This window comes from Bombus bifarius, unplaced genomic scaffold (genome assembly GCF_011952205.1).
Source record: "Bombus bifarius isolate JDL3187 unplaced genomic scaffold, Bbif_JDL3187 scf7180000007970, whole genome shotgun sequence".
NCBI classification, from domain to species: domain Eukaryota; kingdom Metazoa; phylum Arthropoda; class Insecta; order Hymenoptera; family Apidae; genus Bombus; species Bombus bifarius.
The window spans coordinates 3192907-4276953 of NW_022884356.1; the positions used below are offsets into that span (position 1 = coordinate 3192907).

Sequence of the window (1084047 nt, forward strand, 5' to 3'; positions counted from 1 at the left end):
AATTTGGTCAATAAAATCTTTCTTTTCCCTTTCTGCTTTCGTTCTTTTACTTTCTTCCGTTCTGCCGTGTGCGCGATACATCGACATTATCGCGGCGGACACCCAGTATAGTTGCGGGCGTCCTAAAACAACAATGGAGGCATTAAGATGATCTACGGCCAAGTCGCTTGACCCTCTGATTCAAAAAAGGTGTTCGAATCCACTCGGTGAACGAGGAAGGAAATAGAAAGAACGGTGGATAAAACGAAAGAAGAAGAAACGAGTGGACGAGCAAAAGAAACAGAGGGAAATAGGGAGAGAGAAGAAAAGAGAGGGTTCTCCCTGGCTCGTTCGTGTGGGTGTCAGCTTAATGTTCCTGGTCAGCTGTGTTCGTGGCCATCGAACGTCTCAAGTGTGAGTCCAGCCTTTAACTCCCTGTGCATGAGCGCGCGAGCGCGCGCCAGCGTACTTTTGGGCCTGATTAAATATATATTAGGAGTGAGAGAAGAGCTGGGAGAGGGGACTCGCTCACGGCGGGGGGTGTGGTATTTTTTCAAGAGGGCAAGCAAGTGGGCCCCCATGGCCAAAGGGTGCGGTCCAACGGTGATACCAAATTCGTGAACCAACATTTGCCCCGACGATGCTTTTCCCCCGATAGGATTCATAAGCTGTATTATTTTCGTTAAGAATTCCTTGTAATCCCGCACTGATCAAGATTTATGTAGTTAATGTAATTGAACGCGTACAAGGACACACATTATCAAACATGATATTCGATCGTTCGAAATTCTCTTCTCAGAAGAAATTATCACTTAAATCCAAAGAGTTTCTTTAAACACTTTCTTGTTAAAACCCAATGATTTTTCGTTTCTTTTTTCTCGATATAAAGGTCCGTCGAAGATCATAATATTTCGACCTTACTTTACTCGGTTATTTCGTGATAGGAATATAAGACATACCACGACGAAATTCTATTCTCTTCGCGAGGTTTGCTCAACGCATAAACTAAACAAGATTTATGAAAAGCAAGCTTTTGGTTTCGCCTCGTACGAAGTGCCGGCTGCTGCGCTCTGTGGCTTTGTTTATTCGCCAAGCGTCAGAACTGTTTCTGATTTGCATAATGTAAGAAAAATGAATACTCGATCGACGTAATGGAAAGATTATGAAGAGGAAAGGAAGAACGAGGAAAGGGGTAAAATATGATTCACGTGAAGTGGGAGACCATAGTGACAGAGACAAGTATCGAATTAATCATCAGGTTTTACGCTGTCATTAAACGGCAAAAGAGTATCTTTAGTCGAGACGATGTGGATCACCCTCTATCACGATTTCGTCTCTCTTCGTTTAGAAATATGAGGAAGGCGCCCTCCCAAGTAGCCACGACCGTGTCGTGTCTCCGAATTTATCTTCGGCTCATTAATAAGAGACGACAAGCATCGATAAGGAAGTAGTAAGGGCTCGGCTAGAACGGGCTAAAATGAAAGGAACGACAAACGACTGTCGGTGAAAACCGTACAGCAGGTAGTTTCATTTACGAACAGCCTATCCTAGTCGCGTTCGTTGGCCATCAGTCATTAATGTGCTACCGGATGCCTTTCAAAGTACTTCGTCGTGCAATCGGGTATAAGTATCAAAATTCAATTCCTACGTATTAAATATAGCCAACGTTTTTGCGCAACTATTCTGTACATTTATAATTGCAAAAAAAAAAATATATTAGATCACCGCATAAATAACACGATTTTGCCGAAGGCCAAGTTTAAAATAATGGACTTGGTTACTTTTTAAAGAACTCATTTTAGAAATTTATATCTACATATGCAAATTAAAATATGCGTATTCCACGTTTATATTCCTATACCGTACTAAACGTAGAATGTTACCGAACGATGTTGTTAAAGATAGTAAGGGAGAAAAGAGGGTGAAACCGGGGGTGGTATTGTATTCTGGTCCCTGGTCAGATAAGTCATAATAGTGGCTCGGTCGACGTTGTTAATAGTCAACAGAGGATCACGCCGAGATAGCGCGCTAATGCACGCATTTATTTGAAATATTAAACCTCGAAGAAAAGAGAAGGAAGAGGCAGGTTCTCTTCTTGTTCTTCCCCTTCTGCGAGGACCAGCTTTGCTGGGAGGAAAGGCACGGGAAGAGACAATTATAAATGACGATAATTAACGAAGATCTTAACTGGTCAGTCCGCGACTTTACGGTTGTGATTCTACGTTCGAAGCCCAAGGCGTATTTGTTTAATTTGTTGACTTTGCAAATAGTCTAATCAGGTTCTTATTTATTCTTTCAATTATCATAAAAATCATTGTTAGAAAGAGAAATGCTTCCGTCTGTTATAAAATGATTTTCGTTGTTACTTTTAATTCCCGCATTCGTGTATAGAAATTTTAATTCTGGCCAGGTGAGAAACGTTTAAAGAATTGTGAAAAATTTCTTTCTAGTGGACAGAAGAATGGCAGGGATCGCAATAAAAATCGTATTAATTTAACGAACAAGAAAACATTTCTTTTCGAACTACCTTAATAATTGTTTCTTCTTCGTTCGCGTCGTATTCCATGGAGCAGACGAAGAATCCCAGACAGAATGATCAAATCAACACTGAGCAACAGTGATACAACTAACTCTCTTGCTTTTTCACTCCTTCGTTCTCTGCCTAATTATTAATGTGCTCGAACGAACAGATAATCCTCACGATCATCGTCGATGCATTCAAAGCCTTCTCGCTCTATCTCTCGTTATTGAATATGAGTGATTAATTAAGAACACCTCACGACCTGCTGACTCGCCGTTCACTCTTCCCCCAGCCGAAAACAAACTTTGAATATCACATCCAAGGAATTGGTTTACACCGAACGCGTGCAATGGAATTGTTTTTGAGGATCAGGCACCGTTCGATCTACGAAACGAGTGATCGACGACGAATCACAAACAACGGAATACCTAGCGGTCGAAACGATATAAAAATCTCGATCGTACGGAATTCTACGAGCACTCCGTTTGTCAGCGTTCACTGTGAACAATCGTAAAGACCCTTTGTTTCATTCTTGCACCCCAACAGAGTTCAGGCTACGTAGAGAGACCTTGCTACAATGACTCGGAAAAAAAGAGGCGACGACGAAGACAACTGATACAATATTCATTTACTGCTACGTGTGCCTATGTTTCATAATGTCACGCTGGAAAGAGAAAAGGGAGGAAGAGCAAAAAGAGACAGATGAAGGAGAGTTGCATTCAAATGAAGGAATGCCGGGGGCGGTGGGATGGGGGGAGGATAGGTGGGACCCCAGGATGACACTTCTCTTAGGTGATTTATACCCGTTGGTCGAATGACCATCATCTCGTGGAAAGATCTACAGGATCTCAGAGTCACTTAGTTAGTCTTTGGACGAAGGATAGTTAGTCCCTAGGATGCTACACAGAGTAGGAAGAGGGGGAGGAGGGTGGATACAACGAAGACTTAACGCATAATGGGGGGCCTTATGTAACGTGAAACATATAATTCCGTGGCACTCTCGTTACTCTCAGGTAACACTATCATTTATTTAAGCATCGACGTTCATTGCGTCGTTTGCAAACCTTAAGCTTACATTTCTCTCTGGCGCAGGCGGATCCGTATCGATAATATATCACGCTAAAAAACCATATTTGTAGTGCGAGCTAATAACGTTCTTGATTTACATAAAAAATTCGCTTGGTGTAACGCCACTTTGAGATAAATGGCAAAATACCTATAACCTCGGTTTTTATTCTGGACAACTAGGAAAATATAAAATAGTTACCTAGTGAAAGTATTTTTACTCGAATTTTAATAATTTGGCATAAACAAACAACTTGTTGCCAGTAGCAATGGACGTAACACGGTGATAAGCGAATAGAATAAAGCTTAGGGAAATAAAACTTGTTAAAAATATTCACTCGTCTTGTTTGAAGTAATACACTTAAGAAAATGTACGTGCTCGTGCATGCGTCAGAAGAAAAGCTTGTACGTATGCTTCATCGTGATGAAAGAATTAGTGCAGCAATTTGTACATAAATTTAACGACTAGTATGAAGATAATATTAAGTGCATATTCATCGAGGTAAATATGGTTAAAATAGCCCAGGGATCAGACCAACGCAAAGTTAAAACTCCTCTCCTGAATTTTACTTCGGGCTAGGTACACGCACAAGTACTTGCATTAACTGTGTAAATAGCTACTTCAGTTTTAAGTGGTTGGATAAGAATTAGTGTTTTAACGCTAGAAAGAGGCAAAGAGAAAGAAACGAAAGTGGTATCTCGAGTGACACCAACTGGATTTTCGCTACTTTTTTCAAGTATTTGATGAATCTCTTTTTCTCTTCATAGTTCCGATAAATGAAAAGATATAACCGGTTTTAGAATAATCAAGTCTCGTGGGTAAGCAAAAGGAACAAACGCGTGTACTAAATTAAATTTAAATCTACCAATTATTACGATTGGGAAGCAATAAAGTTACGCTACCTGCAAATGACCAAATTATAGAATAATTTGAAAATTGTAGAAAGCGATGGTTTATTGAGCAATAAGCAAAATTTATGTAGATCACAAAAATGACAATATCTCGGATTATATGAAAGTTATAAACCATAAATCTTTACGCTCGATTTGTGACCATTTTTCGCCAGCGACATGCTTCCGTGATAATTCGTGAAAGTCTCGAGAAAGTTACGAGAAATTAGAGGAAAATCGTTTTGCGGCCAGAATCTTTCGTTCGACTACACGCATCACTGATTATTAATTTCAAGCCTCTCACGACTTACGTTGCTTCCAGATAAGGCTATCGGGCCTTTGTAACTGTTTAATGTATACGATGATTAAATAGAATTATGAACCAATAGAGAATAATCAAATTCTTGATGCGCAGCCCACGCATAGTTATTTTCGATTTAGCTTCGTGCCACGTAATTTGAATCGCTAATTCAATAAAATACCCAGATTACGTCAGATTTTGGTAACTACCGGAAACGACGAGGATGGTGAACAGGACTTTCAAATAATATTATTAGTAGCCCTGTAAGTATTTATGATAATGAGACATGCCAAAATATGCAAAATGGATATTGTATTTTAAATTGCACTAAAGTATCGTTATTATTTCTAAATGAAATGTTAAATGAAACACGTAATTACAGCATCTGACTTGCGAGAAACTGTAGGTAAATCTTAACAATTGATCTCGGAATACTAAACATTAAGCAAAAAATTAAGCAAACTGGAGGATTTGCATTGAGAAGATTTCATTTGGCCAACTTTCACCTTTAATTTGCATTTTTATGACTTTATATGAATTTTTTATGATAAAAGAGATATCGTCCATTGTGGCCAGATACGCAACAGACAACGTTAATTATATAAAAATATTACGAATTTTTCAAACAGCTCAACGATAATGGATTATTCTTACGAACAACCGAATATACTTTAGCAATTCACTTTCGAGTAAGTAATCGAAGCTCGGATTCGTCAAACCAAGTTATATAGCATGACGAAGAGAACCACGAACTGACGATATGGTGTAATATCGAAACCATAAAGATTCGCGCGATTTGATCAGCGGTATAGAAATTGTGGAGTACGGGCCGAAAGGAGCGTTTCACGTGGCAAAAAGAAGAGACCTGATTTGACAGTCATCGGTGTGGGAAACACGTCGACTTTGAGGCTAACGAAGCTGCAGGCGTGTGTACACATAAAGTCGATGTCGAGAGTTCACGAACCATGAAGTAGAGGAGGAAGAAAAGAAGACGAGGACGAGAAAAGGTGGTGGTGGCGGAGAGGAGGCGATGGAGGACACAACGTAGACGAAGAAGAAACCGGGGAGGCAGAGGACGTTCCGAAGGTAAGAGGAAAAGAGAAGAACCGGCGCCACTCTTCGAAACGGAGCCTTGTCCTCGTCTTCATGGTGTGCAGGCTCGCGCGCCAACTCGCGGGGGTAAACAGACGAAATTATATCGAAGAAAAATTACCCCGAGATAATAGTGATTAATGATCTGCTGCCACGCGCGTGTGCGTGGACAGGATTGTGTGCGTGCTTGTCGGTACGTTGATGCCCGGTAAAATATGATACTTGGTAAACTCTGCACCGTTCGCCTTCCTTCTCTATTGCTCTTCCTGTCTTTCCCATTGGCAAACTGGCTTGCCATCTACCGTCCAGTTTGGCGACAGCGTACGAAGGCCGTGGAACGAACAAGAAGAAGAGGGAGTGGAGGAATTGGCAGAGAGCAATCTTCTCTAATTAACACATTAAGACTAATCAGAGCCAGTTGGGTTATTCCTGTTCGAGGGCCCACTCGCCTAGATTTAACGTTCCACCTAAATTAATTCTAATTATTACCATGCCCGTTGCGAGCCGTATATTGGGATCGACGTCGTCGTTTCGCTGGTCGAAAACGCCGCAACTGGCCTGACATTAATCTTCTTTGTCTGTGAACATTTTGTTTCGAAAACAACCCGGTTCTCTCTTCGATCTTAAACGCTTCGCCTCTGTATATTTTTCATCTTATCTCACACAAGAATTACTCAATTTTGCTTCAAAATGACTGTTTTAATCTATATCTCTTTTGTCTTTTCTGATTTTTTTTTTTTTTTTACGTTTTAATCCGTACTATTGGATCTATATGGATTATATTATAAGAGTGTAAAAATCAAAGCAATGAAAGAAATAAACTTTTGAACACAGATCTAGCTTGATTTCGTACGCGAAAGCTAAGTACTCGTGATAATTAATAATCGTCGGAAGATCCTTTCTACACACGAACGAGTTTCCGAGAGACCCTCGTGGACGAGCATAATAGCGACCATACGAAAAAATGAGAGCTGAAGATCACCGTCGAGATCTGACCCGAGATAGCTGGACGGGCCTTATACATTCGAGCGTGCCAGAGGAGCGAGTATATCTCTACCTATGTAAAACACGTGCCCAGAAAATATTTAAACCAGTTCCCTCCACATGTCCCCTCTCTTAAACCTTTTTTCTTCCGTCACAATGTACGTACGATGGATCAGTCATTGTCATTGACAATTCAGCCGCGGAACGTTTGTTTTTATCACACCAAACCACATCTCTCTTTCCTTTTGCGGCTACCTATCTTTTATCGCGGAATTGTCTTGTCAATACTAGCAAGATATAAACAAAATAAAAAATAATAAATTGCTTCGTATAAATTAGAGATACTTACACACACACACACACACAAAATACTATTTGTGATTATTTTCTAAAGCTTATAGATATTCTTAACCATTGAATTTGTCTTTCATATTTAACTTTAAGTCAGGTCAAATAATTCTATTTTAAATAAATTATCATTTAAATAGTGGTAAAACTAAATAATGAAATTACGTTTAAGTACGCGAAAAACAAGATTGATACAGAGGGATATTATTCTTTACATTATCTGATTTTCACTAATATTTATATAGACGGTATTTTCCTAAATAAAATAATAGTATTCTTCATCTATCAAATTATAAAATAATTATATAATATTTTAAACTTTATCGAATAATACTGTGCAAAAGTAACATAAAAAATTTGAGAAATATTTTTGACTCACCAAAATCTCCGACACACCACCATTGATACAAATATCTTTCGCCAAGTTTTTCAAATCGATCTTCTTCTTTACAACAGCAAAGGCAGCTCACACCACACACTAGCAATATAATATAAAAGTTAATTAGGTTAAATATACGATTGTCACTCGAGTACTGATTAAATTTAATCATGAATGATCTCATTAATATTCCGCAGGTGATTGATACAATTCGTATGATTATGCAGCAACCTACGTGTCATTTACAATAGATATCTTTCATAATTAACGGTGTCAGTCTGACGAAAGAGATTCTTTTTGTGATCACAATCTACGGGTGGTATAATGGAAGACTGATTATCCGAGCATCTTTCAAGTGTACGTTCAATGACCCAATAGCTAATAATCAATGTATAAGAAAAACATTCTTTTTGTAAATAAATTATATCGTTAATGCATTACTTTCAATGCATATATTCAATATTTATCTTGAGATATCGATAAGCCGATTCGATTTACCGTCTCAATAATTCGAATAAAAGTTTAGAATTGATATTGATAATGAAAATGATGTAAGAGAATATTGAAACTCAGAATTGGTAATATAAAAGATAAAATATAAAATAATAATGAAAATTGAGGAGAATAATAGAAGAAAACGTATTATTGCAAAACATAAAAAAAATTAATATAGCGAATATTAGAACACATAAATTATCCTATTAATATTAATAGGACATAGTAATTAGTAGATTTAATAAATAATCATAAAAGGATTAATAATAATATGAAATTACAATATAGTAGAAATGTAAAAGAAGAATACAAAACATAATTGCAGTGACAAGTTAGCTTGAATTTCAGAAACATTATTGTTAAGAATTTGGCGAAAAGTACAAATTACATTTGGCTGCATTCTTTTTATCTCTAAATACCTCTTAGCTTGTTTCTGGCGCACCTGACATTGATCATTTCGTGGAAAGAGCAGATGTTTGCTCACTGAAATCATTGACCTGTTTGTTTACGTGTACGATCGTTCGTGTGCAACTATATCGAATAACAAAACATTTACACACGGGCAGCTTATCGGTATTACGCCAAAATTGTGTGATCGCGAAGCTGTTCTAAAAATTTTATGTATTATTTTTTACGAAATTCATACATTCGAATATGTTTCTAAACCAGTTAGTATAATTAGATATTTATGCAAATGTGAACAACTCTACATACGGTTAGAACAAGCAATATTTGATACCTTATAAGAAATATATTAGTTTTGTTTCATGTAATTATGTTTGCTATCCAAAAGGCATGCAACGATCTAATACGTATCTTTTGATGCACTGCATATTGTTGTACAACCTGACAATACGTATATATAAATATATATATATAACTCATATTTTATAAAATTACGTTTATTCGACCACAAATGATAACTCTTTATTACATATACCCATTGATACTTAAGTGACTACTGTCTTATTTATTATTTATTCATTCTTTATAATGTTATTTATTATTTTCTGCTTTTCCGCATAAAGTTTTAATAACAAATGTAACAAACATTAAACAAGAATTACTTAGTAATCGGTTACATATATTTCGTGCTATACTATTTCATTCGTTTCCCGCTATTTTCTGTCTTTCGTCTATTCACCATTGCATACTTTTTCAGTACAAACAGTAACAAAGTTTACTTATATTTGGAACGCTTCGTTTTTATTGACATGGATACGTACTCACTTGCTTCGATGATTGTGTCTGATCACTTTGACATTCACTGGCAATTAATATTTTAACTTCGTTCGATATCAGTAACGATAAAACCGAAAGCACGTACCGAACACTATTACACGATTCAAATCGATCTATGAACGTCGTACATGGTATAATTTTCTGTACCCAACTTAACAATTATTGGGTCGCTACCTGCGATAGTGTATCGCGCGCCATCTACCGGAAACATTATCAACTAGTTTCATGCATAGAAGCCTGTATGCACTTTCGTATTTACCACATGCGCAATTTATGGTTAAGAACAAAAAATGTCGTTTTACAATTAGTGAATTTAAAAGTTTAAACGATCGATATTTGTTGCTTTATAGTGTTAGAAGTTCAAGTATTAAGGTGTTTATGCAATGTGAAGCCTGGAGAGTATCTTATACCTTAAAATATATTTATCTATACGTATTAACTTTTTGTTATGATTATTCATACGTATGCATATTTTTATGCAAGAGAATATCGTTTGTAATTTAAAATTCGAACAACACGTACCTTTTCTAGATTTAACGTCACGTTGCAGAGTACAGAAAAATAGAATTTGGAATTTGGAAGGATATCACAACGAAATGTGAGTAAAAACTTTACACAATAATCGAATGTCAAAGAAAAGAGGTGCGTGTGGTATATATGTATATGTGTGTGTGCGTTATATGTACAGAATGTCTATAACAAATGTTTGGTTATGATTTATCTTTTACAATACATCTTTCTCTGTTTAAAGTATCGAAGTCCCCAAAATATGAATTATTATAAGATTTATTACATAATTTTTTAACAAATAAGCTTCTAAGAATAATATCTACCATATTAATACACTATTTAATCAAGTGAAAAAGCAATAATTGTTTAATAGGCAAAGATACTTGATCTGCTCATTCAGATATTAAAAACGATTCTTTCCTCCAATGTTATATTTCATTATTTATATTCATTCTTGCTTGTACCTTACTTAATTGACATCCAAATTTTTTCAAATACAAAAAGTATGTCACATTCTGTCTCAAAAGCTTTCTCAGATTCATTGTTTATTATAAAACACCGGAGTTTGATGTAGATTATGAACATTGAACTTCATTTTTTCTCTAAAAATAATATAATTTTTTCAAATTTAACATAAACAATAATTACCCTGAAACTTCTAAACGACAGGGTGTATATACCTGATTTTTTGTGCATGTCTAGAAAGTGCATAAATAGCGTACACTAAATAAACATAGAAAAATATTAAAAACCTTTCTGAAAGCTATTTCTTTCAATAACAGCTATTCGTTTCCGGCTTTCTAAAGCTCTCGGATATAACAAGAACCGGTGACATTTCTGAATAATTCCTTGAAACTGCACGGAATGGTAGCCAGCCATTAAGAGCTAGGACGCGAAAGACGTTTTACCCGGATAAATATTTGAAACGTTCTCTGACAGTCTTGAGAGGTTCATTACGGGGGATTACACAACTCATATCGAGGACTTAGAATTCTCCTTTCGCGCGAGAAGACATGATCACAGTCTTTGCAAACTGATTCGAGCGTAGGAAATTAGTTCGCTGAGCTTTCATTCTTGAATTCTCAATACTCTTCTCGTAGGTAATTATTCCTTCGTGAAATGGCCTTTTTCGAAAATGAATGCTCTGTGTTCATTTCGTTTTATTGCTGCCTTTCTGATATGCTTATGAAATATTCTACCATTGGATATTATATCATTAATGAATGTGAATCAAGATTCCTGCATCGTTTTCTCAATTTAAAATGGCGACTTTTTATTATATATATATAGTATACAACTAATTGCTCTGCTACATATTTTATTTTTCTCTCAGTAAGTTCTCAAACTATTAAATATTAATATGAATGGTGTGTTTGAGTGTCTTTCTATAAAAAATGAATTAACGAAATCATCAGTTTTATGTGTCTGATTGGAAGGCAGATTTAAAATCATGTCAACTCAGTGAAAGCAAAATTAATTCTGTCATTCATGTAATGTGTGTAATTTCACTGAATACGCTAAATTTTTATACTATTACACACGTCCATAATTCACATAAGCATTAAAGTAATATCACAAGAAGGAAACGACAGTAAACAAAACAAATGATACCGTACAAGTGACTAAAACAATACGTATTTCCCATTTTAAAGAAGTCACCAGAAATTCTACTCTGTTCTCCATATTACAAAGTATGTTTTCAATTTAAACAACCCTGCAAGCATGTTAACGTAATATCGTCCAGTAGAGACGTCCAAAAGTCTCATCATTACGCGATTCTCGATGCGCAGTGAATATTCAATGGCCAACTAAAAAATATCCATTGCCTCGGCGCACGTTGCCGTGCATGGCGTACAATTTTTCATTTCTCAAGACGTTGATATGCATACTGATTACTTGTGTACACGAAAAACCTTTGAGAGTATGCGAATGTACGTCTATATATGTGTGTAACGTGGATTTCGAATTCGGCTCAGCTAATATTAGCATCGACGAACGCTATAGAACAACACTATTCTTCGGATAATAGGCATTTAAGGCTTAATGTATGCATTGAAAACTATTAGGTATTCAAATACTCGGATTGCGTTACGTTATACTATAATATCCGACTTCCTCCAATACATCTACCAAATTGCCACCATTATCGTTATTATATCTTATTTATTAGCCACGATGGCCTTAATCCATCCTAAATGGTATCGGTACAGACATTCGTGAACTACGATCTTTCCGACTGAGCAGAAGCTAGTCGTTTTCAAGTACATACATATGTTATTTTCAGTACAAGAAATTTACGTTAAAATTCGAAGAATGAAATTTTAATTGACATCTTCTACTTCTCAATCTTATTCCAACCTAATGTTTTATTCATATAGTAAATTAGGTATATAAGATATACCTTATCAAAAGTAATAATTTTAAACGAAATAAGTGGGTACCCGCTTGAAAATAATTTAAATAAAATATTTTGACGCTTTTTTCAAAAATATTCAACAATAAATTTAAAAATCTCGAAATCGCTACCATGTTTCTGCTATGATGTACGGGTGATGCTTCGAAAATATACCTCGGTAAGTTTTATAAACTATCCAAAAATACTACAGACAAATAATAGCTATCATTTACAATTTTGAACATAATTTTCTTTAAATTTTTCTGAATCTTCAAAGATGAATAATGTCTAAAACAATATATATATATATATATAGTTTAACATTTCATTCAGCATCAGAGACAAGTTACATACTATGAACCTTCACAGATTCTAAACTTCGGTCGGAGAGAAGAAAATAAAACATCGATTTTTATCATCGAATTTTTATCTAATACGTAACACAGCGATGATTTTAATTAACACACACAGGCCAGAAAAAGAACTATACGAAACTCTAATACGAAGGTCGTTGATTGTTGCGAAGGCCTTCGGTTCGGAGAGGTCCGATTCGATTCGCTGTTACAAAACTCGTTACACGACGGCCGGTGTACCGAGGCTTCTTACAAGACAGTGGCCGTGCTCGACGCTGAAGAAGGCGTCTCGCTTCATTAGCGATAAGCCCTTTTTCCTCTTCATTGCCGTACCGACGAGTTTTTCTACTCTACTCGTTTTTGACTTCACCCGCCTCGCGACTTTATGGACCTATGCGCATTCCTTGTTGATCGTTTCAAACCAGATGCGGTACTGTCATTAAGGATAAATCATATCTGAAGGATGTACGCTCGAATGTTTGCAATGACTGTAATGCACTTACACGATCTCGTTACTTAAAACCTTCCATAATTCCGTGCTACGTTTCAACCTTTCAGATTACTTCGTGGTTCATTTACGAACCGCTGCAAATTCGAAACACTCTTCCGCAACACTTAATGTTTTTTTCCTTCTTCCTTTGAGCAAAATCTTCAGCGTAGGAAACTCAGAGTAGTTTAAAAAAATCTAGAAAAAAGGAAAATTTGATAGCTAATGGCAGTTAACATCTATTTCAGTATAAAGAAAATTATTTGTCTAGCAAGTATATAATTCTTTGAAATTAGAGATCGAAAGTTAAAGTACAAGTTTTAATACACATTCACAATTATAAATATCTTTTCTTTACAAAAAATTTCGTACATATATTTTAATAATAATAACAATAATAATAACAATAATTCGTGTAACTCTCATATATTTATTTATTTTCATGTTACGATAGTCCTAAACTAGTCTTTTCAATAATATACACACGTATACACGAGACATCAGATATCTTATATAACCAAGGGGGAAAAAGAAAGGTCGTCTTAAATCGTGGAGTCACATCAGGCAGATCTCGAGCAACAAAGAAATTGTGGCTCTCGGTAAGTGTGTCGAGTGGTGTCGGGGCAGTCAAACGGAGCCTCCGGGCTGTCCGGCAATTAATTTCGCGGGGTTTCGGCGAACGGGCCAGAAGAATCGTCCGAGGGATTCCTGAAACCGAGAACCGATATCGGATCTGGCCCTTTTCTCGAAGCCGCTCTTTTCCGCCCGATGCCGATCTAATTAATAACGGATCGGCGCCTGATCCCTTGCCCCCTGTCCAACTCCTTCCATCGTTCTTTCTCTCTCTTTCTGTTTCGCCAGCCCCTTCTGGCTACAACTGGCTCACACAGAGCTCCGAAGCTGAGTCCCGTTCACCGGTCGGCCGCCGGTTCGATTTAAATTGAAACGTTCGAAACAAAGGAACGGAGTGGAGAGCGCGCGAAATTAAACAACCTGCAATATCTCGGGGCTGACTATGCCACCCTACAAAGGCGCGTTCACACCCGATTAGGCACAAGGTCCACATGCTATGGCTACGGAGTGGCAGGATGGGGCGTTTGCTCGGATCTATCTATCGGTAACGCAGGAATGTCTAATAACGAACGTATCTCTCGCTCCGACGAACCACTTCGTGCATCGGGACTCGAATTCGCTAAAGGAGATAGGGATTGTACCAACCTTTCCAGAGGCAAAAATGTGGGTTTCCGAATTTCACGATTGTTCATGGTATACGTATACTTCGATAAGTATAGCAAAGTAAGGTTTTGATTATTTGAGTCACCAGAGCTTCGATATCGACATTAAAATTCAACGTTGTATTTTGCATAGAATAATCAAACTTGTTCCTTATGCAACTTATGTATCAATCTCTGATATAATAACGAAATTATATAATAGAATGTAACAACGAATGAAAAAATATTGGTGTAATTTATGGCTGGGAAGGAAAGGTATCAAAAAACGAAAAAATAAGAGTGAGAGGAGGGTTATTTGCAATGGAGATTAGTTTTCCACATGTCGTTGGTATAATAGAATAGGTTGCTCTGATAAAGTTATAGACAGGATGTTGCCAATTACATTGTTTAATGGTTGTACTATAATGATGAAACAAACATCTGTCGAGGTCGGTTTCGGTAATTACTGGCCAATTTCGTCCATTATTCGGCGTAGCAGGACTAAGTGGGCAACGAAGCGTGCACCGGTTTCTACAGATTTGAATGTAATTAGTGCCTCGAACTGTTCGCGATACCATCTTCGGAACTAACACGATCTTTTTCATTTATAGATTCTATAGTCTATAATACCCTGAGCGTTATTACGGCCTTTCGCGAAGCGGAAACAAATTGCACACCTCTCGACGATTAATTGTATCAACCGGAGCAATGCCGAGTTCGGGGAAATTAAAGTTAACTTTGCAATCAATCTGGAAAAACGCGTCCTTCGTTGGCCGTAACTTTGTATAAAGAAAGTCGTTCTGTGAGGCAGTGGTGGTAAGAGAAACCGAGGGTCGGAGAATGAAAGGAAGCCGTGGGGTGGGTTAGATTCCGGGGGTTGAGTTTTTAATCCGGCAAGCCGCCCCCGTGTAATCGTTCCGTTTTTAAATTAAAGAAATAAAGGAAAAGATCCTCGCGCTGAAAAGCTCGAGGCGACGGCGGAACTCATTTGCACTTAAAAAAATGACGAGCCATAAAACTAACACCTGGAGAACGCAGAGAATTAACGACGAGGAGAGAGAGAGAGAGAGAGAGGCTGAAGAGGAGACAGAGGCAAGTAGGCTGACGAAGGAATTTTAAGAGGGGCAAGCGTTAATAAATGAACGCTTGCTTTATCGGCCGGAAACGATTCTGATCCTAACCATTTTCTCGTTTAAATCTTTAACGCTGTACCCGTCAGATTCTTTAATCGGATTTTTAATTGGTGCTATTTGCGCTACATTAAACCACCCCTCGACTTCTAAATACTTTCCATCTCGCTCTATATTTATTTTTATTATTGTATCCGACAATTTTCGACCATCTCCTTCATTCTTTGTATAAATTTCTTCGTTCCTCGACACCTGTATTCAACCAAGACTTATTGTGAAATCTTCGATCAATTGTGTAGCGATATATCGTTTAAACAGTAACACAAAACTTTGCAAATAGCTAGAATTTTATAAAACATTACAAAATGTTACAATACAAGTTAATCGTCGTATAATTGCACGAGTCGTGAAAACGTCGTCAGGATCGTTTTATCATGGAAGCAGCGGAAGAGAAAGAGACTCGATAGAACGCGGATTAGGAGCACGTTGAAAATCGGTAGCATGTAACCCCAACTCCCGTTCGTCGGTGACGAAACATCGCCGGAACATTGACGGTAGTAATAATCGCAATAATCACAATCGCACCAGGGCGCGAGCCAATTTGAATATGAATCCAAGTGCGAACAATGTCATCGCGAGGGTGGGTGGGGGATTGCAGGGGTTTATACGTGCCGTATCTCCCCCACAGATCGGCTCCTGCCCGGTACTTGCTAACTGTCCGGGACTGTTAGTTAGTTAACTGGCCCGCCACGATGACAGTCACGTACTAGAGAGAGCATTCGAATCCGGAACTCTCATCAGAATCAGCGCTCGCTACGTTTAACCCGATAATTAAACTCGCCGCCACCCTCTGGCTCGTTTCATCGGCAGAGAGAGAGATGGAAAGAGAGATTTCTCTTCAACCGTGACCCCCCTTCCCACTGGATTGTTCAACCCCGGACCGTTTCGACGAGGGAAATCGTGCGGTCCGGAATTTGCATTCGCAGATTTCGTTTTCATCGGCGAGCGAACGTGTTCGCGCCTCTAATCCGGATTATTTCTACGGTAGTCACTTCGCGTCACTTGTGATTCATTATTCCAGCGACCGACTCCACCGGGGATGACGGTTACACGGTGTCGATTATTCTCTGATTACGGCTGCATTAAGCCCGAAGTACGCGATCGTGTAAAATTGCCTCGGTACGTGGAACGGGAGATTAAAAGTTTTCGTATCATGAATCGCATTATCGATGAAATTTTACTTTTACTCCCTGTTGCCTGATGCAATTTTTATTCTTTTTTTTTTTTTTTTTTTTGGTTTTCTACTAATTAAACGAACAATGGAAATCATATCTGAATATTTGCAGTGTAAAATATGTATTATCTTTGAGTAGAGAACAGTTTCTTTTTACCAATTTTAAATGTTATATTTTTATCTATAGTGGGAGGTATAAAAAATTACGATCGACACAGGATATAAGTAGTATATAATTTTCAATCTTCGAAACAGCAAAATCTAACTTTGTCGTTTGAGATTAGTTTCGGAATAAAGTGCACCACTTGAACGGGGTAAAGGACGAACAAAGTTATTTAAAACAGTTTACACTTGTTCCGCCGATAGAAGCATTCGTGGTAGTTTTAATAGGAAGTTGGAGAGGGTATCTTCCTCGAGTCGCGGAACAAAAAGCAGGTAGTCTATACGAGAAGCAAGCCCGTGGATCTATACCATAAAAGGGTCGCGTGGCTGAGAAACATTCGCGAATTGGATGGTTAGACATCGCTAGGCAGTGGCGATAGTGGTGACTGGCCCCAACAATTACATCCGAATAAAAGCAAATAAAATCCTCCCCGAGGGGGAAGTCAGGGTGGAAGTCGTCTGAGTGGGATGGATGATTCGTCTAGTAGGAGGGAAGTCGGGGGTTAAAAACAAGGCTAGACCAAAATAATGGTTAGATCCGTCGTAGGAGATAGTTGCCAAGGGTAATGGAAAAGAAACCATTTAAAAATAGGACTTTAGGCAGCTGATTCGGCCGCGATTTCGTGACTGCCACCGTTATGCTAGCATTCACATGCTTTATGTGTTGTTCTTACGTGTTCTTACTCGCGTCAAGCAGACTTAATCCGTCGTATTCTTCGCTGGATTTTCGCTCGGTCGATCAAGGTAATTGTCCTCGAGATTTGTATCATTTTCGACACGTGAATACGAAAACTGTTTTCGAATCGGTGTTATAATCGAATAATTAATTTTGATGCAAACGTTCATTGATAAAGGAAAAGTCAAGATATATATTATTTTCTATAGACCGGTAGATATTTGGTAGATTTACGAAACTGATAGATTAATATTATATCTGCAAAAGGGTTGACTAAATCGCACCATGTTTCTAAAATTCTATTGGTTATTGGAATCCAATCTTTATTAAAATTACGTTTTACGCTACCATGTGTTGGGTGAGTTCTAAGATAGAAGAGTAACGTGAAAGCAGTCAGGTCAACAGGTTTCCATTTTCTGAAAGTTAAGGTAACGAATCTCGGGAAGAGGAATACAGGCAGCTTAATCAAATTCTCAAAGGCAGTCATGGATCGTAAAAACAAGTCATGGGCATCGAGTCGAGTAATGATAAGCGAGAGTAGATAAAGAACAGCTGACTACATCTGTCGGTGAGTGTACGAACTACCCAGTGGCCGGCACCCTTCCGTCCAGCGATTCAAGGGGTTGCTCGCCCTGGACCGTTCCTTCGGAGCTATCGTTTTTCCCTTTTCTTCCCGAGAAAACCGGCTGAATATAGGAGCTGGAGGAAACGAGAAAGGAGAAGGAAGGATCAGGGAGAAGGTTTAAACGTGCAAGAGAGAAAGATACGAAATATAGCTAACGTAGCGAAGGCTAGTTAGTATGCATAGTGCGGGAGTTGGCTGGGAATGAAACGTCAACCCGAGACTCGTCATGCTGGCCTCGTGCTTTCGTCCTTTCCAACGACTTTCGTCTCTACGGTTCCTCCGTTTCTATCCCTGCTCGATCAAGCTACCCTTTGCATGCGCTTTATCCGCAATGACATCAACACCGTCACGATTATTCCAATTGCCTGGTTTATTTTTAAATCCGCAAAAATGGAAACTGCGATGCTACATAGCATTTTAATATAAAACATTTTTTAAGTAACAAATAGAAGAACGTTGTCTACGTGTCTTTAGTCTATAATTTTGAATTGTCTATAACTTTTTTTTATTAATAATTGATATAGTAACATACGCGCTTTTTCATAATCGCTTTCATCATTTTCAATGGATTCAAGTACACTATTAAACAGTTGTGTCTCAGACAGTATCTACTTTCGCAGATCTATAAATATATTCGGAAATAATTAAAAATACTTGTACTTTTCTTTTGTTGCTCCTACAGCTTTTTACTCTGTTACAATTTAAATTATCTCTCTAACAATTAAGAATTCAGATATCTTTTATTCTTAGAGGATAGATGGAATTTAATCTCCGAATAATAATTTTTATCGTAAATGATTTTCGATATCCCAGTGATTGATTGAAACGTTCACGCAAGAAATATTCTATGCATAGTAAGCGTCAAGATCTTCAAGGGTGTAATCGGCTTTTCGAAACACAGTGGCAGCAATTGCAAGAGATCCTCATCAATTGCGAAAGGGTTGGAAGGTCCCACGAAGACAAGGGTTCTGTGATCACTTGGCAGGATCAGCATTACGTTAGTACGCCAATTAGGGGTGAACGGGGGGTGAGAATAGCCCGCGGCTCCGGAAAGGGGTAAAGAACATCGCGATCCAGGCTGCAGGGCACTAGCTCACGCATCAGAGGGCAGTATCGCTCAAGTTAGTCGGTTAACAATGCTAATAATAACTAAGAGAGGTGGCGGGATACAAGCGTACCCTTTGCTTCCATTTGCAATGCTAGCAGAAAGCTTGTTCACTTTGTCGAAACATAAGAAAGTATCATAGTTTACTCTAACTAAATATACCTTTCTAACTGCATAAATAATCTGTTTGTTAAATAGTTTGATCAATTTAGATGTTATTTTACGTGTACTTACAAATTAACAAGTACGGATCAGCAATAACAACTTAATATTACGCTGAAACAGGAAGGACATGGAAACATTAAGGATTTAGCAATTCTCTCTGAATTGAAAGTCAGAAAATCAAAATGGACTTATCATACCTCTCTCTGTCGTTTTTCAAATAATTTACGGAGCATAATAAACTTATTCATATGACAAAATATCATTTATCATGACGAGCACGAAGCACAAAGCGTAATAACCCAGAAGCCATCCCATGACTCGTTTCCACTTTGTCTTTGAAGATGAAAAGATCCGTCTGGCTTCTGCGGAAGCTTCCGGCTGGAGTCTGCGAAAGGGGTTGATTCTTGGTCCCAATTAAACCTCATTCATACAAGGCTAATTATTATCCCCGCGGGTTATGCACGGGTACATACACGCGTATCGCGCCTAATTCGGCCAATCGGCACCCAGCGGCGGGTCGTTAGTCGCTTGTTTCGGGTATAATGGCGAGCTCGCGCTGCGAAGCGCATTACGATCGTGCATGATTTTACATAGTTCGGCTCTATTGTACCGCCATAATCACGTGATTTCGTTAGCGATCCTCGTTGTTCATTCTGCGCGCCACGTTTCTACGTACGCGCCAAAATTTCGAGTAATTTGCCATTATGTAAAGCGTTTTCATAGAATTATATAATTAGAATAATGAGGCAATTAAGCTGTAAAAATGGAGAAAATTTAGTACTATGAGAGAGCAATCATATTTCTTTTAAAGTAGAAAGAGAAGTGGTTCAATTATATAATTATGTAGTTGAAATTCTCTATAACTGATATATAAAAACATACAATTGTAAGGAGAAAAGACGAATCACGCTGATTAATAACATTTAAATCAACCTGACCTCAAAATATAATTGCAAATATTTTTAATGATTACATAAGAAGCAAATAAGTCTAGAAAGAAAGCAAAGTAAAAATTGATAGAAGTGCTCTGAAGAAATAAACTTTAATTTATTCTTTACGAAATGTTGTAATAGACGCGGCGAATATTTTCGAGTATCTATATTCGCCTTTTTAAGGCAAAAGAAAGAGAAAAGTGTCATAATTTTCACAGAAAGGGAGCGTTTTGCACACAAACGGTAATCCTTTCGGTGTTCTTCTTATGAATCACCTTTTAAGCCGGCAAAAGTGTGCGCGCACACCTAAGGAAGATCTCGTAGTACATCCGACTGTCCTCTTGGACACCCAAGGACTGATCTAGATGGGTGTTAGCGAGGGGAACATCGAATCGAAGTAGCAGGTGAAGGAACAGGAGAAAGGGACGAGATAAATTCAAATCCAGGACTCAGAAGTCCCGAACCGCAAATCACGTTCCGCTCCTATATACATCGAGGATCATCTCTCTTCGACGCTGACCAACCCCTTACACCGTTACACCCATAGCTGTCATCCCCTTACTTATCCAATGTCGACCAGAAGACGACCAAGACGCGTTCGAGACTCGATTTCAAAAGACACGCGAGATCTATCGCCCCCATCCGCATTCAAATCTACAATGACGTATCGTGAATAAAATGTTCTCCAACCATGAACGAAAATTTCGTTTCAAAGTCGTGGAATTAGTTTTATTTCTAATTCAATATGATAAACGAAGTATCGTCCAAATACCGTCCAAAAGGTGTTAATCAAACTCGAATATAGAAGGTGTTGACAAAAATGACTTGTTAAGCTGCATATTCGTACCCAAAGGTGACTTACCTTAACTATACCTACGCGTCATATATCATTCCTTGGTGTTAAATTGTTCTGAACCACGCAAACACAGCCAACATGCTCCAAAATAGCATTTTTATCGTACGCACTACGTTTTCCTCCGAATGATTTAAATGGTCATCTGCATTTCCATCTTCTCTACACGTACGCGCGATTACACGCACTCGCGCAAGCACGCGTGTCGAAAGGACAAACACAGGCAAAGAACATCGCACGGCGCGTACGTCATGACAAATTCGGAATAAACAAATGTGACAAGCCAGAATGGAAAATAACTCGGCTGACACAGATGGTCGTTGCTCGAGCAGGCAAGATACGTACGTGTATATGCATCGTATGCACGCGAATATGAAAGTAAGCAACGAACGACTGCAGTAACAGGTGCATCTGGCCTTTGCTTTTGACCGCGCAGAAGGATAAGGATGTCTGAAAAGAGTTTCCTTGGCGCGACCGCAGAATTTCTCTCACCGGAAGCGATATGAAATTATTCGGTATACCGTTACACGGTGACACGCAAACTTCCTTCTTTTCGATAAGAAAAAAGGAGTCAAAAGAGCGGAACAAGAAGAGGAAGAAGCTAAACTCGATGAAACAGGTTTCACGTGCGACTCGAACAATTCATTTGAAAATGCGCCCTCGGCTAGCAAGGAAATGGGAAGAGTCTCGCATAAGAATAAAACCGCGGAATAAATATTGGATGTTTCTGCTACTTTAAACGGTAACGGAGCACCCCGTGTATAAACAGAAGTAGGCATGCACATGCAGAAATCCATATACCATGGAGGGGGCGCAATATTTAGAGAGCACGGGAATCGAACGCTCGCACCGTCTGCTGTGCCATCAATATACATGATCTATGTATATACCGCTATACGTGTGTGCTGTCTTTCTGCGCGTGTCTGCGTACACGCATACGTATGTCTAAGGATACACGTATGGGCGCACATGCGCGCGCGATATCCGCGGTTACCAAAGTTACGCGAAGCTCCAGACGGAAACTGCCCCTCTCACCCCTGCCACTCTATTTCCAGAGGGCCGAATTTGCATACATACGACGTCACACACGACCCGCTTTAATATCTCCGGCCATGGCTGGAAATTAAGTCCCGAAACCCAAGCCGATGCATGCGGAACAATTGGACTAGCAAACGCCGCCATATTCGCGATTGCACTCGCTTCCGGTGTTTCGTGTCGTAAACGGGACTGCTAGAACGATCGGCGGTGGATGATAACGACACGGGAAATATCGTGGTTATCAATCGACCTTTGGTCCGATAAACGATTATTTGATAACGGGTTCTTCGTAATTTCGCGTTTCAAAGAGATCATTGAAGTTTCGAAGAAAATATATGTACGTAACTACGTGCGTGTGGTATAAAAGTTCTTTGCAGAAAACATGGAATCGAATTTACAATTTTGCTCACGATACGATTCATTATTTTCAGAAGCGAATTTTTTATTCATCAGCGATGAAAACATACCTATGTCTTTACGAGATACATACTTGGAAGATCCTTTAAGTTAAGAGCGTCGTATCGAGCGACGTTCCTTTTGCGCAATCGTACCGGTTCGATGGAAAAACGCAATCGTCCGCGTTCGCGGCAATTGTTAATGGACTCCCGCGGTACGAACGACCGATCTAGATTCTGGAATGTTCTCTCATGACCGTGACATTCTTTGCCGATGCGTATCTGCGTCACGATCTCGAAGCGCTCGCTGATCTCATCGAGGATACCGATCGTTTCTGTCCCTTGATGAACGATTTAGATATCAACATCGGCTCTCGGTGCGCGGGAAGATTGATTATCGCCACGGCTAATAATCCTACGGTCAAAGAGAAGATGTCAGTAGGAACCTGATTGAGCGTTTAGTCGTATAACGCACGTGGCTCCGTGCGGTTATTAAGTCGCTACGTGGCATTGGAAACAAAGACCGCGTTAATACATCATCCAATCAAACGATTGATCAAAAATTCAGTGAGCGATAGGCTAAGACCGCGGAGGCCGTGCGGTTGGGGACGATCAACAATGAGATTTCTAGACCAGTGACCAATATTTCTTGGTATTTCTTCTACGTACTACCAGCGAGTCCGTAAATCCTGTCGCCACTCACTGCGTCCTCGGTTCCACTCGGCGAGATCCTAAATACCAGGACAACGAAGAGAGGACCGCGGATCTCCAGCTGGGCCCCCGAAGGATCCCTTCGACCTGTGCGGCACACATGCGTAAATATAGTGGAACGTGTGTTCGTTGGTATAAGTGTGTGCACGCGTAGGAGACGTAGTCGACGTATAAAAGGCACATGGGGCCCCAATGGCTACCATCACTCGCTTTATAATTCGCATATTCCTTTCCCCTCGCGCCCTCTTTCCCTTATCTCTCGTCGGGATCTACCGAGGGCCAAGGAGAATCCTCCTTCCAACCTCCTTCCCTTCCACGAACGGTTCCTCTATCTTCCACCTCGGCCTCCTCTTTCACCTTTCGGCCTCCCTCTCCCTATCGACGTGTACACATCGTCGCGCTGCCCGTTGTTTCTAATAGACGATTTGAATTTTTGAATATATTTCGGCTCCCGGCTCCGCTTTGTCCCTACGATCCGTTCCCGTGTTCTACCTCCCGTTCGCTTCCCTTTCGGCTCCCTAACCCTCTCTCGCTCCACGTTTCACGTTATTATCTACTGTGCCGCTGCCGATAGAGAAACTGTCATCGTCTTTTCGGTGCTCGGGCGAACGAGAAAAGGAGTCAGAGCCTACGAAAGGAATGATTTTGAAATATTTGTCGCCAGGCATAAATTTGGTGGCGGCGGTCTTGCATACTTAAATATGGACCGGACCTTCCGTCTTTCTCCTTCCTACCTTTCTTCTTCTTCTTCTTCTTTCGCTGCTTCTATTTCTTTTTCATCTCCTTCTTTTTCTTCCACATGCTCAGCTCGTGCTCCAAGTTGCTGCTGACTCTTACCTCACCGCTTCTCTCCTTCCTCGTTTTTCCTCTTCTTCTTTTCGGGTCCCGACCTCCATTGTCTTCAGAGCGCTAATAAACTATCCCGGGGCCACCCCGTGCAGATACCCATTGTCGTTATTATTGTTCCTGCTCGCGAGTACGAGGAACGAATCGAGCAAGATTCGTCCCGCGCTCGTGCATTATGGAGTTTGAAATTTTCGATTGGTTGACAATCGGTTTGATCGATTTCCGTACCTTTGCTTCCTCCAGTATTCTACGTAACAACGCGTGCCGATAGAGATATCGATAGGAAGATAACAATTATTATTTAAGTTTCTTCTCGATCGAGATAATTAATCCTGAAACTTGATTCTTCTTGCGATATCGTTGTATAATTGAATTGCTGCGACGCAAGTTAAATAATAGAGAAGTAAGTTCTTCAACAAGAATCTCTCTCATCCTAATTCATCGATCATCATTCAATTAACGTTGTTATACCGGAAAGCCTGATCACCTCGGTCTCATTCCACTTCCAAGTAGTATCATCTCTATCAGCGCACACCGCTGTTATTTAATGAGTGACACAGCCGCGTACGCTACGCGGTCGGGGTTTCGCTATCGAGTCGTTGAAAGATTGCCGCAGATAGACAGAACATAAACGTCTTTCCAGTCGTGTAACTCCATTACATTATTTCAACGGGCGTATTGTGGAGATCGGCGGGTATCTGTAACCAGAGGTGTACGCCCGTGGTCGTTCTCGATCCCGACAATCTCATCGTGCACCTTAAGTATCCGGATAAGATTAAATCCCTAGACGACGTGGCCCCGACGCGACGTAACAGGCGTTTGCAATCCAGTCACACTTAAAAAGGACGCGCCGCTAACGTTATATCCAGCCGCGTCAGAGCCTTCGAGGGAATCCGGAAAATTAAGATTACCAGATAAGGTCGGCTTAAATCCAGCCCTGTTGCCGCTACGACTTCATTTCGAATATACGCTGGCTGCCGACCGCACGCAACGTCGTAATGATAATCGTGTAACGCTCGCAACGCTGATAACGGGCCACAGTATCAGGGAAAAGCGGTATCCGTGATGCTGAGGATCGCGGTTAGAGGGAATGAACAGGAGCGAAAGCGAAGGAACGACATGGGAGTAAAACGGGAGCCGAGTGTAGCAGCACGCAAACTTCTCTCTACATTGGCCTCAAAATAAAAAGGATGCCGGGTGTAATATGAGAATCTCGTATAGTAGTGGCTAAGATCTAATCTGCTGTGTCTGTCCACGGGGGGAAACACTAGACACAGAGGGAACACCAGCGGACAGGCGGATGGGCCCCTACCAAACAAGAATCTCGAGCTACCTTCTTGGAACAAGGAGTCTCGCGGATCTTTCGAGGTCAGCATCCTCGAAATATTACAAAATTTCGCCTGTCCGTGTCGATACGTTCGACCGTGACTCTCTCTACTTTTTAACGACTTTGTTTCACGCGGTTTGACGCATGAAAAAGGGTTGGATTTAACGCGAATGCGAATTGTCATCGGCATTGAACAAGAGTTCCTTTCTAGCAATGCGATATTTGTTAATCGTTCTTCGCGATATTTTTGATATTTTACGATCTAATGCGTAACCGTATTTAATTCAGAAGCAACGTTATATTTTATTTGCGATCTTTCACATTCAATTTATTTTAGCGAATTCCACGTTATTTTGCTGCTCGATATAGACGACTCGAAGAACGACACGTGTAAGCAATGATCGTTGATCTTTATCCCAAAATTTCATGAATATACAAAAAAGATAGTAATTGATTTATCTGGCCATAAAACAGACGAATTCCACACAATTTAATTTACGTAGGAATTACTGGAATTATCTACTCGACTGAGACAGCAAATTTATTCATGAACCAGGTCGTTCGCTTCCCAAATGTCGCATTGCTTCCTCCGCTACAAATAAATTCTTAAACTGGCGTCTTCCGTTCGTGGACAATTAGGCAACCGATGACAAACCTCGAACAGCAGGCAAGCGTTTCTTCAACTTTCACTGGAATCCGTTCTTACGAAACGTATTTCCTCGTTCTAACAATTCATTCCAATATCACAATATATTGTCTAATAAATTTTTACGAAAACTAATTTAAACAATGACTTGACGAGTATACTTGGAATCTTTATTAAAAGAAAGAGTCGTAGTCTCGATGGAACGACGATATTATTTTTAGAAAAGAGTGTTTAGAATTTCGTCAGGGTCCTTGAAGGAGAGCTAGAAATAGTAAAAGAAAAGGTGGCAGCGTCGGCGGGCGATTAAGCAAATAAGAATCGTTTCGATTAGCATATTTGGTTGGCCGGCTGGCCATCGAGGCGCAACGGATCGTAAAGGAGACGAGTTGGCTGACATTGCGCGGGGTGTGCTTGTAAGGTGCCAAGGGGGATGAATGGAAACAAAAGACCGATCGGTATCAACGCACACGCGGTTCTCGTCACGGTTTCTGGCTGACCCTTTCCGAACAACGACGAAGCAGCCTGCGTGGCGGTCCTTCGATCTTTATCTGCCATGTGGATTGCGACGAAATTTCATGAAAGCACGATCAGCTCCTTTATCACTGACAAAATTCATTAAATCGATCGATTTTCTACCATCGTTTCTACTCTAAAGCAATTTATTCACTCTCTTCGATCATTTTATTCCTATGAAAATAAAATCTTATCAAAATTTACGTATTTTTCTAATTAATTAAATTATTCAATTGGACAAGCTTTCGCAGACATATTCGCAAATCGCAATGCCTTGCGCATTTCTCAATCTAGTCGTTAATAAATCGCAGATTGCACAATATCGTATTCGAATGCGTAAAATCAATTTCCCGTAGTTAATTCTTAATAGTTATTGAAACTCCGTACGTATGCAGCGCGATACTCGAGCACTCCCATCGGAATCGACTTCTATGAATATGAACTGACTAATGTCAGCTATAATGTCGCGCAATTACTAAGACACAGCGTATATCTGCAATTACCGTATCTCGTATATCCCTACGTACGAACGATGGCGCGAATACGGATAGAGAAAACAGAAAGACGCATTGGGATATGCACGCGCGGTGGTTCTACGTGTGCCGAAGAAATTGTACATGCACTCGCGATATTGCACATGCAGGTACAACGTTGCACGTGCACGCACCTTGAAGTACATCATCACACCAACGTGAATGTACGGATGCACCCGCCGGCAGGTCGCCACGCTATGCAAGTGGGAGTTGAATGGAATGCTGGTAGGAATGCAGGGCTCCTCCCTGCAGGGCGCATGGTGCATTATAGAGTTACGAACTCTTCGTTGCAACGGGTGGGCCTGGCGATTTCGAAACTCTCTCCACCCTTTCTTTTTACATTCGCGCGGCTTTCTGCACGTGATCGTCGAACGACGACGACGGCACGGGTTCCATCCAACCGTCTTTTTTACCGAGCATTTCGCTAAGCCACGCCGTGCCACCTTGATTCGTTCATTGAGTTGTTCGTTCATCGTCTAAGATGTCCTAAGATGGACTCAAAATATAATTCAATGGCTCAGAAACTACGCTAATTAATTCCTCGAATCTATTTCTTACAATTTGTCTTGGGATTTGCGATTATTCGTGTTATCCCGTGATAAATGAATTTATGTAAATAAATGAAAATATAACGAATAAAGCTTGAAAGAATTCGCTATTGAAAAGAAGATAGATTCTTCGCAAGAGGAATTGTGAAATTGTTCGTAAAATGCAAAATTAGAGCATATGTATAAGCACCAAAACAGACTGGCTTTGAATTTTTCTTACAATCAGCTACGAACATTCGGAGGAAACCGATATATTATATACGATTCCGTATCGTTGCAAATTCCTTTTCGAAAGACACCCGTTGTGTACCGGTGAGAACAGTCGAAACGGAATGAGTATCCGACCCGTAACATCGCCGGACTTCGGAGCATTTAAAATTAATTTGACCGAAACAAAACGCGATCGATCAATAAGTATTGTTGGCATAGTCCGACGGGACGATCGACGAACGTCACGTTGCGAAGAGGGTCGGAGGGGAAGAAGGTAGGTGTGGGGCGCCCCACGGGGTTTCAATTTTTGAATTTTCGAGTCATTAATCTCGTACGTCACCGACAGCGCCGAAGTGTGCGTGCATCAGGAACAAACCATTGTTCTAATTCAAATCAGCTCGATCCGATCTCTAACGTTAGCTCCTCTTCGTCGATCGACCGTCTGTTTCTCTTCCTCTAACATCGTGCTCTCTATGTGTCTAACATCTACCCATCCGTACGTCCGGTTGGACGTTCATTCGTCCCGTGATATATTATAATAGATTCGTTGCCTCGGAATCATGCATTTCGTTTCGAACTCCATTACGCAAGTTGCACGTATTACTAACCGAACTCGCGTTCTCTTGCTCCTTCGATCTTTTTGTTTCTTTCCTAGATTCGTTCGAATTTCAACAGACGTCTATGGAAATTGACGAAGAACCTTGACATTCGAGCGACTGACGCACGGAGATCATTGAAAATCGAGATCGGTTGGTTAATACCGTGCGATACGGCTAGAGGCTGCGACGAAACCTCGATTTGACGATTATTTCTGGGACGATTCTTCCCGGCCTGCCTTTTTAATCGCTTTCAAACAATTTTTAAGGGTTGGAATTTCTGTCAATTTGCACGTGCACCTCAAAATCTACCCAGTGCATTTTACCATCAGACAACAGAGATACGTGTGACTAATTCAATAATTCTGCCTGCCAAAATATGTACCTATTCTTGTTAAAATTTTGTCCAAGCGCATTGTTGACGAGCTCGAGATTGATCTGGCCAACTTAACAAAGAGCCAACTCGCCGGTGACTCGCAGAGGAAATATGAAACGAGTTAACGACTTTTTGGCCAGCTACGTCCACACGTCCTTATCGAAATTCTTCCTGGAAAAAGTGCTTGACACGGAGTGGCACTTGGTCGTGAAGCAGCCGAGTGATCTCGCGAGACAAGAGAGTGGTCCTCTGGCCCTGGTTGATGCGTCCAGGTACTCGAAATTAACCGGTCGGCTACCCGTCATAACAGCCACTGATACGCGCCAAAAATTCGCGTTTGTCGTCCGGAAGCACAGGGACAAGGTGCGCGTTCCTCGAGCACGGAACGACCGGGCCGTGCTCCAACGTTTTAATTCAAGAATTTTTTGAATGGAACCGCTTCTGACTCGCCGCGAAGCAAGTTGAACTGGCCTGTTAACGGGCATTTCGGGGCCTACCACGCACCGCTCTGGCCCCTGCTTTTATCCATAATTTCATCTTAATTTCAGACCGGTGTGTGTCTGTCCGCGGTGCCGCGTCGCATTCTGGTTTATGAAATTCCCCGCGGCATGACAGATGGTTCCGGCGTGGTTTCGTACGTGATTCTCTCCTTTTACATATTCCCCATCTCGCCTAGCCTCTTTTCCTCCTGCTTCTCTGCTTCCTTCGTCGCCGTGTATCCGCGCGCGGTCGCGCGATACGGTCGGTTTTCTTTTCTCGCTCCCGCCTTTTTTCTGATCGTACCGGTCGATTGCGCGCCTGGACCAGCTCCTCCAGTTCGGTCTTTCCTCTCCACCTCCTAAGTTGACCGCCTTCTAACGCGGCGCCGCCATGAATGAGACCGAGCACGACTCTTGTAATTCAAATATTTGAATTCATTAGGCGAACCACGCTCGTACCCTCGTTCCCCTTCGTCGAACCGTCTTGCCGTCCACGTTGTCGTGCCGCCTCCTTCAGCTTTCTCTCCCCTTTTCCAACCCGATATCTCGCCTCTTTCTTCCTCTCGTGGACTTTGCGCGAATGTAACAGGCCCCTGCTATTAATGGCCCCCTGTTGTCCTCTCGTAAGCACGTCCGTTACATGCGTGCCCGATTTCACGTTTCGTACAGATGGGGGAATAACAAGTACGCACTTTTATGGTAACGCCGTGCCTCGGTAGGTACATTCCGTGGGGCTCGATTCGCGTGCTCCGAGACTACACAGATTCCGTATCCGGGAATCTTTCGTTTAAAACTCTACCTCCTTCGATGTTCGAAGAAATCATTCGTAACGCCTTGTTTCGCCTCGTTTCTTGTTCCTTCGACAATTTATATTTGCTTCTCGATCTATATTTATGCCGATGCTAGTTGATTAGTTATTTCAATTGGAGTAGATTTTCAAAAGATCTTAAAATTGCTGGCTTATTTATTAATATCTCCGTTACATTCTACAATCGTTTATTAAGTCAAGTGTTTGAATCTTTCAGTAAAGGTAGAAATCCAGAGATAAGAAATTAAAAGATAGAATTTCCTCCGTTTTACTTTGCTTACGGTTAATTTAAATAGTATCATCGATAATCATAAATATTTTACGATGATGTTGAACTTTAATAAAGACCAACGAAGTAGTATGTACATGTATAGAAATGTTCATTCCTCTTAACAGTTAGCAGAGATTGTAAAAAAAATGCGAAATCTCTCCTTGCTGACTCGCAGTGGTATTCATACAATAAGGAAGAGATCCGCGGTTAAACCTTTAGAACGTTCGTGTAGACTAGTGTAGAGCAATATAACGCAGATATTCCGCGTGAAAGTATCCCATGCATCTCGTCACCGTGTTTCTCGGTTTAGCCCCTTGTACGTGTGTCGAAGAGGTACGTGCGAATGCAAGTGTACCGTTTTTTATGGTAACCAACGCATTCCGAGCGTATATGTACAATTCTGGGAGGGCGAACGTCCCGTGTTTTTCCAGCAATCGGTCCCGGAACGTGCTTAACGAACTAACGCGCTCGTTAGAAAATTCTATTGGCCGGCGATCGATTCGCATTAGCAATCGGCCGATCGCCGCGATAGCGAAACGCTTATCGCTTCGAAACGACTGACTAGCATGGCTGCCAACCGACCACCGGCCGAGCCGTGGCATCGACAACTAGAGCATCTAGCCTGGAGAAACCTCGCGAGAATCCCGATGTCCTTTTCTTTATTCGAAAGCGAAGGAACGTTTAGCACCAGGTGCGATATAATTCTGAGCTGGTGAACTACCGCGAACATCGCGCTCCTCCATGTTGATTCCTGTCACGCGCACTGAAATCGTGCCACCGACTCGACAAAAACCTTTGCGTAAGAAAGATGATGTTTCAATTCGTCCAGGCGTGGCTCGTGTTTAAGAATTTCATTTTAGTACTACGTTTCATATTATGGTCGATGCATGTAGGCTCTTTGAGTAATTGTGTAATCTTTTGTAATAGAAATATAAGATGGAGAGTGGATCGTTGCGACAAAATAGTTAGAAGACAAAGAGAATTAAATTGTTCTAGGGTTCTTGGATCTTTAATGTACAGTAGAACTCCGCTTATATCAATATGTTGAGAGACAAGTGGTTTACAAAATTGGAAGTCGTACAATATTGTTTTAAAATATGTCCTAAGATCGCAAACATATCATTTCATCAAAGTTTGTTATGTAGGTATCACATTTTATGAAAACAAAGTTATTTAAATAAGTAAAATGAAATGAATATTTTCAATTCGTATTTACATATTTATTGGACTTAATACTTATCTATACTCGAAACAACAATACAATTATTTTAGCTACATAAAAAATTTACTAAAGACTAGTGATTACTAAACTCATATGGCCTACTATAAATACATTCCTTTATTAAATACAAATAATATGCTGGTTCAATTTTTCTTAATACCGAAAATATCATTCGTACATAACCATGCTCTACTATAAAATTACCAAATTCTCCGTGATATTCCATATTAATAAAAGAATAGATGCAGCGATCTGATAAAACGTTATTGTGCAGGACGAAAGACAAAATTCGGCCGTACGAAATTGGATTCACTGACTTGCAATTTAAGATTCACCGGTTCCTATCGAGATATCGGTTTTCATATCGTGTCGATTCTGATTCCGAGGCATTTGCAATTGTTTAAAGTAAACGTTTGTCCGGAATATATGTTCGCATGAATATTTTGGCCATTGTCGGTCTGACTGCTTCAGAAAACAGATCGTGTGTCGTTCTTCCACCCTGTCGCTATTCTGTCGACATCGATCCTCTCGATCCACCTGCGTTTTGTGACAGACTTCGTACCATGGTGTAGGACCATGATGAATGTTCGACCTGAAAGTAGGCTCTTCATGAAGATGTTAATGCCGATTGACGGATACTCCCCGATGCTATAGCCGGACGCAAAGATGAATCGAATTTTCATTGAATATTCCATAACTTATACGCTACAAACACCAGCGGGCCAGCATACCCGCATACGTCTATAACTATGCTCTTACAGATTATAATTTACGTAGTTTCCCTGTTATTTTGAAATGTATGGGCACGCTTGCACACGATAGGTGAAAAGCTGTCATATAGAAGTTGTCCAATCCATTATCTCGATTACATCAAAGCGCAGCTCAGTGCTGTTTCCGAAGGAAATCGAAAACATTGTTTTGGTGACACAAGATTCGTTGAATCTTCTTTAGAGTTTCTTAAACATGTGTTAAAGATTTAAATTAAAGATACATTACAACGACGAATGAATCTCTCGACATTGCCTGGAATCTTTAGAATTTTTACCATCTGAGTATACCAACGAAACTCCATTCTTTTAAAAATCATCAATCAAAATCCTAAAATAACAAAACACTATCCATATATCGCTAAAATCAATTAGCTTTAACCTCCTTCGTGACCATCTTTAAACCGACGTTCAACTATTTTCCCGACAAGCCAAGGTATCATTATTTTCAATACAATTCAATAGGGGATAATCGATAACAGTTTGAAAAAGGAGTAATAGGAGATGGTGTTTTCTTGAAGGCCTTCTCGTCAGCCGAGCCGCTACTCTCGGGGAGATCTTACGTCTCGTTACACACGTGTGCCGTGTAACTACCGTGCGCGGCTATGGGGAGTCCTCCACGTGCAACAATCTCCAACACGTATCGGTGGGGTATGCATAATAAATGAGACTGGTACGCGTCGGTTAGCGGTGGTACCCGTTAAGCACCATGTTTCGTTTTCTATCGACGCGGTCATCTCTAATTCGGCGTGGGCGATACACTTTTCTTCGTACGATGGTACCTTTGTCGTACATGGTCACGTAAGAAGCACGATTGGAAATAAGTCACCGATAGAGTGCTTCTAAGTTCGAACGTCAATAATGAGAATCATCTACAAACATTTTTATACTCTTTCTCTCTCTTTTTTTTTCGAGATGTATTTGGCATGTTGTATACGCTCATTCGAACCTACCTTTCATTTCTCAAATGATATCTGCATATTGACGTGCATCAATTTATATCTTTACGTATTGTCAGTTTATTACAGTTGATCGCGACTTTCACCAGAGTAGAAAGGTACACAATTACTGTTCTAATAAGTCTTACCGATTTATTGCAATTGGAATAAAATTCAAGTCAATATATAATCTTACTTCATATTTATCTTTCCTTACGCAACAACATGCCATTATATATATCCCGCTATATAATCATTTATTTCCTTGGCCGAGTTGCGCAAGAATTAAATTCGTCTGCGTTGGTAAGCCTTTTAGACAGGCAGGTGAGACATTATTTAAGCAAAAATGTTAATCACCATGTTGGGAACACATCTCTTATTATCGGGCAGCATTGGTTAAATGAACAGTGATACCCTGCGGTGCCGATGCATGCTAATGATCGCTCGATGTGACACCAGCGTTAAGAAAAGGGTGGTACACGTTTATCGAGAGCGATGATCGACACCGACGATATCCTGAATCCGGTACTGGCCGAAAAGGAGAGGAGCGAACGCCTTACGCTAATAACACACCTTGCCTGTAACATTCTCGCCCCCGTAATAATTGGTTGCCATGGTCGGTCGTCGTCCGAGCAGCGATGAAGATCTCGCTCCGTTTCTCTTCTCTCGTGCATTAATAACACAACTGGCACACTGCCACACCAACGATGCGTTTTGTTTAACTCGCCTGCTACTCGAGAATGTCGATTTACTTTACTTTTGTCTCGATTATTCTCATTATTATCATAACGAAACATGTGTATGAAAGCCTTAAAAAGAGAATTTTAAGAATTATATCTTTGGAGAAGATGTTCAAAATCATCTTTGATACGGTAATGAAAGATAGATCAATTTGCTAAAGTTAGAGGCAGATGTATCCCGAACTATTAAAGTATAGTTTGCAGTCAAGATATTAGGTTTCTAGGTGATTCTAGAAGGTTCTCCCTTATCCAATGCGTTTTAAGTGGAAATCTAAGCTATTTTCATATTTATTCGTTCTTCCAAATAAAAGTTACTTAAATGAAGAATATCTTTTATATAACTGTTACAATTACACAACATGTTCGAAAATGAAATACAAATAAAAAAAAAAGCGCTTTAAACACCTTAAACAAGAATCTAATTTCGTTCAAACGTTGTTGTTATTTTCATATTTATTTGTTCTTCAGAGAAAAAATACCCCAAACGAAGAATACATTTTATATCACAAACAAAATTCTTTAAGTGGAAACAAACGATGATTACCAGACTATCGACTCTACCTCCTAAACATCCTCCCAAATAATAAATACTTTCAACAGACCTTCGCGTCCTATACCATCGTCAGAATTGAAATAAAAAATATCATGAGAATTTCCCCGTAAAGCGAAACCCTATCCTGCTTTTACAGACCAGGTGAATCCGATGCGAGGGACGAAATGACGCGACATCACGAAAGTGGCATGCGAGATGACGAGGTGTAACATTCGCGCGACGATAGACGCTACGGGTTAGTCGCGAACTAATTTACAAAGATCTTATTAATGCGCGGAAACGCATGTGTCCAAGCCGGCGGAATGCCGAGTAAGGTGGACGCCGCGTGAATTTAAATTGTCCTGTTAAGCGCGGGCGCCGGTTGTCTAGCGGGAGGATCTCGCTCACGTACTCGGACACGTTTCTCTCGAGGAACTTGTGGACTCGGCTGTTGGTATGGTTACGTGTACAGAAACGACGGCGGCACCAGCAGCCAGCAGCCAGCACCACCGGCACTCTGGGCTAAAAGCGACCCAAAACGGTTTCCCTCGTAGAACGAACGAAGACGCGATTGCCTGAGTGTCATTCACGAGGACGGGCTCGTTTACGATAAATATGTCGTTTGAATGACGCCGGTCTCGCGTCGTTATTATCTTTCGTGAATTCGTACGTTTGTACGAGGCTTTCCTGTTTACCGCCGCTACTCTCATAAATTAGCGGTTACCGTTGCGAAAGCGATTTGCTCGAAGAATTGGTAATTAGCAGTTTATATGGCTTTGCGTGTCGTCGAGTATGGAAACGGAGTTATCCTACAATAACGTGTATACAAATCGTTGGTTTGCTAGAGGAATAACGCAACTAGGAAAAATACATTTTTTTGAAAATTTCAGAAGTAGAAGAATTTAAGGTAGAAATGATTAGTACGTGATATGATCAATAGTACATGATTATTCAAAGAAGATATTTTTTTTTTTTACAATTTACGTAATTGTTTTCGAGTTTGTCTTTATAGAGTAAAATACCTTATGCGACACACTTCGATTTCGCAACGGTAAAACTGCATTATTATCATTGATATTTAATATTAAAGTGGTTTTTACTTTAAAATAAGCAGAAACTCACGGTACAGCGTCTGATAACTTATTCTCCCATGCGACATATGTATGTACATCCGTATCAGCTTTCGCAGCGCGCGTTTTATGTAGCTTCCCCCACCCCGTTCAGCTTCAGAGAAAATATTGAAGAATTCTACTCGATCTCGCACTACCTCGCCGACAAAAATGGATTCGCATGCATACCCTAAAGAGATAAGAGTTATCATCTACTGTTACATGCATTATACTTATCTCTTTTTATGAGACAACAACATTTTATATTGTTCGAACATCGCGGGTCTACATTGTTATTGGCATTCTTGCTGCATTCGTCTCAAACAGAGTCAACCCTTTCAGCAGTACTGCGCTACACTGTACGCGTCTGCGTCATTATGGCTGCCTGCAGCCAGGCGCTGGTGTTGTAGTATCTTACCAACAGAAAATATACAGTTAAATTTAATCTTAAGAAACTTATTTATTAAGATAATAAGAATAAAATTGTCAAATTTACGTTGGATTTAAACTTTTAATTTCACGATTTAAGTTTTAAAACGAAAACATTTCTCACTTAACTAAGGTTACATCCATTCTTTCTTACGACACTATTCCCGTTATTATACAGCATCTAATGAATCAAACGTTCTCCATTGACCCATTGGCGTAGTTTCCTTGGAACGTATTTCAAACAGTTAAAGATGTAAAATTCTAAAAGACAGCTCTACAATCTATGATCAATATATCGACAAATTGATTAGATGCTCTCGCGTTCCAATTCGCGCCGAGCGCTGCGACCGATTACTAATCCGTGGAATCGGCGAAAGAGATACCGCTTGGTTCTATGGTCTTGGTTGTGGGCTTCGTCGGTCGCAACATCCGAAGAAGGACACGACTACGAAGAAGAAGGAAAGGAAACCAAGTCTGCCGCGTACCGGAGAAGCCGGGAGGCTGCTTAGCACACAAAGAAAGTTCGAAAAGTCCCTTCTTGCCAACCTTTTTGCCCTCCCCCCGTTCAGCTTGCTCCTCGAGTTGGCTGCTCTCGAAGGAGCGAAGGTTTGTCCTCCGTCCCGTTTCCTCCCTCTTTCCACATCCTTTCGTCTCTGCCTCTTTCGCTCTTACACTCTTTTTCACTGCCCTCCAGCATGCTAATGCACGCACGAAGCGCAACTGTTCTCGCGGCCCTCCGTTCTCTCTTGCGTTCCTCCCGGTTTCCCCTTCGTCTCTTCGTTTATTTGGCCAAATTTGATTCACCAACGAGATCCGATCTGACATCCCGATCGCTTCTTGTCCTCCAGCTCCTCTTTCTCTCTTTCGCCGGCTCGTCTCGCTCGTCTAGCTCCCTCTCTGCCTCTTCTTTTCGCCCTTTTATATCATGTCTCGCTTCATCCGGATCCTCTTCGTCCTCGCTGTCGTCGTCGCCGTCGCCATCGTCGTCGTCGTCGCTCCATCGTCGTCGAGTTTTTCTCTCGACACCGTTCCAACTTGCCGCTCCAACGTCACCGACTGCCTTCGATTCGGTCCACCGAATTAGGAGCTCGCTTTTTGGTGGTCGGCTGGCTCAATTTTTTTCTCTCCTGCCGCCTTCTATCGCTACCGTGTACCGCCTCGTAATAAGCCGGAATTTTCCAGGCTGTACGCATACGTCGATCCTCCTGCCGCGGAAAGCTTCTTTAAGGGTCCTGGCTTTAACGCCGATCGATCATCGCCTGGTTGTTATGAACGAAAGACTCTGTAGAAAGTAGGAATCTTTTAGAGAAGAAAATATATAATAAAATAACATCTCGTGAATCTATCGTACAAAATATTATAAACGGCAAAATATAAATCTTAATGGTATTAAATTCAATCCGTAATACCGATCGACAAATTAGACTTGGTTGCTATTTTCTTCTCCTCCTAATTCACCATTCGTCAGGTTTTTTTTCCGAACTATCGACTTTCTGATTTCGCCTCGTGGCCAATAAATACCGTACGATTTCAGTGTGACATCGTTGATTATCATTAGAAGATAGGGCGGGTCGAGTATGCTTCGATGAATTATTATCGATGCCATTATCGACGACGCGCTACATTCGTTTCGCGAACAGCGCAGACACTCGTGGAAGCTTTACACCTAACGAAGCCATAAATACCAGGATCGAGATATACAAGCGATCGTGCACGTGGTGCAAGTTCGAGGTAAAGACGGAGAATGCCACAAATGCGTGCTCTTTGGGGCCCATTGTCCGCTGCGTTTAAATTTGAATCGCGGGGAATCTGATCGTTTATTGTTTAAATTTGTAGACCCACTCTTAATTTGAATTTAAGATTATTCGCTGGCGCGATGCGAGACGATTTGACTTGGTGATGGTCGCCAGCTCGCCTTCCTATACCTATCCCCTCAGTCTCTCCTCTCGAAAGACTGCTTTCCTCCCTTGGACCTTCTCTTTTTCGCTCTCCGCTCTTCTCTTTCCTCCATTCGTCTATGCTTATGTGCACATTTGCCCCGTATATACAGACATATGTACATCGACGTATACTTTTGATTCGTTATACTTCGGATTCGACGTGTCTGCTCATGAACGCGCGCTCTAACTTTTTACGCTTTATGTCCTCTTTCGTCGTAAATCGAAAAATGCGTTGATACGTGTTAAGGAAAGACTCGATAAGAATTGGAATATGGTAAATTAATAGATAACACCGTTCTGAATATTTTCCGAGAGGACCGTTCGATAAGACACGCGAAGAAAAAAAAGAGAGCTGAATAGTAATATCGATTCTTTGATAAGAATTCCATCTTTATTTAGAGGGGATAGTACACGATTCTTCGTTTTAAGAGTCCAGTTCCTCTAGTTCCTCTAGTGTATCTTTAGTCATTAGATATCTTTTGTTACTCTTAGAATCTATAGACTTATATATGTGTTAAATTTATAAAATATTGGATTTGCTCAAAAAATTCCTGGCATTCCCAATATTTCGTTATTTCACATAGAACGAAACAGAATTTTATACAACGTATCTTTACCGAGTAACGAAATGCCGAACAACTCGTTAAAAGACGTCACGAAGAGGCAATAACCAGTAATTACGTTACAAATCGTATGATGTCGTAGCGACTAACGCGTCCGTGTGCGTACATCGCGACTTTTTCGACTCGCATCGAATTTTCACGTGCGCGCGAGTCGTTCGATAAATAATGGATAAAATGCGTTACAAAATCCTTTTCTCACTCGAGCCGTCGAACAGGAATACTGCGCGCTCGTTGTCTGGTCGAGAGAAAAAAAAATCAGGTCCAAGAAAGGAATAGAACGAAGTCGGGGCCAGTACAGTCCGCTCGTTCGTCACGCCAGTGGTCTTGGTTTCCGCGCGATGACCAGCCCTCCTGCATCGCGAGGGCTTCTCGCCGGACTGTACTTATCTACATGGCATACCAAATGGGGATTCACCATGGCGAGTCGCAAGATCTCGCTGACTGACGTTAGTCAATCAAACCGGAGAAAAAATGCTCACCTTGGCGGATGCTCCGGTGAATTCCTGCCAGCGGTGCTCCAGTCACGGCACCCTCGTCAGAATCGATACTTTGTATTCTGTGGCGGTCGCACACGGCCTCCTCCAAGGATTAACATTAAAATTCGAGCGTCATTAAGACATGCCGCAGAAACTCGATATCCGCGCGAATCTCACTCGTTCTCGTCTCGTGCGAGGCTCGCAGATGCAGAGAGAGATCAGTCGGACGACGGTACGTCGGCTGAAACCTCGACTTATGATAATTTTATTACGGTAATTACTAGATAAGAACCTGATGAGATGCAAAACGGATGTGGCGGGGGTGAAGGAGTATCCGGGGCCTGGAATCTCGTTGAGGCAATTTTTCAGGAGATCTCGCTTTTATCTACTTACCATGTAGAAAGAAAAGAAACAGAAGAGCGGCATGACGAGCCGCTGCTTCGGTTCTTCCTAATTGAATTAAAGTTTGATCGCTCGTCGGCCGTCCAACCGGGCTTTATACCGGCGTCCACCCCGGAATAATGGAATAATGGCGGAATGGCGAAAGGTGGAGATCGAGATCGGCAGAATCTTGGTGGCACGGGTAGCAGGTGACGCTGTCTGCCTAGCCCGTCCCTTCCTCTTTTCCTTTTCGCCCCCGTCTCTCTTTTCCCCGTTCCATTCGAATAAATTTAAATTCAAGCGCACGCATCTGTTACATCTCCATCGGGTGGTTAATTAGGAACGCTTAAACGAACCTGATTCCATGCATATCCATTACCATCACCCGTTTATTACGTTCGATAGAATACTTTGCGTGTAGCAATAGGACGTTTGAAGGTATAGGTACTGTTAATTATTTTGCGATTATAGGGATTCAACTAGTTTCGATTGTGGATCACGTATTAAAACACTTAGACGATCGGGATGAATTTCGCATTGTCGAAGCGTAACAACTATTTATGTAAAAAATTTGGCAAAAATATGTAATCGTATGCTTAATTACTTTCTATCGTACTGTCTGTAGGTTGTAAATCGGTAGCAAAAATAAGATCTTGCGATCGTTAGTAACTACAATCTTCACGCATTTCGTCGTAACGCGAGAAAGATAAAAGACCGAGGGAATATCTAGCGACTGTTGGCAGTTTCTGCTTGCGCGTTTGACCGCGTGGAACCTCTTTTGATTCGGCCGGAGAAATTAAGCGAATTTGTGTTCCGAATTATTCATAATTGGAGCCGGCACTTTGTGCGGTGTTCTACGCTCGATGGGACGGATCAAACGGCTCTTTTGCCGGCTAATTCGATTGCAGGGAAATTTGAATTTGAAATCCCATTGCGAGGTCACGATGCGTCGATTGGACGAATGATTTTTCACCGCGGCCGTTCGCAGAGTCAATATTTTTTGAAATGTGAAAAGGCCAATTTGGTAGTAAAATTTCAACGAACGCTTCGGATTCCCACCAAAGTGGGAGGGGATGGGTGGAAAAAAGGATGCGATTTTGTAACTGTGCACCATGGCGACGAACGATGTTAGCATTTCCATGAAAAGTGAGCGTTCCATAAATTCGAAAATTATACTACGTATTTCGGCTGGAAAAACTGTTTCTCCCTATGTCGTTGTTGCTCTCTCTCTCTCTCTCTCTCTCGTTCTCGATTCGTATGATTTCTCTCAAAAATCCAAAATAACCGTGTTCCGTTAAATTACTATTCAAATGACCAAAATATCGTTATTATTCATTGACAGAAAATACATTATTAAACACGTCGGAAAAGTTTCATCATTCGGCAAATAGGAATAATCATTGAGAGAAAAAAGAAAACTATTCAAAATCCAACTCCCTTTTCCCATCATCAAATATTCCAAAGTAAAATAGTATGTTGCTTTTAATATTCGGCCGAAACTCTATTAACTTTTGCATAAAATATCCATATGTTAATCCAAACATTGGTCATTCTTCAAACGTAAACTTTCCCAAGTGCGGGCATAAAAATGTCAACTCTCGACACTGGAATAAATCTATCTAATTCGTGGATATTACAAAAACAGAAGGAAACGAACAATTTATCGCGTTTACTTACCCTCAACGAGCCCATTCATCTATTCCCATTAAGCGTGGCCGTTTCTTCCATACATTACGTTTCTCTCGGTTCGTTCGTTGCTGTGCTGGCCTATAGAACGGCGACACACGGCTAGTTATTCACCTGTATAAATATGCAGAGGTAAGTGGTGCGTGGCGTGAAATACGATGTAATAAAAAGGTGGCGTAAGCATTTTCAGTGGGGCTGTTCCGGGGTTGGCCGACAGAAACCGGAGGGCCGCGCGTACTTATAAATGAACCCACGGTAACTTTATAACTTTTTAGAGGATTACGTCATTAGCCCGACAGCAGCCAGACGTGGCCCACCCTAGCTTTTAATAATTTAAACAAAATTACCTTCGCGCGCCGCGGTTGGATAAATTAAGCCGGGAAGGAACGAGGCTGTTCCTTTTCTCCGCTCGCTTGCGCACCGCGGACGCATGAATCTCCACCTAATTTTCGAATCAGGGCGATTGTCCGTGATATTATACCGGGAATCCGTTCCCCTCCAGGACAGTTACACGGGACAGATTTTATGATATCGCTGCGTATCTGTCGTTCCAACGTTTTAACGAATCCCTGCTTCGCTGGGAATAATTAGATTTGGCATTGGGCCCTTTTAGAATCGAAGAATCGACTTTTAAAATGATTTTTTGGAACAGCTTATAACAGTCGAGGCGGGAAAGGGTAGTCTGTTGTAAAGAACGATGCGTGTATCTTCGTTATGTATTGGCTAGGTAATTAGAAACCAGTTATTTTTCGTTTTAAACTATCCTTAAACCACTAACAATTTCTTTGTCTATTAAAACAAAACTAAAGCAAAATTTAAAAATTTCATATGTCGTGGTAGATAAACGATCGCGATAATTATACACAAATGTAAATTTTTGTAGGTACACGTAATATATTAAGTACACTATACCAGTACACTATGAGACTCATTGTTTCAATTTTTACTAATTTTTATTAATTATTCCATATTTAAATGCATAAAGCCTTAATAAAAAAAAAAAAAGTATTCAACGATTAAACCACTCGACTAAGTCAAAGAGATGAATATTCCACGAGCCACCGAAAATTCCACTTGCAGTGGCTGTCACGCGAGCAGTCTGTTCAAAACTCTCTTTTTTCACTGGGTGTCGTGTCCGACTGCACCAGGCGGCGTAGTTCAGAAATTAATCTTCCCTAGTGTTTCGTGGAGCGCGTCTATCTGCCGGGAAAAGAGGAAATAAAAAAGATACCAGTTCGTAGGTGTTCGAAATGTGAAATATAGTGGCAACGGCGACGAGGGGTTTCGTTCTTTTCGTTTTATTCCGTCGGTGGAAAGGGCGAACGTCAACAAGGTCGTTCGTCAACTGTGAGAGAACTGCTAGTCTGACAAGGGAGAAACGGATTATATTGGTTATTAGAGAAAAAAACACAACAGCATTACGGGACAGATGTGATACTTTGTCAAATGAGCTTCACTTTTCCATGATTGAAAAATATTTCGTCGTATAAGTTATCTTGTATCGAAAATGTTCAATGAATCGCGATAACTTTTATCTTTTTCCGATAGAGTTATTTTTATAAAAATGTTTATACCTATAAGAATTTACGACGATAGCAATTAGTTATAATAAAATTTGATCTTTAATCGTTAATCGTTGGTCTCAAAGCTGAACGATTTCGAAATAGTATTTTCACCGGATGTTCAACCAAGCGAAAGTTTCCATCCTACATTTTATTGGAGAAATTAATAGGCGTAATGAAATTCAGCTAACCCACTTTATCGGCCAGTTTATCGTCCCTCGGATGATTCTTTTTAAAATTTCAATCTTCAGCGACCTGGAAAACACGTACACGTTTATTACGCGAGATTGGATTTAATTAAGGATAAAATTAAAGCCCGCCAGAGTAATTGCGTGATTAGCTGTAGAGAGCGGCAATCCAATCTAGAGATCCGCCGTATGGCCAATCGAGGCCTCCACTCGAAGACGCATTCGAGCAATTTGCATGGAATCTACATGTCCATTCGTTTGCATCAAAGGAGATACCACTGAGATATTATCAGTGGCGAGATTTTCATGCCGAACAACTTACACGTGTACAGAGAATTTTAAAACTTTTAATGAACATACTTTCGTGATTTGTATCTTTTATCACTCAATCGTTATCTGTATCTCTGTTGAAAATACTTGAGAACTTATTTCACTTAGTTCTGATGTTAATAATTACTGATATCTTCTAAGGATAAATTTTAGAGTTGCTGGTATAACGAAAATTATTTCAAATCTTTATCTAATTTGACGTTATCTGATAAACATGATGATATGTAATTTATTAAAGATCGTACGATAAGTAATACTATTTAAATACGTATTTTGATTTTCATGTAAAGCATTATTTGCAAAATTGATCCAATTACTTCTTATAACACGATGATGCAATCCGATAATGCAATGATTCAAAGATATCAAATGACTTTCTTATCGCGTACAGATCGGTGCCCAATTGTGACCATTGACGCCAATAAACGTATTATATCCTTTTTCCATCTATCTTTCACTTCGTTTCGATGCTCTATACCATGATTTGTTACATAAAACAGAAGAAGTAAATTTCTGTTTTTAGTCTCGATCCCAATAAAATCTTCGATTTGGAACATTCTCCTGTGAATCACTCGATGTAAGTTCAAAGTTATTTTGGAATACAACTAACAGAGATACTTTAAATTCGGCTTCATAACAGTAGCCATATGTACTACTTTAAAAATTACGCATCAAATATAGATCAAAATATTCAGCGTAACGATCTAATAGAATTTCTATACTCTAACCCTAATATCAGTGCAAGACGCAGCGACGAGTACTACCTCCACCCTTCGATACTACCCTAATCCGACGAGATACGCCCAAGATCGTTCAAATTTCCTAATCAACCAAAAACCTGAACGAAAATATCAAAAATCGAACGCATTCCTTAAGCAAGGGTTGAACGGTCGAAAAAGAACCAATCTACATCGTTGCCGGAAGTCTCGGAGCGGAGGCAACGATGGAGGAAACCCCAACGGAGCCTCCAATCAGACGGTTCGCCCTTAGTTCTTCTAATTAATATCTTGGTCGTCGGTACAGGGGTGAAGTGAGTCCGAGGAAACGGCGTGATATCATTTGTTGGTGGGCGTCTTAATTAATCCCCGAGTATCCGCCTTTGGTGGCTCGGCGCGAAAGGGGCAGGGCGTGGCTCTCCAGTAGAAACAACTGAGCGAGTGCAGTGCTGCCTTCTCTGCCCCACTGACCCCCCTGTCCGCGCTCCGCGGCCGGCCTGGTCCCCTTTCTCCCCCCGTAAGCCGACGAACCAACACCCCCCTTTCGCGTCCTCCTACCCTTCGGTGGCGTTCGTTCGTTCCATCGGCGTGGATGTCACGTGACCGGCCGACAGCCAATCGACGCCCACTAATGAGCAACGCTGCGCCGACGTTTAATTAATTGCACGCGCTGCTGCATCGGTAGGCTCGATCCGCAGTTGCGCAAAGTGCATCCCATACCGGCAGAGGGGCAGCGCGCTCAAACCTATGGCTTTTCCATGGGACTCGCTCGGGTCTGTTACGAAATTTCGAAACGTCTATCGATACTTGATGAATGGTAATGGGTCGATTATTTGTGGCAAAGATATAAAGGCAATTGAGGTGGGTGGTTGTTAGATGTTAAACAGGAGCAAATGCGGTTTGATTGTGAATTAAGTATGGAGTTTGCTTTTTTAACAGATTTATGGATTAATCAGGATTGTCAAGCTTTTTAGAAAAATGTTGAACTTAGGGTAATGCGTAAATAAGCGTAGACTATGTCGCGCTTTTTAAATTACGTATCTTGCAACTGAGCTGTTCATAAATCACATTGCTCAACCCCGTAGATTGAAAAATGCAGGAATATGATGATTGCGCGAATACGTTAGAACTTTCTTACTATTATTTATGCCATCTTTTTCCAATAAATGATTTTACGCGAGTCATTCGTCTCTTGAGTGTTAAACATTAACTGTTGAGAAATTAGCAAAAAGTAGAGTTGTTCGGTTTGGCATCTGAGGCTCATTATAAAAGTAAATAGAAAAACGAAGAGCCTTTCTGTATTTTGAACAACGTAGATATCAAAATATCATATACATCTACTAATTCCAGACGATCTATTTTCACAAATATCGCATACCATATTTTCAATACATTTAACACTCTTCTAAAAACACCCCCCTCCAATCTCGTAACAAAGTTCTCCACTCGAACTTATTGATCATTCGCCAAGATTTATCCGCGCTGCAACTGCGAGTCGTTTTACTCTACACGAACCGCTGTGCAGCTAATATTCGGAAGTGTCATCGCATTCATTTAACCGGCACTAGCCGACGCATGTATGTGTGCGCGCATAAGCTCATGCAACCTGACACCTACGTCTTGTATGTCGTGGGCGTCGCGTGATTCTCGCAAAAGAATTCTATCCGCGGCGAGAAATTCCAATTCGCCGAGCAAAGAGGAACGAGTATAGGTACCTACGACTACAAGTACAGGTACCTGCATCCCTCTATTCCCGATGAAACGCGAGCACACGCGAACCAACGATAGCCTGTGTATGTACGTGTGTGTCCACACGAGTGTATCCGAGTTTGTGTCGACTTGACGTGTATAAAGATACACAGGACCGGTAGAATCTACTTTCCTGTCTCGGGCAAACTGAAAATTGATCCAACGACACCCCCATATTTGCGATACACCAGTAACCCTTATAAAACTCGATGCCTGAAATTGCATTCCACGATAAAATAAATTAATATCCGCTCGGTAATGCTCGCGCATTCCCAGGAGCCCCGTCGATGACTCCGCCGGTTTACGACTCTACGACGCCTCGAGTTTGCGATCGTCCTCCAGTCGTATATCGAATCGGGTTGCCTTACGCACGAACACCGTTTACCAAGAGACGAATCTTAGATCAACATGACTGATTGGCGAAATTTTTGCATTTAAGACCCGTCTGTAAACCAATTGCGCATACAGATTTTTCCGAGGAACGATACAAACCCTCTGGCTGCCAAGCTAAAGAGGATTCTGTCACCTCGAAACATTTCGAGCCGGTATTGCCGGCCCTGTAACACGTACACCTATACGTACGTTAACGGACACGCATACTAACACCGGCGCATTACTACATACCGATGGTATGCATCGAGTGTCCTTCTATTTCCTTAAAATTCCGATGGATCGTATGCCCCCGGCCTCCACCGAGTGTACTCTGCTCGCACACGTATAGGTGTACACACTCGCGAGAGCAGGGACGTACATGCGATCACACGAATCCCCATCCACGCGTTCAGCTCGTTAAGCGTGTGTGGGTGGCGCACACAAGGGAAAAAAGAAAGAGAGGAGGTCTCTCGCGAGGAGAGTACGAAGAGGAGGAAAGCCACGGGAGGAGGAGAACGAACCTCGGGGAAGAGCAAGAAGAAGCGGACGAAGAGGAAGAAGACGAAGAAGAAGAGGAAGAAGAAAGAGGGTTGAGGAGACGAGAGTAACGTAGGACGACGCCGGCGGCGGTGGTAATGGTGATGGCGAATGGCGATGGTGGTGGCAGGACGCTTTCCTCTGTCGCTGTATACGTAGCCTTGCACGTGTATACGTGTACGTGCACACGCTGCCCGTGTGTGTATAGGGATTCCAGTTTAAAAATACAAATGGAGTATCGAGCTTTCGAGGAACGTTCCGCGAGGGGTGGCGGTGTTCGGTGGCGGCTGGAGGCGGGTGGCGCGCTCAGGCAAGGGCGAGGACGTCGATGGGCCGAGGGGTGGGGAAGATATTTCAAAAATCGAATATTGATCAGAGCTGCCAATCCTACCCTCTGTAATCCGTACGTGTGTGTCGGTCTTACATATCCCTTAGGTGCAGCCAGTGTCTGCGCTCTCTCCCGTTCTCGTTCCTTCAACTTATGCGAGCCTGTGTCATCTTCTTGCGCTGGTGTGCGTACCGGGGATACGATCTCAAAACTGAATGTCGCGGCTATGTATACTGCCCCTCCGTCAGGTGGCTTTCATTGCGATTTTAACTAACGCCCGTTACCCTCGGCAAGCATAATTGGACAGATGCGGGACGTAAATCATATTTTTTGGAAAATTAAACCCGCTGCATGGGGAGATGCAGGAACTTGTTGAAAATATTTTATTGGCAATAACGTCGAGTACAGTTTTACTATGCTCTCAAAATGTTTGGTTCGTGCCAGAAGCTCGTAAAAATATAGATACACGTAGATAAGTAAATGTATCATGTAGATACACGTAGACGAAAATCGGTCGAGTAATTATCGTTTGGCAATGTTCTTTTAAACATGTTTGTTAACGAACGTTAAAGAACGATATGTTTCATTAGTTGTACGTTAAACAGTTTCTAAACTGCTGCGAAACCAGCAAAAGTGACAATTAACACGATTCTCTGTCGAAATATGTGTAAAATGTAAATAAATATCCATTCCACGCGAAAATCTCGTGACACCAACTCTGAAACTCTAACGGTATTAACGATTATTGGAAAAGAAGTTCACCCCATGAGCGAGCTTCGTTACGTATCCTTCTTCTAAAATCAGACCTCGCATAAAGAAATAATACAAGTTGCGCGCGAAAACATGAAAATAGAAGCTATGCACAGTTTCTCACAATTTACACCCGGCCCTCTATTCTAACTCTTATATACAGCGAAGCCGGTGCTTTTCTGCGAGTGGTCGACCGTGTTCCGTGTATTCGTGAACGTACACCACGAGGACCAGTCGCGGGCTCGTAGGGGAAGGAGGAGAGTGAGAAAAAGAAGGAAGGAAAATAAGAAAGGAGGGGTGGCTCTCAGATTACTCACCCTTATATATGGGTGCCGCGGGCGAGAGAGGGAAGGGATGAAATCTTTTAATGGCAGCCATCCAACCGCTCCCCCTCCTTCTTCTCCTCCGTCGGCCACCTCTTTCCCACCCCCGGCTTTCCTTCGCCATTTCCGTATTAGCTATTCTTATGTCCACCAACGAATGCTACCCCTACGAAGGACACCCTTCGAGTAATCGCATTTTAAATTACCCGCGTAGGTATACGAGCTTTACATGGTTCTATATACTTCGGCTCTATGTAAGATGGAAATAGTCGACGGAAGATCGAATGTCAGTGTACGCAGGGGTCGATGTACATGTCGGGATGTACCTCGGATATAACCGGCTCGGCTATCACGAGCCGCGAATACGTCGAGCTTCGTTAAAGCTTCGCTGGAGGTCCCTTCCTATTTCAATGAAAGCTAATTTCGTATGTAAATTGACGGATACGCAGAGAGGAAACTTCATAGTCATTGTCGTTTAATAACGATTATAAATAAGTGCGATTAAAGTAAAACGTTGTTTCTGAGCATGTTCGTGAGGAAATCTTTCCCTTCCAACGATGGTAGATTCCGTGTCGCGATGATACGATTTATCCCGCGACCTGTCGCGAGTAGCGAATCGAGAAAACCGTCGATGGGTGCAAGAAGAGACGCGCAGTCCGGATTCGCTCTTAACCAAAGCATTGCCTCCGACTGGTTTCAACTTCACCCTTTCCACGAGCTTCCTGTTAACGGTGCAACTTCTTTCCTCGTAGGAAGACAAAACACTGGCGTCTCGTGTGACAGTGCAAAGAAAACAGTAACAAAACACCCCCTGGATTTCCAAGCCCCGTCTAACAAACGAGTCCTGGCACCCTCTCCACTCACCGTCGTTTTCTTCCTTCGCTAGCTCGCATAATGGGGCTGATAGCGGTGCGTGTGACGTCACACGAGCCCAGAAACACACACACACACACACACACACACACACACACACACACTCGTACATACGTATTTACACATATAAGAAGTGTATGTAAACGCATACAGAGAGGCGAACATTCGCGTTCGCGAACATAGAGCCCGAAGGAAAAGCCTCGGCCCTGGAGGAGAAGTAAATCCATATTTTACACCACCACCACCGGGTAGCTTCATCTCAGCCCCACCATCAGCACCACCACTACGGACATCAGCAGTGCCACCAACACCGTCACGACGCCTTCGCTTGTTTCGCTAGCCCGCCGACCTCTCTTCTGCTCCCTCACCGACACCTCCACCCGCCCACAACTTACATACATCCCCTTAAAGATCACGCGCCCGCTCGAAACTCGGGGTGGGGTTTAGAGTCCACTCGTTCAAAAGGGGTTCGGGCCGTGTCTTCGACCGGACACGCTCGTCACCGAACCATTTTTTTTTCTCCTCTCTCCTCCCTCCATTCGTGTTCCTTTCTTCCCCTCTCTCCTCGTCGCAGGCAATAATGACGGGAAGCGTTGTAATATCGAGGCGAGCATCAAGAAGATCAGCGGCGGGGGATGGCGTGTAATTTATGGAATTTCATGCGGCCGATATTGCCGACGAAGTTTGGAAATGTGCCTTCGGAGACGTTGGAAAACGTGACTGCGAGTAATTGAGATCACCGTGTCTCTCTGATGCTGATGTTATATAGTCAGCCTTCTATAGACCCAGCTATAACTTTGGATACCCGGGCCAATGTAGTGTAAAATGTTACGCAGTCGCTCTATTTACAGAGGCTACCGATGGAGTCCCTTACAAAGGAATCGTCGTCAGAGAATTATCATTTCGAGACGCGTAAAATACGCCAACGTGACAGTGGTTTGAAGGGAATAGAAGTTACTAGTAAAAACGAGCTTTCGTTAGATGAAGGAAACTAGGAGGATGCGAAGGATAAGAACTGAAAGAATGAAGTTGGAATCGTACTATTATAGACGGTATATACCTTGTTCTATAATTATTCAGATGACCTCGAAGTCTAATATAGATATCGTTTTAGCGATGTAGGTTTAAAGTATATACAACAATCATAATCAATTTATGATAAAGACAGAGTTCGATATTCTAATATAGAATCTCTGGTGTAACTCGGCTATGGTTTTCCTTATTTTTAAATTGTTTGGAAATGCCACTAGATGTATGACACTCACGGAATCGTTGAAAAGGAGCCAAATAAGAGATGGAAGTCGGAAAAGAATAGTAATAACAGCAAGTATCTTGATCTCCATTTCTAGTATTGTACATTAAAGGTACACAATTAAAAGTGTACATGAAAAATATAATTATTGGAACAGAGAGGAATAGCTGTTTCCGCTTATTTAATTAACGCACGCGTTTACATCGAATAAACACGTAAATCTGAAAAAGCAACTAAGATATCGAGGAATTTCGCTTTAAAGGATAAAACATTTTCCCAAAATAATCGAATTATCCTACGCGGCAAATGTCAGAACAGTTACTTGCAAACCGGACTACAAACGTCACCTATTCCAAACAAGAACATTAATTGTTAATGCTTTCTGTCAACAAACGCGCCCGTCGTAGCTAGTTAGGCTAGGTTTGCCTTAATCCGCAGTTAAAACAGAACTGGACACTGACCGATCGTTGGTAGACGGTCGAGGCATCTGGTAGCTCGGACTCAACGAGATCTCTAGATCCAGATTAATTACTCGGTGTTCGCGTGTCCCTAGGACAGAAGGTAGATAAATCGCGACTGACTACCGAAACCGTTACAGCAGTCAGGACCTCGTAAAAAAAGAGAGGAGAGGCAAGAAAAAAAGGAGCAGCGGCTGCGGGGTCGGTGATCGTTAAAACCGTAAAATCGACACATGGGATTCGTAGCAATCGGTCGTCGTTGGCAAAGATCAATAATTCGATCTCGATATAAATTCGACGATGGGGGAGGGGATCGTTTCTCATGCGCTGGGGTCGCAAACACGCTTCATGGATGGGGTTGAAACCGATCGCCCTTTTTTTTTTTTCATCGATCACTCTTCCCGCTCGATGCATCGCTTGCCACTCGCGTCTCTGGAATCTAATTTTAGCGGCGGCACGTTGAAAGTATATCGAGAAAATGTGACGTAACGTCGATACTTCGCGCTTAATAATTTCTGTTTCACCCTCTGTGCGAGCCTTGTCCGTTATTATTGCTTAGCTGGATGACTTTGGAATCGGCCGTGTTAAGAAACCGAGGCTATGTGCTGCGTTTTCAACGTCATTGTATTTTAAGGTCGAGTCGCAAGTCGTATGCACGTGGAATAAATCGTTTTATCAACATTTTTGGTATATACATAAGTTATGTTCGATCACAAGTTTTAATAAGAATAAGTAACAGTGAACAATCACGAGCTTTTTACAGTTGCTAGGCACCTCACACTTTTAAGCCTCTACTAATTCGATCATTAAATTTCTATTTATCGTTCCATTTGCAATTTCGTAATTGATTAGTGGAAACGATTTTTCACGTTTAATTTACACACGGGCACAGAGATTTCCCAGGAAACATGTTTCGGACTGATTCTGCGTGATTCATTCGACCAGAGTGTAACGGCTGCTACACTTCTGCAGCCGATTCAGCGATTTCAGCGAGTCTTTTATAGTTTGGCGCGCTAAAACCTGTAGTTTTTTCCACGCACGTCCACGGTTCGTGGCATTTCGAAAGTTTTCATCGAGCTGTCGCGAGGCATCGCGACAAGAATACTAGAAATCGCATGAACTCCGAATACCGGGAATCCAATAGTCGTGAGCAGAACAATGGTTGAGCAGAACATCACGATGCTCGATAAAAATTGCCATGGTTTTATTATGCAGTCCAAGGGCTCGAGCCACTCTGCGAGATCGTCTGATGAGGCGAGCCAAGGATCCTCCTCTGGGAAATACTCATCTTCACCCCCGCGTTTCCCCATACTGTTATGTTACTTGTCTCTCCCATGATAGACTGGCCCTTTTTTTAGTGCTATGATTGACTTATCTTCACGTGCCTGTTTGCACATAGCAATTTTTAACGCTTACAATTTTACGAAATACGCACGATTTGATTCAGTAGGTAATAGATTACTTTTATAAAATTATTTTTAGCTGTTATATAAAAAATTCGATTTTGTGGCTTTATGTGGAATTATTTTTCGAGGTGTATTAGAAAATAAAAGTCACAGTTGCCATTTCTACGAATAGTACGTGATCTTTCTAAAAGAGTCTAAATATAATAACGTATTATTCTTTTCCTCTGATATTAAGAAGCCTACCCTTTTTATTTCCGTAGTTAACATTCTCCTAAATTTTGCGCATGCATGCAACATCATTTACGAGCACGGTAACTTTCGATTCGGAGAACTGCGTTAGCTGCTCCATTCAAGCACACGACGCTACATTGCAGAGTCATTCGTTTCGAACAAGAAGGAAAAAGGGGGTAGTTTTCGCGAGGGTTAGAAAGATGGAGAGCAAAGCAAAGTGAGTCCCCCGTAAGAGGAATGAAACGAAGCAGGCAAAAGTAGAGAGGTTTATGAAAGCAAAATGAAAGCAAAAATATAGAGACGTGCGTTGCCTATATTACCCCGAGTGAACTCACGGTATCCCTTTGTTTCGAATTTAACGTCTGTCACTCCTAACATCATCTTCTAAAATTATTCCTATATTATTTCTTTCTAAATATTTTGGACAACATGATATAAAAGAGGAACTAATTATTTCTGTGTTAAGAACAACTTTTACTGTAGCTTTTCTTACAGAAATTTTGTAGATACACAACGATGTGTCGTTCGGAATTTGGTAAAAGTCAATTACCAACTTACCAAAGTCAATTTGGTAAAGTAGTTGTATAGATAAAAGCTTGTTTTGCGTAGAAAAGTTTTTCCCACAAAGAAAGTTAGCGCAGGAAGTACAAAATGGCAACACATAGTAGGAATTAGCGAGGAGAGGGATGGAGAAACGGTTTTCGAGAAACTTCCCGTGTCGAGACACGTAGGGGACCACGGTCATCCATAAAACCCGAAGGGTACGAGCGACAGCCACTCCTTCGCCGTGCAGTTTCGTAGCCTGAATAAACTCCCGGCACGAAGCTAATCATATTTTCTAATCCAGCGCTGAAAGTGGAGAGAATGGCGGACGAAGGCGGAAAAAGCTCGCGTTCCCAGCTATCATATAATTTTTCTGACAAAAAGCACTTACGCTTCCTCGTCCCTTGCTATAACCTATACACCCTCTTGGAAACACGTTGCAAGCTGGACGAGGACAGAAAGTCTCGAAGAAAGGAAGGGAATTTATATCGAATTCCGTGTAAAATTTTGCGAGCTTCGTGACATGTTCGCTGCTTAAGTTTGGCGAATCGTTGTTTCCTTCGCAGGAAAACAGTTTTAAGCTCGTATTGCTCTCGAAAGCGTGTTCACCGAGCAGTGCCTCTGACAATTGGTTTTACAAATTTTTCTCCTCGTTCGAGAAAAATGGTTTTAAAATCGAGTAAAATATCGAAAATGCGGATAGAACGAATGAATCGAATTCGATTAGAAAATTTGAAACCTTTCCATTTTGATGAAATTTTTATTCAATTTTAGATATTGATGTTATCTGTTTAGAGATTAACATTAGCATAAGCTTTAATGACGGACACGTTTGATAATAAGTTTCAATTAAATACAAAGAGAGTTTACTGTATTTTACGAAACAGATACAAATTCGTGATAATCGAGGAGAAATAATATCGAAGGAACCTGAAGGAATACAAGTGTCGCCATCTATGAACAAGAACGTCGCGTAGGTTTCTCCCAGTTTCTTCAAGTACGACGACCGTTCTCCACCGTTGATTGCCGCCACGGTCAGTTTTCAACACTCGATATCATCCACGAGTTAATAAACCCCGACCCACTGATCAATACCAAAAACCTACCCTTCGAACAAACTCGGACCAGCCATCTGGATTCCATGAAACCCAACGAGGTAGCAACCGAAGAACATTATACATAATTCTGCCGGTTAAAGTACAAGGCATTCTCCTAAGAGAATCATCCTTTTCTAACAATATTCTCTGAAACGATTCTCTTCGCCCGCCTCTCGAGAAATTAACGGGAGAAATAATCAGCAAACTCTTGAGTCCTTTGAATCCCTTTCAAAGAGCTCTACCAAGAAGAAGTTACCCCGTACCGGGCGAGGAACGTGTAACGAGCGGGCCCGAGGGTACGGGAGGCGGCGACGTGGGGACACAAGGGGGTGGAGAGGGGTGGAAGAGAGTGGTGACGGTGGAAGGTGACTGAGGAGGGAAATGTGTCGGAGGGGGTGGCAGAAATTAAGTCGGTTCCCCACCCTCGACGTTCCTCGAAACGACACCTCTTTTTCCTCCTCTTCTTCTTCCACTACTTCTTCTTCCTCTTCTCCTCCTCGTGCGTTGGATTCTGAAATAAGCTCGTCTTTCCCCTTCCCGCCCGTCCCTCGCCTATACGAACCTTCCACCTTCCACCTCCTCGATCTCCCTTCCAGCTTCCAACGCGACTTCGAGCACCTTTCCACGCGAGAGCGCGCGCACACGCGTGCGTTCACAGACACAATCGAGCCCTCGTGCTGCCTAGCCCGCGACATTCTCGTTCGTGTGTATACGTGTGCCGTCGTACGTGTATCAAATCCCCTAGAAGGGTGGAGGACCTGCGCGTGAGGGGTAGGTGGTACCAAAATGGCCGAGGCCGCACCCACAACCCGCGGGTGGGGGCGATTCAGGGGAATCAGACCTGGTGGGGGATTACACACGACGGACACACGTGCACCGGCTGGCTGATGCGGGTGAACCAAAGTGTGTGCGGACGATGAACCATGTGTACGCGCGCGCATGTGTACGTGAGAAAGGGAGACAGCGAGAGAGAAGAAAAGAGACATCGGTGCGCGATACACTTCGGTCACGATGTAACCCCGGGGATACCGGGTGGGAGGATACAGACCTGGGCATACCTATGCGCCACTCGAAAGGTGTGGCTCGGTTACCGGGCCAATTAAGCCGGTTAATTAGGTTGCTTAATTAATTACGCGTTAATTGAAGCTGGAATAATTTTCATAAATGTCATCGGTGTTCTAAAATGGCTTTCCCATTTGTTTCACGGTGTTTTGCGTAAAATTCTTCGATTTGGAATTGGTATTTCGTTTATTTTATCGCAGTTGTAGGATGAATAGGAATACGATTGATAGGAGGGCGTTAATTACAAAGAGACACGATAGCTTACTTGTATTTTGGATAATTCAAAAATAGCCAACGTTCTCAGTCCCTTTCGTTTTCGCATATGCCTACTAACGAATGCTTAACCTGTACCTGGTTTTTCCATGCCAAAAGAATATATCATATCGCACGATCATTAACGAAACGAAAAGGAAACGAGAAATGAACCGATTCATCGGTTTACATAATGAAAATCCTTTCCAGACGTACTTGGCGGACTGTCAGTAACAAACAGCGCGGCCAAACTTAAATCGCGTTTTCCTCGAACTCGATGGATGCGAAAGAAGTTTCGTTTCGGACGACACGAGGAGCAGGGAGCTGGGAAAGAGAAGGAGAGAACGAAGGTATGGGGATTGGCGAGGTCTCGTCGAACCCCTGAACAATTGCCGCTTCAGCAATAGTACGAAGGCAATATCGTTTTCCCCGAGGAAGAAAAACATGCAGATTCGATCGATCGCGCGGGAGGTCGAAATTCCAGCGTGTTCCGGGGGCTTCCTGCGGCAGACAGAGTGTCCTTTTTTGTCACCCTAAATGTCCACCCTCTTCGCCGGCAAAAAAAGGACACGGGAGACACGCACGGCTCCTCGACGCTCGTGGGGGATGCACACGAAAACGAGAGCGAACGAAACACGCGTATGTGTGTGTGCGTGTGTTATTTTTTCCGAGGCATTAAGCTTGCTTTCCTGAGGGTAGGGATGCTTGTTCTCCGATAGGGATGAGGTATAGTTTAGTTTAGGGATTCCACGCGAAACACAGTCAAGGACTCTGCTTCTGTAATACGCTTCGCGACGCTCTCCAACGTCGACAGATTTGTCATGGGATTCGGTCGCGTTAAACGACCGAGCTTGTCCTCGTTAAAATATCGAACGATGCCCCGAAGCTTTGACGTCGATTCTGATCCTGTCCTTGCTTGCTTAGTGTATATTACTATGCTCTATAAGTAACGTAATATCTTTGCTCTCTCCCAAATCGAAAACACTCCGTAATCGGGAACGATGGTTGTTGGTAAAAATGCTATTTAGCTTGGATACTCTATACGGAACGGAAGATGAATAATCTTGATCGAATTAATTAGACCAGCAAGAATTATTAAGTGAAGTTAGAGAATCTGGTAATAGCTCCTTAGTAGCATGTTTAAATAAAGATAGTTAAATCAGTCTATCTCGTATTATAAGGTCAAGTCGTGACCCTTGCAAGGATTATGACCTGTTTCAACGAAAGCAGATTGCGCTACTGATCTTTTGCGTTTGAGAGTGTTGCACCAATGAACATTTAACTTTTGCTTGAGTAGTTTCTATAATTAGAGTGAGATCATTCCAAAATAATATAAATAAAAATTCAAGGAATGCCATCGTTTAACACCTACTCTATTTAAAGTATTCGAACCATTAACGTAATATTAGGTGAAGTAAAAAGTTCTGAGCGCTTTTTCGCTTTATTTCGACGATGAAATTAACATAGTCAAGATTATTCGATTTAGATTAAATATGCGCCGTTTTGTTCGATTACTTTTGTCCATTTTGAAGGCAATTTCATAATTCCGCGGTTGAAGAAGTCCTCGTCCCTATTGGTAAAAAACTTGACCAGCTCATTTTCACAAGCCTCTCTTGAGGCCAGTTTTGTACCATCAAGAAAATTTTGCAAAAACTTAAAAAGGTGATAATCGCTTGGTGCCAGGTCTGGACTGTACGGCGGATGCGATAGAACCTCCCAGCCAAGCTCTCGGAGCTTCTGACGCGTCGTTAAAGATGTGTGCGGCCTGGCGTTGTCTTGATGGAACACAACACCTTTCCTATTGGCCAATTCTGGCCGCTTCTGGTCGATCGCCTGCTTCAGTCTGGTCAGTTGTTGACAATAGAGGTCCGAATTAAGTGTTTGCCCCGATGGGAGCAGCTCATAATGGATGATTCCCTTCCAATCCCACCAAACACACAATAAAACCTTCTTGGCCGTTAATCCACGCTTGGCGATCGTTTGGGCCGGCCCACCGCGATTGGACCACGATCTTTTTCGGCTGTTGTTCTCGTATGTGACCCATTTTTCATCGCCAGTCACCATCCGCTTCAAAAATGGGTCGATTTCGTTACGTCTCAACAAAGAATCGCAGGCATCAATTCGGTCCAAAAGGTTCTTTTGCGTCAATTCATGTGGCACCCATACGTCGAGCTTCTTCTTGAGACCAGCCTTATGCAAATGGTTCCAAACGGTTTTCTGGCTAATCTTCAGTTCCTGGGCAATGGAATAAGTGCTCACATGCCGGTCCGACTCGACGATTTCCATGATTTTATCCACATTTTCGACGATTGGCCTACCAGAGCGTGCCTCATCTTCGACGTCCATATTACCAGAACGGAATCGTTGGAACCACCGCTTTGCTGTTGCATTCGATACTGTACTGGGTCCATAAACAGCACAAATTTTTTTGGCCGCCTGCTCCGCCTTTTCACCTTGGTCGTAGTGGTACTGAAGAATGTATCGAATTTTCTCTTTTTTTATCTCCATTTTCGAACGCTGTAACACACAACTGGCTTCACCGAACACAAAACTGACAAAGAACCTTTTTGATGCGTAATATCACCTTGAAATCGGTGTATACTATGACTCGATGCGATGTGCACATCGTGAGATATGGCTCACTAAAGACATCTAGCGAAAAACGCTCAGAACTTTTTACTTAACCTAATATACCATTTTCGCGTATTTTTACCTCTTACCACTTAGCTTTATCTGCAAAAGAAATAGGAAAATATGACAGTCTAATTTTTCTATCGTCTTCACCCGGCGCCGAATACATACTTCGTTCGCCAGCCGCTTATCCCAAGCCAGAAGGACGATTCCGTGGCTTTTCAATCATCGCTCGGCGACGAATTCGCGTCGCGGCGAAGGAGCCGTCCCGAGTGGAACAGGATTTGCGAGATGGGCTTCTTACAATCACAAATGTAGCCCGAGTTAACTCGGCGATTCGTTCTTATTGTTCGAGCAAGCAGACCGACTCGGGTTCGTCGACTGCGCTGGCGTGGCCGGTGCCACACGGTTTGTCCTTGCTCCTGTACGCCAGAGAAAGATAGACTCGATTTCCATTCATTTATTTTCACCGCCATTTCACTGATTGCCACACCATCGCTCCTCCTTCGCTCGCCTCTCCGTTCCACCGGAGTTTCCTTCGCTCTAATTCCCGGCTTTACTTTAATCACCAGGAGTGCGGGCCCTCTCTCGTCTTCTCTAGTCCATCCTCGTTCGGGTCAAGTGCTCGGTAACCCATCCGACGTTATTTTGTCCCCGGGAACTCACCCCTGTCGCGCGAATTCTTCTCGAGACAAAAAAAGAAAATATAAAGAAAAGAAGGAAGTGCGCCACTCGGTCCTCCGTTACTCAATATGCCGTTTACTCCTTCGGGGAAATATGAAAGTGCCTTGAGCTTGAGACGGTTTCGTGCACCTTTGTCTCTGTAAGATGCCATCCGCGTCTTCATTTGTCGATGGAGATCCTTAGAATGCACAACCACCGCCGCGGGTCAATTATTCCGCGAGCCTCTTTGACTCGTTAAGTTCACTCTACTCGTGGATGCTTTCTGACGGATTATTCCGACTCTGCCATCTTCAGCGATTTTGTGCGTTTTGTTTCTTTAGAATCGCTCGAGAAGATTGTACCGGTTTTTAGACGAGCTCGGACAATGGACTTAATTTCAGCGTTGGCAAAGGTACTGAGCATTTGTTGATGGCGATGTTTACATTAAATCTAGCAATGTAGCTTAAATTACGATTTGAAAGATACCTGAAAATTTCATAGAATATTTATTGTATTTTTATCGAAGATATAAAAGTATTTGTTGAAATAAGCGCGATAGTTAGCGACGATCGTACAAGTTTGACCATATGGTCTTGTGAAAGCAGATGCTACAAATGACTTTCTTCTAAATTTAATATTCTTCCAACGTACTTAGATATCATATGAAATTATTAAGCTTATGTATCATATGGAATTATGAAGCTTATGTATCATATCGAGTTGATAAAATTTGTTTAAGAATTCTTAGGAAAAGAAGAAGTATCGGTGAGAAGAACATAGAATATATTTAAAAAAAAATTCCGGATAAAATACATGAAAAGAAATCAGAATGCTGTCGTTCGCTTTAAACTACGATTATATCAATATTACCAATAATTATTAAATCACTGTGACACAATCCCATGTAACAAAAAATCGAACTATACTTCCTATCACTTTTCACCATGTTTTCCATCGGAAACATCCTCGAACGCAATTTTCCTCAATAGCGCCCATACATCTGTCGCTTTCCGCCTCTCTACATGAATCAATCTCCGAATCGATCTCTCGTCCTCGTAACGACCAATCGACGCATTTTGCTTGATCCTGATAACTCCCTCGTTCCTGAAACAACGAAAAAAAAGAAAGCAGAGCATCGAGGTAGAAGAAGGGAATCCTGCAGGGTCCGCGTTCATTAATAACTGGCCAGGGCGAAATGTGTTTTTGGCAAGAAAAGTCACGTATAGCGAATAAATGGTCAGGAAGAGGTGGGCAGGTGAAGGGGAGGGATCGGAGGCTATGACATTAATGGCAGAAGTGGGACGCATAAAGCACGGGAAATCTACGGAAAAAGGCAATTTATGAGGTGGGGCAAAAAAATAACGGTATGATAATGAAAAAAATGTAGTCCGGCGTGCGTGCACGTGCGCGCGCGTTAACTCGCTTCCTCCGAAACAAGCGGGCCACAGGAAAAGTAGAAAAAGAGCGGGAAGCGGGATAAAGGAGAAAGAGGAAAGAAGAAGGTAGATAGCGGCAACCTTCCCCTTTTTCTGCCAACTCGACGTGGGGAGTTGACTTCAGGGGTGGTCGAGCGTGGTCCACGGAATGAGTAGAGGCTCGCTACAAGGGAGAAACGAAGAGGGAAGACGGCAGGGATAAGGGCAAATCCACGCTTATGAGGCACGCCAAGACAAAAGCCTCCATTTCGGCAGAGCCAATATACGAGCGTGCTGCAATTCGATATAAATGCATCTGCGCTGATCGTAACCTTCACAAATCGTACGAAGAGACGAGAGAACGAAGGCGGAGAAACGATAGAGAGATACACGAACGGGAATTAGAGAGAGATCGGAGGACGTCTCTTCGATCAAGGGTCCATCTATCCGCTGTACGGATTAATTAGGGGGTTTAGGGATTACGGGTCTTATCATCCACAGAAACAACAATTCCATTTACTCGGCGGATAGGCTGGGAACTAATATAGAAAGATCATGTGAAAGCTCGTTATTTTGAATATCGTCTGATTGGGATTAAGGAAAGCGTTTTTCCTTTTCTAAATAATTATGCATAGTTAGCTCTAAAAATAAAGTCTCAGCGACCGACAACCACGCTTTACTTTCCACTTTAGTAAATTAATATTAATGGAGAAGGTCGCACACTTCGAAGAAGACATTCTTCATCGGAATATTTCTGATAAATTTTGATAAATTCGGGCCGATATCGGCGTAGAAGGTATCGTTTATTTCCACGGCGAGAAGCAATTCCGCGCATAAATCAATATACGTTTCGACAATACGTAAGTTCCAAGGCGATACAGGCGGCCACGCTGGAAAGCAATCCGAGTCCAAAGATTCAACAATCACCGTCGCTTTCGCACTCTGATCCCCGGTATAAATCTCTAACGTCGCGACACCCGCTCGCGGGATACAACCATGCCCTGGCACGGTCAACGCCGTGAAAACGTGAAAAATTCCTCGCGATTTTCCTCGCAGTTTTTCGGCGGAAGAACCATTTTTGTTTGCCGCTTATTCCTCCCGTGGATATAAGCCTTTGCAGCGAAGCCAGTGGAAGCTAATCTAATCCTCGAGTGTATAGTCGGCTCAGCGTAGACACAGAACGTCGTGCATCGAGACACACGAACGCGTCGTGCACTCGAACGCGCATCAACCTCTGTGTAGGTGCGTATGTGTGTGTATACACGGAGGAGACACGGAAAGTGGAGAAGGATGAGAAGTAAGAAGGAGGAGGAGGAGGAGACGTTTGTGTAATACCTGAGAGAGGTTTACTCGTGCTCACACGTGTGAGGCTAAGAGTACGTTATACGCGTGTGTATGTGCGCGTGATGAGGGTGGCATGAGAAGGAGGGATGGGAGGAAGATGTGGATAGGGAGAGGGTGGCAGAGCCAGCAATGGCGCCCCGCACGGGCGTTTATTATTATGATTATACTTGATATCCCCTGCCCAAAGCAGGGCCAGCCAGCCAGCCAGCCAGCCAGCCAGCCAGCCTGCGAAACTTTCCCTCCTTTCCTTTCCGATATTAATATTATTTTTGCCCGGGCGTAGCGGCCGCCATATATCTCGCTCTGGGCATAAAATCCATTCCCCGTTCCCCAAACCACCTATCCACCTCGACTGCCTCTCACCCCCTTCTACAGCTGGAAAGAGCGGAACAGAGAAAAGGAGAAAGAGAAAGAGGAATAGAACGGGGATCGTGGAAGAGAGAACAACCCTCGTTTCCGTCTCCCTTTCACCCTCGTTCCCCCGTTTCTGTCCTCTTTCTCGGTTTGCCAGTCCGCGGCTACGCGCTCGGTTCTATTATTAATTAATGGCGGGCCGGCCATTTTCTTTTCTCCGACCGTCCGGTCCTTCGTCCGACTCTCCTCGACGTTCCTCGAGAATTCCTCTCGGCTGATTAACGTGTCTGTTGCACGCCCACTTGCGCCGCCACGCGCGCTGCACGGTGCGGTCCAGGTGAGCGCGCCGGCCAATGAGCGAGAATCGCGAAAAACAGATCGTTAAATATGTATGAATAAGTTCCACCGGTGCGATAGTTTAAAATAGTCCGCGTTTGAATAATGTATGCGCGATAGAAGGTGGATCAGTCGCCCCGTCGAGTTCTCCAATTCATACCTAACCAGAGGTCAACGACCATCTTTCGATTTCTTCGCTTTCCAATTTATCCGATAGCTTTCTCTCCATTTCAAAAATTTGCCATTTTCCTCCTTCTTCTTTCATCTGCCTTGTCCTTATCTTACTCGTGAGTTCCTAGCTTCTTAAAAATCGTCATTGCAAGATGTAGCGATGATGTGCGAATCTGGACGCGTGACGAGTAACGAGATAGCGTCGTTTGTAGACGTCGTCGCGACCACTAGCGTGCGCCCGCTCTAGCAAGGTTCGCGAAAAATAATTCGTCAGCGCAACGTTGACAGGGCGCGAGTCACCTTAGAGCCCACGGGGTCGGGTGGATTGGCGGATGAGCCGGTTGTCTTGGATGAAAAGGGCGCGGGTGGTTTCCGGGCTTCGTGTGAGAAATTTTAAACTACGATCACCTCGAGGGTAACCCGATGGCGGTACATAGGAAAGAGGTAGGAGGTCGAAAGGAGTTTGTATGGCTCGAGATCGACCCAGAAGACGCCCATCGCCAGGTTCTACGTGCAGGACATCATAGGACACGGGGGTTGAGAGAATTGCTCATTTGTTCGCCATAGTGACGGGGCCGGAGGATGCCCTGTAATGTCCTACAGCCTCCTTCTACCTTCTACTCCTCCTACTGCTCCCATCTCCCCCTTCTTCCTCTTTCTCCTCCTCCTCCACCTTCTTGCCTCCTCCCGTTCTCATTTTCTCTCCTGCTCTCTCCGCTTCTGCTCTATTCACCCCTCTCGTTCCTCTGCCGTGGCGGTGTTCGATCGAAATTCAATTTCCACCGAGCCACCCCTCTCACCTACCACCCCCTGTTTCTCTTCATCCGCCACCCCCCTCCGTTCCCTTCTTCTTTCGTGCTTTCCTCTCTCTCTCCATTCGGGAAACCCTGAGGACTCGGGAAAGGAAGCCACCGGCTGCATTCCTTGCGATAAATTACGCGGCTCAATTATTCACGGGAATCTCCTGCGCCTCTGTTTAAGACGTGGATGTTCTTTTCTCGCATCCCCGACCTCGTGCGATCTTCACCGTGAGAGAACAATGTGCGAAGTCGTGCTTCGTGCTAAATATTGGAAACATGTTACACCGAGAAAATGTTCGAATAGCGATTCCAGTTTTTCTTCGTCCTGATAGCTCAGAGAAGTCATATCGTTGCGAGCGATTTTCGGATTATTCCTATTTCTTTTGACATTTCGTTGTTGTTTTTTTCTCTTATTTGTTTCAACGCAAGCTGGCGGTACGTAAATTAACGTTGATGCGTTTCTTGGCGAAGGTCAAAATGCAATAAAAAATGTGATTTCCAAAATATTCCTGCAGTAGATCATGCATATCATCGTTCAGTATATATCGCGAGCAATTAACATAAATTGGAACTTACGTATAGATGAATATTAACTTCAAATAATTCTCTTCTTATTTGGAAAATAAGATACGAGAGATGTACAAAAATTAAGCTATGATTTTCTATAGAAATAGGTTTATTTTCTGATTAATTAATATTTATATCGATCGGTATAATAATCTGAAATAAACGTTAGAGCGGGATTAACTATTTCATAATAAAACACTTAAAAATCTAAAGCTAATCAGTGATTATTGTCCAATCGAAACAAACTTAATCCTTCAATATTTATTATTTAACGGAAAATGATTCGTTCCTTGAATAAAACATATAGCATTAATGAAACCTTCTATGGTACTCATTCGTATGGCCGATTGCTGCACATTGAGATGAAGCCATGGAGAACCGACCCGCCATCAAAGCAACCCCACCCACCGTTGGATCGTACCTATTTAAATAGCTTTTTTTCTGAGGGGAGTTCGAATGAACCCCACCCTCTTGGCTTCCTCCATTTCGGAGCAATGCACTAGTTACTACGAATTCCGAGACCCTTCTTAAGGCTGAATTATGCATTTAATCGAAGTACCGCCATTTTCTTTGCACAATGTCTGTTAAATGAAAATCTGTAGGTTGATCTACCTGTAACAAATAACGAAATATAGTTACATTTTAATTTAATAGTAGGAATAAAAATTCTACGTGCGAATTCATTTTCCTTGTTTTGAAATATTAATAAATTCTATAAAAAGGTGATAGAAATTCGTAGCGCTGAAATCTTTCGCAAAGATTTATTGCAGCATACTGTAATTACGAAATGTACGAATTAAATTATGGAAACGAAAAGAGTAAGAAGGCATGTAACATTTTCGATAAAAGCAAAATGTATCTGAAAGTTCATTCAATTCATTTCACCGGTATATTCAGCACTTGTAACTTCTACGTTAATGGTTCTTCGTACAATCACAAATAATGTAAAATGATCGATAATAGCCGTCCTAGAAACGCCAAATGTTACACATTAGATTTGTTAATATCCAAAGTCTACCGTGGTTCACTTTGAGAATCTATCGCGAAAAGTAATTTATAAAAATATCCATAAAACCACTAGTTTCTTAATATCGTTTCCATTAAGAATTTATTGACGTAACTTCGGAAGATCTCGTAATTCATGTTCGTATATATCGTAATCCAAGCGTCCGACTAAAATCTACTAAATTACTAAATTGAAAATGTGTACAAACCTGAAGTAACGAAAGAAAAAAGATTAATTGACATATAATATAAATTACGGTAGACAGAAGATCCATCAACTACGTGTGACAGACCGTGAAAACGCAAAAAAGTGGGAAAAGGGAAGAAGTTAGAAGGAAATGCAGAGACACTAAATTTTATGCGTCATCCAGGGCGATCTATAACGAAACACACGGAAACAGGACACGGAGGTGTGCGCGGCTCAAAGAGGCATCAAGAAACACAGGAAGGCGGCAACGGGGGTAGAAGAGAGACGGGCCTTTGCACACAAAAGCAATAACGGGCTGATATTCTACGCGGGATTCGAGCTCGGTCGTCTCGGCCATCCGCCTCGCCATCAGACCTTTTCGCGAGACCGAGTCTTTACCGGGGGCATACGAGGGTGGCCGCAGAACAAATACATTAATTTCACTCCCCACCCTCTGTTCGTCCCTCCGCGCCCCACATAAGCGCAGGCTCTCTCGCATACTCTCGCACAGTTCTCGTTCCTGGTCTCTTCTGCGAATCGTATCTACGTATACGCATACGAAAGATTCGACTATGTGCGTATGTATGTGTACGCGTGGTGATAACACACGCTCTCTTGTACGCATACAGACACAGACAGGGAGGTCGAGCTACCACCTCCATCAACGGGTACACACACAGACGAGCGCATACGTGCACATGTGCCAACGCGCGTCCTCCGGCATATAAGTAAACGGGGTGCAGAGTGTATGAGGTGGGAGGGGGGACGGGTAGAGGGTGGTGTGTGGTTTCCATGGAAACGCCCAGTCCCTCTCTTATAATTATATGGGGAAAAATGGCTCGCGGACTTTTACCCCGCGTTACACCCCCGCCCCATTCGCTCCACTCTTTCCCCGCTCGTTCTGTCTCTCTTTCTCGCCCCTTTTCCACCCTCGTCTCTTTCGCGCGCCATCTCCGTACTTTCTTTCGCCTCTGCCTTTTCTTCCGCCTCTCGTTCGTCTCCTTGCTCTCTCCTCTGTTCCATTTCACTCTTTTTTTTTTTTTGCTCTCCGTATCCTTCATCCGGTCTCACCTCCGTCGTCTCATCGTACCGCGGCACCTACTTTCCCCGCCTCGGGAATATTATGCTTGCACCTCGCCGGGGTGACTGTGTAACCGTCCTTAACTCGCTTTAGGGCTGACTGCTCGACGTCTCTTGGATTTCGCGTTACTTTCCCGGAAACGCTACGCGGGCCAAAGCTGCAAGGTTCGTTTCGATATTCCACAGCGAGACCGATCCTTCCTGAAGAATTTACGCGGAAAATCAGAGCGACGTGTTGTAAGTAATCGATCTGTGTGGTTATTGTTAAACAAGGAACTGACGGATAAACGTGTCGAAGAAAGGTTTGACGCAAGCTTGGTACTGTCGATCTTTAGCATTTCTAGAAATTTTAATTAGGTTTACGAGATAATATTACGAATCAAATGATAACCAGATCGAAAGATTTGCGGCATTAAATAAACAATGCCAATATTTGAATTATATTTATTGCAGTGGTGTTTTAGATTAGATATTCTTTGTATTATCCTTCTTTTTCGTAATTAATTATTTCCACCCTATCGATCAAAGATTGGAAATTTGCATAGAAAATATAAATTACTCGGATAAAATGCGAGGAAGAAATTGATCGACTTGAAATACTTTCTTCTATTTCGAAACTCAATGAAAAGTTAATCCTTTTATCAAATCGGTTCATTCATCGATGTTCGGGATTGAGGTGACATTTTCTTACTAACACGACTAAATCCGATTAACTTTTAGCGTTAAAGTCAATATAGAAGGCATTACTACAAATCGAAAAGGAAATTAAGAGGAGAGGACACTTGAGCGGTCGCCAAAGAAAGAAAATTGAAGGAAGAAAAGGCGGAAAGGCAAGAGAGGGTAAAAACTAGGAGGGAGGAAGATCCTCTCGCAGATAGCTAATGTCTTTGGTCAGCATTTAGTGGCATAGTGTATCGAGCAAAGAATTGGCATCGCCGATACAGCTAGAAAATTCTCATTTCGAGCTGACTTCTCAGATAACAACCGCATCTGCGTCATTACTTTTCCAAGCACATTAAGGTTTCCTTTTACGTTTCTGACCAAAATCTTCGCTCATTTAAGACGCGATTTAAAAACTTGTTGCAATTATAAATAAAAAATAATTAAGAAGAATTTTGTATATTCGCTCTTTTTCTTTCTTATTCCAATATTTATTTAATTATACCTGTTTTCAATTCACATGGCCATTTATTTATAATTGGCAGGACATAATTAATCTTCTCAAAGATCGACAGGAGAACCATATATTTGGCTAGTTTGTATAGGAATGACTTGCGGATTTCTGATTAATCCGTATAAAAACATAATTCTAATAATATCTATCAAAAATTATTGTTCTCCCAATAATAATCGATCCACCTACAAAATTAATCAGAAACGAGTCTTATGAATTACAAATGATCTTTTATTGAACAACGATAAAGCCATCGTTGGTTTTGAATTTATTAAACATCAGTACTCATCAATCGAATATGATCATTTCCTCCGCAATAATCGATCCACCAAATTACCAAACGTAATCAGAAACAAACAAAATCATTTCATTAACATCCACACAAAATTCCCACATCGTCAGAAGTAAATTAAAAGAAATATCGATCGACGATGATAAGAGGATTCAAGACATAAAACGAAGCACACTCTGAATGGAGCTCGTCCATCGGCGGCTAATACCATACGTTGAACGTTTAACGACGAAACGCAACGATAGGTTGAGTAGGAACACCAGGCAAACTCTCGTTGCTTCTCGAGATAACGGGCATCGGCCGAGAGATAGAAGATTGCTTGTGTATATTCCGCGTGTGTTGGCCACACGTGTGTCCACTCGGGGGTGGTGTCTTCGGGAACGAAGCAAGAGGGTGAAGCAAAGAAAAAGAGAGAGGGAGCATATTGCTTCGGAGTAATCCTACTTGATCGCGGTTTTCGGTTTCTCCTGCGCGCGCGCGCGTGCACTCGTAGCCAAACACCCGTGTCTCCAGCGTGTACACGTATAGAATCGCAGCTCCAGTTCGATGTGTTCATCTTATAGACGGGACTAATACTCGTGCGTGAGAGCCCGGAGGATTACTGCCTTTAGGAGCCGCCCTGGCCCGTCTCTCCGCCCCTGCGCGCTGCCTCGCGAACGATGAACGAAGGACGAGGAGTCTTTAAATACCCTCGGGATGCGAGCGTCCAGGACGCCGAGAACGTGTCTTGACGACAAAAAATATAATTTCGTCCGAACAGCCCCTGCCTCTGACCTCGCCGTCATCCTCTTCACCCTTTTCCTCCGGCTCGCTGGATCGAGGATTAGACCAGTTCGACTAAAGCTCGATCCTCGTGTACATGTAGCTATTGTAGACTCACAGAAACTTCAAACACGATAAGGCAGATTTCTCTGTTTTATCAATTATTCTTGTAGAAGTCATTACGTACGTTATAAATGGTGGTGAAATTGGTTCAGATGTATTGACCGTTTCAAGGAGCTGATTTCAATTGGAGCAGGGTCTATGACGAATCGAAGTAAAGATTTATTAGAATTTATGCGCGAAGTACTCGATGAAATTGTGAATTACGAGATCCAAAAAGGAGTTTTTTACTCTTGGCGTGCATTTTTCAGCACAGTATCTTGTATTATAAACATACACGAATATAATCCGTGTCATTGTAATCAACCATAATTAATAATCATAATTTTCTTACTTAAAAGTAATTATCGTGATTTCATTATTGACGACCCTAACAGTCGTTTAAATCCCAATACCTTGGAAAATGTATATATATATACTATTTGCTAGTATTAGCTATACCTTTGCCTTGATCTAACGAGTAATTATAATTAAAGGCACATAACAAAGAGTAAGTTACAACTAAAAAAAGGATATAATTGTATAAAATGTTTCATATGTGTCTTCTATATGTTTTATACCGTTTCGGCGTATAACGAATCGAGTTTAAATTCGATGGTGGCGTATTTAGGATCGATCTTCGGCTTTTAAGTGCTCGTCCGTGCCTGTTCATCGAGAATCCTCTGTTCCGGTAGGCCATGCGAATGATTAGTCGATTTAATGAAATAATCCCCTTTGATCGACCTCCTTCTCTGACCTTCCCACCCCCCTTTGGCCTTCCTTCGGGATGCCCTGGCATCCTCAAAGGGAAACACTTGAACCAGAACGTTTTAATTGCGAGGCCCGCAGCGATCTCATTGTTTCCGCTTGGCCTGTGAGTGCTGCACCGCGATAGAGGATAGGGAAATACGAGGAAAATACTTCTTAAAAACTTAGCGAAGAATCAAGAGGGGCGATAGCTCCTTTGATTGCACAAGAGTAGAAAGGTGTACATATATATCCGTCCTCTTGTACTTCTCCCCTTACTTGGTCTACTTTTTAATCATTTAACTTTCTCTCGTTCGAAAGACTCCCGTTTCCCTCCTCACCACGAGGTTCATTTTTAATCGATAAATTTAATGTAGGTCGCTTGACATTTTTGCCCGATGGAAATTCTGCTCATAAATATGTAAATTAAGAAACCGTAAATTTGGAAATAAGGCTGGTTAGTGGGGAAGTTACGCAGTGTAGATAACATCATTGGCAAGCGTGAAGCACTTTGTCATCGTTGAAAAGATATTACTGGTGCTGTATAATGTTACGAAATTAACACTTTTAAGAAACTAAACACAATTTTGTAAACGTTCCAACGAGGGATAATCGAGGCAAGAGACATTTAACGTTATTGTTCCAAGAGGCCATTATTTTATGAATGCTACGTTCGTAGCTAAAATTATATAGTAGTGGTCTCCCAACCACTAAAGAGGAAGAGCAAGGAAAATGTAAATGTAAAGCTAACGTAAAAGCTGATCGAAGGATGAAACGAAAGAGGCAAAACAATATTCTGTAGAAGTTTGACGTGTAACAATGGATCCGTTTAAACGTAAAAGATCGAAGATTGTTAAGAAAATACGAGTATCATTGTAACAAAAAACAAATGAAAAATTACAATATCACTGCCATATTGAATAATCAGAGCAAAATACTTCATACTCTAATTACAGATATGAAAAGAAAGAAAGTCGATATTCCTTCGATCGTACATCGTCCAATAAAGTACGATTGCTCTAAAAATTTCAACGGATGACGATGGCACATTAAAAAATACGCACAAGGTACATGGAAAAAGAGAATACGTGAATAGGAGAAATATTAATAATTATGTTAATGTGGTGATGCAGGGTTCAAGCGAAAGACGTCGAAGGGAAGGGGTGGCCCTCGACGTCAGAATATCTCCTTAGTTCCCTCCGATGGGGCTGGCTTCACGGGGGTGTGTGGGGGTGGGGATGGACCTTCGCGTATTTTTATCAATATCTCGCGAGTTGCGCCTGCGCACCATCCAGCATCCCTTCCGACGAACCCTCGAGGTCCACACGTAGAAACAGTTGGAGAAAGGGAGAAAGCCAAATGCGACTGCCAGAAGAGAGGAGAAAGATGAAAAGAGGAAAAAGGGAGGAGAAAAAGGGAGAAGAAAAATGTACGATGGTGTGTGCCACGGCAGCGTGCATGCGTGACCGTTCCTAATGAATGTGTGCACCATGAGAACGTCGGTGTGTTGGTTGTGTAGCGTGGAGGCGCCTAAGGACCCCCAGGACAAAATGGAACCCGCTTATACTCCGTTGCTGCTGCAAAGTGCATCCTTTTCCAGAATTCCCTTTCTTTCTTCCCTTCTGTCCCGTTTCTTTTCTTACCAGTCCTCCTCTTCGTCTTCTTTCTCTTGTTTCTCCCTCGTTTCTACTCTCTGTTTCTTCTCTGAAATCCGTCTCAGGGGTCAGATATTCCCTCATGCGGATGCAAAATCAACGGAGCTTCTTGAGATAATTGCTATGGTGAATACTCGGTCGTACCTCAACCAGGTCGTTTTCCAGACGGAACAGTGTTCCTTTAGAATTTCTTCGAGTTTTTGTAATTTCAAGCTTCGTAATTAATTTTGAATGAATATCTTGTACAGCGACGAATGGATGTTTACACCATCATGTGAACTTCACTGTGAATTTAAATTACGATTTTTCCTGTCTTCTTCCACTTATCCTTTCGCTTGCCCAGCAGGTATTTCCTCATGCGAATGCAAAGTCGCTGAAGCTTTCCAGGATAATTGCTGCTACGGGACTCGATGCCAAACATGAATATATTTCGACTACTTGAAGAAAGGTTTTTCTCCTAGCCAAGAGGCTATACGTAGTAATCTTTCCTTTTGAATCGTTCCTTAGAATAGATCTTGTTCGTTACCGTTCATGAATATACTTTCACGGTAAGGAAATTGAAATATTCGAGAAATATTTGCAAAAATAATAATTCTATATTTAGCGTGTTACAGGGATTTGATAAAATTTTTGTAAGGAATAAATAAATTAGATTCATCGAACTTATTGTTAGTATAAAAATGATCAAATCATTCGATGTTTATCAAACGTTCGAAATGAATATTTCACACGATAGACGGTGAAAGGTTCTCGATTTAAGAGTAGTTTTCATTAGACGAATATTATTTAAGATCAGTCCGAATTGTTTATTCAACGTTTAAAACAATAATATAGAACGTATGCTTTTTTATCCATCATTGGTTACCTTGTTTTATTCACCCCACACGGGATGGGCTGTTCGACTCCTTAATTATGAATCACTGACGTTATTTACTTTTATTTATCGTGATACAATTCCGCTTGATTTATCTGTTCGAAAGTTACGTCTATTATTCCAGTTTTTGTGCTCCGCTTGAGATCTATTATTTGCCCGTGACAATCTGCTTTCTCTTCTCTTTTTTCGAGCGTTTCAGACTTTTTCCGACCGCGAGACATATGTGCTTAGGACTTTCAGTGAAATAATTCACGAGTCCTTCTTCCAAATCAATAGCCCATAAATATTCGCGTAACTGCGACCACGTTGCATTCATGGATTCATCGAATTATGGACACGAGTTGCAAATAAATTCCTCTTATGTACGATCCTACGATAGATTATTTTTAGAGAATTCTAAATACATTCTAGAAAATCCATTATTTTAATAAGTCTTGTCATCCCGTTACGAACGACAAACAAGTACTATATCGTAGTTTAATAGTTATCAATCTTCGATAAAATTTGTCGCTAAGTAATCTTTAAGTAAATTTTCTTTCGCCTTTATCTTTATCAATATCTTGTTTTAATCCCATTAAATTCGACAACCTTATATATCTCTTTAATGATTGAGAACATAATGAATTTCCATATTTTTAGTTGTATTTAACACACCTATCTTCTAATCCTGTCAAATAATACACAGACTTTTCTCTTTTCGCGAAATGACAGGGAATTATTTGAGTATATTTCGTACAAGATCTCGGTTGCTTTCTCCGCGAATCTTCAAGTTCTCTTACATTCTCCGTCAATGACTTTCGATTCTTCTCTTTTCCTTCAATTCGTTTTACGTTCTTTTCTCCGCGACCGAGTCTTTCTTGTCCAGTCATGCGTTTACTCGTACGAACGCAAGCCTCCTCTTTCTCCGGAATCATCATTTCTATCAATGGCTTCGCTCGCATTCGTCCCGTCGCCCGTAATGGCCATTCGCATAAGCAAAACTCCTCAACTGCGTGCGTTTCGTTCGAACAAAAACCATCAGCTGCGGCAAGAGCCCCACGTTATTAACTCCATTATCCACATGGAAAAAACTCCGATTCGCCGTACCTGTCCGCGGCAAACCAGCCATAAACACCTCCCCTAATTACCATTAACCCAATGAAATTGTTTTGATTCCCTACAGCACGGGTAGATCCCGTGGAAATTGCGTTTCCTCTCGGATAATATAACGCGGCTATCATCAAGCATGTACTTATACATCGTGCTCTTCCTCGCCTCTCCCCCCTTCCATTTCTTCGTTCTCTCTCTCTCTCTCTCTCTCTCTATTTTTCAACTAGATCTTCTTCGGCGTTGCCACTCGTCGCTCGCAGAGAGATAGATATTATTTCCAACATCGTGGCATGGCCAGGGATGAGCAGCGAGAAGGAGAGGGTTGCCAAGAGGGTGGCTTGGGTGTTTTGCAGCGCGAAATACCCTCCATTACACCGTGGGCGTCGTATATAAGAGATTATTTTTCTTTTCTCTCGCCTGACGCTACCCACCATCCCCCTCTACTCTTTTCTTCTTCGTGTTTACCTTTCCTTCTTTCTCTTTTCCATCTTTTTCTTCTGGAGGCCACGTCGACGTGCCAGCAAGTCTCTGAGAGCGTATCGAGGGGGATGAGTGTTGCAGGGGGTAATGTCCAGAAAAGCTCCGACTTACTCCGCGCTCCTTCTTCTTCTTCTTCTTCCCCTTTCTACTTTCCTCCTTTCTACACCCGTCCGTGTCTTCTGTATTCTTCGACCTCCTTTTTCTTTTTGAGAAATTACAGAAAATTAGTTCCATGACGAGGTCGCTTCGTTATCCGACTCATCTTGTCGCAAGCGGTTGAGAGACAGAGAGAGAAAGAGAGAGAGATAGAGGAGGGTGGTGGAAAGGAAGATAGACGTGGGGTGAGAGTATAAACGACAAACGAGTTCACGACTCGTTCGCGAATGTTTTAATCTCGGGGGAACCCGGACCAAGGAAAAAAGCATTTTCTTTTTAATGGAAGACCAGAAAGACAGAAAGTAAGGGAGCAGAGACAGCGAATCTCTCTAACTTTCGACGACCGAATTTTTCGCTTCGTTTCAGCCTTTCTGACGTGTATAGAAATTAGACGTTCCTTGAATATATTTGTTGTAATTAACGTTACTAGAAGGTGATTGAATATTTGGCGTATCTCTGAGAAAGAACGATTTTGGCGGAAATTTTAACTACGTAAGAGAGACAGACCTCGAGGAAAGGACAAAAGATTTATTTAAGAGAAACGTCGACTATGCGAATTGTCATCAAACGATGATCTTCTTTGAGCGACATTAGAAGTCGTAGAAAACCATGAATTCGTTAAACTTTCTAGATGATATACTACAAAAGCAAGAAAGTCAAATCCTTATATTATATTCTTGGTATATTAGATCCTTACATCCGTATAAAACTTTTGTAGTTACAATTTTACCTATACTTACACGATAGTACTTTTAAACTCGTTTCAAACTTTAGCGTATCCTTCCACATAAATTAATAAGAGTAAAAAAGATATTAAACATACCAACCATTGTACCAGTGTCATTTGTCAAACTGCGATCGATGTAACTTTCCACGCACTATTCGCACTTATTCTACCGATCATTCGATGAACACTACCTGTTACCTAGTAACATTTATATTACAAACTGGCAAGATCTCTCACGACTAACGCAAGAAGCGTACAGTTTGATACGAACCGAATCGAGAACAAGTTTTCCAAAGGCTCACCGTACCGAAGTGAGCCAGGTGAGTGACTGGCTGACTGAAAAATTTTGCTTTCCTAGCCACGGGGGTACAGATGCTGGTCTATAAAAAACGATCTCCACCCCAGGCACGGGTACCCTCGGAATAAAAAAAAATGCTCCCCCCTCAGGAAAACCCTTGTATAAAAACCGAAGGGGGTCACTCACCTACCCAACCTGGGTAGCGAGGGGACTGAGATGTTCACGAAATTTTTCGAGCTGCGCATATCGTCCTGGCATCTACTAAAATAATTTAATAACACTATAAATTCGATTCTGCAAATTTTTTATGACGGGACAATAATTTGTACGATTTCGTTATAATATAGATTACTATCGCTAGTTTAAGGAAACTTCTTCGATGCATACATGTTAATATTTCGCTTCGAAGTCTTGTTCCTAGGCAAAAGGTCTGGTAAAGTGAAAGTAATTTATTTCGTATTTCTTTTTAAGAGGTTAGAAGATATCGAAAGGTTAGAAGATCGTACAATAATATAATAAATGCCTCGTATTTTTGTTAATAATATTTCCTTTTTAAAACTATTGCGCATATATATTGTTATTATTATTAATTTCTTCGCGAAAATTTGTATATTATAGAAATAATAACTTTTGAAAAACTTATTGCTACCCCATACACGATGTATACACTAAAAGTAGTTCAGATTGCGATTCCTTTATAAGTCTTTGTCTCTATCGAATCCAAATTTATAAACAGAGAAAGCTTATAAAGTTATTTAACACTTTAAAAGCACGAAACAAGCGTGAATATGAATTTTTTAAGAGCGTAAATAATCGTTAATTTAGACAGTAATAAATAATATTTACGTGGCATTAACCCAGAAACGCTTTGTCTTCGAACGCAATGGACACGATAAAAAGTTTTTTCAATCGTGGGGCCTGCTTCCTGTCCCATTCTACGATCGTGGGGACATAAAAATTTCGGGGGTACTCAGAGAAGCGCGTGCCCCAGGTTTTTTTTTCATTCTCACGTCGCTACTACCCCCACAGAATTTACGGAGCCCTATGCTGTCCGTCATCAAACACTCGTTATTCCTGTCCATCCGGGATTACGGGATTTCCAGGATATTTTTTTCCACGAAAAAGTCTTATATCCAAGTGTATCACGATAGGATTACACGAGCGGCGCACCAGAAAATGACCACCATCCGTATAATCTTCCAAAGAAAAAATTAGTGACCGTGGTAATCGCACTCGAGATCGTCCATTTACCTATCGGTCATCGTCATCTCTCGTACTACGAACAAAAGCTGGAAAAGCGGTTACATTCGTTGGTTTCTTCGATTTATCGCCCGTTCGTAGTTTCAACTTTTGTCTATTCCGTCTATCCAACTACTAGATTCTTTTTTTGTTTCAATTCTACGTGAGTAAGGAACGAATAAGGTAGGAGATGAATTTATGCGAAACAGTTTGTGTTATTGGAATAATCGTTATCGCGTTAATTCATATCAGGATAGAAATTTTTATCTCTACTATCTACACTGTTGTAAAAGGAAAAAATTTCTCTTTCGTCTGTTATCGGGATATGCAGGAGTCACATTTCCACCGTTTGTAAAAGAGGAGACCCTTTGAAAGAAAACGACCGATTCGATGAGGTGTTCGTGAATGGCACGGTTCCTGATCGTGTACGCGCAGCCGATCAATTTCGGGAAATTTTTTTGCGAAAATAACGGTGTTCCATCGACAGAGGAAAGAGTATGAAAAAAATGAGAAACATCTGTCGATCCTCGATGTCTATCGAACGGTTCGTCCTATTTCGTTGAATACCAATATTCTTGCCTACATACGAAGGAATCGGGGGACAATGATAGAACCATGTTGTTGCTTGAAATATTATTTAAATTTGTTAAGTTAATCATATTCGTAAATTGTTGGTAAGAACGGAAATCTATCAATGATTAGTGTAAACGAAGAGATTTTAATTCATTTTGTAGGTTCAATTTATCGTAAGTAAGAATAACGGGAATAAAGGAAAATTGTTTAATTATTTCAAAGAAATATACGTTCCAAAAATATTTCTATTTCTATTTCTACTAAGATTAAAATCGTTTTGATCAATAATAATTCAACGTCTAACCAGTTAGTATTTGCAGTTAACGGTACAGAATAGTTTCAAAATAATTCATAAATCGTTTCTGTAAAAATACTGATATCAAAATTGGTACAACTAATTTTGATTACGTACGAAGAATATTCGTTATTTATTGACGCAATGTAACTTCATGCACTGAAAAACCAAACACGCAGCCAACTGCATAATTTGCTCTAGAAAAAGCAACATCCCCACATACATACTTGAAATATTAGTTACGCGTACAATAAAGCATTTCCATAAATGACTATCACAGCAAAGACGATAATACTCGTATCGTATATCGTGAACGATACTATCTGGTGGAAACGAACAATTTTCATGATCGAAACGAGGCGATCCGGTCGGGGCAGCGTGTGAAAAAAAAGAAGAAAAAACTATTAGTTCCGGGCTGTGAGGGGGAGTGCATGGGGTGCTTTTTTATACGCGAGAGTGAAGAGTTTCGAAGGAGAGAGGGAGAGAGTGGACCTCCCTCGTAAGGCTTCACCCTCGAAGGACCTCGCGTTGCCTTCCACGCTCATTTCATAAATTCTAATTTATCGTCCGCAGAAAATTGGATCCGACTAATCCCGACGATCGATGCTCGACTACGTCCACGTATCCAGAACGAACCACGTCGATGCGAATGATGCACGGTTCTATCGAACCACCTGAATGGGAGGAGACGTTCGATTGTTTCCCGTCACGATTAATTTCAAATAGAATTAGAAAGGATTCTAGCGTTCTGCGGATGAAGATTATTCGAAAGGTGAGTCGACTGTTGTGTAATTTCTTTAAAAGTATGTGAGAGACTTGTGCGTATATTATACGTAGTCATGCTTCAAATGTGCGTGTTCTCTTCTGCAACACTGTGGCTAATGATCTTTAATATCTACCTAAATATATTATACATAAAGCAAAATAATTAATGCGATACGATAAAAGCAAAGAAATATATGCAATCGTGTTTCTGTCTTAGTAAAGGTAAGCATTATTATTGCCAGAAACATACGCTTGCAAGTTATCAGTAATAGCAAAATCAACAAATTTGATATCAGTCGGTTTGATATTGTAGTTACAGTATTAAGATAAAATGTTCCTATTAGAAATCAATAAGTATCGGTAGCTCGTTACGAGTTCTCAGAAACAAAACGTGCCTTATTCGAATCAAATGGCACTGTAAGAGAGTTGTAAGTCGCTGATCAAATTTTTCAATCTATTAGAAGCTCTAAAGCAGACGAAGAAATTTATCTATTAAACCAACATTAGCTAGTAAATAAGTGAAAATAACATGTGAATAACGAAGCGAATAGTTTAGAGTAAAATTTCCGAAAAATCCCTTTCGATCCTGTCAATAGATTTTTCTTCAGTATCAACAACGAACGCAGACAATATCGGACGCATAAAGCTGCGTCGGTTCATTAATTTTTCCCAGTTTACAACCACTGAGACGTGTATCTATAAAATCACAAACGACGTCTGAAGTTAATAAATTACAAAACTAATAGGTTTAAAACTACCATCTCGCCAAATATCATAATTCATAACGCCCTAATTATCTCTTTCGAATTCGAGAAACCCTTTCGAACTCGTACCAGCGTGACGATGTTGAAGATATTTAACGCGTGTCCTTCGATTAGTCGCTCTCCCTTTCTTCTAACATCTAGCAACGTTTTTTCTTTCTCTATTTTTTTTTTTTTTTTTTTAATCATCTCATGCCGAGAGACAACCGCGTGTTTTTCTGCGCCGGCCAATTTTCGGGTGTGCAAACACGGTCCATTGTCATGGCGCACGCGCCCTTACCTCGATCTCTTCCTCTCTCTTCTCTCTGAACGGATAACACCGGCAACCCCTTTCTCCCCCTCTCTTTCTCGCTTCAGCCACCCCGTTTTCAGCTCCCTCGATCCTGCTCGCATTCTACGACGGATTTAAATATGCAAAACGACTTTTTTCTTCGCCACCGCGGCTCCTTCCCTTGTTTGGTCCACCGCGCCCACATAATTACCGGGTGGCAGGAAAATAACGCGCAAAAAACGATAGACGAGAAGACAGACCGGGCGAGGTACGAGCCTAAAGGAAAAAAAACAACGAGCGAAAAAAAGGCGATATCGCAATTAGACTGGTTACAAGGGTGCATGGTATCCCACAGCGTGGCGAAAGGGGTGGTATGCCGCTATTGTAAACTTCGCATTATGCTCGTGCGTCACTATGCTCCCGGAGGTTAATGGATGTAGACACTCGATGCGCTACTTTCTCCTTTTTATTTCGTTTTTTTTTCTTTTTCCTCAGTGAAGGAACGTGACAGAGTTCTCGTTAAATATTAGGTCATTTTGCAAGTTCTCATAGTTCGAGGCTGTTCGTTTTAAAGGAACGGAGGAACTTTATATCCTTATCGAAATTAAACATTTTTATTTAATATAATTTCTATTATGTTCGATTTTTATCGATGTATTACGAGAACATTGATACGTTTACTGCTGATTGAATTTTTGCTATTCATATTCTATGCTAGCAAAGTCTTTACCCAGTAAGATTTTAACAAATCCTCAAATTTCTTCAATTTTTAATAAAAATTTTTAACGTAAGATTTCGCTCATACCTCGTACTTCGTCGTATGGTCGTCGTCGAGTAGTTCGTTCTATGATGCACTATATCAGATATGTATGACGTTTTCTCCAAGCTAATAGAAAATAAATATTACCACATAGCAGAGCTCCCCATCGTCAATATTATTCTCAGTTAGCAATAAGCTTCGAAAAAAAATGAAGATCTAAACGCGTTACCTCTAACCAGTAATACGATATTTAAGATTTATATTCATTCGTGCAAAGTGAATGCCAGGTATGTTAAAGACAGCCTGAGTGATCCATATCCGCCAGATCGAGCCTCGCGAAATCATAAACACAGTCGAACTGGATGTTTTTATTGGTCCATTAATGCGTGGCCCTTGTCGCGCGATTACTCTCGAGGAAACGCAATTCGTATCGGTAAGACTTTCGAGTGGTCGGCTGGAGGAGCGGACCGTGCAAGGAATTAATGTACAGGGTGTGTCGGACGGATTAGTCTCATTATTATTCCCGAGCAGCCACGGTACCGTGGTGAGGAAAAAAGAAAGAGGAAGAACAAAACCGTCGGAAGATTAACGAGCGACGAACCCTTATGAGCCAGCTCGACGCCTCGAAAATCACAGAGAGACAGAAGTGAAAAGCCACGATACGACAGACAGGGACAGACTGAGAGAAAACGAAACCGCTGGAAAAAATAAGATGAATCGCGAAAAGGTACTGGATATCGCAATTAAACAGGCCGCCAACCCTACAAATTGGGGGTTGAATTTTTTTAGGACCTTCGCCAGGGGTTGCTCGAGCCCTTAAAACATCGTGGACCGATCGTGACAAGGGATGGCGGGGTAAGCACCGACAGGGGGGCGAACTCGCGGTACGGAAAAAATCCATAGGGGTCCCTGCCTCCTCTTTCCATCTCTCTCGCGTTGTCGACTTTCGAGCTGAAAAAAAAAGAGAAACGATCACCGGTACGGGTAGTGTGAAAGTTGAGGGGTGGTGGGGTTTACAGCTCGACGGGGAAAGAAAATTCTGTAAGGGTGGTACTGATGGCGGTGGCGGTCGCGCTAAAGGCAAAACAACAGCCAAGCGACATTCTTGGACGCCTTCGAAAACATGGCCGTGCTGGCGAGTGCTGGAGAGCCCAGTCAGAAACGATTTCATCGTTCCAAGCTCAAATTCCATGTATTTAACGCGATGAAAGAGGAAATGAGATGTTACGATTGTTAAAATTTCTCAAACACGATGTGAATCCGTCTATCTTTTTATTGGATTATTGGAAGTCGTTTATCGTGTACAATGATTCGTGCAGATCGATTGATATCGATTTGCAATTGCCGAATAATATTTACAACAGTATATAGTAAATAGTAACATCTTGATATTGATTTCTTGCAACTAAATAGTCGAATTATTTATTCGTATTGAAAATGAAAAGTTTCTACAAGATAGTTCCAAAATATCGAATATACTCGATTATTTAAATTCACTGTGAAACGTATAATACAGTTAAGGAAAAGGAATTTCGATCGCGAGCGTATTACGGAATACATAATACGATCGCCTCGTATGATAATCTTTTCTCCTTCGAGTATTTGAATGCATATACTGTCCGAGAAATATATGTTAAATATTCTACAATGATTGATGGAAAAATCAACGATGCGATCCTTTAAACCTTTTTTTTTTCATCCAACGTGCGCGAAATAAGAATTCAAAGCTCGGATCGAAGTTACCCCACAAAATTCAACGATAAACACGCTCAAAAAATGTTCGATACCACGATACGAATGATAAACGAACGCGTGATCCTTCGTTAAACATTTAAACGAGCCGATAATTAAAAATTTATCTGTGAAATAGGCCGCATTTATAATGGGAGAAAAAATCCATAGAGACCGGCCGCGCCCATCATATATAATAGACGATCTTCCCTTCCCATCTACCTTCTCATCTCATCTCGTCCGTTCGTCTAACCTCCACCTCTTCCTCCCCTCCCTCCGTCCACCTTGAGCTTCCGCCCACCGACTCCAACCCACTTTCAATCAATATTTAAAGAATTGCGCCTTAATAACCGCCGTGGCGTCGCGTAATGGCGGGCTTTGACCTTTTTTCAACCACCTGCAGACGGATCTATGTACTAAGTTTTTTAGAGAGATTTTTGTCGTTAACTCAGAAAACAATCTTATCGACGAACGTTAAGAATAAATACGAACATTTTCTATATTATGAACTGTAGATAACGTGTTGATAGTATCGACTGTGATCAAACAAATTTTGTCACATGCGACATTACCGATACAGTATAGAATAAGAGCGTTGCATATCTAGTGGATGGAATTAGAACTAAATTTTCCTGTGAAATTGTGAATAAGCTATAGGATATGTCTTGTAATCGCATACAAGATATGGAATTTTGGACTTTAGAATATGTGCTGTTCACTTTTATATTATTAAAACACGAGGTATTTATATAATGTATTTTATTAACTTTCGGGATTCTACAATTTCATTTTCAAGTAACAATGTTTGTAAATAGATAATATAGCGCAATAATCTTAAGGTATTGATCATGAATGTCACTTAAACATAAATACACTGAGAAACCGAAATTCTGTGCACAACGTATCTATTGAATAAACATAAGCTTAATTCAAATTATTGTATCAGAATAGATTTGACGACGTTTCTAGAAATATCGTCACGTTCTACTTAAAATAAAGATACGTTTACATGAAAACGCGCGTACAATAGAATTATAAATTTCGTTTCTTCTCAGACAGTCATGATTAAATTAACATTCGTAGCAAATTCACCGACAGGCAAATGCAAATATTTGTATTTATAAAAAAATGTGTTCGTACGTTTGTATTTTTCAGTCGCACACAGGTATCTTTATCTTGTACGTAGAATTTAGCTTTCTTTACGCTCTGAAAGTAGTATTCCACGAGATATTCGTATTATTATATTAAATTTCTTTTATGTAACCTTCGTGCTCCCTCGTTGATCCTTTTTGTACAAACGATGCAGCTAAACTTTCGGATCGAGGAAAGCGTAACAAACCTTTGAGTATCGATCATTAACGCGATTGTAAAAATCAATATATTTCTATAACTACGTTAGTAACATTTCCTTTATTTTGCGATAAACGTCGGAATCTTGCAACCGTCTTTTTTTCCGTTCGTGCTGTGATTAAGAAAATGGAACATCGATTGATCATTTTTAAGAAAATCGCTGGAAGATAAACGCGACACTCATACGAGTACAAGTATAATCTGCATATTTAGAAGGAGGAAGTATAATATTTGCTATTACGTTTTTACTTTCTTTATACAGCGACGTATATAAAGGAAAGTTTATTTTTTGTACTAGACACGTTTAATCATTTGGTTAACAGTCATCTATTGTATTTACCAAATACAATGGACAATTCATCGCTTTCGTAAATATAATTCCATTTATTAAATTAATGTAATTTGTCGTACTCTATCGCTTCTAAACTTTCTTTTACCTGACACTGTGCATAAAAACAGCGCAAATTGAATAATTTTACATAGAGTATTCTTTCTATTTCAATTATAATTCTCAACTAATATCGTTGAATATTAGAAAAGTGATCGAAACAGCAGTTTAGGTTAAATTATTTCATTTTAAAGCGCTTGATTTCGTACTCTGTGTTTTAATTGATAAAGATCATCGATGACACGTGCAATCGTGTAAGATATAAAATACGAATTGCAATTAAGTAATCTGAATATAATCTAAACCGAACTAAATCTAACCCAAACTGTTGTGGCCATTCAGTAATATCAGTTAAAAATTAAGTTAAAGAATTTTTACTTATAATTTATTCTAAAATATTTTAAATTTCGATGCAAAACTAGATTCACAAGTCTAATTATTGCTCTTATTTGTTATTATAGTTAAAAAATTTGTCTACATAGGAAGAAGTATATGTACTACACACTATAAAGTTATATAAATTACATTCATTAAATGGTAGACAAACAAGGGAATACTGTTAATTAAAAACGATCAATCGATTTTTTGATAATCAAGCTTACAACAAGCAATTTATAAGTTACATGAAATGCTATACGGAAAATAGTTTGTCATCAGTCTGTCTTGCAAAACGGTATCAAAAGATGTAAAAGACGAAATTATGTAGTAAAAGTAAAAAAATGTATCCGTAATTAGATTCGTATGAAAGCAACAATCGCAAGATTATAATAAATATCACTGAAAAAGTTCAAACTATAACTAATTCCGTTTTTAAAAGCCGTCTCGTGTCCACCTGTTTTTTAAATTTAGAATCCAAAATGGAATGTGCAATCATAGGTATTTGTAAGAACCTTGTTTTAAATTTAAGTTCGAATTATTAAATAGCTTGGACAAATGCAAAAGACAAGAAATTCATCGATTCACTTGGAAAATAGAAAAATTTTGTACTTCTTAATCATTTTTCGTACTAGTTTTAATTAATAGTAACTTTACTATAATTTCACAAAGCGCGCCAGACAGCTTTTAAGAACGGATAGCGTACTAAATAATATAATTTCATAACATCGGATATCTAAATAGTAAAATTCTTGATGCAAGAAAACCTACACTGTAGATCGGTCACGTACGTTTAGAATTCTTAAATGTGCACTTAGAAAAAGAGTGTGCGACGCGATGCCGGCGCCAACAACAATGTCGTTCACATATGAATTTGTTTGTCGCGAGAACATTGACAATTTTTCCCCATGGCAAAGTATATATATTCGCGTTAACCGATAACTTTTTTCACTGGCGGTATAAATAACGTGTTTCTCGGAAATACTGCAATAACAAATTTATAATAAAATCAATGATAGGTATATAAACGTTAGCATAACAACATCTTTGGTTCTTAATTCTCTATTATATAAAAACAAACAAAAAGCTGAAAAAAATGAGAGGAAATACAGCAACATAAATTCTATTTAAAAGAAGAAAGTACATTTGTCTCAACTATTAATAAAGAGATAAAACAAATCTATAATAAATATATTGACATTAAGAAGACAAGATAATGAGTCATTCCCGATTTTCGATTCCAATGATCGATATCCAGTCCCAGTATTTATAACAATTTCTCTTTGATCGTCTCTTCGCCCGGATGACAACCATTCAACAACGAAAACAATTGGTAAAGATCTGTGTAATATCTTACAACGTTCTTAAACCTCTCATTGTAACACTGCGAATCGTTTGCAATCATTGAAAATTATCCTATATATGTTATTGATATGCTCTAATTAACTCGATCCCTTCCTCCCTGATCCGGGAAGACAAATACAATGTTAATACACGTGGTGACAAGTTAGTCAGGGCAATAATACTTCGGATGACAATAATAACTGGAATAAACGTCAAAAATCGCAATAATAATAATGATCGATAATAATCAAGGTATCATGTGTGTCTGTGTGTCTGTATGTGAGAGATAGAGAGGGAGATAGTAATATTATAATAATAATTCCTAAATGTTTTCGCACTCGTAACGGCGATAAAGGCATCGCTTAAGAACGAGTTTAGCAATTCCTCCAATGTTCAGTCGTTTCGATATTTTTTTTTTTTTCTTCTTTTTGCCTTTCTACGATTTCCCTACCTGTCTTTTTTACTTTTTTATTTTTTTTTTATTTTTATCTTTTTTTTTTTGTTAGAAGGTATGTAGAATTCGGCAGTTTTAGGGCAGCTATAGACTCGGTTACGAAAGACACGTTTTTAGTGGTCCACCACCCAGCCACGATCGGAAACAGGAGATTGCTCTTGGATCATGTGGAGTCGCCGAGGATATCATCTTCGATATCCTCGTGACGCTACACAAAATAAATGGCATCGCTCGTTTAGCTTCTGACATATCAGCAGCCAACTGTCTCAGCTTCTGATGCAGCAGCCACGTTGCTTCGGTAATCATGCTGCTAGCAGGTTCTTGATGTTTTTTGGTGTGTTCTCCTCGTTCAGGTGCTTGGTAGTATAACGGAGAGCGTTTAGAAGACCCTCGCTTTTGCAGGGTGGTTGATCCTTCAACAGCTTCACACAGCCTTTAACCTGAAAGAATAATATACTTTTAGTGGAAACCATACAAGTATGTGTCCAAGAATCTCGTGTTTAAATTCAATATAAAGCTTTAAATGATATGTATAATAATATCATAAATAATATAATTATAGATATACTAGGATTCTTATTCCTATAAATATAATCTAACCCGACGTTATTTCTGTTCGGCTATAAATATCTAGAATATTTTGTCCTTTCATCACGTATTTGCTACATATATTTTTAAAGTATTTCTTAAAATAGGTCGATCCATCAACTGACGTCAGGGAAATATTAAATATATCCATTTTTCAATACACGTAGCAATAAACGTTAATACTTACATCGACATTCGAACCCTTAACAAAGGCACCTTGGGGATGAACGTGATCATATAGGATCACTAACCCTACCATCACTCTCAGAACAAAGAGTTGAGTTTCCTCCCGTTGGAATTGCGCCAGTAGATTCCTAAGAACAATAACATATCTCATCTGGAACTGTTGTTGTTTCTTTATTTTTCTTTAGAAATCTTTTCCTCTAAACTAAGTGAATGTTCTTTCGACTCGACTGCCAGTTCAATGCATTACTTACGGATTTTCTAACATGCGCAGGCAAACCTTGGCCATGGTACCAAGCGTTTCGGTGATGTTTTCGCGTGCTACATCTTCGTTCTGAAACAAATACGAAATATTTGAAATTTAATATAGTACAAATTTTCTACAAATTACAATAAAATATAAATATTACGGCAATAGTATATCATACTGCTCTATTCTCGATACTTCTGTCATTCTTTCTTACAGCTGCCACCAGCTATTGTAACGATAATCGTCTAAGGTGAACAAGGAATTGTAATATTATCAATACGAATGCGGATACGAATCGTATCGATCTATCGTACGTCGATTATTCTAAACTTCTATCGTGTGTTTTGTACCTATTGTCTGGCTTATTGTATCGACATAACGTAGAATTGTTTGGAACAGTCTTGTTAAGCATACACATACGAAACTTGCACTATCCTTTTATGCTTGCATTAATTATTTAATTTCGTAGCAAAAGGAATATCTGAGTCAACAAATTACGCACGATAATATACTACACAGTATGAAAAATGCTTCTTCGTAAGCTGAAGGCTTACACAGTATTTAATAGTACTTACTATATCGTAAAACGAATAACCACTTCCTCTGTGGTACCAATTAAAATACACATCTACAGATTTATTGCGAATGAATCTGTTATCCATTATGCGGGTAAATGTTCCGAGAACTGTTTTACCCTGAATCACTTGGAATAATAGCTTTTAATTTTCTGCTTCAGTGCCTGTCATTATTTATATCGACCTATTTTCTTCGTACACTGTCCCTCCGCGCGTTTCGTGCCGTTAACGAAGCTACCCCGTTTTAATATTTAGACGAGGAAACGCAACGTTCTTTTGTCCTCCTCCAAAATGAAGACGGGATGAAAAATGGAAAGTTAATTATTAATTACGAGGCAAGATATAAAGCAGAGTGTCTAGTATTGCGTAGAGTAGAAAGCCAACTATATATATAAACACACATATACTCTATGCGTACACACGTGTGCTTGAAGAATGGATTTTGCGACAATACCGCCTATTCAGTGTTGCCGAAGCAGGTAAATTTATTTTCAAGATTCTACAGACCTTTCGCGTTTCTCTTCTCTCTATTGTAAGTTACCTTTTTGCTCGTTTACTCCCGGAAACAAAGTCGATTTTAAAGCACGTTAAATGATTCAAAGGCGATAAAGCTCGCGAAAATTGTCAGAATTTTACTTGTTGCTTGAAACAACGTTCCACAGAATGTGCACTTTTCCTTTGCCCATTATAATTTGCCAAGTCCTTTTCAGGAAACATTTACGTGACATAATGTATAAAAGAGCTATTTAAATAACTTTTATTACGTCTGAAAAATTCTACGCATAAAAGGTATGAAACTTGATTACCTCTACTTTTACAAAATTGTTTTCTTCGTTTGTGTCGTTTCTATTTATTTGACTATCGTAGTGTCAAAAATATGCAACGAAACATACTGTAATTATATTATGAAACAGACATTCAGGTAGAAAAATGTTTATTCTAGTCAAACCACAAAATCCTAGTAGTCATCCAAACTGGAAAGAAAGAATGACAAGTCGGAAAACGTGTATCTTCTTAGGAAATATAAGCAAAAGGATTTTTTCACAAACGAGAAACGATATTTTTCGTTTCTATTACAAAGTACTAGTTTCTATTAATTCCATTCAATCGGAATTCTTGGCAATCAATATCGATTGGCGTCCGGATGGGTCGATAATTGTCGAGAAACGGTGCATAGATAGGGGAGAGTTCAAAAAGGAGAAACAATACCACTTACGTCCATCAAGAAAGTAATGGTCGCGTGACTCAGAACACGAAGCATGGGTGTCGCGTGGGCGTAGAACAAGGACATTCGGTTGGCGAGTTCATTTCCAACCACGAGGTCCTTCTCGGCGTTTTCCTGCCGCGCCAGGGATGCTCTGGTCAATGTTCTTCGATAATAACTGAAGTCGTTCTGAATAGCGGGAGTCTTCATCTTGTGTTCATCGAACTTCAAAACAAACTCCAGAATTTCTGCCAGCTGTTTCACCAAAGCCTGCTGAGTCTCGAGATGTTGGGTCGGCGAGAGGTTGCCAGAGCATAGTTCACCCAGGATCTTTGGTACTACCTTTTCTGGAAAATATCAAACCAGTTGCAAGATGAACCTTACGGTTCCTAAACTCGAACAATTTGTTCCTTCTCTTCCTTTTTTTGCTACTTCGTCGGATGGTTAAGAATTCTTTTCTGTTTACTACACGTGTGCAGAATTATCTATGAATCGGTTGCCATGGTGTTTCAACTGATTTTATTAGTTAAATAAAAAAAAGTATTACAAAGATAAATTCGCTGACATCGTTCGTAGACACGGTTCGTTGGAATAAAATTAAGAATTTATTAATGCATAAGGAAACTTCCTTTCCATAAAAAACTGAGATCACCTTGCCTCTTTCTTAAATGATATTCGAAATAAAAGAGGGACACTTAGATAAACAAAATTTTTATTCCAAGCTGTAGATTTATTTTTTCACGTGAAATCACTTTTTCGCTGATCGCAAGTTACATGATTGCCTTGTCGTTTCAGCACGAAGCATTCGTCTTTTTACTATTAGCTCTTAATTTACCTGACTAAAATCTTACGTAATAATAAGTTATGCAAAATACTAGTTTCAAACTGCACAAGAAGAAATATTCAAATTTCAAGGAATATAAAGGTCAGTAAGCAAAAAATGTCGAAGAAGTTCGTTTTAACTCTTTACCTTATCCTTTTTATTACCGAGTTTCCAGATTTGTTTATGAAAGAAAGATTCTGTCCAGATGATATGCTTCTGGTATTAATAGTTCACGACGTGGCGAACATTTTCACTTCCACTTGAATAACTATTACTACGTTATGCAAAATAAAGGCAATAAATGCCCCTAAAGTTTATAAGCGGTTGCGAGTTTCGCTGGTGCCGATGCAACGATATTGGATTTCCAATCACCGTGTGAACCGGAATATTCAGGCTACATTGAGGCTAAACAACAATCCCTGGCGATTCGTTGCTGAACCAGTATCGACATTTAGGTTCTTACGTTCTTATTTAATTTCAGCGAATGACATCGTAATTGAAACTATACAAAAAATAAATGAACTGATAGTTTTTGCTTCAGAAAGAATAATGGTCAGTCTTCGAGAGGAAAATTAATCGTGTCATAGGAGAATTTATTTGAATAAACTTGCGTTAAGGTACCCTCGCACAGCCAGTAGCCTTGTGGATCCGCAATTTTTCAATTACCCACGATAACATATACATATATACGGAAATAATTTACCTTTATGCTTACGTAATCTTCTACTTGTTTATCGTATAAGATACGACATAAGACACCTCTGGCGTTTTACTATTAAATATTTATTGACTATTACATATATATATATATATATATATATATATATATATATATATATATATATCGTGCTACTTTAAACAATCAATTTTGATAATATCGATAAACGTTCCGCTTAATGAAACGAGGTTTTATAAAATGGTCTAAGACGTTTCAAAATATAGGAAATGATTAAAGGAATATGTATATGAGAGATTAACACTCACCAAGTTCCAATGAAAATTCATAGAATCTTTTGAGCTTCGCAACCAGAGGGGCGACAGTCAGATAGGCTTTTCGTTGACATTCCTCCGTGGGCGCCGAAATCGCCTCTCTGATTTCTTTCCCTGCCCCTTTGTAGCACTGAATCTCCTCTAAGATAGATTCTGAATTTTTCAGAACTCTTTGCACCGCTTCAAAGGTCTCCCGCTCTATCTCAGAAGGTTGTGCATCTAAAAAAATTTGATAAGAGCCAACTATTAGTCTTTGAAAACAAGCTTTCTTCACAAACGTCAAACAGTACGATATTGCGCAACGTTCTGCGTTGTCAAATAAAAGTTGGAAAGCATTGTAAACGACAAATTCAACGTGCAAGAACTACGATCGAAAGGAACGTTTCCGCTCGAGTGTGCTTGTCGAACTTACTTTCGAAATCCAAAAAGACATCGTACTTTTGAGGCGTGCAACAGGTAGACTCGTCTCGAGCCAAAAGACTCAAAAGCTTGCCCATCTTCAGTCTGATACTTCTTTTCATTCAGTATTATTTACAAAATGAAAGACATCTGTAACAGATGAAAACACACATATTAAAGTCTCCTTAAATTTAACAGCTCGTTAAAACGAAATATCACAACCTGCTACTCGCTTTTATCTACCCAACAAATTATTTAGTCTCCTTTTAAACAACTTATCGCGTTTATCCTTACAAAAAAGTTACACGTAGAACTGGAAAAAAATGGTAGAGCTTTGAAATCGGTCTCTAATCAAAGTTTAATCAAACTCTAGCGAGAGTTTCTCCATGATACGAAGTTTATCTAAAGTTGGAATATCACGAAAATCGAGAACACTCTTGGGAAAACTGGTTGATGGGTATATCACGAGGGTAGAAGGACGGTCGAACGAGTGCCAAAACCTATCAAAAACAGTCTGAGTGGAAGAGAGTGTGAGACAGTTGGCCTGGCGTTCGGAGTTTGCGTCGTTACTGCACGGAGTCACAGCGGAATTTGAATTTCTGACTCGATCACTGCGCTGATCCGCGCGTACATGTCGAAGTGTTAATTCCAGACAAACTACGCGTGCTTGTACGTACATATATACGTACGTGTAAGTGCACATTAGGCAAGCCGCGTGTCCGTATCGGGAACGCAGAACGAATGAGTTCTGCGAACTCGTCAACGAGGGATGAACCTTCTGTTAATTTCAACTAATAGAGTTAATCTGTATTGACCTTACCTGGAACGGCTAAAGATTTCAAGGACTAACGCCTCTCGTGCGTATCAAGGCCAACTTACCACCGTAAGCTTTGATTGATTTTCACCCTCAACTTTTACCCTCGTTGGGTCATAGGTAATATCATGAGATTTCGGAATAAATACTGGTTACCTTATTTAATCTTAAAACTTTTAAAATTTAGCGTCTCATACCAAACGTTTGCTTGATACTGTAGACAGTAATAGAATTAAAAATTAGACACATATATATGGAATAGAATAAACAATGTGAAATGAGTAAAAGATTGTGTGAAAAATGATATGGAAATCAAAAGGTTGCATTTTTTTGGGAGAATAAAATAAAATTCGTACAATATAGAAGCTAATAAATATCTGCTTTCCGTTAAAATATTTATAATCTTTATTGACTACCACCTATCGTGCGAGTATTCGTTAAAAATCTCTAATTTTCATTTCTCTTATAGAATCTTCTCTGCTCGTTATTCAGGCATTCGGAATTAAGATACGTATTATGTATTTAAACGCCGTTTATGTCCTTTATCGCGTGAAACACAGAATACTAATTAAAACGTAATGCTCTGATATTAAATAAATTAATCGAAACTCTCTGGCGATGATGCTACTTGAGGTTAAAAGTATTTACTTTAGAAGCATTTATTTCAAAGGATTCGTTGGTATAGCAGAAAATTTTGCGTTTGTATTCAATTCCTGGACTGAAGATGTTTCAACGTAGAGAAATTAACACCAGTAGAGGCGGAGAAATTTGTTCCGGTGGTAGAAGAGAAACTCGAGTTTTGGATGAAAAGCAATTAGAAACGAAGAGCTAGATAAAGATAAGTTTAAATTACCAGCGAAACTGGTTTGTTAGTTCTCCGTGACATAACAAGAGAACCTTATCAACTTTCCTTGCAAAAGGCAATTAAGTTTCACTCGCGGAATGCAATCGTACTTGAATGATGGAATGAGAAGTTCCTTTATCGTGCAACGTGTAATCAATGATACATGGTAACGATAAAGTCCCTGACAAATGCTGGAAACGCTCGACGAATGCTTGTCACACACGTGAGGGGACAACGATCGAGTTTGCTAGATCTAAAATTGGGCACGGAGAGATTCCAACGTACCGGCGAATGTCTCCGTTATTTTTAGCAGAAAACGGTGTGTCTCGTTAACGAACTTCTCTTGTCACGTTGAGCCGCTTAGATCTACCTAATTAGCCAGCGATCCTTCGCAAGATCAGTTCCCATTCGTTCCTATTAAAACTATTTACATAGAAACAATCTATCGTAAAGCTATGTATTATCCGTTTCTTCCAACACGGTGCTGGCTCGATCGCGTATCGGATGCAATCCAGGATAACTGCCATAAATGCGATAAATGTTTACGTTGAAAATTCCACCGATGATTCGACGCAGAAGCGTATCCGGGATCGCAAAATGTTATCACAGTAGGGATACGATAATCTCCGTTTTCGTACCATCGTAGGCTAACGAAACGATTCTTGGCCGAACGGAGCGATTCCCTCACGATCAATCGTACAAACAAACCATTCGAACCATCTGACATCGCGTTAACTGAATCACCTCGTGGCACGCGTTCTGGTTAGAATTAAAGCACAAAGAAAAATCTATCCTCGAAGAAATAAAAATATCTATACACACAAATGTACGAACAGACAAAAAATAATAAAATAGTCGGAAGAACCGGCAGATTCTCCTGTTCGAAAGCCGAAAAGAGGATGACAACGATTTAGTGACACGAAAGATGATTTTGTTAATATGTGAAAAAGTTTCCTTCAGAAACTCACCGTGAAGAAGAGTCGGCGTGATCGCGCTCGAAAACGCGAATACATGACGCTGACAGGTGCACGTCGAAACCTGGGGATGGTCAACAAGTACGCGTACCGAGTGCAACAACTGTCATTCAACGGACGGCCATGTTGCTGTTCGTAAGGGGTTGCGTTGTGTAGTGGCGCGGTTCGAGCCCTCTCCTTATTTGGTAAACGACAGTGGCGGCGGCACGTTCGCGCGAAAAATCAATGAGGTTAGTTCACCGGTTCATCCTCACGGTGACGCTGCTTACCACTTATTTAGAATCGCAAAGGATTTCGAAATTTTCTGTTGTTCGAATAATCGACAAAATTTGTAGAACTTTAGAAAAATGTTAAATGAAAGAATGATCTTTTAATGGTACATAATCGGTTCGCTGAGAATTTGCGAAGAATTATGTCTTTAGATACAAGTAATTTACAGTAACGGATAGTTTAACATCGACAAAAGCTATTATCGAAGTTCATATATAATCATGGAATTTTTTATCGATATTACGCCAGACTTTTCGTGCTCAGCACATTTGGTAAATAGTTTAAAAGCTGTTATAAATCGGAGCGAATTAATTTAGTTTCAAAATATAGAAAGTTTAAAATTATCGAACATTTCCTGTCTTTTTTCTACCGCGTGTAATTTTACGTCAATATTGTGGAAACTTTAAAAGTTATCTACTACATCTTTTATCTTTCATTGCTTAATTTGGCGGAACTTACTTAAGCCAGCTTTAATTTTTGATGCGTTTAAAATTACATTAGATTCTAGAGTGCAAGCGTATGCGCAAATATGTAGAATTCAGATACGACCTGTGCACGAATAAGCGAAAGAATGCAAAGAGGGTTTACCTAATAAATAAAAGAATATGACGATGAATAAATAAAATTTAGAAGTAATTAAGGCATCGAACATCCTTGTTTTAATCTCCAAAATTATCTCCAAAGCACACGTTTATTTAATCTTTTTAATATTTTTGAATCTTTTCCGACGTTTGTCTAAAGTATCACCACATTTTTCAAATATACATCGATCGATATATCTTTTCTAGCATTCGATTCTTCCCATTAAAATTGTAAATTGCAAACATGTCGAAATTCCCTGTGCCTTTACTGTCGGATTATCGACGCCGGTACGGTAACAGCTCGCATTACAAAATACATTTATAAATTTAGAAGTCCTCTAGAAGTCGTGCTCAACTCATCTGTGAGGGAGTACGATCCTCATCTTTTTTCATCGTAGACTGTAGACCAACGGATTGCTAGTGACGGTCAAGATGAGACTCAAAAGGGTGAACAATATCTACGTCTCGTCTGACTGACAATGAATATAGCCTGACCGATTTACCAGGAATCAATCGCGTTAATGTTTATACAGCTTTGCCTAGAATTCTCGGGTCAGTACCTTTATGGGTTAACGCTCGTGGGGTAAACGAATGACATTGAGATGGCAAGCCATTTATGGACTACAAGAATATTCGTCTCACTTGTTACTAAACTTCTTTCAGAGAGTTTCCTTGAAAGTTTTGCATTTCTAAGAAATGATTTGTCGATTCGATGATCGTAGAAAAGTTTTAAAAATGTTCCTTTTCACTACTATATCGAACTATATCTTTAAAATGAAAGAATAATAATAAAATATAAACATATTTTTATAGAAAAAGTAGGAATATTACTATCTTTTCTCTTTAACAACGATATAAACGGGAACTCGTATTTAAACAACTACATATCACCCAATCTTATAGATCGTTATACATCGTGACACGTTCAAACAAGATGTGGAAAGATCGTTATTTGCTTCAAGGAAATTCTGTGTCAAGAGAGAATTAGTTCGTATGATCTATCGGATACTGAAAGAACCAATGACGTGGATAACCGTCGCGATTTCACTACCATTTTTTCGATAAAGCAGTAATCGTTGCTGACATTACACAAACCACCCCACGCTTCGCAAACCTCACGTGCATTTACTACTTGAAATGCGTGTGATAGGGCGAGTCTTATCTGCAAATGTTTTCTCTCACTGTATCGCAAAAGTACGACCGCGTTCCACAATAATGTATGCACCACAAAGTGTTTCTTTCCATTTGTCCATGCACAACACAAACCGTGAAAGAAATTAAGGTGCCTTTGACCAGATATTTAAAAAATTTATTTTACACGAGATGGATTTTTTCAAGCAGCCTTTGACAAAAATAAATTTTGATCAAATTATTATAAAATATTCGTTTAAGTTGTTCATTCGGGTCAAAGATGTAGATAGAATTATTAATTTCTATCAAAGTCTGAAACGAATTTCGGGAAATATCTTTATTATTCGGTTAAAAATCAATTTACTCATAGCAACCGATGTTATCGTTATAATCCCAAGACTAACTACTAAGTCTTCGAGTTTTTAAAAATATTGATAAAATCGATATTATATGCATAGCGTATTTTAAATTAATGCCCTCGCGTATTTTAACGACGTCAATCAGCATATGCATACGATGCGTTAAGATTCATCAAGATGTAAGTCAAGCTTTTGAGAATCCAAGTTCAATCATATATTTCAACTTCTAAAATTATCATTCGTTTAGTTTCATAGTTAACTAAAAATTAGAATTTCACTCTTCGCCATGCTATTATATCGTAATTACAAAAAATATATCGAACTTTTTATTATAATAAATTATAGAGAGTAGAAAAATCTTACACCTTATCTCTGGTGTTTGGTCTTTCTCTCTCTCTCTCTCTCTCTCTCTCTCTCTTTCTCTAAGTTATTTATTATAAAACAGGAAACAATGGTTATTTAACATGAACTTAATGCAGTGATGTGCTTTAACTGACAATAACAATTAACAACTTACGACACTTTCAAAAAGAAAAAGTCTTACAACACTTCTCGATTCCGCACTGTCAACACTGTTCTCTTCGACTCTTCTTACAACTCTACTCTCCTCGACTCTTCTTACAACTCTATTCTCTTCGACTCTTCTTACAACTCTACTCTCTTCGACTGTCGTTACAACTCTCTGTACAACTCTCTAGCGACTACCTTTTATACTACGTTTTGGTATTCACACAGGTGTGGGTGACTATGGTCAAGTACACCTTCCTTAATTAAGAACTACGGGTGTATGGCCCATCCGTTAGCATTTATATTGCTTTTTACTTGGGGTTCGTTGGATACTACAAAATTCCAAATACTATTTTATGGATATTACCAACAAACTGACTTATATCACTCTAATTCTCAACAGAATACGTAATTATGTAGTAAATAACAAGCATCCTAATTTACGTGACAAAATTTCTGCCGAAACGATCGAATCACGTTGTTATTCCACGTACATATTCTTCTTTGTTCGCTTGTCCCTAAAGTGCAAGACATTTAGTGTTTGTTTAGACCATCGTCAGTTTCCGCGATGCATCGTTCCAATATTGTCGCGGTGTCGTGATTTTTGCACCTCTTTCAAGTACACGATTGGATAATCGTCGGAAACCGTGGGCGAAGATAATCGACGTCTATTAAAGGCCTTTTTGTGCATCAATTCCAGCAAATCAATTGAGACCCTCACCACCTCCCACCATGACCCTCCATACGGTCCTCTCGAGCTCCCCTTTCCTTCGGTCAACCTTAATTTTCGTCGCTGCGACGATAGGCAAACCGACAACCATGATCACGATGACTCTGCTACCAGTTACTTATGTGCTCACGTACTTACGTATGTACATGTATAGACACTTGTAACCCGCCAGATATTTTATGCGTCAAATGTTACCACGACTTATGACTGGTACTGTCTTTTTCTTCCACTCCTAGTTCGCCTTTATTAAAAGAAATTGCTCACCAGAACGGCTTTTGTCCGTTTCACGCGTAATGTTCTCTGGATAAACTGTATGACGCAGAGTTGTCTAATAAGCAGGTTTATCGAATGGAAGAAAGTGAAAGAAGCTAGGGTATAAATTGGTTCGATTTTTCTAGCAGGTCTGTAGGAGTACATATCCAACGCTTTTTCGTGCTACCGGTTGCACATTATACTAATTGTTTTTTCGACCAATCGCGGGGAGACGTAATCGCAAGGTGAGACGTCAACGGTGTTCGTAAATCCCCGTTACGATTATAACAATCGACACCACGAATTGATCGATCCCCCGATTTCCGTTGAGATAATAGGGGTGATTGAGGTTGTATAACACTGTGATTCACAGAGTTATAAATTATATGTTTCCAGCACTTAGATTACACTGACGTAGAGAAATAAATAATTAACAACTTGTCGCACGAAGCTAAGATAGATATGTGCGTTAGAGCAGGTCTCTTATAAGTGGATTCAATGTATTAGTGGACGTAGCACTATGAGATATTTAGGAGAGGAAATGTATGCTCGACAATACCGAGACCGACTCTCGCGTTATGCTTAGACTGCCCCGCTGGGCATTAGCGTATACTTAGTAGTTGACTTTTCCAACGATGTAGAAGAAGTGAAGTTGAGTGACGATGCTGTGTCGGAGGAAAGCTAAGGATGGGTGTGTCTAGCGCGCGGGACCATCGGATTTGTTGGTGCCGATGTTAGTTAAGAGAGTGAGGGAAACAGGTTTCGCTGTTAATTGGTTAACCGAAGGGTCTTAACCGCCCTCGAGAGAAAGTGGTTAGTGGGAGGAAAGTTGCAGCGCGCGTGAGAAAACTAACTTTCCCTTGTCCCGCCGTGGTAGACAATAGTCTTTAGAAATTCTTCGGACACAGATGTTTGTTTGTTTTGAAGGACCTTAGCAGGCAAGTGACTCGGGTTTATGACGGGTGCTTAAGGATATTGAGGGTACGCCGTACGGAAAAGCGGACATCTGGTGTCCGTCTGGCCCGCGGTGTGTGACCTGGGCCAGGCAGAGAGGTCCGGCGTAACACTAATGGCATAATCGGATGAACGTATAATCTAAATGCATAATTCAGGATTTTCAGTCGATAAAACGATTTGGAAACATTTTTAGTTTAAGGTATTTCGTATAAAGATCGATTAAACTTCGTTCAAAATGATGTTCGGTTGACATTTTATGAAAACGACATTCTGTCGCCACATATTTCTATATTATCTCTCAAAGCGAAAGTGTTAAATACTATGACAACCGATGGTGCTACGCTGGGGTCATATGAGTATTAACTATTAACGTTAATATTATTTTTTTATATCAGCTTCGAAGCAATGCTGGTGTGTGTACGAGCGGCCATTAATATATAATTACTGTTGTTAAATTTTCTAAACACCTCTTAGAATCCCTGTAGACTTAAACAAACGTTGTACAATCTATCAAATGAAAATAAAATATTTGAAGTTATTCAACTTCTCTATAAACCTAACTCAAACTATACTTTATTAAGTTGACGGAAATAGTCGGTCTCTAATTTGCTCGAAACTATCCAGTCGTCGTATTAACGACGCTTCTTAATCGAAGCGTAGCATAACTAATCGTAAGACCGCGAAGAAATAGCTTGGTAGTGTATGTTAAGCGCGTAGGTAAGCACGCCACTCATTCCCGAGTGGCTGATGAGTCGGGATACGCAGCGGCGTGCGTGCTTAATAAGGGAAACGTGTGCGCAAGTACGTACGCGGCTTAAATACCAGGCGAGTAGCGCACGTACCAACGACGCATCGCCGCGACATGACACGTCGCGATATGGTAACGCACGCTTGGTCTCCTCGACTCCTGGCCAATCACTAAACCAGGCTAACCATATCGTGCATAGCTCGGTGGCCTCCTTAACAACCTGAGCAAATTAATCGCGGAACACAGCAAGGATCAGGGCCACCGGGGACGAGCACGTCGCTTTAAAAAGTTATGCGACTATTAAGTCGAAACTGGCACTGAAAGTGGCGCGCATGGAATACAAGAAAGAAGTCTCCCTGTCTGCTCGGAAGAAAGATGTTCAGTGCTACTTTTGCTTGTGGAAGCTCCTTGAGCTTGCGGGTTGTAGAGTGGAATCGAAACAGTTGCTTTCTTTTAACGAGGTATAATTTGTTCGTTAAAGTGACGTTAATGGAATCGTTAATTAGCAATTTAATCCCCTCTGATACCATTCAACGTGTACGATGCAATAACGTCTTCTATCTATTCAATAGTATAAAAGTATTAAATATATGTTCAACGAAATTGTTTCGACACATCTAGTAGAAATATTGTGCTGGCAGGCAATCTATTTATATTGATTATTAGTTCCATATCCCCTATCGGAATATAAGTAACTGCAATCGTATTGCATGAAGCGAGCATGTAATCATATTATTTAATTTCGTTCGATATTAGTTGGATTTGAATTGTAGGAGCGTGTTCCGTAAGTAGATACCTTCTTCTCATTTAAGAATTATGAGGAGGTATGCATCATATTTTTGTCGAACGTGTCGCTGTTTATTTCAATTTGTTTTTCCAAGTTTCTTAAAAAAAATTATCTGTAAAAGTGTGTCTCTGCAACATTACGAGTTGACGCTATCGTGTTAAAAGAAAATAATTAATTGACCTATGATACTGATCACTCTGCTGCTGCTTACATACGAGTAGAGTTAAGGTCTGTTTGACTCATTCGTACCAAGACACTGAAACGTTAAACCAACTAATATCGTTGGAAATTTTTTTAGGCCATAGATATGTCATAACCAGTACGTCGTATCGTGCAAGTATGTGGTCTGTGATATCTGGAAGGATATAACGTACTAATAATTTGTACGTTGCAAAATTCTTATCCCAAAAGTTCGTACAAAATACAAATACGAATTACGAACGTAACGAAGAATGTTCTTATATTAAACTACAGAATTGCTTTTTCTCATTCAAATTAGATAAATAATTTCTAGAAACTCTTATCGATTAATTTTCTCCCTTTGTTTTGTTCTCTAAAATTTCAACTTAAATAGAAGCTTAATATTATAATAAGAAACTTAAACATTAAAGTAATGGAGGACATTTTATAACAATAAAAAGTTCAAACGATTTAGAAACCATTCGCACCCGCACGCACCATACGAAATCTTTGAGCACGCGAGGCTATTATTGTTCAGTGGCCCTGTCCTCCTTAAGAACGAGGCAAATTAATTAAAAGCGGCAACGGTGGAAAGAGGAAATGACCGAACCTCGGATTATACCGCAATTCCTATGTGAGCATTAATAACGTGTCAAATTAGATGTCGCTAAATCATGCATATACCATCATTAATTTAACTTTGTTTTCCCATACGAAAGAAAAGGAAGAGAATTAAAAGCTACATTGAACAAATTCATCTAAAATAACATTCCGACTTTACCAATAAATATCATATAGCAGTTTATCGATCAACCATGATCAATTAATCAATTATCGTGCGTCAGTTAATCAAATTAATTCCATCATCCTATTTGCCCTATAAAGCATCAAACCGCTTCAGAATCTCTAAATTGAATTTGTTTGGCGGCCTGATCGAACATCCTGTCATAAACCAAGCAATTTTATACACGTAGTTTATGGATTTCCAATCTTATCCGAAAGTATCCAATCTGACAATGTTTCGGAGTACTCGAAGGGGTGTACTTTATTTACCGATTTGATATAATGCGATTGTCCGCTGCTCTTAGTATCAATGGGAAGTTGAGACCGACAGTTCCATCAAATCCATCGCTCCATTAAAATTAGAAGTTTCACGGACGAATTACCGATATGGAACAGGGATCCTGCTTTTCCCAAAACGAGAACATCGCGTACGAGACGGTCTAAAAGAGCCAGACTTTCTATTTCGTCTATTCCAATATAGTATTGTACTCTATACATTATACATATGGTGCAGGTTCTCAGATAGTTATAGATATACATATAATAGAATATCACATAGTTGTTAAACAAGATTTACTTCTTGAGAGTAGTTTAAAATGACTCAACTTTAACAAAAGACTAATTATCTGACACCTCATTCTTTCGACGAGAAACTAAAGCCCAACGTTCGACCATGAAACCATGAATCTAGTCGTGAGTCAGATAGCTTTCAGCACGGACAAGATGCTCCATTTTTTGGAACAGATTCCTGTAATCACGATTCAGATCCTAAAGGATGGAGTGATAAAGAATGAGTCGGTGGTTTTGTCACAACAGAGAATTAGCGAGAGAGCTGTCATTGGGTACTCCTATTTCTACTATACATATATCTCTATGAATAACGTACGTGTGATAGTGCACGTGTTCGTATAGCGAGAGAAGGGACGAAGAGAAGAAAGGGCTGTCGTGCTCGTAGATGCATAGATCATTTCAAGATTCAATGGTTAATCTATCCTTTTTTCTCTTCTTGCATTCTACTCTTCTTTCTTTTCTTTTTCTTTTTTCGTTCCTTCATAAGTGGATGCATGTAATCGATTCAACGAGGTTTAAGTTTCTGTTTCGTATCTCGGTACTTGGGTTACGTGATGCAGAAGCAAAATACGATAGACGTGAAAGTCTCTCACGCTGTACGTTAATTTTCCGTAAGCTATCACATGACAATCATGCGAACGTGAAACATATCTGAAAGGGCGATACCCTGGTAAGAGCGTTTTAATTATTCAGATTCGGAGCAGAGCGTTTCTCCTCTCGATGGAGGATGGGTTGAACATTCAGGAAGAAAGTATGAATCGTTTAGATAGAAAGTAAGCAGTGAAGTATCAGTTACGTACCGATTACGGTATTACACGAGTATTTGAGGCTGAATAATTTTTAAATAATTACAATCACGATTCACCTTTAACAACTATTTTAATAGACGAATCGAAAGACGTTAGAAATTTTATAGGTAACCAGCAAAAATTTATATAATACAATTAAAATTCGAAATCTATAACTTTTTAGTTTAGGAACAAATTGCAATACGAAACTTTCCTAAATGGTAAAATTGTTTAATCGAATGATGTGGTGGACCCAAAAAAAAAAAAAAATTAAACATTTAATATATCGCAGAAATATTTTATATCTGAAATATTTTAAAGGAAGCAAATTTCTTTAAAAAAATTTCAATGGTTACATAATCTGTCATTGAATAGTATGGCTTTTATCAGAAATCGCACGTACCACGGATATTTTTATGGTTGCTTACGCCACTGGCCAAGCAGGGGGGATATCGTCATATCCCGGACGAAGACAGGAAACCTCCGAGCAAAATTCCCCTCTGCTCGTATGCACGTTTGCTTTGACAAACCTCTCTACATACATACGTATATGTGCACTTGATTACAAATGAAGCAAACAGAGAAAAGGAGTGAACCGTTATAGAACGATCGCGATTAGTTGACAGCGATCGATCGACATCTGTCGTCTGGGCAGAAAATATTCAAATTCGTAGCATATATCGCCAAGTCAGTGGAAAATATTTATAGCACCTATACAGAAAATTAATCGCACCAGTTATGTATCGGAAAATTATTGACATAGACAGAAATATTATATTTACATTCTATGGTACTTATTACCTGTTTATAAAATAATCGATAGTATACACTCTAAGGGCAAAATACTTTTTTATACAACATGAAAGCGTGTGTCGAGTTAAATTCAATCATGTACGATGCAATGATTTTTCAAGGTAAAAGATCTGATAAAAATAATCTCTTAGTACAAAATGCGTATCATAAAATACATATGTACGTATTGGTTTCTTTCATTGCGAAAATTACTATTTTATTTTGAGCGTTTTTGTTTCAGCGTTGATTGGTGATAATTGGTATATGCATATATATTATGCATACAACGTACGCAATGAATTCTTTTTTTGTACTTTAACTTCGATCCAGTGACTTAGTCGTATCTCTTTACTCCTGACATCCCGTGTTTTTATATGTTCATTTTCTTACGATAAACAGAATTACGTCACGGTGTACGAAGCACACACGTGCGATAGCATGTAAGTAAATACTTTCCACACACGTGATCACGCCACATCCGCCTATACGCGATACCCCATAGAAGGATGTTAATGCTTGTTTCTATGGTTACCCATATTGAAGAGTCTACGGTATTTAAACAAAGTAGTACCACCTCTATCAACACGATACGAATTTCATTACGTTCCACCATGCGAATTCCGATGTTTCGATCGTTTTTATTTCAGCTACGAATCCAATTATTTAAATGAAATATCTACCTTGCACGAATACGAAATATCCTCCTTTACAATTATAATCGAAGCGTCTGATACACGACGTTACAGATTACTCGCGAGCTACGTGTCTCAACGAATTACCATATAGAAAAATTGTAGCAAAAGCTGACAATATCTTGCTGTGTTATCTTTCTGTTTCTAACTTAGGTACTAAAGCGAGTTGATAAGTTGATTGCTTCCGGTCAGACTTCATAAATAATTCAATTAAAATAATAAGTTAAACATGCAGGATATCCTACGAGCATCCGTAGAAATTAAACATAAAAATAGACCCACAAATGATCTATTAAAAGATCTTGATAAAAATGTGAAATTGAGGGAAATAATAATTTGCTGCTAATGTCAGTACATGTCATATTCTACTGAAACTACACACTTCTCTATCATTTTCAACTATAGAATATAATAGTTAAATTTATATGGAAATCTATGGAACACACTGTATATTTATACATTCAGACAGTCTTTATTAGATGAACGTTACATTCGATTAAAGTTCATTAAAGTTGCATTTCTATCATCTTAATAATATTCCCCTCGTTATTATACACGTAGAGGTACCAAGATTTTAATATTACTTTCAAACAAACACAGCTGCACAAAATCAATCTTTAGATCAAAAAATCAAATCGAAGGAATAGTTGATAGAAATTTCCACAAATTTTTTACATTTTTAATTTTTACCGTATGAAGATCTATGTAGATGTAAGATTTATGTAGATGATCTATCGTTCAATTTTAGATAGCATTTAGCGACCCCAAAATCGCCAAATTCCCCATTGGGTCAAGGGTATTGACCAGGAATGCATCGACATGCGGTACCGTTCGGCGAATCAATTTCTACCTGGAACAGCAACAGCCCGATGGAATTCGATCGATGAAATTCTCCGTAGTTAGCCAGAAAATGAGTACACTGCCGTGTGGCTCTATTATATAGTCGGAATCAATACCAATTTCTAGCATGCACTGCTTGGGTCTCGATGTAACTACAAATTGAGGAAGACTCGACCAACTACGTATACACACCAAACAAGCTCCAAAGTTTTGCCACTTCTGGAAATTTGTATTCACGACCGTTCGCCTGCGAGACAATTCCATTCGAACGAGATTCATCTCTCCGGGCAACAAAATTGTTGCTTTTCCCCCAGTACCTACCTGTTGTTCCTTTGTTCTAGTTTTATTATAAAATATTACGATCCTTTCAACCCGAAAAGACACATAGTGATCTCTTCGTAGCATTTTAATTTTATGATCTACGTCTGTTTTTATTGTAATATAGTAATTTGATATTAACGCACAAATACCTGTATTACCGTAAATGTCAGGGTTTAGGTTATTTGTTTTATAGATTTTTTGTAAAATGTATTCGAAGAAATGACGAAAGGTTTTTATAATCAGAATGATTACGACGAATGAATTATCGCTCATTAAATACCACTGGCACAAGATCAAGTTTCTTCAAGATTAAAACATATCCACATAAACTAATTATCAGTGACTTTAAAGAAAAGAATTTGATTAGCTCGTACGTATTCGTAGAAAACAATGGAATAACGGCGATTTCTACAATGTTGCGCTAATTAATCTTCAATTTCGTACGTACATAATTTGCAACCTTTAATTAATAAGAAATATCTTGATTTTATACAGGGAAAAGATCTCATTCGGTCTTGATCATGAAGCTATTGTGTGCTAACATTCGTCATTAACCAAATTTCTCCTGTGTTCGATTCTTCTGAATCCTCGTTAATCGTTAATAGAAATTCTTTCGGTTCCTTTGCACTCCGTGCGGTTTACTGTTCCTCCGGTTCCGTTACTCGACCGATAAACATTTCAGGAATATTCCATTTATAGCGATGTATATACAATTAAACTTACAAGTACTGCTTGTTTCCACAAAGGATTCAACGTTTTTAATCAGCATACTGAATCACAAGATTTAATTAGAATCGAGACGCAACGAACAAGATTTATTGGCAACAAATGAAGAATACAGTTCTTTGTAAGGAACTCGTGCTTGAAAGTTAAACTATAAATATGATTAACGTAACGATTGAGTGGAAAAAATGTAGTATGATCTGTGCGACGATGTATCATCATGCCTTGCTCAATTTTTTCAAGAGTTTAGATTCAATACCTTTCTTCTTATACTCGTATCTAATTGGTAGAGATCGGTGAGAAAATAATACTATTTTTAACAGCATAGGAACATTTAGATCGTGCATGTTTGTGCAAATTCATATTTTTATAAATAGAACACGAAAGAATTGAACCTAAGCAGATTTACATGTTATTTACGAGTAACCTTCCTCTCATTGACTCAAATAACTATTATAAAATTATTCGAGTCATTTTTCCGTTCTAGCAGACACTTTTTCCTGCTCAACTTAAAATACACAATATTTCCACATTCTTCCGTTACTGTATTAAGGTGTATCATAATATGAAACAAGGTTGAATTTTTTAAGGCGTAGAAGCTTAGCTGAGGACAATAACCCTACCTTACCCTATAACGGGTAGTATACTTTATCATATACATTTTTGTAATTTTAAGTATCGCAGCCACTCTAGATTAAACTATCGTCCAGTTGAATAATATGTGGAAAACGCTAGAATCGTTCGGTTTTTTTGTGAATGGTTACGGTTTACCATTTTACGGTTTCCCACTTTCGGTTCCCATTTTCGGTTCCCATTTTCGGTACCCGCAAAAGAGCGGATGACCTACTTGTTAATTGGTCGACAGATAGGACAGATAGGAGCGTCCTGATTACGAGTAACGTGCCTCGATAATCTAATAACGTATCACCGGTCATGGATCCATAAAGAACATGATGAAAATGAAACGAAGACCCTCTCAGGGTTCGATACTCGTTTGATGTTCGTCGTTGAAAAAAGTATCCTATAGAAGTTCGTATTTTATCGCGCACGATTCTGCACCAAACGCAACCTTGCTTTCATCGCCCTTTTTTCTCTTGTTACTTTCTTTCCTGACGCCTTTTTGCAGTGTATCGAGTACCGTAATTATGGCCGTGTTAAGCACTCTGTTGATATAAAAATTCGTCGTATAAAAACAGTTGATTGCAATCATTTTTATCGAAGTTACTCAAAACGCTCGTAAACTCTACTTTTTCTTCTTTAGAAAATTCAATCACGTATTTCATTTGGTAAGACTAAACATGTTATTTAAACATTATTACGAAACATTAGTTAACTAAGTGAAATCTTATACCCGGAAAAGATACGTATGTTGTAATGATTTTCATTTGCGTGACTTTAAGAATGTTTGCTTTATTTTTTTTTTTTTTTATTTTCGTGATAGATAATATAAATAACGTGGTGACTGCTGGTACAAACGCAAGCTGTTACATAACATTATCATATTTATCGTATATAGATAGGTTAATAAAAATAGTGTAGCATAGGTCAATAAAAATACATTTGTCTCTTATTCATTGGTAAATCAAACCTTGTTGTTTAGGTACTAGGAAATATAATTTTCATTTATCTATGTATTCTATCTATGTATCGTTTATCTATCTAAATAGTAATTTGTGAACTTACGCGCCTTTCTCTTCCTTTTTCGTGGTTAATAACCCGTGCAAGCGCTCGATCGATTACAAATTTAATGATGATTGCACTAAGAAAATATGGGATAAAGCAAAACACGGATAGGAAAACACGATAGTACATCGTCGACAAAATTCAACACGATAGGTAGAGAGTGCGTGAACGAATTTTCAATTAAAAGGAATTAACGATAACGAGTTCGGCGAAGAAGAAAATAAAAAGTTCCGTAGAGGGTTCGAAATAATAACGCATAGGCAATCTTCGATGCACGCTTCCTTCTTCCGGCGTTCGAACCAAAACAGAATTTCAAGACAGCGCGCACAAGGAAATAGAAAGAGAACGAGAGAAAGGGAAGCGAAAGAGAAGGACAGAGGGCAAAGTAAATGCGTTTAACGTTTTAAATGATCCGGAAAAAGCAGAAATTAAGCGAGTCTACTCGCAATTAAGAATAATTAACGATAATCCGTTCGGGAGAACACGGGTTCCTCGCGGTTGTACGCGCGAGCGCGCTATTTCAAATTCTCCAGGTTCTGTCTTGAAATCGTCTTGAACGACGATTTGTCGTCTGGCAAATCGACATCGTAGAGGACGTTAGTATGAAATTGAGCCGTCTGCAGCCTCGTGCGAATTTATTACGCTCGCCTCGAGTTTCGCGGTTTCGTTTGTCCGGCTGATAAAAAATTTTTCAACGTGAAAACAGCGCTCGCGCGTGCATCTGGCGTAGAGATTCCCTTCTCTCTCTCTCTCTCTCTCTCTCTCTCTCTCTTTCTTTTACCCTCTCGATTCATCTTTGTCTCTCTCGCTCGGTTCTCCATCGAGCATTAATGACTCTGTCCTTGTCTCTTCGAGAGGCCTGATACGCACTTGACTTCCACGCGGAAACGAATCGTACACGTGATACAAGAGCACTTCCGACGACAGAATAATTCATATATACATAATTTAGCTGAAAAACAAACAAATCATCGTCCCGTTTTCACCGTGTCTCGCGCCGGAAAATCGATTGTTAATGCTTTCGCGCCTCTTCAATGGCCTGAATCGCGTGATCCAACAGCGTTTGCAAAATATACGTGTGGGTATTAAGCGTGTATTAGTAAATTGATCTGTCTTGGTGTAGAAGGGAAATTCGATTTTAAACATTAGTTAAGCGGTAGCTTTTATCTCTATCTTACGTTAGTTTTGGTTACTAGACAGCAGCTATAATATGTATTTGTATAAAGTTGAAAAAAAATTGGTGTTTAGCGTGTAAGAAAAGATATTTCTCAGAATCAACGATATTGCTCGTATCTGTTCGAGTATTTATGCTTCTCAATGCGCGACGTGTAGGTATTCCATATACAAAAGCATAAAACAATGGACAAGAGATGACGAAATAATTTGCATCGTGGGCAAGATGACGAGACCTTGCATCTGTCAATCATTTCCGAAACGGCAAACATACTGCGTTGATTTGCAGTCGATGATTAACTGAGCGTGTTAGCGTTAATAAAACAATTTTTGTATTTGCTAGAAATATAAGTTAAGAAAACACCAGCGCGATGATATATGTAATATTCCATTTTCAGTATGTTAATTGAATTCAGGCGAAATTTCTGAGAATTAGGTGATTTGCATAGCTCTTCTAGTGTTACTTTAACGTACTTAAGATCAAGTTTATAATTTAATTGAGCCACGTTTTGTTAGTAGTTATGTTCAATCGTATTACGTTTATCTCCCTTTACTCTTGTACATTAGACATAATATGTGGTAATATGTATAAAGTGCACACTGTTACATACAATTACTCGTAATTTCTTCTAGACATGATACAATAGCAATGATAAAATTATCAATCAGTATTGTTGATCTAAGTTACAGTATCGAAAGAATATGATGTATATTGATACAATTTCTAGATAAATGATATTTTTAAACTTGACAGATACTTAGAATGTACCTGTAAACAAGTTTATCTGAATTTATTTAAAAAAATAAAATATTTTATCTTAAAATTAGTCGGTGCTGTAACAAATATGACTTATATTTGAAAAAGTCTGAGCTGCGTTCATCAAAATATTCAATTGCATTGTCATATATTTGATTCGACGCACCATCACACGTTAAACCTTCGTACAATAATTTTATACCATTTTTCCCTGTACGGTATTTCTCATTAATTTTTAATTGCCTCGATCCTCCTGTTTCGCCGAAAATTCCAACGAAAAAATTATATTTTATTTTCCTTCTATCTTTTATCAATATGAGTAATATCATTTATCAATACTACCGTATTAATTGATAAAATTCACTTGGGTAAAAGAATTAAGTGTCTCATCCGTTTTCTAAAAGTCTTATCGTAAAGTCTGACAAAATTAATTAAAAGAATCGTTACTTTTGCAATTATTATTTTCCAATTTTTGCAATATTTTCCAACCAGTCTTCTACCGTATCAACTGCAAAATTTATCCCTATTTCTAGCCCAACCACGCAAGGACAATACGATAGTACAAATACGACAATAGGTATAAAAATACTCGTCACGCTCTGAAAACGGTTTCTTTGACGAATCCCCGGTATTATCCGCGGCGATTATCGCAATTTGCAGCAATTTCTTCAATCCGCACATAATGACCGTTGGCGAGGTGCGCGTCTTGCAACGAGGAATCCTCGCGAAAACTGCACGACCCTATATTCAGATGCGTAACGAACCAAAAGGAAAGAATAGAGAGGAAAGTTTATTTACCTTTCGTTGAAGCGCAAGAAGGCAAAGCATGACTCAACGGGCCCGAATTATTATCTTGAAGAACGTGCGTGCGTGCGGGTGTGTGTGTATGTGTGTGTGTGTGTGTGTGTGTGTGAGAGAGAGAGAGAGAGAGAGAGAGAGAGAGAGAGAAAGAGAGAGAGAGAAAGGGAGAGAGAATAGCGGCTTCAAGGGAAGATGTTCTCGAGTGTCGACATTGTTCTACCTTCGTCTGGTTAATAGCCACTTCCGGTTATCCAGGAAGAAGTAACCCTCTTCAGGCTTGGGCGGGAGAGAAGAGCCTTTTTCAAAAAGGAAAACGATCCGCCTCTTTCGCGCTGACCCAAAAGGTCTCCGGTTGCCGCGCGACGATAAGCTTTTATCACTCACAAAACACGCAGCACAAATTCGTAGAATGTCTCAATACAGATTTCCTTGTGTCTGGTACTAGATGTTTGTTTTATCTTGTTTACCGATGCGTCTTGGGAGTTTCTAACAAGTTCGCGAAAAAAGAAAAACGAAGGAAACTAAAAAATGGTACGAACTAACGTTCCTCTCGTTCTTCCCTTATTTCCCTCTACCCCTTTCCCTTATTCGCTCGATCGTTTTTCCTATTTATCTTTCAAAACTGTTGCAGACTGTCGTAAAGAGTCCCCCACACGAATGTCTCTATATGCGAATCACAGTTCGTCGGAAAATTCTCGATGGAAGTTTCTCTTTCTTTTGAGTTCCAGAAGTGAGATTTATGAAAGAAGAGAACACACCGACTGCGCTCGGCCGGAGGTTGATATAACACTGTCAAAGCAACGGCGTGCGGCAAACGACGAGACAGTTTCACCGAGAGGCCAGTCAGCTGGTGCTCCCCACTCTTGATACGTCACTGTGTACACTCCTCCGTCGTTCTTTACGGATTTTCAATTCCACGGGTCGTTCTCTCCTGTGATTTCGCTTATATAGAACCGTGATGGAGCTCATTGTCCATCGGGGGATTGGAAAACGTGTCTCTCGTGTCTCTCGCGACCCGATGTAAAAATTTTGTTTCTACCAGTGGCCCCGTGAAAGTCTCCACAACCAATAAATACGTTGATTAACGCACGCTTTTACCTATTCGAACGGTGGATTAGATTTTCACCGCAACGATATTAGAAACGATCGTTCGGTTTGATTTATGCGCCATACTCGTTAATTTGTTTCATCGGCTGCAGCATGAAAGTCTACACAAGTAATGAGAATTTTGATTAATACACTGTAACTGTATAATGCATATAATTCAGTCGGTGATATAGAAAGAGGAAAGATCGTCAATCTTATTGCTTTTAATGCTACTACAATTTTCCAATAAATATTTATTTAATCGTAAAATTATATTGATATTCGAAATAATAGATTACATGAAAATTTATAAAAATAATGGGATTCGAACAAATACGCGATTATGCAACGAAGATTAGTCTGTATTTGTCATTTTTCTATCGGCTTGATAATATTAAAAAACGTATATTCGAAACGATTTTATATTTTCACAATCGATAAAATACCGTGGCACAGGTACAAAAGAATCAAATTTTTTATTAAATTTCCAAAAGTTCACGACGCAATGTTAATTCTTGCAGAATATTTCCACCGTGCATTTGCACTATGTACGTGCAACATTTCGTAACTCGTGATTCATTGCTTCTTGATCGATGAACTTGTTTCTACGAATGCTCGAAGGGAAAAAACCGTAATAGCGTGATTTACTGAGCAGCTTTGTACCTTGTTACACTGCTTCTGTTTCTATCGACATCCGTTCAATATTATTCTATTATACTTATAAACATTCGTCTTCGATAATGTACTACTCGCGAAACTTATAGCGTAGGGACATGTAGTACACGCTTTCACGAGTTCTACTTTACGACATAACTTTAATATACTTTCTCAAATAATTGTTCCATTATCGAATTTAAATCGACCATGGTTCGGTCACTATTAATTTCAAAACAAAGACAAATTATGTTCCAAAGAAGCAGAGCTTAAGATAAATGATCAAACTGAAGATGACATGCATGACCGCCCACGTTAATTACGTGAGCATATTATATACATAATCCTATGGTAAGGTCCATTTAATTAAGTTTTAATGAAGTACGTGCATGCTTCGCGTGCTTTCCAAATTGATTTTTTAGAAGACAAAAACTACAACAGTATTCTACTAGGTGTACCTTTGCTTAGAGACACATCTACGTACCCTTGCTCCCTAGCAATTTACCTAAATTACCTTCGAGAAGGTAGCATCACACAAAGTAGAGCTTCTTAATTTGAAAATAACATGCACCCACTTTTACAAAGTAAAGTATAGCCCAACTACATGGAAATTACGTTTTTTTCTATTCGATAAAAAAAATATGTAAGTTTAACTATTCGCCTTTCCGTCGTACCGATTTTGCGCTATTTATATCAGGCGACACAGCAGATTATGCAAATGAAGTTAAAGTCAGTCGAGAGTTGTCACAATCTCATTATCAACATTCAAATTATAACTAACAAAAATGATGTTTCAATACATCGTTTGGAATAATGGAAAAATTATAATAACATGAAAACGATGTTAATTTAAGACTATCTAGACTTAGAACGTGCTTGCAATCACCAGTCTGTTCACGTCGACAGCAAGAAGAAAAATCCGCCAAAGAAAAGCAGGTATGAACAGATCTATAAATATTAATATCCACATATCATGTTCACTCGGATTGAAACTCGTTACCAAGTTGAATTCGTTGGGTAATCGCTGGTAATAACGCGCCGTGATACTGAAGCAACGAACGTAAAAAGCGAGTGCAGGTAGCGCGAGATGCAAAATTACACAGTACCACGGTGAAAATTAACTCGTTTCAAGTCTTCAAAAGGCAACCATATGGTGTAGCCTGAATATCGTTGAAAGAGCAAGGCCGAGCAAGGAGTCATCTTCTAATTCAGTCGAGGGAATAATGACATGTTGTAGCGTAGATCATGAATAAATTCGAACGAAGCCAGAAAAAGTTTAAAATTTTTATATTTCTTTCTACAGAAGCTTCTCAGTATGTATTTCGTTACTAAAGAATTACGAGAATAATATCAGAACACGAAGGCCGCAGATGAAAAGCACGATAGCAGAGCAATTTTAAAATTCGATGTGTCGTCAACCAATCTCATATCGAAACTATCTTTCCGCTTGATTTTGGGGTTAAATATGCGTTGTTGAACATTTAAAAAATATTAGGAACGTTAATTGCACAGAAAAATTGCATTAATTAAAATTAATTAAGATTAACACAGTGATTAATCCAACGTCGTTCATCTCTTATAAAAAATTGTAGATTTATGGCTTATTTAAAAAAAAAATAATAGTCATATATTCTTGTCATATAAGAATTAACATGGTTATTTTTGTTTTATTTTCCTTTTTTATTTGGACATAAATATTCTAAACTGAGAGAATTATTGTACGGTGCATTCCTTCGCCATGAAATGTAAATTTCGAACATTTCTGCAACTATCATTAAGTGGCAATCGTTCGACATATTCCTTTTTCACGACGTGAAGAGTGAAACGCGAGGGAAAAACTGGAACAAAATCGAAATGGTTCGAAGCTGTCCCCGAAAAGGATGAAATTAACCGGTGATTTGTATTCATCGAACGGCGAATAATTCCTGCGTATAAATTATTTAAATGATCGACAATAAAAAAGAAAACGGAGGGTTGGCGAGCAATTTTAACGATCGAGTTACCCGACGCAAATAGCGGCGCGATCGATGGTTCCTTTTTGTTCCTCAAGTAAGTCACGTGGTGAAACCTTTCTTCGAAGGACGGCGAACAATCGCACGTGCGACCGCTACTCGCACGTAAATCTAGTGCTCTCGACCAAAGATCCGCAATTTTTCATGCTTATCTGTTTATTTTCATCCAAAGAACAACGATTTCTTTAATCAATACGTTTGCAAAATAAAAGCTAATATCCAGAGGAAAGGTATAATTAAAAATTGACTTTGTGATATGCAAGCATCCAATTAAACTTGCTATGATCCTGAAATTTGTTGTGTCTCGGAAAAAGGACTTGTAATATTTAAGAAAGATATTTAACACAAAATTAATACGTTCAATGTTCAAATATCGATAACATTACTCGCTCAATTAGGAAACTGTATTAAAACGACAAAGATTCGAAATAATTTATGAGTCATTCTTATCTATCTTCTGCCTAATCCTAACGCATTATAACGTTCATATATCAAAAATCAACGAGATTCGTCAGAAAGAAACCTAGCCACGGTGAATGTACCGATCTGTTACGATCACATGTTCGGAAATTATAATAAATGGTATTTCATAGATTTCTACCAGAAGGTGAAAGCGCGTTATTAAGTGAAATATCTCTTTGCTTAGAAAATTATTTAAAATGAAACGTAGAAAGCAGCGTGGCGGGATTCGGTCAAGTCATAGAGCAATCATATTAATAACCACGTTCGTCGACGTTCCGCACGAGAATCGACGATTTGAGAAAGATGAAAGATTTCGCTTTTGACGAACCATCGTGGAACCAGTGAAATCGGCAGGGAGTTGATTCCTGTGCGAAAGTGCTTCCTTGACGTGCATCAGCGACCTGCCTTAATGCAATGCGCATATGTAATAATGATCAGCGCATGCCGGGTACAATGACTTGGTAAACGCCAAGCTGCACGCAAACGGCGCAACTGTCTTGCCCACGGATGCATATCCTTTTGTACTAGCGGAATGGCACACGTAATATTTTCAGTGGATTTAATTAAAAGGCAATGCTGTCGTTGTGTTGTCTCTTCAACTTTTCTCGATCCTATCGTATAGAGTCGAGTATCTTTTTAAAATGTCTGATTCTCTGATCAATTTAATTTTTGTATTAATTTTTCAGAATATTTATTAGTTTGTAGAAATTTCTTTACATTCGTTTTTAAAATTATTAATAATTATGCTAGGAATAAGGAATTTTATATTACTAGAAATATTATGAAAAAAAATATTTATTAATATATGAATTTTTTTAATTCACCACAATAATGTGCAATGTGTAAAAAAGATAACGGATATTTATCTTAGATTGCATTTTCGTGGTATATATGTGAGAATGCGAAAGATAAGTGGACGAAGAATTTAATAATGCATAAAATTAGTCTTGTAAATAAATTAGGGAGAACAATTAGAATGAAATTACAGTATTATGAAAACTGAATGGAAATGTTGAATATAGTATGAGCACGTGGGTTATGTAATTATTACACCAGATATGACCATATCGCTATGCATGAAATCGGAGCATGCAACACTTAGCAAATAAGTATAATATTATCATAATTATTCCATTCAACCGCGGTCGACAAATGTTTATTAAACAACAGCCATTACTAATATAATTATCTTTTTACCATTAAGGTTAATTTTTAACTTTAATATTTGATCACGTTAGTTTCATTAAATAATAGATAAAATAATTCGTTTGTAATGTGAACAACAGTTTACCTGTCTCTTTCTGAAATCAATCAATCCAAAGTATCAACTTCTGCTAATAGAATAGAAAATGTCCATTAATTGAAACGACATTAACCAATGTGATCGATTAATTGATGGCAAGTAAAAGACGTTCTTTTGGAGTTCATAGCTGGAACATACGTATAATACTTGGCTGGCTAAAGAGCTTTGTTTCTGCAACTCATTGTGGAACGACTTCTCCCATAAGTACTTACGTAGCACGCATTGTGTGCTACACGTACACAAGCAAAATCGACACAGAATGTATGCAACTCTTGTTTAATTTACATTATGCAAGACTAATGCCATTTCCACGCCTATTTAAGTCGACGTGTTCAGCTTAATCAAAGCATGCCCTAAATTACTACGCTGAAGTTAAAAGCGATAGCGAAGGCTATTAGCTGTAATATCTGGCGTGTCGTTCGGTATACCGTTAAGAAGTACGAGGATTAATTACTAAATTGTTTTAATTACTAAAAAATTGGTAACAATATTTCAGCTTAAATTTATCCAAATCAAAAATTATCCAAACATCATTCGCATTAGATACGTTGCATCAGCACGTTTTCATAAATATATATTTAGATATACAAATTTTATATTTAAAAAAATTATCACAATTTTTAAAGCTTCCGTTTATCCTTTATCTTTTATTTCTCTTTAGATCTATGTTTCATAAATTTTGAATTATTACCAAAGCCAGAAACAATTCAACGTTGAAGTAATTATGTTAAAAGTACGTCAAAAGTACGTTTTTTTTTCTCTCTTTTTACAGACAAGATTTTAAAGCACAGGGAATCGAGTGATACGATGATATATAAAATGTAAATTCTATTGTCCTTTCTTTATCGGATTAAAAATTTTCCCAGTAATCTGTTAAATTCGTTTCAACGTCATTTTTATAAAATTTTCTGTTATTTATGAAACTTTATATCCTGAAGTTTGCAGATTTTTCTCTATAAAGCTTCTTTTGTCGTAGAAATCAACATATTTGAAATCACGATTCATTTTCTACCATCTTTGTCGCGTGCTTCATTCATACATCTTTCTTTGCACTTGAAAAGACGCAGCTCTACAGAAAATGATCTTATATCTACGTCTGCCTTTCCATTTTCAACGATACGCTTTCAGGCAAGCAGACAAAAGTACGTACATAAACAGCATTTAGACTGTAACAACGTCACAGTCAGGACTTGTTGCCCTTATGAGAATTTATCGAAATTCTCTCTTCGCGCTTGTCAGTTTTCGCAAATAATTTCGTTCTTTGAAAAACTATTCGACGTCCTATCGGTCGTAGTTTAATTTCTAACTGTGTAAGACACGATATTGCTAGAATTAATTCCTTCCCTTGGTATAAAAAATTTAATTGTACATCTCTGAATATTTTTTTTATGTATGCTTCTGCATGATGCCTTAAACGTTGCAATTTATTAAAGAGGAAAAATTAAACAAACATTTTTAATTAATGAATATCGGCTTTTAGATGTTCTACGCTTCATATACTTCCATGAAGAGAATGAACTACATATTGGTAATATATAAAAGACAAATACTCGACGATCGTTGAGTGAATTTTGTAAAAATTTCAGTTTGCAATTGAAAGCGCTATCGACCTGTATTGATTGAGTGCAGTGCTTATCGTTCGTCGTTAGTGGAAATTATCTATTTTCAGCGTGCGTATGATACACACGAACGTATACAGAGTGTCCGCCCAGTCAGCTATTCAAACTTCGCACGCGTGATTAACGAATTATTCTGACAAAAGATGTCACGTATACTATAAGTTTGTTTCAATATTCAGATGAACATTGTTTATGAATTAATTATGAAGCTTCCTAATAATAAAATAAAGCTTGTGTATGACATTTCGTCTTTCAAGCTTCATTTAATCATTTCAATAGAATTTATGGTGCTCGATATTTTTTAAAGTACGCAACATGTGAATTGATATACATATAGGTTATTATTGCCAATCAATCCAATGAAAAGCCGTGTAATATTATAAAATATGGTCTACGATATTGATTCGTGGTAAGTGTATATAGTAATTCGAAATAGTAAACGGGTACTTCGTTAGGCTATATATCATAGGGACACAACTAAGAGCGAATTATACATTAGGAAGTTTGATGGAAAATTAGAAGGAAAATCGGAATAAAATTAGAAAAATAGTTTGAATGCGACGAAATGGTATAGTATTTCGTATTAAAACAGAAGTAATAGTCACGTAATAGTTATTAGATCAGTGTATCACTTTTGTTTTTTTTTTTTTTTTAATGTTTTGTTGAACGAGTACAAAGTTTATTGAATATCTCATGTAAACATCTCAGGTATAAAGTGCAAATAAATTGTACGTCTATGTGAGTAGTTCTTTGGAAAAATGGAACAGATAAAATTCTTATATTTACTCTTGAGTAAGGAAGGAAACGTATGATTAAATGTAAAGGCGTTACGAAAGTTATATTTTTGAATAAATTTATAGAAATATTTTTTATATCCATGATAGAAATTATAGGAGTCTCTATGGTGTTTCGCCTACATACTGCATTGCTGAACAGCAATGATGCAGCATTGATGAATGCAGGATGACTTCGTCGTCATCGACGTATTCTTAAGATTCAACTATCATCGGTGAATTGTATTTTCCATGACTGAATCACAAAATAGATATTATATGTATGCATGTGTACGAGACTACTGTCCCATGTTCTGTAATACCGACTTCCTACATATTCAACTCAATCAACAAAGGCGATAAATATATCATGTAACGAAATGACATTCGCTTCGAACACTCGCATTTCAATACAGAATACAATGAAAGAAAGCGATAATGCTACCTGCATTGATTGAATGTCAAGTTTATCGTGCATTTAATCGAGGTGTCAAGTGTATTTTACCTCTAGTCAATAATAAAATCTGTTATCAATACTTGGCAAATTAAGGAAGGTAATTAAAGGACAGCAAGTACTATCGAATGATAAAACAGTAACAGTTATGAATATCTACTTTATCAACACTGCTGATAACTACATACTGTATTACCAACATAACCGTACGTCGGTAACTGTAGATTGCCCCTATTGAACGTCGCGTGCGACACGAAAATAATATGGGGAGTTACGTGAGCATCACCCGAAATAGTAGGACGTGAAAATTTATCGAATATCACACTTATTGTGTATCCCATTGGTGTTCCATACATGCATATTAACACAAGTAAAGTACAGAATAGGCATGACATTTCTCTATTTAGTTAATGCTATTAAAATATTTCTTAACTATTTGAAAGAAATTACTAATAACTTGGGAACTTTTCAATTAATTTTCATGGTAGTGAGCTTTTTATTAGAACCCAATGCAAAATATATATACGTATATGCATATCTAATAGAATTTATAAAGCGTTGTTGAGTCGGTAAACGTAAGCCATGTATCATGTAGTTGACGCGTGCTCTGCTAGGTGGCACAACATGTTCGATCGAATGATAAAATTTAAACCTTATTGCGCGAATGAAATATTAAAAGTTAAAAAATTTTATTACACGATAATTTTAAAAATCTGTGACACTATCTTAGATATATAAAAATACGTTTAACACAAATTCGATACACTGAATCTTAACGCGAAGGTCTTTCACAATTTTTTATTTATTCCAAAGTACATACAAAGAATCGTCTGGCCTAAAACTTTTATAGTCGATTAACCGCTTCCGATGTTTCACCTAAAACTATTTCTTGTGAATACATTTTGACATTCTATTCTAATCAACTCTAAAACCTGTTTCCGACTAGTTAGTTTGAAGTTCTAATTCAGGCCCTTGCTCAAACTTATCTATTCATTCATAGTTCCTAAGTAGGTCAAAAATGTTTACCGTCGTATCGTCTATTACTTTTCATATACCCAATGCTTCATTTAGAAATAAAATTTGCATTTGTAATTCCACGACATCGTAATCCGTAACTTCGCCGCAAGTTAACAAATTAACTTTCTCGCGCATTCGCAAACCAGTGAGATATCATTCCCCACTTCCAGGTTAGTCGATCGATTACAAAATCGCGTCATTCCCTAATATCAATTTCCCACAATTTTGGTTCGCTTTGTCGAGCAATCGTAGCTTCCTTTGCACCTGGTTAGTTCCATGTAAATAAGGAATATTAACGAAGCCGTTAATCCAATAAGATTTAGAAAGCGTTTAATTTTAATTGCCTGCGTGATTACTTCTATCGCATATTTAAATCGACAGCGATACGATCGAACTTTTTCGGTAACTAAAAGCCGACTACAAAATCTCCATGACACACTGGCGAAACAGAAAAATCAAAATCAGAATGTGATTGTCCCTTGGTAACCTGTATTCGAGGACTCGATGAGAAATTAGCGATTCTAAGCAGTTTCTTTTCTGTGCACACGCACTGCGTTTACACACGTGTTCGACATAGCCAACGCTCGTTAATTACTTGGCGCCAATGATACCTATTTGAATTTCCTATTTCTTGCGTCTTATCGATCGTCGTGACATGTTCTTTATGGCAGCTTCGTGTCTGTTCTGTTCGAAGAATAACGTTTCCTTATTCGTTTCTAGAATAATTAAATAGTACGTCCGAGTCTTAGCACAACCCTCAGACTCGAACTTTATTTTTCTTCGGTTGAACGAGGGTACGTGTGAAATACACGGGTAGAAAATGAGTTTGTTGTTTTACGATATATTATATACATTGTTAAATTCGTTCGCGTTATCGATAAAAGGTATAAATACTCTATGAAATTTTCTACAACGTATTTTGTACCTTCGAATCGTTATTACAGAGGATATGCGCCAACTATGCACAAAATTTGAAGCAAACCGATGACCCGAATGTTACGCGTTCCCTCTGTCAAAGCAACGGCATACGCTACGAGCCATTAGATAACAACCGTTTCCTTTACTATCAGACATTCAAACGCGTTATATTATCGGAATATTTTATTTTATATTTTAAATTGTCCGCGATATTTTAAATGTCTGGGGATAAAGTTACATTAAATTAAAAATTCCATAATTAATCTCACCGATACCAATTTAGGAGTAACTCGTAAACACAAATTTTTCTGAAAACCTTGTGAAAGAATGAAAGAGAATTCTAAACCTTCGAACATAACAATCTTCGTACATCACTGTATAAAATTCTACGCCAAATGTACGATCTTACCATCGCGACCTTAAGATACCTACAGTTAAAGAAGAAATATGCAAATTCGGTAATAGATATAACATAAGAATTAACGACCACCAAAACCCACTAGTTACCCAATTATTTGACACGACGGATCAGATCCGCAGGATAAAGAGACATTACCCTCTAGGTTTAAACATTAGATTCAGCTAGAATCGAACATAATCGATAATCATTTACTATTCGCAATTATTATTCTCAATGAGAATACATTGTAAACTACTTTCAAATAAAACAAAAAAAAAAAAAAGAAAATGTACGGTCTATACTGAAACGCCCTATATAGAGTCACAAAAAGTCCAAAAATCACGACACTGGCGTTCAAATTTTTCCTCGGAAGAATGACACATCCTGTTCTCTCTTTCGACCAAACGAAAAGAGAAAAGAACGCTTGGAGTGTACCGATAAAAAATGCTCGATAAGCTCATTATCGCAAACGCAAGTTCATCGCTAGTTGGAGCGTCGCGTCTTCTCCGTTGTGGCGGAGGCGAGCAGCCAGCAAAGCGATGGTGCGTGCGCGATCGAGCACGCGAACGGATCCTAAAGTCATGGAGGCGCGAGCAGGTGGTACCCGCATTCGAATCAAACGAAAAAATCCCGGGAAGAAATAAACGGCTAGGCGGACCGAGTCTGCCACACCGGGGCAAATTTAATTGGCCGTTCGTTTTATTTGAACGTTAGTATGGAATTAAATGGCGATACTCACCGGACGAGGTTGCGCGTCGACGACGAGGACAAAAATGGCGTTCTCGTTGTCGTCGTCGTCGTCATCGTCGTCGTCGTGGTTCGATGATAAGATCGCGCGATTAAAGGCTTCAGCGTCTCTAACAACGCCGGTGAATCAGGTGTTCAAGTTCTAGGAGACGAGAACACGTGCCACGAGCAATACGAATTAATTAGATAGAAAATGATGGAAACTCGAACTGGTTAACAACCGCTTCGATATGATAATTCCTGTATTTAGAAGTTTTCATTTTTATTACTTACCATGTGACGATATTTTATTTATTCGCGTGGAGGGCAAATTACGTAACTTGTGGAATTAAATGTGCAAAGAAATGTAATTAGCAATTATTCTGTTCTGCTCGGATTTGTTTATGGATAGAGGAATAAAATTTGTACGAATAAAGTATGTGAAAATTTTGGGAAGAAAATATGTTTAGCGATGCAATTGTGAAGAATAAATGCGAAGAGATCGGGAAGATCGATATTATTAACGTTGAAAACAATTTAAATGTACGATGATAACGATAAAAGGAGATATTATCGCAGTTTGTAAAAGAAAGAATAAAAGTCAGAAATAAAAAAAAAAAAGATTAATTCTCGTGTAAGGATAAAGGAAAAAGGAAAGACGCAAAGGGAAAGAAACTGGCTGGAACTCGTAAAAAAACACAATTTGCTTGAAATGTGGACCACAGCCAGTTTCGGCGTGAAGCTTTCATCGGGGCCCGCGTTTTACGTTTCAATCATGCTAACGATACATTTTCTGAAACATTATGCGGAGTACATTGCAACGAAATTGCAGTGCGGCAGCTCGTACTGGAGCAAGTTCGTGTGTTGCACCTGCAAAACGAGGCAGAACTAATGCAGCCATCTTGTTCGATCGATGTTGCGCACGAAAGAAAAAGTTTATAACGGATAACGTAAAAGACTCGAGTTTTGCAATATTCCGTCTATAGTATAAAGATGGATAAACAATATCCGCGCAGTTTTTTTTCATTTTCTTCGAAATTCTACCCTAGCTGAGACCGTCGTTCGTTCATAATTTGTAAAACACAATTTTTTAAAAAATCTGCGTGTATCTACAAATATGATTTTCGAGACATTTTTCAAATAATAGATATTTTTAATCGTCAAATCAGGTTGACAATTCTATCTTTAAATTTTATATTTATCAATTATAGGGCATTGTTAATTAGGAAACCATTTCCTTACGGTCAAGACTGTTAAAGAAGATTGACAACCCGCATAGACTTTGTATGCCTTCCATCTAGTTGTATTTAATCGCGGTCACTATAAAAAATTTCCAGTTAAATTATTACGTATGACTCGTACGTAGTCGGATATAACATATATTTTCATAATATAAAAGATTTGTCTGATAATATATTTATCGATTTTACGTAGAGTAATATAACAACAGATATTATAATATGATTAACGATTATTTTCTTCGTGGATCGCGTACAATTATTTTATACGTTTAATCGTGCAGCTGAAATATTAATTGTAAAATTTTCGAAAGTACTTTTCACTTTCGTAATTAACGATCTTACAAAGAATTTAATGAAAGTATAAAATTGCTATGCATATTCGCAATAACAGTCAAATGCGCCTTTCCCGAGTGTTTTCTTTTTTTTTTTTTTTTTTAAGAAACGGATAGCGAACGAGTAACTCATTCGAAGAAATGTTAATTGAAGTGTAATAACTTTTGATCAACGAAACAATCTTGATAAAGAACTGAAGTATACTGATTTCTATAATTTAGTTTCAATTATTCGAATAGAAAGTACATGGATAATTAAAAAACAAGAGTGCTCGAAGGCGTGTAATCACAAACGTAAGCGATTTATAGTGATTATAAACAGAGCTGCTCCAGACCTCAAAAATAGCTGCTTAGAAGATACTGTTATAGAAACTCGAATCTATTCTTAACCTGAGCCCAAAATGATGTTCCGAATCCTGAGCCCAAAAATACTGTTAACTAATCTTCTTTTCACGTAAGAAACCCCTCGTCGTTGAACATCTTCGTGTAAAATCACACAAAGATCACGTGATAAGTCCACTTCCGTTGATTTTCTGATTTTCACCGATGGCTAAAAAATAGTACGTGAACCTAAACCAAACGCAAGTAATATTTTTGAAATATACAAACTTATGACAAATATATTTGATTTCAAAATCGCTTAGAAAGACTCCATCGCTGATATAAAATGTTAAAATAATTGCGATATAAAAATTAAAAAGTCCGATCTATGATGTTTCTGCTCCTTCTACGATCTTCGTATACGTATACATATTTTACAATGTACAATGCGCCATTGAGTTTCTGCTTGAGAATCTTTTAACATCCACGATCGTTATTCCGATCTTTGCGACATAATTTACATATACCTGCTGCTACGAAGCAACATAATCGTATTTTTAATTGTCTGTGCGCCAAAAAGAGACGAACGGAAAATCACGAGGAGATCGTGGAACGTCATCGCGACAACCCTTTGCAGCAAGAAGCGTTCAGGCTAACTACGATCGCGTAATGGTTCCTCGGGCGGTTGTTTTGCGCGTCGCGGCGCGTATTTTAATGCAACAAAATTGCCGGTCTGCAGGCCGGGCAAGGGTGAATTTCATACACCTGCATGATTTTATATACACCTGCGGAAGAGTTGTACGGTTAAAGAGCGCGAGACGGCAGCCATGTCGCGCGTAAAGTGGCAAGGTTAAACCGTACATACGCGACTTCTCGTCAAAATGGAAAGGAGGAGGCAACGAGACGAGGACGGTAAAAGCGAAAAAGGGCGGAGAGAAAATAAATGCTCGCCTCTTATAAATACTTTTTCCATCGAATGGCAGAACTCGTCGTACCTCCGGAAATATTTGTTCTGCTACATAAGTTTCAGATATACATCCGTGCAACCGGCGTCGCATTCGAATAGATACGCATCCGTTTCGACGTTGTTGGGGAGGATGAATTAACGAGAGAGGTAGAGATGAAGGCCGACGTATATGAGCAGCATGATTGTACAGGATTTATGAAATGCTTCGACTCCCCGTTTTTAATCCATTAAGCATCAACGTCGCGTTTAACATTTCATTTGCAATTTTTTCTTTTCTTCCTTTTTCTTTTTCAAACATCGACTTCTTGCTCGTTTTTCGAACATCGTTACGATAAGAGGGAATTTCGACAATTTCTTTACTGTTTTGTTCGCCGATCGCTGTTCTTACGCCAACGTTCTATAATTTTACGAAATTTCAAGAAATCTAAGTTTTCTTATTCGTGATTGGTACAGTAGGTTTCCGTGGTATCCAGTAATGATTATTATATTTAGATACGTTTTCGAATAGGTATTGACGCGTCTACACAATTTTTATTTCACTGTTTGGCTTAACGAATCGCGTGACTTCTTTGTGCAATTCGCCGTTCACAGCGCGATGTGTACGATGGTAGTGTTTGGTTTGAAATTAAGTTTAATTAATGGTCGTCAGATGGGAATGGAACGTGAGTACACGACACGTAACACGTAAGTTGGAAAATTTGGATCCAAGTGAGATCGATTAAGTAAGGTCCGAACGAGGCATTATTGATTTAGCAATTTTCTAGGAGAAATCGTAGTAATTTACGTGCAGACGCTACTTTTAAAAAATATACAGATATTTGCAATTCTAACTTTGATAATTTGATGTTTTAAACGCTTCGTATTGTCGTTGTATTCGTAAAATCTTGCACCAACGGCGTAAACAAAATTAATTATACACCTCTTTTAAGAAATTTAATCAAAAAATTCATTTACATATTCTAAAGCATGTATGAAAATAGGGAAAGTCAAGAAATATCGTGTTCCAAAAGTTCGCTAAAGTAATTATACCAATCTGAAAGAGATGGCTAATTTAGAAGTACACAAAGTAATCTTGCAACAAAATTGTTCGAAATTACGCTTACCCAACCACATTGCTAAAGAATATACGGAGATCGAATCATACTTTTGCGTGCGTGGAAATGTACGGCGAATTCAGCACCGTATGCAATTAAGGAAGCCATAATTAGAATGATATCCCTGCAGGGAGCAACAATTTCCGAAAAGATAACGGCTCGAAGACAGAAAAATCGAGCTCGTATCATTTTAGATGCGATATACATGAGACTCGTTAAAAAAGATCGTGCAACCTTCTTTAATCCTTGATCCTCGTCCCTTTGCTGTCCGTATTAAACATCGCTTTACAAGCCAAGCGTACAGTTTGAGCAATCGAGCTTTGTCAATCAGCTAATCAATTGAATGGAGAAAGACGATTGATGTTAAAGAAGGATCAAAGAGGAAAGATGGATCATTGTACTGTTAATATCCTTCAATCTTCAGGATTAACCGGCAACAGCCTTGAGCGGTTAGTATTAGAGAAGCACAGTGTAATCAGGATAACGGAATTTACTGCAACGTCGTAACTGTGAGCGGTTGAAGATTATTTTATACTATAAAAAAGACTATAAGAATGAATTGCTCTCCCTCTGCCTCTCTCTTTTATTGTTGATCAGGTGATTATAGAATAATACGTGGCAAATATTTCAAGTATAATAAATCTAGTATAATAGTAGTATAATAATTCTATTCTAGTGATTTATGCGTATATTCATGCCGACACGAAGAATTTATTTTACGATTATGAATTTTATTTATGGAGCTTCTTCCGTGGCCACTTTATTTCTCGTTTCTCCCCTGTAATCCCTTCCCAAGTATATTAGATTTCGTATCATTTAGCAGCACTTTCGTATAATTATAAATAAATTTGATATTACGAAAATGAAGTGTAGAAGCTGATAAAAAAACGATTCATTGAGAAATAGGGCTATGTGCAAATACGTTTTGTAGCCACTGAATGTAGAGGGTGCAAACTCTTAAAAAAGTCCATTCGAGATGTGTGTGTGTGTGTGTGTAATCAAATATAGAAAAAAGAAACAGTAATCGCAAGAAGAATAAAGAAAACAGGTTTTCTCGTATTTTTGAAAACGTTTCGATTTAATAACAAAATAATAATAAAATATAATTACTAGCGAAGTTAACATACTTGCCCCCTTTATACGAAGCATAATGAATATACAGCTGAGATAGCTGTAGATAGCTATAAAAGTTTATGTCAATTTGTGACAAATTGGTTCAACAGACACTGGCTTTCTCCATATCCAAACTGGTTTATCACGTAACCAGCAAAAATGGGTTCGTGGAACTGTACACGAAGCCAGATAATATCGCAAAGTTCCACCAACCATGGTTCGAACTTTGCGAGCTGATGGTGGCTGGTTTTTTGTCGAATCATCTCCGGACATCGAAAGCTGTTTCGCTCGTTTCCGTACGCGTCTGCAACAATGTTGCACATCGAAGACGCCAATGAGTCGGCGAATTTTGGACAAAAGAGGGTAGAACCAATCTAAGAAATCTGAAATGAAGCGAAGAGAGAGAGCTCTGTGTGCGGATAAACCGGCTACGATCGTTGAACGAGCTTATCGTCGAGCAAAAAATCAAAGTGAAATGTTTCATTAATTTCACGCGCGCGTATTCGCAACACGAAGTTTGAAGGCTGATGGAAGGTCGATCTTCGTTCTTCTTGTTGCGATTTCGAGCTTGAGCATCATTATTGAGCTGTACCTATCGTTTTATACATTCGCGATAATCGAGGTTCACGAACAAGGTCGTCGGGTTGTTCGTGTAATCTATTCATCACATAACTGTAAAATAAACTACGTCAAATCATAAATTAATTTAAATTAAATTGATTATAGTAAAGCACGATATGGAAAGCCTGCGTTGATGTAGCAACAAAGTTGAATGATACAGATCCAAATGTAAAGAGAATAGAATCAAAGTAATATCGTCTACGATTGAAAAATGTTACTTTTCTTTTTCTCTTACTGCAACACTAGAATTCTATAATTGAGTGAATTAACAGTATCGATCGAAGGTGCTGCTACAATAAGAAAACACTTTTCAGTAGTATGAGTAAATCAACAAAAGTCAACTAAATATCGTTGAAAACCAAATCGCTATTTCAAACATGCCAAAGATTAATAATCAACTAATATTTGTAATAAAAAACTTTTGCAGTTTTGAAAATGAGAACACGTGCCACGATCTTGATATTACGTTTGGTAGAGATAAACGGCGACTTTCTATCAAAACGACGACCTGGCTATAACACAACTCATCTGTCTTTCCACACGCGGCGCCAAAACCGACATGAAAAAAATCATTTAGTGATTACACCTGCGTTCGATGGTGTTGGTTTGCACCTGGAATTCGATGGCCCAGTTTGGTAAGGGGAATCCGGGCCACTTATCTGCTTCGCTTTTCCACGATGACATCGCTTCGTGTTCCAAACGTAGGAAGTAAAAGTAAACGTCGTACAATCCAGGTGAAACTTTTCGTAGTCGTGATGGACGAGAGGCGAGCGAAAAATTCCGGGAAGGCCGGCTTTTCTGTTGTGTGTTATTCGTGCAAAAGGCGGAGGGTTCGAGCTCCTATGGAGTTTCGACTAATCCAGCTGGCGAAAGAAGAAAAGAGATCACCGGATCTCCCTCTTGTTCCTCTTCCTTTTCTTCTTTTCATCGAGCAAACTTGCCACCCTGCCCCTTCTTACATTTGCACGCAGTTGTCTTCTCTTCCCTTTTTTCATCTGGTCTGCATTTTTCACGTGGCCTTCCACGAAAATCCCGCCGACAAGTATGATTTATCGAACCAAATCCAGAGTACTTCCGACTGGTTGTCGGATTTTAGGGAAATCGAGAGACAAATTTGGTCCCAGCGGACTTGAAAAATGCGTGTCATCCGAGGTATAGCCGAATCATGGCGGAAAAACCTGACCTGAGAAAATGTTGTGAGCTGGTTAAGAAGTTCGGAAGTTATTTTCTCAGGTGGTTTCGAAATAATAATATTTCTTTGGCTTTTTTTTTGTACTTTAGTGTTATTCTGTTTTCTTCTCTAATTTTTCATTTTGTTTATGATTATTCTTTACCTTTGTTAGAGTCGTACTCGAAGGAAATAGTATAACATAGACGTATTGCCTACTTGGTAAAATATCGTTGGCTAGAATGTTCTATAATGTATGCAATGTTCAATTCACCCTTAGCAAAGGCCACGTGTGTATGATTGATGACCCTATCAAACTTGCTTGAAAATGATCCTGCTTGATCTTACTTTGAATAGTTTTTCCATCGAGAACCAAAGCCTTCCCTTCCATTTTAATGCGTAAGATGTGATTTTTCAAATTTCAAACCTTAGATCTCATACTTTGACTACATACTTTAAGTTTGTGCATACATGTCGCTGCTTGACATTGATAGTGGCGCGAAAACTTAAACTTTAAAACTTTTAAACTACGTGGCTTTTTAAAATGTACAGTTTTGAGAATACTAAATAATTGCCCTCTGACGGGAAACTGATAGAACCATAAATACGTAGTTTTATACGATAAGAATAGAAATATAGGCCTTGTATGCAATAAAAGTCAATTTGAAATTTTTTTACTTGTGCCACTATATGCTGTTATTAGCGTTACTCTTAATTAAACAGCGAAGTGTACAGTACAATATTTGTACCGGAAGCGAAACGAAAAATATTAAAAACACAGTTTCTTACTTCGTCATTTCCGACTGCTCCGCTTCCTGTATTGTGATAAAAAGACGGTCGAACCCTACCCTCGATTATTTACACAGCATTCGCGGTCACTTGTTCGCCAACTGTTCTGGACCTGTTTACTCGACGTGTATGGGACGTTTATCGTCACGTGTTGCGAGAAAGTTGGTTGCAAAACAGAGCGTAAGAAAAAAGAGAAATAAAGCCGAATGAAAGGAAATAAAACACGGACGTAACACGTGCGAACGAATATTCATACAAAGTACAGTGTGAAATACAACTTTTGCTAATTGATCCATAAAGGCTGAATCAAAAAAGGAGGCAAAATTTTGCCCTCTTTACGTTTTCTTTTTACCATAATTGCTCGTAATTTGTACTCAAAATTGAACTCAGAATTAATGCTTGACTTTTTGTCGTACGGAAGTTGCCTGACAGCTAACAATAAGAAATTACATATACGGGGTGTCCCGTAGTATCGGGGATCCACCTCGGCGATGGATTTTGCATATGAAAATAGAGGAAAAGAGTTCATATAAATATATACCCTATTTCATCTTGTTTTCGAGTCATAGCGAGTTCCTTTTCCAACAAACTGTATCTGCGCACATCTTCACAAGAGCTGTCCAACATGACCTCCTTGCATCCGAGCACATGCCTGGAGATGTTTTACCACTGACTGCCTTAACCTTTCCATTTCTCCAGATAGTGTTCTGATCTTCTAAATATACTGTACATTTTTCGACTTTTAAATTCCACATAAATCCATAGAAATCCGCAATCTACTCATAAAAAATTCGAATTAAATTTCCCTCGAGCACTATAACTCAGCTTCTACGGAGTCGCTTGTCCAATCGTTCGTTACTCGCAATAGAATCGTTAATAACGATAAAAAGCTACATATAAACGTCACGAGGAGATTCCAAGTCCGCGAAGAAGAATAGAAATTACATGGTGAAACGACGAGTTCCTCCGTTTAATAAACTACCCCCGATACAGCAGAAGCGTGCTGCTCCGCGTCGATAGGATTCGTCACGAGGATCCTATTCCCCTGGCGGATCGATGAATATTTATCTTCCGTATGGAAGCGACAGATACGTTCTCCCTTCTTTTCGTCCCCCTTCCTTCTTTCTCTTCGATATTCATTGGACGTTTGCGTCACAAGGTAGAAGAACCTCTACAAACCATGGCCCATTAGGACGAGAAGGAATGGGTTAAAGGCTCTCTCGGTTCCTTCGGTATATAAAGGAAGATCGCGAAATTCGCAGCTGTCGCTCTCTCAGCACCTGCCTCTCCTGCGATCGATCTTCTCTCTTACTCGCGGTGTGGTACGCGCGTGTGTGTGCAGGTTTGTCCGTGTTACACATGTGTATTGGTGCGTAAGATTTTATGTGTTGTTTACCTGCAGGCTGGTCTCTGCTACACGCGTATATCGATACGATTTACCGACACGTCGTAGGAAGGGGTTAAAGAGAGAAAGAGGGAGGAAACTGGGTACATATGGCGATGACGAGGGTAGGAAAGGATACATGTATCTGATCTATAGCATACTACGGGTCCTTCTTTCTTCGATGCCACGTTGTTAAGTAATACAAGCTACTTCTTGATACTTAGCGACGCTCCTGAGACTTTTACGGTGTGTGAAAAATTGCCAGAAAGCGGCCTCCTTCCAAAGTACCGCGCGGTTTTGCTTGCTTCTGTTGCTTTTCTCTTTATGTTGTATTATTATTGTTTCTTCCGTTATTATTTGTTTAGAGGTGTGTATAGAGGTTGCAAATAAGCTCGTTAAAATTCAATGAATATCCGCGAAGTAACAGCCGTACATTAAGAGGAACAAGTTTGACAGAACGTAAAGATCGGAAGTTTTGACTGACCGCTTGTGACAATGGGGTGGAACCACTTCCATGGCATCAGGGATTCTATTTATATTCTTGCGCCGATCTCTGTCGTTTCCCTTCTTTCATTATACAGATACGTGACGCACATAATACTCGTCTATCATTACCAAAATCGACTATAAAAGGTGTGCACAAAACACATTTATAGAAAACTATTGCAACTACATAAAATAATAAATTTACGGATAACTATTTTCTAACTATTCTTATTTTCATATCGGCTATTAGATATTAGAGCGATCGGCTATTACAGTAATATTCTTTTAATTTCGATACCTCTTTAACCAATTTTACGACTTCGATCGTCGTCAATGTATTTTACTTGAGAGACACCCGTTACGTGGTACGAGCAACCCTCCAAATGCCATTTACACGAGTCTCGAGACTTTACAACTGTCGTTTGCCTTTGTACGCGATATTGGATCGATTTGCATTTACATTTAAATTCATCAAGCCATCGAAAGTTAAGCGAACGAATGAAAGATGAATAGCCTGATGGAGAATGCGAAATGTTACGCCAGTAGGACAAAGCCACGCTTAAAAGTCGCCGATACTTCAAGTTCCGACTGCGTTTTCTACTCACACCATCATGTTATGATTCACGATGCATTGTTGCGGGATGCTTTGAAGCGATCTATACCTCAGAAAACTGAAAGAAAGTTTTCGTTGCAATGAAATGTTTCGCATTGCAGTCGGATTCCAAGAGTTTTCGACTCGATTTCACGAAAACTGAATTACGATGTAGAAGTTTAACGACAGTTATATCAAACAATTTTCACGTCGACTTTTAATTGTGATTTGCATCGTAGATTAATAACATTTTCTTGTAAAACCTACGATCATCTGCATTGCAAGAAGTAGGATTTTATCTTTGTGAGTCTAAAGCGTAAGGAGTACAATTCTATCTTCGTAACTCCAGTTTTAAACGAAACGAAGATAGAGACATTCCTATTTCCGATTTAATCGCTTAACCTTTGCACGAGGATTTATATCAGTGAACGCTCGCTTCCCAAATGTAACTGTGTCAAAATCTTTAACGCAATTATACATAAATCCATTTATATATCTTGTAACGTCAAAGGCATCAAATGGCGTTCATATCGAGTTCTTTCTGACTTTTAGCCTACTCAGCTATATACGCTATATATATGAAAAATATTTCTCTTTCGTTAGCGAACGCATATTTTACGTAAAACTATTTTTCAAATTAGCAATTTATACTAAAATGTCACAGAAAAATAAATTATAGGACACTTCGTTTAGATACTTTCTTTACTTTGCTAGTAAGCAACATTATCCATTTAATCTCCCATTGCTATCGTCCGATCGTTAATGAGATTGGAAATTCACAATAATTTCAATTGACATAACTTTAGTTTACTTAAAATTCTACTCTATATTTTCACCGATGAAGGCTATTAATTAGAAAACCTAAACTGACAATAAATGATCGTCCACTACGTATTATACAATCAAAAATTAGCTCTAGAACGCCAGAAATACGACAAGAAGATCCCAGAAGTATACAAAATGACGAAGAGAGTATAAGAGGAAAAATACTTTCGCGGTAAGGCGTCCAATGCATATCATCGCCCGGACGCATAAAAATAACGGAATGCGATGAATATTCCGCGCGATATCGCTGATAGACACCAATACCGTTGTAAGTATGTATACACGGGCGTCGAAGCCGAAGAAAAAGCAGCGCGTAAGTACTTACAGGCGCACGCGCGCCACGCCGATGGAAGGGGACGTCGTTCACCTTTTTTCCCTTTTCTGCTGGTCACGTGAATCGGCCTTAAGAAGCGAAGTAAGGTGGCGGAGCCATCTGCCCTCAGATTGCGTGGCCAGGAGGGTCGAGGGAGGGACGAATAAAAATCAGGCCCGAAAGCATTACCCAGCTGGCACGCGTCTACCTCGCAGCCATTATCTTTAAACAGGATCACATCGCGAGGACTCCACGGGAGGATTTCTTCTTCTTTCTCCACCTTCCCGGCCCCCTCTACGGAGAGTGTCTTTTCTCCTTCGGCCTACCTCTCCTTTTCCTCTCTCTCTTCTTCTCTTTTCTTCTCTTCTCTTTCATCCATCGAAGCTCGTGCTCGTTTTGTTGTCCAGAAGCACCTGCTGCCACCACCATACCGGTGTTTTCATCCTGAAAGCCCTTCGACACGATAAATATTCCTCGTTCCATCGAGGATTGGCTCAGACCTCTGCCTAGGATATCGCTTTCGGCGGTTTCGATTTCGAAAATCACCGGGATTATGAGACATCGACGACAAACCTGCGGCGACTCGACGTATCCTCCGATGTGACTGGCGGAAGTTGAATAGGTCAACGAACGAGAAAGTTCGCAGTAATCGAACCCCAGCGTTAGGGGGTTGAGAATCACGCGAGGATCATTGGGGTGCTTTTTTCGGATGCATTTAAATCTGGCCAGCTTTCTCCAAAGTTACAGTTTTGTGAACGACGGTGACGAGGTCGTTGACGCATAATACACAATTTTATTTTTATTTCATTTAGAAGATTAGTGTTATATGTGTGATATGTTATAGTGTTATATATATGTATATGTGTGTATGATCAGTTTTATATGATATACATATGTCGGGTTAAGGTTGGAATTTTGCGCGTTTGACGAACCTTCACTCAAATTTACTTCAATCAAATTTATAGCTGATATTTATTGGTACAAATGTGGTCACTACAAGAGGCTATAAGTAATAGCGGCGATCGAATGGTCGAGATGTTGATGACAACGAATTCAGGTTCGATAACGAATCCACGGCCAACGGGATGACGAATGCGATGTGATACACGTATGACTCCACGTACAAGTAAAACTTATCTGAATGAACTCACACCCGCAGTGCAAGTGGAACTGTCCTTATATATTCTTCTCCCCACCTCTCTTTGTTTTTAAGGAGATTTATATAATTATTCCATACCTCTGTCAGGTACACGTCCCTTCCGTGACCGTGGCTACGTTCAGTGACCCGCAATGTCCCAAGCCCGATAAAATCGGATTATTCGGATTATAAATATCGGATTATAAATATCGGAAAAACATTAAAACTATTTCTTATTTTTATTACTTAAGTGTAGCTATAGTAAAAGTCTGGACTAGGATATTGGGGGTTTTCCAGCATTCCAAAAGGGAAGCCCCGATGTCCTTTCATCTCCGACATATACAAGAATCTTGTAAGAAGAATCTTGCGTTTAGTTTTCGTTTGGATGAGAAAATGTTATAATTATAAATTTTATAAGGAATATATTTTATAATTTATATTTGTGATTGTTATGTCGCAGCTTTATTACAAAACGAAGGCTATGAAACTAGGATTAGTATAAAATTACGAAGAAACAAAGAAACTTATAACATAAAAATATTAAAGTAGGAATGAATATCGTATAAAAAAATTTAATCATTGCAAAACTACCGGCGTTACATTAAACGTGTCACGATCTCTTCGCCTAATAATAAGTTCTCTGGTTCCTATCATAAAAAGAATTACCCATATTCCATCTTACTCTGTGGTATATGAAATGAAAGTTTAAAGGGTCAAATCGATCGCTCGCGAATTGGGTTACCACGAGGTCAGAGACACTTAAAAATCGTGTTTTTTAATCTTCGGGATAGTAATATCGATGTACGTACGAGCTCTGTCTTCTCTTAATCTCTTTTTTTCTCTATGCTCGCAGGTACGAAATTGTTCGAGTTTTTTTGTGCTCGTTGCTCGTGATTCTGGACAGCTGAGTAACGGGGAGAGAAGAAGCAGATCGGGAAGAAGAAACAGATGTTAAGTGTAAACGCTTGCGCTAATTTCAACGGCAAATACGTAGACGATTGGACTTCCTCGCTATAGACTCGCTGCTTGATTACTGTGTAGTTGAAAATGGCCCGTCTAATTGAAACTGAATAGACGAAGCGGGAGAAACGGAGGTAGAACTTCGAGAGGAAATGTTTAACAGTTGAATCTTTTTGCCGCGTTCCAAGTAAGTAGCTTGTGTTAATATATGGATTGCGTTACGATTTTCGTACGAAGGAATAATTACATTAGTCTTAGATTTTCCCTTAGAGAGTAAATAAAACCAACTTTTGTGCTATATTTGGTATTTGAACGGCCCATTTTTTATAATCTTTGATTTTCATTGATACTAAGATAGCACATATGAAATAGTTCCCTCAAATAAAACTTTTATTATATGCAGCTTTTTCAGAGGGTCAAATTAATACTCTAATTAATATCAAAAGAAGTTTTCCTGGGGGAAAAGATAAATTCCATGATAAATGTCAGAGCTTTAGAATAATGTACTTTAATTATTTACATAGCTAAAGTTAAGTATTAAAAAAAGAGATGAAATCCTTTTTTTTCATTATGCTAAAAATCATTAATTCTGGCAATTACATCATTTTGCTTCCTCACTTATCTAATCTGTTTTTATACGTACAATTCTGCAAATCACTAGTCTGCTGTTTTTCGTGAATCACTAGAATGTTCTGATAATTTCAATCCAACGCTTATATTTCATAGTATTACCCAACATAGCATTGTGTTGTGTATTTTAGAATTTGTTTTAATATCAAATTTCACTTATACATTAACACCATATCGCATCGATAGGTCTCGTTTCATGTTGCAAACACCGAATTAGCATAGCATTCGAAAATGTACAAAGTATCCTGTAAAATTTGAAGTACTCATAACTAGTAACATTTAGCCAATGAAACGAAGTTAAGTTTCATAGCTTCGTTCTTTGTCGTGAAAATATAAATTTGCATAGATATCCTCGGTTTGCGTGTAACATTACAATCACTGTTCCTGAAGTGGTCAACGGTGCAGAAACTCCATATGTATCCTCAAATAGCACTACACAGTCTTAGAAAGGTTAACGGCGTATTAAATTTTAAGCCTGCTTCCTTTCATTACATTAACCCCAATTGGGTATTTAAATGAATCGAACTGACATATCCCTCAACTATTTAACTTTTCACAACACGACAAGAAATCATTACCGCGATATAGCCGCGTCGTCGCATCCGGATTCCTAGATTAATAATAACCGAACGTAAACCGGGTAGAATCGGCAAAAAGCGAGGCAGACTTGGAACAGAAGAGACGGTACTTACGTTTCAACCTTAACTCGACCGGTTTGCTAGCCGGTATCCCGTAGCAAACAAATCGAGTTGAAGAGCGCGCAGGGCTGGCCAGCATGGCGCGCAAAATGAATTATTCGAAGCACAAAACGCGACACGGTGTTCGTGAGAAGAGAAACACGGATTCGAGACATTAAACGGCAGGGAAGAAAAGCGGGAAGAAACGGCAAATAGGTCGATCTGCATCGCGCCAAGGAAAAACAAAGAGAAAGAGAGAACAAAAGAAAGAGAAAAAAAAACAAGAAGAACCAAGAGACAGAAAGAAAAAGGAAGAAAGAGAAAGAGAATTTAACATGCGTTTTCCCATGCTTCCTCGAGCGTGCCCGACGTGTAACAACGAAACTCTAATTGGAATATCGTTAACCTTGCTCGGTAGCAGCGGCTGGTTCACAGAGACCGGCGACGTAACAAAGAAAAATTTTTGAAGACGCTAGGCGAACGTTTTCGAATTCAAGCCCTTTGTTGCGCGACCGTGGAATGTAATCCTTTTCTTTTTCTTGGCCTAAATCCTTCCTAATGATCTTGCGGCCGGCCCAAAAGGAAACTGTTTGCCCGTGCCGCTAATGACCGGGTCAGGCCATTTTTTTTTCTTTTTGCGCGCGAGCAAGGACCTCTTCGCTCGTCTCGAAAATCGGCCGACTTCGCAGAAGAACAGGCTCGTGCGATCTGCAATTAACCGGCAGGCATTTCTCCGTGGCAGGTGAGCTTGAAACCAGCAGGGGAAAAGAAGTACAACTCGGGACTGTCTCGGATACCACGATGCGCAGATGACGCATGGAAATCGCGTGTCGCGATCAACAATTCGATATTCTGTTTCTGCTGCGTACCGCAATTGCGTAAACCGACTTTGCAATTACGTGGCACGACGAATCGCAATACAACCAGGTTTATCTGTCGACTCGTTTTGTGATTATACTCTTTCCGAGCCCACCAACTTCTCTTCCTATGCATACCAACGATACCGAATGGAAATGGTTGTTTAGTAGCTTGATTTAGGTGTTTGTATCCTGTTTGTAGATTAAGAGTGTGTGGATGGTGAGACAGAGGAGTCGACGGGGTTGAGAGAGGATGGTGATGTTGATTGATTGGCGCTTAATAGAGTTTGGAAAGTGATGTGTAAATTATAGAGACGAGAGGTGGTTATATTGTGATATATATGTCGTCGGTTTGATGGGAGAAAGACGAGCAAAACGATAATATGTTATACAACAATCGCGGTCTTTGTGATACTAGAAGGAACGGTTTAGATTTCTTATTTGAATACATTCTCATAAGGAAACGCATAAACTCGTTGTTGTCCCAACAATAGAAAATTCAAATAAAGTCCATCGGCATTTCAAGAGGAAGAAAATTTTTACTCTCGTACCGAACCACTCTTATTTGATACATTGTCTTAATGATATCGAGCGTTTTATCTACTTGATTACTTTATAATTACGGGTCCGACGGTTCCATATCATTAGTGTCCATTTTTTTCACCTTGCCATGTCGGATTCGCGTTAATTTGGCAAACAGAAAAAAAATATTTTTCACCCCGAACATTATTTTAGTTGTACTGTATCTGCAACTCTTGAGCCGCGTACCTCGGAAATTCCAGGAAACGAGAAAAGGACGAAGGTCGTAAATTTAAGCAACCGAACAGCTGGAATACGAATGCACGCACTATTCGTGACTTGTTGGTGCGTCTGTGTTGCCTTGGTATCCACGAACCCACCAGGCCCACGAAGAAAAGAGGGACACGAAAAATCTGGAGAACAGGCAACATCGTGTCCGATCGCGGTCGAAAAGAATTCTTTCTCCCGATTTACGGTCGGTGATGCCCAGTTTCTTTATTAAATTAGCTACTTTCTTAACCTGTTAATCGTAGAAATTAACTCGTCACTCGAATTCCCAGTCTTTTAGATAACAATTTCTTTATTTGCATTCACATATCTTATTTTTTATTTTGTCGTAATCAGTTCTGTGTATTTATATTTTTAAGAATTAAAATCGACTTACCTGGAATTAATTTATCTTAATCAACTGTTAATTCTGTAATTGTGGAAATGTTTTGTCAAAGAATAACTTCGTTATCAGGTTAAGTAAATAACAAAAGGGTTAGATGAACGTAAAGTCGTTACTCGTTACCAATAGAGAAAAGAAGAGAGTTTTAAAATAAGAAAATATTTAATAAAATAAAATATATACACAAGCAGAAAATGAAAAGTTCTATCGTATTACGATACGATACTTGGTGTTATAAATAGCTTTATCGTGTAACTTAATGAGTGGATGGAGCAACTACGAAATAATGAATTAATATTTTATCAATGTCCATAATTTATTCTAAACGGAAACGTTTGATATTTTATAGCAATTTTCATCTATTAAAACGCAATTCTTAATACGCCAAGGCAATTTTGATACCTACGTATTACATAAATACTTTCTAAAGAATTTACAGGTGTCATCCCGAAGATAACCTTAATTAATTGCTTTCTCTTTTACGATACATAAATTTATGTGTAATAATGTTAAGATAAACGAATAATTGCCACGTGACATTTATCTACTACTTCGATATTATAATATCGGAAAAAATTGCTTTTTCTTCAGCATCATTACCAGGGTATAACATGTTTCTAAATAACGTTAATTCTTCGTTATAATTATATTTCTTTTATGCTACATACAAATATAATAATCAAATTAAACATTGTTAAAATATACGATATGAATGTGATCTTTTTCAGCAATCAAAAACTGATAAAATTTTATGTACTTTACAATCTAAACAAAGTTATAAGAATGTAATTCATATTATTTCACAGTAGCACGAATACACGCGTCTCTGTTCTTCGTCGTAATGAATCTGCATCCCTTAATTCTTCATCTTACTCTGGCAACTCTACTAATAATAAGTTGTATTTTGCATCTCACTCGAATTAGAACAGGAAACTTACATAACATTTATTTCACTTATTTAACGACATTTTTACGTAATCTTGATTTAAACACTGATACTTCTCAGCGATCTTGCAAAGAGATTGCGGCCCTGTGTAAGTTTATTAAGTGAAAAATCAGTTTGGGCATAACTTCAATTTATTCTGAGACAGCTGAACAAGACTTTCTGTCAGAATTGAGACAGGCATAAATACTACGAGTGAAAGATATTCGAAAACAATCATTTCGATAAATTGCCGCAACAAAATTGCGTCCTTAAAGACGAAAGCATTATCGAATAACCTGTTACCGTACCAAGTGGTGCAGCTGCTTCTGATTTCGTTCAACACGTTTTTCCCGAAGTTAACGAAATGTTGTACGCCTTCAATTAGTATAAACAATGATGTAGCAAACATATAATTTATATAGTTATATTTTTGTAATAATTATATATTATTCTACAATCAAGCAATAATACTCGTAAATAATTGAGATAAGTTTCAATTTAACTCTTTGGCGTACGGTTAAATCAGAAGAAATTTTCCATATAATCCGCCTCAACAAATACAATCAAATTTTCTATATAAAATATGCAAAAATTCCATACGAAGAAATTTACAATTTACGTAAGAGACTTTTCAAAATTAAATTTCTGTAAATTTACTTAAACAACCGTTTAGAAAGAAGAAAGGTTTAAGGTAATTCCAACTTCTTAATTAAAGATCTTCTCACTTTTCATTTGAGATCGCAATCGTCTGAGAAGAAACTAGTCGTAACTTCTCTTCTTTGCTTTATGAACGACGAGTTCTCACGTGAAATGATGACTGGTAAGAACCACGTGGTGGCCTTGCCAATGATTTCGCGCCTCGAATTGCGTTCATTGTCTGCTTCGTAATTTCCACGTGCTGCGTTCATTCATTCTGACGATTCTCGCTTCTCTAATTATCCGCGTGTATTAGCGAGTTGGTCGTAACACGCGGAAGGTGTAATTTCCGACACGTATTTCCAGCGGAAGCGCGGCTCGGAATTATAAGTAGCGTCGAGCTGTCAAGATAATCGATTGATCCCCCCCTCTCTTTCCATTATCGTTCCACGATTTTCAGTTCCGTTCGATTTCTAGTCGCGGAATCAATGAATCGTGTTTTCCATTCTCGACGAGAGTTCGACACTGATACTTCCTTCGTTGAGGTAAACAAATCCCAGACGAAGATTAGTTCCACGAGTATGTACATTGAAATAAACTTTCTAATTTTTAAAATACGAACAACATTCGCTGTTCGGTAAGGTTCTAAGAAGAGGAATAAAAATAAACATATATATCTTAAATAATTGTGTCAAACAAGATGTGCTTAATTTAACGTAAAAATCTTTGTTAATGTTCATTCAGTTCGATTTTGTATTTGTTTCTTAAATCAGATTTTTTTTTTATTATTTAATTTGTACTGTACAATTTGTCCAGCTGGACATAAATTTTTCTAGCTTAATTGCTAAATAACATGTGAATGGCTACACCGAGCGGAATACCATCTTGGAGTTTGACTATTTTATTTCTTTCGTGAGGTCACTGGCGTGTTTTCTTTTTAGTCTTTTTTCTATGAGAATTTTGCTCGCTTCAGCAGCCAGCTGGTTTGGATGTGTTGCCGTTCTTTCCTTGTATTTTTCTGCGTATCTGCCGACTTTACTTGAATCAGATACGTCTTAAAACTCTGTCTTAGTCTGTTTTCGGACGTTACAAACCTTTATTAGATCTTCTTCCCAAAATTTGAACTTGATTTTTTAACTCAATCTACAACATAGGAAAGAATGTGTAATATTCCCTGGTAAAGAAAAAGAACGTTATTTCACGAGAGTTAATAAAAGTGAAACAAACGATTAACCATGGGAAACTAATTATCAGACAAATTCTTTAATCAATCGATTCACAAATTCTCATTAGTAAACTCCACGATTATGATGTGTACAGTTTGAAAGTATTATTAAAGCCGGCAACAACGTAATTTACATTCTACAGATAGTATCGTACAGTTGGTTCCCTGTCAGCTTTACTATTTTCTCGGACGTGTGACTGATCGCGGTCTATCATGGAACGGTAAAATTAGTAACTGAACTTTGCTTTTCGATATGCATACAGAGACCTCTTTATAATCGTGTTACTTTGCAATCGTAACCAGACAGGCCGTGAATTTTTCCACGGTACGACATGTGTTCATGACGTGTTCTCAAGAAAGACGATACCTCTACCTATCGTGTGTTTGGTTTGTAAGAAAAAAAAAGAAGTCCTTTGACACTCTATAGTCGGTCATCCGGTTAGATAGCCATTATCTCGTTGCAACTTACAACGTGTACGATCGCACCATGTTGTAGAAAAATCGATACCGTGCAGACATTTGGTAGTATAAAGTACAGTGGGTTAGGTTAGGATAGAAAGTAAACTGGTATGTAATTGGTCTACAAACCTCGTTCGTATCGCTCGTTCCTTTTAACTTACACTAAAATATTTGCAATGATAGATACAAAAATCCTAATAGATAAGTAATAAGTGAAAAATACTGTGATTATCATAAATATAATCCTGTCTGATAAAAAATATAGAGGATAAACCGAAGGAATTTGTTATCGAAAATAACTTGTTGTTGTTATCAGTTGTATAAGAAAATGTCTTCGCACATCAGGTGTACAGCAATCGTTTGCATAAAAGCAAAGATAGATTACAGGAACTTTATGTCTCAAATTATAATAAATTAGGAAAGCAGCGAAGTAAATATCGGTTAATTATATACAGTCTGCTTGCTATTTAATATATATTAAAATTTATTTTATCGAATATCTTATTTTACTTTGCCACCCCTCGGAAATTTCACCCCAATAGCGAAACAGGTGCGCTAATTAGCGATTACCCAAAGACCAACTTATCCTCAGTTTATCCAAGTAATCGATGTTCTACCATGTTTGCGTATCCAATTTATAAAATATAGGTCACAATATACATACTTTCCAATAATTAAAGGTATATTTCATTAAAACGACTGGAAATGTAAGATGTCTTCTGAGATCCGATAAGACAAACAAGTTTGAATTTCCGAAATTCATTATCGCAAAACTATCACAAACCAATTAAATTAATCAAATTAATTAGCAAATTAATCTATCACTATTCAGATCATATCTTTAATATCAAAAATTAGATCTACGAAAATACGATACAAAAGAAAAATCTTTGCTCTTAAAAGAAAAATGACTCGATCGAATTTCCATTATTCCAATAATTCAACTGGGGACTATTACCGGAAATCGGTCGACAAATTTCACAACCGTTAAATGCTCTACTTCGAATGGACGCTCGTAAACGTCATGGCGTGCAAAGTATGATTCGAAAACGCTGAAAAAATTGACCAAGAACAAACCATCCCGAATGCAATGACGATTCGATAAACGGAAAACCGGCCGTCCATTTTCACTACACAGCGGAGTTGCTGTTACATTATTCAACAGCTATTTTTCCTCCTGGAATTCTGACAAAAGCGACAGGCTCAAGTGGCTATTGTTATTCGACCAGGAATAGAAAGAGAAAGAGAAAAGACGTTCTTCGTTCACCTCATAAGCTGTACGAGATTTATACAGATGCTGTCGATTTCGCTTCACACAAGGGTATTTTGCTTGCACGAGGCGAACGAAAGAAAAGGAAAGTTATGGACGAAATACTGGAACGTAACAAAAGCTAGTATTTACTTCGTGAATGTTAATGCTTCGACTAAATTGGTGTCCTAATTTAAATTCATTTTGTATTGCAACTGGGTCCAATGTAATTAGAATTCGGTAACACTGGTTATAACTAGTAACAAGTTTGAAGAAATTTGAAAGGAAAACTGGTTAGTTAGGGAGCATCTGGCTAAATGTAATAGATTTACATAATTATCCTAAATATGCTTGTGCATATAAAATATGTTAAATGTGAAATTATAAGATACGTATATATGTAAAATGTAAAAATCTTTTATATACGTATTTTCAAAAAATCATTGAAATTATTTATAAATCCGTCAAATTCCTATGAAAAATTGGAGATTCGTAAGAACGAACTAGGATGGTCATTTTGGTATAAAATATCCTCAAAACCTAACCCCAATCGATCTCACTACTGTATACTCTCACACTCCTTATTTCTCAAATATTCTAATGCATTATGTATCAGTTTAACACATTTATCTTCACGCACGCTAACCACGATGTATCGAATATTCAACGGCGTGTCCTATTACCAAAAAAAGAGAGGAGAACGCTCTAGATTATCTATAATTTCCCAAAGCTCCGACACTCCATGGGTCTTGTATTAACGGAGAAAGGGAGAGAAAGCTGAGGAAAAAAGAAGTTTAACAAAGTTCTCCGTAACCGAAGAATAGATGCCACGGCCAGGTCCTCCCTTGGACCACATGGAACGAAGTAATGCGTGTGTTCTTCCATTAGTCACGGGAATTTCTTTACTCCCGTGGCGTATCAACCCCATGCTTCGATCTCCACGTATCGATAAAACCCACGATGCAAGGTGAACGAATGCGATAAGTCGCGCTTGCTTGACTAACGATCTTGTATTTTTGGGATGATACGTACCGATATTGGCAGTGGAATAATCATGAGCGAGCTCTACGAGAGATAACAAATTGAATTATTATTGCCGCTTGGCCCATGTAAGCGACGATAATGCGAGGTTGTAATTTGCACTTTTTTTCCTCAACAGTTTCCGTTCCATCCCTATAAAAGATTATATGGTTAGATTGTCGTAAATTATGATAAATAGACGCCTTTAAATAGCGTTCGTATAATCTTTAATTATTTGGAGGCTATAAGGAAACGTGAGCAATGTGAAGAATATATTATGGATATCGTAAAATTTCCTGTTTAATATGTAATTTGTAAAATTAATGGAGTGAAGAAGATTTTGCAGATATTATGTTCTTTAGTTGCAAATTATAGACTCGAAAGATATTTCGCCACTACAAAGAGTGTATATGTTTTTTTTTTTTTTTTATTTAGTTGTTTACATTCACAATTTGTCCGATTTGGACATTTGGTAGAATTTTTTGGCTGTTTGAGAGTGTATATGTGATCAGAAATTTTCCAGTTTCCCGTAACATAAAAAATTTCAAGCATTGAAATACCCAATTAGATACTATACTATAATCAAAAGCAAAGAATGACGTAAAGATAAAGTTATTTAAAACCACACGAGCTGTCTATTCCATATTCAACAACAGATAATCAGAAACGACTAATATTTCTCATATGAATCACTATAAACTTTAATCGAATCTAATTTTTATTCTCCTACTCGTTCTGTCTTCTAAAGTTCCTTGCGAAAGATCAAACTATTTTCAAATTAAAAATTACAAATTACACCAATAGTTTCAACTACTATCAATTCCCTGGATTACCAAATCTACCGACAATACTTATTCCTAAACGCGTAGACCAACCAGAGGTATCCGATTATCATCAACTTGTCATAGGATCGTTTAATTATCAATCTCTAAACACGTACACACACGTTTAAACCCAAAACGTCTCCAATAGGTATTTATCGTTATTTACACGGCTGTGTCCTTCGGATTGATCCAGGTCGATGCACCCAAAACTACTGGCGATCGAAGATTAAAAATCTCCGGTTCGTCTGTTTTATCTTCCTCTCTTTCCTACCTTTTCCTCTAAACGAAAGAGTTCGAGACGCAATGAATTACGAATCACGACCCTGGTGGAGGCGTGCAACGATCCGCAAATGCGAACGACAGCATTTCCCCTTGAATCTCCGCAACTGGTGCAACGTGGCGCAAAGCGTGGCGCAACGTGGTGCAACACCCTCGTGACCGCGACCTGACTCAACTCGAGGCCCCTCGGTCGCGATCGATGTGGTTATTTCGAGACGAGAGAATCGCTGGAAAGATCGTAATAGCCAGCTACGATAAATAATATACGTGTCCGGAAGATCGCGGGGAGGGCGAGAATGACGCACACCTATCTATTTCATGATTGCGCGATCCTGCGTAAGAAGGAAACGCGAAGAACGAGGACTGCGGAGGAACTAGAGAACTAGGTTGACCGATATGCTTAGTTAAGAGTAATATCTACTGGGTTAAGGCATAAAGCGACGATTTTTAACCAATGTACCACAGAATAATAATTAGTAGTTTGTGTGTCATGAGATGAAAGTCGTTGGCTTAAAGTAGGGTTTCTTAAACTATGGGTCACAACGCCATATACACTTGTGTAACAGAATTATTTGGCAGTGAAAATTTTTGTAATTGCCACACACCAATGACACGAAAAATATCGATCGTCTGCCATTAAAGGATCAAGGAGAATTGATCGAGTTATTGTTCGAAATAAGTGTAAAACAGCGACTTCTTAAAAAATCATTTAAATGGATTTTTAATGGATAGACTTATAACTTATAACAAAAAATTGTTTAAAATGAAACTTCTTTGATTTATTATCGATTAATATTTCATTTGCATATTTATTTTATGTACTCTCTTATGTACATAACTGGATTTGCGTAAAATTCTGTCGAGTAAAATGGGGTCGCGAATGAAAAAAGTTTAAGAAGCGCTAGCTTAAAGGATTGCCATTGAAGAGATGGTAGACGATTCTATCTTCAGTTAAAGTGTCCTATCTAGCATAAGTAAAACTTTGTTTGATTCTTTCTTTAAGATTTCTTCAGATTTCTATCTTGAATTATCGTTGGCATACGAAAGGAACAGGGAACTTCGATTTAAGTGTATTACTACATCGATAGACCCAATAATAATAAGAGATAGTAGTTTAGGAAGTATTTTAAGTTCATATAACAACGCTTATCCGATGTTGAAATCAATATAAATGTTGACAATCGTCGTTATTATAGTTAACAGATAAAGCAACTATTGTACATACTGGGTTTCAAACCAAGCTCCTATTACTTAATATTAATATTCGTGCATGTATGAAATGCATCAAATAATTGAAAAAAATATATTTTACAACATTCGTATATAATATTTAAGATATTTTAATTTCATTTGAACTAAAGTTATTACGTAAAATAATTATATCTTTACAGGAATAATTATTATAGAAAACGAGATTGCGAAGAACAAAGTAAGAAAGAATATTAAATTAAAGTGAAATTTATTCAGGAAACGAAGTCATCAAGTGAATTGACATTGTAATTCTATCGGGAAGTAATGTTTGGCAACTTAATTTGAACATGGTACACATTCTACGAGAGAAATTACATGACAATTATTAATGCAATTCGCGCGTATTGTCTAAAATATACATACTAAGTTAGCCTAAAATCAGATTAAATCAAATGTACTACAAGAAGAGGGCGGATCCAGTCCTTCAAACTGCAAATTCGGGTGGAGTCCCTTTCATGGTTACCAACTGCTGCGCCGCGCATGCGATTTCCCCTGTATCACAGTCAAACTTTGCTATACTATCAAATACAGTCGTCACAAGTTAATTTCAAGATATCGAGAGAGAAAAAAACGATTGTTTCTTAACAATCAATTACAAATATTTTGTTCAAACATTCAACACAACAAATAAGTCGTTCTAAAGTAATTTGGTTCAACGGTATCGAAATATAATTTTTGAATCGCTAAAATTTTTAAAGACAGGAATGCTTTTAATTCTCAACGCGAGAATTGATTGTAATTTCAACAAATAAATAAAAAAAAAAAAAGGAATGCTTTCATCAAAATTCAATTTTAGAAATCTTTTTCTTCTGAAAATATGCAATCCTCCAAAATTCTTAAAAGATGGCATGAAAAGGAAGTATCTAGAATATTCGTAAAATACTTGAATACATTAACTCGATAATATCTACTAAAATTTTAATTTGCAAGTAATGTAATAATTCATTTTTCAATTATTCTTGACAAAAATAACTTTTCTCGACGTGCAGTCATATCACAGTCTATTTCGAATACATATAGCAACATTCTCGTTATAAATTCCTATTATAATTTGACAAATTTCTTCATTACAAAGAAAACTTCTCTCAGAAATCTCTCGAAGAAAAACTCTAGCCATTGTCTAAATTCTAGCCTGCTTTTTTTATGTTAACTCTATACCTTTTGTGCTTCATATGTTATTAAAATATTTTGTAATTAATTTAAAATTATCACCTAAGTCAAGCGATCTTTCTTCCAAATTTTAGGTATAGTATTTATTCATGTAGAATTTAGGAAGTACGCTGAAAGTCGGAAGGCGCAAACAAAGAAAAGGCAGGGTCGTTTCCCGACGCTTTCGCGCGTCCCGTCGCCCGAAAATCAGCGTCGGCTCCTTCGGCGATCTTCGGGGGTAAATGCGACCTAGCTCAATCCGACGACCTTCGGGGCCAGGGTGGAACGAACGGTCGGGTATACGTATACGAAAGTTGGGTATGAGGCTTGCGGGACAGAGACGAAGGAGCGGCGTTGCTTCATGGGGAAACATCTCGGGGAATAAAGGTATGGGGACGTCTGTCTCCATGGTGATCCCATCGAGCGGTTCCGAGCGAGCCGAGAGCCGGAGAGCGGGAAAACGCCCTTCGCGTTCCGTTCCCTTGCCTCGTCGTCGACGACAAGAGGGTCAAGAAACCTCTTGTGCCGTTTTCCTGATCGGCAAACAGATATACGAGCCGCTGGATGAAACCTCCGAGATATTGCACGGCAGACAAAGACATTTTTCAACTCCGTTAATTTCGTCGAAAGATCTACCCCGCGACAGAACTGGGAACTTACGATGAACGGGTCTTTTTCTTCATACACGTCTTGGAGCTACTCGAAGAATACGTTTGGCAAGGTTCGTCGAGAAACGAAGGGAAAGTCGAGAAAACGAGGCCTCGTGACGAGTCGTTCGTCTCGCCCGGACTGAATTTCACCCTCGGACGTCGCTGCGTTGCACGCTCAAGATAATTGGAATCGACTAGTTCGAACAGGAAGGGAGATTTCTTTGATGGAAGCTGTGTGAGGTAAGGGTGAAAAGTTTGGGATAGGAGGAAATTTTGGATGCTGCCAGTAAAATATTTGTGTAAGGTGGAAAATGTTGGTGACAGAATAGAGAATGGAATAACGTGATCGAACTAATGCGGAAATCGTCGCGAACGAAATTCTCAAATCAATTCTCTTAATCAAGGCGGCAAATTAAGATCGTACTATGACTATTCGTAATCGTACTATGACTCAAAACAAATTGACATGCTCAAAGCTGCTCGATTAAGGCGAATTAAATGTCGTACGGCTTCCAACAACGATGGCACAAACTTCGCCGGCTAATCTCGACGTCGTTTTAGCAAATACGAGACTCGCCGTTCAATCAAATAAATTCAAGGTCCTTAGACGCAATTATTGGCCCTCTTGATTAGACGTGACTCATGTACTCCGCCAAATCTAACTACGCGACCAGTCCATCGCTCTCTGAATGGATCTCTGTACTCGTTGCTTCTGTGGATGATTAATTACTATACGGGATGTTCAATGAATGTGCGTGGGAAAGTACTATTCACTAGCACGTGTACCGTTTTAACGCATTAAGCTTCGACTATTTCGGAAACGGTGGTACAATTTTTCACAATTATGGAATACTTGTAGAAAACACTTTAAATTCCAAAATTGAAAAATTTTGTCTTTATGAGAGAATTTTTTACATACCAGTGAGAATATTGTAGTATAGAATTTAAGTACAATTTCTCCTCCTAAAAAAGCTACCAATAGTGCTAGAAGATGGTGGGCTTCGCCTCGATTTAAATGAACATTGAGCTTTTGTGACAGCTAAGAGGTGGCATGTAAAGGCTTTTCGACAGATACGTTCTCCTTTTTCGTGAATTTGGACTATATTGATGAATAAGTTTTCTTTCCCACTTGTAAAACTAGTTTCTTTGCCCTTACTGGGTTTTATAGAAGTACTCTTCAATCATTATACGATGATACAGTATAAATATAGATATTTCTGTAAAGAACATGGTAGATTTATTTTCCTTAAATGTTAAAAATGTAAACTACAGGACACAAGAAAGAAGAAGCAGGTTTAATCGATTGTTGTATCAATAATGGTAAAAGTTTCTCTTTTTCTCTATATCTGAAAGAGTAAACCGACTTTAAAGAAGCTTTAAGTCGTACGTATATCTCATCCGCTTTAATGATTTTTTGTCTCTTACAGAAGATGAATTTCATCAATTTAATGAACATAGAAAATGCATGCGTAAATAATTTTCATAAGTATTCGTATTATCAACATTTTTGTGCGGTTAATTAATTTTTCTGTTATTCAAGAATTCTTTTACGTTCCCAACGTGACATTCATAGATAATTGTACTTTTTTGAAAAAAATTATAATTCATGCAGACTATGAATATCCGTGAAATACGATTCGTTCCTTAATTATCTACGGACGTAAGAAAAGTGAATTACGATGAGGGTAATGGACTGTCTCTTTCAAGGTGCGCACTCGTTTCTTTTCTTCCTCCCTTTAATTAATTGCTTCTCCCTTATATTAAATTTTCGTAGAATAATTTATACGGTATCGATAATTTCCGAATTAGATCAGTATTTTTGCGAGCTCCTCCCATTTCACTTCAAGAGAGTGATAATAAAATTAATGAAAACGAACTTGCGTTGATTAAACACTATTTAAAAAGGTTGATACTTGTATTATTTGCACAAGATCTTATTTAATAAAAATAATCAACTGATATTCATAGCATATCAGTATAACGTCCAACCAATTATAACAATGCCTGCTACGTTATATTTATCACAAACCACCTTTTTTTTACTACAAACTAACTTTTTTTTTAATTTCATAATTTTGTTTTTTCATAATTCATGTTACATACGTAAACTCGTTACATCTTCCTCTAAACTATTTACATCTAGTACGATAGAGAATCAATACCACCTCGCATCCTCACGCCTATCCCCCACTCTCACATAAGTGACAAAGATTACCTGCACGTCTGCAATCCTGAACGATTCTTTATCACGACTGTAATTCAAAGAACCTATTTCAATTAATCAAACGATCAATTTATTTCTAAGAATCATCGCTCACCATTCATCGATCGTCTCCTTTGCGATACACGAAGCCTTCTCCTTTCTTTGCCGATCTTCTTCCTTTCTTTGTTCTTCCGCTCTTTCCTTTCAGGCATCGATAGATCCATCGTTGCGTTTAATTTCTTTTGCACGCGCGTCGTAACAATCGAACAATCCTTCGACCCCTCGTTCACGTGCATCTACGTGTACAGAAACATTGTTGTTCGCGATTGAGATTACTTAACAAGATTAAATTTTATAGTCTATACAAAGTTGTCGGGCTGTGCTAATGCCATACCGCAGCGTATCGGGTCTACGATCGTAGTACCGTTTAATAAACGTCCTGAGCACGCGCACGTAAAAATATTGGCCTCGATAATAAACCGTGGTACGTACATACTATATTCTGTACCATCCACTTATTCTGCTGAGTGAATGCGAAGAGGTCATCCTCTTCGTCGACCAAAATGTGAAATTGCACGGTTTCAGGTGATTCTCTTTAATGAAACTACTTCACCTGTGGCTTCGTTACCTTCGTTTCCTTTCGGTCAGCTATTCCCTGGAGAGCTGCGGCTTTGTATTTGTATAAATTGATTATAGTTATAAAGACACTTTTTCCAAACTTACTTTTAACGCTAAAAACCTGATATTTGTCCGCGCAATTATAATTTTATTTCAAGCAAAACGATTAATGTAATTGGAGTTCATATAATAGTTCGCTAATCCACCTCGTAACCTGTGATTTTTATAAGAATCTCTACTAATAAATCAAGTTTTAATAAATAATGAGATAATCGTCTTAAAAATATTTTTACTGCATATCATTTATTAAATTTCTAAGAGTCCTTGACTTCTGTTCGCTTGATCGATATGATACGATCATTCATGGTAGCGATCGTTTTGTACAGTGTATAGTAGAACTCCGTTTATTGAACTCCTATTAAGTAAATGAAAAAGTACAGATAATGGGAAGGATCAGTATATTATTAAATAAAGTCCACTTTAAACGTTACATATTGTTCGCCAATGTTCCATGCAACTCACCCCAACTTCTCGGAATAGCTATACATATACATACACATCTTGCCTAGAGGTAACGCGGCACTTCCGTGTTCGAAAAACTCCCCTAAAGGATCAGTAAGATCATTTAACCCGAAGTCTGCCTAAAAATTCGACAGAGAATACCTTCAGCAAACCCCCATTTGAGATATAGTAGTCATCTTGTAATTACATAGCGGGACATATCAAGCGTATTCGCTCGGTTACATTGTATTATACATACGGGGAAGAAGTTTTCGGGCGTTTCGCATGCAAAGCCGGCTGACACGACGTGAACCACCCTTCAATCAGGAACGTCATTATAACGGTTGTAAAACTGACCTTAAAACTAAAATACCGTCGTCGTTGGCCGTTAGGATCGTGCGAAGAATTACGCTTCACGGTCGCGCATCGTACGAACAAGCCAACGAACGATGCTTCCGCGAAACGAGCGTCAAGCTCGGAAAGTACGAACGCTGTCTTATTAACGTTAAAGGGAGGTGATCATGTATCGTGCACGTGGCGAACACCTGTCATGCAGTTTCGTTAAAGGAAATGCGGCGTAATGAAAGAGCTGAAGCAGAAGCGCGCGAAAACGGAGCCAAAGACGAAGAAACGCGCTCGCTACGCGTAACGGAAGAACTCACCCCCCTCCCCCTTAAGTAGAACGTATCTACCCCATAAATATTCGTAATCGGTCGTTTTTAAGTATAATAGCGTCGTTCGTTCTATCCTGTCACTTCTATTCGTATTTCCTGAAAAATCTCGAAACTTGAATTTCCATTCAGGTCAAAACCATTACATTCGGAACATTCGGATCGATTATCAATCTATGCATCACCATTTTGGTTCATTAGCGAATATGATACATTTTAAATCAAAATTGCAGAAAAATTTCGCAAATGAGACTGTATGATGCATTCAGCATATTCTACACAAATTCAAATAACACTCTTTCTAGCTAATTAGCATTAGACTCTTGCAAAATTTTTCCCGTACATTTTAATTGTAGGTATATATAACATAAACGATTCTGCCACGTTATCTGTGAATGATGATTTTGTTTGAACTGTATCTGTTAAATTAATCAAGAGACTGTGATAAAAATTTGTGGATATTCCAAGAGCACATAGCCAAGCTTCTTCCTTCTATTTGATATAGAACGAAGTTTGTTTTCGTTTCGACCTCCTGGTTCATAAGAAATATGTACAAGTACATACCACATCTCGTTCTCAGCAGTCAGCCAAATGGAATTCTCGACCGACAAAGTTTGCCGGGTTATGGTCTATTGTGCTGCCGTGCTACCCTCCTTTTGTTTCGTTCAAGACTTGCCCGCGACTCGATTAACTCCTACGTGAACGCCTCTAACGCGTGTGTATCTTCCTCTGAAATCTAATTACCTTCTTGAAAGGTGCTCATGACGATACACTGTATTGGAAGGTCCGTCACGGTGTTTTGTGTTGATCTCCAGAGGGTGGAGTTTCTTTCTCCGGGAGCTTCCTGAACTGTGTGTAGCACGTGTGGGATTTAATTTGCGTAGGAAGTCAGGAAAGAGAACTTTTGTTACTAAATTGTTTTGTTAATTTTGTTGATAAATGCTATATGTACTTAATTTTAGTTAAAATAATTCCTTTATCCATAAAGAAATTATTTTACAGTACATTAAACAGTCAAAATTTTCAAGAAACGATCGAATAAATAAAATAAAATAAAAGTTACATATCGTTATGATAAATTTGTGGAATAAAACACTAATAATATTACTTGGTTCTTTTTTCTCAACTTTATTCAGATGTGTAATTTATATTTTACATTATTTCTAATTGTTTCTATCAAAAATTGTTTATTATTATCTCTTATGTACCTCTCGGCTCGCGATCTCCTTCGTTCTTCTTGCACGACAAGTGTGGCTTTGTCACGAAAAAACAAGGCTTTCGTTGTAGTTCCACGAAGTCCTCGACATTTTCGAAGTTTCTTCTTTGCAGAAAAAAAGTATTGGATTGGCCGCAGAAGAAGATGATGTTCCCACGAAGCATGTCCACGGAATGTGGTGGGTGTGGTAAAAGTTCCCACCCGAATACGTGTAATTTTTTTGCGCTTGCCTTGCAATATTCCGACAAGCGTTGCCTTGCCAGAATACAATGCTACTACCGATTGATAAATCGCATCATTTATCAATTGTGGCCGACTCGAATTCTTCCGATCTAGCACGGTGTTTTTCGAGATTCATGGTTTCATTTGTGCTACTTTTTTAACTAATTTGTCAGTGTTCATCTTATTCCCTCTACTAACTTCGTTTATACTTCATTCGCCTTGGACTATCATACAAACTTTGCTGTTTACTTTTAGTTTCTAATTAGTACATTGAAATTAGCTCATAATTTTTATGCAATGATAATTTTTTCCACGCTTCTTGCATTTCAATATTTGCGTCGATCAAAAAGCTTACATCACTCCAGTACATTTCTTAATATTAAAAATGCAATGATTCTTCAAGTACCTCAACCAATTTTATATGAATTATATTCAGCTATTCAGTAATTTTATGATTCTTTTTCATTACAGTCTTAGAGATGCACAATCTTTTCCTACATATCTCAGAGAGTCGTTGTTTAATCAATGATAAAAAATAGATAGATATGCAAACATTTTATCTTTTTCTTAAAATAACTCGTACAAGAAGAAAGAGAAATATTTCCTGTAAACTAATTTTTCTCTTCTGTCATTCAATATTCGTGAACTTTAATATTCGTCAAACTTATTTTTCTTGAGTCTAATAAATCTCAAATAATTATTCGATCACTTATATATAATCTGTCTAATTTTTTGCGTTAATATTTTTTCTGTAAACATTAAATTACACAACAAATTCTACAACTAACTTATACAGTCGTATGGATGAATATTTTTACTCGAGTGTTTAATATTTGCTTCCACGATGGAAAGCAAAATAAAAAACGGACAAACAGGTATACATTCGGATTCTAAAGATATTCAGAAACAGAAGAATTTCGGAGAAAAGATAACCATTTACGTTGTATTTAAAGAAGAACATCATGCTACTAATTTACGATTACTAATACGAACAATCGTAGAGCATTCTAGTATCATTTGCCAGTTAAAAATCGTTGGCCATGATAAGACACGAACTTTTCTTCTTCCTAGAAAGCACTTTATGTATATGCAGGTATATTGCAGTACACATGCAGTGCACAATTGTACTGAAAATACGAATTTTTGTGAATTTTAAACCCTTACGAAGAGAAATATAAAGTTCCATGCGCTGTCCAAATAAGAATTAAAAAATATATTATGTAAATGTATCGCGTGTAAAAAGTTATATTGTAACTTTTATCTTTTTTTATCTTTTTACCTTTATCTTACATGCGTATTTCGTTTCTTCAAAATGAAGTTCTTCTTAAAATGTTGTTGAAGAGTTTTTTGTATTCGAGATAACAATATATTTTAAAGTATATATATCAGCATCACTTTTTAACATTTCACTATGAATATCACGTATTCCAGATCATTGGTACGTGACGAAATCTGACCCGTTTTGATCTTCGAAATAAAATATGGTATTTTGCTTGCCACGTATGACCTTTAAAACGGCATCTTTTTTTTATAGATATGTGGATTATTATTTCAAGAAAAAGTTGGAAGATAAAAATATCCAACTTACATATAAACACTATTCCATAACTAGTTTGCCTACTAAATATTATAATGAATAATTTACCGAAGATATATTTTAAACATTTTAACATATCACTCACATAGATTCCGTATATTTTTGCATCTTTGAGTTCATTACAATTTTTCGCATAGCTAAAAAGAACCAATCCAAACCCCGAGATTGTATCTTTCTATGCAAACAGCAACCACGATGTACTTCACTTACCATCCAAGAACAGTTCACCAAATTCACTCAAACATATCTCAACATTAAACGAACAAATAGCCATTTCACGACGTCAAAGCACATCAACATCGAACGAACGAAGAAGAAGCGTCTTGCATATCCAAAAAAAAAATATCTCTCATACAGGCAAATTATTTCTTCGAGAGGCCACCGTTCGAGACATTGTACGCGTCGTCGACCGCTTAATAAGAAATAATCGAAGAGACTCGGTCGGAATCGTGGAGACGGCGAAGAAGCAACCGTGTAGATGACGCGGACAGGACAGAATTTAAGGACGCCACGAGGTTACGACACTTTCAAGGATCGGTTGTTCGGGTCCTGAAACAAAGGGAGGCGCCTGTAGCACGAGGCCGGCTCGTAACGAGAAGAAGAGCAACGATCGCGTTGTATCTGGACGAAGGGAGACAGGCGGTGCCGAAAATTGCTGCTGCAGGCCAACCTGTCTGCGAAAAATAGAGAAGTTGACGGTGGCAAGGAGAAAGAGAGACGACGAGGATTGGTCGCTGATCGAGGAGAAGGAGAGTCAGAGAATTCTACCTGTTCGAAGAGGCATGATCACACGGGGAGCCCGTACCGATCTTTCCGAGCCATGCAGTCTCTCTCTTGAAAAAGAGCGATTTCATTCAGCGAACAGTCATTGACAACGTCAGCGTGTCTGGTTCATTAGGCCAACTAACTGTGCTGTGCACCCGGAGCTATTTTCTAGCCAAATTTCCTGCAACCTTGTGGCTCTCGAATTTCGTTTATAATCCAATAAAACGAACGTGTACGGGGTTTCGCGAGAGGTAGAATCGTTTATGGAATTTCTACGCGAAGCTGGGTAGCTTGGCAATCGAGGCGTGTCGTTGGTAGACAACGTTGATAGATTTTTTATTGCCAGAGTTAAACGCGATTATCGTCTCGTTCGAGAGACGTTACTGGAATACAACTGACTTTTGTCCGACTGCAGTTCATTCGATGTTGGGGTCCACTAATTTCGTTAATTGGTTTAGGCTCGGTATTATGTTACCATTGGTCCGTGGTAATTAAGATTTTGAAGAGAGATAAAGAAATTGATAGAGAGTTTAGCGTCTCGCGTGGATTGCTGTAGTTAATGATTTGTATAATCTTTTTGAGACTCGGTGTGCTAACGACTTTTACAATTTCAAAAGGTGTATATTATCTCTGGCAATAAAAGCTTTCTATTTTTTCGTTTCGTTTGCTAGAAATAAACGAAGATAACATTAATCATGGTACCAGATACCCAAGTTCTACGAATGTTCGTAATTGCAAAGAAAACAGTACGCGAGTCATTATAACTTTGGATGATATAACGTAATGAATCATACATAGAGGAATTACTATTTGCTCGAGTGTATGCGCACTATGAAGCACGCCACTTCGATGAAAGTATTTTTGTTCCAACTGGAATATAATTAATTTAACGAAATAAATTCAATTAAATATAACGCGTTAATGAGTTGCAATGAAAATTAAAATTGTGAATTTCATAAGAAGAATTGTGTATAAAATTGACATTTGAAAGTGAAATTTAGAAAGCGTAAGAGAAACTCTGTTAAAAACAACGTAAATATAATTTAAGATCATTAAAAGAATGTAATAGCACAAAATATTAAACTATAAATAATAGACCAAACACAGAAGAAATTTTTTATAATCATTAAACTTTAATTTACCAGTTGAACTTGCAATTCATAATAGGTATCATTATATAACATAGTCTTTAAAGAACCGACCAATTTTTTTACACAAACTTTATATTAACCAGACGCATAAAAAAGACAAAGCGCATCAAACAGAAAATTAATCATCTCTCGAAACTGACAACTAATCCGTACCTAAAAGAAACATTTCAAATAAAGTCTATAGTCCCCAAATAACCAAAATTAAGTAACACACTTAACCTCGATCAAAATCAAATTCCCTATCAAAACACCTACTTATCTTTCGCAATCCGCGTCTCACCAAATATACCTGTCCTCTCAAAAACTTCATTTTCAAGTCGACCAAATCTCCACAATCAAACAATAAACTCTCATCTAATTGCTACAATGACGATGCACAAAGGCTGCCAGTACATAAGCCTATCTTCCAACGAAGCGTTTTTTTATGAAGTTTTACATTTCATTTTGGTAATATCAAATTGCTATAGTTATACGGAAATACTATCGAATGATACAAAATTTAATATACTTGAATCTAATTAACAGAATGCAAAAAATGTAACATGTAAAAATGCATAAAACATCCAGGATGTAGTACCGGTTATAACACTTAGCATGTAAAACAATTCTCTACCTAGATTTCACATTTCTAATTATCTTCATAAAAATATAAATTTGCATAAATATTCGCAGTCTACTAACTAATTTACTCCGCAATTAATTAGTATGTAAATGTTATAATGAATACAATGGAGCGTCAATACTTTTTGTAATCACTGTACATGTATATCACCTCTATTCTAGGAGTCGAAAAGATCTAAGCTCTATCTTGGTGTACCATTTTCCCCTCGGCTGATCCCGAAATAGAAATACCCACTCGCGTATCGATTCAACGAGTACGAGTGAATTCCCGCGGTGTGTTCGCAATCCTGGTAAACTGGGTCCCTTTATTTGCAGAAGGATAAGGCCGGATGCGGTTATCAGGCGGACCGATAAACAGCCCCTAGGGCCCCGAGAGCCCGCGTCAAGACTTCTTGTATTTATAATATTTGATCTGCACGAGCTGTGTTGCTTTGGATAGTGTCAAGCCATTGAGCCTTCCTCTGCCTCTCTGTGGGGCCTGGTCATGGTCCTTGAAGGATCCCCAGGCTCAGGTAGACAGGACAGCCATTCATGGTCTCTTAAAGAAGGCTAAGCCTCGAACCGGAAACGCTGGGACCGAGTGGATGCTATTTAGAAGTGTTTTTTCAAAAAAAACTCCTAGCTGCTTGGTAGAAGGATGGCACTTTACCCAACCCCGTTTCCACGACCCGGCTCCGCTTGTTTGTTTTATCCAAGCGTGCGCCTTGACTCGGAATCATCCTGAAGGGATCAAGGTTACCTGATGATCCCTGCTTTGGATACTGCTTTGGATACGCCGACATGCTGGATCCTCTCGGCCAGTCGATATACTAAGGATCGACTACGGATTTTGATACCTTGGTAATGGAGTTATATGAGAGGATGAAAGAAGTGTACGCTTCTGTTCCCCCTTTCACCAGTGAATCAGCCTGGTTCCTTTGGATTTGATACGATATTGTTGAGCTGTCTAGCGTGTCAAGATGTTCTGCTTGTATTTTTGGTGTATATGAACTGTTTTTTTCTTTTTCTGTAGAGAATGAGTTTCGATGGCTCCTTTAAAAATTAGAGAATTATGAGAATGATATTGAGTTGAAAAGTGCGTTCGAGAAGTTGAATGAGTAGAAATTAATAGTAGCGTGTTGGGAAAGGAATTGAAGTATGTATTTAATTTGTACTTTGCTAGAATCCAGTCATCTGAACGTGAATACCTATTATATGAATGAAAAATCATAGGCGGTGGGAAGTATGAGGCGGTCACCTATTATACTTGAATTATATAAACTGTTTCCCGACAAATTCACATGATCGAGGATCTACTGTATTTTAAAGCTGATGTACGTACGCATAATACATTTTAAAGCGAGAGATATATGTACAGTCTGCATCACAATTTGGAAAACATAACCACGTTTCTTTTTTAATTCTTTCGCCATTTCTATTTTTCTTAGAATTTGCGCGTGACATGAATAAGTCACGTAGTGGTCACGTAAGTGGCTGTCGCAATTTACGTCTTTCTAAATCATTCACCGTACCTATCGCGTAAAAAATTCGAAGTGTCTTGATATTTATAAATTTTTCGTATCTTCACAGTCAAAAAAAGAAATCCCAGAATAGCTCAAGTTACGTCATTCACTATCGTAAATGATACAAAGTTCCCGCGATGATTACAAATTTATTGCCACTCGACGTACATTTGGTCCAAGCATAGTTGATCTATTTTCGGAGTCTCATTTGTCAAAGGAGCTGACTCTGGTTTCGAAATCGTCTACGCAATGGTCGGTGCAGATAAAAGAACTGTGAGATCGCGTGTGCTTTTTAATTTGGACATGCATTTCGGCACGCATTTAATATCCCGCATTGTGGATCCGGTCGAGATCTCTCGATTAGGCGATTTAAGATGTTCCCCGGTTGACGTACGATCGCGATTCCCCTATTCCCGTAATTGCCCTATTCCCTTATTCTAAATTGCACAAAGAATGGAAGTGCCAACGTGTGTCATGGAACAATTATTTTATCTGATAATTAATCTTTAACTTAACAGAACTCGTTTGTAACAGGAATGTAAACTTTTTATTTCATTGCGATAATTTTATAGAGAATTTTTTAAACTTCGGCAATTGAACTTTATTAGCTATAAAATTTTAGAAAAGAAATCGGAACGACCCATTTAACGTTATTAAAGTAGAATTAGAAGAAGGTGAATGAAATTCAAGTACACTAATAACATAAAATATAATAAGTTACATTGCGATAAAAAATAATCATAAAAGAACAGATAGATGTCGTGAGAAAAAATTCAAGAATAAACGCAAATTCCAAGCAAATTGTATCAACATTGTTTAGTGATTTAATCTCTCGTCGTTAAAAAATAATTGCTAATGTCCTACATTGAGTCATAGGAGCTCGTAGCTTTTTTAATGTCCTTTGTCACGCATAACGTCTTACTACGAATTATGTTGTAGCTTATAAAATTCGTAAATTACTGCTATCTGTTCCTACTTCTTTCGAATAATTGTCATAATTGTTCTTATCAATAGAAATCACTAATATAATACACAATTGATCAATTATTTCTTCCGGAAAATAATTCTAACGATTTTATCTTGACAGTAAAGAGATAACTAAAAATACTTGTTCCTATCTAATTTCTTGTGTGCAATTTAGAATAATTTGTTCTAACTTATTTTTGTTCAAGAAAAATATATTTTCTAAGACAGCGAGGAACAAAATTTATATACTTGAAATTCAGAAATAAAAAAATATTTTTTTACTAATCAGTTTTTAGTAGAACCTGATTTCTAACTTCTAATCCATTAAGGAAGTAGCTGATTCGTCACACAGAAATAAATCAAAAATATGAAACAAAATTTTATTATACGAGGAAAGATCGATAATTTAGAAAGCGTAATTAACGTTCGATTGAACAACCCTTATCACCATTTTTATCAATATTGACAATTCCAAAATATTTCTTATGTATGCTTCGCGGCAGAACCGTACGATATTGACTCAATACAATTTCCTCTAATTTTCAAAGAAACACTTGTATCGATAACGATAACCACGTACAAATTGTTTCAGATTGATTTTTTTATTAGTGCAACATCGTATTCACTATATAATAATGCAAAGTGAAATGATTAGGGGAAAGTATAATACACGGAACAGAACTCGAGCTATGTCGATAGAAATCGTATTCCTCTTTTCCAGCAAATTGCTGTAAAAAATTATAATATTTATGTAACAATAATTGATTGATATATATACCACGTGATAACACATCAGAATGTGAATCTACATTAAACAAATCTTTTTATATAAAATATAATATTGCAATAGTTTCTCAAAAATCTAATAATCGATTCCAAAGGCCAACTAAACTTTTTTTTATTATTTAATTTGTACTTTACAATTTATCCAGCTGGACATTCGGTAAATTTTTTAAATTGCTAAATAACATGTAGATAGCTACCCCCAGCGGGATACCATGAGGCCAACCAAATAGCCATCAGTCATTGCATCATATCACTGATATCACACAGATACACGCAGAATTATTATTAAAATTTACAGCCAAAGTAAAATTGTATAAGCAACCAATATATATCACATATTAAATTCTTCCAATAGATTTCGAAGAACGGTTACTGAAGAGAGCTGTATGTAAATACCCACATTATCGGTGCGGGTATAAAATGTGGGAAACAGTTATAGTATCTATGCTAAAAGCCCGATACATATGCATACCAAAGATACAATAAGTTCTTGCAATGTCAGTGTATTCATTTCAGTCGCCGTTCAGACGGTGACAAATCTACATAAATAATTTTTCACTGCCTTTCCTTCGTCGAAATTCATAACTAAAATGTGGATCTTTATGTATTTACATGTTTCTGAAAAACTTAACACTTAATTGATATCTTCGAATTATTGGTAGTAAAAGTTTAGAATATTTCATTTTCATTTAAGCAATGACTTTGACGATCATTTAGTTCGTCTCTGCAAATAGTTATTGAGGAACTATAATCTTCTAAATGGGAAAAGAAGGTGAAATCGGTTTACTATAGATTTTATATTTTGTACTTTATATTATCAATGGTGTTTCTCCTGTATAGCGTAAAATGTAAACTAAAATTGAGCAGCCTGTCTAAAACTCAACTGTAGCGATCAACTGTAATTCATCGATACATGTTGACGATCAAATATACAAAAATACATAAAATGCATATAATACACAAAAATATGTAAAATATACAAAGTAAGATATCCATATATTATAATATTCAAAAATAAATTTGCGAAATAAATTTCTTCAATTGTGCCCATAATAATATGAATTTACAGAATGCATATTTGCATTCGTAGTCTACTTGCGTCGAAGAGACAGTGTTCCGAATAAGATGGTTTTCCATATGGACGCTTCCATGATTCCGTAAGACTGGACGTATAATTACAGGCAATATCATTAAAAATAACCTCTAATTCAAGGTAACCAAGAGGGTATCACGATCTCGTGTCCGGATATAGTTGGACAGGACTGATCAGAAAGTTGCACAATTTACATAATTAGGAATAATCACGCGAGATGAACCGTCAAGATTATCAGTTCGCTACGTATCTTCGTTAGCATATCTATTGCACGGTAAAGCTCGATATTCCCGACATTCTCCTTCCGATTTTTATTACGATTGTTGCGGTATTATCGGTGAATTTCATAAGAAATGCAAATTCTAGCACTTTATCAAAAGGAGGAAATTCGTGACGGTGTCGGATTTGAAATTTTTATGCCACCTTCGTCCACCGTGAAATTAATTAAATATCTGATATACGTCACATTACTTGTTTCGTTTTTCAAGTATAAATGAGTGTGGTTTCGTGCGCAACTAAAAGAACAGATCCTCCTCTCGTGATCACGAGATTAAAACAAAAAGAAATACGAGTGGCTCTGTTTCTTCCTGAAGGTTTGTAATCAGGCTTAAGTTATTCCTTACGTCTTAATATTTTATCTATATTATACCTCATATTAAAGAACTAAAAATGTACTAATTAAATGATTAAAATAACAAAGAATAACAAATGTTCTGATTTGATACTCTCTGAATCTTATCAATGAATAAGATCGTTTCTACAAATCTGTTTCTTGCTTTTACGAATTTCAACCGTGTCAATTACTCCGGAAACCTTATCGCCAATCCATTCCAAAACACCAATTTCAAAACCCCAATTTCAATCCACCCAATCTTACCTCAAAAGTCCCTCGACCGATCATCCATTCATTCATCCCTCGAAAACCACATATTCCATCAACACCCCAAATGAGCAACAAATATCCGTCTCCTATAACCACATGGATTCGAGCAAAGCAAATAAAGCGAAACTAACGCGGCACCCTGTGTCCATGATCGACCGACGAGCAGGAAAATCTGACGTCACATTTTTCATCCCGATGAAAGGAAAGGGAGAGCGAAGCAGTGTCAGAAAATAGTGGCGCCGATTTCTACCCGCCCTTGACGCGAACGTGAACGTGAATGCTCTCTCAACTAGGCGGAACATTATCGTTTAAGCTAATCGGCGATTAATTTTTGTATTTTGGTGCGGCAGCGGCGGCGGCGGCGGCGGCGGCGGCGTGGCCGTGGAAGAAATTCAAGATCCGATCGAAGGTCTCTGTGGCTTGTAAAGGAGAACGAACCGGCGGGCCAGGTGCTGCTGGCCCGGATCCACGAGGGGAAAGAAAGAACCAGTTTTTTTAGGGTCTCCTTTCTTTCAATTCGTCGCGACGAAGGGCACCGTATTCGCGCGTCTGCCCTAAGCCATACGTCGCCTCGTTCTCCTCGCGCCTGAACAGTGGGAAAGTTACACGGTGCACACCGTTTTCGAATTTGCCGGGGGTTAGGGTTGCTCTTCATCTTGCTCCTTTTTTTCTCTCCCTCTCTTTCTCTTTTCTTCCTTCCTCTTTTATTCCACCGTTGAGCACGACGCGTACCTGTCGGCGAAGAGTCCAACATCGACGACTATTTATGGGATCGTCCTGCGATTGCGTGCCTACTTTCCACGTCCGGCGTCGTTTGCGCGTTTCCTGTGATGTTTGTTAAAGGGTGGAGTGCGTACGGCTCAAATGGCACGTGGGTTTTCTTGACGTGTTACGCTAACGAGAAACGGGCGGGAATCTATTTACGTTCCAACTTTGGTATTGTTCGATGGTTAGGGACTTAATTCGGGGATGGTCCTGGATGGAACAAGGGAAGATGAGGAGTTTGTGATACGTGTGTTTATAGTGATTCTCTCGTATTTTTATATCTGTTACCGTTTCGATAGTTTGTGAAATTAGATTTTTAATAATTTATTAAATTAAACAGAAATAGATAGAATTGTATAATCGTAATTGAATCGTAAGACATGACAGAAATTGGAGTGGTTAAAAAATCTATATTACGTTAATATTACGAGGAAATAATAATTTATAAAATTAAAGAGACTCCTTTGTTCAGTGCATATAATTTAGTGACGAGAAAGAATTACATATAAGAGAAGTAAATGGTCTGTGTAAAGCATTTCTATGTAATTATATTGTTCGAATAGCAGTTGATACTTAATTAAACTTGTGTTTTATACACCGATGTTCACCTACATAGTGCCTTATGTTATCCTGCACCATATATATAATTGAATTTTATCGATCAGTGTACCCATCTCATAATATCATCTGTTACCCCTTTCTCTCCTTCCCTACCTCTAGAAGCAATAAAACGACACGCTTGGTGTATTCTAAGTCAGTATAATGAAATTATCCTCTAACCTTACTTCCAAATGACTTATGGACTGCAAGAAGATTCGAAGTATAAAAATTAATTTTTGGAAAATAAAAACTAATTTACTCAGATAATAATATTAAATAATCAAATGATTATAATTTAAATTACATATACCAAAGAATAACGTAACAATCTTTTCGATTATTATTACCACATTCTCATAATACTCCCTCTCGATAAAAATTGACACAGCCATTCCTATCCATTCATCAATTAACGTAAAAAGAGAAATGTTAAGCTCAGGTCGCAAACTTGGCTTCTTTTCTTCAAAAAGAGTCCTGAAGTGGTTGAACTCGAGGTCCAAAGGAGAGATCGATTAAAGAGGGCGGCGAGTTAAATGGTATTAAGCTCGAAAGCTGTTTCTCCCTCAAAGGGTTTCCAAGGTGCCAAAGTCGATGGCTTTCGAGTGTTTCACGCCATTCTCTCTCGCCTATTCCTCCCTCCCCCCTCTTTGGCTCTCAGCGAGCCAAAACTCTTGCTAATATTTTTATTGCGGCAGACCTCTACGAAAGTGAGAACGTTCGTGTGAAACGAGAGGGAATAAACGATCTTACCCTTCATCCTCTTAATTCGTACACTCTCTTAAGCACAGGAGTGGTAAAAACCGTTTTTCCGAGTTTCATGCATGTTTCATGCGTATAAATGTGCGTAAAATGCTTTAAAAGCATGAAATAATTATTAGTAGATAACAATGTTACAATGTTATTGTAACAATGTTACAGTTACAAATCAGAAATATTAAATATTATAATTAATGTTCAATGTAATCAATGTATCTTAACTTATGAAACATTTTTATTTGCGTGATTACGCAGAATCTTTAGCAATAATTACTTTGGAAAGTAATTATTCATATGTTATATCGTTCCTTAGGATTTTTTAATCTTATCGGTTACTATTATAAATCGTTTAACTCACGGAGCAATTCAATGACCTATGATATAAAAGATGACCTTTTACATACACGCTCAAATCTAGTCTATATGAGATGTATTGTAAGATGTGTCCGTATACAACCGATATAAACTAACTGACGGGTGATAAAAAAAAAACGAGTATCGTTGCTAAGTTAATATCTTATATGAAAATTAATAACAAAAATATTACCTTCGCGAAACACGCACGACGCTCACAACAACATCATTAAAAGTCAGGCGTTACCACAAGAACGAATCACGTTTACCTGTAAAATAATTAATCAACTCGTCTCATTCTATAACCTCTCATATCAAATATACCAAACAAACAAAAAAACAACCATATCATTAACATATCACAAAAGAGTTTCTCGCTAGAAACGTCAATTAAAAACCCGGAATCCTTTCTGCTCCTTCCCCTCTCAGCAGTCCATTCCCCTTCTAAATTTCACCGCGAGAACATTTCAATGTCCCGTGATCGTACAAGGATGTCCGCTGGTATCTACACAGCTGGCAAAAAAGCTAACAAGCCAGCGTGCAGGCAGGCTGCGGCGAACGCAGACGATCGTGCAACGCGCGGAGCCCGCAAAGTCGCAGTGGAAGGTTAAGGGTCAAGAACCCCGCAGCCTTTTTGCCACTCGATTAGCGACTCGTCGGTGCGAGTCGTCCGAAACTTCCGGAGGACGCGGTCGCCTCTCGCTTAATCCACACGACGATCGTTCCTCCTACTCCTCATCTTCCTTCCTGCTCTTCATCGTCGATTTTCTTCGTCGCCTTCGTCTTCTTCTGTTTCACGCGCCTCTGTTCCTCTTGCCCCTCCATGGCAATTTTCGGACAGGCGATGCGACGCAACGCGACGCGACGTATCCCCATCGTACGATCGCGAAGCTGCATACGAAAGCGCAGGGGCAGACACAGGAGGCCAGACGCGTCGCGAACAAGTAGCCACGCATCGCTGAATAAACCGATGCGTCGTGTCGCGTACGAACGCTACGTGCAACGTATTTTTGCAGGACACGCGGCTTTCGTTTCGATGAACTTTCCCTTTCTGTTCTTTGAGTTCGTCCGTCTTTGTTCCTCTTTCACCCCCCCCCCCCCTCGCCTCCTTGAGCCGTCTTTATCCTCGGACGAACCGCGTTGCCTCCTCTTTTTTTTTATTATTCTCGATCCTTTTATTCGTGATTCTTTATTCGCCGTTGCGCGCTAGGCGAACGGACGTCTGCGAGCATGCGCAAACCCGCGTATTATTTCGCTCGTAATATGCATTTGAAACTGGTTTTTCTTTCGGACACGGTACAGTAAACGAAGCCGTCGACAGATCGCTCGAAAATGAGACTGGGAGTAACATTGTCGGAACAATCGTTCTCCCATATATGTTAGAGCTGTTTGGAAAAAGATTATACGATAATGGTGAAGTGTTTCTTTTTTGAGGGGGTAAGGGCGGGATTCTAGGCGCATGCGCCTCCTTTAAAATAGCGACGTTTGTTGACGTTCGTTTTAAAGGCCCTGCTTTAAATCGTGGTAGATATGTTTCGAGTTTCGGCTTCCTCGTATTTCAAAGAAGCTTTTAACGTTACTTTTTCAAATGCAGCATATAGAATAACAGCATACTTTAATAACGTACAATATCGTAAAAGGAATCGTGCATTCACGAGTAATGAAAAAGTTGTAAAGGTAAGATGGACAAGAATAACATCAAACAAAGATGTATCGACATTAAAAAATAGTATCTGATCAGAAAGAAACAGCCAACAAGTCGAAACGAACAACTCCGTTCATCATCGAACTATGAAACAGGACAAAATGAATCGTCAAACGCGTCATCCATCATCGTGCAACACCGATTCGCGGCGTCATAATATTCGAACCCTCGAACAACGCTAAGTTCGCAAGACGATTCCATACATTCGGCGTAGGATCGCAAAGGATAACCTCGTTACGCGGCTTCCTCTGGCCCTCTAACCTTCCTCTATCTTGGCCGAGGACTGCCCTCTTCTTTTCACTCTTTATCCCTGACGCTTTATTCTCGATGGCCCGGTTGCAAACGTGGCATAGACAGCAGAAGAGTATGCGCGCTCGCGCGCAGCCCCCGAATAGCATAATGCATTTCGAACTGGTTTTATTCTGGCGAACGTAGCGCGTCTCATTTTTCCCATTGGCCTGAATCGTACGCTACTCTTTCCCTCCTCCTTCTTCTCCTGCTACTCCTTTCTTCTACCTTTTTTCGTTCCTCCATTCTTGTTTTCCATCCTCCCCCTAACCCCTCCCCCTTCTTTCTCTATTTCTTCGCTTCTCTTTCTTGCTCATTGTTAACGCAACAGGGAGTATAAAGAGTCTAGACCGACACCTGTGTACCCCCGGACAACTGCCTCTCCTCTCCTCTTCACCCCTTTCTCTCTTTTTTTTTCTCTCTTTCTCGCTCGTTTTCATATTTCTCTCGTGCGCGTCCTTTTTTCGCCACCCCATAGCCGAGTCACCCTTGTTGCATCCCGTTTATACAATTTTCCCTGCCGCGCCTCACCCCGGAACTGCATTTTGCATAGGGGAGGAAGATACACGCGCAGGGAGGGAACGATACGTTGGGGATGTCCGTCGACCTTTTTTCGAAGAACGTTTTCACGCTGACCGCGTATCCGACATTAAATGGGGCCGGGGCGAATGGAACGAGAGGAAAGCGAAGGCCCTGAAGAGGATGGTCAACGATAGGGTAGCGGAGGCTACGGGGCACGCATTATTGCCGATTAATACACGAATGAACGATTGAATCACTATGATAATTGAGAATCCGTTTTCTATGGCTCGTTCTTGTTCTTTAAGCATTTTAGCCTCGAATGTTTTCTCGATTGTAGGACAATTGTTTTATCGATTATTAGTAATGGAAATACATTTTTTCCGATGTTTCTGTAGAGAATACGTCGTGTACCAAAATTAGGACCAGTTTTACCAAAAACAAACATATTTATTGTTTATTAGCAATTCGTTAAAGTACGACTTTAACGAATTATGTTTATCCCAATATTTTAAAAATTAGTATTACAATTATCGATGTTAACTCAGACTATCTTTTTGCGGTTAAAGATTTTCTTTATTTCCTCTTAACGTTATTCGATGATAAGAGTTCTCGATCCGCAGTACGGGACCGTACACGTTTTCCAACGACTAACTGTGAATCGGCGTGCGCCCGCGCCTGTCCGAACAGTAACAGAAAACAAGTTTCATAGCCCGGTAATTCCGCCCGAAATGATTCATCATAATTTAAGTTTCACGCGCGTGCACCCAAATTGACGGTTATCGGACAGGAAGAGAGATAGCGAGAGACACGCCGTACCGATTCGGGTTGACATTCGATCGATGCGCGAACATTTTTTTTCAGTGTGCATCGTTTCGCTCTGAAACGAACGTGATGCCTCTTAAACGCGTAATCATTCTCCTTCACGGGATGTCCCGCGAGGAATCGAAAAGACGAGCAAACTAAAACGGCAAGAAAAAAAAAGGAAAAGTAAAGAGAAGGTGAGAACGAACTACGAAGGAAGAAGCGGCCGACGAGGCCAGATATAAATGGCCCGATTTAAATCCATCCGTGAATAAGAAAAAGGGGCAGGAAGCAGCACGGGAGAACGTGTAATTTTTTCTTCGATGCCCGTCGAATGTGGCGCGTAATTAAATTCGAGCGCGATAAAGGCACGCAACCGACTGTGCAGAGAGAAGAGAGGCAAGCCCGGTATCGATTCTTATTACCGACGAAATTGCATTCGCGAGAACGCATTGACGTGAATTTATCGACCCTCGGATCCACCCTGGACCGATGGTTGGACCGTTAATTAATGGTTGGAAATAAATAAAAATGTTTCGCGTGGCCCAAACGTCGATCGCGATGCCAGCGCACGTGACAAGAGGAACGAAGAAGGACGAACGATGGTAGAACAGATGAGAGAAAAAAAGAAGAGGAGGTGAACGGTAGATCGAGTTTTAATATTCAATCGATGCGTCGCCGATTCTCTGTAAACCTGCCACTTCCGGCGGGTGTGCACCGCCGCGAGTTCCGGTGCTGATAGTAAACGTTATACATTAACTTCTCCGCGAGTTCCAGCTCGTATAGCTTCACCCTCGTTTTTTCCAGCCACCGTGTCCTTACGTTCGGTTTCGCTGGCGCGCATCACGACCTTTAACGAAGCGCGGCAGGATGCGTCGGGGATCAAGATTGCTAGCAACTTAATTGGCTAATTAATAAAGACGCCTAATTACCGCGTAGCCAAAGCCTTTTTAAGCTTTCCCCTGTTCCTGGACAAAGAGAGAATCTAACCGAATGTTCGTTGCGTTCTCTTCGATTGACTGATAAATCTCACTTTCGATCAAGTTTCGTTTCACTTCTGTCTACTATAATCTCGGATGATGCGTATTACGCTCGTAGTTACACTTGACGGTAGCATAGATCGTGTTGTTTTTACAATTTCGTAGTACAAGTGCTCCCTATTTTTTTCTCGTTACAACTTGAGATTTCAAGCCATTAATAAACAAATATAATCGACGCCGATTAAAAGACGCGTGTAAAATCATCCAATAGTTTCAATGAGATTAATTTGCGATTTAACGATTATAGGTTCTTGCTTTGTTTCCATAGACATAGTGTATCAAATATGAATTCATCTGAGAAAGAATTAAATTAAAATTAAAACAGGCCAAACCCGCCATCGTCATTATATTTTTGTTTTCTTATGTCTAATTTAAGCTGTCAAGAAAATTGCCATAACACAATGGTGGTGATAAAATTGAATGAAACGAACAAGATAATTTGCAATTTCACGGTAGCTACATTTTGTTCATACCTGAACATGTTATGTATCAACTTGTGAACTGTTTGAAATTCTTTTAAATCAACATTAGACATAAGTCACATAGTATTTAAAATGAAATTAAGATATAATCTTTCCCTATATAGGTACAATAATCTTTTTGTTTTTTCTTATGGCAAGAAGATATTTTTGCGCAAGTTATATTCAACAATGTTCATGCATCAAATTAAAAGCGTCAGCACGCTATTAACCTTAATACATGGTGAAACCATGGTGGAACCGACATTATTATTAATTTACTTCCGACCTAATTAACGTATCCTGTAATTTTTACAGTTTTTACCGCTTGACTCTCGCTTATGGCGAGTAAATGTACGATTTGATGCATTAAATTCTCCAGTACACCGCATTCTTCCATCGTGATAACTCTTATATCCTAACTTTTAATTTCCTTCTGGTTTGTACACGTTCCTTTTTTTATGGCAAACATTGAAATGCGACATATTATACGTTTTCATTACATCGAAATAATTGTATGAATTATATAATTGTGTGAATTGTATAATTGTGTGTATGAACAATTACCATTCATAGCTTGCGATTTCATTTACAATTTAGTTTATTATTCTACACTAAATACTATAATTACAACTAACGATCGCATTTAAAGACCATAAAAAACATGTTGTACACTTAGACGTAATTACAGATCCTCTTTTTAGTTATAAATTTCCTTGGATTTCTTATTTTCAAACTTCTATTTTCTAAGGATAGTACGAATCTATTTGATAAATAGAATTTACTCATATTTAGAATCCAAATTCAATTAGACTGAAGATCAATTCGAACGAGTTAAGATTACATTGCTTTCAAATTCTACGCTAAATTTGAAGTCCTTAATTTGAAGAAAAAGTCCTTAGGTTTATCTTTGTAAAATGCGCTGTTTCAAGATATGATAACGCAAACTAAATACGATATTTTATTAGATAAAAGGTACTTGTCTTAAATCGATAACGCGTTTCTTGTTAATTGAAAAAATTACCACAAGGCAACGGGACACATTCTCAATTTCCTTAATATTCGACAATTTCTACTATAGTAAAAACTAAGCTAGTCTAAACTAACTGTCAATTTCATCAAGCGGACATTGCGAAATTGTAATTAAATATCAAAATTCCAGAGCTAATGCCGCCCTCCTATCTCTTAAGAGAAAGTAAGAAATTTCTCATAAGAAGAAAAAAATCTGCCCGAGGAATGCCAGTCTGGCAGCTAAAGAACGTTCAGAACGTGAAAGGGTTAATAAATAGCCCCTTCTACGATGTTATTCGCGTCTATCATCTTTATTCGTTGATCAAAGTAGTACGAGGCCGTTTAACGCTGTTCTTCTCTACCTTCTAAACCAGGTAATCCCCCGATTTTCTGTTCTGTGCTGAAATTCCGCCACAGGTAGGTAGAAGCAGAGAAGAGAGAAAGGGAAAATAGCGGAGAAATAAAGAGGCAAGGATTCCTTTGTACACGAAATTCCCGACGCGGCGTCCTTATTCGGAGTAGCGAAACCAACTGGAATCGTGCTCGCTGTTGGGTTCATTTATTTTCACTCGCGGCTAGGACGCGGTTCGAACGGGTAATTAAGGTATAAATTTTAACAAGGCGACCTGGCAACTAATTAGACTTTCGATCGGGGACTGCCTGACTGGACGAACAATAAAAGAGAACGGAAGACTTGACAGATTCGATAATTGAGAAATAGGCGAGTCCTCTCTCTGTCCACCGATTCTTCCGAGGGCCGTGCCTTTAAGTAACTTCTCAAGATTTCCATTCTTCTCAACGCGAGAATTGCTTGTAATTTTAATAAATAAATAAAAAAAAAAAAGATTTCCATTCGTGTCGATGGTGGTCACTTCGTTGTTTTATACAAACTTTAACTACCTGCAGTAGGCCAGTAGTAGTAGTGTCATCAACAGTCTAAAGTATATTCCTTTCCTAAATTTCTTCTCTCCGAATCTTTACTTCGGCTGAAAAATGTCCAAATAGATTTTCTTTTTTTAATATTTATTAAAATTGATGTTCGACCTAATTCGCTGAAAATTATCAGCTCACAGAAGAAGGAAACTTGAAGATTTTTGATACACTTATCGAAATTAAGCCTTCTGTAGCTAGTCTACTGGAGTGGTTATCTGAGCGCGTGCATCTTATCATCGCGTAAAAGTACTTTTAAAAAATATTCCTATTACTTCGATATAAAGATATATACCGTAAACTTGTTTTACGAATTATGAAATTGAAGTCTTCAAGAATTGTTTTCAATTCATACTTCTGATGGTATTCCGCCGGAGGTAGCCATTCACATGTTATTTAGCAATTAAGTTAGAGAAATCTACCAAATGTCCAGCTAGCCAAATTGTAAAGCACAAATTAAATAATAAAAAAATTCATACTTCTATTTAGTTTCTCACTCGTTGAAGAAATCAGCAATCTTATTTGTAGAAGAATTTAAAAAGAAATTGGAAAAGGTTATTATCGAATTTCATCTACTGTTAATCGTAGATAATTATTATTTGACATTGCGACAAAACAATCAATTATCGTACTCTTCAGAAATCCGGAGTCAATTTTTTAGCAACTTACCGATTGCGCTTGAAGTCAAGGTCTCGAGTTTATCGATAACCTCGAGATGCCATATAATCGAAACAGATAATTGATAATTTCGACTTTTACGCAGCCAGATAAAATTATACTTGATATCGAGACATGTATTAACATATTGAAATAGGTACGCTATGAAGAGTTTTAAAAAACGAGTCTTTTACATGGTTGATCGAGCAGAAGATACGTCATCATTTCAAAAATGAATTACAACGTAAAAATAATATTTAGTCACTTTTGTATACTACACTACATTGATTTAATTTAGTTAATTCTATAGTAAATATACATAAAATCTAAGTAATATTTTCAGATGATGAAAATTAGTATCTTTTCAGATAGTCGCTTCGTTCTAGAGACGAATTAACTGTTACATATTACAAGATAAATTGCAGAGAGGTACGAGATGATACTTGTAACGATATTTTATATGTTTCGCATTTGTAGAATGTTCGTCTCTCGAAAAATATTCGTCTCTTTGAGCCGGGAAAATATGACATTCGTTACCATCATTTTTAATCCTGAACTCACGAACACACAGAAAAATTTTATCTCGGTGAGCAGATGCTGCACACGTGGCTGTAAAAAAGGGTACATATCATATATCATAAAATCATGTAGCAAGTTCCTTATTTGTAGGAAACATTAAATAAAACAATATGAGATCTCGTTATTCCTCTTTCCCAAATATTTTACCACATTCTGAATTCGTACGTATCCTTTTATCGAGTCTTGTATCAATCTTTGAACAAGTCCTACGTAAATTTAAAAATCATAAATTATTATTAAATGAAATATTTCTTCGATTCTCTCTGTACAATAAAATAAACGTTTCAATCGTAGAATAATCGAGATACGAATAAAATATTCCTTACACACGTCACTATCGTAGCAGGATGTCTCATCAGTTGCACCATACATCGTCTCAACTCACCCGAGCTTTCATTTCATTACGTTATACACTATCACTTCACTATCATCCAACTCAGTGTAAGATCGCACACTTTAGATAAAGCGGCGATTAAGAATCCAAAATACTTCATCGAATGCACGATATGTACCTCTCGCATCCCCACTACTACAACAAAATGGAAATACTCGAACCTGCTAGAAGTTAGTCCGCGAAACTAGGTTACCCACTATGTTATCGTTATTCGATGTATCTCAGTGTACACCAGACACTCGTAGCTTAAATTATTGCTTTTTGAAGATTACGCGAATCAAGAAGGTCGTCGATTATCACACCGAACGAACGCCACTTTCGTTTCGACGATCCATCACATCCACCTCCTGCTTTTTTGCCTTCGTTTTCTAACTTTTATATTCGAAATCTTCAAACAGTCGAGGTTACACATCTACCCTATCGTGACGACGACCGATCCCGTGATCGTACTATATGTTGCCTCTTGTGCAACGACTCGTGGTGTCGTGGCTCGTCGTCGATCCAGGATCATGCGAATCAATTCTGACTTTACGATTGGCCGAGACAGGCGCGAGCGACACCGCGGCACGAGATTATGCATCTGCAAGATAATAAAGCCTGTGACTACTTAATTGGAAGAATCAGAAAACAGGTCGAGATAGTGGCCGATGGGTCGTTATCTCTTGGCAATTTCTGAACTTTTCCACGATCCGCCACTTCTTTTCTCTCTTTTGGTCTCATTCAACGACGTTGATCCCGCGCGATGAATTCGTCACAGAACGTTTTATACTCTATCCATCTTTCGATTTTTGTTGATAGATAAACCGCGAAGGTTTTCGTTCGCATTTATATTTCTACATTTTTAATAAATCGATTAAAAAATCTGACTCCAATTAATCGACTCACCCCTAATCGATAGAAATTGTTTTTCACGAAAGAAATGAATGGATCAACGCGAGAAGCATGAAATTATCATTCTCGATATTGAATGTAAAATGGCTTTCTTACAATTGGCGATCTTCTCGTTCGAAAAGGAGAAGAAAAAGGAAGAAAAAAACGCAACAAGCTCTTAAGTTGCACTTCGTTCGGCGATCGTGCAACAAGCATCGTCAAAGGTCCAAGACATTGAGCATTGACAGAATGGCGCCGGTTACGTAAAATCGGACCTGGTTCAATGCCAAAAAACCAGCGGAGGCACTTTCTCGACTAGCCGTCACACCAGGGTGCTTCCGAGAAAGCTGGAAAGCGGGATGAAAGTCGTTTAGACTTTACCACCACTCAGCTCGAGGGTAATAAATGATGTCAAGACTGGGTATGTTTATTCTCCGCGGTTCTCTGCGATATTTATGGGAACATAGTAAAACGACAATTTCTCGTCGAGTTTAGGATGCTGCGCTCTCAACCATCCCTATTCTGGTACACTAGGTTTTTTCTTGCGGTGTCATGTATCTGCTTTCTCCAAAAAGTAGCCTATACAACCGGAGAAAAAGGATAGGTTGCATTGCCGGTGGACGAAATGCCAGAAAACCTTACCCACGCTGGACTTTAAAGCAATTTAGTCTTTAATAGAACGAAGGTCAGATCGAAGAATAAAGTGGTACCATCTCGTTTCTTAGTGTGCACGTGTACGATGTGTGTGAGCATGTTTGAGCGTATTCTGTAATAAAATAAGTGGTTCCCAGAGATCCTTATTAGTTGCAAGGGTGGAGAAGGAAGAGAAAGAGAGGGAAATAAAATGGAGATGATCATAATCGATATCACAAGTGCAGCGGAAGGAACGAGATGTTCCTTTGATCTGATTCGGCGTGAATGATGCTTTATTAGTGTCGGTCATTATCGGGCCAATTGCTGTTATATAGGGTGTTTTATTTTACAGTGTTATTCAAAGTAAGCGTCTTAGTTGGAATAAAATGTCATTTCTGATTGTTTCTTTATAGAAGTTAGTAGATTTATCGAAGCCAGCGTTCGTTTCTACATTATTGCGAAAATAATAATTGATGGAAGATCGCATGTACTTGAAATAATTCATTTTTATGTGATATTCTTCGCGGATTTATTGTCTAATTGCGTAAGGAAAAATTTCCATTATGCGACAAAGTAACGAAGAAACTCGTCAACGCGGAACGTATGATTTGTGAATCATATGTATTCGTAGCGATAAGAAGATTTAGGGATTAACTTTGAAGACTCTCTTGTTAAGGAATTTCATCTGAAATTATCACGAATACAATCGACGATACTGAAAGAAGTAAAGATTAATATTGAACTTAATTGAATGAATTGTCGTCCTTGAATTAGTTTATATCTGATCGTATGCCTTGCACGACGTACCGATATTACTGATCGATTAGACTATTCAAATGACATTTAACGAAATTCGTGTCAAACATCACATCTAACAGCCAAAAAATTCTACCAAATGTCCAAATCGGACAAATTGTGAATGTAAACAACTAAATAAAAAAAAAATCACATCATATGCTGTTTGATTGGGTAAATGTATTAAGAGTTTACATTCTGGAACATCCCTCAAAGTAAGTTAAAATTGTAATCTAAAATTGTTGACTATGCAGAAAGTATTTTATATCAATCGATTAACTTCTATCATCTTGCTTCGTGATTACCTAAATATTCTCTTTGTATCTGTGTATTCGAATTTCTTTGATTATTTATTATACCAAGATAATCATCTCCAGTAATTAAAGTCGCCAATTCTACATTGTTCCATTAATTATTCCATTTGTAATTCTATTTAAAATTCATTTGTATCCATTTGTACGCAGAAATAATAAATTACTACTCTTAACAAACAAGAGAAAAAGATAAAATAACGATAAAAAAAAATGGTAACGAGAAAGTTAACAAGATCTGAAAATTGAACTCGAGGTAGCCATTGTTCTATATATAACGTTATCAACCGTTTGCAGACTTCACGGATTTATTGTTCTACGAGCATGGACGAATCTCTAGTAAAGTAATCTACAATGTTCACTGGGAGCCTCGACTAGCGAGCTCGGATGAGTGTCGAGCACTCACGAAATTCTTTCGGAATGTTTAATTACCTTATCGTCGACTGCTTGGCCTACCACGTATCGCGTATTACCTGGCGTCTACCGATAGAAAGCGGCCAAAATAAATAGTGGAGGAAAACGGAGAAAGGTATCTCTGGGATCACGGCTACGAGATCCCTTTTCACCGGACCGATTCAACATGGAATTTTGCAACCCTGTTTCTTGGAACATGCCATTCGACACAACGAACGAGACGTAATTCCATACAATGTTATCTCGCGCCAACAAAACAGATGTAATCCTAATCGTTTTATTAATATCTACTTCGTCTCACGTAATTCGTACTGTCTATTATCAATTAAGTAATTGATAAGTGATTAGTTATCATACGATTGTTGTGTATCGATCAATCAAATATCGTGTATGTCCGTGATATGAATAGGTTTATGAGAAATAAGATATTCAGAGAAGAAAAGATTCTCAACGAGAATTGATTGTAGCATACTCCCAAATAAAAAACAAAAAAAGAGAAGAAGAGCTATAGTTTAGTAAGAAAGGTTAGAAAGTGGGATCTGTTTCTTTAAGATACATACACGATCACATACCATATAAATCGTTTCACTTTATCTTGAAAGTTTTATTAATGCATCATAGCAATTTCGAAATTACTATACTTATGATCGTATATCAGTATAGAGTCAATACGGTGCGTCAATAGATAATTCTACGTTAATCAGAATTAAATAGCAATGATATTACAATGATTTATAGATAAGTTGAAAATAAGAGTCTAAAGAAATACAAATTAAATATTAATAAATAGTTAAAAAAAATAAAAACAATCTCTCATCTCCGACTTATTGCTAGATTCGATTAGTTATTTAAATTAAGTAATATTTACTTACTTATAAATTATACTTATCTATAACAAGTATTAACTTATTATAAATAAACAGCCATGTCACTGCGCCACGCCAGAAAAATTACTGAAAATTCTCAACGCGAGAATTGATTGTAATTTCAACAAATAAATAAAAAAAAAAAAAGTTTCCACTCATACCTGTTAACTAATCACCCAAATCTCTACGAAATGCAAAATTCCATCGAACCCATACCGTCCCAAGTTCATCGATAACACCCAAAAAATCGATCGTATTACATCGACGCAATGAATCAACCGATATCACGAGAAAGGTTAATTATCGACTATCGTTACGAAAACGAAAAGGAGCCACGAATACCTGATTCCAGACTTTTACGTACAATCCTGTCACACTGGGTTCGGTCCAAAAGCGGCACTTATTCGCCATAGAGGGACCATTACTTTTCGGTTCCCCCGTGAACCTCTTTTCCGGGGCCAGATCGTTGTGAAATTCGGGAACCCTTTTTCTCGGTATTCCCTGGGTATTACCTTGGACGGCAGCCTTGCGGCCAGGGCCAACAACCATCTGATTCCAAGATACTCTGGGAAAGACACAGAAGAAGAGTGGAGCGTTGCCGATTCTCAATGGACCCAGGAACGCTTATTTCACAATTTACGACTCTGCACGTGAAAAGTTTCGGGGAAAAAAAGAAAAAGGAAAGGAAGAAAAATCACTTTCAACTGTGTTGTCTTTTATGCTTCGGTTGCCCCTGTCCGTTTTGACCTTCCCGTTAAGCTCAAATGGTTGGCGTGTTCTAAAGTGACACCTCAGGGCGTAGCTCGATACTTTTAAGGTGGCCCATGCCGACGTGCTTGCCTTTATTTCGTTTTTTTTTTCCCTTTTCTTTTATTTTTTCAGGGCTGAGCTCTTAAGTGAGAACACTTGTAGAATCTACATGGTGTCGACGATGAAGCCACCTCTCGCGTAGAAGCGCGACATGGCGTTTTGCTCGCGTCTTCTGAGCTTGATTTAAGCGCGCGAATGCTTCAGTGTGTCCAGTTCTCTTCCCAGAGCAAGTCCAGGGACGAGTTTCGGAAAAAACTTTTCTGCGCCAGCTTGTCTCGAAGCCTTCGCTTCGATTACGCTCTCTCGATCCCGTGGCGTTTGAATATCGCGAAGTAAATATCTTTCGAAGCGAAGTGTTCCGCTTAAGAACTGTTTCTCGTTGGCTACGCCCCTTTGCTTCTTGAGGTGGTTGTTATCCACAGCTTATCTCGTGAAATTATACATAGGATGGATGGTCTTGTTTGTATACTAAGATCTTTTGGAGAAAGCTTTTTTTTTTTATTTATTTGTTAAAATTACAATCAATTCTCGCGTTGAAAATTTTCAGTAATTGGAGAAAGCTATGAAAGACATTTTAACGCTACATCTGCGTTTTTATCAATTTTTAAGGTATTTTTTCCGTTTCATTTGTACTGTGCAGCATTTTAATTATTCCCATGTATATATGGTTCTCAACTTTTAAAGTAATCGCGTTTCGCACTTAAAGTACTCTATGTGTTATTTATTCGTATTGAGGTAATCGCAGATATTAGATAATCTGATTTTTCGATTCGCATAGTGACAGAGGATTTCAATTTTAAAAGATTGTCGCGGTGATATAATTTCGCGGAAAGATAGGGTTCAAGTGAACCGGTAGTGTGTTGCCGTTTTTAATACGATTAGATTCGAAATAAAAACACATAAATCTATCAGTGGCGCCAAACGAGACAAATGTTCGTCTGCATCTAGATCAAACATAAATACTTGTATAACTTATTAAATAAATCGACAGTTACCGAAAGATACGAATGATAGATTCCCAGTTAAGATATACGCCGAACAGTCCTTGCTTCATTTTAAAGTTTAAATAGAAGACGTTAGCGTTGTTATCGCGCTAACCATTAAAGTCCAATACTAATACTCTCCTATCGAGATTAACGCTTGACCGTTACTTTATCACTCGAGTCCCTTTTTCTGATACTGCTTGCATCGATTCGCGTAAACAGTTTCCACAAATACTATTTCACACTAAGTAAACGTTATATCTTGAGTAAGGTAAGGTAAGGTAACCTATCTCCAATCGAAATTCAGTTTAACCCTAGATTAAAATATTTCTCTCATATTTATGATATTATAGATACAAAAGAAGTTTGCTTAACGAAATTAAATTAAAATTACCTTGAAACTTTGTTTTTGGATAAGCAGTTGTCGTATCGCGAAGATAAGCGTCATGATCGACAGTGATTTCTTTCTTACGAGGAATTCCACGGCACGTGAATTTTTTAAACTGCTATGGGCGTGTCTACGAGATCAAACAAATAGTGCACAAAAAGTTTGTTTATATTCTTACATTCTTGAGCATCTTTTCTGCGATTATTTGGCATACAAATTCCTGAAAGTAAATGAAAAATGTAAACATACGTTTGTTCGGCAAACTTCTTTCTGCCAGCAAGCAACAGAAGCTCAGAGGAAAATAAGTAACGTATTTAAAAATACTTTATATAATTTATATTTAAAAATGAGAATTTTAATATATAAACTCCTTTTTTTTCCTCCATTAGTAGGCCGATATAGGGGATTTATTCACATAGGAAAACAATTTTTATATCGTTATGCAATGCAATCGAAATGTAACGCACTGGATACAAAATATTTCATAAACAGAAAGAAGTGAAAGTATGAGACCTCCAGGAATCGTACGGATATAATGAAAAATGTGGAACAACTATTATGTATAAAAAAAAAAATGGCTGAACATTGGAACCATATATATACAATATTGTATATATATATAACACGTGTTAATACGTAGTTCGAAAATCAGGTTATTGTAACATCAATCACCTGTTGAGGAAAAAATTATTCCCCATGACACGGCTTTATTCTTTTCATAAAGGATTTCATACTGAACGTGTCGATCCTTTTCCTTCGTTACGCCCCGCCTTTAACTGTTTTTCTTTTTGATGCTCTTAATGGCAAAATACTTTGTTGCTGATACCCATCTCGATCCCTCGCAATATTGCAAATCACCAAGATCAATCATCCGCATTATATTCGACATCTGAGGACGAGCAAAAAATTCGATTTCGTAAAAAAAAGATTTTAGTGTCTTGTAGCCCGCCTTGATTTCATGTTTACCATTTCTGCCAATTTCGTATTATCCATGCAAGAAAGCTATTGGTTTGTTACTCAATTATGCAAAAAATGTCTTCAGTTAGCTTAATCTCATTAACTTTTGCTAATTCATTAATTTTAAATTGATTATTTTAATAGACTTTAATAGAGTTCGATGTTTCTTCGTATATACCTTCGAAAATATCAATTTTCAATTGATATTGCTTTTACATATTTTTCCATAAGATTTTGTATATCTATGATCCTTCAAAAAAACTTTACAATTTTTTCGTCCTTTTTAACTTTAACTTCGCCAAATTAAGAAACAAGTAAATTACAAAACACTACGATATATCTTCCAGAAAACAAAGATATATGAGATTATTCTTTTTATTATTTTTTTTAATATATAAGATAAAGACATTTCCTACAAAATTTCTCGTTTACAAAACATAAATAAATTGCCCATAACATTCAAGAAATGAAATATATGTTCGTCAGATAATCCAATAATACTGAAATATACCCTTTAAAATGTTTTATTGCCTCGTCGCCTATTCCATAAAATTCAAAATGTGGAAATTGAAAGACAAGCCTCGATTCGAAACACAAATACCTGATCTCTCATTTTCAGTAAATTATTTCTATGAGTAATAGACAATAATGTAATAGAAAATTGTACATGGGACGTTATATTAGTGCCTCTCTGCCGACAATACCAACACCTACCACTACTTAATCCCCAAGCAGTAAAAGGATTTATTGCGTATACTTCTTAGTACCTAGTACCGTTAGGTCGAAGGAAAATACCTCCAACGGCCACTAAGTTACCGAAAAATATTCTCGATCCCTTAGGTACGGATTTTTGTACTTCGTCTGACGCGACTAAAGCACTCCGCTGACAAAGCCGTAATGTTACTACGATTTAATTAAGTATTTTCAAAACTGTTATTAACGTTGGGGGTAGACTACTACGTACTATGCTTTTATAGGGTGAAACGTATAAAATTCATAATCGTAATTAGCTTAGGATGGTGTTCTTCGACTTATTTTGTACGATGTAGGTGTATAATTGCTTTTTATTGACGGTTAGTTGACCCAATCTTTATTTTATATTATCCTATGATAGTGAAATGAAAAAAGAAAGTTTTCAAAAGAAGGTATCGATACATGTAGTACGAAAAATTTTTATTAAAGAGATATTGATACTACATGAATTTTTGACCTATTCTTTTGCAGAAACAGATCGAAACTTACTGTTAACAAAAATAATTAATAATCTAACAAGTTCGACTTTCGTATTAGCCTTCTCTTTGCAGATACTCTACGTTTATGTTTAAACAAGGAAACACCCAACAGATCTCACAAAGGACATAACCTAACAAACAAACACTCGCCACACTAAAGAAATAAATCAATCAAATTCGAAGATGGTATCCCACTGGGGGTATTATTATACCACTAAGCTATATTTTACCAAATGTCCTACTGAACAAATTGTAAAATGTAAATAAACAAATAAAAAAAAATCGTACTATCAATTTATTCTTCTAAATGTTCTATCGTTCAAAGCCAGGAATTCATGGAAATTCCGAAATTAAACATTTAATTAAATAGATGTACGATATAATTTTACGATATTATTCACGGGATGAAATTAAATTCGGGTATAATTTTCGCAATAAGTAAAGAAGCATCTATAGAAAAGATTAGTTAAAGGCTTCGTCAAGAGACGTGGAATTCATTTCTCACAAGCAGAGCATTTACACGAGTTAAGGGTGGTCCCGACGTATTTTGGCTGCTCGTTAGCGGAACAATTGAAAAGCCACTCGAACGGGAAGGAAGCGTATTCCTCCTGCTCGGCGCTAACAATTAACATGCGACCCAAGGAAAGTATATATGTATATACTATAGGTATACCAACGGAGTTTCGTCGTGACCAAGTGGTATGGCGTTAATTTTCCCTTAGAACCTGCCTTGAAATTTCAATCGGCTCTTGAAGTTAAACTTTCTTTCACTTAACATTTTCATCGTGAATTCGTAATCGTGATACCACTTATATAACATTACAGGATATCCCTGATAAATATAAAACGCTTTTCTTCGATATACGAATCTTAAACCATGCAAAATAGTAAAAAGACTATTACTACCTAAAAGAAATAGAATAAATGTCTACGATACATCATGTAGGCTCAAGAAAAATTCAAACACGCGTACACATCTTTTATAAATATATGCAAAATTGTAGAAAATATGCACAGTAAATCGGTAATTACGACAATTAGCGTGTTCTCTGTTTATGTTCCATTTCTTTACTTGCATCGACGACGATCGAAAATTGCATAACCTTCGGTGGTCTATCGATCAGAAAAACTTCAAAATACAGAACGTTACACGATCGAAGGAAAAATAAAAGAAATCTCAGGACGATCGCCTACGCGCGTTGCAAGTCAGCCGGAACGAAGGGTGAGCGTTAGTTCGCATGCATTCCGCGGTCACGGCGGCTTCCGTCGATCGTGGAGGGGCCAGACGGTGAATCAAAGGTTACGCGATTGCACAAATTCGCATAAGATCCACGCTCGAAGGATCGACGTATCCGATGACGTCACTGCTGGCAAATCTCACCTTCTGGGTGGAGGCAGACGCCGGTTGACCTTGCTTGCGCGCGGTCATCTGCCAGTCGGTTATTCACACGAGATGGCGGAAAGGAGAAGAGGTGCGAAGGAAGGAGAGGAGAAAGAGGCCGCCAGTGGAAAAAGCGAAGAGAGAAGGTGGTATCGGCGAAGAAACACCGAGATAGGTATAGTGAAAAAGAGAGACAGAGGAGGGTGTGGAGACGCGCATGCGGTCAACCAGCTCAGCCTCCCACTATACTCGCAATACCTCCTTCTCATCCACCTCAACCTTTCACTATCTTCCGTCCGCCGTGGCCGAGGATACTACGATACTACTTATTGCTGTCAGTCAGTGCACTCGTAGCGTGGTTTAATGAATGAAAGGAATCGGAAACGTTCCCTACACGGATGGTACTTCGATTTCGAGCTCGTGCAATTGATACTATTGATCGACGAGTAGACGAGTTAACAACGATAGAAATAGACAGACAAGAAACGGTTCTGGATAGGGTTGACTGAGTTTCGGTAATGGACGCCTTTCGATTGACCATGGAGCATTTTAATTTTGAATCCCAGGATTCTACATATATGCAAATGTTTTCCGCAAAGTTCCTCGAAGAATGAATATACTAAATTCACAATAAAAATGTGGATATTAAGAAGACAGCATTTAAATCTTCGTGTTAAGGAGAATTCTTTGTACGATGATTCACTCAGTATGAGACTATACTAGTTTCATAATTGATGGATCACCACAAAGCTGCGAATTGATTCTAGAATCGTACAAGAAGGTATGCAAAAAACCTATCAACGCGTATAACGATTTAACGAGACATAAGATAATTTTTCCTCCAGCGTTTCACTCCTACTATCGCTCGACATTTATTAATCAATAAGTTCTCTTTGGCGTCATATCGCCTAACAATTCGTTCCAATATCGTAGTCACAAGTATTTTAACACCCACATACATTTTCACACAAAACTGCATCCAACTATCAGATCTCTCTTCGACCCACGCCTTTCTCAAACAACGTCACAAATAGACACAAGTGAAATCGCGCAAATCCGTTCATCACGATCGACCGTGCAAAAGAAAATCAAATTCTATGATACTTTCAGAAGCTAAACGCTTATAATCTTGGAAAAAGCGGAGATTCGTCGTATTTGCGAAATATCACCTAGCGCGAGATGTATCCGTCGATTAACCCCAATTAACCCAGTTAAAACGATTCGTCTCGTAAATTGGAATCGGGAAACATCGAACTTTCCTGCTGGCGTATGCTCCGCATAGGGCAAAAGGAAGGAAAAACTTGTGGAATGTCGTTACGGTACTGTCAAACACGCGTTCCCAATAATCCATCAGTTTGCCCTCTCGAAGCCTCTCTCTTTGCCTACGCCATTTTGAGATTCATAGATAGACAGTTACCTGGAAAGAGGGAGACGACCCCGAGAGATTTGTCGGCATGGTCAAGCTCTTTCAATATCCTTTCGAACAGTCAAAAGATCGATCCTCTATTGACCGTTCACGGTTATCAGTCGAGTGGCAGAATCATTGATCGATCAGCGACACCGTCATACCGGAGTTGGAGATCTTTGATTGTGTTTTCAGGTCGCTCTCCGACGCGAAATCGTACCAATGGAACAGCCAAAAGCGATAGGACGAATTTGTTTTTTGAGAGTAATTGAAAAGTTGAAAGGATGCCAGATATAAAGGGAATCTTTTTTTTCCTTTTTCGTTTTTGCTGCTCGGTTAAACGAGAGTAGTGTTTCTACAGATTTTTTTATCCTTTTTAGTTATCGTATTGTGATAGCTTTATGGTAGCGCAAAAAAAGTTTAAACATATTGTTGACAAAGTTGACCAGATTCCTAGAAATGTTATTATTAAACAGTTATATGGAAACAAAGATTTACGAAGATGAAGAAAGTAAGTATGTACGTTTTGTGTATACTTCTCGGCAAGAAATGGAAAAAAACGTTTCGGCTGTTTACACTGGGGATGAATGAAAAACATGGTCGAATGACAAATATCACGACGACAATTCCTGTTGCCCATAGTTTTTCTTAAAATATTTGAAGCTATCGTGGAGAGCATTCACTATTCCTCAATTCCACATTGATAGTTTTCAAAACCCAAGGACGTTTGGAAAACGACATAACGGTTCATGTCATTCTTTTATGATAATTAGGGTCTATCTTTGGTTGTCATTCCCTAGCAATTTGCTGAAAGCATTCTATTCAGTTCACCGTATAAGGTTATAACAATATTAATCATTCAATACACACTTTTTATTTTTCAATTTCTCCAGGATATTTCACGTTTGTAAATATTTAAGAATTATATATGAATCATCAGACGTACTAAAAATTTGAAAAGATTATCAAAGGTACTAAATTATCGTAGAGAAATTTCTATTAAGACAATAGATAACCGATCGAACAATAAATCTTAAACAAATTTCAGTCATCAAACTGTATTGACAAAGAAATAAAATCGAACCAACGAGTGTTCTCGACACGAATTTGTTCGCGCAAACGAATTCGTAAGTCGATTTGACGCAGAAGTCAGATTTCTGCGAGATTAGCTGTTCATTGGTTCTGGAGGGCGGATGATTTCGCAACCTCCGAAACTGGATCGATTTTCAAAGTTATCGAATTTCACAGCGACTTTAGAGGCCGAATACTACGTTGCTTCCGTACGAACCAGTCGAGTGTGAACTGTCAAGGATGATCTGACTCTCTGCCGCGTCCTTATTGACGGTTCCAGTCTAAACAAAGTGCTGCTTTAAGAACTACGTCTCGACCACGGAATTCGAAATACGAACCAACGTTTGACCACTTCGGCTACGCGTCAATATTTACAAATTTTCATCATCGCTATCGCGACATCGTATTTCGAACCGCTTCCTTTGTTTTTTCAAAACATCTACGAATATCATCCGAACAAAAGTGAGCTTTTGCGGTGTTATACGACGAGAAAAAAGACCCGAGAATGCGACCTGGCGAACGAATCGAGGTAGAAATCTCTAAATTTGTTATCTAACTTCCAACTGCTTATCGGTCTTTGCTTTGGTTCCATTTTTTTCTTACCCAAGATCTCGTAACGAAACACAGATAGTATGCTTTTTTGCCCGGCAATAACTATATGCATAAATAACTCGCGTGAAATACGAGTATTTAAACATCAATAAAGAAAAAATTTTTCGACCTACTGAGTTCCCTTCGATGCTTATAAAATTTAGTAACAAAATCCGAGATATGGTATTGCTTTTTTTGCCTCGTTATTTTGGTATTCTTGTTTTTGATAAAAAAATATTAATCAGTTTAGCTGTTGAAAATTACAATATCTAAGTAAACCTAACCCAACGACGCTTCGATAGAAAGAAAGTTGATCAATTATAAGACTGAAAAAGAACTGAAAAAGGTTATTGAATTCTACACAGAATAATAAGGTAATACTTAACAACACGATGCTTAGGTAAAGTTTGTTAAAAGCACACATAATATATAGCTAGCTATATATATACATATATAGATAGCTAGCGAAATTCTAGATAGAACATAACACACGAGGTTCTAGCATTAACACTCAAAATAAAAAGGAATGGAATCAAAATGGTGTTACTAGAACGTTATTCTTAAAATAAATAGAAAGAATTTTCACAACCTACTGCAACTTACTCGTATAAGAGTTTGTACATATTTGATAATGTTTACTCGCGAGCTGCTCGAATCTGTTACTAAGGCGTCTATGCCGCAGCGCTCAATACTACGCGACGAGAAGTAGTCCGCAAAGCCGCTATTCCACGCCAAAAATCTCTCGAAGTACATCACGACAGACACTCAAACTTGTTGAGTAGCTTCGATTAACGTCGTGGACAACTACGATCGAGCTTTCTGCAAACAAAACGACGTAATTTCTGTAATATATGCAACATTATGGCAACGAGAATCGGGCGGGCGCGGCCCCCTATACGGACTCGTCCAGTAGCGTCGCGCGCGATTCTAGCACCCAATCGATAGATTCGAATAGAGTGACTCGAATTTGAAAATTTTCAATCAAAATTTATCAAAATAGTATAAAAATGAATAACGTAGTCTATGCGATAGTATGAATATCGTAACATGTATGGATATAGTATTTGTTCATTTTCGTAATAAATAATTTCACGTATCAGATGGCACAGTATACGTAATACATATGTATTTAATTGCTACTTTAAATGTATAAAAATCGACGTGAATTTTATTACAGTCCGATATTGCATACAAACAGATATTTATCAAGCTCGTATAACGTATATTTTGAGCCCGACTCTCAAGAGATTAGATCGAATTAGAAGCCGCGAGTTGAGAAAAATGTTTACGGTATATTACTCCCGTATACAGTCTTTTAGCGAATCGTTTTCAAAGAATACACAGAGTTTACCTATATTGATAGTCGAGTTCAGGGTTAAATAAGGTTCAACAAGTTCATGTTTTCATGAACTCTATGAATAATTACGATAAAGGGTGGGCGGATGCGAACAAATTAAAGTTTTAACACGTTTACGAATGGAGATTGTTATCCTTTCGTTATCCTTTACTCGACTCACTTGCAGACGATAATGAAAACTTTGATAGAAAGGGAGATCTATCTATAATCAATAATCTCGGTTCGTTGAAACCTGTCATAAATTTAACCCTTTACTGCTGAAGGTGATGTAACGTTAAGACGCTATCAACTGCCGGTTTCCGTGCTGCTTCGAATTGCACAACATTGTGTGTCAAGGGCTACAAACGTTAGAAGCAGCCTTCTCGGGCATGGCCAACGTGAAACTTCTCTTAAGTCTTAAGTTAATAAGTACCTCGAGAAGATACGTTGCCACATGCTCGCTAATTACATTGTTCCTTAGGACAGAACTGAAAGAGAAAGCGGGTTCCGTGAAATCAATAATAAATGCAAAAGAATTGAATTCTTTGAGACGAAAGATGTTCGAATTTATTCTCAAGTTTTTGTACTGAAATAACTCTATGCATATCCCCTCAAGTTTCAAGAAAAATTGCCACTGTTTCAATTATGTTTACTCTTACCGATACTGGCTCCATAAACGAATCTATTCTAGGTATACTTTATTTTAGATATTCTTTCAACTACTCGTTGAGTTGAAAGGAACAATAATTGCTAGATAACATAATATTATTTATAGTTTAACGTTTGCGAATATCGCCTACATCGATTTCAGGTATTCGCGATTTTAGCCATTCTAGTTGCTTGATTTGAAGTAACTTGACTAACACGAACGAATCTCTAAGCGACAATGTTGACTTGAAATATTATCGAGTCAGTTTTTCTCCGTTATTTTTTCAATCAGTTCCTCGCTATTATGTAAGCCCGATTTAAAAACGAGGCAATCGCATCGTAACGCGTAATAACAGGAATATGATTGTTTCAGTTGCCTTGGAAACGAACGTGCCGAAAGGAAGTTGTTACGGGATTACGTATAAAAACCAGGAAGCGTGAATCTCTCAGATTTATTTACGAATTTGCCGTTTGATGTTTGGCGATAAGGAAAACCCGATTAAATTGCAGAAACGACAAGCAAGAAAAGGAGAAAGATCGGTTCTTGAACGAAAGGAGCGTTCGACGTTGGATTCGCCTAGAGCAGAGCGGTTGTTACGAAGAATAATAACTGTGGGAGAGTCGCCAATATAATATCTTTTATACTACACGACTGGTTGTAGTATTAAATCCGCACAGGTTCCGACAGGTTGCCAACCACAAGCTTACTCCACATGTGGCCTCCACATTTCTCCCATGACAAATTCATGCGAGATGGCGTACATCAAACCATAACATATTCTCTCAACTACACAGGTCGAGCAGCTGCGACGTGATACAAAAGAACGCTATACTACCTGTCTAACGTGAGCGTGGGGTAAACTGTGATCGGTATTCGAGTCGTCAGAAACAATGATCGCTCTATCTTGGAATCGACTGCAGATGGCTTCGTTTGTACAATGTGTCAATGAACTTGCGTGTATACGGGCTATAAATTTTAGTTAGCAAGTTACGAAGATATTGTTGATTATGCATATGCAAGTTAGTTAGCGCTGGAAGGATTGTAAATGCTTTGTATTCAACAAGTCAAAAATAGATGATATATCGCGATTGTAAGTCAGGACGAACAATACCAATTAATAAATATATCTCTCGGTTGTATATTTTCATAGAACGAAATTATACGGTAAAGTTATGTCTGATCTTACGGATATTATGTACAATACATCTTATTTATAAAAAGTGAGGTATTTCGTTGCAATTTTGTATTCCTTCTTATAATAATTTTTATTCGAGGCTCGTTAAACATCTTCCAAATAATAAATCACGTATTTCTGTAAGATCCGATCTTCAGTTCTAATCATTAATCCATGATTGGAAACAATGATTAGAGCTAAAAGGAAAACGTTGCAAAAACAAGCAAACGCGGAAAATTCTCTGAGTCATAAACGCATAAACAATTTATCGTTAATTGCTGGTTTGATACTGGAAAACTGGTAAAAAAACAAAAAATTCTTTTTTTTGTTCAACTTCATCACTTATCGTATCATGAAACATCAATTATAGCCGTACGTACTCGATGATAAGGTAATTATTTACGAATAGCAGTTAGTAGTATGTAGACAGATACTTGTATACGATTGGTCGTATATGATAGAATGGGAGCGCTTTGACTAGACTGTGTCCTTAAGTAGCAACGCGATTATCGAGCGATACGACACTAGGGGGCGAAATACTCGAACCAGAAGTATAGTATGCGTAGGGTGGTGGTAGAATGGGGCGCGACGATTGGTGGCACAGCCCTGACGCCGGGTCCCGTAGCGGTGGGCATGCCTGCGGAAGATGGAAGGCGCACGAGCCGAGTAGTTTAGTCGCCTTTAACCGGCCTTAAAGTGAAGATCGGATCGCCGCCGATTACCGTGCGCGTGCACAAGAAAGAGAGAGTTAGAGCCACCGGCTTACCGTACGGATCGCGCCGAGAATGAAATTCTTTCTTTGCTTGGTAAAATACAGCAGCAGCAGTTGTAGTAGCAGCAGTCTTTCGTTGTACAACAGTCTCGATAATACAAGAAAACGAGTGGAACGTTTACGGCCAAACGACAGTAGTACCAGTGGCTGCATCGCCTGAACGAATTTTTCTCGTCGATAAACACAACACTACCATTTTTCACGCGTTCCGTCTGCTACGGGCATAACGAAGGAAATCGACGCCGTTTTTTCTTTCATTCTTTTTCGTCCTTTTTGTTTACGTATAGTTTGTTGCTCAGTGCCGCGTAATAGTTCGGTTTCGCGAGGCTCATCCATCATTCGAGACCGGGCCAAACAGAATCTATAGACAACGCCATATAGAAGAAAAAGAGGCGGGACGCGCCTAAGTTTGTTTTATTGGTTTAGTTTCTAGCGCGAGACTCGAACTCGCGCCAAAGTGTGTTCCACAGTGGAGGATACTATCTCTCTTTTGGGTTACAACGATAGGTGGCCGACAGGTTAGTACAGTGCAACTTATACATTTTTTTCCATTTTCGTCTATCCTTTTCTTTTTTCATTCGCTCGATTTTAATGGCGAATTCGAAATGAATGACGCTCGTAATCGCGGTTAAAGCATGTATCGACAATAGACCTCGCGCTTGTGTGCATTTCTTTTCCCATTTTGACAGTTCCACGCGAACGCCGCCACTCGCGACCGGTTCGAGCTGGAATTTCAATGAGAAACGGGATCGTTCGCGTCTCAATCGTTCCCGAGACATATTAACGTTAATATACTAGTAAACTTTATAGACAGATCCATCTCGTCAAGTGATACTTACAACGTATTAAAATTCTGCCAAATAGTCCGGCGTGCTTTCGAAGATTCATCTATAGCCTTTTGACTCGAATCCATGGTTTCGCGTATAAATATCGATGAGAGCTTATTTCGCGAAAAGTGAAATTCCTCGAACACTTTGTAGTAAGTTAGGAATTTCTTCTTTGGCAACTGGCCGGTCTACTCGAATTTATACTGTCTCTTATAAATAGAATTAAATATATTCGATTCACCACGTCTATTCGGTATGATTTTTGGTTATTAGTAAGTTTACCGCCAAAATTTGTGGTGTTTGATTTTTCGCGCGTAATTTCCGATTTCGGTAATTAATTTTAAATAACCGACGAATTTTGATCTATAAATACAAGAATAATCTTAAAATTTGATATTTTCGATTTTTTTTCGTATATATCGTTCTGATCTATTGAAATTCGGTTTTGGAATGTATATTTTAACGCATCATCTTTATTGTACGGAATTACTATTTTTATTGTTCGATAACTTTTTTAAATATTTGTCGATATTTTATTTTTCATTCTTCGATACGTTTTTCAAACGATAGACGAATTGATTTTTGATGTGTGATATTTCGATAACTGTTTTACTTCCAAATTCAAGTTTCCTGTGTTATTCAAAATAATTTCAAGATTTAACTATGACTTTCTTTGCGTGTATATTATTCTTGTTGGAATTTTGTTATATGTTTGACATTTCGGAAATCGTTTTACCATCGGCCATAGCCATACACGGGTTGTCGTTCATGTGACCAAATAACACGCGTCGCGTCTCATCGAGATCGATATACGTGAAAATATGTCAAGTGGAGATAGGCACGCTAACCGATATGTTGCACTTTCTGTTGCAACATTATGCAGTATGTCGATCTAGCCCGCGCTTTCGCGCGTCTCCTACGGTTTCACAAATTGGTGTAACTACGCCTCTGTATAGGAACTTTAGTAAGACAACGAATGGGAGGAGAGCGTCTTTTTTCATTTCGCTTTTGCCGGTGTGTCCTGCGTCCTTTCGTCTCACGAAGAAAGCCACCGTTAATTAGAGTGCGGTAGGAAAGCTGTCAGCTCGTTACACGCTCGAACGATAATGTTCGACGGAAGTTAGCGAGACACACGCAACACATGCACACGGCGCTACCTATATCTAAAGCTGTTGCCCGTGGACCGGTTTGTCTGTTTCTCTCAGCGCGTGTAGGCAGAAAAGTTCGATCCATCGATCGACGCTCTCGTGGCCATGGAATGTGCTTTAATACACTTACAAGTATGATCGTACGTGTGGTACATGTATATATAGATTTTCGAAAGTCCTGTCTAAACGAAAGCGGTCAGCCGGTGTCTTTATCGGGTCGGTAAATAATTTCTTTCTCTTTTTTCCTCTTACCCTCGCTCCCGCCTTTGTCGATATTCAATTTACCATCATGCACACGACTGTAGTAAACTTCGAAATCGTGTCTCTCTTTTACGAGCATATGCATATAGTGTGACATTAGCCTGTCGTGTATCGTGAAATTGAGTTTTTAAAGCCGATGAAGTGTCGCCACGCAATTTTCGTGAAAGTGTTATCCATTACCAACGAGATCGCGATACACGTGATTGTGTCTGTTACGTAACCGGGGAGAAAGAAGACTTATCGATTGGTAACAAGGTTCGGTAGAAACACGACGAGCGTTCGGTGAAATTCGCACCAGATATTATTACCGACGTTTCTTCCCAAAACACTTAGCGCGAGCTCTGTTGCCCCTGTCTGTTTATTATTCGACGAGAAACACTTTTTTCCCGCGTGTTTGGTCGACGCTTCGAGAACGGTTTCACGAAAGTTTATCTCGTTTCTTTTCTACTCTCCTTTTTCTCCTCCGTTTTTCTCTCTCACGAAGAGAGTAAACGCGAGGTATACACTGATGCTTTCTTTCGCTTCCAAGGCCGTTCTAGGAAGGTGATTTCCCCTATCGACCGTCTTTTGTTCGATTCAGAGGTAAAGCAGGGGCAAGTAGGAACGGATAATGTGTCTTTGTTTTTCAACGGTGTGCGTTTTTCACGGGTGACCGAGTCATAAAGGCCATGGTTTTTCTTTCTGTCTCTCTCCTTCTTTCACCTCTGTCGCCTTTCTGTCCCTTTCACTTTTTTTCATTCTTGTTGCTTATTTTTCTGGCCCTCATGCCAGTTTTCGATAAGAATCTCACGTAAAACGTGAAACAGACTCATTTACCATCAAACGTCTTTGTCGGGGAATGCTTGTCAAAATATTAACACCGATATGTAGTTTAGTTTTTCGGCGAAATCGTTCTCGAACCTTGTTTGTTCTTCTCGTAAATTCCGCGCAGGATTGTCTTTCTTGTCGATCGAAAAGAAACAGATGTGTATACCAGTTTTGGCGCGCGTATATTTTTTTGCGTTTTAATTCCACTGCTTTACTATCGTTACAATGTTTGGTCACATGGTACGAGATTGTAAAGAGATACGTAGTCGGGTTGTAAAATTTTGAGTAAAGACAAAATTTAATTGCTTAAATATATTTCCAATGACAAATAACTGTGTGGTAATAAATAATTCTATCGTTTAACTCTTTAATTGCTTAACACTTTGACTGCGAATGTATCCTGTAGGTCATGTGTTTTTTTTTCGTACAAAAAATGATAAAAATCTGTTCATTTTTATTTTTTTCATAATTCCAAAATTGTCCAAAAAAATGCTAAATGCTTGAAAACACCCACAGCACTTGAAGATGTTAAATAGAATCTATATTTCCTAATGTGCGGAATTTTTAATTATTTCCCAACGATATCTATTTATATTTTTCTCACTCTTGTTTTCTTTAAGCGCACTTTGTCTCAATAATTTTGTTTTTTTCAATGATACATGCAACGGCGTATGCGCATGTTTATCGCGAAAGTGACAGTTTCCGCAATAATCGGCGTTATGCAACGATTAATTGGCTCGCGGAGGGTGGTCGGCGCGGGAACGAAAAAGATAACCGGCGACCGCACGCGCGCTTTCGATTGTCACCGTCGAGGTGGGCCTAATCGAGCGAATGTAATGTTTGAGTTAGGCCGCCGACAATAAAAAGCAGAGCTTCTCTTCTGGTGTTGTAGATCCGCGAAACCGATACAGCCGACGAATTTCGTTGTAAGTCTCATGAGTCACTCGAGCCGCCCATATCGAGTCATTCCATTTGACTTTTCGATGCATCTCCATCCGAGCTCCCTCCACCTCTATCTTGTGTGTTCTTCTTTCTCGATGAACGTTCCCAACGATCACATTGGCTACGAGTGATCGCCAAGATCGAATCTCGTTGCCAGTGTGTCAATGTGCAACGTGTTAACGTATGCAAAGCGATGCGTCATCCCGCTAAAGAATTAGTTTCTCTTCGTATCGTAGATGCGGCAGGGTTATTCCTAAGTATATATCACTGATGTCCACTACTGTCCTCTTTGCATTCAGATGGTTATTTCGGAATACATAGTTGAACCGTAGACTTAGACAATCTGTTCTTTGCTTATGTGAGATTACACGAGATTCTAAGGATCTTACTGCAACACCTAGTGGACAAAACGTACTGTGAACCGTTGTCGGTTTGCCGTTCGGTGCAGAGAAAGATGCGTAACGGTTCCCTCACGCAAGGAGGGAAAAAGTTGCGTTCTCTAGGGATGTTTCGTGAAGCGGGCCGTGATTTATTCGAAGGCACCTCGTCCGAGCGAATTCGATTCGTACCGGTTCCTTTTTATTTTCTGTTCCCATGTGCAGAGGATTATCGACCGCTGTAAGTGTTTTGCACCAAGAACCCAAGTATGAAGTGTGAAGATGTTTCTTCCCAGTAAATTTATCTAAGTTGATTTTATTATTGTAACGAACAATTTATAAGTTACAAATTACGATCATCACATCAGCCGTATCGTTTATCGGAGGAAGCAGAATAGCATTTCTCATTTGGTATTATAATTTTCAATAGGCTTGCAAGCAGAAAATCGTAAAGAATGTGTCACGTGTCACTGATTTATGACCTTAGTTACTTATCGATAAATAGCGTAAATAACACATCTGTGAATGTAGGAGACATAAATATGTGTATAAATGCATGTATTTTTTCCCTAGTATAGTTGAAGATAGTCTTTTGTTAACTTGTAAAGATTCATATAAGAATACATAGTATAGAAAATACTTGAAGCGAACAATAGACCTGAGTCAATGTAAGAGACAACATGTCTATGGTGATGGCAAAAATGCATGAATTTTTAATTTCGTTAGAAATTTTTGTCGTTTTGAGCCTTTGATTACAAGAAATCTTTTCTCTAATAAACAAACAAAGTTGTAGTTATAGACATTCTGCATTTTCTGTTTCGTTAATCGTCGATATTTTATCCCATGTTTAACTGGCGCTTTTTACCAAGACGCAGCAAAAAAGCGTGCAAAGTGGATATGTCGGCAACGAAGGACGTCTATTTTTATTGCGTACACGCGAGCCAGTTCCGACCTCTGTTCGTATTTTCATAGCATTAACTGTACATATTCGTTTCGCTGATTTCTGTGATAATGCGTTGATGTTACGACACGCGGCGCAGTACCGAACAGTGCTGTACGGTAATGCAACATGCTGTAACTGTAAAGGAACCGGGCTGCTTTCTATGGATGATCGATTAGATAATCGACGAGTTTCATTTCCAATTGAAATTTATACAGATAGTGATAACACATATAAGAACTTTTGATTTTCTCTCTTAGAATGCCTTCCTTATTTTCCCTCTTAAAATTAACAGTGATTGGGGTTAGGTCTTCTTTTGTCGTATGTACTTTGTCTTTGGGTATTACACTATCTGTATAACATGCATAGTGCGAAAAACGTTGAAAGTTAAAATTCGGAAGGAAAATATTTAACCCTTACAGTGCTATGCATATATGCGTCTGGCGAAAGCTTTCGGTGTGGACTAAGGACGCATATATGCGTTTGTCAATTTTTCCGAACACCTACGCAGATGTAATACCATTACGTTTGTGGGAGATAAATAATGAATAATAAATAATTAATACTAAAAAAATAACGCTCTTGAATCTTTTAATCTCGTTCAAAAGAATTACTATAACTTATTACGGTTTGCGCTTTGAATAGTCAATCAACAGAGTTCAGTCTAGCGAAAAAGTACTCCGTCCACAGCGATCGTCAGCGCTGGTCCGCACGGACCGTATAGGCCGCGAGTATTCAGCACTCTAAGGGTTAAAGGCAAAAACTTCTTTTTTTTTTAACTTTCAGCGTTTCGCATTATGCATGTTATTCAAATAGTGGTGTAATACTCAATGACAAAGTTTTTAGCAATTTTATCAAAGGCTTGAACATAAAACGACTTAATTTCCTACGAGGATTTAACCGAAATGATTGTTGATGAATGGTATGGTTGATTCCTCTAGGCAAAATGCCGGTGCCGGTTTGGGACTCCTCTGACCTGGGCCTGTTAGGCGAGCCCCTGGACACTGCGACAGTGGTGTCCGACGACATATGGAAGAAGTTCGATCTTCCGGACTTCCTCTCTATAGATCACAGAGCGGACGTCAACACGGAAATGTATTGCGATCGCACCTTGGACGATGGCATATTGTCGGATCCACAGTACGACAAGACCTGCCTGTCTCGAGAGATACGTCATCACGACTGTATGTGGGCAGGGTTATGCATCAGTAAAGAACACAACAGAACGTTGCCTGCGAAGAAGGAGTCGCTAATACAGAAGAAGGTGCCGGCTGGTCGAAGCCTTTTGATATCACGAGCAAATACCGCTTTTATAGGGACTTCGTTGGCAGTCAATCAGCAACAGGCTCAGCAACTGTGCCGTGCAAGAAATCTGGAGAGCGACGGCGAATCCACTAGGCCGGATACACCACAAAGCTCCAGTTCCGATACAGAAACAGAGGACGAAGGTCCGTTCTTTAGACACGACCAGATCAACATACACGAGAAATTATCCGAGTGTATATCAGCACCAACTACCAAAACTGCACGAGTAAGCCAGAATAAGCGAAAGACCGGTCGACGTGGCAGAAGGAAAGAGCAGGATCAGTGTCAAGTGCATAGAGAGACGAATATCAGAAATACTCTCAGCGACCATTGCTATCACTTGAATCAGTCGTTCAGCAAGAATTTAGAACACCTTGGAGTGCAGACACCTTCCGATTCCGGTGAGTCACGATTCTGTTTTCCTTCTTCACGTTGTTCTTTAAGATGTTGTTTTATATTTCCGTTGTCCGTCGCGTCATCATACTCATATCTCTGACTATATATATTATATTATTATATTATACTATTGTATATAATATATTATATATAAGTATATAGATATGTATAGATACTATACATATAATAAAAGAAATAAGTGAAATACTATATATATGTACGTTTTCATAATTATAGGAAATGAGTAAGGAAGAAGTTGACCAATTTTCATTTCATTTTTTGCTCGTTGAATAGTTTAACCTATGCGTTGCGACATTGACTTCACTCCACGTGTCGTTTATACTTCTTCGTCTCTTTTTAATCACTATTTTTCCAAGTCCAGTTGAAATGAAATAATTACACTTAAAAAGAATACGTTCATTAAATTTTCATATTCCTCTAATATAAATATTCCAGATTTTTCATTTTTCTTATAGAATGTTGTATATTTTATCTTTGGTTAATAAGTGAACATGTTATCTAGTTTCGTAATTGCTAACAAAATAGCATGGTTAATTAGCGTGAAGGTTAACCAGACTATAATTCACAGGAAATATTAACATCGTTTCATTTTCATATGTCAATATGTATGCGGTTTGCCGTGAAATTTAAGTAGCAGAAATATACCTCTTGTTCTGGGTCGGGATACGTTTTATCTGATGCATCCGCCAAAGGATCAACCAGTTTATTCATCTGGTTCTTTTGTACCCTCCTAAACGGAGGCAGCAAGGTCGGACTAAGAATCCTCTTAATCGAGTGCAATTGAAGGCACGGCGCTCCGCACCCGGGAGAGAGTGCAGTTCGCCGAATTCGGGTACCCGCATGAGTATGCTAATCACGCGTTTGGTTATTCGTCATTCGTCGCGGCAGTACCGTGAATGCGACACAATCGAGAAAAGAAACTCGTTTCGGGCGAGTTCGGAGGTCGTTACGCTAACGTCCTCGGCTCGACAAAACGGCGTTCTTTCTTCGTGGCTCTATTCTTTGGTAGGGAACGGAAAAAGCGAAAAAAGGACGGAAAGAGATAGAGAAAGAAACCCGTGAGAATTTTGTGTTTGCTACACACGCTTGCCTTTCGAAAACCTGAACGCACGTGGGTCGCACGACGTCCTGTTTCGTGTTTGTGCAAACAATTTGATCCGCGTTAGTGTGCAGGATGGAGGACGAATTTTTCGCCATTTCTTGTTTTATTTCTCTTTTCATTTTCATTTACCGTGCAGGTTCCAAGGACAAAGAAAAGGCGCGCGCCTTTTGTCGTTTCCGCGGCGTGAACAATTTTCACATCTCGCAGGTAATCTTGCCGAACAGAGACGTTTTTGTTCCGTAAGGGTGTGATTTTTCAGCCATCCACGGGTGTCACCGTTTCATACAATGTATGAAGTGGTTCAACAGTCGATAGAGATATACAGAGTCGAGAAGGCCCTCCTTTCACGTGCCCGCGATCTCGTTGTCGGCATATACGTTCCTATATACGTTACCGACCCTCTTGTATATTTTACAACGGTATCTTAGATGCTCTAGCACCGTCTGCCTTCAGGACGAGATATTCCGCTCGTTTTAGTTTAATAGCGGCGAAGGTTATGCATTGGGTATACACTCGCCACGGAACATAAGTATAATTTAATTGCTGTATACGCAACGTTCATTTGCTTTCAATGACGAGGATGATTGCTATCGGTGAAGAAGGGAGTCGATGTTTATCTCGTTGCGTCAGTATCATTGGAAAATCTTTTACAGTAAATATATGATAAGGATGATTTTTTCTTTTAAGTAGCAATAAATAGGTAGAGTAAGAAAAGGGCGAAAAATATTTTAATGTGTTCGATATTTGACAAATGAAATATTAACGAGGGGTCTGTCCATTATACAGTGTATTAAAGTAATCGCATTAGCTGATAATAGTTCACTACATACGTAATCTAAATAAAGATCGTATTCGGCTGTTGGTTAAATATGTACTTGGCTGAAATATTAACATATTAAATACACATATAGCTCATTTTTGGACCTACATAATTTCACAAAGAAACGCAATTCTCTAGGTTGTCCAACATTAATTACTTTTGCTGATTTACCTGGACACATTATGCCAACTTCGTGCATGTGATGTTTGCATACGACATTCAATATTCGCATTAAAATACACTTGTACGTTTACAACATTCGTAGATACTAGTAGACATTTAATACTCGTTCCAAACAGTGAACATTATTTTTATCCGTGTCGGTAACTTCACGCATATTTAAGCGCACGGGCACACTTGCTTGTCTCGTGCCACATATAACGTAGAAAATTAGAATATCTAAGTCAGGAACATCGGAGAAGCAGACGTTTGATTATGTACGATGAATAGTATAGTTTAGGCCAATGTGTATTACATTTTACAGAAAAACAGGCTTATTGAATTGCAATAAACTGCTAAAAAGAATACAATTATGTTACAAGAGGACAAAGTTACTATAGAAAAATTCAGGGTGCAGCTCGAGTTTCTTAAACTGATTCATTCAATATGGAACGATGTATATTAGGTTGTTATTTATTACGATTGCAGGCCTGACCTCCTATCTATATGTAATATATACAAGTACGTAAGTCATTTGAAAAGTTCTCGGAACAGAGTGGTATTTTTAGTTAATTGTCAATAGCTTTTTCAACTCTTTCTTCTAACAAACATTTCATACACAGAGTTCGTTTCAGACTCTGTAACATGGAAATTCGTTTATATTTGCATCTCGAATTATGTCCACTTCATTTTTAAACCTCCAGATATTTAGAGGAAACATACTTCTCTCGGTTTTTTTTTAAATTCTACGACAGTATAACTCTTTCAGTCTTAAGACGCGCTTGGAGTCAGCACTGCGCAGACGGGTCCGCAACGACGATACCGGTGTGCGCGCGCAGAAATATGCAGGCGCGTCGCACGAATTTCTCCAGTGGTCATTTGGGTTGTTCGGTCTGGCAGCTCGCGATTAGGTTAACCAGCGGTCGGTTTTCAGGGCTCGTCATGTATAGCTAGCTTCCTCGTAGCCCAGTGGAGACGTCGTTCCATGTCTGCTTGATCTAACTATAGCTATAACGATTCCGGGAGAGAGTAAGAGAGACAGCCCTCGGAAGAGAAACAGAGAGGGGAGCTGTGCACAGTTTGGCGCGACTCACATAATTCGCTCGGACTGTGCACAGTGCCGTCTCTTCGACCTAGGGGAATGGTGTTGTTTGCCACCTGAAAATATGTTGCACCACATGGTGACATCTTAACGTCGTTTTATAGATACCGAGAATGCACGCACACGAAGATAGCCGATGTTATTCAGATGCTGCAGTTGCGCATGTGTGCGGGGTTCGTATGATAGGAGAACATGACGAGGAAAGAGTCGCGCAATGACCGCGTCGCTCTGCCTGCACACGCGTGTATACCGGTTGCAGTTGCGTGCACGTGTGCGGCGTCACTTAACGCGCGCGCACGTGACCCGACGCTTAGCCGGTGCGCACGGCCTTTCCTTCCGATTACTCGTCAAATCGAACCTCGGTGCACTGGGCCGTGTAGTTACGTCGTTGCCCTCTAATTCTTCTGCGTCATGCTTGCGACGCGCTCGGTACAATGTGACATTTCGAGCACGCTTACGAATAGCTGTCTTAACCTTCGTGTTCCTGCCAGCATCTCGCGGTCTTCGTTTTGGCTGATTATTGAATGTTGGATGTGATCGAGCAACGAAACTTGTAACATATCCTTGCGCATATTTCATATAACGAAGTACTTATATTCTTTGTATAAACAGTTTCTCATATACTTGCATAAAAACCTTCTTACAAGATACATACTTAACACAGGCAAAAAGCTCTGTAAAAAAAAGGGGAACACGATTGAGATCAAAGCTCAGGCAATCTATCTTATTCTTTTCTTTTTAGATTTTTATTCAATATTTACTTCAAGCTATGCGCGTCTACTATTCAAAATACGTATCCAGTAAATATTTTTTACGTTTTATCGTAGAAAGCAGCAAGCTAATCGATTTGGTGCGATACGTGTTGCGTTTACTCGTGACACATTAGCGATTGTATACATGATTCAACGAAAAATCGATAGAACCCGGAGACCGAGTAATTGTCTGTAACGTTTGATCGGCGTAGTTGAATTTTCTGAGTGGGTGAGGAATGGGAGAACGCGCTGGCTGTAAAACGGTGAGAGAATTCTTGAGCATAGTACGTCGACCGCGCAGCCGACCTCTTATAAAAGCTATCCGCCGTTTCCTGATCGGTCTCTTAATGGATCAAGAAGACGGCACCGTGTGACCGGACACCATCGCAGTTTCGGCCTTCGTGTTATCGTGTCACCGTTCGTAATTGGTAATTGCCAGGGCCACGACTTGCAAATGGCTACTTTTGACCGCGGTCAGACAGGTCAGTGAAACAACGAGAAACCGGTGCACAGGGACGAACAACGGCGTAACCTCGTTAAATGTATTAATGATTACATAATGTTGTTTCATTCGGAAGCCGTTAACGAGCATCAGTTTTTGTTTGATCGATGGAATAAGAAAGAAAAAGATGGAAAGAAGATGGAAAAAGATAAGATAGCAGGAATAGAGAAATAAATGTATGGATAACATTAGTCGATCCACGAAAAGTTTCAATATCGATGAGTCATTTCAATTCGAAGAGCATATATATATATATATATATATATATATATATATATATATATATATATATATACACGCACAATCAGCTCTCACTCTTACGTAATTTGTGATTATGAGATCTGGCCTCGTTTCTGGTGAGAAAGCACCCGTTCTTGATATCTGGCAAGACCTCTGTACCGTTGCCCTCTCGTGTAATCTGATTTGTTCGAGAGTCCACGGGATGATTTTTTTACCCTCCATTTTACCCGTTTGCGTTGATATGAGGCAATGTCCCGATAACGAACCAAACTTTTTTCTCTTCCTCTTTCCATTGCTTCTACTTACAGACTCTAGATAGTACGAAGGTTTTATCATCCTGTTCAGTCGATAATTCAATCCTCTCGATAATCGAGGAGAAAATTCCACCTCGGAAAAAATAAACACTGTTACATAGGATTCTATTCGATCGTGGAACACGGAGCTTTAAATTGAACAATTCCCTGCAAGAGATAAGGTAAAGTCAGGGTTGCTGCACCGGAGAGGCATGACGGCGAACGCATGCGCATCTTTTTCATGCGAGCAATGCACCGCGAACTAGGGGGCTGCGCCACGCTGCGTGACGTCTGCGGTACCTGACCGGTCATTTACTGCCGACCAGCTTACGTCAAGTATTACCTTCTCTGCTCAATATACCAAAGTCATCCAATCACCTCAAACTTCTACTTTTTCCGTTTATTTTGTTAAAACATAAATTTCAAAAATAATCCACAGTGATAAAGAAAATTTTAACGAGCACGCTTGATAAGGAAAAGAACGTAATTTTCAAGCGTTATCGCGTTGCATTTTACCTGCTGCGTTCACGGATGCGCGAGCATGTGTGCAGGTGCACACTCGGTTGAAGCAGGATCGTCGGAGCATGCGCAGTTAATCGCGCGGGAACTCGAAGGTCACGCGGTACCAAGTGACGTCAATCGATAGCCGGCCGGCCGGTCGGTCGCTGCTTGCGGTCAAGCGTGGGACCCCGCCGCGGCGGTTTAAATGGTCGCCGGAATGCGGTTAAGCCTTTTTGCCATTCGCGCCGTAGTCGCGTTCGCCGCGGCGAGGGATACTACAGTGGCGTGTTACGCGGGCACCGTGCCCCCTTGGCATCTCTGTTTTCACTTCAATATCTTTGAAATATTTTCAACTTTGTACAATTACATTTCATATAATGATAACGATGATAACGATACGTAATACGTGTGTTATCGTATCATAGGAATACAAGGATACAGATAAGCTCTGTTATTTTTAAGCTGTAATGCTAACGGTGATAGGTTAGGCTCGTGATGCAAAAAATAGCCATTTCGAATGGAAGGTCGAATAGAACGATGATTATCGCATTTTTTAGAATGTTTCAAGTTAGATCTTGTTGTCGAAGGTCCTGTCAGAAACACTAATGTGAGAATCTTTTTTATTATCTATTATCAAAGTTACTTATCTGCTATGTATTCAAAATTCAGTTTCGTTATCTCTTACATGAATAATCAGAAACGATTGAAAGATTTTCGCTATTCGTATGCTTTAAATCTAATCTATATTCCGATTAGAAGATTTGGTTTTAGTAGGTACTACCAAGAAATAGCGCTAATCGAGAAATCCATACCGGGGAATTATCTTCCACTTGCCCCGCCGTTAGCGGGAATTTCGCATCATAAAGTATCGCATTGAAAATATCAATATTTGCATAATACATACGTAGGATAGTTTAGTCTAGTTGTAATTTCCTCGTCAAAGTCGAAGAAAGACCGACGATTTCTATGCACGTGTGTCATCCACGTGACAGCAATAAGGAACTTATACATTGTACTCTATTTTTGCCCGGTAACACGTTTCACTCTTTGATCGAACGACGTTTATCTGCATTCGTGTGTGTATACGTGTGTTACGTGTAGCGCCAATTGCAGCTGCCTAGCGCCATTAATTACGTAAACCCCGGTAAGTACCGCGTAAACTTGGACGTCGCGGAGGATAGGAGGAAAGGGATTCTCGTTACGGAAAGAATGATCATTGAATTCTACGAAGTTATTTCTATTTTCTGAATCTCGGTGGTTTATGGTTTAACAGATTAATCATCCCGGTGAAAAATCAATTTTCTCAACGGAACACACGGTCAACTGATTCTTGGAAACGAGTGCCGCCTCAACGTCGAGGCATGTATTTTAGCGCGGAAACGCGTCGTGCTTAGAAATCGTTAGACTGGTCTGTCAGGCCTATTAAGAATCTTCATCGACTCTGTAATATCACGGCGCACGAAGGTCGTGCCAAGTCCTACTTTTATGCGCCGCAAACGTTGGAAAGTAAAATACGCGGTTGCAATATTTCTCTTTCCGTCCGTCGATGACAAGTTGAATTCGTAATTAACTCGAGCCATAGGAATTTTTCTATGATCGTTAATATTCAACGGAATATCAGATGCTAAGAAATTTTTTGTGCAAACACGATACCACATATTCGTCGTTAAGTATTATGAAAATCAGTATCTGCTAATCTATATATTATAACTTAATGGTAATACGATAAATACATTTTTTTTAATGATCTGTATACTTCTGAACATATTGCCTGTGCGACAAAATGATCATCATGCTGATTACGGGTTAAATTTCTGTACTATATTTCAAATATAAAAATGAAAAAGTTTTTATTCCGTTTGAATATAGAAGGAGAGTTTTGAAAGATCTGGATATTCCGTGTATGACGAAGTTTTTTTAATTCGAGGCGCGAGATGCATCGAGTATCGTCAACCTGGTGTGACTTTCCTCTTTGTAGAATGGGTTACCGGGTTGTCAGTACCGATCCTCTCGAGTTTCTTCATTGTAACGAGGTGTCAGGGTATATTGGTACGATCCTGCGATCCCCGGGACACATTCAACGAAGACGCCGGTTCGTCTTACGTCTGGACCTTCCTTTTTCGTGGTATTCGCACGCAACCCCGCCTAGCCTCTCCTTTACCATCGACCAGGACTTCATTCCGTTGCTCATGCAAATTCTCCAGTTGAAGGTTCCTGGAAAATCGCGCGGCACGCTGGAACGCGAGCGGAGAACGGGTCGCGCTCATAAAAATGTACGCGTTGTCGTCTGTATCGTCACCTCCAATGTGCTCGCCCGATTCTGGAATTCAGTGGGTGCAGCGTGCATGCACTTTAGATAGACGCACATATATACGCGATAAGCCATAGCCTAAGTTTCGATTTCAGCGAATCGGCGAAAGCAACGTTCGAAGAAAGTCGATGGCGCGCAGCCACCACGAAATTCGCGGTATCATTTTCACTTTGATCATTTTCCTTCACGGTCTGAATCGGTTTGTGCCAGTTACGAACGGCTGGTCCGCTACAAAAGGAAATAAACGTCGTGTTCGATATAGTAAGAGCATTGATTTGATATCGAGAGCTGTTCAACACGTTTTATCTACCTCGCGCCGATTTTAGCCGCGTAACGAAACGAAAGTGGAAATACGGCGCTCGACCGCCCTGATTTACTATTATTAAAATAAGTCTCTATCTCGGGTTCTCTCTCTCTCTCTCTCTCTCTCTCTCTGACATACACACACACACACACACATTCCTCCTTCTGACTGACGTGGGTACTGCATTCTGATAATACTGAAATGTGGTTTTACCGAGAGCGCGTAACGGTCCTTGCGGTTATTGCAAAACAATTCAGCCTGGCGGTATCGGTTTTATACGCAGGTGGGTTTGGCATCTCTCGAAGGTATTAGTTAATATTCTACATAAGTATAAGCTGTAAGCAATTATTTTCCCGCTCTCTTTCTCTTTTTCCTCGTTAAGACGTTACATCGTGTTACTCCCACCACGAATATTCGCGGTGGTGGTTGGTTACTCTCGGTTCTTTCACCAAGATATCTATAATTATGCCTTTCCCTCGGGAGAGCAAGTGGGTGCCTATTTTTGTGCAGGAACTCCTCCGACGTTGTACGTATAAGTGCATCTCCGGCTCTGACGTAATTCATTCATTCATTCATTCATTAAGTTCGGCCGCGTGGGAGAGGCTGCTGCTCTGATAAGTATCGTAGTAAAAACGTTAGGTCACTCTTAGGACTTTTAGTTTTATCGCTTCTAATTTTCATTCCGCGTTCTTAAAATCGATATTCCGTTTCTTGCTTGATATAAAACTTGAATTTTACTCCTCTTTATTTGCCAAATTTGTAGAAGAATTGAAGTTGAATATATAAGTTTACACGTAGAATTTTTGTTACTAATGCAATTTATTGGTTAGACTGTATATATTTGGAGTCGAAACATTTATTCCTCTTCGAATTTTAATTTCATAGAAGAATTTCGTTGTACTGAATTTTTGTAATTGATATTAATTACTGGTCATTTTATGCCGTTTCCGATACAAGAAAAAGAAGTACACATTAATAACCGATCATTTTTCTTCTGTATCAAATGTCTGGTCGACGAACCAGGATGCCTGCACCACCTCTGTAACAAGAATTAGGAGGTTGATCGCCGAAATGTCAGACAAGTAAAACTTGATTCGGGAATGCCGACCGGCATCAGCGGCGGCCAGAGAACCTTTTTCTTTTTGCCATTTTTTTCTCCCTCCTTCTCCGTAATACACTCCATACCACAATTCCCCTCTCTACAATACAAAAATAGCAAATTATCAATTTTAATTTCCGTCGCGAGTTTTATCAAACGTACATTCTGATAACGAACCATTCAATTTTTTCATGGATAAGAACCTGCATAGAAAATGATCGAAGTTTTTACCCGATACTCCAAGCAAAATAAAAAGACAGGAGAAAGAAAAACCTCGTAGGAGTAAATACCGCGTTGGCCAATTAAAAATTCGAAATTGATTAGATCGTAAGTAAGAGAGGACGTAACGAAAGGAGAGAGAGAATGTTGGCGGTTCGCAAGTTCTCTCGCACGTTCCTCCCGCGCACCTACTCCCCGATACGGCACTCCTTCCTCTTTACTCGATCGCAACGGCATGGCATGGCGGCAGCACGGCGGTTGTCCTCTTCTTATTGCATTTCTCGTTCTTCCGAGGCGGCATGCCAGACTCGCTCCTCTCTGCCTCTCTTTCTCTCCTGTTCTCTCGACTCGATCGAATGAGAAACAGAGAAGAATATGTATAGCCAAAGACAGTCTTCTAGAGCGAACAGAGGATGGAAAGAGAGGAGGAGTGGAATTGAAGAGGGGAGAAAAGGGAGGGAAGAGAAAGGAAAGAAAAGGTGGAAAGAAGGAGACAGACGTAAGAACGGCGAGTAACTGGCAATTTCTGTGAGTCAATCGAGCAAGGAAAAAGACGATGGAGGAGAGATGTCTTTCCCCACGTCTGTATTCCATAGATACAAAAGTGGTATCGATGACGATGCGTCAGTAGCGCGGAAGTCGTCGTCAACGTTCGTCTAGCGCGATATATGTGACGGTTCACGCGAACGTCGATGACGCGATGTGCATCCCGTTTCGTGGGCGGATCTCGTCTCGTGGGCAGAGCTTAATGGTGTCTGGTCACCGGGTCGTTTCCTGGCTACTATCCCCCAGATACGTCTGCCGTATTTCGTATCTCGCGTAGGTTGTTATCCATGGTAGTATCTCGCGGCATGCTTTCCAAGTGCATCCGTGTACTCACGCGAATACACGGGGCGGATACACAGTGGAGCCCGGAGACTCCTCGTAATTGGACTTGGCCGTCGGATAGTAACGCGTTATGGTCTGTGATTTTTTTGAACGAGCTTTACCTGTTCGCTACGTACTTCGCTACCTTCCTCCGGTTACTCTTGCTCCGATTCGAACAAAGTAGAACAGAAAACGCCAGCGGGTCTTCATGAATTTGCCGATAGCGAAGTAAATTGGCAGATGTGTGTGGGTGGTGGCTCGTCGTGTTGAGTCGTTAATGTTACCTTTAAATCAAAGGGGTTGTCTAAGTTGGTATTTAGAGTAGAGAGTTGTTAGTCGGAAGAATTTAACGAGCTCGCTCGCGAGGCAATTAGAAAATTCGTCTCGGAGGTATGTCTCGGCGCCGTTGGCTGGCGAACATCGTGTGTATCATCGTGCACAAGGAGAAAATCCATGGATCGTTCGGCTTCTTGCACGCAACGCGCCGATTTCTGTGTCCCCCGCGAACCGTTTCTCGCGTGGAACGCGATGCCGCCGCGGTGTTCCGTGACTTTCGAGCCGTCGACCGGTACCTGGCGAGAGAGAAAGAAAGCATTTTGCACGTCGTGCGCGCGCGCGCGCTCACTTTCGTAACTGGAGTGGATGAGTCGCCTGGTAGTACGAGGCATTAGCCGCGAGCGCGCCAGAGACTTGGGCACGACGAGATTTATGGCTTCGCCTCGTATACGGATGTGTACATCCAGTGACCAGGAAGAGAAACGTGCCGTCACGTTCGCATATGTGGCTCCGCTTAAAGGGATTGTCATCTCGGGATAGTTCGAATCGTGGGATTCGTTTTTGGGGACAGAATTCCACGAAAAGTAATTTCATGCCGTGCTCGTCACCGAATGCTTTTTGCTTTGATATCGCTGGAATTCAGTCTGCCCAAGGTTAGAGAACGATCGAGCAAATCGTCCAACTGGCACAGGAAAAGAAAATGATAGAAGAAGTCGCTTGTCGAATTTGTTTTACATATTTAAATGTCGACACAACGTTCGGGTGTAATCTGTGCACGTTTTAAATGGTCTTTGCTGTTATCATCTTGTCCGTCGAAGCTCTCGTTGGAAATGTTACGCGATTTCGAGAAAGTTAATGATCCATAAATGACGAATTAGCGCAACACTCTGCTCAGAGTTCGCGCGGGTCACTATGGATGCAGAGCGCTCGTACAGATTTCTAGCGGAGTTCACATAGATTTCTCTTATCTGACGGCTATCTGTTGTGCGAAGTAACGGATCATCGGACATTGGCAGACCTACATATCGTGTGACGGGTCTGCGAAACTCGAGCGCGAAACGCTGCGATCTTTTTCTATACGAGTTAGTGTCAATGGGAGTAGCGAATCGGTATTTGACTGCTGTACAGACTGAATCACGTGCCACGTAATATACGCTGAGTTGATTCTCTAGCTACAGTACCGATGGTACGTTATCTGCTTACTTTCCCCTTGGACTATAGGTTGTAATGGAATTTTCACGCCCTTCTCGCTGCATACGGACAGATTAGCAAGCGCGTTTATGCACGTGTATCTCGAAAGAGCGCATGCTCTCCTCCGCATTGTGCTATAATTTTTTCAATTCTAGCTCGTCGGCGATAGCGATCGTTGCCTCGCGTAACGGAACCACCTAACGCCGAGCCTGGCTAAATTCCATAATTTATATACAGACTTCTCGCGAGTCCAGTTCGCGAGCCTCCCGGACACTTGTCTCAGTTATCTGCGAACGGGATCAAAGAAATTTATATACGCTACGTTCACTTCCAAAGCGAGCGTGCCGCACGCGTGTTACACGCAGGGTTACCGCGTTCTGCGCATTGTGTTTTCTCCCGGGCGAGAGGTGTACCTCTCGCTGCCTCCCCTCGGAAAATATTCGGCCAGCCAGACGGGTGTGCCGCGCCCTGTGCGAAACATACAAATCAAAACGCGTAATCAGCCAAAAGGGATTTGTCGGGGAAAAATTGCGGGACTTTCATCCGGATACCCGACGTTCGAGGGTGTGCGGAGCAGAGAGATAGGAAAATAAAGAGACGAGAGAGACAGCTTTATACAGTTCAGCCTAAAGAAGAGAAAGAAGAGAAAGGAAATTCATCCCTTCTCCTGGTTTTTTGAAGCTCGCTCCGCAGGCAGACAGCCGAAGCGACCGTTCGATATCACGAAAACCTCTCCCCTCTCTTCGTGTCTCTCTTGTCTCGCGGTCGCCTATCCCAACGAGAGAGGAGAGCCGATCGATTCGCGTCGACGTACTACTATGGCCTGCTTACACGGAGAGCACTGACCCCCAAGGTCGCTCTTACACGGCTGCACGTGCTGCCGCGAATTGACGTTACCACCCTTTCCTCTTCCGTCTCCCGCCAATCTCCCCCTTCCCCCGGCGAACATCGCAACGTGGTCGACTCGCGGTTCACACCGTACACCGTCATCGCTACCCCTCCCCTCTTTTTCGCCAAGCAAAATTGCTCCTCAAAGTTTCCTCTCGTCGCAACGTCACGTCGCGTCGCGCCTCTTTCTGGGCCGCCGACCTCTTCCGCAGCCTCCTCGCGCGCGCCCTCTTTTGCAGACGCGGCCATGCGTTGTCACATACGTGTACACTGTACACGTAGTACGTACGTTCCTCGCCATGTCGTGTTTCTTCCATTCTTGTCCTCGTCTCTTTTGCGCGCGATTTGCGCCTCTTCCTGACTCGGTTTCTGCTTCTGCTAATTTTGGACGAGTTTCAGTCCAAGCCGAGTGGGATAGGTTGGGAGAAGATGACGACGTTCTCTTTGACGTTCGTGATTCCGTTTGTAGTTATGTTTGGTAGGTGTATTGGGTGTGTGGATGTTTGCAAGAATCTTGAAGATTTTTGTAGATAATTTGGTTAATTTGGTTTGGGTTGAATAGACGATGATGTGTGATGAATTTTCAATGTTAATTTGTTAATTTTCTTAATCCTTAGAGTGCTATGGACGCATATATGCGTCTGGCGAAAGCTATCGGTGTGGACTAAGGACACATGTATGCGTTTTCTGTAAGTGTCCGGCATGGACTAAAGACGCATATATGCGTTTGTCAATTTTTCCGAACACCTACGCAGAAGTAGTACTGTTACGTTTGTGTGAGATAAATATAAATGCATTCCTTATATATAATGCATATATTTTATATCAAAAATCTACTGCTTCGAAACAAAAATTTAATGAATTTCATTTAGCGTTGATACGAGACATTTTACGAAAATATTTCCAACGTAGAAGCATGTTAGAAGAAGGAAAAAGAAAGTCTGAGGATTTACCAATTTGTTTAATCGATAGGCTTTTTTCGTCAAAATGCCCTAATCGTGCCGGCACAACACAATTATCAAGAAGAAAATGTGTTGTTTGTGTGAAAAATACGAGAAGGAGCGACACGCGATACGAATGCAGAAAATGCGATGTCGCATTATGTATCGATAATTGTTTTGAAATTTTTCACACACAACTGAATTATTAACTCTCTCGTGCAAAAGAATTACTATAACTTATTACGATTTGCGCTTTGAATAGTCAATCGACAGAGTTCAGTCTAGCGAAAAAGTACTCCGTCCACGGCGACCGTCAGCGCTGGCCGCGTGCCGTCCGTGCGGACCGCATAGGCTGCGAATGTTCAGCACTCTAAGGGTTCACTGATAGACGATATTTCATAAATCTTTAAATAGTCGGTTCTGTTTTAAGAATATTTTTTTTTACTGATAAATGTCATTATTTTTGAAGCTTGATCGTAGTTTCACTTGCTATTCAAATATGCTAAATAGTCAAGCTGGGAGTCTTTCATAGTGCGTCACATGTACATATTTCATGTTAATGTGTGATGCAAAATTGGCGCATCAGACATGTAACGTGTGGTAACTGGATAGCTCTATGATCTATATTTAATTCTTTTCAATATTAAATTAAAGTCAATCACAGAAGTTGATCTAGCAAGACGCAACTCTTATAATGCATTTAACCATTTATTTTGTCACAGCAATTAACTATTCATGAACTGTCGAATGAAAATGACTAGTTCGATAAAGAAAACGTAACCAAACACAATTCGAGCGAACGTTAAAATTCTCGTTCTCCATTAAAGACTCGTATTAATGCAATATTAACATAATTCCTGTATTCTGGCTACGATTCACGGTCTTTTTCGTAAAATATATCGATCAACCTTGTTCAATTAGCGATTCGATGGTCTCGACTTTTCGACTGCTGGGTCATGCGACAGAAGAACGAAATACGAGGCACTTCCTTCCTCGCTGAGAAACATTAACGCCTTGATTTGCGCACGAATTTCGTATAAATTATCTGTACAATGGAAGTGGCGTTTATTTCGGCGCGATATATTGTAACGTATGAGTCACTCACAGAAATAAAACTAATCGATCTCACTTTCTAAAAAATTTTTTAATTATAGTCTTTCATTATAGTGACTTTACCATTTTCAAGTTACATGCAAATTATTAATAAATTTATGTAATTATCGTCGCTATTATTAGATGCAAACTATAAATGTTCTTCGATAAGAATGGAGAAAATAGAGAAGAGCGGGTAAAAGGAATGTAAATCAAAGTGAAACAGAAATAGGTGGCACGTGGGTCGACGAGTATGATGTCGGGTGCTATTCCAGTGGAAAAGAGACGAGACCAAAGGGGAAGTGGTTCTCTCGACTCGCGACCCTCGGTGTTCCTTCTATAGTTAGTTTAGAGTTTAGGTGGCTCCTCCTGGTTATTTTTAGAAATTTCGCGCCTTTTCACAGTTGCTCACCGTCGACCTGGCGGCACGCCAGTTTCGGGAAGATTCGTGCGTCTGGCCTAACCGGCACGATGATACACGTGCAAGCGGCGTGTATGTCTGTGAAACGAAGGCGGAGGATTGCTGCGTTCGTTGCCTTGCACACGGACATACGCGCCACGTATGCGGCGTCTCTCCTCTCCTTTGGCTTCTTCCTCGTTCTTCGAGAGACTCTTTCCTCTTGGCCCCGTTCGAGACTTTAAATGGATTCAACTCCAGCCTCCGATTAATATTTCATCCAGCGATGATTTTCAATTTGGGTCAGTTATTCGAGTTCTTAGTAGAATTGACGTTCAAATAAAATCGATAGATTCGTTATTTATTTGCATTTGTTAGAATCAATCGACCCTGGATGATAGATAGTATTGGAACGGTTGATAGGCGTGTGATCTAAAGGAGAAAAGTAGAAGGTGCTTTTTTTCTCGGTTTGCCGGGCATTAATTAAAAATTCACGCTGCGATTGCAGCGGCCAGGTAAAGTGAAACCGGAAGACGCGGCTGGATGTTTTGCAGGCCGAGCGTAACGTGTTCCAAGATATTCTACATATAGCTAGGAATTTTTGTAATTTAAATCGATAACTGACCGTCTGTATTTTGTGTAACGAGACACAGTCTCATGGAAGCGGGTGGTAAAAATCGACAAGGTTTAGTGAATCCAGTGCGGGTGATTGAACTCAACGAAACGAAACAAGAGAAGAAAATAGAAGAAAAGGAGAAAAATAAACAGAAAAATAGTAGAATTAACGAGCTCTTCCTCTGTCACATCGGAGAGGAACTTGGGATTTTATATTTCAGGCCAAGTACGTTTCACGTCCGATCTCGGGACATCTATATATTTCGCATCTTCGTTTCTCTCATTGCAGATAAAATACCGAAATCGTAAAATAACTACTATGTGTAACTACATATAAGTTGGTTCACATTAACAGAATGATGTATGAAAGTGCAGCGATCGTAAAGTGAGCGGATCGGATTCAGGTAAGAGAAACGTACTTCCTCACCGTGAATCGACTTTACGCTTCGAATCGACGATGTACTTTTCATCGTTAGATTCCTTTATCAAACCATCCCTTCCCCGCCATTTGTTACACTAACCTCGCCACTAATACATGTTTATTCGGCATCGAACGATACACACCGGGAATTTATCAAATGTCGCAAAATACGGTTTACCACGCCGATGTTGTCCGGAATTCAATTATAAATGTATTTACGAGCATTGCCCGGTTAATGGTTCGTTTTATGAACGAGCTGTTGCGGAACGAAATTTATCCGTAAATCGACCGCACGTAATCGAACCGCTATACAGACAGACAGATAGAGAGAGACCGATATACGAAGAGAAAGGCTTCCTGTCGTGAAACGCGCGTCGACATTGAGCGATTGTATCCCGAACGTTGTCCTTGAGGAAAGAGTTACGATCCGTATCCGCGGTAGAGAGGAATCTGGACCAACCGGATTTCCACCGATTGTGCCAGACGCTATGGATGACACAGTTTGCAGAAACGCCCACGGTGTCGTATGTCCCTTCGAACGCCTCCGCAACTGTGGCCACGTGCTTTCAAAGGATAACCGTTACCATATTGATCTTCCTTTTTTTCTCCTCTAGTAGGGTAGGATCGTTAGAACCCTCACCAAAGCTTCGATATCTTAAGATTCCTTCTTGTACTTTGCACAGAATAATGAAACTTATACGTACATTACGAGACTCCGTTAGTTAGACAACGAAAAAACGAGAGAATATCGTGTACTTGAGACATAGCAAGAAAAGATATCTAAACGAGAAGATAATTCGAATCGCTATCACGCTACTGATTTATGATAATTACAACTGAGGATATTAACATCAATGGAATTTTTCTTTTAATGGGAAGTTATATCTTCGTAGAATGGTCGTCGAGCTGTTTGTCGCGCCACTAATAACGATGTAAATATCTTTATACGCAGATTGCTTAAAAACTGTTCCTAACAAAATTTGGCAAATAACAAAATAAATTACATAGCTCGGCTCGAATATTTTTCTGACCCACATAATCCTATTTTACTCCGTTCTCTGACGGCTCGTACGCAACGTCTTCTATCGTGGCAAAGATAGACCATAGTCTATTTAGTCTGGCTCGTAACCGGCAGGGAATCTCTCGAGATAAACGATATCGATGGCATCCGGTTTGGGTTCAGGGTCGATTCGAAGTTAGCTCACTCTCACGTGACACGATCTCTTTCCGTTGTCCGCAGTCAGCCTTCACCCTGAATATAGGATTGCCGAGGTGAAAACAGAGCCGAGCTTGTTCCGTCCCGACTAATTAGCGACGTTTCACGGCTGTCCGCGAACGCTAACTGCTTCTCTAAAGAAAAAATACTATCGGCGTATCTCGCAGCATCTTTGCAACTCGTACGGGTGACACTGTCCTTCGGTAAATCGCCTTGATCCCTGATTGCACTCAGGCTTAATTCGAATAGGGAGAAATGGGATTGTCTCTTTTTATACTGCATTCTAAGTAGAAGATTTCTTGCGAATAGTATATGTATTTATTTATTATTGTTATTTATTTAAATTTTACAATTTGTCCAGTAGGACATTTGGTAAAATATTATAGCTTAGTGGTATAATAATATAACATGTGGGTGGCTACCTCCAGCGGGGTACCATCTTCGTGTTTGTTAGGTTATATCCTTTGTGGTATATGTATTTGACTAGTAACCTATTAATTGTTAACATAAGTCTATTAATCTATTATCGTATTAGGTATTAGGTTGTCTGAAATGTTTCTTTCGTTTTATAAGGAATTAATACAAGCACAATGTTTTCTGTTTTATATTAGTTTATTGAATCAATAGAAATAATAATAATAGAAATAGAACGAAATCGATCATATGTAATTCAATAAAATAATATAAAACAAATTATTGTTCATCTATTATCACCTTATGAAACGAAAGAACCTAATAATAACAGACTTCGCAGTTAGAACGTCGAAGCAGTCAATAGTAGCTATGTGGACTTTGATTTTATGAGGAAATGATGGAAAAGACCAATTGTAACAATTTATGTTTTAGTGTCTACATCTAAATAGTTTATCGTATGAAGCTACAATATGACTACAATAGACTAGAATACGAATAGATTTTAGATGAGAAATATTCGTTCGTCCCAACAGTTTGAATCGTCAGTTTCAACGTATCTGATATACTTAATCTAAATATCTCGTTTCGATTATTTGGACAAGTTACGTTCGTCTGAATAACCATAAAATTTCTTTTTCTTCTGCCTGTTACAGAGGAGGAAGAGATCGATGTGGTAAGCTTCGACAAACCGTGCAGACCAGCGGTTTTACCAACGAATCCAAGTTTGGCCGACCAGCAACACTTTCAATTAACAGTTAACACCGCGTTCAAAGAGAAACCACCAGGTTCGAGACCTCGTGGTCGACCTCCCTCGAATCCAGCACGGAAAAGAGCTGCCCAGATCGAGCAAAAGCCAGCTGGCTGAAGCTCGTCACAGGACCTGTCAGAGGAGAAAACAAGGTGGGACGCACCATGTCGTCTACGTCCGTATCGTCTTCGTCCGTATCATCTTCACGCTTCGATGAGATCAACCACATCAGAAGTTCACTCCGACGATGAATTAGACACTGAGAAGAGGAGAGAGAGCATAACAACATGGAACGATAAAGGCGGATGGGGAGTTACGAAATGCGTTCGGGGAGCTACGCATTCTCGTGCCAGCTGTTGAGAGAGGCACCGAAAGTCGCGATTCTCCGGGCGAAGCGTCTGCATCATGGGCAATGCAGCCAAGGTGGCGGATTTGAGGCGGCAACAGGAGAAGCTTCGTGCGTCGCTCAGTTATCTAAGGAGGAGTCTCGCCATGACGCGCTAAAGGGAGAGACTCTGACCGTGTCGAGATTTACTCCAGCACGACAAAGATAATACCTTGCTCGGAACGTTGTAGAGTCGAACTTGCATTTACCCTGGTGGATCGGTGACAAATCTTCACTCGGCGATTTCGAGATCGAACGCTATTATCGAAAATAAATGCCTTTACGCGAATGACAAAGACCGCCCGCCTTGTCTGTTTTGATCTGGGTATCCACTTTCGGTCGCGCGACGGACGGGGAAGAAGCACTTCAAACAACGTGTTTTCGGAGAGTCAGAGTGCGCTGTTTGAAGAACATAGAAGAGCCTGGTCTGGTCATCGACAAAGAAAAATACTGTGTTGTGGTTCTGTGATTCACTTGGGCGGATATGGGAAAACCGAATCTTTTTAAAATCTGTTTTACCATAGAAGAAACTTTAAGTATATTTGTGTATAGACACTTGCGTAAGAACAAAGAAAGTTAGGCCGAAGGGAGAATCGAAGGGGTGGATGAAGGGGTGAATGCGTATCGAGAACGAAGAAGGAATACCGTTCGCGTCGAATCGGCATCAAGTGCTGGAAGAAATCGAAGAACCGACGCAAACAGCTTCGAAAGAATATTTATACGTATAGGTATGTTTATAGAAAAGATACTTCGAATGGCAAGTTACTAAAGAGGCGGAGAATTGATCGTAGATTGCTTTGGCCAAATTCACGAGTTATCTATAGAGAACGCAAAATTGAGTTTAGCTAGTTTAGAGAAAAACGTTATCGACAATAGATCTTCAGTTTTTGTTTTTCTCTCTTTTTTTGTTAATAACACATACATGTTACATTAAGAAAAATTCACGATTTACGAGGCTGAATCGTCGCGAATAGCGTCAATTCCATTTTTAATCCTTCGAATTCTCGATCAGTGTCATCTTAACGCGTTATAGACTAAGACCGGTTTCCGAGCTGGGGAATGTTATATATATTTTAGAGAAAATGTTTTAAGTTCATGAAGATGTTCGAAACGTTCGACGAGATCGAACGACACCGCAGTCCGCTATTTATGCGCATTTTGCAGCGTTTCTGCACGTTTTGTATAATACGCTCGTATACACGAGCTTTTCTTTCACGTAAAACATGCATTTGGGCGAGTCGAGATAATCAACGAGGCCAAAAAATGAACAGAACTACGATTGTTGATAATAACTAAGTCTCGACGTATTGGTTGGAATCGGCCTCGAATCAGTTTCGATATCTCGTCGTTGTTTGGAATTTCGTTCTGCGATGCGAAATCATGCGACGGAGGAGAAAACGAGGCTTATTATCGAACGTTATCCGACGTTAGTTGCACCGGTTCGAAACTAACGCCGGACGCATTTCAAACTGAACCTGAAGGTTTCTGGAAGTTATATCTTTCATTTTGGGAAATGAATGAAAACAATATAAATGCGACTTCTTTTTGAAAACTCATATCGATAAATTGCAATAAAGATACGAAAGAAATAGCTGCTCGTGATGCTGCTTGCTTTTATCCAGCGATTTTGTATGAAATAGTCGAGAGATAAACCTGCTTAGTTTGACAGATTTGCCATTTAAACAATACAAAGATGATACGCCTTATAATTACAGTACTGGTATTGTCATTCACGATCGAAACGAAATTCATTACAGACTGCGCATTATCGAGCAGGGTTTGGTAATCGAACAGTGCAAAGGCACAATTACGCGTGTGACTTCAGAACTGTTATATTCCCTCGCAATCCTCTATAATTTGAAGATTTTCTGAAATTATAGCAAGTCTCATTAATATTATCTCATATGATCGAGAGCAAAACCGTCGAATCAAATCGATGAACGTTAAAGCTTGCGTGTTCGACAATGCCATTCAACATGGAAAAAGAAAAACCATAGATGACTGGTCTGTTAACAATACCTATTCACAAATATCTTCCTTATCGAATTCCATTGTTTTCTCCATTGCAATCTCGCGTTGTTTTTTTTTTAACAGCGTCGCTAATCGTAGTTACTTACCGATCGATTGATGATCGCTGTGCGATCTTTACGTTTTTCGACGTTTCACGCCTTCGCTAGCATGAATCTAAACGCGTTCTATAGTAGAGTGATTGTATTCTGGTAATCTTGCAAGTAGGTGAAAGATCGTATGAGTCACAAAACGATGGTAGGTAGAGACGGTTTTGCACCTAAGTACATACGCGTTATGTATGTGCCGTGGGCTGAAGAGAAGTCCTCTTGTAGACATACACGCATACTACAAGAGATAATGTTCCAAATTTGGTCGGGTACCTTACACACACACACATATTTCGTTTTTTGTTACGAATACATCAGATGCATCTTCATTTCGGATCATTTCGGTACGCGTAACGATATTAGCGAAATTCGGGTTTAAGGTCGAAGTCCTGTCATCTTTTGTCTACCCTTCTTCCTCGTTCTTCTAATCCGGTTATGAAAGCAAAACGGATACAAACGACAAAATCTCGTAAATGAAAGGTAGTTTTCATCCTTTTCTTCGCGCCACTGTTTCCTTCTTTCCATGATATTTCGCGCAGATAAATACGCCACGAAGATCGACGAAGCACCGATCTTCGTGGATGAGAGCGCCTATTCACGGTAATGTTCAGTTTTTATATGCGAGGTGTGGCCGAGGCTGCTAAACTGGTGCAATAAGGGCTGAAAAGAATATTACCTTCGTGGTAGATCGTTATTTTGTTGTTAAACGATCATCGGTATCTAGCTTATCCGAGAAAGAAGTAGACAGGGCGCTGAAAACTCGACACTAAGGATCGAATTGTTCACTTTCTTATTTTCTATCATTTCTCGTTTTTATAATACAAACGATCGATCCGATATCTGTGCTCGGTTTCGAAGCTTTTCTACGGCTGAGAAACGTCAGGAGTTGGAAAAAGGAAGAGACGTCGGATCTCGCGCTACCAAGAGATTGTAAAGGTTGAAGAGAAAACTAACCTCGATTAGCATGTTTTCATTTTTTTTTGTATTTAGGACTTTTTGTTTTCCTTCGTACACGGTACACGTTCGTTAAGGTGGATGCTGAACGGCAACACACGGTTTTATAACAAGAAGGAAATCTTTTTTATCTGATTAAGATCCGTGCGGAATACGCTTTTTAAACGCGTGTAAATAATGTACATACATATATAGGACAATATATAAACATGCATAAATAATACATAGCCATGTATGCATGTACATTGCAAATTATAGACGCTGAAGCGTGTAAGTACGTAAGGGTAGAGAGAAAGAAAAATAGATCGAGAGGGAGGGACAAACTTGGGTGGGAGAAGAATAATACTACTACCAATTATTATTATTATTATTATTATTATTATTATTATTATTATTATTACCATTATTATTACTACTACTACCACTACTACTACTACTACTACTACTACTACTACTACTGCTACCACAAAACTAATACTATTGCTACTACTACTACTACTACTACTACTACTACTACTACTACTACTACTACTACTACTATATACTACTACTACGCTACTACTACTACTACTACTACTACTACTACTACTACTACTACTACTACTACTACCACTACTACTACTACTACTACTACTACTACTACTACTACTACTATAATTATAATTACGAGTTTACAGATTAACAAGATTTCTGAAATTCTACTACGATATAAATATATATAATATATCAGATGATGATGATAATAATAACGACGGAGTTTTAGAGAGGAAGAAAAAGGAAAGATGGATATTTTATCACACGGACGATGAGAAACTGGATCGTTCGTGTAATGTTCAATTGATTGCGGACGCGCGATCTATATAATTAGATTACGTTGTTTGGTGACGATTTAGATTTAGATGATCGGCAACAGAGATGAGAAAAAAATATATTATGGTAGGGATTATATTATTGCTGTTATATATTACGATGAAAAAAATATATATAAATATATGTCTATGTATGCTGTAATTAACAGAAGAAAAAGAAAATCGAAAAGAAATCAGGAGGATTAAATATTAGTAATATATGGACGCGCGCTTTCAGAGAAAGAAAGAAAAAAAATACGTCGTTGTCGCGGCCGATCGCGAAATATACCGGAAGACGTGTTTATAGAAGGAGCGAGTGCGAATTGCCCTCGCGAGGGGAGAATAAAAGAAAATATAGAAAAGGCAAAATAATGTGTTCATTACAATTGTAGGTAACAGTATTCGTTTATATACATACTTTTTACGGGCTATATTGAAAGAAATAGAAAATGATAAAAAAAAGAAAAAAATATAAAGAAATAAGAAACGGTAAACGGAGAAGTTATAGCAACGACCGGAAGAAACAATCTTTCGATAGATAAAAGCTTTTTCACATATACGTACATACATACGTACCTTTATGTACACACGATATACACACGCGTACCATATATACATATACTCCCTCTCCCCATACATATTACAAACATACACAATTTTGTATTACACGCAAATATTCTAATGACCACACCTTCGCGTACGTATTGCCATTACGCGTGGCCACCTTGCGACTACGAACACGAGTTAATATCGTGAACGGATATACTCGGAGAGGAGAGAGGGCTACCAGTGAGAAGAACGCACGCTCTACAATGTCGGACGAAATTAAAGAGGATTAAAAAGTCGCGATGACAGCGTGGTCGGGAGGACTCGAGCAGTTCTAACTGATTGACCGATACAGGACGGACGCGTACGAAATGCAAAGACGTAAAGAGAGATCGGCCTCTCTGGGAATCTACGTCCGAAAGCGTGTGCACGTGCATCCGGAAATAATGTTTCGACGTATTCGTCATTCCTCACTCGGCGTTGTAATATACGATCGCTAAAACGCGTGTATACGCACGCATATACACATATACATTTTATACACCACACCTAATAATACCGTGCAAATAGCGCATATACATGTACGGACAGATCGCATACGAGACACGCGGCAATCATCTATACACGCATACGAATACAGGTTAATTAAAGAGACTAATCGACGATACGACCTGAAACCTGAATCGCAACCCAAATTAGCTTCAAATTTATATGGTACGCATATTAATCGCAGTAATAATGCAACAGTTCAGGAACCACGGGTGTAACATTTTCGGCTGGCGTATATTAAAGTAGAGGAGGGTGAGATTGTGGATTCAACGTCGAGGAGTTCGTTTCAAAGGGTAGTCGAAGGGACTTGACTGGAAATCCCTTGTTTCTTTTTCGTTCTCGAGGCAGCGGTTCAATCGTGTTCTTTTTAATTGTTGCTCCCGAGTATGAAAGACGCCACGGAATCTCATTCGCGTGTCTTTCAGAAAGTTTCTCGAAATGAGTATCGGAACGAGTACGATAAACGTTGAAATCTAGTTTTATGAAAATCTATCTGTAAAGATAGTTGAAGAAAAAACATTTTACCATACGCTTTACATACATAATGACCGACGACGTGGCTTCCTCGTCGAAAAATAAAGATAAAGAAAAAAGAAAAGTTTTATGCTTGGGGAAATATGACTAGCGACTCATCGTAGGAAAACGAGATAATATTTGAATACCGAACGAAATATGCACAAAGGCCTTACAAATCGAATCCCACAGTTTCGGGCAGCTACTTACACCCGCGACGCATTTTTCTACGGCGTAGCTCCCCGTTCTATTTGCGACAGATTTTTATACGTTTAACCTGCGATCGCAATGACGATAATTATTAAAAGAAAAAGATTTACGCGATTACAGGAACTATTATTATATTATATTATTACCGGGTAGAAACACAATAACAAAACAAAAGACAACAAACATTAGAATCAGGGAGAAAGAAGAAAATAAAACATGGAGGAAATGTTTTTTATAAACGAACGAAGTGGATTAATTAACGAAAACAACGTTGTTCGCATACTCAGGATAATAATAAGAGGCGCCTTAATTTTTAACCGTATTAAGAAAAGTAAAAAGCAAATTTGGTCTCTGGGAATCTTTTCGCACGACAACATGTATTTTACGTGTACATAAGAGAGAATCAGGGAATGGAGTAAAGAAGAAAATATAACGTTCCTCTTCCTCTGCGCGTCAAAATTTCGTCGAAGGGGGCTCGCGTTTTGAATTGGGCTCGCGTTTTGAATTGGGCTCGCGTTTTGAATTGAGCGCGCGTTTTAAATTGGGCGCGCGTTTTGAATTGGACACGCGTAAGCATTGCGTATGCGCGAATTGCCACTGATCGAATAACGAAATAGGACGACAGACAAAAAAGAGAAAAAGAATAGTGTAGCATTATATCGGCCACGATTTTGAAGTTCTTCCGCTTTTAACGAAGATGAGAAATTCATTAGTTTGATGCGACGAAATGAAACTCAACTATATATATATATCTATCTATACATATATATATATATATATATATATATATAGCATTATGTATAATATACATACCTCGCAATAGATTTCGCCTTCACAAGACGGTAGCCTTCTCGTCACGCTAAATAATAAAATAGCGAATCCCCGTTTTATAGCAGCTCTCTGCTTTCTTTTTTCTCGACTTTTGCTCGTGTGTCCGACCTGTGAGTTCTTTATATTGTGCCAAATTATGAGAGAAGGGAAGGTGGATCGAGAGAAAGGAAAAGGAAGAAAGAGGAATCATAGTTGCAGATTTAACCGAGCGTTATTTTAGCCGAATTTAGTCCGATGCGTTTAGACTGTCCATTAGTTAGAAAAGAACGACTAACTTTCCTGTTTTTTCTTTCTTTCTTAATATTTATCCGAACATGTAGCTCAAAATACAAGGGACGCCTTTTACTAGGGTTGGTTCTCCTTGTACTACACGCTTTTTCCTTCCTTTCCCTTTTTCCTGTTCTTTTATTTAGTTTTATTTTCCCGTATCTTTTTCGTTTTTCACCATAGATATACATATATATATATATATACATATATGTATATTTTTTTCGTTTCTCCCTTCGATCGACTAGAAAATATCTCTAGGCCTTCTCTCGACAAAGACATTTCTTCGAAAATTGCTCAGAGAGTGACCCTTGCTGTTGGATCGTGGAAACGTGCTTTTTTTCTCGTTTTCGATCTCTCTTTTTCCCTGCTTCACGATTTTCCCCCCTGGTTAGTCCATGCGACGCTTTTTATCCTACGAATTGTCGTTCGGGACGATAGCCGACCGGGTACACGCGTTGATTGAGGCTTCGAGGAACGGAGAGCTATTTTCCTCCGTTTCTTTTCTTATATATAAGATATAAATATGTATGTATATTAAAAGGAAATATTAATATTATATACGCCTTCGTGATTTTACATAAAGATATTTGCGCGTTTATCCGCGGGGTTCAGGTTCCATCGTTTCGAATGTCGGTGTGAATTTTTACGCGCGTTTATCGATCATGCGTCAGGACGAGCCGGGGTTGAAAACTTTAGAGATCAAGGCACGTTGTTCGAAATTTTCGAAAATTTTATGCAATCCCCGCGACATATCGCAAATCGTGTCTGTTAACAGTCAGCGGAAGCCTGAGAGTGAAATGACAGATGTCGCGAGAACGATATTTTCGGTGAATTTGAAACAAACGTATCGGGAGAGGGGCCGAGAACTAGTAATAGAATTTATTTAGCATTTTTAAAGATTATGAACTAATATAATATAAGAGAAGGAATAATGTTGCGAGAAAAAAGAACACGTTCCCCGATCTTTTACGGCGATTTTGAAGAGTGCAAACGTACCTGCTAGCCACATAGACACTAAAATAATAATAATAGTTAATTGTGTAAAGGAAAGGTGTCGTGTACGAAACATTATGCGTTGTAAGCGACGCGCATCGACGTAGCTGTAGCTTAAGAAAGGATAAGGCAATTATATACTATTATAATACTGTTATCATTGTATAATAACGACTCGACGTGGCGCATGAGATTCGCCTCCGACATAGAGTTCTGCGTTCTGCACCAGGAACACAAATATGTTGTATTTTCTTTTTTCGTTTTTCTCCTTTTATTCTTTCATTTTGTTTTAACAATTCGAGATACACACTCATGAGAATAATTAGAATAATTGAATTTGCGCGTTCCCTCGGATCCAGCGAATCTTGCGTCCACGGTGTTTCCTTTTTGTAAATTTTTTTACATATACACGCGTGCAGTGCAGTCGTTAATTATAAAATACGTGCATACATGCAGAGAACGTCCCCTCCTCCAAATGCAACAATATCGTGCTTAAACGATTACGCATTATATCTTTTCTCCCGTGTTCTCTTTGTTTAGTTTTTCCCTCGTTTTATATCATTTTTTGTTTCGTTTGATTTATGACGTGCGGTAAACGTCACGTTCGCTCATTCTTTTTGCAATGCACGCATAAACAATGCCACAAGAACGACTTTACCGCTGTGCGCAAGTATGTCGATACGAATGTGTAGAAAACAAGAAAAAAACAATTAGAAAAAATTGAATAGTAAAAGCAAATGAGTGAATGAGTGAGTGAATGAGTGATCGAATGAGTGTGTCTGTGTATGTGTATGTGTGAAAGAGGACGAATGGTAAAATACGAGAGTGAGACTGAACGATTCTGAGATGGAGCATTTTATGTATGTGTATTAGTAAAGTACATATAGTTTGCTATTAAGAAACCGTGTATCACGTTGTATCGGACCTTTAATATTTTTAAAGGTAAGAACGTGTATCAGAGAGAACGAAAGAGAGGGATGAAGAGAAAATTCTGGTTGCGCGTGACGAATCCATTTTTTCAGGGGAGGGGGAGGGGATGGGTTCTCGACGAGAATACTTAAAATGTAACATTAGGTTTTTTATTCAAAGCAAAACAATATTTTTTATTTATCCCTTTATTTTTATATGACGTTGCTACTGGAAACCGTCTCACGAGCGAAAAGAAGGGGTGAATGGGAAAGAATGACAGAAATCGAACGAGAAGATGGAGCGAATGAGACAGAAACGTTTAATTATGTCGACGAGCGGATGGTAACCAGAGCTAGACAACGAAATGACCCCTTGTATAGGGTGGGGAAACGAGAGGGGATCGTATATATAATCCGGGATGAAATAGGAGTAAAGGAAACATAAAGGAAAATAAATTGGGAACCCCCATATACAGATTTTTGAACTGCGATATTCATGTTATATTATATTATATTATATATATAATATATATATATATATATTATATACAGATATAGACCGATAGAATCTCTTATTTTTGCAAGAAAACCAGATTCCCGAAAAATAGAAAAAAAAAGTAAAAGCGAAAAAAAAATACTGAAAACTACGTTCGTCGTTGCGCGACGAAGAAGACGAAGGACGTTTCTCGAAATCATTTTTCCCTTAATATAGACAAATTTTCTTTTCATATTTCAGTCTTTTGACGCCTTGTATCTTTTCTATTCTATTTTATTTTATTTTATTACACCTTTTCTTTCTTCGGTACTGAGGCAATAAATTTCAACGTTATTTTATTCGTTGTTTTTACTCGACGAATCTGTTCCGTATTCTATGGAAACCGAAAAGGGCGCGTCCTTCGTCTTGTTTGGTCGCGTTTAATTCGACGGACGCGCACCACAGAGACTTAGCCGCTTTAAACCGGGGGTGGCGTACGTTGGAATTTCGTCTCGATTCTCGCGACATTCGACGACACAAGCTTTCTACGTAATCATGATATTTTAAAGAAACAAACAAAAAAAAGGGACAAAACGACAAAAAAAAATGATGACGATAATGATGATGATAAGAAACAGCGTAATGTGTAAATCGAGGGACCCTACGTTCCGACCGTATGAGATAAAGATCTCGCTTTTTAAAGGAAACGCTTATGAATAAAAAGAACGTGGAAATTTTGTTCTCCCTTTGAGAGGGTGGAAGAGCGCGAGTTTTATATTACAGAAGATTTGGTCCTGCTAGAGGACAGGTGGAAAGTTCGTGACAGACAGTAGGTAGATATAATCGTATAGGATTTTCGCTTACTAACTATCTAACTACACTATTATCGATTATCGAGCAATACTGTTAATAATTATTTAAAAACTATTAACGGTAAATAACGATTATACTACTCTCTTGTAATTGTATTATATGATAATAATATTTAATATATAATATTATATAATATATTATATTATACATTTTATATAATAATCATATACGCATATAGAACAGCATATACTGTATAACCTTTTATCTAATAATATAATATATTATCGATAATATTAATATTAATTATTAACGATAATAATATTCGATAAGGTATCTGCGTGTAATGGATGCTTCTCGAGTTTCGTTTCCACCGAGACGCTTTCCTGGATTTCTTTTTACGTTTATCATACGTACGTTTTAAGGATTCGTGATCGGCCGATCTCGCGGATAATAGACGAAGTTAACCGGACCCACCTCGTTTATTAAAAATGAATAAATAAATAAATTAAAAAAAAAAAGAGTTCACTTGTACCTATACCTCGAGCGATTTGTTGAATGTAAGTAGTAAGCGGAAGGGAACGTCACGATTTTTACGATTTTACCGAGAACGATCGTGATTGTCGTTCCCCGACAACATTCGTATTCCCATTACCGCCCCGGTCTCTTTTCTTTTTTTCACTTTTTTCTTCCTCCGGTTGTGTACTGTGAGATCGGAAGTTGTCGGGGAATCGTCGAAACGTAAAAGTCACCCCCGTACAATTACGTAACATTGACCTTATATAATACATAGATATATATACGCATACATACACATACACATACGCATGTTGACTGGGAGAAAAGGAAAAAGAAAATGAAGATGGAACTATTAACGATAAGCGAAGCGCATCGCGAAGAATTAAGACATGTTTATACGACAGCACTATGACAAGATTAGTGGTGTACACGTACATGTGTATACGCATCCCGCATATTTGATATTCCGTGTGCTCGATGCACGTGTACGTGTATACGGTATATGCTATATTACTAGATAGAAGATAATAAATGAAAAAAGAATATTTATTCCACAAGTTAAATAGTAATATTAGAAGTAATATTTATATCTCTTTATTTACTATTTGCATATTATATAACGACGTAACCCTCACCATTTCGGTAGGATGGACGGGTGGATTTTGTACAGCAAGAATGATACAAAACAAAAGAAACAAAAAAAAAACAAAAAAAAAGGAGAAAGAAACAGAAAGAAAAGCAAAAGAGAGAGAAAGATAGACAGACAGACAGAGTGAGAGAGAGAGAGAGAGAGACAGAGAGAGAGTAGGAAACAAGATTGAAAAAGGGAAACAAGAAAAATATGCTTATTTGTACTAAGAAATAGTAGAGTGTGAGTGATGGAAAAAGTGTTACAGAGAGAATGTGATAGCGAAAGAAAAAACTAAGAATGGACGGAAAGAATAGGTTTTGTACTTAAATTTAAAAGAAAAGGAGATAAAAAAGGTCATTCGCGTACCTAACACGCTTCGTTTTCGTTTCTTATTTTGGTTCCGTTTTCGTCCACATAGAAATATATTATCGTACGCGAGCGAAATTGTTCCTTTCTCAGCGGCATTGCGTCCGTTTTCCAGGCGTTGTTGGTGGTCGACGATCGTTTTTGGTTAAGTCGAAATGGACAACAAAATGATAAAGATCGTGCTCGATGGTTATCGTTTAGTAATCAAGTTGTACGACGGCAATATAAGTTTGAGTGATGTGCATATTAGGAATTTTTGGTTTTTTGTTACATTAGTGGTCAACTGCGATAAATTAGGCAAAAAGAAAGTCTTCGATGTTTCTTTTTTTCAGAAAAAAGAATGAAACAGTTCCTCAACATTTATATTTCGAACTATCTTATTATATCAATAAAAATATTATCATTTATTCGAAACTGCTACTTTTTTCTTATACCCTTCGATCCTATATCCAAATTCCTATCTTTAGTTCGTAAGATCGAAGATCGTTAGTATCGAGTTACGTACAATATTTTGATCATCTTTACGTTAGTCGCTCTGAAAACTCGGATGTGTAGCCATTGAGCAAATAATAAGGCAAGGGCTTAAAGATTACAAGTTGCTGCGGGGTGAAAAAAAAGTTTGTTTCATATGTTTCTGATAGTTCGCTAATCACTAGCTTTCATAACCAGTGACTTATCGCAAGCAATAGAAGAATGTTCGAAAGCATCCTTATCGTACGAAATAATGAACCAGATAAAGCTATGTCTTCAAGGGGACATTTTCCTTTCGTAAGATCGAGTAATAGTAACGTGTCTGTCAAGATACATGCGTTGGCATGCTATCAACGAGGGTAGCTGAAGGGGTCGAAAGAGGCACGAAACCAAAAATCGGAGAAGGAAAAAAAGAATGGCAAAAGAAAAGGGAAAAAAGGAGAATATAATCGAATTCCAGTCATCCGGTTCATTTCACTCATACCGTATATCACGTTATGGCGATTAACGGTACGATCGACGACCGGCACCGGTTTTACGAGCCTTTATTTCGCTCGTTGAATTAATTCGACGTCATAAAGAGCAAGATAATGGCCGGCTGGGATGCATCCGAAACAGCGAGCCGGGGAGAAGGTAAGCCAGAGCAGAAATTTAACGAGAAAGCCACCGTAGTCGCGGCGTTATACGCCCCGGACGAACCAAAACTAACCATTCTACCGATCAGATACGCGTTTTCTCTTTTTTTCTTAGCCTTTTTGCAATGTTCCTTCCCTTATATCCAACTCCCGCCTCTTTATTTTCTCCTCTTCTGCCATTTTCTTTCTACTTTGCTTTTTGTTTCACCCCGTCTACTCCCTTTCACTTTGTTCCTCTTTCCCTTGTTTTCTTCTTTCAATTTTTTCCCCGTGCTTCTTTCTGTTCCATCCGCGTATTTCGCAACCCCTTGTTCCCATTTAATCTTTTTATCGCTGGATAGCTTTATCTCTTTTTATTTCTCTCATAATTTCGCGTATTTCCTGTCTGTCTATTTTTCTTCTCCAATTTTCCTATTCCTCCTGTTTCTTTTCCTTTATAACGCTTGCTCCCCGCCTCGCTCTCTTTCCTTCAGCTCTTTCTCTCCCCTTTTAATCCGTTTTTTTCTCGTTATCCTTTCAGTTATTCCCTGCCGATCGTTCTCTTTTCCGTAAGTCTTCCTTCTTCCTGTCTTATTTCCTTTACGTCGTGTGTCTCGTGCCCTCGATCGTTGATTTCGATTAGCATTCTTTCTTTCTACCTTCACAACGTTCGCGCTTCCTGTGGAAAGTTCCCGTGCAGTTGCGTCAATAGAATATTTCGAACAGGCCAGCCGCGATTAGGCGGCTAAATGCGAGAATTATGGAAAGCAGAGGCAACGTGCACGCATCCGCGGGGCTAATAAAGCGAATGATATATAACGGGTCTCCGAAATACCACGCGTAATCCAGGATTCCACAAAAGACGACTGAACGCGAAATCGTCGGGAAACCTTTATCGGGTGTAAAATTCATTATAAATCAAATTGCCCGCCTCGACGATTCGTGATTCCGCTACGAGGAAACTTTGTTCCATCATTTCCCCCTGATTCTTAAAATTTTAGATTCCAGCTTCCGAGGAATTTGAATCTATTGCCTTTCGTCTTACATACATACGTATACTTCGTGCAATTAACTCGTATTTAATGTACCTATGTTTTATATAATAAGAGGATATCAGATAGTTAAAGCTAGTGTGAATAGCGGATAATAGAATCTGCATAATAATAATGTTGTTATTTCTATACTCGGAGGTAAGATCAGAATAGTTATTATTTTATTTAATGGTAAAATCTATAACACCGTTCTGTGCCAAAAAACCTTTATTGCACGCGCTTACAAAAAACTAAGGATAAAAGCAAAAAAGCATCTTAAGCCTATAGATTAAATCTATCGATTGCAACTAGGATCATCCTCTAGTTACTATTTCTTGTAACTAACGCATCTGCATATGGATGACGAGCACGAACTCACGTCATTTTCAACAAATAAACAAAATCGTAAGTCAGTATCACGTATCTTTGCTCTATATAATCATAGTTTAGCGTGATTTATTATAGCTTATAAATGAATTACTTAATTATCGAAGTTTCAAGTATTCAAATTTTCCAGTTATCCAATTTTTCGCTTTCGTATAAGAACAGCATTCAAATACGAACCGTCCTCGAAATTTCTACAATCTTGATTCGACTTGGAAGGATTTTCTAATAATCCTGATAATAATAAGTATCATCATTTTGCTTTCTATCTCGTTCATTTGAATTCTCTAAAGCAAAATTTAACTTCACATCTAAATTTAGAGCCAAGAAAGATCATAATTTGAGGTATGTATTTCAAACAGTGGATTCTATAGAATTTATACGTTGTTAAGATACACAAGCCTCCACTTAGTTCATGCAAATCACAAAGAGTGTCTGTGTAGATATAAGAACGTCATTCTAAAAGCGTATCTTTTTCAAAATATAAGCATTCGATGATATTTGGTAAAAGAACAGAACGGAACAAGAGATTACGTAATCTCGAAAGATGTTAAGTCTACGGCCGATAGATTAAAGGCTATCGAGCCTCTCCAAGTTGGTCTACTAAACGTCCGTCTAGATTGACAAAACTGTGAAGAAATCGCCAGTCAGCAGGGCCACTTTTGAATATAAAATTTTCCATTGCTTATTTATAGCTATTTTTTGCATATCATAATAATTTTTTATGCATATTTATGAGAACACGTGTGCTAATGTTAACACATGAGTTTTGCGGATTACGACAACTTCCGTTCAATACTTTTATCGCATTAATTGATGGTATATTTTAATTGTAATTTGCTAAAGTTTTCCTTGAAACTGAAATAAGATTAGCATAATACGTAGTTAATGCTTCTTTTTATATGAATTATTCTTTAACTATGATCACATGGTAACAGCAATGAATATTTCACTCTTTCGAAAGAGACATATGGGAAAAATCAATTGCAACAATCTCAGTTTCTTTCCTAAGTTAAACAGAAAAGATATAAAACTAGATTAAATCCTAAACAAAAAAAGAAAAAGATTCCAGATGCGTGTAGCAGTATTAATTCTCTCAACACATATCCAGGAAGATAATATTTTGAACTTCTCTTTAAAATGATGTTCTACATTATCAACAAGGATGCAGATATTGATGAGACTACGATAATTAGTAGCAGAAGCAACGTTTAACCACGAAATAAGCGTATCTTGGTGGTATCAGTGGCTGGTCCCTTCCTATTATAGGATAAAATCCAACATATCTTAATGGCCGAATTATCTGAGTTCATGTAGATAGAAATTATCTGAGATCTCCCACGACCAGGTAAGGTTACTTTTTTTTTACAATACCGTGTTATCTTATCAACGCTCTTGAAGGCAGAGCAAAATCAGAAACTACTTTTTCTTTTCTCATAAATAAATGGCGACACGTAATTAACCGTACTACATAGACGGTAGGTTGGTAAATAGTGTCTATAAATGCTAATAGAGAATATTATGCAATAGAAACGTAAAGAACGATGTAACCTACCAGATAATAATTTGTAAACAGTGTCTATTTCGAGCGAGTAGAAATTGACCTTAAATAAAAGGAAACAAATATTTAAATATTTTAGTGGACGATAACTAATTCAAATGGTCTGCAATTTAATTAAATAATTTTATTTTCTTCCATTTTTGCATGCACTTTATTAATATACACTTAAAATAATATGTACATATATATCCAGAAGAATATAGTTAGATAATACATTATTACACGTACAGTAAATTTTGGCAGTGATGCTTAATCGCTAAGTTTGTCTTTCACGTGATACAAAGTATGCACTGAACGAATATCATAGGCATAATTGTATATTGCGATCTTTTTATATATTATCGTATCAATGGTAAATATCGGTGCGATGTTTATGTGACGAATCTTTATTTCTTATCTATTCTCTAGAAACAGAAATAGTGAAGGTCTCCGAACTATTGAATTTAGAAATCTTTGGGATATATATAAATATAATAACTTAATCAGCAGTTATCAATCGTCGATAGGTGGATCTAGCCAGTCGATGAGCCTTCCAGTCAGCTGTATAAACTATAATATGTACATCTTACACTCCTTATCTCGAAAGTATAACCTGTGATATAACAAGTGCCCAAACGCTATCTCTTGTGGATTGAAATAACGAATGATTTTTGGGATGTGTTTAATTGGATCGTTCGAAATATGGATTAGAATTAGCTATGATACATATGACGCCACATATGTAATACGTTGCTGCCGTCTGATCGAATTAATGATAACAGAATATCACTGGTAAGTATAGGTTGCATGTAACACGCGTTTTTTTAGACATCTTATCAGCGAATAAAATTATACGAAGTACGAGAGCGCGTGTTGGAGATTAAACTGCTAATGAAATCATTTACAATGTCGTCGAAGTTCAATTATTGCTACATAACGGTTAGTACATTATATAAGTTACCATGCAGTGTGGTAAGTTTATAATGTAAAATGGCAAAGGATTCACTGAAAATGTTTGTTTATACAAAGACATGATTAATGATGCTTTGCAATGTGGTGACAACAAACAGATCTATGCTCCGGTTCATCTATATCGTATGCGTAATCAGCTAAATATATATGAAAGAGCCGAGTGTGATTTTATACATGGATAGTCGTCAATTGCGTATTTGATTGCGTCTAAAATTGTAAAAGTTATACTATTTCCATTGTAATATGCTTTGTAATATTATACAACAATTTACTATACATATGGAAATTATCTTTTTTGAAGAGTAACATCATATCAGAAAATAACAACTCCAAAATACACGTACAATAATATAAAACAATTACATAATTAGTTGACTATTGTTGTATCAAATCATCTAAGGGACCAGAATAGTAGTATTAATATTATAATACAACTCTGAAAATAGTATTATAGATATAAATATAATATAAATACATTATTAATAAGTGTAATGGTTATAAGTAGAATAACATTAGCCAAATATTTAAATGGTACTATATTTAAAATATCAGATAACGCTCTGATATAACTTTCAATAAAAAATGAATGAGACCTCAATCGTAACGTAGTTTCCAAGGATACAATGATATTACGAAATATTTTCTTATTAATAATAACGAATTATATCTGTGCAGTAAATACAGTAATCATAACTGACACGAAATGAGTAAGAAAGTGTAACTCGTCGTAAGTGTCCGTTCAAAATCTACCGCCTTTGGCTTTCATGGCTGGGTGAGCGGAACAAGAAGCACACGCAGACCGTGGCTGCGCATGCGCAGTTTCAAGTAACTATAAGTGATCGTAGAGAGCTCGACATGTCGCGTGTGCCAGTTTTAACAATTTTGGGATCTACAGGATGCGGAAAATCACGTTTGGGTATCGAATTGGCTCGCAGATTTTCTGGAGAAATTATTTCGGCCGACAGCATGCAAGTAAGTGAAAAAACAATCGCTTATTGCCTTGTTCTTTCCATCGTGGTCCTTGTAGGTTAGGTGCTTATTTAAAAGTTGTTTATTACCAGTGAACTTTCGAAATAGAATACTTTAATTCCAATTCCTACAAAAATCCTAAACATACTACTTTATTAGCCAATCGAGAGACGATATATTAATCGTGGGAAATAGTTTGTTTATTGAAGCGATCGAATAGGTTGAAACCTATACTGTATATGCATCGTGCTATTTGACTTGCTCTTTCGCGTCCGAGTCTGTTTACGTTTTAATATGGAAACATAGAAACGGTTATTCTAATACGTCATATTTTATAAGGACAGAACATACTGAATGGCGTTTTGAAAAGCATTAATGTATAGGAATGTTGTTGTATACGTGTTATTACGCTCTCTTACAATTGCCTGCCAACTTTTATGCTCACTTGCATTTTAATTATATATTATTAACAGTAAATTTCTTTTTGTCTCATTTACGTGTATGATATAGTGCATGCTTTTTCCACAAGCGTATGTGTATACGACAGTACATCGTAGATCGTCATTAGTAATTACAATTATTATACCAATTTATTGTGTTGGAACAAGAGAAAATGATTAACGTATTGTTGACCCAGAACTTAAAATTAATTATTTATAGAAATTAAAATACGAATCTGTATTATTTAATTTTTTGTTATTGCTATCACTTTTGTTCAATATAAATATTATATTCAACGTAAATAACATATAATAACTAATTTTTAACGAAAAAAAATATTTTCAATTGACGTATCAATGATAATAAATATTGCATATGTTATAATGTAGTACAATACTCTACATAACAGTATTGCGTTATTCCGAAACACATTTGTATTCGAAGACTATCACTATAATCACGTTTCCAGCGTTGAATGAAAATTATCGAATCACATGAGAGAACAGATTATGTACAGCGTTAAATGAGAGCGTACTTGCGGAACTAATCCATCTTGCTCTTTCTCTGCGACCCGTTTCCTATTATCTTTCGCATAGTCTAGATTCAGCTGCGTTACAAGAGCTAGTTTTCTCGACAGCTGCGGTCATAGATTTCAGCTTGGTAACTTTCGGAGAGGATTCGGAGTTAATCGTTCTAATTATCCAACACTTTCACATGTGTAAGGTAACCACGACGAGCGTTTAATTACAACGTCTGTGACATAGGGATGGCCCTTTCGTCGAAAATGTCGCGTTCGTAATTATCTTTTGACTGTTTTGTCGTTGGTCTTCAGACACGTATCAAGTTAGCGTTACGCGTTCCGTGCACGAACATTTAAATTCCACGATGGAGTCTTTGTATACTTGTCTTTATTGTTTCACGAAAGGAGACAACTTTTCAAATTTAATCCTGCTGTTCTCCTCGGGACACTATTAAATAGCACAATGAGATAAATAGATATTACCATAGTATAGGTAGTGGTTAAATATTTGATTTTAGTATTTAATATATTTATATTTACATTTTTTATACTTTCTGTATATTTCATACTTCTTGTTAATAAAGTTTCGTAAATATGAAGAGAATATATCTAAAGGGATATAGAAATGAAGAAAAAACGAGAAGAAAAACAGGATTAATGTGTTATTTTAATTAATTGTTTTATATTATTACAGACAAGGTTTTCTTTTTGAGGTAGTTGAATAGGGAAATAATTTTTACATGTATTATTATAATTCAATGAATCATAGTTGTGTGTCTTAATTGTTTTGTAAATTGTGTTTATGAAAAAATATGAACTCTTTGGGTTCTTGAATATAAATGTTCAGTTTAATGTTTTGGAATATCAAATGTTTTTTGTATGCCAAAAGATTCATGAATGATTGCTGTTTCTTAACCCTGAATACTGGATTACTGAATGAATCTATGCGTGATTTATCGGGTAGTAAAACTCTTATCAATTTCAAAGAAATCGAGAAAAAGAGTCCTCGTCTAAAGAGCATATCATTTGATAATGAAGATGTTTTTAAAACCCCTACTTTCGCATTAGTTTCGTCAGCATTCAGAAGTTTTGCGATTTGATTTTATTGCATTAAGAGTATTGCAACACCGGAAGTTTGAATATTTTAGTTCTCTATTTGCCATACCATGATTTCAAAAGTGTTACTGTATCATTTCTATTTTTACATAATTTTGGAGATATTTAATATTGCTAATACCATTACGTTCGTTTTAATAAACAAGATCTACGAAACAATTGAAAATATGTCTATGATTCATAAAACTATTACAGTAATATAAACATTCAAATTGGATCTCAAATATCTATTTAACAATGATTGACCGTCCCTTAAAGAATATTAGAATAAAAGGAATTTGTTTGTTCGCCCCATCCTTCTTAAATCAGAGTATCGTTTTCAAAGAATTGCTTAAACGATTCTCAGAATCCCTTTGTACAAAGAACTTATCAAACAGATAAATGTAGTTACGTAAAGTGTTTCTCCAATTGACGCGTTATTTTTTCACTTTGCATATATGTATCTTCCGCATTAATGGATGGTCTTTATATCGCGCTTTATTAATATATCCGAGTGTGTTTTATTATCTCGTGGCCCGCAAAGCAAACTGTATAAATGCAAAGTAGTAAAGCTCGCATGATAGTCGTTATAAAGTAAGTGGATCGAATTAAACTTTGTCCTCTTGATGTGTGCATTACCCTGGAGGATCGTGGGACTTCCGGCCCTTTTTTGGCCGTTGAATTAGTATAGCCACTGTTTCCTTCACCCCGCTACTCGAAGAAAGTGAAAGCTACACGAACATCCTTCGTTAAAAAGTTTTCTGAGAATTCTTTTCCTCTCGGACCTTTTCTTCCTTGAATAACCGTTCTTTGACCAAACATATTATTATATTGATTCCGTGAATATATTCTTATTTCTTTCCTAACGTTTTCAGTTCACCTTCTTTTTTGTTTAGAATTTCAAATGTTATCTTCGTATTTTCATGTTTGTTCTTTATTAGACTGTATAGAAAAAATGGATTACTAAGTTGTTGTTTTTGTGATAATTAAATCAGACATGTTAAATACATGTAAGGAAAAGTCGGGTTATTAGTTTTTTTTGTAGAAAAAATAGGAAGTTGTTAGATTTTTTGTAGGAAGAAATAACAAGTTAGTAAATTAGATATCTATATAGAATTTTTGTTCAAGGTGATATTAAATATTGTGTGCACTAGAGATTTAATACTAACTTTTTAATATTAAATATTTCATTCAAGAAGAACTCATTTGAATGAACTATTCTGTATTTATTTTAACTGTTGTATATCGAATTACATTAATTAATGTTAATGAAATTGTTGTAAAATATATGTCCTTAAAATCATGTTTAGTTAAAGAAAGCAAATGTATATCAACGGAGTAAATAGAAAGAAAGTAAGAAAAATAAAGATAAAATCATCGAGTAGCGTAGCTTTTCCTTTCGTACAATTTTTCCACACATATTCCACACATATTTCCGAGGAACGTAAATTTTTCAGTGCACGAAGAATGTCGGACATAAATCACTACTTTACAACTTCACAGTTTTTCTATATCCTCGTCTACTTTCGCATTGACTCGTTTTAACTCGTCACTCGTCAATTTCGTTTTTAAGAGGCCGCTTTCGCACGTGACAACTCTTCACTCACTTATAAATCACGTGTTCTTCGTCATTGAGATATTTTCGAATCTGTCCTCAGACGATTTCCATTACTCTCATTTGTTACGCGTAACTACGATTAATCACCCCGAGCACTGATCTCTTTTTCCTACTCGCTGCCTACACGTTTTCAAAATCATGTTATTCGTCTTTCCACACGGAGTTCCCTCGACATTTTATCTTCTCCCACGTTCCTTTGTCTCTGTATCATCGCCCGTAATTGACGGAGGATTTCCCTTCTAATTTGCGCAATCAAAATAAGCTTGAGATTCTGATCGTTAGAGCTGCATCATATTTCTTAATCGTCTCGCATGTTCGTTGCTAATGTCTGCGATTATTCAACGGAATTTTGTTCTATTGCGTTTTTTGTTTAGTCAGAATCTGAATAATTGTTGAAATCTTACGCGGATTTTTAATTTGATATCCATGTCGGTTACTAATTTAGATACATCATTATATATTATCCTTTATTGATTTATTGATCCATTGTGAAGAAGAACCATTAATCCATTTAAGGCTAAAAGTCATTATTTAAAACAATCGTAAAATATTACATTTTTCTATGACTTTTGGTTCTTTGCCAAAGCGATTACGTTATCTCTTTAAAAAAATGGTGTAGTTTCGAAGAAATTGTCCTTAGTATTGGTATTTTCTCTCTCATCCTTTGATATGATGCAAAGAATAGGAAGATGCGTGTGAGCGTTATAAAGCTACATGTACGCATCAACACTCGAAAATTACATACGTTGCCTATCTCTATTACCACATGCTTACCGAGAAATCTACTTACATATATCTGTCGCTAGTTTCTATTTTTCCTCATGAGAATAAAAAACTAATCAATACTAATTTCCTTTCTCATTTCAAAGGTTAGTAATAGAACTATAATCTGCTAATGTGCAGCGAAGTATATTGTATGCACGTAGATGAATATATTTGCATGGTGTGGTGAAGTGAATTAGCAATGAAGTACAAATTCGCAGTATAGAAATAAAAATGTCTGCTAACGTTTTCAAATTAACATATCTCCTAAGCTTTTTACACATAAGTAGGTTAATATTATTCTTATAAAAAATGATTCAATAGAAATAGATGTTCATACGGTCATGCTATTGAAAGGGGTTAAAAGATTAGCATATCATTGCATACAACGCCTTTAGGTTATATAGTTTACTATACAACAGCGACTTGAATTTCGAACGTGAACTATTTAATTAGGCGATTAAAGGTTCATTTAGAATTAAACAAATTTCCCATACGATTGAAAACACCAACCAGTTGGTAACTAAGCGATTGGAGGTTCAACTGTGGGATTCAAAAATCTGTCAAATAAGCGAAAGTAACACGTAGTCGATTGTTTAACCGATTAAATGTTCATTTTACAACTGTAAGAATATCGCAAACGATTGAGAATACCATCCAGTTGACGATGAAACGGTTAAAGGTTCATTTATGCAATTCAGAAATTTCTCAAACAACTGAAATTACTATGTAGTTGATATCTAACTGATTAAAGGTTCGTTTTAGAATTCAAAAATCTTCCAAACGATTGAAAGTATTATTTAGTCGAGTCACACGCGTGTAACAATACGAATGGTCATAAAACGTGGTGACCGAAACGTCAAAACGACATTTGGTTGTGTGCATAAATTACGGTGGCTTGACCGTATGTGCCGGGGAAACCCGGACAGAATCGGACACGTGTCTGCCCACACGCAAGACGAAAAAAGATATCTGCAAATTTTGTGGCGACGGGAACCGCCTCTGAGATTCTTCCTACACTCTACAACTCTGCACGATCGAGGATCGAGGACCAAGTGGTGGTCCTCTCCGTGGAATTATAGATCGCGTTCGTCGAGGGAATTGTTTTTCCACTGGTTTTGGTGACGAATACTCCAGGGACAGTGACACGACAGTCGTTCCTCGTCGATGCTCTAAAGCGGAGTGATTTTCGAGCTGCCGATGAACAGAGGAACCTTCTGGTTGGCTGGTTCTCAGGGACGAATCGATGGGACGTTACGCGATGCGGAGAAGTCGATGAACCGAGTGCTGTACGAGTTCTGCTCCAAAGTCCCACCGGTGTGTCTTTGGCCGAGCATTTGGCCCATTGAATCTTAATATCGCGTCGTGTCAGGTCACGTAGGAATTCGAATGAGCGCACGAGTTCTTTGAAATTATTCGTTTTAGGCGACACGATCGGATTATAGGTGTGGAATTTTGGAAAGTTTAGATTTACGTGGAAGTTTGCGAACTGTTTAGGAATTGCTAATATTTATTTAGACTTGCAGATTTTTATGCATTTTTTAGAAATTTTGTGCAGAAGTGCATAGAATGCACAGAGTGTTAAAAACGTGGCGGTAAGTGCATTATATGGCGATCGTTATAATGATTGAAATATACGAATGCACGAAGAGCAGTTGATTTTATTGTTTAAAGGATCAGCTGGTTAATTACGTCTCAGGAGCAAAATGTTAAAAGGAATGATAAATTAGTATACGTATCTACACGTCGCGTTTGTCAGAGTAGTTATTGTTACACTGGAAACCTTGTATTCCATTTCCTACTGTGTCCGCCGGTGTATACTGCTTCTCACCGTGACTTCGTTAAAACTTTCACACGCGAGCTGCTTCATTGAGATTTTCTCGTTGATAGAGAGTCTGACGTTCCATTGATTTAAAGCGCTCATAGGAAGGAAATGAAGGAAATAATGGTGGCACAAAGTAGGACATTATTCGTACAATGCTGTTCACGTAATATTCTAACATTTATACGTAACATCGTTTCACTAATTTTTGATTACATGAATATTCTTATTAATTTTTCATTAACTCATATACGTTTTAATTATTTATTGCTATGTATATCATTGTTATTAAATTAACATAGCTTCGCGAAGAAATGTAAATTGGATATTTACAGAAAAATCGTTTCGCATTTCTACAGTGCTACCCATCGTAACTAAGGAATGACGTAATGCAAGTGTAATGAAATACGCTTCTCTTACGAAATTCCGCGTAACGACTCCAACCTCACGGATTTAATACATTATTTTACATATTCTAGGGCAGGCGTACTTGAGTTAAATCTGTGATTCAAACTTTGCTTCCTACATTAACGCGAGTGCACATGTACCGAGCGAGCATTCAACTCTATCATTTTGGGAATAAAAGTTGCTTAAAGGAGCATGCTTTTACAAAAAAATTCATTTGATTAATTAGATCGATAGCTCACTCTCCCTTACATCGATCGTTACGAAAAATCGGTGCACTATTTGCTCCATGGAAATAAGAGTGTTTCCATTCTTTCCTCAAGACTTCAGAACTTTAGTTCGTTATTCAACAAAGGCCACGATGTAATTTGCGATCTATTAGACTCGTGGGATAGATTAAGCCAGCGAATCATGAACAATGCGGGCTCGAATCACTCTATTCGAAGTTCAATGGATTCATGTAAGATGTCGATGTGAAGCAAATAATTTTTCTGCCTCTTGTATGTATGTACAAAAAAGAAAAAAAAGAAGGAATGGCAGAGAAAAAAGCGTTTTATCTTAACGAAATCAAACTGTTATTACATATTAGCCATCGCCATTTTCCGTACACTCAAACTGTGTAAAACTCTGTGCGTTGTTAACAACTTATTTTATATTTTTAGCAAACTTCAAAAATTCTGTCACGCTAAAAGGAAAATTAGATTTTACCTTTGATCATTCAGAAGATAGAAAATAACAATAATAAAATTAATAGAAACGATACTCGAAAATATTCAACTCTCACATTTTCCATTGCAAATAATGAACTGCCGTGAATGTCGAAATTAGTGACCTATCTTGACCTAGTCCCATTTAGGTCTTTTCACTGTGAAGAAAGTGAACGTTTCCACGGAACTCTCTTTTCTTACCGGCGCACGCTGCAACAATCTTTTTCGTTGTTCAAGCAAAGCGATATGCACGCAACGAGTGGTTTGCAATTTCTGTAATAGCGTAAACGGCCGGTTATTTAATTGTTAACGGTTATAGCATTCGTTTAGGAATTTAATAGTACCTCAGTTACAAATTGCGAAACGTTGCATTGCCACGGGTTCCCTTTCTTTTCTTTTTTCTCTTACAAACCATGGGGACATTTAACGATTGCCGCGCGTTCGCCCGGATTTCTTGTCTCTCGGTTGAGAAATTGGTTTGTGCAATCTGTCGTCCGATCGATATCGATAGAGGTCGCGTCTGCGATTGCAGTTAGCGTTCAATGCTAACCACTTACACTTTTAACATCTCTCGTACATTTTGCCTTTGTTTCATCATTTGGAAAAAAAGTATTTACTAATTATAATTTTCAGGTATTTACGCTCGTTGTACTTTGTGTTCTTTCTCTCGTCTTTGTGAGATGTGTTTATTAATGGACAAGGGGTCGCCGTTGATCGTTTTGAAGGGTTTAATTGGGATTAATGTGCATTTGGTTGTAATGGAGTGTTTCTGTTATTGTGCTAATGAAGTGTTTGACGACACGGTGGTAAATGAAGTCAATGGCTTGTTTGAATTGCGCGAGGTAGTTGTCTTAAATTATATTAAAACAGACAAATTTTCATGGTCAAATTTTATTATGATTTATACTAATGTATCAATACTATATTTCTATGTACATACATAATATTATAAATTGTTTAACTATATCTACAGGTTTTTTTTACAAAGTTACTGACGTAATTAACGTACAATCGCACTTCATTTGCCATTGCCTAATTAAAAATTCAAGATATCTGGCTTATCTGTGTGACAGTTTATCCGTTGAAAGAATTGCATAGCTTCAAATTTTCGTGGAATACGTGATCAAAAGAATCATTCTTAAGCATATGATCTAAAAATGATTCAAACAGCTGAGTCTGTATAATTATTTTGTTCTAAATAATAATCAACAATCACAGGCTGCCACTGTTGCGTCTCGCCCGGAGAAATTTCATTAATTAGAACCGGATAGAATCTCTACTCCAAAAAGATCGTGTCGATGGTCAAGGAATTTCAAACTGGTTCTCTGTTCTCTCTTTTCCTACTTCCTCTTTTTTTTTAGACCACCGATGCTCTACGACGTTTGTTGATAGTTTATCACGACAGTGACCCGTGGAAGGCAACGGACCGCGGTCCTTGAATTCAAAATAGTTTTCGTCGTTTCGGCTGGAGAAACGGCTGCGTGCTGAGCATGAAAAACTTCCGTTCTTGTCCGTGAGAATGGCGCCTCAAATTACGGAAAGCAGAATTTGTCGAACATGAAAGCGTTAATCGAATTTTCTATCTTTAGTTCAAGGGCTCGGGAACTTTTCGTTACAATCGATTCTACATGCTTTTCAACTCGATTTTTGTTTCACTCGATATTCGTTGAATTTTCGTGCACTGAAACGTGATGAAAAGTCGAAACATAGCCACCAACGTTGTTGTATCAGATTATTTCAAGATTTCCTGGTGAAATTTTAGGAAAATTTATCCTTAGATGTATAATATCGTCATTAACTTGGCAATAGCAATACAGAAAAAATAGCATGGATTATTCGACTATCTTTTTGTAGTTTCGTGACACGTAAGTTAGTATCTAGGTCTTAATGACAATATTATTATAGATCTATGTTTGTTTCTTTCAAAATCAATTTCTTAAGACTGCTACGTAATTGGTAATTTATGACTTGTAAAATTTGCGATAACAGCGTTGGTTTAATCGTGTATGAAGATCCTGAAGATATAATTATTTCGCTAGAATAATAATAATGATAAGTATAGATTCGAGGTGAACGATCGTTACGAGTCAGACTCTCGACTCTTTAGAAGAGCAGAATGACGCATTTTCACTCGACCTTTTCTAAAATTATGAAAATGTTCCTAACTACTACTAACTCGTACTAATTCTTCCTATTTACATCGAAATCTCATTAATCGTGCCACATTAGTGCTATGCAGCGTGCTACTTTACCTACATAAAATATACGAAATCGATAAAAGTGATTTAGCACATAATGTTTCAATAGTAAGCGCGATAATAGATTCTCTAAGTTGAAACTGTACAAATACGATGATATTTGATGTCTTCTTTCATGTATAATGTTTTATATCGATGCTCGAGTTGCATTCGATACGGTATTTAATAAATAATTTACGCTTAAGGGGGGATTCATCGTGTTCACGGCTTATAGCGATAATCGCGTCTGGTTTATTATGAACGATACGAAAATTGCGGTAAAAATCGTGAGTTACAGCTGGTCACGTACGTACAAGGCACTTGAACAACCGGTTTTAAATCCACGAGGTGATGACGCGAAATTTACGGGGCTCCTTTTGTCGACGTAGCCCTTGAGCAGGCTCACGACCGATGTTTCATTAGATTGCCGCGCTATATTCGCTGTTATCCTCGAGAAAATTATATTTTTTCGTTTCTGTATCTCTATCGTTATTGACAGAAATCGATTGGATATAAATTTTCCAATCGTTCTTTTATATTCAGGTCTTTTCGCAACCAGAATTACAATTTTACGACATAAAACGTTATCCTGTATTAAAATTGTGAAACGAGATCTTCTTTATATCAATTTATTTATTTCTGGAAGGATCTGATTTAATAAAGTAATAAAAAGTATATAAAATATATGAAATAAGATTTAGTTTCCACTATTTTATTGCGAATTAATATTATTGCGATGTATCGTCTTTATGAAACGAATCGAAATCGTTGAATAAATTTTTTGTTGATTCTGAGAAAGGAAGCTTTGCGAACAATCAAATTTCTATCATATTTGCATATAATATATAGAAATTGTAATTTCTGATCGCTATTTCTGTGGCGAAAATATCGATGTGTTTGAGTGTCTGAAAGGAAACGCTACTACGGCATTTAATTTTTTGATTAAAGTGGGACTAAGAGTTTCAAAGTTTTATTATCGAGGGGGACAGAGACGAAGAATTACTAAATAAATTATTCATCTTGCTCTTTGAATATTAACTATATTACTTCCGCCTTATGTTCAAATTTATCTCATAATTTACAAATAAACTAACAAATTCTGTTTCACTCTTCGAAATATTTCTCGTCGAAAACAACGATTCTGCTGGGAACAATAGAAGCTGCATTTTGAGGCTTGTGTTAAATTTAATCTAAGAATAGTCTAGCCGATTCAAAATGACCCGCAGCTCGTCAATTGAAGGGCTGAGTCAGAAAAGGGGGCTTACAGACCCCATAACTTTGCGGCCCATGGCTCCCTTCTAATTTCCAACCCTGCAGTTTTCTTCTTGCTAGTGGTTAGTAATTTTCCTCCCCATTGCGATCCATTCGTTTTCATTTGCTATTTTTCTTTCGTCGTCGAACACTTTTTACTAGTCATTCTTCATCTCTGCCAATTTAATGCGTTCTTGTAACGAATATTTTTATAAAATTAATAATTCGAAAATTAAAGGTTAACGTAGATTAAAGTAACGCGGGTTGTAAATAAATCTTGTAAATTATCAAACAGTTCAATTAATACCAGTGCTTTGTTCTATATTTTTGAAGGACAAATTTTTTGACGAAATAATTCAGAAAATGATTATAATTTAATTTTCGAATTAATTTTTAAGGAGGAGTGTAAATCGATTAGGAATGTCCACGAAATAATTATAAAAGAATTATAAGATTATCAAGTGTTCGTAAGGCGAATGGAAATTTTGCGATCGTCCAAAAATATCGAGAGACACGGAACGGAATATTTAACTTAATTTTCTTTGGGTTTGTTGAATCAAGATATTGCGTAAGCTCGGTCTGACATTATTATTGCCTGTTTGCAGTATACGTTGATTTAACGAAGTATTGTTTATTCTTTGTTGTGTCTGCATGTCTTAATTTCAGCGTAAAAGCGTCGTACCGTTTGTACAGCTGATTCAATGAATTTTGTAATACTTTCTTTCGTACACGTTGACCTCGATATTTCGTTGATCTTTCTGGTTTCTGAGATACCAATAGATCATCGTCGTTCGCGTCTCTATGTAAAAAAGTTTATTTTTCTGGATCTTTAACCAGACAACTGGCCATTATATTGTGCCGACGATAAACGTAAGTCGTTCTGTTTAAGTAATATCTCAGGAAACGTAGATTTACCGCTAGTTTCTGCGATTTATCATTTTTTCTGACGATATATAAAATTGCCCTTAGAAATCTAGTTAACATTTTTCCATAGCCTCCTGTAATTAATTTAATACATCGAGTACAATTACAAAGGCTAATTATCAATAATTTTGAAAAAAGGAGAATTCTTCAAATTTATTTGTGTCAGTTATAATAGATAATATATGAAGCATGATTACCGTTGCTTTTTAATTATAGAAATTTATCCTGGAAGATGATTTTAGAATTTTCATAAAATTACTACCTTTTTTTTCGCGAGGAGGGGAAAATAATCTGCTATAAAATAAACACACACACACACGCGTGCGCATATATTTATATATATATATATAAATAAATTAAAGAGTAATTTAAAAAAAATAAGTAATAAATTACTGCCAAATTATACATGCGGTTCTAGATAGAGGCATCAAATTACCATATATTTCAAGCTTTTATGATCTAAATGAAAAGGTAGACGCAAAGGCATTCATTTAGGATTCGTCATGGAAATGGTAACAATGTCGTTGGAAATTAGTTGTTAGACAAAAGTTTTACTGACAAAAACGAATGACTTTCTCAGAAGTTTTTTCTATCAATCGTTAATCAGATTCGCCGATAACACAGCCCATTCAATGACGGTTTAGATCAGAAGAAACGGATGTGTCATACATTTCTTGATTATGGTCCTCAGAACGAGTTTATTATATCCTTATGATTAATGCACTCGACTCTGTACTTATTACTAAGAATCGTATAAGTAGTACTTCATCGTGGTCGTGTGGTGCTGTTGTATAATCAGCGGCTGATTATGTCGTTACATAATGTTACAATTATTCATAAGCAATCAGAAAAACAATACTCTTTTATTCCATTCCATTCCCGTTAGAAAATAATAAAGCGATTTATGAACAGTTCGCCGCCATTCTTCGTCATTTTCTTCACGATTGCCGTGTCATCGTTAAATCGTGGTCATGGTCGTGAAATAACTAGCGAAGGTATCAATTCGTTATGGACTTTTCTAATTATTTAGATTGACAAATCGTAGGTAAAAGAGTATTTGAACCTTTTTGTTCCTTCCTTTTAAGTATTTGAATCTTTTTACGTTTAATAATTATTTTTTAAAGCGATCGTTTTATTTGTACAATTGCTTTTTAAATGAAATTCGTATCGCGTAAGAAGAGGAACATGCATTTTAACGATATGAAATCTGATATTGTTACCAAAAAATTTACTACAGTTCGACTAATGTGTGGCTACAAATCAAACGATGTAAATGTCACGAAAGTCGATAAAACAAGCAGGAAAGAAAAAGAAATTAAGGGAAGATAGTTCGTAGAACGAGACGAGCGGTATTTAATGAAAGTTTTTCTGGTCCAACTACGTGGGCGAGCGTGGTTTGACAGAGTAATAACAGAAATACGCACCGGTTTCGCAGGTCGTCGACCTTAAAGCACCACAGGTTTTTCGCCTTAATATACTTAAATTCGTGACTAACGCATCTGGAGAGACACTCGATGGAATTTGCAATAATACCAGCGAATTAATGTACATTACTTTGACCTTTTACATTTTCTCGTCTTATTTTAGCGCGAAGGTATGCTTACAGGAAAATTGCAACATCTTTGATTCGATAATTGATATTTCAATGTCTTATTTCGCGATTAAAACGTGAGATCAATTGTTGATACGCCTTCTCCTATTTAGGGTGCATTCTTTCGTATTATTTTTCCTTGTAGTCTTTATGAACGTTAGAAAATGATCTAGAAGAGTATTTTCATGATTTACGAATATATCGGTGAGAAACGTTATAAAATTTGGATATCGTAAGTGATAAAAAAATAATCTTGCGATCTTATAGAAAAAATTCTCAATTCAGAGCCTCGGTTCCGCAATGATTTAGACGTTTAAAGTTATCAAATCACTTGTTTTACTTTATCTACTAAGCGCCAAGTATGAAAAAAAATGCGTAAAAGGATGTGCTTGGAGATATTAGATAAAAAATGAAACTGAAACTGCAACTTTAATCTGAAATGCTAGACGTGACATTTAAACGAACAAAAAATAAGAAATAAGATTAAGATAATGTTCGATACAAATCATCATTAATCTATTTCATGCTCTTTCACAATATGTATCGCTTATAAACATAATCCATCGACATCGTTCAACAATGTCTATCTTATCTGTAACAACCGCTGATATCATAATACCAGAACCGTGAGTTCCGTAACGAGATTAGAACGTTTAATTGAATCGACCATCGAGGATTCTTGAAACAATGTTCAAGTGTCTTCGTTTCTACGAACTTTTTGCTTTTTACCTTGTAATAAATTCCAACAAATTCAGCGCTTGTAATATCTCCATGATTTTATGATTTATTGATTTTTCATAAATATCATTTTTCCACAGGAGAAATTTAAATACAGAATATGTAATCAGAAAAGGAAAATCGTTGAAGTTTGTGTAAAACCAAATATTTAGATTTCTCTTAAGACTTCAGGCTAGAAATGGATTCATATAATTTTTAGAAAAATGTTATATACTCTTTATAGGAATTTCGATAGAAGCTAGACATAGTATTCAAATGTTATACAGCTGTCCATACAAATTTAATCATGCATACCTTTCGAAAGTTTTTACAGTTTCATTGCTAGTAGCCTATAAGGAACATTCTACATATTTTTCGCATAAATAATTTTATAAGGATGTGGAATAAGCAGTAAAATTTAAATCTATCTAATTATGTAGCTACGTGTTTTGCACGTGTAATTTGAAATGATTTACATAACTCTTGACTAATCAAAAACTTGTGAACTCTGTTCCCCCATCAACTGAAAACATCCGTACGAAGACACCATAACGTGATCAAAAGTGGACCTTGCGAACCACGAGATCCTAAAAAAATCACGTTATCGTTAATTAGAGCTTTCTCGATAGCACAAAAATAGCTGACCAAGATAAACAGAGTAACACGATGAACTCGCGTCGTACGATGCAATGGGATGTCGGTTTGCGCGCACGCCCGATAATGTCCAGGTTAATTAAATGCGGTAACCAGGTGCTAAACCAGAAACCAGATCTCACGGCGAGGTAGGCCAGGACGTCGCCTCGAGAATTCCACGATCACGAACGGCCGCGAAAGATCTAGCGACACGACGGAGTCTCGTCGATCGCACGTGAATGGGATTTAGAATGCCTCGTGATCGACGATCGTACGTAGCCGATGACCTCTTCGAGGAATGGTTGCGCAATTGCTACATCAAGGTCGTGCTTCCAGTTCTCCAAGGTTGGAACGGTGAACCATTCGAATCGTTTCTCTTCGATCTTTGCTATTCCTGTCTACGCGTACGTACCTCTTCCATGACCGATCGTCTTATTTCGATCTGTCGATGCGAATTATTTTTGTCACTTTGTTACTGGTTACTGGTAGCGATGTGCTGTGAAAAAGTTCGAATCTCATCGAATACGTAGAGTATCGGTCATTTTGTAAACTACGGATGTTTATGCAAATTCATATTCTTACGAACACAAATAAAAAGATAGAACGTTAACAGAAATTTGTTTCATCCGAATAAATTGTATAATGTGTACTATTACTTTGGTTACTTTATATATTTTTGCATATTCCAGTTCGAGCACGATCGGATATTAAAAACTTTTAAAAGTCTCGATAAAACTTGAATCTCGAGTCTTGATAGGTCTTGGTCCTTAATGTTTTGATATGTCTTACGATAAGCTCGGAGAAATTCATTTTATGCGATATATATATCGCTGTGCATCGTAATAACAAGCGGGTTTTCCGTTTCGTAAGTTGCTTAGCCGCTTGCTTTCATGTCAATTCTTATTCCGCGAAATATCGATGAATGTTAATTCGCTGACGACGATATGTAACGCGTCATTTTTCCTGCGCGATCCGCAAATATTACGGCATTCCCCGTTTTATCTCGCCCAGTGAGTCAATGAGTCAATTACCGTAAAACATTGAGATCTACAGAGGTGATATTACCCAGAGGTCATTAGCGTTCTGAATTCTTCCTCGTCTTCGCCATTCAACGACGTCCTACTTCGTTAATATGCGTTCTGCGACTAAAATTTCAGGCGTGTTTCTTTAAATTGCATCTCGGTTTAATCACAGTATATAGAAATTCCTTCCGACTACAATTTTTCGAACGCACAAGTTCATCTGCGAAGTTCATGAAAGTTTACGAAAGATTTCCGGATATAAGTATAATTATTCATAAAAATTGCAGAGAAAAATATAACATTTGGAGGAAATTTTATAGATGCTGGAAGAGCTCGATTTTGTTTCGTCGAATTTATAAAATTTGTAGATTTGTATCAGAAAATAGACCAAGAATTATTGTTTTGAAAGTTTAAAAATAAAAGAACAAAGGAAGCCAGTTCTTTAAAGTGTCAGGAAAATTATGATTGAAAGCAAGAAAAATTATTTGGATATATGAATTTTTCAAGAAATTATTCGACAAGGTAAGAGATTATTCGAAAAGAAATGTAGCTGTTGAGTAATCAAAAGAGGGTCACCGAATGTTAATTATGTTAGGGTTCTAAATTAATTGGTAAGATATAACGGTAATGAGAATAATACAATGTATCCTAAGATTCATTCATAAGAACAAAACATTTCCGTTTGGTAGATCGTATAAGACCTTTTCACACTATTGTGTTTCAAAAGATAATCTCCTATTTTCATGATTAGATCGCATTTAAGGTTCCTTAGCTGCGATGATACTTGGCATTTTTAAATTATGCGTGGTTTTTTAATAGGCCATAAGGTGGAAAATTGATTATATGCGTCATGTCGCATGGATATTAAACTAAAAAAGTTGCTAATGATCGATCGTTTTCTCGGTGTTTCAACGCGATACATAACGACTTGTTTAATTAAACGAGAAATTAATTACACTTAGTAGTTTCCGCTGTTATAGAAGCTGCGATTTCTTTCGCGATACATTAATTACGAATTTTAGTTATCTCAAATATTTGTTACATATAACGCTAAAAATAATAAATCCATTGCTGTACGATTGAATTACCCAAATGTATTACAAAAGTCGAGCATAAAAGGTAAAATACAAATAAAACCATCGGGCAAGAACCCAACTCCGGTTGTGCAAAAACAGAATCGTTGAACGTGTAATCTCGTTAGTATTGGAAGTAGCGATGGATTCAAGTATGTCGCAAGCATATTGGCCAACTAAATACGAATCCTGTATAAATATTTCGAGAAAAAAAAGGAAGGTACTCTGGTACTCTTAAATATAATCAACCATTGGTCGAATAGATTGAAAACTTCACGAGCATCTCGACAGAAATTCTCTATTCCACTATAGTAATTTCCTGTACAATCTAGTTATACTATACTTGGTTAATAATTGATCATATTCGCCTTGCAGAGGCATATATAATACTTCTTTGACTCTCGTGATTCGACTAGGGCTTGTAAGAATATCGATTCATTCTAATATCGAAATAAATAAATAGACGTAGATAGATTTTCGAAACATTCAGGTACAAAGAACAAACTATTATGTGTTACGAGTAAGTGTACGAACCCTATGAAGTGAACCTTGGGTATCGGATTTGATTCGGATTTATCACACGTTGAATTTGATCCCATCGCTAGTTGGAAGGCGCGGAGATGCTAATAAGCGGCCGAGAAGAGCACGCGCTGGCTAGCGAACGCAAAATTTCGCGGGGATAGTGTTAATCGCAGACAGAGTTACGAGACGAGAGCGTATCTCGTCGCGGGATAGACGTATCACGAAAGAAATCGTGAAACTGGTCCCATTAGAGTTCCGAATGTGTGTCGTAGATTTCCACGCGGTCCGCATTCGGCCGTATCAAACGCCTAAGATCCACTTAACATTTACGATAATTAGTAGGATTCCACGATGCTAATGGCCGGTCGTCTCGTAAGACGGTCGTCTACGTGCGTGTACGCGTGTTGGTGGAACGGCTAACGTAAGGGGGAACTGGACAAGTTCACTTTGTATCTCTTTCGTTTTACGTTCGGTTCACACTGGCTGCCTGGAAACAACTTGGTGTTACTCGTCCAGCGTGCCATCGTTCGCCAGGAATTATCTTAATCTTCCGTGAGCTGGCGTGGTATGCAAGGGTTTCGTTTTTCGCCGGTCGCATCGGTTTGTCCCTCTTTCACCCTCGTGCTATTTTGCTTCATCTTCCTTTAGCTTCCTCCTCCGCGTTACCTCTGAATGAGATTATTAATTGACTTTCTTTCGGACACCCTGTTCGATGCTATCTCCGAAGGTTGTCGGATGTAGAGGAACGAGGGCTTCGAGGGATTGGCCTCGTTGATCGCCTGAATGAAAAGGAGAGCTACGATTCTGATTCCTACAGCTTTTTTGTTTGTGGTTGTGGTTGGATTTACCGTCACATATGGGGGAGTCTTTGTACGTCTATTTTAAGAATTATTTTTATTTAAGTAAATGATATATGAGACACCTGGAACCAAAGGGATGCTGTGACATTTTTCTGATATCGAGCAAATTGATCTTGAAATTCAGACGTTAAAACAATCCCAAAGGGTAGAGTCTCTGCGAAAATTAAGTTATATACTCGGTGCTTGACTATAGTAAGGACTTGGCAGTCAATTTTTTTAGCCTTTAAACGGTACTTTTACGCAACGTTGGATTGCTTGAATTATTTACAACATGACGCTTAACGATTAAATTAACCATTTCTGTTGTTGATTCAAAAATTTCACAAATGTCACTTGCATTCCTTTGGTTCTATGTGCTTCGTGTAATATCGTTTAATAATATATTTGTTTATCAGTTTGTTTATATATTTGTTTAATATAAAACTATCGTAAAAGAGCTTTTATCGTTAATGTTTTCGGTACAAGACGCAGTAATTTTGCGGGAAAATTTTCCAACATTTGATTTTCATGAAAATAACCTTTTTCTACAGAGTATCTGTATTTATTGCAATTACAAAGAATGTCAATAAAGTATTCTTATAAAAGATTTTTGACGGAGGATATAATGTAGTATAAAGAAAGAAAATCAAGTTCATTTATTAAGATAGACACACATTTTGATTGATAATACGACATCGTTTGTAACGAATTGAATGATGCGCTAACGAGCCATTTATCTTATTATTTTCAATTATTGTCGTTACATTACAATGTACAGTTTTTTTTTCATACAAATTACCTACTATTCTAGCCGATAATTGCAAGATATAATCATTATTGAGCCTTTCAGTTAAAGCACTTTACAAGACATTGAATGGACCCGGTAATGTATATATGCATTTACCTTTCCAGGAATGCGAAGAAATATTCAAGAGTATTCAATAACACGGGATAGAGTTACCTCATTATGCAAATGCTTATGCGAACTGTTAAAAAATTCATTCCAATTTAATACAAATTGAAAGTAATCGCGTGTTTGGCACTTTTCAGTTATCAGGGAGATCTGTTTTAATAAACATTACGAAGTAAATATTCGTAATATTTGAATAAAAGACAGATCGAAGCGCTCAAGCGAAAGTTACAAATATAGAAATCTTACGTTCATTCGAAATCTATTTAATTCTATCAAATCTTTTTAATTTTAACTTTTTTTTTTGGCCTTTGAGAAAATTATTTTCTATTAATTGTTAAGAGTAAAGAGTTAATCTATAACAAACATATTCTGTTTTCAAAATAACTACAAGAAAATCCACTAACGATACGAACTTAGTCATAAAAAATACCGAAAATTCGCAAAAACTAAAACTCCACTGAAAACCAACTTCATTGAAAAATATCTCCTCTACGCGACGTCTGCGTACTTATTCGTAGTAAGAGACAAAGCAACAAAGATTTGAAACGTCATCCTGTCGCGTAGTCGAACGTTACAGTTAGATACATAACGTTTAGAAAAAGCAGAAACACCAACAGTACGTGGCTTTCGGCTTGTTGTTATCAGGATTTCATTGAAACGTCCCCTACCCCTGTGAATTCTTGCGCAGATACCTTTAACCTTTGCAAATTGGATGCTCTTTGGTTAGTCGGCTCTTGACAGCGAATCACTTAGTACCATTAATCGCGTTATTTTCTTCTTCTTTTTTTTTCTTTTTTTTTTTTGTTCACGTATGCACATGTATCGTGTGATCTTTCGACTTTCGTTGTGCCAGTGTCGCAATGTTTGCCCACATTGAGTAAAAGTAAATTTCAGTGTACGTGAGAATGGATTTCAAATTGCTTCGCGACGATCTCTCAAGGTAAATTTATTTATTACGTTGCTTTTATTATTATTCCTCAAACAGGAGGTAATACGTGTATTAAAATCTCAATTCAGCGTAGATTCGTCGCATAAACAATTAATTATTTATGACCTAGATGCCTTGCCAGATAAAAATTCTTCGATAGTTTCGCAATATTTGATTCTCATCTTCGCTATCATTTTCGTTTAACGAAATTCGTGTCGCGGCTTTCCTCTGTATTCGAATTTCTTATCTTTCGGAAAGTATGGGATTCCAGCAACGGCAGAAGTTGTTGGCTGGCTTCGTATAAAGGAGCATCGTAAGATACAAGGTTTAGGAGGCACGAAATTAGCAAGCCCCGAAGTTTTGACACTTCGAGGTTCCAATAATTTAAGGCCTTTAAACTTGGCTGTCTCAGGATCTTCGGCCTTTGACGCTTCGAAACTTCGAACCACTCGCCAGCTTACCCTTCTTATTAACATTCTGCCAGCTTTACAGTTTATAAAACGTTCTCTTTTTTTTTCCTTTAATGGACGCTTCCATTCTTTCGATATTACGTTGTATTTCAATTTTTTTTTGCAGTAATTTACGTACGACTGCGTTAATTACTACTCTTTATACTTGAATTATTTCTATGCAAACTGAAATTTTGTTAAAAGGAGATTCTCGTGAGAGTTACGTTTTGCGTTAAAATGTATTAAATTCATGAAGGTGTAAACATAAATACATCACTGATATTTAATTCTTTGTTCGTTTCGTGCAATTGAATAAATAAATAATTGTAATTTAATGTACTTTCGCATAAATATACAATACGATCAATAAAGTAGGAGAAACAGAAATCTGTACTCTAATTCATTCATTTTACACCAAAATGTTAATTTATAATTTCTAGAACCATAAAAATTGTTTCGGTAAGAAAATCCTTCGAACTGCAACACGCACCTTATAAATCCTCAAGTATTATCACTTCAGTAGCCTATTATACGTATCGAAGAGTTGTGGTAACGAATTGTACATCAAAATCTAACGATGCTCATCCAGGAAAATACACGAACAACATTATCGCTTTGTGACAGTATCCATTTCTCTATTTAGATGCTTCCGTGTCACCGACATCGAAAACTATTAGCACCGACATGATGTTCCCAAATATTTACGACTTGGACTCGACGATACCGAGTGAACATTCACCTTTACAACCATGACGTTCTATTATATCCAGAAATTAATCATCGAAACGAAGGAAAAATACGCGGTTTCCTATTGAAGCTCGTTCGAGAAGCTCGTGGAACGATATGACAGTTCGTCTGACCACGTCTAAGATTCAGTGAACGTTCAACGATGATTAGTAGGAATCCGCGATGCCTAATGATCGGTCGGCGTGTACCTACTACTACATGACTCGTTGTACAGTGCACAAAATGAAGCATAGAAGCTGCCTGCTCTTCTGTTGCCCGATTATTAAGCGGATATTAACAGTGGGTGCGTGATCTTTCTTATCTTTGCGATCCGTTCCTAATCGAACTGCTTTTCTCAATTAAAATGTCCCATTTAACGTTGTTTTTAGTTTACAAGATATATCAAAATATTCGAAGTTTTCTACGTTTCTTATCGTTTAAGTAGAAATATGAAGCTGTACGCGCCTTTTAGATAAGTTTCGGATAAGTTCTTAGTCATCTTTAAATCGGTTTTAAAGGTGCAGATCGTTTCTGGAAATTTGAATTGGCGTCAGAGCCGACGCATCTGTTGCGTTAAGTCTTTCTTGCGCACTTGCAGGAAGTGATTAGTATTCGTTAACGTTCGTTGTTAGATACGCTTGCATCGGTCTAGACCGGTTTTGGCTATGATGGAAGAGGTTCTTACTTGGAATTGCTCTCGAATGGGTTTGAAGGATGTTCAATTTTGTCTACAACTTGTGTTGCTGGTTACCCATGTGGTATCCAGCTGGTTTAAGTATTTAGTACATTTTAAATGGAATTACATATTACCAGAGAGAAGAGAAAATGACCGGAAGTTTGTTTTTAAGGAATATTTACTTTGCATCTCGTTTTCCAGTGATAGTCTAATTTAGAAATGATCGGATGTACAGTAAGGAATTGTATAGTGCGTTAATAGTTGAAAATTGGTAGGATTGTACGTTATTGAATTTGATGGGCAAAACTTTCCTCCGATCGTATAATATTTTTCACAAAATTTGATTTACTGCCACTATAATCAGGAACAGGTTTCTTCGTTAGAATACATTTCTAACGTCGAAAGAATTCTGTTTACTTCGGCCCTGTACTAAATGAGTATCGCTTAATTCCTCTTGTCATAAAGGGAATTAGTGGAAATCAATACAAATATATCCTCTGGGAAGATTGACGTTACGGAATGTTAATGATTCCTTCGGGGTTTAATTACGTATCTTCTAAAATCATCTGCAAGTATCACAGCCATAGAATCTTCAAAATATATTTGTTTGTCACTAACATATTTTATAAAGCAACACACGTTACGCACATATTTAAAACGAATCTGAAGGATATACGATGAATTTTTCCAATAAATTGTCTTAGATGAGGTATATATATTCGAAGAATTACTATTCGAAGAGATTATTCTTCTCCATTAGAAAACTTTCAAAGAAACGTTTCATAAATTACCATCCACCATCAAACAGCGTAAAACCACCTTGAACTCGCGGAGCAACTCGAGAAGCAAACCTCGGATCAGACCGCAGTTTCATGTCGCGTTACATGTTACAATCATTCGTTCCCTAGCCAGCTGCGTGAATATAATGGTTTTCACGTTATCCTCAAAATTCCGTTTATTCCGCCAAGATTTATCGTTACTTTCTCCAACTAATGACCTCTTTCTGTCTCGAATTAATATATTAGCGATCAACAAATTGGCGTTTGTCTATAAGATCGTCATTCTACAGTTTTAGTAAATCATGTGTAACAGGTAATATAAAGCGTTTTATGAAATTTATTTCATTGCCTTAGTGAAATTTCGCGATTTCTTTGACCCTGATGCGCATTTCTCTCCGCACGGGATATGTATTCACGGATGATCAGCGAGCTGTACATGGATTCAGGGAGGACCGGTTTTTTTCAAACTTGATAAGAGGATGACGTGAGAAACTCTAATGCCCGATATGCGGCCGTACGATTTCGTTCGGGCCAGGCAAAGGAAGACAGGTGATTGGCGAAAGGAAGAGGTAGGATAATGGTCGGGGCCAGGATGGAACAAGAGAGAAGGCCAGCCGATTGTGCGGACCGCCTCGAGGATAGAGCGGAGACGAGATCGTTTGTATGCGCCATTCCTCTTCCCTGGACCAGTTTTCGTGCAGGTACCCTAAAGCTATACGACCCTGGCGGAATACTTCAAGGGTTTGGATCTGCTTCCTACAAGATCGGACTTGTTCTTCGTTGTCATACCGTAGCCGCAGATTAATCTGCCGCGTTCTTTCTCGCGAGATAGAGGTGCTTCGATGAATTTTTAGTTTCGTTAAAGTTTCGTTCCTTCGAATACTCTTTGTTTCAAAAACAAAATTCCTTATCCTCGTTAATTTGTAACATATGTAGGAACGATCGAAGAAAATATTGATTATAATATGTATTATCGATTATATAATTGGGGTTATAACTGACCATGATATAATATCAGGTCTATTCGAAAAATTCGTAGCGGAATTTAACTGGAGTTAAACTTTACGTAATCTACAACTTCACAAGTCTTTTCTTGAAAAATTGAAAGTCTTGCCTGTTACTTGGCTCGCATCATACAGTGACTACAGAAATATTCATTTTTTAACAAAGCGCTATTTATCAGCTTCTATTTCGTTTACATAATACTTACCGAACTTTCTTCTAGTCGCATGATCGCAGTACTAGCTGATACGAAGTTTAACATATTAGGTTGTCCGAAAAGTATCTTTCTTTCGTAAACGTGTTTTTTACAACGGTGCACCTTCGTACAAACGTGAAACCAAGTCTGTGAAATGTCGCAGTGTTTATCTCAACAGAACAAAATGGATCGTACGTAATTCGACAAAATAATATAAAACAAAAAACGTTGTGCGTCTGTTATTTCCTCATAAAACGAAAGAAACTTTTCGGACAATCTAATACATACTTGCAGTCAATTAATTAGCATATAAGTGCTATAATAAATACAATGGTGTACAAATCCTTTTGCAACCATTATGCGTGTCTTATAATGTAAAACGTTAAATAAAGTAAAAGTTTTTAGAATTTTCCAATAAATATAACGAATAGGTGTCCTAATGCTTTGGCTGGTAGTATACGCGTACACATTGGGTTAAGTAACGAACATTGGCCATAATTTAAATATTTTTGCGCTCCCTGGAAAGAATATCGCGTTAAATGCAACTATCTTAGAACGTGCCTCTATACTGGCGCACCCTCGTAACAGATATTTCTTGAAATTTATTGTCAATTATTCCGCTGATACGTAGCCGCGTGTGTGGTAGCTTAACTCGCAAAGATAAACGTTGGTACATTCACTTTTGTGATTCAGTATTGTCGTTATTCGCCCCTTTCTAACAGGAGAATGACTCGTGGTCGAGATCGGTTCGTTGGCAGGTGAAACGTTTTAAATACAGAGAAAAAAATGTAAGCCGACAAAGAGACACCGCATCTTGGAAAGTTTTTACGGCATTTCGAAAGGACCTGGACGAATACTCGAGTGCACTCTGCTTGTTTGATCGCTATGAACGTCGCTTAAAAGTCTGTGTGTGCACGCGGGCAACATTTACCCTCGGTTTCATGCGAAATAAATGTTTCATACCCTCGTTATATCGTGAGAGGTACGCGTGAAACATCTATTTATCTTGGTAAAATTATTACTCATATTCGTTCATGGAAATATTAATTTTTTGTAAACAAACATCCTTCACACGGGCAAACTACGTATCATTCACGTTCAAATCCAATTTGTTTACGGTTACAGGCCTTCAGAAAATCTAGAAAATATTTCGGACTATCTATTATCGCATTGATTACATCGTACGATCGTTCAAAATGTATTTTAGAGATCCAGTGAAATAGGAATCGATTACTGAACAAAATAATAAATTGTAACGTACCAGCGTATTTTTAACAATTGGATTTCTGCAAATAACGTCTTGTTAAATCAAATTGCTGTAATGATGAGAAAAGAAGAAACGAAAATGTATCTACGGTAAGAGATAAAATTGGGTAAAGCTTGACCGTTCGCTTCCGATAGAAACAGGATCGAGTTGCTAAATAAAGGAATCCGTTAGAGGCAAGAGACAAAGAGGGTCTCATAAAAGTTCCATCCAATTGGAAACGAACTTTCAGAATTCGTTGGTGCCTAGAAATAGTATCTAACCGATCGGTACGGCGTCTTTGAAGTCAGGCTAGTTGTGTTGGATGAATATTAAAATTTCCAAAGGGGTATATCTTAACGGTATAGCGTTTGACCTAGTCATTCTAGGAAGTTGCGAATTATATCGCAACATCCTTTTACTCTACGAGGCACATCCTTTCGGATGTCCTGAATATTTCGTGATCTACATGATCAAGCATATTCCACCGACTCTCTGAGTACGCCTAAATAATTCTAACGTCGCCGCAATTGAAGTCAATCGACGTGCCGCTATGCGGCCTGCGTTTTCTACTGATTAAGTATTCCACGTGGACCCTTTCCTTTGCTGATTTATTGACCCTTCACGATCGAACTTTGGCAAGTGGCACGCCACCTTTATAAAGGATTCCCCGCCTCTTTCACAACGATCCGCACCGGGAACTTGCTTTGTTTTATGCATATTTCGCCAATGATTATATACTCGAGCATCGAATGCCCGGAAGGGTTTGAACAGGTCGCAAAAGACTCTAATTGCTCGTCAATTTCGATGTTAATGAAGGCATAAAAAATGTGAAGGTTTGAATTTGAAACTGAGAATCTGCGATTTCAAATTTAGAGTTTTTAATCTGAAATTGAAATTAAAAGATTCAAAGATTAAAAAATAAAAAAATTTGAAATCTGTGTATTTGGAAAGTTTGGAATTCAAAATTTGCAACTCGCGAAGTTTAATGTTGATAGAAGTCGGGGTATGCGTAAATTCCATTAAAATATTTCCAATGAAATGAAATTAAAATTATAGATCTACATTGATAATAATTTATTTTGCAATATCGCAGAATGTCCAAGATAGATTCAATGAACGTAAGAATTTTTGAAAAATATATTCATTACTTTCTCTTAAATTCTCGTTTATTCGAGTATTATTAAAAACCCTTCTTTATTTAATTTCCATAAGGGACGAAACTTTTGAAAGGTTCTACTTGTAAGCTGAAAGTGCTATTAAAACGAGGTCGCTATTTATGTTGCGAGGTATTGAAATTTTAAGCAAACGAGTTTTTCCCTTCGAATCGACGATTTACATTAAGAGCTTCTATTGACACGAGTGTCTTCGAGAGATAATGCAAATTAGTGAATACAATGTGCACGATCCGGATGTAGTACTCATGAATAATAATCTACCCTGTATTACAAACTTCCAGAACCGTGTATTTCGATTCGTTTCATCAACGAAATGTAACACTTGCATATATGATATTCTCGTCCATGGTTTCTAAATCTATCTTTCATTTGGTCATTAAGTGGGCCAATTAAAATTAATTAAAGGCACGGTTAAATGAAACTTAAGAGTCAGAGATTAGATCTATTTTATCGTTAACCTTCGTTTGATGTCGTGAAGGCTCGTGATTACTTTTAATCGCGAATAGAAAACTTCTATCTAATTCTAAATCACATCTTGTATTTTTAGTTTCGACGTATGGAAATTTTTTATCGCGAACTCAGTTTCATTTTTCTCCACTATAAATTTGGAGATATCGACACAAATTATTTTTATATACAGCGCGTTAACAAACTAAAAACTATATTTTAGAATCTTCGATAAGTGCGATAAAGCGAAAAATGAGAATGCAAATATAAAAGCAAATAGTAATAAGGAACTTTATGACATAAAAATGGATAGTCGAAATCGAGTGCAGAGTATAAGGAAAAGGTATCGAAGCCGTAGTTATTTTTACTGTACACGAGATATTGATCCCTTTCTCCGAATATAACTTACCTTAAGAGGAGGTAATATTTTTCTTACGAATCGGATCCAATAAAAATCAAAGTGTTCGCTGTCAGATACAATTCATTCCAAAGTGCTAAAGCAGAAAAAGGTGTAGCACCAGTGTGCGCTTATCTCGTTCGTGGTCCCACGAGTGAAAGCGAAATTTGCGTTCACCGAGCTTTCTTTCGTAATTTATTCGGCCCGTGACTGATGAAAATATTAACACCCGCTTACAGAAAGATACTTTCGAAACACTTTACGTGTCTTTGAAATATCGTAAAAGAATATATTCTGAACATTTTTCCTATAAATGTTCGATAAAAGAATTAAGCTAACTAGGCTGTATTTAAAACAAAGTTCTTCATGTCCTATCGTTAATCGACCAAGCTTTATCATCAAACCGTTAGACAGACTCCAAAGCATTTCACCCTCGGATCCACTCGTAATTCATTCTAATTTCACTCAAAGAGTCGAGAGCCTAGCTGAATTACGATCACCATTACCAGACGGTGCTTGAAGGCACCTCGATCTATTCGCACGCGCGCGATAGGATTCCGATCGATTACGCATCGGGTGTAATTGACCCGCGATTCGCTGGCTACTCGGATAATTGCGGCCTCGGTAACTCTCGGAGGTCTGCATAGCGATACCGGTAAATCACGCAACGGCGCGAATTTCCTCCATCGACCGCCGAGTTACATCGTCACGTTGGATTTCACTGTTTCGCTCCTAATTTGTCGATCGTTTCCTTCGCTCTTGCGTTCGTTTTCTTTCCTCTGTTTTTGCGTTTCTATCGTTCCTTTCCCCCGCTTCTGTATTCCTCCTGCTCCTTTCCTCCGCTTCTTTTCCCTCCTTCTGCATCTGTTCCACTTCTTTCCTCCACCTCTATATTCGAAGCTGTCTCTTTCCGGCGTTAGGCTCGCGACCTTGAGTCTGGGAAACAATCAAAGCGTTCCCGGTCAACGTCTATTTGCGGTGGCTCGAGTCGAGCTCGTCTGCAGCCGACCGTCTGGATGCGTCGTGAACTCTTCCCGAGAAGGGAATTTCCTCTCTTCACCTTCTAGGATTCCTCGGTGGGACCGATCGGGAATGATGAATGACCGAGGGCTGAATGACGTTTCGAGTCGAGACGGATTTCGACATTGGGCGTACGGTTAATTAATCATGCAGCTTCGATGGTTTTTCGCGTTATGTAACACGACCAGACCGGCAAGACACGCGAGTCTAGCAAATACGTACGCAGATCGGCTTGACTGGCTGGAATTAGGTTGCCGGTAACCTCTCCTCGTCGACGAAGACCAGTTGAGCAGCCGCTTGAAGTTTCTCATCTTTTGCATTGCTTATTTATTGGTCGGGAAAGTATTTGATTTTATTAAATACGGTTAACATGGTTGGTATTCTAGTTAGGGGTAGGATGAATTGACGCGTATACGTAATATATATTAATATGTTATTACATTGTAGACAGATTTATTTACGTATTTACGTATATGTATATGTTGTTGTTAACTGTTAGTGATTGTTTTCTGATTGATTTCCCGTCGGAACTGAGGAGTGAATAATTTGGTTTTAAGGTAATGAGAATTAAACGAGGTGGTTATATATTGAAGATTATTAATTTAGTTTGTTCGAGAAATTGAGGATTACGTAAGAGGCCAATGTTCTTTCGTGTACGTTAAATATTTATATTTATTAATTTTGCAATGCAACTACTTTGCAGGGTTTTTATTCGTGTTTGCGTTTATATTAGTATACTGTGGATAATTTGTTTGAGGAAATATTCTTTCTCGTTAAGAAGTGAATTGCTAATTTAGAAATACTGTTACCGATGTTGCTGTTTGTTCAAATCTGGCATTATACATCGATGGTCTAAATGAAAAGGCAATAACGAGTTCATGGATTATTGAATGTTGTTGAGTAATTCGTGACATAAATTCGTTTATTATATTATTATATATTTCTATGTGCAAAAGAAATCTTTTATTTCATTACCATTTTTTATTAAATTTCTGTAAATCTCAATACAAATATTTTATTTTACACTCCAAAGTTATCGATTATTTTTAATAATTTATTAAACGATATTAAGAATTATCGACGAGTACACCACATTACCATTACCAACGACATATATTTTATTAAGTATAGCTGAATAACCAATAAGATTCGAAGAAACAAAGAGTAAAGAATCATTTAAAACGTCGAGATACTACAATATTGATTAGTATGAAACAGATACTAATTCCGTTAATAAAAGGGAGCGGTCGTTGCTCGATTTCTCTCCTTGAACCGTGCCGGTATCTCGTCCACGTGTTACTCCGCATCCTCTACTTTTTTTTCCGTTTGTTTTATCATTACGCCTTCCGACGAAGCAGCACGTAAGTATAAACAAACTTCCGACAGGAACATTTGCTTGTCTACGCATCAATCGGTTCTTTTTTTGAATATCAAACCGTTCCTATTATCGCTAAGAATCTCGTTCCGTATGTTTCATTTTTCTTTGCCTTCGACAAAGCTTCTTTCGTCTTTCATAATATTTTCTAGTTTACCGCTCTAAAGAATTGTTTTTCTGTTATTCCCATCAGTATAGAAAAATTCAATGTAATATTTGGTGTAAAAAAGCGTATTAAAAATTGTAGAATCAGAGAAATGTCGATCGATTAATGTATCTATCACGTTCGCTATAAAATTTCGAGAAACCGTGTGGAATTTTTACAGTAATACAACATTTCGTTTTCAGAAAGTAACAGTTTCCTCGAACTTCATTTTTCATTCTTATCCTGTCCCACGAAATACGTTTTTTCCTTCAATCACGAAGTTTTATTACTCGTAATGATCCACGCAACACGCTTATCTCGTGATCGCTGATTCTCGATGACGATGGAAAATAGCTCTCTCCAAGACATTTACATGTTGGATAAATATTTGAAATGATTACATGTCATCGTTACTTGCGTTTACGCCTGCAATAAATTTGATTTATGCGTGTAGTTGTCGTCGCATATAGTTACGGAAATTGTCGTTTTTCTTCTTGGCAACGCGGCGTGATCTTCAAATGGAACTTCCGTTTGCGTTACTTGCTTTGAAGAATTCTGCAGCAAGATTCGGTCCAATAAGACGTTGATGAAAAAGGTTAATGAAGGTTGAAGACATGGTTACTCAAGTTACCCAGGCACAAACCGTAACGTCGAAAACCTGTTTGTTCGGTCAGTGATAGCGTAACTTAACGGAACATCGTGGACATAAAGTATAAAATTTTTGCGTTGCAAAAATATTCAGACCATCCAACAGTATCGAAGATGTCCTTTGTGAAATCGCGTAGAAAAATTTCTTTAAGTTTTTTTACTATCAGGTCGTGGTGCATGCGACATATTTTTTCCAAGAAAACTTTAATCACACGTATGTTTTATCCAAACATAAATTCATATATACGTTTTTATATATTTTCGTATATTTATTGAGACTTTTAAAAAGAAGCACTTCCGCAATTCCAAAATACTTGGAATGAAATTATCGCAGTTTCGTCGTCTCCACTTCTTTTTGAAACAGCTTGCCTTTTAACTTCACTTTTGAAATATTATCTAGGTAGGATACAAGATGTCTTTCAGATTCTCTAAATGCTAAATTCATGTTTCCACCAACTTTCATGCAGCATTTTACAAAGTTATATACCTTTATCGTAAATCTTCTTATCACTAAACACAATATAAATGATTTATAGCAAATCTCTTCATTCACGGTAGAATTGAAAGAATTTTTATTTGAATAGCAGACTGTTCTGCTGTTCGAGGTCTGCTGGTCGAGGAATGCAAGAAAATTTCGGAACCATTAAAGAAGAGGATAATCTCGCTATTATGCGCGTTTATTCTATCATGCTGTAATCATTGTAGCCTCAAGTCTCCGTGAACTTTGTACACGTTAGAGCTGGCTCTTAATAGTTAACTTTGAATGAAATAGAATTATCTACGTAGTAGTGCCAAGGCTACAAATACCGTTTGTGTGCTTCCTTCGAGCGACGAACCTGCTTTTCATTCTCATTGCTTTCGCGTACTTCGTGGTGGGGAAAGGTAAAAAGGAAGGAACAGGGCGAGTCGTTTCATGTGCCGAATGAGTTGGTCAATCATCATCGAAACGCGACGAAAATGCTTCGAGTTCTCTCTAATTTCAGGTATGGCAGAGGTGTTTTTAGCGGCACGAAAGGTTGCGCGCTTTAATGGCGCGGATGGAATTTATTTCAACAGTTTCGTTAATTAACGAACGCGTCGAAACGAGCAGCGAACGCGAGTATTGTATCGTATTTTACACGGCCGTGATCGCGCGCAGAATTAAAATATCACAAACGTCCGGTATGATAAAAATCGATAATGAACCAGCACGATTGTTTCGGTACGAAAAAAAATCGCGATGGAGTACGATGAAAGCGGTGAGATTTTTTTTTGTGCGTTCACCGATGCAGGCTCGACGTAATTAACGGGGAAAAAGATTTCGCCGAAGCCTATGTTTTTAGTTGCTTTCCGTTTAATTGATACTTCATTGCTTTTTGGTTGGACAACGAGGCGAAACTCGCGTATAATCGGCCTTCCAGTTGACAAACGAATGCGATTGTAAGGGGTCGATTTCGCTTGCCGGCAATTTAAATAAACGAGAAAAACTATGAAAATGTTGGAACTTTAACCGATTAACCGGATCATTTCTTAACCAGAATCTTTTATAATCATGAAATTGAATGCTAATAAAGATAAATTAATTTTTTTTTAATCGGTAATATCGGTTCTAAGGGATTTTATCGAAATCATAAATTTCTATCCTATCTATCAAAAACCGAAAGCCTTGTATTTCAATCTTCTAATCGTACAAATGTAATTCTTTCCTTAATCTTTGTTTCTTCTAGCTTCCTTAATCTTTGTTTCGATTCAAGATAAATTATGTAAACATGCAGCCATCCAAAACGTGTAAATCCATGCAGCATAAAATGTCACCGCCGTCATTAACTCATCCGAACGCTTAAAACGTTTAAACAAAAACAGATGTTGTTTTAATTGCTATAAATTCTGTGCTCATTTCAGCTTCGATTTTCTTTTTCTTGCACGGTGACGTCGAACCGTTTTCTTTTTTTTTTTTTTTTTTCGAAAACGTGAAGTCTGTAGTCGCTGAAAGATAAGAAATAATCCGTGTGTTATCCGTTTCTCACAATTTCCTTTTTATTTTAACTTCCTTGTCCAACAGTGACACTTACGTATCGTAAGAAAGAACGAAATAACCTGACAGCAGCCGGGTTTGGTAACGTTGATAACTAGCATGACACGGGCTTTGACATTTCCTGATTCGGCTTTCTACATTTCACTTATCTTCAACTTCGTTCCACGGCTGATGAAACCGAGCGTCAAGATACGATCTCCACGGTTTCGACGTTTCGATTCGCGTGACACGTTCAATACGATCGAACCACGAGTTCCAGGAATTTTAAGGATCTTTATTCAACATCGATGCGAACAATTTTCGGAGAATTTGATGAATAGATTGGTTCGATTCTGTACAGGAAATTTACTGTGGCATGTTCGAGTTAAATATTTCTAAAATTCTAAAATTAAATCCAGCGAAGATAGTACTATGATAGGTTGTATTCTATCGTTTCGTCCTTTAGCTGCCGAAATTACGTATGCACGTTGCTTCCTTAACTGTCGACTATTTTAATCGGTATTTAGTTTTTGATAATATTTCTTATTCGAGAAAATTATTACTAAATTTGCTATTACTAGATATTCAAGAAAGATAATTTGTAAGTATAAATGAATTCTTTCAGAGAAATATCCAAAGTATAGGATCTCTATTATTTCCATGAAATTTCTACTGATACAAGGTCTCTGTATTAATTTACAGGTGTACAAAGGTCTCAACATTATCACCGCGAAAGTAACAGAAGAGGAAAAGAAAATGGTGCCGCATCACATGCTGGATATTCTAGATCCCCTGAAACATAACTACACGGTGGTACAATTCAGGGATATGGCTATACCCATTGTAATTTTTCCTTTTTTCCATCGCGTTCGTTTTTTCTCTATCAATCGCGATATCTATTACAAATTTCCCAAAACTACATGCAGTGTCAGTGATCCATATATCAAATAGCATATCCACGAAAACTCGTTGCACGGAAATTTAACGTTTCCAACATTCGCTAAAACACAAACGATCTGCCGAACTGCGACAGCTTAGCAACTTTCGAAATACGCGTCGTTCCTCAAAAACAAGAAACTAAGAATAAAAAAAAAAAAAGCGAGAGGAGGAAAAAAAACCGTCTGTGGAATGCGATATCGCTCGAATACCATCGTCGTCTGGCGATCGTGCGTAATAATTAATAAGCAGCGCTTAAAAATGTCGACGCCGCGTTACGAATCTCTCGAACTATGTTCCTGTATTTACATTTACACTTTCCGCGGGATTAATATTCCCGCCAGCATTTTCACACGCCTCTTGGTAGTTTCGCGAAATCGGTTCGCTCCCCCTTTGTCTCCAACCCTCTTCAACACCTAGTCCATCCAACGTTGAAACGTGCATCACGTTTTTTTTTTTCAAAACGAGAACGCTTCGAAAAATGGAAATATTTGGACGAAGCCGAACGATATCACGAGGAGGGCCATGATATAGCTGTAATATGCCACGGTCCCTCTGGTACCGATATTCGATCCATGTTGCACACCAGCTTTTAGCCTTCTTCGAACATTACTCTTCTTCTTTGGCCGATCTAGATCAACGATCTGCACGCGAGACAGAAGCTACCGATCATCGTCGGTGGGACCAACTATTACATAGAGTCTATACTTTGGGAAGTTCTAATAGATAAGATAGAGATCGAGAAAGATGATCAATTGGGCGAAAAGAATGTGTCATGTTCGAAGAAGATGAAGATAGAATTGGATCGGTCGACCACGAAAAGCAACGAGGAACTCTACGAGGAGCTGGTCCAAGTTGATCCGGAAATGGCCAAGCGATTTCACTCGAACAATAGGAGAAAGATCATTCGGTGAGTAGTTTAATACATTTACTACAGTGTGTAAAATTATTAGATCTAGTTAGTACTAAAGTGTTAATTTATTGTATCGATCGAATAGATAAAAGCGTAATGTAAGCTGTTCGGAAGCTACGTTGATCAATTTCATAAATTGAAAAGTAGGGGAAAGTGATGATGTTATAAAAACTGTTTTCTAAATGAACTGTTTGATCGTAAGAATCAACAGATTATCGTGTTAGGAATTTCAATTTTTCAGTATTTAACCACGTTTCATTCACTTTTATTTATGTAATTAACTTTCCGCCGTTATCATACATTTAAGAAATATTTCTGTCGAAAACTAGCGTCGTGTGTTCGAATCGTCTTCATCGTCCTACTTTATGAACCTGTTAAAATTTCACGTTTATCGAGTAATCGGTTAAACGTTTATCAAAATAATCTCCCTTTCCGATATCTGCTAGAGAAACTAATTCACAAAATTTGTTTCATCTTGCAAATATATCACGTTCGACCAAAACAGTTTACTTTTTGTTAACTATTTTACATGTAATTTTGTGTCCGAATTTTGTTACCACGATCTAATGGAACAAATTTCAGTTCAATATAAATGTCTTTAAATTCTACTTCACACCTGAATTAACTTCAAATTTCAATCATCTTCGCTTCAGTACTCTTTACAGAATTATAAAGAACGAAAAAGAAAGAAGAAACACGTCGGTTCGGTTCTTTAGTACGTTACAGCCTTACGAAACGTGTCCTCGTCCGCATAATCTCTCGCTAAAGAGATATTTATTTTTTCTCGTGTTGAAATGGCCTTTGTCGGTCTTGATACATGTCACATTCCATATCTAATAGAGTACTTTAATTTCATCGATTGAATTCCTGCCTGATAATCATTCGAAATCCACAAGACTTTAAATATCTCGCAAATAATTTAACCAAATATTTGGCCTATTGACATCAATTAGCTTATCGAATCATATTGATTTTCGTATAATTAATTAATCATCGTATTAAACTGTGTCAAGATTTTCATGAAATTAAAGGAAATTATTTTCATTTAAAGAGTGTACAAATCGTTCAATGTGGAATGTAACCAATCTTGTTATTTTCCAAAAATTATATCTTTTTACCGATCTCCCACTCGTAATTTAACTTTTATTAAATGCTGGCGTTTTATCATACAGGAATCTTGATTGCAAACACGTTATCTAGCCAGATTAGAATTGAATTTTCTCTACAATGTTTTTTCGAAACACGGTCGATAGAATTCTCATTTATGTAGTCCCGATTTTTAACTCACTCGTCGATTGTTCCAGAATGAACCGGTTGCGCTAGCCTTGATAAAGATAAGCAAGGTCTGTGAACGGATTAATTTCGAGCACTATTATCCCTCCAATTGAATAACCGATCGTTCTGACCATGTAACATCGTGTGCTCTTAGTTAACCCTCATACTACGGAATCAATAGTTTATTAAATGTACTTTTCCATGTAATTCATAGAGTTGGCACTTTGATATATTTTGTTGGCGATAAGTGGTATTTGTCATCGTTTAGATAACAGATGTTTAAGTAAAAAGGAATAGAGATCTGTATATAGAATTCGTTGATAGATAACCGTAATAGAAAAATATACCTACCGTATCAACTAATAAATAAACTACGGGTGTTTGTATATTTCCAGAAAATTTAAAAGTGCAGAAATGAAAATAATATATCTGAAACGAAGTACTGATTATAATACTTTTATAATATTATCACGTGAACTTCTATTAATAACAGAAGAAATATAAAATTAATTAATAATAACAGAAGAAAATATAGATCAACAAGGTAACAAAGCAATCGACTTGTGTCACTGTTAGATAACCTAGTTGCACGATAAACGGTATCACGAAATCGTCTTACGGTGCTACGATTTCGATCGAACAGATTTTATACCTTATCGAGTCCACGTGTGGTATCCAAACGGTCGGTCGATAAATCGATGTCCCGCTAAATGCTGGAATCGTAAATAAAAGTCGCTACTTAACCAGGCCGAGAGAATCAGTGGGTAACGAGCGTGGATCTAAAGCTGCATCCTCACTGAAACAACAGCGGGAAACTTTCTATCGTTAGTTATCGCGATACAATATGCTCTGTACTGTAATATACTATAACTCTGATTACGTCGCTTCGCTACGAACAAAATATTCATTTTAAAAATTGATATTTGTCGAGTACTGCTTGAAATATGCAGCATCGAACAAGAAGCATAAAGTTGCTGGCAGTTGTTTCAGTGAGGACGCAGCTTAAAGGCTTCACGCGATCGGATAACGATTCGTGACATCTGATAACGATCGCCGGCTACGAGGATGTTCGGTCGTATATAAATCGTGGCGGGGAATTTCGAGGGAAAAGACGGAATTTCAGGCCGGTTCGTTTGGCTGTTCCTCTCTCGCGGAACGATATCGTAATTCAGGCCACGACGCTCGTTCTGTTTATCACGCGACGAATCCCGTGATAAATTACGGTAATTATGTTTTCTTAGTCTCGGAGAGATGCAAATTACCTGTGCGCGACTGCCGGCCCGGCCGGGTAATTGCGTGAAACCTTTAGTCGCGAATTGCTTGCCAAGGTTGCGGCGTCTCTCGAACCGGCTCTATTGAAAACGACGCTTTCAGCGATTGATTTTCGATGCTTGTCTCGTTTGTACGTTCCGTTGCCGATAAATCCAGCGCGCATAACTCGCCAGAACGAACCGTTCAAAGCAATTCGATTTGCGAATTTCTGAATAGTCTGCTACTTGCGTTTAGTAGCTACGACCTACAGCATCTTCCATTGTGTTCGTTTTGTTTGATATACCACGTGTTGTGTGTAACTAATGTTAAGTTTTGCCATATAACAATTATTTTATTCTAACGTATTGTAATCCACTGATTCCTGTAACTTAGGTTATATTATCGATGTAATTATGGGAAATTTTGTTCATTTCTGTGTGTCTATATCCTATGCAATAGATCCTAGCCTGTGTAGGTGTAAGACATTTCTCTTTCTCATTTTTAGAAATTGTTTTATATGTTGCTTTTTAAAGAACGGTAAAATAGTTTTCACTCTATAGTAGTGTGTGTGTGTGTGTGAGTTTTTATTGCATTATAAATAAAATTTGATTTCTAGATTATATCTGTTCGAGTGAACAAGAAAGAAGCACATGTATTTCATATTCTGGCCTTTCGATCAGACGTTATATAATTTTCTGTCCTACTTTTCGCGTTACTTAATTCGATGTATTTGTACATTCGCCGGTACATCTTCCTTATCGAGAAATGCTTATCGTTGAATATTGGAGGAAATTTTCGATATACCGTGTAACTAATCAGACTGCGACGGTTTATGCAAATTTCTAGTTTTATGAATACGAGCAAAGAAGAAGAATCTTAACTGAAAGTTTGTTTCATTTATTAAATATTTTTTTACTGCTACTTTACTAAATATTACTAATAATTACTTTACTTTCGATATTTTATATATTTTCTATGCTTTCTGTAGATTTTTTTACCTTTAAATTTCCCCATAAATACACTGCAAACATTCAAAAGTAAATTTATACCTAAAGAAATCTCCTGCTCTTTTTTGAATGTAAAAAGGAGATTAAGGTGCAAATTCTTACCCTTATCGTTTCGTCTGCAATGTTTTCTCAGTCGTGCAGAATTAAAAGCGGTTCTTGTTGCTAATTTGTCATTCGACACACTAGTCACCCTTTCGCAAATTGCGTGGTTAATTATGGTAATTGCGTTTCCTTCGGTCGATGTCGATGGAAATTATTCTCGTGGTTGGACGGTTTCCTTGGCGATACGCGATACAGATGCTATCTTACAAACGAGCTGCGACCCGTTTAAAATTGTAATAATAACGATAATAATAATCTGTCTCTCCTCCATTATCTTTTGGTCAGACTATGTTTTAATTAAGCGTGCTCATAAGCGAACAGAATGAGCATCGGTTTCGCGGTCACAGGCGTAGCCGCAGACAGATCGTATGCACGCATTATGCAAAAAGGGCTCTGTCTCCCGTAAAATTGACTTTCGAATTCGTCCTGGCTCGAGAGTTGCGGTTTTTGATACCGTTCGCACGCGTTACACAATAATCGCGAATATCGGAAAGAAATGGACACAAATCGAGAAAACCGGACCAAGTATCAGGCATATTATTTTTAGCGGGAAAGTTTTTTGAAAGTGGTTGATCTTGTTTTAAAACGGGATTTGTATGGTCGTCGTATGTAAAAAGTAATTTAATCGGTCAAATTATTCGAAAAACATGTTATTTTCAAAGATTGATTTGGCAAACAATATACATAGACTCGCGCAAGTATACGAACATTTGTAAACACCTTTGATGAATATATTGCGTGCGTTATACGAAATTTCCACAAATTTTATTAGCATTGCTACGAGGCTCTACTAACATTATTATTAGTTATCGTTGAGTGTTTGTTAAGTCAGGTTCATGCCACGACCAAGAACAGTCGCTACTTTTCAAGATTAGAATTTTAGCGCTACGATCGTTTGTCTGCTAGCGCTCAGATGGCATGTGAGTAATTTTACGGATTTGCAAAATCCATGTATTTTTAACTTTTTCGCGGCACTTTTCCATAATAGCTCGATAGCCGAGACCTTGCCATAAACCATGGAGTTACCAAACGATCATTCGACGACCGACTTAACGGTTCTCGCGACATGATTCGTAGCCTCTCGAAAATTCCACAGGGGTATGCACATTTCACCATCTCCACGCACACTCCCACATAGCACAAAGTCCAGGTACCGCTTTCAAAGACACAACGTGGAATGGAAGGGAGGATACGAGTTATTAAAAATGTTTAAACAGCGTATTTTTGGAATAATTGCGATCATATTTCAAAAAAGTCAAGCTAAATCTCTATATCTTTGTACATCGCTTCGTGTAAGTATAGTGACGACAACGTCGTTATCTCTGCACATATTACATACACATACGCCCAACAGTTTTGTGCGTAAATACATTCAAAAATCACAATCAATCACCCGTAATCAATTTACCTTCTCCGCTCATACATCGCGAGAGCGAACACGATTGGTTACGCCCCTTGATCGAAATGAGACCTTTCGCTCCATTTTACAGTTACATTGAAAAAGTGTGAAACAAAGCTGAAAAAAAATATATATAGAAAGAGAAAGAGAGTAATTACAAAAATATTGAAATTTTTCATTTATCGATATTTTCAAAATTCATCACTCGTAAGAAATTCAGAGTCGTGTAGACTTCATAATCGACTTCATAGTCGAGTGGAATATTGGACTGCAAATAAGTATCAATTTCAATTTTTACACACTTTTCTTCATTATTTTACTTCTGACGTCTTTTTGAATACCGATTGACATAAAATTCCTCTTCGATACGTGTGCACACGTAGCATTATTGGTCTCCAGGGTTTTAAATTTCGAAACTAACTTTCGTTCCATCGTCCTGGTATGTTCTGAAAAAAAGCTCTCCTACAGAAAGTTAAGGGATCCCTTTATATCGAATAACTACTAAAAAATTGCAAGGTTTTATCTCGCACAATTTCAGAGATGCAAGTTTATAGAAACATGGCCGACACACCCTGAAAGTAAGAAGGAAAGGAAAGGAAAGTCGAGTTGATTCCACCTGCTCTTCTTTCCTCTGCTATCATCTGAGATATTAAGAGCGGTAGAAGCGTATTCGCGCGATGGCCAGCTGTCAGCCTGCGTAATAACTTTCCCAGGTTATAAATTTGTAGGCTCAAAGAAGATCGCATCTTAACTGAAGATACCCTCGCGTATTTGCGTGAAACTCTTGCGGAAAAGGAAGAAGTCCCTTTGAATTGTTTAAACTGTTTAATTCGACACTGGCCAAGAATGACGCGAAAGTGCTGGCGTTATTAGAGGTTGCCACGCGATGGTCTGCATAAGCAGATCTTGATTATTGTAATTAAATAACATTTAATTAATATCGTTAAATATCGAGCATTCATTTCGATTGCAAAATTCTAATTTAATTCGTAGATTGAAATCTGTGGTTTTCCTCGGTTGTTCTTATTTAGTTTCCAGTAATTTTGATTCAGATTATAAACATTATCCAAACATTATGGAACTCACTCGATGATTTCAACTGAGCCGCTAATAATTCATTAAAGTAGCTTATGCGACTATCAGTTAATTAAAAAAATTCTTCGAAACGAATGTTTGCAACAAAATAAATCAAAATTCAGCAAATAGATGTAGATCAGATCTATTTCCCTCTAAAAGCAATAAGATTGAAATATGGTAGGTCCATTTACGAGTCTTATCTCGCGTGATAAATCATTCACTTCAAATAACATGTCGTTTGCAAAAATTGTTCTTCTGCATAGATAGCTCAGTCAGATTATTCAAATTGGAGAAAGGAAAATAAAAATCACGGCAACGTAGTGGCACGGCCGAGGCTGTTCGATTTTTATCGCGACGCAAGAGAACCTCGACTGTACGAAATGATCGGCAATGGCCAATTAGGGCAGGGCGAGTACATTTCTAGGCAACTGCTACACTTTCACAATATGGTCACTGGCAGCTGCCAGCTAGATCTTCTCTGCCGGAAGGTCTATGGAAATGTTTCGTTTTCCTTGGTGAAAAGATGTGACTCGTTTCATAGAACGCTTCGAGCTCAGGTCAGGCCAAGGACCAGGTGTCGAATTTTTCTTTGTGCTCGGCTTCTGTTCGACCAAGAAATATATTATGCTGTCGTAGATTGTCCACAGCTGGTCGGGATTGTTTCTTTAATCGTCGTTTTTGAAAAATTTTCGGTGAAGCATGGCCTATCTAACGAAAAAAAGGCGGAACTTTTTGTTGAAATATACAGAAGTCTTGTCCAAGAACTCTCTTTGAGGGAAAGTCACTCTTTATCTCCCTTTTGAGGAACTTAACGTATCAAAATTTAGTTCCTCTGCCTTTGTACATTTTTTGTTACATTATTGGTCTCTTCCTGTACTTTTAATATTCACAATAGAAGATTCATATGAATAAAAGGACGACAATTGTATACATTGTGATATCCAGTAAGATCTGAAAAGTCTTTCTGCTCGTTAAAATGCAAACAAGATGATTCTATCTACGTGAAAGACGCGCATTTTTCTAACGAGCTCAACGAAAGTTGAAACATAGTGTTGATGTTTCACGAAATTATTCTTTGTATCAAATTTTTCGAACGTAACAGGACGTTATTTCAGAAGGTTAGCATTATTGTTCCACGAAACAACGTATCCTCGCCGATCTTTTTTCCGTGTCCGATCATTATCATGCGGCGTGCGTTTGGGTAGCTTGCAAGACGATTTAAAGTCGTTAGCTTCTTGTTTAATCATACGGCATCTTTCGGCGCATTTTGTTTTATGAACTGAACGAAGGGAGCAAAAAACGAGGAAGGTAGACCGTTATGGAGCTATTTTTTCCACGGCGAAAGCTGATACATTTTTTAATCCGCCAGCCGACTCGGGTGGTTGCTTCTTAGCAAGTGGTAACATTAGCAATATTGTAGAATTCTTAAGAAGCGTGCTCAAGACCGAATCGCTAAAGTACAGAGAAAATGCATGAGCGTAAATTTTAATTTCTGCTCGATATATACATGTACATATTTGATTATGTTGTGAATTCTTTATTTTGTTATTTTAATGTCTGGCGGCAAATATGATCTAGAAATGTAAGTATTTATAGTATTTGAATGGAGATAATTAATTTTCAATGTTTGAACTTTATTATAGATTTCTTATTCTTGGTACAATAGAACTCTATTTATATGAACTTCATTAATTTATTACTAAATTCATTAATTCGAATCTCAGCTACAATATATACGAACGTAAAATAATAGATAGTAGGAATAATTGATAACCTTCTATTATATCGACTCTGGTTCTGAATTGAATTTCAATTTTAATTTTGGAACTTCAATCTTTATTTTCGTTTTCAAACGAATCATTTTACCCACATATTCGCTGTCTGAATTACTTTATCATATACAGGGTGGTTGGTAACTGGTGGTACAAGCGGAAAGGGGGTGATTCTACGCGAAAAAAGAAGTCGAAAATATAGAATAAAAATTTTTTTTTAATTTCTTTTTTTTAAATTTCTCCATCAAGATAGCGATCTACAGTGAGATCCGTTATAACGTACCGCACGCGTACCGAGCGAAAATTCAAAGTCGATTTTCTCGAAAACAAAGCCTCAAACAGAAAATTTTTATTCTATATTTTCGACTTCTTTTTTCGCATAGAATCACCCCCTTTCCGCTTGTACCGCCAGTTACCAACCACCCTGTATATCGGTACTTAATGGTTATTTAAATCGGTATTGTTAAGAGACGACGTATCTTCTCCTCTGCACGATTATCAATTTACACGCATACTCGTGCTATCGATAAAGATATGTCATCGGGTGTTTTCGACCTGCGTAGTTTGAGTCGTGACATCTGAGCATTGATCGAACAATCATGTACTTAATCGTGTCTTTCTTGTCGTACCAAACACATATTGTGTCCGGTCAGGGACGAATTGGGACTGAAATTTTTACCGGAAGATTACCGACATGACTGACTCTCCATTTTTAGTTCATTAATTAAATTCTACATCGAGCGATCCCAATATGAAATTGTCCGGCAAACATGTTTTCTCATTATTTTTGCGACAATTAAAAAGAATTGACAACTGTAATTTTATACATATCGTTTTTTGTATAAAAATTAAATTCTACGCTCCCTTCCCCCCTCAAATCCCTTCCGGCCCACCGGAAATTTTCTTAAAGTCACGATGGTCAGTTCGTCTCTGTGTGGGGCACGCATCGGAAACAATGGGAAAAGGTGCTTCCGGTTTTTCCTTTCCGATCTTGGTTCGCAAAAGGGACACTTGTTTCGATCGGAAACTTTCTACGACTTCGGTCAGTCCTTTTTGTCGTTAATTTTACTTACAAGTCTTCAAAATAATCGAAATCATATAGAAATTTACTCGGGCATACTAACACAATACTTACGTCTTCTAGACGGTTTTACTGCCGAAACAATAAGTCTAGCGATTGTCTAAAAATGTATTTGGTCTCGTTGTATATCGTTCACGTACTTACACGTGTATGTATGATTGTACATAAGCCACGTGGAGCGATAGGGCCGTGTTACGACTACCTGGCGCCCGATGGGTACTTTCTTCCGGAAACGACGCGTTCCATTAATTTTACGTGAAACGGGGGCTCTGTTTTCGCGAGGCTAAAGCATACGGTGATTGTTCCTTCAAGGTTGTTTATTGTTTTTACCAATCGTATTTGTGCTCGAAGTGCGTTACGTTTTTTTATGATTGCTTCAAGTTGATTACATGAAAGCAGCATGAAGTTTACGAGAAGCGTAAAGATTGTTGTAAGTGATACAAACTTATTTCGTACACTTTTAATGGCAGAAAAGTGATATAGGGATACGGTGAAGAAGACGTTGGTCTTAAAAGTAGGAGTTACGATGTACTAAAAGAAACATTGAAGGCTATTGGTATGTATAAAATTTATCAAAATGAGTGGAACGTTAAGAAAATATAGACGAAGAAATTAGCGCCGACACGGATATTAAACGACTCTTGGAAATTCCCGCTCATAGTCATAATATTAATAAATTAGGATTCACCACAATGTAAATTGACTGAAAAAAGAATTGCAATTGGAAATTCCAATTCCAGTTCCATTAACTATTTAAGAAACATAACGTATATACACTTTGATTCTGTTTAATTTACCCAATTATCGTAGTCACGGATTTTTCACGATAATCTTATTGAGAAACAAAAGGACTACAATATTGTTGCAATTCTCTTCCAGACCGAGGAAACCTTAAATCTCTGATTTATTGTATATCTATTTATTTTATTTATTATCTATATTTATTATCTATATTTTATTTATTTTATTTATTTATTATCTATATATTTTATAAAAATATTAACGGTTATATATGTATAACAAATATAACAAATGGGTTAATTCAAAGTTTTCCCAAATGTTACCGTGCCAGTTTCCGGCACAACATGGTAGAAGCGTTTCATTGTTTTCACCCTCTTCGCTTCCGAATCCTTGCGGTCGTTTGCGTTTTCTCCGTGGACTACGATGGCGTTTCACGACCGAGAAGTTGACAGCCTTGAAACGATCAAAAGATCAGCCGAAAGGGAGCACGATGAATTTTCTTGAAACGGAGGCTATAAATCAGACTTTTGTTAGCAGGTGGTCCGTATGGTTTGTTCGTCCGTGATGCCATCCGAAACGACCTCCGGAGTTACGGAATTTCTGACACAATTCACGGTTTCGGCATTGCTAATTCGGCAGAGCTAATTGTTACTGTACCCCATTTAACTTTATTTGGAACACTTTAAGGACCAGCCAGAGCCAGTTTCGCGTTAATATCGATTCGAAGGAGATTAAGTGACTTACTTACGTTATTACATAAAAGGGATATCACTTTTCCCCACATTTTCTTCTTTCCTCCTATATCGTTTTAATTTTGTCGGCGTTAATTATCGCGCAAACGCCGGAATTCAGATACAACGGCGTTTATACGACGTGATGAATTCTAATTAACATAATAGGATGGGTCGAAGCACGAAAACCGGATACATATTATCGGAATCTTTGATCTTTTACACCGATGCTTGTTTCGTGAAATGTCTCTTTAGCTACATGCTTCTGCATCTTTTAACCATTCCTGTTCTACGGAGAAATTATTCTCCATTCATATTTACATATATATGAATAATGTTTTATGTAAATCGTTACGCATAGTTTTAAATTTGAAATTTGAAAATTGAAATTGCTAAGTATTTTCATCATTTTGGTCGTATCGACACACAATATATTTTGACCTATATCAACAACAGGAGAATGAAAGATTCATAGTGGCTGGTTTTCTCGATGCTTTCTCCAACATCGATGATACCGTCGAAGATCGGTTGCGAACGGAAGTGACGCGAGTTCGAATCGAATTGTTACGAAACTCAAGGACTCGAGAATCTTTTTTAGGATCTCTCTCGTATCGTCGCAAGATCGCTGGGGCATCGACCTGATTCAGATACGAGAAGGAACGAGCAACCGAGGCCAAGCAATACTAATTTCACTGAATCAGCACTCGAGATAAGCTGCCAGCTGGTTCAATGATTTATAGCCACTCCTAAACAAATTATGTAGATCGCGGTATTTGATTAGCGCCAAGCAGATAGCACACAGAGGCCGATGTTGGTACACGGAGTCGCGAAACCTCGCAGTGAAACCGAATGTTAGTAGATAAAGTCTTTACCTCGCGACACTACCAAATCACCCGAGTCTTTATTCTCATCTCGTTTGACTTCAACTCGATCTTCACGATTTTCTACATACAAATAAGTTCAAAATATTTAGAGATAGATTTTAATCGAGTAAAAAAGAATGGAATAATAATTATTTGTCCTGTTCCTTGAACAAACAGAAGAATAACACACATATATATATATATATAAGTGATATAGGTCAATATAGAAGGTAAAGAGCGAATTGTAATGGTGTGCATGGAAGAAACGTGTGACGGGTCGACGCGTGAAAGTTCCGCTCGCGTAATACGGGCTTAAGTTCGAGTAGTAAAGGGAATGCCCTGTCTTTATCGCAGCCGGTGTTTCAGCATTGACCCCGCTGCCTTAATAAAGCAGCGGGTTTTCGATTCGATCTGTCTGGACACGCCCAGTGATCCTTTCACGCTTCTTTCCCAACTTACCCGATCGTTCTCTCTCTGTCCCTTTCTCTTTTTCTCCTCGTCTTTCGCGTCGTCGCTTAACCAGCATGTCTCTGTCTCGTGATTCTTAACCTCTTCTTATATGCGGCAAAGACGAATAAGTTTCGCGCACGTTTTCGTCGACGGCCAAAAAACAACCCAGTCTCTCTGTGTAACACTTCCTTTGTCGTGACTTCTGACCGATTTATTCGCGACGTTTGTATTCGTTACGAGAATTATAACGTAGATGTCTCATTCTAACCCTTTTCTGTTTCCCTTTTTCCACGCGAGTTTCCTAATTATTAATGAGATTTACGATTAAAGGGGGAAAATAAAGGAGAATGTTGCGGGATAACTTTATTGCGAGTATCAAGATCAATATTCGATACTTTAGTCTGCCAATAGAGCAACAAAATGTAGTTTAATTTCAGTTTATAATGTGTTTATTAATTATAGATTGAAGTTTATCAATTTAATTTCGTTTATAATGGACGTGATACGTGAACGAAAAGATAATTTCTTTGTTGTTTTTTAAATCAAGATGTCGAAGCTGCTAGGAATTAGATTAGTTTCTTAATGATGGTCTTATGAAACCACTTATGATTTATTAAAAACTCACAGAGCGTATAAAAACTACTTGCTCGGAGCTTGTACGTTACAGTTAGAAGTCATTTTATATCCTGTTTAAAATAATAATGCGGTGAAACGCTGATTATCCTGACGCGGATTACATGGACACAGATCATCCAGAGTGTCGATTACACGGAAATTGATTCCTTGATCCGCCGATTATCCGAACATGTAAATTGAGATCGTGCATATAAGTTAGCGATTAAATAAAGGAAAACAAAGTTATATTCATGAAGCTTTTCCTTGAAAACGAATCGTGTTATGTTTTACAAAAGAATCAGGTATTTATCGGAGATAATGTATTAATCAGCGTCGAGTAATGGTTAAACAAGATAATTGATATTTTAATACACAGACAATATTTCTACTTGTGATAGTTAATTGATATGCAACCCCAGGTACATCGATCGTTGAGATTTCTCTCCTTTTCCTTATTGACAGCATTTCAATATGCTATTTTTGACACAGGGGAGAGGAAGAAAAAATGTGTGAAAAAATATTGCATGTATTTTAGATCTCAAATATTTGAATTCCTCAAACGACGTTTACATTTACGCGATTAAACCTAGTTTTAATCGTTCAGATTTCATTCTACATTTCGTATCTTAGCTCTTTAGCATTAAAATTTCATTTATTTACGGAAAGAAAATGTAATTCATTAAAAATCTGTCCTTTAATCTGAAATTTTACAATTACTAATTATATTTATGTAACAGATAAGCAATTCATATGTTAGATTAAAATACATTAATAAGATATTGTACAATAATACGGCGATAATCAAATAAAATGATGATTATTTTTGTTTGCTTATCAAATAAGAATTCAATAAAGACAATCGATTAGAAAACAGAAGTTTGAATGAGCGCAATACAATAGTTCTTCACGATACTCAAGTATCCTTTATTCTTCTGAGTAATTACACTCGATGTACAAGTATCCGAGGAATTCTTTCATATTAATAAAAATTCCCTCGCCCGTCTCGGACAATTTCAATAAACGTTATTTCACATACCGCGCTTGCAACACAAGCGAAGCTCATTCATTATCCATTCATCCAAACATTTTTCTCGTTCGTTAAATACAGCCTCGCAAATTCATTAACGTGAAAGGAAACTTTATCTTCGCCATGTATTCCCTCTTCGTTTTCATCTTTTCGTTCAATTTGCTGTATGAATAGCAAAATTCATCAACGCTCGTACATAAAGTATCTTCCATCTGCAATTACGTAACGTGTTCATCGATAATACATGCGGACGAACGCTGATACGTCGACAAAAAATACCGAGTTTTTCCACGGTAATTTCCCGCGAAGGTGGAATAAGATTTTTCAATAAGACAGGATAAAACTTCAATGGGGATATTATACTGTGGCAGGCGCTCGCTTTTTTTTTCACATATTTTCGCAAGGAATTTGTACAAATTATTTTATCATTGTTCAATATATAACAAATTTATATTTATCTACGTTTCGGTAATATTCACAAATCTTCTGAAAGAGAACCAACGAAAATTGGCGATGCTGTAAATATACAAACGCGCCTGTTCGCTCCTTTATCTGCTTCGACAAAATCAATTATGTTTATGAATATTTGCGAATGCTTCTTCCTTAATGAGATAATAAATGTTAGAGGATTTGATAATCTCTTAAAATAGTTTTTAAGTTTACATAAGTTTTCATATGTGTTCTAGTATTTATGAACATGGGTCACATCTCTGAGGCATTATCTTTCTCAAAAATCCAGAAGTAGAAAAAAGAAACTGACTTTCTAAGGGTCTAAAATAGAATACGCCCTTAAGCTGCGTTTCGACGTTTCGATGGGAATCGTTGGCGAGAATTTCCATGTGAAAAGATGGTAGTAGGTACCGAGTCGCACGCGCCGCGTTGTAAACTCTCTCGACACTCGGTGAGAAGGAAGAAAGCGCTAGAAGAAGCACGGAAAAATAGCGAGGAACGTCGGGTAGCATGAAAGTATTACTATACGAGGAGAATTTAGCAAGTCTCTCGGTTCGCTATCGTTGAACATTGTCGCGCGGTTGTATTTATTTCGAAGTTTCCCATCTGCCCGTAGCCAGAGCCTGACAAATGCAGATATCTTTACTGCGTATTATTTCGCACTCTACAGGACTGATAACAGTGACTTAGCGCTATAAATTCTATTCTTCTTGCAATTGCTGGCCATGCTGTGGCAAAGTGTTGGCGGAGGGGAACCAACCGCCATCGTTGGGATACACGTGCATCTGGCTGGGTGAATTTATCAGCCAGCTTTCTTATTCCACGCTGTTCACCCCTCTCGATACCAGTGCAATTTCACGGGAACAGTTTACGGGTGCGTTTCGCGAAATCATGCGGAGAACTAGTGATATATGTAGTTCCTGAGCAGGGTAAATCCTTTATTCTAAAGCGACTGAATTATGTCGGAGGGCCTCCTAACAGGAAAGCTTCTGTTCTATTCTGTTTTGTACGCGATATTTATGGGATTTCGTGACTGTTGGGAACTTCAAACAGTTTGCTGTGGGATCTCGTGTGGAAGCTTTGAGAATCTTATCTTTAAAACCTTTTGCATAATTAGAGTAATATTATTAACGAAATTTTAATATGTCACAAATATATTACAAATGATCGATATTTAAAAATTTCATTGGCGTTATAGAAAGCCACGACTGTTATGATTATATTGGACAAGTGTGATACGAATGTGGAAATGTATATATAATAGTAATTACAATATACTTATTGCAATATATATTTAATAAAAAATTAATATACCGCAGTATCGTGCAGTACCGATAGCTCTAAGTTCTTTTTGTTATATCTTGGTTTAGAGTTGGTAAAAATCAAAATTTTGTTTATTCAAACAAAAGTATTAATATCTAGCGAAAAAAGCCAGAATTAATTTTGGTCGGTACCGAACGATTTTCCTTTGATAGGCGTCCCACCGAATATCTTCAGATTTGTTTCAAACTTTACTGTATCATTATGATCATGATAGTCGAGTACCACAATAATACCAGCGAAATTGCAAAATGTTGTATAGCACGTGTAACGTATTCATAAAAGGCTTTTACTTACAAGTATTCGAATAAGTACTTTCGCGAGTCTGTGCGATAACTTTAGGTATCAAGATAGCGAATGCCACATTTTAAGGGTATTCGTAGAGAAAATATTTTAAAATAATTGCGCCTTCCATATGCATATCTCCAGTGACGAACGTAAGATAACCACACGATTAAGTTTTTGATTTCTGTGCATTGTGCAATCACACGCGCGTTGAAGTAACTGCCGTTACGACAAGTGTTGTAATGTTATGTAACGTAACAGTATAATAACGTATGCATAATGTATGCATAAGTAGCATAACGTATGCGGTGACGCTCGTAGACCTACGATAGAACTCAGACTTTTCATCATTTCTTTATTTTACTTTAAAAAGTTCCATAGAAATAAAGACAAACATTTCAACAATATTTTCGCAAGTATAAAAATTCTCTCGTTTTTCTTCTATGTCCAATATGATTGTATAGAATTTTCCTTTGCATTACTCGACATCTTTGTAAGTGACACGAGGCTTCGTGGACAGAAACCAAAGTATATACGTACACATACGTATGTGCCCCCTATCCCTTTTCTACGCCTTGTCTGTGAGGCAAGGCTCCGCTGGGGTCATTTGATGGAAAGATATTGTATAGAACCAAGTGAAACAAGAAGAAATATTCAACGGCAATGTATTTCAACAAAGTTATAAAAGTAAGCAGAAAAAGTTACAAAGGGAATAAAATACGTATTATTTTAACCCTAGGTTTATGGACATTTCGATTACGTTCGATTGACGCGTATCCGTAAACCTAGTAATAAAATGCACGGTAATTATTTAGAAAGTCGGTACCATCTTGGATCTCGATGATTTCTTTAACATGTCGTAGAAATCAATATTTTGAACGACTATTTTCCTTCCTTTCCTTCCTTTAGATTTGGAGATATTTCCAGAAAAACTGTCGGTACCATTGCAGTGAATTCTGCTTATATCACGCATCCGTGACAGCGTATACGTTAGTATTGGTTGTCCTACGGCGGTCGAATAAATGACACCTAACCCAAACCTATATAAACTATAAACAAAAGATAAGAATTAGGTTTGGGTTAGGCGTTATCTTATCCGGTCGCCGCCATGAGGCGGCTGACAACCAATACTAACGCATACGTTGTCACGGAAACACAATTATAGGAAGAATTCAGTGTAGTGATACCGATAGTTTTTCGCACATACTTGGAAACTAAGGTCGAGTGGTGGTTACATGTATGGATAAAAGTTGTTCAGAATCATACTCCCGACAATATACTAAAAGATCATCGAAATCCAAAGTGGCGGCAATTATTCCAAATAATTGCACTCTTCGTTTATATATCAAACTGGTATCAAAAAATCAATTTTATTGAATTCATGTTCAAGTTAATGTTTGCAGAATGACGTCCTACCACTACTTACCGTATTTATCATTCAACAATATCGTCACACTTTTAAATGTGCTCACTCGCATTCGCAACAAGTACTGGAAACTCATCAATAACAAGGCTTTCCCTAATATCTTCCGAACACCACTAAAAGATTCGAACACTTCTTATATCGTCACATTTACCGTTTTCCCTTAACGAGATCGAAGAAATATCATCAATTTGGAATCACGGTACATATTACTCCGGCCTCAAGAGGTTTATATCTCCCCCGAACATCATAGTTCCTCAATCACTAGCCATAGATTCGCTTAAAATCGTCCGGTGCTTCCTTCTTTTATTACGAGGCTAAGATCCCAAAATCCCAATATACGAGGATATCGCCACGTTCGCGCTTTTTTCGCGATATAAGTCGTCACCGAATATTTCACCGCATTTCTGTCAATACGGTCGAGTCCTTCTCCACCTGAATCGTGAAAAAGGAGCACGAACTGGACGTGGGCACGCGACGGGAAAAAGGGCGCCTCCACGAGAAATAAGAAGGGGATAAATAAGATCGGGAAGAAGGGAGAAAGAGAGAAAGTTGGCGAGATGAACAAAGGTCCAGACACAGAGAAAAGGGGAAATATTCCGGACGCGCTTCGCTGAGACAGGCAGGCCCTTGCAATCACTGTTTGAATCTTTGCCAAGCTTTCTCCGAACCTTTCGTGTCTCCTCCTATTTATCTACTCCTGTTCCACTGTCTCTTTTTCTATTTCCTATCGGCTCTTCGCCTCTTCTTCTCGCGTTTGAGACGTTGTCCTGCAGCCAGTTTTCTCCTAAACGCATACCGATTTCGAGGGACGTAATAGGCGATTTCACTTGATGAATATACTCGCGACCCATCCGGTCTAGACGGCATTAAACCATCGCTGCGAAGTGGAAACGATCATAAGGCCGAAAATAGGGGTTACCGAGGCGGTAACTCTATCTTACGTTTCCCTTAAGATCGATAAGGGCGAGTCGAGTGTTCCTCGAAAACGTGTCGGTTGTTCGATGTCCGGTTGATTTGCCGGCGAAGTGCACAAGATAGATTTTGATAGTTTGGATTTTGAAACGAAACGAATTTTTTAAAAATAATTCCATATTTTCTATTAGTCTTTATTGTGATCTAACATAGCTTGATTATCTAGGTTGTTGCGAGATAATGACCAAATATTTGAAATTGAATCAAGAAAAACAAAGGTGGCACAATGAAAGCTTCGAAATGGTAGACAAGATATTTTAGCTAGAGAGGAAAAATCACTCTCAATAAATTCTATTATACCTTTATTTAAAGGTAAAATTATAATTAGAAGGTAAATTATACTTATACTTAAAGCAAGTACTTACTAATAGATGAAACTCGAAGAAATTTAAAGTCAGTCTTATAATTGTGCGACAAATTACTTACTGTGCCCTCAGAAGTTTTAATTGTCCGCGTAAAGTTGATTTATATAACCCGGTTTATCTTTGATTTATCATTGTTTCCTTTATGTTTCTATTTATTTTTTTCGCTTGCGGCGTGTTATGCAAAAATGATTCAACTTGGCGATCGATTCATCTGGCTTTTCCTCGTCAGCATCGTAACAAGCTACACCGCGCTAATACTTTGAAATATTTTTAATCGGCGACGCGATAATGGTTGTGCAATTTTAACCACTTTGTAGTAACATCGCTACATCATCGTAGTACTTTGTTTGTGTTACTATATCATTATCAGATAATACGTGCCTAGGTCATCGGTCTTTTAAAATTCTTTATTTTTTATCATAGCTGGACATCTCGTCGCATTTAAATTGAAAAATAAATATATCGCCTGGTAAATTATCTATGAACGAATGAATTTCGTAGAAACGAATTACTTATGTTCACTTTCCCATATTCAATTATTATTGCATTATATAACTTGTTATATTTTACTTTTTTATGATTTTGTAAAAATAATATAATGTACTTATAGTGTACTTGTTTTGTAGACGTCTTAATTCCTTTTCATTGCTATACTAGACGATGACCAAACGTTAACGATAGTCGACGATGAATCATTCTACTGCGCTTAATTTTGCAAGATAATGCAGTATAAATGAATAACATACTAACCCATATAAATGCATATATTAGAACAGAAACGCGTGCTAATATATTTCTGTAGCTAGTAATTAATTCAAAAAATTCTTTTGGTTGTATCCAGGAAAATGTATATATATTTGCATACAAATCCGCGATCTATTCGTAACTTCTAACTCGTGTAATATGTAATCGACAATACTTTACGATTTGGTCGCTATTTTCGATTTAAAAAAGTGTCGTAAACGATTCTAAGTACCTTTATTCTTACGTTGGAACTACATCTGAACCTAACCTAAAACTAACTATATAAACGCAAATTAAGTGACAGAAAGTAAACGTAAACGGTTAAAGAAGTTCGATCGAATAGAAGTTTATTAATAAAATTGTAAAATAACAAAAAAATTATGAAACATATAACAAGTAGCATTAAAAAACATTAACGTATGGTTTGAGTTGAGGTTAGATTTAACTCTAGTGGACGAATCGTGAAATAAAAGTGACGAAATTTAATGCGGTTTATAGTAGATCGAGGTTTACGTAGTTTTAAATTGGATAAAAAGTATTTATAATTGTTAGCGCCATCTTTTTTGGTTTCTTAAAAAAAGAAGAGAGAAAAATACATAGTACATTTAATTGTCATAATATAATTCGTAGTAAAATTTTGTTGCAAACAGTCTCGTGTTAGATGATGTTTTGAGGCTTGGGCGGGATTCAAGGCGATTCTCGCGACGACATTCTAGCGTTCACACTGTTCACAGTCCATGGACGGGAGACGAGGTGTTACGACTGCAACTGCGTCTGTTCTGAGAGTCGATAGTCAGAAATAGCTGTATGTTTGTCGACAATAAACTGACAATTTGGTTGTTCATTTGGCATTCACATGGAAAAACGTGTCGCTCGAACAATGCGTCGTTTGTTGCAAATTGGTTGTGCATCGTTATTTTTTATTTCTTCTGTTTCATTACAAAATGACTTATTCACTCGATTAATTAGAAGATTAGTTTCATGAATTGGCAAATAGAGCCTTCCAATGTTTTGTGCGATGCAGACGTGGATGGTACTCGAGTGTTTGCAGTTTGATAAATGACGTGTTTGTGCATGGATACGTCTGTATGAAAACATTTGACATAGTCCTTTGCAATGGAAATATTATACGAATTGAAGATGAAATTTTATTGGATATTCTTTATTTGGAGTTTTAGAAACATTGTCCAAAATAATAAAAGAATTAATTATTAGAAGAAATCGAAGAACAAAAATAAATAAAACATAGAAAAGCGTAGTAAAAATTAAGATAAACTGCGTTAGCTCTGGAAGTTTGTTGAAATATTTTTCATCAGGGTAGACGCGATTCTTTCGATCACGAAATTGATACTTATGACTTACTTGGCGAGTAAATGCTGGTCCTCCTTCGTCGAGTCGAGTTGCATCTCTTCGGAGCCGGTTTTACAGTTAAGGTACCGGCCTTGACTCCACGAACATTCAGGAAAAGGAATGTTAACAAACGGTTTACAGCTTCTCTGGTTCGGTCTTAGCTGCGACTCGATGACCACCATTAACCGCGAACGTTTCAATTTCTTTCGCATTTCCTGTCGTCCAAGTGGAACAGGCTCGAATTTCCATTGGATCAATTTTATTGACTCGCGTATCGCACGGTTACAGTACAATGTCCCATAATTTCTCCCTATTTCATCTTTTAATACAGCTATTATTTGGATGTAGTTATATCAAGCATTATTTGGTCTGTTATATTTATATTTCGCTATAATAGGTGTAAATTTAAAAAAAATTAACGAATCAGTAAAAGAACTGGAGATGTAATGGTAAAAAATCGCATATCACATATAAAAATCATAGCATCATCGTTATTGTCAATATTAGTAGAAAGTTAATAACCCAACATGTATCTCGGTATGAGACTTCAGAAGAAAAATTTTCATGTGAAGATTTTGTAAAGATAAATGGTTGAAATTTATTTTCAAGACTCTGTTAAGCAAAAGAGAAATGACATGTCTACTTGTGAGTCCTTTTTTCTTTTATTAATTATTACATTGAAGAGGAAATGATTAATAAGGATTTAGTGCAGTCGGTTTAGGTTAAGTGACAGAGGGTCGTTGTACTCCGAGGAAATGTCAAACCGCTAAACTGTTCGAAAACGTTAGTCGAGTATTTTAGTCAACCACCAACGCGTGGGGCGTAGAGACACATGTTTCAATTTTTGTTCCATAGATTTAATATTACACTCGTTTAATTTTCAGCTTTTCGTAACAATTTATTCCTAACACAGATTCTTACGTAACTGCTTTAAAAATTGATATCATTCTATAATCGATCATCGCTCATCACGGAATTTCATAGAAAAAATATCGGCACATTTGTACATCACGGTACATTTTGCTCTTGTTTAGAATCCAAGCAACAAAAGGTCTAAACCGACGAGGAACGAACAAACCGAAGCGAGCGATAAAAAAGCGATTAAAGAAAACCTGACAGAAGAAGAATAAAAAAGGGAGGAAAGGCCCCCCAGCATGGCTACTCTTTCTAATTTTGAATCCCCATTCGATCCAGACATCGGTCTTGATTCACGCCGGTCCCTCGAGATGCTACGTGTGTTGTTTTTCCTGTGACGAAACGCCGGGAAACATTCGCGCGCGACAAGACTGAAAGACAGCTAGGGAAAGAAAATGTTCGAGTGGGTGGCTCGACATAACACGTGCGTACGCCTGTGACGCGTGCTGCGTTCAAGTTCCGTACGTTTACGCTCGTGCGTGTTTCGAGCGAAACGTAGTCGAACCGACAGTTTCTCTGGCGTTTACGTAACTAGGCAGGGCGTGTTCCTCCTGATAAATTCCATAGCGATAGGAACGCGCCATAATTGTAGGTTGGAATCAAGAGATCGATCGAGTAATGGATCGAATAGAAGAACTATATGAAGATTTAAGGATCGATAGGGGTAAATAGAAATTACGTATACCCTCGAGTATTGGGGCTCCTGCTGGTTTTGTTAGAAATGTAATGTCGCATGGAGATTGCCAGGAAAATGATTAATCGATCAAAATTTTCTTTTCATGCAAAGTATGTAATAAAGTTGGCAGAAGTTGTTTGCAAAAAGATAATGAATTAACACATTAGTATGGAAATTTTTTCGCACTAAATATTTCTGAGTGTATATATATATATATATATATATATATACACACACATGTATGGATAATAAGGCTTCACTGAAGGTTTAATTAAGTTGCCTTAAATGGGAGCAATTTTTTTATATTTGTAATAGTCATTGAAAATTGTATTATTTGAAACGAGGTGGTAAAAATGATTTAGGTTATGATATATTCAGGTTTTATATGTATATATTTAAAAGTTTGCAAATACGAAGATGGAAGTAGATGCCGATGGCAAAATACGTTTTCCATCGGTATTGATAGCCCGTAAAAATGCTGTTCTCATGCTTCTTAACGTTATTTGACGTCTGGTAACTACGATCTGACAAATATCATGTTGCGGTTGCGGTTGAGTTTGCAGAATGAAGTATAATGTGATATTTTCCGTGGAATTTCTGTGTAAATCGTATTGTAACTTATGAAAGTAATATTGAAATGGAATTTTCTGAGCGAATCCCGATACAATGCTGTATAATTGCTTACTATGTGTTAAATGTAATATATATTTTATTTTATTGTTACAAATCATTTGAGATGCGGGAATATTATCACGATGTTTAGCGTTGTATTATCTAAATCTTATTGCTTGTCATTGGTTTGATTTCTCTTATTTATAATGAATATCTTTAAATTTATTTCTGATAAAAAAGAACGATGTGAAAACAAAGTGTATACATCGAGGGAAATTCAAGCTCCACATGCAGATACATTTTAGTTGATCCACAAGGAATCAGGTTTCTCAATTGAACGTGTCCTCCAATATAATTCCAGTTTCATCGACCATAAACCAGTTTTAAATCGAGTACGTGGGAGAGAACTTTTCGTGACGCGAAATGCTCGTTTCGCGCACCCAAATGTCCCTTGCTGAAAATACCATTGATTTTTAACGTCTTATGCAAATTCTTTTATTGCAATTAAACGATCTGTCGATACTATAAACATCGGTTTTGTGAAGTTTATTGTATCGCTCGAATTTTTTATCACGCAAAATAATCGAAGTACATATTGTACGAATGAAATATGTTATTATGTTAAAAATAATGAAATTCATGCTTAACTGGAGCTCATTGGAGTAAACATTCATTCATTTCGTTATAACAGATATGTATTCGAAGTTTATGATCAGTTAAAAAAAGATTAACCTATAAATTTCATAAAATCATATTGAATATAGAATTCATGTATATTTTCGCTGTAGTCAACAGAACATTGATTCTTGATTTTTTTCGATGCAGTCGTAATAATTGAATCAGTATAATATTCCATTCGATAATTGTATAATAGCTTTTATATTTTATAAATAAGTGTAAGTGTTGCATTAGATTTGGTAGCGAAATATCGATTGGGTATAAATTAATGAAATAAGAGATCCATTACACTCGAAAATTAGATTAAGTTACGATTTTATCTTTATCTATACGTTCAATTAACTAGAATTAACTCGGGAACATAAAATTGAATTTCGATCGAACTAAGCCCTAAATCCAATCAACGTGTCAAACGTTCATACAGATCCAGAATTTCTTAAATTGAAGAAATAGAGTCGTATAACATCTTTTTCTCTTTCTTATCGTTAGCATCGTTAGATTCTTCATTATCTTTCGATCAATAAACGCGACGCAACGCGCATAAAAACATAGAGTTTCAAACGAAGCAAAAAGTTATAAAAAGAAGAGAAAAAACAAAGAAGCGATTATAATTCCTTCATCACTTTCTGAATCATCGAAGCAGAAAATTTGTCCGCGTAGGTTATGAATAACTAATAATCCATCGTCGCACGCGAACGCTTCATGTAAATACCTGTGCACAATGTATGGTTCGATCAATTTTCTCGCAAGCATTAATTGCCCATAAAATACCTTTATTAATTTCACAGCCGGTTTGGAATGACACGTGTAACTGCAGGAAAATGATTAAACCCTTGCATGGCTTAGATCCGTCGATTTTATCCGCTTTGTTTTGTTCGCATTTCGTTCGATTTTATATCGACACGTAATTGATTAGTTCTCCTTTGTTATCTTTATTCCTTGCCTATCTACCATATATAATCGTTTTGTATCGTTAAACGGTGCTACATTTGCACAATAAAATTGTTAGCTACGCGCGCGGTTCAACATTCAAGTTATTCTAACAAGGCGAGTTCAATATTTGCAAGCCAGCTGTTTAATTGAAATTGTAATCATTAGTAGATCTTGTTATCCTTTAAAAAAAAAAAAAAAAGATGGAATATTATAGAGACTGGTGTTCGGTAGTTTTCGAGATATTAAAACTTGGAGTTTCTACTAGGGATAACAGCAATTTTATGCACTGGGATTTATCTTTCTCTGAGTAAATTTTAATATAAAAGCTTCGTTTTATGAGATTAGATTGCAACTCATAAGAGTTGTATGTTCTGTACTCGTAGAATGTCTACGTAGATCGTATTAAAATTGGTAATCAATTTTTATAGCGATTGGTGCAACTGTGAATTTTCGATAAAAACGAGCGAAAGGGGAAAATCGAAATTTTTTGTGAACAGAATGACGAAATTCACCAACGATGTTTGAAGTTACAATAAATTTTAGAACTACCAACGACTGAAATATAAAAACTTACGGCAAAAAAGAAAAAAATGAAAGATATATAAGAATTGTCCATACATTTTACAAAAAATTATATTAAATTCCGAAACATCATAAATTCAATAATTAATATAGATCTATAAAATTTAGAATTGATCATTTTGACCATTTTGATCGTCCAATGGGTGTCTCAAAGCTGTGTGTTACTTTCTTTGTTAGAACGTAGGGTGATTACACGCATGGCCAGCTATTGCGCGATCGTAATATTAATTTCGATCGCAAAAGGGGATTGCCGCTTTTCTTATCAGTTCGAACGATGATTTTTTATTTACCGTCCCCTATCAGTGAGCCGTCCTGTTTTCTAAAACTTGTTTCTGTTGCCTTTCAACTTTTTTCTCTTTTTCTCTCGTACCTTGGCCAGATCGTTCGACCGTACGCTAAACATTTATGCTCACTATGGTAGTTGCATGGTGTCTGTTCCAATTAGCTGTATCGACCGATAGAGAAACAGAGAGATAGTGTGTCAGGTGAAACGCTAAACTGGGTATTTATTAGAAGCGAAGACTAAATGTGAACAGGTGTTGTCCTGTATGCTCAGATTTGCTCCTGTGTCCATGTCGTTACTGTATACCATAGTGTATAGAATGGTTAGATGGATGTAAGTATTTAGATGACCCATGTAAGAGACACGAGAAAAGCGAGACTGTTTCACAACACTTTGAGAGGAAGAACATGTTAACATTGTAATGCGTTGTCAAGGTTTCGCGTGGAAAATCCAGGCTGTAATTGTGCGAGTTCTTCTTCGTAGTTTCCTGTATCAGAGATTTAGAAAAGGAATCACAATAATTGTACAGTTCATTAATTTTCTTAATTAATCTACGTTGAATACAAAAGTGTTCTAATTTTATTTGATTCGATAATAGGGAAGATCCTATCGTTTGATATAATTCTATATTTACCGCATAATAGTAATCGTGGAATTTGAGAATAGGATTTTAAATATAGCCGATACTGGAATATCGGTTCGAAATCCCGATATAAAAAAAAGAGTCTATGATTTTTTCGGGGCTACAAATAGGAAACAGACGCGAAAGCAGTTAACTTCAGACAGAAGTTACAAAACAATCTATAAAACAGGCATTTTTATGAGACTATATACTGTATACGATAATGCAAACTGGGATAAATTTTTATAGTGTTTGATTTTTGTTCTATATTCGGTGTGTCATAGATCTCTGTCTGTGCCTTTGATCTGAATTTATGTGGATTCCTTAGCTGTATCCTTCGGTGTTTAAACTGTATGAAACTATGATTACGAGGCTGAATTGTTGCTAGATTCGAAGGTAATGTTTATTAATTCTACGTTATTATCCTTTGCGATTGCTGGCTTCCATTTGATAATTAAGTATGAGGTAATTCAAGTATAGTTACGCGATGTACATAATTATGCTATGGGGTAAAGACATAAATGAAAAATTTCAAAGTAGCAAGCAGGAAGTAATAATAACGTAGTTACGTAGTATATAGTAATAATCTGACCTCCCCGGTGAATTATATTATTTATAAAATTGTTTTCGTTGTTTTCGATGATATAGGAGCTGTTAATTAAAAATTAGACTAGATAAAAAAAGATAATATGCTACAATTCTTTTATTTGATGTGTTTATATGCAAGGAGAATCGTATTTCCACCTTAGGAAACTCATAGGAGCTGTATCCAAAAATCATAAATGTCCAACTCGTGGTCTAAGATTGTACATTTTGAGTATTTAGTTCATTGGTATTTAAAATGTAGTACAATTAAAAAATTCGATACATTAGCAACAAATTCATTGCCACTATAAAAATTGCGTAACAAATTCTGACACGGAGAATTTCGAAATCGCTTGGGCAACGCTTTTAAAACGCTTTAGCAAAGTGCGCTTACAAAAAATTATTCTAGAATTTCAGTTTTACTATTTTTAAAACGTAAAGCGAAGATAAAATATACCTAAGCAACTTCGAATTATTGACCTTTCAAAACTAGAGCAAGCCGCAAATTAATATCTGGAATTCGAAGCAGCGCCTCTCTCGCCGCTCCGAATCTGCGCCGGTTAGAAACGTCCTCCGCTTTCGCGATTCGTTATTCAGAGGAAAAGGACATTCTCTCCACGTCGCGTCGGTTCACCGGCCCATAAATAGCTCGCGGAGCAGAAGTGTAACACTTCCTATTCCTATCGGTATCGCGATTCTAGACATAGTTTCATCCGAGGCAGAACGTGCTCGTTACCGTGTCTCGAAGCAACTTCAACACGACTGCAGCAGTTCCGAAATGAGATCTTCGTCTTTCTCTCTTTCTCTTCTTCTCTTTCTCTCTCTCTTCAGCGTGTCCCCATAAATCATCGCCGATGAAAATACTTAGAGTGAAAGACAAGAGCGCCAACGGCGGAAGCGTGGTTAAACGTCGCGGCTATTACTGGTGTGCGGGTGGAATTACGTTACCCTTGTCTTTTATTAGCTGGCTGCGGTTCCCTTTCTTCCCGCTCGAGCCTCCCGCGGGATGACTAACGTCTATGCCCGTTACCCTGGCACAAAGCCAGAACGTTTCCCCGAGGAACGGATAGATTTTACTCGAGGTTCGTCCTCCTCTGTCTTGGCACAACCTTGGCCAAGCCAGGTACTCCTGTCATTGCCACGTGGAGAGACAACTTCTCTACGAGAACGTTGCTTCCTTCCAGCTCTTCTTCATCCGCGAGTTCTGATAAGAGATACGCTAGGTACCGAGAAATGAATTCTCATTCTCTGGATGGATGTGGAGATTCAAGATGTATGATAGCGAGATGAATATTCGATTACACTACGCGGGAAAATTTATGTTATTTTAACTATGTACAGTAACTACAAAAAGTATTGGCATATACCTGTATTTTCCAATGAAGCATTTTTCTAATCAAGTTTTACATTTCATTTTTCTGTTTGTAGTCATATGAAAGTGTTACTAAACGATTTAATATACCTGGCCGTAATTAATTAATATGCTATAACAAATATACGGAGTTTCTTTAAGTGGTCTTTTGTTCGTTGAGTATCTCTTGCTCTGTAAGACAAAATCTCGATAATTCAAAGACTTGTTCCCTTGAAATTCGAGTTAGCAAAGATCGGCTGTAACATCCATTTCACATTTAGAATCTGCACGGTGAGCGACTCGAAAATTTCACTCGATGACGAACGATAAATATCTGTAGCAAGCCAGACAGATTACAGTCATGGTTCCAATTCCACAATGTAACCAGATTCGATCGCTAATTGCCGCGATAATTTATAGAACTTACTCCCGCGATATTATTAATCGCCTGTCACGTAGTGTCTCCGCGGTGTGTCGAGAATGTCGCGGGAAGGATTTATAGCGAGCACGACGAAAACGCGAGTGGAAAGCGGCCTTTAGTCGTGCCACGAGAGCTGTTCGTAAAATTCTAATCTCGCATTATCTGCTACGTACGTTCTCTTTGCATATTTCGCCGTGGCCGCATTTATGCTTCCCCGAGAACGTTGGGGAAAGTCCGACGTAACGAATCACCATGGCGAATTCAGCGTAGCGCTCGCGCCTGTCTGTCGATGAATTTACGCTGACGTTATCTTCACCTATGCCCGTTTTCTTTTTTTCGTCGTTTTCGTTCCTTTCTTTTCTACGTTGTTGTTTGCACGAAATTGTAAAAGCTTCGTTCTATCGTACATGGCTGAAACACTTGGGTAAATGGAGATAGAACGTGGAAAATTTACACCACAGCGACGTTGAGAACGTATCTCGTTTCTGAGCCTCGCTGGGGATGGTCTCCAAGTGTTTTGAAAGATCGGTGAAATTGTACAGTGGTTCGCAATAATTTGTACAATTAGAGAAATATTTAATGAATATATTATGTGTGTTGTACAAAACATTTTGAAATTTTATCAACAGTTTAACGAGACTCGACTATCATGATGTTACATATAGGTAGAATTTGGAACAAATCTGGAATCACGATGATGTGAATCGAATGTATACAACATATTATTATGAAAAATGTAATGGGTTTGTCTGCCAGTAATCGATAGTCGATATCTAATAGAATAAAATATTTCTTCAGATCGTATTTTAATATAACATTAAGCGAATTGGATAAATGTGATAATTTTATTTTAATTTTAATTATATATAATCGTGTTTGTACAGATTCGTTATGTAATTGTTTAAATGGAAGCTGAAATCACATTTCCATATGGTTCGATAGATTTTTTTTATTTATCGTCGATATTATCCTCGTGCGCAAAGTGTTCACGTGTTTCAATCTTATCGCATTTTGCAGTTATTTATATCAATAAAATCGCGGCATGTTCTTTCTCAACATGATATCAGTTTTATTATTCTACTCCTCACTTATCTTTCATTGCCAATTGTTATAACATATTGTATAATATATACAGGAAATAAGTGTCTCTTCTTTTTTCCTTATCTGTTATCGTTTACAAAAGAAGGATAAAATTGTTGTTCGTAACAATTCGTAATGAGCCAACTTTGTACCTAATCTGCGAGTATTGTAACAAAGTAGGAAATGTGAAGTAACGCGATAAGCTTTAAACATTTAAATTTATTTTCTTTTTTTCATGTATGTTTTCATTGCATACCTATACATGTTTGAAATAAATTATTAGACACATGTGACTTAAGTATTTAATTACTGTAATAATTTACTTACTTGTGATTTTAAATAATTGTATATCAGAAGCTAAGATATCGAAGTCAATCTATTTAAAATTTTGTTTATCAAACAAATACATTTCTTTTAAATTGTTCATATCATAATTATAATATATAGATATTTTCTAAATTAGAATGTTATGTAGATATTACGGACATTCGAATTGTAGATAATAGAATAGCGACTTGTTATTATTTTGCCGATTTTAGATATCTGTTTTATAATTAGAACTAGTCTTTGCTCGTAAAAGATAAAGTAATTTCATTAAAATACTAAGGATGTCTGTAAGTTTTTAAAAGAATTATCTGTTGTATCATCGTTTGCGTTGCAAAGGGACCTTTAAACTTAATCTTCTCTTCTTTCTGTATCATTAGATTCTGTAAGAAGGGTTTATGTCGTAAGAAGTTTTTCACTGAAAGAAATAATGACAGTCGTCACCTTTGACACCCTGAATACACTCGTAGTTCCAACATGTATTTCGATCTCATATAGTTCTAGTTATCATACTAAAAGCGATAACTTCAGTCATTCCTGTAAAATGTTGTGTTTAACAATTTTATGTATGTACATATCATTTTCGAGACACGAGATATTTAGGTTAATATAAAATAGAAATAGACAAAAAGATTACTGATTTGCATAGCCATTTTTAATTTCAATTTGTAACGTAGAAACTAATGATTGCTACACATAGGATGATCGATATCAAGAAAATAATATTCTACGGACCATCAGATACAATGGAACGTTTTGTAGCATTCCATTACCAATTATTCTTTTTTAACAAACTATATTTAATATTCATAACTAAGCTGATAATCGATTGAATTTCAACAGACCCATAAGCATTGCTATCATGTCATATTATTTCCATTCGTAATAAATGATCTCAGGCTAATCGAACTTATCATCTAACCATTGAATCCTTTCATTCGCACGAAACCAGTCTAATCGCCAAGAAACAACAGTAACCGGCTGTTACAATCCGCTCTGTTCGATCCATTTGTCCGCCAGCAAATCCACCAGTCGTGGGAGTGACATAATGCTCGGGTGCTGTTGGATTAACTTGTCTCTCCGAAGAGAAAGTACGCTTTTCCGCTCTGTTCTCCTGACTCTTACCTTTTCCAATTCTTCTCGATTGCACCGTCTTGGAATTTTGCAATAATTCGTTGCACGACTCGCGTCTGATTCTTATAAAACATAACGAAAGAAAAGGGAAAATAGATTACTGAGCTATATTACAGATGCTGAACAAAGACTAGAGGAGAGAGACACGATAAATCACAATTCAAGTATTTTGGAGAAATAATTTGAAAGTTGAAGATATTTTCAGCCTATTCCACATGAAAATAATCTATTCGTCTGATTTTGAGATTACATTTTTATCTTTGTCATTCTTCTAAACGCTGAATTAAGTTAAATTAACATGAAAATTCAAACTAATATTAGTTTCTTAGAAAAAATTCTGGTTATTTTCAAACAGTTTGTATATTCCAAACTATCAGATTAGTCCCTTCAGCTTCGTTTTAATCACCAAGTGGTATAAAGATTAGAAAATTAACAAAAACGGACTTGTCATATTCCTTTCGTATCTTTAAGTAGTAAATGTGATCGTTAACCAAATATTTTCTAATGGAATTCCGTATATCTATGAAATATTTTATACACGTATAACGTATACAATATGGACCTGAAATACTTTCGTGAAATACTTTCAAATACTTTCGTGAGCCAACGTATACGTACAGACGGAGACTTTCCTTTTTCTTTCTTCTCTTGGTTTTCCCCATGTAACAATACGACGGCATAGCCGCGAATCGTCTGCTTCTCATCGAACTCTTCTCATCGAACGCGTGTTCCGGATGTGCTGGAACAAAGTGCCACGATCCCATCCCACTGGTTCATCGGCCGAATTATTAAGCCTATTCGTGAGCTAATCGACCGGACCAGAGTTCATCCAGCAGCCCGCCCATATGTCAAAATACAGAGATACATAAGTTGTTACTAAATCGTGCCACCAACTGACTAATTAAACGAAGCTCTTATGAAACTGATAATACATATCGGTATGTATCTCGCGACACCACCAACATTATCGTTCCGTTTTGACCCCGATTTGACGATATTTGGATCCCTGACTCTTCTTATCGATTCGTTCTTTCTTTGTCCACTTTGCTGTGCATCGTATGTACAATAACTATAGTTTCTGGAAAAAAATGAGCAACAACCCTTGAGCTTCCTCGACGAAAGATTGGAAAATAAAGATCGATTTATGAAATAGCTACAAATTTTCAAAGTTACCATTTTTAAATACACTGTGAACCCAGATCCTATCCGGAGCGTTTATGGTAAAAGATTATATCGGTTTCTGATATGTTTATAAATCTCCGAAATTAGTATTTTTAAGTACTCTGGAAACGTAAGTTCCATTGGAAATCTTTTATGGTGACAAATGACAGTGATTTATAGAATAATTGAAAATCCCCCAAATCAATATTCTGAAATGTGCTCACAATGGGAGGTGGGTGGTATTTATTTGAGAAATCAATTATCGTTTATTGGAATTTGTTTGTAATTTGTAGTTTTATTGCCTCGTGCATGATACCGGATGATAATTTTCTTACATGCAATCAGAACACAAATGGTACAACGAGTAATGCAAACGAAAGTCGATCCCAGTATCTACCACCTACGCAATCATCTATCTGAGTGTAACCTTTGCTTCGATAACCCTAGTTACACACGCATTTTCTTATAAACAGATCGAGGTATGTAAGCAACTTTAATTGTTTATACGTTTAAGATTATCGAGTGTTTACATTTAATATTTATGTATTTATAGAAAAACACAGTGCAATACATTTAATTTCAACATTTTCATCCATCACAAACATCCACTTACGAGCATTCATCTTTGTGTCAATATGTCAAGAGAAAAATTTCCGCTCGATAAGATGCCTGGCTATTATTATTTTTGTTTCAACTGTCAAAGCTTGACAACTTGATTCGTGGAAGTTGAACTTTGTATTGGGAAATATTTGCTCTCTATTTGACGAAGATCTGTCGGTACATATTACCTTGGATTAAAAGAGCAAGTGCGTTTTGCAAACGTATGCATATCGATTCACGTGATATGGTAAGCCTTCGGTGTTGAACGCTATTTGACTTTGACCCACTTATCGTTTCGTAGTTTGACGATGACATTAAATTAATTATCGGCATGCTATATCGACTGTTTAGACGTTAAAAACTTCGATTACGAACGTGCACAACCGCCCTCCAACATCCGAAAATAAATGGTGCTCGAATCTTCGAATTCCTCGCATTTGTTTCTTGGCGCCACGCTCAAAATGCTTCGCCATGAAATGAATGAATAATGTTGAAAATGGAAATTGTGTCCGTTTTTTCGTCGACGGTGGATACCTGCAGCCGATCGGATTTCGTTTGTTTGTGGAAACGAAACCGACGCGGAACGATCGGGAGAGAATCACGCACGGCGTGTTGCATAATAAATGTGCGCATAATCGAGCTCTGAACTAAATTCGTATTATTGGTTTACCGAAATGAGCGATATTATTAAGAAAAGGATATTGAGGAAATTAATTTGAAATAGAAACTTTGTCATAGAAAATTATTGATTCTTCAACCATTTAGTTATGGAAACAAATTATTTTTTTTTTACTAGGATTTACTTAGATTTATTTTTTAATAGAACGTCATCCATGGTTATGGCTTACTATTAAAAAAGGGTTGAAACGGCTCCATGAATCGTGATAATGCTTTCGTCAAATTCTGGAATTTTGTTGGATAAAATTGTAACAGCATCGTCATAAGATTGTTTTTTATTTTTGGAAAAGATAAAGGGGAACAGAATTTATTTATAACTCTTCATTTTCCACGATGATTGTCCACTTTTCTACTATTTCGATCCTCTTCTTTTTTAAATCTCTTCTACCTTTTGTCGAGGTTTTAAAATACGTTATTTATGAGAAAATCTGGAATTGTAGCATCAAAATGTGTGCACGTATTATATAATGTAATATAAACATACTTATATATTTTATAACGTTATAATAAATCATAGATACTATAAACCACTTTTATCGTGTATAGGAAATTTGATCGAAGCTTTACGACGTGTTCAGAGTTTAAAACAAAAATAAACACTATAAAATATCATGTCAGTCTCAAGGTAGTGGCATAAAGTTTTATGTCATGAGACATTTTTGAAATTCAGGGCCAGACTCTTTCATTCCAACAATGAACTTCAAATCGAATTTTATGAATTTTAATTTCATTTCAAGTTTAATATTATTAAATAAATAACATATGTGGCTGTAGGACGATTAATTCTTACATTCATTTAATATATTATTTCATTCAACCAATCGCTGTTCGAGGGGCGTTTGCAAAAATAGAAACTGGCAACGAAAATTCAAATATCACGATTATTCCAATATATATGTACATCATCGTGTATGATAAATGTAGTTGTATTACACGTGTTGGTCGCAAACTAGGTTGGGGTTCCCCTTAGAAAATCTTACAGTTTCATGGATTTTATAAAGGAGGAAATATGATACTTTGAAGACACGTAAATAACGTACAAAGTTCATAACTTATTCTCTGTATAAAGATCGTTTCTACTGAATTGCAAAAAATTCCATAATTTTATAACAAGTAAAAAAAAATATTTTGAAATGAAAATAGATAAAAAGATAAACATCTGTTACAGTATATTATAATCATAGAATAGAATCGAGAAATAATTTATTTACAAATGAATAAGATTGTATCACATGCAAAAATACAGTGAACAAATAAATCTTTAAAATACATAAAATTTCACGATACTAGTCTCGTTTGATTAAAAGATAGAAGAAGAAGGGAAAAGAAGGGAAAAACTGAATTGATCTCCGGAACTACGGGAGCTGATGTCCCTTGCTTCCACCATTATCTCTACAGCGCTGTTCCACGATGGTGATTGCTATTAGGCCTAGTATTCTGCATCATGTTGCGTTACGCTGTGATAGATACACGTCCACTTTAAGTGCGACTTGCTGTAACATTATGCTATGATACGTTTTGCCTGTATTACCAACGTAAAAATAATCATGGTATTGCTAAATAAATAATTACAGGATGTTGGGATGTTCGTAGCGAAGCTATTTCCTTCTAATAGGGCTATTTCTTGCTCATTGTCATGGATAATGTGCCGGTATTTTACAAATCGAGTGAATTTTATGTATCCCTAGCGTGATTTTAAGCGACCGTTACTCCACTTAAACAGCTGTTGTAATTTTCACTCGAGCAATTAGCTTTCTACTCTGTTACGGTAGTCTTTTAACTCGAATTTGCCAACGAGCAGAAATTGAATCGGCTTTTGGGTTAAGAAACTGTGCGAATTGTATTTTTAAAGATTAAGGTTGAAGTTTGGAATTACCTTAAATCTGACAGTCTGAAATTTGAAGTTGAGGTAACTTTCATTTGTTGTAGACAATATGTTCGATCAAACTCGAACACTGAATTATTTGCAGTAATATCGCCGAGGAAATTATTCCATAAAATGTTCGAATAATGAAACAAAAAACGGACAAAGATATCTAACATTTTTTCGTCACCTCTTATCCAAATCGCACATATCACTAAAATTACTTTCTAAAATAACTGTTCTGCAATAAAAACGCGGATTAGACCTTGCGAACCAAACTTTAACAATTAGTGATAAGCTTGTTTGCTTGAAATTAAAGACTCTTAGCAACAGTTTTATAATGGAGACAAACACCGAGGGTTCGAAGAAAAGAGAAAAGGAAAGATCTTGTTCCAAATAACGTTTACTTTTTTATTCTTTTTGCAGATCTTTGGAAGTGTTCGAGCAATATGGCGTAAAACATTCGGAGCTATTGAAAGCTCAAAGAACAGCCGGTGGTTCTGGATTAGGTGGTCCTTTGAGACATGAGAACTCCATACTCTTATGGCTCCAGTGTGATATGGTAAGTGTTTCATTACGTAATAATTAATAACTCATAGGAATTATGTTTCACCCTTAAATGCATCTGGACAATTTAATTGAAAATTTAATTTAAATTATATTTTCTACGTATTTTATAACTTTTTTTTACAAGAATACAAAAGCTATACATTTTTTATTCTCTGTAATAGGTAGCAGTTTAATGGATAAATAGACAAATAAATTATTTTTGTATAATTTTTTGATATGTAAGTAATTTTAAAGTGTTTTCTTATATCTAGAAAAATCATGCATTTAAGGTTTAAGATAGAATTTCTAAAACGATTATTCGATTATTATATGCATATACATAAAAGATTTACGATTGAATTATTTTTTAAAGAAAAAATTCAGTTGCAGAAGGGTGTATCTATAATTATCTAAATCAAATTTTAATATCGTTTATGTTTCATTACGTTAAATTACCCTAACGTTTATTTTTTGTGTCAATTTAAATCCTACGATTTAGATCTAATCTCGTCAAAAATCAACATTAGTCGAAATCACATTTTTTATCATTAAACTCTGATTTAATAATAAAATTTTATGCTTCCTTCGATTCGTTACCCTTTTGAAAATCATGGGAAGAGAGGGAAGATGTGAACCGGCCGTTTTCAAGGCTGCACGGAGCGATCGTACCAAGTTTCATAACATTGTGCTATTTGATAAACGATAAATTTTATCGGTTGACCATTAAGCTTCGACGTGCCGTTAACGCGCGCGGTCCAACTATAGATAATTCGTCCATTGAGTTTTCGTTCGTTATGAGATTAAATTGTCGTGACGCTTGGAACTACAATCGCGCGCTTGCTCTCTTTCCTTCGATAATTCATCAATTTTATCTCGAAAGACAATAATGCGTGATTTAAGTAGCCGTGGGATTTTACGCCAGAAAACCGTCAGGAGGAAAATCAAAAAATAAGATCGATCGAAGTTTAGAAAAATCATATCTGGAGACAAAAGATGATTTTATATCTTTTTTTTTAACTCCAAAATTCTTTACGGTTTGTCTACGTGGAAATTAGGTAAATTCGTATATTCCCTACTGGGTTGAATATCACGTGGTTGGTTTTAAATATTAGTATGTTATGTATGTATTTTATTATTTATTATTATTATGGTAGCATAAATTACTATATTATAATATAGAAAACATAGAATGATATTCGTGTAAGTATTAAAAATAGTACAATAATCGGTTCTTTATCTTGTAAATATAAATGTACTTTTTTATATATTTTACTTTGTTTGAATTTCGTTGTTAGATTTTGTTCTACATATTTTGTTGCAAGATTGTCGCACTGTGAATTTATATCATTATAATATAAATAAAGCGATATCCGGTTGTACTGAAAATTTAATCATCATTGAATGGGAACTGCGGTAGCTGATAACTTAAGCCTCAAGTGACGTATTGGAGGTCATGTCTGAATTAAAAATAATTGTAGTACGTTCCTATAACATCGTTTATGTTTCTTGATAAACGATAAATTTTATCAGGTTTCCCGGTACTTTAGTATTTGGTTAACAGTTTTGTTAGGCACATCAAACGCACCATCGGCTGCGTTATCGTTAATAACTCATTCCGTCTTTCAAATACAAATATCGTAATTGAAGAATTTTGAACCTGTGTAACTGATGCGATAGCTAGATGTGTTAATTTTTAACTGTTCAAAAATCTTTCTCGCCGAAGATTTAATCCTAATTTTTTAACGCGTAATTGTTCATTGTAATTTAAATTGTAATTCATTTCAGTAATGCTCGAATTTTTGAATTTGATATTAGGAAGAATTTTTAAATCTCAGGCAGAACGTGGAACGTCACTCGTGAGAATTTAATAATTTTTATTAAATCGTCAGTGCGAAATTTTTTGTTTCTGTATCTCTCTCTTTTTCTTTTTCTTTTTCTTTTTTATTTGAGTGTATTTTCGTTTGAGATAGCGAAAGACCATGAACGTAATAGATTTATTGCGTGCGCTGACATTTCAGACAGTATCGCGTGTGTCTTCGGCTTAACTTTAGTGATTTGTAAAGTTTTCAATGTGGCTGGCGTTTGCAATCAAGCTTTTTTTTTTTACATAAAATAGCAGGGTTTAGAAATGATATCCTGGGCGTCGGGTTTATTACATCGTTTCCTTGGAACTATTTGTATTATATCTAGGAGAAAAATTGCCAGATTGGTGAATACTTTTCCTAGAATCAATTTTTGCGTACGCGGTTATAGCCTTTCTAGCGTAGGACTTATCTTGAGCACGTAATTTATTCCGAAAAATTACAAAACACGAGGGAAACGACATTTTCTCTATAAAATCAATCTTCGCGACTTGAAACATGCTCAAAACTTTTTGATAAAACTTTCCCCGTAGCAATGTGCCTTATAGCGTATATATGTACAGTGCCGGATTTTTATTCGTTCTTTTATTAATTTCTTTTTACTCTTAAATTCACTAAGTATGCAATGTCACAAATATTCCGATCACCATTTTTCTATCATTTTATCAGTCTTCTTAAAATTCATATCTGTTGAAGATCAAATTATTAATTAAAAAAATAGACAATTGAAAAACGGTGTAGTGTTCTGTTTAAAAGACAGGTAGAGAATAATATGCTTGCTTGTTAGAAATCGTTAATTAAAAAGCGGCAGAATCTATGAAACGATCCAATACTATCACAAAATTCATAAAACGAGACGATGATTTATCACGTACATGTACAAAAGTTTCTATGTACATATATAATAATAGATGCTAACCTTTAATTCCATCTGATAGTTCAAATTTCTTTTCTATAGATATTTCACTTTTCAATAAATCGGTCGGGGAGTAGCTTTTCGAGGTCTCAATCCAGCCTCGTTACACGGAAACTGTCTGCGGTTACATAACTATCTGCTCGCGGTGGCGACTGTCACGGGGTTAAAATTTGCAGAATTCATTGACACGAATAGCTGAGCGTTAGAAACTGGCGTATTCCAGATACCATTGCGGTGTCCGTACTGTGATTTCTAAATCGGAAGTCTATCCATCGGCCTTGCGTACTGCAGTCGTAACACAGCAGTTCGTTTAATAATTTCTTTTGACCGGGGAGCAAGAGATAGGAGAAGGAGAGGAGAGAGAAAGAGAGAGGGAGAGGGAGAGAGATTGGAGCAAATCAGAACTTTCCCTGAAGGGGTCGTTGAGTAACACATCTAGATAGACGTGTGCGAATAGGTGAAAAATTGAGTAATAATCGTTGCACTCCTGTTTCACTTGCGCTATCGTTACTAGTCTCGAATGGGTTAGTACCTGTGGAATGTCGTTTTTAAAGACAAAACTCTAGCGCGTAGTTTTTTCAGTGCAGCATATATTTAATTAAAATAACTTCTTTGTGATTCTGTGCACTTTGTGAATGATTAGTTGGTTTCGTTATTTCAGATTTGTAAGAATTATTGGTTCTAGATTTCAATAATTCTTGCAATGGAGCTGTTACAACTTTTTTATTTATAGTATTTTTTTAAATACTTTGTTTGCCCCATCTAAATTTATGTTCCCAGTAACTTCGGCAGTATTTTCCCCGAATTAAATTTCATTCAATAGAATTATACAAACATTCTGATCTTTTATACAGATCTACAATGGGATTCTCATGTTTTTATTTTAAATCTACTGCACACGTTATTAAATATACATCAAATCTGATCATTTCCATTCGGCCATTCTGATTCTTTGGAAACGCCGAGGGAACGTGTTTCGGTATGAGAAAGACCTTGGTTTTGTTTTAACGTTGCTCTATTTTTTCTTCTTCTTCTTTCTTTCTTTTTCATTTTTATGGATTGCTCGTAGTCGTAGATTTTATGTTACGAAGTTTTATAAAGTCCTACCCGTGTCCATGTACTTCGAGATTTTATGTTCGCCAAACTTTATTCGTTCTGCGATAGATTCCGGTTTTATTATTTGCAGATTTTAAATGTGCGTTAGAAATGAGACGAAAATGAATTTGATTACATATTAAGTATCAAGTAGAAAATTTCAAATGATTATCAAATATCAAGTAGCAGGAACACAAGCAACTGTGAATATCCAAAAATCAGATCCGATCAAATATCAATGTTTAGCTAAACATTTTTCAAACAATAACTTCCTCTTCTAAAATAACGTATTACAATAATAATCTTTTTGATAACATATACAATCTATAAAATAATATTTTTAAAAGCAAATGAGAGAAAACGTCCCTCTAAGATCTCTGTTTTCACACCAGCAGCTGGCCGTTTTCTCTACATTGACGCGCATGAAATCAGAATAGGAATTCCGAGCGCTGCCTAGCCGGTACGAAGAAATCGTGAAGTTTTAAAGCAGAGAGATGTATCATTAGAGAAGTACGTCATACCGATTCCTTTCACCCCTTTCTACGCGGTTCATCTTCTTGGAGAAGCGTTCTACGAGAGGCTCTTCTCATTCGTTCTGGGGCAAAACGTCCGACTAAACTTTCCCTGAAAGAGACACGATCGTTAAGTAACGGCGCTCGACTAACGCCGCTCGTCCACGGATCGCTGAGCTGCGTTTAGCGAGCCAGCCGCGCTGGAATGCTGAATTTTTCTGTCCCGATCGAAAGACCTCTCTCCCTTCCATCAGCTATCCGCCATTCACATACACCTTCGTTGCTGGGTGAGTGAGAGGCGATATCGATTTGCTTTTCCCGTTATTGACCTCGGTTGAGTCCGATAGGATTGCTGATCCAACCGTAAACCGTGTCATCCCGAAATTTCGCGTTTTCTGTGGATTAAATTAGATTTAGCCGAGATTTTTGCGAACCATGATTTTTCTTTTCCTGGTGAAAGGATGGATAGTTAAAGAAAATGATTATTTGCGATTGGGTTATTTTTGTCTTTCGAGTACTGCGATAGTTAGGCACAGTTTTAATATTGGTAGACCGCGGTTGTATTTATGAGAAGCGTAATACTTATTCGTTCAGGATAAAAGGATAAAAGAAATTTCTGTCTAGGTCTCATTTTTTACAATTTTATACGTGAAAATATGAAATTGCATTAGCATTGAATTTTATAATATTTTAGCTTTCCTATAAAAGAGAGGGAAAGTGATATAAGTCGAGTCTTTCCCCTGTGAAAAATGGGATTGCGGAATATCAAGCAACTATAAAAGCCACACAGCTACCTAACCTAGAATTTAAAAGAGAAGTTGAACTGACAGCTCGAAACTACAGTAAAGTATATTCGAATATTAAAAAGTGAATTGTTTTTATTAAAGGACAAAGACATTAGAGCTTTGTGCCAAGTACAAATATAAATAACGGCAGATATGTTACACGTTGGTGTAAATATAGCTGTACAGAAACGTCGATAGAAATAGTACTCGTACAGACGAAGTTCCGTGTATTTTGTGTTGGTTTCGTGATAGTTGCTTGCTCACTTCGTACCAACGACGATCAATTACGTTCGTTCTCGAATGTGCGTCACTGGATCGGTTTCATAGGGTATCTTAGAGCATTTCGCGTTCGTCCGTTGTAGAAGGGTCGTTTGAAAATAAGGAGGGAAGTTTTATGTACGAGGGACATATTTATGACATCTCTGTCTGCTGTTGAAATTAAAGATTTCTCAACGAAACTTGTCGGCTCCCTATAGCGTGGATAATATGAACATGCGTGAAGAACGCGTAAAACACGTAACTGAATTTATCGTGGAAAAAAGAAAAGAGAAAAAAAGAAAAAAACCGCGAATCGAAGAAACGGTTAATTCAGCATAGTTCCTTCGAAGAATTTTTTTCTTTTACGTGTCGAGATTGATAGCCTGTTCCGATTTGAAAGGGTTAAGGGAAACGTATATCAGCTCGTGGGACGTTAATGGTTGGTATAATTGATTATCGAGACTCGCCGGTAAATTACTTTTTCGGATTTAAGAGGGGATTTAAGGAAGATATGTTTGCCCTTTGCGATTTGTGAATGGTTCGTGATTTAATTTATATAGCAGGGAACAAGAGACTTGGGCTAATTGTGATTGATCGCGATACGGGTATCGAAAAATAGAGCGAGCTTCTCTCGCTAATTCTTATGAAATTCTGCATAATTTAATTTCAAGCGAAACTACGTTTTACATAATTATAGCAGTTAATATTATCATAACGAAAAAGGAGAATTTATTAATATTCTAGAAGTTAACATGAAATTTAGTTGAAAAAATTTTTACGAAAACTCAAAATAACGTATCACTGTTATTTATGCAGAGATAAAACACATATTACTTTTCAAAAATGTTAAGCTCTGAAATAATATATTGTATTTTATATTGAATATACTGTTTTCGATAATATGATCAGCTGTCTCGTAGAGTCAGTCACGGAAGCAATTTGTCGATGTGGATGAGTCTGCGTTGAGGAACAAGAGGGAAATGGGTCGGATTAAAATAAAAGCCTGACTAAGTCCACCCACGCTGATGGTCTAGCTATCGTATGGGATTCTCGAGAATTAGAGCGGACAGTTACATGTTGCTCGAAATTCGCAGATGGAAAGCACGATTATTCGCAAATTGCGAGTGAATTCGTGAGGAACGCGAGAACATAAAATTTATTCAATTACAAAGAGAGAATGTAAAATATATTACTATTTGAATTATAGGAAAATTTCGGTATTAGTTTTACAATAAAAGATATCCATTTACGCTATCTTTACTTTAATCTATTAACCAGACAATGTAATTGTATTAAAAAGAAGCTTTATCTTTATTTATGTTTATTCTATCATTGATCTTTTAATTGTGTTTTTAATTAAGAAATCGTGTAATTTCCTACCGTATCTGATCGCTCTACAACTTCGATTAGTTCCTTGCAGTACTACAATATGATGAAATTACATTTTCTTTAATATATTGTTGTTTAAATTTCTTATAAATCTTAAATAATTAAAAAAAGATAGTAAATAACATTTTTGTTATATAGAAGACTGTTTTCCGTTTATGTTTTACGAGAATCGCGTTGAACGTTTCAAATAATTTTAATGCATCTAGAAACGTTCATTTTCCAGCATAGCTTTGTCCAAGATTTGATATGTATTCGCTTCGGTGTACCGCTACGAACCACGAGTTTCCTTCCGCCGACGAAGGGGAAAGAGAGTGACGAGAGAGCGCGCTCTCTCACGCGTCTCTCCGCGAGAACGTTTTTGCACCTTCGCGAATCCCTCGACAACGGAGGATGAGAAAAGTGAACCAGTCTCGGTAGCTAATTCATGGAATAGATACTAATTATTACGGGAAGCATAAGTGCGTTTAAGTGTGTGTAAACGCGAGCTTCTGCGATTCTCAATGTATTTATTCCGTTCATTTTGTGGAACTTCCTTTGTCAAAAATGATTTTTATTGACAGATTAAGGTTAGCTTCACAATTTATAGCAAACGAAATAGGGAATATGCAATCGTCCATTAAGCCAGACGAATTTTCGATTTTAATATAACGCTGCATTTTTATATTAAAACGTTTGGCACGCCTTGTATCACTTTTACATGGTTTTCATTTCCTTCAAGCGAACTGTTTAAAATTGAACGAGTATTACGTTTAACAGGAATTTAATAAAAGAAAGAGACCATGTTTGAATCTGGTTGGATCGATTCGTGGAATTTACGCACTCGCGTGTAAATTATGCACTCGATAAAATGTAGCGTGTTCTATTTATGAAGAGATAAAAAGAACTCGTGTATTTTCTGGAGATTCCGCTGTAAAAGTTTTATCTTATCCTTTTAGAGGGATCGTCGATTAAATTTGTCAGAAGTATTTGCCGTTCGTCAATAACTTCCATGCTGTTATTGATAATTGTTTATTTACGGGATTATCGGCGATTTACATTCTATTTTTATTTTATTTTCCTACACGCGTACGTATGTTGCAACGTTGTGAGTTTGTGGTTTTTCACCGCAATTCTGCCTGTAGCTGTGGAAGTTCACGGTCGTGTTGCAGCGCAGTAAACATTTTAATATTTTTTTATTACGATACAAACGCACTTACAAGGTTGTTCGTTTAGCAAAGTAGCCTTATAAACATTAGATAAAAAATACGGCATCACCTGAACATTTCGAACGATACGTAATTTTATTATATTATTAATATATCAAAAAACATATTAAAATCGTACGTGAAATGATGGGTTTTTGAAAAGAAACGGTCAATTCCATAACCGTTTCAGATTAAAAATTCTGTTTTAATTAATCTATCCTTTAATATATTCATACTATAGACGCTAGTGAATTATATAAACTTTTATGCAATTTCATAATGTGTTTTCGAATTATTTTGCATAATGTGTATATAAGTGCTCTCTATTAGATGGAAGTTTCATGTTAATCATTTTTTATCGGATCCGTATCGTGATTAACGAATAGTTAGAATTATCATGAAAATTATTACTTTCTGAGAATGATTCTTGAATATTATTTGAAGAAAATAAGAAGAAAATTAATGGTGGTTAAATCCGAATAAATATTCTAAGAAGTTTCTCGCACTTAATTTCACAATCAAAAAACATTACATCTGATTAAAGTACTTGTTATATATTTTCTTTATCATAAGTGATCAAGGAAAATAGGAGAAAGATACTCGAACATGCTCTAAACAAAAAGAATTCCATTTATAACTTTTTCTTTTCTCATATAATTCATCACATTTATCTCCACGAGCGCCTGTCGAATAGAAGAAAAACTACAAACAATTTGTTTGTTCCGACAACAAATTATATCATATTCGTGCGCGTAACATGAATTTTTTCCTTGGTCGATACTTCTATTCGTACTTAGTATCGCCGCAATACCGCGGATTGTTATCGCAATACCCGGTACGCCATGGCGAGCTCGGTCTGATTTGAATCGCTCCAACTTCACTTTCTCGCCTTCCCTCCTTCTTTCGCCAGGTTACGCTTACCTAGCCGTACAATGAGCACGTGAATGTATCCGCGTTTTTACGTGGCGGTCGCGGAGGCGCGCACGCGTCCGTGTGTACGAGGCTTTACGAGCGACGTGGTTGCATCGTAGTACGCGACCGGCTGAATGCACCTCGTAGTAGTAGTAGCCTGCGTGCGTCGGCCGCGTTATTTTTATGAATGACTTGCCGGCAACGTAATCCAACGTGCAACTACGACGACGTACAGGGACGGATCTAGCCACGTTGCATTTTGTAGATACTGCCGTTTCTTTCATTTCTTTTACCGAAATGAAAATGAACTTATCGTCTTTCTCGTTTGCTAACACTTTTATATGTATTGCTCTTTGGAGCATTGTCTATTATTTTTTAGCTTAGGTTTATAGTTATAGTTTTTATCGGATGCGTTCTTCAGTTCTCATGACGCACGTCAAATACCATATTGAATCAATAATTTAATTTACGCTATAAAAAGAAATAACTTTGCATTACGAGGCTTACAATAACGACAACAATGTTAACGCGACAGAGTTCAAATTGAAAATTGGAAATTTTGTCACAAACTTTTCTGTTACGTTAAATTAGAAAAAAAAAAAACGGAAGAAATGATCCAACACTGTCCAATAAAACATACCAACAGAGTTTCGTTTCCATGTTACAACCTACACCATCCATTAAAACATATTTATAGAAGCGTATCTGGTGTATAAGAAGGCGTGCAAAAATTCAAGGCTTCAAATTTCGAGTCTGATCGACGGTTTTTTTCTCTGTCGACTGGCATATAACTCCAGAAACGCGAATATCGAGTATCCACGATGATTCAACAGAACTGAACGATCTAAAAAGCAATTAACAATGGAATTTTCGTACATTATCAAGCCGGGGTAGCTTTCTGCGTATTTCATGTTTACTCATACAGATTGTAAGGAATCACGATAGAACATAGTGTTTACACGGGCACCGCCATTTATCGTCGTTCGAGTCCTTGTAAAATCGACGATCGCAAAAATATCCGATAATTCCGTTTCTTAAGATCTTCGTTCCGCTAGATCACCTGTTGACGACACAGTCTAGATTAAGTGCTCTTTTTTTGATATATAACTTGAAACAAGTCCTCGAATTAATTGATTCCACTTTTTCTTTGAGTTAATACTGATTTCTCGTGAGTATGAAATTTGTTTTTTCGTTTTATAAGATGTTTATTATTCTGTAGATATGTAGGTTAACAAGATCGTAAAGCGTTGGTATAAACTTCACGGAGGCAGAAATGACGATAACAAAATCGATTTCTAGCAATGAAGCATTTTTCATGTCAATATCGATAGTACGTGCAACGTCGTTGATTGATTTTTATCTGTGTAAATATTGACAATTTTTTTTTTTTATTATTGAAATATGATTGCGTACTGTGAATCTTTAGAAATTTTAATAAGTTTTACTCAAAATGGTATTTTCGTAAGTTAGTTATAAAATAAAATTATGTTAGAAATTAAAGCATTTTACATCAAATTATTACGCGAACAATCGTTTTAATTTAATTAAGGTTCGTGCGTCCTATCAGTTGACTTACTTAACATCTATGCATCTTACAGAATAGTTCGTGACAAAGAGCAGTTAAAATATTATATTGTATCTCGTTGGAAGTTCATTGTGCTTAAGGTTACAAACTCATTCAGAGTTTAAATGCCATGACAATATTAATCGCTCTGTTTCCGTCTGGTACTAATTAAAATGATACTTTTTCCTGTTCAATTAATGAAGTCTTAAAATTACTTGGTTTACAAGTTTATGGCTGCATATGAGTAAGTTCGTAAAAAAGTTTTTTTTATATTTAACCAAAAAAATTGCACTTTACATCGGTTCCCTGTAGAAAATGTTCCGTTTGAAAAATCATAATGTTCTTCCTAATTTTGAGATTTTATCGTTACTAATGAATATCTTCTGCATAACGTGTGAAGTCTCGTAATAAGTATTCTCATAATAGCTATTCATTACGTTTAATACCATGAAGTCATTCATAACTTAGCGTTGCCACGAAATTAACCATTTCATTTCTGTCTGGATAGAATTATATTTCGCTGGAGAAAATTATTGCAGCATGTAATATCGACTAAATTATACAGTTGACGGTTTTAATATTCGTTCAAATTATTTACTGAAATTTTTTAATATAATATTCATAACTTTCTTATCCCAAATCTTCGATCATATTCATATTAAGTTCTATCATGAGTTTTAAGTTTAATCCTAAACGTTCAAATCGGTATTGTATCTATTTTCAATTATCACGCAACGAAACTATATTTTAATATTCTTATAGCATCCTTATCCGAATAACATGACGCATATAGTTAAAATGTATGTTCACTGTCAACGCTCAAAACTTGCTAGCGTATTAAATAAAAAAAAAGTTTATCCTCAACTCTACCGTATCACAAAGCGAACCATTCATACACCAACATTCTTTGTATCTTCCAATGCTGTTAATCATTCCGCCGAAGCGTTCTCCAAAGAAACAAAAAACGCATATAACCAAAAAAAAGTTGGTGGTTTCGTCAAAAGCAGGGACGCCGTTTTGATATTCTCGGTTGGCATCGAGGAAGAGGCGCGTTAATAGTTATCACGAAGGCATTATCGCGAGAAGCCAGCCCAGCGAATCTTATTCCTCGAGGCGAAAAGGGGGAAGGTCGCTTCCTGTTATCCGTTCCCCAGGACTCGAGCGAGAGAGATAGTTGGGAAAAGGGTCATCGGATGGCCCTGAGCTCGGGGTCACCCGTCTCGGAGGATGTCTGGGCGTTAATTAAAATGTGCCGCGCATCTGGCGATGCCACGCCGACTTCGACCGCCAACCACCTCTTTCCCCTTCTTCTTCTATATGCTTCTTCTTCTTCGCCATCGTGTTTCCTTTCGTTCCAACGTTCCCGCCATTTCCCTTTCTCTGCCAGTGGTAGAATGTTTGTTCGACCGACCATCGTCTCGTTCCTTCCTGACTCGAGGACTCTTCTTGCTCGCTCATTGCGTGCGATCGCACGCGAAGAGAATCGCAACTTTAAAGCTTTGAACGGGGGAATGCCACTTGGACGACAGCTGCCGCGTTTCGTGCACACGTATACGCGTTCCTGAGACACATGCCGAGGATGTGTCGTCACTTCCTGCGAACGACAGCTTGCACGAATCCGGGGGGTTCCACGTATTTTTGCCCGCGAACTCAGCGTCTCGATCGCTAATCAACGATAACGTTGGACCGTTAGTCGTTCGAGGAAGCTGACTAATTCGGTGATATTAGGTTAAGTAAAAAGTTCTGAGCGTTTTTCGCTAGATGTCTTTAGTGAGCCATATCTCACGATGTGCACATCGCATCGAGTCATAGTATACACCGATTTCAAGGTGATATTACGCATCAAAAAGGTTCTTTGTCAGTTTTGTGTTCGGTGAAGCCAGTTGTGTGTTACAGCGTTCGAAAATGGAGATAAAAAAAGAGAAAATTCGATACATTCTTCAGTACCACTACGACCAAGGTGAAAAGGCGGAGCAGGCGGCCAAAAAAATTTGTGCTGTTTATGGACCCAGTACAGTATCGAATGCAACAGCAAAGCGGTGGTTCCAACGATTCCGTTCTGGTAATATGGACGTCGAAGATGAGGCACGCTCTGGTAGGCCAATCGTCGAAAATGTGGATAAAATCATGGAAATCGTCGAGTCGGACCGGCATGTGAGCACTTATTCCATTGCCCAGGAACTGAAGATTAGCCAGAAAACCGTTTGGAACCATTTGCATAAGGCTGGTCTCAAGAAGAAGCTCGACGTATGGGTGCCACATGAATTGACGCAAAAGAACCTTTTGGACCGAATTGATGCCTGCGATTCTTTGTTGAGACGTAACGAAATCGACCCATTTTTGAAGCGGATGGTGACTGGCGATGAAAAATGGGTCACATACGAGAACAACAGCCGAAAAAGATCGTGGTCCAATCGCGGTGGGCCGGCCCAAACGATCGCCAAGCGTGGATTAACGGCCAAGAAGGTTTTATTGTGTGTTTGGTGGGATTGGAAGGGAATCATCCATTATGAGCTGCTCCCATCGGGGCAAACACTTAATTCGGACCTCTATTGTCAACAACTGACCAGACTGAAGCAGGCGATCGACCAGAAGCGGCCAGAATTGGCCAATAGGAAAGGTGTTGTGTTCCATCAAGACAACGCCAGGCCGCACACATCTTTAACGACGCGTCAGAAGCTCCGAGAGCTTGGCTGGGAGGTTCTATCGCATCCGCCGTACAGTCCAGACCTGGCACCAAGCGATTATCACCTTTTTAAGTTTTTGCAAAATTTTCTTGATGGTACAAAACTGGCCTCAAGAGAGGCTTGTGAAAATGAGCTGGTCAAGTTTTTTACCAATAGGGACGAGGACTTCTTCAACCGCGGAATTATGAAATTGCCTTCAAAATGGACAAAAGTAATCGAACAAAACGGCGCATATTTAATCTAAATCGAATAATCTTGACTATGTTAATTTCATCGTCGAAATAAAGCGAAAAAGCGCTCAGAACTTTTTACTTCACCTAATAATTAAGACCTAGCTTGGAGATTGATCGCGCCAGCCATGTCAGTCGTTCGAGATTTTTGCCTTTGATGTACGGCTAGGGAGTGTATAGCAGGTTGTTGGGGCTCGTGGTTCGGCTTTGAACAGGTTGTTGCACGGTGTTTAAATGAGGGAGCGCCTGGATGGGGCGTCGTTTACATGGGTGCTCGTATGTAGGTTAAGGGTTAACGGAGCATGAAGACGTATTTTGGTGTTGTGGTTCCTTTCTCTTTTGTAATTGGAATAAGATTTTGGGAAAATGGGATTTTAGTGTCATACGTGTTATTTGGAATGGATATATTAACGAAGATATTCGCTAGTGAATGTCATTTATGTTTAATCATTTGTTGAGTTATCGAATGGAGTAAAATAATTGTTTGTCTAGCTTACGTTAATTATGATATACTTTAGAGAGGCGTGAAATATTTTTCTACGGATTTGGCGTTCTATTTTATTTTGCTTTCATTTATGATTCGATTAAGTTACTTTCAAGAAACACAATTTATCAATGTACGTATTACATGTACGACATTAGCTAGTGAAATATAGAATACCATCGATAGTTTCACTTAAATATCTCACTCCCCAATATCGAGGCACCGGAACCGAGTAATCTTTTCATAAAACTACGTATCAGTAACGAACATTATCTACGTTTGTAAAAATCCTCCCTGGCTTAACCCCGTGCCTCACGCTATCAAATCACATTCAGGGCGCGGGCCATGAACCAAGTGCGATAAAGGCAAGTTATATCCACAGTAAATTTTTATGTTCTTTGCGATTACAGTTCTGATTCATGAAATCAACTATTTATGAAACACGTACAAACGCAGTGGCGAAATGTAATTTATTTTTACAGCAGGTACAACATACGTGTTACAAAAACACAAATGAAAAATTCAGCAATTAATAACTTCTATTGTAATATAATATTTTACAAACATTGAATACTATGACTCAAGGAAACAACAAATTCGCGTGGCAGCCAATCTGTTACCGCGTTAAAGAATTAAAATTACACGCAGCCGATCGATTTCATCGGAAGAATTTTCCTCTTTAACGTCGGTTACCACAGTTTCGATTATTCATGCACTAGAAGTGTTGTTTCGATATAAAATGAAATCTCCGGTGACACCACGTGAATACCACCTGTCGCTCCGTGTATATACGCGTTTGCTCGCTCCTGGCGATACGCAACGAGGATATGTTGTCACTTCCTGCCGGCGACGCGACGTCACGCCCTCGCAAACTACCGGTTTTATTTTAGCGACACTGGGTATTTGTCACACTGTGTCGGCGCACGTAACCGCTCCGTGGTACAAAATGCTTGCTAATATGGACACTATGACCGCTTGATTCATTCAGAAAATGCATCGTTTAAATTAGAGGTCAACTCTTTCTGCGTTGCGAACGTCATCGAAATACATATATGAATTTCGATAAGTTGTTTAGCCACTTTCAAGTTGTACGTCATGAGTTTCGAAAAATTATGTATCATATATTACAAATTCATTTATCGGACTAATATATTTTTTGTATTTATTTTCTGTATTTCTGTATTTTCACACATTATTCTCCAAAGAGACGCATCGCAGGTTATTTGAATATTGTGTAATAAAGGAGGGTTGCAGCTCGACAAATATTGAGAGACACTGGTCTATGACATCCCCCCACTCCATTACGCACACTTTGATCATAACTTTTCGCTCAATTCCTTGTGCTCTTTCACAGGCAAAGAAAAAATACGTTTCGGCCGCTCGTTTCCTCTGTCGCAGGAGCGTTTCATTGGACGTGGACCGCTCTTAACATCCGTAAATACAGGGCCGTAAATATACGTCAGGACGTATATTAAACTCGTGTCATGTGCTTCTTCGGCGATGTCGTTTTACGCGGTCGTCGTCAAAAAGTCTGAGAAACGTCGCTTATTTTTGCAATCAACTTCTCAGTGAAGTTACGACGGCGACAAAGAAATTACGACGATAGAGACACGAAGCGGATACGAAAGATTTCAAAGAAGCTTTAACGACGCGTTTGTGGATGATATGTAGAAGGTTATGTTAATCTCATTTGCATGATCTCAGTGTCTAATAGTTGATTTTTAAACAGATAGAAGCTGTCGGTGATTTCTGGAATGATAGCTGTTAGAATCTGATACGTGTATTAGATTAGATTGTTTCAGCGATATGTAATTTCGATGTCTTTGCTACATCTTCGAATATGATATGAATGGTAGTTTCCTACAATGTTTTTTAACGATGAAATTTTTCTGAATTTTTTGAAATTATAATTTCGATACCATCATTTTCCTGATTTTCAAGTTTCTTCGAATTACGTTTCTTCTTCTATTTATTAGGAATTAGGTTTCTTTTTATATGTTGAAAATAATTACTTACATTATCAATATCGATATTTTTTGAAATAGAGGAAATTCCACGAAACAAGCACATAATTTTTGTCATGGCAATTTGCCTGAGCAACGTTCAGCGAGAAACCATCCGAGCTGTTCAAAGTTCTAGTTCGAGCGACTGGACCAACGACCACATGGGTCTTCTGACGAACTACACAGAACTTTGGACGACCGAGTGATCGTTCGCGCTACTTTATCGCGGTTTCTTGGAGAATCATCCCGGAAATAGTGTTCTCGACAACCATACCTCAAAATCCGGGAAGCGGACGATAGGGAAATCAACGTGTGTCCGCGCTACGAAACGAGAGAGATTTTGCTCGCGTTTCGCTTTGAAAATCGGGCGTGAAAGGCGCCTCTTAAATATAGATCAGCCTCCCACGAGGAACGAATGCGCGAACGAGCTCTTAAAGCGGACTATGTTACTATTAATAAAGCAATTATAAGGGCTACGACCGGCGCCGTTTCTTCGACGCTCATGAACCTGTTACTTTCGATCTGACGTCTCCATTAAAGCTTTTAGTCTGCTAATGGAGATGGCTAGTTTAGCGATCCCCTTTTATTCGCTAGTCCTTTACGAATTGGATGGAAACGTAGTTTTAGATTATGGGACAGCAGGGTAGTTACGGTTTTGGATATTAAAATGAGCGTAAATTAAGTGAAATGAATTGTCGGGGTTGCTGTGATGATATGACCATAAAGAAAGACATATTTGGTTAATCTCTTAAAGTGTCGTCTCTCCAAAGTTTAAAATTAGCAGGAAGATGTCAGATACGAAGATATAATTAACACGAAGATTCTTCTGTTCGATATCTGATTCCAATTAATTTTATAGCGTGAATTGTAATTTGAATTAAGTCTATGATTTGGCTATAATTAGATGATGACAATATAATTTGGCTTTTGTCACAGCTTTATATGATTTATTTGTTTATAATTATTGAAATAGTTTCATGATTACGTAGTGTAACACAATATAGATTCTGCTTTTATTCCAATGTTGACTTTCAGCTTATGTTAAAGAAGTTTATATAATTTGAAAATTGTTCAACTACAGAGTATGTAGGGATCTCCTTATATAAATATAACATTTCTCTTTGCTGTTACTTATTTCTTTCATCGGTATTTACTGCACTTATTGAACTTTCCAACCGTAAATAATTGCCACTCAATTAGACGTCGTAACTCAGAGAAAGTAGCCGTAAATTGCGTAACCGATAGTCCAGGATAAATAGCATAGAAATTATTTGATACACGATCGTTCTTGCATTATGTATCTGATTTCTCGAAATATTTGAATTTTGCGAAATAACTTGATCAGTGTTCTATTTAGTTGTTTGAAATAACGAAGTATCAGCTTCCACTCGTCTAGACTTCTGCACGCGTCGTTTAACTCATGCGAAATCTATTTGTCCATTACCCTCTTAGTTGTGCCAAATGATGAGTAATCCTAAGGCTAGGCTCAGTTGTGTTTGAAATATTACGTTTTAGTTTGCTGTCTATTATTTTCGATAATCCCTTTATAAACAATATTATAAATATTATATTGCATTCTGTGGCTTCCTCCTTGATTTATATTGTATTTCGCAATGGAATATTGCTAGTATTTATTTCTACAAATTAACATTCAACCATTCTACCTACAAGTTTCTTCAAAATATTAATTTTATGTCTTTAGCAATTCTCACGGTTCATTCCTCAAAAAATATTACTAATTTTTAATGAAGTCTACAAATCAACGTTCAACTATGCTAAGATTCGACATAAACTTGATCAAAGTATTTAATATTTCGTACCTTCAGCAACTTTTACGATGAAGTTTTGTTTCGAAACTCATACGTAATCACTGACGACATAAAATAAATAATATAAATTTATAATATAATTTAAATTTAATTTTTGAAATTTTAATATATATAGGTAATAAACAATTATAATACCCTTTTCATTTACATTAGTTCATTTTGTTCGCGTATATTTTCTTTTTACGTTTCACCCTGTCTCGCAATTTATTCTTTGCCAACATATCAACTCTGTACCAGTACCAATATCAGTTACATTGATCATCCAGCCAATCCCAGTAATACTACACTAACAAAACGCGGCCATATTACCTTGATATAACAAAACTGCCAACTGTGTACGAGTATCGATTCCTCATCCATCTTAAAGTAAAGCAGAAAAGAGGAGAAAAAGGGGGAGCGGACACAACAGAAGGAAAAGCAACGAAGAAAAGGGACCGATGAAACTCTCATCCGTTCCCATGGTGCGTTTCGCTTTCACTTTCATGAGTTCTCGCGATGCGAATTCGACTGTTGAATAAAAAGCTCCTTGCCTTCGAGTCGTGTGCTCCCTTCTCCCCTGCGTTTCTCTGGCCTTCGAGCGCGACTTGACGGAAATACCATACAAGCCGTGCCGTCTAAAACCACCGGTGGCTGTTAGATACTGACTGACGAGGTACACGAGCAATAAAATCCAGAAGAAGATGGAACAAGTGACACCTAGCCGCGGAAAAGAGCATCGATTTCGCCGGTCGCGACGCGTTCGTCCAGATTGGATTTCGATTTTCTCTTGGCTACGATACCAGACACTCTACTCGATGACCTATATTTCTGTCACTCGACGGGATACGCTGTCAATTGACAGGAAATCGAACGATCTGACGCGGAGCTGCCGCCATTTTGCGAGCTCTGTAATTGATTCGACGTCGCGACGCTGAATGGAAACACGTGTCACGTGGACGGGGTGATTTCTGGCTTTGGTACGCGATAAATATGCTGAGATTGATGATCGTCTATGTTTCTGGCTTTTGGAGAAATTCCATGAAATGTTAGTAGCTTTCTCTTCAAATCGGACAAGGAAAATTATGTAACGAGCATATATATCACAAAGGTCAACGTATATTTTATAAAGAGGTTATTTTTATTGAGATACGGTACATATAAAGTGGTGTAATAACGCAAAATGATTGTACAGCAGAATAATTCCACCATTAAAACACTTAAATACGAAGTACTAAATTATTTATTAGTGCAACGGTATCGTATTAATTGCACAATATTATCTTAAATAACATGCGATTAAATTCGAAATGATCTCATAAATTTGGCCCAGAGTGCGTAAGGAAATTTATTTTCTATACGGTCAAGTAACTTTCACTTTTACCGCGGCAGAAGTTCATGAATTCTACCGTATCGGGTAAAATTCTTCGAAAAGCGAATACTATCGACGAGTTCTTTGACGTTAAAAATTGTACGCTTGATCTACGGCTGTTTCATAGCACGACGATAATTCGTCACGTTGAAACAGAAGCAGCGAGTTTAATTCTCGTCGCACGATTATCATATCGGCAAGGTGGAGGATTACGCGCGGTAGCAAAACGTCTTTCTCGCGATCGAACGCCCATTATAGAATCGCTGACGGTGATTAGAATTGGATTTCGAGACGCGTTTGTCGATTGCAAGTTTTCGAACTAACAGGAATTTCGAGTTACAATCCCCCCTCCCCCTCCCCCTCTTCGTATGTTTGTAGTTAAAAGTTATTCTAATTCTTAATAGTTATTCTAATGTTAGTTTCGTAAACACGAAAAATATTTTCAATTAATTGTTGTATATTATATTTATTATAGAACCTGAAATGTATTAAAAATTTAGTTTTTTTTCTAAATAATTTCTTTTCTTGATTAATTGGTTAAGATTTTATGCTCTTAATTTCATTGCACGATGTTTAAGTTCTTCGTTTGACAAACGTGATCGTACGTGATGATTGTACTTGAGAATCATATAATTTTCCTATCGACGCGTTTCCCACTCCAGAAAATCGAGTTTAAATAAAATCTAAAACTTTCTCGTTCGTTCAAACCATGTTATCCCTATTCTCTTTCTAACCATTCACTAACCGACGTCGTTTTTTCGCTCTTTTAAATTCACGGCTGAAACAGCCGAGACTGTACTTGACCTACAGCAAGGACCACGATGCGAGATAACCGCAATAATTCATCGTCGCGATTTTGATAACTCAATTTACATCGAGATTGGAATAAAGGTGCAGCTGGAATGGAATCGTTGAAAACGAACCACTGGTTAATTTCACTACGTTCCAACAGGTTGGGTGGAGCATAACTAACATAGTCGTTCTTGCGGCGATTGTGGTAATTGCGCCATTTTATCGGCTGTCGCCCTCGATGCTGTAAACGGGGTTGGGCATTTAACTACCTTCTATACGTAGAGAAAATAACCGTGTCTGGAATGCAGACCTTTATTTCGCCTATTCTCAATGTAGACGTTCTACTTCCGTTCATATTTAAGCGATCTACAGAACGACGAGGTTTCGGTACGCTGGGTTCGTCTTAGGAAAAGGTCAATCCGTACGTAGTTTCAACCCATGTGCAATTTGTTGCGACCCGTGTAGCAGACTATTACCGAATAGTTCCACTTTATTTCAGACCAAGTGTGTTAGACCGCTGTGAAATCTATTTTATTGCCTCTGTTCTCGTTGAATCCGAATCGTTGTTGATCGTTGTGAGCATGTGGAATTTGTAATAGGATTTTGTGCGAGTCGAATCGAGGAGTAAAGTGTTTCGTGTCTGTCGAGAATTATTGGCAGTATGTTTTGTATTTGATACTGTCGCAATACAGATGGCGAAATAATTGTTTCTCTGCGTATCGTATATAAATCTTCATTATTTATAGACTGAATTTTACATCCTTTTTGTATTCATTATATTTCGTATTACAACTTTAATCGGTATTACGTAAATGGACGATAGATTTAATGAAAGCGAAGAAACAGGATTGTTGGAGATGTCAAATGCAGATCATGTTGAATGGTATATTTCATTTTTTATAATATATAAAAATATATTTTACTCGAAGATAGATCATAGACTCCACGATATGAGTCTAAACTTTCATAGCGTTTGACACTGAACTGTAGAAGCGTATAGAATTAAAAATTCGATCAATTTCCATTTTCTTATCTTCGTATTATCATTCAAGTTAAGTCAAAGTATAACGTACAAGTGTACGGGCTTATTACATACTTCGTGAGCGAAAATATCACGTACACAGTTACGGTTTTTCTTCCTTGCAATCCAGCGTAGAAAGGGTTATGAGAAGCCTAAGAAATTCTTCACGACACCAACGCTTCATTTCACTGATCCTGTACTTTTGATTTGAAGAACCCTCGGTGCGGCTTCTTTCTTAACCCTTTCGGGTTGGATGGTGTTTGTGAAAAAAAAGACGCCAACCGATAATCAAACGTATGACGGCAATCTTTTCACTTCCTTTCTGCTTTATATTTCTATTCGTTGTCGCGATAAAAATTTGCTTAGTATTTTTCTTCTTGTTTTAATACGATATATCATGATGTTATTAGATGAAAGCGAATCTTGCGTTGATCTCGCTGACTAAGATTTATCGTATTGAGTTAGTGGATAGCTTTCTGCAAACGACTACAATCAGTACTTGGAATTATATGAATTTTTATTTTGGCGATTAATAATTAATTAATTAATATGCCGATAAAGAAGAAATATAATTTCTATAAATTTCTTTTACATTAAGATTTGTTTACGTTAATTTTGCACTAGCGAAATTATGATAAACTGTTATCTCTTAAATATTAAAGATGGAGATGAGGAATGTTTTAAATGTTAATGAAGTTAAACGAAATCTGAGAGAATGAATTTTTTGTTGGCGGTAACGTAAGAACACATGTGGCAATAGTTGTGGACTTGTAAAAAAATCGCAACAAGTGGGTTCCGAAGTTCTTCTTTGTCTGCCTTATTCACGAGAGTACTCTCCCGCAGATTACCATGCACATATTTAGAAATCTTTCCAGGAAAGCGTAGGAAACGTAAGAATACTAAAATAGAAATGTTAAATATAATCCTTTGAATTGAGAAATCCTTCGACTCAAGTCAGTGCTTCTCTCAACTCAACCTCTTCATTGTAAAAATATAATTTTTCATTTTTTACTAGTTGCAAATATTCTATCTATTATTTTCACATTTGAAAGCAATTCAAAAATTGTTCAGATTTTTATTTCAATTCCTTTTACAGTAAAAAAAAAGAAAAGATACACGAACTGTTCAATATTTATATGCTAACTGGTCCTTCAATGTTAAAATTTCTATATGCAGAGAGTTGAAGTTAATTTCCATTCCCCAATAATTTCAATAGCATACTTCAGTTACTTCAAAGATCGCTTCTTTAATCTCATCCCGTGCATAGCACAAAATATTTACCCCTTTCAATGGTGTATTATCGTTCACGAATATTATCGTTTTGGAATTCGAGGCAGCCTAATCGAGTTTAGTAACGATGAGACGACCCCAACGGTATTTGGCATACTCAAACAGTGGTTCTCAATCCTCTCCTAATAACTATCCACTTTTAACCCCTGTATTCTCCTATAGTACATGCAAAATTATAATTTTTAATTCTTCAAACATTACCATCCAAACCCTATAATAAGTGCGGAGAATGAAGCATATGATTCTTCCACTTCTATACGTTTTTACTACTAGAGTTATTAGAGTAGCAAAAATTAAGATTTTCTAAAAATCCATCTATTTAGGATTACGTGAAATCCTATATTTTTACAATTATTTTGTATTCGATTAATTGAATTATTATGAAATTTGTTTTTATTTTGTAAAGAGCACGGTTCTTTAAGAGTCCTTGTAATTAAAAATTCAAACGTAGCTAGTATTAAAAGACTGAAACTAAAGCTTTTAATGCGATCTCTCCAATTCATCGTTTTATGTTGTGACCCTTTTCCCAGAAAGCTCCATAGTTCGTAATTTTTCATCAAAATGTCACTAATTCACAATTGGGGACTCGAGTGATTCTTTGCAAAATGTTGAGAGAAAATATTGCTTTCTTCGTAATAATTTCGTCTCTACTTCTTTGGTGCAAGTCTTTTACGCTTTAGTCGTCGACAGTGCTAGCGTTAAAACAAAATCGGCTCGAGCAGAGGAGCATAATTCCAAGGCTGGTACCGAGGTGAGTTCTGCCACGAATACACGCGCACGAATTTATGCTGGCCTTTCTGTAACGCCTCTTTGATCGAGGAATCAGCGTGGCTAGGCAGCTTCGTAGCGAGCTGCCGTCGAAAATAGAGAACCTGGCCAACGTGCATCGCCGGGAACGCGGCCAGGCATTCCCATGGTAGGTCCCCGGGTGCGTGCTTCTCATTCTGTCTCGCCTGGACGCCATTAAGATCACCCATCTCTCCCTAGTCCGCTTTATTTCACAGAGATTCCTATCGACTCGAATAGAAAACCACCTGTTTTCGTTTTTGCGTGAGCTTTCTCGTTTCCCGATGATGATTCGCTAACCAGCTCGTCTGTGAAAGTTGGAGTCCCCTGTCGTGGCTTTTGCTCAAACGAATGAAATCATTTTTCAACTTGTTAACAGGATCATATACAGATCATATGCGAGTAGAAGTAATATTTAATAAATGAAAATTGATGGGTTGAGCTTAGTTCTTCTAATTTATTTGTAACCGTCATGAAATGTTAGTAAAAATTATAACAGAAGATTTGTAAGTGAAGAAGCAGTTACATTCGAGTGGCGAGTTAACTTGTCCTCCCTAATTAACAGATTAAAGTTTGCAATGTTGGCAATCTTTGTAAAATCTTATTCCAAACACGCATTAATACCAAAAACAAAAATGTTGGAAGGTTAAATTTAGTTTTAAACAAGCGACTTTCTTAGACATACGTGTCGGTATAAGAAATTAATATATAATATATATATAATAGTTATTAATAAAGTTCAATGCAAAAGTATCATGATTGTGTCCTATAATTAAGCTGTCGATAATTATTTGCGGTTCAGTTCTGTTTTTTCGTCAGCGTCACGCTTTGGTCGCTGCTTAAATTGATTCAATAGGGGCGAGAAGAAAAGGGGATCGTTGAGCTAATGTAGTTTCCATTCTCTTTGCCTAAAGCGTCTCGTTGATTGGATCGAGCTCGCTGGGAAAAAGTGTGTGAGCTTATTTAATCTTTGGGTAATCGAGCGGGTCTCGGTTAAATACGAGTGTTTGCACGTGAAGGATGGGAAATTCTGGCAGAAGTAATGGAATTAAAGCCTTGATCGGAGAGGTGCGATGCTTTTTTCTTGGAATGGACGTCTGTTTTTTAATCAGCGTTTTGTGTAATTTGTGCCCATAAACTTGTACGATTTCTAACATTTTTTCCTCCTTTTTTTTGGATTCTTTAGAATATATTCTAAATAGAACATAATTTGTTTAGAATAAATTTAGTTCATTATCGTCAACATTTTCATTGAAAACTTGTTTAGTATGAAATTTGAAACGAGAACCGGACAGTCCAAACGAATATACTCCTGATTATTTGATAATTATATATTACAAATTGAAGAATTTATTTGTAACGTTACAACAAAATAAAATTGTGGACACATGTGAGTCATGCGAGGTACTCCTGTTTCAATTACCATACAAAATTCGTAGCGATTAAGTTTTTATTGGAGAATATTCTTGTTTGTCAAACTTGCCTATAATTCATCCTATAAACGCGGCTCTTATTTGTCATGCATGATTCATATACCATATTACGAGTCACGTAAATACATTATTACAAGGCAAAGTTTAAATAACACTTCATTATCCACTTATTGCCCATTAAATTTGGGTACACCTGAAATCGATTCGACGTTCATACACATAAAAATATCCTCAATGTTCATTCGTAAATTATTTCGACGATTTCGTTGCGGCAAAGAATACAGAAAGTAAACATCGTAGCAGACAATAATTCCGTTCGATTTGGAATCTCACGCGATGTACCGACAAATAAGTGCTCGAAGACACGTCGATCGGTTACTACGTTTAGCATTTATCGAACGGATATTTTGATAATAAGTGAAGACGATCGAATTTACTGCACGAAACGCAAGCCGAAAGCGTGTCATTAGCGTACAAATTTAGTCGGTACGCGACCTCTCATGAGTGTTTACCAACGGGCCCGGAGGCGCTCTCGATGGCTTGGCAATTTTTCTGAATACGTTTGTATCTCTTTCATTCTACCACGCTTTTTTCGGCCGTCGGTTTTTTGACGAGCTGAGAATCGACCGGTGTTCTCACGAATAGCGCACGCCAACGCCCTGGGCATGCCCTGGTTTTCCACGAAAATCATTTCTGCAAATTACACGCCGCCGCAACGCAACACGTCTCTTCTCTATAGAAAAGTTCGAATATTTGGTTTGTGGTATGAAACGTTTCGTCCGCGCCGTTTTTGTTTAGAATGCCAGCATTTTCTTGGCTTTCATGTGTATCGCTGCGTGTGATTATTGTTCTTCGGCGTAGAGTGTTGAGAATTAAAAGAATTACATTTAAATGTTTAAGGACGCTTAACAATCAACGAATCGTTTAATGCTCTCTATTTCAAAATATCGGTTTACAAAGATATCTAGTAAGCTCTTCAGGCTCTAAATACTCAATCTCCTAATTACACATAGCCACGCATTAATACGCACCATTCATCGCATTTATCTTCTCCAAGGTTCTCAAAATGATCTTTAACCGGCTGCCCGAAACATCAAAGAAACGAACAAGAGAGAAAAAAGGATCTGCGGTCTAACTGTTTTGTTCGTATGACGTACAGGCGGTACAGGCTAGACGAAGCGTGTCGCTTGGTTTATTTTGTCTGACGTTTGGATTAGCTGTATTAATAAACCATTAGCAATTGAGATTACCAAACACAGTAAAATAGAAAAGGACTGATAAAATAGATAAGATTTTTACATATCGTACATCATTTAAGAAAAGGAAATATTATAAATTAAAAACTATGGATTTTTATAAATTTGTGAAAAATTTGAAGATGTAAAAATACTCGGTTGTTTACAATATTTGGAACGTAAGAGAAATATAGAGAAATTTTGTATAAATATCCACCGTCTAATTATTAATATACGAGAAGAATTTTTTATTATCATGCAGCGTAGAGACCATTTCAACTGAAAGTCTTCACTTGTAATGCTTGCATTTACAATTTCAACTGGTCGATTACTCACATCCTATGCGTAATGCGGTCGTCTGGGATCGGTTTTTTCTTCTGTCATTTCAGCCGATTTTTTGTCCAAACTCAGCTGTTCGATAGTATGGGCCCGACGTTTAACTGTGCAAAAATCCTAATGTCAAGGTTGAATCGTTATCGTGGTCGGGCATCGAGCGCGTGATTTCTGCGAAATGCGGACCTGTCTCGCCGTCGAAAGACGAATCGTACGTTCACGCCCACGCGTACACGTGAAGCACGTGTATGTTTACCAAATCGAGCCTGCTGGAGCCATTGACTTTTTCACCTTCAGACGGGATCATCGAAAGCAAGAGAAGGTCGGTACGTTTGCAGAAGAATCAGCATCGATGCAATAAATCTTCTTGTATCTCGAACCTGCATCTAATAAAATGCAACTATGAGGAAAAAATGACCGTGACCAATGATTTAGTGGACCTTTTCGCGGAGAAAGGAAAAACTGTTTCGTTAACGTGATTTTGATACCAGAATATCACTTTGAAGTTAAGCTGATCAACTAAATTCCCTCTTAATTTTAATGTCAGAATAATTATTTATTATGTAATTTTTGAAGAATCAAATATTAGTATATTATATAATATACTAAATTATTAAATATTAGTAAATATTAGTACATTATAGTGATGGAGTTAAAGTGGTAAACGATGTAAATGCCAAAGGAAATGAAAAAAAGAATGAAAGAACGATTCTAGCAAGAAGATCCTAAGTGCTAGAATAATTTATTTTAGCTTTCGGGGTTACTGCAAGATAAAACTACGATCATAAACTAGACGATGGTTAAAGAAAGAAAAGGATTGAAAAAAATGAGAATAGTAAAGATCGCTAAATTTAACTGGTCTATATATTTTCTACTACCTGTTCTTCCTCTAAATCTGTAAAGGTGATAAACGTTGAAAGTCCATAGCGTTAGCCTAGCCACGACTAACGTGAGTGGCTGATGTTAATGGATTCTAGAGCATTATGGCATCCGAATTATTTTTTTTTCTTCTTCAAATTTTAGAAATTCTTTTCGTGCCCGCAATTTGTGTCATTGATTTCTATATTAATATATGTATATATAATATTTCATTGTCACAAATTTTATACCTTAATCATCGCTAGTTTTAATTTTAGTAGATAAATATTCCCAATTGAAATACACTCCTTAGAGCTTGAATTTTCTGTTTCGCCAAAAAGTCTTGCAAAAGTTCTACCTTTCTACTGGCACGCTATAGTTCTACATTCTGAGACGAGGCTAACGTTAGAACGAGGCATAGGCGAGCAGAATCGAAGAACAGGGTCGTGAAAATTCGCACGCACTCACATTCCTCCTCGTCTTCTTCTTCTGTTTCTTCTGGAAGAACCTTGGCCCGATTTGGCTGACAACTAGACGAGCACACGAGGCTTTCTAGTTTCAGCTCTCCGTTCCTTCGCTTTCAGTCAGCCGCGGTGGTGAAACCGGAGGAATCAGTCGTCTCTTTGCATTACGTAAACCGCGTTCCTTCGTGCTCTCGAACCGAAGACGATCGAGAATTAAACACGCCGTTGTTATCGCTGCAATCCTAAAATTCAGCGATTCCTTCTCGTTCCATTCATCACGCGCTACATTACTTGCTAGTTAGTAGCTGGTTTCCGTTGCCTAACAGAGACCGTTCAGAAACTATTCCTGGACGAGATACGGCTACCTTCGCGTAGACAGCAGCTATAATTGAATAGTGAGCAACGTGGTCCGGTGGCAAGTTTTATTTGAACGTTTAGCGCCGGAACACGGTAGACAATTTTATGAATTTAAAATAATAACAATAATAAATAATGAATAGAATGCTTGAAATATCTAAGTTTGAAGGCCTCATTCAAATAAACGATACTATTATATATTCACTCATACGCATGACATACACTTGACATATGTTGGCTCATGAAAGTATTTGAATATTTATTATTTTATAGAAAAAATTTTATTATTATAGAAAATGTTATGCTCGATCCACTCGTACGTCAATATTGTATATGTTATATAAAATATCTTGAAACTTTATTAATGCTATAATGAGACACGACTGTCGTAATTAGCTTGCTATAAAAAAATTATTTGAATATCTAGTTGTTAAATACTGATGAAATATTAAGATATTTGTGTGTTCCCATTGTATCAGTTACTAAAATTGTAAATATATAGGAAAATTAAAACGATATGTATATGAAAATCCACGAAAATATAGCGCGATAAATTTGTCTATTCGGATTGTTTAATTTTGTCCACTGTACGACATAGTATTTCGACATAGTGGCGTTTCCTATTCGAATTATTTTAAGGACGAGGTACTAAGAACCGTGTTATAGGGTCACGGTGTAGTAAACCGTGTGGATGGTTCGCGGTTTCGTTTCCTCAATTGCGGTATTGGAAGGTGTCGACAGAATGGCCGAGATGTTGTGAGAATTCTTTTTGTCGAATGTCTGTTATTGAGATCATTTAGTTTTGACGATTGTATCTTTTTTATATTTTGTGTAAGTTTACTTATTTAAAACGATGTGATAGGTTATATTCAAATTTATACCATTTGTATTAATTTATATAATCTCACGTTAGAAAGCGTATCCTGAAGGTTAGAAAAGGATATTAATTCGATTAGCGTACGAAATTTTTCATGCATTTACACGTTTACGTAACAGTCAAGGTTGCTGGAATTTGAATATTCATTCAGAGGTAGAAAATAAAATACCCTATATACTTGATTCGTTGGAAAAGAGTGAACGGGCAATTTCGAAATATCATGTACATACTTATTTAATTGAAGGATTAAATAAACATTTCTTGAAATTAAAATATGTTTCCGAATATATGTGTGAGAATGCATATTGGAAGTAGATACTTAGAAATGATCTTTTTAAATAATGTACCTTAGCGTACAAACTTTTAGACTATTTGTATTTTACTTTTAATCCAAATCCACCCAAAATACGTATGTTCAAAAAGTAGCTAATTAACTTGAATAATTCTTCCAGCTTTAGAAGTACTAATAGATATTTGTCGATTCCCATAAGTAGAAAAGTCTGTACGTTATTCACAGTTAGACAGAATTCGATGCAAGATCGCACAATCGGCTTTCACTTCCTTCGATAAAGCGAGATTAAGCCATCATCCACTAAGGGGCAATTTACCAATCCCTGCAGTCAGCAGGATCGGAAGGAGAATCAAATCCATCAAGTTGACCGTTATTAACACACATCAGTGTCACATTTTTTGGGCAGCTACAAATTTTCATGAAAGCGTAACCTTCTACCCCTCGCACACGCTCTTTTTCTTTTTTTTTTTAATCCTCGCGTGTAGGTTGGTCAGTAAGCTTATACAGTTGTAACAACTGTTATGTTACTGCTACCGTTAATACATTCATATTTACACTTACGACTTCTAAAATTATCCAAACTATTTATTTAAAATTCCTAATATACAACCGTTACTTATCAAGACAGTAAATTACTACGCAGTAAATTAACTATTAAATTAACGTACAAGTAGCCATTACCATTTTATATATCACGAACGAATATTTCTCGCGATCGTTGCTCGTAGCACAGCATCTTATCATCCTCCTCCTGGTATCTCTTTCACTCTATCCTTTCTCCCTTACACGTAACATGTTCGTTGGTCCTCTTCCTGCGTCTCCGTCCCCTGTATTTCTCCTTTTTCCCTTTCTCATCTTTCTCATGGAGCGTGGTGTCACGAAAACAGGCTGGTTCGGTTCCATACGATAAGTGAAACGTGTTCGAGCCACGTCTGGCCCCACGTATACGTGTACCGTGTGGTCATCAAATAGCGACTCGTCCGAGTTGGCGAGAATCTTGCGTCATTGACGCGGCAGCCGCCCATGAATGAAACCGTGGAGGCGCACGTGTGTAGCTCGCGAGCTCTGTCGGCATTTAAATACGATTTAAAGCGAACGCGGCCCGAAACGGGTTGCGGAGGTCGCGTTTTAACCGTGAACGAGCGTGAGAACGATTCGCCGCTGTCCAAGGAGCCGTTTCCCGTGCACGCCTTGTCGACTGCCGCCATTTTAGGACAGAAACTTGCTTTCCCCTTCTTTACCTTTCTACTATTTCTCCTCATTTAGTTTCGAATTTTGCAATTTGGGATATTTTTAAGTTCGTTGCAGATTAAAGAGGCGTATTTTCTTATGCTTTCGTTTCTTTCTACCTTCTTCTGATGTTATTAAATTTATATCGTTTTATATAGAATTTAGAATTTAAAAAGAAATATTTTTGTATATTATCCGTTTTAAACAATTTTTTTTCAATTTTATTACCATATTGTCTTAATGTTTTATATCATTAGTACAATAAATTAAACCGTTAATTTATTCAGTCAATTAAGCAAAATCATATCGGTCGTGTAGAATTGCAAATTAGTACGAAATTTGTAAATCACCTGAGGATATATTTAATTAATAATTCATTTAAATATAATTCATTATTCGTTTAATATTTAACATAAATCGGAAGAAATTGCTGAAATAAATGTTATCCTCGATTCTGTTTTATTTATTTACCGTATTTAAACTGTGTTTAACGTTCCGCCTTGTGTCAGTAAAATGTCGCGTGTGGAAATGCGTTTGTTGTAATTACAATACTATTGCGTATTATGCTATCATCGACGGCTAAAAACCGTTATTACACGCTATTCGATATTGGAATGGCGAGCGGTATGGCCGAAAGAAATGAAATCGATCTTAGACCTATCATTGCTCTTAGTAAGATATTAATAGCCACCTCGATTTGACATTCACTGTATTTATCTGATTATCGAACCTTGTCGTTTCAACGAAATGTTAATGACCATCGCGCAATGTAGGTGGTCTTCCATTAAAAACGAAATTCAAAAAAGAAGGAAAGGATAAAAGGAAAAAGATGAAGGGATGGATTTTTACGACGAAGAGGGAAGATTTGCTGAATCGACTCCGATTTCACCGTTATTTCGTACGAAATGCTTTTTCAGAAGGTTTCTCAATTAGATACATTTCAATCGAATATTAAAGAAATATTCGAATAGACGTACAGTGTACAGAAAACACAATATCTTTTTCTATGCCTAATGAAAGGCGCGCAGAGAAAAAATGGCTTCCAAAGATGTGTTTACTTTCGACAAGACTGTGCTAATTTTCGGGGCATACACTTTCCACGGTCTCGTGTAACTGTTTCGTGAAAACGTGTCCGTCTTGTTATATACCTTCTAACGTTTGTACGAATTCGCTTTGCTTGTTTTATCGGAATTTCTAATCGACGCCTTAGCGGTGTGCCTTTCGAAACTATATATATATTTAGTAAAGGGGAAATCGGCGACCGGTCGGGTTGATCAAATATTCGACGTGTTTTAAGGTAGACTGAGATAACGTCATAAAATTATTTATAACTGTCCGAGGACGATTCCGTCATATCGATTTACGACTTGCAAATACGATACTTTTTTAGCCCCCCTTTTTTTTTATTAACTTTATCTTCGTTCCGATAAAACATTTTTAATTGCTGTCCGAACGATCGTGAAACGTGATGAAACGATCGACTACGCGGAGTGGCATTTAATATTAAAGGCTCGCGAAATATCTGTTAATTAGCGAAATCAAGCATTTTTTGAGAAAAGGATCGTTACCGAAAGTAGACGTCAGCTCCTCGCTCAGGTTACGACTGTAAGAAGTTAATACTCGAGATTAAGGTACAAGTAAAGTTAAAAGAGTATACTCTCTCTGGTAGACATTTAAATTTTTAAAACCTTGTGTCGTGTAAATATACCTATTTAAGTATACATAGATAAAAGTTGAGACACGTATATATATATATATCTTTTTACAGTTTTTTTAAATAGTTGTTTTTGTTACTAAAAAGCAATTAGTATTTAATATGATAATGAGAAAAGGTATACTAGAGCTATAAATTTTTCATTATTATATCCTCCTTAATGCAAAAAAATGCATAATTTCAGCGGTTGAATACAATTTAGGAAATTATTGATTTATAATCTAGGATGCCTTGTGCAGAAGCTTAATCAAGCAAGTATTTTTATAAACTCAGAATATTATACGCAAAAGTAGCTAAAATTTTTCTCTTCCCGAATTCTGAAGGTAATCGTGGAAAATTTTTACGGCAAATATTCCCTTTTATCATTTTAAAAGAATTTGGTAAATTTCACCATATAAAATATTCAAAAATATTACCGAAAGTATTTTTATTAAACAAATTGAGGTCAAATGTTGATAAAAGTGTTACACGAAGGGAAAAATTTGTTGGTGGTCCCCGAACCATCTAACGATTAATTTCACCGATGCCTCTGCAGTGTGTGACGTATTTTAGCTCCGTCGAATATTTTTATGAATGACGCCTTTCCTTTTTTTCGTAGCGCTTTTAACGCGATACACGTCGAGAAACGAGTCACGTCGAAATGGTTTATCGCCATCGATATGGCATACCTTACTAGTCGTAGATTTTGCACGAACAGGATTTCGAGGACACACACCTTATCTAACGCGTTTTAGCAGTTAGCGAGTACATATCAAATAGGAAAGAACGAGAAGGAGAAAGAGAGAAAGAGATAGGATCAATTTGAAAACCTGTCGAAGGCCACGATGTCTATCCTTTCCTTTTCCTAATAACACGAGTTAGCCTTCGAACTAACCCAAGCGCTTCATTGATATCAAATTGCTCCTTAACAAGTCACGGTGACGGTTTCCTCAATGGAAATGACGCGAATCTAAATTGAATTTCAAAGATATTTTAATTTGACGTGGAGGTATGTGTGGGTTATAATTTTGAATTTTTTTCCACTTTGGATGTCTTATATCCTGAATTTGTATGATTCTAAATTTTTTAAATTTTCAATTATGATTCGGAATTATATTTGCATATTTATCAAAAAAGTACATCTTTTGAAAGAAAAAAATAGTCCTTTAGGAGATCGATAAAAAGAGGAAAACTGAGTTTTACAAAGAGATCACGTGATAAGGCTATTTGGAAAGTGTGAAACTAAGTAGAAAACGTTTCCAAAGGAACTGAACACCTACGATGCTTCTTCTGACAGATTCGATTGCCACCGATGCATTCGTGGGTGTAAAATGTGACATTTATACGAAAGCGTTGGATACGTTGGTGTTTTAAAATGTGATCGTGCTTGCTTGTTAAACTGTCAAGTCGGAAGAGAAAGGTGTTTCATTTTTGTGAAATCAAGGTTTTTATCTTTGTACGGATCTTTTTAGTATCAAACCAATAAGTGTAGAAATATATACGATGAATATATTCGGTTTTTAAAAATTATTTTAGAAATATGAATAAACGTATAATGTATATTTTATACGACTTCATTTATTTTTAAATATGCTGAACGACAAAGAGTTTATGCAAGATATATCTCAAAGAGGAATCATTCCACGTAAAAAATTTAAATCGAAAATATAATGAAACGTTTTGCACCATGCTTCATTTTCGCAAAAATCGGATTGGAAAATTTATCGCGTACACGCCATCTATACCGACCTAATTCGTAAACTAAGCACGTTTAAACTTATTTCCCCTAGAACGAGTGATATAAAGGGAGAAATTTTATTCTACATTCTTTTACTACTTCTATTCAGTCGAGAATTATCGAAGTTTACGTACACTTGACGAGTCCTACAATGAGCTATCGTTTCATTTTTAGAGCGACATCGTAAAATACAAAATCATTTAGTACTCTTTAATATCCTTTCATAAAAAAAGTATCCAACTCTTTTCTTTGAACAGGTTACTCATCTATAGTCGTACAATCGATCGTTAAAATATTACAAAATAACGATGTTCTTCAGGATGTCGTCTTCCTAGAAGCAAATAACGATCGTCAACATCGATCAAATAGGAAATCTTATCGAGGATAAATTAATGAAATACGTTAAGTAGAAAACGTAGAAACGAATAAAAGAAATATACAAGTTGGAAATAATTGGAAAGTAGCCGATAAATGTGGCCATTTCTTAATATAGATGACACGCTGTTGAATTGCGGTCAATTAATTCGAGAACCGTTTCTCCGAAATTGTTGCAGAAAGTCCTCGAGGAACGATTGGACAGCAGGGTCGACGCCATGGTTGAGACCGGTCTGGTGCAGGAACTGCTTGACTTTCATCAGAGATACAACGAGCAACGGATTAAATCCAACACGTAAGTGCACGAGTTATATCAGTAAGTGCTTTATATCACGCGATCCCGGTCTGCCGGTTCAAGGATTTATTCTTCGTTTTTCTCCTGTTTTCGTTGAGTCCCCGATCCATGCTCGCCAGACCGTTCGACGAGTCCGTTCGCTTGAAAATTTTCTCCCCAACCGAAGCCTGCTTCCCTCGTTAAAGCAGCAGATTAATTAAAAGTTTCGAATTTTCAAATGATATTACTTCTGTTTAAAAATTTAGGTTGTTTGTTTAATGGGCCGTTGAAGGGGTTGCGTGTGGTTTAGCGACTTTCGAACGTTCTCAAATTGTTAAACAACTTAGAAAAGTAAAATTACTAAATGTTCCATGCACAAACGAGTTGTGTATTTCGTTTTAAAATGTACTATCGTATCAAGTTGTTTAATAGATAGTTTAATGTTATAGTCTGCTAAACACATAAGAAGGTAGCAAATGCTCTTTGAAGCACTAACCTCTTACTAGTTTGCACATTTTTGTACGCTTCATTTCCCGTTAGGAAATTTCCAAAGGTTTTATTCATCAAATACAGATGCCAGAAAGTTCCCAAAGCAATTTAAAAATTCACATAGGATCCATTAATTATTGTTAGTTCCCCACACTTTTCATCCAGAACCCAATCTGCCCGTGCATACACTCCTTAACAACTCATTAACTCTCGTACTCGTCAATTACGCTTCATCAAAGAAAAAACCAAGCAAGAAAAGCTATTTTAGACCACCATTTTTCTAAGCGATATCATCTTTGAAACATCTCCATAGTGGCTTCCATCGTCCCATCATGATGGAGTCTTCCATCTTCTTTGCTCAACTCCATCGTAACGGAAAGAATAATATCGTCTGTGAATCGAGAGTAGTCTCGAGATGCACGCGTATTTCACGCTGCTCGAAATTCACGAATCACGTGTGCATAGCGAGCACGTGATTCGTACGAGACACGCTAGAGCCTTTGTGAATGAAGTCTGGCGGTGCACGGCTCTCGCCTTACTCGCTTCCGGAAATCGCGAGCGCGTCGACCGGATGCCCGAGAGAAAATAAAGGAAGTAGCCAGTCGTGAGGAAAAGTAAGTACATACCGGCCTTCGTGGCAGTGTACGAGCACCGCGCGCGATAGAACAACGAAAAAAGAAAAAGAAAGAAAGAATTATACTGGCTCGACTGAATGATAATCGCCTTATCTCTTGATATCTGGGAAGTTCCGAGCTGATTCGACGCAGCGATTCTCAAACGCCTTTCGCGGTTCGACGGCTTTTTTCAAAGAGATCCCCTGGGTTTTAATTGAGTTTCAAACGTAAGAACAGATCTTTTTACAACAGCGCATTTTTATTCGAATTAAACTGATATTCGAATGTTATAATACAGAAGATTTCATTTTCTTGTTCTCGTACGAATATATACGTATCTTATTGTCTACAATGAAGTGTAAAAGTTTTGGATAAGAAAGATTCTTCGCTTTACGATCAAAAAATGATATTTTTAAGAATTTTAAATAATTAAGATTATGTAATTTTATAACAGTGTCTATTTTGTTGTACTGTTTTCTTTCACTGGCTTCATTCTATGTAGCTAGGATTATTTTAGATATCACTTTCGGAATATAAAGCGAGAGATCTATCTGATCGGAAACTTTTGCGCATCACTGTATGTTTGAAAGACGATACAATATTGTTATGCGAATGGTTTTTGTGATTTGCCGAATACCACGGTGAAATTAATCGAAAATAGGAGCGAATGTGTTTCAAAATTCGAAATATATGCTAATATATACTCATAAAAATAAGAAATGACATTTTTTTCTACATACGGTAACAGAAGGTGAAGAGATGTTACTTAAAAGCTGTTACATGTCGAATAAATAAAGCTGGTATAACGTATTAGCAAAAATTATGAGGTTTAAATGTATTCCTCTTAATTACTTACGACCTTGCAAAAACTGTATTAATTATTCAACAATACGAATTGATATTCGAAAAGCATCCGCGGTATTTGACAAGTGGAATATCGAGTTTAAAGTTTGCATTATCTTTTCAGAATACGCTAAGATCTTTATTCGTTTATCGTTAATTTGATAGTTCTGTTAGCGTGTTCCTCTTTTGAGGATTTCGCTCATTAGAACTAGCATTGAACGACGTTAATTGATACGTTAATTATTCAGAAGCTTTTTTGAATGCTTCTAAGATAATATTAAAAAATTAGAGAAACTAAAGTAGCAGACGATGAACAAAAAATGCATTTCTGTTAGTCTTGTTTTTATATTATTTATCATTTGAACTCTATGCACATTTTTAGCATTCTACATCATTTAAAAAATATAGTAGACTTTCTAGTTGGCATTTAGAATTATATGATGCAAATTCAAGACATGTAATTTATATTTCTATATTTACTCTTCTTTTGTGGAAAGATAGTAGCGATAAAATTAATGTAGCTGCACGAGTCATCTAGCTTTTCTAGAAAATTTGGTAAAATGAATCGGAAATCAAGAATTATGTCTGTAGCATTGTAAATTAAAAGAGGAATCTGGCATTTATAACGCTAAAATTAAAATCAACAATTTTCAATCAATTGAGTATTTCAATGAATTGAGTATTTGTAATACTAGCTTGTAACATAAGAGACACAAGCTTCTATTTGCGTACGCTAACGCTTATGATCAGATTGCGAAAATTTATGCATTTTTGGGAAATTTAAAGATACAAAACCGCACACAATACGTTAAAGCATACGAAATATTCAAAGTGTACTACTCATCATAATATTCAGCGAGAGAAAAAAGTCGAGAAGAGATACTGGTTAAGAAGGTACAACATAATTTAATACGTTTCACCTGAAAAGTATTTGCGTATGCAGAACTATCCACCTTCTGGTTATCGAGTGACACTGACACAGGGAATGCAAAGAATTCGATAAAATGTCACAAATATCAGCTGTATTTTAACACTATATGGAGGAAAACAAGGTTTCGTTCCTCTAATGTTTATTTAAAGCGTAGTACTATTATACGATTAGAATTAAAATTGTAAGCATTACATAAGCTGAGCACGAGTTCAAGGATTGGGAAGTAGTTATAGTTTTCGTGCTAAATTCGAATCTGCTAGTATTTTAGAATGGTATTATTTGTCTACGAGTTTATTGGATTCAAGAATACGATTCTAAATCGAAAGAAAGCTACGTTATTCTGAAATTTAATATGTGTGCTTGTACTAAGTCAAAGTATAATTCCATTGTTTCTATATGTTATTAGTAAAACATACTAGTTCAACACCTTGACTTTTGCTACCGATATTCATGAATGTAGTCGGCAAATTTTCGTTTCCTACAAAATCACTCTAAATATCAATTCCGACTTCTCTTTTTAAGTCATATATCTTTTTAAACATTATCTTTACAAAAGTACTATTTTTTATAACTCTTTAATCATGGAAAAATAAAATCTTTCCGGTAAATATTAAGTTTATTAAAAAAAACATAAAAAAGATCGTATGCCATTTTATATAAAAAATTATGGATATTCCCCTGTTCTCTTAGCGGGTAAATTCATTGTACATGAAACGACGCGTGCCAAACATCGCAAATGATTAAAAAAATAAATCTTGACAGCGTCACCACTGGACCTTGCATTCGTGTAAAAGAGGCAAACAGAGGCGACGATAAGCGAAGCGTTTTATGTCTGCTACCTGATTCTCGTGGAATTTGATGACTTGTTGAGAATGTTGTAAATTGAATCCTTGTTGAGACTGTGTACAACGTCAAAACGCGTAACTGTCGTTTATAAACAACGCGAAATTCCGTATTCAGATTCAGAATTCCGAGATTCAATGATCTCGCGAGTTCTCGTCCAAAAATTAATATTTTTCGTTCGTATCATTTTGGCGGCACAGTTTCTATAGAACCGAGGAAATTCACCAGTTAATTTGCCGGTGCTAATGGATTTTCCACTTCCTGCTCCAAAGAGGACAATTTCTTCCCACCCTTATACACACGCAACTCTTCTTTTTTTCTCTATCCTTTCTTCTCGTTCGAATTCACCCTCATTTAATCTCTCTCTCTCTTTCTCCCTCTATGACACATTAACACACCTTCTTCCTTTGCTCTCGCCTCTTCCATTCTCACCCTTTTGCCAGCCTTTCATTACCCACTTTTCCACGCACACACCCTTCTTGTTGAATTATCTCCTCTTTCTGTTTCAGCGCCCTCTTTATTACGTACACCATTTCCCCAGCGAACGCTTACCCCTTTCACGTCCCCCTTTCCCCCATTCTGATCCGTGTTTGCCCGTCGCGTCCCATCAACCGACAAAATCCCTGACTTTCCGGTCGTTCGACGCGACGCTTTAATTCCTTTCGCTGACAATTATCGTTAATTATCGCCGCTCGCTATCGTATACATGCGTGCGGATCGCCTGAGTGAACGGCGCATCGCGCCGCTGCACCAGCAGCTATGCAAATTACGCCGTCAGGCCAATTTGCAGTCGGCTTCGCTACGGCACGTGCAATGCGCGGTACGCAACCTGCAGCCAGTCAGGGGGTTCCAACTGAATTACATTGACGTCTGGAAGGAGTTCATGGGAACGGGACTACCAGAGCAGTCTACGAGAAGGTTAGCATCTTCTAGGTAGCATGAGCTTTAGTGTACGGTATATACGTAGATATATGATACAAGGGATGATAATGATTGTTTTTCGATAGTTGATAAGGGAAAGCTACGTACGTTTGCAGGTAAAACAAGCTTTCAAAGATGAACACCATAATCTTGTAAGACAGAACGATATTTTTTAATTTGTTAACTGGACTATCAGAACAGTCTACGAGAAATTTAGCGTCTTCCAGGCCGCAAATTGGTTTAACGTACGATGCAAGGGATGGAAACTTTTTTCTTTTTTCTGTTCTAATCCGCAGGGGAGGACTAGATAAAAGAAGATTTAGTAGAAATTACAGTTTTTACATTTGATATTCGATTTAAATTTTCAGTGGTGTACGATTATTCTTCTAGTAACCCAGGTCAAGCATCGCGAATTTTGGACGAGATTAAGAGTTCTGAGGTTAAAGGCTCTGCACGAGACCAACAGATGTTTATGACGAAGACCGACAATTATGAATGGAGATTTATCAAATAAAAATATCGGATTATCCTGGTATAATATACAATTGATCAGTCTTCTGTTACGACATTGTTAACATTAAAAATTCTAGTCATCTACAAAAAGAGGACAAGTTGTAGAGTATTCTGACGAGTCAGAATCGCTATCATTTAAATAGCGGAGAAGAGAGAACACTGTAATAATATCATGTAAAATTCATATGATTTATAAAAGAGAGAAACGAGGAGAGAATCGTGCGCAGAATATTCCGAAGGTTGATAAAAATGTTTTATTATCCTACATATGTATTTAAATATATATTGAAAATAATATTTAAATAAGAATGAAGAAAAGAGAGGGGAAACAGTAATGATATCGTGTAAAAGTCACGTGCTATAAATTTCTTCATGGCCCACGCGCTTGACAATAATTTTACGCGCGTAACAAGGAACAAGTTCATTATATTTCGCTACGTGTAACGAAGAAACAAGCCCACGTCAAAATATTTTCACGATGATTATATCTCGTACAATTATCGGCTCTTCTTTTTCTCCACGTCTTATAACCTTCTTTCACGGTTTCGCTCCTACTTACATAGCTCGATACTCGCACATTTCTGCAAGTAGCATGTCTCGTATTATGCAAATGCTCCTGTTCACCGGCTTTGCCTGCTCGGCTTCTGCCGGATGTGACGTCACTGCCTGAAACATCAAAGTTTCAGAAGGCAGGTGTGATTAATACAGTGTACCGATACGGGAGCGACGAGATCGGTTAATTACACGAAACTTTCATGACGCTAAATAAACCGTGTATGTTATTAAATTTTCGATCCCCTGATCTGTCCATTGTTTTATTCATATGCTAATCTTTGTCGAATTTTGTTGGTTCTATCCTCAATATCAGATACTCGAATAAATGCTTCATTTGGATGTTGTGGTAATTGCACCGGTGTTTATACAGTTTGTTCTTTCATTTAAATGTGTATAAGCACAGATGGTTTTTTGACACAGTTAAAAATAGCATAAAAAGGTCGTTTAATTTAGAGATAGCTTCATGAATTTTTTCTTTCTTTTTTCTTTTTGATAGATCCTTTTTCTTTAGAATTAGATTGACAGATCTTATCGCATCGCATAAAATTCAAAAGTTTGACAAAAAAAAAAATCGGCTTAGAATTTTGGATTTCTTTAGGAAACTTTTTCATAGAACGTTTATTTAACTAAGAGAAATTATTGTTTATATCTGTATCGGTAATATTAAATTACGATACGAAATACATATCTATTTATACCGTGTGTTGGAGTATTTAAAATTATATACTATATCTTTTCCTCGATGCATTCTTAAAACTCCTATTTCGTTGTATTCGCTGTTTTCCATATACGAGGAAATAAGTCTAGAATACCTATAGCGTTACAATATTTCTCGCGAATCCGATCGTTCAATTATTCCTCAATGCCACGTAACTCGTATTTATATGCAAATTAAAAATCTTTCGCTCATTATGAATGGATTCGTTAATTATGATTCTGTTAATCGCGATAAGATATTGATAATGCATGACACGCGAAGAATGGAGGATCCCGCGATGAGTTCGGAATTTTCATGATCAATCAAGTCAGTTTCTTGCAAATTCCATTCATTGCAAATCATGGAAAAACCGGAAAATAACCAGCTCCCGAGCAACATTTGACCTTCTTTCTTTTCACGTGTTTCTTGAAACGTGTTGTTATCATGTTCCATGAATCGATCACTGTCTTATAATTCCTTGATGTTATCATGGTTTTTATAAACTCTTGTTTTATCGGTTTTTAATACTTCTAGGAAGCGTTGGAGAATGTTTAACGAACATTGAGATTTATTTATTAAGTTATTCTTACAAGTTAAATAACTTGGGTGTAAGTTTTCTAAATTTTTAATATTCCAAACTTCCAAATCTTTAAATATTTAAACTTCAAACTTTAAGATTTTAAAGCTTTCAGATATTCTAACTTCCGAACTTCCGAGGTCTGAAATATTCAAAATTACAAATTTTCAATTATCCGAATATAAAAATTTGAAAATACTTTGCATATTGTAACTGCGGGATATTAGAGGATATAACATCGATGTCATACGGTTACACAAAATGTAACAGAGTTGCAAAACGATATGCATTACGAAATAGTGTGAAATGACACGTATAAAGTTCATTAGCATCGATGTAAAAAATTTCCCGACCAAATCTGTAGCCATTAGTCGACTGACAATTTCTATCCAGTCGGTAGAGTTTGACAAGAGAAAGAAATATACCTTGTCGTATACGCAACATGTTGAATATTCTCAGCTTATCAACTTTCGCTAATCACATTGTGAGATAATATCCAATATTAATAGCATACTAAAGTGAACATTTAGAAACGTTTCTTTATTGCAATCTCGAAAATATGAAGAGCTCATGAAAGCATAATTTCTATTTAAAGATCATTTCCATCTAGTGACTCCTATTAATATTCTTATTAATATAAATTTATATTATACACGTATCTCGTATATAAAATTAATGTAAATTGCTCATTGTTCAAATTCACTTGCGATTGTAAATTTGACCATTATTGAATTCATCGCTTATTATGCCATGTAAATTAAACGAATAACATCTATTTTTCCGCCAACTACAAAAAGCGTTCAAATATATTAAGAAGCAGTTAATTCAATAGCATTATCGTCAACAAATATATAGAGGCATCTTTGTGGTATCCGAATATTAATAGTCATTGTATGAGGAATATAAAATTGGTGAAATTACACCAGGTGTCTAAATACTTATCAACTGGTAGCGTATATTATGTATCTCTTCCGAACCTGATAACCTCGGGTGCGTGTAAAAGTAAATGATACGTCTGCCTGGCAACGAGTAGCAAAAATAGTTCAAAGCATTTATGTATTCGCGATAATGATTACTGTCACTCGTCGTTATCTTAATTACTTTTGCCACTACTATCACCGTACGTGGCTGTTGTCATTATCGCTACACACCTGCTATTGGCACCGGAATTATCGTGAACCGATGCAAGAATGTTGGCGCATCTCTGATTAATTTGGGTCGTGTATCTAACGCGAATATCAATGTTATCGATATTATCGGTTCGTTAATAACGATTCTCTCGAAAACGATAAATGTGAAATTTTTAGATAAAACGGTGTCGCGCTGGTTAAGAACGGCAATCGGTACCGTGGTATCGTGGCATTTCGGTATCGTGGAAAATTAGCGTGATCTTTGATACGGTGGGGCAAGAAACGAAAAAAAGACGTTAACGAGCTCTCTGCAAATACATTTAACAGGGATCTAAAACGGTCTGTTAAGTTGATGTATTAAGTATCGAAATGTCGTAGGGTTAGTCAATTTGCATTAATTTGAACAGATTTACGATGCCTGGCGAAAGATACCGACCACCGTGTAGTTTTACGATACGGTATGTTTCGAAAAGATAGATGGGCAGAAATTTTCTATACGAGGAATGTTTGTACATGGGGCGTTTCGAAAGGATTTCGCAAAAAGCTTATGTATGAAACATTTTTATACAGGATACTTCAAAAAGGTTAGACGGAAGTTTGTACGAGAAAAAAGTTCATCGTATGTCTGTGCGCCGACTAAAAGTTTGGTATCGCTTCGCGTTTCATAGATGCCTGGAATTTCAAAGATAGTAAGATTCTATTATTTTCAAAGTTGCTGCTTTAGCAAGATTTATCAAAGAAACGACAATTGTTATCGATAGGTACGGCATTAATTTTGTATTGACAACAAAATTAGAAGAACATTCAGGAAATGTGATCTCAAATTTTTAATTATCAATGACTACTCATAAGTATCTGAATACTTTATTCATTTTCAATAATGATATGTGAATTTTATCAAGACGTACAAATTAATGGTATCTTAATGGCAAGACATAGCACTTATCGTCATTTTATGGAATCAGCACGCTATAAATTCGAATTGTGTATTAAAAAGCCAGTTCCTAATCAACAAATATATGCATGTTCTTTTTTATTCGTGAATTATAATCTTTGTTGTATATTCTTTCGTCTGTTTCGTTTTAATTATCTCAAATATCATTATATCCTTAGATCATTTTAACCACTGTGAACAAAATTTGATCAGCATTGTATTATTTTAATTTGATTATTTATCAGATCGATATTTTCTATATACGATACTTCTAATTGCTATGTCCAAGTATTATCTCTTTATTCAGTTGGAAATAGTTCATTTCATTCATTTATTTTGCAAATGGAGATATATATATCTGACTAATATTTTCTTGCAAATAAATTATACAATAAGTTATAGATGTGCGGAGCGAAAAGTATAAAGTGTGTGTATAATGGAAGGTTATTATAGAATTTTAGAAAGAGTAGTTAGATGTTTCCATATAGTGGGCAAAAATATAACTGACATCGAGAGTTTCGAAGAAAAATGACTTTTGAGAAAATATTAACTTTTTATCTTAGTTATCTAATGGAATCATTAATTTTCGTTTGTAATGTACAATGGTTCCGTATTTCTAGTGTCAAAGAAGGTGCCGATGTATCGTATTTTCGACGTATTTCGACACATTGTGTGCTATCGTAATAAAAAATGATGTTAATGTGCTTCCCGATGGTCGTCTAAAAATACAAATTTCGTGGACTGTCTGTTAAATATTGATGACGAAACAGCGATATACCCGGCAAGTGACTTTAGCAGTCGATGCTGAAACGTACGTAGTAAAAATGGAAAAGAACAATATATCCTTGCATCGTTAACTCCCTAAATGTTATATTCAAACGAAATGACACGAACAATCCTAATTTCCAAGATGATTTAAAATAGATAACGTTTATAAAGATCGTTGCTTTTCTCTCTATATATTTGTCGATATATAGAATTAATTATTATAATTTCTGAGCGACTCGTGTAGCGAATAAAACGCTACTCCATATAAATCGGTAACTCTACGTTCTTAACGTTCGATATATTTCAACTAAAATTGAAAAACGTCGTCGATCAATTGGAAAACGATTGTTAATTTCTCAACAAACTACGACTACAAAGCGGCCGATCGAAAGCGATCCAAGTGATATAGATCATCCTAGTCAGCCATATAAGCGACATAATCCACTTGAGGTTGAAAATTTGCTGTTACGTAAAGCCTAAATCGTAGCTAAATCTATTCTCGATCGTTCTTAACCAGAAATAAGATGTTCGAAATGAAGTTTCTGTCGTAATTGTCTGCTGATACCCGTAACACCATTCACGTGATACGTGCGCGTGCACATGCACACCCACATCACCGTTAGATTCTGATTTCTACTTGCACTACTCGCAGCCACATATTTGGCATTGACACGTGTGCCAGCAAGTGAACCGTGGCCACGGCTTCGACTTTTCCCGCCACGTAAGCTAGGCCTCGCCTCGCCCGCTATCGCTATCCACAGTATCCACCCATGATAAGACCGCTAGCCCGCAAAATGCAGTCTTTCGCTAACCGAGACACGATCGCCACTCGAGAACCTGACCCGAGAACGTGCTTGTCAGACGACATTTAAAGACGATGGAACCAAGGCCTCCGCAAATGTCTTTTGAAAATAACAATTCGATATTAACAATTTGAAACGATGATGTTACTAATTAACGCGTGGCTGACTGCCACGGTGGTCATCGGTGACCTATGTTTCGTTAGACTTTTTATTAATTTTTTTTATTAATTTCATGGAAAAGGAAATCTTTTGGCTTAGAAAATCTTCAACGATGTGAATAATTTACATGATATTGTCAGAGAAACAAGCGTGCAAATATAATATAATATTTTGGAAAAATTAAATGTTACGGCGTGTAGTATGTTTGAATCTGTTGCGGTTTCCAACAAGGGCAAAGTGTAAAGAACTCGGGTGACGCTCGATATATCAACGATCGAGATAATGGTAATGATGATCATTTTATTGTATAGAAATTACGTAGATAAAATTGCGTAGATACTGCTAATGAGAGTTCTTGATGCTTTGGCAATCTGGTTTATTAGATCTAACGCTATTAAACGGCTAAAAGTATTTTTCCAGACGCGCAACGGTATCAGCGCGTCCTTCGAACCTTACTATGAAACTCTAACTGCGAAGTTGGCGAAACGTCTGGGAATTTCTTCCCTGTTTGATACGGTTCATACCCGGAATCCACTGACAACGTTAGACGCTAAACAGTGCCGAGATTTATTAGGATACGCGATTTCGTTTGAAGTTGAAATTGTATATCTATATCTTGTAAGGTATGCTTAATTCGTTGAAATTATGGAAACTGCAAAAACGTTCGGTAAAAAGCGTATCTTAACTCGCGCACGCGCGACCGACGAAGATCGTAATTTAGCCAGAACGATGCTTATCGAACGATCTGCGAGCTCGCTGGTCACCAAGTGTTAATTAGCAATAAAAGAGAAAAGTAAGGGGAAAATGAGGCATAAACGCACAGGTGAGACACGGAGAAGCTCCCGGAGAATGGGAAGAGGTGGAGAGAGAGGTTGTGCGAGAGCAGACACGATTCGGCGAGTGTTTACATTCCAGGTCAGCCGATTACACGAAGGGCATCTTTCAGAGCATCGGCTTCAAGGAGTTTCACGCTTACCTCGTGTTGCCCGAGGATGAGAAGCAAGAGAAAAAGGTAAGCAGGAGCGGCGAACTGCAACGTCGTCACGTTTTCTTCGTCGTGGCTGCGCGTCGTTGTTACACGAACCAGACGTTTTATATCTTTTAGAGAAAGGAAGAAAGAGAGAAATGGAATCGAAGGGAGAGGCCTTCAAGGGGATGCTCGATGTTCTTGTTGGATGTTGCGGTTCCAAGAGTGGAGCATCCATTCTCTCTTTCTTTTTTACATTCCATCGTCTTCCTTTGAGCGTTTTTGCGCGTGAGTCTTTCGACAGACTTTTCATGTACGTATACACGTAGCAAGGTAGGATCGTTGCATATGTTGAAAAATGACAAAGTACTAGATAGAACAGTCCCATTGAGGACGACAGTAGGAGCATGACGAATTGGCGAATTGCAAGACAAATTACTTAGCTGGAGTCGAATAATCCTATCTTACCATATGCGTTTGAAGTTGCGAGATTAGTGGCGTGAGTTGTGGAAGAACAGTTACGAATGATCGAAGAGCAGTAGAGAGATGTTTGAAGAGCTTTTTTAAACTCTTTTCTCTTGTTATTATTACCGATATCGTTTGGAAGACGAAGAAATTGGGAAGATGTACGACGACGATGACGGTTTCTTTTTGGATCTGACGCATCGGTTGTTTGAATGGGAAAGATTAATAGAGAGCCGATATAAAATTTATATTATATTTCCACGAGTCATGTTATATCGATGTATAGAGAGGAATGTTTTGTTTAAAGGGTCAGGAATTACTACAAAAGGGTATCGATGACCTAAAAATGGTTACGAAAAGGTACGCGAGGAGGCAAGAAAGATGGATCCGAAATCGTTTACTTCGTCGCAGTGATAGACAGGTATGATTCAACTGTATAAATATCTTATTATAAAGACAATATAACGTTCTTTATGTGTTTATGTATCGTAACATATTTATTAAGTTTGACGGAATTTTTGAATTCTGATTAATTGAACGATTGCAGGTACCGCCAATTTATACATTAGATTGCACTAATCTGGATCAGTGGAACAGTTGTGTGTACGAACCAGCTGTGGCAATAATCGAAGCTGTGCTTAGAGGGGAGAAACCTGTACAGAAACCTCTGAACGAGACGGTGGAAAACGAAAAATTTACCGACAGCAGCAACGAGGAAAGACATTATTGCAGAGTAAAATTTTTTCTTATATCTTTAATCATCGATCGTCGATATATGGTTATTGTTGGATTGCAAACAATTATAAGGTTGCGTTTCCTCTTGACAGATCTGCGACAGGATATTTATTGGAGATCATCAGTGGAACATTCATATGGGAAGTACAAAACACCAAAGAACTTTGAAAAAGAAAAGGAAATTGGAGGAACTAAAAAAGTTCGAAAAATTGGAAAAAGAAGAAGGATTAATAGAACAAATGATCGAAGAAAGTGGATGATAAAGTTTAATATAGCATTTCGTGTGCTATGATTCTACTTTGTGACATACATGTGACAGACAAAAAAATAGCTATATTTCATGCGCATATTTTGTATTGTATATAAAAGTGCTTGAAATATAATTTAATTCGTGTTATTGGTTTTTCTTTCTACGATTTCATCGTGTAAGCAAATATTTTATAAGGTAACGTAGGGAACTGGTTATCTTCTTCCGATAAGTAAGATTTCCTCGTCTTCCGTTATCGACTGATGTTGACTACTGTGTTGTGAATCGGTAATATCATCTGATGGTAAATGTTATAACAAATTCTTATTAATATTAATGTTTAAATGCTTCAATTATATATATTAGGATTTGTTTATGACTTACCACGACTAGCTTTTAAAATTATGTATTTTATTTATTTTCTCGAGAAGTTTCTTACCGGAGCTTTCGATCGGTAAGAAAGAGCCCTAATTTTTTTTAGAATTGATATATGTACGTTATATAGTTTCAAGCAAATCTGTATAGATGGCAACACGTGCTTTTATTAATCATATGGATAATTTCGGCAATATTTAAAATTCTTGAAACGCCTATTTTGTACACTGCATTGTCCTATTCTTTTGCCGCATTTAACTAAATTGCAGAACATTACCGTTTGTGTAATATTCGACCGAATCAGAACATCTCTTACACAAGACCGCAAAATGTATTCATAGCGAATTTATTATACAATTTTTATCATGATCGCGTGGCATTTCGAGATTGCGCGGTATCTACATTTTTAGTGCAAATTTAAAACCGACACAGAACAATCTGATTACGTTTAAATCACTTTTCCATCTTCGTCTTCCCATCGCATATTTATTTTCCATTAACAGCACCCTCTTTCAAACAGTACGCAACTTTATTTTCCTCAATCGTATTTCGTATACCGCAATAATTTTCCGTTCTTTGAAAAAGTCGTGGTTACTCGCCGATTCAGAAACGTTGCACTCCAGCCGTTCTTCTCCATCCGTTTCATTCAAGAATCACACTCAATCAGTGTCGATACCAGCTGCATTTGCCCAAGCTGCCGCAAATCATCAACCCCAAACCTCATACCTCCTTCACGGTCGACCCGAACGAAACAAAATTTCCCATTACCCGTTCGATTCACCGGCAGAAATAGCGTTTTCACGCGAGTTCTCCCGTCACGCGGAGGATTCGCGTTTCTCCTCGTTCGTTCCCTTGCGGAAATTCTCGTGTCTGCGCGCGACGTTTTGCCTTTATTAAAGCGGACGAACGTGGCGAGATGCGACAAACGTTTTGCCGGTCCGCTTGACGCCTCGTGGAATTACCACGGGGTGAAAGAGCAAGCACCCTTTCAGCCGGCCTGTTTTACGATTTCAATGATTTCAATTAACATCGGAGCCACCCTCGTGTACCTAGCGACCGAACGCTGTGCTCCTTTGGCCGAATGGTCGACGGCCCTTCGACCATTTGCGGCCTTCAATGCACCTGGGGAATGTTCGTGGTTTGGCGAAACATTGTCAAACGCACGTGTCTCGCGTTGCACGCGGGACTGTGCCTCGACTTCACTGAAACGAGCGTGGAACAGCGAACTGGCAGCGAATGTGGGACCAACGAGCGTCGATCAACCATGTCGCGATTTCCAGGAATGTTTCGAGGCTCGTGGAATTTTTTCTGCCGGTTGCAAGACGTTTTAGTCCAGGCTGATAAGTAGATTGCCGGTTGTTGCGCGTTTACAGCAAATATGGAGATGCAGAAACAAGCTTTTAATTATATTCGTAAAGATAGAAATTTGTATAAATATCCGCAGTCTAGTGACGAGTAGCAGGTAAAATTGTTTGTGCGAAGCTAAGTAATTTGTCTTGTAGTTCCTAAAATTTAGTTCTAAGCGATCTACGATTTGTAAATAAATTTTAACTCGTTATTAGTGGCGTGATATTCTACGAAAATATAGCTTCCACTTATTAAAAAAAAAAAAAAAAAGAAGAAAAGCAAAGAGAAAAGTATACATGGGTTTCATATGTCAGAGTATAGAAATGTATTGCTGAGAATATCAATTGAATATGAACTTACGACAGAAATCAAAAATTGACTCGATATTCATCGATTTTTAGTTGACTTTTGTTTACTCGTCTTGTTCATTTGCTTGAACTGTAATCATGTCGTTTCATATTTAAGATAAATAAGACGTAACTCGTTTTGTTATAACAAAGGAATATTATATTTTATACGAAGAAAATTACGGTGCTTCTGCTTTTAAAGAAGTAGAATTTAATGGGCAATTGAAACTCGCTTCGAGATATACTATTAACCACTAATTTAATACCATCCTTTATATCGTTGTGTTCTAGACTGCAATAATCGAACAACTATAATTACGCTTTAACCGCAACTACTTACAATAATTACTACTTATTTGCTCGCTGGAGTAATGTCTTAATAATCGTTTTAGCGTTAAACACTTTGTCTGTGAAATACGAAACGTGACAGAGAGTTAAGTGTATTTGATAGAGAAATATATTCGAAAATAAGGGATACAAAAGTGCGGCAATGGACGAAAGAAAAATATATGCGATTAAGAAATCCCAACTATATCGTCGGATACATAACGTTAAACCTCACCACTATGTTCTGTCTATCGTTTTTTCAATTCAAATGTAATTTTTGAATATTTCACAATATCTCGAGTTTGAGCAAAATATGAACGAATTGTCACGGCTATGCGTAATTTCTCGTCTCGATTTTACGTTAAATATTCTTTAGACGTTAGAAACGTTAAAAATTCCGTCTTTTTTATTTTCCTTTTTTTCCTCCTAGAAACGAGGACAAGATCGAAATATAAAAGATCGAGATTCGCAACAGGCTCGAGTCAAACCGCCCTCGATAATACTCTATACCGCAATTTATACGCTAGAACTTTCATATTGTGCGATTAAATCCTTAAAAACAGCAGCATCCACGTGAAAATAGGCAAAGACAAAAGAGTAGAGTGGAAAATCGTGACTCGATTCGCGAATAATTTTGCTCGCGCATGAGACGTTTAACAACGGAAGTACGTATACTCGGCCGTAAAACTGGTTTTGAACAGGCTCAATTAACTAGCTAGACGGTGATTTACGTCGGTTCATTTGGCTATCTAGCTGAACTGAAAGACAAGTGAAAAGAGGAGAAGGACGATGCACGAGGTATTTTCTAACTGAGCTCGACCAGATATCGGACGGCGATTCAAACGGCAACCTTGAACAGCCGTCGGATATGGAAATACATCGGCGAATGCCGTAATCGTGACATGCATATTCGTGTCGATACTTGTCTTTGAAGTATCGAGTCCACTTCGAGCAACTCGCTTATACGGAGCAACAGATATCGCGGTTCAACGATACGAGCAACGAACGAGGAATATGGAATTTTATCTGTGATCGAAATGCACGTTGTTAGTCTAATTAGAAAACCTCTTAATTCCGAACCTTTGCACGTTACAAGGAATGCGAACAATTTCTTTTCTCTGCATAAAAATACATTTCTTTTTAATTCGCCATAAAGATTTCTAATCGAAATAGAATGCTGCTTTTTACGATGCAAGATTTATACAAGATGTGGTAGAACGGTACATAGAATAATTACGTAATTAAAATGTCTTATCAAACGTTTTTTCATCTTTCGAGATAATTAAAGTATTTATCGCGTTGCCTGTTTTTATTTACTTTCGAGTAAAGTTATATTATATTACACAAACAACGACTAAATATATCTTAAATGAAATAAAGAAGAATAAAAATTGCACGAAGAAAATGGTAAAACTTAAGTTTTCTTCATAGAATAGAACATTTTAACTAAGAATGGCAGCGTAGCAAGGAACAAATTTTCATACAGTTTTACGTTCACCCTCCAACTCGCTTCAATTTTCGAATTTCTCTAATGTAAATTGTCAAAAGTCAAAATTTCTCTAATGTAAATTGTCAAAAGTCAAAGTTGCACGTGTTCGTTCGTAATCGAACTCGTCGAGTGTTGCTGGCGATTCGTTTCAGTCGAAGCAACGTACACAAGCGTGCATCAGACAGAATTGTTAATTAACGCGTGTCAAGTTAGGCACGAACAACGCGTCGGCTGCTTTCTACCCGGTTACCTCGTTTTTCCTCGTTTGTCAGTAATCTGTTAAGTACGATGGACGCCTGTGTCGTTCGAGGGAAAACAGGAATGCGACGTTAATGCAAGAATCGCGGCAATTCGCGTTCGTTTCTATAATGAGCCGTTTATTCAACTCGTTTAACTTCCTTGACGCTCGATCTGCGCTTAACACGGCGTAAATTCTTAGCGGCGTCGACGTTGAATCCTGATTCATGTTCAGTCGAAAAGGTAGTCATTCGCTCCCGCCGGAATATTAATTCGTCGTTTCTGTTCCTACTTATGTCGCAATATTCCACTGTTCGAAATTTCCTGGCATATCGCACTTGTATTTGCAATCGGATGGACGATGTTTGAATAAAAGATAGAATTTAGTTTAATGGACTTTCCTTACAGCGATCGTGTACGACATTTTTATCGGTTAAAAGATAATTTATCACAAGCTATGTACAGACACTGTAGATCGAAATAAAGTGTTTCGTCTTTCAAGGGTCAATATTTATTGGATATTTCTTTCGATACACGAAGTTCTTGTATTTATATTTGCCATCTTGCACGAGATAGCCGAGTCTCATTATTGGCAAGGAAAGTTTCGAAACACGACGTGTCAAAATATGCCTTGTTTGTTGGCAATCTATGTCTTTACACTTACGTTATTTAGTTATTTCTACCGCGCGTAATAATACGTTCGTTAGAAAATTTCAATAAACCGTTGGAACACCATCGTGATTTTCTCTATGTAAATATCGAAATACACGCTCCTTGTTGGAAATTTTCATTCTCCACGCTTCGATCATTTACTATTTCAATTTCTCCATTTACGTCAACTCTAACTCATCCTCGCGAACCTATCAACACGAACAAACGAGATATTCCGTGGCATAAAATCACGTGTCGCTGCATAAATTATACATCGTCGAATCGACGAAACCTTGAACGGCGATAAAACGGTCCCCGATGGATCTATAAAGCGACGCGTCAAAAGGTTTTAAACGGGCAACGGGTTAGAGGTGTTGCGAGCGACGTGTAATTAGATGTTGCCGCGTTTCCCGGCCACCCCAGATCGGCCTCTGTTCCGATACGTTCATTATGACCTTCGATCGCGACACGAGAAAACAATAAACCCCGTCCCGGTCATAACTGCATCACCGCGTCTATAATGCTCGATTATTCAGTCGGCTCACCGTTCCAGGCGCGTTATTAATAAACCTTGTGATGGTGTTGCGTGCGATCGATTGTTGGTAGGCAGACATCGTTTGCCCACCGATAAAGAATTCCAGTCAGCCGCGGTGCGAAAGAGAATCGAAACCGATGATATTGTTTATTAGCCCGTGCACGGTTTTGTGGCGAATTGATTAATCATGGGGACGGGTTGACTTTTTTTTCTTTCTTGCCTCAGCTTGTTCTCGTATTAGTTTCACGCGAAATTCGCGTGTTCGCGATATACGATTGTATTTCGTAAAGCAATGAAAGATATTGCGCGATTATTTAATGACTAATAATAATGGTTGATCGTCGAAGTCGTGAGTTAGAAACAGACTGCGGATTTTTATGCATTTAAATAAAATGTTCAAAGCGTTAGTATGTAATGTTGTAATATTTTCAGCGAGTGAAAGAATCACCTATGTAGGTTTCATTTTTCGTATTATATTTGTAAAAATGTGAATTGGTAGAAATATCCGTGGTCTAGCCTTAAATTTTTGTTCAAATAATTTCTACAATTTTATAATTTCTCATTGAATAGGAGAATTGGGGTTCTCTCGCACGATGAAATTCATATTACAAGAATTGCACATGTCACGAGTCACGAGTTATTCAGATTATTTAGTGCAAGATTGTAAAATTGTAAAAGGGAAGTTTATCTTGTCATTGCTACTGGAAAATAAAGCAAACGAATAGATAGAAATTATATTTTGACGATACGATAAAGAAGAAAAATATACGAATCGTTGATTCGTATTCCGTAATAAAAAATAAATTTGAGAAAATTCTAAATTCATAAGGAAATGATCGTTACGCGAAATAAATTTTCATTGTTGTTCACGGCGATTTCTTTATCTGAAAATACTGGACTGCAATAAAGACTTATTGTTTGCGAATAGACATCGTCTACCGTAGGATTTTTACCAAGTTTTCACGGAAGCTGGATTGACACTGTCGTTCATCTAAATAAAGAAACAAAGGTTTTTCATCAAGTGTGATTGTCCCGTTGATACAATCGTTCAGCGATAAAAGATTTTAATCACGACTGACGGTTTAGCTGGTGCCGAATCAATCGTAAAACGTGTCTTCTATTTCGTTTCGATGAATTCGTATTACGTTTCGTATGAATAATAGTCTTTAGTCGTCACAAATTATTCTTCTTATTTCGTTCTATAAACATAGAAGAACGAATACGAGTCGGTAATGTAAATAAAATAAATTACCGATTACAACTCATTTTGATCGTTTCATTAATTTTCTATATCTCCTATTCATAAATGGAGTATAAACAATTTTAATTTTAATTCAGACACTTGTATTAATGTTTACTACGTCATTCAGTTGGAATGGACTGATTTCTGTGATTTCAATTCAAATGATTCGTGTGATTGATTCAACGAATGGAAAAATTCTACAACACATATGTGCATCTATTCTAATAATTAAATTCATTGCTATATAAATGATATTTAATACTAAAGAGCTCTTGACTAAAACTTTTAAACTCCATTAATTGCATCGTTTCTAAATCGGACACATTTTCAGACGAAAGACGATAGGTTTATGAAAAGAAATTAATATTATTCGTGTTTTTGATTGCCTTTAACCCTTTGACTTACAACTTCGGGAATAGCCCGTAGTAGATGATCAGACCAAACGTAAATTACGGGCATAGCCCGTAGTACGATGATCGAGCCAAATATAATATATAATATAATATACAATAGCTTGTTTACGTTTTCGGACCAAAATTCTCGAACGTAAGTCGTAGGTCAACGGGTTAATACGAATATAATAATGTAGAAACTTTTTGAGAAAATAAATTATCCTGTGAAAAATTTTGATAATTTGGGTGACAGGTTGGTTCATTCTCTTCGGTTAAAAGACGAATATCATCGCCGTGTCGATTCTGCATTCCTGTCAACCGTTGAAAGCCATAATTCTCACTCACAATACTTTGTGACCTATATGCGTTTCTCGAAATCTCGACAGCGGTAAACGATAAATAACACGGTAAAAAATGTGAGTTGCATTCTGCATATATGAAACTGCTTTCTCAGTAGATTCGAAGATATCAAATTCGACGTGTATGAAAAGAATTATTCAAGACTTTTTCTTAACTTCGGTTATTTCTTGTTTAATAGCGATATACTTATATCAACAATTTTGAAAATTTTCTAAAAGGAACGCTGTTAAAATTCTATTATTTCGTTATAAGTCTCGTTTAATCGTTCTACGCTTTAATCGTTTTTCGCCGCTGTTTGATCGAATCACGTTGGATTCTTTTTTTAATTTTTAAAAATGGCTATCCTTTAAAGAAGATCGAACTCTATCTTCATGTTGTTTTTAATCTATGTGCTTCTGTTGCTATTTCTCTGAAAAGATTGCTGATTTTATGCAGAATATACTATCTTCATTACCCAGTCTCTTTTTGTCCAGTAACTTGAATCGGATAAATCAATTTTTCACAAGAATAGAAAATTCATCGAAAGATTGTGGACATAATTTGATTAAAAAATCCCTTAACGATATTTCATAGAATATTCCAGTCCAAGCGATGTCGTTATTTGTTAAAAACCTGTTACAATTCTTCTAGAAACTGACGCGAAGTCTATCCATAATCCCCGACGTTTATGGCAACATATTTAAAAATAATTACAAGGATGGTGCAGCTGTCGATCGCCATGTTACATCAACAACGTTTACACAGGAAGGAATCATCGTGAGTCACGCTAATATAACTCGATCACTGAGGTTTATCTTTCGGCTACAAGAATGAATGGTCTTGTGGACGTAAAGGCAGAAGATCAAGTTGGGAGGGCGAATGATGAACTCCCGTTATAGAATTCCGATTACAGTAGCGTTAGCAGCACGATCGCCGGAGGAGAAGAGACTTGTTTCTCTATCGACTCGAGTACGTCACGTCCGTTTTTAGACGTCTGTTTCTTCTTTTCAGATTATTCAACGAACGACTAATTCTTCAACGAAGCGATAATTCGTATCGCGTTTTCATTAATATTTAGTAAATCGTTATCGTGTATTAAAACATCGAAGTTGAATAGAAAGCTACGCTTTGATTCATCAATGAATCCAAATATAGTTTCGATGGTAATTGACTCGTCACGATAGTCGTTTTTATTTTATTCGCAAAACATTGTATAGGGAAAGTGTTTGAATACATTTGTCCCTTTGAAGACCGAACATTTTTCATATATTGATAAAAAGTTGCTTTTATAAAATATCTAAATATTACGAAATAAATTGTAATCGATATTTTTAATAATTGTATGTGTATATATATTTATTATTATTATCATTAATTAACTGATCTTCTTGAATTTTTTCTTACCAATTTTGTTACCAATTTGGTAAAAAAAATACATTTATTGTTTTGTTGTTTAATAATTTTTAAAGTACAGTGTTGCTTAATATCGAAAAGGTTGAGATTTTCGTAGTGTAAAATTGTATTAGAATAATTAAGATTAAAGCACTTCTGAGTATATGACGGCGTTATCGATGCGTAAAAATGTAGAACAATGTTCTCTCAATCGTCAGGTTCTGTGAATTGTAATCATTGGCTTCTACTCTGACACATGTCAGACAGATCGTACTCACATGTGAGGCAAAGCGATTGAAGTGGCGCAAACAGCAGGCCAATGTTATTTATACGGCGCCAATGATTTTATTGTTATGATTCGATTACCGCTCTTACATGGAAACAACATAGAAATTAGTTTGTTATCGCTTGTTTTCCTTCCTTTGATTGTTCTGTCTATACTGACCCAACTCTGCACTTTGTACCATTACGAATATGCTTTTTCGTCTTAATTCAATAATTTAAACGTTTAGATTAAGAAAGAACGTATTTTAATTTTTCAAAAAAATACGATTGAAGTTGAAGCGAAGAAATTGAAAAAATATAAACGAAAAGAAGATAAGATAAAATATTTTCTAACATATCTACCGTATTGTATATCGCTTCTTTCTTATTTCATTTTTACTCGTAAGTCTTTTGAATCGCTGTCGGTGTCATATCTTCTCTTTAATATTCCTATTTTGTTACGAATCAGATGACTCAACTTTTATTAATGCACGCGTTACGATTGTCAGAGCTATTGTACTTAATTCGTTATAAGATGCTCGTACACGTATTATGGATCATTAAGTGCCGTTGATACATATTCAGTGCCATTAGAAGAAATCAGAAATTAGAAGTGCCAGAGAAATCGTTTTTATACTTTTTTAAGCGAAAGAAATATTTATTGTATATCTGTTTTATAAATATATGTACTAAACTTCGTCAAATATCCCAAGTAGTACAAACAATTAGCTTATGAAATTTGCATTATTTATGAGATTTATATAACAAACTTTTTACCGTTGTAGGATTTATAAGATTTACAAGATTTGCTAATAATATCAATCCGATTATGCAAACAATTTCCACAACAATTCAATTAGGAAAAAAATTCTGACCGAGACATTCCAGACGATAATAAACCTAATTTACCGAAACTCATTACAATAAAAATTATCATCAACCTGGGTATCGCATTAATTCTCCTTATAATTAACATACACAGTTCCCATGCGAAACTCACGAAACGAGTATACATACACATAAACGCTAGGACCCAGCATCGATACCATCGATTCGCTATCGCTCTGAAACCACCAGATTCCTTGCAGGTCCCCGGTAGCCGGGAAAACCGGTGGAGCAGAAACACGAAGAGGAAAGGAGACGAGAGAAACGATCAAAGAAAAAAAAAAAGAAGAAAAAAAGGAGAAAAAGAAGGAAGCATGAAAATGTCTGGTGCAATTTCGTCGCGGTGGCGGGTTCACTAAAACGGATTTAGCCGGCGGCCGCAAGATGGCGACGCATTGCCCGGCGCCGGGCGTCGTGCCGGTGGCAGTCGCAAGGACGACGCCGTCGCCGCCACGTGGGGAGCGAATTTGAATCGGCCGCCACCGGTTGGTAGCTTCGTCGTCGACTTAAAGCCACGCAGAACAGCGTGGAGCTCGCTGGGCCTCCTGGAACCGTGACCCATACACCTTGACGACCGATCGTCGTTTCAACCCCTATCGCACGATCGCATCGAGTTCTTTCTTCTCAACATTTGGTTCGCGAACCAAGAAAGAAGGGTTAGTAGGTTTAAAATAACTATACCGGAGAATTGTTACACTTAAGGCTAAAACTATTATTGGTGATCTGTTGAGACAGGAGCGGAAAAAGAGGAGCAAGAGTGTGTATGGAGCAAGAGGAGAGGGAGAGAGAGCAGAAGAGAGACTAGATCAGCGTGACGACGTCTAGTACGACGTTGTGCCGGCAGCCGCGGAGTAGGAGGAGGTTAGGAGGGAGAAAAATCGAGAAGGAAGCGGCAAGTGTCACGAAGGGACTGTTGTCAGTGAGTGGTGGACCGTGGAGTCGATTGGGCTGTCAGCGGTTGCGACATAGCGAGTGGTAGAACGCGATTGGTACCTACGAGGATCTCGTTCTTACAGATTGTTAGTGAAAGCGAGGAAAATCGTTCGATACGACAGCGTGCGGTAACTATAGTGATCAGAGGGAGATCTTTGGTGCCGATCCGACCCGGAAGTACGTTGACCTTGCTCTTCGGCCCGACCTTGGAAATTGGCGCCACCGTCGGTCCCTTACAGTTGCGGCTATCGAGCTGAAATCGAGTGTACCTCGACCGCGTTACATTGAACTTCAACTTCTGCTTTCTTCGATCGGGTGATTTGATTGGTACTAGAGAGAGAGAGAGAGAGAGAGAGAGAGAGAGAGAGAGAGAGAGAGAAAGAAAGTTTAGACGATTCAGTGTCGCGGAGTGAACTTTTAAGAGTGGTAGCAGAGTCACCTTCAAGCAGTCGGAAGTTTAGCGGGTGAAATAGAAGACGGGTAGAAACGGTTTCGGGGGAGAGATTCATCAAGGGCAAGATTAACCACCTGTCAAGTCAGATGGAATGACTCAACATGCGGCCTAGGTGAGTGTTTACGTGTTATTCTTGGGAGATTTATCATCAGACTGCGGATGTTCATCTAAATTTGTCCTTTTACAGTTTAGTGAAATCTAAATAGGGATTTGGTATAATGAACATTTTATTTTTCGCATTTTGTATATTTTTTCTTCCATAATTAATTCTTCCATAAATCCAAAAACATCCGCGATCTATTTATTGCTCCATAAATATAATTGATTAATGTAGTTTAACACAATAGAGCATGCTCCGTATTCCTATTTTTTTCAATTTTGAGGGAATGTTGTTATACATATCACAAACAATTTAAAAGGATTTTTCATGCAAGGATTTATAGCCTTACGGTCCTGCCTTCTGGAAATCTTCACAGTTGCTCGCAATAAATAAATAGAAAATAAAAATAAGCAGGAAATAAGAAATAGATAGGTATAAAAAGTAAATAGGGAATACGATTCCATTCTAAAGAGACGGATTAGGGGTTTGAACGAGAACGAACGAGCCACAGGTAGGATTTGCTAGAAAGAAGGATAGGAATGCCACTTGACTGATTTCGCGGTTTCTCACTTCCACAAGTTTTCAACCCTCGTAAACGCGAGGACGCTTGTCGTCGCAGAGTGGTTTCTGCCTGTATAGTCGTTACAACTCGAGAAACCGTGAACGTAGGGTAGTTTCCCGTGGTTCAGTCGTAACAACCGAAGGAATCATGGGACGTGGAACACGATGGTAACGAGGTCTTGGCCGGTGATAAATCGACAGTCGTTCGTTCGTTGGAAAATCGGGTTCACAGACGTAATTCGGCCTTTATTTACGCGCCGCCATGAATGGAACGAAGGAAAGGCTTTCTTCGTTCTGGTCGTTGACCTCGAAATCGCTTTACGTTCTACCGGTTGTGTTTGCTCTTGCTGTCGCGTGTCATTGATTGCGTTGTCGCTTCGTAATTCTCGAGTCGTGTCGTCTTGCGGATGTTTGGAACACTGTACGCTCGAAACTATTCTTTTGCTCGTTTTTGCTCGATGAACGGGAGTTGATCGATGTTTATGTGACTGGATTCACGTGTACGCGGCTGTTACCGCTGTACAATTTATAATTCGTACGAGCATGAATATGTACGTTCGCGTTTAAATTGTGAGAAGGTAGAATAAGGTTGTTTCGAGTACGGTTTGGAGGAATAAATTAATATCGCGGTGGTCGATAAGTCAAGAAAATTGAGAAATACTGATTAAGAATTTGGTTGAATGTTGGTAGAATTTTAAGTAATATTTGCATCGAGGTATAATTAAGGTACACGAGTATTATTTATATAAATAGCATGATAAATATTCATTGTACTATAAATAAGCAAATTTAAAACATCGTGAATTTTTCGCTCCAACTAGTAATATGAAAATGATATTTTCATGGCACATTGCAATTTTATTCATAACGAAATCTAAATATTTAAATAACAAATTTGAAGATCCAATAATAATGATTCCACTCGTCGTCTCCCGATTAATAATTAAAATACGTATTTAAAATGTTTAGATGTCGGATTTAGTTTTATGTGAATTTGATCTTCTGCAGGAAAGTTAACACGTATTTCATTTCCTTCGTTTGAATTCACGAACGTATTACAAGTATAGAAATGAAGAAATATTCTTCTATTTTTCTTTTGTCGACTATGCCAGGTATCACATATTCAGTCGCACTTCTGGATAACCGGATCTGCTTCTGGAACACCCATTCTTCGTCTAAAATCTCTATACGTTCACGTATCGTCCCAACGGAAATTCAGTCGTCTATAATAATCGGGCTGGTACGTTTCCAGGAACGAGCCAGTCTCGATCCCATCAAGTACCTGCGCTTTGCGTTTCCTTAAGTCCTTTATATTCATTTAACAGTCATTTAAGCGCAGTCACACGCGAGTGCGCGATTTGTAAAAGAGGAAAGATATTTCCTTAAAGAACCATTAAATTTTCCACACGTCTATTTTGTTATATTTGAAGTAAAATTGAAAAAGAGACATTTGGTTTTTATTTTACGTTTCTTTTCGATAATTTATTAGCCAAGCATCTCGTTTATATAATTTTAATTTATTTATAGGTATTCGTAAATATTATGAAATTTATAGAAGAAAGAACTGTTATCGTAATGCCATAAGGGTCGATTTACAAAATATTTGCATTAAGTAGTGATGCGTATCTTCTTTAATATCTAGACACAGAAATCAAAGTTTATTCATATATATTTCCATATATGAATATTGAATTCGATTAATTTCTCCTATCCGGAATATTTTCATCGGGGAAGATTGCCGTAGGAAAGTTATTCTGCGAAGTGGTATGAAGAGAATAATTAATCATGTAGTGTATATGAATAATTTATTGTACCTTAATTTATTTAGAAGTTGAGCCTTAATCCGATAGGTTTCTGTGAATGGATCTAATAAATAAATAAATGGATGGATAAAATAAAAATGAATCAAAGGCGTATTTTTATTCCGAGACCATGATATTTGTGTACTCCATTCGTGACATTTATTTAGTATTCTTCGTCTTCTTAAGAGAGATCTCTTATTAATAGGAACGTGGAAGAATAGTATTTAGTAGTGTTCGGCGTATTATTTATTCGTATCGGTTTAAATCTGGCTGACCTCGTTGCAAAATATATCACGAAGAAGATATAGATTACGATAAAAGTTCATCGAAATGTTGCATTATTTCAGCAGTAGTTCAATGGTGTAGTATGAATTCTTTGAATTATATCAGTCACATTTTGAAACTATGTACTTTATCGCAGACTATAGTATAACATGATATGATAAGCAGCTTGTACTCAGTGTTGTGCAGTTTTATAAAAGACGCTTCGTAAGATATATTCAAAGATACAAAGATATTCAAAGATACTATGGGTAGGTGGTTGTAGTTTTTGCGAACAATTAGTATATTTACAGAAATTGAAATCATGTAATGTGTAGGTAATTTCAATGCTTCGAACACGACAAAATATACGCAGAGATACAATCATATATAAAATATCGAAAGCAAGATATATTTCATAATATCCAGAAAATACGAGATGCTTTTATCGAAGAATCGAGGAGATGCGAATTTCTTAATGTAATCTTTTCAAGTAGAATGCTGTTGACGATTTATCGCTGGCATCCTTGTCGTTGCTACGAAATTGATCACTGATTTAAAAGGAAGAGAACTCACACCAACTCATACAACTTCTCTTAAATGGGCTTACACAAACCTTCAGCTCTACAAACTTTCTCATTAAACCTTTCAAATGGAAGTGAACACGATCGACGTATCGAAGCCTGCCGAATTCTCTACTCAGACACTACGAGGAACACGATCATGCATCAGGAATCGTACGAGCGGTTGGATTTGCATTATGCAGTGTCACGAGCATATCGCGATGCGTTCACGCGTATATCTTGCCAACAAAAAGTATTATAAAGAGAGAGAGAGAGAGAAAGAAAAGAAGGAGGTGCAATGAACGAAAAATAACGCGCCAAGCCTTGGTTCGTAGGTGCATTACGCGATACGGTATTAATCCCGCTGGCCGAAGAGGGTCGAGGTGGCATTCGCACTTGCCGTGTTTTTCGGTTCGACGACATAACTCACTGTCGTTGCTCTTTTTGGAATTCTCTCTCTGGCCACCCTACTAGCGCGTCGAATGCAAACGAGAAAGAGAGGCAGAAGGAAGAGACAGAAGAATAGAAGGTGAAACAGAGGCAAGTGGGAAAAGTGAGATGGAAAAAGGGTGAATATAACGAAGAGAGAGATGAAATTGCGAGGGGATGAGAGAGGGGTGAAACACACGTGGCACGTGATGGCCGCGTGTTAATCCACGCGGAGTGTATTTACGAGTGCGTTCGCATTCGGCGCACGTGTGCCGCGGCAGCTTTAACTGGGAGCTCGTAAGCGCGACGCGGACTACCGTGTTGCGCGTTGTTCTACATCCAGTCGTAGATAAAATCTACGAACGTGTCGCGACCACTGTTCTTTCTTGCGCGCCAGCAAATGGCTGATTCATTTTCAGCCCTCGCGGAGGATTCCTCTCTCGTCGTGAATTCGTAGGATCGTTCCCATCGTTTGTCCCGGACCCGGTGTGCCCTCGCTTTCCCAGGATAGAAACGACTATTTTTTAATGCTTTTTTTGCGCGCAGATTATCGCGAATTTGTGTTCCAATTGTAACGGATCAGCTGCAGGATCGCGATTGTAACGATCCTTGTTGGAAGGAGTTTAGGGGAGAGTTTGAGGGTAGCGTTTTAAACTTTTATCTTTTTCCTATAAATTCTGAATTTTTTTTTATTTCGCGCTTGCGGGTTAGACTCTTCTAAGGCACGGCAATTGTGGGGTAATTCTTTTCCTACGTTTTTAATACTTTTCTTGCCATCAAACGAAAATACGAATTTGACGCGTGGAAGAGTTTGAAGAACTTTGACAGTTTCGTTTAAACAGACTCGATATCGCGTAACTCATTACTAACAATTTTATGAATTTGTGATTACCGAACATTGAATACTTTTGTCCGAGAGGAGACATATCTTCTGTTATAGTCAATCACGATGACAAATTTATCGGTAACAAGTTCGTATACACGTACCAACGTTCATATTTGATTTCCTGCTATGCGAAATTTATTCAGCTTATTTTCTTTTTCTGAAAGCAAGTCATTATCCCAGTTCTTAATACGTATCAATAAAATTATCACGTAACTTCGATCTAATTTGCCAAAGAACCACTTCACCGATGTTACAATTCCTCGCACGAAAGATCGAATGATACAGGGGAAAAAGTCAGAGTTGTTAAGTTAGTCATTGGAAATGCGAATTCGAAAAAGCGTTCGTTTCCCTCGTATTCGCGGCAGCAATTACAGTTCGAAAGAACGATTCTGTCGGTGTAATTCACTGTAAAATTGATAAAGAGAACGGCGTATTCGCGCTGCTGCTGGCAAAGGTTTCTGAAAGGGAAAGAATAATTTATTTCCATACGACGAGTCGCGAGGAACTTTTGTAGCGTTTTCTCGAGCGAAAACTATTCGAAAGTTCAACCGGTGTCGTCTGCTCCCATAATATACCGGCCAAGGTTTCTAGAAAATTGAAAATACCGATTTATTCATGGCTCTGTCTATTTTGCGCAACGGGTTAAGGGCGGAGAGAGTTTTGAAAACGATTCGGTGAACGTTGCCATTCCCGATACACGTGCGTCTGTGCATATCGGTATTAAATTCGAAAATGAAAACAGACAAATTCTGGATTCATCGAGATCCGCCGATGGATGGACTAATATTAGATCTAGCGGGTGAACGCGATAATGGCTTTGTTCGTCAGTTAACGCTATTCCAAACAGTTACGTGTGTTGAGCCTTAAAATGATGTTTCACTTTAACTGCTCTGATTTTTACGCGACTTTATTCACGGTGCGTTTAAATGTTTTATCTCTCCGCGTGTACGCGAAATCTCACTGGGAGATTCGCGGAGTGAAACATAAATCCTTGCAATTGTTGAACTCAAATGATTAATATCCTTTAACGGTATACAGTCGGAAACATTTACCAATATATAGCGCAATAACTAAGCTGTCGATTGATATCTCGTTTGTTGAAAAAGAGCAATTCGTTATAACGTAAATGGAGATTTAAAGAAATCATCGAATTCGATAATTGAGATAATACGAACGTTTCTCTGACTAACTGCATGTTTTCAAGCAAACTACTATATCATTAGGTAAATTACATTCATTCATACTGAAATCTATCATCAAGAAGAAACTCGCCGTGAAATTCTGTGTTACAACAATCGACCGTTCTATTCTAATCTTCGATCGAATAGCATCCACCTCGTATTTTCACAATAACTCGTTAACATGAGAGATACACTGCGGTACTCAGCATGCAATTAAACGCACCCTGACGCAACTGAAATTGCAACACGCAGAAATATCATCGAGCCTGTCCGCTTCTGTTAGAGAAAACGTTCGATCGTCGTATTCAAGCTTACCATTCGCTCTTTACCTCGTCGTTGGTCGTTTCACGACCATCGCGTATTTCAAACGTTCGTTCATTCTCGCTGGAAGATTGCGCGGCGAAATCCTTTCCTCGTCCGCGAACGTTCGTTTGTTCGATTCGATTCGCGTGAAGAGGAGAGGGAATTACTCGTAACGCGTTTCACTGGCGGAAAGAAGAACGAAAGGGCGGCGAATAAACGTCAGATTCAAAAACGGCGAATAAATGTGACGCGGAGGTGGGACACGAACGAGCAAGGACGTCTCCTTCGCTTTGACAAACGAAATTTCAACGCGAGCACAGACCCGTTAGTAGAATTTTACGATTGGATTCGGAAGAATTTCATGAATAATGAATGCTACGGGCGCGGGGGCGTGGCAACTATGAATGAAATTAATGGAGAAATTAAAGAACGTGAATGCATAATAGGCGGATAGAACTTGGATCGAGAAATTCGTAAGACGCGATGACGGATTGGTTATTTGAAGGTTTGGGACATTAATAGCTGATTTAAACGCTTGACAATGACGTACCATGGTGAATCATATGTAACACAATTATTAATATTTATCGTTTATGGAAAGTTAGATATATATTTTTTGTATCTGATACGAGAAATGCAAAATTCTTAAGAATTAACTGTATTCTAAATTCTTCGTTATTGTGTTATATTTTCGAAGAGTTAACTTGTTAATCAAGTCGTTCCGTAATTAGAGACTTCTATGATAGGATATATGAGACGTTCATAAGACATATCGAGCAACTCGATAAATTGAAAAGTGTTAAAACGTCTTTTTAAATCTATCTTCGAATTTAGTATTCCTCGATATTGTTTTGTAATTCGTCGTTGAATTCTTAGAAACTATTTGGATAGAAATTACTCGGTCTAATTAGTCGTATGTAAAAAAACAATTTTTCTTCACGAGGCTAATTGATCGCCGACGAAATTGAGACTACAGCAAAAATACGTGATTGTTCGTGCTTGTATTAAGTAATTTCTTGAGTTTCGCCGGAGGAAATATAAGTTGACACTGGCGCTGTAAATTGTGGAAAATAGACGGGCGTGTATATCTGCGTTCCACGTTGAATTGCCTTTTTCTAGCGTCCAATCGCTTCTATGCCACTCTAACAACATTTTTCTCGCGAATACATTTCGAAGGCGTACGAAAGTTAACTCTCCAATTTACGGCCTTTCAGGGGATAGCTGGAAATAGTGCAGATTTTAACCGCGGCTCCAAATGAGTCGGATTTATCACAGACGACGTGTAATCCTTATTCGTGATACGCTTCCTGCTCTCGATGAATTTCTAATGATTCAATGTTACTTTAAATGCTAATGGTTAAAGAGCAATCGTAAAATAATTGGTATTGATTTATGGAGAAATTATTCAAATGAAATAGTATAATATAATGTAGGTAAGTAATATATGTTAAAAATTGTCTTTTTTGTAGGTACATTTATTTTTCACGACATATTTACGTTTCGTTTACAAATGTATGCTGTACTCTTTGATGTTAGTGTATTGTCTTTTATTTTTGGCAATCGATAATATCGAATATCGTTAATGTTTCATATTTGGAAATGTAGAAACTTTAGAATTACATATATTTTTAGCTTGGGAAAGATTACACGCGTTATTTAATCATTAAATGGTTTTTCTCTAATTTCTAAAATTTACAATTTTGATTTTTCTCTTTACGAAGTCTTTATATCTACGCGATCAATTAAGGAGGATAGACGCCGCCTTTCCAATATTCATCGGTAGGACGCACTTTCAGATCTGCCTACGCGAATTTCCAATTACTCTGCCCTGCAAATTCCTCAGTCTTCATGTTAAAATTGAACCTATCTAGCATCCTCCTGTCGAAATTAAAACTTTTATTCCAATTAAATTCCGGACATTACCCTTTTACCTTAGATATCGAATTACAATAGATCAAAATGAATCACTGATTTATTAATATTCTATGATAATGTCAACGTATATTTGTATACTATTAAAATAGTAAATTATAAAAAAAATTGAGTAATAAGAAACACAGTAAAAATATTTGTAAAATTTCTTCTGAACGTTATCGGGAAATTAATTTTATTTTGATCGATATATTTAATATCTAATTATACTAAATTGCGTTCAAGCCGTAATGCTTAGGTAATTGAATCAAACAAGAGCTTATGCTAACGATGAGTATTAAAGGAAAGTTTGAACCGACGTACTGATGAAACCTCTAATCTATGGGATTTTCAATGATCAAAGATAGAAATAGCTTCAGAATTAAACCCATAATTTTACTATCATTTAGGAAAATGTTGTGTTGTTCAATTGTGTTTCAATGAAGACAATCATTTACATACGCTTTTCATTAAAACAACAGTATGAATTAATTTCTAAATGATTGAATATAACGATTAAATAAATACTAATAAGAAAAAATAAAATGAAATAAATTATTTACATGTTTAGAAAGCAACCTATTTCAACTCATCGCACGAATTCAATGACTTTCCGTTTTGTTCCTTTTATTTATCATATTTCCTTCGTTGCGAAACATATCGTGATAATACCATACATAATTCCACGTTATAGTTTCAATTTCACCAGAGGTTCAAGGTACCAGGAAGTTAAAAGCGTGCTAGATCTCATGTTTAGAAGTTTTACTGCCATATAAAAGGAGAATTCAGTGTCCACAAATATGGTGCACGAAAGTTTTAACCTAGTTTCTAGTGGACAACTTTCTGTCAAGAATACTATCTTCATCGTTTCATATTTATGATCCGCCATTTAATGGCTATAAGTTTTTCGTCATTTCCTTCGACGCCATAAATTTAGTCGATTGCTCTGATCATCATCTTTTTTACACTTTTATCGTATTTCGTTTCTAAAAAAAAGAATTGACGACTAACGTAATTAAAACAAAAATATGTTAATAATAGTAACCAAAATTCTTGATAAACAATATTCTAATATATTTATGATACTACTTTTAATTATTCGATTCTGTAATTACCTTTTTGTGAACATCTACTTCGAAGTGTATACATACGTATAATCAATCGTCTTTCCATTTACTACTTTCTAATGAAATTTCAAGAATAAAACAAAATGTCCCCTTTTTCGTCCAACCAGAATAATTGTGCCTTTCATAAAATTGAATCGCTATTGTCGTTAATCCATCGATAGGTGTGATTTTATCTTATCTTATAAATGTCAATGGTACAAACGAACAAAATAAAAGTAACTCTTAGTTGTCAGCTCGGAGAAACGTGCAACTGCCTCGCATGCCATGATAAATTAAGTTCAAAGCATGCAATCGTGGAATACGATGTAGTTCGCGTCGCAATAATGCACAAGCATGCCGGTGTGGCCACAAATGAAACTGCTAACGCGGCATTTATTTCGAATTGTACGGGCGAGGTGAACCGGTGATTAACATCAAGTTTCTTTTTATCTCATGGAATTGTCATCTGTTTTACCATGCAGTACAAATTTTTCGGATCGAAGGATATTCATTTATTAAGAATAAAAGTCGCGTTGAATTTTGTTTAGATTGCATGTATCAATGCTTTTATATTTCGTAAATAAATATTCTCGCAATTTTTATCACGGCATTCCGCATGGTGTTTCTCTGGTGGGTAAAACGATAATGCATTGTAACGGCTCAATTAATATGGAATTTAATTAAAACTCCGTTAAAATGGAAATGACTGTGAGAAGGAACGGCTGTTTCGTTTAATATGTAATATTAGTTGTGGCGTTGAACAAATAGAAATGCTTTCTCCGGTATGCCATTTTTAATTTAATGAATATAGTCATGAGTATCAATCTAATAGTAAATGCAAAGAAAAATATACTTTTATAAATCAATGTGTCTGCTCTTACTAATTAGAAATGCAATAATTTTAGTGAGTCTCATCTTCAGATCTTTGTGTAGTTTATTATACTATACCTATTTTGTACTATTTTCTCTATAGTTTATCGCTATTTTATTAAATTTAAATGACAACTAACATATTTTTAGATCCTTTATTTCCACATAGAAAAATCTTCTTCTAGTTGATTTCATGGATCTCGTAAAATTTTTAAGTGGTTAAAGAAAGTAATTACCGTGAGATTCAAGTACTTTGGCATATTAGGATTTTCCTTCCATTTTCTTGTTACCTTGCCGAGTTCCATTTTCTTTTATAGCATTATAATAAGACTGTATACCCATCTAATAAGAAAATATCGTTTCACGACATTCTAGTTACAGTTCAGCCGGCGTTACAGCAACTTCTGGTCTTTAAGTAGATATTTCATATTGTCATACATCTTTTATTACATTGAAACAACGATTAAAAAATATATTAAGTTGAATTTATTCATCGATTTCTAGAGATAGATTCAGCTTACTGAAAAAGACAAACATCAAAGGAATATATATCCGGAAAGTAATAAAGAAGTCGATTGCAGTAAGAAGTTACTGGCATCTTGGGCAATTTGCATTATTTGTTAAAATGAGACAGTAGAAGTCGTAAGACACGAATATAAATTGCATTCTTGCTACGCATAGTCATAAAATGATACGATTCTTGAAACTTTATGAGATGAATTTAGTTTGTCTTCAGTAGTGGACACGCTTGGTTGCTTAAAAATTACAAAATAATACTTCTCTGTTTTTATTTTAAAAGTATAGAACCTGCTTCTGAACTGTAACTGATATAATAATATTAGGACACGGATTTTACGAAGTGTAATAAATTAAAGCAATCGAATCTAATGGTGTGGTTTAGTTCTTGCTGTTTCTTGAAAATCTTTACGAATATCTAGGTTGCTTAAAATGAGAAACAGATATAATAAAATAAGGAAATTTCACATAAAGAAAAAATTTCAATTTTGCCTTTACAACTTCATTAAGTTTGTGGATAAATCGTACGCAAAGATAAAGTCCTTTTTATACAAGTAGATATGAACAATATAAGAGAATCAAATATAAGAGGATTCTTTAAAAATTCAGATTAAAAATTCTCCAATTAAATATGAACTTCCTTTACTTTCCTATCGATGTAAAGGACCTGACGTAAAGCAAAGGACTTAACGAAGAACCATGTGAAATGAAACTTTCATTTTACTAAAATTTCACGTTCGATGTGTAATTTTCATTCAAAGAATGTGAATGAATAATTTTATATCAAATGCTTCTATAGCAATTACGCGAGAACTATTCCAATTCAAAAACTATTTCACCCCTTAAACGTTCTACCGATTCTATAAAAAAATCCTTCGATATTTATAAAACCCTCCCAAACTCATTTGAGTTAAAACTAAAAAAGAAAGAGAGAGAGAGACAGAGAAAGAAAGAGAGAAGATAGACGTCTTTGTGTTCACGAAAATAATAATTACACTAAAAGTAGAATCCAAGCGGAAATATGTTCCATCCGCAAAATATTACGAGTATCGTACTTTGAATATTTTACATATTTTTATATACATATATGCATTCTATGCATATTTGGATCTTTAAATTTCTCACAAGTGCTTCCGCAGTCTGATGATATGCCTTGATATCTATTTTTCTATTTGTTCATTCCATTCTTCCAAAAAACAAGAAAAGGGATTGCCATTGCATAATTCCTCGTAAATCCTGAATGGCATTTCCCAAGTGTGCACCGTGGCTAATCTTAGGATGTAATACTGGCGTAACCGGGCAGGTTGTCTGACACGGTCCGATCTAAAGAAAGAAAAACGAGATGAAAATTCTCGGGCGGAATAGTTGGCAGTTTTCCCTTGAACGTTGTAGGACGTTGTCGTTTGGGGTTTAAAGCCGGAGCAACAAGCTCCGATCGATGAACTCTGTCGATGTTCCTTTTCCTTCTTATGTGTGAATTACACCATGTGCTCCTGGACAGGGTTAATGAGTGGAGATGCATGAAAAGACACGCGCGTGTAAACCAACGGCGATTAAAAGCGTCTGTGCCGCGTGTCTCGCGAAGACTTATACTGAAAGGTTCAGCCTACATTTAAATACCGAGTTATTTTAATCTTTGTTTCGTGTGGACTTAAGAACTTAATAGAACAGAGATAATTTACCGAAGAATCGAACCTTTTGTAACATCGTGCAAAGAGGAAAATATTAGAAGGTGTACGAAAATATTCGAATATCTGTTTACCTTCAAAGAAATGAGGTTTAATTATAAAATTAGAGGTGAAAGATTCTATAACGGAGTGTAAAATAGTATAAATTTTTACGTTTTTATGAATCGGGTCTCTTTGCTTATAAAAACATAACGTGTTCTCTATAGAATCTTGTATAAACGCTTATCACTGACTGAAAGTTAGTTTAGGAAAGTTACTTTAACAAGTTAAATAGATGATAGTTGCACTATTTGAATTGAGCAACTTAACGTTGTCAGCTGAAGTTTGACCAGGTATGCATATTTCCTATCAGTCACGGAAGATTAAGTTACCGTAAGTTACTGCACGTCTTGCTATAATTGCATTTTCTATACTATGGAACTTCCAGCAGATTTATTTTGAAAGAAATTAGCTAAAGGCTCTATCTCTAGCTAAAGCTACATCTCTTTTATATATTCTGCTATATATTACCATTTCCTTGGAACATATAAAATTTTGTGCTTTAAAGATAAGATTGTCAAAGCGTAGAAGATGCATAAAGTATTCCTTTTACAATTTAACATCGATATGGAAGAAACTTTGTATCCATTTTTCCAATATATTTACGCAAAACTTAATGAAAAATTTAATTATACAGAGTATCGAAGTTCTGAAAACAAGAATTGAAAAACACCTCTTATGTTGGAGATTATAAACAATCTCTTCTTCGTATTATTTTTTAAAAATATAATATTCTTTATATCGTTCTTCATCATAAGTACCATATTCTCTATATCACCTTTTATAAGTAAATTAACTGTAGCACGTATTTTTTTTATCGTATACCTATGTATTATTATTATAAAATACATAAAGAACCCCTGTTCACCTATTGTCTACAATTTGTTCCTCTAATTTCGACATAATTCTCTTTCGAATAAAATCATAGATGACTCGTACAATTTCACCTAACAGTTACATACACAAAATTTGGAACAGACCTACAAAATCGAGTTATACAACCATTTGTAATTACTCCTCATCAAACTATCCGTTCCTAAGCTCAGTCCCCTTTGTTCGTAATAGCTTTGGAATTAAACAGACATAAAGCATTTTGTCCGTAGCATAAAGCTATTGCGCACGGAGTGAAGAGGGCTGAGATTTTAAGTCAAATAAATTCCCGTTTATTTAGCGACTATAAACGGCGCATCGCATATTCCTTTTGAAGCATTATCGCGATGTATTTTCGCCTAACGCGATTTTATGATTTATATCGCGTTAGTCGACACGGTTGAACGTTCTTTACGAGCGGATCTGCACGTTGCTCATCGCTTCGTTCGTTCGTCAATACGGACACGAACCATTTCTGTCGTGAATCTTTACGAGCGACGTTCAGGCAAGCGTCAGGATCATCTTGACCGCGTATCGCCAGAGGCACGTGGTCCTAAACGTCGGTTTATAGATAGCGACGTGCCAGAGATGGCTTAAGGGACTGGAGGACGTTGTTCAGCCACGACCATGGTTGAATTATCGCCTCTTACGAGACCGAGATTAAAGTTCCGCTTCCTAACGCGCTGAATTCAACGAAATTGCGATTTTCCTTTGTCCACGTAATGCTTTGAACACATTTCGTTTTATGTTAAATTTTTAGCGTTTGGGCGGCAACAGGGTCTTAATGAGAATTTTTAAGGCTCGATTAACGTTTCAGATTGAATTAGACCCTTTAGGTTTTGCTCAGGAATTGCCATAGAATGAGAATTCTTACATTTTGGTCAAGATTAAATATCGACTGAGAATTTGTTTTGTATAGTTTTGTTGCGATAGCTTCTTGGATAAAGGTTGGTTTTTGTCGTAATCGAAAGTAAAATATAATTTCTATGATAACGAGCTTAAGCTCCTGTATTAATACAGAAAAACACACACATTCATTTTTATACAAAAGTTTCATGTCATTGGGAAAATGTCTTTTAAGTAAAATGTCTTTTAAGTGAATGTGTCTTTTGTATTTCCCACTTGTGTTTATGTTTTTCTTGTATTTTACAGTCAAAATAGAAAATATTGTCATTTTCATTTTTACTAACTCTCAGTTCGAATCTGTAGCTGACAGTTTTGTAGATGATTCGCAATTCAAATGGAGAATCGCAGTTTCGCGAAGCGCCGAATGGTTTTATCGGACACCTGCAGCTCTGTCGACTCTAATTATAATAAATTCGTTCTGTATAGACAGTTGGTCTATCCGATAGTAATATCATCACCATAAAGCAGCGTTATCGGCTTGTTGACTCTATAACGTCGGTATTGCTTGTACGATATTACAGCGGTAGACAGGTTGTAGGTACATCGATTACATTTCTATGTACTACATGAAGTGGAAGATTAAGTCGTAAGAATGCAATAAAAGGGAAGAGACAAGATACTGCTAATAATTTTGAATTTATGAGCTATAAGCTATTCAATTTTGTTGCTTCGTCTCTTTGATACATTAGAAGGTGTCTTGTGAGAGTCCTTTCTCCTAAATTTTTCACTTTCGTATTTACATTGTAATAATAATCTAAATTTTCGTAATCCTTCACTCTTATCTAAAGAAATACTTGTTTACTATAAATATTTTTTGAAGCTTCATGACATTGTAAAATCTAGATGGAGGAAGAAATAGCGACAAGAAGATTATTAACAAATACTTGGAATTATATTTTACAACCACATTGTTAAAAAACAGATTTCGATAAATTGAGTGAGAAAAAATTGCAAATGAAATCGTACGTTAACAGATTAAATTCTCTTCTTAATCTGACTGTTACAAAGAGAAAAAAAAATCAATTTCACAATCTCTGTAGTACATACATCCAAGAAGCTCTTCTTTTGTCGCCTTACTACTTCATATGTTTCTCACGCATATGCCAAACATTCCAGGAAGGCTCGTAAACATATCGAAAGTCTGCGCGAATTCTTGGATCGTGTTGGAAGCCAAAAATAAAAATGTTTTCATTAAGTGTACAAATCTCTTCTTCGGTTTCCCTTTGGCACTATAACCACGAGAGATTTGCGATCTTACTTTCGGTTTTCGGGACAGGAATAAATTAACTTCTTTATTTTTCGCCATTCGTCATCTAGTCATGGCTCCTCGAGATTCGCCGGACCATGTGTCATCGATCGCAAAAGCTCGATGAAATACAAACTAGCATCGTTCCCTTCCGCGTACGCGCAATGATATACGACGCTGTTAATTAAAGCGTCGGGGGAAATTCGACAGAGTACAAGGCGGAGTTAATGGGGAGAACGTCGAAAAAAATATACGAGCATTCTGTAGATAGCACAGTATCTCTAGAATGTTATGATACGGATAAATTTTCGCGGTATAACTTTATAATGACTATGCGAGAGGATGGATTTCATCTCTCAAGGGTGCTTGATTTCTTGCTTTACATAGGTGATAAGAAATAAGATAAGATTGTTCTTATCAATGGAAGGTCGTTTTAGACATTGCAGTAGCTCACGAAAGTATTCGAATACTTATAAAAGCTTTCTATGAATATATTATTTGTATTGTACGAATCGTCTTGAGAAATTTTATTGGCACTACAGCGACGATCGTTGATGATATTGATAACTTTTACAACAAAATTGCAGATATACATAGAATACCTACGAGATACGTATTTAATGCTGGTATATATACATTTCGCAGAAATGACTAATTTGCGAAGAATATTACTTTTAAATTTCAAAAAATAAAGAAAGTCGTATAGAGAGGCATAGAAAATTTGATCTTAACCCATTAAAGATATTAAAGTATTTATACTAGCGCGATAAAGAAGACCTTGAGAGAAGGCAGTAATTAACCGCATAATTTCCTGAAACATCTGAATTAAAGCCAAACGACGTTTCCTTCCTGTGAGATCAGATTGTAAATGTGAAATTGGTTATCCGGCGTCATCACTCCAAAGAATGGAAGGTACGGATCCTTTGTTTGCCGAAGTTTCCCCAGAATTTTGTCGGCTCTTCAACCGTCTCTGGTGCATCGGTTCATTAACGAGCACCACTTGGGCGTCGTCGTTGTCGTCGACGACGTCGCCACTCGAGTTCCACGCTTAATTATTCCACCCGCTACACGTGTCTCCGGATCTCATTGAGGCTTTCCCCGTTCTTTTAATTCCGTTTTATATCGTTCCTTGGGCCACTAGGTTAATGGAGTGTCGTCATTCCTCGACATTACAGCGAACGATGGTAGCGTCCATATTTTCATTTCTCGATGTTAACCTCGCCCCCGTGAGACAGCTTTACCGTCTCGCAACCAAATTGAGAAATTTAAATCGCTTCATGGAATTTTTGCAATCTTTCTGCTAACATTCTGCGAGATGTTGAGTAATTGCTTGATTTAATGTGCTCGTAAAGTTGCTATTAAATGAGTGTTTCTTTAGGGTGATTCAAAGATAATTGAATTGTCTCCTATTTTTATAACCTTTTGTTGGATCAAATATGTTTAATTAGACGGTGGATACTACTGCGATGGGGAAACTGATAATTATCTTTTTTTCATTGCATTGATTAAAGACAAAATGTTTTGTTCATTTATTTTCAAGTGTTATTTATTACGATTTAAAAAAGACCGCCAAAGGACATCAAATTGAAATAAGAGTTGAGTAATAAAATACGGACTGAAATTTTTTCCTTGCAGAAGTTACGTAGACATATACTTACATATTTCTGCTTTGTGATTTCGTTATTTCTTATTCGTTATTACAAATTACAACTGTTATCGTTGCGGCATTTTTCCTTTTCTTTCTTTATGGTGCGTTTCCGTTGGATTGAGATTTATTTGCCTTTTCCCTAAGAAATTTCTTGCTTGATGATGTCATCCGTTTAAAAAGATGAATCTCTCAAAGCAGCCGGCCTGTTGTAATAAAAATAAAAATGAAGATCTCAATCGACGACGACCAACTATCTTTTAATACGGATAATTTATGAGCTTTTAAAGATAAAAGTTCTTCATCTCTCTCTAACTGGTTTCATTAATTTTCTTCTTTTATCTTAATTACGAGTTTTATGTTGCATCATCAGCGACGAAATTGTCTTGATTTCTTTTTATTACTTTAATAAGCAACTTTGAGTCACTGTTCATTATTCCATTATTTGAATAATATTGTTTATTAAATCGAAATTAAATATTTCTTTATTAATTATATCGGGACATAAATTATGATTTAACGAAAATAAAATTTTCTTCATCTTGTTGTAACGTCTGCTTCAATTCGTTATAGTCATTTTGAAGAAGAAATGTTGTTTTCTGATTTATTCTTTCACTTTGTACACGCGAAACAAGACACTTTTTTCACTTATCGAGCAAGTCACATTTATCATTATTCACGTATATGTTTACAAAATATCATATTCTATCATTTCTACCAATGAAATCCTGATTTGTACGGTCAATGTAAAGTAGATGTTGGATATAAAAAGCTCATTCTTTCATTCGCGCTCAATACGCTTTTATCAAAGTAGGTACTGTCGATCGAATGGCAACGTTACGAGTCATACATTGTATTATACGTTGAATAAATTTTATTATATGAATAAGTACTTTATTATATGAATAAGACTTTCCTTATTCGTTCAAATTTTTCATACAGATTTTAGAAGTACGAAATATCTTATCAATTCGACATAAAAGTACACCTCTTAGAGATCTTTCTATGTTAATTATTAGTTTTTGAAATATTTGCAATCACTTTTAGATTACTCTATTGCGTTATTAAATTAGAATGTTACCTTTTTCTACCTTGAAGTGTGTAACTGTTTTCCCTTATCCTTCGCGAAGAATTTGCTCGATGTTAGCAATATTCTTTTTTCATTTTCATTCCGCCCATTGCGAATGGCCATTGCGTGAATTTAAAAGAGCTATCCCATTATCCTATTAAAGTGTATGCGTCTGCATTTCGGTAAATGTTCCGAAACACATTTTCTACATCGTTTAGAAAGGAAAGAAAAAGTATCTGAAACAACTGTTGAAGCATAATATAATTTTCAATATTGAAAATAATTTTCCATAGATTCGTGTTACAAACTTAACATCTTTATTTCTTTTAATTATTTCTGTAAGATATTATTCATATTTTATACTGTATTTTACCCGAATACTATTTTAAAGCTATAACAACGGAATGCGACAACTTTGAATATTTTATATTTTTCATCGTTCCTCGTTGACCGTTTAAATGTCGTTATAAACCAATGAGTTTGATAACTTACCGAAGCTTTTTCAAACACGTTTATCTCAATCGAATTCCGTTATAGCATCAAAGTGCAACGACCTTGACAAACGGAAATCGAAATCCGCGGGCACGGCCGTATACGTGGGACGGTTGCAAGCGTTACGCAAGGCCATAGTTCTCGATCGTGATTCATGATCGACGGTTGCTGCCAAACGCCCGCAATCGCCTTTCGCCGACTGATGCAAATGCGTGTCCACACTCTTGCAACGAATTCCTCGTGTTACACTAACCTCGACACGTGAGAAATCGTCTATAGGTTGACGCGCATACAGTCGTACCTACAGTAGCATACATAGACGTCGCGTCATTCGATGTTACGATCGTTTTATCCGCCACTTTTATGCATTTCTATGGATATGCGTAGATTTTTCTGCCGACAAGAAAAATCTCTTCGCTTTCTCGTACCATAAAAGAGTTCGTAATAAATTTCAACGTCCATTTGGTTCAGGAAATGATTGCTGGGGGATTTGCTAAAAAAAGAGTTATACATTCCATGGAGAGCTTAGATTCGTACTAAGTTTATTACAGTATAAAATAGAACAATAGTTAGATTTTAATAACAAGTAATTAATAATAAAAAATTTCAATATTTTTATTTCTCAGTCATTATTAGACCTAAGGTTTTAAGCAGTTTCGTGTCCTTCATCTTTGATTTTGTTCTACTTTTGCTAGTCTTTTATCTGTGGAATCTTCTATCTCGGGAGATGCTGATTTTTCGATCTAAGCTTCGGAGACCTTTTTCATGTCCTTTGAGACTCTGCTTTCTTATCTCTGAGATTTTCTTCTCTTTTGGCATCGAAGATTCGGAACTATATTTTGTAAATTGTTGTTACATTATTTAGCTTAACGCGATTGGCATAATCTTTGTCTCGTTTTAACTCACAGTTATACTTTTTATACTTCCACGTGTCAGTAAAATATCGCCACGCCCTTAACGCTGTTGTAACATATGTAGCAAGAAAGAACAACCCTCGTGTACACAATTTTAACGCAACACTTATTTATCTTAAAAGAGCCGTCAAGATATGTAGAACATTTCATAAAAGGTGGATTTCCTTTTTACAGGGGGTACTTACGCTGAATAAGTTCGTTGTATACAGTAGCCATTTTCACGGAGCAGATTTTCAACACCTTTTGAAGACTTGCTTTTTCCGTAAGAGATCGCATTAACGAAACACGTTTCAGCGAACCCAATTTTCCGGCGTCCGTATCATCCGCCCCCGCTTTCAGTCTCAAGAGACGGACTTTATTGTTTTACTCTGGAACAACGCTAACGTTTCGAATCGTTTTTGCGCTAATCTCGCACCTTTCTTTCACGAGATCGCGTATCTCTTCCTATGCAATCGTTACAGCCCCCATTTAGCCCCGTTTTAATCGCTATCGTTTCGGTTTTTCATTTCACGATATCTCTGCATCTGTTTTTACCCGTGCATTTAGCTCTATATCGGCAATTGTTGTATCTAAATACAGTAAAACCGAGTAATGATCGATACTCGGAATATTGGAATGATACGAAGAGTATCGTAACAGGACTATCAAGAAGTTTTTCGCGTATCTAGAAATGGTATTTCAAAGGAAAAGGGAATTTTGTGTTTGCCATTTTTTAAAGATAGTATAGATATAGAGTAGCTTAGGAATAAAGTAATATATTATTCTTATGTCAAAGAGAGTTATGTATACGTAGAACGTAGAAGAACTTTAACAAGAAGGAGTAGTTGAAAAGGGTTATTAGGAAAGTTGGATCTTTTTAATTAGTTTGTGTTTCTATATTGAAAGAAAGTATAACTTTATTTCTTCCAATCTTAGTATATGTCGTGCATATTAATTTAAGTTTTTCTGTAAGTAAATGGAATTGGTCAAGTTGCTATCAGTATTCCTTCGTTAACATCCTCGTCTTTAATTTTAATTGTAATCAGAAGAGTTTAAAACGGACTTCGCATTAGTTACTTTTCAGCCTAAAAAACAATTAGGTTTACCTATTTTCCATTTATCAGTATTGTTCTTACATTTCCCACGTAAATGTCACTGGAATTTTATTTTATCCTGGAATCAACATTACTGCGTTTTACAAAAATTATCAAACATACAGATTTTATTATAACATTCGTATCATGCATTTAAAGAAAGAAAAGAATAAACATATAAATCGAAAGAAAATTTGATTATCACACTATATCGATATCGATTACATTTTTAATTAATCATTTCAAATGCGAAATAAAGTAACATCGAAACATTTAATTTCAGATTGCAGTGGTTGATATTCGTCCTGTTCTGTGTGACGCGCGTCAACGCGGACTTTTTCAACGAGAAAAAAGGTAAGTGTCAGTTCATTCAACGATAATGGGCCGACTCGGGGGTTGGTGATTCAGAGATTCGAGGACCATTTGTCCCTCTCTGCCCTTCCAGACGTCGTCTACTATGACGATCCGTGGTACAAAATTCTCAGGAGGGCTCTTCACTCGTCGAGGACTTCTCAAGAATATTCAGCCGGTTTTTTACCAATCTTTCTCGCGAACTTCCAACGTTATTCGTTTTACGTGAGCAATGCTTCGTTACAAAGCTATTTGCGAACCGTCCGCAACAAGCTGAACAAAATTTCGTCGGTTTCTCTTTCAATCGCTTTACATTTTTCAGTAAGTCACTTTTCGTCTGTGTTGTTTTAATATTCATATCCTTTATTTTTACTGCAGTAGCATCTTGTTTTTATCGATTATTAATACTTATTAGGAGATTATATTTATTAGGAATTGTTAGCGATTGCCGCTTTAATTTTAGGGTCAAGTTGTTTCTTGAAATAAATATTTAAGGGACAGTTAATATAAATATAGAGAAGTAAGAGGAATTTTAATGGAAAGGACAATGTTAAAAAGGATTGTTCTATCAACTTGAAGTAGTTCGTTTTATTTACACTTTATTTATTACATTTATATGTATTTCATGTTGATACCAAAACTTTTTCAAATGTATGTAAAGTATGAACAGTTTGTTTGTCGTACTGATAGCTCCTTTGAATTCAGTTATAGCTCGAATTTCTTCCGTCGAATGTGGAAAGTGCAGTGATTCTTTCCGAACCCGCGGACTTCTTTCTTACTTAAGTGAGGTCGGTCACTCGTAAAAACGAATCGTCCAGCCATTCTCAATGGACCATCTCGTTGAAGTTGATGTAACATGAAGTTAGGATCTTTATTTTTGGATTTTTAAGTTACCCTGCTATTGCATGAGTAACAACGACAAATTTGATTTCAAATTATTTCTTCGTCTATAAGATGATAATAACAAAATAATATTCTTCTATCCTATATCGTACATGAGTTTTCTTTAAATAATTCTCACTTTTTAACGTAGCAGTATAATGTGAATTAAGAACAATTTGCAATAGCAATTCTATTAAGGGAAAGTATGATAAATACAGGATTGTAACAATTTTATGGTGTTGTAAATTTTCACGAAACTATTTCATATTTCCGAGCAATTTTCCATTTTTCATGAAGTGAGGTAAAATATTAGCAGTAATGCGAAGCAAGTTTCGAAGAAGAATGGAGATTCCCAAAGAAGGATTTAATAAAAATCTTGCTTGGATCGTGATTACAAAGCCCTAATATCTTGAAATGGTTTTATGATCATCAGCATATCTTTATTTCCTCCTTTAAGAATTTCATAACCCGAAGAGTCGCTTCTCAGATTCAGCAGATATTTCATTCCGGCGAATCGTTTTTATACAGATCTTCATTTCGTTTCCGGCATTCCATATTATTCTGATCAGTCGTTATAAAATCGAGGAATCACAGTTGAATCGTTAAGAAATAATTTGTCGATTCTTTCATTTTTCGTATACTGTCACTGTATCGACGAATATATTAAAAATGAAACAGATATTCCTTTCTTCAAGATATTGAAGGAAGTTTGTAAAAAAGGACGTATCACGGTGATGTTTCCACTTAAATCGATATCACTCCATGTTTTAAATATCTTTTCACTAAAAGTGAAAGTATCGGATTATTATACGAGTATTTCTTCAACAATAAATAAATAAATAAAAATATGTATAGTATAATATATATATGTATATATATATGAACTTTTAGTAGATTTTTAACAAGTTTTTTAAATAATTAAAGAAACCTACATGTTATATTAATGTTTGAAGAAATATTCTGAAAATAGTTTATGGTTGAAATACCATATTTTTTCTTAACCAAAATAGATTTAGTTTTTTAACTTGTCGTTAACATTTATTAAATTTCCAAGTAGCTAATTATAAAATTTGAATACGTAACACGTTGTCTGTATCAAGAAAACAATCGCAGTGCTCAAAATCATTTCAACGATAATTTAAGATTATGAACGATTCGCATTCATACTTTAATTTCCCAAGCGATTTTGCGGCGATGCATAGACACGATTCTAAGGAGCTGTCTCGAAGACAATCCGAAGTCGATAATCCACGAACGCAAGAAGCATCGCGTTATCCGGAAGCTCGAAAGACTCAGCCGCTCGGTGAGTTTCCGGTTCTCTTATCAGGGGCGGATGCAAAGAGGGTAGGTCGGCTGTGTCGGTGGTGTTATAGTATAGGAAGCGGGGTGAAAAGGGACGAATAGCTCCCGCAGGATGCGAGATAACTCTCATCCCCATAGCCTCATTTGTATCCGCCTCTCTTCTTCCACCTTCCATGGTGAACGGTTGCTTTTTGCATCACTGTCTCGTCAATATTTAACGACGCGTCATTGGTCAGACCCAATTGCCACTCAGTTTCATTTTTCTTCCCTACTGTTTTAAAACGATAATTGAGAATATTTAATTATAACGACTAATTTTTTACAATTATTGTAGAACTTCTGATAAAATTTAGAGATTTATCAAAGAAGTATAGACTTAATTAAAAATATCATAAATTACAGTAATAGAATAGAAATACTATTATTAGAATGAATGATATTAGTTTATCTTTTAAGCTAAATTGAAACGTAAGGGATAATAGCCTAAAAGATTACGCCAATTATATTGAAAAATTCTTTTTTTTTTAATGATAGCGCTGATATTTTAAAATATTGATTAACGTAAATGCAGATATTCTTTTATAATAAAAGATAGTTTCACTAATAGTACATAATAGGATCGTGAATAATTCCCTTTTCTTCTTTTTTCTTTTAGAGAGGACACAGATAATTGTTTAGTTTTTATTTTCAATACATTTATTCGATAAGCTGGAAACTAATTCCACGTGCAATTGCATTGGTCGTCGCAACAAAAAGAAAGAAACGATCCGAGAATTCATTGTGGTTCATTCATCTTTCCATGAAATTGTTCTTGCAACAAGATAATGAATATACTTGGATGCGTTTCAGGAACCGTGCAAATAGAAATTTACTGCTATTGGTTTAATTATCTTTCCAGCGTACATTTCAGCGAAACAGTAGAATATGGACACGAAATAGATAAATTACTGGAGGAGCATCGTCCACGTTGATTTATCGCTGTGAGAGTTTGACCGATTGAAATTAAATTCAATGGCATTCTATATCCTCAAAGATAGTCAATATTCCTTTTGATGATAGACAACAAGTTAGACTAAAGTTAATCGTTGAAAATATTTGTTCTATCCATTACGTCTAATCTTTTCTAAGAATAAAACAAAATACATATATGCTACTTTATTTGGTGCAATTGTACATAATATTTTTTCTTACACATGTTCAAATTTTAAATTTTACCGAATTGTTATCGAAAAATGGTGTGAAATTTAGTGACACGGTAGTAAAAAAATATGAAACATGGTTCTCCGTTGTCTGGCAGACAAAGCGTTCAAAACTGTTTTATTGTCGGTCTGTTTACCTTAGGAAACAGCGAGGAGAATTGCTTGCTGAGAATGTCGCGAATAAGGAACTGAAATATTACAAATTTGCATCGAAAATGTTTTAGTTTACACGACCAGCTCGACAGTTGTTCCGATCGTAAAGAAAATCCTTACTTCTTCTTCTCCGGCACGCTCTCCACATTACATTTTCGATTCGATTTCTCGATTACATTTTCATACTCAAGAGAAATAATGCATTAAAAAGACAATGATGACTCGAAGTATAAATATCTCTTAATCGAAAAGGATATATCTGCCATTTCATTAAATTATTAAATTGGTCTCGGATGTAAAACATTCTTTTTGCCACAAGATTTGATAATGACGAATATCGTTCATAAATATCTCATTTCAATTGTATTGTTAAAAAAGTAGAGCTGATAATATTTATTAGTATTTTTGAGATGAATAAACTATATGTATGTTCAGGCTCAGTTTCAATATTACGAAGTGTTTATAATTCCCTTCAGAAATAACGTGTAAATTTGTTATATTACATATCTTTTTATAGAAGAATTTCTGAATATTATAAATTATTAGGATATCAAATTCATAGAAGTGTAATCACATAAGAGTAATGATGAGCTTAAGAATTCCATCTTACATCGCTATACTTTTATCAAAAAAGTTATTTGAACTCTAGAATTCTTCAATTAAAAAGTTTTCAAATTTGTAAAACAGAACTTAGATATTCAACAGGCAAATAGAGAAAAAATATCGAGCTGAACATTATGGGGAATAGCGGAACACGCCAGATGCCGTAGCGGTTACGATTGATAGCGTAATTCTTTAGAAATAAATGAGACGTCGCGGTCGGTTGGATTAAAATTTATGAGCAGAAGCAAGGTCAGTTAAAAATCGGAGACGAACTAACAGTGACAGTTTCTTTCCAGTGATGAGGGGAAATTACGCGGGAATGCGCTAAAATAATGTTCTTACAACTAATATTCTTTCCAGTTATGCTCATAGAAGGTTACATTTAACGAATCTTCTAATAATTTTCGTCTGACGATATGATCAATATGCATATTAAGACCACACGCAGTGACTACATTTAACATTATTATCTTTTATTATGAAATATTGTAGATTCACGTTCAGTAACGTCTCACGCACATTAATATCCGAAAGTGCTTTCCGAACCAAATTCCTCTGGAAAATTGCATCACTATAAATATCCATTACCCTACGTTACTTTGAGCGACCACTGAAGCATCTTTTTAAAAGCTGTCCCACAACTTACGGAAGTTTATTCGGCGCGACTTTTTCAGGTCAGCTACCTTCGCGTTGAGTAATACTTAATCTCGTAGCACGTTATTTCCGGATTCACGACAGATGATGAATCTACTTTAACAAATAAGAACGTTCCGAGGTTCACGTTACACGATCACTTTGGTATTTTCGTATCTGTCACTGAAAAGTAGAGCGTTCATTAATTTGAAGCTTGTTCGCTAACAAATTTTAGCGAGCGAAGCGCGAAATGAAAGGGGTCGGCTGGAACAGAAAGGAAGAGGTTGCGCAAAGGATTGGCCCGATGAAACGTTTTACGACACGATGTGCCTCGAATTTCGTTGTTTTTTCTTTGGTGTGTGCCGGATGTGGGCGTCGATCGAATCTCGCATACTTCGTAATCGCAATGGGGTCCAATAATTCGGCATGACTCATCGATCAGTCACGGCTTAAGCTGAATTTACATGCGGCGTGTGTCGGCTAATCGATTCCACTCGTGGATTCCTGTTGCATTTTAATGGCCGTGAGAGCGGTGACGTACTAAGAATTTCGTGTCGAATTGACCTGCTTTTTGCTGGATAATCGATTCCCGGAAATTGGAAATGTAAGTGTGATTGTTTCCATCGACTTTTTCGGTCGATCGAATAGGTAAGTTTGAGTGGGTGATTTATAAAAATTGATGTTTCTTGACAAACATGTTTTGACGTACGTTAGAGAGGATAGTTTAAGGAACGTTTAGTTTTTAGAAGTGAATATTTCAGAGTATCGGAAGTGTCATGATGATTCTTTTCTGATAAAAATTATTGTGGCCAGATAAATAAAATATGTTGATGTTAATGGAAATCGTTTCTTCCTTTAAATAAATTAGTAGTAGATTAAATAAATTAGTTTTTAATATTTTAGTGCCGAAGTCGAATACGAATGTACATAAATATATAAATATTAAGTATTTCTTGGCACTTCGCTTTGCAGTTCATTTAAATCATTCAGCAAGTTTGGACAACAGATTTGTGTTGAAAAATGAATGTGTTTTGATAAAGTTGAACAGAATTTATGTTTTATATTCAACGAAAATGACTGACTTACAATGTTTGTATCGAAGGTCTATTGCTAATTATAACTCTCGGTTTATTGTTCAGATTGTAAGCATGACTTCATATTTGGGCGTGATTTTAAAGTAACTGGAACAACTCGGACGATCTCTGTCATCCCCTGATAGAATTATTTTTACGATTCTGAATCATGATGACGAAGCACGCGTGTCATCCGTAAAACATAGTCATGGCATAAATACTTCAATCAAGGTAAATGCAATTCGTCACTGGGAAGAATAAAATGGAATTATGACAACTTCTTTCCAGTTACGATTACCATATCCATTTGTTACTTGTAATAGCTTATATCTGAAGTGTAAAAGTATATTGACAGCAGAATGGATAAATTAATCTAGATGACTCCATCATTATGAGTACAAGGACGATATGCATATAGACACAACTCCATTCAAAATGAAATATTAAATGAAATATATTTAATATTCTGAACAGCAACTTACAGAATTTACTAATCGTAAGACATAATCAATAACCCGATTAATTCTGTTTTATGGAATCACTTGAATAATTATATATCGGCTTATTTCATTAAGTACAGTTTACATTTCTAACGACATACTATTATCGCAATAATATCTGATCGATATACAAAGATAAAAATTATACAAATTATAAAAACCGCGTGTAAGTATGAAAATACTTTTTCCTATCGAATATAAACTACTCCATCATTTACAAGGAAATAAAAATTCTCGTGGAGTTATTCCAAATATTTCGATCACGAGAACTCGAAAAATCAAGAAAAATGCAAAATTTGAGGAAGAAAAAGAATATGTCAAAAAAGGACAACAGCTAATCTATCACAGGTAGTCAGCAAGTGATAGAAGCTGTGTGAAATATCATAGTTTGTTCGCAAGATAGCCTCGGGGATATGAATCGGGGAGCAGCAGACTGATAAACCGCAGGATTATACACATGTTAGAGACAAGGGGGTTGATGTTGTACGTGGAACAAGTAGGCGATATATTACAAGCTGGGTTAACCATACGTAGTGAAAGTTGCGGGGATTGTCGGGAAGAGGAGAAAGGGTGAGAACAAGCTTCCAGACATTTTATACTTTCCCGGCACGTTTCGTGCCCAATATATCTCGCCTCGGTCACAGACATGTCTGTAACACGTTTCCGTAATCATTTTCTATGATTTCTCTACATATAATTTCCTTCTGTTTCTAAACAGAGATTTTCTTGCGCGTGTATAAACTATATGATAGTTTACATTTTTTAGACATCGCAATCCATTAATAATTTCTAAGATATATCCTCGTGCGATTTCTACAATATTCGTAATTTTGTAAGAAAAATTATTTTTGACTATTCTGAGTTTTTTTTTAAATAAGAAGTTGATGGGACTTTTTATTAAAATTTAAATACACCGCTGAAGCAGAGAACTAGTCAAGCATTAAAACGATTTTATATAATTTTTCACATTCTTTTCTTATCTGTGAAAAAAAAAAACAAATTAATCATCCTACGCAACAATATATTCTTATAGAAATTTTAGCAGATAGAATAATGATCAACTAAAAAGTTAATTTTCGTAACTGATCGCGAGTAATATGAATTTGTGAACGTAATTATTCCTTTGCTTCTTCACTTTGAAGATATATGCATATGTATATGTATACGCCAATCGTATCAGAACCAGTTCGAAAATGTCAATCAATTAGCGCGCAGCAGCCACTATAACAAGTTGGACAGATAGTAATTACACTGTGTAACACCTTAATGTAATTAACCCTGCCCAATTGCATATCTTCTACACTAGTCAGACAAGATTAATCTGTCATATGACATGCAGATTATTGCAATCTATGCAACAGATGCGCTCCGAGTAAATTTCGTGCGATGATAAGAATAACATTGATTTCGTTAATTTGATGTCCAGGAAATGTAGGCATTTTAAGGAGTTCGAATTAGACTAGAAATAGACTGAAATAAATAATAGGAAAATAAAGTATAACGAAAGTATCTTTAGATGATAATGAAAATTAAACAATACCAGGTAAAAATTCAAGAGCGATAATTTTCTAATCAAATTATATATATTGTTTTTTTACGAACACTGATCTCCTCATATTTCAGATAAATTCCAATGTGAATAAAATCATAGAGAACAGGTACCGGTCAAAGGACGAAACAAATCTGTACTCGGATTCCATCTCTTTAGTTTTGTCCATAAAGATACAAATTTTCATAAATATCTGCTGTCTAATAATCGAGTTCTATTCGATCGTATTTTTATGGACCTCGGTTCAAGGGATTCCATCGCTGCAAATAAGAAAAAATAGCGTGGAAAGGGATGATTGTCGGGAGAAAAGCGATTTCGTTTTTAGGTGAGCGTGCTCGTAAAACAGTCGTGGATACTCGCGATATTTCTTGCACAAAATGAAACACACACACACACACACACACGTAAATATATATTGTTCGTTCTTTTTTCTCCTATCATTTTCTTCACGCGTATATCCATTTCCTGGCCCGTTTTGTCGTTGCCACAACCATTTTCGTCGATGTCCGTCAATCGAGCACGGACCAACCGTTATTTTCCCTCGCAAGTTCTTCTTTTCTACCGTTTCAAGAATTTTCGTGGCCATTTCTCGTTTTATTTGGCATTTAAAAGTTTGTGGTCGGCGAAAGCAGCTTGATAAAAGTACGTGATACAGGAGCGTTGGTTTGTCCAAGATAATTCAGCTTCGAGTTTGTTTTTTGTCTATACGAAGTTCTTTAAGAAAGAAATCGAAGGATTTATTATAATTTATTTAAAAAATATAGATTTGTAATAAATTTTTTATAGATAAATTTTCAGCCTTTAATTGCTACCGTTGATTAAACAAATCCCGATAAAATTTATATTTTACAAACAATTTTGCAAGAAAAATTTTACAAAATAAAGAGGAAGGAATTTAAAGGGATACATTAATTTTGTAGTAATATTAGTTAAACTTTCTTTTTACTTTCCTTCTTCCATAAATTAAGTTAATTGATTTTCAATAAAATACCAACTGGAGCATCTCTACAACTTGATTTATTCGTAGTTGTATTGTAGTTATTTGAGCTCGGTCCGTGGTGTTTCGGGATCCACCCAACTAAGTTCTCCACATGTCCCCCAAAATCATTGTTGCTCACTCCGCTAGTACGCACTAAGGCGTTAGAGTACTAATGTACTAGTGCCGAAAACAGTGGTCCATATGCACTAGAATTAGAGTACTAGAATCCTTGTACGCGAGTAAAACATTGATAATACATGTGTCGTTGAACCTGCAAAGTAGTCGCCAGTGACTTCACAGTCGATGCGACTGCAAATAAAGAATAGAACAAACAAACTAATTGGAAATTTCACACAGCATAATTCAATATTTTAAATTTAGGATTTAAAAAATACCGGGCGTGAAAATAGCCATGTAAATATATCCCACGTATAAAGTGCGCTTTAATCTTCGTTATTATTCGCATTTAAGTAATATCACACGAACCCCTGTGGCCACATATACTGGCCTTGGCTTCTCGCGAGGAAAAATTAATAAATAGTGGAATCTCAGCCGGTGAAATCGGATTAAGGCTCGAGAACGAAAATTCGACTAAGTCGTGTGAAAGCAACAAAGCAGCAAAGCGATATTAAGAAGAGAGAGAAGTGTGCGAAACAGGGGAAAGCAACTTTATGCTTGAGCTTCGGCATTTAAAAGCATTCCGCGTTGAAAAGCTGCCGCCTGAGCTAACTTTATGGGAGTTTCTTGCGTGCCATGAACAGAGAAAAAGAGTCGTATTATAGGAGATCGATAAGAGAGGATGGAAATTGAAAAATCATAGATTCAGGTGGACTTTGTTCGGCTGCTATTATTATTCTTAATTTGGAACGTTATTCGACTGATAGTAACATATTTTTTATATTTATTTTATATATTATATATATAATATATTTATATATTATTATTACTATTTATATATTATATATAATATATATTTATATATTTTTTATATATTTTATACATAAGAAAAAGGTGGAAGGAAGCCAAGGGGAAAAGTGAGGGAAAGAGAATGACAAAACCGTCTGTTCAAAATTAATTATCTTTATTAAAAATAAATTATAATGAATGAATGATAATAAATTAACGATAAGTAACAATTAGAAAAAATTAACGATGATAAATTATAATACTAATGAAATCATAATAGTGGGCATTAATTAAATTTTTATTAATTTTGTACATTCGATTAAGAACTTAATTTCTGAACAGATATTAGATTTAGATAGTATGTATGTAGTTATAACTGTGATATAAGTTTCCTTTATTTCCATCCACACTTCCAGTTGGGTAAATTGATGTTACTGAAATATGCAATTTAATACATTTGTGTGTATATTGCAACTATAAGTGAATATGAAGTCTGAAAGCACAACGTATATACTTGTTGTGTGCAATCATAACATTCCAAGTTTCTGTGTACCTATTTAATTTTGATGTAAGCTTCAATTCAAGTTTATGTTCGATAATGTGTTTCGTACAAAGAGCGGTATATACATATAAAAGGTTAATAAAAGGACAGAGTCGCATAGCCAAGTCCCTTGAATGAAAATCGAAACTTATTTCCTACTGATCCTTATTAGTTTATCAATACAATTAATTTCATTTCATGGACAATATAGATTTATCTATGTATAATATTTCTCTTAACAGCTCATTGGAGTGTCTATTTAAAATACGCTACAAATGTAAAAGATTTAACGAATAACTTAATCACATGACACATTGAAAACTATAACTACTTAGCAAACTAATTCAACTTACTGTCACCTCCAAACTCCAATGTTTAATTCAGTTCAAAAACAAACTTCCCAAACTCACTATCAACGATTCAACGTAACACTCAGTCGACAAAGAAGCAGTTAATCTTTCAGAATCCCACTCTTTTCTTCGATATGACGAGCAGCATGCGTCATAAATCGTGTATCACATATATTATGCGCCCCTCAGCCTCGTATCCCCTAAACGCACAATATCACGACATGGAGTGATCATAAAAGCTCTTTGAGCTGTCGAATGCGTGAAATAAGCGACGAAAGGCGCGTAGCCGTGGAATAAGTCGACTTTATTAGAATTTGTCGGCACACCCGGAAGTAACGGATGCGGATGAGAAGAAGCGAACGAATAGAGGAAGGCGGAAATTCGCGAAGGCTGGGACGAGAGGAGAGCTTTCTCTCACCTGCGGAACGGAAGTGGCGAGTGGCTGGTAACGAATGGTCGTTACTCTCATGCCGGAACAAAAGCCTCGTAAACAAAACACTACCGCCGGTCTACTACATACCTCGTGGCTGCACCTTTGCTAGTTCCACGCGTCTCCTCTACACTTTCGCCCTTCCCTCGCCCTCGTGCTCCACATTCGAAACCACCGACGCTCTTCGTTCGATCAACGTACACTGGGTTTCATAAACTCCGAATGTTTTACGTTACAGACAATTTCGTGGTTTCATCTTTTGAGGCACCTTCTTCGAAGTAGAATTTGGATAATGGTAATTTTAGGAGGGTTACTTTTTATTCGAAGGATTTTGTAGTTACATTGTTGACTTTTAGGTTTTCTTTTTCAAGCTGTTGCATTTCTGTATTACATGCATAGAGAACTTAAATAACGAGGATTATACGTTGAACAATTTAGCCCTGTAATTGTAGCTAGTAGTACGAGCTCGCTCGTCTTTAGTCAAGGAATTAGAGTGTCGTGGAAACTATTAGGATAATTCTTGTAGAGGCTGTACGCGCGTTTCTCACGAGATTTGTCGGAGAATCGAGGATGCAGTGTCGATGTTTTTACGTGGGAGTACACGTACTCTGCATCAGGTGTCCCGGAAAACACGGCATTTGCATGCCTGACCTTCTTCTCGCCTCACCGGATCCTTTTCTACCTTTCTTTTTCACCTTTCATCTGCTTCTTTCTCTTCTCAACATTCCATCCTTCATTCTCTGTGTAGTCCTTCTTAATTTTGTACACCTTGCTTCGTTCCGTCACGTAATTACAATTAACCTAATGAACAATCCGTTAAACGCATTTTATGTTTATTAAAAAAAGTGCTATTTCGTTGGTGTAATGCATTTTATTGATCAAATAACAAAATAAATAAGATAAAATATATACCGTTTTATTTGTAGAAAATACTGAAGTACGCAGTATGAAAAAGTAAAGACGAATGAAAGATAAAATAGTTGAAAGCAAAGATATTGAAGATACAGGTTGCTCGAGTGAAATTGATAATTTATTTTTCACCGTGACAGTCGTGAATTTAGTAGGCCGCTTACTTTTTGAGGATCGCTTTAAGAACTTTTGTTTCCATTGAAACTCGATATATTTAGATTTCGTCAAGTGTGAGGCACCGTGCAAGTCGTATGCAATCGTAACTTTGGAATGCAGGCCAGAAGTGAGACCATAAATTCGCATCTTTATTGCTTGTATTTCCTGTTCTGTCATGTAAAAGAAACGAAACTGATACCATCGTTATTTATTAATTTTCGTTGAACTCAAAGGTAGGCCCGTAGCTTTGATACGTTCTTGTCTTTCCTCCTTCGTTCGTCCATTTCATCCTTTTTTCCTTCTGTTCGATTTTGTTCTCAAAATCAAACGAAACTGGTTCGTTTATTTTAATGTCGCACCGTTCTCCTCAGGAGAGCGATATGAATTTATCAAACACGTTCCCGCAATAAAAATGTAGTTTAGTCTAATCTTATTTTACAGGTTTAGTTTTGTTTCGTAAAGCAAACATTCAGAGTTAAGCTATAACTAATTTAGTTAACGATACAAATCTTCTTTTAGTATTTTTTTTTTATTTATTATATAATATATTCTATTCTCTTAATATTTTTTTTCTCTTTAAATGTACATCATTTCTCATTACAGATGCACGATCAGTATTCATATCAAAATTCATATCGATATGAGCAACTATATGAAAGGCTTGTACCGCACAGTGTCGTTCCATTTATTTCACAAAAAGTAAATTCGAAAATGTTTTTTCCATCGCTGTAAAAGTACACCTTTATCCCCCGATTCATTTTAGTAATTGCTTATATTCGCGGTGAAATACCTTTTAAGCTCTCCACGCCTCCCACGGGACAAACTTTGAACCCTCGTTCCCAGCGATATTATTGATGCAAATTGTTGTCAGCCAGCAGAGACGATACAATGGAACGTCTCGAATCACGCCTAGTATTTCTTTCTGGATTTATTGTTTGCAAAGGAACTCTCCACAATGTTATTTATTCATGTAGATACTTTACGCAACCTCTTCTGATTCTTGTGAAATTCTTTTTTCCGTCTTTTATGCTTCACGTTGATTATTCCATAACTTTTTTTATTGTTCTCTGTAACTAGAAGTAGAGAAACATGTGAATTTCTTTATTGTATATTAAGGTGCCGTAGTTAGAGGAAATGTAATTTTTCGGATTTCCACGCAATACGTTCTTTTTTTATTTAAACACTGATTAATTCGCAATGGTTCTTTGGATTTAGCGAGTTGAAAGTAATACCGATTTAAGTCTGAGATTATAAAACCTTTCACGATCCGAGTAATTCGATTATTTTTACGGGGATTGCTACGTAGTGATTACTTTTAATTCGAATTTCCGGTGTATAATTTTATCTTCCGCCTGGATACCTTCGCACTTTTTCATTTCAGTGCTCATAAAGGATTCAGGGAATTACTTTTAATTGAAATGATTTATTACCAGTAAATCTAAAGCTTAAAAATTGTTTACTAATAATACCGCAATTTATTAAATACATTTATCGAAGATTAAGTTTCATACACTACAACTCTTTATCCGAAATAAATAAATTAAAAATAGGTAAGAAACGAAAGTTCACCTTTAAACTTTGTCCGAATTAATCAACTTACTCAAATATCTATAATACTACTAAATAATTACTACTAAAAATGATATAATATGTAATATACCTAAACCTAATTATTCAATATCAAAATTCCACAATAAATACAACGGTGTGCAAATACTTTTTCACGTATAGTATAAGTCGCGTGAATGTACCTTAAGGAAAGTATGTGTTTAAAGAGAAAACTGTGTGTTATGCGTGAAAGGTGATGTTTTAACCGTAACTAAGAACACGTAGATAAAACAAATAACGAGTTATCTATATATTTAGGAATTCGTTTTAAAAGATACGAGAAAATGAGAATTGTTTGAGTAAGGTCAAACGTCGATTGTCTACTCCCTACTTCGACTTTTAACAAGGTGGACGCATGTTATACGATTATTGGAGGGCACGCGTTGCCCTATAGCGTCCAGAAACCGAACACGTGTGGTCCGTTCATGGGGCAGACAGCCGTGGAAGGGACGAGTTTCGAGAAGTTCATTTTGCTTGAAATGTATCTGCTTGGTCAGCACCATAAACCTGATCCGCAGCTTATCTGGAGCCTCTAGGGTGGCCACCTGTCCGCTTTTATTCGACGTTCGTTTCATTGGTCGGACCACAGATGTCGAGATGGACACTTCTTTCCGCGGAATGTCTCCACATTTTGATCGGAACATAACGATGATCGACAACCGTCTTGGAGAAATCGATGGGTATCAACGGTGTAACACAAGATTTCTTCTCCAACAAATTTTTTTTATCTTCCAACTTCCATTTTTACGAGATAAATATGTACCTTTATTGTGGGAAATTTTACGTATGCGTATTTAAACTGATCGAACGCGAGTTTATCGACATATTGATTGTTCTAAAACGTAGCGATGGAAGCATTATTAATAGTGGAATTTGACATGAAAATGTTAATATTGATATGAATTAATGTGTAGCTAGATTGAAATTAATTACAAGGTTAATAAACTTTAGATCTACCTTTATATTCATGATGCGTAAAATATGTCGTACGAAATATTTCGTAAATATTTATAGGAATTGTTGGAGATAAATAACGTATCAATTTCTTACTCTCTATATTAATAGATAATAAATTTCACCTACCTTCTACATCGGCTCGTGGAATTTGAAAGGAGCGAGTATGAAATTAACATTTAGTTACAAACTTTATAGCGCGTAATTACTTAATTTCAGAAGAAATATTCAAAAGGGAAGGCTACTTTAAGACTATGAAATTAGATACCATAATTTATTATCAATTTCATTAGTGTTTTATTTAGTAACGTTACGTGGAATAGTTATTTATTATTTTTCGCTGCGCCATCCAAAGCAGCTTTCGTTCTTTCCACTCTATTTTAGCTGTTGCATATTGCACGCTTGTCGTTCCTATCTCAAAAATATGTAAACGTCTTTCTTCGCTCGTGATGAACATTTCTCCAATCTTTTGTTTCTTGTTGGCTGCCACAGAAACAGGTTTCTCGAACGCGAATCGAGGAATACAGGTAAAGAGCGTGAAAAGGGGAACGATGAAAAAGGAGAACGTTTCAATCAAATGAAATTATATGTTGAATAGACGTTCTGTAAACGTTATTACTTTCGAGTTCGATAATGAATTACAAGATTTTTAATTTTCATATAAATCTGTAACAATTTCATCGCTGTTGTTTATTTTATTTTTTACTAATTTCAAGTTTTTATACAAGAAAATAGCTTTAGTGAAAATTTGTACTGGACAAACCTATGGTTTTATTTTAGTGTAATAACTGATTTAAGATTCATACGATAAGTTCATTTATAATTTTGGCGAATTATTTTATTTGAAATAGTACTTTCTTTTTTTAAATGAAAAGCAGAGCTAATTTTCTTAAAGTTTGTTAGATATTTGAGTGGGTTTTCACTTAGCTCGCCACGACGGAAACATAGAGATAAACGAGGAACGCGGCAACATTCCTTTTGATTACTTCTTATTTGTCTCCAGAGTCGTAAAGAGTTGTCTTCATTATGAGAGACCTTATGTACCTATCTTGTACCGTGTCACATATATTTTCGGATAAAGTTTGGAAACGTGTTTGCAACATTTTCTCCTCATCAATGAAAATATATTTACATATACGTCATGATGAAATGTTTGCCTTTCTATTGAAAAAAATTCCATTATAATAGATCCTTATTACGAACAAGGAATACGGAATTACGAAACGATATTTGATTTCTTTGTTAGGAATACGTGTTGATGTGTTTTGCAAAATATGTCCAAGCAATTAATAGTTATATTCCTGAATTTGTTCAGTCATTCAATTTTAGACATTTCTTGTTTGCGTTGAATTATGTAATTCATCTATTGGTGCTCTCTGTGGATATACAGGTTTACTCATAACGTGAGAATATAATTTAATACCCGAAATTAAGACAGTAAGAAAATAGTTGCTACGAGCTTTGCGGATTCGATCGTTGTAAATTCTAATATTTTCTATGTTAATAAATATATTAATGATTTTATTAAAATATTGAGTCGAGTTCATTTACTCAATGGAAATGTATGAATAAACTTAATTATTTGAATCAAAATTGAACAAACTTATACGAGATTTAAAATATATAATATGAATTTCCTTTTTATTCTTAATCGTCAGATTACTACTGTGAATGTACACATTTTAGGAGCACATTTTATGAAATACACTGTATACTTTCTCTTACAAATGTGGTTGCGCAGTACCATGTGTACTCTTGGGAGGAAAAGTACCTGTCCAATTTTCGTCTGTGTTGCTAAAACACTCTTGATGGTTCTTTCCTCTACTATTCTGCTTATTCCATTAGTCGTGTCCCCTAAGGAAGCAAAGCCAATGTTCTGTTTGAGTTTTCGCTTCTCTTCATCTTCCTACATCCTCGCTTTTCTTATCCTACGTGTACGTTTCACTTTGTCTATACTTGAGCTACTTCCTATATGAGAATGTTTCAATGATAGTTCCCTCATAAACGTTTCCTGTTTAATTAGCTCGTGTGTCGAGATTATACAATTTTTTAATATTTATACATCTATAAATGTAAGATTTAATTACTCTATAGGAACTATTTAGATTATTGCTGTCAAATTATTGTAAGCGTGATTTTCTGCAGATGATATCAATGTTATTTCGTTACAAATCTTGAACAAATTTTGAAGATTACAAATAAAAAGATTAAGATACGATATTTCTTAAAATTTACTATTACAAATACGGGAAAGCAAAGCATAAACCATCGTATTTCTCGAATAAAAGAAAATGGAATTCATTGGATAATTAAAAAGGATGCCACGTCTTAATCGAAAGATATTTTTTTGTCTTCATTTCTACAATATACAACGATCGTTAACAAAATTAACAGGAGAAGCTAAAATTAATTTTATTATCAACCGATATCGTAATATTAGCATACAAAACTTTACATACGTACAAACCGAAAAACTCGGAGAAGACACTGTACGAATCATGATGAAAGGGTTGCAAAAGGAAAACGCTGGTTCTATGGTGAAGGTGCACAAGCACTATAGTGCGATTCCCAAAGCAAATAGGCACCATCCCGCTGGTCGTGGAGGCAGACACTACATCCAAAGTGATCTTCGTCTTCCGAGGATAGAAGAGCAGGATGTTTGCTTGGCTAGCAGCACGAAAAGTGGATTTCCTGAGGCTTCCTTGCCGGAAAAACGGTTTCACCGCTTCAACCTGTTCCCGATTTCGATTCTTACAGACGAACGAATATGTTCTATAAATGTATCGGAGACGGTTGTTTGTTTTTAGAACAGGGATTTCATTCGCTTTAGGAACGTTTTCGAACCACCTTATCGTCTTCTATTTCGGGAAACGTCTCCCTTGGGTAAGTCGATGGGGAAATGTTAAAAATGGATGTAGATAAATATCTCTGATCGGAAGATTTCTAGGTTGATAGAGCGTTGAGATATAAAATTGTTCCTTTGTTATTTTGTGCCTGACTATTGGCTACCTGCTTGCTTGTACACAATAGCAAATAAGAAATATTGATTTCGTATTTCTATCAATGTTCTCGAACTTGTTACTCGAAACGAGTCCTACTAAATTGGATAAGTTACTACGTTAAAGGTTTCAATTCTTTGAAACGATAGTTTAATCACTCTAGGAGAGAATGACTAGTTTTAAGAAGAACTTAAAGTAGGATACGAAGTTCAGATGATTTAAGTGCAAATCATTTGTTATCTCAAACACGAGCAAAAAATCTTTCGAACAAACATGTAACAATCTTCTCTCTTACAAGCGACCATCTTCAAATTTCACGTTCTAATCGTCTTTTTTTGATAACTTATAGTCTAATATTCACTTTGATATAATATAAAATGGAAAGTAAGACGTTTCACAGAGGTAAAAGTAATCCTTTAAGGTTCTTAAAATTACAGAAATAGCTTTGAAAACTCCAATATTTACAACCACTGCCATCAGCTACTGACCTGTCTATCAGCTAATCTATCAGATAATCAGCTATTGATACACAAATTGGATTTATACGTCACGCATATTTAATAATCTTCTGCAAATTCTTCAACTCTATTTCGTTTGTACACGAATGCAGTTGCTTCGGGAGAGATAATCTTTCACGCAACATCCCATTTTTGTTTATCCACGCGTCATCCATTTCTCTGGAGCTCTATCAAGCTCAGTTGATCGTTCGATCAACTTTTGCGCGCTCTGTTATCCGCGTTTCGCCCCCGCTCTCGCTTTTTGCCCATCATCTTTCCAATTTCTGCTGCTGCTTCGTGTTCTTCTTGCTCTTACCTTTCCTTTTGGTTTCAAGTTTCGAGGAGCCATCTACCCTTTGAGATTTAACGGCGGATTTTCCAGCCGGGCCGCGCAATAACGCTTCGTTGTATGCAGATCACAACACAGGCGGAAGGATACTTGCGTTGCACAGATGTACCTTGTCTGCTTTGACGGTGGAGTTTTAGGTGTTAAGGGGATCTTCGTTCGTGCTTTGATACCGTTGGTTTAAAAGGGATAACGTGACACTCAAAACGTGTCCATTTCTCACTTCTCCATTCGTGCGAATACGCTCCACTGGTCGTTAATTTTGAGCATCGGTGGTCGTACATTTTCTCCGAATTAAACGATTTGAAATGGTCGAACGAAAGGAAATTAACGTTAACTTTATTGGATGTCTGAGTAGCAATATAATTAGTTTACGGGTTGATAGACATCTCACAATGAGTATTATATTTTATTTTCACGCAGAATATCACAACTTAATGGAATTATGCTCAAAGAAATTAGATTTTTATATTTGAATTGTGCTCGTTTTAAATTCTAAATGGCCAGAGAAAGTTGCGATTTATAATTTCGGTTTAACATATTTCTTTTCGCTTCTATCGTAAGTTGATTAGCCCTATTCAGAAAATTCACAAAAGATATTCTTTGCTTTTCGGTATCTACAGGATCGTCATGACCTTCTCATTTTCACCCTCTTATCCATCAACGTTATACCATTCTCCTTGTAAAATGTTGAAGGAGAATTCCGGCACGTTAAAGCCAGGCTTTTCCTCTGAAAATACCTCTTGTTGGTACCAAGGCGTTTCCCCCCTCCGCTGTACGAATTACGTTCTTCCACGGTGTTCTCTTTTTGCAAATGTATTCCATCGTCGTTCTCTTTCCTTTTTGCATTTCGCCGACAGCTTCCTTCTGCTTGGCTTCCGGCAACTACTTATCCTCCGGGACTTTATGTCACAGTTGCACCTGTACGATGTAATATTGTCCCGCGTGCGCATACTCACCCTCGTAAATGCGAATACTCGCGATCCTAACGTCGTATATTAGAACATTCCGCGTTGATACTTACGCGAGTATATTGGGGATAAACGTGGGAAAGGAAGGTGAAATACGAAACGATAGTCCGCTTGTCTGCAATAAAAAGGGTAATCGTTTGATCGAAATCCTATACGCGCAGTCAAATGGAATCGAGCACGATGGAAACGCGAGTTAATGTCGAATGAAGGCGAAATATAATTTCGTGCGAAGAACTCAAGGATATTAGATATGGAAATGTGTAAAATACGTTATAACGATCAGGAAAATGTTTATAAAATACTACTATCTTGAAGATTTATCATATATTTATACGTGCAATTTGTTAAATTGATAATCTTTATTCGCCTGGATTTATCAAAAAGATTCGGAACTTTAATTTTTAATGTAGGTTTTGTTCGAAGGTGTTTTTCACATCTAGTTCGTTTATCAGTGTACCTTCTTCTTACAAAATTCAAACGAAATTAATTTTTCATTTAATACAAAATGTCTATTCGAAATTATAGAATTGTAAAATGACCTACTGTCGCTTTACCGATATTATGACAAAGTAAATTATCGCACAAAAGGTCCCAGATGCAAAAATCTCACAAATTAAATTGAACTATTCTCCTGATCAGATGACAGTACACGTCCTTTAATTTGATATAATCTCATAAAGCGATAATTAGTTAAAATACAAGCGCGAAAATCTTTCAAACCTACCTAATCTTACCACCGAGATACAATGCATACTAATTAAGGCAATATCTACTACTTTAGTATTCTAATATTCCTAGAGAAATAACATTACCTCTATCACATAGCGCGTTCAACGCTCCCAACGACAGCGACCAAAATTAACTCGCGCATTTCTAGAATCTCTACGACACAAGGGATTTACGGTTGCGCGATGAAACTCCACAAATTCCCCACGCAGCCGCCAGTTTGCGAATTAGTACGCTCTCCCTAAATATCGCTTCCCGGGAACTAATTAAGTAATTGCAGGGTGGCATCGTTCTGAAATGGAATCGTCGCCACATCCTCGAAATCGACTATCGTTTTTTGATTTTAATAAATTCGCCAGATTCCAACGAACTACATATTTCATAATGGTCGTTAGATTCTCGATCTTTAAATCTTTGAAAATTCGAAATTCCTCAACACTACGAAGAATCAAATCATGTCGAACATAAATGCGAAACATAGAATTCTTGAAGATCTTGCTCAAGAGGATATTTGTGGAAATTCATATTTTTATGAATAGAATTTGAAAAACGGAACTTAGGTAGAAAATTGTTTTATGTATCAAATATTGTACAGAATATTATATGTTGGATATTTTGTATATTTTCTTATATTATATATTCTGTGTATTTTTGCATCTTCAAACCTCCCATAAATACATAATCTCCCATAAATACTTTCGCGAACCGCAACATAAATTCGAAGAGACTCGAACTGTTTTAGATCCCATTCACCAGAACCGTGGAAATATTTTATTTCTCCTATCCGTTGGAGAAATTCGATGATCGTTATCGCGACATGGATTAACCGTGAAGAGTTTACCTCGCGTGCTTACCCTGGCTAATTTTCTGGCTGGTCCATGCAACCAATTAAAACGATTTTCCGGGTTGCTATGCCGCGGGGACAATGAGTGTTACCCTGTGGTCGTTTCCGGCCAAGCAATTTCCCGCGTGTCTGAGAAGAGAATTCAGCTGACACAATATGCAGCCGTTTGGAGGCTGGCCAAATGAAACCGAAAAATTACGAGCCGGACAAAAGCTGTGCTTTATACACGTGTCGCGATAGGGAAAACGTGTTGCACGCGACACCTTTGATTCAATGTTCGACATGCTTGCGCAACGTGTAAAAATGTTTCATCCCATCCTCTAGGTTTTTATTTCGAGGAATCTAGGAAGTAATTCAGTTTTTGACGATGAAGATAAAAGGTAATCTAGTTTACCAGTTTTGAGGGGTGCAAAATTATTTGAGAAATAGAGGTTCTTTATGGTTACGTGTGTTCATTCGTTTCGTTATTTCTTCCTTTAATTCGGCAGGATGGAATTTAAAGTTTGGGCAGAGGGAAATATTTTAAGAATAGAATAGAATGATTTAAGGAAGAAGAAATTAATAATAAAAAAATATTTTAATAATAAGAGTAGGGTATTCTTTAAGAAATATTTTCCAATTATAACTTAATTACAAGTAATATAATAGCGATATGACAGTAATATAACAGTAATGTAATTATTATTTAGAATTGATATATAAAGCTGTTGTAAAATTTTATTTTACTATACGATTATTCTATTGCGAGCTTTATACCTAATAGTTTAAAACGATGCTTCTCTCCGTGCATTTTCTTCTTTTCGAATGTTCCAAATACGATTCGTTTTTCGCTTATGTATTTCCATTCGAATCCTTTCCCCATTGCGACAAGTCTTTTCTCGCAAACGTTACACGAGTTTTTCCTTTTCCAGTACTATAAGAACAGAAGTAACGTATAATTTGTGCCGTTCCGTAATGGAAGCGTCTAAGGGACTAGAATCGAATTCCGAATCCGAGGTTTTACCCCAGATACGAGAGATAGTGCAAAGGATAACTATGAACTCGTGAAATTAAAATGGGCGACGATTTTGGCGAGCCGTTCTTTCCGAATAGTGCTCTTGATGGGAACGCGTGATGTATACATAAGCCTTTGGGAGATAATAAAATCAATTTCAGTAGAATCAGAAGGAACAGAAGATGCGCGACTTCGTTAAAATTGCGATATAGGTGGCCTGATTTTAGGCTGAATGACAGGACCACCGATTTCTTCGGGATCGCTGAATAAGTAGGCTACCTCGAATCTCTTTCTGTTTTAAATTGAATGGGTATCCTGTATTTACGTGATTTGGCTCTTGTTGTGAACTGATGACATAACGGGTAGTTGAAATGGGATCTTATTCTCCTCTTTGATTTCTCAATGAAATCAAATGACTAATTTTAAATAGTATTGTATTTATTCTTCTTTTTCTTTAATAGCGCCTTAATTTTTAAGTGTTTTATTACAATTTTATTTCTTTAAATTAAAGCTGAAATGGAGTTTTTATCTTCTCTCTAATGTGTTGAGATGTATGTACTTTTGCAAAAAGATTTTTAAAGATCCTGTAAATGCATAAACGCACAATCTATTCATCATTATTCCCAATCAGAATCCCGGAAACAATCATCCTTCACAACAAGCAAATCTTTTTATCTACCCTAACCGTTTGCATTCCTCGAGTCGCATTAAAACGAGGCGATTGTTCGAAAGCACGATCGATGGGAAACGATCGATTATTCGAGTTCAAAACCGACCACAGGAAGCGAACGGTCGTTTATCGGGTCACATTTGTCAAGGCTGGCTCTGCTGAACGACGAAGAATGGGAAGAAGGAAAAAAAAAATAGAGGGAAGGGAACACAGAGGGTAGTAGTAACGCTCTTCGACTCCCGGGGAAGATAATCGAGAAGTTTGAATGCGATTTTACCCGTGGTTACAGCCCGTTTGAGAATATTCGTGAGATATTACGAGCTCGTTCCTTCTTCACCTTCCTTTTTTCGCGCCCTCCGCTTCCATCTTTTCCCAAGACCTTCCGTTGAAATTTTTACCGCTAGGAGGTTGGAGTTTTTATATGAATGTCTTATGTGGACGACGTTCGAGAATGATGTGTAGGATGCAACGCTCGAATGGAATTTTTTATCTAGTATCACGGAGATTTCTTGGTTGGTATTAACTTTAACCTGTGGATTCTGGGTCTTTCGGAGTTCAATGGTAGCATAAACTCAAGATCGAATGAATTTTGCATTGAGAAATATTTGATATGAAAGATTCTTAAATGGTTTAGAGAAACGATTGCGCTTTAGTTTTATCGTTATTAAGATAGAATTTTTTTTATGTATATTAATATGTAGGATGCAAGAATTTTCATATAGTATATTTTTACACGGTATATTATTTTGAAAAATAATAGTAACACGAGGAAACAAAGAAGCATATAGAGCGGAATTTGTAATATGTAGCCGATGAATTAAGAAGATAGGCACAGGTAGTGAGATGGAAGAATGGCTAGCGTGCAGATTAGAAGCGGCGTACTGAGACGCGGCCAAGAGATTTTTGAAGCTCTTTTCTAGATACAGAAGGCCTCACCGGAGACGACAGCGTATCCTCGGTAATATTTAATCATAGAACTTGCCTTCGTATCCAACATTCTACCGCGTATCCTGTAGGTATATACCTACTATGTAAATATACCAGTTGACCCTATCCACGTCCAGCTTTCGTTTCCGTTACACAGTTTTCCCCGCGGCATCTACTTTTCCTACAACTTTTAGCGGGTTCGTTTATCATTCGCCGCACAGCCGGTTACACACAAGGTGAATTTCTTTAATGCACGAAGAAGGAAAAGTTGAAATATGTACTTTAGACAGTGTACGGATTCTTGATTTGAAAAACTGCGAGAAATTTTTGATGCAAAGCTTACGTGCATTGTAAATCTCAGTTGGTGCTTCCTCTTACCGTCGTTTTCTTAGGCTGATTTTAAAAAACAATATTTTATTAATTCGGCATATGATCGCGTTGTTCAAAACGATTTTTTTTTTGCTTAAAAAAAGTTAAATGAAAACTTTCGTAACACTTATCTGAATCTCTTTTAATACGAAGAATTTTAATGTATTGCCAAAGGTAAACGGCGAAGTTTTCTTTCCTAGCAAGAAAATTTTTATTAGGACAACGATGTTCGGTCGGGAACTTTCTGTTGGAAAATTATTCTCCCGTAGATAAAACTGATTTTGCTTGCAAAATCATGTCGGAAAGTCAAAGGACAGTCTTGCAAGAACCACCGTAGTTGGGATCGCGATAAGAGAAAGTTATCGAACTTCTTGGAATTATGATAGAGATCGCATCCTTAATGGGAATATTAACCTTCCAACTTCAATATCGTTCCAGTAATTAATTATGACTGATTTTTCCTTTAAACTAACAGTTGTTACACTGAAGATCGTCGCTGTGAATTATCGTCTTTTACTATATTCGACAGGCTAAAGCAGAAAGAAGCAAAATTTATAAAAACAGTGCAAGTTGAAAGCGTAAATACTAAAATATTTCACTTAGAAGATTACACTTAAGATAGTTATAAGGAAAAAGTCTAAAGTACATTTAGAATCTATTAATTGTTGAGTAAGCAGCTTCGAAAATAGGACAAGTTTCGTTTGCTACATTCTCGAAGTAAATATTTCTAAGAAATTTTGCTACAAGAAGAAATTCTTCGCGATAAACTTATGATATTAATGATTCCTAACATCTAAAAGGTTAATGTGTATTTATAATTCAGGATTAAAAAAGATATTTCATTTGCAACCAAAGTAATACAACTGATGACGTATACAATTAAAGTCATTCACTTTCTCATACTAATTGAAAGCAGTGTTATTATATTTATAGTTATGCAAATCAAACTGAAGATAATTCTCACTTCTCGAAACTTCTGTACGATATGGTTCATAGAGAGATCTACATATTCCACGGTTTATTACAATACCCTTGTATAAATTCAAAATACAGCAGATCTGTAGCGAAAGATAATTCGAAACTTTGTATTAAATTCGTTTAATAAAGCCACGAAACAAGAATGGGGAAACAAAGCGATTATATCAGCCGTAACCTCTGTGAAAAGCATTCTATGCCAGACTGTACGACTTTGTGCTTCTCCACTAACCAGCCGATCTTCCCTTTTTAACGCGGCTGACCCATACACGCCGTTTCCACTGTCTGTCCATTATCTCTGATTCCACCGCGTCTGATTATTCGTATCTTCTCTACTGTGTTCTATTCGACGTGACCACGACGGTCTGTTTTTAAACTCGAAAGGACACCGTATTTATTATTTCTATACTGTTCATCTTCATTAACGTAGTCGCTTCGCACATCGAATATGCTTTTTATATGTTTTGTGTAACATATTTCGAACATTTTATTTTAGTTGTTTACCTTCTGTTAAATGTCAAATTAAAAAGAAACTCTGAATATTGAGAATATTCTATTCAATTCAAATATTCTGTTACTGTTATCAAGTAACGTAAAAATTTCAAATTTTTCTAGATTTTTCAATTGACAAACTAGTCCTTTAAATAAATCAAATGTCAAAGATCCGGTTTAACATCTTCGATTAATTTTTTCTTCATCTTCAAACATAAAATAAGCAAGATTGGTAGCACCGTGAGACAAGAGATTCCTCAATTCTTCGTCTCTTTGCACTGTCGTCGCGATTCTCGATCAACTCGCGAGCACCATCGAAAGTTCGAAAATGAATTCAACGTTCGGCTTCGGTCGTGTACACAGAGTTGAAATGGAAAACGGCTCGAGTCGGTCGTATGAAAAGCGGCTCGAAATTAACGGGATTCGACTTCTCTTAGGAAGCAATAATGCCCGAATTCTCGGTGGGATGATAATCGCGCGAACGCAACGACCGAGAGAACTTCTTAATAAAGGAGACAGAAGGAATAATCGAGCCACTCATCTCGCGTTTAGATCGTAGATATCGTGACCGGCCGCGCTTTTGAATAATTTAAAACTCATCCCACAGGATATATACTGGGAATTTCGAGACGTTTCAAGACAGAATCCGAACGATTTCAAGCTACGATTGACTCATCGAGTTTAAATAGCGTTTGTTGGCTTCGTGATTCTGCTATATCGCGTTCGATCATTGGCACTGATTTCATACTTCATCGTTTTCATTTTTCAGGCAAAATCGACAAAATTATTTCTCGCTGTCGGTTGTAAAGAACTAAAAGTTTGTAATTTTAACACAGAACGTATTGTTTCAAAAAGAGTTAGTATCATACGTAATCAATTCATACGGTTATATACTGATATCTACCTCTATCAATTTAAAATAGGATTCACAAATGAAAATACGATACGTAATTTTTAAGATACATTTTAATAACGCTGAAATTGTTCAAAATGCTGCACGTGGTGCCGCACGTACAACTGTGCTCTCTGAATTAAATAATCGTGCACGTTCTGGAACAGATTGCTAATATTAAAGTTCTGGCCTTTAAATGATGAAAGTAAATGCTGATATACTAACAATCATTTAATTAACAATTTTTTGAAACTTTCATACAATTTACAAATTCGTATCGACATTCTACATATGACAAATTATTACAAATGACAAAATATGACAAAGATATTAGACTACGTCTAATATTTTTAACCAGTGCGATACCATTTGTATAATACATTTAGTCAGATTCACTCACCATAAATTCTTCTTTTCTAATCTAATTTCTTACAATCTAAGCTCTCGGCTCAATCGCCTCGTATAAAAATTCATATCGAACGACTTCATAGGAGGATGTTAAAAAATGACCACTTTTGGACCTCCTTGCGAACGAAAAAATCTTGCAGGGCGTTTAACAGCATCTCTCAAGGAACAAAAAACGTTATTAGTGTTTATTCTGACTCATCTATGAAATAATTCTTTAGAAATTCTGCTGGTAAATCAATTGAAGTTTGGAATCGAGCATATCCGAAATACCACGAGATCGTTATTGGCTGTTGTTCTCACGTAGCAACAATCTGGTGATACTGTAGATTTGCTCGATTTTGAACTTTGAGTGATTTAGCAGCAGAATTTCTGAAGAATTATGTTGTTATTTCTATACTCAGAGGTAGGATCACAATAGTTATTATCTTACTGAATTGATAAATCTATCACACCGTTGTGAGCCAAAAAAACCTTTATTGCACGTGCTTACAAAAACTAGGGATAAAAACAAAAAAGCATCTTAAGCCTATCGATTAAATCTATCGATTGTAACTAGGATTATCTTTTAGTTACTATTTCTCATAACTAACGCATCTGCATATGGATGGCGAGCACGAACTCACGTTGCCATTTTCATCTGGCCATCGTGTGGCCATTTTTTCATCTTTTAAAGCATTTTTTTTCCAAAACTGACCATTTGTTAATATTCTCATCTGCATCCGAAGCTCTCTACCTTTGAAACCAAAAAGATATCAATTGAAATTTCTAAGCTTTTTCAAAACGCGTAGTTTTCCGCGCGACAGTGCCTCTAGATTGAAATAACAAAAGATATTGGTTGATATTTTTCCACGGTACAGTGGACATGGGAGGCACGCGACGCGTCTCCCTAGTCCACGGGGCTTCCAGTTTAATTTTCTTTCCTCCGATACGCAAATATCCCTCGGGGCGATCGTTTCCCCTTTTCAAGCGTCGCGATGGGAAGCGTCCTCGAGTCACGTCGTGGATAGAAGCCCGATGACCTGGTGGCGACGTGGCTCGTTCCTCGATTTTCCCTGGGACCAGCGATTTTTCCACGCGCCCACCGATTTCCACACCGACAAAGGAATCGTGAAACAGACGAGCCGGTTTAGTATTCTAGGAACACGTGGGCTGGCTGCTACGGCACAGATTTCCAGGACCTTCGATGCTCCTGGGAGAATATTCAATTGTACAAGATTCCTTTTCCGCGGCGAATCAATTTGTTCCTCTATTTTACAAATTTCGTCGTAAATTCCCACGGCGACGACTGTGTACCGTTGTAAAAACATATGCTGCATCCGATATTTCCGGATGGAAATCGTAATACCATGGAACGACGACTCGAACACTTGTTCGCGATTCTGGTATTCGTGTAATATACTTTGTGTAATATGCCCAAGATGTACAGGCTTACAAAAGTACTTGTACAGTTGTAGACGCCATTTATATACAGTGGCCATAGTTTAATCATGATTTTATTTTAGTTGAATATCTTACATCGATAAAATTCTTTTATGATTATATATGGAAGAGCACACTTCACCAATTTTAATGATTTTTAATATATATTATTAAGCACAATGTTCTGAATCATCTCATTTATACATACAACCATCGATCAATTTTAAGTTCAATTTTAATGAAAATTCAAAGGACGAAAATCTATAAAACGAAATTAATTAATCAGTGAAATTACGCGAGCCTTACCCTCCTACCATTTTGACGTTGAAAATATTTCGCTTGGAATGAAAAATTGCGATATATGCTAGGGCAAACAGGAGAAATGCGTTCGTCTCGGTGAATTTATGCTTTCGCGACGTCGAAAAATTTTTTCTCTATTCGTTGTGGCGGCAGGCGACGAAATGAGATCCCACGATTCTTGTTATCGCTCTCCCATTCGTCATCCCTTTATTTTTCCACGACCAGGCATCCTTCGAGACTCTGAACGTCAAAATGGCGAAGCCACGGAACCGCGTCTCGTCCCCTTAATGATCACGGAAAACCGTAACATTCTTACAGTGTCGTAACATTGAATTTTCACGGTACGTTAAATTCTGCTAAGTTATCGCCAGTATAACCAGTGCGATACAAGTACAATTCTGAAGAACGAAAACAGTTAATTCGATAGCTTTCTTTAATTCCTGTGACTTTTTAGAATTTGAACAACTTTTTATAAAATATATGGATAGGTAGATAAAATTATCTTCTTTCCATACTATATCCTTACATTAGATAAGAGATTATATACCTCAGTCGATAATTCTAGTACGTAATAACGCAACTGCATTCAAATCAAATTGAAAAAAGTCAGATTTAAATTGAAAATCATTCTTCGTCGTTTTCTTTCCCTGTCGCGCATCAACGATTTCTACGTAACGTATTCATTTATATGTCACTATCCTCAATTCTATCGTTATATCCCCAATTTTATCGCACCACTGAACTGGTTATACTTACACTTTATTCTCTTATTTCGTTTTAAAATCCACTGTAACGGGTCCGTAAAATGTCCAAATCGACGTCGTTTCGCGAAACTCGATCGGACCGGGAACGTTGAGAGAAAATGCGGCCCGTTTTTCGAGGATACGCAGCTGTAGCTATTTAATGGCGCGTTTTGTAGAGCCACAGGCTGGGGTATAATGGAACGCTGTAAGCGTACTTAGAAAACTGAGCGGTATTATTCCGTGCGCGAAGGCTTTTTCGCCAGTTTTCTCAGCTCGATTTCGCTTTGCCATGGTCATTCGTACCTCCCCCCTCTTTTCGTAAATTCTCTCTCTTTTCGTATCCCTCTGTCTAAGCGACGTTCATATTTACACAAACGTTATCTCCCGACAGCTCCCGTTGGATCGTAAGAAAAACACAACCCTCGAAATTACACGCACTCGTGCGAACCGACACTCGGATCGTCCCTGCGGGAGCATTGATAACACCATGAAAATTTGCTCTTCTCCCCCGTTATATTACGCCAGCGGCAGAAAGTACACCGCGAGAAAAACTCAATTCTACGTTGACAGGGTTTCGATGACGCGTGTTAGACTTTGCTGTTAGATTATATTTATGATACGATCGAGACGTTTTACGTTCGGATATTCCTTTAAATTAATGAGAATATCTGTAATATGCAGGAATAATAGGCGATCGTAACAACACGCGTTCTTATAATTTAGGTAACGAGAGTTTCAATCTATCCTGTGATATTGTTTGTCCTGTGTTTTCGTGGACGGATGGACGACGATATGAGGGTTGCTTAATTGTTTTATTTGAGTGTTTTATTTGGTTAGGAGTGCGAGATGATGTTTGGGATAGGGATGGTGTAGTTTTGACGAGGTTTTGATGGGTTTCATTTAGCAGTTGGTATATATCTTGATGAAGTTCGGACATGATTGATGTGAATGTTTGATTTGCGAGACACAACACTGAAACGGCTCATTTCATAAATTAAATTTGTGGAATAGAAAATTTTCTCTTGGTGACTGTATTAAATTACTTCTTCCAAGTGTCGTTCAGGTGCTTTTCATTTTAAATTCATTTATAAGCAAAGCAAAAGCAATTTTGTAATGAAAGTTGGGTAGAAATATACTTTGTGAATTCGTATTACACTCCTTTCACAAATATTCAATCGATGCTGTGATTGTATCAATAAGAAATTATATGAAATTAAAAGCAAATGACTTTATTATTTCTTTTCGCCATTTTTATTTCAAAAGATTGTAGAAGGCTATTGTAAAGACTGTAAAGACCGCATTAATCTTTTCTTAAACTACACAAACGACAAAACTGTATTTCCGACGTTTCTGCGTTCATTTTATTTGTGCGATACCTAATACCTAGTAGTATTTCCACGATTTTAGTATAACTTCGTTACACGGTTAATAGGCAGCAATGCACAGAGTCGTTACATCAAACGAACTATATATTATTAACAGTTAGATTGATCTATTTTTCTATTAGTTTACATTCGAGTAATTAATGTTCTAATAATATCCGGATTAGCAAATCGCATCGACGATTATGTTATTAACTGGAGCGATAATTAACGGCTGAGGTTCAATACCGTGACGGATCTTGTTATACGTCAATAATTACTCTCCTTTGTTGTAACTAGACTTAATAGATACATGCATCAATCTATCATACTGTCAAACACAACGCGTCCTTCATAAACTACAAGATAATCGAGAAAGTTTCATTTCGATAATATTGGAAATAACAAGGCGATTAGTTAAGTAATTTACTTCATGCACGTCTATTGATCTTCATTAATTCTCTATCGAATATTTTGTTTCAGAAAATAAGTTGAAGGTGATGAATTATAATGTATCTATGAAAAATGATAATATCGCGTAGATTAACAAAATCAACGTTTAAGTAATTTTGTTACACATTTTCATCGAATTCAATAATTGATACACTTTTCATGAAATATTCTTCCCATTCAATGATTAATTAATCGTATCGTACAATAATTTCCCAGTGTTTCAACCGCAATAATCATAGTAAATAAGTCAATGTCGAAGTAAATGTTATAGAATGATTCTACTCGATTTTTAGAAAATTTTCTTCCCTCATTAAACGGTTAATTAATCGTATTATACAATACTTCTCTTATATCTCAACTTTCTTCTTTCGAGGTAAAAACTTATGACTGAAAAGTTTAACGCGAATTAACGTTGCTGGTCGAACAGAACGGAAGTGTATGCTGGAAATGCTGAAAACGCTAGAAGCGGTTCCGCGCGCGCAGTCGAACGCTCGCTCCCTTTCGCGTTTATCGCACGATTCTGCAACACATAAACTGCACGCGGCGTTGTCTTCTTTTCCGCTCGCCGCTTGCTACACCGCTGTCTGGAATTTAATTGGTGGATGCACGTCGCCACGCGGACGCAGGCTGCTAGAAAACCAGGCTGAATTTTCGTCCGCGCTCCACTTCTAAATTTACGAGATTATTCGAGCGCGATGCTCGAATTCGTCGCTCCTCTGCTTCGCCGTAGAAATCGTTCTTTCGACAGACATTGTTCATTTCGACGAACGTTGCTTCTGTATTTCTTCGTTCGTATTTATTTTCCGTTTGGATATGGATATGGGATGGAGTCGAGGTGATTCAACTTTGCTTCAAGTTGTTTTAACGTAACGTTTTATTTGCGATTCCTTTTCAGTCAATTTGCGTTACTGAATGCTGCCTTTTGTCTTAATAATGTTATTAAGCTAATTAGCTAAATTAATATTGAAATACCATTATTAAATTAACAGATTTATTCCTAGCGATTAAAATTCACATAACGAAGAGAATCTCCATCATTCGAATATTTCATATATCGCTTACAATTTCTTAACGAAGTATACGCATACCTGTATTTGTACTGGATGATGACACGATCTTGAGATAATCAAATAAATGGGATACTCTTAACATGGTTTCATTTCAATGACATCTCATTATTTATCCAAGTTTAATACTCGAAAACCTCCTACAGTGTAAGACGAGACTTCTCGAACAATTTTGTTACTTAGTCAAGACTAGCGGCCTAATTTTCAATTAAAAGAAAAACAGCATAATTCCGTAACAAAGTATCCTGAATACTAATAAGGTATTTTCCTTATAATATTATAATAACACCTTAAATTTTCTCTGCAAACGTTGAATAATTCGTTAAACAAGTGATTTTATCGCCAATTAAAGAAGAAAGCTATAAGAATTTATTTAATATATTTTATCAACAATAACTTACCCTTACAAACATTGGACAATTGAAAACAAACAGAGATTGGAAAAAGGAAAGTCAATAAAAAATATCTTGTATCAATATCCAGTGAGATATTGATCATGTGGACCTTGGATTACCAACTCCTGGTCCTCCTTTTACACAGAATTATTCACGAGCGACCGAACCATTTAATAAACTCATGGAAGAGCACGAAATAGCAATCACAGGCCTGACGTGTCGCACGTGTGCCGTACATCGTGTTGCGGTGGCTGAAACAGCCAGAGAGCAACAGCGAAACGCAGGCAGAAAACAAGCAAGGGTTGTCACAGGGAATCAAATTATAAAAGGGTTGCTTCTTTTCGCGCCCCTTTCTATTTCGAGCTTTTTCCAGCTTTTTCGAGTCAATTTTGCCTGTCACGTGTCGTTTCGCACATTAAAGATCCCCATTTGTCTTATCGTTTCGGCAACCTACTCTTCAGATACTATTTATTCATTTATATTCTTTTCCTTGAATTTATCGCAATAATTTATTTCTCTATTTTTGATTGTTCATTCTCGTACGCTTTTTCTTCATATTTTATTCAATTGTTTAGTTATAATTTCATAGCGTTTTATTTACTTTCCTTTTTCTTTTAGTTTTTCCTATATTAATCCTTCTGAAATATTTACCTGCATATGTAGTATTATATATGTCACATATATGTAACTCTTCTTATGTAACGTATATTTTTATTCAGATGAAATTTTTATATCGTTTGGAATTTTTATTATAAGTAAAAAAAAAAGGGCAATGAATATGTATAAACAGAAATGAATAACAAATAGCAAGGAGGGGGATCAAAGGATGTAAATACAGAGTTTGAAACCTGAAATTAAACATCTGTCAAAAGAATGGTACATATATGTACACGTATTGCGAAGTTCTAGTATGGTATAGATATTTTTCAAACTAAAATTCCATTTTTTTCTGCTTTCAGTGGCTACAGTACTCTACTTTCAGTCAGTCACTCTTTTATAAAAGTTTCATTTTATTGTTTACTTGGTTTTTATTTGTTCTCCTTACATTTGTTTAATCTCCGTCCAATGAATTCTAAGCTCGTTTCTTGTTCTGGTTTCCAAGAGTATCTCTCACAATTCGCCTTCTCTCGGCTGACACCCTTTCCTTTTCTCTGGTGCGGCCCTTTCTAAGCGAGTCGCGTCACTTCAATCCCCTCGTTTCGTGCTCGAATGAAATATTTAATAAACTCGTTACGCGAGTCTCGACGACCGTGAGCTCACAGCCACGGCAACATAATAAATCGTCGACGAATGTTCCCAGTGGCTAGTACCCGGCTTTTTAACGCTGTCCAGATTTAGCTACTTTACATCGTCCAATTCTCTTGGCACGCTCGTGAAATTTTCTCACGTACTATCACCTGCGCTTTTCCTATCGCGTCCGCTTGTGTCCTGGTTCCTGGACTTTTACAGTTAATTTTACTGCTGGTAGAAGTTAAATCATATTTTCGTTGTCATTCATTTTGTTCCTTCAATAGTGGCTTATGCAAAACGAAGGATAAATCATTGTGATTCGTCGATGATTGTTTGTTTAACGAAGTTAGATTTGGGTATGTAGGTATCTGTTCTACTTATGTTTTATCGTAAATTGAATTTTTCAATATTCGACGTTGTACTGTTGTTACCTGAGTTATACTAATTCTACATATTATGGAATTTTATTGTTACATTTATATAATAATCTCAATATATTAATGCAGAGATATGCTAATGATAATGCTAATATAGTAATCTACTGTTATATTAATATTTACGTAATTAATAACAATAATTCTATTATAAATTTTTTATTCGTATAGGCTAATTTACATAGATAATTTTAGAATTTGAATATCGATATTTCTAAACTTAAGCATGAAATAATAATAATTTATTATACGATAAGTGTAATTTAGACAAATAATTTTTTCAAATATTTGTAAATTCTTCCATCTGAAACATTTTTTTTTCTATCTCGATTAAACTTAAAATTCGATGATATCATGTAATCGTCGTATGTATTGAAATAACTTGAATGGTGGATATTTATTGAAAACAATATAGCGAGGAACATGGTTAATTCAACCAATCGAGACGAAATCACTGTTGAAAATCGTGGCTGGAAATCGCGTGAACACAAATTCGATGGGTCCAATATTATACGTGTATTTATTGTTTCTGTAACGGTAGATATCGGCAATATTGAGTTTAATCAGGATTACCGAGTAAAGTGCAGTTTGATTAAAGTCAGAATTACCATGTTGCTGAAAATTTATCGGCGTTATTACCTTATAACGGTGTAGAGGACTTTGCGCCATTTCTATTGCATTGCACACTGCGTATAGTAGAAATCCAATTATTCGAATACCTTGTCGTATGAACACCTGTTAACTGAATTTCGGTATTGCTAAATGCTAGTTGGAAATTGATCGATTATTGACTAATTCTATTATTATGTTTCTTCCGTATCGTGCATGTAATACTTGAAATTTTATTATAAATGTTCATTTTGATGAAAAGGACGAGTATTACGTCGAATGTCTTGCACTTGAAGATATATTGGAAATATTCCCAAGACAAAAATCCAAACAACTTTGAATATTACAATCTTTTGCCTATTTATAAGAAAACAAACTTAACAAATTTTATTTCGATCTCCGAAATTATAAGTTTGATTTTAGTCTAGAAAGTTTGACGCATTCGATTAATATACTTTTATCGATTGTTAAAATTACTAATTATTCAGATTACAGTATAGGTTTTGTTTCTTCTATATAAATTTAATACAATTTTTATAAGTTATAATTTCTCCAAATACGATTGCGCTATATTCTTTGAATGTTTTTGCATATCATTTGATAAAAAGGAAAAAACTTTTTTTTTAATAGAAATATTTCTTTAGAAAATCGAATGTATATCAATGATTTGTTGGTGGTTTTACTAAGAGATCTTTCGGGTCGCATTTATTAGAAAATTGTGAAATGTAACGTGTCGATATTCAATGGCCGATGTGGGTGCATAATAGTCTTCCACTGAGCGGTTGCCTGAAACTCAGAAGCAGTTAAATCCAATTCCGATATTGGATGGCGTCCGACGATCGGTGGTTTGTAAATTATGCGAAGCTCGCACAGGAAATACGATTTGCCGAACCATATGACGGTTTCGATCTCGATGAATGAAGGTAAAACTATTTTAATCTCCACCAACTTTCTGACGGACCACTGGATGGTCTTTCGTCTACTGGAACTGTAGGATTCTAGCTCAGTTTATTGGTCGAAAGGAACGAAATTTACGTTTTCTCATTTTCAATATATCTAAATATCGTTACTTATTTTAATCTTTCTTTATTTGTTTACGATCTTTGTTTCGTCTTTTTTTTATATATATGTAAGTATGTTCCTTGTATATATCGTTATTAAATCATTTCCATATAATAACAAAATGATGGAGAAAATTCCTATCACAGCGCTGTTTATTTATTTGAAAATACTTTTCCCTTTATTCGATCCAGCTTGACACGTCTCAAAAGGGTCAAATTAAAATTCTTCCGACACGCAACAGAGAGGAAGAAGGATCATTTTTACGGATCTGTGAATCCTTTGGTGTCGCTCCCTCCGTTCTCGGTTAATATTTGGCATCGAGGAGTCGGCATTGTTGCGACCCCTCGAAGAAGACGTAATCCTTCAAACCCTTTCTCGACTATCGTCGAATAGAATTCTCGTCACTTCGGTTCCCATTCCAGGATGGTCGTTACACCGAATTCTCATATCTCCTTCGTCACGAACCATCCTGTTCGTGATACAAAATTAAATACACGACGAAGAAGGAATTGGAGGACTTGAAGTGTTTTTACTTGTGAAAATATTTTCCGTTCGTATATATTTCCAAATACTTGTCCGGAGAATTTTATGACAAAATTTGTGTTATCTACTCGTCTCTTTATTACTATGTTTCACACTGTTTAATTTCACATTAAACTATTATAAATTAATCAACATGCTACGATATTCATAAACTTGTAAAATATAAAATATACAATATAAAATATACAATTTACATATATATACAATAAATAATAAAATATACAAAATATAAAATTTGGCAAAAGTGATGACCTGCAGTCAAGGATCATTCACAAAATGTGTAGTATGTACAAGTAATTTAAACTTTAAATACGAAATGCAGAAGAAAGGATTGTCAAATTTTAAACAAAATACCACTCAGTATATAGAGCGAAATGTGCTCTTTAAAACGCACTCTGTCTCATGTCGATACGATAATTCGTCAACGATAAATCATTGAAAGGATACGCAATTGAAACATAGGGTACGGATACTGAATGACGGCTAAAATTGTAGGAAACGCCGTGACCTACAATTTTTTCCAGGAAAATATGCACGTCGCGAATAATAGTAACAGTAAAAAACAAAAGGCTATGACTCCTGCGTTCGTCGCTGACCACACACGCGTGTCTAGCGTGGGGCAGGTCAGTGTAACGGCACGAGTGAGAGATCCTATTTCTAGAGAGAGAAAGTCGTAGCAAAATGTTGAAAATTACGTTGTACTTCAAACAACACTATCTTCGGAACGAAAAATCGAGTCGATATGAAACAAAAAATATTTTAAAGAGGATGGTTTCCTCGTTGTCATGGTATACATTATAATTTGATTAGAAAGCAATTGCATCGCTTTTTTCATGAATTTAATAAAAGGTTTCGATTGTGTCTAAAACTATGGTCTGTTTTTATTTGAATTTATTTTGATTCATTTAATAACTTAATTTATTTTATAAATATTTATATGGTATATGCAGATGTTGTCTTGAGATAGTGTCGCGTTAGATTATTTAAGTAGGCAAATGATTTTCCTTAGAATTATTTCATTCTTATGTTTTATCTTTGTTTCAACCAAAGTTTGTCCAAGACTATCATCATTGCTAGATTGTGAATTAAAAACATTGCATCTGGATAAAGAACTGGTTTGCTTATTAAGTATTGTGACAAGTCGGATATTTTATATATTTGTGGATATTACGTAGATTCTGTGCATTTTTATGCCTCCAAATTTTCCATAATTCTTCCCATAATTTTCCCTCAAAAATCCTTAGTATAATCATTATTTATTAGAATTGATATCATTGAATACAAGAAAACGCGGTTGAGTTTATGTGAAAGAGAAATCAAACTTTTAGAAATTTAATAAACGAGAGAAATATGCCGTATGATATTTTTGGCCCCTGATGAAATTGGAATCTAGTAACAGAGTTTAAAATGCAAGTTTCAACATCGCAGAGCATCAAAGTTCGTACATGTGCAAGAAAATTTTAATAAATTTTTGTTCGCATGATACATTCGAAGTTAATAAACTGAAAATATCATTAGTTCAAATTTTAATACTATATTTATGAAACAACAATATGAAAATCAATGTTTTACATGAGGTTAAAATATGAATTTTAATGATGTGCATGATCAGAGTGATATTACAATAATTTAATAATGGCATACTGATTATGGTAATGCACTACATTACGTTAATCGCACGTTCGAATGATAATTCAATTAATTTGATATTACATTTGTTAATATGGAAGTCGTTATGTTTAAAATAAAAAACATTTATCAATTTCGTAAGTAACATATTATTCGAGATTTAACTAATCGTTTAACATAACAAGACAGCGGATTCTTATACATTTATGCGAAATTTAAACATGTAAAAATGCAGAGAATGTAATATATAAAACACCCACATAATACACAAAAACATCTAAAATATATAGTAGAATACTCGTCATAAGCGTTTCCTTATTTCCTTAATTACGTCCATAAAAATATAAATCTGCATAAAATTTTACAGCCTAAACACCAATCTTTTTTGTTTAAATTACAAATTTCTAAAATCCAATATTATCCTAACTTTCACGCTATTCAATTCGCTTTAAATTTCAAATGCTGAACTCTACTATCGTGAAGTATCGACAATGAAAATTTTTCACGTGTCGTTACATACATCTTTATTATGCTAAGAGGCGAGAAAGCAAAGACGCTCCTGTCTGTCGATAATTCGACGACGTTGAACGTCGAAAGACAAGAAGATAAAAATTATTTAAGAAAAGTGGGGTGACATTTTCGAAAAACTCTGAGCTCGAGTGACAGGATCATTTTGCCATGTTACATTGGCGAAATTTCGAACAGGAAGCACAATAGAGGGTGGGTAGCGAGCGGAATAGAAGTCGACGACATCGACTCGGTGTTAAGCCTTTGAAATTACACGGAGAAGTTAGAGCAAGGCTGTACTATGTTCTCCATTACCTTCCTATTTCCTCACCTCTTACTAACTCGACTAAAGTTTCACAAATTACTTCGTATCACCTCACACTGACCTGACCTGTTCGTCGCAGTTTAGCCGGAGTAATTATCGAGTCCTGTGACAGGAGTTTAAGTATCTATTCCAATGGATTTACTTATTCGATAACAAGCGTATTCTCTTCTATGCGCGGCGTCAAATTATTTTCTAACAATGTGCATAGGAAATCTTCGCGCTTAATTAATTCTACATGAAAATTTCTTTCCTGCATTTTCATGTTCCATTATCTCTGTAAAGAGACACTGTAATAAAAAGCTATTGAGATATCGTTTCGACATTTAGCGTACCGATCTAAGCCTTTAATCGATGTCATTACCCAATTTGATAAGCATCTACAAGTCCTATTTAAGTTCATTTAATGAGAAACTTAATTTCAAGGGTAATAATTTCACTTCTAACCATTGAAAATTGAAATTTTACGAAAGGACAGACGAAAGACTGTGATATTTGTCATCTATTTCGTAGCATAAAGCTTTTAATCTTTTTTTCGCGAATAACAATTATGATCCCGGAAGTTCGAAATTTTACGAAAAGGTCGAGAGACAAATATTTTTTGATACGTATGACTTTTATGTTCGCCATGTACATTTTCGATACCCTTTGAAACGTAAAGTAAATGCGACACGAAGAAGAAGAAGGTAAAAAGACGGAAGGAAAGAAATGATCACGAAGGCGTACGTTTTCTCGGGAGAGATGCTCGAGAATGACGAGTCTGAAATATGAGGGCACCCCGGATGTCTCGAGGCTGCCCTGCAAGACAATACGAGGAGTACACGTCGAGACTACCACTCAGACTTGCCTGCAGGCAACCTGTAATAAACAATATGACTCTTACCTGCACCTTTTGTATGCCACTCGGTACTTCCTGTCCTAGAGGGCCGAGGGTTCATGCAGGATGCCCTACGGCCCTGCCCTGGCACGCACACTGCAAACACAGTCCGACAGGAATTTAATTCTACAGAACGGTCATCCTGTCTTTTTGCATGAATTAAGAATCGGTTCTGTTTGATCAGAGTTTTGCTTCAGTTAGACTCGACACGATTCGAGAGAGTTTTCTTTTCTCTCATATACGAGTGGAACTTTGTTTAATTCATGTTAACACTTAAATGGTCGTGTGCCTCGAAAGTCACGTCTTTGTTAGGAGATTTCAAGGGGCGACGTCTCTGAAACTGAGTCTCGCGATTCGAGTTGCCTTCGACATTTTCTATTAACTGGTTTTTAAGGCCCATTTGCAGCTTGTTAATCCGATAGTTTATGAATTATGTATATCTTTATGCTGTAATATCTAACGTAATAATGAACGTAGTAATGATAACGAAGTAACGTCAAGTAATATTTACAGTAATATTTATAAATTAAATAATATTTGTAATACAGACTCGTACCGCTTTGAAGATACTATTAATAATGTTGTACATTAATAGCGTTTGTAGACAAGTAAAGACACACTATAAAGCTAAATACAGCATTGTGTACTTTTGATTTTCTTATGAAAGCTTTTACGCGTTCATAAAATATTATGAACAAACAAGCTTCACGAAAGATGTTAATTAACGAGGACTCTGTTTTCTCTTTCCTTCTCTCACAGAGTGAGATGGCAAGCGTTACCTAATAGGCTTGTAGCTAATTTCCTCGTTGTTTTCAAACGCTGAAGAAATACACGTTTTACTTATCCGTAAACGTTGATACATTAATGAACGAGCTGTTAATCGATTCAAACGATATCTTAAAATGGTATTTATATAAGTTTTTAGACCTAATTAAAGTTTCCTTTTATCGCAATATTTTTACTCTTTGGAAAATAAATAAATAACTTCTCTCATACGTATACATAATGTATTTCTATGTAAATCGCGTCAATTACGCTTATGCAAGGTTTTATGTAGACATTGTCTTAAGCGATGTATGATCTATGTTTCACAATTTAAAGAATTTAATTTCACGTGAAAACAAGAAAAATGTTTGTACGATTTATTAATTTCCTTTTCGCGACTGCAACGTGAAAATAGAGCTGCATTGCTTGCTCGTTAATTCGAATTTTTCTCGCCAAGTTTTATCTTCATATAAAATTATGAACTTGCTAGTTTATTTAATTTCCCAAAGTGAACCATAACTTGAAAATTTATCACTTCTTTTACCGAATTAACGCAACCTTCCACGAGAATCTGCGTACACCAAGTCACCAAATAATTGCGTTAAACTAACTTCAAACAGCTCTTGGTGCACTCAAGTCGATTAGCCTCGCAAACAAAGAGAAGGAGTACTGACCACATCTTGTCACTTGCTATTTTATAAAAACCAAAAAATAAAAAAGAGGGATAAAGCGTTCCTTAACAAGTATTGAAAATTCACTGTCATCTATAATTATCTCGTATAAATTACTCGTGATTTTTTCATTCATGGAACACTCTTTTTTTTATTAGAACTTTTATTAGAATTTGATAAACATACAACCTCGCCATGAGTTAAACAAGTGTGGAATTAGAAAAGCGAAAGCTAAATAATGATATCTGCTATTATTAAATAAATCTAAATGGTATAAGAGATATTTTACCTTTAACCTGCATATTTCTACGTATTTAAATTGTCCATAAATACATTTAGCCATTAGCTGGGAAAAGAAGTTAAGAACTAACATTAACTGTTTCATTTTGCAATTTATTCGTAGTCCTGAAAGTCACGCTAAAAGAATTCTTTTCTGTTTAATAACGCTGCATTTATGAGTATTTCTGCAGCCACATTTTTGTCTTGGATTTATATAATTTATTATTATTAAATTCTTATAATCATTCTCTATTAATCTTCCAAATGCAACAATTTTCACATAATAGTGACTTAAGAAAGTTGTTAATAGAACGCGAGAATTCGAGCAGCGTAATCGGGGTTGCAGCTGGAAATTACTGTGATTTCGTTTTCTCGCAAAAAGTTTGCAGTTCTCGGGACAGACAGTTCACATTAGATGTTCTTTCCTTAAATCAAGATTGTCGGTGAAGGAAAAAGACTGGGAAGAATTTTCTGGTTTCACAGTTTCGCCCGGACGCGCGAGGCGAACACTCCTTATAATTTTCAACAATTCCAACAGAATTGTCCGAACACGCCGTGGTTTCCAAGTGTTTGCTTCTTGTTTCAAAATACTCGCCCCCGGTAGAGGGTAAATTAGGAGAGCGGAGTTGAATCCAATTAACGCCCTTCATGCACTCGCACCCTTACCGCTTCTTATGTACCTCTTAAGTGCTTCATTTTCTTTAACGACGACGAATCATTACCGTCAACATCACAAAGAACCAAAATGTTTCACGTTCCAAACAAATACATTGGTTATTTTATTCTATTTATTTTTTTGAGGAAAGGGGTAGTTGTCTTAGTTTTAATTTATTGTCTTCGTATATTTTGGATCAGGTTTCATTATTACCATTTTCATTTTCATTCATATGGTATTTTTATATTTTGGAAGAATTTGAATGTATCGTATGGTGCTACAATATGTGGATTGTTTCGGCGAGATAATTTAAAAGTTACTTTTATAAAAGTTCATTCTTTTTTTTTTGATACATATGCACGAGTCAAATATTTCTCGTTTGTCTCTTGAAAGTGTCATAGAGACGAGTATTTAAAAAAGAAAGAATCGAAGTACTTAACTTTTATGTTTCATGCTTGCACGTTGATATACAATATAATTTTTTTTCAATTCCGCGAAATTGCATTTTTCTGTTGAAAAACGTTGTACGACATTTTCTGCATGAAGGTATGTGAAAGTTAATGCTACGAGTTGAATAAACTTCAATGGTTCTGTTAGAAGTTTGAAGGAATGTCGTGAGACTGTGACCAACACAAAAATGTTTTCAATTTTATTTACAAAATTGCGCGAAGGTAATGAAGAAGCATAAAACAAAATTCCAGTGCCAACATTTTTTTGATCACCGCGGCTCGGCTTTTCATCTCGTTCATGAAGTGACCTTCCAGAAAGCATTTCAACAATGCGCAACATATGGCACGCGATACGTTCATATTCCATCGGAGTAAATAATGTTTCGAAACGAAAAATATACGAGGGATATCTCACCTTTGACTCGTTGGGGTATCTTTCTTTTCGCTTCTCTTCCTTTCCTTCTGTTCTTCCCTCTACCTCAGAGAACTTGTATGCTCTCTCGTTCCTTTGAGAACGGTTGATTTACGAGGGAGCTTGGAGATGAGCCAGACTGTCATATTTGGTTTGCTTCTGAAACGTATTGCAGTACGAATGGTAGGGAGGAGGCATAACCGAGATAACGTTTCTCGAGGGTGTAACAAATTTTCAGACGATACGAGATGTATTCATTCGAATCGCGAGGACGACGGATTTTATGGGCCGATGAAAGTCTGCCAATCTTCCTCTTCCTTTCGCGTTTGTATAAGTTATTCCATGTTCGAGATATAGCTATGATTTCTACTAATTTCTATGTGGCTTTTCTTTGATAGTTGCTTATTTAAAGACATTTCCATTTAATTGAAGAATACGTATCGGTTTCTTAACTACGAATTCGGTGTTGTAACAGATTGGACTAAATTCTTACAGGATGTTACGAAATTTAGAAAATAAACTACATTTGGAATTATTAATTTCATTCTTCTTTATTGAATTATTGTGAAATAAAAATTCGTTATATCGTCCTAATAAATTTGTTAGATCGTTCGAAGTTAACCGTGCCCTTCAATCGTTGGCAAAGTTTCTTAGATTCAAGAAATATTTAGAAGAATGCTGGTATGCATAATTTCTTCTTGCAACTTCATGCTAATATATTTATTAAAGGATTTAAGGTTTTTTAAGGTTTTAAGGCTCTTTGTTGACGCGGCAACGAAATTAGGATTTCAAAATTCCAAGAACGTAGCGAAATTAATTTCCTTATAAAGTTTCTAAAAATTCAGGAATATTCTAGTCCTATCGTATTTTTTTGTTAATTCTAAAAATAAAAATCTGAGCGACAGAATAGAGCATCGAAGAGACGGACAAACGTCAGTGAAACAATAAACGATTCGGTTCGTGTCCACGACAGTTTCTCGATTGTATTCAGGTTGAAACGACGCGTAGAACGAATAAGAACCGAACAATCGTTTCAAACGCGATAACGTAATCTCGCCGCGAATTTTCTTCGATTTCGAACAATTTCGAGGAACGAAAAACGTGACAAGTCATTTTGACGGAAGTTAAACAATGGAAAGTTAAGAATGGAAAGGCGTAGAGGACAAAGAGAAGGAAGGGCAGCGACCAGAGGATCGAACAGAGAAGAAACTGTCCTCTCGTTTCAAGTTTTCTGATTAAATCTGTTCTTTGGTTTCTAAGTTGGAGGGCGAACAAGAGGCAAGGAGAGAAAGGGATGGAATCAACTACGTTTTCTTCTCGTTTAGACCCGGAATCGGGCCATCGGAAGCACCAGGTGGGAAAAAGAGCTCGGAAAGAGGAAACTGTGACTCTTTTACGCTCGCTAACTGTCCTCACTTCGATGATCAAGGAGAAATTCCACTTAACGTTCCAGGAAAGTTCTTCAATTTTTGCGGATACTTTTATTGAAAGGTTGGCCGGAAAATTGGTATGTCGAATTAATGGTACTCGATAGGGTTAACAAGTGATGAAATAAAAATTAGTAAACGACCCGTAGAATAATTAAAACGAATTGTAGAGTTATTAAAATTAGTGGGATGTTGGTCTTTCTTATAAGTGAAATATTTGTATAGATTAGTGTAACTATGAAAATTAAAATAGGTATAATGTAATCGGTAGACATGTCGCAAAATGTAGATACGTACCTTGAGTTTTTCGCAAAGAAATATTTTGTGTGGATAGAGTTTCTGTTCTTTCTTAAATAAAGCAGAATAAGATACTATTTGCTTAAATCCTCTGCAAGTAGTTTTACTCTCCGATACCTTGTACTTAAAGGGGAGAAGAAACCACTTCTATTCTCACATAGTTTCTATAGTTGAGGAGTGATCGAGATTACACGATGCTAGATGAATATCATTTTACTCATACATAGAATTTGAATTTCTAGAAACTACAAATTGCGAATTCAATTTTCAGTTTTATCTAATCCATTAATCTTATTACTTAATCGAAGCTCGATCAGAAATCAATCATAGTTTCAAGTCGAGTAATTTTTGCCACGTCCATAAAGGAAATGCTTCCTTCACGAAATTGAAAATTAATCAGGATTTGATTAATGAATTATATCAACACTCGATGACGTTTTTCTTTTATCGTGGTTTCCCCTAGTCTTTCGATAGTCCCTGAGAACCCGATTCGTGGCTTGGAGATCTCCTCTTGCCACGAACACCATTCTTTTCTCTAGAGCCATTTATCATCGCGCACCAGCCAAAGACGGCCTGTATCGCTCGTTGTCGAAGCCGGCCTCGAACAATGGCTGAACATCTCGCGGCAAATAATTGCGAGAATCTGTCGATCCCTTTCATATAACATTTTGCCACGCTCTATTTAATCAAATTTCCGAAATTCTTTCTTTCACCTCGACGATACCTAATGTCAAAAAACAATTTTTTACTGGGAATTAGATTCGATTCGCCGTAAGGAATATCGCTGACGAAGCAAGCATAAAGGTCACCCTCATGGTGAATGATCGAGGAATAAAATAATTAAGAGTGGAATGATTACTGCTTAGAGATTATAAATATCGTGAGTTAAAATGTGACAGGATGTTTACAGGAGAGAAATGTTATTAGGCTTTTATACTTCTTTAGTTATTTTGACACCTTCGTTAATAATCTTCATGTATTAAATAGACATCTGTGTGATTTAAAGCAGTCGAAGTACGATACGATATACGTAACATTTTTCCACATTTTTTCGGCGTATGATTCATGAGCAGCTGCTTTCCGTAGATGGACTCGATATATCGTGACAATGCACACACATCAGAAAACAAATATTTATGACAGATATTGATGCAGGACAACTGACAGGGTAAAAATGCAACGAGGGAATGTCAGGGATGAAACAGTGTAATCCTTATGAAATATGAAATCATTTTACTTAAAATGCCAACATTACGGGAAAAATGTGCAGTGCTGTTTTAAAAACGTGAAATTTTTTACTCGAAATGAATCTATTACGCAAAATGTCACATTGCAACTGCGAACGAATTTGAAAAATTTGTCTCTAATTTAGTAAAATGAAAATGTCTAGTCTATTACGAAGGTAAAGTTGAATTTGTTACTTCTAATTTAAAGAAATGATTTCTAACTTATGATAATTTCTTCTAATAATAATCGATAAAAAAAAAATGCGCGTGGGGGAGAGAAAAGTCAATGATGAAGTGTTTACAAGATATTGTTATCTTTCAATACAAATATGGTAGATAAAGTATTAATAATCCCGACCTATTTCGAATATAATTTCAAAATACACACGTACTCCTGATGCATTACGCGAGGAGAATATTGAAAAATGCATTTCCAAGGGAAGCGATGATTTAAAGGGTGCAATAAATTCTCCTTCGAAGCCGATTTTCCTGGAGCTCTGATTGCGTTTTTAGTATCCCAAAACGATTGCCAGTTCATTGTTTTTATTTCTGCGATATATTTTCAGGCAATATCTCGAAATTCTAGGCAAGACACGTTACAAAAATAAGTTCTACAAATTTACCTCCGAGCACGTTCCATCTTTTTTTTCAGTATTCTCTTTGTGTTTAATAGTTTGGTCTATTTCACATGAACTCGTGCAATACGATACATTTAAAAATATTACTGTACTACCGCAAAGCCTCCGTAAAAATACAATTTATTTTACAATAGATTTAAAACTGTAAATTACTGCCACACCTACATCATGTTTTTCTTAACTTATTTTATTTGAAAATTAATATAAATTAATATTCAAAACTTGATGCAAAAATGCACATAGAACTGGTACAAATAGATACAAAATATTCATTGCAGAGATACATTTCGCGTAAGCTTACAAAATTATTATATTTAGACGGTCGATTATTCATTATATCAATAAGCTCTCGTAATTGATGAGACAAATCACGAAAAGTTTTGTATAATAGTTACAATATACTCTTAAAAATCGTCTATGATAAGTGATCGCTGTCGATTGCTATTGGATTTGCACAAACATCTCCATTCCTTTATAATCAAGTTAGTAAGGATGGCCCAGCATTGCGGACTGCAATTTCGCTTCCCAATTTACTTGAACCATTAACTTGGTCCGGTGTCGCCGATGTTCGTTGTGAAACAAAGCGCTTTGTAGAATCCGCCGTAAGCCCGCATGAGCTTTGATTTCAGGGCGCGTTAAATCGCCGCTGACTCGCCAATTAACGCGGGCTCATCGTTTCGCGCAGCCTTGGCGAACAATTAGCCTAACTTGCTCGACAAATAAAACTTGTTCGACGTCTGGATGCGCTGGTTTCCACAAGACAGACAGAGAGCGAGAGAGTTGCTGGGTCGTTTCCTTCGATTTGTCTTGTCGCTATCGCGCGTTGCAAAGCGACGAAAGTTCATCGAGTTGCAGGTAAACAACTTTATTTTAATTCTAATCTAGTTAATTGAATCATTCATACAAATAATAAATTCATACAATAAATGTTTGATATTGTTCGAATATTACAATTCAAAATTATTCAAATTTCACCATTTGGTTTCAATTACGATGAGAAAAATTGTGGAAAGAGAGTTTCCTGAGTTACCTCTACGAGAAAGCTTTCTGCGAGTTCTTCAGGATTATAAAGTAAAAAATGACAAAAATTACACTTAATCTTGTTTAGACATTTTTTCTGCTGATAAGTTTGAATAACAAAATAATATATTATTATGTTCTGTAAGATAGTATTCTACTTTTCAATGTTTTTTAAATACTTCAGACAAATTGTATGTAAATATTCTCAGGATATATTCAAATCTTCGCTACAAATATTTTTTTCTCATCCCACTCTCAATATTTGGAACATAAGGAGGCGTTACAAACAGTCTTATCAAATTTTCTTCTCCACAATATTGCTGATGAGAATTTGGAAAAGCGAAATGCCCCACGATTTAACTCTCGAGGAAGGCGAATGAGGATCATCAGTCATTCGTATTACCTTGCCTCGGAAATCCATTTCGTAACTTTTCTTTGTCTATTCGGAATGCTCTTGTCTTTCCTCTTTTATTTCTACAAATCAGTTGGAGATCGGAAACCGCTGAACCATAAAGAATGTTTGATTGATCGCAAGTTGTTAACAAGAATACAACGGAAAAATAAGAGAGAACTCGGTAAGCAAAGAAGAAAATTGGAATTTTAAATGAAATTTAGTGTGTATTTGACTATTTTGTTAAAAAATCATTTTTCCAATGTACGTTTGAACGTTCCAAAATTTTACACAAAGTTCTATGTAAATTGAGTAAATTTATAAACAACGTAATTTTTTGTCTTTAAAACGATTGATCACGCTTTTTAATTTAATTTAAATTTTAATTTAAAAAGTTTGTTCAAACAGTTGAATGAAGAAAGAAAATAGTTTAATGAAATGTTAATTTAGAATTATGTGCTAGGGAATAAAGTAGGCAGTGACTGTAACGAGTCAGTCAACTGATCGTTGATCAGACTGGCGCCATCTAACGGGAAAAGGTTGAACCACGAGAGTTTGTAAAAAAAGATGTCGAATAAAAGCGCGCGCGTTATTTACAAGCGAAATTTCAAGGAAAAGTAAAGGAATTCTCAACAGAATTTCGGCAGATCAAAGCATTCTACGATCTCGACTCATCGAAGTTTCGCGTCACTTAATAGTAAGTAGTTCTCTAACGAATTTATCGGATAAACCTACAATTTAATTTCATTGTTGCCTTTTGCATGCTTGTCAAGACTGTGTCACACTCTGTTCAAGCATCACTGCGTAATTTTTTTATTTTCTTAATTTTGGAAGAGATAAATGTGAAAAAGAAGTGGAAAATCGTTCTAAATGGTAATTTCGTTACCATTTTAGTAGGTTAATGTTCTTATGGCATTTCTTTTTAGAATGTGCTTTCATTAGCGTTTTTGTTATTGAGGTTAATTATTCTTATAATTTTTAGTTTAATTATACGAAGAGAAATTAAGTTGTTGCAGCTATAGAGTTCATTTTTACTTAAAACGTTTTAAATTTCTTAAGTAATGTAAAACTTTTCTTCATAATATGATACACAATCAGTAAGTAATGTAGAAATTAGATATAAGTATATACACATATATGTATATGCAGTATATTTATTGTTTTATGGAACAGAATTATCAGGTTATCTATTAAATTATTTTTAGAAAATATAAATTACTTACCTTATTTAAGATTTCTTTGCTTTAAGTAACATTTTTCTCAGTTAGTTTTTGAAATATTTGTTTCAGTATTTCTTCAGCTGCCGTTTTAATAAATTTTTCCATTCGTATGATATTGTCATGAGCAAAATGTGACAAATAAATATATCATTATCCAGTAAGTATTTAAAAAAAATATTCAAAAAAACTTTTTTAGGAGACAAAGTTTACATAAAATCACTGTTTAACAAATTTTAGCACCCTATGGAGGATTAAAGTACACATGTAACACTTATTCGACAATGGCTGGTTTTATCGCGATTTCATGAGCGGAATACAAGCAGTTCTTCGCTCGTTAGTCGACGTGTTAACACGATGGAACGGAACGCATGTAAAGCCGCAGCTAAATGAGTAACAAGAAGTTTACCTCGTAATTATCGAATGCTAGGGACATTCTGAAACACACGTTGTCCCGAGGTCTGAGTAAAAACGTGACGGTACACGTGTTGCCACGTCTGTTGCACCGATCCTCTCGGAAATGAGTGCAAAACCAAAAAGATGTCGCATATGTTGGCGACGCTTTTTATCGGTGAAAATAATTAACTGTACCGTTCCTTGTTGAGTTAATAGAACACCAAGTTGCAACGATGTGGCGTGGGAATATATCAAGATCTTAATGGAAAATGTTTTTCCTTCGATCAAAGTGTTCATAGCAAAATTTAAGAAAAATTAAGAAAATATCTTATCAAATTATATATATATAATTATATTATATTATATATAATATATAAATATATATAATTAAATTTATTTCTTTAAACGTCTTTTTAAAAATTATCAGATAATTTCATTATTTCCTTTTTTGAAAATATTTTCACCATATATAGTTATAAAAGTTCCTTGAAATCCTTACAGGATATTTTTTTTCAATTTTTCATTATTAACCTCTTGAGGAGTATTGGCATAAAGTGTACATTACATACACATAAAGTGTATATTATTTTAATCTTACGTGTTTATTCTAATTCATAAAACTGGCTAATAATTATTAGAAACTACAAGTAGGTATTAAAAACAACGAAAGACATATTTCCATTAAGTATTAACGGATATCTTGAAACTTGTAGTTTGAAGTATACAGCTTCGGTTCACGAGTTTCACTAGCCATATTTTCAGCCACGTATAGCGCTTACGTTAACCATAAGTATCCACAGCGAATTGGTTGAAACTGCTCGCAAAGATGTCCGGATACTTTTACGTATGTTGAAAGCATCGACGATAGGATTTCTAAATTTTCTACAGCTCGAGGAATCTTACGGTTATCTGGTAGAGCATGTTAAAAGTGGGAACAGAAGATCGATATTTTATTGCATTTCTACACGCTGTGATAGCTTTTCCGATAGGAGAACCTGATATCCTTTGTCAAAGATAATTGCAAAATTTCTCGGGTATCATTTATGGAACATAGTTCCTCTGTTTCTTTTACCCTTGTTGCTGATGTTTGATTTTATGTCACACTTTCGATTCCGGTCATACTGTTGCTCGTTCGATAAAATTTTATCTACATTTTCTGTTTTCTCCTCTTTTTTATGATTTACTATGTAACTAGTTTTGCGCAGAAATTGTCCTTTCAATTGACGTGATACGTTTATCAGATCGATAATGCTTTACAGCGCAATATTTGTGTGCGCATTAAAAAATCGCAAGCCAGCACTTGACGTTCGACGGCAGGCTTGAATTTTTTACCTTTCCCTGTTTTTGTTTTTTCGCCTCAGTTATAAACTTTTACGACTTTCATATTTGAATACTACACACGCGGTACATTTTTCGTTATATTTGGAACGTAATGTTTTTTTGTTTTTTTGAAAAATTATTTCTGTGGGATTTTGTTACCGGTTTTAGTTTGATAATATTTTATACTGAAGTATTTAATTACTGCGAATACTATTTGACATTAAGCAAGCTTGAGTTTCATAAGCACAGGCAAAATATAGAAATAATACATCTTTTTAGAAATATTTAACTTAGGGCTATCATTGGCTTCAAAGTGTATGTGGTAGAATTTACTCTCTGTATGAAAGTAATTCGTCAACTAATTCACACAGAAGTTTTGTGTATTTTTCACAAAGGCTTTGTACATATTCCAAAAACAAAGGAACGGAAAACTTGCTAATTTGGCTGCCTTTACGGCGCACGACTCTGAATAAAAATTCTGCTTTCCAGAATATGAACAGCTATATCCGGTGGTTTAATGAACCCATTGTTGCCATGTAACATTCACCAGAGCCCCAAAATCACCCTTCACATAAACGCATCAAAATATTATCTCGCGATATTTAATACCTAACAACGTCCTAACAAAATTTTATTTCAACATTATTATCTTCCGGCTTGTAATTAATTCTCACAATATCGTATTCAATATGATGATATTCAAACACGCGAGAGACACCTCTTTAAAAACAATCCAGTCTTTCCTATTTACCAGTTGGTCGAATGTAAATTTGCAAAACCGTGCGAAGGGTGAGATCGCGTTAAAACCGGATGCTCCATTTATCTTCATTAGCCGCGAAGCACGGTTTAGGATCAATCGGTGATTTCGTATGCATTGTTCCCCGACTATCGATTCGTATTGGCAGTTTGCTCACGGGAGAAATTGATCGTTCGGACGCGAATTCCTCTCGCGAATCATCCGTGTCAATCCATTGGGGCGCGCGCGTGAACGCGTCGAACTCGACCCCGATCATCTCCATGGAATTGGCCGGCAGTTTTTAATCGAACGTAGCACGAGCAGAGAACGAAAATGACGATGGAAACTATGCGAATCTATAGCCGCGAAAGTAGAGGTAAACGTTTGCCTTGGGTTCTAACCGAAGTGGTCGTTTTACTTCTCTGTCGATCGCTGGTGCAGCAAGAATCGAATTAAAACGGGCGTGAAACGGATACGTAAGAAGACGCTTGTAGAAGATCGGTCCTCGTGAAAATTCCGAAGTGGCCTCGACTTTCCTCGAGGAAACTTGGTCCCGCGAGAGGGCAAGCTTTGAGAACTTCTCGCGACAGGATAACGCTGAACTTTCGGTCCATCTCGAGATCGCCTTATCTGACACTGATCGTTATTGTATTACACCATCTTCCTTCTTTTTCCCCCTCTATTCCTTGTTTTATTAGTTGGAAACTCTTGTCTAGGGAAGTTGTTGGTAGTTTTCTTTTGGCGTTTTTTTTTTTGTGCTTCGTGTTTTAGGAGATCGTGAGAGCTTACCGTAAGTCCTTTAATGAATTAAAAGGTGTAATGGCGAGAGGAGGTTAGTGAAAATTTCTTGTACAAGTTACGTTAATTATCTAAATGTTTAGCGTATGTGTTTAGTTTAAATAATAGTGTTTAGCGCAATAGATTTGTTTAAGAAGTAGGTTTAGATTAGATTAAGTAGATTCTTGTTGTCAATGTTGGAATTTTTGAAATAAAATAGTGTTAGCTCATGAATCAAATTAACGTGATCTACGTTAATTCCACTCGTTGTAATCTTCGAACTTTTAAAAATTTTAAAACAAACTTTATTTTTATGGTTCCATAAAATTTCGAAGTAGCTTGCGATATTATTATCATCTACTGTTACAACTTTAGTAATTGCTATGGCTTTACGATTTTACAGTTTCTCACATTTCCATCAAATCGCACAGTGTCAAACTACTTTGTTTATCTTCCTTTATTAAGGAAAATTTCACTATAAAAGAAATTTTTAAACCAGAAGTTTATAATTTTATTTTCTACTTTTTCTTATATACTAAAACTTGCAAATATCGTAATTCAATTAAAAATATACATTATCTTTTTAACATACACAATTTCTAATCTGAGATTCACAATTTTTGTTATTCTTCTCGGAACTCTATCCGAAGGAACATTCTATATGTTCAGCCAGCATCATCTACTCTTGATTTTGCATTTATGAAACTATGAAGACCGAAAGACAGTTCAATTTGCTGATCGTAACAAACGAATTTCTTCGTAACGATCGATGGAATTCGCTTCGCGGATTCCTATAAATACAGAAGAGGTTTTCGATGAATTCAGGGCTGTATCATCTCGCGGGAGAGATCTTAAGCGAAAGATTGGTTTTGAGCGAAATATCCTTCTCTTTTACTCGAATAGGAACAATGACGTTTTTCATACATTCCTGCCGCCTTACGTAATTCTTTCATAAAATGTATTTTCGAGGTGCCTTTTGACAGTTTGATGGAATCACATCAATCGAGTTATTTACTCGCGTGTGAGCTGTATCTGGAATCTTATTTCATTTCATTTTTCACGATGAAAACGGTTTCCATGTTTCATTCTCAACTTTATAGTTGGTCCTACTTTTATGTCATATGATAGACATTGATTTAGTATTTTTCTACGATGTTAGCTTTTATGGAAGGTACAATATAAAAGTTGTTTAACTTGTTAGATCGTATCGTTATTAGTTACAGAATTTTAAGAATAAGAATTTTTATGCGTAATTAAGAGTTACAGCATAAGAAAATTATAATTGGAGAATTGTTACTTTTGTAGCCTTCGTTCTTGCCATTACATTAAGTTGATTGCAATCTTCATTAAACGAGGAAATACTTCTTGCTTTACATTCTCTCAGCACCGCCCCGACAATGTTCTTATACATATCTATTGTACCGCTTAGTTTCTACAGATGATGCAAGAGGAAAATTTCGTAAGAAAACAGATCATGACAAAATTGCATAGATATCAAATTATTTTGCTCGTCGTACAAATTTAATATGAAATCACGTAGTGAAATATTTCTTTGTTACATGTATTTTTTATTCTCACAGAAATAATTATTCATGGAAGATCTTGAAGTAAAGAATACATACTTAGAGATTCCTTAGTCTGTTAGATTCTTACAAGATTATCATTTAAAAATAACGCTACAGTGTGTTTTATTAATCCATACGAGCTTGTGTTAAATATTTTATCACGTGATTGATGTCATTAATTCTCTTCGCGACGTGTATTTTGTTGTAATGTCTGCGCAAAACGTAGTTGCGTATTAGGAGAATATACGCGTTTGGAAGGTTTCCACCGATCATGTCTTATGCGTTCGTTGAAGTCTCCATAGACGTATATTCTGTGATCGAATCCGTCAAGCATTGAAATCTTCGCCCTCGAACTTCCTCGAATCTTGCAACGTGCTCCTATCGGCGGGAAAGCTTTAAGAAAGCAGAATCGAACATTTAGAATTCGAAGTATTGTACAGCTAGCTGCCTCTCAATAGCTTCTAGACCTCCTGTTTGGGGAAGATAAAGCGAAAGATGCATCGGAAAACACATCTAAAGATTGCTCCGCTTGTATCAGGCTAACAGACCAGCGTAGGAATAGCTGGCAAGAAATTGAGCATTTATTTAAGATTTCATAACGATTCCTCTTTCATACGATATTGTGTTACGAGGTTTGTTTTAAAACTGTCTTGGAATATTTTTGAGAGGAATTTTATTAAAAAATAAAAAATGTGCTACAGCTATTTATTGACTTATTCTTTGATGATATGTAATTTAAAATAATCATGAAATATAGCTATATTTATTTAGCGTAAGATACAATAGCAGGTATATAAATATATATCTACATCTACATTAAACGTATAATGTTTAAAAAGGTTCACGTGTGGGAAGAAAAGTCGTGTTAGTTTTCCAAGCGGAACAATGCTAGGCATACAATTTTTAATGCGATTTACGGACTTATATTTCGGCAATAAATATCGATTATCGAAGCAAGCTTTCAGCTGGGGTAACCGCAGTATATCGAGTCTGGCGAATCTATATGACGCATGGCGCGCGAAATGGGGCTGTAATGTATTAAAAAAGTATGATCATAATCACTTGGAAGTCTAGTTTAAAGCGTATAAAACCAATATAATATGAATTTAGCCAATATCATTCATATGCATAATTTTATTGAGTTTGGAAAGCATAGATATGTGTAATACCATTTGAATTTAGTATAAAACCATTTGAATTCGCAAGTTGCATTTATACATTAAAACTTATTCGTGAAACGTAGTAATTTAAATATTACCATAAATTCTGTATAATCAAATTTATCGATTTCTGCTTCTCGTGAGTTCTTGATAACATTAAAAATATTCCCCTCTTTTTATTTTGTTCGAAGATCGACTCATCTTTTATTTAATGTTTGGCAAAATTTCCAGTTTTATTTTCGGTTTTATTTTTCAAGTCGATACTAGTTTCATTGAAATTGTATTGTTAACGGTAGTATCGACTAGCCAATTCTAGAAATAGGAATGGATTATCAGCGAAAACTACGAATGGCTGAAACAACTGCCCGTTAAACTGTAAAACAAATTGTTCGTAAAATTTGTATATTTAGTTATTTCTAGAATTGATTGGTTGAAACTATTATTGACGGATTTCACATTTTTACCATTACCTATCAATGTAAAAAATACTTATCAAGTAAATTAAAATAATATCCATGTAAAGGAATTACGATATTCATAACAAATACCCTCAAGGGCTTTTTTACTTTTCTCGTTCTTCCACGGATCGAGGAACTTCACAACCAATTCCAATTTCAAAAAAGGTAACTCGCTGCCGCGAACTTTAACTACGTCTGGAGACCTGTCCAATTTAAACTGCTTAATAATTCCAATCAGTTCGACCAAACAAGATGTTCAAGGGCGTTAACCTTTCAGGACTTTCTCGTAGCCCGAATCGTATCCGCCTGGTGGCTTTATCAAGATTTCGTTCACTAATCCCGTGAAGGCGGCTGCCCCAAGTCTCCACGCACCGAATTAATTAAAGTTCTCTCGCTTCGAGTTTGAACTACTTTTCGTCGATTCGCATTTTTCGCCCCCCTCTGCCGCGACTCGCCTCGTTTTCAACAGCGTGTCGTTAATTAACCATAGTCTCGTAGGGAATCGAGCAGTTCGCGTAACAGTCGCGTTTAAATAATATCCGTGGTTCACCGTGATATTACAAGAACCCGATATGTTGTTCGAACTGCGTTTAAACAATTTGCATGAAACGAGAGGTGCAAATTAGACGCCTGCCACATAATACCGGGGATGCATTATAACAACGCCGGTCAAGTATTTCCCTGTGTAAATAACAATCCCTCTGGATTATCATTTAATCTCGAGGCGGGAAATTCGGCTATTTTTTCGACGTAGGAATGTTGAATGGATTTTCGTTTATTTTCCCTGTTATTCCCCGAAAATAGAGCTCGTGAATTTTGCCAGAGTTCTGGGGCTTTATTGGAAGCATCGAGGGATTCGAAAGGAATTTGCAGTGAAATTTTGATCACTGAAAGGATCAGCGTAATGAAATTATGTAAAAATTCCAATTTTCACGATAATTACACTTCGTTTCTGTCGATTTTCGCACCAGAAATCGCATGAATCGTTAAAGTTTTTATTTCAGTGATTGTATATTTATACAACGGTAGTATCTATCGTTATCTCATGATATTTGATATTTTCTTTTTATCGAGAATTGTTCGATGTTAGTTGATCGTTGATATTTGAAAAAGTAGCGAAAATCATAAATTTGCTAGAATGATATAATGGATTGTGAATTATTCTTAAAAAAAGTTCCGAGGAAAGGATTTCTAATTATGTTTGAGATCCTCGTCGTTCTTTTTTCCCCTTCTCAAGTACTTGTCCACTTTCATGATGTTGATCTAAAATCGTCTTAACGGGAGGAGTTTTATACACTTTGAAGCTCCAAGTCCTGAATCTTTTGCTCTCTTTTACTTAAGGGAGTTTGCAATTTTGTGGAACAGGTTGGCAAATAGAAATAAGGGAAAACGAGATGCGCAGGTACGCTTGTATGAGAGTTAGCTTATTTGCCTCTGACTTGGATTAAATAAAAATGAAAGAACCGTAGAGTCCTTGATCGATCAACCTGTGCTAGTCATATATCTGGTTCTGTTCTCGCATTTTGTTACGCTATAGGTATACGTATTAATAATCACAATTCCTGAATAATTCTATTTATTACTCTTTAATATGACTTTTAATATTAACGGGACTTATAATATTAAATTCAAGTCCGGATTTTACATAATAAATGTTCATCAAATATTAGCTAACAGATAGAGGCTTATAAATGATTGAAAATCAATTTATTTATTTTAAAGGATGTAATTTAACTTTACGTTTTTAGTTTGATATGTACGAAATCTAAATGTTTATGTCTCATTGAGATTAAAACTTCTCTTTGCGGCCATGAAATATTATATACAATTTTTGTCATAGAGTTGTAATCCATATTTTCTGAAGAAAAAAGCCTTCTAACTGTTTTTCTTCATACCCTTTTGTTTCAGAGCTGGAATATGATTTACTTCAAGCTTCCGTGGCATTAACAGACGACAATAATTTGTACATCGACGATGGTCTCGACGGATTTCCAAGTTTTGGCTTCCGACCTGGCTCCGAAGTTAAACAGCCGTATCGATTATATTTGCCGGAAAAATTGCCAGCAGAGTTCACTTTGGTGGCAACTTTTAAGCCGACGTCATTTAGAACCAGTTATCTCTTCGCCGTCCTAAATCCTTTCGAAACTGTTGTGCAATTAGGCATCCGGATATCCGTAAGTACATCAATTTATACATACAAGGGATGTGTAAGGAACCTGTAAGGAACAATAGAAATATAGTATCGAAGCGATTTTATTCTATTTCATTAGACGCTTTACGTTTTCTTCCATTCTTACCATACAACCAACATAAAATGTTTTTGTAACCAAATAATACACAAATTCAAAAATATTTCCATTTAAAATTTTTCTATTTTAGTTAAAAATGTTAATGAACGATCACACTGTCGTATCTTCATTCCTATAACAATAATAATATATTTCAAACAGTGGATGGCGAGCGCAAAACTTAAAAGATTTCTGATAAGACAGGGTTCGCAGTCTCACTCGTCTGCTTTCATCGCATTACGTTTCATAAAACTGTAAAATGAAACACAAACGATTCGGGTCTGAATATGAAAGAAATCGGAAAATAGGCAAAAATTTCCAAGTACAATCGGTCGATTTAGAAGGAACCGACTGCGGTGGCGCGATAGACTTTTAAGTCGACGCTCCTTGTCGGTGTATGGAGGGCATTTCCTCATGTTTCTCAATATCTTTGAGGCCGTTGTTGTAGCTTGCCGGGTCTTCAAGTTTCTTTGAGATCTTTCACGTTTCCTGCGGCACCGTTTCCACGGGTAATACCGCTTCTACGTGTTCCGCAGCGAAAGCAGCTCTCCGTTGCTTTCGACGTTTCGAAAGAGAGTACGATCCCCATGAGAATCGATAGCGACGGGTTGAGACCGCGCGAAAACGCTTCGACTTTCGAATCTCTTGGCATTTTCTCCCGATTCAAACCGATCTAAAGGAAATTTTATTATCTTTAATATTAAATATAAAATTCTCTCTTTTATAGGATGGTCCAGGAACAAACCAGAATGTCTCACTGGTCTACACCAATTCTGATTTGCATTCGCATTCGGAAGAGGTGGCGAAATTCACGGTGCCGAAGTTGACAAAGAAATGGTCGAAGATTGTAATCAGAGTATCGACGACTGATGTCACCTTATATCTAAACTGTCACGAAATGGCCAAGCAACGAGTAACGAGGATTCCTCTGGAGTTGATGTTTGACACAGCCAGCACGTTGTATATCGCTCAAGCTGGGCCTCATATTCAGGAAAAATACGATGTAAGTACATAAAGGATTTTATCATCTAGTATTGCTGTTGAAATTGATGTAGTCATTGGAACGGCGCTGAACTAGGTTGGATCTGTTTTGATTTTCGATAACGAAACTGTAATTTCTGGTTACTGGTTTATGACCGAATCGAGTAAATTGGACCGGCATCGATTAAACCGACTATAAATTTTACTTTCCTAGAAACTAAACAAGTTTGAGATTCATTGTGATATCTATTGTAAAAAAGTGACATATGTCATTAACAACCTACTTAACGATATTCAAAAATAACAATTTCAAAATTAAAATATCGTAGGATATTTTTAGAAAATTTTCAATTGTAAATTAATCTGTGATACCTTGATTCAGAGACATTAATTATAAAACACAAATTTCATAAATATCAGCGTGTCGATTATTTTTATTTATTTATCGTTATGCACGAGCAATCTTCTTAAAATTGAAACGTTACGATCGAGAAAACAGATTCAACTTTGCTTTTTCAACTATCCTGCGTATCACGTCTCACTACGAAATAGTTCGTTTGAAAGATATTTCCTGAAAATAGCAACTTTATTAAAGGAAACGCGTTCAAAGAAGCATGTAGCTTCCCCTTTTAGTTTGTGAAAAGACGAAAATGATCGGTTGAAGCGTTCAGAGTCGTTCCGTTCTTAAGTAAGTATTAAAACTTGTCTCTCGGGTCTCGTCGAGTCAAACAGAGTTGCCAACGATTACGGATTAACCTCGAAACGAAATGGTCACAGAACCGTGAGTAGAAAATCTCTCGATATATAGTTATGTACATAGTTAGGGTCATATTTCGGAGTAAAAATTTAATATCAAGTTAGTCGAACAAAAAGTTCGACGAAGTAGAAAAAGGGAAACAATCTTATTGAAATAATGTCGTGTCGTGGAAAAGAAAAAGACTTAGGGAAAGGTGGAAATTGGAAAACGCAGTATCGAAATCCTGTATACTATCTCTTTAAAGGATTCGCCACAGTCGTTATTTTTTCAAAGAGCTTTCATGGTATATTAGAATTGACTTGGTTCTTTAAACTACTTAACTAAAGGTACTTTTCGTAAAACTCTTTGAAAATTATAGAACGTTGCAAAATCTTTCCGTAAGCTTTTCGAAATTCAGCGGATTGTACTATTCCTGATAATCGTAGAATAAATTATAATCACACGACTCGATTAAATGTTAAGTGCGTGGAATAATCACTATAGTTACTCTGGTAAAATTTCACGCAATAGAAGTATTCAGCGATTATCGCCACGAACAATAACTTAAGCACATTTATTACAATTTCGCTTGGCAATCGGATATAGTTATTTGTAATTTTAAGACCGTACCGTTCGGTACATCGATTTTCTGGTTGCCATTTCAAGTCGTCGCTTAACGATAATTAGCTTCCATACCGATGCACTCCGATTTTCCGTATGCCGTGTACGCGCCCCATAACGATAGCGTGCAGAGACAATGATTTACTTTGGTTCTTTGTTAATTAGCCACTGACGATAATTGTTGCAATCTGGCGCGTTGCAACATTTCGTTATAATTATATAGCAACGCACTACTCGGCGAAGGGAAATTATACCGTTACGATTAATACGCTCCGATTTATCGGCAAAATTACTACCGTTCGTTTTTCTATTTTTCATAATTTTTCTTTTTATTTTTCGAATTTCAATTCTGCTGAATATGAAATATTATACCGACGGTGTTTCTCTCGTGTTAAATCATTTTTATCAACATTTCTAGTATCTTTGTATAATTTTTATTTCGAAGAGATTCAACTGGAAATATACGACGGAACAAACGTATGTATATATATATGTGATTCATATTAGTAATACATTAATAAACTTGCATAAATATTCACAAATAGCTACTATCATTTTCAAATGCATACATATATAGAATCATACGTTGTTTCGTACTTAAAGTTGAAATTGCCGAATGAAAGAATACCTTTTAATGTAACAATTTATGAAGTTGTATAAAATGTGAAACAGAATGCATTAGATTAAATTTCAGAAAAGATTTCAGAGAACACCGATTATAATTCTAAACTACGGACGCATCGTATTGATGTTTTATTTATAGAAATTTTTTTCTCATTGTCTTTCGGTATTGGCGATTTAGCTTTGATCCAGGTTTCCTCAATTATGAAGCACTCTGTATGTAGAACGGTCGAGTATCAGCCAAAAGCGATTAATCTACGGTATTCTCATTGCAAGAATAAAAATACTCTGGACATTTCACCGTGAAGTATGATGAAAATACCATTAACTGGCTATAAAAATTATTACGGTGGTAAAGGGAGAAAAAATGCGGCGTATAAAGTGAAATAATGAGATGGGAAAAGAATAATGCGAAACAAAAGCGAGATCACCGGTGAATATTCCAAAATATCGTTAATAACAATATTCTCGTATCAGATAAATATTTCTCACGATTTGCTCGCAATTATCGTTGCGCTCTCCTGTTGTCAACAGTATTTCGGCATTAATCTGGACAAAGTGAACAAAAGGAATTATCGACCTTTGTGAAATCTGCTTGTTATATCGTTTTTAATCCTGTTTTCGACGAGTAGATATTAATGAAATAAATATAATTGTAATAAATAATAAATAGTAAATAAATAGAAGTAACATAGGTATCGTAATAAGAAAATCGAAATCTATTGAACTAACTATGGTATATTTCAAATAGAGACTGCTTGCTTTGTTTAAAATTTGTTTTTAGACGTGAGACTTCACTAATTAGACCTATAACATTTCCATTGTTACGATGCTGTCAATTTTACACAATACGTAAAGCAAACAGCTGTCTAGCATGGTATTTTCGAAGCTAGAAGTAGCGGTTTTTGTTGAAAATGTATTATACATACGAGAATCGTTCAGAAAGTAATATCCGTTTTGAAATAACAACGATACAAATGCATCTTGAAAAGTTTTCTTTATTGGTAATTTTAGTACATATACTAAGTTATATTTCAATACAACTACCAGCCCTATTTGAACACTTATCGTAACGTTATACGAGCTTTTTGTACGTCTTTGTCATATGCTTCCGCCGTCAGTTCACATAACCATCGTCTTACTCAATTCTTTAAATCGTCGTTTCTTGTGAACCATTATCGACTGAAAAACTTTTTAAGTTTAAAAAAAAAAAAAAAAAAGGTAATGAATATCATTTGCAATGAAATCGCAAATACGTCCTTGAGCCCCTTTGTAATGAGAGACGAGCAGCCTGAATGCTTACGATAACGTACAGTTTCTTTGTTCTTATTAAATCCCGCATTCACAGACTTACTAATAATTCATCCGTAACTCTATTACCGTTAACTGCTGTAAATCGGTGGTGAATTTCTTTTGGAAGAATTTTTACAGACAATATTTGAAATATTTAAACACAAAGTTTTGCATAACTTACGCCAATACACGAATAAAGCTAGATGACCTTTTGTAAGTAGATTCCATCGTTTTATATGGCTTCTGTACTTTCTGAACGACCCACGTAGATCAGCAATAGCTCAGATTGAATTAGTGAAATCGAATACACTTTGATTAAGTTTAGCCGGTTGATGGAATAAAATATTTCAGTCTCTTCTAAACTGATCGATAAAATATTAAAGGTTATTTGATTATCCAAGTGAAAGAATGAACACTTTATATATTTTACGTTTTTACATATTTCACTATGTTTCCAAATATGGTATTGATCAAATACTCAAATTTAGTCATGTTCAATGAATAGTTCATGCTACTATGGTGGTTCGTAATATTGAAAATTGACTTTAATTACAATTTCATCCGAAAAGTTATGAAATTATTATAGAACGTTGTCGTTTTTAGATAAATATCTAAACCTCGAATAAGATTAGTGGTGGGATGATATATATTTGACCAATAAAAATCGTTATAGAGTTTCGTGTTTAGAGAAACGTTGCGCGCACGAGACACCGTTAAAATCGCCATTAAATATCTAAATGAAATCGGAATGGACGCGAGCTGAGGTTCGTCGCGCGACGATAAATAAATAAAACTGTCGAGGGAATCGGGTCAACGCGACAGCTAAACTGGAAGAATAGTAATTGCTATCGAACGAATATTAACGCGATCTGCTTGCCTGGTTTTTTACGTTTTTTTTAACGCGCCGTGCTTCTACATTCCATGCTTTTTCGAACTGCTTTTTAATCACTGCCAGCATTACGAAGACGTAGGTATAATTTTGATTCTATTTATAAAGCGTCGGATATAAACAAATTTGTTTTATTTTTAAAGTAAATTATAGGTGATAAAGTAAATTATAGCTACTGTTTAGACGGACGAATATTATGTTTTAAATAACTGGCTTGCTTATTAGTTCAAGCTTATTAAAAATTTCATACTACAGATTTTTGAAGATATTAAAAACTAAAAAAGTAAATTATAGGTGATTAAGCTTCTGTTTAGACGGACGAATATTATGTTTCAAATAACTGGCTTGTTTATTAGTTCAAGTTTATTGAAAATTTCATACTACAGATTCTTGAAGATATTAAAAATTTCATAATATAACTTATTACTGTTTTTGCGCAGTCGTATAAATTGCTTTCAAAAAAAAGTTACGGAAAAATAGTCAGAGATAAGCTAGGTTCAAAACAATTTTATGATATGAATTTATGAAATCCCAGTAAGCTTTAAATATAGCATATTCTTCGCTTATTTTCTATCTAAAATACATACATATTTATACATATTACGTACATATACATATATACATATTATTACAATCTTAATAACGTCTCAGATTTATGATTTAATGATTTTACCAATAAACGAAATGAAAATTTGTTTTCACATTGGCTCCACTTGTTTCAATTAACAAGAAATAAAATCTGTCTTGTTGATTAGTAAATACCAATAAAACTAATAAAAGACAGAATTATTTGTTTTATCGATATTTGATCAGTTAAAAAGGACCTCTCGTTATTTGCAGATACATGTTCTAGCAATCGAAATGTTATTTCGCATCGTCGATCATACACCCGTTTCAAATATTGAAAAACGTCGAATCGAAATTAATTTTGAATCGTCGAATGTTTCTATTTTGCGAGCACGCAGCTTGCGTGAATAGTCTTTATTCAGAAAAAAAAAAAAAAAAAAACGAAGACACTCGTTTGGACCGATTAAATCGGCTATTTAATTCAATAGCTGTGGTTTATGCGGAATTCTGACCTGCTTGAGTTAGACAGAATTTGATTGACAATTTATTTTCCAAGCCGCTGATTCCGCATTGTTTCAAAGGGTGAGAACAGAAAAATGGAATTCCACTTCATAGAAAGCCGAACAGCGTTTCCGAGCAATCGGGAATATCTTTTATTAATGGAATTATATCGTTCAATTGGAGAAAATTGGAGTTTGAGGACATTTCATATTCTTCGGTGTGACCGATTAAATTTTTACTTTCGTATTTTCTTCTTCTGTTGATCGGAGTCATTTAAGCTCGTTCGTGAGAAAGAGTTACATGACGTTACACGCAGAAGTTTACATTGCATTGTATGATCATATGATTATATCGCATTGATTTATAATTATATGATGATTATATGTATATGATCACTAATTTATCTAATATCAGTTTTGATATAAAAAGTAAGATATTGAATCGAGAAGCAACAACTTTTTTAAATGCACGCGCTAGTTTCGAGTGTATTAACTACGTCATATCAAAATTTTTCGTTTTCATAGAATAGACAAAAGCACCAAAAGTTTAATTACTCTTTAGAGACTTATAAAATAATTCAATATCTCATAAAGTTCCTATTTCATTGTCGGAAACTCATTGAGAATGCAATAATTCGCGTTAATGGCACTTTAGTCTGGCATATACGTATGATAACTCACAGAATGAATTACAAAAGTTAGGACACCTGTAAAAATCTATTATGAATATATTATGCGCGTTATATGAATTATTTTGAAATTTCCTTATCATTGTAAAGGGAATCGACTGTCGTGATTTTATTGGTCAATAGGTCTATAGGCATATTTATCGAAAAGCAATCGTTTTTTCCAAAAAGCTTTTTCCATAGAAAACCACATGCACGTACACCTACGTCTCGTCGAATGATTCCATTCGTTGGATGGCGTGGTTCCTGAGGGACGTTCTTATCGAGTGTTCACTGCTATTTCCATCTGACAGTCCCCTTTCACCATGCTTCCTATACCTGGCCTTCTCATACTCTTCTAGAATAACGATACCTGAAGAAGTTTTCTCTTTCTGAATTCCTTCTTCATTCTGCCTCTACCGTAAGGTATCGTATTGTATTCTTTTTCACGTTTCGTCCGCTCGAAGCTAATCCCTCGCAAATTGCCTGGATGCTTCACAAGGCGGCACTTTCAAAAGCAGATACCTATCATCGATGTGAGAATATCGAAAATTTATGAGGGAAACTCGGTTATTAGTTGATAAAACGTTTATACGAGGTTCGGTGGATTTATCGAGACGAATTTAATAGATCGAGACGAAGGGTGGAAAATGCTGTTAAATTGCTTGGCTTTCGCTGTGTCTCAGGGCAAAGACTTCAACGAACCAGGGTAAATCTATGCTTTCGACATTAGAATTTCATAAACTCTGGTTTGATTATGAATTGACTGGGAATTATTTATAGTACAGAATTCGCTCGCAGCAGTTTCGAACCACGCTTTCTCAATTTGTTTGCCGAAATAAATGATCGAACTAGGCTCGGAGTTCGGTAGCTTGACTTAAGCCAGTTCCATGAAATGTTTTCCTTCAACGTTTAATGAAATCTCTGTCCAAGTGAATATTACGACGAAGATTGATAAAGATATCGGGATCCCTCGAATTCCCGAAAATCTCGAAATTAATATGAATTCAATTTACGAAGAAATATATTTCGGTTAATTACGGTAATATTTACGATACACACAAGTATGATGTGAGATTTATTATTTCCAGAATTGATCACAAAACAGCGAGAAAAGTAGTCGTATTCTAGAATTGTGAACTACATCGCTCATGTTTGGTTTCTGAAGTATGCTGACAAACGAATACAACAAAAGCAATTAGTTTCTATTTTTATTTGTATGATACTTCGAAGATATACATTCTCAGTCAAAAATCTTGGTATATGGTTTGTTTCTGATAAAGCGTCAGTACTGGTCTACCAACGTAGGTTATCAGCGTAAAATCGTACGCATTCTATAGTATATACATTAGCACAATATACCCCTAGAAACTTTCTTTGTCGTATACAGTATCGAGTTGAATGATGTTCCTTCGTATCTTTCAACGACTATTTCATTTTGTCCGAGTTCTACATACGCGTGTACGGAATTAAACTGAAATACTCTAAAAATCGCAGAAACTTTCAGCATGACCTGATATTTCGTTGAAAAGCAGTCGACAGATCACAAATGTGCTAAGAAACTGTTTAAAAAGAACAGAATGTCCATTTATAGTCTGTTCGGTAAAGCTGTAATTTTTCAACTTTGCAACGATAAAGAAAGACGATGCTCTGTCGCGTGACAGAAGCGGGGCATTCGTCGAATCTCTCGATTTTCGATAGGAATATACATAATCCTTTCTTCAGACACACGATATACGTTATCGAATAACGCATGTCGGGATACAAGAACGGTGTGGGACGATTTAAAAATCGAACGCGGAAAGTTCGACGCAACAAAAGAAGGTGAATCGAGGTGGAAGATCTGACCCGTGAACAATTCGTCGTTTATCTACGTGTGTCGTCGAGCTGTGCTCGTTCTCTCGCCTTTCTGTCTCGCGCGATTACTTTTCTTCCGAAGTAATGCCTCTTGAATTCTTTTATATTTTGCTATCTTCTTTCTCTTCTCGTTGTCTCAAACGAAGTAAGTTTGCCGGAGCTAGTATGAATTCATCGGAATGATTCGGCTACGAATCGGATGCAGCTGGCTTGTTTTAACTCGATCAATCAAAGCCAAGTGAACCATTCGGTTCGGAAGCTACTTTATAAAGCTTTTCAACGCTTCTAGTTTCGGAGATGTAGTAAGGAGAAGACGAGGAGAATGATCTGCTTGAAATTAACGAAGTTTCAACAATATTGGAAATATAAACTGAAAATATAAATTTTAAGTATATACAAATATGTATAAGTATAGGTGAGGTTATATACATAAATTGTAAATGTATAAAAATTTTGATATAAAATATTAACAATTGTGAATTCACAGTTTGTAGAACTTTATTGGAAGATCGAGGATAGGTTTTGCATTTTCTGAAAGCTATTTATCGACAAAGTTAATATTCGCGTCGAAAATTGCAAGTTTCTCGAAGGGGAATGGACTTATCTTGAATCTTTTCAAGAAGAAAGTGACCTCATAACTTTGCCACAGAGTTTACAATAAATTACCTGGAATAATTATACTTTGTTGCTTTCATCTGGAAAAAATCTTTTCCAAACCTTCCGAAACCTTAAACAATAGTTTTGTTTTGCGTCCCAATTTCGAGTCACGTAGTTCTTTGAGGTCAAAGCAACCCACGATCAATTAATGTACCGTTTGATCGAATCGTTCTGCCAGAAAATTAAATTTGCTTTCAGCGCGTGTAGCGCCGTTCCGATATCATGCCGCTTATTTTTTTGACCTAAAAATACAAGAAACAGTGTTCCAAGGGTTTGTTAACTGTTCATACATCTCCAACCCAGAAACCTCGTAAGCGTATTATACCTATCGTTTCTATTTCCCTTTTTCCAGAATTCGATCGATCTCCAGTACTCTTCGCTTTTGCTTCAGTTTGAATGCCAGTTTCTTCCTTCTTATTTGTACGTTCTCAAAAGAAGAGTGTAGCGTTTTGCTTTTCAAGAAATTAGGTATGTCTCACGTCTTCGCCTACATATTTCTAATTCTGCAGTGACGTTCCGTGGCTTCACTGCACGCTTTAATCATTCCGAGATGCACTTTGTTTAAACTTACTCAAATTTAGGCAAGAGGATAAAGTGAGAATAAATAGGTAATTTTTTTAAGAGGCATATATATATATGTATAGTTCCATTTTGGGTCTCAGTATCGACAGAAGAAATATGATAATGCAAAATAAAAATTTTACGATAATATCTATATATTATAATATAGTATAATATTTATAAAAAGATAGTGGAAAATTCCATTCGTTTTACGTATCGAATGAACTTTATTACGAACTAGAAAAGTATTATTCTTTGATGGTACTTAGCTACATACTCGCACTATGAAGCACTAACAAGTTCTACGGAATTTTCGACGTCCCAGCAACTTCTATCCACCTATTACAAGCAAAAGTGGGAGAAGGTATCGAAATTAGAAATCTCTCAAAGTTGCCAAATAATTCAACAAAATTAGATTAGGATCAGAATCTCTTTCAGTTCGATGCTCTTTATTCGCCGCATTAATAAACTTTCAATTATAAAACCATCCAGATTATTTTCAAGACCTGGTAAACGTTAAATGTGTATATGCATGTAAAACGCTTTATAGAATCCCGTGTTATATTTGGACAGCGACTTGCAGGATCAAGCTTCCGGAAAAATCAGCGAGCGTAAAGAAGAGACCGCGGACGCATCGCGTGTAATTATTTCGCGGCGAAAGCTGCAACGGTCTTTAATTTACGATCGAATCTACATAAAAGGGTCGTAAGTTACGTAAGAACGTGGCTGGTACACCGCTTTTGCTCGCATTTTACATCGGTGCGGTTACGTTTACAGCGGCATTATAATACCTTCGTGTAAGTTTCATCGTGTTTCAAAGATAATGTAGCATTCAGCCTTTCCGGATGCGTACAATCTAATCCGTATTTTGCATTACTTATTAATGCCACTCTTTTAAGCGGTAAATGTAAAATAACTTATAGCCTGATACTTCGCGAGGTATTACGTCGTTGTTTCGAATGTACGTGTAAATAACTATCTGGCGAACTGCATATTGTATTGCCATATTTTTTTTAAATTATACACATCATTGTTCATAAGGGCAGGGTATTGCAAAATTAATCCCTGTCACATTGCGTGTGACTTTCAGTTGATATTATTCGGTCGTAGATAATCTACGTATAAAAATCAAAATCAAGCGATTCGATTTCGACTGTTCTACATACATTTTCGTTCTATTTCAGAATATATATGACAGTAATAATAATAAAAAAGAAAATTATTGTTCTGACCTTTTTATCTGTAATTTTATCAAAAGCATTTTACTAAAAATAAGTGTTTGTATATTTTCTAGTAATATACATATAGATATTGAGCTTGGAATAAATATTAGATGAACGTCATTTTATAAGATCGATAGGTTACTTCTGGCTTGAAATGATTTATAAGGGATTGATCAAATTAAACTAATAATGTAGAGATTCCAAAGTTGCAGCAGCTTTAGATTTGGAAAAACAGATATTAAAAAATGGTATTTATTTACGTGAATATTTAAAGCTTTAGATATGCGTTGTTACGTTGCAGTGAAAAAGGTTTATGATTTTAGTTTAACGATAAAATGCAGGTTTGAGATATTAACTCCGAAAAATATTAATATGAATTGTTACAATCCAGTAAATATCGTTTAACGATTTCCGTTTTAATTGAAATATAAAAATTTACTACGCTATTACATTTTCAGCCCTTATTTACTTTGAAACAATTTTTATCGATGTTTGTTATTCGGTTCCCTGAAAAGTTATAGATTTTTATTTGAAAAGGTGGACATGTAACGGACGATGGACGTGATCATGGAAAAAGTTTGTAAGAAATTAATTGCATAGTATTAAAATGGTGTTGCCGCTAGTAAATGTGTCAGCATGAATTATTCAGAGGCCACTAATTGCAAAAAAATGTGGTGCCGCGCAATTTGCAGTTCTCCATCAATGAAAGCAGTAACATTGTTCCGTAAAATGTGCAGTTACAAAAACGAAGTTAATTTTCTATGGTACAAGAACACGATATAGACGTTGAATTGTATACTTTCAACCAAAAACTTTACTTTATTCACATTGAAATGATACTCGATTAAATAGTAAAAGCGTATTATTCCTTCTTCTGAAATGATTTAATTGGATGACAAAACACAATTTTGATTATCATATATGAATTGTTAATGAAATTGTTTTCATGTCCCGTGTCGTCTACGCGTTCAGGTAAAACATTAATTTATCTAACTAATTAAGTGGAAACATATCGATTATGTCGAATTCTGAATTGGCAGATGTAAAGAAAGAAAAATAGGAATAAAAAATAAACAGAAACAAAATATATCAAAGAAGAAGAAATACAAGTAAGTATACGATCTATGCTGAAACTTTCTATTTTCGTTTCCTCATTTCCCTGATGTCAGCCTAATACCCGAAGTCTAAAATCAGCTGGGCGATCTTCGTGGCGAATCTTTGGCGAAAAAATCTCTAGATTCCTTGGAAGGACTTGCGCGTAAGGGTAGCCAGGCTTGGTTCGCGGCCACGAAGGTGTATCTGTATTATTCTTTAGGATCGTAAGGATATATAACCACGAAGAAGGGAATGAACAACGGGATGGGGGAGTATAACGAGGACGGAGTGGATGCGCATGGTGTGGCGGAGCATAAGCCAGAATGTGAAATGCGCCATCAGCATCAGGGAGGACGTACGGCGGGATAAAAGCGTAGACCGACGACTACTTTCACGTCTTTCTCCCTTTTTCCTTAAGAAGAGGCACACGATACTCGAAGCAACGGTGTTCTTTCGCAAGGAAACCAAAAACGAGCTTCTTCTATGCGAAATTAACGGGGTCAGAGACGCCCTTCGTTCCGCCCCATATTCTTGGACCTCCTTCTTCATCGTTTCTTTGCGCCTGTGTTGGTAAGGATTTCCTTCCAAAAATCTCCTAGTATCCTTTGCTTTCGCGATATTCTGCTTTTTTCCCCGCGTCATCTGCTGATCCAGTTGGATGGCTTTTGGTATTGCTCGTGAAAATCACGAAGATTATTCTCATAAGGAAATGGAATAGGTACGTCGTGCAAAATTTCGAAAATTTAATGTAATAAAGCTGTATATGATTTGGTTCGATCTCAGTAATTCAGAAGGGAGTTTTTGTTTTATATGGTCATTTTTCTACAATTCCTTCTCTTAATTAATTATTCATTGTACCAACTATTGTGATAGGCTATTAGCAACCCATTGTTATCAATTGAAATTAGAGGTAGCTCGAGTAGTTTTCAGATTTCACAAGTGAAGATTTAATTTGACAGAAGTGGAACGTTTCCTGCTGTATGAATAAGCTCATATAAGACTCATATCATAAATATAGAATATATTTTGACGTATTAACATATTACCAATAGCGTATGCCGATCATTCACCTGGATGAAGTCGATCGTGAATGGTAAAGAGATCGATTAATTCTAGATATTAGCATGTTACGTTCTTAGCCTACGAGCATTACGATTTCTTTCTTTCTCCGGATTGTTCTCCGTATCTGCGTTTCTTTAATGAGCGTCGTTACAACCGTGGAACAGGCGTCGGGACCTAGAGATTGCTTCGTTATATGAAATTAGCCATTTAGAGGCAGCCTTTCCCGCGCAGGTACACGCCTTCTTCATCGTTCCATAGCCAGCAGAACGAATTTCTTTTTATTACCCGTAGTGAGAAAAGAGAGAATTCACGTGCATATAAAGTCTTTTCATTCATAGCGCTAATTATCAAAATTCACTATTCGATTTTGTACAATGTTATAATCGAAACGTCTGAAAATGAAAGCATTTCGCTATAATCAAACAGATTATGAATTTTATAAATTCACATTATAAATTATACTCCTATAAATCAATGATCCAAGTTCGTTTCTAAACACAGTTAATCCGTTAAAAACTAACGTTCTAGTAATTACTAAGAAATTATCCAGGAAATGTTATTAATAGTCTCAGAAAAATAAAGCGATAATACAACACCAATGTTGCAAACATAAAACCACCGAAGTAATAATAATCGTTTCATGAAAATTTTGGAAATCGAATAGAAGTAACCAATATAATGAATCGATATAATTGCTTTCGATTCCCTTTGTCGATTAGAAGCTCAAGCGATATTCGCGTTTAGTAGCGTTCGTTTCTGTAATGAGAGTCGTTACGAGGAAGATGGGCGCGACATGTCGTCGAGGCTGATTACTCAATTAAAATTAATCATTTAAACGCGCGTCGTCTTTTTCATACACGCCGCATTACCTTTTAATCGCCTACTTTTTGATATCGTTTTGGGATGTTCCGTAACCGTCAGACATTTCGCGAAATAAATTTAGCCGGACGTAATTGTTTCGCACTCGACGCGCGCGGTTTGAAAATGTGCTCCAAGCAACATTTTAATTCGTTTCTGTTGTATCGGCTGGAAAGCGTTTCGCGATTTCGGGTTAAAACGCCGTTTGTTAGTAGTCCGCGTCGAATGAGATCGGCGATGAATTAAATGCTGATGGCGTCGACTTTTATAATCATTATTTTCATTCGCGTTAATTGCGCTTTCGCGTATGAACACGCGTTTCTTGCGCATTAATATGCGGCACAGAACGTGCGACACTCGCTAATTTATTGGTTTATTGTAGTACAGTTTTCATGGGGCATTTTAAGGGAAAAATTGGAAAGTGAAAACCTAATCGAAGATAGGATAATTATTTTTATCGCGAAGGATTTTGATATATTTGTGAAAAAGTGAATCTAATGAAGGGTGGCCTGAAAATTTAATTAAATGGAATTTTAACCGAGGACGTAATATCGGAAGAAAATTAATATCGGAAAAATAGATTCGATTGGTTATAATTGTCCATTGTGGTAAAGAAAAATGGTTGACAGTTATGCACTTTCGTGACATTTATATGACATAGGTTTATAGTTTTATATGTAGAGAATCGAAAAAGACGGTAGAGCGGCAGTGTTTTTTCATCGTGATATTGTCTAAGTGCCAAAATTATAGATTATTACCGTAATTAATTAGAAATCTATCTAAAAGGATCAAATATACGTACAACCATTTCTCGCAAAGCATGCGAAATAACGAACCGACAAACTCAAACAATAGGAATATCAACTTAAATCGAATTGCACGACAGTCGGATAGAAAGCAAGTGTTTCGCTTCGACGTGATCGCCACGCTTCCGTTGCAAATCGAGACGAGCTTGGTCTCGAAACATCCAATCAAAATCAAGGTGGAACGCGCCATGAAGTTCGAGGAATCTCAAAGCAGAGAAAGAGAACGAACACAAGAGAGATAGATAGAGAGAGAAAATCCAGTGATTTCCAAGAGCTACGTTATCCTTATGTCGGCGTATCGGAATACGGCCCTGGTACATCGGTGTCTAGGCGTGGAGATTACTCTGCTGCATGAAATTAGCCGTTTAGGAGTAACTTCGTTCCACCCCTCGTGGAAACTTGCCTGCAGACGGAAATACCGACGCTGCACGACGCTTCCTAGAAATGATCATTGTAATTTTCCCTCCCTTCTGAAAGCGCTGTTCTCCTTCCTTTTCTCTCGTCGTCGAATTCCTGTTTATCTTTTTTCCCCTTTGTAAGCTTACCCTCGACCACTTCTCTGTTCGTTCGTGCCGAACACTTGCTAACGTTTTACCTTGTCGTTTTTGATACCTTAACACACATGGATTTCCACCTTTTGTTGAGATTCTCTTTTTCTGCATTATTGCTTGCTTTTTTCCTTCTATTTTAAATCTAGTACGTTATTAAATAAGTTAATTTTTATGAAATTTATCTTTAACCTAGTATAGTATAAAGTTGTTTAGATTTGGATACATATCTAATTTTGGATATAGATGGGTCCATTAATTAATATTAATACACAAATGACAGTACCGACTGTCGTATGAAATATGTATGTTATTCAGACGATGTATGACACGCATCAGAAATAGATATTTTATACAATTCCCACCTCGGTAAATCAATTTCGAACAAACAATCCAGCTTTCTAGATCGTGGAGCTAAATTAATTCGAATTTGGATGCGCTATGCAAATCATCTGTGTATTAAACACAAAATCTAATACTGCTTGAAACGTGTCATGCCACGTGAAATCCACCAACGACCAAAAATCATGAAATCATTTAACTGTCAACTGGTTTAACATTTGTCCTAATAAATATTCGCTGGCCTGAACTTGCTATTTCACGAACGTTCTATCCTCAATTGTAATTCTCCTTCCTCTAACAAAAGTTTCTTTCTTTATTTTACCTATTTTACCTATTTTACCTATTTTACCTATTTTCATTAATAAAAAGGCTGCGAATATTCATGCAATAATATTTTATAAGTTCGATCAAAGAAATCAAATCTACTCAGAGATTTATTTCATCCCCTAAATATAGTGGTGACTTCTATACATTTTGTATTTTCTGCATCTTTAAAATCTCCATAAAAAGGTAGATATCCAGTGTTTTTTAATTACTAGCCTTTGATTTCTCAAAACCTAAATTAACTATTCTAAAGAGGGAATCTGGCTCTTGTTTGCCTGGTATTTACCAAGTAAACTGGACCAACAAGAGAGAAAGGAAAATGGTGGTTTGGAGGAGGATGAAACGCGAGATCGTCAAATCCTACGTTCCTCTATTTTCCTATTCGACAGACTCATTTAAATATTAATACAGGCGAATTATTTTTTGTTGTACCATAACTCATTGCCTTATTCTTTCTGTTTGTTCCTTTATATTTCTTTCCTTAGTTCAATTATTTTGTTGTACGTTCCCCCTTTTCTCTTTTTTGCGCGTCACCTAGTTTTCTTAACTTCAATTTCAGCTTAATTTCAACGTGCCCTATATTTTTGAAACTCTATTATCGCCGTATCTCTGTTACCAGCGATTTTTCTGTTTCGTTTTCTTTTAGCTTTCAATTTGATCTGCCGTCACGGTTTTTGTATTTTGTTACGTTATTTTTTTCGTTTATCTTCATCCTGCGTTCCTATTCTTTACGATCGTTCATTTTTCTAACAATTTCCCCTATTTCTCTCTGTGTTTGCCGTGCTTATTTGGTTTTAATATATTGTGGTCGATACTATTCTACCATATTTCTTCGCTTCGTGCTGTATATCATATTCGTAGTTTTGTGTTTTCTCTTTTGCTTCTCCTATTTGCTTTGTTTCCTCTATTTTTCTATACTTTCTCGCTTATCTTTTCTAATTCTCGTTCCTGTCTTTTGATGTTTTATATTTTAATTCCACGCCACTCTCTGTCTAAAGATGTTTGTAATTACTTATTTCTTGTATTTCCCCACTTTACTTAAAGAATGTTATGTAAAGGGAATTTTATTCCTGACTCAGGATTTTATATACGTTGACTCACAGAAATATTTGCTCATTCATCAAACAGATATTATTTCAACATATAACAAAATACAAATATTTTGTTTGAAAACGACAAATGTTTGTTATTATACATCCATTATTATCGTAAAGAAAAATAGTTTTTCTTTTACAAATCGTATCTTGGAGTAAAGGGGTGAAATTGGCTAGACCAATCTAACCACGTTTCGTTCGTATACTTACATAAAAGATACCTATCGTAATATTTTATCGATTATTTTTATTTATCTCTTATTTTTATCAACTAATACATTTATCGATTAATTTAGATTTTTAATTTTCAATTTATCAATCAATGAATATCATGATAAATATTAAAGCTTCCAATACCGTCAAACGACCCAAACACTACACGCCTAATTTAATCTCCGAGAATTTTCAAAACGTTGCCCGAAACTTGTAGCACGTGCAATTAAATTTCACTTACGAACGGTATTATCGTCATGGAAACACATCATTCCAGTCTACTTCATTAGTACTCGACTTCATCCATCACCGCTCATTAGTTTTCATAGCGGATAGCTTTCTGTCACTGGTTTTCATCATTTTTCTTGGAAATTTCCTACTTCCGGTCATTACGTAACCGACGCATTGCGCTTCGGCTGATTTTTACCGCAATCGATACCCCCGTAACCGCCAGACACTTAATTAAGTCCCTCAAAGGATGCTCGCTCCGTCGTAGAAATAAAATAAATTCGCGACTTCGCTCTCTGTATTTCGATTCGATTTCGACCATCCTGTTCTCCATCGTTTCGTCGGCCAATCTCGAGCAAAAGCGACGACGGTCGTCGCGTTGTTCTGTCGGGCGAGCAGTAAATTGATTATCGATTCCGAATAAATTCCGTCAGCCTCGGGTCGTTCCTCGATCACGCCGCGTCCTCTTAGCTGAATCGTCGCAACGCGATGCCTCTCGAGGACCCTTCCTGCACTTCCACCGGAAACACCGCTCTTTTCCCTTTATTTAAAGACTCGAGACGGGATTACGTGACGACCGGGTGGGTCGAGTGCACTCGATTAGAACGCGTTACTCGGTCGAGCAATTATTCCGACCGGTCATGCTGCTTGCACCAACTAGATATAGATATACGGTTCGTTCTCTCGGTTTAAGTTAATTCCTCATTTAGATATTTTAAACAAGGGTTGTTGTTTACTTGAATGCTGATTTCAACGATGTAAAACGCGATTCTGGTGTCTCCTGGTTTGAAATTGTTTCACCAGGATTTTTGTATAAATGTTTCAGTAACAAGGTTTACATAAAAGATCAACTCGGTTGGTTTGCTGGTTGGTTGGCGGCAATGGTTTCCCTTCTTTTGAGAGTTTAATGTGAAAAGCCGATTAGACGAAACTGACCAGTATTACACAGCTGATGGGTCGTCAATTATTTTTCAGATATTAAGCCTTTTAAAAAACAAACGAAGAATAAGGTATAGAAGGTCTAATGAATAATTTGAGGCAATTTTTATTATTTTCAGATGCAATTTAAGTTCTTGCTGTACGTTCACTTTGTACGCCTTGGATTTAAGTCAACGCGTATCTATCTATAGCTTCCTAAATTGCAAAACTTTACTTCGCAAACTTTACAGGAAATAACTTTTATAAGGATTTATGTAAAGTTCTGTAATATACAAACATGATATAGAATAAAAATTATAGAATATAGAGAGGTATGGATCTGAAAAGAGTATTTTAAAGATCTGCCTATTTGAGATAGAAATACATATTCACGAAATTATCCAATTCTTTTAACTATACGTAACGTGATCTTCGTTTCTTTACTACATTTATCTCGCGTCTTAAAATCATTAGTAGCAACGATACGCTTGATGCGCCATTCGACGAAATCGTGACGGGTGAGGATTTTAATTAAAGTAGGCTAAATCTAAGATCCAACGGGCTGTGAAACAATTAAAGTTGCTCACAGAAGTAAAGGGAAAAAAGGAAGAACCGGTACCCGGGTTGAAACTGGTGGGAGGCGATCTCGTTCGATGAGTACGAGGAGCTCAAAGATAAATTTCATCGGCCGCGCTGACATTTGAGTTTCGAGCACCACCGTAAACAGAAAACTTTTCTCTCTCCGGTTCGAAAGAACGAAAGTTCCCGGAAAATCTTGGGGGGACGTGGTAAACCGGAAACGATGCGAAAGTAATTAGCTGGGTATTTACGAATTTAACACCATGCTCTCCGTTCCGTGGAGAAACGAAGAGGAATCGAAGGAAAGAACAAGACGAAGAGAAAAAAGAAGTCGTAAGACGTTTTCTTTTTACGTTCCGCGGCTGCTATCGTGCTGCAACTTGAACAGTTAATTAAAGAAACGAAAATAAAAGGAAATATTTCGATTAAATGATCAGTCGAAACCCCTTTCAACTCTGTTCGTTCGTACCGATCCTATCTGGTCTGGAACATTTTAAAGTGATTATTACAATTTTCGGACTATTGATATACTGCTTCGTACGAATGTAAAAAAAGAGATACTTAGGATACATTATTTCTTATAAAATCGATCGATATTCTCGCATAATACTTGGAAAAGGGTTGAACGTGGAATTTACAAATTTTGTTATTTTCGTAAAGATTCGGCGAACTATCGTGCAAAGAATTGGAATTTAACAACGCGAGTAAAATTTGTCGATCAATTGTTTGATAAACTTTTATCAAATCCTGTTTCGTATTGTAAAACACTGAAATTTCATTTCGATTAACTTTGTAGTTACAATTTGTTTTCGATATTTGTTAAAGAATTTATCAAATCTTGTTACAATTGATAAAACTTGTTTTTACACAATGGCATTCTTTTCGTTTAAGGTGGAACACAGACGAATTAAAATTGAAAAATACCAAGCAAACGCAATAATCCTAATGCTACAGCGAGCTACGGGGATACATCGTGATTGCGTGAAAGCGTGGTAGACGGTGTTCCACATCGATCAATTTTCATTTTCGTTATTTCGTTTCATTAATCTGCGTTAGTGACCAACATTTTGTCATCGGTTTCTCTTTCACTGCTGTCGGGATAGGCGAGTGATCAAAGTGGCAAAAGTAACACAGGAAACAGGACAATCCTGCGCCAACATCAATTATAAATTTGCTTATACGGTTAAATAGATCTTCGGATAATAAGTTTACAGTAATTCTATTGCAATTCACAGATTTATAAACCATCGAGCTTCGAATAGAACTGGAAACCTTATTTTATGGAAACTAACAAGTTTTCACTTGCAATATATCGTGTTTTATTTTTTTGCGAAAATATCCATCTCTTAGCAATCATAGTTTTACATTTCGTTCTACATTCATTTCTATTTTTTTAGTAAAGTTGTTTAATTTTTATTAATTAAACTCGCAATATTCAATAAATTCTGATCTACGTTTCTTTTTTTTTTTTTTTTTTTATTACGAAAGTGTTTACAGCGGAGGTTGGTTTGAAACGTTCAAGCATGGCATTCATTAGAGAAAATTATTTTTAAATTCGAATTCTGAAATTCCAGCAGGTACGTGATGACAGAAACAATTGCCTCTCCAAACAATCATCGTCATTCTACTAGTTTACCAACGTGTTGAATTCTACGTCGGAATTTCAATTAACAAGGTTAATCGAAATAGAAGCGGGTCACTTGAACCTAAAATTCGCTAAATAATTGAAATTTCCAAGGTAAACGCGGTTCATGGCATCTTCATCAAAGTAAAACCCTCGTACACTATTGCCAAACATTCCCTTTGAAGAAACATTACATAAACGATTATGTAACGTTCTCTGCGAATAATCAGTTTGCTTGTGGATTATCTGAATAAATTCATTTGATAAATATATATGACAAAAATAAAGTTTACAGAAAATAATGACAAATACTTATCTAAATTTGTCTTGATTATTAATGCGTTAATTATCAATTGCATGAGATATGACAGCACCATTTGATAATTGCATATACATATAATTTATACACGAAATAGCACAAAATATTCAAACGAAATTCATTTTCGTTCCTGTCATCCTGAAATTTTATTGAAATTCAGAAATTCAGGAATTAATTAATTTGCTAAAAGTGTGTACAAGACGAGGACCAATCAAGATACCACTGATTGATACTGATTATCGAAATCCTGTATATATATAGTATGCCATCTCATCAGTGTTGTTAATTGGTGGATTGATAATTCCTTGACATTTCGATATATTATTACTGTTTCGATATAATCAACGTGATTATCCTATATTTGATGTTTGGTCAGTAGATGTAATTTACGCGTCGATATTTGATCAGTGTCATTTATTCTAATTCCGTTTTTCGGGTTTAAATGACATTAACGTTTACCATTAGAACATCGTTTCACCGTTGATTGCATGTAGATTAAAATGTTAATAAATTTCATCATCTGAAACATCACTTCTTTGTTGCAGTCGTTTAATTCTTCTAAAGAATTATGCCTTAACAGATGTTAAGAGTGCATACACATAATGCATCGAACAAAATCGTAAATAAAACATCTGGATATATCTAAAGCAGAAAACATACTTTATCTATTTTACATTACGTTTATACATTACATAAATTAATAAACCTCTAGAAGATCAAAATAACGGCTACTTGAATTATTTCTTTCAAATGAAAAATATACTTTCGTACATACTAATTCTTTAGGTTTCAGAAAATAAAAATAAAAAGAAATACCTGAAATTGTAAAATTTCGAATAATTCCAACTTCCTAAACGAAATTCTACTGCCGGAAAAGTTAATAGCTAATTGATGTTCTGTACGATATTAAAAAATAGCAGAAAATGAACTTACAATAATAACACCAGTAAATCACATCCGTAGAAAACGTCAGAATCCAGAGTATGCATCAGTCGCGAGGTTAAACGTATTCATTTATTCTATCTATAAACGGAACAATCGACATCTCGCTACTTAACATTCAACTAATTTTCCGTCGTATTCCAATCGTACGATCAATTCTGTTTGCAACAAAATCGACAGAACTCCCCCGAGCACATACATGGAATTTAACACAGTTACACATACAGTATTCGAGCAGAGCACATACAGTATTCGGAACTTGAACGTCATAAGACACAACCTTTCCAGCTTGTTCCTGTGGTAGTTGATATGCACAGCAAATGTTTATATTTAACGATAGTCGCAGCAGATGAGGGAGCATCGATCTCTGGCCGCGTTTGTCGTTGCGTATTCGCAAGCAATCAAGCTAGTCTGTCGAAAATGCAAACCGACGGCCGTAGGAATTCGCGTTCCGCTACGTAGATTGGCCGCGTCCGCAATCGACGACTGATTAAAATGCGATCGACGCGGCTCTCGATTAGCATAAACAAATCCTTCCCCTCTCTCTTCTCCACCTCGTTTCTTTCTTTTTTTTTCTTTCTTCTTCTTTCTTTTCTTCTTTTTTTGTAACTTCGTCCGTCGTTGTTCTTTTTTTTTTGTTTCGTCTGTTTTCATCGCAACGCCATTTGCACGTCCGCCATTCGACGCGGTGTAATTGACGGTCGCGTATTTGCCGTGGGTAAACAACCGGCGACAATTAGCTAGCTGATGAAATTAATTTATTAAAGCGACCGTACACTCGCGTCATCCTCGCCATGATTTATCGCAACGTTTATAGAGGATAACGCGAAAGAAGCATTACCTTTTCGTTTTGTCGCTATTTTTTTCTTTTTACATTATACATACAACGTATACGTAAAAGTTTCCTGCGATAAATGTTGAAATACTTTCGTGAACCACTGTATGTCTATCCTGTTCCCGTTTCATAAATTAGTCAGTCCTTAAATAGTATCGTCAGCTTATAGTTGACTATAATAAGCTATGTTAGATTACTAAAATGTAAAATATTTCATTCATATTTTATATTTTACATTCTTCATGATAGAGATTAGTAATAAAATCAAATTTAACTAAATATCCGAAATTAAATAATCTAACCCTAAATTATTATGCTTTCTAATGGTTCAATGATAGATAGTAGTTAAGAGCGATAAAACTTCTTGTATTACACACCGTGCCATGTACTGTTTTATTTCCACTTCTCGTCTTTTGTTATTATGGTTTGCTCAATTCGTTATTTTGCTTCTTCCCCTAGCTTTGTCTGTCTGTATCTTCCTTTTTGGTTGCGTTTCGCTACGTCGTTTTGCAGTATCAATTTTGTCAAACCGCTGGGGGCGATTGAATCGAGAGCGACGTCCGTCGCGTTTCACCGCGAGTGATTCGATTAACGAGCCGCGAAGAATCGTCCATTTTCCCCACAGTTCTTGCATCGTAGAAAAGTGAGCTTCTGACGAGAAGTCAGGCTGAAGTATGGGCTCGATGAGGCCATGATTGGAAAAAGTTAACGAGGTTTGCTCCTTTGAGAGGGTAATTTTTGGTTCCTGAAGTAAATTATAGGAAGGAATTGTGGAACTTTCTTTGTGCATTCAGCAATGATAAATTATGAATTGTTACTCATAATTATATTATTTGATCTACTTCGTAATCACAATTTATCCAGGTATGCTACAATTTTTTTGTAATGATTTTTCAATAAATCTTTCTGTAGTTTCTCTGTTTAGAATCTAAATTTAATGATTTTTGTATCGTTGTTAGAGATATATCTGGTTCTGGTATATCTTCAGACACAGAAAAAACTTTTATCCAGCAATATCGAAGTACACAACTACGATTAGTATTATCAGACAATCGTAAGATTACATAGTCCAGTATCCGGAAATTATTGTTTCATTGACCATACCGGATCACATACTTTCTACTTACCAATGATTCTCTCCAATAATCTTGTTTTCTTTTAACTCGATTTTCTATTTCGCAAGCAAGTCAGCTTCCGCTAACAAGTTACACGGTATCCGGTCGTGGTTTATTGGACAATAAACGTTTGGACACATAAATGAAATGCGATGGCGCGACGCGGCAAGTTATTAAGGAAACGTGCGGTTGGTAGCGCACAAAAGCGGCTTTATTTCGCTTTTCGGAGTGACGTTCTACATTCAGGACAATATCTACTATATAAATACATACTTTTCAAAATGTCATTAGGATTTAGTAGAAACGTTTGTTCTTTTACATTTTTATCTTGTTTGATTTCTCTGGAGGCCATTAGGATCCTAACCTCTTACGTCTCACTTTGATCTGATGTAATATGATTTCATTAAACTACTTTTTATAAATGTTCTTCCCGATGGAATACGTAAGAATTATTTATACATTTTTCTTTAAACATCTAATTTCTTTTAGTTTACATTTTTTATTTATAATCACACATCACGAATATAAAATTATTATACGTAGAAAATACTTTGATCGAAGCATTTGAAAATCCATTTGAATCTCCAAAAATAAACCTCCGTAAATCCCTAAAATTTCTATGGAAAATTACGAATTACCCGTTTTGACCACTCTAGAAATTCTGATATATTTCTCGAAATATTCTTTCGAATGATACACTGAAATAAGCAGAATCATAGAATACCTTAAATCGATTATATTTATCAGTTTTTACAATCAAACATAAGACACTACTGGTGGCTTGGAATATTGCGTTTGCAAGATTTAAGTCGTAGGTTAACAAGAGAATTTGTACACTGCTGCGGTGTAAGCGTATGGGTACACACACTTACCTACGTTTCTTACAACCAGCAATCTAGCGAGCAAAATAACGTTGCAAAATAACTGGTCACCTTTCATACACCGTATACTGGTCGTACATGCGCTGCAGTATAGAATTTCCAAGAAGTGGCGGCAACGATTCGTGTGTCTGCTCGGGGTTAAACTCGTGGAGTTTGCGACTTCGGGTCGGTGAAACGGATTTTTCACGTTTCGAGTGAACCACGGGGTTAAAAGGTTTAGGATGGAAAAATGTACAACGGACAGTATCGTTATATTAAGGCGAAAAATTGATTTAAAGGTTTAAGGATAAAATTAGCACTTTTCAGTTTTATATCTTTCAGTTCAATCTATCGATAATTTATATCGTAGATTTTAGAAATACAAAAAATAGTTAAACATTGAAATGGCGAAATAATTATAAATAATTACAATAATAACTGTAAATTATAAATAATGGCGAAATTCGTTCAGAATATTTATGTTAAATTTTGATGTTACCGGTACACGTTAAACAAAGTATTGGTGAAAATCAGAATGAGGAAGATTTCCAAAACAATATAATTGGCAAATATAATTTACAAGAGGTTGATTCAACCTACATTTAGCAAGCTTAACATTGAAATTTTTTAATTGTCCGATAATAATTCACAAAATATGTTTCAATTAGAATTATTTTCCATTTCAACGAGATTTACCATTGGGAAACACTAGAAATACGAGAAAAAGTCGTCATCGAAAGAGATGATAACTGATTTCCGATTTTGACGTTATGCACTGATAGTACACGCTGTTATGGAACGATATCACTGGAAATAAAAGGCACTAAAAGGCGGAAAAACAGGGGAAAACAGCGGGATCGATGTAAACGGTGACGTTGTTGTCGACTTTCACGCAAGAGCGGCGATGCCTGTAAATAAAAAACCGCGTGTTTCAGTGGTTCGAATTGATTGTCGTTTTGACATTCGCATCGGGGTACGAGCGTTTGGTGAAACTTGTTTGCCAATTCGACATCAGGCTGGTAAAAATTGCTACGCGTGCATTACTAAAACAAGAATTGCCTTGTTGAAAAAACCTATGCCTCTAGTATTTTCATTGGAAGTTTTTGCTGCGAGACAGAAGGATCATGTAACTATACTTGCTGGTTCTTGATTGTTCTTGTAATATGAAACTAAAATTAAATATCAATAATGCGATACTTTCTCAATCGATGATAGAAGAATAATTCGTTCTGCATAATTCTTAAATTCAATAATAATCCAGAAATCAAGGAACAGCTACTAATTTTCAAAATCTTAGCGATATTTCAATTTTGTGCCATCGTTAAAACATCAAAGCAGCATAGTGTACCTTGAAACTTCTTGATATTCATTTCTTGAAATTAACTTCGACAAGTTCCGAGCGAAATAATGTGCGCTCCATTCCTAAAGCTTTCAAAGCTGCAAGATGCGCGAAAGCGTGTTGCTAATTTTCCAAGATAGCGTTTATAAATTCCAGATTGTTAACCAGCCGAAGAATCTGAATCGTTTAATGAAGATCCTTTTAAGTAGAGTGTAAACGTAATTTAACTGTAAAACGAAGATTGAAAAGAAACGCGAGGGAAAACATTTAAATTTGGCGCTGAATCTTCTTAATTGCTACGCAATATTCGTTAATTATGCAAGTATATACTCAATTGTTAAGCATTCATAACCATAAGTCGATAGCATTTTTCGTCCTCGTTTTCTTCTAATCCTCAAAGAACTGTGTTCATCGATTCGATTCTCCTGACGTTTCGAAAGTTCCCCTTTCCTATCTCGAGTTTGCAACGAAAGCAAAATTTTCTTCTCTATTTTTCGTTTCCGTTTTTCCAGTTTGATCAAGCGAATTTTCAGAGGAACAATCGATCTTCAAAGTTAACTTACTACATTCGCTATTGGATAACAAGTTGAGATTTGGTTCGGTTTGAACGTTTGAACTGTGCAGAAAGTTCGACCAATGATTGGTAACGTTCTATGGAACAATCGGGAGAATTAAATTTTTATGGTTCAATTCGGAAACGTGGCGTGGTCGTTGATCGCAGAGAAATGTCGAGTGATATAATTGGTTACATGATGGATACAACTGGTTCACATTTAGTGTACGCCGAAAATAGGCATCGGCGTAGGATGTGGAGGATATCGGTGTTAAATGTAAAAATATGGCATGCTATTATCAAAGCAATGACACATTTCCTTTTCAGCAAAATGTGCATTTCGAGATACTCTTAAAAGCATTTAGTTCATTATTTTTATTAAAGATATGAAACTTTAATGGACAAAGCATATTTACATTGCATAATACTTATTTATCAGAATATTGATTATTAAAAAAAAATTTCCTAAAGATATCAATACTTGGTATTATCTAAATTACAATAGTAATTTTATAGATACAATAATTAGGGTAATGACATATAATACTCTGATGCGGGCACTCGTAAATATTGTTTGAAAATGCATGATGACGATAAAACATCGCGTAAGAATTATAAATAATACCCAAAGTAATAATGGCAGGTTCCTCTGGGATTTACGAGTAATAACAGACTCGTATAACTTTAATACGGAAATGTAGTTTTACATCTTGCGAGATGAAAATTTAAGCTGTTAAAATAATTCCACCGTCCCAAGATATATGAAATTCGTTATCTGTAAATTTTTGCCAGCAGTGCTGAGCTATCGTTCGAAAAAGCTCAGTTATATAGCAACTTCGCACATTATTAGAATAATTCCGCGGACAGAAGTGGTACGATATGTACAATGTATTCATAGTACCGTGAAAATTAAAAAAATGTCATGGTTATATTCACAAGTTATCATTATCGTTATCTACCATCGCCTGGAAATATTTCGCACGTGAAGCTTCCTTTTGGAATTGAAATATTAATTAAAATTCATGTACTAAAATTACGTGTCAGAAATTGTTTTAATAATTCTTTTATTCCAGTTATCACTTCGTATTGCAGAAATATCGTTTGTAAAATGTTGATGAATAATATATAATAGTATTATATTTATATTTATATTACGTATACATTAGCAGTATCTACAGCGTTCTATGTGAATTTAGTATAATAAATTCATACGAGAATATGGAAATACGAATCGGAATTGAATAGTTAATAATGTTATATAATATTACAGTGCCACTAATAATATATGTTTGAAATTTGTCAATCTCTTAAAAATTCGTATTCGAAAATTATGAATAATATATTAGTAGAGAAATAGATATTACATTTTATTTCAATGGAAGATTAATCTTATTATTTATCAGTTTATTTGCATATCTGATTATTGATTATTTAAATTTACTTTAATTCATTAGCGCGATAATCGACCTAACGAGAATAGTCGTGACAATATACATATTTTACGAAGATACCATGACTAAAAAGTGGAAACAAAATGACATATGAATATATATGATAAATGGTGACTGCCAGAGAAATTCGCGTTGTAATAAATTTATACCTGAATTCCACTGAAATAAAATTTCTCTCGTTTTCTTTACAGCTACTCGTACGGTAACGCAACGAGATGCACTATTTTGTTATTTCGGAAATACCAATACCAATTGTAGAATATCCACTGAACAGAGTTAAACGAACTTTAACAATAAAAAGCAGCTACATAAAAATGTTAAAGAATGTTAAAAATACAAAAGAACTATTATATGGTAACTCAATATCATCTAAATAGATAGGGTCAAACAATTACTTAATTAACCCCATGCATCTCGCCGTTGCACCATAATTCCCTCGGAACGAATCGTGGTAATTCTTATCTCTAAATACCTTTTCCCCTCGGCCCCCTTGCCCGAATGTTTCTTCGCCGAGGGGAGAAATATATATCCTGGCCGTTCTTAGCGGATTCTCCACTCAATTCCAATAAATATACATGCATACACACGTATAGCAGAGCCACACGTATACAAACGTGGCAATGCCGTGGCTGCCAGTAGCAAATAAATAGCCGATATAGCGGTATAGGGGCAGCTGGTGGGGGTGGGACATTACGGGCGTCCTTTCATTGAGGGGGCGCGTGAACACCGGGGTCGACGAGATTTAGAGAGGTTTAATTTTCCAAAAAGCTGGATTTGCGGGCAAAGCGACGTCCGTGTCGTCGATTTATCGCCAGGGACGTAGTCGTGGAAAAATTCCGAGGGACCGATAAACGCGTTCGCTTCGTTCCTCTATTTCTTTTATCCCGATCGGCCATTTTCTTACGAATTTTCCGCGTTCTTGGTTAAGGTAGGAAAGACAAAAAAAAAAAAAAAAAAGAAAAAGAAGAAAAGAAACGATAGAACAGAATCGAACGTTGATTCAAGAGTTAAACTTCAAGGCTATCTTCCTTCCTTCCTTCCGTCCTGGATGTCTAATTTACATTCGGAGAAAAGTTTTTCGTTGTACCTGTGGGTAGTTTGATGAAATAGTCGATGGTCCTTTTTAATCAGGCTGGTTGTTGAAAGTTACGCTCGAAAAGGGGACAGTTAGACAGAGTTCGAGTTGTAATGTCGCGGTATGTTGAGTACGTTCCGCGTTGGGTGATATTAGTTTTAAATGTAGTTGGCTATTTAATTAGGAACTTAGTTTCTATACTAATAAGAAGGTCAGCGTATTTGATATCCTAGTTGTCGTACGTAACGACCACTTTACGTTCCCGTGCTACGGTTGTAGTAACTTTGTATTTGCAACTTTTTGCTTGAGTTACGGCGTGTACGAAGTGACCTGTTAAAAAATGTCTTGTGTGTATCCTACTTAGCTTTTAACGAGGACTGTTCATCTATCACGTACACGATATTGAAAACGAAATTTAATATCTACGATTAAATTGTGTCAATAAAGCTTTTATCGAATCCAATTTATTCGTGTTAATTTCATCGTCGCTAAGAAATGGAATTTTCTGATTGTAGATTTAATTATTATTGATATTTAGTATTGAATTAACAACTTCCAATATCGTTCAATTATCTAGCATGAAATCATCGTCTAGTTATCCGCTGATTATCTAGCTTATGATCATTACCAGTTACATAATCCTATCGCTTTGCCAATCTGCTCGTTAGTAACGACATTTCGCTGTTTCCTCTACTTTGTCCCTCAGACGCATCAGTCTGTTTCCATTAATCTGTGAATAATCCAAATTTACCTTTGCGTATAATATTGAAACTAAAATAAAGTAGTACGTCGAAGAAAAATGTTATTTAATATCAATGTTACCTTGAACGTCGCATGGTGTCTCTGTTCAACGATGCAACTTTAACACGCGAGCAGGATCAAAGGGGTGAATTAAAAGCGTAGAAGAAAGGTCATTTATCGTAGGCACCACCGGCATTATCCGCGTCGAGATTCACAGTAATCGGGAAACGAAACTTAGAGTAAGGGTATCGACGGGGCGGAAGAGCCAGTTGCGAACGGAATTAACCGGTAAGATAAACTTCCGGCCCGTAAATTTTCGTGGCGATGTTGCCGATCGAATTAGAAAGCCGTCTTGGGCGTTTCTACAGCCCAGGCTTGTCCCTTCCGAAACAGTGAACAAAACGCCTATTAAACTTCAGTCGTGTCGTGCCAAATAAATCCACGAGTAGTAGTTTATTACTACGTTGTATCTTAGTTCGAAGGAAAAAAGCACGCGGGATTATGGTTGCATAATGAATGGCGATCTCTCCTTCCGCTTATCGGTGTTCAAGCGTCGATTTTGGTACCATTCTTTTCTGTATCGTCAAATACTTCGATTACGATGTTTAAAAACATGAATTTACTAGAATGTTTGGAAAGTTTGTAGTTTTGTTTTAATTTTGTTTTATATTCTCTTATGATAATATTTTAATATACTTTTTTCTTCGCGATGATTTCTACGATTCTCGATTCTTTATATGTGTATTTCGATAAATCGAATCCATTTTACTAAACGAGAAAGATTTGTGATGTTTTAAGAATCGAAATGAGAAATTGTACATACTGTACATACAATATAATAGTCTCGTTGCAGTTTTGTTCAAATTCGAGATATTTTAATGTTAGGAGAATGTAATTGGGCTAGGAATAACAAAAAATACGGAACGACACTTATGTATTAATATATTGTTATATTATTAATTATATTATATTAATTCGTATATTTTCTTGTACAATTCGTGAGATTGGGAGATGAACTTTTACTAAACAACAAAACACTATGCAGATTTTTTAAAACTTCTTAATTAGGGAGCGATGGTTAATTTCAACGAAAGATTATATTCTCTCTACGCTATTTTAAGAAATTTTCTCTCTTTGGTGTTATGGCTTTGTGTAACATAGTGTTTTTTCTTATCCAGGGGAGAATATCACTTTTTCTTATGGAAATTTTCCATGAAAATATTTCCCCCTTCTTTTTGTTTGGCCTGGGGAAAAAAGTCTTTTCGAGCGGCTTCTTTGTTTTAACAAAAAATGTTCTATTCCTTTCAGGGGCAATTTTCTATAGAAAACTGTATACTTACTCTGTTTTTCTCCCCCTTCCCGCGCTCATCCGTTTATTTATACGAAGTCATGGCGCGTGAAAAATATCGTCCCTTTGGTACATCTCTCAACTGCAACTCCCCAGCTGTGCCGACCTCACAAAGTACGTTAAACGTGTTTAGAACTCGATTAATAATGCCCACTTAAGGTTAAAAAATTCATACGAATGACGCGCTATATTTATAGCCATTAAATTCGTAAAGCTGTTACACATAACGTGGAACCTAAAAAGTTGCCAATTTGAAACTACTTATTCCACAAATTTGAAGTAGAAAATTGTTTAACTTATCAAATACTGTAGACTGTACTGCGCTTCGTGTGTTTTATATATTTTTGCATATTATATGCAATTTTGCATCTTTAAATTCCGCATAGTCGTAGAAAAGTCACGCGTATCAAGATCTTGCAAAGAACGATTAACGTAAGATCAACATGGATGGACCGATTCATTCAATCATAATTACCGCTCTAAGAACTAGAATTTTTCCTATTTCCCCGTTTCCATCCGGGGAGATGCGTTTCTGGTACGCGTGCGACCAGAAGGACCAAAATCACTGCGATAAGGGCTCGTCATGGAAAGAGATAAACACGAAGCAGAGATAGAGGGAAAACGGGGATAAAGCAGAGAAGGGGGATATCTGGAAAATTGGACCTGGCTTTTCGAAAGAGGGGAAAGAAGAGAGAGAGAGAGAGAGAGAAAGGAAACGCGAACGGTGGAGGGTAAGGACGATTTCAGGGCGAATTGAAGTCACCCTTATCTGATCTGGACGCTTGTATAAATCCACGCAATCAAAAGATGACCATCTAAACAGTCTAGATCCCGCGAGAAGGCGTGCAGAATGACGGAGAAACTATTGGCTGAATCCCTTTACCCACCGACACAGTTCCTCGAATTAATCTAGAACATTTTATTCGAAGCCTTTCGCCCTTGAAAAAATATTACAGCTTTGTAGATGCTACGATTATAGAGATCTCCTCGATAATTAAGGATGGATTCGGTTTAAATACGTTTGGCTTTACGAATGGAAATTGTCATTTCTACATTTACAGTGACCCGCGAAAGTATTTGAACGCTTAGCGTAAAGAACGTTTATGTTTGCGTTGTACATGTCGTATAAAGTATTTTGAAATTTCATTGGTATCGAGATACGACTACTTCATAAAAGGTTTCTACAGATGTTCGAATATTTTCACGAGCAATTGTATATCGACTTTGTCGAGATTAGGAGTTGTACGAGTTTGGTACTAGTGCTAGAGTTTAGAATTTGTACAATTTAGGGTTGCGAAGTTTGAGGTTATGAAGTGGAGATTCAGGAATATTCAAAGTTCGCGCAATGGAAAGAGAATATTCCTTGTTGTCTTGCCAGTTATTGTCTTTTACCTATAGTTAGACAATAAATTAATTTTCAAAATCTATCAAGCCTAATAAGGTTGGAATATGATACATTTTAATAGAATTTTAGTTAGATGGAGCAAATTTGTGGAAATTGTTTTTACTCCATAAGTAAATAATTTAATCTATACACATTGCAAACGAAGGAAACGTGGAAAAATGTATGAGTTGCTTTTATTAGTAAAGAGCATATCACGTCATTCTAAATAAATTAGTCGATGGTTCAAATTTTAACAAAGCCGCGTCAAGCATAGGATTAGCGTCTTGAAGCATCTTACACGTGCAAGACGAGTCGACTAAACCCTAGAGTCTCAAAAAATACCTTGAATTATATATGTGATTACGATCGTAACTATTAAATAATAAAATTCGAACTACATCTTGCCGAAGCCCATCGTTCCATTTGCACTGTAACGATTTGTCGGTTTTATTTCACGAATTATTCCATTTCTAACACATTCTCGTAGCACATCACACGAACATCAAAAAACATAAATATCCACTCATAATCGTGTATTTAATTTCACTATTATTTTTCATAAAATAGTGGTCTACGTTTATTATTATAAAATATGAAACCTCGTCTATGAAAGAGGAACTAGTTACGAAACCAGCAATGCTTCTAACAGTTGAATAAATTCTCGAAACTTTGACTTACATGACTATAATTTTGAATCCACCAATTGTCTAAAATCATCCCAAACTTGTGCAGAAATCGTTATCAACGACGAGAACGTACGAAACTCAACATAAACATCGATAGAAACTGCCAGAAAGAGACGTTCGGTCATCCTGGATCATTGTTTCGGATCATCCTGGTTCCATTAATTAGTCCGTGTAACGAACACAAAATAATTATCGCCGCATCGAAGGCGGAACCCTATTGTCCTTCTCGCGAATCGGTCGAGAACAGGCGTGAATACTAATTAACCGACTGCAAATTATTTTCATCCACGTATAGGGCTTCGATATTTGTGAATCGAACATTCATTAGTGGCTGCTAGCTAATTAGACGCGACCGCTACGTGGTCGGTGACTTATATCGGTACGTTTGTTATCATCGCGTGTAACGGGCATCTGCTATAGCTGTTTTTCCTGGGTTGCTGGTTTGAAATTTCGCTGGTTACGTCGAAGGAAACGCCGGGCAAAAATAACGTATCATGCGCACGCGTGACAGCACGGTTTGTGGCCTGTCATCGTTTATTCGTTCACGAGCGAGTTGCAGTTGAAATTCGCAGGGAAAATCCGGTTCGATGCGGCAGCCTGCCATCGGGACGAGTTTCGGTCCGTTTTATCGGACCTTTGCAGGACGTTGCGGCGCCGGTGTAAAGTCATAAAGCCAACAGACACGGTCGTTTACTGTTTCGATGGTACTCGCTCGTTTGCAGCTCTTTCGCTATAGGGACGAGTTTATTAAATTTCTTTTTCACTTACATCCGTGTTCGGTAGATTTTAGATCTGAGAAAATATTATAAATTAGGTTAATCTCGCCGATTAATGTATCCGCGGTAAATTTAGTCGTGCTATCGATAGTAAGTTTGGAAAGAAAATGATATTTAAAATGAAGCCAAGCATCTTTGGTGTTAAATCGTGACAAATGGTAATTTACGATTAACAAATCGAATAATGATAACGTAATACACAAGTAATAGAGATAACAAATATAAAAGGGTATTATAAAGGCGTTTTTAAACTTTTTCTCGATAGTGTGGCTTTTACTTTATAGCGTATTATGTTTATAGGCCATTAGAAGAATTTCGAAAATTTGAAGTTGACATCATCTTTCTCTTACTTTGGATAGTAAAATTGTTATTCTTTCTAAGACTTTAATAGAAAAATTGTTACACTTTTGAGGAGAAAGAGCGCGGGATTAAGGAAACTTTTACCATAGACCAGGATTTAGTCTTGTAGTCTTCGAGAGTTTATGCATCTAGCCAGTTTCCTTAATAAAACTCGTCTTCGAGTCCACGGTTCTAAAGTAAGCGTTCTTCTTGCACAGAACATTATTATCCCTTCCACCTCGTGGAAGTTTCATATTTTTAACGAACTCTTATATCAGAGTTCAACCCCTGTGACGTGTAATCAGTAATCACTTACGTTATTATAACTTCGCCACCTTTCTCATTTCTTACCGATAGTTTGACTTATTACGTGAATCTTAAACCTAAAGAAATTTAATCTCCCAGATTAAATTATTTTTTACTTAAATTTATTATATTCAATATGATCAGAATGTCCTTGTTTACTTTTTATCTGCCGAGTACACGTGTAATGCTAACTCGAATAATTTCAAGTAAAATTCCAATAAAATTTTTACAATTTCACGAAGAGTAACATATTCTGTTTTTCTTTTGCAACAAGTATTTTTTTCGCTTACTTCATTTTCGAGCTTTTTGTGTTGTTACAGAAATTTCGTTGAAAATATCGGTTCGTTGTTAGCAAACAAATGACTTATGCAAAGATTAATCTACGTTCGATAGACAACAATGGCAATTTGCATTATACTTCTGTCCCGTTTGATTGATATTGACGGTGCAATTTTGACTGAAAGTAGCGAACGAAGAAAAAATTGGCAAGTTCGCCCTTAATTTTCGTGAAATGTCCAAGCCAGGAACGAGCCACGCGTAAAATGGGAATGAAATGGAGAAAAAGGGGGATTAAAGAATCGTAAAATTGTATCCTTTGTGTTCATGATTAACCGCTTTAAAGCGATTCGTTTGCACACATGTAAGAGATTGTCTCGACGGTGTAAAGAAATTTCGGTATTTTAAGATGAATAATTTTTGTAATTAGGCCATGTCAAGCAGCCTTCGAAAAGAACACAGAAAGACACGGTTCTATTGTATTACATCTGGCGTGAAACGAATTTCCCAGCTTTCTGTGAAAATTGTTTCTCCTGGAGAAAAACCTTGAAAGTCTTTTACCGCATCGCATAATGGTATTAAAACGAGTATTTGAAAAACTTGCAAACCTGGCGTTTCATAAATTGTTTTGCTTTCATGACTGTGTTTCTGCATTTTAAATTGTAATTTTTTATTTTATACAAAACGTAGGTTGCGTAGGTAGATACAAACTGGAAAGATGAAATGCACTCTCTTAAAATTAATCGTCTCATCTTATCGTTAGCGAAAGCGTGAAAATTGTATATACCGTAAAAAAGGAATGAATGTTTGTTTAATAATAGATCAATATCATATCTATTAATAATCGTATCTAGTAATGTCAGTAATTTGCAAAATACGACTTTAACACCGAAATAATCACTTCTGCTATAAGAGATTATTATAATGCCCTGATTATGATCAGCTTCTTACTCGATACACCAAACGAGCCATAGATTTGACAAATTAGTTTCTAAAATAGTAAAAATGTAATTGTACATCGTCAAAAAATTAATTGGGTAAATTTTATATGTGTTTATTATTGGTATTATGTGTTTATACGTATCAATATAAAAGTTTCACGATAATTAATACTCGAGGTGGAATTTCAGATATATTAAACAGCCTGAGAGGATTTCTTGCGTCTCTTGGAATACGACCCTCCACAAAACCACCCTAACCGTTAAAGTTTATTATCCTGTCAACAAATACACTTAACGAAATAATACGAAGCGAATCCGCAAATCAGAAAATTCATCAAACTCCTCAACAACCCCCACACATCCGCAAACAACATATCCACAAATCGCATTAAAATCCAACTTCGTTCGTTCTCGAATTGCCTAATCCACGCGAAGCGCCACTAATTTCTCCTGCTGTGTACAACGCGACACAGCAAACTAGTAAGAACAAAAGAAGGTCCTTATCGGAGGTCTTTCTGGTCAAATAATAGTTCGAGACACTGCTGTCTTGTATCGGTGCAAATAATCACCTAATGGAGTCGCTAATTGGACGGGCAAAGACGCGGTAGTTCCTCGAGTGCATGCACGAATATCGGGGATACCTCGACAAAGCTCTCCGTCCTTTTCTTCCTCTCGTCTTTCTGCTCCCTTCTCACCCCCGTGTTCGAGTATATTACACCAGCCGGGAACAGAGGGAGCTTTGTGCGCCGAAGCTTCGCAGGGTGGCTTTATCGTATTTTATCCGGCAAAGCGACACAATTTGAAGTCTTCCGCGCTTCGCGGAATCGCAATCTCCGTCTTTCATCTCCGCGGCAACACGGGACACAAGCTGTGTCCGTGGAAATCGGTGTCAACGCGAAACTGCTTGGTTCCCGGCAATTCGTTGGCAATCAAAAACTGGTTGTTTTTGTTGTCGTTATCCGCATGGACAGGCCGGCGAATGAAATTCACGGGAATCGAATCGCGTCGTTCGTTCGCTTCGTCGATGCGTCAAGTTTTAAAGCGACCATTTTGTTTCACCCATTACGGAGGCTCGTAGCGTTTCGATTGTATCTGCGATCGATTCACGGACGGTTCGGGAATTTCGAATGGAACCGAAGTGGAAACGATCGAGAGACGTTTTTTTGGGACGGTGAAGAGGGAAGGATTGATGGGTGTTTGAGTTTGCGGTCGTGAGACCTCGGAGATGCCGGGATATTCTTGCATTCACGTGGAAAGGTGGAATGTTGACTTAGAGATAAATGGTTTATTGATATTTATATGTTTGGATATATCTGCATTGCATCGTTGGTTTTGCATTGTCACTTTTTTAGACAATTTTGAAAAGTGACTTGAGAGATATTTAGTGGGAATCTTTAGTTACTTAATAAAATTAATGCGCTAATCCATTACGCTAATTATTAGTAATATACGAGGATTTATTTCATTGCTAAAAGCATTTTAGTGTTGTATCGTTAAATGGTAAATTTTGTTAAAGCTCCGATTTACGGATTTTTCAGCCTTTCTGCTTTAATTACACGGCAGAGAATGCATTGAAAAGTAATGATCGCAGTCAATTTTTAGTATTCGGTCATTGTTTGGCAATCGACGCTAGAGTATTCTCTTTGTTCGTACGTGAATGTATTATTTGAATGCTTTACACACTTTATTCGCGGTAAACAATTTATGCCAATTGAACAAATAACTGTACAGTGATTACTTTGATTTAATTACTTTGATTTTCTCGATTGACTTTTATCAAAAGTAAATTAAATAAAATTTCAAACGTTTGCGTTTCAATTCTTCGATATCCGTTGATAATTCGATATTTTAAAAGCTGCTATTTTTAGCGATCGATATTATATCGTTTCACTCGTAAAGACTATAGAGAACAAATTTTCAATGCGATATGATTAGATGCTCGTTTCGAAAATATCATAATCATTTACCAAAGATTGATATAAATTCAGTAAGTGTATACTTCACAGCTTCTTTTATACTTTTGCCCCGTGATATTCAAGCTTCTATTCTTCTTGATGCTATTTTGACCTGAACTTGCATTGTCTACTTTTGACGTTGGTATCTCGTGTTATACTTGAGTAAACACCAACCAGCGTTGTTGCGACGATTTTTCAATCCTCGACCGATCAATAAACCTTCAAAATGTCGCGAAAGCTGCACGAAAAGAATTGGCGAAGAATTTATAATATACGAGATGAATCGCAATTTCTAACGCAATAAATAATATACAAGTAATGAGAAGGGTAAATTGTTCTACAGAAAAAGATTACATTTATTTAATTATCTACATAATATTTGTTTTCTGCATTTTTTACTTTGGCGATATTTGACTCTCAAATATCTATTCGTACTAAGTCCCATTGCAAATATTTGATATTTTCTTTTTCTGTGTACAATGTATACACAATATTTGCTCACATTTTTCTATGCTAAATTCGAAATGAAAGTTTAAGATATCAAAGCTTGAATTATTCAGGTAACCATAGCTTATCTCATATAGTCAAAATTAAAACTAGTAAATTCGACTTTTTAAAAAATATACCAGAGTGACATAGCGTGTATACAAATCCTGTGGTAACAGTGTCTATTTAGTCTTGCACAGATGGTCATTTCTGTCTGTCGGACGTATTGGAATGCAGCCAATATATTCACGAACGCCGCATGCTCAGGAGGAGTAGCAAGAATGTGCTTTCCCTGACTGTGTATACGGTCAATGAAATTTTGCGGGGATGAAAAATAAATGGGAGTTTCGCATCTGGATCCGAGGTCTGACACTTCGGAAACGAATGAAATATGAAAGGGTCGTTGGCGAGTGGCGTTCAAAAGCAACAGGAGTCTCGTTTCTCGGTCCTGCACCGGGATGGCTTTATCGTCGGATGCGACATACCTTGGCTGCTTCCGTGATTTTCCATCTTCGTTGCGACGTGGCTCGGAACACAACGAAATTCTTCCAATACGCTCGGTGATTAATCACGCGCTTGAATCAAATATCGTCGAATTTTTTTGTACAGAAAGTTCCACTTTTATTTTTCATTTACAATGGGTACTATTACAACATGTTCATATTCTATGAAAACAGAAGAAAGTTTTGTATGATTTGTATGATTATGTATAAATTATACATGAATCTACCTAGATTTAGGTACGTTAGTTTCCAATGATTTTATTAGTGGAAGAACATTAAGCGTCGTTGAATTATTTTGATAAAATGCCTCGGTTCTATTCCTGATTCTGTAGAATGTCTAAATTAATTTTTAATGACGCTATATGATTCTAAAATTGAAATTTTCGTGAGTTTCTACATTTCATAATATTTCATAACATACACAATTCCAAACATACGTACAAAGGATTAGTATAATTCCATAGAGGATGACAAAATAGAAATTATTTTCGTAGAAAGTTAACAATTTCAAGCAACTACGTGGGTAGTTGTTTCTTTGCAGCGTGCGCACAATAATAATCTGAGAAAACGACTACTTACTCCGCAGAAATCCTGTACTTTGTCCGCATGTTTCTCTCTCTCTCTCTCTCTCTCTCTATCTATCTATCTATCTATCTCTTTCTCTCTCTCTAATTCTATTATGATTGTATTATAAATCTATTTGATCGCTTTTATACGTTTTTAAAGTGAGAACAGATTTTTATAGGGAAAGGGAAAAAAGGAGAACGAACAATGCGATGAACCTTCTTGAACAATGAAACGGCTCTTCAACGTCAAGGAAACATCGTAATAAAAATAAAATTAATATCCCTGGTGCGCGAACCACGGGATAGAAACACATCGAAACGCTTCGGTTGGCGTCCTGTAACCATTATGAAATTTTAATATTCCCGTGGTTTCAAAGAAATTCCAGCCCGAAGACCGAGAGGTACCTATCGTTTATCACGTTCCCGTATCTTCTTGTCTTACTTTTTGCACGCTTCTCTGCCGAGACTTATCAAAGTTCCGTCGAATGTCGAACAGAGCCCACAGGCCAATAGTTTCGCCGCGAAACGATAGAAAGCCAGATATATAAACAGATAGGCGGCAGAATAAAAGAAGACAGACAATAGAGATAAGGAATTCTTGTGGAGGATCCTCTCACGAAAGGTTACTCTCAATATCAGCAAGAGAAGGTATTATCCCTTCGGGTTTACTTGTGACCTCGACTCTTTGGCTACCTTGCAACCACGTGCTGAGAGGAATTGGACAAAAGACAAAGTATCTTGTCGGGTTTGCTTAGATTGAATTATCGAGCAACCGGTTGTGATTGCTGTACGCTCATAAATTTCCTTTACATTTCATTTTCCCAGCGTTGCGTGTTGGTTTGTTGGTAGAGGGATTAATAAAGGAGAGAAGTAGCCAGGAAAATATCGAGAAACCCAGAGAGAAAGCTTAACGAGTAGATTAATTGAAAAGTTGCGCTCCTTCTATAACGATAGATTTGGTGTATGCAGAAAGATACATGTGTTTGTTGTCAGTTTATGTTTTCGAGTTCGGTGTGCAATTTATTTTTGCGTGTAAAATACGGGACACGGATTATAATTAATAATGTTTTCTAATTTTAATCTATCCTGTACTTTCGTTGCCACGTATCATTTAACAATATCGATTAAAGATTAATGTCTCCTAATGAACTTCGAATCGATACCAATATTCAATCTAACAATATTGCTATTTAATTTGAGATAACAACTGTATTTAATCTCAGTTGAGATTTTTTCTGCATAGATGTATGCATGGACAAGTGATTTTTAATTTTTTGAAGTAGGAAGAATGCTGTAATCAAATTAGAGATAAATATTCCTTCTACATATACCAGAAAAAATATTTTAAAATTTTTGTACGTCTAGCTGACGCCTGCATAGTCAATGTATTCGAATAAGAGAAAGAAAGGTAGAAAATAGAACGTGGAAGTAAAATCCAGCGGATATTTAAAAATATAAAATCCTGAAATATTTGAAATCCTATAAATATTACAATATTTCAGAGAAGCAGACGTACATGTAAGCGCATCATTGAACACGAATAAATTGTGCTTTGGATATTAAAATATGTTGTACGTTGGATATTAAGCATGTTGCATTTTTTAAATATTTGCTGTGTGAATCACTCGGAAAGATGTATCTCGTGTATTTGTTCGTTTATTAAGGAAATAGTGGATTTTAGTAATATTTAAATATCGATTCTAGATATAAATTTTACATATATGGATTTGAAAGTAAGTTAAATTTCAAAGTTTACGTTTTCGTACAAGTATAAAATTCTTTCTATCACCTTCTAAGCAAAAAGTTCGAAAGCTAGTTAGCTATTTAATTTATACGAACTCATTTGATCGAATAGTTTTAGCGCAAATATACTCGTCGTGAACGAAACAGAAAAATTGCGACAAGTCGAAAAGGTTACGGCGGATAAATCGGTGAAAGCATTGAACATCTCTTGATGCGGGTGCTTTGAGGATAAGAAGCTTTTCTCCGTGGAAAAAGGATACCATATCTGTCGTTCCACGAGACATTGCATGAAAAAACGAAGAGAATAACGTGTTTCTTAGGTAGAAAAGTTTGCTTCTCGACAAATCGCTAAATTAAAGCTATCCAAGCAATGCCGAGGAATGTTGTTTCAAAAATTTGCGTCCAAGTTGCTTCAATATCTTCATGTACTTAATTACATTATTATATGTCATTTACTTACTGTATCTCATCTATGACGAAGGTTATATAAAAATTACTTGGATGTGAATTGAAAACGACGTAGAGTCCTGAAAGAATAAAAGATAAAGTAAAGATTTCTAGCAAAATCTTAAGAAATAATTAGATGTATGTCAAATAGTAATTTCACGTTTGCCAGATTTGACAAACACAATTTAATCACGTTGCAATTATCGTTTGATTAATCTTGAAATATTTCTTGGAAATACAATTTTTAAAAATGTTCCACAAATCAATTTATTCTGACTTGGCAGCTTTAACCGCGGTTAAAGCGAAAAGATGTAAAACTTTTTAGCTCTAAGAGCAACGTTATCATCATCCCTTCCACGTAGATAAAAGCAATCGATAATCAGCGTGACTGTCGTAACTGGAGGATAATACGAAGCGAACGTCCGTAGAATGGGCATTGCTGGAACTCTCGAAGGAAGGTTCCAGCTTCCTTCCGACAAGTTTAAATCTGTACTTGATGAATCGACGACGGATCGAGAATAGCTTCAAAGAGGAATAAACCAGCTTCTTAACCCAATTCCTGACGTCGTTCCATTCTTCCTTCTAAACCTTGAGAACCGTTTAATGCGATCAAAGTTTATCCTCGGCCCCAGTCCAGAGATACGGATAATTAAAAGAAACAACGGATCCTCTTTTTCGGTTCCATCCAGCGATGAAACGAGGAAATATCGCAGTCACGCTTTTGTATTCCGCGTGAAACGAAGTTTATAGCCCAATTTCGAACTTTGAAAAGAAAATTCGTTTCTCCGTCTATTAATATTAATAAAGCAGCGGAATGTGCTAAACAGAATATTTGGTTCCTTTAGCTGGCTGATAGTCTGCTGGTGTAGAGATAGTAAAATCTCTTGGTCGGAAATAAAAAATAATATTTTTAGTTCAAACAGGTTTTTTCAGTGAAGGTAATGATGGTTCTAAAGAATTTAACGACTAATATGTAAGATACTAAAAGCGTAAATTTTTAGTAACGCAGAAAGTTGGTTCAGTTAGTGTCTGAATTTTTTAATGTTATATTTCACGATTTTGAATCTCCTTTCTTTGTGTATTTACCTCTGCAACCATTAATTTGATGAGTAAAGAAAGAAAGTTTTTATTAAACATTTAATATAGGCATGTAGCATGTTTTACGCACCGTATAGTTACAATTACAAATGAGGCTAATAAAATCATTTAAAGTCTGAATCCTTCGAGTTGCGCGAAGTATGAATTAATATAACATGTAATTAAATTCATAGTACCTACGCGATATTAATTTTGTTGTGTACTCGTATATTTTAGCCTGGAATTCTTGGCGTTTACGTAGCTAATGTAAAACTCATTGAATTTAGAAATATCGTAGCTAATAAATTCACGCGAACTTACTGAATGATCTTGACGGACGAAAATGAAACAGTTTATTATCTTTATCTGCATTAACATTATAGCGAAAAGGTTTTTACGAGGATTAGTTTTGTTTAAAGTGACAATACTATTGATATTTTAATTTTAGAACATTTTCTCTAGAACGATCTAAATATATAAATTATAAATAAGTAAAGCCATTCCACTCATCAATTATGTGTGTTAATAATGAAAGATTACTGTTATAAAATACAATATGATTGCAAATCATTAGCTTATTAATTTATTTTCGTTCTATTTTCGGTTTATAAAGTTATTCAATTGTAGAATATTTCTTTTCATTTGTGATAGAAGACGCTTTTAGTACTACAAGAATTCCCCAGATCTAAAATCTAACGTATTTTTCCATTTCCATGACTCTCAGAGATAATTACTGACATTTATGAGAGGAATCCTTTAACCGATTTACTTTGGAATTATCTCCTGCCTCTGACTTAACAGGATAATATCTAATAATAAATTCGTTTCAACCGTAGATTTTTGTTATCAATAGATGATTGATCATATTAGAGTAATTATTAATAAAGTATCAGTACCCTTATTGATATTTTCTCGATTGATTAATTATTCAGATTTTTTAAATGTTTCGAATTTTTAATCTAAATGTAGAAATCTTTTGAATTTAAATGTATTGGAATTAAATTTTAATCCTTTAAATTCGATAACATTTAAATCGAACTTGATTTTTCCAATTCAATTTTGTAATAAAAATTTTTCCAAGCGAGAAACGAAGAGCAAGAGTTTGATTTTTTAATCTTCACTTCAGAAAGAGGGAACCTACTCAAATTCTTCGATTTCAATTAGCAAAGATAGTTTTCACGGATCAGCCGAGCATCATTTTGTGTAATAATGTTCGACGTTCAATAAAAAGTTGAAATCGATATAAATTGCTACAGCTTGTTACGAAATATATTTTATATTCTCTGTATTTGTATAACTGAAAAAAATGGACTTCGACAATTTGCTTTTGCTTTTCAATTTCCAACTCGCTTGTTACAGCTTTCTAAATTTTGGTCAATAGAAATAACTAGTCAATCAGGCCATTGTTTATTACATTCGTGCATTGTGCTCCCAGAGGGAACTGAAACAACAGATTCTTGCTATATCAAAAATTCTAGATTGTAGCCAAAAGATCGCTGCATTGAATGTTTAACATTCCCCTAATCGTTTCGTAACGTTCTTTATTGTAACTTTAATATGTAAGAGGAAATATTCAATACAGCACGTGACATGTAATACGTAACGTAACATATGTATACGTATGTAGCATGTAATATGGCAGCATAAAATTGTGTGAAACTTTGGGATAAGAAAGTTCGAAGTAAGAATTTGTAACAATCGAATTCAAAATTTGGATATTTGACAGTTTGAAACCTCGAATGTCGAAAACTCGAATTCGAACACTGACATTATTTTTTAAGACAATGGACCAACTCCGGTCAATGGTTTCTTTAACGAGTTCGATCCTGGTAATAATTAGTAGAATGCAATGTAACTCAAAATTCAACCTTAGGTTCCTAAATCGACATTACTTTTGTCATACCTTTTTTAGCACAATTTATCGATAATATAGCTATATCGATATATATCGATATATCGATAAATATATCGATATACAGCTATACGTATATCATTTTCTATATCGTGTACAATTAAGCGCTGTACTTAATCAATTGAGTTTTTGTCATTTCGGACGAGTACTCGAACTATTTTCTTTGCGTGTCTTGCACGATACAGTGCGAGAAGGGAAAAAGCACCGGTGATCACGAGACCCAGGCAAAAGAAAAATGTCCGAGGCTCACGAGGAAACGGAGAGCTCTTTTTGTGGTTTCCTGAAGCGGAAGTTCCGTTGCTTCGGGGGAATTAACACAAGGAGAAAGAATTCATCGATAGATGCGGTTGACAAGGCTGCCCTGCGGTATTCGAACTTCCGTAAACGCGGCAGCATGTGCGTACCAACGTCAGAACCAGTTATTTTCGATGCAACTTTCGAAGTTGGATTATGCTGCTCTCTCAACCGCAACTCTTTCCAAGATCATTTTCACCTTTAAATAACTCTTCTGCCATTCCTACGAAGATATTTCAAGCATTTCTCTGACGATCATTACGAATAAGAAACAATGTTATTCCTAAAATAGTCGATGTGTTAGAATTTATCGTGGAATTTTAATGGAGCAGATGCGTGGCAATTTAATGAAACTGTATGGCAGTTTTCGTGATTGTTGACACTCCTTTTTTGTTTTCTTAAGTGAAGTATACCTTTTGTCGAGTTCCATGTTTTGTTTCGTAGTTACTAGATTCTTGAAGAATTCCAAATTTGAAGGTTAACAATTGTTGACATTGGTGGTTATGAAATTATTAAATAGTATGGAATAAATGATGGACCGAAGACCTCTTTTTTATTTTTAAATATTATGGAATACAGTGTGAATTCGATGACAGAAATACGATATTTTTAGTGCCGGTTGAATAATACTTTAGAAATATTATCTTATTTTATTACGGATGCTCTATTAAGAAATATTTTAAATAGATTTTAAATACATTTGTTCGAAATTGGCAAATTATACAAGGAAGTCCTTATCAAATAATGTAATTATCAAGTAAGGTTAGACTATTTTTTGCTGGAGCTGAATGTATTTAATATCTGATATTTAAACGACCGACGTTTCTGAAACTATATCTGTTAACCTACATTCAGAGATTGTCAGAATTTTAATTTAATTTGTCCTGTTCTGAAATCACTCTACAATTGCAAAAAATCAGATTGCAAATGTTTATAAACTGTAAAAATCACTGCATCTCTCTTTAATAGAACTACAAGAAGCGATAGTTACAAGAATAATTGAATTAATAACACGCAATTAGGTAGCAATTATCGTATGGATAATGTTAAAAACACGGTAAACCGTACGTTACGCGCGTAAATTTGGCACTGCAGGAGTAAACAGCGATATAATTACGGTTTCAAAAAATAAGTTTTATTTTTGGAAGTGTTACACGCGCAATTAGCCTGCGTTTATTGGTCCCAAAAGCAGCGTTTGTCTTTTACACTGTGATCAAAACTTTCCACTGTCGATTCTATGTATGTTGCTATATCGACAAGACTAACTCGTTTCTAGAGAAATAGTACTCTTGGGAAAATTATGAATCCGTGTTGATAAATGAGCGAAACTGCGTGTGCGTCTAAACGTGGCTTTCCAGTGTTTTGACTCGTTCAAGGACACGCACAGTTGACGGAAAACAATTGCCTAACACGGTCGACGTTTCACGTCTGATATTTTAAAAATATTTTGAAGGCTCGTCGATATACATCACTGCGTAACCTTGATCAATTCATAGTATTTCAATATCAGTCATGTTATTTAAATGTTGAAATAAAAGAGTAATGCCAAATTGAAAAAGACCATCGAATTCGTAGATGTTCACTAGATTGTAAGTTTCTGTGCATTTTGGAAAATTTCATAATGGAAAAATGTATAGAATATAATGTAATATTAAAAAATAGAGACAGTAGGAGTATAAGATACACATCTTATTTTTTGGCTCAGAGAATACTGGAATAATTGCAAATAAAAATGTCAGACGAATAACTTCAATAGATGAATTATCATATTGTTATTGTTTCATATTTCTACCCTATCTCATGCTGAGGTAGGCAGGTAAATACAATGGAAACAAATTTCTACGTGTGTTCCATTTTTCATCCATATTCGTAATAATTTAAGTCTGCGTAATATTATTTATTATTTATAAATAATCGCGAGATGAAATTCATCGATGAGAAGGTCGAAAGAAAGGTCAACGCGAAAGAGACGTGAAACTAAATCGGACGTTATAGTGAATTTTTAACAGTCAGAGTCCAAAAAGTTAGTCGAAAATTAGGCAATCGCGTGGATGACCCATTGAAATCGACTGTAAAATAGAATTCTTATAATAGTTTCCTTCACGGTGTGGTGAAATAGAAATATGAGGCGAGAAATGTTGATCTTAATTGAAATCTTAATTTTGGGCGAAAAATAGCGCAAAATCGACGGCAGGGTGGTAAACAGCTGTTGGTTGAACGCAATTGACCGGACTCGTAAATTTACGAAATTAAATGGAAAAGCGAACGAAGATAGCTAGATGGAGGTGGAGTTATGATAAAACGAAACGAAAATGGTACTGAAGAAACAGCGTTTCGTATATGATGCCAGTTATGGAGGATCAAAATGGAACATGATGATGGGGCGCGATGAAATCCGGTCGACTGCCGGGATTGGAACGACCCGGTGAAATGGTATAGCGCTGAATGAGAAGTTACGACGAATGATAAGGAAGGAGGGACGCGTGATTCCTGCTGAGATAGAAGCCATGATAACCGGTACTCGAATGTCATTTTTGACATTGTTATTACGGTGTATAAATTGAAATTCCGATAACGAGATCTTGATTGTCTGTGTCTAAGGAAATTTTGTGAGAATTTATCGTTTATACGGAGTAATAGAACAATTAAGTTTATGTAGAGTTAAGTAGAGTCGAAAGTATGTGAAGAGAAGTGGAATATTAATCACCGTTTGAATATTTCAGAATTTTCGTTAAATTTTTATTAAGTTTGAGATAAGCAAGAAAAAGGGCAATTTGAAATAACCAAAATAAATTATAACTGGCGATCATTAGAAAATATTTTATATTAGATTATATTTTGAATTAGATTTGACTTAGGTGCGCTTGCGAAATGAAGAAGTATAAACGTAAAGTGAAAAAGTAAAAAAAAAAAAAAAAGAAATGGATAATGAATGAATGATCAACTTTCTTGACGATTGTTTTCTCGCAACGTTTTTCCGGTGCAAATTTAAAATTCATTTATGCTTAAACTTTTGATTGCTTGCACGCAATTTAACATTGATTTCGAGGAGATAATAATTCGAAGTTCTCCAATTGTTTGCCAGAAACATTAAATAACGTATATAGCCTAAAGTAGATGGACTGGTTAATCTTGTTTGTAGCAACAGATTTTAACTCGGAAGTAAATGCAACTTTGCCATCTTGTTACAAAATTAATTTTGCTATGTTATATTTTTTATATACTTTCGTACAATCCATTTACTTGCTTAACTACATAATAACTTCTCTTCAAGCTACATTATCCGCAGAAATTAAATTTGTATGGCGCTAATCGACGATATCATAATTTTCAATGAATTAATTTTCAAAATAATTAAAAATAACTCGGAAATATTACAAGGAAACTATCAAAGAAAACCTTTTTTCAAAGAATAGATTCATCTACATATAAGTAAAAAAAAGAAAGAAAAAATATAAGATCTTTGAAATTTTGGAAGATTTTTAGAAATATTCAATTGTATATTTTTACATAATCGCCTGTTAAGCGTATTAGGTAATATACTAACTATTAAAATAAAATGAACTAACTAAAATAAGAATTTTTTAGATTGTAGAATGGAACATCACTGCTGATTGAAACCTTACATTTCGAATTTTACACAACTCAAAAGAGAGATTAATTGAAAAGGGATAAATAAATAATAACTCTTGAGTACCAAAAAACGAAAAAGAAGTCATATTCGTAAGTAGCGCAGCAAAGTACATTTACGATAGTTTGGCAAAAATTTTCATCTGTCAAAATAAATTTTTGATCAAAGAGATAAATGGTTCCGCACGACGTAACGTGACTAAAAACCGTAGAATTCGTCGCGAGTGACTTCCTTTTTTATTCCGATTTTTGCTTGCTCTGAAACTGTGCACGAAAATCTGGGTCGACAGTAAAGGGGTCTCTGCAAAAGGATCTCTCAGAGAAAAATTCTTCGCTCTCTTCATGGCACCTCTGGGCGCGTGTCGTAGATAGCAAAAAGGGACAGTCAAATCGAACTGATCTTGTTGCAGACCGGAATATTACCTTTTATTGTACCCGGTATTCGTACTGGATAATCTCGAGGCGCCCATTTTATCACTCAACCATTCCCTTCGTAACTTCTTTTCTTATCTTCTCGCGAGAGTCGAAGTTTAAGCGCATCTACCAACAGAAAATCGCCATGACATCCTCACCGACCTTTTTCACCTTGTTTTGCGTTAATTTCATCTTCAACTTTCCTCGTAAACGGACTAGAATCATCGCGATTTCATTATGTGATTTGACTTGAACGAGATTCAGTCGAAAAACAGTTATCTCTTGGTAATTGATTTTATTGGGCTTTTTACGGAGGTGCTATTTCCTGGTTATTATCGTCCTAGAAAATTAAGAGGATTGTTTTCTGCGTACTGTGGGGAATTTTAAACAAGTTTAATTAAAGTTCCAACGGGGATAAAGAATTACGATAATTTTGAAATTTAAATAAATCATTAAACGATTTACCTAATGTATAATTATTGTTTAAACGGTGAAACGAATTGTTATTTCTTATACATTGAGTTATATTATTTGCTCTGGAACTAAATCGATCGATGCTACTATTTATAAAGTTGTCAAATCCACAATGTTCAGACACACGATTAATATTCAACACCTCGAAAAAGGAAATCTTATTTTCATAAATTTATTTATGTAGATTGCTGGTCGGAATATTTAACATGTATATGAATATGGTTATGTATATAAATCATGAAATATGGTTCAGTAATATTCTTTGCTATAAGTATAATATAGTAATACAGAATGTGGAACTTTAGAGCAACAATTTTGAAGAATTAAACTTGAACAATTAATAGAAGAGAAGTAGCACGCCAATTATCGATCAATCCATATTCAAAATAGTATTCATAACACTGAAATTAAAATAAATTACAATAACAAAATTTACATCAGCGTAAAGTTCCCAGAGTCTCCATCGTTATTAGCCTAATAATTTCACGAACGTTAAATCGTAGGTCGATTAGCATCGAAAAAAAAAGAATTTATATTTTTCCAGTAGCTTTTTCTCCTTTAAAACCTTGGCCGTGTTAAATCTATCGACAGTCGGAACCCAAACCGGTACACTAAGTAGTCGCAGAAAAAAAGTGGCGGTCCCTGTTTAAACAAACTTGGATTCCAAGTTAAGTTACAGTTTGCTCGAAATATTTCAGTGGCGCTTATCCAGAAGCGGCATTAAAGTGCTGATGAAATACGTTTCTTTGGGGATCCTAGTAACCCGGCTCGTTTGTCTCTTTTCGTGACTGCAACACCGCAACTTTGCATTCGGCCGCAGAGTTAATTCGAGAGACGATTTAAACAATCACGATCCGTTCTACGGTTGGGAAATCACCGTAATCTAGCCAAGTTAGAATGAAAAAAAAAAAAGAAGAAATTGGAATGGTGGGGGTAGAGTTAGAAGAAGGATTAAAAATGCATGAAAACTATCGACGTTCTATCGACCAAAAGCCATCTCACATGAATTTATAGTTGGATTAAACAGACTAGGCTACATTGCCTCAAAATAAATTGGGATATACTTAAACGTTATCTGATCGAAATTAGAATATCCTTAAACTTCATCTAATTTAATGTTTAATGTCATCTTCGAGTGACCGCGTTATCTGTGAAATTACGCAGAGTGTATCAAAGTTTATGATTTTAGCTTGAGATTCCACGTATGTATATACAGTTTCGAATCAGAGATATGATAATCGAGAAACAAATAAATAAAATTAAAATCATACATATCAAAGGCTCAAATACTCTACGTATAACTTGAATTCCTCGAATGAAAAATTAATAACTCCTTTAATTGTGAATTTAAACACCTTCTGTATTATATCGAAGAATTAAATCAAAACTCTGTAGTATCTAAATAGTCTAGAGTAAGGACAAGAAAGGATGTTCTATTTGAAGTGAAGTTTAGTTTTATTTTAACAAGCAATACCCAATGCAAAAACTGACTACAATATCTTCGTACGTCTTATTTTCACACTCGGCTTATAACTTCTGTCTTCCCAGGTCAAAAAATGCTGACCCTCAATCCTCGCACCCTTCTCTACTCCTTTAGTCATTTAGCTTTGACGTCACCAAGGCATACACTTTTACTTACACTCTCTCTCTCTCTCTTTCTCTCTTTCCCAGCACTCTTACGACTCTTAGTTTATATCTTAAATTTACAACTTATACTATCCCGAGAAAACTCGAACTTAAATATATGATAGACGACCCAGCGTATACTCCCTCTTTTTTGATATTACAACTCTGATGTAATAATTCATTCGCTTTCCGAAGCTTCAAAAGAGGCGAAACTCGTGCAGATTTTAACGCCCCGCGACTATTGTGAAGATTATCAAAATAACGGTAATGCGTTAAGACACAGCATCGAGGTATCGTTTAAGTGGTGATCTCAGATAACTTTGTGTCAATAACCACTGGCAAACTAGCTCAGAATGGCGAGCTACCGCTTCAAGTAGAACGACCCTGTATCTGATCAGGCAGTTACAGTTCAATCGATAGCAACCTGATATTCCCGGGGCGGAGATTTAATTCGGTAATGGATAAGATTCCCGATGACCGGGCGAAAATGTCCGAAATGTGGCCCAAAGAATTTCTTCCCTCTTTAATTTTATTGTCAAATATTCTGTCTTAATACCTGAATAAATTATGAAAAATTATTTTATATATAAATTATATAGCAAATGCATACTGGATAAATTATCTATTCTTCATTAGTCATACGTAATTACACAAAAATTATCGTGGATTCAGTTTGAAAATTCGTAGATTTGTTATTCACCATTTAAAGGAAATAGTCAGTATTTAGTCGGACAAGCAATGAAGCTGCGGCCTGTATCGTAAGTAGAATGGTTCGTCTTTGGTTAGACGCCTCATACTACCTATATTAAGGCAATCTCACGCAAGTTGAGGTGTAACAAACTTAGACTAAGTATTACTTCCAGTTTCGTAAATTGCTTCTTGTTATGACATTACATAATATCATGCAACTAATATCAAAATGTTTCTATTTTGTTAATGTTTATTTTATTGATGTCTAACTACGCCAATTATGTTTCATCTCTCTCAAAATATAAACAAGTTAAATATGTAAAGTAACAATGATACAATATATATATATATATATATATATTGTCATCTTAAACGAAACTCTGTAACGGTGTAGAAAATTAAACTAAAAAGCTAATCCAGTACAAAAATATTATCTCACCTTAGACTCTGCATATAAAAATATCTAATAAGAAGCTTAGGTCTTGGAAGTGTAAATTTAAGCATCTGGTAAATTTTATTTATCCAACGTGAGAAATGTGTTGGAAGACGGTTGAATTCCTTTATCAAACATACGCGACGTGAAATTAAATTTACCAAAGAGAACGGTGTTCCGTGTGTTCAACGAGGTAAAGCGTAAAATGCCCATGAAATTTAAGAACTAACCTTCTTCGAGCAACCGGAATGGTACGCGAGTAGATTTCGGAACTCGAGCACGTCCTGCCGAAGGGTTGCGTTAATACTAAATCACGTTTCGTGTGTCGCCAAGAACGTTGAAATGACTGTATCTAACGAACGTATTAGATCCATCGAATGTGATCGAAATATTCCATCAATTTTCAATTTGTAACAAGAATGTCATTCTTTCCTTTCTTTCTTTCTTATCAAAATTCATTTTCAATATTAATTTCGTCCATCGAGATGGGTTACAGAAAGTAATAAGTTAATACAATTAATAAAAAAAACATATGTTTGGAAACGTACGCTATAGAATATCTTTAATTGAAATATCTCATTATAGAATAGAATGGACCGTAATTTTGCATTAGCATGAATTAAATTTCTATTGATTTAAGTAATTTCATCTGTATCGGAAGTGATTTAACGCTAGAATTATCGAACTCGTTAAAATGACGGATTTCAGTTTCTATCTTTTCTTGCAATTACTAAGAACATATAAATGCTTTTGACGGAATTAATATTAGCTGATATTGACGTCAAATTTTACAGCCGAGTTGCTCGAGCGTTAATATCAGACACCAAAACATGCAGATAAAACAGATAAATCGATCGATTCTTTTCAAACCGTTTTTCTCGTTTCACTCCATTTTCCGAGGTATGAGTATCAATCGTTAGAAGCTTCTTTCCATCAATTCTTTTCGACCGAGCAGAGATTGTTCGTTCAAAAAGTGATCATTAATCTATCCCGCGCTGGGTGCTAGCGTTCACTCGAACGAAAAATCTCGTGTGAAGCGACAAACCATAAAATTCCTCTATTATTATTATCCTGTATGCTCCGGTTACGTATTTTGAGGATAACAAAATCGAAAATGATAGAGAAAAACAAAGGGATGCGTCAACGGACAAACAAGAGAATAGAGAGAAAGTAATGGGACAGTTTCTACTTTCGAACAGGCAAGATAAAAGCCAGGGAAAATCGAAACTCAATTGAAAGCTGTTCCCGCGAGCAATAAACGTTACGATGAGACAACGTGGCAGGGAAAACAGAACTTATTTAAAGGTGAAAACAAGTTGAACGATTAAATTGTTGATCAAGAATCTCAGGAGTCATTTGTTCGCTAACAGGTATCAGCGTTAGAATTGACAATTGCAACGTTTCTGGATACATCGGTTAACACGAAATCGTATTTCGCGTGGTAGACAATGCACCTGTGCAAACACAGCGCTGTTTTGTCGCAAATAAAAGAATCTGATTTGTTCTCGTTACTTGTCCACGAGAACTATCGAACGAGGATACTCTTTATCTGTCCATCGACAGCTTCTGCAAAATCGACGATCAACATCGTAGCATCTTCTAGCGTTGTGAGAACTGTCTCGATGACATGAAACTATAGCGGAGAACAAATGTATTAGTATTTGGTAATTTTTAGTTCTTCCGTCATTGGATATTTTACAATTTTATTATTTGTGGATGATCGACGAAATTAATTTTTGGTAAACTGCGGTTATCTTTCACTCTGAACCTTTCACTTTGGGCTTAATTGCTTTAAGCCAAATTTATACTGTTTCACTTTGAAGGAATACGACGGATGATCGCTGCTTTGATCCTCGTTCCATCTGCAAATGAGAGCAGCGTTCCTCGAAAGAGGAATAGTATAAATTCGACTTTACCAGTATAAACATTCTATAACCGATTTAGATTGGAATTATGATCTATGACTAGAACTTTATTATAATTAGAATTTGTTATAATTATTTTGATTGTTTGATACCAATCCAAAGTCGTGATAACGAAATATAACAGTCCGATGATAAGTGAATAATATTTAAAATATATAAACGCACGGTGCATAATTTTGAAGGTATATAATATAGCTGAAATATTATAATCATAAAATAAAAATTTAAGAATATAAAAATAAGTATAAGTTAAAAGAATAAATCGTCATTGATGATTATGCGCGTAATACATGAATTAAAATATTATCTTATCCGTTATAATGCGGATGTACGATTCGTAGGGAGTAAAATGTACAGAAATATATTGGTTCAGTGAATCTTGATGGAGTACCAACGTTAAACATTGAGAGGAAAAATATGTTTGCAGTTTCTCCGTGAGAGCAAACCTAGGATCTAGGTTTCGACACTTTGAATCGTCGACGCATGAGGGCTGCGGAGATATTCTATATTAACAAAGGGAACGAGCAGATTGTAAATTAGACATTAGATACAACGATGGAATGGTAAAAGCATGCGGGCAAGCATTGTAGATTCGAAAGGATATTTGGTCAATCAGGAAACAACGATGATAAGAAATTGGTGTGAGAATATAGAAACAACAGAAAATTCTGCTTCTTAATTGGCCTCTTTACTTGTATAAGCTGCTCTTTGAATCTAACTAGCGCTGACATTGTTATTTGTATTCCTTTCGAAGAAAAATTATCAAATTAGATCCAATATATAATAATAATAATTCTATACGTATTATGTTAACTTTTTTATCTACGTTGTATTCTTATTTTCCAGTATTATCTTTGCACGATATTCGTATTCGAGGCTAGTTCGCAAAAATTCCCTTCGTTTCGTGCTTGTGTACAAGAAAGAAGAAATAATTAACTTTTTAATCATACCATTTGAAATCATAGCGTTCCAAGCGCGCCCACGTGAATTTTTGTGTCGATATACAGTTGACATGGAAAAAGTTCATCAAGAAATAAAAGAATGCTTGTTAACGGAGAAGAATTAATCGTTTATTTTCTACAATTTTGTATAATTGCGAAAAGTATATATGTATGTGGTATAATAGAAAATTCCACTATAAAATCTATATGAAACTGTGTCTAGCCAATTGTTCATAAAATTGAAATACCTGTATCGTTCCAATTTTAGTTCACTTTATTTCAGGATATCAATCACTGGTTATGAAAATATCTAAGTTTTAATTAGGAATCAGAAAGCTGGGAAGTCTGTGCATGTGTATGTGTGTGTTGCCTCTCGCTTCTTGACGGCGATTCGTGCATTGTAAACCCAGGAGAATGTCGGATATCCGACAGGGACTATGGGATTACGACCCGATTTCCCAAGTCTAGAACGTGACCAACGTTCCTGTATTGCGTGCTTGCATAATCTATGCAGCTGGTTCGCGCAGGGCATATGAAAAGTTGAAAAAAAACCAACCAAAAAAACCTTATCGACGTTCACACGCCTTGCTCTTGATTCACAAATCTTTAAAAAAAAATACTTTGCATCGTAAATTTTATTCCTTATATTTTTCTTATCCTTTCCTTCGATAATAAAATGTTATATTTGTGTGACTTTTGAACATTTAAAACTATTTAAACCAATTTGTGGTTTCTACTAACTCAGAACTTTGCGAGTGTTTGGATTGAATTTTGCAAGCTTCTGAATTCGACGAAGTTGCATCCAATTTGCAGCTGCAATAATCACGCAAACAGTGAAACAAGATACAAGCGCAAGATACAAATTGCCAACGCTAAGTTTGTTAAATCGAGAGCATCTTTTAACTAATCGGTATCGGTTAACGAGCCTGAAGCTGGTCAACCTCTCTGCTATAAATTTTAGAAAATCTAAAAGGCAATGTAATTTTTCAAAATTGACATTTTATTGATACTGGTACTACCGGTAACAACAGTATAAAATGTGTCAAAGAAATTAAACTGAAATAACACGAAGGAAAAATTTAAAGGTACAAAATTTGATAATCGACTCTTTATATAAAAAATTATGAATTATTTATTCGATTTCCATTTATCTGAGCGAAATTTTAATTAATACCCGATTAACTGAATGACTAACTTTTGTTGGGTGATTTTATTTATCTGAACGCGAGCTCCTATTGTATAAACAAAAAATAATAAATCGTTGGAGAGCTTCTACTATACTTTGATTATATAAATTGTTTGCCCCCTGCCAAATTCAGATAAATTATTGTTTTACTGTGTATTATTTCGATCACTCTGATAGTCCTAGTGTTAAATAACATATAGTCTACTATTTCACCGTCTACTTTTTTCTCATATTGAAGATCTTTACTCTTGCGAGCACAATTAATTACTTTTTGGGCATATCATTGAACGCAGAATGTTCTATACGTATAAAACCAGATCGAAGGACTTATTGATCATTTAAAATCGATAAAAGGAGAGTCACGATTTCTTTTCCAAAAATTTTGTATTGCTCCACGATACGTGTGATTTAGATAGGAACAGATCGATGAAAGAAAGCCAGCTAATTGAGTGGTCGTTGAAGCAAGATAGGTCATCGATTTTTTCCTGAAGCAACTGGGTGATTAGTGACGCGAAGTTCCGCTCGAAAAAGCCTACCGCAAACGTATCGCCTGTGTTCTTGTTCGTCTGCCACGTCAGTCCTCAGAAATGTCAGGTAATATGTTTTCCTTTAGGATAAGCCAGAGTGGCTGCTAAATCGTAGCCGTGCTTTTTGCAGCCACGTTAGGATACCGGGCGTAATGTAATATTCTTCTTGTTGTTGCTTGATTCGGGTTATTCTACTTGTCGAAATAGAAGCGTCGAGATTAACGTGAATTTCGAACAAAGTTGATTCACTCGCTCGAATAATAAATTATAGTACAATAGATTTTCGTCCTGTTACGTTCCTCGGATTTGTCTTAATATCGAGCAAAAGTTCAATGAATTTATGCGAACTTTTTTCTATTTCGTAATTGTTTTCTCTCATAACTGAGATTTTATAATTGAGATTAACATTTACTCACCCTTCGTGCTGGTTTGTACATGAGTGGCAAGAGTAACTCGAAAATTGGTAATTGCTCCTTGAAATGGAAGCATCGTTGATATCGATATGGCTATTGAAACCAGACACCTTTTAATCCTCTGACAACTGCTAGATTATCTAAAGACTATTAAAATCGCAGCAATAGCGACCGATCGGAAATTAACGCTCTAAAAAGTTTATTTTGCTTTCTACATAAATAAACTGTAAAAGCTTTCGCAGCGTTAAAATCCTCAGGAAAATTGCTGCATCTTTTATTACAGCAAAGATATTTTTATAAGGAAAGTCGATGGATATAAAAATTGCAAATAAAAAGCAATGTTGGCATAGTTAAATAGTTGAATAATTAGTCATTTTCTACATCAAAGTGTCTATTTCAAATTGATATAGATGAGACATTTGCTTTTCTTACCTGTTATTGTTCATCAAATTATTGATGTTTATGCAATATTCATGCTTTTTACGGAGCCAACTGACGAAACGGATTATGAATGTAGAGTATCGTATAACTGGAAATGAAAACGATATGTTCGGTTCAAAGATATAAGCGCCTTAACAATAGCTTTTACGCTGATGAAGTTTTATAACAAACAATTCATTTCAGCAGCAACATTTTAATACCTTTAACTTTAATATTATGACAAGCAATATTTTTTTAATTACAAACAGAATGGAACAACGTGTGCCCAATTTCAAAACCAAACGGAAAGAAAACTTTGGTAATATGTACAACAACGTACTAAATTTAAAAATTGCTTTCCTGTAAAAAATAAAAAATGTGATTTATCGTGTTTTTCCCTCCAGTCTTCGTACAAATACGCCGGAGGTATGCGATGTGCAAGTGCATAAATAAAAACAAACAAAAAAAAAAAAAAGAAAGAAATATGAGGTTTACTTCTTCCTTTTGCATCAATATTATTAAACACAATCAAACAGATAGAACATCGCGCATTCCTGTAACATTTTCCCGAGAGAATTTCGGTGGCGGCACTTTCAAAGACAATTTTACGGAGGCAGCCGTCAGAAATCACGTTGCCTGTGTCCCTCGAAAATTGAACACGCGATACATCGATATTTGACCGGAAATAGAGAACTCTTCTAACGAGTCACTGAGGGAATGAGTGTAGATTTTTTAACTGGCAAACGAAACGTTGACGAACAGGGGATGACCGACGTCTGTAATCGATAAAACCAGCGAAAAGAAAAAAGGTACACAGTGCGAGGAAAAAGAGAATACGAGGAAGACGAAAAGCGAGAAGAAAGAGATAGCGGGCTATCGTAATTCGATGTGGATAAGGGCGCAAAGGGATGGTATGGACCGCGTTAACCAATGCTTTTTGGGGGCTGAAATTAGTTTACCAGAGATCTGTCGGGTCGATAGTGAAATTCGACCTGAAAGGGATAAACAGGATTGCAACGGTAAAATGACAGAGGCACGAAGATGAGAAAGCGCAGAAAGAGAGAAAGAGCAAGAGATATAATGGTTGAACAGAGAAGGAACATTGACGGGGAAAGAAAATGAGCTGCGTTTTGCAAGGGAGAAAGAAAAAAATAGGTCGAATGTTCTTTTGCGTTTCCACTCCCAGGGGAAGAATCGATTTGTTTGCCGTTGAATCCCTTGTTTTCAAGCCATTTCACCAAGGAAACGCACGCGAATAAGAGTCGTAGAAGGATACAAACGTATCTTGGAACGATATCTCTGTGGTTATCTTTTCCATGGTCCCCCAGATTGATGGTTTGCGTCGATTCAATCGGATACGTCCAAGATAATAGACGAACGAATCATGAACGATCGTTCGAGCGTAGGCGTTTACGTCGTAATGAGAAATAAATTTTTCAACGAAAAATTATTTGGATTTGCCTTGCAAGAGAATTATTTACCGAACAAATAACGTAGACAGAAAGAATAGAATTTGATTTTCGATCTTGGTTTTCTATTAATATAGAAGTGAATTATTTTAAATTATAAATTGTTTCAAAATACACTTTCGAATTATTTCAAATGTTTATTGTAATATTTGTTTCACTAATTTCTTTTCCTTCGCAAAATTTTCTCTCATTTCAATATACATATGTGTAAGGTTCAGTGTTTGTTTCGTCTGAAAATTGCACTAGTCCGCGATAATCGTATTGAAAAGTACATAGAAAGATGATATTTATCAAAGAGGAATTTCTATCGAATTATTTACTTCAATTTAAAGCTTTGTTTCTATTCACCGCTCTACCGTTACTCACTCTGTTTCATGCTAATGAATTGATTTCGTTTCGGTAGTACGTAATCGCAGTTGAAATTCGTATTTGCCTGTATCTGAAATCAGTAATTTTAACCTATACAAATTATTCTACTAGCGTAATTGCAGAGACAATGGAATTTCTCGAATCACCTTTCTAATAGCCTAATGATTCTCGTCGTAAAAAGGTTATAATAATACGAGGGGGCGATGAATACAGAGGTATTTTCACAAGTGGTTAAACTAAACTGTATGAATAATCGACAGAAGAGGATAAATTCACCTCGCAACATCATAAGCCATGATAATCCATAGCGGAATGATATACGTATGCAATAATAACATCAAGGAGAGGAATTAAATTTATTATAATGGAACGGATAATTCATCGAATGTAGGATAAGTGATACCAATTTAGTGGTGAAGAAGGACGATCGTTATTACTCTTCGAATAATGTAGGAATACGCCAATCGCTGTTCGCATTAAATAATGTAATTGATTGAATTCGATACGCATAACGCGAAATGAAATTATCTTTGGTTAACGATAATTTTTGTGAAAATCCGATTTGTAATTCCATTAGGAAGAAAGAAATACAATAACGAGTATAACTGAATCGATGATAAGAATTTCCAAGCAAAAGTATTATTTATCTTATCTAAATCTATCTAAAGCGTGAAAATAAAAATCAATCTTGCTAATTTCTCGTTACTGTCTTATACGAAGAATAAACAAACAGAGAATAAAATTGCGGTAGAATTTCTATACGATATGTTCCTTTTTCTAGTCTCTTTAATATCCAAAATTAATAATAAATAATTAGAAAGTAATAATTAGTATAGTATGATACTACATCATACTGAACCACAACCATGGACGACTATAATTACTCGTTAGAATTCTCAAACTCTTTAGAATTTCGGAAAGACATCAGTGGTCTACGTACAGTTTTTCAATTGATAATACAATTTTCGCTGTATCGGTGTCCAAAGTTTACAGTTGACGCAACAAAAGCGGTTTAAATAATAACCTCGTGATAGCGACATGGATACGACTAGGTCTGTTGTTCCATTCGACACGGAAAAACGGGAAAGGATAGAGTAAAAGGGAGAGAAGAGGATAAAAACACATAGAATAGGTGAGATATGTACAGATGGACCTTCAAAAAGAGAGGGAAAGGTATATTAGAGAGGAGAGAGAGAAAGAGAAAGAGAGCTCTTCGATTGGATGGAACAAAATGTTGCGAAAACAGGAACAACGTGCAAGTTCCAATGCAGGACGCAGTGAACCATAACGAAACCGTTTGTCGCACATGAACAGCCGTGTAACGAGCACGATAAGGCTTCCGGGTTGGGCCGAAGTGCATTTCACACCGGTCGAAGCTGTCCTTGTCAAACTGTTGCGCTGTATCGGTCGCGTCGATTCAGCATTCACTGCAGGAACAATGAAATTGCGGTGCAGAGGACAGGGAATTACGCTCGCATCGGCCGCTTTGTTTAAACGAAAAGAGACACGGTCCAGACTGTCGCGTTCTTTTGCCTAGGAAATTTTACTTGCTCATTTTCTAACAATCTTCCAGAGAACACGAGACAATTTTTGGGAATAAATGGTTTTTCCCTCGAAGTTTCTTTAGGTGTTAGCTTTGATCGATGATTAAATGTACGATTAAATGGCTTTATGAAGGAAGGGTCTATGATCCATAAGGTTGAGAATAATTTGAACATATTACAGTCGTTTAAAGTCATTACAATTATCAATTTAAACGTAGCTAATATTGAAGATTAAAATTAATCGTCAGGCTCCTAACGTAATTTACTCGATTCACCAGTTTGTTTTATGAATCTTCTTTCTAGGAAGCTCTTCCATTACTGGAACTGAGAAGTTGATGCGATAATGGCGTCATTTCTTGGATGTTAGTATTTTCTATTTAGTACGCGATGTAGAGGAAAGAAGGTAGAGTTTGAAGATTTATAAGAGAAGGTTTCTTTTGGATGAATTGATTGCTTCAAACTGGAGGGCTTATTTTAAGAGGAAATATTTAAGTATAGATCTCACTTCTGCATTTAAAAAATCGTTTCTTATTTATTTATTGTTTCATTTACTATTATCTCAGATTTCGACTAGATACTCGATTAATATCATCCCCAAATTTCGAAGCTTTTAACACTTCGTTCCGTTTCGTCTTATCGAATTTCAGGCGAGAAATCCCACCGATGAGGAGATAAAAGATTTGAAATGTCCAGACTCGATCGGCTTTCTCGTCTTTGCTTTGTGTCGGAGAGTCTCTTTACGTTTTACAGTGAAGACCATCGAGATCCGTTTTTCGTTTTAACCACTCTCTACGCTTGTCTGGGCTAACTTCCAGGGGAACTTCGGTTAACTTCAAAAATTTAAAGAAGGAAAAGTCACTGGGAAGAAGTTTCGCTGGTAGAACGTCGAAGAAACAAGTACGAAGAGAATAATTTACAGAGCAATTAAAAGATAGTTATCCGATTGCTTAGAAATCTTGCTTGCAATTTAGAAGAATGCGTAGAATTATATGGTCGACGCGTTCGAAAAATATTTGATGAGGCAAAATATTAATTCACGTATTTGTGTAATTTCTTTAAAACACGAATTCCCAATACAGCATAAACTGACTAAATTCACTCGTCCCTCAAGTATACCGTAATCTGTGATGCAACTTCCGGGACTGTGACCTCTGCAGCGTTCAATATTTTATCAATTGTATCATTTTCCTCGTAAATCTTCTACCGCACTGATTCATCCAACTACCTGTAAGTTTTTATTCGTATAATAGGAGTTTATATTTAAACAAGTAAAATCAATTCTTCCAATAAATGAAGTTCACTCACATTTATTTTCGAAAACATCTTTAAAAAATTGCTTAAGGGATCCTAAAAAATTGTATCGAAAAATCATCGATATATGCTATATTTAAACAAAACGTCACGACTGATGTTCCGTTTTGTAATATCGTAGAATGGTAATCGCGAAGCGCATCTCTCCTCTTCATTGAAAGAAAAAAATCTCGTAGTTAATAGCACACGCAAACCTTTACGCAACGGCGAAACCCGTGTTCGTTCAAGCTTTCAAGAGAAATTTGTCCACTTGGCACGGACGAAAATAGGCATAGCCATCATCTGATATTTATTCTCGTGGAGAGTCAGAGGGAAAAAAGCGTCGTTGTATCGGTTTAGCCCGTGAAACGCGCGACAATACGAATTTTACGGTCAGGCTGGATTTATGGTGTTTCGAGTCGTTGAGCCGGGTGAAAAATTCGTGAACATGCCACGGAGTAGGGTACAAGCAAATCGTTTATATCGAACAGTTGTGGATTATGGGCCGTCAAGCGATCATACGTCGCCATTCTCTTCGTCGATTATTCGCGCCATTAAAAATTCACGTGCAAGCGTTAACTGGCCTCGTTTAACGACGATTGGTTCGTTTCTAAGCGAACGATTTTCATGGTAACGTCGTTGCGCGAATTATTTTCATCGATTTATTCGTTTTACAGCGTCCTATATGTTGATTCGTAAGGTATCGGTGTTTGGAAATTTATTTATGATCAGCGTAGTTCTTATTATAATTTTGAACGAATACGCAAGAGAGGATTTGTGAAATATTTGAGCGAGGTGATACGGAACTAATTGCTAGCGGATACGTATTCTAAGATCTTGACAGCGAACAAGGATTTATACGGAGGATACATATGTATTTACGTAGACTAGGATGCATGGTATCTAGTCGTAGACTAGGATCATGGATTAGTAGCTACGTCGTAATTGTATTACGGACTTTATGCTGTTTCGTGTTTTCATTGGAGAATATTCTAGGAACCGAATGAAGTAAAACTGTTATAAGCAACAAGAAACGTTGAACGACGAAGGGGACGAAATTTTAGCTGAAACGAAGATACATTTCCTTTATGATTATCTTAGGTCTATCGAGAGTGTCAAATTGCAATTTCGCAAATTCCATCCTACGGAAAAATATCGTTCTGCTCGAAATCTCGATAGAACGGTAACGCGTATTCTTCGGAATTGAAAAATCGACAACTGCCTCAACATGAATTGCAAAAACTTACGTGCAGTATACCTTGCTTTTTCCTCCAACAAAGCAATTCTAGAAATTTTGTGAATTGAAAACGATAATTGTGTTTAACAAGCAATCGCAATACAGTCTTGTTTTTTCGTTAAAAAGAATATTGCACACGTAGGTACAATGCAATCTTTCGAACTGAATTAGAAGTAGAATTTGGGGATGGGATATTGACGTTATTCTTTTGACCGTTCTTTTTCAGCTTTATCACTCGCAAGATTTTTCTGTGCAAATATTACAGATATGTATATGGTTATAAATATTATAAATAATACAGTATATAACAGAGTGGCATATAATATAATAATGTTTAAAATATATACTGTTATAAAATATTATCTGCTTCTTATCCGAGACAAAGGTAGCGGTAAGAAATGGTGAAAATGAGCATTGCTTGTAGAAGCGACAAGGGATGGAAGTTTCAGGTAGCCGAAGAAAGTTAAGTCGACACCTGAGAGTTATAAATTATAAATACGTCCGTACAGTAGTCTACCTTGTAACAAAGAAAATTCGTACTTGTAATTAATCCTCTTGTATGCCTAGTTTCCCAGCTTATTTTTCCTGTTAAACACAACTGAAGATATAGAAACAGATATTAGAGATAAGTACATTTACATGGTGGAACTTTAGAATTTTGGATTTTTCTCTACACCGTGAAACTATTAGCATCAAAAAATACTCCTGTTTAAAAAATAAATCCATTTCATCGTAGAAAGTACAGCGTATTTTATTAATTTTTAAATAACTGGTTTTACGAACTTTCTGAAAACCAAAAACTAATGACTGCATTGCGGCAGATTTTAGTAATCTGACATCTTTATAAACACGAATAAAGAAATGGAATCTGCATGGAGATTTAGCTTATATATTAAATATTATAACGAATACTTTGAATGTTTCATATATGCTGTATATTATGTGCGTTCTGTACATTTGAACATCTTCAAATTTTCTATAAATACATAAATATCCGCAATCTAATATCTACAGGCGATAGTGGTATTAAATATCTAACAAGAAAGTCGATTTCAAAGATAATAAACGTCATTTTACTTCCCTTAATAGACGTTTCGAGTTCATTTGGAAAGCTGTTGCCGTATCCAGAAATGAAACATTGAGAAACGGGCAACAGTTCTTTAGCCGTGACGCGTTGCTTAATCCAAGTGACAGGATGCGAGAAGAGTAGTGATTGTTAGCCGAGATCGAGCTCGATAATTGGACGGTTAATTCAATTGCGGCGGTCGATAAGACGCTAGAATAGATTTCAATCGGGCCAATTTTCTGCTTTCGTAACCACGTCCAGTAGATTATTCGTCGTTTCTGTCGCCGGCCATGGTATCGGACAAACCGGCAAACTATAACGCGTTCGTTGTTCGATCCAAGGAAAATCAATAGCCTTGTGAAACTTGCGAATTAATGGCCCGATTAACGTTTAATTCTCACATTAAACTCCGTGATCGCCAGAATGACAGCAGTGGTAATTTCATTAGCGCATATTGAAACGAGTGCCGCGTTCAATGCGATACAACGTCTCTCGCCTTACCCAAAATTTCACGATGTATCCTATTTCGTGGCAATTTGTTATCCGATAATCACTTTTCTTGCGTTCTTTACTGTCGTCTCGTTTGCTTGTGCTGCTCAATGTATCGTGGCCGAGAGAAATAAGTCTTCGAGATACTATATCAAATCTATGATGACGAATATAATTATTTCTCCGATTTCAATTTTTGTCATCGCGTTCATGAACAACGAAACCATTCGGTTGATTGATCGAATCGAGAAAAAAGCAGGACAGCAGTAATTTAATTAAATTGTCCGAGGCGAAGTTTGTTTCCTTTAATCAATATAATCAGTTAAACTGCCGTCACTCGTTGCGACAGTTGAAATTTCGTTTATTTGATCCTTTTTTAAAATAAGAGGACGAGACTTCCATTTTCTGTCACGACGGTGATAATTATTTTTAGAAAACTTGATAATTTATCTTTTTTTCCCCGTTTTAAATCATTTTACGTCAAATTGATTTATCCGGTATAAAACACCGAGTTTTTCAAGCTATGTCTGGGGTTTATGACCTTTCATCTATGGAAGGAAGGTATATAGAATTTTGACGTTCGAAGAATTTAAGTAGTACAACCGTAAAATTTGTCTGACGCAATCTCTACTGTTTTCACATAACTTTATCCAACATTGAATTACACATTGAATTTTACGTGGTCAATGAACAAACGTGACTTGTATACCATGAAGATTTCGATTGCAAGTTGCAATGATAATCAAGGGTTAAATAAAACAAATATGAATTTACGCGAATTTTAGACTAAAAATATTATTCAATAACACATGTTTCAAATGTAATAATGGAATCAATTATATCGCTGTTAGCGATGGGAAAGAAATAAGGTAGGGAAATATAAAGTGCTTAGTATTGTTGTATGTCAAGGAAAATTTGACGGAATGGGTGGAAGTTTTAACGAGTCATTGTTTTACGTCTGTGTGTATTCTGGGAGTGGTTTATATTACAGACAGAAAAGAACCGAGTGGCAATGAAGGGAAAAGATAGACGAGGGAGGTTAAATATATATGAGAGGCGGCAGAGTTTGCTCGCAATTTAACCTTGGTGTCAACGTCAGTGCCATAGCTAATGTGCTACATCACGCGCAACATTTTCTTCTTGAAATATAAAAAGCTAAAGAATTACGGTTGTTTAGGACTTATTAACCAAAAGCATTTAGAGACAGCCTCATGAAACAAGTGGAGGCACCAGTTGTCGGAGGTAGGACAGTAAAAACTTTAACGAAATAAACAGCTTACAAATACGTTAAAAGGGTCGAATTAATGAATATTATAATAAAACGAATAAAATAAAATTAATAGCGTTGAAATATCGATGATAAACGTGTGATGTTAAATTAAAAACGAAAGTGATAAAAAAATTATTTGATACAAAGAAGTATTTAAAAACATAAAATAAATAAATAGAAAAATGTAATTAACAATATCTGTTTTTTTTAAAGAAACGTTTTAATAACCGTACCTACTATGTTTGTTTGTTGCATAATAAGATGTTAGTTAGTAAGAAGTAAAAAAGAAAATTTTGTACTTTCAGAATCAAAAATAATAGAAGCGTGATTTAAAAGTTTTCTTCCGGCTACATATATTTATAATACACCTATTAACTTGAATGACTTCGACTTAAAACACAAAATGCGTGATGCAGCTATGAAAAAGTACAGCGATGTACAAATCCCTGTAGTATGATAGTGCGTCTGACTATAAACGATCCACTTCTACTTGTGCCTCTGCATGTATCTACGTATTCGTTCAAACCACCCCCAGTTCTATTTTGTCGTATCTGTTATTGCATGCATCAGGTCGAATATACATTTTGAATAAAGAACTTTTTAAATTAACAAAGATTTTTAATTAAAAGCTTATATCACAATTTAGTTCATTTAAAATAGAATTAATGTTTCTTTCGCATACAACGTAGGACATTCACATTATGAGAACATATAAATACTTAATTAGTTTTTAAATATAAAAATATTCATATAATATTTCTTAACAAAATTAGAAAAACAACTGGCACGCACTTGACGGTCAGTCACTTTTTAACTTAATTTCTTATAATCACATTTATGCAAATTTTTAACAAAGTTAAAGAAACAGGTGATATAAGTTTGACAATCTGCCAGATTTTTAATATTTATATAATAACCATAATCGTGAAAATATTCACCTGGGACACTCCTGACGACAAAAGAATATACAAACATGACGAGGAGAAGAACGAAATGATACGAAACGGACGACTGAAACAGTCGGCAAAACCGCGCTCCAAGCAAGACTACTACTTAAAAACTGAACGAATCGATCGACTCATTATTAATGCCAACCTCTTTAATTCACTTAATTTCAGCAAACACAATTTCGTTAAACCACTGTACCACGAATACACTAAACACATCGCATTCCAAACCAACCATCACCATCTACCTATAAAAAACCAACCATCTTCCTCAAAAAGCCCACCTCTCCGCCCGAATATCAATCCGAACATCAACCATAGATTCCTCGTTTCCTGTCAAAAATCACGCAAAAATTCGATCGCCCCTCAAATCTTCTGTCTGCACATATCGCAGTAGATGCAATAGCTGAAAATGTCTCGTGGAATCGTGTCCAGAGGGCAAACAGAGGATTTGCTGGTACGCAGCGTCCGTCTGGACCGAGGATCGAGGGGCAGAGAAGCAGGAGGGGGTCAGAGAGGGTCGCGACGCAGCCGCCCCACTCGGCGTCGGCGTCGCGGACGCGACTGTGGGGGTAGACTCTCGGCGGACGTCGCGGAACCGCGCTCAGTTTCGTTGGAAGGAGCGCCACGAGGCGGCAGCATCGTTCTCCAGGCGAAAACTCGAGGCGTCGTCAGTGTGTCCGTTCGTTCGAGCGGCGTCGGAGCCCGCGCCGCCCCCCGAGTCCTCTCGGCGTCTCCGCGCCACCTGCCGCCGCGCGGCGCCGCGTCGCGACGCGCCTCCATTGAATCTATCTCTCGCGGTGGCTCGGTCGCGTCTCTTTGATCGCTGGCTCACTGGCCGCTACGTACGCGGAGGATCCACGACGACGAGCAGCGATCCGTGCGAGAGCCGCGGCGGGCGCGCTCGAATGCCGGTCCTCTCTGTTTATGAGAGGCGTCCCGACGCGACCGGCTGACCTAGGCCGGCGGCAATTTCGACCGCGGATTCGGATCGGTTTGATACGCGCGCGAACGCGCTGCTGCGCCCGCAGGAGGCGAAGGAAAAAAACCCTGTCAAAGATAACGGGATCAGCGATCACACTATGTTCCTTGGAACGAACGCGTGCATCGAAATCGAATCGTGTTCCCGTGAAGTCTCGTATTCCTTTCTTCGTGCAACCTCGCGGTACCTCGTCTCGTTATTATTAACGTGCCGACTGCAGTAAATTGTGATCCTCGTTGGGATCCTTTTCGTGATCCTCACTGACGAGGTTTGCGTGTTCAGTCGCGTGTCCTATTTGCTACGCATCACGATCGAACCTGATAATACGGATGTGATGATAATCTGATGGTGATGATCGTGGAGGATACGAAGCGGATCGACGACAAACCAGCAGGTGTAAGTAACAAACCGATGCACGATACGTGACACGGTGTTGGGTTAACTCGCGTGAGAAACGCTTCGATGGGGATTCGAGGCTGATGGCCTCGGTGGATTGGGACTTCCGAGCGATCGAGGCTCCTTTTTTTTGCTCTCGATCGAGCTAGTGCTCGTTGAATCCTCTTCTATCGTTAGTGTGTCTCCGGTGGTTGGATGCGGTGAAGGATGGTGATTCTGTTAGCCAAAGAAACAAAGAGGATGGCCGGAGATTGAAGAAAGAAACGGAGTAAAACGACGACTCCTCTCCGTCTCTTTCGATACGTGTATCTCTTTCTTCCTGGTTTTCTGCCGTGCTTTTTGATTCGTCGAACGTGGGACAGAAGTTTAAACGAAACGTAGGAAGAAGACTCGCTTCTTCCTATTTCCTTCGCGTCCTTTCTTTTTTGTTTGTTAAACTCGTAACGTTATTGGAGGTCGAGTAGCAAGCGAAACGAAGGAACCGGATTGACACGAGTGTTATTAAACTGTGCGAAACACAGTAGGAAGGGGGCAGGACTTGTAGAAATTCCAAACTGTTATTGCTCGAGATTACAGTTTCCAGCGATTTGAATGTTGTCGAGTTTTAGCTCAGATTAGCCATACCAAGGTATAATTTTCCACGGTTTACCGCTTAAATCTCCGCCAACGGCAATCTAACCTTGTTCGACGATGAATTCGTCCACGTTATTCCAATCCATTCAAAGGTCTCGAAATGAATAGTTTTCGATTCGCGAGATTCGTTTGTAAGATGTGATTGAAGGAATTACAGACGTTTCGATCTAGAAATTCGTAGGAATTTTTGAAGAAGTGTGTTGCGTGAATAAGAGAATACGAGAGAATAAGAGGAACACTCCTGGTTTCCCGCTTAAAGTGGTCGATCGACGGAAATATTACGAGAAAAGACATTGATTCGCGGCGGAAATCGAAGCACGTGACAGGTGTTCGAGCGGAATTCGGTTTGAAAGTATCGAGAAGTGATAAAGAACCGAGTTACGAACGTTAAGGGTCTCTCTTTCTTCTGGATAAGGGTGACGTATTTCCCGAAATACAAAGTTATATCGTCGGGTATTCGTGGAGTTGCCTGGAACTTTCAAATAGCAATAATTCCCAGTTTAAGGGCTTCCGGACTTCGATTCCTCTTTTCTTGTTTTAATTGTTCCAATTAAAAGTGGACGGAATTTTTAAACTGCTGGTAGTTTATTGCGTTGTTAAATCTTGACAGTTTATTGTATTGAACAGTACTAATTACGGTAATTTGTTTCGTAATAAATAAATTATGAAAAATTTCAGTTATACGCTGTTATTGTAAACTGTATAAAATATTCAGAGCTAACGGTCGTTACAAGTCGCTTAAATTTTATGTCTTTAATTGTGTTTATGAAAATATGAATTTGTACATACATCCGCATTTCAATGATAAATATTTATCCAAGCTTGTGAACAAAGTATTACATTCGTTTTGTGAAATGTAATCCTCAGTGATATGTCGTCTTTAGAAAAGACCTTATGGCTCATAAATTTTAATCCTATACGTACTCGCAGTGCAGATATTTTTAAAACATGTCTGAAAAGAAATTTGCTCTATAAAAATTTATTACGTGGCGAAGCTTATAAACCAAATGACTAATATCGAACCTTACCACGTAGTTAACAGTATCCTCGTACAAATACAGAACATACTTAGAATTTCATGGAACTTACACTGGCAATAATGAAATTGCCCTTTTTCGTAGAAAAGGAAGAGATAGACAAATTATATGATAAACAAATAGTCATTTATTCGTGTTATTTTTTCATATCGTTCTATTCGAATATTAACTAAGTAATATTAAAAAGTAACTAATCACTACCACTTCATTGAAGTAATTTAAACAAACCTCGAATGGAATGTTTTACGAGATAATACGTCCAATGTACGAATGATCAGTCAAACGATTAAACGGTCGTGAATTATGCGCGCAAACAGAACGTGATTTATGAAAACCTCGAAATCGATAATTAAAATGAAAAGTATAGAAACCATTCTACAGCCGCTGTCTTTTATCTTAAACCTTCGCAGAGGGCAAGAAAAAATGACAAATAAAGTAATGTCAAACACAAATAATCAATTCACCGTTGCGAACCAAACCCTGAAAAAATAACGAACCGATTGAACAGCGTCTACTAAATAAACGAAACTCGAAAGCAACGATACAGAACTACGTCGATGATCATTCAGTGTGAGAGCTATAGATGCAACTAAACGTGCAATGATTAGAGGTACGTCATTAGAACGTGGCTAATTACGAAAACGAGGTGTCTCCGGTAAGCGATAGTCGAAGTCTCTCATGACCGTCAGGATTTTCCCTGCTTGGCCGCCAATCTGTTCTCAATGACTAATTATGCCTCGGCATTTGGATGCTGTCTACTCACGTTAATGAACTCGCCGGAAGTTTCGAAGCGAGGGCTACCGCGTAAGTAGCGATGCTTTCGATACGTCGCCGCGAATCATCGATTGCCCCGGCTTCCAACTAATAATCCGGTGGCATTAAAGCTCTTTCGAATCGGATTAACGAGCTAATTCGTAATTGGTCCATCGAAGTAGCCTTGCCTCTAACACAAAATATCCCTTCGAGGAATAATTAGCACGATGACGCGTTTTCGTTCGCGAAAAGAAAGGTTCCATAGAAATTTAGGGATGCTTTCTCGTTTGTCACTCGATGAAACTTTCTTCGGCTAATCCATTGTTCCAGATGGATGTCAAGCTTTTTATAGATCGTTTATTACGTTATTAACGAATGAGAAGGTTTCGTGGAAGTGGCACGGTAATAACGGGAAATTATTTTTTTAATTAATGTTCGCAGAATTATAGCACAGCTGGAATGCTGATTTTTATGCATTTATCAGACGTCTCAACCTCTTGGAAGCCAAACCGATCACCTCCATTTTTTATGTAGTTCCAATTTTACGTTATTCACACGAATGAGATCTCAAAAAAAAAAAAAAAAATCTTATACTCGTAAACCTATTTATTAGAAACAAATATCACGTGTATGCGAATACTCGCAAATGATAAGATAAATTTGAAAAAATAGCGTTCGTAATTGCTATTTTTCTACGAATTTATGGTTTATCGTAAAAAATAATATTCGATTAATCATTTTATCGAACCGAAAACTAGTCCATTGTTACTTCGTGTTTTCTACTAAAACTTCACTTCTAATAAAAACTCTATTTACTCATAAGGAAAACTTTTTATTCGTAAAACATGCTGCCATGGTATCGTGGAAAAATCTGGGACATCTGTTTATTAAACTATTCTCTATATATAAAAAAAAACAACCTATTTAAAACAAGAATTACTTTCTAATTAAAATTTTCGAAAGAAAGGAAAAATATCATATTGAACGAGTTTGCTGGTAAATCGTGTGTCCCTGAAATCAATGGAAAATCGTGAAGTGAGCGTTTACATTCGCTGTTTCGAAGCGGTTTCCTCTCGTTTCGCGGACTACATTCCACAGGAATCGAGAATGAAAGTGACGTACTCCGTGCTCGTTACGTCGTTCTTTGAAGAAGAACGTGTGTACACACACATAGAAAAACATCTACACGCTTGTGTTTCGTATGCGTGTATGTGTGTGTGTGTGTGTGTATGTGTGCGTGTGCGCGAGCTCGCGCGCGAAAATAGCGATAGCAGTGCGACGTCAGGTGACTACTTTAAGGTTAACCTTTTGCGGTCCTCGACGACACACTTTACCCTGAATAGCTTTATTTCGAGCTGAACACGTCGTCGAGCCGGCGAAAATTCTTTCCTCGCAATAAAAACCCGTAGCGTTGAAAAAAAAACGACGTACAAAACGTACTACGTGCATCGTACGTGCCCCAATATCGGATAGTTTTACAGTGTTTTTCATTGTTCGCTTAATTGAATTTGTTTGCTATTTATTGGCAGCTCGGTGTACCCTACTGATAAGCTTGTAGGCTTTATTATGCGCCGTTCTACATATCCGCGTCGAGAAAAGCGGGACGATGTTCGTAACACCGATTGGAATTTTCCAACTGGCGCGATTTATTGAGAACAGGCTACTTCTGTTCGTCGATCGATCACGTTACAAGAAGAATTCCGTTAGAGCACGTTTTATACTAATTGTTCGAAGACCAGAAGGAAACGTAAACAAGTAAAAACAATAACAAGGAAATAATAGAAAAAATATATTGCCCCTTGAAAGCAAAAATTCTCGAACGAATGACTATAGAATCGTTTCTATCGAAAAAAGAAAAAAGAACGATAATAACGAAATATAAAAGTGAAAAAATTGACAAAAGTAAGTAAGTAGTATAATATTCGTTGCTATGGAAAAATACTAGAAAGAACAGCCCCTACCCTTTAGAAAACAAAAATTTGAGAACAAATCACGGTAGAGCCATTTCCAGCAAAGCCCGTAGTCTGGTAAAGTTGGGTTCACTTAGAAATTTGATTAAATAGACACAGAGAGAGAATGTTAATCGTAATATAACATCGGGTATCGTTGCATTACCATTGTGTACCGGTAGAGAATAGTGCAGCAATTTGAGGGGAGAAACTGCAAGAGTTTGCAAAGGGAGAGAGAACGCGCGTGCCGAGTCTGGCAGGAATTTTAATTGCTTCGATAAAACCTGCAACCCCCGTCGATCCGATGTGTAAGAAGATATTTAGGATGAATGGAATGTTGTTGCTTCCTCTGGGCCAAGCTCATCGATCAAATCGTTCCGTTTATTCTGCGAGGGAAATTACAGGAACGCCTTTGACCATTGAAACGAAACGTATCCGAATGGTCGAAGAGACGCCGCGCTATCGAAAACATTCGATTTTATGCTTTATTTACTTTATTCGAAGGAAAACGCTAAAATAATGGCTAATACTTCTTTTATATTTTGTTCTCGATCGGAAACGTTACTCGGAGATACGTATCTACGTACGTCGAACATGTTACAGATATGGATTTCGAATTTTTCAGATGCGATTCAGAGGAACTTGTGAAATAATTTCACGTTTCATGCGAAAGAGAGAAAATAGGCATCACATTCGAGACATTTTTTCTTTGTTCCGGTTTACTTTCTAAAACAGTAGCTTGTAACGCATACCGATATTTTATATTGATCGCTCAATTTTGCCGTTTCGTCTGTGGTATCGCGAAGACGATAAAATGGATCGAGTTTAGAAAGAGAAACATAATTAGAGATACAAACATAATTCATACGAATTTTACGGGGAAATTTGTTGTAATATTATAATTGATATTCTCTATTTCTTCGAATATCGTTTAATATTTTTCAGAGAGAATACTTCGTAGAACTGTATAGAATCTATAATTCTCATTAATAGTATACGTAATTTTTGAAATAATATGAGTATTGTCTATCAAACAATTTCGAGAGAATTTTTATTTAAATAAAGTTCACATTTTATTTTCTTCTATGTATATATTCTATTCTTAATGTTTTAAATTAATACTAAATTACTTGTATTCAAAGTAAAAGAATATAGAAAAGCAGCAAATTTCTTCTGATGAAATTCTTACGTATCATTTTATTATACCAAATTTCTATGGAAGTGCATTTCTATGGAAACATTTTTAATTCGTTCGTTATCAGAGCGACTCTTCTCGAAGTTAAAACAGAACGCAGGCACAATTAACGTTAAATTAGAATAATAGACTTTCAGGTGTAATTAATCTATGGTAAGCTGAAAATTTGTTTAATATCTCGATTAAGCTGACTGGTAGGAATACGAATACGTATAACCGACACTCGATATGTTTGCAGTAATCGATCCTCTGTATGCGTTCTAGATCGATTCGAACAAAATTCCGGCAACCGTTTCCACTATCGATGATATATGGGAAATGGCCCGACATTAAAACGTTTGAAGTGTTTAAAAGCAAGCTAAATCGAATGAAACAGGCGTCAACAGGGAATTTTCATTTTTAGAGAGATCGGATTCTTTTAATAGGCGACTGAAGTTTTGTTTACCGTGATTTAAAAATATATTTTTTTACACCTCTGTTTTTATTTGTGTTACGAAAACATGACAAAGATACAGGATGGTAGGAACGATACAAATCATACTTTTAACAGTATTGAAAAGTAATAAATCAAAAGATGAGTAGTTGGAAACATAAAAAATATTGATTTAATACGGGAACATAAATCTCAGCAGAGCTTTTCCTGCGATTTTTTAAAGAATCTTTGTTGTTAGAGCTAAAGAGTTCTGCTCGTAAAAATATAAATTTGGACAGAACATAGACAAATTTCCATAAATCTGAGATTAAACAGAAGTTACGTAAACATAAGTACGTATGTATAATATTTTAGGAGGAAGTAAAATATACGTATATTTTACGAATCGACCGTAGATTCTTTTTTTAAACGATGTAAAACGTTTCGGATATATTTTAAATCGAATTTTGATGTAATAGTCTAGTCGATATGCTTATATTGCGTAATATATTTTGGAATAGTAGAGAATATTTGTATTTTTAACGTAGTTTGAAGTTAAAGATTAAAGAGTTCTAAGCGGCTCAAAGACAAAGTCGGATAAAATACTTGGCGAGCTTGTGTTAAAGTTTCGCAAGGTAGGTGGTAATCTTTTGCTTCTATTAAAGGATTCATTTTTATTCGAGTGTTTTATTTATTCAAGGCGAACAGAATTAAAATAATATTTACGCCACCGACAAGGATCAGTCAGATCTCATCGCCAATATTTTGTCTTCATAGGTTCATAATCAACGCGCTGTTTTCGCAAGTAATATTATGTATATATACTAATTTATATACTTACAACATACTAATATATTGAAGCGGTATATATAAAAATATTGTTATATATACAGAGTGGTTGGTAATCAGCGGTACAAGCGAAAGGGGGTGATTCTACGCGAAAAAAGAAGTGGAAAATATAGAATAAAAATTTTTCGTTTGAGGCTTTGTTTTCGAGAAAATCGACTTTGAATTTTCGCTCGGTACGCGTGCACTTTATCACGTCTCGCTATAACGGATCTCACTGTAGAGTTTTAAAAAAATTAAAAAAAAAGTTAAAAAAAATTCTTATTCTATATTTTCGACTTCTTTTTTCGCGTAGAATCACCCCCTTACCGCTTGTACCACCAGTTACCAATCACCCTGTATATTTACAATATTTAGACTCTAATTCAAAAAAGTAGATTTTACGTAAATCTGAAATCGATAGAAATGGAACAAAATTGAGTTTAAAGTCCAATTTTAATAATAAATATAAACGTATCAAATATATTTTCTAATCAAGTAGTCGAATTATTATGAAACTTTTTATTGCTTTATAAATATAAAAATGTAATTACTATCAACGAATTAAAACCAAAACTTTCAATACAATTTACTCAATCCACTATTTTATATCATAGGTTCTTCCTCCAGGAAGCACTTCAATTATTTTACTATTAATACATTTTCCAGTATATTCCTCATGGAATCTACATCCTACCCGGTTGGAATCGTTTTCTATTTTTTGGTACTCGCATCGTTTACCGTTTCAACTCCCCAATCGCTCATGAAAAATTTATGGAATCGCCCGTGAAAATATGGAAAACATATCCTCGCTAAGTTCTTCTGTCTATACCGGATAACCGAAGAAAATAATCTCCCACGAAGGAGAACGAGAATATCGTGGCCAGGCGATTCGAAACTATTGCCAGGAAGATGCCAAACACGTCAGGACGGTGAAAGAATAGGGAAGATCGGTGAACGAGAAGGCGTACGTATGTATATACGGCTATATTCTGATCCGTACGCTCACGTATCGCCAAATCTTTTATTTCGTTATTCCGCGTCCACAGTCGAGTACCTCGTTGCTTCTTATTTCGCGGATCGCGTGGACGCGAGTTCCTCTCGTTTTCCCTTTACTTCCACCGCGAAACGAGAACTTCCGTGCACACGTGTTTCGTGTATCGAACAACCTCGTTTCCGATCCTCCATATTCTGTCGGCGAACGTGTTCCTGGAACCTCTCACTCACGAGGAGCTGTTGCCTCTTTGGATGACACTCAAGTTTCCTCGATCGCTTCTCTAGCTAAATTCATGTTTTCGCGAATCCAATTAAAGAAGCGAAACGTAAGCGTAGTTTTGTTCTGTCACATATTGAATATTTGGATATTTTATCTGTTTTTGGGTATTATCTGCATTCTGCGTAATTTTGCAGCCTTCAATTTCACATAAATGCATCAACATCCGCAGTCTAGTAGCAATAATTGTTTGAATACTTAATATTCCGTTGAAGGCTGAGATACTCTCTATCTCTTGAAAATTTTAACATTCTCAAGTGTTCTAGAAACCTTTTACTTTTAACATTTTAATCTGCAGGCACTAGAAATATTTTTAACTCCTTCATGCATACGCTTACAAGCGATCGAACAGACCGAGTACCCTCGTAATATTTGCTTCTTATTCACGATGCGAACGTTTATATACCGCATTCTTTCTCCTATCAATTTTTCTATATTCCGACGACTGTAATATGATTCTTAAAGAAAGAATGAAAAAGGAGGAGTGTTTCTGATATTTCAAGAGATACAAATATTCAGCGTGAAACATCTACTCTGAATTAATATCGATAGTTCGATACGTTCCATGCGAAATAGAAAAATAAGTCGATTCACGAAGCGTTATTTGGTTAGCGACTTTATTCTTTCTTTACATTTATAAATTGATTCCAGGAATTTTCTTTTCTCAAAGCAAATCGTAGAAGTACAAACATTAAATTGCGATAAAAAATAATCTTGCATACCTTGACAAACTTCTTTTTTCTTTTGCTCGCCGTTGAACTTGCACTATCTTTCCAGAGCAAATGTATTTTATTAACTTATACTTAAATTAGTAACTTTATCAAGCCTCTATATTGAATAGTTTCCAGCACGTGAAACTATACTTACGATACATTCGTTGCTTTTTAAAATTCACGAAGCAGCTTATTAATGCAAATACGAAGTGATTTCTAGTACAAACACGAGTTGATAGTATAGAACACTTTTTTTTTTTATAGGTAGCTTCGTTTTCTGAAAGGAGAGAAAAGAAGTTTTTATCACTGTACGTGTTCGATCCTGTATTTAAATATGCCTTGATTACGTGTCCGCCTATCATGCATACGAAAACGCGAGATCTGTGAAAAAATTTAACAAACCGCTTAGATCGTATCATTTAATACACGTGACAATGCTACGTAATATCGTTTGAATAACAAACTTCAACTGCTCTTATCGATACTTTTATCCATTAATACGATGTTCCTTCGCAATTGTTCAAAACTCTACTGTCAAAATTACGTTCGTATATTTGTATTTACGTCGCAATTTTTGCCATGTTTTCAATAAAGCTTGGTAAGCGAAAAAAATCTTATTACTGGATCAAGAATTTTAATAAAAAATTTCTCAGCACCAAATTGTAAGCAAATTTATGTTCTGCAATGTATTATGCACGAGTATTCAAACTGCTCTCATTTTGTTATTTTTACACTTGGCTTACAGGATATGCTTTCACTGTAATTTCTTTACTTATACATACACCTCCTCCGCGATTTTTCGCAATGCTGCAACTTTTCTTACCACTTCATTCGCCCCTTGGTTTGTTACCACTTCGCGCAAAAGTTTCTAAAACTCTCTAGAATCAACAATGTCCGTATCCAGAGATACCGGTGGAAAGGGCTGGCTCCTAGAAAAATTCTGATAAAAGGGAAATGCAAATACCATTCGGTGTATGCAGCACGTCGAAAAGAAGCAAGTGTGTTCTCCTTCCTTTTCTCATCTTCCATTGTCTGATAATTCCGTTATATTTTGTAATTTTCCGCGTTCTACGAGCGCGTCGAATATCGTGCGGAACGAGTGGCATGTAGAAGCTTTGCCTTTTTATTTCGACGAAAATCGTAGAGCGGGGGAAAAAGAAAGAATACGTAAAGCTTCAACGATTTCCTCCTTGTTATGCTCGATGCAATTTTATCTTGTTGGCTTTAATTATTTCCCCCTTTTTCCCAGTTTCAATCCTCGAGGTTAATTGTTTTTTCCTGAGCAACGCTTAATGGAAACGTTGATTAATAAATGAATCGCGACAACATTAGCCTAGGAATAAGACGCGAATTTAAAACCGGGCTCGTTTATCGCAAGCAGAAAGGCAATTGAATAAATTTCCCCTTGTCGTTGCGCAATGTTACAGCACTGTATTTCTGCGTTTTACCTGGAACGCTAACAGTGTGGTTAATTATATTCCAGGAAAGTTCCCGGGGATGGTTCTGTAAAACTGCTCTAGAAAAATAAAGATTGTTATTATTTCTGAGTGAAATATAATTGGAAATACATATAGAGATATTAGTTTCTCTCAAGTTTTAATTGGTCGCTTTAATCACTAAAAAATGGTCTCGTCATCGATTCAAAATAATCATCAATATCCTACACTTATATCTAATCACACGCTAGCATTATTGAAGACAGTAGAACGTTAGAAAAAGAAATTGTACTAAGACGTGTTTGAGTGATAGCTCTAAATAGTTGTTTGGTCATCTCAAAAATAATTAAGAAAACCGTTAATTCCCCTTAAAATGACGTTATATCATAATTCGTCTTGTTTTCTATGTTTACAAACAGTCATAAAAGCTACTAGAGTAACGTAGCACTGAAAATATTACTAAAAATGACAGAAAATTGAATATACTTGAACGTAATTAATTATGTAGTATGTAAACGATATAATAAATAAAACGACGCGGAGATACTTTTTCTAGCTACTGTATTTCTCATAGGACGCTCATCGTCGTTCACCTATTAACAGAGAAACGACGAACAAATTGGAAGCTGCGCGACAAAGAACGCAACATACAAAAAATATCTACGCGACACTTTTACGCGTTCATCGATGATCGACCTTGTCAATTCGCATAATCCGGGGCTTGCGACTGTTTAAATACATTTTATCTGACGTCACGCGACATTGTCATCTGTCGCTTAACGTAATGCTTTCTAAACGCGTCCCTCGTGCTTGAATGTACAGTGAGCGCCGAATTTACGACCGGAAGACGACGTCAGCCTGCAGCGACAGCTGTCGTGTTCGAGAATTTCGCTTACAAGAACGATTTCTCTTTAATGTCAAAGCCGAAATGTTCTTAGCGTGGTTCCAGAAGCGGGATCATTGAATTTCGCGAAGTACCCAGGCCCTGTTCTCGGTTCGTCGCCTTCTTTTCGCGGATACCATGTAATAGAGCCTTTAATATTTCACGCTACATATCAAGAAAAAGGCGGAGGAACCTTTGTACCCGTTGAAACTTCTTTCTTCTTCGACCCACCCTCGCCGACTCCCTCTGTTTGTCGTTTGCCCTTTCTTCTCTTCATTCTACTACTACTTCTTCTTCTTCCTCCTTTTTCTTCTTCTTTTTATTAGACGGTTTTTATCCCGTGTTGGAGAAGAAAGGGTCGCGAGACTCGTTTTTAATGGCCGCGAAAAGTGAAAGCGACGCTCGGATACGACGTTATCGGAATCCATAAATCTTCCGGTCTGGAAGAAATTAGAAAAATTTTTTTATTACCTGAAAATATAATAATACGGAACGGGGAGCAGGTGACAGAACGGCCGAACAATTTCTCCGGAATGCATGACATGCCAGAATTCACCGGAATTTATGGATAATATCTACAGTAGTATAGTAGTATAATATCTATATAGTTAATTATTAAAGGTTGGAAACTCGGGTGCGACCGCTTCTCCTTTTTTTCCTCTTTCTTCTTTATTGTTCTTCGATGAAACGTTCGATCAAAGCTGGTGAAATTCCGGATAGCGATATGGTTATCTTATTTCAAAGTTTTGTTAATATCAACATTATTTTCTGTCGCATCAGTGATTCTTTTAATAATAAAATTATTAATAGAAAATAAAATAAAGACGAATATGTTTAGAAGCTTCGCAAATATGTAGTAGCTCGTTAAAGTATTTGAATATTTATCATACAAAGGTTTAATGATAATCACCAAGTAATCACGATTATATCGCGAACATTAACATGAATCGTTCCTTTTTTTCCGTGGAATTAAGTACATAGAAATCGCACACCACTAATTCGATTATTCAAACAATCACGCGTTTAATAATTCCGTTTAATAAATAAAAATGATTACATCGCAAACATTAACGAAATTGGTCTATTTCCTGAGCAATTAGGGACACAGAGATCGAGACGTCTCAATTTCCGACTAATTCCAGGAACAGGAATATTTCACTAATTTTTTTCGTACGATTCGTTCTCTTTTTCTCACACTTTGCCTGTTTCTGTTTTTCGTTCGTTTTAGCCTGGTAAACTATCGATTTGTCAAAGTGCTGACACGTACAAAGACCCGTCAATTAAAACGAAACAACGAAGCAACAACGCGGAAGATAAAGCCATTAATTTTCAACGTGAGTGAAACATCGTTACACTGAGTCGATTAGCCGAAGAAAACAACGTTCGTTCAGTTTACCCTTTGATTCCTCTTACGGTTAAATATCACGATACTTCTTTTCTCTATTTTTTCTTTTTTTTTTTTTGTTTCATCCTTTTTGATTGCTTTTTTGATTATCGAGAACTTTCGTTTTATCTCGTATTATGGAATATTCTTTTTTAGGGGTTGATTATTTTTTTGCCATCGACCGACATGCATCGTGCATAAAATGGTTTCATGGAAAAATTCATCGGTGTAGCGAACGTGAAATAATCGAGCAGAAAGGATGAAAGCGTGTAACAGGAAATGAGTACAGGGCCCGAAACAGCGCAACATTAAAATCGATTGTTTCGGTACATGCGTTGACTTCACATTTTACACGAGTTCTTTTTCATCTGCATCTGGTTTATCGCTTCTTTCCAAGAGGAGGGATTGGCTCGATTAAAAACACTAGCAACAGTATTTATTATACAGAGATTATTTATTATACTTGTTATGCAATTTGAAGTTTTATTAGCATCGCGATGAAACACGATTGTCATAATCGTATATCGTTCGATTATTAACAAACCATAAGTAACTTGAAAATATGTTCCCGCTCTGAGGACAACAAAATTTCTTTTATTCATTTCAATTAATGATAATAAATAAACAACACGTATTTCTGACAAATACAATTGTATTAAAATATATTTAAGATAATCATAAATGCGTAAAAGCGTAGAAAGTTGAGAAAAAACAATGCGAACTACTTATTACGATATTTATACTTTTACTGGTTTCTAAAATTCTGCAAATACAGGGTGGTTGGTAACTGGTGGTACAAGCGGAAAGGGGGTGATTCTACGCGAAAAAAGAAGTCGAAAATATAGAATAAAAATTTTTTTTAAATCTTTTTTTTAATTTTTTTTTAAAATCTACAGTGAGATCCGTTATAACGAGACGTGATAAAGTGCACGCGTACCGAGCGAAAATTCAAAGTCGATTTTCTCGAAAACAAAGCCTCAAACGAAAAATTTTTATTCTATATTTTCGACTTCTTTTTTCGCGTAGAATCGCTCAGTTTCCGCTTGTACCACCAGTTACCAACCACCCTATATATGAATTTATAGAAGTAATCGCGGTCCAGAGAAATTTTCAATGGAAATTTCTTCGACTTCTCTCTTTTTCTTAATAGCAGAACCTTGGGATTTTCTGCTTTAGGATCTCGGTAAAATTACCAACTGCGAATATGTTAAAACAAGCTAACGCTGCTTATCGAAGAAACTCGTAAAACGCTGGCATCTGTGGCGAGAATGCTTCCATTAATTCTCGGAATAATGTTTGCACTGCAAGCGAGGGAAAAGATTGTTCGAGATCGTAGAATCGAGCGAAATTTCCTTCTGTCTCTTGATAAATCTCGTAAATTTACGTGGAATATTCTATTCCTAGAATTTTGAAATTTAATTACAAAGTTACGAATAAATAGGTCTGTAACGATTTTAAAATACGATATCTCACAGCTTCTTCCTGATTTGACAGTTATCAATAAAAAATAATTTCATCTGATTTAATTATCTATGACTTCTCATTTCCTAAACTAAATAACTTGTCAATACTGTTTTCAAATTTTGATTGAAGAACTAAAAGAAAATACGGATGTTGATATAAAATCTAGATCTCTAGAAGGATCTATAGGTGAAACTTCTAGAAATGGAACAGGTGTTAGCGGCGATATATTGTTACTGAATGGAGTTATCTTGAAGACAACCATCGCAATGTAAAATGATATTTTAGAAGTAAAATGTTATGACGCTAGTCCCTGTAGTTTTTCACCACATTTGATTCGTAGATCGCTGTGGTAAAATTTTTAAAGAAGTAGCAAATATTATCTTTTCTCATTAATTTGTAAATTTTGATGAAATTTAAGCAGTTTCTGAAAATCGTAGAATTTATTTGGGGCTTTGAGGTAAAGAATCGACTATTAACTTAACTATTAATTAGAAGTTAAGCATAACTTTTATGCAATTAATAGATACTTCACGTAGATCGTAATACTTTACTATAAAATGTAGTTAATTGAAATGCAAGTTTATTTCGCGTAGTGAAGAAAGTGAAGTCGACGACGATAAAAATTTTTCAAAAATGTCACCCTAGAAAAGGTTACAAAAAAAAAAAAAAGAAAGCATAAGAGGCAGACGAACGATCGAATAAAAATGTAATTACCTTGACTAGCTATTAGTTTATAAAGTAGCGCAACGAGGTTTGAGCTATTAATGAAAATTCAACGGACTCGCGAAGTCTCCGTCTAGAATTTGATTTTAACTTGTTAAAATTTAATTCTCTTGTTCTCGTAGCACCAGCCTGCTCTTCTACTTTTTTTCAAAGCATATCTAACCATAATAATGCGTTTAAACCGGACTATCAAATTTTATTCGATCTTCAAGTGCTTTAAGAATTACAAAGGAAATGTACATTACTTACGGTAACGAATAAAAGAAATTTAAAACACGATAATTTTACAAAACTAAATCCATTTTTTTCATCATTTTCACTCATTTTATCATCCAAATTTTCGTCGTTGTTGTTCACTTCGGCAGACAATAAATCTTTAACGTCCGAATTCTATATAAATAAAACTTCTTGTTACACAAATCACTTTTCATCTTCTAGTAGTACAAAATTCTGCTTGAATATATGTAATACAATTTATAATAATATCCTCGGCATATTAATCATACTCGTACAAGACAGGAGTTACGAATAGATGTAATTCAAGTTGCAGAATAGATGAAGGTTGTCAGACTATTAAAACACGACCAGCACGAAAGTTAGCCATATACGCAAGTAGCAATTTTTAACTTGCTCTTGTCTAGCGCAATGTGCGAAAAAACGGGAATAGTTTCAAGCCAACTGTCCATATGCAACAACGGGAAATATGAAAGGGAAAAATAATGGGAATTCTGAATTTCTGTAGTGTATTCGAAGTTGTGTGATTTGTACATTGTGTGTAGCATCCTGAATTAACAACTGCGTTCCCTGCATCGACAGGTGTCCATCTAAAAACAACAAACAATAGATATCTTGTTTCTTTTCGATCGACTGGAACGCAATCGTAATTTGCATCATAACGCGCTGTTTGACTCACAAAAATGGAAATAAAAATAATCAACGAGAAAATAATTGAAAAAAGTCGAATAAAATACGTATAATTTTAATCGGTCATATTATTGATACATTGTGTATTATCGAATGAACATTTTCGTTGTACGTTACGCGCTGTTTGACTCACAAAGATGGAAATAAAAATAATCAACGAATAAATAGTTGAAAAAAATCGAATAAAATACGTATAATTTTAATCGGTCATATTATCGATGCATTGTGTATTATCGAACGAACATTTTCATTGTACGTTAATACACAGTTTTAATTCGGTGAGTATACAATTAGCAGAGCTTTGGTTTGGTGCTGTTTACTTATTGTTTTGAGATATTGATAGATTTTATACAGGATTTCGGACCAGTAAAATTAATGAGGGATAACGATACTTTCAAAGTTTGAAATAACACGAGATATAGCGTACAGGTACGTGAAATGACATAATCCTTTATTTATTATTCCGATGTGTCAGCTGTCGATTGGGGAAGGGCCGAAACATCCACTTTGCATTATTCAACATGCAATTCCATCAGTTGAATCAAACGATTCCCTAACACGACGTAAATATACATCTGCCGGAGTTAAATGGCATATTTTAGGAAGGAGAATAAATTGATAATAAATATCTTCCTTTTTCATGTCTAGCCGTGCAATCGTAATGAATTCATATGGACTCGTACGATATCAGAAAAACGTATCAATCCATTTGGGGGGAAAGCTTTTTCGAAAAATGTTCAACCGTCGAAAACGAAAAACAATTTACTTCGCTCGAGTTTTTCATTGCAGCTACAATAGTCTTTTTAGCTGTCGATGAAACTTGTCATTGTGAATACGATATTGATATCCAACGATTCGATATTACCCGAATACATTTCCAATTTCGTCGATTATGAAACGAAGCAGTTCATGGTATGAGCTTATTTATAGACAGTATGGAAAAAATGAATTTCTGCCAACACCTATCGGCACGAAACGATCATTTTCGCAGCCAGTTGCTCGATATTCGCGAAATAAATATAGTATTTCTCATTTTTTTTAGCCCATCATGATGAAAGCTCTATAGCATATTTTACTTTTGTTACGCGTTCGACTACTTCTATTCGATCGTTGTGCTACGATGAAAATATAAAATATTTTTGGAGAAAATAGATATGAACGTTCAACTTGTCGTGAATCAGTCAAAACCTAAGAATTTCAATTAATAGTAAACCTTCATAAACTCCATGAACATTATGAACATCCAATGAATAATTTTCTAAGAAACAAGTAACACTTTAAAGCGTGTCCATGTAACATATATGTGATATCTACCAATTACTAATTAAACTTCTTCAATTGGAACACTAGACCAATAATGTTGCAAAAATCAAGCAACGATGCCACAACACAACACATAACATCCACGTACGGTTTATTGACATACATCGATCCACAAAGTGAGTATCCTTGACTATCGCGGACTAATTACGACTCCACAATACCAATTAACGATTAAGCTGCACGAACTCGAGTCGATAATCTTTCAAGTATAAGCAATAACCTTGGAAAAAGCCGGATGACAGTTTTATAACATAAATAACGATTCCGCATGTAACATGCATGTAAAATCCCTGGACACGCATCAATCAACCAAATCAACATCCGCTGTGTCCCAAAAACCCATCATACCTCTCACACCTCCCCGCTCGCGCCCATAAAAAAAAAAAGAAAATAAATAAATTTCCACGCGAACATCACATTCTCAAAAAAGAAAAAAAGAGAACTTGCTCCCGGTTGCAAATTCACGCGAAACTCGTTGAACGAGGATTTTACGATACGCACGCTACGCTAACGAGCGAGGTGCGCCACTCTGAATTGACAGCTGTCGATCCGGAAGACGCGGTCCTAGGGCAGAAGAAGAGTGCGAACGCGCGCGTGTACACTACTGCACACGTGAGTTTCTGTACTCGGCCATATACAAAGCTCCACTCGTGACTCGTGCCACTCTCGACCGAGGGCAAGCGTTTTTTCAACGAAGCCACTCCGAGTTCGTTCGTTCTCCCTTGGTGTTTCCTCGCGTCTCGCCTCGGAATGATAAATTTTTTGATGTACCGTCGACGACGCTACTCCAAAGAGAAAGAGAGAAAGAGAAAGAGGGAAAGGGAGAACACTTCAGAATGGATTTTCAATTACTCGTGTCTGCGCGCGTACCGTGCCGCGTACTGCTACGTCGTAAAATCGAGTTATCGCGCGCCGTGACAGCCGGCTCGTTTACGCTCGATGGCGCGCGAGATGGCCCTGAATGGGAAATCATTGTTAAGAGGATTGTAATTGAATATCGCGAGGAATTCCACGCGTACAGAAGTCGCGCTGAAAGCGACCACTATTCTACCAGCCTGTTTCAGGGGAATAAACGTTTCCCAGGCCTCGTAGAAACGCGCTGCCTCTGAATCGTTGTTTATCGGTGGCATTCGACTAGGCGGAATTTATTCGCTCACTAGTTAACTCGCATTCTTTCTTTCTTTATTCGATTGCACTTTGTTTCGTCTGCCTTGCCACAGGCTAGGATTCTCGTAATTCTTGACAATTTTCCGCGTTCTCTGGTTTTGCTCGCGTGGAAACGACCGAGAGCCAACTTAACACGTTACCGGTATAGGGCGGATTTAATGATCGCGATTGTGGAGCTAGGTGTTAGGTTCTTGCACACGATACGTGTTTCTTTCTTCTTCTTTTTTCTTTTCTTTTCTCTTTCTTCTTTTTTTTCTTTTTTTGTAAACTGAAATTTTAATCACACAGTTTCCTTGGAATATTTCATTATGAGATTTAATCGGAACAATTCGCACGTGATTTTTGTGCATATATAATAATTTCCTCAATGATTAAATTGATTTTCGTATTTCAGTATGAATGGTTCTTTCATACGTGTAAAACAGTCCACAAGGTGTCAATAATTTACTGATATCGAAGAGAAGTTTGTTTGTTAGTTTGAAATGAAAATTTCTCTCGGGCAAAGAGTTAAAGTATTAATAAAAAGATTAAGAGAAATGATTAATTTTTACAAATGATTTCACTAATAACATTTACTCCTCGCCTTTCAAAATTTTCAAACGACATTCTTTCTTCATACAAAACATATATTCATATATATGTGTCGGTGATAGTAAAAATGGCCCAATTCATGAATCTAAAAATGCTTCGTTTTGCATTGCATCTGTTTATATTACAACAATCTGAAAAATATCACTTTTGCAAACTAGTAGAGATAGACCCTCTAGTAGTAGACATTGAGTTGGTTGTTGCGTTGTTCAACGGAATTCGGCTCATGCGTCAAACGCAAAACATTGAATAATAATCGCTGGTACGTATAACAAATTTGAAAAGACCAGAATAAAAATTGGAAAACATAGAAATATCGATATCAGCGGTAAAGGGGAATTATCTCGTATCGGGCGACATTGCTAAGCGAAACGATGGAAATAATTCGATTGGGATGGTGTCGCGACGAAGTTCTCAACGAAATCATGCGTTATGTATAGAACCGCGATGTCGAAGCGCTTAGAACCGCATGTTGTCGCATGTTGAGCTGCCTCGTAGTCATAGTACACGGTATGCTGAATGCATTCATGTCGAAAAGTGCATTATAGCGAGAATAGCGACTCGCAGTCGTTGGCTCGGCGAAGTTGTAACTAGAGCGTAACCTCGTTTAAGTTGCAAGATATAACGGTTCACCGGGAGTTATCAATTAGGACGAGTGCCAATTCGCTGTTTTTCCAACGACTTTTAACTTTTATACGTGTTCCTTTGATTCTTCGAGCGATCGCGTTTTACTTTTACGCGAAACAGTAACAGATGTTATTACTGGCGAGGACGGAAATAAATTGCTCGAACGGTTGTTCAATGAGAGGCGATGTACCGTGTTTTATAATGATAACGTCGCTACAGAATTTGTTCATTTTATTTGCAAACTATAACTGGAAGAATCATAAAAGTTTGAAAATCTACAATTTAAAGGAAACATTTACAAACAAACAATTTAAAGGAGTACGCTTTCTTAAAGATACTCCTAGTTTTCGGTTTTAAAAATCGACTCGTCGATCAATTCCAACGATATGATGATTCACTTTCCAAGTGATTTCACTTTGTTACTCGTTTATGGAATTATTTACGTTTTATTGGTTCAACTTAACGCTATTATGTTTGTTATCAGTTCGGTATTAAATTAAATCGCATTGCTGCTAATCATTCGCCCTCTGTTCTCTCCTCGTCTCTGTTTCACTTTCACTTTCACTTTCCGTTACAACGGGGCCACGATTTTCCGGCAATTTCGCCGCAAATAACCACACCGCGTTGCGGTTCCGCAGATGGAGCACTCAAACGCGGTATTTTGCTCGGTTTAAACTTCGAATCCCTGTACACGCCTACGAAAAGTCGTGGTTGCGTGATTTTGGCTACAAGAAATATAAACGAACGTTGGTATTTGCAAAGAGTATGCATAAAACGTCTGATATCGTTGAACACGAATTTGAAATTCGTGCAAAAATTTCGTTTCGTTGCTACGAGATTGGAAATTCCTGATCCCGTTAGAGGTGAAACATCGAAACATGATTTTATTAACAGAGGATACAAATTTTATTGAGTAATTCTTACTCGTCCATCTGAATAAATAATTCACTTTTGCGGTGAATCTTATCAGATATTTCAAAACTGATACGCTTCAACTGCGGTTTTTATTCAAATTCATACTTTTGCAAACACAGATAAAGAATTACAAGTCGAAGGGATATACGCGGTATTTCTGATATTTTAGATACTTTTGCGTTTCTGTACGTTCTCGTATATTTTTGCCATAAACATTTGGAATGCTTCGCAATAAAACTGCAGACGTCCATCAAGCGTTTCACATTGAGAAATTGAAAAACGTTTCTTGTTCAATTTCCTGAAAACAAATTTCTCTTCTTATTTCTTCCTCTCCGGTTCGATTATGTTACGTGTTTTTTCCACACACTGCAATAAACACCATTCTCACGTTAATTGTTACAAATTACAGGCAGCCGAGAGAAAAAATTTCGCAATTTGCCGAACTGTAACGCGATTCAATGCGTTGCGCGTGTTGACCTATGACCTGCCCGGCTATGAGTCTCAGGGGCATTGCCTCGCCGTGAGAGAGATTATTCCTCATCGTTAAAGAAATAAGTTAGAGTGAAAAGCAGCTACGTTCGAAATGAAATCTCGAGCGAAATTTATATTTGACGAGAGGTAGCAATGTAGCCAAAGGATAAAAATGGGTTGAACTCGTGGTCCCAACTACCTCCGACCAAACGAACGCGATGAGAGGTAAGCGAGCGTGGATCACGGCGTGGTTTAAACGCGCTAGCAATTGCGTTCGTTATTATTGAATCGTTCGCATACAGTACAGCCAGCATATATACACTTGCCACAGAAAATTTTTCTGAATATAAAATATTATTATATGTATTATGTGTAACTTTTTAAAATTTTGTAAGCGCTGTAACGAGGCATGACTATGATTGTTACAATAGCAATATTTAAAATCAATGCGGAATTTTAATAAATTAAAGAACAGAGAAAAATAATTGTAAAATTTACTTGGAAATTTATGATTACTTACATCGTCTTTTTGCATTAAATAAATTTACAGAAATACGCAATTTGTTTTATGTCAAGTTAAATACCAATTATATATGTAGATAATCAAATTGAGATATTTAGCAAAAGTGGAGTTGATCAAACCGGCTTCTGAAAGAGCAGATGTGTCTTGCTTGTATGTGGTTACAGTGAAATAATAAAGCGAAAGAATTAAAGTTTGTTTAAAATAAAATAAAATAAAATGAGCAGAGCTACATATGTACATGGATATATAAAAATCTAATTAGGTAAATTTGATAATAAACTCAGTATAAATCTAGTAATCTAGAAAATCTACTAATTTCTACTTTACGATTAAAATCTATGATAAAAAATTGGTTTACGAAAAAAATAAAAGGAAGTTTTTTTGAGCTGGAATCTTTTTAAGGGGCTCGAGATGTATCGACGGTCATAGACACGAAAGATAACGATGGAAAAAGCTTTTCCCGATCTCGATGCTTTTTCGATGACATGACTAGATCGAGCTCGTTCGAACTTTTCAATTTCCGCGGTGTTACACTGTAGCATTGACTTCTCTCCTGAAAGGCTGGAAAGACGAGAGGAGGATAAAAAAGAGGAGTCAGACGAAATTTCGAGTCTTTTGGCAACGATCGAAGCGAATGTTACCTCTTTTATATCGACGGAATCTTTTACGCGTCATAAACGAATTGTGAACTGCTTCAAACGAAGAAAATTGAAGTGTTCGGAAACTTACTGTAAGCGATTGAAACGATTACGATCTCTCAACGAAATGTTAGATGAAATGCTACGTAAATTAGAAGATATAAAATTCTATGGCATTCTTTCAACTGTATTTTTCTCGACAATGTTATGTTATTCCGATAATCTTAATTTCACCCCAGTAATTTGATAATTAATCTATCAACGTCGAATTTAGAAAATTCTTTCTCCTTGTCATTTTTAATAACTTTAATGCCTTACAATTACTTTGGCAATTACTTGGCAATACTTTGGCATATTCAAACGATCGAAAGTTCATTTCTTAAAAATTTAAGAGATCGATGAAATTACCCGAAATTACTTTTTCTCAACTTCATAAAAAAAAAAAATACTTTCGCCCGCTCGCGTTTTTCCCTCTTCATCGCGGCCATTAAAACTTATTTTTCGTTTATCGCCGCGTCGTTGTGTAACGTTTTTCTCTGACGTTGTATTATTTTGCTAACGCCTGTACCGGCGAATTAATTAAACCTGTAGTTTAACTCGTTTACGCATTCATGAGTTCCGTTGCTCGTTCTCCTTTATATTTTCGAAGCGCAACGCGGTAATTAGTAATAAACAACGCGTTGTTAAATCAGATACTGATCTAATAGGCCCATCCAATTTAATTTTTAACCGAGGGTTGGCCGCATTATTAAAACGCGCCCTTGGAAAACTCCGAGTTGAAGATATGCCTTTATTATTAAACGCTTAGCGCTTATAGTAAATTGCTAAATTTCTCTAGCGCTATTAATATCTGATACCATGTACCTGATGGTTAATTGTGGTTTAATGGAAATAACATTTAAGTCGCTATCAAAGCGTCGTATCTACGCGCGAACGATGTAATAATCTCTAATAATTGCCGCTTATTAATTACCACAAGGTAACGCGTCAAAATATAGATTTTCGTATTTTACTCATATTAAGTTGAGATGTTTCAACACATATTCGTGAACTGGGTGAAAGACACTTTTCTATATGTAGAAGAAAATCGTTACAATTCGACTATTATTAATTTTTAGGGAAACAGTCTCAGAAATTTCACACATACAGGTGAATATTATCGACATTATGAAAAGATATCCAGCGAATACTAAGCAGTTTGAAAATATGATACGTTTATCTGTTCGCTTTGTGAATTTTCTAAAACAATTGCAGAATATTATTTTAAAATATTGTCGAAATTTTCGCCTGAAAATAAATATTACCACCTTCTTTCCTTCAAATCGCTTTATCTAGATACTGCAGCAAAATATAGATCAAAAACTAGTCTTAGTAATTCCTGGGGAAGGCCAAAGTTTCCCCGTTCCAAACTGGCGAATTTTTCTTCGCTAATAGGAAACGCGATAACGATCGCCTTTCCGTCCCCATAACTTACAACCCACGAAATATCGGTTGTGGGAGTTCCATTCTACCACCAACTCCGACCATAGCGTAAAGAAGTAAGATCTTTTATAGTAATGAAAAAGTAACGAGTATCGAAGCCAACGATTAACTTGTATACTTATTTATTGCTAGTTATAGTTTTTTATGTGTTAAGAAAATAATAGATAATCAAAATTAAAACAATAATAGCGAAGATTAAATCAAATTTAGTGTTTTTCTTGTGTTTTACAAAATTACACTTGAAATATCCTTTAAGCTAAGCGTTTGCGATCCAAGTACCTTAACACTTTTTTTTGTAGAGAATTAGAAAGTGGATCGAATGATTAATAAACAATTACAGAGCTCCATTTAAAACAGGAACGTAATTGCACTTTGCCAATGCGTCGTTGCATATCAAACAAAAGTGAAAACCTACGAACATAAATCGTATCATGCCATTCAATTTTTATTCTCTACGATTTTCATCTATCTTCAACGAAATCGCAACTACATTACAATCCGTCCCAGTTGCATGGTTCACCACGCATAATATTCTGTGTATTTAATAATTTACGTGTACATATTAAACAATAGTTCTAGCATTAAAAAATCAGATCTAACAAATAATTTGCAAGTAGCCCTCGTTAGAATAAACACACATATGATCACACGCGCGTACGGAATATCCAGAGATAATTAAAAAGCAAGTAGCACGCGAGTAGGCGATGAATTTTTCGCCGATTTGCCGACAGAAGATTTCCCAGGTGTGAGTGGATATCTCGGTCAGCAATGGACTGTATGAACGTTCTTCTCGACAGCGCACTCGATGCTCCCGGTCACGAATTTTCCACCTCGTCTTCGTCGTTGCTGTCTCCTGGATCTTCTTAATTAAAGCGGACATTAGTCGAGGTTGACGTAATTATTTCGTTTTGCCGGTGAACATGTGACCGCGTCACGACTGCTCATTTTTCAGTGCGATTAAAACCGTTAAAACTGTTATATCACGATAATTTTAACGATCCAACGGACGTCATGATTTTTTTGATAGAAATTACGGAATTTGTTGCGTCATGAGATTCGAAAAGAGCTGCAAAGAATTTTCCTCTTTAAAGAAGTAACGTTGATTGAGTAGGTTGTGTCTTGTAATTTTAATTGGCATAGTTTTTTTAATTTTGAGTAAGATAGACTTGTTTTATACTATAATATAATCTTAATTACAGTATGTTGAAGGGTTTTATGGGTTTTGAAGAATGTATTTAATGTTTTACGAATTACCTCGCTTGTGCTTCAACCCTCTTCACATAATATCAGGTTGTCCGAAAAGTGTCTTTCTTTTACGACAAAGACCCGTCTCTTACAACAACGCATCTTTATACAAACATGAAACCTAATCTGTCGAACGTCGTAATCTTTATCTTGATAGAACAAATTGAATCGTTCGTAATTCGATGAAATAATATAAAACGGAAAATGTTGTGCATCCATTATTTCCTTATGAAACGAAAGAAACTTTTTAGACGACCTAATATTTTAAAAGCTAGCGCACACAAATTAATTCTTCTAAAAGAAAGAGAATACGAAAATAGAGCTATTTCTTCCTGTAAATTTATAGCAGGATCTTTAATTCATAAAGGAATTCGATATTCGCTGATGGTATCCTGGAAGATATTCAGCAAGTTCTTCTCTGGGTGATAGGTACTTAAAAACAACGATGTAATTATGTGTTTTTTACGAGTGATAGTAAAATAACAGCTGAAGTGTTCTAGTCCTTCGATTATTAATTGACAAATCGTGAGATAAATTAGATACAAACATATTATTAAATTAGTACAGCTTATAAAAGACTAAAACGGAAATGAAAATTGCATCGATATTCTAAATAATGCAAATTAAAAATAGGACGACACAGTATTAATGATACGACAGCAGCCGGACATATATATGATATGCTATTATATAAATATTCAAGTAGATAATACTGTAGTAAGATAAAACGAAGGCGGGCAAATTATAATTTCATCACCAACGTGAAATTGATTTTCTCGGCTTTAAGCGCCGCTAAATAGAAGCTGGCGAAATTTTCAAATATCAAACTGCCATGATTCGTAATTACAGAACTTGATAAAATATGTAGGATAGAATGTTTCCGCTCTTTCTACCAAATTCATTCAATTTCTATCGAGTTCATTAAATTCAGACATCGAATAAATTTACACTTATCGGACTTTGAGTTCGAAAAATAACACTGCTACTTGATTACAGAATTGACGAAATTTACCAATTAATTTCCGCTTTCCTGTCGATCCGAGCGAAACAGGCTTCTTAATTTCTTCTTCGAAGCTACCTCATGCCCAAGACTCGTGTGAAATAACGAAATTATTGATAAAACGAACGATCCTATCGCGAAGTCTCTTCCTTTCTCTCTTCCTCTTTCTCAGAAGGCACGCGAATTTTTCAAATAATTCGCGTTTCACCAGACACGGATCAAAGGCATCGTGCGCGATCCTCTTTTTCGACGTTTCGTGAGTAATATGAATCTTTAAAGGCGCAATATTCCTGGGCCGGAGAAACAACAAGGAAAGAATCAAGAACGAATATTGTGTTAGCGAGCAGGGCCTCGTGTTTTGTCAGCACCCAGTAGATACAGAATTTAATTTCCTTTCCCCCGGGTTATCTTTGTTTCATAGCAGCCGTCGTTTGTACCTGATTGCCTTTTCGCCTTCAGAAATTTTTGCGAACCTTTAAAAAGCGGTCATCGTGTATTTTTGAAAGGAGCAGTGACCGCTGCTCGTGAAAATTCAAGAGGGTTCGTCCGCTATGATCGTTCGGTTCTCCCAGTGTATGTCAGGGTTCAAGATTGTTTGAATAAAATATTTCAAAATATATCACAACTTTTAAATAATACAGCGCGTTGTTTGGTTTATAAATCGTTTGGATTAATTCTATGTGTCTTAAAAGAAATAACTTTTCTATGAATTATTGCATTATCTGATGCGTCGAGTAAAATAACTCGTTATTTTACTATTTGGAAATGCTTAAGCATATTTAAACTCGTAATTAATTAGAAAATATAATTTTAGTAATCTTTAGGTCGATGTAGACGGAATATTTGCAATAAAATCCACGGTGAGATGTACGATTATACACAGAAATGATAATTCTGAAATGAATTGTTTAATATAATTTAATGTTACATTGACAATAAACGACTGAAAATGTCGCGAAAATAATATACAATATTAACATACACGATATAATACGATACCACATGTTCAGCATATAATTTTGGTAATTTTGCGGATTCATCAGTAATTAAATACGAAATTACTAATTTATTTTCGGCAACCATACTGTGAGCATAATCGCTCCTAAAACCTAAAATCACATTAAATTTCCAATGCGTTTGTTACATCAAATACTTGTGTAAACTTGTGTATTTTTAAGGAAGTATATAAACTAGCGGCAAACGAGGATAATAAACAATTCTAAACGAAATGCAAATGCAATTTTAACATTAAGATTACCAAGACCTTTTTCCGCAATAATTTGGCGATAAATAACATTGTTCGAGACCATAGTCTCGAGAGGATCGCAAATTGTTCGAGACCCTGGACTCGATAGGGTGTACCAGCAAAGATTATTTATCAATTTATCACAACAAGACCTACAAAGATTATTTGCCAGTACGAAAACATCGTTAGATTTATTTTACCTGCACTGTATATAAACTGAACGCGTTTGATGCGTTAAGACGTTTCTGATTTTTTAATTTGAAAGTTAGTTCGACGATAAGTCTCAATGAACAAAGTGTCGATTCGTCCGAGAAAAAGATCTGATGACAGGTCGAACGAGACACGTTGGCGCCAGTAAGACGCGCCGATTGATCATCTAAATATTTTTGAATTTACTAGAATGGTCGATTTACTGTGATTGATAATTCTCCTTCTGCAAGTGACCACTCCTACGCTATCGGCACTCGAAGGGTCTTACCCAGCGACTGTTGCAAACAACCCCCATGAACCCTCATATATCCTTATGAAGCACTCTGACTGAACCAATACATGCTAGAATGGAAAGCTAAAAAAGGATAAAGTCCCAGGTCCCTGTCTATTACAGGCAACTGATAATTTCTTAAGCGATAGAATAAGCGTTCAATAACTTCGCAAGGATACCGTTCCTAGGAGAGTTAGAATTTCTTGGGCTTTCTATAAACGTAAACGTGTAAAGGTATGAAAATATAGATATATAGAAATATCAATGTATAAGGATATATATAGACACGTAAAGCTATAAATGGATAAGAAGATGAAAACATAAATCCAGAATATGAGACGAACGTGAGAAGTTTCGACTCGGTGTATAAAATTTCGTTTCGTACAATAAAACGCGAAGGATCTCAGCACCGAACAAACATTATAGTTTTAGCGTGTGTTACAATTACGTGACATAGTGTAACATAAAAAAGAATCAACGGATGAGCTGTAATAAAATGATCCGAAGAATGCGTAAAATCCATATAAATCGAGTTTTGCATCCGCGTGATTGTCTGCGAAGATAACGTCCGGTTTTGAAAAGTGGAGCGACTGTCGACGTGATATCTACGATCTCGCACGTACGTACGAGGATCGGTGGAGGAAGCCGAGCCGAGTGCATTTTTCTCCCGAGGGAAACGCCGGGAAATTATCGATGGCCGAAACAAGAGGATATCGACGTTCGAAACGGAGCAGAGCAGGGAAATATATGTGGCTCACGTTCGCGATGGAGGATGCGCGAGCGGTTAAAAGTAAGGAATGGAGACGAGAGCAGAAGGGGATGAGAAAAGAAATGGAGCAGTAAAAAGGAGAAAGGAGCACGAGAAAAGGAGGACCCGATGCTGCTGCAGAAGGAGACGAGAGCAAGCGCGGGTGCATGCCTTGCGTTTGAATGACGAGAACAGGATGAGGTAAAAGATAAACGCAAGGAGAGTAAGAAGGAGAAAGAATGAAAAAAGGAGGGTCTCTCGTGTAATGAAGGGACGGGGTTTCACCCCGCGTTTTGTTTCGCCTGTGATTCGCCTTCTATGAACTCTCGCCGGCCTTTCACTCGGCTGAAAACGAGCTACCTGAGGATATTCTAGGAGAAAAAGCCGGACGATGGACGACTGAGAGTGGGAAGAAAAAAAGAAAGAAAGAAAAGGAGAGTGGAAAGTTGGCGAGCCGTGGAGAGGAAAAGGGCCAGCTGGAGGGCAGGGGGATCGAATTAACGAGCGAAATCGTATGAACTTCTGGCTGTTTACTTTTGTGAATTAAAAGCAGTCGAAGCGCAAAAAGCTCATGGAAACCGTGGAAACTCGTTTATCTTCCGCTTTTCGCCTTCTTTCTTCTCCTCTGTACCCGTCTTTGTTCTCCGCTTTTTTCGTTATTAAAATATACCTAGAATAAAAACGAGTGAAACGCGCCGGGTTGGGGTTGGGAAAAAAGCGAAGGGGGAATTGAAGTAAAGCAAGAAGATATTGTTAGGCGATAGCGCGGAGACGCGCGTGAACAAATTGCCGGAAGAGCAACGGAGGAAAAAGCATCCGCTACGAACGGTGTTTACCGGAAGAGATAGAAAAACAGAGGAAGTTGTCGTCGTGGCAATGGTCACGCTCGTGGTCCGCCCTGCTTCGGGCGGAACACGTTCATTTGCATACCTCTTCGACCGACTTGCGCTTTGAATTTTTCAAGTCTCCTCTCGCCGGCCACCAACCTTCCACTGGTTACGTGGAACGTGGAACCGTGTCCGGGTTTGGAAAGCTTCCGAACCAATAGAAATATAATGATAAGGCACTCTCGACGCTTGAAAATGCGGCCACGTAGAAACCATCTCTTATGACTTTTGCCCTTTCCAATGCGTATCGATAGTGCGGTCACATATGCCAAGAATTTGTGTCTCTTCGAGAGTACAACGGGGCCCCCGTTATCAGAACAAATAGAGAGACAAAATTGTTCGGACAGTGAAATTTTCAGATAATACAACGATCACTTTTCTGATATGAAATTTCATTTAGTCGAATACAAGTTAAGATTAATTGGCAGATTCTTCGAATATTTATGAATCTTATATCTTCTTGACCGCTAAGTCACGTAATCTTTCAACGTAAGTAACTGCATAGAAATACGTTCCTTTTATATTTCGAACCATCGAAACTCTTTTCCGAACGCCACGAATGCTTCGATACGAGAAGACGCCTCTCCATTACCACTTTCGTTTGCTGTTCCATTTGCGTAAAATCTTCGTTATTATCATTTTTGTCCCAATGAAACCATTTCATTACATCGGTATGTTTAAGATTATCCTACTGTTGCCATCTGAGGAATCTACGTGCTTCAGATGATTCTCAACGTGTTTGATGTTTTTGTTTTTTGGTGTCTGTGATTCTGGCTTTTCACATCTACGTCACTTTTTTAATTATGCCGTATTTTGTTTCGATAATTACAACGTTATTAGTTTCGTAATACATTTTTATAATCAGAATTCATTCGTTCGAACGAAGGAAAGAATGCGTGTAATGAAGCACAGCACATATTTGAAACGAAAGAAGGCATCCGTTATTGGTAAATAGATTTCATGTTCGGATAAGGGAGCCCCTATTGTATTTTGTAATTTCCATATACATTTTTAGATTTGTTTCAAACTTTATCAGCGTCATCATGATACTTGTGATTCATGAGATTTTAAAATGTTTTGTATAACACAAGATATTCATAAAATTTTTCTATGATAAATGCACAAGTACATTCGCGACTCACTGCATGCAAAAAGGAAATGAATCTTCATATATACATTCGGTAGTTTAAAATGTGAAAGTTCGAAATAATTGGTTTGAAACCAGCCCATAAAATACATAACTCGACGAAACTTTCATCTCCGGAGTTTTATACGTCTGTGCAATATATTGTTCTTCTTGAAGAGAGGAAAAGATAATGTTACAATCGGAGTCCGTAATATTGGAAGAAACTTATTGCGTGTAAATGTTCTTTTTCTGTTCGTACAGCGCGCATTTCAAGTAATATTGAAACGATATCGATTACTTTAAGTGGCGCTGCGTTGTTTGTGCTTTTAATACGATTTCGTGATCGACGATCATCACGTACCTCTTAACTTTCAATTTATGTTTTATAAAACGAGATATCGCTTTTACCGCGAAATCGAACGATGTGTCGATAAATGTAAAAACAAGTACGCAGATTTGAAAAGTGATATTTCATACTGCGTTAAAGTAAACAGAAATAATAACATTTCTAGACATTCTGAAGTTACGAAATCGTGATACTCGATCTGTCAAGTCTTAAATTACGAAATTATAATATTTAATCTAACTACTTTAAAACTACTAGCTACCAACATCTTCTCTTTACCTAATCACAATATTTTTCTCACTTTGTTCGGAAATATCTTTTCAAACGTATTTTAAAAAATCTTTTCTAAGATTTACTTAGCATCTCTATAAATCGATGCTGAAAGTTTCAAAAGATAGAAATAGAATGCTGCAACCTACGCGTCGAAGCTTCGACAGAATAGAGGCACGAACACATTTTTCGATCTAAAACATTGCAACAGAAACTCAATTATCGTGACCAAAATTGGGGAAAAAAAATGCACGAACGTGACAATTTTCCCTCTCTTCATTATTTGCGGCATAACGGTTCCAAAGTGAATTACACCTGATACGACCAAATTTCCGCGGAATTTTTCCTCGAATTTCAGCGCAAAATCTCTGTTTGAATTCCTTTTTATAGAAACTGTCGAAAATATGCGAACGTTAACGCAAAAATCCGCGATCCAATGCATTAATCGCTCGTCTTAGGGCTAGAATTGTTTGTAACGTATACCTAAATATTCTATATTCAACATGTATAGATAATCGTAATTAAAAAAATTTTACGAGAAGGTGATAAGACTCTGTAAGACAAAATAACTAATTGCGTAAATTGTGTCGGAAGTTTTAATCCTAATTCTAAAATATTAGCCACTATTGGATCGATAAGTATAACGACGCTTAAAGATCTTAATTTATATTCATAAAATAAATGAAGATTTTATAATTCGATTACTTGATTAGAAAATACATTTGATATCTGAGTATTCTTTACAATATTTATTAGGCGAAACAACTTTTTAACCAACTTCTATTTTTTCACTATATTCGTCAAAATATGAATTTGCAACGAACATCCTAGTCTAATGATTCTTCTTCTTCTTCTAGGTAACATTCGTTAGTATAATTCGAATACTAATTTAAATATCTCTAAATTATGTATATTCTCGAATATCGAATCAACAACGACGAGAACTTGGGCACTGAATTGCGGGCGATTATATAACAGTTTGAATTAATAATATTCGTTCGGTGAATCAGTCGTGATTCTGAAACTGTGAGAAGAAGCGTCACGCGCTATCCAGCCAGCCTTCCGGTGGCTTTCCAATGTTGAATGATGGTGAACCGATATGGCCGCGGTAAACGAATCACCGTCGTGCTCCTCTTTGATTCAGCTTCTGCTTTGACAATACTCCCGTTTCAGATTTTCAGGTCGTGATCCGTAGTAATTTGCGGACTTACGAGGTGATTTGTGTGCAGAAATTGTCCGGTTATTGTTGAGAATAGAATAGAATAGAATAGAATGTTAAAAGCGGGACATGATTTAGACCTTTTCGATGGGATCTCGTTTACGTGAGGTATTCTTCAGCTGTAACTTGTCGAAACTTAAATTTTTGCAAGTATTGCAAATATTAGTAATAATAATTGTTATTTAATTGAAAAAAATTACACATGGAAAACGTAAGATGTAACGAAAAATGAATATAGCTTTTTATAAACGTGATAATATCTCAACTATGCTAACCTACACATTCCGGATAATAAAAGAAGAACGTTGAATTAACCCCTTAACCTACAACTACGGGTATAGCCCGTAGTACGATGATCGGGCCAAATATAATATATAATACAATATATAATAGCTTGTTTATGTTTTCGGACCAAAATTCTCGAACGTAAATCGTAGGTTAAGGGGTTAAGACGGAAAATTAAATATTTAATAAGTATCATCAAGTACAATGGAATTTAATGTAATTTAATAGGATGCTCTTGCCCTGTTATTTAAATTCGATACAATTGATTTAATCTAAGATAGATATTGTAGGAAATATAATTCCGAATAGATTAAAAGTTTTATGGATAATGTTGAAAGCTATCGAAATATTTTTAGAACATAAAGTATTGAATCTGAATATCAATCGTGTTTAGACACGACGCGTTTCATGCTTTTTTTATTCTACCAGTGAATATGAGAAATGGTAACAAATATAGAAAAATGTTTTACAATGCTGAATTTGCTAAAAGAATGGTAATAATCCTATTGATCAGTACGTATATTCCAGTAATAAGATAATATGATCCCTGAAATTAAATTTATCCGCGATGAAGTAACAAAATTCGATTAAAAAGTTGTTATTATCAATATAGAAATTGAACAGCATTTAATATTTGACGTTGCCGAGTAATCGTATCGCGTAAATCGTAGTTTATTTCTGAAAGAAAAATCAATTAAACATTTCAATGAAATCACTATAAATATACAAACTTTGAAAATTAATCATTCAGAATTAAAATTATTGCGGATGCTTCTGCTCATAATTTTATTATATTACATGTAAAATGGCATACAGTATGCATTTAAAATACATATCCTCAAATAACAATAATTCGAGGTTTTTCTCCGAATGTCTCAAATATTCTTCCACTGTTTATCCACGATTATTTAAAAAATTATTTAACGATTAAATCAACGTACACTTTGTACATTATTTACACTTAATTCTCATGAATTTACGACACAGGGACGAATCAGCGTGGTCGAAATTCAACCTGGTCCAAATAGCCTAATGCGTTCCTCATTTTCATTACGTCCTTCGATACCGGCCGCATTAACATTCGCGACCGCGTTCGCCCGTGCATTTTACCGTGTAAAATGAAAATAGCGTTGCCTGCTAACGGACGAGGTTCGTCGAATGAAAATGCTGTTACCGTGTGACCGCGATAACACCCGGGAAAATTGATCCCAGTGTTTAAGATCCAACACGTCCCGCCGTGATTCCATGCCGCTAATTCGCGTTTAGTTCGTGGTGTTTCGCGCCCTGCAATTTTCAGCGCGCAAGGGATGTTCTACTAACCGAATGGCGTTTCCTTCGATTTGACGAAGCGAACTGTTAATCGTGAACGAGTTAAGAAGACGATTTTTGTTTTTCAATCTTGGAGATATCTCAGAGAATTGTTCGTGAGAATCGTTCAAAAGGCAAATCGATTCTGTTATTAAAATATTCTTCCAGCTAAACATTCTGATAGAAAATATTCTTCTTCTTTTTATCTTATGATCTTATAGGTATCTTACAAATATTTTATTATTAACGATAAAGAATAAAGAATTCTTCCTTTATATTCGTCTATGAAATATCTTTTCTTTACAACCAAAGTTTTCAATATCGTATTTATTCCCCTGAAAAAGTTTCGCGAATATCTACCAAAAGACTGTGAAAGCTGCTACTATCGCACATTTTTATAACTGAATCTCGTCCAATAAGATGCAGTTTGTCCACGGATTTACGGATCAAATTCTCGACAGCAAACTAATATTTCCAGCAACATTATAACATCTTGTTGCATCTTATATTTCGATAGTTATAACGTACATATATTTCAGCTACCTGGGATTTGTAGAGCCAAATTATATGATTTATAGAACCACGCCATATGATCTATACAATTCTCGGATCAATCTAATACTTTCGAAGCTAAGGACATTCGAACGAAAGAAACTTTCAGATAGAATATTGGAAAATTGTGCCCAGAAGTTTTACATACCCTTTCGTAGACGAAGAAGCGAAGGATGTAGAGATTTATTTGTGACTCGTATCGTAGAAACTTACAAATACGTATACAAGGAACTCGAATTTTTTTCTACCATTTTCAGATGGAAAATATATCAATTTGTCTAGAATATTTGTAAGTTCGAGAGCAAAAGTGAAAGAATTATAAAGCTTCGACTTTACGCTAAAGTTTTTCTTTATCTATCGAAATAACAGTGTGATTGACAGGTAAAAAATTCGAAGATCGTGGTATGTCTGAAAAGGAAGATGTAATTTGTCAGAAATATAACTTTTGTAAATGGAGGATATATTTTTCTCTAGGTAGATAAAAAATGGAAGGATTATTAAAAAACTTTCTTTAAAGAAGATTTATCTTCATTAACGCCTCGAAGTATATCCCTATTAGCGAATGCACTTGGCAAGTTATCAATTTTATTCGCTAAGACCACAATGTTGATTAATTAGTAAAGAGAATAGCGATTCTTCGAGCAATTAAATTCTCATTCTAGGACAGTTTACGTCGATGGCCAACTTCTGTAAAGAACAAGCAATTTACCAAATTATATCGTCTCATTATATTCTGGCCGTAGTAGCCGTCGAACTTTCGATACACAAATTGAAAATTAACTTCGTTACTTTTATTAAAGTTAGGGATAGTCTAACTTTCAATTAAAAATCTCTAGAATTTGTTTACAATTAACATCCTTCCTGCGTTTACATAACTTTCATAAAGTGGAAAATCAAACGAGTAACTTAATGACCATAGAAAGTTTCAAAACTGAGCGACATAAAGAACGATGTATCGTTGCCAACGTATTAAAAAATATCTAGTACAAAAGTTTCTGATATCAAAATCCTCGAATGTCAGTTTTATAACCTTCTTTTATCCCCAACTGTATACATAATATCAAATTGGTATTTTGCATCGTGTACAAAACATTGTGCACAACGACGATCAATAATGATAATCATTGCAAACCATACTCTATAGGAAATGTTCGCGTCTCGAATATTTACCGCTGGAAGCATTAATTCTGTGTCAAACATTCACCGCAAACATCCACCAATCCGACCACAATTTTCCACGCTGACAAAACTTCTCTAAACATCGTAAATCCTTCGCTCACGTAGCTTTTGATTCATCGAGAATGGTCCTATTTTCTCGCAACAATCCACCGAGACGTGTCTTTGAAGCTGCATCGAAAGGTCTCTCGAATCCCTATTAACTCTGCAGTCGGAAAATTCGTGACGTCTGGTTGTTTTCATAACATCTAGGAAAGTGACTTTCCACGGCGATTAGAGGCCGCCTGAATCGACGGCGGTGCAGTCCAAGGGAGGCAGGTCTGAAAGGCCACGGTGAAACGAGGACGACGAGGAGTGGGAACACGAACGAGGGATCGAAGATCGTTGAAGAGAGTCTTCCGAGGCTTCTCGTTTCCGGAGGCCTCGTTAAACGAATCCTCGAACGACCGAGGGCAACCGTGTAATATAGAAGGTATTCTCCGGTGTATCTCGTTGCTGAAACAATTCCCCGGAGAAGTTTATTGTTGATTATTCAGACGAATTTATCGGAACTCGTTGTTGTTGACCCCTCGCGACCGTTAAACTTGTTGATCCGCGCAAGTGTGCATCGTGTTTCGCTGGGAGCCACGGTAGAACGCCATCGAACGTTTCTTCCTTCGCGTCGGAATGAATACGAATTCGACGTAGGATAGAAAAGGCAAAAGAAAAAAAAGAGCACGTTGTTACTCGGAACGGGAAACTCTGTGTCTGCTCTTGTGATCGCTCGAGCCTCAAGTGCTTGGAGAACACGGCTGTTTCCGAGAGAGGTTGCTCCGGGACAGAGGAGAACCGATGTGGAGGGATAAGGTTTTGTTTATTGAGTCTATAAGAAGGTTGTTGGAGTTTCGTGCGCCGGGAAACCTGTTTCTTCGTAAGGCTTTCTCGTCACGGGAGGGAAATTTATGGAATTGAAAAAATGTCTGATGCGTCTCGGTATCTTGCACGCGTATAGTAGCGTTTCCTCGGAAGAAGGTTGGGCGAAGCTAGTTTAACGCGTTGAAGTCGCAAAGAACCGTAAGAAAAAGAAGTTTCAATTGTTATACTCGGATCAGTATTAAGAATCTTCCCCGTGACGAAAAATTAGAAGAACGATCAGAAACTGAAACGTACACGGAAGTTACGGAAAAGAGCCATCGCAAGATTATCGGATAGACAGGTACGAAGAGGATCGCTTTAATGCGTAACCATCGGCTGTCGCGAGTGTATACCGGGTGCACCGTACGAAGTAGAGTGCTCGACGAAATTACGAAGGAGCGGGGTTACGAAGGACGACGTTAAGGAATTCGAAGAAGAGCGAGTCCCTCGTCGACCAAATTCTCGAAAGCGTGTTAAACTTGTTGACCTCTTCCAACTCCGTAGAGGGTTGAGCCGTAGTGGAATCGTGGTATCCGCGGTGAGCGATATATCCTGGAGAAATTTCCGTAATTCGTCGCGAAATTTCCGAAAGCGAAACCGGACGTGTGACAAGCGATCGAGATAGTACATTGGAGAAAGTTGAGTCAAGCTCGGAAAGTGCGAGACATGGACGGAGGACTGACGAGTTCCTGCTAAACATAGGACCGACCAAACGCAACGAGGCAAACGGAGTCCTCTTCTTCATCCTCTTCGAGCGAGGTCTCCAAAGAGAATTCTTGGAGCGGAAGCTGAATCGAAGGAACATCGAATCGAACGGCGAACGGGATCTCCGAAAGAAAGAGAAAGAAATTTGAAACAGCGGTCCGAGAGAAAACCTCGAAGCGTTGATGGTGGTGGTTAGAGGCGAGGCTGTGGAAGATCGTACGATCGATCTTGGAAAATCGAGCCAGGAGAACGAGTCACATTCTGCCAGATGACTTTAAGGAGGGTGCACGAGGACTCGGCTGACACGTCGTCGATATTCGAGTACGAGGACGTGATAAAGTTATAATAACAGCGGCAGCCTTAGTTGAAAATCGTTGTCGGCACTGATGTATGGCCGTATGAGAGAGGAATATTCTAGTTAGTCCCCGCTCCTATTCCCCTAAAAGAAGAAACAAAGAGAGAGATATATATTCATATACCTAGATATATTATATATATACATAAATGATATATTGATGTTAATCGAAGTTATTAATTGATTGATCGTTTTCCATCTGGTTAGACTGGTTGGAAACTGTTCGTTGAAATATTCGGATTAACCGATTCGGTGTTGGCAAAGTGTTGGTGAACGAGTAAGATACCCAAAGGAAGGGGAGATAGTCCGAAAGACGAGGAAAAATGGCAATGGTAATATCGCCCCGTAGCAAAATCGTGACTCTGTCGTTGTTGATCGGTATCATTACGCTAGTGGCGTTGATAATCACGGGTGTGATCGGTATATGGCACAAGAGCGAGAAACCGACGAAACCGGGGACGAAGATGGTCAGCAGCAAGCTTCAACAGATCACCGGCTACACTGCCACTAAACATGTGAGTAGAAACTTCCTTTTCGTGGCGGCCACGTGCCCTGCGCTGAATTCTCGCGCATTTTTTACGGTAGGTCGATTTCATTGGTTTATTATTGAATGATGTTTATCGATGTGGTGACATTTGCCGATTCAGAGTATCAATTATATGCGAGTGTCGTTATCAATTTTATAATATATCGCGAGTACGTGTATAATTAAGGAAAATGTATATTTCTTACACTGTAATACAGGTAGGGAAAATTATTTAAAATATATTTAGACGAAATTTGAAATTTTAAGAACAATATCATCGAATCTTTGCGGGAATCTTTGCTTTTAAATCGTTTGAATAGCTCTGTGAAGTAAAGTGCATTCGAAGATCGATTTTCTAATGTAAATAATAGAGTGGTAAAAGTATCAAGACGGCTGCTGGGTATGATATGAAATATAATAAAGCATTTCAATTTTATAAATATTAATTTCAATGTTAATTATATATGCATGTTTATGAAATTCGATATCTCTTCATTAAAATAAATAAATCACCGCCATTTCGTTTATATTTTCATTTCTGTTTGTAGTTTTTCTATTATTGTTAATAACTCGTTAACTAATTAATCGTATCGAACGATGTACTGGAATTATAATATATGGCATGTAAAACGATATTAAATGAACACATTGAGTATTTTTAATTAATTTGCATTTTACGCGGAACTGATATTGTTCCGTTCGTCGTGTAACTTTCATTTTGTATCAGTGATACGAAAGAAAAAACTATTCGAAAAGAAGATGGTTACTCTTAAAACTTACGTAAGAAACAAGCTTGACAAATAATCTAAATTAGATTTACTTAAAGAGATGAACGTTTCCATAGACCCCAACCAAATTTATTATTTTCAGTGATGTCCACGTATTACGAGGTTCATTTCTCGTGATACTCGAGCGATCCATCGCTGTGCGTTGTTAATCTTTTTCGCTTAAAAATTCCGGAAATTTGTATCTTGATTCCTAATACGATCTCTGCCGCTTTAGCCTGATGCAAGGCGATTCGCGCAATTCGACCATGTACAATCCAGTTAAAGTTGCATCACCTACGTAATCGTTAATGCGTTCCTTCATGGTCTTGTTACGCTCGCAGACGTTACAACGAAGTTAAGGATTTTCGACAACAAGAACAAAGTTTTATGACATTCTTCGGAGGAATCGGGCCAAAGCGAATACTTTTTGTAATTTTTTTACCGCAGTTTAAGCAGGTATTTTTAAATCCCGAATTCCTATCTTGATGTTATATATATAGTTTCATTTCTTACTTCTATCTTTTTACTTTTAATATTTTAAATTAATGAATTTTTTAACAAACATAGTCTGTCGTATTTTCTTAATTTTTTTGACGCGTAGATTGAAACTAATTGATAGTCGTAGCATTAATGATCGCAATAGCGATTTTTAATAAATGAAAGACACGTAAATAATCCTCATAAATAATCCACCGCAGGATCGATCCGTCTAATGTGAATAAAGAACGGGCTGGCTCAACGTAGCCGTAGTAATTCGAAAAATTAATCAAGAGTCGATCGATCGAGTAAACTTGGAAGTTGGTTCTATACCGGCGAACGTCTCGCGGCGGCGCTTACAAATGGCCGTCGGCCATCGGCATTCGAATACATAAAACACCGAGAGGTTGCCAGCAGTATTATTTATCACTATGGGGCACGTTGGAATTCCAACCACGGCTCCATCCAGGGAATACCGATATTTCTATGAAACGAAGGAAAATCAGGAAAACGCGGGAAAATTCGTTCTCGAACGCGGTGGAAACGTCCGCGTGTCTACGAGACTCGCGACACATTCCACGTCCGCGTAAATCTCCGTGGTGGTTACACGAGACACGGCTCGTAAGATTCGCTCATGCATATTAATAATGTTCGATGTAAACTACGAACGACGCCTGGCAACTTTGTAATCGCATCACGGCGAAGACCACCGGTAGGGTAATACCGTTGTCGCGAAACAGCATTATTTTTCGATCAGCACGCGAACTGCGACCTGATCCTTCACGCTCATGGACCACGTCCCCGGAAGCTTCTCCACGCGAAACGTAGACTCGTGCCGAGTCGAGCAACGAATATTGGAAATTAGTTTTGATGGAAGGGTGCAGAAAGTGGCTTAGAGTTACGTCCAAGATGCGCTTTGGTTCGCACCGTTTTTATGGTGAGTTGGATATTGTATGTAATGCACTTTTATATATATGCTATCTATGCGATGAATTGGATCGTAGAGTTAACGAAGTTACGATAAATACCAAAGAAGAATCTCAGTTGTATGAAAAAAGAGTACACAGTAAGAAATAAATTAGTATCGAGTATTGGTAAAGATTTCTGATTGATTTCCAACACGCCAATCTTGCGTAACTCGTCTATCGAGTGAATTGTTTATTTTAATACGAGGGTTGTGCGAGTATAGAGTAAATTTTCCAATTTTTCTCAAGTTCTGTGATATCGAAATTCGCTCTTCTTTGGTTTTCTTCTTAACGTAATTAGAATCGATCGTTCGAAATTAACGTTGATTTCTAACAAGTAAAAGTTGATTTTATGAAAAATAAAGTAGCACAGAGTTTCGATAGAGATGATTAAATAGAGAATAAGCTTTATATTTGTTCCATGGTTGGGGACTTGTTTTTTTTTTTTTTTTTTTTTAACTAAAATCAAAGTTACGAAGTTAAATTTATAGATACGTAGTATTCAGTGCATGTAATTACTTTTGCATAGTAAACAGATCTTTCAATATTTAAACACAAATCCTCTTTCAAAACATCGATTAAATCGAAAAAATCGAATAAACATAAGCCGATAACCAAAAGCAGTACTTTTATATATTTTGAATAAATGTTTTATCTGCAAATAAGTAGAAACGTAAATATTTTTTATTTTTTTTTTTTTTTTGTTTATCATATAGGATACATTTTCGTTTACATAGTTTTCATGTTATTCCAATTTTTACAATTTCATATTTCTTTTACGCTGATATTTGAAGAACGCTAAGTGATACGGTCTATCCTTTGTACATGCGATACTTTTACTATAATTATACTAAATTTCATATAATCCTTTATTGTATAATCTTTAGTCACAAGTAAAGATATTATATAAAATATGGCTTTATTGTTGTATATATTACTATAAAATATTATGAAAGAAAGTTGTGTTATTTTAACGTTGAAAGTACCAATGTTAATTTAAAGCATTAATTAAAATCCGATTCACATTTTGACTATTCATATGAATTCGTAGACGCATATTAATAGTACGAGCAAAAGACATTAATCGCAATGTTGAAAAGACGGTATAACGAACGATCCTGCACCCTTGTATCGCACGAATAAATTTTCCATGATTTATTTCGATTAATTCTCAGCGAAATTACGCGTCTCTGCGTTAACTTGCGTCCGCGTTTCGTGCTTTCTTTCCAGCCGCAGTTATTACAACTATCTTGATTAACGTCATTCACGTGATATTTCTCAATTTTTATGCTTAACGAGGAACACAATGGGTTGTCAGGACGTATGTTTGCTTTTATAACTTTTACGTATGGGAATACGTGTGACGTCCATGATTGATGACAGAACCGAATCGATGAAAGTTAAAAGGAGTCAAGAACCTTTACTCGGACTACCGTGCTTTTTTGTAATACACTGTCGGTTTGTTGGAAGAATGCGTGGTCTTTGCAATAATTAATTCAGACAGATTCATTCTGCAAAATTTATCTCAAAGGAATTTCCAAAAAATACGTGTAATTTCACAAAAGCACGCGACAGATGGTAAATTATATTTTAAATATCATACGTTCAGCTAACTTTTTTTAAAATATCCAACGCTATTCGACGTTGTATTTATAAATGGAAAAATGAACTTCTACGTAAAAGGTTCTTCGACATCGTTTCAGTTTACGGTTTAACTTGCAGCTTCGCTAACGTAACACAGAGAACTACAGTTAGCAATTAAGAAACCATCATTGCCGTTTAAATTAATTTGTCCTAAGAAGTTGTAGAATAAGTCGACGAGAGCACAAATAACATTAATTTGAAAGTAAGCCCCGATATTCGAAAGTAAGAGAACCAATGTCTGCAGAAGCAATTATGGGGGAGGAAATTAAATGAGCTAAACTTCGTTACCACGGTCGTCGCTGCTTTGTAACAAGTTAATGAATCGCAGTCGCCATTTCTTGTAAGCCGAGATTCAGTGTCGACATCATTGAGCGAATTCCACAATTATTTTCAAACAGAATCGAATCACTTCCCACGAAGAATTTCTTTGAAGTAGAACGACCTAATTTTTTTAAATTATCGAAAAACATTTATTCACGATATGTTTATAAATACTCTACAATCTGGAACACGATAATAGGTACTTATATAATGTTATAGAAAAATAATAATAACGGAATTGTTTCCATGCCGTAAATAGATTTAATATCCAATATTTACTATATAATATCGCATTATACACATTACGTTACTTATTACGTTATTTACGTTATTACAAATTTATTACATAATATATCTATATTATAGTATCATAAAATTTGCAAGGTTTACTCATAGATATTTACCGAAGCTTTTTACATCGATCACTTCTATTCTCGAAAATTTAATTCCATTTGATCAAAATTTGCTCGATTGATATTTTTTCTCTTCCTTCTTTCTTTTCTTTTCTGTTTTCTTTTTTCTTTTTTTTTTGTTTTTTTAAAATCCCGTCAGGTATATAAAATATTATATAAAGTTAGAGAAACTCAAATGAATGGATATTAATGATTTCTCAGATTTATTCGAAAATATAACCGCAACGTCGGGGCAATTTACGAAATAAATGCGAGCTCAAAATTGCTCCGTGATCAAAATGAGTTCAATTAAACAAGAGATTTAAATCTTCCTCCCTCAGCGATTTCCTATTTCAATTACCTCATTCCCAACAATGTGTGCGTTGCACGTACAATGATAGATTTAATTTTTTGACGCAATGCGCTAATTATAATGTTCATTTATGTCCGATATTGCATCGAGGTGCAATATAGAATCGTTGCGACCGTTTTCCGATTGTAATTAGACAACTATACCGTCGATGGAAAATCACTGGTGAGAAAAAATGAAATACCGTTTTTTCTCGTCCAACGGTAATTTCTTCCTTTTAATCTTTAACGAGATAAAGGATTTAACAATTGAATTTATTTTCTGTGGGAAAGAAGTACATTGATTTTCAATTTATCGAACAAGCTACACGCCCATTGCCTGTTAAACGAGTGTTAAAAATCGAACTTTCTTAAATTTGCATCTTGTCGATTAATAATTCTCTTACGTCGTCGTTCATCGGCTTATTGACTCTCTCGTTGTTCGAACTTCCTTGTAAAAGAAAAATTTTTTACAATTTTTAGAAAATGAGAAATGAGCAGAATAATTTAACGGCATGAAATACATCCTATTTGACATTTAAGAATTAAAAAATTGTTCCGTTATACGTAACGAAAATCGAATCCACAAAGAACGAGTTAATTTTCCTACATCTTTTTAAACGTTTCCGATCAAAATAAGATTTTCCTCGTGTCTGAGAAACGTAAGGAAGGATTATTATTAATACGTATAATTTCTCGTTTCAATGTTATATTATGGATTTTTTTAAGACGTTAAAATTCCTTCTTTCGCTTGAAACCAAACGAGAATGAAAAACGAGAAGAATAGAATTTCTTCAAATTGGCTCACTGCCGAGTGATTTTCATCAAATTTTATGACACCGAATACACGTTTGATTTTCTATATTTCAATTCTATGATACGCTGTGATATCGCCAGGAAACAAAAAGAAACGACTAGAAATAGGGATGGAGATGGAGATACGATAAAGAGCAGTAAATAAAATGTACAGTGGGTCATGAAGTGCACGGTCGTCGAGACTGAGCCGCGTTTTCCTTTTGTATACCTTCTCCGCGGTATCTTCCCATCAAATTTCCTGCGGAGAATGCGGCACAATCGTCTCGAAGGGTTCGCTCGCGTGATAAATGCTCGCGCATGCTTCAGAAATATTTCCTGGATCTGAAATTCTCGCCGTATCGAGGCGAACTTACCCAAGTGCCTAGCTTAATGATACGTTACGAAATTTATGTTAAATGTTTACGAGTAGCTTTGTGCTTTGCGCGGAAAACGAAGGTGTACGAGTATCGATACGAGCATAACCGTATTTGACTCACAAATGATATCGTTGCGTCGTAGCCGCCGTGAGTGACTACAAAAGCTTAGCTTACATTACTTAACATTTAACTACAGACCACCTATCAGAAAAGTCTGAATTTTAATTTTACAAGCTATAATCTGGTAAAAAGAACTTTGCGAATTGCAGCATTTCGAACAAATTCATTTTGAAGAGTTTTATCAATCGAGAGATTCTCGCAACAGAAAAGAGTAAATTGGAGCAAGTAGTATTTCATTAACTCAAAATATACTCGTTTGATATTATTTGCATTGTATCACGTTACGGTTTCCAATTTAAGCTTCCAAAGGTTTTCATGGAAACAGTGACAAATTCCTTGTTCAATGCTGCGATATTCTCTTAAAGAATAAAATGTATCGACATATGAAAATATACACAAGAAATCAAAGTAAAAAACGAATACATATAGGGAGAAATTTTTTCTCGCATAATACGCGAGGGATATTTTATAGAATTTTCTTTTATGCCCGAAATTCCATCCATATTTTGTGTCATTTATTTCGTTCCGTCGATCTTAGCATGGAAAACACGAAGTGAGTGAGATAGACAGAAAGATTCATCAGTTGATTCATTGATACCAGTATATTTCCAGCATAAAATATTATCGTTTCTGTTTTGAGAGATAAGCCTCAAACGACATTTTTCTACAGAAACTTTTCACATCGTTTTGACGTCTATAAATATTCTCCTACCTCACACGTTTTATAACAATCTACTATATATCTCTATATTTACTACAAACTTCGCCTCACATTTTCATACGCATAATCCCGACACGTATCAATCATAAAGTTTCGTCATTGTCATCTTAACGCCAGAATACTCGTGAAAAAAGGAACTAAAAAAAGAAAGTTTAAAAATGGCTGAGTACGAAAAAGAGAAAAATTTCATATACCACAGAAGCAGGTATAAAAAAAATATATCCGTACGCAAAACGTCAAGAGTGACGTATTACTCATAATAAAAGCAGGATAATAAATCTTTTTGCCTTCATCTTATTCCTATGGCGGCTAATGCGTCATTGGTAAATGTAGAACACGATCGGGAGAAATTGTCCTCGACAAAAATTCCACGGAAAGGTTGGAACAGGATAATGCAAATCGTTTTAGCGAACGTACGGATAGCAAGATGATATGTCCCCGTTTTACGAGCGCGACCCCTCTTCAGAACGGTTTTCTCGTCTTGTCAGGAACCGGTGGAATTTTCGTTCGATGCAACCCTGCGGCTTTCCTTGTTCGAGTTGCTAGTTTGGCTGACCCAGATAAATGTTTGCTACGCTGGCCCTTTTGGTTTCCCTCGCCTCTGGAATCCGTGGTTTGCGCGCAATGTGCAAAGAATTTTCAGTTTCATCGACAACCGGCCGTAGAATTCGGCGCCAACAGTAATTGGAAATGGACTTTCGATTATCGAGTGTCGATGGTTATTTGAATTATTCTGATTTATGTAGCGCAGGTTGGTGTATCGAAGCTTTGAAAGACAGACGATTCGCGAATGTAAAGGACCAAGGATAAATAGAGAAATTTCAAAAGGTTTCTGATGAAAATTTTTAATATCGAATTCTTGTTGTGGCATGTTTTCGTGATCGATGGAACTTTGATTTGGGGGACGATGGTTTTTGGATAGATCGATATCGTTTCAATCGTTGTATTAGATAAAATGTTAAAATGATAAAAATAAGTAATTGAAATTAAAAAAAAAAGGAAATCCTATAAAATGAGATTGGGATGATTGTGAAATATTCAGAGTTATTTATGGCCGTGCTTAATTATCAGCGCCAATTGTAACAAATATTCACCCACATTGTTCGAAATAAATAATCCTATTTGCCGCAAACTCTTCAAACAGGATAACAAATTTATATCGTTATTATGATAAATCGTTATTCGTTTGGGAAGGTTGACTTCGTTGGGCGCTTAAATTATAGAAACAAATGTAAAATACATTATTCATAGGTCTTCTGTACGCAGCGTGAAATGAATTGTTTATTACTTAATATACAATTAATCGATATTAAAACTCAATAATTTTATGAAAATCTGCACGTTGAAGATGTAATAGCCATATGAAACGGAACTTTTACTAAAATTGTAGGTTATCGTCGTAAATAATAAAAAAGGAAATATAAAATCGATAGATGCGTGCAAGGAATATAAACGAATACATATGTTTCAACGCTATAATTCGATTTTATTATCCAATTCGATCTACAATTTTTATTGCTCCTCCTATTTTTTTTTAACCTTGTAATCCCATTATATTTCTCAATATTTATTTATATATTTTTCAGTATGCAATGAAATTATTGTTTTCATTTTACTGTTTCCACACTTTACGCGAATTTTCTTAGAAATTCTCATGTCGTGCATCTATCGACTGCAACGATATCGGAATCAAATCATTTATTTCGATAATTAAGCGTTGGACATTCTGATGAAATTTATATTTCTAATTCTCAGCTGTGCATACTTGAAATTCTTACTCGTGTAAGAGAAACGGATAATTAATTACATATTAACATTTTTGCACATTTTCGTCTATACTGTCTTTTTATAAAAATAAATCTACGATTCAATCGAACTCTTAGTTCAAGTCAAATTTAAACATTCCAAGCTATTCAAGTGACATTTAACCTCATTAGTCGGGTCTCAGGAATCGATAATTTCGCTCGTTACCAAAATTGATCCTTTCGTTTAACGCGTTCCATATTACAGAGGACCTTTAGCAGCACGACAAAAAGCTATTTCATTCAAAAGAACCGGTATGTAGACCAAATTCTTCATAGCTTGGATTTCTCTCGCAGATAATCCAGCACTTTTATTGAAATTTTGAAAAATTACATTTTCAAACAATTTTATAGCAACGATAAAATCCTACCATATCGTATCATAAAACTAAAGATGCATAGAAAATCGTGAATTCTACGAATGTTTATATTAAACGAATATTGAGTATGTTTATTTTCCTGGATTAAATAATACGCCGATACTTTACGTAGCTTCACTTTATAAGATAATTTTAAACTTGCAGTTGCAAACCTTACGTAGTAATCGCTTGTAGGAGACTTCGTCGTCCGCTACGCCATGCTAAATAACTTTCGGAGCCATAATACTTGTCCTACCTCGCTAATCATCGTTGTCGACGTTCTTGCATCCTTCATTGACCTCCTTTCGCTCCTCCTTTTTCCATCGTTTCTTTTCTCTCTAGTCGTCGCTCGTTTTGTTGCTGGTGGTAGGGGCTGGTTGCAAGTTTTATTGGCCACCGTTGACGCGGTCGGGACGAAAAAGCATTTTCAGCGGTAATCTGCTTTCGGTCGGGCGTACAGGTAGACCAAGAAAGCTTCGAGTAATGCTGGCTCCGCCAGAAATCCGGAATAGGTAATCTAAATCGCTTTAGGGGGAATGCGACGGACAGCCCGATAAAATATACCCCGATCTTTGCTTCTTTCCCCTGATTTAACCTGTGCTTGGCGAGCACCACGTTACCGGCATATTCCCCCTTTTCGAAGGAATTGCGAAATTCAGCATGAAATGGAAGAGCAGCTTTGTTGCCTTTAGTTGTATCGAGATCCGTAACGATTTTGACGTATAGTTAACCGGCTGGCCCTGTTTGCCACCCATTCGTTGTCACTCGTTATCAGGCTGATATGTTCGTTGGAAATACCTTGCGAAACTTAGAGAGTGGTGCTTTGGAACTGTGTGAGATTCTGAGGATTTTTATACAATTTATTATTACTCATTCGATGGTAGGAGTTGCTTGGTGAAACAGGCTATGGATTTCTATTGTAATAGTACAGTAGTACAATATTTTCTTTCTTCTTTTCCTTTTTCCTTCTTTTGTCTTTTTTTTTTAAGATTGTTTGCATCGGTCATAACTTTAACTTTATTTACGGTAATCTTTCTCAGTCGCCCAACGAAGCTTTTTTCATCAGATTCTACTTCATTGGTGCGCGTATAAAAACGTGCATATGCATAAATGTCCGCAGTGTATGTATTTATAAAGTTTAACGCAGTGTATATTTTAATACAATGGAACGTGGCGCACGTATTAAATGTGAACAATGTGGCATGTTATTTTATTATATATATATATTTATATATCGTTATATTAAAGTAGATTGCTACTGTATTATGCATAATGTAACTGTTAATTTTGTGAAGTTATTATGAAACTGCAATGGTGGTATTATTATTGCCATTGCAAACCGACTCTCTCTTAGATATTTTTATTTTCGAAAAGTTATGTTATCAACGATGGTTGTTGCTAAAATTACCACGAACGAGACTTTTTTTTAATAGAAACCTTATGCAAATAGGATTCTGTTATGGTGGTTATATGGAAAAGTTTAGTGAATTTTAATATAATGTATTGAATGCACTGTGGTAACGCAGCTACTTTCTGCATTCCAATATTTTTTCTACTCGGGTCTGGGTGGCTTTAATATTTGTTTTCCACTTTCCATTCGTCCCTTACACACACTCGCTAAATATTTAACCCCTAAAATTTTCAAATGACGCTATTGCCGAGTAATATTCCTTTAACATACATATTTCATCAGTGTACTACTTTCGTGGTAAATTTTATGGTGCATTCATTTTTTTAGACAACACATAATCACCATTTATTATACAAAGAAGTTCGTACTTCGTACGTTTTGATGAATATTTATTATCCTTTAACAAGAAAGGAACGCAACAAATACGTACGATATATATAGAGAATTTAGTGGAATTTATAGATTCGAAGAATACGTGGTACTTTCTTTTTCAATTGGCGATCTTCCAATGTTTTTTTTTTATTTAATTGTTTACATTTACAATTTGTCCAGTTTGGACATTTGGTAGAATTTTTTAGCTATTAGATTATCATGTGGGTGGCTACCCCATCTTCGTGTTTGTTAGGTTGTGTCCTTTGTGAGGTCTGCTGAGTGTTTCCTTTTCAGTTTTCTATCCATGTTTGAGGTGTTGATCGTTTCCACAGTTTACCGGTTTGGGTGTGTTCCTATTCTTTCTTTATATTTTCCTGCGTGTCTGCTAATTTCCTCTTTGACCGTCGGTATTCCCAGGTCCTTCCGTATATCCTCGTTTCTAACGTACCATGGGGCGTTTACTATTGTTCTAAGAATTTTAGCTTGTACTGTCTCTATTTTGTTTATATGGCTCGTTGCTGCTGTCCCCCATAGTGGTATCCAGATTGGTCTTCTTCCAATGTGAAAACAATTTTCTACTTCGAAGATTGCAATTGTATTTTTTAGAATATCTCGAAAACTGGAAGTCGTATGGGTTGAAAGAAAAATATTCTTTCAAACGAATTAGCTGTAGGCGTTTTCGATTTGAAAGTTGAATCATAGAAAAATTTCAGAAGAAATTCATAGAGTAGATGACGTATTAAAAATTTGAATGTTTAATAATGTTTATAGCAAGTATTACTATAAAAACTGTAACAGTTTCTTTAAAAACATTGATTCAGGTTTGCTGTCTTATTGGGAAGCTTTCGTGATCTCTATTAGCGATATGTTGCTCGTCATTAATAGAACAAATATCCTAATTGCACCATATTGTCTATCTTAATTCGGTTATCGCGATCTCCTGAATTTTCAAAGAAAATCGATCGACGAGGAGTTCACAAAATGATCTTGTTGTTTAAATTAAAGTTAGTTGAATTAAGAAAATTTAAATGAACAGCATCGAATCCAGTTGAATTAAAATTTACAGAGACGTGACTGAGTTCGAAATACAAATCGTGCTTCTGGATACAGTCGGAAAAATCCATTTCCGGATTTGTATCGCTCGGTCGTAGATCCGGCAACTTTCGCACGATTTTATACGTTAGGAAGAGATTAAAAGCTAGGAAGAAACGCGAAGTAAGAGGTCGATACTTTCCAAAGGATGGTAGCTATCGATATTAAATAATTAAAAAAAGTTAATGCAGTCGAAACGTATAGCCTTTTTTCTCGTCATAATCTAATAACTTCGCTGATATAATCCTTGCTCTAAATAAAAATCTCTAGCTAATAACGGATACTTTATGAAATGCTTTGAGATGAAACTGCACAGAAACAGGTAATTGTGACGGACTTTTAATCTTAAATTGCTAACCAAAATTAATTGATTAATTTCAATTTCGTTACATCTACAGGAGGTGAGTTATGTAACTGACACAGAGTACATGCAAGTTTCATATTTCCGTAGTCAATCGTTTTTGTAAATATCTCGTTATATCATTTTTATAATCTCATACAAATTGAGCGTTTTAAATGTCTTAAATACATGTAGAAGTGTTCAAGCGAAATATAACATTAAAAGAAAAGGATCGCTCTATTTGGAAAGAGAGGCCAGCTACGTTAGGCCCGAGTAGATTAGAGATAAATATTCACAAATTTATCGTTTTCTCTACAACGTACAATTTGTAGAAATTATTGTATCTTCTGGTAAAATGTATCATAATCGTAAAATAAATTTACATCTGCGTTTCAAAGCAACCTGTACCACGCGATAAAGATACATTACGATAAGTTCCCAGCATTTCGCTGGATCTCGAACCTACTGTTGGATAACAATATCCAAAAACAGAGAAAATATCTGGCAATAGCTTTCGCTTAAAGACGACATTTCAATATTGGTAAATTCAATGTTAGTATCGGCGTATGAATAAATTTTCCTCGAGATCTCAAAAGCTGATTCTATCTCTCTCTTATTCCATGTTAGCCATTAAACGAGTAAAAATTTTCCCGAACATTTTCGTTCCATCTCATTTCTATACGAGATATTGCCTCGAGTACGATCGCTTCAAAGAACGTCTTTTAGCGCACGACACGGCGTATCGGGAATAAGTTAGTTGGAATCGTTTCGCGAATCTAATATGCAGTGCCCGATAACGCATACAATATTCCTGGTTCGCTCGAGTGGAAAGCAAGACGTTCGGTTCTTCCTACCAGCGAACGTTAAAAATGTATTTGTTCACCTCCGATAAAGAGTTAATAATTCAACTCATGAAAACTTGAAATTCCTTTCCTTCTTCTAATTCGATTCGACGTTTATTTAGAGCTCTTTACAGGTATGATTTTTAATTAAACGCCTCGAGTTCCTACGTTTTCGTATTCGTTTGCTCGTTGCTGTTTCCTAGATTTTTGCAAAATTTCATACCCTTGCGTTCTATTATTTACTTATAATATCATTTATCATATCTACTACCAGATAAATTTGCTATTTAAAAATACGAAAGGTTTAGAAATGTCAAAAGTTTCAATATTTATCTAAAAACGTCATTATAATTAAAATCAATATCAGAAGCGATAATACGACCCATCTCATAGTTCAAAGATCAAAAAATCTGAAAATAAGGAGTTTATCAAGCAATAAAACCGTTCTCTATGATTTGGAAATTTCAAGCACCAGATTCATTAACATCGATTTAATCGGATTATAATATATCATTGTACGTAGCTATGGCAATTCTGAGGAACAACATTATTCCTATTAACGAAGTATTCTTCATTTCGTAATTAGTATATCTTGCCAAAACTGTGGTCCACTTTGTATCACTGTACACCGTACAACTTTCTCATGAAAGTGAGTCGACCTTCTTGGTTGTTGATTCCTCGAGAGAGAGAAAAAAAAGAAAGAATATTCCTGAATTTCGTTTAGAGAGGGAGCAGGTGTTTCGCAGCTACAATAGCCATTCCACTTATCGCAACTATTCGCAGTCTAATATTTGATGCGGCGTTGGTTCGATGGTAAAATCGAGGCTGCGTCCCATGGGGGGATCGACGGTTTCGTGGCGCACACCGTGCTTCACAGAATCTTACTTGGAGCTGTGAAACGCGCCGGTGCTAGTCGTTGGATTTCACGGACGACTCTCGACGGAATGACGCGTCGTTCTGAAAGGTATTTCGACAGGAACGAATGGTTATGCGGCCCACATACGGCTATTCAATTTCAAACGGTTTTTCTCTCTTCGACTCGGCCTCCGCCAGCTGACCGAATTCGGATTTTTCTGTTTCGCGAGAACTTCAGGCGAAAGAGTGGAGCAGCGTGTGTGTAGTCGTTAGTCTGCCGCGAATGAAGCTAATTTTCTATATTTCCTCGCCTCGTTTTTTTCGAGTAAATTTTTGACAGATTTTCGAAATTTTATAAGGACGGATTGTTAAGTGGACGTGAGCATTTAAAAAAAAATTGCGACACACCATTTCGAAATATTTGAGAACAATGTAGCTTTATATTTCTCCTTTTGGTGCTGTTCTTACTTTTCTTCGTTCGATTTAAAATATTTAGTTGTTACAATTTGGTATAGAATCGACATATCACAGCAATAGCTATTGTCTACTTCAGATTTAATACATTTTTTAATTTAACCACTATGGAAAATAGGATTAGGTCGGAAAGTTTATATTATTTAATCTAGATATATCTGAATTTTACCTTCCTTTTTACATGATCTTGAAATAGTTTCGCTTTCTTATTCGAGATTGTAATTAATTTAATTTTTTAATTTAACCACTATGAAAAACAGGACTAGGTCGGAAAGTTTATATTATTTAATCTAGATATATCTGAATTTTATCTTCCTTTTTACATGATCTTGAAATAGTTTCGCTTTCTTATTTGAGATTGTAATTATAATTTCAATAAAAATTCATAAAAAATCTTCTTTTTTTTCATGAAGAAGAAAATGTTCATGTCAAAAACTGCGTAAACTGTGTAACATATATAAAGTGTACATTTCGAAAGAAAGAACAAACTTCAACGATATAATTCACTGTGCTAAAGCACTTAATACGTTGTCCGTCGCAAGTAAAAAATGTCGATGATAACGATGATAACGAGGGACGACCCTAATTGCGTGAAATACGATCGAAATCCGGTAAATCAGTTCAGTGAGGTAAAAACGGAGGAGAACGACAGAGGAGTGGGTATGTTCGTACAAGTGGGGCGATAAAATGAGAAATCGAAACAGCCGCGTTTCCGCACGTATCGATCGAACTGGAAAAATTGGAACTTGAAAATGCTTCCAGATTATCGTGTTTGTATAACTGTTCTTTGTCGTTCGACCACCGAACGAGAGTACCACTGTGCACGACGATTTAAATTTATTCTCCGGAATAATCGAACTGTACGATTTTCATCAATTAGTTTCAAGCCCCGCTCCAGAGTAGAAAATCGTTTTTCGCGTAATTCAGATGGTTTCTTTCTAGTTTGTTTCGGAATCTACCGCGTTTTATAGTCTTGTGACGAGAGGAAGAGAGCAAAGATAATTTGTTGCCATGAAACTGTTTGTTCTGTATGTAGGTAATCCGATAGTACTTGTCTGGACTTACTTTGGAACCAGTTAAAAGTTGAAAATGAAATTAACTGCACAAGAAGTTAATGTAATCTGCTTAATTAAAAGGAAGCTATATACTTGCATTCTAATCCGTTGAATCATATTTTGATCGACATTATTTTTCACAAAGCTATATGTCGAGAATTGTGAATCTTAATCGCAGAAATAAAAGTAAGAGAACACTAAAATTACACTTAGAATTTATATTAAAATATTTTTAGATTTATTTAATAAACGATTTGCAGGATCTTCGTCGATATACATTTGCACGCGTCTCAGCACTCTTTTTGTCTTGCCATCTTCTATACCGTACCGCCAACGGAACAGTTGCATTCATTTGTTTTTCGGGACGCTGTGCACACACATACTTCCATGCACTCATACTCGCATACGTGTGTCACTACTACGCGGCTAATCTAGTCTAGCACACGAAATTATACATATCTCAATATTATAAACACTGGAAATTGTATTAAAAATTCAAACATATATAATTCTATAAAATCAAAACTTTGAGAATTCGAATTTTTCCACGTATTTCAACTTTTAAATGTATCACCCCTTTAGTTTCATAATTAAATAATTTAATTCTCCGCCACGATACCTTCTCAAGACTTGGAAAAATATACCGAATTTTTATAACAAATAAACGTAGAACACATATTGTTTTATGCAAACAGTAGACTGACTTATACCATTCGAATTCTTAGCCCCTTCATATTATAGAAATTTCTAGTGATTCTTAATAATTTCTAACAACATGTAAATTATTCTATTCGCGTTTTTCATTGCTTGATCTTTAACGCATGAACTATATTTAATTTTAAAGAAGTTTCAAAGAATCAAACTCTGGAGTACAAGCAAGGAGAGTGCTTCTTTTCATCGTATTATTAAAATTTCATTTCCTCTTCGACGTGTCATCTCCATCATTGAATAACTCTTTTATTTAGCAGATGTTAAAGGTCGTTTGAATCTGTGAATTTAAAGCTCTGGCGTGAAATTACACGTGTGACGCAAACGCGACTGCTGGAATAATCCCTTCCGTCTAGCCTCCGGCTTCGGTACTTCCGGTTCGGAATCCGTAATCGCAATGCAAAGCGTTTTTCGTGCTGCGAACTCGACTTTGAAGCATCAACGCTTTGCTGCAACATTTACGCTTCCGAAGATACGGCTTTAACAACGATGTAAGATACGCTCTCGACGTAAAAGCAACCGGGTGGAAGAAACATTATTTATTTGCAGATAGCTAGAAATGATCTCGGACAAGTGCTTCCTTACGTTACTACCGGCAATCTTCGTTACGAATTAAGTACGTTTAATACAAATTTTAAGGAGACGTTGTATTCAGGATGGTATGGTTTAATTAATCTTGAAGTATTTAGCAAGGTAAAGGAATTTGATAAAAATTTGATAAAAACGGTCATCTATTCTTGCAAATATCTTTGTTCAACTATAAAAATCAATATTACATTTTCAACGTATCTTTTATTCGCAATAATGTGTTCGGTTGATTGAAAAATTTTGCATTTTCTTTCTATGCTAATGTATATATCATATCTTTTTTAATATTTTTGAAAGAAAGAAATTAATTGTTTTATTGAAATTTCTATTAAGTAATCTTTAATACAGCATTCATTATTACTTGCTATTAACTTCCATTAGTCTTTGTGACTTACGTTTTAGATAAAAGACAAATGAATAAATGCTGCATCATTGGAGATTCTTACGTAGTGAATATTTAACTCATTCGTATTAACCAAATATTTTAATTGACGAAATTAGACAATGATCGGATATTGCAGATGTATCGCTGGACAGATATCCTCGGATATCCTTAACTTTTTTCAAAGTTTTCTATCTGCTTATTAAAATTGTTTCGTGTTTGCGATATAATGAGACGGATTATTCGAAGAAAAGAAAAATATCACATAGATAGAAAGTTTTACTCTACGATAGTAGAACTGCAAGAAATAATAGAAACGAGGATTTTCCACCGTCCTGCCTTCGAGAATCAATTTTCTCGTTATGTCGTTTCCGGATTCGTCGAGCTCTGAAAGACGGCTCCGTAATTCACGTCCAAGCGTGAAATCGTCAACGACAAGAAGGGCCACGCAAAGGTATCCAAGGCGAGGTTCCCGATAACAAGGCGAGTTTCTGTACCGCTGTGAAGCAGCTGGCGCAACTGCAGTGCTGCAGTTTAGTTTCGCATAGGTTAGCTCGCGTCAGCGATTGCAAGAAGCAATTTGCGGCCACGTATCTCTTACTCCTTGCCAATGAGAATCACCCGATATACCGTAATAAAGAGCCGTTCTCAGTTTGGAGACCAGTTGCTCTTACATTATGATATATAGAAAGAGACACCTAACGATTAACATAGCTGAATCGATATTCTTACATCGGAAAGGAAAATAGAAATTGATACAATAAATATTTATCTATATCGGATAATGTAAATATAAAGCTAAGGAAATATTTACTTACTTTTTTTATTAAAATGTGTATCAGTAAGGAAGAAAACTTTTGTTTCTCTGTTAATCTAATTAAGGGGGTATTCTAATCTAGAGGCATGAATTTCGGGCGACAAAATGGGGACAAAAGGGTATTATTTTTTTTTTTTTTTTAATATTCTGAATGATATACTCTGAGATAAAGAAATATTTACTTTTTTGTCTACTTCGATCAGTATATTAATGATATTATTATTGTCTTATATATTCCAGCACTTGGTGAATAAATAGGAAAATAATATTGTAGTGGCGTAATTCAGTCACACATTATATTACAACTAACTCTCTTTCTCTCTCTCTCTCTCTCTGTTTTGTTTTCTTTTATATATTTAGCATTATATTTTTCACTAACATAAACTTGTCATATAGACTTATATGTCAGCGTTTGTATGCCAAGTTAACTGGCAGAGGACGAGAAAAGCTTGCTAAGCTGCAAAGCTTAACATGAACAATACTGACACGGGTCCTTCTCCCTGAAGCCTAAAACTTTAGGAATAACGATGTCTATGTCAAGCTGATGTTATTTCGTTAAAGAAATTTCGAAGAAAACGCTTTGAAGCTAAAATATTCAAATCTTTATTTTCGCTAATCTTTAACAATATTTTTTCATCCTTGCCATTTTTTTCTTTTTTAATTTTCCACCTTTGCCACTAGAAATCTTGAAACTTTCTAATTTTCATTGCACAATGTTTTTCAATTTAATTTGTGCACATTTCTACTCTTGCTACTAATAGTTTAATGCGAAATATGTGACAAAGTTTGTCATTAGTTGATTTGAGTATCACGATTACTAGAACTCAACATGCTTTCAGAGCTATAAAATATTCAGATTATGCGTCGTAACATCCAAGAAGGGCCTGTAAGTATTTTATTCCTACAAACAGTTTGATATCGGTTCGGTTCCTTTCCCCATCATTCTCCTCCTCCCCCCCTCTCTCTGTCTCTTGATATTAATATTTGTCGCCCCCATTTTTTTTTTACATTAAACGCTAATTATTTCTTTTCCTTTTCGCGGTGCACCATTATGTACGAGCGAAAAAAAGACATCGCAACATAAATTCGTTCGTTAGAGTAATTATGTTTGCCCAGATTGTTACAAATTTTTGTTTGCCGTTGTTGCGCTTCCTGGTTACTAGATTTCATACTGTGTCCACGAAAACAAACGTAACCGTAGTCACCACTTCCTTTTTTTCGTACGTTAAAATAGTTGTAACGTATGTTCCAACGTAACGTAGCGATATTTCACATGCGAAATTCATTAAATTTATGCTTTAATCTTACGATAAGTACGCTTACATTTCTTGCGCAAATATCATTTTACACATTTCACTTATCGTTTTTTAAACGATTCAACAAACAATAATATGAGAATTTAATGTTTAATCTGGAAAGTACATGACTCGTAATTATGCCTGCTCGTTTATCAAAGCGTCGTATTAAAGTCATAACATCGCCATTTATTATTTTTATGTAACATTTCCATAACAATATTTCCAGTCACCGTTATTTCAAATATTTTTCGTCCGATACCTAAAAATGTTTATTTTGCGCGATGAAATTTACTATGCCCTAAAGATAAAGAAACTTTCCGTGTGTTATTTTCCCGTTATGTCATAATATCAGTGAGTGAACATAAATATCCATTAAATTTTCACAAAAACTTTGCTACGAGATGTTTTGCAGTGTTCGAAGCAATATTAAATTAAATTATCCTCCATTTTCACAAATATGTATATCGATATATACAATTGTTACTTCTTATAGTTTCGAGAAAATCAATGCTATGTGCAAAGAAATGTCCAAATACGCAAGGAGCAAGGAACAAAGTAAGAGGAAAGTAAGAAAGTTTTAGACTGTGCAAGTAGTATAAGTGCGTGATAGACTCGATAGTAGTGCCACTACGCTTATCCCTATATTTCAATATTTTTATTATTTTAATATTTAGTATTTTCTATGCATTCCATATTCCACTAATAACAAATAAATTCTCATATATCACCCTCCCTGAAAAAAAAACAAAAATATTCACACTATTGACACAACAATATGGCGCAATAAATACTTGAAAACAATGAATTCTATTCGAACGGACAAAAATATTCGTATTATCTGCGGTTTAATGCAATAAATTCCCGAGAATCGTGAATATCATTCAAAAAGCATTCTCCTCGTCATAGAAATCTCCCCATCATAAAAAAAAAACAACCAAAAAGAAAAAATTTCTAAAATGAGACGAAATCTTTCGTAAACTATCAGGAAGATTTACGTTCGACTCAAAACATGCGCGAGAGACTGGAATTTTTCAAAACCAAAAATAGACATCCTGCTTTGACAAAGTGGAAGGCACAGTAGGCCAAAAAGAGGTAGCATGGAAGAAACACGGAAATGGAGGTGGAAAATAGTCCGATATGAGGGTAGCAAATTTCCGTATCAATTTGCTCGACGAAATTCTGATATAGGGATGTCCGCAGACACTGGCTGCCGCTCGTGAAATTTTTCCCACGAAGATCTGGCATATTGCGCCGCCACGAGGACACTCTAATACGGAATTGAAGCGGCCCGAAACAAGGTTGGCCAGCATCGAGCGCGCATCGCGACTGCATATTGCAAAACGGAAACGAGAATGCGCGCTGCGATTCCTCGCGACCTCGCCATTTCGTATGCCGTTGACATTCGCCCGACCACGCTAACTTTCGCGTTAAGCTGACTACCGAGTTGGCGCTAAGTAGCTGCCCCGTTCGGGGAAGTTAGCTAGGAAAAGTGGATTGCTGTTGATGGCGGAGAAGAACGGGAGAAAGAGTCCCCCAACTTTCGCTATAAATCGTAGTTGGATTCTTCTTCTTCGCCTGTTCTACCGATGAATCTTTTAGCGAGAAGAATTTTGCGTTACAGCCGCGTGCTTTCTTCGATTTTTCAATAGACATCGACATTGAAATTTGTATGGCTAAGAGCGTAACACGAGCTAAAAAATGTAACTGTAGTATATGAACTTTATATTTTTATAACTTCGAACTACGTAACCTATCGCGTAATCTTTCCAAAGAATTTAATCACCCGCTCTTTTTCTTTGAAAACGAAACTCTTGTCATTGAGAACGATCGAATGGCTTTTTCAAACGTTCCCTTTATTCCTTTCTTAGATCGGTTCCTAAAGGTTATACGACTACATCCCTCGGCCAAAAGTTTCCGAGTACACCTTTTCTTCAAAAGGTAAAGTACCATCTCTTCGAAGATTCTTTGTAGTACTTCGCTTTTAAGTACGGATAACATCTTGATTCTTTTTCCGCGTTCTTGGATTTGACTCGTGCTTCTTCCTCGCCGAGGAGACAAGAAACTGATCGAACTTGACTTCGCACTAGCGGCTCGATTCGCGTTAAATTTGAACAAATTTTCGAAATTGACGAACGAGAAGCTTTGCCTTTCGCTTCGGAAAAACAATCGTTTTGGTTTTATCGCCACTTTCGATACCAAAATGTTTCGTGTAATATACCTACGTTGTATATTAAAAATAAGTTAAAGGCATTTATAATATTAGTTCGTATACTTTCATTAACCACCGTACATGTTCGTACCTAAAAGTACCATTATTTTGTACATTCATCGTAGTTTCTCCTTCCTAATCTCTAAACACTGCATAGTGCATATACCGTTCCCGCGTTAATTGGAATGAAGGTACGTAGACGCATTGTTGGGTACAGTGGCACGTAGTGGTTCGTGGACGAATTCAAAGCAGCTGGCTTAATCTGCCCGTAATTTTTGTTGTCCGTTGAGAACGGAAGAGCTATGAGGGGAAAAAGGAAACATTGGAAAGAAAAGTAGCGGCCGCGTACGAATTAACATACTTAATTAGAAAATGAGCCGGACCGGCATTAGTGTTAATTTGGCCGACCAGCTGCCAAGTTGTCGCTAAGCAGCCGGTGCATTAAGAAAAGTTAGCCGAGTTCTAGATGGTCGGCAACGAAGACGAACTTTCCTAATAAATTATTATTACGCGCTGCCAGCACTGTCTCGACGAAACGTGTCGGCCGCGTGCTCACTTCGTCTCGAACGATTCGGAAAAGTCTCGTTGAAATAGCAAGAAGAAGATTGACCCGTTATTTCTTTTTCATTCGCCTGCTTGTTTCGTATTTATTGCGTAATATGTTATACGCGGTTCGTGATAATGTTGTAATCGATAGTATGCTGTTATTTGAACGACGTCTATGAAGTTTTCTTTCTCAGAGTTTACATGTGACTATGTACATTGGCAACAAATTTCTCTATAGCGGTGACTTCTTTTACGCGCAATACGATAAAAGGCATATTTTGTATTTGTTATATTCGTTCGGAATCGACGAGAACTTTAAAGACTTCGTTTAAGGTGCTTTCATTCTTTGTACATTTGTCTAGCACCGAGATAAGCTTGGAAAATTGCGTTGAACATACTTTTTCTGTAGTCGTACAAATGCAGCATAGTATTCATAGTGATTCATGTCCTTACTTTACCAAAATAATTTCACGGGGTTATAGATATATTTTGTGATATTAATTGATGAGGGTCGTTTATATTTCGCAAAATTTACGCTAATCTGAAACGATGTATCTCGAGATGATATCGATGTTGAAACTTAAACGAAGGCACTTAAATTATATTGTATTTATACTTTGTTCAATTTATTGTTTGTTAAATCCATGGTAAAATGTTTACATGTCTTTAGTGATGTGTTGCAATGAGCTCGATCGAACGAATTCGCGACATTAAACCCATTACACGTCAAGAATTTACGCACGCTACATTTCTTTTCAAACAAATTTCCGATTAACAGTTTACATTATTGTACGGCTTTCACTAGATAAATCGTATCTAATAAAAAAGCATTTGTACCGTTGAATTTATAAGAACGAGAACTATCCGTGAAATATCTTCAACTGAATCGAATAAAATTATTGTTAAAATAACCAAGGAATTTTTACACGAGATTTTAATTACTTTCTCAACCTATTATTATAAATACATGTAATATCGTGATGTAATATGTTTACAAAACGTGGACAATAGAGATGTTAATCAGACAGAAAAGACGATTGTGGCTTAACTTGAACTATTCATACCAAACGTACAGAAAACAGCGCAATCCACACTCTCTCGGCAACGCCACTCGCAACCTCCGTCTCCGCTCGACTCGCACTCTCGTTCTCGACTCGCGCTCTGATTCTCGACTCGCACTCTTTCTGCCCGTTGTCGCATTCTGTTGCCCTTTTCCTAGGCCCACCGCACACGTGTTCTGCAGACGCTCGTGGCCAGGGTCACGTAGGTCTATTCCACGAAACTATGCACTTGAAAAGACCGATGACACATTGATGGGCCCGACGGCGCCTCGGCTCTCGCGACATTGTTCATAGTTCGCCCGATATTTCCCAGGCCTTTCGTCCACGATACTACATACATTTTATTCGATATCGTTGATCGACGCATATAATTATAGAAACATCAAAAATGCCCAACAAGAATGTTTTAGACCGTGCAAGTAGTATAAGTACGTAATATGTTAGACATCGGTTCGATTTCGTTAATAATTCGTCTCAGTACAAAGAAGTTCATAAATAAATATTAATGTTAAGATAGCCGTAGAATAAAAGAAATTAAAATTATGAGATACGAAAAATGAGACATTAAAATAATAAATTTTAAATTAAAAACGAATTAAGCTACATATAAAGAGATTGCTTCTTATATCGTGGTAATAAAAATATTAAATTAGTTTGGTCTTTGATATTTCCAGTAGGAAACCAAGACAAACTAGTGTCTCTGACTCTCGAATTTCCTCACGCAGTTCTTATTTGAATCGACTTAAATGCGTTATTCTATCGTCGATGTATTACAAAACTGTCGTTGTACTGCACAGTGTACTTCATCGCACTTTATATACCGTACTACGTTATGCCACGGTACATTAAATTCTCTAATTCTAGCTAGTACATTTTTCTGTCTCCTCTATATCTCTTGTTGCTCTACGACGGTACGAAATTTTATTAAACGAAAGCGTTAACCGTAGCTACGAGAAGCGCCTAAAACGCGATACGGAAGTATTGTTCGCGTGAAACGTATCTTCTCTCGTAAATCAATAGAATCATTGAAATTTTGTCCTGACTACAGAAAATACCATTATATTTCATGAAGATTACGAAATACGCAGAAAATATTGTCCAATAAAAAGTCTAGCCGAGAGCTTAATAAATTACGTGCGTGCAATTCGTGCACGATATTCGCGGACTCTTATCGCTGCTAAACTGGATGCTCTTCCACTTGATAATCGAGAATTCCTTGTCCGTACCATTAATTCTGTGAAAGAATTTGAAATCCTGTCGACGCAGTTTCGCGAGAGGAGACAGAAGAGCATCGATGTTTAAAAGGTAAGCGCACAGTTTCTGCATTGAGTGAAAGTTACGTAAATTCGATTATTACGAATCTGCGTGGTTAGTCCGCGAATTTACGACGTTCTCTGGCCAATTGGAATTACGTAAAAGCACCGTCGCTTCGCTTTCGATAACAACGAAAAGGGAATTAGACAAAGAGGAAGAGGAGTAAACAGGGGGAGGGGAGAAGAAGAGCGAGGGATGGTACATGTTAATTGCATTTGCAGATCCGAATTCCGTTTGAACGTGGAACGGAACTCGAAAGAACGATTAATTACTGTGATTGCACGGCCGGAATACTTTAGATTATAAATTCGGAAGTTCGAATAGCTTCGAACAACGAATCGGCTCGTTCAATGGCGAACAATCCCCGTAAAGTCTGCGTGGATTAAAGTAGGCTTCTTCGTGGAAAGCTGCTTTGGCAGAAATCGAGTCTATTAAAGCTTAATGCTGTTTATGTGCTCTGATATTTTATTCTTGGTTCGTATTTATCGCAGAATTTATTATTTTCTTTCGTAGTCGTTGAAATATTTATGTATTATGAACGTACAAATTTTTATTTATAAAATATACAACGAAAGGACAAGTAATAGTAATAAATTCTACGATAATTTAATAATTTAGATTTCTATAATAAAAATTCAAAATTCATTCACTCGCTTAGAGATGTCTAGAGTACAAAAAATTACTTATTTACACAGCTAAATCTTAACAGAAACAGATTTTTGTATTACTAAACGATTGAATAATTATCGATAGTTGAATAATTATTGATATTTTCTTAGTTGCATCACTCTTCTAACAGGCCATAAAGATGGTAAATTCTTTTGAACGTATATACGATGCAAAATATGTTTTTCACGAATTGATGCTACATTTTGGAAACAAGGTAGTCGCTGCACAATACGCGTAACAACTTTAGTCTCTTATTTCGTTTTCGAAATTCTCTCGAGAAAACTATTTGTTACGTCTATCGTTCAACCAAAATAAATATTTGAAAACGATATTTTCCCCAAATCAATCGTATGCAAGCAGAATATTCCCGGTTGGCATATTCACTTTTCGGTGACAAAAGAAGCAACGGTGTAGTTGCATGTGGCAAGAACTCCCACATAGGCAACCGGAACACGCGGTGAAACGACGTGTTGATTATTCAAATATTAAAGCGATATACGTTGGTCGACGTGTTGACATTAGTTAGTTCGATGTTCGCAAACCACAAGCCATTCTGTCTCTCGGTACAAGGAGAACTAGTGTCCAGGTAGAAATTCGCAAGGACGAACAAGGTTCGATCTGGTAGACAGTGTTTGTACCCTCTGTACAGCCATAGAAACTACAATTAGAAATGCAAACTAGCGCGGTACCGACGTACGAAATTTGTTCAATCGATTGCCTCGAGTAGTCCTCGCCGAATTTATCTATTTATCTATTATTGAGCTTGACAGAAGAGCAACAGAGTGTTCAAGGAATCTATCTCGGGACAAAATTTTCTATTTTTATCTCTTGTATTTTACAACTTATATCTTATCGTAACTTCTCTTCTAAATCACCTCGATTCAATTATTTTAATCAATTAAAAAGGAGTAAAAAATATCTCTTTTCTAGTGTGTGATGAAATATATTCTATTATATAAGGTTTCCATATCTTTCCAAAAAGGAAGAATATCAGACTTGCGATATCTTAAAATAAATTCGCACTATTTGGAAAAAGGGTAGACGAATAAAACGAAATATCGAATTTGCTCTAGAACGTGGTGTTTTTTAAGTTTGCATGTTTAATGATTTACCGTTAAAAATCCCCCCGTTTTATACACGCCGCATTTTCGCATTATACCATTACCATAAATCTAAAATCAAAATGAAGACACACGGCTGTGATACGGACGTAACATTTATATTGACACAGATGTACAAATTCGCATGTGAAAATGCGAATATTCCAGGGAATGAAATGCTTTCAACGTTATTGTGTTACAAAAATTTAGTAAAACGCGAGTGAAATTTACAAGGCAGAACCTTAGCAGGGTATGCCGCGATACTTGCATTATTTGATATTTCTATGAAACTGGAACTCTTAAAAGCACTTGTTAACCTTATCCTTCCATTTTTCCCATTAAATAACTTTTCCGTGTATTTGAAAAATCCATTTCAACGCAAAATTATTTTCAATTTAATTTACATTAATTATCTTATCGGTAAGAGAGCTTACTGTCGATGTATATAAAAGTCATCTTTTAATTTCATTGACCTTTGATGCTACTTAAATTCACTCGAGAAGAAACATTAAGAAAGAAAGTTTCGATTCGATCTAATCTTATAATATATGTATTTCATAAACTAATTTCCTCTGTTGTGTGCCATTTAGATTATCATCTTTTAATTTCTTCTGGCACGGTAGCGTACAGTATCAGTGCCAGTATCCTTCAAGAGGTTAATTAGTGGTCGTCGAAGTGAGATTACGGTACAACTTCTATCGATTTTTAAATTATGTACTCTTTACCATTAATTGACGATAAATCTATTCGGAACAAGAGTAGGATACCTTTATAAGACCCAAAAATCTGAAAAATAATTTGTAATCTTATCCATACTACCACGAAATATATTTTACTCGTCAATATTTAAGATGCAACATTCTTATATATTTAATCCTTCGAAAACATAGCACGAGATAGATTCGCACAACTATCAAAACTGTGTATATACTTCACGTGTTTGATAACAGAAACGCAAAAAATCTTGACGATAAAGGAATGATTATTTTCGAAATTATTCGCCTTGAATTCTCCGTCATTTTATTACGCTATCGAAGGATTAAACGGGTAACAGTTGCATTGATAAGAAATTCAAAATTATGAAAGGAGATAATCATGACACTTATAAATGAAAAAGGAGTCGGAAAAAATCGCGCGTGGTAGCGTTTGTAATAGTAATAGTATCTAGTAACAAGCGTATCGGAATTAATGCTCGAAAATTGATATTTTACTGAGCAATGGTAACGGTAACCCGCGTTTCACGTTTGTATCGAGATTTTTTCTGTTCTCGTTACGAATTTCTGCCGCGTAACTTCAACCGGTCGAGTCCGGTTCGCGCGTCACCGAGTAAGATAACGAATCGTTGGCTCGAATTTCCAGCGTGGAATGTCAAAACGAATTTTTTAATAGAAGCTTTTGTCCGGTCGCGTTCACCGGTGCCTCGCGGGCGCAATTATTTTGCTTTTTCTCCTTGTCCGTTTCGCGTTATCTCTCTCCAGATATGCGACTCTTAGGCCATTTTAGGAAAGCGCGTTGAAAAAATTAAGCAGGCGATCGGACGCGTCGAAAGCTCGACGATCCATCGATCGATACCTTTTATTCGATGTATTACATTTTTCACTGATGGCCAATTCTAGAATTCCCTAGGCGCGACGGAATCACCTCGTGAAATATTGTCGTATTGGAACCGATCGGAAGAAAATAAAATTTGATGGATCTCCATGGACGATTTCCAAGGTTTTTCTTCTTTTTTAGTTTGATTCAATTGGCATCGTAATTTATCGGTAATACTTTAATGGAAGGGGCATGTGGATAATGGATTCCGGAGAATAATGATTGATAAGTGATCGATAACTGTCGCGTTTGATTGACACGTTTTTGTACTTTACGTATTTTATCTTTTTTGTACTTTAAATTTCTCCACCACTGACAACTGTGGAAATTTACAGTTAACAATTAGAAAGATTAAAGGACGGCCAATATGAATAAATCAGACAAGAATTCTGTTTCGTTATTTCCAACAGCTGTTTTCGTATTTAGAAACTCTTCGTCTTGAGGTTGTTCGATTCCCAATCTTACGACGTCTCAACTTTGTAACTAAATTAAATAATGAACAGATCGTATAACCTGACAACCGATACAAGCGTAGAAGACAGTCACGATTAATTGAAACAGCGAGTCGTAAAATTAGCGGTCGTCTACATCGACGAATATACCTTAATACTTTACAAATTTGTAGTCTTATCGATTTCATGAAAGATACCGATAAATGCGAAACGGCGCTGAACTGTTTTTGCTATATTCTTATATACCACTAGTGTAATGCACCCTAGTAAAATCCACTTATACCGTTGCTACAAATAGATCAAAGCCTCCGGATCTTTACGAACAACAGCGTACCTCACCCTCCTATCCAAACATCAAAGTAAAAGAAAGGGGAAGAACCTCGTTGGAGTTAATTTATAACGATCCTATCGCTTATTATTCATAGGGAATCGTTAAACCGTGGCCGGAGGAGATCGTTTCAACGCGACTGGTCGCCACGATTAATCACCATGCTTCTCCCCCTCTCCTTTACACGGTGGAACGTTGTTCGTGCAACGAGCTATGTATGCGCAGAGAATACCGGGCGTGTTCTGTGACATGACAATTCGCGATAGCACGGTGACACGATACGAATCGAACCGTTTAAATAGAGCGACCGGTCAACTGAAACGGTTCACTTGAACGCGAACGCAATCACGGGGCCAATCATGGATGGAACATTAGGTGAATACCATCCTCCAAGGATCCACGCGTGCAAACGACCGAGAATTGTCGCAGGTAACCGACAACAAAACCCGTATTACAGCGACGTTTCATGCAACCCGCCGTTATAATGACAGGGTGTAAAGAAATTCAGTTTCATTGATCACGCTTCTGTACAGTGAGTTCCGATATCCGCCATCCGGCTCTCTATTCTCATTTAAAGTCTCGTCCTCTATCCGTGAATCACTTTCACGGCGACTCCATTCTACGCGTGTTGACGAAAGTTTTAATCGAATGGTTGTTCAACGCCACGCCGCCGCCGCCGCCGCCGCCTCTTTCATCAGACAATTGTTCCGCGATGGATCGAATCGATTTGTTGAACTGTTTTCAAAGACACGCTTCCTTGAATCGAAGTTTTCTTTGTGGTGTTGTGATTGTCGGCTTGGGATTGTCAAAAGTTAGAAATTGTTCAATAAGAATTATTCGATAAAAGTTGAATTTTAATGAAAACATTACAAAGCACGTTGAACGCTACAGAAAAGGAAGATTATAAGTCAATTTTCCTATTTTGTTTTCTTTCAGTTCATCCGAGTTTAACGTAACGAATATCTAACTCAGAGCAGGGTTATGAGATGAACGACGATACACGAGAAGCAAAGTTATTTCGTAATGCGATGGAAATTGATTTTTTCACTTGTACTTCGACTTCATTTGTCTCTGCTACTTCTTCGATTTACTTTTGATTTCACTAGATTTTACGATATACGCGATTCTATCTCGTTTCTCTCGCTTACTTTGTTCTTTGATACGTACGCTATTTTTCTTAGTTTACTTGTCGCATATAATTGACTACGGTATGGTCGTTTAGTTACACGAAACAAGACGTGAAAATATTTATACGCGAATATTCATATCTAACGTAGTCGAGAATCTTCGAAAGGAATAGCTGTATGTTCTGGATCTCTGCTCTGTCTTGTTTTCATAAATATTGAAACGCAGAAAATGAGACTGTCAATCTTGTCACGGCTTTTTGAAGGAAATATGTGCGTTTAAGATCACTGCCTCTCGTTTTACGATTATTTAAATGTAAAAAAATGGAGCATGTTGTCAAAGTTGTCACAATTTCTTTCTCTTTTAACGATTCGCATAAAAAAATGGAGCATGTACGCGTTATCAACGCGTTATTAGAGTATCTTGGAAAATATCTTACAATTCGTAGATCGATATTTTTTTCTGACGATCCAATAATCGTTAGAATAAGAATATATAAAAATTTCCTGAACTATCTGCGTCGACGTACAAAGAATATTGTCTAGAACGTACTTTTCATATCATTGCTCTGCTATTTTCTTTCTTGATTACTCACATGCACGTAATATTGCGTGTACAATACTAGAGTTTCTTGTACTCGATACAGTTGGAAAGCAGACGAATTTTCTACAGAGTTTGGATACAGAATGTTTAAAATCGCCCTTGGCTGAAACTGGCTTTTGAATACCAGTTGAGGAAAATGTAATTCACCTAAGTGAAATTCCTTGTAAAGGTGCTCTATAAGTCGAAAGTAACTTGTAGCTCGCATAAAAGTAACTCGCTTTCAATGGAAATTTTAACGCAAGCCCACGTAGAGAGATTCGCGTAGGTTTGGAAGAGATCTTGAGCGGAATAATTTTTCGACGCGATAAACGCGTTGCGTTCGATCGAAGTATATTAGATCGCTTGAACGAAAGTGAAATATTAGTTGCAAACGTGAACGTTAAAAATATAGATTGCGGCAACGATATTTCGTATTTAAATAAAACCCCGTTACATTGCAATTCAATCGTATTGAATTTTGATATGATATGGGTAAAATTCGAGAAGAATATTTAAAAATTTGTAGAAAAATCTAGAAAATCCTATAGTCGACTACAAAAATTATTTATTTTTATTTTAATAAAAGAATTATTATCTCTCTCTTTTTGACGACAAATATTTTCAAAAAGTTTCATCAGGCAAATATGTCGAAGTTGCTATCGATCGTGTTAAAAATTTTCAGGAAATGCAGAATTCCCTATAATTTCTCTTTTCGAATAATAGAAAATTCTTTTCTTAAATAAATATCCTCCTTTTAAATAAGATATACGAAATCTACACGTAAGAATTCGAGACACTAACGTACTCAACTTTCTCACAAACGCATCTACACTCTTGCAAATAATCGTAACAATAGGAGGGCGGATAATAATCATAGTGCTATTTTTCATAAAACGATGTTCTGCCTTTATCGCGTTGTACAAAATTCGCTGTAATCTTCCAAATCACGAAAACGTACCGCGACAAAGAATGGAGCTAAAACTTAATTAATCATGGAACCGAGGGAACGATACTTTCAAGGGTTGAAAGTACACGACTAAATGCAATTTCTTCAAAATTGTAATCCCCGCTACTAGGATTTTCATTCCGTCAATTATCGCAACGAACCATTTCCTACAAACCAGCGACTTCCCACGAAACAAATCGATATTTTTCTCATGATCGAACTACTTTCGACCAACTTAATCGGATCTCGGTACTTGGTTGCCAAGATACAAATACGAATGCAGTACACGATTTAACACGATCTCTCTCCAGAGACAGGCTGAAACTAGAACAGAGACGCTGAGAATCGCGTAAATCCGCTGGTAGAAAACTGTCGAATTGCAGCCGGCACAATTACGCGTGAAAGTCGGAAGCTACGCGGTATACTGTTCTCCAAGGATTAAAACTGAAACAACCGTGAGCGGTTTCTATTCTGACGATCCTGGCTGAAGTTATATCTTCCAGCGAACAGAAAGATAACCGGAGGCAGGCTGGATCGTTGGTGCATTATTATTTCCCTCACCAAACGACATACATATGCGAGAACACGGCGGGGTGAGACGTCGGAGATGAAAGGGGTAGGGTGGCTGCTTAAAATTCAAGAATTTTTATGCGACCTCCGCGGCTAGATTTAATATAAGCAGAACGGAGAAGCGTCTGGTTTTCTATTCTTCCTGCGTGATAAATTAGCTTTCGTCACTTAGGGAAGTTTTCAGAAAAATTCACTCTCGCGAGCGGAATGAAGAAAAGCAGGTTGTTTTGGTCGGTGCATGCGGACTCGCGAAAGTAGAAAGTTGAAAACTGTATTATGGAATTAGGGATGTTAATAGAAGCGAGTATAGAAAAGTCTGGCTGTTTGGGAATTTTTGCTGCGAGTTTTCATGTTGGTATTATTCCATAATATTTATTATTCCATTATATTTATTTAGCTGATCGAGTCTTACTGATATACGAGTAACGCGAATGATATATGTATACATAAAAAGGATGCGAGCATGTGGAACACAGACGTGTTACATATGTTTTATACATATTGACGTAAGTTTATAAACGAAAATTCTGAACGAATATCATCCATGTACATGTAGACAGTGCATATGAAATGTTGCTTTCCCAAAATATCATTTATCGAATTTTGTTCCGTTGTCAATTATTAACTTCGTTCAAAAAAGACGAAATTTGTTGCAGAAGGAAACTGAGAAGTGACAAAAATATTAAAACACACATATCTTTTCGTATCTTTTTCTTATAAGAATCTATTTTTATATGTAACACGGAATAGTTTGAACAATCCTGCAAGTAATAAAAAGAATGAACCGCTGTAATTAGAAAAAAAACGGTTTATTCTAAGAAAATACAATGTTATATCGCGGAGTAAGAAAACCGAGTCTCGAATTTAATTAAATTCATCCGCAACTTAATGTAAATACTAGTTCAAAGAACAGAATGCGGCGGAAACTCCAGCGGCTATAAGAATCGAGTTATACCATCTTCTTGCTCGCTTCATTATAATAACTGTCTGCGAGGAACGTGTCCTCGTTATTATCGACTACGTGCACGAATTTTATGATTTCCCATGCGAGGGAAGACTAGATTTTCGTCAACAGCATTTAATTGCTCATTTCAAACTTTGATGATTCAAACAAAAAAAAAAAAAAAAGACAAATGCCTACCGACTTCCAACTTTTTTCCAATTTTTATATAATTCTAGAGATTTTAATTGGCATAAATTTGATCTTACAGATTCAATTGCTCAATAAAAGGATAGAGAAAATATCTTTTTCGAGCATCAACTATACACAGATCTACTATATATTTCAAATATTTTTTTAAATATTTTTGTTTTAGTAAAAAGATATTTAAAAAATTTACACAATATTTAACAATATATATATTCGACAAAAAGAATGTTTCTATTATGTTATTTGCAACGTTCTATATTATTTGATTGTATAATACATTAGATTATTATCTGATATTATCTTTTTGTATATTTAAAAAATCGTGGTCACGCTGTACATCCTCTTGAATTAAGAGAGACATTTTCCTGCCTCGCTAACTTCAAATGTTGGTAAACTTAAATTTCTCTACTACGTATTACGAATTACGAACGCCTAGTTCTGATCAAAGAGGCGCAAAGTACAATCCTTTCAAACAAAGGGATCGTCTGTGTAATAGGATACTGGGCGCTCGCCAGTTAATCGCCTTGCCTCTCAAGACTTCGACTTTATGAATAGCTATCAATCTAATCTGAACGCGTTACTTTGGAAAGTTTGGAAATCGATGAAAGAGAACGTAGTACACGAATTGAATGGTACGTGGGTTCTTTGAAATGGGTCGAGAGAAGCTTATAGAATATACTTACATCACAGAATCCTGAAATTGGAATTAATAATATTGCGGAACTCTAGAATGTCCACGCGTGATAGAAATGTAATCTGACGAAATTTCGGTCATTCGATGACTGTTACATTAACGCAATACTTATCAGTTGCCTTTGAGATCCTTGCAACGCAAATCACTCTTACTAAGACGAGTTCACTGCTAATCAATTTTTTATTTATCGCTTATTTATCCATTGACACACACCACACCAATTACCTATCAGTACACACGAACACAGCGAAAACTATAAACTGCTAAAATTTACAACTGCAACGAAGACGAATAATTATGTATTTCTTATCACCCCATAAGTGAATAATTATATGCAAAATCCATATGAAACAACTGTTCTTTAAATCTCGCAACGTAGTTAACGAAGATAACCAAAAAAGAATCAAGAAGATTGAGAGAAAACCGAGAAGAAGAATCAAGTACGTAAGAATGAAGTGGATGCGGAAGGTTTATCATCGACATACCCGTGTTGTTTCACCGACGAACTAAAGCTACGGTTAAGGCCAGAATAAATTTTTCCTTTCTTTCCTTTCATTACCAATGCACGGTCTTCGCAAACATTCTCCCTATCTACCACCTCACTGACAGCAACTCCCATCTAACTCTGTACAACCTCGATCATCCGAAACTTCAAACCGGTCATTGTCTTTCGTTCACCGATAGAATGCGAGTCGATATCCTTTCTAGAAACAGATTCTGCACGCGAAATGAGGACGCTGTCGCGAGGCAAGCGGGTAAAGGGAGCATAATTAAGCGTGCTACGAGCAGAGGCGACCGCGAACCAATCGTGTCTCGAATTTAATTAAAAGCCCCCGGCGCGACTCCGAGTCCGGTTGCTCAAAGAAGTTGGCTTGCCCGACTGAGCACGGGATTCAATTGTGCCTTCCTTTCCCTGCACTACCTCGCCCCATTATGATAACTACATACGCGGGACACGCCGCGCCGCGCTATCCCAATTACGAAGCTGCACGTGTGCTACGGGAAATTCGAGGCAGCCAGGCGAATCCACAACGATCCACGTCACCTACGTTCGCTCCCCTTCTTCGTAAAACAGAACGCTTAACTCCGTTTCGCTATTTCTAAATGCGAACCTATCTCGCGGTCGATGTGTCCTTTATTTGTAGTCCAGCTGATGAATGTGTACAACGTAGACACATGGCGGTGCTTTTTTTTGAGAAGGTTCATACGTAGATGATTTATAATTTAGGCTGGGGTTAGGGTTGACGTATCGTTCCGACGAATAGGTAAAAGTTATCGGATTTTGTTATGAGCACCGCGTGAAAGAAAGTTATTTTATATCTCGGATTTATTCTTTCGCATAAAACCAACCCCTTGTCGATTGTCCCACGAATCCCGTAAAAATGATCTGGAAAAAAAATTCTTTCCACCGTTACGCGCACCCCTCCGAACGACGTTACTTTGTCCTGAGAAAGGATTTCCGTGTAATCAAAAATATGGCAGATATTTAAGCAATCCCACTCGAATGAGATTTAGCTCCTTATCCGAAGTTAGTCTAAAGTATTTTTATCTGTACAAAGATTGGTTTTTGGAACTACCTTTCATTTTTTTTCTCTAATTATATTCTGCACCTATGTTAATTTTAATCTTTAATCGGACGAATATTGTTGTTATTTCTATACTCAGAGGTAAGATCAGAATAGTTATTATTTTATTGAATGGATAAATCTATCACATCGTTCTGAGCAAAAAAAACCTTTATTGCACTCGCTTACACAAACCAGGGATAAAAACAAAAAAGCATCTTAAGCCTATCGATTTAATCTATCGATTGTAACTAGGATCATCCTCTAGTTGCTATTTCTTATAACTAACGCATCTGCATATGGATGGCGAGCACGAACTCACGTTGTCATTTTCAACAAATATCACGGCCGGTAACATTTCAAAATTTACGCGTGTTCTTTATCATTTTCTCGCCACCTCAAGGGATAAATACTTACGGATTTCATACTCTTTAAAAAATATGGGAACGTGTTCGGTTAAAGTCCTTCATTGACAGCAGGGTTTAAAAATCACTTCGCTTCTATTATATTCCCGTCGCACAAAGACCCGACAATCGTTCAAACGAATCAAAAATCTTAATACGATGCGTTCAGTAAAAACCGACCGACTGCGCTCGAAAGAGCGACGCGGTGGCTATTCCGCTTCGAATCGTCAAACGATCTTTTGGAAACGGTATTGCGCTCCTAGATAGATCCGCATTTCGGATTCTTGCGGTTTCGACCATAGGTGATCCATTTTCTCTGTTTATTGGCCAAGGGTTGCGGGGGAAACATCGCTGCCGGTGCAACGTGCTTCTTGGTGGAATAATGAAATTTCGAACCCCTATCGTCGGAGGAGGGTTATTGCAATGTGGTCGCATGTGTGAGGCAGGATTCTCGAGATGGCTCGCTTTCGATGCGAATAGATTGAGTTATCGATCGTTGCCTGTGGTTTTTGCATCGATTTTTCGCTCGAGGTGCTTTGAAGCGTAGTCGAAGATTGTTTTTAGCGTCTTTTCTTCGCTTTTAACCTTATGCAAATTTATCGATATCGTCGAACGGTGTCGATTTTTTCTTTAGCAATCTTGGTTCTTTTTTAAATGCTTTTGCACCGAGTTTCTCCTTTTTCCCGGTGTACAATATGAATGTATACGTACGAGCACAACACCATTAACCTCTTATGTGATCCATCATAGGCTAATGTGGTTTGATCACGTCGCCTTCACGTTGCAAAAGGTAACAATGTCAAAAGAATTAGACGGGAGAGGAGATTGCGTCGATGGATGATGGATCATATATTCAAATTCTCCACGCTGACCAAATTCCGAATATAAGATATTCAATTTATAATTCGGAACATAATCTTTTCAGGTGACTTGTAAAAAAAAGTGGACACTTTCTGAACGATTTCTTACCAATCACAAAACTGTTACTTCGCAAACGGAGGAAGAAGACAATTCACATTTCTACGAACACAACTGATGAAATAGGATCTAAACAATGATTCTATTCGATTAAATGTTACAGTAAACGCTACAATTTGAATATTTTATATATTTTTGCATATTGTGTGCGTTCTATGTACTTTTACATCTTTGAGCTACCTGTTTTACAAATTTAACGACAAAACCAGCAGAATACTCTTATCGAAGAAGGGTAATTTACGATCAAAATTCATCTTTCACGAGTGCATCTTTCCTAACACGCGCTCGCTATCTTGCAAAGCGAAGCGCAATAATAACAGTGAAGTAAGCAAGAGAATGCAGAATAACAAGTGACAAAAGCAACCTTACGCATAACAAACATCATCGTGTTAAAGAAACTTGTTCCCGTGAACCTGTGCCTTGTACGTTCATCTATCGCTTAATGCATCCGCCTCGTGCAAACTATCTCCGGAGAACATTTTCGTGAATGATAAGAAGCAACTGCCTAGTTACAAGCGACGACCGATTATCCCGTATTACGTTGCATAACAAACGGCTAGAAATCGCGTTCTGCCAGTTATCTGGGTCGTCCTCGCAACACTGACGTTTGCAGAACTTAGCGCAACAAGCGGCTGCCATAACTGGCTACGACACGGCCTGTCAGCGTTCCGTTTGCTCGAGTAATCGGCCGTCGAGCCAACCACCGTCCGGATCGGACGTCATTGCCGCTTTGACGAGTTTGTTAAAGCAACGATCGAGAAACTTCCCGGCAACAAACGATTCCCAGGCGAATCGCGCGACTCGAAACAGACTTCCAGACATGGTCACGCGTTTAGCAGTTAAATCGAATGTTTCAAATTTTAATCTCTTTGGAATTTTTGACGAGACGCGCGACGTGACTTGATTGTATATTTGGTATTTTATACTGGTTAAAATAATTACGCAATCGTTTTATCTATGTATCAGTTTGTTTTTCATATCCGCTTTACGCGTTTGTGTGCATTTATTGTTATCTTAATTCGTCAAGTATGTTGAACGTGTCAGGCGACGATTCAAGTTCTCAGTATGTAAGAAATAACAGTTTCTTTATTTACAGGTCTGATATGTTTTAACGCGTCGTATGATCTCTGTTAAGAAAACAATTAGTTGTAACAATGTTGAAAATAAATTAACAGAAATGAGAATTCTCTGTTATTCCCGTTACGGTGTTCCAATTTGAAAGAGTAGCATACATAGGATAACATATAGTTAACAGTAGTATGAAAAATTTGAAAGGAATTCGAAATTATATGTATGATACTGAAACGTAAAAATACATAAAATATTCGAAAGTGAAAACGTATAGAATACCTGTCCTTTAATCGAGTCCGCAAGAACATAAATTTAAGAATGTTATATGGTCAAATGCAAAATCGTACGCTTCTACGATATAAACGATAAATGTGCAATGCAACAGAAAAATTCAAGTAGCTTCGTTTAAGTAGCAACTGATTCTTAACTTTGCAACTGGGATATATTTTTGGAATAAAACTTGGCCCTTTGCAGAGCCGTTTCTGCTGCACCGAGCCGCGAGCAACTTTGCCGTCCTACATGAGGAAAGTCAGTCGCGTATTTTTCCGCTACAACCTTTCCACTCCGAATTCGAGATACGTGAAACAGCGAAATGGAAAGAGATTTTGTTTCGCGCGCGGAAAGTTTGAGAACCTGGCGGAAATTCAACGTGTTAGACGATGGCAGTTTTTTTTTCTTCGTATTTCGAAAGTTACACGAGGGGAGAAGGATCGTTGCTGTTTGTTGAGGAATGTCCTTAGTAATTGATGTTTTAGCCCGTTGCAATGTTAACCTACGTTTAACTTTGTCAGTTCGCCGAAGGAACATCCTAATGTTGTTAATTAGATCGTGAAGCTTTTTAGAAAAAAGCGGTCTATGTCTGTAATTACTATGTCGTGAATTTTTATGCAATTTTATTAGCGAAACAATCAACTCTACGAATTAATGTACGAGCCAACAGCCGTAATTTGTGGATAATGTGTTAACGTTGTTAGCAACGATCGTTCCTGACGAGAAATGGTGAAAATGCAACAGAGTGCGACATTTCGGGTAAAGCGTAAAGCCTTTGGATGCGACGGAACTACAAATACGTAGTAGCAGTATCGTATGGATGTAGAAGAGAGAAATTGCAAAAAAGTAAATGAGAAATTCGTCGGATCTCGTCAAAATGCGTCTGGTGTTTCTGTCCTTGGTTGTCGGCTTCGAAAAAGAGTATTTAACAAACTGCAGTTCATAACTGGAGCCACCTGTACTTGTCGTGGCGTGTGCTGGCGTAATTAATCACAGTCGAATAATAAATGTCCATCGGCTGACGGGTTTGCAAAGGGAAAAAATCTCCAGGCACCGCGGCAATCCCGGATTAGCCGGATATCAGCAACACGATGCTTCGATGATTACTGCCAAAGAAATCTAATCAAACTTTACGCTAGCGAGATTCCTGGTAAAATTGCTGCAATAGCAAAAAGAGATAATTATAAATAAATTCTTAGGCTACGATACTTGTATTATGAAGTTTAACATTATCGTAATCTAATACGATAAAATTATTAATATAGAATATTCTCGCATACTCGTTCTTGGTCTTTCAATCGAGTACTGTGTGCGTTAAAGATGAAATTTAAATTCAATTACGTTTCTGGATCGGAAACCTTATTTTTAACGATATTGATAGATTTATGTTAAAAATGGAACGTGCTTGAATTTATTTTAGGCATGCTATATATATAAAATGAAACAATGTTAAAATGTGATTTAACTGTAATCATGAGCAATATCGTAACATATTCATCACGTATGCGTACTGTTCTTCCGTGAATGACTACAAATGAGCACTCCGTGAAATTACGCAGGCAGTTACAGCTTTCGATATTTATAAATGTAGCTATCTATATCGAGAAATCTAATTTTTCAATAATATAAATGAGAACTTAAAATAGCAATTTAACATTAAATACCATCCTTTATTCCGTGTTCGTCTGCATAAATTTCAATTTCGTTACTCAGTGCAACGAAATCCGATTATTTAGGAATTACATGAATATTTTAATTTGCTCAAACGTATCGCAAACCTTTCTTTCGCCACTTATTTCGCCGTATATTTCTCACCAAATAGATTTCAGACGTAAAGACGACAATTCGTATTATTAATCCACAGAGACGATACAAATAAATTTGTTTTCTTCGATCTTCGATTATAATGTAATCTTCTTCCTCCGCAAAGTAACAAAACTCTGCCGTTATGAAGAATCAACCGATAAAAATATCTTTTCCGAAGAATCCACGTGCGTTTAACGTTTTCCTTTTTCAAGAGTAACGAAATTTAACATGCAGCGAGCTAAAATAGAAGATAAGGGAATTTCTTTGACAATTTCCTGTGCCTTCGTCCTTGCAGGTGCATTACGATTCAGGGCAATTTCTAGGATCGTTAGAGAACGCTAAAATCGAGGCACGAACGTTGCATAAATCGATCACGCGGGAACGATCTTCGCGTATCTGCGATCGTTCTCGATTGGCGCGGCAGAATTGGCCGGTGTTCGCAAGCTCTTGAAACCGTGCAGCCTTCATCGTTACCGGGGTACGGCCACCTCCAACCCGCATCTCGATGTGTTTGCATAATTTATTCCGGTGACGTATGAGCACGCGTTATGCTGCGACTGGAATTAACGGCTTCTGTTTACCGCGAACAAATTGGCGCAATTATCGGTGCAGCCGAATGAATTGTACCCGCGGACGCGACTTCCAAGCAACCGAACTTCTCTCCCATTCTGCTTCTGTTCCGCAGCCTCTCGCGTCAACAAATTGCGCGCAATTCGTCCGTTGTAATCAAATATTCTTGGCTGTCGTGTATTTTGCAAGCCATTGCAGAATTGGTCGAAGTAAGTCATTTTTAGAAGCATATAATTTGTGTTGTTTGTCTGAAATGCGCGATAATTTGATTATTTGGTGGTCGTTAGAACGTCGATGTCTCTGTATTTATGGGAAATTTAGCTCTTTGACTAGGTAACAGAATGGTAAAGGATCGATAGTAAGAATTTATGAAGTAATTATCCTTTTATTCCGAAAATCCTTTGGAAAGCGATAAGTCGCATTTTGTATCTTTACGAAAGATAGAGGAGAGTAATTTTAAAAATTCGTACGTTATCGCGCGAATTATCAAAGTTTTTGTTTGCTCTGTAAGCTAAACGCGGTATTGTCCCATCCTCTTCTATCTGAAAATATTATCTTTAATTTTTCTAAGGCCAGAAGATACATAATACGAAAGAAAATAATAATTATTTCTTCTAGTTGTTTAATTCGATCAAACGAAAGTAAAATAAAAAGTAATACAAAGATTTCTCCGTCCTATCGGAGGATTAATTATTCATCTGATGATAAATAATAAATTGTTGATGAGAATAATATTAAAACCTCGGGACATTTATTAAATTGATGTAGGATTTATCAGACCATAACAGCTATACATTCTTGAAACATACTGATACAGAGTGCAGCGAAACTTCCCATATATATGTATATACATCGTTTGGTTGAATTATGTAAAATTATGTAAACTATGCTGAGAGAGCGACTCCGGAACTGCAAGGTATTCGTAATGCAGTGATATTAGATTCAAAGGCGGCTCTGATCTCGGAGAACCAGTAATTAATAAAGTACCCTATCACAGAATAGATTTGTCCCAAAATTAACCGCGGTCTGTGGTACTCACTCATACGAGTTATTATCATAATGGTATCCTTCACATTTACTATACTACGTTTCATTATTTTCTGATTTCACGGTCGATTTTATACGAAGCAAGGTGGATCAACGAATACTAATTTTATATTGTTGCGTTAAAATTAAAGAACTTTTACATTAATGGAATAAAATGAAACTTTTAAAATGCACGAAACAAAAGCTACACCTACTTGATTGGAATTAAATAAATTATTTCAAAAATTCCTCTGTCTCGAACAATGAATTCTGTCGCAACGAACTGACAAGTCTATGAAGTCTAAAATCAGGCGTCTCCTTTCACAGCTATACGTGCAGTTACTGAAGTCGATCAACGGCAGGGTCACACGAACGAGACAAGTTTCCCGCACTTAATTAACGTATTGGCTTTTACTTCTCAGATTTCTCTCCACGAACTTGGTATATTTTTATCCCATTCGTTAGCTTAGTTTCAAAATGTTCCATTCCAATGTCTCGATGATGCTATTTTTTTGACAGAATTTCAATTTTTCTCATTATATCGATACAATAGTAGTAACTGCTAGTTGGAAGATTAAATAGGTTCGTCAAACCTTGTTTATACAAATAGTTAGAAACATTTCAATTTGCTCGAAAATTTGAATAAAAATTGACAATGATAGTGGAGTTGAAATTTCAAATATACTATAGCTTGGCACTTAAATATACAGAATGTCGCTTTGTAATTTTACAGACTCCGAAAAATAATGGAGATATCTCAATTCGATGAGCATTTTTTTTTCTTTCCCTTTTTTTGTCATATTATCGCAAATATTTCGAAAAATTTACTGCATTAAAAATGATGCTTTTAGGGGAGAAGATACACAGATTCGCAAAAGTATTGGGAAACTTACGGACGCCTTCTATGATTACATTACGTTACGCGAGACACTTTAAAATTTCATTAACGCTGTTATTAGACTCGGCTACAGTAGAGGCTACAGTATGGAATTATTTAAATTCCACAAAATAAAATATTAAAAATACAGTAACTATCGGAGACAATGTATGGAAGAACTAAAATTTGTAACTTCTTGAATGGAATGAAAAATCGCTTTAGATGAAGCAAAAGTTACTCGATTACCCGAATACATTTTTAACTATCGTACACGAGTTTTCTGTACAGTTTCCCAACAACGTTCCGACTATCATCGCTAATTTCCCTCGTAAACAATATAAACGACATAATTCGCATTCATTATCCTCCTTGGTGTCCATAGACACTAGAAGGAACATCTAATTAATCGGGAAGCAGTTTCGAAGTGCTCATGGCCCGGCGGCTGGCCTTATTTGCTCCGGAATTAATAATTCATATTTACACGCGCAATTACAAACAGGGCAGGCCAGCAGCGTGCATTAACAGCCGAGGTTGCAATTAACGTTTCGTGCAGTCTACACACGCGTATTCTCCTGTGTTTGTGCACCGACCGCGAGCCCTACCCTCAAAGGGTGAAATTAATCAACGCGAGTCGCTTTAATTTTCCTAAGGAAGACAATTGGTGTAAAGGAAGTAACTGAATGACGAAATTGCTATGGAATGGTAGAATCTATAGAGTTGAAATTGCATTGTAGAATTTTGTGGCTGAATTCGTCGTATCGTAAGAGTTCGAAGTTGGTCGAATTATCAATTTTTTAAGATTCTTAAGAATTATTTATCTATATTCGGTGTGATTATTTTTATCCTGAAAATGAAGGAGAATAAATAGTTTCGAGAGAAATCAGAGGAAATAAGCAATTATCGTTAATATCGTTGAACATTTCGGTTTGTTCGGCTTTTTTCTTCGTTTCCTCCGCGCTTCGATGTTTTCTTTTGTTTATTTGAAAAACACAGTCGAATACTTTATTCCTTCGATACGGAGACAGAGAAATCAGGTCGTGGTTCAAGCTAGATGGATCGGTGTGAAAAAAATGGATTGCACGATGCACATGATCCATCCTGATTCTCTTCGAATTTGATATTGAAGAGGGACTATAATATGTCATACGGGTAGCATGATATATGTGTCGATCGTGATGTAATTCGATGAAATTCACGCGAAATTCGGTAATTGATTGTTCTTTTCTCTCTTTTTAACGACAGCGTTACACGAGGGAATTATTTTTCAATTACTTGTCATACGCTCGACTATTAAATGATGTCTTGCTCGAGTAACATGGGACGCTCTGTGTATTCTCAATTTGCAACAAGTTCTTGGAAATTTTCAACAAAACAATAATTTCAATAAAAATTCATTTGAGACATACAGAAGGCAATCGTCTCCGTGGAAATTAATAAAGTTCAGTTTAGTCTCTGAAGAATTAAACGAAGATCATAGGTGAAGAAGAAGAAGAAGAAGAAGTTACGTCATCTTTGTTGTCCATGACTCTTCTTTTATCGAAGAACACATCTAAATCAAATATTATTACAAATATAGTACAATTAAGAATCGTTAGCTTCGTAAAGATTTCGTAATTTATTCTCCCATATTTGGTTTTCAAACTATCTTCGATTCAATCGACTTTCATCCTGTATCCAATGGAATGAATATATCGATGATTGAACAGTAACCAACGACGTCTCTTTCAGTTCTAACTACGTACCGTAAATATTGAAAGAAAAAATGAAATAATCGAAGAAGAATCAATAAAGAACTTCGTACCTCGATAAAACATCGTCACCGTGGCGGTCGTTTCATCGTAGCTTTCAACGTAGCAGCACACCGATCAAAATGCAAAGTAAACCGCAAACAGGCCGGAACGGCCGATCGATTTGTCTCGCAAACGTTATCAGACCGTTTCATTAGAGGCTAATACGCGGTCTCTAGGCAATCGTCGAGTAAAAAACGTAACGCGAGGCACGACGAAAGGCGGATGTCGAACAGACAAAAACGATTACTTCTCTCTCTCTCTCTCTTTTTCTCTCGCTCTGAGGGAGACCATGCTTTATTAAAGAAGTAAAAGAGTTTTTTCTCGCGAAAGACCCTCGATAAACGAGAGGAGAGGCGAGGAAAAGAGTAAGGTCATTCTTTGACGAGGGAAAGTCGAGCGAGTCTAAGAGTAGTTCGTCAGAATTTCGTGGAAATTCTTGTGAGATCGAACGGTGGCTCGCGCGAATACCATAGCGAATCAACTTGTTTGAAATAGCTTATTCACGATGATTTACTAACGCGAAGACTTCAATTAATGTCGGACGAATGCATTTTCTTTACATCTTATTTAGTTTCGCATAATTACGATCTCGTGGTTGTGTTTTAACTGGCTACTACGTTGTACGTACGATACTCCACTCGTCGGGGAATGAATAAATCATACGATAGAAACCCACCATTTTTCTCCACTTTGCTTATTAATGAATTAAATAAAATTTCGCTTCAATAAAAGAGATTTCACTCTACTTGTGCCCTGTGTACAAATCGGTCGGTAAATCATACTACGGCCTGTCGTGATATAATAGATACGATTTAGGGATTTGGCGAGATCGTTGAGAAACCTGATTGGAATGTATTTAGTTTCGCGGTGGATCCGATCTTAAATAAATTTAATTGATTTATCGGTATTGATCGATTTGCGTGATACGTGGCAGAAATAGTTGGTTGTTTCTTCAATTGGCTGTGTTTATCTGACAAATGCAGTGGTGCGTTTACAGTGATGTACCTATGAGAGTGAAAATGAGAAAGAACAGAATAGTCGAACCACCGGATTCAACAACTCGAATTCGTCTCGATTTATTGCGCTGTGATTTATAGCTCTCGATAAATGATTCAAATTCAAATGGTTGAAAAATCCGCGAAAATCCTGGGAAAATGGAAACGTGGTTTGGGAGAGGAACAGGTACTCTGGCGGCGGTTGTTCGGTTGCATTAATAATGAGAAGCTACGTGTAGGTGACATTAGCTGATGAGAAACGCGAAGAAGGTAGACATGCTTGGGAAAGAAGAAGGGCGTATAATGTATTTATGCTCCTGCTGGTACAGCGTCGCAAGAATATGTCCTCGTGAGGCGAACTAATTTCTTTGAATGATACGCCACCGCGTAGACGTTGTTTATGGTACTACTTTGCGACGCGGGCTTGTATTAACGCCACTGTCGCCTGTGAACTATTGTTCTTCAGAATTTTATTCATATTAATATTTTTTCAAGGAAACTCGCTCGAGATCCCGCGAATATTCGATCATAGTTTGTACATCCATATCCATAGTATATGGAAACACGTGTACTTGGAACTCGATATTAATGATGCTATCCAGCAACTCTTAAGATATTCTAGAAATTGTAATTGATACGGGCCTGTAATCTTGGAAGTTAATTTGTTGTTTAGGATCATGATAGGTAAGACGAGAATAATTAAATTATAGTACAAAGAAACAAGGTAAAGCAGAATGGTTCGTACCTTTTAAGGGATGTGAAATTTGTTTAAATACATATCTATATTTAGCGAATTTCTTAAACGTTACATTAAAGGTTAGGTTGGTACGAATTAACGATTCTTAAAAAGTAATTTTCAGCTAGTCTGGAACAAAAATAGCAAAAGGTTATAAGCGCTCGCCATTATATACGATGTTCGCTGCGAACGCGTAACAAAGTTTTATTCCATAGGAAGGATGTACGTAATAAAATGCCAACAATTTATGTTTATACTTGTAGGTACTTTGCTAGAGAGAATGATGAAATAATTTTGGTTAATGAAAATGGAATAGACTGGTGGTACATAGAAAGAAAATTTGAGTATGTATTATGATACACTCATTTTTTCATTGCAAAGGAAAAACATTTCATCTTCAGTTTAGTCAACGATGAGAAGAAGCACTAGTTTAACTAGTTTAATGATTCGTGAAATAGCGATCGATTTCTATGAAACCTAACGTTACAACCAATTGAAGCGAAGATAAAGCACGCGTATCATGCGATTAATTCTTAACTCAAAGAGGATAACTGTTTCGTACGTGCGTGTCTACGCACAACTCGTGCAACCCTAAACGCACAACTTGACGAAAGCGGCAGCGAACTGGCCTTTAGAAATTCAGGCTTAACGCAAACATTTACCAAGTCGCTCTATATATGCTCCGCGAATTAGTTAATCTCAAACCATCTGCGTGACAAAACACGCAACGTTTATGAGCAAACAGCAACTCCGGGATTAAATAAACAAACATAAATCAGAACTTACGTGGCTGGGAAAAGCTTCTTCGCTACCCGAAACGAATTTATATTTTGATACATCCTGTGTAAAGGGCCTGCTGGCTGGTCTCGTTTGTCAGGCCGGTAAAAGCCAGGTCTGTCGCAAACGTTGGCAGGATTTCATCCACGTCGGGCGTCAAATTGCAGCAGCGTGTGCGACACGTCGCTAGCAATAATCCAGCGATCCTTCTTCTCCCGTGCGAAATTTTCAACGTTTACAGCGAGAAAGGGAAAAAACGAACACTCGGGGCGAACCTGAAACCGCAAACCCAGACGACGTTTCCGCTTGAACGTAACAAACGCTTTGCGAACGTCTCTGCCCGGCGAACGTTAATATCGTGGAAATTCGCGTAATTTTTTTTCCCCTCTCTTTCGTATCTTCCTTTTTGCATGGCCGTTTGCCTCGTGGTAATTGCACAAAGGGCTGCGTGTCATCAATATTTCAAAAGGTCGCGCCGAGCAACGGCTAATGCGATTTGTTCGAGTCGACCTCTCGGAGTGCATTCTTGTTTCCGGCAAATTTTCAAGAGCCGGTCGAATAACGAGATAAAGGATAAAAAGCTGGCTCGAGAACCGGGCATAGTGGGGCAAATTAAAAATCCATTCGTGTACGCTCACCTCGTCGATGGATACGCGATTCTTTCTTTTTCTTTGTTTGCTTAACCCTTTTTTTTCGCTTTTTCGTCCTTTTTGTTGTCGGTGGTGTTGTTTTTTTAGGTGTGTTTTGGCGTCATGGGCACGGAACAAACGCGAGAGTAACTGTAAATGAGAGATTTTTATCGGGGATTCATTTTCGCGCTATCGGACTTTTTGCCACTGAATCGGCTTGTTTACTATGTGAAATAGATACATATACGTGGTGCGAGCAAACGTTTTGGAAGGTTGAATGGGAAAATAGAAGGGGAGAAAAGTTTTTTGGGGGAATATTAATAACTGATGGTATCTTTTCAAATGTAGATTATTCAATTTTTATCGTTGAGAAGGTTTGCGGGAAAAGTGGTATAATATATGAAAAAAGTCAGTAATTTTTAACTCGAAATGGGTGGAAGATCGAATCGTTATATAAAAATCAGAAAAGAATTATTCTCTGTTTCGATCCATCATTTCACGAGTAATCGTGGAATTAAGACGATAACCAACGTAGATGGGAAAAATGAAAATTCGCCTAGAAAGACACAACGAATTTCTATTAATTTTGATCGATCTCATCTATCGATTAATTATTCCAAGCACATTTCAACTTCGACACGTTACTACTACGCTCGTTGAAGAAAGAAATAGAGGCAGGGAATCGTAGTCACGCAAGTTGCTCTCGTATCAAAGCTCAAAGAGACGAGTTTCATGAGAACAGAGCTGCTGCTTGGGAACGAAAGGACGAGCATGAACTCTCGATGTCTCGAATGTCGTCGTTGAAGGTGGATAAAGCGTTCAAGTCGAATTACCAGGTACAGGTGATTTTTTTTCTCTGTAAAACTCTCCTTTCGAGGTAGACAGGGGCAGTTACGGCTACTGGATATAAGAGCAGCGATCGAGAGCGTTTCAGAAGCGTCTTACGGGAATGAGATGATAAGAATGACAATGGAGGGTGGTGCAATTGTCGAGAGCGAGGTCGAACGAAATGAATATGAAGTGGAGGAAAAGCGTAGTCGATCGTGTTGGATGACAGACCGTTCCCGTTTACTCCTTCTTATGATAATAGCTCGTTAAGATGAAGTGAAAATGGTTCATTCGAAAAATTAGAGGAATTCACGATGGTTCTATAGTATTCGAATCGATGCTTTTTATACGGAATATTCAGGATTTTATCCTTTTTTTATTCTTATGTAGAAACTCGTGGATTTTATAATTTTAATATTAAAAGTTTTCGAACTGCAGACATTTGATTATACGTGGTTTCAACGTTTCTGCGTATCGATAAATTATACGACACGTTTACTTAATTTCTTGATTAACCAAGTTTACGATTAAAATTATATACCTCAAGTTACGAAATTAAACCTGTGAAACTCGAATATTTATTGAGGCGAGTATATCGGCATCAGAAATTTATGAAAATTTCCTACGTAATATATTTGGCAATTACCTTCAGCCATGATTCGAGATCGCCACCACTTGGCGCAAATCGATTAGGAAAAGTTCCTTTGCCCAGATCTATTTGGGAAAATAGTCACGAGGTAGTTAATGGAATTTCTTAATCAATTTTAAAACATTTTATTGTTCGTTGCGTTAAAGAAAGAAGTCACGATCGTAATTGTTGATTGTCATCGTCAAAAATATGATTGACGATGTTGTACTCTCTAACTGTCACGATGATTTTATGTCTTGTAATTCTTTCCCGCGATCATTTTATTCGTATATACATCAAACTGAATGGTCGAAGGAAGCCGACTTGTAGAAAGCTTATCGATTATTTTTTCACAGAGGAGCAACGTCACAAAGGAAGGTTAATAATTTTTATTTACATCGTCGATAGAAATTTTTCAATTAAACCCACGCGATCCTTAACTCTTTCACTACAAAGAGCGCAAATAACACTCAACTCAAATATTGAATAATCATTTATTAAAAGTACTAACGTTCTCTGTAACATGGACTCAGTTTCATCTCCATCGATATATCCTAATTAATTGTACACAATATTCAAATACACGTTTACGCACATATTTCTTTTCTACTAAAAAAGCTGCAACCCAATCTACTGCTATCATCGGTTAAATATTTATTTATTATATTATTTCTATTATTTATTTATTATTATATAAATCTATCGTTCAATCTTCCACACGAAAAGTAGTTTTTTCGACTCAGGAAGAGATGAACTATCTTTGCATTTTGTAGCAACGCGTTTTAACCTCGCACGAACGGATCTCGTAGAACAAACTTGCCCACTGTCACCGACCAGCCGTGATAATTTATCATTCTCGATTACCGTCTAAACGGCTGTGGGAATAGGCCAGACGAGAATGAATTATTTATCCCTGTCTTTCAGCTGTACGCGCCGCACTCTCCACGAGTTCCAGCAGCGTTGTTCGATCGTGGCGTCGAAAACAGTCAGCGTGGATTATAATAGCGCGTAATTCGCGGTCGATGGTCAGATCAGACAATCGATTGTATACGATAACATTATCTCGTGGAAGTTTCGTGGTTCGGTATTGTACAACCATTGTACTATCTACGTTTACACGCACGACACACGTCGCTCGACATCTATCCGGATATCACGAACATACGATCCAAGCCGATTCCCCTGCGGCCGCCCAGCGAACTTCACGAGAGTGCTCGGCCCGAGGCGTCTGTTCGCAGTTCGCAGTTTGCGAAACGATCGCTGGCAAGATTCGAAATAGGATAATAAAAAAAAAAAGTTGCACGAGCAGAGTCGTGTGTGCGGAATACCATGCAAGTGCCTTCTATTTGACCGATTCCGTTTCATTTCGTGTTTTTTCTCTTGTCGTCTCTCCATTTTTTTTTCTTTTTTTCTTTTATACTAAGTATATACATATATATATTTTATTGGATCAATAGGCAGAGCCGGTAGATACTTTTTCGAAAATTGATTTTCACGGCGTAAAGTAACCTTCGAGGAGAATATAGTGGGATATATTGCCTGGAAATAAACGTAGAAAGAAGGATTTAAAAAAGAACGATAGGTTTCTTGGAAAATGTAGATAGAGTTATTATGTTATATTAAGATAACTAACGTAAAACGACATTTTCCTATTGCATTAACGTCTAGAATCCACCCCATGTACATATTGTATCTTCCACATATGTTGTAGCTCTAACGTATATCGTCCTAACCGAGTTTTCCTTACTCGAATCGTTATCGTCGTTATCGGATGATTCACGAATGGAACGTCCGTCATTCGTCAACCATGCAACAGAGAGAAGGCAGCCCCGTTTGTGACCGGTTGCTCAGCTCGCAAGAGAATTTCGCGGTGAAGCGGCCGCTTTGTGTCACGAGAGGTTTCATGAAAGTTCGAGACGCTCGTTAAATTGGCAAGGGGCCCCTGGAGCGGCGGCGCGTGCGTCCCGTTTATTCCGTGGCATCGTTGCTTAGCGCCGATAGCTTATAAACTTGGCAAAGCATAATCGGCTGTCACTATCTTGTCGGCCGCGCTGACGAGCCACTGATTCGTAAGTCAAACCGTCGCGGTCACGCGAGGATGTCAGGCCCTCGTCTGTTATCGCGATTTCCAGCGTAATACCGCCTGAGGATCGATGCGTCAGCAAAACGGCCGCCCCCGCGTTTCGTATTTAACTTACGTGTTGGAGGTTCGAACGCGTCAGGAACCATTTAAGACACGTTCCTTCTCTCCTGCTACTTACTCAGTCGAAACGTGTATTTTAACACTCTCACGGCACGGCGGGTGGTTGTACGTCGGCTGCTAGCGATTATAACAGCGTACAGGTCGTGCAGAAATTATTGCGAAATAAAACAGATATTTGCGGAACACCGAGAAGAAGCAGAGGTGTGCCAAGATATTTGAAAGATATAAATTTAGAGGAAAATTCAAAGGATAGAAACTACATTTTTATTTAGAAGCTTTCGTTACTGTTTGATATTGATTTTGGAAAGTTGTTCGAAATAAACGATCTTATGGGAAATAAGATGGGAAATAAAAGTAATGAAAAGTAGTTTCCATAGTTAAAGTTTTAATGTAAAGCCACGGCACAAAATAGCCACTGAAAACTATGTATTATTAGACTGATGAAATTGAGAAGTTGAAATGGAACTAACGAACGTCACATTTTTACTATCAATTTTCTTTCTAAATCTAGATAGAACGTCGTTCATCAAATTACCGCTAAATGCACGGATGATTATTTTGACACGATAAAATTACTTATCTTTCTATTTAAGATCCAATTATATCCAAATCGATCTTGAATTGAGCTTGAATTGCAGTTTGAATATTTATTCTCTGCAATTGTTAAAAATATACAAGCGCTTTTGTGTGTTTTTAGTAATTGCAGATAACAAATATTCAAATTTCGTCAAAAATGTTTGTTTCTTCGTTAAAATTTTATACATTTATTTTAGATACACATTTAGGTTCGCATTAGGAGTGTTACGAGTGTCATGGGTAGTTTTAGTGTTAAAGAAAAATAAAATGTTCTCACGTGTTGTCAAGTGTAAAAGAAAAAGTTTTATCATAAGAAAGTATAGTTAAGGTTCATAACATTAACATATTAAGAAAGGAAGCAAGCAGTACAGTCTACAATTAATTATGCGAAAGATTTACTGCTCCGAGTCACGTTCTCGTATTTCTGTTTTAGAACGAGAGAAAAACGGCGTTAGAAACGCGCTGGGAAGTTTCACAAACATTTCACAATTATTTAAACAATTCTCAACATTTGTAACGATATCGAGAAATTAGGCCTCGCAGAATTAGATAGCTTCAGTTAGAAACTTGCGTGTCGTGTTATTAACTTTCTAACGATAAGAGGAATTTATCGTGTTATATAACATGGGGCATGGTTATGTTAAATGGTTCACTATCTGAAAATTAATGAAATGTAGCTGATCAACCGATACGTTAGATATTATTGGAGACACACACTAACAGCATGCTCTAATTATACGGGGTGCATTTAAAACGGATAATCTAGTAGAAGAAATGACTTAAAAGCAGAAAAATGTGTATTTTAATGTTGGAAAAAATATAATTGTTATAGCTAAAAAGGGACAATTATTTGTCTATCTATTAAAACTTTTTTAGTGCAACTATACTTGTGTACAAAATAGTTTCAAAGAAAATTCTTTTCATTTTTAGAGAAGGCGATATGTAATTTAGATATCACGAGTTTCACATCTGTTTAATTTTCACGTCGTATTTGTTTATTAAAAATCACATCGGTGAATCTCGAAACATGTCTTATTTTAGATATCTTCGAAGCAATTGAAGAAAAATGAACAAAAATGGAAACGAACAATCAAAGATGTATCTAAAGCAAGTACACGTAGAGGAACATGATTTCGTGTATTTGATATTATTTTGTATCACTGTTTACGCTATTAGTATAGAACAAATATTTAGTGCAAGCAGCTTTATTCCAACAGATTACAATATGGCATGGCATTCGAACGTCAATCGTATGTTTGCTTTAAACAAAAAGTCAACATGTTCCAACATATTAATTATTATAAGATATACAAACCTGGTACCACGAGTAATTCCACATTGCAAAATTACGCTACATTTATTTAATGCAAAATAATATATAATGCCTATATTACAAGCGTAATTTTAACATTAATTCCTGACTGAATGAAAATCATTACTATGCAGAAATATACAGGAATATGATCATCTCTTTTATGAATATACCATAGATGTATGTTCTTATGAACGTATATCGAAGAAGTTAAACGCGTAAAACACTATTTTACGAAATTGCTAGTAAACAAACTCGCATCACTGTGATTCTCAGCAAGCCAATTAATATTCCATCATACCATTTAGCTATTACTATATGAAATTTCTCACTTTAGAAACAGAGGTACTAACTAGGCTTTCTGTGTGGAGAAGTTCTAAACGCGGTAAATTTTACTATCACGTGCTAAAATATATATATCGGAGATAAAAGGACACCGGAGACCTTCCCTCTGGAACTTCAGGAAAATCCGTAAAATTGTAATTAAAGATTACAGCTGTGATTAAACAATTTGCCGTCATTCTACCGAATTGTACTTATTTGCGATTTGTGATAATAAACTTGAGCTCAAGGCGACCATCAGTCGCCGAACGTAGCCGCGGTCAACGGGACGGGCGCGTCGTCTAGCAAAGGTGTGGAGTGGTAGTATGGCTCTCGTTAAAAGAAATACCCGTAGAGGTACTTGACAGTAAAACATTCCAACGGTTCCTTCGGACAAAATGAGTATCAGATGTTGATGCACCTACACAGCACAAGTTCAGCTAGCCTGAGGACCTGCTATAAAACCTAGGTTTTTGTTAATTACGGTTCTTCAAACGGACAGGCAGTCTTTGTCCCAAATTGACCAATTGGCAGCAACGTCAATTTCCCTTACTTTCTGAACGAGGGCTATACTCGACGAATCCGATGATCTCGTATCCTTAGACACACCCCATCATAGTTTTCCTCTGTGGCATCATTGGGACGAAAAGCCATTCTTTCTTGCGATCTCATCGACGAAGAGAGTAACGCCTTACGATCTGCGAGTAATACACGTTTGAGTTAGATTTTGTGAGCAAGTATATCTATCATCCCGTTGACCGCGGATTCGTTATCGAACCTAAGACCAACGTCATTAGTGTCGCGAGTGCCCAACCGCCGCGGTTGATTGTCGAGTCGGTAGTATCCATACTCGTGTTAGCAAACCGTACCTTTGTTATACCACAACGATGGCCAATTCCAATGAAGATTTATCAAACGCCCACAACCCTATTCCTGACGCTTCTCCGACATCAGAAGTGGAATCAGGCCCGTGTAAAATCATGGAACAACTCATGAGAATCGTGGACCGGTTAACTCAGCCGAGGGAGCAATGACCGAGTACGGAATCTAAGGATGTAACGTTACCGCATTTTAATCCTGAAGCCGCGGGCGCCGACCCATTCGCGTGGTACTCACATATTGATCTGATTTTGAAAGACCACCCGATACAAGATAGTGCGTTACTTTCTGCCCTGAATCGCGCTCTAAAGGGTTCTGCTGCGCATTGACTTTTACAAATAGTGCGCGATGAAAAGTTTGCCTGGCCAATGTTTAAGGAACGATTTCTATCACGTTTTGGTGGAAGAGAGACAGCAGCCTCGATGCTGATAAAGATATCCAGAGAACCACCATTGGAGAACGAATCCCTAGGAGCTTATGGTAGTCGCATCCGTTCCATGATACAGACGAGGTTGGGAAATCTAACGACGCCCGAATTACTCAATGCCTTCACCCTTTATATGTTGAGCTCCCGAGACCAACGTTTTCTACGATTAACACGCGCGAATAATATCAAGACGGAGGATCAATTCTATGATGAAATGAATCTTCTTCCTGACGACGATCCGCCAACACCTACGCCAGGAAATTTACCGACGGGCCTCGAAGTTAAAAGAAGAAGGTCATCGGACTACCGGGGCAAGTGTTACCGCTGTGGCAATATTGGACATAAAGCAACTGAGTGCCGCAAGAGGATCAGATTGGAGTCAGGGAAGAACACACAAAAACCAGGAGATACCCGACGGGCCACATCATCGACGGTGTCCTTTCATCTCCGACATATAAAATATTCAAAGTAAAATAACCGTTATAATTGTTTATTTGTCAAACGAATGCCTATTTAGCTGTTATTTCTTTAATCGATGTTCATGAAAATATACATTTCTGTAGAAATCCACAATGTAACGATAACTGTTCTAAGAGTTTCGAGCGGAAACGTACTTGCACCAAAATCGGTTCCGTCCCTAACAAAGACCATTTACATCCATTACGTTGCACGAAACGTTGCCTGTGGATATTCTAGGAAAAGGAGAAACAAGACCATAAACGTAAACCAGCAGAGAAAGTAACGTTTTCACGGTAAGAAATAATGTTTCTCTATCGGCAAAAAGTTGGTTGTTAGTTGGTGGAGAAAAAGAGAGACAGAGAAAGGACGAAGAAAGAACGGAACGGTCGACGAATCTCCGCACCTTTCGGTCTTCTCTCCTCGCGCGGGATACGCTGGGAAACGGTAATGGCGGTACTTTCAAAGTATGCTGAAATGTAAACTGGAACGTATCTCACGTGGAAGTGGAAGTTTCGTAGGAAGCGCGAAAACGCATCTTCAAACGCGGATATGACTGCGATGTGCCAAGTTGCATTAATTAAAGCCGGAGTGAAAGAGAAGAAGGGCTGAGAGGAGGCAAGAAGGGATGAGGAGTTGAGCGTTTTGTTTCGACGTTCAAACAGCGTCGGAGGCGCTCCAAGTATTGTACAATGGGAAAACGGGCAGACGAACAAGTTTCTGTGTTTTCCAACTTGGAGGAAACGAAGCATCGATGACGCGATTGAAGGAGGATCTTAAGGATTCTAAGGATCGTAAGGCAACCTTACTTCACATTATTCCTGTGAATATGTACGTGTATACACCATCATTCAGAAATATGAGGACATTCATAGGAAATAATACGTATAATCGCTCGGAAGTCTCAGGGCAGTTGTTATATTAGCTTTAAAATTAGTGTCACGTCCCGTGACCCTCCCCATAAACCATACTCCATTCCTCGGTCAAGATGATGAGACCACCAGATATCTCAACATCCTTATTCGAACCCACATTAATAAGGAACCCTCATAAATTTTAGCATTTTTTTACGGTCAAGGTCCTTAAGTCCTACAAGCATCTGTGGGATGGCGTGACGTCAGGGAAGGACGTGGCTGATTGTTTATAAACGTTGTCAAGATATGTTAACGTTGTCAAGGAGTGTTGTGAGCGTTACCAAGGTTTGTTAAAGGAAAAATGAGCGTGGTAATGCTGTCAGAGTTGAATTAATCGTGGTCGAGAGAAGTTCATCGTGTTGCTGTGACGTAGAAATAGTGAAAGCGAATTCGTGAAACGCGATATTATATTCGATTTTGTGAGAGTGTAACAATATTGTGTTTATCATACTGTCTTTTCTGTTAATTTATAATAAAAATTCCTACACATCTACCAAATCGAAATGTTCCTTAGGGTTCACATTACATGTCGATAACAATCAGCATACTGGATTGTTTTAGGAACGTTCAATTTATACCGATGATTCGAAAAATATGTCTATTTTAACAATTTCATAATTGCCCGAAATATACAACGTAGCTTCCTGAGAGATCAAAATTGCATTATCTGAATAAATTGCATTATTCAAGTCTTCTGTTAAGCAACTGATTTGGTCGATGAACCGTTTGCTTATATAATTAACTCGCGATTAAATATTCTCTACCTGCGCTTCAATTTTAGTTCTTCTTTTAAACAATAGTTTGAAACAAAGTTGATAATTTTATTAGATTTCGTTAAAATTCTCTGCATTCGTATTTCTATAGTATCCGGGAGACTAAAGACTAACTAACTCTTAAGAATAAACCTTTTATACTAATAAATAATAATTAAAAAAGAAGCAAGAAAGCGTGTCTTGTAATTGTATTCTTTTGCTAAGGTGCATGAAGTCGCAGAAAGTTTGCGCACAGAAAAGCTGAATTTTACCTTACAGCAACTTCTCACTGTGTTTTAAACAACAAAACTTTGTGCGACAGTTTCTTTGCTTTAACTTAACAGCTAGAATTTATCAAATAGTATGTAGTACGTCTATAGATCAGCAAAAATGAAGATATTAGTAGAAAGAAGCTTTGATCAAGATATTTTTAACTTTTCGAAAGACATTTCGAAATTTCATTAGCACTGTAATAACATCAGACTATTCTGCTTATACCAGTAAACTTTAAAACGAATCTGAATGTATAAAAGTTACCAGAATATTTAAAGTCATAATATTCAAACATCACTAATACTCATTATTTATTTAGTATTCCTAATTAAAAGTAAATTAATTACACGTTATTAAATTAAAATATTCCAATTACCTGTTCATCCTGCATACTAACTTTTGCTTTGATATTTGTAATAAATTTGTAAAAAAAATTTCCGGAATAATTCCAAATTTTATCAATCGCGATAGGCGTGCCACATCACAGTACCAATGAAATTTCAAAAAGTTTCATATAACGTGCGTAATACCATCGTAGAAATTTTTCTACGGTAAGTGTCGGAATATTTTCGCGAGTATCTTCGATCGTCCTATCGAAATACAAAATCGCAGGGACAGGTCGGATCTCGATCTTGATCGCGTGATAAAAATTCCAGCTTCCGTTTTGCACGGCGATCGCACTACGCGTCCGATTTCGCGTTTCGCTGTGAGCCATATGAAGGTAATTAAAATTGCAATGACCGCGTCGAAATGACAAAGAGAGGAAGAGGACACAGGAGTATACAGGGTGGGTGGAAATATTTCGCGCAACCGGATCGCCGCATTCTGCGCCGAACTGCACGCCTGAAGATCGCATTTCAGATTCCATTCGCGGCCACGATGCTTGCACAAACGTTCGTTGAACGCGTCTCTCTCGTCCTTTTCCCCCTCGATCTTCCTGCACCACTTCTCCGTGTGTGTATATTATGCGTACGTGTATGTATGTGTATGTCTTTCGCGCGGTTTTACGGGTTGGTTTCTCTAGCCGGTTCGGTAAACGATGGGAGCCGATGTTTGCACGGCCAATTCTCGCAGCGCGTTTCTTCCACTCGAGAGTCGAATGTCAATCCACAGCTACGTGTGCCGACCGACAGAGGATCCCTTCTCGAAGACTTAGACTCCTGCGGGATCGTAAACACAGCTGTCCCTGCATACCCGCGTCAGATTGCCTCGAACTCGTCGCCTAACTTTCGAATTTTCCAACTCTTTCGCGAAGTCTTTTGTTAATACGGATTGACTTTCAGATAGAAAGATATAAGGTGTACCCGCAAGAAAGTTTTGACGATATCGATAACGATATGGATTTATTTGGAAGGAAAACGACGCGAGAGACAATATCTTTAACCCTTTTGAGTTTGTACTGTCTTGTAATTTAATAATGTAAATATATTTCTGTTTGATTTAATCAGTCTCAAATTTTTACGTATTGCGTCTTCTATGAAAATATCCGAAGAAAGCTTATTTCTGTTATGGATGGTCAATACGAAACAATTCTTCTCACAGGCTAAAGAAATTTACCAAATGTCCAGCTGGATAAATTGTAAAGTACAAATTAAATAATAATAATGAAAAAAAAAATAAGTTAAAGAAAATTCGGCTCTGGAAACTTAAACGTAATCTCCAAGGAAGAAACCACTATACTTCTAAACATTAACACGTGCAAAATCTCTTGTAACCAATATACGTAGCCTACACAGACCTCCGCTAATTCACCAAGTTCGAAAATAAATACCCATTACATAGATATTTTATTGTTTCAAAAGTTTCTTTCGTTTTATAAAGAAATAATAGATGCACAAGGTTTTTGTTTTATATTATTTTATTGAATCATGTATGAGCCAATTTGTTCTATTGGAACAATTGGAATTCCAATAGAAACTTTTGCGACAACTTAATATAATATTTATCGCATATTATAATATGCATATACGTATTATTAGACTTTTTATCAAGAGAATTTCGTTGATATATAGCTTAAATTAAACAAGAAATATGACGTTAGCCAGAAATTTTTGGCTGCCACTGTGAATGTATATTAAAAATGTATATTGGATTCTGTTTGAAATGAAACACTGAAATATGAATACAATTATTGTTAACGATACGAGATATGAGAATCAAAACGTGAAATTCCTAAGACCATTTATAAACAGAAGTTCTCTTTTTGTCGCTGTATTTTTCATTCCACGCGAGTTTCCTGTCTTTTCTTCTTTTCTTTTTATATATTTTTACATTTAAAATGTTTCTTTTTTATATTTCTTCAAACCTTACGAATTCCAAAATTCAGTTTCAACATCTTTCGACTCTCCCTTAAAATTCCCCATAATTTTCTACAACAAACCCGACAAGTAGTCGATAAAATTATAGACTAGAACATGAAAGGGGAACGAACTTAAAACAGTGCCACGATCACGAGGAAACGCCTATTTCAAAAGGTACATTAAAACAATTAACTCGACAATGGAGTGGGCACACGAAGCAATGCTTCAACTCTGTGCAAAACTTCACGGCAATTTCTGATTACTAAACGCAACGCATGAATACAGGATCCGCATTAAGCGAAGCGCAGGCAACTGTCTTTTCCCAAGCAAATTGTAATTGTCCTTTCGTCGACAGCGACGATGTCGTTTCGCTAGAAAGGCACGTGCCGCACTCGCTTCTCGAACACACAAACGCGAATGCATTATCCCGCGCGTGCGAGGCGACGCGACGCTTAGAACGTATCACGCTCGACTTCCGTTCTAATTGGATCTTCCGGCACGTTTCATCGGACGCCTCACCGCTTCGTAATTAATTCATATTGCCGATACGTCTTGTCTCCGGCACGATCGAACTTCCTCGCCGTTCTTGTCTTATTTTCCAAACTGATCGATCCAGATTCCACGCAGAACTGCTCTTTATCTCTGATTGATTGAAAACAAACGGATCTCTGATTGGAATCGTTGGAGAGATTAGAGAAAGGGATGCATTTGTTGGAGAAAAGTATTTTAATAAAAAACGTAATGTAATTTTGTGCAAAATGGTCTTTTCTTTTAGCTGCTTTACGTTCGATGTTCGATACACTTTTATAAGTTGTTGATTAGTTAAATGATAAGTGTATCTGTTTTTGGTAAAACTGGTTTCAGGTTTAGTCGCCCGAAGAAATGAGTTCTTCTTGTTAATAATTAATAAGAGATTAGTTTACTTACAAGATAAGGAAAAATTCGGTCTCGAAAGGGCTAGCTATGTAAAACTATCGACAATTAACGTATGAAGCTCGTATAAAATGAAGAATCAAAGTGGAGAGTATGTATAATGCAAGTGGAAAGAAAAGTCTTTATTTATATATTTTACAACAAATGATTGGAATATCCAAAAATGTACGTATGTCGTCGTAGATAACTATAAATATATAAATAACTAAGAACAGATGAAAGATTAAGAACCTAATGGGATTATTTAAAGAAAATAATAAACGAACCTATGTCAATCCTTTGATTATTTTTACGAAGCAATGACGCTTGAAGAATTAATCTAAAGCAAAGCACCGGAACAAAGCAAGAATTGCATTTTATCCGATATAAATCACGTGTCTCGAACGAAGATAATCTTCTTAGTTATTGACAAAATTTCAGCGTTCCACGATAGAAACACAAATCCATTCGAAAATAAGTCATCTTTTCTTTACAAAGGATTAAATGGCCTTTCGCACAAAGTTCGAGATTTCTTCTAATTTTCTCAGTTTCTTCTTTCGATTAGGAATCAAAGTTTAAATTTCATCGATAATCTAACGTAAAAAGTGACGTAAGCCACGAAGTTTCTGTGATTTAAAATTTCAAAGCAGCGCCGAGTTTCCACGGCGAAGGTGATCGGACAAAACGAAGGAAGCCGTGGGCAATTAAATTTCCTTTGAAACCACCGAGTATCCTAATTCTCGTGGGGGAAATGAAAGTCGTTGAACTCGGATCGATATTCGAATGGCATTACCAAATTAACCAGACTAACTGACAACCGGACTGACTACGTGATCAGACCTTTCTCCTTCTTTTTTTTTTTTTTTTTTTGACAAAGGATCGAAAGACCGAGCTGTTTGAGAGGACGATAAATCGTATCCGATAAACTTAATTGACGTAATATCGACATAAAGCGTAAATTTTCAATTTAGAAAGTATTAGATTAAAAATAAAAACATCTCGTTGGACATGTTACGGAACGTTTAAAAAAAATGTAGAAGGATCATTGGTTATGTAACGATAGTAAGTGAACCGAAGAAAATGCATTATTTCGTATAATTCGAACATTCGTGACTTTTAATCTTTAGTAATTCATTAGCGTGAAATCTCATTATCTATGGCTTCGATATTAATTATGTGAAATGCAAATTAAATAGATTACCACTGTTATTACGCATCGTTGAACATACGCAGTTATATAATACGTCGCATCCATATTTATGAGTCAAGCAATGAATAATGTGGCGGATATATTAGATCAAATTTATTTTGACAGAAAATGAATAACTATTGTTTCATAGTAATCGAAATTAAGTCTTTCTTCCTGATATCAAAACGTATGTCCGTCGTTTCAAAAGCTTCCTTCTTCGCGATATTAATTTCAATTTAATTAATTACATAAACAGAACTCCAGTCGTATCTGATAATGTTAAAGGACGATAAAATATAAAAATGTTGTTACTTATAATAATTACTCATAATAACAATTGTTAAATAATGACGATTTGATTTGCTCGATTTAATCGATTTCACAAACATTTCTTTCAAAATATATTTTTCAAATACCACAACTTCTTGCTAAAACATTATATCGTCAAACATTTCATAACGAAACATATGAATTTTACTAATAAAATAGAATAAAAATAAGAAAGAAGAGTTTGAACAAATTATATCGAGAGCCAACATGATAGGAGCTTAATTAGCATCATAAACCAACGTTGCATCAATATCGGATTACCCGTGTTTCCGCGTTTAATACCGGATCTAGTCTCGACGTCGTTTCAAGCTTAGGACTAGTACTAAACTACCTTCGACTCTAATCGAGCAGTCAAACTCCAAACATTCTGGTACCAAAGTTCATTTCTGCCTAAATGATGAACCGTTTGGATACGTTCGCTACCAGGAAATACTATACGAATCAGCTGTAAACATTTGCGATCTCGTACGCCCGCCGCCAGGTAGATTATTATAAGTTTTTAGTAAATATTTAGTTAGCTTCTTTGAAATAATAACTTTTGTTGATAAACGATCAATTTATTACTGCGGTACTTTACGTATCGTTGAAACAATTAATATCACAGTTGCGTTCCTAAACTCACGCATGCAGATATGCTTATTTTATCTGCTAACAAGAGTTAGTTTAGCGATTAAACGACTAAAGGTTGTCGCTTGTTGTTAATATCGTGATTATCGAAATCGATACGTGGATATATAATTTCTTCGTTTGTCTGCCGTGTCTGGAACAACTCGAGCCTTGTAAAAGCGAAAACTGATAATCCACCACTTTCTGTTACTTACTCAGCTAAATCGTTAGTATTAAATTCCTCGGAAAGTAAATAATTTACTTCGATCCATTTAATTCGCAATTGAAATATAAAAGGATTTTGAATTGCGAGTACGTAAGCCGCAGTGAAGTATAGGAGGCAGTAACTAGCGCGAAGTGAAACGGGTCAACGTTATCTCAGACGGTGGTAGCTCAGATCGAAATCGAAGTAGTAACATGGCCTGGGTAACTCTGGTGGATAGAGAATTAGGCAGAAGATGGAAAGGGCGTCATGGAGGATTGGTTTAAGCATCTCGCGGGCAAAAGGAAGCGGCTGAAAGCGTATCCTGCTTTATATGGCGGTTTACGTACCTTTATCTTTACGATTACGCTCGCGTAAAATCGGAGTTTAATATAAAGCCCAGGGGAGCACGGTAGAGAAAGCGACCTTATACCATGAACATTCGGTTGCCTGCATCCTTCTTCCAGAACCACGTGCGGAAGTTCGAACGAGAAAGGAAATACGAGGATGGAACGATGGAACTCTCTACTAGGTGTCCTCGAAAGGAAAGAGCTAGCGAATTTAAACGAGAAGCGCGATTCTTGAAACTTGTTTAACTATCGATATATTTTTCTTTCTTATATACTTTATACTTGTATCACCAGTAGAGTTTGTATTCTTCAACTAAATACATAGTCTGAACCTTTATTTTGCAATTGACACTTATATTTTGCTCTACTTACGATACCAAGATACAACGACCAGTTCTAATTCAATTTACTCCGATAGTAAATCCTCGAATCAGATTATTCGTTTGTATTCACTTCTAGCTTCTCATTTTCTCAACTGTTATATATTAACGATGAAGGCGAGAGTGTCGCGAATAGCCAATGATCCGCGTCGTAAACGTACCGAGCAATCTTCGTTGAGACGTGCAACCACCGTGAGATACGCGAAGGTGACGTCTGCAGCAGGAAGGGTCACAAGGAATCAAAGGGGTCCCAGGTGCCTTCGTGGCTAACAGAGCCGTTAATTGCCATGATACAATCGCAGGTTTATGATATTCCAATAACTAAGGAAACTAGGACGTTGGAAGCGTACGTGCTTACCAAATGTGCACTAATCCATGACTTCCAAGGTTCTAACTACGGAATAATACGATATTTCTAGACAACATTTTACTCGTCTACGTTAATACCAGGCTTTAGAATCGAAGTTCATCGGCGACAAGTAACCGAATGAAACAATTTCATCTACCAGCCAAATGAATCAGTTTTATACACGTATCATTCTTCCTTCGAGTACATGTCAGCGGGTTTTAAAATCGAAGCCTATTCTATCGCAACAATTCTATCCATCAGCTAAATGAATTAATATTACGATCATAATACACGAAACAATTATATCCATCAGCCAATCGTATCAAACGAATCAATTTAATTCAACGACCAAACGAAACGATATTATCAACCGGTGAAACACGTCCGTGTAAAACTTCAGAATAATAAGCCAAAGTAAAAACGATGTTATCGAAGAAATGAAAAATTACGTTCGAAAGAACTTATAGTGGAAAGAAAGCGCTTCGTGGCTTATTGCAAGCTGTCGAAAAAATCAGCATTTGCAAACGTGTTAAACGATTCCACCAAATTCAGCTTATTATCGTTTCCACCGTCATTCGTTTATCGTCGACGAACAAATTCGTATTTCTTTAGCGAGATTCGCGCTAACCATACTTATTTCGCAATTCCTCGACAATTTCTCTGTCGAATCTAATCATTTTTTCGTATCTCTGTTATACTCGTTGAAAACCATAAAGAATTCTACGAACAATCATTTCCCAAGCCAACGATTTTTCACTGTAGGACACCCCGTATACCAGCAGCAACGAGCGAGAGAGCTCGAATGCATAAAGTTAAATACCCGGCGGCATAACCCGAGCTCGACTATGCTCGAGTATCCTCGGTAAGCCCTCAGCGGAGATCACGTATTCCTTCGGGAGTACAAGCTCTTTTTAGTGTCGCGATCTTCAGAATTTCTTCCTTTCCCCTACTTTCTTTTCTCTCCTATCTTTCCTTCTTCGCTCGCTTCTCCTTCTCTTAACAATAACCACGTCAGTTTGTCCTCGTACTTCCTCCATCACATTTCTTTCGCGCTTATTCTCTGTTTCTCTATTCCCTCGAGTGTTTCGATGTTTCGTAAAATGGATTTGCTTCCTGCGGTGGCGTTGTCGCGTTTCTGGATGGAAAGCGCACCGCTGCGAGAACGGATGAAAATTTCGGCTCTATTCCCAACTGAAAAATAGTAATCGATCCTGGGGAGGCGAGCGAAAGTGGAATTGGAAACTGTTTTTTGTTTCGTCGACGATGTTGATTGTATTTTTTCAACGTATGGTGCATCGAGGATATATTACGGGTATTTTGATTAAGTCCGTGACAACATGAGAGAGAAAGAGAAAGAGAGAGAAAGAGAGAGCAATGAACGAGGAACTATCGATTCGTTCACTGATCCTTCTGAGAATGGAAGATGGATTCACTGCATTTTTACTGTTGCGCTCGCGTCATTTATAAAGCTCACGTTAACTTCGAGCTTGTCGTAAGTAGATCTTCTTTTTTTTTTTGAAGTACGTCCTCCGGACGTTCTTACTTCGTTTCTGTCCTATGGAAACGTAAAAATGCAGGGGATACATATAATATGCGGAAACGCGTAAAATATCCAAAGTACGGTAACTATCCCGACGTTCAGTCAGTAAAATTCTCTGCTTAAATTCTATTAGGTCGTCCGAAAAGTTTCTTTCGTTTTATAAGGAAATAATGGATGCACAACATTTTCCGTTTTATATTATTTTATCGAATTACGTATGATCCATTTTGTTCTATCGAGATAAAGATCCCAACGCTCGACAGATTAGGTTTCACGTTTGTATAAAGATGCATCGTTGTGAAAGACGGGTCTGTAAAAGAAAGACACTTTTTCAGACAACCTAATATTTCTTTGTTTCTGTTTATAAAAACTTTTATTTGCATTAAAATTCATCTTATAAAAGAAAGCGGAGGAACACCTTGTATACGGATTCAGAGCTTCAAAGCGTTAATGACAACGTTGTAAAAATCTGCAGAGATATTCAATGATGCATACAAAAAAGCACTTGTACAGCTGGAGGAACATTGCACTTCCACCTGCAGCTCGTGAGGAATTATTTTTATCCCACCTGTCCTCTCTTCCTTTTCTCCTTGCAAAAATAAGCAAACGACGTTCTTGCGATCGCAGGAACAGCGCAATCGGCGAGAATCTGTCCCCGCGTACGTTCGAAAAGGACGAATAGAATAAGAATGTGACGCGAAAAAGTCTCGCTGACGATAATGACTGTAAAGCCCTGAAGATAGTCCGTTCTCGTTAATTAACCGCTAAATCCTGTGTAGTGTAATCTTCTCGAAATTCTCGAGTCGCGAGAAAGTAAGACGAAACCGCGGCCATAAAAGTGTTTCATTAAAACGACGCGACGAAAAGAGGGAAAACTCGAGCGAACTTGTTCCTCTCGAGCGAGTCGAATGAAATCTCGCGTCATTAACGCGGTCTTAGATCCTCGTAAAATGAACGAGAACCGAGTGTACTATTGTTATATGGATCGTTGGAAGTAATTCAGTCGTACGTCTCTTGTAAATCCTATTATCTCTTCTACGTACGATTAACCTTTTCACGGTATTTTATTTCATCTAAACACGTAAGAATGATAAAACATCAACATCTGGTTAGAATTTTTGATTGGCTGAATTTCTCTTTAGGAGAATCTCATTAGGAGAATGCACATATAATAGTTAAACTGCGAATATTTGTCCGAACGCATATCTTCGTAAACACAGCTAACGGAATGGAACCAAATGACAGATTTGTTTCGCCCACTAAACGTTGAACGGCAATTTTACTTGAAAAATTACTTAGAAAAATACGTGACTTTATATTTATATATTTCTCTAATTATTTGTCGTTTCTAACTTTCAGGTATTCAAAGTAATAATATCGAAAATTTTGCAATTTTCTCGTCAGTACGGTAACCAAACAATTGATCGTTCGTAAAGTTTCATTTGTTCTATAATCAAACTTGGCGATGTTATCGTAACTCGTGAGAGTTATAAAAGCCTTAAATTCACTGACGATGCTATTACTATAAAAAGAATGGTCTATAGATTTTATAAGAATTTACCAAAGATTAAAAGTTAACTTGCCATAGATCTAGTCACAGTATTAATACGAAATTTCACTCCTAGAACTGTCTTAACATTCGTCCACCTTTTCGATGTTCCAAATGCTGTGAAACGATGGTAGAATAAAAGCGATTGAAAAGATAGAAAAGTCAGAGGGCCGCGATTCGTTGGAATTTTCGTTGGAACGGCGATTCGCGTGGAAAAATAAAAAGCAGAGAACACGCCCCGTAATCCCTGGATGCCACGGAACGGCCGGGTAACATTTATTCCCGGGCGGAGAGCCGACGGTTTTTCACGCGGATGGAAGCGTGGCATCTTCGTCGAATTGCGGTTTAAAAAGGGAGCAAAAGACCGGGAGGAAATGGATAAATCAGTCTAGTATCGGCGGAGCATCTGGAGTGCGGAGAATTGCGGCCATTCGTAACGAAACGAAGGTGCAAGCTTCGAAACCGCGATAACTTTGTCACGCCCCTGTTTCGTGACGCTTTCCAAATCCGCGAGTTACGTGTCAAATAAATACGCTTTGTTCGCGTTTGTCGAACACGACTCCACCTTAAATTACAATGAACTTCGTGCAAACGATAGCTAGACGCGCGAGTAACAAGTCCGTACATTTTTATCCCAAATGGCAAGAAGATATATTTCAAAATGTGATCCACGCTTGATACGACAACACGAACGTACGCAATGTTTAAGAATTATATTATCGACTTATCTCGTTTCGTACGTTCTGCTTAAAAATGTCCTATGATAATAGATTTAACGTGGGGAAGCTGCAGCGAGTACGTTTTCAATATTGGAAGGATTCAATTGGAACCGTTTTTCCTTCTTCCCTGGTCGTTAATGTATACATATATAATATTTAGCTCGAAGTGATATAAATTAAAGGTTGAACAGCCATTGGGTAGGACAGCTTTGTAAAATGTTGCCCACTTTTCAGAGAATTAATTCCATGGTTAATCGCAATGGGAATGAAATCTGTTCGTGCGAAGAATTCATTTTAACCTTAATATGATTAAACACGGTAATATTTATCCAAATAGAAGAGGATTGTCAATTGATGAGACTAAAGAATAATACAGGCTCGAATTTTAATTTAAACGTCGCAATTGTCTTCAAGCGGAAACTTCAGTAATATTTAATCCTTTGTCGGCTTATTGCTAATAATTATCGACGGATTTGTCTTCGAGTACTGTTGAAAATGGCAACGTGAGTTCGCGCTCGCCATCCATATGCAGATGCGTTAGTTGTAAGAAATAATAACTAAAGGACGATCCTAGTTACAATCGATAGATTGCCTTTTTTGCTTTTATCCCTAGTTTTTGTAATAAAGGTTCTTTTGGCTCAAAACGGTGTGATAGATTTATCCATTCAATAAAATAATAACTATTCTGATCTTACCCCTGAGTATAGAAATAACAACAAATACAATGGCCGAAAAATTATCGTATCGCCTATGATAAAGCTACGAATGCGCAAATTTTTACTTCTTCGGTAAACAATTAGGTCAAACATCTTCCTTTTCTTCCTTCACATCTGTATCAATCAATATCGGATACTGTTACTTTATTAATCAAATTTATCGGTAATAAACCGATATGTAATATCTCATAAAAAAAAGAACAGGCTACCACTTTTAACATTTTCATTTTATGACCGGAGAGAAGAACCTTGAAGAAACTTCTCCATAACGATAACTCAAAAAAAAAGAACACGTTTTACAAGTTCTATCACCTCTCCAACAGACATTGCGATACGTGTTTTATTTACCAACCATCGTAAAAACCTTTCTCTAAATTTCCTAAATTTTAATTTCGGGTCTCGCGACTGGTCCAGTGAATGTCCTAAAAGTACGTGCTGACTCGAATACGAGACGCACGCGTGTGCGTGCTGAACGTAAAACGAAACAAAATCTCGGAATTTACAAAAACACGTTATCCCCTGCGACAAAGGAGAACTCCCATGCTACGAACAATACAATTCGTTTCAAGCTGCCCCGTCAATTAGTTTCCGGAATATCAAGCTGGAAAGCGCGCCGTGTAAAACGCGTTCAGCATGAATGACAATTGAAACCCCGTAACCCGGTTTTCTCCGTAGAGATACGCACGTTGCGTAGCAGAGTAGTAAAAAAATACGCTGGCACAGCTTCCATCGCTGGCCAACGCTTCCATATTGAGTTTAGCATAGTTTGGTAAGGGCGTACGAGACGTATAGACGCAGAAAAATGTGCAAAATTACGACACGCTTTGATCGGCGGTAATGGAACGTCGTATCACGTTCAACGAAGATGATTTTAACCGCTTGAGAGTCGAAAGCTTTCAGAAATTCTGTAAAAAAAAGTCCTGAGCTTTGTATCTCTGATTTAGTAACGTTTTAAGTTTGTAAGTTTAGTCCGACTGTAAATCGTGATTGAAATTGCTAAATTTAGAAATAAATAGACTTCCAGCGCTGAACGATGGTAAATGGCAAAAACAAATTTACATAGTTGCCCGTTGGAGAAGTTGTTCCTTTATCTTTTTGTTACTTGGACCAATTATCATTTACCGTTTCAACTCTTCGATTAATTGGAGATCCTAAAAATCTTTTTATTGCGTTATAACATTGTTGTAAAACAGTACGACATAATGCAACCTGAAATTCGACTTATTTCCACTTGAAGGATCCTTTAGGTCGATAAACGTAGATGTAAATCGGTGTATCGTTTTACTGCTTCGATCTGCAACCTCGCTACGTCGTTTCCATCGCAAGACTACGTTTAAAATAAAGATAATCGAATATTGGAAGCACAGAAAAGTAAATTCAAGACGATTTATTAGAAACACTCTAAAGTATCGCGCTTTTCAGGAGCATCTTAAACATGTTGCATTAATCATCGAATATTCGCGTGCTACGATAAATCGATGAAAAACGAAACGCTGTTCAAGAAGCATTATTAAGTACGCTTATTAACTAAAACTCGGAGAAATTTCACAATTTCCAGCTGTTCGATTTCCGAGCGTTAAAACGCTCGAACTTTCAGTTCGGGCGAAACTCTTGTGCCCGCCGAATTCGAAGGTGCTTCAAAAAAACTGCGAGCGTTGGCAAAATTGCCGTTCAAATTTATGAAGAACGTACAAACGGATCAATTAATTACTCATTCCTCTCACACGTTCATTCCGCTAATAAACTAATCAAATCCTGCTTGAACCTATCTTGAAAGCAATTGCTCGTAACCACTCTTGCCCTAATTCCAACACTCTGTTAGCTCTGCTGTACGATCTTCGAATTTTTATGTCCCAATTTCGCTCTCGTTTCGGTAAACGATTAACGAGTCTATGTAACTTAATAAATCGTTCGTTGGAAAGAGAAGCGAAAATTAAAGTAAACTGTCCTGGAATAAGGATGTAATCGTTTCAGGAACGGTCTGCTTATTTCCTTTGGTAATCGATCGACGTTCAAGCCTTAGTGCGTGGAATTACTTGCCGAGCGAATCCGCTAATAACGTCGTACTTTGAAGCGTTGATGAAAATAAATCTTCTTTAAAGAAAGTTCCGTAGCAGTCCATCCAATTTTTATTAGAGTTAGAGAAAAATATATTATAACTTTCATTTAGAAGAATGATACATTTTTTGACAAATCATATCTCTCTGTAAAACCTGTTTCGAGTATTTAACTTTCGATCTTGATCTCGTTTCAACGAATTTCGTACGTATTTAAGAATTTTAATAATCATAAGGATTTCAAGAGTTGATAAACGCATAGCTCAGGTAATAAAAATCAAGTTAAAGTATACAGACGGATGCCACACTATTTATTTAACAAATACGATGGTTAAAGCATGCTACGAACGAAAGGAAAGGAAGGCGTGAGAGGAAACGAAGAAAATAGCAGAGATAAGAGAACGGTTCTAACCCAACCGTGAGATGAAAGGCGGGAAAAAAAAGATGGAGCCGAAAGAAAAGCGTCACGAGTGTTTCAACATGGCAGAAGAGGAGAACCTAAGCCGAACGAAAGGCTCGTCTTTATCTCAATCCTTTCGATACGCGAACCGAATCGAAGTTCCAACGTTCTCTCTGCGTTTCTCTCTTCGTTTCGGCTTTTGTGCCAGGTCGGCCAGACTGCTCCCTTTAATTAGAGCTGTTTCCACACGCGATACCGTTCGAACCATGTTCCCCTCTACCCTTTTTCTTTTCTTTCCTATCCTCTTTTCTGCTTTTCCTCTTTCTTCTTCAACGTGGGCTTTTCCACCGATCGAAAACAATAGTCCCACAGATGTGAGATAGAGAGCATTGTTTCCGAGGGATTTCAGATGTTCCGGAAGTTGGTCGGTTGCGAATCCGCCGAGAGATGCTGCCTGCTAGATCCGCTACTACGAGAAAGCACGTCCAGTTTGTGTAATGAAATCGTTAACTGATCAGCCGACACACACCGCTTTGGGACTGACGTAGTTTCGATGCAAGAATAGGTTTTGATCGCTGATACTGGATAGCCTACTTGTGACATGACAGTGTTAGGGCAAAGATTAGGATATTGAATGGAAAATTTGATAACATCGCGTTCCTTGATTATTCGTGATATGGTAGAATCTTACCGTTGTAATAATCGAAAGAAGGATATACGTATAATGTAATTGAAAAAAGACGCAACATAGCCTTATTTAGCTTCAGAGGTTTAACTTTTTAAATATGTCCATAAGAGAAGATTGCTTACTTTGTATTTCAAATATTAATTTTTCCATAATGCGAGTTAAACCGAATCGGTGTATCCCGAATGAAGAACATTGGATATGGTACCGAATGAAGTAGAAGATCCCGAGGCATATTTCTTATACAAAGAAACTATGAATAAGATGAAAAGTCTGATAAAATGAATGCGCTATGAACGGTGTTCGTATTGAACAGGTTAAGAAAATCATGTTTGATATTTCAGTAAAATAAGTCCGATATTAAAAATACAATTACATATTAAGCGACAACAATCTCATTACGTTAAATCTCGCGTTCAATCATGATTATTTAATAATTATTCGTGCGTCCGCTTCGAAAAAGGAGTAAAAGCAGCGCATTACTCGCGACCAGTCGGAGTAAAACGCGGCGCGTAAACGCCGTAAACGATCGTAATCCAATTTAATCGGGTTTTGAAATAATTAAGACAAATAATCACGTTGCCAATTACGTCCCGTTATCAACAGCAGTAGTCATTACGTTGCTTTTAATGAGCTCATGTGTCCGCTTAATTATAAACGTATTCGTTATCAAATGAATTACGTAATGCATTTCGGTGTTTAATCCAATTTTCCGTTTAACGCGATAAGTCCTCGAATGACGAGATGAGCAAAAAGCGCGTCGAATAATAGACGATCGTCTCATCGAATAACCATCGCGAATCGTTCGCTCTCAATTGGAAAAGCGGAAAAGAAAGATCGACGATTATATCGAAAATGAATGATCGGCGATCGAATTGATCGGAACCGAATTAAAGTTCTACGAACTGGTCGGGAACTCATCTAGTCTCTTTATCTCGATATGGACGATAATTTCGCGACCGATGGCTCGACACATCCGGTTCTGTCCCTTGGCCGCGTTCTTCGAATCGGAAGTCTCGCTACTGAAAATCCGATAGATACGGATCGCGGTTTCGCAAAGGAAACTTCCGACTAAGAGAATTGAGAGCTCGAATGAAATTGCCTGTAAAATTTTTAATGATATCGATTCGTTTCGTATGTCAAAGGCAGTTCGAAAGCTACCTAGTTGTACGATTTCGTGTGCAAGAATCGTTCTGCGTCTCACTATCGATGACTCTGTTCGTTGTTGAAAATCGTAGAAAACAACGTAACGTTAAATACGATTCACATAGGTGTGTTATGAATGTTTATGCAAATCCGTGTTTGTATATTGTTGAGGTTGACTGATTGAAGAACGAGCGAATGAATTTGTAATAAAAAAATATATTTAAATAAATAAAGGTATAAGTATAATGTAGAAGTTTATCCAAATCCTCACTCTCGTAGTGTTACAATACAATAGAATCGATAGAGGACGCGTTCATATATTTATAGCAAAAGGACATTACCAAAAAAGTTAATCTTATAGCTTTAGCTAAAGGCTACAAGGAACATAAATAGTAATCTATTTATCAGTTCCTTTGTTCCTAGACCTTGTAACCCAAAACAAAATTTATATTCAAGGGCACAATAATATGCACCTCTCCTTATTCAAGATATTTTTGTTTCACTAAATTCTATTTTCTGCGTAATAGCGGTCTCCAGGTCACGGATGTACATAAATAAAGATGTAGAGTTTTTCTTGAAATAGTTACTTCAACATATATACAGGGTGGTTGGTAACTGGTGGTACAAGCGGAAAGGGGGTGATTCTACGCGAAAAAAGAAGTCGAAAATATAGAATAAAAATTTTTTTTTTAATTTTTCCATCGAGACAACGATCTACAGTGAGATCCGTTGTAACGTACCGCACGCGTACCGAGCGAAAATTCAAAGTCGATTTTCTCGAAAACAAAGCCTCAAACGAAAAATTTTTATTCTATATTTTCGACTTCTTTTTTCGCCTAGAATCACCCCCTTTCACCCAGTTACCAACCACCCTGTATATATATGCATATATATCTTTACCACGATCAAAGATATAAATGTAAAATTTATAGTCATTTTACATGTACCTAGTACAGATTACGTAAGCCAAGAATCTCTGAACAAAACAACGTTACATTTGATATACGAACAGAGAGTTCGAACGAATATATATACAGCTAAATGAATATTAAACGTAACAACTTAAGAAAATGATCTAACTGATCGATGGACGAAATATGGGAGACGCGTAAAGAGCTAGAATGTTATTTATCAATTATAGTATTTATATAATCTACCTGTTACTACAGTCTGATATGTCAGACGAAACTCGTAAATTTGATTTCTCCGTTATTACAAGAACTAAAAAATAAAAGTTTGTTAGCTAAAATGAATAGGTTACCGTGCGATTCATTAATCAGTTCTGCAAAAAGTCGAGCAACAAGAATAAATATAGGCCTATCGGGTCTAGGATCGCGATGAAAAACGCGTTAAGCTTTCACGCTTGTATAACTGCACGCGATAAAGATATCACGAAAATAAAAAGGTAATATCCAGTAACGGGTGTCGCGATTGCTATTATATGGAAAAAGGACAGGTACAAATTACTATAATACCCGCGTTCAAATTCGCCACGCTACTGCGATTTCATTCTTATCGTTATTTACGCTCGAATTTCACGCGCAGAAATTACAATTTCGTTATTCCGCCGCCGCTGGAGCAATTTCGCCGAGAAAAGATATTAATTTGCCGCGCGATTGCACTCTCTTGACTTTCGCATTTTCTCTTCCTTCCTTTCTACCTGGTTTTCCCACATTTCCCATCTTTAACGATTTTCGCGGGGCTTGCGTCAGATTTCCGTAAATGCGACTCCTTCGTTTTAAAAGGTTGCGGCCGAAGAATATCGGATATCACGGCGAATACAAATGTCTCCTGTCAGCCGCGATTGTAGAAATCAGCAACGTCGATATTTCATCGGTTTTTACGATAAATTCCAAGTATATCGACTTTCTTTTTCCAGAATATCTCGTGTCCATCTTAATTAATAAATTCTGTCGAATTAAAGCTCTCTTATTTTTCGTTCTTCTCTCTAGTTTTCTCCTATTTCTCATATTTTTGTATAATTTAGGGTCGTATAATTGTGATAAAGATGGATTTAATAGTAGACGTAAAGAAAACAGTAATAGATATATTTTAAAGCGATCAAAAATATATCGTAGAAATTTCACTCGTAATTAAATGGAATTCAAGAAGATAAAATTGAACTCTCGTAATAGAACGATATTTCATCCTCGAACTTGATAGAATCTCCTTCACTTCGTAATCGGAGTTTCTTCATTTATAAGCATCGCAGTTGTTGAGAAAGAGAAACGCAGATATCTCGTTAACTAGCTAGAGAAGTGCAGAAGAAGAAGGTATCTAATGACCTAACGTAGATAAAATTCTTGCATATCGTTACATCGTAAAAGAAACTTTCCTCGCTGGATGAGTAGCAGATAATTAGCAACTTTACTTATATTAGTAGCTACTTTAATCGTTATATCAAAAACATTCGATCTTTAACGTGATAAAATAATCGAAAATCGCTAATTCGAGTGACAGCTTAATGAAGAATTTGCAAAAAATAAAATTATAACCATCCTTCGATAAGGATAACGATAAAGTTAAAGACTACTGTGTAGTTCTTCTCCCCCTTAAAAGACTGAAACTTATAGACTTACAAATATATAATTTCGTTAGATTGTTTCAAAAGTTCGTAATGGGAGGTTAACTGAAATTATTCGCGAATAGTTGTTGTCGAACTTAATTAAATTTACGTAAAACATCTTTTCATTCTATCTCGTTAAAAAGTTATACAGCGGATACTTTCCTTCTAAGAGGTCAAAAAATAAGAAAAATAAGCGTGTCTTGGATCAAAGTTTGAAATGTTAAATAAGAAAGGAAAGCAAGAGGTGAACGTAGATCAAAGTTTATAGTAAACTTTACGCGTGATACAAATCGATACGATCTTATCACGGAATAGCTTGAGTCATTTAAAATTGAACACTCGAGCGAACGTCCGTAAATGCTTCGAATCGCGCTGTTCCAGGTAGATAGGAATAAGCGAACTCGACGTACGAGGTAAGCGGAAAAGAGAGTTTCCCTTAATCAGAGACTTTGTTCCTTCCCCACCCACTCTCCGAGTCCATCCACTGTGAAGACTTTAATTGTAAATTTCCCCAAAGACCAGCTCCCCGCTAATTATCAATCGACAACAATGCTACCGGTAGTTTCTGTCGCGTTCCATCCTCCGTTTCACGTTACAAGGGGAAAAGATATCTATCGTTGGAGCAGGTAGAGGGGCGAATAAAAGAGAGACAAGAAAAGAAAGAAGATGGCAAAGGATGGTCGACGATAATTCCCATGGCAGAACAAAGTGCAGAAGCAGCGAAGTAAAATAGTTGAACGAACGAAACGAAGGTTGTTACGATTCTCGAACTCTATAGAAAGAGGGGCAGCTAGCCTTTTACTCTCCGTCCCGCTGTTGCGGCCAGAGCTTTTATTTGGCCAAGAATTTTCGACCAGGCCAAACCAGCCTGGTCTGCCTTGCCAAGCCAGTCGGTGCGTTTCCAGTATGCTGGAAAAACGGATAGTACCGCGAAAGCAACGAAACACCTGGTAAACGTTACGAGCCATTAACCTTTTACCGTCCATTTAACCCCACCCCATGGGATTCAACGTTTCTTAGACGACGTCGTAAGGGGATAGGAAATCTGAACGCAAATAGCAAGCCGGGAAACATTGCAATTGCGTTATGATTACCTCTGTCCTAATTACATACTAACTGGTTGACGACGATTACGCGGACGCTAATTTTAAACGTCGTTTAATTACCGTCAACACTCCCGCGGAATAGTTCGAGAGCCGACAGCGCGGGCTTGTTCATTTGCAACGCATTCTTCCGGGACTATTTCGTTTTGGATGCTCGGGTCTCGTTAAAGAATCGCGTGAAATCGAATGGACCAAGTAGAGGAAACTGGGTTTGACAATCTAACGATGTACAGAAATGAAAAAAACAACAGAAAGATTTAATTGTAATAAATATAACTTTTTAACATTATTATGCGTTATTATCCGTTTTTAATTGAATTTTTCAACCATTTAAATGCACCGTACCAGGTTTTCACTTTTAAACTATACGTATAATATGCAGTAGCCTAAATCTTAAGCAGTTTCAACCACGTTTCGCTATATGCCCTGTGACAGTTGCCCATTTTTGCTTTATCGAAGTCGAAGAATCGAAATATGTTCTCGAAATATCGAACACGCATCTGTTTTCGATTTAAAAAATCACCGTTTAGAAACCATGCGCAGTGCTACAAAAATATCGAACGAGATTCTGTCGCTTAAAAATTTGATGAAATATTTCGTTGAGGCTAAATATAGATAAAATGTTAATATTAAGAAAAATAAAATACAATGAAGATGTGTCGAGAAAGATTAAGTATTTCTACTAAATGCATGCTTAAAAATAGGCGGTGTAATTTTTTTTTTACGGAAAAATGTAAAAGGAGGATTTCAATTTTAGGATATTCGATGTTTAGAAGAAGCTAAAATACATGGAAATATTTATCCGTGCGGATAGTACACGAATGTCTCCTATGCGTGTATTGCGAATTTTTCAAAGATTTTAAAGGGGAAAGTTTGTTTGTGTTTGTAAAGATTGTTAGGATGAGAGTGGATTTTATAGGAGAAGAGAAGTATGGCGGACAGATAAAGATGTACGGACCCTGTGTCTATACCTTCCAGTTTTTGTTTCAACCCATTTACTACCGCGGCTCCCGTTTGGGAATCGTAAAAATGAATTTGTATTTTTATAGTACTGCACGTGGTTTCTAAATGGAGGTTATTTTTAATCAAACGGATATACGCATGTATGCTCGTGTACGTTTGATATTTTAGAAACATATTTCAATTATTTGGTTTAATAGCAAAAGGGTCTTGTATAATATATTAACTTGTCCAAAAAATAACTACGAAAATAACAAATATTTTATAACATTCGAGGAGAATTATTTATTGTATATTTTGTACAAAATATCGCTTGCACTTGGACATTAGATACATCGATTAAAATGAACAATTTAACGTTGACCAATAAAAAGAGTTACAGTTTCCCAAAAAGACAAAAATCCTTATATTTCAATGAAAAATCAGTAGAAAATGTTTAACATTCGCGAGTAACTTGCTCCATTTTACTAATATCTGTTCCTTTCTTCATTCTCTTTCTCTTTCTGACAACACATCGAATGCCGCAGAGGTCTAAAAATTTTTTCAAGGAACTCATTGCCAAATACGTCACAATTTCTACATATATCAGCATATTTATTTCAAACTTTGCCTACATGCTAAATGAAACTCCAAAATGTCTCTCACAAAACACGTAATATATTCCTGAAAGATTTCCATAATTAGAGTGCGAGTATTTATGCGAATTCGTAATTTCGATGAATATAATTTAGAAAATTGAAGCTAGACAGAAATTCAAATAAATATTCCATACTATGATATTACGATATCATGCTATCTCATACAGCTTTGCATATTTTGTACATTCTGTGCATTTTTGCATCTTCTAATTCCCTATAAATGCACAGAAAGTCACGGTCTATTCATAATAGATATTCGAACACTTTCGTCAATCGCTATACGCATCTAGGTCGAATTGTTTCCCAGTGCACGCATCATAACGCAGCAAAACTCGCGTCTTCCGACCAACCACTAACGATCACCGATTCGGGATCTTCGAACCATGCAATTCCCCCATTATTCTCCGCTTCTTGCTATCGTTCACCACCTCCACCGCGGCACGTTCCGATCGAGCAATCGCGAATTCACCTGGTCCGTACGCGCTATCGAATGCACAGGCTCTCTCTTTGTACAAGATATCGATCCGATCGAGATAGTTATCCCCGGTTGACCGGGCGTGCGTAGCCTTACGGTGCGCGAAATAAGCTCGCCGAAGCTTATTATGCGTTCGTGGTCAATAATAATCCGCGTAGTACCCCTTGTCAAACGCAGCCTCCACTCTGCGTGTTGCGACTGTTCATCGTAACGACAATATTACCGCAGCCGTTCCTATAGCGCAACGTATAAACCTGCATTACGTGGCGGAGAAGGTTTTGTCCCTATCGTAGCTCGTTGGAATCAGGTTAAGATAGCCGCGCCTGTTGCTTTGTTTCTGTGTGACGACGTTGTCGGAGGAACAACAATTTTTGCTAGCAAAAAGGAAGTATTCGAACTCGTAGACATCGAACCGCGAATGCATATATTATATGTATGTTGTAGGAAACATTTTGGAATTTCATTAGCCTTGTTACAAAGTAAGAGTTACTTGTTTCTATCGATTAAATTTGAAACCAATCTGAAGATGCATATATAGCATGTAATATATAAAATATATTATGAAGGATGTGACACGCAACTGGGATCTACGAGAAAACGTATTACGTTTGAAGCTGTAAAACACTAGCGTTTACAAAATGGACACATCCGAGACGCATCAAATCGTGCATCATTGATGAAATTCTTTTCTATCTTTTATAGTTTCGGATTTATGGCTTGTTCCATTTCCCCGGAATATCTTGTATAAAAATATATTACATGATATGTTTACAGTAACTTTTATATTTTTAGACAGATTTGAAACTTGACAATAATGTAATCGTGACAGTTTTGTTTTTTTGCTTGCCAATGGAATTTCGAAATGTTTTATATGACACACACACAATGCCTATACGGGTAAAAGCGTTCTATGATAATCGTCGAAATACTTTTGCGAGCTATGCGTAGAAATAAATATGTTGACGAGACGAGCGAAGGAAAGCAAAGAAAAATTGAAAAATGGAAGTGGATTGTGGCGGAGACGAGGGTCACGTTTAACTTCTCAACCCTCTCAGGGCGCGCTCACGAGCGATTAGTCTCACGAAACCCTCTTTGATTCGATCTCCACGATCCATCGAGCGAACGGCGATGATCGCGAAGAGATTGTTCGCTCGATTCGGTTTTAATTGTTCTTTAGAGCGCGTTTGGATTCGAGGTGTTCGATTGAATGTTACTCGATTGCTTTGTTGCCGAGGGGCTGTGGTTAAACGATCGTTTGTGAAGGACCTGTGTGAATGGAATAAGATAGATGGTTGAGTGTGATTGGAGAAAATGTGGTTCTTCTTGTCTCTTTGAATGTTCGATTTTTTTACGTGGCTAAATAATTGATAGATAATGAAATTACACGTGCATTACTTTATGTAAAAAGCACTTCATCTAAATATGCCAATGCCAAACTTTATTTTATTCTATTTTATATACCGTACAAAACAATTGTTGTACATATGACAATTATTAGTTTTTACAATTTAGATGAAAGGGAAAGCCTACGATATTTATCAGCGGCTTTCTTTATTATTCCTTCGAGCAGAGAATTTGCCAAATGTTCCTTTTCTCTACGCGCGATCGTTAGGTGTATTTTATTGGGCGGTGAAAGCGCCGGATAAAACTGAGAAACGACTATGCTTAAATTTAATTTTCCCTGCTTTTTAAATAAAATTAAAGTCGCATTTTAATATGAAATATTGAGAAATTCGTCAGAATCTAGGTCGCTCTCCGAATTATTTCGGATGTTAGAATTATTTTTAAAAAATCCAATAAATGGAGAAATTAATTAAGGCACTCAAATAAACTCTTGTCCGAATTTCAATCTAAATTACTGTTATTAAAACACTGTATTGGATTAAGCGAATTTAAAGCAAGAACAATAATTAAAAACGTGATTGAATTATATCGTGATTGAATATTATATATTATATAATTGAGTTTGATTAAAAAGGAAGAACGCACAGTCTGAGGAATTTCTTAAATATATAAATTACAACTAATTATTACAGATGCTGACTGTATCAGTTGTAAAAGAGTTAAATCGCTCGAAATTCAGAAAAAAGACAGCGTCGGAAGAACAGAAAACAGATGTCTGATAGGACGAAAACATTAACAGAAAAAGCTTTTGATATATCGTAACGCGTACTTGCTTAAAAATATTTCCACCAGATATCTTTGTTTTTTTACTACGCTATACTGTAAAATTATTGATCAACGATAATTGATCATGCTTTTTGCCACGCAGATATCGTAGCTTTAACGGTATTCAACATTTTGTAAATAATGCAATGCTGTTATTAAAATATTGTTTAATTAATCTCTGACAAAGAGATCGCATTTAGCATATAGAAAATATTTACTTGACACAAATCTATCTTTCATGTACCTTTTATTCTGAATTTTCTTTTTTTTTTTTTTGTACAAGTTTTGTACTTTACTCGTCGTGAATTTTAATGTCAAGCAGAAACGAACCACAAATTAAAGAAATATCGTTCTTAAAAGTCGAACGAGTTACGATTAAAATTTACTGTTAACAAAGATCGCATTTATGGTTTAATGCTGAACATTCGATTAAAACCATTTACAAATTGTAAGAACGCATGGAAAACACGACTAACAAATTGCGTACATATATGACTAATTAGCCTGTTTCATGAGCGGCCTAATAATCGGTGGTTAGGGTCAGATGATCGACACGAATCGTTTCACGGAAACGTGAAAAACAAATTGGAGCGACGTGTTACAATTACACGGGGGAGGGTTGTACTTTTAATCGTGAAAATTTACTCGACTCCACTTTGCAATTAAATCTCGTTCATTTCCCAGCGTTTCGACAGGCGCATCGATTTATAAACGAATTAATCGATGACACCGACAACACCGAATTAAATGACAATTTTATTCCCGATGTTAAACCGATTCCCGCGATACAATAGGATAAAATTCGTTAAATTTCGCGAACGGCTTGTCACGCTGCTGTCCGAATGAATCACGTTAATGTTTTATATCAATCTGTTCTAAATGCCTAAACCCGATGATGTTTAACTGTATGGAAACATAGTATTATCAGGTAAAACATAATTTTCTTCCCTCTCACATCTGGGAAATATATATGCAGATACGAACAATTGTTCGATCTCGTATTGTTGTTTCTTTTCGTTCAGTTTAATTCGATATTTAATCAGTAGGATAATTTACAATGCGATTCACTTAGAATATTAAAGATTTCCTGCATTTGTCTGAAATAAAAAAAAGATCGAATTCTTTTTAAGTTGTGAAACGCACGTCTTTTTAATCGATTATTGACAATAGAAAAATATCTAACGTCCTTGAAAAAGGACATAATGTACTAAAATTTAACATTGGTTTTAGCAAATATTGTTATTTATCGTTTAATTAATCGATAACATGTTCAAGTAAATACAGCGATAATCTGTAAAGTACAGTAACAAATATTATAAATACAGTTCTTCCAATTATTTAATATAAAAAATGTAGTTTTATCTTATATAACAAATAGCAATCTTATTTTATAGGTATTATTATTACATTCTATCTTTAAAATTTTCATTCAAGAAATTCAAGATCCCTTTGCTGAAAGGAAAATTATTATTAGGAGAAAGATCTTGAGATCTTAAGTCAAAGGTTGAAACCTAAGTAATGCGATTGCGGATATATATATATATAAGTACATTTCAATGCTACTTTGTTGGAGGACTTATTGTATAAAATTTTAATTGCAGCTACTTTGCTCGTTACCTCGTAAAAAGTTTCAGATTTATTTCAGAAAATAATTTCTTCGTGAATTATTAAACGCTATAAGAAAATCTTATTAGTTGCAAGGTCCAAACGACCGTGTTTCTGCAAGAAAATTTCATTTACATATTTTAGCCATTTCAAAACATGTCATCTCATTATCACCTTATTAAATGTAATACGGTACGTTTCTCTCTAGTGAATTCCGCTTATTAAAATATGCCAAACGTGTCCACAATACGTGATTAAAATACTTAACTATGCATACGAGAACTCGTCGCCAAATAAAAAATGGGATAGAGAAATTCAACTGCGAATGTCGGAATATAAACACGTGACGCATCAACGGATTTAAAATTTCATTACTAAACATCGAATTCCTTTAAACGTCGATATCACCTTCGAACTTTTGGATCCCAATATAGTACACTCTTAAAAGAACGCAGAAATCTGCCATTTTTTAAGAAAAATATCTTAAAGATATCTCAAATATAAAATGGAAACGAGAAATTGAGCACTTTAAAAATGATTCTTTCGTATTTTCCTCCAACTTAGGAGATGTTCTCGCGATAAAGAAGGTAAAATAAAAGACGTTGACATTAATAGCATGAGAATTACTTTTTAGTAATAATCTTCATCGATAGGAAAGTGAAAGAAGGAAAGCTTACTGTGTATCGTTTATAATATTTTTCTTTTCGAAGGGAAATCTCTGGTTTCAAAAAATTACGCCGTAAAGTCGTACTAGAGTTTCTAATTGATCGTATCATAGAAATTTGTAGAGGGTGGAAGGTATTAAATCCTTAGAAACATACTCGCATCTATCACCGTCGCCAAATTATTTTCACATCAATTAAAACTCCTCCTCGTAAAGTTTCAAGTTTAAAGTTAAATCCAAAGCAGACCGTTAAGTTTCGAGTTTACTTCAAAACTTTAAATCCAAAGTTCAAACTTAACTTGTTAGAGTCTAGACGTTGGAAGCTCAACAAAATAAGCGACGTTCGTAGTTTCGTAGCTTTATTTCCATCGTTTTCGAAAATTTGTCCATCGTGTATACCTTCGTTCGTCGATCCACGTACCTTATCATCGAAAAGTCTTTAGACACTTGCCTATATCTGGCAATATATGTAACTTTATTATACAATTATAAATTAAAAAACTACAATAATTTTGCCTTTTGCTATTACTACGATACGATAGAGTACAGACTAATATGATAGAATTGATTTTTAAATGGTAATATACATGTAAAACAACGAAATTAACGTCTATAATTAAGAAATCACGTTATGCAACGGTTCTATCGATCAACAAGCTCCTTGTCCTTATATCGTTTAATTTTTAAGCTATTGATTCGAGGAGAAAGATCTTCTTTTAAAATTAGTAATGAAACTTCCTAGTCATTCATTCGTTAGTTTATACATTTTGATAAATTTCACGTATATCGTTATTGCAATCGAGCAAAATGACGGGACATTTACCAGAGATGGCGTGTACCTACGATGGCAAAAATACACGTCACAGTGGCCTCTAAATATATGCAAATATACGTATGCAAATACTTATGTGCGTTGACCCAGATCCCTTTGAAGCAGTCCCGTTTACAATGCGTTTCACGAGGAAATTAGTCGGAGCGCGTTCGATAACAAAATTGGCGAATTGAATCGGTCTCGATGATCGCATAGCATGGAAGAGCAAATCGAACCAGATTTAAACGGACATCATTTCAACAAACTGTATACAGGGCAAAAGTGGCCGAATATCGAAACTGGTGATGGAGAATGGCGCGAATTTTCGATCGCGATAGAAGTACGGGGAGCAAGGCCAGAACTGAAAATGGCCGAGCATTGTTTGCGCTCGAACGCGGCCAGAACAATGGGAATCCATTAAAAGCCGCGGTTTCGTTTACTCGCGAATTATACATTTACGAGTGGCGAACAAATGTTCGCAAATCGAGAACCGCGATACGCTTCTGCATGAGCTGGTTGCGATATTTTGTCGCGTCCTTTCGCGTTACGGTTATCCTCTTGCGGCTCGTGCAAAAGAATCTGCTCCGACTCGTATTCTTTAAACTAGATGCTTCTAGCTTGACGAAATCGATAAAAAATTACTAAAAACGAATAGTATTTCTGTTTGACGACTCGAATCTGGCGTATAAATTCGAAATTAAGGAAGATTGTTGGTGAAGGAAACGGGTATAGTTAATATTTTTTAAATCGTAGAAGGTAAAATTACAACGTTTATTGCTTTGATCTATGGTGGGACGTTAGCGAAGATGGAAAAGACGAACGATGAAAGGGAATATGTTATTTGTTTCAAGCTCTAGATCGTAAGAGGGTAACTTTCAATATCGGAGTAAAAGTTTCATCTGTAGAGTGTTTCTTTCACGATGAGAGATTAATCATGAAAAAACTAATGCTGAACTTTGCCAGTTGTAGCAGAAAGATCGGGTGTACTTCATCTTAAGTAGATACCGTCGAAATCTAATCGTTTCAAATATCGTTCTGAAATAGAAAATGTTCGGAAGATGAAGTTGGTTTCGTGACGTATTTTATTTATTTTAGGATAATTTGCGTCAGAGAATTTTCAGAGAAATAATTGGAAAGTAAAGATATATGCGTAATTGGCTATATTCAAATCGCAACGAAAGCAATTTCAACAATTTTAATATGTGTATGAGAATTTTATATTGTTCGATAAAGGCCATAATTTTACAGTAGCCGGAATAAATATTTTACAAGGGAAGCAGCGAAATATGAATGTTTGCCAAATAGCGATCCAATATATGTTAATATTTTAATTTTCTCCATCGTTTGACGCTTGCAATTTTTATGCTACAGTTAACATGAATACACGTGAAAATGCAAAATTACCTTTTGCTTCTAAATAAAGGAAACTTGTCGATTACCGAACTACCTTTTTATCGCAGAAAATGTAAATGAAGAGTACGAAATACTTGCGATCGAATTTAAACGCAAACTAAATTATATAAATTATAACATACTAAATCGTAACTTGGAAATAATCTAGCGATTAACATCTGAGCCTCTCAGAAATCAGATTGATAAACACCACTTTTTATTAATCCTTCAATTTCTTTAAACAACTACACGATGAATATTCGATTTTCGAGAAGCAAATGGATTACTTTCGTAAGATTATTGCAGGAAAATTGTATAAACAGTAGCAAATTGAAAAGTAAGTTTTAGAGAACAGCGTTCGTAACACGATTCTTTTTTTCCACTTTTTAATTTATACAGTTGATCAACGTGACTTCTGAACTGTTAGTTTACCAATACGTACTAACAATAAGTACTAACAACAACTTTCAACATCAAACAACTTGGACTATTACCTGTTTTACGACATTAAAAAATTCTGAAACCTCAAAGTCACGTATACGGACATGAAATGTCTACTTCCGTCACCTTTCTAAACACATCTTTTTCATAATGTAAGAAATAATAATATCCTTGAAAAGATCCTTGCAAGAAGATCCTCGCCGAGAAAGAATATTTTTTCACGGAAATTCTTTACCAGAAAAAAGAAAAAAAAAATATCGAAGACCGAGAAAGATGAGAAATTTGCAAACTAGAGATAAATTTTTGTAGACACGGCCAATAAATTGAAATGTAAACTTGTAAAATGATGCAGACGCCTGAATAGGATGGGCGAGCTAGTGGCGCTTCTGTTCATCTTTGAAGTGGGCGTTTGCGGTTGCTTCTATATATAAAACGTGACGAACAGGACGCAGAAGGCGGACGCCGAAAATTCTACCAAATATTTAATCCCCCTCGGAAGCCCGCGAGCCGCTTAGAAAAGCGTTAACTCGATTTCTTATCACGCTCTAATAAATCCGGAAAATTAAGCGTATTCCGACGATCCGCCTTTCGTTTTTGCGCCGACGGACCCGTGGGGATTAAAATTTGCCGGACGTCTCGCTGTTCTTGGTTAACTCTTCGTCGGAATGAAATAATCGCGACTTGGCTTTAAGAGGCGACTCACGACCGCGATGCGCCGAGAAACACGCGCAACGAGGAAGTAATTGTAGACGGAAGGGGGTTGAATCGCGATGCTAAATTGCAGGGAAAAAGGATTAGAGAAACTCGGTTAGGTATTCAGAGCATGCTGTTTTTTCTTCTTTTTTTGTTTCTACTACAATTTCTTTACTAATTAATTACTATAACTTTCCTCTTATCTATTTTTGATCTGAAATCTACCCTTTACGAAAAAGATGCTGGCAATTAATTTTTGTATATCTCTATCGTCGTGAAACGACGAGCAAACATTTACGCGAACTTATGCACATATTTTATGTAGCTATTCGTGTCCATAGTAGTCGATTGTGGTACAAGGAACAAGATCTGAAAAAGATTATTATTGTCACATTTTGCATATTCATGAGACACTAAATCGTTGTCGAAATTTTGGTATGTTAATATTTTCACGCATAACATGCCGCAGATAAGGATGATTTATTTCCTGTTTTCTCGTAAATACCATTTGAGATAATGTTGTTCGGTCAATTACGCGTTACATTAAATGTAGATATTTCATAAATACGATAAATGCGGGCCAGTAAGCCAAACACGATTCAAGTTAACAAGTTTTATACGCGCATATTAGGTTGACATTACTACACTGAATAATTGACAATTAATAGCCTTATATTCCTATTGATATATTTGCTAACCCAAACAAGTTGTGTTTTTATTCATACTGGAAGCTGATCCAAGATGGTAGAAAAAAAAAATGACAAAACAATGGTAAAAAGGAGAACGTAGAAGCGTTTAAAAGAAGCGTATGGATTACGTATTAGCGCCTATTTACGCTTCGATCATAAGCCAAGGAATCTCGTTTTAAAAAAAGGCTCGACGGATAAGCGTGTGTTGCCGCTTGCTCCATTTAAATGCAAATGAATCCAACACGGGCCGAGTAGAACAAGTAAATTAAATTCAGAATCAATAGTAAGTTTGCATATTCTTGCTCGAATGTCTGGTTAAGAATAAACATCGCGTCAAACTTCCTTTATCGTAGTTGAGAATAAATGTTTCGAGTAGGGTGTAGTGTAAGTTCATTGTATCCAAAACGCTCGAAGACGGAACGCGAATAGAACGGAATGAAGCGCTAGAACGAAACGTAGCGGCGGAACGAAACACAACTACATATATCACTAATCTTTAATTGATACGGGTCACGAGTGATTTAATGCTGCTAAATATATGGCTGCGCAAACACGGCTCGCTATCGGCTTCCGATCGAAATTGGGAAACGAAATATAAAAAGTTTTTTATTTGTTGGGATATTTACAACGTCGAAAGAGACAATTTTTTCCTCTTTATTTATTCGTTTACATAGCGGATTCCATAAACGTTTAACACTCGCGAATAAATAAAATTGACATTTGCTGGAGGACTGATAAATCTAGGACGGCAATCTATGGAATCTAAACAATACGTTATGCGCGTATTTGTACGTATAAATAATGGTGATAGTTTTTAGTTAATGAGCTTGACTCGAACTATTAAACAGATTCTAGGAAATAGATCAAGTTTGCGCAAATTAAATATTAGGAAATATATCATGGAACTTTTGGTGGAGCAATGGAACGACGGCATTTTTCAGACAACTGACAGTTGATTATAGAAATGGAAATGATTCTTTCGACGTTGTATCGCTACATTCTGGGAAAAGGTTACGCACAAATATTAATCTAGCTTACAATTGCAAAATTATTACGTGAAATGCAGATATCGAACGGTTTTAATACGATACACGCATAATATTTAACGCGATACACGCATAATATTTAACGCGATACACACATAGTATTTAACGTATTGTACCGAGCAATTAAAATATCAAATTTCTGCAAATTAGTCATCGAAATCGCCTGGAAACTATCAAATATTAGAACGGTAATGTTACAATATCAAATCAATTTACATACACTATTGCAATTTTCGATAATGTTTTACCAAATGGGAGCATTTCACATTATCACGATATAATCCGTTAAAATATTCTTTATCGATCTCTCTTTTTCCTAACCAAAGTTCCAAAATATTTTTTCTCACTTACGCACATTTAATAACAATGACCAAATTGTAGGCTATCGCAGATAAATTAGACCCGTTGGACTAAATCCATTGAAATGGCATTTACACGGTATAACGGAATTCTTAATGAAATGAAACTCGTACTGGTTTCTGGCTTCCGAATCTTTCATATAATTTTCTCAAAGGGACTGTACGCGGTAAAATTTGCAGATCTTTTAAATAACGGAATTTCGCATGAAAGTAACTAAGCCAGCACGTAATTCTTCCTTTATAAATCACCCGTTGCCTCATCCGTGGCACGCGTTGTTTGTTGATGCTTCCTTTCTGCGGACAAAAATCGTGAAGCGTAAAACGAGCTACGGCTACGGGACCAGACGGAAGAACCACTTCTCCCCTCTCTCTGATTCTTCGCCGGTGAGTCTCGTGGCGTCTAGCATGGTAGAACAGTCATCCGCGTTCATCTCGAACGAAACGATCGGTCGGGACGCGACCGGAAGTGCCCGTTTTCCGTCCGATTAGTCCGCTACCTCGCTGCTCGACCGTCGAAACTTTCGCCCGCGATTTTTCACCGAAACGTTTCCGCTAGAATCGCTCGCGGTTCCTGCCACGCGTGTCCATCCACAGAATCGTGGAACCGTTGTCTCTTTTCTCGGTGAGAACATCGATTTTCAACGACGATATTTCACACGATGAAATATTTAGTTGGACAAGTGGTTTCGCATTTTATCTGTACGGTGCTTTGCGATTTTTACGTAAATGCAGTTTTCGCTCCATCGTTCTGTTAATGGAACTTCTGATATTCTGACAGAGTTTTTGATCGACAGATTAGATTTCTTTCGATTGTTATATCGGCGTGAGTTTTACAAGATTGAACTGCGTTATTGTGAACAGTGTGTGTAATAGGAGTTTGGATATTATTTGAAGAAAACATTTGAAAAATGGTCGTTTGAACGATATATAATTTTATTTCCTCACATTTTCAACAATGGTGAAATGGTATTTGAAACAAGCAGATTATTTCTCTTTTGGATTATTTCGTTATCTAATTTGATTTCAGAAGCTACATAATTTATTTCCAACAGAGGGAATGAATTGTTACTAAACAGGCTACGACAGCCTCCGAACCGCGCAGCTTTTATAAATGAAGTTCTTTCGTATCTCGAGAAGCGATAGAGACATTGAAAGCAACGAAATTCGTCACAAAAATTCCTACTTAGTATATAACACATATATTTCAGCAATCTCACCGTAACCGCGAGTTATCGACGTCTAAACCGACTACATCGTACCACCCAAACGCTATAATCATCCCCTCTCAGTACCTCCATTTGAAACCTCTGAAAGAATTTCTTTCCACAACGCCTTCATTTCATCATTACCATAACAGAGAAAGCAAAAAATCTCCTATAACAAACCACCAATTCCCCCTCCCCCCCTACAACATCAGCACGTTTCGCTGTCATGAACCCTTCTCATAATCGCTGCAACAGAAATTAGACGAAACGAAACCGGAAGAAAAGGAACAAAAATTCAGCGCGTTCACGGCCGACGGCGAAACATTTCACGCGGCGCGCAACCAGCAGGAGGGTCGCGGGAAAATTCATTTCGAGGAGAATTAATTCGAACCGGAACGGGTTAACAGCCGGCGGCGTTGGTATTTTAAAAATTATCAAGCCGGCTAATCTCCTAAGTCCGACATTAAATTTCGCGGACCGCGCGATCGCAGTTTTAAGTCGCATTTAACGCGCGCGCGAACTTGCATCCTGTGGCCGGTTTAATCGGCGTCGAGGAAACCGCGATCGAGCGTTTCCAGCAGCGTAGCGCGACGCGAAAACGACTTTTTACCTGGGCAAATCCACTTGAGCGGGCGAGGAGGGGAGAAGAGTACGGAGGAGGAGGATTTTTCCGACTGAAAAAATCCGCGATGTAGCAGCCGCGCGACGACTAACCTGGAAAAAAACCTTGTACGTACCGAGAGGAGGGTGTAAAAACTCGCGTCGTAACGCGCGCGTTACCGCGGACCATTTGGGAAGATCGATCGATCCCCGCGAACGCTTTCCGAATGATCGATGCGACGTTCCAACGCGTCGCTTTCTTTTTTCGCGGATAAAACGCGCTGAATTCGTTTGTCGACCATGGATAAATCGTGGATTCTCGTTTTTTTTTTCCCCCTATCCTTCGCTGTTCTATTCCGTGACTCTGTGACAATTGCGCGTTGTGGAAGTTTGTTACGTATCTGCGCGATATTTACGCGATGGTCTTGAGGGTTGATTCAGAGAGGAAGTTTAGATTGGTGTTTTTGCTTTCGTGGAGAGAGAAAGAGAGAGTCTTGTTGATTTACTTAGTAGTTTCAATAGGAAACATTGGAGAGATATTGGTAAATTGGTATGTGATGGGAATAACGAAATGATACTGAATACGAAATGATAAAATTATAGGACACTGACGAAGATGGAATGTTACGTGGTTTGATGTTAGAGCTCCACTTTGTTTAGGTAGCTGGAACAGCTAAGATCGTGTACTTTCGACATTTTTATCTCACATCGGCGATTAAAAGAATATTTTGTAACTCGTTCGGATGAAAATCGAATTTAGGAACGGGGAACATCACTTTTGGCTACGTACGTGAAGAGAAATTCACGTTGGAAAATTAGTTGTACGCAAGATCGAAGGTTTTAATTTAGGATTTAATTTATTCGTTGAATGAACGAATGTATTAATACTAGTAATAAGATGTAACGTAACGCAAAATGAACTGATGGAATAATTCTATATGTAATTGTAGTATTTTTAGAGAAAGGAAAGTATTAAACTGTACCTTTTTTTGTGACGAACGTACGCGGAAAACGCAGGAAATAGTATCGTCTCAAATATCAAAAGTCAAAATGAGACCCATAAAAGTGATCCTTTACAACCAACGAACGTTTCGTGTACCCATCCCGTATATTTTTCTTCGACAAAAACCAGAAGCCCCGAAAAGCTAGACAGTGGAAGAAAAACGCGATAGAATAACTCTTACACGAATTTATTCGATCGCTTTCACGATCGAGAGGGAAAAGCTGCGCGTTCTCGTCGATGCGAAACTTTCAATCAAAGTTTCAAGCCAGAACAAAAAAGGAAAAGGAAAAAAAAAGGGAACCGAATCAACCGGGACACGGACATGCTTTGCAAAAGTTGCTCGTGGATATTTTCCAGGAGTCTAAATTGTTAGTCAATCCACCGGGTTGCCGGTTAATTACAATCCGAACAAGATTGTCGTGTTCCGTTGAAAAGCTGATGGATAAATCGCGCGGATTTTATACGTCGAGCGTGCGCAAAAATCATTTTTCCCAATTTTTCCTGTTTTAAGTTGGTACTCGTTCACGCATCTCGAATCGAAACTGTATCCGTTCACGCGTTTTTCCATCATTTTTGGCACACGAGCTTGTTTTTTCACATCGCACAGTGGAGTATTCGGCTTATAAAGCCGGCCAAACATTTTAAGCTTTCAAACATTTTAAAACAAAGAAGGCATCGTTTTGCATTTTTGTTTATTCCTGAAGTTGTCTTTTTTCAAAGATCAATGAAATTTGCAAACGTTTTTTAGCGCGACTGTTCAATACCCTGGCGGCACAAATAATGTTTCAGAAAATATTTATTTTATTTACCAACGTTCGTGTCGCTTTTTTATTTTATAAATAAGCGATATACATTTTTCAATCTTCAAGTACGTGACGAAATCTTACATTTCACCCAACGATCAAACGAAAGAAACGTTCTCATATAAAATTGATTGACAACGTTTAAATGACTCTGCCATAAAATACGACAGAGAAAATTGCTGTTATTCGCTTATATAATATTTGTCGCTTGTGGTTTTCATCCGTAAGCAAGTTTAAATTTATTAAGACAGAGACGATAATGTTGTAACAGTTTTCTGGACCAAATACTCCACTTTGTGGCGAGTGGAGTTATTCCTTTGGAACCGATCCACCACTGTCGAACCGACAGTTAATTTACTGCTTTCACGCCGCGCGATTTATACAGAACGCGAGAAAGCGCAAGTTTATCGGTGACAAAAAATTATTTGTGGATCCACGTAGAAGAGCTTTCATCCTGATGTAAACGTCGACGCGATTGCGAGCGAGCGGTCGCGATGCATAATCCAGATTTGTCGCGAAATAAATCGTGAAACACGCGGCACCGGAATTTATCCCACCGATGAATCCGAATCACGCGACCGAATTCGTCATCGTAAAAATATCGTGCATTTTCTCGCGATTACCCGTTCCGGCAGCTCATAAATAGCTAACTCGTGAATTCAATTCGCGCGATTGATAAGCGTATTATCCAACAGGGGCGGGCAAAAGTGGATTCCGTTGTCGTTCAGGGTTTCCAGGATGTTTCTGTCAGTTGACGTGCATCGGTGACGATCGATTAACGTTAAAACCAAGCGAGGAAGCAGCTTCTTACGTGGAAATAAGCCAAAACTTGGAAACTTTCTTCTCTCCACAATGAAATTTTCCAACGCTTCTTGTTTAGGAAGTGTTAATCTTAAAAATCGATGTTTCGTCTACGAGGCGTGGCTGATTATTTATCACTTATGATAAAGAGAACACTGATTGTTTTTTTCTTTCCTTTAGAATATACAGAGATACACAAGAATACATAAGAATATACGTAATGTACAATTTTTTATATACAACTTCTTTAATATTAGCTGTGTACAACTTTTTCTTTAAAAAAATGTTTCATACACTCTATTATTATATTCGAGGCATGATTTATCCTCGAAAAAGTACAGTAATTTGATTTTCTGATTTTACAATTACTAGCGCTTTATAAATAAACGACAAGATTATTCTGACAGAAGAAGCGATACTTATTTAAACCTCGTGAATTATTAACGTTTTATAGAGCAAAGTACTCTGCTGTTTTATGTCGAAAACGTACGTATAGATAAGATATAAAGTTGTCAAAAAAAACTCGGATCGATTTTTCGTGTTTATTTAAAAGAAGTGACTTTTACGTCGAAAAGTGTAATCGTCGAGAACTGTGACCATAGCGTTTCGTCGTGAACAGCGAGAAGGAGGAGCGGACGAGGTTCGAAAAGAGACATGACGAATCATGTGTGCCGTGCAATCGTCTACTATTTCCTGATTGTTTATTTAAAGGGTCTACTGCAATCCTTGAAGCTCTATTCCGGACATCCAGCGGATTTGGTAAGATGCACGGCCGACTTCAACGTGAGTACACATGCAATTTTAATAATATCGATAGTTGAATTCTGTTTCTTTAATGTTAACGTACGGTAGAATTTTGGATTGTGTCTATGTTTAGTTAGAAATATCTGTAACTGCTGGAGGTCTGAGAAAGAAATTCGTCGATAACAAATTAAAGAAATCTTTCGTTCCGTTAGAATTATGAACTTTATACGGAAATGTTCTTTTCTATATTACATTCATTAATATTTGCTTTCTCATGCCTCCTTTTACGTTTTTCCAACTTCATTTGATCAGGTTTCATTTGTAATTTTATAATATTGGATATAGATTTAGCCTTCTCTGAACTTTCTTCGATCTTTAATTCCGTACCTTTGCTTATCCAAAGAATCTTGTCACGTTCGTATTATAAAGTTACTCAACTTTTGAGTTGAGAAACGGATGAACGAAAAAGAGTAAAATAGAAAATGGAAAGTCTCTTCGTGCGACTTTAACAATTTCTCGCAATGACGTACTTTCGCCGAGATACGATTCGTTAGAAAAACAGTATCCCCGCTAAAATAATTACCGTTGGAACTAAAACAAAAAGGGGGAAAGAAAAAGCTCGTCAGAGGTCCAAGAAAATTGTCCAAGTATCCCATAGGCCGTAGGTCATCGGGGTCCAACAGGATAGCCCCAAGGGGTAGCGATGCACCGCGAATGGAACCCGGTGAGTCAGCAACGATAAATCGAGCGATTTATGAAGCGGCACGAGCATTCTCCGGGAATAATGCCGCTATCGATGTGCGTATACACAGGTGGCACAGGGACGAGGTATAGTCGACTCAATCATCTTGATCTCCGACGCTTCGATTCTCGATAAATCTTCGAAGAAAATCGATCGGTTTTCGTACTTGATCGAGACATGAAACGAATTTATTACTCGGTCTGTGTTCCAGAGTAATTCGATAATTAATTATTTTAAGAAAATCCGCGTCAAGAACGATCAAGTCAGATCTTAAAGCACAGACTAAAAATTTCTTCGATAAATCAACCAGTCTTTCAACAACAAATCAAACCGTTTAGCCGAAATGTCGATGGATCTTCCTCGATCGATAAAATTCAAACTAAACAAAGCAAACGTTAAATAGTAAAACCGTCGATAAATAATAAAAGATAATAAAAATAATAAAATTTAAATACGCATATATTATTATTTTTCTCGCTGTCCCGATTCCATAAATCCTTCAAAATCGTAATTAATCACTCTCAATCCAACCGATCACTCGCGCATCAAACATCCACGATGATTCTACGATACTTCAATCTCGATCGCCTAACGAGCGAATCACGGCGAATCCTAGCTGAAAAAAAAATAAAATGACGAGAAAAAGACAAACTGCGTAAACGTCGTTCCGTGTTTCAGAATAATAAAAATAATTTGACGAAACGAACAGCCACGCGTAGATAATCGCGTATGCGTTACTTGCACGAGCAAAAAGCGGAGAATCTCGCGAAACAAAGACGCGTGCGAGTGACACTTCGCGCGTGGATGAGCGACGACGATTTATTTAATTTGTCAACGTCAGTCAGGCCGCGTGGCACACGATCGGGAAATCTTCAATCAAAATATGACGAAAGCGAGACGCGACGCGACCCCGTTTCAATCGTAATTAATTTCGATGCCGGAGGAAGAGTGGGAGATTGGTATCACGCGGATAATTCCGTTCCGATTATAGCCGCGATTTCGTAGAGAAACGTGTTTCACGTATCGCGAAATAATTATTCGGCCGTCCAGCGAAAACGGCTAGGTATTTATGGTGGCGATAATATCCGTCATAAACGGGCCGATTCGTCGTTCAACACACGTATACACGCGCCTTTTTCACCCGAATGCGCCGCCATAAATCGGCTAATTAATGAATAAATAAAGCGAAAACAGGTTCCACGATACACGAATTACGTATTCCGTTTAAACGTCCCACAGAATGCCAAGAACAATAATCTGTACGAGTTTGACGAGTTTCTTTTCTGTCTCCGTCGACGGCGTTGGTATTGTGCGAATGTGTTTCTTTTTTTTTTTTTTTCTTTTTTGTTTATCCGAAAGACGAGTTAACTATATTTTAGTATGGAAGGTGAAGTTTTCATTCGATACTATTTTTGGCACAGATTATCTATTCTTTAATTGGCGAAACACTTGATACGTTAGTCTCTGGTTTTGTTAAGACTTTTAACCTTGATGCTAAATATAATTTGTGAAAACTACGCACTGTTTGCATAACTATGAGGTGTAAATTTCGCGTAACGAGATGAAAACTTTTTTATCGTATTTATGAGAATAGATCTATTCGTTCGTTAAATACTGTGATAAAAATAAATCTGGCGTTAAGTAGAATATTCAAGCTATTCGTAATATTTAGTAAGTAAAACAAGAAGAAACTTCGTTTAGGATATGAAATCATTCCATAAGGCAAAATACACGTAGATTTACATAGAATTTCCATTTAGTGATATAATCGAATAAATATCCGATATTCCGAATGTACAATCAGTATCGAATATTTGGAAATTCTGGAGATCTCAGTCCTGTTAATCAGCTCGAACACGAGAATAGAAAGAGACGTCTGCGTGACATAATTGATTCAGAAACTCTCGTTACAGCGTATTATAACGTCACGAAATAACCGCGTTCCGGCATCAGACGGTAAAATTAACGTCATTCCGAATTTATGCTTGGTTCAGACCGTTCGCCGGCCATCAGTTTTCACGGTTGCCCGCGTTTACATTAACACATCCGCTTGATAAGAAGTAATAACGACAGCTCGAACGCGACACCATGATTTGCGAACAGGATTGTTGCATCGGACGCAACAGGAAATTGCCGATAAAGTGAAATATCCTGTTGTCGCTGTATTTATCGAATTTACCAAGGAACGTGCAAACTAGTTTTACCTTTGTCAATTTAGACACTGAGCATTTTTTTCTTTTTCTCTTTTTTTGTCAGTCTGTTATCCCGTCGAAGGTTTCGGAGCATTTGGAAACTGTTGAAATGTTAGAACGGAACACCGTTCGAAGGACTTCTGTGGAGAATTTTGTGAAATTTTATCTGAATTTTGTTTCCTGACAGCGCTGTAATTGTTTTTACTGGTAAATCGACGATTGATTGATAGTTGATCCGTAATCGAGGAAGATCATTCTTTATGTAATTTAATCGAATTCATTATCGTATCATTACGATAACGCGATCGACTGTTTGAAATTTGAACAATTAATTAGTTATTAACTTAAATTGTATAGAAGATGTTTTCAGCAATTAGCTTAGAAATATTGTCAGATAAAAATAAAATAAAATTTTGATCAACAATATAGGTAGCGTATCTATCACTGTAATAATATTATTTATCTCCGAGACAAATATTTTAAAGGAAAAAAAAGAAGGTTCTAATTCCATTTTACATTGAATCGTCACCTTTTTTTTTTTTATCGTTACCATTATCGATACATTTTATACTCGATTACAGTTTACGCGTGTTTCCTTTGGCTCGTAATTTAGGAGAAGATTTATCACGATTCCACGTAATTTTGGAGAAGTTAAATTGTAACCGTTTTCTCGTTGAGAAGGCCAACTCGAGTCGCTGAAATTCTGATGGCTTTTGATGCAATTTCACTCGCGAGCCGCGCGCGTACTACAAATATCAGTTGAAATGCATACAGACACAGTTACCAGTTTCCATTGAAACATCGAAGACTTTTAATTATTGTTTGTACAACTGTTATACTGAAATATTTTAAATTACGCCAGGCAGATTACTTTTGCTTCAAAAAGATATGAAAGGAGTATATTATTATAGAAAATTCGTGACAAAGAAGCGGAGATATCAATGGTCGCTTATTTCGAATAACTTTCGGTATCTATAATTTTATAGATTTCTTTTGACAATTACTTTCTCTCGTACTAAATCATAATATTTCGCGGAATTTATTTATTCGCGATATTCTTTTATAGAAGAAGTAAAATATTCAATAACGGAATATCAAATTTTATCTCAAAAATCCTTGCATCGTTTCGCCATTAATCGAAATAAATTTGTTTCACATACGTTGACCTGACTGAAAAAATATCCATTTAAAATAGACTTTTTTTTCGTAACACTTTTAATCGAATATATTCGAGATTTCTTCAGTATCTTCCAGCATTCGTCGAATTAAGTACTGAAAACTTAGCAGATTTATGTCTCTTTGGAATTTCATGTTTAATGACGAATTGGAACCACTTTGCGGACAGTGAAAATGAAATATTTTATTCATAAAGGCATAGACGTAGACGGTGAAGAAGATTCTAGACGAAAAGAGGAATGAAAAGAGGAAAGGTAATTTTAATGCGAATCTTGTAACGATAAGAAGCATTTGCTAATTGTTAATATCATCGTTGATTACTACGCCATCGAATTATATTTATTACCAAAATCAAATAATTTTCTACTAATATTAAAAAGACACGGAACGTTACTTTCCTTTTCCCTTTGACAAAAGAACAAAGTATTTCAAAGCGTTCGATGTGTAATAAAAAGATGTATAGCTTAAACGATAAAAAGAGCAGACGAAAAGGAACAAATATCGAAGAAGGACAATCAGTGCGGAAATAAAAATCGAATGAAAAGCGTATATCCAGCTCGCAATCGTTTAATGCTAATTGCTAGCAAAATCGAGATGGCTTCATTAATACCGGTTCATGGCAATGAAGTTGATAAGAGAAACGAAACTCGCAGTCGAAAGAACATTCAAGACGATGACGCGAAAAGAAAGCTGCTCGTGTCAGACGGAGAGAGAAGAGTAAAGTAGTGGAGACTACTCGAGACTAAAAGTTCTCGCTGGGAAAAAAGCAGGAGAACAAAAGAAGAAGGAAGAAAGAAAAATGAAAGAGGAGAAGAAGAAAGATTTTGCTTCGTCGATCAACTTTTTTCTATCGAGAAATCGAGAAAATACCTATATATTATTCTTGGCGAAGTGGTCCCCAAAGGGAGTGGCAAGAGTTGTTTCTAGTTTAATTCCAGTAATTCGATTTCCATTAAACGGTTTCACTACGGTGTGTACCCGACGATCCTCGCGGGAGTCGAACGGTAAACGAAAAAGATTGACGTGGTGTGCGAAAAGAAAGGAAAACTCCGGTGCGAAAGTTTGAAAAACGTGACGGGAAAAAGGAACGTAAAATTACAAAAGGCGGTCACTCGATGTTTGCCGGTGAATTAATCGGTTCTCGAACAGAATTAAAATGGCGACATTCGGGGAATATCGAGTGGTTTTCTTTTATCCGGCTGTTATTAGATTTGTTGCTCGAATAGTTGCCGCGTTTGTCCGCTTTCCAATCCACCTTGAGCCTGGATTTTATCCGATTAGACGAAATTTGTTGCGATCCTATCGTAGGAGTTATCGTATCAATTTTTCATAAGAAATACGAACGATTTTAAATAGAAACGTGTGCTACTGCTAAATCGTGTTACAAGAAATTGTTAACGTCACATTAGTTGACGATCGATCCGAAGTCGTTGCGCGAGTGTCTATTCTACCAAAAGAATTCATTTATCTGAACGCAAACTCCTATTACACGAACGAAAAATCATAAACAGTGGAAATAACTATTGGTACAAGTCAATGAAATATCGTATAAACTCCAAACAGGTTCGTACGAGAGAAATTCTACTATAACTCACGTGTATTTGAGTCACGTGAACGTCTAATCAACTCCATTGATGATCGTTTGATTTCTCTGAGGAATCAAACATCGATCGGATATTCCGGTGCTAAACCGAAGACTTTTTCAAAAATTGTTCAATTTGTCTCCCGAATGATTCATTTATACCTGTACTGCATAAAAATCATTTCGATTTCCTACATTTCTTTTCTCTTTGTACGTTAAATCGTTCCTTATCCTCTCATCTCTAAGCTACTCTATGATCGGATAACATAAAATTTACGATTCATTCATATGAATCATGGTATGAATTATTGTTCTTTAAAATCATAGTATATCTATTAAACCTGTCGAAAAGCGTATCTTAAATCGGCGTCCGATTACCAAGTTTCACGATCGTGTTCCCGTGTTAATCTGCTAAACGAACTCTTCGCTAATTACAGGTCCCTGATGTAGCTCAAATTATGACTTATGATTTGATGTCTAAGCTGCAAGTATCCGTGCCCTTTGAAACGGCCCGTTAATCATGCGATCCGCCCTAAAGTTTACTCAGCTTGCCTCTCGATTACGTAAAGAGCCCGGCTGAATATATAGCGGCATCGTGACACATGATCATTAAGGGAACACCATCAAACTTGGGGAATATCGTATCGCGTGTAATAGTTTTCTTCTGTTACACATACAAACGTGTCGATGTCTTAAATATGATAATGGAAGTAATGGGTTCTTCGTTTTATGTACCAAAAGACAGAATATAATCTAGCAGTATCGTATCTGGTGGCTCATTGAAATTTATTAAAATTTAGTGTATTAAATATTATTTGACGTGAACAAGAAAAGGTTCAACGAAAAATACAAAAATCCAATCGTCGTTAAATATCACCTTCAATTCACAATTTGTAGTATTTGCGATTAAACGACTAATTCAATGCGCAGACCTGATTTTTATGGGGCATATTTGCACGAGCCATGTACCATTAAGCGAAATACCTGGCGAATATCGGCGCGACAACGAAGCATCTCCGTGAACGGATTCGAGTTACGAGAAAACACGATTCGAACGAAGCTTCGATGAATTTAAAGGAGAATTCAGATTCTGGAGATTTCAGCGTGCTTCGATAATCAGCTGTACGGAGACATTGTTTAAATTTGCACAACTAGAACTAATTAAACGATTGCATTTCGTAAGGACACCATTATTTAACCTTTGTTTAATTTCCCATATATCTTAATTGCAAAAAAATTTCAACGAGCGAATACGTTAGTAAATTACAAAATAATCTGGAAGAATACATGTCAATGACAGTGAGAAAAATACAGATGTGTGCGGTTAAAAATTAGGACCAAGTGTAGAATACTTTTGATCAGAAATTTATTACAGGATTGAAACGGATGATACGTGGATTTTAGAAAATCTTCCATCGTTCCGCATTTTGGGCACTGATGACGTTAGAAGAAGATTCAGAGCTCGACTTCTCCGAAAACTATATTAATATTCTACGATAATAGCTGGAATTATACCTTTGCAGACAGAATACCAAACAATTTCCAATATTATTTCAAACAAAAGATTCGTTTGAATAAAAAAGGTATAAATCGACGTTCGATGAAATTTTCCAATTTTTTCAATCAATTTTCTGAAAAATCCACTTCTCCTGGTTGTGTAGTTCTTACAACAAACGAATTGTGTGTATATCACAGTCTAATAAATTATCTATACGACAGCGTATACGTACAATCGTTTTCCATTTCAATTACAATGAAACAGGATAGAGAAATGGAAAATGCAACGATTGTGAAAAAAGGAACTGCGAAATTGTGTTTTAATTTAAAACGAGCTGCGTGATCGATGCGCACAGAATGGAGGCGTATGTTGGCACTTAAACTACTTTTTCCCCGGACTAGTACTCGGAGAGCAGCGTTTGGAAAATCTCGATAATCGGACCGTGAATAATCAAGCCCGCGAGCGAATGCGAACGATGAAAATTGGAATGATAAACAATCGTTTCCGATAGTCCATCAACCTTTTTTTAAAGAGACGTTGCTATGCTCGATCACGTAAAACTTCGCTGTTTAACGGGGCATTTGTGTACATTTGTATGCATCTGTATTCGTCTGCATGTTATGCGTCACATTTGCACCACGGAAAAGTATTGGAAAATTCACTCGTGTAAAGTGCAAGACAAGACAAAGTTACAACGCGTGCAAGAAACAAAGGACAAGCATCGCTTTTAGCAATTTGGCGCATACACTTTTGCCGAGTATTCGCTTCAATTGAAAGAATAAATCGAACAGTCGTGTTCAAATTTTAAGCGAAATTCGGTCGTTTCTAATTTTTTAATGATCGTTATTAATTTCGTTTAATAATCATACAGGGTGAGATAATAAAGTAACTATGTTCAAACATCAAATAGCGGAATTCCTTTTGCGTGACGATCGAACCGATCTAAAATTATTACGTTCTATTCTTTTCTGGCTTCTAGTGGCAAATATTGCGCTATGTTACAGAAGCAACATCTGTTGGAAATATTAGTAATACGTGTAGTACGAGTAATCAATGCTTGGTTGTCACTCGATTCACTCGATATCAATCATCCGTTCACGATTGAACAGGGAAAGGAAGACATTGACGCTGCCTCGTTCTACCTGAAATATTACGCCTTTCACAATGTGATACAAGAGAGATTCGAACAAAACTATAGGTAAATGCACATAGCTTATACACCCGATTAAATTCCAAACCAAAAACAGTTAATCCTTTCGTCATCAAAGCGAATCACAAAATACTGTGCACTTTATCAAATTTTTTTAAAGTGTTCATCCGCGGTTCTATTATTGCCACCCTGTAGAATCGACGCTTTGGATCTATCCATTCATATTCATTCGAATGCCATTGAGGGAGGGAGATAACGCGCTTTATCCAGTTCGCGTTAACGTCACGTTTTTCGCGTTGTAACTCATTCGTTTTCGCGCGAAGATCCGCGGGATGACAATCCCGATAGCTTGATCCGTCGATTCCCACCGAAAGAAATATCCGTCGAGGATAGTAGATTTTAGACGCAAAGCGGTATAACGTGGCAAGTACAGAAATTGTGACGCCCTAAACGAATCGATAACGAAAACAGTATATGCTTATATCATTACGATAAGCTACGATATTTTCGATAAATCGTTTAAAAATTCTTCCGTGTTCCTGATTTTCTATAAATATCTATTACTGTAAAAAAAAGATTCTTGTATCTCGATAGATCGATAGGTAAATTGTTTTGCAAATCGTTCGATAATCTTATGTTTGCCTCGCTCTTATCCGATTCCTTATCTTATTTTATTTTTATCTTATTTATCTTATCTTATTTGATTCCTTGATACACAATGGATCAGAGAAAATGGAAAAATTATGAAAACGCAGTCCAATTCTGTCGCTGTCCAATATATACGGATCTAGTAAATAACTTTCTCCTTCTGTTTAATTATTTTCATTTCATTTGACGCGGAAAAGAATTTCATCTTCATGGAATATTATCATAACTGGCGTGATCGATGCGCGGATAATTCATAACCGGAAGGAAAGGTGGAATTTTTCAGGCAACAACGAGCTCCTCGTCGCACCCGCATTTTCAGCTTCATTTCTCCCCGTCCTCGAGATCGTTTCCCCTCGACTTTCACGGTTTACGGGTTTCCTTCTGGTCTCTTAGTAGCTGCTCTGCGCAAGTGATCGTCTAAAGGGTGAAAAGCCACGAAAAAAAAGTCAAGTGTGATGGTGAAAGAGAAGAGATCAAATAAGTTTAGACAGGGATTAGAAAAAGAAAACCAGTGAAATGAGGTAAAAGCAAGGGAATGGAGGGTGAAAATGATGAAACGTAAAGAAAGGAAAGATAGAATAGGTGGAAAGAGACGAACGGGGAACGAAAAGGGAAAAGTTACGATTGTGACCGAGTTGTCGTACTTGCGAAGCCTTGCAAGACTTCTGACGACACTAGACACGAGAGTATAAATCCGCTCGCAGCTCGTGCACGACGTGGAACTGCACCGGGAGTAGTAGGCGACCACGACGACGTTGCGATTCTAACTGTAAGTGTTACGTTACGAATTATAATCGAATTACGAATATTTGTACATTTACGCATCTATACTGCTATAACGACAATTCCGTTTTATCAAATATCGATCTGCGTTCTGGACCATGGACTTGCATAAAATTGTTATAGAGTCTCGGAGCTAATTTTACGACGTTGAACTTTCTATTCTGGAATCTTTCGCTCGCAAACTTTTACGCGTACCCTTTGAAACTAATGATAGCCAAACATCAAGTTCTTGAAAAACTGAATATCCTCCGAGAAATTATAGAGTAATAAAACAGGTATTTTATGAATAAAGAATTCGCGAATACTTTTCGAAAAATATCAAGCAGGATGTGTTATGAAAGAAAAATATTTCAATTCCGAAATTTTGAATTTCAATAACACCGGAAGTGAATATGTATGAATAAGTGATAATTCAAAGAGCAGGAATAACTTTTTCGTACGTTTCTCCATACACACATTGCGTATATATGTGTGTAAGTTTTCTCTCGGAGATTTCGGTTCAAAAATTAGTATTCGTCTGTGACAAATTGCTCTAACGAAGATATCTACATCTAAGGAATTATATATTTATAAGATCGCGTCTGAATAATAAATGTGTTTTTCCAATTTTAATCTTATTTGATGTCTAAACACGTATTTTAACTTGACAGTTGAAATGGAGACTTTTGGTAGGTGCGATATACAAACTGCTTAAAAATAGTCGAAAATTACACATTCGCATAAAAACTACAGCATGACTAACTTTGTGACAGTCGATAGTTTCAAAATATTCGACCGCACATGACAAAAATATATGTGTGATGGCGTTCCAAGATTGGGAAGATAATTTTGACGTACTGAAAGTAAAAATGTTTTTCCTAAAAGAAGATAAGAAATGTTACCTGTCATATATTTATTCTCTATAGTCTTCATATTATATATAAATATTATACATATATTCGACGTCATTCGATGACATTAGGCAATACAATCACGTTGGATTCAATCACCGATTGACGTTGATCTTTGGTTCTAATTTACTGTACTCTAATTTACGACATTCTACTCCATGGAATGATATTATGTGGTAGGTTGTTGCATTCGTCTCAAAGAAACGCTACTATATTAGGAATAAAAACATGTAGGATTTCCATTTAAAAAAAATTAATTTAACTTTAATATCTCCCCCAATTACTAGAGCTACAAGAAAACGTATTTTACAAAAAAATTATTTGCACCGCCTAATGTCCCCACCCCCCATACCACGCAACTTTTGTAAAAACAATTTTTTGGTAACTTTGATTCCTCGAGAGACGTTTCGCCGTTTCTACAACAGTTAAGCGAAACACTCTGTATACGTACGTATTTATATCTAGTCTAACACGATTAAATAACTTCAAATATACGTAATTACAAATTGAATCGCGATTATTAAAAAATTTCGCAGAGAAACGCGATACATACACGACACTTACGCACGATACAGTTTTTAACAGAACAAAAATGAAAGCAAGAGGCAAACAGATTATTCGAATGTACTCTATGTTGTGTAAATCCAACTGGAAAACTGTTCTTTTTTTTTTTGTATTTTACGTCCATCAAATCTCTCAACGGGCTGACTCAACCAAAGTGAACAAATCCTCGCTTGATATCCTATATATTTCTCTGTGACAAAATAATACATCCGGTTGAAAAAAATACTGATTTATTAAATTCTACGCAACTAACCGAACGAAATATCTCTGCTACTGTGGCACGATGGTGGCGTAATTTAAACAAAAAATCCTGAACCGCATAGATGAAACATCGAATAAAATATTCCCGAACATCCACTTGCTTTCAGCTTGACATTTTCTATGAAAGCTACATCCTGTCTGGCAAGCTAAATCGATATGTTTTCTAAATTTTTTAATATCGAGAGTACTGAAAACATCGAGAAAGATTGGATTGCAAGAGATCATAACATCGCAAATAATTAAAATAAAATTATAAACAAAACATATATGTATACAAAGAGATACGCGATACCTTTGTGCTGTTTTTTCTTGTTTTTACGAACTTTGATGCCTTTCGTACAATTGATTAAACCATCTTCTGTTGTCATTCACCGACAAATCAATTGAATATTGCGTTATAACGAGAGACAGGAATTTTCCGTGGACCTCGGTTTGTGGATAAAATGTCCATCACGAAATGTCGCGTATCGAATACCTCGTGGAAAAATATTTTACTTCGTGCTGTTCGAAATGACATTGTTCTTTTTTTCTTTTTGTATGTCATGCACATTGCGCAGCGTTAGATACGATACGCGAATGAAACTGCGATAAAATTTACCGGCGCAGGAATTTGTTACGACGAAATAAGTCGAACTTGTAGAAATATTTTACATGAAATTGCACATTCTTAATTTCTTGATTTTTCAAAACATCGTTCTATGCAATACTAGCTCGATTAGATCAAACGCGTAAAAACCTCGAAATTGTGTGAAAAAAATTAAACGTGAAACTCGTGAATTGTGAATTATATTAACAAAAGTATTTGTTCGATAGAATATAGTAACTAATATTAAAATACAAATATCTTTGGAACTATTATTATAATTTTGTTCGCATACGAGAGGTAAAAATTGTAATTCGCAACGATCGTTTGCTTTCATTCGGCGTTCAGAAAGTAATGATTAAATGGAATAAAGGATTTGACGCTGATACAACGCGATACGGTAAAGCACAATAATAAAATGGTGATACTGTTACTATCGATACTTATACGTGTATATATATGATACTAGTACCATTTTCCTCTCTCAGATATAAAAACTCCACGAGAAACCATTCCAAACACCGTCTCACCCTAAAGTTTCCATTATCCTATCCCAGAAACTTAAAATTTCGTTCGATCGTAAAGAAAAAAAAATCGTGCAAAAATAAGATACGGGGAAAACACGACAGTGGAGGGTTCTCTTCTTTCCGGCGGCGACTCGTTCCCAGTGTTACGTACGCCGGAATATGAATAACGTCGACCGGAGGATCTAGGAAATTTTATTTCACCGCAATGCTATTACGAGAGACTGGTCGAAAAAAAGGCGTACCAAGAGCCAGACCAGGCCCGTTGCTCCTACGAACCACACCAGAGGCGTTCTATCGCCACAGAGGCGAGAGATGTTCATGAAAATTCATACTAATAACGATAATTCAAATTTAAACTTGAACCTAGTAATTCGGCTGGACGATGAATCCTGGCCAAAAAAAAAAGAAGAAAAGAAAAGAAAAAGAAAGAAAGAAGACGAAGCAGAAGAAGGAGAAGAGGGAGAAGAAGAGAAGCTGAACGTTACAGAAGATCGTTAGGAAAGGATCGATCGATATCTCATGGCGAAGGCGTGAAAATTGAGCGGTTCGGTGAGTGGCCAGTGGCCAGGGACCAACGACGGAAACAAGAGCAAATCGACGAGGTTCGTCGAGATTGTGGTATTGTACGCGAGATATGCTCGAGTTTCAGGTTGCAGCTAGCTTTTATTCCGTTTCGCTTCGTCCAGGCTACCACGAATCGAGGGATGATCAACACGAAGTAGGCGAGATTTCGTTATTAGTTGAGAACTGCGGAGCGTGTTTATGAAATTCCAGGTTCAACCTGGAGTGGCGAAGCAGCGTCAGATTTTACGGTGAAAATATATTCCATTGTTTTGTCCATAATGATCGTCATTGTTCTATAGAAAAAACCGATTTGCTTCGTTGCTAAGAGACCGAATGATTGCGTTCGTGAAACTCGATTCGCGAGTACGAAATTGAAAACGTGAATGTGTCTCTTCCTTGTTTAATTTGATAAGGTGATGTAAGTTTGCTTGCTTTTAGATGGTAATTTTGCCTCCTCGGTGATGGAAAAGCCGAGTGATTTCAGTGGAACTGACTAACAGGAATTCTAACTTTCAACTTATCTCTTACTATAGTATAATGGTATATAATACAGCGCTTTACAAGTTCTTCTACGTTTCTTTCCTGTAATATACATCATAAAATATTTGTCCATTATAATTGAAATTATTCGATTTATGGCTTATACTGTACACATGTGAAATTACTCTTTCTCCGCTGCTTTTGCTCTGGAAAAATGTTAACGTTATAACCTCTAATGCTTCCTTAACTCGATATTCTAGCCGTATAGCTTCTTACGTAATTAGTCTTGGAACATCTTCCCTGCCATTAGTTCATGATGCATATAAATCTATGTTGCGCCCGCTTTCGCCGAAACTGCAAGCTCATCGATTCGTTGTACGTCGTAAAGCGATATATCGAACTTGCTAGCTATTATATGAGTCAGTGAATATTGGACACTGATTAGTGATACGAATTTCACTTACAAATAATTTACGGACTTGAATCATCATAATCAAGCGTTATACTTTATCTTTATTCTTTATGGTCGATAACGGAACAACAATTTTTAATAAAGTTAATCAAGTGGTAGGAGATTAACTGAGAAGATTAAACAGTAAATTTCGTAAGTAGTAAATACGAATATAGAAAAGCTTAATGAAATTGAAAATACTAAAAGCAACTCGAAACTGCTTCGACCCGTGTTTTATATAAGCTATAAACTGCATTTTAGAATAAACTTGAAATCCTTCTCTTAACTTTCCTATGAATTATAGCTGTAATAAAGACTTTTAACGCCCTATTGATCGCTTTTGAACGAACGAAAATTAATAAATTACTAGTTACATTAAAGAAATCTTTCATTGAACGAATACAAAACCAAAGGATCCATCAAAGATCTATTTTTACATCATCATTATTATTCAAATTCAAAATTTAACTGTTTCAATATCTTATTAGATGAACTAATAGCGTAGCGATAATAGGATAATATTCTTGAAAACGAAAGCTTTTTCCAAGATTTGCTAAATTTTTCATTACTTCTTCTTGCTATGCTCGACGCGCTTAATTTTCAAACAATCAAAGATAACGAAATATACGATATTTTATCAAATTATTTTATTGCAAGGGGTGGGTATAAATTTTCATCTATAAAAAATTAAGCGTGCCAGTTTTGCCGGATCCATATAAATCCAAACGCAGCGGCAAAAAGTAGAACTAATTTGAAATTAAGACGAATGAATCGCTATTAAAATGCAGTTGTTCCCCTCCCCCCTCCTTCCCTCCCTCTTTTACCCTTTATCCTCTCTTCTACCCCGTAAAAATTAAAATTATTATGTTCTCTATATACGGTTTCGTAGGGAATGTCACATAAATCTCGCGAAGGAGATTAATTCATTTCAACTGAAATTATTTTAATAGCAACTGCAGTTTCTCGTGAAATACGTCTTCGCGAAGTATGCATTGTGCTCTTTAGCAACTCGAAACAAGTACAACTACGATTTATGATATTATATGAGTGCAACATGATATTTTATTGAGAAATATTCTTTGATTAATGAACATACGTAATTTCTATAAATTAAAAACTTACGGTATTATATATATATATATATATATATATATATGTATAGAATAAGGATAAGCGAATTAAAAGTCGTACTATTTTAAAGAAGAGTTCACAATGATTTACGTAAACCGTAATATAGAAATAGTTTTGAAAATTATTTATCGGTGTTAATTTAATACATTTCCAATGGACGATAAACAATAAACGCGTCAAGTAGAAAACGGAACATTAAATTACAAAGAGTAACGGATAAAAATTATTAGTACGTTTTTAATGGAGATGCAATCAGCAATGAACATGTCAAGCACAACACGGGACTCTACGTTAAAAATAGAATAACAAATAGAATAAAGTACAATTTCAGAACAATAACGACCTCTGTATAAACGACCCGACAGGAGTCTTCTAATAGCCGATAAATTGAACCGTGATATGAATCACATGACAGAAATACACAAAAAAAACAAAGATGGAGAAGAAGAAGAAGAAGAAGAAGAAGAAGAAGAGCGCGAAATTGTATTATGATGCACGTAGGTAACATTTAAATTGGTCACGGGGTAGAACGATATTAACCTCATTCAACCCACATGCCACCATGTGGCGGCACGAAATTCATATGTATCTTTCTCATACGTGATTCGCCTTTTAAACCGATCTATGATATTTTCCTTTCCTATCTCTTTCTCTCTATGTATATTTCTTTCACATCGGTGCTTGTATCGAATTAGGGCTACTTCGTCTAAAAATACAACGAATTTACGGTGCATTCTCCCATTCTTTTCCCTCCATTTATCCTCGACTTTGTAATTAATCGAATTAGTGGAACGTTGCGTTCGAATTATCGCGGACAATGAAAATTCTTTGCAATCCTTTGTGCGATTAACCATTGCTCTGTTGATTTTCAGAATGGATTTTGAAGAATGCCTTTAATAATTTCACGAGGATCGTTTCTCTCGTTGCAATTTGCGATAACGATACTTATTTCTAGTTCGATAAAGAGCAGCCTCGTACATTTTGCCACGAGTTGAAAGCGTTTTTAAGCTTGCGAGATGAAACCTCGTTGACTGGTTTGCATCCGAAATGAAAAATTATAACGTGTTTAATAACGTATGGATATTATTGATCGAGAAATTAATTATGGAAAACGCGTGTTTTTTTTTATTCTAACGTACATCTTCCGCCTTAAAAGGGAATTTCTAAAGGAAAATTTTCGTTTATTAAAAATTTGGATTGACGTATTGTACTAAAACGCGAATTTCTAGGCAAGTGTAATGACAAGGAGGTACTATAGATTCTTTTAGCTCCTTGGAATTTATATCAGACGGTTTTATATTAGATATTGTAACTTCGTTACATGGAATTTTTATGACCAAAAGTATGTCACTGAAACAGTGCTTTTCCCGTGATTTATTGTACAGAGGATCCTCTCTTTACGTACGAAAAAGGGTCAGTATTTAATTGCTTCTATTCAATCACAATTTCTATATAAAGTAAGATGCCAACAACTCGTCAAAGATCCGCTTAAAATTCAACATTGAAATTGAATAAAACAGAAAGATGATAAACTAATCATCCTACTTACGAGATTACGTTACTTGAATATCAATTATTGCCTTTATTTACACGAAATTCCAATATCGAGGGGACTCCCGTCGACTTTTGAATTATTCGAGAAATAAAATGGCACGAACGATCAAACAAAAGGGTTCGTTGAAAGTCATAGTCGTGAAGAGGAGGAAGAGGAAAGTTCACGCTTCTTGTTCCCCCGAAGGTGTCGAGGGTTTTAATTTCATGGGACGTTAAATACGTTCTCGAAGATGAAAGAGAAAAAGAACAAGAAAGAGATCGTAGAGCATAAGAGGGAGAGAGAGAAAGAGAGAGAGAGAGAGAAGTTCCAGAGAAAAAAAAGACGAGAGAAAGCATTCTGTGGCCTTTGGAGTGTAACGACGATCATTACACAAACTTCTTGAACCTTTTATGATTCTCGATGTTGTATTAATTCCGATCGGTCTCTTTGTTTCCTAGACAAGTATCCTAATTCATTCGATGTCCAAATTACTTCAAGTTTTCTGCTTAATCGAAGATTCTTATCCAAGATACTTATGAAAATCCGATGAAAAAAGTTTCTTATTTCCTCTTCTCATCGCGTAATTCCAGATTGTGTCTTAACGTTACGTTAGGTTCAATTGAGAACTTGTTCATATAAAGTTTCAAATTGTAACTTCCGCATTGTATTCACAACACATTTCATAATTTCCTTATTCAAGCACAGTGACAAAATAATGTATCGATTATTTAGAAATTGTTTAATTACGATTTTGTACGTGCGATGAAATCTTGAATAAGAATACTACGTGATAAAATTATAAAATGTCAATGTCGAATATTGATTGTCATTTTATCTGTTGTTATTTTATATGTTGTTAATTTCGGTTTAAAATATCCGTACACATGAATAATATCTATTATACGATTAACACGAATACATATTTCATCCTGCTGTCACAATGACGTGAAACGCGCTAAAAAGAAGTTTTCAATTATTCGGAATATTATCATTCATATGGAATAATTTTCAGAAAAACATTTCAATGGAGACGTTGAATCGTTTAAACGATAAGAAGATTTCATTCAAATAAGTTGCCGCTTCTTTTAGAACACGTGATAAGTACATTGTTCCTAATTCGAATTTCCTCGTGCCCCATATTCGACTGTCGATGGTCTACTTCTAATTATGCAGTTACCGCTGAAACCTTTCCACTAAAAGCGTACATTTTTCAAAGGAGAAATTTCATAGAATTTCATCCAACAGAAAAGAATACGCGGTCATATCGGTTCTTTCGGAAAAAAAAAGAAGAGAACGGCGTCTACTGTCTTTTGGCTTGAATAATTTCACCATCATTTATCAGTGATTGAATTTACGAAGTAAGTCATTTATCAATGGCCTTTTAACGACAATTAATCGTACAATATGACTTGCAAGTTGTCGATTTTAGTCATTTGAAAATCATTGATCATAATTCTTAAACATTCTATTTAAATCCTAACAACTTCCAATTTACGTGCACTATCTTGTCGATAACAAACGATTTATCGATAAATTATCGCAACAGAGTTTGTCAACAATTTGCTCGTGAACAATTAATTCCTATAGTTCAGCTATTCATCGAACGATATAGTATTATAGTACAACATTAGATACATTGCAAGATCATATTAATAAATAAATAGCAAGCTGAAGTCTTAATTACTTTTGTTCCATGACTTATTAGAGAAACATAATTCACTAACGAGCATGATTATTTAATAAATCGAATTCCTATAATAAGTCGTCATTTCAGGACGAAGTATACATGTGCATCGATACGTCGTGATTTATTATTGTATCGTAAAACCATCGAATCGTCGATAGATTGCGAAACATAGACGAAATGTTGATTAATCTTTCTATCTAGTATATTATTGTTTATTTATAGGTCGTGACATTCATCAGTAAAATTATCTATGTGCCTAAATGTTATATAGTCAGCAAGAAATTTATAAAACTATTATCTAATGAATCGTACAATTTAATACTTAATAATTTATGTTTATATAATCACTTGATAGATCGTGAATGATTAGCTAATTACAGTTAATAATCATAATGTATTATATATATATATTAAAAATAATTTATATATACTTAGAAATAAACTATAGATCATTAACACGCAGTGGATCAACAGTACACTACAAGTATCTCCTATATTTCGTTTATTAGTGATGCATAGTTTATCACTAGGTCGTAATTTATTACACGACGATGGAATATTAATGAATTCTGAGTGATCGCTATGCAATCAGTTGTTAGTAAATTATAGCTCATAGACAAGCTCGGCGTTAATTTAGAAAATTAGGCGTAACTTATAATGAATTAATTAAAGGTCAGTTAAAGATCTAGAAAATTATACCGTCGTTCTACCAGCTGGTTAATTTACACAAAGTCAAATTCTGTTGTTTAAAAAAACACAAGAAATAAAATTGGCACGAGTATATGAAACTAACAATACATTTTCTAAATTTCATTTTAGCCTCATCTATCGTCGGTTAAATTAACCTAAATTCGTTTAGCAAGCTCAAAATGAATTCGTATTACGCTACTTCGTGGAATTTCAAGAATGTCACGAATTCAAAACTGGAAATGACAGAACTCTGTGTGACGATATTAGTTACGTAACATTACAACGTTTCGCTCAAATTTGGTACAATCGATGCACAGTCAGTTTCACATAAACAATCACCGCTTTGTGCTTTTCCCTTAATATCTATAATTAATGGCTGCTCTGGAGCAGAGAGTCTTATATAAATTGCTCGAGATTTTCAATACGTTTGCAGGACATAAATTTAGAATTTAGAATGTCCGCTGTATAATAACGCGTCTTATAAATTATTCATCGTACGAGTGATCGTTGTCTCTGGTGAAATAGTAATAAGGTAGAAGTTACTAATGTCGTGCTTTTAATTCGAGCTTAACTCCTTTCTCGGTCTAACGATCGTTCGTTATAACAATGGCTCACTCTCGCAAAGGATCCTATCCGGAGAGGAGCAACTACGCTGTAACGATGTATAATGTCGCGTGGCTCAGTCTTCTATCCTCTTAGAGCAATTCCGTCGTTTAATCCAGAAATTATCCCGACGACGATTCAAGTGCCGGTGAACGGAAAAATAGCGGAGTTTCGTTTAACGCGACTCGCGATCAGATAAACCGGATCGCAGCCAAGATAACTCTGAAAAGCTGCAGTTCCATTCTAACGACGAAATGCTTTTCAAACTCATCTAGCAAGCCAATTTATTTAGTATAGTCCTTTATTTCTTATTCATTTGTATCTTATTATACGGTTATAAATTCGGTTATAAACCGTATAATTTACAGTGAGAGGCAAAAGTATTCTTACAGTCGGAACTTAGTATACTATACCGTAGCATACGTCCGTGTCATTAAATATATTCAATTGTATGTATTTTTTAATTGCTTTCAGAAAAATATGAACTTGCGTAAACATTCGTAGTCTGTCAGCTATATTTATAACGTCCGTATATAGAATTTTTCTTCAACTTCCAATCTTTTCTTTTTTTTCTTTTTTTTTACTTTTTATTAACTGTGAATATTGGAATATAAATCTTATTAAAAACTATAGAAAACTTAGAGAGATAATTGTAGAAAGGTTGATACAACGCCGAATTACAGAAAGGTTAATACAATTTAATTTGAAATTAATCAATATACTGAAAGGTCAGTTTAGTTAAATACGTAGGATTGATTTCGAAATTAATTAAAACACTTGAATTATAGAACGATTAATGTAAATTACGCATTGAAATTTGCGAAACATCATTTATTGTATATACAAGTAATGAGAAGCAATTAAAACTAGATTTCTACTGTACTGTGTTCCTAGCAATTCCTTTTACCAGTTTAAAATTATGAAACTATAGTAGAATCGTGTTTCGTAAGATTTATACGAATTAATGTGCGTCATGAGCACCGAGTATCGCAGAAAGTATGCAATTTAACCGGATATTTGTAATTCGATACTATATTTAAATTGATTTAGACGCATTTTCAAGCGGAGCAAGTATTAAACTAATATATATCGAGCAGACACGATTCCGTTGAAATTGTCTACATGGAAACACAACAGAAGATAATGCAGAAACGAAAATTGATACGTATGATGCTACAAAATGCGACCGAACGTGATGATTTCGCATGAACATTCTTGCTAGCGGGACAATTGTAAAAATTTGATGCTATTGAAGACCCGTAAATACGATAGCAAACGTAGTCGCATGTACAATGTACACGTGCACGCTTCTGAAATTGCTGAGGAACGATGATAATTCAAGATACACCACCGAGAATAACCTGCGATAGCCATATATCACGAAAGTTATGGCGTTCCACAGTGGCACCAGGTTAGACGAACGAGTCGATTTTTCAGTTTGCCTTTCTATTTAGTGTTTGTTAAATATTATTGCGAAAGAATAAATTTTAATCTTATGCGCATTTTATATAACATTCAAATAATGTAAAACAATATAAAATATAATGCAGAATGGTAATGAGATATAGAATTTCTAAGAAAAATTATTTTTAAAGTACAAGAATAAAATACTACGTTATTTCGATAATATCTTGTAAATTGGTTAAAAGATGTAATTTTACGATAAAAAATAATAATAATTGCATTTATCTATTATGATGTTGATTATTCAGTATAATGATTTAAATATACCAGCTCGTATAATGTATAACTTTAATGAAAAAATTCCCGGAGAATCTGCTTTTAAGTCTAATTACGAAGGAAGTATATAAATTTATTAGCCCTTTTAATTTATGTTCAGAAACTTTTTTAATATCATGCGTTGTAACGTTTTCTTATGCGGCTTTAAATACTCTTCCGTAATTTCCCGTCAAATCCGATGTTGATATGAAAATTCAACACGGTAATGTATTTGCTTACTATTAAAGTTCCATGTTACACGAGCAAGAAATTGAATTTATTAGCCGAGCTAACTTCTTTAAGTATCCAAATCAAAACTGCATGAGACAAGAGAATCGATTTTTCATTAACTCTCTTTTTAGCGTATTCGGTAAACGAATACATCCAGAGATTGTATTAAGCGCCGTATCTACAGGGTGATCATGATGGTTTACGAAGTACCATGATATGAAAGAAAATCATTTCTCTTAATTTTATATATTCCTGTACCGCATGCGTGCGCGTTTATCCTTTAATTACACGATGTCGATTACTTCTAGAAATTAGCACAGTGAATTTTCTAGGTACGTGGAAAATTTAATGCGAATAAAAATATAATTGAAATATTATTAGATTCGAAAAATTGAAACTTTTATCAAACGTCATATCTAGTTTACATAAATTCCTATATTGAATTGTTTTCTTAAGAAATAGCGAACGAATAGTTAAAATTCCGATATTCGTACGCAAAGTGGTCGATTTTGGGAAGTGATTTTACCATTTCGTGAAATCTGTGTCACGCGTTTCGGTATAATCGCGCGTTTAAATCCATTCATGTTCTATGTAATATCGCGTACCGTTGTTATTAACAAATTTTATAACGATGTCGTTATCGACGCTACGTATGCATATTCGTCCCACCGTGCTTTTCATTTCTATCCTCTTAATACACCATTCGAAATGATTCTATTATTCTCCACTCGCAAGCTCCCGCGGGAGACCACGGGATTTTCGTTAGAACAATTCTCTTCGAAATTAAAAAAGAAACATTTCCCTCGGTTAACGTCTACCTTTAGGCTATGGATTTTATAAAAATTTTATTTGTAACATAAAAAGTAATTGATTTTTATAGCCTCTTTGATCGCTGAGAAATAATTACGAATGGTGTAAAATGGTACGCGTCTTTATATTACAAAAGGGTCCTTTCAGTTCCTTGTCGCGGTTACTGTAATGTTTTAAACGGGCGTAAAGCCGCGTTTTCGCACGTGCGATACGCTACTCGGAGTATTCAACGAACACGTGCGCTGAATATTCATTTTAGAGACGATGATACTATCTTTGGCCCCCTTTTAAAGGTTTCAAATGTGTTCTGCGACTTTGGTTAGAGCGATGAAAACGCGACTTAAAGATGCTCCGCTCGATCTTACCATAGTTAATCGTTTGGAAAACATGCGTTCACTTAATTGCATCGTCAGAGTATAAACCGCATTCTACGTCTTTGTAGAACTCTTTATCATTTATATAAACTGTATAAATCAAGGAGAATAAAATTCGTGGAAAAATTCTTCATCCTAGTTTTTATCGAATACGGTAGAATACGAATGAAAAACAAATGGATTAAATAATGGTTCAGCGAACATCGTAGCTGAATTAATAATTTTATGTTTACTTGTTTGTTGGTTCATATAGATAATTACATAATTCTTCATTCATCCATTATAATCATTGTTAAATCATTTCAGCTGAAATTTGCAGTTAAATTAATTCTGTTTTATAACCGGAGTTTTCTTGGCATGAACGCATTTTCATGGAAATTTAGATGCAAGGGAAGTAAATGGAATTTCCGGGATCTTAATGAGAAGCCAAGAAGATCTTGCCTTAATAGAGCGAATTTCTGTGACAATTGGTAGTCTGATAAATTACGGATAAACGTATTCATAATCTTGTTATCATAGTCTGCTTTCTCTTATTCTTAATGCGACAAATTAGACTACAAATACTTTATGGTATTATTTAAACTGGGATTATTTTTAGAAAATATTTAATTAAAACGCTATTATTAATATCGAAGAATATGTGATATCAAATACTTTACCTCTATGTTAATAACATTTTCGTATTTGTATCTTTTCATTAACAAAGAGCATTCAATTTATTTTTAGGACGTGCGTTTGCCTGGAAACCATCTTTCTGAAAGTATTTAGAATTTTATTCGACAATAGGACGAACTTAATGTAGATTATAGATAGTAAATGAATTTTTTCCAATAATCCAATTAATTTTGTAGAGATAATCATTTTTCAAATATTATCCCATAGAAGATGTATTCTATGTGTCATTCTGCTTCTACTTGTTCTACTTGTTCTACTGGTTCTACCCTTTAAAGTTTCGTAACTAAAACTCTATGAGTTTATACTTGTAAGCGTTAACCAATGTTACCAACACTCTCACAGTTTATACTGTAAACTAAAAGACTACAACAAAATCATCCACAAGTAAACTAACCAAATTGAATTTATTTAAACAAGAGCATTGTTTCTGTTCATTATTCACAAACCATTCATCAAACTTCAGAATGACAAGTTTATAGACACGCTGACTACTTTATCCTCCCTCGACTGGAGCTCCGATTTTTCTTTTCTTTTCTTCTTTTTTCTTCCTCTTTTTCTTTTTGCACAAAGCGTGTAGCAATTAAAAGATAGGGCGTGTGATTCGTTTGTTAAACATTTACGGTAGCTCCTTTCATGGTTTTACGCTATTCCTTTCGTGGTTTTACGGTTTTACGCATTTTGCTCGGCTTTCAGCCGATCTTCGCTTGGCTCCTTTCAAATCGTTGTGAATGAAATAATGCGAAATTTTCTTCGGTACAGTATCACCGCTATTTCTCCCACATCCCTTACCTTCGCTACGACCTGGTTACGAAGAAATGAATTCACGTTCTGAACTTTACAGCCGGGAAAAATAGAACGAAAATACTTAACGTACCGCGGCGGGGGCCAGACAAAAGAAAATTCTTTAAATTGCTTCAGCGGTAACGTGTTTGGGAGAATTCTTACACGGGCACACGATGTTGCGAATTAAACTGCGATGAGTTAAGTTTATACGTTCCCGTGAATTACACGAAACCGTTGCCAGGGAATAAACGAAGCTGCGATAAATTGTAAGAAAAAAGAAGGAACAAGTCCGTAAGAATTAATTTTTATCGGGACGTAAAAGTCGGTGCAAACGTTTAAGCGTTCTACGAGAAATCTGAACCGTACGGTATACGATAGTTAAAGTTTTTAACAGCGTTGTATAACGTTTGTGACATGTAACGAAGCGTCTAAATTAACGATTAGAATATTCATAAGGAAAGAAATATTCTATGAATATTAATTTTCCTATTAATTTCATGCGTAACTCGTAAATGAAATTTAGTTGGCTTGTATCTTGTTATTCATTGACAAAATTCTGCATTCCATAGATGTAATAGGATTTTGAGGTATATGTATAATAGGATTGACAAGCGCCTGAATGAAAGTGATAGGCTGGAAAAATATTCGTACAAATTTATGCTCGATTCACGCTTGACCTAAATCAAAAGATATTTCTGTCTGACAGATCCTCACAAACCCCCGATCAATTCGTCTCACATTATCTCTTATTTGAGTCGAGAAGTTTTTCAATTCCATACTTTATCAACATCTTCATAATTCCAAAAATGTTGCCTGTCATGAAATAGAAGTATTAATGTCGTTCAACTATTACTCTTTACTACCTTTTCACAGAACTTTGTCGATCAATCACCTATGTTTAGAAACATTTTTGATTGTCAGGTGACAGTGGACTAAGAAACTCACCAAGAATATACTTATCGAGACATCCTTTAGTGACCTCCATATAGAATCGCATGACGTTAGATCAAGTACGATCATCTTGATGGAAAAAACGCGGATATTAGACAAAAAGCAAATGGACCGAAGGATGAAGGATATTTTCAAGAAAGAAATCGTTGCGTTTGCGACGTGAGAAATCTCGAGTCGTCAGAGAATTCACCAGTCGACGGGATATTGTCTGACGAATGCCTCTGTCCTGTTGTCAGCCGGGTCGTCAGATCGCGAAATCACGCCGCTGATATTTTGTCGTGAAATATTTTGGATTGGAGCGTGGATAGATCGGGGTCGAGGGTGCTCCTGTCGTACGCTCGCGCGCGCACGCCTCTCGAAGGTACGGTTTTTCGATATCCAGAGGTAACGCCGGAAAAAGCAGGTCGTGTCGGTCGTAATCGATAAGGTATTGCCGCGCGAGAAACTCGAAAACATTTAAAACAACTTGGCCGCCGAACGAGAGGCTACAAATATTCGATCGGTGAGAAAGCAGCTTGGTTCTTCAACCTGCTGATCCTCGATACGATTGTATTCTCTGGCTATTTACCGAACGAACGTTACCCAGAGTCTTTTAAATGTACCGAAAACTCGACGATTTAGCTTTTGCGGGCAATGATCGAACGAAATAAGTCTGAACGTAGATGTAAGGAAGAGAAAAGCAAGAAAATTTATCGTATTCGGTTGCTTGAGAAATTTGTGGCGCGATTTAATCTTTTTAGAATCAAAAGTTTTTTGAAACATCGGAAGAATTTCTTTTTTTTTTTTTTTTAATAATTATTAAATCCTAATTTAAGATCTTTCAAATGAGTTTGCGCTTGGTAAAATTGATTCCAATTGTAATGGATTTTGTCTTCTTCAAAAAAAGATTGGGAAAGTGTATTTCCATTATCAATAACTGAAAAGGACTATTTGCTTCACAGTGCAAGATACGCTTGGTAGGCCTAAGAGAGTTAATCGTTTCTAATAGTTTGTCTAGTCTTAAATATATCTTGGAATTAAGTGGAAATGCAATTAATCGTTCTTTGATCTGAAAAATATTCAAAGTGGTTTTATTTCGATCAGCTCTCAAAAAATGTGTCGGTGACGTTAATTGAATATTTTACTGAAGAATTTCCTTTAATCCTATATCGCGTTAAGTGGAGAGAAGATTGTGGACTTTTCTACTCGTGCTTAATTGGCTGACACGTTGGTTCTCGGTGCAGGATAAGAGGGTTGTACGCGTTTAATCCAAGCCCACCTAGGATCACCGTCCATAAATCAAGATGATCAAACATGTCTCGACGAGTAAAGTGTAATGATTATGATCTACAAGTGAAAGTGTCGTGTAGATAGCTTCTTGTAATGAATCTCCTTTATCAACGTATATAGTTCTACACTCGAAACATGAAAAGACATACAGAAATCGTTCGATAATTGCACAAAAATCGAAAGCCCAGTGTTGCAATTGCGCAGAATTAGAAACAATTTGATTCCGTGAAACTGAAATCCTAGATGTAGCGAATATAGAAAGAGAAAGAGGAACCGAGGGTCGAAACGTTCGGCAAATTTTAAAGGCTCGCGACACAATGAAACTTTTAACTCAAAAATCAACATTTTTTTTATTTTCGATTTGTCATCAATGAAACTTCTACCAACACATTTTTTACATTTTCCTGATTAAAATGACACCATACACCATTATAATGTGCAGCATATTTTTTACCTAATAAATAATAATTAAGCACATATCATTGAGTAAATGTAATTCAAATTATATCGTTTTTAGTCTCATTTTAATAAGGAAGATCTCATTAATACGTTAGTACAGGTTTAATTTTTAAAAGGTCAAAAATAAAAAAGTTTTTCTCTCGGATTAGTACTGAGATACATTGTACTCAACGATACCTGACATTGAATTATGTCACAGTACTCGATCATAGCGGGCCGTCAAGTTTCTTGGTGCAACCTCCTCCTCGTAGGGAGGATGCCTACTGTGCAATTATCGAATGTTTCCTGTAGTGGAAAAAATTAAAGATATTGGAAAGATACCTACGCCATCCACAAAGGCGATGCCGGATGTGCCGTGAACATAATGAACGTAGAACAACAATTTACATCTACAAAACCTTTTCACAGGGGAACATGGCTCGAAAAATACAAATCTATTTTGTTTGAAATAAGAGATTCGATCGTAATATTTATTTGTGTGATTGAATTTAAATAAAATCTATTACGAATAGAGCAACGTATGTATCTTGTAAATTAATTGTAAAATAATTACTATATAGAGAGTTTCGAAATTTTATCATAAGAAATTTTACGAAAAAATGTTTGATGTTTCAGAAGTTATAACCATTTTCGTAAAGCGATACAATATAGACAGAAGCCTTAAAATATATCGGCTACACGTATCAGTTTTTCCGCAAACAGCCCGGACCGTGATGCGTTAACATTCTGTTATAATATTCTTTTTGTATATCCATCACGAAAGTGTATCATAATTCTAGAATTTTATGAACGTCACGACCAAAATTTAAAAATTTACAATTCGAAATTTGTAATTACTAAATGCGAAATCTTCTCGATGTATTGTAGTAAATCGGACATATTTAAAATTAACTTACAGATACGATCTGTTACAAAGTTCGTTCAATTTAAATCTAATCGGTGTACGGAATTTTTGATCGAAATTGAAGCTTAGCCTTGCTTCCGAAAAATTGAAATATAAACGAAGATAATACACAAAAGTCTTACGTGTACGTATGTGTATCGATCCACCTATATTTAAAAGTACTACAGTGAATAGTTTTGAATTATTTTTTCATACTTGTACGTATCTATAGCCTATCCTCTGGTGATTTGAAACTTTTACATTCTATGGAAGGCGTACATCAATTTTAGCAGCAGCTAAAATTTTAGGATCAGCCGGGATATTGGGACAGAAATTCATACAAGATATGGAATCTAGAGCTCGCGTATGCAAAACCAGATGAATCTGCCTCGATCAAAATTGAAATACATCCAGGTGCACTGGTCGCATGGCATTAATTATTGTGATATAATATAGGAATTCTTCCAAAAACCGCTATTTTGTTATTAAGTTAAATGACACTGTGTCACGGAATTAGAGACAATTAAGAAAGGCAAACGTTTAATTAACTATCAGTGCCTTGTCAATTTCAGTTTTTTTTAATTCTAATTTTAGCATCATCATACGATCAAAAGCATACAAATTTTATGATATTGAGGTTCTTTTAACATAATAATTGATTCTTGAAACTTTGGTCGCTTATAAAACTAATTAATATATTTAATACTTTTATTTTCAATTCTTTTCTTTCCTTCGTTATGTTTCATAAGCGTCTATTTTATTTATTACCCTTCTTAACATTAGAACTCTGTCCGCTATCTTACAGCCGGTTAAAATACCCGAGGGACTGTGACACGAATATTTTGTGACTCGAGACAAATTGCTACGATATTATTTGCATAATGAAATTCATGAATTTTCTGTCGCCGATTTTAATTGCGAATGACGAATAATGAATTGGAATATGAAGTAAAACGGATCTATTGTGTGTAAGTTGAATATCGATTTCACTGCAAAACGAGATGATATTCTTCGGCAACTCGGACAGTCTATCTGAATACGTCAAATAAAACATAAAATAAGAATTCGATATTCCTTTCAATATTTTCACTTTGGTGTTTTGAAATCTAATGCCATGTTCCATTACGAAGAGTTTACGAAATTTTGAAAAGCTAGACAGCTAAAATACGTTTCCTTGCTAAAACGAGAGAAATTAATACGGTAAGTTAAAACGTTATACTGTTGCTCTTTCCCCACAACATTTTTGCAAAAAATTAACCAACCTTTGTTGGTGAAACAAGCGAACAAGAATCGAACGTAATTTATATGCAAACTGTAGTCGGTATCACACAAACTCTTCGATATAAATATTCTTTTGTTCGGTACTCCGATAATAAACAATCGCTCTCATAATTACAAGTTTTCATATATTCCGAAAAACTGTTATTCCAAGGATATCGTTTTCATTGTATTTATAACAATCGCGGAATAACCACGAAATAAAATGATGAATTAGATTGTATAGTAAGTTCGTTTTGGTGTCATATTTTAAGAACTATCGTAAAGTTGTTACTTATATTGACTGTAGAGACCGATCGTGCTAGTAATATGGGTAAACGTTGTTCGTAAGTGCATCAATAGCATAACTTTACATTAATAGTATACTTAAATCATTTACTAATAAACACGTGAAATATCAATTGTTTCGGTATTTACAATTTTTCTTATGAGTAATCATCAAATAACTTAAACGACGTAAAGATAACGGGAGAAATTTTTTGGTAAAAGGAGGAAAATTTTAAAATCACAGAATAGGTAAACCACATAATTTATTTGTAACAGATATACAACAAACTAATCTTTACGTAATGCGTTGATTAAATAAATGTTATATAATTATCTTTAACCTTCCTTTTTTTTAATGCGAGCTTATCGCACTATCTAATAGAATAGAATCTAAAAGAAGAGATGTAAAAGAAGAAAAGAGGAAAGTAACGTTTAAAGGCTAACTAGAGAGATCGAAATATTCCGTATGCTCGATAAATATGCATTCGAGTTCGTTTGATTAATCGAATTTCGAACAGACGCCTCGCTAAGATATTAATGAATTTTCCGCTGCGGGATTAAACAAATTGGCCGTCTCCGCGAAACTGACGAGCAATCGACATGGGATCTTGGCCGTTTGAATAATTGAAAAGGAGCGAAGCCGAGCGTGTTGGATCAGAAATCGCTGAAATGAGATTAATTAAGCTCGGTACGCTTGTCCGCTCGCGCACACAAAATGACAGCGGCAGCGTTAACAACGTGTAAAGTGTATTATACGCCGAGTGTTTAAGTGGATTAGTTTCTAATTTCAATCGGAAGTTTGACTTGGCCGCGACGTTCGCGTGAATCCGCTCGATAAATGCCTGCGATTAGCCCTTTAAATATTGTACATGCGTATACAGTAACTTTCAGAAGAATCATTATGGACACTTGGATCCTTTCGACTACGGGCAAATATTCTATTTTTAATATTAAGTTAGAAAATTAATTATGTAATTCGTACTTAGGGATTAGATAACCTGATAACAAAGAATTGAATTACGCTGCTAGAATATTCCATCAAACATCCTTTTACATGTATTTTGCAAGTAAGTTACATTTTGTTGAAAAGGGAGCCTTATATCGTTAACGTGTTATCGTTAGACGTATTAGCTACAAAAGAAAATGCTTCCTTTGCTTTACATGATTTCCTTGTTTTATAGTAACGTAGACACGTTATGAACAGAGTAAATACTTTTCTTATTCTGCATCACTCTACAGCATAGAAAGTCAAAGTCCCAGCTTGATTCTTTAAGGTCCACTTTCGTAATCTGATACCGACTTTATCGCGGATTAACTTAAAGCTGTGTAATATTACGTATCTGGTCTTTGTATGCTTAATCCCCTGTTATAAATACATCGTGATATAATTTTACAAACTTTTATACGATGTCGTATTAAAATAAAGGATGCTGATCTAATTCGAAAACACGTGTTACTTGATCTTTTCATTATAATGTCACACGACATAGAAAAAGTTACATACTTATTATTATAACTGATACTATGAATATTACTTCTATAATTATATCGTTGTATTGCCAAGCAATCTATCCAAACCAATTATTAGCTTTTTTATTTCTTTCGTCAAAATGGAAAATTGCTATCATGCGTAAACTATTTTTCTCGTTTCCTCGAACAATGGAAAGAGTTAATCAATGTCTGTTGCCGTATGTAAAATAGAAATAAATAAATTTAAATAAACAGTGATGGCCACTAGGTGTATCTACTGGCGCCACAGATTACTGGCCATCTATAGAAACCGCTTAAATCCCAAGTATTCAGCACTCGAACGATAAAAGGCGCCGATGGTACTTGATTGGACGTTTTAATTGCGTTTCGTTAATTCCAGTGTGATTAATGCAGCGATCGCGAGATTTCAAATTTCGGTTCGTTGCCTATGAAATGAGGTGGTAATTTTTATAAAACCTTTAACAAAGATGTGTTTAAATTTAGAAATACCTGTTCCGTCTATTCGTACGAAATTGTTCATATTTATAAAAGAAAGATCAAATATGGATAAATATGATTTTCTTAGAATACGCACGGATATTTTCATGTATTTTAAACGAGTCTATAAATTTATAAAAACATTCGTTTCGTACGAAAAGATAACAATTATACTTTTTTACATTACGAAGCCTGATGATGAAGGTATTGGAGAAAAACTTTATCGAAGCTAATTATTTTAAAGCAGATCTATTTTATCTTCTATCTTTTTGCTCGTTATTAAATACTAGTTCAATCAAAGTTGAACGTATCGTGAAAAGAATTTCGCCTAAATCGAAACTATTAAACCAACTGATTTCAGATTATTTAAATTAACTAACTATTAGAATCTACAAAAATTGAGAATACATAATCAAAGTATAACCCTGTCATTTTCATATCTGAAAAATCATTTCTTCGATATAATCATGTTTCGAAGTTATTTGAATTTATTCGGCCAACGTAGGCAGAAACAATTAAAATAAAATTTTGAAAAATATAGATCTATAAATGTAATGAAAAGGAAAGATGTAAAATCTCTCGTAACTGAAAGAAAGACACGAATCGTTATGAGAATAAAATCAATGGAACAACGGTGGTTTTTCGATATGCAGCTGTTGTCCGAAGAAAGACGATGATTAGAAATTACACGCGTGAGCTCTAGCAGAAGTTCACAGTGTATGTGAATTAATAATCATGGAAGACTGATTTCCTCTCAGAGGAATTAATGGCATACCAGGGGATTAATTCGGTTTGTTTAACTCAGTATCGCCTCGACATTTGGCCTCGCTTAGTTCGCAATTACGTATACCTTGACCTATCCATTTTACGCTGTGTAAATTTAGATCGGTATGTGTAGCGTAAAACGAGCATAAGGATATCGGCGCTATACTGCACAATATTAGGACTAATTAATTATCCCGTTTGCATCGGTGATACAACATATAATTACGATACCAATACCAATGACGCGAGTATTTATCTATCATATATTATCGTATCGAGTACGATATCGTATCATTGAAACGTCTCTTTATCTTTTAATCGTACTTCGATTTAACCGTTAAAAGCTACAACAAGCGAAATTTCATAGCAGTACGTTTCCTTCTCTATTTTAAGAATCAATGAAGTTAAGCAAATAGAATTAGATGGTTTATGATAACCTTTAAGAGTTAGTATCTTACGCTAGAGGGAAAGAATTATAAAAACTTTCATATTAAAAATACCTTGCATCGATGTCTTTCTATACGCATTACGTATGCTTTTTCCAATTAATAAGAATAATTTTCCTTTGACAATTAACTCGCATTTTACAGATATAGAGATATAGACTTTCCGGCTTTAAACAGACCGAGTAAAATCATTTAAAGAAGAATTCATAGACAGCTAATATCAGCGAGAATAAATTGTTGAACAAAATAAAAATTCATAAAAATTGTCGGAAGTCTGTGATTTTAAAACATAAATTCTATGTATCTTACAAAATACATATTTTTCTGGTAAAATCAAATAACAAATACCCATAGGTACATCGAATAAAGAGAGATATTAAAATAATTTACTTGTCAAATACCATTCAAAAATATTACTTAAATAATATTATAACAAGCAACGAATAGAATAACAATTTTAAATAAACATGCACAATATCCAATCTTGTTAATAAATACAACATCGGATTCTTCTAAAGCAGAATTCTTCCCGATTCTCACCATGGAATCCTCAAAAAGGTTTGATTCTAATAATAAATTTCTTTTGTAGTTCAACCCAGACGAGGATCTCGGCTCAGGCGATATCAATAACGACTTGATTGACGGTTTGGAAGACGTTGACACTAATGTGCCAGACGTGAGTTGCGTGATGAAGCTGAGTTCCGCTGAAAACTTACAATGCGACGTGCTCACTAATTATTTGTTTCGCAAGCAACGTCTCAACTAACCCGATTGCATTAACACGAACTTCGCTTCGATGTTTGCTAACGAGATATTCTATAAACTTCTCGACCGCGATGTTCTCTCATCTTTGGCGAACAGATTCGAAAGAATAATTTATCATTACGATGTAGGATCGAATGCAAACTTTGAGTAAAAACAGACTGGTTGAAAAGATGAGAAACAATTGTGGTCATGAGTTTTCTAACTTTGCGTTTACTAACGGTTGCGGTAACGATTACTACTTTTCTATTCGAGCAGAAACGGCGATTTTCGTTGTAACGCTGCTCTATCGTGTTATTCCGATAACAAACGAGTCTTGATCGCGAGTAAAAAGTTCGATTAACCTTCAATCGATATCATCGAGTCAGCTGATCACAGCAGATATTTAATCGTAATGTATATTTTATATTTCAGGTCAGAGATGCTATTAATTGTCGCGTAAAATACAGGAAAACTAAAACAAAGTAAATTAAACCAAGCTATTATGAATCAACGATGACTCAACGATATCAATTGGTTAAATACGGTGCTTTCGTTTTTCATTTCTATTGTACAATTGGTACAACTTCGATTGGTTGAAATACGACAAAACGTAAACGTGGTACCTATATACTTAACACATTCATTGTCATTGATTTTGTACACGGTGCATTTATAACCTGCAACTTGTAACTTGTCAATTTCAAGGATCAAATAATCTATCGTAGATCCTTCCTTTCGCCGATCAATTAGACGTTATTGCTTCGTCACCGGTTTTCATTGCTTGAAAATATCTCGGAGCGTTTGATTCGACGATTCGTTTGATCGATTTATTACTCGAAAGATACAAAGAAGAAGGAAAAGGAACAAGAACAAAGAGCTCGCACATGAAACGTTTTAATTGCGACTATTCGAGAGCGATCGAGTTATATAAGACGCTTCGATAACCCACAAAAGAATTCCCTAGGAACCTGTCGGGCGTTAGAAGAGGAACACGGTGATCGCTTTATGAGGATAATCTTTGGAACACCGAGAGAATAATCTTGGAGATTCTGACGAGATCTTGCATCGGTAACAGCGCCGAAAACGCTTCGTTTCTCAGAAAGCTTTCCAAAGCTTCCACCGCCGTCGTCGTTCCCAAAGATTTTCTCTTAATCCAAACGAAGTTAGGGCCATGCCGCGTCGTGACACCAGTTTTCTCAAACTTATCCGACCCATTAAATCTTTTAACGATTAAATTTAATAAGGAGCTGAAAGGTTTGGTCGTTGCCTCTCTTCGCTCGTCATCTATTCTCGCCACGCGATAAAATATGAAACTTGGATCTTTCAATTTATTAAAATTGCTTTTATATCGTTGGATTCCTACGATTATAAATAAGTTTTCAGAGAGAAGAAGGTGAATTTTATGGTTGAGACTGTCGCGGAAGGTTTCCAGAAGAGATACATCACAATTATTTGAGGAATTTAATTGAAAGGATCGTTACTCTATCTTGAAATTCTTGGAAACCAATGAGAACGGAAAATCGATTAATTACTTAATTAACGCCTTTGAATTTCCACTTAGAAGTAGCGAAGAAACGTTTAGCCATTCCAACGAGTCTTCGATCTAAGACAACAAGATTCCAAGAAAGCAAATTCCTTGAAAATAGCTGTGTTACAAAAGGCTTCTTTCAAGGATCGATCACGAGTGCTTAACTGGTTAGACGCAGCAGGAGATTCAATCTCGTGGAAGAGAAATCGGATTATTCGGATGGAATTAGCGAACAACAAATCGTCGAGAGGTGGTACGATTCGAAAACAGGTTCATCAAAATGCAATTGCCTTGGAGGTAGCTCCTTTTCGACTATCCTCCGCAAGCTACACGAACGATGAATGCAAGGAATCGAGCGAGGAATTCACGGAGGGAATTCAATTCTGACTGAACCGAGGGTGTTAGAAAGTTGTAAAATATAGACAGACAGCTCGAACGATGCAGAAGTACAAAAAGATATTTGAAAGACGTAGAGAATAAACGGGGAATGTACGGGAAAGTAGGATCGAAGACGAACTTTGACTTCTGCCACCAAACTATTCACGTTGGCAATTAGACGAGGTGATCTAGCTCTGTCGAAGTTAAACTTGCCAACTAGAATTGACTTCGATTCGTTCTGCTGGCCACAGCGGAGGATCTATTAGGTTTGATCTTCCGACGTTAGCTACCAACGAACGAACGTTTGTTAAAAAGACTCTTCTCGATTCCGGTCAAGTAGATTTTAAACGCGAATTAACTCTGAAGTGAGAGTTAATTAAAACAGGAGTTAGAGTCTTGTAATTTACTCGTAATTACTCGCAGAATAAGAGGGAAATGTATTTAGGTGTTCTAAATCGTTGGAAATGTGAAGTTAGGGAAGTATCAGTAGAGAAGTCGATTATTGGTCGGACATCGGATACACGTACTGTATGTAGGTGACGTTCTATTATCGTTTCTTTCAAGAGTTAATAATATTTTTTGAAAATAGTAAATGAAATCTACCACGTTCCTTTACATAAATGTAGGAATGTTATATTATTAGTTTGTAGGTAACGGTATGATTAATACAATATCGTTTGCACTCACACGTAATCGAATATAAAACCCCGTTTCACGTATTCGTGACTCACTACTTTCACGACACAACGACACAACGATCTTCACACGACGACGATAAATTCAACTCTGACACTCTCAACTCTCGTTACAATGTTTTCCATGCTCACATTTTCCCAAACATACCTTGGTAACGCTCACAACACTCTTTGACAACGTCAACATATCTTGACAACGCTAATAAACAATTACCCCTCGCGCCACGTCCTTCCCTGATGTCACACTATCCCACATAAATATTTCTTTTTTTTTTATTTAGTTGTTTACATTACACAATTTGTCGTGTTTGTTAGGTTATATCCTTTATGAGATCTGTTGGGTGTTTCCTTTTTAGTCTTCTTTCTATGCTCGATGTGTTGATCGTTTCCGCTGCCAGCCGGTCCACATAAACATGATCTTGATTTAGCTACTTTAAAATATACGTGCAATAATGTTGTATGGAAAATTGGGTATGAGATTCACCTTTAAATTCAAAATATATTTATAACGTTCAATTATTTTTATTATCAAGTGACAGCAAAACAAAGCTGGTCTACTTTGTTTCAAGCTTTCGGGTTCTAATTTTTAGCTAAAATAAATTTTAATTACTCGCTAGAGTCACTTCCGAAGTTATTTATATTATAGACATAGTTAACCGATTTCGTCCAACGATAGATCTCGTTAAAATTTAATCAACGTGACAAATTCATCGTGTTTCAAGCTCTCGTATGTAACAGAGTTTGAACGGTGTACGATCATCTTTATTATACACAGCACCGGTCAGTAAATATAAACACGCTTTCACCCTTATCTTCCTAGCCAGCAATATGCTATCCCACAATGCAGCCACTGACAAACAATTCTTCCGTAAAAGGGGAACCGCAGTACACAATTCCTCGCTAGATTTAGCTTTGTTGGGCTGCTTTCCGTCTGCTTCGTTTAAATTAAAGTTGAAAGGTCAACATTTTATATACTTTACCTAAATTTGACGAAGCGTGCCATAGAATCCTTTTGCGATTTCGTCTAAAATGCATTCTCTACTTTATTACCGTACTTTGAGCATCTTATACGAGAATTTCACACATTAAGAAATACGAAACTACTTTTTACGATGAAGAATAAATTCCTGCAAGATCCTTACTTTTCGGTTCTTTGTATCTAGATCGCGGATTTTCATGTGCGTCTTTGTCTAAGAAAACAAAAGAATACTTCGTTAGCTTTCATTTCCGTGCGATTCGTTTCAATTTTTTGAAACAAAATATTCTGTAATTATACCGCGAAAGAATCGTATCCTAAAAATCGTGGTTTCCTAAAAATTTCTCGTTAGAACGTTTAAAGAGCGAAACAAATTTCTATTTATCTTCCGTTTCTTTAATCTTATTCATAAAAATATAGACTTTCGTGAAAGTGCCCAATCTATTTGTTGCTTTATTCTCGTAGTTTTATATAGCAACAAATAATTGTGCGGTGATACGAATTCTCTCCGTACAACGTTTATCGCGATATCCGCGTAAGTCTTCGACTCAGAATTAATACTCGAGCTCGATCGAACGAAAATAATTAAGAATACTTTCTTCCAACTTTCTGACACAAATTCCTCTGGAACAGTCGCGTCAATCGAGCCGTTCGGAAAATTCGCTCGTGCTTCCTATCCTCGTCGACTCGTCGAACGAACAAAAAAGAGGAAACAAGAGTCGGCAAAGAAAGAAAAAGAAAAAGGAAGCCGGAGGAATTTATTTCACCCGTGAAATCCTACTTCAGAAGAAAAGCTCCCAGAACGGCGATGCAAAGACGCAGCCGTGCATGCTGGAGCTGATCAGGATGTACGTATACCGGGTGAACGAATTCACTGAAACAGCCTGCGGTTCTTCCCGTCGTTCAGAGCGCGCTATATATTACTGCGATCGGCCATTGATTTCACGGGCGCCTTAAATTTCTACTGTTTCGCGAATGCTCGTGTCTTTGCTCGTTGATGAAACTTTACTCGCTGTAGCCACATGTTCCTCCACTTCTAGTTATTTTAGTAATACATAGATCTGTCGGCAACTGCTATCCGCTTTCTTGAGAAAGGATTTGGAAACACGAAGCTGTTAAAGGCAACTAAAGATAGCGACAGAGTTGATTTCCTCAACTTGCTAGAATAGATGACAGTTCGAAATGGACGACTGCGAAAGTTGATTCTAAAAATGTGCTATTTACTAAGATAGCTATGTCGTAATAAAGTTATATTTAAGAGAAAGAATTTTACAGTTTAAAGAAATTGTTAAAAAAATGAGAATTTCGAATCGAGAGATGTATATCGTTATATCGTGTTAGAGAATTGTTCCAGCAAATTCAAGATATTGACATGATCGAAAGTACAATGTTTCAAAGCGAATACAAATCTCATTTACTTACGTAATTGTGGATTTTCGTTTTATTATAGCTTCGCTTATTTGTCCGCTCGTTAAATGTTTCTTTGTTCGTTGCAAACAGACATACGTAAAATATAGTCCACGTATAGGCATATTTGATCGGTAGATGAAATCCGTATAAAATATACTCTCTCGTCTAGAGGAATATTTGCGTGCGTGCTTTTACTTGTGCGTACTGCCAGCACGAAATGTAAATTTGCCTTGCTGTGTATACGTAGAAAGACATGAATTACAAATTGCCTCGAACGTGACTTAGATATCCTAGCGATCCGATTAAAATGTTAATTACCAAATAATTTCATGCTTTGTCGGCCAAATGAATCGCTAAAAATAACCGAAGCTCTTAAAAGGAATGACAGAATTATTTGTGTTATGAATTTCTGGCGTGAAAATAATTGATGGAAAAATATAAAGGTGTTTCTGTTAAGAAGCACGAAGGAAAATATTTTTTGTTTCGAAAAACATCCTAATGTTCCATTAAATTCGTAAGGAAGAAAATTACGGTCAAAGAAACTTCATTTCCATCTTCCGCGAAATTTAATCTACGATACGGATTAAGAGAAACTGCTGAATCGTTTAATTGCGTAGAATCAAACTTAAATCATATTTTAGAATATTTACGCGTCACTTTGCTATTATATTTTATTATTGTATCATTGTATCGACTTATTCCAATTATTGGTCGCTCGTTTTCAAATCCAAAATGAACAATTTTATTTCATCGAAACCTCTGTTCTCACGATCGAACGGAAGCCACGCGTTTATCGCGTCTAACAACTATAAAAGATAATTTTTATGAAAACAATCACGAGTAGCAATTTAGAGAATCAGTACAAGTCACGCAAATTAATCAATTTGTACTTTTTAAAGAAACACAACGCAAAAAATACTGTAGAATAACTTGAAAAATTCCAGTCATTGTATCTGTGAAAATGTTTCGAATAAATCAACTGTAATTCAATCGATCGAAAAGAGAAACAAAATCTGATTATAGAAAGCTAAAAAACAATCGAGTATCGACTTTGTACAATGCAACAACGTTTTATAGGAAAATATCAGACGCAATATCAGTCGTGTCCAAACATTTTCTTCCAAACGTACCGCGTATTTCCATACTTATTCCGTATTTCGATCAAATACGAAATAACACGTAACTACTGGTTCTTGTCAGAGAAACGATATTCAGTTGGAAATCTTTTGTCGTTTATACGCGACGAAACGCAATTTTGTCGGCAAATAAAGATTTTATAGAAAATCGTGAAGTCGATTTAACGCCCCCCGAAAGCGTCGCTTAAAGGATCCCAGGAATCATAAACGCGGAAGATGTTGTTGCATTATATTTCCCATGAGAATCCAAAATCCGTGGAACCCCGTACGCGTCAACTTGATCCGATTTGCCTAATGTTTTCCAGTTTATACGGCGTTCGCGGCGAGAGAAACAAACGTAAAAAAATTATCGCGACCATTTATCATTCGTGAATTATAAAGCATGGTGTGGCATGAGGAACAAAAGAGTTGAAATGAGGCGAGACCAGGGAGAATTGTATTTAATTCTGTTTGTTTGTTTAAAGAGACGAGAAAACAACTTCAAACTTCAACGGCGTTCTCCAAATATTTACAATCGCAAAATACAAATATTTATTATCGCTGTTAATTTTATAACAGTGGCTTGCGACTAAATTTTAGAATGAAGTAACCGATATTAACTTTGCGAATTAGCTTATGATTCCATATAATATCATGTATTTGATCGAACTAATTTCCAAATGATTCAACGCACCTTCCCAATGATTAACTAGTTCCATTATTCCAGATTTATAAGAATTATCGATTATAAAATTAAAAAATTTTGAATTTAAGAAATATAGATCACAACAACGAATTTTTTTACATTTTTCAAATCTTATCTTCAAAGTCTTAAGGTTAAGAGTATCGAAAAATGATAAATGCAAAGATGATCTTGTATTGTAGCACCTCTTACGTGACATTAAAGGGAATAATCGATCTAAAATTTTTGATAATTTACGTATTATATATTCCTACGTGTTATTAAGCATATTAAATAGTACATTATTATTCAAATAACAATAACCACATGCAGAAGTAAATCAATATTAAGCCAAAGAGAAGTTTCAGATATGTCAAGCGGAAAATCAACGATAAATAACTGTCAACGTGCGGTTCGGCTCGATAAATCTGCACCGTTGCTAATAATTATTGGAAAGTAGTTAGGCCAAATATGTGCTAACCGTTCCGCTTGATTTAACCGAAAATTCATTAATCACCGTCTACGCGTGCGATATCATTCATTTTTCGAGAGGAAAAAACATACGACTCGAAAAATTGATCCTTCAATTTTAAACGCTCTAATTAATCTCTAAAGAAGATACTCGATAAAAACTATAACCACGCGATGCCGATAGTCAATCATCCTCGATGAAAAATAGCGTGCTTTTTTGTTCCACGGAAAGTGATTCTTAAAAGGGTACAAAAAATATTGCAATCTTTTTTACACCGCTCTTTTCCTTGTATTTAAAAATTCTTAAAACCTTTCCGCGTATAACTACGATTTAAAATTACAATTCTTGTTCTAGAACTTCGTTACAGAAGAAAGCTTTCGCTACAGAAAATTGAAATATTTTAACGAAGTTACCATTCGTATGTTTAAAATCTTTCTCTAGTAAAAACATAATACGTAGCAATTGTTAAAACGTTGCATTGTGCAGTACTGCGATACTTCGTCGGTTATACTGAATTGTACGTATTCTAGATATCTTATTTTTCGAATATCGTATCTTATATTTTATGTCTTAATGTCTTATTTATTTTTAGAAAACAAATCAGTTTAAAATACATATTTATACCATATATTTTATCTAGAATTATCAAAAACCGAATAGTCTCAATCAAACAACTCAACGACTCGTTGAACTAATTTCTGCTTCTCTAATAATTAAACGTCCTCGGAATATTTCTTTGTGCCACTAACTTGTGCTTTTAATCATTTTCTAACGACACGGTATATTAACCACGAACTCGATAGCAAATCGCCGAGGATGGAGTGATTTCTCTGCTTTTCCCATCGCAAATAAATAGAGGCAACGCAATGTGCAATCAATCACGCCCACCCATAAGCGATGAAACTTTTACGCTGTTCGTTTTTCGTTTTAGCTTTCTCCTCGCCTTTTTTTCTTTCTTTTACCATATAACGACATATAAATCACGGTTAGTGTTCTTATTCAACGTTTCTTCTTACCATCCGTTTTCAGATCGGACGAGACGATGACGAAGACAGAAGCGAGGAAAGCAATCCACCGCCATTCATCACACCCCCTCCTCCCAATCCGGACTGTGAGTAATCGCGAGGAATTTGCGAGTTTATTTAATCATAAGATCACAGATAAGAAATACCCTGACTGATGGCGACGACGTTGAAATTCCATTAAATGGCGTTTTCTTTAATCACCGAACCAAGCCTCGTTACGAGCATCCTTTGTCGATAATATTCCAAAGAATTTTCTCAAACTCTCGAACGAAGTTATTAACTTCTTTGTAAAAAAAAAAGTATTTTGAAATTTCGTTCGTAGAAGATTTATATATCTCCTTCTGAAAAGTATGTTTGAAGCTCGTTGGAAGCTTAGATCGTGCGATACTTTCCTCTCGCTTTCTTTCACTTTATCAGATATTTTGATCGAATATTTCAAATAAACATCAATACCAACAGCGTTGGTTTTATCGAATATATTGGTCGACAAAGAAAAATGCTTGGCTAAATTCCTTTTATAGACGATATATGACAAGCGAATAGAGTGGATATGTGTTATGATCCGTTTAGATATGATTTATAACGTGTTTTTCTTAAATTTCTTAGACAAAGGGCCGAAGGGTGAGAAAGGCGATAAAGGAGACAAAGGAGAGAGCGTTAGGGGACCTCCAGGTCCACCTGGACCACCTGGTCAAGACGAGGTAAATATATAATTCTACCAATACTAATCAAGTAAGACATATTGAACGTTACTACATCGTACAATATCTAATAATATCTTTGTAATCAAACTTCAAATAGGAAAAATAAATTTCACGATGGATTCACAAATTAGAGAATGTTTAAAACAAAAAAAGATATACGAACGCTTTCATCAAATTTTCACGATTATAGATGGTTTCTAAAAATGATCAAAGGTCAATAGCGTACAAGCCCACAAAATATTTATCGATTGAGTCAAATTCCAAGGAATTATCTCTCCGGTAAAGATGATTTAAAAAAATAGAAACAATTAGAGGACCCAGAACCGGCTTTAAACTCGCGCGTATTCCCTTTACACACTAATCAGTAATTTCCATTCGTTCTAAAACGTGGAATTAAATTTAAGGTAGGATTTAAAGTTCACTCGTATCCGGCATCGCTTATACGTACGACTGTTACGTAGCACGTAGAATGCATAAATGTCCGCGTAATTTATGCAAATTGTATACACCGAACTATATTATATACCCAGTGGCATATCGCATGCGTTATATCGGGTGTATGTATCGTACCGCACCGAAGATGTTCCATTAGCAATCCTTACACAAACCGCTGGACTTCCTGTTGTTATAGTTCAGTAGTCTATACACGTATAAAGGCAGGCTGAATGCGTTGTGCATATTACAGGATTACACGCGTTTGCATCAGGTTTCGCTTACGACCACGCGTTACTGCACTGTTCAATTATGAAAGAATATCGAATGACCTAAATACTGACGGTTTAATGTCATTCAACGAGGAACGTCATAAAGGAATAAGAAATTAAATAGAATTATCGTTGAAACGATCCCATTCAAGACCGAGAGATAGAAATCAGAAAGAAAAATAAGATTGATTATTTTTTGTTGCGACACATGTTGTTTATCGCTTCGTAACATATTTCCACGGATGTAGATTTTATTGGTATTTTCAGCGTTCGCCAAGTTTCATTACAATAAATGAATAATAATCCAGCAGTAAGTACGTGTATTAAGGGAAATGGCGTGTGTATCGATTTAACGCTATTCCATAGACTTGTTGAAACGACATCCATCTTTTATGATGAAGCAATGACGGCAGTTTAACGTACATTACGAATGTTACGATTCGTTGGACGTTTGCAACGAACGAATATATTTTCATAATTTGAGTCGCTTCTTGCGCTAAAAATTAACGATGTACGGTAATCTTATTATATACCCGATTCATCGCTTGATCAGGTAATCATTGTATATGTATATTTTTTTTAATATATTTGAGACGTTCTTTAACACACGCTGCGTTTGCTCGCGAAAGTATTTCGACAGTTACCATAGAAAACTTTCACATCCATATTGTATATGTTGTATGAAACTTTTTGAAATTTCACAAACACCGTAATATATTAGTAAAAGATATTTACGAATATAAAGGAAGGATCTAAGAGCTATTTATTAAGTGATCGAATACTTTCGTGAGTTTGTTATGCATTTCGATTATTAAAAAAGTTGAACGTTTCGAATTCTTGATTATTTAAAGCGCAACAGGGGTAGAATCGAAATAACCTTTGAAACCATCCCCTTTATGAAAATATCCATTTATGAAGTACTTAAGTAGGTACAGGAATCTGTACTTAACGGCAACGAAGATCCAGCGCTAGAAATCTCTCATTATTCGAGATATATACGAGTGCCGCACACACGCGTATTTCAGCAATAATAATTCAGTAGCGCTTGTGCATATGAAGCGAGCTTGAATGCATTCCAATCCAGGATCACTCATTTATCTTGCTACTCGAGCAAGCCAATTTAGCCAACATGCTGAAGTACTGGTAACCACTGCATGTAACATTGATTACAGAGAAACCGCTTTCACGATATTCACTATCTTCCGAAATTATCAGCATACGGGTATGAACACGACTGTATTTGTTTAACGCCTGATCCATTCAACCTCTGCCTGGAAAACGCTATAATTCTCGAACCCGGTGGCTCGTGATTCAATGCAAGGAAAAAAAAAGAGATGGAAACAACATCGTTACGTAGAGAATGCACGAATTGGAGAAAATGAACAACGAGCACGATAAAGTTTAATTAATATCGGTAAATTTCGTTTAATTGAAAGTTGATGAGCGAAAGCTAAGCGGGATGTATATATTCAGAGAAATCAGAGTATATTTAACGATGAATAATGAGAAAGAACTGTAAGGTAGAATGGTACCGTAAAATATTTCTGTGGCTGCAAATGATTAATCTTCGACATTAAGCCTTTCAATTAATTTTAATTCGATGTTTAATCTACAAATCATCGTGTACTGTGTTTTGTAACTGCTGGTACAATCGAGAAGAACCTGATTCTACACGAATACGACATAATTCTGTCTTTCGCCTTATACGAAATAAACATTTCTTTTATGATAATAAAAAAGAAACTTTATATATTAGAAGTAAAATTTGTCGCGTATAAATATCTCGTACCATTCTTTCCTCCGCCTTCTACAATTTGCTCGAAATATTTCTTTTCTTGAAATTGAACGCTAGGGACTCGACGCTACACTTCGAGTTACGCTAAATTTATTCTAGTCAAACGACGTAGCTTTCATATTTTCGATTATCTACTACCTCTCCGCGACCTTACTCCGTAAGATATTAAAACGCATTACTAACGACAAAGTTTTAGAGAAGAATTATCTGTAAAATCGTGTAACAGTATACACGATGTAAATAAGCAATTACAAAGTCGCAGAGATAGAAGTTTTGTTATCCGGTAATTCGATTAGCTGTTAGGAAAGCAGCGAAGCACGTAACAAAGTTTACCCTGCCGCGAACCCACCGACTGTATATATTTGCAATGACAGACTGATCAAAATGCTGCAGGGTCCACCAGGGAAGAAAGGAGAACCCGGCACGTGCACCTGCAATGCAACAGCCCTGATGGCATCCTTTACGATGCCAAAGATGATCCAAGGACCGAAAGGAGAACAAGGAGTGCCGGGACAAGAGGGGAAACAAGGCCAAATGGGGCTGACGGTATTGACGCTTTGTAAAAACCAAACACATGCTTCGGAGTAAAAAACAAAAGAACGCAAGAAAAATCCAATGATGTTAACCATCGAATAATCGTTATGTTAAATAAAGAATGTCTTTTTATAGACGAACCAAGTAATCCCTTCAAAACCTTTGAACCTGTTAATATTATATAAAAGCATTATTCTTATATCACCCATTATATTAAAGTTAATATAATATTTTACATGGTTTGTTCGAAATTTATTAATATCAGATCGTGAAGGGTTTGTTGAAATTTGTAACGAACTGTGCAGGGTGCGGCTGGACCACCTGGAGAGAGAGGACTGGAAGGACCACAGGGTCCTAAGGGTGACAAAGGAGACGTGGGAATAGCAGGACCTGAAGGTCCTCAAGGACAGAAAGGGGAACCTGGTCGTGATGGAATACCCGGAGAGAAGGGCGCTCAAGGACCTCCAGGACCGCCAGGAAAGGGTGAATTTTCTGGATACGACGTAAGTAACAAAGTTTGTTCGCAACTGTACTGATTTTAAATTTGGCTGTCTTACGATGAAATGCAAACTCTAACGATACGATCGGTTACATCATTAGCTTTCTTCTCCGCGAATTTTCCTAACTGAATAAAATGATTGAAAAGGTTTGTTCAATACATATTTGATACGATATGGAACAAGTATTGAAGTATTACGGTACTGTTTATATATTTTTGAGTAAATATCTGATATAAGACGTTTGATGCTTTTGTACTGAGACTCGAGTAAATATATAATAGTTACTTAATAAATTACATACTTGTATAAAAAAAGATGACATTTTTTCGGTACTATAAAGCCAATGGAATTTTTTAAGAAATATGTTATAAAATATTTTCATAACATTTACGATTATATCGACATACCAATCAGCGTCGTATCATATGATTTTCGTTTCGTGTTTTCGTTGTCGATTATTTCGTTTAATACAAACTTATTGACAACTGGCTGAGAAGCTCCGAATTTCAATTGAACTAAGCTCTCGGTACCGAAAGTGCCTGACATACTACCTTTAAAGAACATCCCACTTGAGGGTCCATGCTTCCTATCATAAACCCGTTCAATTATCATTCCAATGCGGTCTCCTAGCAGCACGGAAACTGAATTTACATCCCGGTTGAACCTTCCCCAACCATAAACGCGTGCGCGTTTCAGTCCAATATGAACTACCCCGATCTCTCGTATACCATAGAGTGAGAGCGATTCCTAAGCAAACAAGAATATTAAGCACCATGGATGGTATAAACAACGTACAACTTCGTACCATTAATTTCTCTGTCATTCTTGCAAAATATTCGCAAAACACTCGCAAAATATTCGCAAAACACTCGCAAAATATTCGCAAAATATTCGCAAAATACTGACGGAATATGTACTCGCAAATAGGCAACTTGCAAGGCAACGCGTTTTAATCTTTAGCTGTTCTTTTCAGAAATATTCATAAATATACATAGAAAAGATACATAGTATACATAATACACATCATGCATGCCACAATATACGTCACGATATACATCTTGCATAATACATCCTATGTAATATGACTTAATGTTTCTGATATTTGAAGATATTTACGATAAATTTTTAACGTATCAGTCACAATCTTCGTAAGCTTAATACATCGAGAATATATATTAATATTAATCTTTGTATGATATTTCCATCGAAGAAGAATCACCAGTCGACAAACATCATTTCCATATCTTCAAATTCCACTTCTAATCTCACAAATAGAATTCAACGTATAAAATTAACATACTTTATTACAAAATCCAAAGGATTATACATATGCGTCGCGTCGTTATATCTCATATGCGTAGGCAAGACACAGAGGGGCAGTACTTGGCGCTTTGTGAATTCCCCGTAACTCTAGGAAATTGACAAAAGTCCCTGGATACCTGACCGCTGCTCTGGCTCTGGTCTGTCGCGACATTCTCGGACCGACATACTTACGTTGCACGTTTTTACGGCATTCGATCGCAACTATTCAAGCTTGTAGACGAGCAAGGATAACGAGAAATTCGTTGAATGGAAATGGAACGCGATATCGGTCCGCAGAGAATAAGTAGCCATGCATGTGATAAAGGTAGAACATTTTGTATCCAGTTCTCCTTCTTTCGTCTTCATTTTTTCGCAATCTTTTCGTACATTTCTCTTTTAACGACCAAGTGGCCCTCGGCTTTCTCCGTAAACAAATAAAACAGCCGAAAATGTTAAGACGTTATGAAAAGTTTAAGCCGCGTTCATAATAACGATTCCGATGTTATTTTTTAGTTCTAGACACGTTTTTCTATACGCATATCTATCTTATTTATCTTTGTTTCGTTTATTGCCAGGAGAGCTTCTAATCTTCTAGGATTAACGAAACGTTCCGAGTTTCTTTCTATTTCCTGTTTTCCGAACGACCCAATAGTTTTTCATGCAACCTTACAACCGCACAATCCACATTTTTTTCTTCTTAACGATACAAATACTAATCCTACTTGTACGAAGGTTCGCGACGCAACGAAAAGGAAAAAAATAGAGAATTGAAGAAGAAACCGCGCGTGTATCCGTGTGGTAACGTTCTTGGTGGATAGCACATCAGTGAACGTGCGCCATTGTATGACCTACTTCGGATGCCGGCGTGGAAATTAAATAGGGTGCGAAACGTAGCTGATGCTCCTGGTGAAAAATGAACAACGATCTCGGTATTCCACGAGCGGAATATGACGCGTGTATTTGAAACACGTTTCAGTGGAAACAGGCGGTTTTGTTGCTCCGCCACGAAATTTCTGCAAACTTCGTTTATTACCCGGCTTTGTCTTCTTCCTCGTCGTTGGCTGATGCGCGTTATTTATTCTGTCCGTTGATCAAGAGCTTCGCAAGTTTTCACGCGAGAAACCATTTTAATCTGTTAACTAATCGCAACGATTTCCCGTGGAACGAGGATAAAATGAAAATAAAATTGGAATACAGTGGTTCGTAAAGATATTGCAACACTTACCAAATTAAAACTTTTACGAATACATTATTGTGCGCTATACCAAATTTTTTCAAAAATCACGTCAATACACCAATAGCGATGTTAAATATATGAGACAAAACAACGTGATAACAATTTTTTAATTATCAACCGAGACTGAAGTAGCAAAAATTTCGCACAACTTTTTTATCTACTGGAAAATCTCTTACAATTCTTAAATCTATTGGAAAGTCGATGAAACGCGAACGAATGAAATCAGGAAAAAGAAAGCAACGATAATACACGAGCGAGAAATAATGTTATCTTGGCGAATGTTCGCACATATACAAACAAACGCACACGTACGCGAATCCAGAAAGGAACGAGCTGGTGTAACGACGACGACTCAATGAAATTATTATCGTGATAGCCGCAATCATAGTCGCCGGCGGAAGTGGCACGATTTTCCGTACTTTTCTGTACTTTTAACGTACTTTGGAACGAACAAAGCTCTTCCGAGCTTCCGACGTTTCAACAATTAGCAGGCGAGGTCAGGCCACTCGTTTCGTTCTCGTGGCGTAACATTTGGAAGTGTGCCACCGGCAAGAATGGAACGAGAAAGAAACAAACTGAACGTAATGAAGTGCATGATTTTTTCGCGAATCCCCAGTCAACCGTTTAAACTGTGTTAAAGCAAACCGTGAAATATAATAAGGTTAACGAATCGTTTAATATTGGCTGGTAATTGCGTGTATCTCGTGTCATTCTTTCTTCTATTCGTCGGAAATGAAATTAGAAAGAGATAAAATGAATATTTTCCTCTTATGTAAATTCTTCGCTTCGTAGTTTCATTTCTTTCGAAATCATTGCACAGTTTCAACTTATAGATTTGTCCATTTTTTGTTCCTATGTATTTGATGAAACTGAAGATTGTTGTTTCGTTCTGACGAATAATTTCTCTTGTGTTATATTGCATTTGGTATAATTTATACAACTATTTGCTTTCTCTAGTAAATTACTGCAAAATATTCGTCTTTCTCCACTTTATTGTTATCGATGTATTATTTCTTGTTATTCTTTTTTATTAAAAACAAATGATAATAAAATAAAATGCATTACTTAGTTTAATCTATATGAAATTTCTAGAATAATCCATTTATAAAATATATTATAAAATATCATGGAGGATAAAATAAAGATTAAAATCAGATAAACAATCATGTTTGTAGAAATGTAAAATTCATTTAAACGTATAAACGCGTTAAACATATCGATCAACCGCAACCTCTGTTAATTGTGATTAAAAAATATAGCATTCAACGATTTATAATTGAAATCGGCTTAAATTTTTGCATAAATTCGAACAATTTTACGCAAACGTAATACACGTGTGTAACCTGCGTTGATTTATTACACTAATAATGGAACTATCGCACGTTTTGGTTAATAGGAACAAGGTAAAAATAAGTGCTCTAGAAGTAAATTTATCACGACAGCCCTGATAAATTATGCTTACGAAAGTTGAACTGTGCATAATTTCGGCTGCGTCGTATACGGTAGATAATTCTTAAATTTACTGCATCTAATTACACGGATTTTAATAGAATCCTACGAACTTCGTTCCGCCAGTTCTTTTCGCGTACAAATTCATTTTACTGCAGACACATATTTACGAATAAAAAGCAAGAAACTTTAAGTTCATTTTGCAGAAAATCTATTCATCAAATGAAAAGAAAACCACCGTATAATTTTAAAGAATAAATGATTTCGACTTTTCTTTTTCGAGACGTGACCTTTTGCTTCGAAAAGTTTCACGAAATAGCGTTGACGCTACAACGACAAGCTAGCTTTGTATGTAACATTCGCGCGAAGGATTGAAGGGCTCGTAACAAAAGAACCTTTGTTCGTGTTTCCCAAAAAACCAAAAAATTTACGCTAGTAAACCATAGTTATTGAAAATTGAACATTAATCGTCTACCTTTGTACTGAAATTAAATTGACGAAAAGTGAAATCGATCGAAATGAATATCTATACTGTGCAGTAGGTAATAGAGTTGACGGCCATACAGCGCCAGTGTCAAAGAGGAGTGGAATTTTATCGACGCGAAGTATCTTACGGAGAGAAATAAAATGTCTGTATAATATTTTAAAGTCGTATCGTAACACGTGTAAAACATGTAACGGTATCGCACACAAACATTTTACGGCAAAAACAAGGTGCATCTTGGTCGGAAGATATTCTGGTCGCGCGAGAACTTTCAGAAAGAGATATTGAGATCCTGCAACCTCGCGCTACTTGTACCAGAGTATTCTTACAGCGTCACGCGATGGTAAAAGATTCCCAACGTAAGAAAACCCTATGTGAATAATACTTTTCGTGTGCAGCATTTTGCTTAAGATTTTTCAAAAAGGTGTCACGTATTTTTCCGCGAACACATGTTGCAAGATCCTAACGGTAAACTGGAATGTCTATGTGATATCAGAGTAGCAAAGTAAATTTTTAGAAAAAAAAAAAATTAAATAAACGCTGCATAGAAAAATTGTGACCATCGTAGAGTATATATTTTATATGCCTGGAATTTCTTCGCCAGGAATTGCTTCGAAATTAACCTGTGAGGCGGACCATTCCTTGGTCACAACTTAATCGTAGAATTCAAAATTAATAAAAACGCGTCAATTCCCCTTAAATCGATTTGGAAGATTTTATCGATAGAAAGAATTTGGAATCCTATTACTAGGCGAAGTTGAATAAATATATGTACATCTTTAATAGCCTCTATATTTGTAATGTTCATAAATCTGATGTAGCATCGTGCATCGTAAATCGTTGCTAGATATATACGTACAATCGATACGAAGTCTTCCGATTTGACACTTTAATGGAACGATTTAACGTCTTGTAACTTTCGTGATGGTTTGGAGCTATAAATTTGATAAAATCGTCTTCTAGAAGCGCTAAAAACCTTATTCTATGTGTGAAATAAAATTGACAATGAAAAGCTTTTTCTGTCATAGAAGAATCTAAGAATCGCAACTTCGTACTTTTCGAATTCCTCGCTGTAAAAATATCAATATATCTTTTATATGATTTTATGATATTATTATTAAAACAACATCGATCTAATAAAGTACGTGTATGATGCATAAAAATTTCCATGATAAAAGATGCTTTCGAAATCGTACAGACCCTTGAGACTCGGCTGAGAGCTTCGTAATGGGAGACACCGAGAATTTTATAGCTGACTCGGCGCTGTATAGCACGAAAGTTGTAAATTTATATAAAGGAAATATTAACGGGGGATATCAAATATTCGCTGGAATAAATTTCTTATTGTTCGGAGTTTGTGACAGATAGGTAGTCCGTGTTTGATGAACTATTGTCTGTAAACGCTTTAGACAATATCTGCCTTATCGTGTTACCCTTCGGTGGAAACAACATCGCCACAACCAAATAAGTTAGTAATTCGAAAGTAACGATAATTCAACGAACCACTTTTTCTATATCGATTATCAATAATAAAAAATGACTGTATAAAAATTCGAAGACCGCATCAAGGTGAACTAAAAAATTACGAATCTATATAACTTTATGCCACAAATTACCTCTTGCAGCAAACAAAATTCCAAGAAGGGAAAATCTTGGATGTATAAAGCAACTTCTGAGGATCATCTTCTCTTCCTTCAATTCCTTCGATGAAAGAAGGAAAGTATTAAAAATTGTTCGTTGAAACGGAAATTCAGCAGCTCGTTAATTTCAACGAAATCCAACAGATGTACGGTAAAGCGTTTAAATTAATTAAACTACTCTGGCGGTGTGCGTGCTGCTTCGAAACTCGAGGAAAACCATTCTCTCAGCTGACTTTTCGTCCTTTACGCCGCCATACGGAGAACTTTGCAACCTTGCAAGGGCTTTGGGAATCCTCGACAGGCGAAGTATCTCGCTTTGACCTCGAGTGTTATCTTACGTGACCCGGTGCCGGTTCGTGCACCAACGTACAAGCGTCCGATTTCCCCTGAGAATACAGAAACCAATTTCTAGGCTGTGCCGACCAGGTACGGCAGGTGAGTGACTGGTGGGTGGGTGTTGGGTTGGCTAGGCGAAGGAACTCGTCGGGAGAAACTACACATCTGCGGGAAAGGCGTTTTGCCCGGTTATACGAATCACTTGACCGACTGCCACGTACTTAGTCGGTTTCGTGGAAGATGAGAAATCTGGATCAGAGACGATGATGTAAAGGGAATGAACGCGGAGATCTTATTCTGACGTTTTGATTTCTTATGTCGGGATCTTTGAAATAGATTTCGTGCACGTACAACACGAAAACGTTGGTAGGGAGGGAGGGAGGGGGAATGGGAAAATAAGGATTAGATTTTTTGCGTCGTTGTTAAGTTTGCTCACTATACGCGTAATATGTACTATATCTTGTATGACTGGCTGACAATTAAAATTGCGTACGTAGCATAAAATTCGATTGCTTGTAACTTGAAAAATCAATCTCAAACACGTTCTTCTACGTAAATTTTGTTTATGTACACAAGTTTAATTATACTGTATTTTGTTACTACAAATTTAATTATCTTATCAACCTTTAACGCGTCTATCTGCTAACACCAAACTATCGTACTAATTATAGTAATATTATAATACTTGGTAGGTAAAAATTAAAGCACCAGCGCAACGTGATATTTTCAAGAATAATGAAAGGATCGTATAACAGGGTTATTAAAATTGTGCAGGAATATGTGGAAAATGATCTTGTAATCTTTTCTTATTAGGCTTTGTAATTAGATCATTTTAATACGGCATAATTTGAAAATAATAGCTCTTGGTTATTATTAGTGATTGTATAAATGACATAAATCGGTGTACGTATTCCTTGTAATCATAAAAGATTGATTATTACCGATGGTTTTACTTGACTTAGTCGTTCATAATACTCGATCGTTCATAGTAACGTCATCGTGTAGAATGATGCAATTTGACATCATTCATACTAAACCTCACGTCGCAACGATGTATTCCGTGTTCCTCGTAGGTTAATTGAGTGTGCTAACCTGACATTGCGACCAGTGGAATATTTCACGTACTCATTTTCGTGCTTCAGGGGCTGTTACGCTATTCTCAATTTGAATAATTGTATCGCACGAGAGTATGAAAACATATATCGAAACAAATTTATTAGACCATTTGCGTATATGAATTCCAGAAATAAGGAAATACTCGTAAAAAATCAATACGTCTATCATTATTTGTTCTCGTTTTCTTTTTTCTTCCTTTTCCTTTTTTATGAAATTGTATCTATTAATTTCTCGTTTGTGTTCTTATGGTTCAGAAAAATACATCTTTCTTGCCATCAAAGTAAGAAATAATAATTAACTTCCAATTGAAAAATATGTTATTTAACAGTAATTTCTAGTTGGCTTAGAAATAATAAAAAAGATTGATATACACGTAAAGATACAAATTTTTAAAAAGAAATAACTTTTATACCTAAGTTTTTTTAATTAAGTTTTTCGTTCAATATATTTCAATTATTATGCTGAATCATTTTTTAATGAGTCATCAGAAAATAACAATCTCGCTAATAAGGATTGTTTCCAACGAATATATAAATTTTCATTCCACGATAAATCAAGACATAAATCAATTTTTATGGTATTCGTTCCCTCATGTTGTAAATCTCGCCCCTCTTTACCAAAGTGTATCGTTATCAAAAAACCAAGAAATTCAACAAGGGTCGTTTTTGTTACAGTGTCCTCGACTATTTTATTATGTTTCTCGTAACTTTTCTCCAATATTAATAATCTACAAATATCACAGAAGAAACGGTAAACCATTACTCGTTAAAAACAATACCATAATGGAATCGAAACAACAAACGTAAATATTTCACTCTGTCGACTCCATTTTACTGAATTAACCTCAGGATTCTTTGATCATCCGAAATCTACTTTACAATATACTCGATACGAGATAAAAGAGAAGAAAGACGGAATGCAGGATACCTATTGAATACGAGCCTCTCGATAGAAAGTCTGAAAGTTCGATACCAGTCGGTAGAAAAGCTTTAAGAAGCTGGCGTGACGTATAAGCAAGCGATCGGTGGCGTTGATAAATAGGCGTTCAGAGGCTTTCGTGCAAAGACAGATGAAAGGAAAAAGAGGGAAAAGAAAAGAATATATTTGATTCGTTTGTGGTTTCGGAAACTGAGACTTGTAAACGGTCGAATAAACGCGTGTCTATCGCCTAGAACAATCCGGCACATTCATCGACAAAATTAAACGTACAAAACACGATATCGATCAAAAACTTTTCACTTTCAAAACAGTCTGCGCCTTTTTCTCCTCTTTCCTTCTTTTTCCTTTCTTTCTCCGAACATTCTTTTTCTTCGTTTAGCAGAATTGGAAATTTCGTTTGAGCATCCGCATCGGTTAATTTCTAGCGATACACCAATGACCATTTGAAATGTACCTACGACTTCACCGTTTGATAAATGTTCAGTCCAGGATGCGGTTGTTATAATCGCCAATACAAACATCGATTCGCGTAATGTTTGCGTGATAAAATATTTTTGATGAATGGACGTTAAGAACTCGTTGACCATTCTATCGCGAATATTTGGACCGTTCTATTTGCCACTGGACCGCGACAGAGTATCCAGTTCGAATATATTGGATTGGTGGCAAAACAATGATATTTGACGGTGATAAGATAAACAGTTTCAAATAGCTTACACGTTACTGGCCTCGGTAGATTCAAATTACCACCCTTTTCTACGTTTACCAAATCGTTTAAATGAACAACACGTGAGCGTGTTCGTTGCAGTTGAGAAATGCACGTACAACATTTTCTTCGATTATAATTGCATTCGTCTCTTTTTTATTCTAAATTTCAATTGAGACTCGAATACTTCAGATACGACGTGACGTGAAACCTTAAATTCGCACATTGTTTCAATTTAATCCAATACGTTAGTCACAAATAATTAATTATTTCTAATACGGCGTAAGATCCAATTGAGCGCACAGAGAATTACAAAACGAAATCCCATCCTTTCATGGTGACAAGGTACGTACCCCTAATAAGTTCCTTCGATCTTCGATCGAATAATTCGTTTCTATTCGATGTAAGTTAGCGGGAAAAGGATCAGTTACTTGTTCGCAAAGCAAACTGGTCTAATGTCGGTAACGAGAACAGTTCAATTGAACATTGGAGACAATTGTTTGAACGATGATTGTTCGTCAACGACCATTAGACGATACAAATGAGCAGGTAGCAGGTCGGGTCGACCGACTGCTTTTAGCTTTATGACCTTATACCGATGATTAAACAGAGAAATTTTGGCTATTATGCGCATGCAGCCCAGTTGGAAACCTCGAGGCATTTATAGGGTGAGTAATAGTTCCATATTTGGAGCAACTTTGGTACGAAAGCTTCTTTCGAGATTGTACCGGTATGCTACAGGCATTCCGTCTTGCGCTCTGCGGTGTGCTGAAATTTATCGCGAAACTTTATGATGAATTTCAAACGACAATTGCATTACCAAAAGCTTCTTCTCTTTGTATTCTAAAATACGTTCTATGTTTCGAGAATACCCCAAACTGTATTTTGTAAAAAATTGTAATGGTTAAATGTTTTTAGAATTTATAGAAAGTTCATTATTGAATATTGCAAAATGTCGTAGCGTAATAAAATTATTATTAGAAAATGGGCATAATGCGTGTAACTCGATTTACGTAGTTCTTCGTAAGCAAATATATTTTTTCCAAATCTAATATTTTTGTAAAATGTTAATAATTTTATTGCTAGGCTTTCAAGATATCACAGAAAATTCGGAGATCTTTACCGACGTCTCTATTTTATTATACAGTCGTACGTCACAACCAAATATTTGGTACTTTTTTCAGTGAAAATAAATATCCTCTTAAAGCAGAGTCAAACAAATTCGTCGTCGACGATCCAGTTCGTCTAGCGAAAATTAAAACTATCCTATACTCGAAATGTTCACAAAGGACTCGCAGTCAACGAAATTCTCGTCGACGCATAAAAAGATAAAAAGCTTTCTATTAAAATATATTTAAATCAGAAAATAAAAGTACTGAGATCACAAAATAACTAGAAAGATTATAAAACTTCCAACTTTCCAATAAATTTGTAGTTTCTAATAAAAATACGTTCAAGTGCAATATCTAAGTAAAAAGATAAGGTGACGGTGGAATCTGAAAAAATTTGTTCTAAACTTTAGACGGAGGGCATCACCATGAGACCAGGACTGCCAGGACAGAAAGGCGAAGCCGGACTTCCAGGAAGCCCAGGACCGAAAGGGGAGACAGGAATCGCCGGTGCCAAAGGATACAAAGGCGAACCAGGGCACAAGGGTGCAAAAGGCGATCATGGAAAAGAAGGTCCACGAGGAATTCAAGGATTCAAAGGTGAACCTGGCGCTCCAGGAGCACCGGGGCTTCCTGGCGCACCAGGTGAGAATGGAAGACCAGCAGAGAAAGGTGACAAAGGAGACACAGGACCAGAAGGGAAACCAGGCCCTGCAGGTGTACCTGGACCACCAGGATTGCCTGGATTGAGCGGCTCTGGCGGAGTAAACGTTGGAGAAGCGAGTAAGAATATGCTCATTTTGTGATTTTTATCAAATGAAATTAAATAATCGATGGATCTGGTCATTAGATTTAAAAAGTGAAATAAAATACAAAAGGAAATGTAAAAGCTCAAATTGAAGATTCGATCAGTTGTCATCGAACGCGTAAGTTGATTGATATATTCTTAGAAGAAAAGATAACGAATGGTGCTGATTCCAATTTGGAAGCGATACGATGTCTTTACGTTTAGATTAATTAATGTTACGTGAAAAATTGTCTCCCTGAAAACCACGAATTAATTAGTGTTAAGGGAAAAGGGCGATAAGGGCGAGAGTGGTGCACGAGGATACAAAGGAGATAAGGGCACCAAAGGCGAGAAGGGAGACAAAGGTGATTCTGGACCAGCCGGAATTCCTGGTGTGAATGGTATCCAAGGACCGCAAGGCAACAAAGGCGAGCCAGGGAAGGACGGAGTTCCCGGAGCACCGGGAGTCGTCGGTGCAAAGGGCGAAAAAGGTGAGAGAGGTCCGCCAGGAGCTACAGCTATAGCGAGCTCTGGAGACTACATCACTATCAAAGGTGAAAAAGGAGCAGAAGGCAAGAGAGGTAGAAGAGGGCGTCCTGGACCACCAGGACCGGTCGGCCCACCTGGGAAGACGGGAGCGATGGGAGAAATTGGGTTACCTGGATGGGCGGTATGAGAAAACTCCTTCTATACTTCTTATCTTCTTTTCTTTTTCGTTTTTTATCGATCAAACCCTCGATTTCCGTTTGATTTCCTCGCCATTAGTAAAATAGAATTTCGTAACGTAATTTTCTTGTCGCTGTTTGCATGAATGGCTATGTATTATTTAATCTTGTATGCAGTGTTATGAAAAGCTATGTTTTTTTCTTGTTCCGAGTAAAATTTTTTATTTTGTTGACGGTATATGGGAGAAATAATCGTTTATAGCAATTTACTTACGATAAAGGATTGTAATAGAAAATAGATAACTAGGAACGAATCTTTGGAATATACCTTTCACAGATTGTACATTATATATGTATAACGATCCTAGAAGCTTCGCGTAGCTTCATCGAATGATTTAAACTTGTCCAAACTTGAACTTAATAAATGCATTTTGAATATACATTAAAGGCTCTCGATTATGTATTATATCTAATCAAAATATGAATAAGAAGAAACGCAAATTCTGATCTGATATTACGAAAACTTACATGTATCGCCATTTGTGTAAGCGAAGATCAATAATAATCGGAAACATAGCCAGCAGGCTGAATAGAGTTCTAAATTCCACGACATAGCAACGGCTTTTAACGGATTCCATAACTCTGAGGCCGTAGAGTTCTGAGTTTCAAGACATTGGATTAATTGACGACCGACTACCTTAACCTAGTAATAGACAAGTCAACGAATCTGCAGGCCTTGTCAGACACGCTCTCGTGTCATGCTGAGTTCTCTGCATACATAATCGAAGTTTAAATTATCGGTTACTGTTTTAAGCTAATAAGAGCTAAAGAATTTAATAATTTTAGTTAGTAGAAATTCCGAGGAAAATTAATATAATGCAACATATTCTCAGTAGTACAATATATAAGATAAGTCAAATTCATCTTTACATACTGTGAAAGGATTTTTCTAATTGGTCGTGTTTTAACAAAATTACATAACAATTAACATATACTCCCTGCTACTGGAAACAATTACGATTATAATTATCCACTTACATATAAAAATGTAGTCTAAAATGAGAATATACTTTTTCCAATGCTATGTTCCAATGCACAGAACTCCATGAAAGTGAGTATTACATAGAACTTACATAATCCTAATAGATAAGATAAGAACAATTTATCCCTTAATTTTAACTGTGTCGGCATTCAATCATAATTTCGTTGATTAATTACTTTGAATAGCGTTAATAGACTAATTTACCTCTGTTAACTACGTAATAATCCGGTCATAAAATTAGAAATCACACCAATCGACCAAGTGTATGCTAGATTGAACTGCACGCGAGATTAATTAAAGGTTTAATGAACATAGAATATTCATGAACAGGAAGGTAGAACATGAACGCTATGTATCGGTAACTACTTCTAACAGGGTCGTCCTGGAACTCCCGGACTTCCTGGACCTGTTGGACCAGTGGGGCCCAAGGGAGAAAAAGGAGAACCCGGTACACCGAGCCCTTACGGAGTCTCTGTCGGCGTAAGTACGATTCACCGATTCTCATTAAAATCGAAATACCCGTAAGCAATTCCCTCTGAAATCAATGGGATCCGTGTTACAGAGAAATTAGGCGAATTAGGAGAAACGTAGTACGCCGCAGAAAATAGTTTTAAATACATATATGTACAGAAAATAAACTCGAATTTTCGACTAATAATTTTCTGAATATTAAATATTGGACTATCAAATATTTGGAATATTATTTGTATTTTGAAATATGTATGTTATTCCTTCCTATCTTACGTTTAATAAAAATTCTATGCACTGAGGAAATCTACATAATAGATGAGAAAAAATTGGAAAATTTTTTCAATAAATTCGGTAGAGTGGCTAATGTCATCTTTCGCGCTTTAAGAATTATTCTGGCTAAGTTGATGCGAGGGAAAAATCGGTAGGTAAACACGAAGTGTTAAAGAGCTTGCAGCGCGGAACAAATAAAGATAATGGATGCATTTTTTATCCTGTCTCGTAGCGGGGGAAAGGTTGAAGTGGAGATATACACACGGTGATTTATAACTCTCGCCATAAAGTTTTCGAAATTGTCAAAGAGAAGTCATTTTGGCTAAAAAAGAAAAATGTCACGGGAACACAAAATTTATAGTTACTCGCAATTGAAGTACACTTTTGTGCACAGCCCAGAACTTAAAAAGATAGAACATTGAAAATATTATCCTCAAACTTACACGACGAGTATAACGGGGAAGATATAACACCAAAGAAAATAAAGCTATACAATGAAAACCCATTACTTCCTACAAACTTCCTCCCCGTCTAAAATTTTTTTTTCTCTCTTTTGTCCGATTCGATTCGATTCTTTCCAGAGCTGTTTAATCACTGTTACGACATGAAACCCTCGTACGAGTTGTGCCACGAACGAGCAGTCTCGAACATTTTTTAGTCGGAACGACCACTTCGTGAAGCTCGCGAAACTAGTAACAGTGCTCGTAGATCACCGTGTACACTCGCAAGTCTCATTGAACGAGCCATAGAACGTGTAGAGTGACGGAAATTAATGCAAGTGTGCGCTTGACGCCCCGTTCCTTCTCTTTTTATTCTATTTTTTCCCCTCCTAGTATCCCTCTCACATCTACTCTGCTTGTTCTTTTTCATCTTTGTCGGCTAGCGAAGCCGCGACTCGATTTATTCGGCGTCCCAAACAGAAATTCGTCGAAATTTCGTCGTCGCAGTTGACAAGCGACGAACACGAAACGAATGCGCGTGGCAGGCTTTAATTCACTACACTTTGGTTTAAAAGCCGGGCCAACGTAAGGCAAATTCGCTGCTTTCATTGCGCTTTCGAACGGACTCGCACCCACCAAGGCACGTACTGTGATTTATTCCGACATCCACTTAGCGAAACTGGCTCAAGTATCTTCTCTTCAGGATTATATATCTAAACATTGCTTTGCAGAAATTAGTTTGCATATACGAATAACATAATTAGAACTTAAATCAGAGAATCGTGATATTATACATTAGCTTCTCGACCAGTAATGCACGTATCCACTGCATATAAATAATTTTGTGTAATATACGCTATAAAAATTGTATCATTCAGAAGTTTATTTTCAATGTTAATGCGTACGGTCGCCTCGATTCTTAGTGTATAATTGTAATTCGTATAATATTCGTGTAAATCAATTTCATATCTGTCTGTCTAAATGACGTTCAGATCAAAGGCGATAAGGGAGACGATGGTTTCCCTGGAATTCCTGGACAACCTGGAAGAGACGGTCAAAGAGGACCTCCAGGGCCACCCGGACCACCCGGACCACCGTCTCAAGGAAACTATATTCCAGTTCCGGGTCCCCCGGGGCCTCCTGGGCCACCAGGACCACCTGGACTATCTTTGATTGGACAGAAAGGAGAACCAGGAATTGGTAGAAGTCACATCTTTGGCGAAAGAGACTATTACGGAGTTAGACAGGGTAAGAAAGATTCATTAATCATAAATAACATAATTTAAGTATCATATGCAAAAAATATTTGACCACCTCTACTTAAAAGTATGTCATCGATTAAAAATTTCGTATTATGTACTTCCTCGATTGTTTCTGTATCGAATCTTCCGTTAATTTGATCGCTAAGTCGAATTTAAAGCTGCAAATATCAATGACAATTTCCCTCGTTTCGGTAGATTTTTCACAAGAGAATTGCTTAAAGTATCCAAATTCCAAGCTGACTTTTCTCTAAATTCTTGAATTTTGTACAACACATGGTGATTCTAAGCTTCTGGTGTCCCTGTATATTTTACTCAGATTAGCAAATATAAGAAAGATATTGAAAAACTATTAAATTTGCAGTTCCAAAGAATATAAAACATTTTAAACACGATATGTTCTTTGGCACGCTGCAAGGACCTAGAACTAGTCTAGACGAATTGAAGGCTCTGCGAGAACTAAAGCAACTGAAGGAACTTAAAGAACATTTAGGTAACGCACTAAATGTAAAATATCGTAAAACGACGTTTCTAAAAGACATTAATTTTCTTGGTGTATTCTAAATTAGAAAAACTGCATAGTAAAGTTTAATGCGTCTTTAAAAACACATCCTAATTACCTATAAAACTTTTATAAGGTGCTGCAACCACCGCAACTAGAGGTCCCTTAGAAAGTACCACGAAGATAGTACCAGGAGCTGTGACTTTCCAAAATACCGAAGCTATGACCAAAGTAAATCTTTCAATATCGTCAAAACATGATTTTTGAACAATATACGTATAATACTCTAATTATTATAACTTTTAATGCTTCTATTGCTACATATTTAGATGTCTGCCGTGAGCCCAGTTGGAACATTAGCTTATATCATTGACGAACAAGCTCTGCTCGTTAGAGTGAACAATGGCTGGCAATACATCGCAGTTAGTATAAAAATTTTCCTATTTATTCTATCTTTACGCTCTACTTGTAATATTTACTCAAAAGTCGATTAATATATAATTCATTCGTGTAAATTCTAACGCAATGTACAGAAGAAGATCCATTAAGACAAAACATTTAAGTAGAAAGCTTCATCGATATTACACAATATTTTATCAAACGCAACTTTTTCCTTTTGTTAATGATAATTATTGTATATCAGCTAAAAATATAAATCTTTAATCTTACCTATTTAGCAAACTACAGGACTTCAATTTAATTCAAGATATTTATGCTGTGTTCTGTAGTTGGGTTCGCTTCTACCAATAACTACACCAGCACCACCAACCACGTCACCGCCTCCGGTGAATCCACCTTTCGAGGCTTCCAACCTGATCAACCAGATACCCGTAAAAGCAGACGGAACAGGGGTGAGTTACTATCTTAATCCTGTTGAGTGTAAAACGTTATCGATAAGAGGTGGACTAATGCATTACTTAATTACAATTGAATTTTCTTCCTGCTTCCAAAGTGGTATCCACGGATGGTAAGATATTGGCATGATTAATCTTTCGACGTTATCGTCCTCTTATACGTTCCCTCTTTCAGTTTTTATAATTTTCACAAGAACGCTTCGTTCCATTTCATTTTCGTTAAGTACGAAGAAGAGAAACGAATTTTCATTACCTACTGAACGAATCGTTCTTAATTCTTGTTGCACTAAAATCTTTTAGCATATTACAAAGAAGATTGACGGCAAGCTATATCGAAAATTTAGAGAAAGATTTATCTCTTCGTCAATTGTACGCATTAACGTGCCTAAGATCTAGAAATCTGCTTAATACACGTAGGAATTCAAGTATCTATTTGGAAGCTGGACCTAAGAGAACTGCATATACTGAAACTACAATTTACAGATTGCAGTATGATTGTAATGTGGAAGGATGAGCGATTATAGGGCTTTTCATAAACCAAGTCCATTCTATGGCCCCCTGGGAACTGGAATTACAATATACGTATATTATTATAAACAAAAACTACAATTTTCAGAAAAATGATTCTTTGATTAGCAAAATGCTATATATTGGCAAAATATATACCAAAACCTTTCTTTGACATATACTACACTACTTTGAAATATCATTTATTTCAATATTTGAAGCTCTTCCAAAAAACAGGAGGTGTTTTTATATTTTAAGAAACGATGAAAGTCTATTATCTGTGCTAAGATATAAATAAATAATAATTCCACTTCTATTCTTATTTGCTAACATCGCTCTTCGTACAATCATTCTCCTTGTGGAAAAAAATTCCTGTTAAAATGGTATTTTCAATTCTTTCTACGTCCAATCTCCGCTTGCCTAAATATTTTCCATTACTGACAATAAACGCCAATTCATACAAGAACGTCGCATTGATATCACAATTTCCAGTTACGAATGGCTGCTTTGAACGAGCCATTTACGGGAGACATGCACGGTGTACGTGGAGCTGACTACGCTTGTTATCGACAAGCGAAGCGAGCTGGTTTGAGGGGTACGTTCCGAGCATTCCTCAGCTCCAGAGTTCAAAATGTTGACAGCATCGTGAGACTTGGGGACCGTGATCTTCCTATCGTTAACATAAAGGTGACAAGCAATATATAGATTCCGAACGATTTATTTATGAAAGTATTTCAGCCAAGTTTCCAAGCAATTTTCCATAAGCGCGTCGCGCGTGTTACGAAACATTTGTTTCCGATTCCCTAGGGCGATGTACTTTTCAACTCGTGGAAAGAGATGTTCAACGGAAACGGGGCCTACTTCTCGCAAAATCCAAGGATTTACAGTTTCAATGGCAAAAATATCCTCACCGACTTTGCATGGTAACTATCTCGTTTATTTATCTTTTTGTCCTATAATGAAATAAAGTTTTATATTTCTGGTAATCCATATGTATACGTAATTATAAAAGCGCAAAATGAGGCATGACTTTTTGACAGATTCATCAACTTTTCAGGCAATAATACATTCTGATAGTCAGCTCTAGTTAAACTTACGATACGGCGGAATCAATGTTCTAAGGAATGTTTTATAAAAACCTTTTTCGCGAGATCTGCTACAACTTCGTGATTTAATTAAATATATTTCTTTTATTTCGATATAATTACAGATACACTTGTAAGAATTATCTAGTACAATGTATATTTTGTACAAAAAAAAAGAAAGTTGAAATATAAATCAAAGCGAAATTAAAGACTAGAGCTAAGATAGAGCCAAACTTATCATCGTCTGATATTTCAGGCCAGAAAAGGTGGCATGGCACGGATCGCACAAATTAGGAGACCGGGCAATGGACACGTATTGCGACGCTTGGCATTCAAGTAGTTCGGATCGTTACGGATTAGGATCACCGTTAACTGGGGGACGCCTCTTGGAGCAAGTTCGTTATTCCTGCGACAACAAGTTCGCGCTGCTCTGTATAGAAGTAACCAGCGAGACCACAAGAAGGAGGAGAAGCGTCGAAGTTTCGGAGGATGAGGACGAAATGTCGGAGAACGATTATAAGGAGTACTTGGATTCTCTGATGGAAAACTAACCCTTCTACCGTGCCCCTTCCCATCTCTTCTATGCCATTTTTCTCTCTGTCTTTTAACATACGTAAAATACACGGCAACAACATCGTTGTATAGATAGAAATCGAGATGAGTCAATCGCGCATCGTTCCTGTTTGATGAACTGTATAATGAAAAGCAATAGAAAAAGAAAAGAGAAGAAAACATAACAAAAAAAAAAAAAATGTTCAAACAGGAGAATACGATGAATACACAATAAAAACAGAGTAATCATCTCGTTTCTAATCAGCGTGAAATCTATCTGTAATTCGAAAGGTTATAACCCTAATCGCGAGTCATTAGCTAACGCTTTATACCGAGTTTCCGTTCTCTCTTTAAGAAATAAGACTGATCGTCTAGACATCGTTCATCAGTGTTTCATATCGACTACTCGCCTGTACTCTTAATCCGTCATCGTTATCGAGCGTCGGAAAAACGCGACATCACCGGTTTCTTCGACGCGCGTCAACCAACTCGACGCTATTAGAAGTTCCCTACGTCACGATAAACGTCCAGTACTTAGAACGCTGCTACGAGAGGAGATTCTTTGAAGCGTGGTCAAAGATGTTCACCATTCGAGTCATAATTTACTGTTTAAGGGATTAAAGAACGAAACAAAAAGAATAAAAAGGAAAAAAAATTGCAGAAAAAGCAGAACGTAAACTAACGACTGCCCTAATAAAACTGCCTAATAAAAATGTCGGAATTCATATCCGCAATCGAATTACATTTACACTTTAGCCAATACATATGAGTGTGTATGTTAGATATAAGAAACGAATCGATTAAAAAAAAAAAAACAAATAAATAAAGGATTCCGTATAAGATGATTGAGTTTTTTGCATCCGGAATCCAGATTTATGCTCTGTGTACAATTCGCGGCAGACGCGTTTGGTGCGATAGTAAATTGCATGATTGTACAGTAAGGATGTAAGTACTTATACTTACGGTGCTACAGGCCCATAAATGTAACAGTATGTATATGCGATGAAAGGATTATTTAGAAATTGGATTAACAATCGCGAACAGTTGTGGAATATGCTTCTAAAACTATTTCGGCGTATATGTAGCAATATTTTATAACTTACGTATAGTTCTCGTTGGAAAAGAAACACGTTGTATACACCATTCCGCGAGCTGTCGCTGTCTTAATCGTCATTGGCCTCTGCTTTTACATCGAGCATAAATCGAGTCTAAGTCAGTGTCTATAATTCGAAGATACGATATATAATATTACTAACGTTAAACTAATTTATTACGATTAAGTAGAGAGAACGTCGGTCTATACCTTTAGGTTGTCAGCATGCTTGTTGGCGAATCGATTTCACTCCTGAAAAATAAGAAATAATGAAAATTCTCCCGATGCCGTAATGTAGGTCTTGACGTACCGATGTAAAACCAACTATCCTTCGATATAGTTTGCACCGACGACCGTTTTAGTTCGAAATTTTGTATTATTTGTACACTTTATTATTGTCTTTCTAAATAAAGAACGGAAAGTGCATCTAACGGACTGTTGAATTAAATTCGATCTATCGATATCATGTAATGTTACGACACTCGAAAATCGATTAATCTAATATTCGCGCTATGTTCAAATTGGAGAGATGATTTCTCATTGAAACATGTGCTATTTATTTAAAAAAGAATATATGTATAGAATATTTAAATTTTAGTGTATGTAGAAACATAACTATTTCACTACATGAAGCTGTTTTGAAGACTATTTACTTCATCCCATTTTGTCAAACAATGTCTATCTAAATGTTGTTAATAGTTGCTGAAACAATGATACCATAAAAGTAAGTACAATATTTATGTATTTTTTAATTAATGCTTTAATTGTTTTTAATTAATACTGACTATTGTTGTTGGAATATAAGATATATAATTTACTATTGAGATTAAGATTAAGATTTATAGAAAACACATCGTTGCAAAAATTGTAAAAGTTTAATTCATATAGTATCATACATTTTTTAAGATTATCTCTTTCACGATGTAATTAGGATTTTAAAACAGCAAGCGCTTCCGTGAATTTTAAACCTTCTAAAATATATGCTAAATTTTCCATCGATGCATCTACATCTTCTTCCGCCCAAATTTCCAACATATTTTTACATTGCTCGTACGGCGTTGGTTTCCCTTGAAAAAATGTAATCTAGAAAAAGATATAGATTGTAATTAGTGAGCTGTGATTTTTTAAGCTTCTACGTTATAAAATTTGTTTCTACCTCTTCACTCGTGTAACCAAACTTGGTTGCTAACTTTTTCCAATCGTTTTTCAGAATTTCTGATAATTTCGCCACCATATCAGGTGTCACTTTCGTCAATTTTCGTCCTTTCGTATCCGTATTTTCGGCTTCAACTTGTTCACTCTCTTGCTTGAGAACATCTTCGTTAAATTCTTGATCGTTCGCTTCTGGCGGTGGAGTTTCCTCTGTTTCTAATTTTATATCCGACTGTGTCTGCTTCAAGAATCAGAAACAATTCACTTTTAAATCTACATGGTAAATTCACTTTGAAGATCTAACATAGATTAATGAAACAAAGGTGTTACACTCACTGGCCTATCTTTAGCGATTTTTTTAATCATTGTTTCGAGATATTCAGGTAATTTATTAATAGGATAATTCCCATGGACAAAAAAATGAGGACTACGTCTAGCTAGTAATCTCAATGCTCGCCAACCAAAATTCCCATCATTTACTTTCCTGTGACAAATAAACAACAATAATATAATTAAAAATAATATAATAACAACACAGAAATATATAAAATAAAAGATTTACTTGTATTCATCTTCTACCATTGCATTAGGATCTAATTGCATAATAGCTTCTTCAAAATATGTCTCTAAAGATGGAAGGAAGTCTCTTTCTTTAGATTTACATGCTTCAAGATTATTGGGGCATAAGTTCCATAATTTCGTGAGTTCTGGGCTGCAAAGCAATTAAATTCAATTGTATATAATGTATTTTCTAATAGAGAAAAAAAATAAATAGTTCTTTCTATGGTTTCTTACTTTCCCATATGGTACTTTCCTACTGCTTGAGCGTCTCTAATGACATCTCCAATTCTACGCCTTGGTCTCTTTGGTTTTTTTGATTCCTCTATGTCGGCGCTAGAATCTGGAGTTGGTCTTTTAAATGGTGGGCATCCTTCATTTTTCCAAGCATTCCAGTGCTCTTCGCGTTTCAATATATTTTTAACAGTTTCTGCAAATGTTGGACCATCGGGAGGTGTTTCTGTCAGTAAGGCATATACTTGCTCTGTGGTTCCTTTTACCCATTCTACTTGGTCAGGCTTTAGTTCATGTGTTTCACTTAAAAAATACAAAATTTATTGAGACTTTGAAATATAAATAACCTGAAACACTATTTAAGGAAAGCAGACCTTGTCTCATAGCCACTGGCAAGGAAGCTTTGGAAAACAAACATCGTTTTATAGCTTTCAAAGTCATTTTACTAATAATTCATTAAAAATGTGCAATTCTAACAAGAGGAATTGTGAATTCGATTGTAATAAAATACAAGTGTATATAAAGATATGTACAAATTATAGATACTTACGCTTTAAATTTAACAGTGCTATTAAGATATTGGAAAAGAATGAGAAATTGCAGCAATACATATCGTCTGAAATTTGAATCAGATAGTTGTAGCTCCAACAATTTTTGATTTGTTAAATATTTTGCAAAATAAGGGGTTTCCTTGTGAGATCCCTCCATGGAAGATTCAACTTTAACACATGTTGAAGGATAATTACGTTGTTCTTCCAATTTAAAAGATGAAAATGCTGACAGTACACTTGAAGCATGCTAAACAAATAAAATATTTATGACAAAAGAGTATGAAAATACAAAAAGTTATAAGAATACAATAATTTAATCTTACCGTTGAAAATATCTTCCAGTGCATTTTTAGGTATAATTGATTGGGATTTCTGAAAAAATCTTGGAGTGCCCAAAATTTTCTATATAAATTATAATCAATTGGTACTTTAGTCTCTGATTTATCATCATCCTTAGTTATTTGTTCCAAATCGTCTCCCTCTGATTTTTCAGAGCCAAATTCTGTATGATTCTCCAAATTAAATTCACTAACAATATTAAGACCAGACCTCTCAGAAAAAGGAAAAAACTTAGCCAGAAATAAAAGAATTCTTCCACAAAATACAGTTTGTTGTGATCTAGATAACCTTCTAAGTAAGTCATTGCACATCCTTAACAAATTGTTTTTACAGGCACTAAAGAATAAATCTTCCTTCCACACAACCACATTGTTCTCAACAAAAGTAAACAACTGTTCGCATCTGTCGAGTGTCATAGAATCAAATATATCACCAAGTAGCATCACTGGCATACTTGCAGTTGCTAAGTCTTTTCTGCATAATTCAATGCAGAATGTAATGTAAGTCTCAAGCAGAGGCACATTGCTTGATAGATTTTCAGATAATATTACAAGAAGAGTATCTCTTAATGCTTGATCAATTGCAGCTTTTCTATCACTATCATTTGTACACCGTTCGACACATTTCTTTTGAAATATTTGTATATCTGACAGCTTAAAACACTGTTGCAAATAATCCTAGAAAAACGGGAAATCATTTAAAATCATATATCATATAACCTCGAAAGTATTATCGATTTTTATAATTCTTACACTATATTCTTTTCTTAAAACTTCGAACATGGCCATTGTATAAAACAAATTTTTATAATTATATTCTTTTATCTTAAAATATGAACAATATCTTTCTACTACATATCAAGTATCTCATAAACTATCAAGATTTACGCTTACACCACAATCGTACAAGCAGATCTAAGCGTCAACACTTGCTAGGGGATACTGTCCGAAAATTGAATTGTAAAAAATTTGTCTATAGTCTATCTAACAAGACAAGGCAGTGAACGTAAACAAAATTTGATTACTGTGGCTACGATGATTGACTACTGCCGTATCGCTTGAATGAGGTTAGTCAATGATTATATCCCATGGTAAGGGACGTCACGATTATACGACGACCTGCATTTCTCCAATCCGCCACTAAGGGCGTTACTGCAGAGATATCAAAACAATATTTGTTTATGTTTTATTATTAATTTTTGTATTCCGACCATTTTTTTAGTATTACCTAGCAGCAAGTTAGACGCAATGTTGGAATGAAGTTTATTAGAAAAGAAAAATTTTATTACCTTATTCTAACGTCAGTTAATGTAAAAAGATTTGTATTTTATATTTTTTAATCCTTTATGAGGGAACACTTGCAAACAAAGCTCGATCAGGTCGATCAAAGAAATTGACTGGAAGAGAAGAGAAAGTTATCATTCGTAAATTAAAAAAAAATCCTACTATATCCGCTCCTTAACTCGCAAGTATGGTAACTGATATGTTTCATAAAGAAGTTCTCCCGGAATTATGTCGACGAATCTTACGAAACAATGATCTTTATGGCAGAGTACCGCGAAAGGAGCCATACATATATTAATGCTATAAATCATAAAAAATGATTGACTTTTGCAAAAACCTATATTAATAAAGATAATTCTTTTTGGGATAAAGTCATCTTTTCGGATGAGTCAAACATTTTTGGCTCAGATGGTCAAAATTATGCGTGGAGAAAACCAAATACGGAATCGAAAATTCGACATTTACATCCAAACGGTGAAACAGTGAATCACTAGATCACTTCATTATTTCACTATTAAAACAAAGAAGAAAGAGCAAAACCATAGACTTCTATAAACCTGTGAATAGAACGTGATGTTTTAATATCTTAAGAAATATATATAATGCATTATCTAATTACTTCATGTTTATGTTATTTTTATTTAACATTTAAATATCAATCCTTTCAAAAATTATAATGAACATTTATATAATAGTTGACGCACATTAGATTCCTATTTTATACCAACATAATTTAAAAAAACATCAGAAATTCTGTAATAATAAATTAAAAATTACTCTCTTTAAATATTTGATCTTTTGAATCTTTTAAATAATTTTGCCTTTTACAACTATTTAATTCAATTCTTCAGATTTTCATCCTTTCCATTAATTAAACATAGCAATTTCATAAATTCTAACTTAAAGAAAATATTATTAATATACATATTATTAAAAGAAAGAATTAGGAAGATTCATTTTTATTTACAGCAATATAAAGACAAAATTTAAAAAGTTCATACTTTGGATATTTTATTAAAATATACATTTCATCCAAAATACAAAAGGAAAAGATGTATATACAATTGTGTTCCGAAGGTTCTGCGCAATAATGATAATAACAACGGTTATAATAGCAATAATAATAATACAATAATTGCAGTATAGTAACGTATTCGCAATTTCTTAAAAATTTCGCGCATAGCTTAGTACAGAATTTTTAAATACCGGCGTATATGAACACACGGTTGTGAATAAACGATTCCTTTCCATCTCAATATTTTCCTTTTCCATCTCTCGACAAAATAAAATTTCTTTCTTCAATCTTGAAAGTTTGTTCTTTTACGGATACCGATAAATGTTAGCAAAATATCCTGCTATTTGGTAGAATAAAATTCTATTATTGCCGAGCACAGTATACGATATACTTAACATGGAATTCGAAATCCGGTCACCATATACCTTTATTAAAGACTTTAAACATTTATACAATTCAAGAGAGCATTTATACCCGTAATGCACTAATAATTATTGAATTTAATTAAAATTACGTTCGTATTTGAAACTTCACATCGTAGTGACAGTTACTTTACATGATATGTATTAAATCATTTTCTAATTTTGTACCTTCCGTTTTTTAATGCAATGTTCAATATTGTCTCCTGCTGAAGCTTTGCATAATTAGGCTGTCGAAAAGCTTTGAAAGCATTTGCATCATTTTGTAACAAAAAATTACATGAAAAAGTAACCAAAAATTTAATTGCACATAGTGATATGTGTTTGAAAGTGTGAATGATTCTTCTCATTCATATTTAATAGATTTAATTCTCTTTGATTATCCATGCATGTAACATGCTTAGAAGTGCCGAAGCTTTTTCAAGATAGTATTTATTGCATTATTGATTTGTAGATCATTTATTTATAAAATATTTATGTGTCATTTCTTTCAATATATATATATATGTATATATATGCTTTCTTTTTTATCTAACAGCAAGAGATAATGAATTAAAAAAGATTTATAATATTTGATAACTTAAAAAACTGAATAATTTAAATTTTCTTTGGCAATGCTTGCCCAAGTGGTGACCTTAGTATCAATTTCTATTCATTCCTCAATTATAGAGTCATTTATTCTCTAATAGTCTATACATATACTCATAAGATTTGCATTGTGATAAATTTTAGATGCTTTTGAAATTAATTATTTTTTTCCTTCTAAAACTTGCTTGTAGTATTATTTTTTATTCCAAAATATGATGAGCATAAAATTTGTTATTTTTCACATTGATATCAACTCCAAGGCACTAATAAGGCCTTTATTCCCTTATACGTGACAGAAGTTGAAAAAAGTTTAAAATATAACAGATTTGTGGGAGACCCTCATTGTACTTGTTAAATATTCCATTTAAAAAATAGTATATGCAGTTCGTTGCCTTAACAAATAGATTTAACTCTTATTAAAAATTTGAATTATATAAGTCTTAAAAGATTAATATCGTAAAATGAGAAAAATGTGAATAATGTTGCTTGATTGAACATTTGCAAATCAGCAATATTATTCGATCGATTTCAAGTTAATACTGTTTTACAACATTTATCAAATGTACAATGATTGTCATTGTTACACATTTTCTCATTTTAAAATCAAATGATTGCTTCGTTAATATTATACCGTTTTACGTGCAAAGAATAATATATACCTTCATTTTATTATTAATTTTATTAGTAATTAATAAAATTAATAGTAAAATGTCAGAGGTATAAAAGCAAAGTAATCAGACCGTATTTCAAGACCGAAAACGGGTGATACTTTTGCGTATTTAAGTATAAAATACAATAACTTTTTGTTAACGAAATAATTATTAAAACGAATATATGTATAAACTTTTATGGTTAAAAAAAATACGAGTAAACGAGTATAATATTCAAGACAAATCTACAAAGGTGCCTCCCACTGCTTCTTCTCTTTTTACGATATGTTTGATCACAGTTACGTGCAGAATAAAATACAATAATGCAATAATAATACGAAATGATGATTGGTGCTATCAGCCACTAGATATTTTTTACAATAAAAGTAAATGCTAGAGACTAAATAAAGAATTCGTGCGATAAATAAGTGTCTCTATGCTTTACTGTAAGCTAGTAGCAAAGTATAGATTATTTCATGAACTTCTACAACAAAAAGAGTCGATTCGAGTAAAACCATTCTAACTTTACATAAACTCGTCGAATAAACTCTTTCTTTAAATATGTGTTCAATTGTTTTAAATTAAAGCTAATGTACACAATTCACGATTTAGCCTATACTAATATACTAAAACCGACGCGTTTTTATCGTGCAGAAGCCAACTAACTGACTGGCACGTTATACCGTCGTGTTAATTTTATATTAAACACTGTACTATTTACATTTTGTTAACGCACTCGGTGCTATTGGCTCTTAAACAAGCAACAATGATCGTCGCACAACTCATGCTGTGCTACAATAACAAAATTTGCCGATTGCGTTACAAAGTTCCTCGAAGCAAGTGTTCATATACCAATAAAAATAATTTTTAATACTGAGGACATGTATACCACTTTTTCTTACAACTGATAAATGTATTTTGTATTCGTTAATTTCAATTTACGACGAAATTAAGAACTCAACACTTGCATCAAAGGTCATGATATACAGATTTCGTATTTTCCCCTTAATCACGATGACCGACTTGAAATAATACATTATATGTACTAAATTCCCAGCACTGCTTTTTAATTGTTATTTTACTATAATAATGAATTTGAGTATATATTCTTATTTTGTTACTAAACTCTATTATTTGAAAGATTGTTAATATGGAATTATTAATTGACTGTGCATATTGTAATTACATTTAATAAAAAAGAAATTGAAAGCTTTCGAGAATGAAATACATTGTATGGCTGATTTAAAATTCATTGCAAGTAATGCATATTACGAGTTTTTGTTATGAGATTCTTAAATGATTAATATACTTTTGTTCTCTTCATTTTTTACTATTTTCGCTTAATATAAAATACTAACATGAGCATGTCTGTAATTGAACAATGTTTTCCATTATGTGAAAGAATTCATTTTCTATACATATTTGTGCATGCATGATTTTTATATTTTTTTACCATACCTCGAAAACAATGAAGTTAATTCTTTGATGGTGATCTTATAAGTAAATTACTGAGCCTAAAGTTATGACGGAAAACACGATTAATATAAATAAAATAAACATTTAGGCCAATCAACATATTTACCTCAATGAAATTATAACTTTTTGCACATCTCTATCAGTCACTGAATAATAAATAGTTAAAGACCAATATAACCAGAACTTCTGAGGAACCATTCATTAAAACGTTCATGGACGAAGTGTGTAAATCACAAGAGTGTTCACATACATAATGTACCAATCGACAATCACTTAGAAGTCATTACAACCATCAAGGCCATTCAATCATTTGTACAAAACATAGTCAGAATTATTTCCGACGTTTTACGTATTAACATTTTCATTTTATAATACTAGCTCTTCCCGTACTCTCGTGAGATAACATCTCTTGGTACTTCAAAATTTATTTTCAGTTTAGCGACAGTAAAATCTGTCGATAAATATTTCCTACTACGAATGTGTGCAATCTCAGTAATTATATAAAACAAATACATTATATTAATAAATTGAAGTTATGCCTTTTTACCTATTATTCAACAGCGAAACCACAAGTTTCCTCAACTGCTTGTGTAAGTTTGTCAAGCATTTTCTGATAACTGGGATAACTTTCTGGAATATCTATTCTATTGAAACAGGTATGTGCTTTTGGTAAATTTTCACTTGGCGCATCAACGGCATGTATTGTAAATAATCGTGGACCTGCGGCTCCTGTTGATCCTATAAACATGTGTGGAAAATAACAATGTATCTTTATGAAGCAAAATGATTAAAAACTACTAATTTAATTCACGAGTATTTACCTTGTAAAGCTTTAAATCCTTGCAAGGGAACTCGAGAACTTCCAGTAACGAATTGAAGTAATCGAGCTCTCATTTCTTCTCCATAAGATTCTACTATTTGCCAAAACCACTTTACTACTGGCGTATCAGGTGTACAATGTTTTAATCGTGTGTGCATTTTCCAATCATTAATGTCAATCGTCCCTAAACCACCAATAACCAATTCTAATTCCCTTTCATCAAAAGGTCTTAATAGTTGAGGTGGAATTAGTTCGTGGAATCCTTTTTGTAATGCCAGAAACTGTTGTTCAATACCTCGCATAAAGCGATAGTTTACATATAAACGTACATATTCCTTTTTATTTTCTTCAGTTACAGGAATGTCTTTTCCACCTGGTTTAAGTTCATGATTTTTCAACACTCCAAAACTACTATGTTCCACTGAAAACGTAGCATCCAAAACTCCATCTATACTATTTTCCCTATAAACAAAATGATATTTTTACAATATTATCTGAAAATTGTACACGATTATTATTTTTCTTACTTACAACATCCATGTAAGACTTCTATGTAATTCTGGATCAACACCTTCTATATCAGTAAGAGTAATTGCTTTATTAAGCAGCATTTTATAGAATGGAGTTGTAAAACCTCCATCTATATGATGACCATGAAAAACGGCGATTCCTATTATCCTTCCGGCAAAGTGGAAGTACGATAAATGTTCTGGATTTATTCCCGAATCGGGATTAATTTGAAGTGTATAATTGTCGTCTCTTGAATATTGGAAAAGCCCATATTGTGGATTCAACATCTCATGCGACAATAAATATAACCACTCTCGTGCTACTCCACCATAATCAAGACCTTCCTCGCCGCGAAATTTAACCATAAGTCTTTTACGCATGTCTTTTGGTCGCATTTTCATTATTAATCTGTATGATTCCTATAAAATAGATTTATATATTATTAAACCGTTCCTTTAAGCTGCGTAAATATGAATATAAAACTGTACTCACTTCAAATATTTCATTTCTTGATACCTCAAGCCTACAATGTCCACTTTGAGGTTGAAGGGCATTTAATTCTGCTCTCAGACATTTCAATTTTGCCACTAAATCACGTTTATACTTCGGCAGTAATTCATTGTCCATTAGTTCCTTTGGCAATTCTGATACAGTTTGAGCATTTTGAGCTGACGTATTTTCCACTAAAAAATAAATATAATAAATAAATATGCAAAAACAATAAACAAAAATTGTTTTCACTTAACAGCTATTACAATAATGCGCTCTAACAAATAAAATTCCCCAAAAATGGAAAGGCATTCTGCTGGAGTAAAACTGATTAACAATAGGAACTAACCACCAAACAGATATCCGTATAGAGATAAGATAAAATTCTATAATGCACAAATATGTTTTTGTTTTCTTTCTAGATAGCATTAAATAGATAGATTAACTTTTCTACTATTTAAGCGATATTAATAACATTTGAATTTTATAATTTTATAATATACTCAAATATTTAATTTTTATAATATATTCAAAAACATATTTTGTGCTCATATTACATATTTAACTTTGTTATGTATATTACATATTTGTATTACACATTTAATAAGCCTAATATCATTAAAATGTGTTAAGCTTACACGAGGAAGAATTATTATTGCTTCCGTTCTCTGTTCTTGGCCTCTGAACCATGTTGCATTGAATACTTGGTGATGCAGGTGTCTCTATTTCTGTAGATTCATTTGCAACTGTAGTTGTATTATTTGAACTACTCATAGTTTGATTAGTTGTACTATTTTGTCGCCTACTATGAGCAAAACATTTTACAAGTTAAATTATACATAAATTATCGTAAATAAAAATATTTTCATTTACAACTAACTTACTTTAACAGATTGCTTATGATTTGACTGGATAACCTAGGATCAGTAAATTGTGTAGTTCTGTTATTGTGATCCACAAAATAAACACGGCCACTTTGAGTTTGTCGCATTTCCCATCCACTCGGTAATGGTCCAAGTTCACTTGCTAATTCATTAGCTGGTAAATCGCGAGGTATTCTAGGATCGTGCCAAGTGGATGAACCAGTTGGTACATGATAAAAATACACTTGACCTTGTTGCGTTTTTCTCATTTCTATAAAATTTATTTCAAGATTTTTTTATTTTGTATATATACTGTATATGTACATGTATATATACTGTTATAATCATCAATTTTGATATTTACCATAACCTCTGGGTAAGTCTGGTGGTTGCGGAGGATCGTACCTCCTCTCGTTATAAACCAGTGCGCTATTTCTATTTCTATTACTTCGATTAGGCCTTCGTGGTTGAGCGTTGTTAATACCACGTTCAGGCCTAGTATTACCATTCTGATTGCCATTTTGTTCGTCGCTTGCTCGTACTGGCCGTCGTTCCCTTGATGATGCGGGTGTTACGTTTCTTGTGTTATGTTGATTTTGTTGATTTCTATTCTGCTGCTGAGTGGGAGTATTTCTTGGTGTATTTGGGGTAGAACTATCTCTGCTAGGAGTTCTACTAGGTGTTCCATCCCCATTCCATTCAGGTGTACATCTAGTAGGACTTTCAGTTCTTATATTAGGAGGACTTCCACTGCCACTGGGAGATGTAGGTTCAGAAGAAGGTAATGGTGGTGGTTCTGGTGTAGTTGGTATTATACCATTGGTAGGTCTATTATAATCATTAATATAAATGAATCTAATAAAAAAGAAAAATATATCTTTAGAAAAACAAAACCAACCGTGCGTTTGGACGAATCCACTGTGTAGTTCTGGTATAGTGGTTAACATAATATAGTCGTCCACTTCGAGTCCTTCTTTCTTCCCATCCATCTGGCAAATCATTTGGACAGCTCAGATCTCCAAGAACATCAACAACAGCATTATGACCCACTGTATTACTCACAGCACCATTATGACCATCTCGTGATAAAAGAGATACTACAACTTCTCCTTTAACAACATCTGTGTCATCTGAGTGTGCTTTGCAAAGATCTAATCGCTGATCTATAAAAGAATTAAATTTAGTAATTAAACACTGCAAAATTCTAATACTAATAATTGTATAATATTATAGAAATTAACAGAATGAAGTGAATGAATGAGTGTCAGTATTTGAGTACAGATTATAAACTAAGCCTTTTTTTGGCTATGGAGCTAAAATAAAGAAATATTACTATTATTATAGAAAATAATAATTACATCCTGTATCTTTGAGTCTTTGAATCGTGTTGGATAATATTCTTACACATCCCAAAAATCCTCCACCTTTTTTTTTATGGATCTTTTTATGATTCCAAACTGATATCGTAATACCATCATCTTTCCCAATGTACCTGTAGAATTAAGAATTTATGTACTTTTCGTGTAGAAAATTATGCCTTTATTATAATGGGGAAATAATTACAAGTCATAATGTTGATTCCACATGGGATCTAGAGTTGCCTTGCACGTATGTGTACTATGACATTGACCTGAACCATCAACAGTTATTTTAGCGAAAGGGTCTGGTAGGCCTGAAAGAAATGTTTCTTTACACAAGATATTCTTTATGATTTTTATCCATTTTAACCTAAAAGATACTCACGAAACAGATCTTTCCTGGCAAGATTACGGGCACATAAAACTGTAAAATTGACACAATAAATACATAAATTCATTTTAAATAAATATAATTTCTAATAAATGAGTAAAATTTCTATAGCGTAGATAATAATGATTCGTAGAATAATACAATCAAGAGAAAAGCAACATAAATATACTATTAATTTCTAAACACATTTACTTAGCAGTGTACGAAAGATAGCATCATAATATACATAAATATCAATCCTCTTTAATATCTTTGGCATTGACCCATTAGTTTTATCATTCAATACTTTCTAGTGCACAATGATATGAAATAATAATATGCAATTTCATTAATTCAAGAAAAGCTTGACAATTTAAAGGATCAAAGGATAATTTTTTATTATAAATCTCGTAAAAAAAAATTAGCCATGAATTGACAAATTTACAGTTGTCTTTAAAATAACAAAATATTATCAGACGGATAAATCGGACATTCGTTTAACGGATATTAAACTGGTGTATCGGTAGTAAGCGTCTGACATTTGTTAATTAGGCCTATTCACATTCGATTATGAGCTCGGCAATAATCCCCATTGAATCAATCAACAAGGAGCGATTTCAAAGTAAAAAATGATCGTAACGTTTCAAGCTCTATGGGACATGTCATATATCGAGGGAGAGCTGATGCGGGTGTAACAAGTCCACCAAAATTAACGTCTTCAGTCTACGGTCTCCCGGAGTGCTCACGGTGGGGTCTTGACCTCCGATAGGGAGTTGCCATAACCAAAGGACGAAAACCCTAGTCAGATCTTTCTGCGTATTCTTTTCCTCGTACTAATTGAATGATATACGATATCCATAATGATGGTTCTGCCGTTGTTGAAAGATGGGCTATCGTAAAAATTATGACAGGGCTATATCAACAGATACATAACAAATCAAGACACAGGAAGGATCACAACGCGTGTTGGCTATCGGTCGACTTTCACGCTCCTGTCTCGTTAGATTCATCATGATTTCTTAATAAACTCACTCGTCAAACGAATCTTCATGGCCCCGTTCCTCCTGCTACCGCCCGGATTCGACATTTTCCACGCACATTTAACGCTTCCTATCGCACATCGGCACTCTAATTAGTAAATAAAACTGCTGCTCGAAGCGGCGGTACAATCTGCACACACGCAACTATGCACGATCGACTATTGCAGCTGATCGACCTTACCGACTCATATCGACTCAAAACGCCTGTCGACTCGTGCCTCTCGAAATATATCGAAGCCAAACTATGACCTACCGGACGATTACGTTAAAATGATATTAAGTTTTAATTTAACGTAAGTATTTCTCTTTATTACAAATTATTTGAACGTAAATCGTACATGCCTTATTCCTTAAACGTATTTATATATAAAACTTTGTGCTTGTAAATATATTTAAACAATGTGTCAAGATTTTATTATATAAGATTATTTTACGCACAATATACGTTCTAATTGAACTTTCAATTTTTCAAATAATGGTCTTAATGCTATTTATAAAGTATCTTAACGTACGTTATATAATATTAGTGAACAAAAAACTATATTTATTCCAAAAGAATTTTACACAACATAAAACGATAAATGTTTTGAACAGAATTGAAGAGAACCATTTCTTTTGCTCCTAAAGTAATCATCACTATTTTAAATGTAGATTATGTTTATTGAAGATTTACATGTTCTGACGACATAAAGAACTTATAAATTAATAAAATGAAATAAGAGTCAGTAAGCATTCGAAAATAATAAATATGTGAATAATTAATTATGATATAAGGTGGTAGAAAAGAAAGAGTATTATTTCAATATGTTTAGTCAACTTACAGTAAATATGGCGCCGTGATTGTGGCTTAATTTATGTGTAACGATCACGATTACAGCGCTTTCACTGGCCTTACGTTAGAAAGGAATTTACTCGAGAAAAATATTTTGCTATTTCCAACATATTAAATTTGAGTTTGAAAAAGACACAAATGAATAAATATTAAAGTCGGTCAATAAGTTCATGCAGTTCTTGTTTTTTTATTTACATGTCGAAAACCGCACGAACTCTTTCGTCAAGCAAATATTATTCATACTTTCTCGTGTGATACAAATTGGTTGGGGCAGTTCGAAGCCATAATAAATATCAAGAAAAGGAATTTTTTCCTGAACAAATATGAATCATGAAAACATTCGAACGTTTTGCAAACGAAAATTTTATAAATACGATATAAAAACGAAAATGTTTACAAAGCTATTGTTAATACGATGAGGTATAATAATTAATGTGTTACAAAATTTGAAGAAAATTTAATGAAAAATAATTGGAAAGTATTTTAACAATCGTCCTTTGGAAATCAAAAACTGATTTAAATATAATACAATTAGAATTGAAAATTATAAGGTGATAAGAAGCACTTTGTTTCTTCAAATTTTGTAATCCGGTACTTACATAAATCTTTACTAAAAGTTCTTGGTTTTATGCATTCAAATACATATTTAGACTCATATACATATTGTACATATAATAACACAACTCATAGTTTCTCATCTAGTACGAATTTACTATAAAAAATTACTCAATTATTATGATATAAGAATTGTTTCTTTTTAAAAACAAATTTTTACTTCAGCGATAAAAGAAGCTAAAAAATCCTTATTCAAAATGTTATTTTTATTTCTACTCCCTTTATATCCACAAAATTCCTCTTACGAATCAATCTTTCACTTCTTTTCATCTGTTTCTTCTTCAAGTTTTCAAAAATAAAGATTTTTCCGTCATAATCAATTCGATTCCTTCGATATTTGACAGCAGTTTATTCAATACATTTTCGTGATGATTTCTCATCATCATATGATTGTATTTTCGAGAACGAATCGATGATTAGACGGCCCCTGACATTATTTAAGAATTTATTCTGTACTTTAGGCTTCTCCTCGAAACACGAGTATCGTATCCACCAAAAATAAAACTCCCTCGGCGATGCTGATGCAGCCTTTAGCGAGTCCAGTATCGCGGTAAGAACCACGATAAACCGAATTTGTGAAGTGGTCAAGGATCAAAACACCGGCGAGGATGAACAGGACACAACCGGTCGACGAGTAACACATATCCTGCAAGTTAAGACTCTTGTAAGTTATATATCTTTCTATAATTTACATAAAATACTGGTTGCTTTCTACCATTGACATCGTTTTATCTATTAATCTGTTAACTGAGTCATCTCTTAACCCCTCGAAGGACAAAATACTTGGATAACGCTTTGGACAAGATATTTTGCAACGCAATGTCGTTCATACGATGTTTTTGTACGAAATACATCTCCGACGCAATATCGTTCACGTGATGCTTCATAGGAACTATTTTGTATCTCCATTTTTCAATGTTTACAACTGAATGTCGCATATCAGGCATTGTAACATAGTATTGTATATAATACCATGCTTTGAATTATTTTATATAATTTGGAAATATAAAATCATTTGCTTATAAAACATTTCGTACATTTAACATGGCTAACCTCTTTCACGTTCACAAACATAGTGTTTTATAAATTGATTATTTTGCGAGTAGTTGGCCAAAATATCTAACGTTTTAATGAAAAGAAGACATCTCGATCAAGACTCACATGAACGATATTGCATTGAAAGATACGTCGTCAAAAAGAGATACAGATCTGATGCGAAGGGATTACATAAAAATTCGAATGACGAACTAATTCATTGTTTGCGGGCGAACAGATTAATCCACTGTTCATGCTTGTAACATATTAATAAAATTGATAATGGAAGAGTTATAGAAAACTTAACGGTATATCAACTATGTTGCGCTGATATTTTATGATTTCGATGAAAAACGTAGAGAAAATCAAAATGAATACATTAATAAAAATTTGAAGCGCGGTTTAAAGAAAATATAGGATACAATTTACACATATACCATACAGTATTTTGTCTTGGAAATTCTTGTCAATACGGAGAACTAGTATAAGGCTTATTAAACGTTACTTACTAGACGTCGATCCATGCCATATCCCCCAATAATCCCAAAGAATACTCCAGACAGGATAATTAAATATCCACCAAAAGCGCTCATCGTAATCATCGCACTGTTTTGGCTACCATCACTGAAAGAGTAATAATGCAACGCTATGAGGATGCATACCATTATCTGAAAATGATATAAAAGAACACATACGATTTATAAAAGCGTTAAATATATATTTAGACAGTTAAAAATAAAACAAAGGAATAATGTACACAAAGAAACTATATAGTAAATATAATCAAAAATTATCTCAAGTACTAGGTGCTCAATTAAATATCTCTAAACTGTTGTATGAGTCACTATCGCGAATAATCAAATATTAATTCGAGTACTACTCAACCTAGCATCTCGATCATAATTAATCGTACCTAATTTGAAGCAAGACTATATCTGTTGAGAATGCCAATGAAAAATCGTTTACTTCTTTAAATTCTAATGGTAGGTACATACTTTAAAGTGTCGTTGTTATTAAGATACTGTCCCGAATGAAATATCCCTAGAATCTAGAACTTTAATAATTCTTGAATTCTTGAAATATTTGAAATATAAAAGTAACAATAAAAGATAAAAAAAGATATAGCGCAGAGACTAAAGCGTTATAGGATCAGAGTTTCCGAATTCGTATTCAAGCTGTGCTATTCGTAAACAATGACAGAGAACAGAGACAGAATATAAAAGGCGCGGGTTATAAGCAGTTCTGTTAAAAGGGGGAGTAGTGATAAGTATACGAAAGTGGGCCAACGAAACAAGTTGCATCCAATTCCATAAATAACCCATTAGGATTCAACGATCGGGTTCCGCTTAGGAGAGACGATTCTATTTCAAGGGTATAAGTTTTGAAAGGAGACATACGCATATATATATAATGATAAGTGGGAAAGTGGGCCAAACTGACAAAGTGCATCGACTCCATCGATACCACCATAAGTAGTAACTCATTAGGATTCAACGACCGTATTCTATTTCGTTTGAAATAGAAGTCGATTCTATTACAGAGATGTAAATTTTCAACAGAAATCCAATCGATGGCGACCCATGTACGAACTTGGAAGCATTCTGCCGTCATTCTTAATGTTACATTCATGGCGTATTATGAGTCCTGTTCACTTCATCGTGTTGTATTGTTAATTAATTAAATAACATTACGTCATACATTCAGTTTTTGGTATTAGATGTGACACGAATTCCTGACAATTATTTGTCTTCTTTTTTGTTGTTGATATGATAATAGCACTGATCTTTGTTCCCTGAAAAATCTGAATTCGGTATTTGCGAATACGTCATAGATGTTTATCCGATGTAATTGGTTTGGTCATGTATTGGGAGAATATTTATAGTGTTGGGAGAGTAATTGGTTTGAAGAGATAAAACGTGTAATAATCTTGTAGCTCTCTATCGTGAAAGAGGAAATACGGTTTGTTAGCATATTTGAAATGATCAAATAGCAGAATTACAAATTTGTTATTTTCCACTACGATATCTTTATGTTTCTTTCAATAAGGTAGCAATATTTTTAAGAAAACGCACTGTCGATATTTACTTGAATTTCTTAAATCATTTTAATATACTTTTTCGTTCATTTTCGTATCCTCTCAATCAATTTTAATTTCAAGATCTGTAACTAAATCATTAAATCCTTAATGATGCAAATTTTCTGAAAAAAACACAGATTAAACCAACGTGATTCTTTCGATTCTCATTAAACGGACCTGCTAAATGTAGTGGAAATATCAAAAATAAAAACAAGATATACATATACATATATAAGAAAAGATGGTCAACATTATAGAGAGAATTTAAGCGAGATAAAGAAAGCTTGATTATGAAAACCACTAGGAAAATTTACGCAATACATAGGATAGCATGCGTATCTGAGGAATTGTAACGGATACTTCAATAGTGATTGACTTCCGGCTCAAGGCACGACCATAAAACATGAAGAGAATTTCGCATACAGTATCTATCTAATCACAAGCTATTATGTCATTCTCCATTCTGCTAAACCCGCTCTGCTATATCAAAGAAACTAGTATGTAGAAATCTCTACGAGATTTGAACGTTTATTGTTGATTTTTGAGAGACCTAAAAAAGCACGAAGTGGAAACCAATAATTTATGAGAAGTTATCTCCGGATGCAACTAAAAAGATTTACAATAAAAATAACCTCACCATAGATGTAAACGAGTCAAAGAGAATAATACAATGAAGATAAGAATAGTTCTTTTACGATGTGGCAGATACCCATGTAAATACTGAAAATTTTAGTTTTAGACGATATAGTGCTAGATGGAATTTTGTTAGGCTTCCAAGTTTACTGATCATAGGTTTTTTTTATTTTTCTTGTTGATATTTGGATATTTGTGGAGTTACGATAATCTTAATTTTAGTAATTAGATAATATGATTTTTGTGTTTGGTAATTATCACTATACTTACCAACTGTAACAGTTTGATGATAGTCATCTTATTGATCGCCATTCTGACTTATCTGTAAAAGAGCAGCATTATTTCAAAATTTAAATAAATAATCTTGTGCGGTTTCTTTAGTTATAAGATGATACTTATGTAACCTTTGTTTTTAATTTCAAAGTAACTTTGAAATGGATAGTATACGACTATACGAAAGTTTCAACAGTTTGCTTCTTTCTTGAATAAAATGTACATAATACGTGCGAAATTATAAGCTAGCTATGATAGTAATTATTGTACTTCTATGGTAAAATTATGAGAAGCCAAAGTTATAATAAATTAACCATAATATATCGATGGTTTACACACTTACTACTAATGTTCACAGATTATTATTATTTCGAATATTTTTAATCAAGAAATCAGTGAATCGTCTCTTTTCCCCTCGATCGATCGTCGTCTGCAACTATTCTCGAATTATCGAAATCAGTTTCAGATCAAACGAAACAAACAAAAAAAAACGCGATGTAACGCGATATTCTTCGTAATAAAATCAATCTTCTGATAAGTAACGCGGATATGTATACATCTGATAATCGTAATATTTAAGCGAATAAAAAAACATTTAATAATTTGTATAAGTTCTCAGCTATGCTAGGTATTAAATTTCGTCGATCGTTTCATATCTCTAATAGCAAAATGATTATTCACGAGGTTCGAAATCAATTGCTCATTCACCTCATGAATCACACAGCAAGCTATAATACGTTTGAATAAAAAAAGAGCAGATATTTGCACGATACATTCTCTGTCACCTGATAAGCTTCTAGAATACAAAAGGTAAACAATTGCTCGTTACTCTAACGGATAGCAAAATGCGAATCGAATAGCAAATGCGAAGGCTCTATGAAACTTATATCTACGCGTTTATGCTGTTTCCTGAGTAGATTTGCGTGTCTGTGGTGCATATTATTAGCATTTGAATTGTATGTTTAGATAAACAACGATGTTTTGACGATGTTTCGTTACTTCAAAAGTTGATGATTAAGTCATCGTGTAATAGTTTTCAATTGCTTTTAACAGTTACGTATGTACATAGTAATATGAATTTTAAAACAGAAGGTTTAGACTTTCACCAAAATATATTTCGAAATGATTTATTTCGTACATTTGCACGTAATTGGGTCAGTGAAACGGACGGTCATTTATGGTAAGCAAGTTGTTCCAAAAGTGGACAGAAAGAAAACTGGCAGAAACGTTAATACCTGATTTGAATGGTTAGATCATTATCAAACGAATCACGTTAGGTAAACGATCGAGGATATTAGAGATTGAGGAGAGACTAGAAAATTTAACTGTCTCTCAACTTTAACGAATACGCGTGGTAATATGTTCTAGTGTTTATTAAATATGAAGATTCCTCTCTTAAAGCCTAACCGTATTCGCAATTCCTTAAATTAAAGATTTTAAAGGATATTTTATGCCACTTTCTTTCTGAATCTCTCGAATGGCATTTCGGAGGATTATATTTGTAAAAACAAGTACGTTCATATTTATAGAAACTCGAGGCAAATTTGAAAGCCCAAACACGATTTTATCGACTTCTTAAGTATATTAGTTTAAAATATCGAGGATGAATGTAGAAAGATATTTATGAGTTTAGTCATCTGGCACGAAGTCTGACAGAGAACTCAGTTTATCAAACACTGGAATGCTGTTCTTAGTATCCCCATTTATTAACACAATGAAAGTTAAGAGGTCCATAAAATCTCTAAAGAATTTAATTTGCAAATTTTTTTCGTTAAAAGGATACAAGCGAAACAGGAAACGGATATGTATTGCATGAAACATTCAGTGCTGAAAAGAAAGTCACACTTTCACTCGTACTGTCATCGGTCTGAAAACCTTGACTCGATTCTTTGACGTTGTTTCTTTTAGCAATTTCCTTCTCGAAAAATTATTTATTTTTTATTTCACTGTCTATTGCTTTAAGATCGATTTTCATAAGTCTGATTCTATAAATCCTTAAGGATTCGGTTTCGTAAACCTTTCAACGATGCGTTTTCTTTTTGTGGCTTCCTTTGGAATAGCGAAGAAGAAAAATTCAAATATCTATCAGTTTGTTCAAAATATTTTCACATTCGCGTTTTTACACCCTTTCGTACGAAATTTATCAGTCGATGGATGAGCAAAGCTAACACCATCGCGATTAAAATAATTATGATTCATTCAGACCCTGATAAAATTTAATCTTATTGATTTTTTCTAACTTGACAGATTTCTTTCATTCGCTCGTTTCAAAGGTATCAAAATTCCTAAAAGAATTTCACGCGTTGAAATAAATACTATGTTTCGTTGAAGAAACTAAAATAATTGATATTTTTCTTACTCATATCCGCATCCATCGCTAATAAACGAAAATTAAATTAAATATTCGTTTAAAATATAAGAAGTTTAAAACGTTGCATACATTATCGAAACATTACATCTTAACTTAAATGTTTTAACTAATTTTAAAATAATTAGGAAACTGTTACCTCGAACATTTCTAAGTTGAATATCTGCTTCTCTAAAACGTTTAAAGTATAGAACATTTTCATATAAGTTGATTGTGCAAAAGAACCTTACTTAAACATCCTTGCGTAAACAACCTTACATAAATCGAAGAAAGCGGCATTCTCTCTAAATGAACCGCCACTTGTAAAACATAAGTATATAATTATCCTATGCTCAAGAAAGACATATACAAACACTAAAGGAATTCATAAAAATATTCCAGATGAAAGTGAACGGAGTTTACATTATTCAACGAAGAGAATTTTTATTTATCACATAAGAAACAGGAACATATTCTTAATTAATTAACATCGGTTATTACTCTACTTTGTCGTAATGAATTATTAATGCTGTTTTGCTTTCAACACTTCTCTTATCACGTTATAAATCCTCTGTCAATTCTCTGTCAGAATTTGTTTAGTTAATTTAATTTACGTTCATATAAGAAAAGGTACAAAAAGTTATGATAAAATTGTATTAATGTCACGCTTGATATCGATCGATTGTTTGTTAAATTAAAACGATATTTTTCTCAATAATTTCATTCGTTTCGTTCATTAAAAATTCACTACTTATTGTTGCTTTCGACTCGTTGAAAATATCGTACAAAACTTGATCGAACTTGATCCACTTTGTTATATCTTATTGAAAACAAACTTACTTCGAAGTTTAGATTCAAAGATTCGACTTGATCGGACGTGGATGTTCACGAGACGAGAGTTCGGCAGAGACTAAACGCTGAAGACCGATCACGAATCGTGAGGAGCAACGTTGATCAACAATTTTTCTACCGGACTGAAATCGGTGACTGTGACTGAACGTGTCTACGTTTACACAATCTCTTAGATACGCACACTGCGTGTAGTGTAACCTCGGCTTTGCTAACGTCGTATCGTGTTTTCTTTGTAGTAGTATAGTGTCTCTCAATTACTCCTTCGTTTATTTTCTCTTGCAACGAGACAGAGATTGTTCGGGAACTCTACAAAAATAAGGAATTTCTAGCGAACGATTGGAATTGTTTATTCGTTATAAAACTAATACATCGGTTTTTGGAAATATTATATATCTTGAAGATTAAATTATCGTATGTACGTATAATCGAATTTTTCATTTCTTCGTTTATCTTAGTATAGAAATTATATTTGTCGATTATTTTGTGTTCTAGATTTTATTGATAAATTATAGTACAAGTGCAATAGTAGTTAACGAAAGATTTGTAAATAGAGATATAATCACTGATGATCTTGATCAAAAATAATGTACTCAGAATATGCAACACAGGACATAAACATCTATATCTACTCCTCAAAATCAATCTTTTAATTTGTTTGTGTAATTACTAATTAATTAATCGAACAATTAAACAATCGAACAATTAAATTCTAAATCACAGGAACTTTGAATGTAATCTCTATGATCTCGAGAATCATACAGAAATAAAAAAATACGCGAAGTGAACAAAAATCGTAAAGAAAGTTTGTGTAACCGTAAACAATGCTTTATAGTAAAACTAAATTTTCCATAATCCCATCTCACCACCGCTAGTAACAATTTTTTTGCAAATAGCAATAAATGCTAAAAAATTTGATCGAGTAAATTTAAAGCGGTTAAGAAATTCAATATTTTTTATATCCTTGATATAAAATTGAGTTAAGTTGAGAATCAGATTGAAAAATTGGGAAGCACTGGAAACACGATCACGTTCATTCAAGTCAACGGTCAGGCGTTGGTTTTCATGAAAGAGAATATACATATGTATGTATATCGAGCTTTATTTAACCTTGTTAGGTACATCTTGATGGCCATTTGGTACGCCTTACTTTGGATATTAAATTAATACTATGTACTGAATTACGATGTTGTATTTTTTACTATTTATCTATTAGTAACATACATTTTATTTCTGTTTCTAAACACTGTTAGTTGTTATCGCTATTTCAAGCGTCTGATTCATTTTTCGCTAATATATACGTCAGCAATGTTATTATCAATTACCACGCGTGATTCATATCATTATTAATTTTATTAGCCATGATGATACATTTTTATCTGTTTAGAGGAATTATTACTCAAATAAAAGCAAATTTTAATCAAACGATAATTACAGTCAATCTTTCCATTTGGTCTCGAAATTAAGCACAAATGTAAGAAACAATTTTAATCTTTGAATTATTCCTTCAAACTTCAAAGCACAATAGAATAAAATATAGATATTTGGACAAACTGTCGTTCATGTCCGAGCCTAAGTTTTTCATAATTATAATTTCTACGAATTTTTTCATAAATTTTCTCCAAGAAAATGATAAAGAAATTCCAAAATCATTATAAGATCCAAAATCATTATAAGTTATCGCATCGATTTGTATCGTATATATGTAGTAGACCTTCCTTAAATGTTCAAACCATGCCTTTCGTTACTCTTACGTCACTCCTGAATGACATCATGTCGCCGATTACGCCTACAGCGTCATACAGTATCGCTCTCACACGCGAAGCATCGTAAAATTCGCATTGGAGGAATTTACAATGGCAAATTATGAGAGCGCACGAGCTACGTCACGTTCTTTAATATATATCATCCAAGAGCAAAAGAAACAACGTCACTACCATACGGGAATTCGAGTCAAAATGCGTGGATCGTCGACCATTTCTTGTTTTCGTATTTTCTTTTTCTATTATCAGAATCTTTTACGCTGATCCTTTTCTATCCGTTCTTCCGTTACCTTGACTTCGTTCTTTTACTAAACACATCGTAACAAAATGCAATTTTATCCTTATTATTTTCCTTTGCTTATTCCGATTACGAGAATACAATTTTTTGGTTATGTTGAAATTTTAGTTCATGAGAAATTGCATCGTAGTAACTTTAACGTAAAATGTAGTGTGAAATATCTAATTTAGTTTTTTTTATCTACTTTAATTTATAAAAATTTAGTGGAAATATCTAATATAGTTCGATAAAAGTAAATACTTCTGAATCGAGCTATAAAATGTTATTTCTTCTAAGAAATGATATTCTTAGTATAATTCGATATATGTATATAATATATGAAATGGGTTCGAACGTGATAAATTTTCCTATTTCATCTCGGATTTTATTTCTGTGATAATGGGTGAGAAATTTTAAACTAACTTGTGTTTGCACGATATATGTGACAGTTTTCACATGACTGAATGATGATGAATGATGTTACGTATATTTTAAAAATAATGTTTCTTCTGAGCTGTGCGCAATGAAGACTGAGTCCTTTAAATTATACACGTCATAGAAGCAAACGTTAATATTAAAGCTACATATGTCTCTTAGACATGATTCATTTTTCTTATTCTATGGTTATTAAATGATGGAATTATCTTTCGTACTTGAAAAGAATTTAAGTTCTTAGTTTAAGTTTAAGTTTATTCAAACAGAATATTTATTCCATTCTGGAAAGTTTTAAAATGCGAATGCGTATAAAATTATATGAGAAGTTATCTTTTATTTTAAATGTAAAATTAAAGAGAAGACATTCACCTTTACAGAATAGATTGTTACTGTTTTACGATACAAATTTAATTGAATTTTCAAGACTTTCATCGATATACAAGAATATGAATATAAAGTATAATTGAATGTAATTTCTAAGATCTTTCTAAATGGTGGATAAACCTTCGATTGTCCTTAGGATTAATATTTTCATTCATGCGGTACTAAATACATATTTATGTAGTCATGTAATAAGATGGGAAATTTATTTTGTGCCTTGTTTGTAGCTTCATACTGTATCTTGTCTGTATCACTAAACAAATTACTAGCATTCTGCGCCCTCTCTGATATAACGTGGTAATCTTCATAGTTATCGATGAAAAAGTTACCAGATTTTAAATTTCTTAAAATTTTCTTTAAATTTGCATAAATCTACTTTACGTTTCAGAAACATCGGATACATTGTATCCTATATAGTTGTAATATAATTTAAGACGAAAGATTACATGACGTGAATTACTTGAAATTCATGCAGTGGTTGATCCATTTGTCTTCTCTGTTTGAGGTAATTATACCAATCGACGAAGCAGCAATAAAAAATAACGTCCTCTTCATCTATACTCTACAAATCATAATAAATTGTTTGTATTACAATTTCTATAATTTCTCATCTTTATTAAAATCAAAAAATAGGTAATATGTAAGAAATAAATAGTAGATATTCGTTATTTTATAGCAACCCCAATCACAAATCGATTAAAAACAGAAATTGGTTTAAAATTGTATTTCGAATATAGATCGGATTGTGTACAAAGTCAGTGGTCTCTAATAAAGCGATGTTATCGACAGTAAGAAAGTGATCGACCATATGCCGAAAGTTGGTTTCATAGATGGCGGAAGAATTAAATCGCAGATAAGATATATATCGTTGTCTTTGATTCAGGCAAAGATCATATAAAACAGATAAAATAAAAATGAAATAATTCTTAGACATTACATTTGGTAAAACATTAATGATAGGAAAATTAGAAGTAAAAATAATAATTTACATTTGATCTTCGTTCTATTATTTCGTGGTACGATAAAACATAATAACGAAAAATTTTTTTGGAATATTCTGTTGTTTACCAATGTCTTCGATTCTTTTAAAGAAGGAAGTGTATCTAACGTGGCAATCGGAACCAGCCTGCCAGGTGCTTCATGGTACATTGTTTCATGTATTTCATCTTGTCTACTAAGACCTTGTATCGCTTCGGTGCCCGTTTCAGAGTCAGTATACTGAAAATCACTAACTCCACTTTGTTTTCTTATCTGAAGATAGTTAAAAATAGTTATCGAAGAACCAAAGAAACTTACCAAATGTTACACATTATGAAAATTAGTACGTCGTAACTGTTTTTAATTATGATTTAAATTACGAACTGTTCTAATTAAAAAATTAAACTAAATTCCATGAAAATTCGAACGTACCCAATGATAATAATCTAACAAAATCCAACCTTGTATAAGGTAGATGCTCATACAGAAAATCGATATCAAGCACATGATGAAGTTGTGAATAAAAATTGGGTGTACCAACAGTTCGTCGTCGTTGATTTTAGTTAAATCGAGATACCAATCTGCATGTTTCATTTCGACTATTCCGATTATAAACATTAAAGAAGCTGCTACAAAGCATCCAATGAGAACCTACATTTGTATTATTATTATTTATCATTATTATTATTATCCTTTATCAACGATAAATAGAGATTATCCACACTTTGTTTATTGTGTAAATATAACGCTGGATTAAACAACGCTACAGATGATACATCAGAATTTAACATTACTAACGATTTTTGGATTTCTCCTGAAAATATCTGTGAAAATCCATATAACTGCGAATGTTAGGCTCGCAAGCATGCACAATGGATAGATTAAAAAAATTGTATTTGTCTCTTCAGGCAAATAGGGCACGGACTCGTCTTCTTTTCGACGTTGCCTGTTTACATAATGATGGATGTGATGGAACAGTATCAACGCAAGACCGATAATCTATACAAATTTCCTATAATTATAAAGATATTTAAAGACACGATCGAAGTATTTATGACACTATGACCCTTAACAAATGACGCGTCTTTTCGAGGCTCGATCGCATTCGCAGGAAAAATTAGAACAAACGTAACGAAACACCAAAACACAACGAAACTCTATCTTATCTTCGAATCGTGTAAAATTGCAACACGAAAAAGAGGAGAAAGAAAAGAAGTAGAATGAAACCAAGCGCTGACACGCAACTTTTTCACGACACAAGTTAACGCGTGTCAAGATCTTGTTTCCGATTGCGTAACAATAACAATAAAAAAAAAAAAAAAAAGACGACGGTAACCCTCGTTGATATCGTTGAATCATACTCGCGACATTTCGCTACGTAAGAGTCACACCATGAAATTAGGTCACACGGTTACGATCGAGTGCGTGTATTCACGCGTGTGCCTTCGATTCGCACTTCCTGCTTGTAACTAGACACTCTTAACTCTAAACAGAGATTTAAGTAATATGCAACTTACGATAATATACGATTGAATAGCGAAATTGAATACGGGCACGAGTCAAGTTAATCAAAAGGGAAGAAGAAGATCGACTCGAGTCATCGGGCAATATTTGTGTTATTGGGAGAAAGACGATTGCATTTCGCAAATATTTTTGCATTCTTAAACCGTGTCGTTCTAGCCGAGTTTTTGTGACACTCTTTCACGCTGCCTTGCGAATTATAATATCTTTCGCGAACTAGATAAAACGGGGCTACTCGTGTCGGTGAAAACACTATGGTTCTAGCTTTCGCGTAATAATAGGTTGTATAGCCTATGAAATTAACAATATCCGTATACATATACTGTATGTATATTTTATAACAAATATATTAGTTTTCCCAAAAATTCCCTTCGTTTAATAAGGAAATAATAGATGCACAATATTTCTTACGATCGTACATAATTCGATAAAATAATATAAAATAAAAAATGTGCGTCTATTATTTCCTCATACAACGCAAGGAAGTTTTGGTACAACCTAATATTTAGATTGTTTCGCAATAATATCGCACGTCTTCAGAGATAAATGATTTTTTAAGATTAGGACGATTAAAATTAAGGAAGAGATTGTATTAGCAGAATGAACTTACAAATTGGAAAAGATGCAAGCCAGCATGAACCACGTGAGAAAGATTTCTATTTCGTACTAATTTCGTTCTTTTCCTATGATAAATACTAGCGATTTTTGCCATTTCACGAAGTTTCTCCACAGTGTCAGCTTCGTTCATGATTTTATCGGATATTTTTGCTTGGAAATACAGATAATAAGACGGAGACCGTTCCCTTTGTAATCACGGCCTTTACGCATTCAGACGTCAAGCAATTTTAAACACAGCATTAGCGAACATATTAATAGCCTGCTACATTCATTGACTACCTACATATTAATAGCTTGCTACATTCATTGACTACATATTAATATGCTACGTTATTCGATACTATATTCATTTTATAATTGGATAGAAAAAAAAATCAATCTATTACAGATAATATAGCAATAAATATTTCAATATTGGAATAAAGAAAATTTTCTCAATGGGAAATATCGTTTAATAAAAATTAAAAAGATAGAATGGATATTTTCTTCCAAAGGGGACAGAAAAGTAGAATGAAAATAGCAATAGTATATTTATCTCATATTGGAACTACAGGTAAATGTTTTTGGTCCTGCACTAATTTCTTGAATATTTATCTTGTTCTTTTTCGGTCACGTTTCTATCCGAAAATACTAATAAATTTCCAGATTATTCAGTCTTATCTTCTGTATTCGTACAATAAAATGTTTATTCGTTTTATGTACACGCTATTGTTATCCTCGTATTACGTATTATTGCTAAAAAAAGGCACGTTCTTATCTTCTTAAACAAATATCGATATATCAAGCCATTCTATTTTTATTTTTACCTTTAATCATGTTTCTGCACACCAATCGCTTCTTCTTATTTCTTCATATAAGTGAGTCGCATTTAGTTACGAAAAGAACAAATAATATCTGCTGACAAGTTTATTCACCGTTTTACAAAGCTGCTTTAATATTTTCCTATTAAAAGCAAGATTAAATCAATGAGTATAGAGAGACTATCAGATTCCATTCAGAGTAAAGGAGTAACTGTACTTTACAACCGAACATATTCATGCTCATGAATGGATAATGGTGACACAGAAACGGTATCTAACACCATTCAATCTTCCCTTATATTCAATCTTCACATCTCACATAGTTTCGACAATAAATCCATTCAAATTCCATAGCGTGTCTGTTTTAATTAGAGACATTGGAAGATCTCAGAGTCAAGTTGATTTTTTTAAACGGCTGCTATATTGTGTTCTCTTTATACTAAAATAGTATTTCTCGTGACAAATTCAACAACATACGACGATAGTTTTATTGTTTTTATTATTTTATTTTTATTATAATACGTTTTACGATAGATTCAGTATTCCACCTGCTAGGTACAAGAAATGAAGGTACCGATATGAATTCTATCGCTACTAATACCGATCACCCTGGAACACTACAAACAGGATTATTTTTTCTAAAGATCATCTTGTCTCCTGACACTTCACGCGTCCCAATTATTTCTCTTTCTATCGATCGCTCTATTTTTCGCAATCCTTTTCCTTCCATCGCCTGTCTAAATGGATCGCCGTAGCGATCACAGATTCCTAGAGGTTTGAATCATCTTTTAGAAATTTTTCATGCAGCCACAGCTGTAGCACGATATTTCGAAAGACCCGAGACGATTAACGGTCGAACGAGAGCGGCGACGAAAAACGAAGTACGACGATAGCCCTTTACGAACTGATTCCAGGCAGAAATACTTTCCATAATGAAAGCGAACGCCTCATACCGCCTGGTAATAGGCGTACAGTCCATTCGAGTGTGCAGCTTGCGTAATGTCTGCGCGGACAGAAATTCCAGAACGAAGTCCTTTTTCTTCCTCAAAGCGAGATCGAGAAGGAAGAATCTTCGAGGAATCGAAAATTTGCCCGATTCCTGGAACGATTAAGAATATATTTAATTGCTATTAAAGGGTATTATACCGCACTTCGGGTTTTCCCATTCCGATGAATGGAAATTTTGCTTTTGATTATTGCGTCTGATAGGGTGAGAGTGGAATAGACCGTGGGGTTGCTGCTTACAAAAAGGATCACCGTCTAAAGAAGATTCTATCGTCGTGATTGTTTTGCACGATTGGACTGATATTATCAGTTAGCTAGTTATTAATTTTAAAAAATGTCAAATCAGCTGATTATTTTGTTTGGCATAAACCTAGAACTTGTAACTTCTCAATTCGTTAATATCAAGTATTGGCTGGTGAGTTATTGTTCGATTTGTCATCGTTTTAATATGCATTCCCTTTTTTTGTTTTGCAAACAAGACTTACTTTGTTTGCTAAATGATCGAGTTGAATATCTTGTACGAGTACACAAATCCCTAACAAATACGTATATCTGCAAATAAAAATTCATTCAAAAATTATACTATTAACAAACGTGATAAGATTTTAGATACCTTGTTCTACAAATACGTACATTTTTCACTTAATCGCAGTACAAATTGACAAACATCTACATTCTACGTTGCTTGTTTTATATCGTGCTGTAACAACGAATTACAAAGAAAATAAGAATCTTTACGCAATCCTTGTAATTTATCGTACACGCTTAGCTATAATGAAAAAAACCGTATTTTTTTCCTTGCAGCACGATTAACCTCCATCAACAGCTAGGGTAAGAACGCGTAAATATACCGTACTTGTGGCTCATCAATGGCGCCATAGTTCCTTTCTCCGTCATCTGAATAACCTTGACGGTCCTGTGCTAGAGAAAAATCTATTTTTTTTTTAATTCTACTAGCATTTCCGAGTAAATAAATCGATATTGTAGATGCAGCGTTATGAAGATTACCGTGAAGCATCATGAGAATCCTATGAAATGATTGACACAACAATGAAGCGACGTAAAAAGAAATTTCAGTAATTTTAAAGAAATTGCAGCTTTGACGAAGCGTTTAACATTCTTTTCTTCGTAGATCTTATTAACGAGTATGAAACAATTTAAAAAATACAATTAAAACTAAAATACCTAAGATTTAATTATTTTTTAATATAGCATTGTGATAAAGGTATTTAAAATAATTTTAATTAAATATTTTTAATCCAATCGAAACATGCGTCATCTTCGTTTGAATTTCCTAATTAAATAGTTATTATAATTGCTTAATCATACATCGAAGAGATTCCGTATTATATTTTACTCAATTTTCATAAAGCCTATTTTCACTTAAAATTTTTCATCCATTGTGATTTTTAATTGTTTACAAGATAATTTTTAGTAAATTCATGACTTCAATTTTTTATTAAAATTGGAGATATTGTTATACCGTATAAAGAACTCGATAAAAGACTTATAAATCAGCGGATAAAGTTAACATCTCTATCTCGCTTTCCCCGTGACTCATCGGGGAAACGAAAGTCAAGGAATGTCTGAAAAATCGTTGGAAGCAGCGGTTCCCTGAGGGTAGGAAACGGAAGAAATGAGAAAGAGTAGAATAAAAACAAAAGGACAAATTCTTCGTGCCAAATTCCTTGTAAAATTAAGTGTGTCGAGATCAAAGGTATACCGAGAATTTGGTACTTCTGAAAAGGGATCTTTCCAAGAATTTAGGGGTCTTGGGACAGAGATCTTTTGTGTAACAGGTTGATACGAGAGTAAATTTGTATCGAATCACGTATTAGTAATTTCGTTGTTACAAATAATAGCGAAAATTAAAATAGCAATAACAAAAATTATTTTATTATTTCATGTAGATCTATTTCTTATTTTAATTACTTCTCGATATTAATTTATTATTAATTAATTTCGATATTAACCTAAAAACACCCGAAGAAGTATTATATTTGCCTGATATAAATTGCAAATAGAATTAGGAAGTAACCATCTGTTGTACTGTTATATGTATTAACGTCAACAACTCCTTTACATCCTTTCGCATGTGCGGTTTGCACCCTTCGACATCGTAGGATCAACGAAGTTTACGCAGTAAGTTATCTCACCCTCGTATCTGTATCGAAGGGTGGAAAAGTAAGTATCAACAAAGAAACGTGCTTGACATAGCCAAGGAATGTTTCCATAAAAGCAGAGACGTGCATGCCATCGCCGATATTTCTTGCAACATTAAAAAGAAGGAGGATAATCTCAAATAGAATTCGAAACGCTATCATACGTATGCTTAATAACAAATAAATATAAAGCTCGAATAGCTATCTCAGGCGTACGAGCGTTACAATACAGTTCGACCGAAAATACCGAGGTTTATATCAAATAAATGCCTTGTGATCTTTGCGAAACATGTACAGTGTGGTTGGTAACTGGTGGTACAAGCGGAAAGGCGGTGATTCTACGCGAAAAAAGAAGTCGAAAATATAGAATAAAAATTTTTTTTTTATTTTTGCATCGAGACAACGATCTACAGTGAGATCCGTTATAACGTACCGCACTTGTTCGCGAAAGTTCAAAGTCGATTTTCTCGAAAACAAAGCCTCAAACGAAAAATTTTTATTCTATATTTTCGACATCTTTTTCGCGTAGAATCACCCCCTTTCCGCTTGTACCACCAGTTACCAACCACCCTGTATATACATATACTTGTAGTAAGTACTCTGCAGTTTATCTATACATTTTCCTCGTTGCAAACTTTATCGATGTAATCGCGATAATCGAGTCTCGTAACGGTGCTAATGAAATTTCAAAATGTTTCGTATAATGTATTCATAAAAGGTAGAATATATTCGTAAACGGTGTTGGAATACTTCCGCGAGCCTGTGTATGTAGCTGCGCTTTAATTAAATTAATCAGGCACAGAGGTTAAAGGTTAAAATACGGAATATCCACCCTGGAGGCACCACCCTGTCTGGATCGGTTTCTCCAAGATCGCGGCACGGTGGTGTTAACCCAGTTACGACATTTATTGCTTTATAGTATAGGGAGCGCGTTATTAGCGGGTACGAGCGGCCGCATTGAACACTGAGCTCTTTGTCGGCGAAAGGATTTAATATTCATGCGGGTCGGTACGGCGGGCGCGGCATTGCTTCTTCGCGACGAAATTGCGTCTGAAGGCTTCCGCGGCTCGTGAACGACGCTTTATCGCTTTTCCTCGCGTTTTTAACGAGCGAATAACGCAACCCAGTAAACGTTGATTAAGCGAGAAACATTATTTCAACGCTGCCACGTCTCGCTGGGAACCGAGGCCACCGATGATTTAACCCTTTCTGCCTGCTTCCGTTTAAACCGCTCGTTTATTACCATCAACTTGTTTACTTTATTTTTCCTTGATTTTTTCTTCTCTTTTTTGTTCTTCCAAGTGACCATAAACGGGGAAACTTTGATAGTGAAATTCGATGCAAACAGGTTTCAAATAAATACGTATCCATTTTCTGTTATATTGCATAATCACAAAGAATTGCATCATGTTGGCCAGTTTGTGGGAAGTTACACGCGTTCACTGTTGATTAATTCTTTCATTAGGTATAAATGTTCTATGGTATTAAATAAGTGTCATAGAGAATCTAATTTTAAATTGTAAAATTCTATATGCGTATTTCACACGAATCGTTACGATTTAAGATTTTCGCGAAACTTCGTATGATTTTTAATTCGTCCGTCTGACTCATCCTGATAACATACACATCTTTCAAAAATACTTTATAGGAGAATATTGCTCTCATAAGGATATTAATATAAAACTGTAATAATTTTTTTTATCTCCATACGTTCTCTCAATTATTTTATAAATGGGAGTATGTTTACGTCTGAAAATATTAGCAACTGTTTGCTGACATATCGTTGATCAGATTACGATGGAATATTTCTTTCAGATAAAAATAAAGCACCGAAGGAAAAGATCTAAAGAAAGATATAAAGAATGAAACTGTAATCTTCCTAAATAAACGTTATAATCTTGTCATAATACGTTACGTATGTTTAATAACTTTCAACAGCATCTAAAAAAGGAAACTAAGCGTTCATGAAAGGTACGAGCTATGTAGCAGATAATTTTCAGAAGCGTAAATTCGCGTCTATTTTTAATCGGTCGCGATCTTTTTTTCTCTCTACTGTTCCGGTTAAATCTCCAAAGTCGCGGAATCGCTGTTAATTAACTGGAATGCACCGGCGATCGGACTTTAGTCTTCGTTACTTTGTAATTGCGTAGCATAGAAATATAAATTTCGCAGTTACTTTTCCATTAAAAATCGGACGAACTCCATATTAAGTACGATGACGCAAATCCTCGGATTACAGCAATGAAAATGATTCAGAATTTCACTTAGATTACGCGCGGCTTCGTTCATTCGTACAGATTAAATTAGAATTTTCGTGTCCGTGAAAAGTATTTTCGTTTCATTTTATCGTTATAATCCATATGGTCGTAATTAATGTCCTTAGTTAAAACCAGACAGAAACTCTGAACGAATAAAGAAATAAATATAAAACATAGAACGATACGAGATGAAATTAAAGTGCTTGTTCTGTGATCTTATGAATCAGAACGAACGGTATCGATATTAAAATATTGCATTTTTATCATATTCTTAGTTGTAATGCGACATAGAACTTACGACGATTGTATTCGTTAAAAAGAGTGAATCATAGAATACTATGATATGGAGACTTCGTTTCTGAGTATGTACAAAGAGAATAGAAGAATTGACATCTGAAACGCCTTTGAGATAAAATTGAAAAAGGAACGCGATCTCTTATCGATTTCTCCAACGCACACGATCTGTAATCTTTTTCCACGATTACAAACATCTTCAATTCATTGTTTCGACGTTGCTTCTAAAGATACAAACCGCAACATTTTTAGAAACACCTCCCTCTTGTTTCACAAATTACCGAATCGTCATCTCGGTTACTGGCCCATTTACGTAGAATCCTTTCATTTTATTACTTTTCTTTGGTACAGGTTGATTGCTACCTACGGTTTGTCCGGTGATCAGCACTGATAAGGGTTGTGAAAATCTTTATTACTAGATGGAGTAACTACGTATCGTAGCTATCTGTTACGTTGAAAAAGCATAGGCATTTACGGTTTGAAATGAACGAAAGCGGATATACATGAAATGGCTAATAAATGGCTGATGTATTTATTACCTACATTATCGGTAATAAATTACTTGTATTTTATTTTTCGTCGATTACTTCGTATCCTTGGAGATTAATTAACCTCTCGTAGATTAATGAACGTTTGTTTGCTTATAACTATGTCGCTTTCCTACGTTTTATTGACAATTTGGAAACTCCCGTACGTTTAATTGCCCATTTACGAGCATCTAAAATCAAGATTAGTATATCTTCGTTTAAATTTATCATCGTTCCTTCGTAAATATAATATCGTTCGACCATTCCGTACTTTGAGAGTATACTGTTTCATAGACAGTTCTTTAACTTGGAATATTTATGATAATGGGATGATATGGAAGCATTGATACGTTAAATCATAATGTATATTATACACGAAAATGGAGATAGATATCATTTTTGTATCAAAATATGAATTCTGGATATAAGCAATGCAGGATATTTTAAAATTGTCGAAATGTTTGTTTTTGCCTATTTCACAGTTAGGACAAAATTCACTTGAAACTATGTCGAGCATAAAATAATATCAAAATGTTTATTTCTATTATTTAAAACTTAATTTCCAAGATCATCTTAAACGACTAAGAAATAAATCGATCGTGTCTTACCAATTGAGTTATCCAATTACATTACAAACAACTTAATATGGAAATACTAGATTTAAATTTAAATCCTACGGAAGAAAACATCTCACGTTATCACGAAATTAATCGTTCTAAAAATAGTCTGTCCAATTCAGCTGGAAATTTATTACTCACGTATCTCCGATTCTACTACCAATTTTACTGGAAACGCTATTATCGTTGTTACAAGAATTATCCTGTTACAAGCTGGTAAACAGGTATTTAACGCAATGAGTGCAACATCGATAGAGTTGTAATTTAACACGAGGCTCGTTCCCGTAATACGAAGACGTTCGAATTATCTCGACGCCGGTTATCATCGAAAATTTTCCAGTCGATTCCCGTTTGTATCTGAGCGGCTTTCATTTTCGACCGAGCTTGTTCCTTGGCAGAGATGTAGCAGCACGTAATCATCGAAGAGGTAGAGGGAACGTCATTAATGATCGAAACACGGAACGGTATACGCGGGGATTTAACGAGTCGGATTAACTTCAACCTGCTGGATTAAGCAATCGTGTGGAAAAGTGGGACGAGCATAAGGATAAGAGCGAGACTGATCGGTTCCGGGATAGAATGATCGAAAGTCGTAGAGAGAAGACGTACAGAGAATCACGTAGTGATTCACACGTCGTTGAGTAAGTCTTTTTTTATAATAAGAGATAATAAGTTTCTTTGGTTTCGTTAATCGGACGAGGTCCCGTGGAAAAACGGAAATTCCAAAAATTTTCTTTTCGATTTTTTATAACGTAGTATTGTAGCGTATTTTTGCATGTGTGTTTTACGTATGCAAATGAAAGTGAAATTATTTTTTTTTTTTCTAATAATTCGTATACAATGCTAAATTTTGTTATTTGTTGCAAAACGCTTGAGTGGAATAATTGTAATCCTTTAAACGTAACGAAGTATTTATACAAGTGAAAAGTTGAGATTTCCTTAATTAAAACATATTCTGTTAATTGAAATTAATGAAAATAAATCTATAAACTGTGCTTGTAAACACGAAATTGTTCGATTCTATATTATAGAATTATATTTATCAAATAGCCAATTAATCTTGCAAACGTTAATAATTACCAATCTCCACACTGTCATTTTTCAAAACATAATGGAATACACCATTACTAAAGTGATATTATCAAATGAATACATATGGAGACAGAAACCGAATGATTGGCACAATTAGAGGAATCGCAAGATTCCTGGAATAGATGTCGTCACGAGCTCATTCACGATACCCTTAACAATCGTGAGCGTGAAAAAAGTTCCACGCAGCATCGGAGAGGCAAGCAATCAATTAACTAATCTGTTAATTACCGCCACGAGTCGACAGCTGTGAGCATAGTTCAAAGGAGGCTCGCGTTCAATGAGACCTTTATGATCAGAGAAAAGTGCCATCTTGTAGTTTCTTCTCGGCACATTCTGCTATTTCCTTTCATCGGTCCTTTTCCATGGCTCCCTCGAAACGCACTGATAGACCTCGTTAAACCTAATTTTCCTCCGAGCTGTTTGTTTTAATTAGCCCATTCGGCTATATTCAGCTATATGTACAACTTTCTTCGACGTGTAAAACACTAAACGCTCGTTAGGAACAAGGATTTTAATGACTAGCGAAATATTCGTAGAGTTTTCAGTGTGACGGTACAAATATTTATATTTTTTCGTATTCTGTAGACAAATATTTGAACGGTGGAATTTTCCAGGGGATCGTGTCTACGTTTAGAACGAAATGGATGATCGAATAAATTGCACCAACTATTTTTTTATAACTATCGAAAGCTACTTCGAATTCGTAATTAAATCGTTCTGTCGTTTCTGTAAAGTAAAAATGTTTTCGTACGGGTCTCTTTTATCTAAGTTTGAGAAAAGAAAAAAGATAAAAAATAAATTAAAATACCGCAGAGTCGTTGAACCATTCAACAAGTAGAATTTCATATTTCACTGATTCGCCAACTAAGAAGTTTCTAAAGAAGAAATTCGATTCCGCGCGCAGAAGATTCACGGTTAATGTTGGAAAGAAAAGAAAAGAAGAGAAATACTATTACCGCCGCGAAACGAAAAAGGTAACAGTATTACGACAAAGATAACCATGAAACTTCTTTTACCATTGGAAAGACCATTTTCAATCTAATTAACGGTAACCATGGAACAAAAAGTTGCGACCCACGCAACGAACGATCGACTAACGAGGAAAAACGCTGGACTCTTTTATTTCTGGGATTTTTCTGAATTCCCGCTTTCCTCGTAGCGGTTCTACGTCGCCCGCTCATTTTCTGTCTTTCCCCTCGTATTACGCGATCCGCTTCGCGAGCATGGCATAGGTACAGCTGCAAACCGCGGCTCGTAGGGTCATCCACGTTGCAGGAAACAGGAAATCCTGAGAAGTGAAACCAAGCAGAAACGTCGAGAACGCACAGAGCCGCCACTGTCTAGGATTCGTAGTGGTAAGACAAGATTGAGCAGGTCTGCTCGTTTCGCTTGGAAATCTCGTTGCCTCGCTTTGACAGTGAGAGATGCAAATTGTGAAGTAAGCTGGAGAATATGAGTTACAGTCGCCTCGTCACGAATAATCAGAGTGCACCAGGCCTGGTCTTCTTATTGTTTTTACCGAAGAAGAAAGATATGCCGTGGTACAGATAATTGACGAATGAAAATGTTTTAAAAAATGTTTTCGACCGATTCGCAAATCGCGGTCTACGAACGAACAGTAACTAAAGGTATTCGTATGAAACGTATAACTCATTCGTTGATAAAAGTTATTATGTAAAAGTTATTATAATTGCTCCTGAATCGACAACGAGTTAGCGTATATAGAATTTCTGAAGTCTGAAATTCCGAATAGTCGCATTAACTGCCTCCTGGGGAAACGTACTATACGAGCATAAAAACGTTCTCGACGCGTATACCTCTCAATATTTCCCCGCGGTTTCTGCACGCGCATTAAAACGCACAGTTTATATACACGACGAAGGGAAAAATGCGACGATAAAGCGAAGAATGGTACAAGGTACACGAGCGTGTTCTGAACGATTGCTTCGGCCGCAAATCGCGATCGCTAATCACGAAATAACTAGTCGTGTATGTCGACTGCTGCAAGTCGATCGATAATATGAAATAGCGAGAATAGCGAGGTCCATAGAAAGCACGTTGCACAACCTTCCTAACGGATAGACACGTACCTTTTTTACACTTGAATCGTTCGTTTTTCGATACAAGGTCTTGGGTGGGGCATAAAACGCATTTTCCAAATCGTACTTTCGCTCGAGCAAACGTACTCTTACGTAATCAGAAGTAAAAGGAACGGCAGAATTTTTATGCAGAAATTTTAATGTCAAAGATGCCTGGCTACGACTAATTATTCGAAAGTTCTCTTCGTTATACATATAAAACTAATATGAATGGGCCTATACGTATAAAACCAAGACGAAGAACCGAGATTACGTAGGGCGCGTTCTTTACGACGTTTTCTACTTACTTTAACCCGTAGATTCATCCCTTGAAATATGGACACGCGTTTATTATTCGGTCTGTACACCGTGATATCGAAATCCATAAGTTAAAATTGCAACCGAGGTAAGCAACGAAAGGATCGAGAACACACGAGGTACGTGTAGTATACACACACGACGATGAATATAAACGGCGGTTCTCGTTGGCGCAATTAAAAATTCAACATCTCGTTCCGTGGATCGAGAGCACCGTACCAAGCTCGTGCACTGTAACTACACGCGTACATCGCCGGAGAGGAAACTCCGACCTCGAGCAGACATAGTCCTCGAATTTCTGTAAACTTCCGTAAATCCTGGTCCGGCTTCCTCACCCTTCTCACCCCCATCGATCTTCCGGCCGGCTAACCGACAATTAAACTTTCATAACCTGTTCATTAGCGCGAATTAACGCGGTGCGCTAACTCATCTGGATTCCGCTAATGCAGCGCACTTAATTTACAGCGGCGGCCGTCCTCGCGCTTGCTGCAGGCCCTGGTGTTTGCCCTCCTTCTCCCCGGAGGATGGCGTCGACGAAACGGAGACAGAGGGTAAGTGAGATTATAAACGACGCATACCGCTAGACAGAGAGGGTCGGATGGAGGAACGACAGAGGGACATTTAGAGACTGATGGCGCAAACCTTTTAGGCAAACTAATGCACCGAACCTGTTACATCAGAGAGGCTACTCGCGGCTGTCCACCGTCCCTCCCTCCGTCTCTCTCGCACTTAAGTCCCCTTTGCATTGCTACATACTCGTGTACCTACCAGTTGGATTTATTATGGGAAACGTGCCTTATGCCGGTATCGGCTGACGAGTTCTTTTAAGCCCCGAAACTGTTCCAACGGAGTTCAAGAAGGGACGCGATTGGATGACGATGCGTTACGGTGAATCGTGCAATTTTAGAAAATTCTTTACACGTCGTTCGTCGACGGGGACCGTTTAATCAGACTTAAGTAACTAAAATTTCGTTCTGACGAACTAAGTTCGCGTAGACGGAGTTCTACTGTACTTTACGCAATAGAACAAACCACTTGGAAGCCACCGTTGATCGACTCTGTAAATTGAAAGTATAGAAAAAGCAGCGATATTACGAACACGATTTTTTTAAATTCATCTTAGAATTTATCATTATTTGTGTCATCTTCTTGCGAACTTACGGACTTACGGAACTTACGGAAGAAAGTATCTGTCTTTTGTAAACTGAATATTAATCATAACGAAGGAATTAATGAAAAGCGAAATCAGTTAGCTTTGCTTCGAAGAAACTGAAACAATAAACTAAAGTATCGCGATAGTTCTCACCGAAAATAAATCGAATTGAGTGGTGTGTTAGCAAAAGGATAGAGAATAAACACTGACCTATGAGAACCTTATGGTAAGCAGGCTCCAATTATCGCGCGTATAAAGCTGTTCCTGCTCCAGAGAGAACGTATACACGCGCGTGCAATTACCTGCACGTCCCCGCCTACTTGTTCGACTAGAGCGTGCACACATAATTACTGTGGGGAACTGGCAATTATTAATTTAGGTGTTACTCTACAGACCTATATGCCGGCTTGCTCCTTCGCGGGACAGCTGCGTTGATGAGAATCGTTTCGTAGCCCGTGGAAATTAATATTACACGTGTGCTGCTTTTACACGATTGCACGACGCGATGTTCGGTCGCTCCTCGTTATTACCCGTTTCTCGATACTATATATAGCCAAAGACGTCGTTAAACAATCGTGAAAAAGCGTTTAACATCGTTCGTCGTTCGATTCGGTCTTAATTAAAAACGTTTCTTTGTTCGTCGATATTTTTGATAGTATTTATACGATAGTCGTATAATTCTAAAATTGTTTTAATTATATTGGTAACATAGATCGGTCCAGGTATTTAAAAGCCGATTAATTTGTTAAGAAGTGAAAAAAATATGACAAACGAGCGTCGGATACTCTGTGTTTCCTATTTAGTATTTCTTATTTATATTCCTATAAAATAATTCATGAATTATCCGTTTTCCGTTCTTAAATCTTGTGACTCGAGATGAAGAATCCAAGTTTCGAGCCTCGTTGGTAGTTCTCGACATATGATACGTACATATTCTCAGTATCGAGGTATACCAACGTAAAATACATCGATACGAAGTGATATAGTAATAAACATAAATTTTCGAGACACGTCTAGGCATACTATGATTATGCATTGTAAATCAGCATCCATTGCACAATCGATTATCTAAATGGTACTGTATCAGCCAACATCCCAAGCACTGTAATTACACATAGTAGTAATGATTTTGGTAAATGTTATTACTTGAATAATCTCCATCCTTTCATCGGTTTGATCATTCAATTTACATGTTTAATCTAAGCCACTCGAATGTGTTTATTTATCGTGTGGCTTAACACATGTTGCACCGATTCGGACATTTAAATAGCGATGATAATAATTTTTGCATCGTAATCGCTGTGTGTTTAAAAAAAGTAACGTAGACAGGACACGAAGCAAGGAATAACGTATTGGAACAAAGACTATTATTCGAAATAAGGATACACACACATTTCTGATGCAAAAAGATACGAAGGTTACATACATAGTAGCAGCGAAGCAGTTTTAAGCAACTCGATCAATTTCGATATTTTAGTTAACGAAAACTTGCTCGAAACGAATTAATTGGTTTCTAAATTTTTCCCTCAATTTAAATCACCACTAATTAAAACAATCGCGAGCGTTATCTTAATCTTACTAAAAATGTCGGCGAATAAAAGGGATTAATTCAAATTTCTTTACTCATTGTCGAACGTGTACTCGATAAAATGATAGGAAAGATACGTAAAATCCCAATTTACATCAAACGTTACAATTCTTATCGCACGATTTCCAAATCCACGAAATTCACACATTACGAACAGAGAAGATAATATCGTGCCACTTTATCATCGAGGACACGTAACCGAAAAAAAGAGGGAAAAAATCGGAAGATCTAACGGGTATCCGACTTAATTACAAGCCAGCATATGGACCGGACCCCAAGTTGGTTCCCTTTCCTCTCGCGGTATGAATATCGCATTAAGTCATGAGTGAGAGATGGCTCCGGGCAGGGGTGGGCCCCCGATGGGAAACTACGAATTTAATAGAATAATAAATGGAGCCGTCTGCGTTGCGGCGATGCCGATGGCGACGACCACGAGACCTCGTGGTACGCGTACGTACACACCAGGAAGATAATTCGGTTCCTTTTTCCTCCGAGCGGCTCGATTCCCTTCGATTCCACCCGTGCAACGCTTCTTCTTCGATGTCGAAAAACATCACGCTGACAGATACCGCGCCGAGGTATCGTTAAATTGCTGTAATCGGGATATAATGTAGCAGAAATATCGTAGGAAGTTGACCGGCCCGGTAAACTTTTATAACAGTGATTACGGTAATAGTCGACATTACGCGGCGCGATTCTTTTAAGAAACAAACCGCGCGCTTTATATGCGCGATTATAATAGCGCGTGTATAAAAGAAGTTGCCGAGTAACGTTTCGAACGCGTTCGAGTTTGCCCTGGCTCTTTCATTTCGACGAAATTTCACCCCGTTATTGCAGGTTTCTCAGTCGAAGTTTGCGTTATAGAATAAACAGAGTTGCCCGAAGCCATGTTCCAACTTGCGCGAAGAATTTGTTGAAAATTAACTTTCCAAGGGCTGATAAATTATATATCATTGGTTATTATAAATTCGCACAGTGTACAATAGCAGCGGAAATTATTAGCAACTAGATCGGTTTCAAATTCTACTGATACAATCATGACAATCGTGTTTCATTATAGCGGAAATAAAATCTCAAAATGTTCTATTTAACACTCGCGTAATATCCACGAGAATTTTCTATGGTAACTATCCAAATATTTCGCGAATCACCGTAGCTTTGCATTTTACGAAATATTTACAAAGCACCGAGCATGATGGAATAATTGCAAGAAACACGCGTGCCGTTCTAGTAAAACACCACGCCAGAGTGTCATCTTGGTCCCAGGGGATTGAACAAGATGTCCACCGTTAATTACACGCACGGCACGCTTTACACGCGGAAGCGGAAGCAACGGAGCCATCGGTTAAAGTGGGGGAGTCCCGGACAAATATACATGCATGTATTGCCGAAAAAGCGTGGACAAGAGCCGCGGGTCGTTCGATCTGTCGCGTTACACGCCGTTGCAATTTTCAGCACACGAACGAAAGAGACGATGGGTCGGTCGGGGCTCGTGTTAGCACAGTTTACAAAATAAACACTGGTGCTTGTAGCAGATCGGAAAGGGCGACCGATGATGGTCAGGACGAGGCGAGGAGGATGGAGGCAGCGTCCGTTCTGCACTGATAACACAATTAGCTTGTCTCGTCATGCGCGACCTCTGATAAGGGATTCCCTCGCTCTTGTCCTCTCTCTAACATCGCTCACCCTCCGCTTCCATCGCCCATTCTCTGTCCTACTCTCTCTGTTCCCCTTTCTAGTATTCGCACATTGTTTCTCTTCGTCGTACCAGGCTTGCATAACCCCCCCTATCCCTCTAGCCCACTTTAGTCGCTCAGCGAGCAGGATCGCGCTCGTCAGTCGAGTAAATCCAGACGAGAAGATCCCTTGGGAGTACACGGCGTTTCAGGGACGCGCGATAAGGGCAGCGGGGTACAGCTTAACCCTCTCCGGGATGCGAGAAGGGACACAACACGCGGGGTGAGCCGACCCCAACGTTAATACCTTCCGGCAGGTTTTCTTCACTTGATTTATTCCGCAGGGGCTGAAATCGCGTGGCATGGCACGCACGTGCGTGCACACGCGCTGCCGTGCCGGTTTTCGCACGGACAAGCCGATCTGTGTGGGTGCACCGAGGGGCAGCCCGGACCTGCAGCCATCGAACCAACTGGATATATACTTTAACGAAGTCCGCCAAATGTCCGGATCGTGTCCTGGCGAACAAATTTGTCGAGACACGAGGGATGATTCCACCACCGATGATGAAGAGCCAACGAATGAAGAGGAAGGGAATAGGTTGGATCTCGCGATTTTTTAAGCAGGCTACTTTTTTTTTTTATTTATTTAAAATTTCACATTCACAATTTGTCCAATTTGGACATTTGGTAGAATTTTTTATCTGTTTGATTATCATGTGGGTGGCTACCCCCAATGGGGTACCATCTTCGTATTTGTTAAAATATATCTTTTGTGAGCGTCAAAGGTGAGCGTCGAATGCAAACGGGATATTGTCTTGACCGTTGGGATGTTTAGAGAAAATTCATAAGTACGATAACCGTTATGGGTTAGGAAACTTATCCGACTTAATAACTCGGATTTAAACGTTGCGGGATTACTGTAGTGTCTTTGTATACTATTTGCATAATACCTGCATTATACCTGCGTGTTACCTGAATATTCTAGCATTTTAAATGGTTTTCAGTAAGACGGATGTTATTGAAATATGTAAATGAAATTGACAAATTTATGATTATAATTACAGTTAAGAAACTTTACAATCCATATCTTGCTAGTTTGAAGTAACGTTAGAGAAAATACATATACCTTTAAACCGTAGTATATATTGTGTTACGAGCGGATTTTAGGGTGCAATTAAGGCAGCAGAATTGGAGGATTAAGAAACTGATGTTATTAAGGTATAGTTAACTATTTGCAGATGACCATTTATGAGCTGCCATTTCGGTGATTTTATGGGATTTCGCAATTATACAATTTTAGAAAGTCATAGTTTAAGAAACAGAGTTATTTTAACAAAAGTTAGTTATATCTTAGCGAATCTACACGTATGTTAGAGTATAGTATATTGCAGATATAATAATATTTAAAATAATTTAGAATATTTTGCTTGTAGAAAATCTACAAAAAGAGTAAAAAGAATTATTGTTTTAAAACAATTACGTTAGCTATATATTTATACATATTAATCGTTATCGATTATTTAATGATGTACATTTACATATGGAAATTATACAATCCTAAATTACGAATGATTGCATCTATTAGTATTTTGCATAAGATCTTCCAACGCATTGTATCGCCTTTTAACCTATTTTTAACCGATGTCTTCTTACACGAAATCTCTGACCGGTGCCCCCAAAATCACATCTGAACCGGTTTTGGCGTCAGGACACTGAACATTTTGTCTACTCCGAAACATCACTTTCCTAACATAAATTTCCAATTGATTGACGTATAAACTATCGACGAATTAATTAAAAAATTAATTAAAGCGAAACGAAAAAATACTAAATAGTATGTATTTTAACAAAGGAGGGCGGCATATCCCATCGAAAATTGCCGGGTATATACATGAAAAATCATTTCTCTCGTTTTTCAGGACGGTCGAGTCATTGTGGAAGCGATAGGAGGACGAAGGAAGGAAGCACAGTGTGACGATGCCTACGATTGAAAAGAAGAGGCCACCGGGAAGGGGTAGCCATAGACCTCGGCGCAGTGGAGCATAGGGGGTGGCAGCGGTGCGGTAATAGCATAAATCCGCGGTTGTAGTCGGCTCTCTCGATGCCGCCAGGGCGGGGGAAGGGACAGGCCAGGAGCAGCCGACTGTCGGAAGAAACGACAGTCGCCACTCGACGCCTGCATCGAACAGAAGGCAGCCTGTGCGCAGACGCAAGCCGCATTTTTCGAGAGTGCATCCGTTCCCCGGGACGAGAATCGAAACTGGTTTCGAACGTGGATCATGATCCCGGTGAAATCGATCGCGACGCAATGAAAACCCAACGAACCGTTTTTCGCGTTACCTTTTCCCCATCCTTTTAAACGAAAGCCAAAGATACGACGCGACGAAGTTGTTTGGTGCTGTGACAGTGTTGATTCCTTTTCGTGAGAAACGGAACGACAGCCGAAGAGGACTCGAGCTGAATAAGACGCTCTTCTTATCGGATAACGTCCAGGGACCCGGTTCAACAAGCAGCGATTCGAATGGTGAGTCCTATCAATGTTGTTTATTGTCCATTCAGTTTGACAATCGCGCAAACGACGCGTTATTATTTAACACGTTCACGGCCGCTGATTTCGTGGAAATCGTCGATTAGAAAAGCGTAAATCTTTGATATTGCGGAAGGGTAAAGTATCGTGATTTATGACAATCGTTCTTATTAAATGTGAATATACGGAAGAAATTCCTCTTTGCTTGTAACCATTGATAATTGAACTATCGGAATATAATTCAGCTATGAAAGTACGTAATATTATGTCAGCTGCCGTTACTGTGTTAACCCTTGTTCGTTCTTTGTTTTCGCAACTTTCGTGTCGAATTGACACGATGATGAATCGTCGTTACGAAGAAAAAATAAATAGCTATAAATTTGGATATTCTTTTATTGCAATCTTTACACATCGAAACGTAAGATAACAGAATGCCTATCAGGACGTGCTGCCTTTTTAACATACGTAATATATAACAACGTGTGAAATTGATACAAGGAACGAACGAGAGTATATTCTAGATCGATGTTAAATCGAAGATATTCGAAAATGAACTTTTGTGGTTGATCTTTAAAAATGCACGTGTGTGTCAATTTAATGAAAGCAAGGAGGAATCGAGAAGAATAGTAGAGAAACGAACGTGTACTATTCTAAACACAATTCGATGTTCGTGTTCGTTGATTGTATAGTTGTGTTATGATTGTAGACTTGACTCGCTGGTTTACTTTAAAGTCGTACGTCGTTCAAAAGTCGTACAACGAATACTTCTCTCTTCGATCGAGTCAACGCTGAATTAAAAAACATACTTTTGCGATGCTAGGCAGAAGATTTTGAAAAGGAACCTGTGTTTAGTATGTTCTATCGGTAGCTGAACGTTTAAATCGATTCGTACGAAAATAAAATCGATCGTTTATTTAAAGAACTTCGGTTTCATAATTGATCGTGTACATAGCTACTTCTAAAGATAATATACCAAGTTGTCCGTGCCATTCATTAGTAAATCAAAATACACAAGCTATTTGATACGTAATATTATTCAAATCACGAAGACTTCGATTACAAAATGAAAATCGACAATGAGGAACTGCTAACGTAACTGTCTTCGAAATTTCTCTGTCCCAACTTTCTCGCTTTCAAAAATTCCTAAAGATTCGTAATTACGCGAGATTTTCTTAGCCTTTTGTCTCAAGTTCGATATAGAGTAAAGAAATATAGAAATAAAGAAAGAATAATTAAGATAGATCCATTATTTCAAACATCCAAACTTCTTTCGTCGAAGCTACGAAGAGAACGTCGTTCGTTTCGAAATATTTCACACACCTTTCACCGTTCGAAAAGTTCTACATATTTATATTAGAAACTTACTTCTGAATAGGAACAGTTTAGAAAGAAATTCGTCACATATCTTTCATCGCCTCGTAATATCTCGACATATTCGATGCTATTGTCGAACTTTCTAAAGTTTAAATCCCAAATCACGGTAATCCCCATGGAAATTCCCGCTAACGGAATAAAAATCTTTCGCTTATAACCAGCAATAATATACATATATACACGATATATACACCGATCGTATCAAGCAGGAATTATTTATCCATAGCCTGTTATCGTCATTCCATTTGTACCGTGAATAATCTGTTTACGGCGAGTGGAACCCGCTTCAACAACAAACTTGACTTTGTCTCTCTCTCTCTCCCTCTGTCTCTCTCTCTCTCTCTCTCCCTTTTCTTCTTTGTCTCGTAATAAGGGCCGAGGGTCAGTAATTGTGAAATTTCGGTCTCGAAGACCTACGTATACCCTTTCGGTTTTCCAGTCTGTATAAACGACCGGATATTATTAACGACTATAAGATACCGTTACCCAGTGAACCGACCGTGTTTACCCGGTTTCGTAAAATTTTTTCGAAAACTCGGTCATTTCGTGCGGCTGGTGTCGAGAAGGTGAAGACTCGAAAACAGAAGAGAAAAAAAGAGACAAATGAGAACCCCTGGGATCGTGCTAGTCGGTATTGTATGCTTTGGGGATGAGTCCTCGTCGAAAAAGATAATGAAGCGAGGAACGATGATAAAGCGTGCGAGAAGGGAGGGGACAGATAATACTGTAAAAAGTTAGGAACTTAATGTCTTTGACCATTAGAAGAGAGTCACAGGCAGATTGGTTAGGTATACGTTGAACGTCAGATTAACGTACACCGGACGGTGAAATATTTCCGCTTCCTTTCTCGCGTTGAACACGCCTCGTCCTTTTAGCTCCGAACAATAGGGGGGCCACGTTTATTTCCGGACAGGATTATATTGGCTTCTATTGCCGACTCGATGAACCCATGATCGGATCGGATCAGCTAACGAATAAAAACACGATCTCGCGATCGTTTTCATCGTAACACGTTCGTACGACTCCCGTTTGCTTCTGGCTGGTCTGGATATCGATATAGGAAGGCTGTGCTGTAACTCGCGGCATGCAGCACTGTGTGCGTGTATGAGTGTGTGAATGAGCGTGTGGTAGTTGATGGAAATTCTTCTGTTACGAGGAATATCAATTCTGTCTCCGAATACGGAGCGAAAAAGGGTAATTGTTTCGTGTACTCGCGATAGGAAGATTAATGTTTATTGTAAAATATCGCAATATGATCGTTGTTCGATGTCCCGTAACTACTCAATTTTTTTTCTGTTTATTGCTTTGGGAAACACGACCAATTGCTGCGTGTAATAAAATAAATTCACGTTTGACATGTAAAGACAGCTGTGAAACTTACACAATTTACTTTTTTCTCGGATTAATGGTCGTGGTATAAAGTACAAGATTGTCGATGAATATCTGACAGCAAACAAAAACATTAATTCTTTTAACGATCGTAAGCGCGCTAATTCTTTCGAATGACCTATTTTTCAAGCTAAGTACGACTAGTGGAAGGAAATTGATAAAACACCGTTAGATTAGACAGCTTTCGGCTTTCTTTCATCTCGTTTCTTCTTCATATATCTTCATTAACATAAAATTCAACATTACAGATAAGCTCTGTGCTCTTATCGAATCTCATATTTTCCTTTACCCTTTCCTGGGTTTCTCAAAGGAGAAAACCAAGCTTACGAAAAGTTTATTCCTCTGAAACGATTCTATATATATAAACGAATGAAGATAGAAGCGTACTTCGTTGTTACTTCATTCGCGACATACGTCGTACGATTTAAATCAACGAACGAAGCAAAACAGTTTAAAATCTGCCGACAAGTATAACGAGTAAATCTTTCGACAATCGCGACCGACCGTGCATCTTTACGCGTTAAATATCCAACTATCTCGCGTTTCAATTTTTCCTACTTCCTAACATCTGATTCCATTGTTTTAGCTATGAATTATATAGAAAGCCGATATTTTAGGAATCTAATCGATAAGAAGCGATATTCCGCAGACAAGTTTGGTTGTCGAGGTCAGAGATACCAGGTTAACGGAGGTCAGGATCCGTGTTCGGGTCGCGTCGAGGCCATAGAAAAGCGGATCGAGATCAAAGTAGATTGCGATCATTCGTCGCGAGCCTGCTGATGTACTTTGACTCGTTTCTTCTTGCGAGCGTAGCTTAAACGGTCGCTCCGCTGCAGCTTGTATCCACGCAGGTGTAGGCCTTATGACAATATTATGAGCGCCCGTGCAAGTCGCTTGTCGATCCTGTTTTGTAACCCCGCCAGTGCAGCTCTTCGAGTTTATACGTCGACTTTTCTTCCGATAGCAAGCGAGTGAATGCGCGCGCGCGAGCTATGACACGAGCGTGTAGTTCTTGCACGCTATTAACGATTGATTAACGGTGAAAAGCGGTTCGATTTGGTTCATTCTTTCTTCTCGATATTATCTATTTGGACGGAAGGTGAATCATTTAAAGATCTTTTTCCTTCTTATTAGTTTTCTTCGAAGTAATTCTAGTCAGCGCCAATTTTGTTATGCCAATTATGTACTTGAATTACCTGTTCGTTTCAGGATATGTCGTTGGTGCTGATGTTTGATAATTATTTTTGATAAGCGTTATCTGTTTTACGATGAATGATTTGAATAACCAAAATTGTATAACTGTAAATCTATAAAACTCCTGTCTTTATAATTATTTTCATTACTCTGGTACTTTTATATGTTGTTAGTGTTAAGGTTTGTTCGTAATAATGACACTTGGTTTTAATCGAAACGCGTGATATTGCGGATCAATTAATAAAATAGCAAAACAGTATTTTTTGTTAATTTTCATTTTTTTTTTTTTTTAACAGAAAGGAAAATTTAATTTCATCCTCTGTTTAGAAATTTGATTATTTTACCGGTCGATATGTATGTTTTATCTAAAAAAAACAAACTGGCTTCATAAAGATTAGATACATAGAAGAATAGAACTCACTGGTGAATTCTCCAATCGCGTCGTCCAACGGGAAATATCGTCGGAAGCAAGTTTTCCGGCGATTTCCTGTTCGATAATTCCATCGAATAATTGAATCAAACACTCTGGGAATCGCTCATAAATCGGGCTCGGAACTAGATTGATCGTTCGTGTTTGCGAGTTACATTAAGTTAGGACAGTTTTATGAACATGTCATTCGAAGTGTAATAATGCGTTTCGTATACGTATACGTTGTGTATCTCGTGCTCTTCCTCTTAAACACACGATTCTGCTCTAACAAAATCTTTTATATTGTATACACGAGTCTTTGACAAAAATCAATTTCAAACGGATCAATTTTAATTCTTCCAAATCCAAATACCGTATAATCTATTTTCAATGGAAATTCGTACGAATATTATCATATTGACAAGCGTGAAAATTTCGTGCCAACTCGTCTTTCTCGCTTTAAAGAATTAAAAAAAAACCAGTCACCGGTCGGGTATTTTACAAATTCTCGTCCATCGACCGAGTGTTTGATACAAAAAAAAAAAAAAAAAAAAAGAATCGTGCAAAGGGGTAAATCAGAATCGTGTTCCACGACACGGCGTGTAGTTGAGGAAGATCGAACGTCCTAAGATCGTTCGTTTTAGTTATGCAGGAGCGTGTTGTGGCAAGAGCACGAATCGCCTCGATCCTCGCCTTAATATTACTTCACGTAAGGCTGTGCACTGTGTGCATACATTTCCACTCTATATATAGGCATTTACGAGGCGGGATAAACGCGTCAGATGGATGGTGCAACACTTTCTAACGTGGCTCTTGATCGGAATATCGGATTCGACGTCGATCCCGATTACGCGTACAGGGCAGATTCATCTCACGTTCCTTTTTTCCTGCGGTTTAACGACGAAAGTGCACGCACCATGGTGTTGTAGTCGGTATGTACCTACTTATACACCACGCACGCCCAACTACCTCGGCCATGACACTCTTTTCATTTCGACGCGGCTCGTGCACTGTCTCCAAGAAACCTGGAGAATGTGAGGAAATTTTCGATGAACCCCGCTCTCACACATTTTTTTTTCTTTTTTTCTTTGGGCGTGGCGAAAGGAACCGATCATTCGAAATCCACGATTTCGACCATCATCCTCTTTATTGGATTAATTAAGACGTTTTCATAATTTTACGAGTCCTCGTTAAGTTTATTTCCAGTAATCGTGTCCGTGGAGAAATGTGAGAAAGCTTTTATGGTGTATCGATGGCTGTGAACGAATGAGTAGGATGAAACGTGAAATGAAACTTGGGACTCAAGGTAGTTAACATGTTTTAACCGTTTATGTATCGTTTACACATCAGCACTTGTATCACACCGGTTAAGGTTCGACGATATTTCAAAAATACACTGTAAAATATAACTCTAAAAGATGTTTCACTTATCGATCCAGATAAAAGACTAGATATATAGCAACCGTCTGTAACGATTTCTCAAAAAGAAGCTGCATAAAGCGCGACAAATTTGAGATTGCCTTAAATCGTGGATTTTGAAGCAACCCCAAGAGTAGAAATATTCGATTATCCGGTAATACCGGATATGGAATCCCTTCTGAAAATTCGTATATCCGTCTTAACCGTAAATTGCATAGTCGAATTGAAATTCAAGTTTAGATTTATTCTCGGCGACGGAAAAGGCCGCAGCTGCGCTTAGACCGTGGTGGATTTGAAACGAAGCCTCGTAGGTGTATACGATATACAAACGAACGAAAAAGGGGTATGAGTGATCGGGGAGGGGTCGATAATTGTGACAGAAATTCAATCCTTTGGATGGTGAACCTAATGCCCGGTAGTGACCGCCAATTCAATCAAGTGCCGACCAATCGTGGCCCTCGATACGGGATTTTAGCTTGGGATCGCGGCTGGGGATTTTGACACGGTCCACCGGGGCCAAATAAAATGCCCATAGATTCTATGATTGTGTACGCGTATACATATATGCATACATATTCACCAAAACGAAAATAGGTATTAACTATTCAATGGCGCGAGCCTGATGAACCGAACTGTATTTGTGCGTAAACCGTTCGTCAGTTTTGATCATGCGGTGTACCCGTATCGGAGACAGATTTTCGACGTGGTAACAGGACGTGCTCTGTTTTGAAAGGAGTCTCCAAAAAATCAAGAAAATCGTTTGGTTTCCACGAACGTAGGAGCGATATATATTGTTTTTTCTTTTTTATCCATTTCTTATGGAAGTCTCGTGAAATCGATGAAATTTTGTCTTTTTCTTTTTGTTTTTTTTTTTTTTTGAAAAGCTAGTTAGACGAGGATCAAATAGGATTCTCTAGTCTGGGATTAAGGGTAATACGTAACTCGCGTGATATTGGTTAATCTCATATTGTTTAATATAATGAGAGGATCGTGTTACATTGATTTTTATGTCCACCTCACCGGTTATAATTTAAGCTATGTCGAGAATCGAAGGATACTTGCGCGTAACATAACAATCTCGGAACAAAAGGTAAAGCAAAGAACGATAGCAAACTGCTCGCCTTTTCTATTTCGCACAAACCAACCGGCATTACGAGTTCGATCACGAATTCCGCGTCAAACTAAATTTTCCGATTTTCCTTTGTATCGAGGGTCTCGAGCGAAGAGAAAGAGAAAAGAGCGCGTGGCTCTCTCAGTCGCTGCGTAACTCGGCCCGTAACAAATTAACAACACGTGTTTCGCATTCGCATCGGCGCGTTGCAAAGGCGACGCTAAACTTTATGGACCTGTGTTTCCAGCGTAAAGTCAGTCGAATCATAGCATCCGTGCAAACTCCACTTTACCCAGAGGGGAACCATATCCCGCGTACGACGCGTAAAGGCGCGCAAATGACACGTTATAATCCTTAATCATCATATAGTTATCTGCAAGTGTATACGTACATATGAATTTTCCAATTACTCAAATTTGTTTTGCATACAGAGATAAAAGCAAGCGAGCTTAATCTTAAAAATAAACAACAAAAATCGCTTTAACGAAACTCTTAGATCAGTTATGTACTTGCACTTAGGTACAGCAATACACTTACATAGATACTTTATGTATGTTTCCTCGAGAACAGAGAAAGCGTACGACGCAACTTCGCAGTTTGGCGTTACGGTAAACGCGTGGTTTAACAGTTTCGCGACGGAGATGCGATCGTTGTAAAGTTAGGTTTTAAATTTCGAGTTGAACGTTATAAGCTGAGAGAAGGATCGAGTCTAAACGAAAAGTGACGCGAAATAACACCTGCGTTTTATCACTTACCGCTATTTATCGAGGGGAAACGTTCTTCGATGTCTCGACAAAGGGGCAATGATTAAAAGAGTCGATTTTAATTCGACCGTGATGAAAATTTAAATCTATGCGGTATTTCATAGAGACGACAATTTATTTGAACGATACTCTCGCGTCTCGATTTTTCTTTATTAATTTCTCATAGTCAATGACTAATGCTCGTTGATAGCGCCATTTATTACTCATATAAAATGTTACAAGTTCTGAATCATTCTAATATCAATTCCTTTTTAAGAATAGCAGCACGATTAAAAGAAAAATCGAGGGTGTCGGTTGTAAACTCTCGCTCTACTGACACATAAATAATTAAAAGAAAGTACGAATTTCACTCTCAAGCCTAGGCGTGCTTTCATGCGGCACTTTTAGGTGTTCGAACGACTGCACGAAATGCATTTCGTAACGTTCACCTCGGTGTAGACAGTGTAGACCTTGCGACGTGTCGCGAAAGGTATTCCTAGCTAGTTTTACGCGAACAATTAAGACACCTGCGCTAATTTCTCCATCGTGGGAGGCGTTACGAGTGGCGGTCGTTTCCTGGTAACACCGGTATCACCGGTGAATCCAGTTCACTCTGCGTGCACGCCATTTCCGAGTCACGTAACCGAAAAATCTTCTATTTTAACGGACACGACGAATATAATTCAGAAAAAAGAAACGGTTTCTTAGCTTCAACCATTGGAACAGCGTTTCTTTCGGAAGAATCTGGGATACATATTACATTTGGTTTCACCGTGATTTCATACGTAAAAAGAGAGAGAAAAACTTGCAGGAAAAGACTTACTCGAGCGATATATAAAATCGAATATAAAAGAGATAAATAATTCGTAGAATGAAAGTTGATCAAAATTGAAAAAAATAGCAACGTTGGGTGTTTTTAAGTTTAGATCGGAGGTTGGAATTAAGTAAGAATCAGATCGAGCGCAATATCAAATTGCGTGTATAATAATAATAGTCACGGTGTAACGAGAAGTTAGAAAAGTGCGAAATAGTAAGAAATCAAATATCTACGAAAAAATCAGCTGGCCGTGTATATAAAAATACGAATTTCCCCGATGGTATGAAAATTTTGGATATTTCGTGATTACGATACCACGAACCCTAAGATAAATAAATCGAAAGAAACTTATCCTGAAACCTACTACTACGTAGATCTTTGTCAAGAACAACGAACTCCGTTAGATTTTTCGTATTCTTCGTTTCTTTCCTCTTACATAAAACACGTAGACGATCGCTTTGCCCGCGACACGTAACGTGTCGTAAAGCAGGCTGAGAGTCAACCGGAAAGTTCTCTTCTCTGTTGCTCCGAGGCGCGATTCAAAACTGTTCCGGCGAGGTGGAAGCGGTAGCTGCTCACTGAATGCCTTATGAACCAGACGAACGGACATCCTGGCGTTACGTAACTTTGACCAGCGACGAATAACCTTCTAATCTTTTCATTCCACGCTTCGTCAACTACTCTCTCCGTTTTCTTTCTCTTTCCTTGTTCCTCTAGCGACTGTTGCTCTCTGTCCGTTTTATATTTTTTTTCTCTCTTCTTTTTTCGAGTAGCCACCTTTCTCCGGTGAACAGCGAGACGATCCTCGAACGAGGTCACCAGACGGTGTCCGTGCCAAAATCACCTGGCAAAAATTGACACCTACGTGATGCGAAGAATCGCAGCATTTATACAGATCACGTTGTTGGCCACGAGTTCAGCCCTTGAACGTGAAATCATCCGTGAGAAAGTGTACCACGCGGTTAAGTTGCAGCTTTTCGCATCTCTTATAACTCGTTTAAAGTATTATATTGTTCGTGTTACGTGTAAAATCTGCTATTCGTACAGAGAAATATATTATTTGATTTCTAACGTCCAAATGTTGCAAATTGTGCGAAGGACTTGGATTTCTCGAGCATTTTTGATAATGTCAATTTAAGATTTATAGAAAGTAAGATTCAATTATTACGAGTATCGCTAGTACTAAATCGTATCCATCGACGCTATAGGAAAATTCACGTTTCGTCAAACGTGTTATAAACTTTCCGAATATTTGTACCTCAAAAACCGGTATTCATCTTTCCCCACAGCAATTTCCATGAAAACAAATGTATCTTTGTTGCATTCTCACGATCGCAATTTCTCTTTTTCGCGATAATCACCGTACACCGGATACTATGAGCGTCGGTTGTCTCTCGCAATGGGTAACGGGAATACCAGAAAACAATACGAAGATACGAACGCAGCTCGTCGACGGTATAGTAATTTCTCTGATTATTCTGTTAACTTTACCTCAGTGTCGATGATTCTTTTGTTAGCATCCTATCCTTTCACCACCCGATACGACCAACTCTCAAGGATTTTACCGATCTTTGCTTTCGATCGTTGCTTACCTGCCTGTCTACCTGAAGCATGATCGTTCACGATGTATATACTGATAAAACACTAGATCCAGTTATTTAACTCTCGATTATCTGACCTATTCGTGGAACTAGTTTTCGATGCAATCGACGATTTAACCCTTCGAGGGTGTGAAAATAAAACGAGTGGAAATACGGTGGGAAAATCATAGTTTAATTCAATTAATTTAGAAAATAATTAGATATCTCTCTATCTTCGAGATTTCTTTTGGTACTAGATACAAAAAATACATATCTACTTTCAACTTTTTTATAGAAAATAAATATTAATAATTTCAGTTGATGATATTTTGATAGATATCGTGTTTGACAGCTTTCGCGAATCTTTCGCCAATTTCGCTTTGGTTTTAATCGAAAAAGGACTTGTAATATCTTAGGGAAATCTTTGACATACAAATGAAGCAAGAAATCACGCGTATCTCTGTAACAATTCTCCCTTCTGTTCTTCGTACTTAAGAAATTCTCTGCCCGATAGAAAACTACGATTGGGTTGTAAATGATCCGACAAATTGTGACAGAGAGAAGTCGAAGCTCAGTAGGATACTGCGTAAATACTTGTTCTATTGTAACAGACGGAAGTACGGTGTTCCTCTGGCCCCTGAATGAGGGATACAATGAAACTGTGGTTCAAGCAGTGGCGTAATGATCATTACCGTTATATCTCTCTTGAATCGAGCAAAAAACCGGCATCGAATACTTCATTGTGTCCATAAGGTCGCACCTTTTTGTAAGTTTGCTTGATTGTCACAAGTAGAAGGCCGGAAAATATTACGCAGTGATATTACTTTCAAAAATTATGCTATTAAATACCGTTCGGGATATTTTGTCTTCATTCAGAGAATTTTCACGCAATTGATCGGAGCGTTATTAAAAATTATAACGATAGTATCAATTTTCCTTCGTTTCGTAAACCAATAAATCCGATAAACAAAACATTCGTCTCCAAAGCACAAAGCTTATTCCCTATTTCGCAAGTTTATTTATTACGATTAAATCGTCGCCTGTTGTTATACCATACACCCTCTTAAACGACCCGTGTTTCAGCCAGGATCGAAACAATTCATCCCTTTAATCGTGACTCGATATCAAGCATACGTTTGACGCGTCGAATATGGTGAGAAAAGACCAATCTCCGAAAAGACTCGGGCATTGTACTCCTGTTCATGCATCGAGGCACAGTCATATTCAGCAAATTGAGCGAGAAATCCGACGCATTGGTTAAATCCTTTCTTTCTGGCACGACTCAGCCAGGCTTTATAGGCTTTCCAGTCGACCGAGCATCGATACAATTCGCCGTGTTTACATGCCTGACTTGGTCACTGTTCCAGCCAAGTCATTCGGGACACGTTTCCATCCCATATTCGATACGAGGCGAATCAATTAGATGCTCTTCAATTATAGGAGCGTGCACATGCGTGTGCAGACATACGCACATGTATATAGTCGACCATCTGGGAGAACGATAGATGAAAAAGGCATTTGACGATTCCGATTATATTTTTGCGATGTTTGTTGCATACGCGTGTGTTTTCTTAGCGAATACCGTTTCACTTGCTATATGTAATTGTTATCATCACAGGTGTAGTTTCTATTTAAAGATCGGCCCCGTTAATCGCCGAGTGTACAGGGTTAGATCGAAGATATTGGTTGGCTGGTCAGAGGCAGCTTTGATGAATTCTGTTTAGCCTCGTTTGTAGCGTCTTTGCGTTAGTATTCTGTCACGACATCCGCTGATAACGATTCTTCTTTGAACGTGCGCTGTTTACTATGGAAGTTGGTTAAAAGAGTCATGGTTTTTTCATTAGCTGAGTTGAGATTTGTATTTTGTTGTTTCATAGGAGTTATGCGATAGAATTTTAGAACTTTTTTTCATATATCGTTGTCGATAAAGTAATTTTTATGTTCTCTCTCTCATATTCTATATGAGTTCTCTCAACGTGAAATATTCGATTGATCATAATTTTGATCTTCTCTTCTCTGAAAGAAGTTTCATCGTAAAACCAAATTTCTGGCAATAAAATGTCGTTTAAACGAGATCTTTCTTCCTACGTGCTGCTCGCGTAACACGTTACGGAACTAACGAAAGTCGTAGACGTAAGATACTTAAAAACGAGAAATGTTAAATTCCCTTACCAGAATATAAAGTCTTACTACGACGAAAAACGAAGTCCCACCGTACATTGTCCGCTAACAGATCTTACAATTTCGATATCGGAATTTGCAATTTTATTTTCTTGCTCGCATTGTCATAATTATTAAACGTTAATTGTAAGCTGTACCGAACTTATCTTATTTTAGTTTTACTTTAAAGCAGATTTTTTAATCTGATTAAAGGACTTTTGTTTTATTGTTAATACAAACGTCTCTTTATCGGAACTTTATCTTTATTTGTATCGATCGTATTATTAGAAATCGTAAATGTTTTAAATTTCACTCGATATCCATTCGAGCAATATCCATCGTGGTCCTTAACGTACCATCGATCGTCTAAGAAAAATTTCAAATCGTCAAAAGGGAAAAACTCGGGTAAACGGCATGGATATAATTACTGGCAACACTGGCTACGATGTTGCCGTGGAGCCGTGGTAAGTGGGCCAACCAGTGTGTGGGTCAGTGCCAAACCGCGTCTCGAACTCGATCTCGACGAGGGATGAGGCTTTCTCAGGGCCAGCGACCGTTGGCCTACCGAATGAACTCTCATCGCGGATCTGCCCGCCATCGATTCGATCTACGATCTCTTCGTCTCGCGTTACATCGATCCATCGTAACGGATTACCACAGCCGCAGGCCAAACCGTGATCGTTTGTCTCTTAGGATATATGGTACTCTCGTTCACCGATGCTCGACTTTTATGCTCTGCTTTTTCTACAAACACGGCCGCCACCTCTCTCTTTCTCGACGTTTAATTGGAGCCTCGAACTGTATCGACGAATAAGCAAACTCGCTGGAAATGTTAATTAGAAGACGGTTGGGCTAATTGGCCTGCGCTGGAAGAAGAGAACGAACTAGGGAGAACTGTGTAATTGGATTTCTGAACCGTGAATACGATGTTATTGGGCAAAGGAGTTTGATAAAGATGGACGGAAATTCGCCGAGGAAACCAGCCAACTTCTTTCGATATCTTGTAGTTCAGACGAAACTTCTTTCCTTTTTTTGTGCCAGTCTTTACGAAGAGGAAGTCAGGGAATTATTGGATTTTTACGGGTTGGATATATTGTTCGGATTTAACGAGACCTAGGTAGAAATTGGAGAAAGTGTGTGATTGAAATTAGCTTTGTAAATTACGAAAATAACAATGTTACCGAATTAGATACGAAGGCGCTTTATTAACCAAAAGTTTGCTATTTTCCGGGCAGAGAATTGCCAGTTCTGGGCAATTCTCGAACGTTTAAAAACAGTCTTTGGATTCTGTTACTCTAGAAAAAAGCTTCGTTACAGTTGTAGTATTAAACGCGTATCTTCAGAGATTGTTTGCGATTTTTTTTGATTGAGATTTATTCGATCGTTTTATGAGATTGTAAAGGCTCGTTCGTAATAAAATTTACAATTATCCGTTTGTCTGCTTCTAATTGACGAAATTGATTTACAGTTAAGTCGTACTCGAATTGCTGCTAACGATAAACTGTAATTTGACTGACTATACTGACTGACTGATAAACTGATAACTGAATTTATATCTAATGGAATAGGCATTAGCGATAGAATTTAAAATAAAGGAAAAATTACAGTATACGGATAAGACGTTAGTCGAACGAGATCAAAGCCTCGTTTTTTTTCTCTTTTCGGGTGTGAACGATACTTAAATCACTTTGAGACACGATGCTCGGTGCAAAGCGGTCTGGTGGCCTTAGGCTGTCGGTCACTGACACTGTTTCACAACCCGTGCGACGAGCTGCGACGATCGTGTGTCACGTGACAGGGCGAGGTAGAATCGAAAAGTAAGTGAAAGATTCGTAAAATTGAAACGGCCATTCGCCAGAGTCCCCCCTTTGAAATCGTATTAGCATTGCACGGTCGCGTCGACTTGGCGCAAGCACTCGTGAAAGGAAACTGAATTTTAATCTCGAACCGGTGCCGCTAAAGCGGCCAATGTTCCCCGACGCCGCACCGTGCCGTCGCTTTCCCACGTGATTCTTTTAATTAAACCGTATCATTGACCACCGGTCTATTGCAACGTCAAAGAAACTTTTAGAAGTCGAAAAACGAGTTCCAGCGTATCTCTTCCAGTGCGAAAAGTCAGCGGCGTCGTAAAACCATCTCCATACTCTTTCAGCAAAATAGTATCGAACAATAGAAACTTCTTCCAACGTTCTTATCATACGTTTAACAACGTCGCTAAAAGAATTTGAAATTCATCGCACGAAGCATAGCCAATTGATGATTTCCTCAACTCCTGCGTGTTTGAACACGAACTCTTATTGTCTAAACGAAACGTACGCGAAAATTAACGAAGATTGATAAACTTCTCACACGTATGACCACCAGCTACACGAACTATTTATCCCTCGACGAGCCCGCGTAAATGGAATGCGTTTGCTTAGAAAGTAAGGAAAACCGAAGGACTAATTTCACTGGCAAATCTGTACACGTGCGGCAAAACAACCAGCCCATTGAAACGCCGCGCCGTCTCGTCGGATGTATTTTAAGAAGACGGTTGTTCCAACGAACGTTTAAGGAACGTCGTAATACGTAGAAGCTTCTTCCGAGAGTCCATTTTTTTCGAGTACTTCATAAACAAAGTTGGACGAGAGTTCTCGGAGGATCGCCTGCTCCGCGGCGCAAAATAGCGACAGCCTCTCGAAAAGCAGAAGAAGTAGTTGCGGCGCGTTCATTGTCTCGTTCGATTAGCCAAGCGGAGACCGAAAGGCCACCTTCACTTGGTGAAGGAGTTCGACTTTTCCGCGACCTTGAGGAGTTTGAGCATAAACTGGCGACGAGCGGCGAGAAGGCGACGTCTCACTACGACTCACTGGTCCACGACAACTCTCCAAAGGGCGTTCTAAAGTCGGCCTTAAGGTCGTCCAGTGAACGATAGAATCAGATATTTCTCTGCGAGCTTCGTTTCTCTGTCCACCATTATTCCGTAGGATCGTGTTACGTTTCTCCAACCATTTTTCACGAACCTGAAAAGGACCTGCAGTTCTGTTTGTTAAATCGTTACCATATTTTCTTCGGGTTTTGCCTCGTCGCCGAGAAGGCTAGAACCTGCGTGGATCGCGTTAGAAGGAACTCGGGATAAGGTTTGAATTTCGACGCGCTGGAGAAAATGGGAAACTCGTGGAAGAAAAGAGTCTTGTTTCGTTATCGATGATATTTTTCTACCAGTCTGTATATATATATATTGATCGAACAACTTGAAACAAATTCGTACAAAGAAAAACCAAACAGAATTACGGGTTATAAAATCATCGTCGAACCTTGTAATAACTTTTAACGTCGTATCTCACAATTACAAATTAACAACTATTATTAACGAGGGCATTTAACGTTCCAAATTCCAGTTCGAAGTGGAAATTGCCAGCATCGGCCTGAAACGAGCGTCGTATTCTATCAGTCGTATTAAAGACCATACGTATACATCAAAGCTATTTAGCCTCGAATAGATTACAGCGTAGCAGTCGTTAAGACGTATATAATCGACGAAACTTTATTCGTTCGCCGGCAGAACACCGATCCAAAGCTTGGCTAATGGTCGCCACTTCAAAGTCGATTCGGCTTCAAGTGAACCAGAAGAAAAAAGGTTGGATAAAAAGAAAACGTAAATGTTGGCCAGGACACGCAAGCGACTGATATAGAAGACATGGTCGAAATCCTAGCCACGAACGCAGCTTGTCTCACGCGTCTAGGAGGGTTAACAGTTGGGTCAATTCGTCAACTAAACCAGTTAGACGGAAGAACAGATGCGATCGTTTGAACCGATCGCCCGTTTAACCGAATTATCCCCAAGATCGATTGAGAATCAACCGAACGTTGCCTCTGTAGAAATGTTATTACAGCGAAACGTTTGTTACGTTCGAAGTGGATATTCGTGTAGCATAAACCAAGGAAAAATGAAAACATACGAGTTTATATACTTTTGGCGAGATTTGTACAACTTTTACGGCGATGCATGCCACGCTGGCAGAGATTTCAAAATTTTGCATTCCTCGAATAAACGGCCTGCCAATTAATCCTTTGGTCGTTTCACTTTGTATCAAATTTTAACCCTGCTGGCATCTTCCGGTTATTTTCGCTGCGATAATGCTTTTCGAGTTGCGTTTCAAAGTAAAATCTTTTTCACCGGAATGCAAACTTTCAGATATACGCGAATCGACGATGCATCCTTCAATCACGAACCATTATTGCGTTGTTCGTTCAAATTCTTACACGAGGCGTCCGTTAATTGCCGCAACGCAGTCGATTGCGCAATTGCTTTGTTTTCTCGCGTCCGCAATAATTCGCAACAATAACGAGCATTACGCTTCCGCAGCTCGACGAACGTGATCGTGTAACGTACGTTCATAATCTTCGAAGGCGAAACATTCGCAACGAGCGAAAAATTTTCGTCACCGCGAACTTTATCGCGTCCCGGTATAAACAGTAACGATAGGCGCGTGCTAATTGTTCGATTATACTCAATTACCCTGGCGAGAAAAACGAGAGTGGCGGCGGGGGATATTTTTGTCGAGCCGTAGGTAATTAATAATTCGCATCGAGAATAATTAGCACGCCACGTTAAACGCAATTAGCGGCTGACCGTATCGCTGACACGCCTGTTACTTCGTTCGTGTCAAGGTTTTTTTCAAGATCGTTAACCCTCTGTGATATTTTATTTCCCAGTTTTTATAAATCGTTGACCCTCCCTAATGTCATGTAAACTACGGATTACGTACTTTGTATATCTATATTTCTGAAATTTTCTTTTATCTCTTATTTCTCGCTGCGTAGATTCAATTTGTCATTTCACCGTATCGACGTATGTACTTTATTCGTAACATACTCGTAGAATCTCAACAGTAGGTAGATTTTAAGAAGATCGTTACGTTAAAGGTAACATATTGTAAATAATAGTAAATAATGAATTATTATTTTAATGTTTCTATAAGTTCTACATTAGATATTTGGATTATTTCGTGACCTAATATTTGTTATAACATTTTCTAACAATGACACGATATATTCTATACGCTGTAATATCAATCAGCAAATATTCGCAATTCGTTCCATTATTTTACTACCATGAACATCTCTCGCATATCGTTTGCGCTCGTTTATTTTGACATTTATTTCCACAAACATTCAACGCCCTAATTGGAGTGCGTTAAAACAAACTTCAACAGCCATAAGCCGTTTCAAGGTAAAACATCATAACCGATGATTAAACCTGGGTCAAATTTGAAACGAGCGAACAATTATCTTTCGTTGATAATACGTAATTTAGTAAGCAATGGAACGCTAATTACATGGGAATCCATCAATGAATTGCAAAAACAATGTGATTCTTACAATTGCAATCTGTTCCGATAATATTATCGCATTCTGTTTAAACAATACTGTTCAATGAACTTTGCAAATCATTTCACGATATAGAAGGAAAAAGAAGATAGCAACCAAATTTAATCTGAAAATTTAGGACGAAAAGATGGATTCGTTGTTTCTATTCGAATAACAAATACGTTTAATATATTTCCTACCAAAGATCAAAGGTCCGAAATAACAGCCGACGTTTGATTTCGAAAGATTTATTCCGTCCTTTAGAAATCAAGTATCGATTTCTTTCCTTTCAGACAGAAGACATCAACGGGCCCTAACACACGAACAAAAATTGCCGTTATCTTTAATACTTTCGGAGAAAACAGTCTGTAACACTTTAGGCGGAGCTCCTATATAGGTCGCCACAGTAATCCCTGCTAATTGTTAGATACGGTCAAGTAACTCGTTCAACAGCTTGTCGAGAACAAACATCGACATGTTTTAAATGGTATAAAATTTGGAATTTCGCTAACAACTGATCAACGCAGTTATCCTTTCTATCCCTATATAAAAGCTAAAAATTCTGAGATACTTTGAATCTTTCGCAAATGTTATATTTTCAGCAACTTGCACGACCCATTTTTCAAATTTAAACTCGTGCAAGAAAATCACAGATTATTCCGATTATTCGCCACTGCTAACAACAAGATGTTCATATTTCTATCAGAAATCTTCGTAACATCAAATACCCATGCACGCACACACGCACACACACACATCGTATAACAATTTCTTTCTTCTTTAACGTGATCGATAATTCGCCATAGAACAAAATTTAATAGGTAATACTGATTTAATAAACGATCATCGACTGATCGTCGACTAAGGGATAGTCGATTGAGTACAATTAGAGAATCGTATGCCACACGCAGTACGTAGTCTACTTCTAACAACTGAAACTCCATGCAGCTAAATAATCCCGGGACAGGTCTAGCCGACATATTCGTCAACCGACTCAAAAACCACGAAAAGGAAAGAAACGGAGGAACGAGAGAGGGTCGGTAAAAGATCTACGAAGAAAAATACGTGTACGCCTCCGGTCACGTGCCTGCGGCATAAAGCGATTCAAGCTTCAAAGGTGTCGGCGTGCGCGAACGTTCCAGAGCTGTCTGAGCATCTCTGTGGAGGCTGCCGTAAGAGAAAACGCGATGAAAGCTCGATCATCGTCGTGCTCGAGGAAAGATGTTGCACGCAGAAAGCTCGTCCTTTTATCTCTGAAAATTCTGTAGACGATCTACGTACTTACATACAGGTTGGCCCGGGGCCAAAAGTTTCCAGACAGTTGGGCGCATTACTTGACATGCCACGGGGCAACGTTATCGAAGGAAAAGCTTCGTTGTCCCGGTGGGAATAATATTTACGGCTGCTAGAACGGCGATGGAAAGAGGTTCGAGGATCGTCGACCACAGAGAGACCACGAACAGAAGCCACGTCTGGCTTATCTTTGGCCCCTTCCCCTTGTTATCGAGCGTTTCGCCTGATATTACGCCTCCTAATCGTGGGTGGTATAGGTGCATTGCGCGTAGGCTGTAACGGTGTCCAAATTGTATCAGTTTTGATCCTTTAAACGATACTTCAAGGGGCAAGTTCCTATCTTTCTACCTTTTTCGTTTTCTTGGGAAAAGAGAGGGATCAAGGTCAGGGTTAGGGATGATTTCATTTGGAAACATGTCTCTTCTTGTGTCTTTTAATTGCTGTCTGACAAAGCGTCGATAGTAACGTTATTAGAGCCTGCATCCTTATTATCGAACATTCTTCTGTACAGAAAATATTTACCACGTTGAAAAGAAAAATATCAAAGCAAAGAATCTACTTAATTCGAATTTGTTTTACGACAATTTACGAATTCTATCGAAATCCATCACCGGCGTGATCGATATCATAACGAGCGATGTTAAACAGACCACGTGTTGAACTGTTTTCTTTTTTCAAACGTAATATACGTTTCCTAAAGGTGTCCTCAAGCAGCCAATAATATTGGCAATATTTCAAGGTTCTCAACATCGTTGTATAATATTGACAATATTGTATTGACAATATACATATTGATCTTTTTAATTGCCAACCTTGAGATATCGACGATATATGTATACTTGACAGCCTGAGAGCACCGTAACAGATACGTCATTTTAACAGAGCGAATAATCTTTTGTAACAATGGAGAAGATTCCTCCATGAAGCAAGGAATTCTCGAGAGCGGCACGGTTGATTTAGTCGATGGCAGTCGAAAGCTGGCGGCTTCTGAAGTTATTTCGGCTTATCTTGGCTCAACTTGTTATCCCGTGGCGTGCAAAACTATTCGATTTATGGATTTCTTTGGAGCGGCGGCAGATGCTGCTCGTACCGCGATAAATTTCAAACAAAGAGTAGAAGAAAGAGTGAGGGGGTGGGCAGAATGTAGGGTGAGCTGGTTCACGTATTAGGAGAGATTTATACGTAAAATTCGCGCGCGAGGAACGGCGCGTGAACCTCGTGATAAAATGGTTCTGGTAAGGAAAACATTTCGAAACATACTCGATCATGGTATTAAGGGCAAAAAGGAAGGAGAAGAAAGTGTTTACGATGGGAGGGAAGAAACTTGAATGGATCTTCGACATTAGGGATTCGTAGCGTAAGATATTCTTAACGCGTTTAAGATTTCAATTATTGTTCTTGTGGTTCCAATCGCGATGGAGAAACTATAAATGGAGTATGAAATACGCGTATAACGATATTGCTAAGAGAACTGGATATTGCCAACGAGAACTTGTAAAATTGTTTAAATTTAATATTCGAATCTGAATTTCAAATATTCCGAGAAAAGGTTTAACTTGAAAAATCCAATTTCTTTTTTTCGTATTACGATATATTTGAATTTTGAGATTGCAACATTTCAATTTAGATTTTGAATCGCAAGATTCGTTTGTGTCGCGATCTTTGAAAGAAAAATGTTGAAAAACGCGTGCTATACCTACCATTTACTTGTACGATTACGAGACGACAAAAGAAAAGATAACCGTTAGCCCTGAAAAAGAAATTTATGACGAACGTTAGGTGAGATAAGTGTCTTCATAATTCACGCAGTACATCAAACATACAGCGTCAAATATACGTGCACGAAGATAAATTTTTTCCTCCGATCGCGATCGCTTGTAAACGTCGAATTTCTAACTTCTTTTCCTCAAGTCGGTAAATTCACGTTGCGTTTGACGCCCGTCCAAGTTGCTCTTTCAAGTTCGTTGATTTATTCCTTGGGGAAGAAATGGGAATCGCGACGATAAGTTATTGTTATCGATTCGAACTCGATATATTTTATTAGACGTTATTTGCGTCTATTACGAATACTGTACGTGTCCTACATTTCACCGAGAAATGACAAACAACGTGTCGCTTATTATGACACGAGTCATAAATTATTACGCGCTACGAATAACTCGGAATTTTCTTTCGCGCTAAATTCAATGAAATTTTACAAACAAATTTTTCAAATTATAAATCACCACGTCACGGAATAATGATATTCTATTCGTAGGATCGTAAAATTATAAAAAGGCGGTCGATAACGTATAACTTTGTCGATTTATTAGTATTATTCGTTTTGTAAATTGTTATACGAAAGAGTTCTGACGATAACTTTTATCGCTTCTTTATTGAATCAAGATGAGCCGATCGTAATTCCCAATGTTAAAATATTCGTTTCTCTTTTTTGTCCACCCGGTGTACTCGTCGGGCCCGCAAAACCGTCAAAGCAAACTGCGGTAGGCGCTTCTTGGTTTACACATTATTTCAGTAGCTCTAAGTTCGCGCTTGTTATTAACGGTCTCGTAAAAAGGCCATGATTTATGGATTCCTTCGTCGGAAGCGTGTAGAGATAGATAAACGAAAGACGCGAGCCAACTATCACAGCTGATATCGTTTTATTCATCGCTGTGGGTCTCCAAGTATATGTACGTATTAATTGTTTAATCTAACGACGTTCCACGTTACATTAAAACACATAATACGTTATCGGTAAAATAAAAGAAAATTGCAGATTTTTATGCTGTACATTTACACGAACGTAAATAAAGAAACAGAGCAGCACTCTGAATAGAGATTTCTTCCACCTACTAAATATTCGAATAAATATTCCGCTTTGAATACTTTCCGAGTTTTCTCGTATAGTACGCGTTCTATATACACATTTTTATACCTTGAAATTTTCCACAAACGTATAAAAATACGCCGACTAATAATAACGCATAATATACATACGTAAAAGCTTTTTACAGTAAGCGTACAAATACTTTCGCGAGCCAGTGTAATTATATCAATAAAAGAGAATAACTCGTATCTTGATCGATGTCGCGTTATTCTACGATACGTCTTACTGTACGCCTCCGATCTCTCGTAACAATTCGTTTTAATAGGCTCGACGATCCCGTTCGTTCCTCAAGGGCATTTATTAGATCCCTTAGTTTGCCGCACGTGTTCCCGCCAGTCCTCGTGGATCTTTTTTATCTTCTACGTTTTCATTAATCTCCGCGTCCACTTGTGTACACGTATTTTTACGTCGTTTCGAGACCGTCCTCCCCGGCGACGCCTAACCATCCAACGAATTTATGCGTCTGGCAATAATACGTTAACTTTTTCGATCTGATGCGTGCCTGCTGTAATGTTTTTGTAGGGTGGCCTATTAAGTGACATATGGATCGTTCGTTTGCCACATTGCCTACGAGGTGATAAATGATTGTCCGGGATTTAATTAGCTCTGGCATGCGCACGAAATCGTTTGAAGCCAGTTAGACAGGAATGTTCTCATGGGGCGCCGTTGGAAAAGTACCAGAGCATGTTTTAGGAGATTCTATTGATACGGTTCGTGCTTTGTACGCTAGAAAATTGCCACCTTTTGAGAATTTAAAGATACAGCGTCGTAGAAAAGATATCGGTTAACTTAAGACGGGGTAACAAATGGAATAAAAATGTTATTCGAACAATTATCGAAACGAAAGTTGCCGAGCTCGATTTTATATCGTATATCGTATATATCGGGGATAGTAGAGAGGAAAATCGATATCTCTTTCTCGGAGAGATTAAAATAGAAAAGATTAAAATGGAAAAGATTAAAATGGAAAAGATTAAAATGGAAATTTTTATTTAGAGTCGATAAGGAAACAGAATTAAAGTTCTGTTCGATAATAAACGTTATTGTATTATTTTCAGAAATCAATTATTCGCAAATTACCGATTTGCCAAATATTTGAATATTTCAAACAATAAAGAATAATAAATAATCGTAAAACTTTTGTATGTAAGAAACAAACTTATTAGCGGGTATTATTCATCCTTGAAGCAACTCGGTAGTCAAATTTTCTTATTAGATTAGTGGGAAGTAGGAAAAGAAATCTACTTAGACTTAGACATTAGAATATAAACACTTGCGATAAAAGCAAACACCGTTGGTGATAACAATTGTCTGATTTGTACGGTTTGGGAGTAGGAATTCCATGCACCATGAAAGAACAGCTTTATTTTCTTGGTAAAATTAAATAACAGATATTTAAACGGCAAATATAACGACAAGTATTAATTTATATTTCCTAAATATATTATTATTTGAATAACGTTGTTTGAAACAAAGTGACAGAGTAAATAGTAAATAGGATACAAATTTTATTTGAGTAATTAATTTGAGAAATTAAAATTTTTTAAATCCGTAATTAAATTAGTGTTTCTGAAAAGAATTGTTAATTATCGTCGTTGAAAGTAAATTGTCAATCTTTATCGGATCGATCAAAAATTTCTAAATTTGTATTTAATTACTAAAAAAATCGTTAATAATACAGTAACCGTTTTTAAAATACACAACTTACAACTTATGTGAAATATTAGATAACAATCTCAACAATTATTTATGCTACGTTTAACTTTAAATTATCCCAATTAGTGAAGGTGAAAAACGCAGGTAACCACAGATATTATCTTCATAAGATAATTGTTAGACAAATAGCGGACGAGCAAGAAAATAAAGGAGAATACAAGTTTAAGATCGCAAACAGAACAGAGATAAAAATTATTTAGCCAGAGCAGCCAATGGTAAACACGCAAGAAACAAAGTTTCTTGACAACGTTGTAATTATATGGTATTAAAATATAATTACTTATCCATTAATCAAATAGTCGATCGTTCGGTCGTTGCAGATTCATATAATTCTTTGTTTTTTTTTCTTGTATAGCTCGTTAAATATGAAACCTTCGATAATACAACTGTCTCATTGCTGTCGTGATATTTTCATAAAATCATCCGAAAGCAAAAAATCATTTAACGTACATAATGGTAATCGCAATTATCATAAATTAATAAATTAATGGCCGAGATGTTTATTTTTTCATGTTCACGGCTAATCGCTGAATACATAAGCAGGACGTAAAATAAGAAGTGTGTCTAATGACTGTAAGGACTTTAATCTTGCGCTACGATCGCTGTAGAATAAAATTACATTTATCGCAACTCTTTCTTTTATCTTTTATCATCTGTTGGAACAGAATTTCCTTCACGATGCAAACACAAAAATTTACTAGAATACGTGTTCCAAGAAGAAGACTTATAAACATTAATTAATTCTTAATCAAGAAACGCACAGAATTTTCTACGTCTTAGTTCAGGCTTTCTATATACAAACCAATTTCCTGAAAACCTTATTTTTTCTAATTATACTGCTCTTACCGCTGTTATACGGGCACGTAAAGCGCATGAAATTTCACAATATAGAAATAGACGTTATAAAGTATTTTTTCCACCAGAAATTATCCTCGGCTAATAGCGTATAGATAATGGAAAGTTTCATAATGAGCATACAAACCGGAACCAGACCAGAAAATTCCAGAACCCTTCTCCAATTCCCTTAGTCGTTTAACCAGCTCGCGGTCCATCGTATCCTCTTTACGTCCAACGCCATCAAAACACCATCAAACTCGGCAAACTCCGGAGACCGGCCCGTTCCTCGTAGCCAAGTTAAACTTTCACCCGGCTTGAACAGCCGTGGTCAGGCGAGGAACAAGTTATCCCTTTACACGAAAAAGAAGGCGAGAAAAGACGACGGGTCCCAAACAGCCTGAAAAACACGCGACGGCGGGGTTTTAAAGGGTTAAAAATACACGCCGGCTCGTGATTCAGCTGAGCCACGACACAATGGGCCCCGTTTCTCCGAGCTCGATGGCTCGTGCTTCGCCTTTGTTTATTTTCGTGCACATGCACCTTGCTGACCCTGTTACCTTGACCGTGGTGCACCTGAATTCCCCTCGATGACTCCATTGGCGTAACCTAGCCGTGCCTCACGGGTTCCCCTGGGAAAAAGAGAATTTTCTCTGACAAACGTTGGAATCCGGAATGGCTGCCTGGTCGGCCTTAGTCACGCTGGAATTAAAAATATTTACTTATATCGAAGTGTCTGAAAGGTGGATCGTTTGTCGGCTGGCCTGGCTCAAGGTGGACATCAAATCGAGAAAAGAACACGGCATTTATCGGGCAGTCGACGCGAACCGGACCTAAGTGACGCACGAGGAAACTTTCCTCGCTGATCTTTCGGCTGTGTCGCGCGAGGAAACTTACCGCGAATGTTCGGCATCGGGATAAACGCGTTTCCAGGATATCATTATGATTAAAGCTCGATAAAGTTCTCGACTTCTTCCAGACGTTGATTGGTACTTTTGGAGTTTGTTTCGATTTGGAATTTTACGGTCCGGCTTGAATCGAGGTACTTTGGTTTATCGGAGGATTTATTTTAATGGACCATTGAGTTGGACTTGCTGGAAGCGGTCGTCGATATTTTTATGGATTTTCTTCGTAACGTTGCGGATTGAAGTGAAAAAATTCAACGCTGATTTTGTGTCAAGTAAAATTTTCATATCTACGTATATTTGTATAACGCTGCTGCAATCTTCCAACTTGTATGTTTCAATCTTGCTGTCAGTTCGAGGAGTATTCGTAACGTTCTACGCGATGTTTAGAATAAAATTCAAACAGGAAATCACGAGTATCAATAAACATCTTTCTATATTTTATTCGAACTTGCGATAATTTTTAACGTCAGAAAATAGATAATTTTACAAAGCAAAGTATACGATTAATAACAATCAAGTTTGTATATATACGTATCGCGTTAATTTCGTTATCGTAGCCACAGTCGTAGCCGCCTCGCAAAAATTATAAATTATAAATTATAATTTCATTTTATTCCGACGCGCTGTGATGATTATTCTTCGAAATTATGTACAAAAATACTAGTTCAAAATAGAAATATTAATGACATTATTATCTGCAGTGTAATATCAGTACGAGGAAATGAAAGATTTCATAGTAAGCTACTACGTCTCTCGTGTAATAATTTCCATCACGATGCTTGTGTTATAAAAATAGTATCAGTTGATGCCCGAGCGAGTCAACGTCGAAGATTAAAGCGGCCATGATGTGATAAACTGATCTTGCGTGGTCACATGCAAGATCATTAACAACAAAGTCGTCAGACGCTAGCGATGATATTTATGGCGTTTTAAACGTTAGATCAACGCCGCACCGGCTCGCTAGATAATGGTAGCAATAAAAACGAGTATTTTACTTGCACGGGATTTGATCGGGTGATTCGTTACGGAGGAATTTATCGTTCGCTCCTGGCGAACGGGAAAACTCGTCCACGAAATTCGTCGGGTTTAATGGCACTGATTCTTCCTCTACGATACGATACGACCAATATTTTTCTTCCAGCGTCGTTCTTTTTCGACCGAGTCAATGGTCCGAGCATCTGGGCATGACGGGAGAAGATCGTTGATTTAAACTGTTCCGTTTTCATAATCGTTTCTGTAAACTTTCGATCGAGGATGACTTTGTGGTTTGAAAAATTTTCCAATGAATTTCCAACAGAAGTACAAAATTACAGAAAAGTTTAAAAAAATTTATATAAAAATGCCTAATTTAATAGCGAATGAACGTTATCGTAGAATTTTGCCTAGTCTTTACGAGTATTTTCGCAGCAGTTTCCGATAAGTATGTAGCTACGCAATTAATTTGTGCATGTGTGTGTGTGTGTGCGTATGCAAAGAATACACGGAAAGTAAAATTTTTTTTTTAACAAAAACCAATGATATTAAATTACGATAAAAAGTTGTTTAAAAATATCCAATAGAATTACGTAAGAATTTTTGAAAGATGCTATATTACATATTACATATATTACATATTTATTGGAAGAAGGTGTGAAAGACGAGGAGAAAAAGAAGAAAATGGATCAAGCGTTTCCTCTTCGATGCTCCGCGAGTATCTTTCATCGTACAAGAGTCTTATATCGGAAATTCAGCATCTTTCTGATAGAGAAGATACGATGAAAGAAGTGGAGTGTCATTCTTTTGCCGACTTCCTCTTTTCTTTGAAATATCTCTCGACATCGGCCGATTCGGCACGTTTCTTCGTATCGCGTAAACTTGTTTCTTTCTTCTATGCTTCGGCAAATTTTGCTTACATGTTTCCCTTTATCTGGCTGTCGGATACATCAAGAGGTTCGTTACGCTTCTAGCTTTTGAGGAATTTTATCGATTTTTGCTTGGATATAATATCGACGTCTTAAACTTAAACATCTTTCGCCGTAATAATAGTAGAACTAAAATGTTTGAGAACATTACGAGGAAATAAATGTCAAAGAGAAGCCGAAAACGAAAAGAAAATGGGAACTCGCGTCGATGTCTTATCTACGCAAATATAATTTACGCGCAAACATGAATGACAATGTAACGATTACAAAGCTGGCAGATGTACGGACGATTTGTATCTCATGCTAGACCGGAAGTGGGTCATATCGCGAACGTGATTACACGAGTTCGTACTTTTATGACACAGTGATTGCATTTCATCATGAGAAAACAGACGCAAGAGAAGCATTTATTACGCTGACAATAAAATTGATTAACCGATTACATAAAAACAATTTGTTACAAATATTATTATTATCCGCACACTTGTACTTTAACTTCCATTTAAAAAAGAAACAAAATAATTCACTTCTGTATCAAAAGAATATCAAAATCGTCAAAGGAAGAGTTCGACGTGTAAAACTGAAAATTATAAATATATGTCGGAGATGAAAGGACACCGGAGTCTCCCCTTTGGAACTTCGAGAAAATCCATAAAATTGTAATTAAAGTCTACAGCTGCAATTAAACAATTTACCGTCATTCTACCCAATTATATTTATTTGAGATTTATAACAATGAGCTTGGGCTCAAGGCGACGATCAGTCGCCGAACGTAACCGCGGTCAACGGGACGAACGCTCCGTCTAATAAAAGTATGGAGTAATAATATAGCCCTCGTCGCCACCTACACGGCACAAGTTCAGCTAGCCTGAGGACCCGCTATAAACCTTAGGATTTTGTTAATTAAGGTTCTTCAAACGGACAAGCAGTCTTTGTCCCAAATTGACCAATTAACAACAGCGTTAATTGCCCTCGCTTCCCGAATGAAGACATCTCTCCACGAATCCCGAGGATTTCGTGTTCTTAGACACACCCCATCATAGTTTTCCTCGACAGCGTCACCGTGACGGAAAGTCACTCTCGCTGATGTACGAGCGCTTGGACTAGTTAACTAACGTCTTGCTATCTCCACGCTAGGTATCAATTCCAACTTAGATTTCGACGAAGGAATAAGCCTACTAACCCGTTGACCATTGTCATTAGCTTCTCGAGTGTCTGATTACCGCGGTTACTTATCAAATTCTGTAGCAGTCGTATTTGCACTAGTCGATGTCTTCTCCATTTCATAGCAACCATGTGTGGTTCAAACGAGGATTCGTTTCACGCCCCTAACCCTAATCATAATGAGGACTCGACAAATATAATACGCATTTCACCATTTTTTCCTACAGTATATTTTTTCTGCTAATATTACCTATTTAATAACTCATTTTTCTCGAAGCTTCCAAATAGCTTTCTCGCTTCTTTGTTCGAAAAACTTGCTCGAGTACCGTCACTCTCGAAGCACCACAGTTCTAATATGCATACACTGCTTTGCTTAGAGAAATCGAAAAATAACACCCTTCGTCGGTTCATCCCCAAAAACCAATCGTCGATGCTCGATTCAAACTTCCTCTGGAAGGATATCCTGGGAAATCTCGACGAAATAACATACCTTCGTCCCCGTTCACCCTTCTATCTATCGTTTTCGACCCTTTAAGTGCCTCCTCCCTTACCCCTGATTCGCCGATTTCCATAATATAGCGCGCGAAGGGACACGCGTCTGCCCCATTAACGCGTCCGTCGCTTTTCAATGGAACCGAAGAAACTTCGTTTCGCAACGCTCTCCCTTTCCACGTTCTGTCTCTTCTCTCATCCCTCGGTTTCATTCTTCGCTGAGAAGCTCGTGCGCGCGCGCGTGACAACGCTTTATCGGTGGCCACGTCATCCAGAGGTATCGGGACGAATCGGAAACGATACAGGAATCCGATGCGTTCAACGATCATTAATTCAGCGATGTATCTCGCGTTACTTAATCGACGACCCTGAAATAGGGCTGCTTTCGCGATATCGTCGACGTGAAATTCACCTGGAATTCATTATGCACGCTGGGACTGGCCGCGTTAATTAGCCCCGTTGAGTTCCTGGCCGTGCTCGGTTCTTTGACTGCTAACCGTGTCGACGGCCATATCAGTGTGATTTATGCATTTTTCTTCTTTTTCCCTTCCCTCGCCGCGTTCGCGTTCGCGCTCGCGCTCGCGCGCCGTTGCATATTAATGCCACGAATCTGGTTATCGATAGTTTCAGAGATCTTAGGTGTAACGTTAACGGTCGAGGAATTTATTTCTGGTTGGTAAAGATAGTTGAGAATGATCCGTAGATATACACAGGATAGAAAATTATACGGAACGATGAAAGATCAGTGAAAGGTGCGCGTGCAATTTAAGTCATTTCCTAGGTTCTTTTTCGTTTTCCTTTTTGCTCGGCTTAAAATAGCCTACTACGCTGTATTTTCTCATTTTTCCATCGATAAAGTATCAAAAATTAACGGTGTTCCGTAATATGCAAGAAATTATACACAGCAAGGTAAAGAGAAATAACGATATATAGGAAGTTATACGCGGTAAATAATATAGAAATAGAGATCGAATTTGAAAACAAGAAAGATCAACTGGTTCAAATAACCCTATCGTAACCGTGTAACGTTTACTAATTTCTGGTGTTTATCGTTGTACTAGAATACCAAACAAACTCGTATTGTTCGAAATCTTGTACGATTAGTTAGCATGGTCACGACGACGCGATGTTCTTTGACCAACGATAACCCCGACTAGGTACACATACCAGCAAAGTCCATTCGAGAGCGTATCGGAATAATTATCGCAGGGTCCATCTACATTCACGTATACGAGAAACACCGGGCGTCCCGTTAATTAAGAGATACTGCAATAATTACCAACAAGCGTAGAACAACGTGTTCGCCAAACGTATTACGTACTCTTCGCTCGTCGTCGCTATCCCCATTTTTTTCTTCTCCTCGTTTCCTTTTTTTCAATCGAGGTAATGGTACTGTTACAACTGCGAAAACTCTCCTTTGTCACGGGGCTAATGGCGCCATTGCAACTTGGAAATCCTTTTATTCGAAACACGCAGCCGCCTCCATAGAAGCGTGACTCTCGCAGCTCTTCTTTTTGTTCCTTTAAACACATTTTCTCGTCTGTAGCGTCTTTTGACCGACATTATAGCTGTTGCTTTTGTCGCTGATCCGTGACCATGTTTCCTTGGCCCAGCTGACAATTTATTCACCTTGAAATACATCCTTTCTTACCCTTCTACGACTTTTTTAATTCTAAAGATATTAAACTTTGGAAATGTTTCTAAACGCGATGAAGATTTGCCGGATAATGGGAAGAGGGACAAAGTGAGAGGCAAAGTTTGGTAAATTGAAAATCCTGCTTCATAAATATTGCGTCGGGCGAAGGATGAGTAATTTTGGGGAATTGCGTTTTGATTTATTATTCGAACGCCACATACTTGGATTTAGATTCAGGTTTACGTGCAAAATCGAACACGCTTCGAGTTTGAATAATTTCGCGAACACGGGAGAACGAGAAACGAGAGAAAAGGGTCGGTCGAATATCAAAGTTAACGCAAAGTGAAACATACGTTTGCGTGTTATAAAATTCCCATTCTCACTGCGACGAAGTCTTTCAACGATTATCTTTTCGTATTTAGAACAACGTTGCAATGAATGAGCGATTGCGCGATGGTCTAGTAACAAACGAGAACGAACTGAACGCAATAAAAGCATATTTTACGCGCTATTAACTATAACCAGAGTGAAATAGCGTATCTAAACTTACCGTGACGTGTTTCACGCAAATAATTTTCAAACGAGAACCATATATTTCATTTAACTTTCTTCTTACTGTTCTTTTGATGCGAGAGCCGCAACTCTATACGGTGGAACGGGATTACTTAAGTTTCACATACAGCTGTTTAATGTTGTTATTATGTAACGACATTTAAAAAAGAAAACTTTACTCGCCAAAAAATGTCAAACATTTCCTTTTGTTATTTTATGCAATCTTTGAGACGATTATATATTTACTCTCTGTAAATGAAATGTTATCCTTGAGTTCTCTAAAAGGATCTTTTTATTTTCATTGAAAAGAATTCCAAATATTCGACTCGATCAACCTTTGTATAACGTGACGGAGACATCGACAAGTATCCCAGAATTTTATCTTTACTTTCGAAAAAACGTGGAACGGCAAAGAAACTGGAATATCTCTCCTCTCTATGTATATTATTTTCTCTGATCACGATCGTGTAAAAAGGATCCTCTTCAAACAGCTAAAGATACATCTTGTTTTCTCTGATTTCGTCATTAACGTTCTCAATTAGTATTCTCGAATTATTTCAACGGGAATTCCTAATGAGAGAGACAAGCACAGCGTAAATCATCGTCGCGGTCAAGATGTACAGGCACGTACCAATCGTATCGGTGGCTCGTAACACGTTGCGACCAAATGTTGTCGCGCGCTTGAAATGTTGCAAAAATTACCAGCCATGCCGCGTGCTATGGAATTTCGCTATATGCGTCCGCCGAGACCAGCGAGACGTCTGCGATTTTACACCGAGCGAATTCAATCCTTCCAGGATGACAGCCTTTGAACCAGTTTTTTGCAGCGGCCTTTTTACCTCGATGAGGTTATCGCATACGTTGACGATTATTACGCGCGATGAATCACGAGCGATTGTTTCTAAAATAAAACGAAAATAAGAACTCGTTGAACAGCGAATATAATTAATTTTGAACGATGTCGTTGATCTTAAGAACGATTGATTTTCTAATTAATTCCTTGGTTGTTGATAAAAGATAATCATGTCGTAATTATTATTTACCATCGTGATTCCAACGATAAGAATAATCCACGCGAATAATACTAGCCAGCAAACGTTGTTAAACGAAGCAAAAAGTAATGAATTTCTAATGATGTTGCCACATACATGGAAAGTGGTATATGCAGAAAAATCTGCAACTAGAGACTCAGAGGTGTAACTATTGCTTTTAAATACTATGTAGGAAAGCGTTGCTCGAGTCGACGAATTGCGATAGACTCAGGCGTCCAAGTCTATCAGAGCGTGTCTGAAGGAGTTGCATTGATTTTTCATCGATTCCAGTTTGCTGTTGGTATTAAATATTGCTCGACAGACTTTGATATAATATCTTTCTAATTTTAAGGAATAGTGATTTCAGCTTTTTTTCTCGTTTTCCTTATGCACATTACTATGATTTATGGAGGGAGAAGTTGCCGTTTTACGTAAAAATTACGCATTTCTATCGAACTTTCGTTAAAATTATTTTTCATTTTCCAGAAAAAACGAACAAAATATATCGTAACGAATGTTTAATCGTGGAAAAGAAATTAATAAAAAAAAAAATGCGAATTGCACTTAAAGGCAATTCCTTTTGAAACAATTAAATAATTGCGACTAATTTGTCAAAATTTTTATCGTCTCGGTTTCTGACCACATTTCGCAAAGTTGCCCTATCTTGTTTCTTTTTTCCTTAGGTTATTGTAATAATTCTTTGGTACGGTGAACAGCGAATGCAAAATAGAAATTAGAATGTCAATGTGAACGGTGACTGAATGCATTATTGCAACGATTTATTAAGATTCCCGTATAATTGGCATTATTACATAGCGCTATGCAAATAGCTAAATTAAATAATAATTAAGCGTTTAAATAATAGCAAAATGTAATATCTTTACTATCTAAAAAAAAAAAACTCGTTGACATTTGTATCGTAAGCTATTCGGTCCTGGAATCTTCCGATTTCGATATACTTAAAGTCAGTCTGAAAACAAAAAAAAGAAAGATATGCTCTGTCATTATTTGACATTTACATTCATGATAGATTGGAGGGTTTGAATTAGAAACTTCGATTACTTGACAATTATTTGCACGATTTTCTTTCTTTAACCGGACCAATGAACCTTCAACGAACTCTGGTCACGCGATTGACCAAGTCTTCAAAGAAATATCGGAAACAAACGATTTGTCGCGCGTTTTATGTATCGTACACCGTGTGAAATAAAATTTCCTTAACCCTTTCGCCTCAGATTATACAACTTTCTGCCAGAATTGTCTGATCTTTGCATTCGTACAATTTTATTATCGATTCGTTTTATTACGAACACCCATTACGAATTCGTATTGCCTTATTTATCTCTCTGTCGCCGAAACAAAGTCGTACAATCTTAACATTCGTCGTTTACACGCTGACATTCCTTTCACTCCGCTAAATTCTAGCAATTCGTTGGATCGAATCGTTAATACCTCGTACGATTGATTTCACGCAAAAAAAAAAAAAAAAATTGCATATAGCCGTGCAGCAGGGTTGAGCAACGCGCGTTCTTGCTTTATGACATCGACTGCTAACAGATTAATTAGTTTACACAAAAGATTGCTGATGGCACCAAAGCGAAACAGTTGGTCCCAAGGTCCCGTCGGCTGCCATTCGCGATAGCCTCAAATATTACTTAACGTTACACGTTATAAACGGGATTATTCCGAGCACGCAGTTTGTTCCGTTAATGCAAGGAAAAAATCGAGTAACGCGATATCTTTCGTTGCTTAATTCGAGCTACGCCGTTCGTAGTAACCATGTAATGCAATATTTGAAGCTGGAAAATGTGGAAATGCCGTTTTAGAACTCGATGGCGTTGTGTCTGCTGCGAGTGTTGTGACAGTCTGTTATTATTGGGAAAGTTGCTATGCTCTGTGTGTGTAGGTAAAAGTTGTGCTTCAGGAATGTGTACTATTATCGCAATATTAGCATAGAAAATTCTACGTACGTTGGCATCGCTGTGTGCAAGCTGAAGTTGTACTTCAAGAATGTACCGAGTGTTCCACGCAATTGGGTCAAACCGTAGAGCTTGAAAATGGTAGAAGGTAGAAAATAATTTCGTTAGATAGAATGGAATAGTTTTGAATGGCGAATTCGTACGAATGAATCGATTTTCGTCGGTTTATCTAAATTACCATGTAGAAAGTAGAGCTTCTATCAGTAGGCGACCGTCTCGATTCATAGGAACCGTTCCGTTCCTCGACGGAATCACACTGAGAATGGAGTTCTACAGAAATACATCGACCTATCGCTTAGGCTTAGAGAGAGAGAGAAAAAAAAAAGAATAAAAGTGGAAAGTGGAAGACGTGATTCGTGGCGTTCGTAAAACTGCGTTTGTGTCGCGTGTCATTTTTTTCACGCTTCAGAGGTCCCGTTGGAACGCGTTAGACTTAATTCTTCATAAAGCGCGCGTGTACGTTTTCCCTTTCCAATATTTCCACGTGAAAGAATTTCAATCGTGCTGAACGCGACGTAAAAAATCTTAAGGCACGTACCTCTGTACTGTTCGTACACAACACCGGGAACACACTCGTAATCGTCGTTCAATGCACACGAGTATCGAAAGCCGGCTGTCTTAAGGGGGCGGGTTCACAGCTCAGCGAGCAAGAATGTTTTTGTCAGACCTGGAGGAGGCGCACACCTCCGCGTTCATCTTGTATTTATTATATCTCAACATCTTCGACTTTGTTGCCTCTGTTGTCCAATGGTTCGAACCTCGATCGTCTAACTACGCGTTTAAAGCGAACGCGAAACAGTTTCGCGTTCTTTATTTTCTTTTTATTCGTTAATGGATATGGGAAATTTGTATATAGAACGTGAGTATCGATGTACGTATCGAGGCTCCATAAGCGAGCATAATTAAAGGTCAATCTAACGTTATGTAATTTCTACTGGAAAACATGGACGCTGATGAGAGAAGATTGCGTGTAATTTATAAAGATTGCGGTGATATATTCTTTAATGACGAATGAAATGAATATAACGATTTTGAAAAATATTACGAAGCCATGATTAATTTGTTTGTTCTTTCACTGATTGCTTCATTGAAATTCTATAAACCGTTTGGAATATTTCTCCAACCTTTCTACACATATAGAATCAACGTGCGTATGCTATAAATATAAATAATGCACGTATCGTGTATTACTAAAATGTTCGTTAAAATTGTGCGAATCATATCATTTCGAATACTACAAGATCAAACACGTTTATCTTTTTAAATGGAATTACATATACCAATCGATACAGTTGCTCGAATACCAATTAACCTTATATATACTAACTTTGATTCTTCAAAATATTAGCTACTTCTGATGTTTCGGCTATCTTCACTGGTACGCAATTGTTAATTAATTCTGTTACCTCGGTCAAACTTAGTCTATTTTCACGTATACGTATAACTGTAACATCAAACCTCTAAACGCTTTTCTTCCATTCGCTGGAACGTTTAACAATTTACCTTTTTATCATGAAAATACCATTCATTACAGGCATTCGTTTCAGCGGTCGGCGTCACACCGCTTCGTAAACACGCGGCATACATTTCCATACGTGTTAAAATCGAAATTCAGTGAAAACTCGTTAAAAATTCATACATTCGACCGGCACCTTTAAGATGGCCATCGGTTTCTTCTAGATGGTACACGTCGTTTCACCTGGTTTCATCTTCTCTCTATCGTTTCTCTCTTCCTTTCTTTACCTGGCATGAAATAGAGCCATACGAGATAAGGATCCGCTCGAAAGGAAAAAGAATAAAAAAGTCACGCACGATACACAGAGCGCGGAGCCGCGTGAAAAATACATTTGCTTCTAAATATAGCAGGTCGTTGGACTGATTTAGAAACGCTTGGCTTGTCCGTGTTTTTTCCGAACTAGGAGGAAGAAAAAGACGAAAGGGAATCCAGTCGTCGGGATTCTTGTAACAGCTCGCTGGCTCTTCTCAGCTTTTTACCGTTTTTACCAACCATCGGGTGCAACAGACTTCGAAGCATCCCCATAAAGTTCCAAATAATTTGCATATTTTTTTACTAAGCGAACCCACCACGCCTTCTCTCGCCTATTATTGTCGTGGCCCAGCGTGAAACGCAGACCAAACGGAGAATGTATCGAGCGAAACACGAAAATATGCCAACCTGGAGGATTTTCCCTCGTAGAATCGATTCTTCCTCGGCTACTGTTCGTCCATATCGCGAACGTGACTCTCCGAATGAGAAATTTACTTTGTAATTTATTTTCGGAACGTTTTATGGACAACGTTTAACGATCATAAAGATGCTTTATGCTTTATCAGGCTAAATAGGAAGGGAAACGATACGTAGGGAAGATTAATACGTTGAGTGATTTGATATACGAGATATGATAATAAGGTTTCGGTGTTATACGAAGCTGTTTATCTTACAAATTAATCGAACGTGAGGCCATTTTCAACGCGGTCGCCTTGAGGTTGCGTACCAGTACCCATTTCGGTTTTTCAATTCGTTGAATCTTTAATGCTCGTTTCTCGCCGCGGAGAAGATTAAGAAAAATAAAGTAAGAAGATATTTCGGTATTAAAAACACGAATTAAATATAAATAATCCAGCGACTTGTACAAAAGGTCATATCTCCTATCAAACATAGAAATACGAAACTAACGTTCAAGATATTCGCGTAATCGACGTTAACGAGTTCGCATTTGTGTCAATATTTTCACAGTCGTCCATATAAATATACCTCGAAACTCATTCTCCCGCATTCCACGGAAGCAATCACTCATTGCTCCATTCGCTTTATCCGATGTTCATTCGCAAGCCGATTACGTTAGTTTTCTGCCGATGCTTGAGCTTCGTTCAAGTCAATCAACATGAACAAGTGTTTCGACAAATAGAAATTAATCGTATGCTTGAAATTACTTGAAATTAAGTAAATTACCGAAGATCAGCGTAGAAACTTGGAAAAAGATATTTCAAATACGATAGATGCTCCGAACCATCGGGTAGACAAAATTGTTCGAACAATGGAATATTTTCAGATAATAAAATCGCTTTCCTGATATGGAATTTCATTTATTCGATTTATCTTTCTTGCTGCTACGTTACACAATTTTTTTAACGCAAGTAACCGTTGAGAGTTACGTTCTTCTTATACTTCGAACCATCGAAGCTCTTTTTCGAGTGCCACGACGAATGCTTCGACGCGAGAAGACGCCTCTTCGTTATTATTTTCGTTCGCTGTTTCCATTCGTATAAAATCTTCGTTGATATCATCTTTATCGCGATGAAAACACTTCGTTACATCGGTATATTTAAGATTTTCCTACCGTTGCCAGCACTTGACCAATCCACGTGCTTCAGATAATTTTCAATATCGCGTTTTTGTTTTTCAGTGTCTGTGATTATGACTTTTGCAACGTCGTTTATCATTGCTAAATCTGTCGTACTTCCACCACATCCTTCGAGTTTCTTAATTAATTAATTATTTTACTTCGACGGTTAGAACGCCATTAGTTTCACAATAAATTCTTATGATCAGAATTCACTTGATCGAATAAAAGAAAGGATACATTCGATAAAGTACGATACACAATTTAAAACGCGAAAGACGTCCTTTACTGGGAAATATGCATTATGTTCGGATGATAGTGCTCAAATAATAAAACGTTCGGATAATGGGTGTTAGTAAATAAAATAAAGAACCGATAATACGTTTCAAATTACTCGAATCGTTTAAATTGCGGCAATTTGACCAAACCGTAACGAGGTCACGAGAACAGTTTAACGCTGCTAATTAATTTTCAATAATTATCATCGGCACGTTATCAGCACTGAAACGCGAATACTGCGAATTGATCAAATATTTTCTTGCAACGTAAGGTAATTATGCATCGATATCTTTCGTAGCCACTGTATATACAATTAATAATTTCCAGCCTACAGGCTCAAATATTCCCTTTCTCGTGGCATTGATCGTTAGAGTCGTTGCAATTGGAACGATTCTCTCTCCAGATGGACGACCGTGTTCCTCGAAACAATGGAAACGCGGTAATTCATTTTCTAGAAGGCAATCTCGGGGTAAATATCGCGCAGGCTTACAAGCCGAACGCTAATGGGCGTAGTGGAATATCTGGCCGAGTGAAAGGATCGCGATTCTGTAACGTTCAGACATAGTCGAGAAATTTAGAAGTTATACCCGATGCCATGGTAAATCGTCGAATTAGAAGAATAAAAAATAGTTGAGATCGACAAAATGCGGATAAATGGAAGAACAAAATACATATAGGAGATTGTAAATTATTCGATTATCACAAAAAGGGATTGCAAGTTGAAACAGGTTGGCAAACGATATCCTAGAACTCTACGTATCGTCCACTAATGGTCGTATCAAGCGTTCTTTGCTCCTGATTCAGCAATTACTTGGACTCGTGTAACAGAGCACTTGTGTGAATTACAGGTATCGCTAGTTTCGCGCGGTGCCCGGTGCAGGGTTTAACGTTACTCAGGATCGGTGTATGCATTACGAAGACGTTCTCAGGGACAGGAAACAATATGAGCGGTTTGCAGATAGCGTTTTACGCTTCGTTTTATCGACGACGTATTTTCTGACCGGCGAACTGCGTTTATTTTTGGTCAACAGCGATACCTCGCGTTGCATTCGTTAAATTACGCCAGGAACGCGAATCCTCTGGTATTATGAAAGTATACAGGGTGTTGAAAAGAATGTGAAACACCGGAGGTTTGTAGTAATTTACATGTAGAAGTGAAACATTACAAAGATAGAGATAATGGATATTGAGTATAATAAGAAGCGTGTATTTTCTTCGCAGGATCTTATTCTTCGAATTAAGATTATGGACTTTACGAATTATATATATAAAACCAACAATTTAATCGATCGTAATTACACGCATATGGAAAAAATAATTTTCAAGCGATTTAATCGACGGTCTCGAAGCTTGGACTTTTGCCTAAAAACGAAACAGCTTACAACGTAAAGTAACACGAATACGTGTTGTACAAGCAAAACTTAGGTATATAAATAATACTAACAAAAATACGATAATTTAAAATACAACAATCATTGTTTATAAATTCACTGTTCCACGAATCATTTACCAGAGGGTTGCAGGCCTTCCCAGACGCGCAGAAGGCGAATTTAAGAATGCATTTTCCAAATTTTTCTTTTCTGGAACTATAGCCGATACATAATTGGGCAAGAATTTCCAATTGAAACAAAATTGTATATATCTCGGAACATTGCTCGACCAGTGAATCACGACTCGTTCGTCTATACATCGGTTGAAAATCGATACCTATATATTCTGATTAAAAATGTTACTATATTTTTTATCGCAATGCCATATTAACAGCCTATATTCGAATAATTAGCTTCTAGTTTCCATCAGAATGTGTAAAGCCACGATCGACCGTAATCTATCTCTTCGATAAACGAATAGAATCCAAATTACTACAGAGAGTCGATTCATAATCTTCTTCTCTAAGCTAACAGCCGAAATAATTCCCAACCAATTTCCACGGATTTCCCAGCCGATACGTTAAATTATTATCGCGTATTAATATATCCAAGAAAATGGTAGGTATTTTCCCAGAGTATTTATACGTCGAGGAAATGGCACGTGACACGGTACGGTCGACAGATGATTATAATCGTGTTCGTATTAACAGGAAATCGCGTTAATTCCTGCCAGGCCATCGTCCGTGAATCGCGAGTGGTGTGGCGTATATTAGCACGGTGAGAAAAGACGGAGAAAAAAATAAAAGTACGAAAGGGAAGGCGCAACACGGCGGTGAAAGAAGCAGCGAAGTAAAGAGAAATTTAGTCGCCCAGACTCGTTAGTCATCCTCAGGGGCAGGTGTCTATGATTAAGGAGTATCGGGGGCGTGCGTGTGTGCGCGGTGGCGGGTTGGCGAATCGCCAAACTCTTAATTCTTACGACGACCCAGACGAACTTTCGGTCGTGCCGATTATTACCGCCTCTCTTTCCAACCTCCTTGGCCAGCGGCCAAACATGTTGCAAACATGCTCCGGAATTCCCCTCGCGAACACCTTCGTCGATACGTGCGCAACGTACGCTACACGGATCACCGTCGCTGTTCACGGAAAAAGTTCTGGTGCTTTGGGAAAAATACCTTTTTCGGTTGTTATACGACCGTGTTGTTTTTCGCATAACGATCAATGAATCGTCGATCGCTGGCATTGATACGGAAATCATGTATCTGCGTTATTGGACAACGAAACGGTACGAAAGAAGCGACGAATATCGTTTCTTTTTCGTTCTTTGGAATATTTTTGCGAATATTATTTTGCGTATTTCTGTGCACTAAAATTTCTCATAAATGCACGGACATCGTGGAAAACAAAGAATCAGTCGAAGCAAAGTATCGAAGCACAAATACGATGCAATTACAGCAAGTAAATGTTACGTCTCGGTTTAAAGAATAGGCGAGAAATCGCTGTTATTTGGAAAACTACCGACACCGGACAAGCTAAACATCGAATAGCATTTATTTATCGCTTGATCCATTCTCCAACTTCTACATCTATTTCGAGCTTCATGCAAATAATCAAAGCAGTGAGAAAAGAAGCAAACCACCGAAGCACGAAACAGTCCAATTAAGCTCCTTCCATAAACAAAAGCTCCAGAATCATTAACATCCTCCGAAAGAGAGAAGAAACAAAAATATAGAAAAACCATATCAACATCCCGGCTGAAGCTTCCACATAAACATACATAGTCAACCAGGAAGTACAATCGTACTTCGTTCGAAGCTCATCTGACATTCACCCACGACTCCATTTCCAGGTAGCCTATTATTGATTCTTGCGATGCGCCGATACATTGTGCAGAAAATATATATCGAGGGTAGCAAAGGCTCCCACGAAGGGCATGGAGGTTTTTCGACCTGCGGATCCCACATTGAGTCGATATAAAGAAAACAAGCAGGGGATAGCACAAGGTAGGACAAGGGACAGGTCGGTCACTGTGTTCTCGATCGAGCAACCTACATCGTGTTCGCTCGTGCCATTCATCATCGTAGAAGGACTGCCGATGTCCGTGTATTTGTGAGAAATTTTGAAACGTACAGAATATACGTAGTAGGCAAAGATATACAGAGTATCAACAGCGTAGTTACGATATCTAGCGGATGAAAAAACATCTCCGCGTAGCAAAGTAGTAGTAATTTACATAAATATCCGCAGTCTAATTATAGTTATTTTTGCACACTTATTTCCACGTATAATTAAACTTCCTTATAAAGTTAGCCTTAAGCGTTTTATAGGCGAATTTGTTCAAGTATTGCCTGTCTGTTAATTCGCATTTATCATCGCGAATCAGAATCGTCAATCGACGAACAGTTAAAGCCAACATTGATTTATGGATATCGTCGTGGTCGCCAAAATAGAGAAAATAAATCAGATTACCACGAGACTAGTAAAAGTAGGTGGTCTAAGACGTTTCGCGCGGTACTGTACGAGTATACATGATCCTGAGGCATCGCGATACTAGCGGCGACCGGTGAAAAATAAAAAGAATAACAAGAAGAAGGAGAAGAAGCAGGAGAAGAAGAAGAAGAAGAAGAAGAAGAAGAAGAAGCTGCCGCCTCTGAGAGAGGAGGCCTCGAGGTCGTGGCTGCGTAGTTCCTTTACGCTGGCTCCCACGAGCTCAGCCACCAACAGTCGCTTTCCAGATCAGATTCATTGACCCCGCTGAATCTCTCTCTTCCTCTCTCTTTCCTCGCGGTGTCTTCCCTCTGTCCCGTATGTAAGTACGTGGACTTGGCCGCTGGTGCTTTTTCTTCGCGACATCGACACACCAACAGGAGGAGAAGGAGGGGGCCACTGGAAAAGGGAAAAAACCGTGCTATCGTGGACACGATTAATGCGATCTCGCGACCAGCCTTCGCCATTCCGCGATTTCTTGCCACCAGTTTAAGGATAATGGCACAGAGAGAACATGTCGATTTCATGGTTACAAAGTGGTGATAAGAGTATGAAGACGAATGTGAAGGTTATGAGAGCCGGCTCTCGAGTTCAGGGTTGCAGAGCTTCGATATGGATGATGGAAAGATGGTACGAGAGAAGCTCGTTTATCCGAAATACGTTTGTCGAAACGAAATTTTACTTATAGTTGAGAAGTTTTCGTTGAAAGGCCTTAACGCGAACATGCTGCTTTCTAGTGAAACAGTCGGATCATTATGAAATTTTTATTTATTTCGTAAACTTCTTCACTGTCAATGTAATCATTAATCGTAACGCAGCTAATATCAAAGGACTATCACGAAAGTTGCAAAACTTGCGACGTAATCGACTCGATTACGTCGATTACGTGATTTTGAAAAATTTAGCATTCGTATGGATAATAAGAAAGAACGTAGAAAACTTAAATTTCGTAATATTATTTACTCGTCTTTGCGAATAAGAATCGTAGTAGAATTTTTCTCAGATAGAATAAAATAAAAACTTGTTCACTGTACATCAGAACAATAGATTAAATATTTTCGTTTTTTCGCGCAACGTCGAAAATTAGTTACTCGATTATTTCTTTCGTTGAACTCTGAACCTGATTTCAGGTATCGCGTGTCGATGCTATTGGAAAAAATGTGCGGAGAAAAAAAGAAAAACGAATGTATTAATAGTCATATCTCGAGGCAAGTTTTTGTGCTCGCGAGCGAGACTGAAATTAATCGAGAAAGGGGGAGCAAAGAAGTAGTACAGGTTCACCATAAAGCTCGTTTATCTCGAGGGGCGCTACAAGGGTTCCGATGTGGCGCCCTAGCAGAGAAAATAAACGATCGAACAAACAGGAAGTCAAGTGCACGGAAAAAAGTTGCGTGCCCTAGGCAGATTGCCAATGCCTGTGTACAGGAAATCTACGAAGGTCTTCGAGACGATTGCTCACCGAAATTGTTTTCAGGGGAAGGAAACTTTGCTTCTAAAATTACGAACACGTACAAAAAATACGATATTTAACTGCTAGCATTTTGCGCAGAAAACTACTATAACATTTTTTTTAGAAAAAGATACCTTTTCTTTTCCTATCAAACGTACATCTTTCTTTCAATTTCTTTTATCGATTATTATTTTTCGTAACTGCATCTTTTGGTGCGCTCGTTCGCAAACTATCTTCGAAGCAATTACTATGAATAGGAATTACATACTGTGATCGAAGACAAGGTGAATTTTTATGGTTTAAACGTTGTTTCTCGAAATGGCGCAGAAAGCATCTATAAGGCGCTGTATTAACCTAATGGAACTCCTTTTTAAGTAACGCGTCTTTAATGGAATTCGATCAGGCACGATTCTAGATCATCCGCGCGATGTAATCGATTCAGTCCTATCATTGACACATTTTCCGCACATGTGACAATTGCGCGATGAAACATGAAATCTGTTACTACTATTATATAGCGTGTTTACGTTCACACTCGAACGATCATACGTCGTACGTTTGATTTATTTACGATACGTTAAAGATTGTCTCGACCGATATCTGCCACGGGAATCGTTATAAAAAATTGATCCGATTCAAAAGCATCGAGCCGGAGAACCATCGATCGAGAAATTGTTTTATCTACGACTTCCTTTAAACGCTATTTACGCGTGTACCAATCTACACGAGTAGCCAATCCTTCGCGCCAAAGATTGGCCATAGAAACTACCTCGATCGTATTAAATACAACTCGCAAGCACTTAATGGCCCACCTACCATTCGATCGATTGATCCACTACAAAAAGCTATCAAGCCGTAAACCTACTCGAAGACCGATAAGCATCCCACAGAGAGCCGAAGCTCGCGTTGAACGCAGCCGACGACGAGTAGAGAGCAAAAAAGAACACTCACATGGTACGTACACACGTACGTACGCGCGCACATACACTGAACGGCGCCTTTGAAGTCCGTAAAAATGCAAAGAAGGCGGAGAGGGGAGTAGAAAGAAAAAGATTCTGCCTCGAATATCTTCTGGAACTAGAACACGATCGCCGACTGTCGATCGAGCAGAACCTAGTCGGCCAGAGAAACCAAGAGTAGCTGGTTCGCTAATCAGCCGAGAAACGCCGCGATTACAATCCCGTGGAATGTGCTTAGAACCGTCGTTTCGAAAGGCTTCTACTCTCACGTTCTAGCGGCTGCGTGTACATATTCCGGTCGATCGCCCGTGTGCACGCCGAACACGCGTCCTCCGCGCATCGGTTACAGGAATTCGTCTAATTGTAAGATCAGAGATCGTGTTTAATCCCTTAACGCTCGAATTTTCTTGTTTTCCTTCGACCTGGTCAGCCGCCCTTTTGGAAGCAAACGATCGAATCCTTTTTGTTTATTCAGTTCTTCGTCCTATATCGACGAGTTTGCGGATTTCTATGCAAATTCATAATTTCGTGGATAGAATTAAAGAAACTTTCACGACGAGATTTAAAAAATGAAACGTAGAGTTCGATAGAGAAGTAGTCTTCGTTCGTCGGAAATACGGATATGTGTAAATAGCTTTCGTAGTATGTTACGTAAGTACTGCGGTAAATAAACTGATATCAGATCAGGTGAAAAAGAAAAGACAAATAGTTGGTGGAAAAGTAACAGGTGACTAACGCTATATGCGAACGCGAGTATGTACGATTCTCGGCCTCCTTGGACCAGAGAATGTTCGATATATGTACTCCGTGAAATTGTTTCGAAACCATTCGCCTTATCTTAAGGAATTCTATGTAAATCACGAAGATTAATATTACGCGTAATTGAATTAACGCTTCGCGCGATTTGCTTTGATCTTGAAGAAAGATCGGTATTTAGAACAGCTGAACGGCTCTGTAATTTTATTACGCTGTCCGAGAATTAATCAATTTTACTCGTTCTTGGAAATTATTTTATAGAAGCTAGCAAAAAGACAATATCGTTAACGAATATCACGTATGGCTTGTTTTCGCATTCGATTAAATACGAAGAAATCGAACGAACGAATAGAAAAACAGTCAAAAGCGGATGAGTTTAATGGAAATGAAAGCTTTATTACTGGCTAATCCTGAAAACACTAATGGGTTTTGCTTGTATTGCTGTAAAACGTTATCGGTGGGAACGATACTGCAGTCGAATATGTTACTTAAAACGTTATCTATCCATGAAACTAAAGAGACAACGAAATTTAACGAATTTTGTGAGAAATTTATAAAATTCACATCTTTGCACTTTGCGAAGCAAATTTTCGTTTTTGTAAAAAAAAAAAAAAAAAAAAGAACCATCAAATGTCGAGAGTGCGTTCTATCGCCCTTTATTTTTACAATACTATAATTTTCAAAAGAATTGATCGACTCGATAATAAATAAAACTTGTATATAACGTATAAGATTAATATATAATTTAACAAAAAAACCTTTTTACGAAAACATTGATTTTCGATTTCAACGTGTTCGAACGTAACTTACGAGAAATCGACACGAGCGTTATCTCGTACATCGAAGATCATTATCGATTCACATCCTTCGCTTAAAATTACCATAATACTAAGAAGAACCGTAAGAAAGATCATTATACAGGTAAATGAATTCGCGCGATCAATGTCAATTAGGTTTCGCAACTTGTACACCGCAGCTACAGGATTCACTGAAATCACGTGTCCTTTCGAACGCTTCGTGGTAAAAAGTTATTTAAGGAGAGGTCAGGCTGTCATGAATCATTGTAGATTCGAGAGGCATGACATGTTGGCCTCGTGAGGAACGAAAGTTCACGAAGACACCGCACCGTCTGCATTGCTCATCTCGAGGCCGTTTAATCCCTTGCGGCCTGTCTCGACCGATATTAATTCTTATTCGATGTCATTTGCTTTAAAACAATATGCCATGCAGCGACTGAACCAACTTTGCATTTGGAATACAGTTTATCGTCGTTGTTTCAATCGGCAAACGTTCGCTCAACGAATACCAACTAGAATTTAGTTCGAACAAACGGACTTCGTATTTGTATTAAATTTTGATCGTATACTAAATTTGTATGACGTCGATGCGTCGATCTTGTAGATAGGGAAAGAAATGAATATATCACGATACTAGGCGATACTCGTACGTCGTAAATGATAGAAAATTCCGAAACAATTAGACCAGAGAAATTAGCTTGAAAAGCGAACCACGCCTTTTTGATTTATTCGAACCGGTTTGGCTACCGTTTGTATGGCTTTTGTATAGAAACGAAAGAGTATTAGAGGCGATACTACGAAGCATAAATCGCTACATTTAATATCCGCGATTAATATCGAGCTACGAACATATATATAAGTTTTAATTGGCGCGATTAAAATTCTTGATCGATCAGAGGGAAAAGACACTACAAGGTAAAAATCGTTCTAATTTATGATCGCGATGCGAAGAAAAGTGCACAAGACCATATCTAATATCGGTAAACGCACTTCTCATGCATATTTTACCGTTTCTACCCTGGTGTTTGCTCAAACAACAAAATGAACGCTCTGGCTACGCTTCGAAAATTGGAAATTTCGTCGAACACGCTGAATTCTCCGGGGATCGCCATTCGATTGTTATTCGACGATGATTAACGCATCTAGATTCCGGAGCACGTAAATGTTAGTTCCATCGATTCTACCGCCCGACGTAAAATAAATATACTCCACTTCTCGTAAGTATATACGAATCACTAAGAGACTTTAAACAGATAAATTTCGATATTTGTTCGTATCTATCTCGAGCTCTACCAGCCTCGATGAAAAAATTTAACCGCCACGATACATTTTACCATTTCTTAATCGACGTTTGAGTAACGAAAGGAATTTTAATACTTTGTCGTCAAAACGATTCTATTATTTTACAATTAAATAGCGCGTACTACCTGCGATTGTTCGAGTCGAACTTGAAAATTCGATGCTCCGTTTGACGTGTTAGACGCGTAAATTAATTCGTTGCTTTTAGACGTATCTGGTTCGAGTAGTCGATAAATGTGTCATATTTTGTAAAGAACTTGAGGATTTGGAAGATCGTCTTCTCATTTCGAAGTATACCGATACAAAATCGGAAAATTCTCTTTGAAATACGATAACGTGATATCACAGAATGAGTGATATCGTATAATTGAAACGTACGATAATCTTCTAAGGACCAAGAGTCCATAAAAGATCTCGTGATTTTTAGAGCTTTTTAATGTATTTATAACGAGTTGAATTTTTGTTTGCAGTTTCGTGTACACGAGGTATAGCTTGTGTAATTTAACGGTCTACCAAATGGATTGGAAAACTTATGCACCGTCATCAACTCGAATAATTACCTGCCGTTGATTAAGTTCCGGTAATTTGGTCGATCGGTGTGTTCCACGCGCGTGTTCTTCGTTAATGATTTAACGAGCCACAGAGAAAGTTTATAAAGCGGAAACCTGATTCGCTACGAAATTAGGAAAACATATTTGATACATGGAACGTAATATTCCACGACTAATTGCTTTACAAATGTATGCTAATTAAACCGTATTAGCCTTTAAAAAATATCCACGCACAGTAATTGTAAATGTAAACACAGGAATAAATCTCAAGATTCGTCATTTTTCACTTTTACTTTTACATCTTACGTCATTTGTAATAAATAACGAAGTTGTTGGTTAAAAATATTTAGCGGCTCGTTGCGATACGTTGTAACGTGGAAAAAGAATTATACAACTTTTCCATCTTCTGTATTTTCTTCGATCCTCGAATAATTAATCACGCGCGCTAGATTTGCAAGCTTGACAGGTAACAAATATTCGCTCTTGCGATATTCGGTCTTGCAAAGGGATAATCATAACGTGCGACGCATTCCTTAAGCTAATTACAATTCTTCGAAAACTACGCTTAAATACGATGACCCGAACGACGGAAAGATCGATTAGTCTGCACTTTCACTGAAAGAAAATTTCAACACCTGCCCAAAAATTCTCGTAGAAAATCGAGAAGCGTATCAGGCGATATCCGTGCTTATCACCGAGATATTAGTCAGTTTCTTTCGGTTATGTAACGATTCTTTAAATTTGACCAATGACTTGGAACGAATAACCAACGAGTATTAGAAGTCACGAACGATCCAAACAGGTTTGCCAAACGACTAAAGAACGAATGGAGACTTACGATTTCGACAAGCGCTCCATAAATAAAAATTATCCGTAGGAAGTTTTTGTCCGTTGAAAAACGATTCAGTGAATTTTGCCAATAATTCGGAGTGAATAGCAAACACGGTTATCTGAAGGCACGCTAGACGGAGCGAATAAAACGAGAATTCGTTGGACAAGGCAACGTCCCGAACCGGTTGCAAGTGCAAACGAGCGCGCACCGATAACGTTATCGGAACCCGTTGCATTGTCAATCGCGCGGTTCAAAGAATCACCAATTTGGAGTAGCGATATCGTTATCTCGCGCGAAGAGAGTTCTCGATATCCAGACGATTGCACAAAGCAATGAAAACAAGAGAGTTAAGCCATTGACAAACACGGCTGGATAGTAATGGACCTCGCCAGATCTCCGTCAAGAAAGAAACTGCTACCGGTTATCGAGCACATTTACATTCGTCGTGTAGAAAGTGCACGCGATCACCGACTTTCCTCGTTCGGGAACGCGGACAGGCGTCGGATAGAAATTTCTGCCGGGCGATTACGCAACGGAAGCTGCGGTCTCTTCCGGGGATTTGGTGCAGCGTAGCGTGAACTGCGATCGCCAGTCGCCGAGGGATAACGTTTGGAATTTGCCAACGTTTGGGGAGAACAGGTTCTTCGATTGCGTCGGAAATTGCGAATGACGAGTTCCGATGGAAATTAATAATATGGAAATTATCGTTGACGATGTGAATCTTTGCGGTCGTTCGTTTGCTAGTTAGTCGTTAGGTGGCTGTAGACAATAGCAATTTTGAAAATTGGAAACAAGGTTTCATATCTTGGCCATCTTATCGCGATAATAGGTAATAGGGAAAGTCGTTTGTTGGATTTTCTTAATCCAGAGGAAAAATGTCACCGTGTAGAAGAACCAAGTTTAACAACCCTTCGGAAACTCTGAATTAAAATTCTTCGTTCGTAACGTAATGAAATAAATAAAATGGTACAGCGATCGTCGCATCTCTCACAATTTCAACATCCATTTAGACTTTCGCCGCACGCGTTGTAGCCGCATACCAATAAATTATAGGTAAAAATCAAGCCTCGTTCGAACGATCGTTTACGTCCAAGCAACGACCATTCGACGCGAACCAAAAAGAGATGTTCATTCGTTTCGTGAATATTAAATTAACCATCGTGAAATCCGAGTATGCGTACCTTGCGATAAAAGATAACAAAGAAGGCGGTCAACAGGTTCATAGAGTCGAATCGAAAGACACACGTATCGATGAGTCTGAAATCACACTCGGATTACTCGAGTTATCGAAATTTTAGCAACTTGATCCTTGGCGATCGAGAATTTTGTAACAGCGTACATCGCAACAACGAACGTTTATGGCGTTGGAAATATTCGCAAGTTAATTAAGAGCGAAAGCGATGTAACTATCAGTGACTATGTAATATAAACACGATCTTGAATTCAAGTAATTTGGCCAGAGGTTTTATTCAAACGGAAAAAAGATAATTTCGATGCTTGGTTTTTTTTTCTCGGTGGGATCTGATCGTGCTGCTCGTTCCTATGAGGCTGGTTTCTCCTTTATTTATAGTATCCTTCCATTTCCACGAGTCATCGTGTTCGCTAAGGTTCCGCTGGCTGACGATCGCGCAAAGTTGTCTCCTTCCGACCGGATACTCCCTTCTGATCGTAAAGCTTGCAAGTGTAACACGCGACGAGGGAACGCGTTCATCCTACGAGTTTCTTACTCGATTCGCGGCCCTTTTTTCCCCGCACCGTTTGTCGAAATAATGGGGAAACGGTGGTCTTCGTGCTTATAAACAGGGCCTTTCAAATCTTCGAATACCTTTGTGTCTGTGTAATTGACCGAAAAGAAGAACGATAGAAAAAGCAAAGTAAGAAAAGCAAGCGCGAAGGGAACTTTACGAATAGATGGCGGATTGTTTATGTAAATTCGTATTAAATCTCGACCGCTTAAATCTCCTACAAATACGCAAACACTTTTAAAGTAATTCGAAAATCTGTAAATAATTCGAAAAAGAAAAATAATGCCGAATGAAATACGAAACGTCCATAAAACAAATCTATAAATAATTTGTTATTTTAGGTTGCGGTTCCTCGCTTACTATTACGGATCAGATGAGTCATTTCAACAAATACTATAGGAAAAATATCGTAGACAATTTCGGTGGATCGTTTCAACAAAAGCTAGTTAATATATTTTCAGATGGAAACTTTTAAACGAAATGTAATCGACACTTACACAATGCCTTAGAGCATCGAATCCTTCCAATTTAACACTCCAAATATTAGAACCTTTTTGATAGCTATTTTCGGAATAAATCGTTTACAACTGCGTGAATAATTCTATCTAAATATTATAATCTTTTCGATAATTCTTTTCGAAACAAGTCGTTTAGAATTCAAGGAACGAGCGAAAGGAAAATTCGTCCAAGAAAACTCATCTCGCCGAGGAATCAGGTAGAAACGGAAAATGCTATTGTACGGAAACAATGGGCCGGCCCCCGAAAGGTCGGCGAGATCTTCGCATTTTTAAAAAAAGCTGTTTTCATTCTCTCGACGATAACGTTGCACGAGAAAACGTTTCACCGAGCATGCGTAGGTCACGCGACTTTTTTGCAAAATATACAAACCGCGTGCGTAAACTATACAATCGCAATCGTCTGGAACAATATGATCGTTTGCGAGCCGATTTGTTTGAGTACGCGGAAATCGAATGCGAGTTCGCATAATTTACGACGTTATTTTCGGTTTCGCGTGACTCATTCGAAGTTACAAAAACCTGATCGGACGGGAACGTGGCTTGGAATTCGACCGAGAGATACTCGGTGCAACTTAAATCTCTTCGCTTTCGTCCATCGTTGATCGGTGTTATAATTATTAACGTAAAACCGAAAGAAGAAGATTCTACTTGTTTATCGAAAATAGAGAATTCGTGCGTCACCAGATCAGGACTAAATAGAGGAAATTTCCATCGTTATAACGCACTTAGTCCCTTAATAGCCCTTAATAGAGTTCGTTCACACGCGTCTTTAGATAACCGTGTGCAAGAATGTGAAACATACTCGAGAGTATCTTCGAACAAGAATTCCTACGCGCTCTCAGCTTCGTTTTATCATCGACGCTACTGTTTTATGCCGCTACCCCGAGTCACCGTGATAACGATTGTTACCGATGTCTCACGTTGGAAGCATTCGTATTCGACTTGCCGGTTCTCGCTTCCCTAGTCTATTTATTTGTCTTTCGACTTGAACTTCGACCCCTTGAAACGAGTTGGCACAAGGGAAGAACGGAATTACGGTAGTTGTCGAACTTGGTGCTCGATTCGAGTCGTGTTCCTTTGAAAAAATACCATAGAATATCCTAAAATAACGCAAGTCAGGCCAAAATATCTCCTTTGCAAAAATACCATAGAATATCCTAAAATAACGCAAATCAGGCCAAGATATCTCCTTTGCAAAAATACCATAGAATATCCTAAAATAACGCAAGTCAGGCTAAAACATCTCTCAATATTCTATAATATCGTGAAATATTCTACGATATCGCAGAATATTTCAAATAAACTGCTCATATACGTACGAAACTTGGAATTTCGATAGTTGCAATTGCGATAACGACGAGAGTCACATGTCTCTTTGATTAAAAGCAGGACTAATGCGATTCGCGAACAGGAATTAAGATCGAGAACTTGGATGGATCTCTTGGTTTGATAAGACGAGGGGAAAGATATTTGGGAAAAGTGCGACGAATTGAAAACACGACTACTTACGTTTCGCTTTCTATCGGATTCTATTTATCAACGATCGTTAGTTCTCGATCGATGACATGTCTCTGTGAACACGGTGAAGCTGGATACTCGAGACTCGTAAACGAGAAAGCGAAATGGTCCTTGACCATTTTAGGTGAAATAGTATTAAGACACATATGTAGTTGCATGGAATTATAACAATTCGTAAACGGACTCGCAAAGTATTTTACGTGATACAAATCGAATTAACGATCCAGAGAATTCGGAGGAACGAAATTAGATGGAACAGACGATAAGTGTTTTCACCGCGTAAACAAAGGACCGTAACCTCGAAGATCTCGCAACGAAGTCGCTGTATTCGTGGATTACAAGGGAAAATGTAGGTTCCTTGCGTAATCTGACCTTTGATTCGACTTTGCTATAACGCCTTGTTTCAATGCAACTTTCATTGTGCAGAAAGGTCATAAGACAAGAGAACGTACACGTGTATATACGAATCGTAGGAGATCGTAACGTAACAATGCAAAGTGTTAATTATAGATTTTTCATCGTGCGATATTCTTATCATTCGTACTTATTGTCGGAGAATTCATCCACTGGAAAATTATTCCCCATTTCTCAGACACGTAATAATTCATACATTTTTCCTGGAAATCGTCGTGCAATCGGTTGACACGTTGCAGAACGAACGGTGTACTCGATATGATATCATCGTGTCTATAAAGATCAAGGATATCTTGCACGCGTTATCGATACGAGAGCCAAAAGAATATTAAAAACCAATACGAATATTTGCATAAAGAGGTTTTTGCCGGTACCGCGAAGTAATTGTTTCTTAGCAACGTTTCTTCCTTGACGTTTGTCACTGTATTCTGCATGGTAACGAAGCAAAGTATTTTCTTAAGTTCGAGCGTAACAAAATACCAAAACTAAACGCCAGTGGTCAAAACGTTTTATTATAAATAAGATAATTGAAGCAATTCTGATCTCTGCGATACTACGATACCTTTCCAACGCATCGAACAACCAGCAAAATGTCATCTCGATCATATCCTAATATCGATAGAATCGAGTGGAATAAGGAGAATGAAAGTACAACTATGACATTTCGTTTCAATCGTAAAATTCGAAACAACTGTATCATTCCTCCGTTTTGATATCTTTCTGCTCGTTCTCGTCTCTAGATCGCGTCGAACAACCGCGCGTATCGACGTTGCCTTTATCATACCTCGAGATCGATATTTAACTCGATAGAATAAGAAGAAGAAAGGTACGCAACAGGAATATCCATTGTAGCATTTCGTTCGAATCGCGAGACGTTGTCGCTCCGTTCTGATATCTTTTTTCCCATGAACGCGTTGCACGTATCGAGGACGTAACCGCGTACAGCAGCAAACGCAGTTTCTATCGTACCTTAAGATCGATAGTTTCACTCGATAGAACAACGAAAACGAAAGTAATAGAAGACAAAAACAAGTCGGAGGAGAAGGGGGAAGAAATTGATCGATCATCCGTGGCGTGGAATTTTATTTCGATCACGCAATCCAACGGCGCCATCCCACGTTCCTCCTCTTGTTCGCTGTTCAAGGTATCGAGGATGCCTGACACGTTCGTGAATCCGAATCTCGTGTTTGTACGGCCTATTCACGGCGTAGACATAATCGTGGCGTGGCTGCATAACGGTAAAAACAGATCGGCGTGCATTCACTTTTCCCCGTTGCGAGCGGAGTGCAGTTTCTATCGCATATACCAGACGAAGACTGCTACAGGCATGCAATACCTTTTAAAACTGACGAGTCATCGATCCACCCAGTCACCGTGTACAAATAACTCTAATGGAATTACCCTTTCCTTTCGGTGTTTCGTTTCGAGATCGGAGCCGATCCGCATCTGCCGCGATCCGCTCTCCCTATTCCAGATCGAATCGCAGAGTTCGATGAAATTAACGATCGCTACCGAATATCAACTTGATCACCGGAGTCTACGTTGTGCAAAGTACATTCTGATTAACCCTTTCGCTACAAGTATAGACACGTATACGCGTATTATAGGATATACATGTGTATACGCAGCAGTAAAATATCGACATACGTATGTACGTGTATCGCTGTCCATAAATCACAGGGCACTTGTTAATCTTAAACACAAATTTCCAGGGAACAGGTTTCTAATAAAATGTTCGAAACGGCATAATTCGGTTTTCCTTATGGCACACGCCGTAACTTTCTTTCTATAAATTTCATTCGTTCGAACGAGATGTTAATTAGCGTCCGATCGAACGAACTTCTACCTGTTAAATCCACTTATCTAAACGTGGAAAATTACAGATAGTAGAGAGAATCGCTGGATTCTTATCTCGTATTAGATTTACTCGTATCGCGAAGTTCGTACGAACGTTTGAAAGAAATTTGAAAGAAAATCTGTATCGTTTTTTAGATATTCCAAGATTTATTGTCGTAGAATAAAATCTGGTGCCAATTAAAGACCGTTCGCTGGAATTTCAAGCAGAACCTCGTACCTTGTAATTCGTCAAATAAGTCTCCGAAACGTATAGATGCTATTTAAACGAGCGGTGTCTATTAAGGTTGAAAAGTAGGTTAACGTAGAGGCTGAAGATGATTCGATGCTCGAGTGAAAGCTCTGACAACTGAAGTCGAATGCAAACCTTGTGACACCATATACCTGCGTAATTTCTTCCTCCGTTCTAATTGCTCACAGAATTTTAAACGTAACTCGATATATTATGTTTCCGAAAATTGATTTCTTCTTTTATACAAACGTACGTATAATATCGTCTTAAGTCGCAATTTTCCGACTTCTCTGTTACGTAATTTTCAATTTCTTATTTGCAGACGATTCCGGTGTGTCAAGGTTCGAGGGGAAGGTGACGAGCAGGTTTCAGACGAGAATCTTCAAGATAGCTCGAACGAATCCGGCAAGAAACCTCGTCGACAGAAACGAACATGCTCGTGATAAACCAGCGTCAAAGGCATCCTTGTTGGAGGATGCTGCTCGCCATCGTCATTTTATCCGGCCTCATTAGGTATTGCGAACCAATGTCCACGAAGAGGCTAACAGACTCGTCTCCATCGTCGTTACCTACGTTATCGAGAAGTTCCGGCGAATCGAGGTCACAGAATCTTGGCTCGCCGAGTGATCTAGCCTGGCAAGCTTGGCTCCTTCTGGGCTCGCAAACAGGGGGACACTCTAGCTTGGATTCCGCCAGTTTTCTTAAACGAATCACGCCTAAGAGCGTATTCATCGCTCCTGAACTACCAGCTTGTCCCGATGGATATCGAGCGGACACGATGGGCAGATGCGTGAAAAGAGTGATCATCAATCCTCAAGCTCACATCGGTTTCCTTTTGCAACAATTGAACAACAGATATAGTAACCAAGCTGGTGGTCCCGAAGCGTCGTCTAATAATAAAAAAAAGTCCAGTGGCCCGCTGCAGCTGAACATCCCGTTGTTTTCCGACACGAACACCAAATCGGTTCCGGTAAACCACGAGGAAACCAGAGGAGACCACTCGATAAACATACCGATCGTGGTTCCTTCGAGAGAGGATGTGCAAGTAGAGGAGATAGAAGAGGAGGTGGAAGAAGTGAAGGAGGTAGAAGAAACGAAGAACGTAGAAAAAGTAAAGGATTTGATAGAAACGAAGGACGTAGAAGAAGCGACGGACGTAATAGAAGTGAAGAGCGTAAAAGAAGCGAAGGACGTAATAGAAGTGAAGAGCGTAAAAGAAGCGAAGGAGGTAATAGAAATGAAGAACGTAGAAGACATGGAAGACATAGAAGAACCGAAGGAGGTAATAAAACGAACGGGCTTTTTTACTCGTAAGAGCGGTATTCATAAATGGATCAAGTTCTTTCGATCAAAATGAGCACAAACAATGTCGTTCAAAGCGTTGGACATTGTGTTCCGTTCTACCATGTTTCGCTAGAATTTTAGTAAAGTACGAGCTAGATGACACCGTATTTAGACTCATTTTCATTGAAAAAATCTTACTTGTTCGTTCGTAATACGATCATCAACGTATAATAACAAGTACAATAGAATTAAAAATAGAGTTAATAGAGTACAATAGAGTTAAAAATTCTGTGTCGATTATATTGCACTTGCAGGTTATTCAAAACATTCAAACGAAGCTATAATTATTACTTTGAATATTCTTTGTTCTTTGAACATCCTTGCTAGAGTTATCCTTGCTTTATCGAATTAAAAAACATGATCCAAGCCACTATTATTCCAAGCTTCGAATAACGAACCCTAACGGTCAAAGTAACTTTATCCAATACTTGGTCGAATTAAAATTTTACCGATCTGTATTTATGTTGTATCAGACGCTGAACACCAGCGAAGGAAACGAGGAGGAGGAAGAGGAGGAGGAGGAAGAGGAAGAGGAGAACGAACCCAGTGTCACCCCTGGGAACACCACTATTTCTGACGAGCCTTCAGAAAACGACGAAGACGATCAGAGTACCGCGTCTACGCTCGACACGATAGTCCCCGTAGCGGAGTTCGTAGACGATACGAACGACACGAATTTCTCCGACGTGATCGACTATAAGATCCCGATCGATCTCCCCACGCCGTTGAATATATCCAACGTAAGAGCAACGAACGCTAGCGACGATCAAGAATTGTGGGGCGAAGAGTCGCAACTCTTGAACTCGACCGAAGTGTCACCGATGTTAATTCTTCTTTCATCGACGACAACGATGTCACCGAATTCGATAGCACCTGAGATAGAACTAGAACTGGCCAACAGTACTCGGAGGACTGTTCAATTGTAGTATTGTTCTCCGTTTATTAGATCTGTTTCTTTTCCTTTAACTCAACTTCCTCTCGTGGAGGAACTACGATTGATGATACCTGACCCTACTACCGGGGTCACAAGCATCTTCTTCGTGAGTTCGTGAACCTAAATCCCGGCACGTGCGTACGACATTGCGTATAAACTACACGTAGTAACGCTATATATGTAATGTTATCGTAATTCATAATTCGACTGTACGAAAGCAAATTGCTGGATTTACCTTAGGACGCTATTTTCTTGTCACCGAGTATTGCAATTAAAATTATTCTTCGGTATTTTATCTTTCACCTGTTTCTTATCGTTTCTTATTTATTTCTTATACGAAAAACGCAAGATCGACTAATTTGCGATTATTTCTCTTATTATCGTCACATCAACGATTTTTAAAGAAGATGGTCTTGTGACAATCGAACTAGACAATGATCCGTGATCCATCAATTGTATATACAAGTTTTCCTTTTTGAGCTCAACTCTTTGAATTGAGGTCATATCTGAATTGAGATCTGAGACATATTTGACGTTTTACCCTGACTAATTTATTACAATAACTTATTTTTAAAATATGTTTTTAATTTTTGACTATAATTTCAGTTTCATCGTCAACAACACATCTGCGCTGATATGTTTCTATTAAATTAAATTGTGCGTGCATGGATGTAACATATAGTATTAGTATCAAAATATTAAAAAAAAGAATGTTTTATAAAGAATGACGTAGAAGAGTTAAATAGGATCTATGGATCTTCGCAAAGAATCAATCAAAATCTTACCACGTTTTCATAATACTGAAATTCATATATGGACGCGTGCTTGTAATAATAATATGACATAGTAAGAACGCGCATTTGTATACTCGTATAATCACAAATTACGACATTTTCTATCGAATCATGAAAAGATCATCTTCGAAAATACCCGTGTACTATGTATATGTATATGCACCGAAATCTGAGTTCACCAACTCACGGAGAACATGCTTGTGACCCCGGTATATCGAATCAGACTGATTTTAGCGGTATTTGCTTTATTTATAGAACATTTATAGAACAGAGAAATCATGAATCCCTCTGTCACGAATAAATCTCTCGAAAGAGGTGCGCGTTAATCTGCTCGGCAGCGACCAAGTATTGTCCATACAGCTTCATCATGTGCGTCATCGTGTCTGCTCTTGTACGGAGAAACATAAACTGTTGCGATCGTACTTTCTTTCTTGAAATTTGTTTTTTTTTTTTTCTTCTTTTTATACGTGGATTAAAAAAGGCAGAGAGAAAGAGAGAGAGAGAGAGAGGGAGAGAGAGAGAAAGAAGAGAATTGTAGAACACGTGCTTTGGAATTTTGATATAGAACGTAAAGAAAAGATATTGTGATGTAAAAAAAAAACGAATCTCTATCTTATTTTAACACAAATCTTTTTAAAATTTGTTTAGTTTAGGCGTATACGCGGTATTATTTCTTTTAGGATATTATAATTGAACAAAATTAATGAAAATTACTTTATGTACAAATTAGTGACAGTTTCACTATGAAAACGTATCTACTAGTAATGTGACATTTTCCTATAAGAATATTAATAAATAAGTAAAAAATTCGTTTCGCTTAAGAAACTTAAATATTTGTTACCTTCTTTTAATTTAATTTTTAAATTCCAAATTGTAACTGCGTGTATCAACCAAGATCGAATGTAGTGATATTTAATTTTCATCGAGATGTGATTGACCATAACTGAAGGAAATCATCATATCAAATTCTATGAAGAACAATGAACACTTGCATCTGCAAAAATCGCAACACTCTATGTCTCTCCAGTGTAATTGAGTCGAAGCTTACACCTACATTGTATAGCGAAAATACGTATCTATGTAGTATGAATGTTTTCGGTATGCGATTTGATCATTGTTCTATGAAAGCGCAGCGCTCCGAAGATAATGCTCGGAACAGTGTGAATCGGAATCACCTCGTCGTTTAGCTTTACGACCGTTGTTACGATAATTCTTTTCCACTTTTTACACGTACGATAACTTTTTTGTACGAAAATACGCGGTAGAATGCATGCAATTACGGAAAAAAAAATTCTTATTATCAGCATTCATCAGATACCATTCGAATTTTTGACGAAATGAAATTATATCTAATTACGTGTGATTATCACGTAGGTACGAAACGAAAGTTACGAATCTGACATCGCGGCCAGTAAATCTTTTTTACTGCTCTACGTATGCTTCGATGTGGTGTGTAATCTCTCTTTCTCATCTATTTGAATGTTGGTTCGTGTACATATTAATTTTATTAAGAGAAATTGTATATACAACGCATAATTAAGAAGCGTCATCGGCGTTTTAAATGTGTATTAATTGTAACTGTATAAAAATATTATTGTATTATTTATAGCTAAATATATCGATGTATATTACACATTGTCGTGTCGTGTCGTGTAGGAGTCGTTAGATCGCAGAATGGAAGAACTTATAAAAATCACTCGATGTTGGTCCTGTACCAAAATATCATGCTTTGTTATTATTTACAACCTTCCAGGCATGATAAGCGATTATGTTACAAATCATTTTATTCATTAAGCATTTTTTATTGTACATAACTTAATTGTTAAAGAAACTGCATGTTACGTTGTATTACTGGATGTACTTTTTATTCCTTTGAATCCCCTAGCTATGAAAAACTTCTCTGTAGACTCGTCTCTCGTTGCCTCCGGTCTTATGGATTTTACATATTTATAAAATTTTATCAAATCTTTCTCAAATTGTTGAGATTTTCCACCGTCCCATATTTTACAGACAAATGTTCCATTTCTTTCACTAACTTGTAAAGCAAATTTCAAAGCAATATATGCGAGTTGTATTATCATCTCATGATCTAAGTCTCTTATGCCAGACGCATTTGGTGCCATATCCGATAAAACTACATTAGGTTTTTTACCATTTAAATGTTTTAGAAGTAGATTTCGAGATGCTGGATCAGTAAAGTCCATGCCACTCAATAATTTTGCACCTTCGATCGGATATATAGGTTGCTTGTCTATTCCAAAAACAGTTCCAACATCGCCACCTTCCTTAGCATTTGCATTTGTTGCTTTAATAGCAACTTGTGTCCAACTGCCAGGAGCAGCCCCACAATCAATTACGATATGACCTGGCTGCAATATTTTAAATTTATCATTGATTTCTAACAGTTTGTATGCACTTCTACATCTATAGTTTTCTTTTCGAGCCATCTCCACGTAAGGATCTTTTAACTGTCTTACAAGCCATAATTGCGAGCTATGCTTCTTCCCTTTTAAATCTTTTGGTACTTCTCGAAATAATGTAGTACAACTATGCAAGTCCCTTAATATCAAAAGATTTCGAGAAAAACGCTTCATGATATAACCTAGCTAAATGCTGGCAATGTTTAAAAAAGAGCTTCATACGCAAAATATATATACACAAATGAATCGTCTTCTTATTTTTATAATTCAGTTACTATTCGATCATTCATTACACAAAATTACTCATACAAATTAAACATCGTCTAAATAATATTGTAACACTTAATGTGGTCGAATATAATATCTTGTATAGTTGTAAACTACGATTCGGCTCAAGCACATATCAGCTGATTAATACAAATGAATACGCATGCGTAGAGATTCTATGATGGTGACGGAACTTCGTAGTTACAAAAAATATCTCATGTGCTTGCCGGCGAAGATGTGATAGAATTCCACGGGTAATGATCGTTTGAACGAATGTTGCGATTAAAATAGTGATTTACAATGAACCTAACCACAGGGAATCCTCACGGAAACGGTTTGCTTTACGCTGGTTTCAATCAGGATCAAGGTACGTGACCGAGTGTGCTACATTTGACAGACCAGTCATGTACTGTCAAATTTATTTTTTTACTCCTAACCTTTGCATCTAACACCTGTCGAATAAATTTATCGTAATTTCACTTTTCTATACGATTAATATCAATTTAACCTGAAAAAATATCTTTCCATCAAACTCTGTTCGCTTAAAATGGCTAAAATGAAAGAATTTATTATCACTTTCTTCTTTTTAACCTCATTCGTGTACAATTATTCCAAATTTTTGATAATAGCTTTGCATTGAACATATTTTATAAAGTTATTTATAAATCATTCGTATGACCCATTATGTTTTAATTATTTAAATTTCTTTTTCAATTATATTATTAGAATTTCCTTTTAATTGTTTATAATGAATTGTTTTAAAACTCATTGGTTTTATTTGAATTATTAGAAAATCTATTTTTATATTTCATTTCTATCTCTCTTATACGTTTCTCACTCTTTTACATATATCGTATAATCGTACAATATGATATTATTCCATAAAGAGTACCATGATAATCATTCAACTGTGGTGGTTTATCTTCTTAGTGTTCTATGTGTCAAATAAGGAATATATATATATACATATATATCGAATACCATATTGTGATTTTAAAGGGAAAAGACCTTGTAATGTAACTGTGTAATGTAAGAGAATAGATAACAATATCTTAATTGTTTGTATAATCTTTCCATTTGTAGGATGTTTCGCTTGTGGTATGGAAAATGGCTTCAGAGTATATAATTGTGATCCTTTAAAAGAAAAAGTACGTCATTTCAGTGATGGAGGTCTTGGTTATGTGGAAATGCTATTCAGGTGTAACTATTTAGCATTAGTTGGTAGTGGAGCAAAACCTATGTATCCAACAAATAAAGGTAACATATTTTATATATTTTCTCTATCTTAAAATAAATAAAGCGGATTATTTGTGATTTATTTTATATAAATCTTGCAGTTATGATATGGGATGACCTTAAAAAATTACCAGCAATTACTTTAGAGTTCAATGCTCCTGTAAGGGGTGTTAAATTAAGAAGAGATAGGATAGTAGTAATTTTAGAAGGAGTTATAAAAGTATATACGTTTACGCAAAATCCTCAGCAACTTCACGTGTTTGAGACTAATCCAAATCCCAGAGGTCTATGTGTCTTATGTCCAAATAGTAGTAATTCCTTGCTTGCTTTTCCTGGTAGAAAAAATGGACACGTTCAAGGTAAATTTTAAGCAAGAAACTTTGGTCTTCTACATTCTTTAAATTTATAAAATAACTTGTTTTCATTATTACAGTGATAGATTTGGCTAATACGGAGAAGCAGCCATTAAATATTGAAGCGCATGAAACACCTTTATCATGTATAGCTTTAAACTTACAAGGTACTAGACTAGCTACAGCTTCAGAAAAAGGAACCTTAATAAGAGTATTCGAAACACAGACTGGAAATATGATTAACGAGTTAAGAAGGGGAGCTAATCATGCAAATATTTACTGGTAATTAAAACGAAATATTTTATAAACAGTTAGATATTACTAAAGTAATATTAATCATTTAAATTTATATTATTATAGCATTAATTTCAACCATGATTCAACTTGGTTGTGTGTAGCAAGTGATCATGGAACTGTACACGTTTTTGCTGTAGAAGATCAAAAATTAAATCGTCAGTCTAGTTTAGCATCTGCTACTTTCCTGCCAAAATACTTTAGTTCCAGCTGGAGCTTTTGTAAATTTCAAGTTCCAGGTGGTCCACAATGTATGTGTGCATTTGGAACTGATAACAATAGTATTATAGGTCAGTATTATAAAGTAATATATTCAGAAATGTACATATATAGCGTGGTAATGATTTCTTACATAACAATGGTTTTTTTGTTGTTACAGTAATATGTGCAGATGGTAGTTATTATAAATTTGTGTTTAACAATAAAGGTGAATGTACGAAAGATTTTTATGCACAGTTCCTCGAATTAACAGATGACAAAATGTGATTGGAAAATAAGGAAGAGGTAAACTATACACTGATTAGTATATACTGATTATGAAGTGTTAAATAAAAATGTATATCTTTAACATTATGTCTTCAGTATTCATTGGATGAGATCACATGGAATAGTTTATATGGAAAGTGAGTACTGTGTTGTTATTTGAAGTCGTATTATATGGTAGAGGACCAAATGAAAAGTACTATTGTTTGTTGGTGTTATGTCCACTGTGCAGAACTGTGCTAACTATATGATATAAAAAGAACTTTAAGGAGCGCTAGAAGGCCTATTTCTGAGATGTTTACTTATGGAACTATACGTTCTTAGATGTTACACGCAAAAAGAAGAACTCGATGTTTATGAGCTTTGCTTAATATATCAGTGTAAAAGGCAATTTTCTTACACATAAATTGAACAATCTTTTAACTAACGCTGATGCAAATATATAAGGAATATCATTCAGAAAGTAATTCAACAATTTTTAATTCGTTATGCTCGGCAATTAAATCATACGTATTTTTTTATATTTATTTTATAGAATTACAAATGTCTAATTTAACATAACAGAAATATATGATGTTCAAATATATTCCGTATTTTTCGTATTTTGTATCATAAATGTTGACGAATTACCGTAAAACTATGAAATTTGGCTACTTGTCGATCGTATTCGATAATTAACCAACTAAAAAAATGAGACGTGTATAACGTAATCGAGTTTTATAACCTTTATTTTTATTTTTATCATTTCATACATTTAATATACATATACACAAGAAATACCTACATTCAGTTATTGTTATTGAAATATTACCACAAAATGTGAAGTTTGTAGTGTCACAAAGAAGTTGGGATCGAATATAAAATAAAAATGATCATGAGACGAAACGCTGTATTTGTTTATAATAAAATATAAATAATATTGATCAGTTGCAAGCATGTATTTTATTTCTTTTTTTTTTGTTTTGTAATATATATATATGTATATATACATATATGTATATATTATGCGAAATTTGATGAAAAGTCTTACGCAACATTAGTAATTAAAATTCAGTCTTACAGAAAGAGAATACACGTTGCTAAACCAAAGCTTTTTAACCTAGAGTCGTTGTTAAATTGAAAAATTTTTACAATTTGTCATGGTATCGGGTTTGAAATGAAAAAAAAATATATATATAATATATATATATTATATTACGATATATGCGTCATCGCATTTCGATATGCAGTTTAGATTTACATTAGGAATATTGTAATTATTCATCTCTGTGCGTTGTTCGAAATTTCAAGATATCATTAAAAAACAACGCGAAGCTCTTAACAATTAATCATAATATATGAACAATAACACGTATAATAATACGAAGCAGGCTTTTTGTACTGCAGATTTATTTTGAGCTTTTGTAAAATGGAACATCTCCATCGTGTTATGTATAGAAATAAGATGCACAGTGTTTTTCTAACATAAATTTACCGCACCTTTCTCATTCGTCTTTCCTTCCTTTTGTTCAATTATCGTCAAAGACGGAACACGTTGACATTTGACTAGATTACAAAATTTTACATGACAAGATTGAATCCGTAGGCCTTGTTGGCAGACCGAGGGTGATCTTAAAATTTGTTTAAAAAACACTGTCATTTGAAAGGTACTTCCCGATAACGAGAGCTCTTGCCATCGAACACAACCTTTCTCATTCATTGTAACGAATAAATCCGACTTTCTGTCGCTATCTCTATATCTTTGTTTAATAATCTTTAAACCTCGAAAGGTTTATTCGCGCCCGCCTTAACGGCTTTCGATTTTTTCACGACTGGAACTGCAGGCTTTTTCTTCACGCCATGAAGAACGTGGGTCAGTCCTTTCTTAGTCTCGAGACTCTTGTAAGCGCTGTACACGACGAGCCACACGTAAGAATTACTGATTGCGACGAGCAGAACGATTATGCCTGCAAAAGAAACAACTTTCGATAACGATATAAATCAGAAATTTCCGAAATGGTAGAAATTTTTGGTCGACGATAGATATGTCATGAATATACTAAATTGGTGCATATGAAATTTCGTCTTTCAAAAGTTTCATATTAACAAGTGAACGCATGTCTTAAAGTCTATAGGAAATAATAAAATAAAATTTTGCCGTATCGCTCATATATAATTCTTATACATCCAAACTAGCACTTATGGATTATTTCGTTATCATTTCGTTAGATATTTAAATGAATTATTCCAGAATAAAGAAAGTATAAAAGTAGCATTGGAATAATTTTATAACCTAAAGTTGACAGTTCATACGAACACAGAATATTGAGATTAGGTAATTGGTAGAAAGATTATATACATACAATTACGTAGAAGTTATTTGAAGGTTTCATACGCACCGATATAACAATTTAGTATTTGTTATAATAATTTGCTTGCTTCGTTCGTTTATCAACTTACGTTCACAAATATCAGCATTGCCTCCGAGCGTAGCAATAAACGGGCAGCCTTGTTCTACCACGAACACAGAAATTGTCAACGCCGATATTATCGTCATCATGACCACCAACCAGGGCGCCATGAAGTGGCGATTGTTCTACGGAAAGAAACAACTTGTCTTACCACGAAATTATTCTCGAGAATGACTACGTAAACTGTAATTACCGCCAGCACACCGTACAACAGCAGGATAGTGGAAATAAAATGTATCACTGTGATCACCAGACCGCAATATATCGAGTACACCGTTTCTAAACACGTGTAAAAGATTTTGAAAATTGATGTATAATGAGCGAATAGCAGAGATAAACAGTTAAATGAATGCGAAAGTATTACAATATAAAATATTTGTAAGATTATATTGTAAGCACCAGTTGCATTATGGTGCGCCATATCCATTTTCTTAGTATTTAGATGATTAGACGATATATCTTCTAAGGCTTCTCTCTCGAGAGCATCCTCTGTGTCCCTTACTACCATTTCTTGAATTCCCATTGTGTGTACTAGTGCCAGCACGAAGAATGTCATATTGAATCCTGATATAAGCTGTGTTAAAAAATGAAGTAATTTAATATAATTTAATGCATGCTAATTTCTTATGTGTTTCTTACACAGTGGTAATAATTAAACGATAGATCATATTTACCAACTGAAATACTGCTATTAACACTGTACCCTCTTCCAGGTTAAAATAATGCACGAAATTCTTTAACAGTCCCACCTTCATTTTGCCTATTCTTTTTAACAGAACGCTGTACAATTATTATTCCTGAAAACATATAGAAATAATAAAAATTTACATCCAACGATTGAAGCGATTCCTGTGATAAAGAGACAGTTCCACTTTCCACAAATTTGGGAACATTCAAAGAAATCAGCACACAATCAATTAGAACCAAATCATTATTTGGAACGTGCCATCAATTCAGTGTCAACTAACATTCGTAGTAATAAATTTGTGTACTTTCGATTGTGAAATCTATACCTTTCTTTCTCTTCCAATAAATGCAATTTAAATATTGCAGCTGCCTTCTATCGCTGAAAATCTTTCAATCTTTATCAGATCCAAGCATCAATGAAGGAAAACAACAATAGAAACATCGTTCAAAATTTGTATACCGATTTGTGTATCGTGTGATGAAGAATTCACACCAGAGTCTCCAATTATCAAGCGCAGCATCAAATGTATCGACTATCATACAAAATACAAAAGTTCGCTGTAATGATCGCAGCAGTCCTTTGAATTAGTATTCTAAATAAAAAATCGCAACCCCCGGAGGTTACAAACAAGGTCACTATTATGTACCGTGGTGTACATACAACGATAACAATAATACAAAAATAAAGAAGAAACAGAAAAAGGAAGTGTGAGGCTCGATGGAGAATGCAGTCGCGCTCCAGGTTGAAGATTCGTCGCTTTCGAATGGAAAGCGAGTGACGCGATATGTCGTTACTCACCTCGCGGAAAAAGGAGCACGGAATATCACTGGAACGTAGTTCACAATGAGAATCAATAACTTTCACTGTCTCTCGCTTGGACGAAAGCGAAAGATGCGATTGTCAAATGAAATGGAATCACACGAAGAATAGAGAACTTGCCATGAAAATATGTTGCTCCAGTTTTGGTAGCCTCTTTAAGAGGCTATCGAGAGCGAACGATAATTCAGAGGGATGACCGTTTGTCTGCGTTCGACGCACAAAGCGCGAGTTTACCTCGTCCAAGGGATTGAAACGTAACCCCTAGCGGTAGATTAAACGACATGCGCACCACACACCGATCCTCTGCCGCATCCTTCAAGATGCATCCGTTCTCAATTGATCATTGATTGCTAGTTCCGCAAAATGATTAATTCTCGACCCGATAGATCTGAGTTATTCGAAAGCTTGTTTTCAGTTTTATTGATCCGCGATTAAGATTGAAAGTGTTTTAAATGGGGTGTGGTTTATCAGGGTTTGTGGTATGGTTTATTATTGATTTACTGATTATGTGGGTGTTCTGTGCGAAGAGATATTAATATATACATATATATTGCGCTTCATACAAAACAGATAAATTGATGTTAAATGTGGAGGATGTTTATTTTTTACCCAAATACAATTAGTTGGACATCTGTATTTTATTCTATACATTTATATATGTTATGTTATATTATATAATTTATATTTTATTTCATCTATATTTTATAAGGAATTTGTTTATTATTTAGTCGGTTTTCCTTAAAATAGATTATTAAACCGATATTTTGAAACAATCGTATTTTAACAAATTATTATGCCTTACAACGTATTGTGCCTTAACTTTTGTTTTATCGCGTATAGTATTTTAACTTCGATAAATCTCTTTGCATACGGTACAATTCCTATTATCGAAAGGTAGTATGATTGTTTTAAAATATCCATAAATGCTTCAATTTCGTTGAAATCGTTTATATTCCATTACTACGTTGAAACGAATGCCATATGATTGTTTTATTGTCAACGTGTATCGTGGAAGTTTGAATCACAGTTCAAAAGTTGGTTCGATCGAGATTGAATCATTTTCAAAGTAGTCATAGAAACGCGACACGGACGCGGCCCTCCATACTCGTATCGTGGTTGTCTTTTGAACGTAACACGAATTGTGACAGTTCGTTCGTAGCTTTTAAACTATGTTAACGTGCTGATAGCCTCGATATACGATCTTTCCAGGAGGTTAAAAAATGGAGCAGAAATATCAGAGAGTGGAGATGGGGGTGGGTGCGTTTCATCACCCACCGAGAGCAAAATACAGCGAGGAGACGAAGAATTTGATCAAACGTAAGCAAATTCACCGAAAACTTAATCAAACGGTTTTTAAATTCCTTACTTGAAATAATTTTTGTATTTCATTTTTCTTGTATTTATATCGAATTAGGAATACGATAGTGTTGCAACAAACAGGAACCCATTAAACATTTTCTTATTGTTTAATAGAATCATTAATGTCTTCGCAAGAACATATTAATAGGTTTAATATATCTCTTATAAAGTACTTAATATTGATTTACTTTATTTTTCTTGTCGAAATGAACATTTTGACAAATCTGTGATCTTAGTTCTAATGGAAGAATCCAAAGTGAGTATGATGAAAAGAAAATCTATTCAAGAAGCGATTAACAAAGGTGAATCCTTGCCAGCTGCTGTGGAAAGATCGGAAACAGGATCGAATAAGCATAATTTAGGATATCAGGTAGAATTAATAAGTTCAGATTAACGGGCAACAAGAAAATGAAATTAATAAAATCTATCTATGTAGGTTTTAATGCCTACCGTTTGGAAAAAACGATCGCAAGATACGATTATTAAAAGCGGCGCGTATGAGAGGGAACAATATAGAAGAACGTCTCCTTTACGTAAGTTTATATCGGTCTTTTACATAATGATTGGACTGTACAAATATTTATTGTAATAATAAAATACTTATTTGCATCAAATAAGATTAGAAGTTAATAGCTTCCTGATTTGAGACCAAGTTTTGTAATAGATTTTTATCTAAATTTACGTGTATTTATATTCTCATTATTAACATTCAGGTAATACAGAAAAGCAAAAGCGTCATTTAGCATGCATGATGGCGTATGGAAAGGACATGCCAGAAACTCCTCGTGGTCCAAGGATTCTTCATAAAGCGAGACGAGAACCACACTTTCCTGATACCAGTGATCCCATCGATGATTGTATATAACTAAAATAAATAGCTATATTATGTTCTTGTTCTAATATACTTTCTCTTATCTTTTTAGTGGTTCGTGGAATTCAAGAAAGAATGGAGTTTTTAAGCGACATGGAATGTCTTGGAATGGGGAAAAAATATCGTCTTACAATACAACAAGAAATAGCGCATAAATTACGATTGATCGAATCTGTAGACAAGCAGAGATCGAAGGAAATTCGAAAAGAGATCAGAGAACTTGAAAGACCATTGCCAAAACCATTTCCTTTAGGACAGCTAGATGACAATTAATAATTTTTATAATTCACGGCCTTTTATACTTAACCAATTTATATTTTTTATAAAGTTTACAGAACATATATTATACAGTATTTTAGATAAACCAAGCGATAGGTATAATAAAATAACAAAACGTCAATATATACAATATATTATTCTACTTATATAAAACTGTCAGAGGACAAGCAATTCGTATAACTAGAATTCACATTTTTTGTTCATATAATGGACAGTATGTTCATATAATTAGACACTAACTAAAATTTCACTTAAATAAATGGAGTTTTACGATGTTTTTACACAAGTTTTTCATATTTCGATAATTTACAATTTCAATTAATACGTATATACGTACATATTCGATACACAGAATATTTATATACGACGATGTAATAATAATGGCATAATAAATACAATTTATGCATATAACACATAACATTTATATATAATAGATTTTTAATATTATATAATATTAAATAATTCTTTGGAACGCAAAACTTCAGAGTTACGAATTTGCCGCGCTCGAATCGTACACAATGGCTAGTGTAAGTAGGACGTGTGAGAGGGCGCATGCGCGGCGGGAGAAATAAGAACGGTCCTGCCGGAGAAATCGCGGTAGCTCGTCAGTTTTGCGCCACACGGCAATGGCGTATGTTGTTGGTGTTTTTGTGTTGTCGTTGGTATCTTGCCGACAGGTCATATTGTCATTCCATCAAAATAAGCAACGCGAGTGCTCATAAAACATCGTACGAAAAATAATCCGTGGAACGTGACTGTATTTTCGAAAAGCCGCGGCGCAACCATCTCGCAGGATCCCGGATGATCTACAAGTGATCCAATATGGCGTCGACCGATCTGTCGTTCGGTAAATGATAAACCCGTGTACCGTACGCACCTTTGACAAGGTCTTCCCGAGGTCGTCCGGTTTTTAAGATCAACGTGTATCCCTTTTAACGTTGTCGAGCGTCACTAACTCCATCTTTCTTTCTCTTCCCTTCTTTCCTTCTCTTAATAGCATCATATTTGCGCGTTGTGCTTTGTTTGTACAACTTTTTTTTTCACTGTTTGTGAATTAAACGTTTCATTATTTATATTCGATCGCGTCGTAAACACATTTTCAAATATTACACGTTGGATGTATTTTTAGAATATCAACAAAATATTCACGATTAACGCTCACATTCCATCGTAAAATACGTATTGATATTACGTATACGTTAAAGAAACGGTTAGGCAAAATTTAATCGGACGAATTTATTGAAACTCCAGTTTCGAAACATTGATCATCGATATACGCTATTGCATTCGCTATCTAAAGTTGGCACATGTTTACGCAATAATAATTCTCATTAACATCTCTGGGGTTTTTCCTAATTGGTAAATAACGCGTTTGTATCGGTCTCTACGTAATGCTAATTTTTCTGAAGAAAAGTGAGATTTCTCGTGAAGTGATGTCCTTTTATTTTGGTTCTCGTCGCGGCACCAAACCAGGCTGCATACCGGCGTTCTACAGAGAAGTCTACGAGAAGATCTGCTCTCCCACAAGTGGAAATGTAGAACGAGAGGTGTTTAAATCCCTTCTTGTCAAGTCTCAGCTGAGCAGCTCCGTTCTCAGCCAGGTATGTTTCCTTTTTGTCTCGTTCTTGTCTCTTTCTCCGTGTCGCTGAGCCTGTGCCAGCCACTGCCAGATAGAAAGAAGAGAGAGTACCGTGCCTTTAACTTTGTAATTTCTTCGCACGCCGCGCTTAGGTTAATGCCACCGTTAATGCTATAGCTGCGCGTTAACTCTTCTTCCGTATCGTATCACGGTTAAATCGTTCATGCATACTAGATGAGAAACGCGTTTTCAACTTATTACATTTGTCGCAATTAATAAAGTTATTAGATTTAATACATTCTTACGTATAATAAATAAAAAAATTATGGTAATGAAAGTTAGTAAATTTAATATTAAATTCTTTGAATTAATTTTTAAGGTAAATCGTATAACTAAATTTTTAAACTAATATTCCAAGCGATTTAAAAGGTTCGCTACCAACGTCACATATGTACGTTATTTTAATTTTAACTGCTAAACAAATGGATGTACTTATCACAGAAAGCATTTACATATACGTCGTAGATACACGACTGTCATAATTCAAATTACAAAGAAACAAAATATTTAGCAAATATATATTTAGTACAAATTAGAATTCTGCATAAATAGCGATCTGTAATATATAATGCGTATTAAAAATGATCTCATTGAATATTAAGGCTCATTAATAATACAAAGTATAACGTGTACAGTACGAGGATCAAAACATGAACTTTAATGGACATTTTGCGTCAATTTCCTGTGATAACGAACGTGGTAATTAATATCTTGAACTTCAATATTTGAAAAATATTTTGAGTATAATTTAGGATATTTTTTATTCATATTTTGCTTTTATCGCAACAAAATTATTATGATAAGTAGAGTTGTTAAAACGTTGTTTTAGTATTCTTTATTTTGATGCAAAGTATGCATGGTTGTTTTGTGTGCATACAGCATGGGATTATGCAATCTTTTACCGTTAGTGAATAGCAATGATTCAATGACGCATAATGAATATTATAGCAAATGCGCGTTTCTAATCAAGTTTTTGTAAAATTTATATTTTCCTGAGTAAATTAGAAACTGTATACATCTAAAGGACAATGACTCATTGGAAGTTGAGAGATCTTTCTTATTAGTAAGCAGCTACTTTTAAGTTTAAGAAACAGTTATTGTCAGATCGTCCGTATAAAAATCGACCATGCTTCGTTAATATTAAACAATAATCGTCCTTTGTCGGTAACAAGAACAGTTCAACGTCCTGATTTTGAAACATGAATATTTTAATATACTTAAACATATTATTCTTTGCATTGCAGATAATTTAATATAAAATATAATATTTTAAGATAACAAGATAAACTACCACACGGAAATGGTAATTACCATCTTTATCTATTTCTCCTTTAATTTATTTGATGGTAACTATAGTGGATAATAAATATACCTTACATAGATATAATAGATTGTATCTAATATAATGAATTATTTCAGTATTTATTTTCAACGTTTACATTAATAAAGTAAATCTTAAGAATTACACGGTTTATTATTACTCGAAAAGCTACGGCATATGGTCTGTATCGTGATTCGTTTAGCCACGATACTAGTCAAGTGCACGCGTACTCGGAGGAAATTCAAAGTCGATTTTCTCAAAAACAAAGCGTCAAATGAAAAAAATGTATTCCATATTTTCGACTTACTTTTTCACGTACAATCACCAGCTCCGAGTTACGTCGTCATCGACACTGGGACATTCTGTATATATTATACTACATATATTTCACGGAACAATGCGATTGTAAGTGGTAAAAATGACATTTTTTCTGTCAATGAAAATCTGGATTTGACGAGAAATATTTGCGTTGCTATCTGTTTACATTCTTCTTTAACACGAAAGCTTTGTATACTCAGGGTTCCTATATTTACATTTCTGGTTTATTCTGGACCGATTATCAAAATATTCGGTGCTTAGTTCGATAAAGATGTTATTGAACGTCTGGCTGGTGCAACGAAACGATCGTAATTCCATTCGAATCGAATTCGAAGACCGAAAGACCAACCGAAGCTGCCTTTCCCAATTAAATCTACTTTGACCAATTTGTAGTTCGTGCACAACGGTAAACGCGCTAAACGATCATTAATACGTCACTGTCAGCGCAAACGCATCGCATGACACGAATTACATATATACATCGACACGGTTAGATAACGAAATCGTACAACGGTATACGAACTACGTGCCCGAAACAGATAATACTGCGTGAATAAATTTCTCGAGTAGCGGTAGCGGTTTCCATTGTGGAAAACCCGTTTCAGAATTTCTTTTACGATTATTATTCGACGATTAAACGCCGGAGAACGTTCTTCTTGTCGATCCTACGTATTTGCGGTCTCGTGTTATCCTTCCGAATGGACGAAAACAGAAGAAAAACGAATGGCGGAAAAGAAGAGGATCAAATACATATTCAAGCCGTGCCATATGGTATTTGACTCGAGTCATACGGTATTTGGAACTAGTATTCGGTACTAGTATTCTGAACGGTATGTCTGAATCACTGAGGTCACACGAAACATGCATATTTAATGATATGATTCAACGTTTCGCTTATACGTAATCCTATTTAGTTGTCTATCGAGGCAAAGATCGGTTTTAAAAGAAAAAATTGTACATTTTTCCTATCTACAGGGAGAGATTGTTTGTTTTTTTTTTTTTAGAATTAATCGTAGAAACAAAGGAGACCTGTGTCATTATTTTCTACTTCGAAGATTCCCCTCTCCCCTCCTCAATAATTTCCTGAAACAACGTTGGACAAATGTTCTTTTTAATCCTATCTCTCATATTTATAGATATATTTTATATAAAATTAATTCTTTTCTTTTTGTTATTAATAAGGATGGAGGAACATCTGTGCTAATTAAATTACACGCGTCGAATTTGCTTGTTTTAGAAGGATCGGTATTGTAACGTTTGTTTTATGCGATTATGCAATTTCAAGGCTATCTTCTATTATACCGCCGTAAGTTTCACAAATTTATCCTTGTTTGAAACTTCCTTTATCGTTGAGAGATATTATTTTACGTTGCAAAGCATGTGTCTGTGTATACAAAATGTCATCATCAGAAAAATAAGGATCTACGCGAAGTTCTAGTTACTTCTAGAATCCTCGAAATTATCATTCGTACAGGCAACTCGTGATCGTTGACAATCGCTTTGCGGTCGTTGAATAAAATTTCTTTCCGTAACGATTATATTGTCCTGTGTCTGCTGTGACGGTATCATTATTTTATCATTAACACGCCCGCTCACGATAGTCTGCACGGGACGCCCCTTTATAATAGTGGAAGATTACGTAGCAGGGTCAGCTACAAACGCTTTACAATGAATGCATCTTACAAATCTCAGTGTTTTCATATTTACAACGAAGATCACAGGGAGAAAATAGTAATTATAAAATTGTAGATATCTTTGGACCTAACAAGTTATTTCTATTTCTGACTATGCTACGTTAATCCCAGTATAGGATCTATTTTTTTATTTTTTATTTTTTTTTTTTTTTTTTAGCAGTGTTTTTTACTTTCTACGGAAGATCACTTGGACATTTTCACGACAAGGATACAAAAGTTAAAAATTTTAAAGTTTTACATCTGCTTATACTTGCGTATTCGTTCAAATAATCGCTGCATCGAAAGTCCACGTTGCGTCAATATATTGGATTGTGGCAACCATGTGATTGTGGATTTTGTCATTACCATCTAATGACGAAATAACTGACCAACCCAATAACTTTTCATTTTGAAATTTTCAAGTCGTTTACATCTTCGTGTCCCCGAGTCTTCTATGTTTAGGTTTTCAAATTTCCGAATTTTTCTAATCGTTCGATTCTGGAATTTCTTATTGCACAATAATTTTCCCCTTACTTTTACATTATTCCACACTTCTTTTCCGATAACATAAAAATCAGAAAATTTATCAAAATTGACTGCACGTTTCGCAATTGCGGTTTTCGTACATTATAATTTTCATCGTATTTATGTTCGGCAGATTACTCGTGTTAATCGAAAAATTAATTTCTATAAAACTATAAATATTTTCAATCGGTATGACGAGCTTTTTTCTCTGCAATGTACGTTGCAAGATCACTTATGTTCCATTCGTAATTACTAGATTACGTCAAGTATCTGCTTACAGTTGTGAAGCTTATATTTATGAATGAAAGCACTATTCGTGTAGGATAGTTTCTTGAACTACATTAAGACGATCATACAGCAGAAAGCAACTCGCTATTTTCATAATCGTGTGTGTAATACGATCATCTTATATCTGTGCGATATTACATTTTCCTAAATCGAACAAAAAGTTTCTCAAACTTATCGTTAAAATCTTGCGCGAACTAAAAGTTGACAAAACGTTCGAAATTCGACGTGTTGCGAATCGACGTACCTGTTACGACTCTATTTGCAAGCAAACTTTCTTTCAACGATATTTAAATAATCATTAACGTTTCGCTTGAAAACGTAGATTGAGTTTTATAATCTTCAGAGAAGATCACGTCCTTTTAAAAATTTGATCGCGTTGTTGTAACGTTCCAAATTTTCACGCTATACCTTAACACAGGATAAACAAAGAAAATGTAACTACGTTTCTATAAAAATGTTCCTTCGTTGATCTCGAAATTTCACAAACTACGATATAAAATTTATTTAAAAAAACATTCTACTACGCGCTACTTTGTCGCGTTAGATTATCATCGTTAGACGATCATCGGCACTTGTTTTTGAAAAATCTGCCGAGCACGATTGTTGGGGTAATTAGAGACGACAGGGCGACACGACATGACACAACACGTCGCGATAGGACGTAACAGGGATTGAACGTCGCGTCTCGTTCATTGACTAACGACACAATCAAAATAACGTTACGTGGGTCGCTGCTTTATCGCTAGTCATCGCGGGTCACTATAAATAGGCCGATTCAGAAGATGATGCAAAGTGCCAAAGTGTCCCTTTGCTTTCGTGCTTGTTTACACGTATATTTAACCCTTTACGGACATTCCACGAAACTTTTATAGACGATACTCTTTCAATATTCGTGCTCCTTTCATCTTATTTTCTACTTTTTCCATGATTATAGCCATCTCGTTAATCATCTAAATTCTGTGCTGTCGTATACTAATCACGCAGCGAGTAACGGTAAAAAAGTATCATCGTTGAATTATTGTTAACATTAATTTTCTTAATTATGATTCTTAATAGATATCTGCGAGTGAATAGTTTTAGAATTAAATAAATATGAGCGTAAGAGCTTTCATAACAGGATGGTGAAATCTTCGAGATGTGAAACGTGGAATAGTAAAATTTTCACTCGCGGTGACGTAATGGCATATCTTTTGATGTGTAATTAACGAAAGTTGCACAGATTCGTGTTTACACGTACTGGCTTGGCAACTAAGTGATTGCGGATTTTGTCATTGCCACCTAATGACAAAGGCGGCAATCACTTAGTTGCCAAGCCAATACGCATAACAGCGGATGAATCGAATAAAAAGAAAAAGATACTGTTCGATCGTCGGATCTTCCTAGTTGGCGAGTCGATCTAGTTTAATTATCGACATTTTACGCATTTCTCTTGAGAATACGCTTAAAATAAAGAATACGACAGATTTATATCCAAGTTGTTTAAAGAGGTCTGTTCCTTCTTTTCTTTTATGGAAATCGACAAATAGCTCGATTCTTTGTATTTAATTTTAGTCGAAAGTTGGAAACGAAGTACATTTATATTTCTACGCGAAGAACAAAGGACTCAAAACTCAAGGCTGTACGCTCTGAAACGGAGGGAAAATCCTATCAAGCATCGCAATAAGAGAAAACTATCGAACGTAGTGAAACATCGTGCGCTACATGTGCAATCCTCTTCGACGAAACAGGTTTTAAATGTTAATGCATTTAATCTTCCTCGTAATATCGTACGAAAAGACGTGTTCCTCCTATTAATAATTAATAAAAACGTAATTTTCCCTCGCGGATTACGAAAGATTAAATTACTATTAATCGTAGTTGACACTGTACAAGTTTCGTTCAAAAAAAAAAAAAAAGACAGTGAAATTTTCATTAAAATAATACGATAATCTGAAAATAATATAATAAAATAAATTTTAAATTAGAAAACAGAAGAACGATATTAACAGGAAGTTTAGTAGATCAGGTTATAGGATCCTCGCACGCGTACCATGCGACGATCGACACGAACGTAGTATGCACGTGAGATAAAGCCATCGTGATAGCCATAGTCATGAGTCGATCTCCCTTCCCTCTGATTTTCTTCCGTCGCGGACGAGACTAATTTTGTTTAATGACATTCCAGTTGTTTCGCGCTTTATACGATACACACGCGTTCGTCTTCCCTCTTCCTGCTTATCGATGCTTCTTTACTCCTATTTTCTTTTTTATTTCGTTTCGTTCGTTCGACTTGTATTTATTTCTCCTTTCTCGTTGCCAATAATTCCGTCTAATTTCTTTCTTTCTTTTTTTTTTTTTTTTTTTTACATATAAAACTTAATACGTCCTTGGTACGAGATTGACGTTGATCGAACGTTAGAAAGTTTTCCAACGTTCGGAGCTGGAAGATGTCGGACAGTGTTTTAAACGAATACTCTACAAGTACACGTATATCTACGCTCGTGTCATTTCCTCTTCCTGTTTACCGCTATACACATACACGTACTACTATCTAGTGTTCCTGCCAACTTTTTCGTTTATTTTCTCCTTCGTTATTACGTCCACTTATATTATCATAGTATCAGGTACAGTTCTCGCTTTATTTCGTTTACTCTCGTTTAGTATCAGAAGAGAGCCTCGAAACATTAATCGATTAATTAAACGATATAAAGCTGCAGACGTAATATAAAGCCGCAAGAATTTTCAAATCAAACCTATGAACGATAGCTTGGATCTTGGATCTCCTTAAACAGTAAATACCTTGACCTTTCCTAAGACCAGGCTGATCATTTACGTTCTTTTATACACGCACATGCACTCTTCTTTCTCTATAAAAGGAAGACGTTTGATCGTCGGTCCGAATACCTAATCGATCGAGAATACAAGATAAACATAACGATGAACAAAAGCGTTTTAACACCGCACCATGTACAATTCGCAACGTTCAACGCCGATTAAACTACCACACGAGTAACACAACTTTCAAAAGAACGCACGAAATCGGTAACTTTCCTCTCGACGTTCGATGTTCCGTGAAAATCGTCTGAAAAGAAGATTTTAAGAGACTATTCGTGCAAATTGCGGTCGTCCATGCTTCGCAATGCCGTGTAAACGCAAACGGAGAATAAAATAGGAAAACGGTTGTTTCGTCGGGTCACGGGCAATCGTATTTCAGAGGAGAATTCCTCGACGCGATTCGAATGCAGCGGAGGTAAAAAGGGAGAAAAAGAGAGAAACAGCGAAAGAGAGGGATTATTGAAATTGAAAAGACGAGCTGTCGTGACGCGCACACTGCCAGCTTTCGCGGCGATTGTTCAGCGACCAGGTTCGCACGTACCGCGAACAAGGGACTTATTTTCATTGTAGTTTCCTTTACCGGTGAACTTGATCAACGATTAAGGTTTAATAATGCTCGTGAAACCGACTAGAGAAGAAGGAGTGCGACGCTTTCCAACAGCGAGAACAACCACCGGAACACACTGCACTCTCTGTCCACTTTTGTATTTGCCCGTATTTCACGTTCGAACGCACTCGCTTTTCCTTCTTTTTCCATTCTTCCGTCTCTGCCACGGCCCCATTCGCACGTTCTTTATTCGCTTCCTAAATCTTTCGTCGTTTCTTACAATGGAAATCGCCCAGATGTTAAATTAGTCTTGTAAAGAGAACACGTGGCTATCGCGGCCACTTTACAGGATTTGACTTGTTAAGGAACGAAATAACTGTTAGTGAAAATTGATCGTAGGTATTAGGTTGTCCGAAAAGTTTCTTTCGTTTCATAAGGTGATAACGGATGAACAACAATTTCTGTTTTATATTGTTTCATTGAATTAGCTATGATCCATTTCTATCGTTATGTTCGTGCATAATTCAATAAACTAATGTAAAACAAAAAACATTGTGCTTCTATTATTTCCTTATAAAACGAAAGAAACTTTTCGGACAACCTAATAGCTCTGAGAATGCGTATAAATAATTTCCCCTTTACGATCTTGTAGTAATTTCTTAGATTTATCGGAGTATCCTTTTATTTCCTGAGTTTCGAAAGTTTGTATCGCTTTTGGATTGTTTCAGTTCATAATTTTCTAGTTTTCTTAACATAACATTGTATATATATAATATTAATGCATTGTAATAAGCAAAATCTTCCTTAAAGATAGCTTCGCTTTTCGCCTCCTTTTTTTCTCTCTCGTTCGACCCTGTTCTACGTTGAAATTCGTCTTTGCTCGTGTTACGTCGAAAACACGGGGAGTGGTGAAATTAAAAAAATCACTGGTCGTTTCCTAGCGTCGTTCGAATCATTTCGCGTAAGTTTAAACGTTTTACGAGCAAGGTAAAAAAAGTCATACTGGCAGAATTTATTATGCGAATCCAACAGTGAGACAGTTAAAAATGTTAGAACAGAGAATGTCGAGAGCTGATTTTAGGAACGTTTATACAGGGTGGTTGGTAATTGGTGGTACAAGCGGAAAGAGGGTGATTCTAAAGAATCTAAAAATTAGAAAAATAGATTCTAAAAAAAGAAGTCGAAAATATAGAATAAAAATTTTTCGTTCGAGGCTTCGTTTTCGAGAAAATCGACTTTGAATTTTCGCTCGGTACGCGTGCACTTTATCGCGTCTCGTTATAACGGATCTCACTGTAGATCGTTGTCTCGATGGAAAAATTAAAAACAAAAATTTGTATTCTATATTTTCGACTTCTTTTTTCGCGTAGAATCACCCCCTTTCCGCTCGTACCACCAGTTACCAACCACCCTGTATACTATGAGTTTAGCTCCTATGGAAAGGTGTCAGGTCAGAGATGGCCATACTCTTACCATTTTCTGACACTGGAACACCCTCTACGTTGTTGTTTCGATGGCTTGCGGCATGTTCGTTAGACCCTCTTGGTTTTTCTATCGCTAATTTATGGCTGTGACACTTGCAAATCAGTGACTGACATCTTTACGTCTTATCAGATGATCAGCGATGCGACGATGGATATGCCTGTGTCACACGCTCAAAAACGGTAATAGGATAGGCTAAACATCCTACATGCTACAACCATCGAAACAATAACCAGATAGCAACGGAATAGCCGCGTCTGATATACACTCGACGATAAAACCCCTCCAGAGGGATCAAACCTTGGTATAACAACCCTCCGAAATCAGCTCTCAACATCTTTTTCGTTATAACGCTCTGAACCGTCACTCTGTTGGATTCGTACAATAAAGTTTACTACCATATTTAACACTAGAACTACCGATAGTTAACACGAAGCTATTTCTACCAAAATCAGTGAAAATGACTGGTCTTTAAAAAATACGTAACAATAGAATATTTGTATATTCATTGATTTATTACTTTCTTACAGAAGCAATTCCATGTTATGTAGTACGTTTTTGATATTATTAATCCATTTGGGACCATCATCCCTAAACGAGGGTCGACACATTTACAAGATTGTAGAACCAGTCGTTTCGACTGATGTGGTGTTTCTAGCGTTAGCATCTGACGATCTAGCGATCGACCCGCAATTGTCCTGATAACTGATATCGTCGTGTCGAATGATACGCGGTAAAAGTTTAAAACACGAGTGGGAAGTTGTAGAAAACGAGGAAACTGGTTAATTGGGATTGGATAAACAGATTGCAGGATCCTTTTACACTTTGACAAGTACCGGTCGTTTCGATTGGCCTTGATACAAAATTATTTTCAGTTTGAATACATAAGAAACAACAAAATAAAATTCATTATATTATTCTTTTAGTTATCGTTGCAAAAGTGATTACATCGTCGCGGGAAAAAATATAACACGAAGTAGGAATTTGAAAATAAATTTGTAAAACCAGTCTATTCGACTGGTGCGGTAATTCTAGTGTTAAAGTTTAATTTTTTAGCTTATTTATGAAACGTTCGGAAGTAGGACGCGAGGAGATCACCGGTGATCTGTCAATTTCGTGATTTCTTGTGTCTTCTACGTAACATCTACATTCTGACGAAAACACGGCAGAGAAGTAGGTAGGTTCGATACGTGACAATAAGTCGTTATTCTTGTAGAGACAAGTTTAATCGCATCCTGCTGTCGTATGCCAAGAAATTGTGATTTGAATACATTGCGTTGTTAAAGCTCGTCTTACAAAGAATCATTTGCATTCTACAGTCATTTGTATCTTGAATAGGAGATATGTTGAAGTTCATTCGTATTCTACTAACTTATTTCCCTACTACCGTCGTAACATTCAAAACTAACGCAACCTCATGGAAACTACTTCTCTCCTCGAATCTATCCGTCGAATGTTCGATTAACGGAGAAACTTTTCGGAAAAAGCAACAGAGAATGTAACTTACGAGCGTCGTTCTCGTTCACGCTTAGGAAAATCTGCGTTATCACGTTTTGGTAAAAATGCTCGATTACAGAATGACACGGACGATGGGTTATCGTGAATGTCGGAGCAGAAATCTAGATGCGCGTAACGTGCGGTCTGCGCCTATTCTGCCAGATCGTGGAAAGACAGAGAGCCAGTGGGAATGATAGAAGGAGAGGTAAAATGGCAGAGCAAAGTTATAAAAATTCTTGGAATGCAGTTACTTTCATTTATGGCCTAATCCTTCGGACTCGTTCGCAGTGTTAACCGAGGTTGCACCGTTAGTCGAGTGTATCGCGCGAATTACGTGGAATTAAACCGTTTTTAAATAAAATCACGACTCTCGTCTGTTTCTCGTGTTGTAAATATGTACTCGGCTTGCTTTTAGTTCAATCCCATACAACTCGCTGCGTATACATATACACGCGATACATAGTGATAAAAATTAGGTATATTTGTAAGTTATAAGAAAGATTAGTTACTGGTATCTCATCCGGTTTCGATTAACCTCGCAAGTGAAAATAGCGATGAAATGGCAAATGGAAATTAAGGATGAGACGAAACCAGTTACATTTGTTAACGAACATACCTTCTTTTAGTTTTCGATAAATACAAATTTGGTATAGAGTGGCAAATTCTAACTGCGACTGTTCGCTGATTCGAGACGTACAAGTTTCGCGTTTTCGTTATTCCAGTAATACGATTCCGACCAGCATTAGTATTCTTCTTCGATTTCCGTTCGTACGGAAAATTAAATTGGTTCGTATAGAGATACGAAGCGGCGAATAAGTCGTTGCCAGGATTGTTTCGATAAAATTTTAGGTGACGATTTTGCGTTTGGGTTACTCGGTAACTCGAATCTCTTCGTCTTCTCCTCTTGAAATATGTCGGAATCGTTTTTGAATCTTTAAACGTGAGATTATTTTTCCTTTTCACGACCACCTGTTTACACGACGCAAATCGTTTCGTGGTGTTTTTCCAAGCACTGTTGGATTTAGGCGATAAGAAACAAAGGGAGGAATTATTTCGTACAACCCTGAACTTTTATCGGTCACGCAGCGTCGAGAAAGTCGTCTCCGCACGGAATAAGGCTGATATTCTTCCTTCTTTCTCATGGTTTTCATCGCAAACCTGTTCCATAATTTTCCCGCGCGCGCCTTTTGCGCAACCGTGTTATTTTCTACTAGGCGTACCTTTCAAATTTCAGGTTGCGGTTATCGTGCTATTTTGAATAGAAAAAAAATCCAATGCAGAGGCGTGAAAAGAATTTTTAAAGGACTGGGAATTGATGGAAAGGAACTGGCTGTGATATTTGAATAATCGAACACTTTTATGCACCGAAACTTTTTCTTCTTTTTTTCCTATCGATTACAAGATTCTCGAAAATCCATGATAGATAACAAAATGATAAATAATGAAAGGTAATCGTAGAATCGATCTGTTCTTGAATACGTTAAAAATCTTTAACGGTTTAAGAAATAATAATTTCTTGAAGCTACAATTTCCACGCTTGTTTCAACCTATGCGAACTTCCGTAGAACCTGCTGCGTGAATAAAGATAATACATCTTCGTTACGTTCTTTACGAATTATATAACGAGAGAAAAAATACACACGATTGTCAGATAGGAATGCAAAGGACAAGACTCAGCGATGAAAGATTCGTTGCTATTAAATTCGACCTTGATTGAATTTCGCGTCGGCAATGCCTCGTTATGAGAATCGTATCGACGATAAAAGAAAAAATCGTCGATGTGGGACTTTCCTGAGCCGGAATAACAGAACGATTACCAAATGGAGACGAAGTTCGAGAAAAAAATGTTTTATACGAAACTACGATCTTCTTTAATTTTCATAAAAATGCCGAATTCATTATACAACATTTCTACGAACGTTTCCATTAAAAATAAAGCTACTGAACGAACGAATCTGACTATGCCCATCTACGAATTCACCAATATCGTTTAGTTGATAAAACGTGTAATTAAATAAGTGTAACAAATTGGTTTTACGCCGTGAACATAACGATTCTAATAAATCTGCTTTAATGCGTGCGATTAATTGTTTTAAGGTATAAGTATCTAGATCTCGTATTTGTTTAGTTAAATATTATTTTAATATAACTCGTAGGACGCGTGTAAAAATTCATCGCCGTAGCAGAATTAAATGCGTACATTGTACGCGTATTCTGACGTTAATGTTACGTTAAAAGTCTATATTCCATCTTGGAAATTCTTGGGAAAAAGAAAGCACCGAACTTCCTCGTGGATATTGTTTTGGATTTTAGCAATTTTTTCTCTTTTCCTTGCAATTAGATATGGGAACTCGTGGACAGCAAGACGGGTTATCTGACCAGGAGCGGATTGTACAAGGGTCTTGCTCTAGTCGCGTTTGCTCAGCAAGGAAAACACCCGAGCGACAAACTTCTGGAGAATTCCGAATCTCAAGGTACGTTACTCGCTTTTTTCGTTCGAACGTAAACTTGACGCGATTAAGGATAATAGAAAAGTTTGTATAAATTGATTTTATCGTATATACATTTGCATATATAGAATCTTTTACTTGCTATAAATTAACGAACCAAACGAACGACTTTCTCTTCCTTTTCGAAAGATTCTAAATCGACGTAAACACCTAAAAATACTCTGACAAAGAAGCAAGCATACTTTTGCTACTGTCCATTCGACGGATAACGGAGTGCACGCTACTAAAAGCAACGCTGTAATTAGCCGCTTAGCACACAGTGATTTCTGATAATAGAAAAAATAGTATCGTGATTAACATCCATGCAAAGAAACCTGGTTTTTATTGATGTCACTGACCAACACAATCAGTCGTTTCCTTTATCGCGAGGAAAACGTTGCTTCGTCACGAACGAAAGCTGTTCACCGGAAGTGCACCATTCTTTCGATAATCTTTCCCGCTGTGACTCTGTCGTCCACAGTAAAAAATTAAAATCGAACAAAATAAATTGGTAGACGAGTTTCATTTCCAAATGAACAAATAACCGATTGCGCAACTCGTCCAATTTTTCGTACGATTAATTTTCCCAAGTTCTCACCGATTCAACGAAAGATCGCGTGTCGAAGGTCTTCTCTTTGCAATTGTTCTACGTTGTATTCTGTACTATTCGACGTAACAAGAAGCGAAACGACGAACAAGGAATCAAGGATGAGTATCGGATCTTATCACGAACAGGCAACAAAGTGTCGTAGGTCTGAAAAGCCTTTTCCAGTATCGAGGTTGCGGCTACGACGATGATTACCTTTCACATTGGTGGAGCGACAATGCTTCAAGAAGTTACTTGCTTGTGACTATATAGGAGAATAATTATAATAAACTACACGCGATCTAACCGTACCGTAGATTTTATCGATACGATCCACGTTGTCGCCATAAATTATTCGTCACCTAAAACGAACAGACAAAGGAATAAAAAGCGAGCTAACGTGGTACGATATTATCGACTATATCCTTGCTGATTTTTCAGAGTCTTGTTAAATTATAGTCTTGTCGCGACTGGTCCGTTTCATTCCATCCAACGCTTTAAAATCTTTCTTAATGTTTGTTTTTTCCATAGAGTTACCTGTTCCTGTTCTGGGCGATCTCTCCGAGGTAACACTTTTGGCTCAAAGATTGCACAAAGGCAGCAATCCAGCCAAATTGAATCTCACTTATTCCGATATATGCAATCTGGATACGATAGAGGTGAACTTAGTGCCTGAGAAAAAAGGAATCTTTTTGAAACACGTGGAGTATCAAGTGACCAGCAAAGTACGTGTTCTTCTTTTTCTTTTTTTTTTTTTTAATTTTCTATACTTGCAAAAATGCATTTTTAACGTTACTCTCAATTTTAGTTTTTGATATTTAATTTCGATTTCAATTCTTATTATAATAATATATTATAATCAACTTGTATAATAAGATAATAAGATAATAAATTCCTATTATATAAGTTTCAATTCTTATTATATAAGTTAGTCTCATTTTTTCGAAACGTAATGCATTCGCCTTGAGGCTGGAATTAATAAAATATCTATGATACGTGCGATTATGGAAGTATGGTTGAAAACAGTTTCCTCTATTTGCAGAGATTCAATTCCGTCGTTTATAGACGTTACAACGACTTCGTGTCGTTGCACGAACTTCTCTTGGCGAGATTTCCCTACAGGTTGATACCGAAATTACCACCGAAGAAAATCGTAGGAGGTAAAGTCTTGGTTTCTTCGTGTATTCTATAGTGGTAGATGCTATGAATGTCGATATCGAAGGAAATAAAAATAATACTAATAGACTATTAATAGACTATTAATTTACTACTTGAAATACTGCAAGATATATTATTCTGATTATAACAGACACGTTCTAATATACGATTAACGATACACGATTACTAACTGTAACATAAATATTTACAGCGGATTCTCAATTTCTCGAAGAAAGAAGACGATCTTTGCTAAGATTTCTCACCGTGATCGCTCGTCACCCTGTAGTGAGCAAAGACCACATTGTACAATTCTTCTTTACTTACACCGGCGAAGAAACGCAACACAAGATTCGAGAAGTATTTAGGCGAGTACCCGATGAGTTCGCGACGTCAGAATTATCGTCGAGGGCAAAGGAACTGGTGCCACCGGAAACATTAACCGAATTTGCAAACAGCCGCGACCAAATCAGAGTAATACTTCTTGGAATTTCTCGACTGAAGAATATCGCTGATTGTCTGGCAATCAGATCGCATAGTTACGCGGTAGATATGGCAGAACTGGGTACGCAACTAAGCAATTTGGCCTCAGAACCTCATGGCACTACGGCATGGGCCACCGGTGGTTCCACTATTTGGCAAGAGATGAAGAAGGGCTTCCACATAATTTCAAAGTAAGCGTCCACGCGAGATAACGTGAGACTTCGTTCGATATTGAATCTAATTTATCACCAAGCTACTAATTACTTTGTTATTTTACTATATATCTATTCTGTTCTAAAGGAATTCTCATGTATTCGTAATTTCAGAGAATTTAATCTACTTTCAACGAGAGCTCTACAACAAGCAGTCAGAGAGGAAACGAGAGTATGTGAAAGGCTGAATCTCCTGTTGGACGTGCTAGTGGCGCATAGAATCCTATGCGAAAGGCATGAGCGTGGTGTCAGCGCTGATCATCAGCGCGCATTATCTACGATGTTGTCCTTAAAGAAGAGGCAAATGCAGGGCGTTATACGCGGAACTGACGTAAGTAAATCCTTCGAGATGGACGAACGGCAAACGATGATTTACAGCCTTAAGAAAAGTATATTTATCCAGTGACTTAATTCGACTCACTGTAACCGCCGTCATTACGTGATTATTCGGAAATTGCTCAAGGTCTTTTATGTTAATGTCAGAGGAAAAATGTGATAATATATAATCTCGAGCTTGTATCGTCTTACATAATTCGTCCCAATTGAAAACAGGCTGATGTGTGCAGCTGTTGCATTTCCACAAGTTCCCTTACTCCTTTGTATTGATTATTATACCATTCGTGTTTCACTTCAAAAGTCTGTGACATATTATTACCTATAGCTTTAGAATGAGTTTGGGTCGATACTAATAGCAAAAGCAAAATAATGTGCCATTTCCTCGTATTAGTATTATTAGATATTATGACTTTATTTTGTAATAGTGCTTAATTTCGTGTAATAGTATATCTTATGACAGAGTATAAATTATCAAAAGTAAAACATTCTTATTAACTGCTTTAATGTCTCAAATTTCTTTTTATTTACAGAGTGACACCGTCGAATACCTGGAAAATAAGATGGTTGCTCAAGAATCGGTGATTGCAAACGTCGAGTTGCGAAATTGCTTTTCGTTACACTGTTTACACATGGAGACGCAGCTCGTTCACGCTCATTTGGAAATACTCGCCACGGTTCTACAAAGTCTTGTCAATGTTCAAATACGCGGCCATTCCGAGGTAAGATTCCTTCACGATACCTACATATTTTATGATATACTTTATTACGATAATTTTTACCGTGTTTATGCTATCAAAAATAAACAAAAGCAAAAAAAACTGAGAATTTGGTAAGTGTTATTCATAAATGTAAGAAAGAGAAAAATATTTTTATTGCAATCTTTCGTAAATATATCAGGATGAAAATGATCGAAGTAGTATTTTTACCAAATATTTAAATAAATAACATTTAAAATGCGCCATAGCTCGCTGAGGTGTGGAAGTTGATAGAGCCAACAATTATGAAGTGTTTACCAGAGAAATCAACCAGTGGATCAAATGGAATTTCATAGCGAGGAACGAAAACCTAGGTAAAGGTAAGCCTTATTATTAAGGAAGAAAAATGTCGCGAAATAATTATAACCGTTATAAGATGCTCATATTAAAAACATTTAAAAGACAAATATATCTAATTGCGCCATATATCATTATTAGTAATAAACACTGATCATTTAAAAAGAAGAATCCAGATACATTACGTAATTAAACGTTTGCAATTAGATTTATAAAAATATGTACAATGCTATTATATTTTAAACATATACAATTCGAAGACTTTTGTAATACATTCCTTGTTGTGTACTTAATATATTTTATGAGGTAACCGATACTCGTTAGGCGAGCATATAATATTGTATATACAATAAATGACGCTTTCTTTTGTAAAGATGAATAATTAGATAAAACTCCTGTATAAAAATACTAAAAACTTGTAAATAATTTGTTTACCGACATATTGTGTTTTTTATACGATTTAGAAGTCTGATGAGAATTAATGTAATTTCCGTACATCACGTTGATCGTGGATACGCGGTATATTTTACACACATTTATATACGATACCCGCCTTTGTATACTGGCAACAAAATATATATTGTTATTGAATAATCGTATTTATTTACTTTTATATTCCTATTAAACTACGAATTACTTGAATTCAATCTTAAATGTAAAGATTTTTAGGTATACTAACACAGGGAAAAAGAACAAAGTAAAGTTTTAAAAAAATTGTTATTATATTATAGTGTAACTTTTTTATTATCAGTATTTTACATTTAATTCGTATCAATTATTATTATTTGTTACCTCAGTTTAAATACATATAACTTGTTTCCAATCTTAAGATATATTTTATTGACATTTATATATCTCGCCTCTGCATGTTCAATCAAAAATTGATTTAATTTAATAGTCAAAAAGCGTGCTTGATCGTCTAGAATTGACAGTTCGTTGCCAAGACACCATAAAAAGCTTACATGATAAGAAGAATCCTAAATGTGGAAAATGATAATTTATTATCATTATTATCGTATTATAATTGCTTATGTTATAAAGCAATAAATATAAAACTTTCATCAAAAAGAACTTGTTGCACTTTTGTATAACATATATAATCATTGTTTAAAATACGTTACTTACTTCATAAAAAGCTGGTAAATCATATTCGGCAAGCAACTTATTAACATTTTTCACAAAATGACCAAGGACTCCTTTACAATCGATACATTCTATCCCAAGAAAAGTTCGAGTTTTTTCCTCGTTAGTATATGCCCGTACGTTTAGAAGCTCCAAATTAAACTGATCTGTCTGCTCACATAACTTCTTGGTCTCCTCTACGAAGGATTCAATCCAATGAAACTTTAAAATTAAAGTTCTTGATAGACTAATATGAAATTGCTCAGAAAATATATTACATTTAACTGGCACTTCTCCCAAAACTGAAAACATCCATGAGAGCATGTCCTCGCTGGGTTCATCTGGAATTTAAAGTAGCTATAATGATTTTATTCTTGTAATTAAAACATATATACCTTTATTAAATACTAACAGTCAATATAAATTAACGTGGCCCAGTTACCACGTTCGTGTTTAAAACTTCTTACTCTTCCCTCATGTTGTAATGGATTATCATCTACTTCTTCATGATGAGGAACACCTTTCCATGCTGTAATGCTTCTAGGCAAAGGTAATCTATAAAATAAAAGTTATTTTCTACGATTTTTTTTAGTACAAATATTTACTTTACTAGAACTTTTTTTTAACTATTTATTTCGAATTTAAATCTGCGAAGTCTAAACATAGATAATGAACACGCATGTGATACCTTCGTATAAATCGTTAAATCTGTTTATAAAAGTTAAAAAATAAATTTATCAAATATACATTTCTCAATACATGCATACTGTAAAAATGAATAGTTATTCCAATTATAAACATACCTAACAATTTATTAAAATGTATTTGAATACTTAGAAGAAATCGTAAGTATAATAATTATAAAAACCAAAGAAGACAGATACCGTTTAGAATTTTCCTCAGATTTACTGTTATCATTAATTTCATCTTCTTCAGAATCAGAAGCGTACGTACTTAACAAATCTAAACCTGACATAGTGTATAATATTTGTAATTAACTTAAATCTTTCATCCTTTGAGGTTATATTTTGAAATTATTAATAACTAATTGTTCGATTTTTTATTTTTTCAAAATACAGTCATGTTTCGGTAATATTTAATCTTTGTTGTTCGAAATACATTGAGTTTAAAGATTATAAATATAAAGAAAATAGTAATATTAAAATTTCTTTTAATGACTTTCGAATGGCATTTGTAAGGTTAACTTTTCCAATCTACTAAGCTACAAATGCGAACAGAACATAACGCAAAATAAAATAACATGTATAGTACATACTATGTTAATATATACATACGTATATACACATGATTTATTGTAAAAACTAATTAAATAACTTTTGTTGCTTTTAATTACTTTCCTTTTAATTTCCATTAAAAACTGAAGTTGATGTTATAAATTTATTTCAATTTCTACGCAAGTTAATGAGTTGTCAATTTACAAATCTATATACAAACAATATTTTACAAACTTAATATTAAACATTCTTTAAACTTTATTATATCATAATTTTTTATTCTTATATTATTTTATTACATTTACTTATTCACTAAAATCTTCTTCATCGCTAAAATATTGGTTCTTTTTATATCTTTTGCCAGATTTATGAACTGATCTACTGTCCTCCTCATATCCCTTATTCCCTAATCGGTGATTATTTTCTAATTCTTTTTGTCTTTGCTATAATGTACATATAAATAATAAATACAAATATTTATTACATTTGGATCACATTAATACATTACCTCTAACGCAATAGCAGCGCTTAATGTTTCTACTTCTTCATCCCAATTATCCTCTGCTGATTCATTGTCACTATTTTTATTAAAATCGCTTGTTTGGTGAGTATTAGCTTTATGTTTTTTTCTAATTCTAATCTTTTTTAATGGTGGATTTCTTGGTCCTAATGTATTGTTCCTACAATTGTATGATAAGTGTCCTTCTTCACCACATTCATAACATTGAGATTTATCTGGATAATCTCTGCGACGTATAAATTCAGTACTCCTTCCATTATCTACTGCTATGGAACTTTTTATTGTACGACCACCTATCTGTTAAAAAGTAATGTATGAAAAATAAGTTAGGATGAATATTATTACATAAGAAAAATTACAGTTTACCTCTGTGTTATTTAAGTTTTTCGCGCAACTAATAGCATCCTCTGGATTAAGAAACAATACAAATGCAACACCTCGACTTCTTCTTGTAATTCTGTTTTTCATTACTGTCACTCTAAAGATAAAAAAGGTTATACTTCAAATATGTATAAAATTATTTGATTTAAATTATTTGATGTACATGTAATGTAAAAAACTTTTATTCTCTAAGTATTGAAAATTTTTATATTTTATAAAAATTAAGATATATAAGAAAATTTAATCTGAAAATATGTGAGGATTAAGAATGTAGTAAACAATAATTTTTATACAATTTTTGATGAAAGGATAAAGGTAGAATACCACGATAAATGAAATATATAAAATATTTAAATAATATATTTCTACAAATATATATTTAACAAACTAATAAAGAATTAAAAAGTTAGCTACTTAAATTTCATAACTTACTTTACAATTTTGCCATAACTCTGTAAAAGTTGATGTATATCATTATTTGTTAATGAAAAAGGTAAATTTGAAATATAAACTGTTGATTTACTTGGAACTACTCCACCACTCATTTTTACATATTAAATTTCGATTATTATTTATGATGTTTGTATTTAATTTAACCTGAAATATAAGAATAGAAAAAATGATAATTATAAAGTTAAAAATGTTATAAAATGTTTGTCATGCATTGCATTTCACTTATTTTCTCTTATAGAAATTTTTATATTCAGTGACGCATTCAATAATTATAATTTTATACTAATACTTATCTTTTTGCAAGTAAAACAGCTTTTTTGTTCCATTTAAAAAACTATTTATTATATTAGCAATTAAGTCATAAATGCAATTAACAATAATATAATACGTTTCGTAAATCGAATTTAAAAATCTTTTTTTGTAGTTCAAAACGTATATAATTCGATATGACATATTTCAGTAGTATTTCAATTTTATATTAAATAACAATAACTACGTTAAAAATACTCACAAAAATCGTTATAATTACTTATACGCTATGTAATATTAATTCTTGCATACATATTGGAATAACTGTCTTGTAAACTATAAGAACATATACCATAAACTAAGCTATCAGTAGTACCAACATGTAACAGACCATACACATTCACAAGCATACATTCAAATTAAATAAAATAAGTTTCATTCTTTGTTAAATTATATATATTTAGGAGAAAATTAGGTAAAAAATTTATTTATCGACAGGTACAAAAAATTTATAAATAAAATAATTTCATTTTATTTGTTAAATTGGTGTCACACATGTATAAGTTCTAATAAAATTTCATATAAAAGTAGTATAATATACAAAAAAAACTTCAAAATGTATTACATTTTTACTCGAAACAACTTCTTATTCAATTTAAATAATTTGCATTAAAGGTATGAAATTTATCTTAATCTATACATTTGTTAGAAATAAAACGTTCAAATTCTCAAAGGAATGTAATACATAACATTGAAATTAAAAAATGTATATTTATAAAATAGTTTAAATGTTGAGTTTAATTCTTTAAGTACAAAATTTACATGTAATGCAATTACATATATCATTCCATTATATCTACAAATTAAGTTTCATAAGTCATGTTCAGGGATGGCTTTTTCTAAATATTAATTTAAAATATCTGAAATACTCTAAATAGGCATTTTATTTGTTATAATTAAATGGAATAAATTACTTTTAAATATAATAATACAATTGTCTTTTTAAATATATGTAGTTTTAACTATAAAATACTAAATTTGATATTTTGCTATGATGGGATAGCCAAGTACATACGCAGCATCCATTAATAACGAACAAATGTCACGAATTTGATTGTTACTGTTTCCATGTAACAACAATTACATAAAAAGATAAGTATAGTTTGGTCCACTTTATTCTGTGACTATTTTTTTTATTTACAAAATGTATGATACAAAATAGAGCAGACGGAACGAAATATTAAATATCAATAAATTAAAAATAAAAGTGAACGCAAAAATCAATTGATCGCTAAAGGATAGTATGTTAATTGTGTGCGGCTCTCTTACCATTCATGTAACCTATCCATCGTTCTGCTGTAGTAGTAAAAATCGGATCATTGTCAATTGAATTTAAAAGAAGAAGTTGATTAACATGAGTAGAATGATAATCCCACCTAGCTAAATTTGGAGCCGTTTTTAATGTAAAATGACGTAAATCATATGTAGTACCAGAACCTGTATCGTATAGCGTTAACATGTTTTTCAAGGATGTCATACCCTGATTAAAAAGGCGAGATGCTTCTACCGCATCCTTACCTGTTGCTATGCTTTTTAGATCATACAAACCAATTAAAGAATAAATAAATCCATTAAGTATAAATGAAGAGGGTGTCGTAGGGTATTCTTCGTACCACACGTATTTGCTTAAAAATATTGCAGCTACGCCGCCTTTGCTAGAGGATACCTTAAAAGGTTGCAAACCTCTAATAGCAGCTTGCAAATATTTTTCTTCGCCCGAATGATAATATGCTCGTGCTAATACAGAAATTGCATGTCCTTGACCCATACTAGAATACCTGTGAAAACATGCATTTAAATAAATATATCGTGATAACATATACATAAATTAAATAATTTATTAAAATAAAATACCATCCAGGTTCAAGAGTAGCCATTCCTGGGGCTACTTTTCTTCTGACAGGATTTGCCCATCCACCAGAACTAATGTTCTGGTTACTAACAAACCATCTAGCTGCATCATAGAATTGTTCCATGTGTTCACTTGTAGATAATGTTATATTATCAATCATCCCAGATCCATACAACGTCATTTTCACGATCTGTAAAATAGATCATTCTTAACATTTATTTTTTTATTATCTTATAGCAGTTGTTAAGTATATACATTACCTTTAACTTCGAGCGAGACATTTTCTTTTTATTTTTATCATTTAAGTATAAACCTTTTTGCAAATCTATTACTAGGTCTCTAGTGAATCTTCTCCATTGATGATTAATTTGACCAATTCCATAGTAAACGTGATTGTTATATATATGCAATACTATGTTACTAGTAACATAATGAAGGTAATACGTTTCTTTTCTTTCTCTAGATTGCAATGTGATCATAATGCTTCCATTATCTTTAATATTAAAATCCCATTTCAATACAAAATCAAGTACATGATCTAATTGTAAGGTAATACCAGATGTACTAGTTTCTGGTGTTGCAAATCTCATTACATGACTGTTAACATGTTTATCAAATATTCTAGATGCAATAGATCCTTGAGGTGTAATCCATTCTCTTTTAACTTTATCAGAGTCTTCTATCACTTTCCTATGAGGTTCTGGTTCTGTCAAATTTTTGCTATAATGTGATAATCCAAATTGAGCAATTTGAGTAGGATAATAATATCCTTGACTCTCCCATTGAGTAGATATTGGTACTCCGTCATTTCCACTAATACATTTAACACGTTCTCGAACTTCAACATTATAATTTTCGAAGGTCATAAACACTCCTCTGGGATCATATTTTCCTTTAGGATTAACGATTTTGGAATAACTGTGTAACCATTCAAATCTTTCTAAGCCATCATACGTGGCTAATTTTCCATAAATCTGACGTATTTTAAACATATTAGTATTTTCTTGTGATTAATCATTTACTTTAATTTTACTGCTTACCTCAAAATATTTATGAATAAATGAAAATGGTATGTAAACTTCATCTCCTTCTTTACGACATCCAATAGAATAATCACCATTTATATGACAATCTATCTCCTGATATCCAGTTTCTAAGTTTACTCGATCCTTTATACATATAAAAAAAATAATAGTAAATAATAAATATTATTATTGTATAAAATTTCTACACCAAATAATTTTATAGAAATAGTAATGTATGTTAAATTTATATATTTGACTCAAATTATGCTTACTTTATGCTGAAATTTTGATTTCCAATCAGTGTTTTTAAAAAACGATGGGCTATCACAATTATTCCATGATGTCAATAGTGAACTTAATACTGCAACTATTAGTACAAGTAATAATGTTTTAAAGTTCAACCTCATCATCATATAAAACCTGTTTTTGAATGAAAATGATTTTTTATAAATAATATCAATACATAGGAAGATTAATTTTATAAAGTATAAATAATATTGCTATGCAATGCTTACTTACAAGATGTTATTAAAATTCTTGCCTTCCTATCTGTTAAAAACAGCTTCGATTAAAGGTAAATATTTTTTCCCCCATTTTTTTTAAATTGTAGAATTCTGAAAGGAGATAAAGTCATTTCTTCAAAAACAACAAGAAACAAATGGTAACAGCCGATGACAACTTTTAAAATGCATATATGTGTTCACCTTTTTATGGATATTCCCTTTACATTTTCCATCAAGGACTTTATACGTTTAATCACCGATGGTTATCGATGTTAGCTATTGTTTCATACATTCCATTCATAATATCGTCTGCAGTAACCAAAATGTTATATCTGTTCTCGTTAATCACATTGTCTATTTTATAAAGAAAGTTGCATGCATTCTTGATTATAGTGTCAGTAGCATTGCATAAATTCCCTAGAATTCGTTTGCGAAATATTAACTATGGGTAAAGTTTCAGTGGTTTTAAGAAATCTCGATTATATTGAAGAAATTTGAAGAACAGATTGTATATTTGCATGTGTATCAATTTTTAACATTTTGCATGAATTTTGTATATTATAATATACATTGTGAAGAAATATTTTTAAATACTCTAAACTTTAATGTGATATAAATAATAAAAATCTTTCGTTTACAAATTCAATTGATTATTGATAATATTTAAAACTATTAACAGCCATTCTTCGCCATAAGTTCGTATTACCCATTCTCGTAGTTCATTCGTTATCTTCCACCTAAATTTATAAAATTAATTATATTTTTTCCATGTAAATTCTCTTTGCTTTCATCGTATGAAATCATACACAATAACACAAAAATATCTTTTTTCTGCATTATGCAGATTACACAAAATATGAGCAATCATAGTTTATAGTAGCGATTCATAATTCTATGGTTGAAGGTTTCTTTATATCCTGTTACTGTGTGATCAGTTGATACGTATAACTCCATCTGTGAGTCGTGATATACAATGGAATGTTCAATATTACTTGTGTACTAAGGAAATTTATAAGAGATGGAGCTGAGAGGAATATTGAAATATTGTTAAATAGGTATGTGCAATACATCCACGGGGTATTTTGAATTTGTATATATTCGAAATAACCATTAATATGCTCGACTTTGATCGTGAAAGGAAGATGTGCATCATTATTAAACTTCCATTTTTCAGCGTTCCGCAAAGTATGCGCTGATACTTTCGTCAGAAGCCTCTTTTACTTCTTTTCGTTTGCATAGCATTCTTCTTTTTGCAATATTTTAGTCTAATTGAATTTCGAAGCGATCGCAGCAATGTATATATGGTGATATACATGCTAAAGAATTTTTACGTTAGCATACTTCGCTTGCTACTAGTCGCTACTGTAAGTCACACAACCATATTCCGATGTCAATGGACCCCGCTGATGCACTATTATTATAATGTTAGATATGAAACTTTTGATTTTTAGAAGCCAGTCAGGTTAAGTTACTACTAAGTAATTAGTTGGGGAATAATTTCCCTTTGTAACATGGATTATATGGCATTTGAGTCACAAGTACGAAGAGATTATTCTCAAAAATGTTAAGTAATATTTGTAGCCTTTGAAATAGCATGTGTGGTGTAAATAATTTCTTTTCATATGATACTATATAATCTTGTAATTAATAGTTAACTTCTAACATTTGTGAGTAATGTAATCGAAAAGATTTGAAATTTCTCTTCATATATTTTTTTTGTTAGAAAATAAACTCATAGTGTAGTATCTTATAATTTAATTTTAAAGATTAAGATCATGATATCTTTTATTCTTCTTTTATTACAGGATTTGGTCCATGTGGGTTGTCAGCATAAGTAGATATAATAAATAATTAAACTTTATAATATCAGGTAAAGAAATGTAATATAGTTTATCAGATTAATATAAAATATTAATCTAATAATTTAATTTTCTTATAAACAGCATATTGTAGTAAAAGAAATTATTTATTTTGTACTACAGTGTATATGTATTTTCTAATACTTAATTTTTGTTACTAATTTTATTAATTTATCTTGAAGATAATATTGAACAGCTATATACTAATATTTTAATTAATTTTTCCATAAAAAATATTAGTGGAAGATTTATTAAGTAGTGATGAATCTTTCAAAAAGAATCCTTCAAAAGCTTTTTTTTAACTAATAACATACAGGTGTACAATGGAAACAGCAAATCAGGAAAAACAACTTCCTTCGCGGGGATTGAAGCAAGTGAAGGTAGATAACTGGGGGACTTTCTTCCTTCAAAGACTTCAACAGCTTTATTTTGAAGAAGAATTACTTGATCTTACAATCAAGTTTCCCACCAGTGATATCACTGTTCAGGTATTAATCTTGTACATTCCTTATTTATATTTAAAAATTGTTATTAAATATTTAAAATTAAATATTTCTTCACTATTTATTGTTATATTTAGTTCAAAGAACTTCTTCATTAATATTTCAGGCTCATCGTTTAGTCATAACAACATGCACAGATTATTTTATGCAACTTGAACGTGAACAAAAAGAAAAAGATGAAAATTTTGATGGAGTAATTATCATGCCACCAGATATGCCATATGAATGTGTGAAGTCAATTATAAGGTAAATTTTAACACAGTTTGTATAGCAAATAAAGTTATCACACTTTTAATATAATACTTTTATAGTTTTATGTACACTGGACAATTAGAGTATTGGACTTCTGAGCAACATGCTTTGTATCGTACAGCACAGAAAATGAACATGACTGTTCTAACTAAATTACTTGATGCACAATTTAATACTGCTTCTCTGCAAAATGAACAAACAGTGAAATGCAATACCCGACCCATAATAGCAGTTTCAAAGCCTTCAACATCTAGCACAAAAGCAACAACTACTTCCACTTCATCTTCAGGGTTGTCAAATCAGCCATTACCAGGTAGAAAGTAAGTATGTTTGCATATAGATTAGAGATTCAAATACTCATTCTAGTTACAAATAATTTAGTTACGTATATAAATCTTACTCTTCAATTTTACATGTACAAAAAAATTTTCTTTTTATTATGTTAGACTCCCTATATGGAAAAGGAAATTAGATACACCACAAAGTATGCCATCGCTTAATTATGAAATGCGAACATTCCACGGGATGCCGTCGACAAATAGGCCTACAGAGGTAACTCCTGGACCTTCCCGATTTGATCTCCCCGAAGCGGAAGAGTTTGCGCTCGGGGTGTTCTCGTCATTCGATGACATTACGTACAATACAAAGCCTATCGTTCAAGCGCCAGACAAATATAAAAGAGATAATTCGCCTAGTGGTAAATGTTCCCCAGACAGAGACAGTAAAAATGATACAACCGAAGATGAGGAAGATGACTGTCATACAAACGAGAAGAGTCTGAAGGAAATGAATTCCGACGATGATTGGTCCGTGACTAGATGTTTCCAAAGGGGTCAAGATATGCAGCCATCGCCATCTAAAAGAGTGCGATTTGATCTCGAAGAAAAAGAAAATATGGAAAAGGGGAAACGAACGAACTCAGAAGACTCGATCAATAATCACGCAAAGATCATTCGAGAAGTATTGAAGAAATACCCCCATTTAGTGAAAAATAACAAGAACATACGTTTGAAAATCATGCAAAAAGAAGCAAAGTCTTCAGATAGTAATTCAGCATGCAAGACAAAAGTCTCTTACGTAGTTTTGAAGTCTGATCACCTGATGTCAAGCAATAACACCGATGAAACCGAGGCAAAGAGTAACGGAAGCGTAGATGGTGGCGAGACTGGACCTTGGAAATGTAACAAGTGTGATTTAGAAGAGGAGTATACAAACTACTATATGTACAGAAGACACATGCAAGATGTACACGATGAAAAATTTGATATGCGAGTTTGCGAACACTGTGGTTATAAAGCAATCAAACGAAACATCCTGATGTATCATCTTTATACAAAACACAATGTGCCTCCTCCGAAAAGCATGAGTTTCCCAAAATGTCAAGCATGTTCTTACGTGGCACTATCGGAAGCGTTTTTGGTGAGGCATCAAATCAACCATAATCATCGACCAACGTCGCGTCAACATTCGTCATCCATCGAAGAGATTCAGTGCATGCAATGTTCACAAACGTTTAAAGACGTTACCGAATTGACGACCCATGAAATTAATACGGGCCATGGAAACTTGCCGGATGGCAAAAAGAAGGGACATCGTTGCACTCATTGTGGTAAAGTTTTTGTACAAGCTACGAATTTGCAAGTTCATATCGATTGCGTACACAAGGATCTGCGGGATTCGGATGCAGCTTCAGTCTCTATGCCAACAATTTCTTTAGAACCTTCTTCAGAAGCGGAAGCCTTGAGTCACGTGGCTAGTGGTATAGCGGCATCCTTAGGTGTTGGAGATAGCGTTTCCTCGGAACCTCAGGATGGAGCTTCGAACGTATCGGGATATATTGTACCGGAGATGCAATTAAATAATATTTCTCACGAAATGACTTACAATGCGCACGAACTGGACGGGCAACATATGATAATGTTGATTGACAATGACAACTACCAACAGCAGGAAAATGATCAACAGCAGCAGCCACAACAGCTAAACATTACCGATAACGAACAAATTGTAATGCAAGGTACGGAGGATGGGATGATCGTTTACATTCATGGAAACGAAGATGTAGAACGACAAACATACGATAATTACCACTCGGAAGAACTTACCGAAGAAACTGAGGAGATAGTGGAGGAAGTGGTTGAAGAAGTTGAGGAAAAGGTGATGGAGGAGGAAATGCAAGTTGAACAGTCGGAAATATTGGAGGAATGCAGTTCTGATCAGGTAGAAGAAGTTATACAATACGTGGAAGAACAGACAGAAATAGTGGAATATGATGAACAATGCAGCGAACAGAGTAACAGTGTAGGCGAATCGCAGGAATCGGTTATGATCATTGAAGAGGAGCATCTTGAGGGAGAACAAGAGGTGGAAAAAAATGATAAGCAAACTAAAGCGAATAGCTTTACAGAATGGGATGATGATAGTAGAGAATTAGCTGATTCATAAATAATAATATTATTATTATATTAACTTTGTCACACCTTATGTTTGATCAATATCCGTGACTAACAAAACGGCATGTTTGAATTGCATTTCATTTTGCTTCTTTCTTCATTCTCTACATAGTAAATGATTGAAGATTACTATACAGGACATTTTCTACTTTTCTGGCAAGATTGTAGATTATGCTTCACAATCCTGCCGGAAAAGTAGGAAACACCTTGTATATACAGATACAAAAGAAGCAATGTAAATGAATTATTTCATTTTTAGAGGATATGTAGAGTCATAAGCTTCAATTAATTCGTGCAAATTGATTTTAACTTCAACATTTATCCTAAAACAAATGTTTGTATATACAGCTTAAAGCTGATATATATATATATATATATATATATATATATATATATATATGTATGTATGATTGTATTCAATCGTTAGAGATTTAATTTGATCACATCTGCAAAGGAACGGAAGAAGAAAAGTGGAAAAATCGTTTATGAACTTTTCTTAATTGCAATTTTCAATTCCTTTGAACATATAGTTGCACAAACGTGTGGCAGTGGGTGAATATGAAATGCAGAAAATGAAGGAACATGAATGTCGAATTTCTGATTAATTCCTGACTGCACATGTTCAATGCAAATATTTAAAAATAAAGAGATTAAAAGTAATACGTTTCTTTAAGAAATTCTTTCTTAGACTTTATAATGTTGAATTTGATGATTATTTATGATAATTGGTATATATCTTTAGTATCTATCGTTGCGTTCGGATAAACATGATACATCAAAATAAAAGATCGTAGTCAATTAAGCATTAATGACAAAATGTTATTTTACATTTCTTTCATTATTTCAAGTCCATTAATAAAATTTTTTTGCCGGAATTGATATAATAAAAGAAATAAAATTCAATCACTTTTTCCTTACCAAATTATACATTTTATTATTTCTTTCATTACATGATTTGGAGAATTTTAAGACATATAGTTTCAAATATTTAAAATTTTATACAAACATTTGAATAAAGCAGATCGAATATAATTCATTAACTTATTTATATAAAAAGATATGCTTTGTATTGTCATATATTCTCTATTTTCCGGAAGGAATAATATGATTTTATCGAAGAGATATCAATAATTTAAAAAATTCTTGAAATCAAATCCCATTATACATCATTTGCAATTAAATACATGATGCCTGTTTCATATTAAAAAATAGAAAATAAAACATTCAAAAAATTGAATACAGAAGATAATATATTTTTAATAAAGTCGGACAGAATATCTTGTATATGTACAGCGTGAGTCACTTAACGCGTTTTATTTAGTCAATTCTCTTTCTCATAAGTAACCAGCACTTGTTTAGTTTTTGAGCATAATATTTTGAATTAGAGTAATATCATCGTAAATTCAGTAAAAGTTTCGAAGATGGTATTTAGAGTTAATACAATCCAAGCTATATATAGAAGAATATTTGAGTTAGTAAGGTTCAACGAATAATACATGTAAATGCAGATCACGATAAAGTAGATAAAATATGCTAGAAACATTTGTATTTTTAACACACGCGTTCAATTTTGCCGTAAATCAAACACATAAATTTAGTTTAGTTATTTTGCTCCGTCTAGTATATTTAACTTCAAATGTTTCTTTTTTGACTTATACATATGCATATGTATAAAATTGTTTCTATCGATCAAATGGATACAAGATTAAAATTGAAATTTTTGTACTTATAAGTAAATGGGAAATCATTTGATATGAAGAAAATTCAAATAGAGTAATGTGTCAAAGAATCATTTTATTTTTAACTTGGAAATGTGATGAATTCGATATATACGATAAATTTCTCTGTTTTAAAGAAAAATACTAATCACGGCGCGCGCGTATTAAGTGCCTCGTTTTATATATACATGCATTATGGAAAATACTGATTTACGTCAATATGTAATTTCTGAGTTCTCATTTACTACAACCTACGCACGATTAACAAATTATAACGTCGAAGAATTTTATCTGAAATATACATTAGTCAAATACTAACATAACTTCATCACTTGTTACTGGTCCAGTAACAATCTTTCGTTTCAGTATTTTCAGAGTTATAGAAATTGAAGAAAAAATTAAGATTAAAATTTTTCAAGATTCGTAGGAATTCTTGGATCAAAAGATATTTTATTTGTATATCTAATTTAGTATCATTTGCTAGATTGGAAAGGATTTATCTTGTCCATATCGTGCAATTTTGGTTAAGTGTACTTTGTATTAATTTTCATATTATTAATTGTATCATTTTTTTGTATTAATTTTTATATTATTAATGTATAATTGAAATGTATATTAATTTTTAGCAAATGTCTATTTTTTCCGCAAAATACGATATCTGCTTATTGTTAGTAAAGAAATAGTATGTTATAGATAAAGTTCGAAAACCGTTCTATATATTGTATCGACGATATTAATAATTTGAACAGCAATTAATTATATTAGGATATATCAATGAGTTCGATCTTGTCGAACGTTCAATAGTAACGAAAATTTTATATGTAAAATCGACCAAAGGTTGATTTAAATTGTTTTGGGTTTGGATCTCTGATTATTGCAAATAAGGACAGAAAGACTGGAGAAACAAGAAAACTAGATTTAGAATGCATGCAAAATAGAAGGAAATTAACTGCCATAGTTCGGTTATGGCCATTATCAAATTATTAGTAACTACTTTATACAATATTTTTAAAAATAGTTGGCAGTGTTACATAAAAATCGTTACATTAGACTCGGTACGATACGATATCATTTAGTTACGCATACACACACCTACTTAAGCTTATCTTCTTGCATTGTATAAGATTCCTTTACCACTTTCTTCATAATTTAGTTATGCGACGTATGGAAACGTACAGGGTGCTTCCTTAGACTTTTTTAATTACTTAGACAATTAATTAGAAACGAGAAATTTCTGAGATAAAAATAATATGATTCTTAGTGCGATCATTTTTTAGTGCACATTGATTTTTTAATTTATTGAAAACCGACATAATAATTTTGTCAATCCTAGAGATGCATAATATTTTGTTTTCTTCATGTATCAATTTTACATGTCTGCAAAATTGTTTAATATTTTCGTCTTAAAATATTTTTAAAAATCTCGAAAAGCGACACATCATATCGTCTGTAATTTGGAAAATGGATAAACAAATGTTCGTAAAATCGATTAAAAAATTTCACAATTCGATATTTCGTTCTGAGTATAATTTTAAGCTAAACGAACGAACGTTGGCTGTCGAATCGATTAATATAAAAAGACCGATATCTGTAGTACTTTTACGTGTGCTGCTCAAAATAATTAAGAGATAATCTCCTAAATTATACAATTAAATAAATACATAAGCTTAATTAGTCCAATTATTTCGAGCAGCGTAATTTCTTACAAGAAATATGCTTATGAAGTAAGATAAATAAATGAAATTCGATGTACTGATTCAATTTATGTGCAGTAAGGTGATTTACAGTAAAAGGAAAAAAAAACAATGTCAAGAAATATCTCTATACGAATAAAATCGAGAAAATAGGTGATAATAAAATTATCCGATATTGAAGTGAAGATAATTTTAATGCAAATTAAGTATTAATATTGTAAGAAGGGGAGAAAATTCGTTCGATCAATAGTTTATCACAATGTAATCGTTAATGATTGACACAAAGCTGCCTCTGATGCCAATAATCTCGTAAAACGATATTTTAAATAGGAAATATGTATAAGATATTTGACGAAAAATGTGTAATAAAGTAACGAATATATAAATGAAAAAAGGAAATATCAAATAATTTCATTCTTCTCTTCATTTGATGATTAACAAGAGTAACAACAAAAAATATCACGTAAGAATATATCATAGGAAATAACGTAAAAAATAACAAGTCCTTCGTTCTTTCTACAAATTCGATAATACTTTGACTGCCTTTGTACGTTACATTGTTTCAACTCAAAGAACAAATTATTCAAAAGAATTTCCGAATATCTGCAAATTACGTAAAGAAAGTATAAATATTCTATAAATTCAGTAACATTTAACGCTACTGTATTTCACACTGTTTTAATTTAAAGATAATAAATTATTCAAAATAATTAAAAATTGTTAGCAAAGAACCAGAGAAAAGGTTAAAAAAAAAAAAAAAAAAATTTTGAAATCGGAAATCTACAGGTTGTTTTACGAACATTTACCTTGTCTGAAAGATTGGCTCCGTTCGGAAAAATCCCAACCTTACCCGAGTACTGTGATGGTGTACCCCTGGCGCACGCTCTCAACCAGTACCGAAAAGTTCTCGAGGCGGGACTTTGCGCAAATGATTCGGACAAAACCGCATGTACAGGAAACGTAACCAGTAGCCGGTGGTAGTGGCGAGGATGGCGATGATGGCGGTGGTAGAGGGACACGATTGCCCGATCGTGACCGTAGTAGCAACATGGGGTAAAGGTGCGAGCGAGCGAAAAACTGGAGAAAGGGAATAAACGAGTGAGATAAATTGACGAGTGGGAGCGACCAAGAAATATAAACAGCGAAACAGGGAAGAAAATATCATACCATTTGCGTGTTGGAAGAGGATGGCCTGAGCTCGAGGTAGATGGAAAGGGAGGTAAAGGTGGGTGGCGGTGGTGGTGGCGGCAAAGGAGAAAAAGGGGGGCTGCGGAGGTGAGAAGGTAGGAGAACCAGCCTCTGCCAGTATCCACGTGTTCAGTGTAGTAGCGCGTTATGACCCGGATGTTAGATCGTAGCTGCAGTTTTGCGAGAACCTGCCGACCCGGATGTCTCGTTCGTCGTCTACAAGTGATCCGCTACTAATGTCCTCCTGGTTACCGAAATATGTTCAATCGGTAAGTAATGCTCGGTCACGTGATCGACGTGGCGAACGATACATTTAACGCATTCGCTTATCTCTCGACCATTGACCGTCGATTCTGATTCCTACCCCTTTAGCGCCTTCGACAGTGGCATTCGTCACACTGTAGATTGTATTCGATCAGTTCGCAGAAATTTAAATTTCGATGTACCTTTTTTTTTTCGATCGAAACGATGGGGGATTAACTGTTATCCTTCTCTTATATAGTATTGTATTATATTTTATTTTATAATGGTTTAATTTTCCGTCAGTGATATAAAAACAGTCGCTCGAGCATATCTTTACGTATCTTTAATAATTAATGTAAGTTTGTAGAGATTAATGTTAGTTTCCATTTGCATGAATGTAAACAATTCTTACATATATATATGTATGCATTGTGTGCGTATGTTCTGTTATCTGCAAGGAATCGGTTAGAAGTAGTAGAAATGTCCGTTGAACGCGCGTCAATTTCGTAAGTAGATTCAACCGTCCGGCAAAGTATAGCGTATCGGTAACATCTGAGTGTGCTTGAAGGATAGATGCGAGCAAATCAACGAAAGGTGCCAGCAAACTTCGAAGGGACCTGATAAATGCCGAAATCGCCAACTTACGTGATTTACTGCCATTACCGCCCTCGACTCGTCAGAGGCTTTCCCAGTTACAGCTTATGGCCTTGGTCTGCGTATTTCTTCGAAAAGCCAATTACTTTCAACAAGGTAAGCATCAAAGGATAAATTTAATTGAGTTGTTTAACTAAAGAGTCGGAAAAATTTGGAAACCGGAAGATTTTTAGGTATATACGTTAACGATATCCTTATCGTGATCGCGCGTTACGTTTGTTCTCATCGAGTCGATCATCTTGGTATTCGGTTAATGCGTAAAAGACCATGGTTATTACGCGAGTGACTATGTTTTTGTGGTATTCGAGTGATTTTTTTTTAAACGGTACTCGGCAACCGCCATGTTTGATTCCGGAAAACTCTATACCGCGAAAACAAATATTACTCGCTTACTTTAACATAATTTCGATATTTTGATTTTGTTACTATTATTTATATAAAATTCGATAGAAAAGGAGTCGTTTGATATAGATACAGTTACATTTTGCATAAATATTTCTGGATAGATACGAGTAAGCTATGTAATTACCATGCTTTAAAAAAATCTACGACCATCGGCACGAGAAAGTTGCGAAGTACAATTAGAAGTAGAAAGAAATGCTTTTCATAGACTGACTGGTTTGTTTAGTTTAATAATTTGTTGAATACACGCGATGCGAGTCGGAGAAGAGGCACATGGTTCGTTTCTGATTATCGCGTACGTATGTTGTTTCATCGATTTTCAGCGGTTCTTGTATCCGAAAGCCTAAAATTAAATATTTAACTGGCCCACAGTCGCTTCCCTGATTCTACAACTTAGTAATTTGTAAAGAAACGACTAATACTGTATTCTCGATCTTAAGTAATTACACTTTTACTTTATAATAATACATCGTAGAAAACTTTGTCGAAGAATTATCTATATCTATAACTTACGAAGTTAAAATCTAAATGTAAAATCAAAAGTGAGGATTTTATGGATCTTCGCTATGTATAGCATTCTTAAATGCTTTATAAATCGTTATAAATCATCATCAGTTTACGAAGCATAGATTTCAGTGTACAATCTGCGTAAGAAAATACTGTATTGTTTTTCATAATTAAATGAATAAAACGAAATTTGTAGAATATGACAAAGAAACACTAGATGTTGTAATAATTTTCATTGTGCATAGACAACGGTTGTTATTCATGAATATATAATACATTAATTGTTAATTTCCCTAATACTACAAAGAATTTCGTTGTGCATAAAATAACTGACTTTATAATAGATATGAAAAACTGTTGAGATGCAAAGATAAAAAATTGCGAATGCTTTTGCGCATACTTGCTGCACGGTGAACGCTATGCCTTTGTTTCATGGCGAGACGCTTGTCGTTTTAATTTTTACATTCTCCGTCTTCCAGTAGACTTGTACGTCACCGCAAAAACCAATATCAAAATATCAGTAACTGTATTAGTTATTTCAAGGTGGTAAGTGGTAGATAATCGTAGTGACCAAAATAGCATTATCGATTATTGCAGTTGTTTTTAAAAATATAAATATTATAGGAACAGCGATACTGATTATTTTCAACTTTTAATGCTCGAATAATAAATGTACGAATATGTTGATCTAATACCACGAAACAGACAAGTTAATGCAGTGGTATGTTATACATTAATGTCCATAACAAAATGATCTTTAAAATGAATTATTAACGACTCAGGCCACTAAATTATAACTACATTGTTCATAAAGTTACATCGTTTGACATGACATATAAGTAATTTCACGAGTCAAGTTCTGTATTATCTAAATAATTGTTCACCCTTTGCGTCTCCATAATTTCACAGTTATACCACTTTTTCATTACTTTTGAGACAATTCCTTGACAATGTACAGTGTTAAAAATAGAAGAAGTAAAAAACTATCGATATGTTATCAAGTTACAAAAGTGGATTAACATAGAAAGTTTTCGAGGTTCTCTGTTTGTTTGTCTAGACTTCGACTTTTCAAACTCGGATCGTACAAACTCTTGCACATTACCGAATCTTGCTTTTCGTCTATTATACTTTAAAAAATTCTGTTCTATTTGCAACTCTTGTTTCACTCATAATATCGTAAACATGTATGGTCCAACGATCTCTTGAACCGAAACAACAAAATTACATTATCGACAATTCAAATACATTTCAAACGGAAATTTAAAGATGCAAAAATATACAGAAGGCACATGATACGGAGAAGTATAGAAAATATCCAACCTAAGTATTCGTTCCAACTAGACTGCGAATATTTATAGAAAAATACATATCTCCATAGACACAATGAAGGAAGTAGAACATAAACGAGCTTTTTAATATTAATTCTTTGAGTATCACATAATTTTACATATTATATACATTCTGAACATTTTTGTACTTTCAAATTTTCCATAAACACGTAAAGATCCGCAGTCTAGCTACGATATCCACAGGGCGAAGCAAATCTCCGCTTAAATATCGCTTCAATGTATTCAGAAATACTTCCACGAACATTCTTGGTGAATAATGATAAGTATTTATAATTTCTAACAGGGAAGTTACTGGTATTTTAATAATCCTAATGTCGATCGAACGTTTCGTAGGAATAAGGATCGATCGTTTGACAAGAATATTAAACGGTCGTTCGAGCATCAAAAACTTCGGGCATCTCCGTTGTGCAAGCGTAGAGAGTAATATATAGGTAAAAGGTAGGGAGGTAGGTAAGGCAAGAAGGTAAGATCGGCGTACATTCAAACTCAGCGGAGTCTAAGCGCGAGTTCCGGGTGATCCGCTGACCTGTCGGCCTTTGCAACAACACTCTCACGCTCCTGTAACCCATACTCCCTCTGTATCGTCTCTCCACTCTCCGTCGTTCTTTCTTTCTCTCCTACATACTCATTGTTTCACAGTATTCGATACTATAGTCCCGTGTAGCGCCGTTTGTAAACGTACCCGTACTGCATTAGCATACGCTTCTTTCCCTCTCCTCTTTCTCGCTCCTTTTTTCTTTCCCTAGGTCTCTTTCCCCGGGACAATCATGGAAAACGCGCAGACCCAACGAATTTTCTGTCGTTACTCTTTGGTTTCCTTGCATTTCGATCGCTTATGCCCCTTTTTCATGGCGGACGAAGGAAGATTTCGATAGAGGGGAGGGGATTTGATTATATTTCCATCAAACTCGATGTGCTTTGAGAAATATCGCTTTGGTTATATCTTGGTTGAGCGATCCCGAGGAAAAGTAGCACATATGTATTCAATTTGAAGAAATTACGGATAGAGTTAAACTCTGAAAGCTTTCGGTATCGAAATCTTTTAGACAAAGGAATTTTGAAACAACGCGCTATTCTAATTACTTTAATCGAACTATTTATATCGACGACGTTATCGAAGCTTTATCACTTAATTTATATTTATTATTTTTCTCGTTATCCTATGTTTACATACGAGATGTTATCCATAAAGCTATTTTATAGTTATTGAGATAAACGGGATCTTATCTGGAAAAGTTTTAAGCTGGAATGTTTATGAATAATAAAAGCAACGCTAACGATAAGATCCTAGCAATACAGACGTTGCTTTCATACACCATTTTTGAACATCGTAATAACTTTATGTTATCATACGCGAAGCTTAAGTTTTATAACGTATTGTATAACAGTCATAAACGTTTCTAATCCATCAATTTTGATGATGTTACGCGAGTAACTTCAATTTTAATTCACGAACATGCATTTATGTACCATTAACATTTGTAGATTTATTACAGAGTGATCCATAACTGATGTTAATTATAAAAATGTCAATAACGAAATGAAAACTGTTTTTATCTTAATCCTTGATCGATCTATTTTCCTAAATCTAACATTTCGTACGAAAATTAAAAAAATATATTGGATGAGACCATCCTCAGATCTTTAATTAATTACTGAACGTTGAATAATACATTGATTGTATTTTTTTGTTTCAGCCTTGAAAAACTGTCCGTCCGACTCTTCGAATATCCCGACCCCTAACATTGGATTTTCAAAAGTAATATTGTTTATCATGATATCGCATTGTATTTTTGACCGTTAGTTGCTGCGGTACAAATGTTGGCCATACAATGCATGCAATTTTTCAGGCCATGTCCGGATTTATAATGATGATGACCCAGCAAGGGAAACTGTTGTATATATCGGAAAATGCGGCAGAATATCTTGGACACTCTATGGTAAAGTAATTGCAAAGACACAACAATTATGGTAATCGAACATATTAAGAATTCACTAAGACAAACATAAAATAATTGCTTCTAAATGTTTCGTTGTTCATGACAAAACGAAAGATGTGATACTACATATAATATACGTACATAATTTGTCAGAGAAATTAAATTTAATTCAATGTTCTACATTGCACAATGTATTTTAGGAGGATTTGCTTATCCACGGGGATAGTGTTTACGACGTAATAGACAAGCAAGATCACATGGTTGTACAAAATCAATTATCTAGAAATAGTCCAATTCCAAGCGATAGAAGATTGTTTCTTTGTCGGATCAACGTATCCAGGAATTCTCGGAGGCAACTTCGTTTCGGTGATCAAAAAGTAAGTTTTGTATTTAGTCGAAATAATAATATATTTTTTTTTAAATTCAATAAACTTCTCTTTGTCCCTTCCTTAACGTCGAATAAGAAATTCTTGTTTTAATTTTATTTCACGTTATGCTTGCAATTATATATTCTGAATGTTTATTTTTTGTTTCCTAATGTTATCTTTTTGGCAGTGTATAGTATATTATTTGTGCGTTTAGTTTTATCGTTATTTTTTATAGGTGGTTTTAGTTGAAGGCCATTTTTTACCTTTCGTTCCTGTTTGTAATCGAAATGAGTTTGTTTTCCTTGCTTCCTGTACACCCGTTGTTTTGCCAGAAACTAGAGAAAGTATCGTGCAGGGCGCGACAAATATTTTCACCACCATTCACTCTATGGATATGAAATACCTTCATATCGATAAAACGTAACATTTTTATTTCTTTGTTTGAAAAATATAAAAGATTCCAATGATCTTGGAAAGTAGAATACATTTTTGTTGAATGATTTTGTTGAATTTTCAGTGCTGAAAGCCATTTGGAATACACCCGTAACGAATTAGTAAATATGTCATGGTATAATTTATTACACTGGGATTCGATACGAACAGCATATTGCAAACATCAGACTGGTACGTTCATAGAAATTTAAAATAGTTCAACTTTCCAGTTTATCTTTAATCGAAAACAAATGTAAATACATTTTACTATGTTTTTCTTCAATTTCAAAAATATGAAATAGAGACTCATTTAAAAATGAAACGATACGTCTTAATATTTAAAACATTTGAAAGTTTCGATATCATCCACGGTTGTTTCAGTTATTCAATCTGATCAAGAACGGTCAGCAACTGCATTGTTGAGACTGCAAAGCCGTTCCGGACGGTGGTTCTGGGTGCACTGCGTTTTACAAGTCAAAGATACTTCCGAAGAATGTCAACATCCTATCATTGTGTGCACGAATCAAGTTCTGAGGTGCGTTCCCATATATCTAATTTTCATTTCCGAATATTTCTCACTTTCTTCCTTTCATATTGGAGAGTAATGAATTTCGTATCCGCTAAATAGAATGTTCAAGATCATGTACAAAATATATCCATCCTTTTCTTATAAATTAAATAGATAATACGAGGGTAATTATTAATAATTATTTTAGTAATTATTAGTTAAATAAAGGTGGTAACGGTTATAACAAAAAGCGTGTTCGGTGTAATGCACTATTACAGTGACAGGGAGGCGGAAGTCATGCGTTCAAGTTCCTGGCTGTACCAGTATTCATCCCAAACTAAATTTACTTACACCATCTGCTCCGGGAGTCAGAACCGCGGTGTGCCATATGCTACCGGGAGCCAAAGTAATCAGCAACAAGATTACAGTCGTTCCTTATCCCACGCACATAACAACGACACGCAACATTCTCCTGATATACGAAATTCAGAGCAGGATCCGCACAATTCGTCGAAGACACAGTTAAAGGATTACGCAACTAGAAATCCACGAGAGGATGCAGAACCGGTTGATATGTCGATCAGTAGTAGCGAGCATGAGAATAGGAACGTACACATGAATATTCAACATGGTCACTATGCGCTTGGTCAATTCACCGATAGGTACAAAGCGCATCATAAAAATTCATTAAATTTGAGCGGTTATCGCGCAAAATTTATGCAATGTCACAGCCAATACAGTATGGACACGTTGTCGCCCAAGTACTATATCACGGACTTAGATAAGGAGTACTGTTGTAACGAGAGGAATAGCAGCCATAAACGACTTCCGGGTAAAGCGTTATCCACGACGACAGGATCGACAGCAGATCCGTCGGAGTTACCCATGGAACATTGGAATTCGAGTCCAGTTTGGTCGGACACTTTGCAAAGGGTACCGGATGTCGTTCACCAGGAACTTAGCCCATACGTAGCGACGCCAACTACGCCGGTCGACACTCCAGACTCCGAGCTACATCCGGAAACTCCAATTTTTAATTTCGATTGGGCGGCCGAACAGCATGTGCCCAATTTGAAGATCACGTTTCGTAGCTCGAATCAGGGGCCCAGGAAAGTCCAGGATGTTCAACCCATCACGTTGCAGTTACCACGGAAAAAGGGCCAGTCCATGAATGATTCTAAAGACTTTCCTAAATAAGACTGTGCACTTGTTTAATTGGTGCTTTACAGTTAGATAGGCAAATATTTGTTTTTTCTTTAAGTAGGTATAACTTTGTAAGTTTGAGAGTTCGAGTCTGTGAGTAGGATGAAAGTTGGTATAGATCAGTTACAGGTTACATTAGAAGAATTTGTAAAAAATTGAAAGAAGGAAAGATCAATTTTGAATTGGTGACAGTCGATCCATTAAATTAGTTCCTAATATAATAATATTGAGAGATTTAAGATTGACTGGTATCATACAAGATTGGAATTGATTTTTTAATCAGATTATTTTTCAATTAGAGTAAAAATGATGCATATAGTAATTTCGTAATTTTTCTTAAAAAGAAACTTGTTTCCTCGTTGGATTGAAAGCTATCATCAGTATTAATTAAAATCTGCTTGCTGGTAACAGAGATTTATGGGTAAGATGCCATAAAGTATTAGGGTAATTAATAAAAGGTAGACGTGGAAATTTTGTCATATACGTAGAAATATCGATCGCAAGAGTACCTAATTTTTTTAGTGGTAAAAAAAGTACTTTAACTAGCGTTTAAAGGTTTTATAGAAGAAATTTTAGGAAAAATGTTGAAATACAGCTTTTTAGAATCAGTTTTAGCCGAAGTTCAAGAAGAAGGAATGTCCATTAATAAAGAATATTTTCAATGTTCATTGAAGTTATTAAACTGCAACCAATGTCCTTTCTCAGATTTCCTCCTTTCTTTTTCCTAACCTTCAAAAATAAATTAATATCTACGTAGCAGATTTTTGATTTAAATGTTATTAAACATTTACATACAATAAAGAGAAGACAAAATATGTTTTAGAAAGGACATTTTACTCAATTAATTATTTAATTTTAATTTTTAGTATTAACATTATTTTATATTGTACTTTCAATATATAATCCTACAGTAATTAGTATTCTCTGGTACTGATTTAAATTTGTAGAATTTAATAGAAATTTTATGGTAATTAGACTCAGTTTGTTTTAATTACTTGTCAATGCATATGTACATATTTCGAGTGTACATTTACATATCTACCTGCATTAACTAGGGATATTTTTTTGCTTTCTTAGATACACCAGAAGATGTCGCTTCGTTCAACGCTTCGATATCGTTCTCAAACGCATTAAAACGTTACAGTTTGAAAATACATATTATCTGCAATATCGTTTGAATTATAAATGAAATATTTTTCATTACTTGTCAATATATTTGTCTTGTTATGATTCTAGATATACATAATATTACATGAGTATAATAATTTATATAGAAATGTATTTCATTTTACGATGTTTTAACGTTTTAATTATACGATGTATTATTATATTACATTCATATCAAATTAGGAAACAAAATTTTTTCCAAAAACATAATTAATTATTTGTTATGAATAAAGTATGAAATATTTTAATGAACATTCATTTGCTAAATGTAACTAGAGAGGGCGTAAAAGAATGAAACTTAATAAACCGTTATAGTATTCCCCCTCTTGAGGCATACTGTGGATGAAAACCACGGTGTGTACGATCGTGATGAAAACGCCTATACGAAGAAACGTATGGCTTCTAAGTATAGTTAGTATATTGTGCGTGAAGGTTAGGAGCAAGTAAGCGATCAAACGTGGGTTAGGTGAAAATAACAGCTCCTATCACAATGTAGCGTATAATAATGTTTTTGTGATATTACAATAGTAAACGTATATCGATATACGCGTAGATAAAACATCCGTGTGATTCACCACGGAATACATGGATGTTGCGAACGGACAAAAGCCCCTCAGTGAGTGTAATTTACAATTTATTCAATGTAATTTATGAAATTTTATTTTATTTCCAAATAAATTAAATATTTTAATCCGTCTAATAAAATATTTGTATAGAAATCATTTTTAAAAATTTGAACGTTTATTAAAGCGTCGTCTTGTATTTATTCATACATATACAAAAAGTTAATTACTCTTTCAATGATATAACTACATACGATTATGGAAATTTGTTCACCTTATTTATTGAAACTAGTTTTTTTTATTTGCTATTCATTTAATATTTATTTCGTATTTTATGACGAATTACACAATTTATTGGATAAATTTTATAATTTAGGTGGGCAACCTTCTGCCACTGGTGGTTCAGGGATGGATAAGGGAAAAGAGTGGCAGATGGAATTGCTTATGGAAAAATTACGTTCCAAAGCTTCTACATTCAAACCCTTGGTGGAAACCGCCAAAAATTTACGAATGGCTATGTTGGTAAGCGACTTGTAATATTTTGACAAATTGTATTTGGGTAAACATTAATATTTTTTATTATTTTTAATAGGACAAAAGGTTTGCAATTGATAGTGCCGAGAAAAGCCAACTACAAAAATGTTTGGATACTTTACAACATTCCATTAAAGTAACGTCTTTACAATCCATGGTAGAACGTTTGGAGAGTTTAACTAGACAATTAGGGTAAATATTTGTGAACAATCTATTTTAAGAAAACTTAAATTAGATAATTTGGTCAACATTTGTATTGTAATTGCGTTACAGCTTAAAGTTTATGATGTCTGGTCCACCAGGCACAGAATTGTTTATCTCCTCTGATATGTTCTTTTTGGAAGTTCTTTTGGAGCCATCAGGTGTAGTTAAAGATGTTAAAATTCATCACGAAGGGAAAAACGAACAGCAAGTATGGATTATTAGTTTTTGTAAGAAAATAATGTTTTAAATATATTTTATTATATAATAATTCTTAATGAAATTTTTGCAGAGCTGTGATGTATTGGTGTCTTGTTTGTCAAGAGGAGATTTCCTTGATTTTACAGTACAATTAGAAGGTTTAGCTTCAATATATCAATTAAATGCTGATAAGAAGGTAAAATGTAAAGCATTTAGTGCTTTACAGTCACTGGAGGCTGATCTGGGTATCTTAGCTCAATTGCAAACATTTATAAAAGAACCTTTTAATCTTGTTCATAAAAGCCCAGTTGGTTAGTGTCAAATCATATTTATTTTTATAAGATTAAGGAGATACAAATTTCCATGGTAAAACAATGATTTTTTATTCCAGGAATCCTTGAACGAAGAAGAGGTGGTCATGCTATGAAGCTAACATACTTTGTTTCTCCTTACGATTTAATAGATCAGGAGAATCGTACCTGTGATGCATTGAATTCGGAGGTAGTTATCAAGCGAAAGATTGGTCATTCCGTTACTGTTTGTATGGAAGGTTCGACTGCTCACAAGTTGCCTACATCTAGTATCATAACTGTAAATAGAAGTCCTACAGGAAAAAGGTTTGTAGTTTTTTACGAAATACATACATTGCATTGGTCTTAATGATCAATTTCTAATTGATAACTAATATTTTGTAGTACTCCATCATATGCTCCGTTAACTGGTACAAATTCGTCGGTATTACCCGCTTGCTTTGTATTGAAGCTCGCCAAGAAAATGCCGATGTGCATGGAACTAGTGCGTAGGATACAGAAAGTAACAGAATTAGAATGTGGAGACATATCTGCTCCCCATCCATTACTTAGTTTAATTATTCAGCATGCCAGTGAAGGACAACAGGATTGTCGGAATAACAGAGGACTTTATGTTGTATGTGAAACATTTTATGTGATATTTGATAATTAAAATCTTATGATATTTTAAACGTTACTTTCTATTACAGACATTACCGGATCAACAGCACTGTTATTTCATGACAGAGAACAAAAATATGGAAGGTGTGTTAGTGTGTAGTATTCCTTTCACTCATCCGGCGCATGTCCCACAAATCTTGGTATACTTGCGTCAACAAGCGCTCTTTAATACGTTAATCGCTAGTTGCGTTAGACCTATGGCTCGGCAAGATCCAGAACATGCAACTATATTCGAAGTAAGCGCTTTATCATGGCAACACATATCGGTAAGTTTGGAGCATCCTTTCGAGGAGACAATGGCAACAGCAGAATTGGATTTGACGGATATCTCTGCGCTCAAGTGCAAATTGTATGGCATAAGTATAACGAACACGGAACAAACGTCAGATCTGACGGGAAAAGTTTTGCAGAAGTGTTTAAGTATACCTCTGACAATGAGAATTCTCATGAAGTCGTGGGAGAGTCGTGACTCTTTAAGTACGATGAACAATCTGAATAGCGGAAATGGAAGCTATAATGTAAATCTCGGTTCCGGAAAAGATCAAAACAGTCAGAATGGTTCCGGGATGCCCGACTTCACTAATGGAGAAACAAAAATCAAACAGGAACCTGGGTTGAATAATGGAAATGGAACAATGGGCAGGCAACAGTTGTCGCAACAGCAGCAGCAACAACAGCAACAGCAACAACAGCAGTCTTTTTTAGATGCCGGAACGGAGAATAGTATCGGGTTTCCGTCGTATTCCGGCCAATCCGATACCGCGACTACTGCTATGTTAAATCCATTACAATTGGGAGCGTTACTTGGACAGGCAAAAAACTCTATGACCAATCCAATGAATGAACGTACAAAAAAAACACGTAAAAGAAAAACCGCGGATGGTATTTGGCGAAGTCCCAAAAGAAAGGGAGACGAGAGTGCTGAAATATTATTGGAAAGTTCTAGTTCAGATTCTACGCCCCTAGGTACACCAACCGGTGGTAGAGAAAATTTAAACGAGACAAGAACGTCTACGCCAACATCAGCTACGAGCTTAACCAGTGGTTTGGATTTTTCTAATTTGGATCCAACGGATATTTTAGGAACGGATAAGAGCTCCGATTATGATATTGACAACGAGAGCGAGATAACGGAAGTTCACGATTTACAAGATGTGGAAGAATTGATCAAACGCGATCGCAAATCGAGGAAGAGAGAGGAGAAAAAGAGTCCTATTATTTTTGAAGAGAACAAAAGTCTGGTGCCGCCATCCGTAAGTATAACGCCAATTTCAAGCAGTAGTTTGGGTCAGACTACGAACTATAACTCTGTACTTACGGGGATGGGTTTGGAAAGGAGGCCAGGCATTGAAATAATACCAATAGCATCGTCACCGCAAACCACTTTACCGAGCTCTATTACTATAACCCCAATAGCTGGGCCGACACAGTCGAAAAGTTTGACGGATGAACGTAGAGAACGAAAAAGTTCCAAGGGCAAGTCGACAGAGGATAAGGGGAAGTTGGAAAAAAGACGTAAGCGTAAGAGGGAGGACAGCCCTATGGGACCGCCGCCGGATAAAATACCATCTAAACAAGATCCTTTGTCGAAACCAGTTTCAGTGAGCATAAAACCGACTGAATCGCCGCCAAATTTGAGTTCACGACCGTCATCACCTGCCGCGACATTGCGAAAATTTAGTCCGTCTCCGACGCACACCAGTCCACTTGCTCTCGTAGGTAAGTCCAGTCCTACATTGAAACAGTCAACAAACAAGCCAGTGCAAAGTCCAAAGCACTCTCCGGTCTACAGCAGTAGTCCCAAACATACGCCAGTACCTGCGAGTGTGAGTCCGAAACACGGCACTTCGTCACCAAAGCACGGCAGTTCAGCGAGCACTGGTAAACCGAGTATGTCTGCGCTGAAATCTGCGGCGAATTCACCATCCAGTAAAACCACTGATTCTGGACAATCAAAAATAAAATCTTCGTCGTCGTCGAGCAAAGACTCCAATCGAGAGAAGGAGAGAAAAACATCGTCTTTAGCCTTCGGTGGATCGAGTGGTCATCAGAGTCCGAAGACGAAGTCTTCCAGTGGTAAGTTAAAACAACTGGAATTAATTCCTAGCGGGGAAACGCAATCTACTTTGCCTAGCAGTGGAGGCAGTACACCACCATCGGGCAATTCTGAACTTGGAAAGTCAGCCATCGCTCAACAAGCGAGAAATAGAAAGGGCTCGTTGAGTGCCGTTATCGATAAGCTGAAGAACGCTCAGCATTGTACGGATGATGGTGGCAACGGTGGGACGAAGTCAGCAACTAGTGGAAGTGGTAATTCAGGCGGTCAGAAAGAAAGAAATGTTGGAAGCTCCTCGAATAAGACCGCAGAAGGAAAGTGTATTAGTAAAAATTCATCTATGGATACGAAAAATCCTGCAGAGTATATGGTAAAGCATAGTTCCGATGGAATGAAGATAACAATTAATAAAACTCGCACGAAAGATTCCAAGTCTGGTACGAATCTTAAATTGTCTTCTTCCTCGACGTCTGTCGCTACTGGAACGTCTTCGAGTTCGTCCACATCGTCGACAGCCATATCAGGTAATGGTTCTCCGAAAACGCACACTGGTTTGAAGCCAGGGGTAAGTTCCGGTCCTGCATCAAAGAAACCACCGTCTCAAACATCCCCAAAGCTATCTGGATCCTCCTCTTCCGGTTCTGGCGGTAGTAGTGGAAACAAAGCAAATCTCATAGGACAAAAGATGTTGTCTGCCTTGAAGTCTATTTCTGGGTCGAATTCTGGAAGCGGTAACGGATCTGGAGGAATCAGTGTTGGGAGTAGCGGTAGTAGTGGATTACTTTCTAAAAATGTGATGTCATCTAAATCTTCTTCGAGTTCTCCGAAAACAGCAAGTTCCGGTGTGACGGATCTCAGTCGAAATCGTGATAAATCCCGATTATCAAAGTCTAGCGACAAAAGTATATTTCCCTCAAAAGGAATCGGGGATACTAGAAAATCAAGTCCGTCGGGATTACGAGAGGAGAGCGAGAGCGAAAGAGCGTTCAAGCTGCTGGCTGCTCACGCTTCCATGTCGAATTTATCGAATTTACCCAATTTACCGCCGCAGTTAGTCGTCGAAGGTCTCATGAAACAGCTGGATACTAAATTTCAAATACCCAAATTGTCCGCTAGAGCTAACGCAGACTCTAGCGACAAGAAATCAGAGAAACTATCCATGCTTCCCGATAGTGGGAAAACGTTGGACAATCTTGCCACAAAACAGACGTCGGAACAGGGGAAACTACAAACTTTATCGAACACGTCGAGCACCGCTTCTAAGACAGCTTCAGAGGATCAATCGAGCCAGGGTAGAAGAGACCATGTACAAACGAAACCTGACAATCTTTCCATGACAAGCGCTGCCTCGGTAATAAATCTCGGTACGGACAGCACCAGTAACCTTCTACTTCCTAGTTTATCTAGTGGAAGCTCGCACGATTTGGACGTTCCTACGAATCTCTCGATGCAGTCAACCGAGAACGAATCCCGCGACAAGGAGCCACCGATGAGTAGGACTAGCACGCAATTTCTGAGTAGCAGTTTAAATTCCACTGTTGTTGGTAAAGACGATACTAGTGGTCCGGTAATGGCCGTTCTATCCAAAGCATCTGATTCACAGCCTAATAGTAAATCCGTCTACCCCACGATGATGACGACAGGCACGATAACTAGCGGTAACGGTACAGCTACAACGAGTTCCGGTAGCGGAACCTCAGAAAGCTTGAATCTAAGTATCAAGCCAGTGGACGTTACGATGACAAAGTACAAATCCGACGAGAAGAAGCAACAACCATCGCAGCAGTCTCAGCAGCAGCAACAGCCTCAGCCACCTCAGCCGCAACAGCAACAATCTCAACAACAAACGTCACAGTCACAACAGTCTCAGCAGCAACAAATACAAACACCGCAAGTTCCGTCTTCCGGAGGATCTTCCTCTTCGTCTTCATTGGGAACAACGGTGTCTTCGGAGGGTTCCTCGAGTACGATGAAGCCTCCTGGCACCGAGATACCCACAACGACGTCTCAAGAAGCTGCTGAAATGCTTCTGGACTTTTCTACGCCGAAGGAGGTAGCTAAGAGCCTGAACTTCACCAGTATCCCCGAGCGGGCCATGACCCAGGCAGCTTCGGTTCGCAGGAATACGCCACCACCTCCACCGCCTGCCTTTCCAGCGAGTCCTTCCGTGAGTGTGCACATCGTGAAAAGTCCTGCACCCTCGCCGAGGGTCATCCCGCCCTCGCCTCACTCCGCTTCGCCGTGCATCACCGATGACGAGTTGATGGACGAGGCGCTGGTGGGAATGGGCAAATGAAGGTTACTGAAACTGTAGATTTAATTTTAGCCGCGACTGGTACAGGGTGTCCTGAAAGGCTGGCTGACTGGCTGCTGTTGAATTAGTCGGTCCTGCTCCGCTGTGCTCCACGTTTTCGACCGTTCTTTCTCAAATATGATATCGTGGTGCACAGCCTGGAATTGTCGTCGAGTTAATTGGCGCTCCTCGAGTTTTTGAAACATTGGGTGAAGGAATGTCTTTATGAGATGATCTTTAACAATTTGGTATCTTTGTTGTATCTACCTTTTAATTTCTTTTTGGTTGCTTGATCAGTAGAAAGTAGAGATAAAGAATGAAGCTCACAGGCGAAAAATATGGTAAGATATTTCTCGTTTTTTTTATAGAGGAGCAATTTTGAAATTCAATTTCTTGACATCTAATTCTACATCAAAGCTATCTTTGTGCATTTGACTTTGAGATTAAGTATATGGATTTCTCACCATCTTGAGTGTATAAAAGTATTAATAACGTTAGTTACTTAGTTAGTATAGACTATTATTAATTAAATTAAATTAACATAGAGTTTATATCTCTTCAAATCTATCAGATTACGCCCTTTTTTAGTTCGTCCATATCAAAAAATTTCTTTTTAGTTATCGACTGATAAAAAAATGAGGAAATCAATAAAAGTAAAGTCATATCTTTTTTGTGTAGTCTTCAAATGCCATGGAAATATAATTCTTTTATATGTTTGGTAGTTTTTGTTCAATCTTATCTTTCACGATTTTAAGCGAAAATGTATGCGTTTGTATTTGAGTATTTATTACTGCATGTTATTTACAAAGATATGAAAGATTGTTGTATCCAAATTTAGTATTCAACATCGTTTCGTATTAATTATTAGTATTGATCGATCCTGCCCAATCTACAGTTACGGTTCTTACACTTTCCTGATGATATCCAAATAAATTTATGAAACTGGCTAATCACAATAAAGAAAACATGCTGTTTTAAGAATCAGATGTGAACAAAACAGATCGTTCGGATCTTAGATTATTTAAATCTTTTAAATAATTAATTTTATCTAATCTGTAGGCTACGAGAGATTGAAGAACAATTTGATTTGATCGAGCCTGTTATCAATTCCAGAATTGAGTACGTGTAAAAGGAAATATCTTTTTTTACCATATTTTGTTTTCTTTAACTAGACAAATATCTTTGTAAATTAATATTCATTTACACAAACATTTTCGCTCAAATTATGTACGTTTTGTAAATTATGGAAATATTATCTCAGATCTTACGAATGTTAGAAGAATTTGTATGTTCGAAAATATATCTTCCTACGAGTTATGCGTTAAGAATTCTCAGACGAGCGCATTACTTATGTTTCTCAAAGGTTAAGTAATTGATAAATGTCAGAAGGGGACACCCTGTATATAGCAGAGAATTTTCACTTCTCCTGAAATGTCCTGCCGAATATAAATATAGTTTACGTCCCCGTATGCGAATCTCGAGCAAGTTCAATTTTCTTATCCATATGTACATATATATATATAAATATATATATAATATAACTATATAAAAGAAAGCATACAGAAAAAAAGAAGAAGGAGAAATGAAAAAGAGAAATTGGGAGAAAGAGAAAAACAAGCGGTCCCTTTGTAAAGATACTTTACAGATATAGAAACGAAGATTTAACCAGCGTGTATATCAAAGTGATTTATTATTATAAATAAAATTCATATGCCGTGATTGACTCTAGGCTAGCAATAAAACAATTGTTTATAGATTTCTAAGAGAGAGAAAGATAGCGTGTGTGAAAAAGAGTGAACGCTGTACTAAATGATTGCGACATACGAGGAATAATATAGACAAGGACATAACGAGTTATTTTCGATAGAAATCCATGTTGGACAATATTTATAAGGGCACCGTAGAATGGGCATATGGTATTAAATATATTGACAGGATATTTCTCGATTGGCGTATTTCATATATCTGGAATTTTTACTAGTCACAAAATATAAACGTTTCAAAGATAATAATAATTTTACGGAAAATTTATTTATATTTGAAATTATGGAGATATTTGAAGAAACGGAAGAATGATTGATTATATCAAATACTATGTTGTTATGAACATAAATTTTGCCCGTTTTTCATCAGAAATTTCTCAAGTTATATGGAATACACTATTTTGAAAATATCATGGATACGGAGAAATTTTGTTCGACGAGGAGCCGTGAGAAAGGTAGATTATATAGCCAATTTATCGAGTCCTTTATCTTTACCTTCCTGTTCTTGTACTTGCTTCAATTGTCCTTCCTCGTAACGGTGTCCTTCGGCAGTTTACAACGAAGAAAAGTCAGTGCTTCGATATTGCAAAAGTTGTTTCCACAGTTCAAGCAATTCTCGTTTGACAAATTGTATGAATATTTATGAAGAAGAAAAAAGAGACAGAAAAGGAAAGAAAAATAAATCAACGTTTGTTAACGAAAAATGATCTTCGTCACGTATTAACGATAAAACTTTGTATCGACAGTGAGAATTAATCGCATAGTTTCGTTTAACACGATGTTTCGTTTTCACAAAAAAAATAAAGATATTTCAGAACGAATGGGTTTCTGACGAAAGAAAGTCACGAAGCATCGAAGGACACGTCGCGATGATGAAAATTGAGCTTGTAAACAATTTTCTGTAAACGAGTTCACAAAATTTTTACGGAATCTTATTGGAATCAATACGTTTTGATTGGAATATTTTTCAAGTGTCCTCAGTGTTTCAGCTGCGTGGTGGAAAATTGTGAATCGAAGAAATAAACGGAAGGGGAGAGATAGTAGGTACCAAGTGCCAAGTAGAGGTAAAAAAGAAGAAAGGAAGAACGACAATTTTTGAGGATGGAGTTTTAATCCTTTGTGCTTTGATGCTTCCTACTATCTTCGTTTCAATATGGAATTGATTATCTCACGAAATTAATGTTTCTAAATAAACTAATTTTTATTTAATTTCCAAATCGTCAGATTTGTTTCACTTAAATTTGGCTAATAATTAATATTATTTTTCAGGATATTGTGTTTTTCAAAGGATTGAAATTCTGATCTTAAGAAAATGACGTTGTCTTTGTACAAATTAGGCAAAAATGTTTCGGTTTAAAGATTGAATAAACGTCAGATGTATCAATCTGTGTTGCATTTATTCGATGTTTGAACCCAAGATTAAAACAAGAGAACAGACACAGAAGTTATATGAATAAAGTAAGCGAGTTATATGTCTGTTGCGGATAATTAAGAAATATTAGAGAAAAAGCGAGAGTAAGAGAGAGAAGATTAGAAGTGAATTAAAATAACGACGTACAGATCATTTTCCATGTGTAAATTTGATGAAAATTGTATTTTCGAGCGGGAGTACCGTACCGTAGACAATACTTTGCTCCGATGGATAAAAGAAAAAAAAAAGAAGAAGATAAGATGAGAGGAATAAAGAAATTCTTGAAGAGGAAATTGTCCGGTGCTCCCGAGGGAAAAATATGGTTTATTTTTTCAATACTCACGATGGTGTACATAGACCTAGAAGGCGTTTGCGCCGCGTAAACGGTGCTGTAATAAAATAAAAAATATACAAATACGATAACTGATAAATATTGAATTTAATTAATTCAACGTGAACGAAAGGAAGAAAGATATGAGAATGTGAAAGATGCTCAGTTAGCGACCATTTGATTATTTCTATAATTATTTATTTGAACACAGGTACAAATAATGCAATTTTGTTTTTATTATTTATCCCTCTTCTCCGAGATATTCCGAATGAAATATATCCTGGCAAAACTTACCAAATTGTGCATCAGCTGTGAAGAAGAAAAAAGAGGAGTAAGAATGCAAGCGATATAAGTTCAATTTTGAAAGTTTGAAATCTTTTATCACCTGTTTCTTCAATCTTCCACCAAAGTGTTAAACCTAATTTCATTTCGCAACACTTGTTATTAAAGTTCTTTCGGTTTAAGAACTGCAACGTTTTCGCTTTCCTTGAAAGCGAACGAATTTTCTGTTAGAAAATTGAAGATGTTACGACTGTAAAATTTCAGATGTAATTTAACGTACCGTGAAAACGTCGCGTGAAACTTGGAAGAATTTTATGGAATGTACATATGGAATATGTTTATTTCTCTATGATACACGTGCGTGAAATATGTTCCTCTGGTTCAGAATGAGTATCGGTAATGCAGTGCCGGTTAGTTTATGCTGTATGGAATATTTCGTCAGGATCAATAGTTCTGTGGTTTCAGACGATTTCTGGATCGTCCTATTTCCAGAAGGACGTGTACCTTTAAGCGAGAAACTGTGAATGTTTCGAATTTGATTGATCGGATTATGGATACATGTACTTATGTTCTGGTATTGATAGTAATCGTTGTTGTGAATATGAATAACTGGTTTTTGTAAAGAGTTTTCATTAAGGAGTTTAAGTTTAGTTGAATTGTTGAAAGAGAAGAAAACGGAAATACAAATCTGTGAAGGAGCCTCTGTATAAATATAATTGTATTAGCGCGTGTATGTACATTTAAGCATCGACCTGTATAGAGAAAAAGAAGATATATACATATAATTATAAAGTATATATATATATATATAATTATCTTTATCGACGAGTGTCTTCGAATACACGCTGAATTCTCGGGACACGTATGTAAGCCTTGATAATAAAGACTATGTCTTTTTTGGAAATTCGCGCGTTTCTTCAACTTTGGTTCTATCAGAAGTTGCTAAAGAAAAAAAAAAAAAAAGAGGAAAGGGGAAGGAGAAAAGAGTAAATATAACATGAGAAAACAAATAAGTCGTTTATTTCATTGCTTTATGCATATACGTATACACCTCTGTCCATAACTATTTGGACTTATAATAAAATTCATAAGTATTACGTGTTTGCAGATTTCGCATGAAAATTTTACAAAGGACAATTTAACGAATCTATCATGTTACTATAATCATGTTACTGTAATTATGATATTATTCTTAGATAGTATAAATAGTATCTGTTAACAACTAAATTCTATTAAAAATTAATTGATAAATTAATATAAAATGGTTGATACCATCTAAAGATATTTGAAGATATAGAAATACCGAATTTCACAAGAAATAAACATATCAAATAGATCGCATCGTGAAGAAACAGACGGAAGAGAAACTTGTGTGAAGCTTTCTTTTATCATTTCGATAATTTCACGTTAACCGTGTATGTATGTCTTCTTTTAGCTATGTTTATAATAATTTTATCGATACTATATGTTAATAAATATTATTCAATATCGCCTAGAAATAACATCAAGATTTTAGGATAATGCAATAAATCTGTAAAAGAAATAGAAATCTATGCGAAATCCGCAAATGTGTAAATGCTCGAAAGCTTATGGATGGGAGCATTACATCATACATCTACACATTGATACCTAGCATACAAACATTACCATTCAAACATTATTATTTTTATTTTTCTAATTAAAAGATTATGATTGCTTTCTTAGTTTCAATTCCCTGGCTTTTATTCCTGGGTCATCTCTCTAAAATTGAAGAGATGGTATTTTCATATTTTTATATTCATTTTTATATTCATAAGATACAACATCTTAGATGTATATATGTATATATATATCTATTAATATAGCTTTACGCAATGCTTTGTGTTTAATTTCTTCTGCTTCAGATAATTCACGATTTATCTATACTAATTTATACTGCTTCTGTTATACCGTTCTTCAAGTCAAGAATTCAAGTCTCTTCACTTTCACAACATATTCAGAGTGTCTATTCGAATAAAACTTAAAACATTTGCTCACTTAAAAATACACGTCCAACTTCTGGGGATGAAAACGTCCCAGAAATCGTCTCGAACCGGAGGACAATTGATCCTGGCGAAATACTCCATGCAGTATAAGCTAACCATTACTCCATTACCTACGCTCAAGCTGAACCATAGGAAGACGTTTCCAGCAGTCTTCAATACAAACACGACCGTAAGGCCAATAACACCGAAAAGAATCAACATAACTGGATAAAAGAAATGGGTGGTGAAGCTAAGGATGTATTCGTGAATGATCGCCGAGATAGCGAAGACCGCACAAGTAGATATAGTCCTGTTTCTTGGAGTCAGGATCTCGTACATGTCCTTGTAAATGTAAGTGTATAACCAATCGTGTACCACGATGTTCCAGGTTCGATAATAAGTGCTGAAGCAGATCGAGTTCCACCAATCCTGCAATTGAAATGGTATAATATAAATTTACTGGTATTTTGTCATTGTGTTATGCGTGTATAAATAATCTATAAAGGGAGAATCCATGAATCGATGAACGTCCCATAAGAAAGTTGCGATAGATCGGAAGGAGTAGATAGATTGGAAAGAACGATGACGAAGCATCCACATGAACACGATAGATTTGATGCAACGATCTCGATGACTCAGGTAGGCTGTTAGGAAATTCGAGATGCCAGAAGCATTTAGAGTATATTGTGTGGTTTCGTGAATGGAATTTGGAGGCTGTGATGATATTTTTCTTTTTTTTTTTTTTTTTTGCTGACTGTTCATTGGTTTCCAGGATGTATGTGTCATGCGCTGAGATAATCTTTCATTGAGCGTGACGTCGAAGATGTTTAGAAACTTACTTTATAAAACATCTTGTCTGCGAATCGTAACAGTTCAGCGGTAGCATTCATCCAACAATGCAGGAGAAGATAAAAACCGCAAACGAACATTAAAATGCCAGGCAGCATCGAGCTGAGAATATTCAGCATCACTTTTCCCACCTCGACTGGATGTTTCCCAAAATCCCGATAGTTTGGATACAACAATCGCTCGTAGAGAAGCGCAACGAAAATGATGATCGTTATTACTTCGACGAAATTGGACAGAACGATGTTCCATCGAATGCGCTTCAACCTAAACAGTGGAATATTTCATATGTTACATGTAAATGTTTATTTCAAATAATATGTCGATCTTCTTTTATACGTACTTGTCTTATTTATACATGAGATTGAAATTTAAGATTGGAGTGTGTATTTTTGATATTCAAAATTTGTTTCTCGCACGATTCTTCCATTTCTTAACAAAGTACAAAATCTAAGATTGAAATATATTTATAGAAAAGTTTATTTTCGAGCGTATCCAAATTTTTGATCGTATCTTTCGATATTTGCAATTTTTATCTCTTGTAGAGGGATAAGAAGAATCAAAACACCGATTGTTCTTTTGATAGAATAATTATCAAGTGCTCGAAATCTCCATTGAAACTGGAAAAGATCATTCAGCGACGCAGATAGTCATTTTTAAAGACATAATAATACATTTTGAAAAGCTTTCTCATATCTTAAGGCGTAATATTTGCTCGTGTCGTTTCTTGAATTTCGATTTTGACACGGCAGGATGATAGATTTAAAGAATACTTTGATTCAATATACGTAAATTTTATTGTTATAGAAAGAGAAGAAAATATTCTAGATATTTTGGAGAACGTTAAATTTCAGCTCACGTATAACAACGTATAACGATAATCATTGAATTTAAGTATAATCCTAAGTTTTCGACTTACCTAGGATATCTGTCTTGGTAAATGAGAGTTGGCGCGAACAAGAAATAGAGATACTTGGAAAAATCAGGTGGCTGTGGTGTTGGTGTATCTGAATGAGGTTTAAAGGACAAAAATTTTGGTGCGACACTTCTTATGAATGCATGAATCTTCATGACTAACCGGACCTATGAAATGCATAAGAAGGTATATTTTTATCTTGCAATTTTACGATGTAATTTAACGAGTATTAATTTATCACTAATTTACATTACAAATACCTATTCTCAATTCTCAATTGTAAAAAGATTTTTCTCCGGAAATTATAAGTATAGGAATATATTCCTTACATAAATTTTACAAAAAAATAAATTAGGCAAATGTTAGTAAATAATTGCATGATATTTTCTTTCCACTATCGATAGAAATTATTCATTCGTAATTAAATAAGATTTCGGGAAAACGATTTAACCTCGCATGATTTGATTAGTCAATGACAATTGCTATAAAATATACTTACTTGCTCCATGAGAATGATCATACTAGATGCAAAGGGCAAATCGTTGTCAAGTAAAGCTTTGGTAGGAAATATAAATAAGAAAGTCAGATATAGGATGATGCTTGCTAGCCATACGTAATCCCAAACTTTTTTGGCGAAAGCTGCAAAAAAAAAAATTTGTAAGCATCAGTAGCTCGAAGTTGATTAAAATCTGAAGATAACTGAATCGAAATTAACTTACAATTTGGCTCGTATTTGAGGCGACGAGTGGCCCAACAACAGAAAGTAGGGTATACTCCTAGAACCGATAACTTCATAAGGGTCCAAATGAGCAATACTATTGGAAATTTGGCAAAACCAGCTCGCACTGTGTCGATGCCGAGATTAGGCCTGAAAGAATAAATTATGTGGACGATCGAAGATTTTTGCATGTATTATATTTCATAGTACTTTTCTATCTTATTATTCTCAAATACATTTTATTTTATTAAGATACTTCGTCGTAACTCTGTTATGTTTCTTGGGTCACTTATCATCTAATCGTATTTTTCTATCGTTGCTAAGAAATTGCTTAAAGTTGTGGAAAACACGATAGATAATTCGATACGTCTCACTTCTTATTTCAATCTTATGGCAAAGTTTTATCTAAAACGTCAAAGTATTTTTTGCCTCATCGAAAGAAAAGTGAAATTGAGACACAAAAATTCAAAGACTCTAATGGTATCAATTAATTTCAATTTGAAGATTTCTCTTTCTATTACTTCCAATACGACGATTTTTACTGTTTACATCGAGCTCGATTTTACATAACGATCGATTCGAGTAAATATTTTCTCGAGTGTTGATTCTTTTTGGTAAAGAAATATTAAGATAAATGAGTGCAAGGAGTACGCGTGTACTTACGAGCCTATGTGACGGATATCGTACGCAGCGGTGTGTATTAAGAGAATTATCAACATTGCTACGATGGCATTATAAAGGGTACGAATATGTTTAATCTCGTACAGGTCGGTCAATAGAGAATTTCTTTGAAGAAATTGTTTGGTAGGTAACATGTTCTCCTTTGTTGGTTTCCTATAGTAAAATGACAATGAAACGATCAGTATTTAACAAATTAGATTTAACATTCAATTACTTGCGACAAAAATATCAATTGATATCAATTGATAAATTAAATTTTTTTTTTTAACGTGGATCATGAAAAAAAAAGAAAAGAAATGGACAGAAATTGCGAAATTATCTAATTCGCGAAAACAGCTTTGGATATGTATGTACTTAAGTTCAATGTATCTTGCTTTATACTTTTATCATGTTTTTATAGCACGTATACAAAATTATGATAGCACGAAAGAATGTCATTTTATCGTTCATGTATTGGTTCCTTTGCTTATTAATCTTTACAAACACAGTGTACAATTCTTTTCTTTCTTCTCTCTAATATAATGTAGCTTCGTTTTTAGCTTTCTGACCGCAATATTATTCTTTATAATTTTACTATTGTTATTAGTTTTTGAACGTTGTACATATACATATGTTGTGTACAAACAATAGAATACACTAAAGTTTGTCGAATCAGGTCAAAGCAGTCAAACGCGTGGTCAAATCTTTGTTTCACAGTTAAACGTTGGCGCGAATTATTTACTCGAAAATTGCCACCTATATCTTCCAAGAGAAAAATTGTTCTCCTTTCTTTGCAATTGTCAGTTGGCTACCATAGTGTTGTACTCGTATGAACCATGGACAAATAAATAATTTTGGATGCAATTTAAACGAAATATAAAATTGAAATTTTCGTTCCGAATCTAAAGAAACGGATATGAAATGAATCTTTTGACTTCAAGGGGTTAAATTCCTTTTTTCTACGTTCAAGAATTCTTTTTCGAAAAAATATTTGATCTTTTCTTAATTTTGATTAAATACAGCGAAGCAATCGATTTAATTAACTTGCGATAATGCACAGGAGCAAAATAATTTGTCAATTTAAAAAATAATTGATATCGAATAGTTGCTCCTGAAGGATGGAAGTGAAGCATAAGGAAAAGTCGCATATATGTATAAAATCAGCAGCGAATGCAATAGTGTAAGTCGAAAGTAATGTGAGCATAGAAGAGTGTAATATCAAGGTTTAAGTGCGATTATGCAATTACGTTCTGTTAGAGTATTTCTCGGACTCCGTTAGATCTTTCAACTCCGTTGAATTGAATCTGCTCATTATTTCCGATATCATATCGTTCATTTGGCTGTTAATGATCTCCAAAATGTCTTGCCTAATTTCCTGTAGAAAAAAAGATAATTATATTTTATTACCGCCTTTAACAAGTTTATTTTATAAAGTCAATTTTAACTTTTAACAAGCCCATAGCGTCCAGTAATCGATCAATGCGCCCGTATAATAACGTTTCCAATTTATCCTTTAGTGCTTTTACAATCATCGTGTAATTGTACGCTTTCATTATTAATTAATTTCACTTAATCGAATCAAACGAATCAGTGGTAATGAACATACGCAAATTTACAGTTTCCTGTATTTTACAATAGTTCCAAAAATTAATTAGATCGATCGTGTATGTGTTTGATCAATTACTTAAACAAAGAATTAATTATATTTATTAGATTCCTCTATTAAAATTAAACGAGTTTGTGAATTAGCAAGATACGAACATCTGGCGTTACCATCTGTTCTCGAATTTTATTGGATTCTATTAAGAAGACAACATTCAGATGAATTAATATAAATCGATTATACTATACGCGAATTATTATAAATTACAGTTTGATTTTTCACACCTGCATTTGTCCTTGCACTTCATTGATAATTATATCACGCACTGCACGTTGCTTGAATTTGATGGACTCCATGTCTGCAATAAAGTAATAAAAACATACAATGCTTGCAAGATATTCAAAACTTCGCTTTAATCGTACTCTCATCTGTCAATTGCAATTATTTGCCTGTCGTTTTAAAGAAATTTTCGAAAAGTACGTATCTGTATCGAGTACAATCTCCTCCTTAAAGGTAATAATGTCAATATCGCTATAAAATCAATTCAGCACGTACTTTGTGTCTTCGGATCCTCCTGCGTCTCACTGGTATTCTCACTGATATTCTTACTGGTAACGTGTTCCATTATAGTTCGTTATTCGTTTTCCCTTATCTGCGATTCAACGATTCATTATTTTATATTCAATGAACCTCGGAGGACCTCGATACCGGTCAGGTTTCACAAAAATGCCATACGGTTGGCAATTCACCCCGGAAATATTGGAATAATCTGCGCCAAGTATCCCGAGATCTGTACAGATATCGCTAAATCGTGACAAACCTGTGGACCAATCAAGTGAATATTACTGAAATCGTAGGCACTCGATCCGAAGGAAATAGTATTTTGCTTGATGTTGTGAATTAATTTATTGTTCGTAGAGCTTCGAAGACGAGTTGATTTAAAAACACATACGACGATTCGAACAGCTAATATGCCTAATGGCCACTTCAACGGCAATGATGTTTAAAAAATAGATCGATTTCGAGATGTCGATGATAGAAAAAGAAATCGTTTCGGAAACGTCGACGATTTAAAATCAGTTCGAGCACTGTGATAATTCGAATCCATTCAATTTTAACCGATAACCGACTTAGCCGATTTTCACGACTGAAAAGGTTCGAAAACGAATCGACTGAACGACGTTAGAAGTTAGGGAAGCGTTTACACTATACAAGGCGCAAACCGCTACTGATTCATCGGCCGGATCGGGAAGAGCACAAGCATACAGAACGTACAAGAATACAGGCGACCGTACCAACGATTATCGAATTTTTCAGCTGATCGCGTGGCAGTAGAATCACCCGCGTTTCTTTCATCTAGGCGTCGATATCGTCCTTTCATTCTTCGTCGAGTACACGCGCACTCGTCACTCGTTTCTATGTCCTCGTCTCTTCTGATTAAGTAATTGCAATAGCGGTTTGCGGCTTGCCTGGACGTTTACTGAATCTGTCGCGTTCACAGCGCGAAACAACGCCGAACCAAGAGATACGGACAATACGCAGTGTAAATTACAGGCTGAAAAATATTCGGAACTCGTTGCACGTTATGCATACCCGAGAAATTTTATTGCTTCTTAGGATAGTTTCACGACTCGGTGCTTGTTTTCGCAAGTCTGTTTCTAGGAACGAAATAATAGGAATTAGGTGCGTTCTTGCTACAATAAGATCTTTTTCAATTTTTATTTCAATTCTTTATTCGTTGTTTTAGAAGAAAATTTGTTCGTTAATTATCTTTTCAAGATCTTATATCCTGTACTCTACAGTTTGCATTTTTTATCCTAGATTCTATAATCTATGTTTTTTTATTGTAAATGTTAAATGTTAAAGTTAATCTAATTCGAAGTAATCGTTGCTTTGACTTTATACCGAAGAATAAATTCGTCTTACTGTTTCCCGTTTATATTTTACGAGGGGAAAGTTGTTCTTCCGCGAAACTCGAGAAACGTTAGTAAGATATCAAATAAAATATTCTTGTTACCATAAAGAGAAATCTTTAAACTGATTTTCTAAGAAGAATGAAAATTGTCTAAAATAAAGTATTTAACTCCGTGTTATTAGTAATTCGATATAATTGCAACAACTTATTTACGCGATTTAAGCTAGCCAACAAACAGATTGTATAATTGCAGAATTATTGACGAATAACGTCAATTATTAATTACGACTGTAAGCAAATTTTTTAATTATCCAGAACGAATTGTATTTGGTAGAATTTTTGATAAGATTGATTAATAGATTTAGCACAGTTTTGGGTTAGGCTAAAGATCATACGATAAGCCTGTGAGTGTTTATAAATATCATATACAATTTCGCGTTAGGGTCACTTTTATCATATTGAATGTTATGTTTTGACGTGTATCTACGTATTTTAATTTTAAAATATGAAAATAAGGTCAAATTATATAATTTCACTTACAGTGTCAGTCTCATTTTATTATTATTTACGGAATTTAATACACGTAACAAAAAATCTTTAATTTGCAAGCATTACAGAAACTCTTATGCTTCCAATAATTAAACCACTTTACTATACGTAGCCATGAAACTTGGAAGTTCGTAACGAAACTCTCTTTGCATTTATATGCAGGACGGCGAATATTTATATTAAACGATAAAAGCAAAAAAGCAAGCAAATCACGGTGATTTGCGAAATTGCTCCTATCGATAATTTGACTTATTAATAGCTACAAAAGATTTACTCGAAAAACAAAAGAATTATACGTATCGTTGGACCAATTATTATTCTACTGATACGTAAAATGATATTTGTTATTCGCATCGTATAGGAACGATTATTTATACAAATTACACAGTTTATTAAATGTTAGGGTGTCAAGAACCTCGTAGATCGAACGAATCCCTTAGCGATTACATTTCCTAACCAGTTTTATCTCGAAACCGATTACCTAACCCCAACCTAAACCTAACCTAACCACCATAACAAAGCTGATATTGACGTCGATCGTATAAAGATATACCAAATTTCCTTAAAATTTATTCTAAATTTCTCACAAATACATGAATATTCTCAGTTTAATTATAAAAAGAGAAAGAATATTTATTTTTCTTCCTTTAATATTATATTATATTTTATATTAGAAATTAGAAATTTTTCGTACTCGTAATGTATCACATCATGAAGACGTTAGTCCATTTTGCTCTTTGGTCGCCTCTCCTACTCGACTCGCATAGAAAAGATAACAGGCCAACAATGGGAATAATGGCCTTTATATCTGTTTTCCCTGTAATAAAAGCACACGGTGTTGCAGTTATCGTATCCTTAGGAATAAGTATCAAGCAAATTCGTGTATAAGTTTTCGATGTTTTCATGTTATTTTAAGAATAAATCATCATCGATTCATGAAAGAAATAGCTGAAGCCAATGCCCAAGTTATCGCATCGTATTTTCCGTTCTCTTTATCACCCCTTCGATTTTCTCGTATCTTCTCTAAGATACTTTCGTTTACAATTTACTGATATTATAATATTTGTATAGTTTACTGTAGGTACCTGGGTTTCCTTTCGTTTCATTTCCTTCCTTCTTAGTCATCACAAATAAAACGTTGAGAGTTTCATTTTGAGATAGAGGACAGGAAAAATTACTGGCTGTTATAAACCCAAATATATATTTTTCATTAGAACTTTTAGTAATCGAAACATATTTTTGTTTCTTTTTATTTTTACATCGTTTCATGCTTTATCGAGCATTGTGAAACAAGTATTTTATTATTAAATATCGAAATAACGTATGCAGAGTAAATATATACGTACGAAATTAGAAAATTTGTTGATTCGGATGATTAAACGTTCCTTTAAAATTTTGATCCATATCGTCGGCAATTTTATTTTTCAAATTTCCAACGTGATTCGAAAATCTTCATTCTGGGAAAAATTGAATCGACGAGACACGGAATATCGAAGATACGTTGATACAACGAAACTGAATGAATAATATTTTACATTGACCAAAGATACTAACAGACGATTATCAATAGTAACTTTCAATACTAGAAAAAGTAAATTGAAATTAATTCAATTGAAATAGAAGAAATGCTCAAAATTCGAAAGTGGCTATGATAGATACCGAGAAAATAGGATGACGTAATGATATTAAATAAAAAGATATGACATACGAATTCTGAAATTGTGAATTGAATAGCTACTTTAAAAAGAATGGAAGTATGAGGCAGTGATAGATAACGAAACAAAACATTTATGTGTACTTACTTACTCACTGTTTACTTACTGAACTACCGTCATATCGATAATGTTCTGCCATCTGTTGGTAGATGTTGACATAATAAAGCTGCAGTTGCACAGAGGATATCATCGCAACTCCATGTTGGAGAACTTTGATTTTTGTGATCTTTGCTGCGATAATTTACAATATTGTTTTAACATTGTACATGTACTTTCTAAATCAACTAATAATCTGTTTATTTCTTTATTTAAGTAGGAAATTTTAGCTTTATTATCGAAATTTCATAAATCTATGTTAATTATCATATTTTTTCTCTATTAGGTATTTATATTTACGCACATATCGTTTCATATTAGATTCAAACTATCTTTCGATAATTTATTCGGTGCGAATTTATGTATTTGAATTTGGCAGTGTTTGGTAAAATTAAAAGCGTTATTATATTTGTAGAATTATGTAGAATTTGTAGAAAGATTATTTTTGGCGATGAAAATTAGAATTTAACGTTCATCTCAATCGCATACTGTGATCTTTTTCAAAATGTTGGAGACATCGATGCCTCGTAGAACGTGCGTCACGCCACGGATGTGTTCAGTACACGTTTAAATTATCCCTTCTATCTTGCGATTAATCGTTTAAAATGTGTGTAACAATTAGAAATGTAAATACGAAGAGGCATTTTCCTGTATATTCATCTTTCCATTCTTTTAGTATCTGTAAAGTTCGTTGAATTTACGCCAACTGAAAGGGAAATAATTTTACGTCTACGATAAATAAACACGAAGAGTTATTAAAAAGTCGTTAATGAGAGCTGCGAGTGAATGAAGCGCGCCTTTCCACAATAAACAGTATCCTCGGTTCTCATCATTGTAATCAATCTCGTGCTCGACACTATACTTATGACATCTTCGTATAATTTAAAGGAAACAAACAAACAGGCAATATACATAATTAATATTGAAAATTAAAAGTTCCAAGTCAGGAAAGACTATTCGCTGACTATATTATATCGTTTTCTTAAATATCTTCGATCAAGCCATCTATCCAGACAGAACGGATATCCGCGAATCTTCGCAAGATGTCCAAATACGACCTTCTGGATAAATGCAACGCTCGGAAACAGCGAAGGTGTTTAGTTCGGGTCGAGTGCAATTTAAGCGGACGCGTTCGTTGCACGCACAATTAATTACGCGGCCGTAACTGATATCGCAATATGCAAATTCATCGAGATTATTGCTAAACGTTCGATGGAACCGTTAAAGAAAAATTCATCGTAAAAGCGACGTATCTCAATCGGTTTACAGGGCATTTCCTTATCAAATAATTCTTCGGAGCAGCCACTTTTTCAAATTTCTATCTTTCTTTGTTAACATAAATTAGAAATTTTCTATCGTTAATTGGAACTAAATTAATCAATTCGAGCATACTAGAACGGATAAAGATATCAGAGATCGATCAAATATCTGATAACGATAACATCTTCAGGCGATGATAGTGAGTGACGTAAGCCCAAGGACGTTGATAGAGCAATCGGATCGGCTATTCGAATCGTTTCAGTCATTTCGATATTCTATATGAACGCGTTTCTCGAACGTCATAGTCGCAATTTCGCAAGAACGTTCTCATGACACGAACCTCGACACCATGTGTTTCTAACTCTTTATAGAACAACCGAGCCAAGGTGAGAAGCAAAAGTACCGTCCTGATAAACTATCAAATCCTGGATCGAATCACCAAGCGTCATAACTTCCGATCGTACTTAGCAAAAATTTAAAAATATTGTAATCAGCAAGAAATTACCTACCGTAGGGAAGCTTCGTACTCGGAAAGAAATCCTCATTCTCGAGGATTCTCTTCCGGTTCTTCGGTATCTTCGATATATTTCTTGGTATCGTAAAATTTCGCAATGAGCCTGAATTCCAAGCGATAGATTGCCCGTTGTTGCACGTGTCCCCAAGCATCGGTCAACCGGGTTTGACATAAAAAATCGTCGAAGGGGCAGCGGGTCTGGGATTTGCGAGACGAAGAAGGGGCGACGGAGAGGAGGCTTTGAAAAATCGTGAGAGGAAGGAAAGAGAGAAAGAGAGACTCGCTCTCTAGCCTCGTGTATGCCGTGAAAGTTATAGCGAAGAGAGGCAAGCAAGGGGGGATTCTGAATCGCTTCTGGTACCTCTGGTAGATCGTGGCTAAGCCAGTCGCTCGCTCGCCGCTCACCTAAACGGCTTTCACCTGGGCGATTACGAAGATCCTTGGTCGTCGACCGCCTTCGAACGATCGTGTTCAACGGACAACCGTTCTCTCAATCTGCGCGGATGCACACGAAAATCCCGTGGTTCCGTGGCCGGTGATCGGTGATCGACCCAACAGTCGACATGTCTTCTGGATGGTGAATGGTGTATTTACTTGGTAGAAATAGTGTCTTTATACGATCAAGAGGAAACGAGGGATTTTGTTGTTCGCCAGGAAGTTAAAGAGCCTGTCAAAAGCATCGTTGACGATCGGCTGACGGCTTTGCTCCGCTGATCCCGTTGGACGAATCGGTCTGATCGGTTTCTGTTTCGACTGTAAGAGGAGATTTCACTTTCGTCTAGCAGGTACGTGGTGTTCTGTGCTTGTGTTTTCATCGACGATGCGACGCGGAGAAAGTGCGGTATCGCCGTGTTCTCGAGACGAATCGCGCGGTACAACGTGATCTTCGATGCGCGAATATCATTATTTTTATTTTTATCGTCGTATTTCGTTTTGTTGTATCGCTTATGCGGTTGAGTTTTGCTTCCATCGAACGCGCGGGACCAGGCGAATTCCAATCGGTTCGAAATCGTGGTCCCGTGGCCAGAGTACGTGACCCGTTTCTTTCTTTCTAGGGAACGTTTCTCTGGCGCGACTGTTGACTTTCTATTGTACATCGAAGCCATGAGGTTTCGTAATTTCGTGAATGATCCGATCGCTTCCGACCGTCTTGCCAACCGATGACAGCTGTTTTACTTGGAATCACGGGATTACTGAACCACTTGGCAATGCGTTTGACGCTTTTTGCTCGTTGGTAGAAGGCGATGAACCCTGACGAACCGGATAAATTATGGAAATGCTTGTCATCTGCAGTGTCGACTTACATCGATTTCGTCGGGTTACATCAAATTACGTTTCGTTTGTTTAAATTCTCTTTATGGAAGACGTATGGTTCATCTATGAATATACATCTAAATTCTCTTTCATCTTTTCTTCCATTTCTATAATACTATCTATTTATAGTTTTACATAGTTTTATAACTCTTTCGCTTCTTCCATCAATCCACTGGTTTGATGGCATTAATTAATCGTTGCCTTTACTAAAGAGACGCAGAATGATGATTTTCTATAAAATATCCATAATATGAATTATGAATTTATTTATTATCATATCAGTTGTATTTAACGTTTAACGTTAGCTTCGTGGTAACAGATTTGTAATTCTGTTTGTTTGTTAATTATTGTGTTATGATTATTCGTAGAATATTTGTTACGAACCTCTGTCGATATTTACCCCTGCCGTTAAATTTTGTCAGATTAAATTATATTTTTCATTACGTATGAGTTTAAACTTTAAATATGCAAATGTCACTTAAAAATTTTCAAATTCTTGTAGCCTAGAATTTTATAGAAAAATGATAGGAGAGTTTATTTCTGGGTAACAAAAATTCCTTCTTAGGAAATATATGGTTTCTCCACTAACCATTTAGCATGTAACACCTGATTTGCAAGTTTGCGGCTTGTCGGAAGTTCGAGTTTCAATCGAATCGAGTCGAATTTCAATTTCAGCAGAGAAATGAGACTTAAATTTTAGCAGACGATCGATCTTGTCATTGTACCTAATACCAGTTCCTAGTCACTTGTCACGAAATTGTAATAAATGTGACAAGTGTCGCGCGTCTCGTTTGTCATCGCATTAGAAAACGCGGCAAAGTTTCTGATCATCGAGACAGAACGAAAAATATTCTGCGAAATATTGTAATTTTATTAAGTACGCGAATTTTTTACCACTTATGGGAAATTTAAAAATGTCATAGTACACAAAATACATAAGATATGCAAATATACATAACATAGAATGTTATATGTACAGTATTGGGTAATTGGGAAAAATCTTTGTTTAAATTCCATTTTCTCGATTGTACTTAGCAAGGTATTAATTTGTATAAATATTCATAATCTATTTATAACTAAGCAGCAATTTGTATTGTACTATTTCTATAAATTTATAATGTATTTATACAATTTAATGTGCAATGTAATAAACAATTTAATGTACAAGTTTCTAAATTGATAAATATAATTTAATAGTAATGTTAATAATTACTAAATGTAGGAAAATAAAGGAACAAGTTATTCGTGTCAGCCGTCGCGTACGGTACCGCTGTCTAATTATGAGAATGCATGATTTCCATATCAGTACTAGTGATTGAGATTTCATTGATCATTTTGCAAGACAACACGCTAACGTATAACGGTATTGCAAAAGAGCGACGAGGGCGTGAGGTGGAAATTAGATATTTATAGGACGGTCTGACGTGTTGCCGATGCCGTCTCTTGCTCTCTTTCTCTCTTTCCTACTGTTCTCACTTTCGTTGATTATTCTCCTTTTTTTCCTCGTTTCGAGATACTAATTTGTCGAGGATCGAAGCGATCGTCTAGAAAGTATGGTGCGCTTCTTGTTCGACTCTTTAATCGCGGTGCGTTGCGTGATCGATGTTATATGTTTTCGATTGCATGTTGCATAATTGGCAAGAAAGTGGTTCCCTTTGAGTTTCCGTTGATAGAATGGTTTAAATAGGAATACATACTTCTATGCAAATTATTTGTATCAAACAACAGTTCCTAATTTACTAATTTCTTTCCGATTTTTTTCTGTTTCCAATTCGTTTCAACTTATTTTTAATTTATTTACAAAGTAAAGTGTCTCCAAAGTTTCGTTACGTAGGATTTTCTGTGCTAAATTCGCATATCGATTAAGTGTCAAATGTATAAGATGAATATCAACGAAGTCTGATAATACGTTGATATTGGATAAGGCGATATTATAATCGACATTAATCAAGATTCGAGTAATTATTAAATAATTTGAGAGGCTACTTTATCTTGATACGCCTCTTTGTATCTCAGGATGTTCTATAAAATGGTCGATCAAATAATGGATGACATATCCTGTAATGATACATCGTCGTCATAGGTGTCTTTGTCAACCTAATATCTATGTAATATCTAAATTTTTACATCGAGAACCTGAGAGTACTCTTTACACGCTTGTACAGTGTTCAATTAACGAGTTGTAATGTGTCGTTTGAACAGGTGAATCTTTGATTGTAAATATGTATTTTAAAGATAGATTGAAACAACAAGAAATGATATGAGAAGTAAATCAACGAAAGTATCAAGTTAATCCATAAATTCGTGCCACAAGTTAATTTTAATCCGTCCGTAAGTTATTTTTTACTTACAAAAAATTACATTTGCTTTCTATAATACTGTAGAATTTAGAAATGACATATCTCTATATCCATACCTTGAAAATTTTATTTTCTTTGTTTATTATTCAATGGTTGTACTTTATCAATATACCATTGTACTGCTACTAAACGATTCATTTGTAAGGTCTGTCAATCCGTAGATTTCTGACTGAAGCGAGAAACTATGGTGAACTATAACCTTTTCCTCTTATAGCCAAACAATATTTAAACGGATACTGTTTAATAATCTGTTTAATAAACTGAATTCTTACTATCTCAACTATAGCGTTTTAATATCACCCTTGTACAATTTTCACCCATTACGTGTTTTTAAGAAGTTAAAGAAAAATTATTCCAGCACCTGTAGACTTACTAGATATTCCAAGTAATAACATTTCTGAACCGCGTGATGAAAAATGATTCAGTTCCTTGAATTTAGAAAAATGTCTTATCTTCCGATGAAAATCTTCCCTTTGTAATAAAATTCGCTATTATCTCTCTTGAATCATCGAGGAACAATAAGCCACGATGTTCTGAACTTTGAAGCTTCTAAATTGTAAATCGGTACGCAACTGTTTTTTGCTACAGTCATCGATTAAAAATGGGATCCGTCAAGGAGAAAAAAATCATGCGATTGCTATCGATATGTTCGCGATAGACGGGTTTAATTTTTACTTCTAATAAAAATGATTTTCCTTTTAATACTTTTCTAAGGTCGATCAACATAGACATTGACCCATATATGTGTAAATAGCATTATGATGATCGTTATCGGTTTTATTATCTCTTACATGTCCACTACATGTGGCAACTGAAATTGCGCAAACAGACCGGATTAAAGATTGAAAGAACGATAAAGATAATGCAGTTTGCAATTAAGTGCAATTGTAGAATCTATTTCAATTTTCATCGTTCTAGTTAAAATCTGTTGTAATTAATAGATTTGAAAAGATATGATATTACAGGTATGATAGAAATAAATTAATGACAGGAAGTAATTGAATAAATACACGTACAAATACTAGTTAATATTATCGATAGCCCAGCATATTTTAATTTTTAATTCCTGTCACAAAGTTTACGTTACAATTCCTTGAATGTCGTAGCAACGGAAGATAAAATACGACAAAGAAAATGATAATGATGCAACGTTATCGAGATTAAGAAATTATTGTTAAACTCATACATAGTAGATTTCAGTGTGACTTATATCTTAGAATCGCATTGTCTCTCGTCATTGAGGTTTATTAGTTCCTGAGCTATCAAGGTAATTATTTTCTTCAAATTATGTCGAATTACATCGAATCATTCGAACGAAATACGATTCTTTTACACGTGCGTATCGATAATATTTTTCAAAAAGATTTCAATATTCACGCCATATCGATCGATACGATGTAACTTTGAAAGTTGCGTTCACTGAATATCTTTTGAAGAACGTTCACTGCAATATCATATATCAGGGGACATTATTATCTTTCTGTCACTCGTTCAAGAATCTTATTTTTCTTTTTCGTTATTCCAAGAAAATAAACTAGCTCGAATAAGTAGAAATAATCCGTGGTAATTGAACAGAGAAATCCAATTTAGATAAATATCAAATATTCGATCGTAATATACATTGACAAGTGTATTAGTACAAAAGTGCATTGATAAAATATATTTATTCCGTTATCTTACAATAATTTATAACACAATTTTACACGTTATTTGATCATAAGAAAGCAATTCCAAATCTTACACTTTTATTTACTTAACATTACATTACCGTACGATTTGTCTTTAAAATATATTTTAATAGTACATATAAAGAAATGCATTTATATAGATACGATACATATAGGTGAAGAGAAGATCCTTTCTCACGATTAAACAACTAAGTACATACATAGTATTTGACGTGCAATCCAATAATAGATTACGCTGTTACTGGTGTTGCATCGAATTAGTATTCACTCATCTGACTATCTTCTCATAGCGAGTTTCGAAATTGTTGCGACGCTGTTAATGTCAAAGACAGACGAACGTAAAATGCTTAAATTATTATTTTCAAAATGTTGAAATTTTGTCTAATTATATAACGATTTACAAGTTTAGAAAATGATGCCCATCCAAGAGATATTACATTATGAATATTATGGTAGAATTCCATCCGACATATATTAATCTATCATTATTTCAATATTCAAATATTAATTTAATTAATCAATTATATGCATATATACCTACTATTTAAACGGATATCCCTTCTATTATTTTAGTATGAAATTGATGTAATTCACAAACGAAACGATATGTAGTTAAAAAGCAAAGAAACAATAAAGTTACAACAATGTGCAACTTTCAATTTACGTTCAGCCTAACGTATGAAAGAATTTAACGGTACGAAAGGTATACGATTACTCTTAGAATATTCAGTGAGACAAATCCCTATTTAGGATTCATTTCTCTAGTTGTGCTCGTATAATATATACATACAATATATCGTGGTTCGTCGTTAAAATAATCGTTCTAACATTTAGCGAACGAAACAAATTTTCGTTCAAGCTCTATTTCCTTATTAACGTTGATAAAAATTTGTATTTTTACGCACAAACATCCGCAGTTTAATCATCACCTTTCTCTCTACTTCCCGGGCATCAAAGTGGCTACTAAGTGGCGCATTTTTCATTTTCCCGCGATTGTAAATCCCACCATTCATCAGAAACGTGCAATATCCACAGCGTAGTAATCATTATAATTTTTACTGAGTGAAACAAATCTTCGCTTAAGGTCCGTTGCCTTAACAATCTTTAAAAAAATTCCAATTTGCCTACGTATTTATACTTTCTACGTTTCTCCGTAATCCAATCGTCCAAATTCCACACCATCCATGAAGAACACGCCACGACCTCGGCAGATTCACTCAGACACGATGTAATATTTCTCCCGCGTTGAGTTTTTCCTGCGGCAAACTTTCGAAGAACTCGCGTGTGGCATTAAGAAAGCGATCGAAGATGACAAAGTCAAGTGAATCACACGCGTCGCGTGGGAATCACGCGTTGCGCCTAGAGACACAGTAACCCATCGGCGACACTAGGATATAAAAGAGGAAGCGGGTTACCGGATACGCGGGAAAACTGTTGATTCACAAAGAATTCACAGCGAGGGGAACTGGTTAATCGTCGCTCGCGTCTTTGTACGTGTACTATCCGTGTAATCGATTCGAAATATCCTCCATTGCAAGGTCATTCCTTTCTCCCTAGGCTCGCGTTCTTCTGCGAAAGTGTCTCCCTTTTCTTAATCCCGTGATTCATTCGCACGCGATACCGTTTTCGTAAATTCCTTCTTGATTCGAATCATCGATCGTTTCCCTTCGTCTTCTTTTCGTCATTCTGCGAAACGAAAGGGACAAGATTGCGGGATCCGCTTGTTTGCTGAAAAATGAATCCGTGTGTCAGTTCTTTTGGCTTGTCTTTAGACAAGATGAATTTTAAAGTGATTTGTTTTAGGGTTATCCTGTTTCAGAGATAGTCATTAAGAGACAGTTTATTAAGGAAATCTTAGTTTTTAATGTAATTGTTGTTATATGTAAGTTAATCTATGGAGGCCAGTTTTTAAGTGTTCATTGTTTAAGATATGTTGTTTCTCTTGCACCATATGGTGGCATCTAGATAGGAGTTGTAGTTGAAAATGAAGCGCGATTATAGCGTAGAAGTTGTAAAATAGTATGGAGGAACATATGGGAAATTTATTAAAAATGAATATATATATATATATTTATTTTATAAATTATTTTAAAATATAGCGATAGCTTTATCAAATTTTTGTCGAAATTATCAACATCTTTGGGAAATAGTGTTTCTTCTGCAGGTATTAATTAAACGAAAAGAGTAGTCGAATCATTGTTATCAGGTCTAATCGCTAGAACGGGAATGGTGATCGAAATGTGTTTTATGGTAGCAATAAAATTTCTGTTGAATCAATAACTTCTTCGGTATAAGCCATTGAAATTTACTTTTGTCATTCGGTTGCAACTCGAGGATTAATACGTTAGCCACCATGATCACCGGATTTAACTCACAGATTTTTTATTGATTTATTATTTAAATCTAAATTATTCAAAAAATACGTATTCGTATTATGTATATTTCCATATTTTTTATAACAGTAACTCAAATGGCTTTGTTCAATTTTATGAAACATCCTGTAGTCTGTCACGCGTATGGAACCACGTTCCACGCAGTCGATTCGATCGGTAGATGTAGCGCGACATTTGAATCTCTGTCATCGGTGTCACGGCTACAAGGAAGCGTTACCGTTATCTCCTTCTGTCGAATAATCGAGTGACTCGTGTTAGTATGCGCGATTCAATCGACTGAAAATGTACGACGTCCAGTGAAGAAAGTTTTCCACTTAATCAAGCTTTTATTTACAAACGATCACGTCTAGTCGATTATGAAAGAGAAACTATTAGAGAAATTATTAGATGTTCTAGCAAAAGAAGAATTGGAGCAGAGAAGTAAAATGTATAATATTAAGTTGTTATATCGACGTTGGTATGGGATGAGAATGGAAACTAGGACGTTCGTGTTAACAGCAAAACGAAACAGTTAAGTGAACGTTTTTGGAGAAATCGCTGAAAATAGTAGCGTCCGACATTTAGAATTTTTTCATCGACGCGGTATGTAATCGGTAGAAAGTGGTACGTTTGATTTTGTACTTTTTTCATTTCCAAGGGAGATCGCAAATTGCATATTTCTACAAAGTTTCGGTGTGTTCATTAAAAATTTAAACTTCAAAAACGCTTACTCGTCCTTAATATCTACAAGGAGACGAACAATTTTTTGATCAGACATTTTGTACCAAAATATTTAAATCTCTAACAATACAGTCTTATAAATCTGTGAAACTTCTACGAAATAAAACTAAATATGACTTAAAACTAAAAAATAGACAAACTAAGTGGTAAAATAAATTAAACAAAAATCACAAATCGCTAATTTTGATGGTAATTCTAGTACCCGTTAAAGATCATATTAACTCAACTTCCATTTACCACTACTACCGCAATCATATCCGTACTGCTTGTACGCTTCCATAACGTTCCCTTCTACGCAACGCACACACATGTACGATCCAAAAAAGGAAATACCGTGACCGGATAGCATTCGAAGTTAACAGTCGAGAAAACGGAAAGTTCGCGCATATAAAAGTAATCGTAGGTATACGGTATACACATTTGTTGAATTCTACGTTAAATGCAGGGACAAGTGGTCGCGAGAGCCAAGCGAGGTTGGCTGGACCGCGACAAGGGTTAAAGCATCGAGGGGAAGGAGAACAATTCCATGGTGGACAATGACTCATAGGACAACGGCCTTAAGACGACGAAAAGTGGTAGTCTAGGGAGTAGAGACACGCGCTATAACCGTGCATAACCTCACGATGTTTCTATGGTCGTGCTCGCTTGACGTTTATGCATGCGAGCATAACTTATGATCGGAATAAAATACAAGAAGAATAGACTATATACGAAGCCTGATAAGCTTCACGCAGACATTCCATCGTATTTTTTCATGTTTCCCGCGAGACCAACATCTCGTTGGTTCAAACACGATTTCTTCGATATCGAATCGAAGACACATTTTGCGAACATAAGGAAACTGTTAACTTCGATTGGGTATTTCGAAGTTTTTATTTTTAACGTCCGACTTGCTTCGTATTTTTGATAGATTCTTTGTCTCGTAAAATTGTTGCGCTCAAAATTGAGGGATCTGTACGTAACAAAGATGATCCGTGTCAAATTTTCAGGCTTCTCGAACGATGACGTATTATAGCAGTTAGAAGATAGAACGACAACGTGATATCGATGTTATAGAAAATCTTCTGTATCTTGTTTTATTGCCGAACGAAGATTCTTCCTATTTAAAAATTCTATAATAATTTTTAAAATTAAATATACCTACGAAATAGAATTTTTTTTGAGAATGTTTGAGAATGTCAAGTTATTAAAAGATGTAATTTTAGTATACAGTATAGTAATAGAAAAATATCTGATATACTCGAGGAACTCTTGCCTTCGATATTGAACTGCTGGTGGATGAAGCCTCGGTGGAAATCTTCAGACTGAAGCTCTATTTTCTGTAAAGTAATTTCTATTTTCTATAGAGGACGTAGAATCGTTCTATTTTATTCGTTGTGTAACGATTCAGTTATTCAAGCACGCGAATTCAGTATTAACCGAGACGTAATTGTTTCATTCGCGATGAAGATTAATCAACGATCAGCGGTTACTGCTGAGATTACTTAGGCAAGAAAGTAGAAGAAGACGGTTAGAAAGACGAGCATCGGTTAAACGGTGGATTGTTAGTCAAATGATAAATTAGAAGCGATTCTTCGGGATTGGACGCAACGAGTCCCTATTATTTATATATTACATGATTACGTTGTTAGTAATAAGCATGATTGATCATCGGTGTTAGCTAAATAGGAAATTTGAGATTTCTAGTAGCAAAAGGGAATTTGCGTGACTAATTATTTATTGTTTCTATGTTTGATAAATGTTTCTAAGATTACAATCGTTCTACTGTAATTTAGTGACTACAAAAAGATTTAGCACACGGTTGTATTTATGATGGCAGTTATATACTAATCAATTAGGTTCAAGTATATTAAATTTCGTATTTAATATTTTCTTCTTTAATACTTTGTTATTGGCTACTTTACTCTCACCACTGTAGAATTATAGAGTATGATAGCATTAACAAAGAAAGAAAAAAAAAGAAAAAAATCACATTTTTAATGACACTTTTTGAACTTTAACATTTCATTCTCTATCGCGAACAATATAAAACCTGAATCGTTTAATTATTCCGAATAGAGCACGAAATATTCAAAATTCCATAGCGAGTAGAGGTCTCGTCGAAGCCACAAAAATGACCTTCCACGAGAGCCAGAATAGAATAAAACCAGCATAAAAAGCAGCTCAGGTAATGTCGAAGACTGACGAAAGCACCGTAGCAACTTACAAAAAACTTTGAAAACCCGATCATATCGTATTGCCATTATAATTTCAAATCCTTGTCTGATCAGAACAAGACGAATCTCCTTTAACACATGTAACTTTCCTTCGAACTTAAATAACAACCGATCGAGTTGTTGATCGAACATCGATCGACATCCCTGAATCAAGAACCGCGGGAAACAAGCCAGGGAACAAAGGAGGGTGAGGTAGAAAAGAACGTCGAGTCGGTGAACAGAAGATACGTGGAGCCTGGTGAGCGGCGTCGAGGGGGTGAAACCGAGGAACGAACGAATCCGTGACGTGCCTCGAGGGCAGCAACCGACACGGCGAGTTGCAGTGGACGTCCTTGCTATGTTATCTTTCACGGTTCGTTCCCTTTCACTTTCAGTGTCCAGGAACCAGAAAGCCCAGACCTCCACGAACAAAGATACGCCTCCGCCTTCGCGTTGTCCGTGTGAGATTGAAACGCGCCACGAACGATCGCGAGGAGCACGAGCCAGATCTCGTTCTACTCCGCCTCCGACGTTCTACCTACCTTCTTTTCTTTATTCTGCCCTATTTCGCCACTTAATAGCAGTTGCCTCTTTTGGCAAAACCGATAATTAGATCTCGAGGAAACGGTACCAGGTAAGGTACACTTGGCAAACGACGTGTGACAGGACCACCGATTTTCCATGATTCTTCGAGAGTTTCGTAACATATGTCAGGCGATATCTCGATGACGGCGGAACTCAGAATGCAGAAAGAATAGTGTTTCTGTTTGGTGCAATGAATCGAGTGTGAATATGATCTTTGTTGATCGGCCAACGTTTATAATCCTACGACGATCGTACCCACTTGGGTCGTGTTCGATAAAATCGTATTTTGTCGTTCGTTGAGAGATTTCGTTTCAACTTTGAAGAAGATATAGGAGATTGTCATTAACCAGCAGGAAAGATGTTATAAGAAATATTATGTTAACTCTTAACTGTTACGTACTGTATTAGATTTTCCTTACGTCAATCTGAATCTCTAGGAATCTTGTGAAAAATACTTTCGTTTCTGTTAATAAAAGTCTTTTCATTCGTTCATTGAACGCTAGAACTAGCGACCAATAACGCTTGTATCGAAGAGAACGCGAGAAGGAAAGCCAACCTTGACCCATATATTTAATCCAAAAATTCATCGTTTTAAATCCGTAAGATTCGATAAAAATTTGGAAATTGGTCCTTTCGATAGAAATATACGTTATAAGACCAGGAAGATCGAAATTAGTACATCTTTGCAAGGGTTCAATCGCCTGTCTTTTTATGGTATACGTAACTACTTAATAACTAGCAGACAACGTATGAGTGATACACATTCCATCGAAGTAATAAAGCGGATAGTTGCAGAAACCAGCAACTTCTTATTCCGCTTTCGATGAATCACTAATTAGTTCAACGAGGAGACCCTTTCGCGAGCGTGCTCGTGCATACAGTTCATACAGAGCGATTTTTCTCGCAAAAAACGCAGTTATAGTAGAATCGGTATGTAGAATAAAACTTATAAAACATGACGGGAAGTAAAGAAAGTCGGTTACCTACTGATCCGTTACACACCGTTTATTTCTTCGCCCATTTTTATTTCAATAATATTTGATATTTGATCGGTGAATTTATACGTCGATAAACTACAGAATACTGCGACAATTCGTCTCGTTTCACCGACAATTCCTACTTTTTCCATCTTCCAATCATTATGTGGTGCTTACAGCGGCGAGGTTCCTTTTCATCGACCAACTTTCTTCTTTAATACGCGTGTTCTACATGCTAGCTTTCTTTATCTTTCCTCTTCTTTATAAGCTTCTTTTCGATATATATTTTCAGAATTACTTCAAACTCTATCAATATAATGTAATCTCGTACAATACGTATAATATATTTATAAAAGGTGTTATATTTTGTCTTTGATAATCTTACCGAGTTTCTACTACAGTCTAAAGAATGAAGCAAGACGATCGTTGCGAAATCTAGGAAATAGGGCCGTCGGTGTATTCGCTTGTTTTTTAATTAGTAGTAATATCGTGCGATGAATAATATCCCGAATATTTTCTTACGATCAAAATATTAAGCCATGCGGTTCAAAAAGTAGAATGTAACAGTTTGTTCAGCTGTTCGATATAATCGGTAAACATTTGTTCTGAAATGGTTAAGCTTTCTAACATGCAGAAACCAATTTTTGATGTACAGTTCGCGCTTCCTGGTTCACTTGTTATTATTCGAAACAATTCAGCGGTTCACGCTTCATGTGAAATTATTCATAGAGGCGGAGACGTTCAAGATACCGAAGTTACGTTAGCTTAGAACTTCAACTGACCAGACGAATAATCATAAATTATATCTCTACTTTCTCTAAACGACAAATAACACTGGATGACAGATTAAATAATGCTTCAAATCTATCTTTTCTTTTTAAAATAAAAACATGTTATGAAATCATATATTTAATATCTTCGTTAGGACAAAGTTTTTGCTTCATAGCGTCTTGTAACGCGACAATTAAAATCGATAGCTTTCAATTACGTATACCTCAAATCGTATATCTTTGGTTTTATAATTTTGCTCTACAATGATGGATAATTTGTGTATTACGTTCCGCTAAATTTCCATCTTGAATTGTTATTTGTATATAAGAAATAAAATATATTTTTAGTTGGTGATATTGAAATTTTTGAATTGTGATTTCAGTGGTTTGGCATTTACGAAATAGTTGAGAATCTATTTATAAGATGTCGACATTCTAAAACTTAAAATTCGTTGATCACAATTATTTAACTTGCAAAGTTACAGCTGCTACTTAAGCAAAGTTATATCGCCATTCTTCGTTTCTTTTAAAAAACATTTTGGTAAAAGAAATGTTTTTTTACAGAATGTCAAAAAGTCAGCAACAGAATGGAATGATAGGAGGCGGAGGACCGGTCGCTGACACTGACGATTTTTCGGATGGTGAGAGTACTCCATTGACTCAGGACTATGGCGACAGGTATGTGGCAAATGTGTCCTTAACCAAGCAGCTATGGTATTCGCAAACGTCGCTCGTTTTATTTTTAAACGGAGAGGGGAAAAAAGCAAACGAGATTTGCTTTTGTTCTTTGCGTCAGTCGAGCCATCTCGTTTTTCGAGAAAAATCGCAGTTATTGCCTCGATTTAATTTTCTTTTAATGGATATTTATATGAAATTTAGAAGTTAATCCAGCCGACTTTTTTAATTAAAGTTTAAAACTGTCACGTATAATTGGAATAACTAAATCACGAATTTTTATGCGTTTATGGGAAATTTGAAGGTGAAAAGTTAGTTATGTTAATAACAATACGAAACTGCGTACGAAAATTTTATTGAGAAGACAGTCAGAATTAACGTATCGGCTCCATCTGTTTTAATTAAGACAGAGTGTAGCTGTATAATTTAATTACGTCTGTTTGTTTCGTTTTCTAGTCAAAGAACTGTCGTGGAAACGAAAGGATGGGACGTGTTTCGGAATCCACCGCCAAAGATCGATTCCGGTTCGATGGCGAATCAAAGATGCCTCGAGATGACGGTACAGATCACGAAGGTGATCGTCTACCTACTAGTATTTGTGATAGTATTAGGAAGCGGCGTAGTAGCCAAAGGAACAATTCTATTTATGACGTCGCAGTTAAGAGCTAATCGAACGATCGCTTACTGCAACAAGAAATTAGGTGAGTGATAGTCAAACTCCCGTACATATCATCGCTATCATCGGATATTATTAATTAATCCTAGGACTTTTGACGCCTCTTGTAGCTCTGGGCAATTCGATACTATTCGTATCTTGATTGACTTTATTCTATTCTTAAAACCTTTACATTGTTACGTTAGACTAATGACATAAATTATTGCTTAAATATTCTTCCTAGTAAAATCGATATTCACTGTCGTTTTATTATTTTCTTGATTTCACTTTCATTTTTACTTTGGTCACAGAACTATCTAGCATGTCCTCTGTCCAATAATATCGGTTCAATGAAAATAACGCAATAAAGTAATTTAATATATAAAGCCATTAACCCAACACAAAACTAATAAAACTAAAATCTACATTATGAATGGTACAGATTATAGTTTTAAAATCAAAGCAAGCATCGAAGCTCTTTTTCTCGTATTTCTATATATTTATTCGTGCAATAAATGGAATTAAAATAATAGTACTATAAAATGTACCGTTCATACGTTCAAATTCTCATTCGTATTTCCATGCGAATCGAACGCTCGATGACCGCTTTGCAAACTATAGTGCGTTTGTGTAGTGAATTTTCTACAAATTACGCCTATGTTGAATTCGGTGCTTGATGCAACACGTAATCCGTTCGATGCATGTAATCCAGATTCGTAGTACAATAACAATACGTTATCTGCGGTTCATTATTACGCGATTTTCCTTTCTTATATTTGATAAGCCAATTAACGTTTGCGAAATGACCGCTTTATAGGATTATACGCTAATCCACTTTGTGGGTCTGTAAGGATACTATAGTGGGGCACAACGTGAAATTAAGTGCCTGCAGGATATACCTTGGAGACGTTTATGAGCTTAATTCTTATTTGTTCTTTTTATGTAAAATGTAACACGTTTATTTTAACCGTTTGACAGTGTAATAAAACGACGAAGAATTTAAAATGAATGACTTGGGAGATAATCGAAAAGCTTGCTGGAAAAAGGTTCGTAAGGTAAAATAACGAATCGATGAAATCGCGTTAGAAATTTTAATTATAATTTTTCAATATTAGCAACGTTTGAATAGGTAATCAGATTTTTACGTATTTGTGGCAAAATTTGAAGATACGAAAATACACAAAATGTACATAATACGAAAAAAATATATAAAACGCGTCACTGATGCAAAATCCAAATCGCACTTCTTGAGTTTCAGAACGGTTAAACATTCATGGAAACCGTCGCGGAGTAACGTAAAAAGTGGATCGTGCTCGCAACATAGTTACAACGGAATTTTTTCGCTATGTATAACCGCGGTGCGAGCAAAGGAGAGAAAGTACGTGAAACCAGGTTGAAGCATTACATACGCGAGGCTACCTTCTACAAAATCGTTCGATTCTATATAATAAAAGTTAATTAAAAAAATCTTGTGAACCCAGTGGCCTGGTCGCTTTTCTATACGGTGGTTGATGGTTTCTTTTGACGCAAATTTCGCTGTCGTAGCATGGTATTCGAGGAATTATTCTGGAATGAACGACACGAAAGAACTGAGAGTAATTATATAAGCAAAAATAAGCCATTAAAGAAAGAATACAATTATTCTTTTCGAAGCTTTATTTTGGTGAAAATCAAGTTTGAAAATCTGTCGAATACAGGTGCACTTTTCTGGCTGGCTCCCGATCAAACGCGTTTACTGTTCGATGATAAAGAATGGCTCTCTGCTGTAAACTTGCTTTTCCAAATAAGCATTTTTGGGCGGTATTAGAAAATTATATTTAACGAAAAAGAAGAACTGTATTAATCTTAATCACTGTTCCAATTTTCATTATTTGTAGTTATTTGTCGCTTTCCCAATCATTACGTGCAGATTTTTCTAGGCTTTCGATATATTTTTGTATTAAATCTTCAAAGTACAGAAAATAATTTTAATTTATCGATAACAAGTACTTCTTTATGTTGCGACATTTTGCACTTTTCGCTAATATTTCATTGGCGTAAACCTGCTTTACAAATTGAATATCGATTTTTCTTTTGAATCGAAACGAGTGCATGATTAGTATGTAATTGTGAAACAATGTCTGTCAAAGTATGTCATTTTTATTAAAAAATACCTAAAGAGGATACGATTTTCATGTTATTTTAAATCTTATTATTAGATAGAAAACTAATTGTAGGCATGCTGATAACAGTTATACCGATAATTTATGTAATATGAAAAAGTGGGCTTTCTTCTTCCTGTTCTCTTTTCAGATAAGCTTTGAAAACATATTTGTTGTTTCGTGAATCCAATTTCAGAAGACGTATTTCTTCCTCTCTGTTACAGGCCGGGACAGGCAATGGACAGTAACGTTACCAGAAGAGGAGAGAATAGCGTGGATCTGGTGCATCATAATCGCGTTCGCGGTGCCAGAATTCGGCACGTTAATCCGCAGCACTAGGATATGTATTTTCAAATCGTGGAAGAAACCACCGGCTTCTCACTTCCTGCTTGTCTTTCTCATGGAGACATTCCACGTGACCGGTCTGGCTCTGATGTTTATGGCAGTACTTCCTGAATTGGACGTGGTTAAAGGTGCGATGCTGACGAACTGCGTGTGCTTCGTACCTGGTTTACTAGGTAAGATACGCCATGTTTCACAACATGTTTTGAACTTCAATTTTTAACGCGTTTCTCTTATTTACGTCGAAACTGGTAAAACAGCATGTTTGTTACGTAATTAGCGGAACGAGGTCGATTTGACTGAAAGATGCAAGAGAAAGGTGAATTATGTATTTGGATTAATACTAGAAATAATCGTGATTTTACATAGAAATTTTATTTTACAACATTTTTGGGCGATTTGATAGTATTACGGAGCTTTAAGAATTATTTATGAGCCCTTGGGATTTTAAGAGGCTAACCTACTAGAGTTTCGAGAGTTCTTCGTTAAAAGAAGACATCACGAAGTTCGATTTATCGATAACGAGGGAACTTGTACTGGATTAAGACGAAGATTTCTTTCGATTGTTCAAGGACTGCTCTCTCGCAATAAGAACAAAGACGAGTCGAAGAGATTTGTTTTGGTGCTGATAGATATTGCCGCGCTCGCTGCTCAAGGAACAAGTTTCTTCCTCTGGCCTTTGCTGGATAGTTCTCGACCCTCGTTATGGCTCATACCACCATCTTTATTCCTGGTTTCGTGCGGCTGGTGGGAAAATTATGTTTCGATACAGAGTCCGATCGGTAAGTATTACGATATCGATGAGACACCATTAAGAAGTAACTGTTATCGGGCGTAAAAGAAAAGCAGAATTTATTCAATTTATTCAGGTATTCAATATGAAATTGAAATTTTCGGAAGAAGCTTCTTTTTTACTGTCGATTTTTTTTTATAATCGATATCGAGTCATTGATCTGAATCAACTCTTCCTGCTTAATTCTATCCAAATATTACTACAAATAATATATTTACTTTTAATATTATTATACTTTATTATTATAAATTATATATTACAATAATAAAAAGAAAATATTCCGATATTCAGGATAATTGTAATCTTCCTCGGTAGGATTTGTTCGAGCTCTGGGGAGGGTGAAGAAAGAAATGCGGTTGACGAGATACTTCACTTATATGTTCATCTCGGTTTGGAAGATCGTGGCATTTTTTATTAGCACCTTGCTGATACTCCACGTCAAAGGCGAAACAGTTGGCCATTTGTTCACGATGCTGAGTGACGCTTTCGGAAGCCATGACATTATGGCATGGACGCAACGGGCTGAAGCCACTGATAAAATCACCGATGTCGCTGATATCCTGGATATTGGCGACACAGTGCCTGTACCAGGAAGCGTAGATACCCCTATATACGTTCTACTGCTGCAAATATTTGGTGCTTACTTCACATACATATTTGGTAAGTATTTGTATTTCCTTTATTATATTTATACCTTCAATTAGATTAAGTAATTTTTTAAATACCAAACTAGGGTATGTATCTAGACTATGGATCTTCATAAAACTTACAGTTTGGCAAAGGCAACGTTGGCAAAGGCAAAGTTTAATGTTGTTAAAAAAAATTGTTATTAAAGACAAGTTGTTTAAATTAGAAAATTTTATAGCAAAATCATGACATGGGACATGACATTATGACAGTCAATATTTCCCAAACATTCTTCAACATTGTGTGGTTAAAATACATATTTAATTTACAAATGGGACAAAGAGTCCGATATAAATTTTGCCAATTTGATTTAATTGACACATCCACTTATTGGATTTTTAAACATTGGTCGCCTGAAAAAAGGAAAAACGAAAAATACAATTTATTACGTTTTTCCCTAGTCACATGTTGCAAAAAAAGTATCAGAAGAGAACAGAAAATGAATGGTATTTCGCTTGTTTCAGGTAAATTCGCGTGCAAAATTCTGATACAAGGATTCAGTTATGCTTTCCCGGTAAATCTAACAATTCCAGTGTCAATCTCTTTATTAATTGCTGCTTGTGGCCTGAGGAACACCGATCCTTGCATATTTCAAGGAACGATTCCGGATTATCTGTTCTACGAGTCACCTCCAACCCATTTCATCAATGATTTCGTGTCAAAGCAATATGCTTGGGTATGGTTGTTGTGGTTGCTGTCACAAACTTGGATTACATTGCACGTTTGGACACCGAAATGCGAGCGTCTCGCCGCCACAGAGAAACTGTTCGTCGTTCCTATGTACAATTCTCTGTTAATCGATCAATCGATGGGTCTAAACAGAAAGAGGGACGACCAACCGGAAGTGAAAGTCGAGGTAATTTACTATAAAACAATTTCAAGCCTAGTGTCATGGCAAAATTTTTACTTGTCTTCTTTAAGCAAAGCTTTATATTAATTTTTTACAAAGGTATGCCCTGAGCAGATACTAAATGTAGTTCCCAGTTAGACGATTATGAAATTTTTATGCAGATTTAAGAAAACAGAGTTCTTTAAAGTATTAAAAGGCCATAATTAAAACTTCCAACGTAATTTTACTCGCCGCCATTCTATCTTATACATTTTTTTTCAATGAAAAACTCGGTAATTATTTCCTTATTTCTATTATTCTTTCTCTGGTAATACTAACTATAAAGCTGCATTTTTCCTTGAAAAAATTAATTTTAAATCTTATATAATCCCTTGTCTATAATTAAGGATGAAAAGATTTTTTGGCACTTGCAATGAGTGTATAGAAAACCATAAAAATCTTGTGTACAGTATTTCCAGTGCTTTTCGCGAGTTTCCATCACCATTAGATTCTATACTTGATTGGGTTTAATTTCTTAACGGAAATCCCTTGTCTCAACGCTTAATGTCTCTTCATTCACAGAGAGAGCCACTAAGTAACTAGTATACTTTTATCTCCTTACCTTGTCTTTATCTGGAACAGTTTTTCATCCGTCATAATCCTTAAAAGAATGTTCAACCCTTTTAAAATTAAAACCGTATGCTTCATTTTAGTCTCGTTAAAAATAAGAACGAAGTCAACGGAGTAAAAGTATCCTGGTATAAATACAATTTAACAATTTTTATAATTGTAAAATGAGAGGAAACATAAATATCCGATATATTCGACACCTTAAAATAGAGAACGCGCTAAACGAGATCTGTCTTCTTATTATTCATCGGTCGACTGTCAAGTTTTATCGCGAGTGTTTCTTAATTAAAAAAATACCAAGAAAGATAGAAGGATACATTGACGTAAAAAGATTTGATAAGGAAAATCTATTTAATAAAAATAAAATTCGTACAAAAAATAGAATTCAAATAAATTCACACATAATAAAAATATTAATCGTAATAACAGTATTAGTCATAATGATAGTTTCGTATTCACCAAATCTCTTTCTTGAAAATATGTTAAGTGCTAAAACAAGATTCCAGTCTTGAAATTTACTTTCTGTCTTATGGGCTACATGTACAAACGACATAAAGCTGCACGGTACGACTTTATTTAGAAAGGAAAATTTCCACAGACGCTCTTAACATAGACAATTTCACTTTATTCGTTGTTTTGAATCATAATGCTGCTTTGAACAACATTTTGTGTTGTGTTGTTCGCTGAAATATTATGAGGAGATGCTTCTGTTACGAAATGTGCAGAATTAAATTAATTCGCTAAAAGTTTCTAGTGTAAGTCTTGTATTTAAAAAAAATATATATATATCTTTTTCACGCATAGCAAGACAAAGTTTTCTATAGGCTCGATTGTTATCGAAGGCACGGTCGTTTATATAAAAATATAAGAATTGTATTTTCGGGTAGGATCTGGCAGAGATAGAGAAAGAAAAGGGAGATGGAGATTATGAGACCATATACGAACAGACGGATGGCACGACTACACCTCCGTCGGCTGTAAAGAGCAGCGATCACGTAACAAGAATATACGCCTGCGCGACTATGTGGCATGAAAACAAGGAGGAAATGATGGAATTTTTGAAAAGTATCTTACGTTTGGACGAAGATCAGTGTGCTAGACGTGTAGCCCAAAAGTACTTGAAGGTTGTCGATCCGGACTACTATGAATTCGAAAGTAGGTATCCATATGCGCTTTCTGGTGTAGTCTGGTGGATTAGCATTGTAGTCTGCAAGATCTCGATCATTCAAGCACGTTGAGAGACGTTGTTTATTCTTTCAGCTCACATCTTTTTCGATGATGCGTTCGAGTTATCGGATCACGATGAGAACGAACAGCAAGTGAATAGATTCGTAAAATTGTTGGTGGGCACTCTAGATGAGGCAGCGTCGGACGTTCATCAAACTCGGATGCACGTCAGAGCACCGAAGAAGTATCCGACGCCTTACGGTGGTCGATTAGTCTGGACTCTTCCTGGAAAAACGAAGATGATCGCACATTTGAAGGACAAGAGCAAGATTCGTCACCGAAAACGTTGGAGCCAGGTAGGAATTAAAGTCGAACGAAGTTGTAAACGAACCTCTTTGCTTTGAGATTCCCATACAACTTTGAAGATTTAATATTTTTCAAGAATTTATGACTAAAAAATTGTATAGTAGAAGATCCATTAATAATATCAAATATGCATAGCTTTTAAAACGAGCGAAATTCCAGTAATTCTGATATTTTACAATCTATTAATATTTCTAGAAACGTATACCATTGAGAAGGAGTAGGAAGCGAGTGATAGTTTTAATAATTACAAAGCAATCTGGCATCTTACGATTTGTTAATATTTTCAACCCTTAATCCGACTCTTGTGTCAATTTGACGCATTGAGATAAATGTAAAAGAATCCGTATTTTTTCAGCATTTGCAAATTTAAAGGGTTAAAAATATACACAGTACTCAATAGTAATTCAGAATACTCATAGCCATAGTAGTTCGTACTTATTACTCGTAGTAGTTCAAAATACATTTATATTTTTAAATTTTTCACAACATTGAATAATATTATTTCGAAACTTGCGTTCCAGGTTATGTACATGTATTATTTATTGGGACATCGATTAATGGAATTGCCAATTAGCGTAGATCGCAAGGAAGTGATCGCAGAAAATACTTACTTATTAACTCTTGACGGTGATATCGATTTTCAACCAGCCGCTGTGAAACTGCTCGTGGATTTGATGAAGAAGAACAAAAATCTTGGCGCAGCCTGTGGCCGTATTCATCCAGTCGGTTCAGGTAATCTTCGTCAAACAACTTTCAATAATAAAGTTTTATGTACAACTTTTTTTATGATATTAGGTCCTATGGTTTGGTATCAAATGTTCGAGTACGCTATCGGACATTGGCTGCAAAAAGCAACCGAGCATATGATCGGCTGTGTACTTTGTAGCCCTGGTTGCTTCTCGTTGTTCAGAGGAAAAGCTTTGATGGACGATAACGTGATGAAGAAGTACACAACGAGATCTGATGAGGCTAGACATTACGTTCAATACGATCAAGGAGAGGATCGATGGCTTTGTACGCTTCTTTTGCAACGTGGGTACAGGGTAAGTATCCAGAAAAGTTTCCAAAATTATTATTACTTGATCTAGATACTAAATTTATACAGGAGGATAGTGATCGAAATCTTTATTCAAATTCAATATTTGATGAAATATTTTATGATGTCACTTATTCACATTCTTCACCGTTTAATCTTACAGGTAGAATATTCAGCAGCCAGCGATGCTTACACTCATGCACCCGAAGGTTTTAACGAGTTTTACAATCAGCGGCGTCGATGGGTACCATCTACCATTGCCAATATCATGGATCTTCTGATGGACGCAAAACGAACGATTAAAATCAACGATAACATTTCTCTTCCTTACATCTCTTATCAAATCTTACTCATGGGTCAGTCAAACTCTCGTTCTACTTTTATTTTTCTATTAATTAATTGCCTTTCTCGGCACTGAAACTTTCATGTAGTTTCTACAATCCCATTATATTAATTTCATTCTTCGTGCTTTGAGATTTATCAATTATGAATTAAAAAATCGTCTAAATCCTTCTTACAGGTGGAACCATTTTAGGACCAGGCACGATTTTCCTCATGTTGGTCGGTGCTTTCGTCGCAGCCTTTAAGATCGATAATTGGACCAGCTTCTACTATAATATTATTCCTATTCTGTTCTTCATGCTTGTATGTTTCACTTGTAAAGCGAGCATTCAGGTATATCCACTTATAATTAATACTTGTTATACGTGCTTATCGTAAACGAAGAACACAGGAAAAGGACATGATAAACAATTTGAAAATTCAACGTTACCAAAATTGTCTCTTTAATTCGTTATGAGATCACGTACAATGGCTGTAAATGTCATTTGTACACCTTGGTATTTATTATAGCATTTGCATGCTAGTTAATTACGTCCAAGTATATCAAATTTCGTATCATTTAGTAATACTTTCATATGACTACGAACGATCGATGGAGACAAACTAAACATGAAGACTACAAAAAGAAAACAATATATATAGAATCGGATAAACAAGTACTTCATTGAAAAATGAGGACGCGTGTAAATATCTTTTATTGGTGATCTTGGTGAGATTAAGAGATCAGTGATAAAGTGGTCTGTCATGTTCCTTTTACCTGCTCTTCAAATACTTGTCGCTTTGATTGTTCTTGCAATTCTTTTTTTTTCGTGTTGTTGTCTTTCAGCTTCTGTGCGCGCAGATATTGTCGACAGGATATGCGATGATAATGATGGCTGTGATCGTAGGTACGGCCCTCCAACTTGGGGAGGATGGTATCGGTTCACCTTCCGCGATATTCTTAATATCATTATCCAGCTCCTTTTTCATAGCCGCCTGTTTACATCCTCAAGAGTTTTGGTGTATTGTTCCTGGTATAATATACCTCCTTTCAATCCCCTCGATGTACCTTCTTTTGATCCTCTACTCGATTATAAACTTGAACGTCGTCTCGTGGGGAACTCGTGAGGTCCAAGTGAAAAAAACCAAAAAGGTTCGTTCCTTTGTATTGGCTTTACCCGACTCTTTCTTTTTTCTTTTTTCCCCTTGTTCAACTAACTGGACAGTATTTGGTTGGATCATGTTTGTCAATTTTGAGGGATTGTACATTTACCATTATTCTGTAAAACCATCGTAGGAAACATATGGTGGTGGTAAATCAAGATGGCAAGTGCTTTTGGACAATTTCACGCGAGCTGCAAGCTTTTTTTGTCTGCATGTGTACGTTTTAACTTGTTTATAATGACGCAGATACTGAGAGTGACATTATGCTGAGGATACGAGAATTTTAATTCAATAATTCGATATTTAACACTTCTAAAACTGAATGTTTCTTGGCCAGTTGGAAAAAGATTCGTTTATCAATTATTAGTAGCAATATATAATAAACGAAAAAAAATAGTATACGTACAAACGTATAGCGTAAAAAAATTATCATGCCTAAGATTAGTCATGCCTTAGAATTAGATTCAGAAAGGTTAATCCAGCATCCTCAACGTATTACCACTATTTTATACAAGACCAAACAAAAATTGGTTTACACGCCTGAGCATCGATAACTGCTAATAATAACAACGGTGTGCCAGGTTTTCGTGGCGGCGATAATAAGTACTCTGTACGGCATGGTGATGATCGCCGTGATCGTTGGGACTGCGATTAACATCGTTCAGGACGGGATAATGTCGCCATCCGCGATGTTCCTATTTTTAGTAATATCTCAGATGATAATAACCGCACTATTGCACCCCGAAGAAATGTATTGCTTACTATACAGCATCATATACTTCATCACCGTCCCATCGATGTACGTGTTGCTTATTTTTTATTCGATCTGTAATCTGAACAACATCACATGGGGTACGAGAGAGGTGGCGACTAAGAAAACTGCTGCGGTAACTATCAGCTCAATCTTAATTGAATAATCGACTCTAATTTTAATCATGTTCTTCTTTTCTGTTATTTTATCAAGTATCATTAATAATTATGCACCTTGAAGCAAACAGCAGTTGGAGTCATCTAACTTATCAAGCTTTAGCACAATCCATTTGAAAATTATTGGCTCATAATAGTGATTCCTATCACAAGAATTAAATTATTAAATTCAAATCCGCCACTATGTCAGTATGATTGACATCTATATTACGGCTAAATCTCACTATTCGACCTATGTATTTTACGTAGATATATACGGCAATAGAGTAAACTGAGCGAGTAAATCCACTTAATTCGACTAAACTATGTAAATGCACTACATTGGATGGATGCTCAGTATTGCTCAGGTGGGATTACAAAATTAGATTCTGCAAGAACAGTTCCTATCGAGAAACTATTTAAGAAGTTATATAGAAACAGCGAGGAAACAATTTAATTTGTACAACGTTCGAAACATTTTATCGACTTCGATTTTTCAAATGGATGACGTGAATGCTTCTTTCCTTTACTTAGAAAAATAAAATAATTTTAAGTTTTAAAAAGATTTATTTGAAGCATATGTTTTTTAATTTGCGCGGACGTATAATACTATAAATCATTGTCTTCTTCAGAACTTATATCAAGCTCTCTGTCTCTCTCAATAATCTTTCCATTCATATATTAATAATTCAGGAGTGAGAAGCAACACGAGTGAAAAGTACTTGAATTTCCAATGAACGTTCGACTGAAAAATTTGTTTCAAGGTGTAATGCTTTTTAGTATTTGATATTACGTTTGTAGATATAACGATAATCACAACTAATAAATTAATAACACGCAATTAATAATTTTTTAATACGTTTGCTACTGTCTCATATATTTCTTTAGAAACAGTATTTACTATAATAGCATTTATGTACTTACCTTTTATGTATATGATCAAAATTAAAATATGTTACATATTTCTCGCTGAATCGGTAGGAACTTGAACAAGAGAAAAAGGAAGCCGAGGAAGCAAAACGGAAAGCGAAACAGAAATCTCTGTTAGGGTTTCTTCAAAGTGGCGTAGGCTCGAACGACGATGAAGAAGGATCGATAGAAATTTCTTTGTCGGGATTGTTCAAGTGCATGTTCTGCACTCATGGACAGACCTCGAATGAGAAACAGCAGTTGGTCGCTATTGCTGAATCTTTGGAGCAAGTTAGCAAACGCCTGGAAGTTATCGAAAGGTTTTTTGATTTTATATTATTCTAAAAATATCTTTTACTCTGCGCTTTATAAATTCAAATATTTATTGACTTGGTCGATTATTTCAATACAAGGCTCTGCAAATCTGTTAATATTCGTTTATTTTTTATTGATTGCCTTGCTATAACCATAACAGTAGTAATTAAATTTCCATCATATCTATTAACATGCAAAACTAAACAATCAATTTCAATTTATACGACGAGTTGAAATGAATTTTTAATGAAATTTCAAATGAGACCTCTCGAATGATCTATGATTATGGCTTATTATGATTTATTTTACATAATCCTTGTCATCTGGTTATACCGGTTAAATATAATCTATTATACTAAACTAAATATAATATCACTAGCATGATGCTGAATTAGACGCAATAAAAGGTCGTACAAAATGCATTTCTTTTTGCGTTTTCTGCGTCGAAAATTTCAGAGCTCAAACCGGAAGTATCTTTTAACAAAGCAAAGCTTCTCTAATTCTAAATAATGAGATCTTTGAAGTAATACCGACGATTATATTCAACTTGAATTTAATATAAATCCATTTATCAGAGCCGTGGATCCTCATGGGGTGACAAGTCGACGTCGTGCATCCTCCGTGGGTTCTCGAACAGCCGATCATTTAGGGGCCATTGGCGAAGATCCAGCAGAGGATCAGGATTGTCATAGTGAAGCTGAAACGGTGACTAGTCAGAATACGGAAGGGAATCGCGAAGCTAACAACTTCCTAAGCAGACCTTACTGGTTGAGCGACGAAGGACTTAAAAAAGGTGAAATCGATGTCCTGTCGCTGCAGGAGGAACTATTTTGGAAGGATCTCCTGGAGAAGTATCTGTATCCTATAGACGAAGACAAGGCAGAAAAGGTAAGAAGTTTTAATCAAGCTGTAGTCATTCGTAGTTTTTGTCTTTTTTTATTTCTTAAAATTTCTTAAAATTTGAGAAGAATTTTTGTCTATCTTTTCTTTCTTCTATACTTGAGTTAAATTTATATTTTTCGTAATTTTGAAAAACTTTTTATTCTAAAATTTTGTTCAATGTTTAGAGTAATTGTTTTGGATAAAAAATAAGGTTTCCGAAGTACTTATTGTGCGTAGAATTTACAGATTATTTATAAAATTTGTTATTTTATCATTTGTGTATATATATCGTTATCAGTCAAGTTTTTAGTACTATTTGTTAATTGAATATGTATAACTAGCGTCGAGGATGTTGCTCGATTGTAGAACTATTAATTCTATTTTATTTATTTCAGTATCTCTCGTGTAAAATTCAACGAATTCGAAATAGATTAAAAAAGATAGATATTATTTAGAAATTGCGGAGTATGAAACTAAAAAATTCCGTAAAATATTTGAATCAAATAACTTCGCGAATAACAGAATGAAAATAACTGTTTCAACATTTTTTTTAATTTCTTAATCGATTATTTTTACAGTATTTTTAATTGTTATTTCACATAGTATATATAATAACGTTACTAAGATTTTCAAACATTTTGGAACTTTGCTAGATTAAGATAAAAAAAAATGAAAAATAGTTTGCAACAAAATCTAAAGAATCTAAAGAAATCTTACTGGAAAGAACTGAAAGAGTAAACGATTAATAATTGTATGTACGAAATAACGGTTGTTTAAATTTGTCAATAATCGAAGAATATAAATAATCGATCCATGCTACTTACGTCAGGCACGAATCGCCAAAGATCTAAAGGACCTACGTGACCAGAGCGTTTTCGCGTTTTTCATGATGAACGCCCTCTTCGTCCTGATCGTCTTTCTGCTGCAATTAAACAAAGATTTGTTGCACGTGAAGTGGCCCTTTGGTATCAAGACCAACATCACCTATGATGATCACTCCCAGGAGGTAAAGACCGCTCCGTCCACGTCGTGTTGTCCTGCTTCTTAAATCATATCCCCTTTCCCCTAAAACAGCAAACAAAAAAAAAAAAAGATAATATAGATAATTAGTAGGATCTATCCCACGAGCCATATAGCCGTCTTATTAATTCTTTGTTTAGCTTGTTGTAGCAAAACATTTCAAATGCTAAAAGCGTATACTTTACCCAAAATACTAGATTCAAGCAATTAATGATATATCAGTTAAAAACACAAATGAAAGGAGTGTCATATATAATAATAAATATCATAATGGAAGAAAATATTTTCGTAAAACCACAGGAAAAAGTAAAAAAGGAAGGTAATTTAGAAGTATACAAAATTTATACACGATGATTCAAGTTAAGCATTCAAATTGTTTTGCAGCAAATACTCGTAGTAGCGATTTTTATATTTTTCCTTATCGCTTGTTAAGAAGCTTTTTAGAGGATGTGAGTTTGCTTGAAGACCTAAATGATCACGGAGAGGATCCTCCCTCGAAAGGAGCCGATGGATCAACGATTCGACCGGACGGAGCGTATTTTTTTTCATATCTTTGCTAATCTGTGCTTTTTCTTTTGTTTCTTCCCTGGTCCACGACAGACTCGCATTGCCGCCGACCTAATTGAGCTGCGGAACAAGAGCGTGTTCGCGTTTTTTATGTTCAATGCGTTGTTCGTTCTGATCGTATTCTTGCTCCAGCTGAACAAAGATCAGCTGCACGTTGTCTGGCCACTCGGCGTCAAGACGAATATCACCTTCATCGAAGAGACCTCGGAGGTATCTGGTAGTGTTCTAAACGAAAAACAGAGATGCTGTCTCACTGATGCCTCGGGAGACTAACACATCCGTGTGCTCCGTTGCTCGTATTTATATCTTTTCTGTTTTCTCTCAATTTTCTTTCTTCTCGTTTTATTCCTACGTCTTCACTTTTCTGACAGTGACGTTTAAATTAGGGGCCACTATTTTAAATTATTACAATTAAATTATTTCCAATGCACGTAGTTTTTAATACGCACGTACCCATACAATTAATATTTTCCTGTTTTAATCTGTGTAGGTTTTAGTATACACGTACGCGTATATTAAAAATTATGCGAATTAAAACACGAATATATTAATTACACGTGTGACTTTGATACATGTTCAAAATCTTCAATCTACATTCGTCGTTATTTGTCGATTTGATAGCGGCAATGAGTCAGAATCGAACAATTTTGCGCGAGGACGGAGTCACGTAGAGGAAGAAGAGTAAGGGTCGATTGAATCGCCAGATTGAAATTCGAGCGTGGATCCTTCGTTTTTTCAAATGATTGTTTCATTCTCATTTCAGAGATATCTTTTTTTTTTAGTGTAATTTTAGATACGTTTAGAATGAAAGTTTAGAGCTTCTATTTAGTTCTAATAGAATCGAGCTTGCGGTTGCGATACTTTTAATATTTTCTCCTTTGCCTTTTCTAGTTTAGATTTCAGGCATAGAGTATTTACTTCGTGAACTGCTTCTTTTGTCAATTTAGATATTTAGCAATTTCTGGTTTTATTATTCACATGTGATCGATTTCATATTTTTCATTGCCCTAAAATTAAACACTTATTTAATGAAAAATTTGAATAAAACAAAATATTTGCATTCAGTATCTATAATTAAATTCAATTCCGGTCTAAAAATTCTTATATTTGGTTTCTTTTTAAAAATTACAATTTTCCTTCATCTGAATTCAACTCAGTCTAATCGAAATTCAAGCGGTGGAATTGCCTGAATAAATTCTGCGTTCAAGAAACATAGAAACAAACTTCGAATGAATTTTCATTTTTTCTCGAAGAGGAATAAAGAAATTGCTAAAAATCATGAAAAAGAACGACACAACTAGTATACAGAGAAAGGGATCGCAGTTCAATAGTGAGCATCGGAGCACGCTGGAAATGGTATACCCGGTGATAATGTTGCACTTGCTGGGACATGTCTGTGTTTTGTCAATAACGTGGATCATGAGCACGTGGCGAATTACCATTAACATGTTTGCACAGGTACTCCCGAAGCGTATGGAAAAGCTGGGGGCACTATCAATCAACTGACTCGAAACTAGTTAGCTAAGTCACAAATAACATCGATGCCTTGTTATTTCAAATCCCATTATCCTTCCTCGTTATGTGTACGTCTACTTTCTTTTAGTATCCGTAAAAAGTAAAACGATATGGTGGCCATCGAGCGTGATCACTCAGATCACTCGCACCATCAAGTTTCCACCTTGACTAACATCGATATACTTCTTGATTAACGTTATCGAAGTCCAGAGAACAAATGTAAAATCACACGTTACTTTTATTTTGGATATTAATAGATTACTGGATAGAATATTAATAGATTGGAAAATTAAATTGAAAAGAATTCTAATAAGTAACGTGTTGAATAGAAACAATATTTTTGAATTTAAGTAACATTCGAATATTATCTTTTATTCAGTTAAATAAAATGCCTATAATTTTCCTAATTATTTTTTCAATGTTCTCTTAGCTTCTGTACACCTTTTGGCTCTCTCGTGATTGTCTACTTTCCCAAGGCTCGAGTTAGAAGTTTTCTTTCCTGTCTTTCAATGGACAGTAGCACGTGCACGATTTGTGGGTCACGAAAGAGTCGAAAAAGCACCTTTGAACATGTCTCATTTTTTTCCGCTCACCTGGTTGAATACGAACGAGGGAGAAATTGTTAAGCAGATTTTCACGTTTTTTATGTGTCTAATTTTGATAACGCACTGCTAGGTATGGCAGCAGAGGAGCACCACTAACGAGTTACCGTCAATGTAACTAAACGGTGGCTTATATGTGTATACATATGTGTCTCGAAAAGTGATTTTTAAACTGTATTTCCCGCGGTGATCCTGATCGTACGAACGAATAGCTGACATAAAAATGATTGAAAAATGGAACGGTAGAAATTTTCCAATTAGTACCTTCACAAATTTTCCAATAAATATTTTTCAACGCTATTTAATAGAAATATTCGTTGAAATTAAGATTAAAAAATTGGAAAGCGTGACAGAGTTTTCATTAACACTTGCTTCCTAACAGCTATCGCTATGTACGTTCAGGAAATTAATAATTGTTATTTCATTACGAATTGCCAGTCGTAATTACATTTTGTATTTTACCGTATAAGTGACTGAAAAGTATATGAAGGCCTGAGAATCATAAAATTATACGTTAATTCCGCTATTTTGCATTAAAATAGTGTTCTGTGTTTATTGTTAGAAAAGACTCATTATGCTTCGTCGAGTCATGAAAACTTATCGCAGTAAAGAATAAAATTATAATCAGATTGTGAATGTTCGTGCACGTTTAAATTAACGTCGTTAAAAAAATAGAAATTAAAAAGAAATTTCTTTCGTCCTTTCAATATTATAAACACACTTATGATATTATAAATAGCCTTATTTGGATACTTCGTGTATTCTTGGATATTATATCTATTCTGTACATTATTATTTATTTAAATTACCCGTAGATGCATAAAAATCCTCAATTTAAATGTAACTTAATTATTAAGAACCTAAATGGATGATATCCTTAAAAATCAGGAATATGTGATTAAATCCAAATTTCCAAAATCTTCACATACATCACTATGATTTTTAGTTCGCTATACATATATTCGTAATGAGGTAACAACGAAATACACGTTAATGAAAATTGTAACAATTGTGAATCGTTTTATGTGTTCTCTGTTTGCGATTTTATTTATATTTTGGCTTGTATTACGACTAATTTATTAATGTCTTCTCTAACAATGAACGTATTTCGTAGGTACACATTACGAAGGAGTATCTACAACTCGAGCCTATCGGTTTGGTGTTCGTGTTCTTCTTCGCATTGATATTAGTTATTCAATTCACCGCGATGCTGTTCCATCGATTTGGCACGTTCGCTCATATTCTAGCCAGCACCAGCTTAGATTGGTACTGTTGCAAGAAGGTGAGTGTTATCTACAATTGTTGGTGATAAAATTTTACTACAATTAGTTATTATCAAAGATTTTCATTGTTCACATTATTCACGTCATTCTTTTCTATTAGTAATTAGTAATAGCTCCTATACAATTTTCCATTTTATCTTTTCTTTTTATTCTCATTTTCATAATGTTACAGTTAAATAGCGATTTGTTATAGTTATAGAATAATTATAGTCTTTAATACAACCTTTAATACAATCTGTGATTGTAATCGTAGTATAATCGTTTTTAAATCTTTTCTGTTTAATTCACCAGACCAAGGATCTATCGGAAGAAGCGTTATTATCAAAACACGCGGTAGAAATAGTCAGGGATTTACAAAGATTAGATGGCATGGAGGGTGATTACGAGGAAGGCAGTGGCAGCGGCCCCGGCAGAAGGAAAACCATAAGAAATCTTGAAAAAAGCCGAAGAAAAACGCAGGCAATCAATACGCTCGATGTCGCTTTTAGACAGCGATTCTTCAGTATGTCAGAGGGCAATGGTGTGTAAGATGTTTGTGCGAAATTTTTGCATTTATCATAAGAAACTGATGGATTGGAAATTTAAATCGCGAAATACTTTACGACCTTCTTATAGATACAAAGATGCAAGAAATGAAATAGTAAACTAAGTACTTAATACTCGTTTGTGATCTGAAACCTCGTTTTATGAGTCCAAGGCCAAATTTAAATTAGAAAAAGAAATGAAAAAAATGAAATTGTAATATAATTATTTATTTTAGTTTTCTTATTTTTTTTTTTTGTTTCTTATTTCGAGTAAAACGTATCCAACTCTGGTCTTAAATGGAACAATGTCTCAGTTTATAATAGGTGGATGAATATTTTTCGATTATGCGTATACTTTTATTTACATACTTTTATATATACAAATATTTTAATATTTGTATATCTAATGTTATATATATATCTTAATATTTCCACATGTTTCCGTCTCTTCAGCAACTTTAAAATATGCCATGTAATATATTAAGGAAATTGTGCTGGTAATGTCTCGATTTTAGGATGAGAATATTCGTTGATTAATGTTTCAATTTAGGTCTGCCGAGGAACATGTCGACTAGAAGATCTGCAAAGGCTTTTAAGGCATTTGAAGGGCGCAGGAACAGCATAATGGCGATGAGGAGGAAGTCGCAGATGCAAACGTTGGGAGCCAATAACATTTACGGTGTGGCGGGCAATCCTTTAGGGATACAAGGTCGTCCCTCGAGAAGCAGTCAGATTTCTGTAAAAGACGTGTTCGAAGGACACGCTGGTCACACGAATTCAGCCTATGAACCTGACGAAAATACCGGAAGTAGCCTCAGACTTCATAATCTAGGTCAGAGCACGTGGAGAGATGCGAATACCAATATTTAATTGAAACGAATGAACGTAATTCGAACAAATTCTTCACGGACGTACGTAATTGTTGGAAAATATTAAAACTGACGAATTTTTTTACTTTATATCCTTATATCAAAATATTTGTTAGATGATCAACTACGATAACCATCACATACGTTTCCCGAGAAACGAGAAATGGCTACGCCTCCTTTGCTAAACATTACAAGCAATAAAATCGATTCCCATTTAAATTATAATATCATCACGCATTTAAGCGCTTCGTCTAGCAATTGTCTGTTAATTATCTGACTCTATATGACGTAAGAGCGAATAGAAAAGTACGAAAAGACTGCCTTCGAGTAGACTAATTTATGATGAAGTGAAATGGAACAGGGCCGTCTTTAAACTCTTTATTTATTTATTCGAAGAAAAAAGTGAACAAAGTTCCCTTCTTCTCTGAACGATAAAGAACAACGAAGAACAAAAGAAAAAAAAGATTACATAAGAATAGAAAATAGAAATTTAAATATAATAAGTTAGGAACTTTAATAGAATTAGATATAAATATTTGTTAAACTTGAACGAGTTAAAGACAGTCCTGAGGAAGAAAACGTTTTTTGTCTTCATTTTTATTCTTTTTATTTTATTTCTCTTTTTTTTATTCGCGCTTAGATATTTAAGATAAACGAACTGACCGGTGAATAACGATATTTGTTAGTACAGCTACTGCCGTACGATGATTAAACGGTTTTAGAGAATAATTCTCTGTTTAGGTGTTAATTGAACGTAATAGCCTTGTTAGCTGATGTCGTATCAAACGAGTGTGACAGTAATCACAACGACGACAACGCTTACACTTCTTTCGTTCTTGTAAACGTGATATACCGCCGTTTATATAAATATACTTATTGTATTTAATAGATATACAATTCTTTTTGTACATATCGCGTGCGTACGTGTAACGTTAAGCCTGTAGAAAAATCGTGTTGGTATAAACATAAACGAAATAAAATTCGAACAATCAGCATTCAACTTCGAATTCATTTCATCCAATCGTTCTTCCATAGCATAATTCTACATTCTTTCCTGTACTTGAATAAATTACATGCTACATATACATGTATCTTTGGTTGGTGATTTAAAAGTAGAAGATGGATTATGGGATAAATGAAATCATAAAAGTATTCAAAATTATTGACCACATGACAAATTTTATTTCTTATAATAAAATAGATTTACCTTATACAGTTTGTTAGCGTTTATACATTTCTAAAGTTATTCTCCAACAGTTTAACAGTGATTTCTTATAAAACACGAGAAACGATTAGTCGGTTAGAATTTTGTATTCAAGTCAGATAACAATTTAAAACATACACAAAGTTCGTAGAGAATACTTTACAATGATTAACGATTATGTTGAAAATATGAATAAAAATTGTCTATTTTGAATTTCATTGAAAAAATACTATTGTGTGTTTAAAAAAAAATACGCAATTTCAAAGGCATATACGGATAGTACGAGACAAATTTGGGACGAGTTTGGTGTCGCCTCGGGGCGAGCCTGATTTGTCGGTTTTTTTGGCAAGATTAAAGATGCTCACAGATTCTATCTCACTTGGTTTGGACGCATACTGAACAACTTTGTCGAAAACTTCCCCTCGCTTGCTCGCCTAGCGTACTTTATTCATGACGCAAGACAGCAGTCTCGCGGATAAATCTCGCGGGTTATCTTCGTATTGTCTCTACATAACTTTGAAAAAATTATTAAGCAGAAAGAGAGAGGAATTATTAATTTCATATACAACGTAGCAACATTTTAAATAATTACAAGAAATGTATACGTTGCAATAAATGTATATGTAAATTAAGCAGATAGCAACAGAGAGGGAGAGAGAGAGAAACATTTTTATGACGTGCCAGCTTGTCGTAAAGCTTCCGTCATGCACATGACGTAAGTTGCCATCAAGTAATCGTTAATGGTACGTCGCATGGTCCATCCTTGATAAAATCCTTCCGGAGATAGCGCCCAATTCGCCAGGAGCAGAGGATAATTTGCTACTACAGCGTAATTATTACCTACCGTATACCTGAATATCATGTCGAGAACTATGAATTAATCGTCTATTTATATACACTGAACAGTGTAATAATATAATTTGCAACTAAAGAAACCTCTGCACTTACGCGAAACTCCCACCAAGAATTATCCAATTGAATATGTTAAGCCTTGATTCGTAGGTTGCTTTTGTTTCACTTGAATTATCGTAGAAACGCGACATTTCCATTTCCTGGAATTAAAATTCCAACACACGGTTCAATCTTGAAATATACTTTATATATAACCTGCAATCTTTTATTTAAAAAAAGTGTCTTTAAGTTAAACGAAATTTGTCGAAATAAAAAATTAACACATTCAAATAATCCATCGTGGATCGACGGGATCCACGGGATCTTTCAAACGACGAGTTAACGCGAACCTTTAAATTGCCGAAGAAATTTCGTGTAATATTTTACGAAACTACCTCTGTCTGTTTCTTCTTTATTCTGTACAGTTTGAACAAGTCTAAAATTGATAAGCTGGTTACAACACAGGCGCCGAGCGCGTAATATCCATGACAGGAGTACAAAGAATAAATTAAGCCGGCCATGCTCAAGGTTCGAAAGATCTCGTCTATAACGTTGAATCGTTCTTTGTTCCTTTCTTCCTCCAGCTGCATCATAAACGGATCAAACGCTGAAAGATAGAAATTTATTGATTTTCGATTAATTGACTGTAAAACAATACACGAAATTGTTAAGCTACTTACCATAATCCTTAAAGAAAAGTTTGTACACAAGAACGATCAATGATCGAGAACCAATCATAGCGATACTGGCACAGGCACACGCAACGTGTGTTAATAATTTCGAATACTGAGCGTAAGAGTGTCTTATCAAGATGTAAATTGACGAACCGCATGTTAGCGTTAGATTCGTGCACGAAAAAATGGACTCCAATATCATAGCATAGCTTGCATTAAATAGAAGCAAGGATTAATTGATACATCTGTACATATACTAATATATGGTACGGTTAAATATTTAAAAAAGTTCAAACATATTGAACGATGAAAAGTAGCACAAATAATTGTCATTAACCGATGATATTCGTATTGACATCGAAACACGATTAAAGGTAAATGTCACTTTTGTTTTTTATTACATAAGCTCTCTGTTATTAACCTTAATTGCTCATTACTCGAATGAGAATAATTTAAACAGCAATAAAAAAGTATTCCCTATTATCTCACATACCATTCAATTTTTTATCGTTCGTTGAAAATCGCTACTACATATCGTATCATGGACTGTGTATTATTTTTAAAAGAGTATCGATACATGCAACGAAACTAATTTATTCAGGAATCGAAAATAATCGATGGCACACGCGATCGAACTGTACCATGACGAAATTACTTACAATACTACGTTCGCGTGACAGTTCGTTTGACACGATGATACGCGACAGGATTGATAAGCATGCGTTAGAAAAGTGCGAGAATATCAATGAACGTGCGTGATATGACGCTATGCAAAATATATTTCTCATTGTGATTTGTAAGTTGATTGCGATGTACATGACAATAGCAGCAGAGAAAGTACGTGCAACTGTCGACATCACTGGAAATATTGATAACCATCCGGTTTACAGTAACAGTAACAATAGAGCTATTATAATGGAAGATAATACTGTAAGTACATGCAAAAAGTTTCGTCGAACAATTCAAAAGCGTTGCCATTAATATTTAACGAAATAAAACGTTATAATTTTTTATTTGGTAATTTCGAGAATACTTAATACTTCACGATCATAACCAATTGGCAACCGCTGTTAAAGATTACTGTCACGATCGAATCGCTACTGTCACTAAGAATATTAATTATAGAATGTTGATTATAGAACGTTAATTTTTATGCTACGGAAACAGTAAAAATATTGCAAGAAGATATTATAGTAAATAACGAACGAGTGACCTCGTATCATGCTGAGTGTACCGATTTATCAGCGATCCTCGAACAATGGCGGAGAAATATTAATTTACGGAACAATAGCAGTACAGTAGAAAAAAATTTCATTCGGATATCACCTAAGAACGATTTAGATTTAGTAAATATCGAAGAGACACGGTACAAATCGAAGTCTGTTCCTATGAAGGATCACGAAGTCAGTTATCCTTATCCTTTCACAGATTATATTCATCCCCGATTTTGCGCCGATTTTTCACCTATAAGTACTTATAGAAAGCCACACCATCGGCTTGTCAGGAATCTGAAATCAATTCCGGTCAATCATGAATCGAATTTAAGAGACGATCGTGAAAGAACAAAAAGGGCAAGAAGATGGTTAAACTCGTTCTTTCGTGGCAAGCGGAAAAAACTGAATCAGAGTTCTTCGATCGACGAATATTTTAAGTTAGAAGATCAATGGAATAAAACGCATTTATTGCCGAGATTGGTAGAAGCATCGCAGGCGCAACGAATTATCAATGAAACGACATCCGGCTCACCCACCACAAGTCAAAATTTAAATCTATATCAAATATTGAGATTACATTTGATCCCTAAGAAAACTACAGCTTTCGTTAAGAAAAGGAGAAAAAGGAATGTTAGGAATAGAAAAGACATAGGTGAGAAAACAACGGATATTTATGAAAAAGAAATCCATGCGTACTCGGATATTATGCAGCTGCTACATACGACCAAATCGGATATTGAATCTCAGTTAACTTATAACACTGAACACCAAAGCGAAATAGATAGGTTACAGACAACTTTGAGCTGGTTAGATCAAATAGGAACTACAACTGTGTCTATTATAGATACGCATGGTGCGTATGAGAAAGAAAGTACTAAAGGGACTTCTACGTGGCACGGATATGATGATTATATTGGAACAATGGCAATAACGCCGAAAGAAACAATCAGCCTGTCCGAATCACAAATAACTACACGTACAACGACATATACGATAGGAAACATCCCCATTACCAACATGACTACGATGCCGTCGCCAGTGTTTGAAACAACTCCTACCAAGTCTATCATTACTCCAACGACAATGCCGCCATCGGCAACCGTGGAAACTACTATGCATGAAATTACTGATATTACAATACCATTACCAACGACAACCACAACCTTCCAACCAACAATTGCGAAAAAGGCTACAGAAGAAACTATAATTGCGATGACATCGTCACTTGAAACAACAACTATCACTCACGTAACTGTTAAAATGTCGTTACCAACGTCAGTGGAAACCACTACAAAAGAACAAATTGTTACAACGACACTCTTACGCGACATAACAACTACCATTCCCCTATATACCACTGCCATAACGTTGCCAACAACAATGACTAAAACCACTGCGGAAGAAACAACTATTACTACGACGGTATCAACATCTATATTTCCCATCATCACGAAGTTTACAATGTCGGATTACACAACTGTGGAAGCCACTGTAAAAGACACTTTTATTACTACAAAACCAGTACCTGAAACAACATCTAGCTTTCCTATTACCACCATGTCTACAATGTTGCCACTAACATCTGTGGAAACGATTGTGGAAGAATCTGCTGATACTACTACAGCAACCAGGCCCGAAATAACTACTATGATCGATACAACTACAACTACACAGTCGCTACCAACAAGTGTGGAAACCACAGAGTCAGAAACTACTGCGACTGCATCGCAGGCCCCTACGGCAACAATTATCTCCTCAATTACAGCCATTACTACAATGTCCCCTTCACCGACTGTGGAAACAACTATTGAAGTAACTGCAGTTATTACAAAACCTAGGATTGAAACAACTACACTCACACTGTCGCCCCCAACAACTGCGGAAACCACCGAGACAGAGATTACAATGGTTATACAACCGGCACCTGAAACGACAACTATCTCCCCCACTACCATCACCACCACGACGTTCCCTCCAACAACTGTAGAAACAATTACGCAGGAAATACCTGCTACTACGACATCCAGAATTGCAACAACTACAACTCCAGCTGCGGTTACAACAACATTGTCGAGCCTGAAAGCTGCCGAAACAATTACCGAAAGAAAACCTGCTACTACAACAACCAGCACTGCAACAACTACAACTCCCATTACGATTACAACCACACAGTCGCCACCAACACCTGCGAAAACAACCGAGAGAGAGACTGCAAGGACCACACAAACGGTTCCTGAAACGACAAATATCACACCCATTACTACAACCTCCACAAGAACTGAGGAAACAACAACGGAGAAAACTCCAGCCACTACAACACACAGGAGTGTAACAATTACAACTAACGCTACGACTATAACAGCACCGCCGACTTCTACAACAGTAGAAACAAGAGTGGGAGGAACTACTGTTTCCATAATAGCCACACCTAAAACAACTACGACTGCTCTCACGACTATAGATACACCGAAGCATCCTACAACTCTGAAAACGACAATAGAGCAAACTGTCGTTACTACAACACCCTGGATTGAGACAGCTACCACTCCCGCCACGACTACAGCCACACCGTCATCACCTACAACTGCGGAGGAAACTACTATTTCTACAATAGCCAGGCCTCAAACAATTAGCACTTCGGTCGCGACTACAGCCACACCGTCGTCTCCTACAATTGTGGAAACAACTATAAAGGAAACTGTTGTTACTACAACACCCTCGATTGAGAAAACTACCACTCCCGTCACGACGACAGCCGCACCGTCACCTCCTACAAAGGTGGAGGAAACTACTATCTCCGCAATAGCCACGCCTGAAGCAACTAGCACATATGTCACGACAACAGCCACACCTTCGCCGCCTACTACTGTGGCAACAACCATAGAGGAAACTGTCGTTACTAACACACACTGGATAGAGACAGCTACCACTCTCGTTACGACCACAGCCACAACGCCGCCTTCTACAACTCTGAAAACAACAACGGAGGAAACTGTCGTTACTACAAAACCCTGGATTGAGACAGCTACCACTCCCATCACGACGACAGCCGAACCGTCACCTCCTACAACTACGGAGGAAACTACTATTTCCGCAATAGCCACGCCTAAAACAACTAGCACATCTGTCAAGACAACAGCCACACCGTCGTCGCCTACTACTGTGGAAACAACCATACTGGAAACTGTGGTTACTACAACACCCTGGATAGGGACAACTACCACACCCCTCACGACTGCAGTCACAACATCGCCTCCTACAACTGTGGAATCAACTGTGGTGGAAACTACTGTTTCTACAATAGCCACGCCTGAAACAACTACCATTGCCGTCACGACGATAGCCACACCGTCGCCTCCTACAACTGTGGAAACAACCATAGAGGAAACTGTGGTTACTACAACACCCTGGATAGAGACGACCACCATACCCATCACGACTGCAGTCATAACATCGCCTCCTAAAACTGTGGAATCAACTGTGGAGGAAACTACTGTTTCTACAATAGCCACGCTTGAAGCAACTACCACTGCCCTCACGACAATAGCCACACGGTCGCCACCTACAACTGTGGAAACAACCATAGAGGAAACTGTGGTTACTACAACACCCGGGATAGAGACAACTACTACTCCCGCCACGACTACAGCCACACAGTCACAGCCCACAACTGCGGAGGAAACTACTATTACTACGACAGCCAGGCCTAAAACAACTAGCACATCTGTCAAGACAACAGCCACACCGTCGCCGCCTACTACTGTGGAAACAACCATACTGGAAACTGTGGTTACTACAACGCCCTGGATAGAGACAACTACCACACCCATTACGACTGCAGTCACAACATCGCCTCCTACAACTGTGGAATCAACTGTGGAGGAAACTACTGCTTCTACAATAGCCACGCCTGAAACAACTACCACTGCCGTCACGACAATAGCCACACCGTCGCCTCCTACAACTGTGGAAACAACCATACAGGAAACTGTGGTTACTTCAACACCCTGGATAGAGACAACTACCACACCCCTCACGACTGCAGTCACAACATCGCCTCTTACAACTGTGGAATCAACTGTGGAGGAAACTACTGTTTCTACAATAGCCACGCCTGAAACAACAGCCACTGCCGTCACGACAATAGCCACACCGTCGCCTCCTACAACTGTGGAAACAACCATAGAGAAAACTGTGGTTACTACAACGCCCTGGATAGAGACAACTACCACACCCATTATGACTGCAGTCACAACATCGCCTCCTACAACTGTGGAATCAACTGTGGAGGAAACTACTGTTTCTACAATAGCCACGCTTGAAGCAACTACCACTGCCCTCACGACAATAGCCACACGGTCGCCACCTACAACTCTGAAAACGACAATAGAGCAAACTGTCGTTACTACAACACCCTGGATTGAGACAGCTACCACTCCCGCCACGACTACAGCCACACCGTCATCACCTACAACTGCGGAGGAAACTACTATTTCTACAATAGCCAGGCCTCAAACAATTAGCACTTCGGTCGCGACTACAGCCACACCGTCGTCTCCTACAATTGTGGAAACAACTATAAAGGAAACTGTTGTTACTACAACACCCTCGATTGAGAAAACTACCACTCCCGTCACGACGACAGCCGCACCGTCACCTCCTACAAAGGTGGAGGAAACTACTATCTCCGCAATAGCCACGCCTGAAGCAACTAGCACATATGTCACGACAACAGCCACACCTTCGCCGCCTACTACTGTGGCAACAACCATAGAGGAAACTGTCGTTACTAACACACACTGGATAGAGACAGCTACCACTCTCGTTACGACCACAGCCACAACGCCGCCTTCTACAACTCTGAAAACAACAACGGAGGAAACTGTCGTTACTACAAAACCCTGGATTGAGACAGCTACCACTCCCATCACGACGACAGCCGAACCGTCACCTCCTACAACTACGGAGGAAACTACTATTTCCGCAATAGCCACGCCTAAAACAACTAGCACATCTGTCAAGACAACAGCCACACCGTCGTCGCCTACTACTGTGGAAACAACCATACTGGAAACTGTGGTTACTACAACACCCTGGATAGGGACAACTACCACACCCCTCACGACTGCAGTCACAACATCGCCTCCTACAACTGTGGAATCAACTGTGGTGGAAACTACTGTTTCTACAATAGCCACGCCTGAAACAACTACCATTGCCGTCACGACGATAGCCACACCGTCGCCTCCTACAACTGTGGAAACAACCATAGAGGAAACTGTGGTTACTACAACACCCTGGATAGAGACGACCACCATACCCATCACGACTGCAGTCATAACATCGCCTCCTAAAACTGTGGAATCAACTGTGGAGGAAACTACTGTTTCTACAATAGCCACGCTTGAAGCAACTACCACTGCCCTCACGACAATAGCCACACGGTCGCCACCTACAACTGTGGAAACAACCATAGAGGAAACTGTGGTTACTACAACACCCGGGATAGAGACAACTACTACTCCCGCCACGACTACAGCCACACAGTCACAGCCCACAACTGCGGAGGAAACTACTATTACTACGACAGCCAGGCCTAAAACAACTAGCACATCTGTCAAGACAACAGCCACACCGTCGCCGCCTACTACTGTGGAAACAACCATACTGGAAACTGTGGTTACTACAACGCCCTGGATAGAGACAACTACCACACCCATTATGACTGCAGTCACAACATCGCCTCCTACAACTGTGGAATCAACTGTGGAGGAAACTACTGTTTCTACAATAGCCACGCCTGAAACAACTACCATTTCCGTCACGACCATAGCCACGCCGTCGCCACCTACAACTGTGGAAACAACCATAGAGGAAACTGTGGTTACTACAACACCCTGGATAGAGACAACTACCACACCCCTCACGACTGCAGTCACAACATCGCCTCTTACAACTGTGGAATCAACTGTGGAGGAAACTACTGTTTCTACAATAGCCACGCCTGAAACAACAGCCACTGCCGTCACGACAATAGCCACACCGTCGCCTCCTACAACTGTGGAAACAACCATAGAGAAAACTGTGGTTACTACAACGCCCTGGATAGAGACAACTACCACACCCATTATGACTGCAGTCACAACATCGCCTCCTACAACTGTGGAATCAACTGTGGAGGAAACTACTGTTTCTACCATAGCCACGCCTGAGACAACTACCATTGCCGTCACGACCATAGCCACGCCGTCGCCTCCTACAACTGTGGAAACAACTATAGAGGAAACTGTGGTTACTACAACTCCCTGGATAGAGACAACTATCACACCCCTCACGACTGCAGTCACAACATCGCCTCCTACAACTGTGGAATCAACTGTGGAGGAAACTACTGTTTCTACAATAGCCACGCCTGAAACAACTACCACTGCCGTCACGACAATAGCCACACCGTCGCCTCCTACAACTATGGAAACAACTATAGAGGAAACTGTCGTTATTACAACACCCTGGATTGAGACAGCTACTACTCCCGCCACGACTACAGCCACACAGTCACAGCCCACAACTGCGGAGGAAACTACTATTACTACGATAGCCAGGCCTAAAACAACTAGCACATCTGTCAAGGCAACAGCCACACCGTCGCCGCCTACTACTGTGGAAACAACCATAGAGAAAACTGTGGTTACTACAACGCCCTGGATAGAGACAACTACCACACCCATTACGACTGCAGTCACAACATCGCCTCCTACAACTGTGGAATCAACTGTGGAGGAAACTACTGCTTCTACAATAGCCACGCCTGAAACAACTACCACTGCCGTCACGACAATAGCCACACCGTCGCCTCCTACAACTGTGGAAACAACCATACAGGAAACTGTGGTTACTTCAACACCCTGGATAGAGACAACTACCACACCCCTCACGACTGCAGTCACAACATCGCCTCTTACAACTGTGGAATCAACTGTGGAGGAAACTAGTGTTTCTACAATAGCCACGCCTGAAACAACAGCCACTGCCGTCACGACAATAGCCACACCGTCGCCTCCTACAACTGTGGAAACAACCATAGAGAAAACTGTGGTTACTACAACGCCCTGGATAGAGACAACTACCACACCCCTCACGACTGCAATCACAACATCGCCTCCTACAACTGTGGAATCAACTGTGGAGGAAACTACTGTTCCTACAATAGCCACGCCTGAAACAAGTGCAGCTGCCGTCACGACAATAGCCACACCGTCGCCTCCTACAACTGTGGAAACAACCATAGAGGAAACTGTGGTTACTACAACACCCTGGATAGAGACAACTACCACACCCCTCACGACTGCAATCACAACATCGTCTCCTACAACTGTGGAATCAACTGTGGAGGAAACTACTGTTTCTACAATAGCCACGCCTGAAACAAGTGCCGCTGCCGTCACGACAGTAGCCACACCGTCGCCTCCTACAACTGTGGAAACAACCATAGAGGAAACTGTGGTTACTACAACTCCCTGGATAGAGACAACTACCACACCCCTCACGACTGCAGTCACAACATCGCCTCTTACAACTGTGGAATCAACTGTGGAGGAAACTACTGTTTCTACAGTAGCCACGCCTGAAACAACTACCACTGCCGTCACGACAATAGCCACACCGTCGCCTCCTACAACTATGGAAACAACTATAGCGGAAACTGTGGTTACTACAACACCCTGGATAGAGACAACTACCACACCCCTCACGACTGCAGTGACAACATCGCCTCCAACAACTGTGGAATCAACTGTGGAGGAAACTACTGTTTCTACAATAGCCACGCCTGAAACAAGTGCCGCTGCCGTCACGACAGTAGCCACACCGTCGCCTCCTACAACTGTGGAAACAACCATAGAGGAAACTGTGGTTACTACAACGCCCTGGATAGAGACAACTACCACACCCATTATGACTGCAGTCACAACATCGCCTCCTACAACTGTGGAATCAACTGTGGAGGAAACTACTGCTTCTACAATAGCCACGCCTGGAACAACTACCACTGCCGTCACGACAATAGCCACACCGTCGCCTCCTACAACTGTGGAAACAACCATAGAGGAAACTGTGGTTACTACAACGCCCTGGATAGAGACAACTACCATACCCATCACGACTGCAGTCACAACATCGCCTCCTACAACTGTGGAATCAACTGTGGAGGAAACTACTGTTTCTACAATAGCCACGCTTGAAACAAGTGCAGCTGCCGTCACGACAATAGCCACACCGTCGCCTCCTACAACTGTGGAAACAACCATAGAGGAAACTGTGGTTACTACAACACCCTGGATAGAGACAACTACCACACCCCTCACGACTGCAATCACAACATCGCCTCCTACAACTGTGGAATCAACTGTGGAGGAAACTACTGTTTCTACAATAGCCACACCTGAAACAAGTGCCGCTGCCGTCACGACAGTAGCCACACCGTCGCCTCCTACAACTGTGGAAACAACCATAGAGGAAACTGTGGTTACTACAACTCCCTGGATAGAGACAACTACCACACCCCTCACGACTGCAGTGACAACATCGCCTCCAACAACTGTGGAATCAACTGTGGAGGAAACTACTGTTTCTACAATAGCCACGCCTGAAACGACTGCCACTGCCGTCACGACAATAGCCACACCGTCGCCTCCTACAACTGTGGAAACAACCATACAGGAAACTGTGGTTACTTCAACACCCTGGATAGAGACAACTACCACACTCCTCACGACTGCAGTCACAACATCGCCTCCTACAACTGTGGAATCAACTGTGGAGGATACTACTGTTTCTACAATAGCCACGCCTGAAACAACAGCCACTGCCGTCACGACAATAGCCACACCGTCGCCTCCTACAACTGTGGAAACAACCATAGAGAAAACTGTGGTTACTACAACGCCCTGGATAGAGACAACTACCATACCCATCACGACTGCAGTCACAACATCGCCTCCTACAACTGTGGAATCAACTGTGGAGGAAACTACTGTTTCTACAATAGCCACGCTTGAAACAAGTGCAGCTGCCGTCACGACAATAGCCACACCGTCGCCTCCTACAACTGTGGAAACAACCATAGAGGAAACTGTGGTTACTACAACACCCTGGATAGAGACAACTACCACACCCCTCACGACTGCAATCACAACATCGCCTCCTACAACTGTGGAATCAACTGTGGAGGAAACTACTGTTTCTACAATAGCCACGCCTGAAACAAGTGCCGCTGCCGTCACGACAGTAGCCACACCGTCGCCTCCTACAACTGTGGAAACAACCATAGAGGAAACTGTGGTTACTACAACTCCCTGGATAGAGACAACTACCACACCCCTCACGACTGCAGTGACAACATCGCCACCAACAACTGTGGAATCAACTGTGGAGGAAACTACTGTTTCTACAATAGCCACGCCTGAAACGACTGCCACTGCCGTCACGACAATAGCCACACCGTCGCCTCCTACAACTGTGGAAACAACCATACAGGAAACTGTGGTTACTTCAACACCCTGGATAGAGACAACTACCACACTCCTCACGACTGCAATCACAACATCGCCTCCTACAACTGTGGAATCAACTGTGGAGGATACTACTGTTTCTACAATAGCCACGCCTGAAACAACAGCCACTGCCGTCACGACAATAGCCACACCGTCGCCTCCTACAACTGTGGAAACAACCATAGAGAAAACTGTGGTTACTACAACGCCCTGGATAGAGACAACTACCATACCCATCACGACTGCAGTCACAACATCGCCTCCTACAACTGTGGAATCAACTGTGGAGGAAACTACTGTTTCTACAATAGCCACGCCTGAAACAAGTGCCGCTGCCGTCACGACAATAGCCACACCGTCGCCTCCTACAACTGTGGAAACAACCATAGAGGAAACTGTGGTTACTACAACTCCCTGGATAGAGACAACTACCACACCCCTCACGACTGCAGTGACAACATCGCCTCCAACAACTGTGGAATCAACTGTGGAGGAAACTACTGTTTCTACAATAGCCACGCCTGAAACGACTGCCACTGCCGTCACGACAATAGCCACACCGTCGCCTCCTACAACTGTGGAAACAACCATACAGGAAACTGTGGTTACTTCAACACCCTGGATAGAGACAACTACCACACCCCTCACGACTGCAGTCACAACATCGCCTCCTACAACTGTGGAATCAACTGTGGAGGAAACTACTCTTTCTACAATAGCCACGCCTGAAACAACTACCACTGCCGTCACGACAATAGCCACACCGTCGCCTCCTACAACTGTGGAAACAACCATAGTGGAAACTGTGGTTACTACAACGCCCTGGATAGAGACAACTACCACACCCATTACGACTGCAGTCACAACATCGCCTCCTACGACTGTGGAATCAACTGTGAAGGAAACTACTGTTTCTACAGTAGCCACGCCTGAAACAACTACCACTGCCGTCACGACAATAGCCACACCGTCGCCTCCTACAACTATGGAAACAACTATAGCGGAAACTGTGGTTACTACAACACCCTGGATAGAGACAACTACCACACCCCTCACGACTGCAGTCACAACATCGCCTCCTACAACTGTGGAATCAACTGTGGAGGAAACTACTGTTTCTACAATAGCCACGCCTGAAACAACTGCCACTGCCGTCACGACAATAGCCACACCGTCGCCTCCTTCAACTGTGGAAACAACCATAGAGGAAACTGTGGTTACTACCACACCCTGGATAGAGACAACTACCACACCCCTCACGACTGCAGTGACAACATCGCTTCCAACAACTGTGGAATCAACTGTGAAGGAAACTACTGTTTCTACAATAGCCACGCCTGATACAACTACCATTGCCGTCACGGACATAGCCGCACCGTCGCCACCTACAACTGTGGAATCAACCATAGAGGAAACTGTGGTTACTACAATACCCTGGATAGAGACAACTACCACACCCCTCACGACTGCAGTCACAACATCGCCTCCTACAACTGTGGAATCAACTGTGGGGGAAACTACTGTTTCTACAATAGCCACGCCTGAAACAACTGCCACTGCCGTCACGACAATAGCCACACCGTCGCCACCTACAACTGTGGAAACAACCATAGAGGAAACTGTGGTTACTACAACACCCTGGATCGAGACAACTACCACACCCCCCACGACTGCAGTCACAACAGCGCCTCCTACAACTGTGCAATCATCTGTGGAGGAAACTACTGTTTTCGCTAACAGCCACGCCTCGAAACAACTACCACTCCGTCACGACTACCACGCCGTCGCCACCTACAACTGTGGAAACAACCATAGAGGAAACTGTGGTTACTACAACACCCTGGATCGAGACAACTACCACACCCCTCACGACTGCAGTCACAACATCGCCTCCTACAACTGTGGAATCAACTGTGGAGGAAACTACTGTTTCTACAATAGCCACGCCTGAAACAACTACCACTGCCGTCACGACAATAGCCACACCGGCGCCTCCTACAACTGTGGAAACAACTATAGAGGAAACTGTGGTTACTACAACTCCCTGGATAGAGACAACTACCACACCCCTCACGACTGCAGTCACAACATCGCCTCCTACAACTGTGGAATCAACTGTGGAGGAAACTACTGTTTCTACAATAGCCACGCCTGAAACAACTGCCACTGCCGTCACGACAATAGCCACACCGTCGCCTCCTACAACTGTGGAAACAACCATAGAGGAAACTGTGGTTACTACAACACCCTGGATAGAGACAACTACCACACCCCTCACGACTGCAGTCACAACATCGCCTCCTACAACTGTGGAATCAACTGTGGAGGAAACTACTGTTTCTACAATAGCCACGCCTGAAACAACTGCCACTGCCGTCACGACAATAGCCACACCGTCGCCTCCTACAACTGTGGAAACAACCATAGAGGAAACTGTGGTTACTACAACACCCTGGATAGAGACAACTACCACACCCCTCACGACTGCAGTCACAACATCGCCTCCAACAACTGTGGAATCAACTGTGAAGGAAACTACTGTTTCTACAATAGCCACGCCTGAAACAACTACCATTGCCGTCACGGCCATAGCCGCACCGTCGCCTCCTACAACTGTGGAAACAACTGTAGGAGAAACTGCTGTTACTACAACAGTCGTTCCCGGAGCATCTACTACTGTAATAGTTTCTGGTATGTTAGTAATTAAATCTTTTAAGTTTGTACAACTTTCGAAAGGAGTGCTTCTGGAATTCTAAATGAATTTTCAGTTTCTGCAACTGCGGAATTTATTAGTGAGATCTTAATTTCAGCGGTCCCAATATTATTGACGACAATAACTGAACGAAAAATACCAATAACTGCAGAGTTTTCTACTGAAAGTGTTTCATCCGTTATGGAAATACCACTAACTGCGGAAACTTTGTTAGAATTTACCACAGAGCCTTATCCCGAGACTTCCGAGATTTATGTAGTTTCTTCTACCACAATATTTACACTTCCTTCATTGCCGACCGCATCAGAAGTTATAACATTATTCACTACAACTGAAATAGTAAGTTGGAAATGAATTTTATTTTATTTCTAAGACATCCAATATCCGATGTGATGGCATTAGACGGGCAATCGTATTTATATTTTTGTAATGAAACTTTTTGTGTGTGTTCTCTAAGTACTAAAGTTAGTTTATGTAACGATTTTAAACTATCTATGTAGGCTACGCCAATGGAGACATTTGTACTTACAACACCATCTGAAGAGACATTGCCAGTAACTGAACTTGTTAGTATGTTCGAAACTTATCATGAATTAGAATATGAAGAGGAATATAAAGAAGAAGAAGAAAAAGAAGAAGAGAAGGAAACTGCAAAGCCGGAATGGTACGAGTACGAAGAGACCACGAAGTTACTAATTATAACATCATCTTCTCTGTCGTGGTATAAAATCACAACTGCACCAATTACAACAATTACAACAGCATTTACGACAGCAAGTACAACTGAAACAACTATGATAACTTCAGAATTTACCACGATATTAAAGGTTACAACTACGAAATTACCTACAACTAAAATTACTCCTACTGAAAGTACAGTTATTATTACGGAAAGTGTACGGCTCACTACTGAGAGCTCTATCACCGAGAATACTACTACTGCGGTTGAGACCACTACCAGGGTACTTTTACCAGTTACTACGAAGAGTACACCTACAGAAATTTTACCAATTACAACTAAGGGTATTGCTACAGAAATAGTTTCAACAGCGACTGAAAGTATCACCGCAATTTATGTAACCACGACATCAATAGAAACAACAACTATACCTATCATAACACTAAAAATGATTACAAGATCGTCCACTACTGAAACTGAAACGACATACCATGCTTTAGTTGAAATTACAACACCAATTACTAAAATTACAAATATTACAACCCCATACATTACTACGGAAAGTACTACAACGAAATCTACTATTGTAACAGTAGAGACAACGCCTGTCGTTGTAACAACTGTAATAACCGTTCCTCCATCAACTGTTACTACAATTACTTTGCCTACTACCCAAGTAACAAATATTACCACGGAAACACAATATATCACAACTAAAACTATCACAGTTGAAATTCCTGTAACAGCAACAACTGTACCAACCGTAACAAAGATAATAACGGAAACCACCCCGTCTATTACGATACAATTTACGTTTCCTACGATTGAAGTTACCAAAATTACTACGAAAACACCATTCATCTCTACTGAAACACCATCGATAACAATAACAGAAATGACTCCAATTACTGTAACTACAAAGACAACTGAAACAACATTTCTTGTTCAAGTTGAAATTACTTCGCCTACAGTCCGAGTCACAAATGTTACCACAGAGTTCGTGCTCACTACCACTGAAACACCTGTGGTGACAACAACTGAAACGACACCAATTTCTATTACTACCGAGACAACGGAAACAACACTTGTTGTTGAAGTTGAAATCACGTCGCCTACAATAAAAGTCACAAATGTCACCACAGAGGCCGTGCCCATTACCACTGAAACAGCTGTGGTGACAACAACTGAAACGACTCCGATTTCTATTACTACCGAGACAACTGAAACAACATTTGCCCTTGAAGTTGAAATCACGTCGCCTACAATCCAAGTCACAAATGTCACCACAGAAGCCGTGCCCACTAGCACTGAAACAACTGTGGTGACAACAACTGAAACGACTCGAATTCCTATTACCACCGAGACAACTGAAACAACATTGTCTGCTGAAGTTGAAATTTCCTCGCCTACAGTTGAAGTCACAAATGTCACCACAGAAGCCCTGCCCACTACCACTGAAACACCGGTGCCGACAACAACTGAAGCGATTCCAATTCCTGCCACTACAGAGACAACAGAAACGACATTTACCCTTGAAGTTGAAATTACCTCGCCTACAATCCGAGTCACAAATGTTACCACAGAGTCCGTGCCCACTAGCACTGAAACAACTGTGGTGACAACAACTGAAACGACTCGAATTCCTATTACCACCGAGACAACTGAAACAACATTGTCTGCTGAAGTTGAAATTTCCTCGCCTACAGTTGAAGTCACAAATGTCACCACAGAAGCCCTGCCCACTACCACTGAAACACCGGTGCCGACAACAACTGAAGCGATTCCAATTCCTGCCACTACAGAGACAACAGAAACGACATTTACCCTTGAAGTTGAAATTACCTCGCCTACAATCCGAGTCACAAATGTTACCACAGAGTCCGTGCCCACTACCACTGAAACAACTGTGGTGACAACAACTGAAACGACTCGAATTCCTATTACTACCGAGACAACTGAAACAACATTGTCTGCTGAAGTTGAAATTTCCTCGCCTACAGTTGAAGTCACAAATGTCACCACAGAAGCCCTGCCCACTACCACTGAAACACCGGTTCCGACAACAACTGAAGCGATTCCAATTCCTGCCACTACAGAGACAACAGAGACGACATTTGCCCTTGAAGTTGAAATTACCTCGCCTACAATCCGAGTCACAAATGTTACCACAGAGTCCGTGCTCACTACCACTGAAACAACTGTGGTGACAACAACTGAAACGACTCGAATTCCTATTACTACCGAGACAACTGAAACAACATTGTCTGCTGAAGTTGAAATTTCCTCGCCTACAGTTGAAGTCACAAATGTCACCACAGAAGCCCTGCCCACTACCACTGAAACACCGGTGCCGACAACAACTGAAGCGATTCCAATTCCTGCCACTACAGAGACAACAGAAACGACATTTACCCTTGAAGTTGAAATTACCTCGCCTACAATCCGAGTCACAAATGTCACCACAGAAGCCCTGCCCACTACCACTGAAACACCGGTTCCGACAACAACTGAAGCGATTCCAATTCCTGGCACTACAGAGACAACAGAGACGACATTTGCCCTTGAAGTTGAAATTACCTCGCCTACAATCCGAGTCACAAATGTCACCACAGAAGCCCTGCCCACTACCACTGAAACACCGGTTCCGACAACAACTGAAGCGATTCCAATTCCTGGCACTACAGAGACAACAGAGACGACATTTGCCCTTGAAGTTGAAATTACCTCGCCTACAATCCGAGTCACAAATGTCACCACAGAAGCCCTGCCCACTACCACTGAAACACCGGTTCCGACAACAACTGAAGCGATTCCAATTCCTGGCACTACAGAGACAACAGAGACGACATTTGCCCTTGAAGTTGAAATTACCTCGCCTTCCGTCGAAGTCACAAATGTAACCACAGAGACCCTGCCCACTACCACTGAAACAATTCCAATCACCGTTACTACAGAGACAACTGAAACAACATTTGCCGTTGAAGTTGAAATTACGGCGCCTTCGGTCGAAATCACAAATGTCACCACAGAGACCCTGCCTACTACCACTGAAACAATTCCAATCACCGTTACTACAGAGACAACTGAAACAACATTTGCCGTTGAAGTTGAAATTACGTCGCCTTCCGTCGAAGTCACAAATGTAACCACAGAGACCCTGCCCACTACTACTGAAACAATTCCAATTCCTATCACTACAGAGACAAGTGAAACAACATTTGCCGTTGAAGTTGAAATTACGTCGCCTACAATCGAAGTCACAAATGTCACCACAGGGGCCTTGCCTACTAAAACTGAAACAATTCCAATTCCTGTTACTATAGAGATGACTGAAACAACATTTGCCGTTGAAGTTGAAATTACCTCGCCTTCGGTCGAAGTCACAAATGTAACCACAGAGACCCTGCCTACTACCACTGAAACAATTCCTATCACCGTTACTACAGCGACAACTGAAACAACATTTGCTGTTGAAGTTGAAATTACGTCGCCTTCGGTCGAAGTCACAAATGTAACCACAGAGACCCTGCCCACTACTACTGAAACAATTCCAATTCCTATCACTACTGAGACAAGTGAAACAACATTTGCCGTTGAAGTTGAAATTACATCGCCTACAATCGAAGTCACAAATGTCACCACAGCGACCCTGCCCACTACCACTGAAACAATTCCAATTCCTGTCACTACAGAGACAACTGAAACAACATTTGCCGTTGAAGTTGAAATTACGTCGCCTACAATCGAAGTCACAAATGTCACCACAGAGGCCTTGCCTACTACCACTGAAACAATTCCAATTCCTGTTACTATAGAGATAACTGAAACAACATTTGCCGTTGAAGTTGAAATTACCTCGCCTTCGGTCGAAGTCACAAATGTAACCACAGAGACCCTGCCTACTACCACTGAAACAATTCCTATCACCGTTACTACAGAGACAACTGAAACAACATTTGCTGTTGAAGTTGAAATTACGTCGCCTTCGGTCGAAATCACAAATGTCACCACGGAAACTTTGTCCATTACCACTGAAACGCCGATGCTGACTACAACTGAAACGATTCCAATTCCTGTCACTACAGAGACAACTGAAACAACATTTGCCGCTGAAGTTGAAATTACATCGCCTACAGTCGAAGTCACAAATGTCACCACAGAGGCCCTGCCTACTACCACTGAAACAATTCCAATTCCTGTCACTACAGAGACAACTGAAACAACATTTGCCGTTGAAGTTGAAATTACGTCGCCTACAATCGAAGTCACAAATGTCACCACAGAGGCCTTGCCTACTACCACTGAAACAATTCCAATTCCTGTTACTATAGAGATAACTGAAACAACATTTGCCGTTGAAGTTGAAATTACCTCGCCTTCGGTCGAAGTCACAAATGTAACCACAGAGACCCTGCCTACTACCACTGAAACAATTCCTATCACCGTTACTATAGAGACAACTGAAACAACATTTGCCGTTGAAGTTGAAATTACCTCGCCTTCGGTCGAAGTCACAAATGTCACCACAGAGACCCTGCCCACTACCACTGAAACAACTCCAATTCCTGTCACTACAGAGACAACTGAAACAACATTTGCCGTTGAAGTTGAAATTACGTCGCCTTCGGTCGAAGTCACAAATGTAACCACGAAGACCCTGCCCACTACTACTGAAACAATTCCAATTCCTGTCACTACAGAGACAACTGAAACAACATTTGCCGTTGAAGTTGAAATTACGTCGCCTTCGGTCGAAATCACAAATGTCACCACGGAAACCTTGCCCATTACCACTGAAACGCCGATGCTGACTACAACTGAAACGATTCCAATTCCTGTCACTACAGAGACAACTATTACAGTAATATATCCTGTTACAACCGAGGTACCCACACTTGTGAAATTAACAGAGGCCTTATCGCCGATAACGAGTCATTGGGAAGTTAATATTACTAGCCCTTATGTAAATGAAACAATTGAAATTTTGACCACGGAGTTGACTGTAGAAACAGCTAAAACGACTGAATTTACTATAACATCAATCGTGTCCCCTATCGTTACTACGACCGAAGCAGAAGTATATGAAATATATGAGGAAACAGTTCCTAAAGAAGAATACGAAGAAAAGGATGAAGAGGCGGAGGAGGAGGAAGAAGAAGAGACATTCAGTCCACCTTGGTACGACTATGTAGAAGAGAATATAACGACGACGACGCCAAAAATTGAAACACCTACGAAAGAAATTATACGAATAGAAGTTACAATTATCAAAGAAGAACTAAATATTACAACTCCCTTTGTGACTATTCCTGAAATTGTATCTACTACTTTAACTCTATTATTTACTGAGGAAACAACATTGAAAAGTCCAGCTATTGAAACAACGACAGAGGAATCCATTGGGATAGAAATAACTAAAAAGTCTAATATCACTACTTTGAAGTATACGCTGCCTCCAACTTTGAAATTCACTACGGAATATTTGCCAATCGATTATTTGGAAGAAAATATTACGAGACCGGTGAAAGTTACAACACTCATACCCATAACTTCTACAAAGGTATCGAATATTACTAAAGGAAAAGTTAGCAAGCTACCTATTTCTCCTGCATCAACAACACCTATGGTGACACGTACGACGAATCAAGAACAAAAGAAACAACGCCAAGAGGAAAAGAAAGAAGAGTTGATAGAAGAACTGAAACAATTAGAACAAACTGCGGAAATAATTTTAGATAGAGAGAAAAAGCTGGATACAGAAGAGAAAGAATGGGAAATGAATAAGGCAAGACGAATGCACGAAATCTTCCAAAAGCAAAAAGAAATGAAAACCGCTTATGAAACCAAGTCTTCTTCAACAACAGGAACTGAACGTGTCAATGGAGAACCGCCAGTTTTACCCGAAGCAACACCTCCGGTTAATGCTACGGCCCTCCAAACTGATGTTGTTCCAATGAAACCAGAAATGACAATACATCCTGCAATGACGACAGAAGATGAACTCGAGGCAGAAGTTGAAGACTTGAAGAAGAAATATTCCGAAAAAGAGAAATGGCTGGAGGTACGAGAGAAGAAATTATTAGAAAGAGAAAAGAAGCTTCAGAAGGAGAAAGAAGAATTCGAGAAGAAAATAAAGGAAATGGAGGAGAAATTAGCGAGGGGGGAAGAAATTTCATTCACCACGGAACCCTATTATGAAGAACCAATGCGTACGACGCCATCTTTCTCGCAGGTACCACCTACAGAGAAAACGACAATTGAAATTCGAGAAACAACAGTAGCGGAACCTATAAAAGAGACTAGTGTGAGAAAAATCATCACACAGTCTCAGGAGGAAGAAGAGGAAGAAGAAGAACACGAAGAACGGGTGAAAGTAAAAGACACGACGAAGATGTGTTTGAATGTTTTAAAGTCAAAACCTTTGGAAGAACAAGCTGAAGGTTTAGTGACAGGAAAACTTTGCTTACCGTTCAGTCCAGATAAAGAGCAGAGAACAAAGATCAGTGGACTGCACCTTAAAGAACATGAATGGACTGAAAGTGCATTTACGAAGGGTCATGAAGAATCGCAGACAGAATTGGAGAAGCAGGAGAATCGATTTAAACGAAACATTCCTCAGAGAGAGAATGTTTGTCCTGAATTCCTGATTAATCAATTTACTAATGAAAATGAAGATATAAAGACGCAGATTGAGCAGCCATTTTCCAAATATGGAAATCGTAGCTTTCGGCTTGCGAATATTTTCATGATCACCGAAGCGTCAAAGACTACTGAGAAGAGTTATTGGAAAATTAGTAGTAACAGATATAAGGTTAGATCTATGTTGCAAATTATTGAAGTTGAAGATAAAGAGAATGAGGAAGACGATGAAATAATTGTGAAAAGAGATGAAACAGGTGTTGAAAGTTGTTATTACGAGGATCAAGTCGAAAGAAATCCGAGACAAGACGAAAGCACTTCCCCAGGTACAACGGAAAGTACAGATGATGAAATCGAGGAGGAGACTGTAAAATCCGAGATTGAATCGAGCGAAGATAATTCGTTCAAGAATGATGCAGATAGAAAAACAGAATCTGTTCCGGAGAAGGAAACGTATAGTAAGGAAGATGAAGTGGAGGAAGTAACTGAAAGCCAACGTATTAAGGAAAAACCAAGTGAAAGAAAGTACAAAGATAAAGATAAAGAAAAAGACGGTAAAGGTGAGATAATTTAGCAGACCAAAAATGTAATAGACTAAGCAGTTTTAATATATTTCATTAAATTAAACGGAATATTTTCAAATTAAGTCACATAACAAATATATGTATTTAGGAAAAGAAGAATTTTTCTAAATATCCCTCTCCAAATTTTCGTTTTACATGCCAAGAAAACGCAAAACATTTACTTACTAATAATATCGTTATATTTCCATTATTATTTATAATAAGGCTAGTACGAGTTTGTGCACATTTATCTTATTCAAACATTATTCACTCTGATTTTCAGGTAAAGAAAAATCGAGACAGACACCTGGTCCGGAATGGCCAACGGAAGCTTTAACCGCTTATCACGTAGGTGGTACTAAAATCTGGATGTTAGAGTATCCAGAACGCGAGTTTTCGGAATTGAAGGAAGGCGAGCAAGATGTGGAAAACGTCGGAGAACGACCACTCGAGGCAACGACTTGCTACTATGTTATTCTTGAGAACGAGGAGGGCAGTATCGAAAATCCCGAGAAAGATTACGATAAAGAAAATAGCTTTGAATCATCCTTGAAAGAGTATATTCCAAATGCAAACGACCAATATCCCAGGTACAGATAAATCCTGAAGCAAAAAATCAGCAAGAAAGATACATAAATTTCACGATAAAAAAATCTGCTGTTAGGGAAGAAGTGAAGAATTACCATTTTTTTAACTACAATACTTCATTCTCGATAAAATACATACAGTGACTCACAAAAATATTTGAGTATCGACATAATATGTTGAGAGCAAGTTTCTATAAGTTTTCAGATACTTTCATGTGCCACTGTACATAATATGTATTTATCAGAAGCACCAAAAAAGAATAACGAAAAAGCATAAATCAGTAAAATAGCAGTAAGATGTAGCACGTAATGCTAACAAGTTGTAAAATTTGTATATATGTATATATATGTAAAAGAGTATATTAATAAATTTAATTAGAAAATTCATTTTAAACAGATAGCAATTTCAATCGATTAATGACGGAATTTGCAATGGCACCATCGCTATTAATTCGTTAAGCAATCAGTTTGATTAATTTTTTGGTAGCAACCGCACTGGCCGCAGATCTCTAACCGGAAGTTCACAGTGGTTCGTAAATACTCGGACTGACAATGGAGTATCTTCGTCAAAAGTTTACCTTTGGCCAGATCGTTTCGTCGACCGTTTTATTTTTTAGTGGAATCAAAAAAGATTTTATGAAATAACATTGTACAAATAACAAGTCTGACACTAACGTAATCTATTCTTTTTGCATTGGAAAGAAATTCCCCTAATATTAAATCGAATTTATAATTTATCGATATATTGTAAACGTGGAATTTATACTTATTTAAAGAAAGTTCTAATACGACGAAGAAGAATTAAGAAGCGTCATTGGCACATTTATCTCTATTTAATAGTACCCGTACACTCCTATAATATTTCTACGATATTACGTACATTGTACATTCATCAGAGATCATTTTGATGCTACATAGTAAAGGTATCGCATTAAGTATTCGCATGGCCATACAAGAAGTCTATTACTGAATTTAGATCTAGTTACTACAAATGAGAAAATTGGGGAATATATTGGGTTGGCAACTAAATAATTGCGAATTTTGTCAATACCATCTAATGACAAAATCCGCAATCACTTAGTTGCCAACCCAATAGTATTAATTTTACGAGAATGTAAAATCGGAGAATACCTTTTATTTTTGGATAATTGTTTTTAAGCTCAGAAACGATACGAATTCAATTTCCATCAATTTCTCTATTTCAATGTTCGATATTGGAAATGCGATCTCTTTTATTTGCGGACACATCGTTTCACTCAAAAATCTAAATTTTATTTTCAAATACATTTATAGCGTGTACTATACAGTAATATTATAATATCGTATTGAAAATTATTTGTACAATTTTGTGATAAATAACTACAAAATTAAAAAGTGTCAAATTAATAGAATACTTCCTTTCAAAAATACGTGATATTGAAGTAAAACAGAAAACAAACACCGCGTTCAATCCTCGCTATCCATTTTTGACAGGAAACGATAGTTCAGGAAGGATTATCGAGGCTTTCTCGCGGTCGAATAATTAGATCCGCTGAAACTCAATCAATCTTTCGTTAGGCGTGCCTTGTAAGACGATTTCGTTAAATTCAATTTGCCAGCAGTAAGTATTGCCGATATTTCATCGGCAATGAAACGCCCATATATCGCTGATATCGCGATCAATAAAATTTATCGATAAAACTTGATGGAAAAAATCGGAATTGTCATATAAATACGAACGGCATGACGAAACTATCCAGAGTGCTTATACACGACGAATTTTTGTAGTTGTGCGTAACTTGTTTTTCAAAGTAAAATATTGATCGAAATTTATTTCCTATAATTTAGGTATGTATGGGACTAATTATCATATGTACAGTTTGACACAGAAATATCGCTGTCGACCTGGAAAGTTCTTCATTAAAAATGTCAGAGAATGCTCGAATTGGGAACGAGAAATATTTTTTCACGATATGATCGTATAAAACCTCGGAATCAGTCATTAAGAAGTCGTTCGAGGTACTAGTTTCTTGACACTGACGATCACCAGACGTTGTTTACGCCAGAGTCTAGTGACTAGACTAAAAACACACCTTGTTGAGTGGTGCGCAAGTCGAATGTTTCATCCGAAAGAACAAAAAACGTGAGGATTTTCGTGAGTAATTTTATGACGTACTATTTCCACTACTTTTCAGAAGAATATTTTTCAGTCGAAACACTAACATTTACAATGGCTTTCTTTCAGCGATAGTGGCGATGCTTTCATTTTACACGTTCATCGTGTTCTCAGTAACCGAGCGTATTATAAACGTCTGTTACTTCCGAAAGATCATTAGCCACTCGTATCGGTCGAGGACCGTCTAAAAGAATTTCCGCGATCTTTGCCTAATTGATTCGAAGCTTCACGTTCGTCCAGGTATCGCTCATCCTTTTCTCATTAAGCGTCTGCCGCGATTCACGCGCATGGAAGTGCATGAATAAACGAACAAGCATGCTGATGGACCTTTGGCCTTGTTAAACGCTCGATCAAGTCAAGATCGAGTCAAGAGTCAAGACCGTTCTCGTGCGAGTGCTATACGTATTCGTGAACCTTATCTCAATAGCCGGAAATTAGAAACTTTCGAAACCTTGTCATCGTTCGGAGAAAAACACCCCTTACATTAGTGGAGTTGACAATCATCGCTCGAACATCCACTACTCTCTCTCGTGAATAAGTTAGCCAAAATTAATTGCAAACATGAACCTGCAAACATACACAGTTGAAGTTAGTGAAACAGTCATTGAAATTAAAATATCGTGTTCTAGCGAAAAAGGAAGGAAAGAAATCATTTAGGAAAAAGGAACAAGCTGTTATCGTAGTGTGGAACACTGATCACCGAAACACGATGAAGGAATCTCAAAGCATAATTTCTGTATTCAATGTTGCAATCGGTTTGTTACTGGTAAGTAATATGAAAAAGTCTTAATTATATTTTAATAAGTTACTATTTAACTTAGCATTGGACTCTTGATATCTTTTTTACAAAAGCATTCAATGAGTTTAAGAAATCCAATAATTTAAGAAATAATATTTATTCGGCTCTGAATGATAAGCCTTTCACACTGAAAGTAATTAATTATTATATTTGTTCTCGATAAAACCATTCTCAAATTTTAGTGCATTGTCTCTTCTTTACAAAACTACCCGAAAAAAGTGTGTTTCTAGCATTAATAATTAATAAAAAACAATTTTTCTCAAAGACTAAAAATATTAGGTTCTGAATTTTATCAGTTGTTAATCTGATACTATCAGGTCTGATAGTTTGGATTTAATTGCAGTAATAATATTCATGGTAGTTTCGACTAAATAGTGTTTCTCAGTTACTAAACAACTGTCTTAAGTTTGAAGAAAATACGAATGAATCGTTATTGACATGCATAAATTTTTGTTCCAATTTTTTGTTAATGTTTTTTTTAAAATCTACGAAATGATAGTTCGTACATAAATAAAATACAAGTAAAATACATAACATATATTTCTAAGTCTTTTTGCTTGATAAAACAAGAATGTAGAATGTAGAATAGTAGAATACCATAATTCAAGGACTGTAGCAAAGATAATACAGTAATCTTTGAGTTAATCATTTAACCATTTTCAAGCTTGAAGCCGAATAATCGCGTTAACCCAAATGAAGATTAAACGAAATTCATTTATCGGATAGTTTGATTACAAGGCCGTTGTTTGAAACAATACGCTGAAACGATAAACTACTCGTAGAACTTAAACCAACGACCGTCTTTGCAGTTGACTGATCGTGGTCCACAGACTTGTCAGAAGTCTCAAAGGGACAGTCAGCTTTTGATTACAGAGTAGTTCTGAGTCTCGGCGAAATTAGATGCCATTTGAATTAAAAATAATAATTATTTTACGTTCGTTTTCTTTATTTCTCGCGTATCTTATTAGAATCCCTCGCGTTGAAAGTTGAAAATATGTATTAACGCAATCTACCAACAACAAAGAAGACAATCTGTCAGCTGTATTTGAAAAGGATTTTCCAGGACATCTCCTCTATATCTTTTGGTATTATGAAAGGAACGATAGCTTTTTTGAACGAAGTTGAGTATATTAGAAAGCTGATATATAAAAATAAGTATACAAGAAATTATTTGTCGAAGATTGGTACGTAGAAATTTTAATAAATTTCAAGGTATACATCCCAATGATTAATTCCGAATCAACCAAAGGTTTCATAATATTAAAAAGAATGAAAATTTGTAAGGAGTATCTCAATATTTTAAGACACGCAATTAAATATATTTTTCCATTTTTGATTCAAAGTATCAGAAACATTAGGATCTTAACGAATCGTATCTTTTGAAAGGTCTTCAACAACGTCCACAGTGATTCTCAATGGCAAAATGAAACAATACCTTCTTGTAAAGGACAAACTTTCTGCGAGAATGTTGCGAATTATCCCTTTGATGCGGTGAAGAAAATAATTAGCAAACATTCACTTCTTAAAAATTATAGTAATCTCGATATGGTTAGTATTCATTTTTATAAAAGTATTTTCATTTCCTAATGAAAGAAATACGACTTATCATGTTCTTCTCTTGATATCCAATCTTTTTTCTCTAATTTCTTATTTTTATTAATCAATTTATAGATTACTTCATTCTTTTACTTTTCTATGACATATTTATATATAATATCTGTAAATGATAGATATGTTGCATTTTATTTTTCAAATTTTGTTGATTTTACTTTTAGGTAGAACCACTTAAACCCACTCTACCGATGCACTCAGAATATGGAACGAAACTCTGTCAGTCAATCGTAAGTACGTATAATTTAGTACTTGATTTCTATCTATATCTTTCAAAATAATTTCAGGAGAAAATTATCTTTCCAAAAACGGCGGAAAATATGAATAACGAGTGGTCGTACGTCCTTAACACTGATGATGTGGTACAGGGAGTACACATAGAGAAATGCGTGTATGTAAAATACATACATTGTCTATATAAAAGAAATTAATCCCTATCGTCTCTGTTTGTTTCGCGTCATAAAATACCAGCAGCTTTTTAAAATTATTTTACTGCTACCTATATACATAGGAAGAAGCAATAACTAATATATTATCGTTGTCACTTTTATCGTTAAATATCCTAGATCAGTGGTCCTCAACCTAAAGTTCGCGTATTCCTAATTGTAAAGATAAAGACTTACAAGAGTATGTCAGGATTTCTTATTAAAATTTTCATAATTTTATAAAATTTGTTAAATGTTTGTGTCATCTTTCCATATATATATAGTCTATATATGTATATGTTTTATTTTATTAAAACAATCTTAGAATCATTATTTTTTTATAGCAACGAAGGCAAACATTGTAGCTCGATAAATGGGCTCGCAAGAGGTTACATAACCGTATGTAAACAAAGGTACGTTCATAATCAACTCCTAGGACTTCAGAAGGGTGGCTCGTATACCTATCAGCAATTCCGATTCCCATCCAATTGCTACTGTTACATTGAATACGTCGGCCCTGACATACGGCTCGTCGAAGTAGCAGACTTCCAAAACAAATCAAGCGATATCAATTGACCTTATTGAATTCATCTAAAACGGATGTCTATATTATATAGAAGAATGGAGTACTTAAGAGGAAATTCCATTACTCTGTGATTTTTCTTTTTTCATAACATTGTTATTGATTATCTATACGCGATATAGTCGCTATGTCAGATATAAAATTGTGCATATAAAGCTTCATAAAAGGATAAAGAGAAGTGTTTATTGCTGTAAGAAATTTTTGCAGGGCGATATTAGGTAATAAATAACTGAACAATTATATTTTAATCTTTTTTATCTTTGTTAATATAGATGAATTTTTAAAGGAACGAATTGTGTTCTTTTATGTTTTTATCCTATTGTTTCGTGTTTAATGTTTATCGTTTAATGATCAGACATTTATTATATTTCATTTATGCATGTAAGTACATATTCTTCGAATAAGAAAAGTGACAAAGTATATAGATATAAATATAATAAAATTTGAATATCACGACAGGACGAAGTAATAAAGTGTTACATATGTAAAGTGCAGTGAAATAAATAAAAGCAATAACTTTGCAAAAATATGTCTTCAATTTTTTCATTTCATCAGAAATTGTATGAATGACGGAATATTTCCAAGCATTAGACTTCCATTTTATTTCCCATTAAATTTTGTTAAATAAAAATAAAAATATAGTTAATCTTCTAAAATCCGACTTCTTTCGCTTACGTAAGAAAAGATTGTAATTAACTGCAGTTTTTATTTTGATGCAAAATTTAAGAATTAATAATTGTTAGCTATAAAGAGATAATTTGGTGGCAACGCAATCTGTATATTAAAAATGGTAACTAATAAAATACAGTAGCATAGTAGCAACGAAATAAAAAAATTTTTTTTGATATATTTATTTTATTTCACGTTTCGGTCGTTATTTTCAACAGCTGAACATATTGTGATTCAATAATACGTCACCATATCGTAACACCTGTTAAACTGATAAATATGATATCTGGAAAATAATATGGGAGACAAAGCTACATACAGAACGAAAAAAATTGGAATTTTTTGATTTCTTGGCAACATATTTCGATAATATTTTCAACGTTATTTTACAATAAAATTTATTTATATTTTATTACCTTCAATGGGATTTGTTCCAATTGTATATTTCTTGTTCAATAATCTTGCTTGCAACGTTTTAATCCTCTCAAAAAGTTTTACATTTATTACCAAATTAAAGATCATCTTCCTTTTTATAAAATCAATTTGTTTTAATTATATTTCTTTGGATTGTACATTAGAATTTCGATAATTTGAAGGCAATTCTTTATATATAACACTCTGAATACAAAAAAGTATTTAGATTAATAAATTGTTAACAAATTTTCTTAAGATATCAGTTGGTTTTAGAATAAGTAAGGAACGGAAAAACACGAATAATTAATAAAAAACGAATTAAAAAATTGAACTTCTGTTCTGCGGAACAATAAAAATTTCCATTTATTTATTTTTCTCAAGATGTAACCAACATCTTGTCCACTTGTCAAAGCACAATATTTGTCCTTTCATTTCTAAGCTGATATTTTATTTAATACTGTTTGAAACAAATAAATAAAATTTACAATAAATTGTCGTTAATTATGTATATCTAAAGTCATACATGTGTCTTCTTAATATGTCTTTAATACATTTTCTCAGAACAAGTTACTTGCGCGCAATAGTAACAATATTTAAACAGGTGACATTAATGATATTAGTATAACTCCGTCACTTATAATAAAAATAACTTGCATAATTTACATAAGGACTTTTATATTCGATATCTTCTTTTTATTTATTACCATGTTGCTCTGATATCTCGATGTTTCTTAACTGACTGTAACGTTCGAAAATGATAGAATAATAAGACGAAACTCTCGTATCTTGTTATAAAAATATTATAACAATAACATTAATGAATAATTATGTGAAAATAACCTTAAATATCCAAAAATACAATACGATTAACGTTCTAGCTAAATGCGAAACGAACAAACACAATTTGTTATTACACGTAACTCGTCTACTTTGCGTTTCGTTATATGTAAATACGAAACATTTAAGTATTAAAATATCGTTTGCGCAGAATAACAATGCAAGTATAATTGGGATATTTTAAAATTCGAAATAACATCAACTTGAATAAAGCACAAAACTTTTGACAAGTTGTAAAAACACAGCAGGACACACTAATTACAAGAGCTTCCGCGAACGAATGTCAATACCTATGGCCACATTGGAAATTGACGACCATCATATCGCGCAAAGAAAATAAACGGAAATAAAAATATGTCTGCGGAAAGAAATATTCGCCGTTGCAGATGTCGATGTTTAATTTTCATTCAAGTATAAAAGCAACGACTTCGTCACCGTACTGCAGCAGTCCGAAAAGGAAACAGCTAACCATGAAGATCACGTTGTTGTTGTTGGCAGTATTCGTCTGCGTGCAGTTAGCGATCGCAGGCGTGAATATAGAAGCCAGAAAGGAAGCGGATGCGTCTGCAGAAAGCTCCGGATCGAAGAGTTCCCAAGTGGAGAAAAAGGAAGAAGCATCGCAAAGCTCCTCGGCTTCTAAATCGTCAAATGAAAAAGAAAGCTCGAAAAGCGGCGGAGGCATAGAAATCAGCGGAGGCGTAGAAAGCGGCGGAAATTGGAAAAACGGTGGAAGCTCGGGAAGCGGCGAGAAATGGAAAAACGGTGAAAGCTCGGAAAACGGCGGCAAATGGAATAACGGTGCAAACTCGGAAAGCGGCGAAAAATGGAATAACGGCGGAAATTCGGAAAACGGCGCAAAGTGGAATAACGGTGCAAGCTCGGAAAACGGAGAAAAATGGAAGAACGGTGGAAGCTCAGAAAGCGGCAAAAATTGGAAGAACGGCGGAAGCTCGGAAAGCGACAAAAATTGGAAGAACGGTGAAAGCTCCGAAAGTGGCAAAAATTGGAAGAACGGTGGAAGCTCGGGAAGCGGTGAGAAATGGAAAAACAGTGAAAGCTCGGAAAACGGCGGAAAATGGAATAACGGTGCAAGCTCGGAAAGCGGCGAAAAATGGAATAACGGCGGAAATTCGGAGAACGGCGGAAATTCGGAAAACGGCGCAAAGTGGAATAACGGTGGAAGCTCCGAAAGCGGCAAAGATTGGAAGAACGGTGGAAGTTCGGAAAGCGGAGAAAAATGGAAGAACAATGGAAGCTCGGAAAACGGCAAAAAATGGAATAACGGTGGAAATTCCGAAAGTGGCGAAAATTGGAATAACGGTGGAAGCTCCGAAAGCGGCAAAGATTGGAAGAACGGTGGAAGTTCGGAAAGCGGCGAAAATTGGAAGAACGATGGAAGCTCGGAAAGCGGCAAAAATTGGAAGAACGATGGAAGCTCGGAAAGCGGCAAAAATTGGAAGAACGATGGAAGCTCGGAAAGCGGCAAAAATTGGAAGAACGGTGGAAACTCGGAAAGCGGCAAAAATTGGAAGAACGGTGGGAACTCGGAAAGCGGCGGAAAATGGAATAAAGGTGGAAACTCGGGCAGCGGCGAAAATTCGAAGAACGGTGGAAGCTCCGAAAGCGGCAAAAATTGGAAGAACGACGGAAGCTCGGAAAGCGACAAAAATTGGAAGAACGGTGGAAGTTCGGAAAGCGGCGAAAATTGGAAGAACGATGGAAGCTCGGAAAGCGGCAAAAATTGGAAGAACGGTGGAAACTCGGAAAGCGGCAAAAATTGGAAGAACGGCGGAAGCTCGGAGAGCAACGAGGGCTGGAAAAACAGTGAAAGCGGAAAGAAAGACGAAAGCTCGAAAAACAGCGAAAGTTGGAAGAGCAACGAAAGCTCGAAGAACGATGGCAGCTGGAAGAGCAGTGGAGAATCAGGTAGGATTAATAAATTATCAAACGGATATACAGAAATTTACTACACTATAAAATTTAGAGAATTTAGCGAAATTAAACCCCTATGAATTATTTACTCTTGTTCAGTACGGAAGTAGTCAGGTTAAAGTACACTTGTCAAATCTTTAAAGTCGATTTTCTTGAAAACGGAGCCTCAGATGGAAAAATGTTATAGTAAATTTTTTTCTTTTTTTTTTCACGTAGAATTATCCCGTATACGAATATAGATCTGTAAATACTAGAAACCATAAAACAAAAAGATTCCTTTAATCCATAAACCAATAAATTTATTTTACAGAAAAGTGGAAAGATGGTAAAGTAGTGGTGGAAGGCAGCGTTAGTATAAACTGGGCAGATATCAAAGAGCAGGTTAGCAACATTGCTACATCCTTAGAAGAGGGTGGTAACCTCAAGGCTGTATTGAAAATAAAGAAAGGAGAAAAGAAAATTTCAAGTTTGGAGGAAATCAAGGAGAAAATCCGTGTATTACTGAAATGGATTGAAGAAGGCAAAGATACTAGCAGCCTATTAGATTTGAAAGAGGGTAGCAAGGATATTGCGTCGTTGGAAAAAATCAAAGAAAAGATCCTTTTGATCGTTAAGTTAGTGAATGAAGGAAAAGACACTAGTGGTCTTTTAGATTTAGAAGCGAGTGGCAAAGTAATTCTAGAATTGCAAAGCGCCATAGAAGAGGTTCTCGCAAAGTCAGAAAAGATAACCAAAGTATCTGAAGCTCTTTCCGGTTTACTAAAAAGCAAAACTGTCTCGGACATAAAACCGCTTCAAGCAGTAATTCCTTTAATCCTTGAATTGCAAAAATCAGGCGTTAACCTTAGTACTTTAAACAAGTGGTCCGCCACTAGCGTAAGTGCTATAGACATAGAACGCGTCACGAAAACGGTTCCAGTGCTCCTTCAATCCATGAAAGGAGGCGTAGATGTTCAGAGCCTTTTGAGTGCGAAAGGTGCAAAGAAACTTGGCATTAGTGCTTTGGACTTGCAGGCTGTTCAAGGAGCTCTCGGCGTGGTTGGAAAACTAAGTTCAGGTGGTGCGTTGAACCTAAATGGCTTGTTGAACTTGAAAGGTGGCGCTAGTGTGTTAGGTGCAGGAAAGGTCGGAGGATTAATTTCTTTACCGAAACTTTAAGAGATAAACCGATAAAGGCAGATATACTCTCGGAATATTTTTTTTGGAAGTTGAATAGTCCATAAAACAATTATTTCTGATTATTATAATTTAGCCTAAAATATTAAATAAAATGGAGAAATATATGAGAAATAAGGTTCAAATATATAAATAATAAGTTTTAATTTATATGTAATGTGTTGGGAAGAAATTTCTCTAATAACAAGTTGAATTTATAATTTATCGATATATTGTAAACACGGAACTTGTACTTGTTCAAAGAAAGTTCTAATATAATACAGAAGAATTAAGCATCAGTAGTATATTTATTTCTATATAATAACATCCCTAGGCCTCTATAATATTTCCACAATACTAAGTACATTATACATTCATCACGTAATTTTGATGCTACGTAGTAAGGGCAAAAAGTAAAGGTAAGTATTCACAGATGCATACAGGGGGTCGATTAATGAATTTAGATCTAGTTACTACAATATGACGAAGTCGAAGATTATAGTATTAATTTGACGAAAATTTCAATTCGACGAATACTTTTTATTTTTGGATAATTTTTTTAAGCTCAGAAACGATACGAATTCAGTTTTCATCAATTTTTCTATTTCAATACTCTGCTAAAATGCACTTTTTCTTCTTTGTGGGCGAATAGTTTAATTAAAAAACCTGAACTTTATTTTCAAATTCATTTATAGCGTGCATTACACAGTACTATTATGATATGTTCGTCATTTGCATTGAAAACTACCATTGTAAAACTTTGCGATAAATAATTATAAAATTAACGAGTGTTTGATTGATGGATCAGTTTCTTTAAAAAATGCGTGATATTTCTATAATATAAATTTGAGGGAAATTTAGAGACAACTCAAAACGGAGGCCACATTCAAACCTCGCGATGCATTTTTAAAGGTAAACAATGGTTCAGCAAGCAAACAAAAGGTAAGGGATGCTCGAATGAGTTTTCCAAAAGACTGTATTTATGTATGTAAATAAGTTGAATATGTGTATATAAGTAAATTTGTTACGCACGAGTCTTAATTTTTGAAACACTTACATTTTAGATGTGGTTCAGGCTTGGATATTATTTAAATAAAAAATAATCAATCTGTCGAATACCTCCTACATCCTCGACGATTTCGATGCCCCTGAAATACGTTGTCCAGGTCATCAATTTTTACAACTTTTATCTGCACATATAATGGGTGCTCGATGCTAATTTTTGCAAATAATCATCTTAAGAACGATTACATAACATGGTATCTTATTTGGCTCGCAATTATTCTGAAATAATTATGCATTAATGCATTTAAATGAGAAAATAATACTTCTTTAAATTATTTTATTACTTCGCCAGTATAAACGATTAGTTTGCAAGAACGTGATCTTCGTGTTATTACATAAGACAAAGTTACTGTTCTAAAATTATCTTGAAAAATCAAAGTAATAAATTATCTGAATATTTTTGTTTCAAATAAAGTGTATCCGCATCTGCTACTGTTTTGAAAAATATTCAACCTTCTACTAATTTTACTGATCGATAAAAGAGATTGGTGTTCCAAATTTCCGGCATGCTTTCCATCAATATTACGTAAATTGAATTTTTTAGCGATTAATAACAATTGATAAATTCTATCGAAATTTTTGTCATGTCAATGTTCGACCTCTATATTTGTTGATTTTACACATATCCTATTAATTTAGAGATACTTGGAGAATATAACTTGAAATGAACAGATTATTGTTTCGCTATAATCACGTTGAACATTGTTGAACTCACTGAATAATTTCACTCTTAAAATTTGCAATGGAAATTCTCTTTTAACTTGCCTTCATATTTAACGATATTAACGACACATGTCATTCACGGTAATTAAAATGTTTCAAACTAATACGAAGCGACATAGTATTATTTAGAGAGGTTTCAGAACACGTCTTTAGAACATACCTAACAAAATATGTTTGCTTCATTATCGTGATTTGTTCGCGTGAAATTCCTTACTTATATCATTTTGAAGTTTTCAAAAACAGTTTCTATAAAGTCCTCTACGCCTTGCGTCTAGTTCGTAATTCTCATTAGCGTGAAACGAGACTTTAATTATTCAGCTCCCTTTCAACCATTATGTTAATGCATTTTCAAAAACTATTTACATAATTTGAAGAAACGAAAATTGTTACATGGACTTTAATAATCATTATAGAGTCAAATTTGTAATTGTTTGCAGAAAATATATACTCACATTGGAATCTTCCCAAGAATATGATTGTTTTGTTGAAAGGATATATCAGACGTCGATATCCCGCTCTGTGACTTGACGATCTCGTACCTATATTGAAGTGAAGTCTATAGAGTCATATCGAATTCTAAGAAATTTAATCGATCCTTTGATACAGTAATTTTGTATTTTTTGAGACTTCTTTTTTCGCGTAGAATCGCCCCCTTTCCGCTGTACCACCAGTTACCAACCACCCTGTATAATTAGTTAAAGAAGAAATAAATAAAACAATAGACAAATATTCTGTGAGAAAAGGAAGCTGGAAATGCCTTTCTGTTATATACTGAAGATTAGATTATTATGTACTGAAGACAAATATTAAGTTTAATGTCATTAATTAATCACGTTCGTCAAATTTTATTTTATTAATTCGTTTACGTAATCTTACTTTTCACGCAGCTTTTGTTAACTCTTTGTCTCTACTTCACCTATTTTCCTATATTTCTCGTAGCAGAAAATATGCAATAAGTAACTTAGTTTTATATTGTTTCTATCATACAAAAGTGACTCGAGAGAATCAATTAAAATTCTACCCATCATAAGTCTCGTGACTTAGAAACTAGGTTATACTCCAGAGAACGTGGCTAATTTAATCCAGAACATCAGTGAAAGGAGCGAGTCGAGGCTGAAAACAATTTTGAATTATTAACGCCGTGGATACGTCTTCGTTTCTGCTTCCATTGACGCGAATACTTGTAAGAGTGTTAGCCGTATCACCTTCAAACCGACACGACGTCAGATTTGAAGTGGTAAATCTTGGAAGGCATAGATCTCAGAATATTCGCTCAGGGCCAAGAATTTCATAGATAATGTATTCCACGAGAAAGCCAAACGTTTGTCTTCATCGCGTGCCATTCTCTCGAAGGATCAAATGATTTTGCACGGATAAAGCTTCGAATTTCAACGTGCTACATCTTTTACTCAGCCTTTCTTAACCTTTCGCTCTTTGCCAATAATTGAAATTAAGTTAAATTAATTTAAAGGAATATACTCTGAATATATTAATTTAAATTAAAAATTACATTATATACTTTATTAAGTCTTATTTTAAATCACAAACATTACTAGAATGCACAGAAAACAACAGAAAATCTCGAAAAAATATCTTTTATTAAATACAATCTTAATATATTACTAACAATGTGCTAATTAGCATCTAATTCCATACAAGTAGAAAATTATTTACCATATTTAAATTCCATATCATTTTCTAGTATATTACAAAATTATTATTAGTTTACATATAAACGTTTCCTAAACGTAATATTCTACTGGATAAACCATCGTTTTATAACATATGTAACATTACCTCCATACAGCTACAAATCACACCGGAATCAATCTTAATACTTGAATATAGAGGTTCAATGTACCAACGGTAAAGCTTGCCAGTTTACCACCTTTGTCATCGATTCTGGTATTCTCTTTGGCGACGCTTTATTCATCAAAGCATTGATACCTCTGACAATTTTGACTGATATCACGAACATTATGATACTCCTAACCAGATCTTTGGGTTCTGTTCTAGGATGAATAATTTTCAATAGGATACCATTAAAGAGACAAACGTCAATTTTCTAATGTTGCTCCGTCTATGTCTGAAGCTGATTAGTATCCATTTTAGCTCTTGCTTTGTCGAGTTGACGTTGTATTATACTATTATCATTTTCCTGCGTATGATTATGAAATTTCATATTATATAAATTTTTATACCGTTTCGTACGTTTGAAAAACTTACCAGACAATACCTTTATATAAAACTATTATTATGTTATACAAAACTACTACTATTATGACAATTTATAGACGAAAGTTTTCTATCTTTTTATGGTAATGAATAATCAATATCTCAAATTTTTTAACTTTCGCAAGACTTTAATGCACTCAATTCCTTGTTTTCTTTCATTTTATAAAGATCAAGCGATAATGTTCTTTCGTAAAATTTTGCGAAGTTTCGTAAAGATTGAAGTAAACGATAATTGAACTGTATTAGTACAGATGGATAGGATAGGTGAACCAAAATCGACTTCAGTGATACGTAAAACTAACATTGTCTTGTTGCAAAACGTATCTTTTATTGATAAATTTTGAATGTTTCTTTTTCATCGTTGTATTTGAGTTGTTCATGTCAAATATTAAGAGTAGTACTCGTCCAGATTGAAATTCTGTTATATAAATAGCAGTTTTTTTCTACATCCATACTTAAATTACATGTAATTGTCTTATATCATCATTTAAGAAATATTCTTTTTATTTGACTTTTTACAGTTGCAATTACTATAATAAGTCATCAGTTAAAAATATCAAATATTGCTTTTATCGAGGATTCCAATAATCGATATTACCATTTTCTCAAAATATTTCTTAAAATTTATTTCAAAATATATCAATGGCAATTGAAAAAGCTACTGAACAACAAAATTTTACATAAAATTTACAGTTTTATTAGAAATAATCGATTAATCGTAAATAGACAGAAATCTGAAAGATGATAAAGGAACATTATTTATCAAAGTCAATCCACATTAATATCACGTGTCTGCTCCTTATAATCGCCCGCTTGGAACACAATTTACACGTAAATGAATTTATGCAAAAACCGAAGCAGGTTCTTAAAGCAAAAATTCCAGTAATGTAAAAGTAGATTGAAGGGGCAGTCAGTATTCTGTGTAATGTTTTAAATGCAAATTGTAGCCTTTTACAAAATCTACGTCCACATCTTTGTGTCCACATTTTGTCTACAAAAGGTGTAACATTTTAATTTATACTTTAAAGCTTCAAAGAAATTCAAGTAATGAAATCTGGTCTCTCGAGACTTTTGAATTAAATTATTAGATTTTAACATGTACAAAGTTATTACATAAATTGGCCATTTAGTAAAACTCTCCTTTGATCTTTAAAAGGAGCTTCAAGTGTAGCTTCAACGTGAATGAAGCATGAAATATGTATGGCTAATTAAGAAGCAATTTTAATATAATAATTAGAGAACTACAAAACTTAAATAACAGCGACATATGGTGTATTTAACAATTATATACTTGATGCATCGATTCTTTGAGAATTTCGCGTATTAGGAGGATTTTAGAGATTTAAATTTTTCCTACCAGTTTCAATATTATTCTATATTTTATCTCGTTTAATAACTGTTCATTAATTGGTACTGCGAAAGATCTCGTAAAACAGGAAATCGAAATTAATAGAACTTAAATGAATTCAATGAGACCAATTTGATACAGAAATACCAAACTGTGACGTGGCAAATTCAAAACAAAGTATTCCTCCATTCTAAATTTCTTCATTCCTAAATTCTCGATATCGCGCAAAACAATTCTTAGTACTTCGAATTGCTAATTGCTTGACTGACGGAATTTTCTATCTTCTTACCAAATCTTCGTCCACCAGCGACCAACTTCTTCACTTCCATTCACAGTTTAATTATAATTTAGTTTAACTCATTGTCAGTCAAGTCAATCACTCATCAACGCTTAGAGTTTAGCATCAACAACAAATCAGGTACAGTTTAACAATTAGTCAGATCAATCAAGATACAAGTGCTATATTTTGACATATATATCTTATACCAGATATATTGTGATTGTTAAGTCAAGTTCAGGACAGTCTCTCTCTCTCTTTCTTTCTCTCTTTTAATCTAACAAATACTATAAAACAGTATCCATATAAATCAGTTCCAATCATTCTTTCTCGTGCTAATGGGTGGACCTTCGGCAAGATTAGACGGCACCAAACGCAATATTCCAATACACTGGGTGAATAAGCATTCGGGTATTAAACATGAATAATATTCTTGAAAGGGTGAAAACATCGAGAAAATATAAAAACTTTATCAGTAACACCACCAAGCATCTATCACCTTCGAAGTGAACCTCTAAATATAACGTCCAGGTCTGTACACGTGGCAAATGATAGTCCTCATGCATGCCGTGTAAACCATTAGCATTATTCGACGTTCCTAATAGATCGTATAGAAGCTCGTAGATTCGTTCACGTGGCTCATCAGAACGCTATCTCTATCATTTGAACCAAATTAAACTGGTTCTTTCTTATAACAAACAACTTTGTCAATCAAACCGTTTTGTGTTTGAACAAAGGAGCTTTTGCCAACGAAGTATACAAAGCTTCTGCATCAGCTTCTGCATGTTTATAGAATTCTTTACATTGTGACGTAAGGCACTGTGAGGTTTAATACATTTTCGTCGATAGGTGTCTGGGACGTCTTAAAAAATTATTCAAATTCCAACATAAAAGCAGCTCGATGATGAACCTGAGAAATATTACAGCGAACGTGATAAAATTTTTTAGCCGAGGAGTATAATATTCTACGTGAGATGTTTGATTATCAGTATGGGGTGGAATGAAGATCATTTTCTTATATGACATGCCTTTTTATGTCGATGTAGATATGTATTATGAATAAGTAATGCTTCGTAGATATTCGTAAATGATGTCATTCGATAATAACTAAGAGTTACTCCATTAATTTCACTTTTATTAAAGAACAAGTCTTTATATTAATTTTACTCTTTTCGTTTCTTACTTATAAATACGAATTTATCATCGTTAGGTTAATTATGATTTTTAACAGTTGATTTTCAAACTTTTTAAAGTCAAACATGAGAAATAACATCAACTAATTTAAAATCATATTTGAAATTTCGATCTGTCAACTTATAGTCACCGAAAGATCCGAAAACCTTATCGAGAAATTTGTCAAATTATCAAAAGGGTAAAATAATGACAATCGAAAAAATGATCAGATTTAATTTTCTGTACACTGATAACATTTCTTTGTATTCTTTTTGTTCGCTAACAAATGGAACGGCTCCCCTGAAATTCCTCGACAAGACTAATTGTCTTATTCGAACCATTCAGGGTTCCTTTTTCCTTTCCGGATCGAACAAATGAGAAATCGCATGTAGGAAACAAGCAGAAATCCAGTGTCTAGTTTATTCCATTTGGATGTTAACCCTGACCGTAACATCTCTAGAACGGTCATCCTAAGAATAACGATCGCACTGATCTTCTGCCCGAGTCTTTTCGAAAGTGGAATCTCGCGTGATCAAATCTGTAGCCAGAGTCGTGTTCATAAGCTATTCAGTGTTTCGCTCAATATTCATCAATATCTCGCTCATAATAATGGCTTGACGTTGGCACACGATATACAGTATGTTCAGCCGGTTGTCTGACCACGAAAATGTCATAGGACGTCACGCAGACTGACATCGTTTAACGCTTATCTATTCTACTTACTATTTATTACTTGTACTTATTTTTTCACGTAAAATCATTTTCTTAGAAGAAATCCGGGATAATTCATAAACAGCTACCAGTTATGGCATAATATAATAAGTATATTGCGGATTTTTATATATTTTTATATTTATATGAACATAACTAGAGATATAGATCCTAAATACAAATTTGTCATCTATCAAATATTACTAATCTACCAATATTATATAAATATTTTCTATGAAAAGCAATTTAAAATATAGAACTGTGTTTGATAACAATATTTTGTTGAGTAAATAGTTAAAGAAAACCAGAAGAATATTTGTTTTTTAAGTCGACAGTTTATTCATCGTCAAACTTTATTATATTACAACGAATACGTTTTCTTATTACTGGAAAAAAATTGTTCTCGTCGTACGAAACACCCTTCGTCTGATCGTTTTGTATCAGTTGAAATGACGTATCTTTTGTCATTTCTTTTAATACTTTGTAACAAATCATACAAGTTCCCCTTGAAATCGTGTAGAGCGTCCGAGATCGGTACCATTTACAGTAAAATGGTAAAACGTGTTTTTGAAAAAACGCATAATCGTAACTAAAACATGTTAAATAAACCGTGTAGCAATTAATAACGCGCGTTTAAAACGCGAATAAACCGTGTAACAAAATGACCATATAAAAATGAATTGCGTAGAAAGGTACCGTGTGAAAAGAATTACCAAGTGTATTCTGCTTTGAATATTTATATATTTTTGCATATTGTACACATTGTGTGCAGTTTTGTACCTTCGAGTTTTCCATCAATACATAAAAATCCGCCGTTTAATAATAACTAAAATAGTTAAACAATAAGCGGTCTTAAAAAGAAAAAATAATTAACTAACGAAAAGCGTTGCAAAATGTAATATTTGATTTGTACGAAAACCAGAGAACTGAATAAAACATATAAGATAGCAGTGAAATTTTAACCGATCCGTACCAATCTATATAATTTTATAGAGAAATCCAAATTACATGCATTTGAAAATTAACTATTCTCAACATGTTACAATAGGTCGAATAAATATTATCGCGAGAAAATGTATATGGAATATCGTGTTTACGATAGGGGTGCGCAGTAAGGGTGCGCGTTTTCTAGCCGCCGTTTGGTCCTTTGTGCAAAGTTCGCAGTCTGCCTGCGGCCGCGCTTGATGAAACTTTATTTCGTATCACCCTTACCTTAGAAAAAACAATTTTCTCCACGTATTTCGGATATTATTCTTCGGTGGTCCAACAAGCTGTCAATATATTTTTCTTTTCTATCTTCTCTTCCTTTTTTCCTTTTCTCATGTAGTTGGTAGATGTCGGCGTGAAATTAATCAGTGATGTAAGATGGAACGGACAGGACTGGCGCGATGATCGAGGATCGATGACAACCGTTACGCAAAATATAAATGGAAAATTGTCTCGAACAATGCGTGGGTGAATTCTAATTGCAAATCGTTGATTTCTTATTAATATGAAACAGTTAAGGGGAGGTGATGATCGTACCTCGATGACGCTTAAATGGATGGTGTTAACGAAGGAAATGTATGCGAAACGTTTAGACTGTGATTTGCAAGTAATTGTGACGAATGAATATTTGTTGAGTAATAAAATTGAGTAATAAAATAAAATAAAAACTGACCGCTCAAGTTTGTGTAAATGAGAATAATATAAAATAGAAGCTCTAATAAATGGAAGATTATTGAAATTCTTCGATACTAGTCCGAAAAATGGACTTTAAAACGACGATTTCAAAAGTTTCGTAAAATAGTGCTATACGTTGTCTTACGTACAAAGATAAAAAGAAATGGTGATAAAAACGAAAACTTATATGGAAGAATGAGGAACTGATGCATGGTGGAAATCGATCGAAAGCTTTTGAAGAGTTTTTACGTGACACTATGAAACTTTAACCGGAAGATGAGGAAATGACAAGCGACAGATCGATTAGGAAATGATATGCTTGTGGACGGGGGTCGTGTAAGTTCATCGTCGTAGCAAGGTAGGATAACTCGACAACTTTTTCCCCATCTCGTCATCTCTCCTGCAAACTTTTACTGTCCTTTGCGTTGAGATGCACAGAGGTGTACAAAATTTTGCTCGAGTAACACTGAATCAAACCATCTGGTAATAAATTCACCAACTTCAAAGAATAATCATACGAGATATTACATTTTCATTATTTTCAATTCAATTCAATTCAATAAAAAAATATCAAATTATATATGTATATATAAAAACATGATATTTCTTTTTTTTAATATTAATTTGATTTATTTACAATCTTCAATTTATTCGCAATATAATGATAATTAAGCCGCAAGTACAGAAGAACATACTAAGAAATATTCAAATTTACGAAAATTCTATTCTTTCTAACAAAATAAAAACATCCTGCGTTAAATTATCAAGTGCTGATAATTCTGATAACAAAATGGATTTTCTAACATCATTTCGTATAAATTCATCGTCGGTATTTATCTCGTATTTGTCAGTTCTTCCATTAAATGAACGTAATCAAGATTAAATTGTATTACTCGAAGAAGTGCTGCGAACCATGGTGCAATTTTATATTAAAATTGAATTAAGTGAAGGCACAGTGTCATAATTACCGCACATAAGATAGAACCACGCTGTCGCAGTCGTGCTCATTTAAATACATCGAGCACGCATTCATGCCCTCAAGAAAATTCAACAATCTCGTGAACCATATCTACATTTTTTTTTAATCTGCATGTATGCAAAATACCTTAGGAATAAATCTCAATTTCGATACATCAACGTATTCTTTATATTACAGTTTTATGAAAATAATTGTATCAAATAATGAAATCAGGTATTTTATATTTAACGAAATATTTAATATTACGAGAAATTCAAATATTAAAGCTACATAGAAATCCAATTTATGGATATGTAAATGTAAATTACGTTGGAACTTTATAAAGTTCGGAACAGGAAATTCGGAATTCAGAATACGTGACGAAAGGGCCGTTATTATTAACTATAAACTTCTGGAATCTCTCCAATTGGAGAAAAAGAAATATAAAATTTGTTCTGAAAAGAATTAAATGATACAACATTCGTATAAAAATTATAATGGAATGCCGAGAAATATTTTCCAAGAGAAGTTTCGCTTATTACAGAAGACGTAAAAATATTTTTCACGTGCCACGAATAACGAAATATTCCTTCCTATTCCAACAGAGATACATTTAAGTCGAAATAATTATTTTATATAAAAATGTTTCGTACTAATTCACTTAACTTTTTTATCTTCAAATTCATATAATCTTCATCCTCAAAAGGGATCTGGCTTCGTCATTTTCCGAACTCGGACCGGATCATCTGAAAAGTCCACTTCATTACCGATTACTCATTCCAGAACCAGTCGCTTTATAAATCGAACATGAAAGTAGCTAAATGGAAAAAATGAAGGTACGCCTAAAGAACGAAAAGTAGGATTATACGAGAGAAATCTACAAAAGTGACGACAGCTAATTCTCCTTTTTCATACTTTTCTCCATTCTTTTATCGTCCTTTAACGTACACAATCGCAGTGATCGTATTCTAAAAATTTTCCGTACTGAAAATGGCACAAAAGGGAAGCTCGTAACTGTTTTATTGGCGTGCATTTAACGAACAATTCGCGAGATCGTTGTTTCAGCTCGGAAGATCTGTTAACGATATCGAGACTGTAGGATTCTTAGCATTATCGTTGAAATCATTTTCTTTATGATATTCGTAAAACCGGATTATTTTTTTCTGCCTGTGAATTGAATGACCACTGGATAGATTTTATACGAATACTAGAGGAAATTTTACGCTTTAAATGTTTTCTTATCGCGTTGCAACATAGATCACGATTTATTCTTGGATACTCAAGTTCATGCTTATAGAAGTTAAATATATAACTAAATCAACCTTCAAGGAGAACTGTATACTTTTGATTTTTCACTTATGGAATCGATTTCATTATAATTTGAATTTCATTTTTTACATTTTCGTCCTTACATTTGATTGACTTTCTAATGGTTGATAAAAGTAAGTTTGAAAATGATAAATTTCGTAACATTATAATTTGATTTCTATGTAAAGATATTTGGCTTAAGGAATCTTGTAGAAGATGAAAATGGATTAAATCTGACATAAATACATCATTGTGATAAACAAAACGTAAACAAGACATACATATACATAGGAATTAAGATAGAGTTATTAAGATTTAAGATAAAGAATTAAGATTAAGTTTAGAGATAGATAGATAGATAAGCTTCAAGATAAGTTAAATTAAAATTTAAGATTTAAAATATTGTTTTGTCAGGATACCAGCCAACTACGCGTATCATAGACATAAACAAAATTTGTATGGTTCCAAAGAAATAGTTTAGCATAACTAAGATTGTAATATCTAGATGGAAAATGTAGTTACGAACACTAAGCTATTCCTTAAAATTCCCTTTCGTAATAATTTAATATGATAAACAAAATGTTGTAACATAAAACAAAACAGTTACATAAACCAAGCGAAAAAAGTTGCAAATAGCGTTGCACAAACGCAATGTTGAACTGTCATAATACTCAGGAAGAAAAAGAGGAAGAGGAAGAAGATGATCGAATAAAATTCGTTATTTATATAAAACAACAACCAAAAAACGAACGACACGTCCAGTTTAATCCTATTCACGTCATTTTTATATTTCATCCGCAATGAAACATTCAACAGAAGTTAAATCTCTTTTGCCATTAAATCCAACCTTACGGATTACTTGAGATAAATGCTTCTGAAACGAAGATAAGACTTATTCTATTATTATAAAAGCGCCCTCGAGATAATACGTGGCATTTAACAGTTATATATATCTATAGTACAAATTTACTTTTTAATATTTTGAAGATGGAGACAAATATTTTGTATTAGGTTGTCCGAAAAGTTTCTTTCGTTTTATAAGCAAATAATAGACGCACAATGTTCTTTGTTTTATATTAGTTTATTGAATTATGCACGAACATAATAATAGAAATAGAACGCAATGAATCATACCTAATTCAATAAAATAATCTAAAACAGAAATTGTTGTTCATCTGTTATCATCATTGAAACGAAGGGAACTTTTAGACAACCTAATAATTCTCTTTTATTGAGAAGAAAGAAACGTCACTATCACGATAGATAATAAATCACGTATATGATTAGCAAATCTTAATCTTATCTGAAATAATTTTTAGCCAGATCCTGTGTTCGTAGCTGTAAACGACACGCAGCTATAAGTCTCAAAATAAAATAAAATTGTACATTAATCTTTCTATAGACTGTTCTCTCTCTCTCTCTCTCACTTTCTCTTTTTTCTTCATTATAAAATCAGTCAATCTTTAGAAAGCACCGAAGTAATTTCGTGGTTCTTTGTGTTCACGTATTGCCGAGATATCCGGTTTTTTCGATCGTGAATGCGTAAGCGATTAGCCGTGATAAAACAAAGAATTAGATGTACGATTCTGATAATGTAAAAACAAATAATAATTTTTCCGCAAGATTGCTCATTAATTATTGATCGTAACAAATTACGCAATAAAAGTGTCTTAAATGGGTTTATTTTATGAGGCGGAAATGAATTCTGTAAAATTGTAGGTTCTTGTAGAAGACATGAATGAGATGAACGCTAAAATTTAGTGGAATATTTGCGGACTATTTCTAAAGAGAAATTTTTCCTAGAAATCATACGCGAAGACGATGAGTGTTAAAATGGAAGAAAAAAATGTCTGCGAAGTTGAATATCTCAGTTTTAAATGTGAATGGGGAAAAATTTGCAAAAAATAATGAAAATTTATTTTTGGCTAACTAATTTCGAAAAGTCAAGCTACACGCATACGTGTGTGTTGTGACAAAAAAGCACGCGAATTTTATGCGAAAATTTTGCAAGAGAATTAAGAATAAAAGTTTTGTAAAATTCCATTTTAGCTGACATTTTCTAAGGATGTTCTACTTTTGTAAACAAATTTTTTCCGTGCTTGTGTCGTGATAGACGAATTTTTTTTAAAGAATTTCATTTTATTTCTTTTAATTACGTCTTCATATATTACGTTCGAAATTACGTTCTCCTTGCTGACAACAAAAAGTACGATTAAAATTATTTTTTTAATTAATATAAGAGGAAAAGGAAGATTCAAAATTCTACATATACAGGTATGCAAAATATATATAATTTCAATGTTTTCGTTCTTAAATAAAATATCAAAAAATCTTTAGTAAATAAAGTATTTATTCGCTTAAAAAAGTCATTGTCCTTTTTGAAATCCTGAAATATTTCAGAAATCAGAATCGATACATTTATTCAACACTTGAAAGGACAAAATACTAAAATCGCGTATTTCGACAAATGTAGCTTAAACAGTTATTTTCATTGTAACTGTGTTAAAATTCCTGCACGGTATATCGCGTGCTAGGACATGAAATATCTACGGTGATTGCTTTGTACATACGTATATAACGAATGTACACCGGTTCTGATCGATTGATTTAAATCGCGTGTGTTTATTTTGGACTTGCTTTGATAAGTGGCGTACGGACACGCGCATCTTCGCCATATACCAAGTAATCAACAATGTTCCTAAAAAATAATACGTTTTCAAAGTGGAATTTTGAATATTTTTAATTGTTACAATCATTGATTAATGAATCGAATAGTATCGAAAAGAAAATAATTAAAAATTTTGTAAATAATTAAAATGGTTTCATAAGAATATTAAATCATGCAATTGATCCTTTTTTAGATGTATGTAATAAAAATAATACAGCTTGTGTGTAAAGAATTTTAGTTTAGAATTTAAAGGTATGAGGACGGAGAAATTACGTGAATTCAGTTCACTGAATTCTATGCGAGGTTTCAAAATACACATATGGAACATTTCTCTGTCAACGTAGGAGGTATAATTATATAATTAAAATAATATCTTCAGTATTTAAGTTACGTCACATGCATATCTGAAGGATACTTGTACTCAACTTCTGCACACTCAACTTTCCTATACTACATTTAACAAGGTAATTCACATGCAAAAAAGATAAAAATCCACTAGAGGAATGTACTATAAAACCGAGAAAAAGCATAAAAAATGAATCGTAGATTTATTAGGAAAATATCTTTCCTCGAAACCCTTTAAATCAACTCCAGCACATGCGACACATCTTCCAATTTATATTTCTCAAGCTCCATCTCTCGAGCTCTGAAAAAAAGGAATTAACGCTCTCTATCATCCTCTATCCTCATCAACACGCCATTCTCCTCAAACCACACGCTGTTATATGTGGTCGTATATAGAATTCTATATATGGTCAGACAAGTAATCTATATACCTTAAGATCCATCCCTCAAATTCTGAAAAAGATCAATTCTCTCCATCATAGTCTCTCCATTACATCCTATTATATACCACGCTACTCTCATACCTCATAAAGTTCAACACACTCATTACGCACGTCACGAATCCGAGTCAGAATCCTCAAAGAAATACAAACGTGCGCTGCTATAGCTAGTATATATAGTGATAATTTACTGATTTTTCTTTACTTTTTCTCCGTATTGATGAGTGAAATTTTGCTCCTTTTCTCGCATGTTTCAAAGTTTGTATTCAAGTATTCGAGAGTATTTGATATTACACAATATTTTAGAGTCCTCTTGCACGACTGAATTAATATCGTTAGTGAAGTACAATTTACAAACTACAAATTATTAATATCAATTCAGATGCTGATAACAGAAAGTTATCATGAAGTCGGTTATCATGAAATCCACAATTTCACGATTTAATTAAGTGCGATATTTTTGCGATATAATTACAGATATGCTCGCAACAGATCTATGACACGATGAATATTTTGCTGAAATTAAAGATGCCAGGGTGTTCTTTTGTTTTCTTGGAAAAGAACATAAATAAAACTTGTTTTTATTATCAGCGTTTGAAATGCCTTTCTTCTGTAAAAATTTCATAATGAAACGAAGAGAATGTTACAAGTGAATTTTACGACTTGCCACTTATAGATTCACGAATATTATAAATTATAATATAATAATATTATAATTATAAATTACAGCGCAAAAGGACCTAGATATGTAATGAAACTTGGATCCACAGCAATCGAGTTTCACGCATATTCATCTATTTATCATCCATATATTTATTTATACATACATCTAGGTTTTCTTGCACAATAATTTACTAATTAATAAAGTAAATGAATTGACGAATGGTAAACTGTAAGCCACAGACCTTTTTTTATATCAATTTACCACTCGTCAATTCACTTACTTTATTAATTAGTAAATTATTATGCAAGAAAACCTAGGTATTGAAACTTAATTGGCAGCAAACACGTTTCATACACACATACACGTACACACGCACATCTATTGGCAAAGAAACGTGCGTGTTACCAAAGTAGTATACTTACTAGTCAGAACACGCGTGATAGATCGAGGATGTTGCATATTCATTTAGATAAGACGGTTCCTCGTGATCTTCGAGCAGTTTACACGCTCTTCGAAAATATCTACTATCACCAGGGTAGCTCAGATTGCGTCAAGAATAATGTTACACTATGAGAAGCATTAGCAAATATCGATCGTTTATCCTGGTTAGCCATCCCCGGTGTAATTTAGCGGCACGCGATATCTCGAGTGTTATGGTTACGCGTTAATGCCTGTCACGTTGCCGAGGTTTATGCAGTAGGTGCACGGATAATGCGGCGTGTAAAATTCACGAACTACCTGAACACGCGTGGAATCGATCACGTGTTGCGTTCAGCATTGTCCCTGAACTTAGGGCGGGTTCCATTAATTTGCATTGACTAAATTTCCATTAACTAAAAGCAGCAAGAAGTCACTCGAACTATCACTATGAAAATCATAGTGGTGTAAGACGGGAAATTCGGAAAATTTGAATTTAGTCACGTACTTCAGACCTCATAAGTATCATCCCTTCAGTTTCATAATTAATTAAGTGCTAGCTTTATTCTTTACCGCGATACGTTTCCTTAACTTCAAAAAATGAATTTTTGTAACAATAAACACAGAACACTGTTTCATGAATTATAATGCTAGACTGTCTTACGTATTACATATGCTATGATTCTCTGACCTATATTTTTCATAAAAATCAATAGTTATTAAACAAAAAGAGACTTAATATTATATAAATTTAATTGACGGTTATAAACAGAATATTAATTTGTAAATTGCCTCTACGAATCATGTCAAGTGTTGGATAAAGTTACATCAATGCATGTCTTTTCTTAATGCTTTAATTTATGATCATGCTATATCGTTTCCACCTACTATAAGTATGACGAGGATAATTTCGTCTCACGCAATGATTCTGAGTAAAATCCCAACGGAAAGTGAGGCAAAGAACGGCATCGTAGCTTGTATTGAAATTTTTTATTATATGAACATGGAATGTAAATGAACGAACGTAGGATGAAGAGACTTGCCGTAATAGAATGAAAAGCTCTGAGGTGCCGCCGCTAGTATGAAAGAAGCTGCGTTCTTTCTTAGATTTGAAGGTGTCTATATGGAAGTAGCGTGGCTGCACGAAGTGTATCTATTAAAGACTACTTCTTTACTTTCTGTCGATCATTGTTAAAGATACTGTTTTTTATGCAAAGTATAATGATCGGTGAAAATTTAGAAAAACTAGGGAAAGAATGTAGAACTTAGGTGTGACGCAAAGGTGATGTGACAAATGACACTTCGTGATGCAAAATCAGCATACAGTTATTTTTCATCCACGATAAAATTTAGTTATCAGTGTTATAAAGTGTAAAACATTATGTCCAGCGTTTGAAAAGTGCATTAATCTCCCGTTTCAGCTCGTCGATATATTGTGAGACGTTTAAAACCTAAAAATTCTATCTCAGATACTGTACAGACGAGTAATCTATCTCGCTAGAAACTCAGTACATTTTATAATCTAATGATTTTTAAATGAAATAGAATGAAAAATTGTATTTTATGAATTAAATGTGAAATACACAGGCGATTGTACACTTTTATAAAAAAAAAAATGGTAATTACTGAAATATTTTGCATTTATTATTTGATGCAAATAATATACAAAATATTATGTGTAAGTATATGTATGTGGCATGTAATGTATCATGTTATCAGTTTTTAAAATGTATCTACGTAATGTATGACGTAATGACGCTAAAACATATTACATCCATAGAACTTTCCTTGTATGTATACCAAAAGAGGATTACATCTTGCTTTTCATTATTAATAATTCCCATCGTTAAGGATACTTGCAACTTTCATCGTAGATTAAATTCGTACAAAGTTATGTAGGTAAATAGCTTCTGTAAATTCTGGTCTACGTTGCAGTATGTTTAAGTAGATCTAGCCATTCGTTAATAAACTAGTTAGACAAGTGTTCTCTGTTCTGGGAGATTTTAGTCTTTTAATTCACTTGTATTAAGAATTATTTGAAAAATATTACATTATTTTATACCTTTTTACAACAGAAGAAAATTAAAGGTTTGTTTAATTTCGTAACAAAATTCTGGAAATTCTGCAGTCTATCTGTCATTAACTGTTGTTGTGAAATTACTCATCGAAAATGTCACACTATCACATATCATAACACGTCGGCTTTGAAACGTCGGACAAAGCTATTGCTGATAGTTACATATCATCCAGTCGCAAAATTTCAGTTCAGTAAACGAAGTAAAATTATTTCGAAACTTCCCTTGCCATTTCTAATTATAAATTTCGTTGCAAGTAAATTAACCAAAATTCTTATTAAAAATACTTTGTCGTCTCTATGTATAAATTTCTGCAAACGAATAAAGATTATGTTAGAATAAAATCGTGTGACTGAGTGAAATGAAAATTTTGTCAAAACTTGTCTACTTTCCTCTGATTGCAAATTTTAACTGAATAAAGTGAAATTGTTAACATTGTTAAAAATAACCTTTCCATCTCTAGCTGCGAATTTCAATACGAGTTGAAGCAAAGCTCTTGTTGAAAAATATCTTGCCATTTCTAACTACTACATACGCTTAGACAGATAATATATGTACGCTAGTAACCATTATTTTTTCTTTATTCTACTTCGGAATTCAGAAGTTGTAGTTCGGGGTCGGATTTACCTTAGATTTTGGTAGAGGCGGTAAGTGCGAGAAGTACAAGTGAAAATCACTCACTAAAGTAGACTGACCAAGACGAGACTTTGGAAACTTCCAAGCACTGAATAGAGGGAAGCGTCTAATCGGCAGACGAAGACAGTTGAAGCAACTTTATATGACAATGTGAAATTTATATGGAGCACATTTATATGACAATGTATTTTCAATGTGTTCTAGTTTCGTGATGGTACAAATAATCACGCACGTTTTACAATCGTTCCGAAACAAAATATTAATTCTTACGCTTGTCCTGACGATACAATAATTACGCTATCCTACAACTATAGCGATCTTGTGTCATACCCACGCTTTATAGTGATCTACGATAACCCTACATCTTCCTACTCGTATTTAAGGTGGAAGTTGCAATAAGTATAGGCACGAGCTAGGAATAGCACCTGATAAATAAAATAATACGGTGATTCGACGTTCGACCCCGCCGAAATCAATCCGAACGAAAACACACACAACGTCTTGATCCATCGCAACACCTAAGAGTTTATGGCGAGGGTTTAGACCGAGAACTTGCCCCTGTATCGAATGTTAGATCTCAACAGTGTTCGGTTTCATCGCAAACGTTAAGTTACGAGCTCGTACCGTTTTTCTGAAAATCAAGCAACAAATGCTGATACTTTTTCCGATAAAATTTATATGCTCCAGGACGTGGCCAGAAAGTATGAACGGTCGACTACGTATTCGTGTCGTAAAATCGTTACAGACCAACCGATAATAACCTGCTATATATATGGGACGAGACATCAGATGCTGGACGATTCTGTAACATTCTACTTCACACATATATTAAGGATAGAGAAGACAGTAAGAGGCAATTCACACCCTTCAGTACGTGACCAGAGGATGGAACGAACGGCTGTCTGAGTTCCTCTCACAAAATGATTACGGAGAAGCCAGTGGTATCACGTCGCTTGTGCGGAACAGTATCCCAGATGCCGGAACCACTCGGTAAAATCCAAACGCAATTTACGATCAACGGTGTTCTACTAAAATAACCGCAACTTAATTTTAAACTTCTAACGTTAGGCGAAACTGTTATATAACGAAATTTTACGCTACAATAGACCGAAATTATACAAAAACTGATATGGTAGCTACCTCGAGCAAAGAAGCTACAAGAATATCGCTCACTAATATCGCATCGTGTCTTGTCTAAGATTTTGAACAGTTCTCCGCTTTAATTTTAACTTGAACTATTATACTATACCGTTCACTGTGCGCCATAGATATTCGCACGGCGCATGTGAAGATCTGGTCTTGACAGTGCCACGGTTTGTGCTTGTGACTCCTCGGTTCAAGGCGCGTACACAGCAAGCAGACGGAAGGCGTTTCGACTTCCGTACCACATCGATTGTAACTTCCCGTCTATGCACCGTATTTCCCCTGGCGGATTCTTGAACTAGTGCTCCTATCGAGATCGTTTCCAGCGTGTTCGCGTCAGACTCGCATCGAATTCCTCGGAACGGTATAGCTAACCGCATCCTTCTCGTCACCTCTTCGATTCTTCTGAAGGATCGTGCGAATTATCATCGTGGTGAGGCAGCCGACATGAGTACGACACATTAACGATCGATGGATCTTTACCTGTAACTGGTACGATTATACGCTCTTGGGAAAAAAGACGAAAACGTAAATCAAAAATGTGAAATTACTCGAATCGCAGTTACAAAATCGACGGAGTTATCATACGATTGCTGAATTTACGATAAGAGAAACAATTTATGCAAAACTATTTTTTCGAATCGCATTATAGATATTTCCAGTCAAACTGTTATTTTATTCTTGGAAATAAAACGATACATAAATTTAGCATTCATTGTAATTTTTAAGTTCCTTGAATATTTAAAACAAACCGAAAATAATAATAAGTATAATAATAAGTTAAATTTGCAATTTTCTAGTCACTGATATATAATTTGCTATAATGTCTAGCATTATTCCGTTTGTTTCGCTTCATAGTTAATTCTACCACTTATCGTAATATATTCCAGCTGCTTGTAAAACTTGTGATAATGTGCAAGCTAATAAACATTCCATTCTGACCAATATACTAATGAAACCGATACATGCATAGTTGCTGATTTCTCTAGTTCAGGAATCCTTTGAACTACGTCTCGTTGAATGGTAAAAGCACGGCGCTTAATGCACAAAGCATTCTTGTTCCGAGCCAAAGATATAGAAACAAAGTATCTGGTCGACTTCTCGCGAATGTTGGTCCATAGCTGCCAAAAGTATCGGAAAGTTACCAGTTCGCCCGAGTTTCGAAGAGAATATATAAACGCGACGAGCAAGAAATACGCTTCAACGTGGAGAATGCGGAAATTTTTCAAGATCGTGTCAGCGAGACATGGACTCGTCCGCGAAGCTTTTGTTTTCTGGAAGGATATTTTAGCGATCGTTACTAAAAAAAAAAAAAAAAAATCGAGTCTAAAATAATGTCGAGTACAATATGCTGAAAAATTCATGTTTAACGAGAAGATAAATCGTCTTCGTTCTCGTGCCAGAGCTTCGGCCAAGAATTTGAAGATTAAATATATTGTAACAGTTTGTTGCTGGCGTTCCATAAAATAAAAAGGAAGAGAGGTTAAGTTAAAGCTTACATTTTCTTGATAAATTTATAATGCCTGTTCATTCGTGCTAACGTTGTTCAAGTAGAATGCAGCTTGTTGAGCACTCGTGTACGGTTTACAGATTAAAGTTCAGTATTTCAAATGAATGTTTTATCATTGAAGTTACAAGAAAACAAGTAAATATTTAGAAATAAGTTCCTATCAATTTCCCAGTTTTCAATTTATTTTATTAATTTAATACATAATGCTATAATGTTATACCACATAAATTGTAATATAAAATATGATTTCAGATATACAAAAATAAAATATCATTAGTTAGTGGTAGTTTGGTTAAATAGAGTTTTAATATCTTTTCGACTTGTCTTTAATGAATAAACACAAAAAATTTAATAACATACTGTAAACTTTTAATAATCTCAGGATTATAATATCTATTCAATCATTAGCTAACGTCGAATACAAAAGCACAATGTATAAAGAAAGGCCATGAAACATTTTTGTGTAAATCTATTTGTTTTTCCTTTATATACTTCTTCGCAATTTCTTAAATAAAACCATCTATCCTAATTCACCAATAATAGTAATGTTTATCAAAATAACTAAACGAACCAATGTTACTAATGTTACTAATGTTACCAAACTTACTAATGTACTAGAAATCAATAGAAAGAGCCAGCATGGAAAGAAAACTTTACACGTGTCGAAAATGACGAATCCCTTCTTTCTGGCTGGAAATACAGGAAAACTGTGGGAATTATGTGAGGCGATATTTCGTCCGACATGTGGGGAATGAAAAGGACAAAAGTGTTAGGAAGAACAGCCCCTGCCTGCGTCTCATTAACTATGTAGATCTGTCGGCTGTTTAAACTACCATGGATTTCAGTATCGTTCTATAGAAACGGCACAAAAATATCCGAATTTCGTAGCACGTGGGATTAAAGCGTCGAGGGTGGTTAGCAGAGCTGTCACTGTCGCCCAGTTATACGTGTACCGTTATTTGAATTCAGCTTTTCTTTAGCTACTTCATTGTACAATGCTTTACATGAATAGAAAACACGATATGTATTTCAAAGTATTATCTCTTTTATTCCATTTGATGATACGTGTACCTTAAAAAATGATTAATACATTCTCTACTATTGTATTGCTATCCTTTACATTTTATTAATTGCCAATATAACAGAAACACCCTTTGTCGTTATTTTTGTGACATCGTAATATTTTATCATCTATATTTATTATAGACATTTTAATCTCTTACCAGAAAGATCTTTGTTTTACATAGAAATTTTTTGCGACATTCCGATTACCGTTTTGTTTCTCTACTCTCTGACCTTTTTATCGAAACGCATAAATTCCGGAATAAAATAATTATGGCAGCAACGTTACTTCTAATTAGAATTAAGTCGATAATAACAGCTAAACGATAAATATATTTATTTTCGGTACAGCTGGACCTAAAATCTAATTTATTATGCCTTTGTTTCTCGAAAACATCGGAACAGAATCTACTTTCATTATTAATAATTAATAAAATAATACTTTCCTGTCAAAAATTTACAATTCGTTCCTAGAAGAATAATTTTTAGATAGAGAAGAAAATTTTTAGATAATTAGAAACTGAAAATTTTCTAACAATTTGATGTCTCTCTTTTCTCACTAATTTCATGTTTCTCGCGGTAAACAGGTCGGAAAATTACATTTCATTGGAATTTCAGAAATTCAAGAACGGTGAACTGGTAAAATACAATAAGTAGATGTAAATCCACTCAACGATTTAATACGACCACACCGGTGTACGTACCATTTTCTCGACCGGACTAATAGGCGCTAGTTCCGAATGAAAATTGAATTTATGTGGAAAGTTCCACCGCAACAAATGTAATTCGCGCACCTCGAGTCATCTTAACCGATCGTTTCCTCTGGAATTCAATAACACGCTACCCGGATCGATATACATGAACAAAAGGGAAAAGCATTGTGTATAAAAATGTTAAAAATTCTTTACTGACACGATCAATTTTACGAAGAATAATTGATATTTGATTTACGAACGTGTAACCTAATTCTTATATCCATTGAAATAAGTTTAAAGGTAATAATAATTTTTAAGAAAGAAACGAAATGATATGGTTCAGTAAAAAAATTATACAAACCCACTTGTTCCAAAAATGAATAGTTATGATAATGTGCTTGTTAAAGTAATTACGTAATTGAGCAGATATCGAAATATTGAAAAGTTTACAATATTTAAAAAGGAACAAGAAAAAGAGCAAAGGACGAACAAGAATGTATCTAATAGAAACGCAAAAATATAATTTCAGTAAGAAAGTACTTTAATCGTACGGTTTCTCTGCATTAATTTTAAAACGTCATTTGACTGGAAGACGTTGCAGGTAGAAAGAACTTTTGTCCCACTTCATCTCATTTTTAGTTCCATTTAATGGAATGTCATGTCAGACGACAGATAATTCCTCTGAAACAATAGAATAAATCTACTTGAGCACAATCTGAGAAAGAATTTGAATCACTTGTGGTAACTAGAACGACTTTGTCTAAAATTGGAACAACGTTATAGACACAGTGGAGATTAGTTTCTCTTATCTAAAATAGTATAATTATTCACATACTTATAAAAATTAATACTATTTCTTGCCTTTTATATTAATAAAAGTCATTGGAATTATTCTTATATAATTCTCAGACGTTGTCTGGTAAAATAATTACGCAATAATTATTTAATATAAAAAATTAGTAACTGATAAAAATGAGCTGATAATAATCGTTTGTAAATTTTCCAAAAGCGTAATTAAATTGTAAAGAAATTATACTTAAACGTGAAAAGATTCCCCTCGCATTTTCATACATGTCATGGAAAAGTGAAACTTGATAACATCTAAGTGAAACAATCAACCTTATAGTTGAGTTAAGTGTACACTTTTATAACGCAGTAGGAAATTGGCGAGGTAGTTTCTTTGAACGAGATCGGTTTTCAAATTGCGAACATGTAATCCTCGAGAATTTGCGTTTCAAATACCAGGGAAAAAGAGACCGTTCTATATCCGTAGTGGAAAAGTTACAAAAGTATTCCCGTAACTACGAATACGTTGAGTTAGATCAGTCGAAATTGGAATTAAACTCTCACTTAACATTATTTCCGGTGGACGATGAAATTGTAATTTTGATCCGATAGCGAGCAAGTTCGAATTTGCGGTATCCATATCGGCCTATAATAAATCCCATTGAAACGTTCTATCATTTTCGAAGAGGGATTAATAAAGTTTGCGAGGATATTTCTTGACGGCGGAAACTTCTCTTTCTTCGTACAAATACGATCTTTCTTTCACCTTAGGAAATTACATTCACTTGATATTTCCTATATAAAATGAAAGATATATCGCTTTAGTTGATTATATTTATCTTTATATTCTAGAAAATTATGAATGCGTTAAGTAGTTGTATCCTTTTTTGTCTTTCCGTAATATCAAAAGTTATAATTGACGAGTATTCATGACAAATAAAAGGTAACGAGTAGTGCAAAACTTTTCTTTTGTACACCTTACGTTACACATCCGTACGATTAACAAGGGAATATAAGAGGCAAACTTTACCAAGAAAGCATACGTTTTATTGGAATATTATACGTAATGCGAAGTAGAAATTTCGCTTCTCCACGAGTTTAGCAACAGCTTACGAATTCTTTTTCCCCCTTAACAACTTTTTCCTACAAAATTTCTATCATCGAAGGATAATGAGCTTACATGTAACTATGTCAGACAACCACTGCCTGGATTTCGTTGCTTTCAAAGTTTCGCAGGATTTACATAGGATTAAATAACAAAATTCTTAAATTAATTAAGGAAGTAGTATTTATTCATAAATTAATACTGCACACAATAAACTAATTAAATTAATACGAACACAATAAATTAATAAGAAATCGTTTATATTATAAGACAACAAGGGAAAAGTATCCATTGTTGCCATGTTGTTACCAAATATTTTGGATAATAATGATAAAATGATAGAAAGATGTTCCTATTATTGGACATTTACAATTATGCCAATTATTACGGCGAATATCGCTGAATGAACCTTTAGCTTGTCATTCACGTTATTCGGCTGAAAATCTTTGACGCAGAACTATTATTGAAATGTCTAAACGCAAACAGATGATTCTAAAAGCATGTTCAAACGTCTATCAGGAAATCGATATGACTGCTCCATCGAAATGTACTTTCGCGTTCGACATACTGTAGATGTGTATCACTGGAACTCTTTCCATTGATTTATCAAAGTGTATTTTACCGTTGAACTATGTATGTATCTACGATAAAATATCTTATATGATGTTCTCGCATGGTTTATTTTTGACGAAATAAGTATTGTTTCAGACTCTCGTTTGCCCTTCTTTCTGACAGAATGAAAAGAATGCTGAATATAGAGACGTTTAAATTTCTATTCATTTTTAGCGTGGAAATAAAAAGATTCGATATATTTAATTTATCCACTGCATTTGGAAACGAAGCGTTATCTATATTTAAATTCTGGCTTATTATTATTGAAAATTTATGGCTGGTATAAAAATAATTCTCTTAAAAACTTACCATTTCGAAATTTTCTTCTCGCGAAAAGAAAGAGAAATCTTTTTACTGAATTTCGTAAAACAATATTAAAAACTTGCAGATTATCGAAAATCCTGAAAATGGAAAAGAAAGTTTCGAGAGGAATGCGTTTAAAGTTTGCAGATTTAGCTTTCATTTCAAAGATTTCATTCACTTTATCAAGAAACTTTGCATGTACACTTGCAATTTTAATTATAACTTCATTAGTTTTCGGAATTTTCTGATGAAACCTATCGAGAATATTCTTCATACTGCAGAGATTACATTATACTATAGAATACTCTTTATATTATATTTAAACTAATCTTATGCTCTATATAATTAAATAAATAAAAAAAAAATAAAAAAATCAACTTTTCAGACTTCATAAAAAGACTAAGTAGAATCTATTACATATCTATTACAGTAGAAATATCGCTCCAAAAATACCATATAAATGGGGAGTAAAAAGAAATTCATATAATTTAAACTGACGCAATTGTATGATACAAATTCAGCGCAAATGCAGTTAAAGCGATAAAGGATGGTCCCATTAGTCGATTCTCGATGGAATTTGTTCGTCGGTACAGTACGAATGATGATACTTTCCAACTCATCGGTTGTACAAATATTTGCTAAATAAGTTTCCATGAATGCTAATCGAACCTGCCTCGTCCCGACGAAATCAAAATCGACTGCATGAAATTATATCAAGCAGAAGGTAAATTGACTAACTGGAGAAGTTTAAACGAATATTTTTCCACGATGAGAATACAATGAAGAAAAATCTATGATCGTTTTGAAGATCACGTGAAAAAAGTCAGAGGGAAAAATTTGGCATTGCTACAAAAAGAAGATTTAGTGAAATGTTGCTTTCGTCTTATCTGCTTGTCGTTGTAGGCAAGTTTTAAGCTTAGACAGTGATGGATTTGAAGGAGGTCGATTCAAGATTTGTTCACAGATCTGTCTTTTCCACGCTGATATTTCTTACGATATAAGGAAAAATTCGATCTTTTTACACGCTAATACCCGTGTTTCGATGATAAACGATATATTGCGCGTATCGAGATCAGAAATGTCCGCTGGATTTTCCAATTAAATCATTCGGGTCAAATGTTGATATTTAGTGATTTATCGTGTACATACAAGTAACAAAAAGTATTTTTTACATACAAGGAACATACGTTACGTAACTATAGCGATTGATAAACGATAATTGATTTTTAATCTAGGTATAAGAAAATGCAATAAATTTTTCGAGAAGATATCAAATATTTCCGTATATAAGTATGTACATATAGATGATAATAATAAATGAGTAACATTAATAATAAAAAGAAGTTTGCAATAATAAATATAAAATATAATTGAATTTTTACTGATTTCATTTCATTGGAGAATTAATAATTTATGATAAAAATACAACTACTTTATTTAGATTCATAAAATTTGCACACGTTAGAAAAAGGATGCTTGATACTGATATTAAGCTATCGAATAGAATATTTTCAATCTTAACCATAAGCATAGAAATGGACAAGTCAAAAATTCAGAAAATTGCTGATACATATATCGGAAATAGTATTGGTTCGCCCGAAAAGTTCGTTCCGATTTACATTTCGATTCGATATACATTTACTGAATTATATATGTACCACTTTGTTCCGCAACCACTCTCCATCCTTCGCGCAACTTAAATATTCCATTCCTCCAGAACCTTTTCCTTCGGAAGGATTTTTAACAAAAAACTTTTCAATACGATCTTTCGTGTCGACCAAATTCCTTAAAAATCGGAACGAACTTTCCAGGCAACCTAATATATGCAAAAATTCGCAGTAGTTAAAGTGAGTGTCATAATGAAATTTACAAAATAATATGCACGCAAGTAAGTGGTACGCTCATTTTATACTCCGAATTAAGTCCGATAAAATCGAAATTAATATCAAAGAGAATATACAGGTGTAATATTTTTATATAATATTGTTTATCAGATAATATCATTTCTTTATTTATTGTTACGAAACGATACTTGAAAATATATAGAGTTAGAAGTAAAAATTGCTCGTTTAAGATGTAAATTTATATTACGTACGGGATGGAAAAATAGAGTAAAAAATTTAAAAGTTATTTTGCAAGCCAAATTTTGTCGGTTTTCACGGAGAATGAACTTTCACGTAGGAATAAAAACACCAGCGCTAGTGGCGCGGTTATAATAAATTCGATTGACGTGTAAAAATATTGAAAAATCCTAGAATAAAGCAAAAAGCCATAATAATCTAATGTCAAAAATTAATTTGATCGAACGAATTCGTAATGCTGACTTTAAAGAGTTTTATCGACGATATTACACTGATTCGGGATTGTAACGTTCAGAATATTTCAGAATGTTATGAAAGAAAGCGATTATTCTTACCGGTTTTAACTTGAATGTAAGTCACCGTGTAGATCGTTAGATGGTGCCCTCGTGTGATAAAACGATAGAAGAAAAATTCTCAGGAGAAAGTTGTAATTGACTCCCCAGTCAATTTATCTGAACATAGCGTGAGTATGCGTACAAGCTTAAGAATCAACAAATGCTCAATATTTGCAAACTACATACATTTTAACAAAAAGTATACCGTCAACAAAACAGATTGAAATTGAAACGGCCCTACCTCCTAGTATCGTATATCTTCGGTGTATGTACGTAGAACATTTGACCTTTGATCCTTGACGCCTTGAGATACATGCATTTAGCACGTTCATCGTTATCTACCATGTTTATGGAGCGATATTTTATCCTAAAATTGCGACGGTGAACACGTAACGTTCATCGATTCATTCGTAATAAGCTCATGAAATTCAGGGGTAGTTTTACATTCTGTCATATACAGGTTGCTCATTGCAACAATTATCACTGCACTACGGATGTTTAAGAAGTTAAACGTTGGACTAAATTTAATTCTCATTTGATAAAAAATTTCATTTCGATATAAATAAATTTCGCTTTAAATTTAATTGACAATTGATATCGTGATAGTTGTATCATGAATTCTATAATCCCAAGAGAAAAAGTGAGTAATCAAGTAAGTAAATAATTTATTGCACCATTTGTATTAATTATATTTCAATGTTTTCGAATATAATGCATTAATCCCGAGATGAAATATAATGATAAAATAGGATAACAAGAAACAGATATGTGTGACGATCTAAAAGACATAGAACTGCGAAGAAAAAGTAGGAAGACAAACGAATAAGAGAGTAATAAATAATGAACGAGTCTATGGAAAAAATAAAAATCGTATATATGTAGAATTTCGAATAAATCGAGTGTCAACATAAAGAATGTACTATACTTTTATACTTTTACATTTTTAGGTGGCGATTTACCATATTCAATCATTCTGGTGTAAAACAAATCAAGCAGTCCCTGAAAATACCTTCGGTAGGTGGTACAGCACAAAAACGTAAATATCGCATGAAAATGTGTCATCGTTTCCATTTCCGGATCTCTCAGGAAAAAAATCCTCTGACCTATCGAATATAGCCATCGACGAGTTTGATCCAACTATCCAGGGCATTGACTAATTTTTGCTTCGTTAATTTTTCATAGCTATTCCTTCAAACTTAGCCCCTTTAACGAGAAATGGAAATTTCGATTTTACGTGAAGCACCTTCAACACCTTGCCTTACCTTCTTTTTAATAAGTGCTCGAGTAAACAATTGATTATTGCAATCTGTAACAGCGTATCTTTTTTAAAATATTCAAACCTTGACTTAATTCAAGGTAGAAATATTCGATATTGACTCGATATTACAAGATAAATGGTTAACCAAAGATGGAAATTTAGATTTTGGATAAATGTTGATACGATTGATCGTATTTCTATCTGTGTTTCGACTCATAGATTACTGGCTTATGAAAGATACATACTGACCCAACACCAATGAAACGAAAATTTGCACATCAAACGCAAGATTAACTGGTATTATCTCTTCGCACAGAGCCCGGTAGAATTTATAGAGTGGCGAAATGCATCAGGTGAATAATCTGAAACAAGATAACATTTATTCGATAAAATTAACCTTCAGCTGCCATAGTTGATATATCGATCACGTTACATTCTTCTGTAAATATTTTGACAAATTACTGTCGTGTGTTATATCGTTCGTCTTAATATAATTTTAAGAGTAATTTTAGAAATCGTAAGTGATGTTAACTGGTTATAAATTGATACACAGTGCGCGTATGCGATCGATTATGCTAAAATTTCTGGAACGACAGAACTTCTTACCAAAAGATATCGTTTTTCACCGAATATGCAAAAAGAATGTACACCTGAATAAACACGAATGTAACTTGTAGAAGGTTTAGAAAACGAGGAAAAAGTACATGCCTGGTATTATTACGAACCGAAGGTGTATAATGTGGAAACGTAATCTACGATAGGACTGAAAACATGTTATTTAGAAATAACATTTTGTTAAATTGTACGTATATAACATGTAAAACGATATGAGATAGTATGACACATACGGCGACGATTTTGTAATATTTATCGCGTTTACGACAAATTTGCATACAAATGTGATTATTCAACTTCGTATAGTATACAGAGGGTGTCAGGGAATACTATATCAACTCGACATTTTTAGAGACAAGATACAATCATGATAAATGGATTGGTTTTTTAATCCAAAAAGGAAGAACTTGATAAGTACACGTCTTAGCAAAATATGAAAAAATTCTTACTCTAAATCTATTTTGATATGAAAATCCTAAAAGAAGATATCAGTACATCCTTGTTGATTTTTTATTTTAATGTCGTTTTATCAAAAGGAATATTTTAATATTCAGACCAAAACTGAATATTCTACTCTAAAATAACTAAAAACGGAAAAAAGCATAAAGTAAACAATATTTTAATATCTTCAATATTTTAACGAGTTTCGCTATTTTAATTTTAATATCATGACAAGCAATATTTTTTAAATTAGAAGAGAGTGGAAAAATACATGTTTTGCCTCAAAATTAAATAAAAGCATATTTTTTGTAACGAGATTAATTGACAATGTACTGAATTTTCAAACTATTGTCCTGTAAGAAAATAGAAAATGTAATTTATTTTCCCCTTGTAGTCTTGATATACAATAGATTATTTAGACATCTTTATTTCAGAAAATGCGAAGAAAATATATTTATATTTGAATACATGATTAAATACTTCTAAACTAGGAGGTCTCTGTTTTTAACCAAAAATATTTCTCTACAAAATATTAAATCTTAATCCTTCAATGCGACGGGTGCATGTACTTTAAAACCGTAATTTTTTATTGTTTTCATTTTTTTAATATCTGAAAATCCAGTTTCCAGCGATAGTCGCATCTAACGAAGGAAAATAAATCTTACGGATCAAACTATAGAACTCCAACATTCGTAATACTGGTAATCCTTTATTTTTCACTCTTCCATCAATTGATTTTTTTAACTTCGTAATGGCTTTCGGCTTACGCCTTCACGCATAAAGTTTTCACTTTTCCTTCTCATTTTAGCTTTTAGCACCTGTCATATTTGTAAATAGATGATTCTTCACATTTTTATTCGGCACAAAATGCGTGTCGAGAGCTGACAACTTGACAAATGAGTGTTTTTTACCCAATAAGAATGGGAATAGGAAGAAAGTATGAAAATCACTTCAATTACGGTTGCTTTTATTCGTAATGTTTCGATTGCAAATCACAGTTCATGAGAAATTACTTGACCCATCTAGCTTATGTATTCTTTAAACATCTTCATTTATCATAAATACGAATACTTTCTTTTTTATTATTAAGAACACGATGAAAGGAATTGCTTTCGCTGATTGAAAGTTGACTAAACTGCACAGAAATAGCAAAAACATGAGTTCTCCATAAATTTATATAGCTACAAATTTTTGATAAATTACGTATTTAATAATAATTATCAAGTAATTACTTTAATTATAATTTATTAATAAATTTAATTATAACTTAATTTAATTAAAAATTTTCATTTCAAAATAAATTCGAATATTATTAATAATGTTTATCCTGAAGCAACATCCATAATGAAATAATCTAATAATTACTATAACTTTACGCGTGTTATTTTCAAACAATAAACGATGCATTTGATATTTTAATTACTCTCTAGTTTTTAACTTTTTTTGCGGATAATACATTCAATAATATTTTGATTATCGGTTGTCTTTTGACCCTCCCTTATAAATTTTGTGCAAATTAAAATATATCCACACAGAAAACAATTCACACGATGACTTCGCTATTGTTGCATTTTTAACCTTTTCAAAATGCAAATCTGTAATATTCGTGGTGTTTTTTAAATCTCTCTCAATACTTTTTTAAAAATAATAAAAAATGCGGGTACTTTCTATTTTCGAACAATTATGTACGTTTTATAAAGTAAATATTTTTTCAATCTTCGATGGCGTTTTCGGTTCAATGTGATATTCAAGCCTTTGTTTCTCTCTCTCTCTCTCTTCTTCTTCTTCTTCTTCTTCTTCTTCTCTCTCTCTCTTTCTGCTTGATTAATTCAAAATACACGGAATTACATGTTTGACTAACAAACAGTTGCATTTCTTTGCAGAATTTTATTTGACGAACGAAACGGGACCGGAGACATGGAACAGATGGTTAAATCTACACGCTACACTCGAATGAAATTCCGGTATTAACGAAAAAGATGAAATCACATTCGAATCGGATTCGTTAATTCCTGATATTTCGTATTTTAATTATTACAATGAATTACTCGTCCACAAAACGAGCGTTGGCTCGAGTTTCGCTCAATTAACTAAAACCTCGGTTAAACAGAAACAGAATCTGACCATTTTTTTCTGCAATATAATTGAATACCTAATTCACTGGTAAATGAGATTTTCCACCGATAAAGTCTTCTTCATCGAGTAGAATGCTGCATTGAATTTTTCACGTTTCGATAAAAAGGTAAGCAGGCGTGAAAGAGATAAGCTTTCTGGTGTTCACGCAACAAATACCTAAAAAGAAAAGCCGATTGGCTTTGACTAGAAAATAGTAAAATAATAGAAAATAGTCGTGTTCCATTTACAATCACGGAAGAGCGTGTAGGTTGTTCTGTTCGTCATGGAGAAACAGAAAATAAAGGTACTCTGCGGCCCAATTTAACTAACATTTAAACTTCTGTCCTTTGATATGTCAAACCCTTTGATGTCAAAGCTATGAAAGTACCTACAACATGTAGCGTTATCGGAGTTTTGTTTGTTCATTTCTCATTTTGTTTCTAGTTTAGTTACCATTCGTTGTGGTATTAATAAAATTTTTAATGCCAGATGTTAATGCAATTGCTGAATGCATGATATAAGTCTTTATATTGTTATATTGTATTTAACATAATAATTATGCAAACTGTAACATATATATATTTGGCAATAAAATAGTTTATAAATGAACGTAATTTTTTCAGTAAAAATGGCGATTTTTTCAGATATATCGAATTTTTTCTCCGATAATAGATAAATTCAGAAGAGTATTCGATGAATTCGTTTTCTTTTTCTTAATCCATCGATTGCCCATATATAACAGGGTTAAATCGAGAAAGAGTAAGAATATTCCTTCTTTCCAGAGAATGATGGATAAATTTTCATTTTGTTTCGACTCGTGAAAACATCCCTTAAATTTTTTGCTACATTATCTACCAAATAGCAAGAATAATGATCTGTGTCAGCTTCTATAGAAGCAAACAAACGAACGAAATAATTTCCACGTTGCTCTGGCTTGTTCGGAAGTTAACTTTAATTAATCTGCAACGGTGAAGTTTCTGATATTTCGTGGAATAGGCTAGTAGAAACTAGACAAATTAACCAAATAGTTTTCCGCGAAAGATATTCGGTAGAAACTGTGCCATTAGTTAACGTTTCTATAATATGCCTCGTAAACTAGAAATCCCATCAACCACATTCACATTGGTTTTGTGGTATATCGACTGCAACAACCTCAATACCTTGAGTTACGCCATTTAAATTTCGAAATGCGACGCAGCTAGAAATTCATGTCGTGTGGCAAGTTTTAACTGGTTGCACAGTTTCCTCCCTATCGATATTGGTTTTATCGAGTAAATTGTTGGAAAAGTAGTCAGTTAATTCATTCGTAATATCTGAATAATTTTCCAACGTTTATTCTTGAATTAATTGTCAACTCTTGGTCGATTTATATATTTTGGACTGATTAAACGTAGAGACGATTATAAACAACGAACGCGATGAAATAAAGGCATCGTAATCGAGAGAATTTGTAATTTGTGCGAAAGCAACAGATGTCATACGATATAGATACAAGTTTACTAGGCACAATTCAATTTAATTTTCGAATATTTAACTCGGACAAATATCTAAATTGTGTCGAAAATGATGCAAAGGATTAAAGAACACTGTAACGATTGGCTACAATATTTGATAACCATACGTAACTAAACTGCGGATATTTATATACACTTATGGGAAATTTCAAGGTACAAAATGCATGGACGTGTAATATACAGGGTGGTTGGTAACTGGTGGTACAAGCGGAAAGGGGGTGATTCTACGCGAAAAAAGAAGTGGAAAATATAGAATAAAAATTTTTCGTTCGAGGCTTTGTTTTCGAGAAAATCGACTTTGAATTTTCGCTCGGTACGCGTGCATTTTATCACGTCTCGTTATAACGGATCTCACTGTAGATTTTTATTCTATATTTTCGACTTCTTTTTTCGCGTAGAATCACCCCCTTTCCGCTTGTATCACCAGTTACCAACCACTCTGTATAAAAATATATAACACATTCCTAGTATCTGTGGTAATATTTGATAGATGAAAAAATCCTTTACCTTTTTTCCCTTTTCTCAATTATATTTATAAAAACGTGAATTTCCATGAATATTCACAGTCCACTCGTTAACGATAAACACATCAGCGTTATTTATTTCCAACATTGTAGATACGCAATTCGAAAATTTTCGCATCAACGAACAGACAATCGAATGAAATCATTTATTTAAATCTACCCTGTGCCGAAATCGTTACCTAACTTGCCGAATAATCTTTTTCCAGGTCGGAATGTTCCACATAAACGGGTCACGATGAATACGGACTTACAAGTAAATCGTTCGCTAGAGAGACTTCAAGACTTCGAGGCGTGGAACGTAACGAATCCGGAGGATTGCAACTATTTCTCCGAATCGCAGAGCATATTTTCAACAAAATGGTTTCGTAGCATTATCTGCTTCCTGTATAGCACCGTTTTTGTGGTCGCGTTAACTGGAAACGGTCTGGTCTGCTACGTAGTACACAGCAGTCCCCGAATGAAAACTGTTACGAACTTCTTCATCGTGAACCTTGCTTTCGGGGATATTCTGATGGCACTCTTCTGTGTACCAACTAGCTCCATCAGCACCCTGATACTACAATATTGGCCATTCGGCCCAGAAGTTTGTCTCACCGTAATTTACTTGCAGGTGCGCTTGATAGTCTTTCTGTTCTTGTACCTAAGGTATGAATCGGTGAGAAAAGATCGTAAAATCGTCCTGCAGGATGGATTATTGCGGACGGTGGTACTAAAGTAGAAAAAAAGATCCAACAGATCTTTAATGATATAACGTGCCCGAATTTTCAAGAATAAAATAAAAATAGGAGTGTCATATTCCTTTCGGTTGCTGAAGCTTAAGAAAAACTTTATTTCGAAGTTCTAGCTTTTCGATATCATCTTGAAAACTATGGAAGATGTGCAAAAGCTTCGCCGATGAACCTTCCACTTCGTGTTCTATTCGAAATAAATCTTCACACCGAGAGAATGAATCTTTAGTGAAAAGCGAATGTAAGACATTGAGATATTTCTTATAACATTTTTAAAGGAATATTGCTTTGCTGACGTAAAACTAAGTAATCCACATTGTGAAAGGTTCCTCGAATTTTCAGTTAATCATCGATAAATACAAATCAGTGATTCCATTGCAATTGTCCTCTAATAACACTGGTCAACAAACTTTGCATAATAATTTACATTTATTATTGTTATTATTTACTACTGTTTTAAAAATACAATGATATTGAAAGACATTTCAAGCTTATTATAGTAGAGAAACAATATTCTCCAGTTCAATCAGCGAATAATAAACCTTCAGTCAACTGTTAACGAAATGAATATCCCTAATAATGGCACAATCCCTAAATCTGATTCTTCTATATTCAATGATCCTCGCGAATTAATAATATATCTATCATATTAACCACGTTATTTTCACCGTTACATCAAATTAACTGATGCTTTTACGTGAAAAATCGAAATCGACGAACAGCGAAACGATCCGTTGATTTTGATCGAATTAAGCAAAAGCATTTATTCGGTTGTCCAAGTCAGAGTAGCCACACGCGTGAACATGGAAATCCAGTTCCAGTTACGATGTCGACATTAACAAGTGTCGTTATTCACCATTCGGAGACGCGATGTTCAACCATCGAGAGAAACAATTTATTAGTCGATAAGCTTCGTGTAACTACGGAGAAATGACCGGACCTGTTCGCATATCAGTGCCGACCTAACCGTTTAATATCGATTTCTCATTAATCACACGCGAATTCCGCGCCGATTTTAATAAACTGCTCGTATGAAAAAATTCTTTCGATCGAGAGAACTGGTAGACTATTAACCAATTTACTATATTTTTCCCATTTTCATTCTTTTTCCTCTTGAAACTGTTCCACTGTTCGAATATACTCTTGCGCGAACGTTCTATTATTCAGACAGGTTACTAAATATATACCAGCTCCGTGCACAAGTAGTGGAACACTTACAGAAACCGAGGAAAAAAGAGAAAAAATCGCTAGGAATTTATACAAAACTCTAGAGTTATTATTCCATTTAGAATCTCGAAATACGAAGAACACGTATGTTTCATCAGTTACAAATAATACAATGAATATTCTTCTTTCTTCAGGATCGATAAATAAACGTTTCGTTGTTCTTTTGTTCCATGCATTTCTCATGAATGACTTCATGAACTTGATTCAAACCAAACTTCTCTAAACTTCCTTAAAAATATCGTTGTCTGATATTTACAAACGGGGGTGTATAGCCATTTTATTGTCAGAGTCCACTTTGTTTGTCAAAAGGTCACTTGAAAATATTGATCTAGGGAGGCTAACGATCGCCTGTTGCTCGTATCTATCACTTGTTTGAGTAGAGTTTACTTAAATATTCTAGGAGCTCGGTAACACCGTAAAAACCAATCTGGAAGAAGACATTCGACGAGAGAGAATAAATTTTGTTGTATGTTCGTAGGATTTTTATTATAAATTTCTGTGCCTTAAGTTCGTACAGATATTGTTCTTACAAATCGATTGGGTACAATGTTACGTCGCGCAAGATGATCCGTGCGACGTCCTTCATTGTCCTTAGGTTTATTAGACGTTCTTAAAAATTACGGAGACAGCGGGTAGTGACCTAACGGAAAAAGTGGATATTTATCTAACGGAAAATCCGGTTTTTCCTGTAAACAATGACACCCCCTGGCAAGGTTGGTAGGAGGTTTCCTTCCCCTCTCACCACTCATTAACATGACTAGAACCAATAGACATCACATATCGTTACCCTCACCTTACTAACGAAAAATTTGAGCAACGAATCCGCTTTCTTCGTTCAAGAAAACACACCCACACCGAGCTTTCCTCTGTAATTATATAAGAGCGGAACATCAGTCTCCTCTATTGCTAGTTCAACTACAACAAGAAACTCAACTGTAAGGGCCTTGCTCTATCGCATCTTCATACGTCAAATCATCGTCAACGACATATATCATACGCAACGGCGTAAGTTCATTGTATCAATTTGTTGAAATTATATGGTTTATAACCCTGTTAATCGCAGCGTTATACCACTTCAACCACACCTATTATCTCAACGGAAATCAGGGGATCGATTTATTCGCGGCGTCGATTATTATAATAGTAACGAGAATTTACGATTCCCGTTGACGTGTTTCCTCGCGGTTGCGTCTCCCCGCGATTGGTCGAAAACACATACAATCTTTAGACAAAAATTTCGGACTTTGATCGAAATGAAATTTTATTTACCTCAGTCACTTGGTGTTTACATAATTGTTTATCGTAATCCTTACAAAACAGTTTAATTAAAATTTAAACGATTTAATTTAAACAATAAATTGAGTATTATAGGAAACCCTAAAAATCCCTCAAAGGAATTCGTTACTAAAGAATTTTTAAAAGATACATTACCAAAGAAAACTTTCCGAAAATAGCTTCTCCGGCAAAATTGTGAATGCATAATACATCGGCATTAAATTTTTCTCAACTCTCATCACAAATTATCCTAACGATGTAATATTTCCTATGTGTATTCTTACCCTCTTGAAACTTTTATGAAATTTCACCTCATTATACGACAATACTAAACCTGCGTGAAAATTATTTCCATAATTCCAATAATGAGTTCCCAAGAAATTCATAAATTAAGAGACTCGATAAACCATAAATAAAGTTTAATTAAAGATTAAACCAGTTTCATGAAAAGCTATGTATATGTAGTCGACCAACGTACGTTTGTTGGTTTCAATCAACTCGATCGTATTCGATTACGCGTATCATTTCGTATTCAGCTATAATACGCATAAAATCTCATCCGTAATTCCAGTTCCCTTGGAATATTAGGATCATTAGGACCAGGTCGCCAGGGCAACCAAAAACCATGACTAAACTCGGCGTCCAAGTGCGAATGGGCTCATATAACCCAATGAATTCGGTGGTCGCGGGCGACTAGTGAACAGTGTGTAACCTTATACTCAACATACTCGAGAATATTCGTGTAACTACATTCAGGTAACACTGACAGAAATTTCCTTTGCTGAAAATAGAGCCTCGAAACTTGTCTATAACCATTGATTTCGCGAATCAGCGGATCGTAACATCGCTTCGCAGACAAAGCTGCCACTAAATGACAAAGGGATAGCTCGTTAGTAACAAGTTGTTACCTTCTGATAGACCTGTCCTTTCACGCGCTTTCGAAAATCAAATTCGAGATGTACTGAGATCTGTAGCATCGCAACTCCATCCACGTATAGAATTTCATTTTGTTTTGATAAAAGCTGCTTTTTATTGATCACGTGCGATGGGAATATTCATTTTCTCGGACGGTTTCGTAAAGATGATACGATACATTGAAATTTGAGATTGATCTTACTGAAAGGAGAACATTATTTATTGTTTAATTAATTAGTAACTTATGAAAGTAACGTGGAATGTGGAACGGTCCTCGACAGAAATCCTTCTTTTCACACTGAAAATACCAGTGGCCAAAATGACAAATTCGTAGGTTTTAAGTAAATGAATAATTTTATAACTGTATGTTACAACCGTATGACGAAGGATTGAGCTTTGGAGCTAACAAAAAATGTTTGATGAAGTATAGACAAAAACTTGTTTTTTTTTATTTATATACCTTTCTTATAGCTTCTATTAAGGTAAATAATAATATAAATTGTATCTTCTATCAATATAAATTTTATACTTTAATCGTCGGTGGTTCTAGCGTTAAACTGTAGATCCAAGATGTGAAATACAAATAAAACGACAGAAAAAAGATATTTTCGATTAATCTCGAGAAAGAATGTGAAAATTCTCAAGTGAGGATTAACTGTCTTCTTCTTGCACAATTTAGAAATTATGTAAATATTATGTGAATATTTTACCTAAAGAATGTCTTACCTAAAGTTTAAATTTCGAAGTAGTAATGGCAAAGAGATGATTCGTTAATACAGAAATATTTATTTTCAGGCGGTATCAGTATTGGTGAGCGCATACACACTTGTTGCGATTAGTATAGATCGCTATATTGCCATTATGTGGCCTCTGAAACCCAGATTGAGCAAACGTCAAGCTCAATTTCTGATTCTAACTGTTTGGATGCTTGCTATGATAATATCTCTTCCTATCGCTATTGTTTCAAAGCTATCTCAACCGTCGAAGAAATATGAAAGATGCAATCAATACATTTGCGCGGAAGTTTGGCCGTCGATGGAGAACAAGTAATTATCCCCATATTCATCCATATCTATTTACCTATATACTTGAACTATATGGAAGTCAAATTCATCAATTCCAACGCTAATAATCATTTGGACCTTAAAAACAGACGTCAGGTTAGACACTAATTACGTATCTACGTCAATGACAAAGTTAAATATTTATTAGAAAAATAAAGTTGAGTAGTTTGACTATTGCTAGGACAAAATTAAGCTTGAACATAAATAACTCAGGTTTACTACGAGTTATGAAAAATATATTTACATAACAGTCAAGGTTAAAGTATCCACCAGAACTTCAAAATTGGAGCAGTAAATTATCTCGAGGCATTTAACTATTGACAAAGAATAAGTGAAAGTTTTAATTTAGAAATAAGAGTGTCTTTATTTACTCAACGAAAGAATAAAAGAGAAAACTAAAAAGATAAAAGAAACGAGATATATGTGTTTCACTTTAATCGTCATTGTAACAATTCTTTATCGATGTGGGTGACATTTTAAGTACTGTTTGTTTGTAAATTCGAGAATTATATCGGTTACTTAAAGATATCTGAACATGTACCTCGTATTTCTGAGCGAAACATATACGTTTTGCCTTCTTTATTTTTCTGCGTAGTTGAATATAATATTTTTCAAATATTTATCTCTTAATAATAAGAAATATAAATTTAAATAAATATCCTTAATCTATCGATAATTCACGTAGCACGAAATGTGTTGAATTTGAAGAAATGAAATACCTAGACTCTCTTTTAAATACATCCCTTCGTGTTAATTTTTTCTTTAGAATTCCATATTTTTCCCCTTTAATCGGATAAACTTTCGTCGAAAGTTTCACAACACGGAAAAAAGTGGGGAACCGGAAACAAGAGTAGCTGCTTCAGTTGCTTTTAAAATCTCCTCAGAGAACCATTAATGTCTAACCAGTCGAATTTATGGAAGCATAATGGCTTCTAATAACATTGTTGAATCGGCTTTTTATTCAAGCCCGTGTTTGTGTGCTACAGGTATTATTACTCAATAGCGTTATTGGTTCTTCAGTACGTGATACCGATAACAGTTCTGGTGTTTACATACACCAGCATCGCTGTTATGGTATGGGGAAAGAGACCTCCAGGAGAAGCCGAAAATGTCAGAGACCAGAGAATGGCACGATCAAAAAGGAAGGTAAAGTATTAAAAAAGCATCGCATCGCATTAGACAAATTTCTCTGTGATATAACAGGGAGGTTATTGCTTACGACGCTTTCAATTAACATACCTTTTTTCTTCCCTTTTTCTTTCTTCCTTTAGAATCTCCTCTCAGAATGTTTGATTGTCTACTTAGACATAAAAAGAAGCACGCAGGGGGAACACGTAGACTAATCCACGTATTCTGACCTCTCCGTGATATTGTGCTTCTATACTTGGCTCGTGCAAACGTTTCAAAGCTTCAGGATAAATAATAATTGCCAAAACAAACAAGAGATATTAGGTAGCACGTGTTCTAGACGAAAGAAAAAATAGTTGTTTTTTTCTTTTTCCATTGAGTAGATTATTTTTGTTAAATTATTTGCTATTAAATAAATTATTATTAAATTTTATAAATGCGTCAGAAAAATATTTCTGTCCTCTTCGGTTAAAACGTCTGAAGAGTAGATATTTATTGTTATTCTTTTATATCTAAAGAATACTAACAATTTTCTATATTTCGATCGTGTCTCTTGTTTTGCAAAAGAACCTTCTTTCTTTTATTCAAATTTATTTTTCCTTATACGTATGATATGACTTGATATATGAAAACTATATATATTCTCATTATAGAAATCATTCGTCGAAGTAGCAAATAAAGATTGGTCAAGTATAACGAGATTCGTTTGAACAATTTCGATAGCACAAGGTAGTTTTATCGAACTCGATTTTAATCGAGTCATGAAACAAAGCGAGGCTAATTATATTTGCTAATTATATTTGTGAGAAGGTTGCTCGCTCTAACAAAATCAGCCAAAGTACAACACGTGCAATTTATCGTCTATATGATGAGACAGTTTTAATTAACATTGATTGCGTAAAGGCAATGAAGTGCTAGCAAAATCACTCTGCATCAAACGACTGTGTCAAACAACTGCTAACAAACAAAAAAATACATCTAAACAGCGTCGTATGATCTGCGTAGAACAACAGTGTATTTTGGATTTTTTATATGTATGTACTTACTTGAACGTATCCAGACTTTGATATTTCGAGTTATAAGAAAGGATCACGCACATATACATTGTTCATCTAAGTTAAAACAAACGTTGTGAAATATAATACATATTTAAATTGGAAATTAAAAAATATCGAATGTAACTTGACATAGCCGTAGCTGTAAACAAAATTGATATCGACTCACACTCGACAAAGAAATCCAAAGGGTTAATTAATAATAATAATTAATTAATTATTCTCTATTATTACGAAACTAATAACTAAAATTTTATTAAAACAGCTCAACTCTCTACTTGTAGCGAAGTGCGTTCGTATATTAATCTGCGTCTCTGCAATTAATGCTGGACGATTAACGATATATCACTAAAATAATCTATGTTTGTCAATAGCTTGGTTAATAACTGTTGATTATATGAGTTATAACCGTTCTATTGCATAAGTTCCTTTAATTGTTCAAGTGAAACGATATTACGAGGAAAACAAAGCAATTTGAAAGCATACAATTTCATTTAAAAATAAGTATATTAGAGATAGAGATGTTTATACCGCTGCAATTATCACACAATGTCACAGTAACGGAGTTTAATGCCATAGAAGTTAAACAATACTCGATAATTATCATAACGTTCCATAATCCACTAAAAGTAATGTAAACGAATGATCAAAATATTTATAATAATGTGACACAAGTAAACAAACTCTGCAAAAGTAAAGACTGTTCTAAACTCTCAATGATACGTAAAATATTTGTAGAATTTTTTTATTTGTTTAGAATGGATTAAACAGGGAACGATGGTTATTTAACGTGAACTAAATACACTAATGTGTTATAACTAAGATAACTAAATAGTTAATTTACAACTCTTGTCATCACGGTTTCAACGCTCTCTTCTGACAACACTCTCTGACGACGACTCTGACTGATCAACTAACTACTCACCGTTAATTCGTCTTTCTTCCTTAACACATTGACTGCCACGCGTGTTTTCAAAGAAATCTCCGTCAGGCCACGCGTACAACAGTACCAAGCGTTCTCTGCTCCCATCGATATTTTAGTAATGCGAGTCGCTCAAGCGGTGGTCTCAAGAATGATCTTTCGTTTCATTCGTACGCAACATTAAAACTATTAGCTGTTGTTGAATATAAAGAAGAAAAGTGTGGTACAGATTATTCCGACCAAATGGTTTCTTATGCCACCACAATTAGAAAAGGAGTCAAATGGTACGGAAAACTTGGCATTTAATCCTTTCTGGGAATTTCTGTTGTAAACGCTTTGACGGTTTACAAAATTGCACCAAGAAAAAATATAAATATTGGAATATTTAGACAATTATTCATTGCAAAATTATTAGGGTTGTCTGAAAATACAAAAAACCCTTGTCTTCGACGGAGTCAGCGTAATATCGCCGTTCGGAAAAACGATTCCGGAAGAAGCATTAGACGCGCATGCTAACTATGTTATGCAAATAAAAGACGTCGAATGGACCGAATAAAGGCAGAAAAGAATTTGAAGAAAACAACTTATTGTCCAAATTGTCCCGACCAACCTCAGCTATGTATAGAATGCGTTAAAGTTTTACATTCTAAATAATTTTTTTAATAAACCATTTTCGTATTTTTATTTTATAACAATTCAACAGTTTTATTATTATGGAATATCTTTTCAAATACCTACGACGATCCTTCGCAAGTAGTCAAATAAGCGACACCCGAATATGGGTTAGATGGCCTGACCCATACTTTGCTTAAGAAACTTTGCTGACACCCGAATACGGGTGTTGTGTTAAACATCCCCTTGTTTTTTCTCATAGCCTCACCACATACGTGTTCCGCAACCGTCCGTGGCCATGGTCACGTAGACCTTTTTTTTTGCGTAATTATTCGACTGAAAGATCGATGACACATTGACGGATCTGTCGGCACTTTCTCGCAACATTGTTTATGGTTCACCCGATATTTCTTAGGCAATCTGTCCATGATACTACATATTTTTTTCTTTAATATTTAATATTTTTATACAAATACAAATCCTTAGTTTATTACCCTTTCTCCCATTTTGTGAATGAATATTTGACGATTGAATCACACCTTCGTTGTGATTCTATTTAGAAAGAAATGTTATAAGAAATGAATAATCTAAAGAAGACTACCTTTCCAAAGCCATATTTTAAATATAATATATTTTTTAATAACATTTTTAATTCAATATTACATCTACCTACATTGTTATCGTCAACCATTTACTAATATTCAAGTTTGAGATATCAATTCTTACTAATAGAGTACATAGATTCTATTAACCCTTTGCACTTGTCACACACTCAGGAAGACCACCTGCTCAAAAACAGTAATAGGATAGGCTAGACATCCTGCATACCGCAGCCATCGAAACAATAACCAAATAGTAACGGAATAGGTGCTTCTGAAATACACCGGACGACAACCCCTCCAGAGGGACTAAAACCTCAGTATAAAAACCCTCCAAAATAAACGCTCGCCCCAGTCTGTTAAAACATTTTGACCCAATCTCTCGTAACACTTTGAAACGTCACTCTGTTACATTTGCATAATAAATTCTATTGTCATATATAAAGTTCAATTTCTTCACCTTATTCGTGAAACGTTCGAACTGCGACGCGGGGAGATCACCGGCGATCTATGGATTTCGTGATTTCTTGTGTCTCCGATGTGACACACTCGAGGACTTTTTCGGTCGGGCGTAGCAGCTACTCCGGATGATTTAGTGTATATATGTATATGTTACGACTTTATATAAAAATTAACTTACAAAAACATTATATTATAATAATTTATCTATATTTACATCTTTGAAAATATGGTTTTGTAATATTAATTTCTGTATTTTTTTATGATAATTTACATAGCATTTACCAGGATGCATTCTTGAATATAATTGATCTCATTTTTCAATAGCTTAAAATCAAGTTCATCTTCATTTAAGCTAATTTCACTTCCGAAAACCATATTTTCAGGATTTCTAAACTATAATACTTTTGCAACGATCGTCAAATCCGAACTAACGTTGGAGACGTTGTCAGAACCATAGTTTCGAAGGGATATGAGATTAAATATTTTATCTCCATTTTAAAGTCAAACACTTTACACTTCCTAACAAAGAACACAAAGAACTAAGGAATTAATTTACGAACCAATATTGCACTCTCATCAATTGAAGATGTCGAAATCTAACATAAACAGGGACTGTTGCCTCTTGCTCGCCACTGGAGTTGCAGCACGGAACGCCGTGGTGACTGAGAGTCACCTCTCGATTGCAAAGAGTTAAAAGCAGAATATGCGCCGAACGATGTTGCACACTTATCATTGGGATTCTAAACTATTTCTAATACGAACATGTATCGTACGACCATGAAAGAATGACTAAACATAATAAAAATACGGTGTATGTCTAAAGTGACAAATGATTTCCTTTGCAAAGTGTGTATTGTTATCAATGTACCGAAGACACGAACTTCATATCGATTCTTTCATATCAGAGAATTAATCGTTGAACTTAGTATAAATTACAAGTAACTGCGTAACGACAAAACTTGCAAGCTGATAGTTAGCCTATTTAACAAATTTTCAAAAACTATTTTTCGGAAAGAACTTTTCTCTTTATGTTCATAACATATTCCGTCCGAAGGAAAAAATATAACAAGTTTTTTAAATAATTCTATGACGCAAATTTTCGAAGATAAGAGGCTACTTTTAAGGAAATATTACCATTTAGACGAATTTTTTTCAGCAATGGTAACAATGCTTCTCATTTTTCATGCCTATCGTCTTATCAATAGCCGAACATGATTAATTAAGCCTTGAACATGATTAATTCTAGTAGAAGGTTACGTTTAATTCTTTTGCATTCGGTAACCAACTAATCAGCATGCACATTTTCCACCTTCCGCCTAGACTTTGCCCGAACTCTCGATCGAGTCCAACAAGACAGAATCGCTCTGTCTCGAACAAAACATATCTCTGAATGTTTCACAAAGAATATAGAATCCCTTTCGAACAACACGCATCTCTGATTGTTCCGGAGAGAGATCAGAATCGCTTTATTTCATACCGAGAAGATCAAATTCGTTGATCACCAACGCTTATATTTTATTCAAGAACCACCTCGAGAAGCGAGCTTTTCGGGTTTCTGTTTCTTTTCTCGAACGGCCGAGCCACGAATATTTCGAAGCTTCGCGACGTAGTTTCTAGTTTTTATTTCGTAGTTTCGCACGTTTTGTACGTTTTTCTGTGGATAGACCATCGTCGTTTCGGGGCTATCAGCCTATAATCAGCCTATAATCAGCCTATAATCAGCCTACAATCAGCCAGCCAATATCAATTCGGCGGGTGACAAGCGTAGCGCATCGAGTAAAAGTCACGAACACAGGCATACGATAATGTTCATGTTAGGTAGGGGTTAATACGAGACAAATATTATAATGAAAAATTTATTTTCAAATGGATATCATATATATTATATATTTACATATTTCCAAATATATTTTCCAGATTAATTAACTATTTATTGGTTGCATAACGCACGAATAAAACGTATGACTTTTATTTAAATTAAATCGCCTCATATATGGAAACCTTTTAACTACACTCCTTTCATACCTAGACCGAAAGGACTCTCCGCATTTGTTGTCAAAGAATATACACCCCTCCTAAAAGAAGAAGAATAATTAATTAGAGAATAGAAAAAATAATACAAATGTAAGAAGGAACAGCCAAAGAGACTTGCTTCTCTTCTTCGTGATGAAATGATAATTTAAAAATTTGCACGTTAAAAGTTAACAATCTGATATTTTGAAAATGTGAGGCTTTAAAAAGCATAGAAATTTGAATGTTTGGTTGAATGTTTACACCAAAGTAAAAGAAAATTTAAAGGTCTGGAAGTTTGAAGATTTAGGAGTGAAATGTTTGATTAACCTTCATCACTAGCTTAATAGATTAAAAATAGTAGAAAAAACAATCAAGTAACGAATTAAAAATAAATTACAGAAAATGATACTAACGTATTACTTGGCGTAATAAAACCCATTGGCACGAGATCGCTGTTACAGTCCCCTTGACATTTACCAATGAAAGCCTTATGATTTTTAACTGATTCTGAATAGAATATGTAGGACCTCTGGTGACTGCAGAAATCTGTAATGCAATGAATGGGAAGAGTTGAATGTTGGTTACGGAAAGAAGAAGAAACCTTTCCTTTTATCTGTATATAAAATATCATTTTCTACTTTCTCTCGGTAAATAAACGTCCGAGAGCATTCTTAATGTAGATATTGTGTATAATCTTCGTGGGTTTCTCGAAAATACCTGCGAATACCTGAACATTTGCTGAGACAGAAATTCCGATAACGATCGTTAATTACTCGAAAGATATTAACGAAACTATTATATCGTATGTTTGGCTATTGTTGTATAACCTACTTTTATGAAAGAATGAACCAGAAATTTTGTATAAAAATTAATATCGAATATTAATCGTTTGATGTTTCGAATGTACAGTATTAAAAAGTACGTAATACAATACATAGTTTTCTGATCATAATGTTTTTTCTTAACTTGTATCACTTTGAATTTAAATTCGTTGAACATAGATCCTTCCAAATGTATTTTTCCTTTAATCTGCAAACAACTTCGAACTGAAATCTTGTTATCTTCGTAAGTCTGATCTCTTTTTAATTCTGATGTGTAAAAAATCGATGATCAACGGATAGAATCTAATAATTAAACTATAGACCACGCTCTTTCGTGTATCTTTGCCTCAGGACGTATGCGAGTATTCGCGTATTATACTTGTCACCAAAATTGTCATTTTTTAAATAAAATATTTCAGAATAAAAAAATCCAAACCTGGTGCCGACAGAGGTATGTTGATTAAGGAGCAACCTGGTTGTGGCCTGTGACCACCGTTCGGATAGAAATCCACGTGACCACTATTCAATGCTATTCCGTAAACGCCCGCGTCAGTGTGGATAATATCTACAAAGTCAGCATCCTCAGAGGTCAATCGATGATTTAAAACGTAGAATAAGGGACCGGCGGGATCCAAGCCTGTAAACAAAATACAAATTTCTTACACTGTCCTATTAATCTCAAAACTTAATCTCCTTAGCTTCCTAAACGACACCTGTTATCCTGGTAAGTCTAAAGTTTATGTTTTCTGGAAGAACTCCTGCTATCTGAGCACCCAGTGAATGTCCAATTACATGTAACGTTTTCGAATTCATACCAGAACTCGCTAAAATATTCAAAGCTCCGCCAACAACTTTTGCGACTGCCTCGATCATTGTCACACCAGTTACGTACGGGAGTCCAGCAATTTGTTGATAATCGACTGCAAGGACATTATCATTCGTGGCCTGTAAATACGCTGCAATAATTTGCAAAGGGAAATTAATTTTCCATTGAAATTTATCTTTTACGGTATTGCGAAATTTCAAATCCTAACATACTATTCGTTACAATAACCACATCGTTGCTATTTATACTCTCTGTAAAGCCATGTATGAAGAATACCGTGTTCTTATTTCTTCGTAGATGCTTTCCCATTGTTACCAATTCAGTTCTATTTAATATATTTGCATCAAGATAAGAGCCATCCCTGAAATAAAAAAATCTTTTGAATTGAAAGTCAAGAAAAATAAACAAACGGGCAAATTACGGTAAATAAAGAAACGGTATTATATTTAAATAATAAATTATAATTATAAAATACACAAGTCGGAATTAATTGATTTTGCATGCACATAAATGATTACCTTTTGAATAAACGTATGAAAATTGTACTAATATTGTCATCAGCACCTGTGAAAAAACAACAAACAGTCACAAATGTGTATTGCTACTTTTATGAATAACGAATTTATAATTTATTCTACAGCTGTTCTCATTTAAAAAAGAAAATATGAAGATATTCACGTATGTACTCTTAATAATAAGATGAGAAATGTTTTCAACGATTGGAGATAATATTCTTAAAGTTAATAATGCAACGAAAAATTCTCTCCTTATTCTGAATATTGCCTCTCCATTTCTGACTTAAATTAAAATCCTTATAATACTCGCCTGCTATCAAAATGTTGAGTAAAACGAAGAAAATGTAAGAAGAAAGTTTCGTCATCGTGTAGAACGAATCCCCGGATGTTTTTGGCCGCTTATGAAGTTGAAAATTAATTTGAAAAAATTGAAATTATTTTGTTAGTAAGTCATGTACGATCATGAGTTATATTCTATATGATCACTTGTACAAAACATGAAAAAATGAAATCTAACAATTTTTTAATCTTGCTCTTATATACTATATAGTTTTATGCTATATACTAGATAGTTTGAGTGTTAACCCCTTAACCTACAACTTCAGGCATAGCCCGTAGTATGATGATCGGGCCAAATATAATATATAATATAATATATAATAGCTCGTTTACGTTTTCGGCCCAAAATTCTCGAACGTAAATCGTAGGTTAAGGGATTAAGAAAACCCTTAATGCAGTGGAAGCGGCTTAAGACAAAACTTAAGGCTATAACAGAATTTATATGATATTAAAATGATGCTAACTTCTTTCGATATCAAATATATCGATTTTATTAATATTTTTTCGTATCTATGATAAAATCAAGAAGATATGTCTATCACACAGAATTATGGTTTGACAGTTTGAATGGTTCCCCTCGCTTACCAGAAACGTCGATAATTCCTCCGCTTCAGAAACAAACTATGGCGATTTCAACAATTTTCCTCTCTATATACCTACACGTTATCTAAATTCATTAGTTTTGTTTCCACTGTTGATAGTTGAAAAATGTTGCTCTTAACATAACCAACGATACTTGCAATCACACCTATAATTAACAACAATTGTAGTTACGCATATAATTAACAAAAATTATGGTTGAGCAAATAATTAAAATTTTAAATGTCAAAAAAAAACAGAAAACAATAAATAAGTTATATACTGTCGTAAGTATTCGACAAAATCGCATGAAAAGAGATTGTATATTTATTGTTAAATTTATAAATAATCTACGAAAATTTATAGTTTTATATTTTTATGAATATGATTAAAAATAGGAAATCAAAACAGAAATTTGTCTTACCTGTACTCTACATTCGATATTTCATATTACTTTTCATTTAAATTAAACAATTTGTATTTTGAAAATTTCTTCATCTTTAAATATCGCATGACTGCGCTAATATCCACAGTCTGCTTATAAATATCAAGCTATCAAATAATGTAAGTTGAAAATTTATGACACGGAATCGCATAAAATGAATAGCATATCAAGCGACGTAAAGCTTATATGGTAGCGTTACAACGTTATAAAATTTCTAATACGAAATCTATCTTTATTATCTATCAAAAATTGCAGAATAAACAAGCGAGTCGTTTTAGTACAACATCTTTGAAAAACCCGTAAATTCGACGCAAAATGAAAATATCCTAGTTGACACACGATTTACAGGTCGACCGTTAAGAGTCGAAGAACAGGGATGAATTTATGGAAATTTTGCTACGCTATACAGCCTATACATCTCACCAGTAACAGTGTCAAGATGGAAAAATTACTATTCGAATCTTCCTTCGAATACCTAAAATTTGCTTTCCTTAAAAAATCAAATTGAATGTGAAATACGCTCGAAAGTTTGGACAACTATGTGGTAAAATGAAAATGTAGGATATCTACTGTTACATAATAAAAGCTTTTAAATTCCGAGCAAAATTAGTCACATCTTTCTAGAACTATTTAAATAAATTAAATTACAGTATTTTCTCTGTCGTGCAATGTAAATTCCTTTTCTGGAGTTAAAATTAAATCAGCTTAGATTTTCCGTTTCTGTTTCTTTTTTCTCATTGTCTTTCTTCGATGGCAGCCGCCTCTTGAGCATCGACTAATATATAGCGAGAATACATTTCGTGTGTTTCAAACATAGAGAGTCGTAATACTTCTTCCTATAAAATTCATGAATCGTGCTTTTCACTGAGGGAACGGTAGCAATGTTCTTTAGAGTCCCGGTAAACTCGGTTTATTGAAATCGTAGCGGATCTCGAGGTATCGTTTGGAAACAAGCGCACGAAGATCGATATGGAACAATTATTCCTTGAGTAGATTTTTTCCTCAAAAGGAAAAAGAAACTGTTCATCTAAGTTTCCTTCGTGAAATCGAATAACAAAGCGCATTGAAAGAAACCTCATTAGCTTACACGTAACACAGTCTAGTTTGTTAAACGCTGCGGCATTTGCAATGAAATATTCTAAACATAAATCTTTGTCTTGGAATGATGCCATATCTTTCAAGGGTAACATTTATGCAACTAGTTATTATGCTCGTTGTTTCGATTGTCAAATTTGCTTGTGAAATTTGCATCAAAACTATCTAAGCATTGCGCCATCGAATTCCATTCATCCGTAGAAGCACACTTTTTTCTAACTTTATCAAGATCTTTACAGACCATCGTAGAAACCTGGATACCTTTAATAAAATACAGTACTGCAAATTATAAATAACTATTAAATCATCACCGCTGTTATAGAAACAACATGTGCAGTAAAAAGTGTGATATTTCACAAATGGAGTACATAATGCTTTATATCATACGCTTAACACGAATATTTCATACGTTTCAGTTATCTTGCTTGAGAAAGTCCTCAAGATCAATAAAATTCATTTCATTTCAAGAAGTTTCAATAAAACAAATACATAGAATCGAAAATACGATTCGCTGACTTGCAATATTAAATTAGATGAAATAAAATACAATTTTACCTGTATTAAGCGAAACAGGAAGAAGATTTTCAATACAACTTAACAGAGGACTGTGATGATAAATCTGTAAAAGCAAACGAGTTGGGTAAATCTAAATACACTTACGTCACTAATCTTCTTACAAGAGTAACCTTTACTCAGATTTTTTTGTAGATCGTCACGTTAGAATATGAAAAGCGACGTGCAGGATTGCGCGAAATATCAGCAATAAACGCGATAACAGAAACGCTCGTATTTATCGAGAAAAGCAAAGACCTTATCTGAAAAGCGGGCAGCGAAGATTGGAATGTCAATGAGATAAACAGAAAAAGAACGAAGATGGAAATGAAGAGCAGGAAAAATCAGAAAAATAGTACATTCCCAGCTTGACAACTGAAACATTTGAGATTTTCAGTATGTATTGTTGCTAAATTCTTTGACAAATTATTATGTTCTTCAACCCTGTTTTGGGTCATTTTTCAATGAATCATATTTTTCTATAGAATTTGTACTAAATACAATCTATAAGATTTCTTCTTGTTTGGGGACAATATAAAATTATCAGTGATAGAATTGATATTAGTTTGAAGTATGTTTACAATACGATTAACACTTACGTTTTTATTCATACGAAATACAGTAGCCAACAACGAATATTCAAATAACGATATTACCACTTAGTAACCAGGGATGTTCGAAAAATGATGATGCTTTTATAATGGGAAGATTATATACTTAGTTATATGCGTAATTTAACTCGTGTCTAAACAGTAACTTATTACGTAACAGAACAAAAATATTGAATAAATATTATATTTGAATCAGGAAGTGAAAACCCGTTATTCTTGTCAGTTTACCTTATACGCTTATTTTCGTATTTATAAAGCTAAATGTACCGAAAAAAGAAATACCTATGGACATACTTATGGTGGTATATGTAGATATGAAAATGAAAAAAAAACGAAAAAAAAAGAGGCAAAAGTAAAAATATAGAACGGATCTTTCGAAAATCCAGAAACCATAATATACACCTGCCAAATTCATAAATATTTGTTATAAAAACACAACGACCAAAATTGAGTAAGAGTGCAAGATACATACTTATCAGCGAGATGAAGAAAATGCCTGCTTCTTAAGAATTTTATCTATAGAAATGAACAAGAGAAAAGAACATAATATCTCGTTTCATAATTCCGTTTCTAGGTGGAAAAATAGTGACAGCGATTTTGAACGTCTGTAACGTAGGAAAGAATCACATTATTGGAATTCGCTGGAAAATAGAAACTATATATATATATATATATATATATATATATATATATATATATATATATATCAGCTGACATTGAGTTTTATATGATACATACATATACTCGATGATACTAAAAAAAAGAACAACATAAACTTCTCAGATTTTACGACTATACATACGAAAAAAAACATTTTTCATAACTTTGCGATTTGCAATATAGATGTACTAGAATAATAAACCTTTCTATAAAATAATTTGATTTCCTGTCAAATGGTAAATCTATAAATATTTTACTGATATAAAATTCTCTTCAGTTCTTGTCTTTTCCTTTCTCTTTTATTATTTCTTATTTCATTAAGTTTCTTAATCATCTATAAGGCTGGAAAATGAAGGTCCATTTTCAATTTCCAAAATAAGTGGGCTGTAAAAGAAATCAAAATAAATTGAATCGTAATTCACAGTTGCGATCATGATAGAGAAAACGACGTTGTTTATAATAATGTATAACGCCATTTGTATTTACTGGCTACAGCACATAAATAAAATAAACCAGCACTGGACAGACCATGAAAATTAACGATACTTCTAACCTAAGAAAAAATAATTGTCGCGTGTGATTTACGAGTGTGTCCTGATTAAATTCTGGCTAGCTACGTGTTTCTCTCATAATTTAACTAATATATCCACTGCCTATTAACACAAAAAATATCATAAAATTCACAAAAAAGACTACTGTGTAACAAGTGCGTTAACACTTCTATCTCTGTAAACCTTCTATTTTAATCGTTCCCTAAGTTCCTATCGTTTAATGAAATTTTTAAACGATATGTTTACCATAGATCTTTATAAAAAATATTTTTCTTAAATGAACGTCTATCGAAAAAAATAATAAATTTTATATTACTCAAGTACTATTTCGTTTCATACTCTTCGTTTGAGCAGAAACTTTTCTATTTTCTGTTATAAGAAAATAATCATAATTGTATATTTTACATTTGTTTTAGATGATTAAAATGATGGTAACGGTCGTAATAGTGTTCACTATTTGTTGGCTTCCACTCAATATATTAAACGTAAGTGACAAAGATCCAATAAACCTTAATAACTGAACCGGTAAATTTTTTTCTACAGCAGTATATACTGGAACTGCGTTTATATGAATTCCATTTATATGAAGTAGTACACGATTAACTGAACTTTTTAGCTCAGCTCTTATTATTATTTAAACTACTACCGAGCGTCGATCCACTTATATGAACGTCTAGCAGTAAGATGTAAATAGTAGAGGCACGCGTTACGTGACATACTCTCACGCTCCGCAGTGGCTACAAATTTGCAACATTATTACATACTTAAGAGAAAATGTTCCGTGGATTCCTCTTATATGAACGTGGACCCCTCTTAATTGAACGAAAAATCATAGGTAGCGGAGAGAAATATGTGGATTCCTGTTATATGAACGACTTGGTTATATGAACCAACTTATCCCCCGACAGGTTCATATAAACGGAGTTTCTACTGTAGTAACGTGATATACACTATAGATTCATACTTTAGCGAGATAATTAAATTCTATTAAGAAAATATATTTAAGTAAAACGGTATTATCAAATTTTTAGCTACTAATGGATAATAACGAGACTCTGGAAAGTTGGGCTGGACTTCCGTTCGTATGGATGGTTCTCCATTGGCTAGCCATGTCACACTCCTGTTACAATCCAGTAATTTATTGCTGGATGAACGCGAGATTTCGAACTGGTTTCGTAACTGCGATCGGACATTTGCCTGGTGCACATCGAATGCTTCGTAGAGAGAGACAACGTGATAACTATAATGCTAGTACGATGGGCATTCCCTTAACAGGTGCATATCGTAATATCAAACTTTACAAAAGGTCGGATAGAATATTTCGAATAGTATAAATTTTATGGAAGTGCAGCATTCAACTAACGACTTTATCTAAGTAAGATACATTTTTAATAAGTGCATTTAGTTAGTTTACGCTTTAAAGATTCGATGAAAATTTTAAATAATTCCTTAGCTGTCTTAATTAATATAAAACGTTAGGAATAAAATATTCTTTAGTATGTAATGTGTAAGTAATCAATATTAGGCTTCTAATATTCACGGTTCATTCCATATCAAGTTGACAATTTTTTAATGTTGACACCAGAGATTCCTTTCGATGTGAAATATAATGAATCCGATGTAAAATTAGGGAAAGTTTAAGTTATCATTTTGCTGGTTTCGAGTTTATTTAAGAAATACGAAACTTCGAATTCTACGATTTTTGCCACTAATGTAGGGAGACCAATGTATTTAACTATACTAAAAATATGGTTTTTTGAATTGCAGGTATCAATGATTCGGGCCATTCCGTTTTGCGACGTATGAACACATGCACAACCTACATCAGTGTCCGCCGCAAAACAAACGGAAACCATACTGCACCCGTACGAAGCGCCAGCATCCGGAATGACTCGTTTCGACCAGTGAATCAACCACTACAACGACAACTCGTTTATCTTGAATCCCACACAGAAGAACAACTGTAAAAGGACTTTTTAATCAAATTACATGTGATTCCGTGTTAAATAAATAAATATGGAAATAGAAAGTACAATACAAGAATACTTAAATGATGAAAATGTTTATAAGGAAAGAAGTACGTAATATGTATAAGAATAATGTATAAGAATATAAGAAATATTGGAAGAACTTCAACGAAAAAATTGAATAAGTTCTGCAGAGAAATTTGTGACTATAAATATAATGACGATTTGCGAGAAATCATAAAATGAGCGTAACGTGGGTTTGGGTGCATTTAAGAGAAGAATATTTTCAATTAAGATACTATCATAGGTTTTGTCCTTTTCGTACTTAATATTCGTAGACCAAAAAATATTCGGCCAATCATGTTGCTAGACCCGAATTCGATCGAACACTTGCCGGACGGGTGCTTTCCCAATTAAACTGCTCAGGCCAATACCTGGCGAATACTTTCTCCCCAATTCTTAAGAAGTCACGATGGTTGCCACCTATAATTCTAAGCTTTTTTATACAAAGTATGTAAAAGAAAAATAATATAGGTAGATGAGAGTTCTATACATATATATATTTATGTTTTATTTAGTTACAATATTTCGTCCCTTTTGCAAAAAAATTAGGTTTGTTCGATTGATGAAATAGTGATATATTAAAAATTGAATAAAATATTAAGTAGAACTCGAAAACTAAAATACAATTTAACATATTTTGTCTATCTATTCGTGTAAATAGCAATATAACATTGATGAAGGTTCACTAATTTAGATTCAGAGTTGTACCATATTGTAAACAAAAACTGTTAAACAAAAAGAGATTTCTAACATATTACAAATATGTGAAACATTTTCTTCGTTTTTCCTTTTCTACTTCCTTAGAATTTTTTTTAAGCCTTTTAAATCTGTATACTATCTATGCGCTATTTTTATTTAAATATTGCACATTGTTACATTGCTTAAACATTAGTTCTTATTCTAGGTATGATTATATGTACATTTTTATATATGCTTATATACAACCGGTAGTATAAGAAAAAGGATATATACATATATATATAAACTATATAAAAATAAAGAAAAGAGATATTTGAGAAAAAAAAACAAAAGTTATGTATATAATTTCAGTCTCTTAACTTCTAATCATTCTTTCATTTGTACCTCTGTTCCTTTATGTTGTTTCTTAAGAGATGGCTTGTTTATTAAGTTGTCAATGATCTTCAGTTCTTTAATTCTTGAACTCTTTAGCAGCTTGCTGGTGGAGTGTAGTAATTTGAGTGTTAGGAATATTGCCATAATACAGGATCCAGATCTTGATAGTTGTGCTCGCAGTTGCAAAACTTGCAAGCTGTATCCTGAATCAGATCAAGTCTGAACAGGCTGAATGTCAAGTTCTTCTTGGCCTGCTCTTCCTCTGTCGACCCATATTACCATTCGTTTGGAGGCTTGCCAACAATCTGATCGAGAGACTGGAAGAAATTGGTTATTTGTACTTTCAACCGCTGCCTTCTATATTTCGTTATCTTCAATCCTTGTGTATGACGAGACATATATTTTTCATGTTTAAATTGTGTTGATTTATCGCGGCTTTAAGGGAGTAGATTTTTAGACTCTGTAAAATGTTCTGCGAATCTGCATAAATCAGATATAATTTGGTGAAGGCTGTGTTGATAAATCCTACGGCTAATTCGACCGCCGCGCATTCTACCATGAAGACTGAAGCTATTTTGAAGCATTTGTGGATAACTGAAAAGATTACCTTGATTTTCTATAATTGTAGGCTATTCCACTGCAGTTGTGCATTCTGCAATGTTGCAGATTACGGCCACAGTCGCTGGGCTTTCATACGGAGTACCATGAGAATTTCCAGACTTATTACGCAGCGCGATCTTGTGTCTGCAACCTACGATATTATTGGATTATGTCGGTAAATCCATGCATATACGCTCGGTTAGTAAACTGCAGCGTGGCTGCGACGGCTTGCCTAAGAATCCCGCGAAAGAACAAAAGAAGTCGACTTGGAACGATGCTTTTTTTTAACAGAAAGAAGTTTTAATTTAAAGCGCAACGTAGTACGTTGATATCGCAACAATACAGCATAATTATAATTAAAACGAATATATTATAATCGTAATTATAATGAAAAACGGGAATCTTCGTATATCTATTTACTTCAAAATAAATTGTGCAAAATTATGAAAAGTAAGAGTTACCCATAAAAAGTAGTTTTCAGCGTAGGATGGTGTTAAATGCAAAATCCTAACAAATACATTGAGACGTTATGACAGCGGCCAATTTAAAAATCTTACCCTCCCCACAGGAGTTTCCAGACCTGTGCATACGACCGTCATGCATCTAAACACAAGATACATATAATTCCTGCATCCGCCGTAGCAAATTGCAGAGGGCGTGAAAATTTTCAAATCTTCGAGTGTGAATTGCAAATTTGAAAAAAATTTTGATTCATTAGACACAATGTAATTGAAAAAAATACGTATTTCTTTAATAACTCGTGAAATTGAAAAATTCAAGCTATAGATCGTAATTTTTTTATTAATAATTACGTAACAGTGCCTATTATAAAAATTCATAACGAATTTTGACCGATTTGTGTGAAGTTAGTTACGGATAAATATATACTGAAACTATCGAAGCAAGTAAAATGCGTTTAAACGTTTAAAATATTGAAATTTCCGATAAACGCGAATGAGTATATGAATATTGTCATATTGTATACGTTGTATAAAATATGTACTATGAATTAATTTTTTAAGTGCGTTATACATATATTTAATCGTGAGTGCTTAGTGTTATATTTGAAGAAATATGTGAAAGCTGGAATATAACAACGTAATAGAATGCAGGATAAAAAATCGTAAGTGAAACATAAACCATTTTTATTGTTTAGTTGTGATATTATATAACATTCTTTAACATTTTATATAATTTAACATTTATGATTTTAAATAACAACATTAGTCATATTTAAAAACGATAAATACTTAGTATGCAAAAAAATCAGATAGATTTAAAAATATTCCATATACTCGATGCAAATTCCAATTTCTAAAATTTTTGCTTAAAATTGTATTTATTAAATTTAAACTAAAATATATATTTGCATAAAATCAAAAACAGAACTTCTATTAGAGTTAGCCTACATACACACCATAGAGGCATGATTGATTTGTAGAAGTACTATTAAAAATTAAATTAAATTAAATTAATAATAAAATATATATCGAATACAATAAACATTTGTTACCGAATAATTAAAAAGTTAAAAAAATAAAATTAATATTAAATAAATAAAATTGCATTTAATAAATGCAGCATGAATTAAATCCTTTCTAAAGTACTTTCAAATATATATATGTAATACGTACCATTAGCACTCAATAAATAAAATAAGTACATAACATAATACCATTATTTGCATAAAATCGACTTTAATGTTTGCAAAGTTTCAAAGTTTCGGTACGCTATCAAACCATTGCTATTTGACAAATTGGTAGACATCGGTAAATATTTTACATCCATATAGTCAGAATCAGGATTACTTATAAAACTTTGGAATTCAATAATACCACCATGTAAAGAACGTAGAAGAGCTTGTGGGCCACAAGTATCCCACTTGTATGTAGATCCTTTAGATAAAATATAAGCATCGACTTGTCCAAGGGCAACGCTTAATATTTTATAACCAGCCCCAGCTGCTTCCACTAAAGTGAAACCAGCGCCTAAGAGTTTAGATTTCACATTTTCATCCTCAACTCTACTCAGGACAATTATTTTTTTGTTGGTAGTTTCTTTCACTATAGAACATGTCCCAACATCTTTTTCCATAAATCCCCAGTAGCAATTGCCTTTCCATCTATGAAATGAAGTGTGAAACTCATTGACTATTGATATTGTACAAGTATAAATTAAATTTTGATCCATTTACCGTAAATCCACATTTGTATAAAAAGGCTGATTAATTACTCCCACAATTGGTATGCCTGTGCTTTTCAAGAATACTCCAATCAAGACAGTGACACATCGTAAACCACTCATATGTACGCCAGTGACTTCATCTATCTTTTCACTCCCATTTATATAATCAGCAGTTGAATCTACAAAAGTTCCATGAATTGCCCCTCGGGCATGCTTTATTAAACTAAAAAAAAAAATAAAAAAAATAGAGGATTTAACATACTCATACAACATGACAGAATACCATTAGTATGTATTATAATAAAGTAGAATGAAAATATACATAACAAAAAATAGAATAAAAAGAGAAATATATAGTAGATACAGAAAAATATGCAAAATTTGAAGCTACTTTGGATAATACTAGTACTTAAAACAATAAAGAATAAATTATATGAAAATGAAGATATTTACCATATAAATTTCCCAGACATCGTTTTAATAAAAATAGCAGTATTAATATTATTTTATATCTGTTACATATATAGTAAATCTTTATTTTAGAGCATTTAAATTATACTGTTATGTTTCTTACCAATTGGATCTATCCATATACCAAGATCATAAATATCAATATCAAAATCAAAAGGTAGTTCTACTACCATTGGAATATCTAAGAATTGGACATCCTTATGAACTTCAGTGGCTAATAATTCAGCAGTTGCAATATCACTACCCATCACTTTGGCTAATAGTTTAGTGGTTTCTTCAACAGTCGGACATACTTCAACCACTATAGATTCACCCATGGCATTGCTGAATGTATTAGTTTCCTCTCCTTGCACTACTTTAGCCAGTTCTGGAAACTAATTTTCTATAAATAACCTTTGTTTTATATTCTTCTTTTTGGGAAGATATATCTAATATAATATATTGATATAGTTGTTCTGAACCAATTATACATATGTTTTCAGTCATCGTTTATATGTGGGTGTTTATGAACAAAACAATGAACTAAATATATACTAGCAATTTACCTCTAATCCTATGTCATGTTTGATCGTTTCTTGAATAAGAACATCTGCTAAGGTTTTGAAATCTTGGAAGAAGCGTGGATTCTTTTCTTCCTCTGATTTTTCTTGTACAAGTAATTTAAATAGAGCGTCATTATGCCTGCAAGCTCTTGCAATATTTGCTGCTTTTTCTGAAGCTTTCAGAAGAATAGACAACAATCTGCTTCCGTCTTTCATTGCAACAGTTAATGATTTTCCAAATTTTAATAACTATAAAATTAATGATTTGTTAAAAAGTTGAATTTTTAAATAAGCACTAAGTATTAAAAATTTATAGACAATATTTTTCAAAACATGAAATACATACGTTTTCTTACACCGAATCTGTTAAAGAATCGTTTGGCGGGAACCCGTGCAAATTCTATTATATAATCGCAGATTATTGATACAGCAGATGTAGCATGAAAACGTAACAAGTAATATAAATGCGTTTGCAATTCAAGCTCAGAATATCTGAATATTAAAATAGTCATTCATGCATTATAATTTCAATGACGCAAGCGGAAATTTCCATTTTTATCCTAATCAACTCAGTACAGTCTCATCAAAATAAGATAGTTAAAGATATAATTAAACGTGTTTAATAAAAATGATTATATGACAATTATTATATGATGATAGATAAATTTGTTACCATATTATTTGATTAAATTTTTAACTAATGTTAAATCGATATTTCTAAAATATTTGGTTATCTTATTGCTTATAATCATTCGAGCAATTAAAGAAATAGATATAAAACAATAATGTACAATTCAATAAAAATACAAAATTAAGAAATTTGTTTACATTGGTGTTTATTTCCAAATAGAAAGTGTCACTCTTACACATTGAATTTTTATTTCATGTGCATACATGACATACAATGATTCAAACAATGTATATAACCTTTCCTAAGCATGAAATGCACTAATATAATTAGCTTGTGAAACAATAACATTGACAGTGCATTTGTAATTACTCAATTATTTGATTTTTTAAAAGTTTCTTTTTAAATTATTGACTTAATGAAAAGAAGTCTGAATTAGTGTAGTACATATAATGTAAAATTGCTATAGAATTTAACAAAGAATAATTCATTTTAATAGCAGAAAAGGAGAAACATAAGTATTATTTAATTTATTTTAAACAGGATAATACGAATATATTAATTTGTGTACATATTTTATCCAAAATAGATTTAATATTTATTAAACATTTGAATATTTATGTAATTGAACATGACAGCTATACTAGGTGGTGGTATATCAGGTTTATCAGCTGCATATTATGCTCTTGAAAATCCAAAACTGGCTCCACCAGTTATATTAGAAGTTTCAAATCGTGTAGGTGGTTGGATACGTTCTGTAAAACAACCTGATGGAACAATCTTTGAAACAGGTCCACGAGTTATTAGAGCTAACTCACATGATTTATTGAAATTAATAGAAGAATTGAAATTATCATCTAAAGTCATTCCAATTAAAGCTGAACATCCTGCTGCTAAAAACCGATATATTTATGCAGACAATGTATTGCATTGTTTACCTAATTCCCTAAAAGGAATTATAACAAAAAATACGCTGTTAAATCATTCTTTAGCTAGGCTTCTGTGGAATGATTTTAAAGCAGCAAAAGTTCTTAAAGATGACGAAAGCATATATAATTTCGTAGAAAGGAGATTTGGCAAAGATGTATCTGAAAAGATGGTTGCACCGATATTATGTGGAATTTGTGGTGGTGACATACATCAATTAAGTGCAAAATCTTTTATGACAAATATATTTGAAACAGAACAAAAATATGGTTCTGTATTTATGGGTCTTGTACAGAAAAAATTTTCAGATATATTAAATAAAAAAGAAAAAAAAGAAGTTACATTGGAAAACACAAATGAGACTCAAAAAATAGTAAAATCAAATAACATATCTTCACTTTTAGTACAGAAAGCTAAAAGAGAATTATGGAGTACATGGGGACTAGAAGGAGGTTTTGAACAATTGCCTCAAACACTGGCTGAAAATATTACTAAACGTGGAGTGAATATAAAAATGAAACATAACTGTGAACAAATAATATTTAACGAAGATTGTGTAGAATTAATTGTAAATGGAAAAGTTGAAAAATATTCTCATATCATATCAAGTTTACCTGCTAAAAGTTTAGCTAATTTAATTCAAAAGCAACACCCAGAACTATCTAAAGAATTATATAGTATACCTACAGTAACGATAGCTGTAGTTAATCTCCAGTTTTCTGAAAATGTTTTACCAATAAATGCCTTTGGGGTTCTCATTCCACCAAAAGAAGAAATTCCAATTTTGGGTATAATATTTGATTCATGTGCCCTTCCTCAAAATTCCAAAATGACAGTATGTATAAATATAAATATTTATTACACCAGCTTAATGCTTTTTACAATAAGTTTTTGTAAAGTAACTTTGCGGTGACATAAAATGATTTTTGACTTTTAAATAATCTTTCACAAATATATAATGGACTAGAAACATTTCTTATTCAATATATACAATTTTTGTTTTCAAATCCAGGTACTGACAGTAATGATGGGTGGGGCATGGTTTGAAAAATACTTTGGTAGATGCTCATCTGAAGAACATTTAAAAACGGTAGCAGTTAAATATGCAAACAAACTTTTATGCATTAATGAAGATCCCAAGGCATGTAATGTTTCCATTCTGAAAGATTGTATTCCACAATATATAATAGGTCACGCACAACGCTTAACTCGCATCCACGATTACATCTCCACGCATAAAATACCTTTAGCATTGTGTGGCTCTTCATATCACGGTGTAGGAGTCTCTCATGTTATTCTGTCAGCAAAAGAAGCTGTTTCTAGTATCAATCAGTGTATGATATAGCTTTGTGAAATTTAATTAATCAATTTTCTTTGTTTTAAGAATGAAACAATATATATACATGCAAGAAATTAAGCCAAAATAATTTTTTAAAAACTAAACTGTAATTTAACTTGAACTAAAAACATGCATTGTTCATGCTGCTTAATGAAAATAAACAGAGCAATTTACACAATAAAATAGAAATAATACAAAAATTAAGAGAGATATCATAATATAAAAATTGAAGAATGAATGAAAGTATAAAAAGTAAATAGGACATAAAATAATTATTCCAAACCAGCATTTTATTATACTAGAGCTGTGAAAAGATTTTATAGCTATTAAAATAAAACATAGGTATAAAATATTTTTTATTATAAAAGTGTAAAATATATATATATTGTGCATGAAATAAAATATAGAACATTTAGTACAGATATAGATTTTTGTTTTATACTCTATTTTACATATACAATACTACTAACACTACATAAAAAAAGAAATAGCACTCATATGATAATTATCGTATTTTATAATAGATCTAAGTATTACTATTAGGTTGTCCGGAAAGTGTCTTTCCTTTACAGATATGTCTTTTACAACGATGCATCTTTATACAAACATAAAACCTAATCTGTCAAATGTTGTGATCTTTATTTTGATAGAACAAAATGGATCATACGTAATTCGATACAATAATACAAAACAGAAAATGTTGTGCATCCATTATTTCCTTATAAAGCGAAAGAAACTTTTTGGATGACCTAATACTTACATAAACCCCCAAATATATATGTTTATGCATATTTTTTTTTATGTAACAAAAACATTTAAGCAATCTTAAGTATACTATAATCTTCCAATTATGTAGATAAGCAAGCATGAAGTATCATAAAAATGCAGCACACAAGCATGTAGCATTCCGTTCTTGTAAAAACTGTGCAACTACTATAATGCAGTACTTAGATCATTTATGTTCAAACTCTATCTGAGCTTTCTCAAAATCATAAAAATAACTGTTTATACAAAAGAGCTTTTTATAAAAAAAATATATGAATATAAATATATATATATGATTCTCTAATAAAATAATAAATTCAGGCAGAATAAAAGTATTTTGTTATATGCTTTGATATTGACAAATTAAATTTACTGACTAACAGTACCTGCATATTTAACTTCATCGAATGCTTTTCTAGCTTTCTTTAATTCTTCATTCATTGTTAGGAGATCTTTAACTCTTGCATATTTCCTTGGGTCTTTCCTAACTGTAAAAGAAAATTTTCAATTTAACAAGCCAATTTAAAATTTATGGAAAGATAATAATTTATAAAACATTATGCAGAAATCAATATACATATCTTATTACTACCTAAAAATACGATATCCTCTACTTGCACACGACCGGTACGACCAATTTCCATAGCTCTATGTGTCATTTCGGTAATAAATTCAATAACAAGATCTTCTAACAAATCTACACTTTCTGTATAAGGATTTTGATCATCACCAAAACCATACATCATACACCGTAATTCTTTCGAAAATAATCGTTTCCTACCACCGGGTAAAGTCCCGCCAATCGGAATTTCTGCCTCTTCATCTTCGAACTGTGAAAACACAATTTTTTTTATATAATTTTCATGAATAATCTTGTTTATTAATTTCAAAGACACATACTTATTAAACTAATTTTAAACATGTTTGAAATAAACATAATTAAGGTTAGACATTTTGCCTTAGAAGTAATATTAAATATCTCACTTTATTAAATTAACTATCATAAGACAAAATTTTATAAAATCAAATTTCATAAGAACCTGTTCGAAACTTTCTTCCGTGGCCATAATTTGATGTAATCGTACGAATTTAACAAAAGTTCGAGAATTCTCTTACTCAATGAAAAGATATGTACAAACAAAAACACTGCCTGTCACGTTCACACCAAATGTTCAACGGTTTTATTAATCTGTGAAATTTTCTGCAAGATAATTGTGGTAAATGATAAATATCTTAAAGTTTAAAGGAAGTGTTTGAAAAAATTAAAAAATTATGCCACCAGTAATTTCTACACCGAAAACTTGGAAAGAAACCAATCGTTTACACAAAGAACAGCGAAAGAAATGGAAGGAAGAGAGGTTAGCAAAAAAGCTTAAGAAAGGAGAAACTAAAAAAGAATTACAGAACGAAGTAGCTAAACTTGTTGAAAGTCATTTCGAAAAAAAAGACATTTCGACTTTGAGTATCGCAGTTCCTGGTTCAATTTTAGATAATGCTCAGTCACCAGAATTACGAACATATTTGGCAGGACAAATAGCACGTGCCGCATGTATTTATAAAATAAACGAAATCGTCGTTTTTGACGATAAAGGAGAGATAACTGAAAGTGAAAAGAAGAAAATAAGAAATGACGAATTCTTAGGTGAAAGACGAGTTGGATGTTTGCAATTAGCTAGAATATTGCAGTATCTTGAATGTCCACAATATTTAAGGAAGTATTTCTTTCCAATTCATAAAGATTTGCAGTATGCTGGAGTATTAAATCCTTTGGATGCTCCACACCACTTACGTCAGCAAGATATATCTTTGTATAGAGAAGGAGTAGTTACAAATAAGCCAGTTAAACCTGGCAAAGGTTCTCATGTGAATGTGGGATTATTAAATGATGTTTCTGTGGATAAAGTATTAACGGATGGATTAAGGGTTACAGTGAAGATACCCAAAGACCAACCAAATTCGAAAAAAATAAAAGGCTTCATTGTTCCACCTGATGTTCCCAGATCAGATACTGGAATATATTGGGGATATACTGTGAGATTAGCTAATAATCTTACAGAGGTGTTAACTCAATGTCCTTATAAGAATGGATATGATTTGACCATTGGTACTTCAGATAAAGGAAATTCTATTGATGATGTGGAATCAAAAAGTATCAAATACCATCATGCTTTAATAATATTTGGAGGATTGTGTGGATTGGAAGCAGCAGTAGACAGTGACCCTAATTTGAATGTGGATGATGCTTCTTTGGTGTTTGATCAATATTTAAATACTTGTCCTCAACAAGGATCAAGAACTATTAGGACAGAAGAAGCTATTCTAATCACTTTAGCAGAATTAAGAACAAAAATATTTCCTAAAGTCTCTTTGTTGCCAAATCCCCAGTTTGACAGTTTTACAAATATATAACTATCAGTGAATATAAGTGACTGTAATGACACCAAAATAGAAAATAATAATTTGCCTTCTTATTTTGGTAAAAAATTCTAAACAGAATTTTATATTTGCAAAATTTGTAACATATAAGTACAACATATCAATCTTATATGTAGAAAAGATACTTTCCTTTCCTTCTTATTTACAGTTATTTTGCAATGCACAATTTACTGTGTCTCTTAGAGTTTTGATAACTTTGGCTTGATCAGAAGAACCTATGACAGCTGTTCCAGAAACGATCATGTTTGCACCAGCCTAAAAAAGAATATATATAATGTTCTTTTTGTTATAATATATGTTAAAATATATATCTACTAAATTTAAATACATACCTTTGCACATGCACCAATAGTTTCTGGTCCAACACCTCCATCAACTTCTATATCCAATGTAGGATAATTTTTCCTAAGCCATGATACCTTTTTCATCATTGGTTCCATAAACTTTTGACCACCAAAACCTGGTTCTACAGTCATAATTAATACCATATCTGCTAATTCAACATAATCCTCGACTACATTTACTGGAGTCTGTGGTTTAAGTGCTACCCCAACCTTTCATTTAAAGAAATAACGTATTTAGTATAATTTTTAACCAAGCAGGTTTAATTTCATTGAAAATATGAGGTACATACTTTCATTCCTGTTTCTCTTACTTTTCTGCAAACTAGTGGAACATCGTTTACTGCTTCAACATGAAATGTATATTGGTTGACACCAGCATCAGCCATTGGCTCTATCCACTAAGGTAAAGGAAAAGTGTTCAATTTATAGATAACATTTCTTCAAATAAAATGTAAATAGAAATGATATACAACTGAAAATTTAAATTAAAGAAAAAGCAAGGTAAAATATACCAGATTGGGATTAGAAACCATCATATGCGTTTCAAAAAAAGCATCTGTTACTTTATTTCGAAGACACTTTACTAATGGGTGACCAAAACTAAGGTTAGGTACAAAGTGTCCATCCATAACATCTAAATGTAAATAATCAGCACCACTATTAATTAATTTTTGTGATTCTTCTGAAAGTTGTGACAAATCGGCGTTTAGAATCGAAGGTCCAATCTTTGCAGTCAAGTTTTTTGCCATTTTTTAATTAGATTGCTACGAACAAGTGACACGTGTCTTCAGTTATAACAATATAGCATTATCAACTGGACTAATGATCTTTCATACAAGGTCATTTTTTTCTTCTCCGATTCGTTGTATTAGTTAAGAAATGTAACGAATTGAACATACATTTAAAAATCTAACTCAATCGAGGAAAGTCAGGTGGGGAAAAATAAATATAACACAAATTTATAAACATTGTACGAAATGAAATACACTTATTTATACATAAAAATATAGCAGTTCACAATAGACAATAGATTATGATAATTTCATACGAATAAGTGACTAAAATAATAAAAACAAGTAAAAATTACTAATTAATACTAATAAGTATGCAGTAAGCGAAATAAGAATCGATGTCAAATGATCGGCCATCGTTTCCTTTCCATCGAGTTTTCTAGAATTTAGCAATTAATCTTCGCTTTAACCAAAGTATCTTTCGTTATGCTTGCCTATTGACTCGACTTCCAATGTACATATATAATAAATAAATAATTCGTTTAAATACGAAACGTCGTCGCAGTATAAACAATAATTAAATATTGCAATAGCTTAAAAAAGATCGCTACTTTAAAATTGCTAACGTCATTATCATAATCAAATACAAAAACTCTTTGGCACCTTAAAATCTATTATAAAACTTTAAGTAAAATAGTGACTGCATTTTAATTAATATTAACTAAATGTAGCGTTGTTGATTCTTAAACGCATTGTCATGTCTTCAGTACCGTAATATGTATAATCTTATATATAGTGCTTATACTGAAAAAACAATACCATTTGAACGCTAACGAACACCGAAATTTAGCGCGAGAAGACTGTGGCATGTCATACAATACAATGATAGCCGGAGATCGGATTGATTGGGTTCGTTTTTCAATAATTGTTTAGTTGACTGTTCGAGCCACTTCCTTTTCGGGCTGAAAAATAAAGTCGAAATATATTTAAATTACTTTAAATAAATTTAGAGTACTTTTTCTATGTGATCAATCGAACCAAATACTAAATCATCAAATTTAGGTAAAATTATAGAAACTTACACGCAAAGGATAGAGGAACGTGCTGATGACTTGTTGACGATTTTTAGACTTGGCTTGGCAAGTGTAGCCACCCATGTCTTCCCATAAAAGTTCTTCTATTATTAGGTCACCGTTGTCCAATACTCTGTGTCGCAAGTTAGTTGACAGAGTTAGAGGTATGTTGTAGTTATCCACCCAAGTGATTTGTGGTGTTGGTTTTCCACTTGCTCTGCAAGGCAACACAACTGTTGCTCCAATAGTGGCTACCAGAGTAGGCGAGTAAAGAGTAATTACTGGGTCGCTTTCAGAACTGCAGTTACTGGCACCACCTTCGTCTGTAAAGAAATCGTTGAATGAGAAATTTTTATGTCTCGAACTGTTCGAGATTTCGTCAGTGTTGGAATGTTACAGCTGAGTCTCCTTATGAAAGAATCACAATTTATAATTAGAAATCTGGAAAATTAGTTGATGCGAGTAAATCGATGTTGGTACTTGACGAAAATCAAATAGTTTTATTATTATAATCATATAAAAAATGATAAACTATCTGATGTCGAATTCAATTGGCGAAATAATGCATGGGAAAGAGTGAAGAGAAAGAGCGAAGAGTTTCATGAATCACTCATTAGTGAAATATACGAATGTATTATGAAAGATAAGAGGCTTGCGTGACAGTTGGTCAAAGCTTCATGTTAATGTAGTTCCAGATGATTGACAGTTAATTGTTAATTGTATTCCACTTACTGTTAACCAGCAGCACCGTAGGAGTGGAGATCTTCACCTCTCTCGCAGAAACCGACGCACAGTAGATCAATCCAGCATCATCCGGAGTAACGCATTCTATCACGAGTTTCGAATTAATTCTGGCCACTCCTTTCCACTCTTCGGATGGATCGTACAAAGAATGCGTACTGGTTTTCACATATTCGATCAGCTATCACAAAGGACAATATCGGAAATTAATATTCTCTTCTTTCCTCTTGATCGTATGATATAAGAATCGTGTTTGATCGACTACTTGAACTACTTACTTGTTCGTTACTACCGCTTCCTGTAAACCAGAGAATTTCTGGTGGAGGACTGCCGCTAGCTTTGCATTCCAATTCCACTTTGCTTCTGTAATAACAGAAGAAATACAGTATTATCGGTTTACGCATCTATTCTCTTCGATGTGTGATATTTACCCCACAATGGTTTCGATGCCGTTTACTGGATTCTGTGTGATTTTAGTCCATGGCTCTACAGGCTGAAAATCGAAACGTTGAATGTTATCTTTTGGAATTTATTTGTACTGAGATTTTCCTAATCCCTAGGACAAAAAGTCCCATTTTTCGCAAATATATTTTCAAAGTTAAATTTTTAGAGAACAATGATTTAAATGCCATCTTATATTCATTACATTCAGCGTCCAGTGATCGTACTTATTGCAAATTTTTTTTTTTGCCTAGGTTTGGCCCATTTCCTAAATTCATGAAAGTTTATTTAATTAATGAATTATGTTTACGTTACCTTCGATTCAGTTCGTGTCCCATATTCCGACAATGGTGTTAGGAAATTGGAATTGTGCTCTATCATTTGCCTGTTTATGCTTCTACGTTCGGCAGCTCGTTCAACGGCATGCCGCGGCAGGAATGAAAAAGGGTGTCCCGAAACCGTATACGATACGGTGATAACGCAAACGAGATTAATCAGTATTGAACAAGATCGCATCTGAAAGCATAAAATGAGGCCGTGAAAGGCAAAGTCGATATATCATTGGCAATTACGATCGGCAATGTTACCGGCTAACGATGTTACATGAAAGAAACTAATTTGATGAATGTGAAAGGACATTGTGCAATGATTGAATCAGAATGAACACTAACGTCATGCTCCTTTCGCAGAAATTGGACCGATTGAATATAACAATGCGGATTTAATTGCCGGGTTAGGTGCGCGATTTATAATATCGATTCATTCGACCTTCCTTCGAGGATACGAATAAACACAATTGGCAACAATGAAATTAAACTCTTGAGGACGCGACGATAATTAAATATCTCCGATAACAACCAGAATACACATTCCATTCTTTCTTTTTTCCTGCTTTCCTCTTTATAGCACCGTATTAATACTAGCTAGTTTCGTTTAATAATTTCGCTGAAAACGAGTTAATGATATTATGATTAATCCTTCATCGTTTTAACACACTTTCTCTTCCATAACGTTCTTTCTCAACTCATTCGATGTCCTTGCTATTGTAGTCGTACGAATAGATATCTCTAATAGTGGACGAAATTACGATCTACAGATAATGATGGATCACGTGGCGACAATTTTGAAACAATCTCGTGTTGAAACTAACATAAAATTTATGATACAGCCGGAGGAACCGTTCGCTCGGATCAGTCGCATGGCCTGCTTGTTAATGTGAGCATCGAAATCACCAAATTAAAGAGATTTCCTTATCTACCGTATTTTATTATCGTGATATAGACAAGACAAGACGCTCGATACCTTGGCCGCGTATCCTTCTGACGGTAGACTGACAACGTGTCGCACGAGGAATGCACGGTTTCCGAATGACATCTCTCGCTTCGACTTAAATCTGTATCTCTCACGGTTCCTCCACTTCGACACGTTCGGTTAGGATTTTAGAGGCGTGTACGTGCTGGCCGCGTCGTTTACCGTGACTTTCAGGCGTTCCCTCGGCGGAACGTTGTTCTCACGAAGTTCACGAACAAAATTTAGATGCTACCGCATCATTTTATCTTTGGTGTTCTCGTCCCGCGTTTCTCCCCTTTTTCTTCCTCTCAGTCACTCAGTCAGAGAGTCTTTGTGAGAGGAAGAAGGAAGGTCACGCGTACCGTTTAAAGAAGATTAAGTAACTCGGCTGTTAACAAGACAAGATGTTTGGAAATGAATTCGCGCGAGCGTTAATGAACACACATGCGGTGCAAAAAAATAAGGGAGAATCTGGAGACGATACGGTGCGACGTGGTGTGTGCGTGAGCGTGTGTGTCTCTCTTTTTTATTTTATTTTTTCTCCTTCTTCTTTTACTGGAAACACTTGCATGCAGCGTGTCCCGAGAACAGTTAAAAGTGGCTAAAACTTCCGAGGTTTACGACGGTTTTATAGTTTCGTAATGAGGATCGGTACTTAATTTCTTCGATGTTTCAATGGGCACCAGATCCATATACATTATATTTAACCGGTTATGGGAAGGACTATTTAACTTATCTAGACAATAATTAGTTACTTAGGCAGAAAATGTTACGAATATTATATAAACAATGTTGTTCGAAATATTTAATGAATACGCGTTAATTAAACGTGATTATGTTGAAGCAAAGAAAAGAATATATCTTAAAATATGAATAATTGAACATTTCAATGTTTTATGTTTTTGAAACATGTTAAATGTATGTTAAAGTAATTTGAAATTGTGAAAAAGGTTGATAATAATCGAAAATTGTAAGTTGAATTTATATTTAGTTCAGACTCGATTGTATGATGAAAGCAATTAGTTACTTTGCGTTAGTGTAATTCTGCGGTCGAAAATTACGATATATATATATAGGTAACGTTGTTGAAGTGTAATCAAAAACTGATATGACCACAGGTAGATGATGTTATCATCAGCCAGTATTTAGACATCTTTAAATTTCCTCGAGAACGTCATGATGAAATTAATCGAAAAGTGTCAAATAATTTGATGCGGAAAAAAGGATAAAATAGACTGTTCTATTAAAAATTGGGAAAATTGTTCGAAAATTTGCTTATTAAGATATATGTAACTAAAAATAGAATTCAGTTCTCCATGTGTTATCTACTTTCAAGGGACTGAGAAATATAAACTGTAAAATCTATATTTTAATCAGAAATCTTCCTTTCTATAAGAATTACAGTTATCTGTCCTATTTATATAAAGTTTATCTACATGTATCTCGTACTTCTCACTTTTTCACATAGAATCTATTTACACGTGGTTTAAACTCGGAAATTTTCAAATCGATATATATATGTGTATTCTGTTTAAAAAATTTCTTTCCTTTTTCTTACCTTGGAACTTATGAATCACGACGGATAATTGTCACAGGTAGATAAAGTCCGTAGGAATATCGAATCTGGTACTGCTATGAGATAGAACTTTTTATAAAGATACTCGCGCCGGAGATGCTTTCTAGGAGCGCACATCACGGGAGGAGGTTTCGAACCGAATGATGCAACTTCTTATACAATCTTCGCATCTTCCCTATCTCGCGCCCTCTTTCCGCGGAGCCCTTTAACGTATCGTAATCTAGATATGATATTAGCTAGCCCGTAAACTGCGATAAGGAAATATGCAGTGTGAAACACCAATCACGAAATGAATAAAAACTTTCGTCCTTTTCTCCTATTTTGTTCCTGTCTGTTTCTTTTTTTCTTTTTTTTTTTTAATTATATGCATAAGAGTATGTTACATACTTAGAAAAAAAGAAAATAAAATAAAATCAAATGAAAAAGAAAGAAATTCTTTTCTTCTAGTTCATTTCGTTTTTCTTTTTTCTTTTTCTATATGTTTGTAAAAATATATTATATTCTTGTCCAAAAAGTAAAAAAAGAAGAAACAGAAGGCAAAGAGAATTCCCTTTCACTCTGTTGCATTCTTTTGTCCTCTCTTCAAGGTATATCGTGTTCATTCAAGTCATGTTCTTAAACGAAAAATCGAAAGAAATGAAAGAATAAGCCTAAATGATTATCAGATTTCACCAAAGAATTTCTCTTTCCTTTTCAAAAGAATAAGCAACGTACAAAGGAACTGGTGAAGATCAATTATTATAATCTGACAAAAAGTGTTAACGTTAACTACGGTTCACTGACGGTCCAAGAAACTAGTCGATAATTTCTACTTTTATAGTAGTCTATCACTCGTGTAACGGCGCGAAACAGCGTAAAAGAGGGTAAAAAGGTGGCTATAAAACTAACCAATCGAGGATCCACGTTAGAAAAGTCAAACTTACCATTATTTCGTTAACTTTCTCTTGAAGTTCGAAAACGATTCAAGGTTTACTATTTAATCGACAGTTTGGCAGCGACGAATAAAAATACTGACTGAGCGTAGTCGAACAGATATTGACACATTTATATATTTCGAATATGGCAATGGACGCCCTCGCTTATACCTGATTGGACGAGACAGCGAAGAGTAGGGAGGGTACCAACATGTCAAACAATTGAATTCATTACCCGCGCGTCTCGTTTGTGCACGCGTAGGTAATAGTCGTACAATTTACTTCCACCCTCATCTATGCTCATCATCGATTTTTACTTCGAAACAGCCACTGCGATAATTACTTTTATTGAAACTGATCGTACCAAGAACGAGGCGTTCATAATTACCCCCAACTAGCTTCTTCTCGGTCGGATCCAAACGGTACGAAAGACTATCGAAACTTTTGTACGGGTACCCTTCAATTTGTCGGGATGTAGAGTTAATGTTAAAACACGTGAACTACTGTGAATGAGCTATGACGAATAATTGTATGGGTCTCTGATTAATTGATAGAATATCGTAAAACGAATTGATCTTATTGAATTGTCCACGCCAATGACTTATTAGCGATGGATTGTAAGCTCTAAATCATCTGCTTCTTTTCCAAGTCGTTAAGCGACTTCTGAACTTTTGCTAATGGATTTACTTATTTACATAAAAGAATAAGTTAATTTTTATTTAATGTGTTTGTTTTTGTTAATAATTAGCTTCGAAAATCTTTGTTTTCTCATTTATTTTCCCATTTATAAGTTTATAAATTTATTTTTAATTTTACAAGATTATATGATTTCAGTATGTAACCAGTGATTTTATTTTTATGTGTTATATATATTTACCTATATGAAACCTAATGGTAAAAATGTATCACTTTGTATCCTTCGGTTCTTCGTAAACCGAATTCTTCGAACAGATAGCATGTCGGCATCTGATGAATAGGAGGGGGGTTAGTTAAAACATTTCTTATGGCGTGGTGTTATATCATGTTTATATACACATGTAATTTAGTACGTAATTTAAACAATTTAAAAGAAGATTGGAATTGAAAATTTTTGAGATTAAGCTATTACGAAAAATTTAAATATGTACACAAATATGTATAGAAATATGTATACAATCTTTGTTTACATAAGTGTACATTTAGTAGAATTTCGTTTGCTTCTTAATATGTTATATCTATCTATTATATATTGCAGGAAAAATGTAAATATACATAAATATATAGAATAAATTACTTGAAGCTGAAAAATAAAAAATTATCATAAATGTTATATATATATATATATTTATTTATTTGTATTTATATTTATACTTCTTATATTCTATACATCCTACGAAATTATGTATTAATTTAAACTTAAGTAAAAATATTGTGTATGAAAATATTATCCTCTTATAATATGAAAAGAAACGCATAGCACTACTTTAACTTAAAATAAATAGAAGAATAGAAGATAAGGAACGGTAAAAAAATATAATTTCTTTTACTGAAGAAAGTATAATTAATTTAATCGCAGAAAATTAAAAAATAAAATAAGATTATAATTTGCATTGGAAAAGATTTATTTTATAATATGTATCATATCTTTCTCAATTGATCATATATATTTCAATTTCCGGCCATTATTTTCATTAGTTCACGTTTGATCAATTTGATTACCTACTGCGATAATCTGAAATCGCGAATTACAATCAATGGATATTTTGTCGTCAAGGATGACCAAAAAGAAATGATAGTATCATCGAACTATTGCGTTGTGCTATTTTAAGAGAAATAATTTTAATTAGTCATATATATAAGATATTTAAATATTCATAAAAAAATTATTGCAATTAAATTTTTAGGAGAAAAAAATAGGTTTGGATATTTCATATATGTGTTATAGATGCATAGAAATTGTAATTATGTTGATTTATTTATTTTTACATTATTTAACATTGGAATAACAAATTACTTTTCATTTGACGTTGATTCTATTTCAATTGCGTTTAGTAATTTAGCCGTACTAACGATATCTTCTTCTATATTTTTCAAATTTGTATCAACTTCATTTATTCCTTTCAATACATCTTGCAAAACCTGCAAATTAAAAAGAAAGAATTACTATATACCATATTGTAACACATTGCAGTTTGTTTAAAGAAAAATATTCCTAGTTATATTTTCTATGAAACTAAATAATAAACATTTATCTTATTCTACGAAAGGTATGATAAGAAATACGATAAAACAATTTCTATATACAAAATTTTATTTTTATTCATAAATATAACCTCTAACCATTCTTATGTTTTGATAAAGTAACGTAACGTCTTCTTCTTTATATTGAAAGGGAGGTTCATAAAAAGATGCTGAAGATACTGAGCTATTGGTCATGTTCAGTTTATTATCCTATTATTACTTGAAACTTTTGTTACTTTTGTTATTTTTTAACTTAACTAACGCTGCCAAATTTTGTTTACATATATTAATTTTAAATTCCCTAGCGATCCTACTGAGGAGTATTTGTCATTTGTAGTTTGCATGGACATAGGAACGTGGAATAAGAATGATAATAAGAATAGGAATGTTCCCATGTCCATGGTAGTTTAATGTATCGTGTAGACGCATCATAAACATTTTAGATTCTATGGTGAGAAGGATTCTACAAGGAAACGAATTAATTGTTATATTTAAAATCGTCATAATTTGCATATTATATAAAAAGTAGTTCCATCTCTAGAATTTCTTACTTAATTTTTGTTGATCTATGATATTGATTTTATGATATTGGTTTCACATAAATTCAAAAGAGTGCGCTGATAGTTCTATATACTTTGTGTTTGCCTTTCTTTGTAAGATATAATAAGTTCAAACTGTTATTATGCTGACAATTATTAAAAAAATGTTAAAATAGATTACGCGAGAAATGACATTAAACGCGTATAACATTTGCTATTAAATGCAAAAGTAACTTAACAACATGGAAATGTATGTATTGATGTGACGTATAATGCACAAAAACAATTTATGATGAAGATGTAAGTTAAAATAGATTTCTCGATATTTTGTTTCTATTTCATAGTAAATTATACAATTTTTTAAGAAGGAATCTTGAATTTTAATGTATTTAAAAGTATAAAATAAAATTTAAAAAATTTACTTACATCATACAGAGTATTTTACACCATTGCGGAGTTTAAGAATATTTTTCTTAGATGTTGATTTGATTGTCATTATGTATAAAATGTTCTTTCATAAAAATGTGTTCAATTATAGTTACAAATGCATATTACTGAAGTTATAACTTTTCTTAATGCTGATATAAAAAGTATATCTTAAAATATTTCTAAAACAGTTACAATGGAAGCACAAACAGATAGTTCTGTTTTGCGACCACCAGTTAATTTAAGAAATATTAACACTGGCAATGTTTTTTATACACCTTTAACTTCATTTGCTGGTATGTAAATATTCATAAAAATAATTAGTTTTTCTAAATATTTTAAATTTCTTCTAAATTCAAATATCGTTTTTGGTCTTTATAACTTTTGCAGAAATGTGGTATCAAATATTCTTATGGGCTCTATTTTCTTCCGTTTTTGTTCACACTATAGCTGGTGCTATTTGTTTTGCTACATTAAGACAACATAAATATGGAAAGTAGGTATACATTTATTAATTATGTTCGAGTAATAAGAAATTTATAATGTAATGGATAATATATTATACTGATATTTATATCAGAAACCATATTAGTTAACAAATCAGATACTAAGTGCCAACTATAAAAAAATGTTAAATTTTTTTTTATATGTATAATGCATTTAGAATATAAAATAACTTAGTAAATTTTCATTTAAAGATTCTTCCCATTGCTGATTATAATAATGGGTGTATTATTGCCATTAACATCAGGAGTTCTTAGTTCTGCTGCCGTTGCTTTTGTATACAGAGCATCTCGATATCCACTGCCACCGTTATATGCATTATTTTGGGGTATTGGTCAGACTGTTGTAGCAGGATGTGTTGGATTTACGAGGATATTAGCAACTTTATAATGTGAATCAAAGTTTGTAAATGAATGGTGCACAAGACATTGTTATTCAGGAATGTTGGATAACATATAATAAGGAGTTTTAAGATTTGAAAACAAATGAATAGTATTCTATTAGTATTAGTAATAGTAATTATATAGTATTAGCAATAGATAATAGAGTAATAAAATTTGTACATATATAATTGTATAATATTGTACAGATGTATTAAAAACTAGGTTTAAAATAATTATAAGATTTTCAAAGTAAAATATTAAAGAATATTATTTATTACTTATATAAAAATGAACAATCGTTTTAATAAAATTCCAATTATTTTATATTTTTTTTACAATTTGTTGCAATTCAGTGCAATACATAGTATAAAACTCTTGAATACATTTTTATACAAATTAATAATATTCATATTTACATACAATTATGTGTATTTATTCTCTATTCTTGTAGTTTATCACTTTTTAAATGTTGTTTATAATTATTTGCAATATTTTTAATTTCTACCAACCCAGCTTCTAATTCCTTCTGAGTATTAAGTTTTACTTCTTCATCTAAAGAAGTTAAATTTTTCAGCACCATATCTGTAATATAAATATAAGTATTGCACAAATAAATATACATTAATGGTGTAAATGTTAAAGATAAATTGATAAAAGTCATTGAATATTTAATACCATGGTATTTAAATAATATTTCCATCGTTGAAAGTTGCAATTGTTTTTGAAGAAATGAAAGAACTGTTGATACATGTCTTCCAGACATATGTAATACACTTTGTGTTGCTGCAATAAATAATATACTTGTGACTAAATGTAGTGCTAATGCAGGATCTTGTGTTGCATTAAGCTTTTCTAATAAGGCTTCTTTGTGGCCCAAGATAAATGGTCTTTCTTTCCTTTTATCATATTTTTTTAGCACTAAACAACAAATCGCCATTGCTGCATCTATAAAATTCAAAAAATCATCTATGGAATTTCCAGCAATAGATTTGTGTATATTAGTTAAGGGTTCATTCACATCCTCTGGCAAATCAAGTAGCAGTTTTTGCCTTGTTTCAGTGGTAATATTGTCAGGGAATTGGAGCATACTTTGCTGCGCAGCTAATTTAAATATCTCGTTGACAAAATCAGTACCAAGAGATTTTAGTAAGTACTTTGTTAAAGCAGCTTGATCCGCTTTATCTATATGCTTAATACCTTTGTCAAATATTTTAATGTTTGTTACTAGAACATTTAAACGTTCTTCAATTTCACTTAAATTTGTAGTTTTATTGTTTTGTGCTAACTGTTCTGCAATAGATATAGCATAATTGTTTACTTTTTGTTCTAAGCATGATGCTAATTCATCTACCAGGTCATCAATTATTACTAAATTATCATCTTTTGCAATTTCATTTTTAATATCTTCCAAAGATACTATTTTAAGTCCAGTTTTAGTCGATGGGACTTCTATATTTTCATCGTCGGATTCAGGATCGCGATTTTTTCCTTGTAGATACTTCCTTTTAGTAGATTTTGTTTTTGTTTCTCGCCCTTGCATACCACCACCTGCTTTGCCGGTTGTAGCTTTCTTCCGACGTTCTTCTTTTTTATTTCCTTTATTTTCAAATATTAAGTCCGCTGATTTAGATTTAATCCTATTCTCTGCTATCGTTTGGAACCATTGTCCACTAACTAATGCTTCTCTAGCCTTTGCATCTGCCATTGGCTCAAGAGACTTACTTAAAGATTGTAAGAATGCATCAGACATTACTACAGTTTTCGCAAATACGTACGTATTATACATATTTATTTTATTTTTCGCGATTTTAAGAAGCATTTCCATATCTTTATCAGAAAATACAGATGGTAAAAGAGGACTTATATCAACAAAAGATCCAGTTGCAATAGCTTCTTCAATATTTGCATCTATTTGATCTCTAATATTTGCACCTACCGCAACAGAATCTAAGAAGACTAAATCTTCATTTGGAAAATGGCGCTTTACAAAATTTGGTGGATCTGATATCCCAAAACGAGTAAGTGCATCATATTCTGAAAAATCATATTTGTATAAAACATTATATTTTATACTCGCTATTATTTTATCAACATTATTTCATAACAAAATATAATACAAACCTAAATAACCATTTTGTTTATAAAAATTATTTAACCATTCATTTTGACTTTTAGAATATATAGTTGGTATATATACACTATTTGTTCCTTGTTTTCCTGCTACTACACCAGGAATTTGTTTCATTTCCTGTAAGTTATCTAGGATTGCTATAAATTAGAAATATAGAGATATTAAATTATATCATACATTAGTATATTTCACTTATATTTCACTTATATTACATGTACTCACAAAAAAATATTCTTTCTGAAACAGAACACTGTCCTAAGATTCCTGATAGCGGTGTAGGCTTTGTGATTGCACATAAGGCTCCTCTTATTTTTGCTTTATTTCTAGCTATAAAACTTTCCGTATAAAAGACTTTAGAATCTTGGGGGTCTTGCTTACCATATATGTTTCTTCCTAATTCTTTTTCAATTACTGATTGTAAGAAATCAGCTGGTAAGTCATAATCTATTGTCAATTCTGACACATTGATAATCCCATGTTGGATTAATCTGTCATTGATTTCTTCTGCAATCTTCTTTATATAAGTTTTATCAATAAGCTGCCCAAGTATTATCTTTAATCCTTTGTTATGTTTTTCTAAATCATTTGCTACTTTGGATACTTGAGACAAATTAACATTGAGGATTTGTGATAAATCAACCATGTTGATTCTTCCACCATGAACGTACAATTCATCTTTAATTTCTTTGCCAAGATGTTGAGGTGTAACATATTCTTTACCATCGTTGGTGAATATTACTTCTAATAATTTACTCTCTATTAGCTTCGTTACAATTTCCACACAATTACGTTCTGATAATCTATGTAGAATATTAAAAGTATTATAGAGAGATATATACAAAATAAAAAATACGATAAAATAAATATATTAGTTCTAATCAATTTCTTGAAATAGATTAGATAGAATTAGATGTATGAAAGTTTACTATATTTCTGAGTTATATCAGAAATTCAATTCAATTGCATCCTACAGCTGTTTAAAATTACTCTGTAGTAAATATTGCTAATAATGTATGAGTAGTGAAAAAATAGAGATATCCATGTTTCATAAAAATAAATCATACTTTTGTAGCGTAGAACTTAGTTGAGCTTTCTGAAAATCAGCTGCTAGTCTTTTAACTTCATCCCAGTCTACAGTACTCATTTTAAATACTTGTAATTAAATTGCCAGGTTGTACAATTAAACACTTGACACCCTTTAACGTTGATCATACAATTGATAGAAGTACTAATGTATGTCAATTTCATATTTTATTGTGACATCTAGTGTAAATTGAGAGAAGTACAGCGTAAGTTAAATTAATTTCAAAAATTTGAAATTTTTGTTATAAATTATTGCTACTATCTACTATCATGAATAGAAAAAAAATGTGTTTGAAGAATCGATTCAAAAAATTTGAAAGTATTAAGTATCAAATGTAAATATGGAAAGTAAAACTAGTGTATTAGCATATTCAAATAAAAATTCTTGTGTATTTTCTGTAATGCAAATTTTGTATAAGGTAAAGAAAATTTATTAACGTATTTATAAGAAATAATTTGACATTTAATGCTGTCTAATAAAAATATAGAGTAGAATCTCTTTATGTCTAGACAATATCAGGGATTTTTCGTGGAGGATGTCTTTAGGACAATTTTTAAGTTTTGGATATGCACGTGTATTTGAATATATTGCTACTTCCGGATCAGGTTCAAAAATATTTAAGTTAAATAGAATGAAATTTTTTACAACAAAAAATTTATTCTAAAGACTATTTTGTTAGAGACCATACTATGAGATAGTAATACGAAACTGTGACGAAATATAAGGTTAGACGGTGCATGTCATTTTATCGATTAGATTTCCTATTCTGTTTTGTTCATGTAATATCACTTGTCTCAAACATATTGTGTGATTAATAATGTGCAATCATTGAAATTAATTGAAAGTATTAATAACTTTCTATTACAAAATTCCTGAAGGTGTGTGGTTAGTGAATGAATTGTTCATATAATTGTTTGAAACTTTATTTATCAGTAATTTGTTGTATAACGTTATAGTGAAATTATAAAACAATAAATTGTATTCAAAAATAATTACATGTATGACTGAACAGTGTGGCCTCAATAAATGTGCTTTTTTGTTATTACTTGTCACATGTATAGTGAATCAATTATGTCTTTGATTTAACTATCATCTTTACATTGATCTTTTTGTGATGTTATATTTTATTATATTTCATAATTAAAGTTAATATAAGAAACCGTAATATAAAATCACAGAGGATTTAGGTCATTAATCACATATAATATATTCACAACTACTTATTTTTCTTGAGCTCTCAGCGTTAACAATTATTGTATTATTGCAATATTTTTTATAATGCAACAATGTCACAAAATGAGTAATTTTTATATACGCATACATTTTATCTACTAAATTGATATAATAGTATATAAGTGAAAGTAATTAAAGTTAGATTATAGTTATTTTATAGTTATACATAAGACTTCTATAAGCATTAGTGTAGAAATAATATAAATACTTTTATAAGACTTATTTTGTTATCCTAGTTATAAGTAACAATAAAATCATATTTAAATCATGTTGATATTAGTATAGTGTTTTTTTATAGATTTATATTATCGTATATTGTCACATATAAGGTTGTTATTATCATTAAGTAAAAATATTTAATGAAATTATGAAATTACAAATTTCATATTTAAGATATTATACACTAAGTAGGATTATAACTTTTCACTATTCAGTAAACTCATGTTATGAATTAAACTTGGGTTTTTCTTTCATTGATAATTGTCTTACCCTTTATGAATCATACATTATGTATTCATTGTGAATTCCTTTTTACTTACTTATTGAGGCCACTAAAGTTTTTTTTGTTATAGTTATTTACAGGAATCTAAAATGTATATATGTATAAAAATGTTATATTATCTGTTTAGAATTATTAATTAGATTATTGTATTATAAATTTGCAGTGAATTTTGTGTTATAATTATGAACTGTTATGTATGTTATAATTATAATTATGAAGCTGATGAAAATGAGATGAATGAAAATCAGGTATACAATAATTTTTAAATATATTAGTTTTGCATTTTTGAAGATATATTCTGCATTTTTAAAGAAAAAAGCTACATCAGTACTACAGGAATATTTTACTAAGCGTTAAATTAAAAAAATGATGCATAAAATTATAGTACAGTTTTCTTATTTTTAGATAAATTATTATTTATGTGTTTAAGAAATAATTTGCATGATTGGATCAAAATGATGCATGAACTTTATTTGCAAAATGTAGGATTGAATTTTTTCATGACTCGAAAATTACCGGAATAAAATTTAAACGCTAAAATGCTACAGAGTAGAAATAAAAATAAGGTACAGGTAAAAGTAAGATGTTTCACAGCTTCTTAATAATAAATATATTATTAATTAAAGGTGTAAAGTACATAGTCCATTCATATTTTCAAACTTTGCCTCATTATGTTTAAAAATTGTACGAGATGCATCACTACTTTGCTTGCTTTGAAAATCCAAAGATACTAACCGTACTTTTAATCAGCTTTTAAATTTCGCTTCTTGCATATTTATGCCAGCTGCTTTTCGTTTAGATTCTTGTAATTTGGAATATTTATCGAATTATAGTGGAAGTTAAAAAAAGTTGTAAGCTAAACTTTGTTTCAAACTGGATAATTATTGAATTTTATGTAAACATTTTGTTTTTACGGTGTCTGTTACAAAATGTAAATTATTGTTAGTCATTTTTTGTATTGTAAACTATAGTTTAATATTTTCTGAGATAATCGCATAATACGTGAAACAACACTTTCAGAAAATTCTATGGTTGTGGCAAGATTGGAGATACGATCTTTTTATATTGGTATATATTTCTTCATGATATCATATAAAGTGAATAATCCCTAGTTCTTGCTGATGTATAACAGTATTTTTATATTTGCAGAAAAGGTCTTTCGGTGGTTTCCAAATATTTATAACTTTGGACAATTTAAGAATTTATAAAGATTTAAATCATATATTTCTTTTTAGTTACTGAGCGAAAAATGCAATTATTTCAAAGATAAAAATATTTACGATACAGTAACAGAAACAAATAATTTTTTTATTCAATTATTTCTATGAAAATAATTGTACAAATTGTTTAGTCAGATTTATTTTATTATTAGATAATACATATAATAGATGCATAAAATAAATTGCTTGATTCAAAATTGGAGAGACAGAGACGTTCTAGTTTTATGATGCAATATCGAACCATGTTGAGCTATGACTTTATGTATACATACATAGTTCTATCTATTCTATCTATTCGCAGTCTCGTTGTTGCTGTATGAGAAAGTTCACTACTTTAGAATGTTGTAACAAAATTTCTTTACATTTGGTTACAAATAAAATGAAAGATTGTAAAACATGTGAAACTTTGGGCACGCATAAAGAAAAATTTAAGTGTCTCCTTATTATACAATTAGTCTTTACAGTTTAATGTTTGTACTTTCAGAAGGATGCATCATCTGCTTATAAATCCAGTTTATCTTTTTTAGTTTTCTAGAAAATAGTCCCTGATTTATTCAGCGCAATATATTTTATTTTATCATCATGTATAAGCAAAATTTTATAGTTATCTTTAAAATAGTACTTGTAATAATCGTTACTTATTTTGTGAATCACAATTTTCACAAAACACAAGTTAGAAATATCTTTCCTTGTTTCCCGTCCTACAGATACCTTAATATCCAATATTAACTACAATGTTTCGATCTTTCAATTTTCTTTCTACACAATTTTTCGTGTTTTAAAAATATTTAATTTCCCATTCGATCGATTGAAGCCAGATAGATTTCTTTCCTATAGAAACACAATTTCATATATTTTATTAAATTATATATTTCTAGAATTTCTAGGGTTCGATTCATTGTCTCTTAAACAGTCAGTAGTGCCTAAAACTATTACCATATCGCGTAGCTATTCAATTCCATTGACTAGGCATCGAACGAGGCCGTGGATCTCGATCAGTCATACATATTCCCCTGGTATCCCGTTTAGACCGGAAGAAGTATCGAGGTGGACGCGTTTAGGGAACTATATAGAATCATTTGGTAATACACGTTATATCGGCATGTGAAATTATCAAGTCTACGCGCAGTTGAGATACATGTCTTCGTTCATCGTTTTCGCGTTCGCTCGCTAGTTACTAGCGCGTTAGTCCTCTCTTCTTAACACGGAACTTTCGACCACTCGTACGGTCGACGAATAACGCTGGTTACTTCAGTTTATGCTCGGCTCTGTCGTTGGTTGGATCGTGGAGAGAGAGTGGTCGTCGACAAAGAAGACGATCGACGCGACGAGACGCGCGCTCACGCGTTATCTTCGCCGGAAGCCCACTGAGCAAACGAAAAATTTGGTAAACTCAATCGACGCTGCTTTCGAATTCCCTCCGTTTTCTATCTAGTTAACTGGCCCGTGTATTTTTCTTTCCTATGCTCTTTTGCCCGTTTGTTCTCTTGTCTCTCTTGTCGTTCTTTCCGGCTACCATCTAGCCTCCACTGGCCTTTTCTATTCTCAGTCGTTCGCTCTGTGTTACTTTCCAATCGTGCTACGTTCCGATTTACGAGGAACAAAATAGGGACTGACACACGTCCGTCAATCGTGAATTCAAGCTCGATGGAGGAGGCACTTTTCGGCGATGATTCATTGCATCGCGGTTGCGTCGTGTTGTGGTCTTAGTCCATGCGACCCATCAGAATCGTAGTGTTGACAGAAATTAGAAGCGAAGAGATTGGGAAGACGACCAGAGGCAACGTGTGTGATCCTGTGCAACATTCGGTGTCGTGCGTCGTGCTTTGTTGATTCAGAATTTGAAAACTCGTCGCTCTTCTTTCTTTTTCTTTCCTCGTATTTCCTTTCTTTATTTCCGTGTATGCACATTTTTGCTTATCGAGAATGCCACGCATGTACATGTCATATCGATAACGTTAAAATACTAGTATAGTATTAGTAAAATGGTAGTATAGTAGTTTTACAAGTATACTAATAACGTTTTCTCATTCTAATAATTTTCCATCGTTTCAATGTTGTGCAAAATAAGTTCTTTATGGTCATCTTAATTGATGGATGTTACAATTTGCGTTTTAGTTGCTCGTTTTTCGAAATTCAATATTGTAGGAAGATTAGCTGACGGCAGGGAAGTTAGTTTATTCGTCAGTAAATTTTTATTGCTGTTATTTTGTGTTTGTTGTAATTAGTTATTTAAGAGAGAATTTTCCTTTGTTGATCGAGTATCGAATTAGACAACTTGCATATCTGATTGTCTTCGCGCATTAATGTGATTATTTATAATTTGGTACTTGTAACATGTTCAGTTAAGACGAATTTTTTGGATAGTTAAATGGAGCTCATTATGGAGTTGATTAACGGAGGCTTCAAGTCGCCCAGCTTTCCTCAATTGACTGTCCTAACTACGTAGTGTAAAATGTAATTAATTTTCATTTAGTAATCAATTTTACTTAGTTTTTTTAATTTCATTGAGATAATTCCATTTATTTCGTTTATTACAATTTATGGTAATTGGTTTAGTAGATGTCAGCATAAAAGTGAACTCTAACAAATGTAGAAAAAGTTTGTCATTTTTAATTATAACTATTATTTTTTCTCCAATCTTATTCTAAATTCTATTTTAATACTATTTTAACAAAAATTATTTGTTTTTACATTATCTTTCTGTTGCGATTTCTAGACTCATTTCTTATGTATATATATACTACTCAGATTAGTAAAAATCATTGGTTTAGGTCTATTCTTTTTATACAAATAGTATTTGTTACCAATTATGTTCTGTGTGGAATGTGTGAGGAGGTTAATCGGCCAATAATTGACATGGGAGTCGAAGTATGATATACATACTTTACATGCTTGATCCACTCAATTCGAATGCAGATTAGCGTCAAGGTCAAAAGAAGCAGATTTGATGGTTTTCAGCAAGGAGTTCATGTATGTACATTATTGATAAAACAGTTGGGCATTTTAAGAAATAGCAGTTGTCATATGTAAATTTGTACAAATGATACGAAACATTTAATGTTATAATTTTTGCGAATATTACCCGTGGTAAAAAATAAAAAAATTTTTAATTAAAATTTTTACAACTTCAATAAGATGACATTTTAATTTCATCCTTTTTATATACACGATGAATAACGCAATTTAATTTATGAACTTAATTATGAAGAAAATTACTTTGATTATTTAAAGCATCCGTGGGAATATTTTTTTTTATGTATCTTTTAGTCATATTAGAATCACCGAAGCAAAACGAATATAACGAATATTTTTTAATAAGAAAAGAATTTCACTTCTTCTTAAAGCTCTATTTATTATATTAAAAATTGTTCTGTTATAAACATACAAACTATATATTAAAGTTTTCATTAAATTCTACAGAATCGGTAAAGTAAGTTTTTTTTTGCATTTAAATAGTTTAAAAAGTAAAGTTTGAGACGAACGTTGGAAGAAAGTTTCTGCTTCGGTAACAAACAACGAAAAGAATTTGATGTTTTGTTGTTTATAAAACGCTGCTTGCCACGCGCTTGTACATGCGCTAAAATGTACACAGAAGTTTCTCCGCTATATAGATTTACTTTTCAAGTTCGAGTGAACGCGTAGAGTAATCTTCTCGAATTTACTAATTTTGAGTAACAAAGTGCACTGGTAGCATAAACGAGGACGTGGTTCGTTCTTCAGGTCGCATTATGCCGTGTCGGAAATTCGTAATTATGTTTTATACACTAAGCAAACTGAACTCGCCATCTTCTTCGAAGAACTTGGCGGAAGGTTCACCCGTTTCTTTGTATGCAATCGTTACTTTTCCCTTCCGACCAACAACTCTATTGTATTATCGTTGCTTCGAGGCTTCTCTTCAACTAGAATCGACCGTTTAATTTTAATTGGTTCGTGCTGTTTGACCCTTTCCTCTCTCTTTGTTATCGCAAGTGATTTTAATGTTATCCTTTGTCAGTGTAAATTCGATGATTAATTAACGTTCACGGAATAGTAATTATAGGATTATCTTTTATCTAGCGTTCGTACCACAGTTTCAGCGAACGTTCTTAGCCGTGAAAGAAAAAGTCTCTGGTAAAAAGTGGCTCCAATTGTAGCAACAGACGATATTTCTCTTTTCGAAAGTTAACATTTTTTTAGCAAAACAAATTTTCGTCTCTCTTTAAACACGGCCATAATGGTGTACGCCTTCTACGTTTAGAATTAAACAGGCACACATATACGCGCCACTTTTGATCATTATAAATTAGAATACAAATACCAAGCAACTCCCGACCGTTTAATGTTCTTAGAAAGTAGTTTAACACTTTGTTACTACGATTACATGTGTCTCGTCTTGGTATGGTGTGCGTCGTTCGAAATTTGTAACGTTTTCAACATGTTGTCCCTTGTACTTGGTAGCAGTTTTTATTGTATAAGAAAGACGCACATCAAGACAAATCGTATTCACACGGATTGGAGTGATCATGTTTTATTAAACCTTGGCGTAACGCGGAATGGAAACTGCGACTTTCTACCTTCACATTGTAGATCGCCTCTTCTCGACAACTCATTTTTATATCTTTTTTATCACGTTCCTTTCTCCCTTGTTATAAACTTTTTTTTATATATTTACGCGAATAAAAGGAATATATAGATTCGATAAAGTGGAATACTTTGTCAAAAACTATAATTTATAATAATTTAACACGTGTATCACACTATTGATAACGATAGGATTAAATCAAAATCAAACTAGTAATATTTAAACTTTGTCGGTAGATGAAATTCCATATCGGTGATAGATATATTTCTTGGTATCAAGTTGCACATTATTTGAGGACGGAAGAGTCCGTAGGATAAAAATCTTTTACCTATAACACATAATGATTCACGTAAAACAATTATGAAATTTCTATGGATTATTTTAAATGTTTAGTTATTACTTTGAATCCTTTCGTAAGAATATTCTTTATTATCTTTTAATGTTTCAATAACGTAAAATATATACTTCGCGATTTAGTCCATCGCTACTTACGCCATTGGTTTTGATATATAGACTGTTATCGTCGTATTAAATACACGTATGCATACGTTCAAGCTTGATGCACATTTATCAACACGTGATAAAGCGTGCGAATTGTTTAATACTATGTGTACACCGTTTTAAGGTATAATTATTTTAATTTTTTCTTTGCTTTCCATATTATTCTTTTCTTCGATTTTGATGATTTAGTTTAAGTAAATCCATCAATAATTAGTGTTACTCGCAGACGAAGTTATAAATAATATAACGAATTTAGTTTGAATAATTTTTGAAAATCATCTTTACTGAAAACTAAAGTCAAATATATCCCCAGAAAATCTAATTACGCTAACTTTCTTTTAAGATTTCTGAATTTTCTTCAATTTAAAATATCCGTTCTATTTTGCCTAATGTACATTGCCTAATGCATTACCGAAGTACGTGTGTAATAATTTTTATCAGACAAAGCAATATTTATTTATATACAATATTTTGCATAAACACTCTCACCAATCAGACAAAAGATTATTATGTCTTCCAGTATTTGCTACTAAATAGACTAAATTTTCAAGTTAATTCTAATAAACGATAAAATTGAATTCATTCTCAATCTGAGAAGATTTTTTGATTGTAGGTTTTTATATAATACGAATCGAAAGGTGTATGAATTATGTAAGCAACGTTACAACGACATTTTTTAATTATGCGAGATCTAAATATAATGTTTAAAATTAAATTTCATGTTTTGTTTATACCAGGACGTATTTTTGACGTGACTTTTCGTAGTGGAGATGGTAATTCAACGACAACAAGAGTACGTTTGTAATGAATTACAGAAATATCAAGGTATACAAGAATTTGTGCAGAAAGTAATATTTTATAGTTGTTACTTTCGTACATAAATTGATTGCAAAAAGCATTTATCTGAATTCCTTTGTCAACGGTTTTTCTGAAATTATCTACAAAAGTCCGTGTCACAGAGGCATCGTAAAGAAAAATTTGCAAATTGTTTAAGTATTTCTTAAGTACAACTCTATCTTACTTATCTAGATATCTGTATTTATGGTAACCTGCGAGACAAAAGTATATATATTATTTTTATAATGCCAAATATTTAGATTTTAATAAATATTTTCTTTATGTTGCACGAAATATGTTTAATAATAAAACTACCAATCTACAGTATAATACTATAGATGATTATAATTAATTTGGCATAATAAAAATGAATCAATAATGAATACAACCCTGCTTCTATCTTAATAGAAGTGAAAATTCATTTTCCCAGAAATACTTCTATATTTTTAACAATTTTAATGCCGTAACAAAAATTCCTCCAGATGTCCACGACCAACAGCGATGCCCTATTCTTTTTTCTAATCTATGTCAAATTATTTTTCCATCATCTTATTCTTATTTAACTTTATAATCGCCTTACTAACTAAGAACGCCACGAATTAATCCCTCCGTTCGTTTATTCTTCTTCATAAAGTAGTTTTAACCTTTCTTTTTCTTTATTTTCCTAGAAATCATCGATATCCATCGGAAGAAGCGTACAAGAAGCTGAACAATGACGATCGCGGAGAATACAGAGTCGAAGAGGACGGATTCGACGAACGTTTCTAATATCAATAACGAGGTCCTCGAACGAAGTTCTCTGAACGAGGATTCGCAACGACCGGAGGAGGCCTCGAATTCGAGCACCGAAGGCAACCCTCTTTTGGAAACCGACGGTAAGAACTCATCGGTGAAGATCGACGTGTCGATCGCGAAATCGAACAGGACGGATAAGGACGAGGATGATCGAGCGTCGATGAACGCCTCGAGGAAGGATGCTGATGACCGTAACGTGATCGTTCCACCGGATGGTGGTCTGCGAGCGTGGATGGTCATGATAGGCAGTTTCATCATCAACGGTGTTCTATTCAGCGTCATAAACACGTACTCGTCGATCTACCTCGAGTTACAGAGGAGACTGTTAGAGTCTGGAGAAACAGGAGCATCTTCGAAGGCAGGTAAGTTCTCTGATTGTTCATCACTGACTGTTTATCACTAGCGAGAATATGATAGATATGGTAAGCGATAGGAGAATTTAGTTGAATAGAATGTAGATGATCGGGACGATGTAACTTGTGGTAGTTCTAATATATTATTTATCATTAGACCGTGAGCATTTATGCAAATACATATTTTTATGAATATCGTTAAAGAAATAGAACTTAAACAGAAATTTATTTCACTCGCTGATCATGCACTCTATTACGACGACTATACTATCGTGTTTTTACATCTTTAAATTTCCGATATATAAAAATCCACAGCCTATTTATCGTTAAAGATTTAGATTACGTAGAATATTGAAATTTGTGTGGAAGGCAGCAGAATACATGATCTGTAGGGAAGAATATACCGTGTACGTATAACATACATATGTCGACTGTGGTCGAGGAGAAGATAAATAGGAATATGTGAGTATACGCGGTTGCATAAATAAGGACATTCATATATTCAGTGTCTTCTGGTTCGCGTCATCCTTTTGCGTTATCTTTTTGATATACGCGATCGAAGACTGACAATATCGTTCATTAGTTCGAAGAAAAAATTAGTTTTACAGTGATCGTATGTCGTTTATTAATTACAAATAAAAACTTAGTTTTGTATTGATAGTTTAGTATCGATAGTGCTTTTACTTTATGGTTATTACTGGAAGCATGACATTGCGAATAAGGATGTTTATAATAAATAAAAAATGGATAAATTGTAAACATTTTCTATATATATATATATATTACGAATATGCATGAGAAGTCGTTTAAGCAATCATTAACGTAGACAATTTTTAAAAAATGTTAAGATAATAAGCTTTTATCTCTTTATCTTCTTACCTTGAGTATAGTACAAGATATTTTCGATAAAATTATCTCTTTTTTATTTGTGATTGATGATTTCTAATAATGGGATATCTTTATCAATAAGTGCACTGCATATGCTCGTGTAAATGCATTTTTCCTTCGTTTCGGTGCATTAGTCACAAAGCAACGAACAGTGACATAAAATAACTGACATAGTAATAATTTTTGAGCACTTATAATATAAGATAAATAACGTGAAATCCTTCAGAGATCAATATTCCAGGTTTTGACTTCTTCAGTGATTAGTTAAATGATGATTAGATCATGTTTTATTGAAAAACTAGACTATGTTCAGTCTACTAATTAAAAGATGTAAATTGATTCATATTGAAAACTATTATTTTTATTAACGAGTATCATAAAGTGTAAAGACACTGATTCAAATGAAATTGAGTATATAGCATAGACTGTAACATTTGTAAATGTTATTGTACCGTGAATCGTTTTCTTTTTTACTTTATATTATTCGATAAACGGAAAAGAAGTTAAGATTAGAGTTGTGAAAAAAAAAACAGAAAATCGTGTTCTTTTATATCCACTGCGGTCAATCATTGTCCCAATCACTCGCTCAGTGCAGTCAATGAACTGCGCGTTATCTTACCATTTTTATTATTTACCAATTTTTATATTGATATCACCATTTCTAATAGTTTCATTCGCGGATCAGTGAACTGCAAGCGATTATCATAATACTATAAGTTGATAATATATTTTTCCAATAATATTTTTCAGTAACTATCTTACTCGCGTCGCGTCTGATTCAGTTATTAGGTTATAACCCTTTACGAGGGTTAATCTATTATTAGCATATTATTATCAACTTTGTGCAAGAGATCATAAAAATAGGAAAATTAATGCTAGTTGAATCATAATGAAAATTAAGCTAATATATCGCAGTATGTATGTATTAGGTTGCCCGAAAAGTGTCTTTCTTTTACAGACACGTCTTTTACAACGATGCATCTTTATACAAACATGAAACCTAATCTGTCGAACGTTGTTATCTTTATTTTGATAGAACAAAATGGATCATACGTAATTCGGTAAAATAATATAAGACGGAAAACGTTGTGCGTCCATTATTTTCTTATAAAACGAAAGAAACTTTTCGGACGACCTAATACGTATCTTTGGTATATGTATGAATGTGTGTCGATGTATGCAAATGTTTATACATATATAGGTACGATATATGAAGTAGATTTCAATAATCTCGTTTGTAATAGGCTGTGAGCCTGAAATACAAATAAACATACTATACTATACTACACTGTACTGCAGTATTAAGTTTATCTCAATAACTGTTTATGGAATTAATAAATTTTGAATTTTTCTTGTCAACTTTCACAAGTTGTTAACTTTTTACTGTTCTTTTTATTTTTTTTCACAAATGGAAGGATTTGCAGCAATAAAAAGCTATAGTATTGAAATTCTGTTTATTAGAAGAAAAAGAAAGGTGTAGGTTTCACGCTCAAAAATTTAATATTTAATGTAAATGCTTATTACTACAAATATTAGTTGAATATTTACAATACTGGATCTTTCGTCGATCTCTGTCGGTTTACTCAAATTACCTTGGTTATAAAACGAAAGAAGCGCCGCTACATCCCTCTCGTTTACTTTATGAACCTAATATGCATTTATAGCATGAATTTATAAATAATTGAAGTCAAGCAACAATCAATGAACATTCTAATAAGAATACGAAGGATACACGGCGTAATTGAACCGTTAATTGGTTCGTGGCCTAAATCCGACATTTCAAAAGTACTGATGCTTCCTAAGATTTAATCGTCGTTAAGTGAAGCATGGAATAATTAATTCGGGTAGCGTATCAATTAAACCGATCGATCAGGCTAATCATCCGCGGAGTCAATGCACTGGACAACCTGGATCTGAATTAATCGACAATTACATGGGTATTAATAGTAACGAGGGTCAAATAATATTAATCTGGGGGTAGTTACTCTTTAAAGTAGAACTAGGTCTTTACTAAACAATACGAACTTTAAACGACATCTAAGATCGTGGATAAATGGTCGTTCTTGTTTATTATTATTAATATCATACTTATTTGCGTTCATTTAGTCGATATTCTTGTGAATATATATATTTTCGTTTCGATCTAATTAAGCATATGTACTTTGACATATCCTAAATTTCGACAAACTTTACGTACTTTTTGATATTTTCTTTTTAAACGAATCATTTGTTATCACGATCGATTATATTATTTTTTATTTATTGTAATCTTGAGCTTTCGGTTTAGGATGGTTGCCGGCTTATCACCATGTTATATACGACTCACTGGCAACTATGAATTAAGTTTTGTAATTTTTGGGAAATGATTTGCCTAATCTGAGAAAAACATTTTCTTTTAGCAATTGTAACGTTTCATTAACGTTTAATACGTTCTGTTGTACTTTATAGAATTTAGTGGCGAGTTACTGGAGCTTGAAGTTACTAACCGATATCAAGATCAAAGTAAACGTTTCGTTGTATATTGATAGCGTGATAGAACTTCTGTTATCAGAATTTCCATCGTTCCAATACTCTACGAATATCGGGACATTCTGCTATCTGAATATTCTATTATACATACAACGCCTTTTTGGTAACGTTTTGTATTCTGTTTCCTTTTCATACTATTCTCTACAAACAGAATTACAATACATAGCGTAATACATATGTACACTATTCCATGCAGAAAAAATAACTTCAAACAAGTATTAATTTAAAAATAAGGAGTATATGAAATCTAAGTTTCTGTATTGTTTTTAAAAAATATACGTCTAAAAAATAAATAGAAAAATTCGTTATCCTAAAAAATTGCGTTGAAATGGAATTTCTATCATATAGTTTGAGTAATGGAAGTTTCATCGGACGTTCAAACATTTTTACGCATATGCCCGCAGTAGATTAGACATATTGTCGCAGATAAATTGTCGAAATTGTCAAAAATTGTCAGAAATTGTGGAAAGCGGTCGTGCCTTTGTTCCAGCTTTGGTAGGGTCGTTAACCATTGGTACCACGTTCTTTTTATCGCCAATTTCTGGCATTCTCACCGATAAAATTGGGATTCAGATGACCACATTTTTGGGCGGTGCTATTGCGTCCAGCGGTATGCTTCTATCCTCGATATTTTCTAGCAAGGTAAATTATTTTTTTCTTTTTTTCATTTCATTTCCGTGTAATCATTTAACGAAATAACTTCCCTACATCGATCGCGTTAATTTCATTTTTATTTCGAGAATCAGTATCAATATAGAACGCATAGTGTAAAATTTCAGTTTGACAGGTGTTTACAACCGATTCTTACATTTTGCTCTTCTCCTTTGTTGTCATTATTATACAATCCTAAATTATCTATTTGTTAATTATAAATTACACTCACGTTCATCATTTTCGTTATATTTATAAAATTATCACACGTATCGTTTGAATGATTTATACCAAACTTTACGCTTCGAACAGCTAACCGATTTTTCTTGCACCATACTGAATGATCGAAATTTGTATTCCATCAACGCATATACAATTCATCTAAACGAGTCATTTAGACGAAATGAGTCATTAACTATATTTAATTGAAAAAGTTGATCACGATAAGAATAAAAAGAGAACACCGTAAAACAATTTGCACGAAGATACGTTATCCACCGTGTTACATCCTCTTCTTCTCGTTGTCATAATCGACTCGAGTTATTTTTAGAATCGCTGTGCTTCAGGTGACATTACTATATTTGACTTATGGAGTGATGTACGGACTTGGTGCTAGTCTTGCCTATACACCGAGTCTAGCGATCTTGGGCCATTATTTTAAAAGATACTTGGGTGTGGTCAATGGTATCGTCACGGCTGGAAGCTCTGTATTTACCACGCTTATGCCATACTTAATCGAAGTCATACTTCTCCTTTTCGGTTTGGAAGGGACGTTAAGATTTTTAGCTATGCTCACTGCGATTGTCATGGCTTGCGCTATTCTCTTCAAACCGATTCCACGTAAGTCTTAATTCCTGCCATTCTTTATATTTTCGTCTTCGTATTTCATACTTGTATTACACTTGCGTTATACTTTTAACGTCTTCGGAATGGAAATTTTCTTATCGATTCTGCCATTCTTAGTTAAGATGTCCTGTCTAAAATTTTTCATTCTTTGAGATACGTTGAAATGTTTGAAGTTCTTCCACGCGTTCTTTCAATCTCTCAAGCAATGTTTTATCATAGAGGCTATTACGAAATAGCGAGTAGATATACTAAATCGAAGGAGAACAACGATGGCGCAAGGAGAATGATAACAAAATTTCAGTTTCCCTCGATTTCAAAAGTGGCGTAGCTAAATTAATCGAAAATCGAAGATCATCGTAACTCTTCCATATCACGATTCTTCCAGTTACCTCGGTGCCGCGGGATCAACTAAATTCCAAATCGGGCTTCAAAAACTGTCTGAAGCAAGTTGTGAACGTCTCGATTTGGAAGAGAAAACGATACGTGGTATGGGCTACTTCGATCCCTCTCGCTTTGTTCGGGTTAGTATATTAGATCAACGAGGAATTATTTGAATATGTACGAACACTTTCGCCGTAACGCAAGCAGCGATCCTTGATCGGCTTAGCTCGCGTGTCTTTTGTCGGCGGCTTCGTTCTTTTCCTCGTTGTTAAACCATTAGCTTTGATTATTGATACGCGACCACTCGTTAACATTGAGACGATCGAGGTTGTCAGTTAAATTGCAGCCGGCGCGGAAAACCGACGACAAGTTGGTTAACGAACGCGTTTGCGAAAGGAAACTTGTTTCCTGGCGACAGTCAAGTTACATGTGGCTTGTAATTCAAGCCATCGTCGAAAGAAACGACCACGGCGAAAGCGTATAAAGTGACGAGTATTAAGTGACACGAGTAGCCTGATCAATGAGAACGTTCCTTTCAGATATTTCGTCCCATATGTTCACATTGGGAAATTTGTCGAGACGGTGTTTAAGGGCTCGGATAAAAAGCTGCCGATTATGTGCATCGGTATTACTTCAGGTATAGGTCGACTTGTCTTCGGATATATCGCTGATTTGCCCAAGGTGAACAGAATATTGTTGCAACAGGTAAATCGTTCACTCCTTTTCAATTACTTGAACAAATGGTTTCTGGAGAAAAATTTTTATAAATGAAAATATATATATATACATACATAAATGAATTATTACATATATGTATAATATATCGCACATGTATTTGAACATAAAGGTGTGTGGAATTGAAACAATTCAGTTAAAAGAACATGAAAACAGTCAAAGAGGGATTTAAAGGACTAAAAATGGGAAATTATTTAGTATCTGTCTAAATGATTTTTCATGTAATTCTAAAGAATCTAAATAATGTCTTTGTAAGGTTTCAAATATTTTTCCCTTTTCTTGAAAAGATTTGTTCAAGTTGTGTCAGTTTTTAAATGCATGTGTACAAGTACAAATATATATATATATATATATATATACACCTAATATTTTTCAGAATATTAAACTATCGAGTATCTTTTCATGTGAAGAAGTTTTACTTGAAGTTTTTATCGATTCGGGAATTAAAAAGCTTCATTCGTTTTATTTACTTTAATGTTTTTCATTTGTTTCGAATGATTTTAGATATCGTTCCTTAGTATCGGTGTTCTTACAATGCTTCTCCCCGTTACGAATTCGTACATGGTTTTACTAATTATCTCTTTGGCCATGGGATTATTCGATGGCTGCTTCATATCCCTTTTGGGTCCTATTGCATTTGATATATGCGGTCGAGAAGAAGCGACACAAGCCATTGGATTCCTATTAGGCATGTGTTCTATACCTTTGACTGTGGGACCGCCCATTGCTGGTCTTCTGTATGATCATACCGGTAATTAATTACGTCACATAATTAATTAAGATTTCATACTATCTGTTACTTTGTCGGAATTTCGAACTAGTGATTTAGAGTTCGTTTTGTTAACGAAATTCCAAATTAATATTTCAATCTGAAATCGATTTGATTTCTATTTTTGAGATTTTTGTATAGAAAGTAATTTAAGTCGACTTTAAAAATATAACGAAGGTTTGACAATAGAATAAATATTTCACAAAATAATTGTCGAGATGTTAAATTTTGTAATATAAATGTTTAAAAAATTCTTTCACTTATTTACTAAAAAATATATCTAATTTGCTTTTTATTTTTTGGTTTACGTAGGTAGCTATGACATACCCTTTTTCTTAGCGGGTATTCCACCAATAGTAGGGGCACTCACGATGTTCCTGATAAAATTCGTGAAAGACGAAGAGCAGACCACCATTAACGGAAACACAGGGGATAAAACCACTTGTCAAAATGGTCGGTAAACAGGTATTTGTGCATTATTCACATCTAACTAACAGAGTTTGTTTCTCCATGTGGTATCGAAACACGTGCGTGTCGGTTTGTAACTGTTTTCATCAAGACGATTGAAACTTTCCACGGAAAGCTTTTCGGATAATATAAAATACGAATCACGTCTGCTGTCGAGGGGGACAAAGCACTTGGTAAAATAAATTCAATATTTCGAGAAATTATGTCTGCACATTTTGCTCAGACTTTGTTGCTCTCTATTTACTTCATGCCATTTTCTTTACTTTAATCTCTATTTACTGATACTGCATCCTTTGCGAAAATTCATTGCATGCTTGTGTAACATAATACATAAATCATAAAATCGCACTGATCCTTTTTGCATGTCACATTTCTGCACCAATGGATTTAACAAAATTTGGGGCGTCACAGTGATCAATGGACGATGCTTGAAATTGTTGCTAAGATTTAAGAGTTTCTGACAAATCCTACAAACGAAGAGAAGCTATTATCGAACTATTCTTTCTTTAACAGAATCTTCTTTGCGAAACGTATATGAAAAGCAAATAATATTCTTCAACATTTTTCTGCATTTCTAATCTCCTTTTTGTGGATGGAATCTTTTGGTATTTTAGCATCGATAATGAATGCATTTTATGCAACACATGTTCTTGCTTTTTGTTTATTTATCTACGTATATGTAACGAGGGCTAATGCGGTAATTCGAATTAATCATGGTAATGCAGCCTTGCAACAATTAATTACTTATTGCACCCTGCGTTGACAGTTTAATTACGTGTCGGCTCGTTGCGATATGACAACAACTCTGTCATCCATTATGCGCTATTCATAGTCAGTGTTTACTTTCTCATAGAGGTAATCCTTCTACTTTTCCGCGAATATCTTATCTCCACGTATTAAAAGCGAAATTGGAGTCAATTACACTTCTTGGGAAGTGTAGTTAATTTTATCGTAAGAAAACCACACTTCTATGTGTAAGAAGCTTTTGTTCGGGTATTAAGCTGAGAATAAAAATTCCATTTAAAATTTAATTTTCGTTTATATGATACATACGCTATATCATATATATTATTGTCGTATAATGGTTGAAAAATGATAATTATATAAATTGTATATTACGAGAACATCGTCCGTTTGAGAAACACTGACACAGATGAGTAGAACGTCTGCAGTAGTAATAACCAGTTTGGGTCAGACACTGGTTCCACTGACCCGAACGTTGTGCTTTCTATATGGAACGTGTTAATAAAAAGTAGCGATATTCTCTTTTTTTTACAATCGATACTATACATCAAAACCATGAAAAAGGTTTCATATTTGCTTCTATTTACAGATTTAACATCATAGTTCAATCATTTTTACTTCATATTTATTTATCGCTCACAAATTTCCGGCGTCTATAGAATTTATTGTTATATTTTTTTCGCTGTATCTCGTATAACTAACAAATAAGTATTATCCTTGAATGATGATTTAAACATCGGAAATAGATCCTTTTACTTGTGGTTTTATTTTCTATATCCTAGCTCTTCAATCTCACCAAATTTTCTCTGTTCTCATTTTCCCTTCTATATTTTGTACATTTCATAAATTTAAAAAGGAAGAGCTATTGGCAATGAAAAAACAAAATTTTTTTACGCGCCAATCTATTTTCATTGTTCCGACGAATAGAATCGATTCTTCAAACAAGCATTTCTCCGCTTACTTCTATTTTTCGTTATTACTGTATAAAAATATGGCAGGATACGTGGTACGAGTACACAGTATACATTCTACGATTAAAAATAAGTAAAAAATACAAAATACAATTTTTTCGTTTAAAAGCTGCCGCTTTGTGGAGTACATCGATTCGAGAAGTATCATTTGCTTGAAAATGAGGTTCCAAATGAAAGAAACCGAACTTCCTTCCATTATTTGTACCATGCGTTCTGCCATGCCTTCTATGAATGTCCCTTAAGTCTTCGTTAAAAAATCATTCGCATTTTTTAATTAGCATCAAAGTGAACGTACTTACCTTTATTATCAATTAACATCTTGCACACCCGCAACTCCTCACTTCGCCATACTTCAATTAGCATTCTTTCTTTTGTAAATACTTCCGCAAACTTGCTCCGAATTGTCGATCGCATTCAACCGTTAATTTCTTTTATGTTTGCAACAATTTCTCACTTACGATCCACAGGCAGCTCGGGCATCCGCTTTCTATCCCCGTATCTCGTGACAACTCTCAAACACGAGCAGTCAAGCTGGAAGATGACGCGTTCAGGCGTCCACAGCCATCGTTCGTCGGAGTGTTACGGATTTCACGAGGACACAGTGTGCCAGGATCACGAGATCGGATATCTCGGTCGTTACGAACGCTCAGAGAGTATGCCATTGCTCCACCGTGAGAATCGGCCAGCTTCCGGTCGCTTCCAAAGGATGCTGCAATCGTCGATTCTTATAACGTGTTAGCTTGCAGATAAACGTCGCTGTTTCGAGATTCTTCGCGTCGATTTCATCGTGATATTCTCGCATTACGATTCTTTTATCATTATCGTTTTCTTTCGATAAATTGTCTTTTCATAGTTCTTTTAATAATTATTCGACGGTTAACGATTCGTAGTTTTAATATTGAGATGAAAAAATAAATTGCGAGATTTCATGTGCATAACTTGCTTCAAATAATCTTACATTTTCTAAGATACAGCTAAACTTGATGTTACGTCTTTTTTTGATCAAGATTATTTGGAATATAAAATTTGCACTTTATAACACAGACAATAAAGAAAATAAAGGGTTGAGTATATTCGCGAAGCAGCGACGATCGATAGATACGAAAATCATTGTGAATAATAATCTTTGACGCTTTGTTAACGTTTAAATGTCATATCATCGGTGTTTCTCGGTGAATACGAGCAACGAATGTTTCTAGTTTTTGTAGCGATTGAAGAATCATAGGAGTTAGAATTTTTAGCATATTCACGTCGAATAGAACAGGAAATTCAACTAGAGACGAGGTTTATTTTTTTTTTTAACTCGTTCTCTGTGGAGTTTGTAATCTCTGCTCAACAAGCAATACCGATCAAGTCAATATTTTTCGGACGACAGAGTAAGAAGAAATAAGAATCGCGTTTTTGAATCGAATCGAACGAAATAAGATAGTTGCCTCGGTATTTTTAGATCAACGTACTCTATCACGTATTCGAAATCAGATCGCGTGTGCTGCGTAAATTTATTAGATTCTGTTTCTTTTTTTATTTCTATGTTACGTGGCTCATGCAAATAGACCTACACAAAAGACACAGAGATAGAAGTTTAAACTGGTCTATCGATAGAAATGTTTTTAGGATCGATTGATCTAGAAAGAATCAAAACGTTCAACGTTTACTTTTACCTGCCAATTACGATATGCTGACGTTTCAAGTTAATGATCATTATCTTATTCTACACTAAGAATTTGGCAATTTCTTTTTATTTTAAAATTTGACTTTATTAACGATCGATAAAACTACTGTGTATCATGTTTCTTCGCATGATATTATCTTTGCTTCATCTACAGTTCTTAATATTTTCCTTTTTCGTCGTAAGACGAATAGATTTCCTTGAAAAGAAATTTCGTTTTATTTGTCGTTAATAAGTGTCGGTGACAAATGTTGTTATGAAAAGTATAGAAATATCATTGTTACACGAAAAGACGACAGTTTTAATAGTCTCTAAGTAAAGGTGTTTTTAAATGTTACCACGATTACGATTTTATATCAATTGAAAATTTTGCCATTTCTTTGTATCGTATCCGAGAAAAGATTTCAATACCGTGCGTAGTAAATTTTTCCTTATGAAACATGACTTTATGATTATGATTAATGACTTAGGCAATTAATGAATCGGTCAATGTTAGAGAATCTTACATGTTTTGTAATCTAATAGTTATTCTTGGCGTATACTTGAAAAATAGGCTCATTCTCCCTCTGTTCAACAATTACAACTAAATGTAATCTGAAAGGTTCCATTTAGTTTGTAGATTTCCTTTTGATACGTAGTAGTTTACCGGCCATAACATAATTAACGATACAGAATACTCTATTTTCCTAGTGTTGACAGAGCAAGAATGTTATTTTTCTCGAAATGTTGTACATAAAATAGTTAGAATATTGTGAAATCGCGCAAGAATAAATGACAGAAATAAAGAAATAAGAATGTTATAAAGATACTAGTTTGGAATAATCGAACCTCTGTGAAATATTATTTAATTTATTAAGCGGATTATTGCTTAATTTCCAACGATTGATTTACTTAATCGTAATTATTTTTAACGATAGGAAAATTCCATAATCGTTAAGATTAATAACAATTAGAGAATCGTAAATTTCAATATGACGTAATTTATTTTTGATAAACACAGATCGATAGGTAAAAAAGTGGGAGATGTCTAAATAAAGAAATTATTAAGAGATTAATATTTAAAGAAATGGACAATCTGAAGCGTTAACTCGTGTTCCACGATTAACGAGTTAATTTGCTGTATCTTTTACGTTTATCTACAATTCTTTTTCTTTTCTTACCATGAAGAGATTTCGTTTTCACGAAGGATGTTGTTTCTTCAAATATACAGCAAAATGTTATAGCGTGTAGGAAGAGAATAGTGTACAGTACGTCGATTCTGCTACATTTTATATATACTCCTTGCTAGGAGGATATACGATGTGCTATTTCCGTCTTTTCAGAAAACTGTCAGATCATTGTATTCTTTCGCGTAAGAATAAATGTAACTGCCGCATGCCGGTCTGTTTTCCTGGAAATGTATTAGGTGGTTACTCCTTCAGGATGCATTTTCGATTTTTAGGTGTGACGTGGTTCTATGTCAGACTGATAAAGATTTAACGAAAAACGAGTGAAAGATATATCAAAGACTTTAATCATTCTTATTGCTTAATTTTTGTTAATCAATTCAAACTTATTTCATTTTTTTTTAATGTTTTTATACGATTTTTCTGTTTTTTCGCTCTGTCGTATTTTTTAAAAGAATTCCAAGGAAAATTCATTTATGAAACATTTTGTAGGAGATTTGAAATAAAAGATATTGATATATTTTTTAATAAGTGATATTTAATTTATTAATTAAGGACGATGAATTGAAACGTTCCACGAATTATCGATTAGGCGTTTCATTTTTACAGACTAGCTCTTAAAATGAACGTCAAAGTAAAGTCTTCGTTAACATTTTTCAATTTCGCGTTGACTTTTTTAATTCTTTTAACTTTGAGTTAAATTACTTATATTTCGATTAAATCATGTAGTTTCGGATAACAATAGTATACTATTCGAGTAGTATCTAGTATATAGTAATAATATATTTGTTCGAATTTGAAAAAAATCTGTCTAAAATTATTGGCAAAGATTTCCGTTGCAATAAAACAAATTTTATTTCTGTCACATAAAGAGTATCACATTTTCCCATGTTTTGTTTCTCTTTGGTATTTGTTGTTCTTTCCAATACCTCTTTTAGCTTCGTACAGTTTTATCAGGTTTTTACAATCTTATTTAGTCTCCTGCTATCTTCTTTCCTTCAGCCGTTTCAAATCCTCCGTAGTATTTTTTGCTTATATTTAAGTTCCCTCAGTTTCTTTTAATATTCCGCAATTTTCTATATACGTTTCTTAACTTTCTTTAATCCTTTTTACCTTTTACAGATACTCTTTCGTGTCTTTTGGTCTATTTTTACCTTGATTCCCTTACTTTCCTTCATTTTTTTCATCTTTTCTTAATCTTTCCCAGATTTCACGACCTCTCATTTCCATTCACTTTCTTTTTATTCATCCCGGCCCTCTCTCTCGATGTTTCTGATCCTTTCGAAGCTTCCTTCGTTATTTTTGCTTATTATTGCCTATTATGCATACTCGAGAATTTTTCCAATAGAGAAAACAATTTTCATTGCTTCCAATTTCAAAATAATCGATAAATATAGTCCATGGTATTAGGTAAAAAAGAAAAAAAAATAATAATACGATATCAAAGATACTGAAGGTAAAAACACTTTAATTATATATTAATCAGATATAATCAGTTAACTTTACCTACTCTTTGTACTGTTGGATGCCACAAAATAAAACAGAAATATTTTCCCAATGAAAATCTCCGGGGGAATTAGTATTGAAATTAAAATCTGTACCGCGATGCCATTTAATTTGCATTCAAAGCTTCCTACGTTCTGTTTAAACGACACGACGTCGATTCTCTCTGTTTTCAACGCATCGTTGCCGTTTTTATTCGGCGTTGCTGTTATCGTCGATGCAACGTGAAACGAATCGTTATTCGTGCCACGGATTCGAGTCGTCTAAATTCCCAATTTAATTGGCTAAATTTACAGGGAGCGTGACGCATTAGGCGAAGTGAAAGTTTACTGCAACTACAGTTTAATCGCTGTTGATCCTTTTATCTCGCGTTCATACCTTTCAATTTCCTTTTGTATAGAGCAAGTGCGAAAGGGACAGGGTTTTCTGCATAGGATATCGACATACAGTTTATTCCCTTTTCTTCCTAGCTAATTTCTATTTGTATCGATCTTTTTCAGACACGCCGTCAGCCAGATACATTAAATTCGAAATTACACGCGCGACTATTTCTTCGGATAAACCACAATTCAGAACACTGGCGCTTTCGAGGTATATTTGGAACAACGATAAATCAGCACGCTCTAAATCCGCTCGCATTGTACGCTAGATACAATTTCGACCTGAATCAGAAAGTGATGTACATTGTGGTGACATATTAATGGTTTTATTTAAATCGACCATTATTGTGAGCTTATCATTTTTTTCTCTTTAGTTATATGAATATCGGAGAGTTTAGAGAATTAAGAATATTCAATTCCACGATCTTCTTTGGATTCATTGTGATTTCAACGTATCATACATGTTATACGTTATGTGTCTATTGTTTATGGTTGATGACTATACAAAACTCAGGAAAAGAGAACTTTAAGTTGGTGCATATAAAAAAAGATAAGAAAGATGGTATGAAAAAAGAAAGGATCGAGTTTCCAAAGTTCATTTAATCCTCCGTAGCCAGAACGTCAATTTATAAAAAAAAGGTATTGTAATTGGTTACAATTTTGTAATTTAATCTGAAATTTAGGAACCAATACCTAATCGTTAATGATAAGACGAACGAATAAAACAACATCTTTTTAGATGTAAATATATTGGCAACTTGTTATTTATTTATTATTTTACTACTATCATCAATTCTGTATTATTGGATAATTATGATAATAGGATGAAAGAAACAAATCCAATATTTTAACGACATTAGTAGACGAAAGACGCATCTTGTGTTCCTTCTTTGAGCTAAAAATTAAAGTTCAAAACTAAAGTAATATTTCACGATTCTATCGCTCAAATTCTCATTTTGCCATCGATCTCGATACCAAATATACCGTGTTTAAGGTAAAATCTGTATTATAGATAGCCTTAATCATGCATTTACTAAGTAGGGATCAAAGATCTTCATAATTTATTCATGTTAATCTTTGTCGTTCTTCTCTTTACTATTTATTCCCTTTGATATTCTACAATTCTTTTTATTCCTTTTTACTTCACTCTGTTTTCTTTTCTATCTTCGCCAGAGAAAGCATAAAAACGCGAAGCATAATAGCTTAGTTTGAATAATACACGTTAGTGATAGTCTGGAAGTTCCATTAGAACAAAAATTGTTTGATTATGAGCGTAGTAGCTTCAGGAAAGAGATATTCATTTTTTATAGCTTTCTTTTGTCCTTGTTTCACCTTACATTTCGTTTTTTTTTTATTAGAGATTATTCAAGGATTTTTAATACGTGCTTAGTTTTACAATCATTCAAGGATGTGTATATAGAATTGATTAGCGAAAGTAGAACTATATTCTGATTAATTCTCTCTAGTAGACGTTTGCGTCAGACTGAACAACTCGCATAGTAAATAAGTAGAAATTAATCTTGTTGCATTGCGATAGACATTATGGTCAGAAGAATTATGAAAATCAAAATTTAATATTCCAGTCATCCGTACCTTGTGTAGTTAACATTTTGGTATTTTTTTTTTTATTATCTTACGCAAACTGTTCCTAAATGAACAGAGTCTATGAAGAAGGATAAGGAAACGATGTAATTGTCGGTTGATTAAAACAAAATATAATAAATCACTTTAATTAAAAACACGGTTTACTTTACCGAATAAAAAAAGCTTACATCCCATTTAACTTAAAATCCAGTATAAAAAAGGAATAATAGTTTATATGCACCAACCTACGTTTACTACTACGATCGCCCAAAACAATATTCTTATCTCTAACCATTAGGAACAACACTTCCCATAGTCTACGATCTACACCTTGTTTTAATTTTATTATTACCTACGATGTTTCACAACTATCTAATCATTTGATATGAAAAAAGCAAGCGGAATATTAATGTGTACATATAAGATAATAATTCCTCGAATGTGTTCTTGTTGTGATCTTGCGATCGGTTCGTCAGAGGAGTCAAATTGCAAATTGAGATATCCGCAGAAATCGACTTTAAAAGTGAGCCACTTATTAGGACAGTAGCGTCATAATCGTCCAATAAAAAACTACAAAGTCACGCTATTTTTAATAACAACGTCAGAGTTCCGAAAAATTGTTCGTTGCCTCTTTAAATGGTGGAAAACGAATACTTTCATTGTTGAATGATCGAGTAACTAATTATTAACAATAATTTTCCATTTCAAATCTATTGCCGGACAAATGTACGCTTCTCAACAGTGTTACTCTATTGTACTATACAGCGAATCAACAACTCGTACATTCGTCATTCTCGTTATCGTAGAACAATCTACTGATAAGTTACAAACGATGCTACGTAATCATTCATTTGACCAATACGTGCCCAGGTAAGAAGGGGAATGTATTGTAGATGTAAACAGGTCGATTAAAGGCGAAGGAATTAGCGATGGCCAGAGCTGGATTCGTATCGAAATCTTCCTCCGGAATGGTAGAGGGCGTCGTTGGCTCTCTGGTTCGCGGGGTCGTTGTGGTTTTCATCGTCGTCGTGGTTGTTGTCGGCGGTACGGTGGTGGTAGTGGTGGTGGTGGTGGTGGTGAAAATTGGGGGGTGGCTTGTCGAGTACGGAGGTTCATAGGCTGGTAATCCAGGGGGCCCGTAATACGCATGCAATCGATTGTTGGTGGGATTAAAGCGTTGACCATTAGGACGCCATCCCCTTGGTTTATATGGCGATAAATCTGACGTTGCTAGTCCGATACAGAGAAGCACGAGGGTCAGCTGGAAAATGGAAAAGCAATTAATGGCTTAGCTGTCGCGTGCTTTTCCTGCTGTCCTTTCGGTGGCCGCGTTCTGAAATACGGAACGAAGGAAACGTTACTGGCAGACGGCCATTGTTATCACCAAACGAGTTTGGAACGATGGTTTCGTTCGATCGTGATTGTCTAAATTGATTGGGGTGCCTCCAGTGTTCCATGATTAGGAGAAATAAAAGGTTGCAGAGTCGGTAGATAGTTTTTCCTGGCCTGCGCGGGTGTTTTAATGTTTACGAAAATATTGCATCGAGCAATAAGTTTGTCCTTCTTTCGCTGATGTATGTATTTTCATAACATTTTGCAGAATGTTAGAGCTTTTTTTTTGTGAAATGTTAAGGTATATGTATCTGGATTTGTTTAGCGAATATAAAATGTGACACGAATTTATTATTCGATTCAACGGTTTCGATTAGTTTGTTCGTAACTATAAAAGCGAGAATGGAAGTGTGTGATTTATTGTGATATTTTTTTATATTAGTATAATAGATATTCGTTGCTTATTGAAAAAATTAATTTTAGTTTTACTTTGCACTTTCCATTCCTCTCAATAATCGTTACGACTCGTTAAAGTTTTAAACTATTATTTTTTTAACGAACAGTGTAATGTAAATTAATTAGGTCCTCTTTTCTCAATGATCTTAATAAGACGTTTTTATCGAGTTCCACCGAGTTCATATTTTATATTTCAATTTATAGGTTTTATAAATTTATGTATTCATACATTCAGTTTTCGAATCGAAGAGTACTATTGATTTATGTATGCGTATATAAAACAGCATATTTCAGTTTGCTCATAAATAAAGATCATCTTGTCCGTAAAAACTTTTGTATTGCTGTTAAGGCAGAGATTTAATGTTACAGCGTAAAAACCGGTGTGTTCTGAGAATTATAAAAATATTCAGAAGATTACTCTCTTCTTATCAGAATTACGTACGTTCTATCGAAAGTATAAAATTTATTTATTTTTTTATATTATTTATACTCGATGTCGATCAATATAATCGAATTAGAAAATTCGTCAGGGAAAACCTAAACGATCGTACTCTTCCATTTCTTTGGATCGAATTAAACCCACTGTTATATTGATTTTATTCTTTCAAAAGAAAAGAGAAATATTTAGCTGAATTATAAAAAATATTACAAAAGTGTTACTTTACCACCTCATAAAAATCGCTTCGTTCAATTAATTTCCTTTACAACTTGATTGTTTCTGTATTCACATGACAACAGATTACGATTTCCTACGCTTTTCCATCCCAATAAAAGTAATAATTCCGAAATTATTAATCACTGTCGACGAATAGATGGCACAATGACAAAGCTATAAATTATAAAAAAGAACGTCAAAAATACGTATATGGTTAATCGATATGCAAATGTCAAGTCACCGCGTTGTTGTAAAGGATTAATGACGCGAAGTGTAAATACGCGATCGGCTCGAACGTTCAATGAGATCAAAGTACGATTAATGGTTAATCGTTCCTCGCGTGCATAATAAATCCATTGTCTCGTTACCGTTCTCCACATTATTGCTGGCCAAAAACACTGTTAACTCCACTTGGAAAATTTTGACTGGCTTTTGCCCGTGTCTTTCATCCGTCTTTATATGCGACCACACGTTTATGAGATGGCGTCCAAGCACCGTGAATACGAAACGATTTCATTGGTTATTGCTCACCGTTTCGTAACTATACGCCAGACCTATATTACGTGTCATGAATGGTCATTCATTCGTAAGAAGTATCACGATGGCTACATGACTTTCTTGCGATGCTTTTTGCCAATTTCTTGTAGATTTCAACGAATTTACTTAGTCGACGATGGGTGACAGATATGTGTTTTAAACAATGACGATATTAACATGTTATTAGAAAGTTATGATTCTGGAATATTCTTGGAAAATAGATTAGAATCTCTTTAATTCTACTTAAATCTCCCCTAATTTTTATCTTATTCCTTTATATTCCGTTTCATTTTATTTTTACTCTGTACACAAACTAAAAGAAAAAAAGAAGGTATTTTACTATCTCTACGCGTTTAAACGCAAAATGCAGAGTTAATAAAAAAAAAAAAAAAAGAAAAAAATGCAAAGTAAATCAAATAGATTAAAGTTAATCCTCGTATGCATAGTTTTAATGATAACGTTGTAAGCATACTTATAGAGCGGAGTTTCAAATCTATTACAATATAATGAAGTAATATGAAAGTACTACTAAATGATATGAAATTTAATATACTTGAACCTAACTAATTAGTATGCAAGCGTCATGATAAATAATAGTATGCAAATACTTCTTTTAGTCATACTCAAAAACATTCTGTGGAAAGCGTTCAAATATTCTCACGGGACACTGTGTAAATCTTTGGAAACCAACGTTCCTCTCCCATCATAGAACTATTATATTCACAGAACACACTGTTATTTGTAAAACGGTTATCGCTATTCTGTACGAAGTTTCGGTACGAAGCGTGAGTATCTCAGCGATAGGTAATTTCCTCCTTGGTCCAGCCGGGATCGATTTAAAACGCACCGGCGAAAGCAGCCGTTGTAGTACATAATTTTGTCACGGCTTACGTGAGCGGTACACGTGCTCGGAATGCGGGATCCATTATGAATTCGCAAGATCAGGTCGGACGTCGTCCCGGTGCTCTTACGCGTACGAATTCGATCGGACTCGCCGCTCGAAAAACGTGGCATGCAAGTTAATTATCGGATTGACAGTGAAGCTCACCCGATTCCGATCTGGATTCCGGCTGCGGATCGCTTAGAACCTGCCGGCTGCCCGATGCCTGCGAAGAATCCTGTGTGCAACATCCAGAGAATAAGTTCGACTTTTCTATAGTAGCCAGACAGCAGGGTTTTCGCTAGCGTTCCGCTAATTCTTTCCAGTTAACTAGTCTCGAGGCTAGCGAGTCGCTTGCAGAACTGACGGATTTATTTTCTACTCTCTCTGGCTTTATATTTCTCGTATGTTTCGTATTTTTCGTGCGTTTTACCAAAGGATTTTGGAATATTTTTGTTAGGTCGATCGGGCAATTTTCGATAAGATTTTTTGTCGAGTTTCTCATCTTCCTTTCATTTCGCGACCAAGTACATTTCGATAAACTGCTCGCCAGTGGAAGAATTAAACATCAACAAATGAAAAGTAAAAATCACGTTCTAGTAGAAAATAAATTTTTATCGTACACCTCGAAGAGATCTAGATATACGATGGTGGTTATTAGCCATGTTACGTGGAAGCAAATGAACGAGCCAATATTCACGAGCTGCTTCGTAGACTAGGATAGAATATTTATACGAAATTTTCCATTTATCTTCGTTGACGAAGCGCCGTGCTCAAATGAATTAAATGGAATCTATCGATCTACCTTCCAATCGCGTCCACTCGAGTCCATTTGTGGTGACCTGTCGTTTCCGCTTTTCATTCTCGCCCGTTATCGATAATCCATAAGTCCCTTTGTGATAATCGCAATCTCGACGGATACGGCGGAGGCCCGACTCTCCTATTTGAACGCGTTTGTGCTGTCAATAGATCAATATCTTTTTCAGCGGATGTGTTTGACATCGGCTGCCGTCTGCTTAGAAGAGAGCGAAAGACTTTACGACCTCTTCCTATAATATCCGATCATTTCGGAAAATTGTGTCTAATTGTCGAGACATAAAAAAATCAACATCGAGGATCAAACTTTTATAACGAACGATTAACAATTTTTTAACCCGTTAACAGGTTACCTTTGATAATTATTTAATATGATAGTGTCAGTTCCAGTACCGTGGATCTTGGCACATTAAACCGAACCAACATTTTAAATTTAACCTGCACCTTAAAGTTAACTGGATTGCGCACTTTTATTCGTTTACGGGAAATTTCAATGTATGAAAACGTAGAGAATGAACGTAACATACAAAATATGCAAGGCAAAGTATCCTATAAGTATCCTATAAGCTTTCATTCCAATTGTGAAACTATTTTTATTTTGTTCCGTCAGTTCTGTAAAAATGGAAGTTTTATTAATTTCCATGCGTTTGCTTTTATAGTATTTATATGAATCTGTTCGCGAATTTCCCTAGATTTATTAATGTTAATTCATGGGCGGTATATCGAAAAGTCGTGAAATTCAGTGCTATAATTAATTACTTTCATCAGCAGTTTAATTAAAAGGGAACCATATGTTACGTTAATGTGGAGCAATAAAAAGATATTTAAGGTACAACTTGTATTATTTATCACAATGTTCGTTACGTTAGGTTAGTCTTTTCGAATAGATTCGCAGAAAAAGTGTATGCAGGTTCTACTTCATTATACTAACGACGATATTTTATCTGCGTCGAATTAAATGGGAATGTTTCCTGTTTGAATGTTGCAACGATGATCTCAGTTTCCCTGTATGGAATTTTGCAATATTCACCTTTCGTCATTTTAACGAACACCGAAACTCGATTCCAACAGAATGTTGTTTCACCATCGTAATTAGAATTTATACAGAATGACGATCCGTTTATAGAAACTAATTTCGAAATCGTTGTTCGTCGTTTAAATAAATAAACCATAGTCACGTACCAAATATATCTCGATAAATTCTTCAAGTGAAATTTAAGTGTTTCCCATTTTCTATCGGAGGATAGTTCAATACGCTGTTAATCAGTTTTGCGTTATTAAATTGTCTTTTCATTTGGTTTTCGGATTAAATATACGTTTTTGTTACTGTTTTGAATATTTCAAAGATATCGATCGCCGTAATATTAGTACGAAATTTCGTCGATCTTCATAGAAGCCTATGAAACGCAATTGCGTACAACTGTAGTCGCTAACGATCCTCAGAGGTGGATGCAACTCCAAATAAATAAATTGAAAAAGAAGGAATATACTGTACTTGCAAGTTAAATATTTATTTATTCAATAATAAGTAAGTAAATATTCGTGAAAAATCTTATACATTTACTCGAAGGTAAATTGCATGGTATCGGTCGTAAAAATATTTTCGGAACGATAATATTGATTCGCGATAGAAGATGTCCTTCTTTTCTCGCTGGATCTCGATAATTCTTCGCGCGGCCATAGTAAAAATAAACGAAGAATGAATAATGTCTAGCCCGAGCGACAAGATGAAATCTACGTAACGTTCTGCGCCCGACAGATAGAAGTGCCAGTTTGATCGAAAGCGCAAAATATAATACTCCGCATTGGGTACTTTTGTTCTCTGATCGAGTATATCAAGTATTCTGGTCGAGTAACAAGTGGTGCACGCGTCATGTCACTTGTCAGACGCAGTGCACACTACACACTCAGGCCTGGTCCCTGGTGCCTTTTACCTGAAAACAAGAATGAATATTCCTTGTCGATAAAAGTCCAGCCTCTTCGTACCTGTCTCTTCGCCAATCCATTCGTTTTCTTCCTTCGTATCGAGAAATTTCTTCTTTAAATTCCCATTTTTCTAATCCGTTGGTTGTTTGTTATTTATTATATTACTTGTTATTTACTCCGGAAAGTGTTTTGTGAACGATGCAGACTTTATCAGCGTATGATATATGTTTCCCCTGTGAGAATGGCTTATTCTATGTATTTTAGTTTATTATTTTCATAGAAGAATGATTGCAAGACAATATTTTATTCTGTGATTTTTAGCAACGTTCGCGGTTATCCTTTGGTTCGAACAGTTGAGTTGATAAATAAACGATAAACAGTAATACACGCAAATCTAATTAATACATTCAATGAAAATTCTAAATAGGAAGTGGATATAGCTGAGATTATTCGATACTTTTTCTATTTTTTCGTTCAGTTTATTCTAGAAGTTTTTCAATAGTACATATTAATATCGAACGACCTGGATTCATTCTTTTGTATTTTTATTTTTATTCTAAAAAGTCTGCTTTAATGAACTCGCTCGATATTGAACATATGTTTTTAAATGCACGTAATAGGATAAACAGGAATAAAGTTGTACGATTTAAACAATTTCTATCATACAATTAAAGTTTGCCAAAACAAGGAAGCATCCTAATCTTAAAGACATTCGCGCGGCAATGTAAATCCGCGGCGATGTAAATTTAAATTGAAAAATGTTTAGCGTTCTTCGGCAGACCAGCAGACGTTTATTAAATTTCAGTTCACTGCAAACGCTGTCTGCAGAAGATTAAACAATTTCATTTCTAGCACCGAGCGTCTTTTTGCGACGATTCACGGATCAATTAGAACGGATTCTCGTAGTATTTTTTTTAATCGTAGGTTTATCGTGTTTGTATTTCCTCCGATGAATATGGAGTATGGAATTAAAATTGAATTCAGAATATAAATCGAACAAATATTTGTGTTATCAGACCGCTCCGTTGTTTTTTATTATCAGGATCAATAATAAATTACTTTATAGTACAAATTATTTTAAATTAATATTCTATACACCCTAAATTTTGTTTATAATCGGAAGTTTATTTCGATACACGAATTAAATTAGATTAAGAACATCTACTACTGCAGTACATTCGTTCGTGTTTATTATTATTTATTTGAATTTTTATCTTCTTACTCACTGCTGCTTTCTTTCGATACAGTCACTTATAATTGCTAATTATAGTTTATTATCTTATCTCCTCTTCAAATTTCCGTACAATCACGCATTAATTCACAAAACATATCTCACTCGAGCATCTCTTGACACGTCTACGTCTCGGTGTTGTCTGTATATAGAAACGTAGGAAAACAGAACTATACATATTACACGAGAATAATCCAGGAAAGGATTAAATGTGAATTTACGTCGATATTAGAAATCATTACGATCCAATTATTGTTTCTCGCGTCCATTGCACTCGTTGTTTTTCTCACTTTGTTTAACTCCTACGTAATGCACGCCCTTTCTGGCATCCTGACGCCTTTGCACGTCCTTCGTCAACACGGTCATGATGAAACCGACGAGCAGCGCCGTACAAAGTCCCACGTGCACCGGAATATCCCCGTATACTTCCAGCAATCGGCCCATTATCAGAATGAGAACAATTCCGTAAACGTTATTAGCCACGTTCAAAATTCCCGCCGTTATCTCCTCGGACTCTGGGTACGTGTATTCCGCGCACATTTCGTATCCTAAGGCTACGTAACCGACTAGGAAGTACCTACAGAAAGTAGGTAATTGCACTTTAGAGTTGCACTAGAATCAATTTCGAGTGAATGAGTTGCACGGTGAATCGTGGAAGAAAATTTCGATGACGATCACTGTCACAATTTATGGTAATGCCGTAAAAGCCATAGTTCAAGTAAAGAAAGTGTGAAAAAGAATTTGATATTCCTGTCGTATATTTCGATGATGATCAGACAGATGACTGACGTATTCTGATTTTTACTCAATTCTGTCGTTATAGTCGATTTTTAATAATAAAAAAAAAAAAAAGAAATAGAGAAAGGTGAAAGAAAATTTGAACGATGGTCGGTGCTACGAATTTTGACGCGGTAACGACGATTCAAGAGCTGCGGCAAAGTATAACAAAATTTTTCATTTCTGACAGACGTGAGATAATTTTTTGATAATCAGAGGGACGACATTTTATAACATCCTAGCATATTTTAATTCGAATTTATTTATTTTGCAAGTTGAGAAGCTTCAATACGATAAGCAAGAAACCGGTAATATCCTCCTGTAGTTAAATAAATCGAACGAGGTTGAACTATGCTTCATTTCATCGATTACGAGATAACAGAAAGATCGAAGGAACTTTGTATTTTTGCGTAAAGTAATTAACAAGGTAATTAACGACGCGATTAACGACGTAGTTTTCTATAGGTATTTGAACATGAAGTTGTTAATTGAAATGATCTGATGTTAATAAAACGTGGTGTGTGCACGTGTATACAGTACCCGAGAAAAATAGCCGATAGGTATACCATCCATTTCATTTCGAGCCACATGAACGTAGAAAAGAATAGCTGTCCACACAGTGCGAGAAAATACACGATTACGGTTGTTTCCCTGAAAGTACATATGTCCAGTTTTGTTATAAAATATTAAAAAAAGAGAGACACGCGTTGGCGAGGTACATGTTAAAAAATATGAACACCGACAGAAACGTACGATATATCAGGAATTTGATTTAACACTGTCCAGGTTGATCCATTTTTCACAAAATGAATACATTTAGAGTACTATGTTGGATTTAGAAATAGCGAATTCTGTTGGATACACATATACACACGCATTCAGGCACACTTATATTCTTCTATATGATACGCAGAATATTTTTTATATCTCGAAAAAAATCGTTTATAATCCGATATTGTATCTTGGCGATAGAGTTTCAATTAAGATAAATTATAGAAAATGCCATTAGATTAAAAAATTAAACGATCTCGAAGAATTTTCTTTGCTTTTATCGTTCTGTCTTTCAATGATCTTTCAGTTTATTATCTGAAATTTAACTTACTGGCATACTAATTTTTTCACGCTTACACGCTCCTGTGCATATTATTTTTTCCGAAAGAAAATTGCTATTTCTCGTTCTTAATAATCGATAACGAAATTCTCGCCAACAATCAAAATGTACTCAATCACGAAAGTGTTAGAGCTTGAACTGTTGAATTACTAAAAACTGAATTATAGCAGATGAGTTAAATGAAAAAGATGGATCATCTGACACGGTATTTCTGTTTGCTAATAAGCGTCAAAGATAGAAACAATAGAATAAAATTCATGCAAAAGAAAATAGAGCTGCGAAGATAGAGGGAGAATTTACGTGATAATCTTCGAAAGATAGACGAAGAAATTTGAATAAAATTTTCTTACTTGTATTTATGTGTCTTATCGAGAATCACTCCAAAAGTGACAGCACCTATCATTCCTGTAATGATCATGGCCAAACCGATTTTACCCGCGTCTTCCTCACCGTGCTGCAAAATGTTCAACGTTTCATAATTAGACCTGTATAATCGACGTGTGTAACGTGAGCATATTCAGGTTCTCCCTAGAATTCGAATTTCCTGAAATCGAAAAATTAGAAATATCTATGGGAAACAATTTCTTTGTTGATCAGCTCACCTCGAAGTGTGCAAGATATATTTGATTTAGTAACGTTCCTACGACGTTCAACACACCGATGCTCAAACCGTACGAATTGCAGAGAATCAAGTAACTTTTGTTTCTGAACAATCTCTTAATGGGTTGCATAATATTTTCTTCAAGTTCCATTCGATTTAACTTTTGTAGAGCCCGTGTTTTGCTCGGCGGTAATTTTGGATCGTCCTCGAATACTGTATGAAGTAATATTTTTTTTTAGACATCGGATGTTCCAGACTGAACAATGTAATATTTAGTAATTAAATTGTTAAACATAATTTTCGATTTTTTGCAATTTTTCTTTGTGTATATTACCTTCAACAATTTTTTCTGATTTAAAAAAAATTTTTTAATTCACGATATACTTAGGAATTGTTACTAAATTTTATTAATATTCATTGAAAAGTGACAAGAAATTGCTTACACGTTATAACTAATATGAACGCAATCGTCATGATGATAGCTACGGTCCAGAAAAGGTGCGACAAGCTCGTGCCAATATCGTCGAGATTTTCATGATTCTTCACGATTATCGGTGTAATTAAGAAACTTAAGGCTATCCCCATCTGGGTACCAAAAATGCTTAATGACGTAGCTGTGGAAAGTTCATTGGCGGCAAACCATTGCGCTGCCAGACGTCCAGGTAATGTTAGAATTATCGTCTGATACGAAAAAAATGCGATATAAAATTATATTATATATTATTAAAGTATATTTAAATGCTTATCTAAATATTTCATATGCCGTGCTGCCTCTTATTTGAATATACAAATTTTTAAGTTGTAGTTGAAAAATATTCAATTGTCAGATGTAGTTGTTACGTTGTATTCTATATTTTATATGGATTATTGTGAAATACTGTTATTTATTTATTATATTTTTGTAAAAGAATCATTTCCCAGAAAACATTTTAAATTGTTAAAAGTAATTTTAATAATTATTTAAGTTTCATTTGAAAAACTGTTATTTCAGTAATACAATACGGGCCAGCAAAGTTTTAAAAGTCATAATTACAGCATAGACACACAGACAAAAATTCTTACGATACTTTTATAAACAAGTTTTGTTCTGTTCAAAATGATAAAATTGTAAGTTGTATTCTTCCATAGAATTTCGAAACTCGAACTGGATTTTCCTTTTCCTTTTTGTTTTTTTTTTTTTTTGAACGAGAACAAGATTTCTGTAGACGTATTCCGAAACAGAAGTTACATATTACAAAGGTTTCATTAAGCTTGAAATGCAGTCACTGAACGAGCATAAATCTTTCTACGAGATAGTGTTTCGGGGTTAAGGCCTGGTACATAAAGTTCGACTAGACTTGTAATGCCTTGCATTAGCAAAAATTTATGACACGTTTTCAGAATTTGCTTCACGTACCTGAGTTTATAACTCACGCGATTTTCACAAACGCAACGTCGTCAAATTTTGTAAATATAATCTTCCGACAATGTGAAAACTTGTTTTTAATTATTTTGGTCGAAAATTACAGGTATAGACAGATTATAGTGTGTGCGAAATAATAATAATTGCCGTAAGTATAATCGATCGCGTTCCAAGTTGTGTACTATGCCCGTTGATTAGGATTGATTTATTGCATCGCTTATTTTGTTTTATACAACTTTTAACTGGATCAGTCTGACACGAACCGTACCATACTACTTACAGCGACGCGTGAGCAAAGTTCTTAGCTTCGAACCTTTCGAATTCGAGGACGGCTTGAAAACATATTTTTGCAAACAAATTCAATATTAATAAATTTCTCATTGCTTTTATCAATCTTTATTGATTTTTATTTACTTGAAAAATTGAAAAATTCAATTCAGTTTCATAGTAGCAAACATTTAAATTCTGAATTGTGGCATCAATGAATTGGAATATTTTTGAAGTATCTCGTTTTATTTAGCGTTCTATATTTTACACAATGATTTATCTCCTATAAAGTATAGAATACTAAATAACACCGCCAATATTTTAAAATTAAGTATTTTAATCCACATTTTTATGAGCCTATTTTTATTCGTTGGCATGTCGATCGAGAATTAAATTACCATTAATGGAGACAAATAAAAAACGAGGAATTGATTTCTAACCTGTGTAGAAGCAACTAGAGACTGTCCAATGAAGGTGACGTAAAATCTGTCAGGACTGACGGACAAAACTTTGATCCACGAACCAAGACAGGTAGCACCGCAGCCTATAATGTTAGTCCATCTAAATCCGACTCGATCCACCATATATGTAGCAGGAAAAATGAAAATCACGTAATAGCCCATGAACGTCATTGCTGTCCAATCGACAGTCAGTGAAGAAACGCCATAGTACCTGAGAAACGTGTTTATTCAAATCTCTAATATTCCTTCTCACGAGTATTACTTGTAATTATAGTTCATTGAATTCTAAAAAATTTTCAATTTTTCTCTTATTATATATTACTTATAATTCAATGAGTTTTTTAAAAATTCAACCGAAGAGTAATTTAAAATTATTATTATACCGATGATTTCAGAATGTAAATTCAACGATGATTCACAGATATTTTCACATGTTTTGGAATAATCAACGCAATTGTCGGCATTAATGTTATCTTTGTCTTCTGATTCGCAAAAAACAAGAAGTCATTCCACCGTGTTTGTATTTATATTTCTCGTATGTGGTCTGTTTGCATTTTTTGAGATTTTCAAATAAACAAGATTTGAGGCATTTACAAAATTGATTATCACTGTTTTTGAACGTACGTGTTGCTCGAAAAATTAGCAGCATTTATCAATAAATATCTCAATAAATGCTAATACAATATTTCAACGAGTAAATACATATTTCTAAGTGAATCTATTTATTCATATAAGTATTATTCGATATATCGAACATTATTACCAAACAAAGATTACCAGTAATGAAACAATTTACGGTATAAAATAACTAGTCACGTACAAATTGTCATAATTCGATTCCTGAATAACACAAGTTCAAATACCTGCTAACTATGTTGCTGATTATAGAATATTGAATCCACTGAAAGTTGCTCATTCCCGTGTACAGAATAAACAAACCCAGCATCAGCCATCGTCTCTTGTACACTTTCGTTTCCAGTGGATTACTGTTGTTCTTTTCATTGCCATTTACTACCTTCACCAAATTATTCACGCACAATACTTCGTTCAGATCCTTTTCCTCTGTCATCCTCATATTATTCCTTCGACAATATTCCAATTTTCTTTCTAATTTAATCGAAACAACAGCTTATGCGACGACCCAACACCCGAACAAAATCTTCAACAACAAAATTCCGAATACTTTAACAAGGTGACTCTATCCGTTAAAATTGTTCCATATTCGTCTTCTGTAAATTTTTCTCCTGCAAATTCGCTTCACGACCAATACCTTCTATCCTCGTCAGTTGCGAAACCTATGGAACTTCGATTTTCTCCTTGCCATTAGCGAGGAACGTGCACTCTCTGTTTACGTTCGACGATCCTCCCTGGCCGATTCTTCTTTCTCAAACGAAGTTAGGAATTTAGTTAGAAAGTTAGTTAGGTTGCTGATCGCGCCAACTCTCCTTCTCTTCGACACTTGACAAACGAATTCTCTATACTGAAGGAATTCTCTGAACTCAAAACGATCATGTATCCCGCGTGATCGTCTTCATCGCGATCACGGACGAATTCCGTCTACAAAATGCCATTGCTTGACGTTTTATCTCGACTCACGATTAAACAATCGTATTTGCCACCAAGCTACCTTCCGTATTCGCTGTTATCGTGATTTTTATCGCGTTTGTTAGGTCTTAGGCCACCGTCGAATCTAATTGATCCTTTCTTTCGTTAGTGTTTTTCCATCTTGATCTAATCTCGATCTCTTATCCATCGTTGTCAATTTTTTTCTTTCCTATCTCTGTTAAATAACGTTTGTTGTAATCTTTAATCTCGATGAAAAAGCAGATTTTTCGTAAATCTTTGGAAGCTGTAACCGCAGCCAGGTTTCACAAGGTACACGACAAAGAATTAAGATACTTTTATGACTTCTATCAGGCGCATGATTTCGAAAGTAAACAGTTGATAGAATGCATAGTAATCTCGGTATTCGTGTTGAACGGCGAGATGTTTGTGAGGAGAAAACCTCTGGCGCCGTTCTGTAGTCTTTAGGGTTTAGTCAATGTTGCAATTTACAAGTATAAGCGACTATAGTCTTCCTGCTGCGACGCCAAATGGGAATAGGGCGTCTCTATGAATCGATTCAACGTCTCCTTTTCGAATAATTCCTAAAGATATTACGTTCGTAGGTATATTTCTTTCGTTTAAACATTCCTTTGAAATAAATCTTCAAATAATTAACGAAAAAAGCATCAATTGTGATCAATCGTAAGATATACATTTGGTAAATATAACTTTGGTAAGAGAGAGATCGCTGAATTTTTTTTCTCTGTTTCTTTCTTTTTTAGTTTAAGTTTTATTCGTAGTTTCTTTCGAAACTGAAAAAGCTTAGTGACGTTTGGAATTTAAATTAAATAGTTGTATTTGTATTAACTATATAGATATAGAATCTGATTGTAATTTTTATTAGGAGATATAGAACTTAACTTAAGAATTATATTCTTTTTTCTAAATTAAAAGTTTGAAAATTAATCTCGTTACGTTTTTTCTATTAATTGTATCCACATTTCTAGTTGGTATTATATATAGAATTCCTGATACGCGTTATCTAACTTACTCATACTTATCGTCGATATCTAATTTAGGCTTTTGTTTTGTGTTTCATCATTATCTTCAAACCTTGAGGAAACTCATTCAGAAGTATAATAAATAATAACAAAATGCTAATTATATACTGTTCCGTGTAATTCAAAGTATTTTTAATTTAATTTCCGTTGGAAAATATAGAATATTTGAACGTTCGATCGTAACATAAGTAAAGAAATATCGTGTAATGAATATAACAGAAGTTTATTAGATATTACATTTTAACAATAAAGATAATGCAAATCTGAGGCTCTCTGAGTTACATAAGTTCATAATTTATTACAAAATTAAACATCTCCGACACAATTCTCTTCATAAACTCCGTGACACTCTTAAATGCATTAACATCAATGGTAACATTAAAAAACGTCGGAAAAACTATGACTGACTGAGTGGTGCACCCGGAAATTTTCTTCCATTTGTAAAAATATGTGACAATCGAGTATGGTACAGTACCAAAATTTCGTCCTGCAATTAGGTGAATCTTCCATAGGCGATTTATTGCCAAACAAACGTTTCGTTTGAGAAAATATTCGAATAATTATCAACGATTATTAAAAACGATTAAACGCTGGAAATTGTTACGGCGTTGAGTCTCGTAAGTAATAAATCAAAGAAATTATAACGATATAAATTTCCTATCTTATTAAACAATCGTTTTCGTATAATATCCTTATACGGGCAAATCTTTACAAAACAAAGTAAAACAAGTATTTCTATTTTTATTAGACTTCTAATAACGTTACGTTATTCTATTTATAATACTCTTTATAATATTTCAAATAAAGATCTTTTACTCTCATCTTTGCAATAATGTGAGTTCAATTTAATCTCGTTCGATCATACCGAAATCAAAATTTTCTTCAATTTATTATTTACTGTCGACATAAAACCACGAATGATGCACCTTCTTTCGCATAACCCATTAACAGCATTACAATCTCGCGTTTCGTTTGATTCTCTCTCGATTATTTACATAACTAACCGACTCAACAGTTCGCCATTAAGTCTCTAACTAATGTTTTACAAAAAAATATACTATCCACTGTAAGTATCGGTTTCACCTCTTTCATTGCACGCAAGAACACGGTATAATGAATACCAAACGAATCAGGCACGCAATGTCGGTACTTTACCACACCGTGACGCGGATACCTTACATTATACGCAACGTCATTTTCTTTTCTTTCTTTTTTTGTTTTTAAATCCTTGTCTCCCGAGAATCAGACGCACACACACGTGTCCCGGTTTGAAATCCTCGAAAAATCATCTGTCTCTCATTTGAAACGAGTCCTCGAAAATATATTACAAATGACGGATCGTTATCGTTACGAAGTTGAAAGAACAATTATCTTTATTTCTTTATTTCGTACGGATTAATATTAAAGTGTCTCGTTTTTATATTTATATTTATATTTGCATTTATATTTATATTTATATCTATACACATAGTCTAACGATTACTCGTATTGTATACAATTTATTGTTTAATAATTACTATGTAACGTTTTGGGACCGTAATCCGGTACAATTGATATTTAACGTGTTAACGTACTGTATACATTATGTATTACAAACTATTCAATTCACCGAGCAACAGTTCACACAGGGCGACTCTTTGAATGTAAAAACACGTGGAAAAGATTACTTTTTAATTACGTTTTCTTACTTCCTCCCTTTCTTCTATTTTTCTCTTTTTCTTTTTTCTTTGCTTTTGCTTGTTTTATTACAATGTTCTCGTTGAACACGCGAGCTACGTTCGCGATATCGCGTTATCTTTGACTAGCTAGCGTTCTTTTACGGTAGCTCGTATATTCTCATCCTAAATCGACCATCCTGACGAATATAGGTTCTTCTTGGTCGAGAACTCAACTTTCGTTCGAACTTCACACACACACACACACGCACACAAATTTTTGTTCCACACTGGAGAATGAAAAATTACGGTTCCATTATGAAATGAAATATAAGTTTCAACGTGCAAGTTCACGGTGTTCGATAATCCTCCTACGTAACGTACGAAATGTCCAATGTTTTAACGATTTATACTTTACGATATAAGTTTTAGAAAGAGCATTTTTATATACGTAAACGAAAGAATAAGAGTAAACAACGAATTAAAGTGACGAAAGAAAAAGATTCCGACTTTTAAAATGGCACAGATATAAAACATCTAGAAGGATAAAAAGACTGATTGACAGAAGGATTTAGAAAACTGATAGAACTAAAAACGGGACATTTCGTATGTTACAAACTGATTAGTTTAACTGTACAATAGAGGCCAGGAATCGAACACCCACGTAACAATCACGCGATCACTGGTGCTCTCTTGCACAATTATTCACAAATTGATGATATTAGCGAATCGATGAGCGACAAATTGTAGATTATAAACCTCTGTCGCACGAACTATCTTTACAGTTTTTCGTCGAATAGGACAATCAATGTAGCCTTTCGAAATGTATCCTTCTAAGATTCACTTGTAAAATTTGACTCATTTCATTTTTATACAAAAGAATTTATTAAGCATTCATAACTCGTAGCTCGTGATTTTTTAAACTGTTTCGAATTTGCCCAATTGTGCAAGGAGGCCTGGAAAATATATAAATATTCATCACTTCGGAGGGTCTCAAAGTCTGTCGAAGAACGACGAAGAGGAAGAACGTGGAATGAAGTATGGTAACGCGTGTCATCACGCGGAAATCAAGTTCCGGTTTCCTCGACGAAAGCATCGAGAGTTGTGATTTCACGTCGAAAATGTTCTCATCGTTTCGATCACGATTAAAACTGATCGAACGAACAGACCAGATCGCCCTTCGTAATATAATTTGGCACGGTTCAACGTGTTTCTTGTGCATTCTCGTGATAATTCTTCCGCTCGAAGAAAGACAGTACCAACGCAACACTCCATTTATCTGAACTCTTCGTGGGACAATCACAGTTCATATAATAAGAGGACATCGGTTCTCCCTAGGATTTATGATTTCTCATTCGTGTGCTGGATCGTTGAATAATCGATTTACAATGTGTACTTTCAAGAGGCTTATACTTTCGCGGTAATGATCTGTTTTCATTCTTCAATTTCAATTTCAATTTAGTTAAAACACTACTTTCTATCTGTAAAGTGACATCAAACACAGAAAAATGTACTTATCCTTATTTCCTTTCGAATATCTTTAATTACGAACGAAACGCATGTTCTGACATCTCGTATTGTATATATGTTTTGTAAGGAAAAGATAACAACAATCGAACGATAAATTGAAGATATTATATCGTCCTATATCTGTACAAAATCATTGTAATCTATTGGACGAAATAAAATGTTTACCAATTCGAGGAGTATTTACAACCTCGAATATTCGAAAATCACATTGCAAGCGATATACCACGAACGAAATGGAAATAGTATGAAAGTTTGCAACACCTAAATAACGGAGAAAAATAAATACCACGAATATATTAAACGATTTAACAATAAGAACTCACATTCGGATAATAATGGATTTAATTGACAGGAGTTGAAATTAAAACACACACGGAGGTAAAACTAAAACGAATGAAATTCAAATAAATGGAGGTTGTAGACTATGTTCGTAAAACTTTGGTTCCGCGGCGTAATTTCTGTTTCTGTGAATTTTAACAATACCAAACACTATGTTTTGCCGTTACTGACGGGGCCAGCGGATATCTAGATAGTTACAGCGACACATTCCCGGTTTCCCAGACAACCAGAAGGGAATCAACGAATGGAAACTGTGTTGGTCGAAGGTGTCTCGAACTTGCTGAAATTCGACGCGATTTTCCATTAGAAAGTTGAGATGTCTCGACGAACGGATGGATGGACGATAAGTTCACGCGAGATACTTCCGACTAGACATCTATTCGATTTTGTAAATTTACCATCGGCGAAACTAGTTGAACGACGAAACCAGTACGGTTTCTCAAAGATCTACCGCAAGATTCATCATGGCTTCCGTGCTGAGTAATATTTGAATTTGTTCCGCGCACGTGAATGTTAGTTTTCTTTCTAGAAGAACGATTGAATCGTATGAAATGGTTTACTATGGTTTGTTGCGCGTATTCGATGAGAAATTGAAGGAAGCAAAGTTTTTTTAATCTTTGACCGATATCGTTTGATTATGGGTGGTGGTAACTGTGTGGATATTACTTTTAAGTTGGATGATTTGATCTTCTTTATTCTAATTTGTATTCTATATTTTGCGAGATAGATAACATGGATGATATTTATCATATAAAATGCAGGATAAAATTAGAACAAAGTACTTTGAAATTAAGCAACTTGGTAACATTGTGTACGTATCGTACCAAAAACGTGAACGCAACATCGTGTACAACTATGGAAATTCACGTATGAATTATGGTATTTGGATCTCTCCGTGAACCTCAGTAGCAAAGGTATCGATAAATTAGACGATTAATCTTTTTACTGATAATTTCTCCAATAAGAAACAACGGTATAAGTATACAAACGATAATATAACAATGTTCATTGAACCAATTCTCAGCATCTACAAAATTCGATTCTCATCCTCGTTTAACCAAACTCTTCGCTTGATCAAATTCACGATACGATCAATTATAGAATGAACACGAGTTAATCTTTGTCCAACTATCGTCCAACTTCATATCGGTCGACAGTTAAATAGGGAGAAAAATGAGAAAAATTAATAACCGTGGCGCATGACGCAGCTTCCGGTAGAAGCACGTCAACGATTCGGCCAGAATTGTTTGGAGGATCCAATTTTTCCTCGAACGAATCCTGCGGCGAACCGTTGCGTCGCAGTTGGCAGGAGGTCGGTTTCCCTCGGCAAAAATACGATTTCACGGAGGTCCACCATCGATCTAACGATAAACCGCTGTTCCCTGGCTGTCTGGTTGCTTCCGTCTCGGTGTCACATGTTACCATACGCGACTCTGCCATGGCAGCACGAAGAAGACATTGTTACAAGAACGATATGTGAGACAGAGTTTCGTTCGTTAAGCGCCAGAAATCGGACGAAAACTTGCTCGAGACGATGACGATAGTTGCGTTCTCGACGTGTTCTTGTGTCATTTTCTTCTATTCTCTTTCCTATTTTTATCCTTTTCTTTTCTCTTTCTTATTTGTTCTTTTTTTTTTGGAGGGGATTTTCCTCGTGGATTTTTCTTGGAAACTTCGTTTCCTCGCATAATGTACAAACTTACAAACGGTGGGACATAGTTGGGGAGAGAATTTATGTTACAAAAAATTGAAAGGAGCAAGAAGCGAGGAGAATTACACTAATTATAGCCGGCAATCTCGCGAGGATCGCGGATTCGAGGAGACACGCGCGAGAGCTCGACAATGGCTGCGATATGTCTCAATTTTTCTTCTTCTTCTTCTTCTTCTTTTAACATTTAACAAGATACTGTATATATATATGTATATATACTATATGTATATATTTGTATATTTAATATTTAACGTTTATCGATCGTTCGCCCCTTTAGCCGCTTGTTAATTAGACAATTTGATCCCAGAACACATGGTAATAGCTTATAAACGTACCATTTATTTATAATTTCGCGTACGAATTCTTTTATGTATAAATTTACAGGTATCGTAACTCGCTAGTCCTTCTCGTGGATCGTACCGACTATCTAAATCGCGTCCTTCGGGCTATAGTTATCGATTGATCATATCGATTTTGTATAGATCGTTGGTCGTTTGTACGAAAGTCCCGCAACAAGGAAATCCAATTACCTTTCTTAAGATGTTAAGATGGAAGAGAGGTTATTTTAGGCGTATAAGATTATCGAGATAGTTAGCTTTGTAAAAGGATGCAAAGGAAGACGCGATTTGGTGATCAGTTGATTTGGGAGGACGTTAGATCGGTTTAGTCCTTGGTGCAAGTCTTTCGAGACACGACTGAAGCAAGTAACTGTTTCTTTGGCTTTGAGATGTAGGCGCATCGATGAACTCGCTGTGAAATGTTTACTAAACTTTGCATTGGTAATGCAATGGTAACATATTTTTCATATGTTAAAAGAATCGACGAAAATAATTGTTTTTGAATATCTTTTGAATTATCAACATTTTAAAATAATGTTCGATTTTAAGATGCGAATGTTGGAATTTTTACTTAGTCTTCTGAAGATCGTAAGATTAAAAAAATCGAAGTACATGAAAATTTGGAAATTAAAAAATTTCGAAATACGAATAATTGAAAAGTTGGAGATTCGATGAATCAAGGACTAACATTTAAGAATGAGAAAATTTTGAGGTTGGTAAATTTAAGACTTGAACGTTAATGAATCGATTCGAAACGAAAATATATTTCCATTCCAAGTGCACTCGCAGCGAGTTCGTCAAAACGACTGAACTATGATAGAAACGAGGTATACACTCATCCGTAATAACATTAAAGCTCGCAAGAGAAGCTTACGTAATCAACACTAAACGTTAATCACAATTCTTACACACGTTACGATATTATTATGGCCACAAGGTAATTTTCACGTAACATCGCGTTAAAAAAAGAGAAACTTAACTTTCAACCAATACAGTTGGATCATAGTTGAGCAGGAAAATTTGTATTAAATTTAAGTTTGGTTACGTAATTCTAGAAAGTTTAATTTTTATTTGTCTCTCTCTTTCTTTCTCTCTATTCGATATTTTACACGATAAATTAAGATTGACACGAAGTATTAACAGTCACACTATAATGAACTTATCAAGCACCAAGTAACGAAACGATTATGAATACAAGCTACGTCGATTCATCGTTATTGCAAAAGCTAGATAAATTAATATACTCCTCTGTGTAATAAATAAAACATATTACGAATAATGAGTATTTTAGATAATTTCACTAAACAAACAAAAACTTCCATTACTCGACATGCAATAGGTTTCATAGAATTGTAGGATATACAAAGGAAAAGTGTCAGCGAAGAGAAATGTGAAGCAAATATCTGTGAATTGCG

At 36.1% G+C, this 1084047-nt stretch overlaps 38 protein-coding genes, 2 long non-coding RNA genes and 1 pseudogene across 95 annotated transcripts; 21 read left to right on the forward strand and 20 right to left on the reverse strand.

Annotated features, from left to right (window-relative positions):
* Positions 1 to 84507: 84507 nt before the first annotated feature.
* Positions 84508 to 109388, reverse strand: LOC117211329 (protein FAM49B). 5 transcript variants are annotated; one of them, XM_033455071.1, is made up of 7 exons: positions 108809 to 109388; positions 89545 to 89681; positions 89127 to 89351; positions 87332 to 87666; positions 85545 to 85624; positions 85295 to 85421; positions 84508 to 84959 (listed from the first exon to the last, which is right to left on the reverse strand). In XM_033455071.1, the coding sequence occupies exons 2-7, from the start codon at positions 89651 to 89653 to the stop codon at positions 84822 to 84824; spliced, it is 1014 nt and encodes a 337-aa protein (XP_033310962.1). In that variant the 5' UTR covers positions 89654 to 89681; positions 108809 to 109388; the 3' UTR covers positions 84508 to 84821. The 5 variants fall into 5 exon arrangements, with proteins under 5 accessions (XP_033310962.1, XP_033310981.1, XP_033310997.1 ...); XM_033455090.1 differs by lacking the exon at positions 108809 to 109388 and adding an exon at positions 108586 to 108643; XM_033455106.1 differs by lacking the exon at positions 108809 to 109388 and adding an exon at positions 95031 to 95052.
* A 79146-nt stretch (positions 109389 to 188534) lies between these two features.
* Positions 188535 to 214757, forward strand: LOC117212474 (annotated as a pseudogene).
* Positions 214758 to 231877: 17120 nt separating this feature from the next.
* Positions 231878 to 348926, forward strand: LOC117212308 (tRNA dimethylallyltransferase). 3 transcript variants are annotated; one of them, XM_033457018.1, is made up of 9 exons: positions 231878 to 232072; positions 265066 to 265176; positions 265935 to 266209; positions 301441 to 301576; positions 335575 to 335690; positions 347362 to 347458; positions 348186 to 348299; positions 348426 to 348611; positions 348706 to 348926. In XM_033457018.1, exons 1-9 carry the CDS (start codon positions 231956 to 231958, stop codon positions 348871 to 348873), a joined length of 1320 nt encoding a protein of 439 aa, XP_033312909.1. In that variant the 5' UTR covers positions 231878 to 231955; the 3' UTR covers positions 348874 to 348926. The 3 variants fall into 3 exon arrangements, with proteins under 3 accessions (XP_033312909.1, XP_033312899.1, XP_033312920.1); XM_033457008.1 differs by having other exon boundaries at positions 231879 to 232072; positions 265066 to 265206; XM_033457029.1 differs by lacking the exon at positions 231878 to 232072 and adding an exon at positions 251889 to 252101 and having other exon boundaries at positions 265066 to 265206.
* A 10502-nt stretch (positions 348927 to 359428) lies between these two features.
* LOC117212026 (collagen alpha-1(XVIII) chain) lies at positions 359429 to 703739 on the forward strand. Of its 10 annotated transcripts, none has more exons than XM_033456469.1 (24): positions 359429 to 360182; positions 380785 to 380855; positions 438408 to 438673; positions 439515 to 439790; positions 638252 to 638323; positions 671488 to 671574; positions 679928 to 680009; positions 680530 to 680624; positions 683520 to 683672; positions 683966 to 684163; positions 694008 to 694037; positions 694892 to 695261; positions 695544 to 695935; positions 697030 to 697041; positions 697348 to 697452; positions 699146 to 699401; positions 699777 to 699905; positions 700051 to 700145; positions 700244 to 700336; positions 700643 to 700765; positions 700867 to 700881; positions 701768 to 701962; positions 702083 to 702198; positions 702617 to 703739. In XM_033456469.1, exons 1-24 carry the CDS (start codon positions 360172 to 360174, stop codon positions 702909 to 702911), a joined length of 3537 nt encoding a protein of 1178 aa, XP_033312360.1. In that variant the 5' UTR covers positions 359429 to 360171; the 3' UTR covers positions 702912 to 703739. The 10 variants fall into 10 exon arrangements, with proteins under 10 accessions (XP_033312360.1, XP_033312400.1, XP_033312378.1 ...); XM_033456509.1 differs by having other exon boundaries at positions 699831 to 699905; XM_033456487.1 differs by lacking the exon at positions 700867 to 700881.
* Positions 703740 to 704858: 1119 nt separating this feature from the next.
* On the reverse strand, positions 704859 to 707890 carry LOC117211807 (THO complex subunit 1). 3 transcript variants are annotated; one of them, XM_033456033.1, is made up of 9 exons: positions 707592 to 707890; positions 706824 to 707516; positions 706500 to 706747; positions 706324 to 706350; positions 705953 to 706252; positions 705720 to 705869; positions 705494 to 705641; positions 705162 to 705398; positions 704859 to 705088 (listed from the first exon to the last, which is right to left on the reverse strand). In XM_033456033.1, the coding sequence occupies exons 1-9, from the start codon at positions 707625 to 707627 to the stop codon at positions 704933 to 704935; spliced, it is 1995 nt and encodes a 664-aa protein (XP_033311924.1). In that variant the 5' UTR covers positions 707628 to 707890; the 3' UTR covers positions 704859 to 704932. The 3 variants fall into 3 exon arrangements, with proteins under 3 accessions (XP_033311924.1, XP_033311938.1, XP_033311928.1); XM_033456047.1 differs by lacking the exon at positions 706324 to 706350 and having other exon boundaries at positions 705162 to 705395; XM_033456037.1 differs by lacking the exon at positions 706324 to 706350 and having other exon boundaries at positions 707592 to 707889.
* A 1217-nt stretch (positions 707891 to 709107) lies between these two features.
* On the reverse strand, positions 709108 to 717924 carry LOC117211752 (E3 ubiquitin-protein ligase SMURF1). 5 transcript variants are annotated; one of them, XR_004488321.1, is made up of 13 exons: positions 717713 to 717924; positions 716696 to 716734; positions 716516 to 716624; positions 716311 to 716444; positions 715851 to 716115; positions 715317 to 715780; positions 714974 to 715223; positions 714728 to 714894; positions 714093 to 714283; positions 713622 to 714019; positions 713092 to 713552; positions 712377 to 713008; positions 709108 to 712308 (listed from the first exon to the last, which is right to left on the reverse strand). XR_004488321.1 is itself a non-coding variant. In XM_033455979.1 (13 exons), the coding sequence occupies exons 1-12, from the start codon at positions 717765 to 717767 to the stop codon at positions 712821 to 712823; spliced, it is 2721 nt and encodes a 906-aa protein (XP_033311870.1). In that variant the 5' UTR covers positions 717768 to 717924; the 3' UTR covers positions 709108 to 712738; positions 712818 to 712820. The 5 variants fall into 5 exon arrangements, 4 of the variants coding, with proteins under 4 accessions (XP_033311870.1, XP_033311865.1, XP_033311883.1 ...); XM_033455979.1 differs by having other exon boundaries at positions 709108 to 712738; positions 712818 to 713008; XM_033455974.1 differs by having other exon boundaries at positions 709108 to 712741; positions 712818 to 713008.
* Positions 717925 to 719125: 1201 nt separating this feature from the next.
* Positions 719126 to 726563, reverse strand: LOC117211910. Its single transcript, XM_033456234.1, has 4 exons — positions 726373 to 726563; positions 723183 to 723234; positions 720712 to 720870; positions 719126 to 719813 (listed from the first exon to the last, which is right to left on the reverse strand). Exons 2-4 carry the CDS (start codon positions 723222 to 723224, stop codon positions 719625 to 719627), a joined length of 390 nt encoding a protein of 129 aa, XP_033312125.1. The 5' UTR covers positions 723225 to 723234; positions 726373 to 726563; the 3' UTR covers positions 719126 to 719624.
* LOC117211917 lies at positions 719758 to 749941 on the forward strand. Its single transcript, XM_033456249.1, has 4 exons — positions 719758 to 719831; positions 743971 to 744056; positions 748267 to 748520; positions 749842 to 749941. The coding sequence occupies exons 2-4, from the start codon at positions 744030 to 744032 to the stop codon at positions 749867 to 749869; spliced, it is 309 nt and encodes a 102-aa protein (XP_033312140.1). The 5' UTR covers positions 719758 to 719831; positions 743971 to 744029; the 3' UTR covers positions 749870 to 749941.
* A 59615-nt stretch (positions 749942 to 809556) lies between these two features.
* LOC117211873 (rRNA methyltransferase 2, mitochondrial) lies at positions 809557 to 810653 on the reverse strand. The gene has a single exon (XM_033456152.1). It carries the CDS (start codon positions 810441 to 810443, stop codon positions 809688 to 809690), a length of 756 nt encoding a protein of 251 aa, XP_033312043.1. The 5' UTR covers positions 810444 to 810653; the 3' UTR covers positions 809557 to 809687.
* A 20-nt stretch (positions 810654 to 810673) lies between these two features.
* Positions 810674 to 816400, forward strand: LOC117211855 (WD repeat domain phosphoinositide-interacting protein 3). 2 transcript variants are annotated; one of them, XR_004488364.1, is made up of 8 exons: positions 810674 to 810903; positions 811620 to 811793; positions 811874 to 812131; positions 812206 to 812407; positions 812486 to 812709; positions 812799 to 812923; positions 813002 to 813042; positions 816066 to 816400. XR_004488364.1 is itself a non-coding variant. In XM_033456113.1 (7 exons), exons 1-6 carry the CDS (start codon positions 810837 to 810839, stop codon positions 812903 to 812905), a joined length of 1032 nt encoding a protein of 343 aa, XP_033312004.1. In that variant the 5' UTR covers positions 810674 to 810836; the 3' UTR covers positions 812906 to 812923; positions 813002 to 813828. The 2 variants fall into 2 exon arrangements, 1 of the variants encoding a protein (XP_033312004.1); XM_033456113.1 differs by lacking the exon at positions 816066 to 816400 and having other exon boundaries at positions 813002 to 813828.
* On the reverse strand, positions 813852 to 816149 carry LOC117211893. Of its 4 annotated transcripts, XR_004488369.1 has the most exons (6): positions 816027 to 816149; positions 815752 to 815926; positions 815546 to 815631; positions 815342 to 815477; positions 814576 to 814848; positions 813852 to 814512 (listed from the first exon to the last, which is right to left on the reverse strand). XR_004488369.1 is itself a non-coding variant. In XM_033456201.1 (5 exons), exons 1-5 carry the CDS (start codon positions 816105 to 816107, stop codon positions 814658 to 814660), a joined length of 669 nt encoding a protein of 222 aa, XP_033312092.1. In that variant the 5' UTR covers positions 816108 to 816149; the 3' UTR covers positions 813852 to 814657. The 4 variants fall into 4 exon arrangements, 3 of the variants coding, with proteins under 3 accessions (XP_033312092.1, XP_033312112.1, XP_033312104.1); XM_033456201.1 differs by having other exon boundaries at positions 813852 to 814848; XM_033456221.1 differs by lacking the exons at positions 813852 to 814512; positions 814576 to 814848 and adding an exon at positions 815092 to 815174.
* A 1679-nt stretch (positions 816401 to 818079) lies between the features above and the next one.
* On the forward strand, positions 818080 to 819362 carry LOC117211878 (UPF0193 protein EVG1 homolog). The gene is made up of 5 exons (XM_033456165.1): positions 818080 to 818176; positions 818455 to 818588; positions 818655 to 818751; positions 818932 to 819075; positions 819142 to 819362. Exons 1-5 carry the CDS (start codon positions 818080 to 818082, stop codon positions 819360 to 819362), a joined length of 693 nt encoding a protein of 230 aa, XP_033312056.1.
* A 605-nt stretch (positions 819363 to 819967) lies between these two features.
* On the forward strand, positions 819968 to 838379 carry LOC117211835 (sorting nexin-8-like). Of its 2 annotated transcripts, XM_033456096.1 has the most exons (9): positions 819968 to 820215; positions 820842 to 820969; positions 833814 to 833946; positions 835079 to 835272; positions 835590 to 835707; positions 835917 to 836376; positions 836512 to 836728; positions 837264 to 837452; positions 837698 to 837889. In XM_033456096.1, exons 1-9 carry the CDS (start codon positions 820191 to 820193, stop codon positions 837782 to 837784), a joined length of 1551 nt encoding a protein of 516 aa, XP_033311987.1. In that variant the 5' UTR covers positions 819968 to 820190; the 3' UTR covers positions 837785 to 837889. The 2 variants fall into 2 exon arrangements, with proteins under 2 accessions (XP_033311987.1, XP_033311979.1); XM_033456088.1 differs by lacking the exon at positions 819968 to 820215 and having other exon boundaries at positions 820734 to 820969; positions 837698 to 838379.
* Positions 838380 to 838486: 107 nt separating this feature from the next.
* LOC117211863 (U6 snRNA phosphodiesterase) lies at positions 838487 to 840514 on the reverse strand. Of its 2 annotated transcripts, none has more exons than XM_033456136.1 (4): positions 840377 to 840514; positions 839320 to 839462; positions 838911 to 839248; positions 838487 to 838762 (listed from the first exon to the last, which is right to left on the reverse strand). In XM_033456136.1, the coding sequence occupies exons 1-4, from the start codon at positions 840388 to 840390 to the stop codon at positions 838574 to 838576; spliced, it is 684 nt and encodes a 227-aa protein (XP_033312027.1). In that variant the 5' UTR covers positions 840391 to 840514; the 3' UTR covers positions 838487 to 838573. The 2 variants fall into 2 exon arrangements, with proteins under 2 accessions (XP_033312027.1, XP_033312019.1); XM_033456128.1 differs by lacking the exon at positions 840377 to 840514 and adding an exon at positions 839792 to 840139 and having other exon boundaries at positions 838488 to 838762.
* On the reverse strand, positions 840377 to 853014 carry LOC117211886 (zinc finger CCHC-type and RNA-binding motif-containing protein 1-like). 2 transcript variants are annotated; one of them, XM_033456187.1, is made up of 5 exons: positions 853002 to 853014; positions 841476 to 841640; positions 841029 to 841140; positions 840651 to 840959; positions 840377 to 840585 (listed from the first exon to the last, which is right to left on the reverse strand). In XM_033456187.1, the coding sequence occupies exons 2-5, from the start codon at positions 841586 to 841588 to the stop codon at positions 840448 to 840450; spliced, it is 672 nt and encodes a 223-aa protein (XP_033312078.1). In that variant the 5' UTR covers positions 841589 to 841640; positions 853002 to 853014; the 3' UTR covers positions 840377 to 840447. The 2 variants fall into 2 exon arrangements, with proteins under 2 accessions (XP_033312078.1, XP_033312069.1); XM_033456178.1 differs by lacking the exon at positions 853002 to 853014 and adding an exon at positions 842008 to 842119.
* Positions 842775 to 845565, reverse strand: LOC117211829 (D-glucuronyl C5-epimerase B). The gene is made up of 7 exons (XM_033456077.1): positions 845388 to 845565; positions 845202 to 845298; positions 844955 to 845102; positions 844698 to 844826; positions 843918 to 844631; positions 843660 to 843847; positions 842775 to 843583 (listed from the first exon to the last, which is right to left on the reverse strand). Exons 3-7 carry the CDS (start codon positions 845093 to 845095, stop codon positions 843052 to 843054), a joined length of 1704 nt encoding a protein of 567 aa, XP_033311968.1. The 5' UTR covers positions 845096 to 845102; positions 845202 to 845298; positions 845388 to 845565; the 3' UTR covers positions 842775 to 843051.
* LOC117211772 (centrosome-associated zinc finger protein CP190) lies at positions 846021 to 850912 on the forward strand. 6 transcript variants are annotated; one of them, XM_033455998.1, is made up of 8 exons: positions 846021 to 846240; positions 846360 to 846549; positions 846637 to 846748; positions 846991 to 847055; positions 847361 to 847532; positions 847654 to 847793; positions 847859 to 848119; positions 848246 to 850244. In XM_033455998.1, exons 5-8 carry the CDS (start codon positions 847368 to 847370, stop codon positions 850242 to 850244), a joined length of 2565 nt encoding a protein of 854 aa, XP_033311889.1. In that variant the 5' UTR covers positions 846021 to 846240; positions 846360 to 846549; positions 846637 to 846748; positions 846991 to 847055; positions 847361 to 847367. The 6 variants fall into 6 exon arrangements, with proteins under 6 accessions (XP_033311889.1, XP_033311897.1, XP_033311912.1 ...); XM_033456021.1 differs by lacking the exon at positions 846021 to 846240 and having other exon boundaries at positions 846256 to 846549; positions 848246 to 850912; XM_033456001.1 differs by lacking the exon at positions 846021 to 846240 and having other exon boundaries at positions 846256 to 846549; positions 846637 to 846723.
* Positions 853015 to 854953: 1939 nt separating the features above from the next.
* Positions 854954 to 863164, forward strand: LOC117211818 (neuronal PAS domain-containing protein 4). 2 transcript variants are annotated; one of them, XM_033456064.1, is made up of 9 exons: positions 854954 to 855121; positions 855669 to 855845; positions 859705 to 859766; positions 859858 to 859947; positions 860148 to 860324; positions 860551 to 860735; positions 860833 to 860939; positions 861129 to 861282; positions 861534 to 862452. In XM_033456064.1, the coding sequence occupies exons 2-9, from the start codon at positions 855797 to 855799 to the stop codon at positions 862450 to 862452; spliced, it is 1743 nt and encodes a 580-aa protein (XP_033311955.1). In that variant the 5' UTR covers positions 854954 to 855121; positions 855669 to 855796. The 2 variants fall into 2 exon arrangements, with proteins under 2 accessions (XP_033311955.1, XP_033311952.1); XM_033456061.1 differs by having other exon boundaries at positions 854957 to 855121; positions 855664 to 855845; positions 861534 to 863164.
* A 786-nt stretch (positions 863165 to 863950) lies between these two features.
* Positions 863951 to 874175, forward strand: LOC117210715 (mediator of RNA polymerase II transcription subunit 1). Of its 4 annotated transcripts, none has more exons than XM_033454017.1 (9): positions 863951 to 864068; positions 864154 to 864241; positions 864565 to 864710; positions 864781 to 864914; positions 864996 to 865134; positions 865216 to 865435; positions 865516 to 865741; positions 865820 to 866051; positions 866125 to 874175. In XM_033454017.1, exons 2-9 carry the CDS (start codon positions 864211 to 864213, stop codon positions 870445 to 870447), a joined length of 5451 nt encoding a protein of 1816 aa, XP_033309908.1. In that variant the 5' UTR covers positions 863951 to 864068; positions 864154 to 864210; the 3' UTR covers positions 870448 to 874175. The 4 variants fall into 4 exon arrangements, with proteins under 4 accessions (XP_033309908.1, XP_033309917.1, XP_033309924.1 ...); XM_033454033.1 differs by having other exon boundaries at positions 863953 to 864241; positions 866125 to 870318; positions 870478 to 874175; XM_033454026.1 differs by lacking the exon at positions 864154 to 864241 and having other exon boundaries at positions 863952 to 864068.
* A 1058-nt stretch (positions 874176 to 875233) lies between these two features.
* Positions 875234 to 881988, reverse strand: LOC117210741 (sterol O-acyltransferase 1). Its single transcript, XM_033454046.1, has 9 exons — positions 881533 to 881988; positions 881262 to 881335; positions 880622 to 880749; positions 879378 to 879548; positions 878716 to 878864; positions 878496 to 878635; positions 878000 to 878163; positions 877074 to 877347; positions 875234 to 876663 (listed from the first exon to the last, which is right to left on the reverse strand). Exons 1-9 carry the CDS (start codon positions 881600 to 881602, stop codon positions 876244 to 876246), a joined length of 1590 nt encoding a protein of 529 aa, XP_033309937.1. The 5' UTR covers positions 881603 to 881988; the 3' UTR covers positions 875234 to 876243.
* On the forward strand, positions 876662 to 877162 carry LOC117210746. The gene is made up of 2 exons (XR_004488151.1): positions 876662 to 876873; positions 877007 to 877162. It is a non-coding gene; the product is annotated as an uncharacterized LOC117210746 (long non-coding RNA).
* Positions 881989 to 887165: 5177 nt separating the features above from the next.
* LOC117212361 (chitin synthase chs-2) lies at positions 887166 to 921221 on the forward strand. Of its 6 annotated transcripts, none has more exons than XM_033457159.1 (20): positions 887166 to 887811; positions 900593 to 900706; positions 901160 to 901404; positions 903724 to 904017; positions 904414 to 904623; positions 904950 to 905294; positions 905786 to 906177; positions 907668 to 907935; positions 908041 to 908303; positions 908835 to 909045; positions 909109 to 909356; positions 909513 to 909705; positions 909870 to 910024; positions 911416 to 911721; positions 912722 to 912969; positions 913540 to 913852; positions 915467 to 915643; positions 918665 to 918832; positions 919125 to 919353; positions 919908 to 921221. In XM_033457159.1, the coding sequence occupies exons 2-20, from the start codon at positions 900594 to 900596 to the stop codon at positions 920225 to 920227; spliced, it is 4698 nt and encodes a 1565-aa protein (XP_033313050.1). In that variant the 5' UTR covers positions 887166 to 887811; position 900593; the 3' UTR covers positions 920228 to 921221. The 6 variants fall into 6 exon arrangements, with proteins under 6 accessions (XP_033313050.1, XP_033313025.1, XP_033313043.1 ...); XM_033457134.1 differs by lacking the exon at positions 915467 to 915643 and adding an exon at positions 914676 to 914852 and having other exon boundaries at positions 887171 to 887811; XM_033457152.1 differs by lacking the exons at positions 887166 to 887811; positions 915467 to 915643 and adding exons at positions 891941 to 891967; positions 914676 to 914852.
* Positions 921222 to 922049: 828 nt separating this feature from the next.
* On the reverse strand, positions 922050 to 923749 carry LOC117213644. The gene is made up of 4 exons (XM_033459171.1): positions 923002 to 923749; positions 922717 to 922928; positions 922379 to 922482; positions 922050 to 922281 (listed from the first exon to the last, which is right to left on the reverse strand). The coding sequence occupies exons 1-4, from the start codon at positions 923195 to 923197 to the stop codon at positions 922101 to 922103; spliced, it is 693 nt and encodes a 230-aa protein (XP_033315062.1). The 5' UTR covers positions 923198 to 923749; the 3' UTR covers positions 922050 to 922100.
* A 56-nt stretch (positions 923750 to 923805) lies between these two features.
* On the forward strand, positions 923806 to 936516 carry LOC117212638 (mucin-2-like). The gene is made up of 3 exons (XM_033457589.1): positions 923806 to 923925; positions 924135 to 935637; positions 935702 to 936516. Exons 1-3 carry the CDS (start codon positions 923806 to 923808, stop codon positions 936514 to 936516), a joined length of 12438 nt encoding a protein of 4145 aa, XP_033313480.1.
* Positions 936517 to 936653: 137 nt separating this feature from the next.
* LOC117212642 (mucin-2-like) lies at positions 936654 to 945076 on the forward strand. Its single transcript, XM_033457603.1, has 3 exons — positions 936654 to 936812; positions 936974 to 944351; positions 944638 to 945076. The coding sequence occupies exons 1-3, from the start codon at positions 936654 to 936656 to the stop codon at positions 944952 to 944954; spliced, it is 7854 nt and encodes a 2617-aa protein (XP_033313494.1). The 3' UTR covers positions 944955 to 945076.
* A 1745-nt stretch (positions 945077 to 946821) lies between these two features.
* On the forward strand, positions 946822 to 950539 carry LOC117213636 (protein spaetzle-like). 3 transcript variants are annotated; one of them, XM_033459148.1, is made up of 7 exons: positions 946822 to 947075; positions 947166 to 947336; positions 947726 to 947862; positions 949282 to 949443; positions 949671 to 949736; positions 949794 to 949897; positions 950276 to 950539. In XM_033459148.1, the coding sequence occupies exons 3-7, from the start codon at positions 947806 to 947808 to the stop codon at positions 950505 to 950507; spliced, it is 621 nt and encodes a 206-aa protein (XP_033315039.1). In that variant the 5' UTR covers positions 946822 to 947075; positions 947166 to 947336; positions 947726 to 947805; the 3' UTR covers positions 950508 to 950539. The 3 variants fall into 3 exon arrangements, with proteins under 3 accessions (XP_033315039.1, XP_033315031.1, XP_033315050.1); XM_033459140.1 differs by having other exon boundaries at positions 947166 to 947862; XM_033459159.1 differs by having other exon boundaries at positions 946822 to 947063; positions 947166 to 947862.
* A 2355-nt stretch (positions 950540 to 952894) lies between these two features.
* Positions 952895 to 955653, forward strand: LOC117213628 (uncharacterized transmembrane protein DDB_G0289901-like). The gene is made up of 2 exons (XM_033459128.1): positions 952895 to 954360; positions 954677 to 955653. The coding sequence occupies exons 1-2, from the start codon at positions 952905 to 952907 to the stop codon at positions 955522 to 955524; spliced, it is 2304 nt and encodes a 767-aa protein (XP_033315019.1). The 5' UTR covers positions 952895 to 952904; the 3' UTR covers positions 955525 to 955653.
* An 8550-nt stretch (positions 955654 to 964203) lies between these two features.
* LOC117210756 (RYamide receptor-like) lies at positions 964204 to 1011396 on the forward strand. 2 transcript variants are annotated; one of them, XM_033454078.1, is made up of 7 exons: positions 964204 to 965073; positions 990532 to 990935; positions 995266 to 995516; positions 996521 to 996680; positions 1009736 to 1009804; positions 1010351 to 1010594; positions 1011087 to 1011396. In XM_033454078.1, the coding sequence occupies exons 2-7, from the start codon at positions 990561 to 990563 to the stop codon at positions 1011284 to 1011286; spliced, it is 1299 nt and encodes a 432-aa protein (XP_033309969.1). In that variant the 5' UTR covers positions 964204 to 965073; positions 990532 to 990560; the 3' UTR covers positions 1011287 to 1011396. The 2 variants fall into 2 exon arrangements, with proteins under 2 accessions (XP_033309969.1, XP_033309977.1); XM_033454086.1 differs by lacking the exon at positions 964204 to 965073 and having other exon boundaries at positions 990562 to 990685; positions 990766 to 990935.
* On the reverse strand, positions 1002192 to 1005493 carry LOC117210786 (pancreatic triacylglycerol lipase-like). The gene is made up of 8 exons (XM_033454120.1): positions 1005412 to 1005493; positions 1004798 to 1004885; positions 1004491 to 1004536; positions 1004185 to 1004333; positions 1003860 to 1004102; positions 1003583 to 1003783; positions 1002739 to 1002871; positions 1002192 to 1002387 (listed from the first exon to the last, which is right to left on the reverse strand). The coding sequence occupies exons 2-8, from the start codon at positions 1004850 to 1004852 to the stop codon at positions 1002321 to 1002323; spliced, it is 894 nt and encodes a 297-aa protein (XP_033310011.1). The 5' UTR covers positions 1004853 to 1004885; positions 1005412 to 1005493; the 3' UTR covers positions 1002192 to 1002320.
* Positions 1011397 to 1012830: 1434 nt separating the features above from the next.
* On the reverse strand, positions 1012831 to 1013580 carry LOC117210819. The gene is made up of 2 exons (XR_004488161.1): positions 1013031 to 1013580; positions 1012831 to 1012954 (listed from the first exon to the last, which is right to left on the reverse strand). It is a non-coding gene; the product is annotated as an uncharacterized LOC117210819 (long non-coding RNA).
* A 567-nt stretch (positions 1013581 to 1014147) lies between these two features.
* Positions 1014148 to 1016802, reverse strand: LOC117210778 (inositol polyphosphate 1-phosphatase). Its single transcript, XM_033454107.1, has 5 exons — positions 1016567 to 1016802; positions 1016224 to 1016469; positions 1015782 to 1016052; positions 1015218 to 1015386; positions 1014148 to 1015145 (listed from the first exon to the last, which is right to left on the reverse strand). Exons 2-5 carry the CDS (start codon positions 1016434 to 1016436, stop codon positions 1014701 to 1014703), a joined length of 1098 nt encoding a protein of 365 aa, XP_033309998.1. The 5' UTR covers positions 1016437 to 1016469; positions 1016567 to 1016802; the 3' UTR covers positions 1014148 to 1014700.
* Positions 1016803 to 1017374: 572 nt separating this feature from the next.
* On the forward strand, positions 1017375 to 1019503 carry LOC117210751 (protoporphyrinogen oxidase). The gene is made up of 2 exons (XM_033454064.1): positions 1017375 to 1018610; positions 1018788 to 1019503. The coding sequence occupies exons 1-2, from the start codon at positions 1017480 to 1017482 to the stop codon at positions 1019118 to 1019120; spliced, it is 1464 nt and encodes a 487-aa protein (XP_033309955.1). The 5' UTR covers positions 1017375 to 1017479; the 3' UTR covers positions 1019121 to 1019503.
* Positions 1018616 to 1021049, reverse strand: LOC117210806 (transcription initiation factor TFIID subunit 13). 2 transcript variants are annotated; one of them, XM_033454180.1, is made up of 5 exons: positions 1020920 to 1021049; positions 1020472 to 1020709; positions 1020266 to 1020367; positions 1019020 to 1019072; positions 1018616 to 1018934 (listed from the first exon to the last, which is right to left on the reverse strand). In XM_033454180.1, the coding sequence occupies exons 1-4, from the start codon at positions 1020944 to 1020946 to the stop codon at positions 1019068 to 1019070; spliced, it is 372 nt and encodes a 123-aa protein (XP_033310071.1). In that variant the 5' UTR covers positions 1020947 to 1021049; the 3' UTR covers positions 1018616 to 1018934; positions 1019020 to 1019067. The 2 variants fall into 2 exon arrangements, with proteins under 2 accessions (XP_033310071.1, XP_033310062.1); XM_033454171.1 differs by lacking the exons at positions 1018616 to 1018934; positions 1019020 to 1019072 and having other exon boundaries at positions 1020249 to 1020367; positions 1020920 to 1021010.
* On the forward strand, positions 1021034 to 1022424 carry LOC117210766 (putative methyltransferase C9orf114 homolog). Its single transcript, XM_033454097.1, has one exon. The coding sequence runs from the start codon at positions 1021152 to 1021154 to the stop codon at positions 1022286 to 1022288; it is 1137 nt and encodes a 378-aa protein (XP_033309988.1). The 5' UTR covers positions 1021034 to 1021151; the 3' UTR covers positions 1022289 to 1022424.
* Positions 1022350 to 1023527, reverse strand: LOC117210804 (ribulose-phosphate 3-epimerase). The gene is made up of 4 exons (XM_033454156.1): positions 1023172 to 1023527; positions 1022950 to 1023057; positions 1022648 to 1022869; positions 1022350 to 1022570 (listed from the first exon to the last, which is right to left on the reverse strand). The coding sequence occupies exons 1-4, from the start codon at positions 1023406 to 1023408 to the stop codon at positions 1022454 to 1022456; spliced, it is 684 nt and encodes a 227-aa protein (XP_033310047.1). The 5' UTR covers positions 1023409 to 1023527; the 3' UTR covers positions 1022350 to 1022453.
* A 95-nt stretch (positions 1023528 to 1023622) lies between these two features.
* On the reverse strand, positions 1023623 to 1029557 carry LOC117210792 (neural/ectodermal development factor IMP-L2). Of its 2 annotated transcripts, none has more exons than XM_033454134.1 (7): positions 1029435 to 1029557; positions 1025961 to 1026161; positions 1025636 to 1025697; positions 1025483 to 1025567; positions 1025196 to 1025385; positions 1024473 to 1024786; positions 1023623 to 1024352 (listed from the first exon to the last, which is right to left on the reverse strand). In XM_033454134.1, exons 1-7 carry the CDS (start codon positions 1029435 to 1029437, stop codon positions 1024320 to 1024322), a joined length of 888 nt encoding a protein of 295 aa, XP_033310025.1. In that variant the 5' UTR covers positions 1029438 to 1029557; the 3' UTR covers positions 1023623 to 1024319. The 2 variants fall into 2 exon arrangements, with proteins under 2 accessions (XP_033310025.1, XP_033310033.1); XM_033454142.1 differs by lacking the exon at positions 1029435 to 1029557 and adding an exon at positions 1028494 to 1028645.
* A 2559-nt stretch (positions 1029558 to 1032116) lies between these two features.
* Positions 1032117 to 1033752, forward strand: LOC117211060 (transmembrane protein 170A). 2 transcript variants are annotated; one of them, XM_033454641.1, is made up of 4 exons: positions 1032117 to 1032484; positions 1032723 to 1032906; positions 1033001 to 1033106; positions 1033309 to 1033752. In XM_033454641.1, the coding sequence occupies exons 2-4, from the start codon at positions 1032807 to 1032809 to the stop codon at positions 1033502 to 1033504; spliced, it is 402 nt and encodes a 133-aa protein (XP_033310532.1). In that variant the 5' UTR covers positions 1032117 to 1032484; positions 1032723 to 1032806; the 3' UTR covers positions 1033505 to 1033752. The 2 variants fall into 2 exon arrangements, with proteins under 2 accessions (XP_033310532.1, XP_033310523.1); XM_033454632.1 differs by having other exon boundaries at positions 1032120 to 1032484; positions 1032802 to 1032906.
* A 1-nt stretch (position 1033753) lies between these two features.
* Positions 1033754 to 1036854, reverse strand: LOC117211013 (E3 UFM1-protein ligase 1 homolog). The gene is made up of 5 exons (XM_033454567.1): positions 1036693 to 1036854; positions 1035851 to 1036428; positions 1035619 to 1035765; positions 1034173 to 1035531; positions 1033754 to 1034079 (listed from the first exon to the last, which is right to left on the reverse strand). The coding sequence occupies exons 1-5, from the start codon at positions 1036770 to 1036772 to the stop codon at positions 1033937 to 1033939; spliced, it is 2307 nt and encodes a 768-aa protein (XP_033310458.1). The 5' UTR covers positions 1036773 to 1036854; the 3' UTR covers positions 1033754 to 1033936.
* Positions 1036855 to 1037224: 370 nt separating this feature from the next.
* LOC117211021 (monocarboxylate transporter 10) lies at positions 1037225 to 1060744 on the forward strand. Of its 8 annotated transcripts, XR_004488196.1 has the most exons (10): positions 1040705 to 1041054; positions 1046238 to 1046726; positions 1050625 to 1050776; positions 1051352 to 1051625; positions 1052017 to 1052152; positions 1052552 to 1052717; positions 1053252 to 1053498; positions 1053829 to 1053969; positions 1054076 to 1054157; positions 1056167 to 1056301. XR_004488196.1 is itself a non-coding variant. In XM_033454581.1 (9 exons), exons 2-9 carry the CDS (start codon positions 1046282 to 1046284, stop codon positions 1056436 to 1056438), a joined length of 1833 nt encoding a protein of 610 aa, XP_033310472.1. In that variant the 5' UTR covers positions 1037225 to 1037437; positions 1046238 to 1046281; the 3' UTR covers positions 1056439 to 1058840. The 8 variants fall into 8 exon arrangements, 6 of the variants coding, with proteins under 6 accessions (XP_033310472.1, XP_033310490.1, XP_033310482.1 ...); XM_033454581.1 differs by lacking the exons at positions 1040705 to 1041054; positions 1054076 to 1054157 and adding an exon at positions 1037225 to 1037437 and having other exon boundaries at positions 1056167 to 1058840; XM_033454599.1 differs by lacking the exons at positions 1040705 to 1041054; positions 1054076 to 1054157 and adding an exon at positions 1037444 to 1037590 and having other exon boundaries at positions 1056167 to 1058840.
* A 1016-nt stretch (positions 1060745 to 1061760) lies between these two features.
* On the reverse strand, positions 1061761 to 1065108 carry LOC117211139 (integumentary mucin C.1-like). Its single transcript, XM_033454762.1, has 2 exons — positions 1064813 to 1065108; positions 1061761 to 1063262 (listed from the first exon to the last, which is right to left on the reverse strand). The coding sequence occupies exons 1-2, from the start codon at positions 1064822 to 1064824 to the stop codon at positions 1062849 to 1062851; spliced, it is 426 nt and encodes a 141-aa protein (XP_033310653.1). The 5' UTR covers positions 1064825 to 1065108; the 3' UTR covers positions 1061761 to 1062848.
* Positions 1065109 to 1069607: 4499 nt separating this feature from the next.
* Positions 1069608 to 1075528, reverse strand: LOC117211133 (feline leukemia virus subgroup C receptor-related protein 2-like). The gene is made up of 7 exons (XM_033454748.1): positions 1075317 to 1075528; positions 1074433 to 1074664; positions 1072767 to 1073004; positions 1072325 to 1072536; positions 1072073 to 1072176; positions 1071152 to 1071262; positions 1069608 to 1070411 (listed from the first exon to the last, which is right to left on the reverse strand). The coding sequence occupies exons 1-7, from the start codon at positions 1075526 to 1075528 to the stop codon at positions 1070084 to 1070086; spliced, it is 1437 nt and encodes a 478-aa protein (XP_033310639.1). The 3' UTR covers positions 1069608 to 1070083.
* Between the last annotated feature and the right edge of the window lie 8519 nt (positions 1075529 to 1084047).

What these genes read in the sequence shown, in the direction of transcription:
- LOC117211329 (XM_033455071.1), bottom strand. Translation starts at nt 89,653, where the DNA reads ATGAAAAGAAGTATCAGACTGAAGATGGGCAAGCTTTTGAGTCTTTTG. An exon ending in CTGCGCATGTTAGAAAATCC is followed by an intron (nt 85,422 to 85,544) that starts GTAAGTAATGCA and finishes TATTGTTCTTAG; the next exon opens with GAATCTACTGGCGCAATTCC. An exon ending in TTAAGGGTTCGAATGTCGAT is followed by an intron (nt 84,960 to 85,294) that starts GTAAGTATTAAC and finishes TTATTCTTTCAG; the next exon opens with GTTAAAGGCTGTGTGAAGCT.
- LOC117212308 (XM_033457008.1), top strand. Translation starts at nt 231,956, where the DNA reads ATGTCGCGTGTGCCAGTTTTAACAATTTTGGGATCTACAGGATGCGGA. An exon ending in TATGGCTCCAGTGTGATATG is followed by an intron (nt 301,577 to 335,574) that starts GTAAGTGTTTCA and finishes AAATTGTTGCAG; the next exon opens with AAAGTCCTCGAGGAACGATT. An exon ending in TTCGTCGCAGTGATAGACAG is followed by an intron (nt 348,300 to 348,425) that starts GTATGATTCAAC and finishes GAACGATTGCAG; the next exon opens with GTACCGCCAATTTATACATT.
- LOC117212026 (XM_033456469.1), top strand. An exon ending in AATTAGGCATCCGGATATCC is followed by an intron (nt 438,674 to 439,514) that starts GTAAGTACATCA and finishes TCTCTTTTATAG; the next exon opens with GATGGTCCAGGAACAAACCA. An exon ending in CTATTACGGAGTTAGACAGG is followed by an intron (nt 699,402 to 699,776) that starts GTAAGAAAGATT and finishes TTAAATTTGCAG; the next exon opens with TTCCAAAGAATATAAAACAT.
- LOC117211807 (XM_033456033.1), bottom strand. Translation starts at nt 707,627, where the DNA reads ATGGCCATGTTCGAAGTTTTAAGAAAAGAATATAGT. An exon ending in ACTGGAAGATATTTTCAACG is followed by an intron (nt 706,748 to 706,823) that starts GTAAGATTAAAT and finishes TTATTTGTTTAG; the next exon opens with CATGCTTCAAGTGTACTGTC. An exon ending in GCCAGTGGCTATGAGACAAG is followed by an intron (nt 706,253 to 706,323) that starts GTCTGCTTTCCT and finishes GTATTTTTTAAG; the next exon opens with TGAAACACATGAACTAAAGC.
- LOC117211752 (XM_033455979.1), bottom strand. Translation starts at nt 717,767, where the DNA reads ATGTCGAATCCGGGCGGTAGCAGGAGGAACGGGGCCATGAAGATTCGT. An exon ending in TGGATTCGTCCAAACGCACG is followed by an intron (nt 715,781 to 715,850) that starts GTTGGTTTTGTT and finishes TGATTATAATAG; the next exon opens with ACCTACCAATGGTATAATAC. An exon ending in AGACTTACCCAGAGGTTATG is followed by an intron (nt 715,224 to 715,316) that starts GTAAATATCAAA and finishes TAAATTTTATAG; the next exon opens with AAATGAGAAAAACGCAACAA.
- LOC117211910 (XM_033456234.1), bottom strand. Translation starts at nt 723,224, where the DNA reads ATGGCGATCAATAAGATGACTATCATCAAACTGTTACAGTTG. An exon ending in TCATCAAACTGTTACAGTTG is followed by an intron (nt 720,871 to 723,182) that starts GTAAGTATAGTG and finishes TATCATTTTCAG; the next exon opens with ATAATGGTATGCATCCTCAT. An exon ending in ATGGCATGGATCGACGTCTA is followed by an intron (nt 719,814 to 720,711) that starts GTAAGTAACGTT and finishes CTTAACTTGCAG; the next exon opens with GATATGTGTTACTCGTCGAC.
- LOC117211917 (XM_033456249.1), top strand. Translation starts at nt 744,030, where the DNA reads ATGGCGTCGACGAAACGGAGACAGAGG. An exon ending in CGACGAAACGGAGACAGAGG is followed by an intron (nt 744,057 to 748,266) that starts GTAAGTGAGATT and finishes TTTATTCCGCAG; the next exon opens with GGGCTGAAATCGCGTGGCAT. An exon ending in AATGAAGAGGAAGGGAATAG is followed by an intron (nt 748,521 to 749,841) that starts GTTGGATCTCGC and finishes CTCGTTTTTCAG; the next exon opens with GACGGTCGAGTCATTGTGGA.
- LOC117211873 (XM_033456152.1), bottom strand. Translation starts at nt 810,443, where the DNA reads ATGAAGCGTTTTTCTCGAAATCTTTTGATATTAAGGGACTTGCATAGT.
- LOC117211855 (XM_033456113.1), top strand. Translation starts at nt 810,837, where the DNA reads ATGAACCTAACCACAGGGAATCCTCACGGAAACGGTTTGCTTTACGCT. An exon ending in TATGTATCCAACAAATAAAG is followed by an intron (nt 811,794 to 811,873) that starts GTAACATATTTT and finishes TAAATCTTGCAG; the next exon opens with TTATGATATGGGATGACCTT. An exon ending in AAAAAATGGACACGTTCAAG is followed by an intron (nt 812,132 to 812,205) that starts GTAAATTTTAAG and finishes TCATTATTACAG; the next exon opens with TGATAGATTTGGCTAATACG.
- LOC117211893 (XM_033456201.1), bottom strand. Translation starts at nt 816,107, where the DNA reads ATGAAGGTGGGACTGTTAAAGAATTTCGTGCATTATTTTAACCTGGAA. An exon ending in TAATAGCAGTATTTCAGTTG is followed by an intron (nt 815,927 to 816,026) that starts GTAAATATGATC and finishes TTTTTAACACAG; the next exon opens with CTTATATCAGGATTCAATAT. An exon ending in TGTTGTACGGTGTGCTGGCG is followed by an intron (nt 815,478 to 815,545) that starts GTAATTACAGTT and finishes TTCTTTCCGTAG; the next exon opens with AACAATCGCCACTTCATGGC.
- LOC117211878 (XM_033456165.1), top strand. Translation starts at nt 818,080, where the DNA reads ATGGAGCAGAAATATCAGAGAGTGGAGATGGGGGTGGGTGCGTTTCAT. An exon ending in GACGAAGAATTTGATCAAAC is followed by an intron (nt 818,177 to 818,454) that starts GTAAGCAAATTC and finishes CTGTGATCTTAG; the next exon opens with TTCTAATGGAAGAATCCAAA. An exon ending in TAGAAGAACGTCTCCTTTAC is followed by an intron (nt 818,752 to 818,931) that starts GTAAGTTTATAT and finishes ATTAACATTCAG; the next exon opens with GTAATACAGAAAAGCAAAAG.
- LOC117211835 (XM_033456088.1), top strand. Translation starts at nt 820,760, where the DNA reads ATGCTAATTTTTCTGAAGAAAAGTGAGATTTCTCGTGAAGTGATGTCC. An exon ending in GGAGAATTCCGAATCTCAAG is followed by an intron (nt 833,947 to 835,078) that starts GTACGTTACTCG and finishes TTTTTTCCATAG; the next exon opens with AGTTACCTGTTCCTGTTCTG. An exon ending in AAATACGCGGCCATTCCGAG is followed by an intron (nt 837,453 to 837,697) that starts GTAAGATTCCTT and finishes AATGCGCCATAG; the next exon opens with CTCGCTGAGGTGTGGAAGTT.
- LOC117211863 (XM_033456128.1), bottom strand. Translation starts at nt 839,883, where the DNA reads ATGTCAGGTTTAGATTTGTTAAGTACGTACGCTTCTGATTCTGAAGAA. An exon ending in TCTGAGGAAAATTCTAAACG is followed by an intron (nt 839,463 to 839,791) that starts GTATCTGTCTTC and finishes TTTATTTTATAG; the next exon opens with ATTACCTTTGCCTAGAAGCA. An exon ending in ATTTACCAGCTTTTTATGAA is followed by an intron (nt 838,763 to 838,910) that starts GTAAGTAACGTA and finishes TTCCACATTTAG; the next exon opens with GATTCTTCTTATCATGTAAG.
- LOC117211886 (XM_033456187.1), bottom strand. Translation starts at nt 841,588, where the DNA reads ATGAGTGGTGGAGTAGTTCCAAGTAAATCAACAGTTTATATTTCAAAT. An exon ending in AGTTATGGCAAAATTGTAAA is followed by an intron (nt 841,141 to 841,475) that starts GTAAGTTATGAA and finishes TTTTATCTTTAG; the next exon opens with AGTGACAGTAATGAAAAACA. An exon ending in GCGCTGCTATTGCGTTAGAG is followed by an intron (nt 840,586 to 840,650) that starts GTAATGTATTAA and finishes TGTACATTATAG; the next exon opens with CAAAGACAAAAAGAATTAGA.
- LOC117211829 (XM_033456077.1), bottom strand. Translation starts at nt 845,095, where the DNA reads ATGATGATGAGGTTGAACTTTAAAACATTATTACTTGTACTAATAGTT. An exon ending in AATCAAAATTTCAGCATAAA is followed by an intron (nt 844,827 to 844,954) that starts GTAAGCATAATT and finishes ATATGTATAAAG; the next exon opens with GATCGAGTAAACTTAGAAAC. An exon ending in GCTACTCTTGAACCTGGATG is followed by an intron (nt 843,584 to 843,659) that starts GTATTTTATTTT and finishes ATGTTTTCACAG; the next exon opens with GTATTCTAGTATGGGTCAAG.
- LOC117211772 (XM_033455998.1), top strand. Translation starts at nt 847,368, where the DNA reads ATGGAAACAGCAAATCAGGAAAAACAACTTCCTTCGCGGGGATTGAAG. An exon ending in CCAGTGATATCACTGTTCAG is followed by an intron (nt 847,533 to 847,653) that starts GTATTAATCTTG and finishes TTAATATTTCAG; the next exon opens with GCTCATCGTTTAGTCATAAC. An exon ending in CAGCCATTACCAGGTAGAAA is followed by an intron (nt 848,120 to 848,245) that starts GTAAGTATGTTT and finishes TTATTATGTTAG; the next exon opens with ACTCCCTATATGGAAAAGGA.
- LOC117211818 (XM_033456061.1), top strand. An exon ending in AATATCTTGGACACTCTATG is followed by an intron (nt 859,948 to 860,147) that starts GTAAAGTAATTG and finishes AATGTATTTTAG; the next exon opens with GAGGATTTGCTTATCCACGG. An exon ending in TACCTTCATATCGATAAAAC is followed by an intron (nt 860,736 to 860,832) that starts GTAACATTTTTA and finishes TTGAATTTTCAG; the next exon opens with TGCTGAAAGCCATTTGGAAT.
- LOC117210715 (XM_033454017.1), top strand. Translation starts at nt 864,211, where the DNA reads ATGGATGTTGCGAACGGACAAAAGCCCCTCA. An exon ending in ATTTACGAATGGCTATGTTG is followed by an intron (nt 864,711 to 864,780) that starts GTAAGCGACTTG and finishes TATTTTTAATAG; the next exon opens with GACAAAAGGTTTGCAATTGA. An exon ending in AGAAGTCCTACAGGAAAAAG is followed by an intron (nt 865,742 to 865,819) that starts GTTTGTAGTTTT and finishes AATATTTTGTAG; the next exon opens with TACTCCATCATATGCTCCGT.
- LOC117210741 (XM_033454046.1), bottom strand. Translation starts at nt 881,602, where the DNA reads ATGGAACACGTTACCAGTAAGAATATCAGTGAGAATACCAGTGAGACG. An exon ending in CCTCAAATACGAGCCAAATT is followed by an intron (nt 878,636 to 878,715) that starts GTAAGTTAATTT and finishes TTTTTTTTGCAG; the next exon opens with CTTTCGCCAAAAAAGTTTGG. An exon ending in CAGACAAGATGTTTTATAAA is followed by an intron (nt 876,664 to 877,073) that starts GTAAGTTTCTAA and finishes TTTCAATTGCAG; the next exon opens with GATTGGTGGAACTCGATCTG.
- LOC117212361 (XM_033457159.1), top strand. Translation starts at nt 900,594, where the DNA reads ATGTCAAAAAGTCAGCAACAGAATGGAATGATAGGAGGCGGAGGACCG. An exon ending in TTACTGCAACAAGAAATTAG is followed by an intron (nt 901,405 to 903,723) that starts GTGAGTGATAGT and finishes TCTCTGTTACAG; the next exon opens with GCCGGGACAGGCAATGGACA. An exon ending in ATTGGTACTGTTGCAAGAAG is followed by an intron (nt 918,833 to 919,124) that starts GTGAGTGTTATC and finishes TTAATTCACCAG; the next exon opens with ACCAAGGATCTATCGGAAGA.
- LOC117213644 (XM_033459171.1), bottom strand. Translation starts at nt 923,197, where the DNA reads ATGATATTGGAGTCCATTTTTTCGTGCACGAATCTAACGCTAACATGC. An exon ending in TAAAGAAGAAACAGACAGAG is followed by an intron (nt 922,483 to 922,716) that starts GTAGTTTCGTAA and finishes TTTTAATTCCAG; the next exon opens with GAAATGGAAATGTCGCGTTT. An exon ending in ATTCTTGGTGGGAGTTTCGC is followed by an intron (nt 922,282 to 922,378) that starts GTAAGTGCAGAG and finishes CATGATATTCAG; the next exon opens with GTATACGGTAGGTAATAATT.
- LOC117212638 (XM_033457589.1), top strand. Translation starts at nt 923,806, where the DNA reads ATGTACATGACAATAGCAGCAGAGAAAGTACGTGCAACTGTCGACATC. An exon ending in TTATAATGGAAGATAATACT is followed by an intron (nt 923,926 to 924,134) that starts GTAAGTACATGC and finishes TGTTGATTATAG; the next exon opens with AACGTTAATTTTTATGCTAC. An exon ending in CCACACCCCTCACGACTGCA is followed by an intron (nt 935,638 to 935,701) that starts GTCACAACATCG and finishes TTTCTACAATAG; the next exon opens with CCACGCCTGAAACAACTACC.
- LOC117212642 (XM_033457603.1), top strand. Translation starts at nt 936,654, where the DNA reads ATGGAAATACCACTAACTGCGGAAACTTTGTTAGAATTTACCACAGAG. An exon ending in TATTCACTACAACTGAAATA is followed by an intron (nt 936,813 to 936,973) that starts GTAAGTTGGAAA and finishes CTATCTATGTAG; the next exon opens with GCTACGCCAATGGAGACATT. An exon ending in TAAAGAAAAAGACGGTAAAG is followed by an intron (nt 944,352 to 944,637) that starts GTGAGATAATTT and finishes TCTGATTTTCAG; the next exon opens with GTAAAGAAAAATCGAGACAG.
- LOC117213636 (XM_033459140.1), top strand. Translation starts at nt 947,806, where the DNA reads ATGAAGGAATCTCAAAGCATAATTTCTGTATTCAATGTTGCAATCGGT. An exon ending in TTGCAATCGGTTTGTTACTG is followed by an intron (nt 947,863 to 949,281) that starts GTAAGTAATATG and finishes ATCTTTTGAAAG; the next exon opens with GTCTTCAACAACGTCCACAG. An exon ending in ATTATAGTAATCTCGATATG is followed by an intron (nt 949,444 to 949,670) that starts GTTAGTATTCAT and finishes TTTTACTTTTAG; the next exon opens with GTAGAACCACTTAAACCCAC.
- LOC117213628 (XM_033459128.1), top strand. Translation starts at nt 952,905, where the DNA reads ATGAAGATCACGTTGTTGTTGTTGGCAGTATTCGTCTGCGTGCAGTTA. An exon ending in GAAGAGCAGTGGAGAATCAG is followed by an intron (nt 954,361 to 954,676) that starts GTAGGATTAATA and finishes TTTATTTTACAG; the next exon opens with AAAAGTGGAAAGATGGTAAA.
- LOC117210756 (XM_033454078.1), top strand. Translation starts at nt 990,561, where the DNA reads ATGAATACGGACTTACAAGTAAATCGTTCGCTAGAGAGACTTCAAGAC. An exon ending in TGGCACGATCAAAAAGGAAG is followed by an intron (nt 996,681 to 1,009,735) that starts GTAAAGTATTAA and finishes CATTTGTTTTAG; the next exon opens with ATGATTAAAATGATGGTAAC. An exon ending in TTCCACTCAATATATTAAAC is followed by an intron (nt 1,009,805 to 1,010,350) that starts GTAAGTGACAAA and finishes TCAAATTTTTAG; the next exon opens with CTACTAATGGATAATAACGA.
- LOC117210786 (XM_033454120.1), bottom strand. Translation starts at nt 1,004,852, where the DNA reads ATGACGAAACTTTCTTCTTACATTTTCTTCGTTTTACTCAACATTTTG. An exon ending in ACTCAACATTTTGATAGCAG is followed by an intron (nt 1,004,537 to 1,004,797) that starts GCGAGTATTATA and finishes GTTTTTTCACAG; the next exon opens with GTGCTGATGACAATATTAGT. An exon ending in CATACCTCTGTCGGCACCAG is followed by an intron (nt 1,002,872 to 1,003,582) that starts GTTTGGATTTTT and finishes ATTGCATTACAG; the next exon opens with ATTTCTGCAGTCACCAGAGG.
- LOC117210778 (XM_033454107.1), bottom strand. Translation starts at nt 1,016,436, where the DNA reads ATGAAAGACGGAAGCAGATTGTTGTCTATTCTTCTGAAAGCTTCAGAA. An exon ending in AACATGACATAGGATTAGAG is followed by an intron (nt 1,016,053 to 1,016,223) that starts GTAAATTGCTAG and finishes ATAGAAAATTAG; the next exon opens with TTTCCAGAACTGGCTAAAGT. An exon ending in TATATGGATAGATCCAATTG is followed by an intron (nt 1,015,387 to 1,015,781) that starts GTAAGAAACATA and finishes GAACTTTTGTAG; the next exon opens with ATTCAACTGCTGATTATATA.
- LOC117210751 (XM_033454064.1), top strand. Translation starts at nt 1,017,480, where the DNA reads ATGACAGCTATACTAGGTGGTGGTATATCAGGTTTATCAGCTGCATAT. An exon ending in CTCAAAATTCCAAAATGACA is followed by an intron (nt 1,018,611 to 1,018,787) that starts GTATGTATAAAT and finishes TTTCAAATCCAG; the next exon opens with GTACTGACAGTAATGATGGG.
- LOC117210806 (XM_033454171.1), bottom strand. Translation starts at nt 1,020,946, where the DNA reads ATGGCCACGGAAGAAAGTTTCGAACAG. An exon ending in CGGAAGAAAGTTTCGAACAG is followed by an intron (nt 1,020,710 to 1,020,919) that starts GTTCTTATGAAA and finishes GTGTTTTCACAG; the next exon opens with TTCGAAGATGAAGAGGCAGA. An exon ending in AGAGGATATCGTATTTTTAG is followed by an intron (nt 1,020,368 to 1,020,471) that starts GTAGTAATAAGA and finishes TTTCTTTTACAG; the next exon opens with TTAGGAAAGACCCAAGGAAA.
- LOC117210766 (XM_033454097.1), top strand. Translation starts at nt 1,021,152, where the DNA reads ATGCCACCAGTAATTTCTACACCGAAAACTTGGAAAGAAACCAATCGT.
- LOC117210804 (XM_033454156.1), bottom strand. Translation starts at nt 1,023,408, where the DNA reads ATGGCAAAAAACTTGACTGCAAAGATTGGACCTTCGATTCTAAACGCC. An exon ending in TGGTTTCTAATCCCAATCTG is followed by an intron (nt 1,023,058 to 1,023,171) that starts GTATATTTTACC and finishes CCTTTACCTTAG; the next exon opens with TGGATAGAGCCAATGGCTGA. An exon ending in TAAGAGAAACAGGAATGAAA is followed by an intron (nt 1,022,870 to 1,022,949) that starts GTATGTACCTCA and finishes TTTAAATGAAAG; the next exon opens with GTTGGGGTAGCACTTAAACC.
- LOC117210792 (XM_033454134.1), bottom strand. An exon ending in GGCATCGAAACCATTGTGGG is followed by an intron (nt 1,025,568 to 1,025,635) that starts GTAAATATCACA and finishes CTGTTATTACAG; the next exon opens with AAGCAAAGTGGAATTGGAAT. An exon ending in GAAGCGGTAGTAACGAACAA is followed by an intron (nt 1,025,386 to 1,025,482) that starts GTAAGTAGTTCA and finishes CCTTTGTGATAG; the next exon opens with CTGATCGAATATGTGAAAAC.
- LOC117211060 (XM_033454641.1), top strand. Translation starts at nt 1,032,807, where the DNA reads ATGGAAGCACAAACAGATAGTTCTGTTTTGCGACCACCAGTTAATTTA. An exon ending in ACCTTTAACTTCATTTGCTG is followed by an intron (nt 1,032,907 to 1,033,000) that starts GTATGTAAATAT and finishes TAACTTTTGCAG; the next exon opens with AAATGTGGTATCAAATATTC. An exon ending in AGACAACATAAATATGGAAA is followed by an intron (nt 1,033,107 to 1,033,308) that starts GTAGGTATACAT and finishes TTTCATTTAAAG; the next exon opens with ATTCTTCCCATTGCTGATTA.
- LOC117211013 (XM_033454567.1), bottom strand. Translation starts at nt 1,036,772, where the DNA reads ATGAGTACTGTAGACTGGGATGAAGTTAAAAGACTAGCAGCTGATTTT. An exon ending in TTCAGAAAGAATATTTTTTT is followed by an intron (nt 1,035,766 to 1,035,850) that starts GTGAGTACATGT and finishes TCTAATTTATAG; the next exon opens with CAATCCTAGATAACTTACAG. An exon ending in AATATTATTTAAATACCATG is followed by an intron (nt 1,034,080 to 1,034,172) that starts GTATTAAATATT and finishes TTTATATTACAG; the next exon opens with ATATGGTGCTGAAAAATTTA.
- LOC117211021 (XM_033454581.1), top strand. Translation starts at nt 1,046,282, where the DNA reads ATGACGATCGCGGAGAATACAGAGTCGAAGAGGACGGATTCGACGAAC. An exon ending in AGGAGCATCTTCGAAGGCAG is followed by an intron (nt 1,046,727 to 1,050,624) that starts GTAAGTTCTCTG and finishes CCTTTGTTCCAG; the next exon opens with CTTTGGTAGGGTCGTTAACC. An exon ending in TCTTCTGTATGATCATACCG is followed by an intron (nt 1,053,499 to 1,053,828) that starts GTAATTAATTAC and finishes TGGTTTACGTAG; the next exon opens with GTAGCTATGACATACCCTTT.
- LOC117211133 (XM_033454748.1), bottom strand. Translation starts at nt 1,075,528, where the DNA reads ATGAGGATGACAGAGGAAAAGGATCTGAACGAAGTATTGTGCGTGAAT. An exon ending in GTTCATATTAGTTATAACGT is followed by an intron (nt 1,072,537 to 1,072,766) that starts GTAAGCAATTTC and finishes TACTTCATACAG; the next exon opens with TATTCGAGGACGATCCAAAA. An exon ending in CTATCGGCTATTTTTCTCGG is followed by an intron (nt 1,070,412 to 1,071,151) that starts GTACTGTATACA and finishes TACTTTCTGTAG; the next exon opens with GTACTTCCTAGTCGGTTACG.